Here is a 1,153,433-nt window from a genome sequence, read left to right as displayed (position 1 = left end):
AACTTGCTTGCTTCAGGTGAGACTCAGGACATTACCAGATGTGGTGGCTACTGGGAAAAAGAACTTCTGCTTCAGAAAAGCAGAGAGAAAAGTAAAGGGGACTTTGTTTTGCCCCTTAGGTACCAGCAAGGCCACAGAGTGGGCAGAGTACCAAATAGACTCTTGGGGTCCCTGATTCCAGGACTTGAGTCCTGGACGGCACTTCTGGACCTGCCCCGGGGCAGAGTGGAGCTCACCTTCCTGAAGGATGGGTCCCACGCCATGCAGCCTTCATTGCAAACTGACTTAAGAGCCCTTGACCCTTAGGGGAACATCTGTGGTAGTACTCCTTGTGGCCTGGAGTGGTGGTGGCTTCAAAGTGAGGCTCCTCTACCTTTGAAAAGGAGAGGGAAGAGTGGGAAGGACTGGATCTTGTGGACTGAGTGCCAGCTCAGCCACAGAACAACAGAATACCAAGTTGACTTCTGGGTCTTTGACTCTAGTCCCTGACTCCTGGATTGTACCTCTGGACCCACATGAGGCCTAGAGGACCTCACTGCCCTGAAAGAAAGGACAAAGGCCTGGCTGGCTTTGCCACCTGCTGATTGTAGAGCACCAGGGCCTTGAGTAAACACAGGCAGTAGCCACAGAGGGATTAGAGCAGGCCTTGAGTGAAATTCAGTGCTGTGCTGGCTTCATGTCTGACCCAGCACAAAGTGGTAGTGGCCATAGGAGTGCTTGTGTCACTCCACCCCTAGCTTTAGGTGGCTCAGAACAGAGTGAGAAACTGTCTCTTGGGAAACAGTAAAGGAAGAGAACCAGAGTCTCTGCCTGGTAATTCAGAGAATTCTTCTAGATCTTGAGCCATTATTCTGACTCACATAAAGCTTAATATTTCAGTTAGCCTCACTAGGCTCCCTATTCCATTTGGAAAAAGCGGGACAAACAATTCACTTTCAGACAGATCTTTGCTTCTCTTGATATACAAAAATGGTCTTCTTTCCCTTCCGGGGAGAAAAAAAATATTTACAATAAGGAAAACCACTACGTTTTTACCTTAAGGGCAAAATCCAGAATATCTTAACCTAAATTCTCTCTTCTGGTATCACATGTGCATGCTTGTATTAGTATTCAACATTTAATTTGATTTAAATGCTCTATTTACATGTCTAATGGTTGCACTGCATGATTATACTCCGTTCGTAGAATGTGAATATTTTTTAAATCCCCTTCATGGAGTCTGATTAATGCATTTAGTAAAATTTATCATTAACTTGCTACTAACTACTGAAATAATAAGGGAGAGATGTTTGTTTGCTTGAGACAGAGTCTCTCCCTGTCACCCAGACTGGAGTGCAGTGGTACCATATCGGCTCACTGCAACTTCCACCACCTGGGTTTAAGTGATTCTCCTGCCTCAGCCTCCTGAGTAGCATGGATTACAGGCGCCCACCACCACACCTGGCTAATTTTTGTATTTTTCATAGAGACGGGGTTTCACCATGTTGGCCAGGCTGGTCTTGAACTCCTGACCTCAAGTGATCTGCCCAGCTCAGCCTCCAAAGTGCTGGGATTATAGGCGTGAGCCACCACGCCCAGCCAGGGAGAGGTTTTTATTTAAGGGAACAGTGATCAGATTATTAAGAGAGAAGATGGGAAGGAGAAATAGACAAGAAACAAATGAAAAAAAATGTGGTTTTAAAATATTTTGGAAACAATACAGTATCTGTTCACATAGAAACTAGAACGCCTGACCATCAAAAAGAATAAATAAGCCATTTGGGGTCTTTTTTCAAGAGTGGTTGCTTATCTAGATATTTAGCTGAAGCCATGCTTGCTGGCTATAATTATTGGCTGCATACACCTGGCTCGGGTATTATTCTTTAGTAATGTCTAAGGAGATTGTCTGATTGTCTCTTTGTTTACCTTGGTACTTTAACTGGTCAACAAAACTGTTAACAGAGAAAAACCAAAGGCATAGAATGGAAAGAACTGCCTTTGTTTAAACAGCAGGTAGTCCCTATAAATAACATACCAAATTACAAATTGCATACAGATGTGGTTCATTTAGCCTTCATTCAATTGTTATTGAATTTCCACTCTGTGTCAGGTGTTACAAAGTTCCTATCTCCAACTTGGTGTTGATCCAACTCTCCATTTTTCACTGCTCTTTGTCTCCAAGCCTTGTTCTTTTCTGAATTGCACACCAGTAGCAATCTAATAAACTAAATGCAAAGAGAAATCCCTGAAAGTTTTCTCCTTGAAATAGACAGGCACCATGGCCTACTGGAAAGAACACAGACTTTAGGCAAAAACAGATTGATTTTTAAATCTGAAATTTGACTCTTACTAATGTTGTGTGTTCAACTTCTTTAGCTATGAGAATAAGAATTGTGCCCTCCTCATAGAATTCTTATAAGGATTAAATGTGATAATATGTGTGAAATACATAGAGCATAGTATGTATGTGATAAACAAGGCTATTTTTTAAATATAAACATTATCATTCAAGGTTTTTCATTATCTTTCCGGGATTTTATTCCCAGTTCTGGTCTAACAGCCCGAAGTCCATGTTCCATGGATACTTTGGAATGTATGCACATTGTATGCAGTTCCCTTCATGTGTCAATCACTAATTTTAAGTGGGGAAAAACACCAATGTTTTTCAAGTTCAGTTCCTGGCTTTTTCCCAGTGCCCCAACAACCTATTTACTGTATTTATTTCCTGTCTCTCACTGTGTTTCTATCCCCCCAACCACCACCTTTTCCTATTCTAATTTACCAAACAAATTCCAAAAAAAGAAAATACCTGAATCTGGAACTGAGTTTAGACTCACCTAACCAGCTCACCTGCAGGTTAATTGTTTTATAATCACCACATGAAGCACACATAATAAACAAAACAATATACCCTCTTACAGAGATACACGCTCACATGAGACGCCACATAGCATTTGCTGCCTTCTCACATATCTATTCTCAGACATTTACCTGCTCTCCCTCAGCAAGTCTATCAAAGGCTCAAATTTTCTGCGAGAAAGCAATTCTCTAGACATATATACATAGGAACATTACATTGAATAAAAAGTATAAAAATTGGAAAAAGGTACATAGCTCTTCATATGTAACATTTAAGCAAATTTTAAAATATGCACAACACAGTAAATCATATTTTGTAAGGGTACATACATATTCAAGGGCATACAAAAAACACATCAGAACGAGTGCCTACAGGGAGGAAGGTATTGGAAGCATGAATCAAAAATTAAAAGAAAGAAAAACAAAAGAGTAGACTTGCACAGATGAATTATGGTAAGTGCCATTACACAGGGCTATTTTAACTACTGGGATTTAAGAAAGATAATTCAAGCAAATGTATTATCGTATTAGAAATGTTAGGCTAAGCTCTGCTGTAGCAAGATACAAACTCTGAAGATAAAATATTACTTGTATTATTATTACAAAACCGATATTCTTGAATATGATATAACTCTGAAAGCTTTCAGGCTCTTTAAAATCTGAACCACAGAATTAGACAGGCTTAGTCATTGATAGCACTGAATTGATCAGACTTGCTAGCATTGGAGACTACAACTACAAAACAACGCAGAGGCATAGGCCTGTGTGCCTCCTTTCTGTGGGCAGCTAGCCCCCAAAGAGAATGGGGAGAGAAAGAGGGTTTAATCTTCAAATGCTCAGTTTGCCCTTCCAAATTCACCAAATTGCTACTTGTTTCCCTTTATGGAAGTGGAGTAAGGGAGTGGGGAGAGGACAGGAATATTAACCTAATAGAACTCTCTTTACATGGGGGGAAGCATTAGGAGTAGAGAAGTTTCCCATCCTACCTTCAATACTGACGAAACTACAGTGAAAGTTTAAATAAATCTTTTGCCACATTTGTGGTCAGCTTAAAAAATCATACTACCACTATTTAATTAAGACCCTTAAGTACAGTCATGCATTGTTTAGCGACAGGGGTATATTCTGAGAAATGTGTCATTAGGTAACTTCATCATTGTGTGGGCTCACTGTGAGTGTACTCACACAAACCTAAATGGTCTACCTACTGCACCTTTAGGCTATATGATATAGCCTATTGCTTCTAGACTACAAAGCTGTGCAGCATATTACCGTACTGAGTGCTGTAGGCAAGTGTAACACAATGTCAAGTATTTGCATATCTAAACATAGAAAGGGTATAGTAAAAATACAATATAGGAGATTTTTTAAAAGTTACACCTGCTTAGGGCACTTACCATGAATGGGGCTTGCACGACTGGAAGCTGCTTTGTGTGAGTCAGTGAGTAAGTGGAGAGTGAATGTGATGGCCTAGGACACTACTGTATACAACTGTAGACTACAAACACTGTACACATACTCTACTGAATTTATTTTTAAAAAATTCTTTTCTCAATAATGAATTAACCTTAGCTTGCTGTAACTATTTCGCTTTATAAACTTTTTGATTTTTTTTAACTTTTTGACTCTTTTGTAATAACACCTAGCTTAAAACACAAACACATCCTAAAAATGTACAAAAATATTTTCTTTCTTCATATCCCTATTCCATAAGCTTTTTTCTATTTAATTTTTTTTTTTACTTTTTAAAGTTTATTGCTAAAAACTAAAACGCAGGCCAGGTACAGTGGCTTATGCCTGTAATCCCAGCACTGTGGGAGGCCAAGGAGGGTACATCATTTGAGGCAAGAATTCAAGACCAGTCTGGTCAACAGAGCAAGACCCCACCTCTACTAAAAAATAAAATAAAACAAAAAATTCACTGGGCATAGTGGCACATTTTTGAAGTCCCAGCTGCTCAGGAGGCTAAGGCAAGAAAATCACTTGTGCACAGGATTTTGATGTGCATTCAGCCATGATCATGCCAGCCACTGCACTCCAGCCTGGATGACAGAGCAAGACCCCGACTCAGAAAAAAACCTAAAACACAAACACACACATTAGCCTACACCTACACAGGGTCGTGATCATCAATTTCACTCTCTGCCAACTCCACATCTTATTCCATTGGAAACTCATCAGGTACAATAATATATGTAAAGCTGTCATCTCCTATGCCTTCTTCTGGAATACCTCCTGAAGGATCTGCCTGAAGCTGTAAACTAACAATTAAAAGTATGGTATAGTACATATACCAGTAACATATTAACAGTATTTTATGGTCATTATCAAGTATTATGTCCTATGCAATAATTGTACATGCTCTAATCTTGTATGCCTGGCAGCACAGTAGGTTTGTTTACAAGAGCATCACCACAAACATGTGAGTAATGTCTTGTACTATGATGTCATTACAGCTACTGTGTCACTAGGCAATAGGAATTTTTCAGTTCCATTATAATTTTATAGGACTATCATTATATACACATTCCATCATTGACTGAAATATTGTTATACAGTACCTGGTTATAACTAATTTGAACAAACTTTAGATTTTCTTACTTCTAAATAATACTTTTTGTATTCTACCAATGTTATAGCTTAAGCGAAATTAATTTTTTCTCTTGTTTACTGAAATGTAAAAACCAGTTCAGGACACCATTACTAGTCCTCTAATAGCTTACTAAGTCATGTAATTCATTTGCATACAATGAAATATAAAATTATTTAGGCTATTATGAGGTCCATAATTGGTTACTTCTAATGCTATTTTAAGCTATACCAGATGCAACACATTTAATAGAAAATATTGAACAACATCCTAAATTCATATATACTTTTTGAACTATTTTGATTTCTATTCACTTGTCTTTTCAAAGAGGTAATTGAATCTCTTCTCATAACGCATACTATCTAAAGGAATAACTAAAGGAATATTTTTAGATATGTTTTGGGCAAGAAATATAGGACTTGAATTGAAATAATACCTTTTAGATAGTATACACCATACATTTTCTGACCACTATACACTTAAATTGCTTAAATTCACAGACATCTTTTTTAAAAATCTGTCCATATTCCACCACATATCTCAAACCATTCCTTATCATTAGTTCTTGTTCTCTTTAAGAAAGATACTATGAAAAATTTGGCATTATTGTCAGGTACTTCTGATGCTGAAGAAGCCAATGATTATAGTGCATATTTGATATGTTATGAATGCACAATTTAAATGTAAAAGGGAGAATTCTGTTCCTTTACATTTATTTAGTGGGTATCACCATGGTAACTGAGCACTTTCACAAAGCCTAATTTATGACTCAAAAAACATAAAGAAGAGAAAGAGCTTATACTTTCCATATTTTGCATATTGACAGGAAAACTTCTTGGTTGACACATATTTGGGGAGGAAAGAAAGAGATGCAGGAAACGATACGGACAAAAGCAATCTCTTTTAATTTGTAAAGATTCTGGCTTCTCAAACCTAAGTCATAAGAAAAACCTCCCCAGGAAAAAGCTTTTTCACAAAGAATAATTCAATCTCACAATAGAAAGAGCCACAGAAATAATCTGTCCTAACCCTCTTGTTTTGAAGATGAGATCCCTGAAGCTTAGTCCATTGGCCGGAACTCTTCAAGATCACACACCCAGTTTGTAACAGAACTCAGTTTCAACCCCAGGCCAGTTGCCTTCTAGTCCTGTGTTCTTTCTATACAATCACATTTCAAATATTCCATTTCTACCACTTGTCATCATTAAAACACAACTACTTTGAGAAGTCTGATCTGATCAGAACACATTATTATTTTCCTTAATAGCTAGTTTTTAAAAAGCTTATAGTGCCAATCAAAAAATATAAATTGTAGTATAAAAACACCTAAAATGTTAGGATGTAGTCTTTTTTAAGTTTGTTTATGATAAATGTCAAGAACCATGAAGTGTCAGATTTTACCCTAGTTGCAAGCTAACAAATTAGCTCATTAGAGACAAAAAAATAGATTATTTCTCACGGCAATAGCAGCAGCTAGAGTATCAGCATTTGCAACATGTCCCCAAGAGTAATGCAAAAATGGCCAGTGATGCTTGCATTGGCAATGGGGTGTTACAGAACAAGAACCCTAAACTTAGAGAGTAAAAATATTTTATTATGGACAGTGAGGCTACCTGATCTTTCCATAGAAGGGAGACTATTTTTGTTTTACTGGATGGTGAGCAAATATGTCCTTTACTCCAGAGAAAAATATTATCTCTATTATTCAAGGCTATTTTTATACAAATATCCTTAAATAAATAGTCCAGAAAAAAAAACAGCCTCGATTTGCAGAAGCACAAGAGACCTTTTGAGAATTGTCTTGAAACTATAACCACCTCTCATTGTTACATTTTCTTAGCCTCTGAAAATTTTTCACATGAGTACAACACTCCATCAGTTATGATGATTAATCTGAACAATAGAGGTCAAATCCTGCCTGCCGTCAATTTTTTTAAAAGTTTTATTAAAACACAGCCTTCATGTATGTATTGTCTCTGACTGTTTTCATTCTTTAATAGCAGAGTTCACTATACCTTGACTATCAGCCTATTGCTGAGTACCTTTTGTGATGAAAAGCACATCACTGTCAGACTTCAAATGGTCTAGAAAAACATATATTAATATATAACACAAAATATTTTCAAAGGCCACAATAGTTGGCCAGAGCCAGCTAATCAGACACGAAAAGCATTTTCATAATCTGAAAAAGTGTTAAAAGCAGGAAGGCAACATTATATACCTCGAAGATGTAGTCAGTCTGCCAGAAATGGGTGGGGGCTCCAATCCCATGTGTTGTGTCTTCCCTTACTGGAGGACAAATGGCTGAACTTTTGGCAGGAGTTACAAGTCTTCTATGCAGAAATATCCTCTGCATCAGAAACATAGAGTCCTTTACTTTGTGCCCAATCTATGATGGTGAATGTGTTGCCATGCCCAGGGTAATGATGGATCCAGGAAGCACTGACAGCAATCTGGGCAGAGCAAACTTGATCAAAAGTGTAATTCCAGCTGTTTATATCAGAGAATGAGCCCTTATCATGGGCACCTAGTGAGGGACCCAGACAGTTTCAACAGCAGCTACAATTTGTTTCCATAACTTCCCAGGTCCAAAGAGGTGTGTCTTGAATTTGCCAGCCATAATTTTTCTACACCAGCAGCTAGGACATTGGTTACAACCTACAGTTGGTAAATATATAATAAGGTTAGTCAAGGGGAGTATTGGCCAGAGGCAAGAGAAAAGCCTTGAGTTCTGCCCACTGTGCAGAATATTTATGTCCATTTCCAGTTCTATTATAGCTGGTGCTCAGGCTGAACAGCTAAGGGCCCATCCCACAAAGGGATAGCTGCCACTTTTTCACATAAAACCAAGATGTTATCCAGACTGACTATAGTCCTGAAAATACCATTTCCTTTAGACAAATGAGACTTGTGAAACCCTTCTCACCTTAATAGTTGTTGAATCTGAGTTCACTCACCCCAAAATAGGAATATCAGGATAGAGAGTCAAAAGCCCTCTAAGGTTCAAGCCATTAGTTTTGATAAGACCACAGTAGCAAGGCAATAGGTTCTTTCAAAAAGAGTGTGCATAGTGCTCACTTTGGCAGCACACATACTAAAATTGGAACGATACAGAGAAGATTAGCATGGCCGTTGCACAAGGATGACATGCAAATTCGTGAAGCGTTCCATATTTTTATGAAGCAAGAAGAGAAGTTTAGAGAAAAAAGAGTAAAAAGAAACAAACAAAGCCTCCAAGAAATATGGGACTATGTGAAAAAGACCAAATCTATGTCTGATTGATGTACCTGAAAGTGAAGGGGAGAATGGAACCAAATTGGAAAACACTCTGCAGGATATTATTCAGGAGAGCTTCCCCAACCTAGCAAGGAGGGCCAACATTCAAATGCAGGAAACACAGAGAATGCCACAAAGATACTCCTTGAAAAGAGCAACTCCAAGACACATAATTGTCAGATTCACCAAAGTTGAAATGAAGGAAAAAATGTTAAGGGCAGCCAGAGAGAAAGGTCGGGTTACCCACAAAGGGAAGTCCATCAGACTAACAGCGGACCTCTCCGCAGAAACTCTACAAGCCATAAGAGAGTGGAGGCCGATATTCAACATTCTTAAAGAAAAGAATTTTCAACCCAGAATTTCATATACAGCCAAACTAAGTTTCATAAGTGAAGGAGAAATAAAATTCTTTACAAACAAGGAAATGCTGAGACATTTTGTCACCACCAGGCCTGCTCTACAAGCTCCTGAAGGAAGCACTAAACATGGAAAGGAACAACCAGTACCAGCCACTGGAAAAACATGCCAAAATGTAAAGAACATGGATACTAGGAAGAAACTGCATCAACTAATGAGCAAAATAACCAACTAACATCATAATGACAGGATCAAGTTCACACATAACAATATTAACCTTAGAGGCAAATGGGCTAAATGCTCCAAATAAAAGACACAGACTGGCAAATCGGATAAAGAGTCAAGACCCATCAGTTTGCTGTATTCAGGAGACCCATCTCACGTGCAGAGACACACATAGGCTCAAAATAAAGGGATGGAGGAAGATATATCAAGAAAATGGAAAACAAAAAGAGGTAGGGGTTGCAATCCTAGTCTCCGATGAAACAGACTTTAAATCAACAAAGATCAAAAGAAACAAAGAAGGATATTACATAATGGTAAAGGGATCAATTCAACAAGAAGAGCTAACTATCCTAAATATATATGCACCCAATACAGGAGCACCCAGATTCATAAAGCAAGTCCTTAGAGACTTACAAAGAAACTTAGACTCCCACACAATAATAATGGGAGACTTTTTTTTTTTTTTTTTTTGAGATGGAGTCTCGCTCTGTCACCCAGGCTGGAGTGCAGTGGCCAGATCTCAGCTCACTGCAAGCTCCGCCTCCCAGGTTTACACCATTCTCCTGCCTCAGCCTCCCAAGTAGCTGGGACTACAGACACACACCACCTTGCCCGGCTAGTGTTTTGTATTTTTTTTTTAGTAGAGACAGGGTTTCACCAGGTTAGTCAGGATGGTCTCGATCTCCTGACCTCATGATCCGCCCGTCTCGGCCTCCCAAAGTGCTGGGATTACAGGCTTGAGCCACCGCGCCCGGCCATAATGGGAGACTTTAACACCCCACTGTCAACATTAGACAGATCAATGAGACAGAAAGTTAACAAAGATATCCAGGAATTGAACTCAGCTCTGCACCAAGTGGAACTAATAGACATCTGTAGAACTCTCCACCGCAAATCAACAGAATATACATTCTACTCAGCACCACATCATACTTATTCCAAAATTGACCACATAGTTGGAAGTAAAGCACTCCTCAGCAAATGTAAAAGAACAGAAATTAAAACAAACTATCTCTCAGACCACAGTGCAATCAAACTAGAATTCAGGACTAAGAAACTCAATCAAAACCACACAACTACATGGAAACTGAACAACCTGCTCCTGAATGACTACTGGGTACATAATGAAATGAAGGCAGAAATAAAGATGCTCTTTGAAACAAAGAGAACAAAGACACAACATACCAGAATCTCTGGGACACATTTAAAGCAGTGTGTAGAGGGAAATTTATAGCACTAAATGCCCACAAGAGAAAGCAGGAAAAATCTAAAATTGACACCCTAACATCACAATTAAAAGAACTAGAGAAGCAAGAGTAAACACATTCGAAAGCTAGCAGAAGGCAAGAAATCACTAAGATCAGAGCAGAACTAAAGGAGACAGAGACACAAAAAAACCTTCAAAAAATCAATGAATCCAGGAGCTAATTTTCTGAAAAGATCAACAAAATTGACAGACCGCTAGCAAGACTAATAAAGAAGAAAACAGAGAAGAATCAAATAGACACAATAAAAAGTGATAAAGGGGATATCACCACCGACCCCACAGAAATACAAACTACCATCAGAGAATACTACAAACACCTCTATGCAAATAAACTAGAAAACCTAGAAGAAATGGATAAATTCCTGGACACATACACTCTCCCAAGACTAAACCAGGAAGAAGTTGAATCCCTGAATAGACCAATAACAGGTTCTGAAATTGAGGCAATAATTAAGAGCCGGACAACCAAAAAAAGTCCAGGACCAGACAGATTCACAGCCAAATTCTACCAGAGGTATAAGGAGGAGCTGGTACCATTCCTTCTGAAACTATTCCAATCAATAGAAAAAGAGGGAATCCTCCTTAACTCATTTTATGAGGCCAACATCATCCTGATACCAAACCCTGGCAGAGACACAACAAAAAAAAAGACAATTTTAGACCAATATCCTTGATAAACGTCGATGCAAAAATCCTCAATAAAATACTGGCAAACCGAATCCAGCAGCACATCAAAACACTTATCCACCATGATCAAGTGGGCTTCATCTCTGGGATACAAGGCTGTTTCAATATACACAAATCAATAAACGAAATCCAGCATATAAACAGAACCAAAGACAAAAACCACATGATTATCTCAATAGATGCAGAAAAGGCCTTTGACAAAATTCAACAGCCCTTCATGATAAAACTCTCAATAAATTCAGTATTGATGGAACGTACCTCAAAATAATAAGAGCTATTTATGACAAACCCACAGCCAATATCATACTGAATGGGCAAAAACTGGAAAAATTCCCTTTGAAAACTGGCACAAGACGGGGATGCCCTCTCTCACCACTCCTATTCAACATAGTGTTGGAAGTTCTGGCCAGGGCAATCAGGCAGGAGAAAGAAATAAAGGATATTCAATTAGGAAAAGAGGAAGTCAAATTGTTCCTGTTTGCAGATGACATGATTGTATATTTAGAAAACCCCATCGTCTCAGCCCAAAATCTCCTTAAGGTGATAAGCAACTTCAGCAAAGTCTCAGGATACAAAATTAATGTGCAAAAATCACAAGCATCCTTATACACCAATAACAGACAAACAGAGAGACACATCATGAGTGAACTCCCATTCACAATTGCTTCAAAGAGAATAAAATACCTAGGAATTCAACTTACAAAGGATGTGAAGGGCCTCTTCAAGGAGAACTACAAACCACTGCTCAACGAAATAAAAGAGGACACAAACAAATGAAAGAACATTCCATGCTCATGGATATGAAGAATCAATATTGTGAAAATGCCCATACTGCCCAAAGTAATTTATAGATTCAATGCCATCCCCATTAAGCTACCAATGACTTTCTTCACAGAATTGAAAAAAAACTACTGTAAAGTTCATATGGAACCAAAAAAGAGCCCGCATTTCCAAGACAATCCAATGCAAAAAGAACAAAGCTGAAGGCATCACGCTACCTGACTTCAAACTATACTGCAGGCTACAGTAACCAAAACAGCATGGTACTGGTACCAAAACAGAGATATAGACCAATGGAACAGAACAGAACCCTCAGAAATAATACCACACATCTACAACCATCTAATATTTGATAAACCTGACAAAAACAAGAAATGGGGAAAGGATTCCCTATTTAATAAATGGTGCTGGGAAAACTGGCTAGCCATATGTAGAAAGCTGAAACTGGATCCCTTCCTTAAACTTTATACAAAAATTAATTCAAGATGAATTAGAGACTTAAATGTTAGACCTAAAACCATAAAAACCCTAGAAGAAAACCTAGGCAATACCATTCAGGACATAGGCATGGGCAAGGACTTCATGTCTAAAACACCAAAAGCAATGGCAACAAAAGCAAAAATTGACAAATGGGATCTAATTAAACTAAAGAGCTTCTGCATAGCAAAAGAAACTACCATCAGAGTGAACAGGCAACCTACAGAATGGGAGAAAATTTTTGCAATCTACTCATCTGACAAAGGGCTAATATCCAGAACCTACAAAGAACTCAAACAAATTTACAAGAAAAAAACAAACAACCCCATCAAAAAGTGGGAGAAGGATATGAACAGACACTTCTCAAAAGAAGACATTTATGCAGCCAACAGACACATGAAAAAATGCTCATCATCACTAGCCATCAGAGAAATGCAAATCAAAACCACAATGTGATATCATCTCACACCAGTTAGACCGGCAATCATTAAAAAGTCAGGAAACAACAGGTGCTGGAGAGGATGTGCAGAAATAGGAACACTTTTACACTGATGGTGAGACTGTAAGCTAGTTCAACCATTCTGGAAGACAGTGTGGCGATTCCTCAAGGATCTAGAACTAGAAATACCATTTGACCCAGCCATCCCATTACTGGGTATATACTCAAAGGATTTTAAATCATGCTGCTATAAAGACACATGCACACGTATGTTTATTGCGGCACTATTCACAATAGCAAAGACTAGGAACCAACCCAAATGTCCATCAATGGCAGACTGGATTAAGAAAATGTGGCACATATATACCATGGAATACTATGCAGCCATAAAAAAGGATGAGTTCATGTCCTTTGTAGGGACATGGATGCAGCTGGAAACCATCATTCTCAGCAAACTCTCACAAGAACAGAAAACCAAACACTGCATGTTCTCACTTATAGGTGGGAATTGAACAATGAGAACACTTGGACACAGGAAGGGGAACATCACACACCAGGGCCTGTTGTGGGGTGGGGAGAGCAGAGAGGGATAGCATTAGGAGATAAACCTAATGTAAATGACGAGTTAATGGGTGCAGCACACCAAGATGGCACATGTATACATATGTAACAAACTTGCATGTTATGCACATGTACCCTAGAACATAAAGTATAAAACAAACAAACAAAAAAAAAGAGTGTGCATGGTGTCAATATAAGGGAAGTGATGCATCTAAAGTAAAGTCCCAAAGGTGCCTCAGGTGGAAGCTGCCTCCCTTTGCCAGAGGCTCAAGATGGAAAAATTGTTAGTCACTGAGACTATAGCTCGAGGAGGTCATCCAGTTTGTGGAATCCCAAAAGTATTATTACTTTCCTATGGATAGCTCTTCCTGATCAGAATTCCCTTTGGTACTTATGGAATGGAAGGTACAAGCATATTCACATCAATTTCTACTATATATTTAAATATAGAAGCAACAAAAGCAGTACATTGAATTGTTCCAACGGACCCTACCAACTGTAAACTTACATTACTGTCTCTTACCCCACTGTAAACTTTGCCCAGTCAGATAAGTTGAACCTGGGCTTCCTTCCCAACTCAAGACCAGGTAGAATAATGACATGGACACCTGCATCCAAGAGGGTCATACAAGTTCAAATCTCTCTCCCTGAAGTTCTCTAGCATACTTAGCTAGGTGAATATGTCCTTTGATCCCTCTTAAGGATGGGGAGACCTCAGCCTCACCCCTATTCATCTTTCTGCATAAAGAAGCTACAGAGGAGGCGGGAGGGGGCAAGAAGTGAGGTAAGGGCTTTATGAAAAGATGCAAAGGGAAAAAGTGGGGTAGCCCAGCTCATAGTTCATGACTCAACAGAATGAACTTCTAATGTTTTCATTCTGACTAAAATTCTGTATCAATTGGCAAGATTCTTATGGCTAACAGCATCAATTTCAGTATTAGAGACCCCTGGATATAACAACCACAGCTACACCGCATTCTCGCTGGGGGTGCAAGGGTTATGCCCTTTGCCCAACTCAAGCCTGACACAACTTTTTTAAGGAATTCACCTAAATCTGGAGCATCTGCAAGCACCACTACCAAAATAACACTCTCTTAAATTCTTTTAAGTTTCAATATAAAAACTAGGGGAGTGTTCCAGAGCTGCAGGACTAACCATAGAATTTATCTAAGAAATTGGTTTAGTTTCTCATTCTTCAGTGGGTCACCTTCATAACCATCGTAAACCCAATTTGGATCAGTAAAACCTCAAGTACTTGTTAATCCCTCATCTATGACTTCCCACAGGAGTTTGTCTACAAAAAAAATCTCAAAGAAGCTCAAGAATCTCTTATAATAACCATGAATAATTTTTTTTAAAAAAAAAAGAAAGAAAAGTCAGAAGACTTTATTTTCATCTCTAAATGGGTCTAAGATTTGGATGACAGACTGCAGGAGGTACAAAGTCATATGAAGGCATTTTGGTTGCCATTCTTTTTAAACAAGCATTATATACCCTACCCCTCATCTCTTGAGTAAATCAAGCAAATGCCAGCCATTTGCCTGGTTTCTGTCCATGTGGTTTCAAATTTTCCTCCTTGACACTCAGTAGTAGTGTTTTTCTATAAATATTATCACATAAACCTAAGAACTCTCTGGTCTCCCCAGGGCAAATTTTAATAATGCTTGTTACAGTGGGGTGGACTTGAGCCTGACCACCAGATTGACAATATAGTCTTCCTGCCCAGAGGAGAGTTAGATACAATCAGGGCACCATTCAGACAGCTGCCTTTGAATTTACTTCTGAGTTCTCAGACTGCAACACCCTCCCAAATTCGTCCTAATTAATACCCATTAAAGTACAAGATTATTAATTGTCCTGTTGACCATATAGTTTGATCAAACGTCTGCTATCAGCACATGGCATTGCCTTAAATCAACCATAAGGATCTCATTCTTCCTATTCCAGAAACTCATGTCTCTTTCTGCATCCCATGCTCATCATCAAAATTATCAAGGACTTAGAAGGGTCTGAAATTTTACCATATACAAAAGCTAACAGGAAAGGCAGCTATAGTTTCATGGAGACTGATGAGAAAGGTGAGACTCCTGCCTCACAGACAAAGTTCAGTATATACCTCAAAGCTATTGCCGATATTGAAGTATCTAGAGTATGAGCGTTTGCATCACATTCCTAAACCTCATCTTAAGGGTATTGTCAAGAAGGCACATGCTGTGAATTGCATTTTGCATTATAGGAGAGAAACTCCAAGCTTAGGAAACCCAGATCTTTTGCTTATTTATTTATGTATTTATTTATTGAGACAGAGTCTCACTTCATTGCCAGGCTGGAGTGTAGTGGCACAATCTCAGCTCACTGCAACCTCTACCTCCCAGGTTCAAGTGATTCTCCTGCCTCAGCCTCCCCCCACCCCCCCACCCTAGCTGGGACTACAGGCGCCTGCCACCATGCCCAGCTAATTTTTTGTGTTTTTAGTAGAGACGGGTTTTCACTGTGTTAGCCAGGATGGTCTCGATCTCCTGACCTCAAGATCCACTGGCCTCCGCCTCTCAAGGAGCTAGGATTATAGGCATGAGTCACCGCGCCCAGCCAGGAAATCTGATCTTTTAAAATGGACAATAAGCATGCCTGCCCCAAAAGGAGATATTATCTTTTTCATACCAGGCAGTAAATAAATCTGCCCTTTGTTTAAGAAGGAGATATTATCTCTATCTTCCAAGGCTTTTCACTATATAATCATCATTGATAAGATAGCCTGGAATAAAGGCAGTCAGGGCCTCTGCTCAGAAGACGTGCAGAAATGTGAAAGACCCATGAATTGTCTCTCAATTATGTAAACAATTAGTGATGTAGTATTAAAAGGTATATCTCTACATAAGCTTGTTATTGTTATGCTAATATTTTTATTTTTAACACATTTACTGAGGTATTTACTGTCATGCAAGAAACTGCACATATTTAGGGTAGAAATTTTGCTAAGTGTGTGTGTGTGTGTGTGTGTGTGTGTGTGTGTGTGTGTGTGTGTGTGTGTGTGTATATATATATATATATATCCTGATGACCAGATTGACAAGATAGTCTTTCTGCTCAAAGAAGAGTTAAATACAACCAGGGCACAAGGAGCATGATCAAGTTAATGCACATAGCCATCATCTTAAAAAGTTTCTTTATCTCCTTTTTTAAAAAATTCTTTTTTTAAAACATCAGATGAATTTTATCCAAAGCAGATGAAATTAGTTGAATTGCCAATATCTCCTTTAAGGTAAAAATTATATTTCTACCAGACAAGGCATGATAAATGATTCCTGGTGGAGGTAAGGATATGTTTTAGGGCATAGTTTGAGTTAAATCATTGCACTAAAAGAAATTATGAAAGTTTTCTATCATTAACTCTCAATGTCATGCAGATAAGACATTTAAAATTGCCATTGAGTTTCACTTTAGTCAATGGAGATTTTCATTCTGAAAACTTACCCATCAAACATGATCTTCTTGCAGGATTTAAGTAATTGCTGAAATACATTGCTTTCATTTTCTTTCAACAGGTTTCCTGACTACTTCTTTCCTTAGAGTTGATTTCTGAAAAAGATAAGTGGTTCCATTATATTATTCTGGAGGTAAAAGAGGAAAACTTAAATGTTCTTCTCATCTTTTAAAGAAAGATGCCCTTTTTATGTTTTTGGGTTTTCCAAAGTACAGATTTTATTTTCATAGTCTTTGGAATATGGAAATAAATTATATGGAACATTATTACAGTTACATGTTACATTAAGATTATATGAAACCATAGCTAAACAAAATAAAATTCTTATATCCATGTTTCATCATATTATAAATCAAGTTTTACTTTACTTAAATAGTAAAGAACTAATAGGCTATACCTTGCATCATTCACCATGAAGTAAAGCAGATCTTACCAAAAACTCGATGCCTAAAAATATTTAAACTGGAATTTTATTTGCAATGGTCCTTGAAAGAAATTTCTACACAGGAGAAAAACTTTAGTAGCAATATGTAAACATCTTCAGCTTGGTGCCCCACTGGAAATCAATAGGATCATAATTAAAGAATAATAAAGAGCACACAAGTTATATATTGTAACATCTCGTGTCTGTTTTTAACATGCAAACTACACAGCAAATAAAATCTATTTTTACATTCATACTTATCACAGAGTTAATATTTTTGTTGGTATTTTGGGGGACTCATAAAACAAAGTAATTTTTAAACATTAAATCTTTTTTAAGTATGCCTTAAAAGTTAGAGATATATTCCAGGAACTTGGCCCTAACTGCCTTTGAAATATACCACAAAGATGCATTATGAAAGAAATACTAATACATTTTTACACAATGCCCTGAAAAATGGTTAGAAATGCAGGAAATAAATGATAAATATTCATTATTTTACTATTTAAGCAATGACAGTTTGACAAGAAAAACTGAAAGATTTTCTGAAATTAGAATAATATTGCAATATGTTAGATAAATATCACTATCAAGAATGTGTTTGAGCAGGCATAAAAATATGTTGTTGGCAACAGAAAATTTAATGAAATTCCCATGCTTGAAAACTAGCAATTTGTAAGCAGGTCATCATGGAAGACGATACTGGGGGATGACCAAAGTCTTCCGATAATACTCTGGCATTCTGAGGCCCTTTTAAGTCACATTCTTTTTCCTCTCCATTCATTCTTTGCTATCTTTATTAGTCCATTTTCACACTGCTATAAAGAACTACCTGAGACTGGGTGATTTACAAATAAAAGAGGCTTAATTGACTCACAGTTCCACACGGCCAGGAAGGCCTCAGGAAACTTAACAATCATGGCGGAAGGCGAAGGGAAACAAGGCACCTCTTACCCGGCGGCAAGAGAGAGAGAATGAGGAAGGAACTGCCAGTCACTTTTAAACCATCAGATCTCCTGAGAACTCACTATCACGAGACCAGAATGGGGGAAACCACCCCCATGATTCAATCACCTCCAACCAGGTTCCTCCCTCAACACTTGGGGATTACAATTCAAGATGTGATTTGGGTGGGGACATAGAGCTAAACCATATCACTATCTTACTTCATTAAGAGCAGTATGTGTTAATTAAACACGATGGGGAATTTTTAAACTTCTTGGTGAAATTCGTGCCATTATTCACTCTATGCCTATGTATTTTGTGGGTCTGCCCACATATTACACTCTTCTGATATCTCTATTACCATTACTGTTCTACTTACAAATTCTCAACAGACACTATTATAACCATGAGAGTTGGGCTTACTCCCCCAACCAGTCCTTTTCCATCCTCTTAAATTATTTATCCCACCCAATTTAAGTCCCACAGTCCAATCTTTAAACTAGGACTCAGCACAGAACATTGTACCAGCAAAATCCTTCTTTAAGGAAATATGCCTGGAGATACATTTCCCTACCTGTATCCTAACTATGAATTTGGAAATCAGAGAGATAAAAAGGGAATGCAAGAGGAGACAGACAGTGGTGATGGTTACACAACATTATGAATATATTCAATACCTGTGAACTATACACTTAAAATAATTAATACAGTAAATTTTATGTTATGTATATTTCACAACAAAAAATTGAAAATATTGTGGCAGGGACATTGGATTTGTAGTCGATCAAAATTTAATTCAAATACTTGGCTCTATCCATTTCTGATTTATATAGCAAATTACTTAAGTTCACTGGGCATAATATTTCTCAACTATAAAATAGAGATAATAATTTTATCTACCCCACATGGTTCTTGTGAGAATTAAATTATAAAATGCAAGTTATGACATTTCTTCATAGTAAATATCAAATAAATGTTAGCTATTAATCCAAACTTAAATCCATTTTATTGATAATTAATTATTGCTTATAGTTGGTGTGTTTTAGGATTTTGTAAGGTTTTTTTTTTCTTAATCTGAAGTCAAGTTTTCTCTAGCATGCAAATGTTATACAGTTGCAAAGGTGGTCTTTCTAAACCAGAATCATTACCACATTCAATTCTTTAGTTGTTTTCTGTTTCCATCCTTTCTAACCTCATTTCCCAGCTCACAATCTTACATATATATTAGGCTCCAATCAAGCCAGATTGGGACTGAGACCAACAAGCAATTCCCTGAAAAAGCCTCATCTTTCTCTCCTCCCCAGTCTGACAGTGTCACCCCTGATCAGACTGCCTGCTTGGCCCTCTTTCTTTTCTACTTGAACAAGTCTTATTCATCCCTCAAGCTTCAGTTCAATGACCCTACCTTAGAAAGCCTTCCAGGACTTCTGCAAATATCAGTGTTCCCATATCATTGAATTCATATGGCTATTATAGGATCTGTCCAGTTGCTATATTTCTTCAAGTGTCTGCTCACACACTTGATTGTGGTTCACTGGTAGGCAAAAGGTTATTGATTTCTTTGTTTCCCTACTACCTGACACATATTTGGCATTCAACAAATGAAAAATGAATGAGTGAAAGGATAGGATTCTATTGGGAACATGAACAAATAAATCTGTGATGACCACAACCACACACTAAAGATATTGCCCAACAAATTTTCCACTTTTGAGCTGACACAGATTAAGACACATTCTCCAGAAAACCTCCATTCAAAGGTAAACACATTGAATTGGAGGGAAAAGGTACTAAACTATTACTATATTTACATGCATTTGTTTAATCAACCAGCAAGTGTTAAAACAGGATTCTAAGGGTTTGAAACAAAACTTTTTATGGGGCATATGTTGCCACAGAAAAATCCAAAGCAGACACTGCTGCTTAGAGAGAGAAAGAAGAAACACAGGTGGACATTCATAGTGGGTGGCTCTAGATAGGTTATATCTGATTGGATGTAAAATCAGAAATGACAGAGGGGAAATCTGAGGAAAAACTGTTCAGTCAACAATTTGTCACAGACCAGACCTGCACCTACAACAACACGCAGCCTCCTCTGGGAAGACAAACTAATTTTAACTCTAGTAACATCAAATTTTGTTAATAAGGTAAATGCACTAAAAATAAAAGTCATTTAGAAGATTAAATACAAATTATGCTCTGGATTTTCCATGCTGTTGCTTCCCATATGTAGCGTGAATAGCTCAGGGCTAGTACAGAACCTATCACACCAAATAAAAAGCTAAGAAACTCGCCAAGTCCTGAGAGAACCACAGCTAAGTAACGTTAGCACTCTTTCACTGCTCTTACCAAAAACGCATACAAAAAAAAGGTTACTCCCATTTATAAAAAGAAAATTCTTACAGAAAGAAAACTGCATGAAAAATATACTCTTTTATATTAAACCAGTGTTATTTATCTTCATTGCTCATAGTGAGGGCTAGGTTAGGACAAAGGAACTGAGACCAACAAGATCCAGTGGCCTCACAGGCAGAGATTTATTGGCACTGCTACCCCGCAGCGCTCAGGGAGGGAAGCTGAGAAGTTAACTCTTGACACCAGGGCAAAAAGGGGGTCACTGAGAGGAGCAGACCCAGACATGCAGCAAGGAATCACATTGCTCCCATAACCATACTTGAGGGAAATTGCTTTACAATAGAGTACAGAGATATTTCTCAGAGCATGAGTTTCTTTTCCATCTTCGTTTTGATGTAACTTTATGTGAGTAAAATGCCTGACTCTCAGCTTTAAAATATTCCTCCCAAGAATGCTTATGAAAAATGTAACAGTTTTGATGCTGTGGTAGATTGCGTAACTATTCACAAAAATGTACTGCCCTTCCTGTGGGGAATTAAACATTCTCACCCTGTTAAATGCACGGGCAGCATGTGACTTGCTTTGGGCAATGAAACGTGGGAAAGGTATTCAAGCTGAAGATTGAGCAACATGCTTTGTCATTCTGTCTCTTCTGCTTCCATAACAATTGCCAATTTTCAAGCGAAAAGTTTCTCCATTAGTCTAGATCCTGGGGTGAAGGTGACATGGAACAGAGCTGTGACCAATGAATGATTGACATGCAACATGAATAAAAGATAAGTTTTTTGTTTTTCTTTAAGATGCTGAGACTTGGAGGATTGTTTGAGATTACTGCATAACCCAGCTCATCCTGACTAGTAGAGCCATTTCTCAGACTGCAATGTGGCAGGCCAAAGGGAAGACTGCTTGGTTTATAGGTTTGTAATACTCTACTGCCATATGGGTGACAGCACCATCAGGGAATGGAGTCATTAAGAATGGAGGGATATGCACTTTGTTCTTAAATAGCTAGGATTCCTAAAACTAAAGCTGCTATCCATTTAAATTAAAGTTAATTCTCAACATAAAAACGAGTTGTGTCCCAAAAGATAATTTTAGCTCAGAATGCCTCTCACAAAGGAACCTGTTATAAACGGAAATTAAAATCCTATGCTAGTCCTTTATTACTTAGTTTCTAAAAGTTAGTATTATTTTAGTTGCTTTAAGATTAAAAAGATAAGTCTAAGTCTTAGACTCAGCCTCCATAATCATGTGAGCCAATTCCTTACATCTCATTATATAGATTATTATATAATAAAAATTATTTATAATAAATAATAATTTCTTTATAATAGATTATTATATAATATATTATATAAGAAAGAAATTATTATTATATAGTAATTAGACAGGGTTTATATCATGTGTAACCAAATTATGACATAACAATATTATTATTAAATAATAATCTCTTTTTTTATATAATAAAGAGATGAAGGAATTGGCTCACATGATTATGGAGGTTAAGTCTAAGGCCCCCAGTCAGCAAGCTAGGAACCTAGGAATGCTGATGGTATAAGTTCCAGTCTAAGTCTGAACACAAGAGATCTATGTTCCAGCTCAAATACAGTCAGGCAGAGAGAAAGAATTATTTCTTACTCAGCCTTGTTTTCCAGTCAGGCCCTCAATAGATTGTTTCAGCCCACTCACGTTGGAGAGGGCTATCTGCTTTACTCAGCCTACCAATTCGAATGTTAATCTCATTCAGAAATATGCTCACAAACAATCCAGAAATAATGTTTAACCAAATGTCTGGGCACCCCATGGCTCTGTCAACTCAACATATAAAATTAACCTTCACAACTTGTAACATTGTTCCTTGAGATCAACTAGAAATTACAGCTTAAAAGCCAGAACACCAACACATACCTCCCAAATATCATCAGGTCAGTAACAGGAAACCTGTTTTTATTTGATGTTTGTTTATATGTTTTATTTTATATTTTTATAGGTATTTATTTTGTTTATAGATTTCATTTCATTTTTTTTTTTTTTCTGTCTGTGTTTTGGCCCTGGAACAAGAGCAGAGACTCCCTGTCTACAAATCCTCACCTGCTCATGGGAGTATCAACTTTTTTTGGTTTCACACATTCTAATAGTGTCAGCAAGCAGTGACAATTTAATTGGAAAAGTAAAGAGGAATAGAAAGTTTCCCTGATAACATTGCATTAGTTATCTATTTCTATATAACAAATTACCCCAAAACTTAACAGCATACAATGATAAACACGTATTATCTCACACAGTCTCTCTGGGTCAAGAATCCATTTTAGCTGAGTGGTTTTGGCTCAGAATCTTTCACGAAGTTGCAGTCAACTTGTCAGCCCAGGTTACCGTCATGTGAAGGATTGAGTGGGCTGGAGGATCTACTTTCAAGGTGGCTCACTCACATGCCTGAAAAATTAGTGCTAGTTGTTCGACCCTTGGTTTTTTGGCACATGGTTCTCTTCACAGGGACGCTTGAGTGTCCTTACTCAAGCTGGCTTGAGTAGCTGGCTTTACTCACAAGTAATACAAGAAATATCAATCCATCATTTTTATGACTTTGCCTCTAAACTCACATACTGTCATTTCCACATTGTCTTATTGTGTTCATTACACAGTTAACACACTGTGTTAATTACACAGATCAGCCCCATTCAGTATGGAATAGGTGACACCACCTGTGAGTATCAGGATGCAGGGATCCTTAGAAGTCATCTTGGAGGGTAGCTACCATATTTATATTTTCCCCACAACTTATAGACTATCCTGGTCACTGGCTTGTATCATTTATTGAATTCAAGTCTATAACTTTAGCTCATATAAAATTCTGACCAACATAATTCCAGATTTTACAAATATCAAGATATCTCTCAAGACATCTGTAAAATCAAATAGAGAGATCATATTTTAAAATTCAGTCACATTTAAATGACAGGTAATATAATAATTATTATTATTTATTTAATATATTCAGCTTCGTCATTTTCCCTGTGGTATGATTCACTTAGTACCAAAAGTAAATATCCAAAAGGTATTACCATCATGTAAATCTTCTTTTCTCAATTTCAATATGTTCTTTCTCATTCATATCCAGTAGGGTCATACAGGTAAGGCCTAAGCATAATAAAAGGGCAGTGTAAGAAAAATTCTATTATTTTAATGCTAACAAAACAGACGTTATTACATTGAAAATGTGATCCTAGAAACATTTTAAGAATAAGCTTTTGTTCAAAAGTCTAAACAAAGCTTTCAAAGACTTAATTCCAAGTGCTAAGGTTTATTTGCAGATTTTCACATTGTCTTTTATATTAATTGTTTCAAGGCTTGACAAACCTAATGAGAAGTATTTGCTAACATCCTTCACACCAGTCTTTCAGTCAACAAGTATTACCAACCACATCAAGTAAGATATAGTCTCTGCATTCAGGACCATACAGCCTAATAGAGGGAGACAGGTATATAAGTAAACATACTTCAAATGCACCCCAAGCATGATTAAAAGCTTGAATGTCACACTAGCATCAATATACAAATCTTGCTAGTTCCAAGTCCTACTTGTTCACAAAGAAAATCTAGTCCCTTAAGAACCCCTTCCTCCATCCTCACCAGCAACAAAACTTGTCTTTGAAACCCGGGAGTTTGCTTCATGTACTCACGAATATATGGAGGTTCTTCCTGCCACAGGCCTCTGCTGCCCTTAGCTATTCCATCTGGGTTGGCCTTAAATGCTACAAGTTCTGATCTTTCAGTTCCTCTTCTTCTGGTTTTCACCCACCACCCCATGTTCACTCAGAGCTCTCATTCCTCACAGATCTCTGTGCCTAAATCTCAATTTACCCCAGTCTCCATGGTATCCAACATTTTGGCAATTTCCTGTAAAGGGGGAGGGTGGTTTGCAACCTGTGTTACTCTGTATTATTCTTAATAAAAGACTCCATTTCCAAGTTCCTTTAGTCCAAAGCACCACAGGCCTCTTCTCAGGACCTTGCTATGTCACACCTCACTCTATGCCACTTCAGCCCACCTTCTGAACCTTTCCACCACTCCCTCTATACTGGACCCTTCCATTTGTATATAGGCATGCCAAAGCGTCTTCAGTCTTCCCTGTACCTGACTCTCTGTAGAAGCATAGTCTCTATTTCTTGAGAAAGATATCTACACTCAGTGTGCCTAACTCCTCTTTTTACCCTCAACTACCCTTTCATTCTATTCTGGTATTTGCACCTGCAATTCCATGAAACTATTAAGGTTAAGGTCATCAGTACCCCCTTGTTAAATCCAATGGAAACATATTTCTCATTGTCTAGTGGTTCTGCATCCAGTGCTTCCTCACCCACTCCGCCCACTAGGCCTCCGTTCCAAACCAGGTCTTCTAATGACCTATTGTGATACGGAGATATTTCCATACAGTCAGGAAAGCTGTGTGGGACTTGGTTTAGTTCCTGGCTGCAAAGCAGGAACTTTGATCATTTTCTCATGAGGCACCCTGCTTGTTATGAGCCATAACTTCAAGCAGCAATTGTAGCCATTTGGATATTTTGGCCATTTGGGTTTTTTAGCTTCTATGAGCATAGTGCTGTACTCCAGTCCCTAGTTTTATGCTGTGAGCCTGGTTTTAGTCCCCTGTCTCACATAAAAACATGTAAGACTATTCTCCACAGAGGCCAAGTTTCTGCTGCCACTTCCTTGCTACTGGGTCCGTAGCTCAGCAGCCCTGTGGCATTTTCCCCATGTTGTATATGTACTCTGTCTCTGGTCTGTAAAAATATCCATCTCCTTTTTGACCTGGGCCTTGACTTTCTGGTATTGTCCTTTAATACAGGATTAGCATTAGTGTATAATTTTATCAGAAAGGGTGTGGAAGCATGATATATTATGAAGACATCTCCTACCATTTCTTAACTTCACAGGATTGTAGTGTGGATAAAACCCTATACAGAAGGAGAAATCTTTTGTGAGCAGTAAGGTCTCTACAAATGTTATTCAGTAATAATAAGCACAGATATTCAAGGAAGTAGGAAGACAGTTTATTAGAACATACTGGTTTCTCCCCTTTCACACCTGATCTAAGACCCAGGGAGGAGATCCTAGAGGAAGGGGCCACAGGCACTGAGGGGCTCCTTAAGGGAAATCCTAATGGACAACCATCAGAGTTAACCTAGTGTCAGATATTTTTAAAGCTCTTTACAAATACTACCTGATTTAGTTCATTATTATTCTTCCCATTTTATAGATGCGCTACAGAATACTTAAGCTACTTGCTCAGGATGACCCAGCTAATAAGAATTAGACTGCTGCAATGCGAGCTCCTAGCTCATGCAAGAAGTTGTTTCTACAGCAAGAAGGGGTAGGTCTTAGGTAATCGTGAGTGGAATGAAACACTGTATTTTCTTTTCACAGAGCACTTTCAATTAGCCCCTTCTCTTAAAATATCCCTGGGTGCTTGAGAAGCAAGTAGAATCTGTTTACTTGGCAAACTTTTGTATCAGCGAAGAAGATAGGTTGATGGTAACTCTATAGTAATGGGGATCTAAAGAGTTTTCTTTGTTTTTAATAATTGCTAATTTACTCTAGTACAGATAATTGAGTCAACCATTCTCATTTGCTTGAACTCCTTTAAAACATCTGAGGAGCTGTTTTCAAACAGAAAAGAGAATACTGACAAGTAAACCATTATCTTTCCTACTTAAAGAGCTGAAGCCTAGAGTATAGTCAGGGGGAAATGAAAAAACTCACACTACTGTTTGAACAGCCATTCCAATTAAAAAGCACCCTGGGATGGGTGCGGATCTGGTCACTGTGCATGGCGGACATAAGAGCTCTGCTGGGAGTGCCTATAGAGTCATTTTGGCAAGGCCGCCTCCCAGAGCCAACTGATCAATAGGCATCTCTCACCTTTTTCAAAGCACAGTGGGAACTGAAGACAGTGAAAAACAGTATCCTCCTCAACAAGACCATACTAACCCAAACCACAGCAGCACTGGTGCCAGCTCCAGGGAAGGCAGCCCTTCTGAGGGGACATCAGCGACGAGCAATGTGATGGAGAGGTTTGGAATTGCTTTAGCCACAATCTACAGGAGCACTTCAGAGTCCTGCCAGCCCAGTCATTGTCTCCATTTTTCAGGGAAGGGCTGCCTTCCCTAGAGCTGGCACCGGTGCTGCTGTGGTTTGGGTTAATATGGTCTTGTTGAGGAGGATACTGTTTTTCAGTGTCTTCAGCTCCCACTGTACTTTGAAAAAGGCGAGAGATGCCTATTGATCGGTTGGCTCTGGGAGGAGGCCTTGCCAAAATGATTCTATTTTTCAGAGATCCTTTATATGGCTCAGTGGGTCATCAGACACATCTCTGCCCAGGTATAAACAAAAGGCATGGAAGTATAAGGGAGGGAGAGACTTCACAAAGTGCCCAGCTTTACATCAAAGCTCAGTCCTCAGGTAGAGGGCTAAATCAAAGGCTTTCAAGTAAAGCTCTATGTGAAACCTTCACTTAATAGAAGTGCAAAATTGAACAGAAAAAAAAAAAATAGAAAAGAATCGAAAGTTAAACACAGAGAGTAGAGAGAGGAATAACGAGGGGCCATAAGCCACTCATAAGTAGTGATTGTCAATATAAGACACGACTCAGTAGCTCCCTCTTAAGAAGAGATTAAACTTTGCATCCTCTCAAAGCATGAAGAGAACGACATTCCCCTACCTCCATTTTCTCTCCTGTTCCTTTCTCTCCTCATTCTACACATTGTTTCTAAGTTACAAGTCCCCCATATTTCACCTGCAACCATGTTCTAGCACCACATTTTTTAAAGGGTAGTAACTTCTCCATTCACTTACTAAGTGCTTGAAGTATCCCAACACCACCCAACATAAAAAATATTAAAGCCGGCCGGGCGCGGTGGCTCAAGCCTGTAATCCCAGCACTTTGGGAGGCCGAGACGGGCGGATCACGAGGTCAGGAGATCGAGACCATCCTGGCTAACACGGTGAAACCCCGTCTCTACTAAAAAATACAAAAAACTAGCCAGGCGAGGTGGCGGGCGCCTGTAGTCCCAGCTACTCGGGAGGCTGAGGCAGGAGAATGGTCTAAACCCGGGAGGCGGAGCTTGCAGTGAGCTGAGATCCGGCCACTGCACCCCAGCCTGGGCGACAGAGCAAGACTCTGTCTCAAAAAAAAAAAAATATTAAAGCCATGTAATGTGTTGGTGGGAAGAGAAGGTAGTCTGTATTTACGATAGTTCCTAGACAAGTGGGGCTAAGCAAATATTTACCAAATTCACTTTAATTTGTTTACTCATTTCATACACATACCCCCACAATGCCCATTTGGCTGGGATAATGTTTTGAAATACTAATCTGCTATTACTTTTTCTCCCTGTACTTTTCTTTTTGTTCTCTCTTTAATTCAAGTAGGCAACTAGACTGTGCTCTTTACTCAAGATAAATATAGAACAAAGAGGACAGTAGCTTACAATTTTACTATTATCTTCCAAAGCCTGGATTTTTATAGAGGGAATTAAAAGTAGAGGATCCCCAAACATTGACAGTGTATTAGTCAGAAACAAGAAAAGAAAAAGATTTCCCACCGGGGAAAAAAATACAAGGGATTTCTTCTGGGTGGAGAAAAGAGAGAAAGACAGAGACAGAGAAAGAGAGACAAAGAGAGAAAGAGAATTCTATGGGTCTACAGAATATGGAAGAGCAAACCAGTAAAACCATCAGGGTAGGCAGCAAAGCCCCTGAAAGGTAAGAACTGTGTTCAGTAGAAAGGCAGACAGGAACACAGAGAGTCGTGCTGAAGATTTTGGAGGCTCAATAAGCCTCTGGACTGACAAGCCCTATAAACAAGGATGATAAATATCTCATTGACAAGCAGTGTAAGAAAAGGCTATGGATCCCGGAGGCTCACTCCTTTCTACCCTCTGTGATGTGGCTGGAACTATGGCAGACACTGGAAGACTCTCTCTGTCTCTCTAGTTTGGGGTGAACTCCTGCTCTCCTTCCTCTTGAATGAGACACTTTGTCTATATCTGCAAATCCTCTCTGCACTCTGGGGTTGAATCTTGAGGGAATGAGTGAAAGGAAAGGTTAGGTATGCAGCTTTCTGCTGGTTGTTCTGCTACATCCATCCCCTGAGACTACAAATACAAAAGAGCACATAATCCATTAGACACCTTGGAAAGAAAAATGGAAAATACAAGAATAAAAGATAAATATCTCCATGTTATCTCAGCCATATTCTTTCCTAAATAAACATCCTATGTCTTTCAAAATCAAATGTACTTTTCCTAAATGTTACTCCTGCCAGCTCCAGTACTCCCAGCCTCTGCTCCCTACATCCTTAGCATCTGGGGTAGGGGGATATCTGCTCCAGGCTCCCTAAGGTCAGGTAGGTAAGCCTAATGTGGCCCATTTCTCTCCTTTCCAGAATGTGTATGCATGTGTGCGTGTGTGTATGTGTGTGTGTGTGTGTGTTGGAGATAGAGAGGGGGCCATGTGATTCCCACTCGGGAGATTCTTCTCCCTGTCAGCACTGATTTCATACAACAGAGAGTTCAGCCACAGGTAATGGAGGCCCAGACCCTGACTGCATATTCCTCTCATGGACCTAGATAAATTAAGTGCTGGCCAGCTGTCTCTGGAAAAAAAAAAAAAAAAAAACCCTGTTCAGATTGGTCAGAGATGGAAAGCTGATTCTCCAATTCATGCCTCTTCTTTACCCCTGTGGCCATCTCCCCCCAGCTTTACTTTTGCCTCTCTGATGAGGTAGATGGTAATAAACGAACGAAGAAAATTCTCCCCTAACCTCACCACCCTACTAAAAATGCCAGAGGTCCCTGTAGGAAGTAATCCCCTTTGGTTCATTTGGAATCTCACTGGGTACCAGAGGAGCAAATTCCTGACTATTTAGGATTCCTTCAATGTCCAAAACACATCCATTTCTTCAGTCTTATAACAATCACTAAAAATTTCAAAGAAAAAAAATCCCTGCCTTCATAGAAAAATTCTCCATCTTCTCCAGTGTCTCTTATAACAAGTCCCAAGCAATTAAACGTATGATTAACATTAAATTAATCCACTATTAAGTTCAAAAGGGCTAGATGTCAGAATCATAAATATGTTAGTTAAGATGTTTAGTTGTTATTAACCTTTATGATTATAAAAGAAAAGTAAGACTAAGTGATAGCACTGAGACTGCCAGATAATTTCAAACTAGTGCTTTAAAGTCAGAAAAAAATATGATTTAGAGCAAAAACTTAAAGGGCAAAAAAGAAAAAGGAAAATCTTCCTCAGACATTCCCCAACCTTCTCTCCCCAAGCTTCTACTTTAATTGCAAACACTGCTGTGAGAGCTATCAATTTCAGTCTTTCTTTCTCAACCAAAAACACTTTTAAGCCAAAGTAAAGTTAACTCAAGCAAGAGGGGAAAGGTTAAAAACATTCCTTCTACTATTAAGAGTCATGTTGAGAACATACTTTCAAAACAACTCCCACCTAAACTCACTTGTCTCAACCAACAGAAAAATAAATAAATAATGTTTGATTTTGAAGTGCTACCAGCAAAATGCGCTTCCCTTCGTGTTTCTTGTTTGTATGCATGCACACATACCCTGCCTTATACCAGCAAGGATGTGAAGACATTCCACAAAAAAAAAATCTATTCAGTAAAAGTCCACAAAATATAATAAAACCAAATTTCAAAATAGGAATAAATTGGGGGAAAAAAAGAAACATGAAAGTAAGAAACAGAAGATGAACCCATGAATGAGATTAGCCTTAAAAGCAAAACACAGGCATATCAAAAGCCTGTTCATTCGTCAAAAATAAACCAAACATTGGGAATTACATAAATCACACCAAATAAGAAAACATGAACAATTGCTGTACATGTTTCTCAGTGTTCAGAAGATGAAACCCACCAATTCCATAGAAGAACAAAAAAAGATACTTTCATGTAGATCTGAGAGACAGTAAATTGCGTGAGATGGTAAACAGCACCATTAACAACAGCTAACAAATGTGGCAATGTGTCTCACAGGACGGTTTCCTTTAACACCTTCAAAGTAACCCAGTGATGTAATGTCAAAGTGCAATGCAGCAAAAGCATTTCTACTGGGGAGACCAGGAATGGAATGAGGTTCCCAGCTCTCTGCTTTCTCGGTATGAGCCAGTGACTGATTTTTCAAATGAACACTAAATCCTTTGGGCAAACCTGCATATATACTCTTTCTCTCAGCCAAGTTTTCAGTAAGTATTGAGCAATGATGAGCTCAAATAATGCCGCTTTCAAGTACCTATATTGTTATTATTCTGTGTTACAGGCTAACATAGCTCCTTTGGCTTTAACGGCCAGCCAAGCCAGGGTAAGTTGCCACCCTCTAATGGAACTGAGGTGCTTAGATGCGGCCAAAGGAGTAGCTAAGTGCCCTCCCTTGAGCACTAAGCGCCCTCCCTTGAGTTCTAAGTACTGCTTAGAACTTACCTTTGTTTCAACCAGGAGTATTGGAGCCTCTGATGATATCATAACTAAATTATCATACAACAAAAACTATCATCTTCATTTATAAGTTGGAAGAAAACAAAATCCTCTTAGAAATATAGACATATATACCAAGGAGCACTGCTGCATATCTACAAAAAAAGAAGTTGACACATGTATACAAAGTTACAAAATCCTTAGTGAATATCAGGATTCCAATATCCATGACTGAGTGCAATGAATTTGCCAGGGAGCCTAAATTAAATTGAGGGTCATCTTAGGCATCAGTCTTCCAAAAAGCCTGCTCGGAACCCAAATGACAAAATTATCCTGAGATGTTAAAATAGCACCTGTAAATACCTTCTCACAGCATTCATTATCCTGTACATAATTGCCCACTTACTCTTTGTATTAGTTAGGATGCATTCAACTTGAAGTAACGAAGACTTTAACCAATAGTGATTCAGGTAATAGGAGTTTATTTTTCTCACATAAACGTAAGTTTGCAGATAAGAGACTGCAAGTATTAGTTCAGTGACTCAGTGCTGTCTCCAATTCTCTGGGCATTTCCTTCATAGTCACTAGGTGCCTCCCAATGATTTATGACCCCATTTAAGACAGAAACAAAGGGGTAAAGGAGAGGAGAATGGATGGTGCTATCAGTGCTTGTTTCATTTACCAAGGTAAGAAAATGTTTCCAGAAATTCTCCCAGAAATTTATTTCATCTTATTTCTCATTGGCCATAATTGAGCCAGGTGGCCAGTCCTCACTTCAAGGAAGGCTGGAGAAGTAGGTGACAGCAACGACCATAAATAGCTTAGAGTCTCAGCCTTAGACTAATCATGATACACCATGATACACCATCTGGGACTGGGCACACGATGGGGCAAGAAAGAAATGCAAAGTAAACATTGACTTTAAAACTAAAAGGCTTATTATGTTTCTCTATTTCTTAAATTAAATGTAAGCTTCTTGAGATTATATCTATTTCACTATTTTATTCCCCCAGAGTCTGGCACAGTGCCAAGCTCACAGCCAGCACTCAGTGAGTAATAAAGGAAAAAAAGGAGGGAAGGAAGGAAATTTTAACTTGCCAGCTATCTATCAACACAGTTCACACTTGTATCAGGATATGAGATCAATATTTATGCACAGTCTGAACACACCTGCATTCTGAAATGAAAATACTCTACTCTTCTTTATTCCTAATTTAGGCATTTGGTAAATAGTGTTACTGATGGTGATAATGCTAAAAGTCTCTACAAGACATTTCTCTGCAGAAAATAACAGTGCTGACATCAAAATACTAATAAATGTTAAAGTAGGTAGATTTATTGGTTCCATGAATATACAAAGGCTTATCCATTCAATAGGAAACTGATAAGAAGAACCTTGTCTTTCTGAGCCCAAAGAGACATATGATCATTAAAGTTCATGTAATCAGGCCTTATAAACTCAATTCTCTAAATAAATTGTTTAGAAAAAAATTCCAAACCAAAGAACGATCATTTGTCTCTGAAAAAGTGGGGGAAAAAAAGTATGACATGAGGCACATAATTTGTAGAAGCAATCAACAAAATGCAAGCTTTATATTGGATTTAAACAAGAGCTTGCATCGAAGTTAAAGGAGTGTTCTTTATGGATTTAATTAAAATGCTGCATATGAGACCTTTCTAATCTTACTGTGCTGCAACTGTATTAAGACACTCATATCAAAATATTTACATTTAAATATTTTATAATGTCACACTTTAAAATATTAATGATGCCACAAGTAATCAGTGACATTTCTATAGCCTTTTCTGTAGTAAGTTTGCAAGAAAATAGCAGTCTAACCGTGTTATCTCTAGTCAGCTATTTGAAATTCAGCTTAGCAAAAACACCAGCTTGCCCATTTCTACAATTCTAATGAAAACTCCTCTAAGAGCTTAACTTCTTGCTATTACAATTTGTTCTGATTCTGGTCTAGATAGTGGCACCAGAGAGAGGAAAAAGAACTGCTCTTGCATTGTTAAGTGCCACTACTGAGTTTAAATGCACTCCTTTTCAAAGAGATAGTTTTATTGAAAGGTTTCATTAAAAATATGAGAAAGGTAGCTATAAAACGTAACAAGTGAACAAGTCAATGTTATTGGCGTGTTCCTAACAGTGAAGGGATCTTTACAGATACCTAAGTGCTATTTAGAGGCAGATGATGTTGCAAAATATTGCATTTGTATATAGTAATAGCCTTTGAAATTACAAGATTCATTTCTTAATTTTTTTTACTTGAAGGCATCAGAGAACTGCTACTGCTGTATAGTCACAGCTGTAACCTTTTTTCTCTGCTTTCTTTTTGCTTGCCACTGGCCAAAAAAGGCAACTGAGGAAGATATGACTCAAACTCTCATCTCTATAAAAAGTCAAGCACAAGTCTTGCAGTGATGATAAATATAGCACAGACAATAAAAGTTGGCAGCATCACCTTCGAACGTGAAAGATGATTATTCAATTCTTTGTTTCTCAGAGAAGCTAATTATTAGGGCTAATCATAAAGGAAGTTAATGACTAGAGGAATGGCAGTCAGGTGACAGAGACTCCAAAACCTGCAAACTCCAGCATAAATTTGCTAAGAGATTTCAGATGCATCCAGCTATCAATTTCTCTACCGAAAAAAAAAATCATACTTACACAATACTTTGAGAATTACTGAGGATACATTATTATGCTACCTTCATGTGGAGTTAATTTTGGAGGGACAAAATAGTGATAGTCCTAGGTTTGGGGTTGAGATAGGAAACATACATTTATGTGATGACATAAATTCCTTTTGGCAGGGAATTTTCTGACTTGCAGATAAAGATCATATAAAATAATGACGACTCACTCAGAGATATTTTTTAAAAATTGAAATCTGTTCTTAACAATCTATACCAATGATGAAGCAGAAACTTGTTTTCTTTCTGATCATTCTAAGTCAGTTCTCAATGCTGTTTCTAATAGCTAAAAGAATTAACCCTTCTGATACTTCTGTCCATGTAAGTTTTTTCTCTTTTTCTCCTTGAAGAATATATTTCTTAAAGAAAATTTCTTTTTCCTTTCTTGGAATTCAAAATTTTTATCATGCAGCTAACTGTCTTGATGATACCAGAGGTCAGGTCAGCATGCAAATGTTCCTTCCTGCAGAAGAAAAATGTCTACTGCATTTCTTTAAAATATACTTAATTCATATTTAATAGATTTGGTATGGTTTGGCTCTGGGTCCCCACCCAAATCTCATGCCAAATGGTAATTCCCAGTGTTGGAGGAGTGGCCTGGTGGGAGGTGATTAGATCATGGGGGCGGTTTCTATTGTTTTAGCACCATTCCCCTAGTGCTGGGTGTTTAGAAGTGTGTAGCACCTCCCCCTACTCTCTCTCTTCCTCCTTCTCTGGCCATGAAAAGATGTGGTTTGCTTCCCCTTCACCTTCAGTCATGATTGTAAGTTTCCCGAGGCCTCCCCAGTCATGCAGAACTTTGAGTCGATTAAGCTTCTTTTCTTCATAAATTACCCAGTCTCAGGTAGTTCTTTATGGCAATGTGAGAATGAACTAATACAATATTTAAAGTGTGTTAAAACATATTTTACTGTACTTAAAGTAGCAGGATTTTTAGTTTTTTTCTAAACATACCATTCAAAAAATTGGGAAGATAGGCTTGACTTTTTGAATCATATAATCTAAACTAGTAAGATGAAAGGCAGAGACACCAATATGCTAAAATACATAAACATGTTATTTTACCCCAATCCACCTTTATTCATTGAGCCCTCAACAGTAGACGACATTTTACAGAACATGCATGACTTTCTTCTCTGTATTTCAGAAATTTGCATTCTAAAGCCCAATGTCCCACAGCAATCACTGTCGAAGCACAAAAGTAAATTGCCTGAAATAACTGGACAGGTTAGCTGGATCAGTGTGAATACTTCCAGACAGTTGAGTGACATTTCACTTAGCTTTATATCTGGAGATCCAAATTTAATAAATAAAAAGCTTTCAAGACAACAGGCACATTTTATTCTTCTCCCTCCAGCAAAAAGCAATTTAATTCAAGAAGTATTTAACAAGAATGTACTGTTATAAATGCTGTGGGGAGCTTTAGCAAAGTAGGAGATGGCATCCTATCTTCAAGTGGCTTACAATCAAATTGTATGGAGAAAGCATGCCTTTTCATGAAATCGCTAAATAACAATAATGTATTTGTGATAGGCAGAATTCTGAGATGACTTCCATTACCTCCCATATCTGATTCAGAAGGAGATAAGTTTAGCAATTAGTGTGATGGGGAAAAAAAATAACCTTCATTTGGTTTAAGTAAGGTTAATGCAAAAATTCTCAAATTGTATTCAACAGTTTCTCTATAGAGTATTCAGGGCATATTTTAATCAGTCAGATGTTTAATATTAATTTAACTATTTGGGAGCACAAAAAGAGAACTGAGCTTACAGGCTTGGGGGTTGAGAGAGGAGAATACATAAAACAATGAAATTACTGAGAAAATTTTCAGAAATAACTCCTGTAATGCTATCTCTTGTCAACAGTAGTTCATTGACAAGAGATAGCATTATAAAATACAAATGTCAAGAAAGCTTCTGTGAAGAGGTGGGTCTTGTTTAGATTCATTGTTAATAGAGAAAGTGAAGGCCGCTGGAGGCAAGAAGGATAGAATGTATGAAGGCCCTGGAGGTAGGAAAAAGCACAACACTTCCATTTCAGCCACATTAATCTTTCAAGTTTTCATATGCTTTCTCATTCCTATAACTAATTTGACCCTAATTATATACTGTTATACTTGTTTTCTATTGCTTTGTAACAAATAACCACAAATTTAGCAGCTTCAAACATCACTTACATAGATAGATAGATGACAGATAGATAGATAGATAGATAGATAGATAGATAGACAGACAGACAGATAGTTCTGTAGTTCAGAAGTCCAGGTGGGCTCAAATGTGTTCTCTAGTAAAGGTTGAACTATATCAGGGCACTACTTTTAGCATTCCTATTATTGCTTCTTGAGAAATTATTTCAGCAGCCTTTACTTCTCAGAATGTAAAGGCCTTAATGTAGAAATATTATATTTATATACAGTTGATATGCTTCTGGTTGGGCAGCAGTCAGTTTGTTTATGGTCATCTGAAATCATTGCTTGTCCTGAAAAACATTTTTTGCCTCTCCCTTTGTTGCAGCTCTGTCCTGAAGTGATTGAATATTTTGTCTTCCCCTTTTAGTTCTTCACAAGATAAATATCTGCAGAAAAACAATTGTCTCAAAAAATGGTTGTTGCTACAAAGCAGAGAATAGTTAAAATATAACAATTAATATTCTTTCAAAAATCTTCAGAAGTTTAGACTTATATGACACAAACACATTCTTGAAAATTTGTTTGTGTCTCTGAAAGACTTCTACTTATTTCCCAAAAAGCACTTTTTAAGGTCATTTTTTCTGCTTATTTTTTTTCCCATCCTCTGCCATCTTTCCTCCAGGAAGTTAAGGCCACTCCAAAAGAGTTTTCAGTAGTTGCCATATTCATAAATATAAATCAGTAAGAACAATCAATAATAGGTGACTTCAATGTATATTTACAAAGGAAAACTATGGGTCATCAAAAATTTAGGCTTTAGTTCAATTCTTCCACTTACTGACAGTTCCATCTTTTCTCTTTCCTAATCCCCAATTACCATATCTATAAAATGGAGGTAATCACCTACCCAGCAAAGGTCACAGAATCAAATTATGCCAAATGCATTAAAGTTATTTTAAAAGCAGCAAAGCACTTTATAAGTGCAATGCACTTAATTATTAGTAAATTGAGATGACAAATTATATACTATATGCTTGAATAACAGGGGCTCAAAATCTTATATTACTGCAAAGTCTAAGTCAAAATTGATTTCAAATCAATAAGCATTTATTGACTAACCAAATATAATGTATCTGACTCAACATGATTATCCCAAGATAAAAAAATTTATTTTATTTATTTTTTATTTTAAATCTATTATGATTAACTGTATATAGTATTAATATTATGTATGCTAATTAGCATTAAGTTGCTATAAGTGTTTCACATGTACTATGTCATTTAATTCTCAAAACAAACATAACCATAAGCGATAGAAATCTTTATTCTCTTCATTCTACAGATGAGTCAGGCATCCAAGGTTCAGAGAATGCCAAATACCGGCCGGGTGCGGTGGCTCAAGCCTGTAATCCCAGCACTTTGGGAGGCCGAGATGGGCGGATCAAGAGGTCAGGAGATCGAGACCATCCTGGCTAACAGGGTGAAACCCCGTCTCTACTAAAAAATACAAAAAGTTAGCCGGGCGAGGTGGCGGGCGCCTGTAGTCTCAGCTACTCGGGAGGCTGAGGCAGGAGAATGGCGTGAACCCGGGAGGCGGAGCTTGCAGTGAGCTGAGATCCCGCCACTGCACTCCAGCCTGGGGGACAGAGCGAGACTCCGCCTCAAAAAAAAAGAATGCCAAATACCGCTAAAGTCATACAACTAATAAACAGAAAGCCCAAGATTCACACATAGTTGTACAGTCTCCAAAATCCCTGTAATTTACTCCCTCATATATGTTTGAACACAATAAAGAATAGTATATAACAAAACAAAATGATGTGGTATCTTACGAACTGCAATAAGAGAAAGGATCCAGATCAAGAAGGAAAGGCTACATGGAAGCAGTGATGTCGAATTGGAATATGAAGTGTAAACTTTTAGTTTGATTATTATTCCATGCAGCACTGAGTGTAGACTATGCACAGAATGGATACTTAATAAATGCTGCTGAGAAAATAAAATAAAAGCAATTTTCCTAGACCTGATACAGAGCATTTAATTTCAGAAGTCTACTTTCTAAGTTCGTTGTTCTATCTTTTCCATGATGAAATAAACTTTCTTCTTCTCTAATTTACATGCCTTGCTTGACATTTAGTTTGCATCACCCATACATACATAGGGACAGATACTCTGAGTTCCTATTGATGCTATCATCACTCTGAGCCATGTTCATATCGAGAATCCATTTGAAAATCAGCCATGTAAAACTCTCTAAATGAAGATTTATTAAATAGTTATGAGTTCCTAAAGACTTGTAATATGCAAAAGGATTTACTCTAAAGGAAAACTTTCAAAACAAGACTTCATAAATAATAGAGAAATTTCCAACTGGTTAAATGACAAACAATTAGCCCTTTAATGTTGACTATTATACTCTTCCATATGGCAAGCTATTCATTTTTGCCTTTTAATTTGAACTAAAAGACCATTGGGCAAGATTTTATTTCCTTATTCTATATTCTAGGTTTCATTCAGTGTATTGTTGAGGATATCACACAAAATGAAAGTTTTGTATTTTATTCTTTGCTAAACATTAAAATTGAGCAATCAAAATAATTAAAGAAATTTCTTTCTACAATCCTTCCAAAACTATCATTCTGTATCAGCCTAGATCCCTCATTTTATAGGTAATGGAAAACTCAGTTAAAACTGGTTTAAAACTATAAAAAGGATTTATTGACTCTGGTAACTGGAAGGTTCAGAGGAATGGAAGACTTCAGTGTGGTTTGATTTATCAACTCAACAACAATATCAAGGCCCTGATTTCTTTCCCTTTCCCCTCTGCCTTTATTTCAACCAGCACCACCCAACATTTTTTCTTCTCTGGTGGTGACAAAAAAACATTTCCTGCATCATTTCCACATATTGAAATCACACTGTCCAGAAGGAGTGAAAGTACTGACTTTTCAGATCCCAGCAAACATCCCTTTCCATCAAATACCCCAAATTTCCTAAACCACTATAGAAAGCACTGACTGATTGGCTTACACTTTTATTCTCTGAATACAGGGGCAAAAAGATGGGATTCACATGTTAGGGTTTAAAAAATTAGAACCCACCTTGGAATTGTGGATACAGTCATTCTCTAGCCCTCTCATTACACTCCAACTGCATGGATAATACAAATGACAATAAGAAATAAGAGATAGTGAGGACACAACCACAGTATCCACTATACAATCCTAACTGGCCAGTCTTTTTCTACATTTCAACGAATTGTTGTAAGTCTACATCATCCTTTAATCCACAAAATGTTCTAGGATCTTCCCAACAGCCACTCCCCCAGGTTCCATGAACGTAAGTAGATATGTATTCCTTCCTCATGTTTCATGGAGTAAGCAGACTGGGAAAGCAGGCTTCAAACCGTAAATCAAAGTTGAAGTAAGAACAGGCACCACCAATTATAACCAAGTATTTCATATACTGGTTTATCAAACATAGATATCTGGACTCATACACTGACATGCTACAATACTGGCATTCCAAAAGGGACATGCAGATAGTGAAAGAGAGAAAAATAAGTGGCTCCACATTTCTGAGTGCAGCAGCCTGTCCAGACCCTGTAGGCAGTTTCCCTGGGGGCAGGTACCTGAGCAGCAGGGCATAATACCACCTTTTTCATAAACTGATAGTAATATTCATCTGTGTGGTGACAACCTGTCCAGATACATGCTCAGTGGAAGACTGTTACACTAATGATTATTACATTAATACAAAAAAATGCTTTGGCTCAATTCCTCAAGGAGACATTATTTTCTGGAAGAAGGCAAATTAATAGTATATATTTTAGTTGCTATGTGTCTCATGTACATTTTGCCAACTAAAACAAACTGCATAAAAACCCTACCCTGGAAACAAAAGATCTATAAAGGAAGAAAACAAAGAAAATGCCTATGTAAGGACAGAATATGGTTCAGTTTGAGCAATTTATTTTGAAAAGAGAAAAATCATCATCAAAATAAGCAGTCGTCTACACACATAACCATGACAGACATTCAACTAAATATCCTTTTATCTTTGTTTATTTGACAACACTTATTATCACTTTCAAATGGACTTCTGTATTCTGAACCCTGATTTAGAAATGATATATGTAGCAAAGTTTCATAAAATTCATCAACCAGAAAAGCAAAGCTTTTAAAATCTCATTTAAACATGATTTGTTTGTGTAGTAACCAAAATACATTTTCTAATTTAAACTCAAAAAAACTTAATTAATTTAAATGCCACCTTGATTACCTCTACTATTGATCCAATGAAATAATTTACTAACCTGCTGAAACAGTTGAATGCTAGTCTCTTCACTTTTTTGTTATTTAGCACACTATAAAAATCACTGGATAATGTAAGAATCCTGGTTTTGTGCTCCAAGCTAGAAAATTTCTCACATAGCCATTATTACTGGGTAGAATTATAGAATCTTGTCTACTTTCATTCACAAATTTTTACGAATAAACATGTTGTCTCTTATGAAGAAATTGTTTTCACTCTCAAAATATTTTTCCCTATAGTCTCCCTTGCAAAGGATAAAGAAAACTCTTAGATAAAAGAGGAAACAGCTTGGAAGTCTTAGTATATTATCTCTCTAGTAAACCTCTTTTTTCTCATTTCTTATGAGAACCTATACTTTCAGTGAAAACATGCTTTCCAGAAATGAATTTTGCTAAATGGTGCAAAGAAAAGTCATAGTTTGAGTAAATTTGTTTTCTAATTACAAAAGGCAGCTGATAGCATAGGACAATTGAGGCAATTATAGTGATTTTTATTAATTTGCTATTACTATTAGCACTTTAGTAAACATCCTCCTTTGAGAAATGAAGATATTTTTCAATTACCATAAATAATGGCTGATATTTCAAGTAATTTGGTTGATCTGAGTTGGAGACTGGAGGCCTGGGTGAGCCTGAAAGTAGAGTGTACTGATCAGAAGACCAGAGTGTAGACACAAGGTTTTTCAAGACACTACATCTAGGCAGTCTGGTGGAGGCATTACGACATGGGGACCAGGCACAGAGACAGAGGCCATGTGTGAGCTGGAAATGTTAGACAATAATAAATGGCAGAGATGAAGAGAATTTGAAATGGAATGGTCCCCTAAACCTCATTGAAATTCCAAGATGCTCTTTTAAGAACACCTGAGACTGCTGGCAGTGGATAGGGAGGGCCTATTTAGAGTGGCGAACTGCCTCACATGTACATGAGAAGCTCACAGGAGGTTCTGCTTAGATTACAGGTTGAGTATCCATTATCCAAAATGCCTGGGGCCAGAAATGTTTTGAATTTCAGATTTTTTTTAGGATTTTGGAGTATGTGCATTATATTTACTGCTTCAGCACCCCTAATCCAAAAATCTGAAATCTGAAATGCTCCAATGAACATTTTCTTTGAGTGCCACATCAACACTCAAAAATTTTGGATTTTGGAGCATTTGGAATTTTGGATTTTCAGAATGTGATGGCTTTTTGACTAGGAAGAGAGGGCCTAGAAACAGTTACTAGAATCCCAATTCCTATCTGCAAATTCAGAAATAGGTGTTTTTAGTGCGAATCTCTTAAAAAACAAACAAACAAACAAACTTAGATTGGTCACTCTCATCCTCCGGCAGAGAAAGGTGCTTTTCATGGTCTCATAAGGAAGCCTCTAATGAAGTTCACTTTCCTCCTGTTAGGTCTTGGGAAAAATTTATTAAATATATAACAATAAAGACTTATTCTTTAGGGAAAATTTATCATTTTGACAATGGTATTCAACTCTTTCAATGAAAACCAAGTTGCCTTAGGTGTGGATTCAGAAGACTGAAAAAAATTCAAAGTTCAGGTTGAGTATGCCTACTTTATGGTTTTCCTACAGATTCAAGCCAAAATGACTCTCTGCTCTTTTAAATACAACCAACTCTTTCCCTGTAGCCCCAAGTAGGTAAATAACATAATAATTAGTTGATCATCATCATTTCTTTTTAAGAAAATATAACATAGTATTTATGAAATAAAATAGCTTTTGCTTCAAGTTTCAAACATCTTTGAAAACACAGTTAAATCTGATGATCACATTCTCTTTGAAATATAAACCAGCTTTTTAAAATCCCTTCCTTTTGAAATGCAATAAAAATCTGAAAATGCATTTTTCATCAGAAAGAAATTTTCATTAAAAGTGCAGATGGTCTACATCTTACAGAACATTAGCATTTCTGGAAAAAAAATCTAGGAAATACAGACATCTACTATACTTACTGACTTTATTCATAAAATTCAAAGACATAGGACATTGAGATGATCGTAGCTCTTGCAGCTAAAATGGAAGAAATTAATTTACTCGGATTCCTGACTTCAGCAAATAAAATATTATCCCAATTTAGAGATGAGCAACTGAGGACAAAATAAATTAAGTGACTCTCTCAAGGTCACAGTTAGTAAATTGAGGAAATAATATTAGAATCCAAATTCTATGCCTCCTAATGAAGCATTTCTTCTAAAATGTTACATTTAAATTGGTTGTAGATAACTGAAAATAAAGTTTATGATCACCACAAATATTTTTGAATTACTTATTTTAGAGAATTGTCTATTTCAAATCAGGTAATATTTATTACACTCAAAAAAAAAGTTGCAATGGGATCTGTGAGACTTCCAAAATTAAAGAAGAAGGGGTTGCTAAGGAGTCATTCTGCTTACATCACATCCACTTTCTGCTACTCTCCTGCAGAATGGAATGTGTATCAGTAGATATAGAATAAGACCAAAATGAATTAAATCCAAAATTTAAGATAAAACATGGCTGAATCAAAAGAAAAAAAAAGACAAGAAAAAAACTGGAAAGTAGAATGGATACAAGAAATGGGCATCTTCATGATGTAAGATAGCAAGAATTAGCAACACAAGCTTACCTAGGAGATACTGCAGGTTGGGTTTCAGACCACTGCAGTAAAGTGATTGTCACAATGAAACAATTTGTATGAATTTTCTGGCTTCCCAGTATATATAAAAGTTATATTTACACTATCCTGTAGTGTGAAATCACATAATGTCTAAAAAAATATACACATATCTTAATTTAAAAATATTTTATTCCTTTAAAAATGCTAACAATCATCTGAGCCTTCAGCAAGTCATCTGTTTGCTTGTAGAGGATCCTGTCTCAATGTTGATGGCTGCTGACTGATCAGAGTGGTGGTCGATAAAGGCTGGTGTGGCTGTGGCAATAAGACAAAAATGATGGGTCAAATATTTCAAGATGCCAACTCAAGGTATGAAAGAATACCAGGGCTGCCTCTTGACTACCCCTAAACATCTATTTTTGTCCTCCTTTCTCTGGGAAACTATAAAAACTGCTGCCTCATCCATCTCTTCCTGAATAACCAAAGGTCCCCTAGGGGAAAAGTTATCCCAAATTACTGACTTGCCTATCTGGGTTTCCATCTTCTGCCAGATCTTAGTCTAGTAATTAATTCTTTTCAATCCTTGTTAGATTTTTAAGTATACATATAAAATGGGGTAGCAGGGCTGATTACTATTCCCCAGTGGGAGGGCTGTTCCAGAGAACCAGGTCTACGATAACTGGAACTAGAAGTCAACAGAAAAATTTCTTAAAATTTCATTTCGCCAACCCTTATGCTCTCCTGGCTACAAATAGCAGGTTCCCTCAAAGTCTCTTTCCCATCCACCCTGTAAACTTTTCAGCAAAACATTTTCAAATTCTTCTGGAAACAGGCTAGTTTTCCCTTCTTTCACGTCTCTTATTTTTCCTTACCAACAACTCTCTGTTTAAATAAGCTAGCCTCTCTATTTCCTTGAGTATGCCCTCTCAGCCGTCACTCCGATCTTCATAAAAAACAAGGACAAGAAGCAGATTTTCTACCTGGTGGGAATATGGGTAGTTTTCATATCTTTATTGTTATCTGCATTTTCTAAAGTTTCTACAACAAACGTGATTTTTTTAAACAATCATTTTTAATGTTGTAATGCTTAACAGATCTCAAAGCATATGCTATTATTTCCTACCTATGCATAATTTGATATTTACTTGTGCTAAATCAAATCAGCATGCTCTATTTGCACAGGTGAATTCCCTGTTTCCTTAGGACTTTAAAACTCTGCAGCTGCTGTCATGTAGAAAATGAATTCCCACACAGGTATCCTTACTTTAATAACAGACTCACAATTCTGTTTCCAGGCTTCCCTTTTAGCTTTCACTTTTATTTATTCAGCACTCCTTTTCCCTTTTCTCAGTAGTGTAATGGGGATATCATTTTTAAAAAATATTTTCAGATGCATTTTGATATCATGTAAATAACGTTGTCCTGTGACTCACTGCCCACTCCTTGCCCTAGAAAGGACTGACACCAACTAGAACAGTATAGCTACTGCTCAGCCCTAACTGAGAAATTCGATTTTTAAAAAATCCCTAACGACAAGATAATGGTCTAGAAAGCAAGCCTTGACAGAAAAAGAAACTTTTTTTTTTTTTTTGAAACAGTGTTTTGTTCTGTTGCCCAGGCTAAAGTGCATCATGGCTCACCGTAGCCTAGAATTCCTGAACTGAAGCAATCTTCCTGCTCAGCCTTCCCAGTAGCTGGGACTATGGGCAGGCGCCACCACACCTGGCTAATTTTTAAATTTTTCTTCTGTAGAGACAGGGTCATGATATGTTGCCCAGGATGTTCTCAAACTCTTGGCCTTATGCAATCCTTCCACCTAGGCCTCCCAAGTGCTGGGATTACAGGCATAAGCCACTGTACCTGACTTTTTAAATTTATTTAGTTTTTTTAGAGATGGGATCAGCTGTCACTCGGTCACCCAGAAGTGCAGTGGTGCAATTATGAATCACTACAACCTCAAACTTCTGGGGTCAAGTGATCCTCCTACTTTACCCTCCTGAGCAGCTGGGACTAAAGGTGTGCACCACATAGCCATGCTAATTTTTAAAAGTCTTTTAGAGATGAGGTCTTGCTATGTTACCCAGGCTGGTCGCAAATTCCCAGCCTCAAGTGATCCTCCTGCCTAGGCCTCCCATAGTGCTGGGATTATAGGCATGAGCCACCCCACCTGGCCTGTTTTATAAATTCTTAAAGCTCCAATTAACATATCAAGAGCTAAGCTTCAGTCTCTGGATATGAGGAGAGATAGCTCGGGCTGTGATATACAGCTGTTCCTGCCACACTAAAAGCAGGAAACCCTGCCCATTGAGGCCCCATAGACTGCAGAAGGGAGAGGCAGACAGAAATAAAGGAAAACATAAAGACATACACCTAGTATAAAATTTCAGGGAGGAGGTATATAAGAGAAATTGAGGAATCTTGTATGACATACTCCATTTGGAACTCTGGAAACTAGAACACAGGATAGCCCCACACAAATGCAAGATACTACATCAAAGCGATGTCAGTGATATGACATAAACAGGTAGAGAGAGGACTAGAATAAGCACTCCTTAGCCTCCGTTCGCTGTTAGGTGATAAAGAAGGGATCTTAAAGTCACTGCAAGCCCAGGGAAAGGAGCTGAGATGAAGGCCTGTGGAACTCTCATGGAACCATACTGGTGATGAGCAATGACTGTTCCAGCAGCTGTAAACTTGATAGTCACAGTCTGGGTGGAGAGCATGGTTTAGACTCAAAGAGCACTACAGTTCAGTGACAATCATTGTAAGGTACATGGATGTGCTTTGGTCAAAGAAGAGACCCAGGTAAACATCCTGCATGACTCACCAAGTTTGTAACATAGGCGCACAGTTACATGTATAATGTAAACACAGCTATGTAGCCATAATATGGAAGGCCATCACTTGGCTCTAGGCCACTATTGTCTGTAAAAGGTATAATTGCCCTGCTGACACTGTACAGGCATACTCACACCTGGAGAGAGAAAGAGAAAGAGGGCCAAACCTGTCCATCTTTGAAGACGGACAGTGGGGAGCCAGGACACAACTCGGCTTATTTGTACCCAGAGGTAAAGATTTAAGCTGCTGACCCTGAAGGCAAGGGAGAGCCGGCTGTGCAGTTGTGCATGACAGTGGCCAGAGCAGGTAGTCACAGAGACAGGGACAGACAGTGTAGGATGGCTACTAAATAAAGCCATATTTCACCTACCTCTGGACCCCCGAGTGTTCTTTCAGCTATCTGTAATTCATCCACCCATTTCCTTCAGACCTCAGCGTGAGCTGGCACCCGACCCTGGACCTGACAACCATGGTGGTGCCAGATCTACAAGGGTGACCAAGCTCTGCCTGATGCAAGAAAATAAAGTGCAATTTTGTCTGCCACACTTTGGCAGACCCCACTCCAAAGGGCCAAAACCTATATCATGATGTATATACTGCAGTAGGAAACAAAAAGATGCAAAGGAAAGCAAAGAACCTCCTGGTAGATTCAAGGTTCTTCCTACCCAGCCCCACAAGGTGCTTTCATTGTCCCCACGTACCAGGCACCATCCATCTCAAAGAGGTATCTACACCCCCATGTTCATAACAGCATTATTCACAATAGCCAAGATGTGGAAACAACCTAACTGTGTGTTGAATGAATGAATAAAGAAAATGTGGTATATACGTACAATGGAATATTATTCAGACTTAAAGGAGGAGAAAAAAGAGGAATGGGAATATGAATCTCTGAGCATTTACAAAAAGAGAATCAATTTTCCAAAAGATACTATTTAAACTGGCAGAGACTCAGACTCAATTGATTCAAAAGTTAGGTTTCTTCCCTGTTATCTCCACCATCCAGGATAACGGGGTTTATGAGAAAAACTGTTTCTATTGTAGAAAATAAACATTTATTAAGCCCAAAAATATACCTACTCATATATAAACATTTGATTTTGACAAAGATGGCACTGCAAAGTGGCAGGAAAAGATCTTCTTTTCAATTTATATAGCTGAAACATTTAGATTATCTTATGAGGAAAAACAGAACTTGACCCCTACATTGTTCTATACACACATATCAATTTTAGATGGTGAAACAGGATGTCTTTTAGAACTGTGTTGCTCAATTTGATAGCCACTAGCCACATGTGGCTATTAAACACTTGAAATTGACAAGTATGAATTCTACTGCAGCTATAAGTGTGAAATGCACATCAGATTTCAAAGTCTTAGTATGATTTATAAAATGTAAAATACTGATAATTTTTACATTGAATAAATGTTGAAATGCTAATATTTGGGGTACACTGGGTAAAATAAAATATATTGTTTAAATTCATTTGATTCTACTTTCTTAAATATGGAAAATTGTAAGCTAAATATGTGGCTCTCACTATATTTCTCTTGGACAGCTCTAAGATATAAGGTATTATTGGAGAATATCTTCTTAACTCAAGTTAGGAAAATATTATTTTAATGGGATAGAAAATTCACTAATCATAGTGAAAAAGAATGAAAAATTTTACTACAGTAAAATTAAAACTCCTATTCATCTAAATGCACTGTTAGGAAAATTAAAGGTAAGCCACAGAGTAGGAAAATATTTTGGCAACACAAAAAAACTAACAAAGGGTCAGTAGACAAAACGTTTTTTTTAAAAGTCTGCTACGAATCAATAAGAAACAGAAAGACAACACAATTTTTAATAGACAAGATAATAAGAAATTTATAAGGAGGAAATCTAAATGGTCAATAAGCATATGAAAAAATACTCAGCCTTATTATAATCAAAAGAATACAAATTTAAACCACAATGAGATATGACTACACATCTACCAGCTAGGCACAAAATGGAAAAACTTGACAATGCCATATTTTGGCCAAGATATTAAATCACAGGAAGTCTTCATACAACTTTCAGATTGGTCCAACCAATTTGAAAATTAATTTGCCATCATCAACCAAAAGTTGAAGAAAAACACTAAGCAATTTCCTCACCTAGGTATACACTGAGGAAAATACAGATCAAAACCTCAGTGAGATAACACCTCTCACCTGTTAGATGGCTTGTATTTTAAAAAAAAAAAAAAAAAAGATAAGTGTTGACAAGGATCTGAAAGATTGGGATCTTTATACACTGTTGGTAAGAATGTAGAATGGTGTAGTCAGGATGGAAAATAGTATGGAAGTTTCTCAGAATGTTAAAAATGAAACTACAATATGATCCAGCATCTCACTTCTGAGTATATAACTAAGAGAATTGAAATCAGGATCTCAAAGAGCCATCTACACCCCCATGTTCATTACAGCATTATTCACAATAGCCAAAATAGGTAAACAACCTGAATGTCTGTTGGATGAATGGATTAAAAAAAAAGTGGCATATATATACAAGGGAATATTATTGACATTTAAGAAAGAAAGTTCTGCAATTTGTAGCAACATGGATAAACCTGGAGTGCATTATGCTAAATGAGATAAGCCAGTCCAGTCACAGAAGAACAAATATGCATGATTCCACTTGTAGGAGGTCTCAGAAATAGTCAAAGTTAGAGGAAGAAAATATGATGGTGATTGCCAGGGACTGGAGGAAGAAGAAATGTGGAATCTTTGCTCAATAAGTATAGATTTAGTTACATAAGATGAATAAGCTCTAGAGAACAGCTGTAAAACATTATGCCTAAAGTTAAATACATGGTATTGAGAACTTTAACAGACATTAAAAGGATAGATCTTATGTTAAATGTTCTTACCATAAACATACACACACCACACGAAAATTTTTGGAACGGATAGCTATGTTTAGTGCCTTGATTGTGGCAATGGCATCACATGTGCATGAGTATGTCTAAACACATCAAAATGTATACATTAAATATGTGCAATTTTATGTAAATCAATATCTCAATAAAGCTTTAAAAATGTTATTGCATACTTACTAGATTTGGAAGTTTTCTTTGCAGCAAGAATTCTTTGACATTTATTTGTCTTAACCATTACTTAAAGGCTATTCCACAGTCATATTTATAAAGTTTCTCTCTAGTTTTATTTTTCTAATGAGAATTAAGAATTTAGTATTTGCTAAGGGACCTCCCAAATTTATTCCATTTTAAAATGTTCTATTAACTATGAATCCTAAGATGTTGAATAAGGCTTGGATTATCTGAAGTAGTTGTTACTCCTATATTTATAAGATTTACTTCAGGTATGATTTTCTGCTGTTTGCTATATGAATATTGCTTAAAGTTCATGACAATGCTAAAATAATCTGTTAAGCCTTTATCTACATTTAATCCATTTTTCCGTATTTATGTTACAGTTTATAATTAAAACCACTAGAAAAAAGAACTACCATTTTCCTTGCATATTTAAGTAATAGTGTGTTAAATTTGCCACCCTGCTATAAGTTATTATATAGACTACTTCTTTCCTGCGACCATTTCAGTTATGACATCCTGCTCCTTTTACTCTGGGACAAGCTTTCAAGAGATATAAATTTTTGTTATCACTATGTCCATCCAAATAATTCTCAACAATCCAGCCCAACCGTATGTTAATATTTAAATACCTAGATATAACCATGAGGTTATCAATTAATTTTTAGTCTCTGCATATACGAGCATTATTTTCTCTGCATCCAGGTTGAATATTCCTAATTAAAATACTACTTTGAGAATGCCATTAGAAAGAAGTTTTAAACTCTAAAATTCATAAAAATGTTTGGTATTCAGTTAATTTTTTATCAGTAAAATATATCAGAGGAATTACTCTCAACTGAAACCCTTAGATTAGGCTCTCACCTGTTGTGTTACTGTTCTGAGGCTGCCTTAAAACAGTACTACAAACTTAGCGACTTAAAACTGCAGAAATTTCTTCTCTCACAGTTCTGGAGGCCAGAAGTCCAAAAGCAAGGTGTTGGCAGAACCACACTTCCTGCAGAAGATCCAGAGGAGAAAACTACCTTGCCTCTTCCAGGTTCTAGTGACTGTGGCAATTCTTGGCTCTTTTGGTTTGTAGCCATCTCTCTCCAATCTTCATCTTTACACAGTATTTTCCTTTGTATGTCTATGGCTTCTCCTCATCTATCTCTTATAAGGACATTTGTCATAGAATTAGGGCCCACTCAGGTAATCTAAGATGATTTCATCTCAAAACTCTTTAACTGAATTACATCTACAGAGACATTTTTTCCAAATAAGGTCAAATTCACAGTTTGAGAAGGAGATCACCCATTCAATGCTGTTATGTCTATTATGAAGGAAAAAATAAAAATGAAGGAAAGAAGGAAAAAGGGAGACAAGGAGGGAGAAAGGAAAGAAAGATTATAGGAAATTAAAGGGATACAAGTACAATAGGAGTAATGACATTGTTTTGTATGGGCTTCCGTAGTGAAGTTTCTAAAAAAAGTAAGCTTCCATACATACATATATATATATACACATACACACACACACACACACACGCACACAAACACATTGTCATATCCCACACATTTATTACAGACTTCTAGGAGAACAGTATCTAGGTTTTATTTAACTTTGAATCTCAAGCCCTAACCTAGTTATGCTTGACATAGTAAACAAGCAGGAAATAATGCAAAAACACTTAATACATATTATATAAAATAAGTCTATAGCTACTTATGAATATAAAATCATTCTGTAGCTACTTACAGACCACTAGTTTTGCCTGGGCTCAGAACTGACTTCAGCAACATCAGTTGTAATCAGTTACAACTGATGTTGTTGGCAGATGTTCCTGCTTTATTTTGCTTAGTTGCCTCATGTTTTTAAAATTATATTATTTTCCTATAAGACACCTGAAAACCAAACACTGTGTTAAACACTGACAACAAAAACAGAAAATTGAGATCTCGGATGAGAAAGGAAAAAGTGAAGTAAATGATAAAATAGATGTGGGTGTTTTTTGCTATGGGAAACATAAAGGGAAAGTACAAAGGTGAAGAGAGAAATTGACGAAGTGCTAGTCAAAGCATTCTGACATGTACTAGAGGATTTTATAAGAAATCCACAGGAATAGCACCAACCCATGAATGGTAGAGAAAAGGATGGAGACCCTCAAGGAATTGACTACAAGATGGAAAAAAAAAAAAATTATCTTACATAAAGGTAGAATTGGAATGGTTTATCTTACAAAGAGAAAATAGCCCAACTACATACAACTTCTCAAAAAGAAACTGTAACGTCAGAGATATAAAATCAGGCCAGGAGCGGTGGCTCACGCCCGTAATCCCCACTTTGGGAGGCCGCAGGGGGTTTCGAGACCAGCCTGGCCAAGATGGCAGAACCCCAGTCTCTACCAAAAATATAAAAGTAGCCGGGCGTGGTGGGTACGCCTGTAATCCCAGCTACTCAGGAGGCTGAGGTGGGAGAATCACTTGAACTCGGGAGGCGGAGGTTGCAGTGAACCGAGATCGTGCCCTCCAGCCTGGGTGACAGAGCGAGACTTCGTCTCAAGAAGAAAGAAAACACACAAAAAAGCCCAGCACGGTGACTCACGCCTGTAATCTCAGCACTTTGGGAGGCCGAGGTGGGAGGATATCCTGATGTCAGGAGTTGGAGACCAGCCTAGCCAAAGTGGTGAAGCCCCGTCTCTACTAAAAAATACAAAAAATTAGCCAGGCATGGTGGCACGTGCCTGTAATCCCAGCTACTCCGGAGGCTGAGGCAGGAGAATTGCTTGAACCCGGGAGGCGGAGGTTGCAGTGATCCGAGACCATGCCATTGCACTCCAGCCTGGGTGACAGAGCCAAGACTCCATCTCAAAAAATATATATATAAAATCACTGTCAAAGGTATATAAAGCCAACCCTGTAAGTTGTAAAATAAGTAATATGTCTATCCTTAGACATGATAAAAAGCACACTTCTTTGAATAAAAATTCAAAACATGATCATTTTGTTATCATTCAAGTGCCAGTCACTATCCAGCTAGTATTATGCCTGCTCATTTGCTCACAGAAATGTGTTTTTGTGCATGTGTGCATGCGTGTGGGTACTGAGTGAACAAAATCATTTCACTCTGTTTCAGTTGCTTCAGATTCCAGTCAGAAACAACTGTAGTTTCTTTCTTGGTGTGTGTGATTATCTGAAAATTATGTCAATACACAACTTATTATCATTTTTAGAAAAATTCCTGAGAGACTATCCAGTAAGTTAAGAAGGATAAAATTTGCATAAGAATATTGTCACCATCGGAAAACTTAATCTTCTGGTAACAATGAAAACCCAAATGTACTTATCTCCCTCCTAATATCTAAAATTCCCAGTGAAGAGATAGCAAATATATATATATTATATATATGTCATATATTATATATTATATATGTCATATATATTATATATTTTTATATATCATATATATTATATATTTATATATAAAATATATATTTATATATCATATATTATATATATTTATATATCATATATAATATATATGACATGCATAATATATATTTATATATCATATAATATATATGACATGCATAATATATATTTATATATCATATATAATATATATGACATACATAATATATATTTATATATCATATATAATATATATGACATACATAATATATATATTTATGACAAAAAACCCTAAGAGCGGTAATTATGGGAAAAGGAATGTTCACTGAGCAGAGATCTTAATGATTTTTTCAGAAAGGTGGAAAGGAAGCAGCAAACTATCATATAAAGCTTCCAGCAAGGCCTAATGTGTAGGTGGTGGCTGGTCCATCTAAATGACCCAGAAGAAGCACAAGAGTCAAGGAAGGAGGTATAAAGAATGGTAATGGCAAGAGGAGCTGAAATCGGTAACACTTTAAAAAGTCTGCCTGTAGAATTACACCCTTCCTGTTTTCTCTCTTTGCTCCCCATTCTGGCTCTCCACTGAGAGGTGCTGTTTACTTCCATTCACAAGCCATGCCATCTGCTTTAAAGAAATGTATCTTCTACCTCTGGCCCATCAGAGTAAACCCTTTATCCTTTCGGAAATGATTCCTGCAGCTTCCCTGCAGGCTGCTCCTCTCTCCCTAATACAAAAAAATTCGTAGTCAGCACTTCCAGATGCAACACCTTCTCCATGAATACGAATAGAAAATCAAAACTCATTAATATTTCAGAGAAAGACACACACAAGTGAAAAACTGAGGCAAACAAACTGAATTTCCCCAAAAACACTGATAATTCAGAAAAACAGAGAATAACTTAATTTTTGTCCTAATGAGGATTCTCAGGATGGAAAACATACTGTAACCACAAGATTAGAATAGGATTCTATGCCAATGGAACAATTAGAGAAATTGTAATATTGTCTTGGAAAGCTAAAATGTGTTTGCTGAAATATAGAAGATAAAAAACGGAAGAACTAAAAGGTAAAGTTGAAAAAAATGAGAATGAAAATGTGAAAGAAAAACAAACGAGAGACAGACCAGTGCTTCTCAAATATTAATGTGAATACAAGTTACCTAGAGATCATGTTAAATGCAAATTCTGATTTCATAGAAATGAGATGCTGCATTTCTAACAAGCTCCCGAGTGATGCCATTTCTGTTGGTCCACCAGCCACATTTCAAATAGTAAAGACTTCAAAGATATGTGCTTGTGAAATTTCAGGACAGCCAAAGAAAATTAAAAAAAAAAAAAAAAAGAAGGAAAGACTAAGGGTAGAGTCCAATATCAGTCTCAAACCATTATTTGAAGGAATTAAAAAGGAACTCAAAGTGGGTCCCATCAGTGAGGACCCAGGCTCAGTTCTCCTAATGCTCTCCCTTCTGGCCTCTCTCCAGCAACTCCAAGTTTTTCCAAGCAACTTGAAGACTATTGCATTTCAAGACAGGATTTGTTCTCTTCAACATGTTTACTTTTCAGACCAATTCAGAGAATCATGATTAATTCAGTGCTTTCTCTTTTAGGAAGACAAAATTTAATAATGGTAGAATTAAGACTAGGTCACACTAACCTGTACCAAATTACCTCTAATTTATTATTCAATCCAGACAAGGGAATACTCAGTTTCTACACCTAAAAATCTTGAATGTAGTTCTCATATTAAAAGACAGACAATCATAGCAATATTCTTATATATATTGTCCTTTCCTTGTTCTCAAGGTAATATAATCACAGGCAAATTTTTTAAATCTTCTAAACAGGAGCAAAGTCACTCTACGCATGAAGTTACATACGTTGAATTTGTAGATTTTGAACTACATCTTGTGCATTATTAGCTGTGATTTTACAGGTTATAAGAGTAAGAAAACATTACATACTTTAGCAAATTTTACCTAAATATATTCAGGTAGCAAAAGAATAAAGAGGCTTGCTAACCTTGTTTTCCGAATTTGAATTTATCTTTTGTTTAAAACATCTTTATTATATACTAATTGTTTCAGGAATTTGAATTTACCTCTTATTTAAAAGTCCTTTATCACATACTAATTGTTCAAAGAAATCTTTCTAGAGAGCTTCAAAGAGAAACTATTAATGATTTTCTTTGTCTTCTAATGTAAAATCCATGTAATACTTTCATATTTATTATTGAGAGAAACGATTAGTGTTTATAAGACCATTTAGGAAAGAATGTTGGATTTAAGTCAAAAATTATATCTAAATATTTCTAAGTTTTTTCACATGCCTTCTTTTTGGGGGAAAATATAAATTCTGATCCTCAAAATAGTTCCTGGCAGCTCTAAACATAGACCATAAAAACAATATTTGTGAGATAAACACTATAATATTAGAAATACTTAGAGGTAATTATAGCAGTTTGTACATTACAATAGTAAATTTAAAGTTATACTTTTGACAGATTGGCTAACAAACAGCAAAGTGAAAGGAAATTTAGAAATTTTTAAATGGAATGAACCACTATATGAAGGAATAGCCTAATATATGCAAAGTTTTAAAGACTTGACATACACTTTTGCTAGAATTTTTATTTTAGTGGAAATAGTGAAGAATTCAAGGGTCTCTATGATCGTATCAGTTTAATCCATCTTAGCTATTCATTTATCCAGCATGCTATTACAATACTGCCCCTTTTTGTTAACTATCTATACTGCATAGTTCTTTGATCTAGTCACTCACTATGGTAAGTGCTGAATGTTTTTTATCTATTTAAAAACAAAAAGAAACCACAGTGGCCTAAGAGCCTATGAAAAATTCAGTAATATTGTAGACAACATTTTTACATTAGCTAAAAAAGAGCTACTGCCTTACTGATTGGATCTTACCTATTAGAATATCATATTTTGATGAATGTGATATCTTTTACACTCCAAATTTTAATATACAGGCCCTAAATCTTTTTGCTAAAGATATAAAGTGGACATTGTAGCAGATATTGTCAGTGCACTGCCCATATCTCCTTGTCCTTCCTACCTAAGCACACATCAATTCAATTCCCAACTGAAGACATAAAGATCTTCTCTGGACATGGATATCTGCTCTGCCAACCCATGCAGCAGGCCACAAATGCTGGAGAATTAATTATCCACTGGCTCCAGAAACTCTCAATCAATGACTGAAAGCAGTTGGTGTGGCTCCTCCGGTGAGGTAACCCTGAGGCATGTGCCTACACTGGCTCCAGAGTTTCCCCAAGGGAGTTAAGTTCAATTACCCCAATGGTAACTGGCTTGCTGATGTGCACTTATTGGCAGCTGTCCCTTCCCTGTCTCAGTATTTCCTTCATCTTCCAAATAAATCACCTACACAAGGATTCCTGTCTTAGCATGTGCTTCTGATAGAACCCAATCAAGAAAATAGTCCTAGGAAGCAATCTTAAGGATGACATTCTGGAATCCAATTGCTTGCCTGCCAAATGGCAACAACAGTTGCATTTCCAGGCGTAAGTAAGGTGGCAATAACCTCTGACATAACCACATCTGTGGATCTAGAGCAAGGCTATATTGTCTGCAACAGAAAATGGTTCTGTATTTGAAAGGTAGTTCCCAGCATAATAAGGAACCCTAATATACTCTGGGTGCCTGAGTAGCATATATCAAGTCACTATGCAATTGGAGATGCTCATAATAAACTGGGTATTGTCAGCCACCAAGTGATCAGGCTGTGACATCACCTTTACTAGGACTCTGACTTGTGGTGAATTGAAAGGAATAAGGTATAAAGGGAGACCAAGTCCATTTGAGGAAGAACCCTAAACAAGTATATAAGAAATACATAAAATGGTAAAGGGTAAGTAACCAAAAAAAAAAGTAATTAGTTATAGCATCTTTCTTCCCTGTCACTAAGAAATACGCACAGTAATTAGTATATATCATACATCTTAAGATTTTTTTTTTAGATATTGGGAGTCTCACTATGTTACTCAGGCTGGACTTTAACTCCTGGACTCCAGGGATCCTCCCAGCTCAGCCTCCTGAGTAGCTGGGATTACAGGTACATGCCATTGCACCTGGCTTGTATCTTTAGCTTCTAGAGACTGCATCACACACTTAACACAATTCTTCCAAATACTTATCTAGGAGGCTGCCAGTTTTGAGTAGTCCCAGAACAATAGATGACTCTGCAATAGATTCAGATTATATATGTACCAAATTATATGTACCAAATTATGGCACAAGCAGCCCTGCCACTTGGGCTATGTGACTTAGAAGCTCCAAAGGTGCTAGATGTGCCCATGATCTATAAAGATGCTCTGTGGATTTCTGGTCAACTTCAACTTCTATTTCTGGTCAAACACAGTGCAGACACCTGTGGTTCTACAGCAAGGTTATGTTGTCTGCAGCAGAAAATCATTCTGTATTTGAAAGGTAGTTCCTGGCATGATACTGAATCCCAATATACTATGAGTGCCTGAGTAGCATACATCAAGCCACTATGCAATTGGAGATGTTCATAATAAACTGGATATTGTCAGTCACCAAGTGATCAGGTCGAAAAGACACAGCAGCAAGTCATATGATAAAAACCCATATCTCAAGATCAGGCCTGAGCAGTAAGTTATACATAGGCACAAGTAAGTTATACAGATAGGCCCAGACCTTCATGTCACCTAGATCCACTGCAGTGATTACAACCTCTCAACTCATTCCTGTGGCTTTGTAGGGGTTATTTAGATGAGAGTATAAAGAAGGGAAAAACCTGAGCCTGATTCACAAATTTAATCAACCCAATTCATTAGTTTTTGCTGAAGACATTGCTGCCATAATACAGATTCACTCAAAAATAATTCTGAAAACAGTGGCGAGTGGAAATCCCTGCAGCGGGCTCAAATTGGTGGATGGGTTTTAATGAAAATACCGGGAAGATTTGGCTTCGGTGACAGGAACACCAGGAAGGCTGAAATACGGAAAATAAACTTTACCTCTTTATAATTTCTCCTACAGCCAGGCCAAACTGTCTAACTTGAGAACTACTGATCTAAGAGACACATTACAAAAAATAGCATCTGAACCCAGACATTTCTTAGGGGCCACAACATTCCATCACTTAATCAGGAAAATACTTACCAAGGACTTAATTATAAATAGCAAAGAGTACAAAATTAGATCTCTCTTAAAAACACAATCTTTGCCCATAAAGAACTCCCATGTTAAACTCTCCATTTTCCTCCATTATCTAACACTAAATATGAATGCATAATTCTGGGAAAGCTTGTTTTCTGGATTCACTTTAGGGACTGGAGTTTCCCTAAGTGGATGTAAACACACACATACAGACATGCACACACACCCACATACAGAAAACATGTTCAAACTTCAAACTTAGCATTTCTGGATTTATAAGGAGACAACTGGAGTACAAGACATAAAATCCTTGCCACTGTCATTGTTATCACCACTCTTCCTTCTGATTTATTCCCTTCTTTTCTCACCTCTTTCTTTTCTTCTATCACCTGTCATTTCTCCTGTGACTCTCAGATTTCACATGGGAAAGTCTGCTTTCTACTAACATCTCTGTGCTCTATAGTCCCCCTTGCCTCCTGTTCAGGCAGAGAATGGACTAATCATTAGAGTTGCAAGGTTTCAGTTTCCTTACTCATTGCATAAATGGGTTTAGAATATTTTTCCAAACAAAGATACATTCATCTTTTATTTTTCTTACTCCTGGGCTCAGTGCCACTCAGACCCTTGAGAGTACAAGATAACCAAAGTTGTTTGTAAATGAATGTAATAATTCCAAGTTTGTTTATCATAGTTCCAACACTGATGAATTTGCAAGTCTCTGCTTTTATTAAGAGTAGATATAAGAAATGGTGTTTGGTGAACATGTCCTGCTTCTGCAGAATCATTTGTCTAGATATTGTTGCTATTCGTGTTGCTAATAAGACACTTTGATTTGCTCATTTATTTAATAAGCATTTGCCAAGTTCCTATTATCTTTGGATGATAGGAAATATAAAGATAAGTAAGTTATAGTTTTGTCTCCTAAGGAAACCCACAGTCTACAGAGGAAATGTACAAGTACACAAGTAATTTTCATATGATTCAACAAATTCTATAGCAGAAACAAACACAAAGTGCAATTGAAACTCAGAGGAAGGCAGATCTACCTCTCCTTGGTGGGGCCTGGAAAGTTCTCAGAAGAAGTGTGACATCTGAGCCACATACTGAAGAAAGAATACAAATTTGCCAAGCTGAAAATCTATGAACTGGAGAGAAAAGAAACTATGTGTACCATGGCATGGAAGAACAGCTTAACAATATATCTAGAGAACAAGGTGCACATAATTAAGTGAAGGAAATAAGGTTCAGGAGAAATGCAAGGATGCAATTCATAATGATCTTGTATACCGTACTAGAGATTGGCCTTTAACCTGAGGAATAAATGGAAATCACTGAAGCATGAGAGCATGCATGCTTCAATGATTTTTTTTTTTTTTTTTTTTTTTTTTTTTTTGAGACAGAGTCTCGCTCTGTCGCCCAGGCTGGAGTGCAGTGGCCGGATCTCAGCTCACTGCAAGCTCCGCCTCCCGGGTTCACGCCATTCTCCTGCCTCAGCCTCCCGAGTAGCTGGGACTACAGGCGCCCGCCACCTCGCCCAGCTAGTTTTTTGTATTTTTTAGTAGAGACGGGGTTTCACCGTGTTAGCCAGGATGGTCTCCATCTCCTGACCTCGTGATCCACCCGTCTCGGCCTCCCAAAGTGCTGGGATTACAGGCTTGAGCCACCGCGCCCAGCCGCTTCAATGATTCTTATGCATGAGAGTAGCATGATCAGATTTGCACTTAACAAAATCACTTTGATCACAATAGAGGAAAAATTGGAAAAAGATACTATGAGACAGATGACCAACTAAAAGAAATAATATGAACCTAATCCTAGTAGTGGCCAGAGGGTGACTGCCAAGGAGACAGACTAGAGAGACATTTAGGAGATAAGCTAAATAGAATCAGGTGATTAATTTGTATGTGAAGGAGGAGGAAGGGCAGAGGGGAAAGTAACAAAACAGGAAAGCCTCAAGCATAATGCCCAGATTTCCAACATGAAAAGCTGGATGATGGCTTTGACTTCATTGAGCTAAACAATTTAGGTGCAGGAAAATCTGGAGCTCAAGATGAAGAGTTGTTCTGGAAATGTTGAATTCGAATAGTCTATGAGATAGCCTAATAGAGATAAACAGGTGGTTGTTATACATGAGTCAGGATCTCAGGAGAAAGGCGAGACAGATAAGACATCAGGGCTAGACAGATAAAACATATAGGTAGTAGTTTTTTGTTTGTTTTACTTTTTATTGTATAAATTTAAGGTGTTTAGCAGAATGTTTATATATATATATATATATTTACTATATGTGACCATATAGATATACATATATATATAGTAAAGTGGTTACTACAATCAAGCTAATTATATAGGGTGAAACAGAAAGCAAATCCAAAAGGATCAGACTTAGAAATTAATATGCAGAAACCCTGCCCAAATGGAGACTAACATTAACAATCATTTAGTCACTCAGGCAGTTGGCTCTATCTTCCAAGACAAACCAATATAATTTTTTCAAGAAAAACTATGTTAGCTTTCTTAACCTTGCCATTTATCAAAACCAAACTCTCTCTTCTCTTGGGTTTTAGTCATTTGTGCATTACACTTATTGTGTATTTCCCAGTAAATGTAACCCAAATATCAATGGCCTTATGTGTTTATTCCTGACTTTACTCTTGAGATTCTGGACAAGAGAGACCTTCCACAGATCTGGGGTACCTCTTTTCAGTGTAATGTGTGTTTTTCTACTCCAGATTTTTAAAAATTGCTTACTAGAAATGAAATAATTATGTCAAGCATTGAAAGAAACACTATTGAAACTTTATAGTTATTCGAACTTTTAAAGTATTCTAAATATTTCCTTCAAACAATAAATGCTGACTTCTAAAAAAAATCAGTACAATGGCTTCCTGATATGGACAGCTTCCTACTTCATAAGGTATTCATTATCATCTCATTCAAATTCTGCAGTTCAAAGAATTTCTTTTAAAAGCAAGAACAAAAAATAATTTAGTAAAAGTTAAAAATTATTCCTGAATCTCACTTCAGTATAGTTAGATTTTGCAGCACAATAAGGTTCTAATCACACCCTGATTGGTACAGATTTATGCAAAGAGTTTATACAAGAATTAATGGACATTAAGAAAATCACTGCATGCATACTGATATATGATTATGCCTGAAGACATGTAGAGCCACCCACAGCTGGAAACATGCTAAAATAATAAGGCTACAGTCAGAAATGCTGTTTTAATTATGAATTTCTTTTCTATTTTTAGATAGTACTGATCTTGTATTAGAGATACATTATTTTTATTTAAATTTTTGTTCCTTAAAACTCCTATATGTAGCCGGGCGCGGTGGCTCAAGCCTGTAATCCCAGCACTTTGGGAGGCCGAGGCGGGCGGATCACGAGGTCAGGAGATCGAGACCATCCTGACTAACACGGTGAAACCCCGTCTCTACTAAAAAATACAAAAAAACTAGCCGGGCGAGGTGGCAGGCGCCTGTAGTCCCAGCTACTCGGGAGGCTGAGGCAGGAGAATGGCGTAAACCTGGGAGGCAGAGCTTGCAGTGAGCTGAGATCCGGCCACTGCACTCCAGCCTGGGCGACAGAGCGAGACTCCGTCTCAAAACAAAACAAAACAAAACAAAAAACTCCTATATGTAGAAAATTTTTTTAAAAAATCACTGACACATATCCATAAAATTACTAAGCCGAGTTTTTATTTTCAGGTCAAAGAGAAAAAATAATAATAAAGTCACAAATGAATGTATGAACTTAATTAAATTAGATAAATGAGGTTTAAAATATGTTTGTGTGATACAAGTATTGTTATAATGAATATAAGAAGGATAAAAGACATACTTAGAGGCCACCCAAAAGAACCACACTGTCCTAGCATTCATCTCTTAGCTTTGAGATTATCTCTGAATTATGAAGGAAGGAAATTATTATTTATTGAGCAGGCACCTAGTCAGTTATATATTAATGCACACTTTACCTAACTTACTTTTCAGTGTACAACTTCTTTTTCCTTTATGAAATGGAACCAATATTACTGGAAATATTGGTTCCATTTCATAAAGGAAAAAGAAGTTTAGTAATATTGGTTCCATTTCATAAAGGAAAAAGAAGTTTATATAAAGGCCTTGTGATGGTTTTAAAATATCGTGAAATCCATTGCAAAGGTGAGATTTAATTCTCTTCTCCTTAAGTGTGGGTAGATTTAGTGACTTAGAATATGGCAGAAGTATCAGTTTGTGCCTCCTGAAACTGGATCATAAAAGACAGCCTCCCTACTTGTACTCTGTCTTTCTTGGATGGCTCATTCTGAGGAACACTAACTGCCATGTCATGAAAATACTCAAGCAGCCTGTATTAATCAGCTCGGTCTCTCACACCACAGGCTGTGTGACTTAAATAACAGAAATTGGTTTTTCACAGTTCTGGAGACTGGGAAGTTCAAGAGCAAGGTGCTAACCTATCAGTTCCTGGTGAGAGGTCTTTTCCTGGCTTACAGACAGCCACCTTCTTGCTAGGTCCCCTCATGGCAAAAAGACAGAGCTCTGGTGTCTCTTCATCTTTTTATAAGAGCATCGGCCTGATCATATTAGGGACCCATCCTTAAGACTTCATTTAACCTTTTTCACCTCCTCACAGGCCCTGTCTCTAAACAGAGTCACATTTGGGGCTAGTATTTCAACATATAAATTTAAAGGGGACACAAAGATGCAGTCTATAACACAGCCCTGTGGAAAGGTTAATGTGGTAAGAAACTAAGGCCCCCTGCCAAGAGCTACGTGAGTGAACCAGCTTGCAGGCAGTTCTTCTAGCTCCAGTCAAGCCTTCAGATTACTGTACCCCTGGTCACTATCTCGAATGCAACCTCATAAGAAATCCTGAGGCAGAGTCACCCAGCTAAGCTGATCCTATATATCTTACTCTAAGTATCTAAATATCTTACAATGTGAGAAAATACTTAGAGTAAGATATTGGCTTTTAAATAAATATTGGAGAAGCAGTGTGGGTAGTGGAAAGAGCATATACACTTCAACAGTTAGAAAAATCTGGCTTCTAATTCCTGTTTTACCACTTACTATCTATTGCTGCCAAATTCTCCCCCCAAATAGCAACTTAAACAATAAGTATTTAAAAGCCCATTCATTTACTGTGAGAGTTCACACATACTAGCTCAGTTAATCCTTATAACAACTTTGAGATAATGTTTTATAATACTACACACAAAATATATTTTTGTAATTAAAAATAATTTTTAAATAAAATAAATTACTTTGACATTATGAAATTGGTTGTACCTCCCAAGAATGCTCCAATCAATCTACTTCTCTCCATCTCCACTATGACTACCCAGATCTATATGCCACATCATCTGTAGCCTGGATGACCTCAGTGGCCTAACTAGTTCCTTGCTTTTATAGTTTTCTTCCCCATAGCAGGAGGAGTGAATTTTAAAGATGTAAATCAAACTACAATAATCTGCTACTTAAAACCTTTCCATGACTTCATGTGATTCTTTTTGCTGGTTACACTTAATATATCTAAATGACAGTGAATGGTACTAATCATGTGGTCACTTAATTGATGGCAATTCATTGCAACTACAATGTAATATATATGCATGATGTTTCTTCATTCATTTCCTTTCATTTCCCCACACTGGTCTTTTTTCTGTCCCATGAACCCATTCAATCCTCAATCTGGGCTCAGGATCTTTGCAACTTACAACCAAGAAAGAAGATGAGCTCAATGGAATAAAAGATGAGCTCATAAGTTTAAAAAGTAATTGACTAGCTAAAAGAGTGTAAACACTAAGAAATAAAGACAGGATACTGAACATTTTAGACCATAGGTAAGAATATAAATAAAACTTATCGAACACTTAAATATTTCACTCATTATAAAGATAGAAAAATCTATATTTATAAGTAACCTAAACAAATCGGAGTTTATTTGCATTCCCAATTCTCTAGCCAAATTACAATAACCACCAGTACCTAGGTCAATAAGTGAATTTGCCTCTCTGTTCTCTGTTCTGTATATCTATGCAGTAAAAATGAAAATAACTATAGTAGACTTACCTCCTTAGTTAGGCTTTAGGTTTTTATATTTCATAAGACAAAAAGTCAAATATGGTCAAAATTGCTATTGAAAGTCTCTTAAAAGACCCACATACAAAACCAATATACCATTTCTCAATAAGTCAATCATATCTTTCCTTCCAGACGTAGATTAAACCTTCTGGTTTAACATCCAATAAATGATGAACGTTTGAATCACAATTTCACATTATGATCTCTTTCTATGAGAAGCATGAAAGAACTGAGAGCACCTGAGGAAGAACAACAGCTCACACCTTCCCTCTCACACTTACTTTGAGGTCATAGACACACTGAATAGAATGATGAAATCACCTCTATTATTTCTCTGTCTCTTCTCGCTCTCTCTTCTTAACCCCCTCATGTTAAGGTTGCTTAAATTGAGACAATAGTAATAGGCAGAAGCAGAGCTAAATGGAAAACTCTCCAGCAATCATCCTCCCAAAAAGAACACCAAATTAAACAACTATCCATACAAGAAAGCAGGCGTCATAAGAACCAAAAATCAGATGAGCAATCAGAGTTTAAACTGGTTTAAACATCATATCAAGGAAAGAGACACTGAAGAGGATAGGAAAGGCAATCTTGAACTGCCGACATCACCCCTCCCCAATCCTGCAATGGTGATTCTATGGTGTGGTGAGAGAATCTGTGTGCTTGAGGAAGGGAGAGTGCAGTGATTACGGGAGTTTGCATTGGAACTCAGTACTGCGCTGTCAGCAGAAATCCACATGGGGCAGAATTCAGCCAGTGCCCACAGAGGGAGCATTTAGACCAGCCATAGACTGAGAGGAATCATCCACTCCAGTGGTTGGAACCTGAGTTTTGGCAAGCGCCCTCACATAGGCTAAAGTGCTCTGGGGTCCTAAATAAATTTGAAAGGCATCCCATGCCACAAGGACTGCAATTCCTGGGCAAGTCTTGGTGCTGTGCTGGGCTCAGAGCCAGTAGACTTGGGTGCACAACCTAGTGAGACACCAGCCAGGACAGCAAGGGAGTGCTTGCATCACTCCTCCTTTAATCCCAGGTAGCAGCTCTTCATTCTCCTTGAGGAAAGTACAAAGGACTTTGTCTTGCAACTTGGATACCAGCTCAGTCATGGTAGAATGGGGCACTAGGCAGAGTCCTGAGGCCCCCTTTCTAGGCCCTACCAGCCAGGAAACATTTCTAGACACAGCCTGGGACAAGAGGGAACCTGCTGCCTTGAAGGAAAAGACCCAGTTTTGGCAGGATTTATCACCTGCTGACTGAAGAGCCACACCCCAGCCCAGGGCCTTGCATAAACACCAGTGGTACCCAGGGAATGGTCACACGGGCCTTGGATGAGACCCAGGCCCGTGCTGGCTTCACAGGTGACCCAGTGTATTCCCGGCTGTAATGGCCACAAGGAGAGGTTCCTTCTGCTTGAGGAAAGGAGAGGGAAGAATAAAGGGGACTTTATCTTGCAGCTTAGGCACCAGCTCAGCCAGAGGGGGTTAGAAAATTAAGCACGGTTCTGAGGTCCTTAATTGTATACCTTAGCTCCTGTATGGCATTTATGGACCCAGCCTGGGCCACAGGAGAGCTTGCTGCCCTGAAGAGAAAGACTCATGCCTGGAAGAATTCACCAAAAGCTGACTGAAAAGCCCTTGGACCTTGAGTGAACATCAGTGGAGCCCAAACAGTACTCACCATAGGTGTCACGTGGTGGTGGCCACAGGGAGAGAATTCTTCTGCATGAGGAAAGGAAAGATAAGAGTGAGAAGGACTTTCTCTTGGGGCTTGGGTGCCAGGTCAGCTGCAGTTTTAGAGTAGCAAGCAAATTCCTAAGTTTTCCAACTCCAGGCCCTGGCTCCTGGATGACAATCGTGGACCTGCCCTGGGCCGGGGTGTGGCTCACTGCCCTGAAGGGAAGGGCATCATAAGCCTGACTGAATTCATCACCTGCTCTCTGAAGAGCTCTTGGACGTTGGGCCAGGCAGTGGTCACTGTGGGACTCAGGCGAGACCCAGCATTGTACTGATTTCAGGTCTTACCCGGTATAGTCCTGGTGGTGGTGGCCAGAGGGGTGCTTGTGTAATCCTTCCCCAAGTTCCAGGCAGCTCAGCACAAAGAGAGAGACTCCAGTATTCTGGAGGAAAATAAGGGAAGAGAACAACAGTCTCTGCCTGGTAATCCGAGAAATTTTCTTGGATCTTACCCAGGTCCACCAAAGTAGTACCTCTTCAAGTCTGAAAGAGCTATAATGTTACTGGGCTCGCGGTGCCCACTAATGAATATATGGCCTCAGTGACCAATAATTTAGATCACAACACTCAATTCCTTTTGAAAACTCAGAAAGCCTTCCCAAGAAGTATAGATACAAACAAACTCAAACTGGAAAGACCTACAATACTTAACTTTTAATGCCCAGACGTCAACAAACATCACAAGCGTTAAGACCATCCAAGAAAACATGACTTCACCAAACAAACTAAATAAAGTACAATTACCAATCTCAAAGTTACAGAGATAGGTGACCTTTCAGATGGAAAATTCAAACTAGCTGTTTTGCAGAAGCTCAATGAAACCACAAAAGACATAGAATAAGCAAATCTATGCTGAGCAAAAAGAACAAAACTGAAAGAATCACATTATCTGACCTCAAATTATATTACAGAGCTCTAGTAACCAAAACAGCATAGTTCTGGGATAAAAACAGACATGTAGAAGAATGGAACAGAATAAGGAACCCAGAGATAAATCTGTACATTAACAGTGAACTCATTTTCAACAAAGGTGCCAAGAACATTGGGGAAAGAACAGTCTCTTCAATAAATGGTGCCAGGAAAACTGCATTTCCATATGCAGAAGAATGAAGCTAGATCCCTCTTTCTCACCATATACAAAAATCAAATCAAAATGGATTAAAGATTAAATCTAAGACCTCAAACTATGAAACTACTAAACAAAAACATTGAGGAAACTCTCCGGGACATTGGTCTGGGCAAAGATTTATCAAGTAATACCCCAAAGGCACAGGCAACCGAACCAAAAATGCACAAATGGGATCACATTAAGTCAAAAAGCTTCTGCACAGCAAAGGAAACAATCAACAATGTGAAGAGAAACCCCACAAATGGGGAGAAAATACTTGCAAACTATCCATCTGACAAGGAATTAATAACCAGAATATATAAGGAGCTTAAACAATTAAATAGGAAAAAAATCTAATAATCTGATTTTAAAATGGGCAAAAGATCTGAATAGACATTTCTCAAAAGAAGATATACAAATAACAGACATATAAAAAGGTGGTCATCATCATCCATGATCAGAGAAATGCAAATCAAGACTACAATGAGATGTCATCTCACCTTAGTAAAAAATGGCTTATATACAAAAAAAGCAGGCAATAACAAATGCTGGTGAGGAGGTGGCGGAAAGAGAACCCTCACGCACTGTTGAAGGGAATGTAAATTAGTACAACCACTATGGAGAACAGCATGGAGATTCCTCAAAAAACTAAAAATAGAACTACCATACAATCCAGCAATCCACTGCTAGGTATATTGCCAAAAGAAAGGACATCAGTATGTCAAAGCAATATCTGAACTCCTATGTTTACTGTAGCACTAGTCATGATAGCCAAGATTTGGAAGCAACCTAAGTGTCCATCAACAGATGAATGGATAAAGAAAATGTGGTACATGCAAACCACGGAGTACTATTCAGCCATATAAAAGAATGAGATCCTGTCATTTGCAGCAACATGGATGGAACTGGAGTCATTATATTAAGTGAAATAAGCCAGGCACAGAAAGACAAACATCGCACATTCTCACTTATTTGTGGAAGCTAAAAATTAAGACAATTGAACTAATGGAGATAGACAGTAGAAGGACGGTTACCAGAGGCTGGGAAAGACGGGGTAGGGGAAGTTGGGGATGGCTAATAGGTACAAAAATATAGTTAGGTAGAATGACTAAGATCTAGTACTTATAGCACATCAGAGTGACTACAGTCAACAATAATGTATTGTACATTTAAAAATAATTAAAAGTATAATTGGATTGTTTATAACACAGAAAAATTATAAATGCTTGAGGCGATATATTCTACAAATTTTTCCTAAATTAAGTCCACAGATGATGTGACTCCAGAGCATTTATATAAGACCACTACCTGCCCCAAATGAATGATAGCTGACGGGAGATGGGGGCAGACACCTTGTTCTTGCTTTTAGCCATATCTAGTCCCCACGTGACTTACTCTAGGTTATAAAGGGTGACCACTGAATCAGGAAATACAAATACAGAATAAATGGTTTACGGGAAACTCATTATAATATACATTAAAATAATAATATCTGTATTTCCAAATGCTATGGTCACCCTGTACATAAAACAGTATGAACAATTATAGTCCCTATGCTCTGAGAGTCAATAAACTAAAATAAATAAATAATTGTTGCAGAGAAAAGCACAAAACTGGCAAGAAAATTTAGCCAAAATAACTATGTCAAACTCATAGCTAAAAATTCAAAAGAAAAATGTATGTGTCAGCAAATATGTCCAGTTTTTCTTTAACTCGTAAGAAAGGAGATATTGTCATGACACACAATTTTGTCTCAGTTTCTATCCTTAAAATTGTTACTTTACACTTACACACCCAACCAATCAAGAAATTAGAAATATACGTTTGAATTATTTACCCACCACTGAGTAGATGTTTGAACAAAGCCTTTTTCTTTTCTTTTCAATTTTTAATTGACAAATAACAATTATATATGCATTTATTGTGTACAACATATTTTGAAATATGTATATATGGTGGATTGGCCAAATTGAGCTAATGAACATATGCATTATCTCACACAGTTATCATATTTGGGGTGAGAACACATAAAACCTACTCCCTTAGCATTTTTCAATACAATAAATCATACAAAACCTTTCTTTACAAACTCCAAGCCCATGCCTAAAAAGTAAAAGTTGGAAAAACTTTCTACCTGTTAGTTTTAGCAAACTTCACCTTCTCCTTGGAAGAAAAGCAAATATATGTTAACTGGAAGGTTGATAGGAAAACCTGCTGATTTCCAGGCAAACTGGGTGTGTTGGGTTAGAAAAAAGAATGTTCTCATTGATTTAGATTGGACACCTGGTAAGCCCTTTAGAAGACTCTGTACCTGTCTCAGAAAAGAGCAATATAGGCCCAAAATGACCAACCAGATAGAGAGAATCATGTTCATTCCATTTTCTGCCAAGAGTTTTGTAAAAACTACAGGCATAAAAAATTAAAGGTTTTATTGCAGGACAGATGGGCATGCATGCTGGGAAGCCATATAGCTGGCCCACACAAAACGGATGAACAATCCCTGATTTTCATAACACTTCACTTGAAGACACAGCATATTTCCTGCCTGAGCAAAGAAGCCAAGGGAATAGGAAAGACTCCTTTCTAATATTTTTCCAGATAGTTAAAAGTGATTGTCTAGAGAATTTCCATTTGCAGTTAGCTTGGCATGCCTTTTACCAGAATTCATTATTCCACTCAGCTTTAGAAGCCTGGGGGAGGTGGGGAAGAAGGGTTGTGTCCACATGGTCTTGATCTCTACTATCTGTTAATCCTATCTAACTAGGGCAGTCCCTGAGTTACATGATTTCTTCTCTGGGGCTATTTATATTTAACACAAGATTCAAGAAATGGTCTCCAAACCCTAGTCTGGGAAACATTAAAAAGACAGATTCTTTTATACAATTTAGCAAGTTTGGATGGGAGGAGGTGTTGTTAGAAAACTGTATTTTCTCCAGTATTCCCAATAAACAGACTCCCATTTGGTAATCACTACTTACAAGATCAAAAAGTATTAGAACTCAGACTAATAAATCGCTAAAGTAGAATTTAATGCATGAGCAATGGAAATAAACATTTTGGAAGGGAAATCATACACCAGCAGCTGCCTATTAACCTTTGCATAAATTTAACTGGGTTGAGCGGTTTTAAGTTTTCATCTAGTCAATATCTGAATACAGAAAGTTTAGACTAAATGGCTCCCAACTTCACTTCAAGAACTGTATGCAGTGATGAGCTTGTAAATTAACCACATCTCCAGGAAAAGATGTATGCATATATATCTCTCATATACATATATATATACACATGCACACATATGTTTATTAGAAATTCTGCTGATGTAAAACATGTAACCTACAATTCACAAAATAATAAATATATAATATTCTTTATTGTAAACTTCATATACATTTAACTTCAGTGTGACTTGCTATTTCTTAAAAATCCACTATCAGTTTTTATAATTATATGCCAACAATAGTGTCACAAAATCAGACTATGAATATATGCTTGATTACTATCCAATTCAGCACAGAAATCACTCACATCATTAAGAAATGAGTGTAGTTATGACAAAATGTTGGTTGATAATTTTGTTTACATTAAGGAATAAGATGAAAGTGAAATAAGCCATGTGCTGGAAATTCACTCATTCGTCAATAAAGTGAGTGACTTCTTTGCTAAATTAGATAACAGTTTGTAAATACTGGCAGAAATGTCTTCATGTTTTTTATGCTATTCACAATATCATAGCCACAGACAGGACACACTTTAAGTTTATTCAGCATTTAACATTTTCTCCATCACTTCTAAAATGTAGGCAATCAACAAAACGTAAATGAAGCCCTGATTTGCACCATTTGCTGATTGCTGTAGTATAAAGACTCCCACCTGGCCGATTTTAAGTTACCAACATGAAGTCTCTGAGGGCCAAGTTTGGAAGAGATGCAAAGAAGTGTCTCTTTCACCAGATAATTGATATATAACCTGAAGAGCAGAGATAATAGTTAAAAGTGATAAAAGAATTAGGAAGTAATAAATTTTGAATATTGAGTTATTTTATATTAATATAAATTAATTGTGTTTATATAATTTAATTTTTAATAATGATTGTGTTGGCCAAGGGTGGTGGCTCACGCCTGTAATCCCAGTACTTTGGGAGGCTGAGGCAGGCAGATCACCAGAGATCAGGAATTCGAGATCAGTCTGACCAACATGGAGAAACACCGTCTCTACTAAAAATATAAAATTAGCCGGGCGTGGTGGCGTGTGCCTGTAATCCCAGCTACTCAGGAGGCTGAGGCAGGAGAATCGCTTGAACCCAGGAGGTGGAGGTTACTATGAACTGAGATCACACCGTTGCACTCCAGCCTGGGCAACAAGAGGGAAACTCCATTTCAAAAAACAAACAAATAAATAAATAAATATATATATATATATATAATGATTGTGTTTAACAACTACTTCACAAAATTTCTGAAAATTTTACAGTTGACTCTCTCAAGCCAGTTAGCACCACTTAAAGCCATTGTTACATGTTTGCTTGCAAATATTCAGATGGGAAGAGGCAAGGCAAAATAGATAAGTTAGCCAATGCTATGGGTGGAGGTTAGGAGAGCAGGAGTATGTGGAATAAAAATGTAGAAAAAAATGTTCTTACCTGTTTGCAACCTTAACTCCCAGAGATTACCATTTCAATGTTGTAATAGGAACTCACCAGCAGGATTCTCCACAGAAGAATGGATATCAACCAATGGATAGTGGACCTCCGTCTCTGGCCATGGCACCATCTCTCAAAGCAATGGTCCAGTGGTTTTCAATCCTGGTGATCATCAGAATCACCTATGTTGTTGTTGTTGTTGTTGTTGTTGCTGCTGTTGTTTTTAATGCAGGCATCAGGGTCACCTAAACCAGAATTTCCTAAGGTAAGTCCACTTTCCAATCTACTTTGAAATTTTAACCCAGAATGTTCACTGTTAATGGCATCTACTTGGCTTAAGTTCATATTAGTGAGAGTCAATTTCTAAAAGTTCACCCTGAAACTAGGTAACTACTCACATCAATTTCAACAAGTATATAAAATAATTAATTTCTGTGTTTAAATGGGAAATTATATGCAGTGTGTTCTTTTTAGAATCAGCTATAATAAAATGAGACATTTCATTTATAAAATTTCTTAACAATGTTTTCTTCTAATAACCAGCCATAAATTCCCCATGAGTGAAAAGTTTATGTTCACAGTATTATGTTGCCTTTCTGTATTTTCAAAATTGAAAGATGAAGAAGAAACAAACTTTGATCTGACTGACATTATGATGACAGGAACAGAGAGAGACATTTTTAGGACATATTTTCAAAACTGTGCACATGAAATGACATTTCAAGTTTGGGAAATCGTATTACTTTAAATGGGATTTACATGGTTACATTCCAAACTACTTTGAAATGTTAACCTAGAATGTTCACTTTTGATGGTGTCTATTTGATTTAAGCTCATGCTGGATAACTTAAAAGTTGCCATTTCCACACTCAAGTATTTCAAAATTTTGAAATAACCATCTAACATTTGTAAGGTTCTAATCAACTTTAACAAAAAATAATTAGCAAACTAGGTAAAAATTATTTTAAAAGCAAAATTCAAAACTATTTCCAAAAATGTTTATATAATCAAAACGGTGTAAAAACAATATTTAAAAGGATTGCAATTCTGAACGTGAATTTAGAAATATTGGTAATCACCTTATGTTCTAATGCTTAGCATTAGAACAAAAGCATCATATCAGGCCATTTATTTTCACTGCCTAAATTGTTAACTTCGAATGTGGTCACATTTTAACCATTTTCCTAGATGACGCTGTCTTTGGAGGTCAGCATTCTCATAACATATAAGCAGTTTTGCCAAAACCCCTCCCTGAGTCTCTATTTTTTCCATTTACATTTGTCTTCTCCTCCACACCTCACAATGGTAGTGTCAGTATTGGTAACAGTGTTCCCAAAAGCATGAATCATTTTGCATGATAATCATTTAAAGTTAGTAGTACAACTGCAAGCCAATCTATGGGCCAGTTTAGGGTTCAATTATCCATGTGCCCCTAAATTAACACCAAATTTTACAGATTAATTCACCGTCAGGGTATAGGTAGAAAACTGTGAGTACAAACCATGAAATGTCTCTATCCACAGTGCTAGCTTTCCAATTCATTTCATCTTTGTTCATTTTTTTTCCGTGTTTATTGCTGACAAACTCTGCTAGTGTATATATTAGTCAGATACCACCTAATGTTCTTTGGCACTTATTACATTTCCCATTAAGCTAAAATCCTAAAATAGCTTTTTAAATACTGAATTTGTATCTCTGCCAATATGAAATTGTGAAAGCTTCCTTATCCATTTATTGCATCAAATACTTGATTTCCCCAGATGCTAAATCATTAATCTTGTCTGGATGTATTTCAAGACCAAAGCTCCCATTTTAATAAATTTACATGACAACCAACAATAAATCTTCAGAGGCCCGTCTTTCTGGCTCATGACCTGTCTAAATCCTCTACCTGAAGCTGATACCTACACTACTTATAGATTTGGAAACAAAGAACATATTTAGGAGATTGCACTTAGACAGAGGCAGCAAGAAATCTTCCTTTTATGGATTTTTCTCCTTTCCAAGCACACGCAATAAATTTATACCTCTGCAGGTTAACAGAAAACATGGATGTTATTATACATACTGTTTTGTTCCCTCTGGCTGTCTTCAAAATATCTAAGACCAGGGCCTCAAAAAATTTTCTGTAACAGATCTCTGCTGCCACCAACTGAACACATTCACCCAATGCAAGTAGGTTTTGTTTTTTGGTTGGGTTTTTTTTTTTTCACAAATTAGTGCTGAAAAAGCAGATGAAGGGAAGACACATATTCTCTTTGCCCACATCTCAAACCCTAGTCATAACTCCATTTTTAATCAGTAATACCATGTGAGCATTGAAAGAGGGCTGAGAATTCATATCTTGACATTAGCAATGGCAGCCCTCCCTTTGCAACTCTAAACCACTTTATGTTAATAGAAAACTCCTCCTTTATTTGTAAGCAAAGGGCACCTGTTTTATTCGTACGAACAAGCATAAATCAAAGACTTTGTGCCAGGAGTGGCAGGTCATGAAATGGTAATGTTGACCTGGCCGTTGAGCTGGACTAAGTGGAAGTCTTTGAATCAATAATGGTTACCAGGTCAGAAAAGCAAACTCCTCTAATCTCATTCTCACTGGCGAACTCTTGTAAAAAAATTCAACGTAGTCTTCACAGGTGGCCCTAATTTCTTGTTCCCAAGCCAAATCCACTTTGATCTTTTAAAGGGGTAAGAGACTATTTAGTCAGTTTGTCTCAGACCTTTCCAACACATTAGAATCACCTAGTAAAATACAAACTTCAAGGCCCCTCCTCAGAACTCCCAGTTAGCGCCTCTCAAAAGGGAATTTGGGCAACAGCATATTTTTTAGTCCACAGGAAATCCTGAAATACAGCCAGAGTTGAAGAGCACTAGCTTAGGCCTATTCTCTCATTTCCTAAATGGGGGAACAGGTTCGGAAGAGTAAAAACAATCAACAAGAATGTATGCACACACCCTTAAGGAAAACCTTGAGGAGGTCTAGAACATTGGGTTTGGAGAGTGTGATGCCTGGCTTCACTAAGGAGGCTTATCCAAAAGGAAGCACATCCTAGCATGTTGATCTTTGCCATATTCCTTTGTTCTCTTGAACAATTCAACATAAGCAGGATAAAAACGCTTTAACAGTCAAAAAAAAAAAAAAAACACAGCCTTTGGAAGACAATAAGAAAAATAACTTCACTTTATTTTCATTTCATACCTGTCCCATTTAGCTTGAAATTTTTGCCCTCTTGAGCCTTATGAGTACTGAAAATATATTTACTGTGAGCCAAATATGACCTAATTTGTTAATTACCATGACCCTGATATTTTCCTTTAACATAGACAGCCCAAATATGGAATGTTTTAAGTAAAATTAATATATATTTGAAGTTTTTTATTTATTCGACTTGTTTATAGTATGTAGAAGGAAACAATTTAACATATGGTATGCTGATATTTTTATCTACAGTTTCCTAATTTTCTTACCTCCGTCTCTGGAAGAATCATTTTAGATTACTTCTAGTGCCTTATGAAAAAACCCACCATCACTACCCAAGAAAGCAAATTAATGCTTTATGTTTCTCCTACTTCTTGGACCTTCCCAACTCTACTAGTCCCTGGCCCATTCAAACACAGCCCTAGCTCACCCAGCAGTAATTTTGCTGCAAGTCAAACCCTGATCCGTCTGCCTTTTTGCTTAGTAGTGTCTTTAACCCGCTCTCCTAGTGAGCACTCAAGAATCTTTGACATTAAATGGGTATTGCACCCCCACCTGATTGAAATGGCTTTGACCTTGACAATAAAAAGCTGATTTCACCCAATAGGGCTTCCTAATTTTGGAAATTCAATTCACACTGACTTATCAAGGGTGAGGGGGAAGAGAAGCTAGCAAGACAGAGGTTGGTGGTGGAAGTAACTTGAGTCCAAGACAGAGAGTTATAGCTCTATACATGGCAAGACACCCACTAGAAACCTGTCGAGGTGAAGAAATGGTACACCTTCTGGGAGTAGTTAGCCCAAAGTAATAAAGTGGTCAGGCAAACAAGTTTCTTTCAGCTACAAAGCGTCAGTAGTTGGAGCAGCATAGGGGCACAAGCAAGACTGCTTTGGTACCCACGTGGGAAAGTGTAAAACGAGAGCATGTTTTCTTCCTGCTTGTTAACAATACAGAATGGAATTGGGAATTCTGAGGACACTGGAGAAAACAAGTATGATTTTGACGCTTAAAGGACTTCAGAATATCAATGAAAGACAGGGAAATCCAATGAATATGGTTACTCAAATGCCAGAGGGCAGATTACAAGAAAGAGGTCAAATCAAAAAAAAAAAAAGAAGAAGAAGAAAGAAAGAGAGAAAGAAAGAAGAAAGGGAAGGAAGGAAGGAAGGAAGGAAGGAAGGAAGGAAGGAAGGAAGGAAGGAAGGAAGGAAGGAAGGAAAGAAAGAGAAAGAAAGAAAGAAAAGAAAGAAAGAGAGAGAGAAAGAGAGAGAGAAAGAGAAGGAAGGAAGGAAAGAAAGAGAAAGAAAGAAAGAAAGAAAGAAAGAAAGAAAGAAAGAAAGAAAGAAAGAAAGAAAGAAAGAAAGAAAGAAAGAAAGAAAGAAAGAGAAAGAGAGAAAGAAGGAAGGAAGGAAGGGAAGAAGGAAGGAAGGGAAGAAGGAAGGAAGGAAGGAGAAAGAAAAGAAAGAAAAAGAAAAAGGAAGGAAGGAAGGAAGGAAGAAAGAAAAAGAAAAAATATTGGGGGTTATGCTGTCTATGCTGTCATTGGAAGAAGTATATGCTAAGGAGTATACACAAAATACATCTAGAAGTTTCCAATAAATAACTTAGGATCCATTATATCGGGGGATAAAGGTGCTGGAATCACAGAAGGAACAGCTATTGACCACCTCCTAGGTTTCACGTGCTAGTGATGGAAATTAGCCGGCTCTATCCCCAAAATGTTCGCTTCCCCACCTCCCACCTGTCCAGATATTGCATGTCTTGGAAATAACAATATGACTTCTCCTCAGTCCTGATGTATTCTTATTATCCCAAATGAGAAATTCCCACAAGAAGTGGCTAGTTGGGGAATGGAGTAGTAGGCAATATCTTGGCTAATTATTGTCATAAAAATAAATAATATTAAACCTAAATGTATTACATTTGTCAGACATTATCCTCTAATTAAATAAACACAACCAAAATAATTCCATCCAATAAGGCTACTCTTACAAGAACTAATTTCACAGTTAATTCATTCTGGTAGTGCCAATAATACAGATTTTTATAAAAATTCAATCTACAGAGATTATACTAAAGTTCTGTTACAGCAAGGTGATTCTTGGCCTTGAATATTTTCAGGCTGAGATAATATGTTTGATGCTTTAAGGTGTAAAAATTCTGTGCTCACAACCAAAAACTTGTCTAAGTTCTTAAAGATATAAAACTTCTTTTTTATATAAAAATGTGGTTCTTTTCACTAGTGCCTTAGAGCTGACACTTGCAAAGGTTAGGAATTGCATTCCACCAAAAAAAGCACAAAGAAACAAACATTTGGTGGTGTTCATATGGACACTATATGTAACATCAGCAATGACTCCTCAGAGTCTCTTGAGTCCCATGGTGATATACTTGGTCAACAGATCCTGACGACAGCAGGCTGCTTGAAGTGAGTTTTGATGAGTCTGTGAGGCCTGTCATTGTAGCTCCCCTACCCTATCTATTATAGTTGGCTACCATTTGGTATTATGTGGGAAAGTCTACCGGCCACAGACTGCTGTATCATTGTACCAGGACACTTCTCTGCTGCTCTAAAAATTCTCATGCACCTTTGTTCTGGAAAGGAAGTATAATCACCAATTATAATCACAAAATAAAATCACCAAAATGTTCCAAGTGAAATGCCAGTTTTACTATATGAAATATTTTAATTACCAATTTATCATCAAAGTTTTGAGAATTTTGTGAAAATTTCTTTATTTGATGTAATCTGACACTGCCACACAGGACTGGTGGTATACAGTTCCACCCATTCCACAGAGATAAAGAATATGAAACCCAAACTCAAAGCATTCACATTCAGTGATTGTCAATGATTCACTGTTACATAAAAGCGACTTTAAATTACATGGGATATATACCAAGTGCCCAAGAAATATGGTGCAGTGGAGGAGAGTCTCCATCATACTCCCACTGTTGCATTTCTATTATTGTAAAATATATTCTGCAGTCCCAATATCTGGGACATATTCCAGTGAAAGACTAGTGGCCACATTTAGCTGATATGCTTATAAACCCATGATATACCGGCTGGTAACTGCTGAATGATGAGCTAGCCTTTTGGGTAAAGAGTGGCAGCCACCTCTGTTTTAAGATTTGAGGTCTCCAGGAAATCCTTAGTATCAAAAACTGTCTTTCTGACTTAAAAACCTCAATCTCTGGGAACCCACCCTCTAGAACATTTTAGAGCATTGGAAAATATTTTCCCCAAATGCACATATTTTATTATCCCATACTAAAAAGATAATTATTTATCAGAACTAAACTTTTAAGTTGAGACTTCAGACACCATGGCCTGAAACAGGAGAGACAGTTATAAAAGAGGGAACTAGTAAAGAAATGGCGAGTACTGAAAAGAACTTGCCTGTTTTCCAAGCTGAGTAGTTTCCTGGCCCACAAAGGTATTTTGGCAGACCAGCATGCTTCTTTGATCTCAAAGGTGGCAGAAAAGGAAAGTTGGCACTAGAGATGAGACAGAACCATGGGAAAACCTGGCAGTAATAGATACTCTTTCATAGGAAGTATCAACTGAGAAGACAGAAAACTGTAATAGAAAGGGAGACAAATAGATTACATTGCTGAACTTCAGAAGCTACATGTTAACTTTTTAAGTACATTAATTACATTATTCCTCTCAACAATGTAAGAGAGATGGCATTAGCCCTACTTCATTGGAGATTTAAAAAAAAAAAAGAAAAAATGCTTAGAGATATTTTCCATTGTTATGCAGTTAGAAAATTAGGTAGTAGGCAATTAAACTGATTCTAATTCCAAGTTCTTTCAATATAATAACTTACCTTTAATGTAATAGTTTTCTTATTCTATTTAATATAGAAACAATAGGTTCAACAATTATAGCCCAGGGTGCCTATGATGGATAATATTGAGTGTCAACTTGATTGAATCGAAGGATGCAAAGTATTGTTCCTGGGTATGTCTGTGAGGGTGTTGCCAAAGGAGATAAACATTTGAGTCAGTGGAATAGGAGAGGCAGACCCACCTGCAATCTGGGTGGGCACCATCTAATCAGCTGCCAGTGCAGCTAGAAAAAAGCAGGCAGAGGAACTTGAAAGACTAGACTGGCTGAGTCTTCCAGCCTCCATCATTCTCCCATACTGCATGCTTTCTGCCCTCAAACATCAGACTCCAAGTTCTTCAGCCTTTGCACTCTTGGACTTACAGCAGTGGTTTGCCAGGGGTTCTCAGGCCTTTGGCCACAGACTGAAGCCTGCACTGTTGGCTTCCCTACTTTTGAGGTTTTGGGACTTGGACTGGCTTCCTTGCTTCTCAGTATGCAAATGGCCTATTGTGGGACTTCACCTTGTGATTGTGTGAGTCAATACTCCTCAGTAAATTCCTATATATATATATATATATATATATACACACACACACACACATATACTAATAGGATATATATATATGAACTAATAGGATATATATATATATGAACTAATAGGAGATATATATAGAGAGAGAGAGAACCCTAATACTGATTTTGGTACCAGAAGTGAGGTATTAGTCCATTCTCATGCTGCTATAAAGAACTACCCAAGACTGAGTAAATTATGAAGGAAAGAGGTTTAATTGACTCACAGCTCCATGAGGCTGGGGAGGCCTCAGGAAACTTAAGACTGTGGCAGAAGGGGAATGTGATGGTTAATACTGAATGTCAACTTGATTGAAGAATGCAATGTATTGATCCTGTGTGTGTCTGTGAGGGTGTTCCCAAAGGAGATTAACATTTGAGTCAGTGGGCTGGGAAAGGCAGACCCACCCTTAATGTGGGTGGGCACCATCTAATCAGCTGCCAGTGCTGCCAAAATATAAAGCAGACAGAAAAAAAAAATGTGAAAAGGCTAGACTGGCTTAGCCTCCCAGCCTACATATTTCTCCCATGCTGGATGCTTTCTGCCCTCAAGCATCGGACTCCAAGTTCTTCGACTTTGGGACTCAAACTGGCTTCCTTGCTTCTCAGTTTGCAGATGGACTATTGTGGGAGCTTGTGATCGTGTGAGTTAATACTACTTAATAAACTCTCATATATACATATATATCCTATTAGTACTTTTCCTCTAGTGAACCCTGATTAATACAGCTTTTGGTATTGGGAGTGGTTCTAGAGGAACAGAATATTAAGGATGGAGTTCTTTCGTTGGTTTTGGGGTTTCTGGAGTTGGCTGCTTAATATGATTAGACAAAAATATGCTGAGGACTCTACTTCTAATAGTACAGAGAACACTGATAGTCCTTGGCATGAACTGTTTAGAGAGTTATGCAAAATAAATGAATTTGACACACCTGATTCACTTCTCATGAGAGGCAAGGGTATCAGTGACTACACACAATAACTTTGACTTACGTGGAGAACCAAGGAACATAATGAAGTTGGTTGATTGCTCCTAAATTCACTGGGACCAAAGTGATGAAAGAAAATGATTAACTCGGATTCTAACTCCCAGCTTCAGAGGCAGATACTGAGCTTCAAATCTGCTAAGATTGCCCTGAAGGAGAGTCTTATGTCCTGTAGAGAAAGAGCTGAAATTGTGGAAGAACAGACACAAGCTCTTATTATGCAAGTGGCTGACCTGCAACGAAAGGTGCATGCACAGCCTTGACCAGGTATCTACTGTTTTAAGTGAGGGTGTTGATTGGAAAAGAATGGGACCCTGAAACTTGGAATGGGGATGACGTAGGAGCACCCTGATAAAGCTGGGGACACTGAGCTTGTAAACTCTGATAAGCCCTTTTTTCCCAGAAGAAGCAGCTTCCCCATCCCCAGTAGTGGCAACATCCTCTCCCCAACCCATGCTGCCATCAGCCTTTCCACCTTTGTCTGAGAAGATAAACCCTGTGCTGCATGAGGCAACAGTGATGGCCTCCCCTGAGGCAGTTACCAGGCAAGATAATGTTTATTCTCCTAAGGAACCACCCCCAACACCCCTGTTTGCTTCTAGATCTATAACTAAAGTCCCAGCAGACCCCTAGAGGTGAAGTTCAGAGTGTGACCCATGAGGGTCACACTCTACAATTGAAAGGAACTGCTTGAGTTTTCTAATTTATATAAGCAGAAATCTGGAGAACAGGCATGAGAATGGATATCAAGGATGTGGACTAATAGTGGAAGAAACATAGAGTTAGATCAGACTGAATTTACTGATTTGGGCCCACTAAGTAAGGACTCTGTTTTTAATGTTGCAGCTCAGAGAGTTAAAAAATGTTCTAATAGTTTATTTGCTTGCTTAGCTGAAATATGGATTAAAAGATGGCCCACTGTGAGCAAGCTGGAAATGCCTCATCTCCCTTGGTTTAATGTTGAGAGAGGAATCCAAAGGCTTAAGGAGGTTGGAAATGGTGGAGTGGATTATTCATTTTAGACCTATCCGTCCCAGCTGGGAGGGTCCAGAAGATACACCCTTGACCAATGCTTTGCAAAATAGGTTTGTGAAGGCAGCATCCGCATCTATGAAGAACTCTGTAATTGCTCTTCTCTACATGTCAGATCTAACAGTGGGAACTGCAGTCATTCACAACTAAATTTAAATACAATGGGAATGATTGAATCCCAAGGCTGGCAGGGACCACGTGGTGGCACTCAGCCATCAAAGATAAGGTGGGCACAGCTACCATAATGGACATCAGAGGCAAAGCTGCAATCAGAATAGTTTGACTCATGTAGAGCTCTGGCATTGGCTAATTAATCACGGTGTTCCTAGAAGTGAAATTGATAGGAAGCCTACTGCATTCCTACTGAATTTATATAAGGAGAAATCTTCCTGGTCAAATGGACAAAAGACTAATTAGAATCATAAAAACAGAGAATTATGGCCCCTCAATCAATTTCTAGACTTGAACCAGTTTATAGACCCAGAACCTCTTGAACAAAGGGGAGGCCGGGTCCCCTTAAAGAAGGACCTCATTACACTACCGACAACTTATGCCATTAATCTTTCTCCCATCCTTCCCCAAGCAGACCTCCAGCCTTTTACCCAGGTAATTGTGCATTGGGGAAACAGAAATGATCAGACATTTCGGGGACTACTGAACACTGGCTCTGAGCTGACATTGATTCCAGGGAACCAAAATGTCATTGTGGTCCTCCAGTTAAAGTAGGGGCTTATGGAGGTCAGGTAATTAACGGAGTTTTAGCTCAGGTCTGGCTTACAGTGAGTCCAGTGGGTCCCCAGACTCATCCTGTGGTCATTTTTCCAGTGCCAGAATACATAATTGGCACAGACATACTTAGCTGTCCGGAGCTGCGTGGCCCGGCCATAGAGATTAATAACTGACGATTGACGCCTGAGCTCTATACATTTCCACTCTATACCTCCTCCCTAGATTTACCTTCTTCCCTGTACTGATATCTCATACAAAATGGCGCTCTTCCTGGTTCTTCATCACCCATTTTCCCACGCCCGGGAAAATGATCAACTTACAGCGCAGGCGCCATCCCACGCCCGGGAAAATTACCAACTGACGGCGCAGGCGCAACATGACGTCCGACCGAAGAAACCAAAACCTACCTGGCCACGCCCACCGCAGGGCCACCATCATCGCCCTGGCCCAACCTCCGCCCCTGCCGGTCTATATAAGGCATTACACTGCCACCAATAAACGAGACTCGATCAGGATACTGTCTTGTCTCCATTTCTCGTGTCTCTTGTTCCCCCAAGTTCCCACTCCCTCTTCTAGGGCCTACATTGACGATCCCGCGGGTCGGGACACTTAGAAGCTGGCAGAACCCCCACATTAGCTCCCTCACTGGTAGGGTGAGGGCTACTATGGTAGGAAAAGCCAAATGGAAGCCATTAGAGCTGCCTCTACCTAGAAAAATAGTAAATTAAAAACAATATCGCACCCCTGGAGGGATTGCAGAGATTAGTGTCACCATCAAGGACTTGAAAGATTTCTACCACATCCCCATTCAACTCTCCCATTTTGCCTTTGCAGAAGACAGATGGATCTTGGAGAACGACAGTGGATTATTATAAGCTTAACGAAGTGGTGACTCCAATTGCAGCTGCTGTACCATATGTGGTTTCATTGCTTGAGCAAATTAACACATCTCTTGGTACCTAGTATGCAGCCATTGACTTGGAAAATGCTTTTTTCTCCATTCCTGTACATAAGGCCCACCAGAAGCAATTTGCCTTCAGCTGGCAAGGCCTGCAATATACCTTGACTGTCCTACCTTTGGGATGCATCAACTCTCCGGCTTTGTGTAATAATCTTATTTGGAGAGAACTTGATCGCTTTTCACTTCTGCAAGATATCACAGTGGTCCATTACATTGATGATATTATGCTGATTGAATCCAGTGAGCAAGAAGGAGCAAACACACTGGACTTATTGGTGAGACATTTGCATGCCAGAGGATGAGAAATAAATTCGATTAAAATTCAGGGACTTTCTACCTCATTAAAATTTCCAGGGGTTCAGAGGTGTGGGGCCTGTCAAAATATTCCTTCTAAGGTGAAGGATAAGTTGCTGCATTTGGCCCCTCCTACAGCCAAGAAAGAGGCACAATACCTAGTGGGCCTGTTTGGATTTTGGAGGCAACACATTCCTCATTTGGATGTGTTACTCCAGCCCATTTATCAAGTGACCCTAAAGGATGCCAGTTTTGAGTAGGGTCCAGAACAGGAGAAGGCTCTGCAACAGGTCCAGGCTGCTTTGCAAGCTACTCTGCCATTTGGGCCGTATGACCCAGCAGATTCAATGGTGCTTGAGGTGTCAGTGGCAGATAGGGCTGCTGTTTGGAGCCTTTGGCAGGCCCCCATAGGTGAATCACAGTAAAGACCTCTAGGATTTTGGAGCAAGGCCCTGCCATCTTCTGCAAATAACTACTCTCCTTTTGAGAGACAACTCTTGGCCTGTTGCTGGGCTTTGCTGGAAACCGAATGTTTGACTATGGGCCATCAAGTCACCATGTGACCTGAACTGCCTCTCATGAACTGGGTGCTTTATGGCCCATCAAGCCATAAAGTGGGTCATGCACAGCAGCATTCCATCATCAAATGGAAGTGGTATATACATGATCGACTTGAGTAGGTCCTGAAGGCACAAGTCAGTTACATAAGGAAGTGGCTCAAATGCCCACGGTTGCCACTCCAGCCACCCTGCCTTCTCTCTTCCAGCCTGCACTGACGGCCTCATGGGGAGTTCTTTACGATCAGTTGACAGAGGTAGAGAAGGCTAGGGACTGGTTCACAGATGGTTCTGCATGATATGAAGGCACCACCCAAAAGTGGACAGCTGCAGCACAACGGCCCCTTTCTAGGACATCCCTGAAGAACAGCCATGAATGGAAATCTTCCCAGTGGGCAGAACTTTGAGCAATGCACCTGGTTGTGCACTTTGCATAGAAGGAAAAATGCCCAGATGTGTGATTATATACTGATTCATGGGCTGTAGCCAATGGTTTGGTTGGTTAGGGACTTGAAAGCATGATTGGAAAATTGGTGGCAAAGAAATTTGGAGAATAAGTATGTGGATAAACTTCTCTGAGTGGTCAAAAACTGTGAAGATATTTGTATCCCATGTGAGTGCTCACCAATGGGTGACCACCTCAGCAGAGGAGGATTTTAATAATCAAGTGGATAGGATGACCCACTCTGTGGACACCACTCAGCCTCTTTTACCAGTCACCTCTGCATTCACCCAATGGGCCCATGAACAAAGTGGCCATGGTGACAGGGATGAAGGTTTTGCTTGGGCTCATCAATATGGACTTTCACTCACCAAGGCTGACCTGGCTACAGCCATTGCTGAGTGCCCAATTTCCCATCAGCAGAGACCAACACTGAGGCCTCAATATGGCACCATTCCTCAGGGTGATCAGCCAGCTACCTGGTGGCTGGTTGATTATATTGGACCTCTTCATGGAAAGGGCAAAGGTTTGTTCTCACTGGAATACTTACTCTAGATATGAGTATGTCTATCCTGCATGCAATGACTCTGCCAAGACTACCACACATGGACTCATGGAATGCCTTATCACCGTCATGGTATTCCACACAGCATTGCCTCTGACCAAGGCACTCACTGTATAGCTAACGAAGTGCAGCAGTGGGTTCATGGTCATGGGATTCACTGGTCTCACCATGTTCCCCATCATCCCAAAGCATCTGGATTGACAGAACAGTGGAATGGCCTTTTGAAATCACAATTACAATGCCAACTAGGGGACAATACTTTGCAGGGCTGGGACAAAGTTCTCCAGAAGGCCGTGTATGCTCTGAATCAGCGTCCAATATATGGTACTGTTCTTCCCATAGCCAGGATTCATGGGTCCAGGAATCTAGGGGTGGAAGTGAAAGTGGCATTACTCACCATCACCCCTAGTGATCCATTAGCAAAATTTTTGCTTCCTGTTCCCACAACATTATGTTCTCCTGGCCTAAATGTATTAGTTCCAGAGGGAGGAATACTGCCACCAGGAGACACAACAATGATTCTATTAAACTGAAAGTTCAGATTGCCACCTGGGCACTTTGGGCTCCTCCTACCCTTAAGTTAGCAGGCTAAGAATGGAGTTACAGTGTTGGCTGGGGTGACTGACCCAAACTATCAAGATAAAATCAGTCTACTATTCCACAATGGAGGAAGGAAGAGTATGTGTGGAACACAGGAGATCCATTAGGGTGTCTCTTAGTATTATCATGCCCTGTGATTAAGGTCAATGGGAAACTACAACAGCCTAATCCAGGCAGGACTACAAATGGTCCAGACCCTTTAGGAATGAAGGTTCGGGTCACTGCACCAGGAAAAAAAAATCACGACCTGCTGTGGTGCTTGCTGAAGGAAAAGGGAATACAGAACAAGTAGTAGGAGAAGGTAGTCATCAATACCAGCTATGACCACGTGATCCGTTGCAGAAATGAGGACTGTAATTGTCATGAGTATTTCCTACTTCTTTTCTTACAAACATCTTTGTGCAAGTAAACACTTGTACTAAGAAAATATCTTCATTTTATTTCCTTTTTTTAATCATGTGACATAATATTTACTGACTTCATATCAGCATTTAAGTATTGTTAACTCTATGTAATAGCATTTGGGTTGGGGACTGGTGCATTTCCAGTTATATGAAGGATAGTTGTATCATGTTAGGCATAATCATGACCTTATTATTGTCTTTATTTGAAGATTATGTATACTCTCAGGAGATGTGTATGGGTTCAAGTTGACAAGGGGTTGATTCATGATGGTTAATACTGAATATCAACTTGATTGGATTGAAGGATGCAATCTATTGATCCTGGGTGTGTCTGTGAGAGTGCTGCCAAAAGAGATTAACATTTGAGTCAGTGGACTGGGGAAGGCAGACCCACCCTTAATCTGGGTGGGCACCATCTAATCAGCTGACAGTGCAGCCAGAATATAAAGCAGGCAGAAAAATGTGAAAAAGCTAGACTGGCTTAGCCTCCCAGTCTACAGCTTTCTCCCATGCTGGATGCTTCCTGCCCTTGAGCATCAGACTCCAAGTTCTTCGGCTTTGGGACTTGGACTGGCTTCTTTGCTCTTCAGCTTGCAGGCAGCCTATTGTGGGACCTTGTGATTGTGTGCATTAATACTACTTAATAAACTCCATTTATATATATATGTATGCTTATATATATATGTGTATGTATTATATATATGTATGCTTATATATGTGTGTATGTATATATATGTATATATGTGTACATATATACATATATACACATACACACATATAGTAAATACTACTTAATAAACTCCATATATGTATGTTTATATATATATGTGTGTATATATACACATATATAGTAGAGTTAATACTACTTAATAAACTCTATATATGTATGTTTATATATGTGTGTATTTATATGTTTATATATGTGTGTGTATATATATACGCAACATATATATACACACACATATATTGTGGGATCTTGTGATTGTGAGTTAATACTACTTAAACTCCATATATATGTATGTTTATATATATGTATGTGTATATATGTATATACACACATATGTATATGTACATATATACACACATATACACACATACATATTTATATACACACACGTTTATATACGTGTGTGCATATGTGTGTATATATGTATATATGCATACATATACATGTGTGTATATATGCATGCATATACATATGCGTGCATATATGTACATGTGTGTACATGTGTGTATATGTACATCTATACATATATGTGTATCTACACATATATACGTGTATATGTGTATAGATGTGTGTGCATACATGTACATATGTGTATGTATATATACATATATGTATACACACATATATATATCCTATGGTTTCTGTCCCTCTAGAGAACCCTAATACAGGGAAGCAAACACATTCTTCTTCTCATGGTGGCAGACAGGAGAAGTGCTGAGCAAAAGGGGAAAATCCCCTTATAAAACTGTCATATCTCATGAGAACTCACTAACTATCACAAGAACAGCAGCATGTGGATAATCACCCCCATGATTCAATTACCTCCTGCCAGGTCCCTCCCATGACACATGGGGATTATGAGAACTACAATTCAAGATGAGATTTGGGTGGGGACACAGCCAAACCATATTATTCCACTCTCGGCCCCTCTCAAATCTCATGTCCTCACATTTCAAACACAATCATGCCTTTCCAACAGTCCCCCAAAGTCTTAATTCATTCCAGCATTAACCCAAAAGTCCAAATCCAAAGTCTCATCTGAGACAAGGTAAGTCTCTCCCACGTATGAACCTGTAAAATCAAAGCAAGTTAGTTACTTCCTAGATACAATGGAGGTACAGGCATTGGGTAAATACACCTGTTCCAAATGGTAGAAATTAGCCAGAACAAAGGGGCTACAGGCCTATGCAAGTCCAAAATCCAGCAGGACAGTCAAATCTTAAAGCTCTAAAATGATCTCCGGGTCATGCTGAGATCCGGGTCATGCTGGTCACATCCAGGTCATGCTGAGGCAAGAAGTGGGTTCCCATGGCCTTGGTCAGCTGTGTCCCTGTGGCTTTGCAGGGTACATCCCCCTTCCCACCTGCTTTCATGGGCTGGCATTGAGTGTCTGCAACTTTTCCAGAAGCACAGTGCAAGCTATCAATGATCTACCATCCTGGGGTCTGGAGGACAGTGGCCCTCTTCTCATAGCTCCACTAGGCAGTGCCCCAGTGGGGACTCTGTTGGGGCTCCAACCCCACATTTCCCCTCTGCACTGCCCTAGCAGAGGTTCTCGATTAGGGCCACACCCTTGCGGCAAAATTGTGCCTGGACATCCAAGATTTTCCATACATCCTCTGAAATCTAGACAGAGACTCCCAAACCTCAGTTCTTGACTTCTGTGCACCTGCAGGGTCAACACCACATAGAAGCTGCCAGGGCTTGGGGCTTGCACCCTCTTAAGCCATGGCCTGAGCTCTATCTTGGCTACTTTTAGCCATGGCTAGAGCCGCTGGGACACAAGGTACCAAGTCCCTAGATTACACACATGGGCCTGGCCCATGAAATGATTTTTATTATCCTAGGCCTTCAGGCCAGTGATGGGAGGAGCTTCCCACAAAGGTCTCTGACATGCCCTAGAGACATTTTCCCCATTGTCTTGGAGATGAATATTTGGCTCCTCATTACTTATGCACATTTCTACAGTAGGCTTGAATTTCCCCTCAGAAAATGGGTTTTTCTTTTCGTTTTGTTTTGTTTTTTTTTTGTTGAGACAGAGTCTCGCTTTGTCACCCAGACTGGAGTGCAGTGGCCAGATCTCAGCTCACTGCAAGCTCCTCCTCCCGGGTTCACACCATTCTCCTGCCTCAGCCTCCCGAGTAGCTGGGACTACAGGCGCCCGCCACCTCGCCCGGCTAGGTTTTTGTATTTTTTAGTAGAGACGGGGTTTCACCATGTTAGCCAGGATGGTCTCGATCTCGTGACCTCGTGATCCGCCCGTCTCAGCCTCCCAAAGTGCTGGGATTACAGGCTTGAGCCACCGTGCCCGGCCTCAGGGGTTTTTCTTTTCTATCGCACTGTTAGGTTGCAAATTTTCCAAACTTTTATGCTTAGTTTCCCTTTTAAATATAAGTTCTAATTCCAAACTATGTTTTTGTGAATACGTGAAATTGAATGTTTTTAATAGCACCCAACTCACATCTTGAATGATTTGCTGCTTAGAAATTTCTTCTGTCAGATATCTTAAATTATGTCTCTTCAGTAATCTGTAGGGCAGGGGCAAAACGTTGCCAGTCTCTTTACTAAAATACAGCAAAAATCACCTTTATTTCAGTTCCCAACAAGTTTCTTATCTCCATCTGAGACCACCTCACCCTGGACTTCATCATCCATATCATTATCAGCATTTTGGTCAAAGCCATTCAATAAGTCTCTAGGAAGTTCCAAACTTCCCCACATCTTCCTATTGTCTTCAGAGCTTTCCAAACTGTTCCAACCTCTGCCTGTTACCCAGTTCCAAAGTCACTTCCACAGTTTGGGGTATCTTTACAGTAGTGCCCCACTCCCAGTACCAATTTACTGTATTAGCCCATTCATTCTGATGCTGCTCCAAGAACTGCCTGAGACTAGGTAAGTTATAAAGGAAAGAGGTTTAATTGACTCATAGTCCTGCAGGGCTGGGAAGGCCTCAGGAAGCAAACATGTCCTTCTTCACATAGTGGCAGGAAGGGGAAGTGCTCAGCAAAGGGGGAAAAGCCCCTTATACATCCATGATCTCCTGAGACCTCACTCACTAACATGAGAACAGCAGCATGGGAGTAACCAACCCCATAATACAATTACCTCTCACTGGTTCCTTCCACGACACCTGGGGTTTATGGAAACTACAATTCAAGATGAGATTTTGGTGGGGACACAGCCAAACTGTATTAGTGTCCAAAGCCACAAAAGCTAGACAGTATTTGGAGCAAATGCTAAATTGTCTTTCTAGCAATTACAGGGAAATGAGTAATATGGTTATTTTAGGGATATATAAAGAAAAGATTAAAGTAGGGATCATTTAATACCTTTAATGAACACTTTTCATGAAATAAGAAAAGGTAATTGCCAAATCTACTAATGTCTCAAACAAATAGAAAAAAAGTTATAAGCAATTATCAGGTAACTGAGGAGTCAAAGTACCCTAGGCCAATAGGAAGAAGTACAAAAACATAACTGAACAAAGAGAAATATATATTCACTACAGAAGCCAGTAATCTCTGTTTAAAACATTTCTCATTTTCTAACATTTCAATCATATTACTTTCACACTTAAAAACAACTTTGACATTTTATAATAAGAAAAAAAAGACAGTAATCGAAAGAAAGTGGAAAACTAGAGCAGAAAGAAGTTACTACTCTAGAAATCTCCTAGATTTAATGGAACAATCACAAAACCACTTTGAGTATGGTAATAATTTAAATATGATAATAATAGAAAGAATATTACCGTTGTAGTTTTATAAGAGATATATAGACATTACTCCTAACAGCTGAAACAATTTACCCAAAAGACATTTTGCTTTCTGTAACACACAATCTCAAAAAGAAGTAAATATATTTATGTCTTGGAAGAATAGATTTTTTGAATAATGTAATTATTCTGCAACTATAATATAAGCCTGTACTACTAAATAAGAAATGTAATAGTGGGAGTTACATTTACCATTTTCTTCATAGGTAGAAGAATAGAAAAAATAACACAAAAATGGGAATAAGCCAGAACTAGAGGTGGGGTAAACACCACCAAATGATTACAGACTTTGAGACTGAGAAGAGGCTTTAGACATCACCAGTGCCATTACTTTTGGGTGAAGCAGTTAAATACCACTTGGCTTTTATCATTTCCTTTCTTAAAAGAAATAAAACATCTACCTCTTTTTGGAAGACAAAACTTTTGAAAACAATACCTCTAGCTCCAGCTTGGAGCAATTGCTTTTCAAGCCTACCAGACAAGTGATTCCCTATGATTTCTTTCCACTGACCTCCTGGATTACGTTCACTATTTCTTAGATTTCATAATTTTCTCTTTCTTGTACTTTGTTTTTCTTTAGCTAAAACTCATTCTTGCATAACTTTTAAATAAAATGTGCATAAAAAGTAAACTTGCTAAGCCCATATATCCCTAGAAATATCTCTAAACTGCCTCACACTTGATAGTATTAAAGCTTCCGATGATCATTGCCTCTCAGAACCCTGCGGGACCACTCTGTTGTCATGCAGCCAGTGTACGTGAGGGACAGAGTGATGCCATTCTGATTCCTGTTCCTTTGTAGGTAACCTATTCTTTAGAATCTTCTTGTTTTCTCTGGTATCTTAGAATTTCACAGAGATACAACTAGTCGGGTCTCAATCAGCCCCACCTTTTTAATATGAATGTTTGTGTCATCTTTAAGGTGCAGCAAAACTTTTTTTTTTACTTAGTTTTTTCTGTTCTTTTTCACTGAAAATTCTATTAGACAGATATAATGAATCACTCACATTGATCATCAATGCCTCACTACTTTTTATCTCATATTTTACTACTTTTTGGCTTTTAGCTCATATTTTGGGATGTTTATTTCCTTGACTGGTTTTTCTCCAACCCTACTTTTGGATAATTATTTTTATTTCAGAAAGCATTTTTTTCATTTCAATACTCTTTGTTTTTCTGATTATTCCTTTTTAATAGCAGCATCTGAGCTATGATTCAAATCCTTCTGTGAACTGAATTACAACTTTCTACATTATCTTGCTTCCTGAAGTATCCTGACAGTTACATTTGTTTGATCCCTGGTTTTGTTGTTGGCTTGCTGGACACATTGGAAAGATTCTTAATGGCTTTTCGTTAATATTTGTCAGTGATGACTAAATTAATTGCTATCAGTGGCTGAAAGGAAATTTCTCTGCCATTATATGATATAGGTCAAGTATTTCCCCTGCATGGAAGAGCTGACTGCAACTTCTGTGATTGTGTCAGGATATGTCCTCTGGCAAGTTCATTTTAGGATGAATAATGAAGATTAAGCATGCCAACCAGATACCACTCTCCATGCTAACATAAAGATAGCTCTATTCCACAGCACAAACTAGGAACCCTAGGCCCAGATAGACAGGTTAATTTTTGTGGTAGAAAGCATATCTGTGTAGTGGTTCCCAGACAGAGATGTGGGAGCAGGAGTCATGTGGTCCAGCAGGTGGTACTCTGTGAGAGAAGGAGAAAGAGAAGTAGGGGTACAGGCAGTAAATTAAAAATCTGTTAAATATACCACTATTTTCACCACATATAAATAAAAGTTAAGAAAAGATACATTCTTGATAAATGTTTATTAAAAGCCATACAGTAAATACTTTCAAAAATAACCAAAATTTAAGTAAATAACTAATTTCCACAGAGGAAAGGCACAGACGGTAAGAATAACTATGAAAAGAAGTAGTTAATTATGTTGCTTGGAAAGTAATAAGGGTTGCCTTATTAGAAATCATATGGTAGTTCTAAAGAAACTTTAATACATCCTCCCACTTATCTTCTTGATATGCTTTTCACAATAAAAAATTATATATCATAATTTTTCCATCATAGACGCCCTCTAGTTCTACCCCCTATTTGTTACATATTTGAACAAGTGGTTAATCAACATTTTGTTCTGGGAAATGTATTATTTTCCAAGGCAGTCCATTCCACTTTTTGACAATTTTATTTATTAAACTTTTATCTCTTATATTGAATCAATGTATGCTCCCCATTTTTAAAATCCCACCCATTAGTTCTATCCCTGGTTTCTGGAATTACATTAGTAAGTTTCACTGTTTTCCATGTGATAACACACTGAATATTTGTTGGCAGCTAACATGGTACCCTGCCTCTCCAAGCTGTATAGTCTTACTTATCCTGTGTATAAAGAAACGCTGAAGAAATTGATTACGTGCAGATTCTCATCTCTGAGACTGCTTATGCAATGGAAGAAAAGTGGTATCAAGTGAAGAGGAAAAAAATGACATTAGTAAATAATAGAGATCCAATGTACATTTTATAAAGTAGCTTTTAAACGTCAAGTGCTGAAAACCAAAATTATTAAGACTTCATTTATAAGAGGATATTTTTAGTGACTAAAACATGCAATGTGAAAAGATCCTTATTTGTACAAGAAACAGTTATTGAATTATTTTTAAAGTGAATTATCAAAGGTTCTATTTTGTTCTGTATTTTCTAAAAATGTTAGTAGGAGTCATTTAGTGCCAAATATTTTTAAAAGAAAAGGGCAAATAATTTATTTAAATTTTTTTCTGAATTGAGATCAACTTCTTAGTGGATAGAGAATAGCTAAACTATTATTAAACTCTATATTTTTAAGTATCTGTTCCCATTCAGAATGGGTATTGTTTGAATCCAAAATGAACTTCTTTTGTTTGAAGAAAAATGTTAATATAACCACTACTGTAAATTTTACTCACAAAAAGCCATGGTGTTTAGTTACATACACCATCCCAACAACAAATCCAAGAAATTGAATTTACTTATATCTTTTCAATTACATTTTCTAATAGCACATTTTATACAAGGAAAAAAATAGTAAAGAGAATGATCATTAAAAATACTTCAAAATGTACATGAGGGCCCTTATTCATTCTCTGTCTCTGGCTTTTGGTCCTGAGCAAAGCAGGGCAACCTGATTGTCAGGTGTCTATGGTTCAAGAAGGTCTATACCCTTCACCCTTTAAGCATACAATGTAGGGATTGCAGGATTAAAGATCATCCTCTGACTCATGTACTCCTTCCCTTTATCTTTCTCTTGGTGAGTTACTGAGGTTTATAGTACCTGTATTTAATTTTCTCTGGAATATGAAATAAGAATATTATAAAAGAAGTAGAACAGGAATCAATTTGAATGCTACCATGGAGAAAATTGAAAACTATTTAAAGTGTCAAGGAGCAGAGCCAAATCTAAGTATCTACGATCCTTGACATTAACAAAGCAATCAGAGATCTATGGCTCTCTCTTTTAACATAAAATTCTCTTTCTTAATACTCAACTAGACACTGATAAACAGAAGCACTTAGTAAAAAACAAATTAAATTATCTTATTCTCTGATAATGAATGGGTATTAGTGTCTGTCCAATTTGAAGTCACCCAACTTCCCAGTTTCACAGTTTTTCAAGACTAAAGGCAGTTATATTAATCCATTTTGTATTGCTATAACAAAATGCCACAAATTCGATCATTTATAATGTACAGAAATTTTTTGGCTTACAGTTTTGAAGGCTGGGAAGTCCAAGAGCACGACACTGGCATCTGAAGTGCCTTCATGTTGCATCATCCTATGGCAGAAAGCAGAAGGTCAAGAGAGTGCAAGAACAAGAGAGCAAGAGGGTGTTACTGAAGCACCAGGAGTTTGGTCTAGTTCCTGCCACTCACCTCACAGAAAGCCAATCACCAAGACAACAAGTATTGCCAAGGAAGAAGGCTTTAATAGGGTGCTGCAGGCAAGGAGATGGGAGTTCAGTCTCAAGTCCATCTCCCTGACTGACTAAAACTAGTAGTTTATATAGCAGGGAAAAAATTTCACAATGTGTAAGAAGACAGGAACTAGGGAGGGGTGAGAAGACATCTAGTACCATGATCTGATGAGTTTCAGATCTTTGGTACTTTTTTGAGAGGCATGAAAGTTCTTCCCTGAGAAAGGAACTCTAAAACAAATACAAGTTTAAATCTTTGACAGCGGAATGGTCAATGTCTATGTTTATCCAAAAGAACAGTCTATGGGAATACTGGGCCTGTTTCAACGGGACTGAACTATCTTTTTTTTTTTTCTTTTTTGAGATAGAGTCTCACTCTTTTGCTCTGGTTGGAGTGCTGTGGTGTAATCTTGGCTCACTGCAACCTCCGCCTCCTGGGTTCAAGCGATCCTCCCACCTCAGCCTCCCAGGTAGCTGGGACTATATGTGTACGCCACCATGCCCAGCAAATTTTTGTATTTTTAGTAGAAACAGGGTTTTGCCATATTAGCCAGGCTGGCCTGGAACCCCTGGCCTCAAGTGATCCTCCTGCCTCAGCCTCCCAAAATGCTAGGATTACAGGTGTGAGCCACCATGCCTGGCCTGAACTAACTTTTATAACAAATCTACTAACAATAACTAAACTGATCCACTCTTGTAATAACAATATTAATTCATTCATGAGAGCAGAGTCCTCATCTAATAACCTCTTATTAGGACCCACCTCCCAACACTGCTGCATTGGAGATTAGTTTCCAACACATGAACTTGTGGGTGACACATTCAAACCATAGCAGTAGTGTTACAATATACTTTCCTCAGAAAGCATGCCTGATTCTTCCAATTAATAGATGTGAAGAGACTAAATCAGCATATTTATTGCAGAATGAAACTTGACATGTCTCCAACACATTTTATAAAATATAGAGTTTGATTTTTATCCATTTAAGTAATAATTTTTTGACAATTTTTAGTATTTATACTATTCCAAGCCTGTTCCCCAGTTGATAGCTTAAGAGATGCAAATGCTTAATTTGGACATTAATATTCTATGATACAATGCTTTAAAAGGCAAAATATTGTGGTCAGGAATGAAGAAAGATTTACATCATTGAACCTCAAAGGGTACTCTCAATTTATTCTCTCCATTTCTCATCTTCTGCTTGTGCTGTTCACTCATAATTCCCAAATCAATGAAATTCTAATATAATCAATTCCCATTTATAATTCTGTGATTGTTCTGTAAGAAATCCTCTTATTATTTTTTTAAAATAAGTCTTCTTAAGAGTATAACTGAAGAAAACAGAGACTATTTCAGCAATGGTACTTAAAAGACACACTGCTTCATAAAGCCTTGGAAAAAAGCAATTTTTAATCTCATGACATTAAATTTTGTTAGGAAGACCCCACACTTCTTCTCTTAGATTTCTTCCTGTATTTTTCTTTATGATGTGACATTGATTTATTTATTCAAGTTCACTTTATTTCTTCAAGCCCTGAAGACAGTGGTTATCACAATACCCTCTTTGCTCTGCCTATTGAACATTGTAGAGAAAGGAGAAAACAAATTTATATTATCTCATTTGATCTCAACATCAGAACTCTGAGGGAAGAAGGGAAAGAAGGAGAGCATTATGATCACATCCTTTTCACATGAAGAGGAAAGCTCAGAGATCAAGAGACTTGCCCAGAGCTGGAAAGTTTCTGTGAGAGCCAAGACTAGAGTCAGTATTTTCTGAGCTCTAGTTCTTACTCTTTCCCCATCACTGTGGATCTTGTCTATAAATCTCCAGATATTTAGTGTCCATTATTATATTTCTTATCCTTCTTCTCACCACAAAGGAAGGGAAAAATATTGTTTGAATCAATATATGAGGAAATTGATATATTTCCTCAAATTTGAGGGCACACACTTTCTTTTTCTTCTTGTTTTTATTATTATATTTTAAGTTCTGGGATACATGTGCAGAACATGCAGGTTTGTTACATACGTATACACATGCCATGGTGGTTTGCTTCACCCATCAACCCGTCATCTACATTAGGTATTTATAATGCTATCCCTCCCCTAACCCCCAACCCCGTGACAGGCCCAAGTGTCTGATGTTCCCCTCCCTGTGTCCATGTGTTCTCATTGTTCAACTCCCACTCATGAGTGAGAACATGCGGCGTTTGGTTTTCTGATCTTGTGACAGTTTGCTGAGAATGATGGTTTCCAGCTTCATCAATGTCCCTGAAAAGGACATGAACTCATCCTTTTTTATGGCTGCATAGTATTCCATGGTGTATATGTGTCACGTTTTCTTTATCCAGTCTATCACTGATGGGCATTTCAGTTGGTTACAAGTCTTTGCTATTGTAAATAGTGCTGCAATAAATATACATGTGCATGTGTCTTTATAGTAGAATGATTTATAATCCTTTGGGCATATACCTAGTAATGGGATTGCTGGGTCATATGGTATTTCTGGTTCTAGATCCTTGAGGAATCACCACGATATCTTCCACAATGGTTGAAATAATTTACACTCCCACCAACAGTATAAAAAGTGTTCCTATTTCTCCACATCCTCTCCAGTATCTGTTATTTCCTGACTTTTTAATAATCGCCATTCCAACTGGCATGAGATGGTATCTCATTGTGGTTTTGATTTGCATTTCTCTAATGGCCAGTGATGATGAGCTTTTCTTCATGTTTGGGGGCTGCATAAATGTCTTCTTTTGAAGTGTGTCTTCTTTTGAGAAGTGTCTGTTCATATCCTTTGTCCACTTTTTGATAGGGTTGTTTGTTTTTTCTTGTAAATTCGTTTAAGCTCCTTGTAGATTCTGGATATTAGCTCTTTGTCAGACGGATAGATTGCAAAAATTTTCTCCCATTCTCTACGTTGCCTGTTCCCTCTGATGACAGTTTCTTTTGCTGTACAGAAGCTCTTTAGTTTAATTAGATTAAACTAAAAATGACCCACTTATCAATTTTGGCTTCTGTTGCTATCAATTTGGTGTTTTAGTCATTAAGTTTTTGCCCATGTCTATGTCCACTTTCTGTAAGTATCTAAAATTAGTTATGTTAGAATAATTTGCATATGCAAGAGAAGTCAATCTACTTTCACTGTTATTACTTAAATTTGTGCAAAATTATTTTTATTTTCTGTTCAGATACCATTTAAAACATTTGGGTTAATAGTATTTGAGTAGTTATGTTGTGTTCTTCATTCCAAACTGGCCATTCCTAACACACCACCACCCAGTTTTATTTATCTTATCACTTATCTCATGATTGTGAACTTGCATCATGAGCTAAACCTGGATATAATGTTGTCTTTCATGTTTCACACAAAGTAGCTGTTACATTTGTGAATCATCCTTTATTTATGCAACATTATTCAATAATATTAAAGAGATACATGGTTTATGTGCATATAGGTCTTAATGTGGGTGTATATCAAGCATTTGAAGTACACCCAAAATTTACTTTCTTTTATTAATGATAAGCATGAACAAGCTAGAGCCATGAAATCCTCGAGAAATGTAATCTGCAGCACTGAACAGGCACATTTACATGCTGGCACTACCAATCAGCAGAGTCTCAAACCCGTAATATCAAGTATTTCTTCTTTTTGTTGTAATTCGCAGCTTAATCATCCAGAGAAATGTTACTTGCACATTATTATTCAGCACAATCTCATCAACTTTATCCTTTAGCAGTGACCCTCGATAAGAAATTAAGCCATTTAGAAATAGCATTTGTAATTATTCTATTTTCATAAGATTAACATGTCAAATATCACAAGAATACATGTAACAGTCTTTTGAAGCTTAAAACCCCCTGTTCACATTTCACTTAAAACCATAAAAAGCATTATCACGATGTAATCAGTAGAATATAAATTGCTAGGTGGCCCCTGTGTTTTGTGTTCATTCCTTTATTCATTCATTCAACAAATATTTATTAATATGTCAGTTTTCCAGGCATTACAGTGACAGGGCTAAAAAAAAACACAGAAATAAGGTTAATTTCTGATTCTGAAGGCACTGACAATCTAGAGGGTAAGATAGACTTATTTTTAAAAAAATAAATAAAGTTACTCTGATAGGCTATAAGAGACATGAATAGCATTAGAAGTCTTAAAGCATAGCATGAGGAACACCACAAGGACACACAGAAAACAAGGAAGACTTCAATAGGATATAACATGCCCCACACAGAGGCATAAAAAATTATGGCATGTTCTAAGAATTATGAGCAATTCAGGTAAAACATGTGAAACACTATCTAACATTTCATCCTTTCTTATAAAGTAATGGCAAAGGTGAGACTTTGTTCAAGAGGTTGGCAGAAAAGATGTTAGAAAAGCGGATCTGGCACAGATCATGTAGGGCTAGGGCCTTGTAGCTCCACTAAGGAGTCTGGAAGAGATTTGGGCTTTATCCAGGTGATGAGAAGACACTAAAGTGTCTAAGCAGTGAAGGCACATGATAAGTCACATATTTAGAAAGATGAGCATTGTGACCTGTGTGGAAAATGGACTGTATGAAAAGATACTGGAGCTAGGGAAACTATTGAACTAGCCCTAATAAAGGCTTACATAAAAATAGTAGTCGTTGCCACGGCAGTGTAGGAGGAAAAGTTGGGACAAATTCAAAAGATATTTACAGTATAGATTTCAAAGTAATAATGAGTTAGTGAGTAACTAAGCATAGATAATGAGGGAGAGAGTCATCCCATGCTTTCTGATTTAAACGGCTACATGAATTAACTACCTTTGAGATGGGGATGCCAGAAGCAAAATTGGGGGAAAAAAAAACTGTATTTTGAAAGAGAAGATTTCTAGGGACATTAGTTGACAAAACATTAGGATATTCAATGAAGGAATTGTAAATTCAGGGGACAGATGTGGAGAACTGAAGAAATGGAGGTAGTATGGCTAGAAATAGAGATCGTGGAGACCTTGACAAATACATGGCAATTGCAGTCACATAACTGAACAGCATTGTCTAGGAAGAGCATTTAAACGATAAATAAAATATTAAATAATCTTTTAGCTTCTCTTAAAATATCTGTGATCCTCACCATGTGAAAGATGTGAATCAAACAGAAAAATATCCAATATTTAATACCCTCACCTATATAAAGCAATGATAAAATTAAGTAAAAATGTATGCAATGCTACTGACATTCACCACTTTACTATTTGATTCATTTATTGTTGAGGTAGGTAGTGGAGAGTAAGGTACCAAAAGAAGAAGAATATTAATAATAATATAAATAAGTAACCAAAAGTCCCCAGGACAGGGTTGAAGAGGAGATAATTCTAGAAAATATAGAAAGATATGATGTTGTAATAGCTTGATTGTTTTAAGAAGTTATATAGTAAGATAATAATAATAGTGTGTTCCATTTCTTTAATGTTACTGGAGTAACATTAGACACTCTGCTAAACACTTTATATATATTAGTTCACTGAAACCTGTGAGTTAGATATTATTATAATTCCCATATTATACATGATATAACTAAGGATTATAACAACAAGTACCTTCTCTTAACCACTGCATTATAACACCTAGTATGTCTGTATTAAATACTTCCTGATTGTTAGATTCAGTTTTCCTCATTGAACAAAGCAGGCTAAGTCCACTATCACCACTTCTATTCAATATTGTACTAGAAGTTGAAGTCAGGGCAATTGAGCAAATAAAAGAAATAAAAGACATCCAGATTTGAAAGAAAGAAGTAAACCTCTTTATTCAAATACAATATGGTTTGTATATAGAAAATCCTGCCCAAGTGTGGTACACGCACTTGTAATTGCAGCTACTCGTAATCCCTCAAGAATAGCTTGAGGCCAGGAGTTCGGACTAGCCTGAGCAACTTAGTGAGACGCATATCTCCTTTTAAAAATTAAAAAAAAAAAAAGTAACAGTAATGATGGCACACACCTATAGTTCCAGCTACTTGGGAGACTCAGATGGGAAAATCACTTGAGCCAGGAGTTCAGTCCTGCAGTGAGCTATGATTGCACCACTGCACTCTAGCCTGGATGACAGAGCAAGATCCTGTCTCTAAAAAGAGAGAGGAAAGGAGGAGGAGGAGGAGGAAGAAGAAGAAGAAGAATCATCCTAATGAATTCACTAGAATTAGTAAATGACTTCATCAAGGTCACAGTACATAACCACATAAAAATCAATTGCATTTCTATACACTGCCAGTGAAGAGTCTAAAAATGAAACTAAGGAAATAATTCCATTCTCAATAGCATAAAAAAGAACATAATGCTTAACATTAAATTTAAACAAAATATGTAAGACTTGCATGTCAAAAAACACAAACCATCACTGAACAAAATTTTTAAAATCTTAAACAAATGGAAAGACAATTTATGTTCATGACTCAGCAAACACATATTGTTCAAAGTTCAATACTCTCCAAATTAATCTACAGGGTCAACACAATTTATCAAAATCCCTGTTAGCTTACATGCAGATATTGACAAACTCTTCCAAAAGTTCATGTGGAAATACAAAGAACCCAAAATAAACAATCTTGGAAAAGAAGAATAAAGTTGGAAGGCTCATACTTCTGATTTCAAAACTTACTATAAAGTAGCCAAGAAAGTGTGGTACTGGCATAAGCACAGACATGTACATCAATGTAATATAATTGAAAATCCAGAGATAAACCCTTATTTCTATGGTCAATTGTTTTTTAACAAAGGTACCAAAAAATTCAATGAAAAAAGGATAGTCATTTCAATATATGGTGCTTGGAAAATTGAATATCCATATGCAAAACTATAATGGTAATAATTTGGACTCCTAATTCACACCATACACAAAAATTAACTCATAATGAATTGTAGACCTAAATGTAAGTGCTAATACTTTATAAGTCTTAGATGAAAACATCGGAGTAAATATTTGTGACCTTGTGTTAGACAATGTTTTCTTAGATATGACGAATGACAAAATCATTAAGAAAATGAGAAGACAACCCAAAAAATTGGAGAAATATTGAAAGTCATACATGTATCCAATAAAAGTCTTACACCTAGAATGTGAGAATACATAAAGAACTCTAACAACTCAATAAGAAAAAAAAAAATGGGCAAACAATTTGAATAACATTTCCCCAAAGAAGTTATACAACTAACCAAGAAGCAAATTACATGTTCAAGATCATTAGTAATTACAGAAATGCAAATAAAAACCACAAGATACTACTTCACACACAGTAGAAATGAAAACACTCACACAAAGACTTGTACAAAGATGTTCATATCAGCATTATTCACAATCAAGAAAAATTGGAAACAACTTAAGCATTCATCAACTGATAAATGAAAAAACAAAATATGGCATATTCATATAAAATAAATTATTTAGTCATAAAAAGGAATGAAGTACTGGGGCTGGAGGGTAGGGCCAAATGCCCTTCCTCAAAAAAACAAAAAAAGAGGAATGAAGTATTGATTCATGGTACAACACGAATGAATCTTGAAAACATGCTCAGTGAAAGAAGCCAAGCATAAATGGCCACATAGTGAATGATTCCATTTATATGAAGTGTACAGATAGGCAAACATACAGAAATAGAAAGTAGATTAGTGGTTGCCGGAGGCTGGAGAAAGAGACAATGGAGAGTGATGCTAATGTGAATAGACAAAGATTCTTTTTTTTTCACTGTAATAAAATATGAGTATATAAAATGTACCATCTTAACCATTTTTAAGTCTACAGTTAAATGGTATTCACATTATTGTGCAACCATCACCAACATCCACCTCCAGAACTCATTTGGTCTTGAAAAACTAAAACTCTGTACCCATTTAATGCTAACTTCCAACTTACACCTCTCACCAGCCCAGCCCCTGGCAACCACCATTCAACTTTTTGTCCCCATGAATTTAACTACTCTAGCTATCTCATATAAGTGAGATCATAGTGTATTTTTGTGAGATGGCTTATTTCATTTAGCATAATTTCCTCAAAGTTCATCTGTGTTTTAGCATATGTCAGAAATTCCTTCCTTTCTAAGGTGGAATAATATGTATTGTATTATAGACCACATTTAGTTTATCCATTCATCTAACGATGAACACTTGAGTTGCTTCTACCTTTTGACTCTTGTGAATAATGCTACTGTGAATATGGGTACACAAATATTTATTCAAGACCCTGCTTTCAGTTCATTTGGATATGACCTGAAGTGGAATTGCTGGATAATATCAGATGGAGATTCTTTTTAAGGTGATGAAAATGTTCAGGAATCAAATAATGCTAATGGTTGCACAACTCTGTGAAAACACAAAAATCCACTGAACTACACACTCTTTTAAAAAGAGAAATTACCTTTCTCTTCTGAGAGAGGCAACTAGGTCTTCATGAATTTGCTGTTTAACTGTAATTCAAGTGAGGCAGTTTATCCATTAAATCCAACAAGCAAAAAATGCTTTCATTTGTAAGTAATAGGATAAAGAAGTAAGGAGAAAATCGAGAAGGAAGAACAGAGCAAGAAATAACAGAGAGGAAGAACAAGAAAAACAATTTGATAGGCAAAAAAATAAAAAATAAAAATGGACTTGGACCCATATACAAATTTGCATTAATGTGTAAACAATCAAAATTCTCTCCACTTTTTCTGAATCTTATCTCCCATTAAGACACTCTTACACTAACCACATCAACCCTCTTTCTCATCTCAAATTTCCTTCTAACATAAGCATGTAAATATGAGTTCAAGTGCTACTGTTATAATCTCCAATTCACTTAACTTATGGGGATCAAAGTAAATTATCACCTATTAAGCAGAACTGTTCGCTGGAATGAAACCTGATTTAGGAGTCAGAAAACTTGGGTTCAATTCAATTCATTTATTTTCCAATCTCATATACTGTCAAGTTGAAGTTCTGAGTATAGTACTTGTGGTTGAAAACTCTGAATTTCTCATCATATTAGTAGTAATTGATTTAAAGATCTAATAAAACGCACTGAGAATTCAAAATACACTTTACGGTTCATGTCAAGATGTGACAACTACAAAATGCTATGAAATCAATATAACCTTGGAAGTAAAACTGCAGTTTGCTAAGTAAATTTCAAGAGATTTCCACAACAGAGGTCACAAATTTAGTGACATTTTGACACAAAATAAAAGACATGAACTACTTTTCCTTAATACACAATGGATTTTAAATTCATTTTTTGGGGGGGAATATCATGAACACTTCATCTGTGTTGATATTTTCATTAAACAAACGTGGAACTTCTCCAGTTTTATTGTTTACAGTCTAAGCATATTCTTAAAGACTGGAAGGTAATGTGAGGGAAATGTTAACTAAAATATTTTTTAACATTTATTTAAATATGTCCTAATAATTTAAGATCTTCATATGCTATTGTTCTTGATTCTATAGAATTTATGTGATGTTTACACACCAAAAAAAAAAAAAAAAGCAAAAGAAAATAAGAGAGTGAAAATGAATAACTGGCCAGACACCCCAGATTTTACATTCTCTAATAAGTTTTCATTCTTATAATCCTTATCACTCACTATTCACATTTCAACATTTCCAGAGAAACTCTATTCAAAAAGCTGACTAGGTTTTCAGATTCAAAAAATAATTCAAAATCTTACTCTTGAATCTGAGAGGATGATATTGCTTCCCAGAAAGCTCTAATTCATGGCATACACAATAATTATTAAAGATTATTATTCTCTGAGGAGAGCAGGGGACCTCTCATCACAGCCTTCGAGATCTGCTAAGGGACAGTCTGCTTCCTTAAGTGGGTCCCTGACCCCCTTGTATACTGACTGGGAGACACCTCCCAGTTGGGGCCAACAGAGCCTCACGCAGGAGAGCTCTGGCTGGCATCTGGCAGGTGCCCCACTGGGTCGAAGCTTCTAGAGGAAAGAACAGGCAGCAATCTTTGCTGCTCTGTAGCCCCTGCTGGTGACACCCAGGCAAACAGGGTCAGGAGTGGACCTCCAGCAAACTCTAGCACACTGGCAGCAGAGGGGGCCTGACTGTTAGAAGGAAAAGAAACAAGCAGAAAGGATTAGCATATCCACTCAAAGACCTCATCCGAAGATCACCAACATCAAAGACCGAAGGTAGATAAATCCACAAATACGGGGGGAAAAAACAGTGCAAAAAGGCTGAAAGTTCCAAAAACTGGAATACCTCTCCTCCTCCAAAAGACCACAACTCCTCGCAAGCAAGGGAACAAAACTGGATGGAGAATGAGATTGATGAACTGACAAAAGTAGACTTCAGAAGGTGGGTGATAACAAACTTCTCTGAGCTAAAGGAGCATGTTCTAACCCAATGTAAGGAAGCTAAGAACCTTCAAAAAAAGTTAGTTGAATTGCTAAATGGAATAACCAATGTAGAAAAGAACATAAATGACCTGATGGTGTTGAAAAACACCAGAACAAGAACTTCATGAAACATACACAAGTTTCAATAGCCAAATCGATCAAGCGGAAGAAAGGATACAGGTAATTGAAGATCAACTTAATGAAATAAAGACACAAGACAAGATTAGAGAAAAAAGAATAAAAAGGAATGAACAAAACCTCCAAGAAATATGGGACTACGTGAAAAGACCAAATCTACGTTTGATTGGTGTACCTGAAAGTGATGGGGAGAACGAAACCAAGCTGGAAAACACGCTTCAGGATATTATCCAGGAGAACTTCCCCAACCTAGAAAGACAGGCCAACATTCAAATTCAGGAAATACAGAGAACACCACAAAGATATTCCTCAAGAAGAGCAACCCCAAGACACATAATCGTCAGACTCACCAAGGTTGAAAGGAAGGAAAAAATATTAAGGGCAGTCAGAGAGAAAGGTTGGGTTACTCACAAAGGGAAGTCCATCAGACTAACAATGGTTTTATCTGTAGAAACCCTACAAGCTAGAAGGGAGTGGGGGCCAATATTCAACATTCTTAAAGAAAAGAATTTTCAACCCAGAATTTCATATCCAGCCAAACTAAGCTCCATAAGCGAAGGAGAAATAAAATCCTTTACAGACAAGCAAATGCTGAGGGATTTTGTCACCACCAGACCTGCCTTACAAGAGCTCCTGAAAGAAGCACTAAAAGTGGAAAGAAACAACCAGTACCAGCCACTGCCAAAACATACCAAATTGTAAAGAACATCGACACTATGATGAAACTGCATTAACTAACGGCCAAAACAACCAGCTAGCAGCATAATGACAGGATCAAATTTACACATAACAATATTAACCTTAAATATAAATGGGCTAAATGCCCCAATTAAAAGACACAGACTGGCAAATTGGATAAAGAGGCAACACCCATCAGTGTGCTGTATTCAGGAGACCCATCTCACATGCAAAGACACAAATAGGCTCAAAATAAAGGGATGGAGGAATATTTACCAAGCAAATGGAAAGCAAAAAAAAAAAAAAAGAAGAAGAAGAAGAAGAAGCAGGAGTTGCAATTCTAATCTCTATTAAAACAGACTTTAAACCAACAAATATCAAAAGAGACAAAGAAGGGTATTACATAACAGTAAAGGGAACAATATCACAAGAAGAGCTATCCGAAATATATATGGACCCAATACAGGAACACCCAGATTCATAAAGCAAGTCCTTAGAGACCTACAAAGAGACTTAGACTCCCACACAATAATAGTGGGAGACTTTAACATCCCAATGTCAATATTAGATAAATCAACAAGGCAGAAAATTGACAAGGATATTTAGGACTTGAACTCAGCTCTGGATCAAGAGGAACTAATAGACTTCTACAGAACCCTCCACCCCAAATCAACAGAATATACATTCTTCTCAGCACAATCCTCAGCAAATGCAAAAGAATAGAAATCATAACAAACAGTCTCTCAGACCACAGTGCAATCAAACTAGAACTCAGGATTCAGAAACTCACTCAAAGCCGCATAACCACATGGAAACTGAACAACTTGCTCCTGAATGACTACTGAGTAAATAACGGAATGAAGGCAGAAATAAAGATGTTCTTTGAAATCAATGAGAACGAAGACACAACGTACCAGAATCTCTGGCACACATTTAAAGCAATGTGTAGAGAGAAATTTATAGCACTAAATGCCCACAAGAGAAAGCTGGAAATATCTAAAATTGACACCCTAACATCACGATTAGAAGAACTAGAGAAACATCAGCAAACAAATTCAAATGCTAGCAGAAAACAAGAAATAACTAAGACCAAAGCAGAACTGAAGGAGATAGAGGTATGAAAAACCCTTCCAAAAAATCAATGAATCCAGGAGCTGGTTTTTTGAAAAGATTAACAAAATACATAGACCACTAGCCAGACTAATAAAGAAGAAAAGAGAGAAGAAACAAATAGATGCAATAAAAAATGATATAGGGGATATCACCACCGACCCCACAGAAATACAAACTACCATCAGAGAATAGTACGAACATCTCTATGCAAATAAACTGAAAATCTAGAAGAAATGGATAAATTCCTGGATACATACACCCTCCCAAGTCTAAGCCAGGAAGAAGTCAAATCCCTGAAGAGACCAATAACAGGTCCTGAAATTGAGGCAGTAATTAACAGCCTACCAACCAAAAAAAATCCAGGACCAGACAGATTCACAGCTGTATTCTACCAGAGGTACAAAGGGGAGCTGGCACCACTCCTTCTGAAACTATTTGAATCAATAGAAAAAGAGGAAATCCTCCCTAACTCATTTTACGAGGACCGCATCATACTGATGGTAGAGACACAACAAAAAAAGAAAATTTCAGGCCAATATCCCTGATGAACATTGATGCAAAAATCCTCAATAAAATACTGGCTAACAGACTGCAGTAGCACATCAAAAAGCTCATCCACCACCATCAAGTTGGCTTCGTCCCTGGGATGCAAGGCTGGTTCAACATATGCAAATCAATAAGTGTAATCCATCACATAAACAGAACTAACGACAAAAAACACATGATTATCTCAATAGATGCAGAAAAGGCCTTCGATAAAATTCAGCATCCCTTCATGCTAAAAACTCTCATAAACTAGGTATCAATGGAACACATCTCAAAATAATAAGAGCTGTTTGTGACAAACCCACAGGCAATATCATTCTGATTGGGCAAAAACTGGAAGCATTCCTTTTGAAAACCAGCACAAGATAAGGATGCCCTCTCTCACCACTCCTAGTCAACATAGTATTGGAAGTTCTGGCCAGGACAAACAGGCAAGAGAAAGAAATAAAGGGTATTCAAATAGGAAGTGAGGAAGTCAAATTGTCTGTTTGCAGATGACATGACTGTATATTAAGAAAACCCCATCGTCTCAGCCTGAAACCTCCTTAAACTGATAAGCAACTTCAGCAAAGTCTCAGGATATAAAATCAGTGTGCAAAAATCGCAAGCATTCCTATACACCCATAACAGACAAACAGAGAGCCATATCATGAGTGAACTCCCATTCACAATTGCTACTAAGAGAATAAAATACCTAGAAATCCAACTTACAAGGGATATGAAGGACCTCTTCAAGGAGAACTACAAACCACTGCTCAAGGAAATAAGAGAGGACACAAACAAATGTAAAAACATCCCATGCTCATGGATAGGAAGAATCAATATCATGAAAATGGCCATACTGCCCAAAGTAATTTATAGATTCAATGCTATACCCATCAAGCTGCCACTGACTTTCTTCACAGAATTGGAAAAAAAACTATTTTAAGTTTCATATGGAACCAGAAAAAAAAAACAGCCTGCATAATCAAGACAATTCTGGGTAAGAAGAACAAAGCTGGAGGCATCATGCTACCTGACTTCAAACTAGACTACAAGGCTACAGTAACCAAAACAGCATGTTACTGGTACCAGAACAGATTTATAGACCAATGGAGCAGAAAGGAGGCCTCAGAAATAACACCAGACAGCTACAACCATCTGATCTTTGACAAACCTGACACACACAAGCAATGGGGAAAAGATTATCTATTTAATAAATGGTGTTGGGAAAACTGACTAGCCATATGCAAAAAACTGAAACTGGACCCCTTCCTTACACCTTTTACAAAAATCATCAGAGTGAACAGGCAACCTACAGAATGGGAAAAATTTTTGCAATCTATCCATCTGACAAAGGGCTAATATCCAGAATCTACAAGGAACTTAAAAAAACTTACAAGAAAAAACAAACAACTCCATCAAAAAATGGGCAAAGGATATGAACAGACACTTCTCAAAAGAAGACATTTATGCAGCCAACAGACATATGAAAAAAAAAAAAGCTCATCATCACTAGTCATTAGAGAAATGCAAATCAAAACCACAGTGAGATACCATCTCACACCAGTTACAATGGCAATCATTAAAAAGTCAGGAAACAACAGATGCTGCAGAGGTTGTGGAAAAATAAGAACGCTTTTACACTGTAGCAGCAGTGTAAATTAGTTCAACTATTGTGGAACACAGTGTAGCCATTCCTCAAGGATCTAGAACTGAAAATACCATTTGACCCAGCAATCCCATTATTGGACATATACCCAAAGGATTATAAATTGTTCTATGATAAAAACATATGCACATGTATGTTTCTTGTGGCACTACTCAAATAGCAAAGACTTGGAACCAACTGAAATGCCCACCAATGATAGACTGGGATTAAGAAAATGTGGCACATATACACCATGGAATACTATGTAACCATAAAAAAGGATGAGTTCATGTCCTTTACAGGGACATGGATGAAGCTGGAAACCATCATTCTCAGCAAACTGTCACAAGATCAGAAAACCAAACACTGCAAGTTCTCATTCATAAGTGAGAGTTGAACAATGAGAACACATGGACACAGGGAGGAGAACATCACATACCGGGGCCTGTTGAGGGCTGGGGGACTAGGGGAGGGATAACATTAGCAGAAATACCTATGTAGGTGACGGGTTGATGGGTGCAACAAACCACCAGGGCACTATGTAACAAACCTGCACGTTCTGTATATGTAACCCAGAATTCAAAGTATCATAAAAAAAAATTAGCTGGGCGTGGTGGTGCATGCCTGTAGTCCCAGCCACTCAGGAGGCTGAGGCAAGAGAATCACTTGAACCCGGGAAGCAGAGGTTGCAGTGAGCTGAGGTTGCAGTGAGCTGAGATCGCGCCACTGTACTCCAGCCTGGCAACAGAACGAGATTCTGTCTTAAAAAAGAAAGAAAAAAAAAAAGAATGAGGAAATTTGACATTTGGAACCCACATTCAAATCCCATTTGCTAACTGTGAGACCTTGGGTAAGTTCATGAACCTCTCTCTGTGAGTCCTTCGTGGAAAAGGGTCATAGATTCACCCATTACTGAGGCCATAAGGTATACGTGAAGAATAGTGTTTATCTGGAAACTCACAGGGAGAAAGACCACAGACTCCAAAGATCCCCTGTCCTTATGCCACCTACGAGCTGGGTTGGGCAGGGGTGGCTGGTGCCACAATCTGGATTTGGTTTCTTTGTCCCCACCAAGCTCATGTTGAAATTGGATCCCCAGTGTGGTAGCATTTGAGAGGTGGGGGGCCTTGTGGGAGGTGTTTAGGCTCCAGATCCCTCAGGAATGGCTTGGTGTTGCTCTCAGGGTAGTGAGTTCCGGCTCTCTCAGACTGGATTAGTTCCCATGGGAATGGATAGTTCCCATCAGAGTGGGTTGCTATAAAGCCAGGAGACTCCTCAGCTTTCCCCCTCTTCCTCATGTCCACTTCCCTTTGACCTTCTCCGCCATGTTGTGACATGGCACAAAAGCCCTCACCAGAAGCCAGGCCCATGCCCTTGAACTTCTCAACCAGCAGAATTATGAGCTAATTAAACCTCTTTTCTTCATTAAAAATGAATAAATAAGTAAATAAATAAATAAAGATCATTCTTATCTGTGATGATTGAAGTACTTTGTGAAAGAGGTGGTCTTTGGTGGTTAAGTCTTAAATAAATGGAAAAAATTGGGGAATGAATTCCAAACTGCATGAATAGTATAAGCAAAGGAAAAGTTTCATGTGGCATGTCCAGAAATAGCAACAGTTATACCAGTGCATTTACAGCTGAGATTTCATACAACGATGTTTCAGGGCATGGTCTCACTGGTTTGAGTTCAGCTCAATCTCTGCCATCTTAGGTGATTTCTAACCTTACTGAGCCTCAGAATTCTTATCTGTGCTTTCATCAAAGTATAATGAATATAAAACCAGATCACTTAGCAAAATGCCTTGAATAAAATGCGTTCTCAATAAGTATTAACTACGATTGTCTCATGAGGGAAGTGTGAGCTAAGATTGGAGACGTGGTTAAGAGGCATATTGCAGATGATCTAAAGATCGAAGCATGCCTGGAATTTCTGAGCAAAGTCACCCTCAATAAATCTATACTCACACAACCTCTAATTCCACAATGTAAATAAACAACCACTGTGGACTTATGGTCTCATATATAGAAATTAAATATACAAGTTCCTGTACTCAGAGATTTAATAAATCAGATTTCTTCAGAGCTGGGACATGAGAAATTTACCTTTGTTTAAATGACTATAATGGATAGTCAGGTTTGGGAACTACTGCCTCAGACCACAAAATCCAAGAAAAATGTAGCCAAGACATGAAAATGAAGAACCAGAGGGGGAAAGCCTTTAATAATAGCCAGATATTTTATTCTACTAAAATTAAGGATATTAATAAAACCAATCCTCCCCAAAGTCACACCTTATATCTTGTCACCACAGACACTGCACTAGTTCTACAATCAAATCAAACGTCTCTATCGCTCACCATGACTTCCTCCCATCCATGTTCATGTTCATCTACTATGGCTGTTTGGGGGCTATATTTGTTTGCTGAGGCTATTGTAACAAAATATCACAGTCTAGCTGGCTTAAACAATAGACATTATTTTCTCACAGATCTGGAGTCTTCCATCCACAGTCCCCTCTCTGAACTTATTTCCCTAATTAATCCTTCTCATTTTGTGATCTTGGCTTAAGCACCACATGCTCAGTAAGCCTTCAAGACACAGTCTAGGTCTTTGCTGTTGCTCTAATAAAAATATGTGTCTTCACTTAAAAGCCCAACTCAGTTTATAATTAAATACTTTTTGGAGTGGTTGTGTGATTAATGTCTACCTCCTGTGCTAAGCAAAAGTTCCATTTATTTGACACTATCAACTCCTTGACAGCAAGGACGATGTATAGTTTTGATCACCCTTGATTTCTGTTGCCTAGTTCCTGGCACTTTTTAGGCACTCAGTATTTGTTAAATAAACAAAAGCAAACATGGACTTCTAAATAAAATGGCCTTGCCCAAAACCACTGAGAAAGAGGCAGGCAACCATATTTTGTACCATAATGCCAGCAAAATACTTAGCGTGGCTGATTTGACCAAAAGTAGTAGATTAGCACCTTAAAACTTAGTGGTTTAAAACAACAGCCATTAATTTAGCTCATGATTATATGGGGCAGCAATTACTTGTGCTCGACTAACAGGTTGACCTAATTGATATGGACCAGGGTTAGTTGATCTTGGTTGGACCCACTCATGCATTTTGCAGTCAGCTGCCAGGTGTCTGGGGGCTGCCTAGTCTAAGATGACTCAGCAGGGACTGCTTATCTCAGTCCATCCAATCTCTCCAAGAAGCCTAGCCCAGGCATATTCACACAGCCTGTTTCCAAGTGCTCAAAGCCCCCAGAGGACCAAGCAACAACTGCACATCACCTCTGCTCCATTAGATTGGCCAAAACGAGTCATTAAGCTGGCCCAGATTCAAGGATAGAGAAATAGACTCCATCTCTTGGTGAGAGGAGCTGCATAGTTACACTGCAAAGGTGTGGCTACAGGGAGAGATGGGGAATTGTGACTCTTTGCAATCTACCATACCAAGAACTGGAAGGTCAGTGACTTATGGCATGATGTGGAACACAAAGGTGGGCTAAGACAATAAGATTCTTACTCTCAGGAATCTGAAGAATGCAGAAACACAAGGAGATGGAGCAATTTGTAAGAGCTGAAGCTAAAAGCAGTCAGGCAGGACGACATCAATGAGCTCTATGCCAGCCAGAACTCTAAAGGAATTAAAGATCTGAATAAGCAAGGGAAATTGGCAGAGAAAGAATGGCTCAAACACAGAACCAATTCAGAGATGCTATGGGAGAGACCCTGAAAAAGATGGAGAAGTGTATTCATTCTTTCTAAATAGAACTATTTAAGTTCACCTTGATTTCTCCAATGCTTTCTATTTGAGAATCACTGATAGAAAGAAACACGGGTTTCGTTACAAGATCTAAACACTGCAATATGCATGAAGAAAATCATATTACAAGCTAAATATTACCCATTTGGATTTGCAGCCAAGTCACAGTCCACTAAATCCTAAGTACTTTTTTTCCCAACTAAAGCTATATTGCATTTCAACTCTCTTGTTAGAAACTGATGCTAAGAATTGACAAGATAATAGGATGGAGAAAGTTTTCGGATCTCATTTACAGCAGATCGGAGAAGGGTCAGTTTCTCAGGTAATGAAGCATTGTCTGGTTGCCCCTAAATCACTCCATACTATTCCCAGTCCCCAGAGGCTTAGACAGTACCTGCATTATCACTATCCTTCAGAGCATTATTCTAATACCTCAAAAAAGAAAAGTTATAATAAATGATCTGGGATTTCAGAGACACAAATGCCAAACTTCAGATTTGACTTAAAAAGTAATGATCTACAATTTTCCTTGTAAGAGAGAGAAAGACACTTAAAATTTATAGAAACAGCTTTTAATTTATATCTGACACTAGATCTTTTTGTCTTATTTGTTCTTTCTCAAACTAATGTGTCTTGAAAGCTCCCCTTGACAACTTGTTGCTAACAAAACACAGAGGAAAATAATTCACTACCTCTGCCTCACATTGCAATTTTATTCTCATGACTCCAGGCCCCAATCTGTACATATTTTCCCTCTACTCTTACCTTATAAAATAGTACCTAACCCTGTGAGAGATGTGTTTGGCTTCCCTGAGAATGCAGAGAACATTATATTGAATATTAATAAGGAGAAAAATTGTCCTTAATATTTATCTCAATTTTAGTATCAAATAGCTGTCTTTAGACTCATGCTTAATTCAATTAATCCCACACAGAATCTCCTGACATTTGGAGGGCCATAAGGCTTTTATAGAGTCCCCAGGATTTCTAGAATGACATTTGGTATACTATGATAGGCACCTAAATAAAGGACTCACTTGTCAGGGTCACTAGCATTCACAAATGTATGGAGAAGCAATATTTATCTGCAAACATCATTATACCCCAGAACAAATGTTCTAAGCCATTATGAATTAGTCCAGAAACTACCATATTACACCATGATAAGACTGTGAAAAAGACATATATATTCATACATACAGGTAAGGTCTCTTATACAAAGGTATTTGGCACACAAGGGAGAATATTCACTCTCTCTTTCTTTCTTAGAAGAAAGACTTCAGGCCAGGACACCATGACTCATGCCTGTAATCCCAGCACTTTTGGGAGACCAAGGTGGGAGAATTGCTTGAAGCTAGGAACTTAAGACAACCTCAGCAACATAGTAAGACCCAGTCTCTACCAAAAATAATATATAAAAATTAGCCCACTGTGGTGGCATGCCTGTAGTCCTGCCATTTTAGAGCCTGAGGTGGGAGGATCTCTTGAGGTTAGGAGTTGGGGGCTGCAGTGAGCTGTCACCAAGTCACTGCACTCCAGCCCAGGCAACTGAGTAAGACCCTGTCTCAAAAAAAAAAAAAAAAAAAAAAAATCAATGAATCGGATTCAAATTTAACTCTTTAAATTTATTGCTATTTTACAACATAATAGAAATAGTGGCATTACTGGGAACATCCGGAGCCTGACAAGGAGGACCCAGCCTGGGGCAGAGAAGGGGCTCTGGGACTAAAATAGGAAGATCTGTGGGATGTTCATTCTATATTTACAACATTTTTTCCACAATTATATTAGAACCAAAAACACTGTCCAGAAGTTCTTCTGAGAAGAAAGCTATAATGTTTGTATTCTTAAGACAGACAGTAACAACTAAAATGGTTCAATTGAGTGTTATTTTGTTTGGGTCTTTGTTTCAGCTTAATTCAGTTTGGGCAGCTTTAATTCTGTCCTTCTGCTTCAAATAATGTACAAGCCACTGTATGAATTAGCTTCCAATTTTCCTGCAATCTTATCTATGTTTTCTTTTCTTTTTCTTTTTTTCTTTTTCTTTTTTTTTTTTTTTTTAATGGAATCTCAATCTGTCACCCAGGCTGGAGTGCAGTGGCTCAATCTCAGCTCACTGGAACCTCCACCTCCCGGTTCAAGGGATTCTCCTGCTTCAGCCTCCCGAGTGGCTAAGACTGTAGGCATGTGCCAACACACTCAGCTAATTTTTGTATTTTTAGTAGAGATGGGGTTTCACTATGTTGGCCAGGCTGGTCTTGAACTCCTGACCTCAAGTGATCCGCCTGCCTCAGCCTCCCAAAGTGCTGGAATTACAGGTGTGAGCCACCGCATCTGGCCTTTTCATTTACTTTTACTTACCTATCTTCTTCAGTCAACTCTCAAAATCTATTATGATTATAAATATACCTTACATTGATGTTTCATTTAGTATACAAGAACTCACATATCTTATTAATTTAACTCTTATAATAACTCCATGCAATATATATTACTATTACTACTCTAAAAATAAAGAAAAAGCGATTAAAATAACTGATTTATTTTCAGTCCTAGTAAAGGCTAACATTTATTGAATGCTTGTAATGAGCAAGACCTTGTGATAGGTGCTATATCAGCACTCTTTCTTAATTCTCTCGATAACCCAGTGAGGCAGATATTAACCTTCCTTATGCTAGAGATGAGGAAACATAAGCTCTAGCAAGCTTAAGTAACTTGCCCACCATCACATAGCTAGTAATTGGCATAGCCAAGATTTTCCTGAGGTTACATAACCACCAAACAGCAGGCCCAGCACTAGAACCTAAGTTTTCTGATTCTGAATCTGGGGCAAACCTATTACTGTTCTTTTCTTTCCACTTCAAGCTCTGTATTATGGCAAAATACATTCACATTTGGTTGCCTTCTTTGGTTCAAACATTCTAAATAAAAAGTGTTGGAAGGCATCCTAATAAATGGAAGTATTTTCTCTAGCAGTTATGCTTCACACACAAGAAGGAAGAGCAGAAAGAGTTAAAAGACATCACTGAACTGATTTATCCTGTAATTTATCTGGTGCTATAAAAATGAACGACTTCTTCAGTTTCCTGATGGCTTTTCTGTCTTAAAGGTGAAATGCCCTCCGGGTTCATAAATAGGTTTTGTTCTTTTGGAGTGCTCAATGTTCCAAAGTGTTTTTTATCCTTAAAATATTAAGTAAACACTGCATAGTACTTAAATGGGCTCTGGGGATATATTTCTGGTTTGATTCTGGCCCTTCAGCAAAGCTACTCAAGTAGAGATCTGGAGAACTAATCAAAAGAAAACTAAATTCACAGCAGTCTCTAAATATTTTATAGCATAACATTTCAGTGTTTCACCTGCCTGCCGCCTCTGCTGATTCGTGAGCAGCTGCCCTGTGACCGTGGACTGTGCTGTCTGCATGGATGCTGCGTCCACAGAAGTCAGACCCAGCAGCTAGACACTGGCTGAAGAGAGGAAGGTGTCAGCACGCGCCTGCTGCAACCTCCTTTTTCTTTTTTGACTTCCCCTCTGTAGGAAAGCACATTAGGAGCTGCTTGAGATGAACAATAATTTGTCAGGTTTTCGTCATTCCTCTGGCAGCAGTGTCTAGAAGGAGCACTTAACACTGCACAGAGAAAATGGTTCCCAGCCATTGACTTCCTCCCCGGAAGCAGCCAACCATTTCACAAATGGGGACCTGGAGAGTAGCAGGAATATTCTGGCTCAAACCCTCCCCTGCTAGTGAGAAGAACAAAAACAGCCACTAAATACTTAGTTTGCCAACAGGATGTGTCAGTAGCATCACCATCTATACACAAAGGCCTTTTAATAGAAATTCTAGATGAAACTCCAACACATTTCCCACCTATCTGAACTCTTGAAGTTCCAAGAGCAACATCAGTCAAGGGATTTATTTTTAAGGCATGTCCTACACTCAATAAAAGGAAAAAAACAAAAAACTGAAAACCTTTTTCCAGACTAGCAAGCAGTCATGCCTGTGAGTGCACACACACACCTAAAGACAGACATTGTGATTTTTTTTCTGGGCCCCAGCCATACTCGCCATCAATTTAAGCCACTAAAGTGGGTTCTTACAGTGGTTTAGAGCAGCAGTCCCCAACCTTTTTTGGCACCAGGGACTGGTTTCATAGAAGGCATTTTTTCCATGGACTAGGGATTGGGGGAAGGTTTTGGGATGACTCAAGCACATTACATTTATTTTGCACTTTATTTCTATTATTATTATATTGTAATATATAATTAAATAATTATAAAACTCACCATAATGTGTAATCAGTGGGAGCCCTGAGCTAATTTTCATGCAACCAGATGGTCCCATCTGGGGGTGATGGGAGTCAGTGACAGATGATCAGGCACTAGATTCTCATAAGGAGCACGCAACCTAGATCCCTCACATGCGAAGTTCACAATAGGGTTCCTGTTCCTATGAGCATCTAATGCTGTCACTGATCTGACAGAAGGCAGAACTCAGGCAGTAATACAAGTGATGGGGAGCAGCTGTAAATACAGATGAAGTTCGATGGCTTGCCCACCACTCACCTCCTGCTGTGTAGCCCGGTTCCTAACAGGCCACTGTCCCGTATCAGTCTGTGGCCCAGGGATTGGGTACCCCTGGTTTAGAGAATGTGAACTTCATTTCTCTACCTGTTTCTGCAAAGACCTGAGCTACTACAGCGTAGATAAAGGGAAAAAAAAATCACAGAGACCTCATTTCTCCTTTTCTCCAAAATCCATAGGTGCACTAAGAGGTTCCCATCTACTCTGGAAACATGAGACTTAAATCCACCTGACATGTGCAGTTGGGCCACACCACCTAGGAGCTCTTGATATTCAGACTTACAGGAAGGATGAGATGCCTCGGAAGCAAGGAACTCAAATGTGGCCCAGGATTGGAGTTCAGACATAAATGGCATGTGCAACATTAAAAAAGGGATGGAGGGTAGCAGGTAGGCAGCGGTCAGGAGAAGAATGTGGTAAGTTGCCTGGGAGCTCTGCAGAGTCCCTGGGAAAGAAATCATTCCAAGTGAAAAAGGTATCTAACAGGATGAACCAGACTCAGCAACAGAGTCTACCATTGAGGAAAGTGGCAATTGTGGGTACCTAGAAGTGGCTGTCTGACCCTGCCCTACCCAGAAGAAAGATGAGACTTGGCTGCCTGGAGTTGCAGCAAAGCATCATGGCCATCTAGGGCAGGGTATATGGTGTGGCACCCAGTAGGGCAGTGGCACCCAGTAGGGCAGTGACAGCAGCCACTTACCCATGAGCATGTGTGGACACCTCCTAGAAATGCACTGAGAAGCTAGAGTATGAGGAAACTCCAGGGAGTAAAGTTGTCATGCTGCCTTGAAGTCTCTGTTTTGAGAGATATTCAGCCAGAAAAATCATGGAACTACATATTAGCGGGTCATAGTTATATCTTCTGGATGCTTCAGGTTACTAAAGCACAATTATTCATTTTCAGTTATGTATTTTAAGAGGTTATAAGCTACCCACTCTAGAGGTATGTCAGCTGCTTAAATTCCCAGTATGAATTTTACACGGGAACCCATCTATATTTTTAGCTTCCCTGTGTTCTTATTGAATCTACAGCCATCATTTCAGACAGGTGGTGTCTGAATATCAATACATATAAATAATATCTGAAGCCCAAGTTCGTATTTGCCAAGGCATCTACACAAACATCTCCACTTAGAGTAATGTGGAGATTTCTAATGTACAAAGTGGTCAACACTTTTGGAACCTGTATTTGCAATTCTTTTACTTTTACTTCAATGTTACCCTAATTTTCAGAAATCAATGCAAATTATAGAGAACACATGGTTTTTGCTTTGAATAGAAAGTATACTTGGCTGGGCGCAGTGGCTCATGCCTGTAATCTTAACACTTTGGAAGGCCAAGGTAGGTGGATTGCCTGAGTTCAGGAGATCAAGACCAGCCTGGGCAACATGGTGAAACCCCATCTCTACTAAAAGAACAAAAAAATTAGCCAAGCATAGGGGTGGGTGCCTGTAATCCAAGCTACTCAGGAGGTCGAGGCACGAAAATCACTTGAACCCGGGAGGCAGATGTTGCAGTGAGCCAAGATCGTGTCACTGCACTCCAACCTGGGTGACAGAGCAAGGCTCTGTGTCAAAAAAACAAAACAAAACAAAAGTATATTTGAGTTGATTTCTTTCTTCACAAAGTCTTTTGAGATGTGATAGTGGAGAATTGTAATGTACCTTCAGTCCATATATTTTATTGCTATACCTTTCAAATGAATTATTTTTAAAGTAATTGAAAAAGGTTTCAATCTTATGTGAAAAAGTAGCAGTCATCCTATTTTTCTGGCCCTCTTTACAACAAAACTCCTTGAAAGAACTGACTTCACTTTTTCTCCGCTCATTCTTTCCTGAATGCATTCCAATACGTTTCTGTCTCTCACGCACTATGTTGACAAATCCAGTGTCAATTCTTAGTCCTTATTTTACTCAATCTATGAGCAGCAGTTGACACCTCTGTACATTCCTTTTTTCTTAACTCTTAAATATATTTCTCTGGTATGGATCTCTCTTTTGAACTTCAGACTTATATATCCAACTGCCTATTTTACTTCCTCACTTGATAGCTAAGTTATTTCAAACTTAACATAGAAAACCTAAGTCTTTGTTTCTTCTTACTCTACCTGGTTCTTCCTCCTAATTCAATAAATGTCAACTCCATTCCTTCACAGGCAAAAAAAAAAAACCCTGGAGTCGCCCTTGACTACCCTCTTTCATTCTCACCCCAAGATCAAATTTCTCACAAATTCTGTAAGATTGACCTTCAAAATATATCCCAATTCTAACTACTTCTCACTGCCTCCATCACTGCTACCCTCATCTGAGTTGCCATCATTTCTCATCTGGATAATTGTAATGGTCTCCTAACTGGTCTTCCTGTTTCCACCCCCTTGTTTCCTATAGTCTTTCTGCACACAGCAGTCCATCACAATGTCTCTGTTAAAACATAATCAGATAATGTCTGCTCAAACACCTTGCTCTCTGTCACAGAGTGAAATCTAAATTTCCTACCAGGTCTACAAGATCTGACCTAATTTGGAGCTCACCACCTCTTAAATGTCATCTCCTACTACTCACTCCCTAGTTTCTTCCACACAGCAAGGCTGACCTACTTGCTCTTCCTTCAACACCTTAACACGTTTCCATCTGAGAGCCTCTGCACTCACTGTCCCCACTGCCTGGAGTTATCTTCTCCCATCTTAATAGCTCATTCCTTCCCTTCCCTCTGGTCTCTGCTTAAATATACCCTTACCAGAGAGGCCATTCCTGCTGTCCTGACTACTATATATAAAGCAAACATTTTCTACTTCCACTCGTCACTCTTCTTCCTCTTTCCTGGTTTTGTTTCCCCTTCAGACCATTAATGGTTACCTGACATAATCATTTGCCCTCTGCCACTAGAATATGAGACCCATGAAAACAGAGAGACATTATCTCCTTTGACCACTGGTATAACCTACATCACCCAGAACATTATCTCACACATCTAATATGTTAGTTCTTCCAAGAAGTATTTTTTTATGTTTTAACATCTCTAAATTGGGGCTACATCTTATAACATGCAACATTTTGTCTTTCTTAGTAGTCCATAAAACAGTGGTCTGTATCATAATTGACATATTAGACACAATAAAATATGGTAGTTTGCATTCAAAACATATTTCAAAAGACCAAAGAAATCCCATTTATTATATTTGCAGAAGAAGTATGGGGCTCCGGTTCTTTTGAGAGAGCCCAATCATGATCAATCAATACATTAGTTACCCCAGCCAAGGCCAAAGGAAACACCCAGTTCTTGCTACTAAATTATAATGCAATATACAATTTAATCTACTGATTTTGAATGTTTATCTGACTGATACTTAAATAGTGGTTGTAGAACAAAAAAAAACATAGATTAAAAGTATCAAGAAAAGGACATTGTTAAATGAGACATCTTAGAGTAAGGAAGACACAATAAAGACAAGAGAATCATCAAAACTTATTTAAAAATCTAAGGTAATTACTGAAGCAGACCTACATAACTCACGAGCTCCTTTGAGAAACATTGTATTAACATATAAAACAAAAATTATTCGTAATGAAAACCTGAGACCTAGTCATCAAAAAAGAAATAAAATACATAGCATGCTTAGTTCAAAAGGCAGAAAAGTAGCACATTTGTGTTAGGTTTCCTTCAAAGAAATGGTTAAAATATGCATAATTAACTTGGCTTTTAAAAGTGATAACATTTAATAATCTGGAACACTTATGGCTCTTTTAATAATGTCATCCTCATCACAGTGGTTCTGTGAGAAGTTCTATTGGTATTCACAGTGCATTGGAACCAAATTTCATCAAGACCAAAGATGATCACATATAAGAAGAAGACCTGGGTAATCATAGCATTATAAAACCTTTTTACAGGAAATCTAATCTTACTTCTTATTTTGATAGATGCTCTGAATTGAAATGTGTTGGAATATCACTGATCATTTTCTTGTGCTTACCTATTTTATGCTTCCACAAATGAACTTACTTTTACCTAACTTATATACTTCTTGCAAGATAATAAAAACAATAATTTTCCAATTATAATCTCTCTTTCTGCTGTGTTGTTTTTACATACTTTTAAGTTCTGCATATCATCATAAATTTAGAAAATTTTATATCAAAATAAGAAAAATGTGAAAATAAAGTCAACAGGCAAACCATGTGGTATGGGGAGATGGGGGTTGTAGTGGGGCAGAGTTAGAGTGTCTATTTCAGCTCCAAATAAGTGCAATCTGTTAATGTAGGCTTGTGTTGTTCACGTGAAGGCATTATCAATAAAGCAAATTTCCCACATCTCAATTATTAAAATGTTACATTCTTTTAACTTTAGTTCCCCAGCTGTTATATAAGAATAGCAATTTTTTAAAAAGCAATTATGAGGACTAAATAATACCATAATTCTGGTGAAGAAATCTGAATGATGTCTGTTACATAGAAAGAAGTTGATAATTATTATTACCACGAATCAATTTATTGTTGTAATTATTAAGGAATTAGAAATTTAGGCTAAAACATCCTAATCAAGGATCAATCTAGGTATCAAATCTAGATTCAACAGAATGTCCCTCTTTGGGCTGTTTCTATGAAGACTGGGTGTGAAAACAGGGTGAAAGGTAACCCCTCACTTAAGTAATCCAGGAAATGAGAAGAAAGGACTGTGGAGGATTGCTTGCATTAATTCTTCATCCTCTTCTTATATGCATGCCTTTGTCTTGCAACTTTGTAGTCCTCTCCCTCTCTGGGCATGGCACTCTATCCCACCCCTGGTTTCCTGGCTCAACCAAGTGACTTGCTTCAGCCACTGGGATGTTAGTAAGTCAAAAGCATAGAAAAAACACTCACACTATTTCACTTGTTCTTTTACTTCTCTGTCTTTGCCACAGAAATAAGGTCAGACAAGCCTGCTGGAGAATGAGACGTGGAAGACAGTCAAGGGACCCCAATCATCCCTGCTAAGGCCTTTCTAAACTACGCAACCATGATCCAATACCCAAATAATTGAGAGAGCCCAATCATGATCAATCAATACATTAATTACCCCAGCCAAGACCAAAGGAAACACCCAGCTCTCCTGAAAACTCAAGAGCTAAATAAATTTTCTTTAGTCACTGAGTTTTGGATGGTTTTCACACAGCATTATTGTGGCAATAGATAACTGATAAGGAACCAGATATGGGACTGAGTGGAGACAGTGGAAAAAAATGATGCGTCAGGTCCTTGGTGAAAAAGACTATAGTGATACTCAGTAAAACTGTTACAAATATCAAGGGTTTGGTGCTTGCTTTCTAAGACAGTAAGAAACTAAAATCTCTGTCCCACTCCAAGTCAGTCTTGGAAAATTCAAGGGAAGAAGTGAGCAGTGTCAGCTTGAAAGAGGAAAGGAAACCAGGCAGAAGTCCTAGGTGTGCAGTAAGCAGGAGACAATGGGAGAAACTGGCCTGGCCCTGAGAAGGACTGTGCAACCTAACCACCTTCTCTCTTACTCCTTCCCCCTGGTGAGAGCTCTTTTGTAATAATAGTAAGAGAAAGTGGTAATTTAGCTGCCACTGGAGGAAAATTGTTGGTGCCCATGTGACTTGCAATGGGAAGAAGCTTAAAAGAAGACAACTGATTGAATGGAGAGGGCCAACCTACCCCAGTCATATGAAAGTGACTTACTCAGCACATCCAGGTGCTGTCTGTCTGGAGAGACCACATTTTGGTTACCCCTATTATTGCTTCATGCAAATACTGCAAATTTTAGCATCAACATAGCAGCTGAATTCCACTTAAAGATACATCTTAAAACATGATTTCTCAGTGATTTTAATGACAACCTGTGGCTTCTGACTAGAAAATGAGCAAGTTTCCACAGGAAAAGACTATTCTTTGCCCGGATCACATCAGCCCCCAGAAGGGATAAACTTAAAAGACTGAATGATTGTTATCAGAAGCATTTGGTTCCAGTTTTGTGGGGAAACTTTGTTCTTCAACTTTGTAGTCCGATCTGTTTGTTTGGTGTGGTTTTTTTAAATTCAGTTTATCCATTCATTCTTCCCACCAGACCCATCTGGAATTGACCCTAATGCTTTTTGGAAAGGAATTGCGCCACACCACCATAATCAGTCAGAAGGACATTGTGTGGATTGTTAGTCCCTCACTTCCAATGCTACATGTGGTCCTGTGAAGCTCAGGCTGCTGAGCCAACCTTTGTGTGCAGCTGACAATGGTACCTGCTTTGTTGGAAGTTTACTGTATCTTCTATCTCTAATGGATGACAGAAAAGATTATTTTTTTTCAACTAACCATAGATGACCTTTGATCTACATGATTAAAGTGCCTTTTGTCCTAAAAGACAGCCCTGCTATTTAATTTCTACAAAACCTTCTGTGTAAGAACTAACACCAAGTTCCCATGAAGTTAGGCCAAGGGTTGATTCAAGTGAGTTGTTCCCACTGTGTCACACGCTCAACCCTCCTAGAGTTGTAAAGGAACTCACTCCTTTAAATCTTCTCCCACCTCAGAGTGGATGAGGTTTGTTTCCCAGGACGCTCCGTCAATATTTAGAGCAACTTCTTTTTTTCCTTTCTCATTAAACAGTTACAAATCTAGTACCTGGGAGCCAAATCATCAAGTCCAAGGTCCCCACAGCCACCTCTTAGGATTCTTCTGAGCCCTTCGGAAATTGGAACTCCTAATGCCTAACAGAGTGCCCCCAAAATTTATGAGATGGTTAGGCAAATTTATGTGCACCTGAATCTGACTATATAACCATCAGTGTCAAGATTATACGAACAACTAGTCAATTGTAGGTGAACATAATCATACATATACATTTAAAACTATTTTGATACTGTGATGTGTTTAGTCTTCTTTGTTCTAAATATTTGACCCAAGTCATCTTTCACCTTAACTTTTCTTAAGCTAAAACACTTACATAGTTTTTTACATAGTTTGTTTGTACAATTTACAATTTCCTCTAGAACATGCAAGTTACTGTGCTATGTAGGGTAGTCCTAACAAAAGAAAAAAAAAGGCCTACAACAAGACAGTCCTTTATTACTGTAATACAATTCTGACTTCAACCTATTCTTTAAAAAAATCACTGCAGTTTGCCACTAGAAAGCACCAGCGAAACATAAAATGTTAACTGTAACTCATAGTGCCCCTAGGCATACATAGCAGTCCTCCTTCCCCATAACAGTGTTGTGAGCCAATTCCTTCCTAACAGACTTCTGAATCATTCTGATGAATGAGAACATCTCCCTGGAGGAGTCTCCCAGCGTATTCATGAGACAGCTCTAGTTATCACCTGTGTTGTTCCTGCACCTTGAAAACAGTATAGTCAGCTCAACTTCCTCAGTGAAAATACTGTGGAAAGAGCTTTACTCATTACTGCTGTGTTGCAACCAGAATTAACTTTCATTTCGTATACATAATTTTTTACTTAAAGTATCACTGTTAATACCATAGCATCTCATGGCACTTTTGTGGAAACTTTGTAATATCCTAAAGTTTCTAAATTTGCCATTGTGAATGATATGGTTTGACTATGTCCCCACTCGAATCTCATCTTGAACTCCCATGTGTTGTGGGAGGGGCCCAGCAGGAGGTAATTGAATCATGGGGGCAGGTCTTTCCTGTACTGTTCTCATGACAGTGAGTAAGTCTCATGAGATCTGATAGTTATTAAAAGGGGGACTTTTCCTCCACTTTTCCTCCTCTTTGCCTCCTGTCACCTATGTAAGATGTGACTGGCTCCTCCTTGCCTTTCACCATGATTGTATGGCTTCCCCAACCACATGGAACTGTAAGTCCAATTAAACCTCTTTCTTTTGTAAATTGCCCAATCGTGGGTATGTCTTTATTCAGCAGTGTGAAAACAAACTAATACAGTAAATTGGTACCAGGAGTGCGGTGTTGCTGAAAAGATACCTGAAAATGTGGAAGTGACTTTGGAACTGGGTAACAGGCAGAGGTTGGAACAGTTTGGAGGCTCAGAAGACAGAAAACTGTGAGAAACTTTGGAACTCCCTAGAGACTTGTTGAATGGCCTTGACCAAAATGCTGATAATGATATGGACAATGAAATTCAGGCTGAGGTGTTCTCAAATGGAGATGAGGAACTTGTTGAACACTGGAGTAAAGGTGATTCTCCTTATGTTTTAGCAAAGAGACTGGCAGCATTTTGCCCCTGCCCTAGAGATTTTGGGAACTTTGAACTTGAGAGAGATTATTTAGGGTATCTGATGGAAGAAATTTCTAAGCAGCAAAGCATTCAAGAGGTGACTTGGTGCTGTTAAAGGCACTCCATTTTATAAGGGAAGCAGAGCATACAGATTTAGAAAATCTGCAGCCTGAAAATATGACAGAAAAGAAAAACCCATTTTCTGAGGAGAAATTGAAGTGGGCTGCAGAAATTTGCATAAGTAACAAGGAGTCAAATATTAATCCCCAAGACAGTGGGGAAAATGTCCCAGGGCATGGCAGAGGACTTCATGGCAGCCCTTCCCATCACAGACCCAGAGGCTTAGGAGAAAATAGTTTCATGGGCCTGTCCCAGAGGTCAGCATGTTGTGTGAAGTTTAGGGACTTGGTGCCCTGCGTGCCAGCCACTCCAGCCATGACTAAAAGGGACTAAGGTACAGCTTGGGCTTCTGCTTCAGAGGGTGGACGCCCCAAGCCTTAGCAACTTCCACATAGTGTTGAGCCTGCAGGTGCACAGAAGTCAAGAATTGAGGTTTGGGAACTTCCACCTAGATTTCAGAAGATGTGTGGAAATGCCTGGATGCTGAGATAGAAGTTTGCTGCAGGGGCGGGGTCCTTATGGAGAACCTCTGCTAGGGCAGTGCAGAAGGGAAATGTGGGGTTGGTGCCCTCATACAGAGTCCCTACTAGGGCACCACCTAGTGGAGCTGTGAGAAAAAGGCCACCATCCTCCAGATCCCAGAATGGTAGATCCACTGACAGTTTGCACTGTGTGCCTGGAAAAGCCACAGACACTCAAAACCAGCCTGTGAAAGCAGCTAGGAGGGAGGCTGTACTCTGCAAAGTCACAGGGGTGGAGCTGCCCAAGGCCATGGGAAACCACCTCTTGCATCAGTGTGATGTGGATGTGAGACATGGAGTCAAAGGAGATCGTTTTGAAGCTTTAAGATTTGATCACCCTGCTGGATTTCAGACTTGCATGAGGCCTGTAGCCTCTTTGTTTTGGCCAATGTCTCCATTTGGAATGGCTGTAATTATCCAATGCCTGTACCCTCATCGTATCTAGGAAGTAACTAACTTGCTTTTGATTTTATAGGCGTATAGACGGAAGCGACTTGCCTTGTCTCAGATGAGACTTTGTACTGTGGACTTTTGAGTTAATGCTGAAATGAGTTAAGACTTTGGGGGACTGTCGGGAAGGCATGCTTCGTTTTGAAATGTGAGGACATGAGATTTGGGAGGGGCCAGAAGTGAAATGATATGGTTTGGATGAATGGGAGCCATATTAGAGGCTGAATACTCCAGTCTGTCCTCTGGCTCACTATGATTCATGTCTTCCATGCAAAATTTCCTCACCCTCTCTCAAGGCCTCAAGAGTTTCAACTCATTATAGCATCAGCTCAAAGTTCAGAATCCTGTCATCTAAATTAGATCCAAGCATTGATGAGGTTTCTCAGGTTAAGTTCCTTAAGCATAGCTCCTCAAATACAATTCCTCTTGATCTATAGACCTGAAATTATAAAAACAACTTTTATCTATCCCACCCCTACACACACACACAAAAACACACACACACATGCTTACACACACTCAACATACAATGGAGACAGGCATTGGAAAATGGCTGTATACAACCCTGTCAAAAAAAATATAAAACTGAGTATGAAAAGGAGTCACTGATCCATGGCAGTTCTGAAATCCAGCTGGGTGAATGTTGGAAGTTCCTTGATTAGATTTCGATGTCTTGGAATAATTTTTCCTCACTTAATTCTACCTTATCAAGTTCATGTTTCTACCTTCTGTGTCTTCCTTCCTTGTTGTATAGGGTAGCATGTGCTTATGGCTAAACAGCTATCACAGTCTCCTTCCTTAGCAGGTCCAAAGATCACTGCTAATGCTGTACTGTCTGTTTCCTCGGGCCTAAGGTGGTGGTATTCCTGCACATATAACTATTTTAAGAACTGTGAAGATCCCCTATAAATCATCTTGGGGTTGACTTCCTTAGACAAAAGCCACACTTGCAAATCACAAGATAACCTCTTCTCTCTCTCTCGAGCCTTGGCTGAGATACCTGAGACAGAGCGAGACTCAATCTCTATTGAAACACACAAACAAACACAAAAGCTCTAAAGCTTTCTAGAAACACTATTGTTTTATTCAGAGGATCTGTGAGACATACCTTTAATGTTTTAAGGAAACTTTGCATGGCTGAAAGTATCCTAAGGCATGAAGTTGATCTTTCTAAGGTCTTAACAGAAGTTTTGATAGTCACATCCTTAGTTTCATCTTTAGACCGTCATTCTCCTGTGAGTACTCTGGATCTGATCTTTAATCAAAAGCTTTTTTAAAAAATTTAGCACCACTTTCCATCTGAAAAGACTGAAAATTTTCAAAACTATCACATCTTGATGGCTTTTTATTTAACAGTCCTTACCTCAATTCCTTCTTTCCTCTCCTATTTTCCTATAAGCAGCAACAAGAAACCAGGCAGCACCTTCAACACTGTGCTTAGAAATCTCCTAAGCTAGATCACTTCATCCATGAAGCACATTTTCTACTTTCCACATTACTATAGGCAAAATGCTGCTAAGTTCTTTGCTATTACCAACAAGGACTCCTCCTTCCTTAATTTACTGCCTATATTTACCTCAACCTTATAGAAGACCAAGAGGCTTCTGTTTACAACTTCTTAAGGACACTTCATAGTGTCAATAACACTGTACTCAAAACCCAGGGCCCAGTTCCATAGCCATTTCTGCATTTTAGGTATTCATCATGACAGCACCCTACTTCCAGGCCCTAAAATCTGTATTTGTTACCTTTTGATGCATAACAAATTACAATAAAAATTACCAGTTTAAAACAATAAACACGTATTATCACACTGTTTCTGTGAGTCTGTAATCAAAATTAGTTTGGCTAGGTAATTTTGGCTCAGGATGTCTTATAAGGTTGTAGTCAAACTGTCAGCTGGGATTGCAACCATCTCAAGGCTTAACAACTCAACTGTGAATGATGGATAAACTTCCAAGTTCACATATTCATTGGCAGGCTTTACTTATTTGGGGACTTTCAGATTGAGGACCTTAGTTTCTCAAAGGCTGTTGGACTGAGAAACTCAGTTCTTCCCCACACCATGTGGGCCTCTCCATATTGCTGCTCAAAACACGGCATCATGCTTCCCCAAACACAGGTGTTCTGAGATAGAGAAATTGCACACACTCAAGATTGAAGTCACTGTCTTTTTTAACATAATCTCAAAAGTGACATCTCATTACTTCCACCTTTAAAAATGGGTAAGTCCAGCCAACACCGAAAGCAAAATGATTATGTAAGTACATGAATACCAGGAGTGTTTGGTCATGATGGACCATCTTAGAAGGTCATCATGGACCATTTTAGAAGACCCTGAGATGACAGGTAAAGATCATGCAGCAAGACAGAAAGAAAAACTACCTGATGAATTTCCAGTTTCATGAGACCTGGCTATTTCCTTAATTGTATTCTATAATATTGTGAGATTTTTCTGAAGAATGAAAATAAATGCACCCACTGTTAAGTAAGCTTGAAAGAATTTCTGCTCCTTATGAAAAAAAAATTCCTAAAACTATATTCCATCTTCCTCCTGAGTCTGTACTCCACCTTCAGGAGACAGAAAGCAAATATAATTCCCCTCTCTGAAACCTAAACAAGACTCAGAACATCTGAGCTGACCTGCAGATATTTTAGATCAGGCATGTTCTGTATTCTGCTGACCCTGTCAGCAAAAAGTTCTCTGCCAGCACATTAAGGACAGTACATTTATATTAGAAGCTGTGCTTTAATTTCTGTGACATGTAATGAGGCAGTCTCACTAGCCAGAATATTTTATTAGGTCATAATGTGTTAAATGTGGTTAAATCAAGAGGTGCCATTAGATAGCTTCCAAATGAACTTCAGATGTAAGGTGATCACACAACAAATCATCTATGGAACCCTCTGAACTAAAGTTAACAAAGATGAGTCAGCTCTACAATATAAGTATTTATATCCTCATAACTAATAATAATAATTAAAATAGTTAACATTTATTAAGTACACACATAAGATTCTCTTATAACTCAAGACAGCTATACTAGGAACGCCCATAATTTTTTTTTATTTTCCGTACACCCTTTTTTAGAAAACTTACAATAAGAAAAGAGAACCTGCCTATACTGGTTATCTGAAATAATACATTTAATATTTACAATTCTAAAAGGCAATTGTCATATTATCTGCATTTCAAAGCTAAGGAAGCTGAAGTTTAGCAATATTAAGCAGCCAGTCCAAGGTCAAATATCTTGCCTCCTAATCATCATACTCTTGGGTAGTCCCTTCTCACATTATATTAGAGATAGTTTGTGTCATCAATCATCATGGCAAACATGACAGTGTGTGACTTCTGGTGCTAGATCATAAAAAGCATTGCAGCTTCTCTTCTTCTTTTGAATCACTCATTCTAGGGGAAGCCAGATGCCATACTCTGAAAACATTCAAGAAGTCATAGAAAGAGAGCCATGTGACAAATAACTAAGACCTCCTACCATCAACTTGCCAGCAATATCAGGGAGCCATTTTGGAAGTGAATTCTCCAACTCCAGTCAACTCCTGAGGTGACAGTAGCCCCAGCTAGCATCTTGACTATACCTCATGAGAGACCCCAAGTCAGAATCATCCAGGTGAAGCACCCCCAAATTTCTGTCACCCAGAAACTGTAAGATAATAAATATTATTGTTTTTTCAAGCCATTAAACTTCTAGGAATTTTATTACTCAGCAATACATAGCTGATGTAGCAATAAAGTTTGGTGCCTCTCCCTTAAGTTCTCTCATAGACTGTAGTCAGGATGATGGCCAAATGCTATAGTTTGTATGTTTGTCCCCCAAAAATCTCATGTTGAAATTTGATCACCAGTGTTGGAGATGGTGTCTAATTGGGGGTGTTTGGGTCATGGAGTTGGACCCCTCATAAATAGTTTGATGATGTCCTTGTGGTAATGAGTGAATTCTCACTTTATTAGTTCTCAAGAGAACTGGTTGTTAAAAAGAGCCTGGCACCTCCCCACCCTTGCTCCCCCACCTCTCACCATGTAATCTCTGTAGATTCTATCTTCCCTTCACCTTCTGCCATGAATGGAAGCAGCCTAAGGTTTCCACCAGATGCCCAATCTTCTACCTAGCAGAATAGAACAGCCAAATAAATCTCCTTTTTTTTTTTTAACCTAACTTCAGGTATTCCTTTAAAGCAACACGAAACAGACTAAGACCACTCACTCATGTAGCTGTTGGCAGAATTCTGTTACTGGCTGGTTATTTGTCAGAGATCTCCCTCAGTTTCTTGACTTGTGGGCCTCTCCATAAAGCAAATCAAAACATGGCAGCTATCTGACTTACTTTAGAGCAAGCAAAAGAGAGCAAATGGAGAGCGCCCAAGAAAAAAGTCATAGTCTTTTTGTAACCTACTCTCAGAAGTAACAGTACATAAAATCTACCATATTCTATTTTCTAGAAGGAAGTCACTAAATTCAGCCCACACTGAAGGGGAGAAGATTGCACAAGGATATGAATACCAGGAACTGGGGATATTTAGGGGCCATAGTGAATATTGTATACCACACTGGGATATGATTCCAGAGGTCTGAACTAATACTCTTCATCATTATACTCTAGGCCTCCCTTGAGTATATCCACATACGTTATGAATTCCATTTTATATAAATCTAACCCAAGCATTAGTCTTCCCTATAATCAAAGCACACACCTCCAGGATATTTGGGGAGAAGGTGGTTAGTCTCAAGGTCATTCCTGAGTCATCCCCATGTTACAGGTCTCTCCGGTCATATTTCTACCATGGGTCACTGTGGCGTGATCTCGGCTCATTGCAAGCTCCGCCTCCCGGGTTCACGCCATTCTCCTGCCTCAGCCTCCCAAGTATCTGGGACTACAGGTGCCCACCACCACACCTGGCTAATTTTTTGTATGTTTAGTGAAGACGGATGTTTAGTGGAGACGGGGTTTCGCCGCGTTAGCCAGGATGGTCTCGATCTCCTGACCTCGTGATCCACCCACCTCGGCCTCCCAAAGTGCTGGGATTTCAGGCATGAGCCACCTCGCCCAGCCCAGACTCAACATCCTTATTCCTTAAAGTATCACCAACTCAAAAATTTATTCATAGACAACTTTACTGATGGCTCCAGGGAAACTGAAATGATTATGTTGTTTCTCAGCAGATGACTTTACAATGGGACATTAGCCAGTCCTGTCTAAAATTATTCCAGCCCCGTAGGAATTGGCAACTTCTCAGAGATCATCTTTCCCAAAGGCCCCATCTACTACTTTATCCATCCCTCCTCAGGGCTGCCACATAGAGTTGTGCAGGTTGTTTACTGCACATGGGTGTTTGGCTAAAGTGGTGAGTGAGAGGCTGAAATACAGCCCATGCTCTGCTTCACAGTCTTAGGAGGCACATGTACTAGGACAGTTCTATACGGGCTAGTTGAAGTTCGTGCCGTTTTCGTATTGCTTTTCAGGGCCCCTTCTCTCATTTCTAAGATATTTTGGAAATTCCTAAGACAAAAAAAGGAAGAAAACCCTCTTATTATTTATAATTTACTCATCTAGGAAAAGAGTCCTAGAAGTTAAAGAACTCTTTGCTTATTAAGCACACTATTTTTAAAGTAATTACCTACATACTTGAAGATAGAGTTCAATGAAGAGTGTGAAGATGCAAAGTTAGAAAAACCTAGGCAAAGCTAAAGTGCTTTACTTAAGAAAAGGGATATAAGGGAGATGCCATCATCAAGATGGTAGAATGGGAAGTCCTAGATACTCATTCCTTCATGAATGAACAACAATACACAGACCAACTGCCTTTGTGAAAAACTCAGAAAGCAGTTGAGGTTCTTATGAAACGCTGAAACCCTGTTTTCTCTCTGGGGAGGGAAGGGAGTAGAATGTACATTCAATGTTCTGACTTTCAAAAGGAATGCTCAGGAGATAGGTCTTGCCTAATACAAGCACTGACAAGAATAGGAACATGATGACACCAGATTCAAGGCCTGTGACAAGAAAGGTGATCAACATGCACCCATGTCTGTAGTACCAAAGGTGGAGGATATATCCTTGCAAAACATTTGAAAGGTCTCTGGAATATCTTGCCAAGCTGAATAGAGAAAATCCTTGTGGTATAAAACCAGACTGTAAAGTATAGGAGAGGTGGCTGATTTTTCAATTGCCAAAATCCCAACAGAACAAGACACCCAAAGAAAGAGAGAAGTAAGGTTCATTTAAAGGGTTAAATTAAATCTTCAGAAACTTACACCAAAGAAACAGGAATATATGAAAAGCTCACAGACAACGTCATATTGAATGAAAGCTTTTCCTGTAAGATCAGAAACAAGAGAGGGATGCCTACCACCACTACTATTTAACACAGTACAGAAATCCTAGCCAGAACTGTTAGACCAAAAACAAGGGGAAAGGTGGCATCCAAATTAGAAAAGAAGTAAAATTATCTTTGTTTGCAGATGATATGCTATTACATGTAGAAAACTCTGAAGATGACACACATGCATACACAATATACAACTAATAAATGATTTCTACAATGTCGAAGAATACAAAAGCAAACAAAAATCAATTGTGTTTCTATACACTAACAATAGCCAATCTGAAAATAAAATTAAGAAAAACATCCCATTTATTATAGCATCATTCTAAAATTCATATGAAATCTCAAGGGGCTCTGAAATAGCCAATACAATCTGGAAAGATAACAAAGTTTGAGACCTCACACTTTCCTGATTTCAAAACATACTACAAAGCAACAGTAATTAAGATGCTGTTGTACTAGCATGAAGACAGATATATAGATCAATTGAACAGAAAATGAGCCAAAAAATAAACTCTTTAATATATAGCCAAATGATTTTTGACAAAGGTGTCAAGATTACATAATGGTAAAAGGACAGCGTCTTCAACAAATTGTCTTGGGAAGACTAGATAACCACATGTAAAAGAATGAAATTGGACCTTTATTTTACACGACATGCAAAAATTAACTCAAAATAGATTAAAGACCTAAATGTATGACCTCAAACTATAAAACTCCTAGAAGAAAACATAAAGAAAAAGATTCAGTATATTAGATTTGGCTGTGATTTCTTGATTATGACACCAAAAGTGCAGGCAACAAAAGGAAAAATAGACAAATGGGACTACATTACATTTTAAAACTCCTGCACATCAAAGGAAACAATCAACAGAGTGAAAAGGTAACCTACAGAATGGGAGAAAATATTTGCAAGTTATATATGTGATAAGGTATTAATATCCCGAATATATAACGAATTCTAAAACTCAATGATAAAAAACATAACCTGACTTATTCATGGACAAAGAACTTGAATACTCCAAAGAAGATATGCAGATGGGCAAGAAGGATATGAAAAGATTCTCAACATCACTCATTAGGAAAATACAAATCAAGACCACCATGAAATATCACTTTATACACAGCAGGATGACCACTATCAAAAGAACAGAAAATAACTGTTGATGAGGATGTAGAGAAATTGAAGTCCTGTACACTCTCAGGGGAAATGTAAAATGGTGCAGCCATTATGGAAAACAGTGAGACTCCCTACAAAGTGAAAAAGAAAATTACCATTTGATCCAACAATCTCATTTCTGCATATATATTCAAAAGAATTCAAAATAGTATCTCAAAGAGGTATCTAGACACTTCAGTTCATCATGGATTATTCACAATAGCCAAACGATGGAAGCGCCCCCTATGTCCAGTGACAGATGAATGGTATACAATGGAACAACACGCAACCTCGAGAAAGAAGAAAATCCTGCCACATGCTATAACATGGAAGAAACCTGAAAACATTAAACATTATACTAAGCAAGAGAACCCAGTCGCAAAAAGACAAATAATATATGACTTCACCCATATGAAGTATCTAAAGTATCAAAATCATAAAAACAGAAAGTAGAAAGGTGGTTGCCAAGGCTAAGAGTAGAAAACACACAGAATTAGTGCTTAGTGGGTATAGAGTTTCAGTGTTGCAAGATGAGAAATTAAAGTTCAGAAAGGTCAAGTAACTGCCACAAGGTAATAAAGTAAAAAGTAGAGTAAACAGAAATCATATCCATATCTCTCTGATATTGGAGCCCTGTTTTTGTTCCCTGCAGCATATTATCTCCATACAAATAGTTTGGTCTCAGGTACAGCAATATAAAATGCTTAAACTCCTCAGACCAACATATAATGAGCATGCTTTTGATCAATGCCCCTATTTTATGTGCTTCAAGATAGATTGAAAGCTTAGCAGAATATTATGAGGAAGCACTCATCAGCATCCAAATTCTCCTATATGGCCTCAGGGAACTCAAAAAGACCAAAGTTTTAACACACTCAATCCCTGTCCCCCATGGCATACTTAGCACTCACTATGATAATTTACATGAAACAGAACAATTAATTTGGGAATTTCAGCTAAGGCTCTAAGATAGGACAGATATCACATACCAAGTGATTTTTGAGAAAAAAGCATGTGCTGATTTTTAAGACATTATCCAAAAACCAGATCAAAGTCTGAAATTGGTTTGTACCTATAGGGAGGTATAAAAGACTTGAGAAAGTAGATCTAGTAAGCCAGGTGTGATGCCTCACTCCTGTAATCCCAGCACTTTGGGAGGCTGAGGCGAGCGGATCACCTGAGGTCAGGAGTTCGAGACCAGCCTGGCCAACATAGTGAAACGCTGTCTCTACTAAAAATACAAAAATTAGCCAGGCGTGGTGGTGGGTGCCTGTAATCACAGCTACTGGGAAGGCTGAGACAGGAGAATCACTTGATCCTGGAAGGCAGAGGTTGTAGCGAGCCAAGGTCATACCACAGCACTCTAGCCTGGGTAACAGAAAGAGACTGTCTCAAAAAAAAAAAAAAAAAGAAAAGAAAACGAAAACGAAAGTAGATCTAGGGAGAGGACTTAGTGAGGAACATGAGGATGCTGTCTTGTGACCTCTAACCTATCAGATCACAAAAAAAAAAAAAAAAAAAAAAAAAAAATTGAAAGCTTTCTGCTCTTTCACCTCCAGCCTACAGGCAGGGTGCTTCGTTGGGACCATGTAGAGAGACAACAAAAGTTGGCTATCTCCCCAGGAAAACTGGGGAGCTTCTTTGATGGCAAAGTAAGTACAGACTGTTGCTGCATGAAGGAAGTAGTTGTCTTTGCAGCAAACCACACATGATAAGAATGGACTGTAGACCAGATGTGGGCCTCACAGCAGTCAGCTGAATGCCTGGCTAATTCAACCCCCTGGAGGGGTCAACAGGACTCCAACAGGAAGGAGAAAATTGCATTCAAGATCAGTGTGCAACCTATGCAGTGTCATGGAACCCTGCACTCAGAAGGGCCCTTCCCTGACACCATGCTTGGTTTAACGCTCTGTGTATTAAAATTCTTAATAATTGTATGAACTTGTGTTTTGTAAGTCCAATAGGACAATGTGTGCCTGCCATTCCTTGCTGCCCCATTTGCATATACCATTTTTGATGTCCCATGACACTGTATTCCAGCAGACCCACAATGCCTGGGAGTTCAGCAAGACTCAAAGTGAGTATGAGGTAAATGCATTATACCTTTAACCTAGTAAGCAGTGCCTGCTTACAGGCCCCACAGGCCACATTATGCATGTGAATCAGAATTTGCTTTCAGTAAAAAGAAGACAATAGCATTCTAAGAAACACAAACAACCAAGTAACTCTATCATATAGGTTAGAGTTGTTCCTCCTTACTCATTTCACTTTTCTGAATCAGCTAACCATTTACACTAAAAATGATAACACAGAAGGAAAGGGAAAGACAAAGAAAGTCGTAATTCCTTTTTCTTTCAGTCTTTCCTTACTCATTGATAAGCCCAAGGTAGAGAGTGTTGGTAGCATTTACATGTATCAGGAAGTGGAATAAAACAGTGGAGTTAGTTGTGGACACTGTTTCCATGGTTCTGTGCATGTATGTCCTAACTGCAAAATGCAAGTTGTACAATTTCAGTAACTGTGCATACAAGTTAAGTGCTTTTACATTTGCTTTGAAAATAGGTATTGCAAAATATAAAGATAACCAGTAAAATAACACTAATTTAATTTTTTTCTTAGGATGACATTAAATAGCCAATAAAAATACCATGTCAAGTTGAGACAGACTGTGATAGAGGAGAAAAAGCTTTATATTTGAGTACTTTTAGGGACATATTTTTCCTCCTTTTTGAACAAGGGACCCTACATTTCATGTTTTTACTGGGCCCTGAAAATATGTAGCCAGTTCTGACTGCATGTAAAGACTGTATTCCTTCCCCTTAATTCCCTCTGCCCCTGGAAAAGTCAAAACACAGCAAGCTGGGAAAAAAGGAGAAATATTAAAGGGGGGGAATGACAAGGCCCTTCCCATCCCAGTACAATGGGACCTGATGGGAAAAAAGAGAAAATTTAACATTTATGTTTTGATGGTTGGGAAATGGACATTCTAATGTTTAAATTGAGACTGGTTTTGACCTAAAGTGATATTGGTACAGTCTGTTATCTAAATGTGAGCAAAAAATTAATGGAACCAGCCCTCCACCCAGGGGAAAAGGGATTTATTCCACTAAATAAATTTTAAAGGAGCAATAGGGGACAAAAGTGAAGTTGCATTTTTATCATATCTCATGAGTCATGTTTTTCAATCCCCCAGTTACAAATGAAACATAAAGTTCAAAGAAGGCTGATCAGACTTTTGTATCTGAAAACAAAAAAAAAAAAGAAGAAAGAAAGAAAAAGAAAGCTTCTCTTAGTTTCAAACGCTTCAGTAATAAAAATCACATTGAAAATGATTAGACTCCATAGCTGACTTTACTTCACAAATTACCCATATGTTCCAGCTCATGTTACAATTTCTTTTGGGAGCATTAAAATGATTTTTCAATTTTCTCACTCAATTTCTTCTATCTCTGCTGAAAATAAGAGATGACATTGTATGATAAGAACAAGTCTCTTTAAATTCGACCAACTTGACTTTTGCTTGCAGTCAAAGAGAGATCAAATATGTTTTTCCCCAAACCCCCCAAACATGTGAAAAAAATCATAAAACAGTGCTTCTTACATTTTTAGAAACACAAAGGTTCGTTTTTAAATTCCTCTATTTTTAATCTTCTGTCACAGTAATAAGCTGTGAATTTTAATTTATCACTTTACCACTTCTTCAAAACAAGAAAAAAGCCAAGGAATTTCTGAAGGATAAACACAATAAGGTTTCTGTCGTAATACGCATCTTCAAAATGTAGAACTATAATTATTTCAAACAGTGCCCCAAAATTAGCACCTACTGGTCAATAGATTTTCTGTTAATTTTTTCCTCTAAAGTAGAATTTCATGCGGAATTTACAAATACATGTAGCAAAGCACAAATGCTTTTAAATTATTTCAAGAGAACTAATCAATACAATAAATTATATTTTCAACTGAAATTCTAAAAATAAAATTCAATTTTACAAAGTTATAAAACATAAATATCAGGTTTACAGCAAATAATGAATACAATAGATTATGGACTCAGTATGTTGGACGATTTGCTGATGAAGTAAAATGTCATAAATAAACAAATATGAACTTTATGAGATGTGTCTATCAAATCATGCTCTGTTTCTGAAATTATACGAAATAGCACGAAATAGTTAGAAATTCTGAGCCCCTCAAGAGTCCCTTACTGTTTCTTGATTGGGATATTTTTCTTAATTTTCCATCATCCTTACAGTGCAGAAGTGTTTTGGATGACATTTCACTGACTACTTAATGAGTGCCTCCTATGTGCCAGGTATTGTACCAGGTGCTAAGAAACACAAAAATGAGTGCCTTCAGACTAACACAGGGTTGTCAGATAAAGTGTAGCACTCCCTGTTAAATTTGAATTTCATATAAACAATTTTTTTAGTGTAAGTATGTCTCAAATATTTTATGGGATATAATTGTATTTGTCAAAGCTGGCAAGCCTAGACTAGGGGAATTAAGGTTTTGTTTCTGTGCTACCAAATCAGTACTTGACAATCCGGACATTGCCAGCTGAGCTTTGCCCCTGCCGACCCTCTACTGATGCCCTCCCTTCATCTCTCTCCCATGTTTTATAAAAAATGTAGCCTATTTTTCCTGAGGCTTATTTCTTCCTCTTTTTTGCAATAACACCTTTCTTTCATGAAATATATTTTCAAATAACTTCCATAACTAATGATATGTGGGAGGCAAAACTTTCTAAGTTCTTACAGGTTTGACAGTACCTTTATTCTGCCATCACATTTGATTGATACTTAATCTGAGTATAGAATTCTGGATTTAAAATGATTTTTCCTCAGAACTTGAAAACATTGCTCCGTTGCCTTACAGCACCCAGTATCACTAATAAGAAATCCAAGGCCAGCCTGATTCTCCTTCTTTTGTAGATAATTTGCTTTGTTTTTGTTTTCTGAGAGTATTTATGAACTTCTCTTCATTCTTGGTTGTATTTGCTTGCTAGGGCTGCCATAACAAAATATCATAGACTGGGTGGTTTAAACAGTAGAAATTTATTTTCTCACAATTCTGGATACCAGAGTGCAAGAGCAAGATGTCAGCAGGTTTACGGTTTCTCCTGAAGTCTCTCTCCTTGGCTCACAGACGACCACTTTCTCACTGTGTCCTCACATAGTTAGGTTATCTTTCTGTCTGCATTGTCTGTGTCCTGATTTCCTTTTCTTTTAAGAACACCAGTCATATTGGATTAGGTCCCAACCCAGTGACCCTATTTTAACTTAATTACCTCTTTAAAAGCCCGTTCTTCAAATACAGTCACATTCTGAGGTACTAAGAGTTAGGACTCCAACATATGAAATTTAGGGGACACAGTTCAGCCCATGACATTGGTATTTTGAAATTTCACAGTGATATATCTGGGCATTAGCCATATTTCTCATTTATTTTGTTGGTCTCTCACTAGACTTTCTCAATATAAAGATCTGTGTCTTTCAACTCTGGGAAATTCTCTCCTATTATCTGTTTAAAAATTTTCCCTGTTTTTTTTTTTTGCTATCCTCTCTTTCAGGAACTCATTATTCAGTAGTTGTACTAGCAAGATAGGCTAAATGCTATAGCAAGCAATGCCAAAATCTTAGCAATGTAACACCACAAAGGACTTTTTTTTCTCACTGATGTAACAATGTAATGTGTGTTGGTGAAGGAGATAGCTAGCAGAGCATCTCCTAGCTATCTCCTCCACCAATACACATTACAGGGGAGGGTCTGCACCAGTTAGTGGCTCAAGGACTATTTTTAATAGCCCTAATAATTTTTAATCAAACCAGTAGTGGTTCTTTTGCCCTAGTGGCTTTGTGTCACCCAGAGCCTTAGAATCATTTTACTGTGTTCTCTGCAGTCACCTACTCTATGGGAGAGGATGAAGGATTTCACAGGACATGTTAGGGCTCCATTATAAAAAGGAAGCTGTATCACTTTTACCAGAACTCCGAACTACAATAAAGGCTGGGAAATGTAGCAGAGGAATGAGCCAAAGGAGGCGAAGACTTTACAGATACTGGTCAGCACTGACAGTCTCTGCCATAGCCAACCATATGGAGCCTTTCTGCCTCTTGTTTCTAATAGTTTCTTTTTTTTTTTTTTTTTTTTTTTTTGTATTTTTTGTTTTAAGACTGTATGAGTGCAACGGCACAATCTCAGCTCACTGCAACCTCCACCCACCAGATTCAAGCAATTCTCCCACCTCGGCCTCCCGAGTAGTTGGGACTATAGGCACATGCCACCACGCCTGGCTAATTTTTTGTATTTTTAGTAGAGATGGGGTTCCACCATATTGGCCAGGCTGGTCTTGATCTCCTGACTTCAGGTGATCCGCCCACATTGGCCTCCCAAAGTGCTGTGATTACAGGTGTGAGCCACCATGCCCAGCCCTGTCTAATAGTTTGTATCCTTTTATCTTTCGTTCCATTATTTAGAAGATTCCTTCCACTTCATATTCTAATTGTATATTTTATGTTTTTATTTTTATGTATAATTTTCAACTTCCAAGGGTGTTTCCTTATTCTATTGTCTTTTAATAGCATCCTCTTCCTGTTTGATGGGAGTGTTATTCTTCCAAGTCTTCAGCAACACTAATTGTAGTGTGTTATACACTTTTTTAAAAAGTTCTGTGCCTTGCTCTGTTTCCTCCAAAATATGTTGCTATTTATATGCCCCAGTTATTTTCTCTCAGTTTGCCAGCTTCCCATACATTTCTAGTGATCCTTAGATACCCATAGTTATTTATGAATGGGTCAAGAGAAAAGCTGGCTGTGAGCACTGAGTGGCCAGAGAGTGTGAATATGGGGGGCCTTGATAACTGCCTTAATTTTTCTCCAATGTGTTCTATTTCTATAAATAAGTAAGGAAGGAAAAAAGATCTCCTTGTTTTTTGCAGTGTGTTGGGCTGGAGAGAAGCATCTATTCTGCCTGTAGAGTTTCAGTCAAGCCCCTTGTTTTAAATCCTGCATTGCAATTCCACCCTCTATTGAACTTGGCATTTCTAGGTCCCAGGTCTCTCCAGTTTTGTGAACAAATTTTTCCCTCCTTGGCTGCAATTCTTTTAATCTAATGTCTTGGTGGGGCTTCCTCATCTCTGCTCACCAGGCAGTGTGGTCAATCTGCCTTCACTGAATTATCTTACCACTAATTGCTCCTCTTCTCCTATCCCTTTTGTTTTTGTGTCCTGTAGGTTTTCTTCTCTCTTTCCTGTTACTTTAATGGAGTCCCAGGAAGGACTCAAAAATAAATTTAACAATTTCACTTTAGGATTAAAAAAACAATGAAATAATGTCTTGCTAAAGCACCAGAAAATCCTTAATAATCTTTACTTTATTTTTGCTGTTGTTGAATTATATATTTGAAGTCAATCTGTGGTAGTGAACATTTTGGGGATTATATATAGATTTGGTACTGTAGGAGTTAACTGAAGTTCTTATCAAAAGAAAAACTAGGTAAATAGGAACTAGCTGAATTTTTTAAAATACTGATGTGGCTGCTGAAGTATGTTTTGCATGTAGAAATGTGAGTCACAGCAGTGAAAATAGGGGAAAAAAAAGTGTTGATTGTTATGAATGTTTCCATGAGGCATACTGAATCTAAGAACATTTTTCTTTCTTTCCATTTGGCTTCCTCCTTGGATGATTTTCTAGGATTTCTGTTAGGAGGCTCATTCCACTTCAGCAAAACGTAGCAACTTCTTCCCATTTGGCTTCCTCCTTGGATGATTTTCTAGGATTTCTGTTAGGAGGCTCATTCCACTTCAGCAAAACGTAGCAACTTCTTCCAAATCAGTTTTCTCAACCACAGAGTGCATCAGATCACCAGGGAAGCTCATTGAAAATACACATCCCTGCCGTAGCCCACCCCCAAGGCTTATCAAACTTTCTCAGACGGGGTGCCAAGCAAGTGTACTTTGAAAAGGCTCCTAAAGTGATCAGGGTATTCTGTTTTTTATGTTACATCAAGCCCCCACCTCCTACACACCATACACACACATAACTAAAACCACTGTTCTAGAGGGCAGCTTGCTCCCAGTAGAATCATTCAAAACATGCATTCTACATAAAATGGAATAGGGTGATCATTAAAAACTCAGGTTGTGGAGTCCAGTTGGACTTGCACTCAGGATTTTGCATGTGTGATATTGGCCAATTCACTCTAATTCTACTGGTAATAGTAGTAGATACAAGTAACACAGAGTGTTTCCTGTGTTCCAGGCACTTTGCTAAACACTAAACATGGATTAACTCACATAATTCTGCAACAAACCTATGATGTAGGTGCTGTTCAAGGAAATTAAGGCTTACAGACGGAATAAGTAATTGTTAACTTGCTTAAAATTATATAGCCAATCAGCGATGCAGCTGGAATAACACCTAAGTCATCTAACTCTAAAGACTATGCACTTGGCCACTTCATTGTATTGCCTCTGAGAAATAGAGAGAAAGGGAAAGAGAAAAATCTACAAAGAAAAAAATAGGAATTAATGAATCTAGGATAGAAATAATTCAAAATGAGACACTGAGGTGGCACCAAGATGGTCAAATAGGAACAGCTCCAGCCTCCAGCTCTCAGAATGAGCAACACAGCAGATGGGTGATTTCTGCATTTCCAACTGAGGTACCAGGTTCATCTCACTGGGGCGTGTCGGACAGTGGGTACAGGGCCATGGGTGCAGCCCACCAAGCGAGAGCTGAAGCAGGGCGAGGCATTGCCTCACCCAGGAAGTGCAAGGGGGAAGGGAATTCCCTTTCCTAGCCAAGGGAAACCGTGACACACAACACCTGGAAAATCAGGTCACTCCCACCATAATACTGCGCTTTACCAAGGGTCTTAGTAAACGGCACACCAGAATATATCCCACGCCTGGCTCGGAGGGTCCCACATCCATGGAGCCTCCCTCATTGCTAGCACAGCAGTCTGAGATCTAACTGCAAGGCAGCAGCAAGGCTGGTGGAGGGGCACCCGCCATTGCTGAGGCTTAAGTAGGTAAACAAAGCAGCCAGGAAGCTCAAACTGGCTGGAGCTCACTGAAGCTCAAGGAGGCCTGCCTGCCTCTGTAGACTCCACCTTTGGGGACCAGGCATGGCCAAACAAAAGGCAGCAGAAACCTCTGCAGATTTCAATGTCTCTGTTAGACAGCTTTGAAGAGAGTAGTGGTTCTCCCAGCACAGAGTTTGCGATCTGAGAACAAACACACTGTTTCCTCAAGTGGGTCCCTGACACCCGAGTAGCCTAACTGGGAGATACCCCCTATGAGGGGCAGACTGACACCTCACACCTCACACCTCACACAGCCGGGTACCCCTCTGAGACGAAGCTTCCAGAGGAACGATCAGACAGCAACATTTGCTGTTCAGCAATATTCACTCTTCTGCAGCCTCTAATGCTGACACCCAAGCAAACAGGGTCTGGAGTGAACCTCGAGCAAACTCCACCAGACCTGCTGCTGAGGGTCCTGACAGTTAGAAGGAAAACTAACAAACAGAAAGGACATCCACACCAAAACCCCAACTGTACATCACCATCATCAAAGACCAAAGGTAGCTAAAACCACAAAGATGGGGAAAAAGCAGTGCAGAAAAGCTGAAAATTCTAAAAATCAGAGTGCCTCTTCTCCAAAGGAACACAGCTCCTCACCAGCAATGGAACAAAGTTGGATGAAGAATAACTTTGACAAGTTGACAGAAGAAGGCTTCGGACGATCAAACTTCTCCAAGCTAAAGGAGGAAGTATGAACCCAGCGCAAAGAAACTAAACACCCTGAAAAAAGATTTGACGAATGGCTAACTAGAATAACCAATGTAGACAAGTCCTTAAATGACCTGATAGAGCGGAAAACCATGGCACGAGAACTATGTGACAAAGGCACAAGCTTCAGTAACTGACTCGATCAACTGAAATAAAGGGTATCAGTGATTGAAGATCAAATGAATGAAATGAATCGAAAAGAGAAGTTTAGAGAAAAAAGAGTAAAAAGAAATGAACAAAGACTCCAAGAAATATGGGACTATGTGAAAAGACCAAATCTACATCTGATTGGTGTACCTGAAAGAGACGGGGAGAATGGAACCAAGTTGGAAAACACTCTGCAGGATATTATCCAGGAGAACTTCCCCAACCTAGCAAGGGAGGCCAACATTCAATTCAGGAAATACAGAGAATGCCACAAAGATACTCCTCGAGAAGAGCAACTCCAAGACACATAATTGTCAGATTCACCAAACCTGAAATGAAGGAAAAAATGTTAAGGGCAGCCAGAGAGAAAGGTCGGGTTACCCACAAAGGGAAGCCCAACAGACTAACAGTGGATCTCTCAGCAGACACTCTACAAGCCAGAAGAGTAGGGGTCAATATTCAACATTCTTAAAGAAAAGAATTTTCAACCCAGAATTTCATATTCAGTCAAACTAAGTTTCATAGGTGACGGAGAAATAAAATCCTTTACAGACAAGCAAATGCTGAGAGATATTGTCACCACCAGGCATGCCCCATAAGAGCTCCTCAAGGAAGCACTAAACATGGAAAGGAACAACCAGTACCAGCCATGGCAAAAACATGCCAAAATGTAAAGACCATCGATGCTAGGAAGAAACTGCATCAACTAATGAGCAAAATAACCAGCTAACATCATAATGACAGGATCAACTTCACATGTAACAATATTAATCTTAAATGTAAATGGGATAAATGCTCCAATTAAAAGACACAGACTGGCAAATCGGATAGAGTCAAGACCCATCAGTCTGCTGTATTCAGAAGACCCATCTCACATGCAGAGACACACATAGGCTCAAAATAAAGGGATGGAGGAAGATCTACCAAGCAAATGGAAAACAAACAAAAGGCAGGGGTTGCAATCCTAGTCTCTGACAAAACAGACTTTAAACCAACAAAGATCAAAATAGACAAAGAAAGCCATTACATAATGGTAAAGGGATCAATTCAACAAGAAGAGCTAATCATCCTAAATATATATGCACCCAATACTGGAGCACCCAGATTCATAAAGCAAGTCCTTAGAGACTTACAAAGAGACTTAGACTCCCACACAATAATAATGGCAGATTTTAATACCCCACTATCAACATTAGACAGATCAATGAGACAGAAAGTTAACAAGGATATTCAGGAATTGAACTCAGCTCTGCACCAAGTGGAACTAATAGACATCTACAGAACTCTCCACCCCAAATCAACAGAATATACATTCTTCTCAGCACCACATCACACTTATTCCAAAATTGACCACATCATTGGAATTAAAGGACTCCTCAGCAAATGTAAAAGAACAGAAATTATAACAAACTGTCTCTCAGACCACAGTACAATCAAACGAGAACTCAGGATTAAGAAACTCAATCAAAACCGCTCAACTACATGGAAACTGAAAAACCTGCTCCTGAATGACTACTGGGTACATAACGAAATGAAGGCATAAATGAAGATGCTCTTTGAAACCAATGAGAACAAAGAAACAACATACCAGAATCTCTGGGACACATTTAAAGCAGTGTGTAGAGGGAAATTTATAGCACTAAATGCCCACAAGAGAAAGCAGCAAAGATCTAAAATTGATACCCTAACATCACAATTAAAAGAACTAGAGAAGCAAGAGCAAACACATTCAAAAGCTAGCAGAAGGCAAGAAAGAACTAAAATCAGAGCAGAACTGAAGGAGATAGAGACACAAAAAACCCTCCAAAAAAATCAATGAATCCAGGAGGTGGTTTTTTGAAAAGATAAACAAAATTGATAGACCCCTAGCAAGACTAACAAAGAAGAAAAGAGAGAAGAATCAACCAGACGCAATAAAAAATGATAAAGGGGATATCACCACTGACCCCACAGAAATACAAACTACCATCAGAGAATACTACAAACACCTCTATGCAAATAAACTAGAAAACCTAGAAGAAATGGATAAATTCCTGGACACATATACTCTCCAAAGACTAAACCAGGAAGAAGGTGAATCCCTGAATAGACCAATAACAGGCTCTGAAATTGAGGCAATAATTAATACCCTACCAACCAAAAAAAGTCCAGGACCAGACAGATTCACAGCTGAATTCTACCAGAGGTACAAGGAGGAGCTGGTACTATTCCTTCTGAAACTATTCCAATCAATAGAAAAAGAGGGAATCCTTGCTAACTCATTTTATGAGGCCAGCATCATCCTGATACCAAAGCCTGGCAGAGACACAACCAAAAAAGGGAATTTTAGATCAACATCCCTGATGAACATCGATGCAAAAATCCTCAATAAAATACTAGCAAACTGAATCCAGCAGCACATGAAAAGCTTATCCACCATGATCAAGTGGGCTTCATCCCTGGGATGCAAGACTGGTTCAATATATGAAAATCAATAAACGTAATCCAGCATATAAACAGAACCAAAGACAAAAACCACATGATTACCTCAATAGATGCAGAAAGGTCCTTTGAAAAAATTAAACAGCCCTTCATGCTAAAAAATCTCAACAAATTCGGTATTGATGGAACGTATCTCAAAATAATAAGAGCTATTTATGACAAACCCACAGTCAATATCATACTGAATGAGCAAAAACTGGAAGCATTCCCTTTGAAAACTGGCACAAGACAGGGATGCCCTCTCTCACCACTCCTATTCAACATAGTGTTGGAAGTTCTCGCTAGGGCAATCAGGCAAGAGAAAGAAATAAAGGGTATTCAGTTAGGAAAAGAGGAAGTCAAATTGTCCCTGTTTGCATATAACATGATTGTATATTTAGAAAACCCATCGTCTCAGCCCAAAATCTCCTTAAGCTGATAGGCAACTTCAGCAAAGTCTCAGGATACAAAATCAATATGCAAAAATCACAAGCATTCTTATACACCACTAACAGACAAACAGAGAGCCAAATCATGAGTGAACTCCCATTCACATTTGCTTCAAAGAGAATAAAATACCTAGGAATCCACCTTATAACAGATGTGAAGGACCTCTTCAAGGAGAACTACAAACCACTGCTAAAGGAAATAAAAGAGGACAAAAACAAATGGAAGACATTCCATGCTCATGCTCATGGATAGGAAGAATCAATATGGTGAAAATGGCCATACTGCCTAAGGTAATTTATAGATTCAATGCCATCCCCATTAAGCTACCAAGGACTTTCTTCACAGAATTGGAACAAAACTACTTTAAAGTTCATATGGAACCAAAAAAGAGCCCACATTGCCAAGACAATCCTAAACAAAAAGAACAAAGTTGGAGGCATCACGCTACCTGACTTCAAACTATACTACAAGGCTACAGTAACCAAAACAGCATGGTACTGGTACCAAAATGGGGATATAGACCAATGGAACAGAACAGAGACCTCAGAAATAATATCACACATCTACAACCATCTGATCTTTGACAAATCTGACAAAAACAAGAAATGGGGAAATGATTCCCTATTTAATTAATGGTGCTGGGAAAACTGGCTAGCCATATGTAGTAAGCTGAAACTGAATCCCTTCCTTACACCTTATACAAAAATTAATTCAAGATAAATTAGAGACTTAAATATTAGAACTAAAACCATAAAAACCCTCAAAGAAAACCTAGGCAGTACCATTCAGGACATAGACAAGGACTTCATGTCTAAAACACCAAAAGCAACGGCAACAAAAGCGAAAATTGACAAATGGGATCTAATTAAACTAAAGAGCTTCTGCACAGCAAAAGAAACTACCATCAGAGTGAACAGGCAACCTACAGAATGGGAGAAAATTTTTGCAATCTACTCATCTGACAAAGGGCTAGTATCCAGAACCAACAAAGAACTCAAACAAATTTACAAGAAAAAACAAAAATCCCATCAAAAAGTGGGCAAAGGATATAAATGGACACTTCACAAAGGAAGACATTTATGCAGCCAACAGACACATGAAAAAATGCTCATCATCACTCGCCATCAGAGAAATGCAAATCGAAACCACAATGAGATACCATCTCACACCGGTTAGAATGGCAATCATTAAAAAGTCAGGAAACAACAGGTGCTGGAGAGGATGTGGAAAAATAGGAATGCTTTTACACGGTTGGTGGGACTGTAAACTAGTTCACCCATTGTGGAAGACAGTGTGGCAATTCCTCAAGGATCTAGAACTAGAAATCCCATTTGACCCAGCCATCCCATTACTGGGTATATACCCAAAGGATTATAAATCATGCTGCTATAAAGACACAAGAACACGTATGTTTACTGTGGCACTATTCACAATAGCAAAGACTTGGAACCAACCGAAATGTCCACCAATGACAGACTGGATTAAGAAAATGTGGCCCATATACACCATGGAATACTATGCAGTCATAAAAAAGGATGAGTTCATGTCCTTTGTAGGGACACGGATGCAACTGGAAACCATCATTCTCAACAAATTATCACAAGAACAGAAAACCAAACACTGCATGTTCTCACTCATAGGTGGGAATTGAACAGTGAGATCACTTGGACACAGGAAGGGGAACATCACACACCGGGGCCTGTTGTGGGGTGGGGGATGGGGGAATAGCATTAGGAGATATAGCTAATGTAAATGATGAGTTAATGGGGGCAGCACACCAACATGGCACATGTATACATATGTAACAAACCTGCACGTTGTGCACAGGTACCCCAGAACGTAAAGTATAATAAAAATAAATAAAAATAAATTTTAAAAAATGATACAATTCTAAATGAAAATCTGTGAATTATATTAGCCTGAGAATGTGCTAGAAACTAGCAACCAACTGAAAAACAGGAATGGGGATAATGTTCCAAGGAAGACTACAGGGTGGCAGCCCATAAAAGCATTGTGTAGATTCAAAAGGAATTCCCATTGCTCAGCTTTTCCCCAATGATCAACCTGATAGTTGAAGAATGACAGATGTGATGTCATTGTCACACCTGGCCTATTAATACACTTCTCCTGAAAGCACCGAATGGAAGCCTCAGTATGACAGCTGTTCAGCAGCAATAGAAACGTTCAGGTCAAAACTGGAACAGGAAGACACAGGGCTCTAGGAAGAAAGTTTCCAGAGGGGATGAAACAAAGGGGGACTAACAAAACATCACATTTTGGAGAATTTGGGAGGAAGATTGAGACAAAATATAGACTCATTTTGAAGACATACACAAAAGAAAGATCTTCTTGGCTTTGCGGTAAACAATATTTACCCAATTATAATTGTGTGAACACTATGATGGCTTTCAACTTTTTGAATCAACCTATAGACTAATTATAGAAGACCTAATTTTTGTTGCAAAAGATAATATAACTATTATTATGTAAACTAGATTTGATTTAACTGTGAAACCAAATAACTTTGGCTTAGACATGACAGAAGCCTATTGTCCTTTGATGTGAACAGAGTCTGCAGTAAGTGGTCTGGGGCGGGTGTAGTGCCTCTCATCCAGAGGCATCCAGGCTGCTTCCCAACAAGACATCCACCTCAGGACCCAGGATGGCTGCTCAAGCAGTAGCTAAAATATCCACATTCCAGACAGCAGGAAAGAGAAGATATGGAGAAAACTGTATCCTCTCCCTTTAAGGAACATTTTCTGGAATTTATACTCAACACTTTGTTTACATCCTATTGGCCAATCACGCAGCCAGGTATAGTCACAGAGACATTGGGAAAGGTCTATTCTATTCTGGGCAACTATACATCCAACTAAAACTGAGATTCTATTACTAAGGAAGAGGGAGGAATGAATATTGACTGACAACAATCAGTCTTTGCCAGAGTTAACATCCTTGACCATGTAAAATAATAGACAACAGAAATAGAAGTTGAAAATAAGGAACAGAGCTGAAGGAAAGAGTATAAGTCATTACAAAACAAGGGTTAAGAAACACTATATTTACCAAAAAAAAAAAAAAAGTGCAAGTAAGAAATTTAAAATACTGTAGTGATATAGTTATTTGGCAGAGACAACGGTGGGGAATTGGTACAAGGAAAGTTTAATTATTACTGTTTCGTTCGCTCTGGAAACAGATCTAGGGAGGGAAGAAAGAGAAGGGGTGGGAAATGGGGTATAAAATAAAGATAAAGAGATACGATGAGATTCAACTTAGAGAAAAGAATCCATGTATATAAAATATAAAGGATCAAAAATTAAGAGAGAAGATTTCATTTAAGGGTACAGGGAATGTCACTGGCTTCTGACTTAGAAACTTGTGGATTTATTCCATTTATGAAACCCCCTCCTCTCACCAAAAACAAAATGAATCTATCCATGGTTCATGCTCATGGAACAAGTAATAATGATACATATTCAGAAATTAAAATTGAAGTTGAATTATACATACAAAAGATGTGGTACATTTTACCTCCAAATTCCTTAAAACTGCCAAAAGTCCCTTTCAGAATCTCCTCAAGCTTCTTTATCCATCACTTCATCTTCTAGTCAAACCTGCTTTTCCATAGGCAGTATTATTTGGAAAAAAGTTTAAACTACTTTTTCCTTTTTACATATCTACTTCATTTTTCATTATTTAAAATATCAGAAGAGTATTGTCTCCATTTAACATATTTTCTATTTATGTACACTCTATGATACTTAAAAAGCAATGTCACAAAGTTATCTTGTATTGTATTTAATATGTCTGGAATTTCAGCTGCATTACAGGTTAATGCAGCTTGGGCATGTAACTATCATTTACACTATAGTTTTTCTATGAGAAAATATGTTCTTGGTGCCAAACAGCTGAGTGATGAATACTTTTGAAACACAAACCTATACTGGAGAGACTGCTTTAACTCTTTAATTCATCTGACCAATGAAATTCTAGATTTACAAAAGCACCTGAAAAGTTGATGTCATGGTGATGAAAGTGTGAACTGATAAATAAGATAAAAACTAACGCCAGATGTGACTGTTTTATTGGATTACTTTGACATACATATATTTCTAAGAAAAATAGCATAGATTTCTGGAGCAATGCCATGTCTGAAATCCTTCAGTTTTGTGTAACATCAGCAGAATAGAGCCTAATGTCAGCAGTGTTTTCTTGGGCTAGTCATATCTCATGGAGGGAAGATGTCAGCTTGCCAAAGAGAATATTATATGCCAAGCCCTGAAATATAATGTACGGAATCTTACCATTGAACAGTATGGAACAACATTCAGCCACAAGAGGTGGTGACAAAAAGAAGTTATCAATCTCATGGGCGATTTCACAAAATTTATCGATTATGAAAGATTGGCTTTCTGTGGAAATAATTTAACAAATAGCTTTTGTCCAACCAACAGACCTCTAAACTTTAAGCATTAATATTAAAATGTGTGAAAACAGGCATATACCCCATCACATTGAGTTTCCAAAAAAATTACATTTTTTTCCCAATTAAAATTAGCCTGTATGACAGATGCCTCTAAACTGAGAAATTTTAGCCCAAGATTACAGTAGCAAAGCTTTTAGTTGACTCTTGCCTTGGTAATGATTAAGTTTCTTTGTTCATGTAAAAGGTCAGACTTCTTTAGTAAGTACAGCCGTGCAAATGTGTTTACTTGGGGAAAAGACTGGGATTTGTCTTTTCCTTTTTTGAGACAGGAACTTGCTCTGTCACCCAGGCTAAAGTGCAGTGGAGTGATCGTAGCTCACTGTAACCTCAAACTCCTGGGCTCAAGCAATTCTCCATCTCTGCCTCCTGAGTATGAGTAGCTGAGACTACAGGCACGTGCCACCATGCCTGGCCAGTTTTTAAATTTTTTGTAGTCGCCGGGCAAGGTGGCTGGCTCACACCTGTAGTCCCGACACTTTAGGAGGCTGAGGTGGGTTGATCTCTTGAGCCCAGGAGTTCAAGACCAGCTGGGCAACATGGCAAAAACCCTTCTCTACAAAAAATGCAAAAATTAGCCAAGTGTGGTGGCACCCACTTATAGTCCCAGCTACTGGGGAAGCTGAGGTGGGAGGACACTTGAGCCAAGGAAGTGGAGGTTGCAGTAAGCCATGATCACACCACTATACTCCAGCCTGGGTGACAGAGGCAGATCCCGTCTCAAATAAATAAATAAATTTTTTTGTAGAGCTACACTGCCCAGTCTGGCCTTCAACTCTTGACCTCAAAAGATCCTCCCGCCTTGGCTTTCCAGTGTTGGGATTACTGCGAGCCACTATACCCAGCCAGAAGGATTTTTATCAAACATCAAAGGACTAAAGAGAATTTCCACAAACAACTCTCCTAAGGAAAACTGTTATTCTTCCTTTCTTTTCATTATATATACTTTGTTCTACTACAATCAACAGGAAGAAGTCTGCCCTTCAGAACAGCTAGGTTTATTCAGAATTGCTGACTTCAGAATATTTCTTGTTATCCCATGATTATTAGAACAAAACACTTTCAGGAAAAAGTTTATTATGTAGAATTCTCTGAACTTGGACTGTTTATCTTTGGCATATTTATCTACAGTTTAGAATTGTTCTGACTCTATTGGGTAAAATTGCTCTCAAAAGAAACACGGTCCTTGAGGAGACTTACATATTTGTATTACACCTCATTCATGACTTTTTGCTTTTTCCTTATTTCTACTTTGCAATTTATAGATCTTATGTGAGGTCACAGTAAGCCCAATATTGTGTATGTACAGTCTCTTCTATAAGAAATCAAAACTGTCTTGTGGTTTTGTGTGCTTGTTTGTTGTTTTTGTTTTTGTCTTTTGAGATCATCTTGGTCTGTTGCTCATGCTGGTGTGCAGTGGCACAATCTCGGCTCACGGCAACCTCCACCCACTAAGGTTCAAGCAATTCTCATGCCTCAGCCTCCCGAGTAGCTGGCATTACAGACATGCACCACCACTCCTGGTTAATTTTTGTATTTTTAGTAGAGACTAGGTTTCGCCATGTTGGCCATGCTGGTCTTGAAAACCTGGCCTCATGTGATCCACCCACCTTGGTCTCCCAAGGCAAACAACTCCACTATTTACTCCAGTAACCACATCTCTCCTGAACTCTAGTACCATAAAACTGCCTACTGGGTTGCCTGCCTCGATGTCTCAGAGATTCATAACTAAACTTATATCTTTCTCTTACATTTTATACCCCCTGCTGTGAGTCTTACATCAGTAAATTACACTCCCATCACCTGAGCTAGAAACCAGATCTAGAAAAGTTATCCTACAGAGTAACTTCCAGAAGGTGGAGCAAGATGGTGGAATAGAAGGTTCCACCAATCATCTACTCTGCAAGGACACCAATTTAGTAAATATCTATGCAAAAAAATCACCTTCACAAGAACCAAAAATCAGGTGAGCTCTCACAGTAGTAGTTTTAACTTCATATCACTGAAAGAGACACTGAAGAGGTAGAAAAAACAGTCTTGAATCACAGACATCACCCCTCTCCCATCCCCATACTCCCTCTGCCTGGTAATGCAGAGAACTCTTCTGGATCTTGTCCACACCATCAAGGCAATACCTCTGTGAGTCTTAGGTGACAGCTTAGATGAGAACACCAACCCTTCTGAATTTCTGGAAAGTCTTCCTAAGGATAAGTACAAAGAAGCCAAGGCAGTGAAGACTACCATAAATACCTAACTCTTCAATGCCCAGAGACTGAACACATCCACTAGCATCAACACCATCCAGGAAAACATGATCTCACCAAATGAACTAAATTAGGAGCCAGTGACTAATCCTGGAGAAACAGAAATATGTGACCTTTCAGGCAGAAATTTCCTAAACAGATACAACTTAGAAGATTGAGCCAGTAAAAAGTCCAAAACTTGATCAGACCAATAACAAGTAACAAGATCAAGGTTGTAATAAAATAATCTCCCAGTAAAGAAAAGCCTGGCACCTGATGGCTTCACTGCTGAATTCTACCAAACCTTTAAAGAAGAATTAACACCAATTCTACTCAAACTATTCCAAAAATAAAGTAGAGAATACTCCCAAATCTTTATACAAGGCCAGTACCTAACACCAAATACCAAATTTGCTTTGGGTAGTATGGACATTTTAACAATATTGATTTTTCCAGTCCTTGAACATGGAATATCTTTCAATGCTTTGGTGTCCTTTTTAATTTTTTTTGTCAGTGTTTTATAATTTATAATCAGTGTTTTTAATTTCTTTCATCAGCGTTTTATAATAGAGATATTTTGAATACCTAATACCAAAACCAAAGATACATCATAAAAAGAAAATTGCAGGCCAATATCTCTGATGAATATTGGCGCAAAATCCTGAACATAATACAAGCAAATTGAATCCAACAATACTTTAAAAATATTATTCATCATGACCAAGTGTCATTTATCCCTGGGATGCAAGAATGGCTCAACATACACAATTCAATGTGACACATTCATATCAACAGAATGAAGGACAAAAATGATCATTTTCGATCAATGCTGAAAAAGCATTTCATAAAATTCAACATCCTTCATGATAAAAACTCTCAAAAAACTGAGGATAGAAGGAACATAACTCAACCTAATAAAAGCCATATACAACAGACCCACAGCTAGTATCATACTGAATGGGGAAAAACTGAAAGCCTTTTCTGTTAAATCTGGAACATGACAAGGATGCCCCTTTATTATTCAACATAGTACTGGAAGTCCTAGCTAGAGAATCAGACAAGAGAAAGAAATAAAGGGCATCCACACTGAAAAAGAAGAAGCCAAATTGTCCTTATTTGCAGGTGATATATTTGGAAAAACCTAAAGACTCCACAAGAAAATTATTTGAACTTATAAACATATTCAGTAAAGTTGCAGGATACAAAATCAACATACAAAAATCAGTTGCATTTCTATATTCCAACAGTGAATAATCTGAAAAAGAAATCAAAAAGTAATCCCATATACAACAGTCACAAATAAAATTAAGTACCTAGGAATTAACTTAACCAAAGAAGTGAAATATCTTTATTATGAAAATTGTAAAACACTGATGAAAGAAATTGAAAAGGGTACCAAAGCATTGAAAGATATTCCATGTTCATACTATGCAGCCATAAAAATGATGAGTTCGTGTCCTTGGTAGGGACATGGATGTAGCTGGAAACCATCATTCTCAGCAAACTATTGCAAGAACAGAAAATCAAACACCGCATGTTCTCACTCATAGGTGGGAATTGATCAATGAGATCACTTGGACTCTGGAAGGGGAACATCACACACCGGGGCCTATTATGGGGAGGGGGGAGCGGGGAGGGATGACATTGTGAGTTATACCTGATGTAAATGACGAGTTGATGGGTGCTGACGAGTTGATGGGTGCAGCACACCAACATGGCACAAGTATACATATGTAACAAACCTGCACGCTGTGCACATGTACCCTAGAACTTTAAGTATAATAAAAAATAAAAATAAAAGAAAGATATTCCATGTTCATGGACTGGAAAAATCAATGTTGTCAAAATGTCCATACTACCCAAAGCAAGCTACAGATTCAATGCAATCCCTATCAAAATACCAATGACATTCTTCACAGAAATAGGAAAAACAATCCTGAAATTTATATGGAACCGCAAAAGACCCAGAAGAGTCAAAGCTATCCTGAGCGAAATGAACAAAACTGGAAGAATCACATTACCTGATTTCAAACTATACAACAGAGCTGTAGTAACCAAAATGGCATGGTACTGGCATAAAAACAAACACACAGACCAATGGAATAGAACAGAGAATGCAAAAAGAAACCCACTTACTGACAGTGAACTCATTTTTGACAATGGTGACAAGAAAATACACAGTCTCTTCAATAAATGGTGCTGGGAAAACTGAATATCCATATGCAAAAGAATGAAACTAGACCCCCTATCTCTCACCACATACAAAAATCAAATCAAAATCAATTAAAGACTTAAATCTGAGACCTCAAGCTATGAGACTACTACAAGTAAACATTGAGGAAGCTCTCCAGGACATTGATGTGGGCAAACATTTATTGAGTAATACCCAACAAATACAGGCAACCAAAGCAAAAATGGACAAATGAGATCACATCAAGTTAAAAAGTTTCTGCACAGCAAAGGAAGCAATCAACAAAGTGAAAAGACAACCCACAGAATGGGAGAAAATATTTGCAAACTATCCATGTGAAAAAATACTAACAAACAGAATATTTAAAGAGTTTAAACAATTTCATAAGAAAAAATCTAACAATCCAATTTTAAAATCGGCAAAAGGTGTGAATAGACATTTCTCAAAAGAAGACATACAGATGGCAAACAGGTATATGAAAAGGTTCCCCGCATCACTGACCATTAGAGAAATGCAAATTGAAACTTCAATGAAATATCATTTCACCTCAGTTAAAATGGCTTATATCAAAAAGTCAGGCAATAACAATTTCTGGCAAGAATGTGAAGAAAAGGAAACACTTATACACTATTGATGGGAATGTAAATTAGTACAACCACTATGGAGAACAGTTTGAAGGTTCCTCGAGAAACTAAAAATCGAGCTACCATATGATCCAGCAATCCCATTGCTGGGTATAAACCCAAAAGAGAGGAAACAGTATATTGAAGAGAGATCTGTATGCCCATGTTTGTTGCAGCACTGTTAACAATAGCCAAGAACTGGAAGCAACCTAAATGTCCATCAACAGATAAATGGATAAAGAAAATGTGGTACTTATACACAATGGAGTACTATTCAGTCATTAAAAAAAAGAATGAGATCTTGTCATTTGCCACAACATGGATGGAACTGGAGGTCATTATATTAGGTGAAATAAGCCAGGCACAGAAAGACTAACAAGGCATGTTCTCATTTATTTGTGGTATCTAAAAATCAAAACAATTGAACTCATGGACACAAAGAGTTAGAAGGATGGATACCAGAGGCTAACAATGGTAGTAGGAGTGGTGGTGTGGAGGGAGGATGGTTAATCAGTGAACAAAAATTAATTGGAAAGAATAAAACCTAGTATTTGACAGCACAACAGGGTGACTGTAGTCAATAATAATTTAATTGTACATTTTAAAATAACTAAGAGTATAACTGGATTGTTCGTAACACAAAGGATAAATGCTCGAGGGGATGGATATCCCGCTTTCTATAATGTGATTATTATGTATTGCAAGCCTGTATCGAAACAGTTCATGTACACCATAAATATATGCACCTACTATGTACCCAGAGAAATTAAAAATTAAAAAAGAGTAACTTCCAAAGAGAGAAAAAGAGGCTTATTCTACATTTTTCAGTTTTTCTCATTCCCCAAGCATTCAAGCAGAAAATGAATCCTGTGGATTTGTTAGGAAAGAATGGCCCCAGCAGAGTCCAGAAGAAATATGATACGAGGAGCTGAAGATGTCTCCAATCCCATCTCCACTGTCTCACCTCCTACACATATGGGAATCTATTTTTCTTTAGCTTCGGGGCAGTGGGGGATTTCACTGAAAGAGGAAGGACGTGGGTCCCAGGTCTCAGGAGAGATAGTGAAGTAGTATGGAAATAAGGGAAGTATCTATTTGCCACCCAAAGAGCTAGTCCTGAATCTTGATAGAGAATGGGATACAAACAAAAGCCAAAAGGCAGGTGCTGTTTTGATGAGGGTGACACTAAGATATTCAATAGTTCTGGTCTCATCACTTCACCCCTGGATAACCTGCATTTGCCTACTACCTGATTTTACTCTATCTGATGACACCCCTTCAACTGACCCTCCACAAAGCTACCAGAGTAGTCTTTCCAATGAATTAATTTAATAATTTCATTCTCCTGTCCATGAGACATCAAAAGTTGTCCATATATTTACTGGCATATCCAATTTACTATCATATTCTTCCTGTCAGTCTCAGTGCTTGGCTACATCAAGTCACTGGTCGTTACTTGAATATACCCTACTATGTCATGCCACCATCATTTCACATAGCTATCCCCTTTCCTTGAGTCACCCTTTTTCTTTCCCACACAACCAACATGCTAACATTTATTTGTTCTTTAAAATTACTCAGGCATTGCTCTGTGAAGAAAACCTTTCCTGGTCCCTAGAATGATGTATATACCCATTATCTGTATCCTCAAAGCACCTGCATTTACCTCCACCACTCATCCACCGTTACTTTGCTCTCACCCCTATGAGAATGTAAGACTGTAAAGGTCTTTGAGAAAGTATTAGTCATCTTTCTTTAATCCCTGTACTGCCTGCTACATAATAGATACACAACAAATTTTCTGCATAAACAATATAACATTGTTTTTCATAGAAACATATGTTTCATAGAAAAACATATGTTTTCTATTAAAGAAAGATGACTAATACTTTCTCAAAGACCTTTACAGTCTTACATTCTCATAGGCGTGAGAGCAAAGTAACGGTGGATGAGTGGTGGAGGTAAATGCAGGTGCTTAGACATCTATAGAACTCTCCACCCCAAATCATCAGAATATACATTCTTCTCAGCACCACATCGTACTTACTCCAAAATCGACCACGTAATTGGAAGTAAAGCAATCCTCAGCAAATGTACAAGAACAGAAATTATAACAAACTGTCTCTCAGACCACAGTGCAATCAAACTAGAACTCAGGACTAAGAAACTCAATCAAAACCGCTCAACTACATGGAAACTGAACAACCTGCTCCTGAATGACTACTGGGTACATAACGAAATGAAGGCAGAAATAAAGATGTTCTTTGAAACCAATGAGAACAAAGTTACAACATACCAGAATCTCTGGGACACATTTAAAGCAGTGTGTAGAGGGAAATTTATAGCACTAAATGCCCACAAGAGAAAGCAGGAAAGATCTAAAATTGACACTCTAACATCGCAATTAAAAGAACTAGAGAAGCAAGAGCAAACATAATCGAAAGCTAGCAGAAGGCAAGAAATAACTAAGATCAGAGCAGAACCGAAGGAGACAGAGACACAAAAAACTCTCCAAAAAATCAATGAATCCAGGAGTTGGTTTTTTGAAAAGATCAACAAAATTGACAGACCACTAGCAAGACTAATAAAGAAGAAAAGAGAGAAGAATCAAATAGACGCAATAAAAAATGATAAAGGGGATATCACCACCAACCCCACAGAAATACAAACTACCATCAGAGAATACTATAAACACCTCTACGCAAATAAACTGGAAAATCTAGAAGAAATGGATAATTTCCTGGACACTTACACTCTTCCAAGACTAAACCAGGAAGAAGTTGAATCCCTGAATAGACCAATAGCAGGCTCTGAAATTGAGGCAATAATTAATAGCCTACCAACCAAAAAAAGTCCAGGACCAGATGGATTCACAGCTGAATTCTACCAGAGGTACAAGGAGGAGTTGGTACCATTCCTTCTGAAACTATTCCAATCAATAGAAAAAGAGGGAATCCTCCCTAACTCATTTTATGAGGCCAACATCATCCTGATACCAAAGCCTGGCAGAGACACAACAAAAAAAGAGAATTTTAGACCAATATCCCTGATGAACATCGATGCAAAAATCCTCAGTAAAATACTGGCAAACCGGATTCAGCAACACATCAAAAAGCTTATCCACCATGATCAAGTGGGCTTCATCCCTGGGATGCAAGGCTGGTTCAACATTCGCAAATCAATAAACATAATCCAGCATATAAACAGAACCAAAGACAAGAACCGCATGATTATCTCAATAGATGCAGAAAAGGCTTTTGACAAAATTCAACAGCCCTTCATGCTAAAAACGCTCAATAAATTCGGTATTGATGGAACGTACCTCAAAATAATAAGAGCTATTTATGACAAACCCACAGCCAATATCATACTGAATGGGCAAAAAACTGGAAAAATTCCCTTTGAAAACTGGCACAAGACAGGGATGCCCTCTCTCACCACTCCTATTCAACATAGTGTTGGAAGTTCTGGCTAGGGCAATTAGGCAAGAGAAAGAAATCAAGGGTATTCAGTTAGGAAAAGAAGAAGTCAAATTGTCCCTGTTCGCAGATGACATGATTGTATATTTAGAAAACCCCATTGTCTCAGCCCAAAATCTCCTTAAGCTGATAAGCAACTTCAGCAAAGTCTCAGGATACAAAATTAATGTGCAAAAATCACAAGCATTCTTATACACCAGTAACAGACAAACAGAGAGCCAAATCAGGAATGAACTTCCATTCACAATTGCTTCAAAGAGAATAAAATACCTCGGAATCCAACTTACAAGGGATGTAAAGGACCTCTTCAAGGAGAACTACAAACCACTGCTCAGTGAAATAAAAGAGGACACAAACAAATGGAAGAACATACCATGCTCATGGATAGGAAGAATCAATATCGTGAAAATGGCCATACTGCCCAAGGTAATTTATAGATTCAATGCCATCCCCATCAAGCTACCAATGAGTTTCTTCACAGAATTGGAAAAAACTGCTTTAAAGTTCATATGGAACCAAAAAAGAGCCCGCATCTCCAAGACAATCCTAAGTCAAAAGAACAAAGCTGGAGGCATCACGCTACCTGACTTCAAACTATACTACAAGGCTACAGTAACCAAAACAGCATAGTACTGGTACCAAAACAGAGATATAGACCAATGGAACAGAACAGAGTCCTCAGAAATAATACCACACATCTACAGCCATCTGATCTTTGACAAACCTGAGAGAAACAAGAAATGGGGAAAGGATTCCCTATTTAATAAATGGTGCTGGGAAAATTGGCTAGCCATAAGTAGAAAGCTGAAACTGGATCCTTTCCTTACTCCTTATATGAAAATTAATTCAAGATGGATTAGAGACTTAAATGTTAGACCTAATACCATAAAAATCCTAGAGGAAAACCTAGGTAGTACCATTCAGGACATAGGCATGGGCAAAGACTTCATGTCTAAAACACCAAAAGCAACGGCAGCAAAAGCCAAAATTGACAAATGGGATCTCATTAAACTAAAGAGCTTCTGCACAGCAAAAGAAACTACCATCAGAGTGCACAGGCAACCTACAGAACGGGAGAAAATTTTTGCAGTCTACTCATCTGACAAAGGGCTAATATCCAGAACCTACAAAGAACTCAAACAAATTTACAAGAAAAAAACAAACAACCCCATCAAAAAGTGGGCAAAGGATATGAACAGACATTTCTCAAAAGAAGACATTCATACAGCCAACAGACACATGAAAAAATGCTCATCATCACTGGCCATCAGAGAAATGCAAATCAAAACCACAATGAGATACCATCTCACACCAGTTAGAATGGCGATCATTAAAAAGTCAGGAAACAACAGGTGCTGGAGAGGATGTGGAGAAATAGGAACACTTTTACACTGTTGGTGGGATTGTAAACTAGTTCAACCATTATGGAAAACAGTATGGCGATTCCTCAAGGATCTAGAACTAGATGTACCATATGACCCAGCCATCCCATTACTGGGTATATACCCAAAGGATTATAAATTATGCTGCTATAAAGACACATGCACATGTATGTTTACTGCAGCACTATTCACAATAGCAAAGACTTGGAATCAACCCAAATGTCCATCAGTGACAGATTGGATTAAGAAAATGTGGCACATATATACCATGGAATACTATGCAGCCATCAAAAAGGATGAGTTTGTGTCCTTTGTAGGGACATGGATGCAGCTGGAAACCATCATTCTTAGCAAACTATCACAAGAACAGAAAACCAAACACCGCATGTTCTCACTCATAGGTGGGAACTGAACAATGAGATCACTTGGACTCACGAAGGGGAACATCACACACCGGGGCCTATCATGGGGAGGGGGGAGGGGGCAGGGATTGCATTGGGAGTTATACCTGATGTAAATGACGAGTTGATGGGTGCAGCACACCAACATGGCACAAGTATACATATGTAACAAACCTGCACGTTATGCACATGTACCCTACAACTTAAAGTATAATAATAATAAATTAATTAATTAATTAATTAATTAAAAAATAAATAAATAAAATAAAATTAATTTTTTTCTAAAAAAAAAAAAAAAGGAAACATATTTTCCTAGTTCCAAACAAATTGATATACAAATATATTTCGTGAACGCAATCTGTTCATAAGTATTATAGGCTCTATTATGGAAAATTGAAAGTCACTTCATATACCATACATGAATAATCAGTTGTCAAACAGAATACAATCAAATACACCAACTCCAAAACTGAGGCAAATATAATTTAACTTTTATTAATTTGGCACCTTCTTCATTATCTTGGGATGCCTCATAGGCATAATCATGAATATCAATTTCCATTGTATTGTACACAAAATATGCTTACATAATGATAAAGATTTTTAGCCTTGATACCAGAACATTTGGTGTATTAACATTTATGATTTTGCCAGAATTAATGCTAAGTTGCATGCCATACATTTCACGAAGAATGATCTTAGCTGTCTATAGCTGCTACCAAAGCAAACCTTCCAAGAATCTTAAAACAAAAGGTATGGTGATATCACCCACACCAACACAAACTCACTGGAACTGCAATGAAAGTCACCTTTCTTTTGTCAAATTTTAATTTAGGTAAATATGTTTCCAATGGGAGAAATCTCTGTGCTGTAAAACACATAGAAATTTCATAAAATGCCCTCCAGAGCTAAACTTTCTAAAAGTGCACAATATATCTACGTGTTGAAGATTACTTGTTCAACTTGCCAATGGCTAATTGTTTAAAAAAATTAATATGCAGGTCCAAAGGACAAAAATAGTCCCTTCTCTGCCTTGCTAAACATTTCCTATTTTCAGAAATATTGGATATATATTTTTCCAAATAGTTGTAAAAGGGTTCTTCCTAAACAAACATTGTGCTAGACACACAACATAGAGCAATAAATATTATAATTATAGAAAAATCCTCTATTTCAATGAATTGTGTGTGTCCTGTGCTCAATTAACTGTCTCTTCATATTATGATTTGGAATGCCTTTCACATTAAGGCATGTGTTATTTTATGTATGAAAATGAGGCTATTGAGATGCCAACAGTGTGACTTGCATTTTACGCTCTTTTTCCAAACACCAATAATAGGTTTTTTCTCAGCCACCCATGTTTTGGTCAATGACAAGTATGTGGGAGATGGCTACCTGGAATTCTAGCATTGTTTATAGCCACATAATAGAGATTTATTCTGCATAATATAGTGGATTTGAGAGGACAGAATATTTTAAAGGAACAGATCTCAGGAGAACTCACTCACTATCCAAGGACAGTACCAAGGGGAACAGTGCTAAACAATTCAAACTGGATCTCAGGAGATCTAGGAGGTCCTTTAAAAAGCAGGCTTCAACCAAGATAGCTAGCCTTAAAGATACACTAACTGTCTTAGTCCATTTGGGTTGTTATAACAAAAATACCATAGACTTGGTGGTTTAAACAACAAACATTTATTTCTTACATTTCTGGAGGCTGTGCTAACAGATTGGGCATCTGGTGAGAGCTCTATTCCTGGTTCATAGACAGCAGTCTTCTTGCCTCATCCTCACATAGTGGGAGGATTGAGGGAGCTCTCTGGGGTCTCTTTTATAAGAACACTAATATGGTTTTCATCTGTGTCCCCACCAAATCTCATGTTGATTGTAATTCACAGTGCTGGAGATGGGGCCAGTGGGAGGTGATTGGATCATGGGAGTAGATTTCTCATGAATGATTTAGCACCATCCTCCTTGGTATTGTCCTCAGATAGTGAGTTCTCCTGAGATCTAGTCCTTTAAAAGTATGTAGTGAAAGTATCTATGGTCTTCCGCCCTCTCTTCCTCCTGCTCCACGCAGGTAAGATGTGCCATGTAAGACTTCCCCTTCTCCTTCCACTATGATTGTAAGTTTCCTGAAGCCTCCCCAGAGCAGAAGCCACTTTGGTTCCTGCAGAACCATAAGCCAATGAAAACCTCTTTTCTTTATAAATTACCCAGTTTCAAACATTTTTTGTAGCAATGTAAGAACGAACTAATATAGGCACTGATTGCAGTCATGAGGGCCCCACCTTCATGATTTAATCACCTCTAAAGGTCCTACCTCTAAATACCATAACACCAGGAATTCAGTTTCAATATATGAATTTTGGGGAGGACACACACATTCGGTCTATGGCACTAACCATAACTCAACAAAGCAAATTGTGCATTGAGAATGCACAATTCTGAATGTGATGTGAATGCTCCCATATCACAGTGATGTCAATATCATGATCATGGTTGTTCTTACGTAAAAATTAAATGCCAAAGCTCTAGTCATCAGTAAATGCTGACAACTTATGAAAGAGCTAAGTCAAAAGAACCATTAAATTTGCACATACTTCTACAGTATGAACGCTAGTCCTTTGATGCGCATAAAAGCTGGGATGTTATTTGTCACCATTTAACATTATGTCCTCCCTTTTCAGGCTTTTTTTTTCCAGTAAGCCTTTTTTCACACTCCACAATTTTTTTATTAGCACTTCTCCATGAAATGGACCTTTTTATTCTTAGCTTTGCCTAGATTAAATTCCCTTTGATGTATATTTCAAGTTTCCTCCTTTGACTAGCTCAGCATTATAGACCTCACTGAATCCTTATTCAAATGGCAGGCACGACACTGCTCCCTTCTCTAATCACAGCGGCCATCCTCTAACAGAAGCTATTCCAAGGCTCCTGGGGAAAAAAAAAAAAGCATGTTTAATCTGTGAGGAGAAATTTAAGGTGGCAGGATTTCATTTCTCTAATGTACACATACATGTGTATAAGATACAAGAAACACAAAAAGTGTTGCTTGAAGCTTTTTTGTTTTGTTACAAAAGCAATACATAGGACCTATGTATTGAATTACAATTATTCTGGCTTAATTTGACTACTGTGGGACACGGAATGTATTGTCTAAGGAACACCTACAAAACGAAGCTCAAGTGAAGGACTCAGATCTCAGACAAACACAAATTGGGAGGTAATGAAATAGCAAAATTGATAAGATTACTCCAGTCTTCATCCTCTCTATCAATAGAGAGACCTTTATTTACTTAGCTTGCTATTTTCAAAGGAAGCATTATGAGAGAAAATTAAAGAGCTCTAAACCTATAAAAAAAAAAAAAAGGAACTTTCATCCAGATACGGGAAATAGAAACACCTAAGCCCTAGGAGTTTGAATAAGTATTTCTTCAAACTTATGCTTTATGCATAGTTGACAATAAAAACTCAGTCTAATAAATATATATATATTTTTAGATATAGATAGATAGATAGATAGATAGATAGATGATGTGTAGACTACAGACACCTTTGAGAGTGGGTTGGGCTCACTGGTCAGAGCAGAGGGTGGAAGATGCTGGTGGTGAAGATATAGAGACAGAGTCACAGACCATTGTATTAGTTTCCTATTGGCTGCTATACAAATTACTGCAAACTTAGTGACTTTAAATGACACAAATTTATTCTCTTACAGTTCTGGAGGTCAGATATCCAAAATGGGCTTATAGGGCTAAAATCAAAGAGACAGAAGTGCTGTATCTCCTAGTCTTTACAGGCTGCTATAAGAACATACCATAAACTAGGTGACTGATAACAGAAATTTATTTCTCGCAGTTCTGGAGGCGAGGAAGATCAAAGTGATAGCAGATTCAGTGTCTGCTGAAGGCCTGCTTCCTCATAGATGGCCAGCTTCTCACTGTGTTTAGCCACTACCTTTCTTTATCCTCTGCCATAGCAATGTTCCACATAGTAGCCACCCATCAGCCTGGAACCCAGACAAAGCGATGCAAAGCCCACAAAGCTGCCCCATGATATACATATACTGCGAGTGGGAAATAAACCTTTGTAATTTTAAGCCACTGAGATTTGGAGGTTGTTTGTTGAACGAGCATGAACCAGCCTCTTGTGATTAATACACAGGCAGTAAAGAGTTTCTACACTTCCAAAAAACATTTGGCCTAACCTATAGTGCTTAAACTCTGAAGTGCAAGATGCAGATTATGTATTCAGAAATATTTTCTCAGTGACACAAAAATCACAGAATGTCGTGCAAAGTAAAGCTATAGAATTGTCTTTGTAGGCAGTGTTTGAGAAAAGTGTCTAATCCGGGTTAGGTTTCAAGCTGCCTAATGATAAGGCAGTAGATTACATAACCACTCAAATTTCCTCCAAGCCTTATGGTTTTACACGCTTTAGTATAATGCCATTCTGGAAAGAAGTAGGTTACAGAAAAGAAACAATATGGTTCATATTCTAGGTTAGTCAGCAATTTCTATAGAATATGTCAGTTATTTTAAGATTCACAGTGATTTCAATGCTATTAAAGTAACATTGATGAATTATAACAATGCCTTATATAAATTACTTGGAAAAATGAAAGACCACAGCAGTGGCCAAAATGTACACAGTCAGAGTAAACTAAACACTTTTTATTTTACTCAAAAACATATATTAATCACTTCCCAAATACCAGGCACTAAGCTAGACCCACAGATAGAAAGATAAATAGGAAATAGTCCCTGCCCTTCAGGGCTTATAGAGGCACAGTAAAAAAAAAAAAAAAAATTAATCACGGGCAATGTGTTAAGTGCTATAGTAGAGGGATAAATAAAGCTTTAAGTGACCACAGAAGATTAAGTAATAATTAACAAAATGTGTCAGAGAAAGCCTCTAGGAAGAAAAAAACCTTCATGCTATTAATTGTTGCTGAAATTATATAGACATACATATACATACATAGTGACAGAGTGTTAGAAGGATATACATACATACATGCATATATACGTATATACTTATACAGATTTTAGCTACTTTAAATGTATAATTTATGTCCTCATTTAACTAAAACGTGAAAATAAAATGATATTTTGGAACAGAAATAGTAAGCCATAGAATGCTTAGGATTATCCATTTTTAAAAGCCACCCTAAACATAATGACCTCTATCTTTGATGATTCAAAGAGAATTGCAGGATAATAAAAGGCCTTGAGTTGTTACCTACAGCAAGTGACCTTAACCTCCAGCCTCAATTTCTGATCTATGAATGGTGATAAAGCCTTCCCTGCAGGACTATTCTGAGGATTAGAAATAACACAAAAAAAGCACCTGGCAAATAATTTGTCTTCAATAACTAGTAGTTGTTATGGTTACAATGTATTTGTTACCACTAGAATTAGAAAGCTAAACAGAACCTGCTCTGACCCTAAAACATGCTGTTGCAGTTATGCTTTTGAGTCCTTATTAAGATTTTGTTATGCATTGTTTTTCTTGTAAAAGTAGAGTATAAACTTAACCTCCCCACCAGAAAAAAAATTCAGCATCTGGGCTTTTTGATTATTTGAATTCAGAATCAATAGGAATTCATAGGTTTTGATGAAATGAAAGGAAGAGAAACAAAAACATTGTAAAGTAGAAAATATATAAGGAAATGAAGGATTCAAAGATATCCAGCCACTCTAGTCATCAAATCAAAATATACATTGAGCTATGGTTACTGCTGGAGGATTCTTTCAGGCATAAAATATTACAATCATCTTTAACATTTCTTCTCCATTATACAAGGAAAGCAAACTATGCCGTAGCTAAATAAATGCCTGGGTGATAATTATTTTACCTCTTGGTTACATAAATTACTCAAAAACAGTAACCATGTTTACTAAATATCTATGCAATACTTTAAATAGTAAGTATATAGTATAATACGAAGAAACAAGAGCAGATATAATCCCTAACAAACTTTTACATGCATTTCTTTTTGGTGTGTAAAATAAAATAAGAATACAGTCAAACGATAAAAGTAACCTTTCTTTAGTCTGTGATCACAGCTGATTAGGAAATGAAGATTTAGCAATTAGATAACTAATGTTATACATAAAATTACATTTATACTTAGAAACTCAAATCTGTATTACATATACATATTGGGAGAAAATTTTCCATGGGTCTCTTATGTTTCTGCATGTCTTACAAACAGTAGCACTGAGAGTGTTTGTTCCACACCTTTTTCTTTTACAATGTTTCCTAAAAATGATTTATCTCTTTTGCAGTACTCTCTCCCTCTTTTTCCATCTTTATGGAGACATAATTAACAAGTAAATATTATATATACTTGCAGTATATACAAGTTAATGTTTTGATATACATATAAATTGTGAAATAATACCACAAAATCAAGTTAATTAACATCAATCACCTGACACTGTTACCAGTTTTTTTTTTTTTGGTAGGTGTGGTGAAAATACTGATCTATGCTCTTAGCAAATTTCATGTATACAATACAGTATTGGTAACTATATTCCCATTGCTGTCCATTAGATTTTCAGAACTTACTCATCTTGTATAACAATTTCACTTCTGGGATATATCCAAAGGAAAAGAAATCATTATCTAAAGGAGATATCTGCATGCCCCTGTTGATTTCAATATCATTACAATATTCCTCACAATAGTCAAAGGACAGAAACAACTTAAATACCCACTGATAGATGAAAAGGTAAAGAAAATGTGGTGTATATACATAATGGAATATTATTCAGTCTTTTTAAAAATTTTTCTGACCTTGGTGACAATGTGAATAAACCTAGAGGGCATTATGGTAAATGAAATAAGCCAGACACAAAGATACAAATACCACATGATCTCACTTATATGTAAAATCTAAAATAGTCAAAATATAGAAATGGAAAGTAGAACGGTGGTTGCCAGGGGCTAGGGGGAGGCAGACATGGGAAGATACTGATTAAGTGGTGCTGTTTTAGTTATGCAGTCTCCTTTTTCAAGGCTGTTTTCATTACAGCTTTGAAAAATGGATCTAGAGTCACCCTTGGGAATAGTGGACAGATTTATTTGCTGTCCAGTATAAGAATGTCTCCTTCCAAGGTAAAGACTGAGCAGTTTTGTGTGCAGTTCATTATGAAAGATAGGAGTCCCCTAAGCTCAGAGTTCCTTAGCTGAGATGCACACTGTGATAGTTAATTTTACATATAAACTTGACTGGGAAAATGGATGCCCAGATAGCTGGTAAAACAGTATTTCTGGGTATATCTGTGAGGGTGTTTCAGGAAGATACTAGCATTTGAACTGGTAGACTGAGTGAAAAAGATCTGTCTCACCAATGTGGGTAGCCATCATCCAATCCATTAAGGGCCCAAATAGAACAAAATTATGGAGTAAGGGAAAATGTATTCTCCTTCCTGAACTGGGACATCTATCTTCTCTTGCCCTTGGACCTTAGCCTTCTTTGGTTCTCAGGCCTTTAAACTCAGATTGGGTCTTACAGTATCGGTTCCCCTAGTGCTCAGGTCTTTGGAATTGGACTGGAGCAGTACCACCAGCTTTCCTGGGCCTCCAACTTGCAGATAGAGGATAGTGGAACTTCTCAGCATCCATAATCCCATGAGACAACTCTTTATAATAACTCTCTTTTTATACATCAGTCTATTTCCTACAGGTTCCTATTGTGCCATGAGTAATAGTTGTCTTTTTTCTGGCCCAGAAGTTTCATGACTTTGGTCAGCATCCATGAAACTATGACAGGTTAACTTCTTAACTTGTTCATAAGGTAAACTCTCAAACCCTTCACAGTTCTCAATAAGGGTTGGCTTAAAGGTTAATTATTCAGTGACTTATGAACACAGTTTAGAAAAAGAGTAACTTTCAACTGAACAGATATTTATTGAGAACCTAGTGTGTACAAGGTATGCTACCTCAATTCTCAAATTCCAAATTATATTTATGTTAATATGGGCATGGAGCAGGAATGCCAACATTAGGTTCTTTCAACAAAAATAAAACGTTTTTAAGACTTCAAGAGACTAGAGTAATAACAAAATTCCACCGATATGTAGCTGCAGTGCAGTGGGCCTAAAGCAGCCGAATTCTAGTGTGTGTCTCAAAAAACTTTAAATTCTGACGTGCATGGATCTTCAAATGTCAGGACTATAAAACCTCAAGTCTAAGTTCCCACTAATAGACTTGAACCCTGCCCTCAGGATTCAGAGGGAGGAAGTGGCTCAATATTTCATGTCCCTTAGCCAGTACTAAACCTACTAGTATTACATCCAACCCATCCTAAGCTTATCTAAGAACATGTACTTCTTTAAAAAGAGAAATATCTTTAACTTCAAGGTTCACTATAGTTAACAGGACCATATAACTTATCATTCAACCAGGGACACTTTTGGGAAGTAAAAAGGGGTGCTATTAATATTTATACTGAGGCAACAGACATAAACCAGGACTGACTGAGGCAAACTGAGACATATCATTAGGCTGGATATACCACCTACATTCAGAAGAGCTCGAAAAAACCATTCCCTTAGCAAAGCCATTCAGTGAGTTTAGAAGCAGATGTTTTTGTATGCAGCTCTAGATGCTAAGCTTCTCTCACTTTCAGGTTGGTTATAAACTTATAATTAGAGCAAAGCTAACCAAAATCTAACACATTCAAACAAGGGAGTTTTGCAAGCTATTTTTTAAAGCATTTTCTGTGACTGGCTTGGCACACATTTACTTCTGACAGAGAGTTATTTTATTTTGAAATGACTTGCAAGATTTCATTGAGTGTCATCCCTGCAGGGGACACAAACTCCAACTAGCATCAAGAGGAGTTGTACTGCTAATTCCCTGAATGCCATACTGTTAATTAATCTCAGTGAATAAAAGGATTTCTAATACAAATTATTCTGATGTCATCCATTGCCTAAACGTGTTTCCGATGATCCATGAGAAATGTCAAAAGATACGCTTTAGTCACCATGTGATAGAGAATTTGGACAAACAAGCAAGAAAATCTGGTTGAACCGAAGTCAGTGGTAGCTAGGTCAACAGAAGCCTGTTAAAGAACTTGAAAGAATTTCATTTTCCCAGGAGCTGTTTTCTCTTCCTAAAGAGCAACTACGATGAAATCAGAACATGAAATTTCACTAGGAAGTGACTCTGAGGGACAATGAGTAATGTCAAACAACTCGGGCCATTTCTCTTCAAGGCACATTTCCAGAGAGATCTGATTTCTTGTTTCTTAAGCATTGCAGGTAGTTGCTGAGGAATTCATGTTGGTGTTGTCTTTGCCATTTGAGCATTCTGAAGAAAATGACTTGTACTGTATATAATCAATATTTAATGATCCAATTATTGCCGCTATTGCCTCTCAATTTTCTCCTTTCTTTCCATGTTGTCCATCACTGCTATACAGAAACTATAAATCAAAAACATAAAACAGTGGGTAAGATACTTAAATCCTCCTCATCTGGTTGATTCTTCCAGGAAAGAATTCCAAGTTCTTTGACCTTCTTCCTTGATTTCTTCAATTCTGAACATCGATTTACTTTAAAAAGTACAGGCTAGAGATCAACAAAAAACTTCGGTGTCTTTGAAACTGCACACTTGTGATAAAGACTGTTAATTGCACTTCAATATCCATTATCCCTTTCTTTCTTTCTTTTTCTTTTTTTTTTTTTTTTTTTTTTTTTTTGAGAAGGAGTCTCGCTCTGTCACCAGGCTGGAGTGCAGTAGCACGATCTTGGCTCATTGCAACCTCTGCCTCCTGGGTTCAAGCGATTCTCCTGCCTCAGACTCCTGAGTAGCTGGGACTACAGGCACACACCACCATGCCCAGGCAATTTTTTTGTAGTTTTAATAGAAACGGGGTTTCACCATGTTGGCCAGGATGGTCTCGATCTCTTGACCTCGTGATCCACCCACCTCGGTCTCCCAAAGTGCTGGGATTAGAGGCGTGAGTCACTGCACCCGCCCATGCCCATCCCTTTCTTTCTTTTAGTATTGCCATTCCTCAAATGGTACAGGGGTTGTGTATTGCCACCTAGCTAGAGACTGTGTTCCCAGGCCCTTGCAGCTAGGTGTAGGCTAAGTTCCCCACCATCCCCTGCAGACAATAGGATGGCCTAAAGTAATGTGAGATCCACTTAAGCCAGTTGCCTTCTACTTCTTCTTTCTCCCTTTCTTAGGTCTAGAACTCAGGTGTGTTAGTGATGAACCAGCTTAGAACAGGCAGCCAAGGTTAACACCCCCTAGACTGTGGAGTAGTGAGTGAGAAGAAGCTTGAGTCCCTGAGATATCCTGTGGAGTGGTCCCACCTTGACACACTGGACTGTCTTCCAACTCAGACTTCTATGTCAGAGAAAACTTTCCAATTTTATTTAAGCTATTTTTATTTTGATCTAAAAGTAGCCAATTAACATCCTAATTAACAAAATATTACAAACTAATTTATTTTAGGACTGTCCTGCTTTTTATTTATCTTGGATCACTTAAAATGTCAGCATGTGCCTAGTAAATGTCTCTGTTAAAATACAAAATCTACTCCAGGGCTCCATTAAAGAAAAATTTTGAAAACTCATTTGGTAATTGCATTTCACTGCCCATCAGTTAACCTGCTTATATATTCATGCATCCTGAGAGACAATTTACTGAATTAAATGCTTGGAGCTCAAATTCAGTTACTTAAAAACAAAATGTAATTTTTTTTCTAAACAACAACTTGAAATTAAAATTTTAGGCCTCCCAATTTTGCTTTTATCTATTTATTGTTAGTGTTTCATAAAATTATGTTACTAACACAATAGTATGGCGAACATACAAGGTATTTATCAGCTATAAACACTAATGAAATAGCAAAAAGTCTGTCTGTTGGGAATTTTGCTTCAACCACATCAAGAACTCTCAGAGCATGCCATCATTCCTTTACTCTTCATTATTCAAACACTGTTCACTATAACATTAGCAGTGAAGTATAAACAAGGCTTATAACTCTATACTGGTAAGATTCACTTTATAATTATTGACTGGCTTTTGTTGTTTATTTTTCTCTTGTGTTATTCATTGGGAGTGAAATAAGGAAGAAATTTCACCAGAACACTTAGAATAGAAATGTGGTTACCAGTGCTCAAACTGGGGTGGGGGGTGAAATACGATGATGTTGCTCAGAGTACAAACTTGCAGATGAAGAAAGTTCTAGAGACTTACTGTACAACATGATGACTATAGTTAATTATAATGTATTGTATACTTAAAATTTGCTAAGAAAGTAAATCTTAAGTATTCTCAGCACACACAAAAAAGGTAATTATGTGAGGTAATGGATATGCTAATTTGCTTGATTGTGATAATCATTTCACAATGTATATGTATATCAAAACATCTTGTTGGACACCTTGAATATATATAATTTTTATTTGTCAATTATACCTCAATAAAGCTGGAGGGAAAAAAAACAGAAAAAAAATGATCTTGAATTATGACATAACATTGTTATCTTCCCCGTGGCTTTTCTTTGTTCATTTGGTCTTGCATCCATTTATTGTTTCATTCAACAAATCTTTATTGAGTGATATGTGAGCCTGGGAGATATAACAATAAATAAGATACATTCCCCCCTTCCAAGGATGCTAATAGACTCAGAGAAATAGGTAAAGAAAATAATGAAAGGAGTGGATGAAGAAAATGCCAATCCCCAGGATTTCTTTGGTGAAGGGCACTACTTTTGGGGGGAAGAAAAACATTGTTATGCCATATTTGGGAATGAGCATGACTCCCAGATTTCTTGCTTCGATTTTTTTGGTTATAAAGAGTATGTGTCCTGCTAACTGATTAAATTAGTAATGCACATATGGAACTGCAACAGAGCTGGTTTCTTATGTATAACAGAGAGGACAAGCAAAAAAGAGGTTGGTTTTGACTATCAGATCTCTTTAACAGGCCTTTTCTGGAATATAGTGAGAAGTGCAGACTGGAAGGTAGAAATCAAACACAGTGAGGGGCAAGCAGTGGAAAGAAATCAAGAAGTCTTGGTAGGTTGGTCCTAAATTGTAAAGAGTCTTCTGTGCTATTTCCCACAGTTTCATTTTACCCTAGAGAGAATAGAATTTTGAGAATGTTACAGGGTTTTCTGCAGGGACAGCAATCAAAATGAAATTATGAAGTAGACTGGACATAAGCAGCACACTTTGGGTGTCACTGTCTCCCATCACCCTCAGATGGGACTATCTAGTTGTAGGAAAACAAGCTCAGGGCTCCCACTGAGTCTACATTATGGAGTCATATAATTATTTTGTTACATATTACAATGTAATAATGATAGAAATAAGGTGCACAATAAATGTAACGCGCTTGAATCATCCCGAAACCATTCCCCCCAAACTCCGCCCACTCCTGATCTGTGGAAAAATTATCTTCCATGAAAGTGGTCCCTGGTGCCAAAACGGTTGGGGACTGCTGATCTAAATCACTGTGTTGTATTACCTCATCTATAGTATGTAAATACAAGCCTTTCCTGAAACTCTTCCATGAAAGTTTTACAGTGAAATAATTTAGATATTGGTAAAAGGAAAAATGACAATTATAAATAAACAAACCAAATTGATTTATTTCTCAGAGTCAGGTGAGTTTCAGCCTTGTTAGCCATAGAACACAGTTTCGTTCTTATCTAGGAACACCATTTTCATTTATCACAGGTTCTAAAATACAAACAATATGCATATATAATTGGGTATTATTATTGCTACCAATATTAATAAATATGCTAAAAATACCTTTTACAGATCATTTCTATCATAATTACAACTTAATTTAAAAGTATAAAAGAACTTTTTATAATTGCTATAAATTTTGTTTTATGTTGGAAGTTATTTACATATTTGCAATTGTTATATTTTTTATTTATAGATTTTTTTAAATTCTAAAGAAGTGGCAGGTAGTATGGATGTCTTTCAACAATAAGGATACAATTGCAACTATAATGTATAAAATGGGGATTTTTAATTTGTGAAAAAGATATTTTCAAGTTAAACTTCTCTGAAATACAGCATGATTTTTTTTTTAGCTGTAGGACCTTATAAACGAGTTATAAAAACCTTGTAAAACATGAGGAAGGATAATGATTTTTCCAAATCATCTTCAATTATTAGTGAGCTGTTCCAATTTTGTAATTCCAGTCTCAAGGAATGAGCTCATCCAGTTTGGTGTTACCAGGTTAGCTGCATGCACATGCAGCACCTGTGAAAACAGGATTTAATGCAGTTTCCCTGACCATTCAACCTTCCTAAGCAGGGGAGAGAAAAAACAAACTAACGTAATTCAAGTTATGTTGTTTCAGATTACCTACAGAAAAAAAAAAAAAATGCTTCATTTTGTTTTGAGAGGCCCCTGCTTCAGGCAGATCTCTCAGACTTCTCTACTCTTATTGGTTTTCTCCCCTTAATTTCTTGTTCTTGCTTTTCCCAACTGGCTCATCTCTTTTCATGAGCAAAGGTAGCAGCAAAATCACATCAATAGCATCCACTAACAGCCTGATCTTTGAAGTGCACTGTGCCCCCAGCTTCAGAGATCCAGAGACCTGGTAAATCCATTTCCCTGACATGCACCTCTTCTAGAGTTGCCAGGTGATAGCTTTTAGCCCATCTCCTGGCAGAAATCAGTGGTACAGGGCAACCAAGGAGAGTTGAAAATAAAAGAGGAAAAGGCCTTTACTCAGGTGAAGGATTACATTTTACCAAATCCCTTTTTGTTAGCTTATCAAGCATTTTTGTCTCACTGAGTGGAGCTCAGATGCTGTTAAGGCCAACAATATCTCACCTTCTTTCCATGCTCCCTGTTCCTCTTAGCAACTACTGTCTTTGATCGAGTCCCCAAGGGCTTTGTTTTAGAGCTGGGGTGCAAAGAAGCACTTGTTGGCTTGGAAGTGGAGAAAGTTGGAAGAGGAAAGAATGAAGACCACTGGAAACAGGTAGAGCATTTTTTTCATATGAGATTTGTTAAGATTATAGCTAAGGGGCTAACACGGAGAACTGTTCAAGAGAAAGTTTCTAGGCCCAAGCAATGAAGTGTGACAGTCAGCAGAAAAGAAAGAAGTTATACTTCCCACTTCAACACAGCATCCAGGGATTCTCTGGCATACCAAAGAAGCACTTTGAGACACTACTCTTGACATGGATATTAGCATTCTGAAAATAGGCACAGTCAGTGGGAAGCCTTCCCCAAATGGCAGGCTGGACTGTGGATGCCTCAGGGTCTCATAGAAGTAACCAGTGGGCATTAGGAAGGGGCTAATTGGGGGCAACTTGTCAGGAAGGCTTCTAACTACCATCATTTGGTTATTAAAAGTAAGTGTAATCATATTTTATGGTCACAGACTTTGTCAATCTGGGATATCATGCTATATCTACTACATGTGGACTTATTTCCCAATTAGCATCAGTTGATGTGTTGATGTCATTTAGTAATACTGATAGCTATTTTTTTCTGACTTCATTCTGGGCTTCATCTTTAAAATCATAATAATTTAATAAAAATTATTGTCTTACAAAATGACTGAATTCCAGGGTTTTCTAGGGCAAGCAGTGGTGAGGCCAAAATAGTGGCCATAGTAAGGTCATTTCTGTAATAGTTTGAGCAAATGTCAAACTCAATTTAAGGCCAAATGTCAAACTCAATTTAAGAGGCAAGGATGGAATTGAGGAATAAAGCCATATCATCACCCAGGTATCAGAACAGAAGCCTTTGGATGCCCAGTGAAGGGTCAGGATACAATAGCCAAAAGCAGTAAATGGCAGAGGCAAATGAGCAGAGGAGACAGGAATTGAAAAGACTCAGGCCTGTCCAATCTAACTGTTGGGTACAGCACTTTATAGCCAAGGTGCTTGTTAAGAATACACTTTATCAGGCACCTATTAGAATGGCTTAAAACTATTGCCTTTTACCTGAGACTTTGTGTCTCATGACCCTTGTGACTGAGGGCTGTATGTACCCTTGCCTAGTTTTATAAGGATGCTGCTTACTGCACTGTATAATTGAAAGACATGTTGAACTTGGTTCCCTGACCCAAAATATCAACCCTATCAAGGAAAAGAAAGTGGTTAGTGATTATCAGCCAAGGCTCTGGTTCTTGGAGATGAGCAGCCACTACTGCTCTCTGAAACATTGAAACTTAATATTTACTGACTCTGGAGGACAGACCAGATCAATATCTTAAAGTTCTGTGGGCAATGGGCTGTGACTCTGCACTAGGAGCCAGAGAAGTCAGTGGTAGATATCCTCTGTAAAAGGCAGAAGGCCATTCTTAGGACAAAACTATATCAGTAATAAGATATGCAGCCAAATATCAAAGGGCAGGGGATCAAGTTCAGAACAGAGTAGAAACTGCCACTACTGGTTTTGTTGACTCAGCTCTGCAAGGAGGGCCTTTCACCCCCAGAAAGTTGATTAGGTTATCTGGAAACCGGAGAGAGGGACATGCTGATAAGAAAGAACTATGCTACATCATTTTGCCTAGGGTTGACCCTCAAATTACATATTTTCTTTAAAAAGGGAGGAGGGCAGGGCCTTAGCCCCTAAATGACACTTACGGCTTTTTAAAGTGATCTAATAAATCATGGTTGGGCTTGGTGGCTCATGCCTGTAATCCCAGCACTTTGGAAGGCAGGCAGATCACTTGAGCGGAGAAGTTCAAGATCAGCTTGGGCAACATGGCAAAACCTCGTTTCTAAAAGTTTTATTTAAAAAAAAAGTGATCTAATTGTGACACAGAGTCAAAACTAGGTAAACCAAATGCAAAAATTTTCCATTATTAAAATATATCCAAACATATCTGTAGAAGTTAAAAATAAAGTCAAAGAAATTATCTGGGATCAATTTTTTGTACTGAATCACTTAAACAGTCAAGATTTGTTCAAGATGATTGCAATAGGAGAGAGAGACTATTATAACAGGAGACAAAAATTGAACTCAACTCCACTGAAACAAAAGACAGGAGGATTTGCAAATGCTGGAGTGAGCTAACAGAAAAGTTCTGACAGACATTAGTGGAGCTGTTGGTCAACATGATTAGGCCATCTGTGTTTACTAATTGTTGCTTATAGAAGTTAGGCTCCTGCCTTCCCACAGCTAGACAAGAATTCTAGCTTTCTTGATGATTGTATTTCAAAGGGTCCTAGGTCCTTGAGAAAAATATTTCTGGATTGTAGAAGATTTACACCTCAAAGGGACAGAGAAAGAATTTATCATCGTAAGTTTTCTAAGACATTGTTTTAAGAATAGGGAGATCAGAAACCTATGGTCAGTAAGAAGCCTGTTTAAAATTTAGTCAAGCTGAGGGAATGTTAAGTAGGGAAAGAGTATGCTTAGAACTATTTGCATCTGATGCAACAAAGATCCCCCCTCCTTTTTCCTGGTTCAGATTCTATTTTGCAGGTTAATTGCTTCAGTGAAAGATTATTCATAAGGCAAATGGCAATCACACTAAACTACTCTTTGCAAATACTACTTTCCACTTTCAACCTAAATCTTCCCTGGGGACTTGCTGCTCCCCAAACATACATTTAATGTTTAAACTGATAGTACTTTCACACCTAGGTTAATTTTTCAAAAGGAGAAGATCTCAAGTTTAATCGCCCACAGTTGGCCACTGGAAAATCTTTTCTGCAAAGGATATTATATGTAGGAAGCTTTCAACTCAACTGGCATCTCAACTTAAAACTTACACTTCCTTCACGTGTGTATCAGTCACCTGTCATGCAATGGGTCTAGAGAGCAGGAATGAAAGATTTCTGACAACTGTTCTAACAAAAACATAATGAAATTCTTCTGATGAATCCCATTTTAACAGGTTATGGCATCAGATTGACAGGTCCAGAAATTCATTTGGTTACTGGAGCTTTGCAGGGGAAAATGAGGTCTGAGAAAACCAGCCGATAAAAAAGCACAGCAAAGGTCAAGCAAATCAGAGAAATGATCAGCCAAATGAGCCACAAAATTATTTATTTGCCTGTAAAAAAGAAATTAGCCATACTTCGTCATATATAACTAATACCTGTCTTACTTGATGGAACACACGATTGCTCAAACAAAAGGAAACAAGGTAGGGGTATTCATGTGTGCAGCCTCCGGGGGGACTATTGGATTTTTAACAATTTGAAAACAGTGGAGACATACTGAGAGCCAAAATAATTAGGAAATCATTGTTGATTGAATCCAATATCTTGTCTGATGGGGCTTCCAGCTTGTTAAGGTGGTTACTACACAACAGGGAATGAAAGCACTGAGTCCAAGTTCATTTGTTTACTAGGCTTCTACTTATAGTTCATGTCCATCAGAATGTTCCTATGCTTACCTTGCTATTTCATCCTCCAGCTTTCAAGATAATCCCTTTCCCTTCTAAACAAACATTAAAGACCTGCTTGTTTCTCTTGGCTAACTTTAATCTTACACTATTTTCTTGCATGTTTCTTTCCCCTACAATACGGATTGCCATTAATACTCTTGTTCTTCAATGAGAACACATGGACACAGGGAGGGGAACATCACACACCAGGGCCTGCCGCGGGGTGAAGGCCTAGGGGAGAGATAGTATTAGGAGAAATACCCAATGTAGATGATGGGTTGATGGGTGCAGCAAACCACCACGGCATGCGTATACTTATGTAACAAACATGTACGTTCTGCACGTGTATCCCAGAACTTAAAGTATAATAATTTTCTTTAAAAAAAGACTCTTGTTCTTTTTCTATGCACAGATCATCATTGTTCTAAACACAGGAAATTAATACTCTATGTGCTGTGTTCTATCCATAGAACAAGAGAGTACATATACCTACTCCTTTGTCCACTGATCCAGTATGGTACAGATGCGAGATGCAGCTTTACAGAGTCCAGTGAAGAGAGTTGCTTCTCCTCTCCTCAGTGTGGTGCTTACCCTATGTTTCAGTTCAACATCCTTTTGACATCTTGATTTGGTGCTGACAACCAGTGGCATTTTTCTCACATAATTACGACTGACTATAATCCTCCAAAAGAGAGTAAAATACATTGTAAATGACCAAAGACATAGTAAGTGTGTATACGATATAGAGGGAGGGAGGCCTTCGATGAGCATAATTAAAACAGAAACAAACCGCATGTTTCTTTTGTCAGTTTGTTTGTTTTACTTTTCATTTTAAAATAACAAAAAGGAAGCTAAAAAAAACTTGTACATAGGCTCCCTTGCACCCTTAACCTAATTTCCCCCAAAAGTGACATCTTACAAAACTGTGCTACAATATCAAAACCAGGAAATCGACATTGGTAAAATGCTGTCAGCTACACTATTAACTAGACTACAGAATTTATTTTATTTTCACCATTTTTACATGCATATGTTTATGTGTGTTTGTGTGCATATATATAATTCTATATAATTTTTCCCATGTATAGATTCATGAAACCACTGCTGCAATCAAGATACAAATCTGTTCTATCGGCATAAAGGAACTGCTTCATGCTACCCATTTGTATTTGTACCACCCATCCACCACACGCTTTCCCTGTCCTATTCCCTGGATCGACTAGTTTGTTCTCCACCTCCATAGTTAAATAAATTGTAATCATATCAACATAACCTTTTGAGATTGACATTTTTCACTAAGAATAATACCCTTGATATCCATCCAGGTTGTTGCCTGTATCAGTAGTCTGTTCTTTTTACTGCTGAATGGTATTCCATTGTATGGATGTGCCAGAGTTTGTTTAATCATTAAATCACTGAAGGATATTTGGGTTGTTTCCAGTTTTTACTATTACAAATAAAACTGCTATGAAAATTCATCAGTACGTTTTTGTGTAAACATAGGTTTTCGTTTCCCTGGGATAAATGCCCAAGAGTGCAATTGCTGGACCATATGGAAAGTGCATGTTTAGATTTGTAAGAAACTGTCATATTATTTTCCAGAGTGACTGTACTATTTTACATTCCAACCAGCAATATATGAGAGATGTAGTTTCCCCACATTATTACCTATATTTGGTATTATCACTATTTTTTATTTTAGCTGTTCTAATAGGTTTATAGTGCTATCTCCTATGATCAGAATGTATTTTTATACAATATGTTCCCATTATTAAGTTACAGCCTTCTACATTTCCCCATTGCTCATCGTTATAGATGCACTTCACATCCACAAGCCTACAGTTTTCTCTTCTGTCTCCTACACAACCTTCTCTCTTCTATAGACACACAACAAATACTCTGTAAAACAGCCTTCCATTTTGTTCTTATCTTTAATCTAAACTCTAGAATGTTGTAAGACTAGCTAGATGAGTGAAACTGGCTTGGCTTGCATTTACAAATGAGAAAGCAAAGTTAAGTGCCTGAAGACTCCATAAAATACGCACCTTACGGGTCTGATTCAGGATTTCAGAGTCAGAAACTGTAGAGACTGCTTCCTGTAGTCAGGCTAGTAGCTATGGATTCTATGTCCTGTCAAAAAAGTGAGGGTCATTATGTTCCAGGAGCTAATTTGGGACTGAGAAATTGAACTAATTTTATTTGTTCAGATAAAGGACTAATGAAGATATAAGATCTAGCTGTGGTGAAATCAAAACAGACACAAAGATTTGATTTTCATGGCTCCTGAATAACCCAGGAAATCAATTACCTGCTGTGCTATCAAGGAGACCTTTGTGGCTATAGCAGCCCCAATTTCTGGTACTTGAGCTCACACCATATATCTTAAATGAAAAGTCTTCAGTACAATCTACCATTTGTTTTTACTGTCTTAACAATATATCACCACGGGATCAGTAAGTTTGCAGAACTAGTTTTGATTGAAAAAATAATTTTAAAGTACAGAAGAACTAGCATCTATTTTCTATATCATATATAAATGCTTTTATAATATTCAACATACTGTTCAAAATTTCAGATAAATCTATCCAGTAAAAAAATTGCTTATAAACCTATGTGCTGAAATTCCTCAAGGTTTTATTATTCAGGAAGAAGGCAGGGAAAAGTGTGAGCACATCCATCAGTGGTTTTAATTCAGAAAAATTAACGGATCTTATGCTGAGTACCACTTCGGCCGAATTAAAAAGAAAAAAAGTCATGAAGAAAAGGTGAAAAAGAAAAGGTGATAATGAAGGTACCATTTCAAATTGGAAACAACTAAAAGAAATATTTTTAGATTTGAAAAAACATAACTGGATCAAAATATTTACATCAAAGAAAAAATTCTAGTCAATGAGTTGATATCTGCTTTTCTAAGAATACAGCTTAAAACTTGGCAATATGGGTTGCCAATATAGAGTTTGCTGTGTAACAAACAACATGATCTCATTTGAAACTTGATACTCAAAATCAATTCAAACAGATTGGGAACAATTTTGTTATTTTTAAAATTATGTGTGCATGAACATATGCACTCATTACTGATCTTATAGCCCATCTCAAGTCTCACTTGACACATCACATCTGGCAATTAGGAAACTGGTGAAGTTGTATTACCCTGTATCACTACATTATAAACAGGCAAAAATAAATTTCAGAACTTCAAGAACGTAATTGTTAGAGAAAGAGAAATGTTGGGCATGGGTGGGAGAGTGGGAGATAGCTTCAAAAAAGAAGCAAGAAAAAAAATTGTGTCTTCAAGGAAGATATGTTTTTTCTCCAAAATTATAAAATATGCTAATCCCAAGAGGATAAATTCCAAAGGTATCATATGATGCCATTTTAACCAACCAATATCATCCATCTTGCTGTCATTAGAGTATCACCATGCTTAAGCTGAGATCTTTTAAATAGCATTTAATAGTCTTAAAATTACAGAATTAAAAATTAAAGCTCAGTTACACTTAGAAATTAGAGCTCATTTACATTTTCATACAAATTCTAAATAGGTATTTTTGATATATATCTTAATATATTTGGTTGCAATTATAAAGCATGATTTGAGAACTGACATTTTTCCCTAAAGTATAAATTTAGGAAAACTAAATACAAGTTTTCTTTTGAATTTCGTAGAGAAAGAAAAGAAAATTTCCTTCAGTGGTTTGGCTGAATTCTACTATTCATGTGTCTAAGGCAGCATGACACCACTTGGATCATTTTTCTTCCACTAGTTGAGTTGTGAAAGTTGGAGGATGAAGAAGAGATCCATATAAGCACTCAAGATCCAAATGTTTCACATTGTTCATTGACAGTGAACTTCAGAGATGCGCAATATCACTGATAACTCTGGGAATATAGGACTTCAGTTATCTGTTTCTGGTTTGTTTGGGGTTTTTGAGGAATATGCTGAAAGATTCAATGTGATCATGTGCTCAAGTGGAAATTCATGCTTCCTATTTCTATGCATTTTGTTGCTTTGAAGTGATGGGTTTCTATATTTACTGAAAGGTTTCTTCACATAATTATCCTAAACCATAAGTGACACCTTAACCTTTACAGTCAAAATGTTGAGAGATAGATATTGGAAACTTGTACTAAAAGATAGTGCTGGTGAGGCAAGTAGAACAGCTTGCAATTAATATAATTTTTCACTCCCTTCAGATAAGATGTTAATAGTAAAATTAAGAGAACCATAAAACTGTTATGATGATGACTTTATTAGAAAAGAAAAATGGCATTATGCTGATGTTTAAAGCATTATCATAGAAGACTACTTTATTACAAATATATATATACCCCTTTAGGCATTGTTCTTTTAGCTGTCCTAGGCTATTGCTCAGCCAAACTAATAAGTCTGAACTGTTTTCTAATTCCTATGTAAAGATGAAGGTATTGAAAACTTAGCATGAATACTAAAGAAGAAATATATGCACTAGGGAAAATGCACCTGTGCATTGCTATTCTCTGTCTGACTCTCTAACTGCCACCATTAATATTTTTTGTGTTTCTCACAGCTGTCAGGACGTGCTGGCTTCTGCTTTATTCTCAGCTCTTAAACACATCTTTTCAAGTTACATGGTTTGCATGCTAATGTTCAACCAAGGCATATTATTTAGTCTAATTTTGATTTTATCAAACGTAGGACAAGTATTTAAATGCAAGAAACATTCATACTAATTAGAAGAACTATTTAACAGCCAGTCTTAGGCTTCTGAAAGACTAAGGCAAAAATTTAAAATGAGCCTCAAAATTAAAATAATAGCAATAGCATAGAAATTTTTAAATGTTCACATTTGTTTATTTTTCGTTTTAAATCCAATTGAGTGCTTTTTTCAAATAATCAGAAATCTGAGACTGTTCCATTTATACAAGATATGATCAAAGAGTTTCAAGTCAAATACTATTTTAGAAATCATTTAGCACAACTCCATAATTTCATGAATGAAGACGCCTGGAGAGCATGGAGAAGTTTGCAGTCTTACCCAAAGTCACACTGTGACCTAATGACAGAGTCAAGACTTAAAATCACACTGCTCTGTCTCCCACCATACAAGATAAGCTGAGATCAAACAGAAAAACAAACAAAAAAAAAAAAGCTAAAGCATTTTTAAAATTAGAGCACTTAAGAGATATTTTTAAATTGCTTGTTTGATGTAGAATTTATATTCAAGTCAAAAGGATCAAATTTCCTTACAAGTCTTTTAGTTCTACATTTTAATCAGAAGTGATCACATTGCCTCTACTAGATGCTACGGTGGAAGTTGTCACATTTACCCTGTCAGAAGAGCTGCAATTGATCAACATGCCACTTCTCAAAATCTCACACTATCCTGGTGTGGCCTTTTTCCACTTCATTTGGAATACTGATTGACTCAATGCTTACAGAGGCATAACTTTCCAAACCAAACATTCCTCAGGAGACACAACTTGACTCACTCAAATGAATATTTGGACTATTAACTAGCTCACCATTATTTAAATGATTTAGCCTACCCATAGGCTATCCACACAAAGTACATATTAAGGCCAGGCGTGGTGGCGCATGCCTATAATCCCAGCACTTTGGGAGGCCAAGGTGGGATCACTGAGGTCGGGAGTTCAAGGCCAGACTGGCCAACATGGTGAAACCCCGTCTCTACTAAAAATACAAAACTTAGCTGGGCGTGGTGTCTGGTGCCTGTAATCCCAGCTACCAGGGAGGCTGAGGCAGGAGAATTACTTGAACCCAGGAGGCAGAGACTGCAGTGAGCCAAGACTGTACCACTGCACTCCAGCATGGGTAACAGAGCAAGTCACTGTCCCAAAAAAGAACTCTATAAAGTACACATTTAGGTTTCCAAGTGCACAGCCCTTTACAATCTTGAAACCCAAGTTCTCATTTACAAGTGGGAGCTAAATAATGCATACACATGGACATAGAAAGTGGAATAATAGACTCTGGAGATTTGAAAATGTTGGGGGAGGAGGAAAGTGAGGGATGAGAAATTACCAAATGGATACAGTGTAAATAATTTGGGTAATGGTTATACTTAAAGCCTAGACTTCACCACTAAGCTATATATCCATGTAACAAATCTGAACTTGTACCACCTAAATCTATAAAAGTGAAAAATATATAATTTTTTTAATGATCAAATCTGAAGACTGTGCTGGGCATACCTGCTGCTTTCATCATATGGAAGAGTCCACATGCACAAGAAAGGAACAGATGAGGTATGACTGCTTTGAAAAAGTTCCCAAAGGGGGCAGTTTCAAGATGACCGAATAGGAATGACTCTAGGCAACAGCTCCCAGTGTGAGCGACACAGAAGACAGGTGATTTCTGCATTTCCAATTGAGGTACCAGGTTCATCTCACAGGGGTGTGTCGACAGTGGGTGCAGGACAGTGGGTTCAGCCCACCGAGCAAGAGCCAAAACAGGGCGAGGCATCGCCTCACCTAGGAAGTGCAAGGGGGAAGGGAATTCTCTTTCCTAGCCAAGGGAAATGGTGACACACAACACCTGGAAAATCGGGTCACTCCCACCCTAATACTGCACTTTTCCAAGGGTCTTAGCAAAAAGCACAACAGGAGATTATACCCCATGCCTGGCTCGGAGGGTCCCACGCACACAGGACCTCCCTCATTGCTAGCACAGCAGTCTGAGATCTAACTGCAAGGGGGCAGCAAGGCTAGGAGAGGGGTGCCCACCATTGCTGAGGCTTGAGTAGGTAAATAAAGCAGCCTGGTAGCTAGAACTGGGTGGAGCCCACCGCAGCTCAAGGAGGCCTGCCTGCCTCTGAAGACTTCACCTTTGGGGACAGGGCATAACCAAACAAAAGGCAGCAAAACCTCTGCAGATTTAAATGTCCCTGTCCGACAGCTTTGAGGAGAGTAATAGTTCTCCCAGCACAGAGTTTGAGATCTGAGAATGGACAGACTGCCTTCTCAAGTGAGTCCCTGACACCCGAGCAGCCTAACCAGGAGGCACCCCCCAATAGGGGCAGACTAACACCTCACAAGGCCGGGTACCATCTGAGACAAGCCTTCCAGAGGAACAATCAGGCAGCAACATTAGCTGTTCAGCAATATTCACTCTTCTGCAGCCTCCGCTCCTGATACTCAGGAAAACAGGGTCTGGAGTGGACCTTGAGCAAACTCCAACAGACCTGCAGCTGTGGGTCCTGACTGTTAGAAGGAAAACTAACAAATAGAAAGGACATCCACACTAAAACCCCATCTGTATGACACCATCATCAAAGACCAAAAGTATATAAAACCACAAAGATGGGGAACAAACAGCAAAAAAGCTGAAAATTCTAAAAATCAGAGCACCTCTCCCCCCCCAAAGGAATGCAGCTCCTCAACAGCAATGGAACAAAGCTGAACAGATAATTACTTTGATGAGTTCAGAGAAGAAGGCTTCAGATGATCAAACTTCTCCGAGCTAAACGAGGAAGTTCGAACCCATCACAAAGAAGCTAAACACCTTGAAAAAAGATTAGACGAATGGCTAACTACAATAACCAATGTAGAGAAGTCCTTACATAACCTGATAGAGCTGAAAACCATGGCACGAGAACTACGTGACAAGTGCACAAGCTTCAGTAACCGATTCGATCAACTGAAAGAAAGGGTATCAGTGATTGAAGATCAAATGAATGAAATGAAGGGAGAAGAGAAGTTTAGGGAAAAAAGAGTAAAAAGAAACAAACAAAGCCTCCAAGAAATATGGGACTGTGTGAAAAGACCAAATCTACATCTGATTGGTATACCTGAAAGTGACGAGGAGAATGGAACTAAGTTGGAAAACACTCTGCAGGATATTATCCAGGAGAACTTCCCCAACCTAGCAAAGCCGGCCAATATTCAAATTCAGGAAATACAGGGAACTCCACAAAGATACTCCTCGAGAAGAGCAACTCCAAGACACATAATTGTCAGATTCACCAAAGTTGAAATGAAGGAAAAAATGTTAAGGGCAGCCAGAGAGAAAGGTCGGGTTACCCACAAAGGGAAACCCATCAGACTAACAGCAGCTATCTCGGCAGAAACTCTACAAGCCAGAAGAGAGTGGGGGCCAATATTCAACATTCTTAAAGAAAAGAATTTTCAACACAGAATTTCATATCCAGCCAAACTAAGCTTCATAAGTGAAGGAGAAATAAAATCCTTTACAGACAGGGAAATACTGAGAGATTTGTCACCACCAGGCCTGCCCTACAAGAGCTCCTGAAGGAAGTATTAAACATGGAAAGGAACAATCAGAACCAGCCACTGCAAAAACATCCCAAAATGTGAAGACCGTCGATGCTACGAAGAAACTGCATCAACTAATGGGCAAAATAACCAGCTAACATTATAATGACAGGATCAAGTTCACACATACCAATATAAACCTTAAATGTAAATGGGATAAATGGTCCAATTAAAAGACCTGGACTGGTAAATTGGATAAAGAGTCAGGACCAATCAGTGTGCTGTATTCAGGAGACCCATCTCACGTGCAGAGACACACATAGGCTCAAAATAAAGGGATAGAGGAAGATCTACCAAGCAAATGGAAACAAAAAAGGAAGAGGTTGCAAACCTACTCTCTGATAAAACAGACTTTAAACCAACAAAGATCAAAAGAGAAAAAGAAGGCCATTACATAATGGTGAAGGGATCAATTCAACAAGAAGAGCTAACTATGCTAAATATATATGCACCCAATACAGGAGCACCCAGATTCATAAAGCAAGTCCTTAGAGACTTACAAAGAGACTTAGACTCCCACACAATAATAATGGGAGACTTTAACACCCCACTGTCAACATTAAATAGATCAATGAGACAGAAAGTTAACAAGGATATCCAGGAATTGAACTCAGCTCTGCACCAAGCGGACCTAATAGATATCTACAGAACTCTCTACTCCAAATCAACAGAATATACATTCTTCTCAGCACCACATCACACTTATTCCAAAATTGCCCACATAGTTTGAAGTAAAGCACTGCTCAGCAAATGTACAAGAACAAAAATTATAACAAACTGTCTCTCAGACCACAGTACAATCAAACTAGAACTCAGGATTAAGAAACTCAATCAAAACCGCTCAACTACATGGAAACTGAACAACCTGCTCCTGAATGACTACTGGGTACATAACGAAATGAAGGCAGAAATAAAGATGTTCTTTGAAACCAATGAGAACAAAGACACAATACACCAGAATCTCTGGGACACATTTAAAGCAGTGTGTAGAGGGAAATTTATAGCACTAAATGCCCACAAGAGAAAGTAGGAATGATCTAAAATTGATACCCTAACATCACAATTAAAAGAACTAGAGAAGCAAGAGCGAACACATTCAAAAGCTAGCAGAAGGCAAGAAATAACTAAGATCAGAGCAGAATTGAAGGAGAAAGAGACACAAAAACCCTCCAAAAAATAAATGAATCCAGGAGCTGGTTTTTTGAAAAGATCAATAAAATTGATAGACCACTAGCAAGACTAATAAAGAAGAAAAGAGAGAAGAATCAAATCGACACAATAAAAAATGATAAAGGGGATATGACCACCGAACCCACAGAAGTACGAACTATCATCAGAGAATACTATAAACACCTTTACGCAAATAAACTAGAAAACCTAGAAAAAATGGATAATTTCCTGGACACTTACACTCTCCCAAGATGAAACCAGGAAGAAGTTGAATCCCTGAAGAGACCAATAGCAGGCTCTGAAATTGAGGCAATAATTAATAGCCTACCAACCAAAAAAAGTCCAGGACCAGATGGATTCACAGTCGAATTCTACCAGAGGTACAAGGAGGAGTTGGTACTATTCCTTCTGAAACTATTCCAATCAATAGAAAAAGAGGGAGTCCTCCCTAACTCATTTTATGAGGCCAGCATCATCCTGATACCAAAGCCTGACAGAGATACAACAAAAAAAGAGAATTTTAGACCAATATCCCTGATGAACATCGATGCAAAAATCCTCAGTAAAATACTGGCAAACCGGATTCAGCAACACATCAAAAAGCTTATCCACCATGATCAAGTTGGCTTCATCCCTGGGATGCAAGGCTGGTTCAACATACGCAAATCAAAAAATGTAATCCATCATATAAACAGAACCAAAAACAAAAACCACATGATTATCTCAATAGATGCAGAAAAGTCCTTTGAAAAAATTCAACAACGCTTCGTGCTAAAAACTCTCAATAAATTCAGTATTGATGGAACATGTCTCAAAATAGTAAGAGCTGTTCATGACAAACCCACAGCCAATATCATACTGAATGGGCAAAAACTGGAAGCATTCCCTTTGAAAACTGGCAAAGACAGGGATGCTCTCTCTCACCACTCCTATTCAACATAGTGTTGGAATTTCTGTACAGGGCAATCAGGCAGGAGAAAGAAATAAAGGAAAAGCTTAGGAAAAGAGGAAGTCAAATTGTCCCTGTTTGCAGATGATGTGATTGTATATTTAGAAAATCCCATCATCTCAGCCCAGAATCTCCTTAAGCTGATAAGCAACTTCAGCAAAGTCTCAGGATACAAAATCAATGTGCAAAAATCACAAGCATTCGTATACACCAATAACAGAGAAACAGAGAGCCAAATCATGAGTGAACACCCATTCACAATTGCTTCAAAGAGAATGATATACCTAGGAATCCAACTTACAAGGGATGTGAAGGACCTCTTCAAGGAGAATTACAAACCACTGTTCAATGAAATAAAAGAGGACACAAACAAATGGAAGACATTCCATGCTCATGGATAGGAAGAATCAATATGGTGAAAATGGCCATACTGCCCAAGGTATAGATTCAATGCCATCTCCATTAAGCTACCAAGGACTTTCTTCAAAGAATTGGAACAAAAATACTTTAAAGTTCATATGGAACCAAAAAAGAGCCCACATTGCCAAGACAATCCTAAACAAAAAGAACAAAGCTGGAGGCATCACGCGCCCCGACTTCAAACTATACTACAAGGCTACAGTAACCAAAACAGCATGGTACTGGTACCAAAATGGAGATATAGACCAATGGAACAGAACAGAACCCTCAGAAATAATACCACACATCTACAGCCATCTGATCTTTGACAAACATGACAAAAACAAGAAGTGGGGAAAGGATTCCCTATTTAATAAATGGTGCTGGGAAAACTGGCTAGCCATATGTAGAAAGCTGAAACTGGATCCCTTCCTTACACCTTATATGAAAATTAATTCAAGATGGATTAGAGACTTAAATGTTAGACCTAATACCATAAAAACCCTAGAAGAAAACCTAGGCAATACCAGTCAGGACATAGGCATGGGTAAGGACTTCATGTCTAAAACACCAAAAGCAATGGCAACAAAAGCCAAAATTGACAAATGGGATCTAATTAAACTAAAGAGCTTCTGCACAGCAAAAGAAACTACCATCAGAGTGAACAGGAAACCTACAGAATGGGAGAAAAATTTTGCAATCTACTCATCTGACAAAGGGCTAATATCCAGAACCGACAAAGAACTCAAACAAATTTGCAAGAGAAAAACAAACAACCCCATCAAAAAGTGGGAGAAGGATATGAACAGACACTTCTCAAAAGAAGACATTTATGCAGTCAACAGACACATGAAAAAATGCTCATCATCACTCACCATCAGAGAAATGCAAATCGAAACCACAATGAGATAACATCTCACACCAGTTTGAATGGCAATCATTAAAAAATCAGGAAACAACAGATGCTGGAGAGCATGTGGAGAAATAGGAACACTTTTACACTGTTGGTGGGACTGTAAACTAGTTCACCCATTGTGGAAGACAGTGTGGTGATTCCTCAAGGATCTAGAACTAGAAATCCCATTTGACCCAGCCATCCCATTACTGAGTATATACCCAAAGGATTATAAATCATGCTGCTATAAAGACACATGAACACGTATGTTTACTGTGGCACTATTCACAATAGCAAAGACTTGGAATCAACCCAAATGTCCATGAGTGACAGACTGGATTAAGAAAATGTGGCACATATACACCATGGAATACTATGCAGCCAAGAAAAAGGATGAGTTCATGTCCTTTGTAGGGACACAGATGCAACTGGAAACCATCATTCTCAGCAAACTATCGCAAGAACAGAAAACCAAACACTGCATGTTCTCACTCATAGGTGGGAATTGAACAATGAGAACACTTGGACACAGGAAGGGGAACATCACACACCAGGACCTGTTGTGGGGTGGGGGGAGGGGGGAGGGATAGCATTAGGAGATATACCTAATGTAAATGACGAGTTAATGAGTGCAGCACACCAACATGGCACATGTATACATATGTAAAAAACCTGCACATTGTGCACATGTACCCTAGAACATAAAGTATAATAAAAAAAATGCATATGGCACCATAAAAAATAATGAAATAAAATAAAATAAAAATATTATCAAGCTACAAAAAAAAGAAAAAGTTCCCAAAGATGTTCAAATTAGTGATTTTATCTGTTGAATATGCTAAGTAGATTGTTAATAAGACAGGCTGATAAGAATTTGTAAATTTTCCACAAGATATGGAGAAAATGTATAACTAAGTATTGTTAACTAGAAATTTTTTCAGCTATGAAGATAGAGTGAACCTTTCAAACCAAGGGGATAAATTTTTAATTACTCTTTAACTGGAAGTCTGAAGTTATTAAAGCACTGTCAAACTAGTAGAAGTCAAAAGATGCCTTATGTTAGTAAATTGGCACATAACATGATTTTTGAGGCTATGTCACTAACTTCATTATATCAAACTACTTAGAGTTAGTTGTATATGAAAATATAGGAATGTATAAACAAAATAAAACGAGGGAAAAATACAGAAAAGAGGAAGGACAGTAAGTAAAATACACATTGGGTAATTGACCATCATATACCTAATAGATATGAGAATCAATACATTTTGTGTTTGCCTTTTGGTCTGATCCCTGTGAAGCATGAAGAGAAGTAGAACTTTCACCTGCATTTCAAAGGAAACTTAGAGAAACAGAAGGGGTATAATTTTCCTGTTCTAAGACTAAATTGTATCCTCAGATATCAAGCTTCTTGAGAACCAGAATGAAAATGTCTTTTAAGCCTTTTGCATTACACATTCACTCCCATAATCTCTGTTTTTTAATAGTCAATAAACAGTAAAAATCAACACAGTCTTCTGTTTGGGGAAAGAAGGCAATATGTAGATGTCTTTAATTGGGAGAGAACCATGGCCTACAAATTCAAAGGTCTTTTGTACATTAATCTCTCCCTTCTTAATCATCACACTAATCTTGTAAAGAATCACAGAGATCCAGAAATGTCAAAAGATTTAATTGTTGTATTTTGTAATTGTTGAGGATTACATCCTGAACACAAAGACAGATGGGAAAAGGTTTTTGACCCCATTTCTACTGTGTGCTTGGGGAACAATCATAAGATAAGCAGAAGCCTGTTTGCAAATAGAGTAGCAAAGAATAACATACCCTTTGAATGAAATGCTCATTTAATGATATGAATTTCCTTTAGTGATCTAGAAATCAATTAGTTTTAACCCATTTCACTGTACTGACTACTAAGATGAGCACAAAAGACTCAATAAGACTTCTTTGGCTTATACCAATGTGTCCTCCCTTCAAAATAAATTCACTTGGAGAGACTTAAGCTTCTATCATGTGAAGTTGCACAAAAGGCTTTTTTCTCATATAATGGAAATAGTACGTTGTATTATGCAGTGCACTTCACGTTTTCCAAGGTGCATTTCAGTGGTTCTGCTTCACAGCACCCACATCTTTGTTGCAAGCAATGAAGTCTGTGTTTCTGTTATGGTTGTCACTGTTATTTTGACTGCCTTTAACCTGCTTGGCAACTTGAGAATCGTTTTGTCAAGATCTGCACCCATAAAGTGGCCATGGCGTGGCCTTTGTTGATAAACTGCTCTCACTTCACTGACAGATATTTTCTGATGTCTTGAATATAGCAACAGTGATCCCACAGTGACAGCTAACACTCGAAAAATTCTACAATGCAATTTTAACTAAAAGATGTAGAAGAAAACACAGAAGACATAGGTGAATGGAATTGATGAGTCAAAGGGTACAAAGACAAACTCCTTCCAGGAATGTTTGAGAGTGCCTGTTTATGTACATCCTTGTCAATATTAGGTATTATGATACTTCAAAATCTTTGTCAATTGATTTAATTAAAAATAATATCTTGTTACAATCTGTTTTTTTCTTATGAATGCAGCTTAACATTTTCATATCTTAATTTGTCACTGCTATTTTTCACTTTTCACTTTCTCTGCCTGTTTTTCTATTGAGGGCATTGTCTTTAGTGAATTGGAAGACCACTTTATATACAGAATACCAATTCTAAAGTTGAGAATATATTATGCGATAAATGACCAATATCTCTTTGATCTGAAATGCCTGCAACAGGATAGAGAAAATGTTATTCATTGAAATTCCAGAGGAGTTGGTGGGGGGAAAGTGTATTTCTCTGCAGTCTCTACATGAAGAAAGAGTTGTTTTTGGAGCTCTGATTTTCGGAAGCTTGAGGCACACAATAGGCTGAGAAAGACAGTGGAAAGTGTGGATGTGTGATGTGAATGGAAGCAATCTGAATGTCCAGAAATAGTGAATTATAATATAATACACAAAATGAGATGCTATGCAATTGTGGTAGGCAGCTTCTTAAATCATAGCAGCTTCTAAAATCATCCACAGTGATACCCAGCCCCTCATATGCATGCCTTTGTATTATCTTCTCCCCTTGAATGAATCTAGTGACTTGCTTCTAACAAACAGAATATGACAAAAGCCATGGGATATTGCCTCTGAGATGAGGTTACAAAAAGATTCTGTTTCTGTTTTGGTCATCCTTTCTTGCTCTCTCACTTCCTCTGATTGTATCCAGCTGCTATGCTGTGAGCTGCCCTTCTGAGAGGCTCATGTGACAAGGAATTAAGGGAGGCTCAGTCCAGTGACCTATAAGGAATGCAGTTCTCCCAGCACCATATGTGTGAGCTTGTAAGCAAATCCTCCCCAAGTCGTGCTTTGAGATTTCTACAGCCCCAACCCATATAAAAGTTTATTGTATTAAGACACTAATCTTTGGGGTAATTTGCTATGCAGCAATAAATAATGAATGCAGCAGCCATTAAAAATGATAATGCAGATGTGTGGTTTGCATGTACAACGGGGGTATAGATGTGTGGGTATGTGCACATGTCGCCTGTCCTGCTGCAACACGTTTTTGTATATACGATTAGTAAATAGGGGAATTACGGCAGTATAAGTTGGAGTTGTGCTGGTTCATATATGACTTTTTCTGGATAAGCAAAGCCAGAATAGAAGGACTGGACTTCTAACCATCCGCAGGAAAGGAAAAACCCTCTGCTCAGCAGCTGCACTGACAGCAGCAGCCCATTGGCTATGTTTTAAGAAATCTAAAACGAGTGCTTAAGAATATAAAATATAGACAAGGCTATTTATTAAAGCATGATTTGCAAGATTTATAGCAAGAAAATGCTTTAAAAAACCCACATTCCATCAGTATAAGATTGATTAAGTAAACTATGGTATACCAACCAATGAAAGACTATGCAGATATAATAAGAACTGATGAAAATTCATTATGGCAATGCAGAGTGATCTACAGGATTTAGCTATTAAGTGAAAGACACCAAGGAACTGAACAGTGAACCTCATAAAAGAAGGGAAATATCAATATGTATAATATTTGCTAATATTTTCAAAAAGAAACTTACAAAGATACCCAAAAACTGTTTAAAAACATAATGCCAAATCCAATTAATGGATTTTTCTTGAATTCTGATTTGAAGAAAGGAATGACAAAAGGATTTTTTTAACTGGAAAAACTTGAACATGGATTTGGTATTAGATGATATCAAAAATTTTGATCAATTTTGTTAGGCGTGAAAGTAGCATTATGTTTATAGGTTTTTAAAGTTTTTATCTGGTAGGAACATATATTGAGTTATTAACAGGTAAAATTATAGATAGCTGCAACAGGATGGAAAAATATTTATAATTGTTGAAGCTGGATTTTGAATGCATTATATATATATATTTTTTTTTTAACTTGGGGTATGCTTAAAAATTTCCACAATTAAAAGTTGAAAAACAAATAAATAAATTGTAAAAGAAAGTTTGCTTGCAGACCTTTCTACTCAGAGAGACACAGGCCCAGAGAGATGAGAGAGGTGCAGCTCTCTCAGCTCATGGCAGATTTCACTGTTACCAATGCCTACCTTGACAGTAGCCCCAGTGGCTCAGAAATCTGTTTCCATCTGTATTGTGCACACTCCTGCTGAGCGTGCTCCTTCCTGTTCTTTTTTTGTTGTTGTTGTTGTTGAGATGAAGTCTGGCTCTTGTCCCCCAGGCTGGAGTGCAGTGGCCCGATCTCTGCTCACTGCAACCTCCGCCTGCCGGGTTCAAGCGATTCTCCTGCCTTGGCCTCCCAAGTAGCTGAGATTACAGGCGGCTGCCACCACACCCGGCTAATTTTTGTATTTTTAGTAGAGATGGGGTTTCACCATGTTGGTCAGGGTGGTCTCGAACCCCTGACCTCAGGTGATCCGCCCACCTCAGCCTCCCAAAGTGTTGGGATTACGGGCATGAGCCACTGCGCCCAGTCCTTCCTGTTCTAATGAAAGGTTTGATGGCATTACCACTTTATTGTCCTTGGATTTTTTAAAGTCTCCAACATACCAGCCTACAGTCACGTTGAATTGTCTGTCTGGCAGTCTATCTTACCTACCCAGATACTAGCAATTGTTTTTGCTGGTTCTCTGGCTGCAAGTTTGCTTGGACTTTGAACACTCTACCCTAACCTTATTTTCCAATTTATCCCTGTCATTTTTGGTGTACAATTTTGCCAAATATAAGGTTTTCTGAAATGCATACACTGCATTTTAGCAGAAATGCCTTTACATGCAAAAAATGTACAGATAAGAGCAACTTAGCAAATAATTTTTATATAGCATAATTTGGATTTTGTTGAAACACATATATATGCATAAGAAAAAAAGAGTTTTGTAGTTGTTTGTATGAGTTCTCTAACTTTTCTACAAGCATTATTGTGGGTTTATGAAAGGATATGAATTTTTAAAATTAAAAAGCAAATGATAACCAAGCATCTGACCATTTATACAACTAGAAGGTCAGATTCCAGGGCAAAGAAGTGAAGATGGAGTGAATTCTGTAATTGCCTGTGGCTTACAGAAGTCTCAACACTCCATTCTGAGTGTCTCTGGAAGAGATTACTTCACAAGCCCCACACCAGCAGAAGGTAAATTATCCTGTGCCAGGGTGAAAAACAGAGTGGGCTGGGGGATTTGGGAGGGTGGGGTTGACTATTCTGAATCTCATTTTGGCAAAAGGCTGCTGAAAAGCCAAAAATCTGACAGTTATCAAGATGACATCTTAAATTGAAAGATATTTTAAAAACTCACTTTTATAAAAAAAAATCACCTTCTACTATGATAGCCTCCTTTAATATATCATCTTCACAATATTTTTCATATATGTATAGCTCTCTTCACTTTACAGACAAGGAAACACTCAGAGATCTAACTAATTTGATGAGATTATGAATATGGTAAACACAGAGAAGGGAATTCATTCTACCTCTCTCCTCAAAGTTTGTATTTCAGAGAAGATCACACATACTGTTACTAATCATATTATTTTATAGGCAAGTTAGTTTCTCAAGATTGGACTATCTGGGTGACTTTCAAAAAATATCAGTTAATACTATCATGGTAAATTAATGCCTAGCATCATAATTCAGTTCCATCATTCTGATTACAACCGAACATAAACATTTGCCCAGAGATATGTAGTTAATTCTTGATTATCTTTGCCCCTAGAATTGGAGGAAGGGGAGTTTATGTGAATAAGGAAGCCCACTTGCCCAAAGGCACACAGAAAACTGGAAGCCAGGAGTTAACTGTTTCTGTCCCTTCCTGAGAATGGGCACTGGGGCAACACCTCTTAGCCCAGGCTCTCTTCAGGATCCCATAGAGCATAGCACATATAGTTGTCTGTCTGCCGATCTTTCTCTGGCCCTCTTCTTTCTCACCTGGGCCATAAATATAGTTGGCATTTCCTCCTGAATAATCCATACAAATTATGCCATCACTCAAATCATCACATTTTCAGTTCAGGTTTAATTTTTTTAACTTGTTAGAAATCTTAATCAAGGCCTTATATGGCATTGCAAAGCTAACACCCCAAGGACCTCATAAGAGCCCTTTCTCCAACCTTTTTAGTGTTTTTGCTTTCTATCTCTTCCAAATTGCCAGCTTTCACAATGACATACCTGATCCTTCGAACACTCCAGTGAGTACACCCTGATTTGCTGTAGCTGCTGAACTGTTTTCTCCTCTTTTGATTCTGCCCCAAACATTCATTTCCCTCATGTTTGGCCCTTAAAACTCTCCTTGCTGTCTATTCTACCTTCTCCTAAGGTCAGTCTTGAGCACTCAAGAAAGGTAAGGGGCACCGAAAATACTAGAATTCTATCCACCAGGCCTTTCACATATCTATAACACAGATCATTGGCATTCCTGATGGAAGCCCTGAAGTCCTCCCAACACTCAATGCCTACTAGATTATTTTTAAAAATCAGTTATGGACATATAATTTTAATATTGAGTAATGTGATTCTATTCTGGTATTTAAAAATTAATAATACTCACCTGAAGTCAGGAGTTCGAGACCAGTCTGGGCAACACAGTGAGACCCTATCTCTACAAAAGATTTAAAAAATTAGCCAGGCATGGTGGCACATACCTGTAGTTCCAGCTATTTGGAAGACTGAGTCAGGAGGACACTTAAGCCCAGGAGTTCAAGGCTGCAGTGAGCTATGATCACCACTGCTCTCCAGCCTGGCCAGCAGATATTGGCATAAGTGTTAAATCTCAGCTCTTCATAATTATATAATCTGTTTCCCCAGCAGGCCATCTAGGACAATGGTCTTCATTGTGCTGAGTTGAAAATACGCTTATGGAACAACATAGCCGAACTCTATCCCCTGCAGAGTCTGTGTGTAAGATTTCAAGGTAGAAAAAAAGGCTTCACATGGAGCCAAAAAGCATTTAACTTGTCAAAAGCATTCCTGGGAAAGAAAAAATTCTCATCCTGTGGAATTAGTCAGATCACTTTAACACCTGCTTCTCATATTCTTATTTCCCATTATCCTGGCTGTCTCCCCAGTTTCCAGGCTCTCTTGCAACCACAGCTCTGGCTCGACTGTTCAGCTCTCCTTATTTTCTGATGACTCATATCTTCAACCTTGACTGCTCTCACAATCCTATCTATTGGCTCCCAGTTTCAATCTTATGCCCAGTTGGTGCTTTCTGGTTTTGACCCATGTTTGAACTCCCAGCCCTGGGTAGTAAGGGTGTCATGCTAGACATATAGAAAGCTGTCTAATTAATGAACCTCTTGGAATATTATTAGGTACAGTCATATTAAGGTCCTGTTAAAGAAAAACAATTATTCTGACACTTGTTGAAATGGTAATGAAGACTTTATTCAAGACTATTGCAATAGGTGTCAAGACAATAGGAGACAGAAATTCTGCTCAACTCCAAACACAGTAGAGTAGTTGGGAATTTACAACCAAGGAGTAGGAGGTGAGGGGTGTCAATGGATAGAAAATTATCAAGAAGAGGCATCAAGTGTAGGAGAATTCTTGCTAAACCATCTTAACATGATTCCTGCTGAAGTTAGTTCAGGATGATCAGGTATCGAGGGTGTGGGATGAGAAATATGATCAGATATAAAGAGTGATCAGATACCAACTGTGGGGAGACGCTTCGTAAACTGATTTAACAGGACTCTTGCTAAGACCAGACTCAGCAGGCTGGAAGACAGAGCTCTAGTTGAAAGAAGTTTCAGAGAAGCCTGTCTAAAGTTTGGTCAAGGAGAGAGTCTTTGTCAACCCACAACAGCATTTGTAAACAAAAGAAGGAAAGGGAGAAGGAAATTAACACACTTTTAATGACTGTCTGATTGTGACCCTGTGTCACTGCATGGTACTGCATATACGTATTATATTATTTAATCATAAGTATTATGAGGAAGATATCATTATCCTCACTTTACATGTAAAGAAACTGAGGGTCAAAGAAATTAAATATTTGACCGTGGGATCAGAAGACCTGGATTAGATGTTGACTTTTTACCCTAATATCTCTAGTGACCTTAAACAAGTCACTAACTTCTCTCAGTCTCAGTTAATGTGCAAAATTGAGATAAGACACCTTCCTCCCAGAGCTTTAACAATTATCTTTGTGAGGATGACTCCAGAATCTCTCTCTCTCAACTCTTATTTCCAAATTCATATTTCCAACTGTCTCCTACACAGATACTTAAAAAAATTAACATCAAATTGAACTTATCTTGCTTCAAAATACTTGCATTTCTTTCTAAAATCTTAAACTCATTAGATAAGACCTATATCATTTTGCAAGCTAGAAACATCAGAGTTATACTCAGCTCCAAGTACTCATGACCCCCACACCCAAACACACATACTTCCACAAGCAAATGCCTAGTTCTAAGAGAAATACTTCATAAAGCACCTTCTCAATTATGTCCTTATGATTACTCCTTCTGCTCATGCCCCGATCATCCCACCTGGGCTGCTACGAAAGCCTCCTGGTGGTCTCCTTACCAACAATCATATCTGCCCCAGTCCATCCTCTTAATTGTCATTGCAGTTATATCCATGAAAGAATTTAGTCATATCACTGTGCTGCCTAAAAACTCTGTAAGTCCTTCACTGCCTACCAGTAAGATCCAAAGTGAGACATACAAAGCGAGACATACAAAGCCCTTAGCGAGACATACAAAGCCCTTCACGGTCAGCCTCAACTTTTTGTTAAGCACCACCTTTAACTGTCCCTCCCCACTGAGGGTCCATTCAGGGAACTCTCCCTTTCTATCACCTGTTCCCTCTCTGAATGTCCATCCCCTAATCTTTCATCTGGTAAAATTCCTTCAAGATCCATGTCAAATGTCATCTTCTTCCCTCAATCTCTTTGGCACCACCTGCCCTCCTCCAGACCCCCACGGCTCTTTGTTCATACCCCTAGCATAAACCGTATGGTCTGAATGTTTATGTCCCCCTAAAATGCATATGTTAAAATCTTAACCCCCAAAGTGATGGTTTTAGGAGGTGGGACTTTTGGGATGTGATTAGGGTTCCGGCCTCATAAATGGGATCAATGTCCTCATAAAAGAGACCCCAGAAAACTCCCTTGCCCCTTCTGCCATGCAAGGACACAACAAGATCACGGTGGCCTATGAACCAGGAAGTGAGCCCTCGCTAGACACAGAATCTACCAGCACCTTGATCTTGGACTTCTCACCCCCTAGAACTGTAAGAAATGAATATTTGTGGTTTACAAGCTACCCAGTTTATGATATTCTGTAGAGCATTCAGAAAGGACAAAGCCCTTAGCTACAAAGGAAGTAAATGTTTCAGACATGTTTCTCCTATCAGACTAGAAGCTTCTTGAACACAATAACTACGTGTGAGTCACACTTATGTCCCCTGAGCCTTACTTAAATCTAAAATATCATTATACCTACAATTCATTTTCTAAACCACAAGATTATAGAAAATAAAACAGCTCTCTTTATCCATCATTTAAAATAAAGAAAAATGAAGACAACTGCAATTCAATGTGCAATGTTAATTTAAACTCAGTAAGGTTCCCATTCATTTAAGATTAAGGAAGCGTAAGACCCAAAATACTTTTCCCCTAGGATTAAAACACATTATTGTATAATTATAGACTACCTTTTAAAAACTGAAGTGTGTTGCTTCTTTAGGAACCTGATTTCTTTCATTCCATTTACTATTTTTATGGCATTATGATAAGCCCCTTAAAGTCATTTCCTAAGTAGTTACAAAAATAAAAGAAACTTTAAATTAAATACCTTAAAATTTTTCCTTAGGAATAATAATTCATCCCTGCCAATGACTTTCCAACAAATTTCCCAGGTTACTACAATTTTAAATCAAAGAATTAAATTCTGAGATAGAAAAAAATTAAAATTACTCTGAGTTTAAGTAATTCTAAATGAATCAATAACACCTTAAAGGCATACAAACTCATTATTTCAAATATTTTTATCTGTTTTAGTTTTCAAACAGATGAGCTACAAATATTCTAAACTGTTAATGTTTATAAAATATAATTGTTTTAATTATTACATAATCTCCCTTGTCAAATATTAATTGTAAATATTAAATAATAGACCTTAAATAATTACATAATAAATATTATATAATTTATCACTATATTTTATAGTCTATATGATACACACTGACCTATCTAGAATTACTATGAATTATAATTTAAATCTTACAGTTAGAACTATTTCTGGGCAATGTTTTTCAACAGACACAACCACATGGATGTTATACAAATTGCTCTTTGGTGTAGAATTTAAGCTGTCTTCTTTGCCCTAGTCTACATTTGCACAATATTATAAAGAATATTTTACTTCCATGCTTTCTAAAAACTTGAAACATTAATTTCCTAAGATAATTTGCCAAACACTTCCTCCAAGTGATGTGGCCTGGTCAATTTCATTTCTAAAAAAGGCAGATAAAAATGTTATTTACCTTTTAGGTATATTTTACTCTGTCAGAGACTGCTGGTTGCCCACTCTATATCCATTCTCCCCTTCTTCACTAATGGAATTCCAATTTTGTTGACTCCAAAGGAAGAAAAAGCAACCTCCCTTGCAGATGGGGGTGGCCATGGGATATAGAGCAGGCCAACGCTTGGAAGTGAAAGTTGGGTGTTTGGAGAAGTTTCAGAAAAAGGGAATTTAACTCAGCTGACAGTGATTTTTGTTCTTTTTTTCCCTCCATTTTCCTTCTTTAAATCTAAAGAAAAGAGCTGAAAGAATTGCAGATATTGCAGCCCTGACACCCTCAGCCACTAAGCTAATACCAGCATCATTCATTACATAAGAAAAATAAGCCCCTATCTTGTTTAAGCCACTATTATTTGGGTTTTCTGTTTCATGCAGCAGAACTGAGTACCTAACAGAAATTTGTACCAACACAGCAGTGTCTTTTACTACAATCACTCAGTGTACCTGTCTGCACAAAAGAACAGCACTGTTTTTCACACATGGATTTTGTTAAATTTTAAATTACAGCACCTTATTAAAAGTCATTAGACAAATCCAATTTTATCTATATATGAAAACCTTTTGAGAGACTGGGTCCCAAAGGAAGAGCACAGTATAAAATAAAAAGCAAGACAATGACGGGAAAGAAGGTCAGCATCCTCAAAGACAGATTCCTTTACAATAGAGCTCTGAACAAAAAATTAGGCAGAGTCCAACAGAGCTGTTTCTGAAAATAATGGCTATGTTAAAAAAAAGAAAAAAGGAAGAAAGCCTAAAGAAGGAAAAGACCAGAACAGCATAGCCTTTGAAATGCACAGAATGTTACAAAAATAATGATTTGTTCTATATATCTGTTCTTTAAATGGTAGCTTCATTATCTTTTTGAAATGCATTTATTTCCAGGACATCAGACATACTCATAAGTACAAAGTCATATATAAAAGATTTTGGACTCATTTTCTCATTCATTGAATATTTATTAAATGCCTACCATGTGCTAGACATTATTCTAGGCCCTATAGATATGGCTGTAAACTAGATCTTCAAAGCTTCTACCCATAAGGAGCTTACAGTTTGAAGGGGAGGAAGACCGATGTAAACAAGTTTAAGAGTGACAAGCACTGAAGAATAGAAGGAGGGAAAGAGTGTGAGGTGGAAGGAATAGGTGCAAATTTAGAAAGGATAGGGAGGAAGCCTCAGAAACCTTGCCCAGAAGGTGACATTTAGTAAAGGTCTAAAGGAAGGAAGAAAACAACTATGTTGATATTTAGGGGAAGAACATGCCAGATAGGTGGGGGTGGGGTAGCAGGAGGGAGATGACAAAGTATTGTTGTGTGGCTGGAGCACTTACCTGTTGTGCTCAGATCCCACACAGTTGGAGTGATTTGAAACAATGTGATGTTGTCACAGTTTAGGCACCATTTATTCATTTATTCAACATTCATCTATAACATAAAAAACTTACATTTGACCCTCATAGTTTCTAATGACATTTGGGGAAGCAGAGTGAAAATTGTTCCAAATAGAATAAACATCCAATTTTCTTGCCAAATGACTGAAAGACTAAAGTTCTCAGCTATGTATGTTTTTTTAAGACAAAAATTATTTACTGAATAATAGTCTGATTATCACAGAGTCAATTACTATGGATCGTTTACATTAAGCGTGGTTACTCAGTATAAACTCTTTTCACAATGCTCAGTTACATTTTAAAACTCATACTTACCAAGTTTTTAAATGGGCAGTGTAACAATATTTTTAGAAGGGAGTTTCTTATATGTAATGTTTTATAAAACAATAACAACAATAGAATTCTTGATATAGCATAAGAAAATTTGCTTTTAAATAACTGATTATAAGGAACTGTATTTTCATATTGTTACTAATTTTTTAAAGTGATGCCAGTCATATATTTCTAGCACTTTCTAAATCTCAGATTTTAAAAAATGTGCTACACATATTAAGTACCAGTTTCAACTTTTAGAAGATTTTTATTCTGTAATACAAGTAATTTCCTGAAAGAGTATTGCTTGTGCGAAGAAAATTAAGCACCTGTCTCAATTTCAGAGTATGTCTGAAAGAGTATACCTTAAAAGGGTTATATTCTTAGGGGTCAGAAATAGTGGATTGAGGTTTGTAATGTGTATCAAAATGGAAATTTTATTTTGATAGACTTTATATCCCTCCAATTGCCCCACTGGAATGTCTATATGAAAATACTAAAATCTACTGCATCAAAATGTTGGAACTTTTGCTCTAAAACAAATATATCTTGACTGCCTATGAGCTTGGGATGAGTCATTTATCCTATTATTCTCCCACAGGGAATCTGATTGCATTCAAACTACCCAGCTGGAGAATTCAGCTACCTTTAGAAAAGTTGCTATCAAAGAAGGAAGAGGAGCTCTCCTATCCTGCACAGGAGTTTGAATAGGGCCTGCGGTGGCCATCATCACCTCTTCACAGCTGAGAACGCCGGAGTAGGTGTGGTGCCACCTTCTTCAGATACTTTTAGCTTTTGTGAATTTACTACTGTAGAAGATGAGAGAATGGATTTTAGCACATTCATGCTTGCTTTCAAAGCAAAACCATTTGATTTGGCCTACTTTATAGGTCCACAGTATTTTAAGTAAATAAATGATGACAATTGTCTCTTTTATAGATCTTTATCTAGAAAAATTTATAACATATGCTTCTACAATACTTATATAGCAGATACTGTTTCAAATACCCTAAAACTATTAATTCATTCAATCCTCCTGCCAATCCTAGCAGGTAAGTGTCTTAATCACTTTACAAGAAAACTAAGCAACATGAAGCTAAGTAATTTGCCCAGCATCACACAACTGGTAAGTAGTAAAACCAAGATTCAGACCTGACAGCGTGGGCTCCAGTCCCCGGACTTTTAACCGTGATGTTATGCTATTTAACCTAAGTTCTCAGTGCTATGATCTCTTCAGATGAAGTATGGCTACAAAATGTGAATCTGTCATTCTACAGATATGTAACTGTGCATAAGCAAGGCACTGCCAATGACAGGTAGCCAAGGTACTTACCCGGTGATAGGAAATCAAAGACATAAATCCACAGAGACATATTTAGCACTACTGACTTGTAAACAATAGTTAAATTAGCCAAATGTGTAGAACAAAACTCCATGAGTTAAGAAGAAAAACTTCTAAACCAAGGTTATTAGCAAAGGATTCTTAGTGAGAGGAGGATTTGAGGTGTCCTTGAAAAAAGATGAATAGGATTTGAGAAAAAAAAAGGCATAGAAAGGTCAGCTTGAACCGAGCACATGAAGAAAGCAAGCAAAGTTCTGTTAACAGAACAGCAAATCACATCAACTGCTGGAGAAGCAGATTCACCAATATCAACGGATGGTCTGAGCATTTATTTCTTTAAATATACAATGTTCTTTGAGTATCTTGGAAAAAGTAAGTATTTAAATTAAGCCTGAAAACAGAGTAAAATGCAAATCCATCCTACTTTTATTTTTCATTTGATTCATTAGGTATCAAGGCCTTTCCTGGGCCTTTTAATTCTGTAATCTCCAAAATTCTACACAAGCAGTTTCTGTGTAACAAAGGCTATCCGCATTACTATTTAGGTTCCTTTTATGTATTTGAACATCAAAATGCAAGCTTATAGTTTTAATCCCCAGTTTTGTTTTATAAGCGGCTATTATACAAGTGTCATTTTCAGATGTGTACCAGGCTTATTCTGTCAGAAGTGACTTAGGGAGTATCAAAATGTAGTAATCCCTAACTTTTTTTTTTTTTTTTTTTGAGACGGAGTCTCACTCTGTCGCCCAGGCTGGAGTGCAGTGGCCGGATCTCAGCTCACTGCAAGCTCATTCTCCTGCCTCAACCTCCCAAGTAGCTGGGACTACAGGCGCCCGCCACCTCGCCCGGCTAGTTTTTTGTATTTTTTAGTACAGACGGGGTTTCACCGGGTTAGCCAGGATGGTCTCGATCTCCTGACCTCGTGATCCACCCGTCTCGGCCTCCCAAAGTGCTGGGATTACAGGCTTGAGCCACTGCGCCCGGCCCATCCCTAACTTTTTAAATTAAGGGAAACTAAATGAACTTGATTGCTAACAAGTTTTTGTCTATGAACAAACTGTGCAGCACATGTTATAGACTAAAAATCTGTAATATTTTGTGGCAAACTCCCTCTTCTCACATATGTATAGATATTATAACCTCTGTGCAGGAAATGGCAGTCACTGTAACTGTAGATGTGAGTTTTAGATGTGCTAATATCCATGCTGAGTGAGAATGCCATCTGTTAGATGGGCACATGTCAAGCATGTGGGACCCTGATGTGTGTGAGCTGAGTGGTTGATAGGCTATAAAGGGAAGAGGAAGCTTTAAGAAAGGCTGAAAGTTGAGACGAATAAGAATATTAAGGTCTACAAAACTATTTTGCAGAAAACGTGAAAGCAAAGAAAATAATTTAGAGGCACTGGGTTCCTTCAGCATGTGCCTTGAGTCACTGTTGTCTGTATTCACCTGGGCACTTTAATTAGGGACAAGCAAAAGTACTATGCTAAACTTTATGCACTACATACAGAATTTGGAAGTCAAACAGTCCTGGCTCTGTCACTTAGCTGTGTGATCTGACAGGTTATTTAACTGCCTTACTCTCAATTTCCTAATCTATAAGAAATTGAAGGATATTTCCCAGATTAAAAAGGCAACTAAGTGCCCAATGCTAGGAACAAGCCACACATAAACACACACACACACACACACACACACACACCCCCCCACACACACACACCCCCAAGACTCATCACTGTGAAATTCAGAACACTGATAAGAAAGATTATAAAAGGATCCAGAAAGAGAAATATAGATATACATATCATAGGAGAGATGACAGTTCCACGCATGTTATTGTTCCTGAAGACCTTCCAGTTGGACAAGATGTGGAGGTGGAAAACATTGATATTGATGATTCTGATTCTGCATATTTGTATTAGTCCATTTTCATATTGCTATGAAGAAGTACCCGAGATATGGTAATTTATAAAGAAAAAGAGGTTTAATGGACTCACAGTTCCACATGGCTGGGGAGGCCTCACAATCATGGCAGAAGGTGAAGGAGGAGCAAAGGCACATCTTACATGGTGGCAGGCAAGGGAGCATGTGCAGGGGAACTGCCCTTTACAAAACCATCAGATCTCATGAGACTTATTCACTACCATGAGAACAGCATGGAGAAAACCTGCCCCCATGATTCGGTTACGTCCCACCAGGTCCCTCCCATGACACCTGGGGATTATAGGAGCTACAATTCAATATGAGATTTGGGTGGGGACACAGCCAAACCATATCAGTATGCCCAGGCTAATGTGTGTGTTTGTGTTATTTTTGTTTTAATTTTTAACAAAAAAGTTTTTAAAAAAATAATAGTAAATAAATAATTTTAAAATGGAAAAAGCTTATGAATAAGGATCTAAAGAAAGACAATATTTTTGTATAGCTGTACAATATTTCTGTATACCTGTACAATGTGTTTTAAACTGTTATTACAAAACAGTCAAAAAGTTTTAAAATATTTTAAAACTTTATAAGGTAAAAAAGTTATAAGAAGCTAAGGTTAATTTATTATTGAAGAACGAATTTTTTTTACAAATTTAGTATAGCTTAACTGTACAGTGTTTATAAATTCCACAGTAGTGTACAGTGACATCCTGGGCCTTCACATTCATTCATCACTCACTGACTCACTCAGAGCAACTTCTAATCCTGCAAGCACCATTCATAAGTGTCCTATACAGAGGTACCATTTTTTATCTCTTATGCCATATGTTTACTATACATTTCCTATGTTTAGATGTACAGATACCATTGTCTTCCAATACCAATACCACAGTATTCAGTATAGTAACATGCTATATAGGTTTGTAGCCTAGGAGTGCTAGGCTATACCATATTGTCTACATGTGTAGTAGGCTATGCCATCTGGGTTTATGTACCATGTGCACTCTATGATGTTCGCACATGACAAAATCATCTAATGATTAATTTCTCAGAAGGCATTCTTCTCATTAAGTAACGCATGACTGCACATATATGTCACATACAAGGCATAGGAAACAGAATGTCATGTCTCAATAGCAATGCTGGCACTAAAAGGAATCAATGTTTTCAATATTCTGAAGGAGATACATTTTTAATACAGAATGCTATATTGAACAAAGCTATTAATCAAATTGAAGGTGGAAGAAATTTTTAGATGTGCAAAAAAGCATGAAAACTTATTTCTCAAATATCCTTTCTTAAGCAGCTACTGAAGAAGTTTTTTTCTTCAGAGATATAAACAATTCCACCAAAGGAAGTCGGGGGGCTCAGAAACATCAGAATGGCAGCAACAGAAAGTAATTTCCAAGCCATAATTCAGAAATTTTAACTTAAAAATAGAGAAAAATATACACTAAGTATAAAACAATTCTTTCAAAAAAAGTCTTTTGACAAAGTCAGATAAATCAAATCAATTTACCTATTTCTTATACTATATTTCCTCCACTAAAATCATCTCTTTGTTGTGTCAACTCTTCTTGAAGGCAGTTGAGTAATAGATGATACAAAATGTCTTTTCAAATATGAAAGAATCTTGGAATTTCTGAACCAGGAAATATTGATAGTTTATTGTTTTCTCCAATAATTTGAACTTTTCAAAATTCATCTTTCACATATTTTCTGGCTTGTAAGATTGGTATGTGAGACCGGGAATTATAACTCATCATTCACTGTAACTTCAAAAGTCCTCAACATATGGTAAGTGCTCAATAAATAGCTGTATAACCTAAATGATATTACATGCATAATAATTAAAGTGTAATTAATCTACCTGAACTGCCATTTCAGGTATGAAGATTCTTAATGGTGCTACAGAAGAAGCTATCAAAAAACTGCACAATAAAGACACAGCAAGAGTAAATGAATTAAGCAGGGCACCAGTATTTTGAAGAAAGCAGACCCTCCCTAAATACGAAGTGACAGAGACTCATTACTATACTGTGAGCAAATACTAAGCAAAGACTATGAAATTTTTGTGATTCTTATTAGGGTTCTAAAACAAAAAGCTGACAATCCAGAACAGATGACATGAGAAATGTAGAAATGTGTCCCTGGAATGAACAGAATAAGGTAAAATGGTAAGAAAAGAGGTCATTTGGAGAGAGGAAAGAAGGGAGAATTGAAGAGGGAAAGGAAGGTAAAGGGAGAAAAGGGAAGGGGAGGGGAGGGGAAGCGGAGGGAAGGTGGGGGAGGGAAGGGGAGGGGTTGGGGAGGGGAAGCCGAAGGGAAGGGAGAGGGGGAGAGGGAAGGGGAGGGAGTGGGGAGGGAGACAGGAGGGAGATTCTAATGGAATAAACTTCTCAAAACTATTCTCTTAGTGGTACTAAATAAAAGTCATTATTAGGACTCACAGAAATTATCAGACTTCACTTTTTCATTCATTTATTTAACAAACATATACTGTGACCCTGTGTCAAGTACTGTGCTAAGAATTAAGGATTCAACAATAAACAATACACCATGATAACTCTTCTTGTGGAGGTTACAATTTGTAGACATACGTATACCTGATAAAATGTATACTTTCTCATGTTATTGTCTTTATAACTCTCAACATATCCTTTCATGTTTTCATTAAAATTCAGAAGAAATAAACCATTATGCCCTAACTGGATTGGTCTCATCTAACCACAATCAGGATTTGAGGGAGAGGAAGATGTCAAAGGTATAAATAAGCAACATTCTACAGAATCATATTTTACAGAGACTTATTTTTTTCTGGATATACAACATATTAGCTGATTTGTTTGTATTGCAGCTGGTGATGCTAAAGGAAACATTTAGAAACTAGGGTTAAAAGTTTTCAGCTCCACACGAGCTCAGGGTTATAGTCCCAGACCTTACACAAGTAACCTAATCAGTTTTGCTAAGATTCTCATTAATAGAGTCTGTAGGATCAAGACAGGTGTGTCAAGAGTATCTTGTACCAAGATATATTTTTAAAGCTACAGTCTTTTGGCATTCTGTTCTCCCCTGCAGCCCACTAAGCCACTGGGATACACTGAAGCAGGATTTCAATAAAGAGTACCCTTATATTTTACATGTAGAATTGGAACCAGACACAAAAGGCCTTGAATTCAGTCATAAGCAAGTGTTCAGACAAGTCACTTTATGCATCTTTTCTACACACAGACTGGAATCTATATCTCTACAACTGATTCCACTGGGACCTGAGGCAAAACATTTTGCAGGATGAATACATTATGCTAATTGCTTTACTCTATCCATTTGTTCCTCATCCTTTCCTGGTTTCCACTTTTCCCCTTACCTTTGCCCTTTAATGATTATTAATTAATTATGAGGTAATAACTTCCCTCATGAGAGGGAAGTTATCTTTTTTTTCCCTTTACAGTATGCAAAGGAAATACTCATAAGCAAGGAGTCATCTGAAGTAAGAACTAAGACAAATAATACATTCAAGAATAGAATCCTTTTTTAAGAAAATGCTTTGTATTGAGATATGTTTTCATTCACCAGCTTATGCAACTGAATCCTTGCATGGGATCAGAAAAAGAAGCACCCCGATTCTTTAATAGAATATCAAGCATGAATAAGGCCATTCACCCCTTTGCCTCTCCCTCTCTGTTACTTAAGCCAGCCTAATGAAGACGTGAATTTCCCTCTCCCCTTTCTATTTTCACTGTGTGTGTCAAAGCCTCAGATGCACAGTTTGTTATTCGGTAGTCCTTGTGGACAGAGATATTTGAGATGTGAGGGGCATGTTAAGAAACCATTTATAGCTTTTACAACAGAGCTTTAAAAAGGCCAGGGTCAGCACAGCAGTGTCCATTTCACCTAAGGCCAAATTTTTAAGCCAAGGGAAAAAGAAATAGTGCTTTGAGTTTTATTTACCACATACTGATAACTCAGAAAAACAAACAAAAAAAAGCATTAACTAAGTGCACTACTATTGACTCTTTAATACATAACAAAGTGATTTTTGAATGTACAAAATGAAAAACTTAAAAATTATAATGCTTAGAAATTGTTATTTAATAATATTTTTATGTCCTGGCCTCAATTTAGAAACATCTCTGAAGCCAGAACTTTTCCAACATAATATAAACTTCTTTATCCTGAAGAACTTGGTTTCTAAACATCTTAATGATTATTATAAAAATTTACTTTCAAAAAATGTAATTTTTACCAAAAGACAACAGAATGAAAAAGCAGTATTTGGTTGTTACTAACTTGAAGTGTAACTTTGATACTCAATCTTTGATACTCAGCTTTTGAGAGATTGAAACAGCAGTGTAAGGGCTTAAAAACATTCTTTTACATTCTATTAATCCTTACCTTAAAAGAATCTGTTTGCTGGCTGCCTTTGGGCAAACTAGGAACCCAAAAGCTATCCAATTGTAAAAGTTTCCATGAAATCCCTCAGAATCACATTCAGAAATGGCTAGCTAAGTAAGGGGTGTGCCAGAGGATGGGATCTGGGTGGGAACTAATGCATAAATAGGTTTGCAGAAGGAAGACAAAAAGATCAGTGGGAGAGGTGAACTGATGGGTAGTTAGGAGAAGAAGGATGGGTCAGAGTGAGATAGGTATATTTCTAGGAGGTGACTGAGTGACTGACAGAGCCTCTTCTGTAACTTGTAAATACAGCTTCAATCCCTTTTCAATGAAGCATTTTGTGCCTTCAAAGGAAATTGGGGTCAGGAAAAGAGAAAACATACCACATATGAAAGATTACCACACGTTTTGTTCACTTCTTTAACTTCCACTCCTCCATCCATTTTACAAGAAATTCTCCCCACCCTGCTCCCAAGACATAAGGAGTTATTTTATTGAATTAACTCAAAAGGGTCTTCTTCTTAGAAGAGCTGCTGACCACAGTGGCCATTAGGTTTGGGAGTGCAGTTACCCTATTTTTGCAGCCTCTGAGCCAAGTCTAGTGAGCAGCACCTCTAGGCTCCTCCCACTCCAACCAGGGGCTCTGACAACCACCACCAGTACTAGAGAGGAAAAGGGATTGCTGGTGGACATGAGTCACCCACTGGGCTTGAATTCCAGCTCTGCTAACTACTAGCTATTTTTTCAACACAAGCAACTACCCATCTGTAAAATAGGGTTGCTGATGATAGTATCAGTATCTATAGTGTTATTATGAGGTTTAAGTAAGCGAATATTCATAAAATGCCAAAGTGCTTAATTAGCGCCTGGCTCATAGTCTATGTTAAATAGCTTGTCAAATAAAGTTTAGGCATATTAAAATGAATTCATTTTAAAATTTTGATTGTAACTTATGTATCACCTCCATTTGTGATTAAAATAGAGACAACTTCATTACTTTACCTTTTTGATTTTTACATTTCTGGAATTGAAATCCCTGGGCCCTTATTCTTCTACTTTATACAATGTAAAATAAAACTCAAAATTGTGTTTTATGTAAGCATCTTGTCTCTTCCTCTCTCTTTTTTTTCCTAAACACTACAGTACCTATCAATAGAACTTAAACTTGGGTGAATTACTACAAAAATCAACACTTTCTTAATAACATCCTCTCTTGTTCTCAATGACATAGGGAAGCCTATATAATATAGGTTATTCTCCTATGGTTTTGTCATTTGCAGGCAGTGCTTCCAAGCATGAATACAACAAAGCAGAAAAAGAAAGAAGAAAAAAAATACATTTCAGTCACTGAACCCTATAAGTCACTACAAAAAGATGCAGCTAAAGGTGCCATTTTCCATCCAAATAGGTATCTTGAATGTAGTTCTTTGTGATATTTTCAGTTTGGGATGGTATTTCAATGGAAGAAAATGGAAAATAAGGCCAGTGTGAGCAGTACTATATTATACACTACGGCCATGAGCACAGTGTAATTTGATTTAACCAGGTTCAACACTGGTTTCACAATGCATTGCATCATGAACTTCAGATTTTTCTTTGCAGGAAAACTCTTCTGAATCTTGATTTCCAGCCAACATTCACATCACCTGTTGTTATTCTTAATTAGAGCAGTGTTGACAAAAATACTAAGGGCCAAAATTCTATACCTATTCAGAAGAAAGTCAGTCCAGTGCCCTCATTTAGGAAGGAAGTACAGAGAAAGCACTCAAAAAGGAAATAAATGTGGATTATTTACTGATACCCAAAATGAAGACTCCTGGAAACAAGATATTTAAATTTTTCAGCTTAATATGAGTTTAGAGTCAGAGTTGTAAACCTGAGGACAATAACTAATCAATTTAGCCACAATTGTGACCAATAGCATTTGTAAGGTTGAGGCCAAAAGATCATAAGTCTGCTACAACAGATTTATCACTTCTTAAGTCATGTTTCTGTCCATCATCCTCTGCTCAGGTTCAAGCTGTGATCAATGAAAGGATGTCCATCTACAGCCCTGAGATTTGATATATGGATGCTCCATAAAATTCAGCACTTTAAAGACATGTATTGATTGATATAATTCCAATATTAAAGAATAATTTGATGGTGGAGCCTTCATATCACAAAACTTGAAAGCTATTTAAAAGGAAGATTAATATATTTATGAAGAAAATGCCAAGTAAAATTCCCAAAAGGAAAGTTTGAGACTATATATAGTGTAGGAATTGTTTAATTGGACATTCGTTGTCTAATTAGAATTATGTGATTTCAATAATGTTTAACATTCATAAAATAAACCAGAATCCTTGGACTATGCAACCTCACATTTTTAAAAAAAAGGTAAACAAATCTAAAAGAATCAATCAAAATAGTAAAGATGCAGAATTAAAAGCAGCAGCATATTCTGCAATATCCCATATACCACTTTGCTTTCATGGTTAACAAGAAATCAGACTAAATATGAAAGAGACATGACCAGCAGTTTTCAACACTGAAGATGGTAAAGACAGTGCCTTCAAATATGTTGACCCACAAAACTCAATGCCCTTTATTAGAAACACAAAGTCGGAACTCTTTTGAGAAACACTAGGCCAAAGCCTCACTGATCACCCTCAAGTTACATAAGACAGTAACCAAGATTTTTTTAAAAATCATCTTACCTTTCCTTTGAAGATAAAACTGCATCTTTTCAGCTTCCTCCAGCCCCTGACACAGAAACACACACCATGAATTGTTAACAACACTGAAGATATGTGAAAACAGATGGCAATAATCAGATTTTCTAAATAAACATAAGCATTGAACCTAGTTTTTAAAATAACGTGTAAAATTCTTAAAAATATAATAGCTTGTGAGATTTTCTCTAATTTATAAATAATATACATTACTTACATGTTAAAAAAAGAAAAATAAAAATAAGCACAAAGAAAGAAAACAAAAGTCATCTATTACCCTATCACCTAAAAAAGAACTACTAACTTTTTGGTGTATTCTTCAGGCATATATAACAAAAGAATCAATTACAGTTAGTCTTCGTAAAACATTTGTTTTACAATGCAATCTTCTAAATAAAATGTATTATATTGATTACCTTTAGATGTTAAAATAATAAAGCAGAACTACCTATCCAGAAATCCCATTACAGGGTATATATCCAAAAGAAAAGAAACCATTCAGCCAAAAAGACACATGTACTCCTACATTCATTGCGGCACTATTTACAATAATGAGTGCAATGCAAAGACGTGGAATGGACCTAGGTTCCCATCAACAGTAGATTAGATAAAGAAAATGTGGTATATATATGCTACGGAACACTATATAGTCATTAAAAAGAATGAAATCGTTCTTTACAGCAACATAAATGCATCTGGAGGCCATTATCCTCAGTCAATTAATGCAAGAACAGAAAGCCAAACACCACATGTTCTCAATTATAGGTGAGAGCTAAACACTGGGTTCTCATAGACATAAAGATGGCAGTAATAGACAATGTGGACTACTAGAGTGGGGAGAGAGGGAAGAGAGCCAGGGTTGAAAAGTTAACTATTGGGTACTATGCTCACTATCTGGGTGATGGAACAATTCATATCCCAAACCTCAACATCACACAATATGCCAATATAACAAACCTGAAATGTAGCCCTGAATCTAAAACAAAAGTTGAATTATTTGTTTAAAGGTTCATGGAAACACATATTATGAAAAAACTATGCATGGAGTTTGAATTTTTTTTGCACCAAAATAAACTTATACCAACTTGTTATAACATGTCTGAACAGGAGCTAGTTTGAGGCACTAAGAAGGATAAGACATCAGTTTGAATAGAGTTCCTATCAAAGCAACATAAATTCTGCTAAATTTAAAGCAAAAACAGACATCAAATTTATGGTGAAGTTTGTGTGGAAAATAAGTGAAATCACTGATGTTTTATAAAAACTTTATGGGGACAATGCCCCCAAAGAAATGGATAATTCATTTTAAAATGGGATAGACCATGTTGAAGATAAAGCCCACAGTCACAGACCATCCTCATCAATTTGTGAGAAAAGAATTAATCTTGTTCATGTCTTTTTTTTTTTTTTTTCTTTTTTTTTGAGACAAGTGCTCACTCTGTCACCCAGGCTAAAGTGCAATGGTGTTATCCTACTCACTGCATCCTCAGTCTCCCAGGCTCAAGCAATCCTCCCACCTCAGCCTCCTGAGTAGCTGGGACTCCTGGCTGATTTTTGTTTGTTTGTTTGTTTAAGTAGAGATTATGTCTCCCTATGTTGCCCAGGCTCTTGTTTGTGTTTTAATTTAAGAGGACTGATGATGAAAAGCAGAAACAATAGCCAATGCTATAAACATTTCAACTGGTCCAGCTTATATAATTCTGACTAAAAAATGAAAGTTGAGCAAAGTTTCTACTCGATTGGTGCCAAAACGATTGCACCCAGATCAGCTGCAGACAATAGCAGAGCTTTCAAAGGAAATTTTAAATAAGTGGGATCAAGACCCTGAAGAATTTCATGAAAGAACTGTAATGGGAGATGAAACATGGGCTTTACCAGTACAATCCCGAAGACAAAGCATAATCTAAGCAATGGCTACAAAGAGATAGAAGTGATCCAGCCAAAGCAGAAATAGACAAGCCAAGAGTAAAGGTTATGGCAACAATTTTTAAGATTGCTTAAGGTATTTTGCTTGGTGACTTTCTGGAGGGCCAATGAATGATAATATCTGCTTAGTATAAGAATGTTATAGAAAGTTAGTCAAAGCTTTAGCAGAGAAACAGCCAAGAAATCTTCACCAGAGAGTTCTTCTCCACCATGACAATATTCCTGCTCATCCTTCTCATCAAACAGGGTAATTCTGGAAGAGTTTTGATGGGAAATCACTAGGCATTCATCTTATAATCTTGATTTCACTCTTTCTAACATCTTTCTGTTTCATAATCCTAAAAAGTCTCAAATGGCATGCATTTTCCTTCAGTTAATAATGTAAAAAGAGGCCGGGCATGGTGGCTCAAGCCTGTAACCCCAGCACTTTGGGAGGCCGAGACGGGCGGATCACGAGGTCAGGAGATCCAGACCATCCTGGCTAACACGGTGAAACCCCGTCTCTACTAAAAAATACAAAAAACTAGCTGGGCGAGGTGGTGGGCGCCTGTAGTCCCAGCTACTTGGGAGGCTGAGGCAGGAGAATGGCGTAAACCCGGGAGGCGGAGCTTGCAGTGAGCTGAGATCCGGCCACTGCACTCCAGCCTGGGCGACAGAGCAAGACTCCGTCTCAAAAAAAATAATAATAATAATGTAAAAAGACTGCATTGACATGGTTAAATTCCTAGGACTTAATTCTTTAGGGATGCTCTAAATGGCTGGTATCGTTACTTACAAAAGTATCTTGAACTTAATGTGCATATGTTGAGAAATACAGTTTATAATTTTTACTTTTATCTTTTAATTCTATTTTTCCATGAACCTTTAGAAACCTCTGCATATATATATTTTTTACGAAATTGGGATCCTACTGAAAATAGTTTTGCAAACTTAACCTTTTTTAAACTTAACAATGCATTATACACTTTTTTACATCATTAAATATTCTACTACTTACTTACTTAGCCATTTTATTCCTCTACATTTTATTTCCTCAATTTGAAGTTACAGGTGGTTTAATTTTTTCTTTATTATAAATGTTGCTTTGATACATATACAAGTTGATAAATCTAAAACTGTTTTCTTGGGAAATATTTCTAGAAGTGAATTGTTATGTTAAATTATACTTTTTTAATGTTTTGATTCACATTGCCAGATTACCTTCTATAAGGAACTTTTAAAAATGTTCTGTGTTCTATTTAATTGACTGTGCCACTAGCTAGATTAGCCAAAAAATCATAGTCACCTAGAATCTTTCCATGGTTCATTCAATAGGGTTTTATGATCCTGGCCTCCATTCTACCAAAGAGGCATCAATTAGAGCTCCACCATCACCACCTATAGCTACTGGAGGTCAAATGAAGGAAAGTCTGTGCAAACATCTCTAACATCACCCACAACTTCCCCAAGGGGTCGTTTAATTAACATCATCTCTTTGTGGTTGGGTGGCAGTAAAAAAGAAAATAAAAGTGCCTACATTTTTCCAAAATGTTCAGAAATTAGGATTTCATATTTCAGGGAATTTTATACTAATAAGTCAAAATACACAATTTATACTCATAGTAATTCCTAAATGAGTTTCAAAATAACTATTTTATGCAGTTTTTAACAAAGATTCTTCTTCATTGTGATTAAAGGATGAGGCCACATAGTACCGTACTGTAGTTAAAGGCAAAGTTAAGTTCAGCAATTGGCTTCATTGTGTTTGAATCATTTTTTCATTACTTGCTGGTTCTGTAATCCTAAGCAAATTATTCAACCTCTCTGAACCTCAATTTCTTCACATGTGAAATGTGAGTATAGTAAGAGTAAAATTTTCTCTGCAGTTAGTCTAAGCAAGCATTAAATAAGAGGATCTGTGTAAAACACTTAACGCCATGCCTCGCACACAATGAGCATTCAATATGGCTTGATAGTTGTTATTGTTAAGCAAAAATTGCCTTTGGCTCTTTGAAACTTGTTGCCCTTCATTCTTCATTTGCCTAATAAAATAATATACATTCTGTGCAGCCTGTGCAGAAGTAAGGTCTCTTTCAGTCTGTGATGCTAAAAGAACTTTGGCGAGCTTTAGAAGCCAGCTAGTAAGAGTGCAGTGTTGATTAGTTAGTCATACAAAATCCTCTTGGGCTCCTCTGGAGCCACACAACCTCTGTGTTTGCAATGAGACAACACTGACATCTAGTGATTACAAAGATGAACTACATATTTTGGCCAGTATAAAAGCCTGTATTCTTGGCCCAATGAGTTTGCCCTATGGCTTTTAGGGAAAATGAGTTAAATCCTAGGTAGATTTATGCATATATTTTTATGTTGGTTATGTCTAATCCTTTGGTTGCTTGAACAACTGACGTCCCTATTATCATATGTATCATATCAACCTTCACTTTTAATTGATTTATGTGCCGTAAAAATGTGAAAAAGAGAAATGTGGTTGGAGAGAAAAAGTATGTTCATTTCACTTTCAAGACAAGAATAAAAGTCTAGGAAAGTAATGCAAAGTATTGCAACATGATATAGCAGGCATAAAATACATTAATGGACCTTGAATATTATATATTAATTTATGAACTTCATTTTACACAATTCTATAATGAAGATCACAGAACTGAAATGATCGTGTTAGATAAAATGTAACCAGCCAAGGGTTTTTCTGTTTTGTGTATTTATTAACAAAAAGGAGTTGAAAAAATAATATTTCAGAAATGAGCTTACACATTCAATCATAAAACAAGCTTCAAGAGAATTTCTTCTTTTTTTTTTTTTTTTTTTTTTTTTTTTTTGAGACAGAATTTTGCGCTGTTGCCCAGGCTGGAGTACAGTGGTGTGATCTCAGCTCACTGCAACCTCCACCTCCCAGGTTCAAGCGATTCTCCTGTCTCAGCCTCCAAAGTAGCTGGGATTACAGGTGTGCACAACCACACCCAGCTAATTTTTGTCTTTTTAGTAGAGACAGGGTTTCACCATGTTGGCCAGGCTGGTCTCAAACTGCTGACCTCAGGTGATCTTTCTGCCTCAGCCTCACAATTTGCTTGTATTACAGGTGTGAGCCACCGCACCTGGCCCAGTCAAGAGAATTTCTTACTTGGAAGTTAGACAGTCACAGAAAATCCACAATTATCAGTCTATATTTACTAAAGCTATGCTAGTACTGGTTTGCCTTGTGTTCAATGATTAAACCCTTTCAAGGAAACCTGAAGATTTAAATCAGCTGTAGGACCTCAGAAGTAAATGCTAATAGCAGCAACTACATCATGAGAACAAAATTGAGAGAGATCCCCTGAGTCAGCTGAACCACCTGTTTATCATCATCATTATTAATAGCATCTAACATTTGCAGAACATTTATTATGTATCACACTCTGCTAGGCTCTTCTAATTCTTAATTGTTCATTTATTCAACAAACAGACCATCTGCAGTACTGCCAGATCATGTAATAACAATGATGGTTCATGCCAGACAAAATCTCTATCCTTGTTGAGATTATAAGCTACTGGAGAAGACAGTAATAATTACAAAACGGAATAAAAACTATAAGTGTATGTTATGGACTGAATTGTATTCTCTCACTCCACTGCAAAAAAAAAAAAAAAAAAAAAAAAATTATATGTTGGAGCCTCCAGTATCTCAGGCTGCAACTGTGTTTGGGAATACAACCTTTAGAGAGGTAATTAAGTTAACGGAGGGCATTAGGATGGGCCCTAATACAATCTGACTATTGTCCTTATAAAAAGAGGAAATGTGGACAGACCAAGAAACACCAACGATGCATGCACACAAAGAAAAGATCACGTGAAGATGTAGCAAGAAGACAGCCACCTGCAATCCAAGGAGAGAGGATTTAGGAAAAAGCAAACCTGCCGACAACTTGACCTTGGACTTCCAGCTTCCGAATTTTGAGAAGTAAATTTCTGATGCTTAAGCTACCTAGATTGTGGTATTTTGTTATGGCAGACATAGCAAACTAATACACTGTGATAAAATGGCAAAGAGGGTTCACAGAACTAGGAGCACATATAAGAGAGCATTAGGCCTAATCAAAGCATTAAAGAAGAATGAACTCTGAAGAATGAGTAGAAGATAAGTCAGAAAGGGAGAAGCAACGTGTTTCAGGCTGAAGGGAGAGTTTATGCAGAGCCCTGTAGGAGGAGGAAGCAGGGCGTATTTCCAGGAACTGAAGGAAAATCAATATGGCTGGAACACAGACTGTGAGGGGGAGTATGGTATGAAACAAAGCTGGAGGAGGAAGCGGACACGAAATCATGCAGATACTTGCAGACCAAGAGTTAAATATTTAGGTCTTTATCCTGAGAAAATTGGAAGTCATTGGTGTGTTTTAAGCAGGAAATAATATATTTGAATTTTAATAGCATTTCAGCTGAAGTCGGGAGAACAGATTGGAGGGCAGCAAGAAAGTAAATGGGAGACCAGTTAGGAAGCTATTTCAGTTGTCTAGGGTAGAAAAGTGATATCCTAAACGAGGGTGATAGCAGTGAAGATGGAAAGATGCAGATATTTAAGAGTTTGACTATTATGGTTTCCTCATGCAAATGGAATCATGCAGCATTTGTCCTTCTGTGAGTGGATTATATTGCTTGGCATAATATCCTCCAGGTTCATCTATGTTGTCATAAATTATAGAATTTCCTTTTTTAAGGATGAGTAATATTCTATTACATATATACACCACATTTCCTTTAACCATTCATCTATCAACAGCAGTTGGCCATATCTTGGCTATCGTGAATAATACTTCAAGGCACATGGGAGTGTAGATATCCCTTTGAGATACTGATTTCAGTTCTTTTAAATATATTCCATAATACAATAGTGAGTATCATGAGCTGGAGGGGTGGGTAAAATGAAGCACTGTTGTTCAATGGGGATAAAGTTTCAGTTTTGCTAGGTGAATAAATTCTAGATATCTACTGTGCAACATAGTGCCTATAGCTAACAATAAGGTATTGTGCACGTCAAAATTTGTTAATAGGGTGGACCTTGTGTTATGTGCTTCTAACACACACACACACACACACAAAGGAGCACAAGAAAAGTTTGGGAGGTGTTAGATATATCTAATACCTTGATTGTAGTGATGGTATCACAGATGTTTGCATATGTCCAAACTCATCAAATTGTATACATTAAACGTGTGTAGTTGTCCATTAAACTTCAATAAAGTTGTTTTTAAAAGAGAGATTTAAGAGATAAGGGTACAGAGACATGGCAATGGTTTGGTTATGTGGAGTGACAAAGAAAGCTCTTTCCAGATTTCTGTCTTGTGAAATGGATAGATAAAAACGCTACCATGGCCAGGCATGGTGGCTCCCACCTGTAATCCCAGCACTTTGGGAGGCGGAGGCAGGTGGATCATTTGAGGTCAGGAGTTCAATAACAGACTGGCCAACATGGTGAAACACCATCTCTGTTAAAAATACAAAGATTAGCTGGGCATGGTCGTGGGTGCCTGTAATCCCAGCTACTCGGGAGGCTGAGGCAGGAGAATTGCTTGAGCCTGGGAGGCTAAGGTGCGGTGAGCCAAGATGGGGCCACTATACTCTGGTCCGGACAACAGAGTAAGACCCTGTTGAAAGAAAGAAAGAGAGAGAGAGAGAAGGAAGGAAGGAAGGAAGGAAGGAAGGAAGGAAGGAAGGAAGGAAGGAAGGAAGGAAGGAAGGAAGGAAGGAAGGAAGGAAGGAGGGAGGGAGGGAGGGAGGGAGGGAGGGAGGGGAGGGAAGGAAGGAAGGAAGGAAGGAAGGAGGGAAGGAAGGAAGGAAGGAGAAAAGAGAAAAGAGAAGAAAGCAAGTGGAAGGAAAAAGAAGAACAAAAGAAAAGAAAAACACTACTATTCTCTAAGAGAGGGAAATAAGTGAGAGTGGGAGTTAGGGAAGAAAAGATTTTAGCTCTATTTTGAATTCTTTCAGTCTGATGTTGAGTCTGAATTTGCCTTTTAAGACCTTTAAGAAGAAATGTCAACAAGTTCGTTAGACAAGTGTAAAGCCCAGATAAAAGATCTGGGCTACAGATAAATGTGGGAGTCATTCACATGTAAGTGGGAAATGAAGCCAAGGACATAAGTGAGAAGATCTAGGGGATGAATGCAAAGTGAGAAGAGGACAGGCTAGAACTAAGTCTTAGAAACTCCAAAGACAAAGGAATGAACAGAAAGGCAGGATGAAACCTAGGGGCGTGCAGTGTCACAGAGTCTAGGAAAGGGGGGAATTACCACCAAAGTAGAATGCTGCTGAGATATTAGGATCAATTTAGGAATATGTGAGAGTTGTTTCAAGATTGGGCTGAGAACTCAATGGAAGGTGAGAAAATGGAAGCAGTGGAAATAGATAAGTATTTTGAGATAGTTCTCTAGGAGACAAATAGCTGTGAGGTTGACAAAAAGTTTGGGATGTAGATTTGGGGATTTTGTGGGTATTATGGACTGAATATTTGCATATCCCTAAAATTTATAAAAAGTCCTAACCCCCAATTTGATGGTATTAGGAGATTGTATTGGGAGATAGAGTTTTCCACTAAGAAATATCCCCCTGAGAATCCCCTGATGCCTGGGAAGTAATTAGGTTTGGAGAAGGTCATTGAGGGTGGAGACCGCATGATAGGATTAGTTCTCTTATAGGAAGAGGAACAGACAGAGCTTCCTCTCTGCCATGTGAGGATACAGTGAGGAAGACATATACAAGCCAGAAAGAGGGCCTTCATCCAGAACAAGTATGCAGATACCTTGATCTTGTACTTTCCAGCCTCCAGAATTGCAAGAAATAAATGTTGTTTAAGCCACCACGTATATAGTATTTTGTTACGGTAGCCCTATCAGAATAAAACCTTTGCAGGGTTGGGGGAGAGGTTGCTATGTTTTATTGCGTTTGGTTCGGTTCGGTTTGGTTTGGTTTGGTTTGGTTTGGTTTAGTGGGAGAAAACAGGAATATGTTTTAAAGCTTATGGGAATCACCATCTTTGAAAGAAAGATATTTTGGTGCATATGTTATAGATCAGAAACCCAAGGATCATAAAGATTAAATAATTAGTCCTAAATAATATAACTAAGAAGTGGTTGAACCAGGTCCCAAATGTAGGTCTGTCTGACTCCACTTAGTCATGTTGCTCTCAATAAATATTTACTGCACACCCACTATATACAAGACCAGATGATATAAATTCAAATTCAACTAGAACTGGGGACAGATTCAGTACATAACATGAGGATCACACTCCATAGAAAAAGAATCTGTTCTCAAGTCTAGTACATACCAGAAAGACTCTCTCACCCTTAGAGCTGCTAACTTTTTATAGTGACAACATGAAAATTTAGAGTTATCTAAAACCTTAGAGCTGCCTAGAACAACTGGGAATTAAGGAAAAGGATGAAAAGATGGTGTATGAGAGAGTAGAAGAGGGAATAAAGGCATAATTTGAGCCTTAGTTATATAATTATGCCATTCTTGGTGATCCATGAAGGACCAAAAATGGGATTACTAATTTCTGTCATTAGTACTTCTATAGTTCTGATGGTATCATCTCATCTCATTCCTAATGCAGATATTCCTCTCTTATGGGGATTTTTAACAGGCTGGCATGAGTGCTTATCAAGATCAAATATTTTCAAGGAACACACTGTCTTCATTGGAGTGGGAATCCCTAACTGCTGCCCAAATTGCAGTAAGAAATATCCCCCCGAGAATCCTAACCACCAACCATTCTTAAGACCTAACACCACTGGATATTTGCTCAGTGTTTCTTGTACTTCCCCAGGGAGTATTTTTTAAATAAAAAGAATTGAGAAAGTTCTATTGCAGTGACTCTCAACCTTGGCTGCACACTGTAATTACCTGAAAAGCTTTTAAAATTCAGCTTTTGAAAGCACTGATGCCTGGGTTCTTACTCCCAAAGATTCAGATACAACAGGTCTTGAGTGTGACCTATGTAATGAAATTTTTAGATTTCCCCCAAGTGAACCAAATGGGTAGCCCAGGCCCCTGTCACCCATACGAGTACTCTCTGGGAAAGTTCATCCTTGCAACACCCAACATTCACTTCAAAGCAGATACCATGCTAGACACAGGGGCACAAAACTAAGTAAGACAAGATCCCTGTCCTAAAGGAGTTTGCTTCCTCATGGAGAGGTCAGATATAAAACAATTGCAATATCTTTAATACACCCTCAGACACTAACCGCACCACCACCCCTCTACTTTGAAGAATTTCATTTGTTAATTGGCAGAGTATTCAGAACATTTGTTCCAATTTTCTCCATAGCAGGGAAATTTTTCTTCAGGACCTCCAGAGTTGTGGTTCTCTAGACTATGCTGCCACTAAAAGCAAACAGGTACTCTCCTTTACAGTCCACTCTAAAGGTGAATGCCCCCTTCCTTCCTGGGGTCAAGGAGGAAAAGAAGAACAGCAAAACTTCCTGTAATAGATATTGTTCTTTAGCTACCATAGACATACTCCCACCCACCGTCACCGTTTCTTCCCTCTGTGCAACGAGAATATCAATTTTATGTTCAGTCAGATAGGGAAGGTGGGCTTCCCCTAAAGTTCAGGAATTGATCAGGATCAACTGGAAACAGTTACCGCAATGCCTTTCCACTTTGCCAGGTACATTCTTTCCCAGCCCCCTTTGCCACTAAAGGCGCCATAAAACACAATTTCGGCCAATAAAGTAAAAGGAGAAGTTTGAAAATGAGCTTCAGGGAACATTTCTCCATGATAGGAGAAAGCTTCTGGCCCTTTTTTTTTCTTTTTCCTGTATTCAAATAGATTTAATGCCTGATGCTGGAACAGATATCTTGAGACCATGAAGCAACAAGCACAGCACACAAAGGCAACCTGCTGAGAACCAGTAGTCAGAAAGAGCAAAGGAGCCTAAGTCCTGTATGACCTTATTGAGCCCGTGCTCCAGCCTTTGACAGACTTCATTCAGACTTCTTACCCTATGCAAAAAGTTAAACCCTATTTGTTTAAGTTATTCTTGGTCAGGTTTTCTGCTACTGTCAACATCATAACTAATATACAGCCCTTCCTCCCTTCTACTTTGTCCACCTAGCCTCCAGAAGACTAACATATTAGATGGCATTATAATGATGAAGTTATTTTGGAGGGAAGTTCATAAGAGAAATATAGTGTGAGATGGACAAAGGTAACATTCTGGCTAATCTGGACTCTTCCATGCACCATTTAAGCAAAGCATCTCCAGACTTTGGTCTTCATCCTTCACAATAAAAGTGACCACCTCAAAGCTTCCTCTGCTTTGGATCAGACCCATTGACCTCCAGTTCACAGCTGTGCTGTGGGGGTTTTCACTATCAAACTAGGGATCCACATTTCCCAAGATCTCCTTCCCTGGATGGTCTGAGGTAGGCTGGCCAAAAGAAGAATTTGCATGAGATTTGAAAGACAGAAGTAAAGCAGTGACCATTATTCTCTGGAGTTCATTGTTGATAGACATAGAGATGAACAGATGCAGAAATAACCGGTAGGTTTCATTTCATCCTCAATTTCCTCTGTTCTGCATCCAACTCTTCTTCCCAAATGCTGACCTTGTTGACCCCAGGCCCACCACAGGCAGCAACCATATAGAGGCAAGAACTTGCCACAGATCTTTCCATGTGCTTCGCCTTTGCAGCCCCATTTTAATGGCTGGACATGTCTAGCTCCTCAGATGGACTGTTAGTACAGCCATTATGGAAAATGATATGGAGGTTTCTCAAAAAGTCCTATATTTTCTGATTCTGCAACTCCTCTTTCAGACTGTCACTTTCCCAGCACCTCAACTGTATAAGACCTAATTCCTATAATAAATGCCTTATCTCATAACACTCATGTATACTCTGTTCCCTGACTGATGCACCTGCTCACCCACTCTCTTCCCTCCTATACTCCACTCCATGGGTGAAAAGACCCTATTCTCAATTTCTTCCTCAGATCAGATGGCAAGAAGTGATGTTTTCCCCACCCTATTACAGTTTATTAACCAGAGTCAACATGTGTCCCCCAATTCTAGCTCCAGCTTTCCTCCTGCGATAGTGACAAGCCTGCTGATTCTTTTACTAGGAGACCAATTAAATAAGCACTTTTCTCAGTGACAAACATTAGCTTTCCTTGGAAACAAATAAGTCTCCACGTAGAAGAAAGAACATTTCCCCAGTAACAGGGCTCTATCTTGCCATGGACAAATAATGGGCAACCAGTTTTAGCTCAGAAACACTGGGGTTTCATTCAACTGGGCAGAGACCAGACAGCTACACAAGAGAATCACACAGCGACACATGAGAATCGCACAGCTACACATGAGAATCGCACAGTGGCATCATGTTTCCCTGGTAATGGCCCCTGCTCAGGTCGTACCATCTTGAGCTATGTCTCTCTTTGATGCAAAGGTTAGGGAATGGGGGTGTTATTTGGCAATTCCTCCCACCAGAGAGTGTGAAGTAAGAGCTATGAAAACACTAAGTATGAAGTGATAAATGTAGCTGGAGAGCATAGAGGTTTCCATTTCATCTGGAACCTCTCTTGTTAGAAAGGGGGGAAATACTTTTCCAAGCTGAGTATCCTTCGCTATCTGAATATATTCTATTCCCAGGTCCACACATTAAGAGCTTGAGTAAGAAGGAAATAGAGCATTATCAGAGCCTATTCCGATTCCTCACACTGAAACACTAATTTAGCACCTCCTTGCAAGGAAAGGGGAGGGAGAAAACTTTTCACAGCATTTCAGTAAAATATCACCCTTGTTTTATTAGCAATATTTCTAGTCACAGGTTTTTAAACACAGAATCCAATGAATCATAACCCATAATCATTTTGATAAAATAGCAAATGTTAACACAGAAATCTCTTTACAACCATTTTTTCTGAGAGAAGAATTGTCATTTCGACCTTTCTTTCTCAGATTTCAAAGCTGCCAAAAAATGAGTACACCTTGACCTCCTAAAATAAAAAATGTCATCAGTAGCACTCTATCACTCCATAGTCTTTTCAAAAGAAGCAGTAATTGCTTAAAAGTTAAGCCTTAAATTTAGGTTTCCTTAAAGACAGGTAGCACTTTAACATGTAAAATAGATCATAAAGTTCAGCTGTAAAATTAACTTTTACCCCAGTGAACTTTTCTTAAGCTGCTGAAATATTGCCATAAAAGGTCAAATCCTTGGTAAACTTCAGAGAGCAAGATTGTTCAAATAATGTTCAGGTTGAAATAGGCAAATAAATGTGCTAATCATTCGAGCAGGATGAGACTGGGGTGTGTGGAAGTGGATGATATGCAGCTTGGAAAAGTCTTTAAAATATAGCCAATATGAATTTCAGTCAACAAACTCGCATATGAAATAAAAATCGCTTTTATTTACTATATATCAGTACTTTGGGCCAGCAGAAAATTCAGCCTGAGGCATTCTTGGTGCTCCCACATACCCTCCCAGGGTTAAACAAGGATTCCAGGGTTTGCCTAACAACAATTCAAATGGAAAACCACTCTGGCCACTGGTCTGCCCAACCAGGTCATGCCTGTGAGCTGGTCTTCGTAGTGTACTTCAAAGCCAACAGCCCTCTACAGCTTCCTTGCCACCAATGGGACGTGAGAGTCTGCTGAGGCTGGAAACCCAGCATTTGGGATGCTGCCCTCCTGCTCACACAAACTCCCCTCGGGAATCTGGCTGTTTCTTCTGGATGCGGCCACAGGCAGTACACCTACCTGTAGTATGCACAGATCTCCTTCTCCTTTCAGACCTGGATGGTGCCCACATACACCTCCCAGCTTCCCCAGAACTCTGTCTGTAATCTCAAATCTTGTCTTCCTTCTTTTTTAACAAAACCCTTTGGTGGCTGAGTAAACCTATTATCTGAAATAGTCTCCTCCTCCTCTTCCTCCTCCTCTTCCTCCTCCTCCTCCTCCTCCTCCTCCTCCTCCTCCTCCCAGGAACCTTTATTTCCTTACTTGTTTTATTTTTGTCATAGCACTTTTTTGAAATCAAATACTTTTATTTTTAATTGTACTGCTCTACCTATACAAACATTTCTCCCTCTACGTCTCCCTATACATTTACATAAAAAGTAAACTAGTACCCAGAATAATGGGTACTAGTGATAGATGCTCAACAACGCATTATTGAATAAGTGTTGAACACAATTTAGCCACCAACTAGTTACACTGTCCTCATGAGCAGAGAGGGTTTTATCATCAAACCCTCCTAGGAAGCAGGTGAAAATATTTGTTTCACATCCATCCAGTACACTGAATAAAAGAAAAAAGAAACAGTTATGTTTCTATGTTTCAACTAGTCTGAATGTTCTTACCTTGCCACATACACTTTGAAGTTAAATGATCATAATACTGCCTTGGGTCTCCATGAAACACCCACGTTGTCCTGAAGCTAATTTGTGCTAGGACTGATGACTTACAGTTTTCTCCCTGTGCAGTGCAATGAGAGAAACCTGTGAAACGTGAGAGGAAGAAAGAGAAGGGCAGAAAGGACTCCTGATCTTACTGTTTGTGCTCTACTTCTGTTACATTTCAATCATTACATTATATCATGGGGTTCTAGGAAATTGTAGGAAAACCTTTTAATTCAGAACAATGAAAACTAGTCACCTAAACATAGAAAATGTATAGGAATTAAATAAAACATTGTAACTGGCTAATGAGCAAGAAATTGTTGCAAGGAAGATGTCTGTTAAAAATACAGCCTTGTCAGTTTAGTTTTATCTAACTATAGAAGAAAAGGGCAGAAATCAATTTCACAAAAAAAGCCAGGTGTTACATCTCTTTATCACTGTGCAATTGCACTTATAATGCATTCATAGGACCTATTGACTCAAGTTATTACATTCTAATATAGATTAGCTAAATTGTTGAAACACAGATACACACTCAAAGAGAACATTAATTTTAAAATCCAATTTTATATTACATTTCTTGAGAAGTTTTAGTGTGGTTTGAAATCCATCCTGGAAGACTATAGTAGAATATTCTGCCCATTTGTATTTTATGTGAGAAAACCAACAGGTTCACCATTTATTTCTAACTAAAATTGAATTGTCTGAGAATTGCAATAACTGTCAGCCTTTAAAGAGCTTATCTCACGTCTCAAACTTTAATTGGATTGTTTTCTGAGGCAGCCTTTCCTTTTCAATTTCATAAAGACCATAAATGCTTCTATTATTGTTCTTTTGTTCTCTTCCTTCAGCATTTTGCTCATTTTAATTTTTAGTTACAGTGGCCTAAAATGACCCTATTTTCTCTTCTAACCCAAAATTCAAGTGACTGCAGCTATGGGACCATTTGACATCTTCCAATCTATAATTACATTGATAAGATAAGTAGGAGCTTACTAAGGAAGGCAATGAGTGAGTCATTTATAATATTTGCAAGTGATCAAAATCCTAAAGAAGCAATGCAATTTCATTCTACAAATGAATAATTTTTAAGTCATGTGCCTGGAGCTAGTCCAGTTATCAAGAAATCAAACCAGAAAATGACAGAAGACATTATTTTGTCATGCCAAATTTCTAGCTGTAAGTTCTCTAACAAGAGACAGTTCTTGTGTAACAAATAAGGCACTCAACAAAATTTACTACGAACAAAATCTGTATACCAATATAAAAATTTTTTGGCATTAAAAACTAAAATAGAGGCTGGGCATGGTGGTTCATGCCTATAATTCCAATACTTTAGGAGGCTGAGGTAGGAGGATTGCTCAAGCCCAGGAATTGGAGACCAGGCTGGGTAATACAATGAGACCCCATCTTGACAAAAAAATAAAAAATTAGCCAGGCATGGTGGCACACACCGGTATTCCCAGCTACTTGTGAGGCTGAGGTGGGAGGATCAGTTGAGCCCAGGAGGCAGAGGGTCAGTGAGCTAAGATCATGCAACTGTACTCCAGCCCAGATGACAGAGTGAGACACCATCTCAAAAAATAAAAAAAAAACTAACTAAAATAGGATTATACTGGAAAAATGTCACCCATAAATACATTACAATATATTGAACTCCTAAGCATGCTTAGCACTATATTAGGCACTATGGTAATACAAACATTTTAAATCTCAGTTTAAAATATCATTATAGCACAAATGTAAAAATAAAGCAAAATGGCAACAAACTTTAAAAAAAATATTTTTTTAATTAAAATTAAGAAGAGAATCTACGCAGTACTCCACAGCCTCTTCTAGACATACACATAGCTACAAATATGATTTCAATTTTATATATATATATATACACACACACACACACACACCACGCACCACCCCACACTGTCATACACATACACACATTAATAGCAGCTATCTCTTGGTGGTGGATTAATAATTTTTTTCTTCTTTAGATATTTGAAAAATTTTTATAATGACTAACTGTATATTACCTTGGTAATCAAATACTGAACTACCTTGGTAATCACACATGCATATTTGAAGTCATCTTGACTCCCTAAATGATACCTACTTATTCCAATATATTTATATTTTAAGTACCAAAGGATGCTCTATATATATTGAATAAATACTGAATCAGGGACATGAACGATATAATCCTATCATAGCTTCTTAGGAAATATAATCTATGCCCTACTGTATTGTAGTAGTCTGTTTTCACACTGCTATAAAGATACTATCTAAGACTGGGAAATTTATAAAAGAAAGAGGTTTGATTGACCCACAGTTCTGCATGGCTGGTGAGGCCTCAGGAACCTTACAATCATGGCAGAAGGCAAAGGGAAAGCAAGGCACCTTCTTCATAAGGCTGCAGGAGAGACAGAAGCAACAGTGCAGGACAACTGTCCTTTATAAAACCATCAGATCTCATGAAACTTATTCACTATCACGAGAATACCATGAGAAAATTGCCCCCATGATCCAATGATCTCCCACCACGTTCCTCCCTCGACATGTGGGGATTATGGAAATTACAATTCAAGATGAGATTTGGCTGGGGACATAGAGCCAAATCATATCATCTGTTTATCGTTCTCAAAAGAATCAGAACTTCCCCTCCCAATCTCTCATCCCCTCCTCCACACACGCATCAGAATCATGGCATATAAGCTCTCCACTTCTTTCTTACGTGTCACAGAGAATTTTGGAAGACAATATCTGAGTCTGAAAGTCTTTATTAGACATTTTTAGGTAGGATACCATTGAGATCCCTTCAAATTTCACTATGTGAGACTACATCAACCAATGAAGGGCCAAATTAGGCTCTTTAGAGGCCTAAACACTGACAAGGTTAAACTCTTCATATGGCATTTTTCAAAGTGACACAAAAAAATCACATACATACTAAAATTAAAATAGCCTCTGTCTAACTGTTCTACCTTCAAAGTTCAGGTTTAGAATTCTCTTTTCAATAGTGGAGGCAGGTGGTTCTTTGCTGGTCTCCTAAGCTTGCCAATAATCCATTCAGTGCCTACGCCAGCCATGCACCTAGACAAGAGAACTCTGCTCACCTTCTCAGTTCTGCAGTAAATCTTTGATTGCAGATTAGGGAATTGAATTGCCAGCACATATTCTATTTGTATAAATTTTCCACTTCACAAAGTCAAGAAGTTTCCAAATTAGCGATAAGAACATAATTTCTAAACTGCTGCTTTCTGTCTTTTGAGTTTATTTCTTTTTCTTCCTGTCTGAAGCACACAAAGCCATACCTCCAAGATCAGATATCAGTTCACATATAACTCCTCTCATTTCCATCTCTTACAAAACCATTCTTCTCATCACAAAACAAGCTAACCGAAAGACTAATTTGAGTACAGTTGGAATAATTTATTCCTATCTAGCTTTATAAACACATAAGTAATGAAAATTCAAATATGTAAGCATGTATACATTTTAGGCATTTTAAGATTTGACTTTGAATTAAGAAAGATGCTATCAAAAGAGAGCTTGTGTATTGCAGGAAGCAGCTTGGTCAATACTCAAGCTCTACAGAATGAAAATGAAGACTGAATCCAGCTAAGTAATCAATTATCAACAGCTAGAGGTGGGTTTGTGTTTTGCTCAGAGTTTAAGTGTTAGCAATTAGAAATTCACAAGTGTCACTGGCATCTAAAGTGAAGAAGAGAGCTTTCAATGCTACTGTTTAAGCTTAGTTGACAATAAAGAAAAAGGGAAAAGAAGCTTTGTTTGTAATCTTAAAAATCACACATGCACAAAAGAATACATTTCTACCACTACTCTTCCACAGTAGCAGTAACCAAAGAATTTAGAACCAAATGATTCAGGAATTTAAGAGTTCATTAAATAGAGGGAAGAATTAGATCTCCAGTGCACTGGCTTCCTTTTCATTTGAAGTGGATGTTTGTTACGTGTTCTATTTAATACGAAGCGACTAAGACCCACTAATGCTTCAGTTCATCCAGGGAGCATCCCCAGCTGACACTCTCATTGTCACCTTAGCAATGAGGCAGGACTGCCAGGCAATTTCTACCTTATAGCTCTAAGAGATCTCTAAGCTGTACCTCCAAAATGAACTGATAGGTAAATTGCCTCTAACCCAATCCTCTTTTATCACCAAATGCATTTCAAAATATAGTTCAGGCTTTTTTTTTTCATTTAATCAAACAAAAATACTTGCAGAAACATGTTAGTGTACAACGTAAATGCTACCTTATTAATGTATAATTGTGATAGCCCAGCCTTTCATGCATATGTTAATACTGTTGCTATCAGATTGAGTCCATAAAGAGGCTGTGGGTAAAAATCCAGAGTCACCACCTGGTACAAAGTTAGGTGTATGCCTTTCAAAATTACTCCTCTTTTCATGAGGGTTGGAAATTTCCAACATTTAAAACTCACTGATTCTAGGAACCTCTTTGGAATACCCTTGGATGCTATTATAATTAGTTAATAATGAATTCACAAGAATTAGTAATTAAACAATATAAAGTCAGTCATTTATAAAAATAATGTCCCATGTAGAATAAAAGTTCTAAAATTTTCGATTTCATTATGTAATTAAACCATAACAGACTATATTTTAGCAGGTTACTGCTATGGTTTGAATGTTTGTGTCCCCTCCAAATTTATGTGGAAACTTAATCCCCAATGCAACAATATTAAGAGGCGAGGCCTTTAGAAGGTGATTAGGCCATGAGGGCTCTGCCCTCTGGATTTCTGCATTGTAAAAGGGCTTGAGGGACTGAGTTTACCCCTTTCATCAAGTGAGGCAGAGGCTGCACAACTGGTTCACAGCCCCTTTTTTCTGGCCCTGGCTGCTGGCATCCCCACTGACCTGGTTTCTTTTGCTGGTGCATTCAGCTGCTGGTTCCATTTTATGGAAAGTTTGGTAGTCTTCAAGCATCCTGCTGGTCAGTCTGTCCATAACCTCTTCATGTCAGGAGAAAAATGGGTTTGTCACCACAACTCCCAGGTAGTGGTCTATTCCATAGCCTCTGTGTGGGGTCTCAAAGCCTTGGAGGTAGCAAACCAGTCTATAAGCACAGATGCTTTCTAAAGCCTGCTCTATACCTTAAGGAAACCTATTAATATCACTATGATAGGCTCTGCTCCACGGGACACTAGGATATATCTTTGCCTTCTTCTGACAGGTTATGCACTTTGCCCATTTTCTGCTGCCCTCCTACCAGTTCCTGAGATTGATTATGCTTATAAGTTTTGCCTTTCAGAGAGCTCCAAACAAGAAACTAGCACGAGGCCCTATATTAAATACTTCCAATTCCAAAAGAGAATTTCTTTGTGTGACTCTAACTTCAGGATAGGATGAGGCACATAGAACCTTCCTCTCTCCTTGCAGGAGGTGGTGGGAAGGCACAAAGCACCTAAAACTGTATTCTATAAACTCTTCTGCCCCACAGAAATTTCCCTCTTCCATGCAGCTTGCCTTATATATCCCCTTTTTATTTACTCTGTCATATTTTCTCACACCTGGCAAGGTCTATATGCCACCTAGACATTGCTAATCTACTGTCTTTGTCCTCAGGCATGCTAAGTGGAAAATGATTCTAAAGAAAAGAAGAACAAGCTCTTATTTTAATGTCTAAAGTTACTGTCTTGAGTAAACACTTTATGCCTTCCTTATCCTACAATCTTTCAGTGATCCTGTGAGCACACTTGTCTCATGTCCCCTGTCAAAGATTGAGACCACACTTGAAATCTGAAACCAAAAGCACAAAGATGAATCTGATGCTTAAGTAATAAAGAGCTATGCTAGTTGGGGACAGCAAACTTCTGATCTAACGGAGCATTCTTGGGAAATGTTTATTGATTACAGAGGTGAGAAAGGGTTGAGATCAGCTTGAAGAGCACGTTTTGTGTTGATTACATAGGCAGACATTTAATGTCAGCCTGAGAAGCATACTCGTTGGAGTGAGACCACTACCCATTATTGATCATTATCATGAATTAGACAATTAGACAAGTTTAAAATCAGTTCTAACCCTAACATTAACCATGGCTGTGCAAATGTCAATCTATTTCTAGGAGTCTGAAGACTATTATTCTTTACCCTCAATCCTGTTTTTTATATTCTCTCAGCCAAAGCTGCAGGAAAGATCATCACTATTGTCCAGATCTTCGCCACTGATTCTATTGGAAGCTCATTGATTCTCTTGGAAGCTCATTTGCAGAGGCTTAATTTCGAGTCTGAGTGCTCCTCTGCATAATTTTACCTCTCTTATTTTGGACCATCTGTTAGGAGAGTGGTATGTAGAAGCATTTAAGACTGTTGATAATAAACATGATATGACTGAAGAAAACAGGAACAACTAAGGTACTAAAAAAGGCACTGCAGGGGAGGGGCCAAGATGGCCAACTAAAAACAGCTGTGGTCAGAGGCTCCCACTAAGAAGCATGAAAACGGCAAGTGAATCCCGCACTGGCAACTGAGGTATCCAGGTTCTCTCAGTGGGACTGTCTAGGCAGTTAGTGTGACCCATGGAGAGCAAGGAAAAGCAGGGTGGTGCAACAGCCCATCTGGGAGCCACACGGGGAAGGGGAGCTCCCACCTTCAGGCAAGGAAGGCAGTGAGTGATTGCGCTATGCTGCTCAGGAAACTACACTTTTTATATGAATCTGTGCAACCTGCAGATCAGGAGATCCCCTTCATGAGCCCACACCACTGTGCCTTGGGTCCCAAGCACAGAGCCGTACAGATCCTCAGCAGTCACTCAGTTGGAGACTGCCTAAGATTGCCAAGTTTCCAAGGGAGGGACAGCCACTATTACCAGGACTGCCTGCTGCCTAAGACGACTGAGCTCCTCAGGGAAGGGGCGGCAGCCAACACTGCAGCTCCAATTTGCCACTTTTCTCCTGCCAGTGCCGGAGAGATCGGATGGTTTGGACCCAGGAGGAATTCCCCCACAGTGCAGCACAGCAGCTGTGGCAGATTGTGGCCAGACTACCTCTTTAGGCCAGACCCTGACCCATCCCTCGTCACTGGGCAGGGCCTCTCTGCAAGAACGTCAGCAACTCCAGCTAGGGGTTTAGGGACAGAACTCTGATCTCCCTGGAATTGAGCCCCTGTGAAGAGGGGCGGCCATGGTCTCTGTAGATCGGCAGACTTAATCTTTCCCCCTGCTGGCTCTGAGGAATTCGGGCAGTCAGAACAAGTGGGATTCCCCCCAGCACAGCACCCTCTCTGCCACAGAGATCCCAGAGGAAAGAGCAGGCAGCCATCTTTGCTGTTCTGCAGCCTCCACTGGTGACACCTCCAACTGCGGGAGGAACTCAGGTGAATAGGGTCTGGAGTGAATCCCCAGCAAACCACAGCAGCCCTTAGGAAGAGGGGCCTGACTGTTAAAAGAAAAACAAACAGAAAACAACAACAGCATCAACCAAAAATGTCCCCATAAAAACCCCATCCAAAGGTGAGCAGCCTCAAAGATCAAAGATGGATAAACTCACAAAGATGAGAAAGAATCAACAAAAAAATGCTGAAAATTCAAAAGGCCAGAGTACCTCTTCTCCTCCAAATGATCACAACACCTCTCCTGCAAGGGCACAGAAATGGGCGGAGGCTAAGATGGATGAATTGACAGAAATAGACTGCAGCAGGTGGGCAATAACAAACTTCCCCAAGCTAAAGGAGCATATTCTAACCCAATTCAAAGAAGCAAAGAACCATGATAAATCATTACACGATCTGTTAACCAGAATAGCCAGTTTAGAGAGGAACACAAATGACCTGATGGAGCTGAAAAGCACAACCCAGGAACTTCACAATGCAACCACAAGATCAATAACCAAACAGACCAAGCAGAGGAAATAACTTCAGAGTTTGAAGACTATCTTGCTGAAATAAGACAGGCAGACAAGATTAGAGAAAAAAGAATGAAAAGCAATAAACACAATCTCCGAGAACTAGGGGATTACGTAAAAAGACTGAACCTATGACTGATTCAGGTACCTGAAAGATACGAGGAGAATGGGACCAAGTTGGAAAACATACTTCAGGATATCATCCAGGAGAATGTCCCCAACCTAGCAAGACAGGCCAACATTCAAATTCAGGAACTCTAGAGAACCCCAGTAAGATACTCCATGAGATCAGCCCCAAGACACATAATCATCAGATTCTCCAAGGACAAAATAAAGGAAAAAATGTTAAGGGCAGCCAGAGAGAAAGAACAGGTCACCTACAAAGGAAAGCCCATCAGACTAACAGTGGTCCTCCAAGCAGAAACCCTGCAAGCCAGAAGAGATTGGGGACCAATATTCAACATTGTTTAAAAAACAAAAGAATTTTTTAGTTTGGCTGGGCACAGTGGCTCATGCCTGTAATCCCAGCACTTTGGGAGGTCGAGGTGGGAGGATCACAAGGTCAGGAGTTCGAGACCAGCCTGACCAATATGGCAAAACCCCATCTCTACTAAAAATACAAAAAAAATTAGTCAGGCGTGGTGGTGGGTGCCTGTAGTCCCAGCTACTTGGGAGCCTGAGGGCAGGAGAATCGCTCAAACCTGGGAGGCGGAGGTTGCAGTGAGCCGAGATCGCACCACTGCACTCCAACCTGGGTGACAGAGTGAGATATCGTCAAAAAAAAAAAAATCAATAAAAACAACAGAAGAATTTCAACCCAGAATTTTATATCCAGCAAAACTAAGCTTCATAAGTGAAGGAGAAATAAAATCCTTTTCAGACAAGCAAATGCTGAGGAAATTTGTCACCACCAAGCCTGCCTTGCAAGAACTCCTGAAGGAAGCACTAAATATGGAAAGGAAAGACAGTTACCAGCTACTGCAAAAACACACTGAAGTACAAAGACCAGTGACACTATGAAGCAACTACATCAACAAGTCTGCAAAAGTAACCAGCTAGCATCATGATGACACGATCAAATTCACATACAATAATATTAACCTTAAATGTAAATGGACTAGATGCCTCAATTAAAAGACACAGAATGGCAAACTAGATAGAGTCAAGACCCATTGGTGTGCTATATTCAAGAGACCTGTCTCACATGCAATGACACACATAGACTCAAAATAAAGGAGTGGATAAAAATTTACCAAGCAAATGGAAAGCAGAAAAAAAGCAGGGTTGCAATCCTAGTTTCTGACAAAACAGGCTTTAAACCAACAAGGATCAAAAAAGACAAAACAGCGTTACTTAACGGTAAAGGGATCACCAGTTCAACAAGAAGAGCTAACTATCCTAAATGTATACATGCACTCAACTTGGGAGCACCCAAATTCATAACACAAGTTCTTCGAGACCTACAAAGAGACTTAGACTCCCACACAATAACAGTGGGAGACTTTAACACCCCACTGTCAATATTAGACCAATCACTGAGACAGAAAATTAACAAGGATATTCAGGACTTGAACTCAGCTCTGGAGCAAGTGAACCTAATAGATAATCTACAAAACTCTCCACCCAAAAACAACAGAACATACATTCTTCTTGGCACCAAATGGCACTTACTCTAAAATCAATTACATAATTAGAAGTAAAACACTCCTCGGCAAATGCAAAAGAACTGAAACCGTAACAAACAGTCTCTCATCAATCATAACAAATACAACACAATCAAATTAGAACTCAGGATTAAGAAAATCACTCAAAACCACACAACTACATAAAAATTGAACAACCTGCTCTTGAATGACTCCTGGGTAAATAATGAAATTAAGGCAGAAATCAAGAAGTTCTTTGAAGCCAATAAGAAAAAAGAGACAATGTACCAAAATCTCTGGGATGCAGTAAAACAGTGTTAAGAGGGAAATTTATAGCACTAAGTGCTCACATCAAAAAGCTAGAAAGACCTCAAGTTGACACCCTAACATCACAACTAAAAGAACTAGAGAAGCAAGAGCAAACCAAACCCAAAGCTAGCAGAAGACAAGAAATAACCAAGATTGGAGCAGAACTGAAGGAGATAGAGACACAAAAATTCCTTCAAAAAAACAATGAATCCAGGAGCCAGCTTTTTGAAAAAATTAATAAAATAGATAGACTGCTACCTAGACTAATAAAGAAGAAAAGAGAGAAGAATCAAATAGGCACAATTTAAAAAATGATAAAGGGTATATCACAGCTGACCCCACAGAAATGTAAACAACCATCAGAGAATACTATAAACACCTCTATGCAAATAAACTAGAAAATCTAGAAGAAATAGATAAATTCCTGGACATACACACCCTGCCAAGACTGAACCAGGAGGAAGTTGAATTCCTGAATAGACCAATAACAAATTCTGAATTTGAGGCAGTAATAAATAGCCTTTTCCAACCACAGAAAGCTAAGGACCAGATGAATTTACAGCTAATTTCTGCCAGAGGTACAAAGAGAAGCTGATATCATTTCTTCTGAAACTATTTCAAACAATTGAAAAGGAGAGACTCCTCTCTAACTCATTTTATGAGGCCAGCATCATCCTGATATCAAAACCTGGCAGAGATTAAAAAAAAAAAAAAAAAAAAAAAAAAAAAAAAAAAAAAAAACCTTCAGGCCAATATACCTGATAAACATTGACGCAAAAATCCTCAACAAAATATTGGCAAGCCAAATTCAGTAGCACATCAAAAAGCTTATCCATCACGATCAAGTTGACTTCAACCCCGGGATGAAGGCTCATTCAACATACACAAATTAATAAATGGAATTAATCATATAAACAGAACTAAAGACGAAAACCACATGATTACCTCAATATACAGAGAAAAGGCCTTTGATAAAATTTAACATCTCTTCAGGTTAAAAACTCTCAATAAACTAGGTACTGACGGAACATACTTCAAAATAATAACAGACATTTATGACAAACTGCTGCCAATATCATACTGAATGGGCAAAAGCTGGAAGTATTCCCTTCGAAAACTGGCACAAGACAAGGATCACCTCTCTCACCACTCCTATTCAACATAATATTAGAAGTTCTGGCCAGGACAATCAGGCAAGAGAAAGAATTAAAGGATCTTCAAATAGGAAGACAGGAAATCAAGCTATCTCTGTTTGCAAACAACAGGATGCTATATCTAGAAAACTCCATAGTCTCAGCCCAAAAGCTTCTTAAAGTGATAAGCAACTTCAGCAAAGTCTCAGGAAAACCTCAAAATCAATGTGCAAAAATCACAAGCATTCCTATACACCAACAATACACAAGCAGAGAGCCAAACCATGAATGAACTCCCATTCACAATTGTTACAAAGAAAATAAAATACCTAGGAATACAACTAACAAGGGAAGTGAAGGACCTTTTCAAAGAGAATTACAAACCATTGCTTAAGGAAGTAAGAGAGGACAAAAACAAATGGAAAATCCTTCCATGCTCATGGACAGGCAGATTCAATAATGTGAAAATGACCCTACTGCCCAAAGTTATTTATAGATTCAATGCTATTCCCACGAAACTACCATTGACATTCTTCACAGAACTAGAAAAAAAACTACTTTAAAATGCATATAGAACCAAAAAAGAGCCCAAATAGCCAAGACAATCCTGAACAAACAAACAAAAAAAAGCTGGAGGCATCATGCTACCCAACTTAAAACTATATACTACAAGGCTACAGTAACCAAAACAGCATGGAACTGGTACAAAAACAGACACATAGACCAATGAAACAGAATAGAGATCTCAGAAATAAGACTGCACATCTGCAACCATCTGATCTTTGACAAACCTGACAAAAATAAGCAATGGGGAAAGGATTTCCTATTTAATCAATGGTGCTGGGAAAACTGGCTAGCCATATGCAGAAAATTGAAACTGGACCTCTTCCTCACACCTTATACAAAAATTAACTCAAGATAGATTGAAGACTTAAATGTAAAACCCAAAACTATAAAAACCTAGAAGAAAATCTAGGCAATACCATTCAGGATATAGGCACGGGCAAAGATTTCATGATGAAAATGTAAAAAGCAATTGCAACAAAAGCAAAATTTGGCAAATGGAATCTAATTACACTAAAGAGCTTCTGCACAGTAACAGAAACAGCCTACAGAAAGGGAGAAAATTTTTGCATCTATCTATCTGACAAAGGTCTAACATCTAGCATCTACAAGGAACTTAATAAATTTACAAGAAAAAAAAAATCAAAAAGTGGGCAAAGGACATGAACAGACACTTAGACATTTATGCAGCCAATAAACACATGGCTGCATAAAGAAGACATTTATGCAGCCAACAAACACATGGAAAAAAGCTCAACATCATTAGAGCTGATCATTAGAGAAATCCAAATCAAAACCACAATGAGATACTATCTCATGCCAGTCAGAATGGCGATTATTAAAAAGTCAATAAACAACAGATGCTGGTGAGGCTATAGAGAAATAGGAACACTCTTTTACACTGTTGGTTGGAACTTAAATTAGTTCAACAATTGTGGAAGACAGGGTGGTGATTCCTCAAAGACCTGGAACCAGAAATATCATTTGACCCAGCAATCTCATTACTGGGCATATACCCAAAGAAATATAAATCATTCTATTATAAAGATACATGCATGTGTATCATCACTGCAGAACTATTCACAATAGCAAAGACATGGAATCAACCCAAATGCCCATCAATGGTAGACTGGATAAAGAAAATGTGGTATATATACACCATGGAATACTATGCAGCCATAAAAAGGAACAAGATTATGTCCTTTGCAAGGACATGGATGGAGCTGAAAGCCATTATTCTCAGCAAACTAACACAGGAACAGAAAACCAAACACCACATGTTCTCATGGTAGCTGTACAATGAGAACACATGGACACAGGGAAGGAAACAACACAAACTGGGGCCTGTCAGGGGTACACGAGGAGGGAGATTATCAGGATACATAGTTAATGCATGTGGGGCTTAATAACTAGATGATAGGTTGATAGATGCAGCAAACCATCATGGCACATGCTTACCCATGTAACAAACCTGCACATCCTGCACATGTATCCCAGAACTTTTTTTTTTTTTTTTTTTTTTTGAGACGGAGTCTCGCACTGTCACCCAGGCTGGAATGCAGTGGCCGGATCTCAGCTCACTGCAAGCTCCGCCTCCCGGGTTCACGCCATTCTCCTGCCTCCGCCTCCCGAGTAGCTGGGACTACAGGCGTCCGCCACCTCGGCCGGCTAGGTTTTTTTTTGTATTTTTTAGTAGAGACGGGGTTTCACCGTGTTAACCAGGATGGTCTCGATCTCCTGACCTCGTGATCCGCCCGTCTCGGCCTCCCAAAGTGCTGGGATTACAGGCTTGAGCCACCGCGCCCGGCCCCCAGAACTTAAAATAAAATAAAAACTTTTATATATATATATATATATAATGTTTATAAAAAGGCACTCCAGAACTGTGGCCTAAGACTCTTCAGACTGGATCAATAAAACAAGCCTCAACAAGTCCTTAAATTCTACCTTAGATGGTCATATTGCTTTTTGGTTTTGCTTAGAAATAAATAGATTGTTTCACCTCCACCATTACCCCTGTATTAATCCAGGTACAAAACAAAGTGTTAGCAATGGTAAAGATTCCCCACTGGTTGACCCAAAGAAAACATAAAGCTATTATTTCATTTGTAGTAATTTGTACTAATTTAAATGTTTATTCTACTATATTATTTACAAATTTGGAGAAAAAATCGTGAGATTATCTGGGTTGTTCAAGTCCTAGGAATGAAATTACTATTCCCCGAATGACTCTTCCACAGTTACTATTCCCAGTAAAGATCTTATCTCTTTAAATATTTTTAGAAAGAGTTTGAGCACGGTGGCTCATGCCTGTAATCCCAGCATTTTGGGAGACCTCAGCTGAGGTCAGGAGTTTGAGACCAGCCTGGCCAACATGGTGAAACCCCGTCTCTACTAAAAATACAAAAAAAAATAGGCAGACGTGGTCGGTGTGGCGGGGGGGCTTGTAATCCCAGCTACTAGGGAGGCTGAGGCAGGAGAATGGCGTGAACCTGGGAGGCAGAGTTTGCAGTGAGCCGAGATTGCGCCACTGCACTTCCGCCTGGGCGATAGAGCGAGACTCCCCCAATAAAAAAAAAAAAAGAGGATAATTATTGGCAAAGTTAATGTACACATCTTTCTTTTCTTTTTTTTTTTTTTTTTTATAAGGAATCTCTCTCTGTCGCCCAGGCTGGAGTGCAGTGGCGCGATCTCGGCTCACTGCAAGCTCTGCCTCCCAGGTTCACTCCATTCTCCTGCCTCAGCCTCCCGAGTAGCTGGGACTACAGGCACCCGCCACCTCGCCCGGCTAGTTTTTTGTATTTTTTTTAGTAGAGACGGGGTTTCACCGTGTTAGCCAGGATGGTCTCGATCTCCTGACCTCGTGATCCGCCCATCTTGGCCTCCCAAAGTGCTGGGAGTACAGGCTTGAGCCACCGCGCCCGGCCCACATCTTTCTATCATTGGCTTCACTAGCAATAGCTTAGGAGAGCTGAGTTACAGAGTTATGGTAATAATCACCCCTACATTCCTACACATTATTATTATTATTATTACAGGATAATTATAATAAAGTTAGAAATGTATAAACTTAAACCAGCAAAGAAGAAACAGTATGTGGCACAGGTATACATATGTAACAAGCCTGCACATTGTGCACATGTACCCTAGAACTTAAAATATAATAATAAAAATTTTAAAAAATTTAAAAAAAGGAATTTATCAAATAGATGTAACAACAGAAATGTAAATAATCTCTGTGCCAGCTCTACCCTTGGCAATTTATACTACACTCAGCAACAAAGGGGAAATAATTTGGAATGCTCAGGGGGAAACAAGTTGGAATGTTTCCAATCTTGGGGGCCCCAAGGTAAGGCAGTATGACTGACAGCCTGAGCCCCTACCCCCCTAAGCTTTATCCTTAGCAGCCGTGAACTACGTAAAACCAAAAAGTCATCCTCACTTCATATGTGAATGGAGCAAAACTCATTGGAAAGAGTTAACCCTAATAGTTAAAGCATTTCTGCAAAGGCATTTGGGCTCATCTCTAGAAATAGCAAATATTATCATCAACAAATGGAATAAGTCGTTGAGTATTTTGAATACATGCTAATGAATGGACTGTAAACCATTTGGTCCTGCCTCAGAAACACCACCCCAGTGTACACTCATATCTGCATGGATCCTGTCCTTCTTCTCCTACTCTTTTCCACCCAAGGCATCATTTAACCAAAAGTAGAAAAACTCTGAAAGTGTGCTTTCAAATCATTCCCGCTTAGGCCATCAACTTTTCTTTAGCCTAATAATGACGTGTTTACAGCCTGTGTTTCTGGGTGACCCATGTGTATCTGAGAGGACCAGGGGAGGAAAAAGATCTTGAGGTCAAAAGTGAAATAATTTGATGGATGATCCCTGGGGTGCATAGATTAATACCTTGAAATGCTGTCCCATCACGCACATGCTGCCACTAAGAATGAAGCCACTCACTTCACTTTTTATTTCCTGATGTTATACTCAAGGACCTCTGTTTCAGAGAATGTGTTAAAGAGCCAGAGCAGTGCAATCTCATGCAAGCAGCTTATAAGACAGCTATTGGAGCACCCCAATATAAATATGAGAAGAAAAAAAAAAATGGCACCTAGGAGCAGGACCAAGAGATACAGACTAGAAATTGGGTCTTGCCACAGGATTAGATAAAATGGATTAGGATATTGAGTGAGGAACTGACAATTGGAGGCTCATCAGTTGGAATCCCTTCCAGTTTCCAAAGTACAGCCAAAAATGTGGGCAAGTCCTCCAAGGTTATGCTTTGCAATACTCTTCTAACCTTTGTAATGTAAATGATTTTCCTCCATAAAATTGGGCTCTTAGTTTACATAGCAAAAGAGACAAAAACTAACTGAATCAAGGTGAAGATGCAGAGAAACACAACTACTTCCCAAGGCCCACCAAAGTTCAAAATTGGGGCACAAGGCCTTCTTTCCCACAATACCCAATACAGGATTAATTACTTGCTACAATTAATTAATTACTTGTAGCAAGTAATTAATTAATTACTCTGCTACAAACTGAATGTGTGTGTCCCTCTAAAATGTGTATGTTGAAACTTAATCCCTAATATGATGGTATTTAGAAGCAAGGCCTTTGGGAGGTGATTAAGTCATGAGAGCAGAGAACTCATGAATAGGATTATTGCCTTTATAAAAGAGACCCCAGAGAGCTCCCTTGCCCCTTCTGTCATATGAGAATACAGTGATACGATGGGCATCTATAAACCAGCAAGGGTGCCCTCACCAGACACAGAATCAGCCAGTGCCTTGATCTTGGACTTCCCAGCCCCCAGAACTGTGAGAAACAAGTGTTTCTTATTGTTAAACCACCCAATCTATGATATTCTGTTATAGTAACCCAGATGGACTAAGACAGTCAAAATCTAAGGATGATCAAAGGAGACGCATTTCAAGCTCACATTCAGGGATGGAAAGTAAGAAGGAAAGGTGTAAAACAACAATAGGCCCTTTGAAATGGGAGAACAGATCTTCATAGACATCTACAATCTCTTTATAAAGAGCCAGTAGGCACCCTTCAGCAGACCTAAATCCAGTGCAGCAGTGGCATCTGCACACAGACCCAGCCAAGAGCACCAGGGGAAAAGCTGGAACACTAAGCCTGCAATAAGCACTGCCCAGCACTGCCCAGCATGAAGAGCAATACCTTTTAAAATGAAAGAGAGGGTCCAGAAGAAGACATTTCTGCCAAATTTCAGGGTTAGCCCCAGGCCCTCAAACAAGTTACATAAAACAGAGAAGCTATATTCTCAGGAAAAATAGCTAATGCATGCTGGGCTTAATACCTAGGTGATGGGTTGATAGGTGCAACAAATCACTGTGACACACATTTACCTATGTAACAAATCTGCACATCTTGTACATGTACCCCGAAACTTAAAATAAAAAATAAAATACAAGAGAGAAGGTATGCTCTTTTTGCCACACATTGACCTGTGAATGGTGTGGAATATACTGCTTTAGCCTGAATTGAATATGATTCCAGGTGTACCTGAACAGCTCTCAGCAAATCTGCCTCTTGCACAGCACACTACTGCTCCTTTCCCTGGACATGAAGGTGGTACACGGCCATAATAGACAAGATGCCAAAACCTACAGCAAGCAAAAACAAGAGGATGTTTTTACCCCTTATAGACTGGAGGCTTGACAAGCTTTCTTTCTTCTTGAGTATACTACAAGATACATTTTTGTCTTTCCATAAACAACAACAAAAGAGAAAGAGAGAGAAAGTAAGCACTTTGTTTATAGAAGTCAATTTTTTTTAATTTAGCAAACACTGAGCACCTATTTTTGCCAGGCATTTTAGGAAACATCTTAAAAAATAACATAAATCTAAAAATCAGATGGTACTTCCAGCTAAAGCCTTCCAGAATTTTGTTGTTTTTGAATTGGAAGTGCTAGGGAATGTTAGGAACAGATGGTCTCAAAAGGATATCAGAAAATGGGTGCCCCAGGAATGAGAATGTGATTGCTCTTACCGTCTCTTGCCTAAAACATCACAGTAAATTCCAAATTGGTGCCTCTGCATCCTTTCCATTATCGCCTTTCAAATCCATTCTTCTCATGCTATCAAATCTATCTTTCAAAGAAAAAATCAGTCTTAGCATTTCACTTCCTCCTCTTTTCTTCTCTGAATAATCCTACATAAAGTCCAAATTTCTTGTCATTGCATCCCAACCCTTTTCTCATCTGGCTCTGACTCATCTTTTCAATTTCCTCCCTTCCTCTGCAAAGGCTAACATATTTCCCCTAGTCTACAAACTAGAAGTCTGAAAAATGCTATTAATATTGTTATAATTTCATAATGTGTGTAGCAGCTGAGACAATAATATGGTAGCCTTTTCCCAGAAACAGTCTTGTCAAAACCCCAAAGGAATCAATGGCTGGATACTGATCCAAAATATAGTCCTTAAATTAAGAAGCATCCTTGCTGCTATGAGCAGTGGGATTTTAGGAAAGCTACTTAGAATATTGTTTGTGCTACAATGAAGGAGATTTGAGCCAGGATTTTAATGAACATCATAAAATCTGCTGAGAATAAGCAGTGACCCAAAACCCTAACCTACTACTACTCTGCGTTGTAACAATGCAATGGTTCAAAATGGACCCCAGGGGCTTGTACTGCCATTGTTCTCTCTGAGTGTCCCTCTTAATTGCTGGGATAACCATAAATAAAGCTGCAAAATAGACAGTCTTCCATGGGCTTAGAAAAAAGGAGTGAGAGAAATAACTTTCCTTTGGAGCTCGCCTACCCTCTGAGCTGAAGCCCTCATGCCACTGTCCCGGACTTTCACACTGTGCACCATGCATCACAGTTAATGTTCGCTCTTAACGTACCCTCTTCTCCACCCAATATGATTCACGTTCTCTCAATGTCCCACTCCCATCTGGAAGTTGATTGGACATTGGTCCCAAACGCTCCCCATAATAGGATTACACATCCATGCCCTTTGCTATGTCACTTGCTAGTGCCCTCCCACTGTGGGTGAAAAATACTTTCCTGCCCCTTTGATGTTGGCCATGTTTTGGCCAATGAATGTCAGCGGATGTGAAATGATCTGATACCTTAAATGGGCTTTTATAGTTTGACTTGTGCTTTTGTGCTGCTGTAATTTGCCATGAGAAAAATAACACCCCTAGGTAGTTGCTAGTCCAAGGAGAAATGAGAAAATGGAGGATAGCAAACATAAACACAACTAATCCCAGCCAAGCACACCAGAGCCACAGCCTATCCACAGTTTCATGACAAAAAATATATAAATGCTCAGCTTTGGAAGACACTGAGTTTTTGAGATGGTTTATGACACAGAATTATTGTACAATAACTGAATTAAACACTTAATAAATTAATTTATATCAAGGCAATAATAAATACTACCCTCTATATGCCAGGTTTTGGGGCTTTTTTATTCTTTCTCATACCTACTCATCTGACATATGCCCGTTTTTTATCTGTGAAATGAAAATAAGAATAACCTAACTCAAATAGTTATAGCAAGAAATAAGTAAGCTAGTAATTACAAAGCTCTTAGAGAGGAGCTGGCACACAGAAAAACACAATATAGTTGTTTGAGATTGTGGTCATTATTTTTTAAAGACTTTATTTTTTGGAGTAATTTTAGTTCACAGCAAAGTTGAAAGGAAGGTAGAGAGATACCCAATATACCATCTGCCTCAAACATTTCCTATTCTATTATCAATATCCCATACCAGAGGGACATTAGTTGCAGCTGATGAACCTACCTTGACACATTATTATTGCAAAGAGTCCATAGTTTGCATTAGGGTTCACTCTTACAGTCTACAGGTTTGGAACAAATACAGAATGTATCCACCATTAGAGTATTATACAGAGTAGCTTCTATGTTCTAAAAATCCTCTGCTCCACCTATTTGTCCCTCCTTCCCCCAACCCCTGGTAACCACTGATCTTACTGTCTCCATAGTTTTGTATTTTCCAGAATGTCATATAGCTGAGATTACAGTATGTAGCCTTCTTAGACTGGTTTCTTTCACTTAGTAATATGTGTTTCTTTTCCTCTATGTCTTGCCATAACTTGATAGCTCATCTATTTTTAGTGCAGAATAAAATTCTGTTGTCTGGAGGTACCTCAGTTTATTTATTCACCTATTGAAAAAGATCTTGATTACATCCAAGTTTTAGCAATTATTAATAAAGTTGCTATAAACATTCATGTGCAGGATTTTGTGTGAACATAAGTTTTCAACTCCTTTGGATAAATACCAAGGAGTATGATTGCTGGATCATATGGCAAGAGTATGTTTAGTTTCATAGGAAACTGCCAAACTGTCTTCCAAACTGGCTGTACCATCTTGCCTTCTCACCAGCAGCGAAGTTTCTGTTGCTTCACACATTTGGTGTTGTCAGTGTTCTGAATTGCAATCATTCTAATAGGTATGTAGTGGTAACTCATTGTTGTATTAATTTGCATTTCCCTAATGATATATGATATGGGGCATGTTTTTATATGCATATTTTCCATCTATATATCTTCCTTGATGAGGTGTTTGTTAAGGTCTTTGACCCATTTTTTAATCATATTTGTTTTCTTACTGTTGAGTTTTAAGATTTATTTGTGTATTTTGGATAACAATCCTTGATACGTTTTTTGCAAATATTTTCTCCCAGTCTGTGGCTTGTCTCTTCATTCTTTTGACAGTCGCTTTCACAGAGTAGAAATTTTTTATTTTAATGAAGTCTAGTTTGTCAATTCTTCTTTTATGGATAATACGTTTGGTGTCATATCTAAAAAGTTATTGCCAAACCCAAGGTCATTTAAATTTTTTCCTACGTTAACCTCTAGTTTTATAGTTTTGTGCTTTACATTTAGATTTGTGATCTTGATTAATTTTTGTGAAGGGTATAAGATTTGTCTACATTCATTTTTGCATGTGGATGTCCAGTGATCATTGTTTAACCTAATGTCTTTACAAGTTTATTTGTATTTTCAGATGTTTTCCCTAAATAGTATGATTGAATTTATAAGTACAGCTTCTAGTTGAGACCTCCTAGGTACACTCTGTCCAATAATAAAGTGCTATGCAGTGGTGCCTGTTTGAGAAGTCTCAAAAAGTAGAAAAAATTAGGGATGAATAACTGAAAGAGAGGAAAGGAAACACAACAGGATTTACACTGAGAATTCAGAAGAAGATAAGTTGATTGGCCAATATCTTGGTAGGCTCCTTTCTAACCTCCCTTGACTTACACAACCAAGGTAAGTCTTAATAAGGTCTTCCTTGCATTAATCATTTTCCTCCAACAATGCCTCTGACTCACAACACTTCAAAGTTGACCTTTGAGGGAAGCATTACTATCTCCTAGGAAGACAGAGGGATTCAGTCAGAATTATCGCTGATTTCTCCCCAGGTCATTTCCTAAAGGAATCTATTTCTTTGACTAAATGCTGACTAAATATGACTGTCAAAGCCAAAATGATTCCCAAAGGAACCTTGCCCTTTTCTTTTTCTAAACACTTTAAGTGACTTGACCCAAACCACTTCATGCTCAGTTACACCGTAGTTTTATTTGCAGTGTTTTAAAATAGGATGGCACTTTCACCCAAATAAATAAATTTCTAATGGTGAACTTGGAAGCACTGTGGCACGTAAATAATGGAGAGACATTTGAGGGGGAGAGGACGCTTTATAAGGCCCTGAAAACCACACCAAACATCTGTCTTCTTATTTCATCTGCTCACCAAACCAATCACGGTGACTACATCAGAACAAAGTACAAAAAGATTTAAATTGGTTTCTGAAGAACCTGAAAAGTTGTAATTTCTTCTCTTAGTAAAAGTAATAGGTCAATGTGAATAGTTTTCATCACTCCTTGGGCCTCAAGATTCAGAGTTCTACCCTGTATGTCTACCAGTGTGTCTACTCTGAAGGAATCTAATGTTTTCTGTAAGAAAATGGAAGGACATTTAAAGTCACCTATTACATCCTCTGCTAGGAGATTTACAATGTTATAAAGTAGGCACAGGGCCAGCTTCATGGGCAGGTGACAAGTGAGATCACATAGAGCCCGCCCTGCTCTCAAAAGGGTCCTGAACTTGGTTAAAAGCTCTGCTGTTAAGAATCTTGAATTTGAGTGTGTGTTTTATAAGACAATAGAGCATGCATATCGCAGAGTATATGCTATAAACTCTGTGCATGCCAGCTGTAACTTGCCACCCCATTTGCAGATAGTCTTCATGACTTCCATAACATGCTTCTTTCACTTTGAGTCTTACTAAAATACAATGCATAGTGGATCCACCACAATTCTGTGTTCATGTTCCATACTTAACATCTAAAACTGAGTAAGTGATGTCACTAACAAATCAAAGAGTTTATGCTTTTCCTTTGAACTGAGACTTGCTTGGAATGCAGAAAAGGGTAATGGTGTTCTAAGAAACACAAATGACCAAGGAACCCTATTACATCCTTTTTTATTCATGTCACTTCCCAGTACCACTACCGCTGAAAACGATGACTTAGAAAAAAAGAGAAAGATAAAGCAACCCACGGTTCCTTTTCATTTCAATCTTTCCTAATACATAAGTTAGCTGAAGTACAGAGTATTTGTAGAATATGCACATACAAAGAAGTGAAATAAAAGTTACTTTTGTGCCATTTTTTCCTACTGTTCTGTTAAGAATGAAACATACATGTATGCATGACCTATAAAATGTTGATTCCATATGAATTATATGCCCTTATATTTGCACTTATAATTATATATTATAAATATATATTGGTACTATACAATATAGAGAATGGTGAAATTCATGCCAATAATTTGACATTTTAATTTTTCTGTATACTTAACAATTATACCATGTGGAACTGTAAGTCCACTAAACTTCTGTCTTTTGTAAATTGCCCAGTCTCAGGTATGTCTATCAGCAGTGTGAAAATGGACTCATATAAGTCACTAGCTACAGAAAGCATCATTTCCTTGTGTCTCCCTTAAAAGCGTGGCCTCTAGATAATCTTGTTACAATTTGATGAAGTCAGTGATTACCAGCCAGTCTGCAGAAGCTTGATATATCCTGACAGCTTACAGTTACAGAATTTTGTGTCAGTAGGAATGTTCCTCTTTCAAGTTGAAGAAATTAATATAAACATGTAGAATGAATTATTTGTGGGGTTATTACCATAAGATTTGGAAAATAGGTGACATATAAGGATTTGACCTAATATCTCACAGGGAAGAATTTGTAAATTAAATTGCACGCTGATTAACTGCAACATTTGGCTTGAGATAAAATTTTAATGACTGAAACTTTTGTTGATGTCATATATATTGCAAGAGGAGTTGAATGGCAAAGAATTTTTCAATCTATGTAGCATGGCCTAAGAAGAAGGTGCTCTTGTTCTAGTGACTAGTCCTTTTGGCAGAAACATTCTTAGAAAGGAGAAAGAATTTTAAATTCAGCTCCCATTGTTTTGTGGACATATTCTGTAAGAATATCCAGTGATATGCCATCTAATTCTACTCTCACGAAACTATGGTTGGATTTTAACTTAGTCTCTTGAAAGTACTTAACATTCTGAGCAATCGCGGGTCTCCTTCCCATTGTAAATTAATAAATTGACTTTTTGGGTTAAGAGCAATGCTGTAGTGAGTTTGACATCTAGTGGGAATGATTGACCTCCTAGAGACTCATCACTTCTGAGTGACGTGACAAAATTGAGTTTATTAACTTGGAAAGCAAAGGATGTATTCCTTCCAATCTCACCAAGATATAAATGTCTTATGTCAGGACATCGACCTATCAGGTTGAGGAGGCCATTGCATTAGTTATCTATTGCTGTGTAATAAATGACTCCAAAACTTTGTCACTTTAAACAATAAACATTTATTATCTTACGGTTTCTGTGGGACAGAAATTCCAAAGCAGTTTGGCTGGGTCATTCTATCTTTGGGTGTCTCATGAGGTTGGAATCAAAATGTAAGCCAGGGTTGCAGTCATTGAAAAGCTTGATGGAGGCTGGAGGATTTGCTTCCAAAGTAAGTTGCTCATGTGCTGGCAAGTTGGTCCTGACAACTTGTGGTGGGCCTTAGTTCCTTCTCACTCAGGACTTTCAACAATAACCTCGTGACATGGAAAATGACATCCCCCATAGCTAGTAATCTGAGACATAACAAGGCAGAAATGGCAATATCTTTATTTCTGCAGTATTCTTTTTATCACACAAGCTAGCCATGATTCATTGTAGAAGAAGACTACCTAAGGTCATGGAAATGAGGAGGACCGGCCGGGCGCGGTGGCTCAAGTCTGTAATCCCAGCACTTTGGGAGGCCGAGACGGGCGGAACACGAGGTCGGGAGATCGAGACCATCCTGGCTAACACGGTGAAACCCCGTCTCTACTAAAAAGTACAAAAAACTAGCCGGGCGAGGTGGTGGGCGCCTGTAGTCCCAGCTACTCGGGAGGCTGAGGCAGGAGAATGGTGTGAACCCGGGAGGCGGAGCTTGCAGTGAGCTGAGATCCAGCCACTGCACTCCAGCCTGGGCGACAGAGTGAGACTCCGTCTCAAAAAAAAAAAGAAAGAAATGAGGAGGACCAGGAGGCAATGATTATGGGGGTACTCTTGGAAGGCTAGCTATCACAATCAGTTTTTTGCATAACTATACTTATTATATTCTATGTGTTTAATAAATATGTTTTACTCTAAATTGGAATAACCATTTCTCGGGCTCCATCTTCCAAATAAGAATATCATTTGTTTTTAGTGTCTTCTTATACAGTGGCTTACAGTTTTTTTTCCCTGTGGGAATTTCTTTTCTGGCTCTTGCGCTATTAAGACCAGATAAACACATTTTTTGTGTAAGGAGAATCATAATTTCTCTCATATTTAAAAACATTTTGTGATGATATAGTACATTTGGGTTTCTTCTAAAATGTCCCTGGTTGTGCGTCTTTGCATCTTCCATTTGTCATTTTATTCTTTCTTTGTAGCAGTGAGAATCCATGGATTTAAAAAATCAAAAGGAATATTTTTAGGACTCCATATAGTGTAATTTTTAAACCTATAAATACAGTTTATGTTTATGCATGTCTTCTCAAGTTGTTTGAATAGGAATATTTATGTAGTCTTATTCCTATGCTCTCAGGAATGTATTACAGAAATTATTATCATTGAAAAATTCATTGTTTTTCTGACAGTAACATCTTTTCTGCATCATTCTTAGAGGAAATTTTCTTGACAGCAGTATTTGTGTTCTATGTCTGGAAATATCTATAAAATATATTCAATTCTCTGAAAATCTTACAGGAAGAGTTGCTGTGATAAAATTTTTGACACAAATATTTCACATTTCTAGCTTTGACAGTAACTCCATAATTCTAGGGGAGGAAGGAAATAAGAGCACACAAATATATTAAAAACTACATGACATATATTATACACTTCTATATATATATAGGGGGGTGTGTGTGTGTGTGTGTGTGTGTATTTGTATATATGGTTGATGACTTCTCTTTTCTAGAAGGCAAAAGGCAAGAACTATTCTGGCTTTAGAAAAACATTTCCCCCTGCTGGTGTGGAGTTACAATTCAAGATGAGATTTGGGTGGGGACACAGCCAAACCATATCATGACTCCTTCTGAAGGTGCATCCACATTGGTGAAGCCTACAAGCATAGTAGTTTCCAGAGGTGTTTAATCAAAATAGAGCTATAACAGTTATAAGAAACACTGAAATACATCGCTAAGGTTTCAGAGAGAGCATCTGATATATACTCTTCCTACCACATTTCTTCACTTTACTTCAGAAACAGCCTGCAGATCTGTCCCAGTCATTCCAGTATGTTTCTGTGTTGAAGGTGCTGCTGGAACAAAGCCCTCAATGTTTCTATCCCTCTGGATGCTTCTCCTCTATATAAATGTAAAATCACACTCGGGTATTCCCCATCAGGAAAGTTTCTATTCCTTTGTTTTTCACTTTTTTCCTACTCCTACTCCTCCTCCCCCAATCAAATTCTTATCTCAGCTGCTTTATCCTCCAGAGAGCTATTTCATTTACTGTCTGATAATCTGTTTAATGTGTTAACCTGTCTAGACATATTTCAGGCTTCAGGAGCCTCTAATAAGGTCATGAGTTTTAAACTTCAATATGTATAAGGATCATTAAGAGTTTATTTAAATGCTGGGAATGGTGGCTCATGCCTGTAATCCCAGCACTTTGGGAAGTCAAGGCAGGCAGATCATTTGAGGTAAGGAGTTTGAGACCAGCCTAGCCAACATGGTGAAACCCTATCTCTACTAAGAATACAAAAATTAGCTGGGTGTGGTGCTGCATGCCTGTAATCCCGGCTACTCAGGAGGCTGAGGCAGGAGAATCACTTGAACCCAAGGAGACAGAGGTTGCACTGAGCCAAGATGGTACCACTGCCCTCCAGCCTGGGCAACAGAGTGAGATTCCAACTCAAAAAAAGAGAGAGAGAGAGCTTATTTAAAATGCTATTCCCTACCTCACTCCTATACATTTTTAATCCATAAATCTAAGGTAGGGCCCAGAAACCTGCATTTATAACAAATAACCCCCCACCCCTATTCCCCATGTTACTTATAGAAACGATCCAAAAACCTTCGTTGAGGAAATGCTATAAAGGAAGACAATTTAGAACTAAGGGAGTCTAGGTTATCAGAAACTACTGGTGACTATAGTTCCCTACTTCTATCTTCAACCTGTTTCTTACAACTACACTTGTAGTTACAGGTTTTCATTTGCTGAAAAGTTGCATAATCCTGTTGTTCACTCTGCAAATCCAGACACACAACAGTCAACCTTTGCAACAGGCATATAAATCGCATCTTGGTTCAGATGGCTTTCATTTTAAAGTCAGATTTTTGTTCTCAAGTCCCGAGAGTTATTCTAGTGGTATAATTGATTCCTGACTTGAGGCTTTTTCCCATTCCATCCTTTCAGTATTGCCTTCCCGCCAGGATTTCCAAACTCAATAAACTATCCTTCTCTGAGGTCGCAGACGTCACTCACTGACCCATTCTGCTGAACGAGAGCCTTGATGATGACCCTCCTGAGTCGCTGTTTTTCCTGAGGTGGTTAAAGGACCACTTATATCTTAAAATCTGAGTATTTGGGGATGGAACCCAGAAACACATATGTTTAACAAGTCCCCCAGGTATACTTGATAAAAGAATCATTGGTATTGAGAAGTTTCTCAAAATTGCCTAATGATATAAGTCACCTGGACGCTGGGTGGAAAATATAGTTTCCCAGACGTCATTGTCTGGCTAAGATGAATGAGGAGGGATGGGCTTTATTTTTGACAAGTGCCCCAAGTATTTCTAATAACTGGGCAGTTTGGAAAACTCTGACATAAAGTATCAATATAAGGCTTTAACGTAAAGATATCTTTCTAAGTTCAGTTTTATACTAGATTGAACACTAAAGCTAGGAGAATGAAATAGCTAGAATTAGAGAAGTAATCCTCAGGAGATAACAAGTAGCTTATCAAGAAGTCTTGCACTTACATTTTATCTTTCACATGCAAATATCTTAAGTGGTAATGAAGGAATTTTTTTAAATGGGTCCTTATAACAAGAGTGAGTTGTTTCAGTGCCCTTTTAAAGGATGAATCATTCCATTCTTTAAATCACGTTTCAAATTTAGCCTTGCAAATAGCATTTAAATGGGAAAACTTAGGGTATATATACTATAAATATAAAAATAAGCTATTCATATTTGAAACACTATTCTAGGCTGGGCACATGGCTAACACCTGTAATCCCAGCACTTTGAGAGGCCAAGGCGGGTGGATCACCTGAGGTCAGGAGTTTGAGATCAGCCTGGCCAACATGGTGAAACCCAGTCTCCACAAAAAATACACAAATTAGCTGGGCATGGTGGTGGGCGCCTGAAATCCCAGCTACTTGAGAGGCTGAGGCAGGAGAATCGCTTGAACCCAGGAGGCGGAGGTTGCAGTGAGCCAAGATCATGCCATTGCACTCCAGCCTGGGCAACAGGAGCCAAAGTATGTCTCAAAAAAACAAAAAACAAAAAAAAGAAGAAGTAAGAAAAAAGAAAAAAAAAAGAAACACTATTCTAGGTATATAACTACTACTAGAGTTTACTTTTAAATATTCTGAGTTAAATACTGGTGGCCCAGGTTTTGCCCATAATTCCAATTCCAGTAAACCTGTCCTAAATCTCAGAATATCTTTGGAACTTATTTTTCGTAGTACAAATTATGGATCCCTAAAATAAACTCATAGAATGGAGGAAGGGTCCAAATTTTGGATTAATAAAACCAGTTACCTGGTGTCTCTCCTCTTATAAACTGTTTAACAATAATAAAATTACAAGAAGTTCTAATATCATGGATTGCAGCCATCCCATAAGAAAATGCTTAAAATATTGAGGAATCTGGTAGAAGACAAGCAGACAGTTTTATCTCCAGGAGTAAAAAGAGATAGCAAGAATGTGTGGCAAGGACCTAAAACATCCTGTTTGGGGCATGAAGCCAGGCTGCCTGACCAATTACTTAAACTCTCAGTGCCTGTAAAGCATTTAGAAGAGTGCCTAGCATGTAGGACAAGCTATAAGAGTGTTGGCTTTTCTGTAATAGTGGGGGTTTCCATGTGCCCATCCAAGAAATATTTATGATGGTTAATCTAATGTGTCAACTTGACTGGGCTAAGGGATGCCCAGATAGTGGGCAAAACAATATTTCTGGGTATGTCTGTGAGACTGTTTCCAGAAGAGATTAGCATTTGAATCAGTAGAGGGAGTAAAGATCCCCCTCAAAAATGTGGGTGGGCATCATCCAATCCACTGAGGGCTTAAATAGAAAAAAAGGCAGAGGAAGGGCAAATTCCATGTCTCTCTCTCTCTCTTTCTCTCTCTCTCTCTCTCTCTCTCTCTCTCTCTCTCTCTCTCTCTCTCTCTCTCTCTCCTCTTGACCAGGAACATCCATCTTTTCTTGCCCTCAGGCAAAAGATCTCCTGGTTCTCAGGCCTTTGGACTCCATATCTTACACCAGTACAGCCTCCCATTCCCTCCATCTCCAGCCTTCCACTCCTATTCTCAGGCCTTCAGACTCTAACTGGGAATTTGCAGACAGCATATCATGGGACTACTTGGCCTTCATAATTTCCTGAGCATGAGCCAATCCCGTAATAAAAAATAAAATTCAGGCCAGGCACAGTGGCTCACTTTTGTAATCCCAGCACTTTGGGAGGCTGAGGCGGGCAGATCACCTGAAGTCAGGAGTTCGAGACCAGCCTGGCCAACATGGTCAAAACTCCATCTCTACTAAAAGTACAAAACATTAGCCAGGTGTGTTGGTGGGCACCTGTAGTTCCAGCTACTTGGGAGGCTGAGGTAGGAGAATCATTTGAACCTGGGAGGTGAAGATTGAAGTGAGCTGAGATAGTGCCACTGCTCTACAGCCTGGGCAACAGAGCATGACTCTGTTTTAATTAACTAATTAATTAAATGTAATAAAATTTTAGAGTTCTCCAAAGAAACAGAACCAATAGGATATATATATCCTGTATAACCTCTATATATATCCTATATAACCAATATATATCCTGTATTTTTTATATATATATATATATCTCCTATTTGTTCTGTTTCTTTGGAGAACCCTGACTAATACAATGGTCTGAGAGAGAGCTAGGCCTATTCTATTAACAGAAACAAAGAATGGGGAAAGTTGCAATGTGGATGACAGTGAAAATAGTAGCTAAATTTTAGCAAGTGCCAGGTACTTTGCTGGACAATTCATATAATCTCATCTAATCCTCACATCCTCACAATAGCCCTATAAAGTGGGCCTATTATAAGTCCTATTTAAGTATGAGGTTTTTATTATCCTCCTCTTTCCCATCTCCACACCCCAGACAATGTTGTTTCTTACCTCCCTACCGGTACTCACCTTCTGTGTCTCCTCCTCTTCTACTCAGCATGCGCACTCTTTGTCTTACCACTTGCCCACGGCTCCCCCATGCCCTCCAAAGTTGGGTTAGAAATGCTTCCTGTTTCCCTGTAATATCCTGTTCATATTGCTATAAACAGGATACATATGATCTTGTATATCATATGATCATATATACAAAATGCTATCAAATTTTCTTTTAGGTATTTCTCTCCCCATTACACTGTGAGATCTTGAGAGTCAGGGCTACTTCTTTTTAATAGTTATATTCCAGCCTCTTATTTAGTAACTGGCACATAATACATGTCCAACAAAGGAAGAAAATATAAAAGATTAGATAAAGGAAATCATTAGAAAAGTACATAAAACTGACAAAAATTTATTACATGGGACTATCCATATCACAAGTTTGAACTAATTTAAATGTTCAGCAATAGAGATTGGTTAAACACATTTTATTTTATCCTTAATTTCTATTCCATATTTTTCAAGATATTTAAAGTCATGGAAGAGTGCCACTTTAAACAAGCAGGACACAAAATTGTATCAATAATATTATTGCAATTGTATTGTGAAAATAGCCATATGAACACAAAATATAAGTAAAAATACTAAAATATCAATAGTAGTTGCATATGGATGGGAATTTGTGAGCAATTTTTATTTTCTTCTAGAACTCTTCTCTTTTTCAATTTTTCTATTAAAAACCAAATTATTTTTGTAAATATTTTTATACAATACATGTCCATTTTAGAAAACTCACATAAACAAATATAAAATTGTAAATTACATGTAATCCCATGATCAACAAATAGTGATTGATCGATTGATCAATAGATAGATAAATGTAATATATCTATATATACATATAATTCTATTTAAAGGGATAAACATGGTAGCATATAATCAGGGAAGAGCTTTCTTTTTTTTTTTTTTCCATGACACCTCCTTCAAAATGGTTCTGGTAGCTCTCTTTTCACCTCCTTTTGTATGCCCTGAGTGGATCCCATGTTTTGCCAGTCACTTTTTGGCTATAAGAACATTTTATCCTTTCCCCCATCTCAGAGCTTATGCAAGGATTAAAGTCCTGTGACAGTGTGGAACTGGAAGCAGGAGAATGCGGCTCTTCTTTCACATGCCTCGTTCCACCTCCTCTTACTTCTGGCTCTGACAAGGGGATTGGATCCAACAAGCAGGAAGGAAAAGAAGAAATGACCTTTTTACTTAGTTGATGCCCTTGTGTCAAGCACCCACTGTCATGACAGACTATCAAATTCCAGTTCTCTCTTGGGGTGAAGAGCATTATTTTTATCCTGTTTTGGAAACATTTCCCCACCTCTATGGGCAACTCCACCTGTACCATGATGCTAAAAATACTATCTAGGATATAAGCACTCCCCACCAGTATCTGCCACCTGACAGTTCACCCACAGCCCCTTTTTGCTGAAGGCCCTCCCTAAGGCAAGTAGCCCTCTTGGGTAAGACATTTTCAAGACACTCAACACCCTCCCCATTGGCTATGTGGCTCATGGAATTTACAGATCTTTTCTCCCACCCATCCTGACTGCTGCCCTCTCACAAACAGCCTCCCAAAGCCAAGATTTTCCAAGCGAGAGGCAGTCAACAGTTTTGATCTTCCTTACATTTGACCCAAAGTTCTGGGCACAGGTATCCAGTTCTCTTGTAAAATGTCTCATGCACCACACCTATGCACCTATGCATCCTCTGCAATGAGTGTCCAGGCTTGACATAAGCAGCTGATGATTACGGTAGATACTGGACTACTTTGGCCCACTATATCATAGCAAGTCCTCTGGGACGTGCTTACACCTCTTTGGAAAATTAGTGTGTACTTATTGTCCATTGTCCTCAGCTTTGACGACTTAGTCAGAATTCCATGACAACAGAAAAAGTCTTATTTAATATCTGTTGTGTAATATATTACACTTTTACAAAAACGGGACTATATGTATACATTAATAAGCATTATGTCTCAAAATGTATTGCTGGTCTATTATGCCCCTGGTATTGAGAGAAATAAAAAAAGAATATGATAAAAATCCTTATCTTTTAAAACGCCTGCAATCCAGCAGGGAAGATAAGACACGTGAACAAATAGCTGTAATAAAAAGCATTGAAAATGTCATAAATGTGAAAAAAAAAAAAAAAAAAAAAAAAGCATTTCCAATGATAAAGAAAGGGAAGGTTGGGCCAGGTGGAGTGGCTCATGCCTGTAATTCCAGCACTTTGGGATGCCAAGGCCAGTGGATCACCTGAGATCAGGAGTTCAAGACCAGCCTGAACTACAAGGTAAAATCCCATCTCCACTAAAAATACAAAAATTAGCCAGGCGTGGTGGCAGGCGCCTGTAGTCCCAGCTACTCTGTAGGCTGAGACAGGAGAATTGCTTGAACCCGGGAGGTGGAGGTTGCAGTGAGCCGAGATCACGCCACTGCACTCCAGCCTGGGTGATGGAGTAAGATTCAATCTCACAAAAGAAAAAAAAAAGAAAGAAAGAAAGAAAAAAAAGAAAGGGAAGGTTACTTCCAGTGCGGAGTGATTATTTATTAGGAATTTAAATTTTCAGCCAAATTCTGAAGAATTGGTAAGATCTCAATAGTATAAAATGGAGATGGGGGAACACATATACCAGAGACAAGAAACAATGAATAAAAGCGCAGAGACTAAAAAACATAACATTTTTTCAAAGAATACTGAATAGTCCAATTTTTTAGGAATACAATATTTCCCAAACAACTTGCCATTTTTACTGTAATAACAATTAAGGCAGCCTAGATTCCTTGTCATGCATTGATACATTATTAGGGCACTATGAAAAATTTTTAGGGCTATGTCATGAGTGGCATCTAGAGAATTTGAACTGTTAATTTGGCAGTGACAAAGTACTGAAGAATTACAAATTATAAAGAAACACCAGGCTGTGCAAGGGCCAAAGGCAAGAAGGAAAGTATCTAGGAGGCATGCACAATAATCGCTGCCTAAACTAGGATGGTGGCAGTGGGAATGCAAAGTAACGCACCAATTCAGATGACAATCCAAAGCCTTTTGAGCATTCAGTCCATCAGTCACCCTGATAACACCAATAAAGCCTTGCTGGAGAGGCTTTGGGTTGACTGTTTGCTGGTGATGAAGGATTTGCACTGAGAATACAAATTCCCACTTCTTATCCCCCTCAAGGCCCAGGTAATGCATTTTCAAAGAGCCTGTCTAGTGTTAAGGGTGCAGGCTGAAGTCATAGAAAGAAGCAAAGTTAACTAGCTCATAAGGGAATCCAACTCACCAACAGAAGCAAAGGGTCACAGGTGCATTTCAGGAGGTTTAAACGGCTTGACGGAGGAAAGGGATGGCAAGTTCCTAGCATCTTCTTGAACCTGCCAATAATAGCAAAACATCATAATGCTCAGGGTAAAATAAAGTGTATTAATTGAGAAGTAACAATAAATGCTACCTGGGGACTGTTAATATTTAGATGTACGGTGTTAATTTAAAGTGCTATTCAGAACTCAGTTTCTATACTAGGTGCCCCAATAATGTGTGGGTCCAAGACCAGGAATTCTTAACATTCTAGGCTACGTTTATTGTTATCATAAAAATATAAAATGTAATGGCTACTAAGATGTTGTAGTACCCAGGACCTGATCCAGCACCGTGTAGGTACTTTGATGTTTTACAAACTTCACTTTGATGCTGGATATAATTAGTGATCAAATGTCTCAAGAGTGGGTCAAAAGGGGAAATAATGAAAAGAGAAGACATTATCATCGACAAATGAAGGTCATCTTTATAGAAACAGAAACACAAATTGTGCGTTACTAGCAGAAAAGGCCATGTGTTTCTTTGATGGTACTGTACTGCCCTCTAGAGACAAGCCTATGACATGCAGCTCTAGCTAAAACCAAACTGAAAATCTTAAATAAACCCAAGCACAATTCAGGCAAAACGGAAAACAAATGAAATTCTAGATTAATATTTTCAAAGAACTCCTACCTCAACAGGAAATAAAACTAGCTTCTAAGTCAAATATTAAGGTAAGGATGTTTTGAAGTAAAATGTATGCATTTTCCCAGAAATCTGAAATATGACAGTAAATGAATTAACTATGGAACTTGCAGCAGTTTAAAGATCAAGCTATAGGCCGGGTGCAGTGACTCACGCCTGTAATCCCAGCACTTTGGGAGGCAGAGGCAGGCAGATCACCTGAGTTCAGGAGTTCGAGACCATCCTGGCCAACATGGTGAAAACCCGTCTCTTCTAAAAATACAAAAATTAGCTGGGCATGGTCACAGGCACCTGTAATCCTAGCTACTTGGGAGGCTGAGGCAGGAGAATCACTTGAGCCCTGAAGGTGAAGGTTGCAGTGAGCTGAGATCGTGCCATTGCACTCCAGTCTGCCTGGGCAACAGAGTGAGACTCCATCTAAATAAAAAATAAAAATAAAAAAATAAAATAAAAAAGCTATAAATGGATAAAAAGAAATTGGGAATGGGGACAATAAAAGGAAAAGTTTACTGGGAAAGCAAGCACCATTAATGATTCAAATAGCAAAAGATGGTCCAGAAGTTTTACAGAGACAATAAAGTTTACTCAATAACAAGTAGCTAGATTAGTCAAATTATTAATCATTTGCACTTTAAAACATTGTTTGTAAAAATGACCATTAACAGCACTTCATTTTAACCTGAAATAATGCTATATATAATACTACAACCAGACCTCCTGATCAGTCCCCCAGAAAAAACTGCCTCTAAATACTGGTATTAATTGCCAGAGGCTGAAAGCACCTGCCCCTCCCTATGGTCTGAGCTTTGGGCTCCACTCACCTATACTAACTCTTGTGTCAGAAATTACAGAAGGTTTATGGACACAGAAGGAAAGAGAGTGTCAACTGGATGTCATTTGAAGTAACTCTGATCTCTGAAATGTGTATGAACTGTTTTCAACTCTTATCCCAGGTCCACGGGAAAAGCTACTGCCTTCTAGGATTCCTGAGAACGCCTGGGGGTTCATTATCTCATAATTGCCTTGCACTCAACTTCCTAACTCACTCAATTCTTAGCTCCCAAGTTACTCTCTGATACGAAACTACCCATTTTTTTTTTTTTTACTTTTTTCAAAATACCGCCAGCACAAGGATGAGTGAGAGTCATACTTAATCAAAGATCTGGGAGACAAAGAACCACAGAGCTAATAAACTAACGTTGATAGTAGATAACCATCGTAGATAACCCTGTTCTTTAAAGTCTAACACGGGAAAATGTGTCCTGTTCCCGCAGGACAGAAGCAGATCCAGTCGAGTCAGTCAGCTGTAGTTTTAATTAAACTATTTTACTTCCAATTAAGAGTCAATTAACTCATTCCTTCTTGGCCCAAGGACATGTTAACAACCACCTTCACCTATGTCTTCCAATTCCTTCATATGGTATATTGGAAAAATATTATATTTGTATAGCGCCATATTTTTTTCAATGTGCTATTGTAGTCCAATGAAGTGATTAAAACACACACACACACACACACAAACACACACACACACACACACACAGAGTTAATCAGAAACTCCCAAACTGTTAAAAGGCATGCAAGGTACCATGGTAGTTAGTCATGCAACACCAAACATGTCCCAGAGTCAGCTTCTTCTGGGCATTTTCTACCTTCTTACACTCTACTAAACTTTGACATTGCTGTGTTTCTGCTTACATAACCTCTCAGCCACCACCAAACTGCAGAATAGGGAGCACAACAAGCATGAGAAAAAAAGTTTCTACGGTAAAAGATGACATGTTAGGCATGAATTCGTTAAGATTGAAAAAGCAAAGTTGATTTATTTTACTGTAACAGATATGGAGTGAATAAAAAAAAAAATCTCGTAGGCTCCTTCAGATGTCATCCATATGATCAGATTTTCTGTTCAGAGCTGTGTACTTGTGACAAATCCCAACATGAAGAGTTGTATGGATATTAGGCTGGGCAACGTGGTTCAAGCCTATAATCTCAGCACTTTGGGAGGCTGAGGCAGAAGGATATCTTGAACCCAGGAGTTCATGACCAGCCTGGGCTCTATAGACCCACCTCTACAAAAAATAAAAAATTTGCCTGATGTAGTGGCACATGCTACTCGAGAGGCCGAGGCAGGGGGATCATTTGAGTTCAGGAGATTAAGGATGCAATGAGCTGTACTCCAGCCTGTGTGACAGCAAAACTCTGTGTCAAAAAACAAAAAAACAAGGTTACATGGGGGATTCCACTGTTTGTTATAGCGTCAGGTTCAAATTGGGTCATTTTTTATTATTCCTCTTTTTTCCTGCCTTTTTTTGGGTAAGTACAACTTACCTGGTATTTACATTACTTAGTTTCAGCTTATGGCTTTATCTCATAATATCTATTTTTACCACACAAAAATATTCTTTAGATGGGAGGCAGGACAAGGTCTTTTGAATTCCAGGAAGCTCCATGCCTGGATTTGTCTTCACAGAACTCATATGCAGAGTCCTCATGACCTCCAATTAACATCTTACCTTCAGCACCCGTGGCTACCTTGTGTTCTTCTCTTTACTCAAAGAAGTTGGCCTTCACCTTTTAGATCATCAGACAGTGAAGGCTTCCAAAAGATACTAGCTTTGTTGTTTTTCGTGTCCTGGACAGCAGCATCACCTTTGCTCACCTCAGGCCATCTCCTATAGCTCACATTCTCACAAACATGCTGACTTTGAGGCAAAGATTTTGAAGTATTCATTGTGAATAATGACTTTGATTTTGTAACTGTCACAATGAACAAGAAGGACTCTTGGAGTATAATCAGGAAGTAACTTTACTTTTTAACCACCAGTCCTTGAAATATAATCTGTGAAGCTAGATCAACTTCCTTCTCCACTCAAAAATTAAGGCCGGCTTCACACCTTTCCTGTCCTTTTGAACAATAACAAGAGTTCTTCCCTATAGCAAATGCCTCTGAAATCTGGGTCACATTCCCTGAGCCTATCTCTGATTTTCTTTTTTGTGTGTTTGCCAGGTTTTGGTATCAGGATGATGCTAGCTTCATAAAAGGAGTCAAGGAGGAGTCCCTCCTACTCAATTTTTTGGGATAGTTTCAATAGAATTGGTATTAGCTCTTCTTTGAGTGTCAGGTAGAATTCAGCTGTGAATCCATGTGGTCTGGGGCCTTTTTTTTTTTTTTTTTTTTTTTTTTTGATTGTTAGGATTTTTTATTACTGCTTCCATTTTGGAACTCAGCACTGATCTGTTCAGAGTTTCAATTTCTTCCTGATTCAATCTTGGGAGACTATAAGTTTCCAGGAATTTATTCGTTTCCTCTAGATTTTCTAATATGTGTGCATGGAGGTGTTCACAGTAGTCTCTGAGGCCCTTTTGTATTTCTGAAGGATCAATTGTAATGTCATTTCTGGTTGTGCTTATTTGAATCTTCGTTTTTTCCTTGTTAATCTAGCTAGTGGTCTATTGATCTTGTTTATCCTTTCAGAGAACCACCTTTTGGTTTCATTAACTTTTTGTAGAATATGTATATTTGGATCTCAATTTTGTTCAGTTCTGCTTTGATTTTAGTTATATCTTTTCTTCTGCTAGCTTTGGGGTTACTTTGTTCTTGTTTTTCCAGTTTCTGTAGGTGTGATGTTAGATTAATTTTCTAACTTTTTGAGGTAGGTGTTTTGCACTATAAACTTTCCTCTTAACATTGCCTTGCTGTATCTCAGATATTTTGGTATGTTGTGTCACTATTTTTATTTACTTCAAAGCATTTCTTGACTTCTGCCTTAATTTTTTCATATACCCAAAAGTCATTCAGGAGCAAGTTGTTTAATTTCCATGTAACTGTGCAGTTTTGAGAGATCCTCTTAGTATTGATTTCTATTTTTATTCCACTGTAGTCCAAGAGTATGGTTGGTATGATTTCAATTTTTAAAAAGTTTATTGAAACTTGCTTTATGGTCAAGTATGTGGTCAATCTTAGAATATACCCCCTATGCAGAAGAGAAGAATGTATATTCTGCGGCAGATGGGTGGAATATTCTGTAGATGTCTATTAGTTCCAATTGGTCAAGTGTAGAATTTTAAGTACAGAATTTCTGTTAGTTTTCTGCCTTGATAATCTGTCTAACACTATCAGTGGGGTATAGAAGTCCCATATTATTACTGTGTGGCTAGTTAAGTTTTTCTGGAGGCCTAGAAGTACTTGTTATTTGAATCTGGGTACCCCAATATTGGGTGCAAATACATTTAGGATAGTTAAGTCCTCTTGTTAAATTGAACCTTTTATCACTATGTAGTGCCCTCTTTGTCCTGTTTTACTGTTGTTAGTTTAAAGCCTGCTTTATCTGATATAAGAATAGCAACCTCAATCTTTGTTGTTGTTTGTTTGTGTGGTAGATCTTTCTCCAACCCTTTACTTTGAGCTGATGGGTGTCACTGATAGTAGACAGATAGGTCTTTTTTTTTTTAATCAAACTTGCACTCTGTGCCTTTTAAGTGGGGCACTTATGTCCCACTTTTTACTTTTATGAGATCTACTTCTTTTTAGCTTTGACATATAAGTGAGAACATGTAGTGTTTAACTTTCTGGTCTTGTCTCATTTCACTTAACACAATGTCTTCCAGTTCAATCCATGTTGCTGTGAATGACAGAATTTCATTTTTTTTGTGGCTGAATAGTAGTCTATTGTGTATATGTATTATATTTTCTTCATCCATTCATCTGTGTTGGACACCTAGGTTGATTTCATATTTTGGCTATTGTGAAGAGTGGTGCAATAAACATTTGTGTACAGATGACTCTTTGATACACCTGAGTTCCTTTCCTTTGGATAAATGTCCAGAAATGCTTTGCCCATATTTTAATCAGGTTGGTTTTTTAGCTATTGAGTTATTTTAGTTCCTTATTTATTTTGGATATTTAGCCTTTATCAGTTGTGTGGTTTGTAAATATTTTCTTTCATTCTGTAGGATGTTTCTTCACTCGGCTGACTGTTTTCTTTGCTGTACAGAAGCATTTTAGTCTGATGCAGTCCCATTTGTCTATTTTTGCTTTTGCTGCCTATGCTTTTGATGTCTTATCCAAAACAATCATTACTTAGAGCAGTGTTAAGATGTTTTCTCACATGTTCTCTTCTAATAGCTTTTAAGTCTTATTTTCTTTGTCTTTAATATATTTTATATTTAATATATTTTAGTTCTTGTATATGGTGTGAGAAAAGGGTCCAATGTTATTTTCTGTGTATAAACATCCAGTTTTCTAAACAGCATTTATTGAAAGAGACTGATATTTTCCAATTACACAATATCCTTGCCTTCTTTGTCGAACATTTATTTGACCATAATGTTTGCACTTACTTCTGGGCTTTCTATGTTGTTCCATTGGTCTACATATCTGTTTTTGTGCCAGTATCATACTTTTTAGGTTACTGTAACTATGTAATATATTTTGAAATCAGGGTGATACTTACAGCTTTATTCTTATTTCCTAAGATTGCTATGGCTAATCAGAGTCTTATGTGATTCAATAAAATATTTTAGGGTTTTTTTAATATTTCTGTGAAATACGTCATTGGAATTTTGACAGGGAATGCATTGAGTCCATAGATTATTTTGAGTAGTATGGACATTTTAATAACATCAATTCTTCCAATCCATCAAGATGGGATATCTTTCCATTTATTTGTGTCTTCTTTAATTTCTTTCATCAATGTTTTATAGTTTTCAGTGTAAAAATCTTAAGGCTTCTTGGTGAAATTTATTCCTAAGATTTGAGTTTTTTGTAGGTATTAAGAATAGGATTGTTTTCTTGGCTTCTTTTTCAGATAGTCCATTGTTAGTGAATAGAAATGTTACTGATTTTTGTATGTTATGTTTGTATCCTGCAACATTATTGAATTCATTCATTGGTTCTACCAGTTCTCTGCTTGTGTCTATAGGGTTTTCTATATATTAGATCATGTCCTCTGCAAACAGACAATGTTACCTCATTCTTTTCCATTTGGGATGACTTTTATTTCTTTTTCTTGACTTATTACTCTGGCTAGGACTTCCAATACTATTTTAAATAGAAGTGCTGGCTGGGCATGGTGGCTTATGTCTGTAATCCCAGCACTTTGAGAGACCAAGGTGGGTGGATTACCTGGGGTCAGGAGTTCGAAACCAGCCTGGCCAACATGGCAAAACCCCGTCTCTACTAAAAATACAACAATTAGCCAAGTGTGGTAGCACACGCCTATAGTCCCAGCTACTTGAGAGGCTGAGTCAGGAGAATAGCTTGAATCTGGGAGGCAGAGGTTGCAATGAGCTGAGATCACACCACTACACTCCAGCCTGGGCAACAGAGCAAGACTCCATCTCTAAAATAAATAAATAAATATGGTGAGAGTTGGCATCCTTGTCTTGTTCCTGAACTTTGAGAAAACACTTTGAGCTTTTCACTATTAAGTTTAATGTTAACTGTAGGTTTGTCATATATGGCCTTCAGTATGTTGAAGTCCATTCCAACTTGTTGAGCAATTTTCTCATGGAAGGATGTTGAATTTTTTCAGATGCTTTTTCTGCATCTGTTGAGATGATTGTAAGATTTTTATCCATCATTTTGTTAATATAGTGTATCATATTTATTGATTTGCATACATTAAAGCATTTTCATATCCCAGGGATAAATTGTACTTGATCATGATGTGTAGTTTTTCTAGTATGATGTTGAATTTGGTTTGCTAGTACTTTGTTGAGGATTTTCACATCTGTGTTAATTAGGGATATTGGCTTATAATTTTCTTCTTTTTATAGTGTCCTTGTCGGGCTTTGGTATTAGATAATGCTGGCCTCAAAAGTTTGGGAATATTTCTTCCTCTTGAATTTTTTGAAAGAGTTTGAGAAGAATAGGTATTAATTATTCTTTAAATGTTTTACAGAGCCAGCACATCCCTTCAGATGGACACATGTCTTCTTGTTCGATCACCCTGGAAAACACAGGTGCCAGGGAAAGGGAAGAGCAGAAGTAGCTTCCAGAGTGGGTGAGAGGACTCATCAAACATCTAAATGTGCCCTTTGGTGATGGACTAAAGCTGCTGCAGGTGAGCTAGAGAACCACTTCATTTGTACACCTAACATGACATTACTTAGCCTTCACTTGATGCAAATAAGAGATTTATGGCCCACTCCTGCTTCCAGGGCAGAGAGAAGGCACCAAGACCTGTGCCTACCAGCACCCCTCCCCTGAGCCAACACCACCTCCAGTGCAATGGCACACATGGTCACCAGCAGGGGCCCCTTGCCACCATCAATTGCATTGTCTCCACCACTGTGGTGAATACTCACAAGAGGCAGGCACCCCAACACACACTGGCTCTCTGCCACAGCTGCTACTACAAGGATGGATCCCACTGTCACTGCACTGTGAAATGCTGTGGCTGAAACCACTCATTAGAGTGTAGTAAATGGTCTGGGAGCACTTCACCCCGACCCCAGCACAGTGAATTCCTAACCTCAAGGAGACAGAGAAGAAAGTTGGGGCCCCATGCAAGTCCCCCAGAGTTAGGGCATACAGTCCAGGAGTTGGGAGCTGAGTGTTGGCCCACTAAAATCTCCCAGAAATGAAATCAGTTGGCTGAATTCACCTTATACCACAATCAAACCCTCAAGTTCATCAAATAGGAAAAAAAGAAAAAAATCCAAAGGACAGCAACCTAAAAGATTGAAGGTGGATAAGCTCACAAAGATGAGAAAGTATCACCACAAGAACTCTGACAACACAAAAAGCCAGAGTGCCTTCTTTCCTCCAAACAACCACATCACCATTCCAGCAAGGGTTCTAAACCAGGCTCAAATGGCTAAATGACAGAAATAGAATTCAGAACATGGATAGGAATGAAGATCATTGAGCTTCAGGAGTACACTGAAACCCAATCCAAGGAAGCTAAAAATCATATTAAAACAATGCAGGTTTTGGACTGCAGGAAAGACTTTAAAAACAAAAAATTAAAATTAAAAGAAAACACTGCTGGAGCTGACAGACAAAATAGCCAGTAGAGAAAAAAATGTAACTGGCCTGATAGAGCTGAAAAACAGACTATAAGAATTTCATAATGCAATCACAAATATTTATAGCATAATAGACCAAGTGGAGAAAAGACTATCAGAGCTCAAAGACTAGCTTTCTGAAATAAGACAATCAGACAAGAATAGAGAAAAAAGAATGAAAAGGAATGAAGAAAACCTCCAAGAAATATGAGATTACATAAAGAGAGCAAGTCTATGGCTCACTGGTGTTCTTGAAAGAGAATCAACTTGGGGAGAATGGAACCAGCTTGGAAAATATATTTCAGTATATTATCCATGAGAACTTCCCCAACCTAGACAGAGAGGCCAACATTCAAATTCAGGAAATGCAGAGAACACCAGTAAGATACTTCACAAGAAAATCATCCCCAAGACACATAATTGTCAGATTCTCCAAGGTCTAAATGAAAGAAAAAAATGTTAAAGTCAGCTAGAAGAAAGGTCATCTACAAAAAGAAGCCCATCAGACTAAGAGTGGACTTCTCAGCAGAAATCTTACAAGCCAAAAGAGACTGGTGGTCAGCATTCAACACTCTTAAAAAGAAAGAAATTCCAACCCAGAATTTCATATCTGGTCAAACTAATTTTCATAAGCAAAGGAAAAATAAGATCCTTTTCAGACAAGCAAATGCTGAGGAAATTCATTACCAGCAGACCTGCCTTACAAGAGCTCCTGAAGGTAGTGCTAAATATGGAAAGAAAAGACCATTACCAGACACTACAAAAACACACTGAAGTACACAGACCAGTGACACTATAAAGCAACCACACAAACAAGTCTGCAAAACTACCAGCTAACATCATGTTACATCATGCACACATACCAATACTAATCTTAAATGTAAATGGGCTAAATACCCCAATTAAAAGACACAGAGGAGTAGGCTGGATAAAGAACCAAGACCCATTGGTATGCAGTCTTCAAGAGACTCATCTGACATGCAATGGCACACATAGGCTCAAAATAAAGGGATGGAGGAAAATCTAGGAAGGAAACAGAAAAGCACATAGGAAACAGAAAAAAAGCAGGGGTTGCAATCCTAGTTTCTGACAAAACAGACTTTAAATCAACAAAGATCATACTAAACAAAGAAGGGCATTACATAATAGTAAAGAGTTCAATTCAACAAGAAGATCTAACTATTCTAAATATGTATACATCCAACACAGGAACACACAGATTCATAAGTTCTTAGAGACCTTTGAAGAGACTTAGACTCCCACACAATAGTAGTAGGAGAATTTAATAGTAGTAGGAGACTTTAATATTAAACAGATCAAGACCAAAAATTAACAAGGAAACTCAGGACCTGAACTCAGCACTGAATCAAATGGACCTGATAGACATCTACAGAACTCTCTACCCCAAAACAGTAGAATATTCATTCTTCTCATTACAAAATAAGACCTACTCTAAAATCAATCACATAATTAGAAGTAAAACACTCATCAGCAAAAGCAAAAGACTGAAATTATAACAAATAATCTTTCAGACTACAGTACACTCAAATTAAAAATAAAGACTAAGAAATTAACTCAAAACCATACAATTACATGGAATTTGAATAACCTGCTCCTGAATGACTTTGGGGTAAATAATGAAATTAAGGCAGAAATCAAGAAGTTCTTTGAAACTAATGAGAACAAAGATACAACATACCAGAATCTCTGGGACACAGCTAAGGCAGCATTAAGAGGGAAACTTATAACACTGAATGCCCACATCAAAAAGTTAGAAAGATCTCAAGTTAACAAACTAACATCACAACTAAAAGAACTAGAGGACCAAGAGCAAACAAATTACAAAGATAGAAGAAAGTAAGAAATATAACCAGAATCAGAGCTGAATGAAAGGAGATTGAGACATCAAAAAAAACATTCAAAAGATCAATGAATCCAGGAGTTGGCTTTTTGAAAAAATTAAAATAAAATGGATAGACCACTAGCTAGACTAATAAGAAGAAGGGAGTTTTCTCTTTAATAACACAATCAGAAATGACAAGGGGGATATTACCACTGAACCTAAAGAAATATATAACCATCAGAGGGTAGTATGAACACCTCTATGCACACAAACTAGAAAATCTAGAAGAAATGGATAAATTCCTGGACACATGCAACTTCCCAAGACTGAACCAGGAAGAAATTGAATCCATGAAAAGACCAATAACAGGGTCTGAAATTTAGTCAGTAAAAAATAGCCTACCAACCAAAAAGAAGCCCAGGACAAGAAGGATTCAGAACTGAATTCTACTAGATGTACAAAGAAAAGCTGGTGCCATTCCTGTTGAAACAATTCCAAAATATTGAGGAGGAGGGACTCCTCCCTAACTCATTCTATGAGGCCAGCATTATCCTGATACCAAAACCTGGCAGAGATACAACAAAAAAAGAAAATTTCAGGCCAATATTTTTGAAGAACATTGATATAAAAAATTCTCAACAAACTACTGGCGATTTGAATCCAGCAGCACATCAAAAAGCTTATCCACCATGATCAAGTAGGTTTTATCCCTGGAATGCAAGGTTGGTTCAACACAAATCAATAAACATGATTCATCACATAAAGAAGACTAAAGACAAAAACCACATGATTATCTCAACAGATGTTGAAAGGGCTTTCAATAAAATTCAACATCCATTCATGTTAAAAACTGTCAACAGGCTGGGTGCAGTGGCTCATGCCTGTAATCCCAGCATTTTGGAAGGCTAAAGCATGTGGATCACTTGACATCAGGAGTTTAAGACCAGCCTGGAAAATATGGTGAAACTCCATCTCTACTAAAAATACAAAAATTAGCCAGGCATTGTAGCATACACCTGTAATCCTAGCTACCTGGGAGGCTGAGGCAGGAGAATTGCTTGAACCCAGGAGGCAGAGGTTGCGGTGAGCCAAGAACATGCCATTGCACTCCAGCCTGGGTGACAAAAGTGAAACTCCATCTCAAAAAAAGAAAACAAACAAACAAAAAAGAGACAGAGGAAGTTAAACTATTCCTATGTGCATACAGCATAATCCTATATCTAGGAAACCCCATGCTGTCACCCCAAGAGCTCTTTAAGCTAATAAACTACTTCAGCAAAGTCTCAGGATACAAAATCAATGTGCAAAACTCACTAACATTCCTATACACCAACAGTCAAGCCAACAGCCAAATGTGGAATGCAATCCAATGCACAGTTGCCACAAAAAGAATAAAATACCTAGGAATATAGCTAACCAGGGAGGTGAAAGATCTCTACAAGGAGAACTACAAAACACTGCTCAAAGAAATAAAATATTGCTGGCCAGGCATGGTGACTCAGGCCTGTAATCCCAGCACTTTGGAAGGCTGAGGTAGGTGGATCACTTGAGGTCAGGAGTTCGAGACCAGCCTGGCCAACATGGTGAAACCCCATCTTTACTAACAATACAAAAATTAACTGGGTGTGGTGGTGCATGTCTGTAATCCCAGCTACTTGGGAGGCTGAGGCAGGAGAATCACTTGAACCTGGGAGGTGGAGGTTGCAGTGAGCCAAGATCATGCCATTGCACTCCAGGTAGGGTGAGAGAGTGAGACTCCATCTTAAAAAAAAAAAAAAAAAAAAAAAAAAAAAAAAAAAAAAAAAGGAAAAAGAAATCAGAGACTACACAAATAAATGGAAAAAGATTCCATGAACAGGAAGATTCAATATCATTAAAATGGCCATACTACCCAGAGCAATTTATAGATTCAATGCTATTCCCATTAAACTACCATTGACACTCTTTACAGAACTAGAAAAAACTATTTTAAAATTCATATGGAACCAAAAAAGACCCCTAGTAGCCAAGGCAATTCTACGCAAAAAGAACATAGCTGGAGGCATTATGCTACTTGACTTAAACTGTACTAGGAAACGAGAGTAATCAAAACAGCATGGTACTGGTACAAGAACAGATACATAGACCAATGGAACAGAATAGAGAACTGAGAAATAAGCCTGCACACCTACAACTATCTGATCTTCAACAAACCTGACAAAACAAGCAATGGGGAAAAAATCCCCTATGCAGCAAATGGTCCTGGGATAACTGGCTAGCCATATGCAGAAGACGGAAACTGGACCCCGTCCTCACTCCATATACAAAAATTAAATCAAGATGGATTAAAGACTTAAATGTAAAACCCAAAACTATTTGTAAAAAAAAACCTGAAAAACAACCTAGGCAATATGATTCTGGATGTAGAAATGGGTAAAGATTTCATTATGAAGGCACCAAAAAATTGCAACAAAGGCAAAAAAAATGACAAATGGAATCTAATTAAACTAAAGGGCTTCTGCACAGCAAAGGAAACTATCAACAGAGTGAACAGACAACCTACAGAATTAGAGAAAAATTTTGCAAACTATGCATCTGACAAAGGTCTAATATCCAGCATCTATAAACAACTTAAATTTACAAGAAAAAGACAAACAACCCCAACAAAAAGTGGCAAAGGACATGAGCAGAGACTTTTCAAAGGAAGGCATACATGTGGCCAACAATCATATGAAAAAAAGTTTAACATCACTGATCATTAGAGAAATGCAAATCAAAACCACAATGGGATACCATCTCACACCAGTGAGAATGGCTATTAAAAAGTCAAAAAATAACAGATACTGGCAAGCTTGTGGAGAAAAAGGAACGCTTATACACTGTTAGTGGGAGTTTAAATTAGTTCAACCACCGTGGAAGACAGTGTGGCAATTCCTCAAAACCTAGAAATAAATACCATTAGACCCAGCAACCCCATTACTGGGGTACCCCAAAAAATATAAATTGCCCTATTATAAAAACACATGCACATGTATGTTCATTGTAGCACTATTCACAATAGCAAAGACATGGAATCAACCTAAATGCCCATCAATGGTAGACTAGACTGAGAAAATGTGGTACATATACACCATGGAATACTAGGCAGCCATAAAAAAGAACAAGATCATGTCCTATGCAGGAACATGGATGAAGCTGGAGGCTATTATCCTTAACAAACTAACACAGGAACACAAAGTCAGCCACATGTTCTCACTTATAAGTGGGAGCTAACTGATGAGACCACATGTACACATAGAGGGAAATAACAAACACTGGGGCCTGTTGGTGGGTGGAGAGTGGGAGGAGGGAGATGATCCAGAGAAATAACAAATGGGCATGAGTCTTAATACCTGGGTAATGAAATATTCTGTACAACCAACCCCCATGACACAAGTTTACCTATATAATAAATCTGCACATGTACTCCTGAACCTAAAATAAAAGTTTAATAAAATAAATGTTTTATAGACTTCACCAGAGAAGCCATCATGTTCCAGGCTTTTCTTTGTTGGGAGATTTTTGACTACTTATTCAATCTCCTTATTTATTGGTCTATTCAGATTTTCTATTTCTTCATGATTCAGTCTCAATAGGTTATATATTTACAGAAATTTATCTATTTATTCTAGGTTATTCAATTTGTTGGCATATGATTATTCATAGTAGTATTTAATGATCCTTTGCATGTTGGTGGTATTAGTTATATCCTCTTTTATATACAGTTTTATTTATTTGAGTTTTTTTCTCTTAGTCTAACTAAAGATGTGTCAATTTTGTTAATTTTTTCAAAAAATAACTCAGTGTCAGATCTATTTTATTGTTTTTCCAGTCTTGATTTCATTTATTACTGCTTTGGTTTTCATTATTTCCTTCCTTTTTCTGACTTTGGGCTTAATTTTTATTTTTTCTAGTTATTTGAAGAATAAAATTGTATACTTGAGATATTTCTTTATTCTTAATACAGACATTTATGTCTATAATCTTTCCTCTTAGTTTTGCTGAATCCAATAAGTTTGGGTATGTTTTCTTTCCTTTGTCTCGAGATTTTTGTTTTCCTTTAGATTTCTTTTTTAACCCACTGCTTGTTCAAGACAGTGTTGTTTAATTTCCACATATTTGTGAATTCTCCAATTTTTTCATGTTATTGACTTCTATTTTCATACTATTATGGTCAGAAAAAAAAAAACTTGATATAATTTCTATCTTCTGGAATTTGCTAAGTCTTGTTTTGTGGCCTAATGTATTATCTATCCTGCAGAATGTTTCTTGTGCCCTTAAAAAGGACATGTGTTTTGCTGCTATAGTATTACATGTACAGAACACACAGTGTGTGTTAGGTTAGTCTATAATATTGTTCAAATTTGCTGTTTTTTAATTGATTTTATTTCTGGATGATCCACCCATTGTTGCAAGTCGGGTATTGAGTGCCCTACTATTATTATATTACTGTCGATTTCTCCCTTCAGTTTTGTTATTATTTGCTTTATAAATTTAGGTGGTCCAAAGTTGGGTGCATGTATATTTATAATTATTATACCCTCTTGAAAAATTGACTCTTATTATATAATAATCTTCTTTGTCTCTGTTGACAGCTTTTTACTTAAAGTCTATTTTGTTTGATATAAATATAGTCACCCCATACTGTTTTGGTTACTGTTTGCATGAAATATCTTTCCCTTCCTTCACTTTCAATTCATGTGTGTTCTCAAAGCTAAAGTGAGTCTTTTGTAGGTAGCATATAGTAGCATCTTGGTTTTTTTATCTAGTCAGCCACTTTGTCTTTTGATTCAAGAATTCAATCCATTTGCCCAGTTCCAAGATGGCCAAATAGGAACAGCTCCAGTCTACAGCTCCTGGCGTGAGGGATGCAGAAGACAGGTGATTTCTGCATTTTCAACTGAGGTACCAGGTTCATCTCATGGAGGCTTGTTGGACAGTGGGTGCAGCCCACAGAATGTAAGCTGAAGCAGGGCGGGACATTGCCACACCTCACCCAGGAAGCACAAGGGGTTGGGGAATTCCCCTTCCTAGCCAAGGGAAACCATGAAAGATGGTACCTGGAAAATCGGGACACTCCTACCCTAATACTGCACTTTTACAATGGTCCTAGCAAACGGCACACCAGGAGATTATATCCCACGCCTGGCTTGGAGGGTCCCACTCCCACAGAGCCTTGCTCATTGCTAACACAGCAGTCTGAGATTGAACTGCAAGGCAGTAGTGAGGTTGGGGGAGGGGCGTCCACTATGCTGAGGCTTGAGTAGGTAAACAAAGTGGCCGGGAAGCTTGAATTGGGTGGAGCCCACCACAGCTCAAGGAGGCCTGTCTGCCTCTGTAGACTCCACCACTGGGGGCAGGGCATAGCTAAACAAAAGGCAGCAGAAACTTCTGCAGACTCAAACGTCCCTGTCTGACAGCTTTGAAGAGAGTAGTGGTTCTCCCAGCATGGAGTTTAAGATCTGAGAACAGACAGACTGCCTACTCAAGTGGGTCCCTGACCCCTGAGTAGTCTAACTGGGAGACATGTCCCAGTAGGGGCCGACTGACACCTCATGTAGCTGGGTGTACCCCTCTGAGACAAAGCTTCCAGAGGAAGGATCAGGCAGCAACATTTGTTGTTCTGCAATATTTGCTGTTCAGCAGTCTCCGCTGGTGATACAAAGTAAACAAGGTCTGGAGTGGACCTCCAGCAAACTCCAACAGACCTGCAGCTGAGGGGCCTGACTGTTAGAAGGAAAACTAACAAACAGAAAGGACATCCACACCAAAACCCCATCTGTACGTCACCATCATCAAAGACCAAAGGTAGACAAAACCACAGAGACGGGGAAAAAGTAGTGCAGAGAAGCTGAAAATTCTTAAAATCAGAGTGCCTCTTCTCCTCCAAAGGCACGCAACTCCTCGCCAGCAATGGAACAAAGCTGGATGGAGTATGACTTTGATGAGTTGAGAGAAGAAGGCTTCAGATGATCAGTAATAACGAACTTCTCCAAGCTAAAGGAAGATGTTCCAACCCATCACGAAGAAGCTAAAAACTTGAAAAAAGATTAGACAAATTACTAACTAGAATGAACAGCATAGAGAAGACCTTAAATGAACCGATGGAGCTGAAAACCATGGCACGAGAACTATGTGATGCATGCACAAGCTTCAGTAGTCGATTCGATCAAGTGGAAGAAACGGTATCAGTGACTGAAGATCAAATGAATGAAATGAAGGGAGAAGAGAAGTTTAGAGAAAAAAAAGAGTAAAAAGAAATGAACAAAGCCTCCAAGAAATATGGGACTATGTGAAAAGACCAAATCTACATCAGATTGCTGCACCTGAAAGTGATGGGGAGAATGGAACCAAGCTGGAAAACACTCTTCAGGATATTATCTAGGAGAACTTCCCCAACCTAGCAAGGCAGGCCAACATTCAAATTCAGGAAATACAGAGAACGCCCCAAAGATATTCCTCGAGAAGAGCAACTCCAAGACACATAATTGTCAGATTCACCAAAGTTGAAATGAAGGAAAAAATATTAAGGGCAGCCAGAGAGAAAGGTCAGGTTACCCACAAAGGGAAGCCCATCAGACTAACAGCTGATCTCTCAGTAGAAACTCTATAAGCCAGAAGAGAGTGGGGTCCAATATTCAACATTCTTAAAGAAAAGAATTTTGAATGCAGAATTTCATGTCCAGCAAAACTAAGCTTCATAACTGAAGGAGAAATAAAATCCTTTACAGACAAGCAAATACTGAGAGATTTTGTCACCACCAGGCCTGCCTTACAAGAGCTCCTGAAGGAAGCACTAAACATGGAAAGGAAAAACCGGTACCAGCCACTGCAAAAACATGTCAAATTGTAAAGACCATTGATGCTAGGAAGAAACTATATAAACTAATGAGCAAAATAACCAGCTAACATCATAATGACAGGACCAAATTTACACATAACAATATTAACCTTAAACGTAAACAGGCTAAATGCCCCAATTAAAAGACACAGACTGGCAAATTGGATAAGGAGTCAAGACCCATCATTGTGCTATATTCAGGAGACCCATCTCACGTGCAGAGACACACATAGGCTCAAAATAAAGGGATGGAGGAAGATCTACCAAGAAAATGGAAAACAAAAAAAAGCAGGAGTTGCAATCCTAGTCTCTGATAAAACAGACTTTAAACCATCAAAGATCAAAAGAGACAAAGAAGGCCATTACATAATGGTAAAGGGATCAATTCAACAAGAAGAGCTAACTATCCTAAATATATATGCACCCAATACAGGAGCACCTAGATTCATAAAGCAAGTTCTTAGAGACCTACAAAGAGACTTAGACTCCCACACAATAATAATGGGAGAAGTTAACACCCCACTGTCAACATTAGACAGATCAATGAGACAGAAAGTTAACAAGGATATCCAGGAAATGAACTCAGCTCTGCACCAAGTGGACCTAATAGACATCTACAGAATTCTTCACCCCAAATCAACAGAATATACATTCTTCTCAGCACCACATCACACTTATTCCAAAATTGACCACATAGATGGAAGTAAAGCACTCCTCAGCAAATGTAAAAGAACAGAAATTATAACAAACTGTCTCTCAGATGACAGTGCAATCAAACTAGAACTCAGGATTAACAAACTCACTCAAAACCGCTCAACTACATGGAAACTGAACAACCGGCTCCTGAATGACTACTGGGTAAACAACGAAATGAAGGCAGAAATAAAGATGTTCTTTGAAACCAATGAGAACAAAGACACAACATACCAGAATCTCTGGAACACACTTAAAGTAGCGTGTAGAAGGAAATTTATAGCACTAAATGCCCACAAGAGAAAGCAGGAAAGATCTAAAATCGACACCCAAAGATCACAATTAAAAGAACTAGAGAAGCAAGAGCACACATATTCAAAAGCTAGCAGAAGGCAAGAAATAATTAAGATCAGAGCAGAATTGAAGGAGATAGAGACCCCAAAAACTCTTCAAAGAAATCAATGAATCCAGGAGCTGGTCTTTTGAAAAGATCAGTAAAATTGATAGACTGCTAGCAAGACTAGTAAAGAAGAAAAGACAGAAGAATCAAATAGATGCAATAAAAAACGATAAAGGGGATATCACCAATGATGCCACAGAAATACAAACTACAATCAGAGAATACTATGAACACCTCTACGCAAATAAACCCGAAAATCAGAAGAAATGGATAAATTCCTAGACACATACACCCTCCCAAGACTAACCCAGGAAGAGGTTGAATCCCTGAATAGACCAATAATAGGCTCTGAAATTGAGGCAATAATTAACAGCCTGCCAACCAAAAAAAGTCCAGGACAGATGGATTCACAGTCGAATTCTACCAGAGTTACAAAGAGGAGCTGGTACCATTCCTTCTGAAACTATTCTAATCGACAGAAAAAGAGCGAATCCTCCCTAACTCATTTTATGAGGCCAGCATCATCCTGATATCAAAACCTAGCAGAGACATACACACAAAAAAAGAGAATTTTAGACCAATATCCCAGATGAACATTGATGCAAAAATCCTCAATAAAATACTGGCAAGCTGAATCCAGCAGCACATCAAAAAGTTTATCTAGCACGACCATGTTGGCTTCATCCCTGGGATGCAAGGCTGTTTCAACATACACAAATCAATAAACGTGATCCATCATATATACAGAACCAAAGACAAAAACCACATGGTTATCTCAATAGTTGCAGAAAAGGCCTTCGACAAAATCCAACAGCCCTTCATGCTAAAAACTCGAATAAACTAGGCATTGATGGAACGTATCTCAAAATAGTAAGAGCTATTTATGACAAACCCACAGCCAACATCATACCCAATGGGTGAAAACTGGAAGCATTCCCTTTGAAAACCAGCACAAAATAAGGATGCGCTTTCTCACCACTCCTATTCAACATAGTGTTGGAAGTTCTGGCCAGGGCAATCAGGCAGGAGAAAGAAATAAAGGGTATTCATTTAGGAAAAGAGGATATAAAATTGTCCCTGTTTGCAGAAGACATGACTGTATATTTAGAAAACCCTATCATCTCACCCCAAAATCTCCTTAAGCTGATAAGCAACTTCAGCAAAGTCTCAGGATACAAAATCAATGTGCAAAAATCATAAGCATTCTTATACACCAGTAACAGACAAACAGAGAGTCAAATCATGAATGAACTCCCATTCACAATTGCTTCAAAGAGAATAAAACACCTAGGAATCCAACTTACAAGGGATGTGAAGGACCTTTTCAAGGAGAACAACAAACCACTGCTCAATGAAATAAAAGAGGACATACACAAATGGAAGAACATTCCATGCTCATGGATAGGAAGAATCAATATGGTGAAAATGGCCATACTGCCCAAGGTAATTTATAGATTCAATGCCGCCTCCATCAAACTACAAATGACCTTCTTCATAGAATTGGAAAAAACTACTTTGAAGTTCATATGGAATCAAAAAAGAGCTCACATTGCCAAGACAATCCTATGCAAAAAGAACAATGCTGGAGGCATCACGCTACCTGACTTCAAGCTATACTCCAAGGCTACAGTAACCAAAACAGCATGGTATTGGTACCAAAACAGAGATATAGACCAATGGAACAGAACAGGGCCCTCAGAAATAATACCACATATCTATAACCATCTAATCTTTGACAAACCTGACAAAAACAAGAAATGGGGAAAGGTGCTGGGAAAACTGGCTAGCCATATGTAGAAAGCTGAAACTGGATCCCTTGCTTACATCTTATACAAAATTTAATTCAAGATGGATTAAAGACTTAAATGTTAGACCTAAAACCATAAAAACCCTAGAAGAAAACCTCGACAATACCATTCAGGACATAGGCATGGGCAAAGACTTCATGACTAAAACACCAAAAGCAATGGGAACAAAAGCCAAAATAGACAAATGGGATCTAATTAAACTAAAGAGCTGCTGCACAGCAAAAGAAACCACCATCAGAGTGAACAGGCAACCTACCACATGGGAGAAAATTTTTACAATCCACCCATCTGACAAAGCACTAATAGCGAGGATCTACAAAGAACTTAAACAAATTTACAAGAAAAAATCAACCCCATCATAAAGTGGGTGAAGGATATGAACAGACACTTCTCAAAAGAAGATATTTATGCAGCCAATAGACACATGACACATGAAAAAATGCTCATCATCACTGGCCATCAGAAAAAAGCAAATCAAAACCACAATTAGATACCATCTCACACCAATTAGAATGGCAATCATTAAAAAGTCAGGAAACAACAGATGCTTGAGAGGATGTGGAGAAATAGGAACACTTTTACACTGTTGGTGGGATTGTAAAATATTTCAACCATTGTGGAAGACAGTGCGGCGATTCCTCAAGGATCTATAATTGGAAATACCATTTGACCCAGACATCCCATTACTGGGTGTATATCCAAAGGAATATAAATCATGTTGCTATAAAGACACATGCACACATATGTTTATTGCAGCACTATTTACAATAGCAAAGATTTGGAACCAACCCAAATGTCCAACAATGATAGACTGGATTAAGAAAACGTGGCACATATACACCATGGAATATTATGCAGCATTAAAAAAGGATGAGTTCATGTCCTTTGCAGGGACACAGATGAAGCTGGAAACCATCATTCTGAGCCAACTATCGCAAGGACAGAAAACCAAACACCGCATGTTCTGTCTCATAGGTGGGAATTGAACAATGAGAACACTTGGACACAGGGTGGGGAACTTCACACACCGGGGCCTGTCGTAGGGTGGGGGCACGGGGGAGGGATAGCATTAGGAGATATACCTAATATAAATGACAAGTCAATGGGTGAGGCACACCAACATGGCACATGTATACATATGTAACAAACCTGCACATTGTGCACATGTACCCTAGAACTTAAAGTATAATTTAAAAAGAATTTAATTAATTTAAGTCTAAAGTAAGTATTAATAGGTTAAAAACTTACTACTGTCATTTTGTTAATTGTTTTCTTGGGTTTTTTTAGCGCCTTTGTTCCTTCTTCCTCTCTTGTTGTCTTGTTTTGTGATTTTATTATCTTTTTTTTAGTATGCTTTGATTCCTTTCTCTTTATTTTTGTGTATCTACTACAGGTTTTTTTCTTTGTGGTTTCTATGAGGCTTAAATAAAATAGCTTATGGTTATGACAGTCTATTTTAAGCTGATAAAAACTTAACTTTGACCACATAGAAAAACTATTCTTTAACTTCTCATCCTCCCGTATTTTGTTACTGATGTCACAATTTACATTTTTTTGCTAAGTTCAAAGTATTATTTCCTTCACTTCTAATTACAAATAAGTTTTACCTTTTATTGTATTTCATTATACAATTTTACATAGTACCACTATTGTTTTAAGCAATAATTAAGCAAATTGAACTACTGTTTTTGAGCTCTATTTTTCAGCATATAGATTTACCTAAAAAAGTACAAACCAAGCACAGTGGTGCAATTTTCCAGGGACTTTCAAATTACTTAAATATTTACAAATATATAACCCCTCTGCTGGAACACATGAAAATTTTGGTGTTGAGAAGAAACACTCCATGTATATGAAATATTTAAATGTCAACATTTGCACAGTTCCAAATACTCCCGAGAAAGGTCAGTCTTACTGTCATTTACCTCTGCATTTTTTCACACTTCAGTGTATCTTGGGGAACCATAACCTCGGTTACTCGATGTACCACTAATTGCACAAAATATATGTAATGTGTTGCTAATCCAGGGAGAATGCATTGTGTCTTCTTGTAATATCTGCTCGTGGATAATGTCAAATAATTCTTTTATTATGTTTCTGAAATTTGACTTTAGCCCTTCATGGTACTCAACTTGATCTTCTTTGTTTGTTTGTTTGTTTGTTTGTTTTTTGGTTTTTTTTTTTTTTTTTTTTTTTTTTTTGGTTTTTTTTTTTGAGACGGAGCCTCGCTCTGTCGCCCAGGTTGGAGTGCAGTGACCGGATCTCAGCTCACTGCAAGCTCCGCCTCCCGGTTCACGCCATTCTCCTGCCTCAGCCTCCTGAGTAGCTGGGACTACAGGCGCCCGCTACCTCGCCTGGCTAGTTTTTTGTATTTTTTTAGTAGAGATGGGGTTTCACCGTCTTAGCCAGGATGGTCTCGATCTCCTGACCTTGTGATTCGCCCGTCTCGGCCTCCCAAAGTGCTGGGATTACAGGCTTCACCCACCGCGCCCGGCCAACTTGATCTTCTTTAATTAGCCACTTATTTAGTTCAAGTGCAATGCTGCATGCTTGTATGAATTTCCTAAACATGTCTTTCAACTCACTTTCTTAGATGGATACTTGCTAGCTTGGCTGTCATTTAAGAAAGCCCTTGCTTATGCTAATGGACCTGCATTGACCTGCAGGGAAACACAGCCCTGCAATTTAAGTTGGAGCTGAATCATGTCCATGTCAACCGAGGAGCAAAGCTTTTGAAGAATCTGCAGTTTTATCTTTTATTTCATCAGTGGCAACATCAATTGGTTTTAAATTAATCTGCTGTTTACAGTTAATAGGGATCCTCTTCTTCACATAGGGAAATGAGTTTGAAGTTGTCAAGATTTTACGGCATTGCACTGTTCTTCCGTACAACCCTGCTTTTTGCCTGAAAAAGTGTAAGGAGCCACAAAAACAAATCTGCTGATACTATGATTTTTCAAACTCAGTCTTTCTTTCTGTGAGTTCTTTGTCATCAAAATAAGGCTTCACATAAGTAACTTGCTTGTGAGCATATTTTGGATCAAGCTCTTTGGCATTTACCTTGTCTGTATCCTGAATTATTTTGACATTCTCCATACCAAATTTTTCACCATAAAGTTTAACAAGTCTCAGGGAAATTTCTGAGAGGCCAGTGAGCTTTGGTTCTTTATAGATGTAAAGATGTTCCATCTTCTTCTTCAAAAAAAGACTGGCCATAAAGGCAACCCTGAAGAAAGTGCCTAAAAGTCTTTTTTTTTTTTTTGTATGCATAACTTCCAGAATTTTCGTGTAAGCTCCATGAAGAGTTCTATAAACTTGAGTACGTTTCTTAAACCCATGATTTTTCTCATAAATTGGAATGATCAACTTGGAAATCTCAGAAATTATTTCATAAAGTTTCACCTTCCATAAGCTATCCACACATTGTTCTAGCAACTCCAGCAAGACTTCTTCACTATAATGGACATCCATCATCCCAGCATCTTCTTTCATTGCTCCTTCTTCATCCATATTGGGAGTAATTTTCTTGAAGGGTGAACATCCATTAAGAAATTTTTTTTAAATGAAGAAACTCTGCAACTAGAGCTGCTACATGGACATAACACATTGCAGCCTCTGAAAAATCTCCATTTTTTACATGAATGTTGGCCATGCTATCAAGTCAGGTTTTCCTGAGCTCTGGGATACTTGCATAGGACTTGGTTAAGCTACAGTGGAGATCAATTCACATTTCAGGGTCTTTCTCATGCTCCTTCATTTGGGCAGTGGCCATAAGAACAATGCAGATTCTCTTGGTCAAGTCTTTGACTTATGTGGGAAAGGCAGTTGCTTTCATAGGTCTGTCACTATTTGCAAAATTATTGATAATGAATAAAGACTCCTGAAATCTTGATCTTCCACTTAGTGTTACATCAGCTATCAGGTGGCTTACAGCAATTATTATCTATAGATGTGTCCTCTAAACGGTCTTCCTTTTGGTATACTCAAAGTTGTTTCTCAACAAAAGATACAAAAATGCAGATGTTTCATTTCTGGTTGAGTTAATCTTCAATGTGCAGCACTTTAAAACCTCATAGCAAAATGCAGCACACATGTTTACTCTTCCTTTGAAAAAGTCTGAAGGAAACTTACTGATGAAAGCTCTCAGTGAGGCAAATACATGTTTCAGCAACACTTCAGATTGTCCATTTTTAAGAAAAGCAAGATGAATATCAAACATCTTTTTCATTAATGGGTTGTGATCATCATTATTTAAAAGTTGGGTCTTGAAGCCCTGATGGAAAATGACATGGTATCTAGTACTGTTAGGGAAATTTCAGTAGCTGTATTGCCTTCAAGAAGTTCCTGGTGGAAAATGTCTGTTCAGTTGTTCTAGAACTGTGATTAAGTGTAAATGAACTTTCTAGGCTACTAAGATGCTGAAGCCGGGTCTGCATTATCCCTGATCTGTTTCAAAGGGCAGGCATGGTTTGTGATTTTTGGTCTATTCTGAAGTGTTTTGACAGCCAGGCATCATGCACCTTGCTATGTTTCTTTTCCCCATATACCTAAAGTGAAACAAGCATACTTCTAAAAGCATAAAGATGTGTATGATCTCCTGAGGAGATACTTTATTCCAGTAAGTTAAGAGAGTATCTTCCGAAATCACTTTTACTATATACAGTTAGCACATCAAGAGGCTTCTGATTTCATACTGATCCAGGCAGTTATACTGGGATATGCTACTCCTTGTAGAACTCTGTCAGGTATTTGCACCAGCTGGAAGTTTCCCTATCTGGAAATCCTGTTGCTCCTTCTGGGATAAGGAAACCTCTTGAATCTTCTCTCTTAATTCCATGTCCATTTTGAAAAGACCCATAAACAGTGCCTTTGTCAGTGCTCAGACTCCCTCTATTGTCAGGTGAAGTAAAGCCATATGGAAACTCATCTCTGGATGTAGAATTAGGCATAGCTGCACAAGAATACAAGGTAGCTTGACCTGCTAATCGCTGTATATTTTCCAAAAGCACTCCAACAAAGGGGAGGTACAATTGTGCTATTTTGGCTTGTTGGTTCTTGTGCTGGTATCTTGTGTCAAATGCATGTTTTATCAAAATGTTCTTTATGACAGAGATAGCTGTATATCTGATCTCATAATTGTCCTGAAGAGCAATGGAAGTTTCCCTCAGAAGTAGACCAAACAGGCCGGGCGTGGTGGCTCAAGCCTGTAATCCCAGCACTTTGGGAGGCCGAGACGGGCGGATCACGAGGTCAGGAGATCGAGACCATCCTGGCTAACACAGTGAAACCCCGTCTCTACTAAAAAAAACTACAAAAAAAAACTAGCTGGGCGAGGTGGCGGGCGCCTGTAGTCCCAGCTACTCGGGAGGCTGAGGCAGGAGAATGGCGTAGACCCGGGAGGCGGAGCTTGCAGTGAGCTGAGATCCGGCCACTGCACTCCAGCCTGGGCGACAGAGCAAGACTCCGTCTCCAAAAAAAAAAAAAAGAAGTAGACCAAACAAGAAGTGATGCTTGCAATACTCATCTGATAAACTGTATTCAAGAATCAAGAATCTTGAATACAGTTTAGGTTTTGCAAATGCCATTGGCAAATTCAGAGGAATGTAACGTTCGTGATTGCAGATTGTTTGCAGAAATTCAAACTTGTATTCAGCCAGAACATTAGGATCTTTGGGGCTGAATCCAGATATATAGTCAAATTGAAAACAAATCCTCTATCCATTAGTGTCAAACAGCACTTCAGGAAGCTAGTCAAACTGTAATTCACATTTCTGGACTCATTGGGAATCTCCGCATACAGAATAGTCACATGGTTATTGCAAGAAGCAGTGAATGTAAGGCATGATGATATGCCTCAGGAAATCTCTGGCCTCGGGGAAGCTTAATCTTACTCTCTTTCAACAAGTATGTGGCCATCAACTTTGCAATTATTTCAAAGAAAAACCATGAGTACTTTAGCAATGTGTTTATTGCTAAAAAATCTGCAGACTGTTTCAATAGTGCTATCATCGTAGCAGCCAGGGTTTTACGTATCAGCTGGGCCTAAGAAGCACTTGGTTTTTCAGGTCCGAAGCAATACTTTATGAATGATCTTAAATAACTATCCAAGCCTTCTTCATGGCACTTTGATACAATATGTAAGAGAACCATGGTGCAGTTGATAGGAACATCATCTTCATGGATCATATTTGTGAGAACTCAGAAGAGTTGCCTAAGAATTACAGGTAGAAACTGTATCATGACTTGGATCTCCATGGCATGCAAAGACTTTAAGTATTTAATGAGCTCCCCTGGAACTTCTTTCGGGCCTGACTGAATCAGCTGGCAATGATGGAAGAATTTGTGCAAATGCAGATCTTAAGTGTAAATGGTAGATTCTAAGTGGCTTTTAATCTTCCACAAACGCTTTGCACCATCTACCTGTTTAATACCCATGTTACATTGTCTTCTTGATTATCCATCATTCAGATTCAAGTAGCCTGGGGGAAGATTGGCAGAAACTGGCAGCTGCTACCCAAATGTGATGATTATACCATCTTTCAGCAAAGGTACCAAAATTCAACTGGAGTTTCAACTGTGTCTTGCTTTTTGGTTGTTCCCTTTGTGATAATTTCACAACTTACATGATAAAAAGTGAAAAGCAAATGATGTTTTTGATGGAAGTGAATGCGAAGCTCAATTTTAATGTCATCATAGAACTCTGGGTTTTGATTGTGATGCGAGACAACAGCATAAGCATTTGTGGTAAAAACAGACCCTGCAGGTTTTCCATAAACACACTTTAGAGCACTAGCATCACTTTCATCTGAATCCTGGAATTCCATACAGACTGAAATGTTCCTTGCCTTGGCAAATGTTTTCTAGCTATCGTGTTTTAATTGCAAGGGATATACATACAAATGGTTTTTGTAAATAGTAAATGGATAACAATATTTTGTCATTTCTGGAACAAACTTTTCAACCTCCATAGTAATATTTTGGCACTGGGGCAGGCTTGGAACCTGGGTCTGCAGAAGTAGGCCCAATGCTGGGGCAGGCCTTGAATCTGGGGCTGCAGGGACTGACCTGAAGCCTGAGACTGTAGGGGCTGGCCTTGTGCCTGTGTTCACTGGAGCAGGCCTGGTGCTGGGATCCACAGCGAAGTCTGCTCACTACACTCTCCTTCCCTCATGTGGTGGGTCTCTTTCTGCATTGCACTGTTTAAGTTTGGGGGAGCAGTGATGCTGGCAACATGGAACTGTCCTTCCTACCCTCTTAAATGTGCTTTTCTTATTTCCATGCTCTAGCCAGGTGCTGTAATCTCTCATCTGGATTCGTTGGCTCTTACAAAGGTATTTTTGTACATAAGTGGTTGCTCAAATTGATGTTTCTTCAAGGGGATGACTGCTAGAAACTCATATTCTGCCATCTTGCTGACGTCAGCTCCTCTAATACCCAAGACAGCAGATGAACAAGTGTTTTTTTCAGATAGAGCTCTGGACTTGAGGTTTTTTTAAATAGAGACTTCATACAAAAGATCTCCAGTCTGTCTACATTTTCAAACATAGAATCTATAATTCAGTGACTGTCGGGTTCTCAAAAAACTATTAGTTCTTTACCCATCAATCCCAGAAGATTCATTAATCAGGGAATAATTGGGATACATCACCAGGCTAGGGGTTCTCTACCATCAATGAACAGAAGAGGAGGTATATAGTCCCAGCATTTCTCCCCTCATCTTTGTACCCTCTCCTCCCTAGATGATTCTGCTCACTCCAAGGATAAAGGTGGAGAAATCTATTAGAAACAAAACAACATAGCCTGGATAAGACAAATCCAGGGAAAGATGGGTTGTGATGCTTTCCTACTTCATTAACCTACTTTAAATAAAATGTTTAATCTTAAATATGTTCTGATTACTCTGGAATTAAGCTTAGAACCCTCTTCCTAAAGAAGGAAATATGGCTTAGAAAAATAACAAATTTATAACCAATCATTGCAGGCACCCACTGGACTTGGAAAACCATAGATGCACAGGAACACTTTGTACTGTTTTTGCAACTTTCCTGTAAGTCTGAAATTATCTCAAAACAAAAAGTTTTAGAAAAAAATTCATAGATCTGAGGTTGTCAAAGGTCTAGGAAATGAGAATATCTAGTGTTTAATTAGAGCTTTTTGCATTGCTAACATATAAATTCCTCTGAACCCTTCCCAATTTTTGGGTAAACTCAACTACACATAAAAATGACAGTGAGAGTGAGCAGTTGAGTCTCACCCCTGGGTAACTGTCATGAAGGAAAGAACACATGTGAAATAGCAAGATAATCCATAAATCGTTCTAATTCAGCAGAGAGTGTAGAGGAATATAAAGAACCACAAGGATCTGCAATCATGGGAACCACTTTGTGTTTCCACAGGATGTAAAATAAAGATTTGAGACAACATTATATGGATATTCAGGAATCAGGCCCCCACAGTGGTTGGCATTTGGTCCACATGTTAGAAGTTCTTAGTTCAGTGTGGTATTTGGTAAATGTTATCTATTGACAGTATTGTTTAAAATTGGAGCACAGGTAGGAAGGTCCATCTGTGGCAACATAGGAAGGAGAAACAGCCAGGACCTGGCAAGTGATCTGCCCAGTAGTTTCTAGGGGAAATACTGAGAAAAGGAGAAACTGCAAAACTCAAAGGATCATCCACGACATTCAGCAGCCTCAGGCAAAATTCCAGAATCAGTTTTTACCAAGATGAGCCTAAGGTGAATTGTAGAATCTCAAGAATAGATAACTCACTAGCTTAAAATTCATGCTTAAAACTTCAGATAGGCAAGTGAGCAAGGAGTTTTTCTGAAGGATACCTGCCGTAGGTTTGCAAGGCTATGAGTGAGGTTATCATTCTATTTTAGAGAGATTCAGTAATGCCTGAATTCTACCACTTACCTCTTCCACATTTGTGGTTCTCAACTAGAGTACCAATGCACATAGGACTCACAGCCAAATAAGAAATAAAATACCAAATTATTAATGCTTGGGCAAGCAAATGATACTCCCTGTTGCTGGTCTTTCCAGTTAAATTGAAAGAATATTATCTTCAAAAAATGGTGCTGGGACAAATGGATATCCACATGCAAAAGAATAAAGTTGTACTCCTATCTCACACTATATACAAAATTAACTCAAAAAGATCAAAGACCTAAATTTGAGAGCCAAAATGTAATAGAGTCTAATTCTAGTTTTTGATGTTTGACTGTGAATAACTTTTAAGCCTCATCCATGACTTTTCCCTTCTTCCACACGTCTGGGAAAGCTGATAAAGCTCAGATGCTCTCACCTTTAGTGTCTTCAGGGAATTGAAATTGAAACACATAAGCTCCTGCTTGTGTGCAGTAAACCTCGCCCTGGCCCAATCCCCTACAATAGAAATCTCTAGCCAGTTTCATTTCCTTGCCTTTCAATCCATTTACAGACAAGCTTGAGAAGCCTACCCTGCTTTAACCCAAAATCCTCACAAGTAATAAAACTTTTCACACTGTTGGGGTGTGTGTGTGTGTGTGTGTGTATGATCATCAGTCTTGACATTCAAATCAAATTGTGAGTGGTAATCTAGCCTGTATCTATGGAGTAGTCACAAAAGTTGATACTGTGAGCCAGATTGTATCGATGTTGACCACCACCACTGGGGATCTTCCTTCTCTTGCTCTTAACTGGGTACAAACCATCACATGTAGCAGGTGGGATATTTCCTCTGCTTGCTAGCAAGCTTGCACTTTGAGTTGTGCTGTACTACGCAACATGTGTCGAGTCCTACGAAACCTCTGTTAAAAATTTAGCTGACATAGGCCGGGTGCGGTGGCTCATGCCTGTAATCCCAGCACTTTGGGAGGCCGAGACGAGTGGATCACAAGGTCAGGAGATCAAGACGATCCTGGCTAACACGGTGAAACCCTGTCTTTACTAAAAATGCAAAAAATTAGCCGGGCGTGGTGGTAGATGCCTGTAGTCCCAGCTACTCGGGAGGCTGAGGCAGGAGAATGGCGTAAACCCGGGAGGCAGAGCTTGCAGTGAGCCAAGATCTCGCCATTGCACTCCAGCTTGGGCAACAGAGCCAGACTCCATCTAAAAAAAAAAAAAAAAAAAAAAAAAAAAAAAAATTATCTGAAGGAGGTCAGAAGTTTTTATATTTGCATTTGGGGATAAAAGTACAGCATTGGGGCCCTCCATAAAGTGGTCTTGGTTCATGTGTCTCAGGCTGGACCTATCTGTGTATCTTAGAATACAGCTGTACCAGGTGCTGGGTTCGGGTAAAAGACTCTTACCCTGTAATCAGTTGGTTGTATCTCAACCTGGCACTGTCCCCTGGTCTATAAACTGCTTTTGGGAAAGACTATACTCTATGCAAGATATACTCCATCAGTGGTTGCTCATAAAAGAACAATCATTACGAAGAGATTTTGTTGTTGTTGTTGTTGTTGTTGTTGCTGTTGTCATTGTTTTTTACTTCAGTGACTCTGGTAGGTGTAAAGACTATCTCACTGTGGCTTTCTTTTTTTTATTGTATTTTAAGTTCTGGGGTACATGTGCACAATGTGCAGATTTGTTATATGTGCCATGTTGGTTTGCTGCACCCATCAACTCGTCATTTACATTAAGTATTTCTCCTAATGCTATCCCTCCCCCAGGCCCCCACCCCACAACAGGCCCCAATGTGTGATGTTCCTCGCCCTATGTCCAAGCGATCTCATTGTTCAATTCCCACCTATGAATGAGAACATGTGGTGTTTGGTTTTCTGTCCTTGTGATAGTTTGCTGAGAATAATGGTTTCCAGCTTCATCCATGTTCCTGCAAAAGACATGAACTCATCCTTTATTATGACTGCATAGTATTCCATGGTGTATATGTACCACATTTTCTTAATCCAGTCTATCATTGATGGACATTTGGGTTGGTTCCAAGTCTTTGCTATTGTGAATAGTGCCACAATAAACAAACGTGTGCATGTGTCTTTATAGTAGCATGATTTATAATCCTTTGGGTATACACCCAGTAATGGGATCACTGGGTCAAATGGTATTTCTAGTTCTAGATCCCTGAGGAATCACCACACTGTCTTCCACAATGGTTGAACAAATTTACACTCCCACCGACAGTGTAAAAGCGTTCCTATTTCTCCACATCCTCTCAAGCATCTGCTGTTTCCTGACTTTTTAATGATTGCCATTCTAACTGGTGTGAGATGGTATCTCATTGTGGTTTTGATTTGCATTTCTCTAATGATCAGTGATGATGAGCATTTTTTCATAAATTTGTTGGCTGCATAAATGTCTTCTTTTGAGAAGCATCTGTTCATATCCTTTGCACACTTTTTGATGGGATTGTATGTTTTTTTTTCTTGTAAATTTGTTTAAGTTCTTTGTCGATTCTGGATATTAGCCCTTTGTCAGATGGATAGATTGTAAAAATTTTCTCTCATTCTGTAGGTTGCCTGTTTACTCTGATGATAGTTTCTTTTGCTGTGCAGAAGCTCTTTAGTTTAATTAGATCCCATTTGTCTATTTTGGCTTTTGTTCCCATTACTTTTGGTGTTTTAGTTATGAAGTCTCTGCCCATGCCTATGTCCTGAATGGTATTGCCTAGGTTTTCTTCTAGGGTTTTTATGGTTTTAGGTCTTACATTTAAGTCTTTAACCCATCTTGAGTTAATTTTTGTATAAGGTGTAAGGAAGGGGTTCAGTTTCAGCCTATGGCTAGCCAGTTTTCCCAGCAACATTTATTAAATAGGGAATCCTTTCCCCATTGCTTATTTTTGTCAGGTTTGCCAAAGATTAGATGGTTGTAGATGTGTGGTGTTATTTCTGAGGCCTCTGTTCTGTTCCATTGGTCTATATATCTGTTTTGGTACCAGTACTATGTTGTTTTGGTTACTGTAGCCTTGTAGTATAGTTTGAAGTCAGGTAGCGTGATGCCTCCAGCTTTGTTCTTTTGGATTAGGATTGTCTTGGCTATGCAGGCTCTTTTTTGGTTCCATATAAATGTTAAAGTAGTTTTTTTTTTTCCAATTCTGTGAAGAAAGTCATTAATAGCTTGATGGGGATAGCGTTGAATCTATAAATTACTTTGGGTAGTATGGCCATTTTCACGATATTGATTCTTCCTATCCATAAGCTTGGAATGTTTTTCCATTTGTTTGTGTCCTCTCTTATTTCATTGAGCAGTTGTTTGTAGTTCTCCTGGAAGAGGTCCTTCACATCCCTAGTAAGTTGAATTCCTAGGTATTTTATTCTCTTAGTAGAAATTGTGTATGGGAGCTCACTCATGATTTGGCTCTCTGTTGGTCTGTTACTGGTGTATAGGAATGCTTGTGATTTTTGCACATTGATTTTGTATCCTGAGACTTTGCTGAAGTTGCTTATCAGCTTAAGGAGATTTTGGGGTGAGATGATAGGGTTTTCTAAATATACAATCATGTCACCTGCAAACAGGGACAATTTGACTTTTTTCCTAATTGAATACCCTTATTTCTTTCCCTTGCCAGATTGCCCTGGTCAGAACTTCCAATACTATGTTAAATAGGAGTGGTGAGAAAGCGCATCCTTATTTTGTGCCAGTTTTCAAAGGGAATGCTTCCAGTTTTTGCCCATTCAGTATGATACTGGCTGTGGGTTTGTCATAAATAGCTCTTATTATTTTGAGATACATTCCATCAATACCTAGTTTATTCAAGTTTTTAGCATGAAGGGCTGTTGAATTTTGTCGAAGGCCTTTTCTGCATCTATTGAGATAATCATGTAGTTTTTGTCGTTGGTTCTGTTTATGTGATGGATTATGTTAATTGATTTCTGTATGTTGAATCAGCCTTGCATCCCAGGGATGAAGCCAACATGATCGTGCTAGATGAGCTTTTTGATGTGCTGCTGGATTCGGTTTGGAGTATTTTATTTAGGGTTTTCGCATCGATGTTCATCATGTATACTGGCCTACAATTTTCTTTTTTTGTTGTGTCTCTGCTAGGTTTTGATATCAGGATGATGCCGGCCTCATAAAATGAGTTAGGGAGGATTCCCTCTTTTTCTATTGCTTGGAATAGTTTCAGAAGAAATAGTACCAGATCCTCTTTGTAACTCTGGTAGAATGCGGCTGTGAATCCATCTGTCCTGGACTTTTCTTGGTTGGGAGGCTGTTAGTTATTGCCTCAATTTCAGAACCTGTTACTGGTCTATTCAGAGATTCAACTTCTTCCTGGTTTAGTTGGGAGGGTGTATGTGTCTAGGAATTTATCCATTTCTTCTAGATTTTCGAGTTTATTTGCGTAGAGGTGTTTTTATAGTATTCTCTGATTGTAGTTGGTATTTCCATGGGATCTGGGTGATATCCCCTTTATCATTTTTATTGCACCTATTTGATTATTCTCTCTTTTATTCTTTATTAGTCTGGCTAGCGGTCTATCGACTTTGTTGATCTTTTCAAAAAACCACCTCCTGGAGTCATTGATTTTTTGAAGGGTTTTTGCGGTCTCTTTTTTTTTTTTTTGAGATGGAGTCTCGCTTTGTGGCCCAGGCTGGAGTGCAGTGGCCGGATCTCAGCTCACTGCAAGCTCTGCCTCCCGGGTTTATGCCATTCTCCTGCCTCAGCCTCCCGAGTAGCTGGGACTACGGGTGTCCACCACCTCACCTGGCAATTTTTTTGTATTTTTTAGTAGAGACAGGGTTTCACCGTGTTAGCCAGGATGGTCTCGATCTCCTGACCTCGTGATCCGCCCGTCTCGGCCTCCCAAAGTGCTGGGATTACAGGCTTGAGCCACCGCGCCCGGTGGTTTTTGGGGTCTCTATCTCTCAGTTCTGCTGTGATCTTATTATTTCTTGCCTTCTGCTAGCTTTTGAATTCGTTTGCTCTTGCTTCTCTAGTTATTTTAATTGTGATGTTAGGGTGTCAATTTTAGATCTTTCCTGCTTTCTCTTGTGGGCACTTAGTGCTATAAATTTCCCTCTACACACTGCTTTAAATGCATCCCAGAGATCCTGGTACGTTGTGTCTTTGTTCTTATTGGTTTCTAAGAACATCTTTATTTCTGCCTTCATTTCGTTATTTACCCAGTAGTCATTCAGGAGCAGGCTGTTCAGTTTCCATGTAGTTGTGCAGCTTTGCAGTGAGTTACTTAATCCTGAGTTCTAATGTGATTGCACTGTCATCTGAGAGACAGTTTATTGTGATTTCTGTTCTTTTACATTTGCTGAGGAATATTTTAATTCCAATTATGTGGTCAATTTTAGAATAAGAGTGATGTGGTGCTGAGAAGAATGTATATTCTGTTGATTTGGGGTGGAGAGTTCTGTAGATGCCTATTAGATCCTCTTGGTTGAGAGCTGAGTTCAAGTCCTGGGTATCCTTGTTAATTTTCTGTCTCATTGATCTGTCTAATATTGATAGTGGAGTGTTAAAGTCTCCCATGTCAATCTTAGCCTCCTGCACTAGCAGCAGGAATTTCAAGCCAATGGATTTAGCTTGCTGGGCTCTGTGGGTGTGGGTCCCACCTAGACAGACACCAGAGGGAGTCTCCTGGTCTGCTGGTTGGGAAGGCCATGGGAAAAGCACAGTATTGGCGCAGGAGTGTACCATTCCTCCCAGTACCATCTCTCACAGCTTCCCTTGGCTAGGAACGGGAAATCCCCCAATGCCTTGTGATTCCCAGGGGAGGCAATGCCCCGCCCTGCTTCAGCTCACCCTCCACGGGCTGCACTCACTGTCCAACCAGTCTCAATGAGATGAACCAGGTACCTCAGTTGGAAATGCAGAAATCACCCGTCTTCTGCATCGATCTTGCTGGGAACTGCAGACCAGATCTGTTCCTATTCAGCCACCTTGCCAGAAAAATGGGAGATTTTTAAAAAGAGAGAGAGACAGTGACAGAGAAAGAGAGAGAAGAAGAAAAAAGCATCCATTTTGTGGGGGACTGAGATTCACACTCTAAAGAACTAAGGGCTCACCAGAACACTTAAGTATCTTGGTTGCTATGCTGCATATGCCTCTCTCACAACTAAGATCTTAATCTTCAAGGTAATATGAAAAAAACACCCATGGCACCCTTGTGGCACAGCCAAGGTGTTAATCCAAGCCTGACTTAAGCCTGGGATCCTTTAATCCTGTAAAACATCCATTGCCATGGGGCAGGTCCCTAACTTTGATGATATCTATTTGAGGCTCTCTGGTGAAAAAAAAGTATGAATATGAGCATGTTGGAGGACTCTCCCTTCTCTCTTCTTGAAACATGTCTGAGTAAAAGTGTATTGTGCCTCTTCTGAGGTGAAAAGAAACTGCAGCTCAGAGACTCTCAAAGTAGTCACTAAACAGAACAGATTAGTCAAATCTACAATAACAAAATATTTATCAATTGCTGCTTGGATAGAGTCAATAGTTTTAATACTAATGGGTATACGAGATTTGATGGGGGGGGGCCCATCAAATGTTGTTTAATGTTGTGGTAATCCACAATGAGATGCCAATAGCACTCATTCTTTCCAAGTTCAAATACAGGCCAAATTAGGCAGTTAAATGGAGAAGCAGTGAAGATAATCACCTCTTTTCTACATATCTTATAAAATAGATTTCAATCATTAAACACACACATACACACACACAGAGAGAGAGAGAGAGAGAGAGAGAGAGAGAAGAAAAAGAAGGAAGGCTGGATACATGAGGAAGAAACAAACTAAAAGCTAACACAAAAGTCCACAGTTTGACCCAGCTGGAAATCGAAAATGTAAAAAAGAATGTATATAACAAAAGATAAAAGGGCATTGACTGGCTTCTGTGCTTATATAACATAGGTTCTGAATTAACTTTAATATCAGCTAAATTGCCCCAATTGGCAAACCTTCATGGATTTAATCAATACCAGGGATCCCACTATATTTAAACAAGGTACCCCCTACACTCCTACAAGAGTTACCAAATATAAAATAGAGGACAAATAGGTGTATGCCTCACTTTGGTCATCGAAACTATCACCTTGCGTAAATTATCCACAGTCATCGCATTGACCTAAAATATACCATAGTGGACATCGATGCTCTTACCCAGTGAATAACAAATTAAAATTAAATTAAGCCTTTGGGGCTGGGCGTGGTGGCTCACACCTATAATCCCAGCACTTTGGGAGGCCAAGGCAGTTGGATCACATGCGGCCAGGAGTTCGAGATCAACCTGGCCAACATGGTGAAACCCCATCTCTACTAAAAATACAAAAATTAGCCAGGCATGGTGGCAGACACCTGTAATCCCAGCTACCCAGGGGGCTGAGGCAGGAGAATCACTTTAACCCACTTTATTATCTTTGATGGCTCAGAGTTTGCAGTGAGCCAAGATCACACCACTGCACTCATTCCAGCCTGGGCAACAGAGCAAGACTCTATCTCAAAAATAAATAAAGAAATAAATATCCCATTGGTACTTGACAAAATGTGAAGGATCTTCTCCTCTAGTTAAAATAATTGATATGACCCAATGTAAATTAAAATATTTAATGATTGAAATCTATTTTATAAGATATGTAGAAAAGAGGTGATTATCTTCACTGCTTCTCCATTTAACTGCCTAATTTGGCCTGTATTTGAACTTGGAAAGAATGAGTGCTATTGGCATCTCATTGTGGATTACCACAACATTAAACAACATTTGATGGGCCCCCCCCCATCAAATCTCGTATACCCATTAGTATTAAAACTATTGACTCTATCCAAGCAGCAATTGATAAATATTTTGTTATTGTAGATTTGACTAATCTGTTCTGTTTAGTGACTACTTTGAGAGTCTCTGAGCTGCAGTTTCTTTTCACCTCAGAAGAGGCACAATACACTTTTACTCATGGGGTACCTCAACGGCCTTAACATCACACACAATCTCGGCAGGCAAATCTTAACTGTATCTAATTTTCTCTAGGGTCACAGTATGAAATTACATTGATGCCATTCTCCTCCAAGCAGATTTGTTAGAAGCACTCACTTGAAATATATACTCATAAAGTAGCTCAAAAAGTGGGGTGAGACATTATCCCACATATATGTAAAGCCTCAAGACTTGAGAGTTCCTAAAATGTATTTGATAAACCAAGGGCCACTCCATCTCGAACACTGTCAGAAAACATCTCTTGAGCCTTGCAGTGCCCACATCTTTTAGTTCTTTATGGGTTCTAAAAACAATATATTCCTTATTTACAGATTTTATGTAAGCCTATTTATGCTATTACTTGAAAATTAGCCTCCTTTAAATGGTGTCCCTCCAACAAAAGGCTCTAGAATCTGTCCAAATTGCAATACAACAAGTATTATTATTAATGCCCCAGACTTCTTCACTGTAGAAGCTTTAGCAATCTCCTCTCATCTCCTGGAGACTCTGAACCATCCAGTTTCTTTTTTTTTTTTTTTTTTCATTATTATACTGTAAGTTCTAGGGTACATGTGCATAACGTGCAGATTTGTTACATATGTATGCTTGTGCCATGTTGGTGTGCTGCACCCATCAACTCATCAGCACCCATCAGCTCGTCATTTACATCAGGTATAACTCCCAGTGCAATCCCTCCCCCCTCCCCGCTCCCCATAATAGGCCCTGGTGTGTGATGTTCCTCTTCCCGAGTCCAAGTGATCTCATTGTTCAGTTCCCACCTATGAGTGAGAACTGCACTCCTCAGCCCTGTGCTGCACACCATTAGAGCAGCAAATTCTGGCCACATCCTAGGCTCTCCTAGAAATAGAGGCTGTCACAGGACCTGAGCCCATGAACCTTAATAGCCACCTGCCCATTATGCCTTGGGTCATGGAAGCAAAACCCTGCAAGCTCAGCAGAACTACAGAGACCTCCTTGCTACAGAATGAAATTAAGCCTGAACCTTCTGACATATTTCATCTGTAAAAGAAGGTAGCCTCCTCTGTCCTCAATTTTTTACAAGATGCTATAGTGCTGGAGGGGCCCAAACCTCTCCTGGGCCCCTCAGCAATCTGGAGAACTCCAGAGGGTCAAGTGAGTAAACAGTGATGGAGGTTTGTAGAATTTACAGGATTCCTCAAGTATGAGAAAAATGATTCCGGATGGAAGAGCAGAGAGTTGGAAGGAATGAAAAGCAATGAAAATGCTAAATATGTGGGTGAATCTAAGTTAACAGTGATCATACAAATCAATTATAATAATATCTTATGGAGTTTCAAATATATAGAGAATTAAAATTGGAATAACAAAACAATAACAATAACATATAAGTCAAGGGGAGTTAAAATGTTCCAAGATCCTTCCATCATTTTGAAGAAAAGTAAAAGAATAAATTAACCTTAGACTCTGATGAGTCAAAAATGCATGTTGTAATTTCTAGGCTAATTGCTAAAAGAATAGTAAAAGAATGTATACCTTCTAACAATCAGAGGAAAATATGGAACAATAAACATTAAAAATTCAAAACATGAAAGTGGAGAAAAAAGATATAGACTGGATAGGACAAAAAGAAAGATGTAGAGAATAATAAACTTAAACAAAGATGCATCAATAATTATATGAAATGTAAAGTAACTAAATATTCCTATTAAAATACAAAATTGGTTAGGCCAGATTAAAGAAACAAAGTCCAACTATGTGCTGTTTACAAGAAACACATCTAAAATACAAAATACAGGAAGATCAAAAATAAAACACAACACAAAAAGATATACCATCAAACACTAACAGAAAGCTGGTAACTATATTAATATCAAATAACCATAAAGCAAAAAGTATCACTAGAAATAGAGAAGATCACTTTATCACCTTTGATGGCTCAATTTACCAATAAGTTAAAATAATTCTAAATGTCTATATCCCTAACTCCCACCCCTCATTGATAAATTCCCATGGATAAATTAAAGTTCCAATGAAATTAGAGCCTATAGTTCTTCCCTTTCAATCTTTTTCTGCCCAATGGTCTTTGCCTAAAATGTGTGTCATTCCTGCAGCACTACCAAAGTTAAATTGATACCACCCTCATTTCTTACATGTCTAATTTTTCAGCTTGAAAATATCAGTAAGACACATGAGTATCAATGCCACTCCCAAAACCCCCAAAATTTAGAACAAATGTGACAGCTGCCCCAGTGGCATTTCCCAAGACAAAGCAAAGTTCCTACATTGCTGTTGCCAGCCAGGTACTAGAGGAGAGATTTGGTGTTATCTGAGAGAAGGAGGATAGACAGAAAAAGCAAAAGAAAAAATGAGAAATTCTTTGTGGTTCTATCTTGCCAGTATGCCAGTCATACCATGCTAAACATTTGAGGCTACAGTTTATGAAATTAAACATAACTGAATTCAATTAAACTCAAGGCTTACAGAAACTCAAGGAGTTGTTAACCTGAGAGGCTGTAGTCTACTTTTATCCTCAAGGACCCAAGGAGAAGCAACAGTCTCTTCCAATTGCTTCTCACCAAAACATTGTTTTCCTCTACTGTTTAATTCCTGATGGCTTGGTTAATCTTCACCACACCAAGGGCAGCATCCAAAAATAAAAATCCAAGCAAATAAAAACTCCCTGTTACTGTCTTGTTTCCTACTGCAAATTACCTGATCTTCCCTGAAGAACAAAACAATCTGTTGGCCCTTGCTGAAAGACCAGAAAGGAAAGCAAAGAAGAAAGGGGGCTAGTGCTGCATAATAGCAAAATGCATCTCTAAAAAGCCTGAGCACCAAAGCTGTGCCATTTTGAAGTTAGTTGTCTCTGGCCCTAGCAAGAGGTCATCCTTTCCCTATGTACTCTGCTCACAATATTTGAAGCTACCTCTGTAAGTCTACAGCCACCTAAGAGGTTCTTCTTGCCTCAAGGAAGTACTTCTTTCCCCTCTCAAGACTAGATCCCTGCTTGCTCAGGCTGCAGTCTCAGTCAAGTCTACCTTGACCCCAAAATGAACCCTTTTTCTTGCCAAATCCAGCCTGGGCCCCATTCCAGCAATATCATCTGCTGCAGCTGGGCTGCCACAATTTAGGCCATCTGCTGGCTGCCCACCACACAAAAGCCAAAGTCTTCCCACACAGCACTTTGACTCCAAATTCCAGGCCCCCTGTTTATGCTCATTCACCCCACAATGAACAGCAATATTTAGGAATGCAAGGTAGGGTTTGGATGTCTGCTGTTAAGTTCAAAACGTGTCCTACCACTCACCTCTCCTGCTTATATGTTTTCCAACCAAGAGAGTTATATTTAGGAAACAGTAACCAGTGGGAAAATTACTGCTTTATTAACAGTCAAATTAGCCTCCAATAATTCCCAAAGTTGAGGGCTGACAGAAACTGGATTGAGGAACATGGCTTAGTCCTGGAGGCCTAAATGGGGCTTCCTGTACTCTCCCCTAAATCTAAAATGGCAAAGCCTGCAGAGAAAACAGACTCTGGCATTATGCCACCACCCAGTTGTAGACCTGGAATGGGGAAAAGGAAAAACATAGATCTTGTCTAGACAGTTCAACACAGCAATTAAAGATACAAAAGAAGAGAAAGACGTCTGCCTTGTTCTAAAAGGGCAGGGCCTGCTTGGGTGTGCTTACCATGGGAAGGTAGGCAGAGCAAAATAGAATACCATGCATAAGTACTGATACCCTGCCATCTTAGTTTGGGCTTCTTTAACATAGCACGACAGACTGGGGGGCTTATAAACAATAGAAATTTATTTTTCACTGTTCTGGAGGCTGGCAGCTTAAGAGTAGGGAGGCAGCATGGTCAGGTTCTGGTGAGGACCCTCTTTCAGGTTATAGACTTCTGACTTCCCGTGGTGCTCTCACATGGTGGAAGGGGCAAACGAGGTCCCTTGGTCCTATTTTCTAATGGCACTGATCTTATTCATGAGGGTTCCTCCCTTATAACCTAATCACCTTCCAAAAGGACCCACCTCCTAATATCATCACTTTGGAGACTATGATTTCAACATAGGAATTTGGGGGGGGGGGGGGGTGACAAATATCCAGTCCATAATATCTTCCTAAAAGTAATGTAGGTGCCAGTGAATGCCTTGGGCCCTAGCCAACCAGAATATCCACTTTTGTTCACATGGGTAGGGGACACTTAGAAAAGGATGAGCAGAGGGCAGAAAATACAGGAAAATAAATGTACACAAACACACACCTGCCACACACAGACATACATACACTAGATATCTACCTACACTTGTGTACAGGACAAAGTTGAATTTCTAGAGGAGCATTAGGAAACCATCACAGATAGAGAGATAATTTCATAAGAGTATGAGCCAAGTCACAAAATCAGCTCTATTTTGACAGGATCAGGGACAGGACTAGGGTGAGCTAAATCAGACATCGAAGGCCTCCTTATATTTTGAGCCCTAAGCTTCTCTCTTGCCTCACCCTAGTTCTGGCCTGAGACCAAATTAACATATATGGGGTAAGAAGCAATATAACTCAGAAGACAGGAAAGCACTTTTCTGTGCACAGGAAGCACAGAAATCCAGGTCTGACTAACAAAGGAGACTCGGCAGGAAGATGCAATTCAAGAGTCATCACTGGATAAAAGGAACTCAGGTCTAAGAGGGTAAGTGCATTCCACCATGTCACAATAATCCATGAAGTATATTATTATAATATCAAAATTTTTATTTTAAAACTCTTATTGTATTAGTTATCTGTTGCTGCATAACAAGTTAACCAAAAATTAGTGGCTTAAAACAACACTTATCTCACAGTTACATTTGGGTTGGAAATTTAAGCATGGCAATAGCTGGATCCTCTGGCCCAGGGTCTCTCAAAGGCTGCAATCAAGATGTCAGAGAATTTAAGAGCCCTTAAGCCCCAAATAACCAGCAGTGATACCTAGGTATGCAGTGGGCCTTCTGTGAGACTCTGAGACTAGCTGGCTTCAAATGAGACTCAGCACATTTCCAGCCATGGTGGCTATGGGGGGAGACTCCTTATGCTTGAGAAAAGTAGAGGGAAAAGTAAAGGGGACTTTTGCACCTTAGGTACACACTCAGCCATAGTGGGGTAGAGCATCAAGCGGGCTCTTGAAGTCCTTGATTCAAGGCCTTGGCTCCTGGACAGCAATTCTGGACCTGCCTTGGGCCAGAGGGAAGCCCGCTGTCCTGAAGTGTGAGTCTCAGGCCAGGCAGCATTTACCACAAGCTGACTGAAGAACCCTTGGGTCTTAATGAACATCAGTAGTAACCTGGCATTACTCCCTGTGGACCTATAGTGGCAGTAGCCATAGGGTGAGCTTCCTCTGCCTATGGAAAGGGGAGGGAAGAGTGAGAAAGACCACATCTTATGGTTTGAGCACCACCTCAGCCACAGTACAATAAACATCAGGTAGACACCTAAGGTTTTTGACTCTAGTCCCTGGCTCCCAAATGGCATCTCTGGACCCCCACAGGGCCTGGGGGAACTTATCGCCCTATAGAGAAGGACATATGCCTGGTTGGCTTCACCGCCTGCTCATTGTAGAGCCCCAAGACCATGAGAAGACATAGGTGGTAGCCAGATAGTGGTTACAGTGGGCCTTGGGCAAGACTCAGTACTGTGTGGGCTTCAGGTCTCTCCTAGCATAATTCCAGTGGTCGTGGCCATAGGGCTACTTATGTTACCCCACCCCCAGCTCCAGGTGGCTCAGCACAGAGAGAGAAATTCCATTTCCTTGGGAGAATGTAAGGGAGGAGATCAAGAGTCTTTACTTGGTAATCCAGAGAATTCTTCCAGATCTTATCCAAGACTGTCAAAGTGGTACCTCTATAAGTCAGCAAGCATTACTGGGTTTGGAGTACCTCCTAATGCCAATATAGCTTAGATCACGACACCCAAGTGTTTTTGAATAGCTGTGATGCCTTCTCAAGAAGGATGGATACAAACAAACCCAGACTGTGTAAACTACAACAAATGCCTAACTGTTTAACGCCCAGACACAGACAAACATCCACAAGCATCAAGATCATCCAGGAAAACATGGCCTCACCAGATTAACCAAATGGGGTACCAGAAACCAATTCTGAAGAAACAGAGACATGAAACATTTCAGACAAATAATTCAATAAAACTGTGCTGAGGAAACTCAAAGAAATTCAAGATAAAGCAGAGGAAAAAAAAATCAGAATTCTATCAGATAAACTGAAGAAAAAGATGTAAATAAAAAGAATCAAAAAGAAACTCTGGAGTTGAAAAATGCAATTGACATACTGAAAAAGCAGAAGAAAGAATTGGTGAGCTTAAAGACAGGCTATTTTAAAATAGTAAGAGGAGACAAATGAAATTTAAAGAAAAATAAAGCATGCCGACAAGATCTAGAAAATAATGTCGGCCCAGACACGGTGGCTCATGCCTGTAATCCCAGCACTTTGGGAGACCGAGGAGGGCAGATCACCTAAGGTCAAGAGTTTAAGACCAGTCTGACCAACACGGAGAAAACCCATCTCTACTAAAAATTCAAAATTAGCAGGGCGTTGTGGCACATGCCTGTAATCCCAGCTACTCGGGAGGCTGAGGCAGGAGAACCACTTGAACCAAGGAGGCAGAGGTTGTGGTGAGCCGAGATCGCGCCATTGCACTCCAACCTGAGCAATAAGAGTGAAACTCCGTCTCAAAAAAAAATAGCGTCGAAAGGGCAAATCTAAGAGTTACTGGCCTTAAAGAGGAGGTGGAGAGAGGGGGGTTTAGAAAGTGTATTCAAAGGGACAATAACACAGAATTTTCTGAACCTAGCAAAATAAATCAATATCCAAGTACAACAAGGTTATAAAACATGAAGCAGATTTAACCCAAAGAAGACTGCCTCAAAGCAATTAATAATCAAATTTCCAAAGGTGAAGGAAAAAGAAAGGACACTAAAAGCAGAGAAAAGAAACAACGTGCAACAGAGCTCTAATATGTCTGGCAGCAGACTTTTCAGTAGAAACTTTATAGGCCACTAGAGAATGGCATGACATATTTAAAGTGCTGAAGGAAAAAAACTTTCCTCCTAGGATATTATATTCAGTGAAAATATCCTCCAAACATGAAGCTGGAATACAGACTTTCCCAGGCAAACAAAAGCTGAGGGATTTCATCAACTCCAGAGCTGTCCTACAAGAAATGGTAAAGGGAGTACTTAAATCAGAAAGAAAAGAATGTTAATGAACAATAAGAAATTATCTGAAGATTAAAAAAACTCACGGGTAATAGTAAGTGCATAGAAAAACACAGAATATTATAACAACATGACTGTGGTGTGTAAGCTATTCTTATCCTAAGTAGAAAGATTAAACAATGAACCAATAAAAATAACTACAACTTTTTAAGACACAGGCAGTATGGTAAGCTACAAATAGAAACAACAAAAAGTTAAAAAGCAGGGGGGGCGCTGGGTGTGGTGGCTCATGCCTGTAATCTAAGTACTTTGGGAGGCTGAGGTGAGCAAGGTCAGGAGTTCGAGACCAGCCTGGCCAACATGGTGAAACCCCGTCTCTACAAAAATACCAAAAAAAAAATTAACTGCATGTGTTGTTGCACACCTGTAATTCCAGCTACAGGAATCGCTTGAACCGAGAGGGCAGACATTGCAGTGAGCTGAGACTGTACCACTGCATTCCAGCCTGGGCAACAAGAGGGAAACTCTATCTCCAAAAAAAAACAAGAGGAGAAAGTTAAGGTGTCAAGTTTTTATTAGTTTTCTTTTCACTTGTTTGTTTATGCAAACACTGTTAAGTTGTTATCAACTTAAAATAAGGGTTTATAACATAGTATTTTTAAGCCTCATGGTAACCTCAAATCAAAAATAAATGGTCCAATTAAAAGACACAGACTAGCAAATTGGATAAAGAGTCAAGACCCATCAGTTTGCTGTGTTCAGGAGATCCATCACACATGCAGAGACACACATAGCCTCAAAATAAAGGGATAGAGGAAGATCTACCAAGCAAATGGAAAACAAAAAAAAGCAGGAGTTGCAATCCTAATCTCTGATAAAACAGACTTTAAACCATCAAAGATCAAAAGAGACAAAGAAGGCCATTACATAATGGTAATGGGATCAATTCATCAGGAAGAGCTAACTGTCCTAAATATATATGTGCCCAATACAGGAGCACCCAGATTCATAAAGCAAGTCCTTAGAGACTTACAAAGAGACTTAGATTCACATACAATAATAATGGGAGACTTTAATACCCCACTGTCAACATTAGACAGATCAACAAGACAGAGTTAACAAGGATATCCAGGAATTGAACTCAGCTCTGCACCAAGTGGACCTAATAGACATCTACAGAACTCTCCACCCCAAATCAACTGAATATACATTCTTCTCAGCACCACATCACACTTATTCCAAAATTGCCCACATAGTTGGAAGCAAAGTACTCCTCAGCAAATGTAAAAGAACAGAAATTATAACAAACTGTCTCTCAGACCACAGTGCAATTAAACTAGAACTCAGGACTAAGAAACTCAATCAAAACCGCTCAACTACATGGAAACTGAACAACCTGCTTCTGAATGACTACTGGGTACATAACGAAATGAAGGCAGAAATAAAGATGTTCTTTGAAACCAATGAGAACAAAGATACAACATACCAGAATCTCTATGACACATTTAAAGCAGTGTGTAGAGGGAAATTTATAGCACTAAATGCCCACAAGAGAAAGCAGGAAAGATCTAAAACTGACACCCTAACATCACAATTAAAAGAACTAGAGAAGCAAGAGCAAACACATTCAAAAGCTAGTACAAGACAAGAAATAACTAAGATCAGAGCAGAACTGAAGGAGATAGAGACACAAAAAACCCTCCAAAAAATCAATGAATCCAGGAGCTGGTTTTTTGAAAAGATCAACAAAATTGATAGACCGCTAGCAAGACTAATAAAGAAGAAAAGTGAGAAGAATCAGACAGACGCAATAAAAAATTATAAAGGGGATATCACCACCAACCCCACTGAAATACAAACTACAATCAGAGAATACTGTAAACACCTCTATGCAAATAAACAAGAAAACCTAGAAGAAATGGATAATTTCCTGAACACTTACACTCTCCCAAGACTAAACCAGGAAGAAGTTGAATCCCTGAATAGACCAATAGCAGGCTCTGGAATTGAGGCCTACCAACCAAAAAAAGTTCCAGCCTACCAACCAAAAAAAGTTCAGGACCAGACAGATTCACAGTCGAATTCTACCAGAGGTACAAGGAGGAGTTGGTATCATTCCTTCTGAAACAATTCCAATCCATAGAAAAAGAGGGAATCCTCCCTAACTCATTTTATGAGGCCAGCATCATCCTGATACCAAAGCCTGACAGAGATACAACAAAAAAAGAGTATTTTAGACCAATATCCCTGATGAACATCAATGCAAAAATCCTCAATAAAATACTGGCAAACCGAATCCAGCAGCACATCAAGAACTTTGTCCACCATGATCAAGTAGGCTTCATCCCTGGGATGCAAGGCTGGTTCAACATACGCAAATCAATAAACGTAATCCAGCATATAAACAGAACCAAAGACAAAAACTACATGATTATCTCAATAGATGCAGAAAAGGCCTTTGACAAAATTCAACAACCCTTCATGCTAAAAACTCTCAATAAATTCGGTATTGATGGAACGTATCTCAAAATAATAAGAGCTATTTAGGACAAACCCACAGCCAATATCATACTGAATGGGCAAAAACTGGAAGCATTCCCTGTGAAAACTGGCACAAGACAGGGATGCCCTCTCTCACCACTCCTATTCAACACAGTGTTGGAAGTTCTGGCTAGGGCAATCAGGCAAGAGAAAGAAATAAAGCATATTCAGTTAGGAAAAGAAGAAGTCAAATTGTCCCTGTTTGCAGATGACATGATTGTATATTTAGATACATTGTCTCAGCCCAAAATCTCCTTAAGCTGATAAGCAACTTCAGCAAAGTCTCAGGATACAAAATTAATGTGCAAAAATCACAAGCATTCTTATACACCAGTAACAGACAAACAGAGAGCCAAATCATGAATGAACTCCCATTCACAAAAGCTTCAAAGAGAATAAAATACCTAGGAATCCAACTTACAAGGGATGTAAAGGACCTCTTCAAGGAGAACTACAAACCACTGCTCAGTGAAATAAAAGAGGACATGAACAAATGGAAGAACATACCATGCTCATGGATAGGAAGAATCAATATCATGAAAATGGCCATACTGGCCAAGGTAATTTATAGATTCAATGCCATCCCCATTAAGCTACCAATGACTTTCTTCAAAGAATTGGAAAAAACTGCTTTAAAGTTCATATGGAACCAAAAAAGACCCCACATTGCCAAGACAATCCTAAGCCAAAAGAACAAAGCTGGAGGCATCATGCTACCTGACTTCAAACTATACTACAAGGCTACAGTAACCAAAGCAGCATGTTACTGGTACCAAAACAGAGATATAGACCAATGAAACAGAACAGGGCCCTCAGAAATAATACCACACATCTACAGCCATCTGATCTTTGACAAACCTGACAAAAACAAAAATGGGGAAAGGATTCCCTATTTAATAAATGGTGTGGGAAAATTGGCTAGCCATAAGTAGAAAACTGAAACTGGATTCTTTCCTTACTCCTTATACAAAAATTAATTCAGGATGGATTAGAGACTTAAATGTTAGATCTAAAACCATAAAAACCCTAGAAGAAAACCTAGGTAATACCATTCAGGACATAGGCATGGGCAAGGACATCATGTCTAAAACACCAAAAGCAATGGCAACAAAAGCCAAAATAGACAAATGGGATCTAATTAAACTAAAGAGCTTCTGCACAGCAAAAGAAACTACCATCAGACTGAATAGGCAACCTACAGAACGGGAGAAAATTTTTGCAATCTACTCATCTGACAAAGGGCTAATATCCAGAACCTACAAAGAACTCAAACAAATTTACAAGAGAAAAACAAACAACCCCATCAAAAAGTGGGTGAAGGATATGAACAGACACTTCTCAAAGAAGACATTTATGCAGCCAACAGACACATGAAAAAATGCTCATCATCACTCACCATCAGAGAAATGCAAATCGAAACCACAATGAGATAACATCTCACACCAGTTCGAATGGCAATCATTAAAAAATCAGGAAACAACAGGTGCTGGAGAGGATGTGGAGAAATAGGAACACTTTTACACTGTTGGTGGGACTGTAAACTAGTTCACCCATTGTGGAAAACAGTGTGGTGATTCCTCAAGGATCTAGAACTAGAAATCCCATTTGACCCAGCCATCCCATTACTGGGAATATACTCAAAGGATTATAAGTCATGCTGCTATAAAGACACATGCACACGTATGTTTATTGCAGCACTACTTCACAATAGCAAAGACTTGGAATCAACCCAAATGTCCATCAGTGACAGACTGGATTAAGAAAATGTGGCACATATACACCATGGAATACTATGCAGCCATAAAAAAGGATGAGTTTGTGTCCTTTGTAGGGACATGGATGCAGCTGGAAACCATCATTCTCAGCAAACTATTGCAAGAACAGAAAACCAAATACTGCATGTTCTCACTCATAGGTGGAAATTGAACAATGAGATCACTTGGACACAGGAAGGGGAGCATCACACACCGGGTCTTATTGTGGGGAGTGGGGAGGGGAGAGGGATAGCATTAGGAGATATACGTAATGTAAATGACGAGTTAATGGGTACAGCACACCAACATGGCACATGTATACGTATGTAACAAACCTGCACGTTGTGCACATGTACCCTAGAACTTAAAGTATAAAAAAAAAAAAAAAAACACGCAACAGATACAGAAAAAATAAAAAGCAAGATATTAAATCATACCACCAGAAAAAGATCACCTTCACTAAAAGAAAGACAAGAAAAAAGGAAAGAAGAAAGCAAAGGCCAGAAAACAAATAATGAAATGGCAGGAGTAAGACCTTCTTATTAATAATAACATTGAATGTAAATGAACTAAACTCTTCAATCAAAAGACATAGCCTGAGGCTGGGCTGGGTGGCTCACGCCTATAATCCCAGAAGTTTGGGAGGCTGAGGAGGGCAGATCACTTGAAGTCAGGAGTTCAAGACCAGCTGGCGAACCTGGTGAAACCCCACCTCTACTAAAAACATAAAAACTAGCCAGGTGTGGCAGCACATGTCTATAGTCTCAGCTACTTAGGAGGTTAAGGTGGGAGGATCGCTTGAACCTGGGAAGTGGAGGTTGCAGTGAGCCAAGATCATGCCACTGCACTTTAGCCTGGGTGGCAGAATGAGACTCCATTAAACAAACAAAAAAAAAGACATAGACTGGTTAACTGAATATAAAAATAAGACCATTGATCTGTTGCCTACAAGAAACACACTTCACCTATAAAGACACATGTAGACTAAAAAACTAAGGGATAGAAAAAGGTATTCCATGCCAATGGAAAACAAAAAAAAGAACAGAAGTTACTATACTTACATAAAACAAAATAGATGTCAGGATAAAACTATAAGAGACAAAGAAGATTACTGTATAATGATAAAGGGGTCAATTCAGCAAGAAGGTATAACAATTTTAAATATATATGCACCCAACACTGGAGCACCAAGATATGTAAAACAAATATTATTAGAGCTAAAGAGAGGGAGAGACTCAAATTCATTATTAACCGGAGACTTCAACATCCCACTTTCAGCATTGGACAGATCTTCCAGAAAGAAATCAAGAAGAAAACACTGGACTTAATTTGCACTCTAGAACAAATGCACCCAACAGATATTTACAGAACATTTCATCCAATGACTACAGAATACACATTCTTTTTCTCAACACATGGATAATTCTCAAAGATAGACCATACGTTACAACACAAAACACATCTTAAAACAGTCAAAAAATTGAAATAACAGCAAGCATCTTCTCTGACTATGATAGAATAAAACTAAAAATCAATAACCAGAGGAATTTTGGAAACTATACAAATACATGGAAATTAAGCAATATGTTCCTGAATTACCAGTGGGTCAATGAAAAAATTAAGAAGGAAACTGAAAAATTTCTTGAAACAAATGAGAGAAACACAACATGCCAAAACCTGTGGGATGTAGAGAAAGCAGTACTAAGAGGGAAGTTTATAGCTATAAGTGCTTATGTCAAAAAAGAAGAAAAATTTTCAATCAACAACCTAATAATGCACCTTAAAAAACTAGAAAAGTGAAAGCAAACACAAATTAGTAGAAAAGAAATAATAAAGCTATTAGCTGAAATTAATGAATTTGAAGTGAAGAAAACAGTACAAAAAAAATCAATGAAAAAAGTCATTTGATTTTTTTTTTTTTTTTTAAGATGGAGACTTGCTCTGTTGCCCAGACTGGGGTGCAGTGGCAGGATCTTGGCTCACTGCAACCTCCACCTCCCAGGTTCAAGTGATTCTCCTGCCTCGGCCTCATAAGTAGCTGGGACTACAGGTGTGCACCACCACACCCAGCTATTTTTTGTATGTTTAGTGGAGATAAGGTTTCACCATGTTGGCCAGGCTGGTCTCAAACTCCTGACCTCAGGTCATCTGCCCACCTTAGCCACCCAAAGTGCTGGGATTACAGGCATAAGCCACTGCTCCTGGGCTATTTTTTTGAAAAAATAAACAAAATCAACAAAGCCTTACTCAGACTAACCAAGAAAAAAAGAGATAAGACCCAAATAAATAAAATCAGAGATGAAAAAGGAGACATTACAACCAATACCATAAAAATTCAAAGGATCATAAGTGGCTACTATGAACAATTATATGCCAATAAATTGAAAAACCTAGAAGAAATGGATAAATTCCTAGACATATACAACCTACAAAGACTTAACTATGAAGAAATCTAAAACCTGAACAGACCATTAACAAGTAACGAGACCAAAGTCATAATAAAAAGACTCCCAGTGAATAAAAGCCCTGGATTTTACAGTTTCATTGCTAAATTCTACCTAACATTTAAAGAACTAATACTAATCCTACTCAAACTATTCTGAAAAATGGAAGAGGAAAGACTACTTCCAAACTCATTCTATGAGGCCATTATTATCCTGTTACCAAAACCAGACAATGCCACATCAAAGAAAAGAAAACTACAGGTCAATATCACTAATAAATATTGATGCAAAAATCCTTAACAAAATACTAAGAAACCAAAACTGACAGAACATTAAAAAGATCATTCATTTTGGCCAAATAAAGTTTGCCAAGGAATGCAAGGATAGTTCAACGTATGTATATCAATTAATGTGTTACATTATATCAGCAAAATGAAGGACAAAAAACATATAATCATTACAACTGATGCTGAAAAAGCATTTGATAAAATTCAATGTCCCGTCATGATAAAAAAAAAAAAACCCTAAAAAAAATTGGAAATGGCCGGGCGCGGTGGCTCAAGCCTGTAATCCCAGCACTTTGGGAGGCCGAGACGGGAGGATCACGAGGTCAGGAGATCGAGACCATCCTGGCTAACACGATGAAACCCCATCTCTACTAAAAAATACAAAAAAATAGCCGGGCGAGGTGGCAGGCGCCTATAGTCCCAGCTACTCGGGAGGCTGAGGCAGGAGAAAGGCGTAAACCCGGGAGGTGGAGCTTGCAGTGAGCTGATATTCGGCCACTGCACTCCAGCCTGGGCAACAGAGCGAGACTCCGTCTCAAAAAAAAAAAAAAAAAAATTGGAAATAAAAGGAACATACCTCAACACAAAAAAAGCCATATGTAACAAACCCATAGCTAGAATCATACTGAATGGGGAAAAACTGAAAGCTTTCCTCTGAGATCAAGAACATGACAAGGATGCTCACTTTCATGACTTTTTTTCATTGTAGTACTGGAAGTCCTACCCAGAGCAATCACATAAGAAAGAAATGAAGGGGATCCAAATTGCAAATCAAGAGTTCAAATGATCCTTAAATGCAGATGCTACAATATTATATTTAGAAAAACCAAAGACTTTACCAAAAAACTATTAAAACTGATAAACAAATTAAGTATTGGAGGTTATAAAATCAAAATACAAAATCAGCAGCAGCATTTCTATATGCCAACATTGAACAATCTGAAAAAGAAATCAAGAAAGCTGTCCAATTTACAATAGCTACAAATAAATACCTAGGAATTAACAAAAAAAAGTGAAAGACTTATACAATGAAAACTCTAAGACATTAATGCAAAAAATTGAAGAATAAACAAAGAAAATGGAAAGATATTTCATGTTCACATATTGGAAGAATCAAAATCATTAAAATGTCCATATTACTCAAAGAAATCTACAGATTTAATGTAATCTCTATCAAAATACCAATGACCTTCCTCACAGAAATAAAATAAACAATCCTAAAATTTATATGGAACCACAAAAGACTTGGAATAGACAAAGCTATTGTAAGAAAAAAAAAAATAGTGGAGGAATCACATCACCTGCCTTTAAGTAATCCTACAGAGCTATAGTAACCAAAACAACATGGTACTGGCATAAAAATAGACACATAGATCAGTGGAACAGAATAAGAGATAAATCCATACATCTACAATAAACTCTTTTTTGATAAAAGTGCCAAGAATGTACATTGGGGAAAGTACAATCTCTTTAATAAATGGTGCTGGGAAAACATGATATCCATATGCAAAAGAATAAAACTAGATCCCTATCTCTCACCATCTACAGAAATCAAATCAAAATGGATTGAAGACTTAAATCTGAGACCTCAAACTATGAAATTACTACAAGAAAACACTGGGGAAACTCTCCGGGATATCAGACTGGGCAGATTTCTTGATTAAGCACAAGCACAGGCAACCAAACCAAACATGGACAAATGGGATCACATCAAGTTTAAAAGCTTCTGCACAGCAAAAGAAACAATCAAAAAAGTGAAGAGACAACCCACAGTGTGAGAAAATATATGCAAACTACTCATCTAACAATGGATTAATAACCAGTATATGGAACTCAAACAACTCTACAGGAAAAAAAAATCTAATAATCAGATTTAAAACTGGGCAAAAGACCTGACTAGATATTTCTCAAAAAATACTTATAAATGGCAATCAGGTATATAAAAAGATGCTCTACATCTTTGATCATTAGAGAAATGCAAGTCAAAACTACAGTAAGATGTAATCTCACCCCAGTTAAAAAGGCTTTTATGCAAAGCCAGGCAATAACAAATACTAGTAAGAATGTGGAGAAAAGGGAACCCTCTTACATTGTTGGCGAGAATGTAAATTAATACAACCACTATGGAGAACAGTTTGGAGGTTCATTACAAAACTAAAAATAGGCCAGGCATGGGGAGGAGGGAGGCTGAGGCAGGTGTATCACTTGAGTCCAGTAGTCTGAGATGAGCCTGGTAAACATGGCGAAACCCCATCTTTACAAAAAAAATACAAAAATTAGTTGAATATGGTGGTGCACAACTGTAGTCCCAGTTACTAGGGAAGATACAGCAGGAGGATCGCTTGACCTCAGGGGGTGGAGGTTGCAGTAAGCCGAAATGGCACCACTGCACTCCAGACTGAATGACAGAGTGGGACCCTGTCTCAAAAAAAAAAAAAAAAAAAAAAAAAAAGGAAGGAAGGAAGGGAGGGAGGGAGGGAAGGAGGGAGGAAGAGAGGAAAGAAAGAAAAGAAAAGAAAAGAAGAAAGAAAGAAAGAAAGAAAGAAAGAAAGAAAGAAAGAAAGAAAGAAAGAAAGAAAGAAAGAAAGAAAGAAAGAAAGAAAGAGACTAAAAATAGAGCTACCACATGATCCAGAAATCCCACAGCTAGGTATATACCCCAAAGAAAGGAAATCAGTATACTGAAGAGATATCTGCACTACCATGTTTGTTGCAGTACTATTCACAACAGTCAAGATTTAGAAGCAACTTAAGTATCCATCCATAGATGACTAGATAAAGAAAATGTGGTACACATACTCAATGGAGTATATTCAGCCATAAAAAAATGAGATCCTGTCATTTGCAACAACATGGATGGAACTAGAGATCATTATATTAAGCAAAATAAGCCAGGCACAGAAAGACAAACTTCATATGTTCTCAATTATTTATGGGAGCTAAAAATTGAAATAATTGAACACATGAAAATATGGAGTAGAAGGATGGTTACCAGAGGCTGGGAATGGTTGTTGGGGCAGTGGGTGGTGGAGGGAAATGGGGATGGTTAATGGGTACAAAAAAATAGTTTAAAAAAATGAATGAGACCTAGTATGTGCTAGTACAACAAATAGTCAAGTTATAGCTTGACTATAGTCAAAAATAACTTAATTGTACATTTTGAAATAAAGAGTGTAACTGGATTGTTTGCAACACAAAGGATAAGTACTTGAGGTGATGGATACCCCATTTACCCTAATGTGCTTATTATGTATTGCATGCCTGTATCAAAATATCTCATGTAACCCATAATATATACACCAACTTTGTACCCACAAAAATTAAACATACAACAAATATTTTTAACTAAAAATTTAAATTAAAAAAGATTATGTTAAGATGCCAGAGAACGGACTTCTAAGCTCACCAATATGGTTGTTGGCAAGCCTCATGATGGCTGCTGGCCAGAGGCTGCCTGAAGTTGCTTGCCACTTGGGCCTCTCCAACATGCAACTTCCTTCATCAAAGCAAGCAAGCCAAAAAGGCAAGAGAAAAAGTGTCAACAAGATGGAAGTCATAATATTTTATACCCCAATCTTGGAAGTGACATTCCATCACTTTTGCTGTATTCTATTCATTGGAAGTAAGTCATTAAGTTCAGTCCACACCCAAAGGGAGGGGATTACATTACGGTATGAATACAAAGAGGTGGGGATCATTGGAAGCCAACTTAGAAGGCTGCCTACCACACCTATGAAGATCGGAGTTGAGAGATAGAAGACATATTTTTCAAATTGTAACAGGTACATTCTATACCCCTGACACAATAACTCAAACTGAAGTTTCCCTACTTGAAAAACCAATTATATATGGTTCTGGTAAAAACGATAATCACCAGGCCCCCTTTGACCCCTGGTTAATCATACAGCCATCTTCCTTTTCTTGGTGGTTGGTCAAAGGGGTGATGGCCAGAGACCATTCATGCAGACTGACATGAGAATACTGGAAGAGGAAAGGTCTCTTCTTTCTTCCTTTTGAATCATGAACAATAAAAATGAAAGCTTACAGCTGTGGGAGCCACCTTCCCCACTGCACAAAAACACCTGTTGGTAGGGCTGAAAGAAGGAGCAAAGAAACCGAGAGGAAGCTAATGATACCATGTGAGCCCCTGTAAGGCACCAATGGAGTACTCTAGCCAGTTCTACTCTGAACTTTCCACTTATATGAACCAATAAATCCCATTTTTCTCAAGCGTGTTTGAGTTTCTGACATTTGTAACCAAAAGATTCCTGGATGATACCGGCTTATTTTTTCTTACTAATCAATATATACATTCCATCTCCGTGTGGTTTTTAAGCTGGGAAACAACACAGTTATCTGAAAAAGTTTTTTGGTTTTTTTGTGTGTTTTTTTTTAAATACAGATTTCTAGACCCCACTGAAATCTACTTTTTCAGAATCTTTAGGGATAGGACCCTCACATCTGTATTATTTTTAATTTCACAAATGATTCTGAAGCCCAGTCATTATGGATACTCACTAATATTCTGGAAGCTAGGAGTCCAAGATCAGAGTGGCAGCATGGTCAAGTTTTGATGTGAGCCCTCTTCCAGGCTGCAGACTGATAACTTCTCACTGTATCCTCCCTCACATGGTGGGAAAGGGGCAGGAGAGCTCTCTGCCGCCTTTTTTTTTTTTTTTTTTTTTTTCCAAGTAGGAAAGACCCTTTTATTCGGGTGGACACGGAGCATGCACGAGTCCATGATAAAATGACTCAAGAGAAGGATCCCAAGGGCCAACTTCTCCGCAACATGAGCGCAAGCTCAGTGAGGTCTGGGAATGGGAGAGTTCCGGGTGGAACGCGGGACAAGACCGAGTCTCAAGGGCCTGGACCAGTGTTGGAGAAGGCCGCCCGGCTGTCCTGGTGGGTCGGCCGCCCCAGGCCCGCCCCTGCCGCCTGGCCACAGTGAAGTCTCGCTAGAGACCCTCAGAGGCACGCTCTGGTTCTCTGGAGAACTGGGGCCGGGAGTGGGGGAACTGAACAGGCGGAAGGTGGGGGTCGGAGGGACAACGTGGCTTTTTTTAAAAAAAGCATCTACCAGCATCACACTACTGGGTCTGATGTCCCCTTTAACCAACGCTTGTTACAGGTTACAGCATAAATAAAAACTCAAGAAAAATAAATACGTCGGCTCCTATGAGGTTGGAAATGGTGTGGACGCAGGCTGTGAATGCGCAGGCCGGGAGGCGGGCGGGTGAGCGACAGAGGAGCAGACCCGGCAGGAGACGCCTGTGGGGTAGTGTCCTCCTGCATGTTTGAGCTGTCGATCCGCGCCACCTTGTGGAGGGGCGCCGAACTCTCGCCTTCCAGTTCCCCTTGCTCCTGGTCTCTCTTATTGGCAGCGTTCTTTTTATCCATTGCTGATGCAGGTAGCACAGGAGGATGTTTGCCTTTTCGGTCACGATGATCTGTTCAGACGGGTATTCTCGGGTGGGCAGGTAGACTGAGGGCCGTCGGTTCGAGGTTTTGCATCGGAGTCCGCGTGAAATAGACAAAAATTGATTTTGTTGTAGACAGGCAGTCCTTTCAAAAAATCTGCCATCTTCTGTTTCTTCCGTCGCCACCTCAGCCGCCGCCTCAGCCTCTACCGCCGCCACCACAGCCCTGGGGCCCCTTTTATAAGGACACTAATCTCATTTGTGAGGGCTTCACCCTCACGAACTAATAGCCTCCCAAAGACCCCACCTCCTAGAACCATCACATTGAGGATTTCAACATATGAATGGAGGTGGAGGGGACACAAACATTCAGTTCATAACATTATTCTATCTACAAGAAGACAAACTCCAGATTCTAAAATGGCTTTCTTTTACTTGAATTGCAGGCATGGATCTCTCTGTCTAGAGTCTTACAAAGGAAACAGGTAGGTTTTCGTACATTCCACTATTAAGCTGTTTCCCTCAATAGAAAAATCAGTTAAATGTTTTTAAAAATACTTTTAATAACATTTGTTTTTTTGTGTAGTTTTTTATTTTGTTTTGTTTTGTTTTTTTGAGACAGAGTCTCGCTCTGTCGCCCGGGCTGGAGTGCAGTGGCACGATCTCGGCTCACTGCAAGCTCCGCCTCCCGGGTTCACGCCATTCTCCTGCGTCAGTCTCTCGAGTAGCTGGGACTACAGGCGCCCGCCACCACGCCCGGGTAATTTTTTTGTATTTTTAGTAGAGACGGGGTTTCACAGTGTTAGCCAGGATAGTCTTGATCTCCTGACCTTGTGATCCGCCCGCCTCGGCCTCCCAAAGTGCTGGGATTAACAGTCGTGAGCCACTGCGCCCAGCCTCAAAATCCACTTTTAAGCACACAATATTATGAATATTAAAAAGTATATATGCTCCCCAGAAAAGGCAATTCAGCATTTTCAGAAAGAGCATTTGGCAATATTCAACGCATAAAGAGACCGTGCTTAGGGCCATCCACTCTCCAGATTTTCAGTGCTTCCTGGTTTTAAACTGTTGATCAGAGTAGCTACAGAAGGCATCTAGGGATCTGACATAACAAGGGGCACCTAGATGTTTGATGTGAAGATGTCAATGAATGCAGTGAAGTTAGAATTCATAACTTCCATGCTCTGGAAAGAAGGGGCCAATTTACTGCAGCTCAGCTGAACTGCTTAATGATGTTGCTGATCTTCTCAAATCTGTGGCTATCATGATGCTCTTTGCACTGGTAATGGGAAATAACCAAGAATGTAGCTCTTTCAAACCTCAGAACTTCATTGACTTCAAGAATTTGGGCAAAATTCCTTGTGCTCATCTTCAGCTGCTAAACATTCGGAATCAGCTGATAGGCAATACTGGACCAGGCTTTGTAGAGTTTTTCATCCCAGGTGGATGTTTGCAAATAAGCACACTCTAGCGGGTGAGACAAATAAATCAAGTCCAGGTATGGATGAGGCTCCATCCATACTGTTCAGATACTCTTGATCTGAAAACCTGTGAACTAGCAAGACAAATTACCTATCCCATACATACAACATACAATAGGGACAGGAATAGAATAACTGCAATAAATATTTCCATTAAATAAAGGAGGAAAATAGGAAATCACCGATCCACTGAAATTCTAAAATCTACCTGGGCATATGTTACTATTTTGCAGTTAGGCCCAATCCTGCTTTCTGAGAATGATTTTCTATGGTTTTTGGTTCTTCCCTTTGGGATCTTGGTTTTGCCCTCTCAGACATTCTTTTCTGCAAGAACTGTTCAATTTTCGCCGATGAGTAGCCTCCTCAGCCTGCTGCCTGCTCATAGAAGTTTGAGGGTCCAGAAGTCATTTTTCACTTTGTATAGTCTCTGGTGTATTTTTGTTTGTTTTAATGTGAACTGACGCAATGACTTGTAAAATTTTGCGGATTCTTTTGTGTATCAACTTATAATCGATTTTGTTAGGTAAAAGCCACATCCATAAATATCTTCTAGATAGGCCCTTTTCTACCTCAGGCTCCCTGTGAGGCTGCTATGGGGCAATGCCCTTAAGATTCTTAGAAACCTTGATGTTTGAGAGTCTGTATTTTAACCCCTTAAGAACTGATAAAATAAGAGATCATAAGACTAATGAAATGGACTTTGAAGTTTGTGGCAATATGATACCAAATTATCAACAAGACCTAAGGCCACGCCAAACAAGGTTTAAGTCGTGCACCCCTACACTTAGATTCTTCTTTTTCTCTAGCAGCTAATTAAGCACTGGCCTTGAGGTAAGCAATACTGAAACAACTGCAGCTCATCAACCACCAGACACTGACTGACACCTCTGTTCTTCAAACCACAACTGTAGCTTTGATTGGACAAGAGGCTGATTTTAGTAAGTTTCTCCTGATAAGAGACCACTGACCGTAGACTGGTTCTGGCTGGTTTACAAAGGCTGTACTGAGTGCCTTCACCTTTGACATATGAGACCCAACTCTATAATGCATTTAAATGTTAAGTCTCCACCCTAAAATGAACATGGGATGCATGTAACATGCATGTTTGCTTACTATGCTTGCATGCCCCACTTTGTGAATATCTATAGCTCCTCCTATAACCTGTTGATTACGTATACTTAGCTAACCCATTTGACATAAATCCCTGTTCCACCCTTCCCTCCCTCTAAGTGCTTGCTTTCTGTCTCTGCTGAAGGCTATGCTTCCTAGCCTGTCAGGATGGCCAGCCTGCAAACTGCAACCCTTTATAAAAAATAAAACTCTCTTTTCTAACTTTGTACATCTCACGAATTTAAGTTAACAGAATCTTACAAGGTCTTTTATCTGTTTCTGAACTCTTAACAAAAGGCTTACAATCACATCCCTGGATTTATTTCTATCTTGAACTAATGTTTTTCTAATAAGACCTTAGAATTTTATCTTTGCCCTGCAGCTCTGTCATACTTTGAGCATCTTCTGCTGGGAGAAAATAACAACAAGAAATAGTTTCATTTTCAGATCTAGTTCCTACATAATTCTTCTAAATTCTGTTTGAAAATTGAATAATTTCTTTAGTGTAGATTTGTCTAGCCAGACCTTATGATTCATAGTTCAAAAACAAACAAAAAACAGTTGATACTTTCAAAGTTCTTCCTGGGAATCTAGGCCAGATACAGCAGTTCATTAAATACATTTTCTATTTGCTGTGTTATCACATTTGCTAAACCATCTGCCATGACATGACAAGGGCCTCCTTTCCTCTAGCTTCCAGTAACATTTTCCTTACTTGCCTTGAAGCCCTCATTGACATCCTCCTCACTGCCTGTCAGGATTCTACTAACAGTCTCCTCAAAGCTCTTTCAAGTTCTTCCTTACATCTTGTCCCAAAAGCAATGCCCACGTTTTAGGTTTTTATTACAATGGCACCCCAAATTCTGTTCTACTTATCTAATGATGTATAAATGGGCTTCAAAAAGAGTTGCTTAGAACAATAATGATTTTATTATATCTCATGATTAAGAGAATGAGAGATTTGGGCAGGTTTCAGCTGGGTGATCTTTTTACTCCTTTTAGTATCAAGGGAGGTCATCAGTAGTATTTACCTGGTGAATAGGAAGTGTGGAGGATCTGGAGACCTTCACTCATATATCTGGCATTGTGGCAGGAATGACTAGAAGGCTGGGCTCGGCTGGCTCCACTGCCCAGAATATAGCCTCTCCAGGATAGGGGTCTTCTCACATCATGGCTCAGGGCTCTAAGAGCAAGTATTCAAGTGAATAAGGCAGAAATTGCATGGTCTTTTACAACCTAGTCTCAGAAGCCACGGAGTTTCATTTTTGCTGTACTCTGTAGGTCAAAGTCTACTAGTCTACCCAGATTCAAGAAGAAGGAACAAAGACCCAATGTCTCAATGGAAACAAAATAAAAGAATATGCAGTCATTTTTAAAAACCATCCTAGCAGACTGCACTACAGAAAATGTTAAAGCAAGTTCTTCAAACTGAAGTGATAGCAGAGGGAAACTTAGATCTAAGCAAAGGAATAAAGAGCGCCAGAAATACTAAACATGTAGGCAAATAAAAAGAACACTTTTCGTGAACGAAAATCTGATTTTTCCCTTATTTGCTTACTTTACTTTCTGTGATGTGAGGGAGAAAAAGGACCCAGCCCATGTGGCTTCACATTGGGAAAAAGCGGCACCCACTGTTTCCTAAAATTTAGAGCTAGGAGGGACTGGAAAGAGCTGATCCTATCCCTGAATTTTTAGAATCGAATTCCTGTATCACAGTTGAAATGATTGTCAAAGGTAAGAACATAATGTTTGTCCACTGGGGGAAAATTCTGTTGGGGATACCCGAAGGAATATGTGAATTTGAAGATGTGAATTCTATTTTTGGAAAGCTTAATGCAACAGAGTCTGATATAATGGCAAGTGACGGCTGCTTCTGGGACTGAGTCCCCACGACTACCACTTTCTTCTGAATAATTACTGGAAAATATACCTAGACTAAAGTTTATGACTAAATTTAGGGCCTGTATGTTCTGATTTTCCTCCAGATAATAAGGCTATGAGATCTACTGAATTGAACTGATTTATAGAAATTAGATTTTCATGCCCTCCCTAGTTGTTACTGTTGTTTATACAGCTTACATATTTTCTAGAGCAGGAATCTTCTTAACTTCAAGATCCTCAGGGACTCAAAGTTCATGATGGGAGCTCAGCAAATGTACTGGGATAGACAGATATATGGTATTTGTGTACATCAAACTTGATCTAAAGACTTTACCAAGAACATGAGACCCAACAGAAAAATAAGACTTTAAACAGAATTTTTTAAGGATAAGTTTCAAAAAATAAAATAAAATGGGGTATATTTTAAATTTTAAAGACTGGTAACAAGATAGTATGAATTTTTTTGTTTGGCTGGGCACAGTGGCTCATCCCTGTGGTCCCAACAATTTGGGAGGCCGAGTTGGGTAGATCACATGAGTCCAGGAGTTCAACACCAGCCTGGGCAATGGGGGGAATCCCATCTCTACAAAAAATATACACAAAAAATTAGCCGGGCATGGTGGCATACACCTGTAGTCCCAGATACTTGGAAGGCTGAGGTGGGAGGAGCCCTTGAGCCTGGGAGGATGAGGCTGCAGTGAGTTGAGATTGTACCACTGCACTCCAGCCTGGGCAACAGAGTGAGACACTGTTTCAAATAATAATAATAATAATAAACACTTTTAAATTATTTCTTAAATTCCCATATAGCAGTAAAAATGTACAGCAAGCACAGCACAAATGACAGGAGTAAAATAGATGTAACTTTATGCAACTGCAGAATCACTTGTTTTGTCAACCAGCATGGAAACTGTCAGAACTGTCAATCAATTAAGCAAGAGAGATAGAAAAGGTGTCACTTTCAAACAGTATAATAATAGAAATAATGACAATACCTCATTCTCATCAGAGGGAGGAGAAAAGTGATATCAGGATATTTCTTTCTCGAGGCCTCTCATTGAGGGGTAATTATGGGCTGGTTGTGTCTGTAAGATAGCCTCTCCAGACAGGCTCTGTGACTTTAAGTTCAGGTATAAATGTCTTCCTCTCATCTTTTCAGATATTTTTACATCCCAGGATAATCACTGGATTATCTGTTGTGGTGGACTCTGGACCTTTTTAAACATCTACCAATAAAGTTTATAGTTTCAAAGCAAAAATTCAGCTTTTGGAAAAATGAGATTAAAAATACTTTACTAATAATGTAACTTAGTATTATAATTTTAATTCTAAAGCGGACTTATTGAGACTAGTAGAAGGCCAGGAACAGTGGCTCACACCTGTAATCCCAGCACATTGGGAGACCGAGGCAGGTGAATCACCTTAGGTCAGGAGTTCAAGACCAGCCTGGCGAACATGGTGAAACCCTGTCTCTACTAAAAATACAAAAATTAGCTGGGTATGGTGGCAGGTGCCTGTAATCCCAGCTACTAGGGAGGCTGAAGCAGGAGAATCACTTGAACTCGGGAGATGGATGTTGCAGTGAGCTGAGATCACACCATTTCACTCCAGCCTGGGCAAAAGAGCAAGACTCCTTCTCAAAAAAACGACCAGTAGAGCAACATCTGTGTATGTTTAATAGAAAAACATCATTATTGTTTTGATGTAGTTGATATGAAAATTTGAACGGATTGGTAACCCATTATCATTATTACAAAGAATTTCAGCCTTAAGCTGGTCAGTGAAGGAGCTATTATATTTAGAGTAAATTTTTTTTTTTTTTTTTTTTTTTTTTTTTTTTGAGACAGAGTCTTGCTTCATCACGCAGGCTGGAGTGCAGTGGCACCATCTCGGATCACTGCAACCTCCGCCTCCTAGGTTCAAGCAATTCTCATGCCTCGGCGCCCCCAGTAGCTGGGACTACAGGTGTGTGTGCCATCATCCCTGGCTAATTTTTATATTTTTAATAGAGATGAGGTTTCACCATGTTGGCCAGGCTGATCTCAAACTCCTGACCTCAGGTGATCTGCCCGCCTTGGCCTCCCAAAGTGCTGGGGTTATGGGCATGAGCCACCATTCCCAGCCTAGAGTAAAATTTTAAAAAATTAAATTATCTGAATTCTTATTAATTTTAAAAATTAAATTATCTGACAATTGAGGAAAAAGTAATAAACTATCTTCTGCTATTTGCCATCATCTACTTATGGGTATGAAAACTGGGCTAGACTTCTAAGTTAGGTCATAAAAGGGCATGCAGTGTCTGCCCTTGTTCACTGAAACACTTACTCTCTTAGAGCCCTGAGCCTCCGTGTAAGACTACCATGCTGAGAAAGCCACATTCTGCCAACAGAGCCAGCTGAGCCCAGTCTTCTGTCAATGGTAACTTTCAAGAATTTAAGGAGATCATCATGAATACATATTGAAAGAGGACTGCGTCAGTCATTTCAGGCATAAAACCTGGTATTAAGAAATCATATTCATGATCCCTCACTGCAGATGGTACAGTTTGAAAAACTGTTTGGCAGTGTCTACCAAAGTTGAACATAAAATACCCTAAACTCAGTAATTTCACCTCTACATGAATTTCAGTACACGCATGTATGTGTATTACATACATAAAAATACCAAAAACACGTCCTAGAAACACATACTTATGTATATATTATATAAATAATACCAAAAGACATGTATTAGAATTTCAAATCAGAACTCTTCATATTAGCCAAAAACTAGAAACTAGAAACTACCCACTTATCAAGAAAAAAATTAGATAAATTTTGTGCTATTTATAAAACAGAATACTAATAAGGACAATCTACATAGAACAACATATATAAATCTCACAACGTTGAGGGAAACAAGCTAGACACATAAAAGGCTATGTTTTATTATTCCATTTATATAAAATATAAAAACAGGCAACAGTAATCTCTGCTGTTAGAAATCAGCATAATCGGCCGGGCACGGTGGCTCACGCCTGTAATCCCAGCACTTTGGGAGGCTGAGGTGGGCGGATCACGAGGTCAGGAGATCGAGACCATCCTGGCTAACACGGTGAAACCCTGTCTCTACTAAAAACACAAAAAATTAGCCGGGCGTGGTGGCTGGCGCCTGTAGTCCCAGCTACTTGAGAGGCTGACGCAGGAGAATGGCGTGAATCTGGGAGGCGGAGCTTGCAGTGAGTCCAGATAGCACCACTGCACTCCAGCCTGGGCCACAGAGCGAGACTCTGTCTCCAAAAAAAAAAAAGAAATCAGCATAATCATTACTCTTGGGATGGGAGGTAATGAAAGGAAGAGGAGGTTGGGATGCTGGTAATGTTCTGCTTTTTGATCTGGGAGCTTATTACATAAGTGTGGTGGTTTTTAAACATATCCACAGATGTTCTGAAACTCTATCAAAAGGTGAAACACAATTTTCTCCCCTTGAATACAGAACTGGCCTTAGTGACTCGCCTCTAGCAAATAGAATGCACTAGAACTGACACTGCATGACTTCGGTTACTAGGTTGGTGATAGGGTTTGGATTTGCATACCTGCCCATATCTCATGTCAAATTGTAATCCCCAATGTTGGAGGTAGGGCCTGGTGGGAGGTGATTAAATCATGGGGGCAGATTTCTCCCTTTGGTGCTATTCTCATGACAGAACTCTCACAAGATCTGGTTGTTTAAAAGTGTGTGGCACCTCCCCGCTCTCTCTTGTTCCTGCTCTGGCCATGTAAGATGTGCTGGCTTCCCCTTCTCGCTTCCACCATGATTGTATGTTTCCTGAGGCCTCCCCAGAAGCCAAGCAGATGCCAGAATCATACTTCCTGCACAGCCTGCGGGACCACAAGCCAATTAAACCTCTTTTCTTTATAAATTATCCAGCCTCAGGTATTTCTTTATAGCAATGTGAGAACAAACTAGCACAGTTAGAAAAGGCAATAGAGCTTCCACCTGGCTCTCTTTCTTGGGACACTCAACTTAGTACCCAGTCACCATGCTGTAAGAAAGTCACAGAGCCACATGGAAAGACCATTTGTAAGTATTCTGGTCATAGAGGCAGCTACCCAGACGACAGGCAGTATCAACAACCAGTCAATGAGTGAAGGTGATATAGTTTGGATTTTTGTCCCCCCCCAAATTCCATGTCCAGTGGTAATCCCCAATGTTGCAGGAGGGGCCTGGTGGGAGTTTATTGGATCATGGGGCAGACTTCCCCCTTGCTGTTCTTGTGATAGTGAGTTCTCACAAGATCTAGTTGTTTAAAAGTGTGTAACACCTCCTCCTTCGCTCTCCTCCTCCTGCTCCAGCCATATACGAGGTACCTGCTACCCTCTTGCCTTCTGCCATGATTGTGTTTTTTTGAGGCCTCCCCAGTCATGCTTCCTATACAGCCTGCAGAACTGTGAGCCAATTAAACCTCTTCTTTATATATTACCCAATCTCAGGTAGTTACTTATGGCAATGCAAGAACAAACTAATATAGAAGGAGACTTTGGATTCCAGGCTCCCAGCTTTCAAGCTATTTCAGCCCTGCCTAAATTTCAACTTCATCGGTAAAATAAATGTTGCTATTTTAAGCCATTACCTTTTGGGATAATTTGTTATGCAGGTATACTTAATTGGAATAAACATCACGTGTGTTCGCTTTGAAAATTCATTAAGCTGTATAATTACAATAGATACACTTTTCCTTAGGTATATTATAATTAGGTTTAAGTAAAGATTTGAAATAAAAATCATATCATGGAAATAAGCTTTTATTTATCAAGTTTTTAGATGAATTTTATTGAGAAGTTTTATATAAATTCAACATTCCATATAATCCCTAATACTTTGCTTGTTCTTACAATGACATAAAGAATATGTAAATTTTTTGCCACACCTCATATAGACATCAGTTTACGCATATCCCTCAGTTTATCCTCACACATTGCCTGATTCTCATCATTTACCATGTATGGACTTTTTAAAAGTTTGGACACATTACTGTAGCAGACATCTCCCTAGCACTATTTTTTCTTCTTCTGTTAATAGGTCTTCATCGTCCTTTGGGAAACCACCTCCCCCCTTTATCAATCAAGGTCTTGTCTTTTGTCTTGTCTTTTCTATTTTTTTCTTTGAGACAGTCTCACTCTGTTGCCCAGGCTGGAATGCAGTGACATGATTAAACCTTATGGCAGCTTTAACCTCCTGGGCTCAAGCCATCCATCTACTTTAGCCCTGAAGATGCTGGGACCACGGGCACGTGCCATCACATCCGGCTAATACTTTTGATTTTTATTAAAAATGAGGTCTTGCTACGTAGGCTGGTCTAGAAGTCCTGGGCTCAGGCAATCCTCTCACCTTGGCCTCCCAAAGTGCTGTGATTACAGGCATGAGCCACCATGCCCAGCTGTATTTTCTTTTCTTGAATTTTCTTTAAATTAATTCTATTATACCTCACATCCTTCCAATACATTTTAATTTTCTTTAATTCTATTATATCACTCCTCCTTCCAATAAATGTCCTAATTAAATTAACAATATTGGTCTCTAGTCTTTGCAACCAAAGAACACTTACCGATACATATCTCCAGTGCTAGCATACTGTGTGACATATGGTTGACGATTGATAATAAATAGTTTATAAATTGGTATTTGGCAACTAATTTTTTTTTTTTTTTTTTTTTTAGATGGAGACTTGCTCTGTTGCCCAGGCTGGAGTGCAGTGGCACAATCTCGGCTCACTGTAAGCTCCACCTCCCGGGTTCACGCCATTTTCCTGCCTTACCCTCCCTAGTAGCTGGGACTACAGACACCTGCCACCATGCCCAGCTAATTTTTTTGTATTTTTAGTAGAGACGGGATTTCACCGTGTTAGCCAGGATGGTCTCGATCTCCTGACCTTGTGATCTGCCTGCCTCAGTCTCCCAAAGTGCTGGGATTACAGGCGTGAGCCACTGCACCCAGGTGGGCAACTAATTTTTGACAAAAGCACAAAAAAAATCCAGTGGAAAAAGTACAGGCTTTTAAAAAAAAATTGCTGCGATGATTGGGTATCCATACGTCAAATATGAACTTGGATACATGCCTCAAACCATGTAAGAAAGTTAACTAAAATGCATCATAGATCTAAATGTACAGCCTGAACATGTAAAACTTTTATAAGAAAACATAGGAAAATTTCTTTGTGAGCCTGGGTAGGGAAAAATTTCTTAGAAACAACACTAAAAATGCAATCCATAAAATAATAAATAAATTAAACTTTATTAAAAGTTAAAACTTCTCTTCAAAATACACTGTTAAGAGAATGAGGGCCAGGTGTCGTGGCTCACACCTGTAATCCCAGCACTTTGGGAGGCCAAGGTGGGCAGATCACCAGAGGCCAGGAGTTCGAGACCAGCCTGGCCAACATGGTGAAACTCTGCCTCTACAAAAAATACAAAAATCAGCCAGGCATGGTGGTGCATGTCTGTAATCCCAGCTACCTGTAAGGCTGAGATACCAGAATCTCTTGATCCAGGGAGGCGGAGGTTGCAGTGAGCCGAGATCATATCACTGCACTCCAGCCTAGGTAATAGATCAGGATTCTGAAAAAAAAAAAAAAAAAAAAAAAAAAAAGGCGGAGTTGGAGGGCGGTAGGTAAGCAGAAACTTTAAGGGTGATGGACATACTCATTTGATCACAGTGATGGTTTCAAGGGGGTATACATATGTCAAAACTGATAAAATTATACACTTTAAGTATGCTCTATATATTCTATGCCAATTATACTTCAGTAAAGATATCTAAAAACACCCTACAACTTAGATGTCAGATTTTGAAGACAGTGGAAATGATGCAGAATGGAAATTTCAGTTAAAGGCCTCAGTGATGTTTGTGAATTATCCAAGTATTCAAGGAATCCATGTTTCCCTCAGCTAGCTGAGACTCAGCAGAGTTTAATGAGCAATCTCAATACTATTTTCCAGAAATGGTGTCATCCACCATATTATGGCTGTTTTCAGGAAGAGAATGACCTAATCAGTATAAAATGAACTCCATGTCTTGTGAGGGATTTATAATTAAACACATAATCCACATTTACAAACATTTTTAAAGGGCTTTTCTACCTGTTGGATAGGATTAATATTGAGAGTGAATTTTTGCAAGTTTTCCAACACACTAGTTTGTTTAATCTCTAAGAGCCTCAGTTTTCTCATCTATAAAACACCGTAAGAAATAAGAAAAAAACAGGAAACCAAAAAGAGCAGGCTTTGCCAGAACTATTAATTATTCTTTTTTGGGCACAGCCAAAACTCAAGAAATGGATGTCTCTCTTCCATTTCTAGACTTTTTTAGACAGATCCATGAGGAAGTTTCCCTCCATAGCTTTGGCCGACCATCACACTGGTCAAGAAGGCATCCAGCTTCTTCCAGGCTCAGCCTGTGACTGAGAACCACAGTGATTCACTAGGACGGCCCTGAGCTCTCTCATCAGCCCTCATGAGTTCTGAAGGTTAGAGCTAACTTTCCAGACCCTCATTATTTGTTGAAAGGCTAGATAGGGAAAAATCTCAACCAGATCTCCATGCCTACTTACAAGCAGAGGTAGTTTTTGCAGGGTGGCATGTATTCTCCAGATGCAGAGCCATATAGGGCCTTGCCTCTTTATGGGAGATACAAAAACTAGGCCCTAATGAACAGAAATAGTGGTTGAGCCCACAAACTAGCATTAAGTTGTACAAACTTTAATTTCCAGCTCTGTCACTTGCTGTGTGGGACCATATTATCTCCCAACCCCAATTTTTTCAACTCTACAATGGAATTAAAGCAATCTAATTTTTCAAAATGGGGTTAACTTTCACTGTAAATTACAGCATATTGGCCAATAATTAACTTGAACACTAAAGCTGGCATTTAACAGATTAATTAAACTGTTTGCTAAGTAAATACTTAAATCAAAAGCTTAAAAACCTGTAATTTACTGAGAAAACAAAGCTTTCTTTCTCGGTTAAGAATCTGAGAAAACAAAACCCAGAAGCAAACTAAAATCAAGTCCTAAAATGGTACAAACCTCAAAAAGCCAATCAGGTTTGCCAATAAAGCTCCGCCTCCGTGCAAACCCTGCCCACTTCCGGCTTCCCCACCCACCTTCTAACACTGGAACCCCGCCCCTCTCTGCGAGGTCCCGCCCCCCACACCTGATCCTGTATCCCATTGGGCGAATCTGGATGCTGTATACACACCCGACACACGCACGTTAGGCTGGGGCGTCTTCGCGCCTGCGCAGCTGCGCTGTCAGGCGGCTGGAAACGGGGGGGTTGGGGGGAGGGGGCGGAGGTCGTGCCGAATCTTCCTCCGTAATAAGAAGCGACGTGTCCCGCTGTCCTGGCTCCGTGGGTCCAGGGGGATTGGGCCTGGGCGCTGGAGCTGCTGTGGCTCCCGCCGCAGCGGGTGCCATGGAGGCCGTGCCAGAGCCCAGAACTCACGCCGGGGGAGGCCGAGACAGCCGGCGGTACTCATAGATGAGGCGGCGGCGGCGGCGGCAGCAGCCCGGGCTCTCCATGAGCAGGCGGCGGCGGCGGCGGCGGGTGCGGCGGCACCGGCGGTTTTCGGTCCCCGGGGAGGTACGAGGAGTTGGCTTCCTGGTGGACGGAGACTGGCCGGTGTGAGAACGCCTTCCGCGGCCCGGCCCTCCAGCCCGTTTGCCCGCAGTCCTGAGCACTCGGCGGGGCACTGCCCGGACAGAGGCGGGGGCGCCCAGCCGACTCGCGGGTCCCTAACTCGGAGACCCGCCCGCCTCGGTGCCAGGCCTCCCGGGCGCGGCTGCCCAGGGCCAAGGTGGGCGTGGCCGGAGCGTGGGGGCTCCCCGGGGGCGCACGCCTCGCGTCTGTCTTGCTCCTGTCCGGAAGCCCTGCGCTGCCGGGAGTGGTAGCGCGTGGTTGTATTTTTGAGGCGTATTTCGGGCTCTGATTTGAGAGGGGACCTTTAGAACCCCTGAGTCCTTAGGGAGTCTGGCATTCAATGCCTTGGGCAGGTGGTGGGGTCCTCACAGCTACCTTGGGGTACCGATTGCCTCCCTTGGAAGTCACCACGAAAGAAAGATGTTTTGCCAAAGAAATAGAGGTCGGGAGAGTTTTCCAGGTTTATTCAAATTGGAGGGCCCGTTGAGCCTGGAGAATAAAGCCAGTGGAATACATCCTCCAGTCCTTCCGATTACAGTTCCTAGCTAAACAGCTAAGACAATTTTAAGTAAAGCTCTTTACAGCTATCTTTCCATCATTTCTCCCCACCCCCCATTTTTATTGCAATTTACTTTGGAATAAATCACCAAGTTCATGATGAAACTAGTATCCTCTAGTTCTTCCAAACCTTCCCTCCTCCCGTTTTTCCCAGAGAAACACTGGAGTTTCATGCCATATATATCATTATAGTTTAATTCTCTTAGAGTGTAACTATTGCTTTACAGAGCTAGTTACACTTCATTTGGTCATGTTTAAAGATAATTTGAAGAAAATATCCTAGAGATTTATGCTTCCTTTCCAATGCACTATTTTAGGAATCTGAACTCAGGCTCTTTAAGCAATCTTAAACCTTGCTACAGAGTTCTTTGAAATTCAACGGAAATAAACCATAGAGTTGTTTTCGTTTATTAAAGTATTTGAATGCCTAATTGTTTTTTTAAAATATTTGTAAGCAAAACGTGTCAGTTTCTATTAAGAAGAAACTGAGTTTGTGTTTTCCTAGGCTACAGATTTGCCACACCCTCTTCTTCCTAAGTGGATGACTAGAATCAATGTGTTGGCCAACTAGATATAAACTTCCACTCTTCATACTAAATATAGTTACTGGATATTTTAGAGTCCACAATGTCTTGCTTCAAACTGAAAGCACTGTGTTCATGTGTGTTTAATATATTGCAGAAGTGAATTTTTACTCGTGTTGCAGAATGTTTTGAACTTAGTTTCTTACACAAATAAAACACGTAGGACTGCAGCTTTATTAAGTGTTGAGTTCATGTTGTGTTGGGGAGGATGCAGCACTTGAAAAGATGGTCAAAATAAGACACTGATCTCAGTCACTCATTTCTCTGTTTCCGCTCCTCAGATGCCTCCCTTTTTTGATAACAATACTTCTCCACAAAAGTAACCTTGGAAAACATTATGATGTTGTTAGTTTATTTGCTTGTCCCAAGTAAAGTGAAGGAGTTTTTTCAATACAATGGCAAAAAGAACTCATTTCTTTCAAAAATATGTGCGCTATGTAACATACATATAACACAACATATTTATGAAAATACTCACCGTGGCTTTAAAAACAAAGTGCCTAGTGGTCCTCAAGATTGGGGGAAAAGTGCCAGTTTGAAAAGGGAGGATGCTTTGGTTCATTCCCAAAACATGCATAGAGAATAATCAGGATATTTATCAAGTTCTGAATCAGATCTTCATAGCATAGCCTCTGTAGTTAAAAATTATAGTATATCTAAATTGCACAATTAATAGCACAATTCTGAGTTGCACATAAAAATCCGAAAGTAATTAGCAATATTAGCTATGCTACTATTCACTTAAGATTGATTTCATGATTACTCCTCATGCTGTCTTTCAAAGCTAAATGTCAGAATTAGTCTTAGTCTATATAGCAACAGGAGTTTTTTTTTTTTTTAACATAGTTTTTCTATACAACAGATAAAATATGTAGTATAGTTAATACAAAGATTACGGAATAGCTATTATTCTGTACCCCCAATTAAGAGATCCCATTATATTAGTTTCTTAAATGGAACCACCCATATTAACAAGAAAATGAAGCAAGCACAGCCTATATTTTGGAAGGAGGAGGAGGTTTACATTAGGAATATGCCTAGCCAAACTTAATTTATGTTTTTAATAGCTTTATTTTCATTTAGGAATTTTTTTTTTTTTTTTTTTTTTTGAGATGGAGTTTCACTCTTGTTGCCCAGGCTGGAACGAGATGGCGTCATCTCAGCTGGTGCAGTCTCGGCTCACCGCAACCTCCGCCTCCCAGGTTCAAGCGATTCTCCTGCCTCAGCCTCCTGAGTAGCTGGGATTACAAGCATGTGCCACCACGCCCAGCTAATTTTGTATTTTTAATAGAGATGGGGTTTCTCCATGTTGGTCAGGCTGGTCTTGAACTTGCGACCTCAGGTGATCTGCCCACCTCGGCCTCCCAAAGTTCTGGAATTACAGATGTGAGCCACCACACCTGGCCTCAGGATTTTTTTTTTATCACAGGGTTTCCCTCTGTCACAGATAAAATCTGCAATGTAATTGATATAAAGACTATCAAATGGCCATCTGTACCTCAAAAAAAGACTGAAACTTCTTAAATGCTCTTTCCAGAGAGCATGCATAGCGCCCAAGAAGTGGCTCATTTAAATTTTTTTGCTATGTTGGGAGGCCTAATAACACATTTGATTTGAGTCTTTAGATAGATTTATTTTCATTTAAACATATTATGCATTTAATATGCAAAGTTACAAGTTGATGTGTTCTGTTTTAAACTTTTAAAATGTAGGATGAAGACACTGTTTGAAGAGATCAAAGCATCAATTAAAAATAACTATAACCAAGATCGATCATTTTGGAGGCCTGTTCTTCCTTGGGGGGGTGTTTTTACTATCAAAGCTGGCCGCAAAGCAGTATCCTGTACACCGCTGTATGTTGAAATAAGACTGAAAAATACATGCACCATAGATGGATTCTTGATGTTATTATATGTCATTCTTAATGAAAATGAAAATTTCCCTAGGGAACTCTCTCTTCATTTTGGTAGAGAGTTTGTAGACTGTTTTCTTTATTTAATGGACACCTACAGTTTTACAACTGTGAAGCTACTTTGGATTTGGGACAAGATGGAAAAACAGCAATACAAATCTGAAGTCCATAAAGCTTCATTAATCATTGATTTGTTTGGGAATGAGCATGATAATTTTACGAAAAATCTTGAAAATCTCATGTCTACCATTCAAGAGAGTTACTGTTCCAACTGGCGATGCCCAACTCGAGTGCAGGAGGATCAGCAGCGCATAATTAATATAAAGTAAGTTGGTCTAACATCTGTTTTGTCACTTATACTTTTTTTTTAATGAATGTTGCTTTAGATATGTAGTCGTGTACCCCATAATAACATTTGGTTCAACAGAGGACCACATATGCCATGCTGGTTTGTAGGATACTGTGTATTTAGTATACCTTTCTATGTTTAGGTACACAAAGACCATTTTGTTAAAATTGCCTACAGTATTAAGTACAGTAACACGCTGTATGGATTTGTAGCCTAGGAGCAATAGGCTTTACCATATACCCTACGTGTGTAAAAGGTTATAAATCTAGTTTTGTGTAAGCACATTCTAGGATGTTTACACACTATGAAATCATCTAAGGATACATTTCTCAGGGAATGTGTCCCCATTGGATGACAAATGACAGTATTGCCAAAGTACTCGTTAAAGTACAGAGCCTTTATGATTACTTATGCATGAAGCAATCACACAAATGCAAGATTCTTCTACAGGTCCCCTGAAAACAGTGTCACAGCCGGTTACATCCAAACATCTTATAATTACTTTACAAAACCAGCTGATAACCTTGTCAGTAGCAAAGTAATGAATTAGTATGAAAAATACATTACTCTTACTTGAATTTACTAATATGACTATAGATGATTCTTAGTGTCACAAATTTAACCGCTTTAAGAGCGCTTTATACTGTTTTGGAATGTTTCGCCCTTTCAATAGGTCTTTGTCAGGAGGGCTAGTTCCACATGAACAAGAAAATTAAAAATATTCTTTCATATCATGGCCAAGACATAATTATAGACAGAAAGCCAGAACTTGGCATCTCACACGTGGAGATGTGGATGTAAGCAGCTTTTATTTTGAACAGAAAAGGTGCAAGGAGCCAGATGAGTGTTTTTGGCTTTCAGAAAAAAGGCAGATCTCCCACCTGGTAAATGATAGGGACAGAGTCCAAATTGGCAAGCCCTAGTGGAGTGTTGGGAAACATGAAAGCCTCCAAGGGACATGAGCTGGAAAGGGGATAATTGCCAGTGGAAGAAAAACAGACCCAAACACATTGTTGGCAGAAAGGTATTTGGCCCTATGGTCCAGAAAAACAGCCTGATAGATTGTTCCCATTTGGAAATGTACCTCACATACCCTAATTTGTTAAACTTATATTTATCTGAAATATATTTTTTCTATTTTCCTGCATTGCTAATTTGAAATATCTATCAATGGAAATAATTTTCAAGACATAAAGACAACTCAGAAGTGTTGCAGTGATCATAGCTCACTGCAGCCTTGAACTCCCGGGCTCAAGTGATCCTCCTACCTCATGCCTCACCACCTCAGCCTCTCCAGTAGCTGGGACTACAGGTATTTGCCACCATGCCCAGCTAATGTTTTTTTTGTTTTTTTTTGTTTGTTTGTTTTTTTGAGACAGGGTCTCACTCCATCTCCCAGGCTGAAGTATAATGGTGTGATCACAGCTTACTGCAATATTGACTTCCTGGGTTCAAGAGATTCTCCTGTCTCAGCACCCCCCAAGTAGCTGGGACCAGGGGCGTGCACCACCATGCCCGGCTAATTTTTGTATTTTTTTGTAGAGATGGGATCTTGCTATGCTGCCCAGGTTGGTCTCAAACTCCTGAGTCACCCACCTCAGCTTACCAAAGTGCTGGGATTACAGGCGTGAGCCACCACACCCAGCCTAATATCTTGTTTTTTTAAAACTAGTTTCTTTTCATCTGTAAATATTTTGAAACTATAATGACAAATTTATAATTCTATATTATATTGTGTACTATTTAATAAAATATTTTTCATCATACTCTATAACTTTTAAGGTTTTGCCTACTTTTTAAAAAATCCTATATTTAAAGCAACCTCTGAAATAATGTAGAAAAAAAATTTTTTTGACAGATCAGGTACCTGAGGCCAAGAATGATTATTACTTACATTTAATCAGGTAGCTAATCAGCTGCTCCCCTGATTCTGGGTCCTAGTTCCTTCCCACGAGACCAGATTGCCTCTTTTGAATCTTCTCACAAATGTTTCAGATTAACGTAGCAGCAACTGGATATATCAGGATTGTTTCTACAAAAATATGTTTCTTTGAAAATTTCATAATTAGTGTTTATTGAGTTCAACTGGTTACTATCTGCAAGAAATTCCAAATGTGTAATAGAGGTTATACTTGGTATAATTGATTTTGCTAATAAAGTACTGAGCTGTGAAATTTGTTATAATAATATAATAAGATATAAAATGTTGAAGCAGTTCTTATATGCATTTGAAAATTATTGTAGTCCTCCCCAAGAAATTCCACATGGAAACTTGATAAGGCTGGCTGTGGATGAGTTATTCTGTTCCAAGATTGGACTCTGTGAAGAGCACGGGTGAGTATACGATAGACATTTAAAATGACAGTATGTGTTTATAAGGAAACGTAGGAAGATGTGCTCCTTGAAGTACTTTATGAATCTTATTAACCTAGTTTACTATGACATTTTACAGTGTTTTTGTTATGGAGTATATCACTACATAGAATATGGTACTACAGCTGATTGATGAATACAAAGCAAATACCTTTTCTTTTTTCCCCCCCCACTGCTGAGTAGGTACAGTAAAACTTTGGTTAACCGGAACCCAGCTAATCGGGACCCTCAAATATCTGGATTTTTTCCTACACTCCCCATTTAGGAGAAAGAGGTAAATGACAACTACAAAACTTAACCTAGTAAAAGTTGAGAGAAGCAGAACATATTCATCCCAATCTCTTAAAATTTTCTGTGACTACATTATTTTATAATGAGAATTAATATTTAGAACGATGATCTTATAGCTGATTAATTACAAAAGGAAAGATAAAAATACATTCTGTTAATTTACCTATTAAGTCCAGAAAGTGAACGAATATATTGTAGCAACAAATACTGAAACAGATGGTTTTGTGGTTAATTTGGTTTAGTTAATAATGTTTGTTAATCAGAATACTGTACCCTGAGCATTCCGGTTAATCAAGATTTTACTGTATAATTCAACTTCTTATATTCTGATCCATATACTCAATACCTCATAATATGAGGGAACAGAATTTGTTCATGCTTATAAAAGAGTCTAATGGCAAAAGGAAGCAATTAGAGTCATATTATTTCCCCTCTCCATGATTATTTGAAACCAGCATATAGAGTGAAATATAAAAGTGTTCATATCAGTTCTGCAGAGTTATGCTTTCATTGGCTTATATAGAAATAGCTAGCATTTCCTGGAGTTTTAAACATATCATTTCTAGTGTAAGGAACACAGCTTATAAACTTCTGGAACTATTAGGTGATACAAGGTAGTAATTACCCTATACCTATAGATATTAACCATTACCTATACCTGTAATAGATAATTATAAGAAAATTAAAGTCATAAAGACAACTCTGAAGTGTTGAGAGGCAACTTTGTCCCAAGTGCAATAATGTTCATGCCTGTTTTCTATTTTAGGTGTGGTGGCTTAAGAGAATTTTCCCAACGAGTTTTCTGCCATGGGGCACCCCCTTTTGTTGTCTTAAATATGCAGCATTGGAAATCTGAAGATCTGGCATATGTACCCTATTACTTGGATTTGTCTGATCACAAGTAGGTGTTTTGTTGTTGTTGTTTTTTTTTTTTTTTTTTTTTTTTTGAGACGGAGTCTCGCTCTGTCACCCAGGCTGGAGTGCAGTGGCCGGATCTCGGCTCACTGCAAGCTCCGCCTCCCAGGTTCACGCCATTCTCCTGCCTCAGCCTCCCGAGTAGCTGGGACTATAGGCGCCCGCCACCTCGCCCGGCTAGTTTTTTGTATTTTTTAGTAGAGACGGGGTTTCACCGTGTTAGCCAGGATGGTCTCGATCTCCTGACCTCGTGATCCGCCCGTCTCGGCCTCCCAAAGTGCTGGGATTACAGGCGTGAGCCACTGCGCCCGGCCTGTTGTTGTTTCTTTATAAAACTAATAAAAAAAGTTATCCTGTTATATCATGATTTTGACTAGCCTGTAAGAGATATTGTTGAAAACGATCATATCTGTCTCTAAATTTATGTATTCTGAATAGAATCAGAATTTATTAGAGGGAGTCAGTTACTAGCAGTGCACATAGTGGGTAGGTATGTGGACTGTAGAATAGACAGAATTGAATTCAAATCCTAGCCCCATCTTTTGTAAGTTAACTTTGGGTCAACAACTTAACCAGTTTACATATCAGTTTTCTTATCTATAAAACAGAGATGATGGTATCAACCTAATGCATTTATTGTAAAGATTTAATAAGCACATACTAAGTGTTTAAGATAGTGCCTGACACATAATACTGGATAGTAGAGTAATAGCACAATATTTTATTCCTGACACATACTGGCTAATATTTGTATTTCAAGTCAAAGAAGTGTGTAGTAGCCAGGCGTGGTGGCTCAAGCCTGTAATCCCAGCACTTTGGGAAGCCGAGGTGGGCGGATCACAAGGTCAGGAGATCAAGACCAACCTGGCTAACATGATGAAACCTCGTCTCTACTAAAAATACAAAAAATTAGCCAGGCGTGGTGGCGGGCACCTGTAGTCCCAGCTACTCAGGAGGCTGAGGCAGGAGAATGGCGTGAACCTGGGAGGCAGAGCTTGCAGTGAGCAGAGATCACCACTGCACTCCAGCCTGGGCGACAGAGCGAGACTCCATCTCAAAAAAAAAATAAAGAAGTGTGTAATAGTATAGTATGCAGGTGGTCATCATTTAAACATAAAATATTACTTATCACTATAAATAAAAATATCTGCATACAAATCAGGACATAAAGCGTTCTTTTAACATTTTCCCTGTAAAAGTTTTCTTATGTATGTGTTTACTCTTTTTTAAAAGAACCATGCAGGTTATAAGTTCATCTGTTAAAATATGTTTTTAAGAAATTCTTAATTTCCACATTTCCAATTATATTACATGATCTATAGAGATGGATATCTTTTTCAGGGAACAGAATGCAAACAATGTCGATGTTTTTGTACCTTAGTTATGAATTTAAGGAATGTTTATCTTAAAAACAAAGTATTATAATTTTCTCCCATACTATGTTATTTAATTTGCAGGTATTTGTTGGAAGGTGCCACATTATTTAACAAAGAGGAACATCATTATTCTGCAGCTTTCCAGATTGGTGGACATTGGATGCACTATGATGGGCTCAGAAATGTGAATTTAATTTTGTTAAATAAACCCCCAGAGTTTCTCCTCTTGTCATCATTGGTTTATATTCGAGCAACAGAGAAATAAATACAGACTGATGCTAAAAGTTGTTTTCCCTCCTGCCCATGCTCCCCCAGATGAAGGGCTTTTATTTTGTGTATACTTGGTATCCAAGAAAATAGTTCAACTATACTAGTTTCAGCAGTGTATTTTCAGTGTTTAACCCCAGGTAAATGTTTTATATAGAGGATCTATGCAAAAACTGTTTGTAATTTTTTTTTATATTTCCTGAGTTATTTTTATATGAGCATATTTTATGTTGAAATAAAAAGTATCTTGTGGCCTTTGTATTTTTTATTTATATGTACCTCAAAGATTTTTACAATTCTGTCCTTGAATTCAAGAAATACGTTGTCATCTGAATTCTAAATTTTTCTTTTTGGATATTCAAGTAAAACCTAGGTAAGAGTATTTTAGTTTATGTAATTTAACAGTTCAAAATATATCTGACTGTATTTCTTTGCCCTACCTCACTATAATCCGAAGTGCACTATTTGATCTAGTATGGATTTGAATGTATAATTTATTGATGGCTTAGTTTATTTGTTTGATTTGCCCAGTATCCCTGCAGCAGTTTAAAAAGTATGAGAAATTTTTCAGAGCTTAAACTATTTCTTTATAATGGCAAATTACTTTTAACTATTTCCTAAAGTATTATAAACCTGCCAGTGGATTTTAAGTGATAGCTAAGCTTCCAAGCTTAATTCAGGTTGTTACAAATAAATTATATAACTATCCTAAGTGTTTATCTTATAATTAAATATAATTTGAAATGCTCTAATATATTTTGCAGATAAAACAACTATAAACAATATTAGGCAACTGGATGTTTACTAGTGTCGGACTAGCAATAGAAATGCACTTTAAATATATATTTAAGGGGAAATGTGTGCCTGGAAATATTTCTTTTCCTAGTGAAGTTTTATATTGACACAGAGAAAAGAATACTTAAATTTTTGGAGGGATGTCTACTGGCTCCCTTATAAGTAGTGATTGATAGCATGCGGCTTTGACTTGCAATACAAATCATTAGGATTTTATAGGTATCAGAACATTACGTTTCTTTATAAAGACCCTAAGGTCATTCTTCTTTTTGCAACTTAAGGGAAAAAATAAAGATTCTCAAGGGAAAATACTTTTTGAAATTTATCACCATTTTAGTGTTTACATTTCAATAAATAGTTCACTTCAGGTTTGGGATTGAGATTAGTTGCAATATATTTAGAAACTTATACATGACAGCACAGATCACTGCCATCTGCTGAATTGCTAAAGTGCTTGGTGCCATGTTGAGAAAACTTACCCGAGAATGGATAAATATGGGTGAAACATTACTGAGAATGCCTCACGTTAGCAAACACTATGAAAAGTCTTGTTTATATATCAAACTTATTTTACAAAAAAAAAATTCACCCCAGGATTTATTTAGATGGTTTCCCAGGTGTATCCGAATAGGATTTAATTTAGAGTAAACTTTTCTGGGGACACCTGATTGCATGAATTGAAGTATACAATAACGAATATTACAGTAAACATAAATGGTGTCATTAACAAAATTATTCCTAATGCACATTTATTCTTTTAGGAAATGCACTTTTTTTGGAATACTAGTGTATCATGAAACAATGACTTACCTACCTCACAGGGTTGTTGTGAGGATTAAGATGTTTGTTAAAATCTTGACTACCTTGAACATGCTAATAAAAAAATTTTTTTCTACCTCTTTTATTTGCAGGCAAGGCTCCCAGGTTTTCTCTTACTAATGAACTTTGCAGATTTTAAAAAGTTATTTAGGCTGTAACTCATATCACTGATATATTTAGTGTGTAATGGAAATTGAGTATTCCTTCTTGACCCCAGGTTGAGGCTTAAGGAGAACAGATAGTTTATTTTTATGGTAGCAGCTAGTTGATAGAAATAATAAATTATCCCCTGCTGACCAAACAGTGAATAGAAAAAGGATAAAAAAAGAAAAAAAAAAAAGAATTAACTAGATTATCTATGGAATGTGAAGGTGAGCGTATGGAAAATTCTTTGTAATTCTATAAACACCCTTAGAGAAATCAGAATAATCTATTGGTGGGGAGCTAAAGATATGAGGTAATAATCAGAATATATATACACGTGTGTGTGTGTGTGTGTATGTGTGTGTGTGTATATATATATATATATATATTTTTTTTTTTTGAGATGGGAGTCTCGCTGTCACGCAAGCTGGAGTGCAGTGGTTACATCTTGGCTCACTGCAGCCTCCGCCTCCCTGGTTCAAGCAATTCTCCCACCTCAGCCTCCCTAGTAACTGGGATTACAGGTGCACAGCCACCACACCTGGCTAATTTTTGTATTTTGAGTAGAGACGGGGTTCCACTATGTTGGTCAGGCTGGTCTCAAACTCCTGACCTCAGGTAATCCACCCTCCTCAGCCTCCCAAAGTGCTGGTATTATAGGCATGAGCCTCCGCGCCCAGCACCAGAATATATTTTTAATCAATATACCACAAACCGCTACTATACCTACAGGGTCAGCAAAAATAATTTTAAAACCTTTTCTACAATCTGGCATAAAGAACAAATAAGCAAATTTAAGAAGGAGTCTTCAACTAGCTTCAGCAAAAGAAACCATTTCTTCTTTAACTTCTGCAAATAATCTTATTCCTTCAAAGTAGTTTATAATAATTTATAAATTATTAGAGTTTGTTTAAACTGTCACTAGATCTAATCCAATGAAAGAGGAATAGAAAGGATAACTGACTACCACAGGCATGCTTACTAGAGTGAGTCCCATGTTCTATTTCTTTCCTAAAGTATGAGCAAACTATATAATCAGATGACTACTATGACACATAAAAAGCTATACATGGCAGGACACGTGGCTCATGCCTGTAATCTCAGCACTTTGGGAGGCTGAGGTGAGGGGATCACTTGACTCAGGAGTTCCCTGGGCAACATAGGGAGACCCCATCTCTACTAAAAATACAAAAATCAGTCGGATGTGATGGTGTTCACTTGTCGCCTGTAGTGCCAGTTATGCAGGAGGCTGAGGTGGGAGGACGGCTTGAGCCTGAGTCGGAGGTTGCAGTGAGCAGAGATCACTGGAGCAGCCCGAGCAACAGAGCAAGACCTGTCTCAAAAATAAATGAATAAATAAAAAATAAAATTAAAATTAAAAAAAAAGAAAAGCTGTACATGTTGAGCATATGAAAAATTTAGTTTTGTTTATGTGTTTGTTTTTTAGATGGAGTTTCGCCTTTGTTGCCCAGGCTGGGGTGCAATGGCACGATCTTGGCTCACCGCAACCTCTGACTCCCGGGTTCAAGTGATGCTCCTGCCTCAGTCTCCCAAGTAGCTGGGATTACAGGCATGTACCACCACGCCCGGCTAATTTTGTATTTTTAGTAGAGACGGTGTTTCTCCATGTTGGTCATGCTGGTCTCAAACTCCCGATTTCAGGTGATATGCCTGCCTTGGCCTCCCAAAGTGCTGGGATTACAGGCGTGAGCCACCACGCCCAGCCCAAAATTGAGTTTTATAATGATTCAGTGACGTTTAATTATTAGAAAACAACTGTAATGTACTATAAGGCAGAAAGGGTAAGAAGTTCATGTAAAATGATTGTAATTGATATTACTAAACTACAGCCAAACCAAACATTTAAAATTTTTAAATTTTCTCCTTTTCCTTTGTTGATGCCCTAGCATTTAAAATCAGCATCAAATTATTCTGCCCTAAAACTGCATAGCTTTAAAAGTTCATCTTATTGAGACATTTCTATAAAGGTCTTAAATTCCATATCTTACTATCAGGGGTTCCTACATCCCACCGTACTGGCCCAAGCTCCACTGTCTGGTCAGCTGGACAGCCTCCTTGCTATGGTTTGAATGATGGTGTCCCTTTCAAATTTTACATTTATCTTAATCCCTATGGTGGTGGTACTGAGAACTGGGGCCTTTGGGGAGGTGATTAAGTCATGAGGGCTTTGCCCTCATGAGTGAGATGAGTTGCCCTTATAAATGGACTTTTTTTTTTTTTTTTTTTTTTTTGAGACAGGTTTGCTCATACTTTTTTTTTGAGACAGGTTTTCTTTTTTCTTTTCTTTTCTTTTTTTTTTTTGAGACTGTGTCACCCAGGCTGGAGTGCCATGGCACAATCATGGCTTACTGCAGCCTCAACCTGCTGGGGTCAAGTGACCCTCCCATCTCAACCTCCCAAGTTGCTGGGACTACAGGCATGCACCACCACGTCTGCTTAATTTTTAAAAATTTTTTGTGGAGACAGGGTCTCTCTCTGTTTCCCAGGCTGGACTCAAATTCCTGGGCTGAAGTAATTCTCCTGCCTCAGCCTCCCAAAGTGCTGGAATTATAGGCATGAGCCACTGTGCCCAGCCAGTAATGGGCTTCAGAGAGTGAGTTTGGCCCCTCTGCCCTTCTGCCTCCTGCTATGTGATGATGCATCAAGAAAAGCCACATCAGATGCTGGCATCTCCATCTTGATTTTCCCAACTTCCAGAGCTGTAAGAAATAAATTTCAGTTCTTTATAAATTACCAAATCTCAGGTGTTTTGTTATAGCAGCACAAATGGACTAAGACACTCCTTTAACCTCAAATTTAATTTGATCCTGGGGAGAAAACAGCCTTTTACTCTATCTCTTGTAGCTGAGGAGGAAGAAGTTAGTAAGAAGCCATCTGTAGCTAGATAATTTCTTTATGTGCTGAAGATGTACATTAGATTTTTTATCCTCAAATGAGCAATCAGTTCCATAGTTTATCCACTGTTTTCTCAATAAGATCTGCAAGGTATCAGGAGGAATATTGCTTAAAAATGAAAAGGTAAGCTGCTTTGGTAGGAACCTCAAAAAAGGTGTGGAATGTAACAGGAGCTTTGGGAGCAAATTAGCTGTGTAGACAAGTTAGCCATAGTAGAATCAGAAACTTGCTATTTATATACTTGGATGGATTTTCATTACTTGTTTTATTTTTGAATTTTATTTTATTTATTTATTTATCTATTTATTTTTGAGACAGAGCTTTGCTCTGTCACCCAGGCTGGAGTGCAGTGGCATGATCTTGGCTCACTGCAACCTCCGCCTCCCATATTCAAGTGATTTTCCTGCCTCAGCCTCCTGAGTAGCTGGGATTACAGGTGTGTGCCACCACGCCCGGCTAATTTTTGTATTTATTTTATTATTTTTTTTTTTTATTTTTTTTTTTTTGAGACGGAGTCTCGCTCTGTCGCCCAGCCCAGGCTGGAGTGCAGTGGCGCGATCTCGGCTCACTGCAAGCTCCGCCTCCCGGGTTCACGCCATTCTCCTGCCTCAGCCTCCCGAGTAGCTGGGACTACAGGCGCCCACAACCGCGCCCGGCTAATTTTTTGTAATTTTTAGTAGAGACGGGGTTTCACCGTGGTCTCGTTCTCCTGACCTTGTGATCCGCCCGCCTCGGCCTCCCAAAGTGCTGGGATTACAGGCGTGAGCCACCGCGCCCGGCCTAATTTTTGTATTTTTATTAGAGTCGGAGTTTCACCATGTTGGCCAGGCTGATCTTGAACTCCTGACCTCAGGTGATCCACCTGCCTTGGCCTCCCAAAGTGCTGGGATTACACACGTGAGCCAGCATGCCCGGCCTCTTTGAATTTTATAAACACTCATTTCATAATATGAATATAAAATAATGTGTAAATCAGTAATACAAAAGAAGTTTGAAGAAGAAAATAATGGTCATCCATAACTTCTCCACCATCATTTCTTCCATCTATAATTTATACAATTATGATTGGATAATCCAATGATTGGCTCACACCGGTAAAGACTTTTTGGAAAGTCTAGCATGCCTCTACAGTACTGAAGAGAACCAAGAACCAAGGAGTTAGAGCTTGGAAGGAAGAAGTGTATACTCCCAGAGGCCAGCACAGTGGTGATAGAGATAATTAACATGACAAAACTCCAAGAGCAAAGTAAGACTCAGCAAAACAGCTGTGGCCACCTGTTCAGGCATTTCATTTCACCTGGACACTTGCTTTCAGAAACATTTGTCTTCTTAAATCTTCAATAATTCATTATTTTATTTTACAAAGGATGTCATTCCTTTACAATCTTCTACCTACATCTTAATCATAGTATCCCAGGTGTTGAAGTTTGGAAGCAAGACCAGGATGGAATAAATTGTCCCCAAATAGACTTTCTCTTTTCCTGTTAACCTAACACTGAGTTATAACAAAGATTAAAATACACTCAACATAATTAGCTTTAAGGGCAGGGTGGACAAAATCTGAGGGAGTTTTTGAAGAGGAGGGAAGCAGATACAGTAAGTATCTCTGTATACCCAACATATGAGAATTTTAGGGCAGTGGAAAGGGATTGGAAAGGAGAAAAAACACAGGAGAGCTGACCTGAGCTCAAGTTAAGAAGAGATCAGGTTAAGGCTTGGAGAAAATGGCTGGCCAGCTAGGAAAATCCCTTCCCAAGAAGGCTAAGTTTGATTTGGGGGCTGCAAGCTAGAACAAGGTAATATCAGACATATTTTCTCTGCAGCATTTATTTAATATATATACTTATTATCTACCATTTGCTAGTTGAATTAGATATGCTTTCTGCCCTGGAAGTGTATACATGCCTATAGCGAGAGAAAAAATGAGTAAAGCAATGATGACAGTATAAAACGAAATACCGTGGCAGGGTAGGTACCCGAGGCTTTGAGAGTACACAGGAGGGACAATTCTGCAAACAACTGCTGTGAGGTTTTAGAACCAGGCCTTTCACAGTTGCTGCCTACCACTCCTGGAGGAGGTCTGTAAAGGAAAAAGACTACAGATCCTTCAGCTTGTGATTTCAAAGACAATTATATAGTACTATTTCCTCTACCTCTACCCCCAAAGCCTAACTGCCATTATTTCCACTAGAATGCTATAAGCCTTCCATTTAAAGATAAAAAATTTCCAACACCTTCAAATTTTTAAAAAAATTATCATAGCTAAAGTAATCCACACAAATTAATCTCATTTTTTTCTCTTTCTGATAATAGGGAAGATATGAGAGGAAAGTGAGAGGGTCACTTGGGATTAGCCTTCTTTATTATAATTAGTAGTAGTAGTAGTATTGGTGGTGGTGGTAGTAGTGGTAGCAGTAGTAGTAGTAGTAGTAGTAGTAGTAGTAGTAGTAGTAGTAGTAGTATTTTGAGACAGGGTCTCGCTCTGTGGCCTCGGCTGGAGTGCAGTGGTGCAATCTCAGTTCAGTGCAACCTCCGCCTCCCGGGCTCAAGCAATTCTCGGGCTCAAGCCTTCCGACTAACTGGGACTGCAGGGGCTCGCCACCACGCCCGGCTAATTTTTTTGTGTTTTAGTAGAGATGGGGTTTCACCATGTTGGCCAGGTTGGTCTCGAAATCCTAGCCTCCAGCTGATCAGCCTGCCTCGGCGTTAAAAAGTGCTGGGATTATACAGGCGTGAGCCGTCGCGCCTGGCCGGGCCTTCTTTAAACACTTGGTAAATTGTCCGAAGGACTTCTGAAGGAAAAGTCTGCTTTTTCTGATTTCTTCTGATTTCTGAAGTCTGATTTCTTCTGATTCCCAACTCCTGCAGTATTCTTCAAAAGCACTAGGTGGCAGGAGGTCCACGGCATAGAATGTAAAGGACCTGTAGAAAAAACAATACCTGAACTTTTTTTGGCCTTAAAAGTATTAACCGTGTGTGTGTGTGTGTGTGTGTGTGTGTGTGTGTGTGTGTGTGTGTGTATGTGTGTGTGTGTGTCAGAGTCTCGCTCTGTCGGCCAGGCTGCAGTGCAATGGCCCGATCTCGGCTCACTGCAAGCTCTGCCTCCTGGGTTCAAGCCATTCTCCCGCCTCAGCCTCCCGAGTAGCTGGGACTACAGGTGTGTGCCACCACGCCTGGCTAATTTTTGTATTTTTAGTACAAAAATTGTACCGTTGTACTGTTGGCCAGGCTTGTTTTGAACTCCTGACCTCAAGTGATCCACCCACCTTGGCCTCCCAAAGTGCTGGGATTACAGGCGTGAGCCACCACGACCAGCTGTTAACTTACTTTATAATTGGTTTTTTTTTTTTTTTTTTTTTTTTTTTTTTTTTTTTTTTTTTTTTTTTTTTTTTTTTTTTTTTTTCCTGAGACGGAGTCTCGCTGTGTCACCCAGGCTGGAGTGCGGGGGCGCGATCTCGGCTCACTGCAACCTCCGTCTCCCGGGTTTACGCCATTCTCCTGCCTCAGCCTCCGAGTAGCTGGGACTACAGGCGCCCGCCACCACGCCCGGCTAGTTTTTTGTATTTTTAGTAGAGATGGGGTTTCACCATGTTAGCCAGGATGGTCTCGATCTCCTGACCTCGTGATCCACCCGCCTCGGCCTCCCAAAGTGCTGGGATTACAAGCTTGAGCCACCGCGCCCGGCCCTTACTTTATAATTTGGATGATGCGAGCAAATTTTCCTTCTGTCCTGTGACACTACCTACTCTTAAGTCGGGGGAAATATACAACCAAGATGCGTTTAATAAAGCTGGCTGTGCTCTCTGCCAACACTCCCGCTAAAATATTATTTGTAAACTGACCCCTGGGGCTTCTTCACCTACTTCTTCCCAACCCTCATGGCTTCTGAAATTTCCCCCTCTTCCTTCACCTCTCCTTTTGAGAAAGCTTAGGAATTTTATCCTTAGCAAGCTTATAAAATGCCAGAAGACCTAATTCAGGATTGTCCTTTTTCACCCAGGAAAAAGACTGGAATTGCAGACTAAGTGAATCATACTATATGATCAACGAATTATCTCTATTATCATTAGTTCTTGATTGTGGTTTTCAGGCTGTCGAGGAAAGGCAAGAATATGGCAGTTAAATCCGGATTTTAAAGTTAGATTGCCTGCATTCAAACCCAGGCTCAGTCATGGGCTGTGTGGCTTTAGGCCTGTGACTTAACCTCTCTATTTCTGTTTCCTCACTGTAAAGTGGAGATAAGACTAGAATATATCTCATAAGGTAGTGGTGAGGATTAAAATAATTACTATATATAGCACTTGCTGCCTGACACATAGTAAGCACGATGAAAGTGCTAGCTACTGAGGCAGGAGAATAGGGATTTAGGGTAACCAAGGGTTAAGGCATAAGCAAAAGAACAGCAGGTGCAGATAGTTCTAGGCAACATTAGGCAGCATACAGGCCACATCCTGGCTCCTGTGATAGCAAGAGAGGAGTTTCCACTTCAATCTCTGATTGACTGCGGGCCAAGCCTCCACTTCAGCCTCTGATTGGTCGTAGGCCAATCCTTCATAGGGTGTAACCAACTGGAGGCCTCCAAAGGTCATGTAGGGGTGTTGCCCAAGTTCTTTTGGCTTTATAAAAACCCCGGGGAGCATTTCAGTAGCGGGACTGTTGAGCTGCTTCTTGAAGCCCATTCCTCCTCTGTGGCATGTACTTTCACTACAATGAATCTATGTTTTTGTTACTCTATTCTTTTGTTGCTTTGTCTTTTGTTGTTTCCCTCTTTTGTTACTTTGTGTATTTTGTTCTTTGTTCAACACTCCAAGAACCTGGACAATTCACAGTTAAGACCTTCCACCCATAACATTACCATTATGGATTCCTCTTTCAATATTTTATCAAGAAATTACAGTAAATTAGTGTGTAGTGTTGTTGCGAAAAATGAACTAAATTCGGTGCAAATATTTCAAGTTTGTTGGCTGAAAACCGTTGCTGGTATTTCTGTGGAAATGAAGATCACAGAACAAATTACAATGTAAAAATAGTTTTAAAAAGTTAAATACATGAATTAGTTTAAAATGCAAGAACAAAGCAAAAGCAAAAATGTGAAGACAAAGTGAATAAAGTTTCCAAGACATCAAATGATAAAATATCCCATCTTGTTCCTGTTCAAAATCTTTAACCACTTAACCACCATACTATCCAAAACTGTTTATCCCCCTACTATAGTCTGAGTGTTTATATCCGCCCAAAATTCATATGTTGAAACTCTCATCCCCAAAGTGATGGCATTAGGAAGTGGGGGAAGGCAATTAGGTCATGAGAGTGGAGCCCTCCTGGATGAGATTAGTGCCCTTAGAAAAGAGACCCAAGAGAGATCCCACACACCTACTACCATGTGAAGACATAGCAAGATTATGCCTATGAACCAGAAAAAGTGTTCTTATCAGACACCAAATCTGCCTTTATCTTGGACTTCCCAGCCTCCAGAACTGTGAGAAATGATTTCTGTTGCTTATAAGCTACTCAGTTTATGGTATTTTGTTACAGCAGTCCAAATAAACTAAGATACCACCATATATATACATATATACACACACTATATACACATTACTATATATAGCATACCGATAGGTATGCAAAATGGAATAATAAAACTTTGATATATATTTCTATATGTCTTAGACATATATAGATATACACATTTATCTATATATAGACTTAATATGATATCGGTCTTTTAAAATCTGGCTATAAAACTTTTTCAGACATATTCCTGTATTCAGTTGAACCACCTACTCTATTAAATTCTTTTTTTTTTTTTTTTTTTTTGAGACGGAGTCTCGCTCTGTCGCCCAGGCTGGAGTGCTGTGGCCAGATCTCAGCTCACTGCAAGCTCCGCCTCCCGGGTTTACGCCATTCTCCTGCCTCAGCCTCCGAGTAGCTGGGATTACAGGCGCCCGCCACCTCGCCCGGCTAGTTTTTTGTATTTTTTAGTAGAGACGGGGTTTCACCGGGTTAGCCAGGATGGTCTCGATCTCCTGACCTTGTGATCCACCCGTCTCGGCCTCCCAAAGTGCTGGGATTACAGGCTTGAGCCACCGCGCCTGGCCTACTCTATTAAATTCTAGGACCCTTGCCTATTTAAATTCTTAAGTCTCCTCAGGGTACACACAAGAATATACTTTCTAAGACTCCTTTCCTGATCAGAGACAAAAGTGATTGGTCCATCCTTATTTACATCCTGCCTTACTCAGTAAGAGATTTAAATCAGCTTTGATGTGCATTAAAGCATAAGAAGCTTTTCAATTCTTTAGCTATATTTTAATGTTAGACATAGTTTAAGCCAAAATGAACCTGAGGCCAGCTGACACCTTTTAACAAGCCCGAGTAGGGAGACTAATAAAAACAGCCTGAGCCGGGCGCGGTGGCTCAAGCCTGTAATCCCAGCACTTTGGGAGGCTGAGACGGGCGGATCACAAGGTCAGGAGATCGAGACCATCCTGGCTAACACGGTGAAACCCCGTCTCTACTAAAAATACAAAAAACTAGCCGGGCGAGGTGGAGGGCGCCTGTGGTCCCAGCTACTCGGGAGGCTGAGGCAGGAGAATGGCGTAAACCCGGGGGGCGGAGCTTGCAGTGAGCTGAGATCCGGCCACTGCACTCCAGCCTGGGCGACAGAGCCAGACTCCGTCTCAAAAAAATAAAAATAAAAAAATAAATAAAAAAATAAAAACAGCCTGTAAGACTGCGTGCAGTGACTCACGTCTGTAATCCCAGCACTTTGGGAAGCCAAGGTGGGCAGATTGCCTGAGGTCAGGAGTTCGAGACCAACCTGGCCAACATGGTGAAACCCTGTCTCTACTAAAATACAAAAATTAGCCAGGCATTGTAGTGCTCAACTCTAGTATCAGCTACTTGGCAGGCTGAGGCACGAGAACTGCTTGAACCGAGGAGGTGGAATTTGTAGTGAGCCGAGATTGCACCACTGCTCTCCAGCCTGGGCAACAGAACGAGACTGTGTCTCAAAACACCACCACCACCACCAATAACAACAAAACAGATGTAAGGCACTTTTGTCTATTGCCGATAGGTATGCAAAATGGAACAATAGAAGAACTGGACAAGATCTAGCAATGTTGATGTCATCCATACTGGCCCAGCAATTCCACTTCTAAAAAGCCATTCCCTAAATACAAACTGACAAATGCACAAGGCAGTTCATCACATTCATTATTTGTAAAGGCAATGGTCTGAAAACAACTCAAATGTCCATCAGTAGACTAGTTAAAAAACCTATGGTACATCCACACAGTAAAGTGCTGTCCAACTGTAAAAAAGAGTAAGAATGATCTCAATATATTGATATGGAAAAATCTCCAGAATATATTAAGTGAAAAAAAGTGTTTTTGTAGTACGCTATCTTTTTTGTAAGGAAATGGAGAAAATGGTATTTTATTTTTAAAATGAAACAATGAAACCAACATCTAATAAAACTTATTACCTATAAAAAAATAAACTGAACACGGTGGAAAAGATGAAAATGCAGGCAAAATTTCTGTGACTGCATCTTGTCATATAGTTTCTACTCTAGAGTCAAGTAAATATTATATATAATTAAAAATTCAATCAAAAAGTATATCTTTAAAATTTAAAAGCTGAATCAAAATAACCTAACTCTACAGTCATTAGGCTAATAACCAAAGAAAAGTATTACTTCATTTGATTCTAAATCCAGTGTTCGTATCATACATCCTTGTAAAATATAATTTAAGGATGGAATAATAACAATCTTAACTTTTGGTCTTATTATTTATTGGTATTATTATTTATGGCTATGTCAGTATTGCTAATTTGAAACTATTATACGTATGTTGTAAGATAAAGCAAATAGGTAATTATGTCAATGTTGCTAGACCAATGTTTTCAGACTAAAAACAGATATATGGCCGGGCGCGGTGGCTCACGTCTGTAATCCCAGCACTTTGGGAGGCTGAGGCGGGGGGATCACGAGGTCAGGAGATCAAGACCATCCTGGCTAACACGATGAAACCCCGTCTCTATGAAAAATACAAAAAATTAGCCGGGCGGGGTGGCAGGCGCCTGTGGTCGCAGCTACTCGGGAGGCTGAGGCAGGAGAATGGCGTGAACCCGGGAGGCGGAGCTTGCAGTGAGCCAAGATGGCGCCACTGTACTCCAGCCTGGGCGACAGAGCGAGACTCTGTCTCAAAAAAAAAATATATATATATATATATATCAAAGCATTTAAGTAAAAGTCCTTTTCCTCTCTGTTCAAATTAAAAAAATAAAGTATTTCCTAACTCTGCCTACTAAATAGCCTATAAGCAAGGATAAATGAGAGAGCACCACTAGCACCCATATTGGGATCTCTAAATACCTTTTCCTAGCAAAAGGTACCACAGGCCCTTAAAGGACTAGGTGATTCTGGATTTGGGGAACAAAATGTAAAAGAAAACTAAAACACAAGGATGCCTGAATTTGATACCTGAATTGTGGTTACAGGAGAGAATATCCTTATTTTTAAGACACATACACTGAAGTATTAAAGCATAAAAGGACATAATGTATTCAACTGACTTTCAAATGGCTTGAAAAAAATGAGAAAACATAAAAACAAATGAAGACAAATGCTAAAAATTGGTTAATCTTGGAAAAAGTATACAAGAGTTTAAACAACTTTTCTGTAAATTTCATAATATTTTAAATTATTTCAAATAATTTAATAATTTGTTGGTACTTTTTTTAAAAAAGAAAGGAAACTTTCTTTTTCTTTGAGACGGAGTCTTGCTCTGTCACCCAGGTTAGAGTGCAGTGGCCTGATCTCAGCTCACTGCAGACTCCGCCTCCCGGGTTGAAGCGAGATTCTACTGCCTCAGCCTCCCGAGTAGCTCAGATTACAGGCACCCGCCACCGCGTCCGGCTAATTTTTGTATTTTTTAGTAGAGATGGGGTTTCACCATCTTGGCCAGGCTGGTCTCAAACTCCTTACCTCATGATCCACCCGCCTCGGTCTCCCAAAGTGCTGGGCTTACAGGCATGAGCCACCGCGCCGGGCCAAGAAAGGAAACTTTCAATGGAACTTAGTGGGTATCCACAGGACTAAGATGGACAATTAATTGAAATGTGTATATTGAAACAGATATGTAAAAATTTTTGGTTTCGTGATACTTAATCATTGTTGGAGGTTGATGGATCATCAGTTCATTACTCTGAAGACTGAGAAAGGAATGAATGAAACATTTTCCCCTGCCATTCTTGTATATAATGTATCTCAGAGTAACCCAGATAATTGATGGATGAGGAAGTGCTTTCCTTTATAGGATTCCAGCTAATAAATGCAGAAGAAATGACAGAATTGGAAAAATCACCATTTTGTAACTCCTAAGGTAATATTAGGTTTGGTGCAAAAGTAACTGCGGTCTTTGCCATTACTTTAAAAGGCAAAAAGCGCAATTACATTGGCACCAACCTAATAACAGATCCAGCTGTGGCCCTCAAGAGCTGCTAAAACCATCAGGGGAGAGTTTGATGGGGAACTTGATAATGGAGGGATCAGGTTAACACCTGAAACTCAAGCCTAGAAATTAATCCTAACATAACTAAAAGTGAGATAACCAGACATAGTATACCTTATGATGCAATGCAATAGGAAGTACATATCGCATCAATTACACTTGACAAAAAAAAAAAAAAAAAAAAAAAAAAAAAAACCTGAATCTAATCAAAACTCTACATGCACCTATACCAGTTTAAAAACAACAACAACAACAACAAACTTGAAGAATGGAACAATAAGATAAAAAACAGCACAAAAAAGCAATTAGCTAAATCTAGCATGTGGGGCAATCTACTAGGCAAATGGCCTCATTTCCTCTACAAATTCATGGCATGAAAAAAAGGGGGTGGGAGGTAGTGACTGGTAGAGATTAAAAGGGATTTAAGAGACATAACAGTCGAATACAATGAATAAACCTCATTTAGACCCAGAAGTAAAGCAACCAATGGTAATCAAAAACATTTTTGAGATAATCATGGAAGTTTGAATATAGACTGGGTACTAAATATTACAAAAGTAGTAACTTTTCAGTGTGAATATATCAGTGTGGCTTACAGAAAAGTAGCATAAAATTTTAAAGTGTCCTTATCAGTTAGAGATGCAACCTCATTTATTTACTGGTTATATCACATGATGTCTGGGATTTTCTTTAAAATATTCCAGCAAAAACAAAAGTGGAGTGAATAGATGAAATAGGATTAGCAAAATGTGGTTAATAGTTGATGCTGGGAGATGGGTATGTGGAGGTTTCATTTCTATGAAAAAGAAAAAAAATAAAAAGCCTGGAAGACATATCAAAACTGACTTGAACTGCTCTAATACCTATTGTCTTTTCATCACACCACTCAATTTTACTCCTATACTTGAGTTCTGGCTCTGCACTGGAAGGTGTTTGTTTTTTTGTTTTTTTTTTTTTTGTATTCCATTACAAGTCTATTGCTGACTCCTAAAATCTAGTCATCACAGTCTTCCACATTAGAGTTGAAACTTCCACCCCTATTATTGCCGCAAAGGAGAGGATCATCTAGTAATTTTATGAAAGGACCCAAGAGACATAACTAGACCTCTGCCAGACTAGCACTTTTCTCTATTCTCCCTTCCAGGGGGAAAAAAATCTGAGGTGACTTTTACATTCCTCTAGTGGATTATAGGATATGTCTTATATTACTCATTTACGCCTTCCACCACGTCTTGCACATACTAAACTCTCAATAACTGTCAGCTGAAAAATTTTACAATGACTTCTGAGTAATATGAAAGCTATTTCTGCATGCATTAGAATAAAAAAGCAGAACTAAAAAAGCATCTATGTGGCCAAGAAATGTCAATTTCAATATTTTAATGTGTACTCCATTCAAAATGCATTATTTACATTTTCTGTGTCATCTATAATACACTTTAAACACTTCAGGATATGTCTGTTAAGTTCCAACTTCAACTCTAGGAGTTGCCCTCATTAAGAATGCAGTTGAGGTCCTTAATATCAAAAGAAAGGAAATCAGTGTATCAAAAACAAGTCTGCACTCCCATGTTGATTGCAGCACTAGTCACAATAGCCAAGATACAGTATTAGAGTGTGCATCAATGGTTGAATGGATAAAATGTGGTACATATATATAATGGACTATTCAGTCATAAAAAGAATAAAATCCTGTCATTTGAAACAATATGGATAGAAATGAAGGACATTATGTTAAGCGAAATAAGCCAGACAAACATTGCATGCCCTTACTCATGTAGGAGCAATAAAAACTTGAACTCATGGAGGAAGAGAATAGAATGATGATTACCAGAGACTGGGAAGGGTAGTGGGGAAAAGGGAAAAGAGTGGATGGTTAATGGGTACAAAAATACAGTTAAATAGAAGGAATAAGACCTAGTGTTTGGCAACACACATGAGGCCTGTCGGTGGGACAAAGGAAGGGAGAGCATCAGGATAAATAGCTAACGCATGTGGAGCTTAATACCTAGGTGATGGGTTAATAGGTGCAGTAAACCACCCTGGTACACGTTTACAAATGTAACAAACCTGAGGTCCTCTGCATGTATCCTGGAACTTATAATAATTTTTTTTTTTTTAAAGATATAGTGTTCGGTAGCACAATAGGGCAACTATAGTTAACATTAATTTATTTCATATTTGAAAATAACTAAAAGAGTAGAATTGGAATGTTCCTTTTTTTTTTTTTTTTGAGACGGAGTCTCGCTCTGTCCCCCAGGCTGGAGTATAGTGGTGCGATCTCAGCTCACTGCAAGCTCCGCCTCCCGGGTTTACGACCTTCTCCTGCCTCAGCCTCCCGAGTAGCTGGGACTACAGGCGCCCGCCACCTCGCCCGGCTAGTTTTTTGTATTTTAGTAGAGACGGGGTTTCACCGTGTTAGCCAGTATGGTCTCGATCTCCTGACCTCGTGATTCGCCCGTCTCGGCCTCCCAAAGTGCTGGGATTACAGGCTTGAGCCACCGCGCCCAGCTAGAATTGGAATGTTCCTAACACAACCGATAAACGTTTGGGGTGATGGATACCCCAATTACCCATTTGATCACTGCATATTATATGCTTGTATCAAAATACCATCTGCACCCCATAAGTATGTACAACTGTTTTGTATCATAGCAAATTATTTTTATACCTTTTTTAAAAGACTGGAGTTAAGGGGTGGCTAGCTAGCATTCTATCTAGGAAATTCATGCTGAAAGCAACTTCAAGTACTTCTGTTATCTATCCATAATCTAATCAGTATCCAATGCTTTGCTAATTAGCATAATAAATGTCAGAAGCATTTCTTGGGGAAGTGGCTCATCGACTACGATGATATCAGAAAGGTGCTCTTGACCTGGCATGGTGGCTCATGCCTGTAAATCCAGAAATCCAGCACTTTCAGAGGCGGAGGTGGGAGAATGACTTAAGGCAAGGAGTTCGAGAACACCCTGGCCAACAGAGCAAGACCTCATCTCTACAAAATAAAAATTAAAAATTAGCCAGGCAGTGGCCCACACCTGTACTTCCAGCTACTCAGGAGGCAGAGGCAGTAGGATCATTTGAGCCCAAAAAATGGAGGCTGCAGTGAGCCAAGACTGTGCCACTGCCACTGCACTCTAGCCTGTGCAACAAAGTGAGACTCTATCTCAAAAAAAAAAAAAGGAAGGTTACTTTTACTTATAAAGACTGAATCCATTCAGGCTTGTAATTTACCACTTCCTAAAAAAGCCACCCAAGTCTCAACTGCTTGTTTCTTTGGGATTGCTGGTTACCTGATACTGACCACAAAAGTAATGAAATCCTCTTGGATATTACAGTGTCTGCCTCAAGTAAACCTTTCAAAAGACTGGTTAGAGAATCTAAAAGGACAGAAAGCTGGGACTGCAATGGGCTTACTGAACACTTTTACTCTTGTTTTAAGTTTCTTTAGTAAATGTCTGAATGTGTGGCAGAATTGGCTTAAGAAATTTTTTTTTTTTTGAGACGGAGTCTTGCTCTGTTGCCCAGGCTGGAGTGCATTGGCATGTCGGTTCACTGCAAACTCCGCCTCCCGGGTTCATTCCTGCCTCAGCCTCCTAAGTAGCTGGGATTACAGGCATACGCCACCATGCCTGCTAATTTTTGTATTTTTAGTAGAGACGGGGTTTCACTATGTTGGCCAGGCTGGTCTCAAACTACTGACCTCAGGTAATCCGCCCGCATCAGCCTCCCAAAGTGCTGGGATTACAGACGTGAGTCACTGCACCAGGCCTGGCCTAAGACAGGTTTTCATTGTAACCTGCTAATGAGGATGTAAAGGTGTGGCTACTCTATGGCTACTACCTATCTATGCATAAAACCCTAAGAGATGAGCATGACAAAGTTAGCTTGGTTCAGTTCACAATTATCATATGACATATACAAAGTAGATTTTTCATTTTTATTTTAAACATTTTACATTAAATGAAATTTAACCATAATAATTACAGAACATTACCACAATAATATACACAAATAACCTTTAAAATAAAAAAAGAATACAATTTTCAACTAGTTAAATGACACTTTAGTATGTAAACATAAATAAAATAAAACCCTGATGCTAAAAAGGTACATGTTCAGAGGTAAAATACATATACAAAAACATTTAAACTACCACAACTAGATCACATTCTTTGCAAGAGAGTACAAATATTAGTACTCTACAGCTACAAAATTTCAGAATCCTGTTAAAATCAAAACCGTTGCTGGTTTATAATACACAGCACAATTCATAAGGCAAAAATATAGGCATTATCATCCAGTTCTTTAATTTCACTTGTATTTTAAGGCAAACTTGGAACTTTTTGCTTAGTATTTAAAAATAAATGGGACTTACACATGATAACTTGACAAAATTAACAATAAATTATCTCTAGTTAAAGATGTATAATATAAAAGACATATGGATAACAATTTTTCTCTCTGCAGAGATGTAAACTGGATTTTTATTTGACTCCATAGTCACACCAGTAGGAAAATTTGTAAACCTATTGTATTAAAAATGTATTATATTCCTCACTCTTTTCAAATGTGTATTAACACCAAATCAATGTACTGTAAGTGAAAATCCAGTGCATATCCAGCCATAGAATAACTGTTATCTAATTAAATCATGTCTAATTAAAGTGCTGTTTACAAAGGGAAAAAAGGTTAAGAAGTAGAACTGGATGTTAACTTGACATGTGACATCTTATAATTCCTTAACTTTTAGACTACAGAGGTTATGAGGTTATCACAAGTTTACTGAACTTGAAGCAGTAAGTGTTTATTGTAGAATCTGATTTTCCTGAAAATGAGCACTTAGGTGACAATACTAGGAATCCAACACCAAAACTGAAAATAAACACGACATGTACATATATTTCTCTCAATGTCAGCCAGAGCCTTGATACTACAGGAAATATATATATTTAAAATTTCTATAGTTTTCTTACTAGAAAATACATTATCCAATTCTAGGAGATTTGGAGTTCTATAAATATTCAGTTTTTAAATATTTCTTTTTCATGCCAATAAAACCTAATTGGACACTAAGGAATTGCTTATGCATAAACTAGGTCTCTAATCACTTCTTATGATGTCAGAGATAAGGAATTAGATTCATCCTTCACCAAAATAGTTGTTAGGGTCTCTCCCACTATATTTTACTCTCTCTTGAGTGAAAAAGAGTCTATCTTATCTCTCTAGCTCCCACAGCATCTAACAGAATATCTCATACATATAGTAAACCCTCCATATGTGTCAGATTATCAAACTAAAATTTCAAAACCTAATGCCATTTTCCTGTCACTTGATACCACTTCCTATAATTTAATATTCACTCAGATTTAAAACAATAACAGCAATAACATAGAATTTATAAATATCCTTGGAGCTACATTAAAAGTCATTTACATTCTATTACAACATCCATGATTATTGAATAGCCAAAGGTGCCTAACAGATTAAGTCATTATAATTATAGAAGGCAAGTATCTTGCAACTGATTACATTAATTTCTATTTCCCAGTGCTGCTCTTTTCCAAAATATTTCTGGGAAATCTTAAATAGCTTTTCTCTTCGTGCCTGAATATATATAATTATTTCTAATACTTTTAATCATGAGGATTTATAACCAAACATTTTGATCCTTTTTAACATTAGAAACATGTGGCTTTAAATTCACAATTTGTCAGCAGAGTTTTCACAATGAAACTTCTCACAAATTTGTAAAAGAAGGCGCTAATGTAAACATATTAGTTGTCAGGTCAGATTAGTAGCTCTGGTTGCTACGAATAGTACAGTAGGTTAAGCAATTCTAAAATAAATATACTTATAAATTTTGAACATTTTTCCTCTTCCCTTCACAGATTTTCATAATTTGTTCACTGGTGTATGGCTCCTACTACTGCCCAAGATATTTCACATTTAGTCTTCATCAAGATGAAATTTAGATTTTTCAAAAACAATGACCAGTATATGTTTTTGATCTAATTTACCAAATGATTATACACTAATTTGATAGTGGAGATGATACATGAGTAAAACGTTAAAATACAATGTATAGAATAGATGTGTTTATAATTAAAATCATTTTCTTTCTTTTTTTTGTATTTTTTGAGGCAGAGTTTCACTCTTGTTGCTCAGGCTGGAGTGCAATGGTGCAAGCTTGGCTCACTACAACCCCTGCCTCCCAAGTTCAAGCGATTCTCCTGCCTCAGCCTCCCAAGTAGCTGGGATTACAGGCACCTGCCACAATGCCCAGCTAATTTTTTTTTTTTATTTTTAATAGAGACAGGGTTTCACCATGTTGGCCAGGTTGGTCTTGAACTCCTGACCTCAGGTGATACACCCGCCTCGGCTTCTCCAAGTGCTGGGATTACAGGCATGAGCCACCGCGCCCGTCCTAAAATCATTTTCCATAGTCTTTCAAATTCCCTTATCTTTTGGGAATAGGGGATTAAAAATAGTATAAGAGGATATATTTAATAATTTAATTGCTATAAACAAAACTGAATTGGGAATTTAAAACTAAATATGTGATGAATCTATTTTAAATTGCTGTTCTTTAAAGTCTGGGCCAACTACAATAGTGCACCTATTTCTGTGCAATAGATTTATTCAAATCAATGAAAAAGTTATTGCTATATATTATTATGTTATTCAGACAAGCAACATAGAAAATACTCAGACTATCAATCATATTAGTTGCTCCTGTTGAGTTCTAAATTATAAGAGACTAAAAATCACTTGCAAGGTTTTATAATCTGTGCAAATATTCATAAAGCATGATACTACGTTTATGATTAAAAATGATTTTACATAGTTTTGTAGTATATATTCAAATCTACAACTGGCAGTTTATGGAAGAACAAAGAACTGTAAATTGCCTGGCTATAGTATTCAAGAAATAAACATATATACTAACAAATGAACCTATGTTTTATCATTACAAATGGCTTCTTAACAATAGTCTAGAACATTATGGCACTTAAGAATATAATATCAATTTTTTTCTTAGGAAAAATTATACACTGGTCTTGCGGAGACTTTATAAGGAGATCGCAGACAGGTTTAAAAAAAAAATCAAGGAAAAGAAAATCAAATGACTACAGTTCCAAAATGCAAGTACCAACATCATAATAAAATGCAAGTGAATGTGTTTAAGACTAACAGACATTTACTAAAACATGCTAAAATCAAATAAGTTAACCACTTCCTTTAAATAAGCTGTCACTGGCTACAGCAAACAATTTCACTTTAAAAGATCATTTCTTTAATCAAAGTAGAACTCAACTTAGAACCATTACTCAAGTAAACATTGAGTTCCAGTTTTCCTCAATAACATTAAAATATTCAGTTACCTAAGAAATGTACAAAGTAATGCATAACTGCCTAGTGCTTTATATTTAATGCATATATTTCTGTTTTTAAGAAGGACATGTAATATCTAGCACAAGAAGAAAGAAGATCAAAAGTGTAACTTTCTTTAAATCACTATTCAGGAACCATGAAAAAAATAACAAAGGCCATTTTGATGATTTTTGGATGTTAACATTAGTGTAATCACTAACATTTTTAATAAGCACAAATGAATCAAACCATTAAAAATGCAAAAGACTATCAAAACATGTCATGCATATCTCATACTGAACATCCAAAAGGACATCAGTTACAGCCTTGTTACAAATCTTACAGTTAGCACCATTTTTATATCTGAACACTTTGAAAAAGCAAAGATCTTAAAAAACTAAAATTATTATAAGGATATATGAAAAAAATTAATATGCACTAAGAATGGTACTAAACACTGCTCAAATATTTACATCAGCACTGGAAGGCCTGCTGTACTACTGAAGAAAAACCGAAACAACTGATGTACTTAAACTCCTATCCATGCTAACCATAGCATAGATAGGTAATTAAATTCATCCAACGTTAACCTGTCCATCTACAAAAAGCATTAAACAGTAAATATCTGACTTCCTAAAATAGGGCCCCAAATATCATGATAGTAAAAGCAATTGTCTTAAAAATTTATTACATCCCTAGCCCTAAAACCATTTAGCAGGAAGAGTATTCAGAGGACTACTTATGGCATGTTATTTACAACCCTTAAAAGTACCAAAATAAAAAGCAGCCCTTTGTTTTAAAACAAATGAAAAATGTGAAGCATTTACATCCAAGAAGCAGTATCAGCACTCTGTCCATTCATTCAATACACTCCAGCACCTAAAGCATCGCTCATCCTAGTAAATCATGGTATCAGGGAAGGAAAGCTAGAAATTTAAAAAAAAAAAAAAAGCAGCAACGTTTTCTCTACACGTACACTTATGAACATAAAACTAGTATATCTCAGTCTTCGGGGAAAAAGTGCACAATTCAATTGACAAGGTCTTTACTTTTTTTTTTTTTCTCTTTTTTCTTTTTGATTGTTGATTTACTGTGTAATCAAGAGCAACCAAAACTACTTGTCAATGAAAAGTACCCAACAAAACTTTGAGTCTTCATGCCACTTCAAGTTAAAAAGAAAGCAATGCAGCTTGTGGGTTTCAGAAAACTGGGCCATCTGTTCATGCAGTACAAGTTTCACCACCATACTATTTCCGAGAGTTCACATTTGTCAAAGTGCAGTTAACCCAAAATTGCAGCGACAGTATATCATGCCAGCTGAATCCAGCCACGTATCTGAGATAGGATCATATTTCTGCACTGTATTCAGATAGGAAGACCCTGAGTGACCACCGACAACATAAAGGTAGTTATCGATTACAGCAGCACCAACTCCTAGGAAAGGGTAGCAAAAAAAAGAAACATGTTAACTATGAAGTATTACTTTTTCAAACTAAAAATAAATTTGTATTTTAATGTTTTATTAAAAGACATTTTAACAATCTATTATTAATTATATTATACAAGCACTATACACTAGTCATCCCCTTATCTGAGCTTTTGCTTTCCATGCTTTCAGTTACCTGCAGTCAACCATGACTAGAAAATAGGGAGTACTGTACAGTAGGATATTTTGAGGAAGACCACATCCACGTAACTTTTATTACAATCTATTGTAACAATTGTTCTATTATTGTTGTCACTAATCTCTCACTCTGACTAATTTACAAACTAAACCTTATCATAGATATATATGTATAGGAAAAAACATTACACATATAGGGTTTGGTACTATCTGAAGTTTCAGTCCACCAGGGTTCTTGGAACATATCTCCTGTGGGTATGGGGTACCTACTGGAGCAATATGCGCTTGATGGAAAAATAAAATCCTTAAAACAAAATAAGAGTTATTGAGGTGGGAGGATGGCTGGAGGCCAAAAGTTTGAGGCAGCAGTGAGCTATGACTATACCACTGCATCCCTACCTGGCTGGACAGAGTAGGGCCCTGTCTAAAAACTAAACTAAAATAAATAAAAGCAAAAGTTGAAGTCTTCCTTTACCTCTCCTCTCTAATCCTACTCTTCCTTCCCCTTTAGTAAAATGGAGTATATATCTTTCCATAGGCTTTTTTTAAAAAATTTCATTTCATTCTAGAAAAATCATTTTATGAGGCTTTCAAATACACTGAAATATTTAAAATATATTAAATATTTTAAATTTAAATATTTTAAATATATTAAATATTTTAAATTTAAATATTTTAAATATATTAAATGACATAATTTATGCTTCAAAAAATTCTACTTTAGATATTATCGTATATAGTTCTAAAAAGAAACAGTTTACCCCAATTTTTTAAGTTCTCATTGTTTCTGTGGCTTTCCCTCTCAAGGATATGAAAGAAACAAATTATAGTAAACACTGAAATAGTTCATTTCAACTTGTCCTTTCAGTTTCTCTTGCATGTTTGTTTCAAGAGGTTCTTTAATCATAAATATAGGTTGAACATCCAATACCCAAAAATATGAAATCCAAAGTGCTCCAACATCTGAAACTTTTTTTTTTTTGAGACGGAGTCTCACTCTGTCTCCCAAGCTAGAGTGCAGTGGCGCGATCTCAGTTCAAGTGATTCTCATGCCTCAGCCTCCCAAGTAGCTGACACTATAGGCATGTGCCACCATGCCAGGCTAATTTTGTATTTTTAGTAGAGACGGGGTTTCACCATGTTGCCCAGGCTGGTCTTGAACTCCTGACCTCAAGCGATCCTCCCACCTCGGCCTCCCAAAGTGCTGGGATTACAGGCGTAAGCCACACTGTGCCTGGCCCAACATCTGAAACTTTTTGAGCACCATATGATACTCAAAGAAAGTGTTCACTTAAGCATTTCACACTTTAGGGTTTTTGAACTTGGCATGCTCAACCTGGTAAGCATAGTGCAAATATTCCAAAATCCCCAATCCAAAACCTGAAACACTTCTGGTCCTAAGCATTTTGGATAGGAAATATTCAACCTGTATGAGGAGTGCTCCCTAAAGCATTTACATCAGTATCTAAAAACCTTTCCCTTAAAATGCTGTGATGAGTTTGAGTTCAAAGAAAACAATTTCTCCCAAACCACAAGAGTGGATTTGTTTTTTTTCTATGAACTCTGAAATCCAACCTTTTTGATCAACTATACCCCTTGGGGAAGAAAGAACATTTGAAAGTGAACATACAGATTACTGATATACAATAGAAAACAAAACAGAACAATCCGAGGATTGTATATATGTAACATATGAAAAGAGGACATTTGTTACATGGACAAAAAGAGCTTCTATAAATATACACTCCAGTATAAGCATTTCACAAAATGTATTCAGCAAGTTTGAGAAACAATAATATGCACACTGGCATATAAAAGTCATAAGAAATCTATATACTTTTGTCTAGCTAATTGTCTTTCAAGTTTACCACATATGAGTTTTGTTTTTTTTTTTTTTTTTTTTCTGGACTAGTAATATTCCTACTGCTATATTCCAAGGAGCTATTATTACAATCACATCATTATAGAAAACATTGCCTTATATGTTTGGAAATTAATAAATTTTTATTACCTGTTCTAGGTTCTTTCATTGGTCTACACACAGTCCACTGATTTTGATGAGGATCGTATCTTTCAATGCTGGACAAATGTGAGACTCCATTATGTCCACCCACCACAAAAATAAAGCCTAGCATGACACCCACGCCAAAGTGAATCCTTTTATCTGCCATGGATGCAACCATCTCCCAGGAGTCCTTACTTGGATCATAACGCTCCACACTGCAAATATTAAAAAAAACATTTAATTTACAGATCTTTTGTGTCATTCTTCCTGTCAAAGCAAAACTAAAACCCCCTACAGCTTTAAAAGTTCACGTAATAGAGAGATATTAAATAAGACTAGTCTGCCACAAATGCTTAGGTTTTGCTGATAAGATTGTAAGGATAAAAGCTTACCTTGTAAACAGGGTGCAATTCCATATGCTATTCCATTATATTGTGCAAGCAGCAAAGTATATTAAGAGCATAGAACTTGGAGTCAGAAAACCTGGGTTCAAGTACTAATTCTGTACACCTGGGGCTGAATGAACCTTAGCCCTACTGCTGTGGATTTGTGTAATCCTGAATAAGTCATTTCCTCTAACCTGCAAAAATGAGGATAGTGCAACCTCAAGGGATTCATGTAAGAATAAAGTCAAATGAGTATGCACGTGACTTTGAAAACCACTAATTGAATACAGATTTTTTTTTTTTTTTTTTTTTTTTTTTTTTGAGATGGACTCTCGCTCTGTCACCCAGGCTGGAGTGAGGTGGCGCGATCTCGGCTCACTGCAAGCTCCGCCTCCCGGGTACACGCCATTCTCCCGGCTCAGCCTCCCGAGTAGCTGGGACTACAGGCGCCCGCCACCACACCTGGCTAATTTTTTTGTATTTTTAGTAGAGACGGGGTTTCACCATGTTAGCCAGGATGGTCTGGATCTCCTGACCTCGTGATCCAGCCGTCTCGGCCTCCCAAAGTGCTGGGACTACAAGCGTGAGCCACCACGCCCGGCCAGATTTTTTTTTGTTCCTAAACTTTATTTATTTATTTTAGAGACAGGTCTTGCTCTGTCACCTAGGATAGAGTGCAGTGGCACAATCATAGCTCACTGCAGTCTCAAAATTCCGGGACTAAAGTGATCTTTCTGTCTCAGTCTCCTGAGTAGCTAGGAGTAAAGGTACATGCCCCCATGCCTGGCTTGAATACAGAGGTTTTTAGGATCTTCTATACAGTTAAGGGAAAGAGAAGAGGAAGAGAAGGTGGGGGGGGGGGGGGACTTTTTTTTTTTTTTTTTTCCCCCTCACAGAATTCATGTGGCTTACTGCAAAGCAGTCACTGTAGATTGCATAGCACAAATTGGCTAATCATATAATCTCAGGGTGATTTAGGAGTACTCAGGAATTTGAGTCAAGGCCGTGTTCCAGAGAACCTGTGGCATTTCCAAGCTGCATTATGGAATCCAAATTAAATTAGAATTTTCAAAAAGACTTCCCTAGAAAATTCTAGCAGCTGTTTAAGACTATGGTTTCCTCTGAAGGGGCACAAAGGCACAGAGGTAAGATTGTTGGGCTTGTTCTGGCCCTAACCTAATTTCCTGAAAAAACCATAAGCATTTAACAGGCTGTGACACTATTCTGGAGTTCATAATAGAGACTGGGTAACAATGTTTCTGAAAGAACTCCGGGATAGAATCCATTAGACCAAAATCATTGAAGAAGAGTTGATGAACTGCAGCAAGACTTTCAAGATAATCAAATTTAAAATACTTAACCTTTTATCTTACAAATTTTGGGCAGAAATTTTTCAAAGAATAGAAATGCATGTCTATGTCCCAAATACTTTTCCTTCAACTAAGGGCAAAAAATAAATAAATAAATAAATAAATAAAAGGAGGAATACTTTGGCTTCAATAGAAGTAAAAATTTACAGATGAAATGCTGTTGTGCCATCACTTTCTCAGTCAACAAACCTTGGCATTTGTAGAGGATGGGTTCCAGGATCCACCCCATCCCAAGGATACCAAAATCTGCAGGTACTCAAGTTCCTTATATAAAACAGTATAATATTTGCATATAAGCTACACATATCCTCTTGTATACTTTAAATCATCTCTAGATTACTTATGATACTATGCAAATAGCTGTTATACTATATTATTTTGTTTTTTATTATTGTAAATTTTTTCAAATATTTTTGATCCACAGTAGGTTGAATCTGTGGATGTAGAACTCATGGATATGGAGGGCTGACTGTATGCCCTCTCATTAAAATACTCACAATCAAAATAACACAAACCACTCTAATTACAATTAAAGATACAATCTTTTCTTCTTCTTCTTTTTTTTTTTTTTTTTTTTTTTTTGAGACAGGGTCTCACTCTGTTGCCCAGGCTGGAGTGTAGTAGTGCATTCAAGGCTCACTGCAGCCTCAACCTCCTGGGCTCAAGCAATCCTCCCACGTCAGACTCCCAAAGTATTGGGATTACAGGCATGAACTGCCACACCTGACCAAAGATAAAACCTTTGGAACATCAATTTTCAATAAAGGTTCAGAATTATTATTAATTTCTCATATAACTAATTACTTCATACTTTTATTTTCTCATATATATTTCTCCTTTATTCAGATAATACTACAGATTAGATATCACAAATTCAAACTCCGGCACATGTCAAATACCTGATGATACATATATGATTACAGAAAAAAATTCAGAAAGGAATATTTAAATAAGGTTTTAAGTTTATGATGCATTATAATATTGTATAGACATACAGGAATTAAATTTCTACTTCTTTATTCTATTAAGCAATACAATAAGAGACAATTTACATACTGTGCACATAGATGTACACACTACACAAAATCTAAAGTTGTCTAACTTCATCTTATTTTTAGGTTTCTGAGTTTTAAAATCTAGTCCATTTATACTGAATGAATGTAAAATTTAATGAGAGGGATTTGATTGTTAGGTTTGTATTAAATTCCCATTTAAAACAATTACAATTATATCCATGGAGCAGATTAAGTTTCCCAAATGCCGGAAGTTCATTCATACACACAAATTGTTTAAACTCAGAAATTATTGCTAATGAGACTTTTAAAAATCCACAAACATATACGATTTAATTATTAAGTTAAATACCTGTTCATGTGGGCAGGACCATATCCACCAATGGCATATATCATTCCATCCAATACAGCTGCAGCAAAACAACTTCTTGTTGTAGTCATTGGTGCCACAGGTTGCCATTTTCTTATTTTGGGAATGTACTTCTCTACAGATTGTAAATAAGATTGTCCGTCATAACCACCTAAGGCATAAAGTTCTCCTGCAAGTACTACTACTCCAAGAGTACTTCGGCTTTCATTCATTCTCTCTAGAGAAGTCCAAGTATTTGTATCAGGATTCCAGCATTCTACTGAATTTTCATGTTTTCTGATAGTGACACCAGGACGCACATTAGTTTCAATACCACCTATAACATACACTTTTTGGTCTAAAACGCATATTCCAAATTCATAGCGAGGAATGTTTAGGGGTGCCAAACCAATCCAAGAGTCATTCTGAGGAAAGTACATCTCCACACTAAAGAATAAGCAGAAAAAAATTAAAATTTAAAAACCAAATTTTTAATCTTATTAGTAATCAGGGACACAAAAATTAAAACCACAATAAACCATGACACACCTTCCAAAGTGGCAAAAAATGTAAAGTCAGATAATAATTGTTGGCAAGAATGTGTAGCAAGAAATGCATACTCCGTTGGTGAGACTGCAAACTTATATAAATTACTCTGGAAAACAATTTTACATTATCTAAAAAAGTTGAAGATACATGTGTCCTGACTCAGTAATTACATTCCTATGTATCTACTCTCCTGAATGTCTATTATAATTTTGCATCTAGACACATATACACAAATGTTCATAGAAGCACAACACAATCATCCACCAAAAGGAGAATGGTTAAAGTGTACTTATGTGTCCTGTCTGAGGAACTCTACTGATGAGAAAGGCATGCATACATATATGTCCAAGAGTGTTTACTGCAGTATTATTTGTAACAGCTCCAAAGTGGAAACAATCCAAATGTTCATCCACTATAGAGTGGATAAATTGTGCCATATCATACAAGAGAACACTATATGGCAACGAAAGGAACAAACTATAGCTACATGTCTCTCGGGGAATCTTATACACATAATGTTGAGACAAAAAAGTCAAATTTAAAAGGATATTAACTAAGTTCAAAAACAGGTAAAACAAATCTCTGGATTAGGAATGAGGATAGTGGTCACCTTTGGAGAGGACAAGAAGGGAGCTCAAGGGTGGCTTTTGAGTGTTGCTCATACTCTGTTTCTTGAACTGGTTTGTAATGTTTACTTTGTGGTAATTCACTGAGCTTACATTTGGGATTTGTACATTTTTCTCTGTGCGTGTAACACTTTAATACTTAAAATTAAATTTTTTATTGTAGAAAGATGAAATATATTATGCTTATACACTATATAACATATAAATTAAGTGAACCATTTCCTCATGCAATGTCACAGATGAATTTCACAAACATTGTTCAGTTAAAAAAATCTGTGAATAATATATATTACTGCACTTAAATTAAAATGTGTGAAACATAACAATATATTAGGGCACATTTAATATGTGGCAAAATTATAATGAAAAACAAGGAAACAGTTCATAAAAATTCAGGACAGTGGATACTTGTGGAGGAAGGGAGATGGTAGCAAGGAGGGGCACAGGGGGACTTCAGAAGTATTGTTAATAGTCTGTGAAGCTGGTTGATAGGTACTTGAGTATTTATTCTTGATACCCTGCACCCATATACTATATAATCTTTTGCATATACATATATATCTTTACCCCCCCCAAAACCTGGGAAAAAGTAGCTAATGTCCCCAAACTCAATAATGTAACAGCATAAAAAAGTCCTCCATCCAGCATAATCAAGGTATATTCATTCACGCAATAGTTACTGAATTCCAATTTAAAGTCAGTTTTTGTTATAATACTTGTTTTAAAAATGTGAAATTAATGCAATGATATATGATGGAATACTTTGACCCTAACAAGGTTTAAAAGAGAATGGGAAATAAGGAAGTGAAAACAGGGGGTATAATTTTCCAATGATTTTTTACTATAATGAGTAAAATAAATATGAGCAGGTAGCTATCAAGTGGGGCAGAGAAAGACCATGGGGACCCGAGGGGATTAATTTAACCTGGAAGCTTAAACCAAAATGTGTTTGCATGCTGACAGTACTGATATATATAGCACAGAGGGAGAAGGTAATGACATAGGAGAGAGATAGGATAAGTGGAAAAGCAAAGTCTTTGTGTAATGGAGAGTGAATGGAATCTAGTGAATAAGTAGAGAGGTGGAGGGGTTGGTCTTAGAAACAACTTGGCAGATCTGGTGTTGGGAAGATAGGCTAGTTCTCTTCTGGTTGCTTCCAACTTTTCAGTAGAATAAGAGGTAAAGGGAAGGGGTTTTGGATGTTTTTAAGAGAGCAGAAGGTGTGAGACATGAGGGAGTCAAAGAATAAACTGATTAAGGAAATGCAGAGCGTTACTGGGGAGTGCTGAAGGCCCCATGTGAGATAAGTTAAAATGGGTATGTAGCTTTCTCTAGATATATTCTGCTGCTCAGATGCAGCCATGGCATAAGAGGACAATTGAATTTAACTAGATGAGTATGACGGAGGAACAGAAAGGCAAAGGGGCCATGGCGTATTTAAAGGAATGACTGTGATGTTCCTCGAATCTAAGCTGGGTAAGCTGGGAAGATAAGAACATGTGGTAGTTAAAGAGCAATCAGTTCTAACTGATTATGAGGCCAATGGATGAAGAATCCTGAAAGGGACAAAGACTCACTGGAGGGTGTGTACTGAAAGAAAGAAACTGGCAAGAAAAAACCACTGTCAAAGAGTGGGATGTGCGAACCAAGATTTTTGAATGTGTTGAAGTCACTGGTAATGACAAAGGCTGGCATCTAAAGTAGGAACAGTCTAGGACTGAGCCCTTAACCTGTGGGATATGGCTAACTCTTAAGACTTAGTGTCAGAATTGAATTTTTTTTTTTTTTTTTTTTGAGACGGAGTCTTGCTCTGTCGCCCAGGCTAGAGTGCAGTGGCGCGATCTCAGCTCACCACAACCTCCGCCTCCTAGGTTCAAGTAATTCTCCTGCCTCAGCCTCCTGAGTAGCTGGGATTACAGGTGTGCACCACCATGCTTGGCTAATTTTTTTTTTTTTAATTTTTAGTACAGACAGGGTTTCACCATATTGGCCAGGCCAGTCTTGAACTCCTGAACTTGTGATCTGCCTGCCTAGGCCTCCCAAAATGCTGGGATTACAATCACGATCCACTGTGCCCGGCCCAGAATTAAACTTAAATACCTAGTTGATGTCAGAGAATTGGAAAACTGGTTGGTATGACAGTAAGACTTCTCAGTGATAGTAAGACTAAAGGTTATGATGATGGATTATCTAGAAGTTATGGATTTCTGGAGATGATTTAGCTAAATACATACAACATATAATGTCATTAGTCCTTATGGTCTTTTGACAGTATCTTAGTTCATTTTCTACTGATATAGCAGAATACTACAGACTGGGTAATTTATAAAGTACAAGAGTTTATTTGGCTCAAGGTACTGGAGTCTGGGAAGTCCAAGAATATGGTGCTAGATTCTGGGAAGGGTCATCTCATGGTGGAAGACATCACATGGATAGCTAGCAAGCCTGTGCACAAGACAGAGAAAATGGCAGCCGGACTTATCCTTTTATCAAGAGCCCACTCCCGCAATAACTCACTCCCACAATAATGATATTAACCCCTTCAAGAGGAAAGAGCCTTCAGGGTCTAGTCACCTATTAAAGGCCCCACCTCCTAATACTGTTCAATGGCAATTAAGTTTCCAACATACGAACTTTTGGGGAACACTTTCAAATCATAGAATTTTGCCCCTGGCCTTCAAAATTCGTGTCCTTCTCCCATGCAAAATATATTCATTCCATCCCAATAGCCCCAAAAGTCAACTCATTCTGGCATCAACTCAAAAGTCCAAAGTCCAGAGTCTATCTAAATCATATATGAGCGAGAGTCAAGGCATGATACATCCTCAGGCAAATTACCTTCCTGCTGTGAGCCTGTGAAATCAAAACAAGTTATTTACTTCCAAAACACAAGGTGAGAAAGGCATAGGATAGATATTCTCCTTCCAAAAGGGAGAAATAGGAAACACAAAGAGTAAGAGGCCCCAAGTAAATCCAAAACCCAACAAGGAAAACATTAAGTCTTTATTTTATTTTTTTGAGACGGAGTCTCGCTCTGTCACCCAGGCTGGAGTGTAGTGGCGCGATTTCGGCTCACTGCAAGCTCCGCCTCCCGGGTTCACGCCATTCTCCTGCCTCAGCCTCCTGAGTAGCTGGGACTACAGGCCCCTGCCACCACGCCCGGTTAATTTTTTGTATTTTTAGTAGAGGCGGGGTTTCACCATGTTAACCAGGATGGTCTCTATCTCCTGACCTCGTGATCCGCCCGCCTTGGCCCCCCAAAGTGCTGGGATTACAGGGGTGAGCCACCGTGCCCGGCCGAAAACATTAAGTCTTAAAGCTGGTGAATAATCTCCTTCGACTCCACGTCCTACTTTCTGGATACACTGGGGCAGGAGTTGGGCCCCCAAGACCTCTGGCAGCCCTGCCCCCATGACTTTGCTGGGCTTAGCCCATGCAGGTCTCACAGGTTGGAATCTTGTGCCTACAGTTCTGACAGGCTGACGCTGCACACTACTTGCACTACAGTTCTGTGGTTTTTGGGGATGGCCCCATTCCCATGACTCCCCTAGCCACTGCCCTAGTGAGGGTGCTCTGTAGTGCTTCTGCCTCAAGACAAGTTTCTGCTTGCCCCCTGTGCTAGCTGCAACACTCTTACAGTAGCCATGCCCCCATAACTCTTGTAGTTTGCAAGCCTGTAGACTCAAAATCACATGGCCGACACCAAAGCTTACTACTTGTGCCTTCTAGAGTAGCAGCCTGAGCCACATCTGGGCCTATTTGAGCCACAGCTGGGGCAGCTACACTAGAATGTGGAGAGCAGACTCCCAAGGTGGCCATGGGCAGTGAGCACGTGGAGGGTGTCCCAGGCTGATCCCCCAAAACCGTTCTGCTCTCGTAGTGTTCTGAGACTACTATGGGAGGCACAGCCTTGAAGATCTTAAAATGCCTTCAGGCCTTCTCCCATTGTCTTGACTAGCACTTGGCTGCCTTGTAACCAGTCATCTCTTCAGCACACATCCCTGGTTTACTCTCCTAAAAGATACCTTTTCACTTTTTATATGGTCAAGCTGCTAATTTTCCAAGTCTTTCTGTTCCGCTTACCATTTAATTATAAATTCCATTTTTAAATCATTCCTTCCCTCTTGCACCTTACTATATGCAGTTAAAAGCAGTCACAAAGCAGTCTGAATGTTCATCGCTCTGAAGTTCTGCATTCCATAAAGTCCTAGGACAATGATGTAATTCAGCAAAGGTCTTTGCTAATGTATAATAAGGATGGCCTTTACTCTCAGTTTCTGTTTGAGACCTCATCAGAATAGCTTTACTGTGCACATTTCTATCAACATTCTGATCATGTCCACTTATCTCTAAAAAGTTCCAGAATTTCCCTCTGGCTCTCTTCTTCTGAGCCCTCACCAGAATCACCCTTAACATTCTATTCACAGCAATCTAGGCTTCTTCTGGACTCCTACTTAAAATTCTTCCAACCTCTACCCATTAACCAGTTCCAAAGCCACTTCCATATTTTCAGATATTTGTTATAACAATGGCCCCACTTTTTTGTGCCAGTTTTCTGCCTTGGTCCATTTTCTGCTGCTATAACAAAATACCGGATAATTTATAAATAACAGAAGTTTATTTGGCTTTCAGTTTTGGGGGCTGTAAAGTCCAAGAGCATGATGCCTGCATCTGGGAAGGGTCATCTCATGATAGAAGACATCACATGAAGTGCAAGCGAGTATGTATGTTAGATAAAGAGAAAATGGAAGTAGGACTTACCTTCTTGTCAGGAGCCCAATCCTAAGATAACTAACCTACTCCCACAATAATAGCATTAATCGCTTCATGAGAGCAGAGCCCTTATGGCCTAATAACCTTTTAAAGGCCTCATTTCTTAATATTGTTAAAACAGCAATTAAGTTTTCAAAACATGAATTTTGGAGGGACACATTTAAACTATAGCAGAGGGCAAATAATAATCAGTTCTAATAAGAGTTTCATTCTTGACTTAGACCTGTGGTTTATAGTGTTGAGATGAGTGATGTGGCTGAATGTCCATGAACATTTAACATATTTGCACAACTATTCAAAAAATGCTTTCAATGTATTGCCATCCTTATGACTCCTTATGTGTAAGTAGAAACAATACAGTTTTCAGAGCTTCCCCAATTTTCTTTTCTTTTCTTTTTTTTTTTTTTTTTTTTTGGAGATGGAGTCTTGCTCTGTCACCCAGGCTGCAGTGCAGTGGCGCAATCTCAGCTCACTGCAGAGCTTCCCCATTTTTCTTAAGCTACCTACCCAATCTCCACTTTCTTCTCTTGCAGGCCTCCTTTCTTAATTAAAGAAAACTAAAACCACTGGACAAGTGCTGTTTTAAACCCTTGCTTTCACCCCTCCCCCGGTCAGTAAACCTCAATTGTCTTGAGGCATAAAGAGTCTCTCTCTCTCCTATTCACAACTTTCTGTCCTTACTTTTGATATCAATCTCTTCTATTTCCTCTAAGATCTTGCTCCATCAATAAGCATTCATCTATCTTATATCTTTACCCTATCCCTCTTATCTCTTTACTCATCTAATTATAAAAATACTTGGAAGCCTGAGGTGGGTAGATCACAAGGTCTGGAGTTCAAGACCAGCCTGACCAACATGATGAAACCTTGTTTCTACTAAAACTACAAAAATTAGCCAGGCGTGGTGGCATGTGCCTGTAATCCCAGGTACTCAGGAGGCTGAGGCAGGAGAACTGCTCGAACTCAGGAGGCGGAGGTTGCAGTGAGTTGAGATCATGCCACTGCACTCCAGCCTGGGCAACAGAGGGAGACACCTGGGCGACAGAGCAAGCCGCTGTCTCCAAACAAATAAACAAACAAAAAAACCTTGTGTCTCTCTCTTCAAGAACAAAATAAAACCAAACAAAACTTCCCCTGATGCTATCAGTTACTGCCTTAACTCTCTCCTTCCTGTCTCTAGCAAGATTCTTAAAAGTCTTCATTCAGTTTATTTCCTTAGTTTGTATTCGCTTCTCAGCCCATTGTAATGTATCTACAGCATTTCTACAACTCTGCTTGAAATTACCCACCAAGGCCGGGCACAGTGGCTCACGCCTGTAATCCCAGCACTCTGGAAAGTCAAGGCGGGCGGATTACCTGAGGTCAGGGGTTCGAGACCAGCCTCAACATGGAGAAACCTCGTCTCTGCTAAAAATACAAAATTAGCCGGGCGTGGTGGTTCATGCCTGTAATCCCAGCTACTTGGGAGGCTGAGGCAAGAGAATTGCTTGAACCTGGGAGGCAGAGGTTGCGGTGAGCTGAGATCACGCCACTGCACTCCAGCCTGGGCAACAAGAGTGAAACTCTGTCTCAGGGGGAAAAAAAAAAAAAAAAGAAATTACCCACCAAAAATCATTATGTTCTCCCTAATGCCAAGTTTAAAAGCCACCTTTCCGTTTTTTATCTTTCTGGATCTTTCCAGTGCATTTTAAATAGCTGATCACATTCCTTCCTTCTTGACACACAAATTCCTTGGTTTTTATGACACTATTCACTTGGTTCTCCTACCGCTAAAAATGTTCCCCAGATTTTCATTCACAATCAATCCTTTTTCCTCTCTATATTTTCTCACCAGGCAAAAGGAGGAACATCTAACTGTCAATAACTCCATCAAAGACTTCATAGTTTTAATTCATACTTCTAAACTATATTATATGCTGATGACTTTCAAATTTGCAGCCCTGAACTCTTCTTTGAGCTGAGCTACCACAGATTATCCTTTACCTGGATATTTCATGGGCACTTCAAGCTCAGTGTCCAAAACTTTTCCCCTGAAAGTGGCTTCTCCTCCCATATTCTTTCTCTCTCTCTGCATATATGAACCACCCATGTAATCATCTAATCAAAAGAACTCATTCATCTTGGATTCCTCCCTCTTCCTCATCATGCCTCTCTCATATCCATTCAAACACCAAATCCTGTCAATTTACTCTCTTAAAACATTTTTAAAAATGAATGCCCCATTCTCTACCTTCACTACTTCTACCCTAATTTAGGATCTCATCATCTCTTGCCTATATTAGATAAGAGGTTCTACAATAACATCTTATTTAATCAATCTGATATTAATCCTGGCCTCTCAATTTTTCCCGTAATACAGCCAGAATGATCTAATATACAAATATGATAATTTCACTAACCTCCTTAAAATTGTATTTGCAACCCATATAAAAGTCTTTTTTTTTTTTTTTAAATCATGGCATACAATATCTTCTTTGACTTGGTTCAAACACCACTGCTTGACACTTCTTGGTTAGAACCCTCTACTTCTGAATACCAATCAGCTTTTAGTTTCCTGAATATCCCATAATGTATTGTGCCATTGTGTCTTTGTATATTCCCTGTGATCTTTCTTCTTTCTTTGCTTGATTCTTGCTTAGCATTCAACACTCAACTTGTACATGAAGTTCTCTACAATTTCTCTTCCCTAAATCCCCCAGATGGGATAAATGGCTGTCTTTAATGTTTCTATAAAATTATCTTGATCATTGCATAAACATTATGTATTATTTTCTATATGTCTCCTTTACTAAATTATGAACTTGTTGAAGGTCAATTATCTAGCAGTGTATCTGATGCACAGGTGTTTAATATCTTTTGTAGAGTTAAACCGAATGATCATTCAGGTTGGTTTTAATTTTTCCAGAGTTATAATAATGCTGCAATAATCAGTTCTGTGCAAATAATACTTTTAATTTTAAAATTTTTATTATGATAGATTCTATGATAAAAGATTACTGTGTCTAAAGATATGAACAGGTCTTATTATTCTTCAATAATTTGTTATTTTTAATAGTTGAGAAAATAAGAGGCAACTGCTCAAAAATTTTTACACTATAGGCCAGGTGCGGTGGCTTACGCCTGTAATCCCAGTACTTTGGGAGGCCAAGGCGGGCGGATCATGAGGTCAGGAGATCAAGACCATCCTGGCTAACACAGTGAAACCCCGTCTCTACTAAAAATACAAAAAAATTATCTGGGTGTGATGGCAGGCGCCTGTAGTCCCAGCTACTCTGGAGGCTGAGGCAGCGGAATGGCCTGAACCTGGGAGGCAGAGCTTGCAGTGAGCCAAGATTGTGCCACTGCACTCCAGCCCGAGTGACAGAGGGAGACTCCATCTCAAAAATAAAAAATTTTTTTTTACACTATAAATACATATTTGGAAATTTTTGTCATAATATTTACTAATATAATTTACTTTATGCCAGTAACCAGTGAGTTTCAGAATAAGAGTTAAACAATCAATTCGTGTAGCTAACATAACTAATGTTCTATGTGTAGCCCAGTCTCAACACTACTAGTTTTAGATTACAGTCAAAATGTATTATGAGGCTGGGTGCAGTGGCTCTTGCCTGTAATCCCAGCACTCTGGGAGGCCGAGGCGAGTGGATCACCTGAGGTAAGGAGTTTGAGACCAGCCTGACCAACACGGTGAAACTCTGTTTCTACTGAAAATACAAAATTAGCGGGGCATGGTGGCACATGCCTGTAATCCCAGCTACTTGGGAGGCTGAGGCAGGAAAATCACTTGAACCTGGGAGGCGGAGGTTGCAGTGAGCTGATATTGCACCACTGCACTCCAGCCTGGACAACAACAGCCAAACTCTGTCTCAAAAAATAAAAAATAAAAAATAAAATAAATAAATAAAATGTATTATCAGACTTTTTTTTTTTCTTTTTCAAGACAGGGTCTCATTCTGTCACCCAGGTTAGTGTGCAATGGTGCATTCATAGCTCACTGCAACTTCAAACTCCTGGGCCTAAGCAATCCTCCCGTCTCAGCCTCTTGAGTGACTGGGACTATAGGAGTACAACACAGTGCCCAGCTAATATTTTAAATTTTTTGTAGGGACAGGATCTCGTTATATTGCCAAGGCTTGTCTCAAACTCCTTCCTCAAGTGATCCTCCTGTATAGTCCTCCCAAAGTGCTGGGATTACAGGTATTGTGAGACTTTTTTAAAGATGCAGAATTTATCAGTTGCCATTGATGAAACATCAAGTTTCCTAATACTAGAAAGGGAAAAGCAGGCCGGGCGCGGTGGCTCAAGCCTGTAATCCCAGCACTTTGGGAGGCCGAGACGGGCGGATCACTAGGTCAGGAGATCGAGACCATCCTGGCTAACACGGTGAAACCCCGTCTCTACTAAAAAATACAAAAAACTAGCCGGGCGAGGTGGCGGGCGCCTCTAGTCCCAGCTAATCAGGAGGCTGAGACAGGAGAATGGCCCGAACCCGGGAGGCGGAGCTTGCAGTGAGCTGAGATCCGGCCACTGCACTCCAGCCTGGGCGACAGAGCAAGACTCCGTCTCCAAAAAAAAAAAAAAAAAAAAAAAAAAAAAAGAAAGGGAAAAGCAATCTACCACATTTTTGGAAATGGTCAGAAATCCACAGTATTAAAAAATATACATTAAACACAAAAGTTTTCATGAAGCCATCCTATCTATGAAAAAGCAAAAATAACTTCAAGCTATATTTTCAATGTATAAAAGTTACTAGTATAATGCACCAAATTAAGGCAAACTATCACCATGGGCCAAATTTAGCCCACTAGCTATTTTTATAAATAAAGTTTTATTGGAACATATCCATGTTCATTCATTTATGTATTATCTATGGCTGCTCTCACACTACAATGGCAGAGTTAAGCAGATGCCACAAAGATTACATGGCTCACAAAGTCTAAAATATTTACTGTTTGGTCCTTTATAGAAAAAGTCTGACAATTCCTAATCTAAGTTATCGGGGGGAAAAAAAACATACTTCTTAATGCTGTCTTTTAAAAATACTTACACTGAAGAAAACAAATTGCACTCAAAGTACATAATTTATATCAGTATCCTGTTTCTTCTCATTTCTTTGGTAGCACTTCTAATGAACTGTTTTCATTCAAACCCATTCCTGTCACCAGTTCCCTCACCACAGGTTCCTAGTTCTCTCCTTTGGTATCTTCCGATATAACTGACAATAATAATAAGTCTCTTCTGATGTGGTCTGACTCAAAGATGTAAATGGTTCCAGAAAAAAAAAAAAAAAAAAAAAAAAGACATAAAATGGAATAAAAGTTTGTGAGTAACCAGGTGGACAAAGTGTGCACTTGGGGAGGTGGTTGATAATTGAGAGTATCGTAGAGAATGAATGCCAATAAAAACAATCATGTAAGTATTTTAGGAAGAAGAAAAAAAAAACTAAAAAGAAGGAAAGAAAAGTAAAAACGAAAATCAAACTATTTTTAAACTATAGAAAATCTGCACATTTAAAAAGCATAAAAGCACCATTCATTTAGGAAAGCCTTCTATTTACCTATCCAAACAGGCAAAGAGTCCAGATTTCCCTCCTACTGCACAAAGTACTTTGGGAGCACAGCGAGGTCGTGTCATCAAGACTGTCTGATGAGAGAGTCTATGTTCAGGCATAAAGTGGTACTTTAGGGCTTCATTCAAAAGATGTTTACAAGTACGATCATCACGAATAAGATGATTTGCTTCATATAGTCTAGTGAGAAACTTAACGCTCAACAATGGTAATCGTACACTGTTTAGTAACTGTGCTAAGTATTTCTGGCGTTCTTGTACATCATACTTGATCCAAGACTCTAATGCATAAAAAACAGTCTCTTCGGTAGCTACATTCAAACAGTCATTGGAAACAATTTCATCCAAGTCAGCATGTGTAAGCTCAAAAAACTCCTCAGTCTGGCAAACAGCTTCAAAATTCTGGCATATGTATTTAGTGGCTGCCAAATAAAGGTCATGGCAACCATACGTTTCTGCAAAACGAGAAATTCCAATACAATTACCAGGATCAAGTTGGCTTTCAAGAAATGCACAACATTCTTTCAGGACAAGTTTTATCTGGAGTAGGTTTGCTGCTGGCAGAAGAGATTCAACTGTGTCCTGAGAAATAAAAACAGTCCCTGTATAGGCATACTCCACAATGGCCTGGAGAGCAGTTTCATCAATGCATTGAAACTCAACCTCACTGTTCTCTTTTTCAGAAAGGTTTCCAGTGAACATAGCTTTGAAATACGGGCTGACGCTGGCAAGTACCACTTTGTGAGCATGGATTTTAACATCGCCTACTCGAAGAATGATGTCACAGAGTTCGTGATGTTGGCGAAGAAGATTCAAGCCCTGCAGAAGTTGTTCAGAATGCAAGTGGGTTAAGTTAGCAAGCATGTAGGTCGGGGATGTGTGGTCCATCTACAGAAAAATAAAAAAGCATAGACAGTTATTTCAAAGTAATCTTGTCAATAACACTGCTTTTCAAATAGTACAGAATAATCAGATTTGTAATTTATTTGCCTGTTCCTTGGTTTTTAAATACTTCATAGTAAATACTAGAACTAGAGGCTTTCAGAGTTAGAAGGGATTTAACAATCATATAATTCAACCTATTTATTATAGACATTAGGAAATGGAAGCCCAAAAGGTTACATGAGATGCCCCAAACCATAAAAATCTCTGACAATGGACTTTTGGATCAAAACTCTACCAACTTTTTCATTTTGTTTCCCTTGCATTAAATTCAAGTCTGAGCTATCACTGAAATAAAATGAAAATATGAGGGGAAAAACTTGCTTAAAGTAAAATTATATGTAGAACAAACAACACTATTTGCCAACCAACAGATGCTTTAATTGGACAGAAATTTCATGTTAACACACTTTACCCAAAATTCCAATAATTGCTTTGATAGAGGGTGCTGAATTTAATGAAGGTACCATTACCACCAATTAATTTAATTAATTATGAACAGAATACAAAGTTCCATAATGAGGGCAATAAGGCTCACTTACTGATCTATATATACCATACCCACTCAACTTTTTTTTTTTTTTTTGGACGAAATCTCACTCTGTCGCCCAGGCTAGAGTGCAGGGGCATGATCTTGGCTTACTGCAACCCCCACCTCCCAGGTTCAAGCAATTCTCCTGCCTCAGCCTCCCAAGTGGCTGGGATTACAGGCACCTGCTAACACGCCTGGCTAATTTTTATATTTTTAGTAGAGACGAGGTTTCACCATGTTGGCTAGGCTGGTCTCAAACTCCCAACCTCAAGTGATCCACCTGCCTCAGCTTCTCAAAGTACTGGGATTACAGGTATGAGCCACCGCACCTGGCCTCAACTCTTGATCATTAATTCAGATCATGCCCACTCAATCTACTTGCCACTTTGTGCTTCTGGAAGATGAAAAAGAATAAAAATAACAGGGAAGAAAAAGGATGAGAAAGAAAAGAAAGTGGAGAGACAATAAAGACTATGGTAGGCAGAATAATGGCTCCCCAAATGACATTCACATCCCTATCCCTGGAACCTGTAAATATTACTTTATATGGCAAAAAGGGACTCTGGAAAGGATTAAAAATTTTGAGATGGGGAGATGATCCTGGATTATCTAAGTAGGTCCAAAATGCAATCAACATGTACCTTTTAAGAAGGCAGAAGGAGACGTGACACAGACAGAAGAGGAGGTCATGTGACTAAAGAGGCAGAGACTGGAGTGCTGCAGTCACAAACCAAGGTCTGCTGGCAGTCACCAGAAGCTAGAAGAGGCAAGAACAGATTCTCCCGTAGAGCTTCTGGGAGGAGCATGGTCCTGCCACCTTAATTTTAGCCCACTGACACTAATTTCAGACTTCTGGCATCCAAAACCGTGAGAGAATACATTTCTTTTGTTTTAAGCAACTGAGTTTGTGTAATTTGTTACAGCAACCTTAAGAATTAATACATGAATATTTCAGAATGGACTGTAGCGGTTGCTTAGATGAGACAAAAGGAATACAGGACACGTACATAATATAAGCTATTTTCTTCCTGTCTCATTCACATTTCAATCACAAGTTATGGCAATAACAAAAAAGTACATTTGGTTTCCATCTTAAAACCATCAATTCCATCAATTTAAACATTTTGAACACTATTGAGAGAGTAAAGAACTTCATTCTTGTACATTTTTAAGTGGAAAAAATCCAACTCTTGAAATTTTTATCTTCATCAAGTACGTAGTTGTTTCATACTTATTTCACACTGAATTTTAAGTCAGTTAATATGGCCACTTTACAGCTGATAACAGCCTCTACTGCTGATCTCTGCAAATAATCTCACACCTATCTGCCAGAAAAATTCTCAAATGTTATTGCAGTCATGGTATAAACAAGTCCCAAGAAGCTTCTGGGTCTTCCAGTAGGTACTCTTTTTCCAGAACATAATACATACTAGTAAGAAGACGGCAATCAGGAGGCATAAGTTTAGATCTGTACACGTTCTGTTAGTTACTCCAGTGTTCACGTTTTTAAACTATGTAACTTCTTTTAGCCTCAGTTTTATGAAAAAGTTAAAATCTAGACTTAAAAGTGAAGAATGAATAACAGGAAAGGCAAGTCGATAGAAAAAATAGGTAATGGGGTTAAGAAAGCAGTCCTTGTTAACTTTACCTTCTCAATCTTTGTTTTCCTTATTTGCAGAATGAGATCATAACAATACCTGTACTTTATTATTCAGGTATTAATGTAGCTGAGGTTTTTGAGGATCAAATCAGACAATGTACATAAAAACATGATAAACTATAAGAATAAGTGATATTGTACTACAGTAGTACTATGGTAGTAGTGAGGCAATAGAGATAAAACAAGATCAGTGAAGAACACAGACTTTGGAAATATAAGGTAATGAGTTTTAGTCCCATCTGGATCTTGAATTGTATTATTAGGGGGAATAACAGGTACCAGCCTTTCTTAATCTAAGTACTAATTGTTTGATTCATAAAATATGAATACCCCACTTATCTCAGAAGTTTAACTGAAAGTGATTCTCTAAATTATAAAGTTCTACACAATATACAGCTTGAGGTGTTAAGAATATAGTATTTACGCCTCACTGTACTAAACTGCCGCTTCCCAATATCCCCACTTTCACTAATTCCCATTCTTTCCCACGATGACCTTTTACTCTTATGATCCTCATGTAATGACTATAGCTCTATATAAAACTTGCTATCTCCCAAATATTTTCTTACCACACGTTAGATTTTGTCTATAACCTTTCTCCTCTCATCTTCCTTTCCTCCAATTCAAATTCTCAAAACTGAAGATCAAAAATTAACTTTACCTGGATGTCTATAAGCATTTATTTACTATATTCCTTTTATTTACTAATTTACTATATTCCATTTATTTACTAATTCCTGCAATTAATTCAATTATATGAGTTGCTCTGTAAAACATACTCCTTTCAACTCTCATTTTCTGATTTAACAAGGAGAATGGTAGACTAAAAAGTGAAGGATGAACAACAGAAAAGGAAAATGTATGAGAAAAATGAGAGAAGGGATTGAAAAAGGAGACCTAGTCACTTTGTAAATTCATTTCTCTCTCTCAGACTAAACAATTATGTTTCAAGATATTTAAGAGAGCCTGAAAATGAGATTCTTGAATCATTACCTATGCCACAGGACTGAAGACTATTTTCAAAAATAAGACAGTAAATTCTACAATATGGTAAGATTTCTGTTAATTTCAGATAACATTCTAAAATAAATTATTAAAGATTTGACTTGTGAATACCAATAAGAAGATGGAGAGATCTTTAGGATTAGGACATATGAGCTAAAAATAATAAGATATGTTACAGACTAGGTTTGTTTCTTTTTAAAAATGTATTTAGAAGACTTGTAGATCAGAAAAGTAAACTTGATATTTAACTAGATATTAGTAAATAATTTTATAATGCCCTTCATGATGTTTCAAAGAACAAAACTAAAAAATATATAAGCTAGTTCAGTTAGCTAAATTAGCAACTGGTGGAACAAATACCCCCCATTAAATATACTACTTAATGGAATGAGGCCTAGAGGGATGTTCCTAGTGGTATTCTATAAGGCCAAGAGGAAGATGTTTAAGTCCTGAACTTTGAAGATGACCTGAAGCTGCAAAGGACAGCAAAAGCATTGACTAACACAATAAGGATCCCGAAAGACCTGATATCTAATAACAAGAAATTTAAAAGGGATAAACATAAAAATTCTATAGCGGATTCCAAACCAACTACCCAAAGTATAGAATAAGAGAGAAAAGACTCATCTGTAGGATGTGTTTAACAGGTTTAGGGATTTTAATTGCAGTACTATTTTAACACCATAAACTTATGTGGGCTTAAGCTGCATTAACAGAACTATAATAGAAATACAGAGGAGAAATTTTTGCTTCGCTCTGCAAATGTCAGTCCATATCTGTAGTACAGATTTTGGGTATCATCCTTTGAAAGGGATCTAAACAAACTGTAACACCTGATGAAGAGAAGAAATTCAAATCAGGTCTTACAGGTAATGGAACTGAGGTACTGAGTCTGGGAAAAAAGGAGGTCTGAGTCATCACACGAAAAACCAAGGAATGAAAGTTACTCAACAACAACAGGAATAACAATTATAATATAGGGTTGTTTTGAGGATTAAATGAGTTTATACATAAAAAGGGCTCAGAATAGTGCCTATCACTTAGTAGGCTCCTAATAAATGACTTATTACTAGTAAATGTTTTGAGTTGTCCCTTGAGAGGTATTCAACTTTCTTTGGTGCACTACCTCTCACTATTAGATAAGAAATCCAGTCTGTCTTCTCTGATACCTTGGGCAACAACAAGTATCACAGAATTGTTGATTCTCAAATTAACGTTATGAATTATTGACTAGATTCATTTTTAATATAAGTAGGAATCACATAGTGATAGATCCTATATTGCTAACCTAATTTTTGTGTACCCAATTCAAAACTGGTAAATTACCATCAACATATGACATGCATGCATGACACAATATAGGTCTGTAAATACACATATTCATATATGTACACACACAACACATGAATATACACACACGCATATATTTGTATGATACGCAGTATAGTTTTAAGAGACTGGGCTTTCGTATCAGGTTTCCCAGGTTACAGTACAATGGTATGCATTGTTTAACAGCTATGTGACCTTGGGAAACTCAGTCAAAAGTCTCAATTTTCCCACTTGTAAAAAAGCAGACAAAAGTGTATAAAAAGTAGTTGTAAATATGCCTTTCTATGTGCTGGTACATAAGCACTCAATAATTGGTAGATGTGATTTATTTTTATTGTTCATCAACCTTAAAAAAGCTTGGTTATTGCCAACTATATCCATGAAACGCCTTTCCTTCCATGCATAACAAAAAAGGAAGGAAGTTTGCTTACTGTCCAGGGAACAAATACCTACCAAAGCCAGGCCAAAGCCTCATTAATTCTATCAGTAAAGAGACATATAAGCCATTTTAAAATTTAGATGGCTTATTAGATTTAGATAGTTTATTACTTAGAGAGTGAACAGAAGATTAGCCGAAGAGTAAACTGCCTGGATCCTTGTCCTGCACATCAAAAATGGTAACACAAAAAAGGGGCTGGCCCAGTGTAAACTATGGCTAAGCAGTTTTCTATTCTGTAGCTCTATTCTAAGGGTGTGGGGTGGGGTCAAAAGTCTAATACCTAATCACAACCAGGGAAGTGAAGAGAAACTGTCTCATGACACACTTCTAGGGGAAATAGAGAGGTGAGTGGGAAATTGGGAGATGACCTCATAGCAGCTCCTTAGAGGCCTCTCACCCTCTCATATTCCAGGAGAATCACAAGGTGTGTCAAGCCACAGATAAGCTGCAGTCCTGAAGTCTAAGTCTTTGCCTATATAGATACATGCAAGGTGACCAGAGTACCATGACAAAGTTGTTCCCCTACACTTATGCCCCTAAAATACTTCTTTATCTCACTTTCCTAGATCTATGTTGTTAAAACCTTTTAAATATTTTCTGACCATTCCAACTAGTGAGTAAAACATTCTTTTCATTTGAATCAGCAATGGTTCATTTTACTTCATAATAATATAAATTATCAAAGTGTTTAAAATGGGCCAAAGAAAAGGCACTGATAAAGGTAATTTCATAAAAAAAAGCCTATGCATATGTTTATAATTATATTAGATGCAAATGACATACTTTCATTCCTTGTAAGAAGTACTGAGAATAAAGTTTAATTTTAAAAATTATAGTTTTAATGCTTAATCAAAACAATGTCAACTAGTAACTTCAACAAGGCAAGATAAAAATAGGGAACAACTTAAAATGAATTACACTAGCAGTTTGCCATAACATAATTCTTTTACTTTGTTTTGTTTTTGTTTTTAAGACAAGGTCTCATTCCTGTTGCCTAGGCTGGGGTGCAGGGGCAAGATCTTAGTTTACTCACGGCAGCCTTGACCTCCTGGGCTCAGGTGACTGTCCCACTTCAGCCTCCCAAGTAGTTGGGACTACAGGCACACACCACCACGCCCGGCTAGTTTTTGCATTTTTTTGTAGAGAAGGAGTTTCACCATATTGCCTGGGCTAGTCTTGAACTCCTGGACTCAAAGGATCACCCATCCTGGCCTCTTAAAGTGCTGGGATTACAGCTGTGAGCCACTGAGCCTGGCCAAATTAATTCTTAAAATTTTTAATTTGGCCCCTTTCCTCTCTCAAAAAATAGGACTTCAGAAAAATGCGCAGAACTCTAACATTTTCAAATACAAAGTTTTTAAAACAGTGATTTTCAAAATATGATTCTCGTACCAAGAGCATGAGCAACATTTGGGAACCTGCTAGAAATGTAAATTCTTGAGCCCCATCACAGTTGTAAGCAATCAGAAACTACATAGATCATTGGGGTTGCAGGAAATGGACAAACTGTGTTTTAAGTCCTCCAGGTTATTCTTAGGCAAAAGTTCCAGAACCAGTTAAAATATTTATAGCTCAAGTTTAACAGCTTAAAAATTACTGAAAATTATTTCTAAGAAATATTTAAAATAAATTTTTTTTAGAGACAGGGTCTCACTATGTTGCCCAGGCTGGAGTGCAATGGATATTCAGAGGCATGATCATGGCGCAATACAACCTCAAACTCCTAGGCTCAAGTGATCCACCTGCCTCAGCCTCATCAGTAGCTGGGACTACACCACTGTGTTTGACTCAAAAACTATAATGCCTTCAAAATTATAAATGACAACTGTAACTATACTTGGTTCTCAGCTATCTACCCATAAATGGCTAAAAAACTAATTCAAAGAAGCAATACTTTCCAATCTTCAAAGCCCCACATTTGTCAAACAGTTTTACACTGGCAGTTTCATTTACCTCAGTAACCACTTTGCGTAAAAGGAAGTGTATGTACCATAAAAAACAGGAAAGAACAGTGAGTAAAAGTATTAATTTTAGAGTTGGAGACACTTGGATTTAAGTCTACATTTTGCTACTTAATAGCTGGGCTATTTGATACTTGGGCAAACTACTTATCCTTAGCTTAAACATTCTTATTTGTAAAATTTGTTGTGGATTAATAGGATTAAATGAGAAGTATGTAAGGAAAAACAGATCAATGGAGAGCAGAAAATATAAAAGTAGATCATTTGATATGCAGGTTTAGTATATGATAAAAGTGGCATCCCAGCAAGGGAAAATAGAAACGTTTAAATGTGTTGAGATAACAGAATGGCCATATGGAAACAGGTAAAACTAGATTTCTGCTACATACCTACACCAACAGGATAAATTCCAAATGAATCAGAGGTATACATATGAAAAATGTAATTATATAAATATTAGAATGAAATGGGGGTGAAAACATGTTGAAATTTAGTCCCCAATGCGGTAGTATTGAGAAGAAGGGGTTTTAAGAAGTGATTGGCAGAGTCCTTATGAATGGATTGATCCACTTACAGATTAACGAATTAATATGTTAGCAAATTAAAGGGGATTTATCACAGGAGTGGGACCAGAGGCTTTATAAAAAGAAGAGAGAGAGCTAAGCTAGCACACTCACAGCCTCCTCACCATGTGAGGCCCTGTGCTGCCTTGGGACTCTGCAGAGTTCCTACCAGCAAGAAGGCTCCCACCAGATGCAGCCCCAAGAAAGCTCGCACCAGATGTGGCCCCCTTGACCTTGGACTTCTCAGCCTCCATAACTGTAAGAAATAAATTCCTTATATTTACAAATTACCCAGTTTCAGATATTCTGTTACAAGTAACAGAAAACAAACTAAGACAACCTGAGATTAGGGAACAGTTTCCTAACTTTGAAACAAAATCCATAAGACATTGGTGAAAAAATAGGTAAAACTGACTACATTTTAAAAACTTAGAATAAAGAAATCATAAGTAAAAATATAAATGAGACTGGGAAAAATATTTGTAGCATATATAAAATTTTTATCAGTAATTATAAAATATTTCTAAAACTCTCTAGCCCTATAGGAAAAATTGGTTAAAGAAATGAACAGATGTTTGTTAAAAACATAAATGGTTTTAACCATACAAAAATTGCTCAACTTCACTTAAAATCAAATACATTAATACATAGAGTTAACAATTTTCTCTTGACAGCATACTCTGTTGGTGAGGATGTGAGAAACAGGAAATCTCACTCATTACTGTGGGAATAGAAAACGATACAAAACCTCTGGAGGTAAATCTGTCAAAATCTAGCAAAATTACATTTGGATTTATCCTTTGACCCAACAACCCTACTTCTAAGAATCTATCCAAAAATTACACTGGCAAAAATGTATAAAGACACATTCATAAGGCTAATAATAATTGCAGGTCTATTTATAAAAACAAAAGAATATACTCATGTTTCTTATTCCTCATATTTGAGAGACCAAAAGGCAACTGACCAAGAATTTTAAAACAACTCTCATGTCCAGCAACGAAAGAATGGTTGTGAAAACTATAGAGCATCCACACAGTGGAGTACTATAAAGCAATGAAAAGGAACGGGGAATCTCTGTATGGAATACTCTGCAGTGATCTCCCTGATCTAAGCAAAGTATGTTTAGTGTGTCACCATTTATCTATGAAAGGGAAGATTACAAATATACATAATCATTTCTATTAAAAAATAGAAATAAAACAATTTCTAATAAAAAAAAAGTACATACAATATGTACTTTTAAAAGTTACCTACAAGAGGAGGTATGGAATAAACTAGAGAAGGTAGAGATAGAAGGTAGACATCTTTGAATATACTCTGTTTTATAGATTTGATTGTGGAATCAGAAAAGTATTTTTCATAATTATAAAGCACAATTAAATCTTAAAAACATGATCCATAAGAAATTTGAAAATACAAAGGAAGAAAATATGTACCTAGATAGGGGCCTTACCATACCATTCCAAATAACTTTAAAACAGTAATCTGATAGTCTCTATTGCAATATGCCCTAAAATATACATCTTACACTGTTTTCAGTAATTGCATTGTTGATGAGGACACTGTTTATTTGTATTGTGACATTGTTAATGTGTGCATTGTGCTATAAAGCAAATGAGTAATGATATGATATTCTATCAACCCTAGGGTCACTGTGATCTAGGATTCTTGGTATGGGAAAAAGAAGATAAAGATATAACACTAAGATGTTAATTAAATGTATGTATATAAATAACAGTAAATATTCATAATACATAATTTCTATATAATTTATAATATATAAATATTATATGATGTATATTAATATTAAATATAACACATTAATATTATATAATATATAAATGCAATATATTATTATATTAATACTATGATATATACATGTAATATATATTATTATAAATATATATTAATATAATATATAAATATATAATATATAAAATACATGTGAGCTATACATACATATTAAATCTATGTAATATTAAGGAAATATATGTAATATTTCAAGGAAATATATGTAATATATAATATATGTAATATAAGTATTATATTTATATTTATATAAATATAAATGAAATACATGTAATACTAAGGAAATATATGTAATATTATTTTAAGGAAAAAAATAAATTATATTTCCTAGCTCTGTCTATTGAAAAGGTCTAGAAACTGACCATCCCAGTAGCAAAGAACATTTCTAGCATTCAGATGTAGTCCTTAAATACCACTTCCCTCAAAGAGAACAGAACTCCTTGGGCAAATAGCTGATATTATGTCTGCGGCAGAAGATGTCAAGACAAATTTGGAATCCAAATCCTAGGTGGTGTAATCCTAGCACTTTGGGAGGCTAAGGTGGGAGGATAGCTTGAGCCCAGGAGTTTGAGACCAGCCTGGGCAATATGGTAAAATTCCGTCTCTACAAAGAAAAAAACGAACAAAAAAATTAGTTGGGTGTGATGGCACACACCTGTAGTCTCAGCTACTTGGGGGGCTGAGCTAGGAGAACTGCTTGTGCCCAGGAGGTCGAGGCTGCGGTGCACAGTGATCACACAACTGCATTCCAGCTTGGGAGACAGAGTGAGGCCCTGTCTCAAAATAAATAAATAAATAAATCCTAGGTAGCAAGAAAGCTATCAAATACTACAAGAGTAGTATAAAAAATATTCAGGGGCCAAACTGAATAGGCTTTCACTAGTCAAAGACAGGACAAACTGATCATCAATACTAACAACTGCAATTGATTAAAAGATATCAGATATTTTAAATGCATGAGTTAATAATGATACTTAAAAAAAAATCCTAGTGGTCACTACTGGAGGATGCTAATGTACCAACTCATTATTTGAAACCTAGTAAACAAAGAGAAAGAATCAAACATTTATTATGCCTTTCCTATGCTAACTGTACTACTGGGTTTTGAAATAGATGAGTTTGTATGTTTTTGTTTTTTAAGAGATAGGGTCTAACTACCTTGTCCGGACTAGTCTCGACCTCCTGGTCTTAAGCGATCCTCCCACTTTGGCCTCCAAAAGTGCTGGGGTTACAGGCATGAGCCACTATACCTGGCCAAATTTCTCTTTTTAAAAGTATCCATGTTAATAAATAAAGAAGGAATAATGGAATATTACCATTTTGCATCCTTAATAAATCTTGGGCATTGATTGTGAAGGGCTGTTTATATCACAAAAAGAGAGAGAGCTAGATAATTGGACCTTCTGATGGAAAAACATAACACCCATGAGTATTCTCACGTCCCACCCCCAACACACACCAAAGTCAAGCCAATTAAACTACAGTCAATTCTCTAGCTCCAACTATTAATTTACACAAAATATAGAAAATAGAAAAATCATGTTAAACAATACCAGAAAGATGCAATTAGCAAAAACATACTGACTATGAAAAATCTTGTAAAATAAACTAAATTCTTCATCAAATAAACTGCAAGAAATAAAGAGAATGCACCTATACATTTAAAAGACATATCAATCAAATACAACCTGTGAACCATACACTTGTGTGTGCACCCACATGTTTAGAAAACAGCTGGAAATTTATACACTGACTGGATTTTAATATATTAATTAGTCACTGCTATTTTTTGTTGCTAAATAGTGGTATTGTGGTTGTGTTTTTAAGAGCTTTTTTCTTTTACAAATACATACTGAAATTGGTGTACAATGGTGTGATCATAGCCAACTGTAACCTTGAATTCCTGGGCTCAAGGGATTCTCCCTCCTCAGCCTCCTGAGTAGCTAGAACTACAAGTGCATGCTACCATGCCTGGTTAATATTTTTTATTTTTATTTTTTGTAGAGATGGGATCTCACTATGTTGTTCAGGCTGGTCTTGAACTTTTGGCCTCAAGCAATCCTCCTGCCTTGGCCTCCCAAAGAGCCGCGATTACAGGTGTGAGCCCCCATAATCAGCTGTATTGAAATATTTGTAGATGAAATAATATGTTGTTAGGATGTGCTGCAAAATAATAGGGGATGAGGGAATGGAAGGGGATATAGATGTCATCATGAGTTGATAACTATTGAAGATGCGTGATAGGTAAATAGATATTCATCATATTATTCTGCTTTTACATGTTTTTGAAATTTTGCACAGTAAGAGAGTTTTTTCTTAAACAACAGAAACATAAGGCACTAAATTTTGAATAAGACTTACAGTTTTAGAATCCTAAGTTCAGAGAGGTTAAATGAATTAGCAAGATACATAATTAGTAAAAAACGTTACTGGGACTAGAATGTTTTCTTAATCTTAGAACAATGCTCTCTACACATTACATTAAAAAAATTAAATGCCAAACAATGTCGAGCTGCTTAAAATATTTACTGAATCAATTTATAATTGTTATCACTTCTCATAAAATGAAATTATTCTACAAAAGAGCGTCTAGAATACTTTTGACTGTCATATGTACCAGTTAATGTTCTAAGCTTTTTACATGTATTAATTCCTTTCATCCTCAGAGCAACAATATAATAGGTACTGTTATTATTACTTTTTCTGTAAAATTTTCTTTATCTGTAAATACTATTCTTTATCTGTAAAATTTTCATCTACTTAGGTTTATCTTCCAAAGCCATTACATATTTCTGTCTTCAGTCAAAACTGTAATTTTAAAGAAAAATCCAACTTGTATTGCATATTAATTACTATGTATAAGTTAACAGAATTTCACGTCTGTTGCAAACAGTTTTTCAGTGGACAGGAATTAATTATGTAACTTAGACGCCTGTCATAACATGGATTCAGAAATAACACATTTTACAGATAAAGAAATTTGAGGCACAGAGAAATTAAGTCCGAGGCAAGATTCAAACCTTGGCACTCTGTCTACATAATTCTTAAATATTCTATTACACTGACTCATTTATTAAATAAGCTCAGAATTTCTTAATTGTATTAAAATTTTAACTCAAACAAGAAATTAAAAATGTGCAGAACAGAAATACAAAGAGGATAGATCATTCACATAAAATCTTTATAAAATATACACACATTAGATACAAAAATACATCAGGGCTTTAAAATGAAATAAAGAAGGATCCATGGAACAATCATTGCCTTCTGGTATTTGTCTAAAAGCAGATTTGGGATAGCAGGTTTCTCTATATCCCTGCTATAGTTTTTGTTCTTTCTTTCTTTTTTTTTTTTTAAACGATAAAGCAAACACTTAATAGTATTCTGAATCTTGGTAACTGCATTAGTCAATATCGAATAAAAAGTATCTATTTGAAATTAAAATGAAATCAAACTTTCCATAGTCTACAGTAACTTAACTTTAGCCTCTGAAACCAAGTTAATAAAGGTCAAGTTGTGAGTTTAGTCCCTATCTACTTAATTGACACCTAAGCCACAAAACAGTGGTGCTGAAATCAGTTGGGAGGCAATTATCTGCCACCATATAAATATAGATCACACCCAGAGTAAATAAATGGTGAAGAGAAATCAAGATTACTACAAAAAAAAAAAAAAAAAAAAAAAAAAAAAATTCAAAGAGACAGTTTTCTTTAAAAGGAGAAAATAACCGATTTATGAAATTAGGAGAATATTTTATCACATCTGCTCTTTTCTTAAATTTCTTTCCCACAGTTCTTTTCTCATAGGATAATTCAACTAATAATGGTATATAGTTTTATCAGTGAGCCTATGGAACAAGTTAGGATATTTTCCTTTTATCTGAGATTTGGCTTTTATTATTACTTGACAAACAAAAGTAAAATTAGAAGCCTGTCAGAACTCTTACTGGATGTGGTAATGATTTTAGGAACTTGCTTTCTTCTGTGTTATTTCTGAATCCATGTTATGACAGGCGTCTAAGTTACATAATTAATCCCTGTCCACTGAAAAACTGTTTGCAACAGACGTGAAATTCTGTTAACTTATACATAGTAATTAACATGCAATACAAGTTGGATTTTTCTCTAAAATTACAGTTTTGACTGAAGACAGAAATATGTAATGGCTTTGGAAGATAAACCTAAGTAGATGAAAATATATCACTCATATACATCAAGAAAACTGACTCAATGCTATAAAATAAGCTCATAATTTCTTAACTTATTAAAGTGTTACCTCAAACAAGAAACTAAAAAGATTTTGAATAGAAATCCAAAAAGGGTAGATTAAAATATATATAATCTTCAACCAAACAAGGATTGAAAGAAAAAATAATAAATTTAAAAATATATAATTAAATGATATATAATAAAACATATGAATAATGGAAAAAAAATCTTAATTTTATCCTAAAGTTTCAACACTGACCTCCACCAAAACCTTCTCCAAGCTCTAAGCAAATGTGAGTTATACTTTCTTCCTCTATCCAATTACTCTTTTGTGGAAACACCCATAAAATGTTCCACAGTCCAAATGTAGAAGATGTAACCTCAAAAAATTCTTGAGAGGATTAAATGACTTAATATTTACTAAGTACCTAGCATGGTGCCTGGCACATAGCAAATACTCAAAACATGGTGTTATTATAATTGTTTGTTAATACTAATAGCAACTTTCATTTGCATAGCATTTCTTCACAATAACTTCTCAAACTATACAAAATTCTTACTAGTTTACAGAATTCACACTGATGTTCAATATTCCTGGATGTCTGTAAAATTTGAGTAAGAACATAGAAAAATCATAGTGATTCGCCCAGGGAACTACTATGTTATCTCTGATTCTGGAAATAAAGGAGGTTTTAGGGCAATTGTGTTTACCCTTAAGTTCAGCTAAAAAAAAATTAACATATGTAGCACACACATTCCTATAATTCACTAATTTAACTACACTCTTGAAATTATTGAAATTTTAAACTTGTTTTAGCTGAATTTGCAATTTTCAATGTATCCTTAACCACTTCCTTTTAACCTTCTGAGGTGTACTATTAATAAAACACCTGATAGTGTATTCTACTATTCTAAAAATTGATTATAAATTTGTACTCTCTCTATATATGATTAAATACGAAAGGCTTTTTAAGTCAATATAAGAAGAATTCCTAGATTTCCAAAGTAAGATTTAAAAAAAAATCTGCTTCATAATAAACAGAATACACACTCAATGAATGAGATTTACGTTCCACAAAATAGTTCTAAAAGATAATTAGTAAGACGTGATGCTGATGAAGTCCCATTTCCTAAATATCCACTACGGAGACTAATGCATCTTCTAAGTCTTCAATCAAAGAGACAAAATATAACAGATATAAAATAAATTGCAATCTGTAATGTATAGTGATTCACAGGGACCTAAAAAAACAATCAAAAGGAAGACTCATCTTGCTTTGTTCCCAGGAAAAGGGCATGATAACTGCTTAAGTATCCACGTCTCTCATTTAAGACTTTCGAAGTCCTTTTCTGTGATTCCATGATTACCACACAACCTCTAGTTATTAACTTGGCTTCCCAAGTTCTTGGATACAAGAAAGAGTGCACTGGATTTTCAACTTGAAAATTCTGATTCAACATAAACAGGCACTGTAATGTGTACATCATTCTCTAGGTTAGTTTGAACTGGGTTCCTCAAGTCTGGGCAATACATGGGTCTACACATTTGAGCTTCTTAGGTTGGGACTATGAGAAACAGACACTTTCTCATAGACAACTGCTACAATCATTTCTTGTTTTTCACCTCCCTGTCTTTAACCTGTCCCTAAAATGAAACATGTTAGCCAAACCTAATTTAGGCAGATTCATTTAAACACGAAAATGGCTTATTAAAACCCAAGTAACAGCCTAGAATTTAAACCAAAACATAGGATGTATATTTACACAGCCTCATTTATATTAAGTCTATTCCCCACCCCCACCCCCCAAAAAAACAAAACAAAACTGATATTCAAATCGTAATTTAAGGCAAAAATCCAGAAATTATTTTTGCGCTTGCAACAGCTGGGAGCATTATTTATAAAGCTGTTTAGCATATGTGACTCAATTATCCCAAGACTTTAAAAAGTATTTAAGAGAAATCCCACCTGGTACAGAGAAGGGTAGGAATACTTGCATTTGAAGTGCATAAATTTGGGTCTTCAAATGATAACTTAGACTTTTCGCACGAGTCATTCAAAAGTAATTGTACTAATACTCCTTCAAAAAAAAAATCTCTCTTCCACACTCCAAAGCATTCAGGCTCACACTAGATACGCCAGCTCCTCCACTGTGTTCGTTTAAGTATCATTTATGATAAGGAGAAAATGCACACAAAATTCTCAGTTCGCCTAAAATAAATAAATGTCTACTATTATTCCTAAATCCACAGGGCAGAATTCTCTTAGAACCGTGATGCCAAGAACTTCCACCGCAAGTGAAATTGTCTTCGCAATCTCTATCTCTAGGAGACTGAAAGGCCGCAGAGATGCTTGAGGATCCTGCAGGGAGGCTAGGGCGGCAGACGGAGGGGGCGGAGGGAAGGTGAGAGTCCCACAGAGGAACTGCATTAGAAGGAAAGACTTCGATAACGTCTAAGGGAGAGGCGGTTAGCTACAGGGGGGGGAAAAAAAAAACAGACCTATTTCCAGATTATGTACGTTGTAAAGAAAACGCAAAGTGATGAGGGTAAGGAAACGTGGTCAAAAACAACAACAACAACAAAAAACAACAAAAAAAATTAACCCTCTACGGCCGGAGGGTTAAGAGAAGTCGACAAAAGGAGAAAGGGGAGGCGGGCGGGGGCGAATAAAGGCCCCAAAGACCAGGAATTGAAAAAAAGTACCCGATTTGTGAGCTTGGCCGTGGTCCGGATCTTCTGTCCTGATAAGCAGATGGCAAGAGGAAAGGATCACAGTTACTCAGGGTGGCAGAGAGTAACGCGTTTACAAGGGTAACCAGCCCTGCACAAGAAGATGTCGTCTCTCTTTCCACCTGCTCCGCTCAGTCCTTTGCCTCTTACTCTAGCACCAGTGGCATTCAGGCAAAACACTGCCAAAGTCTGCACCGCTGGAGGACAGCAAAAGGAAAATACCTGAGTCCCAGTAATCACAGGGGAAGCGACAGGAGGAGGAGCCGCGGACAACTGGAACCTGGGCTGGATCCTCACTAGCTCCGGTGAAACCCCAACTCTTACGGGTGGGGCGGGCAACTTCCGCCCAGAGCAAGGAAAGCGTCACATCCGTCTAATGTCTTCACCCCTCCTCCCTTCTCCGCTCTAGCTACGTTTGCAACGTTCTGACTTCCTCTTCCAGGAGACTTTGGCCTAGTCGCAACACCTGACGTGGACTACATAACCCAGCATTCATCACGGCAAGTGGATTTCCGGGTCAAGAGGTCCGCGCTGGGTACATCACCATGGAAGCAATCGGTTTGGTCACGTGGTGCCCTTGGTTACGCCCGGTGGCAGCTGTGGGGTCTACGGCTCAGACGGGGGCCATTTTGCCAGAGGCTGCCTCCCGGAGTTGGGGGCGGCCTGGCGGCGGGCTGAAGCTGTTCTTTTTCCTCTTCTGCAGCTTGGGGCTTGGAGAGGATCTGGAAGTCCGGGCTCCATCGAGCCCTTCGGAGACGGCAATGATTTCTTCCAACCACCGCCACCTGACGACCCTGCATGGCGGCTGCGCCCTCCGCTCTGCTTCTGCTGCCGCCCTTTCCAGTCCTCTCTGCCTATCGGCTCCAGAGCCGCAGTCGTCCTTCCGCCCCAGAGACTGATGATAGTGGAGTTGGGGGCATTATGAGAGGAGAGAAAAACTACTACTGCCGTGGAGCCGCGGGGGACCACGGTTCCTGCCCCACTACAACTTCGCCTCTGGCCTCGGCCCTCTTGATGCCGTCGGAGGCAGTCTCAAGCAGCTGGTCTGATTCTGGAGGCGGTTTGTCAGGGGGAGATGAAGAGGAGACTCGGCTCCTTCAACTCCTCCGCACCGCGCCGGATCCTTCTGAGGCCTTTCAGGCTTTGCAAGCTGCTTTGCCGCGGCGGGGCGGTCGACTTGGCTTCCCCCGACGCAAGGAAGCTTTGTATCGGGCACTGGGCCGAGTGCTTGTGGAAGGAGGTAGTGATGAGAAGCGGCTCTGCTTGCAACTTCTCTCAGACGTTCTCCGGGGTCAGGGGGAGGCAGGCCAGCTGGAAGAGGCCTTTAGCTTAGCACTTTTGCCTCAACTAGTTGTCTCGTTACGGGAAGAGAATCCAGCCCTGCGGAAAGATGCGCTGCAGATCCTGCATATATGTCTGAAACGTAGTTCTGGAGAGGTGCTGAGAACGCTTATACAACAAGGACTGGAAAGTACCGATGCCCGACTTAGAGCGTCCACAGCACTACTGCTTCCCATCTTGCTTACTACTGAGGACTTGTTGCTTGGTCTGGATCTCACCGAGGTGATAATATCCCTAGCCCGAAAGCTTGGTGATCAGGAGACAGAAGAAGAATCTGAGACAGCTTTCTCCGCCCTTCAACAAATTGGGGAGCGACTTGGCCAAGACAGGTTTCAATCGTATATTTCTCGTCTCCCCTCTGCCCTGAGGAGACACTACAATCGCCGCCTGGAGTCCCAGTTTGGAAGTCAAGTTCCTTATTATTTGGAACTTGAAGCCTCTGGATTTCCTGAAGATCCCCTTCCCTGTGCAGTGACTCTTTCCAACAGCAATCTTAAATTTGGGATTATTTCTCAGGAGCTGCATTCACGATTATTGGATCAGGAAGACTATAAGAACCGAACCCAGGCCGTCGAAGAACTAAAGCAGGTGCTGGGAAAATTTAACCCTAGTTCTACTCCTCATTCTAGTCTTGTTGGCTTCATTAGTTTGCTATATAATTTATTAGACGATTCTAACTTCAAAGTGGTTCATGGCACACTTCAAGTCCTGCATTTACTGGTTATTCGCCTTGGAGAGCAGGTACAGCAGTTCTTGGGACCAGTTATAGCAGCTTCTGTCAAAGTACTGGCAGACAACAAGTTGGTGATCAAACAAGAATACATGAAAATCTTCCTCAAGCTAATGAAGGAAGTAGGACCTCAGCAGGTGCTTTGTTTACTCCTGGAACATCTCAAACATAAGCATTCCAGAGTGAGAGAGGAGGTGGTGAACATTTGCATCTGCTCCCTGCTCACCTATCCTAGTGAGGATTTTGACTTGCCCAAACTGTCCTTTGATCTTGCCCCAGCTCTTGTAGATAGCAAACGCAGGGTACGCCAAGCAGCTTTAGAAGCTTTTGCCGTATTGGCATCATCAATGGGCTCAGGTAAAACCAGCATCCTTTTTAAAGCTGTGGATACTGTTGAACTGCAAGATAATGGAGATGGAGTGATGAATGCTGTGCAGGCCAGATTGGCTAGGAAAACCTTACCAAGGCTAACAGAGCAGGGATTTGTGGAATATGCAGTACTGATGCCATCTTCTGCCGGGGGTAGATCAAACCATTTGGCACATGGAGCAGATACGGACTGGCTTTTGGCTGGTAACAGAACTCAGAGTGCACACTGTCACTGTGGTGACCACGTAAGGGATAGCATGCAAATTTATGGATCTTACAGTCCAACTATTTGTACCCGAAGGGTATTAAGTGCAGGAAAAGGAAAAAATAAATTACCGTGGGAAAATGAGCAGCCTGGAATCATGGGAGAAAACCAGACCTCCACTTCCAAGGATGTAGAGCAGGTATGCTTCTCTAATTTTCTTGAGTCGAAAGTGTGAAGAATTTAAATGAAAATATGCCTGCGATGACTGAAGGGTGAGTCTGCTTGAGGGAAACATGTAATGCTTTGTTTTAAATCAATTTTAAATCCATTGAATGTTGATGTGGGTACTCATTATAATGGTACAGATCAAAAAGGACCATTTAATAGGCTTCCTGCTTGATAGATTTAATTAAGTTTGAGACACGTGATATAGACAATACCTAGATTCAGTTTGAGTTTGTTACTGTGGCATGTTAGTTTATCTCATCATACAACAAACATTGAATACCTAGTAGGTGCCAGATAAAGAGCTAAATTCTGGGAATGAAGATGAGGCCAGTATCACAGTTTAGGAAAAAGGTCAGACCTAGGAATTAGCAATTAACAAATTCGCTAAGTACTAAAGTAGAAATACAAAGACTGCAGGAATACTGAAGATAGAAAAAATAATTCCACTAGAAAAGTAAAAAAAAAAAAAAAAAAAAAAAAAAAAAAAAAAAAAAAGCATCCGCAGAAGATACGACATTTGAACTGAGATTTTACCCCCGAAGCTTTTATTTAAAAAATTCCAAATCTATAGGTAAGAGTACAATGAATACCCATATACTTCATCTGTATTTACCAGATGTAACATCTTGACGTATTTCCTCCATATTTGCTGAACCATTTGAAAGTAAATTGTGGATATCTTGAGATTTCACTCCTAAATATCTCAGCATATATCTCCTAGGAATGACATTCTCCTTTATATCCATAAATCATTATTGCACCTCAGACTATCAGTAGTAATTCAGTAATATGTAGCAGACAGCCTGTAATTAAATTTCCCCAATTGTCTCCAAAAGTGTTTTATATTTCTTGTTTTACTTTTATCATCCAGGATCTAGTCAAGGTTCATGTGGTTAATGTTCCTTGTAATTTTATCTAGAATAATATCCTGCTTGTTGTTTGTTTCTTTGTTTTTTCATGGCTTTGGCCTTTTATAAAAAGAGTTTGGGGTAGTTTTGTAGAATGTCCCTAGTTTTAAATTTATATGTTTACTTGATTAGATTCAAAATAAATATTTTTAGGAAAATATTACATAGGAGATACGTATATATGAAGGAGAAGCTAAGTAGTGTGAACTTCACAGTACATTACATTATGAGGCAAATGATATCAGGTTGTCCCATCACTGGTGATGCTTAATTTTTTGGCTAATGCTTAATGTTTGGATAAGGTGGTATTAGCCAGATCTCTCCATTGTAAAGGTACATTTTCCTCTTTAGAATTAGCATATAATCTTAGAATTAGTATATAGAATTAGCATATAGCATAATAGTAAAATGATACTTGGAGACCATAAGAATACCCCAACAACTTTTCACCCACTGTGTTTAGCATCCATCAATGGTCTTTATCTGTATTATTTATTATACTGGGGACTTACAAATTGTAATTTTGTTTTTGTTTTTGTTTGAGATGGAGTCTCTCAGCTCATTGCAACTTCTGTCTCCCGGGGTCAAACGATTCTCCCACCTCAGCCTCCTGAGTAGCTGGGATTACAGGCGCCCACTGCCATGCCCAGCTAATTTTTGTATTTTTTAGTAGAGACAGGGTTTCACCATGTTGGCCAGACCTGTCTCAAACTCCTGACCTCGTGATCCACCCGCCTCAGCCTCCCAAAGTGCTGGGATTACAGGCCTGAGCCACTGCACCCAGCCCAAATTGTAATTTTTAAATTACAAAGGCCGGGCAGGGTGGTTCACACCTGTAATGCCAGCACTTTGGGAGGCCGAGGCAGGCAGATCACCTGAGGTCAGGAGTTCGAGACCAGCCTGGCCAACATGGTGAAACCCCCATCTCTACTAAAAATACAAAAATTAGCTCGGTGTGGTGGTACACACCTGTAATCCCAGCTACTCGGGAGGCTGAGGCAAAAGAATCACTTGAACCCAGGAAGCTGAGGTTTCAGTGAGCTGAGATCGCACCACTGCACCCCAGCCTAGGCAACAGAGGGAGACTCTGTCTCAAAAATAATAATAATAATAATAACAAATTAATTACAAAAAGAGTAATTTAAAAACATTGTAACATTTCTTCTCTATCTGCAATTCTTTTTTTTCTTGTATGTGTAATAATTATGTATTATTTTTTGTTACTAAATTTTTTTTAACTTTTTTGTGCTAAAAGTGACCCAAATTTGACTAGTGACTGGCTCCTGTGTCCTTTTAACATGACTGGTCTTTAGTCTTTGAGCACTTCCTTAACATAATATTTGGGATGATTTCTTGAGGCTAGGAGTTCGAGACCAGCCTGGGCAACATAGTGAGATCTCATCTCTACAAAAATAAAAAAACTTAGCCAGGCATGGTGGTGCATGCCTATAGTCCCAGCTACTTCGGAGGCTGAAGTGGGAGGATTGCTTGAGCCCAGGAGTTCCAGGCTGCAGCAGTGAGCCATGATTGTGCCACCGCACTCCAGCCTGCTCAACAGAGCAAGACCCAGACTCAAAAACAAAATGAAACAAAACAAGAGTAACATGATGCCTAGCCTTACTTTGGTTTTTTCTTGCTTCAGACTTGGAATCAGCCATTTTTTCAGAAGTCCTAGTACTGCCTTTTTATTGGGCAGCGGTATTTGAAAACAAAAGTCTGAGTATAGATTTGCTCATTGCTATTTCTTGCCATTGTGGTTTCACCCTTTCAGTGGACAGAACCAAGGAGTATCTGTTTTTTGTTCGCTTGTTATTTAATGCATTTATATTAATACCTCCAGTTCAAAACTAATACTACAGGGTTCTTTCTCATCTTCCTTTATTCCATATTTGAATCTCCCTTTGTTCATAATAAAATCCCTGCTTCCCAACACCAGCAATATTTATTCATATGCTGTATCCTACAGTAACCCTCCCCCCCAAAAAAATTGCTAGACCAGTAACAGCGACCAACTACCTACTAAATAAAGTTTAAGATTTCATTACAGTTCTTTTTGTGTTTAGAATTATTCCACAGTCAGAATTTTGTGGTCAAACTTTTCTTAAATTAAGTCTTTTGTCTTAATTTTAATTAATATTCAAACAGTGTGATGAAAGATGAATAGGCACTTGTTACGTGTGGATAGATCTCAGTGAATTTCAGACTAAAGGAATAGCGTGTTTAGAGACACTGATTATATGAAAGAACTTAGTAAATTAATAAGAGAATGGGGAGTTTTTGCACAGCAGACACAAGGGGCCTAGTGGGAAGTAGCAGATGATACTGGAGATGTAGATAAGGGTAAAGTATGGAGATAATATCTTGCAAATAATGAGTTTGGACCTTCTGCAATAGACCTCAAATGGGAGGAGGTGAATTGAGTGTTCTCTCTGGTTCCTTCCAATCCCAAAATGTGTAGATTTTTTGGAAATAATTTTCAGATTTATATAATCTGGTTATATGTTATTTCCTTGTATTATAAGCATTATCTGGCAGTGATGATTTTTTTTTTTTTTTTTTTTTTTTTTTTTTTTTTGTGAGACGGAGTCTCGCTCTGCCGCCCAGGCTGGAGTGCAGTGGCCGGATCTCAGCTCACTGCAAGCTCCGCCTCCCGGGTTCACGCCATTCTCCTCCCTCAGCCTCCCCAGTAGCTGGGACTACAGGCGCCCATCACCTCGCCCGGCTAGTTTTTTGTATTTTTTAGTAGAGACGGGGTTTCACCGTGTCAGCCAGGATGGTCTCGATCTCCTGACCTCGTGATCCGCCCGCCTCGGCCTCCCAAAGTGCTGGGATTACAGGCTTGAGCCACCGCGCCCGGCCAGTGATGATTTTTTTTAAGCATTACTCTTAAGACTGCTTATCATGTGTCAAGTCTAACATGTCAGTGTATATATTATTAAAAAGATTCTGGTGCTGGCCAAAGCAACAAGAATCTGAAGATAAGTGCATTTCTGAAATGCCAGCATAGACATACTTTGCTTTTGAAAGATGCTGTGGTGAAATCAAAACTTTACCCAGAAATCAAGTTGTAATTACTTGTTCAAAAAAGGTCTTAGAGGAACTATTTTAATAGAGGACAGGGAATAAATATCTAAACAGTTTATGTGTGCAGTTTTTAAAAATATATATACATACATATTTTAAATTATTGGACTTTATTTATTTATTTATTTATTTATTCATTTATTTTTGAGACGGAGTTTCACTCTGTCGCCCAGGCTAGAGTGCTGTGTGGCGCAATCTTGGCTCACTGCAAGCTCCATCTCCCGGGTTCACGCCATTCTCCTACCTCAGCCTTATGAGTAGCTGAGACTACAGTAATTCTTCTGCCTCAGGCTCCTGGACTCAAGAGTAGCTGGGACTACAGCTACTACAGGCATCCGCCACCATGCCCGGCTAATTTTTTTGTATTTTTAGTAGAGATGGGGTTTCACCATGTTAGCCAGGATGGTCTCTATCTCCTGACCTCGTGATCTTCCCATCTTGGCCTTTGCCCAAAGTGCTGGGATTACAGGCGTGATCCACCGCACCCGGTCTGGACTTTAATTTTTAAAGCAGTTTTAGGTTCTCAGCAAATTTGAACAGAGAGTACAGATAGTTCCCATATACCCCTGTCCACACAAGAACAACCTGACCCACTTCATCCTGTAGTTTAGGGGTAGATTTGTTATAATCAGTGAACCCATATTAACATATAATTATCACCCAAAGCCCATAGTTGCATTAAGGTTCAGTCTTGTGTTGTACATTCTATGGGATTTTGGCAAATGTATCCATGTCTTATGTTCAGTACATTCTATGGGGTTTTGACAGTGTATCCATGTCTTGTATCCACCATTATAGTATCATAACAGTAGTTTCAGTGCCCTAAAAATTCTCTGTTCTTTACATGTACATTCTTCCCTCCCTCACCCCATTCCCAACCCTTAGCAACCAGTGGTCTTTTTTTCTGTCTCCATAGTTTTGTCATTTCCAGAATGTCACATACTTGGAATTATATAGTATCTTGCATTTTCAGATTGGTTTCTTTCACTTAGTAAAATGCATTTAAGTTTTCTTTATGTCTTTTCATGGTTCCTTCCTTCCCCCTTCCCCTTCCCCTTCCCCTTCCCCTTCCCCTTCCGTTCCCTTTTTTTTTTTTTTTTTTTTTTTTTTTTGACAGAGTCTTGCTCTGTCGCCCAGGCTGGAGTACAGTGCGATCTCGGCTCCCTGCAACCTCTGCCTCCCAGGATCAAGTAATTCTTCTGCCTCAGGCTCCCAAGAAGCTGAGACTACAGGCTCACACCATCATGCCCGACTAATTTTTTGTATTTTTAATAGAGATGGGATTTCACCATGTTGGCCGGACTGGTCTTGAACTCCTGGACTCAAGCAATTGCCCACCCTGGCCTCCTGAAGTGCTGGGATTACAGGCACGAGCTACTGCGCCTGGCCTATCAGATGTATCTTTTGAAAATATTTTCTCCCAGTTTGTGTCGTGTCTTCTCATTCTCTTGACATGAACTTTCTCAGAGCAGAAGTTTTAAAATTTTAATAAAGTCCAGTGAATCAGTTTTTTCTTTCATGGATCATGCCTTTGGTATCATATCTAAAAAGTCATCACCATACCCAAGATCATCTAGGTTTTCTCCTGTGTTATCTTCTAGGTATTTTATAGTTATACAATTTACATTTAAGTCTATGATCCATTTGGAGTTAATTTTTATGAAAGCTGTAAGATCTCTTTCTAGATTCATTTTTTCACATGTGCATGTTCAGTTGTTGCAGCACCATTTGTTGAAAACACTGTCTTTTCTCCATCGTCCTTACTTCTTTGTCAAAGATCAGCTGACTGTATTCATGTGTGTCTTTTTCTGGGCTCTTTACTCTGCTCCATTGGTGTGTCTATTTTTGCCCATAACACATTGTCTTGATTACTGTAGCTTTATGGTAAATCTTGAAGTTCCATAGTGTCAGTCTTCTGACTTTGTTGTTTTCCTTCCATGTTGAGTTCACTCTTCTGGGTTTTTTGCCTCTCATTATAAACTTTAGAATCAGTTTGTTGATGTCCAAAAAATAACTTGCTGAGAATTTGGTTGGGATTGCATTGAATCTATAGATCACATTGAGAAAAACTAACAGCTTGACAATATTGAGTCTTCCTATCCACAAACATGGATTATCTCTTCATTTATTTAGCTCTTCTTTGATATCTTGCATTGGAGTTCTATACGTTCCTCATATAGATATTGTATGTATTTTGCTAAATTTATATTGAAGTACCCTACTTTTGTATGCTAATGTAAATGGTATTTTTTTTTTTTAAATTTCAAATTCCACTGGTTCGTTGCTGGTATAGAGGAAAATGCTTGACTGTTGCACATTAACTTTGTGTCCTGCAAGCTTGCTATAATATAATCATGTATTAGTTGCAGGAGGATTTTTTTGTTGTTGTTAATTCTTTGAGACTTTCTATGCAGACAATCATGTCATCTGTGAACAAAGACAATTTTCTTTCTTTCCAATCTGTATACTTTTTATTCCTTTTCTTGTCTTACTGCATTAGTTTGGACTTCCAGTATGATATTGAAAAGCAGTGATGAGAGAGGACATCCTTGCCTTGTTTCTAATCTTAGTGGGAAAGTTTTGAGTTTTTCATAATTATGATGTTATCTGTATGCTTTTTTGTAGTGTTCTTTATAAAGTTGAGAAAGTTCCCCCTGTATTCCTAGTTTACTGAGAGTTTTCATCATATATGGATATTAGTTTTTGTCAAATGCTTTTTCTGCATCTATTGATATAATTATGTGATTTTTCTTAAACCTGATGATGTGATGGGTTATATTAATTGATTTTCAAATGTTGAGCCAGCCTTGCATACCTGGGATAAATCCCACTTGGTTGTGGTGTATTATTCATTTTATATATTGTTGGATTGAATTTACTAATATTTTGTTGAGGATTTTCACATGTTTGTTCATGGGTGATATTGGTCTGTGGGGATTTTGTTTTGTTTTGTTTTTGTTTTTGTTTTTGTTTTTTTTCTTATAAGGTCTTTGCTGGTTTTTGTATTAGGGTAGTGCTGGCCTTGTAGAATGAGTCAGAAAGTATTCTCCCTGCTTCTATATTCTGAAATTAATTGTAGAAAATTGGTATAATTTTTTAAAAAAATGTTTAGTAGAGTCCATTAGTAAACCCATCTGAATCTGGTGCTTTCTGTTTTGGAACGTTATTAATTACTCAATTTCTTTACAGATACAGACCTAGTCAAATTATCCTTATCTTCTTGTATGTGTTTTTGCACATTGTGTCTTTCAAGGAATTGATCCATTTCATCTAGGTTACCCAATTTATGAACATAGAGTTGTTAACAGTATTCCTTTATTATCCTTTTAATGTTTATGGGATTTGTAGTAATAGTCTCTCTTTCATTTCTGATATTAGTAATTTGTTTCTCTGTTCTTCTTAGTTAGCCTGACCAGAGGCTTACCAATTTTATTGATCTTTTCCAAGAACCCGCTTTTGTTTTTGTTGATTTTCTGTTGATTTCCTGTTTTCAGTTTCACTGATTTCTATGCTAATTTTTTATTTTTTATTTTTCTCCTGCTTACTTTGGATTTAATTTGCTCTTCCTTTGCTAGTTTCCTAAGATGTGCACTTAGATGATTGATTTTAGATCTTTCTTCTTTTCTGATATATTCATTCAATGCCATAAATTTCCTCTTCCAGGCACTGCTTTCACTGCATACCACAAATCTAGATACATTGTATTTTCATTTAATTCAAAATATTTTAAAATTTCACTTGATATTTCTTTGACTTATATGTAACTTAGAAGTGTGTTTAATCTACAAGTATTTTGGGGTTTTCCATCTGTATTCTGTTCTTACATTGCTATAAAGAACTACCTGAGACAAGGTAATTTATAAAGAAAAGAGATTTAACTGACTCACAGTTCCTTATGGCTGGGGAGACCTCAGAAACTTACAATTGTGGCAGAAAGTGAAGAGGAAGGAGTCACCTCTTACATGGCTGGAAAAGGAGGAAGAGAGGGCAAAGAGAGATGCCGTACAGTTTTAAACAACCAGATCTCTTGAGAACTCACTATTATGAGAACAGCAAAGGGGATATCCAACCCCATGATCCAATCATCTCCCAGCAGCTCCTCTTTCAACATTGAGGATTACAATTTGAAATGAGATTTGGGCCAGGCCACAAACCCAAACCACATCACCATTTTAATTTGATCTGAGAGCAGATATTGTATGATTTCTATTCTTTTAAATTTGTTAAAGTGTGTGTGTGTGTGTGTGTGTGTGTGTGTGTGTGTGGCGATAGAACGTGGTGTTTCTTAGTGTTCCATGTGAATTTGAGAAGAATGTGCAATCTGTTGTTGGATAAAGTAATCTATAGATATCGATTACGTCTAGTTGATTGATGATGATGTTGAGTTCAACTCTGTCTTTATTGAATTTTCTGCCTGCTGGATCTGTCCATTTCTGATTGAGGGGTAATTAAGTCTCCAACTATAATAGTGGGCTTGTCTATTTTTTCTTGTAATTCTATCAGTCTTTGCCTCATTTAATTTGACACTGTTGTTGGGCATACATTAAGAATTGTTTTGTTTTCTTGGAATATTAATCCTGTTACTATTATGTGATACCCCTCTTTATCCCTGATAACTTTTCTTGCTCTGAAGTCTGCTCTGTCTGAAATTAATATAGCTACTCTTGCTTTCTTTTGATTAATGTTAGCATGGTGTACCTTTCTCCATCTCTTTACTTTTAATTTATATCTGTCTTTATATTTAAAGTGGATTTCTTGTAGACAGCAAATATAGTAATTACTTATTTAAGTTCCTCGATAGGCTCTTGGAAACCATGACTTTCAGTGAAATGACATACAGTAAGTCCTCCAATAATGCTATTTTGTTCAACATCATTTTGCTATAATGTTGATGAGAAAAACAAATTGGTTTTGTTATACATTGTTGTGCTTAAAGTGGCAGTCTCGAATAACTTATTGGTGATGTTAAGTGAGAACTTACTGTACTTGGGTCTTGTTTTTTGATCACTCTGACAATCTCCGTCTTTTAATTGTTAGACATTTAAAGTGTTTATTGATATAGTTGGATTAATATCTACCATAACTGTTGTTTTCTATTTGTTGCTCATGGTCTTTGTTCCTGTTTTTGTCTTCTGTTTTTTGGCTCCTTGTGGTTTTAATTGAGAGTTTAACATGATTCAGTTTTCTCTTCTTTCTTAGCATATCAATTATACTGCTGCTTTTTTTTTTTTTTTTTTCTTAGTAGTTTCCCTAGAGTATGCAATACACATTTACAACTAACTAATCCACATTCACTTTCAGGTAACAATATACTACTTCACAGGTGACCCAAGTACCTTATAATAACAGAATATTCCTAATTTCTTCCTCCTGTCACCTGTTTAATGTTGTCATTCATTTCATTTATACATAAACACACAGACACACACAGAAGCATACATAATCAAATACATTGTTGCTATTATTTTGAATGGTTTTCTGTTAGATCTGTTTATGAAAGTAAGTTTTTTTTTTTTTAACCTTTACTTATTCTCCTCCAGTGCACTTCCTTTATCCAGGTTTCTGACCTATATAATTTTCCTTTTCTCTGAAAAACTTCAATGTTTCTTACAAGGTAGATCGTACTAACAACAAATTCTCTCAATTTCTGTTTGTCTGAGAATGTCTTTATTTTTCTTCACTTGTGAAAGACTGTTTCCCAGGGTATAGAATTCTAAGTTGATGTTTTGGGTTTTTTTTCTCTCAATACTTTAAATATTTCACTCCACTTTCTTCTTCTTTGTATGGTTTCTGAGAAGTTAGATGTAATTCTTATCTTTGCTCCCTCATAGGTAATTTTTTTTTTCCTTTAGCTTCTTTCAGGATTTTTATTTTTGATTTTTTGTAGTTTGAAGATGATATGCCTAGGTGTAGTTTTTCTGGCATTTCTCCTGGTTTTTCTCTGAGTTTCCTAGATCTGTGGTTAGGTTTCTAACATTAACTGGGGGAAATTCTTAGTAATTATCGCCTCAAATATTTCCTCTGTTCTTTTCTATATTCTCTTCCTAGTAATCCAATTGTACATATGTTACACCTATTGTAATTTTCCCACAGTTCTTGTATATTCTCTTCTCTTTTTTTCAGGCTTTTTTTCTTTAAGTTTTGGAAGTTTTTATTGTCATATCCTCAAGCTCAGTGATACTTTCCCCAGCTATGTCCAGTTTACTAATGAGCCCATTAAAGGCATTCTTTCTTTCTGTTACTATGTTTTTGATCTCTAGGTTTCTTTTTTGTACTTTCTTAGAAGCAACGCTTCATGGCTTACATTATCCGTTTGTTGTTGCATGTTGTCTACTTTTATCACTATAGCCCTTAGCATATTAATTATAGTCTTAGAAAATTCCTGGTATGTTAACTCCAAAATTCCTGCCATATCCAATGCTAGTTATGATGCTTGTTCTGTCTTTTCAGACTTCATTTTTCCCTTTACTGTGCCTTATTATTTTTTGTTGATAGGTAGACATAATATACTAAGTAAAAGGAACTGTGGTAAATAGTTCTTTAGTAATGTACTATTAAGGTGTGAGAGGTGGGGAAGTGATCTGTTGTGCTTTAATTACACTTTTGATGAGTATAATTTTATGGTTGCAATAAAATATCTTAGCATTTTAAAAAAGAAAATTCCTGATACCTTTACCCCTTTTGGTGTGTGTGTCTGGAAAAAAAAGTTAATACAACATTTCTGCCATATCCGATGCTGGTTCTGATGCTTGTTCTGTCTCTTCAGATTTTGTTTTTACCTTTTACCATGCCTTATAAGTTTTTGTTGACAGGTAGACGTGATATACTAAATGAAAGAACTGTGGCAAATAGGTCTTTAGTAATGTACTATTAAGGTCGGGGGGTGGGGAGTGTTCTTTAGTGCTTTAATTACACTTTTGATGAGTGTAATTTTATGGTTGGCTCTCCCAATTTCTTCAGCATTTTAACAAAGAGAAATCTTGTTTCCTTTACCCCTTTCTGTGTATATTTTTTAAAATACCAGATAGCAATAATTTTGCTTAAAATTGCTAAATGATTAAAAACAGAATTTTTGTCCCTTTCTGTGTATGTTTTTATTAGCCACTCTCACATAGATCAACTGAAAACATCCAATAACTGCGTTATATTGGAATTAATGAACTCAATAGATGCTCTACCAGGTGAAAGCCTAAACATAATGTAAAAATAAATACTAAGTTGAAGCAAGTTTTATTTTCTGTTAGCGGGAATAGCTATGTCTAATGTAAGTTAATAGATTGTATTAGTTTTAGTGTCTTTGAAGGTCAGTGTACATCTTGTTAAAGGACTTAGGTTCCACATTTTCTCCATATTCCATATTCTTTATTTCCTAAACCGCCCTTCCCTTTTTTTTGGGTGGGGCGGTGGTGGGTGGGATGGAGTTTCACTGTGTCACCCAGGCTGGAGTACAGTGGTGAGATCTCGGCTCACTGCAACCTCCGCCTCCCAGGTTCAAGCCATACTCCCACCTCAGCCTCCCAGGTAACTGGGATTACAGGTGCGTGCCACCACTCCTGGCTAATTTTTGTATTTTTAGTGGAGACAGGGTTTCACCATGTTGGCCAGTCTGGTCGTGAACTCCTGACGTCAGGTGATCCGCCTGCCTTAGCCTCCCAAAGTGCTGGGATTACAGGTGTGAGCCACCACGCCTGGCCTCCCCCACCTTTTCTTTTTTTTAATGAAGTGAGTTTGAACCTTTTTTTTTTTTCTAGTGACTCAGAACAACACAGCTTTTGTATTAGGATAACTCCCTTTTTAACAATATAAGAACATTGGATATAATATTTTGGTAGTACTGAGAGTATCATGATTTATAAAATCTTAGTGAAGTCAACTGGTGACTATATTTAGTTTTCTAGCCCTGTTTATAGATTTTTTTTCAAAATTACGAGATATGGTAAAGATAAAATGATTCCTGGATCAACTATACTGACTTCAGAATTGGTCTTTCTAAGAACGAATCTGATCTTGTAACCCACCTTTCAGAGTTCTCAAATCTCACCCTGATTACACTCACTTTGGTTAAAATCCTTCATTGGCTCCAACAATCTTCAAGATAAAATACAGAATTCAGTAATAGTCCCCTTTCCTCTTACTGCTTCCGCAAAAATTGCCCTATCCTTATTCCTGGCCTGTGTACATTTAACCTGTTGAGTTCTCTGGCCTTACATATACTGATCATTGCCTAGATTGCCCTTCCATATCCATCCTCTGACCCCCTTTTCCGGATAACATCTAATCCTTTGTTGCCTTATCTGAGGTCTTCTTTCATCACATGCTCCATCTCATCCTAAGCTTTCCCTATCACAGTGCTTCTTATTACAGTGAATTGAAATTTATTCTTCACAAGTTTTATTTCCCACTATACTCTGAGCACATTGAAAACAGAGATTATTTTAATCTTAGTATCCAGTATCTTTAGCACAGTGCTTGGCACACAGGAGGCACTTGAAGATGTTTGTTGAGTGAATTAAAGTTATCTCAAGTGTAGATCATTTGTTTAATCAAGCTTTACCTTTAAAAAAAAAAAAACTCTTAAAATAATACCTGAAATGTAATGTTATTACGTATTTTAAACTTTTAGCTACCAGTCATCATGTGTATAGTCAATAAGACCAGCACATGATACTGGGGTTCTTATGCCTTATGTGAAAATCAGTAGTGAACATTTTGTTTTTAACAGTAAATTTAAGAATATGAAAATGCTTCTTTGGTCCTGTATTCTTACAGTTTCCTTCAGAAATAGTTTCGGTATCAATTTCTCCCAGAAGTATCTCTCCTTGCTAACTAGATTTGTATACTAGCCCTCTACTTCTAAACCTAAAAATTAGTATTTTAAAAATACTGGAAAGCAATAATTTTGCTCAAAATTGCTAACGACTAAAACCAGAACATTAAGCATACAATTATGTTAAATTGTTTTATTTCTAGTAATTAAGTTAAATTATGTGATTTCATTTCTAAACATTTTTCTAAAACAAAGTTAAATTGATCAATGTAGCCATCAAATGCATCTAACTCTTCATATTCTGCTTTATATATATGATTGATTGACTAGAAATAAAATGATAATTTGGGCCTTCTGAAGCCTTAGCATAAATTGAAGAAAATTAGACTGCCTTTTTAAATAGAAAAATTTGTAGTTCTTCCTATGAGACCCAACACAGAGAAATTTTAAATATGTTGGCCTTCTTAAAGGTGTTAAATGTATGACATGCTTTAGCCTTCTTTTTTTGACAGAGGGTCTCACTCTGTCACCCAGGCTGGAGTGCAGTGGCATGATCTCAGCTCACTGCAACCTCCACTTCCTGGGCTAAAGTGATTCTCCTGCCTCAGCCTCCCAAGTAGGTGGGACTACAGGCATGCACCACCAAGCCTGGCTAAATTTTTTTTGTATTTTTTGGTAGAGACAGGGTTTCACCAGGTTGACCAGGCTGGTCTCAAACTCCTGAGTTCAAGCAATCCTCCCTCCACTGCCTCTGAAAGTGCTGGGATTACAGGTGTGAGCCACCGTGCCTGGCCTAGCCTTCTTTTTGAAAAGAACTGGGCAGCACCACCTGAGCTGATTTAAGGGAAATATAAATGGTTTCCGTTTGTATAAATACTAACATGAAAATTTGAGGATAGTTTGTGATTTGTGTGCTTTAAAACTGTAATGGCAACATTCACAAAATCATTATAAGTTTTTAAAGATGTGTGCATGGGGATGTGCTTTCTGGAAAAGGGCACTGATTGAGAATCATGAAGAGTTAAGTTACCTTATTGGAGCAAAATATGAGGTAAAGTTAGTTTTCTCCTCTCCTCCCAAATTCCACTGTGCCCTCCAAAAAGGGTGGAGCAGATTACAAAGGACAATTGGCTGTTTGGAAAAAGAAAAAAAAAATGTTTAGCTGATATTATAATTGAGCCTTCCTCAGTGAATACTAACCATACATGTATGACATAGATAGAAAAATGAGATTTTTGTGCCTAAATGTTTCTAATTTACTTAGACAAAAATGTGAAGATTAAAAGATAATATAGCAAATTGGAGAGTTAAACATCAAATTATTGATAGAAGCGGTAGTTACTAAAAGAAGATCAAAGCCAGGAGCAGTGGCTCACGCCTGTAATCCCAGCACTTTGGGAGGCCAAGGCAGGAGGAGTGCTTGAGCCCAGGAGTTTGAGAGCAGCCTGGACATATAGTAGAAGACTCTAAAAAAAATACAAAAATTAGCCAGGCATGGTGGCACATGTCTGTAGTCCCAGCTACTTGGGAGACTCAGGTGGAGGATCACTTGAGCCTGGGAGGTCGAGGCTGTAGCGAGCTGAGATCATAGTGTCACTGCACATTAGCCTGGGGGACAAAGTGAGACCTTGTCTCAAAAATTACAAAAAAAAAAGAAAAAAGATGATCAAGAGCCAGGCATTGGTTAGTGACATTAAATATGAAATTTCCAGAAAAAAATCATAAATATTTCAATTACATATTCCTGTAGCCCATTTTGGAGATAAATAGACCAGTTTGTTCGGAAGGATGATTTTTTAAATGTAGTGGTGGCAGGCCAGGCGGGTGGCTTACGCTTGTAATCGCACCACTTTGAAAGGTCGGTGGGGGGGCGGAGCAGATCGCTTGAGATCAGGAGTCTGAGACGAGCCTGGCCAACATGGTGAAACCTCGTCTCTAGTAAAAATACAAAAATTAGCTGGGCGTGGTGGTACGCACCTGTAATCCCAGCTACCCAGGAGGCTGAGGCAGGAGAATCACTTGAACCCAGGAGGTAGAGGTTGTAGTGAGCTAAGATGGCGCCACTGCACTCCAGCCTTGGCAACAGAGCGAGACTCCGTTCCCACCTGCCAAAAGTAGTGGTGGGAAATATGATTACAAGAGAGAGGGAGGGGCTAGATTGGAGGCTCTTGAATACCATGCTAAGGAATTTAACCTGTTATTTTGACAGTAATTTGAGACTGCTGGATGGTTTTTGTTTGTTTCTGTTTTGGGGGAGGGGGTCTTTTCTTTTTAAAACTCTGTTTAGAAAAATTAATCACAAAAGCAGCAATGTGTAGTTTTGTTTTGTTTTAAAGAAAAGCTAGAGATTGGAGACTGGAAAACCGATTACATGCTTATTAGAATGATTTAGGTGTAAGTTGTTCATTTTTATGAGGATTAGCAGGGTATCAGGATTAGGAAAAAAGGGATGGATGCAAGAGATATTTCAAAGGATTTAGTGACTAAGTGTTGGAGGAGAGGGAGAGAAAGAGGAATAACTAAAATTTGAACAAAGTAACTAAATGCATCATAGATCCATGAAGAGATAAGAAAGCCTAGAAGGAGGAAGTTAATTTGGGGGGAAATACGAATTTTTGGTGAAGGAAGATAGAATATTCTACTTGAATTGGAAGACTGTTATTTAAGAGATATGAATATAACTGGAGATGTAGATTCTGGAAGTCATGTGCTGACGTAATTGCTGAAACTGTGAGAATGGATGGGCTCTCCAGTGAATGACTTACAGAGCAAGAGAGAGAGGGTAGGATCAAATCTTGTTATACAACCTCATTTAGAGAATAGCAGTAGGAGATATAACCAAATAAAGCAAAGAGAAGTGTGCCCACAAGTTGGAAGAGAGCCAAGAAAAATAGGTTTTAGAATCAAAATGGTGAGGGAGTTTCAAGGAGTCATCAGTGTTAAATGCAGCACAGAGCTTGGGGAAAATGAAAATTGGAAAGCACCATTTGTTCTTATATATTACAGCCTACTACTTGTAAAGTGGTTTTTGAAGGTACTTTTCTCTTAATTTTAATCTTTCTTAATGTCCTCTTAAGTTTTCTGATTGTAAAAAAGTTATACATGCTCATTATAGAAAATTTGAAAAATATGGAAAAGCACAGAGGAAAAGTTTGTGCTTTTTTGTATTTCAAAAAATCTCACTCCTAGAGGTCTACAATTAATAAATTGTAAAAATTTGTTGCCTATACTTTTAGTATCATTTCAGTTTATGAATACAGGTGTAGGTTCTTCTATCCATCAATGAAAGTTTCCCCTTTACACTTAATTTTTTTTTTTTTTTTGAGAGGGAGTCTCCCTCTGTCGCCCAGGCTGGAGTGCAGTGGCACCATCTCGGCTCACTGCAAACTCCACCTCTCAGGTTCAAGTGATTCTTCTACCTCAGCTTCCCGAATAGCTGGGATTACAGGCTCACGGCCACTATGCCTAGTTAATTTTTGTATTTTCAGTAGAGGTGGGGTTTTGCCATGTTGGCCAGGCTGGTCTTGTACTCCTGGCCTCAGTGTGATCCTCCCTCCTCTGCCTCTCCAAGTGCTGGGATTACAGGCCTGAGCCGCTGTACCTAGCCTGAACATTTTTTTCTTTAACATAAAATAATCTGTAGTGGGATTTTTTATAGCTACTTAATATTATATCATATAATATCATGGTGTGTTTGATCTCTTACTTTGGAATATTTAGACTTTTAATTATGTTTTTGTTTCTGCTATTTAGTGGATTTTTTTTGTGCTCTGACATATTACAGATTGGTAACCAGATTACTGTGATATTTCAAGTTTGCATCTCTGTGTATTTAGGAGTGTTTTAATGGGTTAGTGGAGTCAAGTAATCAGACATCATTAGCTGGCTACCATTTAGCTTTATTTTTCCTAACAGATTTCACTACAAGGTGGTAGGAATCATAGTAGTCAGTAATCTAGACTAAAAAGTAAGGAGTATACTTGCTTCATGTGTATGTGGGTACTAGGTCTGTAGTTTTTTCAAGGTAGAGGAATTGATTATTGGAAGGTCACTGGGGCATATAAAAGGGCAGTTTTAGTAGACTGTTACAGGCGGAAACCAAATTTAAAAGTTTATGAGGTGAATTGATGAGGAAACAGGCAGTAAGCAGTTATTCAGCATCTGTCTTTTTAATCATCTAATCTGTGCAAAACTGAGTGAGAGTTTATAAACTACTCTTTATTGCACTGCCCTAGGATTTTTGCCTCATTTAGTATTTAGCACATGTAAGTGATTTATTCCTTCTCCTCAATGATGGTAAACAGTATGATGGTAGGGACTGTCTTCTTTTTTGTTTAATTAGTTTTTGTTTTTGTAACAGTACTAACTACAGTGCTCTTCCCACAAGTATCAACAAATATCTGTTAAATGAGAAAACATTTAAGGGTTTGACAGTGAAAGAAAAGACCAAGCAAGATAACAGCACAAGGATATAACAGGATAAGTTAGTACTGTGCTTTATTTTTAAGTAAAGAACACCTGATTTGGAAGAGTCAGAGAAAGGAGCCATCTGTGAATTACACATGCCTACTCTGTGTCTTTATTATGGTAGGTGTTAGACATGCAAAATGCAGCGATTCAGTCCCTGCAGTCATACTGGAGAGGGAAAGGAAAGGAGATAAGTTCCTAAGTAAAGATTAAATGGGTCAAGGACACAAGCATAGAGAGAGGTTAGCTTTGGGATAGAGAAGGAAGTCTTTTTCTCTGAAGCTAAAGGAAAAACAAAGAGAAGATGACTTAAAATATTAAAAATTTTTGCTGGGCGTGGTGGTTCACGCCTGTAATCCCAGCACTTTGGGAGGCCAAGGCGGGCAGATCCCAAGGTCAGGAGATTGAGATCATCCTGGCTAACATGGTGAAACCCCGTCTCTACTAAAAATACAAAAAATTAGCTGGGCGTGGTGACGGGCGCCTGTAGTCCCAGCTACTGGGGAGACTGAGGCAGGAGAATGGTGTGAACCCTGGAAACGGAGCTTGCAGTAAGCCAAGATCACGCCACTGCACTCCAGCCTGAGTGACAGAGCAAGACTCCATCTCAAAAAAAAAAAAAAAAAAAAAAAAAAATTTGAGGTAGCAGGAAACAGTGTGTATTTTAAGTCAAAAGAAAGGAAGATATGAGTTAAGTGCAGTGTTTATCAAATTTTAATATGCAAATGAATTACCTCAGGATCTTGTTAAAGTACAGATTCTGATTTAGTTTGTCTAGACTGGGGCCTGAGCCTACATGTAGAATAAGCTCCTAGATGTTGCTGATGCTGGTGGTCTGTGAACCACTTTGTGAGAAACAGGCTTCTAGATTCTGTTAAACTAAGGGGCAATTAAGAATGATAAATAGAACATTAGAGATTTTAAGAATGTGGGATTTAGAATAGTTAATATAACATTTGATAAGAAATTAGAAAAACTAAAATTATTAAATTGTACTAATGTGTTTGGTATGGGTTAGTCCTAAAACTTGAGATTTTCCTTGGATGTTGGATTGTTCCCATTAAGGTTTAATTTTCTTTTTAAAATTGTGTTGTGATGCACGAAGAATTTTAAAAACTTTTATTTTTTATGCTTGTGAAAATCGCAAACAACACAAAAGCATATATCTACTCTTAGGATAGATGTTGCTTATGTCAGAGCTATATAGAACGAACTATTGGTAACAAGATATTTTACCGCGGAAAATGTAGAGGCTACTACCAGTATGTAAGTCTTTTGAGGCATTTGTTTTAGTCACCTTGCATGAATAATGGGTAAACTAATTAAAATTTGGGGAACAATAAGAATATTCATTGGTATTTTATTTTTCATGTGGAAATTGAATTTAAGAGAGTTTATAGGACAAAACTTGTTATTACCTTAACATATGATTATGAGATATGTGTACAGATAAATGTTACAGTGTTTATTAAGAGTAACAATATTTAAAGCAAAGTAAGAAAGTGAGAATAGCCATATCTTTTAGAAGAAATAAAGCAGTTAAAATGATTTAAAACAGGCTAAAGACATGGAAAATATTTTAATGGTACATAATAATATTAAAAATACATCAATTTTTGTGAACTCTTATCATTTCTGTGATAATATACCTTTAGACACATACAAACATGGAATTAGATGATAACATTTAAAATTTCAAAAATTTTAAATAAATTTAAACATAATTAACCTTAAAGTATATTAAATAAGACAATGTATATATTATAATTATTGTTATCATCTTAAAAAAACTGTAACAGCTGAATTCAGTGGCTTGTGCCTGGAATCCCAGAAATTTGTGAGGCTGAGGCTGGAGGATCACTTGAGGCCTGGGCAATATGTGAGACCCTGTCTCTAAAAAAAAAAAATACAAATAAATTAGCTGGGCGTGGTAGTGAGTGCTTGTAGTCCCAGCTACTTGGGAGGCTGAGGTAGAAGGATCGATTGAGCCCAGGAGTTCAGGTGTGCAGTGAGTTATGATCGTGCCACTGCACTCCAGCCTGGGCAACAAAGTGAGACCTCATCTTTAAAAAATATAAAAATAATAAAAAATAATAATTAAAGAAAAAGAAATTGAAAAAAAAAAAGCGATACCAGTTCCCTTAATAATGGACAAAGCATATCGATTACCTTGTATACATATTTCTATTTCCCTGTAACTTGTACCTAGGACGATGTCAGCTTTATATATTAAATACAACCTTACCCAAATAAACCAACTTTTGTTTCCTCAGACACAGAGAAAACCAAAAGTCATGTAACCCAAAACTATCTTTTTTTTTTTTTTTTTTTTTGAGATGGAGTCTTGCTCTGTTACCCAGGCTGCAGTGCATTGTCACAATCTTGGCTCACTGCAACCTCTGCCTCCCAGGTTCAAGTGATTCTCCTGCCTCAGCCTCCTGAGTAGCTGGGATTACAGGGGCGCACCACCACGCCTGGCTAATTTTTGTATTTTTAGTAGAGATGGGGTTTCACCACGTGAGTCAGACTGGTCTCGAACTCCTGACTTTGTGATCAGCCCGTCTCAGCCTCCCGAAGTGCTGGGATTACAGGTGTGAGAGCCACTGCGCCTGGCTTTCAGATCCTTTTTAAGTGGCAAAAATAAGCATATGTGTTAACATCATCCGAAGCATATATATATATACATCCTTTAACCCAGCAGTCCCCAATCCTTTTGGAACCAGGGACCAGTTTCATGGAAGATAATTTTTCCATAGACTTCAGGGGAAGGGGAATGATTTCAGGATGAACCTGTTCCACCTCAAATCATCAGACATTAGATTCTTAGAAGGAGTGTGCAACCTATAGATTCTTTGCATATGCAGTTCACAATAGGGTTTGTGCTCCTATGACAATCTAATACCACCGCTGATCTGACAGGCAGCAGAGCTCAGGCAGTAATCCCAGTGATGGGGAGCTGCAGTAAATACATTTGAAGCTTTGCTCCCTTGCCCGCCGCTCACCTCCTGCTGTGTGGCTGGGTTCCTCACAGGCCAGGACCACCAGTCCATAGCCCAGGAGTTTGGAAACCCTGCTTTAACCTATTGATTGGTTATTCTATGATGTATAAATATAAGACACAAGGGTAAATTATAAAAACAAATTTGATAATCAGTGATTTGCATTTTTATCTTAATTAGAAATTGTTCGGGATCTAAAGTTTTCATTAATTCAATTTTAGTCTAAAATCTTAAAGTTAGCTAAGGGTCTGATAATTACAATAGAAGTTGATATATTAAGCATTATTAGATTTACATCATTATAAGAATTGACCTCTTTTTATAAAGGTATTGTCTTATTAAACTTAGTTGAGTACATGATTTTACAATTTTATATTTTGAAAGTAATGATGTTAATGTATACAACCTGTGAAACCATTAGAGGAAATTTAAGAAATTTTAGTTAGGTAGGTTTTTCTGACAAAAACCTATGATATAGTTTGCACAGCTATATCATACTAATATTTTTATGGGGTAGTAAAATCTAGACAAATAACTGTTTTTAAGAAAGTATAATTTGTCCAAAGAACTATCTTAATTAGACTTATTATGTGAACTTTTTTGTTGTTGTTAGAGACACAGCCTTGCTCTGTTGCCCAGGCTGGAGTGTAGTGGCATAATCATAGCTCACTACAACCTCAAACTCCTGGGTTCAAGTGATCCTCCTACCTCAGCCTCCTGAATAGCTAGGACTATAGGCTGGGGCCAACACACCCAGCTAATTTTTAAATTTTTCATAGAGACAGGATCTTGCTCTGTTGCCTGTTGCCTAGGTTGGCGATCCTTCTTCCTTGGCCTTCCAAAGTGCTGGGATTACAGGCATGAGCCACCACTCCTGGCCCAACTTTTTCTGAACAATTATATACCAGTTACTACAGATACTAAAACTTTCAAGTTTGTTAAGAATTTTTTTTTCTTGTTCTTTAACCAAGTGACTGAGGTATTTAAACTCAAAACTAACCTGTGTTGGCCGGGTGCGGTGGCTCACGCCTGTAATCCCAGCGCTTTGGGAGGCCAAGGTGGGCAGATCACGAGGTCAGGAGATCGAGACCATCTTGGCTAACACAGTGAAACCCTGTCTCTACTAAAAATACAAAAAATTAGCCGGGCGTGGTGGCGGGTGCCTGTAGTCCCAGCCTCTCGTGAGGCTGAGGCAGGAAAATGGCATGAACACGGGAGGCAGAGCTTGCAGTGAGCTGAGATCGCGCCACTGCACTCCAGCCTGGGAACAGAGCAAGACTCCATCTCAAAAAAAAAAAACAACAAAAAAAAAACTAAACTGTGTTTTCACCTCAATTTACATTTTGACACCTTCATTTTTTTTTTTCTTAAAGAGACAATATATTTAAAATACATAAAAAGTAAAAAAAAAAAAAAAGAACTTAAAAACTTTTGGGTATTATTTAGTCCAATATGATATAAGCACTTAACATATTAATATGATGCTTATGAACCAATTGAAACAGGAGCTTGTTCCAGCTGATTTTATCTTGATTTATTAATACTGCCCATAGGGTAGACAGTATATATCAATTTGTGTGCTCCAAAAATATATCATACTCATGAAATGACAAATTTTTCCCTTTTTTATAACATAGATAATTTAGTTTTGATAAACCAGCAGAATTTAAGATGGAAGCAGGTACCAAACTATTAAGAATGTTGATCGGTTAAAGAAACAAAAACATATATTCCTTGTAGCAGAAGTATTACTGTTGAGTGGTAGTTTCAAATATGTTTTCACAAATTCTTTGAGATTCTTCCTTTGAAGAGGTTGGAGTCTAATTCCCCTCTGAGTGTGTTTGGATTTAATAGTTCATTTCTAACAAACAAAGTAGAAGTAATAGTGTGTGATTTCAGAAACTAGGTCATAAAAAGGTACTGCAGCTTCCATGTCGGTTGCTCTCTCTCACTTGACTAGGCTCTGAAGGAAGCCAGCTGCCATGTCTTGAGTGGCCCCTTGGGAGGCCCAAATGGCAAAGAACAGAGGCTTCCTGACAGTAACCACTTGAGTGAATGTCAGGGATTTTCAAGTATCAGTCAAGCCTTCAGTTGACAACAGCCTAGCTAACATTTTGATTGCAGCCTTAGAGTAACCTTAACCATCCAGCTAAGCCACTAGCCAGAATCATCCCGCTAAGCTGCTTCCAAATTCCTGTTCCACTGAAAAAGAGATAGCAAGTGTTTGTTGTTTTAATTTACTGTTCAGGGATAACACATTAAACAGCAATACATAATGATAATTGTAATTCCCCCAAATTTGGTAAGACACTTTTTATTTTCAAGGTCCATATCTTATACAATGACATTGAATTTTCTTTGTTTTTAAAGTGCTAAACTTGCCTAAGATTTGGAAAACTGTTAAATATTATTTTATTTGGCTTTTGGAAGACATTTTTCTGACTCACTTCATCTAATTTATAATTAATGTGTTCACCATCCGTTCTTTAGCTTTAGAGTTCTGAAGTAATATTAATTTGCAGTTATTCAATTATTTGTAGAAGCCAAAGAAAACTGATCTTTGAATGTTATAAATTTTGTTTCTTCTGTGGTATAGAATTCCATTTTTGTAGATAGTGATGGGTATTGGGTCCCTAATAAGCAAACATGAAAAAGCCTTGAGTTTTGGATGGAGGAGAAGAGTAAAGGAGCAGCCTATATCAGTACATTAAAAAAAACAAAAAACAAAAAACAACTGTATTAGTGTATTCTCATACTGCTATAAAGATAGTCTGTTCTCATCCTGCTATAAAGATCGGCATTTTGTTCAAAACCATTCAACAAGTCTCTAGGAAGTTCCATGCTTTTCCACATCTTCCTGTTTTCTTCTGAGCCCTCCACACTATTCTAGCTTCTGCCTGTTACCGAGTTCCAAAGTCATTTCCACATTTTCAAGTGTCTTTATAGCAGTACCTCACTACCTCTGTACCAATAAACTATAATAGTCCATTCTTACACTGCTATAAAGAACTGCCCAAGACTGGGTAATTTATAAAGAAAAGAGGTTTAATTGACTCACAGTTGTGCATGGCTGGGGAGGCCTCAGGAAACTTACAATCATAGTGGAAGGAGAAGAGGCACATCTTACGTGGCAGCCGGTGAGAGAGAGTGAATATGTGAAGGAGGAACTGTCAGACACTTGTAAGACTATCAGGCCTCATGAGAATTCACTGTCATGAGAACAGCATGGGGGACACGGTCCCCATGATCCAGTCACCTCCCACCAGGTCCCTCCCATGACGTGGGGATTATGAGGATTACAATTCAAGATGAGATTTGGGTGGGCACACAAAGTCTAACCATATCATAAACATAAAAGACAATAAGGAAAGCAGATTCTAGATTCCCTCCTAGCTATGCCACCTGATTATACTATCATCCAGCAGAAATCACCAAATAGACCGTAAAATCAAAACCCAGTTTCACCCACTGCTGCCATCTGTGTGAACACAGTTGTCCATGTGCTCAATCAGAATCAGAATCAGCCTTTGCCAAGAATACGGTTGCACATATATCTTTGTGTATTATATTGTTGCACATGAGCCACATTGCTCAGTCACTTATATGAGGAAAGTTTAACTGAGAACTCAAGACTCTAGGTCTCAGAAAGGATGCACTTTCAGGCCACATGTTTAACTCTCCTGTTTGGACTTAGAGGGACAATATATTAGTGAAACCTACAGAAATAAATGGCAAACAAGGAATCAGAGACATTTAGTTGGTTATTTCACACACTAGTTATTTTGCATGCAGTTTGCAATATTTTTTCCTTTCTTTGATCAGTCCTCGTTCTTCCTTGATTCAGCTGATTACCTTACTTTTAACATGTATGAAAACAAACTGCACACAAAATAACTAAATAGTCTATATTTTGTTTGCACATTTTATGAATGTGGTTAGCTAACAGCAACAGAGAGTTCAGTGTGGGTAATCTACCTTGTGTAGGAAGTTTACAGATATTTTAAAAAAACACTTTGGGTTTTTTCTTTTGTTTTTGAGATGGGATCTTGCTACGTTGCCCAGGTCATTCTTGAACTTGGGCTCAAGTGACCCTCCCACCTCAGCCTGCTGGGATTACAGGCGTGAGCCACTACACCCAACTGAGGCTTTTTTCTTTTTTTTTTTTGACAAGGTCTCACTCTGTCTTCCAAGCTGGAGTGTGGTGGCACAGTTATGGCTCACTGCAGCCTGGACCTCCCAGGCTCAAGCGATCCTCCCACCTCAGCCTCCTAAGTTACTGGGACTACCAGAACGCAACACCTGGCCTGGTTAATTTTTTATTTTTTGTAGAGATGGGGTCTTGCCATGTTGCCCAGGCTGATGTCAAACTCCTGAGCTCAAATCATCCTCTCACGTCCACCTCTCAAATAGCTGAGATTAAAAGCATGAGCTGCCGGGCGCGGTGGCTCAAGCCTGTAATCCCAGCACTTTGGGAGGCCGAGGCGGGTGGATCACGAGGTCAGGAGATCAAGACCATCCTGGCTAACATGGTGAAACCCCGTCTCTACTAAAAATACAAAAAACTAGCCGGGCGTGGTGGCGGGCGCCTGTAGTCCCAGCTACTCGGAGGCTGAGGCAGGAGAATGGCGTGAACCTGGGAGGCGGAGCTTGCAGTGAGCCGAGATCGCGCCACTGCACTCCAGCCTGGGTGACACAGCGCGAGACTCCGTCTCAAAAAAAAAAAATAAAATAAAATAAAATAAAATAAAAGCATGAGCCACTGCACTCAGCCTTGATTTTTTTTTGTTTTTGTTTCTTTAATTTTAGCTATGTAGCATATGTGACAGTCTTTCTAAAGTCTGCCAGTCTCCTTCTGTCAGCACTGCTACCTTGAGCCATGTATGTACTATTTCCCCCATTGGAATATTTTGCTTATCAATCTGAGAAAAGCCTGGGGAGCAATCTGAATGTTCCATCAAAGGAGAGTGGCACATGTAGTCAATGGAATATTAGATAGCCATTAGAGATAATTTATGTCCTTAGACCCAATAGTTCCATTTTTAGGACTTCTATAGGAATACAATATGCAAAGATATGTGTGTAACAATGTTCACTGCAAGATTGTAATAGTGAAAAGTTGTGGCAAAGAAAATGTCCATCAGTAAGGAACTATGAGTCTAAAATAAAAAGATGTGTATGGTCTTACATGGAAAGATGTCTACATATTTACTGTGTGCCAGAGTATCATGTGTTCTATTTGTTTTTTAAATAGCTTATTGAAGAATGTTTACATATAGAAAAAGAATGTTTACATATATGAAATATGTTTACATATAGATAACAGGATTTATCAGTAAGATTCCAGTGAGAGTGGTCCCAAAGAATAATTTAAGTTTATATCCTATTTCTATAGTTTGCATTTTTTAAATTTAATTTTTCTTTTGATAACTTTGATATTTTTTATATTTTTTACAATAAGCAATTATTATTTTTGTAATTAAAATTTATAGCCAGGCTGGGTGGTGTGATCCTATAGTCCCAGGTACTTCGGTAGCAGAGTTGGGTGAAACACTTGGGCCCATGAGTTCTAGGCCAGCCAAGAGAACATAGTGAGACCCTGTCTCTTAAAAAAAAAAAAAAAAAATGTATAGCCACTTATAAGGGGTTTTAACAGCATGAGAAGTACTTTTATTATAATGTGAAGTTCAAAAGTAGGATATAAAGTTTACATATAGTATCACAGCTGTTTTTTCTAAAGTGTACATGGGAGATTAATTTGAAAGACACAGTGATGTTTACAGAAGGTAACTGTGGTTAATGGGAATAAACTTGTTTAATGCCCACCATGAAGGGGCATGGGTGGAGTCCAGGTGAAACCAGAAAGAACTGGCAAAAGTGAAAAGTTCAAAAACTGGAGGTCAAAATAAAGTTTAGTACAAGTTCAGTAAAGCCAGGAGTATAGGTGATTTCTGAGAGAATTAGATATTAAAAGGTCTTTTTCTGGTAAGTTTTTGCAACCAAAATAGAATTAAAACTATTTTTGAGATGCTTTAATTCTCGTGCCAAAAGCTAAAATAAGATGCATTAGGTCAGAGGATTAAACAAGAGTAAATTTTGTAATTTTTTTTTTTTTTTTTTTTTGAGACGGAGTCTTGCTCTGTCTCCCAGGCTGGAGTGCAGTGGTGCGATCTCAGCTCACTGCAAGCTCCGCCTCCCAGCTTCACACCATTCTCCTGCCTCAGCCTCCATAGCTGGGACTACAGGCGCCCGCCACCAAGGCTGGATAATTTTTTTGTATTTTTAGTAGATATGGGGTTTCACCGTTTTAGCCAAGATGGTCTTGATCTCCTGACCTCGTGATCTGCCCACCTCGGCCTCCCAAAGTGCTGGGATTACAGGCGTGAGCCACCATGCCCAGCCTAATTTTTGTAATCTTTTTATGAAAAATATGCAGGGATTCAAATGCAAAGGCTAAGAGATAATAGGCTATGTGTAGTGTCTCACGCCTATAATCTCAGCACTTGGAGAGGCCAAGGTGGGCAGATCACTTGAACCTGACAGTTCGAGATCAGCCTGGGCAACACGGCAAAAACCTGTCTCTACAAAAAGTTTAAAAAAAATTAGCTGGGTGTGGTAGCATGTGCTACTTGGGAGGCTGAAGTGGGAAGATCACCTAAGATGGGGAAGGTCGCTGCAGTGAGCCATGATCATGCTATTGCATTCCAGCCTGAGCAACAGAGTGAGACCCTGTCAAAAAAAAAAAAAAACAAAAAAAAACAAAAAACACAACTCAAAAAAGATTGAAACAGTAAATAACACTATGTAAATTTCAAACCATCGTTAATATTAAGTGTGAAACTTGCTTAATCTGTTTTCATTTACTGTAACTCTAAGGAATTAAACAGATTTTTAGGTATTAACTGCAAAGATTGAAAATTCAGTTCCATGTTCCTGAGAGTCATCAAGTGCTTTAAATAGACTGCTTCACATTTGGTAACATTAACTTACAACTCTTTCAAAATTTATGAATTCTATTTTCTTTTACTCAAAACCACTTTTTCTTCATTGTTTCGTCCCATCAAAACTTACCCTAATGAAAATCATTTACTTTTAAGAGAGACCTAAACGGGACTTTCATGTTAATAATAATTGGTATGTCCTATAGTCTGCTTTCAGATGCACAATGCAAAACTTAATCTCTGCCTGACTTCTCAAGATTTCTGAAAATGCCACATTCACATACACACATACCACTACCCTCATTAACATTACCACCCCCACCAGTTGTTGTATGTATCTGGCCTATATACTAATATGTGTTTGCTAAACAGAAATTAATCACAAAGTAAATCTAACATAAAATGCATTCCATACTGGGCTGGGTGCGGTGACTCATGCCTGTAATCCCAGCACTTTGGGAGGCCGAGGCGGGTGGATCATGAGGTCAGGAGATTGAGACCATCCTGGCTAACAGGGTGAAACCCTGTCTCTACTAAAAATTACAAAAAATTAGCTGGCATGGTGGCAGGCACCAGTAGTCCCAGGTACTCGGGGGACTGAGGCAGGACAATGGCGTGAACCCGTGAGGCAGAGCTTGCAGTGAGCCGAGATCACGCCACTGCACTCCAGCCTGGGTGACAGAGCAAGACTCCGTCTCAAAAAAAAAAAAAAAAAAAAAAAAAAGTATTCCATACTGTAGAATTATTTCTGGATTACTCACTATATTAGCTGTGTTAATATGTCATCTTTTAATAAATCAGAAGTCGACTATAATTGGTTTTGTTTTTTATTCCATTATATCCTTTTAATGCTGACTGCTGTGTAATCAATCATGGATGTTAACTGGGTTTTGAGAAAGTAAAGTCAATCCTTTTTTATTCGGGCATTTTTTTTTTTTTTTTTTTTTTTGAGACAGAGTCTCACTCTGTTGCCCAGCCTAGAGTGCAGTGGCATAATCTTGGCTCACCGCAACCTCCATGGTCTGTCAGGTTCAAGCAGTTCTCCTGCCTCAGCCTCTGAGTCAGCCTCCCCAGTAGCTAGGACTACAGGTATGTGCTACCATGCCTGTCTTAATTTTTTATTTTTACTAGGGATAGGGTTTCACCATGTTAGCCAGGAAGGTTTTGAACTCTTGACCTCAAGTGACCCACCCACCTTGGCCACCCAAAGTGCTAGGATTACAGGCGTGAGCCATCATGCCCAGCTGAGGGCATTCTTTTTTTTTTTTTTTTTAATGCAGGATCTCAGTCAGTCACTCAGGCTGGAGTGTAGTGGTGCAATATCAGCTCACTGCAGCCTCTACCTTTCAGGCTCAAGTAATACTCCTACCTCGGCCTCCCGATTGGTTGGGACCACAGGCACATTCCACCATGCCTGGCTAATTTTTGTATTTTTTGTAGAGACGGGATTTCACTATGTTGCCAAGGCTGATCTCGAATTCCTGGGCCCAAGTGATCCACCTGCCTCTACCTTCCAAAATGCTGGGATTACAGGTGTGAGCTACTGCACGTGGACTCATCTGGGCATTCTTAATTTTGTTTCTTATCATTTCTGGGTTAATTTTTGAAGGAGGTAATAGGTTTTTCACAAAATTTGGTAATAAATAACGTGTGTACCTGAGGCATAATAGACATATCTTTAATTTTATTTTGCTGTTTGATACTTGGCAAAGCTTACAAAGAAACATACTGACAAGGTTTATCACCACGTCTATATTTGATTGTGTCTATCAGCTCCAAATAAATAGATAGGAAGTATAATTTCCTGTCAATTCATTCAGTTTTTTTAAATGTTTTATAGTCATGTTGAATGTGAAATGATCCGGGACAACTGATGTTATCATTGGTGAAGAATTTTGAACACTTGAATCATGCTTAGTTAGTTCTTTAACTGATATGTGTAACTTCAAAATTGTATCCTGGCACCTTGTTCCTTAACGATCATATGGGGTTTATGAGAAAGGACTTGAAAACCATGAAGTACTAGACATATATAAAGTATTATTTACTGGTTTTAACTAAGAGACCTAGTGTAAGAAAATCTCCTAAGGGAACTGTGACATAGGTTGCCATGTCATTTACATTGACATTTGGGCTGCAGAATATGGATAATAGATTTGCCTCAGTAAGAACAGTATAGTAGAATGCTTGCTTGTTCAGTGACCTTCAATTAGCACTTATTGTCTAGTGCTCAAAGATAGCATAGTTTGAGGGGTTATGCTGCTGAGTCTGATCATCCTTTTAGTCATTTGTATTCTCTCCTTCCTTGTTGCCAGAGTATACTGTAGGATGGTAAGGAACAGTAAAGAGTTGGGGTGAAGTAGTAAGAAAAAAAAAATAGCATTTCTGTTCTGGAATGAAATGTACTGTTGGTGTACCGTACTAAATATGGATGTTTATCTGTATCATAATATATTTAATAAATTAAAATGTATTCTAACCTGAATTTCATACTTGGATCTAAGTTATTTTCTCATATTTATTACCAGGAAGAATTAACACAAATTTGCTAATTTATTATTCTGTTCTTCTAGTTTTCAACATATGATTTCATCCCATCTCCAAAATTAAAGCCCTCTCAAGGAATGCCAGTCAATGATGATTTATGTTTTAGCAGAAAAAGAGTATCAAGAAACTTATTTCAGAATAGTCGGGATTTTAACCCAGATTATCTTCCTTTATGTGCTGCTGGTAAGTACAAGTTGCTGATGATGGTCATGTTGAACTAAGTTAGAGACTTCTCTTAACTTCATAGTGCATTCAAAGACTCATAGAACTTTTAATCTAGTAGGCAGTTCAGATTCAATAAGTTATTTATTGAAGATCTGATAAGAATGGACACTTAGACTTTATTATCTCATAAAACCCTGGAGGGTTTCTCATTGAAATTGTTTAAGTATTAATATAGGGCAATATTTGCTTAATACATCACCCATATTTATTAAGTATCTCCTATGTGTCAGGTGCTTTTTTAAGTCCTGGGGTTCTGCCTAGTAGAGCTTGCATTCTACTTAGGAACGAGAACAGACATTAAATAAATAGAAGACATAGTAAGTTAGCTGGTGGTAAATGCTATTAAGGAAAACAGAGCAGAAAGAAGGCCATATTCAGGAAAGAATATTTGAAACAAACCACAATATATCAGGAGAAGAGAATAAATAATTTCAGGAAGAGGGAACAGTCAGCACAGAGTAACTAGGAGAGAAGTGTGTGGGGAACATGTTTGAGAAATATCAAAGAGACTAGTATGTCTGGAATGAAATGAGAAAGGGGAAAATAAGTAGAAAATTAAAGACATAATAGGGGTCCTTATTTAAGACCTAGTGGACTTATAAGTGAACTTTACTTTTTACTCTGAATGAGGAGCATTTTGAAGAAAGAATTGACATCACTTACTGTGTTTCCAGGCTCATTTTGTATTTTATTGTTAAAATAGATGAAAGGGGAGTGTATTAGTTTGTTTTCATACTGCCATAAAGACATACCTGAGACTGGGTAATTTATGAAGAAAAGAGGTTTAACTGGCTCATGGTTCTACGGGCTGTACAAGCTTCTACTTCTGGGGAAACCTCAAGAAATTTACAATCATGGTATAAGGCAAAGGGGAAACAAGCATGTCTTACATGGTGGGAGCAATAGGAAGAGAGTGAAGAGGGAAGTGCTACACGCTTTTAACAACCAGATCTTGTGAGAACTCTTATCATGAGAATAGCTCCAAAAGGAGAAACCTGCCACATGATCCAGTCACCTCCCACCAGGCCCCACCTACCTCCAACATTGGGGATTACGAATTCAACGTGAGATTTGGGTGGGGGCACAAAGCCAAACTTTGTATATTGGAGAGCAAGGTCAAAAACAGGAAGACTGATTAAGAATCTGTTGTAGTAATCGTGACTGGAGTTGATGGAGGCTTTAACCAGGATAACAAGAATGTGGTAAGAAGTGATTGGATTCTGGCCGGGCGCGGTGGCTCACACCTGTAATCCCAGCACTTTAGGAGGCCAACACAGGCAGATCACGAGGTCAAGAGATCGAGACCATCCTGGCCAACATAGTGAAACCCCATCTCTACTAAAAATACAAAAATTAGCTGGGCATGGTGGTGCAAATCCCAGCTACTCAGGAGGCTGAGGCAGGAGAATCTCTTGAACCCAGGAGGCGGAGGTTGCAGTGAGTCGAGATTGCACCACTGCACTCCAGCCTGGCGACAGAGCGAGACTCCATCTCAAAAAAAAAAAAAAAAGAGGTGATTGGATTCTGATTTTATGTCAGAGGTAAAGTTGAGGTAGTTTGCTGGTAGATTGGGTATAGAATGTGAGAAAGAAGTGTCACTAATGCTGTAAGGATTTTTGGCCAGAGCAACTGAGAACATGGACTAAGTGTTACAGAAAGTAAATATTATGGTACTTCAGAGGAAATGCTCATTGTCGTTGACCATAACATTTAGAAGAAAAAGGAGAGCATAGGAAGAAACTGCCTTTGTGGATATTCGTCAACATACCTGTCTTTATAAATGACCATATCATTTAGAAAGAGGTTGAGGCCAGGCCCATGCCTCATGCCAAGATCACACCACTATACTCTAGGCTGGGCTACAAGCGTGAGACTCCGTCTCAAAAAAAAAAAAAAAAAAAAAGGTTGAGCTTGAGTTCTAAATGATTGTTTAGGATTTCAAGATATAGCACCCAGGTAATTAGAAAAATTGTAGTGTGTTGGCAAAGTGATACTGTTAGAAGGGAAAATGGTTTAGAAGGCAAAGATTTGACTATGTTATAGATTTAAAAATGAATTTAACATCTAAATAACAGTTTTCAAAATTTGTTGGGTTTGAGTTGAGATATATTATTCAGTAAACATTGTTCCCTAGGAGAATTTGTAGACCTTTATGCAGTGAAATTCTATAGTATTTTCATACAAAAATGAAGTGGTATAATGACTGCATAGTTTATTTTGGTGTTTAATAGAGAAGGAGAAATGCAAGAATATGTCCAGTTATGTTTGTAGCAGTTTTGATTTCTCTGTACTATTGAGAAGCTCATTTCCTAGTTGTACAGATTTTAAACAATTGGGGAATAAGGAAATATGTAACCTAATGCTTGATTGGATGATATAAATTACAAATACTGTAAGGATTCAAGAAAGGAAAACATAGGTATTGAAGTGGTTTCAGAAAACTGCAGGAAAGAGGTTGAGCTTGACTTTAAATGAGTAAGAGGCTGGGCACCGTGACTCACGCCTGTAATCCCATCACTTTGGGAGGCCGAGGCAGGTGGATCACCTGAGATCAGGAGTTCGAGACCAGCCTTGAATAGCTGAGGCAGGAAGATCACCTGAGCTCAGGGAGGTCGAGGCTGCAGTAAGCCAAGATTGCACCACTGCATTCCAGTCTGGGCAATAAGAGAGAGGCCTGGTCTTAAAAAAAAAAAGAAAAGAAAAAGACATCCAGGACATGAAAGATAAAGAGACTTGATATAGTAGGGAGAGAATTTTTTTTTAAATCATACAGTTTCAGAACTACAAAGGATGGGCTCATTTAATAGATGAATACACTAAACGCCAGAGGAGTCATTACCACCTTTTTTTCTTTAGACTTATTCACCTTCCCAGGAATAACCTTAACCAGACACAGGAGGGGAAATGGGAAACGTGTCTGGATAAGCTTAGAATCTACGTGAATACCGTGTGGTATATTAGAAAAGAAAAGAGGTTGCAGTGAGCCAAGATCACACCACTGCACAAAAAAAGTAAAATAGAAAAGAAAAGACTTTGGCCATAGAGCTTTTTGGGTAGTGCATATACTACAAATACTGGGAAGAAGGAAAGCCAGGTCTGGAGAAACATTCCATGCTGAGAGTAAGAGTGTAGGAAGAAGCTGCTTCTGCGGATATTTTTCAACATACCTATCTTTTCTGTTATTTGCTAGTCTGTCTTCTGTCCTTTAACTCCTGCCACTAATCAGATTTTCTAATATCAAAAGCTTTATCCCTTTCTTGCCTGCCTACCTCACTGCACTTATACACTTATATTTATTTCCACCTAAATTGCACTAATATTTATGAAATAAGATGTATTCATGAAATAAAGTTAACTTTTGCTTTTATGTTTTCTCCCCTCCTTTCTTCAAAAGGTACTACTGGGACTCATCAAACAAATCTTTCTGGGAAATGTGCACAACTTGGATTTTCACAATTATATGGTAAAACTGGCAGTGTGGGTTCTGACTTACAATTCCTAGGGACAACTAATAGTCATCAAGATAAAGGTATAAGTTCCAAATTTACTTGGAAACAAATGATTTGTAAATATTATGTGGGGATTCCGACACTAACTTATATGATATTTTGTGCAATCATACTCATCACAAAAAAAGGATTTTGTTATATTTTTAATAACTTTTTTCATAATTGTTACCCTAAAGTATTAGGTTTTATAATCTTTATGTAAATACAACTGATTAAAATTAGAGTTCAGATACTCATGGTGGAGATGAGTGTTGCATTTGCTTTAATATATGCATAATAGTGGTACATATTTGTGGGCTACATGTGACATTTCGATATACAATGTGTAATGATCAAATCAGGGTATTTAGGATATGCATCACCTGAAACATTTGTCATTTCTTTGTGTTGGGAACATTGCAAATCTACTCCTGTAGTTATTTTGAAATATAAATTATTGGCCGGGCGCGGTGGCTCAAGCCTGTAATCCCAGCACTTTGGGAGGCCGAGACGGGCGGATCACGAGGTCAGGAGATCGAGACCATCCTGGCTAACACGGTGAAACCCCGTCTCTACTAAAAAGTACGAAAAAAAAACAACTAGCTGGGCGAGGTGGCGGGCGCCTGTAGTCCCAGCTACTCGAGAGGCTGAGGCAGGAGAATGGCGTGAACCCGGGAGGCGGAGCTTGCAGTGAGCTGAGATCCGGCCACTGCACTCTAGCCTGGGCGACAGAGTGAGACTCTGTCTCAAAAAAAAAAAAAAATATATATATATATATATATATAAAAATTATTGTTAACTCTAGTCACCTTATTATGCTATATTGAGCACTAGATCTTATTCCTTCTTATTTTATTTTATTTATTTATTTATTCATTCATTCATTCATTCATTTATTTTGAGATGGAGTCTTGCTCTGTCACCCAGGCTGGAGTGTAGTGACAGGATCTCAGCTCTCTGCAACCTCCACCCCCACCCCTGGGTTTGAGCAATTCTCCTGTCTCAGCCTCACAAGTAGCTGGGACTACAGGTGCACGCCACCATGCCCAGGTAATTTTTGTATTTTTAGTAGAGACGGGGTTTTACCATATTGATCGGGCTGGTCTCAAACTACTGACCTCAGGTGATCCACTGCCTCGGCCTCCCAAAGCACTGGGATTATAGTCGTGAGCCACTGTGCCCGGCCTCTCGTTTTATTTTTGTATGCATTAACCACCTTCTCTTTATAAACCCCTTCTCATTGCCCTTGCCAGCCTCTGGAAACCATCATTCTGCTCTCTACCTCCATGGGATTAATTTTTTTTTTCTTTGTTAGCTCCACATAGGAGTGAGAACATGCAATATTTGTCTTTCTGTGCCTTACTTATTTCACCTAAGATAGTGTCCTCCATTTTTATACAGGTTGTTGCAAATGACAGGATTTCATTCTTTCTATGGCTCAGTAGTACTCCATTGTGTATATGTACCACATTTTCTTTATCTGTTCTTCTGCTGATGGACACTTAGGTTGATTCCATATCTTGGCTATTGTGAATAGTGCTGCAATAAACATGAAAGTGCAAATACCTCTTTGATATACTGATTTCCTTCTTTTGGATATATGCCCAGCAGTGGGATTGCTGGATCATATGGTAGTTGTATTTTTAGTTTTTTGAGGCAGGGTCTCACTCTGTGGCCCAGGCTGGAGTGCAATGGCATGATCATGGCTCACTGCAGCCTCAACCTCCTGGGCCTAAGTGATCCTCCTACCTCAGTCTCCCAAGTAGCTGGGACTACAGGCATGCACTACTATGTCTGGTTAATTTTTAAATTTTTTGCAGAGATGGGATTCCACTATGTTGACCAGACTAGTCTCGATCTCCTGAGCACAAGCAATCCTGCCTCAGCCTCCCAGAGTGCTAGGATTATAGGTGCAAGCCACCATGCCCAGCACATTTTTAGTGTTTTGAGGAACTTCCTTGCTATTTTCTATAGTGTCTGTACTAATTTACCTTCCCACCAGCGGTGTACAGGCATTCCTTTTTGTTGTCATCCTTGTCACCATTTGTTATTTTTTATCTTTTTGATAAAAGCTATTTAACTGGAGTGACATGACATCTCATTGTGGTTTTGATTTGCACTAGACCTCTACCTTTCACTGTATAGAAAAATCAAATCAAAATGTATTAAAGACTTAAATGTAAGCTGAAGTTATAAAACTGCTAGAAGAAAACATTAGTGAAATACTTCAGGACATTGGTCTGGGCAAAGATTTCTTGAGTAAGACCTCAAAAGCACAGGCTACCAAAGCAAAAATGAACAAATGGGATCACATTGAGCTAAAAAGCTTCTGCATGGCAAAGGAAACCATCAACAAAGTGAAGATACAGCTTACAGACTGGGAGAAAATATTTGCAAACTATTCCACTGTTGAGGGATAACCAGAATATATAAGGAACTCAAACAATTCAATAGCAAAAAAACAAAAATACAATGTGAAAATGGGCAGAAGACCCGAATAGGCATTTCTTGAAAGAAGACATACAAATGTCTAATAGATATATGAAAAAAATTGCTCAACATCACTAATCATCAGAAAGATGAGCATTTTAATACCAAGTCATTGAAAATAACATCCATTAAAGAGTGTTGTGTTAGCAGATGACAATTATTTTCTATAGCAGTTTAAAATTTTTTTTTTTTTTTTTTTGAGACGGAGTCTCGCTCTGTCGCCCAGGCTGGAGTTCAGTGGCACCATCTCGGCTCACTGCAAGCTCCGCCTCCCGGGTTCACGCCATTCTCCTGCCTCAGCCTCCCGAGTAGCTGGGACTACAGGCGCCCGCCACCTCGCCCGGCTAGTTTTTTGTATTTTTTAGTAGAGACGGGGTTTCACCGTGTTAGCCAGGATGGTCTCGATCTCCTGACCTCGTGATCCGCCCGTCTCGGCCTCCCAAAGTGCCGGGCTTACAGGCTTGAGCCACCGCGCCTGGCAGCAGTTTTAAATTTTAAGATGATTTAGAATGTATTATGTCTCTTGTTAGGAACCATAACTTCCTAAACGCTGACCTTTCAGATAAGACATCAGATACAGAAGAAGAGGAAGGATTTGAGGCCGGTTATCTGTCAGGAATTTGGGGATTGAAGGTGTTCTTAAATGTCCATGCTAATTAATAGCTTTAACAATTATTAGATAGAGGTAGGATCAAATTAAATATTTCTTTAGGTATTTTGAATTTTATTGTATGTCCTTTACTAAAGTGATAGGGATATACTTACTTGTTATGAAAAATAATGATTTGAAATTAGTAGAGAAGATTTAGTGTATTTAGCACTAACATTTTAACTACCCTTTCCTGCACTCATCCCAAAGACCCACATAACCCCTTAAAGTTATCCTTTGTGGTATTATCTACACCACAATAAAATAATCCATCTTTCTTAATAATGTGGGTATTTCCTAAATTTTCACTCCTGAATATCTTTGGGACTCATAATTGGTATAATCGGAGAGAGCTTGCTGTGCCACTTAACCTGTTCCTGTTTAGGCTATCCCTGAATGATTACATTGCCTTTGAGGACTATCCACTCTTAGTGTTTAATCATACTGCATAGTGGCTCTGGTTTTCTATTGGAATAGTTATTAGAGAAGCTGGTATAAAGGGATATCATGTTTTTCTGAACCTAATAGAATTTAACTTAATGCTTGGTTATGCATTAAAACCACTACCATATCAACTAATATTTCCCTTGTGATCTCTGAAGGACCTGTGGTATGGATGCCAAACAATATAGATGTCTGCATCCCAATTTACATGTTGTAGTGATCCACACTAAGTATTGGAAATTTTGGTGTATGTTACATTGCATTGTTCTTTTGTATATGCATAATATGATAGGATGTTTGATTTCTTCATAAGAAATATTTTTAAATCTCAGCTGGGCATGGTGGCTCACACCTGTAATCCCAGTTCTTTGGGAGGCCAAGGCGGGTAGATCACGAGATCAAGAGATTGAGACCATCCTGGCTAACACAGGTGAAACCCTGCCTCTACTAAAAATTACAAAAAAGTTAGCTGGGCGTGGTGGCAGGCGCCTATAATCCCAGCTACTCAGGAGGCTGAGGGAGGAGAATGGTGTGAAACCGGGAGGCGGAGCTTGCAGTGAGCTGAGATTGCGCCACTGCACTCCAGCCTGGGTGACAGAGCAAGACTGTCTCAAAAAAAAAAAAAGAAATATTTTTAAATCTCTAGGAATATTTGAGACATTGTCATAAAAGCATCAGAACCTGTTAATAGAGCACTGTAATTGAAATGAGGAAACTGAAAGTTTTAATTCTATATGTAAATCTGTGACTAAGTCTCCTATATTTCTCTACCCAGATAAGATTTTGGTATAAGTAGAGGTTTTAACCGTCAGATATGAATTAAAAGTAACGGATATATAATATATACAGTTGTTTAAGTCTTCAGAAGAATGTTTGCTTTATTAATATACATAAGCTAGGTATTTTGTCATGGAAAACCTTTTTAAAAACATTAAAGGAAAATTTAAAGGAACCCCTAAAAGATTACAAATAGACTTTTTATATTAGTTGAAGAATAAAAAGATCAATAAAAGACAAGGAAGAAGTAATAAAGAAAAAAAACAATAAATAGCACAAAATAAGATGGTAGAATTAAAATCAAATGTATGAATAGTTTCCCTAAGTATAAATTGGCAGAACTTACAACTTAAATGACAGAGGTGATCAGATCTTATTTTTTTAGTTTTTCATTGAGGTGATCTTTTTAAGAGCATTACCTAAAATACATCAAAATAGGTTGAGAGAAAGTAAAGCATGGAAAAGATACACTAGGCAAATGTTCAGAGAAGAGCAAATAGAAACATGTTGATGATAAGGAAAATATGCACACCAAAACTAAAAACATTTTTAGTTCTAAAGAGGGTCATCGTAATGAGAAAAAGAAAATTCACCAAAAAGACAAGACTTCTCTGACATATGTATACATATACATGTATGTATGTATGTAATTGATAAAATTACAAGGAGAAAGTTAATTATAAATGTTAGTACAACATTTTAATGGGATAAAGAAGTTTTGAATTAGAAGATACAGAATATTTGAATAACACAAATGAAATTAGTCCCTTACCTCATACTATACAAAAATATAAATGCAAATTGGAATGAAAACCTGAATGGGAAAAGCAAAAAGCGAAAAAGCTTTTAACTTTTAGAGCTGTGTATACATAAATAACATATTATCTTTTGTTTTATTACAGTGTATGCTACCCTCAGTTTTGGCAGTAAGACACAGCAAACATTTGGTAGTCAAACAGAGTGTACTTCCTCAAATGGTCAAAATCTAAGTCCAGGAGCCTACATCCTTCCATCCTATCCTCTCTCATCACCTCGAACTAGTCCAAAGCATACATCTCTTATTATATCTCCAAAGAAGTCACAAGATAATTCTGTTAATTTCTCAAATTCCTGGCCTCTTAAAAGCTTCGAAGGACTGTCAAAGCGAAGTCCACAGAAGAAGCTTGTCAGCCAAAAATCGTCTGATCCTACAAGTAGAAATGATGGTAAAAGTCAATACTTTGTTCAAATTTATTTGTGTTTGAATTAGTACTTTGAAGTTAATGCATAGGGCTGTTAGATCTTTAAAAGCTGGTAAATAACATTTTATCTGTCTGAATTTAGTAAATATTTAGGAAAATATTTAATAGTGTGTTAAATGGATCAAATGTATAAAATTCAATTGAAATTCTCATTTCTTACATTGCCACTTCAGAATCCTTTTTGGAACCAGGAAAATACTGATACTTTTGTTTGTTTGTTTGTTTGTTTGTTTGTAAATAGAGATGGGGTCCTACTATGTTAACCAGGCTGTTCTCAAACTCCTGATCTCAAGTGAATCTCCCATCCCGTCCTCCCAAAGTGCTGGGATTACAGGCTTGAGCCACTGTGCTGGGCCAGAAAATAATAATGTTTTATAATGAACATGAATAGCTAATATTGTTTGAGAACCTACTAACAACTTTACAAATATAAGTAATAATGTTTTATAATGAACATGAACAGCATATGTTCTTTGAGAACCTACTAACAGCTTTACAAATATAAAATGTCATTCATATGCTTATTGCAATTAATGCCTGGTATCCATTTATTCAATATTTATTGAATTTTTATTGTATGTTAAAATTAATTTGAAACTTTTTTTTTTGAGATTGAGTTTCGCTCTTGTTGCCCACACTGGCAACCTCTACCTCCCGGGTTCAAGCAATTCTCCTGCCTCAGCCTCCTAAGTAGCTGGGATTACAGGCATGCACCACCACACCTGGCTAATTTTGTATTTTTAGTAGAGATGGTGTTTCTCCATGTTGGTGAGGCTGGTCTCAAACTTCCGACCTCAGGTGATCCGCCCGCCTCAGTCTCCAAAGTGCTGGGATTACAGGCCTGAGTTACCGTGCTCGGCTGAAACATTTTTTATTATTTGTTATAAACTAAAATACTCTTTCTTAACAATAACCCAGTCCAAAAATCATGAAATTAGCATATGTAAGTTCATTCAGGACACATTCAGTCTTAAAATAAAAAGTTGACTGAGCCTAGTGGGTCATGCCTGTAATCCCAGCACTTTAGGAGGCCGAGGTAGTTGGAGATGAGTTTAAAGATGTTTCACCTTTAAACTATCCTACAAGTCCAGTGTTCAATTTATCGCATATTCAGTCAATTTTATTACTTTCTTTTAGTGCTATACTTTGATTCTCTTCTATTAATTCCTTTCTGTATTTGTTTATTGTACAAGATCAAATATTATATCAGAAGCTGAGGCTTTATGCAGCCTGTTCTCCCCAGTGGCCAGCTATAATGTGCTTTATTTTATTTTATTTTAAAACATTGTATTTTAAACATTTGTGACTGTAACTCCTTCTTCTCTAACATTAAAAAAAGAAAAAGAAAAAGTAAAATATCTGTTTTTCATGCAGGAGAAAATTCTCAAGAAAAACCTCCAGTTCAGCTTACACCTGCCTTGGTGAGATCGCCATCTTCCCGACGAGGCCTAAATGGAACAAAGCCTGTTCCTCCCATACCAAGGGGAATAAGCCTTTTGCCTGATAAAGCTGATTTAACCACAGTGGGACACAAAAAGAAAGAGCCTGATGATATTTGGAAGTGTGAAAAAGATAGTCTTCCAGTTGATCTTTCAGAATTAAATTTCAAGGATAAAGATTTGGATCAAGAAGAGGTTAGAACCAAATATTTTTAATGACTTAAAAATATTTGCAATTTTCTATGTTATAGTTGCTATTTAAGGAAAAATCAAGTTCTTTTTATCCTGTAATATTTTATTTCTAAAATATGTTATTTCTAAAAATATGTTCATTATAGAAAATGTGGAAAATACCATGAATTATTAGAAAGGGAATTTATCACGCCAGTTCCCACTACCCAGAATAATTTACTGTTAACTCTACTGTATTTTCTTCAAGTAGTTTTTCTATGCATACATTATTCCTTTCTAAATTGAAAGTATGAATAATAATATAGCAATACACTCATGCACTGACCCCTTCCAGTGAAAAATTTGTCATATTTGTTTCCTTTATTAAGGAAATGAAACATAGCATAGTTCTCTCCCCAGTTCAACATCTCTTCCTTCTTCACCAGAAGCAATTACTATTATCATTTATTTATGTTTTATGTATTTTTGTACTTTTTATATTAATATTATTTTGTGTATTAATTTACTTATGGTGTATTTATACCATTGATTTTAGCTTATGATCAGTCTTTTGCAGTTGCAAACAGTGAACTGCAATGAACATATTTGAACCTGTCCTTTGTGCATATGTGCAAGCTTATCTTTATGAAATTGAGATCATATTGTACACTCATCTTTGAATCCTAGATCACTTTTTGCTGTAAAAATGTGTTACCAATATGATAACTGTACATAATAACTATGTCAGAGAAGGAATGTGGTTGCTGTATTACTTTGGTTTCAGAGTACTATTTCCATAAATGCCTCCTTTTTATCATTTCAGTTTGCCTCAGGTCAGGTTAAAAAAAAGTTTTATATTAAATATATAAATGCAAATAATGATGATATTTTACGGTCTTGTTTTAGTCTGTTTTTAAGGTATAAGCATCAATCATGTAATGATAATTTGCTCAATAAAATAGTTAATATTACTGTATATTCATTTTTAAAGTATGTCTTTATGTTAAACACATGTAAAACTAACCTATAAAGTACCAAAGTTGGTTGTTAATGATTTAATCACTCCAACTTCTAACTGCTTGTGAAATCTTTCCTTTTTTTTTCCCCAACACATTTGTATTTTAGCAGTGCTAGGAAGGGAATTCATTTGAAGGGAAGACACATAAAGAAAAGACATTTTCCTATATAACTTATAAATGTCACCTGATCATACATAATTTTGCTTTGTTTTTATAATAACTTAAAAATAGTTCTTTTTTTAGTGGGTAATTGAAAGGTGAGTTTCTTTTATGTAATTATTAGTAAATACAGGAGGATACCATTGCTTTTAGATATTCAGCTTTTCACGCTTTTAATAGAGAAGTGGCCCTACTACGAATCAACTAGTATAGTTGTTGAAAATTACTTATTCTCCCTTATAGTTGCTAATATGACACTTCTTATTTATTATTTTGAATGAGTCACTGTTTATATTCTTTGGTGTGAGTTGACTTTTAGCAAAGGCATAAGTGCTTAATGTGTTTAATAATGTATCAAACACTTTCATTTTCATTAATTCATTTAATCTTTACAGTAACTCCTTGAGTTAATAAGCAAGTCAACATCTGTTTTGTTTTTTGTTTGTGTGTGTGTTTGTTTTTACAGAAGGGGCTCAGTGATGTTATCTGTCTTGCTCAGGGTCAGAAAGTAAGTGGCAGGACTAGGATTCAAGCCTTGTTCACCTACCATTATGTTCATTATGTTTTTCACTGTACTACACTGCCCTAAATCCATTAAAGGGGCTTTTTATTGAATTTGCCTTCCAACTATGAAGACTTAAGATATTTATGGATGTTTGCATTAATTGAAAACAGATACTTTCATTAAATGAGTAATCTTATGAATCAAATGTAAACAAAGCAGTTTATGTATATTTCTGTGTTCCTTAATTTGTTCAAAGTTTTATTGCTAGCCTCACTATATTTTGCCATAACAATTTCTACTCTGGATTTCTTTCTTTCTTTTTTTTTTATTTAAAAGATAGAGTCTCGCTCTGTTGCCCAGGCTGGAGTGCAGTGGTGCAATCTCGGCTCATTGCAACCTCTGACTCCCGGGTTCAAGCGATTCTCGTGCCTCAGCCTCACAAATAGCTGAGACTGCAAGTGCCCACCCCCACGCCCAGCTGCATTTCTAAAAATATTTGGCTTCAGAAGTTACGTACAATGATCTGTAATTTTAATACTTGCAAGTTTGATGTAAATGTCAAATTTTTGAAAATTGATTTTCATTAATCACCTCCCAGAGCTAGCTTCTAAGCCACATCAGCACACCAGATGTACCTCTGTGACATCAACTCTGATATCTACCATCTGATTCAATGATTCATTTATTAAATAATTGAATTAATGCAATATATTTAGTCATTATGCCCAGTGCTGAAGATACCATGATGAACAATAGCTGAGATTCTTCCTCTCAAGGAGCTTCCAACCTAGTAGGTTTTTTATAAATACCCAAGTGATAAAATCTGTGTATTTATACTATATACATATATATAAACATTCATTTTTTTTTAGTACGGGATTGGGAAGTGGTTAGCTAGGTATAGCCAATGGAGTATAACATTTAAGGATAACTTGTACCAATATAAGGAATTTATGTTATAAAGTTTATTGTTTTCATTTTTTCTTAGATGCATAGCTCTCTTAGGTCCCTTCGTAATAGTGCAGCTAAGAAAAGAGCAAAACTAAGTGGCAGTACTTCAGATCTTGAAAGCCCTGATTCTGCAATGAAGCTCGACTTGACGATGGACTCCCCGTCTCGGTCTTCCTCACCAAACATCAGTTCTTACAGTGAAAGTGGAGTCTACAGCCAAGAATCATTGACTTCTTCTCTGTCTACAACTCCCCAGGGGAAGAGAATAATGTATTTTATTTTTTGACATGATAAATGAATGCTCCTCTGTAATTAGTGATTTAGAGCCCTAATATCATATTTGTAAAAACTTAAAACCATTTATGTTTTAGTTTTTAAATGTTAAAATATATTTAAAAGACATTGGAAATGTTTACAGATATTACCTTGTTTGGCTTTGGTTTCTGGTGTGAGTGGAAAGAGAACACAACCCCAACTGTAAACCAGAACACCTAAATTAGTATAAACCCTGTTCCTAAAGCCCTAGTTGTTCTCTCTAAGATTTATCCTAACGTTTTTTGTCCTTTAGCTCTTTTCTGGATTATTGACTCTTTTGCCAATTGATCTATAGCTAATATTAATTACTGCTTTCATTTTAAGCTCAGTACCAGTTTCCTCTAATTTATGAATAAGTTTCACCCAGCTATTATTTTCTTATGTCTTATTTCCATTATCTTGTAGAAGCTCAGGATTTCATTTCATACCATAGCTCTCATAGCCTTGTTAGGAGTCTCCCTACAGCAATAGTGCTGGACTTAAAGTTCTGGCCACCCCCTGTCAATCGAAAATTGTTTTTCAGCATAGCAGTTGGACTAACTTTTTCAGATTACTTCTATTACCTCTAAGTCTTAAACCTTAACCTCACTTAACTGATAAGTGATCTCAAACTGCTTTCTGGGCATCTCTGTGACTCTACTGTAGAATTTTGGGAATCCCTTCCTCTTTTATTTTGGACAAAAACTTGGTAATAGAATTGATAGGGCACAGAGTAAATGTATATTTAACTTTTTAAGTAACTGCTAAACAGTTTTCCAAAATGATTGTGTAACTTTATACTCCTACCAGCTACGTGTGAGAGTTATACTTGTTTTACATTCTTGCTAACATTTGGTGTTGTCAGTCTTAAATTTTTTTCCTTTGTTTTCATCCTGAACCAGAAGTAAATATTTAAAATTAAAATTAATTTCACTTTAGTGAATTGGAATTTCTTTTCTTTTTTTTTTTTTTTTTTTTTTGAGACGGAGTCTAGCTCTGTCGCCCAGGCTGGAGTGCAGTAGCCGGATCTCAGCTCACTGCAAGCTCCGCTTCTCGGGTTCACGCCATTCTCCTGCCTTAGCCTCCCGAGTAGCTGGGACTACAGGCGCCCGCCACCTCGCCCAGCTAGTTTTTTTGTATTTTTTAGTAGAGACGGGGTTTCACCGTGTTAGCCAGGATGATCTCGATCTCCTGACCTCGTGATCCGCCCGTCTCGGCCTCTCAAAGTGCTGGGATTACAGGCTTGAGCCACCGCGCCCGGCCGTGAATTGGAATTTCTAAGAAATATAGGTAAATAGAGATTGCATAATCAAAGGAGAGGTAGTGTTCTAAATAGATCATAATGTTTTATTCCAGCAGTTCATAGAATTAAACTGAATTCTTGTGTTCCATTCTTAGAAGTTTGTCTCAGCCCATTATTTTTTCCTATACATTTTTAACTTAAATAGCAGCTTGTTTTGTACTTGGAGATTTTATCTTCCAACAGTTCCTTTGTTGTAATTACCTAGGTAGAATAATACATATATTGACAAAATGAATTTGGAATAACAGCATGGTCTGGTGTTTATATTAAGTTATAAAACAAAATATATTTTTAGCTTTTAGAGCTAAAGTCCTTTTATGATCTTCCATGAAGATGAAAATTTATGTTATATAATCCTACAGTTGCAAGGTTGTGTAAATTGAAACCTACTTAAGAAGAAAAGTTCATTTTATATGATTTGAATATATGAGGTCCTATATTTTCTCACTGAGTTATCTTCTTCAGATACTGAATTCTGTGAGAAGGTAGTTCAGCACACCCTCATTTATGGACTGAATTGCCTTTAACAAATTTAAGATTTCCACATTTAAGATTAGTGGCTTTAGAACAATTATACTTATCCAGCTTGCATCCTGCCTTAAGATTGATGGCCAAAGAAAGCCACTACTACCTGATTTACACAGTTTGTCCTTAGGTGGGTTGGGGAGGAAAAATTGTTGAAAACCACTTTCCTAGAGACTGAAATTTCTTCTTTCATCCAAGTCAACTACACTTAATATAAATGTAGATTTATAGTAATCTATTCTAGAGAAATTGCTCTTTCAAAATATTTAACAACGATTTTTCACTAGGTCCACTCACAAATATATTTCTGTTTACTAAGAATTGTACTTCTTTGTAAAATCTCTTCTTTTTAATATTCATTACTAACTTATTGACATTATAACACTTACTGATTTAAAACAGTTCCCTTAAACTCAGATTTAACAGTCTTCAGTTGGCTTTCTTAATGAAACAAGGCCTATAGGTCTTTATAATGTCAGGAAAGTACAGCAAAGAATAGTTTAAGAAGAAAGTGGCATTTGCCAAACTCACTCGTTGCTGATCTCTTATTTATAATACAGCCAAGTCTCTATTAATTTATGTTATCCTATATGAGGATAGATAGTAGTTATTAGATAATTAAGAATGATTTGATTTGTTATTTTTATTTATTTATTTATTTTTGAGACAGGGTCTCACTGTGTCACCTAGGCTGGAGGGTAGTAGGTCAGTCTCAGCTCACTGCAACCGCTGCCTCCTGGGCTCAGGTGATCCTCGGCCTCTGTAATAGCTGGGACTACAGGTGTGCACCACCATGCCTGGTTAATTTGTTAGTTTTTTTGTAGAGATGGAATTTTGCCATGGTGCCCAGGCTGGCCTCAAACTTCCTGGGCTCAAGTGATCTTCCTGCCTTGGCCTCCCAAAATGCTAGGATTACAGGCATGAGCCACCACACTTGGCCTTGATTTGGTTTTAGAATGGATTCTTGGATCAGTTTTTTTTTTTTTTTTCCTTAGGGATTATACAGTATAAGTCAGAGAGTCATTTTCTGTGGCAATCCTCTCATGAGTAATTAAGAATTGACCATATGTTAAAAAGGTTGGCAGTCCAAAAGATGAATTAAGAATAATATATATATACATGTATGTGTGTGTATATATATACTGTTAGCCATATTTTTTCAAGTGTCATACTTATTGCTCCATTATTATCTAAAAGTTCTGTGAGTTAATAAGGAGAATAGAGAATATGTGATGTGAGTGTTGAACAGCACTAAATCTTAATGTTTATTGAAATTACTTTGTTTCATTGTAGGTCAGACATATTTCCAACATTTGGGTCAAAACCTTTTCCAACAAGACTTTCTTCTGCCAAGAAAAAAATTTCTCATATTGCTGAACAAAGCCCCAGTGCAGGTATTCTATGTCTGTTTATAAACATAATTTATAAAAAGTATGATTTTCAAATGATGTAAAAAATGATAGCAAGTGCATTTCAGATTTCATGTTGTTGTGGATACCAGTTAAGACTAATCATTTTTTTTTTACTCCTTAAAAGGTCCTTTTGACAAGAATATGATATTGTTTTGGAAGAAAAAAATATTTATTTACCTGAATCACTGATCTCTTTTAAAGCTCATTGGCATACCTATGGCTGGCTCCTACCCCCAGATTTTTTATGTAGTTGGTGTGCAGTGTTACTTAGTTGGTGTTGGCTGTCAGAGTTTTGAAAACTCCTCAGATGATTCTAATGTGCAGCATAGTTTGGGAACCACTGGACATCCCAAAAGACAATTTTCTTTAAAAACAATATTTAACTATTAGCAGTAGTTAAATTCATGTGTATCTTGTGTTAAGAATTTTTGTGAAGTAAGCCTGTAAGTCTCTAGTTTTATAACATCACTTCTCAGAAAATAGATTTAGTAATTAGTCAATTAGAAAAAGATTTGCACTATGATCTATTTAGGGTGAGAACTGCATGTGATTCTTAGGATTAGTGAAACCACATTGAATTGTGAATAAATTGTAACAAATTGGGATATGATGTTAAGTTTCACGTGATCTAATGTAAAAGTCCTAACAACTTTAAGGCTGCTTTACATTATAATTACCTTCCTAAAAAACTGTATATGTATTTGATTATTTGCTAAGATTTTAAATTTCTTGCTCTTAAATGTGTCTTAATCTCATCCCCTCTCTTTAATCCCCACTACCATGGCTTTAGTACACACTTTTCCTTATTTATTACCTACTTATCCTCCTAAGTTTTCTCCCAGCTTCGATTTCACTCACTTTGACACTGTTCCCCACAGTGCAAATCTGACTATATTGGCCAGCCTGAATTCATTCTGGTCATCCTTTCATGATCTGGTCCCTGCCTACCTCTCCAGCCTCATTTTTCACTGCCCTCTTTGTATCTTGTATTTTCCCTGTTTGTATCCAGCTGAATCAGACTACCATCAGTACAATTTCCTGTCTCTTTGCAATTGCACATACTGTTTTTTCTGGATGAAATCTAGATTCCATACCATACCCTATTTAGCTGTGAAAACAGCTCAGTTTCTCTGGGAAACTTTCCCTAATTCACAAACAAAATTATTACCTCTTTTGTTATACCATTACGTCTTGCACTGACACCCTTTTTAATGATACTACCATTGCTTTACTTTTCTTCAACTCTCAGATTCTTGATCCCCGAAGATTATTTCCCACTGATTACCTACCAAGGCTTATCATAATTGGGAATGTGTGACTTAACCAGGTGTGTTTCGTATACTGGCTTGCATAAAACTAGCGTTAACAAAGAGATAGCTGCACTTCTACGCATGCAAAGACAGTATATACGTGCTTTGGAGTCCAAAAGATGAGCTGACACCCTAGTTTGATGTTTAATAATAGTATTCATACCTTACACAAGTTACTTAACTGCTTTGGAACTTCGTTCCCTCATCTAACAACATAAACCTTGAGAAGGGTAGTGAAAATCTAAGTTCGTGACATATATAAAGCAGCTAGTGCATAGTAGGCACTCAATATGTATTTGTCCTCTAAGGGGAGAGAGTGACCCAAAGAAATACGTAAACTTATCCTTAATCCTTTTTCAGGCTGAACTTCCTAATCTATAATTTTTCAAGTATTTCTATAAAATCGAGGAGATATCTGATTTTTAGGTCATATCTACTTTGTAAAAATGGAACCCACTTTTGGAAGAATATCTTTGGAAATGGAAAATAATAGATTTTTAAAACCTGGATTTGAGTTTCCTTGTGACCCTAGTCGTGTGACCTTGGGAGTCATTTAAGTTTTAGCAGTGTGATTGATCTCGTAATAGTATAATACATACTTATATATGCAATATTTAGTGTTTTACAAAGTTGCCTAATCTTTTTTTTTTTGAGTTGGAGTCTCCCTCTGTCACAGAGGCTAGAGTACAGTGGCGTAATCTCGGCTCATTGCAAGCTCTGCCTCCCGGATTCACGCCATTCTCCTTCCTCAGCCTGCCAAGTAGCTGGGACTACAGGTGCCTACCACCACGCCTGGCTAATTTTTTGTATTTTTCGTAGAGACAGGGTTTCACCGTGTTAGCCAGAATGGTCGTGATCCGCTGGGCTCAGCCTCCCAAGAAAGTTTCCTAATTTTAGGAATCACCCTTGAGTGCATGTAACATCTGTTGATTCTGGGGCGTCATCTTATGCCTCATGAATTCATCTTTCTGGTTAGAAATCTGTGTTTTTAACAAGTAAATTAGGTATTTCTAGGATCAAGTTATAGAAATACTACTGTTATTGAATTCACTATATTAAATTTAACCTTTTCTCAAAATAAGTTGCTAATGTTTTGGATTTTATATATTTGGGTTTGCTTTGCTTTCAGTAAATAAGTGATTCCCACAAATTTATTGTGGTTTAATTGGTAAAACATAAAAATGATAATGCTCAGAATAAAGACTGTTGGACAATAAACACAAAAATAACAATTATTTTAAAATTCCACCTGTAGTCTGCCACTACCTATTAAAGCACATTGTGGTAAATTTTCTGAATGATGTTATAATAAACTTCTTCTAGTGTATTAAATTAGTTTTGCCTATTAATAGAAAACATTTCCACCCAAAGCCAGTATGTTTATGGGTCTTTTTTTATGAATTAACTGTCAAGACTAAGAATTTATAAAGATATGTGTGTTACTTCCACAAATTCTCTATGATTTAATATCGGATATTCTTGAAACTTTTCTCTATGAACTTACTTAGTGCCCTTTATTCTACAGTCCTTTCTAGCCCCGTTTCCCTAGCTACCTCCTCTTCCCACCTTCCTGTTTTTATTAAAATACAACATTATTTTTTAAAAGTATATTTCACTGGGCACAGTGGCTCACACCTCTAATCCCAGCACTTTGGGAGGCTGAGGCACATCAATCACTTGAGCCCAAGAGTTTGGGACCAGCCTGGGCAACATAGCAAAACCCCATCTCTATCAAGAAAATTAAAAAATAGCTGGGAATGGTGGTGTGCGCCTGTAGTCCCAGCTATTCAGGAGGCTGAGGCAGGAGAATTGCTTGAGCCCAGGAGGTTGAGGCTGCAGAGAGCCAAGACAGCGCCACTGTACTCCAGCCTGGATGACAGAGCAAGAGCCTGTCTCAAAAAAAAAAAAAAAAAAAAAGAAATTATATATATATATATACACACACACACACACACATATACACACATCATTATTTCTTAATGGTTTACATTGGAGCTACATATAAAAATGGACAATGACTCAAATATATAATGCCTAGGATTTTGCATTTAGTATATGTTTTATGGTTGTAATCACTGCAGAGTATTCATAAAGAGTGATTAGTTTAAACATTCAAATGTAAATTAAAATTTTTGTTATTCAGTAGAAGGAGGCCTACATTAAGGTTTTGCTTTTTTTTTTTTTTTTTTTTAAATTACAGATATAATAACATTTGGGTACTTAAAATGTGTTAGGCACTGTGCTGAACCCTTTACATGTATTTTCTTCATTTCATCCTAACAACAGTTGTAGAACAGGTACTGTTGTCTCTGTTTCACAAGTAAGGTTAAGTGACTTGTCCAGGTCTTCTCAGCAGTTTGAGTCGCAGTGCTATAATTTAAAGCCAGGAAACATGATTCCAGATACTGAGCTCTGTATCCCTATGTAGTTTACTGTCTCATCAGTGAAGCCAGTATAGAAGGTTAAATTTCATGGTGACTTACCTTTTAAGATTGAATATCTCTAAATCAGAATCTTCCCTAAGCATACCAATAAAGAAAAATTACTGAGTCTTCTCAGTTTTCAGATTTTTCATTTTTCATGGGAATAGGAGAAAAGAGAGAAATGGGGAAATAGGTAGCTCTTAGGTCACATTTTTTTAATTCTGGATTAAAAAAAATTTGGTTTTAGTGTAAAGTTAAAGGTGTCCATTAAAAAAAAAATACTTGTCAGGCCACGCACAGTGGCTCACACCTATAATTCTAGGACTTTAGTAGGCTGAGATGGGCCGATCACTTGAGCTCAGGAGTTCAAGACCAGTCTGAGCAACATGGCAAGACCGTATGTCTACAAAAAATACAAAAATAAGTTGGAGGTGGTGGCATGCACCTTTGGTCCCAGCTACTAGGGAGGCAGAGGTAGGAGGATTGCTTGAGCCTGGGAGGCAGAGGTTACAATGATCTGGGATTTTGCCACTGCACTCTAGCCCAGGGAGACCTTGTCTTAAAAGAAAAAAGAAGCCGGGTGCTGTGGCTTACGCCTATAATCCTGGCACTTTGGGAGGCCAAGGCGGATGGATCACAAGGTCAGGAGTTCGAGACCAACCTGACCAACATGGTGAAACATCGTGCTGGGATTACAGGCGTGAGCCACTGCACCCGGCCTATACCAGTGAATTTTTTAATTTTAATTTTTGATGGAGGCAGGGGCTTGCTTTGTTGTCCAGTCTGGCCTTGAACTCCTGGGCTCAAAGAATTCTTCTGCCTTGGCCTCCTAAAGTGCTGGGATTACAGATGTGATTCACCATACCTGGCCTAATTATAATTTTAGAGCCTATTTTATGAAATGTTGTAGTATAGTGTATAATAAATGTTCTTAGCTGCTAAGAACAAGGACAGGGAAAAGTATTATATCATTTAAAATAGGATAAAACTTCAAAAAGTACTATAATGTTATAGTTCCTAATATTATGTTACTTATCTTTTTAAAAGGTTAGAAGTTGAGATAGGTTTAGGGGGGAGATATGTACCTATGTGTAATATTACTGGAATCATTCAAATATTTTAAAGGGTTTACAACATCCAGTGTAAGCATAATTGGTCAACACATGAACTATAGGTTTGGGTGGTGATTCTGAAGACGATAGGTCACTTGATATTTCATCTAGTGCATTAGAAATACAAAATAAACAATACCCAAGACATTGTAAGCATACAAAAGGTTAGTAAATTTCATGACAAGTTAATTTTTAAGATTGAATATCTAGGCCGGGCACAGTGGCTCAAGCCTGTAATCCCAGCACTTTGGGAGGCCGAGACGGGTGAATCACGAGGTCAGGAGATCGAGACCATCCTGGCTAACACGGTGAAACCCCATCTCTACTAAAAAAAATACAAAAAACTAGCTGGGCGAGGTGCTGGGCGCCTGTAGTCCCAGCTACTCGGGAGGCTGAGGCAGGAGAATGGCATAAACCCGGGAGGAGGAGCTTGCAGTGAGCTGAGATCCGGCTACTGCACTCCAGCCTGGGCGACAGAACCAGACTCCGTCTCAAAAAAAAAAAAAAAAAAAAAAAAAAAAGATTGAATATCTAAATCAGAATCCTCCCTAAGCATACCAATAAAGAAGAATTAATGAGAATTCTCAGTTTTGAGGTTTTTCGTCTTACTCTGCTGCTGAACTGTTGTTGCTCAAATAATTTTGCCAAACAGGAGAACTCAAGGCTTCGTATATGATTTTTGGGCTTCCCTGAAAAGCCACTGCAAGGAAGCAGTTGCTCATGAGGTTAACACTAGGGAATTTCTGCTGACTTCTGCCCCCAGGAAATGCACCAGATATATGCACACAAAACACACACACACACATAGACGTTTTTAGAAGACATTTTGCCACTAAAATGGAATGCAAGATCATGTGGATTAATGACTCCCAGATGCCCAGTTACGTTGTAACCCTGGAGTAAAGTTGGGGCAACAGGAATATAATTTTCCTGTGGTAGAGCCTGGGAAAGCTTTGCTGTTATCATTAACCATTGTTGGCCAGGTGCGGTGGCTCACGCCTGTGATCCCAGCACTTTGGGAGGCTGAGGTGGGTGGATCACCTGAGGTCAGGAGTTCAAGACCAGCCTGCCCAACATGGCGAATCCCCATTTCTACTAAAAATACAAAAACTTAGTTGGGCATGATGGCGGGCACCTGTAATCCCAGCTACTTGGGAAGCTGAGGCAGGAGAATTGCTTGAACCTGGGAGGTGGAAGTTGCAGTGAGCCAATATCATGCCACTGCACTCCAGGCTGGGTGACAAGAGTGAAACTCCGTCTCAAAAAAAAAAAAGGAAAAAAAACACCATTGTTAAGAATGTTTTAAAACTTAGTAGCAAGTAGTACCTCTGTGACTACTCTGTCCATTACTTAAGATATCCTATTACAGCTGCATTTAAAAAATGTCCCTTACAATAAAAAAAGTGGTTTTGAAGGATATAAATATTTAAATAAATATTAGGTTGGTGCAAAAGTAATGGTGGCTTCTGCCATTTTTAATTGCATACTCCTTTTGCACCAACCTAATAATTAGTAGGTGCACCTATAATCTAAAATATGTAAGTAAATAAAAAGCTGTTATGTGCTTAGCAGCTGTGGTCATTATAAGGTCAACTTCTGTACTATGTTATTTCTGATCTTTTTTTCTTTTTTGAGACAGTCTTGTCTGTTGCTCAGGCTAGAGTGCAGTGGCGCAGTCTTAGCTCACTGCAGCCTCCACCTCATGGGTTCAAGTGATTCTCATGCCTCAGCCACCCTAGTAACTGGGATTACAGGTGCATGCCACCGTGCCTGGCTAATTTCTTGTTTTAGTAGAGACAGGGTTTCACCATGTTGGCCAGACTGGTCTCGAACTCCTGGCCTCAAGTGATCTACCTGCCTTGGCATCCCAAAGTGCTGGGACTACAGGTGTGAGGCACCACACCTAGCCTGCCATTTCTGATTATCTTAAATTATGTATGAACAGGCAGTCAGGCATTTTAGGACATGAATATTTTTTGTGGACGTAACTCAAATTGAGTAAGATGGAACTTGATTAAAAACTTTTTTGGTAAATTTCTGAAAATTTAGTCTGTGATATAATTTAGTACTATTCTATTTGGTAGCAATAAGTTGTTCATTGTTTTATAAAAGAGAATAAGATTTTTCCATATTTATTTACATGTTTTATTTCCCATGTAAAGAAAATCAAAGACAAAAAAAATGCTTTTCTTCTTAAAAGTAACTCGTACCTTCATATAATTTTTTATTTCTTTTTTTTAATTGCTTTGAAATAACTGTTGAATATGTTCATTCACTGCTAGTGGCTTCCTTTTTTAGATGGCAGAATCATAAACATATTTATATCTTTTAGCCAGCAGTTAATTCTACTCCATAAAATTACATCACACTCACACATCCAACTCTGAACCAAGTATTTACTAAATCTGTCTTGGCAACAAGAACAAATACGTTGAAAACCAAATTTAACTTTCTTCCCAGACTCATTTCTCTTCCTTTGTTGTCCATTTTTATTAGTAGCATTACCATTTTCCCAGTTATGGAGGCTTAAAGCATTACAGTTATTTTTTGTCTATTTCTCTTTACCTTCCAAGTTTAGGAGGTGGCTTACCCTATTATTTACTCTCAGTCTAACTTAATGTATCTGCTGCCACAGTTGTAATTTGGGCCCTCTTTACCACTTCCCTGGGTAATTACAAATCTTTCTGGTAAGGCTTCCCTCTTATTTTCATTCCTCTTAAATCCAGGCTTCATAATCTTCCAGAATTGTCTTTCTAAAATACAGTCATTATCTCTTCCTTACTCAAAACCTTGATTAACACATAAAACTAACCCCCGGAAAAAACAAAAACCTTGAGTGCTTCTGTTTTCTTTCTTTTTTTTTCTTATTTTTATTTTTTGCAGTTGCAAGATTTAATAGAGTGAAAACAGAACTCCCATACAAAGGGAGGGGACCCAGGGAGGGTAGCCGTTACCAGCTCGAATGCCTGGGTTTATGTCCTGATCAATGCCCATCCCGCTGTGCTCTCAGGTGATAGATGATTGGCTATTTCTTTACCTCCTGTTTTTGCCTCATTAGCATTTTAGTGAGCTCTCTTTACTACCTGATTGGTTGGGTGTGAGCTGAGTTGCAAGCCCTGTGATTAAGACGGATGCAGTTACCTTCTGAGCTAGGCTTAGGGATTCTTAGTCAGCCTAGGAAATCCAGCTAGTCCTTTCTCTCAGTACCCCCTCTCAACGGGAAAACCCAAGTGCTGTTGGGGAGGTTGGCTGACGACCACTCTAACTGCTTCCTGCTGAATTGGGGCGTAGTAGGGGTTTTGCAGTTGAGATTTCCTCGGGAGGGGTGCCTTCGATGTCACCAACATTGGAGCATGGGCTAGCAGGCCGGTCCAGGGGTTCACGGTATATCTTAGTCATGGACTGCATCTGGGGCTCCATTTGAAGAACCATTTGTAGCTTTATAGCTTCAATTCTGGAAGAGACAAACTTAACGAGGAGGTTAAAGATACAGGGTCCAAAGAGGAGTAACAATATTATAGCTGCTAGAGGTCTTAAGAAGGGGAGAATCCAGGGCATCCATTGGCTGAGGAGGCCCCAGGGTCAGGTGTTTTGAAGCTCCTCTACTCTACGTTGTATTTGATCTCGAATTTCTTTACCTTCCCAGCGATGATTCTGGATTGATTAACATAATAACAGCATTCTTCCCCTAAAAATAAACAGGTTCCCCCTCTTTCGGCGGTTAGCAAGTCTAAAAGCTCTTCGATTTTGAAGGACTACTGCTGCTAGGGAGTTAAGCTGATCTTGCAAGGTGACCAGGGAGTCGGCAACCTGTTCCATGTCACCATTTAGTTCTTGAGATAGTTTGTAGTAGAACTGAGTAGAGGTTGTGATACTGCCAATGCCAGTACCTAGTCCGCCTAGCACTCCTGTTCCGTTAACAAAAGGAAGAATGGATACTGTTGTTGCGGGGCTTAGGTACAACATAATTGTATAAATCTTGTTCAGTGTAGATGGTCATAGGCGCACTAAGAATGAGAGGAAGCGCATAGATTCCAAAGAGCCATTCAAACAACGATAGGCTGAGGTACCACAGACAAAAAATACTCCTGAGGGTAGGCAGACTATTCGTGTGGGAGGAGTTACCCACCTGATGCATTGGGAGTTGGTTGTGTCTATAGTATTGCTAAATTTTACACAGGAGAGGTTTGAGGTATGGGTTATTTCCAGATTGGAAACAAGAGGTCCTACTAAAACGGAAGTGGTGTTTATTTCTGTGCTGAAGTTGTTCCATTGTTCAGGTGCAGGGATTGAAATGTATGACCTGAAGTGCAGGGGGAGGCACATTCAACAGTTAGTAGGGTTTTGGGCCGAGGCCTCATGGAGCCCAGTGAGGATGGTATTAAATAGGCTTACCAGGCGAGTATGGGTATTGAGGGTTTCATGTAGTTTTGAGAGATCTAGTCCTTTGTAGGGGTAGGGGTGCTATGTACCCGGGTCAGCTGGGAGATTACTTCCTTTACATGTTTTTCTCTTGCCTGATCTTGAACTCCACCTCCATCAGACATACCGGTATGGGTGAAGTAAGTCCAACAGACAGTGGCTCTGAGTCCTCCAGGACAACTAGGATTAATTGTTTTCCCTGTCCAATAATGAGTATTTGCATGCATGCAAAGAGTGGCAGAGTTACAGCAGTTTCGGGGCATATGGGTGTGGGCGGTGAAGGTGGGGTTTCTCTTAGGTAAACTCCTATACGATGGGGCATCAATATTTCCGGAAAGCTGCATTCTCCATAGAAACTCTTGGTAAGGGGAGCTACTGGTCATACAGTGGCGTGGAGAGGGTGCAGTGAGAGTGAAAGGGGGTAAGATAACAGTAAGGAGAAAAATATGATAAGGGAGGGCCATGGGGATTTACAATTTTCATTACTTCCCTCACGGTTGTTGCTTGAAGACCAGGCGCAGATTCTCTAGAGGTTCACAGGAATAGCTAGCGTTGTCTGCTGGATTTTTGGGTTCTTTTGGCAGTATCCAGGGTTTGACTCGAGTGTGATGTATCCAAGACTCCACGTTAGCCACTTTAACCACGATTGGGGTAGATGAAATGACTAGGTATGGTCCTTCCCAGGATGTGTCTAGGGATGGGGAATTAGAGGGAAGGGACTTGACTAATACCATGCCACCAGGGTGGAATAATTCCTTTCCCTCTTCTCGGGGACAGGCTCCTTGTAATATTTTAAGAACTTGTTGATATTTGGCTAAGGAGGTGATGTCTGCAACTAAGTTGACTGTCTCTCAGTCAAGCACAAGTTCATTGGTTAGGAAAGGCCGTCCATACAGCATTTCGTATGGGCTAAGTCCTGCTTTTTGGGGACAGTTTCGGATTCTTAGCAAGGCTATAGGCAGCAGAGCAGGCCATGCGAGGTGGGTTTCCTGGGTTAGCTTTTTTAGATGTCCTTTGAGTGTTTCATTCATTTTCTCGACCTTCCCTGAGGATTGTGGCCTCCAGGCACAGTGTAAGTGATATTGTATACCTAACACCTGGGATACTCCCTGGGTTACTGTAGCCTTGAAAGCGGGGCCATTGTTACTCTGTAAGCCTCAGGGAGGTTGGAATCTGGGAATTATTTCATGAAACTAGTGCCGTTATTACCTCTTGGGTCTTTTCTGTCCTACAGCGGAAGGCCTCTGCCCAACCAGTGAAAGTATCTACCCAGACTAGTAGATACTGAAATCCCTGAGATTTGGGCATGTGGGTAAAATCTAGTTGCCAGTCTTCTCCTGCGTAATGGCCTGTTCTTTGTTCTCCTGAAGGAGCTTGGCGATAAGGCAGGGGATTATTTCTTTGGCACACTTCACGGGCCCTGACTACCTGCTTGATAGTTTTGAAAAGGCCTGGTCCAATAAATAATGATTTGGCCATCTGATGGGTGCTATCAATGCCTAAGTGAAAGGTTTGGTGAAGGGTTTTAAGTAATTTCCATTGGTTAGCTGCAGGCAAAAGTACTTTTCCTTCTTCGGTGGCTAGCCATCTTGAGGGGAGGAAACTATGTCCTCCTGAGGTTCCCCATTCTATTTATTCTTCTGAGTACTGGGGCTTGGTTTCCCAGAGGGGATTACCCCATACCAGGGGCCCTTCTGTAAGCATTTCTAATGGAGGGTCCTGTCTTGCGGCTCTTTGTGCTTCAATATCCGCTTGACGGTTCCCTTCTATTTCCCTTCCCTTTCCTTTCTGATGACTCCGGCAGTGTAAGACTGCCACCTCTTTAGGTTTCTGTACCGCCAATAATAATCTCCTAATGGCTTCCTGATGTTTGATAGGTGTTCCCTCGGAAGTTAGGAATTCCCTTTCTCTCCATATTGCTGCATGGGCATGGAGGACTAGGTAAGCATACTTAGAGTCTGTATATATGTTTACCCTTTTTCCTTCTCCTAATTCTAGTGCCTGATTAGTTTTGCCAGCTGAGTACTAGGCCCTGGAGTGAGGGGATTACTTTCAAGTATTCCATTATCACTGACCACTGCATACCCCACTTTTGGAAGTCCTTTTTCTACAAAGGAACTTCCATCAGTATACAAGTTGAGGTCGGGATCAGTCAAGGGAACCTCTGGAAGCTCCCTTCAAGCGGCATACGTTTGAGCAATTACTTGTTGACAGTTGTGTTCTATCTTTTCTTCATTGTCTGAAAGAAATGTGGCTGGGTTAAGAGTTGCACAAGTGCGCAGTTGCAGCACTGACCCTTCAAGTAATAGAGCCTGATATTGATATTGATACCTGATATTGTTGTCTGACAACCACAAGTCTCCTTTAGCAGTGAGAATGCCGTTCACATCATGAGATGTCCACACAGTAAGATCTCTTCCCTGTATTATTTTAACTGCTTCAGATACTAAGACTGCTAATGCTGCCACTACCCGTAAAGAATGAGGCCAACCCTTTGCCACTACATCAATTTCCTTACTCAGGTGTGCCACAGGTTGCAAGCTTGTCCCTTGGACCTGTGTAAGGACCCCTAGAGCTGTTCAGTTTTTCTGTGACACATAAAGAAAAGTCTTGCCCTGTTGGCAAGCTTAACACGAGCGGTTCTCTGTTTTCTGCAGAACAAAGTTCCTACTCCGTGGCATAACTTTTTTTTTTTTTTTTTAAGATGGAGTCTCACTCTTGTCACCCAGGCTGGAGTGCAATGGCGCAATCTCAGCTGACTGCAACCTCTGCCTTTCAGGTTCAAGTGATTCTCCTGCCTCAGCCTCCTGAGTAGCTGGGGTTACAGGCATGTACCACCACACCCAGCGAATTTTTGTATTTTTAGTAGAGAAGGTGTTTCACCATATTGGCCAGACTGGTCTTGAACTCCTGACCTCAGGTGATCTGCCCACCTCAGCCCCGCAAAGTACTGGGATTACAGGCACGAGCCACCACGTCTGGCCCCATAGCATAACTTTTAAGATCCTTAATAATCTTGCATCAGCTTCATTTCATTTTATATTACCTCTTACTATTTTTCTCTTCATGCCCTATGCTCTCACACTTTTAATATTAGTTTTCTTAATTTCTATGTGGAGGACCTAGGTGCCCTTTCCTAATTGTAATGGTCCATATCATGTCTGCTGTCTCAATTAATGAATTGAGACAGTGGAGGGTGCTTGAAGTATTAGCAAACTAGATTCCATGATTTACTATTTACTCTCTCTGTATTTGAATTAGATGAAAGTATTATAACAAAGAAAAAATATGTAATGATATTTGTGTGTGAAGAAGCCTTTAAACATATTTTTCTATATATTTTAGAATTGAGACGTAATGAACAATATTTCTTTCAACATTTCTTTAAGAAAAAATAGTGTAAAAAATAAAAATATATTAAAAATGGTTAATGACAGCTTCTTTTATAAATGAAAAACTCCTTGGAGATAACATGTCCTTTATATTTTTTTCTGACGAGACTTGTCTAACCATTTGTTTCTTGATAGTTTATGTTTGTGTAATTTTATGTTTGTGTGAACTGTTGAGCAAATTATTCCATTTACTAAGATTTTTTTCTCTTTGTCACAGAACACATTTTTGGGCTAACCGTGTTTCTGTTAGTTGATGTGTGCTGTATAAGTGTGTACTAATTTTGATTATTCCATACTAAAGAAGAAATACATGAAAAATGGTCATTTACGTGGATTTCTTTCTTTAATCTTTGCCATTTTCACATAAAGCCAGGTTGCTATTACCATTAGCAGTTAACAAAACAATCTATCTTCTGCTTAATTTTTAAAAATCAATTATTTCATTGAATTTACTACTGTTTAACTGCTTTTCTTTCGTAAAACCTAAAGTAATATATATTTCTCTTTTCTTTTTTTGCCTTGATACATTCATCTAACATATATTTATGGAATACCTGGTATGTGCCAAACACTATACTAGACTCTGGGAAAGAAAAATCATCAAAACTAGACATAGATCCTATTTCCATGGAACTAAAGAGTGTAAATAAAGAATCAGAAACTAAGATAAAAGTTAACCTAGAAAAGTACAGGTTGCTATGACATTGACCTGATCTATTTTCTGATGTCAGTGGATTTCCTTTTTGATTACCCTTTTGTTGCCTGATTATCATGCTGTGATAATTCACTTGTATGCCTCTCACACCTCACCCTGACATGTAAACTCCTTAAGGAAAGGAAGGGGCCGGGCATGGTAGTTCACGCTTCTAATACCAGCACTTTGGGAGGCTGAGGTGGGCGGATCATGAAGTCAGGAGTTCGAGACCAGCCTGACCAACATGGTGAAACCCTGTCTCTACTAACAATACAAAAATTAGCTGAGCATAGTGGTGCACACCTGTAATCCCAGCTACTCAGTAGATTGAGGCAGGAGAATCGCTTGAACCCAGGAGGCGGAGGTGGTGGTGAGCCAAGATCGCACCACTGCACTCCAGCCTGGGCGACAGAGCAAGACTCCATCTCAAAAAAAAAAAAAAAGGAAAGGTTTATTTTCTCTCTAGTGCCTAGTCCATTCTAGTATTGCAGTTACAAACATTTATAATGAAATAATGACTTAATGAACATGTATGAATAAATGGTAAATTATTTGTATGAAATAAATTTTCAGTTTTAAAAGACCATGTTACAATATCCTAAGATACTACATAATAAGCAAATATTTTTAAGTATTTGTTTTGGGTTTTTTTAGGATTTACAGGGTCATCATCAAATCCACAGCAAATTTCCAGTTTTGACTTCATATCCACAAAGACTTTATCAGAAGACTCAGTAGTAGTTGTTGGAAAAGGTATTTCAAAGTTATTTCACTTCTTAATTATATGTATTCACCATATAGAAGCAAAGCCTATCAATAAGGAATAGAAAAGAATTTGATTCAAGTGTTGAGCGGAACTTCTTTTTACAAATGTATTACACGATCTTCATTAAAAGAATTAGAAGTGAATACTTACCTTCACGTTTCTATCTTCTAAGGAAACTAGTAAATTCATGTCATTAATTTTCAGAGGGATGTATTATGTGACTGCTGCAGTTTAGGTACTTCTAAGACAGTTTTAGGATAGCTTACTTAGTTTTAGCATAGTTTAAATTCAAATAGCCCTTATTTATCAGCTTAATAATCAATGTAATTATCTCCCATACAAAATCTAGACAAGTGAAAATTAAACTCCCATTATATATTTTAAGGGGGCTAAGGGACCTTGAACAAAATTATTGCAAGTATCCTTTAAAGCTATTTTCTATTTTAATTGAAAACTAGAATGTAGTGGTATACATTGAGGGGATGCATCTTATTTTTGTTCAATATGATGAAATAGAATAAAAGTCTTGAAAATTTTTTCCTAACTTCGTAGCTTGATAGTCTCATTAAGTTATTTTATTTATTTATTTTCTTTTTGAGACGGAGTCTCGCTCTATCACCCAGGCTGGAGTGCAGTGGCCGGATCTCAGCTCACTGCAAGCTCCGCCTCCCAGGTTTACACTATTCTCCTGCCTCAGCCTCCCAAGTAGCTGGGACTACAGGCGCCCGCCACCTCGCCTGGCTAGCTTTTTGTATTTTTTAGTAGAGATGGGGTTTCACCGTGTTAGCCAGGATGGTCTCGATCTCCTGACCTCGTGATCCGCCCGTCTTGGCCTCCCAAAGTGTTGGGATTACAGGCTTGAGCCACCGCACCTGGCCCATTAAGTTATTTTAAAACCCTCCTCAGATTGGCTACAGCTTACTCTTGTAAACTTATTTTCTGTTATTCCTTTATTTGCCCAACCAAGCTCATTTATTCGCTCCACATAAATGCTTTATAAACATTCAACTCTGCATGTAAACATCACCATCTCATAGATTTCTCTCTCTCCTTTACTTTATACAGATCCTTCCTGTCTTCAAATCCCAGCTCAAATTCTTGCTCCTTGAAACCATCTTAAACACCCAACTGCCAGGCGCAGTGGCTCACTCCTGTAATCCCCATACTTTGGGAGGCCCAGGCGGGCAGATTACTTGAACTCAAGAGTTCAAGGCCAGCCTGGACAACATGGCAAAACCCCATCTCTACCAAAAAAAAAAAAAATTAGGCAGGCCTGGTACTGTGCGTCTGTAGTCCTAGCTACTCAGGAGGCTGAGGTGGGAGTATTGCTTCAGCTTGGGAGGTGGAGGTTGCAGTGAGCCGAGATTGTGCTATTGCATTCCAGCCTGGGTGACAGAGAGAGACTATCTTGAAACAAACAAACAAACAAACAGAAAACAAAAACAGCTCACAGCAACCTTTTCTTTATGTGTGCTTACCACTTGTAATATGCAGCTCTCACTTATTATCATGAACTGCCTTCTGGCACCTCTTATATTATTGCCCTGTTAGGGTATTTGTTTTTATATTTTATAATTATTTAGCAGTTTTTCTTATTAATTGTGTTGTTTGATTCTTGAAGGCAAGAACCTTACCTTAAACTGTGTTATCTAGATTACCATTACATAATTAGTTAATGACTATTTGGTGGTTGGTTGATTTCAGGCGTATTTGGAAGTTTAAGTTCAGCACCAGCAACCTGCAGCCAATCAGTGATATCTTCTGTGGAAAATGGGGATACATTTTCAATTAAACAAAGTATTGAACCACCATCAGGGATTTATGGAAGATCAGTCCAGCAAAATATTTCATCATATCTTGATGTTGAGAATGAAAAAGATGTAAGGTTATTTGCTAATTATTAGAATAAATTTAAGCTTACAGTATGTCATTGTTTTGTGTATATCAGATGTGGGGTGGTGAAAGTATTTCGATTAAAATTTTAAAAACCTTAGTACAGTTGAAATTTTGAGCCTTGGCAATGTGGCAAAACCCTGTCTCCAGGAAAAATACAAAAATTGGCCAGAAAAAATACAAAAATTAGTCACAGAAAGTAGAGAGCCTATTTTCTCTAGAAAAAATACAAAAATGTAGCCATAGCCATGCGTGCCTGTGGGCCCAGCTACTTGGGAGGCTAAGGTAGGAGGATCACTGGAGCTCGGACGGTCAAGGTTGCAGTGAGTCATGATTGCGCCACTGTACTCCAGCCTGGGCAACACAGTGAAACTGTCTCAAGGGGGGCAAAAAAAAAAGAAAGAAATTTTGATCCTTAATCATTTAAATAATAGATTATCCACCCTTCCCACTTAATAAAGGCATTCTCATTCTGGGGATAAAGTATGTAATATACTTTTTATTCTCTGTGTACTTTATATTTTACGTGTACTATATATACATATATATGTATGTATATATTCCGTTTTCTAGGATACACTTAAGTAGTGAAAGACTAATATCCTCAGAGACAAATTAGTTATCTGAGACAAAGATATTTTAAATATCAAACTCCCTGAATATTTTCAGATTTTCAACTTTTTCATGCAGGCTAAAGTTTCTATTTCAAAATCTACTTGTAACAAGATGAGACAAAAGAGAAAAGAAGAGAAAGAACTGTTTCACAATAAAGATTGTGAAAAGAAGGAAAAAAATTCCTGGGAACGAATGAAACATACAGGAACTGAGAAAATGGCATCTGAAGGTAAGTGGAATTTAAGTTTTGGTATTTTTTTTTTTCTAGTAATAGTCTAAAGCTGATGAAATGAGGTTTCACTGGGGGTAATATATGACTAAGAATGAAATATCTTATATAACACTGAAATTTGCAAGACCCACAGTTTCTGTTTTAATTATATATAACTATTAAAATAATATGCTTTCTCATAAAAAGAAAAATGATTGTGTTTCTCCCTTCTAGATTTAGATATTTTTGGAGATGAGGTGGGGCTATCAAAAAATAAGAGTTCTCTTTAAGAAAACATTGCCTTCAGCCCTCCATTGAAAGGGTCCTGTTTAAAATGATCACTATCTTTAGTGTTTTCAGATTCAGATAGGTCACTTATTTAGATGTAAAGAATAAAGTCACAAATGCTTGTTAAGCTGAAGAGACCACATGTGGTCCAGTGCATTTGTGCCAGAAAGAGTACTGAACTGGGAGCCAATAGACAGACCTGGCTTCTTAAGTTTCAGTTGTGCCTTTAATTAACTTTGTGACCTGGAAGCCGGCCTCAGTTTTCTGCCCCTGTGAATATCTTAATTATCTCAAAGGTCCAGATTATCTCAAGGATCTCTTCTATACTCCCTGGAAATATTCCTGTTTTGCTGAGGAGTGGTATCCCATTTTATAGCAGATAACTGAGATGGTGAAACTGGTTTATATTACATCATGATCCAAAAAGGTCATTGCATTTGTCATTTATTCAGTCTATCCTTGAGTACCTACAATGTTTTGTGCTCAGTCAAGAATAGGCTCTATGTTTCCTGGTGTTGTTTTTTAAAATATTGAATACATGTTAGCTATAGTAGCAACGAGGAAAAATCAGATGTTGAAATAAAAAATCATGTGAACTATAATACACATTAACTATTATTGCTTAATTACTGTTTTGTTTAATATTATTAAGAAACTGTGAAATGTAATAAATACTCTTAAAGTTATGTTGCATCTGAAGTCTAGATAGCAACAAAATGCTCAAGAAGGTTACAAAAAATACTCTAAATTTAACAGACAGTATACTTCTCTTGAAGGTAAAAATAAAAAAAAGATTTAACCTAAATTAATATCTGAGGTTTTTCCTAGCTTTTATTTCCATTATAATACAAGAAGTGGAGAAAACTGTATTTTGAAAGCTATTAATTGTTGAGAGTATGCCTGATGAGAGGTGTTAGCCTGTAACATTGTGGCTAAAGATGTCCCTAAAACCCATTAAATGTAGGTGTTTGTGAAACTTAAGCCTCTTAGCATTCTCACATAATTCACTATTTGTTATTGTCATAAAATTCAGGGAGAGAAAAACCCACGAAACTTCCTACCTAACTTAGCTAGTGTGAAGAGTAGAAATAGAAGTACAAATATTACAAATAGTAATAAATCATAAATTTGGGGGTATTCATTCTTGATGGATCAACTAATTTTGTGATTTTTGCCTATAATGTAGGCTTTAAAGATTGGGTTTCTGAGAAGTATAAGGAGAGTACCACTTTGAAGTCATCCTTATATTTGAAAATAAGAATATGCTTACACAATTATTATGTTGATCAGCTCAAAGTATAGCTGTTTAGCTCTATTTGTGGTTATGAACATATTAGCAGAAATAATTTTTAATAGCTAAATTCTAATTGGATATGTCTCCAGTTAAGAAACTTTCTATCAGTTCACTGCTTCTCAAAGTGTGTTTCACAGACTGTGTGAACTGTTTGTTACTCATCTATGATAACATACATACAGACAATATTTAGCTTCTAGAAACTATTTTAACAATTTGACAGTGCCACAACACTTTTATTGTACTTTATAAAAGAATCAATCTGCAACACAGTGAAAGTTTTTGTTTTGTTTTGTTTTGCTTTTTTTGAGATGGGGTCTTTTCTGTCAACCAGGCTGGAGTGCAGTGGTGCAGTCTTGGTTCACTGCCACCTCTATCTCTCGGGTTCAAGCGATTCTTCTGCCTCAGCCTTCCGAGTAGCTGGGACTACAGGTGTGCACCACCATGCCAGGCTAATTTTTGTATTTTTAGTAGAGATGGGGTTTCACTATGTTGGACAGGCTAGTCTCGAACTCCTGACCTCGTTATCCGCTCACCTCAGCCTCCCAAAGTGCTGGGATTACATGTGTGAACCACTGCACCCGGCCAACAGTGGAAGTTTTTTTTTTTTTAAAAACTTCATTTGAGCATCACTACTTTCAATTGATATTCTATACACCTACTTTTTCAAGATAACATTCTTCAGATGAAAACAAAATAAAGATAGGTGATAGTACTTCATATTGTTATAATCTCAAGGTTGAAAATTTGGTGTTTATCTGTATATCTTTCTAATGAGTTATTGTTTCATGAGAGTGGGAATGGATTAGATATATTAAGGGAATTCTTAAAACTTCCACGTTCGTTTCTTCATCTGTAATGTCTGAATAATAATTATTACATAGGGTTGTTGAATGAATTAAATTAGATAGTATAAATGAAGGACATAGCACAATACCAGGGAAGATAATAAATGATAATAGTGCTATTTTTTTATTTGCTATTCTTTCAGGATTGGGATATTCCAAAGCTGGAGGATTTTATTTATACATGTTAGTCTTAGATATGAAACCTAAAGAGGGTCCATCTGAACCATCAAAAAAAAAAGTGAAAGGGGTCTATTATATAATTGGGATATCATCTTCCTCACATAACAAAAACTGGTACTGATTCATCGCTATAGTAATTTAAGGCATCATATTTTACCTTTTTACTTTTTGTGTTAGATATGTGATAAAGTTTTCGAAAGCAGAGATTCTGTCTTATACCTCTTTATAGAAGATCACAGGTAATGGTGGCCGTAGATCTAAGTCCTGCCTCTGCCACTCATTAGCAATGGAACCTTAAGTAAATTTCTTAGTCTCTGTAAAACGCAATTATTTTCTCAGCTGCAAATAAAGATAGTTAGAATGCCTACCTCAACTTTGTTGAGATAATTAAATGCAGTAAAGTTTGCAAAGCATTTATCCCAAGGTCTGGTGCATAGTATTTAATAAATGTCAGCTAATATCATTAACACCTTGTTGCCTTTGGATTTTAAATGACCAACTCTGAATATGTAATTAGTATGCAACATCAAGTGAAATTTCTTATATTTGTGATTTCAGGTAACGTTTTGTCACAGATAGCATGGTTAATAAATAATTTTTGATGATAGTTATTTTCTAGTGACTAATATTTCCTTTCTAAAAGTAACTCTTAATATGGAAAAAGAGCCAGTAAATCTTCCTACTTATAAAAGCCCATTCTATTTGACCCTTTTCTTTTTAATATCTCCACTGCATGTGTCTCGCATTATACAGTGCTCTCAAGGATATTATCCTGAGCACTCAAAGAGGATGATTTATGTTCTCAACTTATAGTACAGTGCCTTACATCTGGAAAATGCTTGGTCAATGTCTTATTACAGAAGAAACATCATTCTTATTACTACACATGGTCTTAGAATTTGTAATAGGCCACTAATTCTATATCAATAGAGAAAATCAACTAGAATTCTACATACAGATGCCATGAACCTTCATCTTCACTTCTCAGTTATGAAACAGGTATATATCCACATTTTTACAAAATGGGATCATACTGCTTCTTTGACTTTTAGCTGTTAAAATAAAGCCAGACGTTGTTATGACTCATGACTGAAAAACTACTTATATTTTTATTAAATATAATTTGTTAATAATTTTGCATATAAAAAGTAAAGTTTTCAATAGTTTTGGTTTCTGGGTACTGTAATTTTCCTCAAGACTAAACTAATAGTACTACGTTTCCATAATAAATGTTCATCACAACTGTAGTCAGAATAATGTTTGTATCCTTTGTATGAAGGTCTTCTTGGCCGGGCATGGTGGCTCACGCCTGTAATCCCAGCACTTTGGGAGGCTGAGGCGGATGGACTGTTTGAGGCCAGGAGTTCAAGATCAGCTTGACCAACATGGTGAAACCCTGTCTCTACTAAAAATACAAAAATTAGCCGGGCATGGTGGTGCGCGCCAGTAGTCCCAGCTACTTGGGAGGCTGAGGCAGGAGAATCGCTTGAACCAGGTGGCAGAGGTTGCAGTGAGCTGAGATTGCACTACTGCACCCTAGCCTGGGCAACAGAGCGACACTCCATCTCAAAAAGATAAACATTTGTAAAAAAAGGTTCTCTCATAGTTTAATATATTTTGTTTTAGGTGAAACATCTACTGGAGTCATTTCACAGTATAAAGAAAGGATGCCTTCTGTCACTCATAGTCCAGAAATAATGGATCTATCAGAACTACGACCATTCTCTAAACCAGAAATAGCACTGACAGAAGCCCTGAGGCTTTTGGCTGATGAGGATTGGTAAGTTCACCATCCTTAACTTAAAACTAAGCAGAGTTCTAAAGCTTTCTGTAAATATTTAATTAAAAATCTTGAAACACATTTTCTATTAAAATAACTTTAGAAACGATTATTTAGTTCTTAGGCATCAGAGTCTTTTCAGCTTATTAATGTAGCTGAACTCTGGTCCTAATAGTACTTTATTACCAGTTGTGTTATAACTTACATGCCATAAGAATATAATTTAGCTTTATTATGGATTATGTAAACCCTTTGATAACGGGTTACAAATTTCACCGTTTCTCAAAGTATGTCTCTGTGAAATATAATTTTTAGTTGTCCTGGAAATACCTACCTGCTCTTATTGCAGTTATAGCAGCCACCCAACCAGCCCAGCCAATAACTCAAGGGAGACAAAAGACAGTGGCAATGTGCATCCCACGTGTTTCAGCAGGAGCGTCCACTTACTGCCTTTGTCTCATTTCCTCCCTTGTTCCTTCAATATCTCTCATTGTCCCCATCTTATACCTCTTCATCAGTTTTGCCTCTGTTCTAGAGCATATTCATCAAGTTTCAAATGTGCCATAATATCTCCTATTTTTTAAAAACCTCCAGGCTGGGCACGGTGGCTCATGCCTGTAATCCTAGCACTTTGGGAGGCCGAGGTGGGCGGATCATGAGGTCAAGAGTTCAAGACCAGCCTGGCCAACATAGTGAAACCCCATCTCTACTAAAAATAGAAAAAAATTAGCCAGGCATGGTGGCGGCGCCTGTAGTCCCACCTACTTGGGAGGCTGAGGCAGGAGAATTGCTTGAACCCAGGAGGTGGAGGTTGCAGTGAGCCGAGACTGGGCAGCTGCACTCCAGCCTGGGCAACACAGTGAAACTCTGTCTCAAAAAAAAAAATAGAAGTTCTGCAGAATTTAATCCACTGGCATTCTCTTTGTACATTGATTTTGTAGCTCAAGGGCAGTCTTTTTCTGGCGATCTTTTTCTGTAAAGATCCAGGTAATAGGTATTTTAGACTTTGCGGGGCAGATGCCTCTGTTGCAGATACTGAACTCTGTTGTGCAAAAGCAGCCTTAAAACAGTATCTAAACAAATGGGCATAGCTGTGTTTCTATAAAACTTTACTTATAAAACATATGAAAACTTTACTCATTAAAAAAATCTGATGGAGCCAGATTTGGCCCATGAGCCATAGTTTGCCAATCCCTTCTTAAATTATTTCATTCAGTCTCACAGCTTTAAATTCCATCTAAACTCTGATATTTCATCAATGTGTATCTGTATCCCTGGTATCATTTTGAGCTCTAGACTCAAAAAGAAGTAATCCAACAGCCAACTTGGCCCTTTCACTTAGATCCCAGTAGACATCTTAAATTTAACATATCCAGAAAAGAAATCCTGAACTTCTTCCTGCCAACATGGATTAACAGGACTGTATTGGCCTTCATACATGAAAGATCTAATAAAATTATACAAAATATATGAAACAATAGTTTTCAAGGGCCGGGCACAGTGGCTCATGCCTGTAATCTCAGCACTTTGGGAGGCCAAATCACTTGAGGTCAGGAGTTCAAGTCCAGCCTGGCTAACCCTGTCTCTACTGAAAAACGCAAAAAATCAGCTGGGGTATGGTGGTGCACGTCTGTAGTACCAGCCACTTGGGAGGCTGAGACACAAGAATCGCTTGAACCTGGGAGGCAGAGGTTGCAGTGAGCCGAGATCGTGTCACTGCACTCCAGTATGGACTACAGAGTGAGACTCCATCTCAAAAACAAAGAAACAGCAACAACAAAAAACAATAGTTTTCAAGATACTCTTCACCAGGCTATGGAAAGATCTCTGAGAGACAGGAAACAAACCAGGTGAGCCCTACAATTACCCAGCTTGCTTTCTGGAGAGAGTTTCCAGATTGCAGCTAAAGGAGGGAAAAACAGGCAGATAGCAGCAGATATGGACATGGTGCTGAGAGTTTGAGGAGGCCATGGTGACTAGACTTTGCAGGACAGAGTGCCAGATAGAGCTCCACAGACAGCTCCAGAGATCATAAGAGGATTTTATTCAAATGATAGCAGACAATGGGTCGGTGCCTGCGTGTAAATATATTTCCTGAGACCAGAACAAGAACCACTCAAAAGAGTTACAAGGAACAATGTCAGGAGCATATACAATGTTAATAATACTTCCTGTTCCCACCGGCAGAGAGGAAAAGTTCATAATTCACAGAGCATTGGGTAGAATACTCAGAGAGAGTTTTGCTCCATAGTGTAGTAAAATAAACCATAGACTGAATATTTGGTTCTCACCTAACGAAGTTTAAAAGCAAGGCCTAAGAGGATCAAACATTTGTTCCTTATTTGAAATATGTTTTCAAATAACTATATCCCAGAACAAAGCTGAAGAATATTTATAGGAATACAAAAATAGCTAAAGTAAATTTATAATGTTTGGCATCCAATAAGAAATTACCAGGCATGCAGAGAAGCAGGAAAATATAACCAATAGTGAGAAGGAAAAAAGCCAACAAGTGAAACCAATGCAAAAATGACACAGATGATAGAATTAGTAGACAAAGACATTGTAACTGTAACAATTGCATGCATTAACGAGGCTAGAGGAAAGGTTGAGCAAGTAAAGAGACATTTTATATATATAAGAAACCCAAAACTAATGTCTACAGATGAAAGCTATAATGTCTGAGATCAGAAATACACTGGATGAGATTAATAGGTTAGATATTCCAGAATAAAAGATGAGTGAAGTTGAAGACGTAACCATTGAAACTATTCAAAATGAAACAATGTAGGCTGGCCAATATGGCAAAATCCTGTCTCTACCAAAAATATAGAAATTAGCCAGTTGTGGTGATGCACACCTGTAGTCCCAGCTACTGGGGCGACTGGGGCAGGAGAATCACTTAAACCCGGGAGGCAGAGATTGCAGTGAACTGAGATTGTACCACTGCACCCCAACCTGGGCAACAGGGTGAGAGTCTGTCTCAAGGAAAAAAAAAAAAAATATTCAAAATGAAAGTGAGAGAAACAAGACTGAAAAAAAAGTCCAGAAAATCTGTCAATTGTGGGACAACTTCAAGTTATGTGTAATTGGAGTTACCAGACAGAGAAGGAGACAGAAAAGAATATGTGCAGAAAAAAAATGGACACAATTTGTTCAAATTTGATGAAAACTGTAAACTCAGAGATCTAGGAAGTTCAATGAACACCAAACACAAGAAACATGAAAAGAAATATTTCAAAGGAGATATAATCAAAAGGCCTAAAATTAGGGATGGAGAAAATCTTAAAAATAGCTGGGGGCAAGACATTACATATAGAACAAAGATCAGACTACTTATCAAATACACTGCAAACCAAAAAACAGTTCAGTGAGATATTTACAGTACTGAAAGGAAAAACAAACTGTCAATCTAGAATTCTATATCCAATGAAAATATCTTTCAAAAATAAAAGTAGTGGACCGGGCATGGTGGCTCACACTTGTAATCCCAGCACTTTATGAGGCTGAGCCAGGAGGATTACTTGAGCCCAAAAGTTCAAGACCAGCCTTTGCAATATAGCAAGACCTCATCTCTAGAAAAAAAAAATTAAAAATCTGGATGCAGTGATGTGTTGCTGTAGTCCTGGCTACTCAGGAGGCTGAGGCAGAAGGATCACCTGAATCCAGGGGTTTGAGGCTGCAGTGAGCTGTGATTGTGCCACTACAGTCCAGCCTGGGCAACAGAGTGAAACCTTGTCTCTTAAAAAAAAAAAAGTTTTAAAAGAAGCAAAATGTCTGACATTTTGATACAAAGGCCCAAAGGGAAGACCTGGGAGTGTTGCTTTACCATTCTTACATATGAAATGGTATATATCACTTCAAGGTAGACCGATAAGTAACCAGTAAAATAACACAAAAGTTTTGTTGGGAAGGCAACAAAGGAGATAAAATGTAACTATAAAAATAATTATAAAGAAAAGATGGGACAAATAGAAAACAAACAGCAAGATGATAGACTTAAACCCAATCATCTAATCACATTAAATGTAGATGAACGAAACACCCTAGTGAGATTAGATTAAAAAGCAAGACTCAACTATATGCTGCCTATAAGAAATTCGTTTAAATATATAGGTACAAATAAGTTAAAAGTAGAGATGCAAAAAGATAATACCATGCTAACACTAATCAAAAGATAGATTATGTGGCTTTATTAATATCAAAGTATATTTCAAAGCAAAGAATATTAATGAGAGTATTTATTTTATATTGTTATGTAACAAATTGCCACAAACTCAATGGATTCAAACCACACAAATTGATTAACTGTCAGTTTTCTGGGTCAAGAGATCAGATACAAGTTAACTCAACTCTTTGCTCAGGATATCACTAGGGTGAAATCAAAGTGTCAGCCAGGGATGCGATCTCATCTTTCAATTTTCTTAGAAGCTCATTGGAAAAATTGTCTTCCTTTTAGATGTGCAATGGAGGTTTTCATTTTTGTATTAGTCCATTTTCATGCTGCTGATAAAGACATATCCAAGACTGAGAAGAGGTTTAATTGGACTTACAGTTCCACATGACTGAGGAGGCCTCAGAATCATGGCGGGAGGCAAAAGGCACTTCTTACATGGTGGCAGCAAGAGAAAATGAAGCAAAAGTGGAAACCCCTGATAAACCCATCAGATCTTGTGAGACTTATTCACTATCATGAGAATAGCACAGGGAAGACCAGCCCGCATGATTCAGTTACCTCCCCGTGGTTCCCTCCTGAATCCTGGGACATAGCCAAACCCTATCAATCTTCTAGAGGTCAACCCTCATGTCCTTATTATGTGCCACACACACAGACATAGATCCTCTCAATATGAAGCTTACTTTTTCAAAGCCAGGAGAAGAATCTCTGCTGCTGCTGCCGCTTATCTTTTTTAAGGGAGGTAAAGCCTCCCCAGGATAATCTCCCTTTTGATTAACTTGATGTCAACTGCTTAGGGACCATAATTAAATCTGCAAATCTCTTTTGCCATCACACTTAATATGATCACAGGGAGTGATATCCTAACACATTCACATATCACTCACAGGGAGTGATATCGCAACACATTCATGGAGAGGGTGTAATACAGGTTGTGTAAATCAGGGGTAGGAATTATGGATGCCATCTTAGGATTCTGTCTACCACATCCAGAATAAAGAGGGTCATTTTATAGTTATAAAGGAATTAATTCATCAAGAGGACATGGAAGTCCTGATACTTATTTACCATATAATATTGCTTGAAAATACATTAAGCAAAAACTAATAGAACTGCAAGGAGGAATAAATCTCTAGTTATAATTGGAACTTCAATAATCCTCTCTCATTAATAAATAGAACAAGTTGAAAGAAAATCAGTAAAGATGGCCAGGTGCGGTGGCTCATGCCTGTAATCCCAACACTTTGGGAGACGGAGGCAGGCAGATCACGAGGTCAGGAGATTGAGACCATCCTGGTTAACATGGTGAAACCCCATTTCTACTAAAAATACAAAAAAAAAAAAAAATTAGCTGGGCATGCCTGTAGTCCCAGCTACTTGGGAGGCTGAGGCAGGAGAAATCGCTTGAACCTGGGAGGCAGAGGTTATGTTGAGCCAAGATCGGGCCACTGCACCCCAGCCTGGGTGACAGAGCTAGACTCCATCTCAAAAAAAAAAAAAAAAAAAAGAAAATCAGTAAAGATGTAGAAGATTTGGACAATGCTTTTTTGTATGTATTTTTAGTAGAGATGGGGTTTTTCTGTGTTACTCAGGCTGGTCTCAAATACCTGGTCTCAAGCAATCCATCCACCTCAGCCTTCCAAAGTGTTGGGATTACAGGGTCACCACACCTGGCCTGAACAACAGTATTGACCAATGTTGCCATGGGATCCTTAAGGTGTTACTTTGATAGCCAGAAACATCTGTGGCCAGTGGCACCTTTGCCCAAGTTTTGCTTAGGCCCACTTGGGCTCGTTTTGCCCACTTGGCCTCGCAGGCTGTACTTGGCTTTTGCTACCAGCCCAGATCCTATGCCTGCAAAGGGTGAGCCAGGCACAGAGCAGCGAGGGGTGCATGAGCATGGGGTCTGGCCACTGCACACAGCCAGGCATATGCTGGCTGTGGCAGGATAGGCAGCTCCATGCACTGTCACAGCTGCTGGCTTCCTGCTACAGCTGGACCAGACATACCACAAGCAGCTTCCACTGTGGGCACCAGGGAATGTGGCGGCACCCAGAAGCTTGGAGATGCCAGCAACTGCAGAGCCCCAAAGAGAGTATGCCAGCCCTTGCTTGGGAAGCTCCTAAGTCTGGGTTCCCCATAGGGCCACAGCTCTTTTCTCCTTTCTTCTCACCTTCTTGTTGCCCACAATGTCACGAGTGGTGGCAATGTGATTGGGGTAGGGGGAGTTTTCAGCCATGTTTGTGTTATAGATCTTTCAGTCCTGAATTCTTGTCCTGAGTCCAAGAAGAATTAGGTATATGGACCTCCAGTTGTGGAGCAAGGTGAAGAGATGCTTCATTGAGCAACAGTATACCTCTCAGAAGACCTGAAGTGGGTAGCTCCTTTCTGCTGGCAAGTCGTCCTGACATCTGTGCAACCCTCAATGGAGAGGAGACTCAGAGTGGGGTAGCTCCTATCCACAGGCAGGTCATCCTGATGTCTGTGCAGCCCTAAGTGGAGAGGAGACCCAGAGTGTGTAGCTGCTATCCACAGACAGGTTGTTCTGGTGTCTCTGCAGCCCTCAGCAGAGAGGAAACCTAGAGAGGGTAGCTTCTATCCTCAGGCAGGTTGTGCTGATGAGTGTACAGCTCTCAGCAGAGAGGAGACCCACAGAGGGTAGCTTTTCTCCACAGGCAGGTCATCCCATCTGCCAGAGTCTGGCTGAGTCTGGGATTTTTATGCGCTTCAGAGAGGAAGAAGTGCATGCTGACTGGTCCATGGGCAGGCCTGGAAAAAGCACCATAAGTTCTCACTCCAGTCTGTGAAACTAGGCAGCCCACCCCTACAAGCTTCAGTCTGTCCCTGGCTTGAAGGTGAGGCTTCACCTGCCCCTTTCTGCCCAGGAGCCTGTCTGCCTCCTGCCACCATCAACCTGCTGTCCACAGTGCCCAGGCTGTTTGTGCTGAGGGATGCCTGCAGGCCCACACCAAGCTGCCCTCAGCATGCTCCCGGCTTCCTTCCCATGCTTGTTGGTGCCCAAAGTCCAGTGGGGACCATGTCAGCACTACCTCAAGTGCGTGCACACCCAGCTAGGTCCTGACAGCACCCGGGATCAGCCACAACTTCGTTCCAAAATTGGAGGTTGTGCTGGGAGTGGGGAGAAGCCAGGCAGTGGGAGAAGGCACTTTTGAGCCTGTCGGGAAGGGGGATTTCCAGGGCCCCTGGGCACAGGGATGCCCAGGTCTGCAGCTGTGGCTGAATGGCTACAGCTGTGCCCAGGAAGTCGGGGCTCCTTTCCCTTCTACTCAGAAGGGGGCATGGCTCCCACCTGTTCCTGGCACCCGCTGGCTCCATGGAGCACACAGTCCCTGCTGTACCTTCCCTGCCACAGCTGGTGTCTTCACAGTGGCCACTCCAGAGGGGCCACCACTGCCATCCGTGTGACCTAATTAACATTTATAACACATTCCACCTACAGCAACAGAATTCACATTCTATTCAAGTCCACAAGACATATTTACCAAGAAAGACCTTATTCTAGGCTATAAAACAAGTAATTTTAAAGGAATCGGATTTTACAAATTTTGTTCTCTGGAATTAAATTGGAAATTAATGACAGGTGTTTGGAAAGTGCTCAAATATTTAGAAACTAAGTAACACACTTACATGTGTAACCTATGGATCTAAGAAGAAATCAAAAGGAAAATTACAAATTATTTTGAATTTGATGAAATAAAGAATGAAACATCAAAATTTGTGGGATGTAGCCAAATTAAAGAGGAATATGTCACACTATAACACCTATATTAGAAAAGGAGAAAAGTTCTATATAAAGGAAATCAGCTTTCACCTTAAGAAACTAGAAACAGAAGAGCACATGAAGCCCAAAGTAAGCAAAGAAAGGAAATAATAAAGATCTGTGTGGAAATCATTGCAATGGAAAACAATAGAGAAAATCAGTGAAAGCAAAAGCAGGTTCTTGGAGAAGATCAGTAAAATGGATAAGCCTCTTGTCAGATTGACCAAGAAAAAGAAGAGAAAAATTGCTAACATCAAGAATGAAAGAAGAAACATCACTACTGATCATACAGCTGTTAAACAGATAATATAGAAATATGATAAACAGCATGATGCCCCAAAATTCAACAACTTAGGTGAAATGGACTGAAAGACACAAATTACCAAAACTCATTCATAAAGAATTAGATAACTTGTGACCGGGCACGGTGGCTCACGCCTGTAATTCAAGCACTTTTGGAGGCCAAGGCAGGCGGATCACTTGAGGCCAGGAGTTCAAGACCAGCCCGGCTAACATGGTGAAACCCCATCTCTACTAAAAATACAAAAATTAGCCACATGTGGCGGTGCATGCCTGTAATCCCAGCTATTCAGGAGGCTGAGGCACAAGAATGGCTTGGACCTAGGAGGAGAAGGTTGCAGTGAGCTGAGATTGCACCACTGCACTCCAGCCTGGGCAACAGAGCAAGACTCTGTCTCAAAAAATATATAATAATAACTTGTATAACCCAGTATCTATTAATGAAATTGAATTTTTGTTTAAATTTTCCTGCAAAGAAGCCAGGAGTGGTGGCTCATGCCTGTAATCCTAGCACTTTGGGAGGCTGAGGCGGGCAGATCACTTGAGGTCAGGAGTTCGAGACCACCTGGCCAACATGTGAAACCTAGTCTCTACTAAAAATACAAAAATTAGCCAGCCATGGTGGTGCACACCTGTAATCCCAGGTATTCTGGAGGCTGAGGCAGGAGAATCGCTTGAACCCAGGAGGCGGTGGTTGCAGTGAGCCAAGATTGCACCACTGCACTCCAGCCTGGGTGACATAGCAAGACTCCCTCTGAAAAAAAAAAAAAGTTTCCACAAAGAAACCTTCAGTTTCTGATAGTTTATCCCAAACTTTTTACGAAGATACTATTTCTACATATACTTCTAGAACATTGAATGAGATGAAGTTCTCATCTCATTGATTGAGGCCACCATTACTCTGATACCAAAACCATACAAAGATAGGAAAACTACAGACTGATTCCTAATATAGCATAAGAACATAGAGATAAAATTCTTAACACAGAACTTATTTCCCCTCTTCTTAATCTGAAATATACTTCTCCCTCAGTGTTCACTGTCTTAGTTAACAGCCCTGCCATACACATTTGGTTGTTCATTCCAAGTCAGGATTGACTTCTTTTTTTGTCTTTGTTTGTTTGAGACAGAGTCTCACTGTGTCACCCAGGCTGAAGTGCGGTGGCATGATCACAGCTTACTGCAACATTGACCTCTGTGGGCTCAGGTGATCCTCCCACATCAGCCACGCAAGTAGCTGAGACTAAAGGTGCACACCATCATGCCTGGCTAATTTTTGTATTGTTTGTAGAGACGGAGTTTCACCCAAGCTGGTCTCGAAATACTGGGCTCACGCAATCTGCCCGCCTCAGCCTCCCAAAGTGTTAGGATTATAGGCGTGAGCCACTGCACCTGGCCTCTCATTTATTTACATTCCATCAATTCTTATATTTTCAGAACATATCCTGAAACCAATTACCTACTTCAATCTCTGCTGCCATCCCTCTAGTTCATGCTGTAGTTGTCTCCCACATGGCTATCGTAGTTTCATCACTGGCTTCCATGCTTGTATTATTACTCCATCTCATATAATAGCTGTTGATACTGTTAAGATATAAACCAGACCATGGGACTTCCTCACAGAAAGCAGTTTGGTAGCTCTCTAGAACACTAGGGAAAAAAATTTAAATCCTTACCAAATATTGTAACTCTTTATTACCAAGGACAGATAATGAAGGACCAGCTAACCAGGCCTATTGTTAAATCATAAAAGGGTCTGTTCATCAAGAAGACGTATCAGTCCTAACACACACACATACACATACACATATATATATATAGAGAGAGAGAGAGAGCACAACATACGAATGCTTCAGAATACATGAAGGAAAAAACTAATAGAAATTTAAGGAGAAATACACAAATCTACAATTACATCTATATTATTATATAAGGTACACAGTAATAGATTGTATAAGTTACTATAATTATAATCTTTTAAATCTAAAAGATATGTTACGTTTACACTATAATGTAGTCTGATAAGTATTATGCCTAAAAAAAATGCCTTAATTAAAAAATACTTAATTGCTACTACTGATCACCTGAACCCTAAGTGAGTTGTAATCTTTTTGCTAGTGGAGGATCTTACCTTGATGTTGATGGCTGCTGACTGATCAGGGTGGTAGTGGCTGGCTGTGGTAATTTTAGCAATCACAGCAAATATTACTGCTCGTTGACAATGTACTTGGTCACTCATGAGCTCTGATGGAGATGTACAAGGATATTAATGTTGTTTTCATGCATGCTAACGTAACTTCAATTCTGAAAATTTAGCACCTAAGAATCATACTGATTTTGAAAGTCCTAGATGGCATCTTCTAATAGGAGGCTGTTTCATTTACATTGAATATCTGTTGTTTTGTGTAGCTACTTGTATCTATTACCTTACCTAGATCTTCTGGATAACGTGCTGCAGCTTCTACATTAGCACCTACTGCTTCACATTGCACTTTTATTTATTTTTTTTCTCTTTGACACGGAGTCTTGCCCTGTCACCCAGGCTGGAGTGCAGTGGTGTGATCTTGGCTCACTGCAACCTCCACCTCCCAGGTTCAAGTGATTCTCCTGCCTCAGCCTCCTGAGTAGCTGGAATTACAGGTGTCCACCACCACGCCCAGCTAATTTTTGTATTTTTAGTAGAGATGGGGTTTCACCATGTTGGCCAGGCTGGTCTCGAACTCCTGACCTCTTGATCCGCCCACCTCGGCCTCCCAAAGTGCTGGTATTACAGGTGTGAGCCACCGCGCCCAGCCCACATTACACTTTTATATTATGGAGATGGCTTCTTTCCCTCAACCTCATGAACCAACCTCTGCTAAACTCAAACTTTTCACCTGAACCTTTCTCACCTTTCTGAACCTCTTCCTTGGCAATATTCCATACACAGAAAAGAAGACATTTGTGATCCTGTTCCAGTTGAGTCCCATCTAACGAATGATCTTGTCATTTCTTTTTCCCATAGGGAGAAGAAAATTGAGGGACTGAATTTTATTAGATGCTTAGCTGCTTTTCATTCTGAGATACTGAACACAAAGTTGCATGAAACAAATTTTGCAGTTGTTCACGAGGTAAACTTATTTTTCAGATGAGTTAAGGATTGTTAGAATAACAAAGGATAAATATGCTGTTTATTTGACCTTTAAAATGTTTAAACAACTCTATACCATATGATATAAAAGGCTTGTATTTAATTAAACTAGTCCGTGTCTTAATTTGCAACATTAAGAGAAACTTAATAGGTGTTGATTCTTAGGACTAAAGATAATATATATTAACATGTGGAGTTTTGTTTGTTTTTGAAATGGAGTCTTGCTCTGTCGCCCAGGCTGGACTGCAGTGGTGCGATCTCGGGTCACTGCAACCTTCTCCTCCTAGGTTCAAGAGATTCTCCTGCCTCAGTCTCCCAAGTAGCTGGGATTACAGGCACATGCCACCACGCCTGGCTAATTTTTGTATTTTGAGTAGAGATGTGGTTTGACCATGTTAGCCAGGCTGGTCTTGATCTCCTGACCTGGTGATCCACCCACCTTGGCCTCCCAAAGTGCTGGGATTACAGGTGTAAGCCACCACGCCCAGCTTAAGATATGTTACTTGAAGCCAGGAGTTCAAGACCAGCTTGCCCAACATGGCAAAACCCCATTTGGACTAAAAATACAAAAATTAGCTGGGCATGGTGGTGTGCACCTGTAATCCCAGCTACTCAAGTGGCTGAGGCATGAAAATTGCTGGGACCTGAGAGGCAGAAGTTGCAGTGAGCTGAAATCACGCTACTGCACTCCAGCCTAGTGGACAGAGCGAGACTCTTAACTCAAAAAAAAAAAACAAAAAAAAACAAAAATTGTAAAATTCCTTTCCTAGTGATTTTCTTGCAGAATATCAACAAAATGTATATTTTGAAATTTTATTTTAGGTGAAAAATTTACGTTCTGGAGTTTCTCGTGCTGCTGTGGTCTGTTTAAGTGATCTTTTCACTTATTTGAAAAAGAGCATGGATCAAGAGCTAGATACCACAGTAAAAGTTTTGTTGCAGAAGGCTGGTGAATCAAATACATTTATAAGAGAAGATGTTGACAAAGCATTGAGAGCTATGGTTAATAATGTAACTCCTGCACGTGCAGTTGTTTCTCTTATCAATGGTGGACAAAGGTAATGTTCAAAATGACCTTGAAATGTCTTTAAACTAAAAATGAAATGTTGCAATCAGGAGTGTAGAAAAGAAACAAGCAAATCTTAGTATTATATTGGTCAAAAAACATTTATTAAAAAGTTCCTATGAGATAACATTATACTACATGCTGAATATGAAAAGAATAATGTTGTTATTATTTTTCTCATAGAATATGTATACTTCTTGTGTCCCTCGGGCACCTAGCAAAATGTCTGCCACACAGAATCATCTAGGCAATTTGGCTTTAGGAGCCTTACAATTATTATTATTTTTTTATTAATTTTTATTTCAGTAGCTTTTGGGGTACAAGTGGTTTTTTTGTTACATGGGTGAATTGTATAATAGTGAATTCTGAGATTTTTGTGCACCCATCACTTGAGTAGTGTACATTGTACCTAATGTGTAGTTTTTATGCCTCACCCCCTCCTGCTCTCCTTCTTTCTCTAAAGTTCATTATATATAGTTCATTATATATATCACCCTGTATGGCTTTGCATACTCATAACTTAGCTGCCACTTATAGGTGAGAACATACGGTTTTTGGTGTTTTACGCCTGTGTTATTTCACTTAGAATAATGGCCTCCAGCTCCATACAAGTTTCTGCAAAAGACACTATTTAATTCATTTTAATGGCTGGGTAGTATTTATATATATATATATATATATGTACATATATATATACACACCATTTTCTTTATCCACTGATTAGTCCGTGGGCACTTACATTGGTTCTACATCTTTGTAATTTTGAATTTTGTTGCTATAAACATATATGTGCAAGTATCTTTTTCACATAATGACTTCTTTTCGTTTGGGTAGATACCAAGTAGTGGGATTGCTAGATCAAATGGTAGATCTACTTTTAGTTCAATAAAAGTTATTGTAATAACGTTACCCTGTTGTTATTCCAATAATGTTATTTACATTCATAGAGCTATAACTAAATGTCTGTTTTATTTTGCTTTTAACTTTTGAGGAAGGGATAAGTAATGCAAATAATTTGACATTCTAGACTCACAGGATGATTGTTGAGGAGCTGTTAAATCATTTAACTTTAGGATTGATCTTTGGCCTCATGTGGTGGCTCACACCTGTAATCCCAGCACTTTGGGAGGCCAAGGTGAGAAGATCCCTTGAGCCCAGAAGTTCAAGACCAGCCTGGGCAACATAGTGAGACCTCGTCTGTACTAAAAATAAAATCAAATTAACTGAGTGTGGTGGCACATGCCTGTGGCCTCAGCTACTTGGAAGGCTGAGGCAGGAGGATCACTTGAACCCAGGAGGTCGAAGCTGCAGTAAGCCATGATTGCATCACTGCATTCCAGCCTCAATGACAGAGCATGACCCTGTCCCAAAAACCAAAACCAAAACAAAACAAACAAAAAAACACCATAGATCCATAGATATTTGGAGCATAGTTTATATAACAACGCTGTATTAATTGATCATGTCTCCTTGTAGCCATTTACACATTGCTGTAAGAAGGTGTACAGCCCAGCATTTATCAGATGTATTGGAATTTATGGAACCAGAACGTATTTTATCTGCAACAAAGGATATGGCTGAACGTATATTACCAGCTGCTGCTAAGTTTGCTCAAGACAGTTCACAAGAAACCAGGTGAATATCTGCTAATGTTGGCTAAAACTATTATTAATAAGGGCTTACAAGTAGGAAAGGAAAGAAAGTTTAAAAAAGAATGAACATTTTCTAAATGGAGAAGTGGGATCCCCAGGGATTGGTGCTGGGGGATGGTCTTATTTAACCAGATTGTAAATACTCTTGAGGGAGTGCACAGTGAATTCTCCAAATTTACAGATGACACTACATACTTCTGGGTAGTGAGATGCCAAGTCACAGGGATGAACTTCATGAAAACGGCACAAGACTGTATGAGTGGGCAGAAAAGTGGCAGAAGAACTTCATTATGGGCAAATGTAAGGTAATGCATTTAGGGGAAAATGATATATTTTCCAAGCAATCAGGTAAAATCAAGGAAATAGGTACACATGAAAAATGCAGGAATAGGGCTGGGCGTGGTGACTCACGCCTGTATTCCCAGCACTTTGGAAGGCCAAGGTGGGCGGATGACGAGGTCAGGAGTTCAAGACCAGCCTGGCCAACATGGTGAAACCCCATCTCTACTGAAAATACAATACAATTAGCCAGGCGTGGTGGCAGGCACCTGTAATCTCAGCTACTCGGGAGGCTGAGGCAGGAGAATTGCTTGAACCCGGGAGGCGAATGTTGTAGTGAGCTGAGATTGCGCCATTGCACTCCAGCCTGGGTGACAGAGCGAGACTCTGTCTCAAAAAAGAAAAAAGAAAAAAGAAAAATACAGGATTATGCATAACAATATATTATTCCACAAGTGAGATATCTGCAGTCTGGAAACCACGAATTTCTGATGGTTGTACTGGAAAAACAATTTTATGAAGTTTAAGAACCGTCAGAGAAAGACAGCACAATAATTAAGATGTGGATGGTATAATGGCTGTGGTGGTGACAAAAATTTTGGATGTAGTCAGATGCTTATGTTAAATTTCTAGTCCCCATCATTGTTTGTCCTTAAGCAAGTTACTTAATTTCTGTTAGTCTCTGTTTCCATGTCTATACAATTAGGAAGGGTGGACTAGGTGACCAGTAATGTTCCATATAAAATCTAAACTTTTTATAGTAATGATATATGGCCGGGTGTGGTGGCTCACGCCTGTAATCCCAGCACTTTGGGAGGCGGAGGTTGCTAGATCACCTGAGGGTCAGGAGTTTGAGACCAGCCCACGAACATGGCAAAACCCTGCCTCTACTGAAAATATAAAAATTAGCCAGGCATGGTGGCACATGCCTGTAATCCCAGCTACCCAGGAGGCTGAGGCAGGAGAATCACATGAACCTGGGAGGCAGAGGTTGCAGTGAGCTGAGATTGTGCCACTGCACTCCAGCCTGAGAAACAGAGCCAGACTCCATCTCCAAAAAAAAGGCCAGTTGTGGTGGCTCACACCTGTAATCCCAGTACTTTGGGAGGCCAAGGCAGGTGACGCACAAGGTCAAGTGATTGAGACCATTCTGGCCAACATGGTGAAACCCCATCTCTACTAAAAATACAAAAATTAGCTGGGCGTGGCGGCACTTGCCTGTAGTCGCAGCTACTCGGGAGGCTGAGGCAGGAGAATCTCTTCAGCCACTGCGCTCCAGCCTAGAGACAGAGTGAGACTCCATCCCCCCCCAAAAAAAATTCATTAATAATAATAATTTTTTAAAAGAATCTGAGTCATAAAGATTAAAGTGAAGAAGTATATAAAATGTTTAACATTTTAGGACAAAGATGTTCGTTACTTTAGGTATCTGGAGTTAATATTATGGAACTCATTATACCTAAAGATAATACAGAAAGTAAATATATTAGTTTTCCATTGCTGTGTGAAGTTTAACACAAATGTAGGAGCTTAAGGTAACCCATGTTTTTTGGCTTACAGTTCTTTAGGTTAGAAGTCTGGCATGGCTCACCTCACTTCACTGCCAATGGTTTCAGAAGGTCAAAATCAAGGTGATAGCAGTGCTGGGCTTTGCCAAATTCAATTCCTTGTGGTTATAAGACTGAGGTCAGCTGGGCATGGTGGCTCACACCTATAATCCCAGCACTTTGGGAGGTGGAGTCGGGTGGAGGAGCTGAGGTCAGGAGTTCGAGACCAGCCTGAACAACATGATGAAACCCCATCTCTGTTAAAAATACAAAAATTAGCTGGGCGTGGTGGCATGTGCCTATAATCCCAGCTACTCAGGAGGCTGAAGCAGGAGAATTGCTTGAACTCGGGAAGTGGAGGTTGCAGTGAGTTGAGGTCACACTATTTTACTCCATCTTGGGCGACAGAGTGAGACAGAGGGTTGACTCGGGCCAGAACATCTGGCCAGTAGGTGGACAGCAAATGGGCAATGGGCAAGGAGCCCAGGACAGAGACAAACTTCTCAAAAAAAAAAAAAAAAAAAAAAAGACTGAGGTCTGCATTTCCTTGCTGGCTGTCAGCGAGGATCCTTGCTCAGCTTCTTAACACTACTCACATTTCTTTGCATGCAGCCCTCCTCTGTTTTTAAGCCAGCAATAACAAGTTGAGCTCCCCTTCATAGGATCTTTTAGACTTCCTCTTTTTCTACCAGTCACAGAAAGAAAGCTCTCTGCTTTTTTTTTTTTTTTTGGAGATGGAGTCTTGCTCTGTTGCCCAGGTTGGAGTGCAGTGGCATGATCTTGCCTCACTGCAAGCTCCGCCTTCCGGGTTCAAGCGATTCTCCTGCCTCAACCTTCCGAGTAGCTGGGACTACAGGCGCCTGCCACCACACCTGGTTAATTTTTTGTATTTTTGGTAGACATGGGGTTTCACCGTGTTAGCCAGGACGGTCTCGATCTCCTAACCTCATGATCCGCCTGCCTTGGCCTCTCAAAGTGCTGGATTATAGGTGTGAGCCACTGTACCCGGCCAGAAAGCTCTCTGCTTTTAAGGGCTCATTTTATTAGATTAATTCCACCAGATCATGTCATTACTTTAAGGTTAACTGTGTTATGTGATATAACATAATCTTGGGAGTGATATCTTAATATATTCACAAATTGTAGGGATTGAAGCAGGACCTCTTTGGGGAACCATTTTAGAGTTCCACATATCCCATTAATATTCAAAAAATTCAAGAGGGTTAGATCATGATAGGCTAGTCAGGAACAAAAGATGTTCTTTTCTCCCTCTCTATCACCTTGTTAAAAAAAAAAAAGATTTCTTAATGTCCATCTTGTGTGCTTCTTTACTTAATCTTTCCTTAATGGCATAGTAATTCTTTCTAGCCCATTTTGTCATTTCTTAGATTCTTATTTAAAATTATAAAATGGTTACAATTAATTTTTGAGTTTTGTATTTCTCACATTTTGTGTCCCTGGTCTCCACTTACTTGTGTGTTTTAGCCTTTCTCATGTCATTGGGCCCGTATAATAGACCTTGGGCCCGTATAATAGACCGTGTAATAGACCATTGGGCCCATATAATAGAGTGCTTAACATTCCAGGCTAAACATTAGAATTGCCCTTGAAAATATAACTGATTAGGAGCTACTTATCTGGATATAGACCTTATTCTGCTTGTGGAGAAAGGTAATATTGATTCTCTGACATCACTTCTCTTTCTGCAATTTCATTACATTTGAAGGGGTCAGGTTGAGATGTGTGATCTTTTTCTTTTTGGAGACAGGGTCTTGCTCTGTAGCCCAGGATGGAGTACAGTGGTATAATCTCGGCTCACTGCTACCTCAGCCTCTTGAGCTCAAGTGATCCTCCCACCTCAGCCTCCCAAGTAGCTGGGACTACAGGCGCATGCCACCATGCTTGGCTAAGTTTTGTATTTTTTGTAGAGATGGGGTTTTGCCGTGTTGCTGAAGCTGGTCTTGAACTCTTGGGCTCAAGCAGTCCACCCACCTTGTCCTCTCAAAGTGCTGGGATTATAGGTGTAAGCCACTGCACCTGGTCAAGACAGGTGGTCTTAAGATCATCCTGTATCCCCCCATCCACAAAACCCCACAACAGCCTGCCTTTTTCTCGTTCCTTTATTATTATTATTATTTTTCCAAGACTCTGTTACCCAGGCTGGAGTGCAGTGGTGCAATCTCGGTTCACTGCAGCCTCCACCTCCCAGGTTCAAGCTATTCTCGTGCCTCAGCCTCCTGAGTAGCTGGGATTACAGGCATGTGCCACCACGCCTGGCTAATGTTTCTATTTTTAGTAGAGACGGGGTTTCGTCATGTTGGCCAGGCTGGTCTCTAACTCCTGGCCTCAAGTGATCTGCCTGCCTTGGCCTCCCAAAGTGCTGGGATTACAGGCATGAGCCATCACGCCTAGCCTCTTCTCTGGTTCTTTTTGTGCCATGTATTCCAAGTTGTGAGTAAAAGTCTAACTAATTTATTTTAGGGCCTGGCCTCCTTGAAGATGAATAGTGTGGTACTATTTTGAAGTAGTATAAGACATCTGTGTGCCAAAATATCTCCAGTATGCACTTCCATGATATCTGAATTTCCACCATTAGAATCATTGGGCTTAAAGTATTATGCTAAGATGATTATTTGAAAATTCATATAAATATAAAAACGTAGTTTTTGAGATTATTACCTTTATTAACAAATCAGCCACAATTTATCAACGCACCTTGGGTGTATTTTCAGTAGTAAAGAATAGGATTTTGAAGAATCGGAACCCTGGTAAGTTTTGGCTAGGGAAAAACAGAGAGTGAGAAATACAGGACCTAGGGAGGGTTGACTTAGGCCAGAACATCTGTCCAGTAGGTGGACAGCAAATGGTCAGTGGGCAAGGAGCCCACGACAGAGACAAACTTCACAGTTCTTCCAAACACCAGCATTGATATGGACCTTGGGGTGCCTGAAAAATAGAATCAGAGCTTTTGTTTCTCCATCTAACACGTGGCAGAAGGATTTGAAGATAGTGACTTTAAAAGGGGATTATGGGAGCATCCCAACAGATGCCTTTTTTTTTTTTTTTTTTTTTTTTTTGAGAAGGAGTCTCTCTCTATTGCCCAGGCTGGAGTGCAGTGGTGTGATCTTGGCTCACTGTAACCTCCACCTCCTGGATTCAAATGATTCTCCTGCCTCAGCCTCCTAAATAGCCTCCTAAATCCTCAGCTGAGATTACCTGAGTGCGCCACCAGGTCCGGCTAATTTTTGTATTTTTTTAGTAGAGATGGAGTTTCACCATGTTGGCCAGGCTGATCTCGGACTCCTGACCTTGTGATCCACCCGCCTCGGCCTCCCAAAGTGCTGGGATTACAGGCGTGAGCCACTGCGCCTGGTCACAGATGCTTCTTAACTTACAATGAGGTTATATCCCCACAACCCATCATGAATAGGAATTATCAGAAGCCAAAAGTGTACTTAATACATCTAACCTACCAAGCATCATAACATAGCCAAGCCTTACCTTAAACATGCTGAGAACATTTACATTAGTCTACGCTTGGACAGAATCATCTGGCAACACAGTACATTGTAGAGTATGGTGATCACGTGGCTGACTGGGAGCTGTAGCTCACTGCTGCTGCCCAGCGTCTCAAGAGAGTGTCATACTGCATATGACTAGCCATGGAAAAAATCAAAATTTGAAGTATGGTTTCCACAGAATCATATCTCTTTCACAGTATTATAAAGTTGAAAAATTGTAAGTCAAACCATTTTAAGTTGGGGACCATCTGTACCCTCTAGGGCATCCTATACAGTTAGGATATCTATATTTTGGTGGTTACTTAAAATAGGGATGCTAATCTTGATGTTTGATAGTTTTGTTTTGTTTTTTTTTTCTATTGAAAACAATGCATCTAAGGTCAGAAACTGAGCTTGTTAATGTCTAAAAAGTAGTATGCCTATTTTTCAAATACTCATAGGTATTATGGTCGAAAGATGCTGTTCTTCATGATGTGTCATCCTAACTTTGAAAAAATGCTTGAAAAGTATGTTCCATCTAAAGATTTGCCATATATTAAGGACTCTGTTAGAAACTTACAGCAAAAGGTATGTGGAAAAAGTTTGTTTTATAAACAACTTTATAAGCAAAGCTTGTTTGTTTATTTATTTATTTATTTATTTATTTATTTTTTTGAGACGCTCTGTCGCCCAGGCTGGAGTGCAGTGGCCGGATCTCAGCTCACTGCAAGCTCGGCCTCCCGGGTTTACGCCATTCTCCTGCCTCAGCCTCCTGAGTAGCTGGGACTACAGGCACCCGCCACCTCCCCCAGCTAGTTTTTTGTATTTTTTAGTAGAGACAGGGTTTCACCAGCAAAGCTTGTTTTTACATCCAGGTAAAGGATAGGAATAATTATTTATTTGATTATTTCTCTCTTAATCATTTGGACTATATCTGCAATAACATTTCAACAACTAGAATACTAAGTAGACATACATATTGTCAAGCCTTGGAAGTAAATGTTTATTGAACAGAAGCTTGATGTTTGGTAGAATGTAGTTTGGCTTATTGGAGTTAACAAGACATGGGTTTGAATCACAGCTCTGTTAGCAACTGTGTAACTTACGCATGCCTCTTCATTTCTCTAACTAGAATTCTCACTTTATAAAATGAGGATAATAATGTTTACCATGCTTAGTCCCTGCTTTATTTACCTTGTATGTTCCACTATTAGAGCTATTACCACACTGCAGAACATTTATAGGGAGCTCCTTGAGGGTAAGTGCCATGTCTTTGTTTTTGTTTTTGTCTTTTTGAGACAGAGTCTTGCTCTGTCACCAGGCTAGAGTGCAGTGGCATGATCTCAACTCACTGCAACCTCTACCTCTCGAGTTCAAGCGATTCTCCTGCCTCAACCTCTCAAGTAGCTGGGATTACAGGCACCCGCCATCATGCCCAGCTAATTTTTTATATTTTTTAGTAGAGATGGGGTTTTCGCCATGTTGGCCAGGCTGGTCTTGAACTCCTGACCTCAGGTTATTTGCCTGCCTCAGCCTCTGGAAGTGCTGGGATTACAGGCGTGAGCCAACGCGCCTAGCCGTGCCATGTCTTATCGTCTTGGTAAATAATGGGAATTCAGTAATGTCTGTGAAATGAGTGACTCAGAGAATACCAAGTGAAATAAAATATAAAAAGTAATCTATTTATATATTGTTTTAAAAATATGTTTAATAAAGTAAAATTTTTCTACTGTAATTTATGTCATTTTTCTCTGATGCCCTTGGGCTAAGGATTCACTTATGAAGGAATAATATTAAAAAGATATGTAGCAGTAGACATTTTAGAGCATTTTTTTCTGCCCATTGAACTTGAAGATTTCAGCTTAGTTCATATTAGAACTTATTAATATAACCATGCAAAAAAAAAAAATCTGACTAAAACAAAGCAGATTATATCTGTGAGTCTTTCCAGTGCAGGAAAGGTTTTAAATAGTTCTCATCAAAATGTTTATTCTCACACTCCTAATGTTGCATAGGTACAACAGTGTTCAGTGTTTATGGACTGTGTTCATATGTTCTACATAGATTTTAAGCTTCAAGAAGAGTAGTTACAAAATACAGCATATTATTATTTTATTTATTTTTTTGAAACAGAGTCATGCTCTGTTGCTCAGGCTGGAGTGCAGTGGTGCGATCTTAGCTCAATGCAACCTCTCCCTCCGGGTTCAAGGGATTCTCCTGCCTCAGCCTCCTGAGTAGCTGGGATTATACCACCATGCCCAACTAATTTTTGTACTTTTAGTAGAGACAGGGTTTCCCTATGTTGGCCAGGCTGGTATCTAACTCCTGACCTCAGATGATCCACCTGCCTCAGCCTTCCAAAGTGCTGGCGTGAGCCACCACACCCAGCCCAAAATATAGCATATTGATTTTTAGTTTTTAACTCGTTTTTTATAAGTCAATATATATTTTCCCATTAGTCACATATTTTGTTAATTTACTGCTAATTACAAGGTATTTTATGTATCTCATACTCTTTAAAGCATAAGCATACCAGATTATTAAAATACTTTCCATCTTAAAAAATCAGTGATGGCTACTTTGAAAATTACATTGTGTAAGTTATTTCACTACTAGTTTTAAAATTTGTATCATACTAATTTTGTATTTACTTGCAGGGTTTGGGGGACATACCATTAGATACTCCTTCAGCAAAAGGAAGACGATCTCATACTGGCAGTGTTGGAAATACAAGATCATCATCTGTTTCTAGAGATGCTTTCAATTTAGCTGAAAGGTAAGATGATGTGATAGTCCTCATCATTAGATAAATTACTCCCTAGTGATAGTAGTCTCATTTGGATGTTTTCATAAACTACCCCAGGGGTATTTGCCAAAATTTAATGGAGTTTTGAAAGTTTGGTTAGGATCCAGAAAGTGTGAGGTAATTAGATTTAATAAGGCAATTATATATTTACAGCAACTTGCTTTTATTTGCACTAGACATTAGCAATGCTTTAGTGTTATTGAACTTGTCGATGTTAGTCCTATTTTGGACAACTGATTAATTTTTTAAAAATTTGTAGCCTTTCTTTTTCCCCTAGTTGTAAAGTAATACATAATTAAGGTTAAAGGGGAAAAAAAAAACCTTAAGAAAACGAAAGCATTACAAGGATTTGGAAGGCCAGGCATGGTGGCTCACACCTGTAATCCAAGCACTTTGGGAGGCTGAGGCAGGCAGAATTGTTTGAGCTCAGGAGTTCGAGATCAGCCTGGGCAACATGGCAAAACCCTGTCTCTACCAAAACAATACAAAAATTAGCCAAGCCTGGTGGTTTTTGTTACCTGTGCTTTTGAGGTTTTAGTCATGAATTATTTACCTAGACTAGTGTCCAGAAGAGTACTGCCTAGGTTTTCTTCTTGTATTTTTATAAATGTAGGTCCCAAATTTAAGTCTTTAATCCATTTAGTTGATTTTTATATAAGGTGAGAGATATTGTTTCATTCTGCATATGGCAATCTAATTTTTCCAGCACCATTTTTGAAAAGACTGCTCTTTCCTCCATGTATGTTCTTGTCAGCTTTGTCAAAGATCAGTTGGTTGTAGATATGTGGCTTTATTTCTGGGTTCTCTATTCTGTTGCATTAATGTATGTGTCTGTTTTTAGACCAGTACCATGTTGTTTGGGTTTTACAGCCTTATAGTGTAATTTGAAGCCAGGTAATGTGATGCCTGTAGCATTGTTGGTTTTGCTTAAAATTGCTTTGACTGGCTGGGCGCCATGGCTCACACCTGTAATCCCAGCACTTTGGGAGGCTGAGGCGGGCGGATCTCAAAGTCAGGAGTTTTGAGACCAACCTGGCAACATAGTGAAACCCTGTCTCTACTAAAACTACAAAAAATTAGCCAGGCATGGTGGAGGGTGCCTATAATCCCAGCCACTCAGGAGGCTGAGGCAGGAGAATTGCTTGAATCCGGGAGGTGGAGGTTGCAGTGAGCTGAGATCGTGCCATTGCATTCCAGGCTGGGTAACAAGAGTGAGACTCCATCTCAAAAAAAAAAAAAAAAGGCCGGGCGTGGTGGCTCACGCCTGTAATCCCAGCACTTTGGGAGGCCGAGGTGGGCGGATCACAAGGTCAGGAGATCGAGACCATGGTGAAACCCCGTCTCTACTAAAAATAGAAAAAATTAGCCGGGCGCAGGGGCGGGCGCCTGTAGTCCCAGCTACTCGGGAGGCTGAGGCAGGAGAATGGCGTGAACCCGGGAGGCGGAGCTTGCAGTGAGCCGAGATTGCGCCACTGCACTCCAGCCTGGGCGACAGAGCGAGACTCCGTCTCAAAAAAAAAAAAAAAAAAAAAAAAAAAAAAAAAAAAAAAAAAGATTGCTTTGGCTACTTGGGCTATTTTTTGTTCCAAAAAAAGGTTCAGTGAGCCACGAGTTTTAGGATTGTTTTTTGTAAGTCTGTGATAAATGATATTGGTATTTTGATAGGGATTGCATTGAAACTGTAGACTGCTTTTGGCAGGATGGTCATTTTAATTATTCTGATCCATGAACCTGGGATGTTTTTCCATTTGTTTGTGTCATCTACAACTTCTTTTGTCACTGTTTTTTAGTTTTCCTTGTAGATATCTTTTACCTCCTTGGTTAAAAATATACTCCTAGGTATTTTATTTCTTTTTTAGCTATTATAAGTGGGATTGCCTTCTTGATTTGTTTCTCAGCTTATTCCTTATTGGTATATAGAAATGCTGTTGATTTTTTTAAAGTTGATTTTGTATCTTGACACTTCACTGAAGTCGTTTATCAAATCTAAGAGTCTTTTGGTGAAGTCTTTGGGGTTCTCTAGATATAAGATCATATCATCAGCAAACAGGAATAATTTAACTTTTGCAGTTCGGGTGCCTTTTATTTTTTTCTCTTGCATGATTACTTTATCTAGGACTTACAGTACTAGGTTGAATAGAAGTGGTGAAAGTGGGCATCTTTGACTTGTTCCAGTTCTTGGAATGCTGTCAACTTTCTCCTGTTTAGTATGATGTTGGCTGTGGGTTTATTGTATATGGCCTTTATTATGTTGAGGTATGTTCCTTCTGTGCCTAGTTTGTTGAGGATTTTTATCATGAAGTGATGATGAATTTTATCAAATGCTTTTTCTGCTTCCTTTGAGATAATCATATGGTTTTTGTCCTTAGCTATGTTTGTGTGATATATCATATTTTTTTAAATTCCATGTGTTGAACCGTCCTTGCATCTCTAGTATAAAACCCAGTTGATCCTGATATTTTATCTTTTTGATGTGCTGTTGTTGCTAGTATTTTGTTGAGGATTTTTACATCTATATTTATAAGGGATGTTAGTCTATAGCTTTTGTCTTTTGTTGTGTCTTTGCCTTGTTTTGGTATCAGGGTGATACTGGCCTCATAGAATAATTTAGGGCAGATTCTCCCCTCCAATTTTTGGAAAGTTTCAGGATGATTGGTATAAGTTTTTGTTTTATTATTTATTTATTTTTGTACATTTGGTAGAATTTGACTGTGAACCCATCTTGTCCTGTGGGGTTTTTTTTTTGCTTACTGATTCATTCTCACTACTCATTGGTCTGTTCAGGATTTCTGTTTCTTCCTGGTTCAATCTTGGGAGGGTGTATGTTTCCAGGAATTCCACAAACTAGGTTTTCTAGTTTGTGGAAGTGTAGTTGCTCATAATAGTCTCTGATGATCCCTTGTTTTTTCTGTCGTATCAGTTGTAATGTCTCCTTTCTGATTTTGTTTATTTGGATCTTCTTTCTTAAGCTAGCTAGCGATTTATTTTGTCTTTTTGAATAACCAGTTTTTCAATTCATTGATGCTTTGTATTTTGGGGAATAGGGGGGTTATTTCATTTAGTTCTCATCTGATCTTTGTTACTTATTTTCTTTGGCTAACCTTGGGGGTTTGGTTTGTTATGGTTTTTCTAGTTTCTTGAAATGTGATGTTAAGTTGTGATCATTTTACTTTTTTTTTTTTTTTTTTTTTTTTTTTTTTTTAATAGAGAGAGAGAGAGACAGGGTCTCACTCTGTTGCCTAGGGTGAAGTGTAGTGGCATCATCATAGCCCACTACAGCCTCAAATTCTTGGGCTCAAGCAGTCTTCCTGTCTCAGCCTCACAAAGTGCTTTCTACTTTTTTCATGTAGGCATTTAACGCTATAAACTTCCCTCTTAACACTGATTTTGCTGTATCCCACAGGTTTTGGTATGTTGTGTTTCCGTTTTCATTTACTTCAAAAAATGTTTTAAATTTTTGTCATGACTCTATGATCATTCAGGAATATGTTGTTTAATTTCCATGTATTTGTATAGTTTCTAAATTTCCTCTTGGTATTGATTTCTAGTTTTATTCCATTGTGGTCTTAAGAAGATATTTGATTTGTTTTCAGTTTTTAAAAATTTGTTGAGACTTATTATGTGACCTAACATATGGTCTGTGTTGAAGAATGTTCCATGTGCTGATGAGAAAGATGTATATTCTGCAGTTTTGGGGTTGAATGTTCTGTAAATGTTTGTTAAGTCCATTTGGTCCAAAGTCCAATTTAAGTTCAGTGTTTCTTTGTTAATTTTCTGTCTCAATAATCTGCCTAGTTCTGTGAGTGGAATGTTGAAGTCCACAATCAAAACAGGATTGTTTTGCTGTCTCTTTCTTTAGGTCTAGTAAATATTTGTTTTATGAATCTGGGTGATCCAGTGTTGGGTGCATATATATTTGGGATTCTTATAGCTTCTTGCTGAATTCATCCCTTGTCATTATATAATGACCTTCTTTGTCTTTTTTTTTTTTTTTTTTTTTTTTTTTTTACTGTTTTTGATTTGAAGGTTGTGTTATCTGATGTAAGCATAGCTACACCTGATCACTTTTGGCTTCCATTTGTGTAGAATTTTTTCTTTTTTTTCTTTTTGTTTTGAGACGATGTCTCACTCTGTTGCCCAAGCTGGAGTGCAGTGGCACGATCTCAGTTCACTGCAACCTCTGCTTCCCAGGTTCAAGCAATTCTCCTGCCTCAGCCTCCCTAGTAGCTGGGACTATAGGCACACGCCACCATGCCCAGGTAAGTTTTGTATTTTCAGTGGAGACGGGGTTTCACACTGTTGGCCAGGCTGGTCTTAAACTCCTGACCTCGTGATCCATCTGCCTCAGCCTCCCAAAGTGCTGGGATTACAGGCGTGAGCCACCATGCCCAGCGTAGAATATCTTTTTGTACCCCTTTAATTTTAGTCTATATGTGTCTTTTCAGCTGGGGTGAGTTTTTTATAAGCAGCATATAGTTGGATCATGTTTTTTATCCAGTTTGCCAATCTGTAACTTTTAAGTAGATCGTTTAATCCATTTTCATACAAGGTTAATATTGATATGTGAGATTTTGTTCCTGTCACATTGTTAAGTGTTATCTACCTGTTTTATAAATTGTTTCTTTCGTTTTCTCTGTTTTTGTGGTTTAGTGGAATTCTGTCTTGTTGCCATTTGATTCCTTTCTCTTCCTCCTTTATATGATTGCTTTATATGACCTGTGAGTTTTATACTTTCTTATGTTCTTATGATAGCAAATATCAACCTTTGTTTCCATGTTTAGGGCCCATTTGGGTATTTCTTATAGGGCTAATCTAGTGATGACAAAGTCTATTAAAATTTGCTTATTTTAAAATTATTACTATGACCTCTTTGTTCTGTTTTTAAATATATTTTATTTTATTTTACTTTATTTTTGAGACAAGGTCTCTCTCTGTTGCCCAGGCTGGAGTGCAGTGGTGTGATCACATCTCAGCACAGCTTTGACCTCCTGGGTTCAAGCAATCCTTCTGTTTCAGCCACTGGAGTGGCTGGGACCAGAGGTGCACACCAACATGCCTGGCTTATATATATATATAAACATATATATATATAAAAACACATATATATTGTTTGTTTTTGGAGATGGTGCTTCACCATGTTGCCCAGGATGGACTCAAACTCCTGGGCTTGAGGGATCCTCCCACCTTAGCTTTCCAAACTGCCGAGATTACAGGCATGAGCCACCACATCTGGCTTTAAATATATTTTAAACACTATTGGTCGGGTGCAGTGGTACGCACCTGTAATCCTAGCACTTTGGGAGGCTAAGGTGGACTGATTGCCTGAGCTCAGAAGTTCCAGACCAGCCTAGGCAACATGGAGAAACCCCGTCTCTACTAAAAATACAAAATATTAGCTGGGCATGGTGGCACACCCCTGTAATCCCAGGTACTTGGGAGGCTGAGGCAGGAGAATCGTTTGAATCCAGGAGGTGGAGGTTGCAGTGAGCTGAGATCGCTCCGTTGCACTCCAGCCTGGGCGACAGAACAAGACAGTGTCTCAAAACAAAACAAAACAGAGCAAAACAAAAACAAAAAAAAGAAAAACAAAAAAACTCTATTGAAAAATTACACGAATACATAGAATTCATAGTATACATAGGTATCTCTTATATTTTCTGTATTTGTGTATCTTTGAAATATTTCATAAACTAAAATAATGACTTTTATAAAAAATAAAGATGTATGTGAAAATATATGCTTTGGGACCTTGATATTTTAAGTACAGCCCACAAAACAGCCACATTGGCATCACCTAGGAGCTTTTTAGAAATGCAATTTTTTTTTTTTTTTTGGACACAGAGTATTGCTCTGTTGCCCAGGCTGGAGTGCAATGGCGCGATCTCAACTTATGGCAAGCTCCGCCTCCCGGTTCACGCCATTCTCCTGCCCCAGCCTCCCGAGTAGCTGGGACTACAGGCGCCTGCCACCATGCCTGGCTAATTTTTTTTTTTTTTTTGATTTTTTTGTATTTTTAGTAGAGACGGGGTTTCACTGTGTTAGCCAGGATGGTCTTGATCTCCTGACCTCGTGATCTGCCTGCCTTGGCCTCCCAAAGTGCTGGGATTACAGGCGTTAGCCACCGCGCCTGGCCTTTTTTATTTTTTTTAATTTTTTAAATTTTTTTTGAGACGGAGTCTCGCTCTGTCACCCAGGCTGGAGTGCAACAGCAAGATCTCAGCTCACTACAACCTCCGCCTCCTGGGTTCAAGTGATTCTCCTGTCTTCTAAGTAGCCGGGACTACAGGTGTGTGCCATCACACCCCGCTAATTTTTGTATTTTTAGTAGAGACAGGATTTCACCATGTTGGCCAGACTGGTCTTGAACTCCCGACCTCAGGTGATCCACCCACCTCGGCCTCCAGAAGTGCTAGGATTACAGACATGAGCCACCTTACCCAGCCAGAAATGCAAAATGTTATGCTCCTTCCAGACCTACTAAATAAGAATTGGCAGTTTTTCTACCTTGATATTATATAATCTCATAAGATCCTGGATCAGATATCTTGGTCAAAAAATGTTTTTTGGAACCCATTAAAAAATGCTTTCTTAATATCTATTCAGAGCATACTGTGTGGGAGGCCTTTTCCAAACACTTATTTCATAGATATTTCTCAAGTTGGGTTTATCTGATATTTTCTCACAATTAGATGGAAGTTATGCAAGAATACCACAGAAGTGATGTTGTACCGTTTTCACTGTATTACATCACAAGGTACATGATGTTGTTATGTCTTACTACTGATAACATTAACTTTGATTATTAGCTTATGGTGGTTTCTGCTAGGCACTGTACTGTTTTTCCCTTTGTAATTAATATATATCTTTGGAAACTTTGAGACTGTGTAAATATCCTATTTCTCATCATACATAGCCCACTAGTTTTATCCACCACTGAGAGATTTTGCCTATAGCAATTAGTACATGGTTTTTTGCCTAATAATGATCTGTTTTCTTGATTTCTTCTACATTCATTGGTTGATTTTTTTTTCTTTACAGAAAAACTGTTCCATTTCCTTCATATGTTTATTTATGCAAATATTCATTTATATTTGTGAAGACTAATGGATTTCTATTTTATTCTGTGGGGTATAATCGAATACTGCCATTATTTCCCTCTTCAAATGGTTCTAGCTTTAGGAGTTCCTTCAGGTTGGCTGCTATGCTTTTACAACATGCCCCATCCATTTACTTTCTGTCAGCACATGATTCTCCAGGATCTTCTTGTATTTTATTTCCTCCTTTCAAATCTGTATGCTTCTGATTTATTTTTCCTACCTTAATATTGTAGTGGTTAGAATATCAAATCTAATGTTAAATAGAAGTAATAACAGACATCTTTACCTTATTCCTGGTCTTTGGGACAAAATGTTCAGCATTTCTCCATTGCGTATGATATTAGCTGTAGGTTTCATAGAAAGCTCTTTATCAAATTAATGAAGTTCCCTTCTAGTTTGTGAGTTTTTAATCATGAATGGGTGTTGAATTTTTCTCAAATGCCATTCCAGCATCTATTAAGATAATTCTTTTTTTATTTTGTTACTATTGTGAATTACTATTTTTTTCTTATTATACTTCAAGTTCTAGGGTACATGTGCACAACGTGCAGCTTTGATACATATGGATACATGTGCCATGTTGGTGTGCTGCACCCATTAACTCGTCGTTTACATTAGGTATATCCCCTAATGCTGTCCCTCCCCCTTCCCCCCACCCCACAGCAGGCCCTGGTGTGTGATGTTCCCCATCCTGTGTCCAAGTGTTCTCATTGTTCAATTCCTACCTATAAGTGAGAACATGCAGTGTTTGGTTTTCTGTCCTTGCAATAGTTGGCTCAGAATGATGGTTTCCACCTTCATTCATGTCCCTACAAAGGACATGAACTCATCCTTGTTTATGGCTGCTGTTGTGAATTATGTTAAATGTTAAAAATGGTAACTTGTATTCCTTGGATTAGCCCCACTTGGTGATGATGATGTGTCATATTTTTAATATATTACTGAGTTTAATTTACTAAAATTATTTGAGTATTTTTGTGTCTATAATCATGAGGTCTTTAGTTTTCTTGTCTTAAAATGTCTTTGGATTTGGTATTGGGATGATGCTGAATAATACCCTTGTGGTTTCTTCTTCAATACAGGTGCTATTTAGAAGTGTGTTTAATTTTCAAATATTTGGAGATTTTCTAAATATCATTTTGTTAATGATTTTAAATTTAGTTCTGCTGTGTCACTGAACATGCTCCATAGGATTCTAGTTCTTTTAAACTTCTTGAGACTTGTTTTATGGCCCAGCATGTGTTCTACATTAGTGACTATTTTATATCTACTTGGAAGAATGTACATTCTGCTCTTGTTGAATGTAATATTCTACACAATGTCAGTTAGGTTAAGTCGGTTGTTATTCAAGTGTTCTATAATCCTACTGATTTTTTTCTACTTGTTCTATCAATTGCTGAGATAGGAGTATTGACATCCCCAACGTATTGGTGGATTTATTTATACTTTCTGTTGTATCACTTTTTGCTTGATGTATTTTGATCCACTGTGATTACGTTTAAATACATTGAGGATAGTTGTGACTTTCTGATAAATTGGTCCTTTTGTCATTATGAAGTACCTTTATCTCTGGTAATATTCTTTATCTTGAAGTCTATGTTAGTAGACCATATTAGTTTTCTTTTGATAGAAGATTTGCATGGTATGTTTTTCTTTAAATTACAGTGTTACGGAGATGTAATTCGCCTACTATATAATTCTTCTATCTAAGGCATGCAATTCAATGTTTTTTAGTACAGATGGCACCCAACTTAGGATGGTTCAACTTATGATTTTTCAACTTTACAATGGTGCAAAAGCAGTATGCATGTAGTACAGTAGAAACTACTTTGAGTATTCATACAATGTTTTTCACTTTCAGTATAATATTCAATAAATTATTCATTATAAAATAGGCTTTGTGTTAGATTATTTGCCCCAGTATAGGATAATGTAAGTGTTCTGAACACGTTTAAGGTAGGCTAGACTAAGCTATGATGTTCAGTAGGTTAGATGTATTGAATGCATTTTTGACTTAAGATATTTTCAACATAAAATGAGTTTATCAGGATGTAACTCCATTGCAAATCAAAGAGCATCTGTATATTCAATGAGTTGTGTAGCTGTCATCATAATTTGAGAATATTTTTGTCACCTTAAAAGAAATCTCATACTTATTAGCAGTCATTCCCCAATTCTCAACAATCTTGCCTTCCCTAGCCCTAGGCAGTCTCTCTTCTGTTTCTATGGATTTGCTTATTCTGGACATTCCATATAAAGGGAATCATATGATATGTGGTCTTTTGTGACTGGCTTCTTATACTTAGATTTATGTTAAGGCTTATCCATTTTTTTTGTAATCAAAATGTCAAGGGCTCTTCCATGTTATAGCATTTATCAATACTTCATTCCTTTTTATGGGCGAATACTATTCCATTCATCCATATATGGATATAGCACACATTGTTTATCCATTATCAGTTTGGTTTTGTTGTGGACATATGTTTTCAGCCCTCTTGGATGTGCAGGAGTGGAATTGCTGGATCATATGATAACTCTATGTTTAATCGTTTGAAGAACCAGCAGAAAGTTTTTCCAAAGTGCCACCATTTTACATCTCACCAGTAGTGTAAAAGGGTTCCAGTTTTTTTACATCCTTACCAATACTTGTGATTATTTCAGTGGCTATAAACTAGTATCTCATTTGACAAACATAATATATATATATATATATATATATATTTTTTTTTTTTTTTTTTTTTTTTTTTTGAGACAGAGTCTTGCACTGTCATCCAGGCTGGAGTACGGTGGCACGATCTCCCTGCAACCTCTGCCTCCCAGGTTCAAGCAATTCTGCCTCAGCCTCCCGAGTAGCTGGGACTACAGGCGTGTGCCATCACGCCTAGCTGATTTTTGTATTTTTAGTAGAGACAGGGTTTCACGATGTTGACCAGGATGGTCTCCATCTCTTGACCTTATGATCCGCCCGCCTCAGCTTCCCAAAGTGCTGGGATTACAGGTGTGAGCCACTGGCACCCGGCCCGACAGAGATTCTTTTTGACCAAACTATAGACATGCTTCTCTGAGTCCTGTTTTCAATTTGGCCTTGACCTTGGACCCTGTCCTTGGGCCTGCCTAACCCGTCTTAACAAGGTATCCTGCTAGCTCATCTCTCCTTCCTTTGATATGTTATCACCCTTGATATCTGATAAAGTTCCTCACCCCCTGACCTTCGATGTATGAGTCTTTGGCCTTCCTTTAGCATGCATCTTACTAGGCCAGTTTTGCAAGAAACTTCGTGCTCTTTAATGTCTCCTCTTAGTAATTTTCTATCCACTGACCCCCACCCCCAACTCTGGTTGTGGGCTATAAATCCCTCTGTCTTTACTGTAGTCAGAGTTGAGAACAGTTGTTCTCCCTTATTGTAGTAGTCATGATCCTTCTTGAATAAAGTCTTTCTTACCATTTTAACAAGTGTGAAAATAATTTTTTCCTTAATGCATTGTGGATTTTGCTTGTATTTTCTGGTCTGTCTTCTTAATTAAAAAAATATTTTATTAATTTTTAATAAAAAGAGATGGGGTCTTCCTGTGTTGCCCAGGCTGGTGTCAACTCCTGGGCTCAAGTAATCCTCCAGCCTCGGTCTTCCAAAGTGCTGGGATTATAGGTGTAGCCACCATGCTCAGCTTATGTTTTTTTAAAGAGCGTTTTTCTAGACAGTATGCGACTCAGTCTTGTCTTTTTTGAGGAAGGGTCTTGCTCTGTCATCCAGGCTGGAGTGCAATGACGTGATCATGGCTCACTGCAGCCTCGACCTCCCAGGGCTCAAGTGTCCTCCCACCTTAGCCTCCCGAGTACCTAGGACTACAAGCCCATGGCACCCCTACCCTGCCACCCAGCTAATTTTTTGTACAGATGAGGTCTCAATTTGTTGTCCAGGTTGGAGTCTTGTCTTATTACCAATATAACAATTTCTGCTTTTTAATCAGGGTATTTGACCATTTAGGTTTAAAGCGGTTATTCACATGGTTGGGTTTAAGCCTCTCATTTTGATAGTGTTTTTCCATTTGTCTTATATTTTCTGTTTCTTTTTCTTCTTTTTGTGCTTGGTATAAGATTGATTGAGAGGTAGGGATGTGAGTGTGTGTGTGTGCATTTTCATATTTCATTTATCTTCTTCATTAGCTGTATCTTTTTGTTCCTTTTATAAGTGGTTGATCTAGACTTTATAATATTATAATGTACATCTTTACTGTCTCACAGTATACTTTCAAATAGTATTAGACCATGTTAAGTCTAATGTAAGAACATTACAATATACTTACATTAAGCTTACTTGCAGTGAGCCAAGATAATGCCACTGCATTCCAGCCTGGGTGACAAAGTGAGACTCTGTCTCAAAAATAAATTAAAAATTAAAAAAGTAAAATAGATAGATAGAAAGATAGAGTGAGACTCTGTATCTAAAATAGATAGACAGATTGACCAACTGACCTACCTGTCACTTTGCATCACCCTTTAGTTTCAAAAGGATGATCATCTAAATGGGAGTGTCCAATCTTTTGCATCCCTTGCCACATTGGAAGAAGAATTGTCTTGGCCACACATAAAATACACCAGCACTAATGATAGCTGGTGAGCTAAAACACACACACACACACACACACACACTCACATATACACAAAAATCTCATAATGTTTTAAGAAAATTTATGAATTTGTGTTAGGCTGCATTCAAAGCTGTCCGGGCCACATCCGACCTGCAGACCATGGGATGGACAAGCTGGATCTACCACATTGAGTTACCCCTTTATAGCCACAAAAAATATGCTACGAATACTATCATTGCCATAATAATTCCTGCTGGTCTCTAGTTTCTCATTGTCCCATGCATGTTCACACGAATACTTTGCAGGAAAGAGTTAACATAACAGGGCCTGAGACTGCTATTCTTAGTAAGGTCTGCTTAGAGAGATTGTCCATTGGTTGACATCTGGGAACTTAGGTTTTGGAAAGATTTCAACTATTCCTCATAAGAGTGGTTCACTTAATCTTCTACGGAGAATGGGTTTGAGAAGAGGTTCAAGGTAATTTATCTAGATCTCAATGGGCAAGGAACCTGTTCAGAAAAAAGTTAACATTGCAGTCCTGAGACTTTTATCCCTAAAAAAGGCTGCTTGCAAGGTTAGCTCTTTGCTGACATGGGAAACCAGGATTTCAAGAGGATTCCCAACATGCCCTAACTGATAAGATAGTTTACTGTGCCTAAATTGTTTCGGCAAACAATATGGTTTATGCTGGAGGCCTGGTTTCCTTCTGGGGTCTGGAATTTTGGTATGTCCTAGGCAGACAGTCCCTACGTTACCAGCTCCCAGTGAAAACTCTGGACATGAGGCCTCTAATAAGCTTACTTGGTAGACAGCATTTCACATATGTTGTCATAACTCATTGCTGAAGGAATTGTGTCCTGTGTGACCCTACTGGGAAAGGACTCTTTAAAAGCTTAAATCTGGTTTCGTCTGGTCTTTGACTTATGCACCTTTTCCCTCTGCTTATTTTGTTTGGCATCCTTCTGCTGTAATAAATTTTAGCCATGAGTAAAACTAGAGGCTAACTCTTGTGAGTCTTCCTAGCAAATATCCAAATCCAGGGGAGATCCTGGGGACTCCCAACACAGATAGTTTGGCTATGGGTTAGGTCATTTTATGCATTTTGGAAAATGAATTCATAGTGAGATTTTAAAATTATGTTTGTATAATAGTTTTTATAGGAAAGTACAAATGAAATCACATTCACCTTTCTTTCACTTTAGAGAGGTAACTGAAGTTCGTGAAGTCACCAGAAAATCAGTCCCTCGTAATTCCTTAGAAAGTGCTGAGTACCTTAAAGTCATAACTGGTTTATTAAATGCAAAAGACTTTCGTGATCGTATTAATGGGATTAAGCAGCTTTTATCAGATACTGAAAATAATCAAGACCTTGTTGTTGGAAACATTGTGAAGGTAAGGACTTGTCAAAATTAATTTTAAGGCGGGTATGGTGGCTCATGCCTGTAATCCCAGCACTTTGGGAAGCCAAGGTAGAAGGATCTCTTGAGTCTAGGAGTTCAAAGTTCAAGTCCAGCCTGGGCAACATAGTAAGACCCTGTCTCTACAAAAAAGAAAAAAAAATTTATTTTCATTTGAAATCTATGTCAAATGAAGTTTATCAGTTTAAAAAATTGCTCTAAATCTTAGTGTTTTATATACCCTCTCACTGTATATATACAGATTACACAAATTTAAATGGAATTTAATTAATAAATTATATATTTACATATTATATGTATATTATTCTAAAGTGTTAAAATAAGCTTAGTGAAAAGAATAGATTGCCTGGGTTTTGCTAGGTTAAAAGCATACTAGAACAAGTCAAAATCCTTGAAACAAAGTAAGAAGATAGCTATTTATTAGTCTGAATCCTGCCACAAGATGATAAGCGCCTTGAAACTTCTATATTCTCAGAGCACTCAGAACCTGGCATTTAGTAAATATATGTTAAATTAATCAGTACATTTTTTTTAAAGGCAAAGACAGATAAGGGACTTGATATTGCTTTAGAACAGATATTAAAACTTTCCATTATATGGGTTAGAAATCTCTGTATAGGCTGGGCGCGGTGGCTCAAGCCTGTAATCCCAGCACTTTGGGAGCCGAGACGGGCGGATCACGAGGTCAGGATATCGAGGCCATCCTGGCTAACACGGTGAAACCCCGTCTCTACTAAAAAAATACAAAAAACTAGCCGGGCGAAGTGGCGGGCGCCTGTAGTCCCAGCTACTCGGGAGGCTGAGGCAGGAGAATGGCGTAAACCCGGGAGGCGGAGCTTGCAGTGAGCTGAGATCCGGCCACTGCACTCCAGCCTCGGTGACAGAGCGAGACTCCGTCTCAAAGAAAAAAAAAAAAAAAGAAATCTCTGTATAGTGACTTATGTACTTATCTTTAGGAAGACAATAAATAAAGGGAAATATTAATTAATATTCATCGTATCAGAGCATAGATTATTTTTGCTTCATCAGAATTTAGTTCAGTTAATTCTAGTAGTAATTTATTAATTAAATTTCATTTTAAGTTTGTGTAATGTGCATTATACTTGGCAAACATACCATAACTACTCTTCACTTCTCATGGTATTGTCTCAGCTTTCAGAAGAAAAGAACCATATTACCATGGCATGGGAGCCAGAAACTTGTATTTTCTGATATCTGTTGAGTAAAAATAAATCTCTTGGGAAGATTATTCTTAACATGAAAAATAATAAATAAGTATTGGAAATTATTAGTGAATAGTCTCAGCTCATAGAGTAGCTCTTTACTTACCTGACATGATTAAAGGATTGTTTAGCATTCACTTTATTATATCTTGAGTTTATTAAAGTTAAGGATTCTGAAGAGCAAGGAATTATTGTTAAAGTTACCAGGTTAAGAGATAATAATACAAATTTAACTCTGAAATTGCATCTAAAATTTTCATAATAAACCTAAACTGAAACTAGGTTAGATCTCCACAGTAAAACTTACATGTCTACTTCTAGTGTGAAAAAAGATAAAAACTTTTCTTAAGTTCTTAGAGTTAGCTAAGCTAACCTGCACCTTCCAGAAAACAAGATGTTTATCATATTTACAATTAGTCATCTGCCTACTGAGCCATATTTTTCAGCTTTTATTAGGATGTCTTTTGGGGCAATTTTTGAGGCCTTCTCCTTTCGTTACAAGAAGATTTGACACTTAGATTTAGTACCCCAATTTTTATAAAGTTACTGTTATCTAAGTTCAAGCAAAATAGGATGTTGTGTATATATTTAAACTGAGTAAAGTAGGAGAAATATTATGACATGCCAAGAGAATTATAAATACAATAGCTATAAACATTATTTTACTTTAAATGATTTACCAATTTATTTTCAGATTTTTGATGCTTTTAAATCTCGACTTCATGATTCTAATAGTAAAGTAAATCTGGTGGCTCTGGAAACAATGCACAAAATGATTCCTCTACTTAGAGACCACTTATCTCCTATAATCAACATGCTAATTCCAGCAATAGTGGATAACAATCTGAATTCCAAGAATCCAGGCATCTACGCTGCTGCTACGAATGTTGTTCAGGCACTGAGTCAGCATGTAGGTAAGAAATCTTACTTCAGCACTCAAATTGACTTTCTTTTCATGTTTTCTGATTCCATCCATACTTTTTTTGTAATGCTGAAATCCTAGTTATTCAGGTTTTTAAACTTAATATTATCATAAAACTTTCTATTTTCTCAATGGTTTTAAAATTATTTTTAGTGATTAAATTCTGTTCCATTAAATTGACTTTCCCTTATCTTTGATTTTATTTCTTTTTCTGCCTCAACCTCGGTCTGCTAACAAAACTAACTCAATAATTTGGCATGAGATGATCCAGAAATAAAATAAAGAAAAAATATAAAAATAAGAAAATAATAATAAATAAACTAACTCAAAATGGATCACAGATTTAAATGTACAACTTAAATGTAAAACTTTTACAAGATAACATGAGAAAATCTTAGGACTTGGTGAAAAGTTGTACATATAGCACTAAGAGCATGATCCTATAATCTCAGTCTTTTGGGAGGCCAAGGTGGGCATATCACCTGAGGTTGGGAGTTCAAGACCAGCCTGGCCAACATGGTGAAACCGTTTCTACTAAAAATACAAAAATTAGCTGGGTGTGGTGACGCATGCCTGTAATCCCAGCTACTCTGGAAGCTGAGGCAGGAGAATTGCTTGAACCACCTCCAGGAGGTGGAGGTTGCAGTGAGCCAAGGTTGTACCACTGCACTGCAGCCTGGGCAACAGAGTGTGACTCCGTATCAAAAAATTAAATTTTTTTTTTAAAGAATAGATAAAGAGGCCGGGCGTGGTGGCTCAAGCCTGTAATCCCAGCACTTTGGGAGGCTGAGACGGGTGGATCACGAGGTCAGGAGATTGAGACCATCCTGGCTAACACAGTGAAACCCCGTCTCTACTAAAAATATGAAAAATTAGCCGGGCATGGTGGCGGGTGCCTGTAGTCCCAGCTACTAGGGAGGCTGAGGCAGGAGAATGGCATGAACCCGGGAGGCGGAGCTTGCAGTGAGCTGAGATCACGCCACTGCACTCCGGCATGGGCAACAGAGCGAGACTCTATCTCAAAAAAAAAAGAAAAGAAAGATTATTTGTCATGTCCAAGTGGAATTTATCCCAGGGATGCAAAGATGGTTCAACATATGCAAATTAATGGTTCTTAAGTATTTTTCATCAGGTTTAGTGTTAATACCGTAAACCTTGAGTGACACCATCAGACCTATATGAAGTGCCACTAGTGATGCTGAAAGTGCTCCCAATAAGCAGGGGAAAGTCATGACATGATAAATTTGAATTGCTTGATATCTGAGTAGCTTGAGGTCTGCAGCTGTGGTTGCCCACCACTTCAGATAGATGACTAATCTTGTAAACAGATGACATAAATTTGCATTATTGACAAATACAATACTGTAAATGTATTTTTCTTCTCTTTCCTAATATTTTCTTTTCTCTAGCTTACTTTATTGTAAGATTCCAGTATATAATACATATAACATCCAAAATATGTGTTAATTGACAGTTTATGTTATTGGTAAGGTTTCTGATCAACAGTAAGTTATTAGTATTTCAGTTTGGGGAGCGTGAAAAGTTAAACACGAATTTTCAACTGTACAGGGGTTGGCTCCCCTAACCCCTGTGTTGTCCAAGGGTCAATTGTAGTTATTTAAGATGAAACCTTTAGGTGGAAGGTACACAGGACCTCTATATAATCTTAGTAAATTTCTGTGTTTCTATTATTATTTCACAATTAAAACTTTATTTATTTATTTATTTTATTTTTTTTTTTTTTTTTGAGACGGAGTCTCACTCTGTCACCCAGGCTGGAGTGCAGCGGCCGGATCTCGGCTCACTGCAAGCTCCGCCTCCCGGGTTTACACCGTTCTCCTGCCTCAGCCTCCCGAGTAGCTGGGACTACACGCACCCGCCACCTCGCCCGGCTAGTTTTTTTGTATTTTTTAGTAGAGACGGGGTTTCACCGTGTTAGCCAGGATGGTCTCGATCTCCTGACCTCGTGATGCACCCGTCTCGGCCTCCCAAAGTGCTGGGATTACAGGCTTGAGCCACCGTGCCTGGCCTCACAATTAAAACTTTAAAAAAAAATTCAGTAAATGTAAAAACTGCTTCCCTTTTTCTTTTTCTTTCTTTCTTTTTCTTTTTCTTTTTTTTTTTTTGTTGTTGTTGTTGTTGAGACAGAGTCTCACTCTGTCACCAGGCTGGAGTGCAATGGCATGATGTCACCTCACTGCAACCTCTGATTCCCTGGTTCAAGTGATTCTCCTGCCTCAGCTTCCCAAGTAGCTGGGATTACAGGCACACGCCACCACACCCAGCTAATTTTTGTATTTTTAATAGAGACAGAGTTTCACCGTGTTGGCCAGGGTGGTCTCAAACTCCTGACCTCATGATCTTCCCACCTTGGCCTCCCAAAGTGCTGGATTACAGGCGTGAGCCACCACACCCAGGTGCTTTTTCTGTTTTTTGATAAAACTATGCTATTATTTGAAATAAGATGCCTAGGAGATTCAGGCAGTTTTTTGTTTTTGTCTTTTTTTTTTTTTTTTAATACCACATGATAGCTCCTTTAAAACTGTGTGAGGTATTTTTAGTTCTCATTTGCTTTAAGAATATTACTCTGTTAAGATTTTGTTTGGTTTGTTGGTTTTGAGAGACAGAGCGTCACTGTCACCCAGGTTGGGGTGCAGTGGTGCAATCATAGCTCAAGGCAGCCTTGGACTCCTGGGCTCAAGTGATCCTCTTACGTCAGCCTCCCAAGTAGCTGGAATTACAGGTGCCAGTGACCATGCCTGGCCTGTTAAAGTTTTATAGAAAATTTTAAATAGTGATTATGTAGATTTTTAAAGTGTTACACATTTGCATCCTAGAAATGATTATTTTTCTTTTCAATGCTATGTAATGGAAAGTAACTAGGAGCTCATTACTCTTTAAACATATGTCTTTGTGTTCTTTTTTTTAGACAATTACTTACTTCTACAGCCATTTTGCACAAAAGCTCAGTTTTTAAATGGAAAAGCAAAACAGGATATGACGGAAAAGCTTGCTGGTAAATACTTTGTAACAATTTCTAAAGAAATATTTTATTAACTAAGGATAAACTGATAAACGATTTCAATTTAATTTTAGGATAGCTACCAACTTAATATAACTACCCACAAAGTAGAAATAAATTGTGTAATGATCCACAAGAGAACCTTTTAAGACTTACCCGAAACATTTTTGTCAAAAGAATTTTATCCTTTTTTTCCAGTAAATGTTCAGTCTTCCTATTAGTGTAGCCAAATGCAGGTTCAGCCAGTCACCACTTGGAAAATTGAATAACAAGGATGAGGTACAGTGGAAGGAAAGTGACTTTATTTTCCAAAGTTAGCAGTTGGCAGGTGGTTCAGGCTCCTGCCTTAACAAAACTGCTTCAGAATTCTCAGGCAAAATGCTAGGGTTTAAGAAGGAGAAGGTTTGCATGGAGGGCATGCAGTGGGCCAGGCAGTACAGTTCTACATGATTTGTTCTTATGACTTATCTTGAGTTATTGCTCCATATGGTGAATGGGCCAGTGCTGTCTCAGGCTGGACTGGGTTGTAAATTGGCACCACAGCCTTGAAGTAATCTCCTGGTTAGGGAGAATTCTATAGGTACCTGAATTGTCTCAAGATGGAGTCTCTGGAACTTTTTTTTTTTTTTTTTTTTTAATTTTTGAGATGGAGTCTCGCTTTGTTGCCTAGGCTGGAGTGCAGTGGCGCAATACTGGCTAACTGCAACCTCTGCCTCCTGGGTTCAAGTGATTCTCCTGCCTCAGCCTCCTGAGTAGCTGGGGCTACAGGTGCCTGCCACCACGCCTGGCTAGTTTTTTTTTTTTAATTATTATTTTTAGTAGAGATGGGGCTTCACCATGTTGGCCAGGATGGGCTTGAACTTCTGACCTCAAGTGATCCACCCACCTCGCCCTCCCAAAGTGCTAGAATTTCAGGCATGAGCCACTGCATCCAGCCCAGTCTCTGGAACTTCTAAGCAAACATACTTAGATAGGCTAGCAATACAAAGGAGTATCTAGTAGAAAGAAGGAAAGCAAAATTTATTATTTCATTACTAAAACGTTAATACAAAGGGCCACAAAAGGAGGAGGAAAAAAACCCTTAAAAATAGGGTACTTGGTTACATTAGTAGAAATAATATGGCCGGGCGCAGTGGCTCACGTCTGTAATCCCAGCACTTTGGGAGGCTGAGGCGGGTGGATCACAAGGTCAGGAGATCGAGACCATCCTGGCTAAAACGGTGAAACCCCGTCTCTACTAAAAATACAAAAAAGTAGCCGGGCGCGGAGGCGGGCGCCTGTGGTCCCAGCTACTTGGGAGGCTGAGGCAGGAGAATGGCGTCGGCCCGGGAGGCGGAGCTTGCAGTGAGCCGAGATTGCGCCACTGCACTCCAGCCTGGGCGACATATCGAGACTCCATCTCAAAAAAAAAAAAAAAAAAAAAAAAAAAAAAAAAAAAAAAAGAAATAATATGGGAAAAATAAAAATACATTAAAATCAAATTTGGTTCTTATAGAAAACTGCTATTTCAAAATCATGTTTGATAAAAGGTCCATGGGTTAAAACTGTGTACATTTCTGTTTCACTATATTTGGAAAACATCAAGATGAATTTGGGTTCATTTTCTCTCCTTACCACTTTTGCATGAACTAATTGTTCTATATGGGATTCTAATACCATACTTGAAGATCCCAATCTTTGAGAGAAAGGTTTCTTACATTGCTTCTTTTAAGAAGCCTAACTTTTGGCTGGGCGCGGTAGCTCACGCCTGTAATCCCAGCACTTTCGAGGCCGAGGCGGGTGGATTATGAGGTCAGGAGATCGAGACCATCCTGGTTAACCCGGTGAAACCCCGTCTCTACTAAATATACAAAAAAAATTAGCCGGGCGTGGTGGCGGGCTCCTGTTGTCCCAGCTACTTGGGAGGCTGAGGCAGGAGAATGGCGTGAACCTGGGAGGCGGAGCTTGCAGTGAGCCAAGATTGCGCCACTGCACTCCAGCCTGGGCGACAGAGTGAGACTCCATCTCAAAAAAAAAAAAAAAAAAAAGAAAAGAAGCCTAACTTTTTAGGACAAATGACATAAGGAAGAAGCTTAGTATATTTTAGTTGCTTTTTATTTAGCAGAGCTTGGGCTTATTTATTAAGAAAAAACCCTCACTGTTTTTTATATTTTTATGTTTCAGATATTGTTATGGAACTTTATCAAAGGAAGCCGCATGCCACAGAACAGAAAGTGTTGGTTGTTTTATGGCATCTCTTAGGAAATATGACAAATAGTGGCTCTCTGCCTGGAGCTGGAGGAAATATACGAACAGCCACAGCTAAATTATCAAAAGCACTCTTTGCACAGATGGGTCAGAATCTGTTAAATCAGGCTGCATCTCAACCACCACATATCAAAAAGAGTTTGGAGGAATTACTCGATATGACGATTTTAAATGAATTATGAATCTTTGATAAAATATTGTATGATGAACAAAAGTGTTTACATGATGACAAGTGGAACTTTCTAAAAGTTATGTTATCAGTGCCTGCACTTCACATCCAGCAAATTAGGTCAATGGCTATTTTTATTTGCAGCCTATGAGTACACATCTGTCCTATATCAACCTTACCACTTATATCCATCACATAAAAACCTAAAATATATCATTCATGAATAATTCACGAAATCTGAGTCACATGGGATGAATTCAATTTTAATATTTTTGAAAAAAGTCCTGCTCATTTGCACTATTCTATAGAAGCTACAATTTGTTGCCCTGTATGTACAATTAGAATTGTAATTAAAAATATACTTTTTATTATGTAATCATGTTCTGGTCTCATTTCTCAGCCTTATTTTATAAAGTGGAAGTCATTGAACTATGTTATCAGAAACTAAGTTTGTATATTATTTGTGAAAAACATGTATTTCTGAATCAGTCCACTAATATGATTGTGCAGTATTAGCTTGCTTTTGCTGCTGTGTTAATGTCATATATTAGCTTACCTTTTGGGTTTAATTATCTTACATAATTGTGAAATTTAACAAGTTATAATAAAGCATGACAACCAAAGTTTTAGAAAACATTAAACATTTTAAATGCACGTTTAAAAAAACGTGTCGAATGTAACCCCCCTATTTTTGTGTGCAAACACTAAATTTTATTTCTTTATGTTTTGACCTTCATAAAGGTGTTGTTTTGCTGCCCAGTTGTGTAATTCTCAAAAATAGTGCCAGGTCTTCTATAGCTTTTTTCAGAATTCATGGGCTTACAAGTACTGTATGCATCTTTAAAAAGAAAAGGAATGTTATCAAATAAAAGGATTTATTTCTGTAGATGTGTGAGAAGTGTCCTATTTTTCCAACTTCCATACATGTTAAAATGAAAAAAATATATATATATAGTAGTATTGACCTATCACTTTCACTTGATCTACTTATGATATTGACCTATCACTATTGACCTACAAATAGACTTGGGTTACATTCTAACTTTGTAGGAAATTAGCTGTGTGACCTTGGACAAAGTCACTTGCCAGGTCTGGGCCTCAGTTTCCTCATGTCTAAAATGTAAGAACTAGACTAGGTGATTTTAAAGGTCCTATCCTGTTCTAAAATTCTATGATTCTGTTCATTCTTTTTTACTTCTGAGTCACTGACCAGTTTTCTAATGTATCTGGCTGTTTTTAAAATTATGATTTAAAAAAATGTATCCTTAGCTTTTGAGAAAAAAAAAAAGGTGAGAGGGTTGCTTCTATTTTAAGCTACACTAGAAGAAAAGTAGATAATTGGCTACTTTTTCTATTTATATAAACTTTTATATAATTATATACTTTTAAAATACCTTATATTTTCTTCTAAGTGTATTTTATTGTAGTCCTCTAGTTTGGTGTATTTTATGTATAGGGCCATAGAGTAAATATTTTTGGATTTGTAAGTCCTTATTTTATTTATTTATGTATTTATTTTGAGGCGGAGTCTTGCTCTTGTCACCCAGGCTGGAGTGCAATGGCGTGATCTCGGCTCACGTCAACCTCCACCTCCCAGGTTCAGGAAATTCTCCTGCCTCATCCTCCTGAGTAGCTGGGATTACAGACGCCCGTCACCACGCCCAGCTAATTTTTGTACTTTTAGTAGAGACGGGGTTTCGCCATGTTATCCAGGCTGGTCTCCAATTCCTGACCTCAGGTGATCTGCCCACCTCAGCCTCTGAAAGTGCTGGGATTACAGGCGTGAGCCACCGTGCCTGGTCTTTTTTTTTGAAACGGAGTCTCGCTCTGAGTGCAGTGGCGCGATCTCGCCTCACTGCAAGCTCCGCCTCCCGGGTTCACGCCATTCTCCTGCCTCAGCCTCCCAAGTGGCTGGGACGATAGGCGTCCGCCACCACGCTCAGGTAATTTTTTGTATTTTCAGTGGAGACGGGGTATCACCATGTTAGCCAGAATGGTCTCGATCTCCTGATCTCGTGATCCGCCCGCCTCTGCCTCCCAAAGTGGTGGGATTACAAGCGTGAACCACCGAGCCTGGCCACCCGGCCTATTTTTTACACTTAAAAAGTGTAAAAATAAATATTCTTAGCTCAGGCCATAGAAAAATAGGCCTCTCTTAGATTCGTTTGATCTCAGTTGTAAACTCTGAAATCATCATTACATTTTGCTTCAACCCTACTTGATATGCATCATTGATACAATAGTTACAGATTTTAAGTTTTATTAATTATGACTCCTGCCTTTGTATCATTGCACTTGTGCTAGCTAAATTTGCATCAATAGATTGTTAGAGATATTGAAGGTAGATTTTAGATTTTAAAGGAAAAAGAAGACCATTACTTCATGTATAAGCCTAATTATTCCTTAGTTTGAATTTTGCATTGAAAATACAATATTCTGATCAGTCTAGGGAGAAAAATAGTACAGTAACTATAATCATTACTAATAATGTGGCAGCTTTATTTTACATAATATGTGAGCTACCTTTTATTACAAAGAAAATAGCCATTAATGTAACAAGAGTCTCAAGCCTAAAGAGTTTCTGTATTTTAGTAACTTCTTGATAGTGAGCACTCAGAATTCTAGCACTCTTATCAAGAACCGTTTAGTCAACAAAGAATGAGAGACTGATCACTGATTGAAATAACTAAAGAAAAGCTGAAGGCCTGAATAAACAAATGCATTTAATTGGAATAAAGGAATGTTTACTAGCAATGATAATTATAAAAGTCTAACGTCACCCAGCAATGCAACAAAAAAATAAAATGTTAAATGATGTATTTACCCAATGGAATACATTAAAAATGATGCCAAATACTAATCACAGGACAATGTTCACAGTATGTTAAAGGAAAAGTGTGACTACAAAATAAGTACAGTATCTCCATCAATATATGTGCACATAGAAAACGGAAGTAGTATATATACACCGACATCTTAATGGTGGTAATCTGTGGGCAGTGAAGTTATTTTAATTTTTTTTCAGTGTACTTTTTTTTTTCAGTGTAATTCTTTTTCAGAGTAATTTCTAGTTTTTCAGAAATGAACAAGACATTGCTTATAGTAAAATTTAAATTACAATAAGTGAAGATAATCTGAAGAGAATCTGAAAGGTAATTTGGAGACAAAAAAATATGTAGCAAAGAAGAGAGTAGTGAACATCACAAAAGTGCTAAGGGAGAGTGATGTGACTCAAAGGGAGATGACCGAGGGAGGCAAGTATTATTCAGATAAAGAGCATAAGACTTTGATTCAGAAAGCATGAATTTGGGAACCCAGTTTTATAATTACCTGCTAAACCTTACATACATCCAGGGGTTATTGCGAAGTCCAAAATTTAAAAGGGATTATGTATAAGAAAGCATTTGTAGGGCCGAGTGTGGTGGCTCACGCCTGTAATCCCAACACTTTGGGAGGCCTAGGTGGGCAGATCACCTGAGGTCAGGAGTTCGAGACGAGCCTGGGCAACATGGTGAAACCCCATCTCTACTAAAAATACAAAAATTAGCCAGGTATGGTGGTGGACGCCTGTAATCCCAGCTACTGCGGAGACTGAGGCAAGAGAATCGCTTGAACCCAGGAGGCGGAGGTTGCAGTGAGCCGAGACCGTGCCATTGCACTGCAGCCTGGGTGACAAGAGCAAGACTCCGTCTCAAGAAAAAAAAAAAGCATTTGTAAACCTCAAATGCTATGTAAAGTTAACATTCCCAACGGAAGGAAGACCCAACTGGCATGAGCAAAAAGGAATTATTTTATTGTGTATATTTATTAGGTACAACTTAATGTTTTTATACATTGTGGATCATTAAGTTAATTAACATATCCATCACCTTACAGACTTAACTTTTTTTTTTGTGGTGATCACATTAAATTCCACTCTCATAGCAATTTTCAAATACACGTTATTATAAACTATAGTCATCTTGTTATACAGTAGGTTTTCAGAACTTACTCCTCTTTTATTTATTTATTTTATTTTTTAATTAGTTTTTGAGACAGAGTCTCACTCTGTCACCCAGGCTGGAGTGCAGTGGCACGATCTCGGCTCACTGCAACCTCTGCCTCTGGGTTCAAGTGATTCTCTTGCCTCAGCCCAAGTAGCTGGGACTACAGGCATGTGCCACCACACCTGGCTAAGTTTTTGTATTTTTAGTAGAGATGGGATTTCACCATGTTGGCCGGGCTATCTCCAACTCCTGACCTCAGGTGATCTGCCCACCTCAGCCTGCCAAATTGCTGAGATTAGAGGCTTGAGCTACCACGCCTGGCCTTCTTTTTTTTTTTTTTCTTTTAAATAGTCTTAGAGATGGGATCTTGCTATGTTGCTCAGGTTGGACTTGAACTCAAGGGATCCTCCCACCTCAGGCTACCAAAAGTGCTGAGATTACAGACATGATCCACCTTGCCCGGCCATAATTCTCCCTTTCTAAAAGAAACTTTGGACCCTTTGACCAACCTCTTTTCCATTTCCCCACCCTAAGCCTGCCAGCTCCTGCAAACCACCATCCTATTTTCTACTTCTTCGAGTTCAACTTTCTTAGATTCCACATATAAGTGAGATCATGTATTATTTTTCTTTCTGTGCCTGGCTTGTTTCACTTAACATAATGTCCTCCAGATTTATTCCTATTGTTGCAAATGACAGGATTTCCTTTTTTAAGACTGAATAGTATTTCACAGTGTCTATATACTGTATTTTCTTTATTCATTCATCCATTGATGAACACTTGATCAAGACTTTGAGGCACTCATCTCTATGATTCCCTCAAGGAATTGTGTTGCCCTTTGTTTCATGTTTTCATAAGAGATATTGGATAAGAAAGGTTCTTTAAGTTTTATTATAGCTTCTAAAGCTGTTGTATCAGTTGGAATGCTTTTGACTGAATAGCAAACCCAACTAACAGTAGCTTAAACCAATTGGTATGTTATTTGTCTCATACTACAAGAAGTGTAGAAGTATGTCACTGCTAAGCATTGTGCCAATGGCTCCATGATATCAGAGCTGATTATAAGATGGCAGCTTCCTCTCCAAATATCATAATTGTGCTTCAGACAGAAAAAAAAGTAAAAGGGATAACAAGCACAGGTGTTTCTCTAGTGAGGCTTTGCTTTTTTATTTAGGGAAGAAGACTCTTCCTATGTACTTCTACCTACATCTCATTGGCCACCCGTAGGTTCAAAGGAGGCTAGGAAATTGAGTATTTCATTTCCCAGTCTCAATAGCACAGGAAGATAATAGAGAAGATAGTGGGCATGGATACGACTGAGCCGACCTACAATATCTGCCACATTCCATAAGACCCACTCTGTCTGATGAACCACAGTGGCATTCTATGACCCAGGAATTGGTTTTAATTCAGGTCCAGTGTTTAATAAATTCCAAGAAGCCAGCATGTTTTCTGTTTCCTGGTATGAAGGTACCCTAACAAGTAGCCATAAGTCTCTGAGGGAATAAGAGGAATGTGCAGAGTGCTATTATTATAGTGCTCTTCTTTAAGGTTATCTGGAAATAGGAGTAACATTGATAACTCTCAGGAAGACTGAATTGAGGAGATATTAATACCATTTGAGCTAAATTTGAAAGATGAAGTAGTAAAGAGGAAACAAGCTTCATGTTATGTTTGGATTTAAATCTCCTGGAGCTACAGTTTTAAGTTTACTTGCTTTACCAGTAAGGAGAAACACTAAATACAGGAGTCTGAATGTTTCCAACAGAAGAGCCACCACAATTTATTTAGTGACGGTTTATTTATAATGTAAACAAATTTCATTCCCTAGAGCAATATATTCTGTAAATTAAATGATCCACGAGGTATTTTACGCAGTTTTTCATGGCATGTTAACATTTTGAAAAGAATAAACAGGAATCATACTGAACAGCTCAGAAATTGTGATTAACACTGGGTATCACAAGATACATTTTGCTCTTATATCAATTAGGACCCAAAAGGAAATAGATGGCAAATCAAAACTGGCAATAATTTGGGAAGTGGTTAATAAGGGAGTATTTATAAAGGCAGGGCTTAGGGAAACCTGGAACCTAGAATGAAGTTATATGAAGAGGGTTACCTGGATCAGAGCTGAGATCACCCACATGGAGGGAGCTGGAGGAATAAATACCGTGACCTCACTCCTCAATTCCATTCTGCCAGGACTTTCTCTTGGCCATACTCAACCAGAAACCAGGAAGCAAGAGAACTTATCGATATGGTCTATAAGGGTCAATCTCCAAAGAATGGAGCAGGGTGGATAAGGACAGACAGTTGATCTGGAGGGGCAAATGGAAGAAATACATGAATAAATGATATCATTTCCCATTGGTCTGACTTCTTTGTTCTGTTTCTGAGATCACATGACTTTAAATATTGTTTTTTTTGGAACCCACTACCCTCTAAACTACAGTATTTGGTATAATATCATTTTTCTTCCCAAAGCTTATAATTGTGATACACAATTTCTAAAAAGTCAACTAAGGCTAAATCAATTTTTTTTGTTGTGTTTTGTTTTTGTTTTGAGATGGAGTCTCACTCTGTCTCCGGGGCTGGAGTGTAGTGCCACGATCTTGGCTCACTGCAACCTCTGCCTCCCAGGTTCAATTGATTCTCCTGCCTCAGCCTCCTGAGTAGATGGGATTACAGGCGTGCGCCACCATACCCAGCTAATTTTTGTATTTTTAGTAGAGATGGGGTTTCACCACGTTGGTCAGGCTGGTCTCGAACTGCTGACCTCCTGATCTGCCTGCCTCGGCCTCCCAAAGTGCTGAGATTACAGGCATGAGCCACTGCATCCTGCCAGCTAAATCAGTTTTTAAGATAATGTATGTTTCTAGCAGTGGGGATCACATTTCAGGCAAAGAGAAGACCCCACTTAAAGGTTTTGACACATAAAAGGGCTGTGGGAACAGTAGGTTCTGTGGAGTTACCGGGAGGCAGAAATAGTGAGAAGCCTGGCATGATTATGAAAACACTATTTGCCATTCTAAAAGTTTAGGATTTCTTTAAAAAAAAAAAAAAAAAAAAAAACCGTGGAGGAGGAAACCAGTGGAGGTTTTTAGGCAGGGGAGTGAGAGCAATAGCACTGGCTTGAAAGGTAGAATGTAAAAACTAGATAAAGGAAAACAATGAATCCACAGTGAATAAAGTTGAAGATGCAAGTAGATTTTTACAAAATGGCTATTTGAGTGAATGACATCTCAGAGATAATCTTATTTACTGATAAAGAAGTTGAGGCCACTTTAGAAAGACCAAAGAAAAGGAGTGAAGGTCATGCCAAACAGTCACTGTGTAACAGTGCCAGCAGCAAACTCCGGTCTGTCTTCCCAACGCACCACTCCCTTGACTATTCTTCCCATAGTAAACATTTAAAAGCTGCTGTTTAAACCTGTTAAAAAAAACAAAAACAAAAACAAAAACATGGCCACACTGTCAGAGAATCCAAAAAAAGGTAGCTTGGAGAGTAGAAGAGGCAAATGCAAAAGGAAAGCTACTACTTGGTACTACTAGGTGCAGTGTGATGCAAGTAAAAGGTAGAAAAAAAGATCTAATTTGGTATTTGGAAGTAAAGGTGCTGGTGAGAGGATTTATGATTAACCAGCGTTGTAACAAGAAACATCATCTTGTAAATAATTATTTGCAGAGGCGACAGATTCCAGATGAGGAACTTGGAGCCCAGTAGTAATAATACTGCACCTTGAACAAGAGATTAAATGGTAAGCGATGGGTGAATGCAGGGGCACAATTGTAACAGAATCTTAAAGGGAGAGAGGCCAGATTGGAAAAGTTTGTTTTTTGTTAAAGTGGAGATGGCGGTACAACTGAAGAGGACTGCTAAGATTGTCAACGCACAGTCCCCCTCAATTTATCCAGAGGATAACGTATCCATATATATATATATATATATATATATATATATTTTTTTTTTTTTTTTTTTTTTTTTTTTTGCTTGGCCAACTTTAGTCAGGTTTCTGAATCTTCTGCTAGGCTCTTCTGTACACTTTCTTTGTAAAATCCAGTTTAAGCAAAGAACTTTGCTAAGTCAGATTAGCAATAAACCCCTATCCTTGATAGCTGATCATCCTCATTATCTGATCAGGTTCTTCAGTCTCCACCATCCCCCAGGTGATGCCTCATCATCTTGGCCTGTCTTCAGCAAAAATCCTATTAGGTGGGTTTAGCCAAAATCCCCCTTACCCGGATGTTTCCTCTTAGTAATTTTCCATTCACTTACCTCTGCTCCTTGGTTATAAATCTCCACTTGCCCATGCTGTATGGGGAGTTGAGCCCAATATCTCTTTCCTCACTGTGAGTCTCCGTTGCAGTCAGTGGTCCCCATACCTATTGCGATGGTCCTGAATAAAGTCCTCCTTTTTGTGCTTTAACAAGTGTCACTAAATACTTTTTTCTTTAACAATAGCCCGTTCTCCAAACCCCTAAGTCCACGATTGTTTAGTTTTCAGGAAACCTGAGTGAGCCCAAGGTCCATAGCATCGTGAGATTTGTGGGTTTAAGGCTGAATTTCTGTCCGTTTTTAGGTAAATGTTTTAGTGTGAAAGCTTGAACAATTGTTGGGAAAGCCTTAGATTTGACCCCCAAAATGACATTTTGCCGTTTTTGGAGGGGAGGGGTCACGGCGCTGTGTTTAAGATCAGGCGAGTGAAAGGCCCTAAACACCCTCCTTTCCTTTGGGAAGAAGTCTCTAGGGAGGGAAAAGCAGGTAGGAGCAGCGGTCCCCGCCCTCGCTGGCGGTGGGGCGGGGCTGCGTGGGCGGGGCTGGGGCCGCAGGGGCAGCCAGGATCCCTGGGAGGGCCAGGCCTGCGCGCTGCGAACCCACGTGACTTTTTCGCCTCCCGAGACACCGACGCATGCGCATCGTGCCCTGAACCAGGCGACCGTGGCGCGGGTGGCAGCTGCTGTGGTGGCTGTGGGGACGGAGGCGGTGAAGTGCCATCTTCGGCTAGGTCGTCACAGTCTTCGGCTCATGGCATCGAGTAGCATCCATTATAAGGTCTGCTGGGGCGGGTTCCTTGAAATTAGCTGGGGGCGGAGGGTGGTACTTGGGACTGAAAAGGGCCTGCCCGGTTTCAGGCCGCGCTGTGGCCGCGGCCTCCCTCTCCCGCCCTGTTTGAGGCCTGGCTCGGACTCAGCGGCCAGTTGTCCATTCCTTTCTCCTTCCCACCTGTTGGGTGGAGCGGTGCAAGGTATTTTTTTCTTAGACCAAACGTTTCACTTGAGGGCTGCATTAGGTAGGGTGGGGAAGTGTGGGCCTCCTTCGCCTGGATTTAGGAAGATATTTGCGGGTAATTCTAAAGCCCTTGCTTCCCCCGGAGCTGGAACACAGCTGGGATGGCTGGAAGTGGAAGGAGCACATTCGCAGCCGCCAGAGGATTGGGAAGATAATATACGTTCTATTACTAAGGCATGTGAGCGCCTTGTAGGGCACGTTCTGCCTTCTAACTACATAAGCAACACTTTTGCGACCCTAAGTCACAGCACCCAAAGCTTTTGGCAGGATACTTTAGAACAGAGAAAACAGACATCAGAGATCCTGGTAGGATTTTTTCAGGGAATCTGCTTAAGAATATTTAACTTTGGTAATCAGAGACCACCACTGGTGTTTTTCTCCAAAATCACATCTTTAAGTTAATTAATTCTTGAAGTTAATAAATAATACTGCTCAGTATATTAGTGATGATGCCATAATACCATGTAAATTTATGCCGATTCAAATATTATTTTTTCGTTTGATATTCATATGGCCTTCTGTTTGAGGACTTCAGATTATTTAGCAACTGATTTAATCTGTTCAGAAATAAACTTTGCTACAGCTGGAAAGCGTGAGGTTTGAGAAATCAAATTTCGGACAGGGAAGTATGAAACTCGTGTTGGAACTTAAGTGTTTTAGGCTCTATGGGAGCTTGAATGGAGTGAAAAGAACAAGCGTTTACTGTCAGGTTTTCCTCCTCCCTCTAGATTTATAACCTCATTCTGGAGTTGCAAAAGTTGGAACTTTCCACTGTTCACTGTCTAGCAGGGATAAAGTGATGGAAGGGAGTTCTGTTAAAGAAGACTAGTATTTAGATTGTGAACTCTGAAGTAGGAGTTGAGCATAGATGGCTAATAGGTGGTTATGAGTCACTATTTGTTTAAAGTCTCAGTATTTTTACTTGTGTATCTTGAATAAGATGTTTAAAAGTCAAATGATAAAAATTGTATGTGCTGTTTTCGTGGTATGTTTTAACAATCTTCATGGAAGATAGGACTTTAAAAAAATTTAAAAATAGCCAAAAGAGGAAGAAAGTAGTATAGTTCCAGCCAAATGGTACGTTTTCCAAAAAGCCGAAGATGGTGTAGACATTTATGTAAATGCATATACCAAATCTAGTTTCTAGAACACAGTGTTTAATATGTCGAGACCTTAAAAAGTCAGCCTATGACTACTTAGCCCCTGAAAACAGCTGCCAAGACCAGATAGTCTCTTTTCTTCTTACATCCCACATCTCCAGATTCCCTTATTTGTGGATGAGATTTGTGTAGCAAAGCTACTTGTTTTGCTCTACCCAAAACTCCTTTCAGTCTTTAGTGATGACTTCGGATTTTTATGTATTGCTCTGTTTATGAAAAAGAATAGTCAATGGTATAATTTTTAAGTACCTCTACAGGAATAAGAAGCATACAGAGAATAAAAAAAATAAGGTATTAGGTCAAAAGACGGCGTTTCACTCTTGTTGCCCAAGCTGGAGCACGATGGCGTGATCGGCTCACTGCCACCTCCGCTTCCTGGGTTCAGGTGATTCTCCTGCCTCAGGCTGCGATTACAGATGCGCGCCACCACGCCCGTTTAATTTTTTATAGTTTTAGTAGAAATGGGATTTCACCATGTTAGCCAGGCTCGTCTCGAACTCCTGACTTCAGGTGATCTGCCTGCCTCGGCCTCCCAAAGTGCTGGGATTACAGGCGTGAGCCACCATGCTCGGCCCAAATGTCCCATTTTTAATTAAGTGTTGGTAAATGAAGTCATCCTCCAAAAGACCTTTTAAATTTTAAGATTGCATAATTGTCACTGAAATATTTAATGTACGTCATAACTATACTAAAAGTGAAAGGTATGATAAATGTATTTTTTTATATATTGCATATTCTCTCTATATTATGTTTCATTTTATACTCGTGTCCTTTGTGCCTATCATATGATTATATAGTAAATTGTAAAAATAATAATAATAAATATATAATAATATAATAAAGTGAAAAGGAATCGACTGGTTTGGTGAGTTGAAAAAGGGAAGACTTTTATTAGTCTGGGGGAACAGCTTGTGTCAAGGCTCAGAAAGGAAGAATCTAAGGGGCTCTGGGAATGGCAATGAGGAGGAGTATTGTAAGATTAATATTTTTGGAAAGTTAAGTTGGGACTAGATCATTCAGAGATATTGTGCTGTTACACAGCAAGTATTATTTTAGGTTCTAGGGGGACAGCAGTGAACAAAACTGACAAGGCCTCATTGTCATTTAATTTTTTTTTCCTTTTACTCCTGTTGAGCTGTGATCAGGGAATTTAATATTCTAGTAATATTAGTTTGCAGTAGTGCAGCAGTGTTTCTCAATTTTTTTTTTTCCTGCAACCCACAATAAGATGTATATGGACATCACTAACTCAATAAACAGTTCACTTGTGTGTACTTCAACATTATGCCCTTAAGGTGTGCATGCACTCTGGCATATATATTTTTCTACATTTACAAAATGAGAAGCTGGTTTGAAGCAATCTGCAGTTTGAAAAACATTGATCCAGAGGGGAGAAAATAAATACTTAAATTATAACACTAGTAGTGTGAATGGAAAGAAGAAGATAGTTAATTTTTTTAAGGTATATTATCCCACTCTGTCACCCAGGTTGAAGTGCATGGTCAGCTCACTGCAACCTCCACCTCCCAGGGCTCAGATGATCCTCCTGCCTCAGCTTCCCAAGTTGCTGGGACTACAGGCACGTGCCACCACATCCAGCTAGTTTTTAAATTTTTTTGTAGAGACGGTGTTTCCCTGTGTTGCCCAGACTGGTCTTGAACTCCTGGACTCAAGCAGTCCTCTCACCTCGACTTCCCAAAGTGCTGGGATTACAGGTGTGAGCCACTGCACACGTGGCCCAGAGTGTATTATTATTTTTGATTGACAGATCATAATTGTATACATTGTGGGGTAGGGGATGGTTCATTTTTATACCAAGGTATGTTTGATTATTTTGTGAATGAGGCTTACAGAGGTTAAGTAATTGGCTCAGAGTTCCCTAATGAGTAGCCAGAAGTCTGTTCTTTTGGCCTCTAAAGCCCAAGCACTTACCACTTCCCATTTGGTCATGAAAGCAATATACTGGGTTTTAGTATGGGTGACTGAAGACTAATGTTACTTGTTCATTGTTCAATGAATTGAGTGTATACTAGGCCTCCAGGTGTACTGTATCCGTGTGTATTGGTAGATCTGGTCCTTACTGTCAAGAAATGTGTAATCTGGTAGAGAACATACACATTGAACAAGTATCACAAACGTGTTATGTGCTATGGAGAAAAAGAATGCTGTCGGGGCATGATTGGGGGCAGCCTAACTTATTTGGGAGATACGAGAACACTTTTCAGGAAGTGGTGTTAAACTTTGCCCACTATGATTTTGGCATTTCTTAGACACTTTTGGATTAATTATGAAAACAACTACTCTCTGAGCAATTGTTTAAAAAAAAATTGAAAAGCAAACTATGCCCAGAGGATTAGGCTTTAGTTAGTTTGAAGGCACTGAGTCAGAGTGTGGTGTCGGGTAAAGGGATGAGGCATTCAGGTAGAAGAAACTTCATATACTAAGATTCCTAAGCTGAAAGGAGCGGAATTGGAAAAAACAGAAAGCAAAACTCAACAGAAATAGAATATCTGAGCTGTACGAGTTAATAGAGAAGAGGCAAGAATTTTGGTGTTAGGATGAGGTTGAATCTTGGCTCTATTTCTTATGATTCGTATACATTTAGACAAGTTATTTAACCTTAATGCATTTTGGTTTTGTCATCCTTAAAAAGGAAAGTAGGATTTAACAAAATATTTGCTCAATAAATAGCATCTCTTATTTTCATTAATAACTAGTAATTGAAGTTATAGCAGTGCAGATGACATGCTTTCATTGATTCTTCAGAAATAATGAGTGTCTGTGTGTGCCAGTCAACTCAATATACAGTAGTTGAATTACACATGTATGTGTATTACATTTAAAGTGTCATAAAACAATATGCTCTTACTTTTTTTTTTTTTTTTTTTGAGACGGAGTCTGGCTCTGTCACCCAGGCTGGAGTGCAGTGGCGCGATCTCGGCTCACTGCAAGCTCCGCCTCCCGGGTTTACGCCATGCTCCTGCCTCAGCCTCCCGAGTAGCTGGGACTACAGGCGCCCGCCACCTCGCCCGGCTAGTTTTTTGTATTTTTTAGTAGAGACGGGGTTTCACCGTGTTAGCCAGGATGGTCTCGATCTCCTGACCTCGTGATCCGCCCGTCTCGGCCTCCCAAAGTGCTGGGATTACAGGCTTGAGCCACCGCGCCCGGCCAATATGCTCTTACTATGCAAAGCACGGTGCTAAATTTTTTTTCTATTCTATTTTCCGTCTGAAGAAAGGTTCAAGAAACTGGTCTGAAGCAGTCTACAGTTTGAAAATTACTGATACAGTGGAGAAATGATTACTTAGCCCCTTATTAGAGATACGATATGCAAATATTTTCTCCCATTCTCTAGGTTGCCTTTTCACTCCACTGATTGTGTCCTTTGATGCACAAAAGCTTTTAAATTTGATGTAGCCCTATTTGTCTGTTTTTGCTTTTGTTTGCCTGTGCTTTTGGCATTATCCAAGAGTTCACTGCCATATCCAGTATCATTAAGCTTCTCCCTCCGTTTACTTCTAGGAGTTTTATAGTTTTAGGTTTGACATTTAGGTCTTTACTCCATTTGAAGTTAATTTTTACATGTGGTATAAGACGAGGGTCCGACTTCATTCTTCTGCACTTGGATATCCAGTTTTCCAAGCACCATTTGAAGAGACGATCCCTTCCTCATTGAGCAGTCTTAGCACTTTGTTGAGAGCCATTTGACAAGGGAGTTTATTTATGAGTTCTCTATTCCACTGGTCTATTTGGCTGTTTTTATGTCAGTATCACACTTGATTTCTTTCTTTCTTTTTTTTTGAGGCAGGGTCTGGCTCTGTCACCCAGGCTAGAGTGCAGTGGCACAATCACAACTCACTGCAGCCTTGACTCCCCAGGCTCAAGCAATCCTCCTATTTCAGCCTCCGGCTAATTTTTGTATTTTTTGTAGAGAATGGTTTTTGCCATGTTGCCTAGGCTGGTCTGGAACTCATGGGTGATCTGCCTGCTTGGCCTCCCAAAGTGCTGAGATTACAGACAGGAGCCACTACACCTGGTCCATTTTATTTATTTCTTTTGATAGCTATTCTGTACCCTTTCCCATTTTATGTTGCTAGTTGGAAGTTACTGGTTGTTTTTAAGAATAAACTGGTAATAACTGACATGTAAATAATATGTTGGAGCAACTCATTAAAAAATAACTTTAGTGTATTCTTTTGGCTCTGTGATTTATGAAGTAATCATCAAAATGATCTCTATAAGCATAAGGTTGATGTTCTTAAATCTTTTTACAACACTGTGATTGCAGGGTGTGGAGTAATTGACAGGCTGTGAAGATGCAGGGGTGTGGTAAATTTGCTGATTCCAGAAGAAACCCTTATGTCTCACTTAAGTATGAAATTAGGGTAGCTAGTTAATGACTCAGAAGGTATCAGCCTACAGTCTTTTTTTTTTTTTTTTTTTTTTTTTTTTTTGAGACGGAGTCTCACGCTGTTGCCCAGGCTGGAGTGCAGTGGCGCGATCTCGGCTCACTGCAAGCTCCGCCTCCTGGGTTCACGCCATTCTCCTGCCTCAGCCTCCTGAGTAGCTAGGACTACAGGCGCCCACCACCGCGCCCGGCTAATTTTTTGTATTTTTAGTAGAGACGGGGTTTCACTGTGGTCTCGATCTCCTGACCTTGTGATCCGCCCGCCTCGGCCTCCCAAAGTGCTGGGATTACAGGCTTGAGCCACCGCGCCCGGCCTGTATTTTGTTTTTAAACTGAGCTCCGAAATATAAAACCAAAAATTGGTGACTAATTTGCATTTGGAAAATTAATCTTCAAACGTATCTTTTTCTTTAAAGGAAGGGGGAAAAAGAGCAAAATAAATTTACAAGTTAGTTTGCCTTTTCCTAGGGTCTGAAGTGATTAAACTTGGAAAAGTTGATGACATTAATCATTGATTCAACTAGAAGGGAACGTATTTTTTCTGATAGTCTAATACTTTGGATTCTCTTTTATTATGCATTGGCTAGATTTGCTTTTTGTGTAATTTCTTCTCAAATTCTTGTGTCCATAATATGGCTCCAAGCTACTTACTCTGCTTTTATCCTTCTACTTCTCAATACCAACCTCTTCATTCTGGTCATTCTGTCTCATCTTTTCAGTCATCATTTCTACCTTGTCTACTATCTAGGATTTCTACCTTGTCTACTGTCTAGGAGAGTTGTTTAATGGTTTGTTCCACATTCTAGAATATTTTGCCATTCTTTTTCTATTATTCCATGATTTTTCAAAGTTAATTATATTTCACGGAGGTTTTCATCTATAGATTGCTATCGTTTTCAAATGATTTTTTTTCTAATCTTTCACTTTGTTTCATTTGAGAGTTTATCTCCAAATGTGTGTGTGTGTGTGTGTGTGTGTGTGTGTGTGTGTGTTGTGTGTTAGCTCTTTCTCTACCTGGTTGATAGACCTTAGTGAGTAAGGGCCTTATCTTACACTTATACGTCACTACAAGGAATGTAATATAGTGCTGGAAATCCATCAGGCATTGACATTTTTTTGAGACGGAGTTTCACTCTGGCCCAGGCTGGAGTACATGAGGTGATCTCAGCTCACTGCAAGCTCCGCCTCCCAGGTTCATGCCATTCTCCTGCCTCAGTCTTCTGAGTTGCTGGGACTATAGGCGCCCGCCACCACACCTGGCTAATTTTTCGTATTTTTAGTAGAGACAGGGTTTCACTGTGTTAGCCAGGATGGTCTCAATCTCCTGACCCTGTGATCCGCCCGCCTCAGCCTCCCAAAGTGCTGGGATTACAGGCGTGAGCCACTGTGACCAGCCAGGCATTGAAATTTTATTGTCCCCTTCCCCTATCCCCACATGTCCCATTTTTTCCTTTCATGTTTTTGTGTATTCCCTAGATTTACCTGATTATAGCTGATTCTTTCAATGACATTCAGACTCAGAAGGTCTTTTAACATTTAAAATTTATTATTTCTTAGGAAAAAAATAGTTTCATACTGTTTTGGTCTTTCTTTTTATTTTTTCCTTGTTTTTAATAGAATCTTGCTCTGTCTCCCTGGCTGGAGTACAGTGGTGTGATTGTAGCTCACTGCAGCCTTGAACTACTGGGTGATCAAGTGATTCTCCCACCCCAGTCTCCTCAGTAGCTAGGACTATAGGCACACACCACTGCACCAGCTAACTTTTACATTTTTTTGTAGTGATGGAATCTCACTCTGTTGCCCAGGCTGGTCTGGAACATCTGGCTTCAAGCGATCCACCCACCTTGGCTTCCCAGACTGTTGGGATTATAGGTGTGAGCCACCTTGCCTGGCCATGCTACATTTTGAAATGATGGAAATGTTTTAAGATCTGGGTTTTGTATCTGTGTGACAATTTTAAAGGGTCACACATAGACACACGCCCCCAAATGTAAAACTAATATGACGAACTCATAATAATATTTTACAATGTATTTTGCAAAGATCTGACTTTCTTAGTTTATGAAGAACGTATACAAACCAATAAGAAAAAAATTAGTAATGAACAGAAAATATGGACAAAAGATGTGAAAAGGCATTTATGAAAAAAAGAAATAAAAATTTTACTTCACTCCTAGTTAAGGAAATGAAAATCAAAGTGAGGTGCTACTTTGTTAAAAAAAATTAGATGAGCAAATGATACCTATTGTTGACGGGGATATAAAGCAGTGGACAGTCTCCCGCACTGTTGATGACTTAATTGGTTAGGAATTCATTTTGTCTCAGAGTAATAGAAAATTTGTATATTGATAGTAGTTTAAACAAATAGGAATTTATTTCCTCACACAATAGAAAGGTGGCATTTTGTTAGCAGCTTGATGATGTCACGGCTGGTATTTCTTAATATTCATAATCCCTTATAGACTACTTCATAGACATGAATTGTTTCAGATATGGTCAAATCCAAGGTAAGAATAAATTGGTAGAAGAAAGAACCATACTAGTTGTGATTGTCCCTTTTTATCAAAAAAGCAGAAGCTTTCTCAGATCTCTGCAGCAGATGCTCTTTTCAGTTTTATGGTCACTTACATGAGATTAAGTATATTGCTGCTTTGAATGAAATCAGTCTTTTATTAGTAAGGAAATTACTAAAATAGTGAGAAGGGATATTCAGTAGGCAACTAAAAGTGTCTGCCAGATGACTAGTGCAACTTTTCCAGAGAGAAATTGTCAGCATCGGCCGTGTACAGTGACTGACGCCTGTAATCCCAGCGCTTTGGGAGGCGGAGGCAGGTGGATCATGAGGTCAGGAGATCAAGACCATCCTGGCCAACATGGTGAAACCTTGTCTCTCCTAAAAATACAAAAATTAGCTGGGCATGGTGGTGCGCGCCTGTAGTCACAGCTACTCGGGAGGCTGTGGCAGGAGAATTGCTTGAATTCGGGAGGCGGGGGCTGCAGTGAGCTGAGATCACGCCACTGCACTCCAGCCTGGGTGACAGCGAGACTCTGTCTCAAAACAAAACAAACAAAAAAATCATCAGCTCTTTCCAAATTTAATATTATTTTTCGATCCAAAAGTTACACTCTTCAGAGTTTACCCACAAATAAGTTTCTATTTTTCTGAATCATTTAGAGAACTTGGTAGAACTATAACTTTCTTGGCCCTTCCCTAGACCTCAGAATCATTGTAGTCGGTAAGCAATCTATATTAGTTTTAAACAGCTTACTGGTTGACTTGTGTGGAGCCAGATTTGCAAATTTCTGCGTAGACGACTTGTGTGGAGCCAGATTTGCAAATTTCTGTGTAGACGGTAGTGAAACCCAGATTTTTAAAGTATGGTAGTCATAAAGTTGTAAAAAAAAAAAAAAAAAGTATCCAGTCATTATATAGCTGACTTTTAAAAAAATAACAAAAAACTTCTCCCCCCATTCAGTTAAGTAATTGCAGATGAGCAAAAAGAATAAAGGGCACATCTCTCTTTTGTATGGAGAACAACTGTTAACACCAGCTGTCAGTTTTATTGTATTTTATTTTATTTGGTGTAAATCCTTACAAATCTGTGAGTGCATGTGTGTATGTATATATATGTATTTTAAAAATATATAATGGATGTTTTTCTGTATCAATACGGATATACGTATTTCCCTTTTAATTCTTGTTGTTCCATTATGTGAGTGTATGATTTATGTTTTTGTTTTTTGTTTTTTTTGAGATGGAATCTCACTGTATCGCCCAGGCTGGAGTGCAGCGGCATGATCTTGGCTCACTGCAATCTCCGCCTCCCGGGTTCAAGCAATACTCCTGCCTCAGCCTCCCGAGTACCTGAAACACAGGCGTGTGCCACCACACCCTGATAATTTTTTGTATTTTTAGTAGAGATGGGGTTTCACCATGTTGGACAGGCTGGTCTCGAACTCCTGACCTCAGGTGGTCCTCCCGCCTCGGCCTCCCAAAGTGCTAGGATTATGGTCATGAGCCATTGTGCCTGGTCGAGTATACCATTTATTAAAGCAGTCTTTTTCTTTTATTCTTCTTCTTTTTTTTTTTTTTTTTTTTTGAGACGGAGTCTCGCTCTGTCACCCAGGCTGGAGTGCGGTGGCCTGATCTCAGCTCACTGCAAGCTCCGCCTCCCGGGTTCACGCCATTCTCCTGCCTCAGCCTCCCGAGTAGCTGGGACTATAGGCGCCCGCCACCTCGCCCGGCTATTTTTTTTTTTTTTGTATTTTTTAGTAGAGACGGGGTTTCACTGTGTTAGCCAGGATGGTCTCGATCTCCTGACCTTGTGATCCGCCCGTCTCGGCCTCCCAAAGTGCTGGGATTACAGGCGTGAGCCACCGCGCCCGGCCTCTTCTTTTTTTTTTTGAGATGGAGTTTTGCTCTTGTTGCCCAGGCTGGAGTGCAATGGCGTGATCTCGGCTCACTGTACCCTCCTCCTCCCAGGTTCAAGAGATTCTCCTGCCTCAGCCTCCTGAGTAGCTGGGATTACAGGCATGCACCACCATGCCCAGCTAATTTTGTACTTTTAGTAGAGACGGGGGTTTCTCCATGTTGGTCAGGCTGGTCTCGAACTCCCGACCTCAGGTGATCCGCCCTCCTCGGCCTCCCAAAGTGCTGGGATTACAGGTGTGAGCCTCCATGCCGGGCCAAAGCAATCTTTTTCTTTTTCTTTTTTTTTTTTTTTTGAGACGGAGTCTCACTCTGTCGCCCAGGCTGGAGTGCAGTGGCTGGATCTCAGCTCACTGCAAGCTCTGCCTCCCAGGTTCACGCCATTCTCCTGCCTCAGCCTCCCGAGTAGCTGGGACTACAGGCGCCCGCCACCTCGCCCGGCTAGTTTTTTGTATTTTTTAGTAGAGACGGGGTTTCACCGTGCTAGCCAGGATGGTCTCGATCTCCTGACCTCGTGATCCACCTGTCTCGGCCTCCCAAAGTGCTGGGATTACAGGCTTGAGCCACCGCGCCCGGCCCTTCTTTTTCTTAATATACCCTCCATTTTTGCTATACGACAGTGCTGGTAATGAATGCCCTTAAACAAATATGTTTTTTCTGATTATTTCTATAGTATAAAATATGTACAATTGCTATTTGGTACACTCATTTTGATTTATGTCTTTATTAGTAAAGATATAATTCTTTTATATGTTTATTGGTCATTTGCATTTCTTCATTTGCATTATTGTCTTTAAAGTTTTAATCATCTTTTTAATTACTATTAATATATAAGCAGTAGTATATTCTAAGTATATTTTAAGAGTAAATCAGTTTTATGGTCAGCTTAATTTTGAGAATAATTCCTCATTAAAAAAAATGGACATGCCCTATAATTTAATGATTTGGTTTCCATTCAAGCTATTAGTGGAAGAGATTAAGGTGATTATGAAAATATAATGTGGTACTACCTTAAAGGGGTAATTCCCTGTTACCTTATAGCCTTAAAAATTAGATGACATAATTTTAGATATGTTGTGCAGTTATTATCCAGACTGTAAGCCTTTCTCAAATATGTTTTTTAGAGTTAGGGCCGTGCTCTGTTGCCCAGGCTGGAGTACTGTAGCAGGGTCAGTGCTTACAGCCACGTTGAACTCCTGGGTTCAAGTGATCCTCCTGATTCAGTGTCTCCCGAGTAGCTGGGACTACAGCTGTATGCCACCATGCCTGGCCCCTTAAATGTGTTTTAAGTAACATTTATTCACTTTAAAAATTACTTTTTAATTTTTTAAAACCATAATTTTTATCTTCTATAATAAATTTGAAACCTAGCTGTCAGGATTTATAATTCATAAATAGATAGATATATTTAAGCAATGTGAATTTATCTTTTCTAAAACTTTATCCTGAGCCAAGTGATGAGCTTCCTTTTGAAATGTTTATATCCATGACCAGAATTTTTGTCAGTTTTACTTTTAGCCTCCAGAACAGTTATTAAAAATATGCCGTTTTCCAGTGATTCATAGCAAGGTAACATTCGGGCACCGAATCAGATTCTTACCTAAATCAGAAACATTGAATTTTAAATAGTATTTCTTTATTAGGTAGCAGTCAACTTAACTTGTTTTATGAATGAGGTAACAAATCTATAGTTATTTGGTTTTTATGCAAATATCAACAACAAAATGGCAGTTTTGTGAAGAATTTATAATTTTATTTATAATATAAAAACTAATGAACCTTCTGATTCTGACTTGTAGGGGATTAAGAATCACATTTCTTTAATAGCCAAATTAGGGCTTTTTAAAAGATGTTGTTGAGACCAAATAATTTTATTGGCATTTGGAAGATATTTCTCTTTTTTGTGTTTCCACAGATCATTTACTGAAGACAATATGCAAAATTCTCACATGGATGAATACAGAAATTCTAGTAATGGCAGCACAGGCAATAGTTCAGAGGTAGTGGTAGAACATCCTACTGATTTCAGTACTGAGATTATGAATGTTACAGAAATGGAACAGTCACCTGATGACTCTCCCAATGTGAATGCATCTACAGAAGAAAGTGAAATGGCAAGTGCTGTGGACCTTCCAGTGACGCTGACAGAAACAGAAGCAAATTTCCCTCCAGAATATGAAAAATTTTGGAAAACTGTGGAAAATAATCCTCAGGATTTTACAGGCTGGGTATATTTGCTTCAATATGTAGAACAGGAGGTTAGTAACTATTAAAATGGTATCAGAAGGGACAAATTAATCAAGTCATGTTAATTTATAATGAAACAGTAGACCTTATTTGTGATTAAAAGCAACTCATAATTTTCAAATGAAGTTGAATAACATTAGGTAGATACATTTTTAGCTTTGAAAATAGCTTATAGCTTTTGTATGTTGTAGAGAGTCAGTAGTGTCAAAGCTTAATATTTTGTAATAATTGAGGTGTAAGTGTGTGTGTAAAATTGTTGAAATAAAATGTTGACAAAATTAGTTTCTTCTGTTTCAGTTGCATTTAGAAGAAAAAAAGTCAAGGAATAAAAGAAGGGCTGCTCCATCGGCAGAGCAGCCTGCATGTGGAGTTTTTAAGCCTGCCATTTATTATTATTTTTTTAGATAATAACGTTTGAAAGGAATAATAAATATTTTTTTGACAGCAATTTCCACGATATTTAAATACTGTTTCATTTTTATCAGAATCACTTGATGGCTGCCAGGAAAGCATTTGACAGATTTTTCATACACTATCCGTATTGCTATGGTTACTGGAAAAAGTATGCGGACCTTGAAAAGCGGCACGACAACATTAAACCATCAGATGAGGTGCGTACATCACTGAATAAACTTATCTCCAATAGGTACTGTAAGCCAATTAATAACAAAACAAAGATTTTTTTTTTTTTTTTTTTTTGGCTGGCAGTACCTACCATTTATGGTCAAACAATTTTTATAGGGTATTTATTTGCATTTGTCACTCTTGTGGCATTTGTAGCTAATATTTTCTCTCTTTGTTGGCAGGTGCGTTAAACCTCTACAGTTTGTCAAGCTTTGCAGTGCAAGCCTCTGTATTACACTGCAGCTTAACAAGTAGGGCAGGGCTTTTCTCTCACTTACATTTATTTCTCATTTTCCAAACAATATAGTTGGTTTGCTAGTCACATTTGCTACGTCTTATTGCATTTTTGGTCAGACGCTGTCATTGATGCTCTAATGGGTCTGTGCCCTATGGTCTGTAACCCAAAGCCTGCCCACACAACCCGGTCAGAATGCAGGGACTGCTGCGCTTTGAAGATCAAGACTCTGCACGTGGGGATCAGAACATTGCCATGTTCTATCCAACCTCCACCCAAATGGTAATGGTAGATTATTTAAACAAAATTCCAGTAATTAGTATTTCTAAGGTTCACCGGATAACACAGTGTTGCCTCTCTGTTAAGAAATAATTAAATATTTGAAGTACAGTTTGCTGTTTTCTTCTTAGGTTTATCGGCGGGGGCTTCAGGCAATACCTCTTAGTGTTGACCTTTGGATACATTATATAAACTTCTTAAAAGAAACATTGGACCCTGGTGATCCTGAGACAAACAATACAATAAGAGGGTATGTGGAACATTGATACTGAAATGTATTTTATGATATAAATAATTATTCTCATGTTGATAATAGAGCTCATGAAAGCTAAGCTGGAAGTTTAACTTCTATTCCATTGTTAAAAAAATAATACATATAATAAACTTATGCTTTATGATTTGAAAATGCAGATAATAAAGCCCTCCTACATTCCATACCCCTTATGTCCCCAGTTCCACTCCTCATGGTTAATAGCTTGGTGTGTGTTCTTTCAGATGTATGTATAAGTACATATTTGTGCGTATGTTTTCATATTGGTCTTTGACTTTTTTTTTTAAACAGTGTTTGGGAATCTCTTCCTGCCATATTTTTTAACCGTTACAAAAAGTATTTTATAATACTTTATAAAAAGTAACTTATAAGCCAAAGTACTCTACTGTATTTCACCAAATCCTTATTTATAGGAAATAATCAGTGCTACAGTGAACATCTCTGTACAAGTCAATATTTTTGTAGAATGCACTAGAAATGGAACTTCTGTTAAAGGGAACACAGAGCTAAGTTTTATCACATGTTCCTTCAAAAATGGTATCAATTCTAAACTCCCACAGTGTATGAAAATAATCATTTTCCCACAGCTGTGCCACATTTTTTGTTTGTTTTACCTCCAGTGGCATCTCTGTTTTAATTTGTGTATATCTTGATTGCTCATCCTGGTTTACCATCTTCTCATATGCTTATATAAGCCATTTCTTAAATTACCTGTTGATATCGTTTGCTCAGTTTTCTATTACATTATCTTTTTCTTGATTACAGTAGTTTGTTAATGTATTTGTTTTCGGTTTTCAAAAAAAGCATTTGCATATTGCTTAAGAAGTTAGCTAATTACTGCTCGTAACAAAAAGTACCCCCTCCACCTCCCTTCAAATATTTCAGCTCTTTCTTCTGGTATTTTCCACCACGTGTATAACAGTAAATCTACGTTGCTTTCTTTCTTTCTCTGTTAGCTGTAGACATTATGTATCTGTTATGGTAAATGAGAATTTTAACCCACTTACACTTTGTTTTCCCATTCCTTTCCAATATAGCTACAGGATAGGTTTCAATAATCAGCTTCAGTATTTTTTTTTAATCATTGTAAATCCATAAATAAGGGTGGGCACAGTGGCTTATACCTGTATTCCCAGCACTTTGGGAGGCTGAGGTGGGAGGAGTGCTTGAGCCTAGGAGGTTGAGGCTGCAGTGAGCCGTGATTGTACCACTGTACTGTAGCCTGAGTGACAGAGTGAGACCTTGTCTCAAAAATAAACATTAGCTGGGTGTGGTGGCGCATGCCTGTAGTTCCACCTACTTGGGAGGCTGAGGCAAGAGAATCTCTTGAACCCGGGAGGCGGAGGTTGCAGTGAGCCAAGATCGTGCCACTGCACTCCAGCCTGGGTGACAGAGCAAGACTCTGTCTCAAAAAAATAAAAAAAGATCAAAAACCTATAAATATTTTTCATCATACTGCCCTTTCATTTTTATAACCTTTTTGGTTTTTAATTTCTCCTCCTCTGCCCCTCATTTTTCCCATTTGTCTAATTTTCTTTGAACATTTAAGGTTTTTTCATATTCTCCAACAGCTTTGTAGAAGGCTTTAAATATAGCTTTCTATATAATCAGACCTGTTAAAAAATGTGTAAGTCCCATTTTTTCCTCACCTTTGAGCTGTCTCTCCTGGAAACCTTTCTACTATAATCTGGACTGGTCTTCTAGTTCTGCTGTACAAGAGTTGTCTTGGGATTTTCGTATCATCATGGTTCTAGGAGATGTCTTTACGTCACTTCTGGGAGAGTTTATTATTAGATCTCACTCTTTTTAGATTTTATGTCCAACTTTTAGAAGAGTGTGTTCTGTAACTTCTTGTTAAAGGATGCTTGGATGAAAAAATAATTTTAAGGTTTGGTAAGCTATAGAATTTGGAGTTGAAAATTATTTTCTCTGTAGAGCTTTGAAGGCATTATTTATTCCTTTATAGCTTCTGCTGTTGCTTTTGGGAAGTCCAAAACCATTCTTCTAGAATAGATTCTCTTTCTGTAACATGTTTTTCCTCCGTGGAAGCTGTTAGGATGTTCTCTTTGAGTCTGATGTAAATGCAGTTTTATAAAAATGAGCTTTGATATTGATTTTCTTTTTCTTATTGTGATTATTGGGTGATTGGGTGAGTCTTCAATCTGAGATTCTAATATCCTTCTATTCTTAGAAATGTTATTATGATGGATATTCTTATTTTGACAATTTCCTTGCCTTGATTTTCTCTGTTGTTTTTAATAGTTGGATATTGGACCTCCTCTCTTAATTACTGAGTTTTTCTTTTCTTCTTCCTATTTTTCATATCTTAGACTGTCTGGCTTTTTGAGGTACTTCCTTGACTCTTGTATTGGATTTTTAACATCTTCCATCAGATTCTTTTTTTTTTTTTTGAGACAGAATCTCTGTCCCCCAGGATGGAGTGCAGTGGCGTAATCTCGGCTCACTGCAAGCTCCACCTCCTGGGTTCGTGCCATTCTCCTGCCTCAGCCTCATGAGTAGCTGGGACTACAGGCACCTACCACCATGCCTGGCTAATTTTTTGTACTTTTAGTGGAAATGGGGTTTCACTGTGTTAGCCAGGATGATCTCAATCTTCTGACCTCATGATCCGCCCGTCTTGGCCTCCCAAAGTGCTGGGATTACAGGTGTGAGCCACTGCTCCCCGCTCAGATTCTTTTTTTTTTTTTTTTTGAGACGGAGTCTCGCTCTGTCACCCAGGCTGGAGTGCAGTGGCCGGATCTCAGCTCACTGCAAGCTCCGCCTCCCGGGTTCACGCCATTCTCCTGCCTCAGCCTCCCGAGTAGCTGGGACTACAGGCGCCTGCCACCTCGCCCGGCTAAGTTTTTGTATTTTTAGTAGAGACGGGGTTTCACTGTGTTAGCCAGGATGGTCTCGATCTCCTGACCTCGTGATCCACCCGTCTCGGCCTCCCAAAGTGCTGGGATTACAGGCTTGAGCCACCGCGCCCGGCCCAGATTCTTAATATCCAAGAATCTTTCTTGTTCTCTGAGTGTTCCTTTTTTTATACTCTCCAGTTCTTGTTTCATGGCTGCATATCTTTTTGTTTTCTTTGACGATACTAAGGATAGTTGAGGTTTTCCTCTGTTCCCAGGACTGTTTCCTCTGAAATTTTTCTGTTTACTCATTTTCGTCTCTGAGATACCTGATCTCTGGATTTTTGTTCCTATTACAGATTAGATATTAACAAGCTGTATGAGCTAGGCACAGTGGATCACTTGAGGTCAGGAGTTCGAGACCAGGCTGGCCAACATGGTGAAACCCTGTCTCTACTTAAAATACAAAAAAATTAGCTGAATATGGTGGCGGGAGTCTGTAATCCCAGCTTCTCAGGAGGCTGTGGTAGGAGAATTGCTTGAACCTGGAAGGCGGAGGTTGTAGTTAGCTGAGATCGTGACATTGCACTCCAAACTGGGTGACAGAGCGAGACCCTGTCTCAAAAAAAAAAAAAAAAAAAACCTATATGGAAGCACTGTGTGTTTTGTATGGGACGTTGTCAGTTGGCCTATAGGGTTTCACAGCAGCGTAATCATGTGGCCACTCTTTTTTGCTGGTGGATTCCCAGTGATAGTAACCTTATATTTTATTCCTGAGCCAAGCAGTTTCTTTAGAAAAGGATAATTTTATTTACCTGGGGAATGGAAAGCTAGCTTCTCAAGTCCCTATAGCTGGGCGGGAAAGTTGAAGATTTCTCACCATTCATTAAGTATACCTTCTTCTAAACGTTCTGTCTTTATTTCATTACCTTCTTGTCTTCTTCCCCTTTTCTCTATACTTTTTTCAGTGTCTGGTTATTTTTCTGAATGATTTGGGATTCTGTAGGGACAGTAACATCTATTTTATTCTTTAGGAAACCTTACACCACATGTGCACATGCATGCATGCACAGACACACATACACACATGCTCTTCAATTGTTTATCTCTATATTAAACATTTCCTCCAATGTTGGTATGTCTTTAACTTTTTTTATGGTGTCTTTTATCATATGGAGTCTTATTTTTCCTTAATGTGCTTCTGTTTTAATTCTTACTGGTTTCTGAGTTTTGTGCCTATTTTGCCAAAAACATATAAATCTTGTATTTTGTTCTAACTTTTCTGTAGTTTTTCACTTATTCATTTATCTGACTTTAAATTCTATCTGTCATGAGATAGACATTTTTATTTTATATTTTCCTATTACATATCATACACCAAATATTCACATACATTGATCTCTTTTTGTTTTCTTGGCTCTGTACTGTTCATCCATTTTTCTGTTACCTGGCCAGTGCCAAACTTGTAATTACTGTAGCTTCCTAGTTTCTTATATTATCTTTCAGGAAAATGCCTGCTGCATTATCTTTTTACAAAGTCATTTTGCATTTTTGTATACTAGATGAATAGTGGAATTTGATTTTTTCTTGTTCCACTCAACATTTTTTAGTGCTTTATTGAAATTGTGTTAAAATTGTGGGTTAACTTAAGGAGTGTAGTTTTATACTTTTAAAAAATTTCTCTTGATTTTAAGATACTTAAAAGTATGTATCTAAAAGCTTTATCTCATTGGAGTATTAAATCTAGTGATTAAAATTGCTTGCAGAAATCTCTTGACATGACTAGGTATTTTAAAATACTTTGTAACAAACTTTTTTTTCCCCCCTTGGAGACAGAGTCTTGCTCTGTCATCCAGTCCAGAGTGCAGTGGTGAGTGGTGCAATTGCAGCTCACTGTCACCTCCGCCTCCCAGGTTCAAGTGATTTTCATGCCTCAGACTCCTGAGTAGCTCGGGTTACAGATGTGTACCACAACACCCAGCTAATTTTTGTATTTTTAGCAGAGATGGGGTTTTGCTGTGTTGGTAAGGCTGGTCTCAAACTCCTGGCCTCATTTGTTGGGATTATAGGCGTGAGCCATTGTGCCCAGCCTGTGATAAATTTTAATGATAGAATTTTAGAATTGAGACAGGCTTTTGAGAGGTTTAAAGTATATGTATACTTTTTTTTTTTAAACAGTGTCGCGCTCTGTCACCCAGTCTGGAGGAGTGCAGTGGCGCAATCTCGGCTCACTGCAACCTCTGCCTGCCGGCTTCAAGCAATTCTCCTGCCTCAGCCTCCCAAGTAGCTGGGACTACAGGCATGTGCCACCATGCCTGGCTAATTTTTTGTATTTTAGTAGACACGGGATTTCACCATGCCGGCCAGGCTGGTCTGAAACTCCTGACCTTGTGATCCATCTGGCTCGCCTCCGAAAGTGCTGGGATTACAGGCGTGAGCCACTGTGCCTGGCCTTTGTATACTTATCTTACAAGGCAGCCAGATTCCTTGTTGGAGAATTATTTTTGCTTGAAAATATTCTTTTTTTTTTTTGTTGAGACGGGGTCTCTGTTGCCCAGTCTGGAGTACAATGGCGCGATCTCGGCTCACTGCAACCTCCACCTCCCGGGTTCAAACGATTCTCCTGCCTCAGCCTCCCAAATAGTTGGGATTACAGGCACCTGCCATCATGTCTAGCTAATTTTTGTATTTTTGAAGAGATGGGATTTCACCATGTTGGCCAGGCTGGTCTTGAACTCCTGACCTCAGGTGATCCTCCCGCCTTGGCCTCCCAAAGTGCTGCTCTTACAGGCACGAGCCACAACGCCTGGTGAAAATATTCTTAAATTGAGATAAAATTTGCCTCTCTTTAACTTCCTGCTTGTTTTAATTTTGTCTTCTGTCATAAATGAATCTATACAACAGACATTTCAGATTTAACAAATACTTAAATGTCTACTCTTACCTATTTGCAATGTGTACATTTTGTATTTTCTATATGATAAAATTACATAAAGTACATTTAACTGTTCCCTTTGTTTTCTCACTCTTTTTAAGCAACTCTTGTATGCTTTCTGTTATTCTGTCTACCGTTTAATCCCTACTTTCATAGGAAACAGTTGAATATAATTTTTGAAGTTAGCATTATTTTCTAAATTTAGAAATATTTTATAAGTGATTTTGTCTTGGAAAGATAACTTAAGAGTAATTTAATTTTTCAGAACTTTTGAGCATGCTGTTCTAGCTGCAGGAACAGATTTCCGTTCTGACAGACTGTGGGAAATGTATATAAACTGGGAAAATGAGCAGGGAAACCTGAGAGAAGTTACAGCTATATATGATCGTATTCTTGGTATTCCAACACAGCTGTATAGTCATCATTTTCAGAGGTAGGTGGGAAATTCTAATCTTTGAAACATCTTTGATTACTCAGATAGTTAGTTGATAATATTAAGTATTATAATTCTCTTGAAATGTTATGTAAGCTTTTATTACTTGGAAAGAGGAATAAATTTTGTTGCTAATCACAACCTACATGCTTGCTTTTGACATTTTTTTCATATGCCTTATGAAATGTTTAGAAATTTTACTGTTTTTAGTTAGAAGTTTCTCCTTATTCATTTTAATAGATAAAGAAACACAGGAATTCTGTCTTGTCTAAGGTAGTTCAGAGTAGTGAAGGAATGAGAAAATAGTAAGTGTAGTTATTTATTTATGGCATTAAATTGACACAGTGCCTGGCACATGATAGATGCTTATTTTTTTTAAACTTAATGATTTGCTAAGTATACATTCTTGTGATTGCTATAACACCTTATATCCAAAACAGTGAAGGATGCATTTTGTATAGTAAGTAGTATCTATTTTCAATTAATCAGGTATCATTCCATTTTAATTTTCTACCATGATTTTCTGTTATGGTTGGTATCCTTTTAATGATTACTGTTAAAACAACTTATTCTGTGTGTCATTATTTTTGTGTTTTGTTTTCTGCTTTATTCAGAGTATTACATCAATAAGGATCCAGAAAGTCTTTCTGAACAAGTATGAGGATTGTGTCTTTGCTTTTTTAAAATTGACATGTTTTCTATTTTTTGTTATAATTTTTATGAGCAGTCTTGAATAAACTTAGGTACTTTTTAAGTGAGTGATTTTCTAAATTTTTCTTTACTACCAAAAGTAGAAGACTTTTATGAAGTATTTGTAAAGTACTAAGGAACAGTTTGCTAGAGGTAGAAGTTATACAGACTCAGGTTAGAAATAGGAAGCATATAGATAGGCATATACTTTCTGCTTTCGATGAAATAGAGGAAGTAGGCAGGTTTCTAAGATGCAATGACCAGAGAAGACACTTGCTGAAAGACGTTAACACAAGCAAGAATTGGCATATGGAAATGCTTGGTAAATAGTTACCGAACACATAAGTACAAACGTACTTAAATTACCTGATGGGCCAAAGAGGGTGTCTTTTCATAGACTAGTTCTTCTGTGATTTAAAGTATAGGAAAAATCTATGACTACAAGACTTTACTGATGATGAAAAAAAGTATGTGTAGGAAACACACATAGCATTTTCTATATCCCAGACACTCTGCTGAGTGCGTTATGATTCACTTAATCCTCCCAATAACCCAGTGAGGCAAGGACTATTGTTCCCATTTTATGAAAGGGGAGACACAGATGAGCATATTTATCTAAGGCCACAGAGTTTGTAAGTGATTGGAAGCTACTTGGAACCTAGACAGTATGGCCCTAAAGTTTTTGATATGTTATCCTACAAGTCCTTTTTTATTTCTAAATAATTATCCCACCAGGCTTTTATTTATTTATTTTTCTTTAAGTCATCAGTTACCCTACGCTTTTAAAAATGCGTATATACTTATAATAGATATTAGTGGGATTATATGACACATACTGATCTATAATCTGCTATTTTTCACTGAATGCATTTAGAACCACTTTCCTTATCAGTTATAGCAAACTCACAAGTAGTCTTTATGCAGTTCTTACAGTTTATATAAGTTAACTAATTCACATGACTTTGAATTACTTTGAGAACCACTGAATTTTTTTTTTTTTCCGGTAACACATGCTTCTTTCTTAAAGTCATTTATTTGGCATTTGCTGTGTACCTGTTGATAGGCTAAGTTGTGGGAATGAAGGCCCGAAGAAGATAGCATGCCTGTGAGTTGGTCAGAAGGATAGAGGAGGAGGCATGTGTTAAAAAACGTATTCTAAGTGCTATACAGTAATAATGGAAATACTTTATTGTGCTTGTGCATTAGGCTTGTATATGGGATGTACCCTGCACATTACCTCTGAGATAATGTCTAATTTAAAACCTTTAGTGTGAGGACTTTGTGATCTGGTCTAATATCCAGGTCCAATCCCTGGTAGTTCCTGAGCTCTAAACACACCTAAGTCTGATAACTTCCAAAAGGGCAGTGCTGTTTTATATCTTTATGACTGTAATACCTTTTCCTCTTTCCACTTGTCTAGTGGACTCATATTCCTTGAGACCACACAGTTTTGTGTCTTCTCTGTGAAATTTTCTCTGGTTCACCTATATTGAGATATCTAGTCTGTCGTTTGTGCCACCACTTTACCTACATTTGTTTACATTTATATCAGCACCAGTAACACTGCTTTGAATTTATGTCTCCTATATCCTCAACATGCCTGTCAGTTTCTGAGGCATAATTCTTTGTATCTCTAATACCTAAGAATAGACCTCAATATGTATGAGACACTCAGCCAGTCTTTACTGAATAAATGTTAGCTTTATAATACAAAAAACTGCTGAAAAAATACTGTTTAATATTATGCACATTTTGTCACTGTTTTAAAGAAGTCGCTACATGATGTAGCAATCAAATCATTTTAGATTTACGTACTGTATGTAGTTATTTTAAAATTTTACCTTATTTTAAGTTTTTTAATTCATATGTTGACAGTTTTGAGTTTTAATATTCATCTGTAATTAAATCTTTTTTCATACTACATATTTGAGAGTTACTTCCTCATTTTTAATTTTTTAACATGAGGCAATCTATGTTAATTTTTTTCCTCCTGGTGCTGAAATGGGCTGTTAGCCTCTGTAACCATTGACTTTGCAAAATTTAAATTAGATTCCAGTGTTATTTACATACTTGTTTTTTTTTTTTTTGAGATGGAATCTCGCTCTGTTGCCCAGGCTGGATTGCAGTGGTGCATTCTTCACTAGCTGTAGCCTCCACCTCCCAGGTTCAAGTGATTCTCCTGCCTCAGCCTCCCGAGTAGCTGGGATTACAGGTGCCCGCCCCGACACCTGGCTAATTTTTGTATTTTTAGTACAGACGTGTTTCACCGTGTTTGCCAGTCTGGTCTTGAACTCCAGACCTCAGGTGATCTGCCCACCTCAGCCTCCCAAAGTGCTGGGATTACAGGCGTGAGCAGGTGCTTGGGAGGCTGAGGCAGATGATCACCTGAGGTCAGTAGTTCAAGACCAGGCTGACCAACAAGGTGAAACCCTGTCTCTACTAAAAATACAAAAATTAGCTGGGCGTGGTGGTGCGCAACTGTAATCCCAGCTTCTTAGGAGGCTGAGGCAGGAGAATTGCCTGAACCTGGGAGGTGGAGCTTGCAGTGAGCCAAGATGTCACCATGGCACTCCAGCCTGGGCAACAGAGCGGGACTCCATCTCACACACACACACACAAAGAAAGAAATGCTGAGGGTATTCATTTTCAGATGAAGATGCCATGCTTACTTTAAGATATTTCATATTTGAGGTTCCAAAGATATGTTCAAATTGTGATGGTATAGATATTTTAGCTCCTCAACTTGGTGTTTTTGATTACAATTTGTATGTATACAAATTATTGCATGTTTTTATAAAATAGCGAAATGATTTTTTTTTCAAAAATCTTTTTATAGATTAGCTTAAAACTAATCTATATTTCTTTGTGCAGAGTATCGGCAGTTGGATATGCTAATCTGATTAGGAGAAAGGTTTGGACTTGTGTTATAGTCTTGAGAGTCACCATGGTATACTTATTTCAAGCTGTATCAGTGAGATTGGCCAGAATTATGTATTAATAAAAATAGATGAGAACCAACTGGAGAGTGAAATTCTTGGGAATAGTAGCATTTAGGGCAGGTAGGAAGGGGAATAGGACATAGAGCAGCAGTCAGAGGCTTGGAGGACCATACTACAAAACAAGTGTCCATTTAATTTTATATATGAGGTAACTGATAACCTTAATTGGGAAGTTTCATTGGATTTTTGCGTACTCACGTAGATTGAAGAGTATTTGGGAGGTGGGAAGGAAATGCTATATTTGTTGATTATTTACAAGTGATCATTTAGAATTTAAATGTGGATCACAATATTTAATTTTACTGTGACTTTTGTGTCTTTGTAGTAAAATAGATTCTATGACACACAAATAATAGGTATTAATCATCTTATTTTACAGTTGAGGAAACTAAGATTTAGAGAAAGGAAAAACTTCCCTTAAGTCAGATAACCAGTAACAGACAGAACTGAGGTTTCAGTTTATGCCCGTCCATGCCTTCTCCATTCTACTGTAAAGGAAGGAAGAAGTGGAAGATGTCTATAGACTGTTTTATCATATGGTAGTGTTTTATCATATATGGTAGAGTTTTAATATAGAAAAGAAGGAGAAAAGTTACGATATTTTGGTTTCTTTCTTTAAATCAAATCCTTTGAAAGAGTAGTATGTAGTAGGAATCTCAATATGAGATCTAAAATTATGATTCAAATATAGAATATATATTTTTATTGTCTTTCTTTAGATTTAAAGAACATGTACAGAATAACTTGCCTAGAGATCTTTTAACTGGTGAACAGTTTATTCAGTTGCGAAGGGAGTTAGCTTCTGTAAATGGACATAGTGGTGATGATGGTCCCCCTGGTGATGATCTACCATCGGGAATTGAAGACATAACTGATCCTGCAAAGGTAACCAGTCTTATTCTAAAGTTCGTCAGTGGCCAGGTGTGGTGGCTTATGCCTGTAATCCCAGCACTTTGGGAGGCCAAGTTAGGCGAATCACCTGGGGTCCAGAGTTTGAGACCAGTCTAGGCAACATGGTGAAACCCCCGTCTATACTAAACGTACAAAAATTAGCCAGGTGTGGTAGCACATGACTGTAGTCCCATCTACTTGGGAGGCTGAGGTGGGAAGATTGCTTGAACCTGAGAGGTAGAGGTTGCAGTGAGCTGAGATGGCACCACTGCACTCCAGCCTGGGCCATAGAGCAAGACTCCATCTCGGGAAAAAAAAAAAAGGTCTTCAGTGCAGAAGAAACTGGACCTGTTATCCCTTGACTCCATGAGTAGCACAGTGATCACTTATATAGCCGGCCATTTACCCAGTGACTTGTAGCTTGTTTGAAATTAATTTCTGTTTAAGGCAAGTGGGGATTGAGTACTTTTACTACAAGACACGCCAAGATAAACTTAGCTTAGAAGGAATATTTTGCCTAGGTTGTGAATCTGCTATCCCAATGTAAGAAAAAAAAAAAAAAAAAAAAAAAAGAAATGTGTGAAAGTGGTTAATTAGGAAGTTGTGTGATAAGTTTTAGTTGTTAATTGGATTTTGCACATATTGTCAACAGTTAAAAATCTACCACTATTCTAAGACTAAAATATCTGTGAATAATACTTAAATGTAAGCAGTGATACTGAAAATGTTCAGTATAGTTTGTGAGATTTATTTTTTCCCTTTTTCTTCCCAAGTTAATTACAGAAATAGAAAACATGAGACATAGAATCATTGAGATTCATCAAGAAATGTTTAATTATAATGAGCATGAAGTTAGTAAAAGGTGGACATTTGAAGAAGGTGTAAGTGTTTTCTAATAGTCTTTAAAATACGAAGTAGGAATAATTTATTTTTCTTTCAATTTTGATAGTACTATCTCTGTTGTAACTTTATTTTTGCATATTTAAGCCATAACTTCAGATGTTCGTCTCATTTATTATAATCATTATCAGTTTTTCCATTTTCCCTAATCAGTTTTAGAATGTTTGAATTCAGATTTACTTGAATTGCAAGATATCTGCTTAATCTGAACAATTTTATTCTAATTGTTCAATTTTTAAAAGTCAACTTCATGGGGTCATACTTTACATACATTATAATTCACCCATTTTAGGTTTATAGTAAAATGAGGTAATTTCCCACAGTTTTAATTCTTTGTTTTTTTTTTTTTCTGACTGCTTTACTGAGATAATTCACATGCCATATAATTCACCCATTTAAAGTGTACAGTTCAATAGTTCTTAGTATATTCACAGATATGTACAACCATCACCACAGTCAATTTTTAAACATAATCACCACCTCAAAAAATAACACCTTAACTTTTAGTTGTCACTACCCCTACCTCCTCAGCTGCAACCCTCTACCCCCAGTGCTAAGGTACCACTATCTGCTTTTTGTTTCTGTTGATTTCCCTATAATGGCCTTTCATATGAATGGAGTCTTAGAATATGGAATCATTTCACAGATGTATGTATGTACATTGTAGTCATCACAGCAATCAAGATACAGACAGAACTCTTTTAGCACTGCAAAGGTCCCCTTGGCCCCTTTCCAGCCAGAGTTCCCCTTCTCTACTCCTAGCCCTAGGCAGCCATTGATCTGCTTTCTGTCAGTATGGTTGTTCAATTTTAAAATTTTCAACAAAGTATAAAATGTTCTGTACATTAAAAAGCATGTAATTGGCAAAATGGCAGAAGAAATAGAAAATGTATTATTTCATTTGTTTGTGAAGCTTAAGGAATTTAAGGGATTTTTAATTTTAAAAGTTTTTTAAATTATGAAATACGATTAAAAAATTTTAATTATCAATTATATTTAAAATAATTTGTATTAACACTGTGCTTGTGCATATTTTGGTGATTTGGTTTACTTTCATTGGCATGTTACAATTTCATTACAGATTAAAAGACCTTACTTTCATGTGAAACCTTTGGAAAAGGCACAACTAAAAAACTGGAAGGAATACTTAGAATTTGAAATTGAAAATGGGACTCATGAACGAGTTGTGGTTCTCTTTGAAAGATGTGTCATATCATGTGCCCTCTATGAGGAGTTTTGGATTAAGGTAAGAAAATCATGTGCTCTTAAACTTGAATATATTATAAACATTGATCTAGTGACTAACCTTTTTTGTACTTCTGTTGAATGTTGTTCATATAACTATATCTGTTGCATTAGGAGATGGTCTGCTTGCAACCAGATTTGACTGCTGCATATGCCAACCTCGTTGCCTCTCTTCGTCCTTCCTTACAGAAACTAGTCTAGTGGTTCAATAAAGGTGCTGAATGGGTTTAAAAATAGAATTTTATCGTTCTGTCACAAATTTAATGACTTGTTCAACTGTAAATTATTCAGTATTTCCTCTTTTCTGTATGTAGTATGCCAAGTACATGGAAAACCATAGCATTGAAGGAGTGAGGCATGTCTTCAGCAGAGCTTGTACTATACATCTCCCAAAGAAACCCATGGTGCATATGCTTTGGGCAGCTTTTGAGGAGCAGCAGGGTAAGAGTGGAGAAATTCAATTGATATTTTTGAGATTTTCAGTTATTTCAGGAAACAGTGATAACAAATTGAGTAGTAAGGGATGGTGTAAAGCAGAGTTTGGCAAACTTTTTCTCTAAAGGGCCAGATAGTAAATATTTTAGGCTTTATAAGCCATGTGTTCTGACTTTTAGGCTTTGCAAGCCATTGTAGCCCCCAGACAGCCCTAGGCAGTATGTAAATATGTGTGGCTGTTTCCCTTTAGTTGCTGGATTTAGCCCCTGGGTGATTGTTGCCAGTATGTGGTTATAAACATTATTTTAGTTGTTTAAAGCAAAGCATAAACATTTAATTACTGTTTCTAGGTAATATTAATGAAGCCAGGAATATCTTGAGAACATTTGAAGAATGTGTTCTAGGGTTGGCAATGGTTCGTTTACGAAGAGTAAGTTTAGAACGACGGCATGGAAATCTGGAAGAAGCTGAACATTTGCTTCAGGATGCCATTAAGAATGCCAAATCAAATAATGAATCTTCATTTTATGCTGTCAAACTAGCCCGGCATCTTTTCAAAATACAGAAAAACCTTCCAAAATCAAGAAAGGTGCTTTTGGAAGCAATTGAAAGAGACAAAGTATGCATTTGTATTTTTAAGAGTATCTTCTATAAAAACACCAGTGGTCAGTGTATTTTCACTGTGGCAACTGTGATGAAAGATTTGGTCTGTATGTAATATGTTTTATTACTAAATGAGGACAACAGTCCCTCTAAACTGATGTTGCCATTTAAAAAATTTTTTCAAATTGTTTTGAATTAAAAGTTTGAGACATAAGATTATTGGATTAAAATTGTTGTAGACATTGTGATACTTTATATTTTCCCTTTAGAAATTATCAACAAATTTACTGATTATTGAGTAGAACAGAGGACTTGGGAGAATACTTTATAAACAAAAGCATAGGCATTGCCTGTGTTGTAAGCACATTTGGCAGTGAGATGATTTAGTTTCTCCATAGAGTACTTTTTATGTATCAGTTGAAAAAGGCGGTGTACAGGAATAGGTAATTTCTCAGGTTTTAGGATTTTAGTTATTGCCAGGTCTGTTTAAGATAAAGATTTATAGCAGTTTGCTTCTAGCTGCAGTTTAAGAGGTTTATCTTTTTTTTTTTTTTTGGAGACAGTCTCGCTCTGTCACCTAAGCTGGAGTGCAGTGGTGCCATCTTGGCTCACTTCAACCTCTGCCACGCGGGTTCACGCAATTTTCCAGCCTCAGCCTCCCGAGTAGCTGGGATTACAGGCACGCTCACCGTGTCCAGCTAATTTTTGTATTTTTAGTAGACACGAGGTTTCACCATGTTGGTGAGGCTGATCTTGAACTGCAGACCTCAGGTGATCTGCCTGCCTCGGCCTCCCAAAGTGCTGGGATTACAGGCGTGAGCCACCTCACTTAGCGGTTTTTTTTTTTTTGAGACAGAGTCATTGTCACCGAGGCTGGATTGCAGTAGCGTGATCTCAGCTGACTGCAGCCTCCGCCTCCTGGGTTCAAGCCATTCTCCTGCCTCAGCCTTCCGAGTAGCTGGGATTAAAGGTGTGCGCCTCCATGCCAGCTAATTTTTGTATTTCTAGTAGAGATGGGGTTTTACCATGGTGGCCAGGCTGGTCTCAAACTTCATACCTCAAGTGATCCTCCTGCCTTGGCGTCCTAAAGTGCTGGGATTATAGGCATGAGCCACCAGGCCCAGTTAAGATGTTTATCTATAGTTGTAGTAAAGATTTAAATTATTTAAAGCATAGAGATAATTTTTTTATGTTTTATTTTCTAATGGTCATGGTAAGTCAAGTCATACTAAATACAAGATAGGATATAGTTTTAATTTATTGGCATTTAACAATTTGTATTGTTTAGGAGATACTAGAATGATCAATTGATTGAAAAATTCATCAGTGTGTTAATGAATTTTTTCACCCTTTTAGATATATGCCGAAAACATTTAGCATGAGTTGTATTTTAATACAAAACAATTTTCATTTTTTTTTTCAAATTGAGACAAAAACTAAGGCATTTTAAATATCTGTGCTTTAATAAAAATATATTAGAAATATTAATGATGCTGCTTTTTACACAGGAGAATACAAAGTTATACCTCAATTTACTTGAAATGGAATATAGTGGTGACCTCAAACAAAATGAAGAAAATATCCTAAATTGTTTTGACAAAGCTGTACATGGTTCATTACCTATTAAAATGAGAATTACATTTTCTCAGAGAAAAGTGGAATTTCTTGAAGATTTTGGTTCCGATGTTAATAAGTAAGATCTTAATTATATTACCTATTCGAATGATAAATGAGCATTGTTATTTTTGTATGGGGATTTGATGATTAGTATAGATTAATACATTGTTAAATTTTAAAATGTTCGCTTAGTTTACTTTTTCCTCAGATATATGTGGGGGTAAATTCAATTTTATAAATGTATATGCATTTAACAGGAAGACATACGGTTAGTCTTTCCTTCAAAACTGTTTTCCCAATTTTAGAGTGACAATTTAAACCATGACTGAATGAGAGAAGGCAGGAAGGAGCAATCCTGTGAAAGGGAAATGGGATAAGGATTGAACCCTGAAACCCAAATATTTAATATATAGGTCAATAAAGATGGATGGGATTAATCTCCAGTAGGAGTGCTGTTTTCTGAGATTGGAGAAGAGGATGGATATGGTCCCACAGAACACGCCTAGTGGCCTCATCTTCATTTTAAAAGGCCGAAAGTTGAGGATGGTTGAAGAGAATGCTCCAGTGGATTTGGGAAAAGGACAAGTTTAAGATTTAATTTACTAAGAGTACAAGTATTGGCTAGAGCATTGCTGAAGTTCCAGTCTTACCTGATCCTAGTAAGGAAATACCAGTTCCTGTTAGGCATGTGCCTTCTCTGATTATTCTCATTTAGATTTCTGTTGAAACCACTGTAGATAAACTGAGAATTAGTTGTATCTGGGTGTTTGTATATGTGTGTATATATTTTTGATGGCTGTGTAAAATTTCAGTGCAACTAATAGAACAGCTAATGTTTATATTAGTGTATTTTAATGTATTAATGTATAGATTTGCATGCTTGGCATGATGCCAAATGTTTTATATTAGCTATCTTGCAGAAAATTCATATCAGTAGAATGAGGGTATAGGGTTCTGTTCTCTTAATAGATGAGGAGAGGAATAAACAAAGATTAGGCATTTTTTCTGAGGTAATGTAGCTATTATTACATTGTGGAGCTTGGACTGAACCTACTTCAGTTTCTGCTCTTAACTGCTTGGGTGCTGTGTATTTAGTGTCTTATGTTTACACTGAAGAAGGTACACAAAAGATGAGATACGTAATTCTAGCTTCTAGTCTAGTTGAATGATATGATTAATAGAGGAAGTAAGTGTATGAGGTAGCAAGTAACTGCTAGGAGGGCTGTGATCTCTCTGTGGATCAGAATGGATTTGTCATGATAAGCTGAGCAAAGGACACAGTGGCGAAAGCAAGTTGAAGCTCATCTAAAAGTAACATCTGCTTGATTGGAGGTTTTTGTGAAGTAGTGGAAGCGTGATCTTGACTCTGTCGTGCATTGAAAGCTAGACTGAATTGATAGCACATGGAGTAGGCAGTTGATAGTAGTAAGCTATTGGAATTTTGACCAGTGATGTTAAATGACATTATTTTAATTTGGCAAAAATAGGCAGACAAATTGGAGATTCAACACAAGTGTCATTTAGTCCATTGTAAGTATAGGGAATGGAGTGTCTATCAGAACTATGATTTTAGTAGTAGAAATTTTAAAAATAAAGGAGTCGCTTAGAAATTTTCTTAGGCAGTTTCTTAAGTAAAAATAACTTTAAATATTTAATAAAGTTGTTTTTTATATATTCCAGATGATATGTTTTTCTTTCCTTTCAGGCTTCTGAATGCTTATGATGAACATCAGACACTCCTAAAAGAACAGGATTCTTTAAAAAGGAAAGCAGAAAATGGGTATGTCACTTTTTGCTAAGTCAAGAAGGGGTGCTTCATTATGGAAATGCCTTCAAAGACAAATGTTACTTTTGTTGTAATTTACATACTTTATTTTCATGACTTGAAAGTCATGAATGATTCAGAACTTCAGTAATACAAATGTATAGATAACATTAATCTATTTGTTAAAGTTGTTATCTGTGGGAGTTTTGAAAGTTTCCATTTTGCCATTTTATAATAGATCAGAAGAACCAGAGGAAAAGAAAGCACACACAGAAGATACAACTTCATCATCTACACAGATGATTGATGGTGATTTACAGGCAAACCAAGCTGTATATAATTATAGTGCATGGTATCAAGTGAGTATGCATAATTATAATTCTTTGTTCATAGATGTTATTAGCATAAATTAGGATAATTTCTTTTTTAAAAAAAATGTTTTTGTTCCAATTGTGTAATACATTCTTTGGTGGTTAAGTACTAGAATTTTTAGCAGTGAACACTTGCTTGTTTTCTTAAACATACCTGCTTTAATTATACTTTTACATATGGAACTCTGCCATAGTTCTAATATACTAACACACTTAATTTTTCCTTTCAGTACAATTATCAGAATCCTTGGAATTACGGACAATATTATCCTCCCCCTCCAACCTGATGGGAAAAATGTAAATTTCAAATGGAGTGTGTGAAAAGTATGAAATTATTATTTTTTTTAATGAGGGATGTAAACAGTATAAGCTTGTTGTATTTGAAAACCTGTCTTCCTTGTTTCTGTGTAACATGATTTGTTTAGTAATAGGGGAAAAATGTCAATTAGTAGCTTACCACAGATACTGATACTGTTTCCTACCATTTATAAAATTTACTTTTTATTGAAGAACTATTTTTTGATTTTTGCATTAAGTGGTCTAGAATTCTTTTGCAATGCATTTGCAACAGAATTTTGTAGCCTTAAGGGGTAGGAAGAAAAACCTGACTGCAAATCATGTCAGTGTAGTACAAAATTCTGACAACACATAAGGGCTGGTTATTAAGGATTTACCTTTTTTTTTTTTTTTAAAAAAAAAAGGACTTTAACCTTTGCTATCAAGGTTTTGTCTGTTTCAGTTATACTTGTGAATTGTGATCTAACGGCAGAAAGGATACATTATTAAAATACTATGCCTTGGAATAGAGATTATAAATGAGAAAATGGAATGTTTGCATCCCTTTAAAAATGAAAATCGTATCAAAAGTATGTTGTTTCAGGAGACTTTGTATTTAGAATATTCATGTAAAACTTGTGAACAAGCTTTCATTTTGATCAAACTGATCATCTTCATTTTTGTAATAAAATGGAAGACTCATCCAGTAATCGTTTATGAATTTATTTTGGGGGCATCAATTAATAATATTAACTTTATGTTCATCTTTATTAGTGGCTCATTGGTTTTGAAGTGCACTTTTCCTAAATTGAGGTATTGATCTTCATGCCAAGATTTCTTCCCTTTTAGCATTTTGTTTCCCCTCAAGCCCTATGCTTTGCCTTCTCATTATACAGGCAATCTGTCCAGATAATTTTACTGGCAGTTACTCCCTGGTTTGATGAGGTCCTTAGTTCCAGTTACCTAATCAGAACAATAATATATTAACACCAAACAAATCACAGTCAGATCAAGACAGTGGATAAATTTTTATTGAGCCACTTAGTTTACAACATGAGGTAAAAGGAAAAAGTTCTCCTTGACCAGTATTTTACACAGCTGTAGGAAAGTATTTTAGACTTCAGGGATTCATAAGGGATTACATCTCTCAAAAGCTGGGATCAAGTAAACAAATTTTATTAACTCCTTGAATTTTCCAGTTGACTCTTCCTTTACCATAGTAACAAGTTCTAACCAGTTATGTAAGTTTCTTCAAGGCCAAGTTTTATCATTGTTGCTAATATCCTTAGAGCTGAACTATTTCAGTCAATATCCACTAATTCCACTTCAAAAATGAGTTTTGCATTTGGTGGAATTCTGTTGAAGAAGTCAAGGTACATTTGATAAAAAGTGCCTCTCCCATACCCCCATAACCTTAGTATAGGATAGGCTGACTAGATAGGCTCACTAGATAAATTGAGCTTGGACTAGGATCCTCCTTACCTGGATGCTTTACAAGTACTCCTAAGTTAGCCACCACTTAATGAAGACTATTAAGTACTCCAAAAAAAAGGTAATGTCATTCTAGCTGGGAAAATACACACACACACACACTGTATTAAACTTTTTATGAGGTAGTACGTAATATTTACTGTGCATTTTAAGATGCTAAGTTCAAGGCCAGGTATGGTACCTCACACCTGTAATCCCAGCACTTTAGGAGGCTGAGGCGGTGGATCACCTGAGGTCAGGAGTTCATGACCAGCCTGGCCAACATAGTGAAACCCTGTCTCTACTAAAAATACAAAAACTAGCCAGGTGTGGTGGTGCACACCTGTAGTTCCAGCTGCTAGGGAGGGTGAGGCAGGAGAATTGCTTGAGCCTGGGAGGCAGAGGTTGCAGCAAGCTGAGATCACGATGCTGCACTCCAGCCTGGGTGACAGAGTGAGACTCTGTCTCAAAAAAAAAAAAAAATGCTAACTTAACAGTTACATAATTTGTATGTGCATCAGATTGGTCTTGAGATGCTTCTTTACATGGGAGAGGGAGCTGCTGCAGCTGACCATTTGATTTTTTCCCCCCCGCGACACAGAGCCTTACTCTTTTGCCCAGGCTGGAGTGCAGTGGCATGATCACGGCTCACTGCAATGTCTGCTTCCCAGGTTCAAGCGATTCTCCTGCCTCAGCCTCCAGGGTAGCTGGGATTACAGGCCTGCACCACCACGCCTGGCTAATTTGTGTATTTTTAGTAGAGGCGAGGTTTCACCATGTTGGCCAGGCTGGTCTTGAACTCCTGACCTCACGTGATCTGCCTTCCTTGGCTTCCCAAAGTGCTGGGATTACAGGCATTAGCATCGCGCCCAGCCTGGCCATTTGATTTTGAAAAGCTAAGAGAGCTATTATATTCCCAAATATGTTTATCTGCTAAGACTACAGAAAGCTGCCTTCCAAAGGAATTGTTTTTTCAAACTTAATCTTACGGGTCCAAGAGGAATGGAACCAACAAAAGCCATAAACTACCTTCCCTCTTACCTACTGGATTGGTCTGGTCTTAATGGTCTGGAGTCATTCCTTATTCTTTTTTAAATGTTCATAAACTGGACTTTCAGTGAGTATTGTCATTAGTAGTAATAATAAATGCTTATGCTAACACTGTTGATTCTGTGGTCTCCTTCAGTTCACAACTGGTAATCTCCCACATCTATTCCATTTCTAAGCTTTGAATTTAATTGCCTGAAATTACATTGTACCATAAAATTACCATGAGCCATATTTGCATCCTACTTTGCTGCAGTTTGTACTGGGCATGGTAACTTTTCTTAAACTTAAAAACATTAAGAATTGCTGCTTAAGCTTAAACTTCACAGTTAAGGTCTTGAAAGTTAAGAATTTGAATAAGAGAAACAAAAATTATAGCTGAGGTTTGAACTTTATACCAATAGAAAATACTATTGTCTATTGGAGGTGCTGACACATAAGCATCTAAAGATCAGGAAGACTAGTCTGGACAGGATTCTTGATCCAGAAGTTTTGCCTAGACAGCATCTTTCACATCTTCAGGTGATCTACAGGTTTTTTTTTTTTTTTTTTTTTTAACTTTAATTATGAAGGGAAAAAAGGATACTTGGCATCAGGCTGTCCTTTCTTTCCATAAGCCCATTCTGGTTCAATCTCCAGTCGAGCCTTTTCTCCTTTACTCATAGTCAAGAGGGCTTCATCCCACTGAAGGCAAGAACAAAATAAAAACTAATGGTATTCTGCAAAAAGCACATGTAATACCAGGACAGTAAAGACAAGATTGTATGTTAAACACAGAATCTATTACTAGATTTCACTATATTCTAAGGTAATGTACTTCAGTTGAGTCCCTAAATCTTTGTCTTCCATTTCTTCAATAGAAAAAAATAAGGGTATTTTAAGCAGGGGTTTTTTAATGTGAAAAGAACCTTTTGGGGCTCATGCCTGTAATCCCAGCACTTTGGGAGGCCAAGGTGGGCAGATCACTTGAGGTCAGGAGTTCGAGACCAGCCTGGCTAACATAGTGAAATCCCATGTCTACTAAAAATAAAATAAGCTGGGTGCGGTGGCGGGTGCCTGTAATCCCAGCTACTCGGGAGGCTGAGGCAGGAGAATCACTTGAACCCAGGAGGCGGGGGTTGCAGTAAGCCAGGATTGCATGACTGCACTCCAGTCTGGGCAAGAGAGGGAGACTCCATCTCAAACAAAAACTTTTTGTAAACTGTAACATGCCATATATTATGAAAATCAGTTTGTTATTAGCACCATCATAAAAACAACCTGCAACGCTTTTACATCACAGGACAAACTTGACTTTATTTTTATTGGAATATAATGGCAAGTACTCACTGTAAAACTGTTTTAAGATTACCAAATTGTAATAGTGGAGTCATGTTGGCACATAAAATACAATTTTTTTCTTTTTTTCTTTTGAGTTGGAGTTTCGCTCTTGTTGCCCAGGCTGGAGTGCAATGGCGTGATCTTGGCTCACCACAGCCTCTGCCTCCTGGGTTTAAGTGATTCTCCTGCCTCAGCCTCCCTAGTAGCTGGGATTACAGGAATGCCCAGTTAATTTGGGAAATACAATTTTTAAAATGTTACGGCACTTTTGCAAAAGTGCAAAAGGTAAAACTAACTTTTCAAAGAAACAATAAAAGGCTTCTGGGTTGGCCTCCATATTTTCCAAATTTGGATCTTAAAACTAGTTGCCACAAACAGTTAAGTTCACATCACCACAGGGATAATATTCCTAATACTATACGCTCTATTGAAATACAACAATCATATAAAGCTCAAGGGACAAAGTTATGGTGGTCACATTTGGAAAATAAGAATATGGTAGACTAGCCGGACATGGTGGCTCACGCCTGTAATCCCAGCACTTTGGGAGGCTGAAGAGGGTGGATCACTTGAGGTCAGGAATCAAGAGCAGCCTGACCAACATGATGAAATCCCGTCTCTGCTAGGAATACAAAATTAGGTGAGAGGTGCATGCCTGTAATCCCAGTTATTCCGGAGGCTGAGGCAGGAGAATTGCTTGAACTCATCGAGACAGAGATTGCAGTGAGCTAAGATTGCACCATTGTACTCCAGCCTGGGCAACAAAAGTGAAACTCCATCTCAAAAAACAAACAAACAAACAAAAAAAAAACAGTATGGCAGACTAGAAGAAATTTACCAGTATGCAAATAAGTTACAGAAATAGAAAAATAGTCCAATTTGATATATACTTGCTATCAACTTGGTATGGGCAGGTAACAATTTGTTTTTGTTTTTGAGATGGAGTCTCACTCTGTTGCCCAGGCTGGAGTGCAGTGGCGTGATCTTGGCTTACTACAATCTCCACCTCCCGGGTTCAAGCAATTCTCCTGCCTCAGCCTCCCAAGTAGCTGGGACTACAGGCGAGTGCTACCACGCCCAGATAATTTTTTGTATTTTTACCAGAGACGGGGTTTCACAGTGTTAGCCAGGATGGTCTCGATCTCCTGACCTCATGATCCGCCCACTTCGGCCTCCCAAATTGCTGTAATTACAGGCTTCAGCCACCATGCCTGGCCGGGGCAGGTAACAATTATAAGTTATGCTCAACTAAACCTTTAGTTTCAAGATATTTTATGTTCTGTATATGATTGTCTGAACCATATCTTAGTTCCTATAACTGCATTTAAATAGGCATTTCAGTTATTGGTGTCTGATATTCTGACAATAACAATTTAAAACAAACAATGGGCACAATGGGCAGGCCCTAGCATGATTCATAGAAGGTGACAGTCCATCCTGCTCTTTTATCTTCTTTTGTACACTGTAATGGTCAGTATGGGTCAAGCCTACCTTCCCCTTTTCTCAAAGTTTCTTTCTGTTCTCTCTCACATGTAAGTGTAGGTTAAAGCATGCTTATGTTTGAATGATTTTCTGGTATTGCAGCCTATGTTGTATGAGGAGAAAAGGCTACAGAAACAAACTCTGCTTCTATGAGTACTTCAGTGGAACAGATATTTTACCTTTGCAAATTATATGTAAATGGTACAAATGTCCTGTAAGACGTTTTACAGGAAGCTTAAAGACAAATTTAGAGGGCCAAATGTTCTGACAAAGACTTACTTTATGAAGAAAAATAATAAAATGGGTACACATGGAAGGGACTAACATTTAAGCCCCTGTTGTATTAGGTACTTCCAAGTTATGCTCATTTAATCTTCTAACAACCTTGAGGTAGGCAGTACTGTCCTCATTTTATAGATAGTGAAACTGAGACCCAGACAACTTGTACAAGATCAGCTAGCAATGATTATACCGAATTTGTCAGACTCCAAAGTCTGTTTCCTTTGTATTATATCCCCAAACCTAATTATTTAAGGCACCATACCAGAAGCAGTATGTGCCAGAATATCTACTGATTCACTGGCATTCTTTACTTACTCCTCTGATAACTTTGCCTACTCCGACCTTAAAACTTAAAGGCTTGGCATTTTTCTTCTTCTTTGCACCTGTAAAACAGATTTTCCTTATAATTAATGATATACTCTAATTTATTATTAAGAAATTTCCATTGGAAATTATTAAATTCCAATGCAAAAATATAATGGTTTGATTTCAGAATTACAATACTGTATTTTAAAAGAAAGAAAAATTTACAAAGTCAGATCATCCATCAATAAAATTCTGGCTATAAAAATAATTACATTCTTAACAAAGGGTAGAAGGGCAGGATCTATACTTATATCACAAAACAGCATACTATCCTGCCTTTTCTATTCAAATACTAATGCCTTACTTTTGGACATTAACTAGGTTTAGACTGAGATTCCTTATCTTTTGCTTTCCAATGAACAAGAGGTCTTTAGCCAGCCAATAATCAGTGAACTGAAGACCTCTTCCAAGTAGATCTTAGGGGGAAGTATGTCTGGATAAAAGTAGGTGACAGTCAGGAAATAGGTACTGCTAACTACTCATCTGTCTGCCACCCAAGTATTTCGAATCTCTTTAAGCCAAAATCGTAAGATTACATTTAGACTTACTTGTTTGAATATTAGTATCAAAAACAGTCCCATCTTGTAGTGTTCCTGTATACCAGCAATGAACAACATCTCCCTTTTTGGGAAAGTTGGTTTTATCTCCCTTTTTCAGAACAGATTTAGTATATTTTGGTGGACCCTAAAAACAAAACACAACACACACACACAGAGTTACTAATTTGTGTACTTTAAAAGAATGACAAACAATAGCCAACAATGACCAAAGTCAGTTTAAAGAGTTTGATGGATTTGGTAATAAACAAACAAAACACTCAGTATCTAATTTCAGGGCTGTGATGTGACTATTAGTAACTTACACATCTATAATTTCAAATAACTTCCAGCTTCTTTGGAAGCCTCAATTCTTCTAATAAGATTCTGTTAATTACTCACCAAACCATAACATGATTTCAGTTATTTCCTAAAGTTAAAAAAAATTACTATTTAATTCCTATGAAATCTTAAGGCATTAAAATAAGGGATGGTGACTTCCTCCCACAAAGATTTGAACTGTTTTAGCAGCAATAATTGATATTACTAGGTGTTTTTATTATATCCAATTAGAATGAATACAGTGATATTGCCTCTGACCCTGATTTGGAAAATAAATTCACACAATGGATGACATTACCTAAAGAAATAACAGGCATATTTCCTAGAACAAAGTAGGATTATCAGGGTCTTCTAAAAAAAAGGTTACAGATTAATCTGATCAATAGTAATTCATATATGAGAGGAAAGCAGACAGAGGAACTGTCAAGAATCTTAGGGAGTTAATTAAAAAAAAGAGGTGTACCAAATTTAAAAGTATCCTCCTTACCTGGTATCTATTTGGTTTCTAAATTCAGACCAAATTCAGAGGGATCTGCATTATCCAAATCTGTATTTAGTTTCTAAATTTCATAAAATAAATAACAAAGGTGTGGGTGGATATCAAATATTTCAAATCTATTAGTTCCTGAGTTTGAAAAGCAAGATAAAGTGTTTTCTTTATTCCTGGCCTATTTCTTTTTTTTTTTTTCTTTTTTTCTTTTTTTTGAGATGGAGTCTCACTCTCGCCAGGCTGGAGTGCAACGGTGTGATCTCGGCTCACTGCAACAACCTCTGCCTCCTGGGTTCAAGTGATTCTCCTGCCTCAGCTTCCCGAGTACCTGGGACTACAGGCTCCTGCCACCATGCCCCACTCATTTTTTGTATTTTTAGTAGAGACACGGTTTCACCATGTTGGCTAGGATGTTCTCAAACTCCAGACCTCGTGATCCGCCCGCCTCGGCCTCCCAAAGTGTTGGGATTACAAGTGTGAGCCACAACGCCTGGCCTATTCCTGATGTATTTCTAATTGGTCAAGGTATGCAAATTTTTATTCGCTTTCATTTCCCTAGCTGAAGGTTTTATCCTTTTCCAAAACTTGTAAGTAAAAATATCTGTGCTGGGTGCAGTGGCTCACACCTGTAATCTCAGCACTTTGGGAGGCCAAGGTGGGTGGATCACTCGAGGTCAGGAGTTTGAGATCAGCCTGGCGAACATGGTAAAACCCCATCTGTATTAAAAAATTAGGTGGGTGAGGTGGCGTGTGCCTGTAATCCCAGCTACTCGGGATTACTCAGAGGCAGGAGGATCACTTGAACCCAGGAGGCGGAGGTTGCAGTGAGCCGAGATAGCACCACTGGGCCACAGAGCGAGACTCCATCTTAAAAAAAAAAAGTCTGATCTCCTTGCAAATAGTCTACCTCTTGGACAAAAGATTCTCTCCCTGACCAAACCCTAGCTAGGATCCTCTGAGCCCTCTTCTCCACAAGGCTTCAACCTTGCACTATAAAGATCTGAACAAACACAAGTTTCAAATAGCTCAATGCCTTATTCCTAGGAAGACCTGATCTCTCCTTAAAGTGCCTGCCCAAGAAAACTTAAGGCTGCCAAAAAAATTTACTGTTTGTTCCAGCCAACGCCTGAACGATGAAGATATGACCCTGTCTCTAAGTCTCTATGGGAGCCTAACTTTGATAAGCACCAGTTGGCAAACTCAGATAGGTTTCTTATGGACCGACCCCCACTTCCTACTTTTTGTAATTTTTCACTTCCCTAACTCTGCTTAAATCCCTCCCTACTCCCTCATTCTTTTTTTTTTTTTTTTTTTTTTTTGAGACGGAAGTCTCGCTCTGTCTCCTAGGCTGGAGTGCAGTGGCGCCATCTCGGCTCACTGCAAGCTCCACCTCCCGGGTTCACGCCATTCTCCTGCCTCAGCCTCCCAAAGTAGCTGGCACTACAGGCGCCTGGCTAATTTTTATTTGTATTTTTAGTAGAGATGGAGTTTCACTGTGTTAGCCAGGATGGTCTCGATCTCCTGACCTTGTGATCCGCCCGCCTCAGCCTCCCAGTGCTGGGATTACAAGGTGAGCCACAGGGCCCGGCCCCTTCATTCTTTTAAAAGGCCCAGTTACCTCTCCACAAATCAGACAGGAGTTCAGCTCTTTCCCCTACTGTCAGTAGGCTGAATAAAATCTGTTTTCACCACTTTAATGTCCAATTGTATTTATCACTGACACCTTCAGTCAGTCCTCTACTCAACTGCTAGAGTGATGTTAACAATTACTGCTTATAGTTTTGTGTCCAAAGGCCTAAACCATGCAGGATCTTAATCTATCCCTCCCTAAAGCTCCAGAATTCTATCAGCCTTTGAACTCTTGTCTCTTCCATGACCTTCTCAGTAGAGCAGGTGCACATGGCATATAAATCTTTCAATCGGCCGGGTGCAGTGACTCACACCTGTAAACCCAGCACTTTGGGAGGCCCATGAGGGTTGATCACCTGAGGTCAAGAGTTCAAGACCAGTCTGGCCAACATGGTGAAACCCCAATTTCTACTAAAAATACAAAAATTCACTGGGCATGGTGGCAGGCGCCTGTAATCCCAGCTACTTAGGGGGCTGAAGCAGGAGAATCGCTTGAATCCAGGAGGCAGAGGATGCAGTGAGCCAAAATTGTGCTACTGAATTCTAGCCTGGGCAACAAGAGTAAAACTCTGTCAAAGAAAAAAAAAAAAGGAAATATTTCTATATATATATTTTTTCCTTTTTTAAGAGACAAAGTTTCAGTGTTGTGAGGCTGGAGTGATCATTCCACTGCAAAATACTGAGATATTTTACATTGGTGCAATCACGGCTCACTTAAAGGCTCAAGCAATCCACCTGCCTCAGCCTCCCAAAATGCTGGATTACAGGCGAGAGCCACTGTGCCTGCTTAATAATATTTCAAAAGTATAAAAACATTACTGTCTGTAAGGGAGCAATGAAAGGGAGAATGGCATGAAATAAGGCTGGCAAAATATGTAGGACATGCTAGAATCTGGGTTTTTATCTTTAGGACATTAGCCAATTAAGAGTTTTAAATAGAGAAGTTACAGAATCAGATATTTATTTATTTATTTATTTATTTATTTATTTATTTATTTATTTATTTCTGAGACCGAGTCTCACTCTGTTGCCCAGGCTGGAATGCAGTGGCATGATCTCGGCTCACTGTAACCTCTGTCTCCCAAGTTCAAGCAATTTTCCTGCCTCAGCCTCCCGAGCAGCTGGGACTACAGCCTTGAGCCACCACACTTGGCTAATTTTTGTATTTTTAGTACAGATGGGGTTTCACCATGCTGGCCACGCTGGTCTCGAACTCCTGACCTCAGGTGATCTGCCTGCCTCAGCCTTCCAAAGTGTTGGGATTACAGGCGTGAGCCACAGTGCCCAGCCAGATTTGTGTTTTAATCACTGTGACTGAAATATAAAGAATGACTTGGGAAGCAAAAGTAGAAGTGGAGAGACTTGTTAGGAAAAAAACTATTATAGTAGTTTAGGTTTAGACCAGGGTGCTAACAGTGAGGATGACAAAACGTGAATGGCTTTGGGATATATTTTGGAGGCAGAATCACCAGAAGTTGGTAATGACTACATATGAAGTTGTTATCAAAGATGAAGTTATCAAATTTTTCGTTTGAGTACTTTTATACTAACTTCTAATTGCTAAGTGTGAGTTTCTTCGCAACTTATATTTTCTCTCCGGTACAATGCTCATTCATACCTTGAAAATTTTCCTCAACGCTATTTAATATATAATAGACAATAAATACATTGACAGTGACTGATTTAAAGTTCCGTAAGAGCTATTAGACAACAGTCTTTATATTAAAATAAAGGTAGAAATAAATAATACAGATACAATGTGCTTTGGAATGTATGCTGTTATGCATGTATACAGCAAAGTCTCACATGGTAAAAATCCAGAGGAAGCAATGAGCCCAGGAGCTGGGTCTTAAAGGGAGCACAGAACTGACAAATAGGGAAGTAAAAGAACACTGTAAGGAAGAAATAAAATATGGAGGTAGGAAAGGGCATGATTTAGTAGACAATGAGCAGATATTTGTGGTCAAAGAAAAAAAAAATTTTTTTCTGAGACAAGGTCTTACTCTGCTGCCTAGGCTGTAATGCAGTGGTACAATCTTGTCTCACTGCAATCTCTGGCTCCCAAGCTCAAAGGATCCTCCCTGCTCAGCCTCCTGAGTAGTTGGGACTACAGGCACACCCCACCATGCCTGGCTACTTTTTTTGGTAGAGACAGATTTCGCCATGTTGCCCAGGCTGGTCTTGAGCTCCTGGGCTCAAGTGATCCACCTTCCTCAGCCTCCTAAAGTGCTGGGATAATAGACGTGAGCCGCTGCACCTGGCCAAGAATATGTCCATACAGGCTGGGCGCGGTGGCTCACACCTGTAATCCCAGCACTTTGGGAGGCCGAGGTGGGTGGATCACGAGGTCAGGAGTTCGAGAATAACCTGACCAACATGGTGAAACCCCGTCTCTACAACAAATACAAAAATTAACCAGGCGTGGTGGCGTGCGCCTGTAATCCCAGCTACTCAGGAGGCTAAGGCAGGAGAATTGCTTGAACCTGGGAGGTGGAGGTTGCAGTGAGCCGAGATCACACCACTGCATTCCAGCCTAGGCGACAGACAGACTGTCTCAAAAAAAAAAAAAAAGAATACGTCTATAGAAACATGGAATATGGAGCTTAGCAGCGGCCACATTTTGGAAGGCTTTGAATGCCAAGAATAAGAAATTTGGATATATATTGAAGACCAGTGGTGACCAATAACAATGGGAGTCACAAATGTAATTTTAAGTTGCTAGTAGCTGCACTTAAAAATGTAAAAAGAAAGATGAAGTATGTCTATGCCAGGCAGTGGTATGCCTGTAGTCCCAGTTATTCTGAGTATTCTGAGGCAGGAGGATTGCTGGAGCCCAAGAGTTCGAGTCCAGCCTGGGCAACACAGCATGACCCTGTCTTTTTTTTTTTTTGAGACTGAGTCTCGCTCTGTTGCCCAGGCTGGGGTGCCATGGCATGATCTCAGCTCACTGCAACCTCCGCCTCCTGGGTTCAAGTTATTCTTCTGCCTCAGTCTCCCAAGTAGCTGGAATTACAGGTGCACGCCATCATGCCCAGCTAATTTTTGTATTTTTAGTAGAGATGGGGTTTCACCATGTTGGTCTCAAACTCCTGATCTCAAGTGATCTGCCCCCCTCAGCCTCCCAAAGTGCTGGGATTACAGGCACGAGCCACTGTACCTGACTGACCCTGTCTTTTTTTTTTTTTTTGAGACAGAATTTCACTCTTGTTGCCCAGGCTGGAGTAAAATGGCGCGATCTCGGCTCACCACAACCTCCACCTCCCGGGTTCAGGCAATTCTCCCACCTCAGCTTCCCAAGTAGCTGGGATTACAGGTGCATGCCACCACACCTGGCTAATTTTTTGTATTTTTAGTAGAGACAGGGTTTAACCATGTTGTCCAGGCTGGTCTCGAACTCCCAACCTCAGGTGATCTGCCCGCCTCGACCTCCCAAAGTGCTGGGATTACAGGCGCGAGCCACCACGCCCGGCCTCCCAACCGACCCTGTCTTAGAAAAATAAAATACAAATTTTTAAAATGAAAAACTGTCTTATTTAAACTAAAACATCCCAAATACCATCATTTCAATAAGTAATCAATATAAAAAATACTGAGATATTTTACAATCTTTTTTTAAAAAAAGAAACGTCTAAATCACACCTTTGAAACTGAGTACATATTTTACTCTTAAAGCACATTTCAGTTCAAAGTAGCTAAAGCACTCTGTAGCCACATATGGTTAGTAACTATCATACTGAACCGGACAATTCTAGACAGCACTCAATTACTGAATATATTCTTCAGCAGGGTGTGGTTTGGAAAAGTATTGTTTTAGAAATATTATTAGAATACCCATTTTGTTGCTGACTGGATAAAGAGAAGGGAGGCAAGAAATGAACAATGTTTTTAACATTCCAGGTATGAGGCCTTGCTTTGAATGCTTGAAAATGGAAAAGGAATGAACATTTAAAATAAAAGGAAGATGTTTGAGAGCATTAGTCTTGAAGGAGACATGAGAAAGAAAAAGGAACGAAAAATTCAGAGAAATTTTAAGCTCAGAAGAAGGGAATGGCAATGGCTAGACATTCACATTTTGGCAATATAGAACACAGGAGCATGTAATGAGAAGGGAGGCCAGGCACAGTGGCTCACACCTGTAATCTCAACACTTTGGAAGGCCGAGGTGGGCGGATAACCTGAGGTCAGGAGTTCAAGACCAGCCCAGCCAACATGGAGAAACCCCATCTCTATTAAAAATACAAAACTCAGTTGGGTGTGGTGGTGCCTGCCTGGAGTCCCAGCTACTGGGGAGGCTGAGGCAGGAGAATCACTTGAACCCAGGAGGTGGAGGTTGCTGTGAACCAAGATGGCACCTCTGCACTCCAGCCTGTGCGACAGAGTGAGACTTTGTCTTAAAGACAAAAAACAAAAACAAAAACAGAGAAAGGAGTAAGAAGAGACTGAGAATTTGTGAGAAAATGTCAAATACATTATGTGAGCAATGAGCAATGTGGTGGAGAATTGGGCAAAGGATAGTATAAATGTTGAGTAGCAATGAAACTAGAAAACATGCTTGGCTAATATTAAGCATGAATTTATACCAGGCTCAAAAGGTTTTATGATTATGTGTGTATAATGCCTGCTCTCCAGTCCCAAAGCATAAAGACAGAGAGTAAACAATGAGGGTTAGCAAGGAAATGGACAAGAGGCTTTTGAATCTAGGATGCTAGGAAAACAGTCACAGTATGTAATTGGGCTCAGGCTGGCCAGTTAAATGAATAGATTTTAAATAAAATGATATAGTTTAGGACCCTCATAAGCTCTCTCTAGATTGTCTCTAGCTCTTATGAACTTACCTTTTAATTTATTTATAACTTCTTAACTCCTTAATGAAATACTATATGTCTCCTAAAACTATCCTTATTCAAATTTCCTGGACGGTAAACTATGTTGCCAGTTGCTTCTGAAATCCTTAAATAATAATTGCTCCATTTACCTTAGTAGCTACTCAATAGATATAATATTTATCAAATGTTAATTGTGATAAACTTTAAAATTGCTTTATGTGCACATATACCTATAAACATTAATTTCTGCTTTTTAGCCAATAGGAAAAGATCATGCAAAATTAACTAGCTTTAATCAAATAAACATCTATAATTGTATAACTGAATTTATACTTTCCACAAATACCCAAAAGCCACACTGTCATCAATAGCCTCACCTCTTTACAAGAACTAAATATAGATTATTATCACTGATTCTAAGACTGCTGGCAATGAGTGAGCTTATATAGTAAGGTATTATCAGAAATTACAAGATTATAACCAATTCAGCTCTGCTAAGTCAGTTCTTAGTAGCTGATCTTAGCTCTACTAAGGCTGTCAATTTGCAGGAATGAATTAATCTGGTTCTTCAAACCTTTGTACCAAAATATAAAACCTGAGTTGGGAAAACTGAGACAGATGAACCCACATCCTGCAGCCAAGCCTGGATTACTTCTATTGCCAGGGACACCATGTACATTAGAAAAAGCTAAAAATAATCAAAGAAAATGTATGTCATTTAGTCCAAGTTGGCCATAGAATCAAGGCCTTAAAATAGCTTTGAAAGCTCAGAAGGTCTGGGCAGATGTGGAGGCAATATTAAATACAATATCAGAAGTGTTTCAAAGGATAGGCTAATAACTGTAAAGTACTAGTTCTTAGGATTATTTCTGTCTCAGTACACCTAAGGGAAACGGCACACTACACTAAGTGTTTGGCTCACTGAAAGTGGTCATACTCAACCACCTTTCACTACGAGAAACTAGTGCAAATAATAAAGAAACAATACAATTTCTAGAATCCACATGATAAAATAAAAAAAATACTATATACAGACCTCATCCAGGGTCTCTTCAGACTTGGTTTCTTTGGGTTTATCTTCATTAAGCTTCACATTTTTTACTTGCTCAGACACTTTACTTATACTTTCAGTACCCTTAAAACGCTGTAAGGAAAATGTTTTAACATCATACTCAGGACAGGCTAAAACCAAGGAGCAACATCAAGATTTTCAGCCTCTCAATTAAATGAACATCTGCATAATAAATACAGGTTGTATAACACAATTGTGAATAAATGGTCTAAGGAAACAAAGAGCAAAGAAATAATTTTGTTCATAATTTATTTTTAAACAATAAATTATTACCCTCAAACCAGCTTACAATATAAATTCTGAAATAAGAACCATGACCTTAGAAAGGCCAACGCATACCCAGAGATATAAACACAACGCATACCCAGAGATATAAACACTATTCAATAACTCCTAAAGATTTTTTTCCTGTGGAAGATATTCATTTCATAGTAAACAAATATGGGAGAATGTCTTAAAATTTATTTTTGTAAAGGCTCAGCCTAAATCTAAACCAGACTTTAAATTCATTAGTGAAATGGAAACTTATTTTCTGTATAACATTTAATATATATAATAAAATGACAAAATACATTTAATATACACCATACGCTAAAGTAATATGGTAATACTACTGATCTAATGAATTTATAACTTCAGTGGCCTTAAGAATTTGTTGTCTCAATTTAAGCCACAAAATCTAGACCCTTTGAAAATACTGAAACATTCTGCCATACTGCAGATTAGCCTTGCTAGATTTGACAGCCTGACCACTTACGATAATAGTTCAGAAAAATTACAGGTAGAAAAGCTCTAACACATTCAGCAAATAAATGCATTTTAAACATCTTTTTTGGAAATAAAATTTCAAAAGTGATGTTCTGTGAACAGAATCTAACAATACTCACCTTAGTTTCAAAAAGATGATTATAGGCTGTAACCAAGTGGTCCTTGTTAGCTGTCTTGGCCACATTTTTAATGTTTCCTAATAACTTATGTTCTGCAAGAAACTATAAGGAAAAAAGCTGGGTAATCACGATAACTTCTCCGGAGTAAGAAGTGTCTAACATTAGAAAACGACCCTTTTATGTTAGCAGTTGTGTTTTCAATACTACTAGTATTGAAGAAGAAATAAACCCTATAGTTTATACTCTACTTCATTATAAAAAAATGTAAGATAGATTTTTTAAAAATTGGGTATTTATAAGAATTCGTCACAAGACTGGAACTGCAGTGTTATGTACTGAACACAGTGGTTCATCCTAACCTTTTTCCTGTCAACACTCACGAAAAATAACATTTATACAGCAAGTATACTGTGGTGACTTGAGTCAGTTGCTCACTGCAGGAGGATACTTGGATGCAGTCCTTGAGAGTCTCCAGCCAGGTTGGGCATAGCTATCCTGAGGCATCTGTAACCCATCCCTAGCAGACTAGGAAGAGTCACTGTTACACACGCATGTAACATAGGTATGTTGAGATTGCTATGCTTAACGTTATATATATAATTGCTAAGTGTATTGGCTGTGGAGTCATATTATCGAGGTTAAAATCCTAGCTGACTGGGCTGGGCACGGTAGCTCATGCCTGTAATCCCAGCATTTTGGGAGGCTGAAGCAGGCAGATCACCTGAGGTCAGGAGTTTTGAGACCAGCCTGGCCAACGGGACAAAACCCCATCTCTACTAAAAATACAAAAATTAGCCGGTCATGGTGGCACATGCCCGTAGTCCCAGCTCAGGAGGCTGAAGCAGGAGAATTGCTTGAACCTGGGAGGTGAAGGCTGCAGTGAGCCGAGATTGCACCATGGCACTCCAGCTTAGGTGACAGAGCAAGACTCTGTCTCAAAAAAAAAAAAAGAAAAAAAAAATCCTAGCTGTCTGACACTAGACAAGGGACTAAGCTTGTCTGAAGACTCAGCCTCCATATCTGTAGTGGAAGATTAATAACAGCGTCTACGTCAAAGAGTTAATATAAGGATAAAGTGCAAAAATCCATTTAATGCATTTAGCATAGAGCCTGTCACACAGTAAGAACTTAATAAATATTGGAATTATGATTAATATTGTATTTAATAACTCAAGGTAACAGCGGAATTCCTTTTCTCTCAAATATAAGACTGCTAAGATGGCAGAGGGACACTAAAACACTACTGCTGAAATAGCAAGTCACAATATATCTTTATCTCAAAATCACGTAATTGTGAGGATTTCCATAACTTCTTTTTTTCCTTATTTTATTCTGCTTCTTTTTCTGCCTTGTGGTCCTTGCCTAATTCCTAATTTTGTTACCTTCTCAAAGTTGTCCTTTGGCATCTTCTAAGCTTTTGAGAAAACAGTTAACATTATTAGCAGTCAACAGCTAACACTATCACTATTGTTTTTTTTTTTTCTTTTGGTTTTTCTTTCAAAGATATGTTCTAAATAACAGCTGATGGGGAAAGGAGACAAAGTTGATTAAACGGAAGTAATCAGTTACCTTTAGCACGCTGGTGTTTTCTTGTTAAAAGATTCCAGAAAATACCCAAAGCATAAAAGCATAAACATCTCTTTGATATCTTATGATTAATAAAATAATTATTGTCAAGTATAGGTCTAAGTGTTAATGATCACTGGAGATTATTATTATTATTTTTTGAGACAGAGTGTAGCTCTGTCGCCCAGGCTGGAGTGCAGTGGTCCAATCTCGGCTCACTGCAACCTCCACCTCTTGGGGTGAAACGATTCTCCTGCCTCAGCCTCCCGAATAGCTGGGATTAGAGATGCCCGCCACCAGGCCCAGCTAATTTTTTTTGTATTTTTAGTGGAAATTAGGTTTCACCACGTTGGCCAGGCTGGTCTTGAATGCCTGGCCTCATATGATTTGCCCGCTTTGGCCTCCGAAAGTGCTAGGATTACAGGAACCAGCCACCATGCCCGGCCGAGACTATGCATTTAAAAGATTAATATCATTTTGATAATCCAAGTCTGTTAAAATTGTTCCATGTGGCCCAGTTTTACATACGATTTCACATGGCATGATTTGTTTCCTAAGAATATGATGGATGAAGTACATGACTGAGGTATTATTAAATGTTAATATGTCTATTCTGAAATACGAATTGGCTTAAGAGAAAATAGTTCCATTAAAATGGGGTAAGATTCCCGACGCCTGTTCTTTCTTTTTCACCCTTGTACCTCCAAACATTGACAATAGTTCTTGTTACAGATGTTGTATTAACATCTGCTAAACTAATCTAAGATGCAGATGCCAGGATAATGATTCAGGAAGAAGGAACTGAAGTTGGAGAGTTCTTGTATCTCCCCGTCATGACGGCCGCCCAAAATGAAAATAAAATATAAGCTTCTCAAAATAACCCAGAAACAGTGGCTCAGGCCTGTAATCTCAGCACTTTGGGAGGCCGGGGCGGGCGGATCACGAGGTCAGGAGATCGAGACCTTCCTGACTAACACGGTGAAACCCCGTCTCTATTAAAAATACAAAAAATTAACCTGGAGTGGTGACACGCGCCTGTAGTGCCAGCTCCTCGGGAGGCAGAGGCAGGAGAATGGTTTGAATCCGAGAGGCGGAGGTTGCAGTGAGCCGAGATCGGGACACTGCACTCCAGCCGAGGCGACAGAGACTCCGTCTCAAACAAACAAAAAACCCAGAAACAAATTTTCTAAATGAAAAGTTTAGAATTTTTAAAACTGTATAGAAAACACAAGCAGGCTGCCGCTTGTAAGAGAATGCTGCGTGCACAACTATTCCAGCAATTTAAGAGATACCCGAATGATCTTAATTTCCAAAGGAAAAACAAGCGTGACAAAAATAACTTGACTATAGACGGATGGTTAAGATGGAGACTATACTGACAAATGGAGAGCGTACAGTATAAAGAATTCCAAATAAATTTCTTAGTCTGTTTATAACAATGACAGACCACCGCACAAGAGAAATGTGAATGTAGCTCCCTTAAAGTATAAAGGCGAAAAGGTCATTTAAAGGGTCGATATATTAAAACAAAACTTTAGCCACAACCTACGGATTTTTAAAAAATCACACGCATTAATGTTCTGTATCTAGTAAATTGTTAAGAAAAGCAAGTTGGATACACCGTTCCCACAGAAATCTTCACGTCCCTTCCCATTTCCCTAGTAGCCGGCGCCCCACTCCCAGGAGTCTCATCCACACCACTATTCCTCTGCCTCCCCGCCCTTGCCCCCAGTATCTTCGGGTTCCTATTTTTCTGGCCTCCACCCCCACTCAAGGATCCCAATGAGGTTCTAACTCTACAATTGCAGCCTGTGGGCTCCAAGAGATAAAGCTGCTCCCCTGCCCCAGCAGGGCACGCCCGAGGGGCGGGAGCGAGGCCCAAAGCACACCCTGGGCCGCTCCGGCCTTCCCGGCCACCGGCCGCGGGAAGACGAGGGCGGGGGCACAGAGGAATACGGAATGTATGGGCATCTCCAGGGGGGTGAGGCGTCCCTCAGCCGCACCAGCCCGGCCGCCCCTACGCCTCCGGTACCGAATCTGAACCGTGTTCCTGCAGAAACTTGATAATGTCCTTCTTGGGCAGCTGCTCACTGCGCAGCTGCTCCACGGTCCACGCCCGCTGTGGAACAGCCGCCGCCATCTTCCCCCGCTGCCTCCGCTTTACTGAGCCAGCCCGCCGCAGTTCGGTATCGCCCCGCCCCCTAGGGCGGGGCATGACCACTCACGGAGGTCGAGGGGCGGGCCACTGCGCTAGCAGTCGGGATTGGGGCTTGTTTTTGAGTGACGTCAAGGATGTGCTATGAGGGTTTCTTTGTTCAGTCCAGGTTAAAAAACCTCCCGCGGTCGTCTCTGCAGTAGGCTGACTTGAAGACCGCTAGCGATCTTCGATTCTGAGTTAGACCCCCTGTGAAGAGACCTCTGAGGGTAGCGACATTTATCAACCATTACCCACATGTATTACCTACGGCAGCTATGCCTTTAAAGTTCAGTCTATAACCTGTTAAAAGAAAACAGCATTCAGGCTCCTTACTTCGTTTTATCTAGTTCTAGCCTAAAAATTCACACCTACACTGCTTCAGTCCTTGTCGATCCGAAAATCCATATCCTATCATCTCCCTTTTAAAGATCACACAACTGAAACTTAAATACAAGCTGCCCATCCCCTTCCCCCCATACAAATACGAGAAAGTTTGTCCAACACGAAGTTCAGAAACTTGAATAAACAATTTATAAAGAAACTGCACTAAGGATGCCACTTGCTGATGAGAATGAGATTATTAATGCTCGTAACTCTGTGATGTATATTTTTTCTCAGTACACGAGGAAACAAATTTACAGAGGTTACTCAAAGTCAGGTTTAGAGAGAAGTCAGGAATTGTTTGATATAGAAATCTTTGTTAGAGTGGAAAAATTGCACACCGACATTTATTATAATTCTATCTATAATAAAGATTTAATAGTTGAACATTAGGACTCCTTACTTAAAAAAATCTAGGCAGACTCTGGGCATGTTGCCTATGAGTTAGCTCTGCTATGCAAGGAGCATTAAAACATAAAAAATTCTGACGAATAGCTGGACCAGACCACGTTCACGTACCTTTAAACAATGAAAATATTAAAATAATGGGTTGCCACTCCTTGCACGGTGAAAAAGAGACTTGGCATTTTGTTTTCTCGGCCCAGATAGAGATATAAGACAAATTATTCCATCTACACACTTTTGCTTTTCACCTTATATTCTGATTTAAAAGTACAAGGAATGAGGCACATTAGACGCTCAATAACATTAAGTTCACAAATTGATGGGTATTCCATTGTCCCAGGGTATATATTTTATAATAAATCTCTATTATGACATTTTAAGTGATTTAATCACGTTAGCAATGACGCCCAGCCATCTAATCTTTGGAAACGGAAGTTAAATTTTGAGTTTTTTAAAACAAAACAAAACACCGGAAGCGCACAGGGGACCATATTTAGAGTAACGCCTTAATGGTGCGCTTGAGTCTCCGGGAGGCCTGCACAGGTTTCCGGGAAGCCAGCCAATGATATTCCCAACGCAAACTCAGTGGCAGCATTTTCTACTGGATAAATTGGCTTTAGTCCCGCCTTCTCGTTGCAGAGTTTTGCGCGAAGGAAACCGATGGGGATCGGAACCGTAGCGGTTGAGCTGCCGCTGCTACGGATATCTGACCGAAGCCTTCGGTGGTTGTCGGCCTAATGAGCGGACGGCAAAGAACGCTTTTTCAGACGTGGGGCTCAAGTATCTCCCGATCATCTGGGGCTCCGGGTTGTAGCTCCGGAACTGAGCGACCTCAGAGCCCTGGCAGCTCCAAGGCGCCTTTGTCAGCAACAGCGGAGGCTCAGCTGGAGTCGGACGATGATGTGTTGCTTGTCGCGGCGTACGAGGCTGAGCGGCAGTTGTGTCTAGAGAATGGCGGGTTCTGCACCTCCGCGGGCGCCCTGTGGATTTACCCTACCAATTGCCCAGTGCGAGACTACCAGCTGCACATCTCCCGAGCTGCTCTGTTCTGCAACACGCTGGTGTGTCTACCTACCGGACTGGGAAAGACCTTTATTGCCGCCGTGGTCATGTACAATTTCTACCGCTGGTTCCCTTCAGGAAAGGTGGTCTTCATGGCCCCAACGAAACCCTTGGTGACACAGCAGATCGAGGCTTGCTACCAGGTGATGGGTATCCCTCAATCCCACATGGCCGAAATGACAGGTATCTTAGACTGGACTAATTTTGAAGTAAGAGCTGGGTCTCCAGGGGAAAACATGCGTTTTGGTGGAAATAGAGTTAAAGGAATTCCTGACCCATGTGGAATAGTTCCCAAGCTAGAATATGTGCATCTTATGCCCTCTCTCTTAAAACATTATCTACTTGTAGCAAGCCCAACACTGATGAGTAGGGTTGCTTTATTCAATCTTCAGAGAATATCTGTAGCTTCTCATGGTATTTTGAAGCTATTATATGTGTATACCCCATGGGTAACTGAACATGGTGTTTCCTGGCATTCTTCCTGAAAAAGATTTCTCAGTTGAAGAAATTGCCTCTCTTCAAATATTATGCCATTTTGTAGGAATTTTCTAAAGATAATTTGGTTGTAGTCCTAGATAAGTGCCAGCTTTGATATTTGGACCACACCAGAACTTTAAAATGTAGCATTCCGATGAATTGTCAAATTGTTTTTCTCTTAATATTACCAAAGCATGTTTGCCTTCTGAAAAGGCCAGACTATTTATATTTTATAGATAACAGTCTGAAGTTTAGAATGTAGAATGTCACTTTTATTTTCAGGGTCTACACAAGCTTTCACCAGGAAGGAAATATGGTGCAGTAAGAGAGTCCTTTTTCTTACACCTCAGGTCATGGTAAATGACCTTTCTAGAGGAGCTTGTCCCGCTGCTGAAATAAAGTGTTTAGTTATTGATGAAGCTCATAAAGCTCTCGGAAACTATGCCTATTGCCAGGTAATAATTTTGTTAAACGGTATTTTGTAGTGTAACTGTACTGTTAAAGAGTATTTTGGCGAATAGTTACTAGTGCGATGGAAGTTATTGACAATATTATAAAAAGCCTTTACGTCTATTATCTCAGAACAGATGGTGATAAAGAATATCTGTACTTTCTGTCATCCATTCAAATTAGTGTCTCCACTGCCTTTTGCTGTTATTGTTGTTTTCTTTTTCTTTTTTAAGACTAACCAGATAATTAGTGTCAGATGTAGATCATAAGAGCCTAGTCATGGTTGGGACAGTGATCTAAAATAGGGTATGAATGGAGTTTTGAAATTAATAAAGATTGGTAGTGGATATACGATGTCTTTTCTTGGCGGCTAGGTAAAATAATGACATGATGTATGCCACATACCTAACACAGTGCCTTCCAGTTGAGTACTCCAGGAATATAAAATAAGATGAAGTAGTGGGATGTGGTTGTAAACATCATTCATATCTTTGCACTCAATGAAACTGACTCTCTGTTTCCCTCTTCTATTAAGGGGGACTTTGCCTCTTCTACTTAAGGGCCAGGTCATTAATATTTTATGCTTAGCAGTTTGAAAACCTTTGTAGGCCATAGTGGATAAAGGTGGTGGGGACTCATTAAAAAATATTTAGCTGGGATAACACTTAAGATTTGAAAGAGATTAGAGAGAAGAAGGCTAAAGACAGGGTATCTAATGAGGGGTAGAAGGGATGTAGGATGACTTCCAGATTTCTGACTTGGAAAACTGAAGACTGTGAGTTCTGAATGGAGAGCAGGTTTAGGGGAACGTGGAAAGATGGTTTAGATGTGTTGAGTTTGAGGTGTCTATGAGGAATTCAGCTGTAAATATTCATTAGGTGATATTGATAGAAGTATGGATCTTGCTGGAGAGTTCTGAGGTAGAGATACAGATTTGGAAATTATAAACATATAGATGGTAGTTAAAACTATAGTAGCTGGTGATGATAGGAGGAGATTATAGAGCAAGAATAAAAGAGGGAAAAGGTAGGGAAAGTTAATTTCATTTAGGGCAAAGACATGAATTTCACTGCCAGTTTTTGAATTTGTATAGTCATTTCTTTGGGGACTGTAAATGTTATTTTATTATATCTCTGTATTGGGGATAATTGTCATCTTTTTTAATAGTTGATCTTCCTAATTATATTCAGGAAATGAATATAATATATTTTTCCAGTTATTTGTATCATTCCAAATTAAATTAATACACAGCATGTTAAAAATTTCCACCTGAGAGGGGCATTTAAAAACTTTTAGCTTGAGGCCAGGAGTTTGAGATCAGCCTGGGCAACATAGTGAGACCTTATGTCTACAAAAATGAAATGAAATAATAAAGCACTTAAAAAATTTTTTTTGATTCCAACTGTATGGAATACGTTTTGAAGATTTAGCTGGTAATTATTTTATTTTCAAAACATTTCTAGGCATTAGATGATTTTTTTTTTTAACAGCAAGACTTTATGAATACAATAAAACATGCATTGACTTCATTAATAATCAGACAGCCCTGACAGCTTACACTACATTGAATATTCCAGATATATATTCCAATAGGCACACCTGCTCCATGAAGCACACACCACCATTTCCTCTTCTACAAGATGCTTGAGAATTCCTCCTGAAAAGAAGTAATGTATTTGGCTTACTTTTCATGTATAAGAGTTCTGGAAGGCATATTGATACGTGTGCCATATAACAATAAAATGATTTCACTCAAAACTGCCTCACAATCTGAAAGAACACTTTGAATTTTGGCTATCATACAAAACAGATTTTTAAAAGCATCAATCCAGTAAGCTGTCTTTTTGTCTTCCTTACTGCACTCATGACTTTTCAAAAATCTTTCTATGATATGTAAGGACCATCACTTCTAGCATTAAGCCAAACTGAAAATGGTCACTAGGGATATTTTGTCTTGCATCAGTTTTTAACTATAATTTTACTTGTTTCTGAAGAATAATATGTATAATGTTATGTCTTCATATGCAATCTGTACCATATTTTTAAAAACTCGATAAATAATATCAGTATTAATCAAGATTCAGTGTTAGTCTCATTGAATTTGTTTTTGTCTTGGGTTGAAATTGGAGTGATTTTTGAATAATCTGGTTTTATTGTTTAATCCTGTGTTTAATTTGGGAACTATAGTATACTGAGAGCTATTCCTGCAAATCAGTCTACTTTGAAAGTGCAAAATTTTCCTCTATACTGGAGCTTCACGTGAGGTGGTATTTGGGAATCTGGCAAATTATCAGTATTAATCATACTAGAAATGGTTGTTGAGTTCAAACCAGGAAGTGCAGATGGTGATTTGGTACTACCGAGGAAATGTTTTAGGATTTAAAAAGATATTTAGATTTTAAAAATTACCTCAAATGACTATATTTTTTAATGAATACACTTAATTTATATATTGTGAGCTGGGCGCAGTGGCTTGAACCTGTAATCCCAGCGCTTTGGAAGGCCAATGCCAGGGATCACTTGAAGTCAGGAGTTCAAGACCAGCCTGGGCAACATAGGGTGACCCTGCCTCTACAAAAAGTGAAAAAATTAGCCAGGCCTGCTGGCACATACCTTTAGCCCCAGCTGCTTGGGAGGCCAAGGCAGTAGGATCACTTGAGCCCCCCCAGAGTTTGAGGCTGCAGTGAGCTATGATGGATATCATCACTATGCTCCAGCCTGGGCGACAGAGTAAGACCCTGTCTCTAAATTTTTTTTTTTTTCAATTGTGAGTTTTCCATAAAATCTAACTTAAAAAAATCTTTCACAAAATTTCAAATATAATTTCATATTGCTATTTAAAATTTTGCTCAGTTTTATCTATTAAGGTTTATCTTAATCTGTCAAGTGTGCATATGGATATAGCTGTAAGGCTGAACTGTGGCCCAGACAATGGAAACTGAACTTTCTTCCTCTTCTATTTGACCTTAAAGCAGCCCTTTGAGTTTTTTTTTTTCTTTTGTAGAGACCGGGTTTCACCATGTTGCCCAAGCTGGTCTTGAACTCTTGAGTCAAAGTGATCCACCGCACTTGGCCTCCCAAAAGTGTTGGGATTACAAGCATGAGCCACCGTGCCCAGCCCCTTTGAGTATTTTGATTTGCCTCTGTATTTGGCTTTGATGTTGCAGTTTTTTCTGTAGAAGAAGCCGTACTGTGTTCTTGATCAGCATAGAGTATAAACCTAAATCATTTGCTCTTCAGATAACATAACTGGTGGTGGTTCACTCACTAGACCATCAATATATTGATTAAGGAATAATGATAAGGGAACATGTATAATAGGTAGTTTAACAGAACCACTGTTATTTTTGCATTGAACAGATGAAACTAAACAACTTTTTTTTTTCTTAAGGTTGTAAGAGAACTAGTCAAATATACAAATCACTTTAGAATCTTGGCTCTAAGTGCCACACCAGGTAGTGATATAAAGGTAAGTAAAATGTTTTTCCATTTATTACAGTTAAGAAAATAAAGCTTTTGGCCAGGTGCAGTGGGTCACACCTGTAATCCTAGTGCTTTGGGAGGTGGAGGTGGGAGGATCACTTGAGGCCAGGAATTCCAGACCAGCCTGGGCAACATGGTAAGACGTATCTCTACAAAAAATTTTAAAAATAGTGGAGCATGGTGGCACACATCTGTAGTCCCAGCTACTCCAGAGGCTGAGTCAGGAAGATAGCTTGAGCTTAGGAGATCGAGGCTGAAGTTAGCTATGATCACCACTGTGCTGCCGCCTTGGTGACGGAGCAAGACCCGTAATCCCAGCACTTTGGGAGGCCAAGGCGGGCGGATCACAAAGTCAGGAGATGGAGACCATCCTGGTTAACACAGTGAAACCCCGGCTCTACTAAAAATACAAAAAATTAGCTGGGCGTGGTGGCGGGCACCTGTAGTCCCAGCTACTCAGGAGGCTGAGGCAGGAGAATGGCGTGAACCTGGGAGGCGGAGCTTGCAGTGAGCAGAGATTGAGCCACTGTACACCAGCCAGGGGGACAGAGCGAGGCTCCTTCTCAAAAATAAATAAATAAATAAATAAATAAATAAATGAATAATACAAATCCTATGGGGCCAGATCAGTTTTCCATTGTAGTATTTATCTAGTTTGACATGAGAACTACAACATTTCCTGCAACCTGCTTAGCTTTTTTTCAGTAGTTGTAGGACTCCCCTCCTCTCCCCTCTCCCCTCTCCCCTCCCCTCTCCCCTCTCCCCTCTCCCCTCTCCCCTCTCCCCTCTCCCCCTCCCCTCTCCCCCCCCCCCTCCCATCCACTCCCCTCTGTTCTGCTCCATTCTCCTCCCCGCTCCCCCTTCCCTTCCCCCTCCCCGGTCCTTTCCCCTTCCCCTTTCCCTTCACTTTCCCTTCGCTTACCTTCCCCTCCTTTCCTTTCCTTTCCTTTACTTTCTTTTTTTTTTTTTTTTTGGACGGAGTTTCGCTGTTGTTACCCAGGCTGGAGTGGAATGGCATGACCTTGGCTCACTGCAACCTCCGCCTCCCAGATTCAAGCGATTCTCCTACCTCACCCTCCCAAGTAGCTAGGATTACAGGCGTCCACCACCACCATGCCTGGCTAATTTTTGTATTTTAAGTAGACACAGGATTTCACCATGTTAGCCAGCTGGTGTCCAACTCCATACCTCAGGTGATCCACCCGCCTCAGCCTCCCAAAGTGCTGGGATTACAGGCGTGAGCCACTATGCCGAGCCCAGGAGTTTTATTAAATTAGTAGTTTTCAGACTTCAGTGTGCATAAGAATCCCTAAAACCTGTTAAAAATGCAGGTATTTTCAAATAGTAAAATGATTTTTAATAATTGTTACCGTTTTCAGTTTTTTAAAGTTTTATTTTGAAATAACTTTAGATTTCCAGAAAAATTGCAAAAATTGAAGTCTTTTTTTGGTCCTCTCCCATCTTCCCCTAATGTTAACGTATCATATAACGATAATAAAATTATCAAAGCCAGAAAATTAGCATTGGTATACCAGTAACTAATCTGCAGATCTTGTCTGAATTTTGCCAGTTTTCCCACTGATGTACTTTTCTGCTGTGATCTCACATTGTGTTGTCATGGCTTATTAGTCCCTTCTAATCTGTGATGATTCCTCTCTTTTCTTTTCTTTTTTCTTTTTTTTTTTTTGAGACGAAGTCTCACACCGTTGCCTGAGCTGGAGTGCAATGGCATGATCTCAGCTCACTGCAACCTCCACCTCCCGGGTTCAAGCGATTCTCCTGCCTCAGCCTCCTGGGTAGCTGGGATTACAGTCGCCTGCCACCACGCCTGGCTAATTTTTTGTATTTTTAGTAGAGATGAGGTTTCACTATGTTGGCCAGGCTGGTCTCGAACTCCTGACCTCGAGATCCACCCGCCCGGGCCTCCCAAAGTGCTGTGATTACAGGTGTGAGCCACTGCGCCCGCACGGTTCCTCTTTTTCCTTGTTTTCCATGGCCTTGATGCTTTTGAAGAGTAGGTGCCAGGTCTTTTGTAGAATATCCCTGAATTTGGGTTAGTCTGATGTTTTCTCATGATGTGGTGGCGTTATGCATTTGCTAACAATAATCCAGAAGTGATGCTGTACCTTTCTCAGCATATCCTATCAGGGAATACATGACGATGGTTTGCCTTTTTACTTGTATTGTTAATCTTGACTTAGTTAAGATGATGTCTTCTTGGTTTCTTCATTGTAAAATTACTGTTACTCCCTTTGTAATTAATAACTATCTTGTGGGGGAAATACTTTGAGACTGTGTAAATAATACTGTTTTAGCATCTGATGTTGGTTCTTGGCTTGCAACAATTATTGTTGTGGTATTTGCCTAATCATTCTTTCTCTCTTTTACATTCATTAATTTGAATTCTTCTGCAATAAAGAGCTTTTTTCCTTCTATGGGCCACAGTCCAATACTATTTTGTCAATTTTATTAAGATTGTTCCAGCTTTGGCCATTACGACCTCCTTCAAGGTCCTGTGTCCTTTAGACATGCACTTTTTTTTTTTTTTTTTTTTTTTTTAATAGGGTCTCACTGAGTTCTCCAGGCTGGAGGGCAGTGCACAATAATACTCACTACAGCTAAATTTCTCAGGCTCAGGTGACTCTCCCATGTCAGCCTCCTGAGGAGCTGGGACTACAGGTGCGTGCCACCACACCCAGCAAATTTTTGTATCTTTTGTAGACACAGAGTCTCCCCGTGTTGCCCAAGCTGGTCTAGAACTGCGGGTCTCAAACTCCTGGGCTCAAGTGATCCACCTGTCTCAGCCTCCCAAAGTGCTGGGATTATAAGCATGAACCACCACACCTTGCCACCCTTTTTTTTTTTTTAATGCTTCTGCAACTTTCTGACATCATAAGATACATTATGCTCCTTTAATATCTTTTCGGCCCAGCCATGGAATCAACCATTTCTCTGGGAAATTCTGGTTTCCTTTATTGAAGAATGGTAAAAATGCAGATTTTGAGACCTGTCCTGTAACATTCTGATTTTAGTCGCTCTGAACGGTCTTCCATATTGAGTAAGGATTTTATTGGATACATTCTGTGACAGCCTTCTTAAAAAAAAATTTTTATTTTTATGGGTACATAGAAGGTATATATATTTATGGTATATATGAGATATTTTGATACAGGCATGCGATGCATAATAATCACATCAGAGTAATGGGATATCCATCACCTTAAGCATTTATCCTTTTTGTTACAAACAATCCAGTTATACTCTTTTCGTTATTTTAAAATGTACACTTATTATTGACTATAGTCACCCTATTGTGCTATCAAATATTGGATCTTATTTATTCCATTTTTTTGTACACATTAACATAGGATCCCCCCTCCTACCCACCTCCCCCACACCCTTCCCAGCCTCTGTAACCATCCTTCTACTCTCTATCTCTATGAGTTCAATTACTTTAATTTTTAGCTCCCACTAAAAAGTTAGAACATGTGAAGTTTGTCTTTTTGTGCCTGGCTTATTTTACTTAACATAATGATCTCCAGTTTATCTATGTTGTTGCAAACTGACAGTATCTCATTTTTTTTTTTTAATGACTGAGTATTACTCCATTGTATGTATGTACCACAGTTTATTTATCCAAACATTCGCATGTTGATGGACACTTAGGTTGCTCCCAAATGTTGGCTATTGTGAATCTTGCTGCAATGAACATGGGAGTGCAAATATCTCTTTGATATACTGATTTTCTTTCTTTTGGGTATATACCAAGCAGTGGGATTGCTGGATCACATGGTCGCTCTATTTTTAGTTCCCTGAGGAACCTCCAAACTGTTCTCCATAGTGATCATACTAATTTACATTCCCACCAGCAGTGTATGAGGCTTCCCTTTTCTCCATATCCTCACCAGCATTTGTTATTGCATGTCTTCTTGATAAAAGCCATTTTAAATGGGGTGAGGTGATATCTTATTGTAGTTTTGGTTTGCATTTCTCTGACGATCAGTGATATTGTACACCTTTTCATATACCTGTGCCATTTGTATGTCTTCTTTTGAAGAAAAGTCTATTCAGATACCTTGCCCATTTTTCAAATTATTAAACTTTTTACTATAGAATTATTTGAGCTCCTTATATATTCTGACTATTTATTTGCTTTTGAGACAGGGTCTCATTCTGTAGCCCAGACTGGAGTGCAGTGGCACAGTCATGGCTCACTGCAGCCTCAACCTCTGGGCTTAATCAATCCTCCTGCCTCAGCCTCCCACGTAGCTGGGACTACAGGCCTGCAACACCATGCCTGGCTAAGTTTTTTTGCTTTTTTCTGTAAAGATCGGGTTTCGCCATGTTACCCAGGCTGTTCTCAAACTCCTGGGCTCAAGGAATCCGCCCACCTCAGCCTCCCAAAGTGCTGGGATTACAAGCATGAGCTATCACACCTGGCCTCCATATACATTTTAGGACTGTTTTTCCTATTTCTGTGAAGAATGTCATTGGGATTTTGATAGAGATAACAAGAGAGAGAAAGAGAGAGAGAGAAAGAGAGAGAGAGAGATTACATTGAATCTGTAGATTGCTTTGGGTAGTATGGACATTTTAACAATATTGATTCTTCCAATCCATGAACATAGAATATCTTTCCCTTTTCTTGTGTCCTCTTCAATTTCTTGCATTACTGTTTCTTAGTTTTCATTGTAGAGCTCTGTCACTTCTTTGGGTAAGTTTATTGTTAGGCATTTTGTTTTATTTGTGGCTATTGTAAATGGAATCACTTTCTTGATTTCTTTTTCAGATTGTTCACTGTTGGCATGTAGAAATGCTATTGATTTTTGTTCGTTGGTTTTGTATCCTGCAACTTTACGGAATTTTCTTACTAGTTTTAATAGTTTTTTTGATGGAGTCTTTAGGTTTTTCCAAATATAAGATCATATCATCTACAAGCAAGGATACTTTGACTTCTTCCTTTTCAGTTTGGTTGCCCTTTATTTCTTTCTCTTGTCTGATTGCACTAGCTAGGACTTCCAGTACTATGTTGCATAACAGTATTGAAACTGGACATGTTTGTCCTGTTGAAGATTGTAGAGAAAAGACTTTCAGTTTTTCCCCATTCGGTACGATACTAGCTATGAGTTTGTCATATATTACTTTTATTATGTTGAGATATGTTCCTCTACCCTCAATTTTTTGAGAGTTTTTATCATGAAGGGATGTTGAATTTTATCAAATATTTTTCACCATCAATTGGAATGATTATATGCTCTTTGTCCTTCATTTTGTTGGTATGATGTATCACATTGACTGATTTTTGTATGTTGAACTATCCTTGCATCCCTGGGACAAATCCCACTTGGTCATGATGAATTTTTTTTTATCATATTGTGGAATATGGTTTGTTGATGATTTTTGCATCAATATTCATCTGGGATATTGGCCTGTAATTTTCTCTTTTTGATGTGTCTTTGTCTAGTTCGGTGTCGGGGTAATACTCTAGCCTTGTATAATGAGTTTGGAAGTATTACCTCTTCATCTATTTTGTTTGTTCAGATTTTGGATTTCTTCATGGTTCAATCTTGGTAGGTTGTATGTTTCTAGGAGTTTATTCATTTCTTCTAAGTTTTCCAATTTATTGGCATATAGTTGCTCATAATAGCCACTAATGGTCCTTTGAGTTTCTGTGGTATAGATTATAATGTGTCTTTTTTCATCTCTGATTTTATTTGGGTCTTCTCCCTTTTTTTTTTTTTTTTTTTTTTTTTCATTGATTTTTTTTTTTTTTGTATTGTTTTCTTCATTTCAAATTCATTTATTTCTGCTCTGATTTTTATTATTTATTTTCTTCTACTAATTTTGGGTTTGGTTTGTTCTTGCTTTTCTACTTCTTTAAGATACACTGTTAAGTTATTTATTTGAAGTTTTTCTTTTTTGATATGGGCACTTAATAGCTATAAACTTGTCCCTCAGAACTAGTTTCATTATCTCTTGTAAGTTTTAATATGTTGTGTTTCTATTGTCATCTGGTTTCAAGAAATTTTTTAATTTCCTTCTTAATTTCTTCATTGACCCACTGGTCATTTGGGAGTGTACTGTTTGATTTCCATGTGTTTGTATAGTTTCCAAAATTCCTCTTGTTATTTGATATTATTTCATTGTTTTCAGATGTTTTAAGACTTGTTTTATGATCTAACATATATATGGTTTGTTCTTGAGAATGATCCAAGTGCTGAGGAGAAGAATATATATTCTGCAGCTGTTGAGGAAATATTCTGTAAATATTAGGTCCATTTGGTCTATAGTGTAGATTAAGTCTGATGTTCCTTTGTAGATTTTCTGTCTGGAAGATCTGTCCAATGTTGAAAGTGGGGTGTGAAGTCTGCAGCTATTATTGTATTGAGGTCTATGTCTCTCTTTAGGCTCTAGTATTTGTTTTATGTATCTGGGTACTCCAGTGTTGGGTGCATATATATTTAAAACTGTTACATCCGCCGGGCGCGGTGGCTCAAGCCTGTAATCCCAGCACTTTGGGAGGCCGAGACGGGCGGATCATGAGGTCAGGAGATCGAGACCATCCTGGCTAATACGGTGAAACCCCGTCTCTACTAAAAAATACAAAAAACTAGCCGGGCGAAGTGGCGGGTGCCTGTAGTCCCAGCTACTCGGGAGGCTGAGGCAGGAGAATGGCATGAACCCGAGAGGAGGAGCTTGCAGTGAGCTGAGATCCGGCCACTGCACTCCAGCCTGGGTGACAGAGCAAGACTCCGTCTCAAAAAACAAAAAAAAAAACAAAAAAAAAAAACTGTTACATCCTCTTGCTGAAGTGACCCCTTTATCATTATATAATTATCTCCTTTCTCCTTTCTTATGGTTTTTGTCTTGAAATCTATTTTGTCTGATGTAAGTATTGCTACTTCTGCTCTTTTTTGGTTTCTATTGGCATGGAATATTTTTTTCCATCCCTTTATTTTCAGTCTGCTGGTATCTTTATAGGTGAAGTATGTTTCTTATAGGCAACAGATCATTGTGTCTCATTTTTTCATCTGCTCAGCCACTCTAGATCTTTTGATTGGAGAATTTAGTTTGTTTATGTTCAGTGTTTTTATTTATTTATTTAATTTTTTGAGACGGAGTCTCACTCTGTCACCCAGGCTGGAGTGCAGTGGCGCAATCCCGGCTCACTGCAAGCTCCGCCTCCCGGGTTCACGCCATTCTCCTGCCTCAGTCTCCCGAGTAGCTGGGACGACAGGCACCTGCCACCATGCCTGGCTAATTTTTTGTATTTTTAGTAGAGACCAGGTTTTACCGTGTTTGCCACGATGGTCTCAATCTCCTGGCCTCATGATCTGCCCGCCTTGGCCTCCCAATCAATGTTTTTATTGATAAGTAAACTCTTACTCCTGCCATTTTGTTGTTTATTTTCTGGTTGTATTGTGTTTTTTTCTTTCTTCTTTCCTCCTTTCCTTCCTTCCTGTCTCCCTTTTGGTGAAGGTAATTTTCTCTGGTGGTACATTTTAGTGTCTTGCTTTTATTTTTTGTGTATCTGTTGTATGTTTTTAGATTTTAGGTTATCATGAGGTTTGCAAATAATATCTGTAACCCATTATTTTAAATTGCTGACAACACTGATTGCTTATACAAACAAGCAAGCAAAAAGAAAACTAATACAAAGTCTACACCTTAACTTTTTCTCCGTGTCTACACCTTAACTTTTTCTCCGTGCTTTTTACCTTTTTGTCAGTATTTTTATCTTACTGTACTGTTTTTGTTTTGAAAAGATATTGTAGTTATTTTTGATCAGTTCATCTTTTTGTCCTTTTACTTAGGACATGAGTAGTTTATACACTGCAGTTACAGTGTTATAATATTCTGTGTTTTTTAAGTATTTACTATTACCAGTGAGTTTTCTACCTTCAGATGATTTCTTATTACTCATTAACGTTCTTTCTTTCAGAACTTAAAGTATTCCCTTTAGCATTTTTTTTTTTTTTTTTTGTAAGAAGGGTCTAGTGTTGATGAAACCCCTCAGCTTTTGTTTATCTGCGAAAGTCTTTATTTCCCCTCATATTTGAAGGGTATTTTTGCTGGATATACTATTCTAGGGTAATTTTTTTTTTCTTTCAGTATTTTAAATATATCATGCCATTCTCTCCTGGCCTGGAAGGTTTCTGCTGAAAAGTCTGCTGCCAGATGTATTGGAGCTCCATTGTATGTTGTTTCTTTTCTCTTGCTGCTTTTAGGATCCCTTCTCTATCCTTGACCTTTGTGAGTTTGATTATTAAATGCCTTGAGGTAGATTTATTTGGGTTAAGTCTTCCTGGTGATCTATATCCTTCTAGTACTTAAGTACTGATATCTTTCTCTAGGTTTGGGAAGTTTTATTATCCTACTGAATAAACTTTCTACCCCTATCTGTCTCGCTACCACCTCTTTAAGGCCAATAACTGTGAGATTTGCTTTTTTGAGGCTATTTTCCACATCTTACAGGCATTCTTTATTCTTTTCTTTTTTTTTTTTTTGTCTCTTTTGTGTATTTTCATATAGCCTGTCTTCACGCTCAGTATTTCTTTCTTCTACTTGATGAATTCTGCTTATATTAAGAGACTCTGTTGGATTATTGAGTATGTCAATAGCATTTTTCACCTCCAGAATTTGTACTTGATTGTTTTTGATTATTTCCATCTCTTTGCTAAATTTATCTGAGAGAATTCTGAATTCGTTCTCTGTGTTATCTTGAATTTCCTTGAGTTTTCTCAAAACAGCTATTTTGAACTCACTGTCTGAAAGGTCCCATATCTCCTGGTACCTTATTTAATTCATTTGGAGAGATCATATTTTCCTGATGGTCTCGATGCTTTTGGATGTTCACCTGTGTCTGGATAATAAAGAGTTAGGTATTTATTGTCTTCACAGACTGGAGTTGTATGTACCCATCTTTTTTAGGGGGAAGGATTTCCGGGTATTCAGAGGGACTTGTGTGTTGTGATCTAAGCTGTATTTCCATTAGGGAGCACGCCAAGTGCAGTTAACACTTTAATTCTTGCAGACTCAGAGGCACTGTCTGAGTCTCAGAGAGAAACAAATGGAGTTTCTCTCTCTGTGCTAAGCTACCTGGAGCTGGGGGTGTGGTAACACAAGCCACCTTGTGGCCATGACCACTGGGACTGCACTGGGTAAGACTTGAAGCTACCACAGCACTGAGTCTCACTCATGGCCTGCTGTCACCACTACCTGCCTGCTGTCTATGTTTACTTAAGGCTTTACAATCAGAAAGAGTTGAAGCCAGCCAGGCTTCTCTCCTTTCTTTCAGGGTAGCAAGTTCCCCCAGGCCCTGGGCAAGTCCAGAGATGCCATCTGGGAGCCAGGAACTAGAGTAAGAAACCTTAGAAATCTACCTTGTGCTCTATACTACTGCAGCTAAGCTTGCACTCAAAGCACAAGATGAAATCCTTCTCACTCTTTCTTTCCACAGGCAGAGGAGCCTCTCCCCATGGCCACCACTACCATAGGCCCATGGGGTGTACCGCCAGTCTACTGCTGATTTTCACTTAAGGCCCAAGGACTCTTCAGTCAGCTTGTGTTGAATGCTGTCAGGCCTGGGACTCACCCTTCAGAGAAGTGGGTTCCCCTCTGGCCTGGGACAGTTTCAGAAATGCTGTTCAAGAGTCAAGGCCTGGAATCAGGTCCCCAAGAGCCCATTTGTTGCTCTACCCCACTGTGGCCACGCTGGTACCTATGGTGTAAGACAAAGTCTCCTTTACTTCTGCTTTTCTCAAGCAGAAGTAGTCTCTCATTATAGCCATCATTGCTAGAGATGTGCTGGGTCTCACCTGAAGCTGGCATGTCTCAGAGTCTCACCTAAGGCCTATGACATATTACCTGGGTATGGCTGATGGTTATTAGGGCCCAAGGGCTCTTTAGTCAGCAAGTGATGAATCTTGCTAGGACTGGGTTCTTCCCTTCAAGGTAGTGGGTTTCCTTCCCGCCCGGGGTACGAATAGAAAAGTTGTCAGGGAGCTAGGGTCTGGAACGGAGACCTCACTACTCTGCCCTATCCTGTTGTGGCTCAGCTGATATCCAGGATACAAGACAAAGTCCTCTTTACTCTTCCCTCTTTTTTCCTCAAGCAGAAGGAAGGAGTCACTTTTCATTTCTGTGAGCTGCATAGCCTGGGGTTGAATGAAGGGTGGTGCAAGCACTCCTTTAACTGTCCCAGCTGGTGTCTCACTAGGTCGTGTGCCCCTCCTGTTCATCGTCTCCAGAGCACTTGCCGGAAGTTAAGTTCCAACCACTAGGATGGGGAATTCCCTTCTGGCTAGGGCTGGTCTAAATGCTCCCTCTGTGGTAGCACTGAGTTCCACTTCGTTTTGCTTTTCACTGTGACAGAGCAACACTTAGTTCAAGGCACACTCTCACAGAAACTGCACTCTTCCTCCCCCGAGTTCTTGGATTCTTTCTCCACACCACAGGGCCTCTGGGGGATGAGGGAGGGGTGGTGTTGATGATTCAAGATTATGTTTCCTGGCCGGGCACGGTGGTTCACACCTGTAATCCCAGCACTTTGGGAGGCCGAGGCAGGTGGAACACGAAGTCAGGAGATCAAGACCATCCTGGCTAACACGGTGGAACCCCGTCTCTACTAAAAATACCAAAAATTAGCCGGGCGTGTGGCGGGCGCCTGTAGTCCCAGCTACTCAGGAGGCTGAGGCAGGAGAATGGCGTGAACCCGGGAGGCGGAGCTTGCAGTGAGCCGAGATCGAGCCACTGCACTCCAGCCTGGGCGACCGAGTGAGACTCTATCTAAAAAAAAAAAAAAAAAAAAAGATTGTGTTTCCTATCCTCTTCAGTGCCTCTTTCAGCAATATGAAGTGAATACCAGGTACTGTGATTGCTCAGTTGATTTTTGGTTCTCATGAAGGTGCTTTTTTGTGTAGACAGTTGTCAGATTTGATGTTCTGCGTGGGCAATTATCTGTATTTCCATCTCGCTCCATGCTTCCAGTGATAGCTTTTAACTCTTCCAAGCTGCAAGACTTTTTTCTTCTATCCTCTTTTTGATGAGCTTAGAAATTTGTATCCTATCTCTGGTTTTCTCCCTGACCTCATTTAAACATTCATGTTTTTCAGTCAGTTTAAAAATGCCATTCCTTCAGAAAGATCCGTTCTAACTAAGCTATCTTGTCAGTGTTCCCTATCTTGTTATTTTCTTCTTAACATTTGTGATAATCTGTCATTCTTTTGCATATTGATTATTTGTGGTCCTTCAGCGCCACTAAAATATCAGCTACACGAATGTAGGGATTATGCCAATTTTGGTACTCCTCTGTCATTAACTCAATGCCTGGCATGTGGGAGTTACCCATGTATTTCTTTCATGAATGAACTATTAAAAGCAATAAGCTTAATTTTATAAAATGGTCCCAAATGTACTCTAGATTTTGAATACATAAGGCCCCCAGTGATTATGATTATGGTGTGCTGTATTGGGCACTTTGCCAGGTATTGGGAATGCTAAGATATGATTCTTACCCTAGGCTATTTTGTTTTGTTTTGTTTTCCTGAAATTCAGCCCTCCAGGCTTTCTTTGTTTTTTTTTTTTGAGACAAGGGACAAGGTCTTGCTCTGTCACCCAGGCTGAAATGCAGTGGCAACTGTAGCTCACTCACTATAGCCTAGAACTCCTGAGTTCAAGTGATACTCCAGCAGGTGCTTGCCACTTCACCAGCAATTGTCATTTTTTGTAGATATGGGGTCTCACTATGTTGCCCAGGCTGGTTTCAAATTCCTGGCTTCAAGCAGTCTTCCCAACTTGGCCTCCCACAGCCCTGTGATTACACCCTTAGGCATGAGCTGCTGCCTGGCCTAAACCCACAAGGCTTTCTATTTTTGTTTGGGTGCCATGGCTCACACCTTTAATCCCAGCACTTTAGGAGGCCAAGGTGGGCGGATCACAGAGGTCAGTTGGAGACCAATTAGGCCAACATAGTGAAACCCCATCTGTACTGAAAATACAAAAATTACCTGGGTGTGGTGACGTATGCCTGTAGTCCCAGCTACTGGAGAGGTTGAGGCAGGAGAATTGCTTGAACCTGGGAGTTAGAGGTTGCAGTAACTCGAGATAGATTGCACCATTACACTCCAGCCTGGGCGACAGAGGGAGGTTCCATCTCAAAAAAAAAAAAAAAAAGCTGGACACAATGCTTCACTCCTGTAATCCCAGCACTTTGGGAGGCCAAGGTGGGTGAATCATGAGGTCAAGAGTTCGAGACCGGCCTGACCAACATGGTGAAACCCCATCTCTACTAAAAACACAAAAAATTAGCTGGGCATAGTTGCAAGCGCCTGTAATCCCAGCTACTGGGGAGGCTGAGGCAGGAGAATCACTTGAACCCAGGAGGCAGAGGTTGCAGTAAGCCGAGATCATGCCACTGTGCTCCAGCCTGGGTGACAGAGTGAGAGTTCGTCTCAAAAAACAACAACAACAACAACAACAACAACAAAACAACTTTTAATTTTTAGATACTCTCAGGATTCTCTTTCTTTGTTTTGTTTTGTTTTTTTTTTCTTTTTAATTGTTAATCACACTGTCAGTACCATAGTCTTCTGGTACAGTAGTTGTTTACACTAACAGATTATATGTTTTTTCTCCAGTTTCCTAATTTTATAATGAAGTCTATTTATAAGCTTTGGGTACATGAAATTTAGCCCTGGAAATGTATTCACATCATATATGTTGATTTAAATGGAAAATATTCTACTAATTTATCAATAATTGATTTAGTATTGCTAATTTGAAATTTTTGTCTGAGTCTTTATAAAGACAGTATTTGGAAAGTACCAAACTACATTTGAGGAACTTTTTGGACATTTACAGTATTCTTATTTCTCAGATGCTTTGCTTGAAGGTCTGTGTGGGGAAAAGATGTTTTGGAAGCACTTTTCACCTGTTGTACTACTTCTGATGTACTTTTCTTATAGGCTTGTCTTCTTTCTTTTTTGGTATTTAATGATATAAATTTCTGGTGCTTCTTTCAAAATTTTACTGCTATTTTATTTCTGTTAGTGACTTAAACTAAAAAATTTTAACATGTAATTTAATTTATAATCATACTTAATTGATTTCGCATAGGCTGTGCAACAAGTTATTACTAACCTGCTAATTGGGCAGATAGAGCTTCGTTCTGAAGATTCTCCAGATATTTTGGCATATTCTTATGAAAGAAAAATTGAAAAGCTTATTGTTCCACTTGGTGAAGAACTTGCAGCCATCCAAAAGACCTATATCCAGGTAAGCCATTTTTATGACATTTAGGATTTCATAAATAAACTGGTAATTTAATTATTTCAGCTAACAGGATTTGGATGTGATAATATACTTATTTATTTTTTTTTTTTTTGAGACAGAGTCTTGCTCTGTCGCCCAGGCTGGAGCGCAGTGACCAGATCTCGGCTCACTGCAAGCTCCACCTCCCGGGTTCCCGCCATTCTCCTGCCTCAGCCTCCCGAGTAGCTGGGACTACAGGCGCCCGCCACCTCGCCCGGCTAGTTTTTTGTATTTTTTAGTGGAGACGGGGTTTCACCGTGTTAGCCAGGATGGTCTCAATCTCCTGACCTCGTGATCCACCCGTCTCGGCCTCCCAAAGTGCTGGGATTACAGGCTTGAGCCACCGTGCCCGGCTTAATATACTTATTTTTATATAATTGATATGTTGAAAAAATTCTTTGAAGTTAAAATTTTTGGAATGAGCACCGTGTTTTGTATTTACTAGCAAACTATTATTGAAAGGGAAAATACAAAAGACAGGCCATTTGTAAAGCAAATAATAGCCTTACATGGTTTTGCATTTTTTTAAGTAAACCTTTTAACTGGAATATAGAATATGCGCATACATACACACACACACAAACAGTGAAAGTAGACAAAGCTCAGTGAATTTTCACAAAGTGCACACACCCGTAACACGAACATGTGCTGAGATTCAGCCAGAAGTTTCTTTGTTTTCTTTTTGTTTTTTTTTTGTTCGGTTCAGCTCACTCACTGCAGCTTCCACCTGCCCGGTTCAAGCGATTCTCCTCAGCCTCCCAAGTAGCTGGGATTACAGGCGCATGCTACCACATCTGGCTAATTTTTCTATTTTTTAATAGAGACGAGGTTTCGCTTTGTTGGCCAAGTTGGTCTTGAACTCCTGACCTCAAGTGATTCTCCTGCTTCGATCTCCCAAAGTGCTGGGATTACAGGTGTAAGCCACCATGTGCCCGGTCCTCAGAGGTTTCTTTGTAATGAAATATATTTTCACTGTTGTCCTCCCTGATCCTTTATACAGCAGTGCTTTGCAACTGGGAATTATTTCACCTACCTGGCAACATTTGGGAATGACTTGACACATTTTTGGTTCTTACAACAACAACAACAACAAAAAGACAGGATAGAAGGGGAAGGCAAGAGGTGAAATGTGGAGTTATTATTGGCATCTAGTATGTGGAGGCCAGGAAGCAGCTAAACATCCTACAATGGATAGGACAGCAACCCCACAACAAAGAATTGTCTGGCCCAAATGTCAATGTTATAGCTGTTGAGGACCTGCTTAGACAATTGTCATTTTCACTGGGAGAAATCTGAGGTAACACATTGTTTTTCTGCAGTTCATACTTAGTGTCATGGTAGAACAACATGTTTTCACATTTTCATTGCCATGGATTACAGATGGTTACAGGAATAGATAACCAAAAAGTTATCTGTCACTTAATCTATAATAAGTCTTTCTTAAGAGACATTTTGTAGTAATACAGCTTGTTTTTTGTTTTTAAATTATTTGCATTATTGAGTTAAGATGTGGCAAAGTCTTTTTGTAATCGTCTCTTTGATATTAGTGCATTTTTAATTGAAAATCATTCCATTTATAACAACGTAAATATGATAATTCTTATAATCATATACAAATGTAATTTAATTTTGTTGGTATTTTTAGAGTGCCTTATTAGGCAGTATGATCAACAAAGTTGGAAGGGAGGAAAATACTGTATTAAACTAGCCATAGTTTAGAAAATACAAATTAGGCAAAAATTTAAACAATTACATACTGCTATAATAGGTCTTCATCTATCGGTCTCCTTTTGTGCCATTAAGCTCATTTCTGCCTCAGGACCTTTTTGTTTGCTGACTTCTCTCTCCGGAATCCTTTGTCCTTAGAACCTCACATGGTAGACATACCTCATCATTCACATGTAAACTCAAATGTTCGCTCCTCAAAGAGAGAGTCTTTGTTCACCTTATTTAATAATGATCCCTTTCCTCTCAAAGACTCTACAGCATTATTGTGTTTTAGATTCTTAAATGCATTTGTTATAATCCAAATGATCTGCTTTCTTTGTTCGCTTCTTTATTCTTTGGTTCTCTCCTTTGGAATGGAAATTATATGGGAGCAGTGACTTTATTTGTCTTAGCCATACTGTCCCCAGTGTTTTAATTTAATTTAACTTAATTTAGGAGAGCTAAGTAATTAAACATGAGGCCAAAGTACGTAAGAAAGTGGCAGTCTTTTATTGCAAATATGCACACACTCTCGGTCGAGGTTCTCTGGTCCTCAGGTGTGGGGGGCCAGGGAAGTCGCTCCGGTCCTTTTGGGTGATGTTCTCCGGTCCACAAATGCCGGGGCGGAAGAAGTCACACCGGCGCTTACCGGCAGCAGACTTTCATGCCTGGGAGCTGGAGTGGGGAGGAGTTTGGGGCGTGTGTGTAGGAGTGGCTTCTTGAATTTCGGTGTCCCCGGCTTGACGTCACTCTGCACATGCTCAGTTGATTTGGTTCTTTTCCTGGGCGCGGGAAAATCTGTGATGAAAAACCCAGAAACAACAGGGACTGCTCCATCTTGTTCACCTTCCTCCATCTTGTCCTTTCCCCCTCACCCAAACACCCAGCATTTAGAGCACTGCTTGTTACATAGTAGGTGCTTAATAAATATTTGTTGAAAAAAATGAGTCAGTGAGTAAAATTAAATATACTCAAGACATTTCAATTTATTCAGTACTTTACAAACTACAAGTATCTGCTGAGGACCTAAGTGCCAAACTGGTCTAGGTACTGAGGTTGTAACAGTGAAGAAATCAAAGGTCTTCTTTCATGGTACTTACACTTAGATTACAGTGTGTGTAGGTTGAGGGAGAGAGGAGTTAAGAAATAAACAGATTAGGGCCAGGCGCGGTGGCTCAAGCCTGTAATCCCAGCACTTTGGGAGGCCGAGACGGGCGGATCACGATGTCAGGTGATCGAGACCGTCCTGGCTAACACGGTGAAACCTCGTCTCTACTAAAAATACAAAAAATTAGCCGGGCAAGGTGGCGGGCGCCTGTAGTCCCAGCTACTCGGGAGACTGAGGCAGGAGAATGGCGTGAACCCAGGAGGCGGAGCTTGCAGTGAGCCGAGATGGCGCCACTGCACTCCAGCCTAGGCGACAGAGTGAGACTCCGTCTCAAAAAAAAAAAAAAAGAAATAAACAGATTAACAAATGTGTTCTTAAATTATAGTTGTATATAATAAATGCTTATGTTGATTTTTATATGGATATTATTTGGGGATAGATGTGAAGTAGTTTTAAATGTTATCATTGCTGAGTTTACTTAAACATTCATTGTAAGGCAAACCTTATTAAATATATAATTCCTATTTTAATATGTGAGAAAATGATTGTACTTGAAAAAGGACTTAGAGCAAGCTTAAACTAGATTGCTTTTAAATTTGCAGATTTTGGAATCATTTGCTCATTCTTTGATTCAGAGGAATGTTTTGATGAGAAGGGATATCCCAAATCTAACAAAATACCAGATAATTCTGGCAAGAGATCAATTTAGGAAAAACCCATCTCCGAATATTGTGGTAGGTATTTTTAAATAAATTTTGATGACAGAGTAAATTTTCACCTAAAGCCAGGATAAAACATAGGTACTGATTTTTTGGGTACCTATTAGCTCATCAAAAAATGAGGCTGAACACAGTGGCTGATGCCTGTAATCCCAACTCTTTGGGAGGCAAAGGTGGGAGGATCACTTGAGCCCCAGAGTTCAAGACCAGCCTGGGCAACATAGTGAGATCCTGTCTCTACAAATGTAAAAAAAAAAATAGCCAAGTGTGGTGGTATGTACCTACTCAGGAGCCTGAGGCAGGGTAGGATTGCTTGAGGCTGGGTGGTTGAGGTTGCAGTGAGCTGTGATTTTAGCATTGCATTCTAGCCTAGGTGACAGAGTTAGACCTGTCTCAAAAAAAAAAAAAAAAAAAAATCAGAAATGTTTATATAGTTTATAAAAGCATGAAAAAAACCTGGCAAGAATACAATGTAATGATTTGTATTAAGATAAATTTTACCTTTTAACTTTTTCTTTCTTACTTTTTTTTTTTTTGAGACAGAATCTCGCTCTATTGCCCAAGCTGGAGTGCAGTGGCGTGACCTTGGCTCACTGTAACCTCTGCCTCTCAGGTTCAAGTGACTCTCATGCCTCAGCCTCCCTAGTAGCTGGGACTACAAGCACGCATCACCATGCCTGACTAATTTTTGTATTTTTAGTAGAGAGAGGGTTTCACCATGTTGGCCAGGCCAGTCTCAACCTCCTGACATCAGGTGATCTGCCTGTCTTGGCCTCCCCGAGTGTAATCCCAAAGATTACAGATGTGAGCCACAGTGCCCAACCTTTCTTTTTAACTTTTAATGAAGAATTTGTCTTTAAGTCCATTTATTTTGTAAAGTCGCAAGGCCATGAGAGGGTAGATTGTAACTGAATTTTAGACACAGAACATTTATTCTTATTCTCAATACCAGAGTTTAAAGGAAGCATCACAGCAAGCTTCTTGTTTCTAACCTGCATTGGAAAAAAATAAATGGATAGGAAAATGTCTGTCAAACTAGGTCCAAAGGTTAAATGCTACTAAAAATGTTAGAAAACAGTAGTCTTCATCTCAAAGAAAAATAATTAGAATATGTTCTCCATGCTGTCCTTAAAAACTATCTTATCAGATAGATACACATACCATGTACTTCCATAAAGGAATGTGTCCTTCATTTTTCCATGAGAGTAGTGGTTGAAAGCACAAGGCCTCTTAGCCAAAATTCCTGGGTCTCAATAGTGGTTCTGCTACTTACAGCTTGTATGAGCTTCCTCATCTGTAAAATGAGCATAACAATAGTAGCTACCTGCTAAATACTAAGATTAAGTGAATTGTGCAAGTAATGTGCTTAGAATAGTTTCTGGGGCTCAGTATCAGATATTTTCATAGCACTTAAACTTGGTATTAAATGTTGGCATTAAAACAGTGTGATTAAATATTTGTATTTTTGCCAGTAACATGCATGAGGATAGGCCATATCTAACTTATTTCCCATTTCCATTGTATCTAGCTCAGTGTTTGACATGTAGTAGATGCTTACTATATAGTTTTGAAAGAACAAATATATCTATATACTGCCAATTAATTTACCTGTAAAGAAAAACACCCCTTATAATTTTTTTCTCCTTTACTTATTTTTAAAATGTAAGTTTCTTGTTTAATTAAAGAAAAAAAAACAAAGGGGCAGATTTTACATAAAAAATACATTGGTACCTTTCCATAGCAACATCCTGTAAGATGACATTTAATAACCAGTCAGTTATAGCAGTATAGAAGGGAATGATTATTATGATCATTTGGATTATATTATAAATGTTACACTGACTATGGCCTGACAACTTGGGCATGGAGCGTGTATGTTCATTTATTTCTCTGGTTAAATTTGACATATGCTGTTTTTCTAGGGAATACAACAAGGCGTAATCGAGGGAGAGTTTGCTATTTGTATTAGTTTATATCATGGTTATGAATTATTGCAGCAAATGGGAATGAGATCATTATATTTCTTCCTTTGTGGAATTATGGATGGAACTAAAGGTAAATTATATCAAATTATTTAAAGAAATAATGACATGTATTATTTTGGCTAAAGACATTGAAGGGCTGGGCACAGTGGCTCATGCCTGTAATCCCAGCACTTTGGGAAACCGAGATGGATGGATCACTTGAGGTCAGGAGTTCAAGACCAGCCTGGCCAACATGCTGGTGAAATCCTGTCTCTAATAAAAATACAAAAATTAGCCGGGTGTGGTGATGCACACCTGTAATCCCAGCTACTCAGGAGGCTGAGGCGGGAGAATCGTTTGAACCCGAGAGGCGGAGGTTGCCTTGAGTCAAGATTACGCTGCTGCACTTCAGCCTGGGCAACAGAGCGAGACTGTCTCAAAAAAACCAAAACAAAAAGACAAAGAGTTTGGATTACTTAAAAATGATTTATTTTAAAAAGCACTGGAATAATTAACAAATGGCCATGTTTCTTTGTTTTTAATAAATTCCTGGAGAAAAGGAAACCATTCATTAATACATATATGAATGTAGAACTGCAAAAAGTTGCTGGTTTTCATGTTTACACTTGAAAAACTTACATTCATTGCTAAAGTTTAATTTCTTTTTAATAAATAATACATTTTATCAGTTTTATTATTATTTATTTGGAAAACCTTTTCTTAATTTCTGAAGGGATGACACGGTCAAAAAATGAACTTGGCCGAAATGAAGACTTCATGAAGCTCTATAATCATCTAGAGTGTATGTTTGCACATACACGTAGTACTTCAGCAGATAGTGTTTCTGCTATCCAACAAGGTCTGGTTTTTCTTTTAAAATTATGTATTGCATTGTGTTTCTTAATCAAAGTTAATTTTGAAATTTTGCTGCTTTGATGCAGATGTCTACAATTATTTATATTTTGTAGCAACAGATCTGTTAAATGTGTAACTATTTCATTTTTAAAGTTAAGATTAATATATACAAGTTTAAAGTTTATATGCTTTAAACAATGTTTAAACTATAAACATATAACAGATGTTAGTAGTTGTTAGTGGTAGTGAAAATTCTCAGAACTATCAAAACCTGATTTATAGTTTAAAATATATTTTTGCTTTGCTGCTGGTTCTTGTTTAGGTTCTCTCAGAATGAAATTTTTATGAAAGTTCAAAGTTCATTTTACAGTAAGACTTATGTGCTACCTAGATGTTACCTCTGGTTTAAATTTAAAAATTTTTTTTTAAAAAGTCCAACATATGCATTGGAAAAGATAACTTTAATATACACTAGTGTAATTGAATATGGAAAAAAAAATTTTTTTAAATTGATATTTTTGTTTTTTTCCAGGAGATAAAAATAAAAAATTTGTTTATAGTCATCCAAAGTTAAAGAAATTAGAAGAAGTTGTAATTGAACACTTCAAGTCATGGAATGGTAGGTCATGTTTAGTAGCTTTAAGGCAAGGCAAAGTTATTGCAAGAGGTAGAACTTTACTTATGGCCGGGTGTGGTTGTTCATGCCTATAATCCCAGCACTTTGGGAGGCTGAAGATCACGGGAGGTCAGGAGTTCAAGACCAGCCTGACCAACATGGTGAAATCCCATCTCTACTAAAAATGCAAAACTTAGCCGAGCATAGTGGCGCATGCCTGTAATCCCAGCTACTTGGGAGGCTGAGGTAGGAGAATCGCTTGAACCTGGGAGGTGAAGGTTGCGGTGAGCCGAGATTGTGCCATTGCACTCCAGCCTGGGCTACAAGAGCAAAACTCAAAATAAATAATCTCGAAAATAAAACAAAAAACTTCAACTTATTAGTTTATTCTAACATTTCTTATGGAGAAGATGGGCTTTTAATTACTCTGGATAATGAATACTAAAAAGCTCTGAGAAATTTTGGAAGGGTTAGGGCAAGGGTGGTGGTGGGAATGTTAAGAATAAGGTACTATATAAGTTAGCTTGGGATAATATAAAGAAAGTGGACAGTAAAACAATATATAGTAAAGTAGAAGATTAAAGTAAAGTAGGTTAGGAGAGAGAGAGTTATAGAGGAGTGCTGTTTTATATAGGATGGTTATGGAAGGCTTCTCTGTAGAGGGATATTTAAAGTGATAATGGAGATAAGGGAGGAAGCCTTGTGAGTTTTGGAGGTTGGGGGAGAGAGAATTCTAAGCAGTAAAAATAGCAGATTCAAAGGCCCTGAGGTGGCAGTAGGGTGCTTGGTATGATTAAACAGACCAATGTGGTTAGATTAGTGTGACTGAGGCTATAAGCGATATAGATGAGAGGTATCCAGATAATATCAGACTTTAGTTTTTAATTTCTGAGTATTTGTGCTTTGCAAAACCAAAGAGAGGTATTTGTAGCAGTGGAATGAGATGACATTTTAAGGATCACTCTGGTAGTTTTGTGGAGCATAGACATTGATAACTTAGAAAACTATTATGATAGTCTTGGATGATGACACATAATAATGGTGTGCGTCAAGGCAATAGTGGTCAAGGTGCTGGGAAATAGATTCTAGAGATATGTTCAAATTGGAGCCAACTTATTTATTGTATTTGCTGGTGGATTAGACATATGGTATAAGAAAAAAGGGAATTGGCTGGGTGCAGTGGCTCACGCCTGTAATCCCAGCACTGTAAGAGACTGAGGCGGCCAGATCACGAGGTCGAGATCAAGACCATCCTGGCCAACATGGTGAAAGCCCGTCTCTACTAAAAATACAAAAATTAGCTGAGTGTGATGGTGCATGCCTGCAGTCTCAGCTACTTGGGAGGCTAAGGCAGGAGAATCTCTTGAACCTGGGAGACGGAGGTTGCAGTGAGCCAAGATCGTGCCACTGCACACTAGCCTGGCAAGAGTGAGACTCCATCTCAAAAAAAAAAAAAAAAAAAAGGAAAAAAGGAATCTGGCTGGGTATATACAATTATGTGTACATGTTTGCAAATGATTACACGAGTAAAGTGAAAAATGTAGAGATAAGTATGTGAGGTAATACGTATGTTAATTAGCTTAATTTAGCCATTCCACAATGTATATAGACATCTCAAAACATATTGTACAACTTAAATATGTACAACTTTTATTTTTCAATTAAAAAAAAAAGAATAACAAAAGAAAGAGCAAACACGTTAAGATGTTTTTGAGACACCTAAAATTAGATAAGCAAATGTAGATCTCAGAAGAATGGTTAGTGCTGTTTTTACATACTTACATATATGTGAATACATTTTGGAGTTATCAGCATACAGGTAATATTTAAAGTTTCAGGAATAGATGTGATTGTCAGGACAACAGTTTAGAGACAGACAGAAGAGGATCCAGAATGGAGTCCTGAAGAATATCAACAAAGTTTGGATGAAAAAAAGCCACTAAGGACCTTGGGGATGAAACTAGACAAGTAAAGTGTAAGAGAAGCTGAAGAAAGAGACTATTTCAGAAGGAAAGAGTACAGTGTGTTAAACTAAAAAGTGTCCATTGAACTTGGCAGTATGGAAGTTATTGATGATTTTGCTGGAAGGAGCTTTAGTGGAATGAGGGTAAAAAGGCAGGCTGTGACAGGTTGAAGGAGATGTAGGTTTTGTGATGAAAGCAGCAATTCATTCAGGAGCTGGTCACATACAGAGGCTTGATGCTTGATGCAATGATTAATTAAAAGAAGTTTGTTTAGAATAATTTTACTTGGAACAGCTGCTTCTTCAAGTCCTACGTTTTGCTTTTGTATTGTAAATTAACTTTATATTTAATAAGTCATTTATTCCTTAGAGGAGTTGTGAAGATTGAATGAGTTAACATACATAAAATGCTTAGTGCAGTCCTTGGAACACATATGATGATTAAGATAATAAAAATCATTAGAGGCTGGATGTGGTGGCTCATGCCTGTAATCCCAGCACTTTGGGAGGCTGAGGTGGGCAGATCTCCTGAGCCCAGGAGTTCAAGACCAGCCTGGGCAACATGGCAAAACCCGGTCTCTACAAAAATATTTTAAATGTAACTGGGCATGGTGGCATGTGCCTGTAGTCCCAACTACTCAGAGTGTGAGGTGGGAGGATCACCTGAGCCCAAGAGGTCAAAGCTGTAGTGAGCCGTGATGGTGCCACTGCATTCCAGCCTAGGTGACCAAACATGACCCTGTCTCAAAAATAAAAACAAACAACCAAAAACCCCACACAATATGCAATAATTAACCAATTACTATAAGTGCAAAACTATATACTTGACTTTTACTGTTTCATGTATACATCAATCCATATTAGATATGAAGAAACTAAAGCTTAAAGAGCTTAAATAACTGCCATGATCACCAATCACCCAGAGAATTAAGTGCCCAGCCACAAAGATCATGTTCTTATTAGTGCATTCTACTGTCCGCCACCCCCCTACCCCACCTGCCCCTCAGTACAGACATATTGGGAGCAGCTTTGGAATTCACTGTAGGGTATATTTTGCAGTTTTCTTTGGAGAATTTGAAAGTATAGTAGATTTGAGGACAGAATGCATGGCGTGGATTAAGACATTGCCTTTAGTGAACAGAAAGGAAAGAGAAGACTTATGAAATTAGGGGGAGCTACATAATTCTGTGCTTCTGGCTATCTTAGAAGGTAAAGGGAAATGATAGCCATTATGCCTGAATTGAAGGACTAGTCAAAAGTGATTCAGGTAATTCATATTTGATTTGTTTAGGATTTTATTTTATGACAGCCAATGATAAATAACAAGCTACGATTATTAAAATTAATAGAGAATATAGTTTTAAAAAAGTAAAATTTCAAGATGTTTGAAATTATTTATTTATTTGTTTGTTTATTAGAGACTGGGTCTTGCTATGTTATGTTGCCCAGGCTGGTCTTGAACTCCTGGGCTCAAGTGATTCCCCCATCTCAGCCTCCCAAGTAGCTGGGACTACAGGTGTGTGCCACCACATCCAGCTAAATTATTTTTTTGAAAGAACTATCATTTGTTAGCATAATACTTTCAGGTTTGTCTTTTGAACTAGTTCTTGTCTAAATGCTTTGTAAAAAGTTGTAATTAAAGTTTTTGTATATATGTAGCTGAAAACACTTCTGAAAAGAAACGTGATGAGACCCGAGTTATGATCTTCTCTTCATTTCGAGATAGTGTTCAAGAAATTGCAGAAATGCTTTCACAGCATCAGCCAATTATTAGAGTAATGACTTTTGTTGGTCATGCCTCAGGGAAAAGCACGAAGGGTTTTACCCAGAAGGAGCAACTGGAGGTAATTATTTTTGGAATTTATGAAAATAAAAATAAGATTGATTAGCTTTGCACTTGTTCTTTTTTTGTTAGTTTTAACTCACTGGTCAATTAGCTACTTAAAAAGAATTTTATAGTAAACATGTAAGTAAAAATGAGCATATTTTGAAAGATGATAACAAATGTTTTCTGTGGGTTTGGAACTTTTTTTTTTTTTAAAGTAATGTAAAGTATAAAAGTTAAGCAGAAAAACTCTAGAATTATATTACCTGGGTGGGAATCCTGACTACCACTTAAAAGTTTCTTTACTTCTTCTTCCTCAGTTTTCCTTATCTGTAAACATACATCATAGGGTTGTCGTAAGCATTAAAAGAGATCTTATTGTAGAGCCACCAGTAAATGTTTACTATTTACGTTAAGTCACTTTAATAATTTATTCTAAACAAATAATTAGCTTATCTTTATTTATTTAAAAATCTTACTTTAAAAATGGGGTCAGAAGAAACCATGATAGTATTTAAGGTAGCCTCATCCTCTGAGTAAGAGAACATTGTTTTCTAAGTGCTGTGAGGTTTTGAGGGAAATTTTATGTTATTGATTTTTATAAAATCTATGCAGCTTTTTATAAATTAACTGTGTAAGTCTCTACTTGAGTAGTGACTGCCAGTTAGATATCTCTTTAATTTCTAATTCATTTTGACAGATCCTTTTTTGAATCTGCAGACGTTAGTAGATGAGGTAATGAGGTATCCTTTTTTTTTTTTTTTTTTTTTTGGAGATGGAATCTCGCTTTGTTGTCCAGGCTGGAGTGCAGTGGCATGATCTTGGCTCACTGAAATCTCCACCTCACAGGTTCTCCTGCCTCAGCCTCCAGAGAGCTGGGATTACAGGCACCGACGCCTGGCTAATTTTTGTATTTTAAGTAGAGATGGGGTTTCACCATCATGGCCAGGGTGGTCTCAAAGTTCCGACCTCTGGTGATCTGCCTGCCTCAGCCTCCCAAAATGCTTATTACAGGCATGAGCCACCTTGCCGGGCCGGGAGGTAGCCTTCTTTTTTTTTTTTTAAATTTTGAAATGGAGTCTCGCTCTGTCACCCAGGCTGGAGTGCAGTGGCCCGATCTCGGCTCATTGCAAGCTCTGCCTCCCAGGTTCAGGGGATTCTCCCTCCTCAGCCTCCTGAGTAGCTGGGACTATAGGTGCCCGCCATCACACCTAGCTCATTTTTTTTTTTTTTTTTTTTTTGTATTTTTAGTAGAGACAGGGTTTCACCATGTTGGTCAGGTATTCTTTCTTTTCTTTCTTTTTTTTTTTTTTTTGAGACGGAGTCTCGCTCTGTCACCCAGGCTGGAATGCAGTGGTGCCATCTCAGCTTACTGCAAGCTCTGCCTCCCAGGTTCACACCATTCTCCTGCCTCAGCCTCCCAGGTAGCCGGGACTACAGGTGCCCACCACCATGCCCAGCTAAGTTTTTATATTTTTAGTAGAGATGAGGTTTCACTGTATTAGCCAGGACGGTCTCGATCTCCTGACCTCCCGTGATCCGCCCACCTCAGCCTCCCAAAGTGCTAGGATTACAGGTGTGAGCCATGGTCAGGTATTCTTTAAATACCTTTTATACCTGCCCTGACTACACCGAGAAGAGTCTGTTTAAGCTGACTGGATATGATGGGGAGTGCCTTCCTGAATCTGAAAATAATACCTTTGCCCATCATCAAGTCAGATTATACATATTTTTAAGGCATCTATTGAGTGATTACTACTCTTAACATTTATGTATGAATGAAAAATGAATTGGATTTTTGTTTTGGAGGTCAAGCATTTTCATTATTTAAAATACCCACAGTACCCAATCCAATCTCTGATCAATTTCAGTATTACCTAAAGTCATTATTTCCTGAGCTTGTCAGGCACCGTAAGAACCTTATTGATTTTACTGACTTTATCATTTACTCATTTATATCAATAATATTTTAATGTATGCCAAAGTAAAAACTTTTTTTTATTACTCCTATATGTGATTGCTTTCATAACAGCTGTTTTATTTTGAAATGAGCTTGCAGGCAAATAATTGTACATTGTCCATTTATTTAGAAACATGATATTAAGTCAGAAGACATGGGAGGGCAAGATCCTTTAGGGCCCTGTATGTCATTTCCATTTTAATGACTTTCTCTTACTGTGACTGAGATGAGAAGTTCTTGGAGAGTTTGGGGCAGAGGATGGTCTTAGCCTGATTTATATTTTAAACGAATCAGCTGGACACTGTGACTCATGCCTGCAATCACAGCACTTTGGGAGGCTAAGTTAGGAAGATTTCTTGAGGCCAGGAGTTCAAGACCAACCATGGCAACATGGTGAAACCCTATCTTTACCAAAAATACAAAAATTAGCTGGGTGTGGTGGCATGTGCCTGTAGCTTCAGTTACTTGGGAGGCTGAGGAGGGAGGATGCTTGAGCCCAGAGGTTGAATCTGCAGTGAGCCAAGATCACACCACTGCACTTCAGCCTGGGCAACACAGTGAGACCCTGTCTCAAATAAAGAAAAAGAAAAAATACTGGTTATTGTCTGAAGAATAAACTGTAGGGGGTAAGGGTGGAAGTGGAGAGACTAGTTGGGAGACTTATAACAATTTAAACTGAAGATGATGGTGACTTGGACTAGGGTGGTAACAAGGCAAGTGGTGAGAAGTGGTTAAGTACTGAATATATTTTGCAGGTCAAGCTGATGGTGTATTGACAAATTAGAGTGGGATATGAGATAAAGGCACATGAAGTCTGGCTGTAGGATGACTCCAAGGTTTTTGGCCTGAGCAACTGAAAGGAGCTGGTATTAACTAAGATGAATAAGACTGCAGGAAATGCTAGGCATGGTGGCTGATGCCTGTATTCCTAACACTTTGGGACTCCAAGGCAGGCGGATCATTTGAGGTCAGGAGTTTGAGACCAGCCTGGCCAACATGGTGAAACTCTTTCTCTACTAAAAATACAAAAATTAGCCAGGGATGGTGGCAGGTGCCTGTAATCTCAGCTACTTGGGAGGCTGAGGCAGGAGAATTAGGGAATAGCAGGAGCTTGGTTTTAGATGAGTTAACTTTGACATGCCTCTCAGATTAATGCTTTTCAAACTATTGAAACTGGTAGAGGACCAGTTTATTTCCCCCACTACATCACATACTGATACTTTTGAACAATATAATAAAAATGAATTATTAGAAAGTAAAATGAATGAAAAATAAAGTTCAAGTCCAATTTTAAAAATATTACTAGAGTCTGCCAACAAAATTACTCTTTCAAGTGTCTAAACCCTTACTTTCAGTTATTGTACTTATCTTTTTGTCAGCCAGTAATAAACAGTTTTTGGACAGGCACCAGTAATAAACAGTTCACGGAGCATACTCTCAGTAGCAGTCTTTTAAACATCAAGCAGAGATACTGGATAAACAATTGAATATATGTCTTGAATTTGTGGAAAGGGTTCATGAAAGTATATTTTCAATGGCAAATTAATGTCAATCTTAAGCATGGAAGTAACAGTTTATACATGTTAACTAAAAAGAAAATTGACATTAATCTGTTAATTACATTAATAATTTTTTAAAATGTATCTAGCACTGTGGCCTTTTTTTTTTTTTTTTTTAATCTGGGCAAAAAGGACATATGCTTTTCTATGTTAGATGCAGGTTGGCTTAATGTCATTACAAATTCCAAAGGAAATGAATTACTATTAATGTTTAATCATGATCATTGTTTCTCCTTATACTCTGAGGATTTCCATGTTGAAGGAAAATCCTTGGATCAGTGCAACCGAAATGTTTATGAGAAGACTTAACATGATACATTTATGTTTATTATCCTACTTTTAAGGTTATAGTTTTTAACAATAACACTAGCTTATAGATTAAGTTAGGTTTTTGGAGTCAGAGACACCAACATTCAAATGCTGATGATTATTAGTGAGACATTAGGCAAATAGCTTAACTTTTCAGATTTTCAGATTGTTTAATAAAATGCAATGATATCTACCTCATAGGGTCATTGACAGTAGAAACTAATGTATAAAGTACTTACTATGTTACCTGCCTCATAGGGTGCCCTTGCACATAGTAGCTATCATTATTTATCAGCTAATTCAGCTTTTGATGTTGCATTATCTCATTTAATTACCACCGCCACCACTCCACTGTACACAAACCTGCAATGTTGGTATTGGTCTGTATGGAGAAACCGAGGCTCAGAGCAGTTGAGAACTAAGTTTATAAGGCTTAAGGGACTTTTAGAAAATGTTTCATTAACGTTTTCATTAACTCCTCACGCTATTGGGGTTTCATTAAACTGATCTCAGAGAAATCCTGGAATGATAGTATAAAAGGTAAGATATGACTTCTAAGAGTAATATATCATTCTTACAAATATTATCAGAAATATTTATAAACCGATTTCAGATAAAACTATATACATTTAGGTCTAAGATATGATAAATAGGAGTGATTGCTGTAGGCTATTTACCTGCCCTATTCCCCTTTCTGTGATGCTAAAAAATAAACTCTGGGGTTTCTCATTCAGTGACAAACTGTTAAATTGTGGACAAATCGTTTTGACATCACAACCATTGCTAAAGCAAAATAATTAGAACTGTTTATTTTACCATAATCTCTTTTGGCTTATATTGCCAGTTGATTGCTTCTTTTCCTATTCTGTACTATCCTTGATGCTGACTTTTTTTGTTTTGTTTTGTTGAAACAAGGCTTTACTCTGTTGCCTAGGCTAGAATCTTAATGTTTAATCATGAGCATTGTTTCTCCTTGTACTCTGAGGATTTCCATATTGAAGGAAAATCCTTGGACCAGTGCAACCGAAATGTTTATGAGAAGACTTAATACATCCCAAAAACCCAAAATATTTACTTTCTGGCCCTTTATGGAAGTTTGCTGATGCCTATTCTAAGTGATAAGGAACTTGAATTATATTCATACTGTGCTGCACTCTTGAGTGACAGGCCTTTCTAAATAAGATGTTACGTAAGATGTTAATACAGTGTCACAGTAATAGCTCACTGCAGCCTTGAACTCCTGGGCTCAAGAGATCCTCCTGCCTCAGTCTCCCAAGTAGTTAGTACTGCATGCATGCACCATCATGCTGGGCTAGTTTTTTTTTTTATTTTTCATGGAGACAGGGTTTTTCTATGTGCCCAGGCTGAGCTTGAACTCCTGGACTCAAGCAGTCCTTCTGCCTTGTCCTCCCAAAGTGTTGAGATTACAGGCATGAGCTGTGGCCAGCTTTGAGGCTGATTTTTAATCTGATTTTACTATTTTTCAGGTGAGTGGGGGAAAATATACTTTGATCTACAGTTCTCTTATATTTGCATGTAGTTATTTTTCAATCATTTTTATTTTAGGTAGTGAAACAGTTTCGTGATGGTGGTTACAACACGTTGGTTTCTACCTGTGTGGGTGAAGAAGGTTTGGATATAGGAGAAGTTGATCTTATAATATGTTTTGATTCCCAGAAGAGCCCAATTCGTCTTGTACAACGAATGGGTAGAACTGGCCGTAAACGTCAAGGCAGGATAGTTGTTATCCTTTCTGAAGGACGAGAGGAACGTGTAAGTAGAGCTGCAGGAACACAATTTGACAATTGAAATTGGAGAAATATAGCCCAAAGGTGAATATCAACATGTTAGCATTCCAAGTCCAAACACTCTGTAGATAGTTTTGGTTTATTTTCCCCTCTTTGTATTGGATTCTATCTTGTAACTAGGAGAGTTTTTGACTGGATTCAGTTTCCTAATTTTTATCCATCTAAAGAAACACATTTTTAATATGTAAGTAGTAATTCAGAGATACCTAGATCCAAAAACCAATATGTATTACTTTGTTTTACTATTTTCCTGTGCTTCTAAAGAAGGCCTATGCTTTGTGTTTAGTTTACTTTTCTTTCTGAACTATAGTAAACCGAGAATCATTTTTTCCTTTTCAAGGGCTGTCAAAATAACTGACTAAGTAAGAAACAAAGAATATATATCAGAGACAGTATGAAGCCTGAAAAACCCAAAATGTTTACTTTCTGGCCCTTTATGGAAATTTGCTGATGCCTATTCTAAGTGATAAGGAACTTGAATTAGATTCATACAATCTTGAGTGACAGGCCTTTCTAAATAAGATGTTACATAAAATATTATTTTGTGTTTGTTACACTAAAGTATTAACTAACTTTTGTAACTCATTGAGACTAGTTACAAATATATAGATTTGTAACTATATAGCAGCCAAATATATAGATTCACATTAAAGGTCTCCTTAACAGCTATGATAATTTTAAAAAATTGATTTTAGGCTGGACATGGTGGCTCACGCCTGTAATCTCAGTACCTTAGGAGGTCGAGGCGGGCAGATCACTTGAGGTCAGGAGTCCGAGACCAGCCTGGCCAACGTGGTGAAACCCCTTCTCTACTAAAAGAATACAAAAACCAGACAGGTGTGGTGGCGCGTGTCTGTAATCCCAGCTACTTGGGAGTCTGAAGCAGTAGAATCGCTTGAACCTCGGAGGTAGAGGTTACAGTGAACCAAGATCCTGCCACTGTACTCCAGCCTGGGTAACAGAGTGAGACTCCATCTCCAGAAAAAAACCCTGATTTAAAATATTTTATATACTCTTTAAAATCATCCTGAAAAATGAATTATTTCGCTAATACTTTTCATGTGATTATAGCATATTCATATGTAACATCTAGTTTATCCATAAAATGATCCTAATGAAATGTTTGGTAAAAGGCCATGTAATATCAGTGAGTGGAATTGGGTTTTAATTGTACTACCTAGCCGAGTTGCTTAACCTCTCCATTCACTTGTTAGGTTTCTTATCTGTAAAATAGTAACAGTGGCCACATTTACTCAGTATTTACATTGTGCTGTGTAATGTTCCAAGTTTCAGATTCATTCTTGTATTTAATGCTGTCAGCACCCTGTAAGGGGAGTAACGCTTTTGTTGTATACAGAGAAGGAAACTGAAGTGTAGAAAGATGAACAAACTGAAATAAGGGAATAGTTTTAAAAACAAGCACAAGACAACCTTACACTTCTATGTAAATATCAACCTCTTTTAAAAACGGCAGGGTAACAAAGATAGATTTACTTCTGCAGTGTAACTGCTAAGGTGGGCTTTTGTAATTATGGACTTTGACATGATTTTCTTTTTTAAAAATAACAAAAAAACGGAGTCTTGCTCTGTCATCCAGGCTGGAGTGCAGTGACGCGATCTCGGCTCATTGCAACCTCCATTTCCCAGGTTCAAGCGATCCTCCTGTCTCAGCCTCCTGAGTAGCTGGGACTACAAGTGTGTGCCACCACGCCCGGCTAATTTTTTTTTTTTGTATTTTCAGTAGAGACGGGGTTTCACCATATTGACCAGGCTGGTCTTGAACTCCAGACCTCGTGATCTGCCTGCCTGGGCCTCCCAAAGTGTTGGGATTACAGGCGTGAGCCACCGCGCCCAGCCTGAAATGATTTTCATTAAATGTTAATCTAACAGTTTACTGATAGGTTTTAAAATTCAAGACAACTGGGCTCAGTGACTCACGCCTGTAATTTCAGCACTTTGGGAGGCTAAAGCTGGAGGATCACTTGAGCTTTGGAGTTCAAGACTAACCTGGGCAACACAGGGAGACCCCATCTCTACAAAATAAAGATTAGCTGGGTGTGGTAGTCCATACCTGTAGTCCCTACTCGGGAGGCTAAAGTGGGAGGATCGCTTGAGCCCAGGAGGTTGAGGCTTAGTGAACCCTGACCACACCACTGTACTCCAGAGCCTGGGTGACAGAGTAAGACCCTGTCTCCAAAAAAAAAAAAAAAATCAAGACAACAGAAGCTCTATTTTCTAAGTATTTAAGTGGATCGGGGTTTACCTTTATGTTTACAATAAATCCAAACTAATAATTGTTTGTTATGGATAAATTGTTATTTATAAAAGTAATATAATCTGACATTTTATATTTGTTTTTACAGATTTATAATCAGAGTCAGTCCAACAAAAGAAATATATGTAAAGCTATTTCAAGTAACAGGCAGGTCCTTCATTTTTACCAAAGAAGTCCACGAATGGTTCCTGATGGAATCAACCCAAAATTACACAAAATGTTCATCACACATGGTGTCTATGAACCAGAGAAGCCTTCTCGGAACTTGCAGCGAAAGTCATCTATCTTTTCCTATAGGGATGGTAAATAAATTTTGCATTTGACACATGCATTTTTCCCGTTTTTACTTAGCAGATCATATCTTGATATAATATTTCTTGTTTGAAAAACTGAATATATGTTCTAAGTAATATATTATGGACATTCTCTTTGGAAAGTCTATAAGAGATTGTTCATGTTGCAAATGGAGAGACACTGGTAGTATAGAGTGACAGAAACTCAGTGCTGGGGAAAATTAAAAATACCCTACCAACCTAGAGAATGTTCTCCATAAAGTTTAGAAAAGAAAGAAAAGAGTTTTATTTTTGAATAAGCATTAAACCAGATTACAATGTGCACTGAAGACAATGTACTAAGATAATACCAAGACAGAAAGAAATTCCCTATATATATCCCCATGCACTTAGAATCCTTTACATACATGTTGTCTATATTAATAGTAACTTGTCTTCATGTAAGACGGCACCATTTGCTATACATTCCTTCATAGTTTATCCTATATTTACCTGGTAATTTAGGTAGCCATTTGCGTTAGCTGGTTGCCTTTCTCAAATATCTTGAGATATTTGTGCTATGAAAGTGAGAAAAAAAGTTTATTTTTTGGATTTTACTTAATCTTTAAGGCGGGTTTTAAACTATCATAAAAATCATATAACTGTATTCTAACATTTGGAAGGAACCATGGGAGTCATGTGGTCCAATTACTTACCAAGGTAGGAATGCTTCTGCAGCATTCTTATTAAATGCATACCCAGTCTTAACTTGAATACCTCTGTTAATATAAATTATATTTCTTTAGCAGGTTAATTCCATTGTTGAATGGCCCTATATAGTGGAAGACTCTTATGTTGAAAAATCTGTGTCTCTGTACTTTTTTCCCATTGATCTGGTTTCTTAGATAAAAACAGTTTTCATCTTTGGTTTACCTTTATAACAGTACTCTATATATTTGAAGGCCATCCCTTTTATGTTTGTTCAACTGTTTGTTCCACTGTTTCATACCATGCACTTTTTTTTTTTTTTTTTTTTTTTTTTTTTTTTGGGACGGAGTCTCGCTCTGTCCCCCGGGCTGGAGTGCAGTGGCCGGATCTCAGCTCATTGCAAGCTCCGCCTCCCGGGTTCACGCCATTCTCCTGCCTCAGCCTCCCGAGTAGCTGGTACTAGAGGCACCCGCCACCTTGCCTGGCTAGTTTTTTGTATTTTTTAGTAGAGACGGGGTTGTTAGCCAGGATGGTCTCGATCTCCTGACCTCGTGATCCGCCCGTCTCGGCCTCCCAAAGTGCTGGCATTACAGGCTTGAGCCACCCTGCCCGGCCTATACCATGCATTTTTAAGGTTCTTATCCTCCTACTACTTGCTTTCAATTCAAATTTGTTAATAATCTTTCCCTTAACTCAGAGCCGTCAATCAATGTTTTTTTGGCTATGTCTATTAAACCTAATACAAATTCCCTTAATAGGCACATACCTGTCATTTTTCAAGATTTTGCCAATTATTTGGTTAAAATAAAAACATAGCATGTCTTTTGAGTTTTCTCGAATTTGATAAATTAATAAAAGCATCAAAACTTGATTAGGTTGGATAAATCATTTTTAGTGATCATTATATTTTTTATAATTGCTACTTAATCTTGTATTTAATAAGTATTTCTAAAATGTTACTGGGGTCGATGGCAAATTCTTTTTTTTTTTTTTTTTTTGAGACTGAGTCTGGCTCTGTCGCCCAGGCTGGAGTGCAGTGGCCGGATCTCAGCTCACTGCAAGCTCCGCCTCCCGGGTTTACGCCATTCTCCTGCCTCAGCCTCCGGAGTAGCTGGGACCACAGGCGCCCGCCACCTCGCCCGGCTAGTTTTTTGTATTTTTTAGTAGAGACGGGGTTTCACCGTGTTAGCCACGATGGTCTCGATCTCCTGACCTTGTGATCCGCCCGTCTCAGCCTCCCAAAGTGCTGGGATTACAGGCTTGAGCCACCGTGCCCGGCTGGCAAATTCTTTAGTGAATATCTGGAACCTATCCTTTTAAAAAATTGAGACAATGTTAACTTATGTTCATTTTTCTATACTTGTTTCCTCCCCTTTTCTCTGATTTTTCAAGTGTCAAAGATTTATCTTAGATTATGTGATTTATGTATGGAATTATTCTATAATTCTATACTAGTATATAAATAGACTAGTGTATTTATAATAATATATAAAATATATACTAGTGTATTTACTATGTATTTTGTTAATGTATGCTAATTATATACTAGTGTATATACATAGTATATATTTACACTAGTATATATTTATATACATTATATATTATATACTATATATAGCATATATATAGTATATATTTATATACACTAGTATATAATTCATCTGAGCTTAGAGCTCTGAATTGACTATTTTTTATTTTATTTTATTTTTTTGAAACACAGTCTTGCGCTGTCGCCCAGGCTGCAGTGTAGTGGCGTGATCTTGGCTCACTGCAACCTCTGCCTCCTAGGTTCAAGCAATTCTCCTGCCTCAGCCTCCCAAGTAGCTGGGATTACAGGCACGTGCCACCACACTTGACTCATTTTTACAGTTTTAGTAGAGACAGGGTTTCTCCATATTGTCCAGGCTGGTCTCAAACTCCTGACTTCAGGTGATCCACCCACCCAGGCCTCCCAAAGTCTGGGATTACAGGCATGAACCACTGCACCCAGCCACTCTGAATTTGTTTTAAGGGACTAGGGGTACCTGCCTATTTCAAAATCTTAGAGCCTCTGGATGTCAGGTCTGAAAGGGGCCTGAGAGATCATTTAGTTCAAATCTCCTTATTTTACAGATGAGGAAACAGATGCAGAGAAATCTTTTATTTATTTATTTATTTATTTTTTTAGGTGGAGTCTTACTCTGTCGCCCAGGCTGGAGTGCAGTGGCGTGATCTTGGCCCACTGCAAGCTCCGCCTCCCGGGTTCACGCCATTCTCCTGCCTCACTCAGCCTCCCGAGTAGCTGGGACTACAGGTGCCCGCCACCTCGCCTGGCTAATTTTTTGTATTTTTTAGTAGAGATGGGGTTTCACCGTGGTAGCCAGGATGGTCTCAATCTCCTGACCTTGTGATCCGCCCACTTCAGCCTCCCAAAGTGCTGGGATTACAGGTGTGAGCCACCGTGCCCGGCTTTTTTCTTTTTTTACATTTTTAAAAAGCTTCTTACACAATATTTTGGAATACCTGAGATGTGATCCTAGCTCACTGAATCCTCAGCTCCTGGGCTTAAGAGATCCTCCTGTCAGCTTCCTGTGTGGCTAGGACTACAGGGATGCAACAGCATGCCCAGCTAACTTTATTTTTTTTAGACTTGGGGTCAAACTGTGTTGCTCAGGATGGACTCAAACTCCTGGCCTTAATTGATCCTCCCTCCTAGACCTCCCAAGGAGGAGGTGTCAGCCACTGTACCCAGCCAATTTCCTGATTTTTAATTCAGTAGCTTCTCAATTTTTCTGCTCTCATCTGTATTAGCCAGAGTTCCTGCTTTGTACTGTTTAGCCTTTTCAGTTTGGTGATTCTTAGAGATTATAGAAGCTGAAAGCAATGAATGTAGTATACATATTTTTAAAAGTCTGTTGTGTCCTCTTTTAAAGCAACAAATCTATTCCCCCTACACTTTACTCCTTTTGCCCCCAACCGCCTTTTATGACTTAAGATATATACCCTTTTAAAAAGTCTTGGCCTTTCCTGCCCACTGTCAACACCCACACCAAGCTTCAGATGAACTTTCCAATACTGCCATGATAGAATCATAATACCAGTTTTCATTTGTGAGTTATTTTACTCTGTTTCATGCCAGGTCTTAGGCAACCAAATGAAAAGAGTCCAAAAGAAGCCAGGACTGAAAGCCTAGCTACCTGGCTCTGTTCTGTTAATGAATTCATTACCAAAGGATGGCTCCTAGACAGATGGGTACTTTCAAAGAGGTAAGAGAAGTTTAGGAGACATTTAGAAGCATGAAGTGATAAACTGAGTGGTTTTATATGGAGAATACTAGTTTAAAGAAATAGAATCAAGGCTGAGGAGTTTGAGACCAACCTGGGCAACATATCAAGACTATATCTCTGTAAAAAATAAGAAAAGTAGGTGGGCCTGGTGGCATGAACCTATATTCCAGCTGCTGTGGAGGCTGAGGCAGGAGGATTGCTTGATCCCAGGAGTTTGAAGTTACAGTGTTATGAATGTGCTGTTGCACTCCAACGTGGGTGACAGACTTTGAATGGATATTGTGGGTTTTTTTGCTTTGCAGATTTTTAAAAGTCTCTTTTCCATTTTTTTTTCAACTTACAGGAATGAGGCAAAGTAAACTAAAGAAAGATTGGTTCTTATCAGAAGAAGAATTTAAATTATGGAACAGACTTTATAGATTAAGCGACAGTGATGAAATTAAAGAGATAACATTGCCTCAAGTTCAGTTTTCTTCTTTACAAAATGAGGAAAACAAACCAGTAAGTTGAATATATTTTCAGATGTTCTTTTTCTCCCTCTCATTTTAATACCAAAACCCCTCAGATGTTCTGTAAAATGATAAAGCAATAGCTTTGGGAATAATGAGATAATTGTGATTGGAATGTCAACTTACTTTTAGAAATTAAGAATGTAATCAGTTTAAAAAATCATCACAGTCTAAGTTTACAAAACTATGAATTTTCCTGTATTATTTGTTGTATATATGTATTTAACCAACTGTGATATCTTTACATAAATTATGCCTTTCTTTCATTACTATCATTTAAACATTTCTACATAGGCATAATCTTACATGGTTGTCACTTTACTCTGTGATATACCATAGTTTGTTTGACTATTTACCTATTGTGTTTTCGGATTCTTTTCAACTTTTTTTTTTTTTTTTTTTAAGAGACGAGGTCTCGCTCTGTTGCCCAGGCTGGCCGTCAGCTCCTGGACTCAAGTAATCCTGCTGCCTCAGCCTCCCAGGTAGCTGGGACTATAAGTGTGTACCACTGCATCTGGCTTTTTCAGTATTTTACTAACATAAATTATGCTTTCATAATTATCCTTGTAAACCATTTTTTAAAAAATTTCAATAGTTTTTGGGGAACAGGTGGTGTTTTGTTACATGGATAAGTTCTTAGTGGTGATTTCTGAGATTTTGGCACACTCATCATCCAAGCAGTGTACACTGCACCCAGTGTATAGTCTTTTATCCCTTGCCCCACTCCTACCCTTCCTCCCAAGTACACAGAGTCCATTATATTATTCTTAAGCCTTTGTGTCCTCATAGCTTAGCTCCCACTTCTAAATGGGAACATACGATGTTTGGTTTTCCATTCCTAAGTTACTTCACTTAGAATAATAGTCCCTAACTCCATCCAGGTTGCTGCGAATGCAATAATTTCATTCCTTTTTTATGGCTGAGTAGTAGTCCATGATGTGTATATGTGTGTGTGTGTGTGTGTATCACATTTTCTTTATCCCCTCACTGATTGATGGGCATTCAGGCTGGCTTCATATTTTTGCAGTTGCGAATTGTGCTGCTATAAATGTGGGTGTGCGAGTATCTTTTTCATATAATGACTTCTTTTCCTCTGGATTAGATACCCAGTAGTGGGACAGCTGGATCAAATGGTAGTTCTGCTTTTAGTTGTTTAAGGAATCTCTGTATTGTTTTCCGTAGTGGTTGTACTAATTTACACTCCCACCAGCAGTGTAAAAGTGTTCCCTTTTCACCACATTGACGCCAATGTCTGTTATTTTTTGATTTTTTAATTATGACCATTCTTGCAGGAGTAAGGTGGTATTGTATTGTGGTTTTGATTTGTATTTTTCTGATAATTAGTGATGTTGAACATTTTTTTATGTTTGTTGGCCATTTGAGTTCCTTGTAGATTCTGGATATTAGTCCTTTGTTGAATGCATGGTTTACAAAGATTTTCTTCTACCCTGTGGGTTGTCTGTTTACTCTTCTGTGCAAAAGCATTTAGTTTAATTAAGCCCCATCTATCTTTGTTTTTGTTTCATTTGCTTTTGGGTTGTCGGTCATGAACTCTTTGCCTAGCCAATGTCTAGAAGAGTTTTTTCAATGTTACAGAATTTTTATGGTTTCAGGTCTTAGATGTAGGGCTTCAATCCATCTTGAGTTGATTTTTGTATAAGGTGAGGGATGAGGATCCAGTTTCATTCTTCTGCATGTGGCTTGCCAATTATCCCAGTATCATTTGTTGAATATGGTGTCCTTTCCCCACTTTATGTTTTTGTTTGCTTTGTTGAAGATCAGTTGGCTGTAAACATAAATTATGCTTTCATAAGCATCCTTGTAAACCAGTTTTTATTTTTTGTTTTGAAATTATAGTTAAAACTTTAAATTTGATGTTATTGTTTATTTTGTTTATTATTAACAAATTCTTAGTTAACTTTGTGAAAGTCAAGAGAACTGATCAAAGGTTGTATGTGTGCTTGGAGAGCTGGGAAAACAACCTCAGAAAAGATTTCTTTTAAAATATTTAACTATTTGTTGTTAACATGGAACTATATAAATAGGAATATCATCAACTTGTAAGTCATATAACAGTTATTTAACAAATATATTTTAAAGGGCATATTTCTGCTTTATGAAATTATTTTCTTTTTTTCTTCTGAGATTTTAGTTGGGAATATCTAAATGGATCCAAATTATGTTAAGCTGATTATATATGTATCGAGTGTTTTTTAAAATTAGTTTGTGAAATCTCAGTATGTTTTCCTTATTTGTATTACTTTTTAAATAATTAAGACTCAAGAATCAGCCACTGGAATTCGTCAACTCTCTCTCTCTGAATGGAGACTGTGGCAAGATCATCCTTTACCTACACATCAAGTTGATCACTCAGATCGATGCCGCCATTTTATAGGCCTTATGCAAATGATAGAGGGAATGAGACACGAAGAGGTAAGGTTTTATTATAACTTTTTCTTGCTGGTATGATAGTAAAACTAGAGTACTTATCTTTTATTTTCGTTAATTTGAAGTAATAAGAAATATTTTGTTTTTCTGTATAGTTCCTTGTGATCTCAATAAGGAATGAGTTTTCTGCCTTAAGAGAAGAAATAGATTTAATTAATTAGAAGAAGAATGTCATCTGTAAATATTGATGGACCAGAGTAGAATTTTAATATACTTAAATGATTTGTGTAAACTGCTTGTAAAGCTACTTTAGGATTCTTTTGGATTTGGATTTATTGAAATACTCTCTATCATCTAGGTTATTTGATATCTTTCTTGTATCCTGGTCCTAGTTTAGAGAATTATAGATTCCTTGAGCAGTTCCTTGATTATTCTTCCTAGGGTCAGCATAGTGAACCAATTATGAGTGTGAAATCCATAGTGCCTGGGTTAGAATCCTAACTCTGCCTTCTACTGATTGTGTGTTTATAAGTTATTTAATCTCTCAGTGTTTCAGTTTTAGCTGTAAAATAGGGATAGTGATAATACTTATTTCATAAGGTTGTTGTTAGGATTAAATGACCTAATATATGTAAAGCACATAGTAACTGGCATATAATAAGTACACAGTAAATTGTAGCTCCTATTTTTATTATTAGCGTTTGGTCATGCATACATGTAAATAAAGTAGTTATATGTGGATCCCAGCAAAATGTGTGCAATCAAATTAACATATATTTATTGAGTGCCTTCTGTGTGCCACACTCTGTTACCTGCTTTATGGCTATAACCGTGAGCAAACGAGAGAAAATATTCTGTTTATGTGGAGTATATATACTAGCAAGGAGACAGACATTTGCTCACATTAATGCTTGTTATATTTATTATTCAAAAAAGCAGAGAGGACTGGTCTTGGTGACTCAGGCCTGTAATCTCAGCCCTTGGGGATGCCGAGGCGGGCGGATCACTTGAAGTCAGGAGTTTGAGACCAGCCTGGCCAACATGATGAAACCCTGTCTGTACTAAAAATACAAAAATTAGGTGGGTGTGGTGGCACATGCCTGTAATCCCAGCTACTCAGAAGGCTGAGGCAGGGGAGTCACTTGACCCCGGGAAGCAGAGGTTGCAGTGAACTGAGATCAAGTTACTGCACTCCAGCCTGGGCGACAGAGCGAGACTTTGTCTTAAAAAAAAAAAAAACAACCAGAGAGTTAACTGCTTAAACCTATAAGTAATAGAAGAATCTTCATTAAAGTAGCATTCTTGGAGGAAAGGAGGGATGGTGAAGATTGTAGTTTTAGCTAATAACTTAGACATAAGTAAGGCTTAGAAATTCACTATACAAATTCTTGATTAGGAACTTTGTTACAAACAGAAGTATATTCCAGGATAGAACCTAGTAAACATACAGGTTTATGTTGGACATTCTAAAAGCTATTCTTAGTTTACTGTCATTGAAAGAGTAAATTTAACAAATGTATATGGTTTTTATTAATATATATTTTTAAAATATCTATTTTTAGGAAATTAGAATAATTCAATTAAATGTTAGAAATGCAAAACTCAGTATATTCTTATGTATTCATTCAATTTGTTCTTCCTACAAATAGTTATCAAGGGTCTTTTGGGTATTAAATAGTGGAGATACAAAAAAGTTAACTGATTAATGATAACTTGATAGTTTCACAGTAGTGTACTTTATAATTTTGATTTATCAGAATAACTTTTAAGGTGTAAAAGAATATCATTGGAACAATGTAATAATAGAAATATTTTAATATAGAGTGAAACTCCTCTCTTAGATTTGGCTTTCTGTTTTGTTTTGTTTTGTTTTCCTGTGGCTTTTTAAATTTTCCTTATTTATAGGGAGAATGCAGCTATAAATTGGAAGTTGAATCTTATTTACAAATGGAAGATGTTAGCTCAACATTTATTGCTCCCAGGAATGAATCTAATAATCTTGCCAATGACACCTTTATCACTCACAAGAAATCGTCATTTATAAAGAACATAAATCAAAGCAGTTCATCCTCAGTGATAGAATCTGATGAAGAATGTGCTGAAATTTTTAAACAAACTCATATCAAACCTACTAAAATTGTTTCTTTAAAGAAAAAAGTGTCTAAAGAAATAAAAAAAGATCAGTTTAAAAAAGAAAATAATCACGGGATTATAGATTCTTTAGATACTGACAGAAATTCTACTGTTGAAAATATTTTTCAAGAGGACCTACCAAATGATAAAAGGACATCAGATACAGATGAAGTTGCTGCCACGTGTACTATTAATGAAAACGTTATTAAAGAGCCACGTGTATTATTAACCGAGTGTCAGTTTACAAACAAATCCACTAGTTCATTTGCTGGAAATGTTTTAGATTCTGGTTATAACAGTTTCAGTGATGAAAAATCTGTTTCATCTAACTTATTTCTTCCATTCGAAGAAGAGCTTTATATTGTTAGAACAGATGATCAATTTTATAATTGTCACTCATTGACAAAAGAGGTACTAGCTAATGTAGAGAGATTTTTATCTCATTCTCCTCCGCCTCTCAGTGGACTCTCAAACTTGGAATATGAAATTGCTAAGGGTACTGCACTTGAGAATTTGCTTTTCTTACCCTGTACAGAGCATTTACAAAGTGATAAATGCACCTGTTTGATGTCACATTCAGCTGTGAATTCTCAACAGAATTTAGAATTGAATTCACTTAAATGTATAAATTATCTGTCTGAAAAAAGTTGCCTTTATGATATACCTAATGGTAATATTTCTGATGAGCCAAGCCTCTGTGACTGTGATGTATATAAACATAATCAAAATGAAAATTTAGTACCTTACAATCGTGTTCAAATACACAGAGGCCCTGCACAGAGTTTAGTTGGAGAGAACAATCATGATGTTGATAACAGTGACCTCCCAGTATTGTCCACTGATCAAGATGAAAGTTTACTATTATTTGAAGATGTTAATACAGAATTTGATGATGTAAGTCTTGCACCCTTGAACAGTAAAAGCAAATCTTTACGTGTGTCAGACAAAACTGCTATTAGTGAAATACCTCTGGTCTCTCAGTTCTTAATTTCTGATGAACTTTTGTTGGACAATATTTCTGAAGCCCAAGATCAAATAACCCGTGATGATAATAGTTTTAAATCTCATGATGATCTGAGAAGTGTACAGGAAGAAAAAATGAAGAATCATGAGGATATTTTTGATTGCTCTATGGATTTATTTTCTGTTACCTTTGATTTAGGATTCTGTAGTCCAGATTCTGATGATGAAATATTGGAACATACATCAGATAGCAGTAGACCTCTAGATAATCTATATGGAAGGTATTTGGAAACTAAGGAGATAAATGATGCAAATTATGTTTCAAATCAAGCACTAATACCAAGAGATCATAGCAAAAATTTTACTAGCGGAACCGTTATTATCCCATCAAATGAAGATATGCAGAATCCAAATTGTGTACATTTGCCACTGAGTGCAGCAAAAAATGAAGAATTGTTATCTCCTGGTTATTCTCAGTTTTCTTTACCAGTGCAAGAAAAAGTTATGAGTATACCACTCTCTGAATCAAACACATTGAACTCATTTTCTAAGATAGGAAAGGAAATACTTAAGACACCAGATTCTAATAAGGGAAAAATGAATCTACAAAGATTCAAAGAAGCATTGAATTCAACTTTTGATTATTCAGAATTTTCTCTAGAAAAGTCTAAAAGCAGTGGTCAAATGTATCTGCATAAATCCTGTCATTCTGTTCAAGGTAAGATTCCATCTTTATAAAATCTATAACTCTAGAATAATTACTCTAGAAATACTTTGGTAATTTTTCCAAATGTAATTTTTTAGCACATGGTACAATATAAATATTGAATTAGATAATTGTTGTGTTATATTTTTCTTAAGGTGATCTTACTAATATTAGATTTTATTTATATATACTTATGGCATGCATGGTATGGAAAAGGTTATTCTTGCTAGACATTATGAAATACACGAAGATGTGTAAGATCTGGCTATGTCTTGGTTGTAAAACATAATTATGTGACATATTTATATGTATTTGAAAAGATGCCAGTAAAATGTGGAAATAACCACCAAATGAATAATAAGAGAGTGACTTTAGGAGGTTCAGAGGATGATGAAATTTTGAGTTTGATTAGATTGGAAATTTTTTTTTTTTTTTTTTTTGAGATGGAGTTTTGCTCTTGTTGCCCAGGCTGGAGTGCATGGTGTGGTCTCGGCTTACTGCAACCTCCGCCTCCCGGGTTCAAGTGATTTTCCTGCCTCAGCCTCCCAAGTAGCTGGGATTATAGGCACCCACCATCATGCCCGGCTAAGTTTTGTATTTTTAATAGAGACGGGGTTTCACCATGTTGGACAAGCTGATCTGGAACTCCTGACCTCAGGTGATCCACCCGCCTCACCCTCCCAAAGTGCTGGGATTACAGGTGTGAGCCACTGCGCCTGGCTAAGGTTTTATATATAGTGTAGATTTTCATTTTGGTTCCTTGAGAGTATTTATGCTTTTGGTATGTTGAAGATACTAAAGATATAATTTAGGTGTTATAAAATGATGAAAGCGAAGGGAAAGAAGGCAAGTATGATTTTGAGAGATAGTTTGAAGTAATAGTTTTATGTAGCAAAATATTTGAGAAATAAAAACTGTATTCAGATGATTAAGACCAGACCACAAAAAAACAGAGAAATCTCTGGGTTTCTGTATTCTAACCATTACACTTACAGGAAAACTAGAAGATATAGTGATAGATGTTTGATATGAAGTCCTGCTGTATAATACAACTCTACAGATTATTATATCAAGTCATTTATGAATTTTACTCCTTATGTTAAAAGCTGAATAAAAAGTAGCTGTAGGATAAGAGGAAAGTTTCCTCTGTAAATCTTTTCCTTACGTTATTCTCGTTAGCATGGAGGACATGGTTCGTGAATGTTCTATTTAAGATGAAAGCATGTTGGAAGTAAGTTCTGGAAATACGTTTAATTTTCAAAACCTGACTATTCTATATAGTCTGGGGTTGTGCCATGACATATATATTTTTACAAAGTATATGATGCCTGTGAGCCTTCAATATTTGCTTTAATACCTCTATTGAAGTCCATGTTAATGAGTGAGATAATTTTTCTGGTTTTGTGTCAGATTTGCACAAAAACATTTTTTCTAGGATTATACTTAACTACAAATCGTGGGCAAAATAATTACAAATACAAATACAAATCAGGAAGTTATTTATTAGAGAACATTTAATAAATAGAGATAATAAATATTTTTATTCTACTTATTTCAAAGAGAGAATTTAAGCTCATTTTTCTCTATTATATATGAAAAACATAGTTGATTAAAACATCATGAAAGCACTGAAAAGGAAAGCTTCCTAGAATTGAGTTGGTTACTGTAGCCGAGTCCTGCATTTAACTCTGACTTTCTTAGAAGGTAATGAAAAAAGAAAAACTAGTTGATTTATATATTGCTCATCTACAAAAAGGAAATCACTCAAGTTTGTCTGTCTGGGTAGATGTTTTAGTAGCAGAATATGAGGAGAAATTTACTGAGTAGGTTTGTATTTGTTATCTATTGCTATTTAACAAAGTACCCCCCAAAAACTCAGTGGCCTGAAATAATCAGTAAAATAAAATAAACTTCTTAGAAGGCCTGTTGTTTGAGAGGATCTGTGAGGAGCTTCTTTAAAATCCTTAATGGGCCTGGTGCAGTGACTCATGCCTGTAATCCCAGCACTTTGGAAGGCTGAGGCGGGTGGATCACCCGAGGTCAGGAGTTTGAGACCAGCCTGGCCAACATGATGACACTTCGTCTCTACTAAAAAGACAAAAATTAGCCAGGCATCGTGGCGCATTCCTGTAGTCCCAGCTACTCCGGAGGCTGAGGCAGGAGGATTTCTTGAACCTGGGAGGCAGAGGTTCCAGTGAGCTGAGATCGCACCACTGCACTCCAGCCTGGGCAACAAAGTAAGACTCTGTCTATAAATAAATAAATAAATAAATAAATAAAAATAAAATCCTTACTCTCTGACTAAATGGTACTGTAAGGCACAGTCTTTGATTTTTTTTTTTTTTTTTTTTTTTTAGAGACAGAGTCTTGCTCTGTCGCCCAGACTGGAGTGTGGTGGTGCGATCTCGGGTCACTGCAAGCTCCACCTCCCGGGTTCACGCCATTCTCCTGCCTCAGCCTCCCGAGTAGCTGGGACTACAGGCGCCCGCCACCGTGCCCGGCTAATTTTTTGTATTTTTAAATTAGAGACGGGGTTTCACCATGTTAGCCAGGATGGTCTCGATCTCCTAATCTCGTGATCCGCCCTCCTCGGCCTCCCAAAGTGCTGGGATTACAGGCATGAGCCACCACGCCCAGCAATCTTTGATTTTTAAGTAGGTCTTAACAAAGGATTTAAACTACACCCTCAGCTCACCCTCAGCTTCATAATGTATTCCTGGCTGTCCTCTGGGTTTGATCTTTGCCTAGAAAATTTCTTAATTTTAGCATTGTTTGCCATCAGGAGAGGCTGGGAGTTTTCACAATCAGCAAATTCTAATTATGTTTGTCCTTAATGTCTTTCTTTTTGCATTTTGCTCTTATAGCAAAAAGCAACATTTTGTCTGGAAGTCTTAGCTAGATTACCTCTCATAGATTAGGTACATTTTTCCTTTTTTTTTTTTTTTTTTTTTGAGACAGTCTCACTCTGTCGCCCAGGCTGGAGTGCAATAGCACAATCTTGGCTCACCGCAATCTCTGCCTCCCAGGTTCAAGCAATTCTCTTGCCTCAGCCTCTCAAGTAGCTGGGTCTACAGTTGCCTGCCACCACACCTGACTAATTTTTGTATTTTTAGTAGAGATGGGGTTTCACCATATTGGCCAGGCTGGTCTCAGACTCCTGACCATGTGATCTGCCTGCCTCGTCCTCCCAAAGTGCTGGGATTACAGGTGTGAGCCACTGCACCTGGCCCATTTTTTCCTTTTTGTGCTAACTGCAATGATGCCAAATTTTCTGGTACTACATTAAAGGATTTAAGGTTTTTCCTACTTTTCTTTAAGCCCTCACCCACCCTTTCCTCATTGGCCAACTAACTTTCCTACAATTTGAGGCTCTTCAAGCCTTCCTTCACTAAAACTCTCAAAGTCCTTTCAGCATCTAACCACTATCTAATTCCAAAGCGACTTTCCCAGTTTAGGTTTTTGTTATGGCAACTCCCTATTTCCAGGTACCAAAATCTGTATTATTTATCTATTGCTGCATAGCAAGCTGCCTGCAAAACTTAATGATGTAAAATAACCCCTTGTTACCTCAAGGTTTCTGTACAACAGGAGTTTAGGTGTGGTTTAGCTGAGTGGTTCTGGCCTAGGATATTTCATGAGGTAATAGTCAAGACATTGGCCAGGGCTGCAGTTATCTGAAAGCTTGAACAGCTTTGGAGGATCTGCTTTTAAGATGGCTCAGTCATACTGCTGTTAGTAGGAGACCTTGGTTTCTTGCCATGTGGACCTCTTTGTAGGGCGGTTTGATAACTGGGTTTTTTTTTTTTTCCCTCCCCCAGACAGGGTCTTGCTCTGTCACTCAGGCTAGATTGTAGTGGTGCAATCACGACTCACTGCCACCTCCGTCTCTTGGGCTCAAGCAGTCCTCCTGCCTCAGCCACTGGGACTACAGGCACGTGCCACCACACCCAGCCAATTATTATATTTTTTATAGAGACAGGGTTCTATCATGTTGCTCAGGCTGATCTCAAACTCCTGGGCTCAAGTGGTCTGCCTCCTTGGCCTCCCAAAGTGCTGGGATTACAAGCGTGAGCCACCACTCCTGGCCTGGAATGGTCATAGAACATAGCATCTGACTTCTCCCAGTGCAAGTGATGCAAGAGAGAAAGCAAAAATGAAGCCACAATACCTTTTATGACCTAAACTCATAAGTCATACACCTTCATTTTCATTATATCCTTTTTTTAGAAGCAAGTCACTAAGTCTGGCCCACACAGTTCTAGTTACATTTTGTATTGTATTGTATCTCACCAGTTTTTATTTCATACACACAAATATGTATGGAAAACACATATATAACAAAGAATCTTTTAATGTATTGTTTTGTAGCTTGCATTTTTATGCTTTAACTCTTTCAAGTAGAAAGGGAATAAGACACAAAGGGCAGAAAGACTGCAGTAGATTTTAGAGATAAATTCTATTAATAGAACCAGTGACTAATGAAATTACATTTTTGTGTTTTTCTGGCCTCATTACAGTTAATTTATAAAACTGAACTTCATTCAAATATGTGTTTATTAGCAAAAGACATTGTCCTATTTTCTTCACTGGCATTTTAATTTTTTTGTCTCTTATTTAGATTTTTGTTCAAAGTTCTCAAAGACCATATTTTTTTGAAAGTGAGTAAATGTTGAGATTGCCTGAAATAATTCTTAATGTAGCCATCAATAAAATAGATTGTTATGATTGGGTAAACCTAAATCTATTAACCCTTCATTATTTTAAAAAATAAATTATAGATGGACAATTATTAACAAGTAATGAAAGTGAAGATGATGAGATTTTCCGAAGAAAAGTTAAAAAAGCAAAAGGAAATGTTTTAAACTCTCCTGAGGTGAGTCATTCAGTAATCACCATAGTATAATCATATCAAAGGCTATTTTCCTTCTATACCTTGGGCTTCTGCTGAGACTTTTGTTACCTTTTACTTTATTTACTTACTTTAGGATCAGAAAAATAGTGAAGTTGATTCTCCACTTCATGCTGTCAAAAAGCGCAGATTTCCTATAAACAGAGTAAGTAAATAGCAGATAATGTTTAATAATCCAAATTCCTTTGGAATAAAAATTTTGTGAAAAATATATGTGTAGATAAATATAGGTATTTTAATCCTTAGTAGAAAAGTTGATATTCTATTGTATGTGATTGGAATTTCTAGCTTCTGCTAGTTTTCAAAGATGTATTCACTGTAAACTTTCCTAAGCACAATAAATAAAAATATTAAGTAATTTTAGACTCTTTAAAAACCATCCTATTTTTGTCAGTACACTTGAGCAATTTGGCAAGCATTCATTAAATACCTACTATGTCTCTACTGTGTAAGATGCTGGACATACTCTAAAGAATATATCCTAATACTGTCATAAGTTACCCAATAGGAGAGATAGAGAAATAAACATAATTTCAGTATAATTTTTAAAGTTGAGTGATAAGAATAGTTAAGTCCTTAACCTCGATCTTGGGAGTTCTGGCAAGCTTCTTGAACTAAGGTTTAACCTTAGTTAAACCTTAAACTGTATTTGGCAATGAGGCCAAAGAAGGGGGAAGAGAAGGCATTGTTTACAGAATAACAGCTTAAAGGAAGACGCAAAGGTGAGAAATGACATCTCTATGTTATTAGATTGTAAAGACAAAAGAGTTTCAAGAAGTAAAATCGGAGAAAAATCAAGGTCAAGTGTTAGAAGTGCTTATTCTTTCATTTGATTACTGAATGAGTTTGAAAGAAGGAAAGGAAGGAGTCCAGCATGACTCTGGTTTTTGGCTTTTTGGCAAGTGTGTCACAGATTTAGGCTAAACAAGAAAGAGATGGTAAGTTAAGTGTTGAACAGGTTTGAATTTGAAGTTCCTGTGGGATAGTAAAGTCACAGTGTCTAGCAGGCATTGATGACTGTGAATCTGAAGTTTGAGTATATGGGCAGGTCTTAAGGTTAATGATACTCACCAGTTATAGCTGATAGCTAAATTTTGAGATTAGCAACTCATGTTTTAAATCTCAAATACGGTCTAGGATAATTTGTGTAAAATTACAGGTGCTCCTCAACTTACAATAGAGTTGGATCCTGATACACACATCATAAATTGAAAACATTGTATGTTGAAAATGCATTTAATACACCTAATCTACTGAATATCATAGCTTAGCCTAGCCTACCTTAAACGTGTTCAGAACACTTATGTTTGGTCAAAATCATCTAACACAAAGCATATTTTATAATAAAATGTTGAGTATCTCATGTAATTTATTAATACTGTACTGAAAGTGAAGAACAGAATGTATAGGCACTTGAAATTTGGTTTCTACTGCATGCATATCACTTTTGCACTATGGAGAGGTCGAAAAATCATAACTTGAACCATTGTGAGTTGGGGACCATATGTAATTAAAAATACAGCCAGTCTGTATTAACTTTGTGTACTCATATAAGACTTCACTAGAAAAACAACTTGCTACCTTAACTAGAAGATCTGATTGACTTATCAGAAATGATTTAAAATATTGATAATGCTGATGATCAGTTTGTTTTAAACTAAATTTATTCCTGTTAATTGAATTGATTTTGATAAACTTGATTCTTTTGACTGGTTTTACATTATCCTATAAGAGATATGGTGATAGGCCTCATAGTCAAAACTTGTTATTGTTTTATTGGTTTCTTGGTTTCAAAGGATTCCTATATTTGGACTGATTTTGATGGCCAAATGTATAGGCTTGTTCTTTGTGAAGCCCTTGAACATCTTCTGAAGGAAATACTGTTAAACTAAAAGTATCAGTTTTCTAAGTCACCATAGTGTTTGCAGAAAAAATAAAAATTAAAATTAAAAGTATGTTTTCATCAAATCTGTTTGATGTAATACTATATTGGATGAATACCTATACTAGTATTACTTATAACCTAATTTAGTATTTCATATTACGTAAATTATTTACTTTTATATTCTTAAGTATTTATAACATAATTATTTTGTATTTATAACATGGCTCTGAGTTGTGAGAGCGATTTTACTTGTCTAGGAAGAAATTATTTTTTTCTTATGCAAGAATTTTGTTGAATTATTATAGTCAGAACTGTCATCTAGTGATGAGAGTGAGAATTTTTCCAAACCATGTTCACAATTAGAAGACTTCAGGGTTTGTAACCGGAATGCCAGAAGAGGCATCAGAGTCCGAAAGAGACAGAGTCACTTAAAGGTAATCTTTTTTTTAGTTTCTTTAAATATGTATGTATTTTATCAGTAAAGATAATTGGTTTTACATCAATGTAGATTTCTCTATACATTCTATTTATAGAAAAAAAATTTAAGTATTTTGACGCCCGTTTAGTTTTTTTTTACTGGAATTAAATTCAACGTATAGTTTTTTTTGTTTTTCTTTGTGTCTTGATGCTTTATCTTTCAGTGTTGTGTTACTTTGAATGAATGCCAAAAAACTCAAGTGTATTGAGAATTTATGTTTCAAATTGAAGAAAATATAGAATTAGAAATTTTGAGTTTTAAGATACTTGCTTTTATTATCAGTATATTGTTTTTCTTATTTCTATCCAATTTTCAAATACTTGGAAAATGTTCTCAGTACCTTTCCTTCCTGATTAAATTCTTTTGTGGTGCAGTAATTTTCTTGAAAGAGCTGGAAGACTCAAGAAATTTTATGCTTATTAAGAAATATCAAGCAGGCTGGGCAGGGTGGCTGATGCCTGTAATCACACCACTTTGGGAGGCTGAGGCAGGTGGATCACCTGAGGTCAGGAGTCTGAGACCAACCTGGCCAACCTGGTGAAACCCTGTCTCTACTAAAAATACAAAAATTAGCTGGGCATGATGGCATGTGCCTGTCATCCGAGCTACTCGGGGGGCTAAGGCAGGAGAATCTCTTGAACCGAGAGGCGGAGGTTGCAGTGAGCCAAGATTGTGCCACTACACTCCAGCCTGGGCAACAAAGTGAGACTGTCTCAAAAAAAAAAAAAAAAAAGATCAAGCAAATATGCCAACTTTTACTTTATTTTACTTATGACAGAATTATCAGAATTTTAAAATAGATTTGTAACTTTATCATTTCTTCTTGGAATTTTCTTTTTTAGACAGAGCTTCTTTCTTATTGCCACAGGCTGGAGTGCAGTGGTGCCATCTCAGCTCACTGCAACCTCCGCCTCCCAGGTTCAAGTGATTCTCCTGCCTCAGCCTCCCGAGTAGCTGGGATTATAGGCATGCGCCACCACGCCTGGCCAATTTTTTTTTTTGTATTTAGTAAAGACGGGGTTTCACCATGTTAGTCAGGCTGGCCTTGAACTCCTGACCTCAGGTGATCCACCTGCTTCGGCCTCCCATAGTGCTGGGATTACAGGCGTGCGCCACCACACTGGGCCTAGAAATTTTCTGTTTTTATTATTTTATTAATCTTAAAAGCATTGATAAGAAATCAGTTTTCCAGAATCATTTCCAATCATGAAAGAAAATTATTTTCTCAATGATATCTTCATGTCTTCTAATTTGTCTTAGCATGTAGCTAGGAAGTTTTTAGATGATGAAGCAGAACTTTCTGAAGAAGATGCAGAATATGTTTCATCAGATGAAAATGATGAGTCAGAAAATGAAGAAGATTCCTCATTACTTGACTTTTTAAATGATGAAACTCAACTTTCACAGGCTATAAATGGTAAATGTTATAATGATCCTTCAGATTTTTTTCAATGTTTGTATGTGCTTATATTTAAATATTTTAATCAGTTTTTAATGAAACTAGACCTTAAAAGTAATTAAATGTGGTATGTGCAAAATATTTATTTGGTCATTTTCATTCAAATTCTCTAATACTTGCTTTATTTTAAACTGGTTGTTTATAGGCTTCTGCTAATTTGAATATTTCTTTTCAGATTGACCTGGGTTGCTGAGGTGTGAAATGTTCATTTCGCACGTGTTTAGTACCTGCTACATGCCTAGTACTACGTAAGGCATTTAGGAACTGTATATGAATGAACAAAATAGACAAAAAATTTCTTCTTATGAAGCCTACATTCAAATGGAAAGAGACAGTATATATGCTAACTAAATTATTTAGTTTATTGTAAGATAAAAAATTACAGAAAAATAAAAAAGTTGGACAAGATGAGAAAAATTTGGAGTGATTGAGGTTGGGGGTATAAATAACAGACGAGTTGCCATTTTATTATTTTTTAATTTTATTTTTTTAGAGACAGAGTTGCCCAGAGTAGGGTGCAGTGGCGCAGTCATATTTCACTGCAGCCTTGAACTCCTAGACTCAGGAGATTCTCCTGCTTTAGCCTCCTGTAGGACTACAGGCATGTACCACCATGACCAGTTAATTTTTTTGGCCTTTTGTAGAGATGTAATCTCACTATGTTGCTCAGGTTGGTCTCCAACTTCAGACCTCAAGCAGTCCTCTAACCTTGGCCTCCCAAAGTACTGGGTCAATAGCTGTGAGCCACTGCACTCAGCCTAGCTGTGATTTTAAATAAAGCAATTAGGAATAGGCTTCATTGAGAAGGCGACATCATCAGAGACTAGAAGAAGAGAGATTTAGTGATATAGATTGTTAAGACCAACTGAAATACAAAGCTAAATTTATTAAATTTGCCAAGTAAAGCAGTTTACTTTCGGAAAACAGTGTGTTCATCCAATGTTTGAACAGATCTTACATACAATACATTTAGAGGAGATGGTTCAGATTGACTGTAACAGAAGTGAGAAATATTCTGATTATATCTCTTCAGTATTCTAATCTTTCACAGATCTCATCATTTATTCTGCTTTTGCAGTCTCTGATATTATTTAAAGTGACAAAGTTTCTCAAAGTTTGTGACTTTTAAGAAAAAAGTGTTTAAAGACAGTGTTCTCAGTACTGTCCTTAATGCTGATATAATTTGCAGGATAAGGTTTTATGCCCTCGATGTTCATTAACAGAAGTGGCTTTTGCAGGTTTACAATATAATCCAGTGGAAGAATGTTGATACAAAGACAACAGCCAGTGCAAAGGTCCTGAGTCGGTAGTGTTTCTGGCCTGTTGAAGGAACAGTGTTGTGACTGGAATGAGGGAAAACGGAAGGTAGTAGGAAGATCAGATAAATAGCAGCCAGATCATAATCTGACATAATTTAGTAGAATCTCTGTAGCTTCTATGTTGAGAATGACCTGTAGGGGAACAGAGGTAGACTGAGACCAGTTAGGAGACTGTTGAGGTCCTCCAACCAAGGAATGGTAGTGGCTTCTACCAAGATAGTAGCACTGAGGAGAGTGAGAAAGAGTGAATTCTGGATACATAAAGCTGACAGGATTTTCTGATGGATCAGAAAAAAAGGACGAGTCAGTAAGCTTGAGCAACAAGGATATAGTTGCTGTTATATTATGGGGAAGGCTGCAGATGAAGCAGTTTAGATGGCGATTATAGAGATTTGAAATTCCATTGCAGACACAGTATGTTTGAACTATGTACAGTTTCAAAGCTTTTTTTTTAAGTACCTCGAAATTCACATTATCTTTTGTTTTTATGTATCATGTCTCAAGTACCTTTCATCATAACTTTTAAAAATGCTAGGCATAAAAAAAAACCAAGGTGTTTCCCAGGTTTTCCTTTTTTTTTTTTTTTTTTTTTTTTTTTTTTTGAGACGGAGTCTCGCTCTGTCACCCAGGCTGGAGTGCAGTGGCCGGATTTCAGCTCACTGCAAGCTCCGCCTCCCGGGTTCACGCCATTCTCCTGCCTCAGCCTCCCAAGTAGTTGGGACTACAGGCGCCCGCCACCTCGCCCGGCTAGTTTTTTGTATTTTTTAGTAGAGACGGGGTTTCACCGGGTTAGCCAGGATGGTCTCGATCTCCTGACCTTGTGATCCTCCCGTCTCGGCCTCCCAAAGTGCTGGGATTACAGGCTTGAGCCACTGCGCCCGGCCACCCAGGTTTTCCTTAACTGAAAATTATGAAACATACTTTTTATTGGCTGTGGGTTTTAATGTTTTTAGTGCATATTTGCTTTTCTGTCTAGATTTCTTATGTTTTTGTGAAACTTCTGTAAATCTGGTACATTTTTAAGGTCTTTGTATACCTTTGTTTTGAAAGAAAAGTCTGTTTCAATCCTCATTTTCAGAGAGATAGCTAAAGCACGGAACTTAAGTTGTCCATGATCACTCAACTAGATGATCTGATTTCAAAGGCTAAACTCCTAACTTAATATTTTTCAATAATTGTTTATAGACATCTTTTAATATTTATTGTCTTTGTATAAAATATTTGCACAAGGTTTGAATCAAGTAAATTTGAAATAGATTGAAGTTAAATACTTCAATCATTGAAATAAATAATTGAAATAAATACTTCAATTATTCATTTAAATAATTTTGCTACTTTGTCTTAAATTCTTATCTTTACACAGATGCTGAAATGAGAGCTGTTTACATGAAATCTTTACGTAGTCCGATGATGAACAATAAGTACAAAATGATTCATAAGACACATAAAAACATAAACATTTTCTCACAGGTATGAACTATAGAAATATAATGGAGAATTTCTGGATGGTGAGGTTGAAATATGTTCCTGTTAATGAAGCCTCCATTTTGTTTCTAAAACTGGGCTCTCAGAGCTATTTGAGATAATTTCTGCCCAAAGTCAGGAAGCTCGACTAAATGAATTCTCAAGATCCCTTTTTGGCCAGGTATGGTGGCTCACGCCTGTAATCCCAGCACTTTGGGAGGCCAGTGCTGGTAGATCACCTGAGGTCAGGAGTTCAAGACCAGCCTGGCCAACATGGTGAAATCCCATCTCTACTAATAAGACAAAAATTAGCCAGGATGGTGGCACATGCCTGTAATCCCAGCTACTTGGGAGGCTAAGGCAGGAGAATAGCTTGAACCCTGGAGGCAGAGGTTGCAATGAGCCAAGATTGCACCATTGCACTCCAGCCTGCACGACAAGAGCGAAACCCCATTTCAAAAAATAAAAAAAAAAAATCCCTTTTTTGTCCTTGGTTGATAAAATTTATTTTTTTCACAAAAATGTTATATTCTGAAAATTATAGGTTATGTCATTTATGGATAACATTTTCCTTTTTTTTTTTGTTTTTTTTTGACGGAGTCTAGCTCTGTCGCCCAGGCTGGAGTGCAGTGGCCGGATCTCAACTTGCTGCAAGCTCCGCCTCCCGGGTTCTCGCCATTCTCCTGCCTCAGCCTCCCAAGTAGCTGGGACTACAGGCGCCCGCCACCGCGCCCGGCTAGTTTTTTGTATTTTTTAGTAGAGACGGGGTTTCACCCTGTTAGCCAGGATGGTCTCGATCTCCTGACCTCGTGATCCGCCTGTCTCGGCCTCCCAAAGTGCTGGGATTACAGACTTGAGCCACCGCGCCCGGCCAAGGATAACATTTTCATATTAGTCATGTTTGTTTATAAATTGCCATGTTCAGCTTGGTAATGTGTACTCTCTGTACTTCCATTGTGCTTATTATATAGCATTTATCATCTATTATTATTGTTTACTTTCTACCTGCTGTTACTAAACCTTAAATTTCTAGATGGTAAATCATTCTTTTCCTTTATTCTCAAACTCATTTTCCTCCACAAAGAATGTACTTGGTATATGTTAGTTGAGTAAGTGGCTGAATTAATAAAGTAAATTAAACAAATATTAATGCAGATTTCATGTGCTTTGAAGTATGTTTTAAATACCTGTTAATTGTCTGAAATAAATGTAAAATATTCTTATGTTTTTATTGTAGATTCCTGAACAAGATGAAACCTATTTAGAGGATAGTTTTTGTGTTGATGAGGAGGAGTCTTGCAAAGGCCAATCAAGTGAAGAAGAAGTTTGTGTTGATTTTAACTTAATAACTGATGATGGCTTTGCAAGTAGCAGTAAAAAGTATAAAACCCGACGTGCAGTAATGCTAAAACAAATGAGGGAACAAAACTGTGCACATTCAAAAAAGAAATTATCCAGAATTATTTTACCAGATGATTCAAGTGAGGAGGAGAACAATGTAAATGATAAAAGAGAATCTAATATTGCAGTTAACCCAAGCACTGTTAAGAAGAACAAACAACAGGACTGTTGTTTAAATTCAGTGCCTTCTGGATCTTCTCTGCAGTCCAAGATGCATTCTAATCCAGTAGTTAATCAATCACCAAAGCAGAGCAAACCGACATCACTTAATTTAAAGGATACAATTTCTGAAGTCTCTGACTTCAAACCTCAAAATCATAATAAAGTCCAGTCTACGACACCACCCTTCACTACTGTTGATTCACAGAAAGACTGTAGAAAATTTCCAGTTCCACAGAAGGTATGGATCAAAGAAAGGAAAAATGTCTTTAGATGGTTACCAGAAGTTTTTCTTTTTCTTTCTTATGTATGTGTTTTGTATTAAATAACTAGGTCAAAGAAAAATTAACAAAAAATTTTGAAGAAAATGTCTTCAAACAAGAAAACAATACACAAAATTATATGGGCAATTCACAGGATGCTCAGGTTTTAATTTTTTAAATATGTTAATGTTTTGTTAACACTGTGTAAGGAAACTTGATAATTTTATTAAAAGGATGTAGGAAAATAGGGCTTTCTGCAAGGCAAAGTTAATTGTAATTACGTGTTCAGAGCTAGTTCCTTGGCCAGGTGCAGTGTCTCATGCCTGTAATCCCAGCACTCTGGGAGGCCGAGGCAGGTGGATCACTTGAAGTCAGGAGTTCAAGACTAGCCTGGCCAACATGGTGAAATGACATCTCTACTAAAAACACAAAAATTAGCTGGGCATGGTTGTGCATCCCTGTAGTCCCACCTACTTGGGAGGTTGAGGTAGGAGAATCTCTGAAACTTGGGAAGGAGAGGTTGCAGTCAGCCGAGATCGTGCCATTTCACTCCAGCTTGGGTGACAGAGCAAGACTCCATCTCAAAACACAAAAAAAAGACCTAGAACTAGTTCCCAGATTAACTTCTCTTCTTCTCAGAAGGCTTTGGGTATGTAAGTCTCTTTTTATTGGGTAAAGGAGTTTGGGAGTACCAACTGGTGTCCTTCCTTAAAGTTTTCTTCCACTTCCTTCCAGAATGACTGCTAAGTAGTCCAGTTTTACCTTCTCCCTGTTGTGCTGTTTCTAGAAGAATCACTGTAAAACTGTTTCCTGTTTTTAAGAGTTTATAGTTATAGTAATTTTGCTAAATAGGGGTTAAATAAATAATAGGAGCCGTATATATTGATTCATTTGTTTGCCTAACTAGGAGTGAGACTGAAAATACTTATTAAAAATTAATAATTTTTATAATTGACAAATAATTGTATATATTTATCAAGTAGGACATGTTTTGAAATATGTATACATTGTGGAATGGCTAGATCAAGCTAATTAACATATGTATTACCTCAAATACTTATCATTTTTTGGTTGAGAACACTTAAAATTTACTCTTTCAGTGATTTTCGAGATAAAATACCTTGTAATTGACTATAGTCTTCCTATCTGAAATTTTGTATCATTTGACCAACACCCTCCACCCCAACCTTAACCCCTGTACTAACTACTATTCTACTCTCTGCTTCTACTTCTCTTTATCCCCAAGAAGTTTCATCACACTCTGCCTTAGCCACATGCTTGACAGTGTCCACACAATGGTCCTCATATTTGTGTTTCCAGTTGCAAATTGTCCCCAGTTTTTTTTTTTGTGGGGGAGGCATAGTTATTTCTTGAAGGCATTGTTAGGAAAAGATTGACTACATTAAGTCTTTATAATAGACTGGAGAACAAGAAAGTACTTAATTTCTTTGAGTTTCAATGTCCTCATCGATAGTATAGAGATTAAAATCCCAAGATGAGTTCTCATTGTGTTGTGGAGTACAGTGGCTATCCACAGGTGCGATCATAGCTCACTGCTGACTTGAACTCCTGGACTCACGTGATCCTCCTACCTCAGCCTTCTTAGTAGCTGGGACTATAGACATGCTACACCATGCCTGGCAAGATTACTATTTTTGTATAATTCATTGTAATTGGGGTCTGTTATTTGAGACTTATTGTGTTCCTTTGGAAGTATCATGTCCTTGCTTTTTCATATATGACGTGTCCTTATGTTGATTTCTACACATCTAGTGGGACATTCACCTCATGAAGTTTTATGGAGTAATTTCCCGGGGAAAGACTTATTTGTATAAATGGGTCTTAGGGTGTCAGTTTGGTGGGGTGTGTTGGCCTTGGTTCTAGGTGGATACAGTAGTGTAGTTTCTGTGTAGTTTCTTCAGCTGTAATTCACACTAGTGACATTTGCGACTGTCTCAGTATCCTAGGCTTTTCTCGACAAGAAAGAGTCCCTCCTGACCCTGGGCTAACTCTATCTGGGCAGTGGAGATGAGGCTACAGAGGCTGGGTGCCTCCACACTGCCCTTCTGGGCTTCAAATTACCAGAGATGCCCATTCACCCCCACACCACACTCCAGTGCTTTTTACTTTGAAAAGAGAAATAAGCACTGGTAATCACTAACACTTTAAGCAGTATTTCTACTTTGGTATGTCCTAACTAGAAAATAGATACAGGCTAGTGATACTTTGAAGAGCACTATGAAAAAGGATCAGTAGATCTTAATGGAAAGATGTTTTAAGTTTTCTACTATTAGTGAATAAAATTACATATAGTATAATTCTTACTACTTGAAATTAGGAGGGGAAAGAATTTTTGAGGTAAATTTGAAAAGGCATAAAATAGACTACCCTGACAAAAATCTTCACAGATTAAAAATACTAATATTTGCATTGTCATAAATATTACAAACAGTATTCCTTGTCTTTTATTTGCTTTTTTGTTTTGTGTTTAGTGTTTCTTGCTATATGAAATATAACTTCTTTATGCAGCCTACATTTTTTTTCTTTGTACTTCCTGACCTTGTTGTCATGTTTAGGAAGCCATACTCCAAGATAACTAAGTACTTTCACTATTTTCTTCTAGTTCTTTAGTGGCCATTTCCTCCTTCATTACATTTATTATTCTTTTTTTAAATTAAATATTAAATATATTTTAGCGATAATTTCTGAATAATTAGGATGTTGATCTTAGTTTATTATGTTAAAATATAGAAAGTCTACCTTAAGTTACAACGTAGAAAGGTAGAGGGAGTATTGCTCCCATCCTTACTATAACAAAGAGCCAGTCATCAGCAAAATCATGTTTTCTTGAAACCATTACAGAGCTAAGGTTGTAGGGCAAACAATTAGGCTGATATTTAAGGAAAAACAGGCCCCTCCAATGAAAAGCTTGCTGATTCATGGCAATCACAGAACACTATAAAGTGTGGTAAAAATAATTCAGCTGACCGGGGGCAGTGGCTTACGCCTATAATCCCACACTTTGAGAGGCCGAGGCAGGGGGATCATTTGAAGTCAGGAGTTTGAGACCAGCCTGGCCAGCACGGTGAAACTCCATCACTACTAAAAATACAAAAAATTAGCCAGACATGGTGGCAGATGCCTGTAGCCCCAGCTATTCAGGAGGCTGCGCCAGGAGAATTGCTTGAAGCTGGGAGGGAGAGGTGCTGCACTCCAGCCTGTGTAACATAGCGAGACTCCATCTCAAAAAAAAGAAAAACGAAACAAAAATAACAAAAAAATTAGCCTGGCATGCTGGTGCATACCTGTAGTCCTAGCTATTCAGCATGCTAAGGTGGAAGGATCACCTGACCCCGGGAGGTTGAGGCTGCAGTGAGCTGTGATCGTGCCACTGTACTCCAGCTTGGGCAACAAAGTGAGACTCTCTAAAAAAAAAATTAAAAAAAAGTTTCAGCTAAAACGTTAGTGAATTACAAAAGGCAATGGACTAGCATGAAAGCTTAGAACCCCTGGGAGTTGTAGACACACGGGGAATTTACAGCCACTCATGGGTTCTTCACACACTCATCAGGGATTCACAAAAAAGACTGAGAATAAGAAAAACCCTTTTTCTTAGTACAGTCCTTGGGGAAGAGATAAGCAATTGCTGTGGAAAAGGAACCATGCCTCACCTTGTTCCTTTCCAACTTTCTCCTACGGAACAAAAAGCTTTAAGCTACTGGGGGAAGAGCAGCAAACTGTATCGCCCTCAGAGCTTAGGTGAAGACTGCAGATCAGGAAGGAAACAAGAAAAATATCCTCTATAACTGGAAGAAGGGCAGGAAAACATCTTAAGCCTAGACAATTAGAGGTCTCTAATAACTGGGAGGGAGAGTAAGATCACTGAGAAATTCCTACCTTCGAGACCTACGGAAACAAGTCCTGCCCAAGACTATGGCTGAACCAGGACAATAGAAAACACCAATTCCACACTCCTAGTGCTCCCTCCCACCAGTCTAGCAAACACCAAGTAACTAGAGCAATCTGCTGACAAGTATGGGAAGAGAACATCTTCGCAAATCCAAAGTTATGAAGATTTTCCTTTATGTTTCCTTGTAAGAGTTTTGTAGTTTTTATTCTTCAGTGTATACCTTTGATTCATTTTGAGTTAACTTTTGTTAATGATGTAAAAGTCCAGCTTTTGTTGGTGGTGATGCATGGCTATCCTGCTTAAAATCAATTGACCATATATGTGAGGGTTTATTTCTAGACTCTCATTTCTTTGGCATATGTCTTTTTCTATGCCAGTACCACACTGTCATGATTCCTGTAGCTTTATAGTAAGTTTTGAAGTTGGTAAGTCTGAGTTTTCTAACTTTTTTTTTTTTTTTAAGATTGTTTTAGATATTCAGAGTCCCTTGAAATACATGAAATTTAGTATGGGTTTTCCCATTTCTGCAATATATCCTTTTGGAATTTTGAAAGAGATTGTATTGAATACATAGATCGTTTTGGGTAGTATTGTCATCTTAATAATGTTAAATTTTTCAGTGCATGAAAATGGGATGTCTTTTTATTTATTTTGTTCATGGTCCCAAATTGAAATCTACAAAATAATTTATATTCAACAAATTCCAGGCCAGGCACGGTGGCTCACGCCTGTAATCCCAGCACTTTGGGAGGCCGAAGTGGGTGGATCATCTGAGGTCTGGAGCTCAAGACCAGCCGGGCCAACATGGTTTGAAACCCTGTCTCTACTAAAAATATAGAAATTAGCCGGGTGTTGTAGCAGGCACCTGTAATCCCAGCTACTTGGGAGGCTGAGGCAGGAGAATGACTTAAACCCAGTAGGCAGAGGTTGCAGTGAGCTGAGACTGCACCATACAACTCCAGCCTGGACGACTGGAGCAAAACTCCATCTCAAAAAAAAAAAATTCCAGTTTTATTTTTGTGTCCTTCACTGTTTCCTTCCTTGTACAAAGGTAATAATTAAAAATATCTATATACTTCGGCTCGTTTATACATTGTTTGAAATATATAATTAGATGCTTTTATATTTTTAATCTTCCTTAGATAGGTTAGTAAAATATAGTACGTACTTTATCCCGTCTTGATTTTTTTGCTTAAAACTATCCTCAGGTTCACTCAATAGTAATATACAGATATATATTCCTCATTACTTTGTGTAGCTACGTATACCATTGTATGATTATGTAATTATTTATTCAACATTTCTATATTGATGCATATGTGGGTTGTTTCTAATCTTTTGTTCTTATAATAAATAGCCATGTTTGTATTCTCTTAAATGTTGCCGGTGTAACTTTGGGATTAATTTCTTGGAATTGCTGTAAAAAGTAAATGCATATGTAATGTTGCCAGATATTGCTAACTTCTCTATAGGGTTTGTACTTTTTTTTTTTTTTTTTTTTTTTTTTTTTTGAGGCAGAGTCTCGCTCTGTCGCCCCAGGCTGGAGTGCAGTGGCTCTGCTCACTGCAGACTCCGCCTCCCACGCCCAGATAATTTTTGTATTTTTAGTCGAGACAGGGTTTCACCATGTTGGCCAGGCTGGTCTCGAACTCCCCGCCTCAAATGATCTACTCGCCTCAGCCACCCAAAGTGCTGGGATTACAGGCGTGAGCCACTGCACCTGGCCCTGTACCATATTATTACTACCAGCATTGTAAAAGAGTTTCTGATTTCTCCAGAACTTTATTAACAGAGAATATTGTCAACCTAGTGAGAGATGGCATGTCATATAGTTTCAAATTTGTGTTTTTCTTTGCATAGCAAAGTTGAAAGCATCTTTTTTCTTTCAGTTTCATACATTCATATAGCTTGTAAGAGCCATTTGCATTTCTTTTTTGAGAGCACATTTTATTACTTGCTTTTTGTGGATCACACAGATATTGTGTATTCTGGCTACAAGCCTACATGAGGGCTGTAGGGCCGGTATGTCGATACCAATTCTGAGATTTTTTCCCTCTCTACCAGATATCAAGATTGACAGCTACTTTTTCCTTTCTGCTTTTTATGGAGTAGATTTATTTTTTATTTGCGCTTATAAAAATGTTTAACCGTTTTTGGGGACAGAGGTTCGGACATCTGGCACTGTTTCCCGTGCCCTGTGCCTCTGCAAAAAGAGGAGCTCATGGTTCACAGGATTTGGCAGATTACTTTGGAAAGGAAAGCTGGGTATGTTCTGGCTTAAGTAACTTCCAAAATTCTCACTTCCATGTTGTTTTTGACCTCGGTGTATTTCTTCCTTTCTCGTCAGACCATTTATGTGTTTCTAAGTATTTTTTACAAACATGTTAGTTTTTTAAAACTAAACAGGTTTAGTTGTTTTCAACTGGAGATACTTTCTGGTTATTTAATCTTCCTATTATTTTTCAAAAATGTCTTGTCTGGTTTCCTTATTCTTCACAATGAACTCTAATCTGCTCTAAGATTATTTCATCTTCCATTCATTTGTTTTTTTTCTCTAGGCTAAAAATTATAATTTTCTTTTTTAACACTTACTTCCTTTCCTGTTCATTTTTAGACTTTCTCCTATTTCTTTACATCCTACTGTTCTTAGCTTTTGTTGTTAATTATAGCTTTATAGTTTTTTGAGGTGTAAGAATAGTGACTTACGTGTTCCTTCATGTATTGTCACTTTGGTCAAATTGAAGGAAGAAAACTGGACGTTCTCAGTACGGAGAATCAACTTTGGACATGAGACACTTATGGCACATTTATGTATTTCACCTGATTGTGACCAATGTTTTCCACTTTTTCAGGATGGTAGTGCTTTGGAGGATTCTTGCGCTTCAGGGGCATCCTCTTCCAATTCAAGACCACATTTAGCTGGGACACATACTTCTCTTAGACTTCCACAGGAAGGAAAAGAAACCTGTATTCTTGTAGGCGGTCATGAAATAACTTCTGGATTAGAAGTAATTTCTTCCCTAAGAGCAATTCATGGTTTGCAAGTAGAAGTTTGTCCTCTTAATGGCTGTGATTACATCGTGAGTAACCGCATGGTGGTGGAAAGGAGGTCTCAGTCTGAGATGTTAAATAGTATCAATAAGAATAAGCTCATTGAGCAGATCCAGCACCTGCAGAGTATGTTTGAAAGAATATGTGTGATTGTGGAAAAGGACAGAGAAAAAACAGGTTTGTATTTTGGAATATCTTTGTTTATAAGACTGTAAAGGAACTTGACTGTTAACTTAGTTTATTCTTCTATTATTAGGATGTGGGAACTCTTAAAATATAAACACCTGACTGGTGAATGTCATTCTTATTTTCATGCAGCCATAATGGCTTTCATTAGTTATTGTATTTAAATGCAGCTTATGAGAACTGAAGGGTTGGAAATTGAAGGCAAATCTGCCAAACATAAGACTGTTTCAGGAACCCACGAAGAATGAGGGCCTTAAATAAGGCAGCAATGGGGAGGAGGAGTAGTATTTGGGAGATGTTTAAGGAGTCAGGATTAGCAAGAGTTGGTGGGAGGAGTTGAGAATTACTGAGTTGACCAACTTCTTGGTTATTGGGCAGTTAAATAGTGGTACTGTTTATTGCAATTATGAATATAATGGAAGCAACAGATAAGAGGGACAAGGAAAGTTTAATTTTGAACACGTTAAGATCGAGTTCTCAGTGGGTCACTGAAGTGGGTGCCTAGGATGCATTTAGAAGTGCAGGATTGGAGCTTCAGGTAGGTTATTTCTGCAGTAATTATTCAATTGTATGGCGAGCCCTCAAGAACAGTGAAAAGATCATGAGATACGGAATCAGAAGACACACCGTTTCTATGGTTTCTCTATGAGACATTGCACTGACAGGTCACTCCCTCTGAGGAACTAATAATACACTTGTCCTATTCATCTTGTGATATTATGAGAACTAAGTAAAATCATGTAGTTGTGAAAGCCACTGCAGAAGAATTGAACATTTATACTTTTGGTAATAGTGTAGTTTATGCAAAACATTGGTGTGGGAATTGGGCAGCTTTTTCATCCCCATTTTGTCATTGGTGAACCATGTGGCCTTAGATAAGTCATTTTATCTTTTGGTTACCCAATTTTTTTTTTCCTTTTTTTTTTGAGACAGAGTCTCGCTCTGTCACTCAGGCTGGAGTGCACTGGCACGATCTCAGCTCACTGCAACCTCCACCTCCCAGGTTCAAGCAATTCTCTTGCCATAGCCTCCTGAGTAGCTGGGATTACAGGTATGTGCCAGCATGCCCAGCTAATTTTTGTATCTTTAGTAGAGACGGAGTTTCACCATGTTGGTCAAACTGGTCTCGAACTCTGGACCTCAGGTGATCTGCCAGCCTTGGCATTCCAAAGTGCTGGGATTCCAGGCATGAGCCACCGTGCCCAGCCTTTTTTTTTTTTTTTTTTTTTTTTGAGGCAGAGTCTCGCTCTGTCACCCAGGCTGGAGTGCAGTGGTGCAATCTCGGCTCACTGCAACCTCTGCTGCTTGGGTTCAGGTGAATCTCCTGCCTGAGCCTCCTGAGTAGCTGGGACTACAGACGTGTGCCACCACGCTCAACTAATTTTTTTTTTGTATTTTTTGTAGAGATGAGGTTTCATCATGTTGGCCAGGATGGTCTCGATCTCTCGACCTTGTGATCTGCCTGCCTCGGTCTCCCAAAGTGCTGGGATTATATGTGTGAGCCACCGTGCCCAGCCCCAGCCTCTTTTTAATTTGAAAAGTCAGGGATAAAGGAAATAGATTTGGAGTAGACAGGAAAGTAACATGGCAAAGGTTATAGAAAAGTATCGAGGGCCATGATAGGGAATACCAATAAAAGGATTTAAGTAGAATATGGAATAGAAAATGAACAAGAAAGGGTAGGGAACTAATTGGCAAGATGACATTAAAATGGGTGTACAGGGTAATTGTTGAGTGATTCTTTGGAATAAATACATAAGATAATTTTATATCACTTAAACCAGTACTTAATGCGCCCTTCCTCAGAGCTAGCATGAAAAATTAGAGATGAGTAATACAATCTTGGCCTTCAGGAGTGAATTATGTAGGAATATAAGCTCTTCCTTATTCACCTTTCTATGTTGATTCCAGCTCAAGGTGCTCATAGTTATCCCTATTTTCTTTCTCAGATATTTGAGAAACATTAGTTGTAGGGTTTCTCATTAGCAGAATGTGGCACTAGTTTGCCAATGGTGTAGATCTTGGGATTTTAATAAAATAAAGTATATTAATGATTCTACTTGATATTAGTTACTAAAGTTTGCCTTTCCCTAAATATAAATATTTAGGAGACGCATCAAGGATGTTTAGGAGAACAAAAAGCTATGACAACCTGCTGACTACCTTAATTGGCGCTGGAATCCGAATTCTTTTCAGTTCCTGCCAAGAAGAAACTGCAGATTTGCTAAAGGAACTGTCTTTAGTGGAACAAAGAAAGAATGTTGGTATTCATGTTCCAACAGTGGTGAATAGTAGTAAAAGTGAGGCACTCCAGTTTTATTTAAGTATTCCTAATATAAGTTATATAACTGCATTAAATATGTGTCACCAGTTTTCATCTGTGAAAAGGATGGCTAACAGGTATGTCTGTTGTAATATTTTTAAATGATTACTTTTAAAAGATTCTTAAAAGCATTCCATAGAAGTTTAACGTTAAAAAAATTTAAGAGGCATCGTGCCTGTTAGATTTTATTCAGTAAACATTTTTTGCCTGCCAACATATATTAGTTACTATATGAAGCTGAGGGACATTAATCGAAAAAAAGAAAAAATAGGTGTAGGGATTTCCTTTGAGAACCTTAGAGCTCTGTGGAGAGACAATAAATAGCAGTTACATTTGACCTTGCAATCTAACATTTCTGGGCTGTTCAGTTCTGTAACAAGAAAAATGAGCATTTATATTGCTTGAAGAGGGAGATTTTAGAATGTAGTTTATTTTAATTAAAGGCCTACATCAGATACTGTCTTAGCTCATGCTGCAATGCTAAAATACCATAAACTGGGTAATTTATAAATGACAGAAGTTTATTTCTGCCAGTTCTGGATACTGGAAGTCTGAGATATGGCTGGGTTCTGGAGAGAGCTTTGTACTGAGTCACAGACTACTGCCTTCTCATTGTATCCTCACATGGCAGAAATAGAGCTAGCTAGCTCTTTGACCTCTTCTTATAAGTGCACGAGGATATCCACCTTTATCAACTAATTCTCGAAGTTGCCTCTTCCAAATACCATCACATTGGGATTAGGGCTTCAACATATGAATTTTGGGGAACACAAAAACATTCAGTTCATTGAAGATATTGGAATTGTTTTTCTAGATAATTTTAAGGAAAGGAACCAAGTAGCTGTTTTATCCAAACTAATTTTCAAGACATCAGCTGGACGGATAATGCTTGAGATGATTTCCTTAAAGGCTACTGTGTTTGGTGTTCTTTAGGTAATATTAAATTTTATAAAAGCCAAAAGTCCTAGTGTAATGATTTTGTCTCATTTATTTTTCAGCACACCTCAAGAAATCTCCATGTATGCGCAAGTAACTCATCAGAAGGCTGAGGAGATCTATAGATACATTCACTATGTATTTGACATACAAATGTTACCAAATGATCTTAACCAAGATAGACTGAAATCTGATGCATAATCAGGCTGCTCAAGATGGGGTTTTCAAAGAACTCTCACAATATTAAATGCACTTCAATAATCATTGCTGTTTTGTGATTATGTTTATTTGTAAATAGAATATTTCCTTAAATATATTTTATATTGTATATATTTTTATTTATATAGATTATATAAATTATTAAAAACAAAAATCTGATGTTTGGTGATCATTTTGACTAGATTATGAAACTAATTTTTTTTATTAAATAAAAGAAGGTTTATTAAAAGTGTTACTAAGGGTAGTTTAAGAAAGTAAAAGCTAAGCTAGAGATATACTTTGGAATGTTTCCCAAGATTAAAGTTGTACTGTTGTGATAAATAGTAAAGTTGATATGTCTAACTACAGCCAACTTGTTGATTTTTCCCATGTGTAGATAGTATACTTCAAGTGTACCGATTCTAAATATGTGTACTTGGTAAGGTGTGGGTGATGGGTGGTTGTGAGATAAATGACCCAGTAACTAGGAAAGTAGAAAACTTAACTGAATGTTTATCTGACCAGAGGTGTGTCCCAGTTAAGTACTGTCAAATCTGTTAATATGAACTCTTAATATGGTTTGGCTGTGTCCCCAACCAAAATCTCATCTTGACTTGTAATCTGAATTATAATCCCCATATGTTGGGGAGGGACCTCCTGGAAGGTGATTAGATCATGGGGGCGGTTCCCCCATGCTGTTCTAGTGATAGTTTTCAGAGGATCTGATGGTTTTATAAGGAGCTTTTCCTCTGTTCACTCTGCAGTTCTCACGCCTAGTGCCATGTGGAAAAGGAAACGTTGGCTTCCCCTCCACCATGATTGTAAGTTTCCTGAGGCCTCCGCAGCCATGCAGGACTGTGAGTCAATTAAAATCTTTTCCTTATAAATTTCCCAGTCTTGGGTTATTTCTTCATAGCAGTGTGAGAATAGACTAATACAAACTCCCAGCTACCTTACTCTTTTTTGTTGCTGAAATATATTCAAGGTGGTATATTGGTTTGGACTTAGAAAGTTTCTTTTTAATATAAATTACTGAATTCAGGCCCATTATGTTGACCACATTACATTTACTGTTTTGATCCATTCTGTTGTCTTTGATGACATTAAGAAGGCTTTGCTTGGGGCCGGGCACGGTGGCTCACGCCTGTAATCCTGGGCAGATCATGAGGTCAGGAGGTTGAGACCATCCAGGCTAACACAGTGAAACCCTGTCTCTACTAAAAATACAAAAAAGTTAGCTGGGTGTGGTGGCGGGCACCTGTAGTCCTAGCTACTTGGGAGGCTGAGGCAGGAGAATGGCGTGAAACTGGGAGGGGGAGCTTGCAGTGAGCCGAGATCGCATCACTGCACTCCAGCCTGGGCGACAGAGTCAGACCGTATCTCAAAAACAAAAACAAAAAAAGAAGGCTTTGCTTGTATCTGCAATATATATGACATCTTTCTTCTAGTCAGTCTAGTACTAAAGCAGCCTTTAATTATGTGAGTCCTTTATTCTCAGCCTCATTTTTACCCCTATTACATTGTTGGGTACTTGAACCAGCCTCACCGCAGAGAGCTTTCCTCACCTTAAATCTGGCAGGGACTTCAGAGCTCATGTAATTCAAATCACTTCTCTTCCCTTTCTTACCAAATGATAAAAGTGATGCCCAGAAACAAGTGACTTATTCAAGTTTAGGCTGGCAAATCTAGAAGCAGAACCCAGAAACTAGATATGATTCTCTTTCACTCTATGGTGTTGATAAAAGGGGACAAAAAAGTTATTCTGCTTAGCTCCTTTGAGATAGTATCAACTCTCAACTTGTCTGAAAGCAGCTGACTTCTTATGTCTGCTGCTCAATAATTCTGTCAAAACCAGAGAGAGGAAACACTGTAAGTTATTGCCTAGTGTGCAGTTATCAATTTTCTGTAACTGGACTTTTTGAGTATTTCTCCTTTAGTAGTGAGCACAATGCTAAGCTTTGACAGGAGGAAAGGAGCCTTTCTCCTTCCACTGTGCTACATCTTCATGCATCATGCTGCTGCTACATTGTCAGCAGGGACTGTGGGTAGGGGCATCTGGTGGTGCTTTGCCCCAGCTGCATGCCAGAATCATGCAGTCCCTCAACCTCAGAGATACCACATGCTCAGACTCAGCTGTGTGTGTACCCATCAGACAAAAAAAATTACGTACATTAACATGGTGTTACAGACATAACCTAGAGGATTTATTTATTTATGCTTTCTGTGTGGAGAGCTCTATCCATATTTAGGCTTGCAATAGCCTCCTCCTATACTCTCATTGGTAGCCATTAACCATTGATTATCCATCTTATTATTTAAGTCCTTAAGGTCTTTTTCTTTTCCACTTTTAAGTCTCCTTTGGAGGTTACTTACCTTAAACTTTATTATTAGTTCATCTTATGACCTGATAGAAATGGGACAAACCAGATACCTGGCAGGTGAGATACCTTAGAATAGGGAAGGCGCTGAAGGAGTTCTGATAGGACAAGGGAATATATAGGCAGTAGGGGTCAGACTCTTGATTTGAGTCAAGTTTATGCCATTTCAATTACCTTTTTACTTTTTGTTAAGGGATTTAACCACCTTCTTAACTCCTAAAACACTATCCATTAACTCCAAGCAGTATAGTATTAGATCAAGTATTGGCAACTCAAGTAATACAACAGCATTTTTTTTTGGCCACTCCAAAATAAACCTTTCTTTTGATCCATCCTATATCCACCAATGGTCTTTATGGCAGAAATAATCATAGTAGTTTAAAGAATAATCTTAGTCCAATTGCACTGTTCTTTTTACAGTGTTTCCATGAGTCCTGTAATTATACAACTGCTGATTATTACTATTTTATTTTATTTACTTATTTATTTTAAGAGGAGTCTTTTTCTCTTGCCCAGGCTAGACTGCAGTGGCTAGTTGCAGGCATGATCATAGCACACTTCAGCCTTGAACTCCTAGGCTCAAGCAATCCTCCTTCCTCAGCATCCCAGGTAGTTGAAATATACCTCCCAGGTATATGACACCAGGCCTGCTCTGACTAAAACACTTAAGAAACAAGAAAATGTTACTTTTTTTTTTTTTTTTTTTTGAGGACACTTAAAACAGGACCACTCGTGATTTGTTTTTATTTCTATCACCCAGTAATTAGTAACAAACAAACAAACAAGAAACAAATATTATAAAAGCAAACTAACTTTATTTGAATAATCTAAATAGAGAACAAAGGTAGATGAATGTCTGGCCAGAAGGAAAATATCCTATATGTCAAGTTTCAAAACATAATAAGCGAAAATAAGTTTATTTCTAAACGAAATTTCAGTGAAAGAAAAAGGATGTTTATTATGACATAATATATTGATTACTAATGGTGGATCTATTAACTGTCTAATCTAGTCAAAATATTTAAGCTGTATCTGCATATGTAAATAACACTTAAAAATTAGAGAACAAAATAGTAAATAATTATTTAGTAAAATAATTATTTAGTAAAATAAAATAAATATCTAGTAAAATAATGGCAAAGCAATAAACTAAATATACATAGGTTTCATAGATATGCCAATCACATAAAATAAAAACAATCAGGAGAGGAGCATGTCAACAATGTGTAATTTAATTCCAACAATGTGTAATTTAAACATTAGGCTTGGATAACAACTGGTAACAAATCCTACCTTGGCTTGGATAATAACTGGTAACAAATGCTAACTTAAAAGTTTTCATGAATTCAATAGCTACCAGTACAACCTCTGTCATCCTTCTCACCCTCCCTTACTTAAATGGTAGCAAAATTTTCTTGAAATTAAAAAAAAAAAAATCTGTTTGGGAAATGTTTTTCTTAAAGTAAAAAGACTTGGATGCATATTTAAAAAGTATCTATATATTTTAATATGCAAAAACAAATGTACAGATGTCTACACAAGCAAAAACAATTTTCTTTACATTTTTAGTAAGCTGCAGCAATAAGGATATTTTAGTTTGAACACAAACACATAAAACCTTCAAAGAAGTCCACATTTTCATAGGAAGCTACTTTACAAAGAAAATACATGTACTCCAGTTGAAAATACAAACACACTGTCTGCTTTATGGTAAAAATCCCAGGAATCATATTTTCTCATTTTACTATGCAGAATCAGAGTTTGAAAAATAATAATCTTTCTCTTCTTCATCTAAAGATTCCACAACATTAGTGAAAAGTTTTCCAATACCAGAGTTTTCTCCTAAATCTGTGAAGAGAAGTTTAATAAAAAGATTAATAAATTTCTAAAAGTACTTTCAATAAAACTGAAAACAACTATAAGGAATAAAATGCTAAGTCTGTCCACTTGAGAGCAATTAATTTTAATACCATTTAAATAAAGAATCTACCTTATAATAGAACTGAGCCACAAAAGAAAGCTGTAAGTATATTACCTGTGTTAAGTGGGGTTCTCCTTCTTGGTGTTGGAGTTGAGAAATCAGTTTCAACCTATAAAAGAGTTACTATTAATAGCTAAATGGTACCTCCTGGTGAAATCTACCTCAAATCTAGACAAAATTAAGCATGCTTATCCCCAGGTTACTTTGAACTATAGGTTACTATGCCTATAACAACATTTAATCACATTATAATTATCTGTGAAATGCCTAATTCTCTTTTGGGTTTATTCAGGGCAAGAACCATGACTTACTCAATGTTGTTTTCCACTGCTGGCAAACACTACTCATAACTATAAACTAATGCTATAGCAGTTAAAGGATAGTCTATGGGCCTCCAAAAGTTGCCAAAATGTACTAATTAGGTAATGAATATACTGGTTTAGTAAACGTAAAATATAAACAAAATTTATCATGATTATATATAGTAATTATAATTACAATACTATACTATTACAGTATAGTAATTACTATACAGAATAGTAATTACTGTATTTTACCTATAGTCTGTTAATTTAACAGTACAATGTTTTGTACTAGCAGAATTTTAATTCTCTGTACTTGAAATTCTTGGCTAAAATGGTAATGTAAATGGCAAGTTTGAAGTACATGCTCACACACATTACAATGCTTATCAAACTATTGACCATGGCTGGCAATCATTAAATCTTTTAAAAATAAAAAGTAACAGAATAAAAAATATAATAGCCCCTATACTAAGAGTAAGTACTGTTTGAAGAAATTTTTGAGATACAAATTCATGCTCACAGACTGTGATATAAATGTATTTTTTTCTGACATGAGGTAAAACACTATATTATATCATTTAGCCCTCAAAATCATTTGGTAACATAAATCAATATAATCATGATCCCCATTATCATACCACACATGAATAAAATGATATTAGAAAGCTTAAGTAACTTGCTCAGTGTCATAAAGCAAGGGACTCAAGGGGGTTCCCATAAGTTACCATTCTCTGAGATGAGCTACTTACTTTGACGAAATTTGAGATGAAATACTTTTTTCAGAATCCTAGTACTTATATCTGATTGATAATCAGTTATTGCAATTAAAATCAGAAAATTAAAAATTTAAAAAGTAATTCAAGGGGATAAAGGATTGTCCTAATCTTTTCTCTGAGGGATACAGATAATTCTATTAAGGCATCTTTTAGTTAAAAATTTTTCTGTAGTTGGATTTTAAATGTTAGAATGTAAAAAAATAAAATTAAGTAGCTACATCTGAAAAACACTTGAAACCATTTTAAAGCTACATAGGATTTGATGAAATGTCTTATTTTATGAGAATCATGACTCAGTCTGAATTATTCTTTAATCCTTGAACAGATAAGCTTTTGTGTTTTGCCTGAAATATCCTTCCCTGACCTGTGTATATTTTTACCACCCTTCATTTCCCAAAAATCAAAGTTTTTACCCATTTTCTCCTTGCTCCAATGTTTCAGTCTATGTACTTACCTCATTCATGGCTTCATTATTGTAACTTATTACATTATAATCACTTTAGGGACAGGGACTGTCACATCACTTATAACTACCACAGTTTATCATATATTAAAGTTGTTTCATAGATATGTGTTGGATAAAGAAAAATACTTACTAATTTTTTCTTGATGTTGCCCCAGACAATACCACCATTACTTTTATGATATTTTTGCATACGAAAAACATATTTATCACAATCATTCCTGTTTGAATACAAAATAATTTTAAGTCAACAATATTTTTAAGTCAACTTAATAATTTTCAGTTAACTGTCATACTTTTAACCACAGGTTGAACAACAATTGCCTAAATTAATTTCAAATGTATTTCTTGTTTTGAAACAGGGTCTCACTCTGTCGCCCAGGCTGGAGTGCAGTAACATGATAATGGCTCACTGTAGCCTCAGCCTCCTGGGCTCACGTGATCCTCCCAACTCAGCCTCCCACGTAGCTTGGACTACAGGCACGTGCCATCACGCCTGGCTAATCTTTGTATTTTTCTTAAGAGACAGGGTTTTGCCACATTGCCCAGGCTGCTCTTGAACTCCTGAGCTCATCAAGCAATCTGCCCTCCTGGGCCTCCCAAAGTGTTGGGATAACAGGCGTGAGCCACCATGCCTGACCTCAAATGTATTTCCATCTTTAAAAAGTACATTCTGTATTTTAAAGAGGACAATACAATGTGCCTATGGAGATGGGCAAAACGCTCAAACATTTTAAAGGAAATACTGAATAAGACTATTTTGGGAAATTATGCTTTGCTTACTGCTCATTGTACTGTCTACGCTCTTTCCAGTATCTTGCTGCCTCTCTTCATTTTCCAAAACTCCCACTGAGACCTCTGGTCCTTGGACTCCCTTTTGCTGTACCATTGTTCACTTCCTTCCCTATACTAATTGAATCTCAGTTTATTCACTTTAAAGATATGCCTGGTGATTGAAAACCCTCAATTTTTCCAACTGTGCTGGGTTTCCAATCCAGCTCATCAAGCCTTTTATTTCTACAAAACTTTATCTTTCTTGAATTCCCCATACCAACCACCAAATTTTTTTTTTGTTTTTTTCATTTCCTTTACCTTATCTCTTCCCTTACAAGTAAATAGGCTTGACTCATAACTGACGAGATTAAAAGCCAAGTAGAATAGTTGGTTGTTTTTAATTCCTTAAACCCACAATTCCTAATCCCACTTATGACAGTTAATACCAGCTGAACACCCATTTCCATACTCTCCCTTGGCTCTAAGATCTTACATACCTGAGTATCCTGTTCTTTATGACTATTTGGGAACAACCTTAAAGTTGACATGTAGAAATGTGACTGTATTAAGATACTTATCTGAATCAAACACTGCCGTATAGCAATGAATAGACCTCATCAGGTATTAGCAAACTGCTTAACAAATGAACAGGTGCAATCCCAGCACTTTGGGAGGCTGAGGCTGGTGGATTACCTGAGGTCAGGAGTTCAAGACCAGCCTGGGCACCATGGTGAAACCCCATCTCTACTAAAAATACAAAAATTAGCCGGGCACGGTGGCATGTGCCTGTAATCCCAGCTACTTGGAAGGCTGAGGCATGAGAATTGCTTGAACCTGGTAGATGGAGGTGGTAGTGAGCCGAGATCGTGCCACTGCTCTCCAACGTGAGCAACTCCATCTCAAAAACAAAAAACAAATGAACAGGCCTAGCCACTTGTTCAGGATCAGCAACTGGTAAGTCTATTGTCAAAGAGATGTCTCTGAAGACAAAGAGTTTTTCACTTCTGAAGTGATACAACTGTTTGATTACTTAAAACTGTTATGAAAAGTTCATCAATTACTAGAGATAGTAAAGTCAAAGATAGTGAAGAAGCCTAAGAAAATCCTTTTTTTTTTTGGCCGGGCGTGGTGGCTCAAGCCTGTATTCCCAGCACTTTGGGAGGCCGAGACGGGCGGATCACGAGGTCAGAAGATTGAGACCATCCTGGCTAACACGGTGAAACCCCGTCTCTACTAAAAAATACAAAAAACTAGCCGGGCGAGGTGGCGGGCGCCCGTAGTCCCAGCTACTCGGGAGGCTGAGGCAGGAGAATGGTGTAAACCCGGGAGGCGGAGCTTGCGGTGAGCTGAGATCCGTCCACTGCACTCCAGCCTGGGCAACAAAGCGAGACTCCGTCTCAAAAAAAAAAAAAAAAAAATCTCTTTTTTTTAAGAAAAAGTTTTAGACAGTATAGATACATGACATAAGTGAGTCTATCGGATTTCCTTAATTGTAAAAGTGATGTAAATGGACAGAAAATATCCCCCAAAACAAAAAACAAAAACTCACAACCCACACTGGTGTCATTCTATAACCTAGAAATAATGGCTGGTGATGTGTAAGTTAAGAAATTTCCTTCCTTATGAATTTGTTACATAAAATTGGGATCATACTGAATGTAGTTTTCCTAGCTTTAAAAAACTACTATCCACTGGATATTTTTCTGTCATTAAACATTCTTGAAGACATGATTTGTTTCATATTCCATTATATGGATAAATCTTAATTTATAACTTTCCTTATTTTTGGATGTTTTGGTCATTCCAAACTTTCAGTATTATGTTTTATGGTGAACATCTTTGTTCATATAAATACATGCCTGTCCAAATCTCATATTTCCTTAAAGTGTCTAATAAAATTCAATGGCCAAAAGGATGAATTTTTTTTTTTTTTTTTGAGATGGAGTCTTGCACTGTCACCCAGGCTGGAGTGCAATGGCGTGATCTCGGCTCACTGCAACCTCCACCTCCTGGGTTCACACGATTCTCCTGCCTCAGCCTCCTTGGTAGGTAGGATTACAGGCGCACACCACCACACCTGGCTAATTTTTTGTATTTTTAGTAGAGACAGGGTTTCACTGTGTTGGCCAGACTGGTCTCAAACTTCTGACCTCGTGATCCATTGGCCTCAGCCTCCCAAAGTGTTGGGATTATAGGTGTGAGCTACCGTGCCGGCCAAGGATGAATATTTTAAGGCTTTTGATGATTTGGTCAAAGTGCTTATCAAAAAGTTTGTCCAAAATTGTATTCTCAATATGCTTTCACCTGTACTAAATACTAAAATAAAAAATAACTTTTAGATGCCTAGGAAAATTATATTTTTATCCAATAAGTGCAAATTAAAATTTTAGCAGGCTTCCTGAGAGTACTGAATAGTTTTTTTCTCAGTCATTATTATCTTGCTTCTGCCTCTCATTCTGTGGAAATTGCTCTAAGATCAGCAATAGCCTCTTACTCTCCAAATGGAATAGCCTATTTTCAGGCCTCATTCTTACTACTTTCCATCTTTTTTTGGTGAAATTTTATTGTTAGTCACCCCTACTTTTTTCTTAATTTTATTTATGTATATGTTTCAAATTGTTCCTGTATTCACATGGTTCAAAATTCAAAAGCCCCCCTCTCCTTCCTCTAGCTACCTTAGTTCTCCCTAAAGATCACCAATGTTTTGGTTTCTTATGCATCCTTTTAGAAATACTTAATCTAATAAAAGCAATTATATACACACACACAAGTATATACATATATGCATACACACATATAGGTTCTATTTACACAAACAGTATATTATTCACTACATCTACCTTTTTCTCATTTAATGTATCTTAGGCATTTTATCATAACAGCCATAAAAAATACCTTCATTAATTCCTTTTTTTTTTTTTTTTGAGACAGGATCCCACTCTGTTGTCCAGGCTAGAGTGCAACTGTTGCAATCACAGCTCACTGCAGCCTAGACCTCTGGGACTCAAGCAATCCTTCTACATCAGCCTCCCTAGTAGCTGGGACCACAGGCTTTCCTCACTGCATCCTGCTAACTTTTTTTTTTTCTTTTGGTAGAAATGGGGTCTTCCTATGTTGCCCATGCTGGTCTTAAACTCCTGGGCTCAAGTGATCCTCCCACCTCAGCCTCCCAAAGTGTTGGGATTACAGGCTTCAGCCACTGTGCCTGGCTCTTCATTAATTTCTATGACTACATAATGGACGAGGATTCATTTAATTAGTCCCTACTGATAGATTTTTGAGGTACTGCAATTTAAACAATGCTACCATGAATAAGCTGTACATTCACAATTCTGTAAGTAAACTTCCTAAGTCAAAGGGTATGTGCATTTATAATTTTGATACTTACAAATTGTTGCTGCAAAGATCGCACTAATTTACCTTCTCACTAGCAATGCACGAAAATTAACAATGCATTCCTTGTTAATTTGTAGGAATGCTGTATATATTACAGAAATTAGCCTTTTGCCTGTGACAAGCTGCATATATTCTTTTCTCAGGTTGTCTTTTGTTTGTAGTGGTTGGTACCAGGTAAAATTTGTTAAACATTTTTATACAGTTGACTTTATTCATCTTTTCATTAATGGCTTGTAGGTTTTATATTATAGTTAGAAAGACCATCACTAATCTGGTATTATAAAATAATTCCCCAAGGTTTCTTTAGTTTTTTTTTTTTTTAAATTTTTTACAAGTAAAACCTTGATCCATTTTGAATTGATCCAGAAGTAAATGTGGATTATATCACAGTGCTATTTATTGAATAGAACCCTGACTTGATGAAATTGTCCATCCTTAACTTCTAGAAACTATACATTCTTGATTTTTTAAATAATGACTCTTCCCATTACTGGCATCTATGGTCCTCATGAAATGTTTAAATGTTCCTCACTACTCTGATGCAGAGAATTAAAATATCATATGCATGAATATTTACCTATTTATAGAAGCTAGCATGCCAGGACTGACATGCTGACATTGAGGAGTTTTTACCAATGGAAAGATAACTGATGATGGAGTTGTTGGATTTTTGTCCATATTTGGCAGAATATCATCATCATCTTCACTGTCCTGGAAACTTGGCAACTAGAAAACAAGTATTTATTATCAGCAGACACCCCATAAAATGTATTTTCTCATTATCACAAAATAGTTTTTGGAGGACTGACAGGTTGGTTCTCCTTCTTATAACTTTTCAAGTTAGATAATTAAAAACAATAGTAGGTAGAGGAGTAGAGGCTAGAGGAACTCCATTTTAGATGCTAATTCACCATGCTGACTTCTGATTAAACCCGGTTCTGGAAATGCCTCTAAGATTTCTACTTCCATGTACTTACCAGAAATTTTGTCCTTAGGTCAAAACAACCTTGGTGTTACTGTAAACACATACTTACCATAAATCCGTGCCTTAGGCAAATTCCCTATGGTATATAAACCCTGGGTCTGGGGTGATAACAGTGCATAAATCCACCATCTTGTGGCCACCCAAGAGATGGCTTCTGCTCAGAAGTCTCTATTAAATGTTTCTGAGAAACTGTATTTGTCACCCTCTTTATTCAGCCCGTAACCGAGTAGTGTGGCTTCAAACCAGGTTTTAAAACTTTTTTATTCCTTTCTCCCCAATTTTAAGATACAACTTTGAGATAAACTGCATATGTGTTTCCATTCATCTTGAAATACAGCCTCAAAATGTGAACCTCCATTCCCTTTCTTTACCCATTCTGTGCTCCCATGCCTTATGCACATGTATTTACCTAGACACTTTTTAAGTGTACACCATGCTCCTTTATCTGGTCATATATTTCCTTAGAAGCTTCAGGGGCTGGATCCTGGCACAAACTGGATACTTTAATAATTCTCTCCCCAGTCAAGGCCAAAACTCACTCCCATCTAGAAATTTACTGCAAGATTTACTACAATTAATTTGTAACCTGGTTGGGCCCAGGATGGTGCTGGCCCCTTCACCAAATGGAATAATATTTCAAGATAAGCTGTTGAAGCACACTGAGCCACCTGACACCTCCTAATCCCTCCTCTCCTGCATTCCAAACCATTCTCTCTTTAAAAACTCCTATGTTCTCTCCACAAATTGAAGACTGGAATTTTTGGAATTTCACCCACACTTCCCTTTGCTGGCACAGATAATAAAACTCTGTCACACCTTGCTCTTGTTATATTGTCTTCTTTTCACAAGCGGCGAATAGTTGGACTCCTATGCTGGTTACAATTTTTGGTGGCCCATACAGGGAGCCCTGTGTATTCACAGGAGGCTCCAGACCCACCTATCTGATCTTCTGTTAGATGGGGCCATGGAGCCACCTGTGAATGCCAGCTGCTCGTGGCTAGCTGACCCCATAGAAAGAACATTAGGGGAGCTTCCAGCAGCTGCCAATGTGCCTTTGTCTTGCGGAACCTCCTTTTCTCTTTGTCACAGCATCTGCTGCTTCCAAAGCTTCACTGATATGTCACAATGTGTGACATTTTGAAGAAGTCGACAAACGTTGGAACCGGGTGAGCTGCTGATGTGCACCTAGCCTCCCTCTGACTCTTTTCAGGGTGTTGCTGGGTCTCTGCTCTGTTTAGACTTAGCTGTTGGTGTCACCATTTGGCCATTTTTACGCATTTGTATTTGTGGCACCCTCAGGGCTTTGTTCACATTGGACTCAGTCCCCTGGTGGGGGCTGTTTGAAACTGAGGCAAGGAGTTTGGAACTCTACCCAGTCCTCTTAACTGGGGATTTGTTTGGAGGCAGTGCACCATTTGTTTGCACATGTAGGTGTATAATTTTAATGTGTGTATGGGCCCTAATCTCTCTCTCTTCCTCCATCTTTTCTATTCCTCCCAGCTCCATCCCACTGACTACGTTGGAAACAAGCCATCAAGCCTAACCTCCCCTGGGCCTGAAACAGCTCTGGGTTGGAAACAAGCCTAACCTCCCCTGGGCCATAAACACCATTAGCTTCCTCCAGCTGGAAACAGCTAACCTTGACTGGTGACTTGTGGAAGTGGGAATGTTACAGCAGGTAGCTAGTCAGGGATAAGCAGGGAATGAGCAGGCCTCCCCATCCCCTACCAGGAATGTTGTTAGGCAACCATCCTATGATGGTCAGGTGGTTGTTAACTGTGTCTCTAAAATAATAATTAATCGCAGCCAGCACCAGGGAAAGGCAATCTCTCAATAAACAGAAACACCTAAAATTGGTGATGAGCAGCTTCCTGTTAAGATCTCAGAAGCTGGGCGAGTGGGCTCAAGCATGTGCATTAAGAGGCAAAATGGAGGAGTTTAACTGGTATATGACCTCCTATGGACATTCGACTGGTAAGGGAAGAAAGCCTCAAGTGAGCCTGTGTGCAAATCCAGTAAACACACTGTAACTTGCTCCCCTCCCAAGTGCCAGCACACCACTGGGCATGCAGACAGCCCACCCCAAAGTCAGAATCAGGAGAGAAGGAACACAAGACCCCCAGAAGCATGCCAACATATAAAACCCCAAGTCACAAAGTTAAACCATCCTTCAAGTCACCTGCTTGGCCCTCTTTTGAGAGTACTTTCCTTCCTTTGGTTCCTGCTTTAAAGTTTTTTAATAAACTTTCATTCCTGCACTAAAACTTGCCTTGGTTTCTCCTTCTGCCTTATGTTTCCTTGGTCAAATTCTCTGTTTAAAAAATTTTTATAATTATTAAAAAAAAAAAATGGAGACGGAGTCTCCCTATATTGCCCAGGCTGGTCTTAAGCTCTTGGGCTCAAGGGATCCTCCTACCTTGGCCTCCCAAAGTGCTGGGACTACAGGCATAAGCCACCACACCTGGCCAGAATTCTTTCTTCTGAGGAGGTAAGAATTGTGGTTTCTACAGACCCGTATGGATTCGCTGCCAGTAACAGAAGGGATTCATCCTACACTATATAGGTCTAGGGTGCTGAGGCTCTCCCTGACAGAAGATAAACAAGAATGATGGGGGTCTGCTGGTTGCACAGGTTTAGGCTGTGTCTGCTAGAAATTTTAAGGTCAAGGAACAAGGACAAGGACGAGCCTTAGCCTTTAAAAGACTTAATTTCTCTTGTGTAAAACAGATAATAACACCTATTTCTAAAGGTTATGTAGACCAGAGGTCAGCAAATGTTTTCCGTAAAGAATCAGATAGTGAATATTTTAGGTTTTGTGGTCCAGTCTCTGTTCTAACTACTCAACTCTGCACTGTAGCATGAAAGCAGGCATAGACAATATGCAAACAAATCTGACCTTTCGTATCAACAGAACAAAACAAAACTCTAATTCACTTACTATTATGCTTAGCCCTCAGTAGGAACTCAAGCAGTGTTAACTATGTCACAGAAAATGAGATAATTTGTTGCTGTCTATTTCTACTTTAGTTCTGTTCTTTACATTTCTATTTTTGTGAGATGGAGTTTCGTTCTTGTTGCCCAGGCTGGAGTAAAATGGTGCCATCTCGGCTAACTGCAACCTCCCACTCCTGGGTTCAAGTAGTTATCTCGCCTCACCATCCTGAGTAGCTGGGACTACAGATGCCCACCACCACACCAGCTAATTTTTGTATTTTTAGTAGAGATGGGGTTTCACCATGTTGGCCAGACTGGTCTTGAACTCCTGATCTCAGGTGATCTGCCCACCTTGGCCTCCCAAAGTGCTGGGATTACAGGCGTGAGCCACCATGCCCGGCAGTTCTGTTCTTTATGATGCTACTATTGCATTTAGGCTAAAATATACACATATAGAACCTGAAATGATGGTGGGATAACATAAAGGGTACAACCCCTAGTGGACCACAGTGTTTTGAAGAAAACATTGTCAGGGCCTCTGGTGGCTCTCTTAAGACTTCCCTTTATAACCAGTGTAAGCAAAAAGGGGGCCCAGCTAATGTTACTAAACTTTGTAAAGCGTTGTGTAGCCTTTTTAAATTGAAGATGATTTAATGACAAGAAATTGGTAGATGAAAAAATTACGCTTATGTCTAGCTCACTGTTTGAATTCTTATACTCAATAGTCCAGTTGTCTATTATCCACACATTTCTGCATTACTTTAATCTTAATAATCTTTGTTTTTTTTTCTTTTTTTGAGAAGGAGTCTTGCTCTGTCGCCAGGCTGGAGTGCAGTGGCTGCAATCTTTGTCTAGGGGGTTCAACCGATTCTCCTGCCTCAGCCTCCCAAGTAGCTGGGATTATAGGCATGCGCCACCACGCCCGTCTAATTTTTGTATTTTTAGTAGAGACAGGGTTTCACCATGTTGGCTAGAATGGTCTTGATCTCCTGACCTCATGATCCACTCGCCTCGGCCTCCCAAAGTGCTGGGATTACAGCATGAGCCACCACGCCCCGCTAATCTTAATATTCTTAACATTTATATTTAGATTCTAGAAAGTCTCAAATGTGCATTTAATATCTGTATTGTATTTCACTGTGTTTATGAAAAACATCTTTACTGGATATACAGATTGTTTCCAGTTTTTTGCTATAAAGATAAAACTGCAATAAATATCTTGCAAAGATTTGGGGCTTTTGGATTTCTTAGGATAAACTCTCAAGAATAGAATAAATCTTTATGGCTTTTATAATATATTGCCATAATGCTTTCTTACTAAAAGATACGATTCAATTTGTATGCCCACTGATGTATGACTGTATCAGTATCAGCACTGCTTCTGTTAGCAGTGGATATTTTAACTTACTTTTTTTTTTAAGATTCTGTAATTTAGAAAGTATACATATATACTTTACTTTCTTGAATTACTAACTAAAATAACTACTTCCCCAAGTGTTTATTAAGCCTTTTGAATTTCTTCTTTTTCACACTTTTCCTGTGATCTTGGTACTTTTTGTTATTCCAGTAACATTTGAATGACTTGTTCATATTACAGATACTAGCTTGGTTTTATTTGCTGTGAATTACTCCAGTCACTGAAATATTTACTTATTCTACTCTTCATATGACAAAAATTCTTTCATACATTCAAATCTTTTAATACTGTGCTACTATCATTTAATCCCTACTTTCAATTACTACACAGTATCTTTTATCCCCTTTAAAAAAAAGTTTGCTTGGTAGTATATTAAACTTTATATATGTTTCGCCTAATTCTAGGTTTACTTTACTGTTTGGTTCTACAAACATTACCTTTGAACTGACTGAAGTGCAGACTCTAGAAACTAGTAAGAATGGCATATATCAGCACATTGTTTGCCATAAGACTATGATCACGTCTAGGGAGGCTACTGATCCTTCGCCTAAATATTAGTGATGAACACTACCATACATAAAAATGAAAGATATAAAAGTCAATACAGATAAGGAAAACAATGATTTTGTGCCTCTTACCAGTATTCTTTGATGCTGTAAAGGTGTTGTACTGAAAAAATCATCATGGTCATCTTTTGGCAACTGTTCCAGAAATTCCCTCATCTGTTGCTTCCTTTTAAGAGTTCCCACTTTGGCAGTTATCTTAATAGTTTGTTTCTGATCAGCATCACCTCGCTTGCCTGAAGAGTCAGCAAACCAATTTGATAAGGATTTGGTTATTTATAGTAACTGCTCTATAAAGTTAATAGCCTTTGCAAAATCTAAATTGTGCGTTCATGTTAAAAAAAAAAAAACAAAAAAACTCAGCCTTGGCCAGGCTCAGTGGCTCATCCCTGTAACCCCAGCACTTTGGGAGGCCAAGGCAGGAGGAATGCTTGAGCCCAGGAGTTCAAGACCTGCCTGGGCAATACAGTGAGACCCCATCTCTCTAAAAAAATATAGATAAAGAAAGGAAAAAGAGAATGAAAACTTAGCTTTTTATTTTACAAGTCTCCTATAGAACAAATGATTATTTCTACACTGGGATCTGGGATTTGTGCAATATGATTAGCCCATAGGATACTCATGAAGAAGCTAAGATTAGGCAGAGCCACCACGCCTGGCCAAAAAGATCTTTACATTGCAAGAATGATTGCCTCTACACTGCCTCTTGCTGAATGCCTAATTTATTGATTTTGCTAAAATATATAAACCTTATTGAATTATGATGGGGTACTGGGTTCTCACTAATGCTTATTATAGAAATTCTCTGGCATAATCAACCTTTTACTAGTACTCATGAACAGGAGTATGTAATCATGGGACTATGAAAACTGAGTATTTTCTGAGCTTTCTCATAAATTACTTGGGGATCTGACCCAAGTGCCTTTTAATTAAACCCTCAGAACAATAATTCAGATACTGAAATCTCTGGATCTAACTGCAGAATTCCTAAAACTCAAAGCACAAGGCTACTAAACTACTATTGATGGAAGTAGAGACCTAGGTAAGACTTAAAAATTAAACATGATTTCTGAAATTCTTTCTAGCTTTAATATTTTAAGAAAATACCTATTAATATTCATGGATAAATATAAAACATATCTGATTTCAGTGATCAGAAATCAACACTGAGTACTACGAAAAAAACTATTTACTACAAAGTTTACCATTTTGGCCTTTGGAATTGGCTGGCTTTTTCTTAGTGACATGTTTCTGGGATCCTTTTCCTCTGGGATTTTCCATATATTTCCTCTGGCATTCTTCAGCAGATCGAGAACCTACAGCCGCAGCTACATCTGACCAGAAACCAGGTTTGTGCTTTGGAAGAGATGCAAAAGCACTATGGAAGATCAAAACCAATTAAAGAATAAGAAATTCAAACCAATGACAATAACCTCTTAAAAGCATACCACTGAATTAATGAGATTTACTGAGATGAAGGAATTGGTTTTATCGAAATCATTCTGGATAACAATTAAGAAAGATATTATTCCCTCCCCTCAATAACTTACTCTAGTGCTTAAAATATGAAGATGTAATTTTACCTATCTAGTAGATGTCTTCTAACTATTTTGATGTGTTTTATTAAGCCTGAAAAATGACCCTCAGCCTTTCAACATTTTTTTTTTCTAAGTCCAACTAATCGATGATACGGTTTTTTAGGAGACTCTGGCATGACCAAATTTTCTACATTGTTACCTTAAATCTTACTGGTGCTAAGTATATTGGACAATAAGTTCTCTTATACAGTCTAGGTTATAAGCTATTAAAAAGTGGTATGCTTGCTTTCATTCTACTATACTTTGTAGAACTCAGTATTTTAGATAAATGCTCTCTTAATTAAGGAAAATGAAAACTGAAATACAGAAAACTATAAGGAAGTCCCTAATTTAACATTTGAGTTACATTCTACAAGTTCCTTTGTAAATGATTTAGAACCTGGTATACAAGTTACCACCCCCACTCTCCCCATAAAGATTTTATGCATTGTGGTTAGATTGACAATTTAGTCAGAAAACATCTATGTAACTCATCAATTACCATAAAAGTGATATTAACAATGTTATTTCAACTATACCACCTCTTTATTTTTAATCTGTTTCTTTGGCAAAATATTTTTATTTCTACTTGGGAAAATTTTTAATCAGCTCTCTGGGGTTAAACAGCCCTGATTTATAAAGTCTGATGATTTTCAAAGGGTAAATACTCCCATTGGGGTTGATGTCAAGCTACCAACATGTCACTGAATGTGGAGTTGATAAAACACGTGTGATAGCACACAATTATATAGTATTTCCGCCATACAAGAGAACATATGTAATAAAATGTAAAATAATTAGGAAGTAATGAGTTTTGAGCATTATCTTTGTTTTAAATAATTATAAGTTTATATAATTTAATTTTTAATGACTTTAACACTCAATTTTTAAAATTCCCCAAAATTTAACAATCAGCTCTTGTAAACAGCTACCAGTTGACCACAGCATACTATTCCATGCAGAAAAGAATACTTATGAGCATTAAATACTTGTTAATGAATTATTTTACATAATTAATCATTCCACAGGTATTCTAAAGTGAAAAACTAGAAGGACTTGGGAACTCAAGCTTCTCTATTTGTGTGTGTGGCTAATTTCTAAATCTACGACTGTCTAAAAGAACTATTTTATATAACACAAATAATAATGTATTTAATAAGAAACTAGTACTTAATACATCTCCTCTAGATTATTCCAGATAATTTAAAAAGACACACTTAAACGTATCACACCATGTTTAAAACTTGTTTCATTATTAGCATAAAACCCCAAATCCTTAGTGTAATGCTGTATTGTTCCTTGCCCAACTCTCTAGTCTCATCTTGTACTGCTCTTTGGTCAACTTTCAGTATTCCAGTCATTCTGGCCTTTTTTATTTTTCTTTTTTTTTTTTTTTTTTTTTTTTTTTTTTTTTAAAGAGACAGGGTCTCGATCTGTTGCCCACACAGGAATGCCAGGCATTATCATAGCTCAATGTGGCCTCCAACTTCTGGGCTCAGGCGATCCCCCTGACTCCGCCTCCTTAGTGGTTGGCACTACAGGCACAAACTCCACACCCATTCTTTCAGTATTTCTAAATGTGCCCTCTTTCTTTCTACTTTTGTGTATGCTATTCTAAGGTCCATTTGTCTTGAATCCTGGGTTTAAATAATTCTTATTTATTGATATAGTTTAAATATGTGCCCCTACCCAAGACTCATACTGAAATGTATCCCCAGTATTGGAAGTGGGGCCTAGGGGGAGGTGACTGGTTAATGGAGGTAGATTCCTCATGAATGATTTAGCACCATCCCTCTTGGTACCATTCTTCTGATAATGAGTTCTCGTGAAATCTGGTCATTTAAAAGTGTGTAGCACACTTTTCCAGAATGTCATATAAATAGAATCATATAGTATATAAGCCTTTGAGTTGGCTTCCTTCACTCAATATGCCTTTGAAATTCAACTAGGTTGTTGTATGTATCAATAGTTCTTCCTTTTTACTGCTTAGTAGTCCACTGAAAGAATGCACCATAATTTGTCTATGTATAAAGTACGACAGAAATCAGGGAGAGGGAGGAACTTGGTATAGCACCCTTTAAAGTTGTTTATGAACTCCTAGGCCCATCCTGCAAATTTTAATATATTTTCATTTTTGTTCAGTTAAGAATATCTGGCCGGGCTGGTGGCTCACACCTGTAATCCTAGCATTTTGGGAAGCCAAGGTGGGTGAATCACTTGAGGTCAAGTGTTCAGGACCAGCCTGGCCAACATGGTGAAACCTCACCTCCACTAAAAATACAAAAATTAGCTGGATATAGTGGCGCACGCCTGTAATCCCAGCTACTGGGGAGGCTGAGGCAGGAGAATTGCTTAAACCCAGGAGGCGGAGGTTGCAGTGAGCTGAGATCGCATCACTGCACTCCAGCCTGGGTGACAGAATGAGACTCCGTCTCCAAAAAGAAAAAAATAAAAAAAGAGAATATTTTCTACTTTGAGGCTTCTTCTTTGACCCACAGATTATTTAAATGTAAGTTATTTAATTTTAAACCACTTGGAAATTTTCCTTTTATTGATTTGTAGTTTAATTCAATTATTAGCAGAGAACATGCTTTGTATAATTTCAGCGATTTTAAATCTGTTAAGATGTTTTATGATCTGGTATATGTTCTATCTTGATGAATGATCAACCTATCCTTGGAAATAACCTATTCTTTTTCTTATTATTGGGTGGAATGTTCTGTAAATGTGAATCAGATACAAATGACTGATGGTGTTATTCAGTTCTCTACACTTGCTAATTTTCTGTCAGTTATATCGAATACGAAGAGAAAAGCAGTGTGGTTTCCTATAATTGTGGATTTAATTATCCTTGCAGTTTAGTCTGCTGCTTTGTCAGTTTTTAATTCATGTATTTTGAGGTTTTATTGTCAGGTGCATACACGCTTAGGAATTTTATGCCTTCCTGGTGACTGACCCTTCTATCATTTGTAATGTCTTTCTTTATTCCTGGTTATTTTCTTCCTACTAAAGTCTATTTTGACAGATATTAATACAACCACTCAAGCTTTGATTTGTGTTTAGATAGTATTTTTCTATCCTTTAAACTACCTATATCATTATATCTAAAGTGAGTTTCTTGTATACAGCATATAGTTAGATCATGTTTTTAAATTCATTCTGACAATCTGTCTTTTAATTGGTATGTTTAGACCATTTAATTTAATTAGGTTGGATTTAGGTCAATTATTTTATTATTTGTTTTCTGCTTGTTCTATGTAAAAAAAAAAAAAAATCCGCCATTTCTCTTCTTCCTTGCCTTCTTTTGGGCTATCTGATTTTCTGGTATTTTAATTTATGTTTGAATTTATTTCTTTGTATAGTTTTTTTTTAGAAGTTGCTCTAGGGATGACATTAAATATACTTAACTTGAACAATCTACTTAGAATCAATATTTTACTGCTTCAAGTGAAATGTTACTATTTTTATTTTAGCAGATCATCAACCTGGTTGTATTCCAAGCTATATGTTGAGTCTACTATGGTCGTTTCAACGTCAGTTTCCTTTTTCAAAGCTCTGCAGTGCTGCTAGGATCTATCCTAGTGTGTGGGACACTGAGTAGCTAGCCTAGAAACTGCGTGTGGTCTACCGCTTAGTTCAGTTCTCAGTCTTTTATATGCTCTTTAGGACCATGTCCACATATGTACAACTCCTGGGTGGCAGAGAAGTTCATAAACAACTTTATGGGGTTGCTTTTCCTAGTTCCTTTCTCTCCGTGATTTTCGGTACCCTGGAGTTTTCCTTGTCAGTTCTCTGGCCAGAAAGCTTGGGCTTCATTACTCTGCTCTGCTGTATGCTTCACACAACTGAATTTTTGTCTAATACCAAGCAACAGACAGCAGAAAGAGAACAGAAGCAACAGGTACTTGCCCCACTATTTTGAGACAACCATTCCTAATTGTAGAGGAGGTTCTCATCTCTCAGTTTTAGATATATCTCAGCCCCAGCTGATGCTGTGATTGTAGCCCCTGCAGGATTGCATGGAATTAAGAGAATAAGTCAAACAAACAAACAAACAAAAAACAAAAAAACTGGGGATTTCCTCCACTGTTTCTGAGTGTCAGAAGTCCCCCTTTCTGCTCCTCAACCCAGAACTGGAGAGCTCCTCTTTAAACCCTCCTTGTTACGCTTCAATGCCCACTTCTAGGTTTCTAGTATCCTCGAGTCTCACTTGTGGTGCATCAAACAAAATACTAGAAACTCACTGCTAATTTGGTGGTACTTAAAATTCCAATCTACAATCGACCTGCTATTATCTACTTTTCTAAGTCAACAAAAAGCTGCTCCATACATTCTGTCTAGGGTTTTTTTTTTTTTTTTTTTTTTGAGACGGAGTTTCACTCTTGTTGCCCAGGCTGGAGTGCAATGGCGCAATCTCGGCTCACTGCAACCTCTGCCTCCTGGGTTCAAGAGATTCTCCTGCCTCAGCCTCTGGAGTAGCTGGGATTACAGGCATGCACCCCATGCCCAGCTAATTTTTGTATTTTTAGTAGAGACAGGATTTCACCATGTGGGCCAGGCTGATCTTGAACTCCTGACCTCAGGTGATCCACCCATCTCAGCCTCCCAAAGTGCTGGGATTACAGGCGTGAGCTACCGCACCAGCCTCTGTCTAGGTTTTATAGCTGCAGAGAAGAAATAGAGGGGAGTGTACTTATTCCACCTTACTGGGAACTGGAATCTCTACAGTTCAGGCATTGTAAAATCTCCTGAGATGATCTGAATATACAGTAAAGGTTGAGAAGCTTTATTATAAGGAAATGATAAGGGATATAGCTGGAAAGGATAATCAAGCCTATAATACGGATTGCTCTCAATGAAAGGCAGAAGAATCTTTACACAATGTGAAGATTAGGAAGAATGCAATGCAAGTTTTTGATCAGAACCACAACAATGTATAAATAACCTGGAGATGTATAAAAAAGGTTACAGAGGCAAAAAGAAGAAACTACAAATAAGACTACTTCCATAGTTCAGGCAAAAGGCGTCAAAGACCTAAAAGGGTAGCGTCAAGAAAAGAAGGTGCAGATAGAATGACTCTGTGGAATAGCTTTTTGGCAACTAATTGAATTTTTTAAAAAATCAATAATGACAAAGAGTTTAAATGTAGTTGATGGAAATAATTACATTTCCAGAAAAAGAAATGTTAGCAAAGTAGGCAAGCAGGGGAAAATAAGTTTGCTTTTGACATATTACGTCAGACCCATAGGTGAGGTTTATATAGTAATGCACAGCAGACAAAGGAAAATACAAATCTAAATATAAGAATTCAGGGCCAGAGATACAGACTGGGGACTCATTGTACAAAAAAGAAAGAGTTTTGTGAGGACAAAAGATCACTGAGGGGGATACTATAGCAAAAAAGCAAACAAGAAAAATAATTTTGGGGAATAAGAAGGAAGATTGCCTTTTCTGCCTGAAATTAAGACAGAGAAGGAATATTTAGAAAATTTAAAAAGGAATAGTAGAGTTTCACAGAGATGCCCTAGGAAGAATGTTTCTAAAGGCAGATATGAAATGAATTATAATTGTTCTAAGTCTGGGGAGTACACAAGGCAGTAGAACACTAGATGTGGTCTAGTTCTGTGTTCTTCTTGCCTTTATCAATCACATCTTCCTTTCTTTTCACTAGATCACTTCCATCATCATACCATCATACTCTGGCAACAGCCATCTTACAAACAAATAAGCAAGTAAGCAACCAAACATCTTCCTTTATCTTCACATTCTCTTCTATTATCTCTGTGGTTCTCATTTCCCATCATTGCCAAATTTCTTGTGTTGTCTACACCTAGGCTGTCTCTTTACCCTTCTATTCACTTTTAACCACTCAACTGTGATTTGGTTTCCAATACTACTAGACCACTGAAACTTAAATCTATGTAGCCATATCCAATTCTTAACATACCTGATTTATCAGCAGCAATAGGCACAACAAATCACTCCCACACTTTTGAAAGACTCTCACTATTGGTCTCTGCAATATGACTTAGTCCTGGGTTCTTCCCCCTTACTGGCCTACTCCTCTCCCTCCTTTAAATACTTTTCTCAGAGCTCAGGACTATGCCCTTCTTCTCTTCACACCATCTCCTTATGTTTTCTCATCAGTTCAATCTACTGGATTCAAATACCATCTTTATGCTTACCAAAGTTATATTGTAGCCTAGATCTCACTGAAACCTGCCTCTTAAAAGACAATCCACATAGAACTGTCTAAAAAGAAACTCAATTGCCAATCTCAACTTATTCTTTCCTCAAATATTTGCCACACCACCATCTACCAAGTTATTTAGGTCAGGTGCCACATAATTGATAGGATTTGTATTTGATATTGTACAAATATTGCTAGATTTAATCCAATTTTCTCCATTTTTTCAGTTCCCATATCAGTGCAGACAACAATGGACTACTCCAACAACCCCACAATTAATGCCTTGTCTACTTCCCCAAAGGCATCTTCTCAAACTATATGCCATGCTTAAATGTCTTTTTATTACACCTAAAAACAAAACTCCTAATCATGACCCAGAAGGTTATGCCCAATATAGTCACAGCCTCTCTGCTCACACCTCAAGCCATTCCCCTACAACTCATTATGCTCTAATAACAGTAGTCTTATTTTAGTTCCTCCCATATCAACATATTCCTAGCATTAGGACCTGTGTTTAGGTTGTCTCTGTTCCTGGAATGCTGTTTCTCTAGTTCTTTATATGTTTGACATCATTTCATCCTTTGATCTCCATTTAAGTGGCATCAACCAAAAGAGAGCTTTCCTGATCAATTTCGTTTGTTTCTTTCACAGAATGTATCACAATTAATTTTTTTTATTTACTGGCTTACTTTTGTATTATCTGTCTTTCCTACTAAATTGCTCCTTGAGGAAAATAACCTTGTCTATTTTATTTCTGTATCTCCAAACATTCCAAACTATGTAGCATATAGGAGGCACCCAAATAAGTAAATGTTTAATGAAGGAATGAAAGAGCAGGTTCTTAACTGAGCTTTTCTTGAATTTCTGTTCTAAATATAAAACCTTGGAAAAAAATCATCAATTTGAAACTCTATTTTATTCCCTATAAAGGCAAAAGACTACATCAAGTAACCTACAAATTTGAATTCAGCTTTAAGGTTTTATAACAGTAAAGTTAATTACAAAACATTTGTTAGGCCGGGTCCGGTGGCTTATGCCTATAATCCCAGCACTTTGGGAAGCCAAGGTGGATGGATCATTAAGTCAGGAGTTCAAGACCAGCCTGACCAACATGGTGAAACCTTGTCTCTACTAAAAATGTAAAAATTAGCCAGGCATGGCAGCGTGTGCCTGTAGTCCCAGCTACTCAGAAGGCTGAGGCAGGAGAATCGCTTGAACCCGGGAGGAAGAGGTTGCAGTAACCGAGATTGCGCCACTGCACTCCAGACTGGGCGACAGAGCAAGACTCAAAACAAAACAAAATAAAACAACAAATTTCTTAAAACATGAAGTTACGTGAGAGAGTACCATTTGGCTATCTTGAAATATTATATGGGAATGAAAGAAGGTCACTTTTACTTTCCTCATACTTAGGCTTTCCTCATAATTTCCTCATATTAGAGATGACCACAAAATACCATTAGAAGTTATCTGTATTCTATCTCCATTCCCTGTACAAATTGTAATTTCTCCCAATTCTTTTGATGACATCTTCCATGTTAACCCCTTATTGCTGTTTTTATGTCTTTAACTGTCTTGTGGCTGCTCTGTAGATATTTCAGAATGAAATCTAACTACTTACCAATGAAGTTTCTGTAACTCCTTCTCATTCCATTCCTTATCCTGAATTAAACCAGGTAAACACTCTAAGGAATGCCTATTTGTCTTATCAGATCCTACTGCCTCAGTAATTGGAAACTCTTTCCTAACACCAGACTTCTGAAGAGTTTCTTTGACGGAAGGTCTAGCTTTCTTTTGTTTGATATAAAATTCATATTCACTTTCTTCAGTTTCAGGTTCCAAAATCACTGGAATATTACTTGTGTTTCTTGTGCTCTTTCTCAGGTGAACCACTGCTTCTTTGGTGTTTCCTGCTTTGGTTTTTTTAACTTCAGCTTTCCTTTTAATTGCCTTTTCTGTTTCACTTTCTTCACTTGACAAATCTGGTGAGGACTGATGCTTATAAAATGACATAGCTACCTGATTTTCTATTTTCTTCAATTTTGGTAATAGTCTGGTATTTTTCTTAATGTCAGAGGTGAGCATTTGTTCCTTTTCAAGGTTACATATTTTTATTTTCTGGTTGACAGTAAGTAAGTCACGTTCATTGCAATCTTCCTTGTTTTCACTTTTATGACCTTCAAATGTATTTTCTAAAGTCTCCGTGGACTTGCTGATGGGACTTTCTTTTTGACACTCTGGTATTACAAAATCTGTTACTGCTTTAATGGTGCCAGAGGACAGATTATACCTCATGCATCTTTGCTCTATCACTTTTCTAGATTTAAGTGGTGTTACTAAAATATAAGCTTTCTTCTGATTGATGGCCATGTATTTTCTTTCTTCATCTGAGAAAAATTGTTCCCTTGAGGTTAGAATATCAATGGATACATCCAATTCTTCAGTTGTCTCTTTAATTTCTTAAGACAAAACCAAAGACCAAAATCTCAAATTAGTTATAAACAAATATAAGCACAGAAAAAATATTTTCACAGAGAAAAGACACTATTTTTATACACAAGCTACACTGTATAACCTCCTGTCATTTTGATCTTTCTGAAGCCCAGGTCTATTCAGACCACTGCCCCTTCAACTGTAAACATATACTATTGTTTATACAAACCTGACAGTGACTTCTCACAGTCTTTTAGTAGACATATAAATAAGCTCCTTTGCCTGGCCTTCCACATAGTTCCAATCTCTCACTGTTGTCAAAATCTCCACTGTATTCTATGTTCAGAACCACAAAAATCGCAATTCCTCAGATTTTCTTGGTTCTCTACTTTCATTAATGTCCACTCTGCTTTGAAAATGTTCTTCATTCATCTATAAACAAAATCACTACCTGCTTCGATTTTATTCTCTAACCCACCTAGTGTACAAACTTGTACACATTCCCTATACTGAATGAAAGCTCTTCTTCAAGTTTCCAGAATACTTTAAAATAATGCCATGTTTGACAGTGAGACATGTATTATAACTGCACACTTGTCTTTCAATCAGACTGGCAAAAATAATTAATGGTTAGAACTTTATCTGTATGGTTTGATTTTTTTTTTTTTTTTTTTGCCGGAGTTAGTACAGAGCCTTTCACATATACAGTAGGCAATAAGTAAATACTTGTTAAATCAAAGCCCTGGAGGTAAAATATTCAGAAGATATAAGAAAACCAGTAGTCACTGAAACCTTACTAAGTAAGTATACATTATATGGGCTCTGCTAGTTAGGAGGACATGGAACTTCCTCTGCATGGTTCCACTTTTATCGCCAATGGTGGTCATAGAAACACACTCAAAATGAATCCTCCCAAACACCATAAAGTACAAAACAAGCAAAACAGAACAACCTGAGAATCTTATATTATACTTTGTCATTAAAGAAAGCAAATTAAAATGAGAACAATTCATCAATTCAAAACCTAAGTAATGAGAAGTCAAATTAACTGAAACTATCCAACTGTAATTAGAAATACATATAAACTGCAAATCATCCCACTGTCATAGAAACATATTACAACAACCTCCATATATTATTGTTTACAAGATGACTGACAAAATGAGACTGATAGATAATACTGAATGCTGGGGAGAAAAGAAGCCTCTAAATTACAATCCATGGAAAAAGGTACTAATCAAAATAATTTAGAAAGTGTCTGCAAGATTTTCCACTGGCATCATATATCTTCAAATTCTGAGAAAAGTATTTTCTTCTAACTTCTCATATAAATCCAATTCAAATGTTCAATTGGGAATTTGAAAATTTTCAACATTCTAATTTTGAACAATATTTCCAGAGTATTTGTTAATTTTAATAAATTATTTAATAAAGATCCAGCTATCTTGGATACTTTAACCGAGTATGAACTCGGAAGTATAAAGCAGCACTGCTTTCCTATCTTCTTCAAACAAATAAATGTTCTTCACTTTCACTTCTTTTCACTTATAAGAGGAAATAAAACAGAAAAAATGCTATAAAACGAATGGATTTAGCTCAACATGAAACTGTAAACTTGCTAATGTTTAGAGGAAAGGCTGTAAATTATAGCATGCAAGATTCCAATTAAATCACTCTGAAAATCCACACTTGAAACTAAATTATTGTAGTAAATTCATAAAAGGATTCACTCTTTACATATTCCTGTAAGCGTATTTTAAATGATATATAATTTTGTGATCTAAACAAATATTTTAGTACCCAGATTAAAGAAGGCAAACCTGTAAGTATAGATGGTTTTTAAAAGGGCTATTTTATTATGAAAATCATCTTATGTAAAAATAACAAAAACAAACATTTAAAACCATTATATAATTTGCCATTTTACATGAGGAAATTTACAAGATCACTTTTATCATATTAAAAACATTTCAAATAGTAGCTTTCTGCTTATCATTAAAAAAACCATTAAAGATATATTACCTTGCTTCTGACTTTTTATTATCCTTTCATTTGTTCGTTCACCAATTTTTAGTTTCTTTGAAGACATTTTATATTCTTTTTTTCCAATTAATTCCTTCAAAACAAAAAGATACCTAGGTTTTATTTTAAAACTGCTACCTAAACATGATCTGAAGCATTTTCATAGTATGCATCAAGCATACAAATTTCTAGGTACTTACAGTTCCACAAATTTCATTAGTGGACACAGTCAGAAATCCAGTTGCCAGACCCTGAGTGCTACAAGCAACATCTGGGTATCCATTATCTTACATATTTTCTATATTAATTTAACACTTTGTGGTTTTTCAAGTGCTTTTAAAAATATGCTTTATTTAAGCTTTACTCTAAAAGCTAAAACTTTTATTGTTGCCTACATTTTTTCATTGAGAGACATGGAAAATAAATATCAAGACATTCAGTCCCCAAGTTAATGAAAAGCTGATACTTGAAAAATAGAACTCACGGCCACGTGTGGTGGCTCACGCCTATAATCCCAGCACTTTGGGAGGCTGAGGTGGGTCCACAAGGTCAGGAGTTTGAGACCACCCTGGCCAATATAGTAAAATCCCGCTTCTACTAAAAATACAAAAATTACCCAGGCGTGGTGGCGCACGCCTGTAGTCCCAGCTACTCGGGAAGCTGAGGCAGGAGAATCACTCGAACCCAGGAGGTGGAGGTTGAGGCAGGAGAATCACTTGAACCCAGGAGGCGGAGGGTGCAATAAGCCAAGATCACGCCACTGCACTCCAGCCTGGGCAACAGGGAGACTCCATCTCAAAAGAAAAAAAAAAAAACAGAATTCATGTCCCTGATATGGTTGCAAACCTTTTCAGTAGTAAATCACCCCTCTAAATATCAGCTTGTACTATACAGTGTACAATAAAGCCTTACCTGATTAGGTAAGTCATCTCCTCCTCCATTTTGAATAGTATTATTTATTTGGTCATCTGGGAACCTTAATGTTGGTTTATTTTGGCAATTACTGTGGCACATGTTTAATTCTGTAGCTCCTGGCGACTCACTGTGCTTATTACTCTTCAGTTCTATGAGTACAAAGATGGAGATTTCAATAAATGGTTACATAAAAGGGAAGCTGCTTTTCTACATGAAGAATTAACTTTGAGGCTAGGTGTGGTGGCTCACTCCTGTAATCCCAGCACTGTGGGAGGCCAAGGGAGGAGGACTGCTTGAGCCCAGGAGTTCAAGACTAGCCTAGGCAAAATAGTGATATACTGATTCTACAAAAAATAAAAGGTTGGGGCATGCCTATGGTCCAGATACTTGGGAGCCTGAGGTGGGAGGATCGCTTGGGCCAGAGAGGTCGAAGCTGCAGTGGGCCGTGATTGTGCCACTGTACTCCAGCCTGGGTGACAGAGCAACACCCTGTCTCAGAAATAATAATGATAATCTGTCTAATCCCTCTGTCATAAATATTTGTTATAATTTGACTAGGATATAAAGCAATTTTATTTGGACAGAATCACTCTGTATAGGGCTATATTTTGTTCAAATCACTTTTTTTCCTTCAAAAAAAAATTTAAAAAGCCTAGACAGCCGTATTATTCATGATCATCTGTTTTGGATCTTCCTAGTCACATCTAAAGACAAAATAGTAAGGTTAATCCATTTTGTAAATAAAAATTCCTGTTCATCCTAACTGCACATCAAATAAATAGAAAGCTAATAACTGTTCCTCTTCTATTTCTTCATGTATGTAGTTAATGTAAGTTAATGTTTCAACTAGTTTGTGTACTCCAATGTATAACTAAATTTCTGTAATTAAAATTTTGAGCAAAACTAAATTATACAGTATATAATATACGCTCAACAAACAGTTACTAAGCTGGAATTCTAGGTAAGTTAAAACAGATTCATAAAAAGCATAAAAACATTTTTGTTATTCTTCTAGAAGCTATACTTTAAAAGTGTACTGACTAGTCTTTGCTCTTGAAAATATTACCATATAATGAAGGAGGCTTCTATTATGATAGGTCATTTATCATATACTCTGGTAAGTGTAATAACAGAGATAGAGTGCTTTAAAGCAATAATATGATATACAAGTACTTTTTAGGCAAATCATTAAAACACATACATAAAATTACATTATCTTAAATTAATTCAGGTTGGTACCTTTACATAATCTTAGCTATATAATGTTAGTTGTGGTTTTGTTTTTTTCATGCAAAGTGCAATGATAATAAAATTAATAACAGCCCCAACCAGCCACCACTCAAAATAACTTATGTGATATGAAGATAGTGTCTAACAGTTTCATTAAACAAAGATTTAATGAATCACACTAGAAAAATGATATAATCCTAACAGAATACATTAATATTTGCCCCTAAACTAAGATCCGTGGGGGTAGGAGGGGCGGGAATCATGCCTTATTCATCTCTAAGTTCCTAAAACTTAACAGACCAAGGTTCATGGAAAGCACTTTAAAAATGTTGACACCAGGTGCTATGTTCATGTCTATAATCTCAGCACTTCGGGAGGCCAAGGTGGGAGGACTGCTTGAGGCCAGGAGTAGGAGACCAGCCTGGGCAACATAGTAGGACCCCATCTCTACAAGAAATAAAAAACAAACCAGGTGCAGTACTATATGCCGGGAGTCCCAGCTACTCTGGAGGCTGAGGTGGGAGGATCACTTGAACCAAAGAGGTCAAGGCTGCAGTGAGCCATGATTGCACCACTGTATTTCAGCCTGGGAGACAGAGCAACACACTATCTCCAAAAAATAAAAATAAAAAAAAAAAAGAGCTGAGTGATTTTCCTATGGACACAGCTGATAAGCTGGTATGTAAAATAGTTATCAAACTTTAGTCTTTTAAATTTTTATTCATTTCTCTTGCCACTAGCTTTCTTAAACACCTCACTGATAATATTCGCAATTAAGATCAAATCCCTAATAAGTGCTGGCTCTAAGTGAAATGGGGTACAGGAAGAGATAAGAACCAAGACTAGGGCCGGGTGCGGTGGCTCAAGCCTGTAATCCCAGCACTTTGGGAGGCCGAGACAGGTGGATCACGAGGTCCGGAGATCGAGACCATCCTGGCTAACATGGTGAAACCCCGTCTCTACTAAAAAATACAAAAAAAAAAACTAGCCGGGCGAGGTGGCGGCGCCTGTAGTCCCAGCTACTCGGGAGGCTGAGGCAGGAGAATGGCATGAACCCGGGAGGCAGAGCTTGCAGTGAGCTGAGATCTGGCCACTGCACTCCAGCCCTGGAGACAGAGCGAGACTCCGTCTCAAAAAAAAAAAAAAAAAAAAAAAAAGAACCAAGACTAAAGACTAATAAATGATTAGAAGTGAGATATACTATTAAAGATTCTCTTGTTTTAGGAGTAAAAAAGTAGAGAGCAGGTGCTGAAGCCCCAAGGTTCCAGCATACTCAAGATGCTCAAGCAATATGCCTAATTTAGGGAAAATAGGATGACTTTTGATAAAAAGAGGAAGGGTTCAGAAGGAACTAGGGCAATGGTAAGTGACTTTTTGCTAGCTCTGGGGAAGCAGCCATCTGCATATTTAATTTATTCCTTTCTCTGCATTAGAAAGGATAAGCAAAGTTTCAGGGTGGAAGTTCAAATGGGGGTTGAGGAGTGCTTAGAATAGGATACAGGTACATTTATAACCAGTATGGTGCTATGTTTTTGGCAGGATTCTTGAACTCTTTTTCAAGTTTTGGAAGTTCTGTAAAGCTCTTAGTTACAAGGTTAAGGCAAAATCAGCAGAAATGTTTACAACATATTTTAGTAACTTTTACTCATCTATATTGTTTAGAAAGAGCTGTAAGTTAATGTTCATACATTTTTACACAGGTGAAGCAGATTATAGTGATGGCAAAGAGCTGATACAAAACAGTTCTGCTCTGGCAAGTTGGTCTCCTTATTAAAAAAGAGAAAAAAAAAAACAGTTCTGCAATCTATCCTTATGGCAATGGTCATTCAAGAAAACCATTTTCTTCAATTCCATTTCCTCCATGAAAGGAAACAGATTTTGCCTATTTGGAGCAATGAAATTTAGTACAAAAATAAAATATGTCTTTACAATAGGTTTGCAGTAGGTTGGCAGCTTAAATACTTTGGGTCGAGGAAATTAAAAGAACAATCATCTTTCATTAATATGTTTACCAGTGTTCTTTGATATTCTGATTAATAAAAAGGTAATTATTATTATATTTTTTGAGACAGTGTCTCACTCCGATGCCCAAACTGGAGTCTAGTAGCCCAAACACGGTTCATTGCAGCCTCAACCATCTGAGCTCAAGCGATCCTCCCACTTTAGCCTCTCAAGAAGAAAGGAACACAGGTATGTGCTACCATGGGAGGCTATTTTTTTTGACTTTTAGTAGAGACAGGGTCTTCTCATGTTATCCAGGGTGATCTCGAACTCCTGAGCTCAAGCGATCCTTGCACTTCAGTCTCTCAAAATGCTGGGATTACAGGCATAAGTTACTGGGCCCAGCCAAAGGTGAAATTTGATGAAGCAAGCTGAATACTGACCATGATTAATTTGTATTATAGTTACTTCTCATTTAGTAGTGAAGAAGCAGGAATGTGGGGGCAGTATAAGTCAAAGAACACAATACTATACACATTACAAACCATAAACAATTTAGACCATGTAAGAACTTACCACTGTACCAACAGAGAAGTAAAGACAAAACATACCCAATTGATCACAATCAAAATCATAAGTGGTGGTGGCTCTTTGAACGGTATCTGTTTGGTTTTCTTGTGCATCATTTTTCATTGATTTTCTTATGTCACGAACAGATCTTCCAATTTTCTGTTTTCGTTTCGTCTTCTCCCTTTTCTTTTCACCAGCCCTAAAAACAATTATATTATTTTTCCTTAGCACTGATTCTCAAAAAAACAAAACAAAATCTTCATAAACAAATAAAAACCCCTCCCATAAAGCTCTTTCCACCCAGGCAGGGTATCTTTAATCTTACATTATTAATCCTTCATGGCTTCGACTCCCTTCCTTCACAAAGAACTGAGGTGTAACAGCTTAAGTCAAAGGACTCAAATATGATCTGCAAACTGCTTCCCACTAGATGCTCTTAAAATTCCTACTTAAATTGATATTATAGGACAACTGCCAGTTGCCTGTTTTTGTAAATGAAGTTTATTAAAACACTGCCATGCTAATTCATGTATATACTATCTATGGTTGCTCTTCTGCTACAATGGCAGAGCTGAATAGCTGCAATAGAGGCAATATGCCTGCAAGAATATTATCTTTACAGAATATGCCCTTTACAGAAAAAAAATGCCAGCCCCCGTTATCAATTATTATATTTGTGCTGTGATTAAGTTTAAAGTCTGTATCCCTTATGAGTTCCACAAGGACAAGAATAAATCAAATTCTTGTTTCACCAGCATCAACTAGAGTGTCTGTAAAGTAGCAGACACTCCATAACTACTGAGAAAATGAATGAAAAAAAGAAGGAAGAACTGCACATTAGTATTTAATAACTGCATGCCTTTTGAAGGGTAAATGATTAAGAATTACTCTTTGACATATGTCAAAAGTTTTATTTTCCTTTGAGATTTACTAAATTCGACAGAAGTTCTAGTAAAATGTTATTGCTTCTGAAATGCTTCACAGACCAAAGCAAACTTCAAAGCTAGCATTTCGGCCAGGTGCAGTGGCTCAGGCCTGTAATCCCAGCACTTTGGGAGGCCAAGGCAGGTGGATCACGAGGTCAGGAGATCGAGACCGTCCTGGCTAACATGGTGAAACCTTGTCTCTACTGAAAATACAAAAAACTAGCCGGGCGTGGTGGCGGGCGCCTGTAGTCCCAGCTACTCGGGAGGCTGAGGCAGGAGAATGGCATGGGACCCGGGAGGTGGAGCTTGCAGTGAGTCGAGATCCTGCCACTGCACTCCAGCCTGGGTGACAGAGTGAGACTCCATCTCAGATAAAAATAAAAAAAAAATGGTATTTCAAACAAACAAATATCTAAACAGGTGAATTTAATTAAATGTAAACTGTAGGCCGGGCGCGGTGGCTCAAGCCTGTAATCCCAGCACTTTGGGAGGCCGAGACGGGCGGATCACGAGGTCAGGAGTTCGAGACCATCCTGGCTAACACGGTGAAACCCCGTCTCTACTAAAAAAATACAAAAAACTAGCCGGGCGAGGTGGTGGGCGCCTGTAGTCCCGGCTACTCGGGAGGCTGAGGCAGGAGAATGGCGTAAAAACCCGGGAGGCGGAGCTTGCAGTGAGCTGAGATCCGGCCACTGCACTCCACCCTGGGCGACATAGCGAGACTCTGTCTCAAAAAAAAAAAAAAAAAAAAAAAAAAAAAAAAAATGTAAACTGTACCTCAGGCCAGGCACAGTGGCTCATGCCTGTAATCACAACACTTTGGGAGGCTGAGGCAGGTGGATCGCTTGCAGGCAGGCAGGAGTTCGAGACCAGCCTGGCCAACATGGCGAAACCCTATCTCTATTAAAAATACAAACATTAGCTGGACATGGTGGCACACACATAATTAAATGTAAATTATGCACACACATAATAAACTGTAAAGGTATCTCAATAAAGTTGACTTCTAAAAACATAAAACAACATTTTACCTTAACTGTTCCAGAAAATTATTAATGTGCTCTTTCCAATTTTCTGGAAATCCAAACATAAATTTCCTTATGAGATAATTTGGATACCCTATTTAAGGATAAACAACAACAAAAGTATTTAAAAGCCTAGAATTTTAAAGAGATATAATTAATTCATTAAATCATTCAAGAAATATGCACTTATTGCTTAATATGCACCAGGTACTATTATAGATATTCAGAATTCAGCAGTAAACAAAGCAGACAAAAACTCCTATCCTCATGGAACTTGCCTTCTAATGTGGAAAAAAAAGCTAACCAATAAGTACAATATATTGTTTGTTAGATGGTTATGCAGGGATGGGCGGATAGGTGTATTGATATGTTCATGGGGGAGTAGAGGGGTGAACAGCAATTTTAAAAAGGATAATCAGGGAAGTCTTCAATGAAATAGCATCATTTGAACAAACTGATTGAGCTATGCAGTAATATGGGGTTAGAATACTGGACACAAAACATAAAGTGCAAGGCAAGAGTATACCTGGCCTGTTTGAAACAACTGAAGTGGCATGAGGAGGGGTTAGAACTTGGGAGGCCACTCACATGGGCAACAGAGGCAGTAAGAAGCATGAGAGATTATAATATACGGCCTTAGAGTCATTATAGAACTGGCCATTTACTTTGGACAAGATGAGAAGCTATGGAAAGATTCCAAGCAGAGGGGCTATAGGATCTAATTTATTTAACAGGACTGCTAAAGCAAACTGCTGTTTTGAGACGAGCCTGTGGAAGAGTGAGGAAAGAAAGAATGAGAGCAGTTAGGAGGCCACTGTAATGATCCAGACAAATTATGAGGAAAGTCTGGACTATAGTGATGCTGCAGAGGTCTCAGTTTGGGATATATTTTGGAGATACATTAATAGGATGTACTGACCCACACACTGATGTGGGTATGAGAGAAATGGAGAATTTAAGGATGCCTCCAAGAATTCTGGCTACTGATACATGGAAAGATGGGGAATACTATAGGTTTAGCAAATTTAAGGGAAAAGATCAGGTTTTAGATATATTAAGTTTGAAATGCCCACAGACATCCTAGTGGAGATATCAAAAACGAATTGGGTACTAACGGGAGAGGTCCTGCTTTGAGATATAAAATTCGCATTCATCATCATATAAATTATATTTAAAGACTAAAAGGAATCAGCATACCACAGAGTGTATTAAGAGCCCCAAGCTACCCCATTATTAGAAAAAAATGGAGAAACACACAAAGAAATTAAGAAGGAGCAGGCAGTGAGGCAGCACAGAAATTGGAATATGGTATTAGAGAAACTAAGTATTTCAAAAAGGTAAGTATGATTAACTCTGTTAAGTGTATACTGAATGTAGCAATGTGGAGGCCACTGGTGACTTTGATACGGGTTGTTTTGGTGAAGAACCGGGGAGGTTAAAGAGAGTTCAAGAAAAAAAAATGGAAGAAAATTCAAGAGAAATTAGATTTACAGAAGTAAATATAAACAAACTATATGAGTTGTTTTGCTACAAATGAGAGTAATACTGGCTAAAAGGAGAAATGTGGTTAAAACAGAAATTAAAAAAAAAAAAAGGAGAAGGGAGTGTTACTGGAATAACGTCCTTGAGTAAAAGAGAAAATGACAGCTAGTGTACAAATGGAGAGGCTGACAGACAGTAACGTGCCAGTTCATCCATAATAAAAGCCGGTGCTGATCCAAGCAGGTGAGTAGACGTGGTAAAGAAATATCCTTCTGATTGTTCCTCTTGCTCAGGTGCTCTGCCCTCTCCCCTACTTTGCCCACCTGAGAGAGGGTAATAAGGAGGTGGTATTGGAGATTTCTCAAAATATGAAGGAGTCATCAGGAAGGACAGGAGAGTGAATGAATTAGGGAAATATGGTAGGATACCAAGCAGCACCAAGAAACCACTAAGGGACTGTAACTTGTTGCTAGTAAACATAAATTTAGACTACTTGGATGTGTTTTTCTCCAGTTATATTCAGCTGTGTGCAAGGCATAGGTAGAAAATCAGGTTACACCAGGACTGGGGTTGTGCCAGGTAGGTTCAACAAAGAGAGGAATCAGGGAGTTAAATTATATTCTTATAACATATTTCCTTGTAAACAAGGAGTATTTCATTTGATATTTTAAAACTCACACAAATCAGGCGGGGTGCAGAGGCTCACGCCAGTAATCCCAGCACTTTGGGAGGCTGAGGTGGGTGGATCACCTAAGGTCACAAATTCAAGACCAGCCTGGCCAACATGGTGACACTGTCTCAAAAATCAGCTGGGCGTTGTGGCACATGCCTGTGGTCCCAGCTACTCAGGAGGCTGAGGCACAAGTAATCGCTTGAACTCAGGAGGTGGAGGTTGCAGTGAGCTGAGATCATGCCACTACACTCCAGCCTGGGCAACGGAGCAAGACTCCAAAAAAAAAAAAAAAAAAAAAAAAAATTCCCAAACCTGTTAACACTCTGTGTCCATTCCCTGGGGGTGTATGTGGATCCTGTGCATGAAAAGGACTGGCCACAGGAAACCACGGGTGTTGTTGCAGGCTTATTTATCCACAGCTACCTGCAGTTGCTATTGCATCATTTTTTTGTGCCATGTTGGAAGTGGTCATGCACAGCACCAGCCTGGTGAAACCCCATCTCTACTAAAAATACAAAAATTAGTTGGGCATGGTGGCAGAAACTGTAGTCCCAGCTACTCAGGAGGCTGAGGCAGAACAATCACACTTGAATCCCGGAGGTGGAGGTTGCAGTGAGCCGAGATTGTGCCACTGCACTCCAGCCTGGGAGACAGAGCAAGACTCCAACTCCCAAAAAAAAAAAAAAAAATCACATAACTTATTAGAAATTGTCAAGAAGAGTGATAAAAATCAGAAAAAATTACCAATTTTATACAAGTTTTACATATTAGTTAATTTTTAGTTTTGATTTATTCATAATTATAAAATACCTAATTAAAAAGTTAAAAAATGTGTATTACTGTGAGAAACATGATTAACTGCTTTACTTCTTAAAATAACTTATCAATAATGACAGTCATTTACCTGCTTCTTTCATGGAAATTTGGTCTATCATGCCTTTTAATATATAAATGTTGCCTGATATAGTCCTAAGTTTGTTGTGCTCAATCCGCTCTATAATCACATTACTGTGCCAATATATGTTAGTGATATCTCTAGGAAAAAAAATAGTTTTGATAAGGTCAAATATTCATACAGAAATTTCTAACAGAAAATAATTTCACACTCTAGCTACAGCAACACTAACAATGTTGTTAGTCTAATTACAAAATATTTGAGGGCCAAACATTAAAGCAGAACTCAACTGCTTAGCTATTGTAATCCCAATATTGTACCAAAAAAACTATACTGTGGCCAAACCATGTCCCTTCTATAAAATATTATTAGTAAGGGAGCAGAGGCCTTGTCTCAGTATCTGATGCTGGCAATAAATACTTGCAGCTTCAGCTTAACTGATGCTAAGCTTCCAAAGGATGATCTCCCTGTCCCTCTCCTTCAGGGTCTATACTGTGTTAGTTTTTATGCAGAAAAGTAGATTGGATCCAGCTAATCTGGTGTTTTTTCACCCTCGCTATACAGCCAAATGTTTTTACCTTTCATTTTGGAAGGTACCAAAAGAGGTTTAAGTGAGGAAAAAAGAAATTACCGTATCAAATCACTGACCCATAAATCTATTCTTCATATTTCTTTAAAGAATAAATATGAAATAGAAAAAAATATGAAGATGTATTAGATAAATGATGAATACTGTCCCATTCATCAGGTAACTGATAATAATAAACATACTAATGATAAGCATGATGAATAAGGAAATCAAGTTACTTTTCTTTGGTCAACTAGGATTAAACTCATATATTATACCTTAATACAGTATTATTTCTCTTCAATTCTTTTTTGCTTTAATTACTTATTTAAGAAACATTTAAATAACATTCTAAAAGCACTGTTCTCTAGCCTTTCATTTAATCCTCAGCACAACAAACAAGGTAAGTAATACAATTATCCACATTGTACAGATGAAGAAACAGACTGACGGGATAAATAACTTGCCCAGGTAATACAGATAGTAGGCAGCAGCAATGGAATTCCAACAAAGGCAATCTACACTGCATCTTTAATAGTAAGGAAATGTGCACAAAGCAGACAGATAAAGAATGGACAATACAGATTTTACACATTCAACTTATAAACTTACATAAGTACCTTAAACAGTTGTAATTTTTTTTTTATTTTTTATTTTTTTGAGACAGAGTCTCGCTCTGTCACCAAGGCTGGAGAAGAGTTATTACATTTCATTACAAATATTTGTAGCACTAAGAAACTGGCCTTGAAGAATAGGAAATGGTGCTAATAGAGTAGCAGAATTAGGTAAAGCCCACTTACCTGGTGATGCTCTCACTTTAGGGAGAACCAGAAAGTGCCAATGATTACTTAATATGTAGCTGTATGGCAAAGTTTTAAGTAATTTTGATTCCTTTTCTGGATCAGTAATTTATATCTGGTTGTCCCAATTTAGATGTAAGAATCTGGACTGAAATGCATGTAGTAAATATTAACTGATCATATATAATTAAGCAGATAATACCAGTCCACTTATTAGCACCTCAGAAAAAAAAAAAGCACTATACAAATTAACACTGTCACTATTTTAAAAATAACTTGAGTACACATGCAAAAACAAAAAAGCTGGTAGCAATCAACACGGCTAGGACCTGCACAGTAATTTTACTTTTTTGCCTTCAGTTCATAACCTTGTTAGGTCATTGTTTTATGGAGGATGCTATTTCTCATGCATCACCTCTTAAGTGCTTACACATAACTAAAGTTTTACTAAAAGAATACTGAAATAGTATACTTACATCAATTTTCCTTCTACACATACAGCAGTATTATTATTGATGCTTTTAATCATCCATTCCTGTAGCTGAACTATCTAATCAGGTATAAAACAAAGAACATATTTCCTGTATTACTTGCAGCACGAGCATTACAAAATTAACTTACAGTAAAAGAAAAAACTTGTCTAAGTAATCCAAATATTCCTTAGTGCCATCGATATAAGATTCACATTCTATTCTAAATAGCAATAGGTAAAATTCTTGTATACAATGAAACAGAAAAGAATGAATTCAGGTTGTACTGCATTTGTTCTACAATCAAGAAGCAATTATACTTCAAATATTCTATTATCCAATTTCAACTGGTGGGGAAAAAAAATCATGTAAAATTCCAAGGTACAGATTAAAACACCAAGTCCTGCAAAAAGCCCAATAACTTGGAGTGAAAAGTAGTCAGTTATGTTTTGTCCTTAAAAAAATTAGAGGTTTTTTTTTGTTTTTGTTTTTGTTTTTTTTTTTTTTAAGTTTAGACCTGTATTCCAATTTTCTACAAACTAAAAAGGTGACTGCTGGTAATCTAGATTTAACAGCATTTTATTCCAAAGTAAACATCTGAATAGCTCAGAGAACTCCTTATTACCTTACTACAAGTAAAATATCATTCTAATGGAACACATTTTATGACAATCTATGCAAAAAAATTACTGTATATACATTTCATAAAATTTAAAATTGAACTACTTTTGATGAGAAAAAAGTCAAAATTTATGGAATAATTTGAGTAGCAATTTATTATATATAAAGTTACACATTTACAAATAAAAACAAATTATCTAGCTGTAGTTTTATACTGAATCAGGAAAAAACATTAAAATGGGACAGTCTTTGTTATGGCACATGTCAATTATGTCCATTTAAAAAATTATAAATGACGGCTGGAGACAGTTGCTTAAACCTGTAATCTCGGAACTTTGGCAGGCCAAGTCGGGAGGAACGTTTGAGCCTAGCAATTCAAGACCAGCCTGGGCAACATAGTAAGATTCCACAAAAAATTTAAAAAATTAGCTGGGTGTGGTGATACACATCTATAGCCCCAGCTACTGGAGAGGCAGAGGTGGGAAGATCACTTGAGCCTCAGCTGCAGTGAGCCTCAACAGATGACAGAACAAGACCCTCAAGAAGCAAATACATCAAAATAAAAAATTGTAAGTAGGATGGTTTATAAGCCGTGGGTTTCAGTAGTAATGGCGAGGGGATCCACCATCTTGTCTTACCCTCACCCAAGACACAGATATGGCTTCTGCTTTTAAGCCCCTTTTAAATGTTTCTTTCTGAAAAAAGTAAAAAATTATAGGTAGGACTTGGGGAAGCAGCAGTAAATACTACTCTCTTTTTACCTTCTCCCACATTTGGAACTACCTGAGATATATCAACGCACCAGTCAGATGGAGATAATAATCCTGTACCATACTATTATACAGCTTATATACTGCTTATATATCAAAATGTTCATTCATTATTCATTCAACAAATATTTGTTGAGTTCTACACAATGTTTTAGATAGTGGAGATTCAGTGAGAAACTAAACAGCTGCCTCTCTTAGGTTCAACATTCTTGTGTGTGTGTTGGGGTAGGGGGTGGAGGCAAGCAGGATAATGGCATCTAAACAAATATGAAAATGTCAGGTGGTGATAATTACTATGAAAAATAAATATAAGGTATTAGATAAATGAGGTGCTTTTTAAGACAAAACAGTTAGAGAATGTCTAGGAAGAGGGAACTGAATAAAGTGAGGAATGAGTCACATGGATATCAGCAAGAAGATTCTTCTAAGCACAGAGAGTTAGCGCAAAGACCCAGGTAGGCAGCATGGAAGGCATAATATGAAACGAGTAAGTGACAGGGAATAAGTGGTGAGGTTGGAGATCTCCAGGATTAACTAAGTACAGCTCCATAAACCATGGTAAAGGCTTAGTGTTTTCTATTGAGATGACAAGTTACTGGAGGATTCTGAACAGAATGACATTTGATATTTTAAGGGACTACTGGGTAGAGATGAGACTATATTAAGATTTTAGCTTCTGTCTGGAAAAAGGAGAAAAAGGAGAAAAGCAATACTGGAAGCAGGGAGACCACTAGGCTATGACAGTCATCCCTGGACTAGGAGGTAGTGGTTGAACAGCGAGAAGAGGCCACATTCAGGAGAGTAGAGTCAATGGGATTTCCTCATGGTTTGGATGTGGAGCATCAGAGAAAAACAAGAGTCCAAGATGAATCTAAAAATTTTGCCTAAATACTGGGGCCAAAAGTATTACAACTGGTACCAATACAGGACAATGGAGAAGGTACGGTAAAGAAATCAAGAATGAGAATCTCATGTTTTCTCACATTTCAAATTTGAGATGCCTATCTGATATCAATAGAAAAGTCATACAGACAACTGCACATGAGTGTAGAGTTGAGAAGAATATTCTGTGCTGGAAACATATTGGAGAGCTATCAGCATAGAGATGGAATTTAAAACTATGACACTGGAAATAGAGCCTAGAGAGTGTGTGTAGGTAGAGAAACATTTCTAGGGCTGATTTGCAGTAATTCCAACATTTTTAGGACTGATTCTGGGGAAAGGAAGAGGAAATAGCAAAGCGGACTGAGAAGGGATGGCCAGCAATGTAGTAGAAAATCAGGAAAGATCCTGGAATACAAAATATAAAGCATCACACTTCTTTAGAAAGACATTATGGGGCCAGGCGTGGTGGCTCATGCCTGTAATCCCAACACTTTGGGAGGTCGAGGCGGGTGGATTACCTGAGGTCAGGAGTTTGAGACCAGCCTGGCCAACATGGTAAAACTCCCTCTCTACCCAAAATACAAAAAGTAGCTGGGCTTGGTGGTGGGCACCTGTCATCCCAGCTACTTGGGAGGCTGAGGCAGGAGAATCACTGGAACTCGGGAGGTGGAGGCTGCAGTCAGCTGAGATTGCACTACTGCACTCCAGTCTGGGCAACAGAGCAAGACTCCGTCTCAAAAAAAAAAAAAAAAAAAAAAAAAAAAAGACATTTTGGGAGCCAAGGCGGGCAGATCACGAGGTCAGGAGATCGAGATCATCCTGACCAACATGGTGAAACCCCATCTCTACTAAAAATACAAGAAATTAGCTAGGTGTGGTGGTACGTGCCTGTAGTCCCAGCTACTCAGGAGGCTGAAGCAGGAGAATCACTTAAACCCTGGAGACAGAGTTTGCAGTGAGCCAACATCACGCCACCGCACTCCAGCCTGGCAACAGAGCAAGACTCCATCTCAAAAAAAAAAAAAAAGACATAATAAGATGCCTGTAATCATTAACACTTTGGGAAACTGAGGCAGGCGGATCACGTGAGGAGTTTGAGACTAGCCTGGCCAACGTGGTGAAAACCCGTCTCTACTAAAAAGAGCAATTAGCAGGATGTGGTATGGCGAGTGCCTCTAATCCCAGCTACTCCAGAGGCTGAGGGAGAATCACTTGAACCCAAGAGGCAGAAGTTATAGTGAGCCAAGATCGCACCACTGCACTCCAGCCTGGGTGACAAGAGCAAGACTGTCTCAAAAAAAAAGAAAACAAAAAAAAAGAAATAAGAATCTGTCACTGGATTTGGTGTTATGGAGATGACTGCTGAACTTGGAAAGGGCAATATTCATAAAATAGTGGATATTTTATGAATAGTCTAAGGTGAAACCTGTTCAAGGGGGAATGGAGAACTTAAAACCACATACCTCTTTCAAAATATCTTGCTATTTAAAGGGAAACAAAAAATAGTGTAGCAGCTGGAGTTGGACAGGGGATAAAGGAAAGATGGGTCTTTGCATGTTTTTAAAAAATGCAGGCCATGTTTCAACATGTTTATATGTTAATGAGCATAATCCAGGAAAAAAAAATTGACGGGGCAATTGAAAGGGCAATGTCCTTACCACCTAAGGTAAAAGGAAATGAATGGGCTCTGAAAAGGAGCATAAATTGTTCATCCATTTTAATAGGAGGGAAAAAGCAGAGTATGTGAAAACAGCAGCAGGTAGATTTTCTGATGGGATTATTATGAAGTTCTCAATGAAATGGGAATGAGAAGATCTGGAGGTTTTAGGAGAGAAAAGGTGAGTTACTCTTCCAGGAAAGTCAGAGAGTAGATTGACAAGTGAAATGTACCGGGACTAATGGGGCAATACTGACAGCCCATTTAAGGTTTGTTGTCAAATTTAAAATGAGATAAGCCAATATGGTTGTGTGTTTTGCTCTAGCCACTTCCAGCTGTCAGGTACAGGACTGTACAGTTAAATTTAACCAGGGCTGGCATTTAGCCAGAGGAGGACAAACAGGGAAAAAAGAGAGTTGAGACTTAAAACCTCTAATAGTTATAGTGATGGACTAGTGAAATGAGGACATGAGAGTTGATGGATGAACGCTGTCTTAGAGGGGTCAGAGTATTGACGGTGAAGGGTAGGGGAACAGTACTAGGGGGGAATGATCTCAACTACAGGAGTTGGCAGTGAGAGAGTGGCATGTTTGAAAAATTCAGTGCATGTTTATTTGGTAATGAGAAGCAATGGAAATGTATACGGTAGAGGGTAAAGGTAGGAGAAGGGTCACTGACTATCAAAAAAAGATAGTTGGATGGATCATCTAAACGAGTGTAGACGTAACCGGAGATTATGACAGAAGTAGTAGAGGGAAAACTAACAGGTGTCAAATACTTAGAAATGCAAGGTCATGACTAGGAGGTTGTGTTACAGATGAATACAACTGGTAAAGTCTTACGGCATGTGCTTCAAAGCAGCTTTAGAGAGAAGGAAGAAAAAACTGCCTGAAGTAGCAATGAGGAGCAACAGAGCTACACCTTATGTCATCTCTAGGTCCAGTGGAATGTGGGATATGAGAGAAAAAGGAGCCACCACTTGAGTGTGTTGTTTGTAGAAGCCACATTTTAGTTAGAGCAGTGTAAGGAATCTTCATAGAAGACTGGCAGTAAAACATTTTGCTGATGACATAACTGGAGTTCAAAAGGACACAATGTAAGGTATGGAGAGTTAGGTATGAGTGAGAAATTGAGACAGAATTAGTGGAAGTTCAGAATTAAATAGGGATAAGAGTTTTGGAAAGCTTGGACTTCTTGTGGTAACTGAGATAAATAGCACTATACAGATGACTAAATTAGTACTGTGGGGCCTCTTAGAACAGTTTGTCTTCAAACTTTTTTGCTTAACCCATCTCACATATTTTTAACTCAACATCTAAAACTTCTCATTAAAAGTTTTAAATATTTTCAGACCAGGCATGGTGACTCACACCTGCAATCCTAGCACTTTGGGAGGCTGAGGCGGGCAGATTGCCTGAGCTCAGGAGTTCAGATCAGCCTGGGCAACACGGTGAAACCCCGTCTCTACTAAAATACAAAAAAAACAAAACAAAACAAAACAAAACATTTAGCCGGGCATGGAAGCATGCGCCTGTAGTCCCAGCTACTCAGGAGGCTGAGGCAGGAGATTTGCATGAACCTGGAAGGCGGAGGTTGCAGTGAGCTGAGATTGCGTCACCACACTCCAGCCTGGGAGACAGAGTGAGACTCCAAAATAAATAAAATAAATAAATAAGTAAATAGATAAAGTTTACATATTTTCAAATAATGGGATTTCTAGTGAATATATTGAGATATAAAACCATAACTGGTATGTCACTCTTTAAAATTTAGATGGCTACAAGGGAGGCTTAAGTGGGAGGATTGCTTGAACCCAAGAGGCCAGCCTGGGCAACAGAGTAAGGCCTCATCTAAAAAATTATTAATTAAAATTTAGATGGAATTTATACACCATCTCAATTTGATAACCACCACTATACATTTAAGAATTAATGGCTAGACGCCGTGGCTCATGCTTCTAATCCTGGCACTTTGGGAGGCCAAGGCAAGAGGACCACTTGAGGTCAGGAGTTAGAGACCAGCCTGGCCAGCATGGTGAAACCCCGCCTCTACTAAAACACAAAAATTAGCTGGGCATGGTGGCAGGTGCCTGTAATCCCAGCTACTCAGGAGGGTGAGGTAGGAGAATCGCTTGAACCCAGGATGTGGAGGTTGCAGTCAGCCAAGATTGTGCCATTGTGCTCCAGCCTGGGTGACAGAAGAAGACTCCTGCTCAAACATAAATAAATAATTAATGGGCAAACCTTTAACAATTGGAAATTTTACACTGCATCTTCCTCCTTAAGCTTGTATTTCCATTCCACTTCCTTCAGAGAATTTGTCCTAAGGTAACAGTTCAATGCTCTGAAGTCTTTTATTGATTACTCTATTTAATTTAGGAAAAATTCTCAAATCTTCAGATGCTACAGTTCCTTTCTATCTTAATTGATCTAACTATTTTAGTAGTACCGTATCAGAAAAAAAGAGTAGGAATGAATTCAATGTTCATCACCAAAGGGAACAGGTAAATTATTGAAGACTACACAATTAGTAATAGAGCAAGATAAGACTTAACACGTGGCTCTTCTTATATTCAACTCACTGTTCTTTTCACTATGTCACCCTGTCACTGCAGTAAATAGTAAAACATGATAATGAAGACACTGTTAATAATAAAGCATACAGGTTCAAATCCTAGCTAGAAAAAAAAAATAATGAGAGAACATCAAAAGCTCAAGCTCTTGAAGAATGGGGCAAAAATAGAAATAAATATCTGTCTTAAAAGTTTTCCCACCTGATTTTTCTTAACTCCATTTGTAACAGTTTGAAATATTCTTGGAGAAAGCTTTGAAACATTTCTTTTTGACCTCCGAGGTATTGTTATATGAAGTCTTGGTGTTGCAAGTACAATTTTACAGGTATCTTCCATGGAACCTGGAAGACCTGTCTCTCCAGGCACTGTTTTGTCATTTCCTTCCTTAACTTCCTGCTGTGAAGTCCCTTCTGTTGTCCTCTCACTATCAGAAACCATTAACAGACTGCCATTTTTAATAGGAACACAATTAGTACTGAGAGTCTCAGCATTAGTATTTTGAAATTGTTCATCAGCAGAATCAATGCCTTCTAAAACAAACATGTCCTTTTTGGACCCAGTGGTTGCAACTACATTCTCCTTTGAGTGAAGAATTTGTTTAGCCAACTGAGCTCTAGTTAATCTCTTGCTTGGGGCTTCTGTAGCCAAAAAAGTTTCCTGTTCTTGGTTCCGAGTTGGAAGTTCTGCAAAAAATACAAAACAAAACAAAAAAATTATATAAGGATCATAGGAAACTAAGAGATAAATTTAGGTTAGGAATGTTCCACCCTCCTGCCCAGTCTTTCTCTGAGTGTCTCTTTTACGATTCAAGCTTTTGTCTACAGCCAAAGTTTAATGCCCACACAAGGAAAATAATTACCTAGAACATTTAACTATATATTTAAGTAACAAACTAAAAACAAACCAAAAATAGTTTACCGTAAGTTAAATAGTGCAGTGGTGCTTTCTTTTCCTGCTGGCACTGAATCTTTTGTTTGACTGGGAGGAAAATATCATTATTTGATGATTCTAGAGGAACTCCTTGGACCGAGGCTAAGGTTTTATTTTTTAAAGAAAGAAGAAGTTGAATTGTATTAGTTACTAAGAAAAAAACATCTTTTAAAATTCTTGAAATACAGACACTTAGATTTAGTAATGATCAGATCAATATAGTACTTCCGCAATATATGACAGTTACATATATTTTTATATTTTTGGCTGTATTATCTTCTAATACCTTTACCCCATTCTCTATACCAACCTTATGGTGAGGAAGAATTTTTTAAAACCTTCTCCAAGACACAACCTGCCAGCTCTAGACAAAAGTATTAGACTTAGAAACCTAGAGACCTGGAATTCTGGTGCTGCCACAAATTGGATATGTATATGTTAAGATTACAATATAAAGTTTCACCCAGTCTTGAAAATTCCGATTCTGTTTCTGGTTGCTGTGAATTTCTAAAGCATGAAAGACAGTCGACAGTCGAAGAGTTGTAACTTACTCCTTAAAAATTAAAATGCTGAGACGCAACAGCAGACTCAGCCATAATTTATATCCTTTAGACAATTTTTAGTAGGTCTTCAAACGCTCACAAGTTGTAGGTTTCTCAACTAGACAAATAAGAACTAATAGCACTGCTTACATTTTATTCTGCTTTACCTCCTAGATCTTTAAAGTTTAATGTTTCTCGAATGTAGTTTCTTTCACACAAAAAGGGGATGATAATAGACTTAAAATTTGAGCCTGAGAAGAATTATCTTATATGTTTAATTTTAAATCTTATACTTGAAAAGACTGGTAGTGACTATGCTTTAATAAGTATGCCACTTTGGTCTCAGAAATCTTAACATAAAGATTTCATTATAACAACGTGTCACAAAAAGAAACAATAAGTTTCTATATCTTTAACTCATTCTACTGGAAATGGCAAGGCAATTCAGTAGTAATTCAATCAAATGCAACAAGTTATATTTATCCACTTATGTGGGAGTCCCAGGTTCATGCAGACTCTCTAAAAGGTTTCTAAAACTATATACAAAATTTGTATTTGTATTTGTGTTTATATTTTCTGGGGAAAAGGGTCACCAGATTCTCAGAACACTCAGGTATTTCTTACTCTCAAATGCTACCTTATTATATTTGAACACTTTAATATGCCTTATTTCATTTCTTCTTCCTTTTCTCCCAGGCTATATGAGAAACAGAAGACTGTGAGTCTCCCCACTTCTACCCCCAAATTTCCTTAGAAAACTCTGTGTTAGAATATGTCACTGTCTTGGAAATGCAACAGTATACCCACAACCTACTGTGTAGTGATTTAGAGCACGGGCTTGCTAAGAGATACCTATATTCAATTATCAACTTATCACTTGTTACCTATGAGACATAGAGCAAGCGGACTTACTCTCTTTATAACCCCATTTATAGACCACTAATGGGTATCCACCCATAGTGTTTGTTGAAAGGATTAAAAGAGATAATACAAGTAAAATATCTTTCATTATCAACGACTGAAACTCATTAAAATCTCAATTTCAATTGTTGCAGTGTCATCTTTCTAGATCATTCTCTCAAAATCCAGTGATTATCCAAACAAAATGTACACTTCACAATCCCTCATCTCCTTCAGATCCTTTGCCCTCATTAATCAGCTTAAATTTCATCGTGACTCCTTCACACACACCCTCCTTTGTCCTTCTGTCACTTCATTCTATTTGGCAAAATTACAACCCAGTTAAATCCAGCTCCCTCCCTATTCTACACCAGCACCTTAGCAGCTAAACAGGGCCAAAGGAAAACTCAGAGCCATATTTACTGGTTCCATTTTAAATTCATGTCCACAAATCTTAAACATATCTTCTGCGTTACCCAGGAAATCAAATTTAGGCCTCTCCCAAACTATTCAAACCTCTACCTCCTCAAACTTCAATACCTGTTTTCCATACTTGCTCAGCTGATGACTTTACTTCTTATTTTAAATTATTTGTGAAGTCATACAATAATAACCCACCAACATCTGTATAAATGTCTTTCTTTTCTGTTAACAATTGGTCTGTTTGTGTTCTGGTCAAACCTCTAATGATGCATTGGATTATATTTCCTCTCAACTACTGAAGGGCATCATACTAGCAATTTCATTTTTTTCCTTCCTTCTTCATTATTCCCAACAGCATATAAAAATGCTGCATTTCACCAAGTATTAAAAATTATAAAACCTTAAACTACACTTGCCATTATTTCTTTCTAACCCTCAAAAAAAGGGCTGTTTATGTTCACTATTGTCAATTCCTCTTGTCACATTCTCTCTTGAACCCTTTCATGCAATGTTTTCATTGCTACCATTCCACCAAAGCCGCCCTGCATCAAAGTCACCAATGACCTTCACATTGCTAAATCGAGCAGCAGAATCTCAGCCTACTTGACCAAGTAGGAGCATCAGACAGCTGTCAACTCCCACCTTAAAGTACTTCATTCTCTTGGCTTTCACAGTATCACTCTCCTGGTTTTCCTTCTTCCTCACCATCTTCTCAGTGGCCTTTCTACTCTTCTTTTTACTTTTTTTTTTTTTTTTTTTGAGCTGGAGTTTTGCTCTTGTTGCCCAGGCTGGAGAGTAATGGCATGATCTCAGCTCACCACAACCTCCGCCTCCTGGGTTCAAGGGATTCTCCTGCCTCGGCCTCCCAAGTAGCTGGGATTAAAGGAATGCGCCACCATGCCTGGCTAATTTTGTATTTTTAGTAGAGATGGGGTTTCTCCGTGTTGGTCTGGCTGGTCTTGAAACCCCCACCTCAGGTGATTCTCCCGCCTCAGCCTCCCAAAGTGATGGGATTATGGGCGTGAGCCACCGTGCCCGGCCGGCCTTTCTAATCTTTCTTCTACCTTCCAAATGCTGGAGTACCCCAGGACCCAGATCTTGAATGTTTTCTTTCTATACTTACTCCTTGATGACCTCATCTAATCTCATTGCTTTTAAAATACCATTTAGGTGCTAATGATGCCCCAATGTACTTTTTCTCACCTTGATCAATTCCCTAAATTCCAACTAGTTTTTTCCAACACCCTACCTAAATTTAAATTTTTAATAGAGATTATCAAAATTAACATAACAAAAATATTAGTTAATGAGCTCACACTCCATTCCTCCTTCAGTTTGTCCCATTTCAGTTAAATCACCCTCCTGGTTGCTTAGGCCACAACCAAAAACATAAAACAAAAAAACACCCTGGAGCTATCCTTTACATCTTTTTATTTTACATTCTACACCCAATCTATGAGCTAATCCTATCGGCTCTACCTTTAAAACACAGCCAGAGTCCAGCCATTTACTATCTGTACGTTTACTATCTGCACTACTAACACCTGAACCAAGCCAACAGTGGCTGCCATCTGACTTACTGCAGTAACTCTATTTCAGAACAGCCAGAATGATATTTTAAAAACATAAGTCATTGTACACAATGGTTAATTAAAAAACAACAACAAAAACCTCGTAAGTTAGATCTTGTCATTCACATGCTCAAAACCCTCCAATGGCTTATTCTGCTCACAGTAAAAGCCAAAACTCTTACATTTACCTATAAAGCCCTTATATAATCTGACCCACTCTTATTTATGCCTTCCTCCTGAGCTCTATCTACTCGCTCCATGACACACTAACTTTATAGCTAGTCCTGCAACATGTCAGGAATGCGATTTCAAGGCATTTGTAACAGCTGCCTAGATCATCCTTCCCCATTCCTCAAGATACACGTATCTATCATCATATTCAATTTTGTGGGCTCAAATTCCCAAATTCAAATTATTGAAGCTTACTCTGACCACCCCACTGAAAATTACATACCCCTCCAACTCTTCCCATTATCCTAATTCTGCTTTTTCTCTTTCCACTTTTCCTCTTCTACTATGCCATAAAAATTCTTATTTAATATGTTAATTATGTCTTTCCACCACGTGAATGTGAGCTACACAAGGGCAAGGATTTTTGTCCATTTTGTTCACTGCTATATTCTGAGTACCAAAAACAGTGTCTGAAACATTAAACACTTAAGACATTACAGTTTTTTAGCTAACACATAAAACTAACCTCTTAGTGAACTGTTATCTGACTGGAATGATTTGTTGTTTTCCTTTTCTTCACATAGGTAGGTATGCTGCAATTTTTTTTTTTCAACTCTGTTAGGAGTGAAGGTTTCATTATTTCCACTTTTCTGTGGTTCCAACAAACTACTGTTTCTTGGTGGCTGTTCTTGCTTGTCACGCAGTACTTTTTCTTTCATTCTTTGAAATATTTTTCCCGGTGATTCATAGTTTGCTTTATTTTTTAATCCATCCTTGTTGGGCTTTATAGCACTGATATCAAGAGAACTGTTAGAGGTAGTAGCCTCTGTTAGCATAGTTGATTGAAATATATTTTTATTGTTAAAAGTTGTCATTTTTAGGAACTGATTCTTTTTACAGTCATTCGATTTTAAAGAGGGGTTCTGATATTTCACCAAATCTTTTACAGGAGTAAGTGTGCCTGCAGGAATGCTGTCAAAAAAGATTGCATCCATGGGTAGATTTCTCCTTTGAGAAGATGTCTCTGGAGGTAAGTAAATTCTTGAATGTTTCAAAGGTGTTGCAATCATCTTGACAAGGCAGTAGCAACCAAGTTCTTCTAACAGAAAATTCACTTAAGCACAATTTTCATATAGAACTTCAGAAGCGATCCACAGAAACCTGTAGTTCAATGTAAAATCAGTCTGTATCACGCTTTGGTGCAGAAAATGTTTAAAGTTTATTTGCTTTCCACAACATTATACTATTTAAAATGTTTAACTGATTCATAACAATACTAGATAATCTGTAGCTCACAAATCAGACTAAGATTTTATTTTTATTGAAGTCTCCTTAACAAAAGAGCTGGGTGCGATAGGTGCACACACTTGTAGTCCTAGCTACTTGGGAGGCTGAGTAGGGAGGATCACTTGAGCCTGGGAGGTCATGGCTGCAGGGAATCAATGATTGTGCCACTGCACTGCAGCCTGGGTGACAGAGCAAGACCTCGTCTCAAAATAAAATAAAATAAAACAAAACAAAATGAAATAAAAGATACATGCAAATGGCAATACATTAGGTTACAAAAGATAAAGTTCCACAAATATAATTTTTCCTTTTAGGCAGTTATATTTTAAGGCAGCAACTACAACGATCTATTCTAATAAAAGCTAAAAAAAAAACTATTCAATTATTTAATAATACCCAATCCTGATTTTTTATGCTCTAGAGCATTTACATTTTAAGGTCTTAGCTGAAAAATCCTCAAATAAATGGTAAATTATTTTCATTCTGATTTCTTTTAATGTAGTGCTATTTAGAATTTTTAGCAGAAATACTGTACTTGAGTTTACATAGTTTTAGCCTTGTTTCTTTCTTTCTTTCTTTTTTTTTTTTGAGACGGAGTTTCCCTCTTGTTGCCCAGGCTGGAGTGCAATGGTGGGATTTCAGCTCACCACAACCTCCGCCTCCCAGGTTCCAGAAATTCTCCTGCCTCAGCCTCCCGAGTAGCTGGAATTATACGTATGCACCACCACGCTTGGCTAATTTTGTATTTTTAGTAGAGACGGGGTTTCTCCATGATGGTCAGGCTGGTTGGTCTCAAACTCCTGAGTTCAGGTGATCCGCCTGTTTCGGCCTCCTAGAGTGCTGGGATTATAGGCGTGAGCTACTGCGCCCGGCTGCAACTTGTTTCTTACACATAAATTGTATTATTCACACCTAGAAATTAAGGTTCTAGGTAAGGAACCATATAGTTGCATTAACTAATATTTGGTAAATAAATAAAATATTTCAATCCAAGGACCCTGGAACTTACTAGTCTAGATTTACTGCATCTCTTATAGCTGAATTTATAACTATTCCAATTAGTTAACATCATATAAACATAAAAAAAACCTATCACAGAAAATTCTAACATAGCCAGACCAAAAAATATCAAGTATCTTTATCTACAGCTACTTCTGTGAGAGATAAGCAATTAATATACAAAGTACTATTTAATCCAATAATTTATGATAACGGAGAAAAAAAGAAGGAAAATATTCTTAAATTACAACAGTCAACAAAGAAGGCTATCTTGGGAGTCTGGAGCTCCTAAAAACCACTGTAATTCTTCCACAGAATATGAATCCTGCAAATACATATTAATGCATGCATGTATATGTTTATGATGTGCTAGTTCCAGGGGTTCTGTACTGGGAAGTTATAATATTAGCTGTTCACTTCATTTCTGTTTTATTTTTGGGACAGTGTCTCTGTCACCCAGGCTGGAGTACAGTGGTGTGCTCAGGGCTCCCTGCAACCTCGAAATCTGGGCTCAAGCAATCCTCCTACCTTCGCCTCCAGAGTAGGTGGGACCACAAGTTTGTGCCACTGCACCTCTGCTATGTTTTCTTTTTTCTTTTTTTGCTTATTTGTTTTGTTTTTGAGAGGGAGTCTCGCTCTGTTGCCCAAGCTGGAGTGCGGTGATGTGATCTTGGCTCACTACAATCTCCACCATATGGGTTCAAACAATTCTCCTGTCTCAGCTTCCCAAGTAGCTGGGATCACAGGCGCATGCCACCACACCCGGCTGATTTTTGTATTTTCAGTAGGACGGAGTTTGACCATATTGGTCAGGCTGGTCTCTAACTCCTGACCTCAGGTGATCCACTTGCCTCAGCCTCCCGAAGTACTGGGATTACAAGCATGAACCACCTGAGCTATGTTTTTTTGCATTTTTTTTATAGAGACAGGGTTTCCCCATGTCGTCTAGGCTGGTCTTGAACTCCTGGGCTCAAGTGATCCTCCTGATTCGGCCTCCCACAAGTGTTGGGAGTACAGGTGTGAGCCACCAAGTCTGGCTTAGCTGTTCATTTCAAAGAAAGGCAATAAAGCTATACAATCTCTCAAAATAAAAAATGAATAAACTTGGCTGAGCACAGTGGCTCACGCCTGTAATCCCAGCACTTTGGGAGGCCAAGGCAGGAGGATCACTTGAGGTCAGGAGTTCAAGACCAGCCTGGCCAACACAGTGAAACCCCGTTTTTACTAACAATGCAAAAATTAGCTGGATGTGGTGGCACATGCCTGTAGTCCCAGCTACTCAGGAGGCTGAGGCAGGAGAATCACTTGAACCCAGGAGACGGAGGTTGCAGTGAGCTGAGATCGTACCACCACTGCACTCCAGCCTGGGTGACAGAGTGAGACTCTGTCTCAAAATAATAATAATAATAATAACAACAACAACAACAACAACAATAAACTGGAAAACTGCAAAGCAAAACGGCAAAGAATGTTCAGGTTTACACAATCTAAATTCCTCAGAGCCTAATGAGATGCTAAACAGAAAGTAAAAACTGCAAATAAGCGAGCAGCACTGAAAACAGAACCAATCTGTAACGGACATGCAGAACTGTCTTCATTTAAAGTCAGATAATTGTCACACTGAAAGGTTACGAGAAACAAACAGAGCTTACTGTTTCCTAATGTCCCTGCCCCCAATTCAGGCAAGTAGTAGGATAAAGGTGAGTAGCCAAGATTCTGAAAAATCCTCAAATTCCACTTCCCCTCCCAAAGACACAAAAAGTTGCTCTAGGAGACCTTTTTCCCACCGTGTGATAAATAGCAACTCAATATAAGCCAAAAAAAAGCAGTCAGTATTTGCCAGTGGTTTGTTAAAGACAGAATGCAGAGAAAAAAAATGATCTACAATTCCCTCTGACCACAGAGGCTTTGCGGAATAGATAAACAAGAACACCACTGGGTCTAGATAATCCATCCAGGACAGATCTGAAGCTCCATTTCCTTCCTAGTCAAAAGAGCAAAACAAAGAAATCAGCCTCTGATGAAACACAGACATTAGTGGAGATTTAATAACTGGCATCCCTCAAGTGGAGGAAAGAACAGCCTGTCCTGAAGCCAAGCACATTGGCTAACAGATGGAGGTCAGCAACAAGAAATTGTTAGTTCCTCTCAGACTGGAGAAAGTATGTTTCCGTTTTCATTAACTGCTTAAAGTTGTTTGGAAAATCTAATCCTTAAAACTTATTCTAAAAACTGATAAATGCTGATGTACTGGGGGAAAAAAATTGTTTTCAACATAAAGACACAGGAATGGGAAAACCATTGGATGAAACAGCTGGCCAGGATGGGCGTGGTGGCTCACAACTGTAATCCCAGCACTTTGGGAGGCCGAGGGGGGCAGACCACGAGGTCAGGAGATCCAGACCATCCTGGCTAACATGGTGAAACCCCGTCTCTACTAAAAATACAAAAAAATTAGCCGGGCATGGTGGCACGTGCCTGTAGTACCAGCTAGTCGGGAGGCTGAGGCAGGAGAATGGTGTGAACCCGGGAGGCGAAGCTTGCAGTGAGCGGAGATCACACCACTGCACTCCAGCAAGACTCTGTCTCAAAAAAAAAAAAAAAAAAGTCTGGCCGTAAGCATTTATGGTACAGTGATGCACTGCATAATGACATCAAACCACATATACAGTGGTCCCATGAAATTGTTTTGGTGTACCTTTTTTTAACTTATTTTTACTGTACCTTTTGTATATTTTGGTATGTTTAGATACAGAAATACTTATCATTGTGTTACAACTGCCAACAATATTCAGTAAAGTAACAGGCTGTACAGGTTTGAAGCCTAGAAGCAATAGGTTATAACATATAGCCTGGGTTTTTATAAGTACACTCTATGATACTGGCACAATGACAAAAATTGCCTGAGAATGTATTTCTCAGAACATATGACAGTCAGTTACAAGTGACACATATAAACACAGAACTGAAGCTAAACAATTATGTATATGATCCTGAATATAACTCCTCCTCCTCCTCCCAAAAAGACATGGAAAGTTCTTGTAAGAATTTACTGTAGTGGTAGCAGTAATAATAACTATTACTATGGAATGGGTCAAAAATCCCAGAGCACACTAACCAAAACTGGGACATAGAATTAGGGGAAAAATAGAATTTTAAGTTAACAGGCAAATGATACACTTGAAAAAAATACTCAGCACATATGACAAAGGGTTAATTTACATAATATTCAAAGAGACCTAATAAATCAACTTTAAAAAATGTACAAAACAGAAAACGGTCACGGGACATGAAATGCAATTAATAGAATACAAAAAGGCCAACAAACGAGTCAAGTGACATCTAATTTTACTCATAAATGGAAATGCAAACTAAAACTGATTTTTTTTCATATCACATTGGTAAAGATTAATTTCAAATGCAAGTCTGCATACTATTGACTTGGGAATTCCACTTCTAACTTGTTTTTTCCTATAGAAACATCTGCATAAGAATGCAAATATATATGTATCGTAATAGCCGTTATTTACTGAATATTTACATGCCAGTCACTATATAATCTAACAGTAACTCGAAAGAGTTAAGTACTGTTATTACTCCAAATTTGAAAAAAGAGAAATTAAGGTATAAGGTGGGTAAGTAACCTGACCAAGGTCACTCGACAGTGAGAAAGAGGATCCGATTCTACCCGACTCCATAGCTTAAGTTCTTTACCAAAAGGCAACATAGTCTACACAGCCACTAAACAGGGAAGTTCATGCTGCAGTACCTGCAGCATAAAATGAAATTAAACAACCCAGATGTCTACCAATAAAGGACAAAATAAATTCCACCACATCCATACAATTTATGTATTCAATAAATATATATATATGTACTTACACGGAAAAGCGTCCAAGAAATATTAAATTGAAAAAGAAAGTAACAACATATAATTGCATTTGTGTAAAAAAAAAATTAAATAAATAAATAAAACACAAGCATAGAGAAAAACTCTGGAAGCAGTGAACCAAATTGTAAACAGTGTTTATCTTCGAAGGGCAGGATGAAGCGGCCTACCATTTTCTTGAACTCCTGAACTCAAAGATCACCCGCCTCGACCTCCCAAAGTGCTGGGATCACAGGCGTGAGCCACCGCGCCCGACCATTTTCTAAATAATTTTATTAACATCTAAAGCTGTTTGCAACAAGCATGCAATTTAACCAGAACAAAACATAAGCTGAATGATCAATTGCTTCTATAGCCCTGTGGGTCCTGGGGTCCCAAGGGGAAGAGTTGGGTACAGACGCATATAATTTTCCCACTTGGTATTCTAAAAAAAAAAAAAAAAAAAAAGTTATTTTAGAACAAAGACCTAGAACGCTCACCATCGAAATAAATCTGAGCAATCGTGTTCTACTCTCTTAAGTACAGTAGACACAAAATAAGTGAACATCGAGTGCGAAGCTGTAAAATCAGTACCAAAGCCAGAAATCTACAAATAAATAAATAAATAAATAAACTGCGTGAGCCTACATGCTTAAACGGCAGGACGCCCACCATCGGCGGGGACCCGCGGCAGGAGGCTATCGGGGGGCGCGGGAGGACGTACCTTGGGTGAAGGGCCTGGCAGGGAGAGACTGCCGCAGTCCCGGCTCGGCTCCGCGCGGAGGGAGGGCCGGACGCCGCCCGGCTCGCGCCTCAGGCCCACGGTGGCCCCTGCCCGCGGCGGCCGGGCACCAAGCGACGCTTACCCCCTCCGCGAGATACTCTCACACAACACTTCCGCAATTCAAATTTGAAGAGCCCGCCCTCCAGCCGGCCTGGGATTGGCACTCTCGGGAATTGCGCCACCGTGCGTCTCACAAGGACGCTAGAAAACTGCAGGTGGCCTCTGCACGCCGTGGACGGTAGTGTATCCACAAAAAGTAGGCGACCCTAAGCTGTCACAGGCAGGGGGCGAGATCCTCTAGTTTTCCTCAAAGTTCGTTTCGTCTTCGCAGGGCACCCGCCCACCCTGAATCCCGCCTTTCCTCCCGTGAAGCTCTGCCGGTGCAAGGCTGACGTCGCACGCGGTGGGCCGCGAGCGCGCTCCGGCGCTGCTGCGTCTAAGTTTGGCCCTTCCTGGCTGCCGTCCTCCCCCACTAGGCTGTGCGCAGTAGCGGCTGTTATCCGTCTCTTCCGTCTCAGGAAAACAGCGTGCTCGGTGGGTTTGAGAGAACGTCTGTTTTTCTGCCCTCCATGTTTGAGGGGGAGAAAGAACATTTTGTTCTTGAGGGGATGATGGATTGAATGTAAAGTTACGCACAAAGTGGGATGTTTAGTTTGAACCATTCCCTCAGGAAGTGTGATATTTTGGGGCGTGGGGGATAGGTTCTCGCTCTGTCGCCCAGGCCTGAGGGCAGTGGCGCAATAACGGCTCACTGCAGCCTGGAACTCCAAGGGATATTCCCACCTCAGCCTCTGAGTAGTTGGAACTACCGTCGTGCGCGACCATGCTTGGCTAATTTTTATTTTGTAGAGAGGAGGCCTCGCCATGTTGCCCAGGCTAGTCTCCAACCCCTGGGTTCTAAGCGATCCGCCCATCTTGGCCTCCCAAAGTGCTAGGATTACAGGCAAGCAACCGCGCCGGGCCAGGAAGTTATTATTATTATTTTTAAGTCACCTCACATTCTAGAAACATTAATCTCAACAACTGTAGGTTGCTGCATGCAGCTTGTGACGGTGGCCTCCAGGCTGCGTCCCGCCTTAGACTGCACCCAGTGAATCTCCGCTCTGATACCGCGGAGTAACCGGGTGTGTACTTCGCCTTGTATAGGGCACATTGGTTCAGTCTTGAAAGTAGAGAAGGGGAAGCGAGGGAATGTAAGGTGTGTTTTCAGCCCTGAACCCTGTTCAACTCCAGTCCTGCATGAAGTCTGTCCTCTTCCCCCCACCCGCATTTGTGATGAGAGCTTCTTTTTATTTTATACTTTAAGAAAATTACTCAACTTCCTAGTCACATATCACATTTCCCCATTAAGAGGCTTTACTGAAAAGGTTGTAATGGATTGATCTTTTTTTAAGTGACTTGTGCAATTCCTTCTAAATCCTGCATCTGTTGTACCCGAGTGAGTTAGAGAAACGCCACACTTTGAGACAAATTTAAGAGTCCTTTATTAGCTGGCGACCGAGAGATGGCTAACGCTCGAAATTCTCGGCCAGAGGAAGGGGGTGGGTAAGGAGTCCTTGAAACCTTGCAAATGACGGAGCCAAATGGAGTTCGTCCAGCTTTCTTAGCTAAGGGAGAGCTTATCATGTGGAAACAAGGCTAGGTGATTAAGGAAGAGTATAAAAACAAAGTAAAAAACAAGGTTAGGTATTACACATCTGAATTTTGTACACTGAATAATCAAAATCCAAAATATAAATTTAAAACATCCACATGAATGCAAGTAAGGAAAAACAACAGTTGGAGGTAGGGGGAAAGGAAGCAAACTTACCTGGATAAAATGAAGTTTCTTTCTTGTACATCATAATGAGAAAATGATTGGACATGGATTTGCACTAGTTTTGTGGGAACCGGCCTTAAAACAGGTTAAATGGCATGTGTGAAATATACTTTGATAGGGGAAGTTTGAAGGGATGGTCATTCAGATTTCAAAGCACCTGAAATTGAGGTGTAAGGGGTTTCTGTGCCTGATGAAGATGGCCATGGCTCACAAGTTTAGGCAAAATAGGAACCCTGAAGTATTAAGGGCAGGCACTCAGAAATGCACACTTCTTTTTAATTGGCCACTTCTCATGTAAGAAGGAAGTAGTATGTAGTATGCCCCAATGTGCATGGCCGCAGGAATTTACATAAGATGACTAGTAATTTTCCAAACAAAACTGGATTAAACAGTTTGTGGATAACAAAGTGTGATGAGAAGGCATACAGGCCAAGGTACAGTTCATCTGTCCCTTAATGGCAACATACTGTAACTGCCCAAGGGGTTCACCTTGCCTGCTCCCTAGACAGAGCCGATTCAAGACAAGGGAATTGCAATGGAGAAAGAGTAATTGATGCAGAGCTGGCTGTGCGGGAGACTAGTGTTTTATTATTACTCAAATCAGTCTCCCCTGAGCTTTTGGGGATCAGAGTTTTTGAGGATAATTTGGTGGGGGGGAACCCAGTGAACTAGAGTGCTGATTGGTCAGGGATGAAATCATAGTGAGTAGAAACTGTCTCTTGCGCTGAGTCAGTTCCTGGTTTGGGGGGTCACAAAATCAGATGAGCCCGTTTATTGATCTGGGTGGTGCCAGCTGATCCTCTGTGTGCTGGGTCTGAAAAATATCTCAAGCACTGATCTTAGGAGCAGTTTAAGGAGGGTCAGAATCTTGTAGCCTCCAGCTGCATGACTCCTAAACCATAGTTTCTAATATTGTGGCTAATGTTAGTTCTACAAAGGCAATCTAGTCTCCAGGGAAGAAGAAGGTCTGCTTTGGGAAAGGGCTATTACCGTCTTTGTTTATAGACTACAAACTAAGTTTCCCCCAAAGTTAGTTCAACCTACACTCAGGAATGAATAAGGACAGCTTGGAGGTTAGAAGCAAGGAGGAGTCAGTTAAGTTATATTTCTTTCACTGTTTCAGCCATAATTTTGCAAAGGCAGTTTCAATGCTGCCTGGATTGGCCCTCCTTTAAGTTTCTGTCTGCTTGGAAGGGAGACCGTATTGAGAAAATGGTTGGAAATGGATTTGCAGTTCACAGCCACCTGGGATAATCTGTCCCATCCTAGGCCTATACTTCATGGGAACACATGCAGACACCCATGTAGGGTCCAAAAAAAGGGATATAAAAGGAAGAGACAGAAAGCTTCACGCTGTGTGCGAGTTGCTACCAAGACATCTGGGGCTGCTTAGCCTGGAGGAATATTCCTAGGACCATGAAAAGTTGTAGCAGGACTACTAACTGACCATATGACACTTGGAGAAAGTAGAAAAACGCTGTTTCATCAAGGCCAAGGGTTCTTAAGCAGGAAAAGTTTTGCCCCCCCTTGGGACAATTGGCAATGTCTGGAGACATGTATGAATGTCACAATTAGGGAAGGTACCAGTGTCATCTTGTGGGTAGAGGACAGATATACTACTAAATGTCATAGTGTAATGGTGGGGGGGACAGCCCCCCCAATATTACAAAGGATTAACTATTTTAAAATGTCAGTAGTGCCATGGTTAAGAAATTCTACTCTTGGCAGATATAGCCCTGAAACAGGATTTCAGCCCCCTCTCACTCTCTTAGCTGGGTGCCCTTATGTAGGGCACAGAGTAAAACCACTACTTCCCTGTATAGGCTACAAGGAGGGAGTCAGTGAGGAAGTTATCCAGGTTTTGTGAGAGGAGGACCCTTCAGTGAAAAAGGCTGCCAAAGAAATTGCTCTGTGATGGAGACAATATACAAACACGTAATCATATTACAAATTGTGATAAGTGTTGAGGATGTATCAGTTCGGATCACCCAGGAAGCTGATGCCAAATTGGAATGAGGATTATTGGGAAATAGATCCTGTGAAAGACCAAGGGGGAGGAAGAAGAATTGGACCTGGGAAATCTTCAGATCTTGATACAGATCTGACATTTGTAAAAGGAAAGATTGATGAAAGTGGAATTGGGTAGGTGCAGTCTAAGATTGCATTGGAGATTTGACAAGGTCTTGGCTAACCCAATAGGAAGATTTGGGGTTGTCTATCAGAGAAGTCCTGCAGTGGGCAGACATGGCCAGGCCCTGATATCCACCAGACTGGAGGCTGCCTGGGAAGAACATGGCCTTGGCACAAAGACTTTAACAAATCTCAAAGGCTTTGCAGCCAGAGGCTGTCAGCTAACTGCACTCCTCACAGCTCAGTGACTACTTTTTTTTTTTTTTTTAACAAAAGATCAGAATTGCATGTTTCCATGCCTGCCACAGAAGAATAATTAAAAGAGTGTAGCAGCAGGATTTTATTTTCAGGGCTTTCCAATTTTTTTTTGCAACCCACAGTAGGAAATATTGTACATTGTAACCTAATAAATATACAAAACTACAATTAACTAAAACAAAAAGCTTTAAAAGTGTTACTGAACATTACTTTGTGCAGTGCATGCTGTTATTTTCTGTTTCCTCTTTTTAAAAAAAGCTGCCTATGGTGTATGATTGTAATACAATATGAACATTTTCATGTTTCTGCATGGTCAGGACTTTTAATTAAAAAAAACCCTAAGGTAAAGTTAACTTAAAATAACCATTTTAAAGTGCACAATTCAATGACATTTAATGCATTCACAATATTCTGCAACCACCATCTATAAAACATTTTTTATCATCCTAAAAGGAAATCTCATACCCCTTAAGCAGTCACTCTCTCTTGTCGCCTCCCCACAGTCCTAGGCAAACACCAGTCTTCTTCCTGTCTCTATGAATTTACATATTTGGATATTTCATATAAATGGAATCATACAATATTACAATATAACTTCCTTCACAGTTTTTTTCTGAGGTTTATATACCTCAAAAATTGTACATTGTAGATCAGTGCTTGGTTCCTTTTTATGGCTGACAGTATTCCATAGTGTGTGTGTGTGTGTGTGTGTGTGTGTGTGTACCACGTTTTATTTATCTGTTACTCCATTGACATTTGGGTTATTTCCACCTAAATCTATAATACCCTAGTTTGAATTGATACCAACTTAGTTTCAATAGCATACAAAAACTCTGCTTCTAAACAGCTGAGACCTCTCCTGTATGTTTCTATCATTACCAATTACATCTATATACATCGTGTGTTCATTAAGATAGATTTGTAATTATTTTATGCACTTGGCTTTTAAATCATATTAAAAAAGGGGAACCACACACCAAAAATATAGCGATCCTGGCTTTTGTATTTACTGATGTAGTTATATTTATCTAACTTTTTGATTTCTTCTTAGAGCTTTTAGTTACTGTCTAGTTTTTTTTCATTTAAGCCTGAAGAACTCCCTTTAGTATTTCTTATAGTATAGGTCTACTTATGACAAACTCTTTCAGCTTTTATTTACATGCCGCTGTCTTAATTTCTCCATCATTTTTGAAGGACACTTTGCTGAATATAGAATTCTTGGTAGATAGTCTTTTTCTTTCAGCACTTTGACTATGTTATCCCACTGCCTTCTTTCCTACATTGTTTCTGATGAGAAATCAGATGCTCTTATTGTAGAGAATCACTTGTATGTGACAAATCTCTCCTCTCACTGCTTTTAAGATTTTTTTTTTGTCTTTGTCTTTTGACAATTTGATTATAATGTATCTCAGTGTGGAACTGTTTATATTTATCCTTCTTGGAGTTTGTTGAGATTCTTGGGTGCATAGGTTCCTGTCTTTTACCAAATCTGGGCAGTTTTTGGTTATTTCTTCAACATTTTTTTTGCAATGTTTTATTTTTCTTCTCCTTCTGGGACTCCTGTAATGTGTATGGTGGTACTCTTGATTATTCCCATAGATTTTTTAAGACTCCAATAATTATTCTTCGGTTTTTTCATTTTTTTTAATTTTTGAGACAGAGTCTGTTTCTGTCACCCAGGCTGACAAGGAGAATTATGGTTCACTGCCTCATGAACGCCTGTGCTCAAGAGGTCTTTCCACCTCAGCCTCCCAAGTAGCTCAAACTACAGACACATACCACGATACCCAGCTAACATTTTTTTAAAAAAATTTTTGTAAAGACAGAGTCTTACTATGGTCTTGAACTCTCGGGCTCAAGCGATTCTCCTGTCTCAGCCTCCCATAGTGCTGAGATTACAGGTGTGAGCCACCATGCCTGGTCATTCTTTTTTCTTTATACTACTCGATCTGGATTTTGATTTTAGTTGACAGTTGTAAGTTCACTGTTTCTTTATTCTGCCTGCTCAAATCTGCTATTGTAACCCTGTAGTGAATTTTCATTTCAGTTACTGTATTTTTTAGCTTCACAGTTTCTACTTGGTTTCTTTTCATAATTTCTATCTTTGTTGATATTTTCTATTGTTAAGACATCATTCTTCTGGTTTCCTTTAACTCTTTGTCTGTGGTTTCCTTTACCTCTCTGAGCATATTTAAGACAGTTGATTTTAAATTTTTGTCTAATATGTTCAGGGTTTGTTCTTCCTTAGGGAGAGCTTATATTAATTTCTTTTGTAAATAAACTGTACTTTCTAGTTTCTTTGCATGCTTCATAACGTTTTTGCTGGAAACTGGACATTTGAATATTAAAATATGCTAACTCTGGACATCAGATTCTTCTCCCTTCTCAGGATTTGTTGTTGTTGTTGTTGTTGCTTCCTGTGAAATACAGTTGTTTGCTTATTTAGTGTCTTTTCTATATGATCTTTGTAAAGTCTGTATTATTTGTCATGTGTGGTCTCTGAAGTCTCTGTTCCTTTAGCTTGTGTTCAGCTGGTGCTTTGATAGATATTTTCCTGAACACCAGGAGCTACACTAGAATAAAATAATAAAAGAAACAAAAAAACCGTCTTCCAACCTTTGAAGATTGACTGTGTGTTACAGCATGCTTTCAGTACTTAGCGAGGTCATTTATAACCCTGCCTAAACCTTCACTCCCTACTTGTGCTGAGCCCAAAGATAAGCAAGAATTAAAAGCTTACAGTCTTTATAGATTGTTTTTGAATATGCATCCTGCCGTAGGCATGTGCATAGCTTCTAAATTCCTCAGCATATGGAGACACTTTTGAATAATTTCCCGAAGAAACTCTACCCAGCTTTTCCTTGTAGGCTTTCACTGCATCTATTATTTGCCTCAATTGTAATTCTTTGCCTTAGGTGGCAGCATGTTGTCCATTTGTCTTACAATGTTTTTGAAGAATGTCTTCTGTGTAGCTGTTTTTTTTTTCACGCTGAATAGGTTTCAAGTTATATAAAAGAAAGTCAGGTGCCTTGTATCATTCTTTCAAATAGTGCTCTGTGATGGTAAATGTTATGTGTCAGTATGACTGTATCATGGATTGCCAGATGTTTGGTTAAACATTTTTTTCTTAGTTTGTCTGTGAGGGTGTTTCTGAATGAGATTAATTTTTGGATTGGACAGAGTAAAGCAGATTGCTCTTCTCAACATGGATGAGCCTCATCCAATCTGTTGAAGGCCTTAATAGAATAAAAGGCTGAGTAAGACAGAATTCTTTCTTTTGGCCAGAATATATTTGAGCTAGGACATTTAGTCTTCTGCCTTTGGACTCATTCTTGGACTAGAACTTACACCATTGGCTCTCCTGTTTCTCAGACCTTCATACTGGGTGATATGGTTTGGCTGTGTCTCCATCAAAATCTAATCTGGAATTTTAGTTCCCATAATCCCCACGTGTCATGGGAGGGACCTGGTGGGAGGTAATTGAATCATGGGGGCAGTTGCCCCATGCTTGTTCTTGTGATAGTGAGTTCTCATGATAGCCAATGGTTTTATAAGGGGCTCTTCTCCTTTTTGCTCAGCACTTCTCCTTGCCACTGCCATGTGAAGAAGGATGTGTTTGCTTCCCATTCCACCAAGATTGTAAGTTTTCTGAGGTCTCTCCAGCCACGCTGACCTGTGAGTCAATTAAGCCCCTTTCCTTTATAAATTACCCAGTTTGGGGTATATCTTTATTGGCATTGTGAGAACAGACATTAATACACTTGGACTGGAACTGTATCATTGACTCTCCTGGGTCACTAGTTTAGTGATGCAGATCTTGGATTTCTTAGCCTTCCATACTTCAATGAGCCGATTCCTTAGAGTAAATCAATCTCTCTCTTTCTCTTTTTTTCTTCTCTCTCTCTCTCTCTCTCATTCCCTCTCTTTCCTGTTGGTTGTGTTTCTCTGAAGAATCCAGACTAATACACTGCCAAATAAGTTAGAACAGACAAACACACACAATTCTCTAAGCATAAGGTCTGTGCTCCCTCCACAACCAGGGACCAAGGTCCCACACTGGAACCTTGAAGACAGGGTACTGCCTTCAAGACTGCTGCCAAAGGTGCTGAGATGCTGAAGAAACCAAGCTGAAAAATCCAGTTCTTCAGAAAGAAACATTTAATAAGACTTATGAACAGAAGCAATGTGTTGGGTGGGCATGAGATGGTGGATCCCTCTACCTGCCCTCCAGAAAATATCCTTTGTAAAGCAAGCTTTTAGGGTAAACATTTGTGTAGCTCATCATACTTCAGACTTTCTTGTGAAACGTGACCACTGGGGAGATTAGATAAGCATCTTTATTTATGCTACAGGGATTGTTTATTTATGAGAAGTTGTCTATGTTATAGGCATTCTTAAAGACCTTGCTGCAGAAGTCATCATGGTCATCATGGCAGTTTCACTTCAAGGTGGCATCACTTTCGTCATGCAACAGGCTGTTTTCCCATGGGGTGGGAGGTCAATAAGGGCAATCAAAAATGCTGCAAAGCTTTTGTACAAGAACATTTCCTCTTTTTACTTTTTTAATTGACAAATAGTTATTATACATGTTCATGGGGTACACAGTGTTGTTTTTATACATATAATGCGTAGTGATCAGATCTGGTTAATTAGCATATCCATGATCTCAAACATTTATCTTTTTCTGGTGTTGGAAACATTCAGTGTCTTTCTTTTTGCTGTTTGAAATTATATTTCTTTTTTTTTTTTTTTTTTTTTTTGAGACAGGGTCTCTGTCACCCAGGCTAGAGTGCAGTGGCACAATCTTGGCTCACTGCAGTCTCTGCCTCCCAGGCTCAAAGGATCCTTCCAGCTCAGCCTGAGGAGTAGCTGGGACTTCAGGCACATACCATCATGCCCAGGTAAATTTCGTATTTTTTGGTAGTGGTGGGATTTCACCATGTTTCCTAGGCTGGTCTCAAATTTCTAGGCTCAAGCGATCCACCCTTCTCGGCCTCCCAAAGTTCTGGGATTACAAGTGTGAGCCACCATATGTGGCCTGAAATTATATTCTTATTAACTATAGTCATCCTACAGTGATGCAGAACACTAGAATTTATTCTTCTCATCTAGCTGTAATTTTATAACCTTTAACGAATCTCTCCTCACCCCTCCCTTCTCCCTATCATTCCCAGCCTCTAGTATCCTGTATTCCACTTTTTACTTCTATGAGATCAAATTTTTTAGCTTCCATATATAAGTGAGAACATGTGGTGTTTAATGTTTTGTTTCTGGCTTATTTTATTGAACATAATGTCTTCCAGCTCTGTCTGTGTTATTGCAAATGACAAGATTTCATTCATTTTTTATAGTTTAATAGTATTCCATTTGTATATACCATATTTTCTTTATCCATTCATTTGTTGTTGAACCCCTAGGTGGATTCTAAATCTTGGCCATTGTGAATAGTGCTGTAATAAACTTGCAAGTACAGTTGTCTCTTAGATATACTAATTCCCTTTCCTTTGGATAAATGCCCAGTAGTGGGACTGCTGGATCATATGGTACTTCTGTTTGTAGTTGTTTTAGAAACCTCTGTAACATTTTCAATAGTGGCTCTACTAGTTTACATTTCCACCAACAGTTAGAGTTTCCTTTCCTCCACATCTGTGTCAGAATCTGTTATTTTTTTGTCTTTTTGATGGTAGCCATTCTAACTGGGGTGAAATAAAACCTCATTGTGCTTTTTATTTGCATTTCCCTGATGATTAACGATGTTGGGCATTTTGTCACGTGTTTTTTGGCGCGCTCTCTCTCTCTTTCTCTCTGTCTCTCTCTCGCTCTTGCTCTGTTGCCCAGGCTGGAGTGCAGTTGCACGATCTCAGCACACTACAGCCTCCACCTCCCAGGTTCAAACAATTCTCCTGCCTCAGCCTCCCAAGTAGCTGGGACTGCAGGTGCGTGTCACTACGCCTGGCTAATTTTTGTATTTTTTCCTAGAAGAGACCGGGTTTCACCATGTTGGCCAGGCTGGTTTTGAACTCCTGGCCTCAAGTGATCTGCCTGCCTTGGCCTCCCAAAGTGCTGGATTACAGGTGTGAGACACTGTGCCCAGCCTGCCATTTTTATGTATCTTTTTTTTTTTTTTTTTTTTTTTTTTTTTTTGAGACGGAGTCTCGCTTTGTCTCCCAGGCTGGAGTGCAGTGGCCCGATCTCAGCTCACTGCAAGCTCCGCCTCCCGGGTTTACGCCATTCTCCTGCCTCAGCCTCCCGAGTAGCTGGGACTACAGGCGCCCGCCACCTCGCCCAGCTAGTTTTTTGTATTTTTTTAGTAGGGACGGGGTTTCACTGTGTTCGCCAGGATGGTCTCGATCTCCTGACCTCGTGATCTGCCCGTCTTAGCCTCCCAAAGTGCTGGGATTACAGGCTTGAGCCACCGCGCCCGGCCTACTATGTATCTTTTAAGAAATGTCTGTTCAGATCGTTTACTCGTTTAAAAATCAGATTGTATTTTTGTGCTCTTGAGGTGTTTGAGTTTCTTGTATATTCTGGGTATTAATCACTTGTCACATGAGTCATTTGCAAATATTTTCTCTCATTTTCTGGTTTGTCTTTTCATTCTGTTGATTGCTTTTTAGTTATATATAATCTCATTTATTTATTTTTGCTTTTATTGCCTTTACTTTTGAGGGCTTATAAAATATTTTCCCAGACTAATGTTCTGAAGCAGTTCACCTACGTTTTCTTCTAGTAGTTTTATATTTTCAGGTCTTCCATTTATGTATTTTATCCATTTTGAGTAGATTTTTGTATAGGGTGAGAGATGAAGTCTAATTTTGTTCTTCTGCATACAGAGATGCAGTTTTCCCAAGACCATTTATTGAAGAGACTGTCTTTCTCCCAATGAGTTTTCTTGGCATCTATGTCTAAGTTTAGTTGACTGTAGATTGTAGATATGTGAATTAATTTCTGGGTTCTCTATTTTGTTCCATTGGTCTGTGTGTCTGTTTTTATGCCAGTACTATGCTGTTTTGGTTACTACAGCTTTGTAGTATATTTTACAGTCAGGTAGTGTGAAATCTCCAACTTTGTGCTCAGGATGGCTTTGTTTTTTGTGGTTCTATACAAATTTTAGGATTTTTTTTTTTTTTTCTATTTCTGTGAAGAATGTCATTGACATTTTGACGAAATCTGCAGATGGTTTTAGATAGTAAGTTGCTCTTTTTTTTTTTTTTTGAGACAGAGCCTCACTCTGTCACCCAGGCTGGAGTGCAGTGGCACAATCATGAATCACTGCAGCCTTGACCTCGCAGTATAAGTTAACTCCCCTACCTCAGCTTCCTAAGTAGCTGGGACTATAGGCATGTGCCACAATGCCTGGCTAGTCTTTGTATTTTATTTTGGTAGGGATAGAGTTTTGCTGCATTGTCCAGGCTGGTCTGGAACTTCCAGATTCAAGTGGTCTGCCCACTTTCTTGGTTCAGCATTTTCTTGGTTGCTGTAGACTTTTGGCTATTCTCCAGAGCCATCTTGACTCACTACAACCTCTGCCTCCTGGGTTCAAGTGATTCTTGTGCCTCAGCCACCCAAGTAGCTCGCACTACAGGTGTGCACCACCAGGCCTAGCTAATTTTTGTATTTTTAGTAGAGACGGGGTTTTGCCATGTTGCCCAGGCTGGTCTCAGACTTCTGGCCTCAAGTCATCCCCCGCTTTGGCCTTACAAAGTACTGGAATGGCAGGCATGAACCACCGCGCCCAGCGCTAATTGTTTTTTCTTTCTTTTTTTTTTTTTTTATCTCTAATATTGTCATTTCAAGAAAGTTGTGTAAGCAAAATCATTCTACATGTAACCTTTTGAGATTGGCGCTTTTTTCCCCCACTTAGTATAATGCCTTTGCATCCATCATTATACATGTAACCTTTTGAGATTGGCGCTTTTTTCCCCCACTTCGTATAATGCCCTTGCATCCAAATTGTGTATATCAATAGTTTTGATAGTTTCCTTTTATTTACAGATGTACCCACAATTTGTTTAACCATTCATCTACAGATGGACATTTTGATTATTTCCAGTTTTTTTACTATTACAAATACAACTGTAATGAAAAATCATATGTAAGATTTTACGCGGACTTAAGTTTTGTTTCTCTGGGATAAATGCCCAGGATGGCAATTTCTGGGTAACATGAGAAGTATTTAGTGTTTTAAAAAAACTGTTAAATTATTTTCCAGAGTGTATACCATTTTACATTCCCACCAGCAGCAGTATGTGAGGGATCCAGGTTGTTCACATTCTCACGAACATTTGAGTTTTAGAATGATCACTTTGATAGTGTGTGGAGAATTGATTAGAAGTGGATGGCATTCTAGATGATAATTCTGTCTCAGAAATTTTTGTAGTTTTCATGGTGAGACATGTAGAGGACCTAACCCAAAGCTCTGAAAGTAAGGATGGGCAGATTGGAGAGAAGTTAAGGGAATGTAGTTGACAGAATTAAATGATCAATTTGATGTAGGACTTGGAAGAGGGAAATTTTTAAAGAAAACTTTCTTGTTTCTGATTTGGACATTCTGGTGGATAATGGTACCATTTAGAGAAGTAGGTAATACTGGAAAAAGGGTTTGTTTGGGGTTAAGAAGATATGTTTAGTTTTAGGCTTGGTCATTTTGAATTTACTTTGTAATCCAAGAGGGACTGGCCAGTAGGCAGAATGCTACATAGGTCTGAAAATAGCATAGTCATTAAAGGAATGGATTTTAGAGTCAGCCCTGATTCCAGATCTGAGTTCTTTCTCTTACTCTCTGTATATCTATTGGCAAGTTAGTTTACTTCCATTTCCTCATTAATGAGATTGGAATGGTTGTGAGGCTTAAATAAGGTAACATGTATAAAACACTTAGCACCTTAGGTACATAGTATATAGTAGTTGTTGTTATTATTGTTACAGATTTGCAATTTGGAAACATTTTGTCTCTAATGTCAAATGCTGCCCAAAAGGCAAATGTAATAAAGGTTAAAGTATACTCTTTGGGCTTGGCGATCATGGGGACTTGGGGACAACAGGTTTGTAGGGCAGAAGCTTGGTTATGGTATCAGAGTATAATCAAGAGGTGAGTGCCTGGAGACAAACACAAAGATATTTGTTCCCCAAGAAATACATAAAAGGAAGGAGAGAGAAAGAGCTTAGACCAGCTAGGACTAAGGAAATATTTGTCTGCAGAGTTGGAAAGACTTGCCTTTGACTTAGCTGAGATTTTTTTTTTTCTTTGAGCAAAGATTAATGAATTGTTAGCTTTTGTTTTAAGACAGAGTCTCTCTCTGTTGCCCAGACTGGAGTGCAGTGGCACGGTCTCAGCTCACTGCAACCTCTGCCTCCTGGGTTCAAGTGATTCTTCTGCTTTAGCCTCCTGCGTAGCTGGGATTATAGGTGCCTGCCACCACACTGGGCTAATTTTTTGTATTTTTAGTAGAGATGGGGTTTCACCATGTTGGCCAGACTTGTCTCAAACACCTGACCTAGTGATCCGTCTGCCTCAGTCTCCCAAAGTGCTGGGATTATGGGTGTGAGCCACCGTGCCCTGCCAGCCTTTTACAAATGGAGGGACATTTCTTTTAGAATGAATAGCTGGGAGGAACTATTGGTAGAGATGCACATGAGTTTTTGCTTGTTTGTTTGTTTGTTTGAGGTGGAGTCTCACTCTGTCATCAGCGCTGGAGTGCAGTGGCGTGATCTTGGCTCACTGCAATCTGCACCTCCCGGGTTCAAGCGATTCTCCTGCATCAGTCTCCTGAGTAGGTGGGATTACAGGCGCCCGCCACTGTGCCTGGCTGATTTTTTGTATTTTTAGTACAGACAGGGTTTCATCATTTTGGCCAAGCTGTTCTCGAACGCCTGACCTCGTGATTCGCCCTCCTTGGCCTCCCAAAGTGCTGGGATTACAGGCTTGAGCCACTGCGCCTGGCATACACATGAGTTTTTTAGGTAGGAAATAGTCTTCATGTTAAACTCTTCTCCATGGCCTATATGTTTGTCACTGATGTAAGGAAGAGAGATCATTGGCTAAAATCAAGTTAGCAGGTATTGAAGTATTTAATCCTCACAATGATTGCTTGGTGAAAAGAGTAGTTCAATTTTGGAGCACCTGTTGTTAGAAATTGGGAGAGAACTATCTTGAGAGAAACAGAAAGATTGCTATAGTATGTTGAGAATCGAGCTAAAGTTGGGGTTGGGATTTGTAGTTGCACCAGTTTACAGGATTGACTATTTTTATTTCTAATAAATTTTGTAAGGGAAAATATTAATCCAGGCCTAGAGTTATTTTGGAATGTATATAGCAGAATGAAAAAATACAGAGGAGTTATAAAGATATAGTTACGTGAGTAGTTCAAACGATAGACTATATTTTTTTAATTTTTGGATGAATGGTAATAAAAATAAAGGCAATGGAAGGCTATTAGGAATATTATTATAGAAGGATCAAGAGACAAGGGGTCTTGAGGAGCTTGAAGACAGTAAGAATTAAGCAAATCGAACTGGAAGGTTTGGAGGTAGCCATGTGACATATTAGAGTATAAATGATTCAGAGATATGGCCCATATCTAGGCAACTTGAAAGTTGATGAAATAGTTATTGATAGTTCAATTGCATGTAGGCTGAGGTTGGGGTGATATGGGAGGCCTGGTGGTATCAATAGTAACTATGTCTGTAATGCCTATTATAACTAGTATTTCGGTTACAACTAAAAGTGAAGTGGGCTGGGGAGGTGGGGGCATCAATGATTTATAGGACGTGACTTTATAAAGTTTGTTCTGTTTTCCCATATAAGTTCATACTAATAGGTACAAAAGGCATACTGAAGCTAGCTTGAATTCAAAGAAATGGAATTCTTTTATTAAAGAGTCTCAAATTATTAGGAAATACATAGGAGATGGCTTGATTTTCCCATTTCCTGCTTTTGAGTGTGGTATGTCAAATCTCTCTCTCTCTAAGTAGTGGCTGCTTTGAAAATATATTGACCTACTCTGCCCCTGCAGATTCCTGCATCTCAAAGAAATCTCAATATTATATCCCCCTCCCAATCTTGGGGGAAATGCCGTAAGTCTCACTCTACCTCTGCTGCTTCCATCTCCTCTCCATGCTGAGATGACGACTAGGACATATAATTTTGGGGAAGAAGGAATGAGATGCCAGCACTGACGTGGTTTTTTTCTTGCTAACTCATCTAGCTCCACAGTGAGTGACTGAACTGAACTGCAGTGTTTGCGGGGGTATTTATTAAAGGCCAAGAGCGCAGAATGCCCAGGTCTAATCTAATATTTGACCTGAGGATATCTGGACCTCTTCAACAACCACCTGGGGTGAGGCCTGAGGTCATGCCTGGTGATACATAAACCTGCTAGTGTTTTTGTTCTTGTTTCTGATTGTTATGCCAATTGACCTAACTTCAGGATCACCTTTCATACTTTGTGGTTTAATTTTTATTTATTTTTATTTTTGAGATAGAGTCTCACTCTTGTCCAGGCTGGAGTGCAGTGGCACTATCTTGGCTCATTAGAACGTTTGCCTCCTGGGTTCAAGCGATTCTCCTGCCTGAGCCTCCTGAGTAGCTGGGATTACAGGTGCCCTCCACCACACCTGGCTAATTTTTTTATTTTTATTTTTTGTATTTAGTAGAGACGGGGTTTCACCATGTTGGCCAGGCTGGTCTCAAACTCCTCACCTCCAGTGATCCGCCTGCCTCGGCCTCCCAAAGTGCTGGGGTTACAGGTGTGAGCCACCGCACCAGGTCAACCTTGTGGTTTATATTGAAGTTGTCTGCTTATGTGACACCTGCTATCCCACAGGCTTAATGTCCAATTTAAACAGGCTCCTGCTTGACTCTAGTAGGGCTCATCACCTGCCATATTCCCAGCTCCTAGAGCATACTGTATAGTCTGTATAATTTGTTTTAGAATATTCCAAATGTCTCTTTTCAGTCATTTATTGGGGTTTTGTTTTGTTTTTGCCAGTGAATAGCCCTTCCTTGCTAACAAACAAAAACTATTAAGCGATGGCTTTGCTGCACTGAGGTAGGTTCTGACTAGGGCTCTCATGCATCACAAGCTCTGATGCCATCTTGTGGTCGAATGGGTATCTACACAAGGAGCCTTTATTCTGGTCTTGGCAGTTGCCTACTACCATGCTAAAATCAAGGGCAGATTTGCTCTGTTTTTGTTCGTTTGCTTGTTTGTTTGTTTACATTTTTCTTTTGCTGTGGATTTGGATTTGCTTTTCCTCATTGAGGGAGGGGAAAACTCATAGTTCATTGCCCTCTACACTGACCAGTTGGTTGAAGGGAAGCTCTTTCCTTGCACCTCAGGGACAGTTTCACCCACATTTCCCACAGCTATTTCCAGCTCAACTTGTTCAGAATAGAACTCTTTATCATTGTTCCCGCCTCACCTCCTTCCTTCCCCCAGTGAATCTTATTCTTAAATTCTGTCATCTTCTACACTTTATCACAGCGAAAGGCTGTTTATCCATTATTAAGTAAGAGGCTCAAGAGCCAGTCGGGACTGTTTCCCCCCATTCCCTCATTCACCTATTCTGCCTCCCAGTAGCTGCTAATTTTTTGTCCATTTCCTCCATTCCATCACCACAGTCTGAATCATGGCCTTCAATATTTCTCATTGAAACCATTGCAGTTGTTTGTCTTTGTCACGTCTTCATGTCTTCCATCTTCTAGCCTTGCCTACATTTTCCTTCATTTTTATTCCAGCATTGATAGAAATTCAAACTTCAAATCCTTCAGTGCTTCTGCAGAGCCTATAGTGTAAACTCCAAGATCCTTGATGTGAGTTACAAGATACTCTTTGAGTTGGCATTTGTCTCTTTCTGGGCCTACTCTTCATTCACTCCCCACCCTACATGTAACACCTAGTAGCACTTAGTTCCTGGAACACAATTAACTCCTTCATGCTTATGGGCATTTGTTCATGCTTTTCCCTTTTGATTAGAAATAAACCTCTGTAGGTCTTTCTCTTGGGCTTGTTCAGGTAGTCCAGTAGAAGCATCCTGCAAAATTGCCAGAGGGTATGTGACTGTGTGGGTCTATAAGAAACAGATGGATCTGGCCGGGCACAGTGGCTCATGCCTGTAATCCCAGCACTTTGGGAGACCGAGGCGGGCAGATCACCTGAGATCAGGAATTCAAGATCAGCCTGGGCAACACGGTGAAACCCCGTCTCCACTAACAATACAAAATTAGCCAGGCGTGGTGGCACATGCTTGTAATCCCAGCTACTTGGGAGGCTGAGGCAGGAGAATCGCTTGAACCTGGGAGGCATAGGATGCGGTGAGCTGAGATCATGCCATTGCACTCCAGCCTGGGCAACAAGAGTAAATCTCTGTCTCACCAAAAAAAAAAAAGAAAGAAACAGATGGATCACTTAAAGGGGAAACTGCGAAGAGCAATGAAAGGATTCCTTGAAGAGAGTTTAGTGAGGGAAACATCACAAACCTTCACAAATAGGAACAATCAAGAGATGGTAAACGCTACAGGACTAAAAACAGCAGAAAGCCATTACCTCTCCTAGGCCTAACCGTATACTGGAACCTGGAGTAATCTGTAGTGGTGTGTGAGAGGGCGTCCAACAGTTGCTGTATCTGAAAGGAGAGAACTGCAGTCACTGCCAAAAATTGCAGGGGAAGGTGAGAAAGAGAATAAAAGCTAAACTCATCTCTCCTTTTACCCTGTGATCTTATGCTGGTGGCTCTCATTGGCTGAGTCCAAATGCAAGCCAGAGACTAAGGGAACCTGGTTGATAAAGTCCACAAAAGTCAGTTTCTCAGAGCCAGGGAGAGAATGGCAGAGAAAGGACCAGGAGAGGCAAACAGAGCATAAAACTGGTGTTCTGTGAGACAAACTAGGGAAGAGGGTTAGGTTGTCACCTTTTAGTATAAGGACTTTCAATTAATCACCTGTTCTCAGATAATAACTAATCCCTCAGCTGCAAAAGGTGTCCCCAAATTTTGGTCTAAGGAAAGAGGACTGAGAAATGATTTTTTTAAAAAAATACAGACTTTCAACTATTTCTTCTGTTTTAAGCTCAACTCTACACTTTGCCTTCAGATGTATCTGGAGCCTCCAATTCCTGAAACTTTCTGGGATTTAAAAAAAAAAAATCAGCTTATTTATTAGCTTCCTTGCTCCTAAAAGTGAGGTCTGTGATATTTCTTTTCTATTAGGTCAGTTTTCATGAAAATATTTCATTAGAGACACATTTACTATCGTGGTCAGGAAACAAATATATGCTCTGCTTTAGAGGGAGACTCAACTTTTTATCTTCTGAGATTGCCATACAAACATCCTTGAAAAGATAGTCTGGAACAAAAGCTGTCAGTGCCTCTTCATGAGACATACAGAAACACAAGAGACCATTGGAGAATTGTCTCCCAACATTATGGAGGAGAGACACAGTCAACTCATGGATTGGCCCTTTTTAAAAAGAAGAATAGCATTCTAAATTTCTGGTTGGTGGAGATACCATATCCCTGACTTCTGAAACAGATAGCAGTGAAGTATGCATTATTTTCTAACTCCTTGTCAGGCAATCTCTGTTTCATGAAGCAGAGTGTAAGTGCTTTTCACAGAAAATTCCGTCTTTCTTATACTAAATATTGTATTTCCCAGATCCAGCATTGAAATATCTGTTATGTTAGTCTTAGGTTTTGGTCTTGATGTGAGTTTTCACCTTTTTTAGTGGCTTCAAGGGTGTTTAATGCAATGTTGGGAAAAGGTACAGAGAAAGAATGTGTAAAGGTTAGCAAAATCCTTTCTTTTTCTGTGGACAAAATTTACCTTGGATTAACTTTCTAATTATATTTCCCTAGAAACCTGTAAATGGCAGAATGTCAACTATGTAACTAGCAATGTTGTTTATAGTAAAAATAACCCTGATTGATAAATTTACCTTGACTAATTGTGAAGAACTACAAATTCCTGTGTAAAGCCAAAACGTTGGACTTTCCTGAATAACTCAATGTCATTTGTGGGGACCAGGAAGTTATGCTCATGAATGTTGTTTCTTATCTGGGGCATGGAGCATCTTATCCAAGATGATGATTGCTCGTGTCCATAGGATCTCATTCTCTTCCACTCGAGCTATTATATGGGAGTGGTCAATGAAGACAAGCCTCTGGACTTGTGGATAGCTTTGAGAACCTATATAGTGATACCTATTCACCTATTCTAGTCTTGTGATTCCAAATGTCTAGATAGACTCAGGGATGAGCAACAGGAGCAATGCTGAACATTAAAAAAAAATTTTTTTTAAAGCAGTTTTAGGTTCACAGCAAAATTGAGAGGAAAGTACAGAGATTACCCATATGCCTCCTGTCCCCACACATGCATAGTCTCTCCCATTATCAGCATCCCCCACCGGGGGGGTGCTGATAGGCTAAAGTCTGCAGGTGGTGACATGCTGAAGTCGGCTGTTAGAGTACATGGTCCAAGCTATTTGGAGGTGTCGAAGTATCCCCACATTATGGCTTCTTCTTCTTCTTCTTTTTTTTTTTTTAAAATCCCAAGTTTCTTATACTTCTGTATCCATTCCATGGGGCATAGGTGGCTCCTGTGCATTTTGAAAAGGACTGGCCATAGGGAAGAGGTATGTTCCAGGGGTCTTGTTCCAGGCTTATTTATCCATAGCCACCTGAAGTTGCTATTGCATCATTTTTTTTTTTTTTTGTGCCATTTTGGAAGTAGTCATGTGCAGGACTTTTTTGGGGGCATATGAATAGAAATGTATCTCAGCATATTGTTTTTTGAATTCTGTGTATTTTCTTTTATGAATATAAAAACATTCTAAAAATGGATCCATTTTTTTTTTTTTTTTGAGACAGAGTCTCGCTCTGTCGCCTAGGCTGGAGTGCAGTAGCGCGATCTCGGCTCACTGCAAGCTCCGTTTCCCGGGTTCGTGCCATTCTCCTGCCTCAGCCTCCCGAGTAGCTGGGGCTACAAGTGCCCACCACCATGCCTGGCTAATATTTTTTGTGTTTTTAGTAGAGACGGGGTTTCACCATGTTAGCCAGGATGGTCTCCATCTCCTGACCTTGTGATCCGCCCACCTCGGCCTCCCAAAGTGCTGGGATTACAGGCGTGAGCCACCGTGCCTGGCCAGGATCCATATGTTTTTATCAGACCTCCAAAGGTGGTCCATGGCACGCACACACAAAATGTGAGAATTCTTGCTTTCAGCCTTCTTCTAATATATTTAGTCTCAATATTCTTGAGTTTCCCATACCTATCTGGATGTTTCTAAACTCACTTAAGGTTTGAGCAGAAGTACAGGGGCATAGGGAGAGAGAGATATGAGAATCCAAGTAACTGACTTCTTGGCTGTAGCTTTTTCTTCTTTTATTTCTTTTATAACACTTTAACCTGGAAGGGGTAGACTTTCTGCTTCTGTGTTAGCAATTCTCAACCCACTTGGTTTCATGACTCCTTTATACTTGTAGAAATTTTCGAGGACCCTAAATAAATTTGATTTGTTTGGGTTATAGTTATCAATATTTGCCATATAAGAAATTAAAGCAGAAATTTTAATAATATTCATTATAGTACATACCATATCTTATGAAATATATTTTTCAAAATAAAACACCATTGATGAAAAAAATGGCATTGTTTTATGTTTTTGCAATTCCCTTTAATGTCTGGCTAAGTAGAAGATAGCTTAAATAGTAACTCATATTTGCTTCTGTATTCAGTTAGTTGGAATTTCATATATAATGTAGCCCCTGGAAAACTCCACTCTCTACTTATGACAGTGTGAGAATGAAATAAGCACAAAATGTTTTAGCACATTATGGAAATAGTTTTGACCTCACAGATCTCCTGAAAAGGTCTTGAGGATCCTCAGGGGGTCTCTAGGCCACACTTTGAGAACCGCTATTTTGTGCCTTATATAGCAAGCCTCAGGGCCTACCCATCTTAGTCAAAAGGAGTGCATCCTGCATGCCCTCTCTGCCCTATGGTCTAAGCCCTTTAGACTTTTTCCTGACATGTTCTTGGAAGTAAATCAATTTAGAAAATACTAAGCCTAGCTTTCAAGACTTGCTTTAAGATCCTATTTTGACTCCCAGAAGGTGAATATGAACTTTTCCTTTCATTTGTGTAAGTGCTATAATAAATGTTCTCAAGGCACATGGATATCCCTGACAGAATATGGGGTGATTTATCACAAAGAAATGCAAAAAGTGGAAAGTGGAAAAATGAAAGTTCCTGTTATTTTGTTATAGTAAAGCAATCTAGCTTGTTTTGCTTGCTTTGTTTCAAATTTGCTTTTCTGGGCTCACCTGGACTTCTTACTCCTTTTTAATTTTTAAAATTAAGTTACTAATTAATTATTTTTTATTTTATTATTTATTTATTTATTTTGAGATGGAGTCTTGCTCTGTTGCCCAGGCTGGAGTACAGTGGTAGGATCTCAGCTCACTGCAACCTCTGCCTCCTGGGTTTAAGCGATTCTCCTGCCTCAGCCTCCCAAGTAGCTAGGATTACAGGTGCATGCCACCATGCCCAGCTAATTTTTGTATTTTCACCAGAGAGAGGGTTTCACCATGTTGGCCAGGCTGGTCTCCAATTCCTGACCTCAGGTGATCCACCTGCCTTGGCCTCCCAGAGTGCTGGGATTATAGGTGTGAGCCACCGTGCCAGACCCCTTTTTAAATTTTAAAATAATTTCAAGCTTATAGAAAAGTTGTAAGTACAGTACAAGATGCTCAAAAAAAGCCTATTTGAATGGGTCATTCCTTAAATACTGTACTGTGTATTTCCTACAAATTAGAACATTCTCCTATTACTGCAAAATAACCATGAAAATCAGGAAATTTACATCGATGCATTATACTGCCTCCAGTCTCCGGATCCGAATCAAATTTTGCCAATTGTCTCAATAATACCATGTATAACAAAAAATCTGGTTCACAATCCTGTGGTGTATGGAGCTGTCATATCTCTTTTTTAGTTTTTTCTTGACTTTCATGGCCTTGACACTTTTTAAAAAAAAAGTATGAAACACTTCACAAATTTGTGTGTCGTCCGTGTTCAGGGGCCATGCTAACCTTCTCTGTATTGTTCCAGTTTTAGTATATGTGCTGCCAAGGTGAGTGCCCTTGTCATTCTTGAAGATTTATAGGCCAGTTATTAAGTACTATATCCCTCAGTTTGGATTTGTTTCCTCATGATTAGATTCAAGCTATGCAATTTTGGCATAAATATCACAGAAGTAATTCTGTGTTTTCTCATTATATCCTATCAGTTGTCACATGATATTTCTATATTCCCTTACTGATGCTTACTTTGATGACTTGATTAAGGTGATAGCCACTAGGATTCAACAATGTAATGTTATTCTTTTCCTCTTTGTAATAAGTAAGTATTTTGTGGGGAGATAGTTTGAAACTATGTAATATCCCATTGTTCATCAAACTGGGGTCACTGCCCCCAGGCTCTTTCGTGCACATATACACACTTATAAACAATATATATGCATTCATATCTATATTTATTTTTGTATCTCTTTGAAATCCATAAGTTTACCTCAAAGCCTTCATTCTTATTCAGTACCACAGGGTTCATTCTAGTTTTCTTCCTCTTCATATTTGTAACCCTCCTTCCCATCAGTGACAAAAATGGATTCCATCATCTTTAATATATTTGTTTATATGATCCACATCCCTGCTATTGCCTAACCATCCTGCTATTGCTGCCCCACCCCCTTTTCTTGCACAGATGTCCTACTTGCCACACTTAGGCTCTATCACTTACTATTCTCTCTGTCTGCACCACAGAGGAAAGGCCATCAGGGGATGTGGCAAGAATGTGGACCTCAGCAAGCCAGGCAGAGAGCCTTTAACAGGAACTGAATTGGCTGGCACCTCTATCTGGGACATTTAACTTCTAGAACTGTGAGAAAATAGATTTCTATTGTTTAAGCCACCCAGTCTATGGTGTTTTGTTATGGCAGCCAAACAGACTAATACAGAAGGAGAGAGAAGAAAAGAGAAGAGGAGGAAGAAAAAAAGAAAGATTAAAAAGGGGCATGAGAAAACTTTTGGGAGTGATGGATGTATTTATTATCTTGATCCCATTCAATCTGTAGATCAATGTGGGGAGAACTGACATGTTAACAGTATTGTGTGTAATCAGTAGACATCATATATTCCCATATTTATTTAAGTCTCTTTAATTCTATTTTTTTTGGTGGGGAGGCAGATGGAGTTTTGCTCTGTTGCCCAGGTTGGAGTGCAATGGCACGATCTTGGCTCACTGCAACCTCTGCCCCCTGGGTTCAAGGGATTCTCCTGCCTCAGCCTTTTAAATAGCTGGGACTACAGGCATGCACAAGCATGCCTGGCTAACTTTTTTGTATTTTTAGTAGAGATGGGGTTTCACCATGTTGGTCAGGCTGGTCTCAAATTCTTGACCTCAAATGATCTTCCCGACTTAGCCTCCCAAAGTGTTGGGGTTACAGGTGTGAGCCATCACGCCTGGCCCAATTCTTAACTTTTTTTTTCTTTTTGAGACAGGTTCCCACTCTATCACCCTGACTGGAGTGCAGTGGCATTGTCATGACTCATCACAGCCTTGACCTTCTGGGCTCAAATGATCCTCCCATCTCAGCCTCCCAAGTAGCTGGGACTACAGGTGCATGCCACCATGCTTGGCTAATTTTTGTATTTTTTGAGGAGACAAGGTTTCTCCATATTGCTCAGGCTGGTCTCAAGAATCCGCCTGCCTCAGCATCCCAAAGTGTTGGGATTACAGGTGTGAGCCACCACACCCAGCCTCTTAAATTCTTAAGTAGGGCTCTAGATCAAAGTATCTGTGTTCTTCACCTCCACTAATGGTAACCTGAAGACGAGGTAGACAATTTAGTCTTCTTTTGATAAAGATAATTGGAGGTCATGGCCTTATTTCCTTTGTGAAAAAGACATCAGGATTTTGACTGGTAGTTCATTTGGTCAATAATAAACGTGAGTATATAATAGTAATTTGATGATTGCCTCCCTAGCATTCTTTCACCCTCTTTTTGGCTACACTATTCGATTTTGTGTTTCTGGAATGCAGTCTTTTACTACCCTCAGTCCTAGAATGTTCTAGATGGTGCTTCACCTCTGGCCCTAAGGATGGAATAGGTGCCCAGGTTTTAATCAATCAGCGTTTCATACTGCCTGGTATCAGTGTTTGGTTAAAGATGGGCAAATAATCTGGGCCTTTCCATTCACAGTGAATCTTATTTGTTACCAGAAAAGCAGGATTACTTTTTTCTCATGGACTTGAACTAGAGAGAATACGAGAAGTTTCTATAGTCATCTTTCCACCACATGTGAAAAGTGAGAAAACAGTCAACACAGAATAAGCAGAGTCAAAGATATGAAGAGAGCAAAACCAAGTCCTGGGTCAATATGCAACTGAACCTAGTAATAGCCCTTGACTTCTTAGTTATGTAAACTAATGTTCCCTTCATGCTTGAGCCAGTTTGGGTTGAGTTTTGTCACTTGTTATCGAAAAAGTCTCAAATGTTTTTGTTTGTTTGTTTGTTTGAGACGAAGTCTCGCTGTGTTGCCCAGGCTAGAGTGCAGTGGTGCGATCTCTGCTCACTGTAATCTTCGCCTCCCAGTTCAAGTGATTCTCCTGCCTCAGCCTCCGGAGTAGCTGGAAATACAGGCTCATACCACCATGCCTGGCTAATTTTTGTATTTTTGGTAGACATAGGGTTTCACCATGTTGGCCAGGCTGGTCTTAAAACTACTGACCTCAAATGATCTGCCCACCTTGGCCTCCCAAAGTGCTGGGATTACAGGCATGAGCCACTGCACCCAGCCTCAAGTGTTATGCCATTCAAAAAACTCATATAATATTTTGCAGCATTACCAAAAGTATTCAGAATAAATGAGGTGATTGATATCTCTGCTCTGTTCTGGGTCTGATATATGAATCCTAAAGCATGATGTTTGTTGTAGGATGTCATTCTCTAAAAAGGAGGAGGAAGAAATGTAGGAGGAAGAAGAGGAGAAAAGAAATAAATATAAATGATCAATCAAAGTAAAAGAATGTTCAGTCTTTCTAATGACTGAAGAAGTGAAAATAAAAACACGAGTGAGACAGCATATTTGACTACCATAATGGCAAAGATTAAACTGTGAGAATGCCTGGTACTGGTGAGGGTATAAAGTAGCAGACCCTCTTCCATGCAGTTTCTATGAATGCAAATGTTTGCAACTTTTCTAGAGGGAAATGTGATAATAACGATCAAAATTTAAATGTGTATCTTTTTTGATTAAATATACTTTTAGAGATTTATTCTAAATAATTGCACAAATATACAATAATATATGTGCAAGTATAAATGCAGTATTTATACTAATGAAATGAAACATTAAATGTTTATCAGTAAGTCATTGGTTAAATAAAAAATGGTACCTTATTTTTTAAAGCACACAAATGAGTGCTTTGGTAGGCATTAAAGCTGATCAGAGAGATGCAGAAGCATTGCCACAGAAAGTGCCACAGAAATAAGCCCATGATTATTTTAAAGAAGCAAAATATATTAAAGAACAGTAATTATACTATAATTCCACTTATCCAAATTTATTTTTGATACATTTTAAAAAGTCTGGAAGTTTATAGCCAAGAACTAACTGCCCTAGGTGGTGAATCTAACTCAGATTAGTTTATGTAGAAAAGGAGATTTGTTGAAAGGACTGAGATAGGTCACACTATAAAATAAATTGCTTAAAGAACCAGAGACATGCCAGGCTGAGTGGCTCACGCTTCTAATCCCAGCACTTTGGGAGGCCGAGGTGGGTGGATCACGAGGTCAGGAGATCAAGACTATCCTGGCTAACGTGGTGAAACCCCGTCTCTACTAAAGATACAAAAAAATTAGCCGGGCGTGATGCTGGGGCATGTAGTCCCAGCTACTATAGAGGCTGAGGCAGGAGAATGGCGTGAACCCGGGAGGTGGAGCTTGCAGTGAGCCGAGATCGCGCCACTGCACTCCAGCCTGGGCGACAGAGCGAAATTCAGAGACTATTGTATCGGACCTGAACATTGTCATCTTATTCATTTACTCTGTCTTCCATGTCTTTCTCTCTTTCTCTCTATCTTGTTTCAGCTTCATTCTCCCTTATCGCATACAAGATTTCTCCATATTGTGAGGAACATGGCTGCTAGCCACTTCTACACATGCACTCTGTGACTGTCCATAGCGATTTTCTCAGTGTGAAAAATCTCAGGGCAGGATTTTGATTTAGCCTTGTATCATATGCCCACACTTTTGACCAATCACTGTTACCAGGAGGTCAGAATTTTCTAAGGTTAGAGTACATTACCACAAGAAATACTACGTTCTCACATAGGTTTAAATACAGACCAGGTGATCACTTAGAGAAAGTAATATCATGGGTATAAAATACCAAAAAGGCTGTGTGAATCAAGTAACCTTGAGTCCCTTTTCAACTGTAATTCTATGATTTTCTAAAGGGTAAATGTGTTTTTTAGGTTCATTTTGTTCATGGACTATCAAAAAGAGAGTTTTGACTTTTTCAGGCCAGAGAATCTTCTTTGCCTAAAATATGCATGAGATTAAGATAAAAATGTTCTTGTTTTTAACTCTGTATTTTACTCTACATTTTCACCTTTGTTATATGTCCAAACACCAAATAAGCAAATTGAATGCTAGGTAGCATTACTGTAATCAACTCTTAATTATCTAGAGTTACCATATATACATATATATACTTTTTCCTTTTTTTTTTTTTTGAGACAGTCTCATTTTGTCACCCAGGCTGGAGTGCAGTGGTGTGATCTCAGCTTACTGCAACCTCTGCCTCTAGGGTTCGAGCGATTCTTCTACCTCAGCCTCCAGAGTAGCCGGACTTACAGGCTTGTGCTACCACACCCAGCTAATTTTTGTATTTTTAGTAGAGATGGGGTTTACTATGTTGGCTGGGCTGGTGTCAAATCCTGACCTCAGGTGATCTGCCTGCATTGGCCTCCTTTCCAAAGAGCCACCACGCCTGGCCCATTAATATATTATTGAGTGATTTTTTGCTGTCTACTTTTCTTTATGATTATAGAGACTAGGTTTCATACTCTTTAATTATTGCAGCAAGGAAATGGAACTCCAGTAGTTTTCAGAGCAGCAACACAACCAGCTAAAAAAATTACATTTTTCAATTTTATTTGCAGGGAGATGTGACCAACTAAGTTCAATGAAAGTATTGTGTGAGACTTCTAGGAAGGTTCTTGATGGGAGCAGGTTTGATTGAGAGAGGACTTATTTGCCTTTTCTGCCATCTGGAATATGATAGCTAGAGCTCAGCAGTCTTCCTGGTTCATGAGATGGCTTTGAGAATGAAAGCCACTTACTGTGGATGATGGAGAAGACAGAATGAGCTAGGGTCACTGATGGTTTTGTGGAGCCACCATTCTGTCTCTGTATCCTTGCAGGAGAGAATAAAGCCTTGTGAGTTTAAAGTTTTTTTGTTTTTTTTAAAAAAAGTCTGTTTATGCAGTTCCGATACAGTGTTTTTCTGTGTGCTGTTATTTATGATCTCCTTTGAAATCAATGATTGTATTGAGAGTAAGGGTAATTTGTAGGGTGAAAGAATGAAAGTATGGCACAGGAGATCCTGTCTCCTCAAAAGCACTTAATTTGCTTCCAGGGAGTAATCTTAGGCATGAGGGATAGGTTAACTATAACAATGGCTACTATGTGTTCTGTGTTTATTCAAGACACTGCTGAAAGCATTTTATTTGAATTGACTTATTTAATCCAGACAACTTCTTATGAGACAACCATTCATCCATTTTACAGATGAAGAAACTGAGTCATAGGGAAGTTAAGTATGCTTGAAAAAAATCACACAGCTGATACAGCTGGGCAGTAGCTGTAGGGCTCATGCTCTTAATCATTATGCTACACTTTCTTTCTTTTTTTTTTTTTTTGAGACAGAGTCTCACTCTGTCGCCCAGGCTGGAGTGCAGTGGCCGGATCTCAGCTCACTGCAAGCTCCACCTCCCGGGTTCATGCCATTCTCCTGCCTCAGCCTCCCGAGTAGCTGGGACTACAGACGCCCGCCACCGCGCCCGGCTAGTTTTTTTTTGTATTTTTAGTAGAGACGGGGTTTCACCTTGTTAGCCAGGATGGTCTCGATCTCCTGACCTCGTGATCCGCCCGTCTCGGCCTCCCAAAGTGCTGGGATTACAGGCTTGAGCCACCGCGCCCAGCCTATGCTACACTTTCTACAATAGAGCTCTCATATGGAGCATTCCAAAAGTAAATAATTCTATCACGTCCCTTCCCTAGGACCCTAAGTCCATGAGATACTTTGTACTTGAAAAATTAAAGATAACTTGAGTTGTTAATGTGTCAATAAAAGTATGATACGGAATGTACAATTTCAGTGATTGTTATATGCAAAGTAAAATAATCCAAATGTGTCATTTAGCTTAAATGGCAATGACTTTAATTTTTGGCCATCTTTTATATATAGAAAGAAAAACTTATTTTTTTATACTGTGCATACCTTAAAGTATATTTGGATTATTTTCCTATCAAATAGCTCTTTTCATTTTCCTTTGTTTGCTCTTTTAAGTGATATGAGATATTTATATTTGGTCAAAGTGATTTTTAGAAACTTTTTAAAAAAAATTTTTATTATTATTATTATTATTTTTTTTTTGATGGATTCTTGCTTTGTCACCCAGACTGGAATGCAGGGGTGCTCTCTTGGCCCACTGCAACCTGCAGCTCCTAGGTTCAAGTCCTGAGTAGCTGGGATTACAGGTGTGTGCCACCATGCCTGGCTAATTTTTGTATTTTTAGTAGAGATGGGGTTTCACCGTGTTGGCCAGGCTGGTCTTGAACTCCTGCCTTCAGGTGAAATACCTGCCTTGGCCTCCCAAAGTGCTGGGATTACAGGTGTGAGCCACCATGCTCTGCCAAAACTGTTTATATTTTTAATTCATACTACAGTTTTTGTAGCACCCATACACATTTATCTCTGGTTAATATGATGTCACATATGTTAGTTGGATTTAGTTATCATCCTAAGATATTTAAGTGGTTTTCCAAAAACTGATATAACTACTTTGCCATAAAATACTATGACTTGCAACGAAGTATCTAGTTAAAACTTAATATGCAGCCGGGCACGGTGGCTTATGCCTGCAATCCCAGCACTTTGGGAGGTTGAGGTGGGCGGATCACCTGAGGTCAGGGGTTCGAGACCAGCCTGGCCAACATGGTGAAACCCCATCTCTACTAAAAATACAAAAATTAGCCAGGTGTAGTGGTGCGTGCCTGTAATCCCATCTACTTGAGTGGCTGAGGCAGGAGAATCACTGGAACTTGAGCAACAGAGGCCGCAGTGAGTCAAGATTGCACCACTGTACTCCAGCCTGGGCGACAGAGCGAGACTCCATCTCAAAACAAAAACAAAAACAAAACAAACAAAAAAACCACAAAACTTAATTTTCAAAGTAATGTAGACATTCAGAGAAAAGTTGTGACTTGTTGCTTTAATGAAGCAGAGTAGGAGGACAATTCTGAAAATTGACTAAGATAATATAAGGATATCAGAGTGCTCTGTTAGAAATTTAACGTGTTTCTGCTCTGGCATGAACCCATGAGGTGGAGCTTACAGTGAGCTGAGATCGCGCCACTGCACTCCAGCCTGGGTGACAGAGCGAGACTCTGTCTCAAACAAACAAACAAAAACAAACAAAAAAAATAGAGCCAGACACGGTGGCCCACGCTTGTAATCTTGGCACTTTGGGAGGCCTGGGCGGGTGGATTACCTGAAGTTGGGAGTTTGGGACCAGGCTGACCAGCATGGAGAGACCCTGTCTCTACTAAAAATACAAAAAATTGGCTGGGAGTGGTGGCAGATGCCTGTAATCCCAGCTACTCAGGAGACTGAGGCAGGAGAATTGCTTGATCCTGGGAGGCGGAGGTTGTGGTGAGCTGAGATCATGCCATTGCACTCCAGCCTGGGTGACAAGAGCTAAAACTCCATCTCAAAAAAAATAAAAATAAAAAATAAATAAATACAAAATATTCTGTCATAATATAGTGTTTTATTTTTTAAATAAAAACTAAAACATTCCTCTGCCTCCCCCCATTTATTATTTTTTTTACCTGAGTCATCTTAAAGAGGAGTTTTTGTAGAAGTACTTTCTTGGGTTTTGTTTATGATCATCTAAACCTGAGAGTTGATAATAGAATTAGAAAAATGTAAACTTTATTCCAGCTGTACTTTGGAATTTTTTTTTTTCCTGCAGATGTTTTTCTTCCTTTGGAAAATGGAAGCCAAGGCCATACTAATGTCCAGGGTTCCATAGTGGTTGTGTTTTGGTTGAAAGCATAAATATAAAGATTAATTTTATTTTATTTTATTTTATTTTTGAGATGGAGTCTCGCTCTGTCGCCCAGGCTGGAGTGCAGTGGCTGGATCTCAGCTCACTGCAAGCTCCGCCTCCCGGGTTTACGCCATTCTCCTGCCTCAGCCTCCCGTCTTTTTTTTTTTTTTTTTTTTTTTTTGAGACAGAGTCTTGCTCTGTCGCCCAGGCTGGAGTGCAGTGGCCGGATCTCAGCTCACTGCAAGCTCCGCCTCCCGGGTTCACGCCATTCTCCTGCCTCAGCCTCCCGAGTAGCTGGGACTACAGGCGCCTGCCACCTCGCCCGGCTAGTTTTTTGTATTTTTTAGTAGAGATGGGGTTTCACCATGTTAGCCAGGATGGTCTCGATTTCCTGACTTCGTGATCCACCCGTCTCGGCCTCCCAAAGTGCTGGGATTACAGGCTTGAGCCACTGCACCTGGCCAGATTAATTTTATTCTTATCAACATAATCTAGAGATGAATGTGTCAGTTTTTTAAACTGGTAGTTGAACCAATAGTAATTTCTCATATTTTTGCCTCTCTTTTAGGAGAGAGGCAATGAGAGAGAAACTCTCTGCCTGTGATGAAACAATTTTGAATTTTTTTCCCGCTGCAGGAATGAGTTTATTGATAAGCAATAAAAAGCCCAAAACTCTTCTAGGAATTTGGGGTTCCTATAGTTAGCCTTATATCCATTTTGTTAGGATGACTTCCTCAGAGCCAGAACTATTTTTCTGAGGCTCTTAAAGATGGGAAAGATGGGAAACAGTGGAATAAGCTAAGGTCCTCCATATGTCACATCCATTCAAAAGGAGCATGTGGCAGGAACATGAGCTTTTGTTACCTTGGAAGCAGGATTTTTTGGGTTCTCTTCTCATTCTGCATTTACCAGCTTTTAACTGTGATGCTAGTTCATCTCATCCAACCAAGGTTTCATTAAACTTAGTTACTGACATCCAATATCTGTGATTCTTGGTTGAGTTTTACCTTTTGGACCAACATACCCTAAATATATAGGGCATAGTAGAATACGAACCTTGAGGAACTCCATTGATGAACTTGTACTATTGTAGTCTTGTAGAATACTCAATTCCCATGATTATAGAAGTCTTTGACAGCAGTTTTTCTTGATTTGGTATTCCATGAAGCATAAGGTAAAGGATCTTTAGATGATCGATATTTCTGGATGTCAACCAATCTTTCATTTCCCTATAGTCTCTTAGAATCTAAGGTTTCAGCTGGTTTCATTTGGAGTTCCTTACATTTAAGTCTGGCTACCACTGCCCAAGACCAATATTGTCTCTATCTCCAGATGCTCACTAGTGCCCCCTACTAATGAATGAAAGAAAAAGTGATCCCTTATGACTTACACAATGTATTAAATGTGTAATCTCACGAAATCCTGGTTCCTGCCAGCTTCCTTTTCTTTCTTCCAATAAAATGGCTTCTTTATACAGGTGTTGTAGTGGAGTTTATATATCTCCTGAGACCCAAGACTGTGACTTCATGGCTTAACATCGTGTGGTAGGCAGGGACATACATCAACTAGATTTCTAGCTGTAACAATTTCCTATGGCTCCTATAACAAATTACCACAAGCGTCACATTTTAAAACCTCACAAATCTGTTTTCTTGCAGTTCTGGAGGATAGAAATCCAAAATCAGTCTCACTGGGCTAAGGATAAGGTCAGAAAATGTGTTCTTTTCCAATTAGATAAGAGAATAAGAAACAGTTTATATTCATATGGAATGGACAATAATATTTGTTTATAGGTTTGTCCCAGGGCTGTTTTTAATCCTCTTGTCTTCTGTCATAATACAGTTTGAAGAGATCTGGACCCACTTGACATTTGGCATTACACTGATCAATTACTTTGATGACATTATTTTGATTGAGTTGGATTTGCAGGAGAGGGCTAGCACAGTGGAGGCAATGGCAAGATATGCTCTAGTGTGTGAGAGACAAACCCTATGAAGATATAAGTGCTTGCTGCATCTGTAGATACTTTAGGGGTTTATTGATCAGGGCTGTGCCTGTATATATCCTCTAACATAAAAGACAAATTATTGCATCTTGTACCTCCTACATTAAAAAAGAAGCACAATACCTGGTGGACCTCTGAGTTCTGGAGGCAGCACAGTTCTACACCTAGGGATACTTCTCCAGCCAATATACTGGATGACATAAAATGGTGCCAACTTTAAATCAGATCCAGAGTAGGAAATAGCAACAGGTCCAGGCTGGGTTGCAAGCAGCCCTGTCACTTGGGTCATACAATTTAGCAGAGTTTATGATTATAAAGGTATAAGTGGTAAGACAAGATCCTGTGTGGAGTTTGTTGCAAGTCCCAGTGGGCAAATTATAATGTTAGTCCCTTGGTTTCTGGAGCAAGGCAATGCCATTTTTGGTAGAGAATTATATACCTTTCGATGTGCTCCCCAACCCTGGTGGAGATAGGATGCCTGACCATGGAGTATCAAGTAACCATGTATATATTATAGAAATTCCCATCATGAGCTGGGTCCTATCAGACTTACCAAATAGAAAGGTCAGCTAGGCCAAGCAACAGTACATTGCAAGATGGAGTTGGTACATTTAGGAGCAAGTATAATCATAACCAGATGGCTCAAACAAGCTTCACGGTAGGTATTATAGACCCCTAGGCACCTATCACTGTTTTAACAGTGCCATTTCACTCATCTCATGCCTATGGTTCTATGGAGGATTCTACCTGAAGTACAAAGAAAAAAACTCAAGCTTGGTTTATGGATGGATCAGCTCAGTATGTAGATGAAAGTCAAAAATAGCCCCACTCAAAGGTTGCTTTGAAAAGACAGAAGGTTCTTGGAACCATTGTCTACTACATGCTTTGCCCGAATGTTTCTCTCCCTGGTCTCACTGATACATTTTTTTCCCTCCTAACCATAGCTCTTGCCTCATTATATTTTAAAACCGTTAACCTTTCAAATAATTTAATGGAATCCACTTACTTACCTCTTTTAAGAATCATTACCCATAACTTTGTCAAGTTTCCACCTTTTTAGAGAGAGGACCTTATTCAACATGTAGATTGGTTACCTTTTTGACCCAAGAATTGTACATCATTGCCACAGCTCACGACCCTGCCAGTGTAATTTGTTTCTTGATATATGGGGTAGTTTCATAAGACTTGGCTACTTCAGGTACTTTCATCCTTCTTTAGGAGGACGAAATAGGTTGGAAGTTTCTGATCAGGCTTTTACCTAAAAAAAGATAAATGCAGGGAGAAAAAAAGGAAGTTACTCATGGAAACAAAGAAATCAGGCCTTAAAATCAGAAAGAGACCTGGGAGCATGAGGCCATTTATATTCGTGGCCTTTCTTTTCTTTTTTTTTTTTTTTGAGACAGAGTCTCATCTATTGCCAGGCTGGACTGCAGTGGTGCGATCTTGGCTCACTGCAACCTCCGCCTCTTGGGTTCAAGTGATTCTCTTGCCTCAGCCTCCTGAGTAGCTGAGACTACAGGCGCGCACTACACGCTCAGCTAATTTTTGTATTTTCAGTAGGGAAGGGGTTTCCTTACCATATTGGCCAGGATGGTCTCGATCTCTTGACCTTGTGATCTTTCCGCCTCAGCCTCCCAAAGTGCTGGGATTACAAGCGTGAGCCACCGCACCCGGCCATTCGTGGCCTTTCTACATGAGCACTGTGGAAGAAATTCTGACATCTCTTAAACAAGTATGTCTTTTCTATTGCTAATTAATTTCTGGAATTTTCTTTCAAGTCTGACTTGAGAATGCTATAAAATATATGTTATCTTGTAAAGCCAATCCCATTCGATCAGAGGACAGTTCAAGTTGATTATTATTACTGTTAGTATTATTATTATTATTTTGTTCTACCACAGAGCATTTCCCTCCTATAAATGTGCACAAACAAGGTATATAAAGGAAGTTTCTCTAGAACATATTAAAATGAACAATTTACCTTACTCTGTGAATTTGCCAGACTCAGAAGAGGCATTGGAATTTAACAGGTTTCCACTAGATGGCAAGCCGCCTCTTTGAATTTCTCAGTGGCATCAAGCAAAAAAATTGCTGCTGTTTAAAACGTACATCTTTGCATGAGTCAGCTGCGCCTGTATCAAAAAATGATAAAGGCACTGATTCACAAATTTAGCCAAATTTAGAATCAAGCTATTCAAACTGAAACTGAAAATATATTGTAATGTTTAAAATTTTTATTTGGAGAATATGTATTCATTTATTCATTTAACAAATATGAAGTGCCTCCTATGTGTTTTTCATACTTTGTTTCATTTGCTCCCCCTAACAATGAGATTGGGAGCTCTTATTAGTCCCAATTTAGAGACTGGGAAACTGAGGCTTAGATAGATTAAATGATTTAGCAATCCAAGATATACAGGTTTAAACCTACACAGTTTGTCCCAGAGTCTGCTCTCCTGACCGCTACATCTTAGTGCCCACCATAAATAAATTACACTAAATCAATGTAATATGTGTAGCACTGTGTCATGTTTAAAAGGGTTTTTTATTTTCTTCTTACAGACATTAGCAGGGTTAAATCTTCAGGCATGACCTTTATGAAAGACTGTGTATAAACAAGTGAAAATGATTGCAAAATACACTATATTAGAGCAAATAATGTCTGTACAGTGTTGCCTGTATAAACATATGCAAGATGAAAGGAAATGGCATAAAACTCTGCAAAAGTGCTACAGAAAAAGACAAATATAAAGAGACAAAGTCAGAGAGAGACTGAGAGAAACATAGATGTGAAAGAGAAATGATGACACTATCTATAAGAAATCATGATTTCTGGCTGGGTGCAGTGGCTTATGCCTGTAATCTCAGCACATTGGGAGGTGGAGGTGGGAGGATACCTTGAGCTCAGGGGTTCGAGATCAGTCTGGACAACATTGCAAAACCCCATCTGTACCAGAAAGTACAAAAATTAGCTGGAGGTGGTGGTGCATGCCTGTAGTTCCAGCTACTTGGGAGGCTGAGGTAGGAGGATCACTTGAGCCCAGGAGTTGGAGGCTACAGTGAGCTGTGATCATGCCACTACACTGTAGCCTGGGTGACATAGTGGGACACTGCCTAAACAAAAAAAAAAACAGAAAAGAAAAGAAATGCTAGGTATGGTGGCTCATGCCTGTAATCCCAGAATTCCAGCACTTTGGGAGGCTGAGGCGGGTGGATTGCCTGAGGTCAGGAGTTTGAGACCAGCCTGGCCAATGTGATGAAACCCTGTCTCTACTAAAAATAAAAAAAATTAGCCGGGCATAGTGGTGGGTGCCTGTAATCCCAGCTACTTGGGAGGCTGAGGCGGGAGAATCCCTTGAACCCAGGAGGCAGAGGTTGCAGTGAGCTGAGATCCCACCACTGTACTCCAACCTTGGCAACAAGAGTGAAACTCTGTTGCAAAAAAAAAAAAAAAAAAAAAAAAAAAAGAAATAATAATTTCTGTAATAGAAACTGTTTCCTTGTGAGTGTCTCTTGCTGTAGAAGAATTTTTCACAAATAGAAATTCAGTGAAATGAAAGTTTAAAAGATAAGAATATAAAACAACAGAATGAATTTAAAAGGTAAGTGCAAGGTCAAGGAAACTCAGATGTAAAGCAGAATTTTAAATCTAATAAATATATTAAAAGAATAAAAAGCAGAAGAGACATAGTTAAAATTTATGTGATGGAATTACATAATGTGATGTAATTCCAATTAATGTGATGGAAAAAAGGCATAAGTTAGAGTGAATGAGACATAAGATGGAGGGGAAGGCAATTAGGAAGAGGCTGTAGACATGGATGACTGACAAAATAATAGGCATCTGTGAAGTAGACAACAGATGGTGAGAAAAAGTATTCAGAGATATAATAATGGAAAATCTCTTTCATAATAAAGCACACACATCTAATAGGAAAAACTGACACTGAATTAACAACATTGAGAAGTACCCTGTGTGTTACTGAGCATCAAGATTTTAACAACAGAAAAGAATTCTTCACACATCAAGTAGAAAAAGCAAGTTACTTAACAAGGGGAAATTCAAGCTTGTGTCAGACTTTTTACAGAAAAATTTAGCGCTGGGGCCGGGCGCGGTGGCTCAAGCCTGTAATCCCAGCACTTTGGGAGGCTGAGACGGGCGGATCACAAGGTCAGGAGATCGAGACCATCCTGGCTAACACGGTGAAACTCCGTCTCTACTAAAAAATACAAAAAACTAGCCGGGCGTGGTGGCAGGGGCCTGTAGTCCCAGCTACTCGGAGGCTGAGGCGGGAGAATGGCGTGAACCCGGGAGGTGGAGCTTGCAGTGAGCCGAGATCGTGCCACTGCACTCCAGCCTGGGCGACACAGCGAGACTCTGTCTCAAAAAAAAAAAAAAAAAAAAAAAAAAAAAGAAAACTTTAGCACTGGAAGAAATAGAGGTGTCCACCACATTCTTAGACAAAATATTATATTCATCTATGTTATAATTCAAATATAAAGTATTCAGGGGATAAACATTTAAGAATTTTTTTTTTAAACTCTAGTCAAATGATAATTTCTGTAACAGAAACTGTTTCCTTGTGAATGTCTCTTGCTGTAGAAGAATTTTTCACAAATAGAAATTCAGTGAAATGAAAGTTTAAAAGACAAGAATATAAAACAACAGAATGAAATTAAAAGGTAAGTGCAAGGTCAAGGAAACTCAGATGTAAAGCAGAATTTTAGATCTAATAAATATATTAAAAGAATAAAAAGCAGAAGAGGCATAGTTAATCCAGGAGGTGGAGGTAACCTTGGCTAATCCAGAAACTAACACAAAAATAGAGAACCCAGGAATAGAAACACAACACGCATCTAGTGAGAGTAGCAGTAAATTGGCTGGGCACAGTGGCATATGCCTGTAATCCCAGAACTTTGGGAGGCTGAGGCAGGAGGATTGCTTGAGTTCAGGAGTTTGAGACCAGCCTAGAGAGACCCAACACTAAACATAGAGAGACCCAGTCACTAAAAAGTGAAAGCAAAACCAAAACCAAAACCACAACCTAGCTGGGCATGGTGGCACATGCCTATTGTCTCAGCTACTTGGGAGGCTGAAGTAGGAGAGTCGCTTGGGCTTGGGAGATTGAGGCTGCAGTGAGCCATGATTGTGACACTACACTTCAGCCTGGGTGACAGAATAAGACTCTGTCTCCAAGAGAAAAACAGAGTGATGATAAGTGCTTGGCAGCAGTGTACCAAGTAATGGGGTTAAAAAGACGACTAAGGGTGTAATCGAGCTGAAGATTCAGGGATGTTAATCAATTACAGTACAATGTATTATTAAGTGCCACTACATTGATAGAACAGAGGAAAGAGTAATTCTATATAGAGTAACTGATGTCTACAGCCATACGAACTTGAACATGCCCAATCTCGTCTATGTAGGGTAAGTGAAACCTGAGACTTGGAGGATGAGCATCCAGAAGCCAAAAGGGACAGAGCGGACCATTCTAGGAAGGGGGAAGGAAGTCCAAAATCTTAGCAGTACGAGTTGGCAGTGTGGAATGGCTATATGGTAGGTCATGTGGAAAGTCATAAGCAGCTTATGAAGGGATCTGTGTACAAATGGTTCCCAATTTACAATAGTTTGACTGAACAATTGTTTTTGGCTTTATGATGGTGCAAAAGCAGTATGCATTCAGTAGAAACCAAACTGAAAGTACCCATACAAGTTTTTCACTTTTGGTACAATATTCAATACATTACATGAGATATTCAACACTTTATTTTAAAATAGGGTTTGTGTTAGATGATTTTGCCTAAATGTAGACTAATGTAAGTGTTCTGAACATGTTTACAGCAGGCTAGGCTGAGCTATGATGTTCAGTAGGTTAGGTATATTAAATGCATTTTCATTTTCAACAATATTTTCAGCTTACGATGTGTTTATGGAGACCTATCTCTATTGTATGTTGAAAAGCATCTGTACTTCCTAAGGGGTTTGGTCTTAATCCTGTTGACACTGAAGGGTTTTAATGTAGGAAAGGACTAATTTTTCCATTTAAAAAATGGTTGCTAGGGGCTGGGGTGGTGGAGGGGAAATGGGGAGTTGTTACTCTATTGTCTTAAAGTTTCAGTTATGCTAGATGAATAAATTCTAGAGATCTGCTGTACAGCATGCTTTCTTTTTTCTTCCTTCATTTTAATTTTATTTTGTTATTTTATTTTACTTTTTTAGAGACAAGATCTCACTCTGTCTCCCAAGCTGGAGTACAGTGGAGCGATCATAGCTCACTGCAGCCTCTAACTCCCAGGCACAAGTGATCTACTTGCATCAGCCTCTCAAGTAGCTGTAATTAAAAGTGTGCACCGCCATGCCCGGTTAATTAAAAACATTTTTTGTTGCTGTTGTAGAGACAGGGTCTAGATATGTTGCCTAGACTAGTCCCAAACTCCTGAGCTCAAGCAATCCTCCCGTCTTGGCCTCCCAAAGTGTTGGGATTATGGTGAGCCACTTTGGCTGACCCAACATGGTTTCTTTAGTTAACAATGCAGTATTGTGTATTTAAAGATGGGTTAAGAGGGTGATCTCTTGCCAAGTGTTCTTACTATAAAATGAAACAAAATAAACCATGCAAAGAGACACAGGGAAACTTTAGGAGGTGATGGATATGTTTACTACTTTGATTGTGATGATGGTATCATGGGTATATGCATATGTCTAAACTCATCAAATTGTATACATATGTGCTTTTTTTTTGGTATATCAATGATACCTCAATAAAGCTGTAAAAATCACTCTGGCAATAGCCTACCAACTGAAAAAAACCCAGGACCAGATAGATGTATAGCTAAATTCTACCAGATGTACGAAGAAAAGCTGGTACTATTCCTACTGAAACTATTCCAAAAAATTGAGGAGGAGGGACTCCTCCCTAACTCATTATATGAGGCCAGCATCATCCTGATACCAAAACCTGGCAAAGATATAACAACAACAACAAAGAACTTCAGACCAATATCCTTTTTTTTTCTTTTTTTTTTTTTTTTCTTTTTTGAGATGGGGTCTCACTCTTGTCACCCACACTGGAGTGCGATCTTGGCTCACTGCAACCTCTAACTCCTGAGCTCAAGTGATCCTCCCACCTCAGCCTCCCGAGTAGCTGGGACCACAGGCATGCATCACCACACTCAGCTAATTTTTTGTATTTTTGGTAGAGACAAGGTCTTGCCATGTTGCCCAGGCTGGTCTTCAACTCCTGAGCTTAAGTGAACCACCTGCCTTGGCCTCCCAAAGTGCTGGGATTACAGGTATTAGCCACTGGACCTGGCCCAATATCCTTGATGAAAATTGATGCAAAATCGTCTACAAAATACTGGCAAATCGAATCCAGCAGCACATCAAAAAGCTTGTAAACCACAATCAAGTAGGCTTTATTCCTGGGATGCAAGGTTGGTTCAACATACACAAATCAATAAATGTGTCATCACATAAACAGAACTGAAGATGAAAACCACAAGATTATCTCAATAGATGCAGAAAAGGCTTTTGATAAAATTTGACATCCATTCACTTTAAAAACTCAATAAACTAGATATTGAAGGAATGTACCTCAAAATAATAAGAGCCATCCATGACAAACCCATAGCCAACATCACACTGGTTGTGATGAACTGGAAGCATTCCTCTTGAAAACTGGCACAAGACAAGAATGCCCTCTCTCATCACTCCTATTCAATATAGTATTAGAAATCCTGGCAAGGGCAATCAAACAAGAGGAAGAAATAAAAGGCATCCAAATAGGAAGAGAGGAAGTCAAACTATCCTTGTTTGCAAATGACATGATTCTATATCTAGAAAACCCCAAAGTCTCAGTCCCAAAGCTCCTTCAGCTCATAAATTACTTTGGTAAAGTTTCAGGATACAAAATCAATGTGTAGTAATCACTAGCATTCCTATACACCAACAACAGTCAAACTGAGAGCCAAATCAGGAACGAACTCCCATTCACAATTGCCAGAAAAAGAATAAAATACCTAGGAATACAGCTAACTAGGGAGGCAAAAGGTCTCTACAAGGAGAACTACAAAGCACTGCTGAAAGAAATCAGATATGACACAAAGAAATGAAAAAACATTCCATGCTTATGGGTAGGAAGAATCAATATCGTTAAAATTGCCATACTGCCCAAAGCAATTTACAGATTCATGCTATTCCTGTTAAACTACCGTTGACATTCTTCACAGAACTAGAGAAAACTGTTTTAAAATTCATATGGAACAAAAAAGAGCTTGAATAGCCAAGGCAATCCTAAGCGAAAAGAACAAAGCTAGAGGCATCACACTACCCAACTTCAAACTATACTGCAAGGCTACAGTAACCAAAACACCACTGGTACAAAAATAGACACAGAAAAATAGACACAAAACCCAGAAATAAGGCCATACACCTGCAACTATCTGATCTTCGACAAACCTGACATAAGCAAGCAATGGGGAAAAGATTCCCTATTCAATAAATGGTGCTAGGATAACTGGCTAGCCATATGTAGAAGATTGAAACTGGACCCCTTCCTTACATGATATACAAAAATTAACTCAAGATGGAATAAATACTTAAATATAAAACCCAAAACTATAAAAACTCTAGAAGAAAACCTAGGCAACACCATTCAGGACATAGACACAGGCAAAGATTTCATGATGAAGGCTCCAAAAGCAAGTGCAACAGAAGCAAAAATTGAAAAATGGGATCTAATTGAACTAAAGAGTTTATTCTGCACAGCAAACGAAACTATGAACAGAGTAAACAACCTATGGAAGGGGAGAAAATGTTTGCAAACTATGCATATGACAAAGGTCTAATATCCAGCATCCATAAAAAAACTTAAACAAATTTACAAGGAAAGATACAAACCCCATTAAAAGTGGGCAACGGACTTTGAGCACTAAACTCTGATTTTTTAATCTTGCCCAAATTCCTATCTAAGGAGTCTGGGGAGTCATGTGCTACAAATAATAAATTATCATCAGATGGGTTTTATTTAACCCTATATCTTGTGACTTACTTTCCAACCTGACTTTGGCATAACCTTACGAGACAAAGAAGAAAATCAAAATATTTTACCCCAAAATGTGTTTCTTTGCCATATCTTTAAATGGGCCTGCAAAGCTGTCCTTTGTTGGGATAAATTTGCATCTGTAAAGAATCTCTGTTAACATAGCTAGATCTTTTTCTCCAGGCCCTCCCAATCCTAAAGAGATTAACTAAAAGTCTAGCACCTTTTAAAGATCTGAATAGGAAACATTTGTCATCTATTGTCTCTAAAGGCAGCCACTATAAGACTTCTAAAGAACCTTGGTTTCCACAATCTTTTATCTTAACCTGAACATTTCCTTTCTACGATCCCAGGTCTTTAGATAAACTCAACCAATTGTCAACCAGAAAATGTTTAAATTTACCTATAGCTTGAAAGCCCTCTCCACTTTGAGTTGTAAATGTATTTGACTGATGTCTCATGCCTCCCTAAAATGTATAAAACCAAGCTGTACCCTGACCACTTTGGGCACATGTTCTCAGGCCCTCCTGAGGGCTGTGTCATGGGCCAGGGTCACTCATATTTGGCTCAGAGTATATCTCTCCAAATATTTTACAGAGTTTGACTTTTTGTCAACAACTTGAACAGGCATGTTTCAAAAGACATACATGTGGCCAAAAAAACATATGAAAAAAAGCTCAACATCACTGATTATTGCAGAAATGCAAATCAAAACCACAGTGAGATACCATCTCACACCAGTCAGAATGGCTACTATAAAAAGTCGGAAAATAACAGCAGATGGTGAGGTTGTGGAGAAAAAGGAATGCTTATATACTGTTGGTGTGAGTATAAATTAGTTCAATCATTATGGAAGACTGTGTGGCAATTCCTCAAAGACATAAAGACAGAAATACTATTTGACCCAGCAATCCCATTACTTCGTATATACCCCCAAAACATAAATCATTCTGTTAGAAAGACACAGGTACGTGTATGTTCATTGCAGCACTATTTAGAATGGCAAAGACATGGAATCAATCTAAATTCCCATCAATGTTAGACTGGATTAAAATAATGTGGTACATATACACGATGGAATACTATGCAGCCATTAAAAGGGACAAGGTTGTGTCTTTTTCAGGGACATGGATGGAGCTGGAGGCCATTATCCTTGGCAAACTAATGTAGGAACAGAAAAATCAAATACTTCATGTTCTCACTTATAAGTGGGAGCTAAATGATGAGACCACATGTACATATAGAGGGGAACAACACACACTGGGGCCTATCAGAGGGTGGAGGTTAGGAGGAGGGAGAGGATCAGGAAAAATAACTAATGGGTACTAGGCTTAGTATCTGGGTGATGAAATAATTTGTACAACAAACCTCCATGACACAAGTTTACCTATGTAACAAACCTGAAGATATACCCCTGAACTTAAAATAAAAGTTACAAAAAAATAAAGCCAGAAGAAAAAGAAAAGCAACAAAATGTTGAAGTGGTTAATTGCTTAAGGTTGTTTGGGAGCAGTTGTGGACATAGGGCTTCTCCCCACAACATACAAGAAGGGTGACAGACAAAAGACAAGGACTTGCCTCATGATTCTCTATTACACTGTCATGTCCATACACTCTTCTGCACAACAAGTCTATTGTGTTTCCTATTTCAAATGAAATTTTGCATTTGGCATTACAGTTTTCTTTGTGCCTTTGTCTTAGATGTGCTTCTTTGATTTCTGTATAGCTGTGTCATTTTGTCTTATTTAGTAGCATCATTTGCAATTTTATGAGCAGTTAGCATACTGAAAGAATGAATGATGTTACTTGTTTTCCCTGGCCAAAGACAATTTTTATGTAACCCTCATTCTTGCCACCATAGTCAGTTATTTGTTCATTATTTGACAAGTTCATGCAATTTTTTATTCCGGTTAATTTAAAAGGAATGCAAGATTCAATAAAACATCTATTATTAATGTGTTTTAGTTATTTAAATGGGAGTGCAGGATTCTGGCTGTGGAGGATCAGAGCTAGAAGATACTTTAAAATGTACTATGATAATGTTTTTCAAACTTTAATGTGCATATGAATGAACCAGGGTTGTGTTTAAAATGCAGATTCTGACTCAGGAGTTGGCATGGGGCCTGAGTACTGCATTTTTAATAAGCTTCTAAGTGAAGTCAATGGGACTGATCTACAAACCACACTTTGATAGCAAGGTACAATGACACAAGTAAAAATACCCCAAAATATCCTATTTCTACAATTATATAATAAATACAACTTTAAAATTCTGTTTGACTGTATCTTACACTTGGGCCATGAACCCATCAGGAAGCTCAGCAAATGTCATTGCTATAGTGTGACATTTAAATTAAAAATGGATCATTCATTGGGCTGTGCATGGAGGCTCATGCCTGTAATCCCAAGTATTGGGAGGTTGAGACTGAAGGATCCTGGCTTCAGGCCAGGAGTTTGAAACTAGCCTCGGCAACATAGCAAGACCCTGTTTCTACAAAAAAAAGAAAAAAAAATTAGCTGAACATGGTGGTACACACCTATAGTCCTAGCTACTTGGGAGATTGAGGCAGGAAGATCCCTTGAGCCCAGGAGTTTGAGGTTGCTGTGAGCTATGATTGTGCCACTGCATCCCAGCCTGGGTGACAGCTAAACTCTGTCTCTAAACAAAAAAAACCCAATTAGTTTCAAAATGTTGTGTTTGTTTTATATGACTTACACTGAAGTTGCTTCTACAGAGTGGTATTTTTTATCCTATGATGTCCTGAGGTGGTGTCACTCTCTGGTGGCAGTTGCCATTGCTGTGGCCAATCCCCATCACAAATTAGGCTATGTACTCACTTACTTTCCAAAGGTAAAGAAGAAAACTATTTTTTTACTGAACTATAGTTACCTTGGCATACTTACAGAAAAACACTCGGTGTATTATAAAAATAAGGCCTGGCCAGGTGCAGTGGCTCATGCCTGTAATCCCAGCACTTTGGGTGGCTGAGGCAGGAGAATCACTTGAGGTCAAGAGTTTGAGATCAGCTTGGGCAACAGAGTGAGGCCCTGTCTCCACAAAAATTAAAAAAAAAAAAAAATTAGTTGAGCATGGCATGTGCCTGTTGTCCTACTACAAGACTATCTATTCTGAAGGTTGATATGGGAGGACTGTTTGAATCCAGGAGTTCAAAGTTGCAGTGAGCTATGATCATGCCAACCTACTGCAGCCTGGATGACAGAGTGAGACCCTGTCTCTTAAATAAATACATAAATAAATAAATAAATAATAAGGCCTAATGTTATGTGATTTCATTAAATTAAAATTCATGTGGAGGAAAAGAAACACTTGAATGGTATAATATTCTAAGTTCAGATTTAGTTTGTATTCTTATAGCAGTCTAGGTTAAATATAAAACTTTTTAAAGCAAATAGAAAGCAGAAAAACTAGAATTAATTATATTGGCAAACATTTTATTATCCAAATGAGTAGCTACCACTTGGCTTAAAAACAGCTTTAGAGTGGTGTTTGGAACCCATTTTTTTACATGCTTGTAATTCAGCATAATTTTAGCAGACTTCTCTGATAAAAAGGGCTTCTTTTGGCTGGAAAGGCACCACCCCTGTTTTCCATTTTCCTCATGCATTTCATACACAGCCTGTGTGTAAAAGTAATAAAATTGTGCGGTAGATGCCTAACCTGGCTCATCAATGTGGTATTCCTCCTTTGCCATTTGTGCTTTTTCTCTGAAGCCGAAAAAGGCGCCAGAAAAGTACAGAGAGAGTGCACAGTTTCTCCTGAAAGTGTTATGGCTGCCCCGTCTCTGTTGACATCTATTAAGATTCAGACAACAGGAGATCCTCACTTTAAGGTGCAAGGGAATGTTATTTTGGCTTTACATGAGGTGGTGGTGGTTGTTTTTGTCTCTGAACATCTGCAACTCTCTCAGGATTGTGCTGTGTACTAAAAATAAAACAACTATAGCTTGTGATTCACTTTGTTTTCACTGAGTCAGGGCTATAGATTCCAGGGAAGATTCAATGACATAGGAGAGTTGTAAAAATGGAAATAAAATCAATGAATCTGAAATGAAGATGATCATAGTAACTTGTGCATGCTAAAAATCAAGCCAAATATCTGGAAGCTCTGACTTCTAGATTTTACATGAGGAAATCATTTTAATATTGTATTGTTACAGTGCTCATGATTACCTGGAACACTTCAGCTTCTTTATATGGAGCTGTTCACGGATATTTGCATGAGAAATGATGTATATTAGAGTTTATGTTTAAAAGAAATCAGCAGATCATATCTCTCCAAATCAGTTTCACTCAAGGCAATCCTTTTAATAAATTTTCAGCACAATTCAATCACCATTGTGGAAAGAAGGAATTAAAAACCTAGGTAAGGATGTGATTAACCAGTGTAGGCTTATGAACAGACACCTATAATAGAAGAACTCTCCTGGCAGAACACTTTCTCTCACAACTCAAAAAATTTCATCTTTAGAAATTAATTTCTATTGGCCTTGCAGGCTTTTGATCTTTTAAAGCTTTCACACTAAAATATAAACATGCTTTCAAGGCATTGTACATTAAAAATGCAGGAACTGGATTTGTAACTGGTTTGAAGGCAGTGTTCAAATAGTGCCTAAGGTACATCTCTAGTAATGTGTCTTTGAAAAGTTGGGTTCAACATTTTAAAATTATTTTGTTAAAATGACATACTCATTAAATTGGCAAATGATGAAGCTGGGAGACATAGCTAATATGTCAGATGACAGAATTAAAATCTAAGTGATCCTGATTAGCTGGAACAGGAGATAGAAGGTTACATTTAAGAGAATGAAATTTTTTGACACTAGAGTTAAAGTGCTGCTTTTTTCTTTTCTTTTCTTTTAGGTGACTAAACAACAACCATCAACAAACCTGTGCATCATGTATAAGGTAGCACATGTGGTAACATCTTAGGGGTACTGTTGACTGTAAACTTAAAATAGGTGACAGTGTGATATAGTTGCAAAAACAAACAAACAAAACACCCCCTGACAAAAAACCCTTAAACTCATAATGCAAACATTGATCATATCACAAAGGAAGTGATATCCTCTCTTCCCTGTAAAACATATCTGTTGGATTGTGTTTAATTCCAGTTGTCACATTTTGAAAATGACTGATCTACTGGAGTATATTCAGAGAAGAGTGAATTGAAGCCGTATCACATGAGGTGTAGTTGAGAATAGAAAATATATAAAATGGAGGAGAGAAACTTGGATGGACTTCATTTTATCTTTAAATAGCTGAAAGATTCTCATGTAGAAGAATTATATTTATTCCAGGACACCCCAGCAGCTGATTTAGAAGCATGAGCATGTTAGAGAGACAGAAAGGTATATTTTGTTTAAAAAGTTACCTGCAAACGGATATTTTTCTTTAAAGGAATTCTGCCATAACTAGAAGCTCAAGTATTTGAGCAGAGACTTGTCAACTATTTGTCAGGGATCTTGTGGAAGATATTTTATGTTTAATACTTTATGCTATTCTTAGTGAGCATCTTAAATGTCATCAAGGTGCAGTCAATAGTGGGATACAAATTAGGTGCTGGGAGTTAGGGAGAAATAGTACAAGAAGGAGAAGTAATCTTAATATGAGAAAATACCAAGTCAGACTTTTTTTTTTAAAAACATTTAGCTTAAAAAAACTAAATTTTTTTTTACATTTACACATGCAGGTTTGTTACATGGATATATTGCATGATGCTGAGGTTTGAGCTTCAATTGAACCATGCAAATAGTGAGCATAGTATCCAATAGGTAGTTTTCAACCGTTCCCCATGTCCCCTTCCCACTTTTTAGAGTCCCCAGGGCCTGTTATTCTCATTTTTATGTCCATGCCTATGTAGTGTTTAGGTCTCACTTATAAGCGAGAACATGTGATATTTGGTTTTCTGTTTCTGTGTTAATTCGCTTAAGATACTGGACTGTAGCAGCCTCTATGTTGCTGCAAAGTGCATAATTTTGCTCTTTTTATGGCTGTGTAGTATTCCAAAGTATACGTGTACCACATTTTCTTTATATAATCCATTATTGATGGGCACCTGTATTGATTCCATGTCTTTGCTCTTGTTGCCCAGGCTAGAATGCAATGGTGTGACCTTGGCTCACTGTAACCTCTGCCTCCTGAGTTCAAGTGATTCCCCTGCCTCAGCCTCCTGAGTAGCTGAGATTGCAGGCACTGCCACCATGCCTAGCCAATTTGTTGTATTTTTAGTAGAGATGGGGTTTCACCATGTTGGCAAGGCTGGTCTCGAACTCCTGACCTTGGATGATCCACCCACCTCAGCCTCCCAAAGTGCTGGGATTATAGGCGTGAGCCACCGTGCCTGGCCAATGCTTTCAACTTTTGACCATTCAGTATAATATTGGTCATAAGTTTGTCATAGATGGCAATTTTTATTTTGAAGTGTATTCCTTCGATGCCTAGGTTGTTGATGCCTAGATTTTATTTTATTTTATTTTTATCATTAAGGATGTTGGATTTTATTGAGTGCTTTTTCTACATCTATTGAGATAATCATGTGGTTTTTGTTTTTAATTCTGTTTATGTGATGACACTTTTGTTGATCTGTATATGTTGAACCATCCTTGCATCTCAGGAATAATGCCCATTTGATCATGGTAGATTATCTTTTTGATGTGCTGCTGGATTTGGTTTGCTAGGTTTTGTTGATTTTGTATCAAGGATACTGGCCCATAGTTTTCATTTTTCATTAGTGCATTCTTGTTTTTCTAGTTCCTTTAGGTGAGACGTTAGGCTGTTAACTTGAGATCTCTCTATCTTCTTGATATAGGTGTTTAGCATTATACTTTCCTCTTAAAGTGGCTGTTGCCACATCCCAGAGGTTCTGGTATATTGTATCTCTATTTTCATTTGTTTCAAATAATTTTTTGATTTCTGCCTTTATTGTTTACCCAAAAGTCATTCAGGAGCAAGTTGTTCAGTTTCTATGTATTTGTGTGGTTTTGAGAGTTCCGCTTTGTACTGATTTATATTTGTATTCCACTGTGGTCCAAGAAAATGCTTACTATGCTTTTAGTATTTTTGAATTTATTAGACTTGCTTTATGACTGAGTATGTGGTCAATCTTAGAGTATGTTCTGTGTGCAGATGAGAAGAATGCATATTCTGTGGTTGTTGGGTGGAGAATTCTGTAGGTACCTATTAGGTTCAATCAATCAAGTGTTGAATTTAAGTATTAAATTTGTTAGTTTCTGCCTCAGTGATGTGTCTAATGTTCTCAGTGGGGTGTTGAAGTTCCCCCATTAATATTATGTAGTTGTCTAAGTCTGTTTTGTAGCTGTAGTAGTAATTGTTTTATAAATCTCGGTGCTCTATGTTGGGTGCATATATATATATTTAAAATAGTTAAATCTTCTTGTTGAATTGAATCATTTATCATTATGTAATGCCCTTCTTTGTCCTTTTTTACTGTTGTTGGTTTAAAGTCTGTTTTATCTGATACAATAATAGCAATCTCTGCCCTTTTTTTTTTTCATTTTCGTGACAGATCTTTCTCTATTCCTTTATCTGATACCATAGGTGTCATTACATGTGATATGGGTCTCGAGGACAGCAGAAAGCTGGGCCTTGTTTTTTAATCCAATTTGCCACTGTATGTATTTTAAGTGGAGTTCTTAGGCTATTAACATTCAAGGTTGATATTTACATGTGAGGTTTTATTCCTGTCCTGGTGTTTCTAGCTACTTGTTTTGTATTCTTGACTGTGTAGTTGCTTATAGGCCCTCCAGGCTATGTAGTTACATGTGCTTTTGTGGTAGCAAGTATTGTTCTTTCATTTCCATGTTTAGAACTCCCTTAAGCCTCTCTCGTAAGGCCATTCTGGTGGTGACAAATTCCCTTAGTGATTACTTGTCTGGGGAAGACTTTATTTCTCCTTTGTTAATAAAGCTTAGCTTGGAAGGATGTGAAATTTTTTGTTGGAATTTCTTTTCCTTAAGAATGCTAAAATAGGCCCTCAATGTCTTCTGGTTTCTGCTGAGAAGCCCACTGTTAGAAGCCCACTGTTAGTCTGACTGAATTCACTTTATATCTAATATGGCCCTTTTCTCTAGCTTCCTTTGAGATGTTTTCCTTTTTGTTGAGCTTGGAAAGTCTGATGACTGTGTGCCTTGGTGATGGTCATCTTCTATAGTATTTTGCAAGAGTTCCCTGGATTTCTTGTATCTGCATATTAATGTCTCTGGTGAGACTGGGGAAACTTTCCAGGATTACATCCTCAAATATGTTTTCCGAATGGCTTACTTTCTCCTCTTCTCTGTCAGGAATGCTAATGAGTCATAGGTTTGGTTACTTTACATAATCCCATAGTTTTTGGAGGCTTTGTTCATTTAAAAAAATTCTTACTTTTTTTCTGACTGGATTGATTCAAAGGACAAGTCTTCATGCTTTGAAGTTCTTTCTTCTGCTTTTGTCTAGTCTGTTGTTAAGGCTTCCAATTGTATTTTGTAATTCTTGCAGTGAATTTTTCAATTTCAAAAGTTCCATTTGGTTCTTTTTTTATATAGCCATCTCATTTGTTAAACCTTGTATTGTTATTCTGGCTTCATTGGATTGGACTTCAACTTTCTCTTGGATCTCATTGAGCTTCCTTGCCATCCAGATTCTGAATTCTATGTCTGTCATTTCAGACATTTCAATCTGATTAAGATCTATTGCTAGGGAGCTAGCGATAGATTCACATTTGGAGGTGAATAAACACTCTTGCTTTTTGTATTTTTGGAGTTCTTGCACTTATTCCTCCTCATTTGAGGGGCTGATGCTTCTTTTTCTTTTTGAATTTGCTGTGATTTGGATGAGGCTTTCTTGAGTTTTTGTTATGTTTCCCTTGTGGGTATGATTGTGGTCTATGTTGGGTATAATTGATTGACTTTGTTTCTGGGTGCTTCAGAAAGCCAAGGCTCTGTATGGGTTCCTTGGTTTCAGATAGACTTCTGTGGTAGGTTTTACAGGCATTGCTTGTTGCAGCAGTATATTTTTGTTTGGTGGTATAATTCAGGCTGCAGTCTAGTAGATGATGCTTAAATGATGGAGTTGGCATATAAGCTCTTATGCAGCTCCAGTTGTCTTCAGTGGGGGCAGAGGTGCCAGATAAACTTGAAAAGTGTGCCCCCTACTTGCAGTCATCCCTTTTGTATTTCGGTATGTCTGCAATAGTGTACTGGGGAGAGGATGTGGGTCAGGAGGAAGAGAGGACTACCTCTCCAAGTCTGTTCCTGGGCCTTGGTGGTGCCCTCTTCAGCTGTGTGTGCTGTGTCCATGTTTCCTTTTTCTCAAAAGGGGCTTTGGTGGGCTGTAATCCCCACTTCCTCAGGGGTGGTTCATGCTGAGGGTAAGATCACCAGGTGACCGCAATTATCTGGGAACCTGCTGGTCCTCTGTGCTTGCCAAAGTCAGAGTGGGTTGTGGGGTTCGGATGGCCTGGTGGTGCAGTAGATCAAGGGTGGAGGATTCCCAGGCAGGGCAGTGGCACTGCTGATATACCACTGGTATGGTGCCTGTGGCCTGGGGTTTTCAGACCATCAGGTGGCTGTGGGTCTTGCCCAGCTCGTGCGCCCCTGACCCAGCTGGTTGCTGGCATTCACCCTGGCGGGAGGCCCAAATGGCTAGGGCCTTCTGTCGGGGTGAATGTCAGAGACACCTCTTCAACCATGGTGTCTGTGTTGACACCTCTCTCTTGACTTTTAGTATTTTCCCTCAAATAATCTGACTGAAGTGTGAAGCCATCTGTGCCAAGATTGCTGAGCTGTTCCAGGCATTCCAGGCTGTGAGACTCCCTGGGGAAGAAGCCATGGCTATCAGGCCACGCATGCCCTTCCTGGTCCAGTTTTACTAAAGGAGGTTCACCTAACTTCTGTGCTGGCACATGAACCTATGCCACACTCTTCTCTGTGTTCTGATCATGGGAGCTTCTCCCCTACTTGAGATCAGGCCACAAGTCTCAGCTCAGTACCCCAGGACAGTGTGCTCAAGTCCTGAGGAGTTGGGATCAGGTCCACAGATTTTTCTGTTGGTCCCTCAGGGTCAAGCACCCACTGTTATGGGGGTGCAGAACTGCCCCCCAGGCTGCCAATACAACTCTCAGGTGGGGCAGTGAAGGCTGTGTTGTGGGTACCCTCCTGCAGAAATGGCCAGGTAGGTGGCCTTGATAGGGACCAGCAGGCAACAAGGCACATGGATCAGATGCACCTGAATCCTGCGGCAATGGGAATAGGGCCTGTCTTGAGCATGTGAATATACCCAGACCCTGCTAGCCCCCAGCTGAGCAGACAGCAGGTGCTGCAACCTCTCACTGCAAGAAGGATAACCTCGGCAGATGGGATCCTATGCCTATATTTTGCTGCAACTATACAGCACAGTGAAGCCTTTTGGACTCTGCATAGGTTCAAGCTGTGCCTCTATTTGTTCTCTGTGCAGCTTCCCCTGCCAGTCCAGAGGTCTGTGAGGGTCATGGCAACTCCTGTAGCTAGGATCTCAGAAGACTGTCATGGGAATGCAGTGGTCCAGGGTTCCTTCACTCACCCCTTCCTTAGGTCTGGTCCAGGTCCTTGGGCTGGTCTTGGCACTCACGGACTACAAACAGGCTGCCTTGCTTCCTCCCTCTTCAACCACAGTGTCTGTGTCACCTCTGTATTGACTTTTAATATTTTCCCTCAAAAAATCTGATTGAGGTGTGGAGGTTTACTTGACATTTTGGTTCCTCTCCATGGAAGAGGTGCTTCCAGCTGTGTCTAGTCAGCCATCTTGTCCCTTTCTCCCAAGTCATACTTTTCTCTTTTTCTTTTCTTAAGAGATGGGGTCTCGCTATGTTGATGAGGTAGGTCTTGAATGCCTAGCCTGAAGTGATCCTCCCATCTCGGCCTCCCAAAGACCTGGGATTACAGGCCTGAGCCACTGCACCCAGCCTCTAATTCATACTTTTACCTATCCAATTGCTGCTAGGAGTCAACCTGAGTGGCTGCGGGAGGTGAAGTGAAAGGAGGAATGAAAGGAGGATGATGATGCAGAATGCTTCCATTTATTCACTTATTCAAAAAAAATGCCACGTATGAGAACCTGTGCTAGTCACTGGAGATAAAAATCAAACAAAAAGTAATTCTTGCCCTCTGGAGCTCACAGTCTGGTAGAGGAGACAGACATGTAGACAAATAATTCACAATGAGACATGGTAAGTGGGTTGTTAGTAGGTGGTAGGACTACATTGGATGGATCTCAGTGTCAACTGGAGACCTGAAAAGATGGTTTGTCTGGAAAAGCAGCACAAGAAGATTCTTTGAGACAGGAAATGTGCACGTTAGGTTTAAGCAATGGTTTTGTTGACATATGTCCAAGAAGTTGGATTATCATTTGAAAATTAAAAGTAGTTCAACTGCATTGCAAATCTAGTAGGGGAAATAAAACTTTCCCCTATGTCTTTCTGGGAAGTATGTGTGTGTGTGTGTGTGTGTGTGTGTGTGTGTGTGTGTGTGTTAAACTTGGAATGTGAAGGAGAGAATACAGCTTAATAATTTAATCCAAAACATACAATTTTTCCTTCTCTGGGATTTTTCACATGCTGAGGGTGTTACATACTTCTGAAAGTTCTTATTCTCATCCTTCACACAACAGAATGAGCAGAGCAAACCTAAACCAAAAGAGAGAGAACTTCCATTATAGTTCCTTTCTGTAGGGAGAACACTCACAACCTGGAAATGAGTGATTTAATTGGGGATAAAGCAAAGTTTGAATGTTTTCTTCCTATTTTCATTAATTTAGTGGTTGCATCTGTTTTTCTTCAAAAATGTTATTATTTCATTATCAGCGATTTGATTCTTTGCCCCAGCATGTACTCTCATTTCTTCCATTATCGTGGCCAAAGGAAATAAGTGCTAAGAGCTGACAGTTCCAATTTCAGTGTCACATAATTGGTTGTTCACCATGTTGTCCTATAGCAACAAAAATAGTCGCTTGTGGTAATTTTTAACTCATCTCTGTTATGCAGTTTTATTCAATGGACAGTTAAATCTCTCTGACATTTTTCTACTACTCTTCTAACCTATCACTACTTTCCCACCTAGCCAAAGTTTTGAAGTGTGTAAGGTTTATTTGAAACTTAATTTGTTCCTTTTCAAGTATCCCAGTGGCTTCACACCACTCTATAAAAATCCATTGGAGAAAGAATCTGCTATGAATAATTTAAATCTTAATGTAAAGATAAATCAATATTTTTATTCTCATAGAGGTATTAGAATTTTCAAATGTTTCTAATTGCTAAATCAAAGATTTTTGCCCTATTAAAGTAATTTTGGAAATCAGTGAGTATGTGGATTAAAGGAGATAAAATTAGATAATCGATAAGGAAGCACTTTGAAATTGAAAAGCCTTTAGAAATATAAGGAACTAGATAAGGATACCCTTCCCTGCAAACTTGTTCTAATGTCCCTGTAACCAGGAAATGGATTACCACAAACAGGGCATTACACTAGAGTTCTTCAGACATTGACCTGATTCACCTGTTAGGACTACTCAACATTATCCATATTGGGTAGGAGGTTGGAGCTGATGATCTCAAATTGCCCTTCCAACTCTAAGTTTATAAGATTACATAAACCACCTCTGATGGAAGCACAGTAGGTCCAAATCCATTCTTTAATGCAGGAAGTCCTAATAAAGCTGTATTACAGGACCAAAATGTATCATTAAGGCAATTGACTAGGGACTAGCATTTGGGATAGACTGATCAATTCATTTATAAAATAGCAACAAAAAACATGGCAAAGTCATACTGATTCATTGTGAACTAAAGCCTATACTCAGGAAAGTGTGTTATTGGGTCGTTCTATGAGAAATTATAATCAGAGGAGTTTACTTCACTAATACTTCATGCAAAACACTTGGGCCTTTTATCTGCAAGCTCAGTGTGAGTTTACAATGTGATAGGAAAGCAAAAAAGCCTATACTATTTTTTAAATGCTATAATAGATGTACAGTACCCAGAATAATGTAGGTAACATTAGACCTCATCTGACATGTATAAAGTACCATGATTTAAGAGAAACATTGACAGTAAAAGCAAGATCATTTCTCAAGTTATATTAAGTACAATAGAAGGGATTGATTTTCCTTTTATCTTGCAGAAGATAGGATTTATGAGGAACCTAACTAAATATGTTAATGGCACTTAATGTCATATAGAAGAATGATTAGACTTACACAGTCATGGCTCCAGAGAATTAACTAGAAGAAACCACAGAAGTTTAAGAGAAGGATGGTTTGGCTTAGCCCCAAGCATATCTGTCTAATAATTGTAAAGGACTGCCTTTTGATCTAGTCCACACTCTGTGTATGATGGCATTGATGACCTAACTCTTTTACCACTCCCTGCATCCATGTCCTTTTCCATGTAACTTTGTAGTGCTTCCTGCTGAGGGCAGGGTGGTCTGTCCTGCCCCTTAACTCTGGGCTGAACTATGTGAATTGCTTGGCCAATGGGATATTAGCAGATGTGACACAAGCAGAGGATTGAAGTAGGCTTGCACATTGGTGTTTGTTTTCTCTTGCACCTTTGCCAGCACCACGTGAATATTGTTGGTCAATATGATTGAACGATGAGATGTACATAGGGCAGAATGTCACCCTCATCATCCCAGTTGAAGCCTTCTTAAATCATCTGAGGGCCTGCTGTCCTCTGGACATTTGAGTTGAGTACAACTAAGCCCAGAATTGCCCAAGGCAAGCCCAGTTTAAATTGCTGACCCATTTATTTATTATAAGCTAAATAAATGCTTATGGTTTGAAGTTACTGTGTTTTGAGGTGTTTTTATGCAATATTACTGTGCCGATAGATAACTGATACATTACCTGTTGTTTGGTCATATTCAAGAGAGAAATGGATAGCCATTAGTTAAGACTGTTTTAGAAATGGACACTTGAATTAGGCGGACATAGACTAGATGAGTTCCAAAGATGGTTCCTGCTTCAGGGACTAACATGGTAATATTCATATAATAATTCACACTTAATGAGCAGTTACTATCTGCCAGGCATTGTTTTTAGGGCTTTAAACATAAATATTAGTATTTACTCCAAGGAGGTAGTTATTCTCATTATTCTTATGATATTTATTGTTAAGGAAACAAGCACAGATCACACAACTAGTAAGTGGTAGATCTAGGATTAAATCTAGGCACCTGACTCCAGAAATCGCACTCTATCAGTGCACCATGCTCACACTGGCCCTTGAGCTATGTTCAATATTTCTTTTCTTTTTTCTTTTTTCTTTTTTTTGTTGGAAGAAGGGGAACAGGATTTCACTCTTTTGCACAAACTGGAGTGTAGTGGTGTGATCACAGCTCACTGCAGCCTCGACCTCCTGTGCTCAAGCAATCCTCCTCTCTAAGCCTCTCAAGTAGTTAGGACTACAGGTGTGCACCACCACACCCAGCTAATTTTTTATTTTTTGTAGACAAGGTCTTACTATATTGATCAGGCTGGACTCAAACTCTTGGCCTCAAGCAATCCTCCTACTTTGGCTTCCCAAAGTGCTGGCATTATAGGCATGAGCCACTGTGCCTGACCTATTCAGTATTCCTTTTTTTTTTTTTTTTTTTTTTTTTTTTTTTTGAGACGGAGTCTCGCTCTGTCTCCCAGGCTGGAGTGCAGTGGCCGGATCTCAGCTCACTGCAAGCTCCGCCTCCCGGGTTCCCGCCATTCTCCTGCCTCAGCCTCCCGAGTAGCCGGGACTACAGGCGCCCGCCACTTCGCCCGGCTAGTTTTTTGTATGTTTTAGTAGAGACGGGGTTTCACAGTGTTAGCCAGGATGGTCTGGATCTCTTGACCTCGTGATCCGCCCGTCTCGACCTCCCAAAGTGCTGGGATTACAGGCTTGAGCCACCGTGCCCGGCTCCTATTCAGTATTCCTAAAGCCCACTGGAAAACGGGCATTTATGTCTGCATATATTGAATGGAAAAATTAATCATTAGTTTTCTAAATGTATTTTTTCATATAGGAAAGATTAACCATTTATTTATAGTATTATATATAAATATATATATTTATATAAAATATATATTTATATGCATAAACTAAAATATAGTAATATACATAAAAATTCTACATATTCATAGGCTACAGTGATATTTTGATACATGTATGCAATATACAAGGATCAAATCAGGGCAGTTAACATATCCATTACCTTAAACATTTATCATTTATTTGTGTTGTAAACATTCAAAATCCTCTCTTTTAGCTTTTTGAAAATATACACTAACCTGTTGTTAACAATATTCTCCCTTCAGTGCTACATAACACTGGAACTTATTCTATCTAGCTGTAATTTTATTTTATTTTTTTGAGATGGAGTCTTGCTCTGTTGCCCAGGCTGGAGTGCAGTGGCACCATCTTGGCTGACCACAGCCTCTGCTTCCCTGGGTTCAAGCAATCTTCCTGCCTCAGCCTGCCGAGTAGCTGGGACTACAGTTGCATGCCACCATGCCCGGCTAATTTTTGTATTTTTTTTTTAGTACAGTCGGGGTTTTACCATGTTGGCCAGGCTGGTGTTGAACTCCTGACCTCAAGTGGTTCACCCGCCTCGGCCTCCCAAAGTGCTGGGATTACAGGCCTGAGCCACCACACCTGGCCTATCTAGCTGTAATTTTTTTTTTTTTTTTTTTTTTTTGAGACGGAGTCTCGCTCTGTCGCCCAGACTGGAGTGCAGTGGCCGGATTTCAGCTCACTGCAAGCTCCGCCTCCCGGGTTTACGCTATTCTCCTGCCTCAGCCTCCCGAGTAGCTGGGACTACAGGCGCCAGCCACCTCGCCCGGCTAGTTTTTTGTATTTTTTAGTAGAGACGGGGTTTCACCGTGTTAGCCAGGATGGTCTCGATCTCCTGACCTCGTGATCCGCCCGTCTCGGCCTCCCAAAGTGCTGGGATTACAGGCTTGACCAACCGCGCCCGGCCTCTAGCTGTAATTTTTATCATTAACCAGCCTCACCCTATCCTCCTCTCCCCACTCTCCTACTTAAACCCTAAAAGTCTCTATTCTACTCTCTACTTCTGTGAGCTCCTTTTTTTTTATTTTTAGCTCCCACATATGAGTGAGAACTTGTTGTATTTATCTTTCTGTGTCTGACTTATTTCATGTAACATAATGTTCTCTAGGCTCATCCGTGTTGTTGCAAATGACAAGAGTTCCCTCTTTTTTGTTAATGGCTGAATAGTATGCCATTGTGTATACATATCACGTTTTCTTTATCCATTCATCTGTTGATGGACATTTGGGTTGATTCATATCTTGGCTATTGTGATTAGAGCTGCAGTAAACATAGGGGTGCAGGTATCTCTTCAATAAACTGATTTCCTTTTCTTTGGATAAATACTCACTAGTGGGATTGCTGGGTTGTATGGTAGTTCTATTTTTAGATTTTTGAGAAATCTCCATAATGTTTTTCACAATGGCTGTACTAATTTACATTCCCATTCCCACTAACAGTGCATGAGTTTTTTTTTTTTTTTTTTTCCTCCACTTGATATAGGAAAGCATAAGTCATTTTAGATAAAAATTAAAAAGAGGTCCTTACTGGTTAAAACCTTGGTAGCTACTGTTTTAAGCAGTCTTCAGTCTTTAATATTCTATGATTTTTAGAGACATCTTATTCTTTTTTTTTTTTTTTTTTTTTGAGACAGAGTCTCACTTTGTTGCCCAGGCTGGAGTGTAGTGGCAGGACCTTAGCTCACTGCCACCTCCACCTCCTGGGTTCAAACGATTCTTATGCCTCAGCCTCCCGAGTGACTGTGATTACAGGCCCCCACCACCACGCCCGGCTAATTTTTATACTTTTCAGTAGAGGTGGGATTTCACCATGTTGGCCAGTCTGGTCTCGAACTCCTGACCTCAGGTGATCAGCCGGCCTCAGTCTCCCAAAGTGCTGGGATTACAGGTGTGAGCCACCGTGCCCAGCCTAGATACACCCTATTCTAATACTAAAATACAAAGGTTTCTTTTTTCTTTAAAATACTAATCTAGTGAAATGCATTGTATACAAATTGCACTAGAGCACTTGTTTTACACTAAATTCTTCATAGGGCCATTCCTGAAGGAAATATAAGTTTATAGGTAATAGTGGAATATTCTGCTTATCTATCAAGGAAGATGTGTTATAGCATAAAGAGAATTAAATAGAAAATGCATATTAGCCAAACTATGGGCAGTAGCATTGTGTTGCAATAAAAGCCCTGTAATTACATTACATGTGGCAACAGAATTAGGAATAACTTTAAGTTTGTAAATTAAACATGTTGGCTATGTTAACATTTTGGGAAACATGACTCAATTTTTCATGTCTTAGTGGGTGCTGTAATTAACTATGCTACTTTAGTGGTAGCAAATCCAAACTTCGATACATTCTCTGTAGCACAGGATAAATATTGAATAAGACTCAGTTTGAATTGTTGAAAAACATCTTTTATAAATCTACTAAATTTATGTAATATGAATTTAGCAGATGAGCTGTTTTAAAATTATTTTAAAAATTATATTCTCTTCTGCATTGCTTGCTTTTTCTAAAATCATACCTATTTTTAAACTAGGGAAGTTGACAGCAATGTGGTAGGATGTAGAGCTTGTGACTGATCTGTTTTGAATGTTTCATTTCTTAAAAAAAATCACTACTTTTCAAAAACTGTCTTAATGCATGTGATCTCCAGCATTCCTCATACACTGCGAAAAGGAATCTACATGTTTTTCAATATGCAAAAATATTAGACCTGATGTTTCTACATAATGTATTTATTTTAAAATGTAAACATTTATTGTGATGATCCGTCAGTCAGTTGAACCTTCTTGGCAGTATTGCATTGGCAGTTTAAATTAGGGTATCCTGGACCAAAACTGATTTATTAACTTTCTGTAGATTTGCTCACACAGTTGCCCTTTCACATCTATGAGTGGATTTTCCTGTTCACACAAAGGTGAAACTAAGTGGAAAACAAACAATTTCTTTACACAGAAAGTATTACTTAACATGACAACAAACACATACCTATACCAGGGATGGAAAACATGTTATTACACTATTTCGTGCCCACAGTAAGGAATAGTAATTAATAACTCTTTTCCCCTGAACTCAGATTCAAATTTGGAAAATGTTACTGATTTTGAAATTTTGTAAGAAGTTGTTCTGATATATTAAAAAATACGTCTCCACTTTTATTGAGCAAATATAATATTTTTTTTGTTTCAAATGATACTTCATTGGTTATTCTTAATTGATTACTCTAGGCAGCTGCTGCCAATTGATTGGAGCTATAGATATGTTCGAAGCTGTTTATTATCCTGGAGTTACACTGAACATAGAAATGCCCAAATGATTGATCAGAATTTTAATGTAAGAAAAAGTAAACATCTAATGATCACTCTCTAGGTACCAGGTGCTGAGTGTAGTGTTATACGTGTATTAACTCGTAATTCTCATAGCATCCCTATGAAATAGGTATTATCATTATTTTTATTTTATAAACAAGGAAACTGAGGCTTAAAAGAGTTAAGTAAACTTGCCCCAAATCATAGAGTTTGTAAATTAATGGTGCTAATATTACCTTCTTTTGATTTAGATTTACCTTAGATTTGATTTGATTTAGATTACCTCCTTTTGACTTATAGCCTGGGTTACTTCTTTTCATTGAATTGCTTAGTGGTGGTCAACATTCTATTTCAGGCTTCCTCCATTCTGTGTCAATGGCACAATTGTGCAGAGCTGCCTTCTTCCCTGGAAGTAGGTGGAGGACCTGTTTTTTTGAGTGTGTAAAGGAAAGAAATGAGCCAAAAAGCACATCTTGAAAAAAACGTGTTATAGCATAGCATTGGGAATTTGGAACATCCTATTGATTTTGAAATCATGTAAGATGTTGTCCTGATATATTAAAAATAATCATCCTTTTAAATTAAGGAAATATAATATTTTCTTGGTTTGAAATTATGCTTTATTGGTTATTATATGAAAAGTAGCTTAATTGGAATTAAACATTACCTTTTAACATGAGTTGAGAATGAAACCAAAACCTTAAATTGCACCCTAAAGTGCAGTTATAGAACTGACAGTGTGTACAGTCCTGGAAAATACTACTTCATAAAGAATAATAGACTTTAATGCTCTGCTTAGGATTTCAATGTCACAATTAAAAATTCTACAGGATAGTTAATTGAATATTTTATGCTTCTAGAAAGGGCCTTGATCCTCAGAATTGCATACTAGTTCTCAAATTCCTTTTATATAATGCTGAATTCCTTTAAGGAATTAAAAATTCATTTATATTTCACATGAGTACATATATAGTTTTACCAACTTTTTAAATGAGAGAAATATCTAGAATTAATGTGTTAACTTTACATTTTTTGGCTGAGTTAGACTTCTGGAACATAAAATATCCATGCAGATATCATGATTCCCCCATGTAATCCTGCACCCTTTATATGAGCAATTATAATTACTTTTCTAACTCTGATGTTACTGAGTTGTCAGATGAGGTTGGAAAACATTTCATGCCCTGATTTTCCCAATTTTCATGTATTAATAATCTTATTTGGCCTTTTCCCTTTTCTGTTTTGTAAGTTTTGAGCTTTTCAGCCTAGCCTTTATTTTTCTCTTGATGCTAATTTATGAAATTCAGGTACTAGCAGTAAAACTGTAGGGACTTCTAACAGCTGATGAAAATCTCAGCATGATAAGAAAGATAAAATATTCCCTCTTCCTCTATATCTGTAGAAACATGGGCACAATTTTATTTTTGTCATAAAACCACTCTTGGAAAGTTTATTTTTAGCAAAGGAATCTTGTAAGATGCCTGAATTTCACGCATTGTTGCCATGTTCTGGGAAAGTAACCTGTAACCTCTAAAAAATCTGCAATCTTTTGCTCATCTTACATAATAATTTTTTGTTCTGAAAATAATATTTAAATCAACATTCTTTTTTTCTGAAGATAAAAATACTTGGAAGTTGAAAAGCTTAACAGACATTAAGTGAGAAGGGAATTATTGGCAGTTCCTTACCTGTAACATGCAGAGAGGAAAAACACATGTTGAATTTCTTATTTGAATTAAAAGTTTAGGAGCCTAATCTATTTGATTAGAACTGTTTGTTACATTTATGATTATGTCTTACTGAAAAAAAAAAGGTTGAAAGGCTCTCATGAAATTATTGTGGTGTATGCCACACCTGCAGGGCAGAGAGAAAAGATGTCTGTCATTTGTCTGGTGTCTGTGATTTAGGCATCAATGCCAGATTTTTCTCATTTGAATAATCGAGGCTGTTACTTAATAAAACATGTCAGCCCAGGTCCAGGTGAATGGGAGGCACATAGTTGTGGCCACTGAGGCAAGAGCGGGCACAAGTCAGGACTCCAGTAGGGCTGTTGCTTCATTGCTGGCCCAGTGGACTTTGCATTTGCCACAAGCTTAAGTGGAGTTGGACAATTGGGCAATTGGAGGAGTACGGATATTCTCCTTTGGAGTTATTTTCCTCCTTTTCTTTTTTTATTTTTTTTCTCCAGCACTAGCTCTCCTCCCTTTCCAATGTAAAATAACTTTGTGTGATCTGACATTGACCAGAAGTAGGAAACTTTTGAGGAATTAGGAATGTTCCATTCTTCTCTTGAGAGTCTTCCTTGCATTTTGATTTACTGCCTCCCTTTCCACTTTCCTGTAAGCCACTGGGTGAGCATAAGTTAAAGCATAAAAACCAGACTCCTCTGGACCACTGAGGACCTTCCCCAAAGGAGAGATTGATAACTAATTTTGCGTTTATTGTCTCTCATTTCCCTTCCTGCAAAAATCCTGGAAAAATCCAGGAAGGGAAATGAGTGGTTGTTTTTGAGACTTTCAGTTAATAAGGTATAGATAGATAGATTTTGCTTTACCTAAGCCTGGTGAGAGTAACTGTAAATTGAGCTTTCCAAATAAGAAAAGTTTTAATGCACGTTATTATGGCATGTGCTTTTCTAGAACTGCTAGGCAATTTTCAATATGCATAAATCTCAGTCTTGGTTCACTTATGGTAACATTATGTTATTGGATGATGGATTGAGGTCAGAAAGAAAGAACAGTATCTCAGACCATTAGGTTGTGCCTTTTCACACCAACTTAGGTTGTCATTTTAAATTTTTTTTATGAGGAATACTATCAATATGAACCAGACACTACAGTTGTTGAAGTCCTTCTTGCATCTGAAATGCATTACTGGGCCACCTGAGATGAGAAATATGAGATTGTAGATTAAGACAGTTATGTGGTGTTTCTAACTTTTTAACAATGAATATTGATGGATACACAGTTAACCTTATTTGCGAAACATCACTTGGTCATAATTATAGAATTTAAAAATGACTCATGTTAGTTTTGAATGAAGCCAATGTGAAACCCAATATATACAATTTCAACTTTATGCATTAGAATAAATATTCACTTTACATTTTGAATGATTAAAATAGAAGGTTTGTTTGGAATGCATAATTAAAACTGTTTTCAAATATGAGTACTTCTATCTCTTGAAGATTAAATGGTATTATAAGATAAATAATCACTAATATGATAAAAAATCAATATGGTAAAAAAAGATAAAGTTTATATTAATTGCAGTGACAATTAATATCCCACTCTGATGTTTCTCTGATATCTTTTCTTTTAGATCCTGATTCTTTTTTTTTTTTCTTTTTTCTTTTGAGAAGGCATTTCGCTCTTGTTGCCTAGGCTGGAGTGCAATGGCACGATCTTGGCTTACTGAAACCTCCGCTTCCCAGGTTCAAGCGATTCTCCTGCCTCAGGCTCCCAAGTAGCTGGGATTATAGGCTTTTGCCACCACACCTGGCTAATTTTGTATTTTTAATAGAGACGAGGTTTCACCATGTTGGTCAGGCTGGTCTCAAATTCCTGGTCTCAAGTGATCTGCCCACCTCAGCTTTCCAAAGTGCTGGGATTTACAGGCATGAGCCACCGTCCCCCACCAATCCTGACTCTTTTGAATCTGGGTTTTGATTATATAATATGTGCACATGCATGCATGCATGTGTGTTGTATGTAGTCTCATTATGTTATTCTTTTGAATTTGTTTTTGTTACTAAATCCTATCACGAGTTATAATTACAAAAAAAAAAAAAAAAACCCAAACAATAGTATCAAACCCAGCCGAACACAAATCAAAGCAAAAGAAGAAAAACACCCATTCTTCCAAAAGATCACACCCATAGGGTTACTGAACATAATTTTAAAATCCTTTGGAGATGTTACCTATTTTTTGGGGGGAGGGCGTTTTATTAATACTCAAATCAGTCTCCCTGAGCACTTGAGGATCAGTTTTTAAGGTGAGTGGGGGGGCGGGGGACAGTGAGTCGGGTGTGCTGAATGGTTGGGTCAGAGATGAAATCATAAGGACTCTCAGCTTTCCTCTTGTGGTGAATCGGTTCCTTGGTGGGGGCCACAAGATCTGATGAGTCAGTTTATTGATCTGGCTGGTGCCAGCTGATCCATAAAGTGCAGGACCTGCAGAATATCTCAGGCACTGATCTTAGGTCTTATAATAGTGATGTTATCCCCAGGAGCAATTTGGGGAGAGTCAGAATCTTGTAGCCTCCAACTTCATGACTCCTAAACCATAATTTCTAATCATCTGCTTAATTCATTAATCTTACAAAGGCAGCCTAGTCCCCAGGCAAGAAGGGGGCTTCTTTTGGGGAAGGGGCTGTTGTCCTCTTTGTTTTAAACTATAAACTACAAACTAAGTTCCTCCCTAAGTTAGTTCAGTCTATGCCTAGGAATGAACAAGGACAGCTTGGAGGTCAGAAGCAAGATGGATTTGGTTAGGTCAGGTCTCTTTCACTGTCTCAGTTATAATTTTGCAGGGGCAATTTCAATCCCTCCCTTTGGGTTTTGTAATGCCTTAATCTTAAGGTGTGGGCTAATTAAGATGGAAAAAGGAGGAAGGCCACTCTAACTTCTTCCTGCTTACCAGGGCATAGTGGGGTAGGTGTTGACCTCTAGGTAAGAGGAGTGGAACCGCTTTGCAGTTGTCTTGCGTATACTCCAGCAGGCTGGGCTGGGGTTCCAAGGCTTGCATGGCAAAGGTGTTAGTATTCTCATTTATAGTTTAAGTACACCTTTTAAGCAAACAGCATACTATAAGGTCAATAATGAGTTCTAAAATAAGGAGTGCAGTTTCCAGTTTTAAAAGTAAAGATTTGAAAGCATTAGTTTGGGGACTTGTAGCCCACAAATAATTTAAGATTTAGTCCAAAGTGCAGGAAAAAAACTCAGGAACAGCTAACAGTTGTACTATAGTTTTTTTTTGAAGCATAATTTTTCTCTCTCCAGTACCCATTTTTATTTATTTATTTATTTATTTATTTATTTATTTATTTTTTTTGAGACGGAGTCTCGCTCTGTCGCCCGGGCTGGAGTGCAGTGGCCGGATCTCAGCTCACTGCAAGCTCCGCCTCCCGGGTTTACGCCATTCTCCTGCCTCAGCCTCCCAAGTAACTGGGACTACAGGCGCCCGCCATCTCGCCCGGCTAGTTTTTTGTATTTTTTTTAGTAGAGACGGGGTTTCACCGTGTTCGCCAGGATGGTCTCGATCTCCTGACCTCGTGATCCACCCGTCTCGGCCTCCCAAAGTGCTGGGATTACAGGCTTGAGCCACCGCGCCCGGCCCCATTTTTATTAAAAATAAATCATAGTAAGTCAAATTTACTTGCAAAATAAGTTTTAGTCTTATTGTGCTCTGGCTGATTATTTACATAAAGTGCAGTGGGAATAATTATTTGCCATATAGGCTCTTTTAATTTTGGCTTTGCTGAAACTTTGTTCTATAAGGAATCTCAGATTGTACTTTTTAAAGCCTTGAAGTCCAGCCATGGATTTATCTCTTTCACTTTGCCTGAATTTTCCTCCATTCAAGGTCCTAAGATAACTTGGGGCTCCTGGCTTGTCAGAAAGTTACATGCTTTACTTACCATGGGTCAGGAGTCCTCTACAGGGAATGCAGAGACAAGGTATGAGGCCAGCTTTCCTGAGGGTCTTTTATTGGCTCTATAAGTCAAATTTGATTCCTTAAAGCAGTCTGTTGAAATCTGAAAGCATGCCATTCCAATCCAAATCCTGGTAAAATGACCACTTTCTCTAATTGTGTTCTGTTATAAAAGAAAACAGATTCTCAATGCACTCATCCAAATAACTATACTGCCATAAGTTGAGAGTACTCACACACAGTTCTGGAGAAATCAGGTAGAGAGAAAGCAATGTGCTTCAAATTTTGCTCACAGGAGTTACATTTTACTCAACTGCTAAAAGTTGTAGTAGCTCAAAAGGACAAAAGTTTCTTGACTCTTAGAAACAAAAGAATTAGCCATGTTTAATACATTAGCTCCTTACGAGAGTCCTAGAAGTTTGTTTTTTTCTTCTCTTCCAATAGCATAATTTCTAAAGTTATCAGAGACCTGCATTTATGTGTACTGTCAGAGTCCTATATCTGATTATAAATTGCCTTTTGAAAAGGATCAAAGCAAGACAACAATTGTCTGTGGATGGCAAAAGTCTTAGGATAGCTACTATTAAAGCCACAACTGACTAGAAATTTTGGCTACTTCTGTGGCATGCAACAATTTTACATAACAATTATAATTATTAATAATGTATACTAAGTCATGTCACAATTATAGGAGTTTCCCATAATTCTGGAACATATACCAATAACACATATTGTACAAATACAGCCTAAAGAAAGCCAAACACCATTTCATATTTGACAATGCTTCCCATATGATTTTTATACCAAATATGCCATTTTTGGACTTTAGGGGACCTAATATCTAAAAGGTCAATTTCGGTCAGAAGGAGACATAATTTATAATTTGATTTTGGAAAGTCTGTCAAATATCAAAGTGTAAAACACTGGCTATCACAAAATAAGATCACAGATTATTCATTTAGCCAAACTGGTGACTCAAAAAAATTTTTTTTAATGGCAAAACCCACGTTCACTGATAGAGGAGAGAATCAGCTTTCTAAACAACAAGACCCAATAAAGACAGCATGAGGTCACCTGAATCTGTCTCTTTTGTCTGCCTTCTTCCTTTTTTCCTGCCATTTACCCAGGAGGACAAACGAAAACCTTTCATTATCTTTTAATATTACAGGAAAATCTTGTTCAAAAGAGAAAGCCAAATTTCACCTTTGCATTAGTGTACTATTAATGTTAAAGCCAATTCTTAATAAAGCCTTGTAAACAAATTTATATAATCTTAATTAGCTTAACCATAAGGTAAAATTCTCATAAACTTTTTATAACCCCTTAAATTTTTTTGTTAAAGAGCAGAACAATGCTCTAAGAAGGCTCTGTTATACTTTTATTACAATGTTCAATTTATGGGATGTTAGCTATTATTAAATCAGGGACAGGGATGATTCAGAGTTGTTTTTTCTGTGATACTATGTGGATATGAGAGGTCCCAATTAGAAACTTTTAGTTCTGAGACAGATTTATAGGCTGATGTTATGGGGAAGAAAGCAAGACAGTGATAAAAAATAGAGCATCAAGACAAGATAAAAAGAGCAGTTATTTCCCATTTCCCAGTGGACTGGACCACAGGATCTCTGAAGCTCTACCACTGTCACTCTTTTTGTGGTGGTTGTGGCAGGCACTACCTTGCACATTTGCGCTCTCTCTCTCTCTCTCTCTCTCTCTATATATATATATATATAAATACAGTGATATATGTATAATATAATACACACAAATAAATGCTAACTTCATCAAAGTCTTCCCTTTTTAATAGTTTAAAATCTTTTCTATCATTTTCTTAGATATAGGAGATCCGGAAAGATTGAGTTGCTGGGGAAGCTATTTTTTTTTTTTCACATTGACACAGATTTTCCCACTAAACACACCCATGTAAATGAGCAAACGTCCTAGGACTACTCTTACTTGGGTTCATTGGTTACCTTGTAGTTATATTTTACACATAGGATAAACATGACAGTATTTCCTGATTTTGACCCTGCATTTTGAAATTTGTGTCTAATTAATTGTTAGGTTCAGATAGAAAAATTAGTTTTGCCATGAGAGGATGGGCACAGTTGGAGTATTTGCTCAGTTCTGGACAGTCAGTGCCACTGCTTTTGATGGCTGTGAGCCATAGTAATTAGTGGTAGCAGAGAGCTGTGACAAGAGCAGATATTTATGATACCTATGCGGCCTTGTATAGAATTACAATTATAGGTAAGGTCAAAAGGGGTTGGGATTATATGCCACCCTCCAGGTTTTTAAAATTTGTTTTCAGAGTTTCAACTCATCCCGTTTGAAGAAGTCCCAATCATCTTGGGTCAGTAGAGGGGCAGTGTGGTATATGGAAGAAACAGATGGACTCTGAGTCTTGGCTTTGTTTTTAGCTTTCTGAGCCTCAATTCTTTACTTGAAAAATGAGGATAAGTAATATTGTTTACTGCATCACAATGTAATCTGAATTAAATGTTATAATGTATATTTAAGTGCTTTTGTAAAATTGCTAAGAGCTATAAAAATGGCACTAAATAAGTACTTCTACGCAGCCTCCCCTCCTTCATGCATTTATTTCTCCTATTTATGTCAGCTCTAAGTAGTATAATGACCATATTTGGGGATAAAGAACTAGACTAAAGTGAAAGGAATTTATTTTGCTCTGTGGGAATTTGTGTACGCTTTCCTTAGCCTTTCTATTTCTTTTAGATTGAGAGTTTGTGCAGATGAGAAAAAAATTATTTTCTTAGGAAGATGTTACTTAAATAACTTTATACACAAAGTGTAGCAAACAACTGATGTTATAAATTTGTTAGTTTAGCATATATAACGTATAACATGTAATGCACATCATCTAAAGGAGGGAAGAAAAAGAAATGATAAAATAATGAGCATTTATGGTGATGAAGGCAATTTGCTTCACCTGCTCCTGGATTAATATTCAAGGCTGTTTGGCACCAGTTGGGCTGACCTTTCTATGGTGCATAAGGAAGAAACAGCAGGATAAGAATGAGCAAGGAAGCCATTTCACACATACACTGGTCTGTCTTCCTTAGTCAGCTGTCCTAATGGCCACCCAGTTGTAGGCTTTTATCCAGTGCTTACAGGCGGCTTATCATAACTTGCAGCTTGTTTCTTTAGGGCATTCTTTCCCACACCCTACAAGGTAATGGGCTATGCTGCATGTGTTCTATCTGATAAAGTCTCCTTAACAAACTTAATTATTACGGACAGGTCCAGTAATGCTCATATTAACTTGTATTCTATTCTATGTATTCTATTCACACTTATGTATTCTATATAAAGACATATAACTTTTACACCCTTATATATCTAGACACATGAATTATTCAGCACTCAGAGGCATATGCCTTTATTTACAGATGTGGAGAAATAACAGCCATTACATTGTAAATGGTCAAGGAGAGTGAACCCAAAATGTAAGTGTGAAGTTTTCTTCAGATCCTTCCACGAGAGGAAGCAAGTCATGCTATCCTATTAATAATTAACACTGTCCTGACATTAATTATACGGATGTCAGACAAATCAGATGACTTATCTTCTCGTCTCTTTTACTGAAAATAATGTTAATAGAGCTTTGTATGGCTGAGTGTCAATATGGTGAATTTCCTTTGTTGATCTCTTCCCTGTTAACAGCTTAGACTAGTGTTTTTCAAACATTTTGACTTGTGACCCATAGTAAGGATGCATTTTGTGTCATGACTCAACATATGTGTACCTATATACAAATATATCACATAATTAAAATAATTAATATCACGATCCACTAAACAGTTGCAAAGCATAGCTTGAAAACATTTTGCTATTTGAAACCCAGTTAGCTGAGTTCTGGAGATTCATTTTCTAAGGATCGATTACAACTACTTCAGAAAACAAGGCTAATGTGGGAATGGTGAAGACTGATTTCTCTTTTCTTTTTCTGGAGATGGAGTCTCACTTTGTTGCCCAGGCTGGAATGCAGTGGCACAATCTTGGCTCACTGCAACCTCTGCCTCCCAAGTTCAAGCAAAAATCCTGCCTCAGCCTCCCAAGTAGCTGGGACTACAGGTGCACGCCACCACGCCCGGCTCATTTTTTGTATTTTACTAGAGATGAGGTTTCACTGTGTTGCCCAGGCTGGTCTCGAACTCCTGACCTCAAGTGATATTCCCACCTCGGTCCCCCAGAGTGCTAGGATTACAGGCATGAGCCACAGTGCCCACCTTGATTTCTTTCACTATATATACTTTTAAGATTTCTGAAGCTTGTCTTCTGGGATGAAGGAGTGTCACTGTGGCCTATTTGAAATATCAAAGAATAAGATAAAACATTGATACGCTTAGAAACTTTTTAGGACAAAGATAGCAAGCTTTCCTGACAAAACGCCTTTTCCTTCTTCCTCTCCTCCTCTTTCCTTGTTAAATGGATATAGATGTATATTAAGACAGGGGAGGAATGGATGAAAACTTATAAAGTTATTGTAATATGGAGACTTAGAAGATCTTCATAAAAGCTTCTTTCTATGTCAGGGTGAGATCCTCTTTGATCTCTGTAATGTAAATGAAGTAGGATATGTCACCAATAAAATCTTAGAATCTGCCAGTCAAATTATCTTTGACTTAATTTATGTTACTCCAGGACCTTAGGAGCTGTTGCTACTGGGGAGTGTTGTGTGGAGCAGGAGAGCTGAATTCTTGTAGCCTCTATAAGGTCAGTGATTTGCCTGTTCTATCCCTAAACTGCTATGGCATTTACTGTTTATTACAGACAATATAGTTCTTTGCTATATGCTGCTTTCTGATGATAAAGTCAATTATTTCTTGCATGTGAATTGTGTCTCTTCTAGTGAATTTCTTGAGAACATCTTTTATTTAGTTTTTGTATCCTTTGCATAGCTCTAGTTAACTATTCAACTCCTCCCAAACACCTATTATTTTATTTAGTGGAAGAGAAGGAAGAATATTACATCCTTCTGTTCCATATTTAGACCAATCAACTCACTTCAAGTATTGTATAGCCTCCTTCTAGATTGAACAGAGGCAGAAATGTCAATTACATTAAGTTTACTTTCAACACTTCTTAATTATTAAATTTATTCAAGTAATTCATTCCACATATAATTAGTGAGATTTCTTACGTATTAGACACTACGCAAGGAACATAATTATGAGCAAAATATTGTGGATCTTCCTTCCTTCCTTCCTTCCTTCCTTCCTTCCTTCCTTCCTTCCTTCCTTCCTTCCTTCCTTCCCTCCTTCCCTCCATCCCTCCCATCTATCTTTCTTTCCTTCTTTCCTTCTTTCTTTCTTTCTTTTCCTTCCTTCCTTCCTTCCTTCCTTCCTTCCTTCCTTCCTTCCTTCCTTCCTTCCTTCCTTCCTTCCTTTCTCTCTCTCTCTCCCTTCCTCGCTCCCTGCCAACCTTCCTTCCTTCCCTCCCTCCTTCTTCCTCCTCCTCCTTTTCTTTCTTTCGTTCGTTCATTCATTCTTTTTTTCTTTCTTTCCTCCTTCCTTCCTTCCCTTCACTCCCTTCCCTTCCCTTCACTCCCTTCCCTTCCTTTTCATTCCCTTCCCTTCTCCTTCCTTCCTTCCCCTCTTTCTTTTCTTTTTATCTCTCCCTCTTTTTCTCTCTTCCTTCCTTCCTCTTTATTTTCTTTTTCTTTTCTCTCTCCCTCTCTTTCTCTTTTTCTTTTTCTCCTTCCTTCCTTCCTTCCTTCCTTCCTTCCTTCCTTCCTTCCTTCCTTCCTTCCTTCTTTCCCTTCCTCCCTCCCTCCCTTCCTCTCTCTCCCTTCCTTCCTTCCTCCCTCCCTCCCTTCTCTCTCTCTCCCTCCCTCCCTCCCTTCCTTCCTTCCTTCCTTCCTTCCTTCCTTCCTTCCTTCCTTCCTTCCTTCCTTCCTTCCTTCCTTCCTTCCCTCCCTTCTTTCCTTCCCTCCCTTCTTTCCCTTCCCTCCCTCCCTTCCTTCCTTCCTTCTTCTTTTTCGCTCTGTCACCCAGGCTGGAGTTCAGTGGCACAATCTTGGCTCACTGTAGCCTCCACCTCCCAAGTTCAAGTGATTCTTCTGCTTCAGCCTCCCAAGTAGCTGGGATTACAGGCATGTGCCACCACCCCCAGCTAATTTTTACATTGTTAGTAGAGACAGGGTTTCACCATGTTGGCCAGGCTGATCTCAAACTCCTGTCCTCAAGTGATCTGTCTGCCTCAGCCTCTCAAAGTGTTAGGATTACAGGCGTGAACCACCACACTTGGACATTACAGTATATTCCTACATTTATTTTTTTTACAAACCTAGTATTCTCATGTTTTCCTAAATCTTCACTATTGATTCCTTATATTCTCTTCTAAATCTACCCTCATTCTTTTCTTTACACTGTAGTATAAATAACCAATAATAAATTAAAGTATTATCTCAAGACACATTTATACTTTTTTGAACTAACGAGATTTCTTTAAACTAAAGGAAGAAATTTAATCAATAGCCAGAAATAGTGGCCAAGTTTTATTACGCAGTTACCACGTTCCATGCACTTCTTTAATCACTGCATGTGGATTAACTAATTTTCACAGTAGCACAGTCATGTAGCCACTATTATTATGTTAGCCTTATAGATGAGAAAACGAAAGCACAAATAATTGAAGTAGCTTGCCTAAAGCCACTAGGCCCTTCTATGGTGAAACAAGGATTTGAAACTAGGTAATTTGAATGTGAATTGTGTCTCTTCTAATGAGTTTCTTGAGAATGTCTTTTATTTAGTTTGGCTAAATAAATTTTGGCTTCACTATTCATGCTGTCAAACACAACCTTATGTTACCTATATTACCACTGAGTTATTTCTTTAGAAGATTGATTATTCCAGGTCCATGAAATCATATATTGAGTAAAAACAATTTCAGGTAGGCTCTATTTCCAACTCAAGGCAAGTCCTTTCACTGCATTGAAACCCACAGTAGTACTCCTGTCTTTGCTCTATGCCTTCTTCTAGATGGGAGTTGAGACCCTGCTCTTTGTCAGAATTTATTTTTACATACAATTTGATTAAAAGAAAAATGGTTATATTATTCCTAGGGAAGCTTTAGTTGATTGGTGTGCCAATTATTAAGCCATTGTTTTCCAGCTCCAAGTTGACCTTCTATAATTGGTAATGCTGGGTCTGAGACTCTGCCAACTATTTGTTCTTGGCTAGTTTCCTATTAGGATCTGCCGGGAGCAGTAGAGGGAGATTGGAAGGCAGGAGGTGAGAGAAGCGACTGCTCATTTCTGATTGTTTGCTATTACCATCAATGTCATCCCAGCAATGCAACTTTATCTGGGTATCCAGGATATTATTTTGGGAACAAAATTTAAGGAGGCTGACCTTGCATTTGCAGGAGATGAGCAATTATCTCCTTAAATTTTGTGTCCTAAGTGCCTCACTTGCATCACCCTCTAGTCCTTGTCATAAAAACTACTATTAACAATTTGGTATGTTTCATTATAGTCTTTTGTAAAACACACTTTTTATGTGGTTTTATTCATATTTTTGAACAATTGCATACTTAAAAAGATTTTATTTGTTTAAATTTATTTTGAGACAAGAGTCTCACTTCGTCATCCAAGCTGGAGTGCAGTTGCATGATCATAGTTCAGTGCAACCTTGACCTCTCAGGCTTAAGTTACCCTCCCACTTCAGCCTCCTGAGTATATGGGACCATAGGCATGCACCACCATACTGGCTAATTTTTTTTTTTTTTTTTTTTTTAAGATGGATCTTTCTATGTTGCCCAGGCTGGTCTTAAACTGCTGGGCTCAAGTGATCCACCTGACTTGGTCTCCTAAAGTGTTGGGATTATAGGCATGAGTACTGTCCTCAGCCTATTTTGATTTTTTAAATTAATACATAATAATTGTATATTTATGGGGTACACATTGATATTGCACTACATGTAATGTGTAGTGATCAGATCAAGTAATTAGCATATCCATCATCTCAAACATTTATCATTTCTTTAAGTTGGGAATGTTTAATATCCTTCTTCTAGCTATTGGAAATTATATAATATATTATTATTAACTAGAGTCATCCTACAGTGATATAGAACACTAGAACCTATTCCTCCTTTCTGGCTGTAATTTTGTGTTCTTTAAGATATCTTTCTTTATCCCTTCCTTACCCCTATTGTTTCCAGCCTCTAGTATCCTCTGTTCTACTTTTTACTTCTATGAATTCAACTTATTTTTAGCTTCCATATATGAATGAGAACATGCGATGTTTAACTTTCTGTTCCTGGCTTATTGCACTTAACACAGTGTCCTCCAGTTCCATCCATGTTGCCACAAATAACAGGATTTTATTCTTTTTTATGGCTGAATAGTATTCCATTGTGTACCAAATTTCCTTTATCCATTCATCTCTTATTGGACACCTAGATTGACTCCATATATTGGCTATTGTGAGTAGTGCTGGGATAAACATGAAGGTGCAGATGTTTTTTCAATGTGCTGATTTCCTTTCCTTTGGATAAATGTCCAGTAGTGAGATTACTGGATTATATGGTAATTCTATTGGTAGTTATATGAGGAACTCCCATACTGTTTTCTGTAGTGGTTCTAATAGTTTCTGTTCCTATGAACAGTATATAAGAATTCCCTTTTCTCCACATCCTCACTGGCATTTTGTATTTTTTGTCTTTTTGATGATAACCATTTTGGCTGGGTTCAGTGGCTCATGCCTGTAATCCCAGCACTTTGGGAGGCTGAGGCAGGTGGATCACATGAGGTCAGGAGTTCGAGACCAGCCTGACCAACATGGTGAAGCCCCATTTCTACTAAAAATACAAAATTAGCTGGGCATGGTGGCGCAGTCTGTAATCCCAGCTACTTGGGAGGCTGAGACAGGAGAATCACTTGAACTCGGGAGGCGGAGGTTGCAGTGAGCTGAGATTGCACCATTGCACTCCAGCCTGGACAAGAGTGAGACTCTGTCTCAAAAAAAAAAAACTAAACTAAACTAAACTGAAATAAAATAAAAGCCATTTTAACTGAGGTAAGGTGATTTCTCATTGTGGATTTGATTTGCATTTCCCTGATGATTACTGATGTTGGGTATTTTGTCATATATTTATTGGCCATTTGTATATCTTCTTTTGAGAGATGTCCATTCAGATCATTTGCCTATTTAAAAAAATGGATTGTTTGGTGTTTTGCTATTGAGATGTTTGAGATCTGTATTAGGCTGCTGCATTGCTATAAATACTTGAGACTGGGTAATTTATAAAGAAAAGAGGTTTAATTGGCTCAAAATTCTGCAGGCTGTATAGGCATGGTACTGACATTGCTTGCTTCTGGGGAGGCCTCAGGAAGCTTTTACTCATGGCAGAAGGTGAAGTGGGAGCAGGCACATCACATGGTAAAAGCGGGAGCAAGAGAGAGAGAATTGGTGGGGACATGACACACACTTTTAAAAATTTTTTGTTGAGATGGAGTCTCGCTCTGTCACCTAGGCTGGAGTGCAGTGGCATGATCTTGGCTCACTGCAACTTCTGTCTCCTGGATTCAAGCAATTCTCCTGCCTCAGCCTAACGAGTAGCTGAGACTGCAGGAGTGTGCCACCAGGCCCAGCTAATTTTTGTATTTTTAGTAGAGACGGGGTTTTGTCATGTTGGCCAGGCTGGTCTTGAACTCCTGACCTCAAGTGATGTTCCCACCTTGACTTCCCAAAGTGCTAGGATTACAGGCGTGAGCCACCATGCCTGGCTAACACACACTTTTAAACAATGAGATATCATGTGAATTCATTCACTATTGTGAGGACAGCATCAGGAAGATGGTGTTAAACCATTCATGAGACACTTGCCCCAACGATCCAATCACCTCCCACCAGGCCCCACCTCCAACATTGTGGATTACATTTCAACATAAGATTTGGGCAGGGACAAATATCCAAATTGCATCAAGTACCCTGTATATTCTGGATATTAAAATATCCCCTGTCAGATGAGTAGTTGGTAAATATTTTCTTCCATTTTCTGGGTTGTCTTTCCACCCTGTTGATTATTTCTTTTGCTATGCAGTAGCTTTTTAGTTTGATATAATCCCATTTGTTTATTTTTGCTTTTTTCTAAACCTGTGCTTTGAGGTCTTATTTACAAAATCTTTCTCAGACCAATATCCTAAAATGTTTCCCATATGTTTTACTCTAATAGTTTTACAGTTTTAGGTCTTATATTTAGTTTTTTTATTCATTTTGAGTTGATTTTTGTATAGGGTGAGAGGTAGGGTGTAATTTCATTCTTCTGCGTATGGATATCCAGTTTCCCCAGCACCATTTATTAAAGAGACTGTCATTTTCCCAGTGAGTGTTATTGGCACCTTTGTCAAAAAACAGTTGGCTGTAGATATGTGGATTAATTTCTAGATTCACTGTTCTGTTCCATTCATATCTGTGTCCGCTTTTATGCCAGTACCATGATTTTTTGGTTACTACAGCTTTAGAGCATATTTTGAAGCTGGTAGTGTGATTCCTCCAGCTTTGTTCCTTTTGCTCAGGATTGCCTTGGCTATTCAGTATCTTTTGTGGTTTTGTTTTATATTAGTAGAGCTACTCTGGCTCACTTTTGGTTTTTATTTGCCTGGAATATCTTTTTTCATCCCTTCGCTTTCAGTCTGTATGTCTTTACAGGCGAGGTGAGTTTCTTTGTGCAGCATACAGTTGGGTCTTGTTTTTGAAAAAATATATCCAGCCAGTCTATATTTTTTAAATGGGGAATTTAATCTGGTTACATTCAAGTTTATTATTGATAGGGGAACACTTACTCCTGTCACTTTATTGATTGTTTTCTAGTTGTTTTGTGTATCATTTGTTCCTTACTTTCTCTCTTATTGTTTATTTTGAGGATGGTTTATTGGTGATGAATTACCTTGGTTTTTGCTTATCTGTGAATGATTTTTTTCTCCTTCATTTCTGAAGAATAGTTTTGATGGCTATAATATTCTGGGCTGACCATTTTTTCTTTCAGTACTTTTAATATATCATCCCACTCTGTCCTGGTCTGAAAAGTTTCTGCTGAGAAATTCACTGTTAATCTATTGGAGATTGCCGTATATTTGATTTAATGCTTTTCTCTTGCTGTTTTTAGAATTGTTTCTTTGTCTTTGACTTTTGACAATTTGATATAGTGTGTCTTGGAGAGGACCTGTTTGGTTTGAATTGACTTCAGGTTTTTTGAGCTTCCTGAACCTGGATATCAATTTCTTTTCCAAGATTTGGGAAGGCTTTAGATATTATTTTATTGAATATGTTTTCTATACCTTTCTCCTCTTTTCTTCTGAAACATGAATGATTGAATATTTGTTTGCTTAATGGTGCCCTATAAATCTTGTGGGCTTTCTTAATTTTAAAAAATTATTTCTTCTTTTTTTTTGTCTCTCTACGTTATTTAAAAATATGTGTCTTCAAGTTCAGAAATTCTTTCTTCTGCTTGGTCTAATCCATTGTTGGAGCTTTCAGTTACATTTTTTATTCAATTTCTTGAATTCTTCAGCTCTCAGATTTCTGTTTGGCTCTTCTTTATATCTATCTCTTTGCTGATTATCTCATTCAAATCATAAATTGCCTTTCTGATTTTGTTACATTATCTGTCTATATTCTCTCGTATCTCACTGAGTTTCTCTACAAATAAATGAAGAAAAAATTAGCCAAGCATGGTGACTTGTGCTTGTAGGAGGCTGAGGCAAGAGGATTGCTTGAGCCTAGGAGTTCACGATTGTGCCACTGTACTTCAGCCTGGGTGACAGAGCGAGAACTTGTCTCTGGAAAAGAAAAAAAAAAAGACAAAGAACAAGAAAAAATGCAGTAAAATTAGGCTGTGTACCTCAAAAACTGAAACAGCCCACAACGGTGCTCAGTATGCAGCCTTAGTAAACTAATCAGAAGCATTTGTGATTGGTGGTCATTTATCAGGAAGGATGCTTTGTGAAACTCGTTAGCTGCCATGTTGAAACCACAGAAATGAAGGAGAGTCTGATTGCAGTGTCAGGCAGTTTACTGAAGTCAGTGGAGGAGTGTGTCTTTTGTTCTTTGTTTTATGGGGCTGGTTTCTGTTTAACTCTTAGTAAAAGAAAAAAAAGTCTGAGAATGATTAGCAAGGAAGAGAGTATACTGAGGTGTGCCCAACCTCCCATTTTGTTGTGGCTCAAAAATTTAGTTTTTCAAGTTTCTCTGGAGTCTCCTTGGTCAAGAAGAGTTCATTCCATTGGTTGGGGGTGCTTAGGATTTATTTTTATTTCACAGAATCTATCATGTAGATATTTGTATAATCATTACAAACGCTATTACTCTCATAATCTTACTTCAATTCTCACAATTTTATGAGGTCAGTAGGACAGATGTTATTCATTTAAAACATAGGGAAACTCAGGTTCTGGTACGCTAAATGTCTTTCTCAAGATCATAAAGGTATTACATAGCAGAATCAGGATTTAATAATCATTTATTCCTATTGTTATTGGTAATAATTGTACTCTTTGTTGAGGGTCTGATACAAGTCACAATGTTAAAAAGAGTGTCAGAGCTGGGCTTTGAACACTTGTTTCATCTTAAAGACTAAGCTCTTTGTTATATCATTTTGCCTTATTAAATCAAGACATGTTGGGATCGTGTAGTATAGACTTTCCTTCATAGGAATTTAGAGGAGAGAAGTGCTCAGGAAAGGTTTTCAGCACGTCATAAGATATGAATTAGACCTGAAATGATGAGTAGGAATTGGAAAGGAAAGAGGAAGGAGAGAGAAAAGGTGGGAGAAGAGCAGAGAAGAGGAAGAAGAGGAGAGGAATGTGGGAGAGATGAGAGGAGGGGAAGTTCATCTGAAACAAAGGAGCCATCAAAAATAAAAACATCGAAGAGTAAAAAGACACTGTAAAGCCCAACTACATTAATGTGACAGATGTATGGTTAGGGTGTGAGGACAAGTTAGATTATTGAGATAGTTTTTGTGGCCCTTAGAAAGTTGGCAGGTCAGTTAAAATTTATAACCTAGCAGAATGATCTTTTAGAAAGTTTACTTCCACATGGAACTATGTCAGTTCCTGGTTGTATGGAAGCTGAGGGCATGAAGTAACTTTTACATTGAATTTAATTTTTCTTGTATATTTAGAAATTATCACGCTAGAACAGACTAGGAGTCTTGTAGGGTAGGGTGAAATCCCTCAGTAGTTCACTTGATCCTATTTGTAGTACTATTCCTCAGGGTGGGGGGAAATCTCATTTCAATCCCAGCTAGAAGTCACCTTATCCACTAATGCCTCAGGATTGAGACCCATTGTATAATTTTAACAAGAAAGTATGTGGTAACGAACTATCATGTCTTGCAAAAGGTACAAATCAAACAGGCCTTTTCCATCTTTTACTTCCATGAAGGTCTTTCCACAGTGACAGACTGACACATAAAGTTTTATTCCTAGTATGTCTTTTACGTTTAACTTTTTAAAAAAGTTGCTTGTGAACAGATAAGAAACCTTGATAAATCAAATAGGAAATATTTGCTTAGTAGACTATGTGCTCAGAGAAGGCTATTGTTTATAATTATACATTGTGTATGGCAGAAATCTTCACAGGTTTGCTATTAATTTTTAAATTATTATTATTATTATTATTTTTTGAGACAGGCTTTCACTCTTGTTGCCCAGGCTGGAGTGCAGTGGCACGATCTCTGCTCACTGCAACCTCTGCCTCCTGGGTCCAAGCGATTTTCCCACGTCAGCCTTCCAAGTAACTGAGATTACAGGCACCTGCCTCCATGCCCAGCTAATTTTTTTGTATTTTTAGTAGGCTGGTCTCAAACTCCTGACCTCAGGTGATCCACCCACCTTGGCCTTCCAAAGTGCTGGGATTACAGGCGTGAGCCACCATGCCTGGCCTGTTTTTAAAAAATCTTAAATCACATTAATTATATGCTTATTTTAAATTCCCACAAATAGATCACTATATATATCAGATAGAATTCTTCAGCCTGCAAGTAACAGAAGCCTTAACTTAAACTAATTTAAGCAAAAACATTTGTTTTCTCAAATAACAGAGCATCTAGAAGTAAAGTTGGCTACAAGTTTAAATGCTTTAGGAGCTCATTAATGGCATCATGGACCTAGCTTCTTTCTGTTTTCTATTATGCCATCTGCAATGTCAGGCTTCAAACTAAGGCTGATTCCCTTTGTGATTTTTAAGTGGCTGCAACTGAGTTACATGTTTTCTTGTTCATGTGCAGCTGTCCAGCTGTAAGAGACACCAGGTTTTATTCTCACTCTGTTTTATAAACAAAGAATAATATTTCTAGAGGCTTCTAGCATTTCTCTTTTCATGTCTAATTGATAATAATTATGCCACTACAAGCATATCTCAGAGATTTGCAGGTTTAGTTCCAAACCACCACAATAAAGTGAATATTGAAATAAAGTGAGTTACATGAATTTTTTGGCTTCCCAGTGCATAAAAAGTTATGTTTACCCTATACTGCAGTCTACTAAGTATACAATAGCATTATGTCTAAAAAACAACATCCATACCATAATTTAAAAATATTTTATTGATAAAAAATGCCAATGATCATCTGAACTTCAGTGAGTCACAATCCTTTTGCTGGTGGAGGCTCTTGCGTTGATGTTGATGATTGCTGAATCATCAGAGTGGTGGTTGCTAAAGGTTGGGGTGACTGCAGCAATATGACAATAATAAGTTTGCCTCATTGATTGACTCTTCCTTTCATGAAAGATTTCTCTGCACTGTGCAAAGCTATTTGCTAGCATTTTACCCACAGTAGAACTTCTTTTAAAACCCTCTCAAACCCTGCTGCTGCTTTGTCAACTATCTATATGTAATATTCCAAATCCTTTTCTGTCATTTCAACAGTGTTCACAGCATCTTCACTAGCAGTAGATTTCATCTCAAGAAACCACTTTCATTGCTCATCCATAAGAAGCAACTCCTCATCTGTTCAGATCTTATCATGAGATTGCAGCAATTCAGTCCCATTTTCGGGCTCCATTTCTTTTTTGTTTTTGAGACAGAGTTTCATTCTTGTTGCCCAGGCTGGAGTGCAATGGCATTATCTCGGCTCACCGCAACCTCCGCCTCCCAGGTTCAAGCAATTCTCCTGCCTCAGCCTCCCGAGTAGCTGGGATTACAGGCATGCACCACCACACCCTTCTAATTTTTGTAATTTTAGTAGAGATGGGATTTCTTCATGTTGAGGCTGGTCTCGAACTCCTGACCTCAGGTGATCCGCCCGCCTCGGCCTCCCAAAATGTTGGGATTACAGGCATGAGCCACTGCCCCCAGCCTTCAGGCTCCATTTCTAATTCTAGTTCTCTTGCTATTTCCATCACATCTGCACTTACTTCTTCCACTGAAGGTTTGAAGGTTTCGAAGTCATCCAAGAGGGCTGGAATCAACTCCTTCCAAATTCTTGTTAATGTTTATATTAGTCCATTTTGCATTGCTACAAAGAAATGCTGGATGCTGGGTAATTTATAAAGAGATGTATTTGGCTTACAGCTCTGCAGGCTGTAAAAGAAGCATGGCGCCAGGATTGGCTTCTGTGAGGCCTCAGAAATATTACAATCATGGCAAAAGGTGAAGGGGGAACTGGTGTGTTACATAGCAAGAGAGGAAGCAAGAGGGGGATGCCAGGCTCTTTAAACAACCAGCTTTCATGTGAACTAATAGAGAAAGACTACACTTATTATCATGGGGAGGTCACTAAGCCATTAATGAAGGATCCACCTTCCTGGCCCAAACACCTCCCACCAGCCCCCACCTCCAACATTGGGGATCACATTTCAACATGAGATTAGAAGTGGACAAATATCTAAACTATTTCAATGCTGATATTTCAGTCTCCTCCCATGAATCACAAGTGTTATTAATGTCATTTAGAATGGTGATTTTTTTTTTCCCAGAATATTTTCAATGCACTTTGCCCAGCTCCATGACAACAGTCACTATTTATGGCAGTAATAGCCTTACAAAATATATTTCTTAAATGATAATACTTGAAAGTTGAAATGACTTCTTGATTCATGTGCTGCAGAATGGATGTTGTAATAGCAGGCATGAAAATAACATTAATCCCCTTGTACATCTCCATCAGAGCTCTTGGATGACCAGGTGAATAGTCAATGAGCAGTAATATTTTGAAAAAAAATTTTTTCTGAGAAGTGGGTTTCCACAGTGGGCTTAAGATATTCAGTAAACCGGCCGGGCACGGTGGCTCACTCCTGTGATCCCAGCACTTTGGGAGGCCAAGGTGGGCGGATCACGAGGTCAGGAGATTGAGACCATCCTGGCTAACACGTTGAAACCCCGTCTCTACTAAAAATACAAAAAATTAGCCAGGAGTGGTGGTGGGTGCCTGTAGTCCCAGCTACATAGGAGGCTGAGGCAGGAGAATGGCATGAACCTGGGAAGCAGAGCTTGCAGTGAGCCAAGATTGTGCCACTGCACTCCAGCCTGGGTGACAGACAGAGTGAGATTCTGTCTCAAAAAAAAAAAAAAAAAAAGATATTCAGTAAACCATGTTATCAACAGTTGTGCATCATCCAGGCTTTGTTCTCCCATCTCTAGAGCATAAGCAGAGTAGATTTAGCACAATTCTTAAGGGCCCTGGAATTGTTGGATTGGTAAAAAAAGCATTAACTTCAACTGAAAGTCACCAGCTACATTATTCCCTAACAAGAAAGTTAACCTGTGCTTTGAAGCTAGGCATTGACTTTTCCTCTTTAGCTATTACAGTCTAGATGGCATCTTCTTCCAATAGAAGACTGTTTTGTCTACATTGAAAATCTGTTGATTCGTGTGGCCACTTTCATCAATGATCTTAGCTAGATTTTTTTTTAGATAACTTGTTGTAGCTTCTACATTAGCACTTGCTGCTTCACCTTTCACTTTTATGTTATGGAGATGGCTTGTTTCCTTAAACCCCATGAACTTAACTCTGCTAGTTCCTAACTTTTCTTCTGCAACTTCCTCACATCTCTCAGCCTTGATAGAATTAAAGAGAATTATTAGGGCCTTGCTCTGGATTAGGCTTTGGTGTAAGGAAATCTTGTGGCTGGTTTGATCTTCTATGCAGACCACTCAAACTTTATTATCAATAATGAGGCTGTTTCGCTTTCCTATTATTTATGTGTTCACTGGAATAATACTTCTAACTTCCTTCAAGAATTTTTCTTTGCATTCACATCTTGGCTAACCGGTGCCAGAGGTCTGGCCTTCTGTCTGTTTTGCTTTCAACTTCCCCACTAAGCTAAATGTTTTCTAGCTTTTGATTTAAAGTGAGAGACATGCAACTCTGTCTTTCACTTTAACACTTACAGGCTATTATAGTGTTGTTAACTGTTCTAATTTTAATAGTGTTGTGTCTTAGGGAATAGGGAGGCCCATGGAGAGGGAGAGAGACAGAGCCCTCAAAACACACATTATATTTATATATTAAAATTGCTATCTTATATTGGAGTGGTTCTTGGTGCCCCCAAAACATTATAATAGTAACATCAAAGATCACTGATCACAGATCACTGTAACGATATGATAGTAATGACAATGTTTGAAATATTGTGGGAATTACCAAATGTGACACCGAAACAAGAAGTAAACATATGCTGTTGGAAAAATGGTGCCAATAGACTTGTTCATATAAGGGTTGCCACAAACCTTCAATTTATAGAAAATGCACCATCTGAGAAGCACACTAAAGTGAAGCACAATTAAACGAGGTATGTTTCTACTCATTCTTGAACCAATTATTAGAAAACTTAAGCTTAGATAAAATTCTGAAACCATGTTTTTATTATTCAATGGAACAATGGTAGAATAAATATTGGATGTCTTTTATAAGGGTCACCACTGTTACTTTATTAAATGGCTCTGGGCTTATCTGCTATACTTTATCATTTACATTATAATCTTTCATATTGTACTATTATTATACGAAGCACAATATGGTAGAAATCATCTATCACAGAGGCATTTCTTAGATATAAAATACCTTTTTTTCTTATTTTTGAGTGGTTATAAGAATCTACTTGAATAAATTTCAGATATCTGGGAAAGCAAAACTTAAAATGCTTCTCCCTCACTATCACTGCTGGCCTAGATCAGGAAGAATTTCTGAGGGTAGTAACAGAGTGTTAATCTTCAATTATTGGAGAAAATGCTAAAATTCCATAGGGCAGAGGTTCAATCAGAGAATGGGAATAAATCACAAGATAGACTGGTGGCAGGTGTAAAGTTGGCAGAAGCTATAGAATAGTCTCGTCTTGAATATTCCATGATTTAAACATTTTCTTAGAGTGTATAGTTTTTAAGTCTGTGTTTTGAGAAGAGATATAGGCTTAAGTGTGCACATATGCTCATATCTGTGTATTGGAAGAGGGAGAGGATTTATTGCTTTGCAATAGGATTACTATCAAAACGAATAGCCAGCTGATTATTCAGAATGCTAGACCTAAACCTAGCTACTCGGAGCAATAGAAAAACAAAATTTTAATACTTGCTCCATCATAAACTTTGAAAAATATATTGCTCTGATAGTTTGGTGAGAAAACCAAACACTAAGGTATTTGTTGTTGAATGTAATGATTCTCTTATCTTTAGTTTTTGTCAGCAGTTTAGGGCTTTAGCAATTCCAGACTTTTGCTGTGTCAAACATTGTTTTAAAGAAGAAACACATTTGGGATTGATAGTGTGTTTTTCAATTATACTAGGTTAATTCATTTACTCAATAAATTTATGTTGAAATACTCCAATGCTGTGCTAGATGCTGAGGATACATTGGTGAACAAAACATCTGTCTGCATTCATGATTCTTGCAATTTAGTAGAATATGGCTGAAAGCTAGAAAATTGGTTTGGTGGTAATGTAGACTGCTGAAAATGAAGACCAGAAGGAGTCTCATAGTTATTCCAGTCCATAGTCTCGTGTGAAAGAGTTAGGGATGAAAATCTAGACAAGTTACGTTACTTGGCTGAGGTCAAATCAAGTCAATGGCAGATCTAGAATTAGAACCAGTTTCTCTGCTCACTGAACTCCCAGGATCCTTTTTGATGACCCTAAACTCCTTCATCTTGGTGAAGTGCTGGGTCAGGAATGCAACACAGTGTCTCTGAGAGTCACAGGGTGTTCCATCTTACCCTTGGAGGTTCAGTTCACTCCTAAATCAGGTCCTGAGTGTGAAGCAGACATCGTTTGGACATTATCTCATTTTCAGACTCCAGTAAGGTACATTTGCATCACATTATCTTATAAAAGCAAACATTTAGAATACAAAGTAGCTGTGAGATGATTATTATTTTTTAAATAAATGAGCTAGTTTAATAGATAAGGCATATACCCCAATAATACAGATGATACATCTTTGTAATCATTCTGCATTGCTTCATCTGGCTGTAAGAGTACTGCCAAGGAAACTGGAAGAATTGGGTTTCATGAATTATTCATTGAAATCAGTTTAACACTCTCATTATTTATAGTGCTTCAGGTTAGTGGTGCTATTTGCCTTAATAAGGATGGGAAAAATGACTTGGCAGTGTATCTGTTTGTATTATTGTGTGTTATTGTTTACTGAAATAAAGCCCAAGGTATTTTTAGAAATATACCTCTTTAAAAAGTCATGGCTGAAAAATACTACATTCCATACTTTGGAGCCTAAAAATTTTTATTTGTATAAAATATTTTATTCTTTAATGAATATGATTAACAAGGGGGCAGCATTCACATTTAAGGTATTTTTTCTTGTTCTGCTAATGCATGGTGGGAATGTGTAAGTCTTTCTAAGCCTGGTTTATATTGGAATTTAAAAAGTAGTATTTAAAGAGACAGACTACAACAAGCCTGATTGAAGGTGGTTTATATACTGCTGCTCTGACATTTGAATTTGAATCATGGATATCTATTATATAAAGAAAAGTTTATATGCTGGATCATAGAAATTATTTCTTGAGTTATTTGTTAGATTAAATTTATGTATATGTTGCATTCAATGGGTAAACATATTTGATGGGCCATTTCTAAAGAATGCAATTCATTAAATTTAAGCATGAAGGGAGGTATTTTTTGCTTATTTTTTGGGGAGTGTTTCATTAGGCTCTGTAATGGTTGCCTATTAAAGTAACAGGAGAGACTAGAAGAGAAAGGAAAGGTATTTAGATGAAAGAGCAAGAAATAATGAATCATTAATACCCAGAAAATATTTCTAATAATTTTCTACACTATTGTATTTCTTGACATTTTAAAAGAAACTAGCTACATAGCCATAGCTCTATACAACAATGGTTGGGGGATTAGTTTGAATTTCCTTAGCCGTATAGTTTTCCATCTCTTTTGGATGTAAAGCACCATGCTTCTCTTCAATCACACCTGCCATTTTTAATTGTCAAGCTGTGATTAGACCACAGTGCAGGCATCTTTGTCTTAATTTGAACTGTGATTCAAAGCTGCTTTATGAGGATTTGCCAACAGGAACTCCTGTAGTTCACCTCTATTTTGGAGAAAATTCACAGATTGGTTATATAAAAAATTCATGATCTCTGACATCAACTGGGATCTGAATGCTATTGAGAAATCCTTTTATGGTTCCTTAGTCATGTCTTTCCTATTTTCCACAGCAGCTACTTAAAATTTCTTTATCCTCTTCAAGTTAAACCCCTCCACTTCCTCCGTCATTATTAACAGATAACCCCACTTTCTTCTTTTCAGAGAAAACAGAACATTGGATGCATACTTCCTCATTCCCTGCTACTGACAAACAACTTGACCTAATACGGCCATCCTTTTATTTTCCTCCTATGAAGTGAAAGAGGCACTCTTTCTTCCATTTGAGGCTGTTCATTTCACTTAGAGAACACTTCCTTCTTCTATGTCCCCAGATATATTGCATATCAAGGATTTCCTCCTTTTTAAAAATATTTTTAACTTCTTTCCTTTTTTTTTTTTTCTTTTTCTTTTTTTTTTTTTTTGAGACAAAGTCTCACTCTGTCGCCCAGGGTGGAGTGCAGTGGCGCTATCTCGGCTCACCTCAACCTCCGCCTCCCGGGTTCAAGCGATTCTCAGCCTCCAGAGTAGCTGGGATTACAGGTGTGCGCCACTGCACCTGGCTAATTTTTGTATATTTAGTAGAAACGGAGTTTCACCATGTTGGGCATCCTGGTCTTGAACTCCCGACCTCAGGTAATTCGCCCGCCTCGGCCTGCCAAAGTGCTGGGATTACAGGTGTGAACCACCGCGCCCGGTCTTCTTTCCTTTAATACCATAACCTGTATTAGTTATGTTTTGCGGCATAACAACTTGCCAGCTTAAAACAACACACATTTATTACCTTACAGTCTCTGTGCATCAGAAATCCGATAGTGACTAAGCTGGGTGATTTTGGCTCAGAGTTTCTCATGAGGTTGCAGTCAAGATGTCTGCCAAGGCTGACAATTATCTGAAAGCTTGATTAGGGATAGAAAATCCACTTCTAGGATGCCTCACTTAGAGGGCTATTGGCAGGAAGCCTGTTTCTTGCCACATGGACCTCTTCAAAGGACTACTTGAACGTCTTCACAACATGACACTGGCTGTCTCCAGAGCTAGCAATCCAAGAGAACAAGGAAGAAATTACAATGTCTTGGCTGGGCACCGTGGCTCACACCTGTAATCCCAGCACTTTGGGAGGCCGAGGCGGGAGAATTGCTTGAACCCAGGAGGCGGAGGCTGCAGTGAGCCGAGATCGTGCCATTGCACTCCAACCTGGGTGACAAGAGTGAAACTCCATCTCAAAAAAAAAAAAGAAAGAAAGAAAGAAAGAAATTACAATGCCCATTATGACTTAGCTTCAGGAATCACAATCACACACCACCATTTCCATATTATCCTATTGTTTACATAGATCTGTCCTATTGAATGTGAAAGTTCAGGCATTGTGAGGTGGAAAGAGAACTACACAAAGCCATGAATACCAGGAGGGAGGAATCATGGAGCATTTAAACATATTCAATTTTCTCCTATTTTAAAACTAACAAAACAACAGCAAAAAGTTACTACTCAAAAACGAAATAAACAATCAAATCAGTAAAATCTCTCTGTAGCAACAACTCCTAATCCTGCCTTATTTTTCTCCATTTTCTTTTTCCTCTTTACATTCAAGCCTCTTGGAAATGTTGTTCATGTGCTCTGTTGCTGTTTCATCACTTGCATTTATTTTTCAATCTGTTTGCAGACAGCATCCTTTCATTTCACTGAAGTACTTCTGTCAAGGTCCTCACTTCCTTGTAGCTGAGTCCCATGGGCATTTTTCAGTTCCTTTTACTATGACTTGACTTATCAGTAGCATTTGATGCTGCTGACCCAGTCACATTCTCTTTTTCCTGAAAAATCCCTCTTCCAGTAGTTGCTCTGGTATGTTACTCTCCCATTTTTCATCCAATTTCTCTGTCTTGCTCCTTTTCAGTCCCCTTTGCAGAATCCTTTCTTGCTGTCCATTCTTTACCATTCTTTAGGTAATACTCAAAGTTTTGCCATACTTTTTTTCTCACTCTATATACTCTCTTGGGTCCTATTCAGCACCATTATGGCTTTAAGAATTACCTCTATGGTGCTGACTCCCAAATCTACATCTCTAGGTCACAATTATCTTTTTGTTTTTTGGGGGGTTGGCAGGACAGGGTCTCACTCTGTCACCCAGGGTGGAGTGCAGTAGTGCAATCTCAGCTCACTGCAACCTTCGCCTCCAGGGTTCAAGCGATTCTCCTGCCTCAGCCTCCTGAGTAGCTAGAATTACAGGTGCCTGCCACCATGCTTGAACCGGGGAGGCTAATTTTTGTACTTTTGGGTAGAGACAGAGTTTCACCATGTTGGTCAGACTGGCCTCGAACTCCTGACCTCAAGCGATCTGCTTGCTTCGGCCTTCCAAAATGCTGGGATTACAGGCGTGAGCCACCATGCCCAGTCTGACAATTATCTTTTAAATTAAACCCAACAACTTTCTTGTTATCTCTATTTGTTTATCATGAAGGTATCTTACATTAATAATATCCCAAACCCCATTTAATATCTTCCTTCCAAACTTTCTCCCCCTGTTATGTTTCCAGTCTCTGTGAAAGACACCTTTATCCATGTCAGCCTAAAATAATCAAAAGGCTCAGGATCCAGTTTAAAAGAGTTTATTCAAGTGCAAAGTGTGAGGGCAGCTGTTTGGAAAGCATTAAGGCTTAACTTTTCCCCTTGGCATAATACATTTGAAAAGTCCTTAAATTTTGTTTTCTTTTTACATCCACCAGGTAGTAAATTCAAGAAACTCAGCACCATTCACACCTGTTCTTTCTCTCTCACCTCTATCATATCAACCAGGATGTTGTGATGACTGTAATTTTTAAAATATGTTTTGGATTAGTCCATTTACCTCCATTCCCTTTTCCATTTCCATTTGTTCAAGCCCTTTTTACTTCCTCCCTGGATTACCATAAAACTTCTGAACTGTTGTCTTAGTGTCTACTCTTGCCCTCTTGTAATCCATCCTCCACATTCTCTTTCAAAATACAAATCTGAATATGTCATTCTCCTACTTAAAATTCTTCTATTAAATTTCTCTTGTCTGGCAATGCCACATTTAACAATTGTTATAATTTTTAATTATATTTTAATGTTTAAAGCCTCATTAATTTTTCCTTTTGAAAATTTTGGCTATTCCTAAATCTTTCAAAATGAGTGCTTCTGTGGTAATAAAGTAGTGCACCAGAGATTCATTCCACCCTGTCATTACTGCCCCTCAGGGAAAATGTGTTGTAGAGACTATACCAGAAAAAGGGATATAATTTTTTTTAACTTGAGATTTGACTCAAAACCGAAGGGAAGTCCTGAATGCTAGTGAGTTAGGTTAGTTCTGGAGGACTTTTTTTTTCCTAGAAGAGGCGGATCCTTTTCCCTCAGGCTTTCTCTGGTTCCCACATAGCTATTTAAGGAGAAAGAAGGCAATGAGGTATAGGTGGAGAGAGTGCCTCTTCCCGGAAAAGTGAAATACTTGAGTTCTATCTTGTGTCTCCAGCATCATGGAAGTTAGACGTTCTCAGAAGATACCTAGTACTATAACACAAAGATTACCTTGGAATTTGCCTGGTTTACAAGAAGACTTTTCCTTCTTAGGAACACAGTGAATGGGGACAGGGAGGGAAGAGGAGCCTTCAGAATTTTCCTCTAGAATTGATAGTGGTTTGTTTTACTACCTTTCTTCAAGAAACCAGCATTGGATTGTGCTAACATCAAATTCAAAAATATATTTCTTTGTTGCATGCTAATTATTGAAGAGGAAAATTTCATTAACAATATGTTTACTGAAAACCTGGGAGTGAATTTTTTGTGTCTGTTTCTGGCTTTTTAAAATTAAAGCTAGAGGCTTAACACAAACAGCAACTTGATAGAGGTGATTTCAAGGCCATGGTGCTTTGTATAACTCCAGGGGATGCTGTTCAAACAGACTGTAGAGTATGTGTGTGTGCCTTTCACACAAAATTCTGAGTGCATAGTGCCCACAGAGTTTTCAAATGTAGTAGTGGCCCAGGTGAGTCTTTGAGGGACCAAACTAATATGGTCCAACTATGTAGACTTTTGGTGGTCCCACTTGATTCTTATCTTTATTTTTATACTAATGTGAAACTATCATCTTCTCATACTTTATAGTTTAGAGCATGTAGAGAAAAAAAGGCAGATTGTTTTCTTTTAGGGCAATTTGCCTCAAATTTTCTTGGCTAAGTCTAAAGAAAGAGGAAAACAGACAATTTGAGGTTGTAGTTTTGGACAAAGACATAGAATCCTTTCTGTGAATGACTGAAGGCAGGTCCACATGGGATAAAAACAGATAAGAAGGTAACAAAGTTAGGATTCTATTCTGAAATGTCAGGAGCCTAATCAGTGTGCTGGCTTGAATGGAAGACTGGACCATTTTTATAGTCATTCATTAATTTATTTAACAAATATTTATTCATTAAAACTATATGCACTATGGTGAACACGACAAATATGCTTCTTATCCTGATGGAGACTTAATAGAGTCTAGGGACAAGTAAATGGGCAACTAATAAAGTGTAATAAATGCTGTCTTAGATAAAGTAGAGAAAGGTACTTGACCTAGACTTAGATGGCTAGTACCATAGAAGACTTTCTAGAGAAAAAGATATTCCGGCTGAGATGTGAAGGATGAATAGGGATTAGCAAGACAAAGGAGATATGGATGAATGCTCTCAGCATAGCACTGTGGGATAGATTGTACTCAACTCCGTTGATGCAAAAGGTGGGAGAGTTTTATGAGCATTGGAGTGAGCTATTGGAAGAGTTTTGGAGGGCATTAGGGAGTACATTGGTCAGTGTGGTTAGGCCATGTATGTTACTCATTGGTGCTTATTGAAGTTAGACTTCTACCTTCCCACAGAGACTGGGAGATAGAAGCTATCTTTCTTGATGATTACATTTCAAAGGGATGGCTCTTAAGTTCTTGAGAAAGACTTTCCCAGATGGTGTTTACATCTCAAAGGGGCAGAAAAAAGAATTTACAATGGAAAGTTTTCTGAAAGTGAATGCTGTAAGTAAAGAGAGACTGGGGGCTTATATTGAGGAGAAACTTGTCTAAAGTTGAGTTAAGCAGAAGGGAATGCTAAGGCTGTTTGGTCATGTGAAAAATAAAGTTAGAAAATAACTGTTGATAATTTTCAGACGAAGTTTTAAATCTTTAAGGAGCCGGGGTTGTTTAGTTTTTGTAACCAGTTATTTGAATTGCGAAGGTATTGCACAGTATTTCAAATCTCTCTAGACAGTCTGCTTAAGTGTAACATTATTCTTTTTACATTTGTAGTAATATGAAACTGTCTTCTATTTTAGGAGTTGCTTTTAGATTTAATGGAAATTTTTTCTTTCTTCAAACTCATCTTCCATATCACTGCGAAGATAATTTTTCTAAATGAGATATTTGATATTACAAGCCTTCTATGATCCTTTCTCTTCAATTTCAGAATAGAATCCAAACTCTCCAGTATGATATTCAAGGTCTTTCTTAACAAAGATTCTATTCACCTTTCTAGCTGTCACTTTCACCCTTTACAGTTTCTACAGCCCTTTATTTTTCAAAGGTTTATGCAGTTTCCTCAGCCTAAGCTGCTGCTGTCTCTTTTTTTGAAGATAATTCTTTCAACTGGAATGACCAAAATGTGTCTTGGCATCTATTAAGCTGTATTTTTTTCTTTCTCCCTGATTAGACTGTAAGCTCCTTGAAGGCAGGAACTGTAACTTTCATCTCTTTTTTCCCTAGTCAAGTAGAGTGGCTGACAAATAATTAATACAAGCCTTTGTTGTATAAATGAATGGACAAAGGTGGGCAACTAATTTCTTTGAGAACATTATGGTTTGCTATTTGGAGACTTATTGAGTTATTGTTAATAAAATAAAGGAATTTTCCTGTTAACTCTTCATTTAGTAATTTTATTCTTTGTTCTTGCAACTCATCTAAAAAGAGAAGACATAATAGCACTTAAACATCCATAGTTAATTCAATTAAAACATTAATCATTGTTTTTCTGGAGATATCATCTGGTTTATAATGGGTTAAGGAAGTAAATATGTTAGCAAATTAGGATCTCTACTTTTAGTAAACGAGTGAAAAATGATGTATCATCCTTAAATTTTTTTCTAATAGATAAGCTGCCCTGTGGGTAGAAAAACTTTAGAAAGATTGGAGAGTGTCCAATTCAAATGAAGCAATGTTCGGTCTATTTAATTACAAAAAACAGATGGATTATCTGGCCTGCTGATGGCCAGAAGCTTTGTAAAGATGACATCTCTCTTTACTTGGAAGGAAATAGAAGGGGAGACTACCTATTGAAAAAGTTTTTTATTTTTACCAACCTCCTCAGAGTCTGTTCTCAGCACACTGCTGACTTTTAAAAAGATCAGATAGGAATCAGAGAGGATTAAAGGTGAGTCCTCTAAAACATGGTGAAAATCTGTTGCATTTTTTAGATGACAGAGAGTCTTAAGCATGCCATTTACGAGCTCACTTCCAAATACATCTTATGCTTATTTATATATTTTGTATATTTCTTATTTTATTTCAGGACAACTTGTCCATTTAGATGGTATTCATGGCATCAGAGAGCTACTTTTTCTGGAATTTCCGCTATATAAGAAAGAATTTTCTATTGTTCTCTAAGGCTTTTAAAAAAATTTTGATAGGTTTTAGTAAGTGTGCTATTTATTCATTCATGAATGAAACAAATATGTGTTGATATAGATTTAGTTCTTGTTCACATTGAACTTACAGTCAAGAAGGGAGATAGACTTTAATCAAATAATCGTACAAATGAATTTGAACTTATAATTATGATCAGTACCGTAAAGGACATATGTGTGGTATCCTGAGGGCAGTCATTTGAAGGATGAGTAGAAATTAATCAGATAAATGTGAAAGTGGTGGAAGGTACTGGAAGAGAGTATTTGAGCTGAGGGAGTATCATATGCAAAGGACCAGTGGTGGAGGGGCGTGTAAGGTTCAAATTATGAAAGAAAGCCATTGTAATTGGACGGCAGACATAGCTCCATGTCATTGTTGGGACATGATGTAGTTATGCTCAGAACTGGCCTTGCAGAGTTTTGAAGACCATGTGAAGGATATTGGTCTTTATCAAGAGAAATGTAAAGTCACTGAAGTATTCTAAATAGGAGTGTTGACATAGTAAGATTTGCATTTTGATGAGATAATTCTGGCTGCAAGTGAAGAATGGAAGGAAAAGAGTCATCCCTAGAGACTAGGTAGGAAGCTCTCGTGAGATTACAGGTAAGAGATAGTGGGAATTTGGACTTACATGGACAAGGTTGCCTCATACAGTTGTGTAGCTAAGGCACTGCACAAAAGCTCCCAACTCTACTTACTCACAAGACTACATCTATTCAAAGGGAGTGTCAGTTGATGATGGATGAGAAATGTGAATTAAGAGATAAGGAATGTGAAGGATGACTCCTGAGTTATGGACTAAGCCACTAGATAGATGGCAATGTTATTCAATATACATGGTTGAATTTGTGACTTGAAGAATATCTTTCTGTGGATTGATATGTAAGTTTTTTGCAATGTACACCCAAATACTGTCTCTGGCACCATGGTCTACTATTCGTCTGCACGTACAGCACAGCCTAGGCATAGTAATGATGCAGAGTTCCTGAGAATTGAAAGGCAATTTCATGCTTCCATGCCTTTGCTAATGCTATTTTCCTTGACTAGATTAGAATGGCTTTCCCTCTTTCAGACTGAAAAATTCCTAATTTAAGGTCTATCCAAAGAAGACCTAACCTATGCAGCTTCTCACCACCTCCTTCTGCCCAAGGAAGAATGAATTGTACCTTCTTATGTTGTCCCTGAACATCTTGTACATGCCTTTCATACCACTTAACCAATTACCAGTTCACATCTTCCATTAATTCATGGACACCTTGAGAGCAACAACTTTTTCCTTCTCTCTCTCTCTCTTTTTTTTTTAAAGAGATTAGTTTTCTTTTTCCTTTTTTTTTAATCACACAGTTTAAAGGGTCATATAATAAACCACAACTTGTTTCAAAAAACAACAGACTCCCCTATCTTCTTGCTTCCCATTTTCAGAGGCAACCATTTCCCACAATTTAACCATTTGCTTTTGATCATGTATTGCCAAATATTTGAACAACAAACTTGTATTGTTACTTTATTTTTCAGTTTTAGGTATTACCTATTGACTCGTTTCTATGAGGGATGATAGCTTCTTTTTGTTTAAATGAAACATTTAATGTTTTTCCTTACCCTCTACTTCAAGCACACACATTCAGTAGTGTATACATATGCTCTCATACACTTCTTCTCCTTCATCCTCTCAATAGGGTTATATTATAATTTTGGTTAGATAACAATTAAATGTTTACATTGCTATGACTTTGTATATGCTCTTGAAATCTGAACGATGCAGTAGACATATATGCACAGCTTTCTGTTTTCCTTGAGGTTAATAATACTTTTTATGGTTTGTTTTGTTTTCTATGTACTTATTAATTTATCTTTTCTCAATATGTTCAAACACATCAGATATTCCATCAATTTCGTCTTCTTAAGAAGCTGCACAAAAAGTGTTGAAAATGCCTTTATTTTTACATATAACTGGTAGTTTGGCTGTTATAGTATTCTAGCAAATAATTCTGGGAAATAATAAAGTCTAGGAAATGATTTTCAAGTCATTGTGCCCTGACCTTCAGCTTCCAGTGTGGCACTTGAGAAGTCTGACTTTATTCTGATTCTTGATCCTTTGTATGAAACTTCTCTTGGGAGCCTCATAAAAGATGGGCCTGCTGTAGTCAGAGAAATTCTTATATTGAATTTCAATACACAAATAGGCATGTTGGCATCCTGGGGAGAACATGAGTTAGACACACTTTGTTCAAATCTTGGCTCTGCCTATAACTGGCTGAGTGACAGTGGGGAAGTGCTTTCATATCCCTGAGCCTCAGTTTCCTTAGCTGAAAATGGGAGAAATGATATCTGTCAGGTGAAGTTAAGTAAAGATTTGAGCTAATGAGACCTATAGAAAATATTTTACCAAAGATAATTATTATTATTCTTTTTGTATTACTGTAAAAGGAGAATCAGCAACTATTTCTGAAGACATTGACATTTTACTGAATTTCAAGTAACTGCACAAAGATAAACCATGACCTTTCAATTAGGCAGAATTTTGTCTTTGCTTTCTTTCTTTTTTCTTGTATAATGTGAGTCCTTCTCCAAAGTCCTTAGAATTATATTTTAAATTCCTTTAAAGGTTTTTTTTTTGTGATTATAAAAGTAAAATATGTTCATTGTAAAATATCTAGCAAATATAGAAGCAGAAGGAATTAGGAGCTCAGATGTTAATTTATTGGTTTATTTCTACCTAATACTGATAGAACAGGGAAGATGACTTGGTAGGTGAACAGCTGCGTATGCAGATGTTCCTCATGAATACGAGTTGTATTTATGTCCTATGGATTAAAATACTAGTTGATTGAACTCTTAGTTAATGCATTTCATAAAAATAGGAGAAGATGTGCTTGGATAGAGCCAAATTATTTTGAGAAGAGTATGCTAAATGTAATATAATGAAAGAAAGAGAAAAATACTGATATAAACCAGTTAAAATAGTAGCTAATGATGATATCATGTATGACTTGGAGAAAAGAGTGAAGAAGATGCTTTCTATAGATGATACAACAATTACAAAGAGATCAAGACTGCTACTTGTGTCCTCAGATTTCTCCTTAACATTGTATTAAAAATGAGTAATCAACAAAGGAAACTTAGGAAACATTGGTGACTTCAAACTGAGGACTGGAATATAGTTGGGTAACAGAATATGTTATCCAAAAGAATAGACATGTTAATGCAGGGCAGGAAGGGTGTAATATCTTTACTCCCCTACATATGTTATAAGGGCCACAGTGAGCACTCTTACATTGAAAGACAGGTTAACAAGAGACAAGCTTAACAAATTTATTTAATCAAAGTTGTATGTGACATGAGAGCCTTCAGAAATGAAGAGCCAAAGACTCTGGGAAAATTGTCAGTTTTTATGCTTAGGTTCAATTAAGAACAGACAACTATGTAATGTGATTAGACACAAAGGGTATGGTCTGGCCAAGCATAGTGGCTCATTCCTGTAATCCCAGCACTTTGGGAGGCCGAGGCGGGGAGAATCATTTGAGCCCAGGAGTTCAGGACCAACCTGGGCAACATTGTAAGACATCTTCTCTATTAAAAAAAAGTAAAAAGGTATGATCTACTGGTAATAGACTAAGGCAAGAAACCCAGCAAGGCCTATTTGTTTAGATTCTTCTTGACCTCTTTGTGAGGAAGCATTTCTTCCTCCTGGGTATAGGGCAGTACCTCTTCTGGAACACGGGTATTCTGACATACTATCAGGCAAGGTAGGACAGAGGATTTCTTTTTGCCAGCTCTTACACAGAAAGGTGGGGAAAGTTTAGAGCAATATTTCTCATTTCTATGACCCACTATGGGGAAGAGGAGTTCAGTTTTTATGGCCTGTCTTGGAAGAGAGGAGAACAGGAGACATGAGGACAGGAGAAGGTGAGAGAGGGGCTTTTAAGGCCCTTGCAATGTCCTTAAGTTTAAAGTAGTAAGCATGCCAAACAGCATGCTTTGGGGTATTGTTTTCTGAGCCCCAACATTAGGAAGGTGCAGGGCAATGTTACTGTGGGCAATTACAAATATACCTATGAGAAAATCTATTGTTAAAGAGATAAAAGAAAAGAAACAATTGTATTGTGTAATTTTACTATTGGTCACATTGCCAAATGACAGAATAGATGGTAAGTTTGTATTATCAGATCACAAAACTCCGTAATGGTGAGCTACGGTAGTGATGGGTATTTTTAGCTGTTGGAGACATTCTGAAACTCTTATAAACCAAGAACATTTGACGTGTTCTTGACTTGCTTTAGTGATAACTTCAGCTGACTGAATAAGAGATCCACTAGCTGGAACTTTTTTTTTTTTTTTTTTTTTTTTTTTTTTTTTTGAGACAGAGTCTCGCTCTGTCGCCCAGGCTGGAGTGCTGTGGCCGGATCTCAGCTCACTGCAAGCTCCGCCTCCCGGGTTCCCGCCATTCTCCTGCCTCAGCCTCCCCAGTAGCTGGAACTACAGGCGCCCGCCACCTCGCCCGGCTAGTTTTTTGTGTTTTTTAGTAGAGACGGGGTTTCACCGTGTTAGCCAGGATGGTCTCGATCTCCTGACCTCCTGATCCGCCCGTCTCGGCCTCCCAAAGTGCTGGGATTACAGGCTTGAGCCACCGCGCCCGGCCTAGCTGGAACTTAATTCTGACCAGAGAGAGTTTTTTTCTGGTGATGAGTAAGGGAAGATATTTATCAAGTACTTTCAACATGGCAGCCACTTTATATACATTATATTTCTTAATTCTGCCAGTAATTTTATGAGGCAGCTAGTAGAATATTAGCTTCATTTTTCAAATGATGAAATCTGGGCTCAGGGAAGTAATGTAACTTGTTCATGGCCAAGTTATGAGTAAAATGCAGAATTACCATCCATGTCTTCCTGACTCAGCCTATTGTCTGTGACTGCATAACTGCAGACTTAATGACAACCAGTGAGAGAAGACTGGGGATGATAAACAGTGTAGATTTTAGGAAGGCAGATTTTACAAAGTTGAGAGGCAAAAAAAGTGGGCGTAATTACATGGCATGAGTCCCTGAAAGAGATATGAGCTAAAGGTTTAGATATTATCAGAGTCAACTTTTACCATACGACTAAAATGAGGAAGAAGAGGCAGAAGAACCCAAAGAAATCAACATGGAAACACTGAAGATTCTCAAATGAGATCAGATTTTAAAATCCATGAACAAAAAGAGAGAAAGAAGAGCACATAACTAAGGATCAATGAGAGACTGCCAGAGACTTTTAAGAATAGCATCAGAAGGACTGTATCTTCAAATGAGTTGAGTCTTGTAGATATACAATGAGGCTAAAAAGGCCTTTTAAAAATTTAGGGTGTAGGCCAGTCAAAGAAGTGACATGTCCTGCTCAGGACTGATGGGAAAGCAGATGGGTGAAAAAGAGAAGAGAGAATTCACAAATCCAATTTTGCCTTTATGTCCTCTGTAAGGAAAATGATCTTAAAATGATCTTATAATTAGTAAGGATAAAACAAGTATTTACAAAAGGACAGTAGACATCCTCTTACATTACAATCTCTTCACTTTCTTAGGGCTTTTCACTTTCTTTTTTTTTTGAGACGGAGTCTCGCTCTGTCGTCCAGGCTCAAGTGCAGTGGCATGATCTCGGCTCACTGCAAGCTCCACCTCCCAGGTTCACACCATTCTCCTGCCTCAGCCTCCCAAGTAGCTGGGACTACAGGTGCCCACTGCTACACCTGGCTAATATTTTTTGTATTTTTAGTAGAGTCGGGGTTTCACCATGTAAGCCAGGATGGTCTCGATCTCCTGACCTCATGATCCACCCGCCTCGGCCTCCCAAAGTGCTGGGATTATAGGAGTGAGCCACCATGCCTGGCCTGGGCTCTTCACTTTCTTAGAGGGCCTCTAAGGCCTAAGAAAGTGAAGAGATTGTAAGAGGATACCTACTGTCTCCAAGTGAATTCAGCCTTCATAATGACTTCTGAGAGGACTTAGAACTGAACTGCTCTCAGTGTCTTGGTGTCTTAATTCAGTAGTGCTGGTTGCCCTGCAGCCAGGAACACTGACTCAACAAGTTAAAGTGGAATTACCACTGCAGTATAAATAATCAAGTGGGCTGTGTTTTGAGCTAAGGTTGGGAGGATGGTAGATTTAATTATCAGCACCAAGCAAAAGACAAAAATGAATAAAAGGGATAGAGACTAGGTAAGACATTTGATCTGGCAGTGATGACAATCATAAGTGTACAGTATCAGCCCTGGAAATTACTACACAAATAACAGGTGTATTTTGTGATTTTGAAGGCAGGATAGTGAATGGGAAAATAAGCTGATATTGAACAGCGTTAGTAGATGCTGAGGTTTACTGAAAACTACAGACCTGAAGGGAGCTGAAAATAAGTTAAAGTTGTCAAGGTCCAGGGAGGTTGGACTGGGGCAGCAAATGTGGAACCAATTCAAATAATTCTCTAGGATTGTTTTAAAAGCTGATCCTTCTTGTCCCAATGGCAACATATTTTTCCTTTGTCAGCTAATTTTAGTATATGTTATGTGACTTCTTGGCTCTCCAACTCAATGTTACTCTTTAAGCTTTAAAGTCTAAATTTCCTTTTATTTCTTCATTTTTGAATCTTGGCTCCAGCATCGTGGAAATGGTTCCAAAGGCACCTTGTCAGCAGCATTTAAGCCTAAACTATCTGAAGCAATAATAAACAAATTCCATCTTTTCTTCAGGGGAACACAAGAGAACCTTCAAAGTACAGTGTACTCAGTATTAAGAACCATGAAGGGTCTAAGGTTTCGCCTGTTTGCAAATTCACAAGTTAGCCTGTACAGTTTCATGAAGGTTGTCAGAAGACCCAAGATTCCCTAGTCAGATACAAAAGATCTGTTGCTCACAGATCAGCCGTTACTCAGAGCACAAGTGTCAGCTTGAGCTTCATGTTCCCCTTCATTTCCCAAGTCCTACAGCAGTTACATGGAGGTGGGCCCAGGTGGTTGCTGCACAGTGCTTTTGCAGGATTTTGAGGAATCTGAGTTTAGAAACCCCAGTTTTTTATAAGGGACTATACGAAAATCTTCTCAAACTTTACCCTTGGGGAGCTCTCTTTACTATACTGAACAACATGTTTATTATATAAGCATCCTTGAAAAGGTAGGTCAGTGCCCTGGCCTGCAAGAAACTCAGAAGACCATGGAGAATTCTCTCTCACCACCCAGTTTCACAGAGTCCTTGCAAACTTAATAAAAAAATAATAATAAAAAGCAAAATAAGACAAGCACTGGCTTTCAAGGTTTATTTAAAATATTTTCCCAGTTTTACATTTGTACTCCCTTATTTACATCTATTTTTAAAACAAAATGTATATGTAAATTATATATTATATAATTTTAACTTTCATATTCCCAGTTGTATATTCTATGGCAATTTCATGTTTACCCAGTGGAAGAAAAGCAGAAAATATTCATAGGATGAAAGTCCATAAAATAGTATAACAACATTTCTAATCAACTTGAGTTTACAGCATAGGGTAAAAGAATCTCATCAGTAAAAAGTTTTGCCTTCTTACTTCTATTGCATCTTTTGTTCTTTAGTTTATAGTAAAAGATTTTAACATTAGCATTCCAAGAAGAAAACATTTCCAATGTGCAACTATAATTCTCTTCAACAAATCACTGTTTATTTTTTATTTTTAACAAGTCACTCTTTATTAAAGAAGGGCTGTGGAAGTGACAAGAGTGGTGGTGTTGATGTGCTCAAAAGCCAGGACCTCATGCTAACATTCTAAAACGACATAACAAAGAGAATAAGAAAATATACTTCACAAGTCCTAGCCTCTGGGAAAAACATTTTGATAACCCTCGTTGTGGGCATATGTTAAATTATTATCTCTGTCTGTGGGTTGTCAGTCAGTCCCAAGTAAAAACAATTTATCCCTGAAATAGAGACATTAATGATTTGAAACAATATTTATACCAACAGTTCTCAAGACCATTGTGATTCAGTGTACATGGGAATGTAAACCATCCTGGAAAGGATTAAATGTTGAGGTTTTCACAATCCCTTATACCTAGGTGAAACATCTAATCAGTCCATCTAGTCAGGCTCTGCATACACCACACAGTCCTGCTTCAAGAAGAAATTTCAAAAACATTATACTGATTTTATCAGAGGAAATGTGTAATTCCCATGGAGCTAATTTTGAAACCCCTGGTCTCATGTTAAAAAACTAGTTTTCAGTACAATCACAGAGATGCAGGGAGAAAATTTGACACCTGCAATTTAATACAGAGTTACTCATAGATAAGAACATTAAGTTGGAACTTCGTTTATGCCTAGCCTCCCTTTCAGAAAAGGCCAGTGAGAAAATATAAGGAACATTACCAGTCCCGGCAGAGTGATTTAACAACTTTGTGCCAGTGGCCAGGTATAATTGGAAGCCCCCGGGGTCCTCACCTAGAGATCTGCCCCTGTCATGCCTATATCCCTATTGCTCATAGTCACCTTCTCCTCTGGGCAGAAAGAGGAGGGAAACCCCATCTCATTTTGTCCTCCCTTGGTGTCCTTGAGATCTGGCACAATTCCTTTTCCAACACGGTTAGCTGTTGCGTTTTCACTCCTGCTGTCAAAAATAGTTTGGGCTGAGAGTGCACAGGGATTATATGTCCCAGCTTCATTACATTCAGTTTTTCCACATATGTTCTAATTCTTTAGCTATCCTGGCTCTAACCGTGACGAAACCTTGCAGGAGTACTCCTTGCTGTCTGTCTTCCAAGCTTTTATATTTTTGGCCAGCACATGGACCTTGCAAAAAGCCCTTGCAAAAGCAACTTTGTGTTTTGGACATGTAGAAGTTGAGCCTTTCTTCCTTCCTTGCCCTGGGGAAAATTCTTGCAGTTTCATCATTTGAAAATCTCTCTGCAGGTTTCCTCAGGGACCTGAGAAGGCTTCCTTCTCCATCCCTCCTCTGGCCAATTTTTCAAATGGATCAGATATAAACTAGCCTGTAATTAGCATCTATCTTTTTGGGAAAATCCATCCCAGAGAATGTACCAGACCCAGTTCCAGTTCTGCACCCTCCTCAGTGCAGGCCAGTGAGCTCTGTTACTTGGCTCCACAGAGTGATTCATCTCCCCATCCTCTCTTGGAGATTGGAAGGACAGGCTGGGCAAACCAAACATCTATCTGCCTAGGTTATTTGGAATCCTTACATAGGAGTCAACTGGTTAATAACCCCCTTCCCCCAGGGGGGGATTCCAGGTACTTGTTGTTTCCTTCTAAGCAGTGATGCTAACAAGTAGACCAGGAAAGACAATTTGGGTTTTAACTATATAATTTATCACTTAATTTTGATTTGTCCAGGGTTAGTGGGAGAAGTAGGGTCATCAGCTGGACCTACAGAGCATTTGTAAGAATTTTAAAAAGTCTGCCTTTCCACCAGGCTGATGCTGGCTTGATGAGTTCCATGCCCAGTGCTCAGCCTGGCAAATGGATTTCAGCCCCCACACAATCACTTGGCCATGCATCCTTGGCCAAGGCCTTATTTAAGCTGTAAGAATGTAGAGATTCAGTTAATTCTGTGTTACATTTTTATAGTAATGACATGATGTAATGTAGTAGTGAGTTTATTTCAAAGGAAGAATTCATTTTAATAGTTTTACAAATGACTCTAGTCTTCTATTTATGGGATCAGTAAGGGTCTCAAGTTATCACCTCAATTTTTCAGTTGTACCTCATTGAATTTTATGAAGGGAATATATGGTTTTGTATATTCACAGTTTTGGGATTCATCAAGGTCTTAGAACATATCTTTGCACATAACAGAGTTCTATGGTATTTTCAAAGCATTTGAATGACCCCATATTCCTTTTCTTTATTGTAAGGCTACTGTATATAATGTAAGATTGGGTCTATTTTATTTTTTCATTTTCAATTTTTTTAGATGAAGTCTTGCTCTGTTACCCAGGCTGGAGTGCAGTGGCATGATTACAGCTCACTGCCACCTTAACCTTCTAGGAACGCTTGAGTGATCCTCCCACCTCAGGCTCCCAAGTAGTTGGGACTACAGGTATGTACCACTATGCCTGGCTAATTTTTTAACTTTTATTTTTTGAACAAATGGGGCCTTCCTATGTTGCCAGGGCTGGTCTCGAACTCCTGGGCTCAAGCGATCCTCCTGCCTTGACCTCCCAAAGTGCTGGGATTGCAGGTGTGAGCCACCACACCCAGCCAGATTGGGTCTATTTTAATATCATTTTACCTAAAACATTACGTATCTTTTTTTTCACATTCAAAACACCTAAAGAAACCTAACTTATATAGAGATGAGGTTAAACCAGTAGGGGTAGCAAATTTCTGCTTTGTTTTCTATAAAACCATGAAAATTAAATGCGCTGTTGTTAATCATTAATATAATGGGCATATTTATAATAAATATATGGGTATTACAATATTTTTGGGTAAATTTCCAAAATACATTGGCTATTGTCTGGACTCAGAACATATTACCCCAAAGCATGGCATCTTGGTATACTGAGTGTTTTGAACTGAAGGAGATTGGAAGAGCCTCAGAAGCAGAGACTCTGACCTTCTCTTGCCCTCTTGTCTCCTGCCCTTTTTACTCCTCCAAAGCGAGGCACAGGAACCAGAATTCCTCTTTTCCAAGGTGTGTTATAGACACTAGAACTTCTATTCTCCAAAGCAAGCCATAAAACCTAAAATGGTCACTCTCTGACCTTCTCCCTTCTCCCTTGAAGACCTTCATTCCAGCGGGGTCCCGCCCCATAATCTAGGGGAAGTAATGTTTACACAAAAAGGCCAAGAAGGATCTGAATAAATGCGCCTTGCTAAGTTCCCCTAGTTTATTACTGTTAGATCATACTGTTTTTTTGTCCAGTAACATTTCTACATGGCTGTCCATTCTTCATTGAATACAAGCACAAAAATACCGTTTTCCCTGGGTCTTTGGGTCTTCATTTCTGAAGGTTCCTGTGTCACGTAAAACTTTGATTAGATAAATTTATGGTTTTCTCTTTTAAAAATTTTTATTATTATTATTATTTTTGAGACAGGGTCTTGCTCTGTCATCCAGACTGGAGTGCAATGGCACAGTCACAGTATACAGCAGCCTTAGCCTCCCAGATTCAAGCAATCTTCCTGCTTCAGCCTCCTGAGTAGCTGGGACTATAGGCACACACTGTGCCTGGCTAATTTTTAAAATTTCTTATAGAGGCAGGGTCTCACTATGTTGCCCAAGTTGGTGTGGAATTCCTGGGTTTAAGCAATCCTCAATTTCCCAAAGCTCTGGGATTACAGGGGTGAGTCACAACACCAAGCCCTCTTCTCTTGTTAATCTGTCTTTTGTTATTAGGGTGTCAGCCTTGGACCCTGAGATGAGTGAGGAAAATGTATTACACCTTTTTGCCCCTATACTCTCTAACTTAAAGCTCAGCTCCTTATTGAAGAAATCTGTTGACGTACATGATCTACAGTTCCAAGGAATTGAGTGTTTATTAAAAACAGATAAGGAAGCAATTATCCTGGAGTAATTTGGCCTCTTTAAACAGTATACATAGTAATAATTGAGTAATTAAGGAATTTAATGCAGGTGAGTTGTAAACTAATTTAGCTATGAGCATCAACATCTTAAACCACAACTACAGGAAATTCTTTTTAAATTAAGCACCTTTTGATAACTTGAACTACCTTTGTAATTCATTATTCTTCACTCCTCATTTTTAAAAAAATATTTAAAAGCAGATGACATGCTGGGATGCCATAAAATTTCCCTCTTAATCAGTCTATAATGTCAAGGGTAACATTTCAATACCTGCAATATAAAAACAGTGCACTCAAGAGCTTGAGTTTAATGTTTTACCAGTATAGCATGGGGTAACAGTTAATGTTTTTATTTCAAATAAAAAATTGGAATTAACTTTTTAAAAAAATGCTAGACTCCTGGCTATGAATGTATTCTAATTGATGAGGGGAAAACGAATGTTTTATTGTGATTAAGAGCTAGAGATGAAGGCAGTTTAAATTAGTTTTTAGAGCAGTTTAGATACATGCCTAGCAGTGATCAATAATGAGCAATGATGTAGTGGCAGGCTACTATGTTCCAGATGCCACTGTATTCTCAACAATAGGAACGTATTATTACCAGCAGGACATGTGACATGGGCAAGTGGGAGCAAAAGCTGTGATGTTACAACTTCACTCTAGGTATTGAAAGAGGATGTGAAAAGCATCTGGGGGCAATAGTACAAAAGGACAAAGCAACAGAAGAGAAATAATCTGGGAAGCACAGCAGCCTTGGGCATGCAACAATGTTTTCCATTTTATTATTTTTTTATCCTGGAGTTATGCAGGATTTCTATTTGCTAGGAGAGGTATTAGTAATATGAATTTCTTTGAGTGATTTGGAGGTGAACAAATCTTTTCTTTTCTCTGAGCTACAGTGGTTACTACTCTGAATTTTGAGGGACTGACCAACTACCCTCTTCTCCTCCATCTACTTTTTGGAAGAAATAAGGCTTTTAAAAATCAGCTTGTGGTCTAACATCAGAGATGAGTAATTCATGATGCTTTTTCTTTTCTTTTTTTTCAGACAGGGTCTTACTTTGTTGCCAAGGCTGAAGTGCAGTGGTGCGATCACGGCTCACTGCAGCCTCGACCTCCCAGGCTCAAGCGATCCTCCCACCTCAACATCCCAAGTAGCTGGGACTCCAAACGTGTGCCACTATGCCTGGCTAAGTTTTGTATTTTTAGTAGAGATGGAGTTTTGCCATGTCGCCCTGGTTGGTCTCGGACTCCTGGGCTCAAGCAATCTGCCTGCCTCTGTCTCCTGAAGTGTTGTGATTACAGGCGTGAGCCACCGCACCTGGCCAGGATGCTTTTTCTGTTTCTGAGATATAATGAACTATATCTTAAGAATTCATAAAGCCCTAAAAAGTAAATATTTACAAGCAGAAATCTTTCTGACAAAGAAACAAGATTACTCAAAGTAAGTAGTAGTTTGGGCTCCCTGGAAAGAACCCAGAACTTACGTGTCAGGAAACGTGGATAGTTCTGAATGTGCCCCTGGCTGGTTGACGACTCTGGGCAACTTATGCAATACCTCCAACTCATGGTTTATTTACCTGAAAAATAAGTGGGTTGGCTATGTCTGTGGTTTGAAAGGTGCTCTATGATGTCCCAGAGTTCTCAGCAGTGTCTCATTGGCTGTTTTGGAGTCTGTCAGGGGTCCAGATGGCTGCCCTCACTGAGCCTGCTTTTAACAGAGCTTTTCAGTTTGTATTTCTTGTATACACAAAGTAATATTAAAAGAAAAAAAGATAATCCAGCTAAGAAAGTTTGAGAATACTGGGTTGAGATTCAAAATAAAATAAACCAAAAATTTTAGAAATTATATTAGCCTGGAAAGATAGGACTGTGTCTCTTTGTCTTTTTAGCACCTAGCACATATCAGGTACTTGATACATATTTATCATATGAATGCAATGGTTGTAATGATCAACTGGGAAGGAAATGCAAAAGCAGAAGGCACCATATTTATGTTGCTATTCCTGGGTGTCATTTCTATGTAGCTTGTGATAGCCAGTAGTAAAGAACAACATGGACTATATTTAATGGACAACAACTAATTTTATTGGATTTGTGTACATAATCTGAAATTTAGTCTAAGGACAAGCTATATTACTATAAATTCCAGGAAATCTAGACAGAAAAAATGGGCAATTTAGAACAGACTGGAAGAGTAACTCTTTCAGTTTGTCTGGAAAACCCAATCTAAGGAATAAATTCAGTTTGCAGTTTCTTTCAAGTAGAATTGGTGACTCTTGGATGTAGTTTATAAACATGTAACACATTTTCCCTGCATGCAAATATCTGTTCTACGACCTCTTCTAAATGAAGAGAAGATTTGAAATTTTCTTCTCCAATAAATAATGTTTGTGTGCATGTTGCAAAAATAAGAGAGAAACAAGAATAACTCTAGCAGATGCTTAAAGGTTTAAGATTAAAGACACATGTAAATGTGAGTCACAGTGGGTGTTCTGTGCACTTGAGTGAATATTCCCAAATCACAGCTAGAAAAATTTAGGAGTAAATTGACTTAACTTATGGTAAATCAATTGTGGTCCCTGAATTGGAGGGAAATAGATGAGCAAGAAAAAAATTATTTGACAGGACTCCACTAAGGAAAACAACATTCAAGTAACAGATGAGGTATTTTACTGCCTAGAGGAATTACCCAGCCTTTAGCAAGGCGAAGTCAGCCTCAACTGGCAGGAGGGTTGTTTTAAAACTGGAATGAGAAAAAGGATCTGGGCTTACAAATGATGGGAAGATATATTATCAACAGGGGAACCCCCCGCCCCCTCGCTGCCCCGCAGAAAATAGCAACTAACTTGTTTCCCCAGCACAACTGAAAGGATGAAGAAGGAAAGCAATTTAATGTACCCTGGTCATGCAGTTACTTTCCTTTATCCTAACTAACAGTGCTTGTCAAGATGGTTCTGGAAATTGAATAAATGTAAGTAATGAATCATGATAGACATCAGTGAAATGCTTTATTTCTGTTTCTCTGGGTTCATTGTTTCTGGTTTGACTTTCATGGGAAGTTTACAGTCGTTTTCATTCTTCAGAAGTCAGTTCCCGATTTCTCTGGAAACAGGGGTTGAACAAACAACTAGGAAAAAGGAGATATAGTCTCTGTTTGTTCTCTCTCTCTCTTTTTTATTTTACCTCTCCTCCAGCCTCTCTCTCCAGTATATCAACATATCAATAGCACTGAATCATGCATGGACTCTCAGGTTTTAAGCTTGACATTCAAATTACTACCCTGTCTGTTTAATATGATGATGGCTACTGCTATATTTGAGACAGCCACCACATTCTCCAGTTTTAATGAACTTTCCTCTGAGCAGATGGTCTTATATAATATGCACAGGGTAAAAAATAATAATTTCAGCGTTTCTACTTACAATCCCAATGTCCACGATTCTTTCTTTTCATTGCCTTTACTTTAATGGTTATTAGAAGTGAAGGATTGTTTTTCTGACTTAATTGGTCTACTTAACTTGATTCTTATAAATAATACTATATTACCATGCACTGTTATTATTCTTTCTTGTCCTATATCAGGGTATAGGTAGCTCTGCTTAATATCTAGTATTTTCAAAACAAAAGAGAATTAATTACCCCTAATAACCAAATCATTTAATCTAGATATGTTACCTTTGCTTTAGTTCTTGTTCTTACAGACTCAGAAGATGGGTTGGAGTTGGCTTTAGCACCATGACCAAGTTCACTTGGAAGTGATTAAGATAGCACATGGTCAAGTTAGCTGTTGAAGGCAAAATGCCCAGGGTTGAGAGTACCAATAATTATGAGCAAATCCTTTTTAAGTTTAGTGCTTTTCTCTGCCAGTACACTGATCTGTCATAGAAAATGTCATGATTGTCATTCCAGGGATCATCTTAGGAAGTTTTATTTAAATCATAAAGGACTGAAGTTTTAATATCATCAGTGTTTTTCAGGGCCTTTAAAGCTTTATCATTCATGAACCTCCTAGATTACTATGGATGTTTGGGGGCCTAGGTATAATTGTGAGGGACAGAGAGAAGCAACAGTCTAGTATTTGCTGTGGAAGAAAAGAGACCCAGTTGAGAAGCTACTACTTATTGGCTACTGTTGTCTTCCACAGCAATGTCATGAGAGTGATTTGGTGGGAGCAAGTAAGACAGAGTCCTGGCAGTTACTCATATCATGGATTTCTAGGGACTTAGTTATAGAATTAAATAGTTTTGGAGGTAGAAAATTACTTCCTGATGTGCTAAATATAAATCAAGGCATAGGGACTGTCTTCATTTATGCCTGCTGTCCTGACATAATTATTAATAACACCTGCGGTAGCCAGCCTGCAAAGATGGTGCCTCATGATCCCACCTTCCAGCATTCACACTATATGTAATTCCTTATCACACTATATGTAATCCCCTACCACACTGTATCACAATTGGTCTATTTAACCAAATAAGACAAAAGTGAGAGTACATCACTTCCGAGATTAGATGGTAAAAACACTGTGGTTCCATCTTGCTCTTGCACTCTCTATCTTTCCTCTCTGTCTTTCTTTCATCATTCACTCTAGGGGAAGCCTGATGCCTTGCCAAGAGCAGCCTTATGGTAAGGAACTGACACCTTCTGCTAGCAGACATTTGAGTGAGCTTGGAAGCATATTCTCCAGCCTAGTTAAGCCTTCAGATGGCTAGGGTATGGGCCTGTATCTTGACTGCAGGTTCATGAGAGACCCCGAAACAGAACCAGGAGCTAAACCCCTCTTAAGTTCATGTCTCTGAGAAAGCATGTGAGATGACATGTGTGTGTTGTTTTAAGCTGCTAAATTTGGAGGTAATTTGTTATAAAGCAATATATATAAAAATATAGCACCCCATTTACTCCTAAAAGTGTCTTGATTTGGATGAAAAACTATAAAGTCACCCTATGTTAACAGAAGTCTAAATCATGAATTTATTAGGGGTTTTTCTTTTCTATTGACAGAGCTTTCACCATGGCATTAGTATGGAGACACTTATGAAAGTTGTCATGAGAGAGGCATTTGATAGTGACAGAAGTCTAAATCTCTAGACTCAGAATCATGAAAAACAGTATGACAAAGTAGATAAGAATGGTTGATTTTAAATAAAATTTGCCTGTATCTGACACCACCATTCACTGGCCTTCAAGAGGCATTTAACTTCTCTCTGCCTGAATTTTATCATGTAAAAAATTGAGATAATAATAGTACCTTCTTCATAGAATTTTTTTGGGGATTAAATGTGTGTAAAGCACTTGCAATGATGCAAATGTTCAATAGGAGTTATTATTATTGCAGTGAGGAATTAAGTTGATCTCTTTCCTTTGTTCCATTTATGTACACATAGATAGTCCCTGTCTAGTGGTATTCTCATTGATTTACATCTTAAATATTTGTATGTTCCTACTGTGTGCTAGGGACATAAGATAGAAATATGTCACCCCTTAAGGAAATTACAAAGTAGTTGGAAAAATTCCCATATGAGTTTATACATATTATTTATATTATATGATATATAAAGTATTTATACATATGTATGAATGGATTGTATATGTGTGCATTAACTACAAAATTTATTAAAATCAAGTACTGGATGATAGATAAGGTGTGAGTTGGATACAAGGGAGAATGGGAGCAAGTTAGAAAAAAATATGAGGTTTTAGAATTAGAATGGAATGGGTTTCTGGGCATGGCAAGACACTTTGAAAGAAATGAAATGCAGGAACTGGAAGGCCTACATAATGTGTCTAGTTAATTACTGTATCTCTAGTTTCTTGAGCAGTGCCTGGCACGTAGTATTCGGCAAATGCTTGTGAAATAAATACATACGCCTACTATGTATTGAAAGGACACAAAGATAGATGTGTACCCGCCCCCCACCCGCTACACCCTTGTTCTGCTCTCTAATCTTTGCACATACCAGAGATTTCGTAAGTTCTGTGAGTACCTGGTTTTCTGCACGTACCAGAGATTTTGTTTTGCACATACCAGAGATTTTGTAAGTTCTGAGGCAAGGTCACAAGACGTGTTTAAGTAAGATAAACTCTTGCTGCCATAAACCTGCTCTCCCGCCTCAAAGTTTGAACCAAAATATCAGAAATGGCAGGAACCAATCATAGTTAGCCAAATCGCCTTGTTCAAACACTAGCCAATCATATATCTGATTTGTATAATAACTCTATGCCCACTTTTCTTAGACTATATAACATTGTTCGGAGCTGAGTGGGGGAGCTCTCCTGCCCGTCTCGTTTCACGAGCGAGGGAGAGTTCCAGGTTCGAACCTGTAATAAAGATCCTTGCTGCTTAGCTTTGACTCTGGACTCTGGTGGTCTTCTTCGGGTAATAAACGGTCTGGGCATAACAGTATTCATAAAAATTATAATTAAAAAATTGAAAAACAGATCATGTCATTTGTAAGAAAGGCAATTTGACTTCTTTCTTTCCAATTTGGTTGCCCTTTCTTTCTCTCACCTAATTGCTCTGGCCAGGACTTCCAGTGTTGTGTTGAATACAAGTGGTAAAATTGAGCCCCAGAGCAGGTTGCATTTCCGCAGTGGCTCCTTTCTCAAAATGGCCCTGTGCTACAGAAGTTTGAATCCATTCAGCTGCATGGATTCTAGGCAGCTCCCTAAACCAGACGTAGGGCCTTTTGTAGCTAGGATTGCAGGTGTTCATGGCAGTTATAGGTATTGCTGGGGATCTCCCACTTAGCTTTTCCCCATAATGAGAAGTTCCGCTTTGTCTCTGGGACAATCCCAGCTGCGTGCTTTGCTTCCCTTTCTGTGGTGCTATCCCGAGTTTCCTTGTCTCAGAGGATATTGGTCATTTCCTTGCTGAATTGCAGTGTTCTCCCTTAGACACTCTACCCAAAGTGCAGTTATCTATTTGTTGTTTTGGTCCTTCCTTGTGGAGATGAATGTTGGGCACCTCAGATCAGCCATCTTGATGATGTTTGTCTCTTATGTCTTGTATTTTATGGGAATTATATTTTTGTATTAACATAAACTATTGCATTATATAGCTTTTTGCACAAAGAGCGTGATAAATTTATTTAGCTTGGGTTTTCACTTTTTTTCAAAATTATACTTTAAGAGTGAGATAATCCAATAAATAAACATCTTAAGGTCATCTGCTCCCAACTCTGCCTCTGTACACTTTCCTTTTATGTACAGTATAGAAATTCAGTCACTAGAGATTTAGCTATAAAACTTTTCGGAGGTATAAGTTGTGCATTTTACTAACAAGAAAAGAAATAGGATGGATTTTTTTTATCTTTCACAGATCTTATGCTAGAGAAAATGTTGCAGAGTTTTACTGGGGGCTGTACTGTTCTAACCTTAGAGTGATTAATGACACCTATCAATACCCTAAAAATCATGTGTCTATGTATTAATTTATTTCCCCTGTAAATTAATTTGTATCTTTTAAAAATTAACATTAAAGAAGTTTTATGTTACTAAGAGATAGTGAGCTACATCAAATAAGCTTAATATAGAAAAAATGTAGAAAAAAATTTAATAGCCATCCAGTGTATCCTCTGAAACAATTTTATTTTCCATGATAAAGGCCTCCCGTGGTATTCCTTTTAAAGCTATCATAAACACATACCAACCATGTAAAATGGAACTCATTATTTCCCTCTGGAAAAAGAAAAAATATAACTCAAATGATGAATTCTACATCTAAAATGAAATATACAAACTTTAGAGAAGAGGCAATTTCTATTTAAATTATTTGATTCATAAGAATTATATTATAATTTATTATTGTTTCAGTAGCTAGAGTTATACAAGTTTGGCAAAGGAAGGAGGTTGGTGGGATGAGGGTCTTATTTCCTTGTACAATTTCCCTGTCTTTGTTTTTCAGTGTTACTAACTAACTTCTAAAAGTTTCATATAATCATCTGATACATATATCACATCAATTTCAGCCTAGGTGAGCTGTGCCCCTTTCTCTTTAAAGTTGGTGTATGCTTTTGGTACAAATCCTTTAAGGCAGTAGTGTCAGTTGGGTGATGTTTGACAATCTGACTATTACTGATTGCTTTTCAGGATGTTATGACTTTATCCTAAAGCCTGGGAGAAATAAGGAAGTCCTAGAGTTTGAGTAGTGTATTTGCTGACACACCTAAGGAGAACCTGGAAGCATGAGGTATATCTGCTTTTCTGAGTGCCTGTGGACTTAAAATAAATTGGCTTCTAGGGTAAATGAGACTAATGTGGAAGCCCAAGTAGTCCATAACAGTGCAGTTATCTTTGGCATCTGTTCTTAAGACCATACTTGGGTTTGAAGAAAACTTTAGGATCTCATTCCTTCCATCCCACGGAGAAAGACTGTGGGTTTTTGTTTTTGTTTTTTTGAAATGAGCCTTTCTCTGTTGCCCAGGCTGGAGTGCAGCCATGCGATCTCGGCTTGCTGCAACCTCCGCCTCCCAGGTTCAAGCGATTCTCCTTCCTCAGTCTCTCAAGCAGCTGGCACCGCAGGCATGCACCACCATACCCGGATAATTTTTGTTGTTGTTCTATTTTTATTGGAGATGGGGTTTCACCATGTTGTCCAGGCTGGTCTTGAACTCTTGTTCAAGACCACAGGGGATCTGCCCACCTCGGTCTCCCAAAGTGTTGGGATCACAGGCCTGAGCTACCGCACCCAGCTGGCATTTTCAATATAACTTTTGTGCCAGTCTCACGATTTTTGTGGCCAAAATTTGTAATTGATCCTACTTTTTACTGAAGATAGAAACCTTTGTGCTATTCACTTTAGATAATAGCAGTCCACTGAATTTTATATAATTTGCATTGGATGTTGGAACTTGAACTTTATTATCTTTAAGAATATGTAGAGTTTGATATTCTATATGCATTCACATTTGTCTTTTCTATTTAATATTTTCTATTCACTAGCTATTAAAAAGCAAAGTTTTTTTTTTTTCTTTCTTTTTTTTTTTTTTTTTTTTTTTTTGAGACGGAGTCTCGCTCTGTCACCCAGGCTGGAGTGCAGTGGCGCGATCTCAGCTCACCGCAAGCTCCGCCTCCCAGGCTCCCGCCATTCTCCTGCCTCAGCCTCCAGAGTAGCTGGGACTACAGGCATGCACCACCAAGCCCGGCTAATTTTTTTTGTATTTTTAGTAGAGACGGGGTTTCACCATGTTAGCCAGGATGGTCTCCACCTCCTGACCTCGTGATCCGCCCGCCTCAGCCTCTCAAAGTGCTGGAATTACAGGCGTGAGCCACTGCGCCCGTCAAAGCAAAGTAATTTTTAAATACTATGACTGAAATCTTCATTTGACAAAAATGAATCATTAGTGGGTTTTCTAAGTGACATAATCACTTGCGGAAACAGGAAGAATGGAGTGTCACGTGTTGATGAAGGATAAACTGCTTGTGTGAAGAGAGATGTATTTTTGGGTGAGAAATTGACATCTTATTCAAATGAAAGGAGGGCCTTACCTGGAACTGTCTTTCATACTGACTGAGTGACATAATGCATAATTATCTGTTACAGTTGTTGTTGTGGTTTGTGTATAGGTTATGATGTTCACTTGAAGAACATCCCACTTACAAGGTTCATATAATACAAGATATAAAGAAGCTTGGTGCCCCAGAGTTTTAAAAGCCATTAATCATTGTGAATTAAGACAGTTAATCAAGCCTGAGACACTGATAAAAGATTGTCCCTGAGGATTTTTACCTTGAAAACATTTAGAAAATGATGGTTTCTGCTTTCTACTTGACTGCTTTAGTAAGCCAATTCATTTTCTTCAGGAGAAGCTCAAGGTTAATGATATGACCATTTCATCTTTAAGCGATGTTTCCCCTCACTCATGTTATCCAACTTCAATAGTTACGACTGATGCTGAGAGTGGTACTATCAAGAAATCATCAGATTGCCTGGCAAGAAGTTAGATAAAGAGAAAAACCAATAATATTGCAGATTTCAATTTGACTTAAAATAAATATATTTTATTGACTATTTGTACCTTAAGATGCAATTAACTTTTTTTTTTTTTTTTTTTTTTTACAATAAATGGTCAATATTTCTCTATTATGAGAATATGCAGAAGAATTGAGCTAGGCCATGGTATATCACCCTGAGAAAAATATCAAAGAAAATGTTTAACTGGGTTAATTTTTTACAAATTATATAATTTCTGTAATTAATTTTAAATAGAATTTCTTAATCCGTTTTTCCCCTTTGATTCCCAGGCTCTCTATGGTAGCACATTATTTCAGGACTAAATCATGAAGGCTGAATTCTTGAAGCCTGGCAGAGGCAAATGTCTCATTAATGCTGATCTGAGAGACATTTGTGACGAGCCTGAACATCAGGCCAATCTGCAGAGCTGATCAGAGGCTGATGAGTGGTTCTGAAGTGAGTCAGGCTGGGAATGAAGACTCCACCAGAATGAGGTGATTACATCTCTGTTTTCAGAAAATGACCTCATAACCCCCAGACTGACATGTTGAATTTCTCAAGGCTTAAGTGTACATACTTCCAATATATCACCCCCCTACAATTTGAATGTCATTAAAGGATTGAGTCAACTTTCAGGATAATTCAAGCTCCTTAAATCCACTTTGCCTCACATATACTGGAATTTAGATAACCTTGAAATTTGTTTAAACCCTTTATTTACTTTTGTAGAGACTTTCTGGCCTCTGATGTAATAGTGGCAAATTCTTCTTTCCTAAATTGTGCTTTTTCTTTTAAAACAAAGAAAGAATGCCTAGGATTTGTGGTAACAAATCATATTGAAAGAGGAATTTAAACAAATAACCATCTTTCTCTAGCAATATATGTCTGGCCTAGAGCTTATTACTGGAATATACTTTATAGTGAATGGCTGAGTAATAAAAGAAAAAAAGCTATTGAAAGTAGATGATGTTATAAATAGTAATATTTTCTGTAGTCCCAGCTACTCAGAAGGCTGGAGAATTGCTTGAGGCCAGGTGATCGAGGCTGCAGTGAGATATGATTGCATCTGTGAATAGCCGCTGAACTCCAGCCAGGGCAACAAAGTGAGACTCCCATCTCAAAAAAAAAAAAAAAAAAAAAAGTAATATTTTGTTTTCACTGTCTTCTTTGCTAATGAATGATGGTTAAAAGAAAATTTTATCACTTAAAATGAACTTGAAACATTAAGCTGAAAAATAAAAGCATAAAAGCCAGACATTGTCATAGCAATACAAAATTATACTTCTGAAGAATTTGAACTACTTATCATGTACTTTTTCAGCCATTAACTTGTTTTTCTGTCTTTGTCACTAAACCCCACCATTTCTTAGGCATAAATCCATGCTGATTTTACTTATTTATCAATGACAAGGATAACACATATTGGAAAACTAGTTGAAATAAATTTAAAAATTGGTGAATAGACAATGAACATTGATGCTTAATTAATAACATAAATTAAAATGGTTAATAGGTTGGTTTTATTGGCTTTTCTACTTTCAACTTTTAGATATTAAAATTAATGTATATAGACAAATGAAAAGTTTGATATTTAGTTATCAACAAACAGGATCCAGAAGGATAATAATTTAAACCAAGAATACATACAATATTATATAGAACTCTTTCTACTTTGAATATGAAGCAAGATAATTCATCTTATAAATTAGCAATTTATTACAACAGTGCTAATTATACTTATGCTGCTATAATTAAGCCATGCCATGATTAAGAGTCTGTCTGCCTTTCCAATTATAAATAAATATTTTAAGCCATTATCTCAGGATTCCATGCTGTTTTCAGGGAAAATTTTTTCTTCATCAAATACCAATCAAACAAATTACTTGAAGAAAAATGTGCTATCTTTTGCAGGTTTCAGTATAGTGATATGGGGGCAATTAAGACAAGGGTTCATAGTCTTAATTATCTTGTGTTAAGCAGGATGGAGAATAAAGCAATAAACATTTAAAATAATTGAAAAAAGAAAGCCTGGGAAGAAATAGCTATTGGGATTAAAAGGGTGTACTGTCAGGCTTTATTCCACTTCCTGTTAAGGTAGCCTTCTTTGCCAACTTTTTGAACTTGCTACAAGATAGAGCTGCAAATATATCCAAGAGCTTATTAATAAGGGGGTATAGTTACTATGTGCTATATACAATATCTCCATGTAGACCAAGTGAACATAATTGACAGCACTTAATTAAACTGGAATTGATTACTCTTACCCAAATAACCTTATAGGGCACAGTAGATCAACCATTTGAGTCCACTGAATCATCAAAAAATATTTACATTTACCACATTCATGGTACTCTATTAGTATTTCTCTTCTCAGTGATCATTTATTGAGCACAACATACCTGCTATGCAGGTTGCTAGGTTATAGGGGTAAAATACATAGCTCCTATTCTTATTGAACCTATAGTCTAATGCAAGAGCTAGGCAAGCAAACAGACACATACTCTGTATAATATTTACTATGGGAGAAATAGCATAATGAACTTTGAGAACACTGAAAAAGAAGACTACTACTTGACCACAAGGGGTGGAGGAAGTCAGGGCAGAGTCCCAGAAGAGAAAACAGCCTGCTTCAGTTTTAAAAGAAGTCAAGGTATTAGTTAGTTCAAAAAATTAAGGAAGGCCATCCTGGGGAGGGGACTCACCAGACAGAGGGAAGATTTGAGCAAAAGGATAATAATAGTGTTAATGACATTTTAAGTCTTTGCTTGATGCCAATTGTTCCCTAGTTTCTTTTTACACATTTCCTTCATTTATTTAATCCTCACAAGAACTGAATGAGGTAGTAGTATTATTTTTATTTTACAGATGAAGAAACTGAAATTTTAAGATGCTAACTTGTTAAGGGCAAACAACTTATGCTGTGTTAAGCTGAGAACTTAAACCTATGTTTATATGACTCCAAAACTCATGCTCTCAATGTTCTCAAGTATCAGCTGCACAAAAATGATGTGTTACAGGAACTGTATGTTGTTCTGAATTCATTTGTTCATTTATTCAAGAAATATTTGCTGATGCAGACACTATGCTAGATCCTAGGGATACAAAGTAAATTCAGAAATGGTCTCTTTCAGGAGGAATTTTTGGCTTAATAGGATAGATATGGCTTATAGATAGGACAGGCAAACAGTCCCTTGAGTAAATAGTGTCTTAATGATTATAGCATCTTAATATTATAGTTGCTTTGTTAGGGTATATATGAAATTCAATAGGAGGGTAAAGTTTTGATGGATATGGGGAGTCAGTAGAGGGTGAAGAAAATATTAATTAGAAAGTGACATAATCTGAGTCCTGAAACATGGGTAGGAAAAAGGAGGGCATTCCAGATAACAAAACAAACTGAGAAAAGCCATAGAAATATAAAATAGCCTGGATTTGGAAGCAATATCCAGTAATTCTGTGTAATTAGAGTGTAGAGAATGACATGATCAAATTTTGAGGCAATGATAAGAAAAAATGTTATTTTAAGTAGAATAAACAGTATTTGATTATCTTTGGATGTGGGAGTGAGGAAAAGAGAGGAATACACAATAACTCGTAGACTTGTCTTTGTTGGTTGGGTGGCTGATGATTACAAATTTCAAAAGAGTGAATATGATAAAAAATTGAGTTGAAATTGGATTGGGGAGAGATAATAAGAATAGTTAGTTTAGTTTTATATATGTTAAGTTAGGCAGAGATAGTTATAGGCTCTTGACCTAGACTTCAGGACAATGTCTTGGTTGCAGATCTAGATTTATAGTTATGAGCATGTAGAAGGATGATTTGAAGTTGCAAAAGTAGATGAAGTCTCTGTGATGGCATGTCAAAGAAGAAGAAGATCAAGCATAAAACTGTGAAATACACAAATCTTTAGTAATAGCTAGAAGAATAAGAGCTTAATGAGATATTAAGATGCAATGGTTAGGTATACAGTCAGAGAACCAGGAGACAGTGATATCGTTAAAATAAAATTAAAATACAGTTTAAAGATAATGGAAGCAATCCCAAGTTTCTAGATGCTCCAAAGAGGTCATGGAAGATGAAATTTGTGAAGAGTTTTTAGAATGTGGCATGTGTGTGACGGCAACATTAGTGAAATAGTAAAGTTGTGAACAGAGGAGAAAACACTGAAATAGTTGTTGTTGGAACTAGAAATGATCTGGCTAGAATAAGGATTATGTATATGGGGCTCAGTGTGGATCAGAGATCCAGAATTCAATGCAATCAGTTGGCACATTTGTGTGGTTTTCTCAAGAAGCTGTCAGCAGCCAAGGTACAAGATCAGAGAAGGCTGATTGTTAGGTTTATCCAAGATCGAAAGTATTCAGAATGGCTGTGGGAGAAAGATAAGGGGACTAGTATCAGTAATGAGCACATGAGGAAGAGATCAGTTAGAAGGTTGCATTATGGAGTTTAGGCAAGTGAGGGAGGGAAGCAAAGCCATGTGGGAGTGATGATGAATGAGGATAAAATGGAGGGATCAAGTGTCTGAAGAGCCTTGGTGAGGGCTACCATAGACACTACTTTCTGAGAAGCCCCTGACCCTCAAGTCCAGGTTATGTGCCCCTCAGTAACCCCCCATAGCATCCTGTACTTCCCCTATCATAGTTATTTCCATTAATTTATTGGGTAGTTGTTGTCACTACGCTACCAGCTCTGTGTCAACAAGGACCTTGTCTGTCTCTTTCATCCCTGTTTCTCCAGTGTCCCACTTTAATGCCTGGCACATGTAGGTGGTGGAACAACTAAACAAACATGAGATAGTGAAAGAGAAGGAGGAATATGAGTTTATATTCAGATTAATATTTTTGAATTAAGATTTCAAAGTTGATGCAGTGCTGGTTGATGACAAGGTCCAGACTATGGTTGAAGTGGATATAGCATAGTTGAAATCTAGGAGGTCATGAAGATGTGAGGCCATGGTATTATGTGGATCATCTGCCTAGGTATTAAGGCTGTACAGAATCTTAGGAAGACTAGAAATAAAAGGAACTTGGGAGCCCAGGACATAGGTCTCAACCAATGGGGGTGAATAAGCTAAAGTTCAGTAAATTAGAGCAAGGGAGAAAATATTATGGAAAAACAGAATGGCACAACCTTAACAGAGAAAGAAAGTTTTCATGAAGGTGTAAGTGACCATGGGGACTACTTCAGGAGTATGGGGTATGGGTTGAATGAGTTGTGTAAGGCAGGAGGGCTAAAGCAGTGATCAGATGGTAATGAATCTAATAAACCCAGCCAAGGATCTTGTTTTTTGTTCCATGAATATTACAATACAAAAGATACAAAAATATCCTTAGATTTTAAAGTGTGTCAAGGTAACTTTGGAAGAGTAGGATAGTCAAGCAAGCAAACAAACAAAACCCCCCCCAAAAAACTCAGGATTTAAAGCTGTGGAGACAGGGACTCCAGATTTGCCTCTACCATTGCCAGTTTCTAGTTGAATGTTGGTGGTCAGATTTCTTAACATTTTATGTGTGAAATGAAGGCATTTGATTACCTAGTTTCTAAGTTATTTTGCTTGGCTTGCAAAGTTTTGTAACCTGACACTATTCTACCTATTCAGCATTCCCTGTATACATCAATGTGACGTGCCAGGTTAATATACAAGATATCTTAAGAATATAGACAGTTCATTTTTATTTTAATACTTTTGTTAGGGGTAGAAGGTATTTGAGTTACCAGTGGTGAATCTGTACGGATCTGCAACAACTTCAATCTTGTCAACTCAGAAGAAAAAAATTGACTGGTGGGCATAAGGCAGAAAAAGAGGCCAAGGCACATTTTAGAGCAGGAGTGAAAGTTCATTTAAAAAAGGCATTAGACGAGGACAGAAAAGAAGGTACAAGTGGAAGAGACCCAAGTGGCCAAGTTGAAGCACAAGGGCGACATTTATACTTGATTCTAGAACTTTATATATTGGTCCACTCTTGGGGTCTTGTGCCCCTTTCCTGTGGTTCCTCCCTTGGGGTGGACTGCCCGCATGCGCAGTGCCCTCATTACACTTGGGAAGTGAGCATGTGCAATGTGTTTAGGAAGTTGAACGCATGCCCTTCTGAGACTTTCTTCCCTTTTCTGGGGGAACACCATTTTGTCTCTTACTGCGCATGCCTGGCTCACTCACCCAATACCTGAGATTTTATTATCAATCTCAAGTGTTTTATCTGTTTGGGAAGTTGCCTCTCCCTGGTACCTGCTCTCAATTAACACTTTAATGTGACATCTGTAGAACATCAGGTGATTGTCTGTACCTGGCTTGGCTGCCAAATTATCATATTTAGAGAGGCAATGTTGATATGGACAGGAGGCAGGGAAATACTGGGTAGAAGAGGGTGGTTCACTGGCCAAGGCCCCACCTTCAAGCCTGGAAACTGTGGCCCTAAATGGGAACAGACATTCCTGTTTTTGCAACCAAATCTTGCCTTTTGGCCCACAATGCCCCCCTATCCTATACCCATATAACCCCCAAACCCCAGGTTCCGTGAGTGGTCGAGCAGAGGAGCAGAAGAGCAGCAGAGCGGTGTGGTAGAGAAGGAGAGAAGAGAAAGAGCGTCTGAATGTCGAGAGGGGTTTTGCTGGGGACAGCCAGGGAGATTGGCTGCAGGACAGCCAAACTCCAGAGGAAGATAATCCTGCTGAGAGCCACCTCCACCACTCAAAAAAATCCCTGCATACACCATGTCAGTGTGTGACCTGATTCTTCCTGGATGCCAGACATGCACCTGGGTACCAAGAGGGCAGGGTGTAAAAGGCTGTCACTCTGACACTCCACTGAGCTGGTTTAACACTTAGCCATCCGCGGATGGCAGCTGCTAAAAGAACATTAATTGTAACACACCCCTAGATGCCACCATGGGTCTGGAGCCCAAAAGGGCTCGCCCTGGCTCCTGCACCTGCTTTTCTGCATGCTCCCCCTCCCATAAAGGGTTTGATCAGCAGTGGCAGCAAATGAGTCACACCCCTGTCACAAGTGCAAGGAGGCCAGAGAACTCTCCTGTTTCAATGTGATAATTATCCAACTATCACCTGATATTCCTGTTGGGTAGGGGAAGAGCCCTCTCCTGCCCCAGTCATGTCTGTTTAACTACCTGTAACACTTTCATTCATTGTTTCCTTTTCTTGGAATATCCTCCACATGTCTATACATTTACTTAAGGCCCAATGTAAGTTCCCCTTTACTATAAAATCTTACCTGCCTACACCAGTGTTCACTCCTGGCTATCCCTTCTGAATGTCAGTAGCTCTGAAGGTCTGTTCCACCACAGTTCAGCACTTAACTCGCTCATACTGTTCAATGTTTGATGTCAACCTAGGCAGTAAAATAAAATTCCATATTCTGGAAGCTAGGAGCTTTGAGATCTAGTTTCTGTTGTAACTAATATTGTGCTCTTGTACAAAAGGCTTCTTTTTTTTTTTTGAGACGGAGTCTTGCTCTGTCGCCCAGGCTGGAGTGCAGTGGCCAGATCTCAGCTCACTGCAAGCTCCGCCTCCCGGGTTCACGCCATTCTCCTGCCTCAGCCTCACGAGTAGCTGGGAGACTATAGGCGCCCGCCGCCTCGCCCGGCTAGTTTTTTGTATTTTTTAGTAGAGACGGGGTTTCACCGTGTTAGCCAGGATGGTCTCGATCTCCTGACCTTGTGATCCGCCCGTCTCGGCCTCCCAAAGTGCTGGGATTACAGGCTTGAGCCACCGCGCCCGGCCACAAGAGGCTTCTTATTTTTAAAATGAAGGGATTTGAATAGAGAATAGCTTTCTTAGTTCAGGTATTACCTAAAAGCAGAGCCAGAGAAAGAGTTTGTGCACAGGTGACTTATTTTGAGCAGTCATCCCCGGAAGAAGGAGGAAGGTCCTGGGAAAGTGGGACTAGGAAGGAGGAAGAACTACTATAAGGGAACATTACTGAGGCTACTGATGGGCGCAATGGGATTCCATCCTGCTGGGACCTCCTGAGAAGTATACCAAGCACCTCCAAGAATTGCTTTCCAAAAGAAGGGAGATGGGAATATTTATCAATCATCTCCATCCCCCATAAGCCCAGAATTGTCCTTGGGGATGCTTCTTCTGAGTTTCTGAGCTATACACATTAGCTGCTGATCTGAGCTACCTAGGGGCAGAAAGCCAGGAGGCATAGCACATCTTCAAGGTGAGATACTGTCAGTGTGAAGTCCACACCATTCTGGAGATATCCATTCACCCATAGCTGAAATTGGAGTACAGGCTGAGAGGGAGTGAGTCTGGGTACTGCTAATTTCAAAATTTGTGAAACAATGATACATTCTTAGATAAGCTTTATATTTTAATACCATAGATAGAGTGGCTTGCTTTTGGAATGTTAACTTTCTATTCAAAGCTGAGACACAATTTAGTAAATTTGCAGTATGCAAAACCCCTCTTGTCTCTGAAGAGGGATGTTTTAATAAATTCTAATAGTAGTAGCCTAGGCCGGGCGCGGTGGCTCAAGCCTGTAATCCCAGCACTTTGGGAGGCCGAGGCGGGCGGATCACAAGGTCAGGAGATCGAGACCACAGTGAAACCCCGTCTCTACTAAAAATACAAAAAATTAGCCGGGCGCGGTGGCGGGTGCCTGTAGTCCTAGCTACTCAGGAGGCTGAGGCAGGAGAATGGCGTGAACCCAGGAGGCGGAGCTTGCAGTGAGCCGAGATCGCGCCACTGCACTCCAGCCTGGGCAACAGCGTGAGACTCCGTCTCAAAAAAAAAAAAAAAAAATAGTAGTAGCCTAAAAACTATTAAAAGGAAAAAGTTAAACAAAATCTCTATAGGTTATTTAAAGTGACCCAACAAATGACTTTTGGAGAGACTGAAATAATGCCTCAGAATGACCTCTTCTAAACATGACAAAATCTCTAGGAAGATTATTTAGATATTCAACAAAGAGATTTGGAAGTGAAATATAAATAATAACTACTTAAGATGCAGGACCTACACATTATATAATTTTAAGGGAAATTTGCAGAATTAGAAAGAACATCAGATGCTATTTCATGATAAATTAGTGCACCTTGGAGATCTCCAGAAATGAAAGATGACCCAGAGGACGCAATTCCTGGGCAAGAAACCACCACATAGAAACCTCAATATTGATATTTCTCCAAGACTTGAGACAATACTTTTCTGCTTGCCCTTCTTTGAAGATTCTATTATGGTTGAATTTTCACAACCCCATCTGAAGATTTTTAATTTCAAGGGAATTTCAATTGCTGAAAGGAATTGGAGTACAAAAAAGTCTTCATTTCTTGGCCATGCTAGCCTATTGGTTCCCTTGAAATCTTGCTCCATTGGGCCCCTTTTCTTGGTATAGAAGGGCTAGTAGTAAAGTATTTCTTGAAGGAGGATATAAGGCACAGGACCAACTTCTGCTCTTACTAGTGAGTTTCAGATTTCCACCTGGACTCAATTTCGCCATATTTTGCTCCCACTTATACTAGCCCCCTAAAGAAATCTCCATGTCCTTCATCCAGCTGCTCTTATGGCAATTATAATCTCCAGGTCTTTACAGGTATCTTTAGTGGAGGAGATGAAGGGAGAGAGAAAATAACCTCCTGTCCATCTGCCTCTTGGTTTCTCTTCCCTGTCAAGCTAGACGTGAGCACCATCCTTAGCTGGAACTCAGCTGCCATTGCTGTTTTTCTGCCTTGCAGTGACCAGTGGTCAAAGATTAGACAGGGTTGTGTCTTTGGTAGTAGCCATTCTCCCAGTTGCCACACCAGAAATCTAAAGGTCATCCTTGAAAACTCTGCCTCCAACCCTCTGTGTCACTCACATCTAATAATCACAAAATCCTTCAAATTCTACCTTCTTAATATTTGTTTACTTTCCTCCATTCTTATTGCCTTTAACTTTGCTTTTCTTTTCCCTGGATTCTGGAAATTACCTCCTACTATCTACTTAACACCTTGCTCCCTTCAATCTTTCACTGACCAGATAAAATAATATTTTCAAAAGACCAATCCAAAAGGCTTGGTCTCTTGATTAAAACCCCTTCAATAGTTCTTCATTTACCCCAGAATAACATAGAAGACCCAGAGTTTGTTTCTCAAGCCTCCTCCATTGCCACTCCCCACTTTTCATTCTATGCTACACCTCTAGTGTATTACTTGCAGTTTCCCATGCAGGCTGGACACTCAGTTACACTCATGTTATAATAGCAGCAGAAGTGCTACTGAAAATATTTATCACTTGCAGTGGCATTGGCACTAAGCAATCAAAACAAAGAACAGTCCATTCAGAATGGATATTGGCTATGAACATCTGTCTAAATACCCACCCTAAAGAGTCACCATGTATACCCACCTAGCATTTATTACAATGTATTGCTAGCTTGCTTATTAGAGTAAAAGCTTCTTGTACGTAGAGGAAGTGTCTTGTTTCTGTTGTATTTCTGACTATGTTATAGAAACTCAATTTTTTTTTTTAAGCTAATTTAATGAATGAATTTAGCAACTAAATTTCAACTCAGGGATCTGTTTGTGAAATCCTGTTCTTCATCATGCTATATTGAATTTTAGATAGTGGAGAAAATGGAAAAGTAGATCATCCTTTGAACATTATCTATACTTTAGGTACATAAAGATTTGTCTCTCCTTTAATGCTACCCACAAGGCACTCCTAGAGTGAGAAGATGATGGATAACATTACTTCCTTTTGAATAATTCATAATATAGTCACTTTTTGTGATTTTTGGCTTTGCATTTTTCATGAATTGCCAAATTTTGATTCTTAGACAGCTAAAATTTCAGATATTCGATTTTGCAGGACATGATGAGGCTGCAAAATGATAATGAAGTCTGTTTATCAGTAAAGTTCCTGTGTACGTTGTTAGGACTATAATGGTAAACTTTTGTTTCTCTATCTTAGGCAATATCTCTCATCTTACATAGTTTTCTAGAACCTTGGCATTTCCCTATCAAGAGATGGATTTTATGTCCCCTGCCTTTGAAGGTGGATTGGCCTTTATGACTGCCTCAACTAGTAGAACATGACAGAGTGAGGCTTGATGACTCTGAAACTAGGTCATAAAAATATAACACTCTTCTGTTGTATTCTCTTGGAATGTTTGCTCTTGGAATCAGACTGCAAGGAAGTGCATACAGATATGTGGAGATGCCACATATAGGATGTCCAGTTGCAGGCAATAGTCAGCATTAACTTCCAGATATGAGAGTGAATGGGCCTTCATATGACTTTAGACCCCAACTGTTTAGTCACCTCTTTAGAGTTGAAGGCTTCCCAGATGAAGTCCCAGGCATTATGGAACAGAGACCAGCTTTATTCTTTATAAATTCCTGGCCCTGCTTAGGTTTCTAAGCACTGTATAAAGATTATTGTTTAGGACACTAAGTTTGGTGTGGGGTGGTTTGTTAAGAAGAAATACATAACTGGACTACACACCTATGCCTTCATCTTAAAGGTAGTGAATTCTGTAATTGTAGTGATTGAAGTTTTAAAAAGTATATGTGAAAACTTAAAAACAGTATGTCCCTTTCCTTAACAATCCATCTGATGGCTACAGTTACATTAACCACATTTCTGTGTTGATTTAAATTTCCAAGGAGAATTCCATGCATGGAGATTCAAATAAAGATAAAAAGAAACAGAAATGCAGTTTTTTTTCCCTTTTCTTCTCTCTCTGAGCAATTCTAACCCTAAAGAAGCCAAAAGGAAGAATATGTCAAGATGGGACATATTTGAATGGGAGGAAAGATGGATATGTTCCTGTTGAATATTCTAAACTCTCCAAATATTCAAAACCCCATTTTTGCATGTTTTTTCCTTTTTTTTTTTTTTTTTTTTTTTTGAGACGGAGTCTCGCTCTGTCACCCAGGCTGGAGTGCAGTGGCCGGATTTCAGCTCACTGCAAGCTCCGCCTCCCGGGTTCACGCCATTCTCCTGCCTCAGCCTCCCGAGTAGCTGGGACTACAGGTGCCGCCACCACGCCCGGCTAGTTTTTTGTATTTTTTAGTAGAGACGGGGTTTCACCGTGTTAACCAGGATGGTCTCGATCTCCCGACCTCGTGATCCGCCCGTCTCGGCCTCCCAAAGTGCTGGGATTACAGGCTTGAGCCACCGCGCCCGGCCATGTTTTCTCCTTTTTAAAGATACAGCCCTTTTGGGGATTGAGCAAGAGGGCCAAATAAAAGTCTCCACTAATTATCCCCTCTGCAAGAACACCTATTTAACAACTATCTACACACAGAAAAAGCAACTTCATGAGAACCAAAAATCAGGTGAGCATTCACAGTACCTGGTTTTAACTTCATACAGCTGAAAGAGGCACTGGAATAGGGTAGGAAAGACAGTCTTGAATCGCCAGCACCACCCCTTCCTCATTCCTTGGCAGTGGACATGTGGCATAAAGAAACAATCTGTGTGCTTGGGAGAGGGAGAGCACAATGATAATGCGATTTTCATTAAACTTAGTGTTGCCCTGTTACAACAAAAAGCAAAACCAAGCTGAACTCAGCCGATGCCCATACAGTGTGGGAGAATTTAAACTAGCCCTAGACAGAGGGAAAATTGCCCATCCCAGTGGCTGGAAGTTGAGTTCTGGCAAGCCTCACTACCATGGGCTAAAGGGCTCTGGGGTCCTACATAAACTTGAAAGGTAGTCTAGGCCACAAAGACTGCAACTCCCAGGCAAGTTCTCGTGCTGAACTGCGCTGAGACCCAGTAGATTTGGGGGATGTAGCACCTACTGAGAGACCAGCCTGGGTGGCTAATAGACTCGCACCATGCCTTCCCCAAACCCAGACTGTATAGCTTGTGGATTCAAAAGATACCCCTTCCTTCTACTTGAGGAATAGGAGAGGGAAGACTAAAGAGGACTTTGTATTGCATCTTGAGTACCAGCTCAGCAACAGGAGGATAAGGCACAGGTCAGAGCCATGAGACCCCCTTTATAGGCCCTAACTCCCAGATGACATTTATAGATACACCCTGTGTAAGAAAGGAACCCACTGCCTTGAAGAGAAGGACCCAGTCCTGGCAGCATTAATCACCTGCCGATTAAAGAGCTCTCGGGTCCTGAATAACCAGCAGTGATACCCAGGTATCATGCCATGGGCCTTGGGTAAGACTCTGAGACTAGCAGGCTTCAGGTGAGAATCAGCACATTCCCAGGTGTGATGGTTATGAGAAAGAACCTTCTGCTTGAGAAAAGTGGATGGAAAAGTAAAGGGCACCTTTAATTGCACATTAGATACCAGCTCAGCCATGGTGGGTAGAGCACTGAGTGGGTTCTTAGAACCTCTGATTCCAGGACTTGGCTATTGGATGACATTTTTGGACCTGCCCTGGGCCAGAGGGAAATCCATTGCCCTGAAGAGTGAATCCCAAGCCTGGCAGCATTTACCAAAACTGGTTGAAAAGCCCTTGGACCTTAAGGGAACATCACTGGTAGCCCAACAGTATTCCCTGCGGCCTGTGGTAGTGGTGGCCAAAAATGAAGAGCCTCTGCCTGTGGAAAGGGGAGGGACAAGCGGGAAAAACTATGTCTCATGGTTTGAATGCCAGCTCAGCCGCATTACAATAGAACACCAGGTAGACTTCTAAGGTATTTGACTCCAGTCCCTGGCTCCTGGACAGCACCTCTGGACCTCCCCGGGGCCTGGGGGAACTCCCCGTCCTGAAGGGAAGAACACAAGCCTGGTTGACTTCACCACTTGCTGATTATAGAAGACCAGAGCCCTGAGCAGACATAGGCAATAGCCACATAGTGGTTACAGCAGGCCTTGGATGATACCCAGTGCTGTGCTGGATTCAAGTTTGACCCAGCACTATCTCAGTGCTGATGGTCACAGGAGTGCTTTTATCACTTCACTCCCAGCTTCAGGTAGCTCATTACAGAGAGACTCTGTTTTTTTGGGAGAAAGTAAAGGAAGAAGAAAAGAGTCTCTGCCTAGTAGTCCAGAGAATTCTTCCAGATATTATCCAAGACTATCAAAATGGCACCTCTATAAGTCTATAAGAACCACAGTGTTACAGTACTTGGGGTGTCCCCTAATGCAGATATGATTTAGATAACAATGCCCAAGTCCTTACAAGTATCTGGAAAGCCTTCCCAGGAATGACAGGTACAAACAATCCCAGACTGAGAAGACTACAAAAAATACCCAACTCTTCAATACCCAGACACAGACAAACATTTACAAGCAACAAGACCATCCAGGAAAATATGACCCCAACAAATGAACTAAATAAGGCACCAGAGACCAATCCTGGAGAAACAGAGATATATATCATCTTTCAGAAAGAGAATTCAAAATAGCTGTATTGAGGAAACTCAAAGAAATTCAAGATAATACAGAGAAGGAGTTCAAAATTCTATTAGATGAACTTAATAAATATATTAAAATAAGAATCAAGCAGAAATTCTGGAGTTGAAAAATGCAACTCACATACAAAAGAGTGCATCAGAGTCTTTGAATAGCAAAATTGATCAAGCCGAAGAAAGAATTAGGGAGCTTGAAGACAAGCTATTTGAAAATACACCGTCAGTGGAAACAAAAAAAAAAAAACCCAAACTAACAACGAAGCATGCCTACAGGATCTAGAAAATAGTCTCAACAGGGAAAATCTAAGAATTATTGGCCTTAAAAAGGACATAGAGAAAGAGATAGAGGCAGAAAGTTTTGTGGGGGAAAGGAAGAGAGATCAGACTGTTACTGTGTCTATGTAGAAAAAGGAAGACATAAGAAACTCCATTTTGATCTGTACTAAGAAAAATTGTTCTGATTTAAGATGCTGTTAACTTGTAACTTTAGCCCCAATGCTGTGCTCACAGAAACATGTGCTGTATTGAATCAAGGTTTAAGGGATTTAGGGCTGTGCAGGCTGTGCCTTGTTAACAATATATTTGCAGGCAGTATGCTTGGTAAAAGTCATTGCCATTCTCCATTCTCTATTAACCAGGGACACGATGCACTGCAGAAAGCCGCAGGGACCTCTGCCCGAGAAAGCCTGGGTATTGTCCAAGGTTTCCCCCAACTGAGACAGCCTGAGATATGGCCTCGTGGAAAGGGAAAGACCTTACCATCCCCTAGCTCGACACCTGTAAAGGATCTGTGCTGGGGAGGATTAGTAAAAGAGGAAGGCCTCTTTGCGGTTGAGAAAAGAGGAGGGCCTCTGTTTCCCGCATATTCCTGGGAATGGAATGTCTGGTATAAAGGGACCATTCATTCTATTCTGAGATAGGAGAAAACCACCCTGTGGCTGGAGGCGAGATATGCTGGTGGTGATACTGCTGTCTTACTCTTTGCTACACTGAGACGTTTGGGTAAAGAGAAACATAAATTTAGCCTACATGCACATCTGAGCACAGTAGCTTCCCCTGAACTTATTTATGATGCAGATTCCTTTGCTCATATGTTTTCCTGCTGACCTTCTTCCCACCATCACTCTGTTCTCCTGCTGCACTCCCCGTGCCGAAATAGTGAAAATAATAGTCAATAAATACTGAGGGAACTCAGAGACCAGTGCTGGTGCAGGTCCTCGCATGCTGAGTGTGCTGGTCCTCTGGGCCCACTGTTCTTTCTCTGTACTTCGTCTCGGTGTCTTATTTCTTTTCTCAGTCTCTGTCTCCACCTAATGAGAAATACCCACAGGTGTGGAGGGGCAGGCCCCCTTCAGTTTATTCAAAGGGATAAGAGCAGAGAACTTTCCAAATCTAGAGAAAGTTATCAATATGTAACTACAAGAAAGTGATGAAACACTAAGCAGTTTTAACCAAAAGACTACCTCAAGCCATTTAATAACCAGTCTCCCAAAGGCCAAGGATAAAGAAAGGATTCTAGAAGTAGCAAAAGCAGATTTTTCAATAGAAACCTTATTAGCCAGGAGAGACTGGTATGACATATTTAAAGTGCTGAAGGATTAAAAAAAACCCCTTTTACCCTAGAGTAAGTTTATCTCATTGAAATATCCTTTAAACAGAAGAAGAAATAAAGACTTTCCCAGACAAAAGCTGAGGGGTTTCTTCAACACCAGACCTGTCCTATTAGAAATGCTAAAGAAAGTACTTCCATCAGAAAGAAAAGGAGGACATTAAAAAGCAGTAAGGTATCATCTGAAAGTAGAAAACTGTGCTAACAGTGCACAGAAAAACAGAATATTATAAGACTGTAACTGTGGTGTGTAAACTACTCTTAAGTAGAAAGACTAAACAATGAAGCAATAAAAAAATAAGACTACAACTTTTCAAGACATAGTACAATAAGACATAAATAGAAAAAGCAAAATGCTAAAAAGCTGGGGAAGAAAGTTAAGGTTTTTGTCAAGTAAAGTTTAAAGTGTTTATTGGGTTTCTCTTTGCTTGTTTGTTTATGGAAACAGTGTTATTATTAGCTTAAAAGCATGGGTTATAAGACAGCAGTTGCAAGCCTCATAGTAACCTCATATGAAAAAACCATATACCAGATATACAATAAATAAAAAGCAAGAAATTAATTCACACCACCAGAGAAAATTACCTTCAATAAAAGCAAGACCAGAAGGAAGAAAAAACAAAAAACCACAAAACAACCAGAAAACAAATAATAAAATGGTAGGAGTAGTCCTTATTCATCAACCTTAATGAGTAATAATAACATTGAATGTACATGAACTAAACTCTCCAATTAAAAGACATAGAGTGGCTGAATGAATTAAATAACAAGATCCAGTGATCTGTTGCCTATAAGAAACATGCTTCACCTATAAAAATACACACAGATGGAAACTAAAGAGATTGAAAAGATCCTATATAAATAGAAACTGAAAAAGAGTAGGAGTAGCTACACTTACATGAGACAGAATAGGTTTCAAGACAAAAACTATAGGAAGAGACAAAGAAAGTCACTATATTATGATAAAGGAGTCAATTCAGCAAGAGAATATAACAATTGTAAAAATAAATGCACCTAACACTGGCACCCAGATATTTAAAGCAAATACTATTAAAGCTAAAGAGAGAGAAAGACCCCAATAAAATAATGGCTGGAGACTTCAAGACCCCACTTTCAGAACTGGACAAATCTTCCAGACAGAAAATCAACAAGGAAACATTGAACTTAATCTGTGTTATAGATCAAATGGACCTAATAGGTATTTACAGAACATTTCACCCAATGGCTGCAAAATACACATTCTTATCTTCAGCACATGGATAATAAGGGAAAGACCATAAGGTAGGTCACAAACAAATCTTAAAACATTCAAAAATGGAAATATCAAGCATTTTCTCTGACCACGTAGAATATAACTAGAAATCAATAACAAGAGAAATTTAGAAAACAACACCAACACATGGAAATTAAACAATATACTCCTAAATGACCGGTGGGTCAATGAAGAAATTAAAAAGGAAATTGAAACATTTCTTGAAACAAATAATAATGAACACACAACATACCAAAATATATGTGATACAGTGAAAACTATAAGATTATATTACCTATAATATAATATATATTACCTTGTACGGTGATAAAATTTAACATCTTTTCATGATAAAAACCATAAAGAAAAGAAAAAAACCTGGATGTAGGAGGAATATACTTCAACAAATCAAAGTGATATATGACACACCCACAACTAGTATACTGAATGAGGGAAAACTGAAAGTCTTCCTCTAAGATTGGGAACACAACAAAAATGCCCACTCTCACCACTGCTATTCAACACAGTACTAGAAGTCCTAGCTAGAGCAATCGGATAAAAGAAAGACATAAAGGGCATCAAAATTGAAAAGGAAGAAGTCAAATTATCCTGGCTTACAGGTAATATAATCTTATATTTGGAAAAGCCTAAAGATTCCACAAAAAAAACGTTTAATTAATTGGTAAACCAATTCAGTAAAGTTGCATGATGCAAAATCAACATACAGAAATCAGTAACATTTTTTATATGCCAACAGTGAACAATCTGAAAAAGAAATCAAGAAAGTAATCCCATTTACAATAGCTACAAACAAAATAAAATACCTAGAAATTAACTTAAAGAAGTAAAAGATCTCTACAATGAAACTATAAAACATTGATGCAAGAGATTGAAGAAGATACAAAAAATGCAAAAATATTTCATGTTCATAGGTTGGAAGAATCAATAGTGTCAACATGTCCATACTACCCTAAGCAATCTACAGATTTAATGCAATCACTATCAAAATACCAGTGACATTCTTCACAGAAATAGAAGAAAAATCCATAAAAAAAAAGTTGTAGGAACAAACAAAAGACCTAGAACAGCCAAAACCATCCTAAGTAAAAGGAACAAAACTGGAGGAGTTGCATTACCTGACTTTAAATTATACTACAGAGCTGGCAGGGTGTAGTGGCTCACCCCTGTAATCCTAGCACTTTGGGAGGCTGAGGTGGGTGGATCACTTGAGGTCAGGAATTCAAGACCAGCCTTGTCAACGTGGTGCAACCCTGTCTCTATTAAAAATACAAAAATTAGCTGGGGGTGGTGGTGTGGGCCTGTAGTCCCAGCTACTCAGGAAGCTGAGGTAGGAAAATCACTTTTACCTGGGAGTGGGAGGTTGCAGTGAACCAAGATTGCACCATTGTACTCCAGCCTGGGCAACAAAGGGAGACTTTGTCTCAAAAAAAAAAAAAAAAAAATACTACAGAGCTATAATAACCAAAGCAGCATGGTACTAGCATAAAAAGACATATAGATTAGTGAAACAGAATAGAAAACCCAGAGATAAATCCATACATCTATAGTGAACTTATTTTTGACAAAGGTGCCAATAGCATACATGGGGGGAAAAGAACAGTCTTCAATAAATGGTGCTGGGAAAACTGGATATCCATATCCAAAAGAATGAAACTAGACTCCTATCTCTCACCATATACAAAAATCAAATTAAAATGAATTAAAGACTTAAATCTAAGACCTTAAGCTATGAAACTACTAAAAGAAATCACTTGCTAGGCACAGTTGTCTTACAACTGTAACCCCAGCACTTTGGGAGGCCGAGGCAGGTGGATCACCTGAGGTCAGGAGTTTGAGACCAGCCTGTCCAATATGGTGAAACCCCATCTCTACTAAAAATACAGAAAATTAGCCAGGCGTAGTGGTGTGCGCTTGTAATCCCAGCTACTCAGGAGGGTGAGGCAGAAGAATAGCTTGAACCCGAGAGGCAGAGGTTGCAGTGAGCTGAGATGGTACCACTGCACTCCAGTCTGGGTGACAGAGTGAGACTCCATCTCAAAACAAACAAACAAACAACAAAACATTGGAGAAGCTCTCCAGAACACTAGACTGGGCAAAGATTTCTTGAGTAATACCCCAAAAGCACAAGTGACCAAAGCAGAAATAGAGAAATGGGATCACATCAAGTCAAAAAGTTTCTGCATAGCAAAGGAAACAATCAACAAAGTGAAGAGAGAGCTCATAGAGTGGGAGGAAATGTTTGCAAACTAACCACCTGACAAGGGATTAATAGCCAGAATATATCAAGAGCTCAACTCTATGGGGAAAAAAATCTGATAATCTGATTTTTAAATGCGTAAAAAATTTGTGTAGACAATTTTTAAAAGAAGACAAACCAATGACAAACAGGTATATGAAAAAGTGCCCAACATCATTGATCACCAGAGAAATGCAAATCGAAACTAATAAAATGTTCCCTCACCCTAGTTAAAATGGCTTATATTCAAAAGTTAGATAATGACAAATGCTGGCAAGGATGTGGTGAAAAGGGAAATGTTGGTGGGAATGTAAATTAGTGCAACCACTATGAAGAATAGTTTGGATGTTCCTCAGAAAACTAAAAATAGAGTTACCATAGGATCTAGCAATCCCACTGCTAGGGATATACCTAAAAGAAAGAAAATCTGTATATCAAAGAGATATCTGCACTCCCATGTTTATTGCAGTACTATGCACAATAGCCAAGACTTGGAATCAACCTAAGTGTCCAGCAACAGATGAATGGATAAAGAAAATGTGGTACATATACACAATGGGACATTATTCTGCCATAAAAAGATGAGATTCTGTCATTTATTACAACATGAATGGAACTGGAGGTCATTATGTTAAGTAAAATAAGCCAAGCACAGAAAGACAAACTGCATATGCTCACATATTTGTGGGAACTAAAAATTAAAATAATTGTATCCATGGAGATAGAAAGTAGCAAGATGGTTACCGGCTGCTGGGAAGGGTAGTAGAAGCATTGGGGTAAGTGAGGATGGTTAATGGTACAAAAAAAATTAGAAAGAATGAGTAACACCTAGTATTTGCTAGCAGAACAGGGTGAGTATAGTCAAAGACAATTTAATTGTACGTTTAAAAATAAACGATTATAATTTGATTGTTTGTCACATAAAGGATAAATGCTTGAAGTGATAGATACCCCGTTTATCCTGGTGTGATTATTACCATTGCATGCCAGTATCAAAATACCTCATGTAGCCCATATATATACTTACTATGTACCCACCCACACACAAAAAAACTAAACACAAAAAAAGATATATCCCTTGTAAAGATGTGAGTCAAGCCAATGGAGCGGCTGAATGGCTCCCTGCTAAATATTCAAATGTCCCCTACCCTCTTGCAGTTAGATGAGGTCATGAAGCTGTTTGTGGCCAATGGGGTGTGAAGGAAAGTGATACGGTCACTGTTCTGTGGTGACCATAGAAGCTGTGTTTTGTTGTGAAGGAACTACAACCTGGAAGCAGCCTAGATGGCTGAGCTACCATAAGTATACCTGCCCTAAAGAGCCACTTTGATTTGTAGTGAACACACTGCCCCAGTGTGTTGAACCATGAATTTGTTTGTTTGGGCATAGCCTATCCTGATGAATAGGCAGGATGGGACTGGCAGTTGGGATGACCATCAGTATCGCCAGTTACCACCAGATTGAGCTCTGTGACGTCCCTAGTAGGCAAACCCTACCCATGCATGCACAGCCTTTCAATTTCTAACTTTTAAACATAAATGGACAGCAAAATATCACTGTAAGTAAATGTTCCCATATTAGACAGATTGACTATCAAAAGCAAACAAAAACAAATCTCAAAGGAAATAGAAACAAAGCAGTGAGCAAAGGAAAACATCCAAAAGGATGTAGCTTATAACATTAAAGAAATATGAGGAGATGTTTTATTCTTGAAGCAAAAACAAGTTGCTAATAATAATAAAAAAAGGAATAATAAGTGAAAAGAGATCAAGGAAGAGCCTTTGGTAATAAAATTAAAGTAAAGCAGCTGAAATTAAAGTTCAATAAAAGGGTTGGAAATAAAGTTAGAAAAATCTTCCAGAGAGAAATGGAAAACAGGGAAAAAAGAAGGTAAAGTTAGAGAAGAAAGTGAAAAAGTGAGATGTTAAAAGAGTGCTAAATCATCTCGTTGCAAAATAAAGTGTCAATAACAATAATATCTAAACTTGCTTAACTCAAGAATTTTTGGTATAAGTATATACTTTAGAAATAAGGTAGCCAGAGGAAATAATGTCATGTTTGAGAAGGAAAACTCAAGACAGGAAAAAGCAGGCAGAGGATGTCTATTTTTTTCATGAGAGGTTCTATTAGTGCTATTTAACTTTTAATATTAGGTAATGCATTAATTGGATAAAATAATAACTTTAAACAAATAAAAATTTCTTATTGCTATTTTCCTCTTACCCTGTTTTTCTCACCCATGCATGGCACTATTGACATGTTGAACCAGATGTTTCTTTGTTGTGAGGGCTGTCCTGTGTGGTGGAGGATGTTTAGCAGCGTTCCTGGGCACTAAGGGCTATATTCAGTGGCACCTGTCTTCTCCATCCATTTACATTAATAACAATTAAAAATCTCTTGAGACACTGTCAAATCCCCTGGGGGATAAAATTGAACCCTGGTTTGGGAACCACGGCTTTGAATCTACACAATACTGACTCTAAAAGCAAACAAAAACCAGAGGCACAAAAGCTCTCCAAGTGTCCATCAACATGTCAAAAACATTTAGAATTCACTTTGAATTGTAAAATTTCTTACGAGTCCGTAGGCTTTGAAATGTAGGTCTTAGCATCCATGTATTTAAATTTGTGATGTATTGTGTTGCAGGGGTAATGCTGTTTGACTGAAATTAAGATCTTAATACCCATTGTGTGCTTTGACTTTCATTTTAGCTATCGTGAATTGATGAGCAAATCTAACATAGGAGGCATCCTGTGCACACCCATGTCATTCAAATGTTGCTGAATAATAATCCAGTGTTCCAAAGGAAAGACCTAACTATGGATGGGATATAATTAAAAATAACAAGCTATGTATTCTGGTTACAACAGTAGCAAGTTTGGCTTTGTGTGACTGAGCTGTTTGGAGAAAGATCCTGGAGTTTTAACAGGACTCCTCTTGTGTCGATATTAATCAGTGCTCTTGTGGTCAGTCAGAAGTTGGACTGATGCTTTCATGTGGATAGAGTAACTCTGCCAGCTAAGAATAGAATAATAACACAGAGAAAGGATAATAATAGACACATTATTTTAATGGACACAGCCTTCCTTCTGGATAGCTTGTCAACCTTGGTTAAGGAGTCAGTAGGCTGATTTCTTTTTAATTTGGGCATATGACACCCAGGATTTCATTTCTTTGCATGGCTAATGACCTGGTCGAGGAACCAAATATCAAGTAGTGTGTTTGCATTCATGAAATTGAAAATAATGTTTTATCACTGTTTGGGGGCGTAGTTTCTTGTTCCACTTTCATAAAGTGTGATTTTTATAGCAAAGCAAGGGAGAGAGAGCCCTTAAAAAGAAGTCTTCCTAATGGTTAACTTATTATTTTACGTTTTTAACATCATAGCAATTTAGAATTTCTTTGTACTTTATTTTATTTTATCTTCTGTCTTGCATAAGGGCATTTTCCTGTGTTTGGGTAACTGACCCATCTTTTCCCTTGGAAATGCGGATAGATTTTGCCTCTTTCCTTAGCAGCTAGACTTGAGGGTTTGATTTGCTCCAGGCACTTAAAAAAAAAACAGAGAAATTTTCTTTCTATTTGTTTTTTACTTTCCTTAGGCCTGTGGCATCTCTGTAGTGCTGTGCAGCAGATGGAGAAACGAAGCCTGCTGTTTCAGCTCATGAAAAGCTTACCTTAGTGATTCAAACTGGAGATCAAAGAACTTCATGGGTTTATAAGACAGACATATCAAGATCCAATCTTTTGGAATTGCCAATTTTTCATAAATCTACACAAAGGCAGCTTAGTCAAAGGCAATATATGCATCCTTTTCCATTAAAGAAGTAACAGAATGTAATTTTCAGGAGCATAAAGACTATCCATTTTCATGAATGTAGATTTGTGTTCAGAAATGGAATTGCAAACTTATTCAAGAGCTTAACAAAGTAAGGCTACATTTGGTTAAATGAAAGCAAATAGTGGAGAACAATATTTTTCAAACATGTTATTCTTTCAGCTAACATGAGTAACTAAGGAGTAGAAATGACAATTCTGCCTGTGAGTCAAATAAGCAAGCTTCTTAGGACATAAAGAGGTTAGAAGCTGAGATAAAAAGAAATTGATTTGGAAAATTGGAGAAATTCACAGTTAAGCAGTTAATTGGTAACTATTCCTGCTGCTAGCTTCTTCCATAAGGAAACCTACAGGTAGCATTCTATACCATATTGGCTCTTCTGGACTGATCAGACATGTGCGAGGTGTTGAATGAACTATTAATAAAAAAGCTCACCACATTTATATATGATCATCCTTGAAATGGAGATGACTAAACAATGGGAGTTGTTCAAAATGATTGAAACTTTGAAAAGAACCCACCTTTTGTAGTGATCCATCTAGTTCTTCAGGGAGTTAATAGGTAAAACAGGTATTCCCAAGCAGTCATTTGCTGGAGGAAATGTACTACTTCATCTTTATGTTCCTGGTTCTTACATTCAGCAAATTTTTATTAAGCATTTATTATGTTCCAAGTATCATGGCTGGTACTAGGAATACAGAGACTCAAATACACAGTTACTGACCTCAAGAAACTAATATTGTAGTGGAATGAAAGACATATTAACAGATATTTGTGTTACTATGTTAAGTGCTAAGATGGAGCCATACCTAAGTCAGGCTGAAGGAGATGTGTGGAGTCAGATAAAGGGTTTGAGAGAAGAAAATATATCAGACACATCTTAAAGGACCAGAGACATATAATCTGCTGAGGAGAGGAATCAGGCATTTCAGGAATTTGGGTCTAGGCTTTTCTTCACTTTGTGGCTCCTTGGAACTTAGGTTGGGGTTGAAGAAGAGTTATGAGATGTATTTCTATTGGTTTATGAGGAAGGGGTCTTGTCTTAGTCTGTTTTATGTTACTTATAATAGAATGCCTAAAACTGGATAATTTATATGACATAAAATTTGTTTCCTTATAGTTCTGGAGGCTTGAAAGTCCAAGGTCAAGAGGATGCAACTGGTAAGACCATTCTTGCTGGTGGGGATTCTCTGCAGAGTCCTGAGGTAGTGTGGGACATCACATGGTGAGGGGGCTGAGCATGCTAGATCAGGCCTCTTACTTTTCTTTTAAAGTCACCAGTCCCATTCCCATGATAAACCATTAAACCATTAGCCCATTGATTCATTATTGGATTAATCCATTCATGAAGGCAGAACCCTCATGATCCAATCACCTCTTAAAGGCTTCACCTCTCAATACTGGTACATTGGTGATTAAATTTCAACATGAATTTTGGAGGGGACAAATGTTCAAACTATAGCAGGTCTTTGAGGGAGCTTCTCTGGAGGCTATCTAATATGAATATATTTGGCTTTGACCTATGCCATTAGTTTATATCCTCAGGATTCTCTTCCTTGTATTAAAGACTAAGGGTTTTTTTTTTTTTTTTGGTTTTGTTTTGTGTTTGCATGGGTTTTGATTTATTTCCAAAAGAACAATTTCATATGACATAACTTGAAGCATATCATGGCAGTGAGGAAAACTTGTGTTGAAAGAATGACACAGCTAATTTATTTGATGAAGCAGTCAGAAAGATTAACAATTATTAGGCACCATTTAATGCATATGTTGACTGCTGCTTGCTTGTCCATTTGAAACCGGTCTTTAATCATAGATAGAAACTGAATTTGGCTATAGTTTCTAGTTGCTCTTGAATCATGGGCAGTGAGAGGCAATCTAGGACTTGAGTTAAAATACAAAATACTCTGACTTTTTTTGGATGGGCTATCTTTACAGGCTAAACAGATTTCAAATAATTCATGGAAAAATCACATTATAAATAACTTGCTAGAGAACTTCATATAAAATTAGCTTTATAAGCTTTTACCCCAAATTTTTTTATAATCGAAGGAATAAAAAGTACATTTTCAAGCAATAGAATCCAAATTTGTTTTGACTAAAGCTAGTGTAAATTTTTAGTACCAAAACAAGAACGCATGCATTATCACAGCTTTTCCTCCATTATTATACAACAACTTTGTCACAAAGCCCAGATAGATTATTTCTGTAAGACCATAACATAAAATACCATTAGATGTTAAAGGCTTGCCAATTAAGGTTTATCTTTGCAACAGAGGCAGCAGACACACAACAAAAACATGCCATATCCATTTCCTATAATCTGAGGAACTAGCTAGCAGGAAATCAACTGTATGAATGAAATTGTATATCTCCATCAGCAAATAATTCACTCAAACCTGGCTTTCTTCAAAGCCCTTTTTGTATTAGTTTTTTTTGCATATTTACTAATAATAAGTATAGGAATGTAGTAAGTCAGTTGGAGAAGGGCTCTTGCCTTCCTTATTATGTGAGAAATGTGTATAATAAAAGTGGATGTACTCTGGACAAAGGACTCTCGCCTTCAGAATGCATACTAACTCAGAAAAGCTGTTCTGGAACTTTCAAATAAAATGACAACTAAGTATGTGGTTTAAGGCAAAACCTCTAAGGAATCTGAGATCGGCTGTGCTGTTATGGTTCTACTGGTATATAGATTTTTGTTTTCTGCTGTAAGTTACATTATTCACTTCAGCTCTAGCATGTAGGTCCATGGCTGAGGTCTGACAAGTGGGTATGGCCTTTGCATCACTGGGAAACACCCAGGGAAGGAAAGATGCAATAACTCATGTGGAAGGGGAACCTCTGCTTTAAAACAGGGCTACAGCTTCTGGTGCTGCCTTTGTGTGACTTTTTAAAAGATGTCTCCTCTGGGTAGGGCAGATTTTGGAGAGCAGAGTACAAGTTGAATTTCAGCCCTTACTCGTCCCGTCAACCTTACCTGGTTGGTAATGCTGCTTGAGTGGCTGGTGTTTTAAGAGGCTGTGAAGAGAAGCTTCCATAGTAGCTGCAGATGATCTGCAGAAAGCACTTGCCCTAGACTCTTAAGGTTTAAGTATAAGTTTTTTTTTTTTTTTTTTTTTTTTGAGATGGAGTCTCACTCTGTTGCCCAGGTTGGAATGCAGTGGCTCTATCTCGGCTCACTGCAAGCTCCACCTCCCAGGTTCATGCCATTCTCCTGCCTCAGCCTCCTAAGTAGCTGGGACTACAGGCGCCTGCTACCACGCCCGGCTAATGTTTTTTGTATTTTTAGTAGAGACGGGGTTTCGCGTGTTAGCCAGGATGGCCTCGATTTCCTGACCTCATGATCTGCCCGCCTTGGCCTCCCAAAGTGCTGGAATTACAGGTGTGAGCCACCGAGCCCAGCCCAAGTATAAGGTTTTTATGTCTGCTTTTTCCTCTTTTACCTTGTGCCTAGGATAAAACCCAGCTCAATAAATATTTGATCTGTAAATGTGACTGATTAGCTGACAAATGCATTAGAAGAATTGTTACTGGTGGTATCTCCCAAATACATTTAGGGAATGGTGATGTTGTGATAAGGCAATCGAATTTTCTCTGTAGGTCTAGACCCTACAGTTTTACTCATTAGCTAGTAAAATGTCCCTCATTAACATGGATGGCTTGCTACCCAACAGTTTCCTTTATAAGAAGAGGCTATATTAAGTACTTCAGTCTGTTCTTAATCATAGTACAGCCACATCATTATAGAGACATGAATATTCATCAAAAGTTCAAAGAGATGACAAAGTGTAAAAACACAGAGGGGCAGTGAGAAACCAAGAGAAGCAAAGAGGGGAAGAAAGTATTTGCAGAGATAGTCAGAGGCTCAGTAATTACACTTTTCTTCTTCTCATATTCTTTTCCTTTCCATCCACAGGAGAATATATTTTCTGAGCAGGTGTAAGGCTTTCTCCCCCTATTTTCAGCAAAGATGTTCCCTGCTAGCTTAGTACCTGGGTCATCAGAACAGACACTTGTCTGATGAAACAAGGCTCTCTTGTTTGGACAGATCATGTTAACTACAAAGATATGCTTACCTGTGAAGAGTTTCCTAGGTATGGCCTAAAGCATCTTTCTTTTGAACATTTTTACTTTGCATTCAAACTGTGTTCTGATTTTGTGCCAAAAAATGTCTTGCAATTCCCTTCTTACCAGAAACCAGAGGTAACATTCTTAGTTTGGAACCATGTGTCCCTTCTTTTCTTGTGCTTCTTGTTATCAGCTGTACTCAATGTTTTGACTCCATTGGTGAATCAGATGCACAAGAAATTTCATGCTGAGCTTCTTCCCCCTCTACTGCTGATTCAGAAACACTTCTCTTTTTGCCACGAAGACAGAGATGAAATGCCAGCAGTATTTTCACTTTCTTCCATCATCCACCTCTCTTTCTAAGAAATTTCTAAATGTTGACTTCCAAATTTGTGGGCCTTCATGGCAGTTATTTTTGTCCATGTGGAAACTGAACAGGAGCTAGAAATTTAGTAAATTTCATCATATGAAATGTTTTTTCATAAGGGCCCAAATTGCAGTTTTTCAGAATTTTACACGGTTATGGTGGTGGCAGGGGATAGGAGGCAAAGAAGGGCAAGAAATGCTGTTAAATCTGCCTAGGCTCCGTATGATCTTCATGAAAACAGTATTTATTCAGCTTAATCTGAGAATAGACAGCAGGTGCTGCAAAGAACAGGGTACATTGAAAGCTGGTTTATTTTTCTTTGTCAAGTATTTTCTCATTCTTGAATGTGATCTCAATTAAGAAAGAGTTGCAAATTAACGGCTCAGCCTTTCATCATCTTGGTTTCTTGGTATAGGGCTGTAGAGAGGTGATGCTTCCTGTGAAAGAAATTGTGCTCAAAAGTACTTGAGGGAGTGAGTGGCACATAGCTTGGGAACCCTATTTACTAGACCAGTGAAGGGAGGCTTAAGTCCCATCTGGCTAATCAGCAATTTATTTTCACAGCAGAGGGAATTCTAGCAAACTGTGTTTAGGCAAAGAAATAATAATGGCTTGGGGTGAGGCTATTAAGTCTCCAGCTATAACATTTGAGATTTAATAATGACTTGGCACTTTTCTATAGTGAAATACCATGCTGACCAGCTTACATCAGCATGGATGTTTGCCTTCATTAGTTTCATGGCTGTCAAGACTGTGACTTGTAAATTTTCACCCTTCACCTTCATGTAAAAGGCCATGTACTCATGGTTACAAAGAGCACAGGAAATCATTTATTTTCCAGAAGGTTTAAGCAATTGGAATATTGGACTCAATATTTTTCTTTTGAACTATGTCTGTTCTTCTGACTGTGTAACTAGATACAAAAATAAAGAAGAGGAGAATGAGCTTTACCTGAGGCAAAAATGGTAAAGTAAAGCAGTAGTTAGCTTAGAAAAAGAGTGATTAGAAGCTGAAAAGCTAAGATCAAGAGCATAAGGACAATTGGATTTCAGACATTAATTTTATTATTTTTAATTAAAGCATAAAGAAATCAACCTCATTCTCATACATTAGATACCATATTTGCTCTTAGCCAAAGACTGAGAAGCAACCAGTCTCATATATTAGAAAGCCATCCATATTTATGGGAGGCTGATTTAGAAATATATAATAATATTATTTTCCTCTTGCATGAGGACTCTCATTTCAGAAGAGGATGACCAACAAATATCAGAAAATAAATATCAGTGAGCTATTTCTGAGATTTTGCCTGAGCTTTGTGTGTACAATATATAGATATTAGCAAAATTTTGTTCTTTTGATGCTTTCTCTAGGAAAGAGTTTATAATTATGCCATTTGCAAGATGCAAATCAGTAGTTGTGTTTGAAGAATTTTTTTTCTCTGAAGCAAGAAGTATGACTTATTAAAAAAAAATACACCTAGGATTGCAGTCATAAGCTTGTAAGAAAGCTTACACAAAGCTAGGATGTGTTCAGAACAGGATGGGAATGGGAATACATGTGGAAGCTTGCCTGGGTGCTCAGCACTTCATAAAATGAATAAAACAATAGTAAATGTGATTTGGCAGTACATGGTCCAGTAACTGCAGGGCTCAAAAACAGTGTGAAACATTGCCTAATGATGAAAACTTCATTAGAAGTCAAGCTTTGTTGATTACAAATTAAGTGTTTTCCCATTCTGCAAACTTAAGTTTAGGACCTTGGCCAAGAGTCACAGTAATTTTCTTTGAAACTTGGTCTCACTCCACTAGGCCAATCTGCTTTTTCTTCTGAAAATGTTCCAGAGGGAAGGTAGGAACAGCAGCATTACATGGAAAGGATACTGGACCAAAAATTTGAAAAGCTTGTCTTCTAGTTTTCAATGTGTTACTAACTAGGTATGTAAAGTTGGACATATAAACACTCCTTCCTGTTTGTTTACTAAATGGTAAAGTGATCAGTATCCTTCCAGCAATAAAATTCTGAGATGATTGCCTATAGTCTCTCGAATCTTGGTGCAAGGGGAGGAGATGCATCTGAGCCCTGCTAACATGAAAACTTTGCCTCAGGGTCTGGTACTATGAGCTATCTTCTCATAGCTCAGAGCTACCCTATGAACTACCTTCTTTATCTGTGATATTATTGGCATTGGTGAGGAAGGGGAAAGAGGTTATTTTATTTTAACATATTTGGTGGATATAAGCGCCCGATTCTTACATTGTGTACCGGTGAAGCCTAGGCTTTTAGTGTACCCATCACTGAATAGTGAACATTGCACCCAATGGATAACTTTTCAGCCCTCATGCCCTGAGCTCACACTGTCTCATCTGCCCACCCTTTGTAGTCTTCAATGTCTATTATTACCTTCTTTATGTCCATGTATACCAATTGTTTAGCTCCCACTTATAAGTGAGAACATGTGTTTTCTGACTTTCTGTTTCTGCATTAATTCACTTAGGATAATGGTCTCCAGTTCCATCTATGTTGCTGCAAAATACATGATTTTATTCTTTTTTATGGCTCAGTAGTATTCCATAGTGTGTATATATATATGATGATGGACACTTAGGTTGGTTCCATATCTTTGCTATTGCGAATAGTGCTATGATAAACATATGAGAGCAGGAATCTTCTTGATATGATTTCTTTACCTTTGGGTAGATACCAATAGTGGAATTGCTGGATGAATTTTTAATTCTTTGGGAAATCTCCACACTGTTTTCCATAAAGGTTGTACTAATATAAATTCCCACCCGTGGTGTATTCTTGGCAATATTTATTGTTTTTAGACTTTATAATAATGATGATTCTGACTAGTATAAGATGGTACCTTATTGTGGTTTTAATTTGCATTTTTCTGATTAGTAATTTTGAGCATTTTTTCATATGCTTGTTGGCTCCTTGTATGTCTTCTTTTAAAAAATGCCCATGTTCTTTGCTCACTTTTTAATGGGATTACTTGTTTTTTCCGTTTTGAGTTGTTTGAGTTCCTTGTAGATTCTGAATATTAGTCCTTTGTCAGATGCATAGTTTGCAAATATTTACTCCTATTCTGTAGATTGTTTACTCTGTTGATTGTTTCTTTTGCTGTGCAGAGGCTTTTTAGTTTAATTAAGTCCCATTTGTCTATATTTGTTTTTGTCGTGTTTGCTTCTGAGAATTTGGTCATAAATTCTTTGCTTAGGCTGATGTCCAGAAGAGTTTGTCCTAGGTTTTTTTCTAGGTTTTTTATTCTTGTAGGTCTCACACTTAGGTCTTTAATCTATCTTGAGTTAATTTTTGTATATGATGAAAGGTATGGGTCCAGTTTCATTCTTCTGTATATGGGTATTGATAGAATTTGACTGTGTCCCTACCCAAATCTCATTTTGAATTGTAACTCCCACAATTCCCACGTGTTGTGGGAGGGACACAGTGGGAGGTAATTAAACCATGGGGTGGTTCTTTCTTCTAATAATGAATAATTCTCATGAGATCTGATGGTTTTGAAAAGAGGAGTTCCCCTGCTCAAGCTCTCTCTCTCTTTGCCTGCCGCCATCCATGTAAAATGTGACTTGCTCCTTCTTGCCTTCTGCCATGATTGTGAGGCCTCTCCAGCCATGTGGGACTGTAAGTCCATTAAACCTCTCTTTCTTCTGAGTCTCAGGTATGTCTTCATTAACAGTGTGAAAACAGATTAATGCATGTATCCAATTTCCCTAGCACTATTTATTGAATGCAGTGACATTTCCCCAGTGTATATTTTTGTTGACTTTGTGGAAGATTTGTTGGTTGTAGGTATGTGACTTTATCTTTGAACACTCTGATCTGTTACATTGATCTGTGTATCTATTTTTATACCAGTATGATGTTGTTTTGGTCATTGTAGCCCTGTAACATTATTTGAAGTCCAGTAATGTGATGTCTACAGCTTTGTTCTTTTTGCTTAGGATTGATTTAGCTTTTTGGGCTCTTTTTTGGTTCTGTATGAATTTTAGGATTTTTTTCTAATTCTATGAAAACTGATGTTGGTAATTTGATAGGAATTGTATTGAGCCTGTTAATTGCTTTGGGCAGTATGTTTATTTTAAAAATATTGATTCTTCAAATCCATGAGTATGGAATGTTTATTCATTTGTTTGTATCACCTTCAATTTGTTTCATCAGTGTTTTGTAGTTCTTTTTGTATAGATCTTTCACCTCTTTGGTTAAATTTATTCCTAGGCATTTTATTTTTTTTTTGGTACCTATTATAAACGGGTTTGATTTCTTAATTTGGTTGTTGGCTAGATTGTTATTGGTGTATAGAAATCCTATTGATTTCTCTTTATATAATATTGTATCCTAAAACTTTACTGAATTCACCTATCAACTCTGAGGTTTTTGGTATAGTCTTTAGGTTTTTCTAGATATATGACTATATTATCAGGGAACAGAGATAATTTAACTTCTGCTTTTCCAGTTTGGATGACTTATTTTTTCTCTTGCCTAACTGTTCTGGCAAGAACTTATTGTACTTGTTGAATAAGAGTGATGAAAGTGAACATCCTTATCTTCTTGCAGTTCTTAGAGGGTGTTAAAGCAAAATAAATATGGCCTGAGAAGGATTCCATACTATATTTAAGTCCTTGTGGACAAACTGCAACCTAACTTAATAGGTAGACAAGATTAAAAACCTAACTTAGCCGTTCCAAGATGGCTGAATAGGAACAACTCCAGTCTGCAGCTCCTAGCATGATCAATGCAGAAGACGGGTGATTTCTGCATTTCCAACTGAGGTGCCTGGATCATCTCACTTGGACTGGTTGGACAGTGGGTGCAGCCCATGGAGGGTGAATTGAATCAGAGTGGGGCATTGCCTCACCTGGGAAGCACAAGTGGTCAGGGAATTTCCCTTTCCTAGGCAAGGGAAGCCGTGACAGACTGTACCTGGAAAAATGGGACACCTCCACCCAAATACTACACATTTCCCAAGGTCTTAGCAACTGGCAGACAAGGAGATTCTCTCCTGTGCCTGGCTTGCTGGCTCCTATGCCCATGGAGCCTTGCCCACTGCTAGTGCAGCAGTCTGAGATTGAACTGCGAGGCAGCAGCCTGGCTGGGGGAGGGGCATCCTACTCAGGCTTGAGTAGGAAAACAAAGTGGCTGGGACACTTGATCTGGGTGGACCCACTGCAGCTCAGCAAGGCCTACTGCCTCTATAGACTCCACCTCGGTGGACAGGGCATAGCAGGACAAAAGGCAGCAGACAACTTCTACAGACTTAAACATCCCTGTCTGATAGCTTTGAAGAGAGCAGTGGTTCTTCCAGTGTGGCGTTTGAGCTCTGAGAATGGACATACTGCCTCCTCAAGTAGCCTCACTGGGAGGTGCTTCCTAGTAGGGGCCGACAGACACCTCATACAGATGGGTGACCCTCTGGGATGAAGCTTCCAGATGAAGGATCAGGCAGCAATATTTTCTGTTCTGCAACATTTGCTGTTCTGCAGCCTCTGCTGGTGATACCCAGGCAAACAGGGTCTGGAGTGGACCTCCAGCAAACTCCAACAGACATGCAGCTGAGGGACATGACTGTTAGAAGGAAAACTAAAAAACAGAAAGGAATAGCAGTAACATCAACAAAAAGGACATTCACACCAAAACCCCCTCTGTAGGTCACCAGCATCAAAGACCAAAGGTAGATAAAACCACAAAGATGGGGAGAAACCAGAGCAGAAAAGCTGAAAATTCTAAAAACCAGAGCACCTCTTCTCCTCCAAAGAATCGCAGCTCCTTGCCAGCAATGGAACAAAGCTGAATGGAGAATGACTTGACGAGTTGACAGAAGTAGGCTTCAGAAGGTAGGTAATAACAAACTTCTCCGAGCTAAAGGAATCTGTTCGAACCCATCGCAAGGAACCTAAAAACCTTGAAAAAAGATTAGAAGAATGGCTAACTAGAATAAACAGTGTAGAGAAGACCTTAAATGACCTGATGGAGTTGAAAACCATGGCACAAGAACTTCATGATGCATGCATAAGCTTCAGTAGCTGATTCGATCAAGCAGAAGAAAGGCTATCAGTGATTGAAGATCAAATGAATGAAATAAAGTGAGAAGACAAGGTTAGAGAAAAAAGAGTAAAAATAAATGAACAAAGCCTCCAAGAAATGTGGGACTATGTGAAAAGACCAAATCCACATGTGATAGGTGTACCTGAAAGTGATGGGGAGAATGGAACCAAATGGGAAAACATTCTTCAGGATATTATTCAGGAGAACTTCCCCAACCTATCAAGGCAGGCCAACATTCAAATTCAGGAGATACAGAGAACACCACAAAGATACTCCTCGAGAAGAGCAACCCCAAAACAGATAATTTTCAGATTCACCAAAGTTGAAATGAAGGAAAAAATGTTAAGGGCAGCCAGAGAGAAAGGACAGGTTGCCCACAAAGGGAAGCCCATTAGACTAACAACTGATCTCTTGGCAGAAACCCTACAAGCCAGAAGAGAGTGGGGGCCAGTATTCAACATTCTTAAAGAAAATAATTTTCAACCCAGAATTTCATATCCAGCCAAACTAAGCTTCATAAGTGAAGGAGAAATAAAATCCTTTACAGACAAGCAAATGCTGAGAGATTTTCTCACCACCAGTCCTGCCCTATAAGAACTCTTGAAGGAAGCACTTAACATGGAAAGAAACAGCCAGTACCAGCCATTGCAAAAACATGCCAAATTGTAAAGACCATCGATGCTATGAAGAAACTGCATAAACTAATGAGCCAAATAACCAGCTAACGTCATAATGAAAGGATCAAATTCACACATAACAAAATTAGCTGTAAATATAAATGGGCAAAATCCCTCAATTAAGACACAGATTGACAAATTGGATAAAGAGTCAAGACCCATCAGAATGCTGTATTCAGGAGACCATCTCATGTGCAGAGACACACATAGCCTCAAAATAAAGGGATGCAGGAAGATCAACCAAGAAAATGGAAAAAAAAAAAAAAAAAAAAAGCAGGGGTTGCAATCCTAGACTCTGATAAAACATACTTTAAACCAACAAAGATCAAAAGAGACAAAGAAGGTCATTACATAATGTAAAGGGATCAATTCAACAGGAAGAGCTAACTATCCTAAATATATATGCACCCAATATAGGACCACCCAGACTCATAAAGCAAGTGCTTAGAGACCTACAAAGAGACTTAGACTCTCATACAACAATAATGGAAGACTTTAACACCCCACTGTCAATATTAGACAGATTAATGAGACAGAAGTTTAACAAGGATATCCAGGACTTGAACTCAGCTCTGCACCAAGCAGACCTAATAGATATCTACAAAACTCTCCACCCCAAATCAACAGAATATACATTCTTCTCAGCACCACATCACACTTATTCCAAAATTGACCACATAATTGGAAGTAAAGTAATCCTCAGCAAATGTAAAAGAACAGAAATCACAACAAATTGTCTCTCAGAGCACAGTGCAATCAAACTAGAACTCAGGATTAAGAAAGTCACTCAAAACTGCACAACTACATGGAAACTGAACAACCTGCTCCTGAATGACTACTGGGTACATAACGAAATGAAGGCAGAAATAAAGATGTTCTTTGAAACCAATGACAACAAAGACACAATGTACCAGAATCTCTGGGACACATTTAAAGCAGTGTGTAGAGGGAAATTTATAGCACTAAATGCCCACAAGAGAAAGCAGGAAAGATCTAAAATCGACACCCTAACATCACAATTAAAAGAACTAGAGAAGCAAGAGCAAACACATTCAAAAGCTAGCAGAAGGCAAGAAATAACTAATGTCATAGCAGAACTGAGAGAAAGAGACACAAAATCCTTTCAAAAAACCAACGAATCCAGGAGCTGGTGTTTTGAAAAGATCAACAAAGTTGATAGACCACTAGCAAGACTAATAAAGAAGAAAAGAGAGAAGAATCAAATAGATGCAATAAAAAATGATAAAGGGGATATCACCACTGATCCCACAGAAATAAAAACTAACATCGGAGAATACTATAAACACCTCTATGCAAATAAACTAGAAAATCTAGAAGAAATGGATAAATTCTTGGACACTTACACTCTCCCAAGACTAAACCAGGAAGAAGCGAAATTTCTGAATAAACCAATAACAAGCTCTGAAATTGAGGCAATAATTAATAGCCTACCAGTCAAAAAAAGTCCAGGACTAGATGGATTCACAGTCAAATTCTACCAGGGGTAGAAAGAGAAGCTGGTACCATTCGTTCTGAAACTATTCCAATCAATAGAAAAAGAGGGAATCCTCCCTAACTCATTTCATGAGGCCAGCATCATCCTGATACCAAAGCCTGGCAGAGACACAACAAAAAAAAGAGAATTTTACACCAATATCCCTGATGAACATCAATGTGAAAATCTTCAATAAAATGCTGGCAAACTGAATCCAGCAGCACATCAAAAAGCTTTTCCACCACGATCAACTCGGCTTCATCCCTGGGATGCAAGGCTGGTTCAACAATACACAAATCAATAAGCATAATCGATCACATAAACAGAACCAATGACAAAAACCACATGATTATCTCAATAGATGCAGAAAAGGCCTTTGACAAAATTCAACAGCCCTTCATGCTAAAAACTCTCAATAAACTAGATACTGATGGAACGTATCTCAAAATAATAAGAGCTATTTATGACAATCCCACAGCCAGTATCATACTGAATGGGCAAAAACTGGAAGCATTCCCTTGGAAAACCAGCACAAGTATGCCCTCTCTCACCACTCCTATTCAACATAGTGTTGGAAGTTCTGGACAAGGCGATCAGATGGAGAAAGAAATAAAGGGTATTCAGTTAGGAAAAGAGGAAGTCAAATTGTCCCTGTTTGCAGATGACATGATTGTATATTTAGAAAACCCCATCATTTCAGCCCCAAATCTCCTTAAGCTGATAAGCAACTTCAGCAAAGTCTCAGGATACAAAGTCAATGTGCAAAAATCACAAGTATTCCTATACACCAATAACAGACAAACCGAGAGCCAAATCATGAGTGAACTCCCATTCACAATTGCTACAAAAGAGTAAAATACCTAGGAATTCAACTAACAAGGGATGTGAAGGACCTCTTCAAGGAGAACTACAAACCACTGCTCAACAAAATAGAACAGGGTGCAAACAAATGGAAGAACATTCCATGCTCATGGACAGAAAAAATCGATATTGTGAAAATGGCCATACTGCCCAAAGTAATTTATAGATTCAATGCCATCCCCATCAAACTACCAATGACTTTCTTCCATTCCACAGAATTGGAAAAAACAACTTTAAAGTTGTTTAAAAAAAGTAAAACAGCCTGCATTGCCAAGACAATCCTAAGCACACAGAACGAAGCTGGAGGCATCACACTGCCTGAATTTAAACTATGCTACAAGGCTACAGTAACCAAAACAGCATGGTACTGGCACCGAAACAGATATATAGACCAATGGAACAGAACAGAGGCCTCAGAAATAATACCACACATGTACAACCATGTGATCTTTGACAAATGTGACAAAAACAAGCAGATTGAGGAAAGGATTCCCTATTTAATAAATGGTGCTGGGAAAATTGGCTAGCCCTATGTAGAAAGCTGAAACTGGATCCCGTCCTTACACCTTGTATAAAAATTAGTTCAAGATGGATTAAAGAAGGCCGGGCGCGGTGGCTCAAGCCTGTAATCCCAGCACTTTGGGAGGCCGAGACAGGCGGATCACGAGGTCAGAAGTTCGAGACCATCCTGGCTAACACAGTGAAACCCCGTCTCTACTAAAAAATACAAAAAACTAGCCGGGCGAGGTGGCGGGCGCCTGTAGTCCTGGCTACTCGGGAGGCTGAGGCAGGAGAATGGCGTAAAAACCCGGGAGGCAGAGCTTGCAGTGAGCTGAGATCCGGCCATTGCACTCCAGCCTGGGCGACACAGCGAGACTCCGTCTCAAAAAAAAAAAAAACAACAACAAAAAAAAGATGGATTAAAGAGGTAAATGTTAGACCTAAAACCATAAAAACCCTAGAAGAAAACCTAGGCAATACCATTCAGGACATAGGCATGGGCAAGGACTTCATGACTAAAACACCAAAAGCGATGGCAACAAAAGCCAAAATAGACAAATGGGATCTAATTAAACTAAAGAGCTTCTGTGCAGCAAAAGAAACTACCATCAGAGTGAACAGGCAGCCTACAGAATGGGAGAAAATTTTTGCAATCTACTCATCTGACAAAGGGCTAATATCCAGATTGTGCAAAGAACTCAAACAGATTTACAAGAAAAAAAACCAACCCCATCAAAAAGTGGGCAAAGGATATGAACAGACATTTCTCAAAAGAAGACATTTATGCAGCCAACAGATACATGAAAAGATGTTCATCATCACTGGTCATCAGAGAAATGCAAATCAAAACCGCAGTGAGATACTGTCTCACACCAGTTAGAATGGTGATCATTAAAAAGTCAGGAAACAGCCAGGTGCAGTAGCTCATGCCTGTAATCCCAGCACTTTAGGGTGGATCATGAGGTCAGGAGATCAAGACCATCCTGACTAACATGGTGAAACCCCGTCTCTACTAAAAATACAAAAAATTAGCCGGGTGTGGTGGTGGGCCCCTGTAGTCCCAACTACTCGGGGGGCTGAGGCTGGAGAATGGCATGAACCCAGGAGGCGGAGCTTGCAGTGAGCTGAGATGGCACCACTGCACTCCAGCCTGGACAACAGAGCAAGACTCCATCTAAAAAAAAAAAAAAAGAGAGAACAACAGATGCTGGAGAGGGTGTAGAGAAATAGGAACACTTTTACATTGTTGGGAGTGTAAATTAGTTCTACCATTGTGGAAGACAGTGTGGCAATTCCTCAAGGATCTAGAACTAGAAATACCATTTGACCCAGCAATCCCATTACTGGATATATACCCAAAGGATTATAAATCAGGCTACTATAAAGACACATATGCACATATGTTTATTGCAGTGCTATTCACAATAGCAAAGACTTGGAACCAACCCAAATGTCCATCAATGATAGACTGGATTAAGAAAATGTGGCACATGTACAACACAGAATACTATGCAGCCCTCCCCCCCCCAAAAAAAAAGGATGAGTTCATGTCCTTTGCAGGGACATGGATGAAGCTGGAAACCATCAAACTATCACAAAGACAGGAAACTGAACACAGCATATTCTCACTCATAGGTGGGAAGTTAATAAAGAGAACACTTGGACACAGGATGGAGAACATCACACACTGGGGCCTGTCAGGGGGTTGGGGTGCTGGGGCAGGGATAGCATTAGGAGAAATACCTAATGTAAATGACGAGTTGATGGGTGCAGCAAACCAACATCGCACATGTATACCTATGCATCAAAGCTGCACATTGCGCACATGTACCCTAGAAGTTAAAGTATAATAATAATAATAATAATAATAAAACCTAATTTAGAAGTGTGCACCTGTAACAACAGCTGAGTCTTGGCCAATCCTAGCTGCCATACTTCAACCACTCATAACTGCTGAGTGTTTAAACTGTGTTCCAATAAGGCAAATGCCGAGCTGTAACCAATTCAGTTGTTTCTGTACCTCTCTTCTGATTTCTGTATGTCACTTCCCTTTTTTTGTCTATAAATTTGTTTTTACCACGAGGCATTCCTGCAGTCTCTCTGAATCTGCTGTGATGCTGGGGGCTGCTTGATTCACGAATTATTCTTTGCTCAATTAAACTCCTTTAAATTTAATTCAGCTGAAGTTTTTTTTTTTTTTTTTAAACAGATGGTGTTAGAAGTGGGGTGTGAAGTAGAGCCTCTATAATTAACCCCAGGAGTGCTGAGTGAACAAGCAAGGTATCTGCTGCAGCTACTTGTGTCCTTTGATCTCTCAGCAGCTGGAGATCATGGTAAGTTCTCTCTCAGATTTCAGAGCTCCGTGGATTTGTGTTTTGAGCTCTCCAAGTTTCTTTGAGCAAATTTCTGTTCCAAACTGGATTTGGAAGTTGTGATAGATATTAGACAGGGTTCAGGATGGGATTTGATCCAGTAATTAACTGCTTTGGATCCAGTTACAGGCTGCTTACATCTGACTGGGTCAGAGATAAACTGGTAGTAAATGGTACTATTGCAGGGGCTGTAAAATTTGACTTTTGAAAATTCACAGGGATTTTTGTGTTCTACCCCTTTGTTTCCATTTTTCTTGCGTGGTTAGGTAGAAAAAAATCATTGGCTAAGTTCACTAAGGGAACCTGAAATCAAAGCCAATATTTGAGTTAAAAATGGAATCCTTAATTTTTGGAAAACTGAGTTCCTTCTGGCTTATACATTAGGCCCAAGGCAGCAAAGTCTTACAGAAATGGCAAAATGTTACTAAAGTTAACTTACAGTGGAACGTTCCGAATGAACAACAATGCATTGAAGTGCATTTAAAAAAAAAAAAAAAAAGAAAAGAAAAGAAAAAAGATGGCTCCCAAATTAGTCTCATCTAGGGATGCCAATTGATATGCATAAGCTTCTAAAAAGATTTCAATATTTTTATTTAAAGCACACATATTTTGCTCTGGCCAGAATGGAAAGTGTTAATTTGGTTACCACATGCCACCCCTTGGGCAGCACCTTGCAAAATTAAGAGGATTTTACCTGTGGTTCTGTGATTTTCCTTTGTGATGCAGCCTGGCTCTCAGTGGTTGCTAGGGCCACTCAGGTAAGAGGAACCCAAAAACCTGACATGCTGGCAAAAGGGTAAGAATTGCTTACCAGTTAGACTTCTGGTCTCTCTGTCTCTGCAAACCTGTTGAAAGAATAATAAAGATTCCTGTTTATATCCTCTGTAAAATTTTGATTAATTGAAAAAAAGCGTTTGTGAGGCTAGTCTCAAGCTGTAGCCAATCTGGTGTGCTTTTTGTGTCTTTCTGTATGGTTCTGTCATAAGGAGGAATACCTTAAGCTAGAGCATGGGCTTAGGACCCCATAAGCCCGCTGTTCAAGCCAGCCTGGCAAACTGATCAGTTGCAAACTTTGCTACACGTCTCTGAAAACACACACCCCCACCCCACACACCCCAAAACTGGATAGGTCTCCGTTTTGTTTTACGTCCTTGGGAGCTTGACTCTGTTACCACGTAGCGGTACTTTTGGTCTCTGCCATTTTACAGTGGTGGCCCAGGTTCAGTTCTGGCTTAGGGAATGAGTGCTCTGGTTGATGTCTGTGTGACCTTTACCTTTTGCTGATTCCCCTCCATGAACAACTTCTAGTTTCCCTTCTTATATCTTCCTTTCTCTGAGCTATGTTTAAAGATTCTAGATTTTGTAAAAACTGCTTACCACTTCTTTGAAAATACCTCGTACACTCGTGGTTAAGTCATAACCTTAATTGAGGCTTTTTGGTTTCACTTGTGAGGTTACTTTTGGTAAAGTTTAAAAGCCAGAAATATTGTCCACTTGGTGTGGCTAAAGTCAGGTAATAAGAGATTTAAAAAGACCTTTATAAAGATTGTTATTGTTAAAAGTCAGCTTAATTAATAGTGGATATTCAATCTCTAACAATTTGGGACTCGTTGAGAAAAGCAGAGGAGGCACCATAGATCCTGTTTTGAGAAAAACCCTCTGTTTTTGTCATGAAAACTTAGGAATTAAAAGTGGATATATCTTCCTCAAAATCTAAGACTCTGCTCTGTTTTGCATTGCATTATCTGATGTTTTTGACTTTTGGGAATATCACAAATTACTTTGTATTATAAGAGAGCTTTGGTGTGTAACAACTAAGTAGGAGATATACTTTTAAGGATAGCCAAATTGCAGAATGGGCAATGGCTTTGGGTTGCCATGCAATAAAATGCACAGTAAAAGCATTGCACTGTCTTGTCACATAGCATTTTCCTTTTGGGGATCCAGGATGTGATGTAAAAATGGAACCCTTAATTTCTTAGATTTGTTTTTGTCTTCCAGCTGTGCCTGCTTATTAGGCCATAAAAACTGCATGCTTTAAAGAGAAACTTAGAAACTGGCGAATGAAAAAATCTTACAACTACTGGATCTTCTTCTGTCTATCTGAGTAGTTATATATGTGTCGTGTGTAATACTTATATAAAAGAGCTCTAATTAATTGAATTAAAGAAAAATAAGTGCTTGGATCAAATATTTTGTAAGAAAAATAAAAACTAGGCTAGGAGTGGTGGCTCACACCTGTAATCCTAGCACTTTTGGAGGCCAAGGTGGGTGGATTGCCTGAGCTCAGGAGTTTGAGACCAGCCCGGGCAACACAGTGAAACCCCATCTCTACTAAAATACAAAAAACTAACCAGGCGGGGTGGCGTGCACCTGTAATCCCAGCTACTCAGGAGGCTGAGACAGGAGACTTACTTGAACCTGGGAGGCGGAGGTTGCAGTGAGCTGATATTGTGTCATTGCACTCCAGCCTGGGCAACAGAGCAAGACTATGTCTCAAAAAAAAAAAAAAAAAAAAAGAAAGAAAAATAAAAACTCTAATGCCTTTTAGTTATATAACTTTAGTAATCTTTTGGAAATAAAAATTTTAAAGATTATTGGCAAAAATAAAGACATTTGGTCTAAATTAGGCAGGTCAGATATTACGTTTACTAAGTGTTTTAAGATCATAAACTGCTTCTTTGACTTTTGAAAAATTTTCAATTTACCTACTTTGGAGATTCTAGATAAGGCTTTGAGACATGTGGAGAGCCATGGTCCTAGCTATGCTGGAAAAAGTCAGACCTTATCTGGTGTCCTAGGCTCCACACCTATTACATAATTAAAATCCTTTACTTACCAAGATTTTTCACCAAAATTAAAAATTACTAAGAGTTACCATTATAACAAATGAGACCACTGAAAAAATAGTTCTGTATGCAAGGTGTGTGAGGAGACTGAAATGTGTTTTTTTGGTAAAGATTATAAGAAGGCATGGGAATATAAATTTTTGCCTAGTTTAGAGGGTTAAAGGATTATTTTAAATTAGATAAGGTAAAGCTAAAGGTTTAAACAAGTTGTAGAAAGTTTGTAAAGATCATTTGTGTAAAGAAACTGTGTAAACATATTGACTAAATTTAAAGGAATATTATTTGGTTTTTCTGTAAATTAAACATTAAAATAAAAGCACAATAGGGTTTTTTCAAAGCACTAATCTTCTCTTTAACAAACATTTATAAAGGGTTATAAAAGATTTATAAGATTGAATCAATTTGTTTATAAGGTTTTATTAAGAATTGGGGTTGACATTAGTGATACACTGATGCAAGGGTGAAATTTAGCTTTCTCTTGAACACGATTTTCATGTAATACTAAAGGATAATGAAAGATTATTGTTTGCCTTTTGAATAAACTACTGAAAAAAGAAGGGAAAGAAAAGACACAGATTGTTTGGAAAGCTAAGTCCTCCCTCTATCAATGAGTAAAGGTTTTTGCCTTTTTAAAAATGTTCAAGTCATCATTTTGGCTAAATGAATGACTTATGGTAACCTGGAATTCTATTTCATAGAATCAAGTGTTTTAAACCTTTAACATATTTGATAGGCTTTCCAAAATCAAATTTCAGTTTCAAAATTGTCTTTTCTGACCTCTAACTTTGAGATCCTACAGAGGGCCCCTGAAGCATCCAAAAGAGAGATGAATAGGGCTATTTGACATGTTAAGTTCCATGGCTGAAGCATTGTCAAAATAAAAGATAATGATTAACTTTCTTCAGGTTGTATTTTCGTGTATGTCATCAATATGTTCCAAAACTGTATGAGATTTGTAAAATTCTAAGATATCTGAGTATATGCTATCAGTCATAATTATGGTTATATGTTAAGTTACCATAAACCATAGAAATAACCAAATTTCCTTATCAATTGTGTTTTTGACTATTACAATTTAAAGTCATTTCCACAGTTAATTGCTTAATGCTGATGCAGTTTCTGTAAACTTCACAAGCACACAAAATCCTCGAATATGGTATCTTTTAGGAGATTCATGAAAGGCTGGAAAGGATTGTGAAAAGCACTCTTGAAAACAGGTTTCTAATAACTTTAGAATCATATTATTTGAACTGGGTAATGAAAAGACTGACTGGGTTATAAAACTGCTAAACTAAGTAGAACAAAAATTAATTAAATACCAAGAAAATGCCTTGCCAGATTTTCATGCTAAATTAGCTGATACTAAAATTATTTAGATATACAATTTGAATGAACTCATGGTCTAAGTCAATTTATTTATGATAACCCATCAGTTATCAGTGCTATTCACCTAATTTGGAGAAGCAACCAGTATTCAAGAGGACGTAAGTATAATGTTAATTAAGCATGGACTTATGGAGAACCAGGATGGCCACGTTGTTCTTCTCAAGTCCTTAAAGCTTTTGTTATTAAAGGTTCTGCATTCCTTGACTCATCATGGAAAAGATAAAATTAAAGGTCCAAATTAAATATATATTAGTGTGGTGACATCTAAAGTGCTAAAATAGTTTATGACCAATGTTGGTTTGTCAAACTCATACTCCTGGGAAGACAATCAAAGCTTCATGTACATTTGGCTACCTAATGGACCCTTTAAATATTTATAAAGGGATTTCATTCAATTGTCATTTTCAATGCATTTTTTTTTCTGTTTATATAAAAGCTTTCCCATGTAAGAGGGCTGATATAATACAGTAAATTATTATGCTACAGTTCATAATCTTACAACTGAGAAGGGGGTCCCTTCATACTCTTGGAACTGTACACCCATTGGAACTCTTAAGGCAAAGCTAACCAGGGAAATTTCTGCCCAGAAGAAGATGGCATCCTTGATGTGAACAGCTTTTTCCAAGTTCACGGGTCAAGATTTTATTATTATGAAACTCTTATCTTTGGATATTTTTTCCTTGCTTATGCCTTTATGAACAACAGAAGTGAAAAGGGGATCTGTTATGTGCGCTTATTTACTTTTATTTATGAATGATTTTGCAGCCAGCCTTAATATATGGATAACTTTATCCTTTGATAAAGATGAAGGCTCAGTGTAGGTGAGAAACTTTAATGGTACATACATTGCCTCATAATCAGTCAGAAACAGAACACTGGTTCACTTCTCTTATCCCATATTATGGTTAAAGAGAATATTGCCAGGAGGCCTTCACTCTTCTAGAAGGGCATAGTTTTCTTCCCCCCATGGTTGGAGTGAAAGAGGCAATGATTAAAAATGTCTCCCTTATGATAGGAACTATAGTAGATTCTACTGTAAAGGCTGTAGTTACACAACAGACTTTAAATTCTCTTGTGAAAATTATACTAAATATTGAGCCGGGCGCGGTGGCTCAAGCCTGTAATCCCAGCACTTTGGGAGGCCGAGGCGGGCGGATCACAAGGTCAGGAGATCGAGACCACAGTGAAACCCCGTCTCTACTAAAAATACAAAAAATTAGCTGGGCGCGGTGGCGGGCGCCTGTAGTCCCAGCTACTCAGGAGGCTGAGGCAGGAGAATGGCGTGAACCCGGGAGGCGGAGCTTGCAGTGAGCCGAGATCGCGCCACTGCACTCCAGCCTGGGCAACAGCGTGAGACTCCGTCTCAAAAAAAAAAAAAAAAAAAGAAAATTATACTAAATAATAGAATTGGCTAAATGGAGAAGTATCTGTGCAGCTGCTGGCACTTATGGCCTATGGAGAAGACACTGGGTATTACAGAGATTCAGTTGTAGGGGATTAATGAAAAGACTACTTAATTAAGCAACTAGACTCTTTATCTAGCTCATTCTTTGATCTATTTGATTTTAGGTGGTTTGGTTTATGGGAACCCATGGTAAGGAGCATACTCCAAACTCTTGGTATTATCCTCCCAATAGTCATAATAGTAGTCTCCCTGGTGCACTGTATTCTCTTAAATGTTTTAAGTGTTTGCATTCAGCCATCTCTAGAATGCCAAATGGTCTCTCTTCAACTGGAATGACAAGAGCTGAAAGAAATGAGTGACTATGAGGACACTGTAGCCTGTGAATGACAACCTGAGACCAGAAACCCAAAATGATGGTAACTGAGAATGGCACTGAGTGACTAAATTTTGGTCACACTCTCACCTAAGTGAGAACCTGATGAAAAAGTTTTTTTTTTTTTTTTTTTGAGTTGGAGTCTCACTTTGTCGCCCAGGCTGTAGTGCAGTGGCATGATCTCTGCTCACTGTAACCTCTGCCTCCTGGGTTCAAGCAATTCTCCTGCCTCAGCCTCCTGAGTAGTTGGGACTCCAGGGATGTGCCACCACACCCAGCTAATTTTTGTATTTTTAGCAGAGATGGGGTTTCACCATGTTGACCAGGCTGCTCTTGAACCCCTGACCTCAGGTGATCCTCCTGCTTTGGCCTCCCAAAGTGCTGGGATTACAGGGGTGAGCCACCATGCCCAGCCAATTTTTTTTAAACAAAATTATGGAAGTCCATTGTTTTGCATTGAGCTCATGCACTAGGCCCCAAGAGACAAACCAAACAAAAATGGAGGTGCTTTTGCAAATATGACATAATCAAACTGACACTTTAAGTAAACTTGTAGATCCTAGAACAGACCAGTTTTTGTTTTTCTCCTGTAAACAGGATGCTTCAGCATAACGAGGTACCCTCTACTCAGTCCTTGTTCCTACCTTTGCAAAATTCACTGTTCTACTATTTCCAAGTGGGTTTCAAAACCAAAAAGTACAGTTATGATGGTAATATGACATCAATAATTGAAGTTTTCATCAATCTCTCAAAATTAAGAAAATGACCAAAAGGGGAGAACTGTTAAAGCAAACTAAATGTGGCCTGAGAATATACTTCTACGTTTGAGTCCTTCTGGATGAACTGCAAACTAACTTGATAGGTAGACGAGATTGAAAACCTAACTCTGGAGTATGCAACGGTAACAATAGCTGAGTCTTGGCCAATCCCAGCAGCCGTACTTCAACCACTCATACACTGCTGAGTGTTTAAACTGTGTTAAAATAAGGCAAATGCCGAGCTGTAACCAGTCCAGTTGTTTCTGAATCTCACTTCTGATTTCTGTATGTCACTTTCCTCTTTTCTGTCTATAAATTTATTTTTACCATGAGGCATCTCTGTAGTCTCTCCGAATCTGCTGTGATTCTGGGGGCTACCTGATTCACAAATCGTTCTTTCCTCAGTTAAACTCCTTTAAATTTAATTCAGTTGAAGTTTTTCTTTTAACAAGGGAATGCTTTCATTTTTTCCCCATTAAGTATGATGTTGGCTGTGGGTTTGTCATACATGACCTGTATTGTGTTGAGGTACATTCCTTCTATGCCTAGCTTGTTGAGAATTTTTATCATGAAGATGTGCTTAATTTAATCAAATCCTTTTTCTGTATTGAGATAATCATATGGTTTTTGTTTTTAATTCTGTTAATATATCATATTTATTGATTTGCGTATGTTGAACCATCCTTGCATTCCTGTGATGAATCCCACCTATTCATGGTATATTATCTTTTTGATGTGCTGTTGGATTTGGTTTGCTAGTATTCTGTTTAGGAATTTTACATATATGTTCATCAGGGATATTGGTCTGTGGTTTTCTTTTTTTATTGTGTACTTATCTGATTTTGGCATCAGGGAGGTACTGACACTGTAGAATGAGTTAAGGAGAATTCCCTCCTCCCTGATTTTTTGGAATAGTTTCAAGAGGATTGGTATTAATTCTTTGCATGTTTGATAGAATTTGGCTGTGAAATCATCTGGTCCTGGGCTTTTTTTTTTTTTTTTGGTTGAGAGGTTTTTATATTTCTGATTCAATCTCACTATTCATTATTGGTCTGTTCAGGAGTTCTATTTCTTCCTGTTTCAATCTTGGTAGGTTGTGTGTTTCCAGGAGTTTATCCATTTCATGTAGATTTTCTAGTTTGTGAGCTTATAATAGGAGGAGGAGAAGATTCTTACTGGTAATTTAGGTACTGAAGGTGAAAGAATGTTAGGAATAAAATAAAATTGAGGAATATAAATGGTACAATGTTAAAAGAAGTCAGAGGAAACTTATGGGGAGATAGATTTTAAGACTTGAACAGGATGAAAATCAGACTTGGTGCCTGGCTGCCAAGCTGTAGTATTTTCCAGAAGCAGCTATGTTTCTCTGATTGAAACATGTGGAAATGTACCAAGGTGCATTTCCCTGATTGAAACACATGGAAATATACCCAGGAACCTCCTTACTGCTGAGATTTCACTGACAAACCCAAACCTCAGGATTATTTCAATATAACCACTAGGTGGCACTAATGGTACATTCTCCACATAAAGCTGCTATCAACTTGAAGGATCTCTTTCCTGTTACTGAATTTACTCTGGGGTCACAGTAGGGGATCCTAGTTCTAATACCTCCTGGCTATACCATGAGTAAATGATTTAATACTAATATAACCCGTGTGTTCTTAGAGGAAATGACTTTTATTTTGAGTGTTCCTAGAGAATGTGACTTAAAAATTTATTGAGTACACTTCCCCTACATTTGTAAAATAATAACATAACTTTAAGTCAAGATTGGTCTGTGAGAAACTTACTTTTTTTTGTATGTGCTTTCAGATGGATGAGTATTGTAGATGGTTTTTTTTTTTTTGTTTTGTTTTGTTTTGTTTTTGCCTGCAGTATCTCCACAGGAGAAGAAGAGAATCTCTTAGGTTAATCCCTCAGGGGCAGATTTCTTGGCATTTAGTTGATTTTTAATTATACTATGGTACAAGGACTTGACTGAACACCTTTTAAGGTATTATGGCTGGTATTGTCTTTGAAACAATTTTCCTATATTTTATCTCACTGCCTACTCAAGCAAGCAGTCAATTTTGGGCTCATTGCTTCAGAGGAGGGATATAGCAGGACAGGAAATAGATACATGTTGTGAATGTCTCTGAGTATTGTGTTTCAAAATTCTAAATCTTAATGTGAAGAGGATTTATGGGACTAGAACAAGTGCTGATCAGAAGCTGGGAAGACATCAAGGTTATATACCATGTCCCATACTAGAAAGAACTTCCTTCAGGGTGGGAAGTAAAAAGGGATAGAGGCCTATGGGACCAGGGAAAAGAGGGACCTGGGGCAAGAAGGACCTAGGGCTTGCTTCCAGTGCCATTAGGGTGGCTGCAAAATCCTACAGAGGAAATGGGAATCCTCTGGCATTCTATAACGTTTCTCTCCCAAAGTTGTTTATGGAAATGGCAGAGAGCCATAAAAACTGAAGAGGCTTGGCCATCAGAGATAATGGATGTCACAGTAACAACCCACCTGTGTGGACTGGGCCATTCCTTATTAATCACTACCCCCACAAACTCCAGTGCCTTGGCACTTCATATAAATTTGGGAAATGGTAAGACTAACATCAAGTATTTTCTATTACTCCATGTCCTGGGGGCTTGGGATAAAAGTTGTTGTAGAAAAGAAATGTATTTTTCTTGTGCATCTGAATAGGTGGACTGGGTTTTATTCTTCCTCTGCTGAGAGGTCTTTTTTCTGTTTAGTTTAGTATCCTGGAATTCTGATTTTTCCCAGCATGGCTGAGACACCACCATCTCCTTTGAATGCTTTTGCTCAGTGGGGTTGAAAATGATCTTTTCTTTGGAACTTTTGAAACACGAAAATTGCCTTATTGGATACTTCTCCATCCTAACTTGAATTGTGGTTACTCAAGAACATGGCATCACAGCAAGGATCATAGTATATGCATGGTTGAAATTTCCATGACATTTAATATAATATGTAATGAATTGATATTTGCTAATGTCAGGGAGTAAGTACAGTAGTATAGTCATATTAATAGTAGTTTGAAGTGAAGCAGAGGATTCACATGGAGCTACATTGGGCTAAAATCTCATGCATTTAAAAATTCTTCAATGGATTGTTAGGTTCTGGGAGATTTTCTTTTTCTTTCTTCTCTTTGATGTTCTAACTACAAATATAAATGCCACTGCAATTAAGGTCAGGAATATTTACCATGACATCATACTCTGTTATCACTGAGAAATTAAGATTGCATAGAATCTACATAATATCTGAAAGACATAATTTTCTTTTCTTTAAAAAATATGTTGATCAATTTTATAAAATGATGAAGGATTGTTGAAAAAAATTGTAATATAGAAAAGTATGGCAAGAAATGTAAAAATCACCTGATATCATTTCAAAAGAAGGCAATTACTATTAACATTTATGGGGGGAGGGCGTGCCCAAGATGACCAAATAGGAACAACTCCAGCCTCTAGCTCCCAACGTGAGCGACACAGAAGACAGGTGATTTCTGCATTTTCAACTGAGGTACCAGGTTCATCTCACTGGGGCGTGTCATGTCAGACAGTTGGCACTGGTCCGTGGGTGCAGCCCGACTAGCGAGAGCTGAAGCAGGGTGAGGCATCACCTCACCTGGGAAGCGCAAGGGGGAAGGGAATTCCTTTTCCTAGCCAAAGGAAATTGAGACACACAACACCTGGAAAATCGGGCAACTCCCACCCTAATACTGCACTTCACCAAGAGATTATATCCCACACCTGGCCCAGAGGGTCCCACGCCCATGGAGCCTCCCTCATTGCTAGCACAGCAGTCTGAGATCTAACTGCAAGGCAGCAGTGAGGCTGGGGGAGGGGCGCCTGCCATTGCTGAGGCTTAAGTTGGTAAACAAAGCCACTGGGAAGCTCGAATTGGGTGGAGCCCACCACAGCTCAAGGAGGCCAGCCTGCCTCTGTAGACTCCTCCTCTAGGGACAGGACATAGCTAAACAGAAAGCAGCAGAAACCTCAGCAGAGGTAAATGCCTCTGTCTGACAGCTTTGAAGAGAGCAGTGGATCTCCCAGCACGGAGGTTGAGATCTGAGAACGGACAGACTGCCTGCTCAAGTGGGTCCCTGACCCCTCAGTAGCCTAACTGGGAGACATCCCCCACTAGGTGCAGACTGACACCTCACACCTCACACGGCAGGGTACACCCCTGAGACGAAGCTTCCAGAGCGAGAATCAGACAGCAACACTCACTGTTCAGAAATATTCTATCTTCTGCAGCCTCCGCTGCTGATACCCAGGCAAACAGGGTCTGGAGTGGACCTCAAGCAAACTCCAACAGACCTACAGCTGAGGGTCCTGACTGTTAGAAGGAGAACTAACAAACAGAAAGGATACCCACACCAAAACCCCATCAGTATGTCACCATCATCAAAGACCAAAGGCAGATAAAACCACAAAGATGGGGAAAAAGCAGTGCAGAAAAGCTGGAAATTCAAAAAATCAGAGTGCATCTCCCCCTCCAAAGGAACGCAGCTCATCACCAGCAACAGAACAAAGCTGGACAGAGAATGACTTTGACAAGTCGAGAGAAGAAGACTTCAGTCAGTCAGACTTCTCAGAACTAAAGGAGGAACTATGTAACCAGTGCAAAGAAACTAAAAACCTTGAAAAAAGATTTGATGAATGGCTAACTAGAATAACCAATGTAGAGAAGTCCTTAAAAGAACTGATAGAGATGAAAACCATAACACGAGAACTACGTGACAAATGCACAAGCTTCAGGAACTGACTCGATCAACAGGAAGAAAGAGTATCAGCGATTGAAGATCAAATGAATGAAATGAAGCGAGAAGAGAAGTGTAGAGAAAAAAGGGTAAAAACAAATGAACAAAGCCTCCAAGAAATATGGAATTATGTGAAAAGACCAAATCTACGTCAGATTGGAGTGCCTGAAAGTGATGGCGAAAATGGAACCAAGTTGGAAAACACTCTGCAGGATATCATCCAGGAGAACTTTCCCAACCTAGTAAGGCAGGTCAACATTCAAATTCAGGAAATACAGAGAACGCCACAAAGATACTCCTCGAGAAGAGCAACTCCAAGACACATAATTGTCAGATTCACCAAAGTTGAAATGAAGGAAAAAATGTTAAGGGCAGCCAGAGAGAAAGGTTGGGTTAGCCACAAAGGGAAGCCCATTAGACTAACAGCAGATGTCTCAGCAAAAAGTCTCCAAGCCAGAAGAGAGTGGGAGCCAATATTCAACATTCTTAAAGAAAAGAATTTTTAACCCAGAATTTCATATCCAGTCAAACTGAGTTTCATAAGTGAAGGAGAAATAAAATCCTTTACAGACAAGCAAATGCTGAGAGATTTTGTCACCACCAGGCCTGCCCTACAAGAGATCCTGAAGGAAGCACTAAACATGGAAAGGAACAACAGATACCAGCCATTGCAAAAACATGTCAAAATGTAAAGTCCATCGATGCTAGGAAGAAACTGCATCAACTAGTGAGCAAAATAACCAGCTAATATCATAATGACAGGACCAAGTTCAAGCATAACAATATTAACCTTAAATGTAAATGGACTAAATAGTCCAATTAAAAGACACAGACTGGCAAATTGATAAAGAGTAAAGACCCATCAGTTTGCTGTATTCAGGAGACCCATCCCATCTCATATGCAGGGACACACATAGGCTCAAAATAAAGGGATGGAGGAAGATCTACCAAGCAAATGGAAAACAAAGAAAAAGCAGGGGTTGCAATCCTAGTCTCTGATAAAACAGACTTTAAACCATCAAATATCAAAAGAGACAAGGCCATTACATAATGGTAAAGTGATCAATTCATCAGGAAGAGCTAACTATCCTAAATATATATGCACCTAATACAGGAGCACCCAGATTCATAAGGTAAGTCCTTAGAGACTTACAAAGAGACTTAGACTCCCATAAAATAATCATGGGAGACTTTAACACCCCACTGTCAACATTAGACAGATCAACAAGACAGAAAGTTAACAACGATATCCAAGAATTGAACTCAACTCTGCACCAAGCGGACCTAATAGACATCTACAGAACTCTCCCACCCCAAATCAACAGAATATACATTCTTCTCAGCACCGCATCACACTTATTACAAAATTGATCACATAGTTGGAAGTAAAGCACTCCTCAGCAAATGTAAAAGAACAGAAATTATAACAAACTGTCTCTCAGACCACAGTGCAATCAAAATAGAACTCAGGACTAAGAAACTCAATCAAAACCGCTCAACTACATGGAAACTGAACAACCTGCTCCTGAATGACTACTGGGTACATAACGAAATGAAGGCAGAAATAAAGATGTTCTTTGAAACCAATGAGAACAAAGATACAACATACCAGAATCTCTGGGACACATTTAAAGCAGTGTGTAGCGGGAAATTCATAGCAGTAAATGCCCACAAGAGAAAGCAGGAAAGATCTAAAATGGACACCCTAACATCACAATGAAAAGAACTAGAGAAGCAAGAGCAAACACATTCAAAAGCTAGCAGAGGGCCGGGCACGGTGGCTCAAGCCTGTAATCCCAGCACTTTGGGAGGCCGAGGCGGGCGGATCACAAGGTCAGGAGATCGAGACCACAGTGAAACCCCGTCTCTACTAAAAATACAAAAAATTAGCCAGGCGCGGTGGCGGGCGCCTGTAGTCCCAGCTACTCAGGAGGCTGAGGCAGGAGAACGGCGGGAACCCGGGAGGCGGAGCTTGCAGTGAGCCGAGATCGCGCCACTGCACTCCAGCCTGGGCAACAGCGTGAGACTCCGTCTCAAAAAAAAAAAAAAACAAAAGCTAGCAGAAGGCAAGAAATAACTAAGATCAGAGCAGAACTGAAGGAGACAGAGACACAAAAAACCCTCCAAAAAAATCAGTGAATCCAGGAGCTGGTTTTTTGAAAAGATCAACAAAATTGATAGACTGCTAGCAGGACTAATAAAGAAGAAAAGAGAGAAGAATCAAGTAGACGCAATAGAAAATGATAAAGAGGATGTCACCACTGATCCCATGGAGATACAAACTACCATGAGAGAATAACTATAAACACCTCTATGCAAATAAACTAGAAAATCTAGAAGAAATGGATAAATTCCTGGACACATACACCCTCCCAAGACTAAACCAGGAAGAAGTGGAATTTCTGAATAGACCAGTAACAGGCTCTGAAATTGAGGCAATAATTAAGAGCCTACCAACCAAAAAATGTCCAGGACCAGACAGATTCACAGTCGAATTCTACCAGAGATACACAGAGAAGCTGGTACCATTCCTTCTGAAACTATTCTGATCAATAGAAAAAGAGGGAATCCTCCCTAACTCATTTCATGAGGCCAGCATCATCCTGATACCAAAGCCTGGCAGAGACACAACAAAAAAAGAGAATTTTACACCAATATCTCTGATGAACATCGATGCAAAAAATCTCCATAAAATGCTGGCAAACTGAATCCAGCAGCACATCAAAAAGCTTATCCACCATGATCAAGTGGGCTTCATCCCTGGGATGCAAGGCTGCTTCAACATATGCAAATCAATAAACATAATCCAGCATATAAACAGAACCAAAGACAAAAACCACATGATTATCTCAATAGATGCAGAAAAGGCCTTCAACAAAATTCAACAGCCCTTCATGCTGAAAACTCTCAATAAATTAGGTATTGATGGATCATATCTCAAAATAATAAGAGCTATTTATGACAGACCCACAACCAATATCATACTGAATGGGCAAAAACTGGAAGCATTCCCTTTGAAAACGGGCACAAGACAGGGATGCCCTCTCTCACCACTCCTATTCAACATAGTGTTGGAAGTTCTGGCTAGGGCAATCAGGCAAGAGAAAGAAATAAAGGGTATTCAATTAGGAAAAGAGGAAGTCAAATTGTCCCTGTTTGCAGATGACATGATTATATATTTAGAAAACCCCATTGTCTCAACCCAAAATCTCCTTAAGCTGATAAGCAACTTCAGCAACGTCTCAGGATACAAAATCAATATGCAAAAATCACAAGCATTCTTATACACCAGTAACAGACAGAGAGCTAAATCATGAATGAACTCCCATTCACAATCGCTTCAAAGAGAATAAAATACCTAGGAATCCAACTTACAAGGGATGTAAAGGACCTCTTCAAGGAGAACTACAAACCACTGCTCAGTGAAATAAAAGAGGACACAAACAAATGGAAGAACATACCATGCTCATGGATAGGAAGAATCAATATTGTGAAAATGGCCATACTGCCCAAGATAATTTATAGATTCAATGCCATCCCCATTAAGCTACCAATGACTTTCTTCACAGGATTGGAAAAAACTCCTTTAAAGTTCATATGGAACCAAAAAAGACCCTACATTGCCAAGTCGATCCTAAGCCAAAAGAGCAAAGCTGGATAATAACAATAAAACAGATTTTTCTGGGTAGAGGATACAAAATTTGCAGCCTTTTTTTGGGAAAAGATCAGAGCCACTTTCAGTATCTAATGAATGCTACAAACCTAATCAGGTTTAGTAGCAGAGTTTATTGAAGGAAGGTAAAGTACATTTCTTTTTATTTTAAATTTCCAACTTTTATTTTAAGTTCAAGGTTACATATGTAGGTTTGTTACATAGGTAAATGTGTACCATGGTGATTTGCTGCACCGATCATCTCATCACCTAGGTATTAAGCCCAGTGTCCATTGGCTATTTTTCCTGGTGCTGTCCCCCCTTCTACTCCCCACCCTCTGACAGGCCCCAGTGTGTGTTGTTTTCTCCCACATGTCCATGTGTTCTCATCATTCGGCTCCCACTAATAAGTAATAACACATGTATTTGGTTTTCTGTTCTTACATTAGTTTGTTGAGGATAATGGTCTGCAGCTCCATCCATGTCCCTGCAAATGACATGTTCTCATTTATGAACCGCATTTTTTAAAATCCAGTTTATCATTGATGGCCATTTAAGTTGATTCCATGTCTTTGCTATTGTGAACAGTGCTGCAATGAACATACATGTACATGAATCTTCATAATAGAATGGTTTATATTCTTTTTTTTTTTTTTGAGATGGAGTTTCACTCTTGTCGCCCAGGCTAGGGTGCAATGGCACGATCTCAGCTCACTGCAACCTCTGTCTTCTGGGTTCAAGCGATTCTACTGTCTCAGCCTCCCAAGTAGCTGGGATTACATATACCAACCACTATACCTGGCTAAGTTTTTTTTTTTTTTTTTTTTTTTTTTTTTGAGATGGAGTCTGGCTCTGTCCCCCAGGCTGGAGTGCAGTGGCACCATCTCGGCTCACTGCAAGCTCCGTCTCCCGGGTTCACGGATTCTCCGGCCTCAGCCTCCTGAGTAGGTGGGACTACAGGTGCCCGCTACTGTGCCTGGCTAATTTTTTGTATTTTTAGTAGAGACGGGGTTTCACCATGGTCTCGATCTCCTAACCTTGTGATCTGCCTGCCTCGGCCTCCCAAAGTGCTGGGATTACAGGCATGAGCCACCACGCCCGGCCGTTTTTGTATTTTTAATAGAGAGGGTTTCACCGTGTTGGCCAGGCTGGTCTCGAACTCCTGACCTCAGGTGATCTGCCTGCCTTGGCCTCCCAAAGTGCTGGGATTACAGGCATGAACCACTGTGCCCTGCCAGAATGGTTTATATTGTTTTACATATATGTCCAGTAATGAGATTGCTGGGTTGAATAGTGTTTTTGCCTCTAGATCTTTGAGGAATTGCCACAGTGTCTTCCACAATGGTTGAACTAATTTATACTCACAATGACAGTGTATAACAATTTCTTTTTCTCCACAACCTCACCAGCATCTGTTTTTCGATTTTCTAATAGTAGCCATTCTAACTGGTGTGAAATGGTATCTCATTGTGGGTTTTGATTTGCGTTTATCTAATGATCAGTGATGGTGAGCTTTTTTTCATATGATTCTTGGCCACATGTATGTCTTCTTTTAAAACATGCCTGTTCATGTCCTTTGCCTACTTTTAATTGGGTTTATATTTTTTTATATAAATTAGTTTAAGTTCTTTATAGATGCTGGACATTAGACCTTTGCCAGATGCATTCTTTTGCAGAAATTTTCTCCCACTCTGTAGGCTGTTTACTCTGTTGATAGTTTCTTTTGCTGTGCAGATGCTCTTTAGTTTAATTAGATCCCATTCATCAATTTTTGCTTTTGTTGCAATTGCTTTGGTGTCTTGGTCATAAAATCTTTGTCCATGCCTATATCCTGAATGGTATTGCCTCGGTTTTCTTCTAGGGTTTTTATAGTTTGAGGTTTTACATTTAAGTCTTTAATCCATATTGAGTTAATTTTTATATAAGGTGTAAGAAAGGGTCCAACTTCAGTTTTCTGCATATAGCTAGCCAGTTTTCCCAGCACCATTTACTAAATAGGGAATCCTTTTCCCATTGCTTTTGTCTGGTTTGTTGAAGATTAAATTGTTGTTGGTGTGTGGTCTTATTTCTGAGTTCTCTATTTTGTTCCATTGGTCTATATGTCTGTTGTTGTACTGGTACCATGATGTTTTAACCAAAACCACTGTAACCACTGTAGCATTGTGGTATAGTTTGAAGTTGGGTAGCCTGATTGCTTAGAATTATCTTGTCTATTTGGGCTCTTTCTTGTTTCCATATGAATCCTAAAGTAGTTTTTTCTAATTCTCTGAAGAATGTCAATGGTAGTTTAATGGGCATAGCATTGAATCTATAAATTACTTTGGGCAGTATTGCCATTTTAATGATATTGATTCTTCCTATTCATGAGCATGGAATGTTTTTCCATTTGTTTGTGTCCTCTCTGATTTCTTTGAGCAGTGGTTTGTAGTTATCCTTGAAGAGGTCCTTCACTTTCCTTGTTAGCTGTATTCCTAAATATTTTATTCTTTTTGTAGCAATTGTGAATGGGAGTTCATTCATGATTTGGCTTTCTTCTTGCCTGTTGTTGGTGTATAGGAATGCTAGTGATTTTTGCCTATTGACTTTTGTACCCTGAGACTTTGCTTAAGTTGCTTATCAGCTTAAGAAGCTTTGGGTCTGAGACTATGGGGTTTTCTAGATATAGGATCATGTTATCTGCAAACAAAGATAATTTGACTTCCTCTCTTCCTATTTGAATACCCTTTATTTGTTTCTCTTGCCTGTTTGTCCTGGCCAGAACTTCCAATACTATGTTAAATAGGAGTGGTAAGAGAGGGCATTCTTGTCTTGTGCCTGTTTTCAAGGGGAATGCTTCCAACTTTTGCCCATTCAGTATAACATTGGCTGTGGGTTTGGCATATATGGCTCTTATTATTTTTAGGTGTATTACTTCAATATCTAGTTTACTGGGAGTTTTTAAAATGAAGGGATGTTGAATTTTATCGAAGGCCTTTGTATCTATTGAGGTAATCATATGGTTTTTGTCTTTAGTTCTGTTTATGTAATGAATCACATTTATTAGTTTGTGTATGTTGAACTAACCTTGCATCCTGGGGATGAAACCAACTTGGTCATGTGGATAATCTTTCAGATGTGCTACTGGATTCAATTTGCCAGTATTTTATTGATATTTTTTGCATCGATGTTCATCAGGGTTATTGGCCTGAAGTTTTCTTTCTTTTTTGTGTCTCTGCTAGGTTTTGGTAGCAGGCTGATGCTGGTCTCATATAATGAGTTATGGAAGAGTTCCTGTTTTTCAATTTTTTTGGAACAGTTTCAGTAGAAATAGTATTGGCTCTTCTTTGTACCTCTGGTAGAATTCAGCTGTACCTTTGTGTGATTCTGGGCTTTTTTTTGGTTGGTAGGCTATTGATTACAGCCTCAATTTCAGAATTAATTATTGGTCTATTCAGGGATTTAATTTATTCCTAGTTCAATTTTGGGAGGGTGTATCAGAATTTTCTAATTTATATACATAGATGTGTTTGTAATATTCTCTGATGGTTGTTCTTATTTCTGTGGGATCAGAGCTGATACCATTGATTTGTTTTATGCGACCACCGGAGCAGGCACCAGGGATGAGGCAAGTAGGCAAGGTGAAAAAAAACTTTATTAGCTAGCCAATGTGAAGGAGGAAAGGGCGAGGTTCACCGGTCTCCTGCAGTGGAGGCCGAGGAAGTCGCTCCAGCGTTCTCCGACGAGGTTCCTAGGTCCGCATATGAGGAGGGGCCAAGGAAGTTCATGCCCATGTCTTCCGGGAGGGGCCTTTTATGGATGGGGCTTGAGGTGGGCAGGACAGGGGTGGGGGGTAAGGGCGTCTTCATAGGTGTGGCTGGGTAAGTTTCGGTTTCTTTGTTTTGATGTCACAATGCGCAGGCGCAGACAATCGGTGTTTTTCCCGGGCGTGGGAGTTTTTCCCAGGCGCGGGAAAGTTGCTGATGAAGAACCCGGAACTGCGCCATCTTGTTTATCTTCTTTACCTTCTTCCATCTTGTCCTTTCTCCCTCACCCGAACAATCATCCTTATCATTTTGATTGCATTTATTTGAATCTTCTCTCTTCTTTATTAGTCTAACTAGCAGTCTATCTATTTTATTATTTTTTTTTTTAAAAAACAGCTCGTGGATTTGTTGATTTTTTAAAGGGTTTTTCATGTCTCTATCTCTTTCAGTTCAGCTCTGATGTTGATTATTTCTTGTCTTCTGCTAGCTTTGGGCTTTGTTTGCTCTTAGTTTTCTAGTTCTTTTCATTTTTATGTTAGGTTGTTAACTTGAGATCTTTCTAGCTTCTTGATGTTGGCATTTTAGTGCTATGCATTTCCCTCTTAACACTGCTTTAGCTGCATCCCAGAGATTCTGGTATGTTGTATCTTTGTTCTCATCAGTTTCAAAAAAACTTCTTGATTTCTGCTTTCATTTCATTATTTAACCCCAAAGTGACTCAGGAGCAGGTTGTTCAATTTCCGTGTAGTTGTATGGTTTTGAGTAAATTTCTTAATCTTGAGTTCTAATTTGATTGTGCTGTGGTCTGAGAGTGTTATGATTTCAGTTCTTTTGCATTTGTTGAGGAGTGTTTTACTTATGATTATGTGATTGATTTTAGAGTAAGTGCTATGTGGCAGTGCAAGGAATGTATATTCTGTTATTTTTGGGTGGAGAGTTCTGTAGATGTTGATTAGGTCCACTTGATTCAGAGCTGAGTTCAGGTCCTGAATATCTTTGTTAATTTTCTCTCTTGATGATCTGTCTAATATTGTCAGTGGGGTGTTAAAGTCTCCCACTATTATTGTGTGGGAGTTGAAGTCTCTTAGACAGTCTCAAAGAACTTGCTTTATGAATCTGGGTGCTCCTCTACTGGGTGCATATATATTTTGGAGAGTTAGCTCTTCTTGTTGAATTGAACCCTTTACCATTATGTAATGCTGTTCTTTTTCTTTTTTGATCTTTGTTGGTTTAAAGTCTATTTTGTCAGAAACCAGGATTGAAACCCCTGCTTTTTTTCTGTTTTCCATTTGCTTGGTAGGTGTCCCCTCATCCCTTTATTTTGAGCCTATGTGTGTCTTTGCATGTGAGATGGGTCTCTTGAAGACGGCATACCAATGGTTCTTGGTTCTTTCTCTAGATTGCCATTCTATGTCTTTTAACTGTGGCATTTAGCTGATTTACATTTAAAGTTAGTGTTGTTTTATGTGGATTTCAAGAGAGGAGTGGGCTGGCCTGACTGAAAAGCAGCAGTAGCAGCAGCAGCAGCAAGGTTTAAAGAGGCAGTACACTCTGAAAGATGAGGCAGATTGGGCTGCATGAGAGAGTGAACCAGCAGCAGTTAGTGCTGGGGGACTCTATGAGAATCTTACATGATTATTTATGAAGGGGCATGAGGGGTGTCACTTGTAATCATGTTTTAGGTGGTTTCCTTGGACCTGCATGTTTTGTGGTTGTACATGCTAGTACACATGTTGTATGTCTCATTTGTATTTAAAATCTCCACCCAGGGTGTGTTTTTTACTATGATTATGAGTAAAAGGCTATTTACTCTAGGGTGAGTTACTGGGGGAGTGAGTATACTCATCAGCAGGGAAAGTCTCTACCATGGTTATCTCTGACTAGGGCCTGATAATTTCCTTCAGATCCAGAGGAGCCCAAACACAGGGTCACAAGTAGTTAGTGTAGCCATTGTCTTTCTCGTTGACTGTCAGTTGAGCAGCACTGACTATCAGTGGGAGGTGTCTTCAAGACTCTTCCTCAGGGGCTCTCTTGTCTGTTTGTTTCTGGCTGTGTGCCTTCTCTAACAATGTTACAACATCAAATTCAAAATGCAAGATAGACCAATAGATTTTAGTATAACAGAGAAGTTTATTGTTATGGTTTCAGATTCCGTATTGTAATTAATATTTGTTGAATCTTGGTGTACAATTATCTGGAAAGGCTTTTAGAATACTCTGCCCTTTTCCAACTATATGGATTTTATTCATGTAGGCTGGATTTATAGGCTAGATTTTATTCATATGCTTTAACATTAAACAACATTTTATAACTGATTGAATGCAGAAGCAAGTATGAGAATCCAGCTGTTTTTTATGAAGCCACATGCTAAAGACATTTTTGAAAATGTGAAACAAAATGCCACTGCTTTCACTCAATATATTTGTTTTGGAAAATAAAGTTATTTCTCATAAAAATATGTTATTACGTTGCTGTAAGTAAATTATTATTTAAAATGACTCAATGAACATGTGATTTCAAAACATCATTGTGTTCATTTCTAAATTACATATTAATACCTATAATCTACATAAATAAAAGATCTTTAAAGTTCTCAATAATTATTAAGAGTACAAAAGGGTCCTGAAACCACACAGTTTGGGACAACTGAGATTGAGAAAGATGAAACTTAACTGGGTTATCTGGAAAGGCTTGTCTGTGGAGGTGACATTTGAGTTGAGAATTGAATGATGAGAAAGAAGCAAGGTAAAGATTTAGGAGAAGAGCATTCCAGGCAATGAGTGGAGGTGGGGAGCAGGCAGTGAAAAAACTCTGAGTGAAAGAGTTTTGAGTGTTCCCAGGAATAAAGAAGCCAGTAGGACATCTGGTGAGAGTGTTGGGCCAGGATCAGGTCATCAGGGTCTTATGAATTGCAATAAGACTGAATATGTAATGGGATTCTATTTGAGAGGTATAGGTAGGGTAGCTATAAGATCTGACTTTCATCTTTAAAAGATCACTTTTTTTAAAACCATATAAAAACTAGACTGTAGGTTTGGAGAGTAGAAGACGTATTTAAGTGTTAGAAAGCAGTTGCAGGCTGGGTGCTGTGGCTCACACTTGTAATCCCAGTACTTTGGGTGGGTGAAGCAGGTGTATTGCTTGAGTCCACTAGTTCTAGACATGACTGGGCAACATGGAAAAACTTCATCTCTACAAAAAATACAAAAACTAGCCAGTCCAAGGAGACTGCCTGAAACATGATTAAAAGTGACTATGGTGACCCACATCTGTAGTCCCAGCTACTTGGAGGCTAAGCAAAGATCATACCACCTCACTCCAGCTTGGGTGGCAGAGAAAGACTCTGTGTTGAAAAAAGATAGTGGTTGCAGTAGCTAGGAGAGAGGTAATGGGAACCTGTACTGTTTTAACAATGGAGATCAGATTTAGAATACACTTTTTTGAAGGTAGAAATGACATAATTAAATGTAGCTTGTGAGGGAAAATTATAAAGTGGAGTTTGGTCAGAACAACTGGATGGATTATGGTGTCATTCATTGAAGACTGAGAGAGGTACAGTTTTAGCTGACAAGAGGAGGAATCAGGAACTCCGTTTTGTACTATTTCATAAGTACTCTTATTTCCACATTTAAAAAATGAGGATGCTGTGTTTGAAAGAGGTTATAAAACTTGTCAAAAGTCACAGGTCTATAAATGGTGGAGGCAGGATTTAACCCTAGGCAGTCCAATTTTAGAGGCTGCTCTCTCATCCATTAAGATAAAGAAAAGATACTTTGGTTGTGGAAAGGTGACCTCAAGTGATCTTTAATGAGTGATAAAATATAAATCAGATCTTCCCTTCATTCCCCAGCTCATTAAATTTCTCCCTGACTTTCCACTGGCACAGAGAAGAAAATTTAGACTTGCAAGGTTTGGCTCCTGCTTGTCTTTCCAGCCTCACCTCCTACCACTCATCCTCTTGCCATGCTTCAAAACAATGGCCCTGCTTCTGTTCCTAGAATATGGCAAGCCCCTTCCTGGGGTAAGGGATATGCACATTGCTGTTGCCTCTGCCTGAAATGCTCTTTCCCCAGCAGTTTGCCTGACTGGCTCATTCTCACCTTTTAGGTCTCAGGTCAAAGTCACCTTTTCAGAGGGAACTTCCTTGACCACTTATTCTCAAGGAGCTCTCCCAGGCAAAACCTATCTTAGCACCTTGTTTATTTCCTTATAAATATTTTTATAATATGAAATTATCTTGTTTACTTATTTCTTCATTTTATACCACAGGGTTTTTTACCACCAGACTGTGGGTTCCACAAGGGGAAGCTCAGTGTTCTTTCACCACTGCACTGTTAGGGCCCAAAATAATATCTAGAACAGGCTATGCGTTTGGCAAACATTTGAGTGTTGAATGAATAAATGAAGTACTTTACAAGTGGTGAGTAAAGAAACAGATATTTATAGGGTGCCAAAGAAATAGAGGGAATGATTAGCTCTACTCATTTATTAACCTGAAACAGGACCGATGCTGTTGGAATGAGGAGTGGCCTAGGAAGTCTTCCAGTCCAATGTTTTCTTCCCTACACAAACTGTTTGAAGTTCTTCATTTTGATGTGTTAACACATCCTGAATTACCACAGCATAAGACTGTTTACCAAACATTAACAACTGTTTCTCTTTTTTCCATTTGCTCTTAAAAGACAGATACTCCTGGGAGAGTAAACAAAATGACAGTCACATTTTAGTGGAAAACAGTCGAATCAGCTCCTTTTCTAATAATCTGGACCCTGGAGTGCAGTCGCTGGTCATTCAGAGGATGGCCCAGGCACCAGGCAGCTGAAGTGAAGGGGAGTATAGAAGTGAGTGAAGGGCACAGACAAGGACATAAGACAATTCCAAAGGCAAGTTCCTTTTTTCTCAGGTCTGAACTTCGTAGTCGAATGATGTTTCAACCCCATTCAGGTTGGCTGTAACTTAGTTCATGAAATGTCAAAGTCAGTTATTTAAACCACCCCACATGAATTCGACTGTAAAGGCACTTTACTACCAAAGATTTAACTGATGCAACCTTTGCAGGAGAATCTTATGAATTATTGAAATGGTAGAAGCAGCAGCAAGCAGTTACCTAATTTGCCTTTGATGATGAATGGCAGGGATTTAGAGATTAATCTCTTTATTTGAGACTTATTTTCTGTTGAATGAAGATGTAGACACTATCATTTGAGTTGGACTAGAGTGGAAAATATCTTTCCAAAGTTTATTAGCTTTCCAGCTATGAATGTAATAAACAGCTTTTTGCAAATTAATGTTTGTTTTCATTCTTATGGTTTTAGCAATTGTTTTCTATTCTGGGGGATAGAAGTGGAGGTGTTGACTTGGGAATAAATTACCTCTGTGGTCTGTAGTTTAAGGCATTGTGATGTAGGCATTTTCTGTGAAGTGAAAAAAATGACTTTTTGGGGGCATCTATTGCTTATGCTATTTTATGTTACCTATGAAGAGAAAACTTAATTCCTTAAATTCAGAGCAATATTTTCTTCTTTTAAATAAATTCTACTTTACTAGAATTTAATATGCACTCATATGAAATAAAGCATTTTCTTTTTCAAGGACTAATGGTGAATATTTTTATCTTCAGAATATTTTAAAATGTTAATTAGGTTAATGGAATTATTACAAATTCTGAGTAGTTTAAAATTATAATAAGAATCTTAAAATTTTAAGGTATAGCCCAGGATACTGTCTTACAACTGGCTAATCTAAATTCAGAACTTTCTTCCTCTGTTGTTCATTCTTTCATCTCTGAGGCCTACAACAGAACTGGCATATAATAGATGTTTTGTAAATATGTGATGAATGGATGTGGCTGAATGAATTTTAAAAGTTCTGTTTAATGACATTGAAGTATGGTTGTCTTAACAGTATGCACTTTAATAGAATTATAGAGAAATCAAAGTCAGTCCCTTAAGTCCTTTTGATTAGTCTTTCCCCAGTGAGTTTGGAAGACAATAATTGTTAGTATAATGTTCAAAAATTAAGCAACATAAAATGCCAATAAAGAAATTGAAATCAATTTTTAAGTTTTATGGTAACATATATTCCTAAAGAAGTGGTTATGATGTAATTCTTATCAGCAGTAGGAATTTTCATGAGTAAGAAAATAACTAGTATAAAAGCAGTTACTGTTCTATTGGTTGCGGGGTTTGTTGTATGAGCAATTCATCATTGCTACATTCTCTACATTTGTATTCCTGTCACACAGCCATACACCCAACACCATGTTTCCTTAGCTATTTTTTGATTCCTGAACCAGGAAGCATGAAAGTAGAATGACTATTTCTAAATATAAAAGGAGTATCATGATTTCAACTTTATTATGAGCAAGTGAGCCAATGTATTGAAAACAGTGGCAGTAAATCAAGACCTTATGAGCTTATGAGTTCAGAGCTTGGTCTTTCTTACTAGTCAGAGGAGACTTGGAAATATTTTATAGTATGCTTTTATAGTATTATTGACAGTGATAGACTCAGTCTATATGCTAAGTCAGTCTCTCCCTCTCTCTTGTGCTTGACACCTAGAGATGTTTCTAAAGTCTGTTCCAGAGACGTTACAATACTTTCATTGGAGGTTAGTTGAACAGTAATAAATCATTGAATCCCTGAAGCCAAATATACTCCTTTGGCTATAATCTACACAAGGGCCATGGCTAATATTTCATCCTGCTTTGTAGTCCTTTGTGGTTTCTTTGTAGTTGCACTTCTAAAGACCAAAAGCATTTGGAGTCTTAGATCTTCAGAGACACATCATGTACCTTAATATTTCCTTTGCTTTGGAAGCAGAGAAAATTTTAAACCGAAGTTACTGAACAAGAGAACTATGGGGCATATAGGTGTCATCTTAGAAAAGATAATTACCTTTGATCTCAAGAATAATGTACTAAGTGGGGATAATAAAGCTTTCATTGAATTTTAGCATTGCCTTGTTAAAACTGGCTTTATTGCATTTTTGTACTTCTCTTAAAAAATAAAAGATGGCTATGTAACTAAAATACATAAGTCTGAAGTGCATAAGGCTGAACATATTCAGCATGGCTTAATGTGAATAATGAGAAAGTGTTCTGCATTTTGGCGTGATATGATCTTGTATATAATTTGTTTTTTTCTGCATCTTTTTCCTGTGAGACAGAATGTGCCTGCTCTTTCTATGATTTATAATTATTTGACTCACAAGTCTGGAGATATGTTTATGCTTTTGAATTTAAATTCAATAATATCAAAGTGCCAGTGTGTCTAATGATTAATAGGCAAGACAGAGAATTGGGAGAATTTGACTGCAGATCCTGAATGTATGGTTTTATTTTCTTTCTAACAATCCTTCCACCCTCAACTTATGTCTTCCAATTATACAATTGTTAAATACTTAATAAGGAGAACTTGGAAACTATAGGAAACTAAAACGAAAGAAACAGCCTCTTTTCAGAGATAACCAGCGTCAGTCAAGAGTTTGAAGTTTCTTTTCAGTTTAAAAGTTGAAAGTTTCAAAAACATAATTTGTAAATATATCTTTAAGTATTTAAAATCGTTTTTTTTCATGTAACACCCTTAGAAATATGATTTTCTGCATCATAAATAATGAATATAGTGAGGATTTGTAATAAATATTTGTGTTGTTCTTAGAACTTTAGTTTTATTGGATAAGGATCAATTTTGCTCTTTGGTAAATCTTTTAATGACATTTATATCATATTTAGCATCATGATTACATTTAAATAATTAAAAAGTTACCTCCAGAAACCCAGTATCTTTTTGCTCAAATATACAACTTACTTACTTTTGTCAGTTGGTACATTGTGAGACTCTAAAAGGCATGTTGACAGATTTCCTTGAAGGTTTGATGCCATGCTGTCTCACATGCTTGGACATTTTGAGAATCTTCATTCTGGAGTCAATCTTGAAACTCTTTGAAGGGGTTTGGGTACCTTAAAGTAACACTGATGTGTTTTACATAGAATTGAATTGTTGCTAAAATATCAGGCTTCAAATTTGCTCTTATTTATTTTATTCTTCCTCCAATATGAAACTCAGAAGAACCTATTTCCTCATTAGGTCAATTTGGGAAAATGACCTAGTGAGCTTTTTAATTTTTGCTGGATTGGCTTAAATGAGTCTTTTAAAAAAATTTTATTTCATTAATGTGCTTAAAAGTAGTAAAAACGTAGTGAATTTCAATACAAATAATGTGTGTGCAAAATACTTTTTAAAAAAACAACTAAAAAAACTCCTGTAAGAAAAATAAACAAAACAAAACAAAACCTTAATAAATCCAAGGGGACTCCCTCTGAACTTAAGGGATAACTTGTCAGTGTGTGACAGATGCTTTCTTTGTCTGATACATTACTTTGGGTAATTATTTAAGTGTGTATTACTATGAATCATTGGTATAGCAGTAACTCGGTTTTGAAATTATTTTCAGTTTTTGCATGTCTCTACACACAATTTGGGTAAATATATATATTGCCACCATTAGTTTATATTAGTAATTTTTATTTAAATTTGAAAGGGAGAGGGAGACCGAAAGATCCTCATGCCATTTACTTTTCAGAATGCTAGAGAAAGCTTCAGATTGTAACAAGAGAACTCACTCCCAAAACTGAGAGCTAATTTTATGCAACTAACATTAACCAGAAGTGTTGTTTCAGTAATTTCAGTTCAATGTCAATGACATTGGCTAGCTTAAAGATTAAAATCAAGATTAATTTTAAAAAATACTATGTAGATACACTTAAAATTTTAAAATAAATATTTTCTATTAAAAGTAAGAATAGTTATTATTGGACATTTGAGAATAACAGATCATAGAGAAAAGAAAATAAGGCCGGGTGCGGTGGCTAACACCCGTAATCCCAGCACTTTGGGAGGCAGAGGTGGGTGGATCACGAGGTCAGGAGTTCAAGACTAGCCTGGCCAAGATGGTGAAACCCTGTCTCTACTAAAAATACAAAAATTAGCCAGGCATGGTGGTGGGTGCCTGTAATCCCAGCTACTTGGGAGGCTGAGGCAGAGAATTGCTTGAACCCGGGAGGTGTAGGTTGCAGTGAGCCGAGATCGTGCCACTGCACTCCAGCCTGGGAGAAAGAGTGAGACTGTGTCTCAAAAGAAAAAAAAAAAAAAAAGAAAAGAAAATAATCGCACAATTACCTGATATAATCCTTATTTATACTTCTAGATACTCAAATACTATTCATATGTGGAGTCATAACATATGTAACTGTTGTTGAACTCTCAATGTATCAGCAGAAAACCTGTTAATATAGTAAAGCTTATCTAGAACTTGTGGTAAGAAAGTCACCACCTTGAAAGAGACTTTGAAGTGGCTCAAAATGGAAAAATTAGAGAAGGGTATTTAAAGAGTTTTTAGGCCTGAGATGAGATATATTTTTTGTCATTTAGCATTTATAACTATTAGAATTGGACATTTTTGTATTGAGTTTTATTATGTTTATGGACACATATATTATTATTGCTTTTATCTATTTTTGGTAACTTACACAGACAAATTAGAAAGTATTTTTTAGTGAAAATTTTATATTTACCTCTATTTAAACCAGATTTTTCTAATGATAGGTCTGTCAGATGTTTAAATAATTTTTTTTCAATCTGATTGTCACTGGATTGTGAATAAACCTCACTATACTTATTACATTCTTAGGGGCAATCTCAGTATGGCAGCTTGATTAACAAGTAAATGAATTGTGAACACTTACCTCTCAAAAGAGAAGGTCAAAGAAATTTAATCCTGGTATCTATTATATTATGCTTATATGAATAAAAGGCAACCTCAGAAATGACGTTCATAAACCCCACCCCTAAACACTTCTTCTTTCTTTTGCTACATCATGGTAATAATTCTCCCTGTTTGTAGGCTGAATACAGTGCACCAGGAAATCAGATATATTTTTCAGTTGTGTTAAAAGACTATTTTTTTTGTTTATATGTATATAAAGACTATGTATTAACTAAGCAAACTACATCTCATAAACAGTAGTGATAAAAAATGTTCAACATTTACAGGTTTTAAGAAACAAGTTCATTTCAAAATGACAATTCTGGTGAGATGCAAAATAATGTGGAAATACATTGCAGGGTTATAAGTGTTTGTAGGAAAGAGCTTTGTTTTATTTTATTTCACTGTCAACAGAATGTAGGCACACTTGGCAATACTCGGGCTCTCTGTTTTTACAATTAAAAAGACAGAACATTTTAATAGTTCTCATAACTTTGACTAGTTTACTCAATACTTTTGATTAAAGCATTCTTATTCTAACTGATTGTTGATATGGTTTGGCTTTCTGTCCCCACCAGAATCTCATCTTGAATTGTAATCCCCACATGTTGAAGGAGGGACCTGGTGAGAGGTGATTGGATCATGGTGGTGGTTTTCCCCCATGCTGTTCTCATGATAATGAATGAGTTCTCATGAGACCTGATTATTTAAGTGTGGCACTCCCTTGCACGCACTCTCTTTCTCTCTCCTACTGCCTTGTGAAGAAGGTGCTTACTTCTTTTGCGCCTTCTGCCAGCCATGACTGTAAGTTTCCTGAGGCCTCCCCAGCCATGCAGAACTGTGAGTCAATTAAACCTCTTTTCTTTATAAACTACCCAGTGTCACGTAGTTCTTTACAGCAGTCTGAAAATGGACTAATACAGAAAATTGGTACCAAGAGTGGGTTATTGCTATAAAGATACCTAAAAATGTGGACATGACTTTGGAACTGGGTAACAGGCAGAGGATGGAACAGTTTGTAGGGCTTGGAAGAAGACAGAAAGATATGGGAAAGTTTGAAACTTCCTAGAGACTTGTTGAATGGTTTTGACCAAAATGCTAATAGTGATATGGACAATGAAGTCCAGGCTGAGGTGGTTTCAGATGGACATGAGGAACTTATTGGGAACTGGAGCAAAGGTCACTCTTGCTATGCTTTAGCAAAGAGACTGGTGGCATTTTGCTTCTGCCCTAGAGATCTGTGGAACTTTGAACTTGAGAGATATGATTTAGGGTATTTGGCAGAAGAAATTTCTAAGCAGCAAAGCATTCAAGAGGTGACTTTTTTTTTCCTGTAAGTGTATAGTCGTATGCACTTGTTCACAAAGAGATGATCTGTCATGTTCACAAGGAGATGATTTGAAATGGAAACTTACGTTTAAAAGGGAAGAAGAACATAAAAATTTGAAAAACTTATTGCCTGACCATGTGGTTGAAAAGAAAAACCCATTTTCTGGAGAGAAATTCAAGCCAGCTGCAGAAATTTGCACAAGTAACGAGGAGCTGAATGTTAATAGCCAAGAAAATGTAGAATATACCTCCAGAGCATTTCTGAGATCTTCTTGGCAGCTCCTCCCATCACGGGCTTGGAGGCCTAGCAGGAAAGAATGGTTTTGTTGGTGGGGCCTAGAGCCTTGCTGCCTTGTGCAGCCTTGGGACATGGCTTCTTGCATCTCAGCCACTCCAGCTCTAGCCATGGCTAAAAGGAGCCAAGGTACAGCTCAGGCTGTTGCTCCAGAGGGTGCCAGTCCCAAGTGTTGGTGGTTTCCATGTGGTGTTGGGTCTGTGGGTATGCAGAAGAGAAGAGTTGAGGATTGGGAACCTCCATCTAGATTTCAGAGGAGATATGGAAATACCCAGATGTCCAGGCAGAAGTCTGCAGCAGAGATGGAGCCCTCATGGAGACCCTTGACTTGGGCAATTCAAGGGAAAATATCGGGTTGGAAGGTTGGAACCCACACAAAGAGTTCCCACACTGGGGCACTGCCCAGTGAATCTGTGAGAAGAGGGCCACTGTCATTCAGACCCCAGAATTGGTAGATCCACTGACATCATGCACCATGCACCTGGAAAAGCCACAGGCACTCAACACCAGCCTGTGAAAGCAGCTATGGGGGGTGTACCCTGAAGAGCCACAGAAGCAGAGCTGCCCAAGACCATGGAAGCCTACCCATGCATCAACATGCCCTAATGTGAGACATGGTGTCAGAGGACATCATTTTGGAGCTTTAAGATTTAACGACTGCCCCACTGGGTTTGAGACTTGCATGGGGCCTGTAGCCCCTTGGTTTTGATGAATTTCTTCTTTTGAAATGGGAACATTTACCCAATGCCTGTACCCTCATTGCATCTTGGAAATAACTAACTTGTTTTGGATTTTACAGGCTCACAGGTAGGGGGAACTTACCTTGTCTCAGATGAGACTTTGGACTTGGACTTTTGGGTTAATGCTGGAATGAGTTAAGACTTTGGGGGACTGTTGGGGAAGCATGACTGTTTTGAAATGTGAGAAGGACATGAGATTTTGGAGGGGCCAAAGGTGATATGATATGGTTTGGTGCTGTGTTCCCACCCAGATCTCATCTCAAATTGTAATCCCCACATGTCAAGGGAGGGACCTCATGGGAGGTGATTGGATCATGGGGGCAGTTTCCCCCATGCTGTTCTCATGATAGTGAATTACTTCTCATGAGATCTGATATTTCAGAAGTGTGGCATTTCCTTGCATGCTTTCTCTCTCTTGCCTGTTGCCTTGTGGAGAAGATGCTTGCTTCTCCTTTGCCTTCTGCTGTGATTGTCAGTTTCCTGAGGCCTCCCCAGCTGTGTGGAACTTTGAGTCAATTAAACTTCTTTTCTTTATAAATTACCCAGTCTCAGGTAGTTCTTTATAGCAGTGTGAAATGGGCTAACAGAAATGCATATTTAAGGATGTCAAGCAAACCAAAGGAAAAGTAAGTGTTAATTGAATTATAGTTTGTAGACACACTACCTCAGTGCTTAGGATAAGTGAGTTTTAATTTTTAAAAGTTAGTTTTATAAAGGTAGGCTGGATGATTTCAAAGATGGGCCTTGCAAAGTGGAAACATTAATTAGGCAAATTTTATAACATAATAGCCTTGGATTGATTAACAGAGCATGGCATAAGTCTTGAATGGAGATTTGATAAGTGAACTATATTTGATAAGTGAGTGGTCTGCTCAGGTGAGGAGAGCGTTGCCTCAGAAATCAATTTTCAGGGATTTCCATGGCAGGAAAATTGTTGGTTTATAGTCTTAATTTTTCTGGGCAAATAACTGAGTCATGTTGATCATGTAGTCTTACTTCTTAGTCCTAAGATCATCTTAATATAGGTGGTCACAGTTCTCGCTGTTTTATAGAAACTTTTTCTTACTTAACATATATATCATGAAAGTTAGTACAAAAAGACATGAATTCCAGACAGGCATAATCACCTCTCCTTGGACAGTGTCTTAAAGTATACACAAAGAGGACAGGGTTAAGTGGGAAAAAAATTTATATTTTTATCTAAGCAAATGCCTGGTGAGTTGTGCACAGGATTTATTCTTCGGATTTAACCTGAGCTTCTCTTCCCAGCCTTAAGTTCCATCTTAACCCCAGTTAGCTGCCAAGCCTGAAACAATAACTCAGTCAGGTACTTGACTGGGCAAAGTAGAGGGAGTATGCTGTTCAGATACCAAATGGGCCTGGCTCCATTTATAAATCTAGCAACTTGGAATAAAAGTAAGAGATATAAAAAACAATTCAAGTATGATGGCCTTTCATATATCCAAGAAGCATCCAGGAATCTGAGCAAACTAATTAACAAGTCCTAAGGGCATGAGTGGGCAGAGATAATCAAGATGGCAAATGAGTAGAAGAATAAGCTTTCCTTTACTCCCTGGGTGAAAGCCTACCCTCCTCTAAGAGCACAGAAGGTTCTACTATGTCATTCAAAATTTAACAAAAACATATTTTTAAATCGTTTAAACTGTATCCATTTGTTGAACTTTGGGATGAGCATCCTTTTCATTTATGTTATTTTGTATACGCTTAATATTTCTTTAGCTTTAATTTCTAATGGTATAATTAGTGGGTAAAAGGAATGCATATTTTTATGGGGCTCTTGATCCGTAATGCCACACTGTCCTAAGTTATATGTATTTACCTTTTATTTTCCATCTTTGATAGCAGTGGGTGTCCATCATCTGAGTATAATACATTTAAGTATAGTCATCCTACTCTGCTATCAAACACTGGGTATGTTTGTACCCTTTAACCCATTTCTCTGCATCCTCCTTCCTTTCCCCCATGAACCTTCTCCAGTCTCTATTATCTATTTATCCACTCTCTACCTCCATGGATTCAATTTTTTTAGCCCTTACATATAGATGAGAACATGCAATACTTATCTTTTTGTGCCTGTCTTATTTCACTTAAGATAATGACCTCCTGTTCCATCCATGTTGCTGCAAATGACACGTTTTCATTCTTTTTTTGTGGTCAAATAGTATTCCATTGCATATATATACATCACATTTTCTTTATTCATTCTTCTGTTGCTGGACACTTAGGTTGATTCCATATCTTTGCTCTTGTGAATAGTGCTATTAGGTTGGTGTGAAAGTAATGTTTTCTTGTTTTTTGTTTTTTTAAACATTTACAATTACATTTGCACCGACCTAATACAATAAAATATGTGAGTGCAGGTGTCCCTGTGAAATATTATTTTTTTTTCTTTTGGGTAGATAGCCAGTAGTGGGATTGCTGAATCAAATGGTAATTCTATTTTTAGTTTTTTGAGAAATCTCCATACTTTTTTCAGTAGTGGCTATACTAGTTTACATTCCTAACAACAGTTAGGAATTTTTCTGCATCCTTAACAACATCTGTTAATTTTTTATCTTCAAATAATAGCCATTCTAACTGGGGTAAGATAATTTTTCATTGTGGTTTTATCTTGCACATCTCTGATGATTAGTATTGTTGAGCATTTTTTTCATATACCTGTGGTCATTTATATGTCTTATTTTAAGAAATGCCTACTCATGTACTTTGCCCACTTTTAAATGGGACTACTTATTTTGTTCCTGCTGAGTTGAGTTCCTTGTATGTTCTGGATATTAGTCACCTATTAGATGAATAGTTTGCAAATATTTTCTCCCATTCAACAGGTTGTCTGTTTACTCTATTGATTATTTTGTTTGCTCTGCACAAGCTTTTAGGTCTAATTGTCTCATTTGTTTATTTTTGCTTTTGTTGTGTATGCTTTTGAGGTCTCAGTGATAAATTTTTTGCCTAGATTAATATCTAAGAGTTTTTCCTAGATTTTCTGCCAGTATTTTTATGGATTAGGTTCTTATAATTAAGTCTTTAATTTATTTTGGATTGATTTTTGTATGTGATGTGAGACAGCAGTCTAGTTTCATTCTTCTACATGTAGCTGTCCAATTTTCTCAGCACCATTTATTAAAGAAGGCATCTTTTCCCTAATGTAACTTCTTGTCAACTTTGTGGAAGATCAGTTGGCTGTAAATATGTGGCTGTATTTCTGGGTTCTCTATTTTGTTTCATTGGTTCACATGTCTATTTTCATATCAATACCATGCTGCTTTGTTTACTATAGCCTTTTAATATATTTTTAAGTCGGATAATGTGATACCTAAAGCTTTGTTCTTTTTGCTCACAATTGCTTTGGCTATTTGGGCTCTTTTTGGTTCTGTATGAATTTTAGGATTGTTTTTTCTAATTCTGTGAAGGATGATGTTGCTGTTTTGGTGGAATTACATTGAATCTGTAGACTGCTTTGGGCAGCAGTATTTTTTTTTTTTTTTTTTTTTTTTTTTTAAGATGGAGTTTCACTCTTACTGCCCAGGCTAGAGTGGAATGGCATGGTTTTGGGTCACTGTGACTTCTGCCTCCCGGGCTCAAGCTATTCTCCTGCATCAGACTCCCAAGTAGCTGGGATTATAGGTGTGTGCCACCACACCCAGCTAACTTTTGTATTATTAGTAGAGACAAGGTTTCACCATGTTGGCCAGGCTAGTCTCGAATTCTTGACCTCAGGTGATCTGCTCGCCTCGGCCTCCCAAAGTGTTGGGATTACAGGCTTGAGCCACCACACCCAGCCCAGTATGATCATTTTAACAATATTAATTCTTCAGATGTATTAGTATGGGATGTTTTTCCACTTTGTGTCATTGATCATTTCTCTCATTAGTATTCTGAAGTTTTCCTTGTAGAGATACTTCACCTCCTTGGTTAAATTTATTTCTAGGTATTTTTGGTAGCAATTGAAAATCAAATTGCCTTCTTGATTTTTGTCTTGGCTGTATCATTATTGGTATATAGAAATGCTACTGATTTTGTACATTTATTTTGTATTCTGAAACATCATTGAATTCATTGATCAAATCTAAGAGTTTTTTGGTAGTCTTCACATTTTTCTAGGTATAAGATCATATCATTAGCAAAGAGGGACAATTTAACTTCTTTTTTTTCCAGTTTGGATGCCTTTTATTTATTTATCTTACCTGATTGCTCTGGGTAGGACTTCTAGTACTATGTTAAATGAGTGTGGTGAAAGTGAGTATCCTTGCCTTGTTCCAGTTCTTAGAGAAAAAGCTTAACTTTTTGCCAACTAGTGTGATGTTAACTGTGGGTTTGTTATATGTGGCCTTTAATATTTCCAGATATATTCCTTCTGTGTCTGGTTTGTTGAGAGTTATTATGAAGAGATGTTTAATTTTATAAAATGTTTTTTCTGCCTCAATTGAGATAATCATATGGTTTCTGCTTTTCATTCTGATGATGTGATGTATCACATTTATTGATTTGCATGTGTTGAAACATTCTTATATCCTTGGGATAAATCTCACCTCACTGTGGTATGTTAGCTTTTTGATGTGCTGTTGGATTTGGGTTGCTAGTGTTTTGTTGAGGATATTTATGTCTATGTTCATCAGGTATGTTGGTCTTTAGTTTTCTTGCATGTGGGTATGTGTGTGTGTGTGTCTTTATATGGTTTTGGTATCAGAGTAATGCTGACCTCAAAGAATAAAATAGGAAAAAATCTTTCTCTTCCATTTTTTTTTTTTTTTTTTGGAATAGTTTCGGGAAGATTGGTATTAGTTCTTCTTTGTATGTATGTTTGGTAGAATTTGGCTGTGAGTCTATCCAGTCCTGAATTTTTCTTTGTTGGGAGACTTTTTATTACTGCTTAAATCTCACTACTCGTTATTGATCTGCAGGTTTTCTATTTCTGTGTGATTAGTTTTTTGGTTAATCTTAAGAAGTTTGTATATTCATTCATTCATTATATATTCACACTTCCTCAAGGTTTTCCAGTTTGTCAGCATATAGTTGTTTGTAATAGTCTCTAATGATCTTTTGTATTTCTATGGTGTAAGTTATAATGTCTACTTTTTCATTTCTGAATTTTTTTATTTGGGTCTTCTCTCTTCTCGGTTATTTTAGCTAGAAGTTTGTCAGTTTTCCTTATGTCTTTGAAGAACCAATTTTTCATTTTGTTGATCTTTTGTGTGTTTTAGTTTCTATTTCATCTAATTCTGCTGTGATCTTTATTATTTCTTGTTTTTCTACTAATTTGGGGTTTGGTTTGATCTTTTCTAGTTTCTTGAGGTTCATTGTTAGGTTGTAGTTTGTAATCTTTTTACTTTTTTGACATAGGTATTTATTGCTATAAACTTTCCTCTTAGCACTGCTTTTACTGTGTTCCACAGGTTTTGGTATGCTGTGTTTCCATTTTCATTTATTTCAAAGAATTTTTTGATATTCATGTTAATTTCCTTGTTGACACACTAGCAATTCAGGAACATATTGTTTAATTTTCATGTATTTGTATGCTTTCCAGAGTTTGTCTTGGTATTGATTTCTAGTTTTATTCCATTATGATATGAGAAGATACTTGATATAATTTTGATTTTTCAAAATTTCTTGAAATTTATTTTGTGGTCTAACATATGGTCTATCCTGGAGAATGCTGCATATGCTGATGAAAAGAATGTATATTCTGTAGTTGTTGGATAGAATGTTCTGTAATGTCTGCTAGATCCGTTTCATCTAGTGTAGAATTTAAGTCTAGTGTTTCTTTGTTGATTTTCTGTCTGAATAATCTGTCTAATGCTGAGTGGGGTGTTGAAGTCCTCCACTATTGTTTTATTGTCATCTCTTTCTTTAGATCTAGTAGTGTTTGCTTTATGAATCTAGGTGCTTCAGTGTTGGGTGCACATGCTTTTAGAATTGTTACATTCTCTTGGTGGAATGATCCCTTTATCATTATATAGTGACCTTTTTTTGTCTGTTTTTACTATTTATGACTTACAGTCTGTTTTATCTGATATAATTATAGCTATTCCTGCTTACTTTTGGTTTTCATTTGCATGGAATATCTTCTTCTATACCTTTACTTTCAGTCTATTTGTGACTTTGTTAGTAAGGTCAGTTTCTTTTAAGTAGTATATACTTGGATTATGTTTTTAAATTCATTCAGCCATTCTGTGTCTTTTAAGAAGGGAATTTAATCTGTTTACATTCAATGTAATTATTTTCTGGTTGTTTTATCTATTTCTTGTTCCTTTCTTTTTCTCTCATAGTTTGTCATTGTGAATTGATGAATTTCTGTAGTGGTACTATTTAGGTCCTTTTTCTTTCTTCTGTGCATGATTGCTTTACCAGTGAGTTTTTTATACTTTCATACTTTTCATGATGGTAAATGTCATGCTATCCTTTTACTTCCAGATTTAGACTCCTTTGAGCATTTATTGTAGTACTGGCCTAGTGGTAACAAATTCCCTCAGCCCTTGTTTGTCTAGGAATGACTTTACTTCTCCTTTTTTTTTTTTTTAAATGATGGACAATTTTGCTAGATATAATATTCTTGGGTGACAGTTTTTTTCTTTTAGAGCACTTTGAAAATAATTATCCCATTCTTTCCTGGCCTGTACAATTTCTGTGAGAAATCTGCTGTTAGTTTGATGAGGTGTTCTTTATAGGTGACTGGATGCTTTTCTCTTGCGGTTTTTAGGATTTTCTCTTTAACTTTGTCTTTAGACAATCTGATTATAATGTGTTGTAGAAGAGACCTTTATGCATTGCATCTGCCTGGGAATCCTTGAGCCTCCTGTATGTGAATGTCTACATCTCTTGCTGGACTTGGAAAGTTTTCATCTATTATTTTGTTAAATAGGTTTTAAATTATTTATTTATTTCTTTGCCCTCAGGGATACCAATAATTTGTTAATTCAGTCACTTTATGTTTTTCCAAATATCTAGAAGGCTTTGCTTATTTTTAAAAAATTATCTTTTCTTTGTTTTTGTCTGACTGGATTATTTCAAAATATCTATCTTCAAGTTCTGAGATTTATTCTTCTGCCTAATCTAGTCTGTTGCAGCTTTCAAATGTCTTTTGTATTTTCTTCAATGAATTGTGCAGTTCCCCAATTTCTATTTGGTTCTTTAAAAAAAATCTGTCTTTTTAGTAAATTTCTCATTCATATTCTGAATTTTCTAATATCTTTGTATCTTTTTAAGAATTTTATTGTATTACACTGAATTTCTTTAAAATCAGTATTTTGAATTCTTTATCTGGGATTTTGAAAATTTCTCTTTAAGATTTATTGCTGGAGATTTATTGTGTTTGTTTGGAGGTATCCCATTTCCTTGCTTTTTCATGTTTCCTGTGTCCTTATGTTGATACGTTTGCATCTGGTGTAATATTTGCTTCTTCCTCTTTTGGAATTTACTTTTGTAGGGAAGGATATTTTCCTGAAGATGTATCTTTGGTTTTGGCTGGATAGGGTACTTGGCTTTGATTCTGGGTGCATGCAATACTGTAGCCTCTGTATGGTTTTGTTGGCTGTGTATAGCATTAGTGGTATCTGTGCTTTCCTTAGTGGGTTAGGGTGCAATTTTTAGTGGAGGCTTTGTTGAGTTTGTGCTCAGGACTGGGATCCCAGGTGCACCACTCTTTAGGCCACAGTAGTGGCAGCAGTGGGCTGAGTATGCCTGTATTTGTGACTTATGGTGGTATACCCTGGCACCTGTGTTGGTGGTTATTAGCAGGTTGATTATTGGACCTCCAGGTGGCTTGCTTAGATGCCAGTAGTGGCAGCTGTGGACTGGAGGGTAGGTAGGTTCTTGGACCCATGGGCAGCTGGCGTGGTGTAGCTAAAGAGAGCAGGAATGTTGGATGATTCTTGGGTCCCGAGCAGTGTGCATTGGTGTTGGCAGTGTCTGTGATGGCTGGGAAGGCCAGTCTCAAGGCCCACAGGTGGTGCTTGCAGTTAGGTGCTAGCTACGGTGGTAACAGGTGAGAGTTTAGGCACAAACTTAGGCCTCTGAGAGGAGTAATTAGGTGCCCAAGGTGGCGGATTGGGTTGGGAAGTCCCCAGGACTCTGAGATATGTGTCCTGTCTCAGAGTTTGGAGGCAAACCTGGGCTAGGTGGGATTGTGCTTAGGCCCTGCAATGCTGAGAGTGGGCATCAACTGTGACGAGCAGGTGTGGGGCAATCCTCAGGACATAGAGTGTTTGGAGGGGAAGTAGCAGCTGTGCTAAGGATCTGCCACTGGAGAGGGTGGGTCCTTCCTCAGTGGTTACAGTCTGGGCTGGTGAGTGGGAAATGCATGTACCCTTCATGACCCAGTCTTGGTGGTGCTCACCCCCTTCTCTAGCTGTAAGAACAGATGCCCAGCTCATGACCAAGTCTCATCAGCAACTCATGCCCTGCTCATGTCCCCGTCTCAGGTCTTGGCAATGCAGTGCTCACTTTTTGAGATCAGCTGTTGCTGCCTAGGTCTTACTCACTTCCTAGCTCTGACTGTCAGACTGCTTCTGTCTCACTCCCCTGTCCCAGCAGTGACAGCCTGAGTTTCTGAGATACCCAGTCCTGGTGCTGCTGGATCCCAGGACAGTGTGCAGTTTGCTGAAGGCTAGGTTTGAAAAAGACACCTTTCTGTAGTGGCTTAGGTCTCAGAAAGGATGTGGGACCCAGCATGAGCTCCTCTCTGGAGCAGGTACGTCTCACAGTCTCCTGGCAGCTCCCTAGGTTAGTTTCGATGGTGGGGAGGGATGAAGGATTCTCCCATGGCCAGGACGGGGGGATGTGGGCTCTTGCAAGTCTCTCACTCACCCTTTATCTGTGCTGGGAAGTCACTACTGGCTCTGTGTCAATCCTGACCATGGAGGCTTCCTCTCCTCCTTCCTTTTCTCTGCTTTTGGTGTCCTCTGTCATTTATCTGTTCAGTTCCAGTGTTCTCTCTTGGAAATGTACTTGAAGTATGACTACCTAGTTCTTCTAAGTGGAGGAGGCCAGCATGAAATGCTTCTAATCAGCCATCTTGAAAGCTACTCTAAACAGAATATATTTTAAAGCTTGTTTTTCATCATGATTCTTCAAATTGCCTGTTGAGGTGCTGTGGCATTTTCGTGGAGGTAACAGTAGTCATCTTTATTTTTATTTATTGTAAAAGCTCTTTATATGTAAATTATATTAATCCTTTATCACATATAATATGTTGTAAACATTTTCCCAGTTTGCAATTTTCCATTAAATTTTGCTTATGATGTATTTTGAGGTACTAAACTATTACATGTTTATGTTCTCAGATGGATTGGTCTCTCCTTTTGGGTTATACTTTTACTAGCATAATTAGAAAGTATTTCCCACTACAAGATGACATACTTACTTTAAAAGATATATTTTATTTTTCAAAAATGGAAATATAGTGTAAATAATGTTAGATTGCTTTTTTTCTCATTTAGAATTATGTTATTAGTATTTTCTGGCATTAAATGTTCTTTAATGACTAAGCTTCTATGTCAATTAAAGTATATCATATTGCCATATTATCACTTATGTTATTATGTTCTTACTCTTGGGTACTGAAGTTCCTTCCAATTTTTCATATTATAAATAATACTGTTGTGAACATTCTTTCCCATAAACCTTAGTTAGAATTTCTTACTATTTCTTTGGGATAAACTTCAAGGTTTTGATTGTCCATTTGGGAGCATAAGCATTTTAAAAAATTTATTTTGTTTTATATAAAAATATTTAATTGTGGTAGCATACACATAACATACAATTTTCCATCTTAAACTTTTTTTTTAGTGTACAGTTCAATTGTACACCAAATTACATTCACATTGTTGTGCAATCAATCTCCTTTCATCTGACAAAGCTGAAACTCTATCCCCATCAAACAACTCTCCATTCCCTACTCCTTTCGGACCCTGGCAACCACCATTCCATGTTCTGTCTCTCTGAATATGACTTCTCTGGGTGCCTCATGTAAGTAGAATCATACAGTTTTTGTTTTTTGTTTGAGTCTGGCTTATTTTACTTAGAATAATCTCTTCAAGTTTTATCTGTGTTGTAGTATGTATCAGAATTTACTTCCTTTTTAAATATATTATTCCTTTGTATGTATATGTCACATTTTGTTTATCCATTCATTTGCTGATGAACAAATGTTTACTGTTAATTTTAAAGAGGACACTGAATAGAAAATGTCAGTATAAATACCTTTTTAATACTATAGGTTTAAATCACTAAAAAACAAAGTATACAATACATATGACACAATTGCCAGTAAATAATTCAGATTGTTTTTATTTGCTCATTATTTTAGATTAAGGCGTATATTATCTCCTTGTTTTGTGATGCATTTTGACTTAGTATTTACCATGGTGCCAATGAATGTAGTTGTTGCAACCTGTGGATGGACTACTAAAACCAAAAGCGCTAAAGATAAAAATTGCAACACTGGGAACAGAGCAGGGAAAAATTTGAGGCATTAAGATGTAGTTATTACAATTTCTATAACATGGAGGAAAGGTAGGTTCGAGTTATATATTTGACTGCCTCTGTGTGCTTTGGTTCAAGTGCAGTTGTGGAGGTCTTGGGTCATGGAAAGGAAAAGTTTTTCAAAAATATACTGATATTACATCAAGGAAAGCCTTTTCAAAAATGGGATCCAGAATTCCTAACTGGGAGAGGCACATGCAAGGAGAGGTGACAGGTTAAGGGAAAACATCATTGAAGAAAACCAGTCTGAGTGCGCTTTTTAACAATCAAAGCTGAATTAGCTGAAACTGAAAAGTGGGGAGGGGCAGCAATGGGGGAGGAGATAAAAGTTTTGGGACAACTGAGAGACTGCACATTTTGAACAGAAGAAAATATTCAATGCCTTTTAAACCAATGTTCTTTAAATATTTGTTTAACATTTATTTTTTGGAAGCAGAGTAGAAATATTTTTTATTACTAAAAGCAGTAACAATAATGCCAGGCATTATTGTTATAGGCTCTTTATGGTATTTACTCATTTAATTCTCATATCAAGTCAACGAGACAGGTAGCATTATCATTCTCATTTTATTGATGAAAAAATTGAGGGCATGCAATGGTTGAATGACTTGCCTAAGGTCAATTAGCAAGTGGGAGAAGAGAGAGAAGGATTTAGACCAAAGCAATTGGATTCCATGTTGTCTTTATAAATTATGCATAATTAAAAATCATATTTTATATACTTAGTAAATATTGTATAGCTGTTTACTTTTAATGCATATGCCTACTTTCCTTTCATCTGCTTCTTTGGGACCTCCACATAAAGAAACTTTACACAAGAAAGTAGTGAAGACAGAAAATTTGCTTTTCAACTTATAGGAAGGACACCTGTGTCATTTTAGCGCTCTTTGTAGACTGGAATCTTGGATTGTTGCTTGAATGCTTTAATCTAGCTATAGATTGTAAATTTGAAAATGGGAGATAGAGAACAAATCGGGAGAATCTCTGTACATATAGCTGAAAGGAATGAGCTATTTTGAACTTTTTAAAAACTTTTATTTTAGGTTTGGGGTACATGTAAAGGTTTCTACATATGTAAATGCGTGTCATGGGGGTTTATTGTACATACTATTTTATTGCCCAGGTATTAAGCCCAATACCCAGTAGTCTTCTTTTCTGCTTGTCTCTCTGCTCCCCGACAACCCCTCCAGTAGACTCCAGTGTCTGTTGTTTCCTTCTTTGTGTTCATAACTTCTTATCATTTAGCTCCTGCTTAAAAGTGAGGCATATAGTATTTAGTTTTCTGTTCCTGTGTCAGTTTGCTAAGAATAATAGCCTCCATGAGCGGGTTTTTTTGTTTTGTTTGTTTGTTTGTTTTGTTTTGTTTTTTGTTTGTTTGTTTGTTTTGAGACGGCGTCTCCCTCTGTCCCCCAGGCTGGAGTGCAGTGGCGCCATCTCGGCTCACTGCAAGCTCCGCCTCCTGGGTTCACGCCGTTCTCCTGCCTCAGCCTCCTGAGTAGCTGGGATTACAGGCGCCGGCCACCACACCCGGCTAATTTTTTGTATTTTTAGTAGAGACGGGGTTTCACTGTGTTAGCCAGGATGGTCTTGATCTCCTGACCTCGTGATCTGAGCGCCTCGGCCTCCCAAAGTGCTAGGATTACAGGCGTGAGCTACCGCGCCCAGCCCATGAGCTGGGTTTTAAAGGACTCCATTCAGGATTTTTTTTTAACCTCTTCTTATTCTTGCCACTTTCAATTCATGTCTGGTAGAAAAAGAAGGTTGGGGCACATTATCTATGACAGTTGCTAATTATTTCAATAAAATTATAGTGCTCTAACTTGTTAGCTTTGATGAAAACTAAGTATGTCTATTTAACTGTCAGAGAGGCAGAAATTTAATTAACTCTGATGCTATATTGAGTGGAGTGTAAATTACTTACCTAAGTGCAGAAGTAGAGTTTATGGGGGAATGCATGTACATCACTTTAATCTACTGTCTTAAAACTCTTTTTAAATTTTCTCTAACCCTATGACAGATTATAAAACTCTCATTTTCTACTTTAATTTCTCTTTTCTTGTTCTCAATCATAGTAAATTCCAATTTTCAATTATGACATTTGATGCTCTTGACAACTACTTGTAAGCTTCTTCTGTAGGATAGATTCACTGGTGGAGAACTAGGTTTTTTGTTTTTCGGTTTTTTAAATTTTGAATGATTTATTCAAGAATAAGTATTCATCACTGTCAGTGAGATTCACCCTTTGTATGCTCAGTGTCTACTCAGTGCTAAGCTTTCAGATGATGGCATTATTGCATTGTCATACTATTCTGATGGTTTTCAGATTTCCTCATTTAAGAAAAGAAAAATGACCCATAATCTTACTGCTCAGTTATGTACTGTTAACATTTGCCATTTAAAAAATTCTTTTTCTCTATCTCTGTCTCCTTCTCCCTCCTATACATATATCCCAACAAGAAATAATTTGATATTGTTTGACATGCTATATAATATATAAAATAAACATAATATTTGTGTAATTATGTACTGTATAGTTATAAACCTAACTTTTTTCATTTAGTATTATGTTGTGGCCACTTTCCTGTCATTCCCAAATTATAAATTATTTTCTAATAGTTGAGAAATATATTTCACTCGTATATTTGAATATAACCTAACTCTTATTTTTGTATATTTTAGTTGTTTCTAACATTTTTTAGGTTGTAATAATTTGATATTAAACATACTTGTTTATAAACTTTGTTGTATTTCTGTTTACATACTTGGTTTAAATACCTATAAATGGAATTTCAGGGACAAAAGTTCTAAACATAATGAGGCTCTTTATATATATATATATATATATATATATATATATATATATATATATATATATATATAAAACAAAACTACACTACCAATTTAACTCTCACCTATACTGGCCTATTTTCAGTTCCTTAAGTGGTTCATGCTATTATTATTGTTATTTTGCAACATTTGTCCTGAGTTAATGTTTCACTTAATATGCAACAACAACTTAAAAAGGAGTTACTTTTTACAAATAATGAGAGTCTTGATTGTGCCCAAGATCATAGACGACATAAATTAAAAAACCAGGGTTTTACACAGTTGACCTGAGGTTGGCCTCTCTGACTCCAAAGTTCATGCTGTTTCCTCTACTGGGAATGATTTTGAACTCAGGTATATTGCCAAGTTTTTTCTTTCTTTCTTTTTCTTTTTCTTTTTTTTTAAGTGGCAAAGCTCCATTTGAACATTAAAGATTTTTTCATAGGTCTTTTTTCCATTTTCAAGTTTAAACAATTTTATCAAAATTATTGTGCCAGTTTTATTTCTCTGAGAAGCAGGAACCAAGATGGGATTCAATAAGCAAGGGATTTCTTCAGGGAGATTCCCGTGAAGCATAAAGGGGAAGGAACAGGAGTAGACAAGGAAAACATTCAGAATGTGATGTAGATTGGACACCTGCAAAAGGAAAGAAGGAAGGAAAGATTGGGTAGGAAGAGCCTCAGAGCTAAGCACAGTTCTTATGTGGTTTCAGCCAGGCCAGTGGGAATCCCTGAGTCAAAACTGCCCATTAGAGGAGTTGTGTTTCAGGCAGGATTGGCTGGCATTAGAACCCCACTAGGCTCATGGGAGCAGCAGCTAGTGCTGTCAGTCAACTACACTTTTTACAGCAGGTTATCTTGAAAGATATCCCAGTGGTACACCTCCATGGCTGCCCTGCTTATGCATGCACACAGTTTAAAAATAAAATGATACTATGATCTTACAATGAAAAAGGTGTCCTGTGCCTATTCCTACCGTTATCTAATTCATTTCCCCATAGTCAAGCACTTTTAAGTCTTTTAGCTAATTCTTCTGGGATTTACATAGTTTTAAATGACATTCATATGCTGCTATTTCTAGATTTTGTTCACTGTACATTTAGCCTCTGTTATCCTATTATGGAAGATAAAGTTTTAACTCATTTACATATTCCCCAACCACCCCTCTTCTACAAGTTTTCCTCCTTGATTTTCTTACTATATATACATAAGCTTTGGTCATTTATTCAGTGTTTATATTATTATAACTTTGTAAGTATTATTAACAACTGAACCAAGTAGTATACTATGATTACATTTTTTTCTTAAATAACTTCATTCTCCCTGGAATTAATTATCTTTTTTTTTTGAGACAGTCTCTGTCTGTCACCCGGGCTGGAGTGCAGTGGTGCAATCTTGGCTCACTGCAACCTCTGGCTCCTGGGTTCAAGCATTCTCATGCTTCAGGCTCCCTAGTTGCTGGGACTACAGGTATGCACCACCATACCTGGCTAATTTTTAAATTTTTAAATAGAGACAGAGTTTTGTCATGTTGGCCTGGCTGGTCTCGTACTCTGGACCTCAAGTGATCTGCCTGCCTTGGCTTCCCAAAGTGCTGGGATTACAGGGGTGAGCCACCACAACTAGCCAAGTTGATTATCCTTTTTTGTGATGTGATGTGTTTTATTACTTATTCTGAAGCTTTTTACTACAAAGTCTCTGTACGTGATTGTCTTCAATTTGGAAGGTTCCTTCCTTCCTTCCTTCCTTCCTTCCTTCCTTCCTTCCTTCCTTCCTTCCTTCCTTCCTTCCTTCCTTCCTTCCTTCCTTTCTTTCTTTCTTTTTTTTTTTTTTAGATGGAGGCTCACTCTGTTGCCCAGGCTGGCGTGCAGTGGTGCGATCTCGGCTCACTGCAAGTTCTGCCTCCCAGGTTCACGCCATTCTCCTGCCTCAGCCTCCCCAGCAGCTGGGACTACAGGTGCCCACCACCACACCTGGCTAATTTTTTTGTATTTTTAGTAGAAACGGGGTTTCACCATGTTGGTCAGGCTGGTCTCGAACTCCTGATCTTGTGATCCACCCGCCTCCGCCTCCCAAAGTGCTGGGATTACAGGCGTGAGCCACTGCACCTGGCCTCTTTTTTTAAAAAATTAAATTAAATTTTATTTTTTGTTATACTTTAAGTTCTAGGATACATGTGCAGAATGTGCAGGTTTGTTACATAGGTATACACGTGCCATGGTAGTTTGCTGCAGCCATCAACCTGTCATCTACATTAGGTATTTCTCCTAATACTATTCCTCCCCTAGTTTCCCACCCCCCAACAGGCTCCGGTGTATTATGTTCCCCTCCCTGTGCCCATGTGTTCTCATTGTTCAACTCCCACTTATGAGTGAGAACATGTGGTGTTTGGTTTTTCTGTTCCTTTGGTAGTTTCCTGAGAATGATGGCTTCCAGCTTCATCTGTGTCCTTGCATTCTTTTTGATGGCTTCGTAGTATTCCATGGTATATATGTGCCACATTTTCTTTATCCAGTGTATCATCGATGGGCATTTGGGTTGGTTCCAAGTCTTTGCTATTGTGAATAGTGCTGCAGTAAACATATGTGTGCATGTGTCTTTATAGTAGAATGATCTATAATCCTTTGGGTATATACCCAGTAATGGGATGGCTGGGTCAAATGGTATTTCTGATTCTAGATCCTAGTGGAATCACCACACTGTCTTCCACAATGGTTGAACTAATTTACACTCCCACCAACGTGTATAAGCATTACTATCTCACCACATTCCCTCTCTAGCATCTGTTGTTTCCTGACTTTTTAATGATTGCCATTCTAACTGGCATGAGATGGTATCTCATTGTGGTTTTGATTTGCATTTCTCCAATGACCAGTGATGATGAGCTTTTTTCATATGTTTGTTGGCTGCATAATTGTCGTCTTTTGAGAAGTGTCTGTTCATATCCTTTGCCCACTTTTTGATGGGGTTGTTTGCTTTTTTCTTATAAATTTGTTTTAAGTTCTTTGTAGATTCTGGATATTAGACCTTTGTCAGATGGATAGATTGCAAAACTTTTCTCCCATTCTGTAGGTTGCCTGTTCACTCTGATGATAGTTTCTTTTGCTGTGCAGAAGCTCTTTAGTTTAATTATATCCCATTTGTCAATTTTGGTTTTTGTTGCCATTGCTTTTGGTGTTTTAGTCCTGAAGTCTTTGCCCATGCCTGTGTTCTGAATGGTATTGCCTAGGTTTTCTTCTAGGGTTTTTATGGTTTTAGGTCTTACGTTTAAGTCTTTAATCCATCTTGAGTTAATTTTTGTATAGGGTGTTAGGAAGGGGTACAGTTTCAGTTTTCTGCATATGGCCAGTCAGTTTTCCCAACACCATTTATTAAATTGAGAATCCTTTCCCCATTGCTTGTTTTGGTCAGGTTTGTCAAAGATCAGATGGTTGTAGATGTTTGGCGTTATTTCTCAGGCCTCTGTTCTGTTCCATTGGTGTATGAACTGTTTTGGCACCAGTACCATGATGTTTTGGTTACTGTAGCCTTGTAGTATAGTTTGAAATCAGGAAGCATGATGCCTCCAGCATTGTTCTGGTTAACTCATACTCATCCATCAGGTCTCACCGCAGGCTCATTTTTTCAAGGAAGACTTCTGTGACTCTCACTATAGCTGGGTAAAATTCCTATGTTATATACTCTTATAGAATTTTAATTTTTACCCTTATGAACCATTATTTCAGTTGCAAATTGTATATGTATTAAATTAATAGTTGAAAATACAAAGTGAGCAAGACTTTTTTCTGCTTTTGGTTGCCATAATATTCTTAGCACTTAGTACTGGGCCTGGCAAACAACAAGAAAAGCTTACTAGTTACTACTATGTGCCACTCATTGTTGTAAGTATATCAGGTATATTAACTTACTTAATTCTTAAAGCAATCTTATGAAGTAGGTAACATTACTATCCCTACCATACAAATATGAAACTTGAAGCCCAGAGAAGTTATGTAACTTGAATCATGGATATGCAGCTAGTAAGTAGCAGAGCTAAGATTGGAACCCATTCTAGCACCCATTAATAGTATTTATTTGAGAAGGTGGAATGAATGAATTGCAAAAATTCATTCCACCTTCTCAAATAAATACTATTAGTGGGTGCTAGAATATTCTTTAGGACTCTTTTAGATGAAAACAGTAACGTAGTGGGCTGCTGTTGGTCCCCTGTAGATAGAATATTCATGAGTAGTGAGTACATGCTGTATTATTATGTCATTTTTAAGTAAACCGAAAGAAAGACAGCATTGAAAGCATTACATCCAGCACTTAATTCACTTAGGACTATGTAAAAAAAAAAACTGTGCCCATTCAAACTCAACCTTCTAAATCTCCCAAATGTTAACTGCCAAAGCTCTCCAAGGAAAATGAAGTGCCTTTGTTTAGCAGATGAGCTAGTTGGGTGGTTCTCCTACTTTCCCTTACTTTTTTGATGATTTATGCAGCAAGTACTTTGTTGAATATTCTAATCTGTTACCTAATCTGTTGAGATATAGCATTTTTGTAAAACAAATCAGATCTGAAAAATTCTAGTTTCTTATTTTGGGCTCTGACTTACTCATTTTTAATGCTTTCAAGAATTCAGTTCACTAAGAATGAATTTAAAAACATAGCATGCCTGACTGTTTTTCTGTCTATGATCTTAATATTTCTCTTTCCTTAGCATACCAAGTTTCAACCTTTAATGCACAACAAAAACCTTACCAACTCCTCATACTCCTATTCTTGGCAAATTTGTAAAATGGCTTTTGTTTTCTTAGAAATGGTTAAAGATAAATGTTACAGTAAAGCATTCTTTCTGTGTAACATGTCCAGATTTGTTTCCCACTTCAATTAGCTGAGGAGGTTGTTTTAGTGGATGTTGCCTTATCTTATTAAGAACTTTAGCTAGCATCTAAAATAGTATTGGCAGGATTAATTGACAGAAATCGAATCCATGGGTTTGTTATAGATAATTTACAACTTGATGTTACTTCTCTAATATTTTACTTTTTGAAATGGAATCAGGTATGCTTTTCCAAAAATGATGGTACAGTGTTTCAGTAGAGTTGAAAGTTTCATTTGATATTTGCATTTTTACAAGACAGACTGTGGTATAAAAGTAACAGTGAAAGGCATTAAAAATTACTATGTTCTACTAGAGAAATACAGTTGTTATGAATCAGAATGGAAGTTAATCAGAAATTGAAATGCTAATTTTTTTTTACAGTATTCTGAGTTAACTTTTTGTCAGAATACTTGTGCTGTACTTAAGTAAGCTTAAGTAGAAAAGATTTAGTAAGAGGCTTAACATTATGTAAAAGGGGAAAATTTGTGCCCTCCTTATTGGTGTAATTTGAAGGATACTAAAATTAATGTAATTGTAAAATTTAGGAAAGTTATGGGGTAACCTTTATGAATGATCAGGCATGGATAAGATATTATACTGGTTTAGGCAGCCAAGGAATGGTTTGATGATCATGTTGTAGTGATGGAGTGGGAATGGAGGTAGAATAATATCAAAGATAAATAGGACCTGCTTTATAATTTTGCACAAGTGTTTGACTTGTCCATTTGCTTTCACTAAGAACCAGAAAATGAGGAGTAACAGCCTAGATTCTACTGAGGGCCAAAGTCAATCAGAAGAGGCAGCTTTAAACATTGAGATGTTTATGAAAGACACTTCATATCCTGAGTGCCTTTCACACAGTAGATACTATATTGAGTGAATGAATGAAATGGTATGTAGAAAGAAGAGGCTAGGAGAAGAAGATGAATGCAGAATTATTTTGTTTTAGAGGGCAGTGGCCATAATCATTTTGTCTCTTTTTTAGATTACCTCCCTTTCTACATTGCTACATACTAGGAAAAATGGCTACCTATGATAGTCAGATTAAACCTTGAAATAGGCTTATATTTGAACAGAGAACTGGATGAAGTGAGGAACACAGCCAAGTAGATATCTGTTGAGAGCATTCCAGAGGGAAATGAAGAGGTGGCTGCTGCAAATGATTTGGTCCCCATAGTACCTCAGTATCTGTTTTGCCAGCAAGCTGCCTTGAGCTTCTAGGACTTTTTCAATATATCCCACTTTTCTGTCTTCTTGGAGAAAATCCAGTGATGTTCCTCTTTATTGCTCACCTGTTAAGAATAATATCTCTCATTTCCTCAGTTCCAACCAAGTCCCCAGACACGGGTTATTTAATTTAATTCTCGCAACAACTATGCAAAACAGGCTTTGCTAGCTCCATTTTGAAGATGAGAAAACTGAGCACCCAAGAGTTCACATAATTTGGTAGCAGTGGCAGATCTTGGCATTGAATGGAGGCTTTCAATTATGAAGCTCATTTTTTTCCATTTTGCATGGTTTCTAAATATTAATTTGGCTTATCTGTGTCCTACAACCTTGCTTTCAAGTAAGAGCATGTGTATCTAATAGCCAAAATCATTTAATGGATATTTTAAAAAATTTAAATGTTTTATTTTGAGATAATTGTAGATTCACATGTGGTTGTAAGGAAAAATACAGAGGAGATCTTGTGTATCCTTTATCCTACTTTTCATAATGATAACATCTTGAAAAACTGTGGTACAATTAGGAAGAGAAGAATTGAGGCAAGTCCTAACGATTGCACACAACTATAACATACTACAAGGATTTAACATTGACACAATTCATTGATCTTGTTCCTATTTGCTTTGTTTTACCCCTACTTGTGTGTGTGTGTGCATGCACATGTGTATATGTGTTTAGTTTTGTGCAATTTTATCACATGTACAGGTTTGTGTATATATCACCACAGTCAAGATACAGAACAGTCCCATCACACAAAAATCCTTCACGTTGCCTTTTTACAACTACACTCATTTCTCCCTGCCTCCAAATGCCTTGCATTCTTAACACCTGGCAATCACTAATCTGTTTTCCATTTCTATAGTTTTGTCATTTCAAAAATATTATATAAGTGGGATCATATAGTATATATCTTTGGGATTGTCTTCCCCCTCCCCATTCATCATAATTCTGTAGAGATTCATTCAAGATGCATCTATCAATACTCCAGTCCTTTTTATTGCTGAGTACCATTCCATGTTATGGGTGTACTACAGTTTGGTTAACCATTGAATGGGTTGATATTTTACGCCTCTTAGGAAATATGTGCATTTTAATAATGACTACCAGCAGTCAATGTCCTAATTCAAAGATAGAGAATTTAATGTTGAGAACATCAGTTGATAAAGACTAGAGGATTTTAGGGAAAGGTATGATCTTAAGCTTCTTCTTGGTTACACCATGCAAGTATATGATAGTAGGAAACGTACATTTCCATTTTATGCTTAATCTCACAGACGGTGTTTCAGATGATGCTGCCATGGTATTTCCTGTAACTGGATGAGATACAGTGCTTTGCAGGAGAAAAAATGCTTTCATCTCATGTACATTGTCTTGAATTTTAAGAAGGGTTTCTATGTAAGCAAGCATGGTTCAGTTTTACAAAAGAAAGAAAGACAGACAGTAATGAGAAATGTCATGTTTATCTTTTATATCTTATGGATGAATCTCAAATAGTTTTTCTTTTGGCTGCTTATTCTCAACTCTAACCAAGTGTCACCACTTATCATCTGCTGTAAACCTCAGGTAGGTCAAATTTGTGAATTGCCTACTGTTGACCCAGGAAGCTTATAAGGTTCTTTTTTTCTTGATGCAAGTGGTTGGTTTTATTAAAACAAAAAAAGCATATATTCTTTATGTGTTGCTTGGCCTCAATTTGCTTTACAGGTTTCAATTACTGATCCTCTTACTATGTTTGATTGTAGGTATCCAAGTTGCCTCACTGGTTTCCTCCTGTCCTGCCTATACTTACCTTGAGACTTACCCACATTTTAACACAATTCTCCTTTTCATTATTGCATATCCACTGCCCATTTAAATTCACTGGCCAGTGAGGGTTTAAAACTAAAATCTGTGTAGTGCTATGATGTATTTGACTGAGGAATATGCACCTTTTCTTTTAAACTATGAGCCTGAGTTTTTATGAAGAGAAGGGTGAATAGCACTTCAATTTCTATATTAATTCAATTCATATTTATTGAGCACTTATATTATGTAAGTCACCATGACAAATGTGATGGCCGTGGAGATGAGTTGACCTTCAAGGAACATGTTCTAACAGCAAAGATAAGACAGGGTTATCTTATCTAATGCGAGATTTATCTAATACAAGATGCTGATAAGGCTAATGGAAACCAGAAAGGATCATGAAGATTTGTTGACCTTAAATTTTTGTCTTGTAATATTAGTCTGATGACTGTTACCTGCTACAGTTTGCAGAATGCATTCACAGCTTACATAGATATTCTTATTTAATATTTATGATTCTTCTTTATAGATTAAGACAGTGAAGCTTGCACATGTGGAGACAGAGTTCAAAGAAAAACCCAAGACTTTGAATGTGGCATTTATGAGACTTTACCAGAAGGCTTTACATTAATATGTTTTGTTTCAGCAAGGATCTTAGGTTCTAACATTTTACCTAAGGTTGCATAGACTATCTTGCAACTGAATGATATAGAGGTGATGAATTCACAAGTCAATTAAAATTCCTTCATTTTCCTTTAAAATAATAACCCTCAAAATAAATATATTTTTCTCCTATAAAATATGTGAATTAACTCTCTCTCTATGGATATAATTTTGAATTATGTTGATTAGAGGGTAAATCAGGAGAACTGCATATGAGAATATGAATGTTTAAATAATTATCATTAATTTAAGTGTCCTTAAGAGAGCTTTAGCTGCTCAAGTGAGCATTTGCTTAATTTAAATTGAATGAAAAATGATCTATGGGGGAAACAGTTTCTAAAGCACAACCAGAGTTTCATGAAAATGAGAGGAATCAGAGATGTGTTACAAAGACCTAACATGGCAAGGATGGAATTTTGAGCCACACTGATGTAGATATTCCTAAATGTTATATTTGTGCAAAATTACAATGTCAAATAGTGCTTCACAGGGCAGAAAACTTAATGCTGAATTTTTCTTTCCAGTGGCATAGAGCTCTATGAAAGGTTCATTTCTTGCTTTCAAATTTAGGAGGATCTATGAAATTCCTTGAAGGATAATTTTATGTAGAATGTATTAAAATATTCCAATATTTTTTCACATTCTGGGAGGCTGATCAGAACTTACAAGGAAAGGACAATACATAAGGGCTCATAAGTAACATTAAATAGGTGAAGTTTCCTTGTTTTAGATACATAATTTTAGGGAATTACATAAACAAACCAGTATATATAGTATGGTTATTGGTTCACTGATGGGAATCACTTGAGCGTGGTTTGAATCTTAAAATCATCCTGTCTGGCTTGGTACCTCTATTTCAATGGGAAAAGCACTGCTAGAAGCAAGAGTAGAAAGTGATGAGAGGGACAGCAGCTCTAGAAAAGCGCTAGTGGAAATGAACAGTACTGTCACAAATATGAGGAGGCTCTTGTGTACTTGTCACTGCCATCATTGTGCTTTGAATACTGATAAAAGAAGGTGCACAAGACTGCCTTTCTTTGTTTACCAAGTAGGTGAGGTCAGGCAGCTGAGGCCAAAAAAAAAAAAAAAAAAAAAAAAAAAACCCTGAAAAATCCAGCTAAAGACCTTAAGACATGGCCCCAGGAAGTTTAAAAAAATTTAAGAGGGCTTAATCTTCCAGAATGTATGAGATTGGGAAAGGGGTTCAAGTCAAACTCATCTAGATCTCAGGTGGCAGGGAACCTGCATAGGAAAGAGCTAACATAGCTGGGCTGAGACCATTTTTAGAAAGGCCTGGTTGCAGGGTTGGCCCTTGGCTGGCATCTGGGTACTTAGATTTTGGGCATGTTTCCCACCATTCTCTGACTTATAAGAGTAGTTTATTGTGCTTAAACTATTTGTGCAAACAATGTGGCTTATGTTAAGCACCTGCTTTCATTCTGAGAATCTGGAATTTAGGTATGTCCTAGGCAGAGATTCTTATATGGCCAGCTCCCAGTAAAACCTTGGGCACTAAGTCTCTAAAGAGATGTCCTAGGAGGCAACATTTTACAAGTGTCACAGTTCAATGCTGAAGAAATTTAAGTTGCCTTATGTAACTCTACAGGGACAAAATTCTTAGAAATGTGTACTTGGTTTTCCTTAGACTCTGTCCCATGTACTTTTTCCTTTTACTGATTTTGCTTGTACCCTTTGGCTGTAGTACATCATAACTGTGAGTTCTGTGAGTCTGCCTAGCACATCACCAAATCTGGGGATGGACTTGGGGACTCCAGGCACAGAACCATAACTGGAATAGACTTATAGGTGAAATAAAAGTTGTCATGTGGGATATGATATGTTCTGGAACTTTAACTAAGGATGTTTGAAATAACTCTTTACTAGTATTTAAACTCTTGACAACTGTATCCAGAAATTAACATGTGTGGACTGAGGCCCTTCTAACATAAGAACAATAAAATCAGATTAAGGGAAGTAGAGCCCATATAATGTTCCCCTGCTCTCAATATAAATGGAATCTTGTGAATTTAATCTATTAGAAGAGTAGCTAATAATCTCCTAATGGAAAATCCCTAAATGGATCTTTTGGTAGAAAACTCCTAGTTCTAGCAATGCAGGCACAAATAAGGGGAGAAAGCCCCACTGACAGCATGACAAGAATTTTATGACCTGATGTTAAGCATCCATAGTTAATGTGATAAATTTTTCTTAGTTAAATGCAAACCAAGTTCCTTTCACCTTTCTTCTTTGCTGAACGTTTTTAAATGTTAGAGTTTGACAGCAAACTCCTTAGAAATCCAAGGAAAATGCCCTTACATCTAAGAGAAAGTGCTAACTGAATTGTAAATGCATGCAATTTAGTGTTAGGACATAGTCTGACTTGTACAACGTGTCCAAGTGGGACAAAGGCTCCATTTGGGGAAATAAATCCCTTTGCTTAAAAAAGTTGCAACAAAAAAATTCCAGTCTTTTCAAAGACTATTTAAAAGAATGTTTGACTTTTCTTTTATCTATTCATTCTCAAACTGAAGTAGGAAAATATGCCTTTGAAGCTGTTTTTTTTTAATATGCAGTTTATTTATATAGCCCTTTTTGGTGTTTTGACACTAAAAGGTTTATGAAAGCATGGAGAGCTGCTTCTCTACTACATTTAGAACTCTACAAAACTAACATTGAAGGTAATGACTTCTTACATGAACAAACAAAACTGGATTTATACACTGCGCTGTTACCAGAGATAGGACCTAAATTAAGGGGGAATCTTGAAGTCATGTTTTCTGGGTTCTGCCTTGTTCTTACTATCGACTACTGGTTGGTGTCTTCACATACTGATAAGGTAACTGGCATGTTACTCAAAAAGCAAATGCATTTGGAATATGTGATATAGTTGATTAATTTGGATATTTTAGATTAAGATGAATTATTTTGGAGAGAGGTGAGGGTGTTACTTTCCTTTTTTATGTAGAGATAGGTCTTTGAATTAGACCAAATAGGATGATCATAAAACGTATCATTCAACAGGACACTTTTGAGAGTGAAAGGGAAAGCTATTAATAATTACATTGGGATAAAATGTATAATGTATAAACGGGGATTATTCCTGACAGAACTGAGATATGTGGTCATCTCAACATTGAACACTTATTTTCTACTCTTTTTTCTTTCATGGGTATTATGGGTATTTGTGAGATTGTGAAATATTTTAAATGTTGTGGGAGAAAATAATCATCAAACCTATGTTCGTTGATATTAAAATACGGCCTCAAAATTCTTTGTCACTTAACCCATTGAGAAGTGGGGTATTATTTTCTCTATGACATCACCCCTTGTATCTGAGTGGGCCTACGGCTTCTTTGAACAATAGAGTATGATGGAGGTGAAGCTGTGTGATTTACAAGACTGAGTCAATAGATGATGTATCTTTTGCCTTGTTCTCTGGGGCACTCCTGTTTGGAGCCCTGAGCTGCCACACAGGAAATCTAATTACCCTGGGACCATCATGCCATGAGGAAGCAAAGCCACATGCTGGTGCTCTGGTCAGCAGTCCTAGTCTTCACGTCATCCCAGAGTAGATGTATGTGAGTGAACAGGCCTTTAGATGACCCCAACATGTAGCCTTTAAATCTTCCCAGTTGAGACCAGTGTCACTGTGGAGCAGAGATGAGCCATCCTTGAGTTACCCTTTCTAAATTTTCTGACTCACCAAATACGTGAGCATAATAAAATTTTTTTTTTAAGCCATTAAGTTTTAGGGAAATTTGTTATACAGTAATAGTAATGGGAATACTGAGCTTTCTATTTTTGCATTTATCTGTTTCAAGGTACTCCTGGACTTTCCCTAGTACCCTTGGCTCTGAGCAGAAAAATCTCAGATTTTTTCTTGATGATTATTTTCTCCCACAACATTTAAAATACTTCACAATCTCACAAATACCCATAATACCCATGAAAGAAAAAAGAGTAGAAAATAAGTGTTCAATGTTGAGATGACCACATGTCTTAGTTCTCTCAGGAATAATCCCAGTTTATACATTATACATTTTATCTCAGTGTAATTATTAATAGCTTTCCCTTTCACTCTCAAAAGTGTCCTGTTGAATGATAAGTTTTATGATCATCCTATTTCATCTAATTCAAAGACTCTTGTTTATAATTAAGCATCTCTTGGCTTATGAAAGAAACAGCGGAGATGCAACAATGTGTTCTACAAATGCACTGTTGGTCCTCTCTGAGATGGATCCCTATGTCTTGAGTCACTCTATCAACATATTAGCTCTCTTAAGGCACATTTAGTTTCTTGAAATTTATTGTGGACTCTGATACACACTGGCTTTCTTCTGTGAATCATGACATTATCCAGTATAATATCAATAGTGTGTCAACAGAACTTTAGTCTATGCTATTTGTATTGCTCACTGTTGTTTTATATGTATCTTTTCTCCTCAGGTAGGTGGTAAAACAAGTTCCTTGAGGATAGGAGGCATGCTGTGTATTTTATATTGTGTAGCATAATATAGTGGTAAACACAGGGGAGAGATTATTTTCCTGGTACTTCCTGATACCATATTTGTATTTTCAATATTTCCCTTTGATCACAAAGTATGGTAGATCCCTGATATTGGCATTTAAAAGCCATTATCAGGGATAATTTTGAATTGTAAAGAAAGAGCAGAAGAGATTATTTTAGATGTGCTTGTGTAAGATAAGTTAATGAGATACTGGAAAACAAAAGCACAAAATGAATAGCTTTATTTGTGGGATAAACAAGGCTCTCAGAGTGTGCCAATAAAAAATTCTTTATTATTAGGTGGATTTAGATGTTTTTAAAGTTTTGATCATGTTTTATGGCTAATAAAGTTTCTTCAGGGAAAAGTAAAGTCTAAAATCTTTCCCATAAATGAGTTGATGCTTTTATTTTTCCTAAATCCATGATCATGTTCAAATAAGGAAAGCTTTAAGGGAGATTCCTTAGCAATGGATAAAAAGAAATTCTTAAAGAATTAGAAATATGCTAAGGAGATGCAGAAGAACGTTTTAAGGTTAATTGCCTAGGTGGATTTTCAGTATTTTCAGGTTCCAGGAGTATAAAGATAGGGTAGTCTTGATAAAATGTGTTACTCCTGCAGTGTCTTCTGGGCTGACAATAATACCATTTATTTCCTCTTCCTCATCCTTACTCAATGCTGGAATCTACAGTAGAAGATTGGAGTAAAAGTTTCTAAGTTCTCCATTTCATCTTTTGGGAGTAGCATAAAGTAGCAAGGAAGATTTGAATCTGGAAAAAATATGTGAAACTGTAGATAAATGTTGTCAGAGAACATTCAAATAAACAAACAAGACACCATTACACAAAACTAGTCATCTGAGAGTGCTCTCTTGCTTAGTAGTTTTAAGAAAGAGTAAAAGCCCAAATGTAAGTTTTAATTTGCTATAGATTTTTGATTATACATGATGATCCTTCAGTTTCTGCTTCTCAGGATTTTATTCTATCTCAGAAGTTGCCTTCTTCCAGGTCTCCAGGTCAGCATAATATCTTTGTTCCTATAAAAAATTTTCACATTCTACTACTTTGAGGATGTGATAAAGGGTTCAAGAGATAAAGGGTTCAAGAGTTTTTAGTAATTAATCACTTTTTAAAAGTACCTTTGACTTTACCAGTTCTGTGACTCCTAATTAACCTTACCTTTGAGCACTAGAAGTAATGGTTGACTCAGAAAGTGTTCTCTTTTTAGACCCCACACGGGAAGACTGTTCAGGATGTCTGTGCCACAACTGTTCTTGGAATAAGTTCAGGAACCTAATGATATATGCCGATGGGCTCAGAAACCAATTTTAATCAGGTGATTTAGAAAACATTTCAAAATATCAGTCAGTGAATGCCCACAGGGCAATTGATAATGGATACATAGCTTAATTTTAAAGTGTAGCAACATGAGCTTAGAAAGAGGTTGGCACAACATGCCCTGTGGCTTCTACATCTGAGGACTTGGTTGCTCAGAGGTAAAGTGAATTGGGTCTGTTAACTCTTGTTTATAATTAAACATCTCTTGGTTTATGAAAGAAACAGCGGAGATACAACAATGTATCTTTGAGAATCATATACATTTAAAAAGTATGCAGCTCCAAGTCATTAGAGAAAGGGTGGATTCTGCAGCACACATATATGTTGTGGTTGATAGTGTCAGTGGTGGTCATCCTCTGCTTCTTTGTTGGCTGGGTATCTATGAACATAGGGAAAGGCAGGTGGCAGCATCTTTCTATGTTCTGAATGAAATTTTAGAGAGTTCTGTATCATGCATTCTACTTGAAATGAGAGGTTCACAGTGAGCAAAGATTAAGAAAGGAAGAAGAAAAAGTCAAGTCATAGTTTCCCATGGGCCAGGAAACATTTGTATCAAGGAAGGACAATAATAAAATTTACAAATTAGCTTTTTGCTTACTTTTAATAAAAAAACTATGTTTAGTAAGGTTGATTAGGCATTTGGGGAATGAAGTATAAGCAGAAGCACAATTCACTAATTTGTTAATTATTTTCTTTGTTGTGGACCTCAATTAGTTTAGTGTTTAACAGTGATAAAGCATAGTCAGAAAGAAGTGAACCTTGTTAAGGGAAACTGCTTACTGGCTATTATTCACTCTGAGTCCCAGAAACTGTCCATACTCCCTATTTGTACAAGTACTATGCACTCTTACTATATATTTTTTAAATATAAAGTAAGAAAACAAAAATCCTTACATTGCTACTCTAGATAGAACTACTCTTAACATTTTTTCTCATTCATAATTTTATACATTATTGAGATACTACTGAATATATAAAATTTTCCTGCTTTTAATATAAACATTTTGCAGGTTTATTGCAAATTCTTCATGAACATGTTTAACGCTGACATAATCTGTTGATTCCTGATTTAATGCCCACAACCTACTTTGAGCAGAGTTGACCCTTCTGGGTATTAGCAAGCAATAGAGTGAGCAATCTAAATGGCAGGCTGCTGCAATTGATCCAATCCCAAGCCAATTTACCCAGGCCATCAGGAAAATGAGCTTTGTGTTTTTCCAGCTAAAAGTCTCTTTCTGGTAATGATGCAGAAGAGTATAATACATTTTTATGAATGCACAAAACTCCTTTTGTTTATACAGGTTATCACCAAATTCAGCAATAAGAACAACGGGTCTACCATACCTAAGACATTCCCAAGCATCCAGCTGCAGTGAAATTCCTGAAATATAAAACCCAAATTTATTCTCTTTGTCATTTAGAACCTTTTACTTGACTAATTCAGTGGGCCTGTCTCAGAACTTTCCTTAAGATGAAACTAACTAGGACATTTTGCTTTACTTCTAGTTAACAATTACCACATTTATATATGTAATTTTATCAAAATATAGATGGCATAAAGAGAAGGAACCGATCTTAGGACAACAGAAAAAGGTACATTTTCAATTCCATTTTTGCTTACATCTTAGCCCTACTAGGTTAAACTCCCACAGAGGTATTGGCAAACCTCACTTCTATAATTATAACACTGTAAATTTTCTGTTGAGTTTTTCCTGTTTCATCTGATTTTGCATAGGGTTACACTTATTACTATATTCTACTGTGAATTTACTGACTGATGACTTCTTTTGTTTCTAACAATACTTAATAACAATTTATCCTCCAGTATTGATATCTCTGATCAATACCATCTAACACATTACCTAATATATTCCAGTGTATGAAGATACTATAATTTTCTAACATTATGTAATGTGAGCATCCTTGAATTTTTTTTTTTTTGATGTGTGTTGGCCCCTTCATTCTTAGGATATATTTCCTGAAATAAAATTACTAGACCAAAATTTGTCAGAGCTGGGTGAAGTGGCAGATGCCTGTAATCCCATTTATTCAAGAGGCTGAGGTGGAAGAATTGCTTGAGCTTAGTTTGAGACCAGCCTGGGAAACATAACAGGACCCCCAAGACCCCATCTCAAAAAAAAATTTTTAAATGAACGTTTTAAAGTTCTTAATATATATATCCAAAGTGCTTTCCACTGTGGCAGCATATGGTATAAGTATGAGGCAATTACTGGTAGTGATGTCAAGATTGTGACTATGTTTGTTAGGAAGCATCTATTAGATATAAGTGTACTTTAATGTGTATTTATGGTTATCTGTCTATGAGATATTTTTAATTTGAAGCTTTATGATGAAACAAGAAAGACTGCGCTTCCCAACATACAAATGAATGATAGTACATTTACTCTGTAATTAATTTAAGCACATATTAAATATAAAAACCGTGAATACTATAAATATTGTTGTAATATCCATTTCCAGTTGTTACTAAGGAATCAGGAAACATCCTTTGTTTATTATGCCAAGAGAATGGTTGCTCTTTCAGTGTGAGCTCTCTCTAAAATTCCCTTGTCTAAAGATCAAAATACTCTTTTGCATGTTCCATCCTCTTTCCTAACTCCCTCTCAGCAGTTGGTCCTTTTATTATTGAAGGGTTCTTCTTACCATTTGCAAGAATTTCTTGTTTTTGTTACTTCTAAATACCCAAAATTTCTTAACGTCATAGATGTTTGTTGACACATTAGTTAAGAAGTGTTGCTTTTGCCATTAGATTTTTGGTAGCATGCTTTACTCATTGCTTGGGAATTGCTTCTTCCTGCTCTCTCTCTTTGTCTTATTCATTTTCTTATTGCCTAGTAACTCACCTGCTCACATTCTGAATGGTGATCTCTACCTATTGTTTTAAATGTCTCATTTATTTAAATGTTAGCCAGTAACTCCCAAATTTTCAACTCCGTCCCAGGTCTCCCCAACTCCAGATTTGCCCAGATCTCTCCCCACTTCATATTTGTATATCCAGCTGCCTAATTGATGTTTTCACTAAGATGTTGAATAAGCATCTTAAACTTTATATATGTAAAACTCAACTTCTAACCTCCCTATTCCTAATTCCTTTTTTTTATTATTATACTTTAAGTTCTAGGGTACATGTACACGATGTGCAGGTTTGTTACCTATGTATACATGTGTCATGTTGGTGTGCTGCACCCATTAACTCGTCATTTACATTAAGTATATCTCCTAATGCTATCCATCCCCTAGCCTCCGAACCCACAACAGGCCCTGGTGTGTGATTTTTCCCCACCCTCTGTCCAGGTGTTCTCATTGTTCAATTCTCACCTATGAGTGAGAACATGCAGTGTTTGATTTTCTGTCCTTGTGACAGTTTGCTCAGAATGATGGTCTCCAGCTTCATCCATGACCCTATAAAGGACATGAACTCATCCTTTTTTATGGCTGCATGGTATTCTATGGTGTATATGTACCATATTTTCTTAATCTAGTCTGTCATTGATGGACATTTGGGTTGGTTCCAAGTCTATTCACTATTGTGAATAGTGCCGCAATAAACATACGTGTGCATGTGTCTTTATAGCAGCATGATTTATAATCCTTTGGGTATATACCCAGTAATGGGATGTCTGGGTCAAATGACATTTCTAGTTCTAGATCCTTGAGGAATCAGCACAGTGTCTTCCATAATGGTTGAACTAGTTTACAGTCCCACCAACAGTGTAAAAGTGTTCTATTTCTACACATCCTCTCCAGCAGCTGTTGTTTCCTGACTTTTTAATGATCGCCATTCTAACTGGCATGAGATGGTAACTCATTGTGGTTTTAATTTGCATTTCTCTGATGGCCAGTGATGATGAGCATTTTTTCATGTGTCTGTTGGCTGCATAAATGTCTTCTTTTGAGAAGTATCTGTTCATATCCTTTGCCACTTTTTGATGGGGTTGTTTTATTTTTTCTTATAAATTTGTTTAAGTTCTTTGTAGATTCTGGATATTAGCCCTTTGTCAGATGGGTAAATTGCAAAAATTTTCTCCCATTCTGTAGGTTGCGTATTCACTCTGATGGTAGTTTCTTTTGCCGTGCAGAAGCTCTTTAGTTTAATTAGATCCGATTTATCAATTTCGGCTTTTGTTGCCATTGCTTTTGGTGTTTTAGTCATGAAGTGCTTGCCCATGCCTATGTCCTGAATGGTATTGCCTAGGTTTTCTTCTAGGGTTTTTATGGTTTTAGGTCTGACATTTAAGTCTTTAATCCATCTTGAATTAATTTTTGTATAAGGTATAAGGACAGGATCCAGTTTCAGCTTTCTGCATGTGGCTAGCCAGTTTTCCAAGGCAATTTATTAAACAGGGAATCCTTTCCCCATTTCTTGTTTTTGTCAGGTTTGTCAAAGATCAGATGGTTGTAGATGTGTGGTATTATTTATGAAGGCTCTGTTCTGTTCCATTGGTCTACGTATCTGTTTTGGTACCAGTACCATGCTGTTTTGGTTACTGTAGCCTTGTAGTATAGTTTGAAGTCAGGTAGCATGATGCCTCCAGCTTAGTTCTTTTGGCTTAGGATCATCTTGGCAATGTGGACTCTTTTTTGGTTCCATATGAACTTTAAAGGAGTTTTTTCCAATTCTGTGAAGAAAGTCATTGGTAGCTTAATGGGGATGGCATTGAATCTATAAATTACCTTGGGCAGTATGGCCATTTTCATGATATTGATTCTTCGTATCCATGAGCATGGAATGTTCTTCCATTTGTTTGTGTCCTGTTTTATTTCGTTGAGCAGTGGTTTGTAATGCTTCTTGAAGAGGTCCTTCACATCCCTTGTAAGTTGGATTCCTAGGTATTTTATTCTCTTTGAAGCAATTGTGAATGGGAGTTCACTGATGATTTGACTCTCTGTCTGTTATTGGTGTATAGAATGCTTGTGATTTTTTCACAATTGATTTTGTATCCTGAGACTTTGCTGAAGTCTTAAGGAGATTTTGGGCTGAAATGATGGGGTTATCTAAATATACAATCATGTCATCTGCAAACAGGGACAATTTGACTTCCTCTTTTCCTAATTGAATACCCTTTATTTCTTTCTCCTGCCTGATTGCCCTGGCTAGAACTTCCAAACTATGTTGAATAGGAGTGGTGAGAGAGGGCATACTTGTTTTGTGCTGGTTTTCAGAGGAAATGCTTCCAGTTTTTGCCCATTCATTATGATATTGGCTGTGGGTTTGTCATATATAGTTCTTATTATTTTGAGATATGTCCCATCAATACCTAATTTATTGAGAGTTTTTAGCATGAAGGGCTGTTGAATTTTGTTGAAGGCCTTTTCTTCATCTATTGAGATAATCATGTGGTTCTTGTCTTTGGTTCTGTTTATATGCTGGATTACGTTTATTGATTTGCGTATGTTGAACCAGCCTTGCATCCCAGGGATGAAGCCCACTTGATCATGGTGGATAAGCTTTTTGATGTGCTGCTGGATTCAGTTTGCCAGCATTTTGTGGAGATTTTTTGCATCGATGTTCATCAGGGATATTGGTGTAAAATTCTCTTTTTTTGTTGTGTCTCTGCCAGGCTTTGGTATCAGGATGATGCTGGCCTCATGAAATGAGTTAGGGAGCATTCCCTCTTTTTCTATTGATCAGAATAGTTTCAGAAGGAATGGTACCAGCTTCTCTGTGTATCTCTGGTAGAATTCGACTGTGAATCTGTCTGGTCCTGGACATTTTTTGGTTGGTAGGCTCTTAATTATTGCCTCAATTTCAGAGCCTGTTACTGGTCTATTCAGAAATTCCACTTCTTCCTGATTTAGTCTTGGGAGGGTGTATGTGTCCAGGAATTTATCCATTTCTTCTAGATTTTCTAGTTTATTTGCATAGAGGTGTTTATAGTTATTCTCTCATGGTAGTTTGTATCTCCGTGGGATCAGTGGTGACATCCTCTTTATCATTTTCTATTGTGTCTACTTGATTCTTCTCTCTTTTCTTCTTTATTAGTCTTGCTAGTGGTCTATCAACTTTGTTGATCTTTTCAAAAAACCAGATCCTGGATTCATTGATTTTTTGAAGGGCTTTTTGTGTCTGTATCTCTCAGTTCTGCTCTGATCTTAGTTATTTCTTGCCTTCTGCTAGCTTTTGAATGTTTTTGCTCTTGCTTCTCTAGTTCTTTTAATTGTGATGTTAGGGTAATTTTAGATCTTTCCTGCTTTTCTTGTGGGCATTTAGTGCTATAAATTTCCTCTACACACTGCTTTAAATGTGTCCCAGAGATTCTGGTGTATTGTGTCTTTGTCGTCATTGGTTTCAAAGAACATCTTTATTTCTGCCTTTGTTTTGTTATGTACCCAATAGTCTTTCAGGAGCAGATTGTCCAATTTCCATGTAGTTGACTGGTTTAGAGTGAGTTTCTTAATCCTGAGTTCTAATTTGATTGTGCTGTGGTCTGAGAGACAGTTTGTTATAATTTCTGTTTTTTTACACTTGCTGAGGAGTGCTTTACTTACAACCATGTGGTCAATTTTGGAATAAGGCAATGTGGTGCTAAGAGGAATGTATATTGTGTTAATTTGGGGTGGAGAGTTCTGTAGATGTCTATTAGTTCCGCTTAGTGTAGAGCTGAGTTCAGTTCCCAGATATCCTTGTTAACTTTCTGTCTTGTGGATCTGTCTAATGTTGACAGTGGGGTGTTAAAGTCTTCCATTATTATTGTGTGGGAGTCTAAGTCTCTTTGTAAGTCTCTAAGGACTTGCTTTATGAATCTGGGTGATCCTGTATTGGGTGCACATATATTTACGATAGTTAGCTCTTCTTGTTGAATTGATCCCTTTACCATTATGTAATGGCCTTTGTCTCTTTTGATCTTTGATGGTTTAAAGTCTGTTTTATCAGAAACTAGGATTGCAAACCCTGCTTTTTTTTTTTTTTCCATTTCCTTGGTAGATCTTCCTCTATCCCTTTATTTTGAGCCTATATGTGACTCTGCATGTGTGATGGGTCTCCTGAATACAGCACACTGATGGGTCTTGTCTCCTTATCCAATTTGCCAGTCTGTGTCTTTTAATTGGAGCATTTGGCCCAATTACATTTAAGGTTAATATTGTTATATGTGAATTTGATCCTGTCATTATGATGTTAGCTGGTTATTTTGCTCATTAGTTGATGCAGTTTCTTCCTCACATCGATAGTGTTTACAACTTGGCATGTTTTTGCAGTGACTGGTACCAGTTGTTCCTTTCCATATTTAGTGCTTCCTTCAGGAGCTCTTGTAAGGCAGGCCTGGTGGTGACAAAATCTCTCAGCATTTGCTTGTTTGTAAAGGATTTTATTTCTCCTTCACTTACAAAACTTAGTTTGACTGGATATGAAATTCTGGATTGAAAATTCTTTTCTTTAAGAATGTTGAATAGTGGCCCCCACTCTATTCTGGCTTGTAGAGTTTCTGCTGAGAGATCCACTGATAGTCTGATGGGCTTCCCTTTGTAGGTAAGCCAGCCTTTCTCTCTGGCTGCCCTTAACGTTTTTTTTCTTCATTTCAGCCTTGGTGAATCTGAAATTATGTGTCTTGCAGTTGCTCTTCTCGAGGAATGTCTTTGTGACATTCTCTGTATTTCCTGAATGTGAATGTTTGCCTGCCTTGCTAGGTTGGGGAAGTTCTCCTGGATAATATCCTGAAGAGTGTTTTCCAACTTGATTCCCTTCTCCCCGTCACTTTCAGGTACACCAATCAGACGTAGATTTGGTCTTTTCACATAGTCCCATATTTCTTGGAGGCTTTGTTCATTTATTGTTACTCTTTTTTCTCTATACTTCTCTTCTCACTTCATTTCATTCATTTGATCTTCAATCACTGATACCCTTTCTTCCAGTTGATCCAATTGGCTACTGAAGCTTGTGCATGTGTCATGTAGTTCTCGTGCCATGGTTTTCAGCTCCATCAGGTCATTCAATGTCTTCTCTACACTGTTTATTCTAGTTAGCCATTCATCTAATCTCGTCTGAAGGTTTTTATCTTCTTTGCGACGGGATCGAACATCCTCCTTTAGCTCGGAGAAATTTGTTATTACCAATCTTCTGAAGCCTTCTTCTGTCAACTCGTCAAAGTCATTCTCCGTCTAGCTTTGTTCTGTTGCTGGCGAGGAGCTGTGTTTCTTTGGAGGAGAAGAGGCACTCTGATTTTTAGAATTTTCTTCTTTTCTGCTCTGGTTTCTCCCCATCTTTGTGGCTTTATCTACCTTTGGTCTTTGCTGATGGTGATGTACAGATTGGGTTTTGCTGTGGATGTCCTTTCTATTTGTTAGTTTTCCTTCTAACAGTCATGCCCCTCAGCTGTAGGTCTGTTGGAGTTTGCTGGAGGTCCACTCCAGACCCTGTTTGCCTGGGTATCACCAGTGCAGGTTGCAGAACTGCAAATATTGCAGAACAGCCAATATTGCAGCCTGATCATTCCTCTGGAAGCTTCGTCTCAGAGGGGCACCCGGCCATATGAGGTGTTGGTCGGCCCCTGCTGAGAGGTGCCTCCCAGTTAGGCTACTCAGGGGTCAGGGACCCACTTGAGGAGGCAGTCTGTCCGTTCTCACATCTCAAACTCTGTGCTGGGAGAACCACTGCTTTCTTCAAAGCTGTCAGACAGGAATGTTTAAGTCTGCAGAAGTTTCTGCTGCCTTTTGTTCACCTATGCCCTGCCCCTAGAGGTGGAATCTACAGAGGCAGGCAGGCCTCCTTGAGCTGTGGTGGGCTTCACCTAATTTGAGCTTCGTGGCCACTTTGTTTACCTACTCAAGCCTCAGCAATGGCGGACGCCCCTCCCCTTGCTTCCACCTTGCAGTTCAATCTCAGACTGCTGTGCTAGCAGTGAATGAGGCTCCATGGGCGTGGGACCCTCCAAGCCAGGCACGGGATATAATCTCCTGGTGTGCTGTTTGCAAAGACCGTTGGAAAAGCATGGTATTGGGGTGGGAGTGACCCAATTTTCCAGGTGCCATCTGCCACGGCTTCCCTTGGCTAGGAAAGGGAATTCCCTGACCCCTTGCGCTTCCCAGGTGAGGCAATGCCTTGCCCTGCTTTGGCTGACGGTCTGTGGGCTGCACCCACTGTCCTGCACCCACTGTCTGACAAGCCCCATTGAGATGAGCCTGGTACCTCATTTGGAAATGCAGAAATTGCCTGTCTTCTGCATCTCTCACTCTGGGAGCTGCCGACTAGAGCTGTTCCTATTTGGCCATCTTGGAACCTCCCCCTTCTAATTCTTACAACAGAGATACTGAAACGTGATTTGTTAGCAGTTTTGTTTGTTTGTGTGTTTTGCTCAGTTGATGGCAATTTATTCCTTCTAGATTTTTCAGGCCAAAAGTTTGAACTGATCATTGACTTTTCTCTTCCACGTTTTACTTTTAATCTACTCATAAATCTTGTTAGTTTACCTTTAAGATAGAATAAAAATCTAACATTTCTTACCATCTCTACTGCTAACCATTTTCAAGTACCATTAATTTTTACTAATGAATTATTGTAATCACTTTCTAACAGGTCTTCTTGCTTACATCCCTGACTTACTATACTGAGCTGAATTGTGTTCCCCCCCGGAAAAAAAGTTCATATCCACCTGGAACCTCAGATTATGACCTTATTTGGAAATAGGGTCTTTGCCGAGATAATTAATTAAGATAAGTTCTTACTGGATTAAAATGGGTTATAATCCAATGGCTGGTGTCCTTATAAGATGAGTAAGCAGAGACACAGAGACACACAGAGGGTGAGAAAGCTGTGGGAGAATGGAAGTGAAACGAACCTCTATCTACTATAAGCAAAGGACTGCCAAGGACTGCCACTAGCCACTAATAGCTAGAAGAGTCAAGGATGAATCTTCTTGAGTTTGCAGAGAGAGTGTCCCTACCAACACTGATTTTGTACTTCTAGTCTCCAGAACTATGAGAGAATGAATTTCTATTGTTTTAAGCCACTCAGTTTATGATACTTTATTATGAAAGCCCTAGAAGATTAATACACTCACTATTGTTGATTTTCAGTAGAGCAGCCATATGGCTGAAGAGTTATCTCTCTTATTCCTTTATGGTGATTGCACGAATGTCACCTTCTTAATGAGGCCCAGCCTGACCACCATATTTAAAATCATAAACTGCTCCCTGCTCTGACCCCATTCCTGATCTTTTTTAAAAAGTTATTTTATTTATTTATTTATTTATTTATTTATTTATTTATTTATGACAGAGTCTCACACTGTAGCCCAGGCTGGAGTGCAATGATGCAATCTCAGCTCACTGCAAGGTCCACTTCCTGGGTTCACACCATTCTCCTGCCTCAGCCTCCCAAGTAGCTGGGACTACAGGCAACCACCACCACGCCTGGCTAATTTTTTATATTTTTACTACAGACAGGGTTTCACCGTGTTAGCCAGGATGGTCTTAATCTAACCTCATAATCCACCCACCTTGGCCTCCCAAAGTGCTGGGATTACAGGTGTGAGCCACTGTGCCAGGCCAAAAGTTATTTATTTTTAATTTCTGTGGTTACATAGTAGGAGTATATATTTACGGAGTAAATGAGATGTTTTGGTACAGGCATGCGATGTGTAATAATCACATCGTGGAATATGAAGTATCTATCCCTCAAGTATTTATCCTTTTTGTTAAAAAAATTCAATTATACTCTTTTAGTTATTTTAAAATGTTCAATTAAATTATTATTGACTATAGTCACCCTGTTGTATTATCAAATAGTAGATCTTATTCATCCTTTCCAACTATTTTTTTTTTTTACCCATTAACCATCCCCATCTTCCCCTGATTCAACTGCCCGCTACCCTTCCCAGCCTCTGGTAACCATCCTTCTCCTTCAGCTATCTCTATGACTTCAATTATTTTGATTTTTAAATCACACATGTAAGTGAGAACATGTGATTTTTGTCTTTGTGTGCTTGGCTTATTTCAGTTAATATAATGATCTCCAGTTCCATCCATGTTGTTGCAAATGACAGAATCTCATTCATTTTTATGGCTGAATCGTACTCAATTGTATATATGTACCATATTTTCTTTATTCAGTCACATGTTGATGAGCACTTAGGTTGCTTCCAAATCTTGGCTATTGTGAACAGTGCTGGAACAAACATGAGAATGGAGATATCTCTTTGATATACTTACTGATTTCCTTTATGTTGGGTATATACCCAGCAGTGGGATTACTAGATTATATGGTAATACTATTTTTAGTTTTTTGAGAAACCTCCAAATTGTTCTCCATAGTGGTTGTACTAATTTACATTCCCACCAAGAGCATACACATCCTCACATCCCTTCAGCCTTTGTTCTCCACATCCTCACTAGCCTTTGTTATTGCCTGTCATTGGATATAAGCCATTTTAACTGGGGTAAAACAATATCTCATTGTGGTTTTGCTTTGCAGTTCTCTTATGGTCAGTGATGTTGATGTTGATCATATGCCTGTTTGCCATTTGTATGTCTTCTTTTGAGAAATGTCTAGTCAGGTCTTTTGCCTATTTTTTAACTATTTGATTTCTTTCCTATAGAGTTGTTAGAGCTCTTTATAGATTTTGAATATGAATCCTTTGTTAGATTGGTAGTTTGCAAATATTGTCCCCCATTCTGTGGGTTATCTCTTCTCTTTGTTGATTCTTTTCTGTGCTGTGCGGAAGCTTTTTAACTTCATGTAATCCCATTTGTTAATTTTTGCTTTGGTTGCCTGTGCTTATGGGGTATTACCCCAGACATTTTTGCCCAGACCAATGTCCTGGAGATTTCCACTAATGTTTTCTTGTAGTAGTTTTATAGTTCGAGGTCTTAGATTTAAATTGGTAGTACATTTAATTTAATTTTTGTATATGGTGAGAGATAAGGGTCTAGTTCCATTCTTCTGCATAGAGATATCCAGTTTTCCCAGCACCATTTATTGAAGAGACACTCTTTTCCCCAATGCACGTTCTTGGCACCTTTGTTGAAAATGAATTTACTAAACAACAGATGTTGGCGAAGTTGTGGAGAAATAGGAATGCTTTTACACTGTTGGTGAGAATGTAAATTAGTTCAACCATTGTGGAAGGTGGTGTGGTGATTCCTCAGAGATCTAAACCAGAAATACCATTTGACCCAGCAATCCTATTACTAGGGATATACCCAAAGGAATATAAATCATTCCATTACAAAGATACACACACTCGGATGTTCATTGCAGCACTATTTACAATGGCAAAGACATGGGATCAACCCAAATGCCTATCAACGATAGACTGGATAAAGAAAATGTGGTACATATACACCACACCATGGAATACTATGCAGCCACAAAAAGTGACAAGATAATGTCTTTTGCAGGGACATGAATAGAGCTGGAAGCCATTATCCTCAACAAACTAATGCAGAAAAAAAAAAAAAAAAAACCTCAAACACCACATGTTCTCACTTATAAGTGGGAGCTGAACAATGAGAATACATGGGCACAGGGAGGGAAACTACACATACAAGGGCCTGTTGGGGCTAGGGTGGGAGGAGAGAAGGCATTAGGAAAAATAGCTAATGCATGTTGGGCTTATTACCTAGGTAGTGGGTTGATAGGTGCAGCAAACCTCCATGGCACAGAAACCTACACATCCTGTACACGTACCCCAGAACTTAAAAGAGAAAGAAAATGAATTTACTATAGATGTATGGATCTGTTTCTGAGCTCTCTATTCTGTTCCATTGGTCTGTGTGTCTGTTTTTATGCCAGAACCATGGTCTTTTGTTTAATATAGCTCTGTAGTATAATTTGAAGTTAGGTAATGTGATTCCTCCAGTTTTATTCTTTTACTCAGGATAGTTTTGGCTATTCTGGGTCTTTTGTGGTTCCATATAAATTTTAGGATTTTTCCCCCTATTTCTGTGAAGAAAGTCCTTGGCATTTTGACAGGGATTGAATTAAATATGTAGATTGCATTGGGTAGTATGGAAATTTTAACAATATTGATTCTCCCAATTCATGAACATGGAATATATTTTCAGTTTTTGGTATCCTTTTCAATTTCTTTTAACAGTGATTATTAGTTTTCCCTATAGATATCATTCACTTCTTTGGTTAATTCCCAAGTATTTAATTTTATTTGTGGCATTTTAAATGAGACTACTTTTAGGATTTCTTTTTCAGATTGTTTTCTGTTGCCATATAGAAATGCTACTGATTTTTATATGTTCATTTTGTATCCTGCAACCTTCCTGAATTTGTTGATTAATTCTCATAAACTGATACTTGTGTCAGTTTTCTGGTGGAGTCTTCAGGTTTTTCCAAATATAATATCATATCATCTGCAAATAAGGATAATTTGATTTCTTTCTTTCCAATTTGGATGCACTTTATTATTTCTTTGCCTGATTGCTCTAGCTAGGACTTCCACTGCTATGCTGAATAACAGTGGTAAAAGTGAACATCCCTTACAAAATCAACCTAGAAAAATCACTAGCATTTCTATACACCAACAACAGTGAATCCAAGAGCCAAATCAGGAATGCAATCCTGTTTACAGTTTGCACAAAAAGAATAAAATACCTAGGAATACAGCTAATCAGGGTGGTGAAAGATCTTTACCATGAGAACTATAGAACACTATTCAAAGAAATCAGAGATGACACAAACAAATAGAAAAACATTACATGCTCATGGATAGGAAGAATCAATATTGTTAAAATGGCCATACTGCCCAAAGGAATTTATAGATTCAATTCTGTTTTTAGCAAACTACCACTGACATTCTTCACACTACTAGAAAAAAACTATTTTAGAATGTATATGAAACCAAAAAGAGCCCAAATAGCCAAGACAATCCTAAGCAAAGTGAACAAAGCTGGAGGCATTCCTTCTCCATGTTATTCTGAATTTCTTTGAGTTTCCTCAAAACAGCTATTTGGAATTCTCTGTCTGAAAAGTCACATATCTCTGTGTTTCCAAAATTAGTCCCTGTTGCCTTATTTGGTGAGGTCATGTTTTCCTGGATTGTCTTAATGCTTGTAGATGTTTGTTTGTGTCTGGAAATTGAAGAGTTAAGTATTTATTGTAGTCGTCACTGTCTGGGCTTGTTTGTGCCTGTCCTTCTTGGGAAGACTTTCCCAGATATTCAAAAGGACTTGGGTGTTATAATCTAAGCTGTATCTACTTTAAGGGTCACCCCAAAACTGGTAAACTTGTGGTTCTTGCAGATGCATAGAGGTACCACCTTGATGGTCTTGGACAAGATCTGGGAGAATTCTCAGAATTAACAGCCAGAGACTCTTGTTCTCTTCCCTTACTTTCTCCCAAACAAATGGAGTTTCTTTCTTTGCTCTGAGCTACCTGAAGCTGGGGGTGTAGTGTCACAAGCAACCTTGTGATCACCACCATTGTGACTGTGCTAGGTTAGACCTGAAGCCAGCACAGCATTGGGTCTTGCCCAAGGCTTGCTCAAATCAACTCCCTGGCTGCTGCCTATGTTTGCTCAAGGGTATGAGATTTTACAATCAGCAGGTGACAAAGCCAGCCAGGCTTGTGTCCTTTCCTTCAGGGTCACAAATTCACCCAGGCCCTGGGTGAGTCCAGAGGTACTGTCTGGGAGACGGAGTAGAGTAAAAAACCTTAGAAACCTATCTGGTGTTCTACTATACTGCAACTGGGCTGGCGGTCAAACCACCAGACGCAGTCTTTCCCACTCTTCCCTCCCCTTTGCAAAGACGGAGGAACCTCAGCCTGCGGCCACCACTTCCACAGGCCCATAGGGAATACTGCCAGACTACCACTGATGTTCTTTTAAGGCCCAAGGGCTCTTTAGTCTGCTTTTGGTGAGTGTTGCCTGGCCTGGGACACACCCTTCAGGGCAGTGGGTACTCCTCTGGCCCAGGGCAGGTCCAGAAATGTCATACAAGGGCGAAGTCTTAAAATTGGAGATCCCAAGAATCCACTTGGTGCTCTACCGCCCTATGGCCAAGCTGGTACCCAAGGTTCAAGACAAAGTCCCCTTTATTTTTCCCTCCACTTTTATTAAGTAGAAGGGGTCTTTTCCCACAGCCACCACAGCTGGGACTGTGATGAGTCTCACCTGAGGTCAGTAAATCTCAGAATCTCACTCAAGTCCCTCAACATAATACCTGGGTATTGCTGCTGGTTATTCAGGGCCCAAGGGCTCTTCAGTTAGCAGGCAATGAATGGTGCCAAGACTCAGTCCTTCCGTTTAAGGTAGCAGGTTTCCTTCTGGCCCAGGGTGTGTCTAGGAGTATTATCTAGCAGTTTGGGCATGGAGAGGAGGCCTCATGACTCTGACTGGTACCCTATCCTGCTGTGGCTGAGCTGGTATTTCGAGATACAAGGCAAAGTCCTCTCCATTATTCCCACTCCTCTCTACAAGCAGAAGGAATGGGTCTCTTTTGGAGCCATGAGCTGTTCAGCCTGGGGTTAGGAGAGGGGTGATGCCAACATTCCCTTAGCCTCCCTGGCTGATGTCTCAGTATGTCACGTGTCCTCCTATCCTCTGGCTCTTGGCCCAATTTATCACTAGGACTCATCTAGGTGTTGCAGCCTAGACTGCCTTTCAAGTTTATTTAGAGCTCCAGAGCACATTAACCCCTGGTGGTGATGCTTGTGGAAACTCAAGTACTCTCCACTGGGATTAACAATTTCACCCCAGCTAGGGCTCCTTCCATAGGTGGGCATAAGCTGAGTTTGGTCCACTTTTCATTTCTGTTTTAACAGGACATTTTACTGAGTTCAGTCCCTCAAATTGCTGTGCTTTCCCTGCCTCAGTGCACAGAAACCTCTCTGGACCACTCTGGCACTGCTGTCAGGGGATGGGAGAAGGGTAGTGTCAGTGATTCAAGACTGTTTTTCTACCTTTTCAGTGTCTGTTTCAGCAATATGAAGTTCAAGTCAGGTACTGTGGCTGGGCGTGGTGGCTCACGCCTGTAATCCCAGCACTTTGGGAGGCCGAGGTGGGCAGATCACGAGGTCAGGAGATCGAGACCATCCTGGATAATACGGCGAAACCCTGTCTCTACTAAAAATAAAAAAAATTAGCTGGGCGTGGTGGCGGGCGCCTGTCGTCCCAGCTACTCGGGAGGCTGAGGCAGGAGAATGGCGTGAACCTGGGAGGCGGAGCTTGCAGTGAGCTGAGATTGCGCCACTGCACTCCAGTCTGGGCAGCAGAGCAAGACTCTCTCTCAAGAAAAACAAAAACAAACAAACAAAAAACAGGTACTGTGAGTGGTCCCCTGGTTTTTGACTCTTATGAAGGTGCTTTGTGTGTGTGTATGTGCATAGATAGTTGTTAAATTGGTGTCCTTGCAGGAGGGATGATTGGCAGACCCTTCTATTTCACCATCTTGTTCCACCTCCCCACTGCTGATCTTTATCTTCCCCTGTTTATTTTTCATAGCAAAATTATCTTCTAATATACCAAATAATTTATTTACTTTTAAGTACTATGTATTTCCCCTTACAAGCATTATAAATGTGGCAACATTTGTATGTCTTGTTTAATAGAACAGTGTCTGGCCTGTAGGAAGTCTTCAAATATTTTCTAATGGATTCATTCATTTATTCCAAAGTATTTTACTGTGTATGATGTGTTATGCAGTGCTCTTACTGTATTTTCATGTGCTGCATTTTCTGTAGTGCTATAGTTCATGGAAGTATTTTAAATTCTTTTAATAACTATCGTTCAGGGCTATTTGTGAGTATTTTGTGAGTTGTTAGATATAATGTACCTAGGACAATCTTGGTACATACTAAGTGACATATAAACGTTAATTTTACTTTTGGAGGGAAAAGGAATTGCTTCCTATAATAAATACATTCTAGGTTGGAAATAGATTTCCTAGGCTGGAAAGAAATATAAATACTATTATTTCTTGGCTTTCTTGAATACAGCAGTTCAGAGGTGTTCTTTTAAAATAATTTCACATGCACCATTTTATGGGATATAGTAGAATATATATAATGTAACCATGCTATTTTATATGATAAAAAAGGGCTTTATGTGAGACAAATGGGAGTGGGTTGGTGGGAGAGTAAATATACTTAGTAGATTCATTTAATTTTCAAGTAAGTGTATTTTTAGATTTTGGTATGTTTTAAATTTCTTTCTGAAGGACCAGCATTAGTATATTTATCCTACAACATTGTATTTACAGAGAGTACATTCTTTTAAAAATTCCAGAGATTCGATATTCACTTGAAAACTCAGTGTAGCCTATACTAATCTAAATAAAATAAGGAATAAGATAAATGGAATTGCAAATAAAAATCCTTTCTTAACTCTGCCAAGATTTGAATAAACTCTAGGACAGAATAAAAGCTGATACAAAAATAAAGTGTCTAAGTAAATGTATATATGTAAGTGTATGAGCATATATATATATATTTTATTTTCTTCTCTATAGGTCTATGGATATATCTGGTTCTTCAATCTTTTTCTATATCATTGCTTAGGTATTTCCTTAGTCTTCTGTTTCTACTTGACCAGTGTGGTGGTGTTTTTTTCAAAAGCAATTTTTATTTTCTCACAATTTTTTAAATCTGGTACATTTTGATGTTCTTTACTGTTTTCCTTATGTTTTATGTATATCAAGCTCGAATTATTTTTACACATTTAATTTGCCACAAGTGGATTTTTCATGTTTCATTATTTGTACTTGCAATTCTTAATAACACCTTTTTATTTATTATTTTTTTCTATTTCTCTCACCATTTTTCATGTCCACCAAAGTAAAGGTTATTTCATTTTGTCTCACTTTTGCAATGATCTTTTGTTTCACTGGTATACCCATTCCCCTCTTCCTCATCCAGCAAACCTCTACTTGTCCTTCATGATTCAGCTCAGGTAAATGCCACCTTCCCTGTTAGGTCCTGGCTGACCACCCACACCCTTCCCAGATAGGAATAGGTGGTCCTTTTCTGCACTTCTGCACCAACCAGTGCATATGCCTATAATCACATTTATTTTTTATTTGTTTGTCTTTTATTTGACAGCGGGATTCTTTTATTCACCTCTGATTTATCATATCCCCACGCATCTCCTGGAACAAAGTAGATAACTCCATACCTTTATTTTAAAGATCTTTGATAAGACATTTTGTATTTTAAAAAGGTTTATAGGTGGGAAAATACTTTCTTTTGTAGATACTTAAATTCAAATTGTTTAGATATATTTGAAATAGTCCTGAAATCTTAAAAGATGCTAAGCATTACAAAACAAACATTTGGCCAAAGTATATTTTTTACAGATATCAAAGTAATTATTCTGAGACATTAACAAGAAGTTTATGTACACCATTAAGGCACTGTGTCATGTGGTTTTCCTAAATGTATTCTCATTTTGGTTCTTACAACAACCTTGCCAATATAATTATCATGTTTATAGAAATAGATACTGAGTGAAAAATAATGTCCCTCTTTACCGCTTTAGAAACTAATAATGATCTTCTGTGACTTATCTCTTTCTCTTTGGTATTTACATTCTTAGTGAATGGCATCTGTCTTCACCAGGTTGTTTCAGTCAGGAACTAAGGTGCCATTAGTGACTGACAGTCTTGTCTCTCCCCACCTATAGCCCATCACAAAGTCCCATTGACATACCTACCTCACAATAGAATCCATCCACTTGTCCCTGTTAATGTGGCTGCTCAATTAGTCCAGGCTGCTTTCATTGCTTACCTGGGTTCCTGCCACAGTTTCCTAACAGGCCTCCTTGCGTCCAGCCTACCTGCAATTCAATTTGATTTCTATCATTCCTCTTGCAATGAGAGGAATCTTTGTGTAATTGTGTCACTGTCCCTCTAAAAATATGTTCTCAGGATAAAATAAAAATTCCTTCCTTATCTGGATCTTTCTTTTCTTCCCTCTTCATGAATCACTGTTCTGCAGTTTACTCAGTCCTCCAGTCAGATAGGATATTCTGTTCTCCTGAGCTTTCTTGCTCTTCTCCCTTCTCCCTTCTTTCTAGGACTGCATGTGTTTTATGTGGCCGTGGAACATTTTGCCTGCCTGCCTTCCTGTTGTTATCTCATGTTTCTGATACCTGCTCATCATCTTAGCCCTTATTCTAGAGATTCTACTCCTCTAAGACACTTTCCTGCTCAATGCTTATTTTGCCTGCAACACCATCACCTTCATTCAAATGAGATGCGCTTCCTCTGTGCTTCTTTGGCATCCTGCACTTCATCTTTAATAACATTTGCCACAGCAAATTGCTTCTGCCTATTTATTTCCCTGTGTCCCAAGGGCTGCGCCAGTGCCTTGTGCATTGTTATATTACAATCACTTAATGCTGTGCTTAGTATACCTTAGGAGGAATGCAAATAAAGATTTGCTAGATGAATGAACAAACTTTCAATCCCATCTGAAAAAAAGAAATTGCTGTATTGCTGTAAACATTTTTGAGTATATCTTCAGACAGAATTCAAATGTTAATGTCAAATATTTTTATAAAATTATTAAAACTAATATGTTTGTTTCTATTTTTCTTTAAAAGGAGTTGTTACCTTTTTTTGCTCCAATGGACTTAATAGTTGGGCATTTCAGGGACCAAAACTTTACTGTAATATATCAAGGAACATATAAAGAATACTAGCGTTAATTATATAGAGTCTAGGTCAATTTCTTAGATTGAGGTAGAGAGAAGTAACCCCATGGAATTTTTATGAATTAGAAGTTAAAAAGGTTATCTGAAATACATACGGGACACAGTGACTGCAAGACTCAGATTTGCTTAGAAACATGGGAAGAGTAGAATAAGCTAAAAAATAATCATAAATCTGGCAATCATAAGAGAAACAAAGAAATATGGAAAGAAAAGGAAGGATGATATGTCCTTTAGCTGAAGGAAGAAAGGAATTCTTTTGGGGAGAATGATTAAGATATATGTCCATGTACATAGGTTCATAGGGTAAAGAAAATATATCACCCTTAGACCCAGAGTTTGCCTAGGACCATGAAAAAATAAAGAAATATCTTTTGAAAGTTGCAGATAGTGAGTCAATACAAGAGCATTTGGGGAGTCTTCTTTTGGTGACCAGAAAGGCTTCGCTAGTGATTATAGAAAATTTGGACAGGCTTGAGATGGCTAAGCTGGAAATTTCAGCACCAACCTTGGACATTATTTGATGAGTTTCAGGGTGAATAAAGTAATTGCAGGTAAGAAAGCACATATTTTTAAGTCCTTTGGGGGAAACATTGCCATGAACTTATAAACTTTTTGACTTTATGAGAATGCACATTAATTATGAGGCACATTAAAAATGAGGATTTTCTGTTAGGAATTAGAGGATGAATAGACATAAGTACAGGGTAAGTCACATCAAACTATTCTCTTTTCACTATTAGTATGCTTATGATATTGATAAAGAATGCCTAACAATAGATGTACTATACCTTTATGTTATTAGGGCACTTGATAAAGTATCTTATGATCTTTGTGCCAATAAAATGGCAAAATGTAGGCTGAATGAGAGGACAAGATTAAGAGGCAGCTGAAAGCTTGCCATCAGAAGATTGGTTAGCCAGAGTGGTGTCAATTTGAATCTAACTTTTAAGTAGAGCAGGCTTTGGAAATATATACCTGAATTTATCTTAGTGAATAACTGTATCCTGCAAAGTGAGAGTAACCAGCAATATTTTGGGATACATAGAGTTTATGCAGTATGCTTTTCTCCCTGAAAGCACAGGAAAAATCCCCAAACCCAAGAGTTATATTTACGGGCTTTTGAAAGTCATCTTCTGCCATCATGGATCTAACTCTTAAATTTTTCACTGACAGAACACCTACTATAAATAACTGGGAGATAAACTCTGATTATAGCTTCCATTTAATTAACATCCACTCCTAACAGAGCTTATTATTTGCTCATGAAACTGAAATTTACTATGGTATAGAACAATTAATGTCTCATATGTATTTTAGCTCAGAGGAGAAGAAACGTAGAAGTGGGAAGTTAATGAAGAAAATGGATGTGCATCAAGCTAGAAAGAAAATGCTCACTTTTGTAAATAGGATTTTACTTTAGGGCCATGGTTCTTAACCAGGGGATACTGTGCTTTCTAGGGGACATTTGACAATATGTGGAGATATTTTTGATTGTCATGACAGGTGATGGACTTCTACTGTCATCTAGTAGGTAGTGCTTGGGATGCTGTTAACCTGTCTGCAGTGCACAAGATAGCTCCCCAAGACAAATAGCTATGTGGTCCAAAATGTTAATAGTACCAAGGTGGAGAAACCTTTCTTTAGAAAGAGCTTCTTACATTTTGGTGAGCATCAGAATCGCCTGGAGAGTTTGTTAAAACGTATTCCTATGTGAGGGTCTAGAGTTAGAATTAGAGTTTCTAATTCAGGATGTCTGGATGGGATCTGAAAATATAACACATCCTAGAAACCCTGATGTTGCCGCTCTGAAGATCACACTTTTCAAATCACTGCTCTAGAGCTAGTATTTTTATTGTATTTATTTATTTATTTGAGATGGAGTTTTGCTCTTGTTTCCCAGGCTGGAGTGCAATGGCACGATCATGGCTCACTGCAACCTCCGCCTCCCAGAGTCAAGAAATTCTCCTGCCTCAGCCTCCCGAGTAGCTGGGATTACAGGCATGCGCCACCACACCCGGCTAATTTTTGTATTTTTAGTAGAGACAGGGTTTCACTGTGCTGGGCAGGCTGGTCTCGAACTGCTGACCTCAGGTGATCCACCCTTTGGCCTCCCAAAGTGCTGGGATTACAAGTGTGAGCCACTGTGTCCGGCGAGCTAGTATTTTTAAAAGCAATTTTTAAAACTGCTGAAATAAAAAATAAAAATTAAAACTAAAAACTACCAATATTTTCATGATATAGAACAGTTTCATCACTACAAAAAATTTTCCTGAGTAATCCGTTTGTAGTCACATCTTCCTTCTACCCCTAATCTCTGGCTAATCACTGATTTATTTATGGTCACTATCTGTCTTCCTGAGAATGTCATGTAAATGGAAGCATGCAGCGTGTAACCTTGTGAGAAATCTTTGGTTTCTTCTACTTAGGCTTATGCCTTTGCGATTCAGTCAAGTAATTCTGTGAATCAGTAGTTTTTTAAATTGCAGAATAGTATTCCATTGTATGGATACATCACAGGTGTTTTGTTTGTTTCTTTGTTTAATCCAGTCACCTGTTGATGGGCATTTGGTTTGCTCCCAGATTTTTGTAGTTATAAATAGATTTGCTATAAGCATTCCAGTGGTACAGGTTTTTGTGTGAAAATAAGTTTTCATTTCTCTAAGGTAAATACTCAAGAGAAGTATTGTTGGGCACATGATAAATGTTTATTTATTAGAAGCTGCAAAACTGTTTCAAGAGTGGCTATACCATTTAAGGTCCCCAAAAGCTATGTATGAGAATTCCAATTGTTTTGGATCCATCTCGGCACTTGGTATTGTCAATAATTTTTATTTTAGTCATTCTAATACATAAGTAGTGATATCTTAGCATGGTTTTCATTTTCCAAATGGCTAATGATGTTGAACATTTTTTCATGTGTTTATTTGCCATCTGTGTGTCCTTTTCCATGACATGCCTGTTCAAGTTTTTTTTTTTTTTTGCCCATTTTAAAGACTGGATTATTTGTCTTCTTACAGTGGAGCTGTAAGAATTTTTAATATATGTTCTGAAATATATATATATATAATATATCTCTTGTTGGATATATGATTTGCAAATATATTCTCTAGTCTTTTGCTTATCTTTTCATTACCTTAATTGTGTCTTTTGCAGATAAAAATTTTTACTTTTTTTTCTGTGAATTGTGGTTTTGGTATAATGTCTAAGAGCTTGCTAGTTGTTTTCTATTTGTTCCAACTATTCCTTTTGTTCACCCTCCTTTGCTGTCTACTCATGGATTATTTGAGTACTTTTTATGCTTCTATTTTATCTCCATTATTGACTTACTAGTTATACCTCTATTCTTAATTTTAGTTGGATGTCCCAGGGTTTAACATAAACATTGTTAATTTATCACATTTTCAGTTTATCATAGAATAATATACCATTTCATGAGGAGTGTAAGAATCTTAGAACTGTATAATTCCCATTTGTTTCTCTCATTCTTTGTACTATAGTTGTCATATATTTTATTTTACTTATGTTATAAATTCAGAATATATTATCTGAAGCAAAAAATACTATTATCCATTAAAGTGATTGAGAATAAGAAAAAAGTATCTTTTAAAATTATCCTTTATTTTTGCTAATTTGGGAACTCTTAATTTCTTTTAGTAGCTTCAAGTTTCAATCATTTCTTTTATAAAAAGAATTAAAGAATATTCTGAAAAATAAAGGAGGAGGGAATATGTCCAAACTCATTCTACAAGGCCAGTATTACTCTGATACCAAACCCAGACAAAGACACATCAAAAAAACCCCACAAAAAACAAAAAACAAAACTATAAGCCAATATTCCTTATGAATATTAATGTAAAATTCTCAACCAAATACTGGTAAACTGAATTTAACAGCACATTAAAAAGATTATTCATCATGGCCACATGAGATTTGTCCCAGGGATGCAAGGATGGTCCAACATTCACAAATAAATTAATGTAATACATTATATCAACAGAATGAAGGACAAAAACCATATGATCATTTCAGTTGCTGCTGAGAAAGCATTTGATGAAATACAATATCCCTTCAGGATAAAAAAAAAATCTTAAAAAAACTGGATGTAGAAGGAACATACTTCAACACAATAAAAGCCATATGTGACAGACCAAGAGCTAGTATTAAATTGAATGAGGAGAAATTGAAAGCCTTTCCTCTAAGATTAGGACCACAACAAGGATGCCCATTTTCACTGCTGTTATTCGGCATAGTACTGGATATTCTAGCTAGAGCAATCAGACAAGAGAAGGAAATAAAGGGTATCCAAATAGGAATGAAAGAAGTCAAATTATCCTTGCTTTCAGGTGATATGGTCTTACATTTGGAAAAAATCTAAAGACTCCACCAAAAAATCTACTAGAACTGATAAAAAAAATTCAGTAAAGTTGCAGGATACAAAATCAACATATGAAAACCAGTAACATGTCCATACTCCAACAGTGAACAACCTGAAAAAAAAAATCAAGAAAGTAATCGCATTTACAATAGCATCAAATAAAATAAAGTAAAATAAAATACCAAAGAGTAAACTTACCCAAAGAAGTGAAAGATCTCTATAATGAAAACTGTAAAACATTGATGCAAGAAATTGAAGAGGACACAGAATAAAATGGAAAGATATTCTGTGTACATGGACTGGAGAAATCAATATTGTTAAAATGTCCATACCATCTAAAGCAATCTACAAATTTAATGCAATGCATATGAAAATAGCAATGACATTCTTCACAAAAATAGAAAAATTAATCCTAAAATGTACACGGAACCACAAAAGCTCCAGAATAGCCAAAGGTAATCTTGAGCAAAAGGAATAAAACTAGAAGAATTACATTACCTGACTTTATACTACAGAGTTATAGTAACTGAAATGGCACTATACTGGCATAAAAGCAGACACATAGATCAGTTGAACAAAATAGAGAACCCAGAGATAAACTCATAGACCTACAGTGAACTCATTTTTGATAAAGGGCCAAGAATACACATTGGGGAAAGGACAGTCTCTTAAATAAATAGTGCTGGAGAAGCTGGATATCAATATGAGAAGAATAAAACTAGACTACTGTTGCTCACCATATACAAAAATAAAATCAAAATGCATTAAAGACTTAAATCTAAGACCTCAAGCTATGAAATGTCTAAATGAAAACATTGAGGAAACTCTCCAGGAAATTGGACGGGGCAAAGATTTATTGAGTAATACCCCACAAACACAAGCAACCAAAGCAAAAATTGACAAATGGAGTCACATCAAGCTAAAAAGCTTCTGTGCAGCAACATAAATAATTAACAAAGTAAAGAGACAACCTGAAGAATTGGAGAAAATATTTGAGAACTACCCATCTGACAAGGGATTAATAACCAGAATATATAAGAAGCACAAACCAACTCTATAGGAAAAAATCCAATAATTCAATTAAAAAATGGACAGAGGCTATGAATAGACATTTCTCAAAAGAAGACATACAAATGACAAACAGGTATATGAAAAGATGTACGAAATCATTGAACATCAGAGAAATGTAAATCAAAACTACAATGAGATATACTCTTACCCCAGTTAAAATGGCTTATATTGAAAGACAAGCAATAAAAAATGCTGGAGAGGATGTGGAGCAAATGTAACCCTCATATACTGTTGGTAGGAATGTAAATTAGTACAGCTGCTATGGAGAACAGTTTGGAGGTTCCTAAAAAAAACTAAAAATAGAGCTACCATACGGTCCAGCAATCCAGCCTTGCTTATTATTGAAGCACTATTCACTATGACAAAGAAAGGGATCAACCTAAGTGTCCACCAATGGATGAATGTGTAAAGAAAATGTGGTAGACATATACAATGAAGTACTATTTAGACATAGAAATGAAATCATATCCTTTGCTCCTTTGCAGAGACATGGATGAAACTGAAGGCCATTATCTTAAGTGAAGCAACTCAGACAAATATCATATGGAAACTCATTGGGCTGATGAATGCAGTCTTCCTGATGCGAATGAGATTGAAGAGCTTGTCAAAAAACATGAAGCCAACTTCACCCTTGTCACTGAACTGAGACTTTTCAACCAAACCTGTTACACAGAAAAGAAAATACCAAAAGAATATTCATCAATCTGTAAATAGTGATTTTCTGTGGGGGTATGTGTGGAAAATTATAGGAGACTTTTAAATATTCTACACTATAGATTTTTATAGTAGTCTATTTTTATAATTAGTGTATTATGTTTGTAATTATAAATTGACAACAGCAAAATATAATTTAAAGACTCAGAGTTTTAATAAAAATATTTAGAATTGGATAAATTCATCTACGTGGCTTTAAAAGTAAAGTTTAAGATCTCTGTTGGTTATTTGGCCCTCTGGTTCCAATCTTTGCATTTTGGTAATATGTCCTGTAAAGATTCATCTCTTTCATATTCACGACACATATTTGTTAAGCACTTACACTATTCCAGACACTGTTCCAGGTACTGAGATTGCAAGAGATGATTCTTGACATGCTAGAATGGTGCTTCAATGTGGGAGACAGGAAAAAAAGAATGAAAATATTGTGCATAATTATGTTGGGGGAATCTTGGGAATAGTACTTAGGAAAATCTTGCAGACAATTCTTGGGAAAACTACCCACTATTGCCCAGGGTGTCAGGCATAGCTTTCTAGCAGAAAGGTTTTTTTTTTTTTTGATGCGGAGTCTCCCTCTGTTGCCCAGGCTGGAGTGCAGTGGCGCGATCTCCGCTTACGGCAAGTTCCGCCTCCCGGGTTCACTTCATTCTCCTGTCTAAGCCTCCCGAGTAGCTGGGACTACAGGCACCCACCACCATGTCCAGCTAATTTTTTTTTGTATTTTTAGTAGAGACGAGTTTTCAGTGTGTTAGCCAGGACGGTCTCCATCTACTGACCTTGTGATCCGCCCGCCTCGGCCTCCCAAAGTGCTGGGATTATAGGCGTGAGCCACCGCGCCTGGCCCAGAGGGGTTTTTTAAAGCTGAGACCTAAAGGATGAAGATAGTTTAGCAAGGTGAAAGGTGGATATGAACAGGGAGAGAGTGTTTTGAGGCAGAGAGAACAGTATGTATACAATCCCAAAGGAGAATGCAGTAACTTCAGAGAGTTGAAGACAACTCAGAATTGCTGAAATATAGATTGTGGAGTAGCAAAGTGGTGAGACAAGTAAGGAAAGGTCAGTGACAGCCTGATGGGCCTTATAAAGCATAAGTTATTTGATTATTTGATAATCGTTTTTGTATAAAAAGTCACTATTGGTATTGATTAGTAAATAGATTGGATTGGGGCAAGATTAGCGTTAGCATACCAATTAGCATACCAATTCAGTCAAGAGATGGTAGTGGTTTGAATAAAGATAAAACAGTGGAAATGGAAAACATTAGATGAATTTGGAAGGTCATTTTAAATTTATCATAACTCCATTAGGATGATGAAAGACAACAAGGTAGGAAAGATGGTGCCCTCAGTCTCTGGGCTAGGCAACCACAAGGAAAGTGGTCTGAGTCACTGAGATGGAGGTAACCTGAAGCTGCAGCAGGTTTTTGAGGAGATGATTTCATGTGGGACATTCTGTATGTGAAGTGCAAATAGCCCAGTGAAATGTAGATGTATATGGTATAGGAGTCTGAGCCCAAGAGCTAGATGCAGGTAGAGTTGTGAATGTAGGAAGAGTAAGTACGTATGTAGCAACTGAAGTCACAGAAGGGAGGTCTGGACAGGTGTCTCAGGAAATACAGGAAATACATCCAGGAGAGATACAGTGCCTGAGGAACCAGGAGAGTGATGGAAATGGAATGGGCAGATAGCAGAGGAGCAACAAGGAGAAAGATCTGTGACGAGAAATGCCCAAGGAGGCAGAGAATATGGAGAGAGTCTTCAGATCGACATGCAGCTCTGATTGTTATGCAGAAGAGAGGAAAGGAAGCATTTAAAAAGGGAAAAACACAGTAATTTGAAGTATTAGCTACTTGAATGATGTGAAATTGCCGATATTTTACCATATTTGACCAAATAACAAGAATTTCACATTAGTCAAGTTAATACATAATATTGGAGACCATCACATATGATAAGGCTTAATATTGCTTTGTTAAACTCTTGTTTTATTCTAGATTAAAAAACAAAAAAACTATGCTTCATGTTCAAAAGAATTTGAAACTCACTGTTCTAGACTGTCCTCATTCTCTTGCTGAGTCACACCACCGTGTTCTAGAGCACACACCTACCTATGTGTTGGGGGACAAAACCTAAGGACACAGTCTAAGGCTGGACAGTAATGCAGGCTTCAACTTCATTGGAGTTTTTTACATTTATTCAGCCTAAGACTTATACACTGTATTTTCTTTTTCTTTATTCTCTCCTTCTCTTCCTTATTACCTTCTTCTTTCTCTTCTCCTCATCCTTCTTTCTCTTCTCCTCAACCTTGTTCCTTTGCTGGTTGACTTAATTTTAAATTAATGAAATGATCACAATGTGCTATGGAGTGATTTTTTTTTCCTGATTCGTGAAATTGTCAGGCATCTTACTTAAATTATTTCATTTTTACCTACTCTTATTTGTTTTTGTTGCTTCTTATGCTTGGACACTGTGGGAAATATTTCTGAGTTCATGTTTTGTAAAAATGTTTTAGAATACTTGAGAAAATTGAGATGCTACTATATCATATATTTGTTTATTACTTTAATTAACTTTTACTTTGGGACGGTAGGAAGTGTTTTCATTTGTAGATGAGGAAACTGAAGTACAAAAAGATGACATGAATCTGCTTCACTTTTTGCTAAGTGAGAAATGTGGCAGTGTCTCTTTTGTAATAAACAGACTCTCCCGAACTAATGATGGTGAATGGTATGAAGGTGAATATGCATTTGACTCCTTCTGGAAAAGCTTTTAAGACTGTCTCTATGGATTCAGATACCAATGATTCCACCCAACCTCTATTCTTCTTAGTCTCTTAATCATTTTACCTGGATTTTATACCACATATCCTCTTCACTTTAAAACCAAAATATCCCAATGAACTGCATAGCAATTTGAGGGTTTTATTTATTTGTTTGTTTATTAGCCAGGATAAATTTTCTCCATTCATCAGGCCTTTGCATAGCTTATCAAGAGCTCTTTACACTATGAAATAGAATCTTCAAGCAGATGCTTTTAGAAAGCTGCTTGCCACAGACTATGTGCTTTTATATCTCTTTAACAGCTCAACATGAATTGCTGTCACTGGGTATTAAGGCAGCTACAATATTGCTTGCCATTAATAGTCTCTGTTACTCTGCCGTCATAATTGCAGAACTTAGCTTGGCCCTCTGCTGTGAATTAGAATTTCTGTTAAGAGGGAATATTAGTGAAACAAAGTTAAATTCCTCAGCAGTTTTCAATTGGAATTGAAGTCTCCATTTAATTCTTGAAAGAGAATGGCTTTGAATGGCTTTGAATCTATAAATATTGCTATTATGACTTCAAAATGATAGGCAAGATGCATGAAAATCATTATGCACAGAAGCTTTTCTTTTTGAGGATGTTGATATAGGTATTTTGTTCACTTTATAAAGTTCTTTGAAGAGTAAAACATTTATTCTGAAGTTCTGGTATAAATATAAAGGATAATTTACCCAAAGTAGGTATCAGCTAAAGAATTACTTAGTGAAAGGCACAAGGAGAAGTGCATTCTAAATCACTAGGTACTCTACTAATTTTAAATTAAAAACTAGGCCAGACCATTATTTCTTTACATGCACAAACACTGAAGCATAGAGCATATTCTACGCTGTTTTTGAATGTGGGATTTTATGTTTTACTAAATTTCCCAGAGACACCATGTGCACATATTAAGTATCAACTTATATTTTTTATAGTGGAAATAAGGGTTGAGTGACATGTTAATTGAACTGGGTCATGCATCAGGACAATCATATAAATGACTGCCATGCTGATAGAAATATGACTGGCTTTGGAGACTTCGTGGTTGTGATTTTTTTTTTTTTTTTGAGACGGAGTCTTGCTCTTGTCACAAGGCTGGAGTGCAGTGGCACGATCTTGGCTCACTGCAACCTCCACCTCCCTGATTCAAGCAATTCTCCTGCCTCAGCCTCCTGAGTAGCTGGGATTACAGGCGCTTGCCATCACACTCAGCTAATTTTTATAATTTTAGTAGAGACTGGGTTTCACCGTGTTGGCCAGGATGATCTTGATCTGTTGACCTCGTGATCTGCCCGCCTCAGCTTCCCAAAGTGTTGGGATTACAGACGTGAGCCACCGCATAGTTGTGATATTTTAAAAGTACTCTGTAACCATTTTTCGGGCCATATATAAATGTAGAATTTAAAATTTTACCTTTTACTCTTATTATACTGTCTTGTGGGACACCTGACATCATCACTGAATCTAAAAACTGGATAAAATCTTCTCAATGATATATTCTAATCGCTTCATTTTAAAAAACGAGAACCTTATTTTGAAATTTTAGCTAATTTATAGCTATTCAATTTAATGATAATAATTTATTTAATTTATTGCTTCAAATAGAAGTTTTGCTTTTGAGATTATTTCCTTGCACTAAATCTGTCTACTACTGTATTTCCTAGGTTTGAAGGACATTACTTTTTCACTTATCTTCTTTTTAAGGATATTTACTAGGCTAGCAAAGGTTAGCAGCAAGAGGTATTATGCAACTCATCTGGCATTGTGAGTCTCATTTAGTACCTCAGTATGACTTTATTACCTCTGAACACTGCTATGGAATGGAATATTCTTAGAACTTTTTGAAATGGCGTTAAGGCTCTCTGTCTCTCTGTCTCTGTGAATATTTATACATATCTCCATGAGATGATAAGATAGATAAAAAATTGGCTGGTATCACTATGCCATTTCAAATGATAGAAAGATGACATGATTAAATATTTATGTGCACTTAAGGAATTTGTACAAAATAACACAGATAACACCTATTCCTAAAATAGGATACTAGTTTTTCACCTAGTAGAGATGTTGCCCCAATGAGCTATAATCCTAAAATCTTGGATTAAAGCTGGATCTAACCAGAGGATCCAAAATCTTCCCTTCTCACTGCTTTGCCTGCCTTCTTCTTCTTCTTCTTCTTCTTTTTTTTCAAAGTGGAGTGCTTATTTGGGAGTTGAATAAAATTTTCCTTCATAGTTGTGGGATAAAGCAATAGGTTTAAATGTGAGATAGTGGGGAATAGATGATTTTAAAATGAAGAGAACTTGGCTGGAAGATTTGATTTGACTATCTACCATAATTCATTCTCTTAGAAGTCTACTGGGATAAAGTTTCAGAAACAATCATCTAGGTCAATTAGTTTGATATCTGTATTCAGTTTTCTGGCAAGAAAACTCTCATTGCCAACCCCAGTTAAAAGGATTGTGGCTTCAGAAGAATACAACATAAATATTAATTCTACAAGATAAAAAATTAAAAGACATGTCAAACTACGTAATTATCAGAGCAGCTCAAATAATTTGGCAGTCATCTTATAACCATACAACTATTTTCCTCCCGTCAATCTGGCAGGTGTAAGGAGAGCCAAGGAAAAAATTAAAGAAAACTTAGCAAGGTTATTTAATGTCTGACCTTCTTGCTCAGACTCTATGACATCCCCTCAGAAATTGGATTATCATGGGGACTTCTTTTCTGGGTAGATAGTCTAGGTAGCTGTAGTTCAGTCTGAATGTGAAAACTCAATGTTTAATCTCCTGTTAAGATAAAAGTCAAGTTAGGCAGTTTCAGTAAAACATTTCATTTGGTTTCAAGGTATAAGCACTTTTGATATAAACTTTGCTCGGTGAAAAAGATGCACATTAATAACTAACAAGATTATTGTAAGGTTAAAAAGTTTGGAATATTCAGACATAAACCTAACTGAAATTTATTTTTTGATTATCTGTGAAAGTTGGAATAAACAAATTAATAATATAAATAAAGATGTAGGGAATTTTCTATTATATATTTTAAGATGTACACATGTGGTTTTGATATGCATAGTGAAATAATGCTATTGTTGAGCAAACTAATCAATCCATCACCTTCTATAGTTACCTATTGTGTGTGTGGTAAGAGCATCTAAAATCTACTCTCTTAGCAAATTTTCAGTATATAATAGAATATTATTAACTATAGTCCTCATGCTGTCCCTTAAATCTCTAGACTTATTTGTCCTACATAATTGAAAACTTGTACCTTTGACCTATTTATCCCTATTTCCTCCTTTTCCATACCATAGTAACCACCATTCTACTCTGTTTTTATGTGTTTAGCTTTTTAAAAATTCTGTACATAAATGAGATCATGCAGTAGTTTTCTTTCTGTATGTGGCTTATTTCACTTAGCATAATGTCCTCCAGGCTCATCCATGTTGTCATATATGGCAGTATCTTCTTCTTTTTAAAAGCTTAACAGTTCATATATCTCAATTTCTTTATCCGTTTATCCATTTCATTCGTGGACACTTAGGCTATTTCCATATCTTAGCTATTGTGAGTAACACTGCAATAAAGATGGGAGTGCAGATAACTCTATGGCATGCCGATTTCATTTTCTTGGGTATACACCCAGCAGAGGGATTGTGGGGTCATATGATAGTTCTATTTTTAGTTTTTTTGCAGACACTCCATACTGTTTTCTATAATGGCCATAATAATTTACATTCTCACCAATAGTGCACAGGGTTCCACTTTCTCCACACCCTTGCTGATGCTTATCTTGTCTTTTTAGTGATACCCATTCTAACAGGTGTGAGGTAATATATCACTGTGGTTTTCATTCACATTTCCCTGATGATTAGTGATGTTGAGCACTTTTTATAAACCTGTGGGCTATTTGTGTATCTCCCTTGGAGATATGTCTGTTTGGGTCCTTAGCCCATTTTTAAATAGAATTAATTGATTTTTTTTGCTGTTGTGTGAATTCTTTATATAATTTGGATATTTGCCCCTTATTAGATAAATGGTTTGTAAATATTTTCTCACAATCTGAAAGCTGCCGTTTCATTTTGTTGTTTCCTTTGCTTGCAGAAGCTCTTTAGTTTGATATAATCTCACTTGTTTATTTTTGTTATGATTGCCTGGAATTTTGGTGTGATTTCCAAAAAATCATTGCCAAGGCCAATATCGAGGAGCTTTTTCCATTATGTTTTCTTCTGGGGGTTTTAGGCCTTCAGGTCTTATGTTTACGTCTTTAATCTGTTTTTGAGTTGATTTTTGTGTATAGCATAAGATAAGGTCCAGTTTCATTCTTATGCATGTGGAAATCCAGTTTCTCCAGTATCATTTACTGAAGAGGCTATCCTTTTCCCATTGTGTCTTCTTGGTGGCCTTGTCAAAAATTAGTTGACTGTATATGCTTGGGTTCATTTCTGAACTCTATCCTATTCCATTGATCTATGTGTTTGTTTTTAAGCCAGCACCATAATGTTTTGTTTATTATAGTTTTGTAATATGATTTGAAATTAGGAAGTGCGACACCTCTAACTTTGTTTTTCTTAAGATTGTTCTGGATATTTGTGGTCTTTTATGGTTCCATACAAGTTTTCAGATTTTTTTCTATTTCTGTGAAAAGGTTATTGAAATTTTGATGTGGTATCGGGATTCCATTGAATCTATGGATTGCTTCTGATAATATGAGCATTTTGACAAAATTAATTATTCCAATCTATACACATGAGATAGCTTTCCATTTATTTGTTTCTTCAATTTCTTTTATTAGTGTTTTATAGTTTTAATTACACAGATCTTTCACTTCCTTGCTTAAACTTATTTCCTAAATTCTTTAATTTTTTTGATGCTATTGTAATTAGGATTGTTTTCTTGATTGCTTCCTTGGGTAGAATAATATTGGTGTAAAGAAATGTAAAAATGTTTTGGTGTTAATTTTGTAACCTGCTCCTCTACTGAATTCATTTATTCCAAAAGTTTTACTGTGGGTGGCATCTTTAGGGTTTTCTACATATAGGATCATATCACCTGCAAATAGGGATAAGTTTACTCCTTTCTGATTTGGATTTATATTATTTCTTTTTCTTGTCTAATGTTCTTGCTAGTTCTTCCAGTACTATATTGAGTAGAAGTGGCAAGAGGGACATTCTTGCCTTGTACTGGGTCTTAGAGAAAAAGCTTTCAGTTTTTCCCATTGATTATGATGTCAGGTGTAAGCTTCTTATTAATGACCTTTATTAGGTTGAAGCAAATTCCTTCTATACCTATTTTGTTGAGGGTTTTTATCATAAAGTTTTGTTGAACTTTGTCAAATGCTTTTTCTGCATCTACTCAGATGATCGTGTGGTTTTTGTCTTTCTTTTTGTTAATGTGGTATATCACATTGATTGATTTGCATATGTTAAACCAACCTTGCATCCCATGGATAAATCTCATTCAATCATGTATATAATCTTTTTGATGTGTTGTTGAATTTAGTTGGCTCATATTTTATTGAGGATTTTTGCGTCAATGTTCATTAGAGATACTTGCCTGAAGGTTTTTTTCTTGTGGTATCTTTGTCTGGCTTTGGTTTTAGGGTGATGCTGCCTTCATAAAATGAATTTGGAAGTATACCCTCCACTTCTATTTTTTGAAGAGATTAAGAAGTATTGGTATGAATTCTTCCTTGAATTTTGGTAGAATTCAGCTGTGAAGCCATCTGGCCCTGGGCTTTTCCTTGTTGAGAGGCTTTTGATTACTACTTCATCTCTATTTGTTATTGGTGTGTTCAGGCTTTCTGTTTCTCCTTGATTTAGTCTTGATGGGTTGTATGCTCCTAGGAATTTATCTATTTCCTATAGGTTACCCAATGTGTTGGAATATAATTGTTCATAACAGTCCCTTATGATCCTTTTTATTTCTAAGGCATCTGTTGTAATGTCTCCTCTCTCATTTCTGATTTTACTTATTTGAGTCTTCTCTCTTTTTTCTTTCTCCTGCCTAAGGGTTTGTTGATTTAGTGTGTGTATATATATACATTTATACATATATATATTTTAAACTCACTTTTGTTGAATTTTTTCTGTAGTCTTTGTTTTCTCTATTTGTTTTGTTTTTTTCTCTGATTATACTTATTTCCTTCCTTTTGCTTATTTTGGGTTAATGTTTTGTTTGATTTTTAGTTCCTTGAGGTATAAAATTAGTCATTTCTTTGAGATGTTTTTCTTTTTAGATGTAGGCATTTATTGGTATAAATCTTTCTCTAATAGCTGCTTTTGCTGCAGCCCCAAAATTGTGGAAAGTTGCATTTTTGTTTTGGTTTGACTACAGATATTTTTAAAATTTCTCAGTTGATTTTCTAATTGACCCAATGGTTGTTTGAATGTCTTATTTAATTTTCATATCTTTGTCAATTTTCTTGCTGTTACAATTTCTAGTTTCATTCCATTGTGGTTGGAAAAGATACTTGGTATAATTTTAATCTTAGATTTGTTAAGACTCTTCCATGTCCTCTGATCCAGGAGGCCTTAGGTAACTCCCCTGCAGCCTCTGTTGCCCTGTGACCTGCAGGTACTGGAAGATCCATAGGGAGAATGATAGGACACCTGGAAGCTGGGAAATGGTACAGGGAGATTCATACTATGAAGTCAGGATACCTCAGAAGCTGGGAAATGTTTCTAGGTTTAAGAGTGATTGAATTGACTGTTTCCAAAATGGCCAACTACATGCAACTAGGAAGTGCTGCTCCTATAGAGAGAGAACACAATTTCAACTACATCGACATAATTTTAACAGATCTTTGGAGACATAACACTGAATGTGGATGGAGAAAAATATGCAGCTGTTGAGGCTGAAGATGGAGGAAATTGGGAATCCCAGGCAGAGTGCCTGAATGCTATAGCCAGTCCCCTGTCCTGAATGAAACCTGGGAGAAGGGGTAAGTGAAGGGACTGGGGGTCTGCTCATTCCCATCATTGACCTCTGGACTCCACACCCACACTGACTTGTGAGCTGGCAGGGGCATCTCCCTGGAGATTAGACAGAGATGAAGCTGTAGTAGGCACAGAGCCAGGAATATTGGAACATGGGTCAGCTCTGGTAAAGCTTGGACATAAGTGCCCAACTCCAGGGCTACCAGCCTCCCTCAGAGAGGCTATGGCTCCAGCTAACTGCTCAGGACAAAGCAGAACCTGCTTCCCCGCAGAATTGGAGCACATCTGTCCTGCAGGCCCAGTGATGGCCTGCCAGCCTTTCCCAGGGCTCCTGCCTTGCTGTGGGGTAGGAGCATGTACACAGTGCAACCTTCTGCCCAACCTCGGTACTTTGCACCACCTGAGTGCATTCCGGCAGCATGGGAGCCCTTCAGATCCTACACTGCACCTGAAACTCAACCTGGTGCATCTGGAGGAAGGAGCCCAAGTGGGTCCTGTAGCCTCAGGACTGCAGCCTGTGGTTCAGGAGTGCCAAGCTGGGATCTGCACTTGGCAGTTGAATGGGGGAGGAGACCACACTTTCAGAAATATGAGATAGCTGAGTCACACAGGTTTTCAAACTGGTGTGGGACCTAGCCATGCCTCCCTCCCCAGAGTTGGTATGGTAAGGGTGTGGCCTATTTTCCTACCAGACTTCTGCCCATGGGAGACCAGCGGCCCCAAAGACATAACAGTAGCAACATCACGGGCATAGTGCCAGTGATTGGAGGTGGCTGCCTTAACCCCAGAGTAGACCTGGCAAGGGTGTCATCTCTCTCCCCTTCAAACCACACAGCACAGCTACAAACACCAGAGTCGTCAAATAGGAGCCTATTGTCCATTGCTCTCAAGCACCATCTACTGGATTGCAGCCCAAACTACAACACAAAAAAATCACTACTAATTCTGTCTACTACAAAACCAAGAAAATTCTACCACAAGGACCCTGTGCAGAGTCTTAGTTCCCTGAAAACGTCCACAAATGAAGCCAACAGACTATACGCAATTTACACCACAATTAAAAGAATACCAGCCCTCCAAATGAGAAATAATCAGCATAAGAACTTTAGCAATGGCAGGGCGCGGTGGCTCACGCCTGTAATACCAGCACTTTGGGAGGCCGAGGCGGGTGGATCACCCGAGGTAAGGAATTCGAGGCCCGGCCTGGCCAACATGGTGAAACCCCGTCTCTACTAAAAATACAAAAAATTAGCTGGGCTTTGTGGCGGGTGCCTGTAACCCCAGCTACTCAGGAGGCTGAGGCAGGAGCATCGCTTGAACCCAGGAGTCGGAGGTTGCGTTGAGCCAAGATTGCGTTATTGCACTCCAGCCCCAGTGACAAGAGTGAAACTCTGTTTCAAAAAAAAAAAAAAAAAAAAAAAAAAAAAAAGGCACTTCAGTAACTTAAAAAGCCAGAATATCCCCTTATCTCCAAAGGAACTCATTAGCTCTCAAGCAGTAGTTCTTAACCAGACTAAATTGTCTGAAATGACAGACATGTAATTCAGAACCTGGATGGCAAAGAATTTCATTGAGATCAAGGTGAAAGTTGAAAGTCAATCCGAGGAAACCAAGCAATCCAATAAAACAATTCAAGAGCTGAAAGGCGAAATTCCCATTTTAAGAAAGACCTTTGGGAGGCCAAGTCGTGTGGATTGCCTGAGCTCGGGAGTTGGAGACCTGCCTGGGCAACATGGTGAAACCCCTTTTCTACTAAAACACAAAAAATTAGCCAGGTGTGGTGCATGCACCTGTAATCTCAGCTGCTCAGGAGGCTGAGGCAGGAGAATTGCTAGAACCTGGGAGGCGGAGGTTGCAGTGAGCTGAGATCGTGCCACTGCACTCCAGCCCCGGTGACAGAGCAAGACTCCGTCACAAAAAAAAAAAAAAAAAAAAAAAAAGACAGAAAGAGCCAGTTGAAATTCCTGAGTGGAAAAATTTCATAATACAATAAGAAGTATCAGCAGAATAGACTAAGCTGAGGAAAGAATCTCAGAGCTCAAAGACCGGTTCTTCGAATTAACTCAGACAAAAATTAAAATAAAATTAAGAAAAATGAATAAAACCTCCATGAAATTTGAAATTATGTAAAGAGACCAAATCTGCAACTCATTGGCATTCCTGAGGCAGAAGGAGAGATAATAAGCAACTTGGAAAATATATTTGAGAATATAGTTGATGAAAATTTTCCTAATCTTGTAAGAGAGGTCAACATGCAAATCCAAGAAATACAGAGAACCAGAATCTCTGAGATGGAGCCAAAGCAGTGTTAAGGGAAATGTTTATAGCCCTAAATGCCTTCATAAAGACATTAGAAACATCTCAAATTAACAGTCTAACTTTTCACCTAAAAGAACTATGGGAAAAAAAAAACAAAACAAACCAACTCCAAGGCTAGCAGAAGAAAAGAAATAACTAAAATTAGAGAAGACCTTAATGAAATTGAGATGCAAAAATCCATACAAAAGATCAGTGAAACCAAGAGTTGGTTCTTTGAAAAAATAATTCAAATTGATAGACCCCTAGCTAGATTAACAAAGAAAAAGAAAGAGTAAATCCAAATAAGCACAATGAGAAATGACAAAGATGATAGTACAACTGATCCCACAGAAATATGAAAGATCCTCAGAGACTACTATGAACAAGTTTATGCACATGAATCAATAATAGAAAATCTAGAAGAAATGGATAAATTCCTGGAAGTGGACAATGTCCCAAAATTGAATCAGGAAGGGATTGAAATCTGAATAGACCAATATCTATTTTTGAAATTGGATCAGCAACAAAGAATGTACCAACCAAAAAAAGTCCTGGACCAGATGGATGGATTCACAGTTAAAGTCTACCACACCTACAAAGAACTGATACCGATCCTGCTGAAACTATTCAAAAAATTAAAAATGAGCAGTTCCCTCCTAACTCATTCTATGAAGCCAGCATCAGCTTGATACCAAAGTCTGTCAGAGACGCAATGAAGAAAGAAAACTTCAGACTCATTTTCCTCATGAACATAGATGCAAAAATCCTTAGCTAAATACTAGCAAATCAAATCCAGCAGCACATCAAAAAGTTAATATACCACAATCAAGCAGGCTTTATTCCTGGAATGCAAGGCTGGGTCAACATCACCACATAAAGAGCAAAAATCATATTATCATATCAGTAGATGTAGAAAAAGCCTTTGATAAAATCCAACATTCCTCCATGATAAAAACCCTCAACAAACTAGACATCAAAGGAACATACCTCAAAATAATAAGAGCTATCTATGACAATTCCAGAGCCAACCAGTATCATACTGAATGGGCAAAAGCTTGAACTATTTTCCTTGAGAACTGGAACGAGGCAAGAATGCCCACTTTCACCATTTCTATTCAACATAGCACTGAAAATTTTAGCCGGAACAATCAGGCAAGGAAAAGAAATGAAAGACATCCAAATAGGAATAGGGGAAGTTAAAAGATCTGTATTCACAGATGATAGAATTCTATACCTAGAAAACCCCATAGACTCAGTCAAGAGGCTCCAAGAAGATTTAATGATTATTTAATCATTTAAATGCATGATTTCAATAGAGTTTTGGGATACAAAATCAATGTACAAAATTCAGTAGCATATCTATACACTATAAACATCCAAGCTGAGAGTGAATCAAGAACCCAATCCCACTCACAACTGGCACTAAGAAAATCAAATTCCTAGGAATACAACTAACCTAGAAGATAAAAGAGCTATACAAGGACAACTACAAAACACTGTTGAAAGAAATCAGAGATGATGAAAATAAATGAGAAAACATCCCATGCTCACTGATTGGAAGAATTTACATTGTAAAAATTGTCATACTCCCCAAAGCAATTTACAGATTCAGTGTTATTCCTGCCAATCTACCAGTGTCATTCTTCACAGAATAAAAAAAAAAAAACTATTGTAAAATTCATATAGAACAAAAAAATAGAACCGCCAAAGCAATCCTAAGCAAAAGGAACAAAGCTGGAGGCATCACACTACCTGATTTTAAGCCATACCGTAAAGTTACAGAAACCAAAACAGCTTGGTGCAGGTACAAAAACAGACACATAGACCAATGCAACAGAATAGAAAACTCAGAAATAAAGCCACACACCTACAACAATCTGATCTTTAACACAGTTGACAAAACCAAGCAAGGGGAAAAGGAATCCCTATTCAACAAATGGTATTGGGATAACTGGCTAGCCATATTTAGAATTTTGAAGCTGTACACCTACATTTCAACATATACAAAAATTAACTCAAATGGATTAAAGTTGTAAGTGTAAGACCTCAAACTATAAAAATCCTAGAAAAAAATTTAGGAAATACTCTATTTGACGTCAGCCTTGGCAAGGAATTTTTGACTAAGTTCCCAAAAGCAATTGCAACAAAAGCAAAAGTAGACAAGTAGAACCTAATTAAACTAAATTGCTTCTGCACAGCAAAGGAAACAGAAGATCTACAGAATGAAAGAAGATATTTGCAAACTATGCATCTGACAAAAGCCTAATGTCCAGAATCTATAAGGAACTTAAACAAATCAAGAAACAAAAAACAACCCCATTAAAAAGTGAGCAAAGGATATCAAGAGATGCTTCTCAAAGGAAGACATACATGTGGCCAACAAACATATGAAAAAATGCTCAGCATCACTCATCATCAGAGAAATGCAAATCAAAACCACAATGAGATGCCATCTCACACTAGTCAGGAAGGCAACTATTAAAAAGTCAAAAAATAACAGATCCTAGAGAGGTTGTGGAAAAAGGGGAACACTGACACACGGTTAGTAGGAATATGGATTAGTTCTTTCACTGTGGAAAGCAGTCTGAAGATTCCTCAAAGACGTGAAAATAGAGTCACCATTTGACCTAACAATCCCATTACTGGGTATATATCTAAGAGAAAATAAATTATTCTATTAAAAAGACACATGCACTCATATGCTTATTTCTACACTAGTCACAATAGCAAGGACATGAAATCAACCCAGGCGCCTATCAATGGTAGATTGGATAAAGGAAATATATACTATGGACTACTATGTAGCCATAACAAAGAATAAAATCATGTCCTTTTCAGCAACATAGATGGAGCTGGGGTCCATAAATCATAAACAAATTAATGCAGAAACAGAAAACCAAATGCTACATGTTCTTACTCGTAAGTAGGAGTGAAGCATTCAGCACACATGGACATAAATATGAGAACAATAGACACTATGCACTACTAGAGGGTGGGTTTAAAAACTACTTATTGGGCACTTTGCTCACCACCAGAGTGTTGGGATTTGTCCTCCAAACCTCAGCATTTTGCAATAGTCTGATGTAACAAATCTGCATATGTAACCCCTGTATTTAAAATAAAAGTTGAAATAAAAATTTTATTAAGGCTTGTATTGTGTTCTAGCATGTGATATATCCTGGATAATTTTCTATGTGTGCTGGAGAAGAATGTTTACTGTTTTGCTTTTTGTGAAAAGTTCTGTATATGTCTGTTAGATATGTTTAGTCTATAGTGTTAAGTCTGCTGTTTTTTAAATAGATGTTGTCTGGTTGTTCTGTCTGTTATTGAAAATGGGGTACTGGAGTAGCCAACTATCGTTGTATTGCTGTCAATTTTTCCTTGTTTTATATACTTAGGTGCTCTGATGTTGGGTGCACATATGTTTATAATCACCATGTTTTCCTATTGAATTGACCCTTTTTATCAGTATGTAGTCATTATGTAATTATCATTATATCTTCTTTGTCTCTACAGACAGTTTTTGACTTAAAGTCTACTTCGTCTGATATAAGTATAGCCATTCTTGCTTCCTTTTCATTACCATTTGCATGGAATATCTTTTTCCATCCTTCCACTTTCAGCCCATGTGTGTCCTTAAATCTAAAGTATGTTTCTTAGAGAAATTATTAATGAACACAGTGAAATTACTAATTTTTTCCAAATTTTTAAGCATAAATTATATATCAATACTTTTTAGAATTAGAAATCAGTTTCAACTTTTTATTAAAAGATCTGGATGTGGTAACATTTATATTTTTACTGGATATTAATAAGCTTTCAAATACTTAACATATTTTTAAAAATAAATGTTAGTAATTCTTATTGTTCTTTCTCTCAGTCTGAATTATGAGGTTATGCTAAGTTATGTAATTACACTTGAGATATATTGACTGTTTTAAATGAACAAATAACTTCCTATTGGTTGCAGAGAGATCATTGGTTGGTTGCAGAGAGATGGATAGGACATATATAGAAATACCCTAGACATAAGTAAATGAAGGATAATGTGACATGAAGGTGTCAAAATGCATCCCAGCTGCCAACATGTTGATCTCTGTAATACATAACTACTTTAGGTTAAAATACAAAATACCTCTGATAATCCCAACTGTATCAAACTACTCTTAGCCAATGACGTTAACTGGAATGAATGTCTCAATCCATGTGTTTGTTTACTCTCATATTGCCATCAAAATGGGGAGAGCATACTACCTAGAGGGAGGCATTCAGGTAATAAGAAAGGCACTAAATCTGTAGAGAAGTAGGAAAAAGAACAGGTGAATACAAGGTTCACCAAGGTAGGACATTGAAAGTAAAGTTTTGCATTTTGGCTGAAAGTTTGTGTGTGCTGATTACGTGGGGGATGTGGTAGAAGGTGGAATAAAGTTATACTCTGCAAGGTTTTGTTGTCAGGGTGATGCTGGCCTCATAGAATGAGTTAGGGAGGAGTCCCTTCTTTTTAATTTTTTGGAATAGTTTCAGTAGAAATGGTACAAGCTTTTCACTGTACCTCTGGTAGAATTCAACTCTGAATCCGTCTGGTCCTGGGCTTTTTTTTTGTTGGTAAGCTATTGATACTGCCTTAATTTCAGAACTTATTTATTCAGGGATGGGATTCAATTTCTTCCTGGTTCCATCTTGGGAGGGTGTATGTGTCCAGTAATTTATTCATTTCTTCTAGATTTTTTAGTTAAGTGAATAGAAGTGTTTATAACACTCTCTGATGTTTATTTGTGTTTCTGTGTGGTCAGTGGTGATATCCCCCTTGTCACTTCCAGTTGTGTTTATTTGAATCTTCTCTCTTTTCTTCATTAGTCTAGCTAGCAGTCTATTTTTTCTAAAAAAAAAATCAGTTCCTGGATTTGTTGATTTTTGAATGGTTTTCTGTAGTCTCTATCTCCTTCAGTTCAGTTCTGATAATGGTTATTTCTTGTCTCCAGCTAGCTGTGGGGTTTATTTACTCTTGGTTCTCTAGTTCCTTTAGTTGTGATGTTAGGTTGTTAACTTGAGATCTTTCTTGCTTTTCGATGTAGGCATTTAGTGCTATAAATTCCTCTCTTAGCACTGCATTAGCTGCATCCCAGAGATTCTGGTATGTTATATCTTTGTTCTCATTATTTTCAAAGAACTTATTGATTTCTTCCTTAATTTCATTTTTTACCCCAAAGTCATTCAAGAGCAAGTTGTTCAATTTCCATGTAGTTGTATGGGTTTGAGCGACTTTTTAAATCTTGATTTCTAATTTGATTGCACTGTGGTCTGAGAGACTGTTATGATTTCAGTTCTTTTGCATTTGCTGAGGAGGGTCTTTCTTCTCATTATGTGATTAATTTTAGAGTAGGTGCCATGTGGCAATGAAAAGAATGTATATTCCGTTTTTTCAGGTGGAGATTTCTATAGATATATGTTTTATTAGTCCATTCTCAAAACTGCTCTAAACCTGCTACCTGAGATTGAGTAATTTATAAACAAAGGAGGTTTAATTGACTCACAGATCTGCGTGGCTGGGGAGGCCTCAGGAAACTTACAATCATGGAAGAAAATAAAAGAGAAGGAAGGACATTCTTCATATGGCAACAAGAGAGAGAAGAACGAGCAAAGAAGAAACTCACCAAACACTTATAAAACTATCAGATCTCATGAAAACTCACTATCATGAGAACAGCATGGGAGAAACCACCCTCCATGATCCAACCAACGCCCACCAGGTTCTTTCCTCAACGCCTGGGGATTATAATTCAAGATGAGATTTGGGTGGAGACACAAAGCCAAACCATATCATCTATCAAGTCCACTTGATCCAGAGCTGAGTTCAGGTCCTAAATTTCTTTGTTTATGTCAGTGGGGTGCTAAAGTCTCCCACTATTATTTTGTGTTAGTCTATTTCTCTTGGAAGGTTTCTAAGAACTTGCTTTATGAATCTGGTTGCTCCTGTATTGGGTGCATATACATTTAGGGTAGTTAGCATTTTTTTGTTGTTGAATTGAACCCTTTACTATTATGTAATGCCTTTCTTTTTTGATCTTTGTTGGTTTAAAGTCGGTTTGTCAAAAACTAGGACTGCAACCTCTGCTTTTTGCTGGTTTTCTTTTTGCTCTGGAAATATTCTTCCATCCCTTTATTTTGAGCCTAAGTGTGTCCTAGCATGTGAGATGGGTCTCTGGAAGACAGCATACCATTGGGTGTTGGTTCTTTATTCAGCTTTCAGTTCTGTGTCTTTTAATTGGGACATTTAGCTCATTTACGTTTAAGGTTAATATTGTTATGTGTGGATTTGATCCTGTCATCATGATGCTAATTGGTTATTTTGCAAACTGGCTTATGTCGTTGCTCCATAGCATCACATGTCTGTGTACCTCAATGTGTTTTTGTAGTGGTTGGTAAAAGTTTTTCCTTTCCATAGTTAGTGCTTCCTTCAGGAGCTCTTATAATGCAGGTCTGGTGGTAACAAATTCCTTCAGCATTTGCTTGTCTGAAAGGGATCTTATTTCTCGTTTATTTATGAAGCTTAGTTTGGCCAGATATAAAATTCTGGGTTGGAAATTCTTTTCTTTAAGAATGTTTATTATTGGCCCCCAATCTCTTCTGGCTTGTAGGATTTTCACTGACAGGGCCACAGTGAGTCTGATGCGCTTCCCTTTTTAGGTGTACTGGCACTTCTTTCTGACTGTCCCTAACATTTTTTTCTTCTATTTTGACCTCAGAGAATTTGATGATTATGTGTCTTGGGGATGATCTCATGGAGTATCTTACTGGGGTTCTCTGTATTTCCTGATTTTGAATGTTGGCCTGTCTAGCTAGGTTGAGGAGGTTCTCCTGGATGATGTACTGAAATATGTTTCCAAATTTGTTCCACTTTCCCCCTCTCTTTCATGTACCCTAATCAGTTGTAGATTCAATTTCTTTACATAATTTTGTATTTCTTGTAGGTTTTGTTTATTCCTTTTCATTCTTTTTTCTTCATTCTTGTCTTCCTGTCTTATTTTAGAAATATGGTCTTCAAGCTCTGATATTCTTTCCTCTGCTTGGTCTTTTCTGCTATTAATATTTGTGATTACATTGTGAAGCTCTTGTAGTGTGTTTCTTAGCTTTATCCAGGTAGATTATGTTCCTCTCTGTACTGGCTATTTTGATTGGTAGCTCCTGCATTGTTTAGTCATGTTTCTTAGCTTCTTTGCATTGGGTTACAATATGGTCCTTTAGCTCAGCAAAGTTTTTCCTGATCCACATTCTGATGCCTGCTTCTGCCTTTTTAGCCATCTCAAGCTCAACCCATTTCTGAACCCTTGCTGGAGAGGTGTTGTGGTCATTTAGAGGAAAGGGAGCACTCTGGCTTTTCGAGTTTTCAGCATTTTGCCTGATCCTTTCTCAACTTTTTGGCTTATCTGCCTTCAATCTTTGAGATTGCTGACCTTTGGGTGAGGTTTTTGTGTTTGTTGTTGTTTGCTTGTTTTTGTTGTAACACTCTTCTGTAGGGCTGCTGTGGTTTTCTGAGAGTCCCCTCCAGACCCTAGTCACCTCAGTTTTTTCATTACCTGGAGGTATCATCAGTGAAGGCTGTGAAACAGCAAAGTTGGCAGCCTGCCCCTTCCACTGGAAGCTCTTTTCCGTAGGAGTATTGACCTACTGCTGGCCTGAACATGCCTGTAGGTGGCTGGAGATCCCAGTTAGAAGCTCTCATCCAGTCAGGAGGAACAGGATTAGGGACCTGCTTAAAGGAGCAGGCTGGCTGCATTTTGGTAGAGCAACTGTGCAGTGTTGAGGATTCCTTCAGCTTCTAATCAGTTTGGGCTCTCCAAGGCCACATGATGGACTGGCTGAGATGCTGAAACAGCAAAGGAGGTGGCCTGCCCTGCACTCCCTGGACACTCTGTCCCAAGGAGAAATTAGATCTCTGTTAGCTGTAGAACATGGGCTGGGGTGGCTGGGGTCCTCGACTTGGAGGACTCAGGAGGAATGGATCTGGGTAGCATTTATAGAAGCAGTCTGGCCACACCTTGACAAAACAGCTGATGAACCACCTCTGCCCCAGGTCGGCTTGGACTTTCCAAAGCCTGCAGGCTGAAACGGCAGAGCTGCCAAAATGGCCACTAGCTTCTCCCCTCAGGCACTTGGTACCAGGGAGAAATCAGAACTGTGTCTGTAGAATACAGGTGGGGATAGGTGGAGGCCCCAGCTGGGAGGACTCACCCCATAAGGAAGAGTGGATTGGGGTCCCATTTAAAGAAGCAGTCTGGCCATGCCTTGACAAAGCAGCTGTGCTGTGCTGGGTAAATGCTTCTGCCCTGGTTGGCTTGAACTCTGCAAAGCCCACAGGCTAGAATGGCTGAGTGGTCCAAACAACCAAGGTGGTGGCCTGCCCCTCCCCCTGGGCACTTCATTCAGGAAGAGGTCAGAGCTCCATCTATAGAATATAGGCAGGTGGGGTAACTGAATGCCGTGACTGGGAGGTCCCACCCAGTGAGGAAGAATGATCAGCCATCCACTCAAAGAAGCAGTCTAGTCATGTTCTGGCAAAGCAGCTGTGCTGTGCTGGGGGTACCCTTTCTCATCTGGACCATTCGAACTCTCCAAAGCCCACAGGCTGGAATGGCTTAGTTGGCAAAACAGCAGAGATGGTGGCCTGCCTCTACCCCCAGGCACTCTGTCCCATCTCAGGCAGGCCCCACCCTGTTGTCGGTGGCTGGCTGGAATTCCAAGCCAGTGGGTCTTATAATGTGAGGTGTGGCGGAAATGGGGCCTGTAGACTGATGCTGCTTGGCCTCCTGGATTCAGTCTCTTTCCTAGGGGCATGTATGGACCTCCCACTTTGCCAGGGATCTTGGGGCCAGAGTATGTAAAGTCCCTGGCTCTCTGTGCATACCTGAGCGGCTGATTTGCTGAGACTCCACACAGCTCTGTGTGTTGGATTCAAGGCCCTGGTGGCATGGACTCATGAGGGTATCTCCTGATCTGAGGGTTGCAAAGATCCATGGGAGAATTGTGGTTTCCCAGGCTTGCACATTCTCTCACAGCTTCCATTAGCTGGGAGTGGGGGTTCCCTTGGCTCTGTGTCACTCCCAGTTGGGCTGTTTCCCCACTCTGTTTTCCTTCATTCTCCATGGGTTAAGTTGTTTTCCTGATCAGTCCCGATGTGAATACCTGGATATCTCAGTTGAAGGTGCTGTATTCACTCGCCTCTTTTGTTTCTGTGAGAGTCACACACCACTGCTTCCACTTGGCTATTTTGACCCCCTCCAAATTATAACTTTCAAATCTACCAGTGTTGTATTGTTGCCATCAAGGATATTTTTCTTTTAAGTGACTGCTTAATACTAATTCCATGTCATGTAGTGATTCCTGAAATTATGATAAAGATACAAAACATCTGCTGCCTTTTGCAGAAAATTGTGTCTCAGGGGTAAACCAGGATTAGATGTAATCAAAGTTCATCCTTTGGTTCCTCATTTTGCCACAGACCCACTGCGTGTCTTGAATTAAACCCATTCTTTCTATTCATAATTTACTGAAGAATCAGACTAATTTAGTCCCACTTGACAAACAAGGTTGTTATTTGTGAGTGAATTCTATTATCTAATACAAATTTAGCACATAGAGAAATTAATTAATGAAATAAAACATTTACTTAAGTCATAAAAAGTGGAATAAAGAATTGAGAAAATTATCTGCAATAATTCAGACCTAGAGTAACTTTCACCTAAATTTTGAAATAATGGAGAAAAATATTATGTGAACATTTTATTTTGCATACATTTTCTGTTCAATTGCTTTGTCTGCTGTGTGTATAAGGAAACCATCCACTCATCCATATTCTATTCTACAGATATTTATTGAACACCTTGTCTGGCTAAGAACTGGGAATGTGTGGTGAGATGAATAATACCATCCCTCCAGAAACTTGCTGTATTGTAGAACTCTTAGTCTTTTAATAGCTGGTTTTATTACTTTGTAAAATATAAATATAATACAGATAAATCTAAGCAGTTTTAAGGCTCACACTTGAGATGTTAGCTATGAAGAACAAAACCAGATCAATTGCTGAATATTCTGAAAAGCAGTAAAATATTCACTTGAGTCTCTTGAAGCATGCCAAGTGGGATTGAAATAATAAAGCTCAGCTAAATCTCCCACTTCCACCACTTCTCACACAAATGAACTCTGTCCCTTAAATCTCTGAGCTCCCTCCCTCTGAATGCCCTAAAAATCTCTTCAGTTCTTGATTTCTCCCTTCCATAGCTCCATATTCTTTTTCCCAGTAACTCTGACTTGTCAGAGTTCCTCAGTTCTTCCCTTGCTGACTCCATTGACTTGGGCCAAAAAAAGACATGTCATAGAGATAGAATTTTCCTTCAGTGAGGGACACACACATCCTTTTTCTCCCATACCATCACCTCCCTGTGTACTTTGTTTTCTGTAGCATGAAACTTATGAAAGAGTATTTGAGTTAGATTTGTAGGATATCTGAAAATCTGAGAAAAATATATTGTCAAATCTAAAACATCAATTAGTTTATTGTTCCAGTCACTTAATATTAATGAATTGAATATAATAATTTTCTTTTGGTTTAGACCGTCATAACCTTGGCCCAAAGCAGTATGCCTAGGCTAAACCATTTTGCAGTTATGGAACAGCCAAGTAGGCTATGATATATGTATTATGATTGTTTCATAAACAAACTTATTTGTAAATAACTTATATTTTTAATTACTATGAGTATGTAATAGGTTTATATATGCATGGGGTACATGTATTCTGATAAAGGCATATCATGTATAATAATCACATCAGAGTAATTGGGGTATACATCATCTCAAGCATTTATCATTTCTTTGTATTAGGGACATTCCAATTTTACTCTTTCAGTTATTAAAAAACATCCAATAATTATTGTTGACTATAGTCACCTTGTTATGCTATCAAACACTAGATCTTATTCATTCTATTTAACTATATTTTTGGACCCATTAACCATCCCCACTTTTTTTTTCCTCCTGCCTCCCTCTACTATTCCTAGCCACTAGTAAGCATCATTCTAGTCTCTCTCTGTGTGAGATCAATTGTTGTAATTTTTATCTTCCACATATGAGTGAGAACGTGAGAAATTTGTCTTTATTTACCCCATTTATTTTACTTGACATAATGTTCTCCAGTTCTACCATGTTATTGCAAATGACAGGATTATATTTTATTTAATGACTGAATAGTATTCCATTGTGTATATGTACTATATTTTCTTTACCTATTCATCTGTTGATGTACACATAGTTTGATTCCAAAAACTTGGCTATTGCGAATAGTGCTACAAAAAACATGGGGGTGCAGATATCTCTTTGACATCCTTATTTCTTTTCTTTTCTATCTTTTCCTTTTTCTTTCCTTCTTTCTTTACTTTACTTTTTTTTTTTTTTGAGACAGTCTTATCTGTCACCCATGTTGGAGTGCAGTGGCACATCTTGGCTCACTGCAACCTCTGCCTCCCGGGTTCAAGCAATTCTCCTGCCTCAGCCTCCCAAGTAGCTGGGATTGCAGGCACCTGCCACCATGCCTGGCTAATTTTTGTATTTTTTAGTAGAGATGGGGTTTCACTATGTTGGTCAGGCTGGTCTTGAATTCCTGACCTCAGGTGATCCACCTGCCTCGGCTTCCAAAAGTGGTGGGATTACAGGCATGCACCACCATTCCTGGCCTCCTTTCTTTTTAATATATACTTAGCAGTGAGCTTGCTGGAAATGTTAATACTATTCACAGTTTTCTTGAGGAACCTCTGTACTGTTCTCCATAGTAGCTGTACTTTTCCATTTCCACCAACAGTGTACAAGGGTTCCCCTTTCTCCACATCCTCTTCAGCATTCATTATTGGCTGTCTTTTGGATGAAAGTGATTTTAACTGGGGTAAGATAATCTCTTATTTTAGTTCTGATCTGCATTTCTGAAGACTGATCATTGATCATTGATGATCAATGATGTTGAGCATTTAAAAAAATATACCTGGTTGTGAGTGAATAAAGAAACTGTGATATATCTATATCTATATCTATATCTATATCTATATCTATATCTATCTATCTATCTATCTATCCATCTATCTCTCTATCTCATGGCATACTACTCAGCCACAAGATGGAATGAATTAATGACATTTGCAGCAACCTGGATGGGGTTGGAGACTATTATTCTAAGTGAAGTAACTCAGGAATGGTAAACCAAACATCATATGTTCTCACTCATAAGTGTGAGCTAAGGTATAAGAATGATATAAGTGGGTGATATAATGATATAATAGTTATAATGATATAATGATCATAATTATAATGATATAAGTGGATGCAAAGGCATAAGAATGACATAATGAACTTTGGGGATTCGGGATAAAAGAGTGAAAAAGGGCTGAGGGATAAAAGACTACAAATAGGGTTCAGTGTATACTGCTGAGGAGATGGGTGCACCAAAAATCTCACAAATCACCACTAAAGAACTTACTCATCTAACCAAATACCATCTGTTCCCCAAAAACCTATGGAAATTAAAAAGGTAAAAATATATACCTGGTTGCCATTTATATGTCTTCTTGTAAGAAATTTCTATTTATATCTTTGCCCATTTTAAAATCAGATTATTAGTTTTTTTCCTGTGGAGTTGTTTGAGCTCTTTATGTATTCTAGTTATTGATCTCATGTCAGATGAGTAGTTTGAAAATATTTTCTCTCATTCTGTGTGTTGTGTCTTCACTTTGTTGATATTTTTCCTTTGCAGTGCAGAAGCTTTTTAGCTTGATGTGATCTCATTCGTCCATTTTTGCTTTGGTTGCCTGTACTTCTGAGGTATTACTCAAGAACTTTTTGCCCAGTCAAATGTCCTAGATAAATTTTCCAGTGTTTTATTCTAGTAGTTTTATAGTTTCTATTTCAATTTGATTTTGGTATATGGCAAGACATAGGGGTCTAGTTTCATTATTCTCCATATAGATATCCAGTGTTCCAAGGACCATTGATAGAAGACACTGTTTTACCTCAATGTATGTTCTTGGCACTTTTGTTGAAAATGAGCACACTGTAAATGTGTGGATTTATTTCTAGGCTCTCTATTCTGTTCCATTTGTCTATCACAAAACACCAATACCATGCTGTTTTGACTACTATCGCTCTGTAGTATAATTTGAAGTCAGGTAATGTGATTCATCCAATTTTGTACTTTTTACTCAGAATGGCTTTGGCTATTCTGGGCCTTTTGTGGTTTCATAGCAATTTTAGTTTTATTTTATCTATTTCTGTTAGGAATTTCATTGGTATTTTGATAGAGATTGCAGTGAATCTATAGATTGCTTTGGGAAGTATGGATATTTTAACAATATTAATTTTTCTAATATATGAACATGGAATATCTTTACATATTTTTGTGTATTCTTTAATTTCTTTATTCAAGTTTTATAGTTTTCATTGTAGAGATTTTTCACTTCCTTGGTTAAGTTTATTCTTAAGGATTTGATTTTATTTGTAGCTAATGTAAATGTCATTACTTTTTGGATTTCTTTTTTTAATAGTTCACTGTTGCCATATAGAAATGCTACTGATTTTTGTATGTTGATTTTGTATTCTCCAACTTTACTGGATTTGTTTATCACTTCTGATAGTTTTTTTGATGGTCTTTAGGTTTTTCTAGATAAAGATCCTATCAGCTGAAAACAAGGATAATTTCACTTCTTCTATTTCAATTTGGATGTCTTTTCTTTCTTTCTCCTCTCCCATTGCTATAGCTAGGACTTTCAGTACAATGCTGAATAACAGCGGTGATAGAGGGCATCCTTATCTTGTTTCAGATCTTTGAAAAAAGGCTTTTAGTTTTTCCGCATTCAGTATGTGGGTCTGTCATATATGGCTTTTATTGTGTTCAGGTATATTTGTTTTATAACAAGTTTTTTGACAGTTTTTATCATGAAGGATTGTTGGATTTTATCAAATGCTTTGCAGCATTAGTTAAGATAATCATATGGTTTTTGTCCTTCATTCTGCTGATGTGAAGTACCACATTTGTTGATTTGTGTATGTTGAACCATTTTTGCATTCCTGGAATAAATCCCACTTGGTTACCAGTAAAAGGACTGGTCCATTTACTGTGTTGATGAATTTGGTTTACTAGTATTTTGTTGAGAATATTTGCATCTATGTTCATCAGGGATATTGATCTATAGTTTTTGTTTTTTAAAATGTGTTTTTGTCTGGTTTTGGTATCAGGGTAATACTAGCCTCATTGAATAAATTTGGAGTGATTACCTCCTCTTCAGTATTTTGGAATAGTTTGAGTAGAATTTGTATTAGTGTTTCCAATAAATGTTTGGCAAAACATTTATTATGACTTCAGTCTCATTACTTGTTGTTAGCCTGTTCAGGTATTGGATTTCTTTATGGTTCAATCTTAGTATGTACATGTACATAGACATAGTTGTTAGCCTGTTCAGGTATTGGATTTCTTTATGGTTCAATCTTAGTATGTACATGTACATAGACATAGACATAGACATAGACATAGACATAGACATATGCAACATATATGTGTCTCCTTTTTCATCTTTGATTTCATTTATTTGGGTCTTTTTTTTCTAAGACTGGCTACAGTGTTTTATTTTGTTTATCTTTTTTAAAATCAACTTTTTGTTTCATTGATCTTTTGTATTTTTTTGTTTCAACATTCAGTATCATTTATTTCTGCTCTGATGTTTGTTATTTCTTTTTTTCTACTAATTTTGAGTGTGCTTTGCTTTTTTAAAAATTTCTTCAAGATACATTGTTAGGTTGTTTATTTGATGTTTCCTACTTTTTAATGTAGGTGTTTATTGATATAAACTGTCCTCTTAATACTACTTCTGCTGTATCTTATAGGTTTTGGTATGCTGCATTTTATTTTTATTTGCTCCAAGAAATTTTTAAATTTTCTTCTTAATTTCTTCATTGACCCACTGGTCATTCAAGAGCATATTGTTTAATTTCCATGTGTTTGTGTAGTTTCCATAATCCTGATATGGTTTGGCTCTGTGTTCCCATCCAAATCTCATCTTGAATTGTAATCCCCATGTGTCAAGGGGAGACACCTATAATCCCAACATGTCAAAGGAGGGACCTGGTGGGAAGTGATTGGATCATGGGGGCAGTTTCCCCTATGCTGTTCTTGTGGTAGTGAGTGAGTTCTCACAAGATCTGATTGGTTTTATAAGTGTGTGACTGTTCCTTCTTCACTTACTCACACTCTCTCTTCTGCTGCCTTTGAAGAAGATGCTTGCTTTCCCTTTTGTCATGATTGTGTTTCCTAATTTATAAAGAAAATTCGTCACTAGGAATTGACAAAACTGTAATTTTTGTCAAGCTCAATTAAATTGAGTTTTCTCAAAACTCAATTAAATATCCTGTCTTTATAAATTACCTAGTCCTGGATAGTATCTTTATAGCAGTGTGAGAATGGACTAATACAGTAAATTGGTACTGAGGTAGTGGGCACTGCTATGAAGATACTTGAAAATGTAGAAGTGACTTTGGAACTGAGTAAGGGGCAGAGGTTGGAACAGTTTAGAGGGCTCAGAAGAAGACAGAAAGATGTGGGAAAATTTGGAGCTTCTTAAAGACCTGTTGAATGATTTTGACCAAAATGCTGATAGTGATACGAACAATGAAGTCCAGGCTGAGTGGTCTGAGATGGAGATGAGGAATTTCTTGGAAACTAGAGTGAAAGTCACTTATGGTATGCTTTAGTAGAGTGACCTGTGGCATATTTCCCCTGCCGTAGAAATCTGTGGAACTTTGAACTTGAGAGAGATGATTTAGGGTATCTGGAGGAAGACATTTCTAAGCAGCAAAGCATTCAAGACATGACCTATATTATTCTGAAAGCATTCAGTTGTACAAGTTCAAAAAGAAATAATTTGAAATTGGAACTTATGTTTAAAAGGGAAGCAGAGCATGAAAGTTTGGAAAATTTGCAGCCTGATGATGAGATAGGAAAGAAAAACCTATATTCTGGGGAGAAATTTAAGCCAGCTGCAGAAATTTGCATAAGTAGTGAGAAGCTGAATGTTAATTGCCAAGACCATGGGGATAATGTCTTCAGGCCATGTCAGAGACCTGGAGGCATAGGAGGAAAAAACTGACCTGGAGGCATAGGAGGAAAAAACTGTTTCATAATCCGGGCATAGGCCCTCGATGCGTAGTGCAATCTGGGGCTTGGTGCCCCTCATCCCACCCATGGCTAAGAGAGGCCAAGGTACTGCTCTGGCCATTGCTTCAGAGGGTGCAAGCCCCGAGCCTTGGAAGGATTTCAGAGGATGTATGGAAACACCTGGATGTCCAGGCAGAAGTCTGCTGCAGGGGTGGGGCCCTCATCCTACTGCAGTGCAAAGGATAAATATGGGTTTGGAGGCCTCACACAGAGTCCCTACTGGGGCACTGCCTAGTGGAGCTGTGAGAAGATGGCCACCATCCACCAGCTCCCAGAATGGTAGATCCACAAAGAGCTTGTACCATGCACCTAAGAAATGCACAGACATTCAACACCTGCTCATGAGAACAGCTGCAGGGGCTGAACCCTGCAAAGTCAGAGGGGCAGAGTTGCCCAAGACCTTGGTGGCCCAAGTTTTGCATCAGGATTTCCTGGATGTGAGACATGGAGTCAAAGGAGATTATTTTGAAGCTTTAAGGTTTAAGGACTCCTCTGCTGGATTTCGAACTTACATGGGGCCTGTAGCCCCTTTATGTTGGCAAATTTCTCCTACTTGGAATGGAAGCATTTATCCAATGCCTGTACCCCCATTGTATCTTGGAAGTAACTATTTTGCTTTTGATTTTACAGGCTTCTAAGCAGAAGGGACTTGTTTTGTCTCATATGAGACTTTAGACTTGGACTTTTGGGTTAATGCTGGAATGAGTTAATAGTTTGGGGGATTATTGGTTTTGAAGATTTGATGGTTTTATAAGTGTTTGACAGTTCCTCCTTCACTCACTGACACTCTCTCTTTTGCCACCTTGTGAAGAAGGTGCCTAATTCCCCTTCTGCCATAATTGTAAGTTTCCTGAGGCCTCCCCAGCCATGTGGAACTGTGAATCAATTAATCCTCTTTTCTTTATAAATTACCCTAGTTTTTGGTAGTATATGTATAGCAGTGTGAGAATAGACTAATACAGTTTCTCTTGTTATTGATTTCTAGTTTTATTCCATTGTGGTCAGAGAAGATATTTTATATGATATCAATTTTAATTGAATTTTTAAATAGTTGTTTTTTTGCTCAAATATATGGTCTGTCTTTGAGAATGATCCATGTGGTGAGGAGAATATGTATTGTGTAGCTGTTGGATGAAATGTTCTGTAAATATCTATTAGGTTCATTTGGTCTATAGTGCAGATTAAGTCTGAAGTTTCTTTGTTGATTTTCATTCTGGATGATCTGTCTGATGCTGAAAGTGGAGTGTTGGGGTCTCTAGCTATTTTTGTATTGGAATCTGTCTCTCTCTTTAGCTTTAATAATATTTGTTGAATATATCCTAGTGCTCTAGTGTTGAGTGTAAATATATATGCAATTGTTACAACCTTTTGTTGAACTGACTGCTTTGTTGTTATATAATAAGCTTCTCTGTCTCACAATTTTCTTTGTGAAATCTATTTGGTCTGATATAAGCGTATTTAACTCTGTTCTTTTTTGGTTTCCATTGGCATGAAATATCTTTTTTTATTTCTTTATTTCAATCTGTGTGTCTTTGTAGGCAAATTATGTTTCTTGTAGGCTATAGATTGTTGGGGCTTTTTTTAAAAAAAATTATCCAGCCACTCCATGTCTTTTGATTGGGTAATTTATTCCATTTACATTCAATGTTATTATTGATAAGTAAAGAATTACTCTTCTCATTTTGTTATTTGTTTTCTGGTTGTTTTGTGGTCTTCTCTTCCTTTTTGTCTTTCTAAAGGTGAAGATGATTTTCTCAGGTGGGATGTTTTGATGTCTCAAACTTATAGGATATGTCCTGTAAGAAATGCTAAAGAGAGCCTATCAGTCTGAAAGAAAATTATGTTAATGAGCAATAAAAAATTATCTGAAGGTGCAAAGCTCACTGGTAATTGGAATTATGGAGACAAAAATAGAATATTCTAGCACTTTGAATATGTCATGCCATTCTTTCCTGGACCATAAGTTTTCTGCTGAGAAGTCTGCTGTCAGATATATTGAAGCTCATTTGTACATTATTTGTTTCTTTTCTCTTGCTACTTTTAGGATCCTTTCTTATCCATGACTTTTTGAGAGTTTGATTAGCAAATGCCTTGAAATAGTCTTTTTTGGGTTAAAATTGCTTGGTGTTCCATGACCTTCTTATACCTGGATATTAATATCTTTCTCTAAGTCAGGAGAATTTTCTGTTATTATTTATTTGAATACATTTTCTACCCTGATCTGTCTCTCTACTTTCTCTTTCAGGCCAATAACTATTGGATTTTCCTTTTGAAGTTATTTTTTAAATCCTGTAAATGTGTTTAATTCTTTTTTATTCTTTTTCCTTTTGTTTCCTCTGACTGTGTATTTTCACATAGACTGCCTGCAAGATCACTAATTCTTTCCTTTGCTTGACCATTTCTGCTGTCAAGAGACCCTGATGCATTTTTAATTTGTCAGTTGAGTCTTCCAGCTCCAGAATTTCTGCTTGAATTTTGTTTGTTATTTCAATCTCTTTGTTAAATTCCTCTGATAGGATTATAAATTCCTTCTCTTCATTTTCTTGAAGCTCATTGAGCTTTCTCAAAATGGACAGTTTGAATTATCTGTCTGAAAGGTCACATATCTCTGTCTCTCCATCATTGGTTATTGGTGCCTTATTTAGTTCATTTGGTGAGGTCATGTTTTTCTGGATTTTTTATGCTTTTGGATATTTGTCGATGTCTGGGTATTAAAGAGTTAGGTATTTAATCTTTGAAGTCTGGACTTGTTTGTACTCATCCTTCTTTAGAATGCTTTCCAGATACTCAAAGGGAATTTTGTGTTGTGATCTAACTCTTTGGTCACTGCAGGCCTATCTGCAGTGTGATGTGCTCCAAGGCCAGGAGTACTTCTTATGAAGGTGTATTTTTGTGTGGATGGTTGTTCAATATGGTGTTCCTGTTGGGGGACAGCTGTTGGAGGGTTATATTTAGCCATCTTGCTTCACCCCCACAACTAAAAAAAATTAAGTAAGATATCTTCTTTCCACACTGACAATATGGTCTGGTGTATGTCAGTGGCTCTTAGTCTTTTAAATCCAAAATGTTTAAAAAATACTCAACTATTTATATTGGAAAAACTGTTGCTTTGTGCAGTAGCTTGAGTATGTGCCATAAAAAATTTGATCTCTAGTGCTACTATACCTATAAGATGTTATGGCAGCATTGCAATTATAATAGTTCTGTTGATGTCATAATTGCTCTGAAGGCCGTTACAATGTAAATATGCAAGTGTTTCTGACAAGCTGTGCTGTTAAATTAAACTACCTCAAACAAACTAAATATAATAATGTGGATATAACAGGCTGCTGAAGAAGTGGTGTTGAAGACACTGACTTCCTTCTTAGCTAAATGAGTAGGGAATAAGGAAGCAAATTGTTTGTATTTTTGTTTAAGAATTAAAGTAGAACCACAAACCTAGAAGGGCCTAAATGGTCATTTAGCTCATCCCTTTTACTTTTGAGAAGAGAGGAAGAGGCACAGGTAGGTTAAAAGACTTATTTGAGGTTTCACAGCTAATGGCCTAAACAGAACTAGAATTTGAGACTTGACTTCTGTTCAGAATTTCTTTCACTAGACAGTTCCCATTCAGCAACAAAGTAACTCCAAGTAAATATAGTTGTTCTAAAACACGTGTTTCTCCATTTTGGGGAAAGTCTTGTTCCCTGTCCTATAAAATCTTAATCATTGTATCAGTCCGTTCTCACTCTGCTATAAAGAAATACCTCAAACTGGGTAATTTATTTTAAAAAAGTGGCTTATTTGGCTCAGGATTCTGCAGGCTGTACAGGAAACATGACTAGTGAGGCCACAGGAAACTTATAATCATGGTGGAAGGTGAAGAGGAAGGGAGCATGTCTTACATGGTGAGAGCAAGAGGAGGAAAGTGTGGGGAGAGGTGCCACACATTTTTAAACAACCAGATCTCGTGAGAACTCACTACCACGAGAACAGCAAGGGGGAAATCTGCCCCCATCATCCAACCACCTCTTACCAGGCCCCTCCTCCAACATTGGGGATTTAGTTTGACATGAGATTTGGGTGAGGACACAAATCCAAACCATATCAATCACCATCTACCTTGTTCTTCAAATGAAGGTGAAATGTTAACTAGTTTTTTGTTTCACTGACAAAACTAACCCAAATGAACAGTAGAATGCTCTTCTCATATAAATAAAAAGATTTTGGTGGGATAGAAGAAAATGCCTTCTGAAACGGGATTGGACTCTCCCTTTTCCAGGAGGGTAATCAGGTGACTGCCTGGGAACATGTTCTTTCTGGCCATTGCAGGATAGGGACAAGGAAAGCTTGGGGCAGTGGGTTAGTAAGGTCAGCAGAGGCCTGCTAGCCTGGATATTTAACTAATCATGGTATTTAGGAGTGGCCTGCTTGTTGGTCCTAGATCAACTTCATACTGAAAGAACTAAAGAGTTTGAAATGTTAAATTTTATTTTGTAGAGCATTATACATTTTAGTGAAATATTTCCATTGGAAACTTTTGATATAGGCTTCATTTCTCTTGTCTCCTTTCCATAAAATTAAGTGTTGATAAGAGTAAGCAACTACAGGAGAAGGCAGAACATCTTAATTTAGTGATTTATTAATTAAATATATATATTTTGAAAGGGGGTCACACTTTGTTTCCCAGGCTGGAGTGCAGTGGCATGACTGCAGCTCACTGAAGCCTCAAACTCCTGGCTCAAGCATTCCTCCAGTGTCAGCCTTCTAGGTAGTTGGGATTACAGGCAATATTACAGTCACTTCATTAGTGACTTTAGTGATTCCTTAGAGATAGCTATTAAGCAACTATTGATAATTATTTGAAAAGTTACAGTTATGTGTACTTTGTAGGAGAATCCTGAAGCACCTTGAGAGGGCAAAACCACAGTTGGCTTCCTTCACAAAGTGACACTTCAGCTAACCTCAAACTGAGAAAGTAGTAGGAAATAAAGAGGTACAGAATAGAGGAAGACCTTTCCAGCAAAGGGCAAAGAGCTCAAAGTCTGAAGGAATATGGCTTATTTAAGAAACAGAAAAAGTTATTATAGCTGGGAAGCAGAAAAAAGAACAGGAATGTCCAGAAAAGAGGCTCATGAGAGTGATGATCAGATGATGCTTAGTAATCAGATATTTAATAAACTATAGATGTATGTATTTGAGGCAGGTTTTTAAAGAATAGAGTGGAATGACATTTTAAATGAAAGGTTTTGTACTTCTAAATATTTAACTGAAGAGAGATTAACTGAGAGAATATTAGGAAAGAATATATTGATGTGTGAAGTTAATAATAGGCTTAATAAATTAGTTAATTAGTTGATATTTTGTGAATGAGTATATTTCAAAATCAAGAAAGATCAATTGTTTTATTTAGAAGCAAATGTAACACATGCCTAACTTATAATGGAGTGCATTAAATATTGAAAGAGATTGATTTTAGTTATCACCATCCTTTCGCCAAGACGAGATATACTTGATTTTTTCTTTTCTAATAATTCATTATTATTGAATGAGCTTTGTTTATTCATTCAGCGTTTTCCTCATTTTTCTTCCTCTTGGTTGATTATATTCTGAAAGATTGCAACTTGTGAGTTTGAAAATAATTTTAAAAGTTATTTAACTCTAAATTGGCTGATTCATTTCTCAAACTTCAGATTAGTTTGCCATAGGTGCTGCTGGGAAATATATGCCAACTCTGGCTATTGGAGTAATGATAGGAGATGATCAAGCAAGCGAAGGAAGTAAACCTTGTGACTGAAACTTTTAAATACAATTTTCTGATGAAAAGTCAGCCATTAAAAATGGTTTAATGCATTTTATTTGCAAACTTAATAATATTAAATAAAAATCCCTGTATTGCACAGGCTTAAGTAGTGATAATATGGTTACTTTTAACTGGTTTTTATTATACTCTTTTTTGAAAAACTGTGATAGTCATATGGTAACACATCCCATTACCAGTGTAGGAGTCAAATTGAATATTTGTTATTTTTTTATACTTCCCATATAAATTTATTATTTAGGTATTCACATGTTTCTAATATGGAGTCATGTCTCAAATAGGTGCAGATGCAGATGGACTTTGTAGTGAGCATCAATCACAGGCCAGGTGCTGTCTTGGGCACTACAGCACAGTCAGGAGCTTATCAAGACAGGAATTATATTTATGCTCATGAGACTTTCAGTCTGGGTGGAGAGAAAGAAATTTTAACTCATTATTTAAAATACAGTATCAAGTTTACAAGAGCACATGAAGAAAGGGAACTAGTTTTATTTGGTGTGGTCCTGAGGGGGTGAGGGCACCCAGAAAAATCTTCCTTGTGTAAGCTACATTTAAGCAGAAAGTTGCAGATAATTACAAAAGAAAAATGAGCTAAGTGAGAGGAGCCCTTGAGGAAAGGCCTTGAAGTGGAGGGAAGTGGGATCAGGTCAAGGAACTAAAAATTCTAGGCAGAGGCCAGTGAGTGAGAGCTACCAAAAGTCAAGTATTGCCAGCTTCACCACTCTACATGCAGAGATTCTTTCTCTGCAGATATTAAATTTGTTGTTAAGATTTTTTTAGGTTCTTTTTACTTAACAGATTGAGAAAAATAAAAAAAAAAAATCATTGTTTTCACTGCCTTTTCTTCTCTTTTGCCAAACATTGAAGATCATGAAAATTTGCTTGCTTCCAAAGAATCATGAAAAACTGGAATTTAAATTGGGCTTTTTCACAAGAATGAAATATAAAAAGCTTTCCAAGAAAAGATGAAAATAGAAGAAATTATACAAGGGGGAGTGGGAATTATCTTTTTGTGTTTTTTTTTAATTGAAGTCAGTGAAGACATCACAAAATATGAACCAGGATTTTCAAAACTTGAACTTTTAGGTATACATTCTAATTAGCCCACAGACTTAAATTTGCAGAAAAAACAGGCAGGCTAAATGGTGTTTGCCTCAGACCAAATCTGCCACTTTGTACCTACAGAGTCTAGTCTACTTTTGGGCAGGACTATTTTAAAATATGTAAGAAAGTAGAATATGTTCTCTTTTAAAAAACTGAAAAACATTTCATGCTATATAAACTTCAGTTTATTGTCAAAGAATTGTGATTAAATTTCCATTATGCTTCCTGCTGTATTACTTTTACAAACTGCTTCTCACAGGCTAGGCAGAGACAGAGGCAATATAGCTTACAAGTTAGAAAAAGACTCTGACCATAGATTGCTGGGGGTCCTATCTTGGCTCCTCCAATTACTGGCTATATGCCTGTGGGCAAGATGCTTGAATCCTTTTTGTTTAAAAGGGATAAATATTATACCTACTTCATGGAGTCAGTGATGAGGATTAAATAAGGTACTATGTGATGCACTTAGAGGAGTGCCTGGCATATAGTAAGCAAAAAGTAAACATTAACTGCAAAGAGACAGACTTTCTGTGTCTGCTCAGGTGCATGCACTAGTACAGTGTAAGTCTGGTACAATAAACCAGGGAGGAGAAAGAGGTCTCTCTTACAGTCTTGAGAGGTGACATAAACTTAATAGTGGTCAGATGAAAGGCTGGTAGTGCTGCTATTGCTTCATTTTCTGTAGAAATTGTAGTTAATGTCCCCCCCCCACCCCGCCTTAAAATATTTTGTGAAATAAAAACATTCAGATTATGCCTTGGTAATTTTACAAACTCAAGTTCAGTGAATCAGGGAATGTGAAGCTTTGTTCAGGATTGATATGTAGAGGAGACTTATACTTGTTCCTTATTTTCTGTCTTACTGTAGGATATGAGTGTAGATCCCACAAGAGGCTGTGATTTCTTTGAATTTAGGCTTAGATAAAATAACAAAAGGTGAGATTTGTTGATCCTACCTCCCCTCCCTATTTACTGTCCTCCTTTTTATTCCTTCCTCAAACCTTTCCTCTTTGCCCTTGCTCCTCAGCTGCCTGCTTAGATCTCTATACTTTCTCATCATCTTAATCTGTATCTTCCTTTCTCTGAATCCTGCCTATCTTTTCTTTGTATTGAAGAGAGAAATGAGAAATGTTAGCTTGGGCCAGAAGTGAGGAGAGAGAAGAAAGAGAGGAAAATGTAGCAAATGGGGAGAGAGGTGGTCCTAAGAGACACATTAAGTATATCTGGCTTATGCACTGAATCCTCAACTCTGGCTTTTGCTGTGCATTTCTTGGACATAAACATGTTTAATCTTCTATTTGTTTGTGATGATTTGTGTATTATAATTCACTATAACTAGGCTGATTTTTGTCTCTTTTTTTTCTTTTTCTTTTTTTTTTTTGAGGCGGAGTCTCGCTCTGTCGCCCAGGCTGGAGTGCAGTGGCGCGATCTCGGCTCACTGCAAGCTCCGCCTCCCGGGTTCCCGCCATTCTCCTGCCTCAGCCTCCCGAGTAGCTGGGACTACAGGCGCCGCCACCACGCCCGGCTAATTTTTTTGTATTTTTAGTGGAGACGGGGTTTCATTGTGTTAGCCAGGATGGTCTCGATCTCCTGACCTCGTGATCCGCCCGTCTCGGCCTCCCAAAGTGCTGGGATTACAGGCTTGAGCCACCGCGCCCGGCTCTTTTTCTTTTTCTTTTCATCAAGAGCATAGAAGAAAAGGGACAGAATGAGATCAGAAAAAAAGGAGATAAAATCTCTGGAAGAGCCTCTCCCCTGTTTGTGTCCTTATTTTATATTTTTATATTTATTTAGCTGATAAATTGCTGTTGCATTCCTAGAGTTCAGACTTTCTGCATCACAGGACCATTTATTTTTCATGCCGGGAGACCATTTACCTGACCTGCTTTCCCTGGTTTGCAGTGGGCCTACTGAGCTGCTATCTGACTCTGGCTCTTTAGACCTTTGCCACCACACCTCAACCCAGCCTGGCAGTGAAGATCCATCTCACGATGCTCTGACTCAGTGTCTGGCACCCTCCTGAGCTGCAGGCCCGCTGCTCACTTCACTGAACCTTTTTGTGCTAAGACCCCTCCTAAGCCCTGTTGAAAAATGTCAGACAAGTTCATGGACTATGTGTATTAGCATATTATCAGAGAGGACTAAAATCTAACTTACCATGCTCCCCTGTTGCTAAGAAGTGGCCTCAAGGCGGCTTTAAGCCCCTACTGGTGTCTCAGGGGAAGAGCAGTTCATAAAAAGTTTTCATATCCTGTTAGCCACACAGGTGGTTCTCTATGGGCACTAACTTTCTCTGCCAGTCTTTGATTTTGCTTTCCGCTCTATCAGGAACACCTTTCTTGTCCTGGTCTAATTGTCAGTACCTAGCCTACACATCTTTCCTGACACTGTGCTGGGTCAGTTATATGTGATTTATGTGGCAGAGAACCATGCACACTCTTCTATCACAGGGCTTTGCACATTTGGATCTGATTTTGTACACACTGAACTGTCTACTGTATGTTCCCACCATTCTTGAAGCTCCTTCAGAGAAGGCCCATATTCTCTTTGTTTTGAATTACCAGCACTTTGCACATCACTTGGAACCTTGTAGGTAGTCAACCCAGTATTAGCATGTTGCAAGAACATGCTATCTATGGTGGGAAGACTAATAGAGGAAATTTTGGGGCAGGTGACAGAGGTTTTGAGGGGAGGCAAAGAGCCACGTGTGGACTATGTAGTGATATCCCAGATGGTGTCATTTAAGGTGCTGTTTCCAGGATCTATTCCTAAGCTTAGATAATTATTCTTTGAAGGTATTATTTTGTACATATCTGCAAACAAATAACCTGGATGATTTTGTCTTTATTTTTATATGTGTGGCATAAGAGGCAATGTGATTGATTTCTTGAGAACAGGCATTTTTAATCTTACATTTCTAATTTTTAAAATTTCTTCAATAAAATATCAATTTTGGTTTAAACAGTTTTGGCTTTTATTTTTATAAGCTAATATATCTTCTAAAAGTTTCAATCTTGACTTTTTATCATTTTCTCTCATTATTTTAGCTTTCTTGTAGCATTATGAGTGAAGAAGGTCCATGTAGAGAGGTCATTTCTTTGTCCTCTTGCCCCAGGTGGGACAGCTGTGTCAGTCAGACAGTTGGCCAGAATCTTGTAGAGGGACATGATGAAAGCTTGTCAATCTGTTTGTCATTCTGTGTTTTGAAGCAAATGGCTAGTTTAGAAATCCTCGTAGTAAAAGTCAGTTCAAATACTAAACCCTTGTTGCTTTATCTCAGTTCTATACTGCACAGAAATGATTTTAAACACTGGCGACTATAAATTGGTGCAAGAAAGAAAATGTAGTCACTTATAATGTACATTCTAAATGGTGTGCACATGTATATTACTATTTCTCTTTGAAATATTATAGTTTCTCTCATTCATTCCAAGTAGGAAAAGAAACTAGGAATAAACAGATTTATGGATTCTCTCTATCATATATTATATAGATATTTGAGACACATGATTGATTAAAAATGCTACTAACAATATCAATATTGTTTTGAGAAAAAAGTAAACCAAAAATGAAAAGTAACTTATACCAGTATGGCATGTTAAGAAAAATTAAGATCTAACATATCCACTCACCTAGTTTCTAATATTCATCTTGTCTGTAGTTTGATCTTGGATAAGAGTCACTTTTTCAATGTTAAATCCAGACAACTCTTTGCTTTTTGCATCTTTAAAATGTTTTATCAAGCCCATGTTAGTAACATTTTCTGTTAATTGTCTCTGAATATACTGAAAAACTGCTGTGAACGTAGAATCGTTACTTAAGTAGGATTAGAGGCCTGCAGAGCAGATTGTGAATTTTGCAATTGCATTTTAGAGCTGGCTCAACCTAGCTTATGACTGTTTTCTTGGCTTTTATTCATGTAATGGACATGGGTGTTTTCTACGAGCACCAGATTGAAATGAATATTGAAGTTTGTATTTCTTTACTTGGGAAGGGTGACTTTTCCAATTAGGCCCCAAACACAGCCCTCCTTATGGCCAAAGTAATTAGAACATTCTCCAAAAAGTATATTTCAACCTTTCATCATATTAACAATGGAATAAAGGTTGAGAACTGCTCCCTGAAAGAGTGATTCTTAGAGTTTTGATGTGAATTTCTCACATGTAGAAATGTGGCATAATTGCTTTTCCATCCTTCTCCCCTCCTCTGTCCTATATTCCTCCTTTCTTTCCCTGCCTTTGCTGAGGTTAAGCAATTTTGATGAAAATATAAAAAGTAAAATTTAAACTTTATTTTCCTTAGTTTACATTAGTTCATTTTCTAAGTAACTATATGGTATATGAATTCCAGTGTAAGATCCAATTTGTATCCTATAAAATCAGTGTGATTTGTACACACATACTTCTGACATACATATTTAAAGGTTTATTTATTTATTTTTTAAAAAGACTATTTTCAGAGCAGTTTTAAGTTCACACCAACATTGAGGAGAAAGCACAGAGAGTTCCTACATATCTCTGCCTCCACGCTTACACAATCCCCTTCACTATCAACATCTCACACCGGAATAAATTATCACCCAAAATCCATTGTTTTCATTGGTTCACTCTTGATGTTGTGATTCTATAGGCTTTTTTTCTTTTTTAAGATGGAAGTCTCACTCTGTCACCCAGGCTGGAGTGCAGTGGCACAATGTTGGCTTACTGTAGCCTCCGCCTTCTGGGTTCAAGCAAATTTCCTGCCTCAGCCTCCTGAGTAGCTGGGATCACAGGCGTGTGCTGCCAAGCTCAGATAATTTTTGTATGTTTAGTAGAGATGGGGTTTCACCATGTTGGCCAGGATGGTCTTGATCTCCTGACCTCATGATCTGCCCACCTTGGCGTTCCAAAGTGCTGGGATTACAGGCATGAGCCACCATATAGGTTTTGACAAATGTATAATGACATGCATTCAGCATTATAATGTCATGTTAGAAATAATTTCACTGCTCTGCAAATCCCCTGAAATACTTATTTTTAATAATTCTCTAGTATTCTGTGGTGTGTGTGTGTGTTAGCCATATCCCTATTCCTTGACATACGTATCATTTTCAACATTTAAAAAAATTTATAACTTAAAAAAATGTCAAAAGTGATCCATATGTCAAAGAATAGGGATGTAGCTAACACTCATTGGAGAAGTTGATTTTTTCTTTGTTTTTGGATAATATCTTTTAAGTCAGAGTGTGCAAAGAAGAATTGGATTGATGCATAGAAGAAATGTTATAATACTTGTTTCTTTCATCCAATAAGCATTTGCTGAACACCATCTGTGCCTAGTCACTAAGGTTCTGGATGTAAATAAAGTATAATTTGCCTAGTCACTAAGGTTATGGATGTAAATAAAGTATAATTCTTGCTTGCAGTTTTTAGTATGATTGATGAGGGTAGGGGAATATACATGTAAGACAGAAAACAAATACTTGATGCAAAATGCCAAGTGCAATAACAGATGTGAAAAGTATCTGTTCTTTTGGTTCCTAGAGGAGGTGTGATAGCGAAGAAATATAACATAGTAAAATAAAAGACAAAAAAATTTAAGACAAAGGAAAATGTCTTTTCAGGTGGGTCTTGTGGTGGTTAATTTTAGGTGTCGGTTTAACTGGACTAAGGGATGCCCAGATAGGTGGTAAAATGTTATTGCTAGGTGTGTCTGTGAAGGTGTTTCTAGAAGAGATTAGTATTTGAATCAGTAGATGAAGTAAAGGTCACTGTCAGCAATGTGGGTGGGTACCATCTAATCTATTGAGGCCCCAGATAGAACAAAAAAGTGGAGGAAGATTACCTTTGTTCTCTTTCTTTTGGAGACGAGACATCCATTTTCTCCTACTCTTGGACATCAGAACGCCAGGTTCTCAGGTCTTCAGAGTCTTGGACTTGACAACAGTGACCCATAAGTTTGTCGTGGCCTTGGACTGAGAGTTATATTGTTGGCTTTCCTGGTTCTCAGGACTTTGGACTTGGAATCAGACTAAATTATACCACCTTCTTCCCTGGTTCTCCAGTTTGCAGACAGCATATTGTGGGACTCCTTGGCTTCCATAGTTGCATGAGCAAATTTCTTTAATAACTTTCCTCTTATATATCTTTATTTATCTTATTGGTTCTGTTTCTCTGGAGAACCCTGACATACCTGGAGGAACCGTGAAAAGTGTGGGAACCGTGGGTAATGAGACTGAATTCATAGGCTGTGAGAGATCCTGTGTCATTAAAGAAACTTGAGCTTTAGCCTGTGGACAATAGAGGGTCAGCAGGGTTTACCAGAACTCGCTGTGATAATATGGGGGCAAACAGGCAGGCAAATGGTGTGAATGACAACAGCAAATACTATGTAACCCAGTGATGCTCAAACTTTTATGTGATTCAGAGTCACTTGGAGAGCTAATCCAGTCATAAAAAATGACGCTTATTGAGGTAGAATAGGGCACATACCTCTGGATTTTGCCAGGTGAATTTCCAGGTAATTCTAATAGATGCAAAGGTTTGAGAACCACTAATGCATATGCGACAGCCATTGTATGGCTCACTTTCAGCAGCAAAGAAACTTTATTTCACACAAAATTAGAACAAGACAATTTAAGTATTTAACAAAGTCATTAAAATAACACCAAAATAGAATACCATTCATAACTTCATGCATCCTACTTTCCCCAACTCTCTTTTTAAGTACTTAAATGAGTTGTAATATAAACTCTCTATGCTTTGATTTCTTTACTTTTACCTTCCTCATAGCCTTGTTATAGTGAGTAAAACGTTAAGCTACATAAATCCTTAGAATTGTACCTGGCACATAGTAAGGTTCAAAATAGAATTGTACCTGGCACATAGTAAGGTTCAAAATATCTCAAATTTGTTTCCTCTAAACTCCCACCCTCCCTGCTCTTTCTCCCACTAGTTTTGTTAGCTCTTGAATTTTCCATGGTTCATCTCTCACTTTCTTAACTGATTCTAGTTTTTGTTTTGTTTTGTTTTCCTGCCAGCTGCTATATGTGGTATATGTTCTCAGCATAAATCTTACAAGCCCCTCTGGCCTCTCTTAGGCTTTTAGATTTGATAGTTAACCGCTTTAATACCACAAAAGGCTTAAGACTTTTTCACTTAAAATGGAGAATCTAAGAAGGTTTTTGTTGTTGTTTGTGTGGTGTTTTTTTTTTTTTTTTTTTTTTTTTTTTTTTTTTTTTTTTTTTGACACAGGGTCTCACTCTGTCACCCAGGCTGGAGTACATACAGTGGTTCAATCACAGCTCACTGCAACCTCAAATTCCTGGGTTCAAGTAATCCTCCCATCTTGCCTACTGAGTAACTAGGAGTACAGGTGTGTGCCACCACGTCTGGCTAATTTTTAAATTCTTTTTGTGGAGATGGGGGTCTCACCAGCCCAGGCTGGTCTTGACCTCCTGGCTTCAAGGGATCTTCCTGCCTCAGCTTTCCAAAGTGCTGGGATAAAGGCATGAGCCACCAACACCTGACCCAAATAAGGTTTTAATTGAATCATTTTTCTTTTGACTAAAATTATATCAAAATAGTCTTTGATAATGAGTACTTCACTCAGTTAGATTCCTTTATCTGATAGAGTTTCTGATGGTTCACATACTCCATGGTGGTCCTTAAAGCCCTACTCCCATCATGTAGTTCAATTTTAATGTCTCTTTGACATGAACCCATGCCCAGGTTGACACTGATGTTTGGTCAATGATGATGATAATAATTATAACTATTAATATTTATTGCATGCATATTATATGTAAAACAATAAGACTCTTACATGCATTAGACATGCAAAAAACACCACACTGTCCTAACCCCCTTTTAAATATTATTTATTTAATCCTTACAACTGTTCAGTGAGATAGGTCCTACTGTGACCCAGTTTGGTGAAAGAAGTCAGGTAACTTACAAGCTTACCCAGTAAGTGAGCAAAGGACCTGAGTCTAGATCTGAGCTCCCACCCAACCAATCTTGACTGCCTCTCACACTTCCTACAACGATCCTGCTTTTTGCTAAGTGTATTCATAATAATTTAAAGTATAGTATGTTTCATATAATTCTCAAACCACCCTATTCAGTAAGTATATTGTCATCCCTATTTTATAGGTAAGGAAAAATGAGTCTTGGAGAGACTGATTTGACCAGCTTTGTAAAACTAGTAAGTGGCAGAACCCATATTAAAACACAGGTATTAATAATATGATCTTAGCTCCTGGTATGTTTAACCAGTATGATAAATGAATCTCTTCCTTTTCTTCAAAGCTAAACTTCTCAAATCATTTTGGCTCCATCTGCTTTACTGGACTCTCAACCTCTGCATGTCTCCTGAATGTTGACATTTCCTCAGACACCTGTCCGAAGCTCGCTTCTGTGGCTTCAGCAGCTATCTATGTACCTATTCTTCCTCTACAACTCTACCCACATCTTGCTCTTGTGCTCAGACCCGTATACCATATACATCCACATTTCACTGGGCTATTTGCACCTCACATACAGGATGTCCCACATAAAATCATCTCCTCAAAAACCTGCTGCAGCTTCAGGTTACCTCCATCTCAGTGATTCATACCACTTTCCTCACAGTTACCTAATCCCGAAGTTGGGGGATCATCTTTAAGACTTTGTTCTCTTTTATCACCCAAATCCACTTGTTATAAACTTCAAATTTATACTTCCAAATCCACCTAATGTTCTCCATTTCTGCTCTACTATCTTGTGCTACCACCATCTCTTGACTGAATTACTGCAATAGCCTTCTAACTAGCATCCTAACTCTAATCTTGTCCCAATCTATTTATCAGTTGATACCAACAGCGACTTTTAATATATGAAAACGTAATTATCAAATAATCAAATAACGTATGGTTTATAGGGCCCACCATCAAGATGCTGTCACTGACCTTTTCTTATCACTCACCACTTTCCCACTCCATATTCCATGTTTCAGCAATATTGAGTTACCTTCAGTTCCCGGAAGTCACTGCATCCTCTTTCTTTGGAAAAGATAACATATTGTTCTCCCTGCTTCAAAATACTCTTTTCCCTATTCATCTCTCCTCACCTTTCACCTTGCTAAATTATCTTTATCCTTTAGAGCTCTGCTTATAAAACCCTTCTCCTGGAAGATTATGCCTGACACCTTGAACAATTGTGGGTATTTTTCTATGTATTTTCTGGAAGATGTTCCTAGGTAGGCTTCCCAAGAGTCTCCAACATAATTACTTGCCGCCTCTATTTCTTCTGTAGATTGAATGTCTGTATTGTCCCCAAATTCATGTGTTGAAACCAAATCTCCATTGTGATGGTATTAGTAGGTGGGGACTTTGGGAAATAAGTAAGTAATGAGGGTACAGCCCTCAATATGGGATTGGTGCTTTTATAAAAGGAACTTCAGAGAGCTTTATTGTTCCTCCACTATGTGAGGACACAGGAAGAATACAGCCTCCATGACACTGGATTAATGTTTGGCCCTCACCAGACACTGGATCTGCCAGCAACTTTAAACTTGGACTTCCTAGCGTCTGGAACTCTGAGAAATAAATTTCTGTTGTTTATGATCTATCTAGCCCAAACAGACAAAAGCGTGTGTATCTTTTCAACAGTTTTAGAAAAAATTTTAGAAAATTCTTGGTCATTGTCTTTCAAATATTAATTCTACTCCATTGTCTTTGTTTTCTTCTCATGGTCCTACAATTAATTATAATGTATATTATAACTTGTTGCAATGCTTTCTCTCTTACCCTCTCTTCTATATTTTTCATGCTTTTCCTCTCTCCTTCATTATGTTCAAGATATTCCAGTATGTCTTCCAGTTAACTAATTCTCATTTCTCCAGTGTCTGTTTTGTTTTAAAATGCATCATCTATGTTCTTAATTTTAATTGTATTTTTCCGTGTTAAAATTGCTATTTAGTTTTGCTTCATAGCTATGCCATTTTTATAGTTTATCATTCTTTGCTTAAAAATGAATCTTTTATTTATTTGGTAAGCATAGTTATTTTAAAATCTATATCTGGTAATTTTCATGTTCACAGCCTTGGTGGGTCTGTTTTTATGATCTGCCGATTCTATTCATTCTTGTTTATGTTGTCTTGGTATTTTCATTTGCCATTTTCTATTGTTTGTCAGACATCATATTGAAAAAACCCTTTGTAAAAAATTTAAGTCCTGTCATGATGTTATTTTTCTTTAGAGATGAGTGTTTCATTCTGCCCCAAAGCATGTGGAGACAGTAGCAATTTTGATATTTAGTAATTGTTTTTCTTGGGGCCATGCATGGAAACGAAAGTTGGATTGCAGTTTGTGCAAGGATTATGTTACTTCTGATTCACTCTAATTTTCTTTTTCTTTTTCTTTTCTTTTTTTTGGATCACTGAAACAAACATATTAGGGCTCCATCCCATTGTGGATTCTGGCTTCTAACTACAGGCTTTCAAAAGTACTGCTTACCTTCTCATCCATCTCTTCTGGAATTGACAAATGCCCTCAGGGGTCAAGCAACCACAAATAACAGGTTTACTTTTCTGGGTATGTCTGTCGTAGATCATGGCTATAATTCTTCACTACAATGTTAGCTCACTCATGCATTCATGTAGGTAGTTTTAATACATTTTATATTTTGCAGCTCTTCTAATTGACCTAAGAGAGTTGATCTGAACTTACTCATTTATCATTTCTGGATGTGGAAGTTCAATTTTGCTTTCTTTTATTTTCTACTTAAGTATGTTTTTAATAGTAAGATGATTCTTAAAGTAGTATAGAGGATAGACTGGAGGAGGGGAAGAACATATCATTACCACCAAATTGTTTCCAAAGCAGATGTACCCTTTGGCACTTCCACTAGCATTAAGTGAAAGTTACAGTTCTTCCTTGAGTATTTCTTTAACCTTGTTTACCTGGCTAAGAATCCCTGAAAACTATCTTGGGTGTAAAACAATGAATTCTGTCTTCAGTATAGGAGCTGAACTTCTGATGTGTGGATGGGAGGGGAGATGGCATATGGCCTGGTGAAATAGGTAAGTAGCTTTTTAGGCAGGGGATCATGCAGGCTTCTGGCTTACATTAAGAGCTACAAAAATACTGCCTGCTTTTCTGGTGCCAGTGCCTACTCAAAATGTATCGTCAGTTGGAACTTGTCTTCATAGCTTATTTAGAATATTACCTTGGGGATAAATGCTAGTATTACCCTCAAATATTCTGCTCTTCAATAATTACATGGTAGAACCCCATGGCCCTCTCCTTTCTTTAGCTCCCCAGCCCATGTCTGTATCTGTCTCATGACTTCTGTGGTCTGCTGGGAGAACGACCTCAGTTGGAAGTTCCCCCTTGTCAGTTGTATGTAGTCATGGGTTTTTAGTCATTGGATTTGCCCATTAATTTATTCTCATTTGTTATATATTTTCCAGGAATTCTTCATTATTTTTTCTTGCATTCATACTGGTTACTTCCAGTGTTTTAAAATAAAATATTTGTCAAAAACAAATGAAAAATCATTCCATGCTCATGGATAGGAAGAATCAATATCGTGAAAAAGACCATACTGCCCAAACTAATTTATATATTCAATGCTATTCCCATCAAGCTACCACTGACTTTCTTCACAGAATTAGAAAAAACTACTTTAAAGTTCATATGGAACTGAAAAAGAGCCCATATAACCAAGACAATCCTAAGTCAAAAGAACTAAGCTGGAGACATCACACTACCTGACTTCAAACTATATTACAAGGCTACAGTAATCAAAACACATGTTACTAGTACCAAAACAGACATATAGACCAATGGAACAGAACAGAGGTCTCAGAAATAACGCCATGCATCTATAGCCATCTGATCTTTGATAAACCTGAAAAAAAACAAGAAATAGGGAAAGGATTCCCTATTTAATAAACGATGTTGGGAAAAATGGCTAGCCATATGCAGAAAGCTGAAACTGGACCCCTTTTTACACCTCATACAAAAATTGACTCAAGATGGATTAAAGACTTAAACATAAAACCTAAAACCATGAAAACCCTGGAAGAAAGCCTAGGCAATACCATTCAGGACACAGGCATGGGCTTCATGACTAAAATACCAAAAGCAATTGCAACAAAAGCCAAAATTGACAAATGGGATCTAATTAAATGAAAAAGCTTCTGCACAGCAAGAGAAACTATCATCAGAGTGAACAGGCAACCTACAGAATGGGAGAAAATTTTTGCATGAACAGGCAACCTACAGAATGGGAGAAAATTTTTGTAATCTATCCATCTGACAAAGGTCTAATATCCAGAATCTACAAAGAACTTAAATATACAAGAAAAAAAACAAACAACCCCATCAAAAAGTGGGCAAAGGATATGAACAGACACTTGTCAAAAGAATACATTTATGCAGCCAACAAACATATGAAAAAAAGCTCATCATGACTGGTCATTTGAGAAATGCAAATCAAAACCACAATGAGATACCATTTCACGCCAGTTAGAATGGTGATCATTAAAAAGCCAAGAAACAACAGATGCTGGAGAGGATGTGGAGGATCAGATATGCTTTTACACTGTTGATGGGAGTGTAAATTAGTTCAACCATTATGGAAGACAGTGTGGTGATTCCTCAAGGATCTAGAACTAGAAATACCATTTGGCCCAGCAATCCAAAGGATTATCAATCATTCTACTATAAAGACATACACACATATATGTTTATTGTAACACTATTCACAATAGTAAAGACTTGGAACCAGTCCAAATACTCATCAATGATACACTGGAGAGAGAAAATGTGGCACATATACACCATGGAATACTATGAAGCCATCAAAAAGAATGAGTTCATATCCTTTGCAGGGACATGGATGAAGCTGGAAACCATCATTCTCAGCAAACTAACACAGGAACAGAAAACCAAACACTGCATGTTCTCACTCATAAGTGGGAGGTGAACAATGAGAACACATGGATGCAGGGAGGGGAACATCACACACTGGGGCCTGTTGGGAGTGGGGGCTAGGGGAGGCATAGCATTAGGAGAAATACCTAATGTAGATGACGGGTTGATGGGTGCAGCAAACCATCATGGCACATGGTATTCCTGTGTAACAAACCTGCACATTCTGCACTTGTATCCAAGAACTTAAAGTATAATAAAAAAAAAAAATATATATATATATTTGTTAATAGTCTTTCATTTTTAGGGAGAGGAGGTAAATTTTGTATACTTAGAAATCTTGATATAGAAATGCTCCATAAATTTTTAAAGTAATTATCATTGATATATTTCAAAATGGCTATTTTTGTAACTTCTGCTATTTATTTATGCTGTCCTCAAGCAAATAATGCACACCCCCAAGATAATCTAAAAAGAATAATTGCTTGGATATACATTACCAATCTCCTTTCTGTTCTTCATTGTTTTATCTCGAAAGTCTTAAATTTATCTGAAATTAAATGTTCAAATTTTATGTTAGTGAAGCTATGTTATTTAATAAAGTAATGTTTATCTTAGTTTTCCTCATTTTCAAATCTGTTTATCTTTTATTAATATTTTTCATCTTCTAACTCTCATGCTTTATCATTTTGACTATTACATCTTTAAGAATCATTCCAGGTTTTGAAATATTCTCCTGGTTTTGAAGAGAAAACTTTGTTGCTTTTTACTCTCTTTATAGTATCAGTTCTGTCCTTTTTACATTTTTATAATTTTTTTCAACCTTTTAAAATTATAGTCTGAGGGAAAAGGAAAAAGCCTTATTTTCTTATTATCTTATTATTGCTAATTTAATTATGGATTCTTTTTATTTTAGATTGCACTGGTAATATGGTATCTAATTACTTTTTAAATTTTTAGTTTAGGGACAAGGTTTCACCATGTCACCCAGGCTGGTCTCAAACTTCTGGACTCAAGCAGTTTGCCTCCCTTGGTCTCCCAAAGTGCTAGGATTACAGGCGTGAGCTACTGCACCTGGCCGGCCTAGAATTTTAATTTGAGGGAAGGGTCAAGGCCTTGAGGATCTTGAGATGCAAAGATAACTTGTGCTCTTGTTGGTGTGATAAAGGAGTTTAGTTCAGTTGGTGAGAATAATAGATAGTCATACAAAAAGAATGCTTCAGAAGGAAACTAAAGAGGGGTTGGTTCAACATCCTCCTGTTAAAAGTGAAGATATTTTTAGGCTTACCAAGTTTGAGAGACTTGTTCAAGGTTGAGGAACTTACTCAAGGAAACTAAGTTGATGACAGACTTAAAATGAGATACCATGTCTTTTGCATCCTAGAGTAATTTTTGTACGTTTGAAACTGTACTTCTGCACAAAGTTTTAGTAGCAAGCATATCAAAACATTCTGGTAACTGGTTTCTTGGCACCACTATATCTAGCCACGGTAATTAGATTCCATTTCTTTTTGTTTGTTTGTTTGTTTGTTTTTTGAGGCGGAGGCTCGCTCTTTCGCCCAGGCTGGAGTGCAGTGGTGCGATCTCGGCTCACTGCAAGCTCCACCTCCTGGGTTCACGCCATTCTCCTGCCTCAGCCTCCTGAGTAGCTGGGACTACAGGCGCCCGCCACCATGCCCGGCTAATTTTTGGTATTTTTAGTAGAGACTGGGTTTCACCGTGTTAGCCAGGATGGCCTCGATCTGCTGACCTCGTAATCCTCCCGCCTCGGCCTGCCAAAGCGCAGGCGTGAGCCACCGCGCCCGGCCTAGATTCCATTTCTTCTCCACCCGACTTGAGTAGTCTATACCTTTCCCTCATGTCCTTTGAAGTTTCTGCAGATAGTTAAAAACAATTTATTTTTTACTTAGAGAGAAAGAAAAAGAGAGAGAGAAGGAAAATGAGCACCCATAAATGTTTAACTGTGTCCTTATTTTAAAAATTTTAAAAGTATTTTTTAGGGCAAGGTAAATTTTTATCATCAATGTGTTAATATTTAGTTTTCTTAACCTGGAATTCTGTAAAATATTATATATATATTTTATGATGAATTTCATCTTATACTATAATTTGATGATTTAAAAATTTCCTGGTTACAAATGGTGACAGTATAAATGATTTTGTAAAAAAAAAAATGGTTTTTAAAAACTTCTTCCTAGATGTAAAAGAAAAAAAATACCCCAAACCAAAAATAACCTTAATGTTATTGTGAATTTTTAATCTTCTGATATGACTTACTTTATTCAGAAGTAACTTCTTGTTAATGTTATTATTTCAATCTTATAGGGGGATGCTTTTATTTTAGAACAATTTGTTGTCTAGTTGGGTGAGTTATTTTTTAAATATTTATTTTAGGTTTGGGGGTACATGTAAAGGTTTATTACATAGACAAACACATTTCACAGAGGGTTTTTTGTGCCTATTACATTACCCAGGTATTAACCTCAGTACCCAGTAGTTATCTTTTCTGCTCCCTCCCTCCTCCCATCCTCCCCTCTCGAATAGACCCCACTGTCTGTTGTTTCTTTCTTTGTGTTCATAAGTTCTTTTTTTTTTTTTATTTATTTATTTATTTATTTATTTATTTATTTATTATTATTATTATACTTTAAGTTGTAGGGTACATGTGCATAACATGCAGGTTTGTTACATATGTATACTTGTGCCATGTTGCTGTGCTGCACCCATCAACTCGTCATTTACATCAGGTATAACTCCCAATGCAATCCCTCCCCCCTCCCCCTCCCCCCTCCCCATGATAGGCCCCGGTGTGTGATGTTCCCCTTCCTGAGTCCGAGTGATCTCATTGTTCAGTTCCCACCTATGAGTGAGAACATGCGGTGTTTGGTTTTCTGTTCTTGTGATAGTTTGCTAAGAATGATGGATTCCAGCTGCATCCAAGTCCCTACAAAGGACTCAAACTCATCCTTTTTGATGGCTGCATAGTATTCCATGGTGTATATGTGCCACATTTTCTTAATCCAATCTGTCACTGATGGACATTTGGGTTGATTCCAGGTCTTTGCTATTGTGAATAGTGCTGCAATAAACATACGTGTGCATGTGTCTTTATAGCAGCATAATTTATAATCCTTTGGGTATATACCCAGTAATGGGATGGCTGGGTCATATGGTACATCTAGTTCTAGATCCTTGAGGAATCGCCATACTGTTTTCCATAATGGTTGAACTAGCTTACAATCCCACCAACAGTGTAAAAGTGTTCCTATTTCTCCACATCCTCTCCAGCACCTGTTGTTTCCTGACTTTTTAATGATTGCCATTCTAACTGGTGTGAGATGATATCTCATTGTGGTTTTGATTTGCATTTCTCTGATGGCCAGTGATGATGAGCATTTTTTCATGTGTCTGTTGGCTGTATGAATGTCTTCTTTTGAGAAATGTCTGTTCATGTCCTTTGCCCACTTTTTGATGGGGTTGTTTGTTTTTTTCTTGTAAATTTGTTTGAGTTCTTTGTAGGTTCTGGATATTAGCCCTTTGTCAGATGAGTAGATTGCAAAAATTTTCTCCCATTCTGTAGGTTGCCTGTTCACTCTGATGGTAGTGTCTTTTGCTGTGCAGAAGCTCTTTAGTTTAATGAGATCCCATTTGTCAATTTTGGCTTTTGCTGCCGTTGCTTTTGGTGTTTTAGACATGAAATCTTTGCCCATGCCTATGTCCTGAATGGTACTACCTAGGTTTTCCTCTAGGATTTTTATGGTATTAGGTCTAACATTTAAGTCTCTCATCCATCTTGAATTAATTTTCGTATAAGGAGTAAGGAAAGGATCCAGTTTCAGCTTTCTACTTATGGCTAGCCAATTTTCCCAGCACCATTTATTAAATAGGGAATCCTTTCCCCATTTCTTGTTTCTCTCAGGTTTGTCAAAGATCAAATGGCTGTAGATGTGTGGTATTATTTCTGAGGACTCTGTTCTGTTCCATTGGTCTATATCTCTGTTTTGGTACCAGTACCATGCTGTTTTGGTTACTGTAGCCTTGTAGTATAGTTTGAAGTCAGGTAGCGTGATGCCTCCAGCTTTGTTCTTTTGACTTAGGATTGTCTTGGAGACGTGGGCTCTTTTTTGGTTCCATATGAACTTTAAAGCAGTTTTTTCCAATTCTGTGAAGAAACTCATTGGTAGCTTGATGGGGATGGCATTGAATCTATAAATTACCTTGGGCAGTATGGCCATTTTCACGATATTGATTCTTCCTATCCATGAGCATGGTATGTTCTTCCATTTGTTTGTGTCCTCTTTGATTTCACTGAGCAGTGGTTTGTAGTTCTCCTTGAAGAGGTCCTTTACATCCCTTGTAAGTTGGATTCCTAGGTATTTGATTCTCTTTGAAGCAATTGTGAATGGAAGTTCATTCCTGATTTGGCTCTCTGTTTGTCTGTTACTGGGTGTATAAGAATGCTTGTGATTTTTGCACATTAACTTTGTATCCTGAGACTTTGCTGAAGTTGCTTATCAGCTTAAGGAGATTTTGGGCTGAGACAATGGGGTTTTCTAAATATACAATCATGTCATCTGCAAACAGGGACAATTTGACTTCTTCTTTTCCTAACTGAATACCCTTGATTTCTTTCTCTTGCCTGATTGCCCTAGCCAGAACTTCCAACACTATGTTGAATAGGAGTGGTGAGAGAGGGCATCCCTGTCTTGTGCCATTTTTCAAAGGGAATTTTTCCAGTTTTTGCCCATTCAGTATGATATTGGCTGTGGGTTTGTCATAAATAGCTCTTATTATTTTGAGGTACGTTCCATCAATACCGAATTTATTGAGCGTTTTTAGCATGAAGGGCTGTTGAATTTTGTCAAAAGCCTTTTCTGCATCTATTGAGATAATCATGTGGTTCTTGTCTTTGGTTCTGTTTATATGCTGGATTATGTTTATTGATTTGCGAATGTTGAACCAGCCTTGCATCCCAGGGATGAAGCCCACTTGATCATGGTGGATAAGCTTTTTGATGTGTTGCTGAATCCGGTTTGCCAGTATTTTATTGAGGATTTTTGCATCGATGTTCATCAGGGATATTGGTCTAAAATTCTCTTTTTTTGTTGTGTCCTTGCCAGGCTTTGGTATCAGGATGATATTGGCCTCATAAAATGAGTTAGGGAGGATTCCCTCTTTTTCTATTGATTGGAATAGTTTCAGAAGGAATGGTACCAACTCCTCCTTGTACCTCTGGTAGAATTCAGCTGTGAATCCATCTGGTCCTGGACTTTTTTTGGTTGGTAGGCTATTAATTGTTGCCTCAATTTCAGAGCCTGCTATTGGTCTATTCAGGGATTCAACTTCTTCCTGGTTTAGTCTTGGAAGAGTGTAAGTGTCCAGGAAATTATCCATTTCTTCTAGATTTTCCAGTTTATTTGCGTAGAGGTGTTTATAGTATTCTCTGATGGTAGTTTGTATTTCTGTGGGGTCAGTGGTGATATCCCCTTTATCATTTTTAATTGCGTCGATTTGATTCTTCTCTCTTTTCTTCTTTATTAGTCTGGCTAGTGGTCTGTCAATTTTGTTGATCTTTTCAAAAAACCAACTCCTGGATTCATTGATTTTTTGGAGGGTTTTTTGTGTCTCTATCTCCTTCAGTTCTGCTCTGATCTTAGTTATTTCTTGCCTTCTGCTAGCTTTCGAATGTGTTTGCTCTTGCTTCTCTAGTTCTTTTAATTGCGATGTTAAAGTGTCAGTTTTGCATCTTTCCTGCTTTCTCTTGTGGGCATTTAGTGCTATAAATTTCCCTCTACACACTGCTTTAAATGTGTCCCAGAGATTCTGGTATGTTGTATCTTTGTTCTCATTGGTTTCAAAGAACATCTTTATTTCTGCCTTCATTTCGTTATGTACCCAGTAGTCATTCAGGAGCAGGTTGTTCAGTTTCCATGTAGTTGAGCGGTTTTGAGTGAGTTTCTTAGTCCTGAGTTCTAGTTTGATTGCACTGTGGTCTGAGAGACAGTTTGTTATAATTTCTGTTCTTGTACATTTGCTGAGGAGTGCTTTACTTCCAATTACGTGGTCAATTTTGGAGTAAGTATGATGTGGTGCTGAGAAGAATGTATATTCTGTTGATTTGGGGTGGAGAGTTCTATAGATGTCTATTAGGTCTGCTTGCTGCAGAGATGAGTTCAATTCCTGGATATCCTTGTTAACTTTCTGTCTCGTTGATCTGTCTAATGTTGACAGTGGAGTGTTGAAGTCTCCCATTATTATTGTATGGGAGTCTAAGTCTCTTTGTAAGTCTCTAAGGACTTGCTTTATGAATCTGGGTGCTCCTGTATTGGGTGCATATATATTTAGGATAGTTAGCTCTTCCTGTTGAATTGATCCCTTTACCATTATGTAATGGCCTTCTTTGTCTCTTTTGATCTTTGATGGTTTAAAGTCTGTTTTATCAGAGACTAGTATTGCAACCCCTGCTTTTTTTTGTTCTCCATTTGCTTGGTAAATCTTCCTCCATCCCTTTATTTTGAGCCTATGTATGTCTCTGCGTGTGAGATGGGTCTCCTGAATACAGCAGACTGATGGGTCTTGACTCTTGATCCAGTTTGCCAGTCTGTGTCTTTTAATTGGAGCATTTAGTCCATTTACATTTAAGGTTAATATTGTTATGTGTGAACTTGATCCTGCCATTATGATATTAACTGGTTATTTTGCTCATTAGTTGATGCAGTTTCTTCCTAGCCTCAATGGTCTTTACATTTTGGCATGTTTTTGCAATGGCTGGTACCGGTTGTTCCTTTCCATGTTTAGTGCTTCCTTCAGGGTCTCTTGTAAGGCAGGCCTAGTGGTGACAAAATCTCTAAGCATTTGCTTATCTGTAAAGGATTTTATTTCTCCTTCACTTATGAAACTTAGTTTGGCTGGATATGAAATTCTGGGTTTAAAATTCTTTTCTTTAAGAATGTTGAATATTGGCCCCCACTCTCTTCTGGCTTGTAGAGTTTCTGCGGAGAGATCTGCTGTTAGTCTGATGGGCTTCCCTTTGTGGGTAACCCGACCTTTCTCTCTGGCTGCCCTTAAGATTTTTTCCTTCATTTCAACTTTGGTGAATCTGGCAATTATGTGTCTTGGAGTTGCTCTTCTCGAGGAGTATCTTTGTGGCGTTCTCTGTATTTCCTGGATTTGAATGTTGGCCTGCCCTACTAGGTTGGGGAAGTTCTCCTGGATGATATCCTGAAGAGTGTTTTCCAACTTGGTTCCATTTTCCCCCTCAGTTTCAGGCACCCCAATCAGACGTAGATTTGGTCTTTTTACATAATCCCATACTTCTTGCAGGCTTTGTTCATTTCTTTTTCTTCTTTTTTCTTTTGGTTTCTCTTCTCGCTTCATTTCATTCATTTGATCCTCAATCGCTGATACTCTTTCTTCCAGTTGATCGAGTCGGTTACTGAAGCTTGTGCATTTGTCACGTATTTCTCGTGTCATGGTTTTCATCTCTTTCATTTCGTTTAGGACCTTCTCTGCATTAATTACTCTAGCCATCAATTCTTCCACTTTTTTTTCAAGATTTTTAGTTTCTTTGCGCTGGGTACGTAATTCCTCCTTTAGCTCTGAGAAATTTGATGGACTGAAGCCTTCTTCTCTCATCTCGTCAAAGTCATTCTCCGTCCAGCTTTGATCCGTTGCTGGCGATGAGCTGCGCTCCTTTGCCGGGGGAGATGCGCTCTTATTTTTTGAATTTCCAGCTTTTCTGCCCTGCTTTTTCCCCATCTTTGTCGTTTTATCTGCCTCTGGTCTTTGATGATGGTGATGTACTGATGGGGTTTTGGTGTAGGTGTCCTTCCTGTTTGATAGTTTTCCTTCTAACAGTCAGGACCCTCAGCTGTAGGTCTGTTGGAGATTGCTTGAGGTCCACTCCAGACCCTGTTTGCCTGGGTATCAGCAGCAGAGGCTGCAGAAGATAGAATATTTCTGAACAGCGAGTGTACCTGTCTGATTCTTGCTTTGGAAGCTTCCTCTCAGTGGTGTACTCCTCCCTGTGAGGTGTGGGGTGTCAGACTGCCCCTAGTGGGGGATGTCTCCCAGTTAGGCTACTCAGGGGTCAGGGACCCACTTGAGCAGGGAGTCTGTCCCTTCTCAGATCTCAACCTCCGTGTTGGGAGATCCACTGCTCTCTTCAAAGCTGTCAGACAGAGTCGTTTGCGTCTGTGCAGAGGTGTCTGTGTGTCTTAGTTTACTGTGCCCTGTCCCCAGAGGTGGAGTCTACAGAGACAGGCAGGTTTCCTTGAGCTGCCGTGAGCTCCACCCAGTTCGAGCTTCCCAGCAGCTTTGTTTACCTACTTAAGCCTCAGCAATGGCGGGCGCCCCTCCCCCAGCCTCGCTGCTGCCTTGCCGGTAGATCACAGACTGCTGCGCTAGCAATGAGGGAGGCTCCGTGGGTGTGGGACCCTCCCGGCCAGGTGTGGGATATGATCTCCTGGTGTGCCTGTTTCCTAAAGCGCAGTATTGGGGTGGGAGTTACCCGATTTTCCAGGTGTTGTGTGTCTCAGTTCCCCTGGCTGGGAAAAGGGACTCCCTTCCCCCTTGCGCTTCCCAGGTGAGGCAATGCCTCGCCCTGCTTCAGCTCTCGCTGGTCGGGCTGCAGCAGCTGACCAGCACCGATCGTCCGGCACTCCCCAGTGAGATGAACCCAGTACCTCAGTTGAAAATGCAGAAATCACCGGTCTTCTGTGTCACTCGCGCTGGGAGTTGGAGACTGGAGCTGCTCCTATTCGGCCATCTTTGCTCCGCCCCCCCATAAGTTCTTATCATTTAGCTTCTACTTATATGTGAAAACATGCAGTATTTCATTTTCTGGTCCTGTGTTAGTTTGCTAAGGATGATAGCCTCCAGTTTCATCCATGTACCTGCATGGATCATGCAAAATACACGATCTTGTTCTTTTTTATGGTTACATAATATTCCATGGTATATATGTACCACATTTTCTTTATCCAGTCTGCCATTGATGGGAATTTAGGTTGATTCCATGGATTTGCTATTGTAAAGAGTGCTGCCAAGAACATTCACGTGCATGTGTCTTTATGGTAGAATGCTTTATATTCCTCTGGATATATACCCAGTAATGGGGTTGCTAGGTTGAATGGTAGTTCAGCTTTTAGCTCTTTGAGGAATCACCATACTGATTTCCACAATGACTGAACTAATTTAAACTCCCACCAACAGTGTATAAGGGCTCCCTTTTCTCTGCAGCCTTGCCAGCATCTTTTTTTTTTTTTTTTTTTGACTTTTTAATAATGGCCATTCTGACTAGTGTGAGATGGTATCTCATTGTGGTTTTGATTTGTGCTTCTCTAATGATCAGTGATATTGAGCTTTTTTCCATATGTTTTATGGCAACATGTATGTCTTTTTCTGAGAAGTGTCTCTTCATGTCCTTTGTCCACTTTTTAATGGGGTAGCTTTTCTCTTGTAAATTTAAGTTCTTTATAGATGCTAGATATTAGACCTTTGTCAGATGCATAGTAAATTTTCTCCCATTTTGTAGGTTGTCTGTTTACTCTGCTGAAGTTCTTAAGTTTAATTAGATCCCATTGTCAATTTTTGCTTTTGTTGCGATTGCTTTTGGTGTCTTTGTCATGAAATCTTTGCTTTTTCCTATGTACAGAATGGTATGGACAAGTGAGTTCTAAAATAATTATAGAAATATACACAATTTGTGTTCCTCTTAAACTTCTATATAATATTTTTTTAAAAAATAAGATTAATTTGAATATAAAAAAAAATCAACCAATTAAGAGTATTCATTTATTGATGAAGGAAAAAAACACTAACTTAATCTAATTGTATTCAGTACCATTACTTGCCACCCTGGGCTGTGTGGGCATACAGAAAAAATATATGTAAGGCATAGATACAAGGATAAAAAAGTGACACACACACACTCACTAATGCACAAATACCGACATTTTCTGGCCTTCTCATTCATCAAGTCATGGCCTTATTGCCCTGTAAAATTTATAGTCTACTGGATTTTATACAGTTACTTTAATGTCCCATTTGTTTCTTTTTAGAATACTAACTGGTAAATCCAGCAACAATTCTGCCTTTTTTCTTGCATGAAATTCCTTTTTTACTTCAAGAACAGACTAACACCATGTGTAATTTATGGGGCTGACCCCATCCCACAACTCCAGGGATTGACACATGAATCAGACTCTGCCAGAGTATCCACATCCCTAGATTGAGTTATTGGTTTATGGATGGGCTCAGGATCAGAATCTTTCCTCCCCCTTGCTATTTTTGCTAGAATTACTGGAAAGGAGGCACTCTCTCCTTCTGAAATAAGTAAGCCTGGAATGTCTGGAAGCCATCTTTGCTTTCATGCAGAGAAAGTGTTCATAAAAATGAAGCCAATGTAAAGGAACACTAGAAGAGGGAGAAGACTTAGGTCAGTTTGAGTTCAGTCTCTGTACTTTGTAGCTGAAAGAATCTCAGTTAATAAACATTATCATTGCCATCCTCAAACTATTGTGTGTTAGGAACTGGGCAAAGGAAAATGACTGTATCTGAAGGATGTGTTGTGTTAACGTATGATAAAAAAATCTAAAGAACAGAGGTCATTTTGTTTCTGCATATGTCTACATAACTACTAACTTGTGATTGTCAAAATGTAAATAATAATGAATCTAATTCTGAATGCTTATAATTTTATCTGTATTATATTAGTAAAGTCATCTATGTAAAATTTTCTCAATGCCTTGCAGACTCAATCTTTACCACCAATCTTATATATTTTGGTTTTCCGGATACTGTTCTATTTTTCCAGCTGGGAAATATTCATAAGCTTTGTCTGTTCATTCCTCTATAGGCCATTGTTTTTCAATAAAGGTTGCTGGGTTTAGATTTAGTTTGAAAGAATCCATCATATTGACTTCACTTGTGATCTACGTTTTATTTTCACTTAAATCTCCAGAGCAGGAAACCTACCACTTGCACTAACTCTTCTCTTAGTGAGAATTCTGGATGGAGCAGAGAGCAAATTGCCAAGGGCAAATAAAATATACTGTGGAAAAATGTTCTGTTTCTGGCTGCACCTCAGAATAATTCAAGTTTGCTTATTTCCTCAAGCAGGAGCTTAAAGTAGGTAGTTTATCTAAAGGAAGTATTTGCTTAGACTTCAGTCAATTAAATCTGCTGGGTCTTAGAATTCAAAAGTCATGGTTGTATTTTTATTCAAATGAGTCTAAACATTCAAACCATGTTTCTCTTTCCATAGGAAATAGAAAAGAAAACAAAACAATGCATTTATTTTTAAGGTTTTAGAATGAAGATATATTTCTTGATCTATTTAGAAGCTAATAAAACAGTTACAAACTTAAGTTTGTTAGTGTCAAGTTATTTTTTCGGAAATATTTTTTAAGTTTTAAAATTATTTTTAATTCATGTGTGTACATAGTTGGTATACATATTTTTGGGGCAAATGAGAAATTTTGAGACAGGCATACAATGCATAATAATAATAACACGATAACTGGGATATCCATCACCTCAGGCATTTATAATTTCTTTTATGAACATTCCAATTAAACTCCTTTAGTTATTTAAAAATGTATAATAAATTATTATTGACTGTAGCCACCCTATTTTGTTGACTGTAGGTATCCTGTTATGCTAACAAATACTAGATCTTATTCATTCTATCTAACTATATTTTTGTACCCATTAACTATCCCCACTTCCTTCTTCCCCCAACTACCCTTCCCAGTCTCTGGTAACCATCATTCTTCTACCATCTCTGTGGATTCAATTGTTTCCGTTTTTTTTTTTTACCTCCTACAAATAAGTAAAAACATGCAAAGTCTATCTTTCTGTGCCTGGCTTATTTCACTTTACATAATGACCTCCAATACCACCCATGTTGTTGCAAAAGGTATATATCCCCTTTTCTTTTTACATTCATCTGCTGATGGACACTAGGATGCTTCCAAATTTGACTATTGTGTATGGTGCTGCAATAAACATGGGGGAGCAGATATTTCTTCAATATACTGATTTCTTTTCTTTTGAGTATATATCTGGCAGTGGGATTTCTGGATAAAATGGTAGCCCTATTTTTAGTTTTTTGAGGAACTTCGATACTGTTCTCCACAGTGGTTGTACCAATTTACATCTCCACCAACAGTATTTGAGGATTCTCTTTTCTCCATCTACTCACTGGCATTTGTTATTGACTGATTTTGGATAAAAGCCATTTTAACTGGCATGAGATGATAACACATTGTAGTTTTGATTTGCATTTCTCTGATGATCAATGATATTGAGCAACTTTTCATATAGATACCTGTTCACCATTTGTTTGTCTCTTTTTGAGAAACATCTCTTCTGACCTTTTGCCCATTTTTAAATTGGATTATTAGAAGTTTTTGTCCTATAGAGTTGTTTGAGCTCTTTACATATTCTGGTTTTTGACCTCTTGTCAGTTGGATAGTTTCCAAGTATTTTCTGTCATTCTATGGCTTGTCTCTTCACTTTGTTTATTGTTTTCCTCACTGTACAGAAGCTTTTTATCTTGATATGATCCCATTTGCCCATTTTTGCTTTGGTTGCCTGTACTTGTAAAGTATTACTCGAGAAATCTTTGCCCAGTCTGATGTTTTGGAGAGTTTCTGCAATGTTTTCTTTTAGTAGTTCACAGTTTGAGGTCTTAGATTTAAGTCTTTAACTTATTTTGATTTGATTTTTGTGTATGGTGAGTGATAGGGGTCTAGTTTTATTCTTCTGCATATGGATATTCAATTTTCCCAGCACCATTTATTGAATATACTATCTTATCCCCAGTTTATATTCTTGGCACCTTTGTCAAAAATGAGTTCACTGTAAGTGAGTAGATTTGTTTCTGAGTTCTCTCTTCTGTTCCATTGGTCTATATTTTTTTATGCCAGTATCATGCTGTTTTGGTTACTGTAGCTCTGTAGCATAATTTGAAGTCAGGTAATGTGATTTATCCAGTTGTGTTCTTTTTGCTTAAGATAGTTTTGGCCATTCTGGGTCTTTTGTGGTTCTATATAAATTTTAGGATTATTTATTCTTCTGTGAAGAATGTTGGTGTTTTAGAAGTGATTGCATTGAACCTGTAGATTGCTTTGTGTAGTATAGACATTTTAACAATATCAATTATTTCAATCCATGAACATAGACTATCTTTCCTTTATTTGGTGTTATCTTCAATTTCTTTCACCAGTGTTTTATGGTTTTCATTGTAGAGATCTTATCCATCTTTGGCTAAGTTAATTCCTAGGTATTTATTTGTAGCTATTGTAAATGGAATTACTTTCTTGATTTCTTTCTCTGATTGCTATTGCCAATGTAGATATGCTAGTGAGTTTTGTATGTTGATTTTGTATCCTGCAACTTTATTGAATTCATCAGCTCTAACGTATTTCTGGTGGAGTTTTTAGGTTTTTCCAAATACAAGATTATATAACCTACAAACAAAAATAATTTGACTTCTTCCTTTCCAGTTTGGATATCATTTATTTCTTTCTCGTCTGATTGCTCTAGCTAGGACTTCTAGTACTATGTGAAAGTGGGTATCACTGTCTTATTCAAGATCTTAGAAGAAAGGCTTTCATTTTTTTCCCATTCAATATGATACTACTACTTTAATTGTGTTGAGGTATGTTCTTTATATATGCAGTTTTTTGAGTGTTGTTATTAAGTGGTGTTGAATTCTATCAAATGCTTCTTCAGCATCAACTGAAATGATCATATGCTTTTTCTCCTTCATTCTGTTTATGTAATGGATCACACTGATCGATTTGCATATGTTGAACCATCCTTGCATTCCAGGGATAAATCCCACTTGGTCATAATGAATGATTTTTTAAGGCATTGTTGAATTTTGTTTACTAGTATTTTGTTGTCAATTTTTGCATCAATGTTTATCATGGATATTGGCCTGTAGTTTCCTTTTTTTTCATGTGTCTTTGTCTAGTTTTGGTATCAGGATAATACTGGTCTCAGAATCAGTTTGGAAGTGTTGTCTCTCCTTGATTTTTTGGAATAGATTGAGTAGTATTAGTATTCGTTCTTCTTTAAATGTTGGATAAAATTCAGCAGTGAAGCCATCAGGTCCTGAGTTTTTCTTTGCTGGGAGAATTTTTCTTATGGCTTTGATCTTATTACTTGTTACTGGACTGTTCAGGTTTTGGATTTCTTCATGGTTCAGTCTTGATAGGGTGTATGTGTCTAGAGATTTATCTATTTCTTCCAGGGCTTCCAACTAATTTGCTCATAGTAGTCTCTAATGATCCCTTTAATTTCTGCAATATCACCTGTATTGTCTCTTTTTTCATCTCTAATTTTATTTATTTGGGTCTTTTCTCTTTTTTTCTTAGTTCATCTGGCTCGAGACTTGTCGATTTTGTTTCTCATTGCAAAAAACCAACTTTTCATTTCATTGATTTTTTGTATTGTTTTCTAATTTTAATTTCATTTATTGCAGCTCTGGTTTTTATTATTTCCTTCTATTAATTTTGAGTTTGATTTACTTTTGCCTTTCTAATTCTTTAAGATGTATCATTAGATTGTTTATTTGAAGTTTTTCTACGTATTTGATGTAGAGCCTATTGCTATAAACTTCCCTCTTAGTACTGTTTTCTCTTTATCCCACAGGTTTTGATATGCTGTGTTTCCACTATTATTTGTTTCAAGAAAGTATTTAATTTTCTTCTTATTTTTTTCATTGACCCACTGGTAATTAAGATGCACAATGTGCAATTTTTATGTGTTTGCATGGTTTCCAAGATTCCTTTTATTATGAATGTTAAGTTTTATTCCACTGTGGTCAGAGAAGATGCTTGATATTGTTTCTTTTTTTTTAAATTTAATACTTATTTTGTGACCTGAAATATAGTCTATACATATATCCATATCCTTATCATGAGAATGATACAGGTGCTATAGAAAAGATTGTAAATTCTGCAGCAATTGGATGAAATGTTCTGTAAATATCTATTAGGTCCCTTTGGTCTACAGTATTAATTAACTCCATTATTTATTTATTGAATTTCCATCTGGATAATCTGTACAACGTGAAAAGCAGACAGTTGAAGTCTCCAGATATAATTGTATTAGGCCTAGATCTCTCTTTAGCTCTAATAATATTCTCCTTATATATCCGGGTGCTCCAGTGCTGGGTGCATTTATATTTACAATTGTTATATCCTCATGTTGAATTGACTGCTTTATCATTAAATAATGACCTTCTTTGTCTCTTTTTATAGTATTTGTCTTGAAATCTATTTTTTCTCATCTAAGTATAGGTATTCATGCTCTTGTTTTGGTTTCCATTTGCATGAAACACTTTTTTATTCTTTTACTTTCAGACTACTTCTGTCTTCATAGGTGAAGTGTGTTTCTTGTAGGTAACAGGTTATTGGTGTGTGTGTTTTAAATCCATTCAATCACTCTGTCTTTTTATTGGAGAATGTAGTTCTTTTGCATTTAAGGTTTTTATTGATAAGGAAGGACTTACTCCTTCTGTTTTGTTATTTGTTTTCTGGTTTTCTCTTCCTTCTTTCCTGTCTTTTTTTAAGTGAAGGTGATTTTCTCAGGTGGTATGTTTTAATTTATTGCTTTTATTTTTTTCTATTGTAGGCCTTTTGATTTAATGTTACCATGAAACTTGCAAATAATATCTTCTAACCCATTATTTTCAACTGATGACAACTTGACACAATGATATAAACAAACAAACAAATAAGCAAAGAGAAAACTACTAAAATCTCTATGTTTTATCCTCCTACTTTTTAAGTTTTTGTTGTCTTATTTATTTTATTCTACTTTATTTTTGGTGAAAAGTTGTTGTAGTTATTATTTTTGATCCATTCATCTTTTAGTCTTTTTACTCATGGTATGAGTACTTTACATATCACAATCACAGTGTTATATTCTCTGTTTTTCTTTTTACTTACTATTACCAGTCAGTTTTGTACCTTCAGATAATATTTTATTACTCATTAACATCCTTTTCTTTTTGACTGAAGAACTCCTTTTAACATTTCTTATAGTTAAAGTCTGATGTTGATGACATTTCTCAGCTTTTATTAGTCTTGGAAGGTCTTTATTTTTCTGTCATGTTTGAATGATATTTTTGCTGCATGTACTATTCTAGGAGAAAAGTTTTTTTCTTTTAGCACTTTAAATATGTCATGCCACTCTCTCCTGGTTTCTGGGGTTTCCACTGAGAAGTCTGCTGCCAGACAAGTTGGAGCTTCTTTTTATGTTATTGTTTCTTTTTTCTTGCTGCTTTTAGGATTCTTTCTTTGTTCTTAACCTTTGTAAGTTTGATTATTAAATGTCTTGATGTAGTCTTCTTTGGGTTAAATATTCTTGATGTTCGATAACTTTCTTGTACTTCAATATTGATATCTTTCTGTAGGTTTGGGAAGTTGTCTATTATTATCTCTTTGGATAAACTGTCTACCCTGATCTTCTTCTCTACCTTCTTTTAAGGTGAACAAGTCTTAGATTTTCTTTTATTGGAGCTATTTTCTAGATCTTGTAGGCATGCTTCATTCATTTTTACTTTTTTCTCCTCTAATTGTGTATTTTCAAATAGCCTGTCTTCAGGCTCACTAATTCTTTTTTCTACTCGATCAATTCTGCTATTAAGAAACTCTGATGCATTCTTCAGTATGTCAATTGCATATTTCAGTTCTAGAATTTCTGCTTGATTCTTTTTAGTTATTTTAATCTCTTTGTTAAATGTGTGTGATAGGATTCTAAATTGCTCCCCTGTATTATCTTGGATTGCATTGAGCTTCCTCAAAACAGCTATTTTGAATTATCTAACGGGTCGCATATTTCTGACTCTTTGGGATTGGTCAGTGGTACCTCATTTAGTATGTTTGGTGAGCTCATGTTTTCCTGGATATTTCTTATGCTTGTGGATGTTCGTCAGTGGCTTGGCATTAGAGAGTTAGGCATTTGTTGTAGTCTTTGCAGTCTGTGCTTTTTTGTACCCATCCTTCTTAAGTATTTCCTGGTATTCAAAGGGATATGGGTGTTTTGATGGAAGTCTTTGGTCATTGTAGCCACATCCGCTTTAGGGGACACCTCAAGCCAAGTAACACTGTGGCTCTTGCAGACTTGTAGAGGTACCATCTTGGTGGTCTTGAGTAAGATCTGGGAGAATATTCTAGGTTTCTAGGCAGAGACTCTTGTTCTCTTCTCTTACATTCCCTGAAAGTAATAGAGTGTCTTCCCCTGTGCTGAGCTGCCTGGAGCTGGGGAATAGGTGACACAAGCACCCCTGTGGCCACAACCACCAGGACTGCACTGGGCCAGACTCAAAGCCAGTGCAGCACTGGTTCTCTCCCAAGGCCTGCAGTGAGCTCTGCCTGGCTACCATGTATGTTTACTAAGGGCCCAATGGCTCTATAATTAACTGGTGGCAAATCCAGTTAGGCTTGTTTCATGTTTTTCAGGGAAGTGATTTCCCCTGGCCCTGCATGGGTCTAGACATTCCATCCAGGAGCCAGGGCCTGGAATTGGGTACCTTAGGAATCCACTTGGTGCTCTGTTTTACTGTATGTGAGCTGGCACCTAAGCTGCAAGACAAAGTCCTTTCCACTCTTCCTTCCACTTTCCTCAGGCAGAGGAGTCTCTCTCCATGGCCATCCTCACCCCAAGCCCATGACGAGTGCTGCCTGGCTACTGCCAATATTCACTCCAGTCCCAAGAGCTCCTCAGTCAGTTTGTGGTTAATGCTGCCAGTCCTGAGTCTGTCCCTTCAGGACAGTGGGCTTCCCAAGGTAGGTCCAGAAATGCCATCCAGGAAACAAAGCTCAGAATTGGGGAAACCAGGCTTGTTTGGGGTTGTACCCCACTGTGGCTGAGCCAGTACCCAAGTTGCAAGACAAAGTCCCCTTTGTCTCTTCCCTCTCCATTCCTTAAGCAGAAGGCATCTGTCCTGATAGCCACCAGAGCTGAGAATGTGCTTGGTCATACCTGAAGGTCACATGGTTCTGAGTGTCCTTTGATTTTGGTATGAGTGTAATGCTGGTCTCATAAAATGGATGTGAAACAATTTCTTCTTCTTAAATTTTCTGAAACAGATTGAAAAGAATTGGAATTAGTTCTCCTTTAAAAGTTTGGTAGAATTCAGCAGTGAAGTTGTGTGGTCTTGAACTTTTTTTGTTGTTTTTTTTTGATTGAAGACTTTTCATTTTTTCATTTTTTTATTATTATTATTTTATTATTGTTATTATACTTTAAGTTCTAGGGTACATGTGCATAATGTGCAGGTTTGTTACATATGTATACATATGTATACTTGTGCCATGTTGCTGTGCTACACCATCAACTCGTCAGCACCTATCAACTCGTCATTTACATCAGGTATAACTCCCAATGCAATCCCTCCCCGCTCCCCCCTCCCCATGATAGGCCCCGGTGTGTGATGTTCCCCTTCCCGAGTCCAAGTGATCTCATTGTTCAGTTCCCACCTATGAGTGAGAACATGCGGTGTTTGGTTTTCTGTTCTTGCGATAGTTTGCTGAGAATGATGGTTTCCAGCTGCATCCATGTCCCTACAAAGGACACAAACTCATCCTTTTTTATGGCTGCATAGTATTCCATGGTGTATATGTGCCACATTTTCTTAATCCAGTCTGTCACTGATGGACATTTGGGTTGATTCCAAGTCTTTGCTATTGTGAATAGTGCTGCAATAAACATACGTGTGCATGTGTCTTTATAGCAGCATGATTTATTTATTACTGATTCAATCTTGTAACTTGTTATTGGTCTGTTCAGATTTTCTAATATAGTTGGTTTAATCTTGGTAGGTTGTATATATCCAGAAATTTATCCTTTTTTTTTCTAGATTTTCCAGTCTGTTGGCATATAGTTGTTCATAATAGCCTCTAAGGCACCTTTATATTTCTGTGGTATCAGTTGTGATGTCTTCTTTTTCATTTCTGATTCTATTTATTTGGATCTTCTCTTTTCTCTTTTTAGTCTAGCAAATAGTTTGTTGAATTTGGTTATGTTTTCAAAAAAACAATTTTTCACCTCAGGAATTTTTTCATTTTTTTAAGTTATAATTTAATTTCTTTCTGCTGTAACATTTATTATTTCTTTCCATCTACTAATTTTGTTTTGGTTTGCACTTGTTTTTCTAGTTTCTTGAGGTGCATTATTAGATTGTTTATTTGAAATCTTTCTAAGTTTTTATTTTATATATTTATTGCTATAAAGTTACCCCTTAATATTGGCTTTGCTTTGTCCCATAAGTTTTGGTATGTTCTGTATTTATTTTTATTTGTTTCAACAAGTTTTAAATTTTTCTTAATTTTTCATTGGGTCCTTGGTTGTACAGGAGCATGATGCTTAATTTCTATGTATTTGTATAGTTTTTTGCATTCCTTTTGCTATTGAGTTCCAGTTTTGCTCCATCATTGCCTGATAAGATATTTTACATGACTTTGACTAACACATTTTTTTTGAGGGTTTTGAGAGTTTTTGTGGCCTAACATATGGTCAATCCTAGAGAATGTTCCTTGAGCTAATGAAAAGAGTGAGTACTCTGCAGCCATTTGGTGAAATGTCTGTAGGGTCCATTTGCTCTATGATGCAGTTGAAATGAGATGCTTCTTTGTTAATTTTACATCCAGATAATCTGTAAATGCTGAGAGAGTGGTGTTGTGGTCCTCAACTATCATTGTATTGGAGTATATCTTTCCCCTTGGCTCTAATAATATTTGATTTGTATATCTGGGTGTTGCAGTATTGGATACATATATATTTACAATTATTATATTCCCTTGCTGAATTGATCCATTTATCATTATATAACGTCTTTCTTTCTATTTACAGCTTTTTACTTAACATCTGTTTTATTTATTTAACTATAGCTACTCCTGCTTGTTTTTGGATACCATTTGTATGGAATATCTTTTTCTATCCCTTCACTTTCAGTCTATGTGTGTCTTTACAGGTGAAATGAATTTTTTTTATAGGCAACATATAATTGGGATTAGTTTTTAAAAATCCACTTTATCAGTCTACATCTTTTAATTGATGAATTTAATCTGTTTACATTCTAGTTTATTATTGATAGGTGAGGACTTACTTCTGTCATTTTGTTAATTTCTTTTTTTTTTTTTTTTTTTTGAGACGGAGTCTTGCTCTGTCGCCCAGGCTGGAGTGCAGTGGCCGGATCTCAGCTCACTGCAAACTCTGCCTCCGGGGTCTACGCCATTCTCCTGCCTCAGCCTCCCGAGTAGCTGAGACTACAGGCGCCCGCCACCTCGCCCAGCTAGTTTTTTGTATTTTTTTGGTAGAGACGGGGTTTCACCGTGTTAGCCAGGCTGGTCTCGATCTCCTGACCTCGTGATCCGCCCGTCTCGGCCTCCCAAAGTGCTGGGATTACAGGCTTGAGCCACCGCGCCCGGCCATTAATTTCTTTCTGGTTGTTTTATCTTTTGTTACTATCTTCCTCTTTTATTGTTTAACTTTGCAGTTTGATCATTTTCTGTTGTGATAAGATTTGATGCCTTTCTTTTTTTTATTCATGTTTCTGCTCTACCAGTGAGTTTTATATCTTCATATGTTTTCATGATGGTAGTTACTGTCTTTTTCCTTCCAGATATAAAACTCCCTTTAGTATTTCTTGTAAGGCTTGTCTAGTGGTGATATATTCTCTCTAATTTTTGCTTTTTTAGGAAAGACTTTATTTCATCTTAATTTCCAAAGGATAGTTTTGCTCGGTGCAATATTCTGTGCTGACAGTTTCTTTCCTTTACCAGTTTGAATATTTCATCTCACTTTCTCCTGACCTTTAGGGTTTCTGCTAACAAATCTGTTTTTAGTCTCATAGGAATTTACTTGTATGTAACTTGCTGTTTTTAGAATTCTCTGTTTGTTTTCAGTTTTGGACAATTTGATTATAATGGGGACATAAACAGGACTTTTGGGGTTGAATCTATTTGAAGACTAAGCTTCCTGGAGCTGGATATCCATATTTCTTTTAAGACTTGGAACGTTTGCAGCTATTATTTTATTATATACAATTTCTTCAACTTTCCCTATCTCTTCTCCTTCTGTAACTCCCATAATGTGAATATTTGTTTTCTTAATAGTGTCCCATAATTTCTGTAGATTTTCTTCATCCTTTTTTCTTGTCTGCCTGTGTTATTTCAAAAAAACTGTCTTTAAGTTCAGGTGTTCTTTCTTCTGCTTGGTCTATTCTGTTATTGAATCTCTCAATTGTATTTTTTTATTTCATTAATTAAATTCCTCAGCTGCAAGATTTCTGTCTGATTCTTTTTCATGATAGCTATCTCTTTGTTGAATTTCTCATCCAGATCATCTATTGTGTTCCTGATTTTATTGAATTATTTGCCTATTTTTTTGTATCTCACCAAGTTTTCTTAAGATTATTATTTTGAATTCCTTTTTTTGGCATTTTTTGTATTTCATTTTCTTTGGAGTCTATTACTAGAAAATTATTGTTTTCTTTCGGAGGTGTCATGTTTCCTCGCTTTTTCATGTTTATTGTGTTTCTACATTAATATCTCCACATTTGGTAGAATAGTTGCCTCATCCAATTTTATGAAGTCACTTAGGTAGGGAAAGACTTATATTTATAGATGTGTCCTAGGATCTTGGTTGAGTGGGGTGTGTTGGCTTTGGTTCTGGTAGAACAGAGTGGTGTAGTCTCTGTACCATTTCTTCATCTGTAATCGTGTTAGCAATGTTTGAAAGTGCCTCAGTGTCCTATGCTGTGGAAGTGTGTAGTGATGGTTATGTGGCTTTTTTGGGAGTGGTCTAGGCAAGCTGTTTCTCAAACTGGGGTTGTGCATGTGCATGCTGGAGGCCAGCTGCATTATGAGTGTGTCCATTGGGGGTGATTTCACCAGGCCGTTTCTCTGCTATGTGTGGGCACATGATGTCTTGGCACCTTTGGGGTAGGTCTTCTAGGAACAGGACTACTGGGCTTTTTCTCTAGCTGGGGTTCTTGGAAGATTCACTAAGGGCAGGTGCTGGGGTTCCAACTAGGGGTGCAAATGTGAGGCTACTTGGCTAATTTAAGTTTGGATACCCTAGGCAGCTCCAGCGAGCTATTTCTCTGGCTGGAAACATGGGTGCATAGCAGTTTAGCCAGTCCAGATTTGTGCAGGACCAGAGTCACAGTCATTCCTGGGTTCATGCTCTAAGAATTTGGGATTATGGTATTGCAGCCAGCCATGTAGGCTTCATGGAGTGACCTTGGAGCTCTAAGGGTGGAGAGGCACAGTGGCTACTGGATCCCAGAGCAGGGTGCACTCTAGCAGTGTCTATCATGCTGCAGCATATTTTGCCATGGGAGTGGTGGAGAGTACACAATTTGTACTCCTAATTTGGAGCAACGCAGCTGTGGGTGAATTCCAGGAAACTCTCCAACCTGGGCTCAGGACTTATGAGGACAGTGGGATTCTCTTGTAGTAAGGACTACAGGTATCTACGGTGGTAATGGGGTTGGTAGAGAGTCTTCTGCTTACCTTTTCCGCACAAGGGGAAGCCCCACCCAGTTCCGAACCAATTCTGTTGTGGAAGTTGGTTGCCAGAGGCAGGGTGCCTCACTCCTCTCTTCGTGCTGCCATCCTGGGCCTGTGTATTCTGCAGGGACCTTGCCACTCCCTTGCTCTACTCTAGCACTCTCCCTCAGACACTTCTGTTGAATTTTAGTTGTTTATTGCCTTTTTGTTTTGTGAGAGAGACAAATGCCGGGTACCTGTAGTCAGCCGTCTTTTCAGTTCTTTTTATAGTCATAATTCTAACCTTGTGTTTATATTGCTCTCCTTCTGCTCACTCTCATCCCATTTCCAGATCCCTGGGGTTAACCAATGATGAATACTCTTGAAGAATCTCTGGGAAGGCATGCTGGCTCTGTCTACAATTCCCTTTTCCTGGCACTCTGCGTAAATAATCAGGGGTGCACCTGTCTCATTACAGAAAAGAGTACCGAGAATAAGTGTATGGGTTTTGAATTTTAAGAGCAAAATCTATTTTGCAGGTTGGTCCTGCTAAGAACAGACCACAGAGAGCTCAAGGTAACATATTAATAAGTTTGCTGTAAGAAATGACACATGGCAGTAATTTGCCTGAGTGAGTCTTCTTATGCTTTTCCAAGATTTGGAATATTCTATTATCCCACAAAAGTCAAAAGTCTAATTCACTTTGAGTCTACTGTAGAAATCCAAATATGTAGGAAGGATGTAATAATTGTTTGGTTTCCTAGATCAATTCTTGATTCTAAAAATAGCGTACATTTTTGTGTTTCTGTGTGCTTGCCTTATATTAATCTGACTTCATTGATCAAAGGGAGTTAAAGAGTAAACATTATGCAGTTGAAAAATACAGAATGATCACTTGGGCCCAGGAGTTCAAAATCAGCCTGAGTAACATAGTGAGGCCCCGTCTCTACAAATAAAAGTAAAGGAAAAATAAATTTGAATGATTATACTCTGTCACCAAATTTGTTGCACTAACAGTTTTGGTAGTGGATTTATAAGTATTAAAATTGCCAATACTATAAGTGGAGTTATTAGTGAAGGAAGTCCCAACTTCAATTCTGTTGGTTTAGCTTTTCCATGGTGAACTTTAGCAGGAGCTACTTTAGGCACTAAGCCTTTATACCGTTTGGACCGGTCTTGTTCTTTACCGGCTGTGACAAACGTTTCCTGTTATTGTACTTAGTGTGAGGTGTTTAAGTCTGTTTTCATTGAGTCAGAAAGAGTGTTCCTAAAATGGTATAGCATAACTTTGCTTCAGCCTGAGTTAATTTTTTTTCTCTACCATCAAAAAAAAAAAAATCACAAAATTTTGAGGAGCATTGTGAAAACTTTTTATTAAGACAAAATTATTATTAAGATATGAATCATAGATGATAAAATTCTTCAGATCACTTTGATTGGTATTGGACATTCTAACGGAGGTAAGCGGGGAAGGTAAGAAAAATTGGATAGTGGCTGGGAGCCGTGGCTCACTCTAGTAATCCTAAAACTTTGGGAGGCTGAGGAGGGTGGATTACTTGAGTCTAAGAGTTTGAAACCAGGCTGGGCAACATGGTGAAACCCCATCTCTATAAAAAGTACAAAAAAATTATCTAGGTGTGATGGCACACACCTGTAGTCGCAGCTACTCAGGAGGCTGAGGTGGGAGGATCGTGTGAGTCTGGTAGTTGGAGGTTGCAGTGAGCCAAGATCATGCCAGTGCACTCCAGCCTAAGTGACAGAGGGAGATCTTGTTTCAAAAAAAAAATTGGATGATACATGCAAGGAATAAATGATGCTGAAAAAATAATCTAGTTTGTGTATTTAAAAATTGTATTTCCTTTGAAATAGTGTCGAAGTGTTTTGAAGATACTTAACATGTAGGTATTTGATGTAAAGTTATTTCAAGTCAGCTACTCATACTTCTATTATACATTGTTATATGGCTATGTCCAAAATTAGCCAAGTTCCTTATATTTAAGATTATAGATTTTCTGAAGCCTGTTTTTTTCTTGTTCCTGTGTTTGCAGAATTGGTATATACTCTCCAGATGAAGTAATTCTTTTGGGAACCAAAAAGCAAAAACCAAAAGAAAATTTTACCTTTGAAGGAAAGAGCCCTCCTAATCATCAGGGATACATGTAGCGATACCATTGCTATCATGCTCCTGTGAAACAGCAACATCTTATTTTTACTCTTTCAATGTCTTTATTTAGAAAAGATGTCCCATTGTGACATGGAATGAGCTAACATCAGAAATTCCTGTATTTTTCAAGTAAAGGTAAAAATGTCTATCTTGAAACTTTAGAAACATTTAAACAGTAACTTGAAGCTGTTTCAATCACTTAGTACACAGATCAACCATAACTCACAGCTCTGACGGAAGAAAAAAAGAACAAAAATTTCACTAGCTTAAATACTTTTCTACTTGTATGATCTGGTTTGAACCAAAATATAGAAGAAATGCCTGCGCCTCTAAAAAGGTAATATTTTGCTATTATTTTATTTTAATAAACTACATGGTAAAAATAATCCCAAACTGGGTCTTTTAAAACTTAGTTTTCTACTGTTATTTTTAGTTAACTTTAGGATCAGAGATTATTTAAAGCCATTATATTCTTAAAAAAATGGCTTCTTCAAGTGTCTGGGGCCTTTTGTACAAAATCTAGAAGATGTTCTTCATATCTAAGTAATCAATCACCTGAGTGGGTCAATCTGACTAGAAGTGTTCTGGTCTAGGGATGCTGCTATGCTTAGTCCCAGGAGATAGTTTTCAGTACTTTTTGGGCCATTTTCCCCACAGTAACAGGTCTCTGTTGAAAATGGTTTCAACTTAATCCACAACGTTTGGGGCCAACTTTCATGAGACCCTCTTGAGTTTGTTTTGAACATACTGGATTTGAGCTGACTAGAGTGTATCCAAATGGAAATGTCTAAAAGACTGTATCAGACCAAGTTCTCTGAGAAGCAATCACCAAGACAGAATTTGAAGTATAAGAGAATAATTAAGACAATGCCTGTGAAAGATAATGGGGGAAGGAGCAGAGTCCATAGGGAATCTTACAGATGCAGATGCAATACCTGTAAAAAGAGAAAGGGAAAAGAGGCAGATTGGTAGGAACAGCCTGACCATAGTGCTGTCTTGAACAAGTTTTGGAAACGTCAGTGAGAGCTCCAGAGAAAAAACTGTCCACCGGAGAAGTCCTGCATTGAGCATAAGTGTCCTGGTACTAGTATTCCCGTTGTGTTTGGTCACTGGCAGGGAGCAACCAGGAGAGATGGGGCTTCTGCATGAATGCTGTTGTGGTGGATCCTAAAGGTGAAGGTCATCAGCTACCTATATTCCTTGTAGCTGGTTCTTACTCGAATTGGAATCTGAGCCCTATTCCTCCATGGCCCCCACAAAGGCATGTGGAATTGGTTTAAAGTGGAACTTGGGAAAATTGTTTTCTTAAGAGCTGGCAAAGCATTCATTTTAGGGAGTTGATCTGGAAAACTAATTTAATAAGCCAATTGATGTAAAGAGGATCTCTGCAGAAGCCCAATCACTACAAATGTACAAATGATAGCTAAGATTATCTGTGTGAAAAAACTCCTTTTATGGTTTACTTAACAAATATTTATTGAGAACTTACGGTATTTCAGATATTGTGAAGATAGAGCATAATCAAAACAGACTACAGTTCTTTCCCTCATGAGGTTTACATTCTAAACAGAAGAGAAAGTAAGCAAATATATAAACAAATTATGTAGACTGTCAGAAGGTAAGTATTCTGTAGAGAAGTAAAGCAGGGAAAGTGGATGAGTAATTGGGACGTGAAAGGTTGCTATTATAAAAATGCTGTCTAGGCAATAACAAGTTCTGAAATTGAGGCAGTAATTAATAGCCTACCAAACAAAAAAGGCCCAGGACCAGACAGATCCTCAGTTGAATTCCACTGGAGGTACAAAGGGGAGCTGGTACCATTCCTTCTGAAACTATTCCAAATATTTGAAAAGGAGGGACTCCTCCCTAACTCATTCTCTGAGGCCAGCATCATCCTGATACCAAAACCTGGCAGAGACAAAACAAAAAAAGAAAACTTCATGCCAGTATCTCTGATGAACATCAATGCAAAAAACCTCAATAAAATATTGACAAACCAAATGCAGCAGCACATCAAAAAGCTTATCTACCACGATCAAGTCAGCTTCATCCTTGGGATTCAAGGCTGGTTCAACATACACAAATCAATAAAAGTAATCCATCACATAAACAGAACCAATGACAAAACCACATGATTATCTCAACAGATGTAGAAAAGGCCTTTGATAAAATTCAACATCCCTTCCTGTTAAAAACTGTCAATAAACTAGGTATTGATGGAACATATCTCAAAATAATAAGAGCTATTTATGACAAACCTATAGCCAATATCACACTGAATGGACAAAAGCTGAAAGCATTCCCTTTGAAAACTGGCACAAGACAAGGATGCCCTCTGTCATCACTCCTGTTCAACATAGTATTGGAAGTTCTGGCACAGGCAAATAGGCAAGAGAAATAAATAAAGCATATTTAAATAGGAAAAGAGGAAGTCAAACTGTCTCTATTTGCAGATGACATGATCCTATATCTAGAAACCCCATCATCTCACCCCAAAACTCCTTAAGCTGATAAGCAACTTCAGCAAAGTCTCAGGATAAAAAAATCAATGTGCAAAAATCACAAGCATTCCTATACACCAACAATAGAGAAGCAGAGAGCCAAATCATGTATGAACTCCCATTCATAATTGCTACAAAGAGAATAAAATACCTAGGGATACAGCTTAAAAGGGATATGAAGGACCTCTTCAAGGAGAACTACAAACCATTGCTCAAGGAAATAAGAGAGGACACAAAAAATGGAAAAACATTCCATGCTCATGGATAGGAAGAATTAATATCATGAAAATGGCCATACTGCCCAAAGTAATTTATAGATTCAGTGCTATTCCCATTAAATTACCATTGATTTCTTCACAGAATTAGAAAAAAAATGACTTTAAATTTCATATGGAACCAAAAATGAGCCTGTATAGCCAAGACTAAACCAAGCAAAAAGAAGAAAGCTAAAGGATCACTCTACCTGACTTCAAACTATACTACAAGGCTACAGTAATCAAAACATGATGGTACTGATACCAAAACAGACATATAGACCAATGGAATAGAACAGAGGCCTCAGAAATAACACCACACATCTACAACCATCTAATCTTCAACAAACCTGACCAAAAAAAAAAGCAACGGGGAAAGGATTCCCTATTTAGTAAATGGTGGTGGGAAAACTGGCTAGCCATATGCAGAAAACTGAAACTGTACCCCTTCTTTACACCTTATACAATAATTAACTTAAGATGGATTAAAGACTTAAATGTAAAACCCCAAACCATAAAAAATGCTAGAAGAAAACCTAGGCAATACTATTCAGGACATAGGCAGGGGCAAAGGCTTCACGATGAAAACACCAAAACCAATTGCAACAAAAGCAAAAACTTGACAAGTGAGATCTATTTAAAATAAAGAGCTTCTGCACAGCAAAAGAAACTATCATCAGAGTGAACAGGCAACCTATAGAATGGGAGAAAATTTTTGCAATCTACCCATGTGACAAATGTCTAATATCCAGAATCTACGAGGACTTTTCAAGAAGAAAACAAACAACCCTATCAAAAAGGGGGTGAAGGATATGGACAGACATTTCTCAAAAGAAGACATTTATGCGGCCAACAAACGTATGAAAAAAGCTCATCAACACTGATCATTAAATAAATGCATATCAAAACCACAAAGAGATACCATCTCACGTCAGTCAGAATGGTGATTATTAAAAAAGTCAGAAAACAATAGATGCGGCAAGGCTGTGGAGAAATAGGAACGCTTTTACACTGTTGGTGGGAATGTAAATTAGTTAAGCCATTGTGGAAGACATTGTGGTGAGTCCTTAAGGATCTAGAACCAGAAATACCATTTGACCCAGCAATCCCATTATTGAGTATATACCCAAAGGATTATAAATCATTCTACTATAAAGATACATGCACACATATGTTTACTGCAGCACTATTTATGAGAGCAAAGACATGGAACCAACCAAAATGCCCATCAATAATAGATGGGATAAAGAAAACCTTGTGCATATACACCATGGAATACTATGCGACCATAAAAAAGAATGAGATCGTGTCCTTTGCAGGGACATGGATCGAACTGGAAGCCATCATCCTCAGCAAACTTACACAAGAACAGAAAACCAAACACCGCTTGTTCTCACTCATAAGTGGGAGTTGAACAATGATAACACATGGACAAAGGAGGGGAACAACGCACACTGGGGCTGGTTGTGGGGTGGGGGCAAGGGGAGGGAGAGCATTAGGACAAATGCCTAATGCATGTGGGACTTAAAACCTGAATGGCAGGTTGATAGGTGCAGGAAACCACCATAGCACATGTATACCTATGTAACAAACCTGCACATTCTGCACATGTATCCAAGAACTTAAAGTAAAATTAAAAAATGGTGCCTAGGAAGGTTTCACTGAGGTGGCAATTGAGCAAAAACCTAAAGAAAGTCTGAGAACTAGGCAGATTGATAACTGAGGGAAAACTGTTGTAAGCAGAGGGGAAGGAATGTCTGGGGAGGAATGTCTTTGAGTGAGGAGGCCTTTGTGGCTGGAGCTGATGAATAAGGCAGGAATGGTAACTATTATATTAACCCTTTTGTTTAATACTCTCTAGGGGACCAGGTTATGTAGGACAAACTGTAAATACTTTGGCATTTACTCATAGTGTGATGGGATTCTATTAAAAGTTTCTGAGAGAAGAGTGGCATGAATTGATGAGTTTTCAAATGAACCTTTCTGACTGCTAGGATGGAAGTGGACAGCAGGAGGGCAAAGTGGAAGCAGAGAGACCAGTTAGGAGGCTATCTCAATAATCTAGGTAAAGAATGTGATGAATTCATTTTTCTCCCAAGATGAAAAGGTTAGAGATAGGAGAGGAAAGGGCAGTAGACACAGGACCTATATGGAAAGGGGTTGTAATGCTGACATGGCTAGTGAAGATTTATCATTGTAGGGTGAATAATGGACATTTTAAGAAGGTGGATGTCAAATATTACCTTTGAAATTGTTGTCATGTTTCTGGTTTTTCTGCAGATTTCTAGTCATGCCTATTTTTCTTACAAATACATTGCATGAGAAAGTAGGGAGTTAGAGCTATAGCAACATCAGTAGATCTATCTATCTATCATCTTTTTTTTTAAATCAATAAAGGTTCTGGGTGTTACAACTGGGTTGGAATAGTTCAGAAAAGATGGTACACCGGGTAACAGAAGCTTGAAATCAAACATCATCAGGAAAATAGAAGCTATGGGAGTTGGCAGAAGTCTTCGATAAGGTTTTGAATCTTGAAATCGGGATTTGAACAAACCTTATCTAGATTGCAAGAGTCTTGAAATCTTCATCTGACTTCTAACTTGAGAGATTTAAATTTTTGAACCCCTCATAGAGATGATGAATACTGGAGGGGTACTTGGAGGAAAAACACAAGGGAGAAAAGGTCTGTACTTCATGAATTATTCCAGATAGAGATGGTCAATTTAGTAAAGGCAGTGAAAGACTGAATGATAAACGAGAACCAATGTAGCACATTGTGGCAGATTCCGCTTGTTTCCTATCAAATCCACATTTCCACTTCATTTTTACTGTAATTTTTTTAAGGTTTCTTTTTTTTGTGTGCCTAACTGTAATTTTTATTGGACATCTAAAATACTATATTCTCTACCCTCCCTTTGCAACAGGACTTGATTCAGTTCTGGCCAATGAGATGTAAGCCAATGTTGGATGAAAGTTGTTACAGAATGGGAAAGAGCCTGAAAAGTGAGCAGACATTTGGGATTAGTTCCTTTGTTCCCCCCCCCCTTTTTTTTTCTGTCTTTAGGAAGTTGAATATACTATGATGGTTGGGGCTTCTGCAGTCATTTTTGACCACTAAATGCCCTTGAAGATGGACTGTGACTGCTAGGATCATGGAACGAAAAACAGGAAGAGCCCTGGGTTTCCTATCCCAACACTTATTTTATGTGAAAGAAAAATAAGTTTATTTTTTATTTAAGTCACAATGAATTTACGTTTTCTGTCTATGCTAGTATCTGCCATGTGATATCTACAGCCACTATTTGTTGAGCCCTATTACATTTCAGGCATAGTGCTAAGAAATTTATATTATTAGCTCGATTAATAATCACAGCAATCCTATGGCATAGGTGCTATGATTTCCACCAATTTAAAGAGGAGAAAAATGAAACTTAGAAGATGTACATAAATTGCCCCAAATCACACAGTTGGCGTATAACAGAGATGAGTGTCAAATTTGTTTGCTTGGGTATTAACTGCTACAGCATGCTGTCAGGTGGGGATAAAACTTAACTGAAGTTCTGAGAGTCTTATTTGAAGCTACTATGTTTCTCTAAGTTTAACAACTTTTATCATTGACCAAGTATACTTCTCAGGCTTGTCTTCACTCACATACTGTTTTGGCAAATCCCAATCCTATCCAAGACCTCATTCCACTACAGTTATGCTACAGTCCAGTAAGACTTTTAAATCTTGTCAAAATCTGTTTCATATAGTTCTCTCTGCTAACAATTCCTAGGTAGAGGGAGAGCTATTCTCTCAGAGGTTAGGTCTTTGTTCAAACTCGAAAGGAGGTAGCAGCTGGCCTAAAATTATGACTGGCATCTGGTCTCAGACTCATTATGGTTGACCTGATGCTCTCTCAAATTCTCTGAAATGTTTTTCCTCTGAGAGCAAAGCTTCCAGGAACCTAAAACACCTGTATTAACTGGTGACCTAAAAGGAGCACTTACCTGCTAACTTCCTGGCTAATTTTCAAGTAGCGAAGACAGCTGTGTGCATTAGCTTATGTAGATGTTTTTGTTTCAGAATAAATATAAATTACAGAGATAAAAGACTATAAAATCATTTTATTCATGAGTGGATTATGAGAGGGTAGGTATGAATGGAAAGGGTTCATTAGTCTATTCAAAATTACGTGGATATTTACCATTTATTGAATGCCTATTAGGTGCCAGATGACACATGATGTACTTTACTTCTCTCATTTGAGACAATCCTTGTACCAGCCCCTATGAGGCAGAGCACAATTTGTAAATATGATGATGTTCATGACATTGATTGAATTGCCAAAGGTCACACGGTGGGAATTTATGTACAGATCTGTCTCCAAAGTGCAGGCTCTTTCATTTTTATAATTCCATGACAAAGTATTCAGTGCTTTGGAATATTTTGAACAGAAATCTGTTTTATAGAACTTCAGGAATATTAAACACTAAAGTGCCGCTTGTAAACAACTCTGGATCACTGACTGTTTTTTTTTGACGTGTCCGGACACCACATCCTTCTCTTTCTTGCTGCTACCCTTTGACTATTTCATATATGGTAGAAGAAAGAATACAGTTAATTAATTTTTTTATTATTGATTGCTTTGGCAAAAGTTTTGATGTGGAAGGAAATGGAAATTATTGATTAAAATGAACTTTGTTTATTATCTTTCAATTTCATTTAATGGTACATTACCATTCTTCATCCCCATGATTTCTTGAATTGACTTAATTTAAAAAAAAACCCTCAGAATTGCTCTCATTTAAGCAAATGAATACAGTATTGTTTACATAAATAAGAAAACTAAATTGTATTTGCTTATAATGGTTTATAATTACCCTAATGGTCACACAAAAATAAAGTACAGTCATGTGCTGCAGAATGGCATTTTACTCAATGACAGACCGACCGCACGTACAACAGTGGTCCCATAAGATTATAATATCATATTTTAACTGTACATTTTCTATGTTTAGATATGTTTAGATGCACAAATACTTGCCACTGCACACAATTGCCTGCAACATTCCCTACAGTATTTAATTTGCTATACAAATTTATAGCCTAGGAGCAATATATACTATATACTATATAGCCTAGGTGTGTAGAAGGTTATACCACCTAGGTTTGTGTAAGTATACTCCATGATATTTGCATAATGAAGAAATTGCCTAACAATGCTTCTCTTAGAATGTATCCCCATTGTTAAGTGACACATGACTGTAAATCTTTAAAGCAACCAGCTCTGTTGCTAGTTGAAGAGGGCCAATACCCACAAAGTAGTAGTCTTTGTTCTGGGAGGGCTAAGTGTGGCAGAGTCTCAATGGAAGGTCATCTTGGTACACTTGATGGCTGCCCTGGCTATGTGTACAGGTGATGCTTAAAATCCTTAGCAGTATTCATAAGATTCTATCACCATTAATAGTAACACACATACTGCAGTATACTCTAAAGCTTCTACTTAAAAGAAATTTGTCATTTGCTAAATTTTACATAAAGGCAAAGCAACACTGACTATTTTAGTAGCTACAAAAAATGTGTGCCCTTATTGGCTATCCTCTATGGAAACTTTGAATTGACACTTAATATTAATATTTGAATTTCATTGTTATATTTTTCCAGCTAATGCAGTTTGAAGAAAGCAATAATCAAACTCTTGAGTTTTTTTCTCTCTTTATATTAAAATAAGGTAAGTGTTTTCAGTTTTCTTTATGGATTGATATTGACTACAGGTTTTTACTGACTTGTGAAAATTATACAATAAATTGATTGTTCATGTGTGTAGAACATTAGTCTCTTTGAAAGTATATAAGGGATAGAGAAAATATCTAAGTATTTACAAAGTATTTGACGAGAACAAATAATCCTACCACCACTAATTTGTTGCTGGTGGAATTTGTGAGCAAATATGTAAGAAAAAGAGGGTTGATCTGTAGACTCAGCCTCTTGGGCCTAAGGCCTGCCGTTTTCACACAATACAAAAGCTTTCCTAGAGCTGAAGGACAAGTGGGAATCATGTACTTCCATTTCAAAAAAAAGAAAAAATCGTTTGAGGGTATAATTTTGCCTGGATTTTCTTTGATTTATAAAGGATTACTTACCTTGCTTTGTTTGTTATACAAATATAGGTGACATTTGTAGCCTCTGTTCTAGGATTTGGTTGGGAGGGACTTAAGTGGCTATTCCCTGACATACCAGGTGTGAAGAGGGTAATTGCAGGAGAGAAAATAGTTACTTCAATAATGATTTTTTCTCATTCCTTCTCCCCAGGATTTGAAATTGGGGAATATTAGGGTAGCTTCAGTCAAGGTTCAGAGGCAAAGGCAGGACATAGGGCTTAAGAAATAAAATGACCTTTGAGAAAGATAGAGTCCTGGTTTGACAGGACTAACATAAGGGACCAAAGGTCTGTGAAAGACACCTGGTTTTCTAACAGTTTGTGTGTAACTGAGACCAGTTACCCTAGTGTGGTGGTTTGCAAACTGGCATGCATAGGACTCTCCTGGAGGAATTGGTAAACACTGAGGTTTGAACCTCACCCAGGCTTTCCCATAGTTTTCTATCTAGGGCAACTATAGCTTTATACAGTGTATTTCTTAAATTATAATATTTGAAAGTCAAAATTACTCCTGGCTCCATGGGCTGAAGAATGGATATTGTATTAGCAGGTATGAAAACAACATTAATCTTCTTGTACACCTCCATCAGAACTCTTGGGTAACAAGGTGTACTGTCAATGAGCAGTAATATTTTGATAAAAAATAAATCTTTTTTTTTTTTTTTCTAAGCAGTAGATCTCCATAGTGGGCTTAAAAAATATTCAGTAGACCATCCTGTAATCAGATGTGTGGTCATCCAGGCTTTGTTTTTCTGTTTACAGAGCACATGCAGAGTATATTTAGGTTAATTTTTAAGGGCCCTAGGATTTTCAGAATGGTAAATGAGCATTGCATCAACTTCAGGTCACAAGCTGCATTAGCCTCTATCAAGAGAGTTGGCCTGTTCTTTGAAGCTTTAAGTCCAGGCATTGACTTATCTTCTTTAGCTATGAAAATCCTAGATGACATCTTCTTCTAATCGAAGGCTATTTTGACTATGTTAAAAATCTGTTGTTTAGTGTAGCCACCTTCATCTATGATCTTAGCTAGATTTTTTGGGATAACTTGCTGCAACTTCTTCATCAGCACCTGTTGCTTCACCTTGCACTTATATGATATGAAGATGGCTTCTTTCCTTAGTCCTCAAGAACCAACCTGTGCTAGCTTCATACTTTTCTTTTGAACCTTCCTCATCTCTCTCAGCCTTGACAGAATTGAAGAGAGTTAGAGACTTGCACTGGATTGAGTTTTGGCTTAAGGAAATGTGGCTGATTTGATTTTCCATCCAGACTGCTAAAACTTTCTCCATATCAGTAATACGGTTGTTTTGCTTTCTTATTATTTGTGTTCACTGGAGTAGCACTTAGAATTTATTTATTTTATTTATTTAATTAATTTTTTTTGAGACAGAGTCTCCTCTGTCATCCAGGCTGGAGTGCAGTTGTGCGATCTCGGCTCACTGCAACCTCTGCCTCCTGGGTTCAAGCAATTCCCTGCCTCAGCTTTCTGAGTAGCTGGGATTACAGGTGCTTGCCACCATGCCCGGCTAATTTTTGTATTTTCAGTAGAGACAGGGTTTCACCATCTTGGCCAGGCTGGTCTTGAACTCCTGACCTTGTGATCCACCCGCCTAGGTTTCCCAAAGTGCTGGGATTACGAGTGTGAGTCACTGTGGCTGGCCTGAATTTATTTTAAGAACTTTTTTTTTTGCATTCTGAACTTGGGTGTTTGGTGCAAGAGGCCTGGCTTTCTGCCTATCTTGGTTTTCGACATGCCATCCCTATTAAGCTTAATTATTTCTAGCTTTGATTTAAGGTGAGAGATGTGCAACCCTCCTTTTCACTTGAACACTTAGGGGCTATTGTAGGGTTATTAAGCGGCTTAATTTCAATACTATTGTGTTCCAGGGAATAGAGAGGACTGAGGAGAGGCAGACAGATGGGGGAACAGCTGGTAAGTGGAACAGTCAGAACACACACAACATTTATGAAGTTCCTCATCTTACATGGACATCATTCATGGCTCCCACAAACAATTGTAATAGTATCATCAAAGATCACTGCTCACAGGTCATTATAACAGACATAATAATAATGAAAATGTTGGAATTATTGTGAGAATTACCAAAATGTGACACAGAGACAGGAAGTGTGCACATGTTGAAAAAATGGCACTGATAGGCTTGGCTTAAGGCTGAGTTGCCACAAACCTTCAATTTGTAAAAAACTCAATATCTGTGAAGTGCAATGAAAGGAGGTATGCCTATACATCATGTTGATATGATCTGTTTGGAGTAAATAAATGTATGCATATTGAAATTCTCTTCTCATTTTCTACATTTATCTACATAAAAATGTAGTGTACTAAGTTCATTTAATTGACTACTATTGCATTCTCTTTCAGCCTTTGTCTTCTTTTCTCCTTCTCTATTTGGTGAATCATTATACTCCTCCCATTATTTTATCTGTTAATTTGACTTTGCTTTATAGTCAGACATTCATTCAGTTAAAATATAAAATCTTTCTGATATATTTTTGGTCATTTTACTATCTACACGTTAGCTAGATAATACAAAGTTGAAGATGTTTCAGTTTCTGAAGCTTTCATTGCTTCTCTTAATTTTCACATAGTTTAACTTTTACTTGCCTATTATTAGTCTCTGTAGAATTTTTCTCAGGAAAGAACCACATCGATGCATTTTTGGCATGCTTTTCCTTATTGCTAGGACATAAAGTGCTCAGTAGTATAGGCAATAAATTGACTTTGTTTTAGTAACTACCAGCAAAAGTTCTACATAACTACATAATTTAAAAAATTTTTAAGAATTGAAATCTGTGGAAATGTGATCTTGTGAGATTACACAACATTTACATGTTAAGGTCTCAATAAAGATTTTGTTCAAATATGTTTCTAAGCCTCTTTACAGGCTTTAGATTTGCCCATATTAGTAATATTCTTTGGAAATAGAATCAGGGATGGAGCTCTTCTAAAGACTCTTTGGGTTAAACTACCTTAAAAGAGAAGCACTCTTATGGACCTGACAAAGGTGAATTTGCAAGTTTTTGCATTTTATACAAGGTAAGGAATTTAGAAAGAAGAACCATAGGAGAAACACTTTGAGTTTCTGGGTTAGGCAGAAAATGTGTTCACAGTGGCTCTGGTCTTTGTAAATATAGAACAAATTAAAGAATTAGTAGTGTAATTAATTAATAATGCTATAAGAGAACATTTCTCACTAATTTTTCTGTAACTCAGAAGTTCACACTAAAGTTCGAAGCTATACTGCCCTGCGGAGCCCATTCCTTTTATATTGCCTGCTACTTGTTGGAGTGCTTGTCTCTGCTTGGTAAAAAGAGCATCAAACTGAATCTCCAGGAGGAAAACCCCAACAGTTTTTAATTAGATAGGTAAACTTCTACATTTGATCATGCAGCTGGAAAACTTAACAGTGAATTAAATATTGGACATATACATTGTCATTGCCCATCTGTTTGCAACCAAACATAAACTAGAGAACACTCTCCTAGCGCCTTTACTTCACTGATCAAGGTCAGAAAATGTTTGAATGGAAGCACCAGAAAGGCTTTTCTGTGAGAGAAATGATTACACACAAAAGCATAAATTCTGGTTCTGTTCATGCTAGTTTATTTTATTATCTTCAGCTTCCCATAGGAGAATACAATTCACTCAAAGGAAAGAAGTGTAGAGGAGGAGGTGAGGAACTGCACAAGGGCAGAAATCAGCAGGGCAGTGTGGTTGATACATGTGTGCATGCACGTGTATGCGTGTAGGGAACAGGAGAGCTGGAAAGGTGGGTCAGAAATGAAATAAAAAAGGTATTTTTATCTATGCAGAGCGACTTGTACATTGACCTAGGCCTGAGGTTTCAGACAATGCTCCAAGAGCCCTTTCAGGCCCCTATGTGGTAGTGGGAGGGAACGGGGCTTTGGAATCCTTATCTTCATTTCAGCCAGCGTTAATATACATATTGTATAAATTTTGTTTCTTCCTATCCTCTTTGTTAAACAAAATGCTTTGCAGCTTTCATATTTACTGTTGGTGGTTATATCTTTGTTCCTAGTCTGGGATAATATTTTATTTTTTGTCATGCAGTCATTAAAACCATGTGTTATTCTCTTAGTCTACGACTTGCTGGGACCGCCATGTTTATTTTGGTGCTTCACATTCTTCTCTTCTAATAAAATACCTTGTGATTGTATAATCAGAATGATTCCTGGGGAGGCTGTAGTCCTTTCGGCCTATCTTGCCTTTTAGGATTGCATGCCATAGAATCCTGAATTTCTCTCTGAACTTTCAAATTCTTGACTTACTCTAGTCTGGACTTATATCAAGCCATCTAGTTCAACCTTTACCTTGCTGATTGTTGTAAGCCTCTGTGGGACAGGGCCCTTGAACCCCTAAAGTCATGTCACTTTTGCTTCACCAACCGATTCATTTTTTGACCTTAAGTCTCTAAATAGTTTCTAGACTTTCTTGGTGCTCAAAATATGAAGACTTGTCCCATGCTTTGTTTGCACTGAATGAGACACAAGAGCTGATTGAGTTCCTTACTACAACTGTGTTTATTTTGTGTCCTGTCTCAGTAGTGCATTCTAGAAAGGGCTCAGGAATGTTACAATATCATCACAATACTTTTCATTTCCTTCCTGCCACTAATTTCTAGTAAAATATTATTCTTCATTGATTTATGCCTATTGCAATTACCTTCTACCTGCCCAGTGAATTTTTTGCTTGCTTATTTTTTTAATAGGGTAACTCATTTTATTGTTATATTTGCAATATAGGCATATTCTAGCATTATCAATACTACCTATATTGTCATAGTAATTAGCCTATATTACAAATTTAAGCTTGATTACTTCAATTCAGTCTTGATTTTCAGGGCTATATACATAGTTCTGTAGCTATGTTAACTTCAGCAACTACAAGCAGCATCTGTGATCTTTAAAGTTGTTTCCTCATGGTAATTGTTAGATACAATCTCTCCCGTTAGATTTTCTGGTAGGCCAATGGGAGAGATATGTTGGGCAGGATAGAATTTTCAGCATTTCTCAATAGATGTAGAAATGATTTTCTACTCTATGTGCAGAGTTAAACATTCATAATGTAGAAGTTCAGTTGAGAGGCCTCTTTTAAAAAGAGTGGCAGAAAATATGAGAAAAAAGTGGGAAAGTTTGCTAGTCTTGCATGCCGTTGGGGATTTGGCATGCTTCACATGTGATAAAACTTCACTAATTTTTCTGCTTTGTGGATCACAGTTGAGGACCCCACCAGACTGAGGTACACAATTATATTCATCCATTGCAAAACAAAACAAAAACTGTAACAAATGTATTTGAAGAGAAATAAATACGAAAGAAATGAAATGTAGTATCACTTGATCATTTTGGTATGGTCTTATGCAATTTGCTTTTGCTTATATAAGTAGGCTCAATTAGAGTGGTTCTGCTACAGATGACCGTTAATTACTATTTAATTTATTGGTAGTTTAAAAACCTGATTTATTTGATGAAGTGGAATGATGTAGATTATTCTTGATAAACACTAGTTCAATATTATAATTAATGCTTTTGAGGATCATGACCAGTTTATCTTTAGAAATAGGCGTTATCTCAATAGATGCTTTTCCTCTCTTCTTTCCTCCTTGTTGAGATGATTTTAACATCAGCGCTCACATGCACAAAATGTTCACTCTCATCATTTCATTGCTCTTGATTTTGTTTTAAGCAGTAATATTGGCCGTTTTGTTTATCACTGTTTGAGGTTATTTGTTCATTTCTAGTGTTATTGGGGGGAACTGAATGAACTAGATTTCTCTAGTTCAGCTATGTTATGGTTTCTTATATTTTAACAATACCTTCTCCAAATACCAAGGAAAATGGGTGGAAACCTTCCATAGTAGGTGAGCTCTGTAATGGTTTTCATCAGGTGAAAGCATGACAAAGCCTTCTCCTGGGACTGAAGAGAAATATATAAATAAAAACACAACTGCTGCTTGAGCTCTTCCTGCAGATGGCACTGGTGTTACTTGGATAAAGAACATTTTTGTGTTCAGCAGCTTTTAGTTCATTGTGCACACTGGAAAGGCTCATACATACCAGGAAACTAAGTAGATGTTTTGTAATAAGTACTCACTTATCTGTGCATGATTGAACCGCAGCATGATTCAACCAGTCCTTTTGGAGGTCTGCTTTTCAATGAATGAATTCACATGGACAATAAAATCTGATGCAGTACTCTTTTTGACTAGGGAAGAGACCTACCACTAAAATCACATAAAAAGGTAAAGCTCCAGGACCATTCTCCCAGTTGCATCTGCTTGAAAATCCAGCCTAGTCTGAGAATGCATAAATATCACAGGGGTTTGGAGGGCGATATAATGATTTTTTAAAGTAAAAAATACGTTATTCTGATAAAATCCTGGGGAGATTTATTTTGATAATCTTAAAAGTGAATTCGACAAAGATTTATTGAACACTTATGTGAGGCAATGCATTGTGCCAAATTGCTACACAAGGTTCAAAGATTAAAAACAGAAAACAAACATGATCTGTATCTCCTCAGATCTCTCAAGCTAATTGCAAAAACAAACATATGCACAAAGATGTGAGATGAAATTTAGTTTGGTAAGTGATATAAAAATTACCAGTAAGATGTTATTGGAGTAAGGGAGGGGTATCAAAGAGGATTTGAGATGGGCTGTGAAAGAAGGGAATATTCAGTGGAATATGAAGTGGGGAAGAGACAAAGTAAGAATTTTCAAAAAGGGAACTATATGAGCAAAGCTGTAGTAGATAACAGTATTGTGTTTGGGTTTAATGATTTATTTAAGGACTGATACACTCAAGGCTCCCTGTAAGTTGCTCTAAAATATGATTGTCTACCACTTTCTAATTTTGGGCTCCTGGGCATGTTAGTTAACCTCACTGTGCCTTTGTTTCCTCATTTCTAATGGAGGGTAGTGAGATTATCTCCCTGAAAAGGTTTCTGAGAGGACTAAATGAGCTAACATATATATAGTGCCTGACCATAGTAACAAATATTACTGTTATTATAAAAATAAATATTAGATGGGCATATTTTATGCCAATCATTCTACAAGGAGAATTCTAATTCTATCAGGAGACTAAGAATTAGGTATCATCACAGTTGTACAAATAAAAACACGTAGGTTTAGGTAGATTAATTAACTTGCTAAATATGATACAGAATAGATTTGTACTCAGGCCAAGTCTATCTTTCTTTCTGCTTAATTTTTCACTTTTTATATAATTAAGCTGATTGTAATCAGTCTGTGTGGTGAGTGGGTGGAAAGGAGCTTCAGCGACTTAAGGATGGTAGGGGCCCAGAGCAGAAGCCTTCTAATGCTTGGCCAAGGGTTTAATCTTTATTTGTTATACAATAGAAAATTACTTACGGGTTATCATGAACACCACCTGTCTCCTTTGGCAAAGAGTGAAAGATAGTTGTAACTCATAGAAGACAATTAATAAGCGTGACTGAAGGCTAATTTAAAAAAAATCAAATATTAACTGAGGGGTTTCTTTTAGTATACGGGTGGGAACACAGTAGTAGTTTGAAGAATTATAGTCAGCAAATGAGGGTAAAAAGAAACAGATGAAGGAAAGGAGAAAGCAATAGGATATTTTGGGATAGGCACAGGCATGATGGCTGAGTGAACTCAAAGGAGTGATTAGCAATGACATGTGCAAAAAAGAAATGGAATAGAATGTAGACCACTGTCAGAAGAGTGTCGGTGGAGGAGTGGGAATAGACACTGTGTGGTAGTAGGTTGAAGAGTGACTGTGAGGTGTATTGTGTGAGAGGGAATTTAGACTGTTTCTTTGAGAAGTTGATATTCTTCATTATGAAGAGAGAGAAGAGAGGCAGCCCCAAAGGTGTCATTGTAATCATTTTTATTGTGTGTATATGTGTGTGTTTTTCTCTTAGGGATAGGAGTGCATTGATAGTTATTGAGGAAGCTGCCCATAGAGCTGAAGCCAGAGAAAGAGAGGTGAGTGATGGTCAGGGAGGTGATAATAGTGAATGTAGTCAGGGGCTAAAAGAGATTAGTCATCCAGTGCAATGAAGATTGGAAAGTAGGAAGATGACATGAGTATAAGATTGTGGGTATAGAGTATTGAAGGAGGACTTTTTTTGCTTCACAGAAAAAATAGTGTGGCCAGAGGCTATTAAATACTTTCTGAATTCTCATATATGACACATAAATCCCTTAACTAATTCCTCAGTTTCAGTGTCCTACTCCTTCAACGTGCTACGCCACCATTTTAGAACTGTTACCAAATGCTGTTCATATCCTGTATTTTGGCATATGGTGTCTTCGATATTAGAAAGTTTCTCTTTCAGATCCTCTATGGTTCAAGTATAGTTTAATATCTCTCTTCTGTGGTCCACTGGGTCTTGAATTCTATAAATTCTTTCTGAGTAGACTTCATTAGATTGAGAGCACCTTAATAACAAGGACCATTTTCCGACATAGTTTTGTATTCTTACTACTTAGCACACAGTAGCTGTCCAATAAAATTTGTTGAGTCTAATTTCATTTTCCAAAGTAAGACTTTTTTTGTGTTTTTAAGTTTTTGTAGTGATTTAAGATTACTCCAATTTATATGCTTTCCATTTGTAAAGCTGAATTAGAAGCAGACTTGATTTTAAAACTGGTGGAAATGATACTTTACTTGCTAAATCACTCTCTTAAATGCACACTACCTTTGCTTGTTTGATTTGGTGTGTGTGTCTGTGTGTCTGTGTGTGAATTATGGGTCACCAACAGGTGTTAAATATATTAAGGGTAGAATTTTAGTCTTAATTTTTGAATCTACAACAAAGGCTTGCTAGACTCATGATCAATAAATGCCTGACAAGCAACTAGTACACTTTTATATTTGTACTCTGTTATGTACTATGTATGGGTCCAGAATCTTCTTGGAAGATTCATTTTATATCCCTGTGTCTTAGTTACTTCTCTGTGAAATGACTTCCTCCACTGACTTCTACACAATTGTAGTTCAGAATTAAGGAGGCTCTATTTGATTAATAATTTCTGCTCTATAGAAGAAAAGCACTATGTAGATGAATATTCAACCAGGGAAATGTTCTTATTAATATGCTGGCCTATTCAGTGGGTGAGTAAAATGAGTACTATAATCTGTCGCAACCATCTTTGTATGCAAAGTTTAGTAATAAATCATAGAGGATTTTGCTTTTATTTAAATGAGCATAGGCCTATGCCTCTGTTCTTTGAAAGTTCAGTTCTCTCTTATTTAGAACACTTTTTATTTGCAACTTTCTTCTTCCATAGTTTGCTATACTTCTCATCTCGGTCCAAGATATTACTCCTTAATTTCTTTCTTTTTCCTTCTTTTAGCCCACAGAGTTTCTCACCACCTGAAGTGCAAACACTGTCAGAGTGAATTGATGGCCTTCATATTAGATGTTGACAATGCTACTACTCAGGAGTGGGAATGTGGTCAAAAAGACAGATATGACTGTCCATCCTTTCCAGAGAATATTGCTGTGATAAGAAACATTCACAGGGACCTTTTCTGTTTTAGCTCCCAAGGTTACTTTGGTGTGTACATCTTACTTTTTATTTTCCAAACATATTGTTGCTAAGTTTCTGAAAGCTTTGTTTGACATCATATCCTAGGGTTTTTGCTTCTCTGAGTTTTGCTTAGCATGCATACAAAGAATTGTGGTGCTGACATTCTCTATCTTATTTAGAATATTTTATCCAGGGCCCATTGTACTGTGTAATTTAATTTTAAATAATAAATTGAATAGAAATGAAAATAGTGTGCTGCCTTCCAAAACATACTTCCTAGAGCTCTTTTCTTGAGATTGCTGAGAGGACACTGTTATAGAAACATTACCTCATTTACCGACCCATGTTTGAATGTGTTTTTGAAGGACAATGACTCAAGATAGTGGGTAGTTACATTGTATTTTAAGTCTTTCAGAAATTAAAAAATTCAGTGTATCTGGCATATGATATTATTTTGTCATCCAGGCTGGAGTGCAATGGTGCAAAATGGCTCACTGTAGCTTTGACCTCCCAGGCTCAAGTAATACTCTCACCTCAGACGTGCCACAGCACCTGGGTAATTAAAAAAATTTTTTTTTGTAGAGATGGGGTTTTGCCAAGTTGCCCAGATTGGTCTCAAACTCCTGAGCTCAAGAAATTCACCTCCCTTGGCCTCCCAAAGTGCTGGGATTACAGGTGTGAGCCACTGTGTCTGGCCTGGAATATGATATTCTATAAAATTCATCTTACGATGTTACATATGAACCAACTTCTTAATTGATAAATATTGATAAAATTACTATTTCAATGAGACTAGAGACATCAGAATCAAGAAGAATGGATTAAATTGAGTGAAAATGAATAAAACAGAAGCATACAGTTTGAGGGGGATGAAGGATAATCTGTTATTAACCCATGGTAGGAATGGTTATAAGATTAAACACAAAATGTAGGATATTTAGCACAGGAGATTGATAAATGTGATCATACTCAAATTTAAAACTTTTATTTAAATTTGATACGATAATGTCAAGTTAAGCAGTACACTGGAAAATGTTTGCAACCTCTTTGTTTATTTATATGCCTTTTCATTCTTTCAGTAAACATTTATCAAGCACGTACTACGGTACCATGTGCTCTTTTAGGCCCTAGGGTCTAGTAGTGAGCAAAACAGATAAAAAAACCTCTGCTTTCATAAAGATTACAGTGGATTAGTATTCAGAAGATATAAAAAACTCCTTCAAATTAAAAAAAAAAAAAGCAAAAGCCTAATAGGAAAATAAGCAAAGAAAATGAGCAGGTAATTTAAAAAAGAGAAAGTATAAATGGCCAATAACCCTTTCAAAACTTCAGTAGTAACTGGAAGACATAAATTAAAACAATAAGATAGCAAATGTTTCTCAAAAATTAGGAAAAAGATAGATTACCATTGCCATATGATAACACAGCACTAAGGCCCTCACCAGATGACAATGCCTTGATCTTGAACTCTCCAGCCTTCAGAAGTATGAAACAGTAAATTTCCATTCATTATAAATTAACTAATCTTGGGTATTCTGTTATAACGGCACAAAATGGACTAAAGCTGTATTAGCTTGAGCTGACATAACAAAATACCACACAGTGGGTGGCTTAAACAAGAGAAATTTATTTTTCACAGTTCTGGAGGCTGAAAGTCTCAGGTCAGGGTGCCAGTGCTGGCATAGGATAGGTGGTAGCAATGATAGAGTTTAATGGGCAGTTTCAAGCACTTAGGTGAGCATGTAAATTGAGACAGTCAGGAGACAATCTGATAGAACTTTCTACTCTGAAACTCATTTCTTAGCCATATATCTACTATAGACTGCATGTGTTTCCCCAAAGTTCATATGTTAAAACCCTAATCCCCAATGTGATAGTATTTGGAGATGGTGCCTTTGGGAAATAATTAGGTCATGAGAGTGGGAACCTCATGGTGGAATTAGCTATCTGCAAGCCAGGTGGAGGGCCCTTACAAAGAACCCAACAATGCTGTCACCGTGACCTCAGACTTCCAGGCTTCAGAACTGTGAAAAATAATTTTCTCTTGTTTAAGCCACACAGTTTGTGGTATTTTGTGATGTTAGCTCAAGCTAATACAGCTTCTGTTTTAGTCCGTTTTGTGCTGCTGTAACAGAATATCTGAGATTGGGTAATTTATAATGAATGCAAATTTACTGGTTCACAGTTCTGGAGGCCAAGAAGATCAAGGCACAGACATCTGGTGAGGCTCTTTTTGCTATGTCATCACGTGACAAAATGTGGAAGGGTGAGAGCACAAGAGAGCAAACCCATTCTGGAGGGCCCTTTTTATAATGGCATTAATCAATTCATGAGGGAAGAGCCTTCATAATCTGAACACCTCCCATTAGGCGCCACCTCCCAGCACTGTTGTATTGGAGATTAAATTTCCAACAGATGAATTCTGGGGCGCACATTCAAAACACACCATACTGCCCAGTTACCCAAAATTCATATTCTTCTCATAAGAAAAATCCATTCATTGCATTCCAACAGTCCTAAACGTCTCAATGTCTTTCAGCAGCAACTTTAAAATGTAAGTCCAGAGTCTCAAATCTAAGCATCATATGACTGAGACACGGTAAGATTCATCCTGATGCAAATTGTCTTTTAGCTGTAAACCTGTGAAATTAAAACAAGTTACGTGCTTTCAAAATACGGTGGTAGAACAGGCATAGGACAGATTTTTCCATTCCAAAAGGAGAAGTAGGCAAGAAGAATGGAATAACAGGTTCCAACCAAGTTCAAAAGCGAATAGGGTAGACAATACTAAATCTTAAGTCTTGAGAATAATCTTTGACTTTGTGTCCTGTCTTCTAAGCACATTAAAACTGGATTTGGGCCCCCAAGGCCTCAGGCAGCTCTAACCCTGTGGTTTTGCTGAACTCATCTCACTTAGCTGCTCTCATGGGTTGGAGTCTCATGCCTGTACCTCTCCAGGCTAATGTGGCATGCTGGTGGCTCTACAGTTCTAAAGTCCTAGGAGTGGCCCTCATCTCATGGCTCTACAAGGCATTACCCTGGTCAGGACTCTCTGCAGTAGCTCTGCCCAAGCAGCAGGCCTCTGAAGCATCCTTTGAAATCTAGGTAGAGGCAGCCATGCCTCCACAGGGCCAGAGTTACACCTGGGCCTGCTTGAGCCACAGCTGAGGTGGTTGAAGATAGCAGCACCAGAATGTGTGGGCAGAGGACTGAGACAGCTCTGGGCAATGAACCCCAAATTCTCAAGAGTTTCCTAGGTATTTCCCTCAAAACCTTTCTACCCTCAAAGCCCTTGCACTTTGAGTCTATGATGGGAGTGGCAGCCTTGAAGATCTCTGAAATGCTTTTAGGATAATTCTCCCATTGTCTTGATGAATGGCACCTGACTTTCTTCATTCCAAGGTAATCTCCTTACCAAACAGTCACCGCTCACGCCCTTGATTTTCTCTTCTAAACATGCCTTTTCGTTGTTTATATGTTCATGCTTGGGATTTTACAAATCTGTGTGTTCTGCCCTTTTAATTAATTCCATCTTTAAATCATTTCTGTCTTCTCACATTTTACTATATGCGGTTAAGAGAACCACACAGTCCCTTCCATATTTGCTGCTTAGAGATTTCTTCTGCCAGATACCCTAGTTCAATTCTCTTAAATTCTGCCTTCCATAAAGCCCATGACATGGACATAATGCAGCCAAGTACTTTGCCACTTTATAACAAGGATGGCCTTCCCCCAGTTTTCAATACTTTCTTCCTCATTTCTATCCAAGACCTCATCAGAATGGCCTCTACTGTCCGTATTTCTACCAATATTCTGTTTATAACCACTTAAGTAATTTTAAGGACATTTTATACTTTCCCTACAGTTCTCCTCTTCTCCTAATCCCTCATCAGAATGGCCATTATTGCTATGTTCGCGGCAATATAGGCATTTTCTAGCCTGCTCCTCTAAATTCTTCCAGCCTTTATCCATTATATGTAGTTCCATAGCTGCTTCCACATTTTCAAGTATTTATTATAGCAACACTCCACTTCTCTGGTACCAGTTTCTGTCTTAGTCTGTTTTGTGCTGATATAACAGGATACCTGAGACTGGGCAAGTTATGATGAAAAGAAACTTATTGGCTCCAATTTTTGAGGCTAGAAGTCTAAATCAAGGCACCAGCATGTATCTGACAACTTTTTTGTTACATCATCACATGGTGGAAGGCAAAAGGCCAAGAGTGCAAGAGAGGGAACCTGCGTGCCGGGCTTAATACTTAGGTGATGGGTTGTTAGGTGCAGCAAACCACCATGGCACATGTTTACCTATGTAACAAACCTGCACAGCCTGCACATGTACCCTGGAACTTAAAAATAAAAATAATAAAAAGGAGTGAACCCATTGCCACAAGCCCTTTTTATAATTACATTAATCTATTCATGAAGGCAGAGTCCTCATGAACTAAACGCTTCCCTGGGCCTCCCAACACTGTTACATTGGGGATTAATTTTTAACACATGGATTCTGGGGGACACATTAAAACTATAGCAGTATCTTAGAAAATATAGTGCACAGTCATGTTCACTGGGTTTTTGTAGTATTTTTTTTTTCAATGGCAAAAATGAAGGTAATCCAAATATCCATTAGGGGGTGGATGGTAAAATAAAGCATGGCATGGTCACACTTGGAAGATTATAGCAAACATTTTATTTATTTATCATTTTTAAATATTTCAGCATTTATTTTAAATGCAGGGAGTACACTCAAAAAATTTTTACCTGAGTATATTGGACCCAGGTAGTGAGCATAGTACTCAAAAGGTAGTTTTTTTAATCCACAACCTCCTCCCTTCTTCCTCTCTCTAGTAGTTTGCAGTTTAATGTTCCCATGTTTATGTCTATGTGTGCTTAATGTTTAGCTCACATTTGTAAATGAGAGCATGTGACATTTGGTTTTCTGTTCCTGTGCTAATTTTCTTAGGATTATAGTCTCGAACTCCATCCATGTTGCTGAAAAGGACATGATTTCCTTATTTTTTATGGCTGTGTAGTATTCCAAGATGTATATCTACCACATTTTCTTTATCCAATTCACCACTGATGGGTGCTTAGGTTGATTCCATGTTTTTGCTGTTGTGAATAGCATGGTGATGAACATACATATGAGTGCATGTGTCTTTTGGTATAATGATCTGTATTCCCTTGTGTATATACCCAGTAATGGTATTGCTGGGTCTTACGTTAGTGTTAAGTTTTTTGAGAAATCTCCAAACTGCTTTCCACAGTAGCTGAGCTAATTTACATTTCCACCAACAGCAGCATATAAATGTCCCCTTTTCCCTGTAGCCTTGTAGGCATCTGTTGTTTTTTTTACTTTTTAATAGTAGACTTTCTCATTGGTGTGAGATGGTATCTTATTGTGGTTTTGATTTGTTTTTCTCTGATGATTCGTGATGAGCGTTGTTGAAACGTTTGTTGACTGCTTATATATCTTCTTTTGAAAAGTATCTGTTCATGCCTTTTGCCCATTTTTAATGGGGTTATTTGTGTTTTGCTTGTTGATTTAAGTTCTCTATAGATTCTGGACAGTGAACCTTTGTCAGATGCGTAGTTTGTGAATGTTTTCTCCCATTCTGTAGGTTGTCTGTTTAGTCTGTTGATGATTTCTTTTGCAGTGCAGAAGTGCTTTCATTTAATTAAGTTCCATTTGTCTATTTTTGTTTTTGTTGCGATTGCTTTTGAAGACTTGGCCATAAATTCTTTGCCAAGACTGATGTTGAGAAGGTTATTTCCTAGAGTTTCTTCTAGAATTTTTATAGTTTGAGGTCTGACATTTAAAATCCATCTTTAGTTTATTTTTAAACATGGTAAAAGGTAAAGGTCTAGTTTCATTCTTCCATACATAGGTAGTCAGTTGTCTCTGCAATATTTATAGAATATGGAATTCTTCCTCCATTGCTTGTTTTTGATGGCCTTATGGAAGATCACATGGTATAGGTGCACAGTTTTATTTCTGACTTTTCTTTTCCATTCCATTGGTCTCTGTGTCTATTTTTGAATCAGTACCACGCTGTTTGTGTATGTAGCTATATATTTTGTAGCTTTACAGCACAGTTTGCAGTCATGCAGTGTGATGACTGGCTCTGTTCTTTTTGCTCAGGATTGCTTTAGCTATTCAGGCTCTTTTTTGGTTCCATATGAATTTTAGAATAATTTTTTTCTAATTCTGTGAAGAATGATGTTGGTAGTTTGGTAGGAATAGCATCAAATCTGTAAATTGCTTTGGGCAATATGACCATTTTAATGATATTGAGTCTTTTAATTCCGTGAGCATGGGGTGTTTTTCCAAGTATTTGTTTCATCTCTGCTTTCTTTCAGCAGTGTTTTATGGTTCATCTTATAAAGATCTTTCACTTTCTTGGTTAGCTGCATTCCTAGGTATTTTATTTTCTTTGTGTCTATTCTAAGTGAGATTGTGTTCTTTATTTGACTCTCAGCCTGGATATTATTGGTGTATAGAAATGCTACTGATTTTTATACATTGATTTTGTATACTGAAACTTTGATCATAGGAAATCTTTATTACTGACATGAAAAGATCCTCAGGAAAATGGATAAGAAAAAATTAAAAGAGTATTGATGTAAGATATTATTTATGTAAAACAAACATGTAATCATACAAAAGTCATAGGTTTTACAAAATATATTTTGTAAGTATATGTGACATGTAGTTATATGTTTTACACATATTTATGTCAATGCATAAAAAAGAGTATGCAACAGTGGTTGCCTATCTGGAAAGGGAAGAGGAACTGGACAGAAGTCCAAAGGAAATTTATCATCACCTAACTTGTTTGAAATTCTATACAAAAATGAATTCATTTAATAATTGTATAAAGTTGTTTTAAATGCAGACAATTACAGGAAATATAAAGAAGTAAATGAGCAGCTAAATGAGCAGCTGAGAGTAGTACAGAAACTGAGTTCTTCAAAGCACCAGAAGATAGTGCCTAGTCAGGTTTGTTTGAAGCACAGATCATTGTTTGAGAACTGAGAAAAAAAATGGGACAAACTTAACTGGAAGTGTTTGCTAATGGTTTTTAAAGTTGGACTAAATTTTATGATTAAATTTTAAGCAGAGATATGAGATTATTGGATCTGTATTTTACAAAGTTTTATTTGTTTTACAGGATGAATTGGTAAGAAAGAGACAAAAGAGTTTGTGTGTGTGTATGTGTTTGTGTGTGTGTGTGTGTGAGAGAGAGAGAGAGAGACAATTTCAGAAAGAAGGCATGTGTTAAGATATATGTCTCATAAAACCAACTTACAAATATACTACTAGTGGTCAGATAGTAGAAATAACTTCGAGTGCACTACACAATATATAAATACATCTCATATCTCAATTCTACGTAAAACTTATAGTATAGATGTAAGCATATACATTTCCCATCTTAGTTACTGCTATCTCTTGTATACACTTAAAGAAATTTCAAGATCTCAAGATGATTAGGAGTCAGCAAAAACTTTTAATCTGATCTTTGAGAACACCTATTCCAATTTTTCAATTCCCTTGACTTCAGATTCTTAAGAAACCATGAACCTTATATCAGGCCAAAAAGACAGATGATACCTACTTCAGCATCTATCTCAAGGTATATTGCTAACTTCTTTAAATAAAAAAGATGGATATTGGGAAAGTCATTAGTCACCACTGCCTTTCCATTTGCTGGTGATAGAGATGAAGTCAATCAACCTGATCATCTGCCTGGGTCAGCAGACCAGAAGAGACTTTTGACATGGGAATATATAGCTCTCCCTCGAGAGTGCTTTCTAATTTCGACTCTGGACTCCTCTTATTGTTTCTAAAGAAGGAAGGTTGATGTTCTTATCTCAGGCAAACTGTCTACCTTCTCTTATGCTGTTTTTCATCACCAAGGCTTTTTAAGACAATCCATCTCATAATTTTAACACTAAACACATTTTCTGATTGGATTTTTACCTCCTAGAGCCTGATTTTAAAAAGTTAAAAGGGGAAAATAAAATCTGTCTTCTGCAAGACATTACTGCTACATATTTGTCAGGTTTCCAAAAGTAAAATTAAAATGGGAATGATAAATGAAAGTGGTGTTCCCATGTTCCCTTCTCTTTTTAAGTCCACTTAATTCACCTCCTCTCTTCACTGATCAATATTTTACCCTTAACAACACCAGTTCATGTTGTTCACATTATATTTAATTACACAGACATCTGTCCAGTTTCTATTAAGTTCAAGTCCTAGAATAATAGAGCAGTCTTGTCTTACGTGTGGATAGGAATGCACATTAAGAAGAAGTGGAATATAGTGATCATGATTTATTAAGGGTATAATTATTTTATTCAACAAATATTAAACACCAGATACTAGTGACACAATGATGGTGTAGATGCCAACTCTGCCCTTGAGGGACTCAGGTTACTAGGGAAGGACTATTATAAACATGCAATTAAAATATCCTAAGTGTTATAATTGAAGTATGTACAAAGTTCTACATGAGTTCAAAACAAGAACTCATGCAGAATAAGAACTCAGAACTCATGGGGAAACATGTCAAGGAAGGTATCATAAAGGAAGTGATACTCAGAAACAAAGGAGTAGTGCAGCAAAAAGAAGGGTGTAAAGGCTATTCCAGGCCATGTGCGTGCAATGTGTCAAGGAATAGATGAGGAATACATTTATTATTTGGGGAAAGGTAAATTTTTCAGTGTTGCTAAAGAACAGGGTACGTAGAAGAAAATTTGGTAAAGAACTGGGGGTGGGTGGGGAAGGACTGGATGAAGTCTTGCATTGGCAGAAATGAGCAATCACTGTTCTCAGTGTTTTATGTTTCTTTCCCATTTTCTCCTCACAAACATTCTGAGTCAAGTACTATTACCCTTATTTTGCACAAAAAGGAATCAGCCCAGGTAAGGTAAAAGCAAAAATAAAAATTTTCTAAATGTATATAGATAGGAAATGGCAGAGGCAGTAATTGAATTCAGGTCTAATAGGCTTTAACATTTGTACTCTGATTTATAGAAGAGCGAGTGGTCAGGAGGAAGACTACTTGTAAAGATCTTGAATGCAGTGGGAATTTGAATTTATGTGTATGCAGTAAGAATTCAAAGAAATATTTTAAGCAACAGAAAAGGAACGTCCACCATGTAGACAGAGAATGAAGTGCTTTCAGGACTTCCTTTACTAACATTAGTAATGTGCAGTCATTATTATTAGTCAAAGATTTGCTTCAAGTCAGTAATTGGGCAAGTACAAAATACAATTAAATTGGCTCATGGTAACTGGATATACTTACCTACATAGACTTAAACTAAAATATAATTTAATTTAATGAAACACTCTGAAAAGGACAAAAAGCTAAGGTATGATTTTCAGTACATTTTCAGCTCATTGATATTTAAATGAACTAAGAACTCAGAGACCAGCACAAATACATCTGCAAAAGCACTGCTTTTGTGATTATTTAGGGTTGATGTCAACACAGAATCCAAACAGAAAGCTAGTATGACACAATGACTATCTTAGCCAAGCTTTTCAGACTTGGCAATAAATTTAAAATCTGTGTAAGTTTGAAGCAAAAATGTTAGCATCATGTGGAGGTCAGTACAACACTGCTTTATACGTCCTGATTTTATCTGAAACAAAGGCATACTGTAATCTGTAGTTCTACAGGAAATAAAGTATAAATCAAGAAGGGGCTCTATATCAGGCCCTATGTTGTCCTTGAACTACGTGCACAGAAACTGAATTGATAAAAAAAAGCACAGTGGCCTGCTATGTGGCAAATGACTGCATTTATTTCCTTTCCTTTTTTTTTTTTTTTTAATGAGTGAAATCCATAATAAGCCAGGCAACTTTGATGCATTAATCTGTTTATATTGTCTTTTATTGCAAAGTATGTGTGTATTGTAAAATAAATCCTGATATATAAATTACCTTGAAGAGAGTTTTTTTCAAAGTATAAAAGTAAATAAATAATGCTTTTCCTCTGAATTCCATATTTAAAGATGACAATTGTAGGTTGAGTGGATGAATTTGAGTTGATTCTTGTACTTTGAATTCTGATTGCTCCACTTAGTGATCGGAACAATTTACTTAGCACTTCTGAGCCTTAGTTTCCTCAACTCAACTGGAAAATGGAAATAAAACTCTCCTCCCTTCTAGGACCCATGTGAAAATTAAATATGATAATATATAGGGTGGAGGTAGGTGCTGGGTTCATGTCAGCTTCTACCGCCCTGCCTACAAATGCCATATTTGAATTGTTTTGGTTTCAACATTTGGTTTGCTGCCAGAGTAGATAGTCCTACAGAGAAATATATTTGTCAAAACGTAAATTAAAGATGATTGTAGGTCTTAAACTTTATCTGAATTTTAGACTTTTTCTGAATATTCAAATGTTTTATATTCATATTATTCATTAGAATGTTAGAGTTTTGATGCTTTTGCCTTCATTGAAGCAGTTGCTGTCCATAAGAGATTTAAAAGTAGATAACAGTAGGACAGGGTGGCCTGTTCATGAAGAGACCCTCATCTGGTGCATGACTTATGAAAATACTTACTTTTCTCCCTAAGTCTTGTATTAGATTTCTGCTTCACAGAAGACAGTTTGGCTCTAATTGCTAATTTGCAGGAGAAAGCACAATCTCAATGTCTCCCTTATGACACAGGTGGTTTTGAGACCAAACCAAAAAGCCATCAGTAATATCCAGGATAAGTCTGCCAAAAACGAAGGCAAGGGTCTTTTTTTTTTTTTTTTTAAATTTATTTTCTCTTTTCCTTGCAGCTGACTTTGGGACCTGTAATTTACAGGCTGTCATGGAAACAAGTTGCACGTGTGAGTTCCCATGGCAAAAGTGGCAGTCTCTGAATAGTGAATATTCAAGGTGGCACCAGGCTTATCTATGCTGAGAATAAATTCAGCTCTAAAACATCAAAAAAAATCTTACTAGACATAGTTATAGCAAAGAGGGCACTGTTTCAGTGAATTCAAAGACAATTGCCTAATAACATGTCTTACTGACTCAAATGTGCTTGCTTAGAAAAGATAGTAAGTTCTCTAGTGCGAGTGCATCACTGTGCATATTTACATTTTGATCAGGACACATTGATTTCTTCCCCACAAATAATGGATACAATATTAATAAGAATATTGATTTGATATTTTAGAGTTAATTAGCTTTACTCTGGCAAAAGGCACCTTTGGTAGCTTTAAAGCTACTTGAAAAATAACTCCTGCTAGTATTCTACTTAAAAAGTGATATTCATGAAACTGCTGAGAAAACAAATAACTATAGATTGATACTATCGATTGCTAGTCTAGTTGTCAGTGAAGCTGATAGCACAAAACCTCACGATAAAGTAAGGTTAAGATGGACCGATAGTGTATTCTCATGGCCCTGTGAGTTGTGTCATGTGCTTTATGAAGGGGAACTATTTAAGTTTTATTTTTAGGTGTATTTTTCTGACCTTCATTCTTTTCACCCACTTCCCTACCCTCTTCACTTAGGAAAATAGATGGCAAACCATAGAATAGATCAAATAGATACAGAAATTTCCATTGGTATGTGTCCTGAATATATAATACAATTTCAGAGGTCAGGACACCAGAGATGTCACATCTACGCATAATCGGTATTTTCATCTTGTTTTGGTACACTTTGCACTTGGAAGCCTCTGACATGACTAGTAAAATAGATTTATTTTAATGACTAAGAGGTTCCAGTTGCAGAAACACAAGCAGACTATTTCTGTTGTTTTGTCTAGCACAAAAATAAAATTTTAGCTTATTGTTGATATGTATGGTTTGAATTCCCATTCTAATTCTGTTATCATAATTCAGGTCTTAATTCTACCACCTCTTCCATGATTTATTTATTTATTTATTTTTGTTTTGTCTTTTTTTTTTCAGGATTTTGAATCTAGAGAGATATTTTTTCTTTGCTATGACCACATTGAATAATTATACTTATATGCTTTATCTTTTATACACAGTTTTCACAAGGACAACTCCTTGTATATGTACAATATATATAAGTATATCAATATTTTATTACCCTCCAAACCTTACATATGAACCAAACTTTTTCTTCTTTGTTTATAGCTGCCTTCATTACAGAAGATCCAAGGATTGTATTTGAAGCTTACAAAATTTGCCTGAAGTAGGTGTCAGAAACAAGTGCTAAAATGGAAAATGTGGAATCGCTAGCCTTCAATGATAACATTCCGAATAATTCATACTAACATGCAAGGAAGCTCCATTCCCTAACTCTCCCACCACTTGGTATGTGTTGAAAAGGTGCTATGATGAACAATAGACAGGCTTTTGTCAGATTTAGTTTGCCATATTGCATGTACATGAAGCCAAAGAGTGACTGGGAAGAATCCCAGCAGAGCACGAGAGAGCAACAAACTATAAAAGAAAAAATGAGAATGGAAAGAGGGGAAAAGGTGAGAACTCAAGAGAAAAATGCTAAAATGAAGCCAGAGGGAAATGTTGAAAAGGGAGAGAAACACTACAGAGGAGGGAAAAAAGAAGAAGTAAAGTGAACAGATTGCAGGCAGAATCATTGTAGAACTGAACATATCTGAAGTGTCAGGCAATATATCTCTAAAAATGTATTCGGGAGGGCAGCCATTTCTTTTTAATAGTGGGCTATTCTCAAGTGTTATGAAAGCCATGTGAGATTTGACGTCAGTTTTATTCTTGGCATTGAGTCTTTCTGTATGGACACAAAAGGAAATCATGAGGTTAGACAAAAAGGTAAAAGGAAGTTTTCATAGAAGGAGAAGAAGGAAACAATATATTGACGTTGAAAAAAGCATGTTAGAAATACTACTAAGCTAATTGTTTACACATCTGTGATGTTAATTGCAGGCAGATTTGGTGGTATTGAAGAGATAATTGTTGCCAAACACTGATTTGAAATCAAATGCTTTGCATTCTTAGCATTTGAATATACTATCTTATATTTTAAAATGTTCTCCAGTAAAATATCCCTGTTTGGGATTTATTCTCTCTCACATAATCACAGCACAAATGAACTTAATTTGGAAACTTATGGGTGGACAGAGACATAAAGTAGACTTCTGAATGCCTCACCAACAATTAGAACAAATTACTATTTGGAGATGTGATATGATAAATAAGTTGTAAACACAAAAGAAGAGATTGTTAGGAGACTTCATGGATGAGTTTGTTTCTATAACTCTTCTTTTTTTTTTTTTTTTTTTTTTTTTGCGACAAAATCTCACTCTCGCCCAGGCTGGAATGCAATGGCGCGATCTCGGCTCACTGCAATCTCTGCCTCCTGGGTTCAAACAATTCTCATGCCTGTCTCAAAGAGAATGTATATTTTAGAGCTTTTATTTTGATATATCACTATCTCCTTGCAAAAAGTGCTCAAAGAGCTATAAATATTTTTATTTTAAAAAAGATGGCTTAAAAATTTATTCACTTTTGGATTAATCAACTTTATTATTTAGAGAGCTAAACTGAAATAAAAAGCAACTTCTATATAAGGAAGATTACTAATTTTTTTTTTATCATAATGGTAATTTAAAAAATAAATATATGGGTTTGACTACTTCCTAAGTAATAATAATCAGACTTCCCTGCCTTCCATTTTATACCATATCCCACTGGATTCTCTGTTGAAAGACTGTACATAGCTTAAGCTTTGTGTAAAATGACTGACTGACTAATGTAGAATGTACTTGAAAGAAATATCTTAAGGTTTATTTTAAAAATCCTGAAAACTAAACTGTAATCCAATATCTCTCATGAGTACAGACACAAAATTTCCTTTTTTTTTTTTTAGACAGCCTCTTGCTGTGTTGCTCAGGCTGGGGTACAGTGGTGCCATCTCCGCTCACTGCAACCTCTGCCTCCATGGATCAAGCGATTCTTGTGCCTTAGCCTCCTGAGAAGTTGGGACTATAGGCTCCTGCCACTACACCCACCTAGTTGTTTGTTTTGTTTTGTTTTGTTTTGTTTTGTTTTGTTTTGAGACGGAGTCTCTTTCAGTCGCCCAGGCTGGAGTGCAGTGGCGTGATCTCGGCTCACTGCAAGCTCCGCCTCCCGGGGTTCCCGCCATTCTCCTGCCTCAGCCTCCCAAGTAGCTGGGACCACAAGCGCCCGCGGCCACGCCCGGATAATTTTTTTGCATTTTTAGTAGAAACGGGGTTTCACCGTGTTAGCCAGGCTGGTCTCGATTTCCCGACCTCGTGATCCGCCCGCCTCGGCCTCCCAAAGTCCTGGGATTACAGGTGTGAGCTACCGCGCCCGGCCATTGTTTTGTATTTTTAATAGAGACGGGGTTTCACCATGATAGCCAGGTTGGTCTGGGACACCTGAGCTCAGGTGATCCGCCTGTATTGGCGTCCCAAAGTGTTGAAATTACAGACATGAGCCACTGTGCCTAGCCAGACACGAACTGTTCAACAAAATCAACAAAATATTAGTAAACAAAATCCAACAATGTATAAAAAGATGATATATCCTGAAAAAGGGAGATTTATTCCAGGTGTGCCAGGCTGGTTCAACATTTAAAAATTAATCAATGTAAAGCATCATACCAATTGACACAACACAAACATTTGACAAAATCCAATTCCCATTCATAATAAAAACTCTTAGCAAACAAAATTAAGGAAAAACGTCTCAAGTTCATAAAAAAATCTACAAAAGACCAACATATAACATCATGCCTATTGGTGAGACCCTGCATGCTTTTTCCCTTAGATCAGGGACAAGGCAGGAATGTCTTCTCTCACCTCTGCTATTAGTATGTTACTGAAAGTTCTAGCTAATGCAATAAGACAGGAAAAAATAAACAGAAAATATACAGATTGGAAAAGAAGTGAAACCATTTTCAATTGTAGATGACATGATTGTCTATGTAGAAAAATACCAAACAACTTACCAAAAATGTCCTGGAACTAATAAACAAATAAGTAGATCAAGATAGAATGTATTCAAAGTTACTATTATCACTTTGAAAAAATATTATGTATTAGAACAATTAAGAATAATAATAAAAGTTTTTATTTTACCTTCAGTTATTTTCTCTCTGATGCTTTTTCTTTTTTAAAAGTGTAGATCTGAGTTTCTGACATATCTCCCTTCTCTCTGAAGAACTTCTTTTCATGTGTCTTTTCGGGAAGGTCTGCTGGCTATGAATTGCCTCAGTTTTTGTTTCTTTGAGAGTGTATTTCTTTTTAAATTTTGAATTCAGTTCAATTTTTTCCTGCCTTTTGGAATGCCTTACAAATTTTTGTTGCAATGTAGACATGATATAATGGGTAACAGGTATTGAGGTTAATAGGACATTAGTGTGAGATTTATCTGAATCTGACTAGCAGTTGGACTATGTTCAATATTTGTTGTAGCTGTAGGTGTCAGATAATAAATTTCACTAGTGTCCTTGTTTTTGTTTTCTCTGTTGACTTTGGGTTTTCTCAAGATCTTTCATAGAGCCTGAGCTTTCCAGCTCTTTCAGCTGTAATCCACTGTTTCATTGTTAATGTGATAAAAAAGAGTTGGAGAAGAAAATGCTTTATAATCTTATAATCAAATCTTTGTCTTTTAGTGGGCCTATGTCCCTGGAGTGACCCTCACAAGTAATTCTTACATTCATTTTCTTCCCCATTTAGATAAAAGGCTAGCTGGGGCTGGAGTTGGGTATTACTCTCCTGCCTATGGGAGATACAACTTTAGTAATGGCTTTTTCATTGGAGAGTAGGCTTTTGTTTTAGCATTCCAAAGTGATCACTTTCCCCATCTGTCAGTCAAAGACATGAGGTGATTTTTTTTTTTGGTTCTTATGAGAACCTGGTGGCATCTTTGCAGGTAAAACCTGTAAACTTGTAAGCTATGAGCTTAATATACAAAAGTCAGCTGTTTCCCTGTGTAGCAGCAATGAACAATTGGAATTTGAAATTTAAAAAACATGACCATATACAATAGCACAAAAAATTTTACTTAGGTATATATCCAAGAAAATATGTACAGGTTGTGTATGCAGAAAACTGTAAAACATTCATGAAAGGAATCAAATAAAATTCAAATAAATGGTGAGATATTTGTAGTTTATAGATGGGAAAATCAAATATTGATAACATGGCAGTTCTTCACAACTTTACCTATATAGATTCAAAGTTAGGATACACCTATATATATTTTTTCCTGTTGCTTCAGCTGAGAGAGCCTAGAAATGATGACATGCCAGTGGCAATAAGCACAGCTAGCACCCAGATCTTTGTTTCTAATACCATTGTCCTATAAAATAAACCAGGGCTTCATGGCTTATTTTAGTACTGGGGTAGGAAATATACAAGATGAGCCTGGAACATATTATAGTGCCAAAAAGTAAGGTAGAACTAAAAAAGCCCACCCTGTTCCAACAAAAAAACAACCTACAATGATGAGGGTATTTCAAAAGGACACAGGGGCCAAGTAAAAGAGCTCCCAATTATGAAAGCTGGAACAATTTGAGCAGCAGTATAAAGTTGTATTGGATTACAATCTAAAGCAAAAAATAAGTATCTATGAGTTTTTACTAATTAAGTAACTACATAAATTTCTTCTTTTCTAAAACACATAATCTCATTCTAATCATGAGAAAAATATCAGAAAATGCTAATTGAAGGACATTCTGTAAAATATCTGACCAGAACTTTTCAAAACTGTTAAGATCATCAAAAACAAGGAAAGTCTGAAAACTGTCACAGTCAAGAGCAGACTAAGAAGAAATGACTACTAAATCTAATGTAGGACTCCAGATGGAACCTTGCAAAAGGAAAAAAGAACATTAGGTGTAAACTAAGGAAACCTGAACAGGGTATGTACTTTAGTTAATAATGTTATGTCAATATTGGCTCATTAATTATGACAAATGTAAGATGTTAATAAGAGGAGAAACTGGGAGGGAGTTATATAGAAATTCTTTTTGCTATCTTCTCTAATTTTTTATAATCAAAATAATATTATAATACAAATCATTTATTTAAAAACATTGTAAAGGGTACTTTTACCTGGTTTTATCTACTCTGGGCACTAGAATATGAAAGGACCACCTAGGCTAGATATTATTGATTTAGCAAACAGTATGTCTGTCCTTCATTTTGGCTGCCCAGCAGCTTATGCCCTTAAAATACCTGAATAGATTTTTTTTTTTTTTAAATAAAAGACGTTATTAAAGAGTAAGAGAGGCTGGACGCAGTGGCTCACGCCTGTAATCCCAGCACTTTGGGAGGCCGAGGTGGGTGGATCACTAGGTCAGGAGCTAGTGGCCAACACGGTGAAACCCCGTCTCTACTAAAAATACAAAAATTAGCCGGGCATGGTGGTGTGTGCCTGTAATCCCAGCTACTCAGGAGGCTGAGGCAGGAGAATCGCTTGAACCAGGGAGTCAGAGGTTGCAGTGAGCCAAGATCGCGCCATTGCACTCCAGCTTGGGTGACAAGAGTGAGACTCTGTCTCAAAAAAAAAAAAAAAACAGTGGGAAAAGTTGTTGAGAATGCCTAAACTCATGTGCCAAAATGAGAATTACATACATTTTATAGAAGTTAATATTATAGTCTATACATAATATAGAAGGAAATTCTGATATTGACTTATACATCATTAGGGAATTAATAAGGTTTTTAGGCAGATGTGACCAAGGTAAGTATTTCTGTTCTCCCAGGCCTGAGTTTCTCTTCTTGTGGTCTTCATTTCCTGGTATCCTCTTCTGAGTGTACATTGAGTTTCTTGGAAAGGGCTAGTTCATTTTGAGATAATAGTAGACATCTCAAATTGAATTAAGTTGGTCTAAAGCTTTCTTCATACATATTTTAGGTCTGGCCCAAAAGTTTCCTTATACATAGTGAACTGTAACCTATCTTGATGTATAAACAGACTATAACCTACTCTAGTAACAAGAAGCTGTTTGAGCCAGTCGCAGCAGCTGAATTTCAGCCAGTCACAGGTGACCAACTGTTCAAACCATGTTCAAATAAGAAAAATGCTGAGCTGTAACCAATCCAGCTGTTTTTGTATCACACTTCTGTTTCTGTACATCACTTTTCTTTTTCTGTCCATAAGTGTTGTCTGACCATGTGATAGTCTTGGAGTCACTTTGAACCTATTCTAGTTCTGGGGCCTGCCTGATACGTGAATCATTTTTTGCTCAATTAAACTCTTTTAAAATTAGTTTGTCTAAAGTTTTCCTTTCAATAATACCAAATAATTATACAGCACTCATTATGGGCCAAGTGTTCTTCAAGGTGTTTTATAGTTACTAACTCACCAAATACAACAATTCTGTTGGATGGCCTCTGTTATTAATGTCCCTGATAACAAATGATGAAAATGAGTCTCGCACCCTATAAGGGGCAGTGTAGAGACTATGAACTTTTCTACACCATTAGTAGTTAACCATAAAGATGTGGCTTTATGATATTAGAGTCCATATAACTAAATTACAACATTTTTAGTTCATATGTGAAAAGTACTTGAAACACAGACACAGGTTTTGAATGACAACTAGTAAACTATACTTGGCACTAGGATGCCTTCATAGCTTAAGTTCCTATGCAAGGAATGCAACCTAATTTAGCACATAAACAAACTGAGAGTCTAATTTAGGATGTCTTAGCCAATCACAGCAGCTAAGCTTCGGCCAGTCATAGGCAACCAACTGATTAGACCTTGTTCAAATAAGGCAAACACTGGACTGTAACCAAACAAGCTGTTTCAGTACCTCTTTTCTGTTCATAAATGCTACCTACCCACATTGCAGAGCTGAGCTTTCTGAACAGTTTCTGGTTCTGAGGGCTGACCGATTTGCAAATCATTCTTGCTCAGTCTGTTAAATTTAATTGTATAAGTTTTTATTTTTTCACAGTTATGTAAAAGGAGAGTTTTGTTTCCTCCTAAATGCTCAAAGGAATACTTGCTGTGTGTTTCACATAATATTGTGAGGGATCATCAACTTCTGCTTGGCGCTGCCTCTTTGCAGTCCAACCTCAGCTTTCAGTATTCCTTAACATTCTGCCCTGTGTGTGTTCTGCCCCAGCTGCCTTCATGGAAAGGAGTTCTAACGTGTTTTGTGTAATTGGAGAAATATGTTCTTGATTGAGATACAAGAGAAAAATAATTTTCAAACCACTCCCTGCCCTGGGCCAACTGACATCAGTGATCTTTAGTTGTGACCTTGGTACAGTTTTTGAACTTAAAACTCTTGACCTACTTAATGAAAAGTATTTGAATACAGATTCTAAGATATCAAATGCTAATAAGAACCGTAAAATACCTAATAATGGTTTTCTTTGCTCTATCAGAGATCTCCACAGGAAGGAGATTGGCAATTCAGTAGGTGGCACTTTTTCTACTGAGCCAGAACTAAAGCAAAACCTCAGAAATTCAACCCACCCCAAGAATAGGTATCTTTCCACTGAGAAATGGGACAAAGGAGGTATTTATTTGTAGTATTAAAAATATTTTTTTGAAGTACTCAGGTGTGTTGGTTAAAATCCAGTTTGGATAATTACATTCTTCTCACAAAAATTCCACCTACAATTTTAACTGCCAACTCCAATTTCACCAACAGTTTGAATTTTAAATAGTCTCTTTTTGACACACATTGTTCTTTAGTTCCACTGCAATGGCTGGCCAATCATCCCCCTCCTCCTTGTAACTGAAAGTAATGAAATAGTACAGGAAGCTATTTTTGGGTATAATTAAGTGACTGTAAATGAATGGCACTATATTAAAATGATGTAATATTTATTATAACATGATATGAAAATGCAAACTTGCGTGGATTTTGAAATTCCTTTGGTGAAAAAATTTTGGCATTTTCTTTGTGATAACTGCCAACCTTAAGATAGCCATGCTTTATGATGCTTTAAAAAAATATGTGAGTATGTCACCTGCCTGATGAAGACATATTCATGCTTTGGTATTCATTTCATATGGTATGACATAATGTAGTTGAAAGATAAAGCACTTTACATGGAGAACAGAATACTTCAGTAACATGTATTAAATGTATGAAATAAAGAAAAGGTTTTTATGTTCTCAAATAACTTATGATTTTTAAATTGGAAGAACCAAAATTAATAAAAGTTTACCCTAACCTTCGTATTCAGAAGTGACTAAATTATATCCCAAGGGGAAAACAGTTTTTCTAACTTATCTCATTAATATCTCTTGGTTTCCTCCATTCCTCCATCCTTTCACACCATCATTCTTCTCCCAAAATCTCAGAGAAATACATTCTTAGTTTCTTATTCTTTCTTTCTACTAGTTTCTTTTGCATTACTGTCTCATGTCTTTCCTTTCCTTGCCTTGAAGCCTCTTCTAAACATTGAGCATGAATAATGAATTTCACATTTTCATTAATGCTTATATAATACATAATAATCACTATTCAGACAAAACTAAATCTCTTTGAAACACTGAGAACTTAAAAACACTGAGACTAGTGCAAAGCATTAGTCATTCAGTGAATAATTATTGCACACTTATCATAAGACAGACATTTAAAAATGTAAGATACAATGATTATTTTATTTTACCAAATCAAAGTCTGAGCCAAATCTCAAGGCCACGCAGCACATCTTGAGTAAAGCCTGGCTGATACATCTGCTCTTTTTTTTTCCGCATCCTGTTTTTAGTTATCTAATGCCAACTGCTTATATACTGTAGCAATAAGCATCAACAACCATACAGGAGCCTCCTCAATAGTCTGGTATTGCTCCCTCAAAATACGTCAACCCAGCTAGGTGCAGTGGCTCACGTTTGGAGTTCTAGCACTTTGGGAGACCAAAGAGGGATGACTACTTCAGTCCATGAGTTTGAGACCAACCTGTGCAACATAGTGAGACCCTGACTCTACAAAAGATTAAAAAAAAATTAGTCAAGCATGGTAGCATGTGCCTGTAGTCTCAGCTACTCTGGAGACTGAGGTGGCAGCATCATTTGTTTCTGGGAGGTTGGGGCTGCAGTGAGCTGTGATTTTGCTACTGCACTCAAGCCTGGGTGACAGAGCAAGACCCCATCTCTAAAAATGAAAAAATAAAATAAAATAAAATGAAATAAAATAAAATAAAATCCATGTCAACAACTCCTTTTCATATAGTAAGGAAGGAGAACAAGTGTTAAAGAAAAACCAGAGCTTGACAGTAGTTGAAATGGTGAAAAACTTACACTATTGAGGAAAAACTGCAATAGGGGAAAAGAGACCTCAGTATAGGACTGGGCTCAGTTCTAACTACAACAGGGAAGAGGAGATTTATAGCCAAGGATTAGATTAATGGGGTTGGTGGATGAAAAATTATTAAGAAGGTGGGGTGATTCTTGCTAAATTGACCTAACATAATTCTTCCTGAAGGAAGGCCAGTCTAATCCAATATCACACGGGTATAGTTGGGATGAGAAATTCGGTCAATTATTCAGGGTGATCAGATATTGAGAGTGGGAGATGCTTGATAAACTGACCTCACAGGATTCTTACTAAAACTGGGCAATGTAAAGATGGAAGCACAAAGTTTGAGGCCTGCTTGGGAAGAGGAGCCTGACTGAAGTTTGGTCAAGGGGACAATCTTTGTCACAAGTATGCATTAAGGAAAAGCATGTTACTCATCTGTATGATGTAATTTGGAGAGTAACATTAGATTTTTTTTTTTTTAATTCAAGGTAAAGGCAACAGGCAAGAACACAAGAACTTTGAAGTTTGGATAAACAAAACCTCTATTTGAAAAATAAGAGTTCTGCTGGGCATGGTGGTTTACACCTGTAATCCCAGCACTTTGGGAGGCCGAGGCGGACAGATCACGAGGTCAGGAGATCGAGACCATCCTGGCTAACATGGTGAAACCCCGTATCTACTAAAAATACAAAAAATTAGCCGGGCGTGGTGGCGGGCGCGTGTAGTCCCAGCCACACGGGAGGCTTAGGCAGGAGAATGGTGTGAACCCGGGAGACGGAGCTTGCAGTGAGCGGAGATCAGGCCACTGCACTCCAGCCTGGACAACAGAGCGAAACTCCATCTCAAAAAAAAAAAAAAAAAAAAAAAAAATAGGAGTTCTAGGAGTTCTAACTAAAGTTCTTTTAGATCAGCAAATGAGGCAATCACATACATGTTTGATATACTCTCAAGCATCTGAGAGGGCTATTGCATACTTATGAACTGACAAGGATTCCCGTCTTGAATAAACTCTAGTCAGGCCCCTTCAGGCCCTTTTCTTGATTAGACTCTGTCTTTGGTCTGCTGAGCCTACTTTTAGCAAGAATTATGCATATCTAGTTGTTATAGAATCCCATTTCCTCTAACTCTAATATCTAATCAAGTTCTTCTTTTCCAACTCTTGATATCTAATCATGTTCCTTTTAGTAATTTTCTATCCAATAAGTCCACCGCTCTGCCCATAAATCCCCAGTTGTGCCTATTATATTCAGAGTTGTGTTAAATCTCTCTCTCCCATTACAATAGTCTTAAATGAAGTCTTCCTTGCTTAACTCCATCTGGTACCTTTTTTTATTTTGACATAATTAAATTATTAAGAACTTGCTGTGTGTCACCCCGCTAGCTATGTTGGTAGAGCATGATAACTTACTTCAAATATCTTTCCTCCTAGTCTACTATAATATAAAGCACCCATGGTAGTAGGCAATTTTAGACAATTTTTGAGTGGTAGATTTACAAAAATACAAACATGTAATATAGAATTCTAAGCAGTAAAACTTGGTAGCCCCCAAAGATATGACCTTTCCTTGTTCATATTATAGAGCCAATACACAAAACCAAAAGTGAACTCAGCCATCCTAGAGTGGTTCTGGCCAGTCTATGGAGGATGCACACTGAGGGTTTTTGCATCCTCTACTTCAGTGGTCCCTAACCTTTTTGGCAGCAGAGACCAGTTTTGTGGAAGACAATGGTTTCACAGACTGGGATTGGGGTTGGAGGATGGTTTTGGGATGAAACTTCCACCTTAGATCATCAGGCGTTAGATTCTCATATGGAGCATGCAAACTAAATCCCTCACATGTGCAGTTGACAATAAGGTTCACGGTCCTATGAGAATCTAATGCCACCCCTGATCTGACAGGAGGCAGAGCTCAGGTGGTAATGCTTGCTTGCCTGCTGCTCACCTCCTATTGTGAGGCCCAGTTCCTAACAGGTCACTGACTGGTACCAAGCCATGGCTCAGGGTTTGGGGACCCCTGCTCTACTTCATCTTTTGACATCAGAGGACCCAAAACTCCACTCTCAAATCATGCCAACATCATGATTTTTGTACATTGCAATTCATGAAGGGACTTGAAGCTGAATTGTGCGTGGGCATGTTACTCCTTTCATAAATATTCAGGACTCCTCCTATTGGTTATTGAATATGTATATTTGACCACCTCACTCAGCATAAATTCCTGTTCCCTTTGCCCCTCCCTCAAAGTGTTTGTTTCTGGCTTCTGACCAAAGGCTATTCTTTCCACTCTGTCAGAATGGCCAACCTGTACACTGCAACCGTTAATGAGAAATGAAGCTCTCCTTTCCAACTTTATGAACTTCATCATTATTCCATTGACAATGGTCCACTTCCACTTATGAATAGTAAATCTATCTTCCTTATGATTTTCTCAATAACATTTTCCTTTCTTTAGCTTACTTTATTGTAAGAATGCAATATATAATATATATATCATAGAAAATATGTGTTAATAGAGTAGTATATATGTTATTTGCAAGGCTTCTGGCCAACAGTAGGGTATTAATAGTTAAGTTTTTGGAAGTCAGACATTATTTATGGATTTTCAAATGTGTTGTGGTCAGCAGTCCTAACCCCTACATTCTTCTCAGGTCAATTGTATACCTCATGTATAAATGAGACACACTCAGAGAAATGAAATCTCAGAGATGGCTTTGAATACCATCATCCACTGAAACATAGAAAAAAAGAGTTGGAGAAAGGACAGTCATGGGGAGATGCCTAGGAAAAGAAGATAAACAAAGATAAGGTTTATTATATAGATTTAAGTTAGTGCCTTCTCCACTGATAAGCATTTCTACTGATTCAGAGTCATCCTTTTCTTCCTGGTGCTGAGTGGGAGATGCTCTTACAAACGATTTCCTATATAGGTGTAAATTTCCCTTCAAAAGGGTAACTTCTCTGTTTTCAGAGCTTCTTCTGTGTCTGCAGTTTCTTAAAATAATCCTTTGGGGTGGTATATTCTGGTTTCTTACAGTATGCTGCTATTATTGTAGAATATGCCCTTTAGATTGATTTTCAAGGATCGGTGAAATATTTGCACTGAGCTACACACATTCCTTTCCCTTATCACCTTTAAGACCAAGAGCATGTATTGAAAATAGTTAGATTTTTTTTTTAAGGTAATCTTTACCAGAGAAGGAAAACAATCTAATTGGCTTTCAAAGGTCTTAAACTCATGACCTTGACCAAGTTCAGGTCTATGGCAAAACAAAAGCATTAAGAAAGACAGTTATTTCAGTCATTTTTATCAGAGACCATGGCTTTGAACACATTTTACAGAATCCTACCACTCTCTAAGGATCACAGTATTATCTCTCCAAAGAGATCATATGTACTATGCACACTAAAAATACCAGCCTGAAAGCCTTAGAAACAAACTTTTCTTTTTTTTTCTTGATTCTGCCTAGGGAATGGTTATCCTGATTCTTATATGAGTCTTCTGATTCTATTCATCATTTACAATATGTGGTTCTTAGAAGGGATATCAGTCTTGAATAAACTTGGGTTGATTAGTGAATTTTCTTCCAATATGTTTACAAGGACGTATCACTATGATACTTGATTTAACAAAAATAATGATTTTGTTTGGTCATTCCATTTATTTTAATGTGAGTAATACTAACCTACTCAGAATAGTAGGAGAAAAAACACTGAAAAAATAGTATTAAATATAGAGATGCAAGTAAATAAAAATAATGAGAAAAGGATGAACATTGTTCTCAAATTCTAGCAGTATATTTATTTTGGCAGAAACAAGACTGATTTTTACGCATTAAATTTTAGCTTAGATTCTGTGAATATCTGCATTAGAATCAAAAGCTGCTTTCATGACTCCTCCCATTAAATTCAAGTAGTATTGTCTAAATGTATCAAATTCATCATATGCTGCCAATTCCAACAAAAATCTGATGAGATTCAGATCATTTGAAAGTAATTAAAATGGAACAGTAAACACAAAGCTCTTCTACTCCCACAGCAGAATGTTACTTTTCCAAATGTAAAGTGAGTCCAAAGCACAACTGTGTTATACTGCAGTATGAAGAGTCAGGAAGTCACCACTTATGCTCCTGTCCACTAAGCACATCAGAAGACACACAATCAGAAATCACTTGAAGTCTTTTAGACTCTGCAGGCATGTGGTTAATTATAGAGACTAAGACTGACACTGAAAAAGGCTAAAACACTCCCTGTTTTCACAGCAAATGTCTGAGTGAACACAATTATCATGTGAGTCTTTCCACTTTACAACAAAAAAATTTTTAGCCCATATGTAACATGGTTAACAACTGTGCAGCTAACTAATGCACCTGATTCTGTCATGTACAAGTTCTCCTTTGTTGCGCCCACAAACTCGACAGCCCAGCCCAAACAGGCATTTTCTCGGTGGGTTGTCATCTTGCTCCAGTTATCAGACCCATGAAACTGCTTTAACAGATTTTCAGAAGCCTATTGATCTGCTCAGATTCATCTGCTGGAACATGTACAGCTTCTGCCTGCTCTGCCATCTTTCCTCCAATATGTCTTTGCTTCATTTTCCTGGGGGTTTCCCTTTCCCAAAAATGTTCACTGTAAAAATGACCTTTAATAAATCCATTTCAGCACAATTCCATTGGTCCACAAAAGTCCATTCTTCATAGCTCCAGAAATCAGAATTGAATCTTCATTAAAGTTCCAGTCACCTCAAAGCATGGCCACCTTTGTTTCCCCATTCGTATTGTTGTCATGTGGTTTAAAAAATATTTTTACCTTTCACTTTATTCACTTTATTTTATTCCTTAAAATTAAAAATGTCCTCTGAAAAAAAAACACAAAATAATTTTGACTGCAACCTTCACCTTCTAGTTTTTCATGCTGTCATTTCTCTCCTGAATGAATATAGTGCTGCTTGCCCCTATTTAGCCAAGATCATGTCAAATCCAATACTTAGAAATGCCACCTAAGGCTGGGCATGGTGGCTCAAGCCTGTAATCTCAGCACTTTGGCAGGCTAAGGCAGGCGGATCACAAGGTCAGGAGTTCGAGACTAGCCTGACCAACATGGTGAAATCTCATCTCAACTAAAAATAAAAAAATTAGCCGGGCACAGTGGTGTCCACCTGTAGTTCCAGCTCCTCGAGAGGCTGAGGCAGGAGAATTGATTGAACCTGGGAAGCGAAGGTTGCAGTGAGCTGAGATGGCACCGCTGCACTCTAGCCCTCTAGCCTGGGTGACAAGGCGAGACTCCATCTCAAAAAAAAAAAAAAAAAAAAAAAAAAAAAAAAAAGAAATGCCACCTAAAAATTACAATAGTCTAATAATATTAACAGATTTTATTTTTTCAAGTTTAATCCAGGATAAGACTTTTATATTCCCAATATTCATTTAAACCAAATTCAAAATAAAGCTTCTAAAGTTTTCCTAACCTTTGACATTATGGCATTATTTTAAAATATGGCTTCAATCACAAAATAAGGAATGCTTTTGGTACAATGTTTTGTAATAGTTTGATAATACTATGGGTGCATATAGTTCATAGACTTGCAACTACAAAAAAGATTTACATGAGTCATCTCAAACACACACACAGAGACACATATATTTATGTCTACACATATAATATGTGTTTATCATGTATGCATATATGCATAATAAAAAACTAGAAGGCAGTAAATAAACCCATGTAATGTATTTGAAGTGCAAAATTAAAAAATAATTTTCTGACTCCTCAACTACTGTTTATAGTTCTCAAGAGAAAAAAATGAAATTTAAACTAAATGTCAAACTTCTGTGAAATATATCTAAAATGCCATTCTTTCCTTAAACCTTACACAATCACCTATCACCCCATCCCAGATAACTGAACGTATTTTCTACTTTGACTTCTCGAAGCAGTGTGAATCTCAGTTATTTATCTATCATCCATTTATCCATCTGTTTTCTTGTTCAATTTATAATTAGTTTCCACGTTGTTACTGAAACTATATTAGGAATTCAGGAAAACATGCACAGTCCCTGCTCTTAAAGGGCTCATGATCTTGTCAGAGATGGACAGTAATTTCACGAAAACCACATTTATAAATGAAGATTTTGACCTTATTTCTTTTGTTTTCTTGATATCAGGACATTAAAGATAAGGCCTGTATTTTCTTCGTCTCTGTATCCTCTTATAGTGTTGAAAATAGTACTTGTAATAGCTATTCAGTTAAAAATTTAAAATATACAAGGCTTTGTATACAATTCCAACTTAATTTTAATGACAATTTTTGTTTTAATCATCTTTTATCTCCCTCTAGTCTTTATGGCAATTACTCTAACAAGAATTCTAGCTGTTAGTAATTTCTATTGTTAGAAATTATCTTGCTCTAAGTTCACACTAAAATATGAAAGATTTCTAATGATGACTGTAGATATCAGCCAATAAATTCTCTGAACTATAAAGTTTCAAGCAGTTACGTTTCCTGGGGAGAATTTTTAAAAATAAATTTGTCTTATTAGAGAATACAAATACATACAGATTTCTTCTGGCATAAGTATGTAACTCTATGATAAAATTTCCACAAAGTAAACACCTGAATGAACACCCAGAATTAAAAATTGACTATTACAAGCCTCCAAGAAGCCACCTCATGGTAGTTTCCAGTCAGGGCCTCTACCCATTCTCACCCCAAAGGTAGCCACTATACTGACAGCTAACACCATAGCTTGGCTTTGCATCTTTTTGAACTTTATTTATTAATTTCATTATTTTATTATTGTTAAAAAGCATGTGCATTTGATTACTTCACTACATGCACTACAGTGTGGTCACAACATCTATTCTTTGAAATAACACTGTTCTCAACATAGTGCTCAAAGAGCACTCTTGGAAACATCGTTTTTACATGTGTGTTTAAACACGTGCTTTAAAATGTGGGTCACCACATTAATTTTCTGAAATAACACTGTTTTTGAACTTTATTTAAATAGATCACTTAGTATTAACTTTTTTTGTGTTTAACTTCTTTTGTTCATTATGTTTGTGAGGTTAGGCCGTGTATTTGTTTGCAGCAGCTGTTCATTTTTTTTTTTTTTTTTGAGACGGAGTTTCACTCTTGTTGCCTAGGCTGGAGTGCAATGGCACCATCTTGGCTCACTGCAACCTCTGCATCCCAGGTTCAAATGATTCTCCTGCCTCAGTCTCCCGAGTAGCTGGAATTACAGGCACCTGCCACCATGCGCAGCTAATTTTTGTACTTTTAGTAGAGACAGGGTTTCACCATGTTGGCCAGGCTGGTCTTGAACTCCTAACCTCAAGTGATCCACCCGCCTTGGCCTCCCAAAGGGTTGGGATTACAGGCATGAGCCACCACATCCGGTCAGTTCATGAATTTTAATCAATATTTGGTATTCCATTCAATAAATATATCAAAATTTATTTGTTTAATTATTGATAGGCTTTTGAGTGGTTTGCACTTTGGAACTTTTGAAAATAATCCTTCCAGGAACGTTCCTACGCATGTCATTTGGTGAATGTATGTGTGCATTCATGTTTAGTATACACCTAATAATTGATGTATATATATTTCAGCTTTAGTAGACCCTAGCAAACAGTTTCTCAGAGTATTGTGCCAATTTACAGTTCTACTAACTGTATGAAAGTTGCAGTTGCTACATATCCTCTGTAACACTGGTTTTATCTATCTTTTTAGTTTTAGTCATTCTTATGAGTATATAGTGGTATCACATTGTGATTTTAATTTGCATTCCCCTGATGACTAATTATTTGAGGATTTTAAAATATGTTTGTCGGCCATTTGGAAATTGTCTTTTGCAAAGTGCCTGCTCATAGCATTTGCCTATTTTTCTTTTGGGTTGTCTACCTTTTCTTGATTTATAGGTGTTATTTATTTATTCTGGGTTCAAGTACTTTGTTAAATTTATCACAAATATCTTTTCTCATTTATTAACTTCCTTACTTATTCCCTTATGATTTCTCCTGAACAGCTGATGTTTTTAGCTTAAAGTCCACTTTATCAATCTTTTCATTTATGGCTAGTGTCTTTAGCCTTGTTTAAGGAATATTTCCCAATGCCAAGAGTATAAAGATAGTCTCCTATATTATTCTCTGGCAACATTATTGTTTCATCCTTCAACATTTAGATTTTATCCAACATTTATTTTATTTTTGATTTGGGGTAAGGTTTGCTATGGTCTGAATATTTGTGTATTTCCAACATTTATATCTTGAAGCCTAATCACTAAGATGGTGGGATTAGAAGGAGTGGGGATTTGGGAGGTAATTAGGTCATAAGGACAAAGCCCTCATAAATGGAATTAGTGCCCTTATAAAACAAGTGTGAAGGAACTTGTTAGCCCCCTTTGTTCTTCTACCATGTGAGGATGCAGAAAGAACATGCCGTCTTTGAAGCAGAGAACAAGACTTCCACAGACACTGAATCTGCTGGTGCTTTGATCTCGGACTTCCCAGTCTTTAGAAACGTGAGCAATACATTTCTGTTTGTAAATTACCCAGTCTAATGTATTTTGTTACACAGCAGCGGGAACAGAAAAAGACAGGACTCAAGTTTACATTTTTTTTTCTTTAAGGATATTTCATTGACCTAAAACTATTAAAAAGATCTTCAGTGAAGTATTTATATCACCTTTCAGGGTGAATTTGATTCACTTTTCAGGGTGGACATTTTCTGTGTTTTCAGAAAAACCGATTACAATGAAACTTTTAGATATATGAAGATCTCAATATCTGCCAAAGTGCAGGTAGAGTGACATTGTAGCTTTTGGAACCTGGGAGAATATTGCTTTTAAGAAAGTTGACATCTGTAATTAACTAGATTGTTTTGTGGAATGAGATGAGTTAGACACAGACGAGACGGAAAAATAGCAAAGGTGATTTGAGACTAGATCTTTTTACTGGTACTGGGTAGGTACTTATTTGATTAGAGGGTTAAGGACAAGGATGAAAAGCTGACAGAATTATTCTCATGAGACTTCGTGAGAATCTGATTAAAGATTAGTTGCTTTGTGATCCAGGTGGCAGTGTGTTACACAGAGCTATACTGGAGCTTGTTTCCTGGTTCCTGCCTAGGCCTCAGCATTGCTCTGGTTCTATTAGTATTGGCAGCATTGGGAATATCTGAAGACAGTACACTTCCTAGGAAAATGAGTGTTCTCACAGTGCGTACAGATAGGAGTAGCTATGGGTGATGAAAGTGGACAACTGTGAGACACAATCAGAGAGAATTAGCCTGGCTGGTGGCAAATGATAGCTGCAGGCTGGTTTGTTACCATGAAAGGTGCCACTTTGGGAATATGTTGAGGTAAATGCTGTATTTGGCTATTATGTGAATGGGCCTATCGAATCAGCCTTCCTTTAGGTTATACTACCTCACAGTTGTAAGAATTCAGTAAATGCTATGAAAGTGCTTTGTGAACTATAAAGGCCTATACAAGTACAAAATCATGTTAAAACTCACTTTATGCAGTGTCTATACCATTGCCCTAGTACAGATTGGTATGTAATGTTTTACAAGAATGCTAAATAATTTTCATAAAGCCTGGCTGGATTTGTTTTAGGTAAAGGGACTATGCTTATTTTTATGCTTGTCCCATTAGGTAAAGTAAAAAAGCACACACTTTTCCATAAATGTGTGCCAGGTGGGCATTCACATCCCTCCCCCTCGACATCTTTGTCCTTTAGGCCTTCTGTTGCTCCTGCTTTGATGGCTCCCATGCTTGAGTGAGTTTCATTCTCTGCTTCTGTTCTCAGAGCTTCTCACTATTGCTGGATCCATTACAAATTCATGCTGGATAGTCACTGGTCCTTGAAATCCTTTGATTCATCTCTTGTTGACTTTTATTTTTTTTCTAGAGGTGGCAGTTCCAATTGGTTTGGAATCTGCTTCCACTCTTAATCTAACTTTTTGTAATTGATTTCCTTTGTATTTACTGAGAAGTGTGAATGTTTCAAATTTTATAATTTCATTCTTACTTTGTTTTCTTGTCAGTGCTAATGTCCTACCTGGCCTTTTTATTGCCCCATTGCTCAACCATGTTCTTTACTCAGTCCTAGTTCATCTCAACTCTATGCAGCATTCTACATTTTCTATGCCTCTATAAGACCTGGATGTATTAAGTAAAAAGGAAATGCCCCATTTTCTCTTCTCCCTCTATGCTTATATTTTTCTCTTTCCTTGGCTTTGATCATACTTCATATGTTCTGGTTTCTTTGGTAATCATTGTATATATTCATAGCTGAGTTTTCTTCTCCTGTCCAGACTAAGATGTTTGAAGGAATTGACTTTTTAACTCCTTGACACATAAATCTGCTGAAATTCTCTTATTTTTCTTTTCTCTATTGATCTTCTTTTTATTACTTCATTCATTTATTTTTCTTTTTCTTCTCTATTTTTATAACAATTCCTCTATTTCTGGCAACTTTCCCAAGACCTGTATATAGGCTTAAGTTACCTTAATTAAACACATAGACACAGAATAAACATGTGTAGTTAAATTTTTTACTTGCAAACAATGGTAACCAATTATGGTTAAATTAAACATAAAAGTTTTTTATCGTGAGTCTTGGGGAAGCTCATGAAAACAGTGGGAAGGATAGAAAGCTAGGATCTGGTTAGAAGCTAGACATATTTAATTTTCAAAAAAGTAGTATAAAACATAAAACAAGTAACAGAAAATAACTTTTCTTCAAGTATCTGAAAACATATTTATGTCCTGCTTAATCCTCCATACTCTTCTCTCTAATGTTCTACCAAGGGAAGTAAACTCCATCCACATGCAATTTCAGACTGGCTTATAATCAACTTCTCTTCAGTTCTGTTGTGATTCTATCTTGATATTCTGCAATCTATAGACTAAATTGTAAGGTTACATACACCATAATACTTTGTAAAAAGTGGCAAGGGAAAGGAAAAAGTAAAGGGAAATTATACGTATAAAATTAAACACATGCACACACATGTGCACATACACGTATGACCCATTGATGGAGGAAACACGATAAGCTTCAGCCTTTATTTCTGTAACTAGTCGTGAAGTTACATTGCTTTTGTGATTTCATCCTCCAGTACTCCTTTGATGTTACCAGTGATTCCCTTAGGAAGGTTTATGGCCTCTGTATTAGATTGTGGTGGGAAAAAGAAGCTCCAGGGGCTTCCACTTGGTTCTATCATAATAGTTGGTAGAAACATAGCAATATAAGAGCATGAATTCACTCAGGTGTGAATCATGGACTTTGTCACTTATGAGCTTTGTGACTTTGGGCAAGTTACCCAACCCATTTGTGCCTTAGATTCTTTATCTGTAAAATCTGTAAATCAAGGATAATAATAATATAGGTTTGCTGTGAGGAACAAATAAGTAAATGCATGTAAAGAATTTATAACGGTGTCTGACACATAGCAATTTTCAAGTGGCTTTGCTATTAGTATTATTATTAGCAGTAGTATTAGTAGTACTAGAAGTGTATATCGCTTCAGGTCCGAGAATTGGATGACTCTCAAATATTATGAATCCGAACGTATCTTAGTAAGCCACACATCTGTTTCCTATGGATCTTGTGTCACCAAATATCCCTCTGGTCAAAATATTCTGATTACCACACTGGCTACACTTCCAATTATAGTAAACAATCTCACTTGCATCTTCTGACTAAGGATCACTACTGGGTTTTTGCCACCACAAACTCCTTCCTACCATATTGAAATCATTTTCTGTACTTATATCCTAGACCATTACTGTTTTCACTAAATGTCACTCATTTATTATGTTATAAGTATTTCTTCAGAACGCCAAATTATTCCTAAAATTTTCTTCTGGTTTTCTATAATATATTACTTTCAGGCTTCTCTTGTTCTTCTGAGTCTTCATGCTTCATAATGAGCTTTTTTTTTCTTTGTTTTCCACTTTGTTTCTTTCATTTTAAAAAAGAAATAGCTAGGCATGCTGGTTCACACCTGTAATCCCAGCAATCTGGGAGGCTGAGGTGGGAGAATCTCTTGAGGCCAGGAGTTTGAGACCAGACTGGTCAACATAGTGAGAACCCCAGCTCTGCAAAAAATAACAAGTAAGAAAGGAATAGTTTCTCCAGATACAGTATTTGTCAAATGTTTTTGGCTTTTCTGACCACGTGGATGGTGGGCAATCTCCTTCTGGATCTTCAGTGGGGTGCACTTTATAGCCAAGTTCCAGTATCTAGAAAGTTTAATGTCTTGTGGTTCTGCTGGTCTATGATGCTGATGACCGCCTGAACTTAACATGAAAATGGCAGTTTTCAGTACCCAGTTTTTCAAAGGGTTTTTTGATATTAATTCCCTACCTACTAAGTTTTTCACAGGCAACGGACCTCCTAAAATGTCAAATATCCCTTCTAGTCATTTCTTCACCCCTTTTTCAACCAGTTTTCTGGAAGCTCTATCTCCTCCTGGGTATATAAAGAGAAACATTTATTAGGATTGTGGGCACAATTCTGTATGACTTGAAAATCTGCAGCAATGGGATGGTCGGTAAATTTCCTGTCTTCTCAGATTCTGACGTTAGGTTGACATTAGGCTGTTCTTGCATTGCTACAAAGAAATACCTGAGACAGGGTAGTTTATAAAGAAAGGAGGTTTAATTGTACAGGAAGCATGGCTCTGGCATCTGGTCAGCTTCTTGCAAGGACTCAGGGAGCTTTTACTCATGGTGGAAGAAGCAGGAGCAGACATCTCACATGGCAAAAGGAGGAGCAAGAGAGATAGTTGGGGAGAGGTGCCACACTTTTAAACAACCTGATCTGCTGGAAACTCACTCACGATGGCAAGGTCAGCACCAAACCTTGAGGGATCCTTTCCCATGACTCAAACACTTACCAGGCCCCATCTCCCAGATTGGGAATTATATTTCAACATGAAATTTGGGTGGGAACAAATATTCAAACTATATCAACTATCAGTTACTAATCCTCATTTGTATGGATAATGTGAATTTCCATTTTTTTGGTCTTCATAGTGTTTTAGTGAAAATATGGAAAAGACTGCATCAAACACAAATGCCGCTTTATATCAGAAGCTTTCATGCATAGAAGCTTTTGGGCAGAATTTCCCAGAGTGTATTTTGAAAATATTATTTCAAAAAATTACATTAAAAATGTTTCCCAAGACAATCCTGGACCTTTGGACTATATTGAAATAAGGAAAGTTAAATGTGTTCCTTTAAACTAGGGCTTCTCAAAGCTTTTAATATGTGTATTAATAATGGTTGGCGATAGAGGGTGCTGTGTTGCCCAAACTTATTTGGAAACAAATCCCTCCAGCTGTTATTTTTCCATAAATTATTTCTTGAGACTAGCATTCTATGGAACGTATTTGGGGAAAAGGTGGATTATAGGCCATTTTTTATTTTCTGAAAGATGCTGAGATCTTACTGGAGGTATTCGCTTTGTCATTGATTATCATTGAGAGGAGAGACACGGCAATGGAGGGCATAAATTCTCAGCTAGAGCTTTTCCTTTTCTTTGGGACTAGTACTCCAAAGAGTTTGTCAAAAAGTGGCATAAATATCTAAACAGTTCATGTCCAGCACAAAGTAATACATTTTTCCATTTGCAAATAAATTTACTTCTCAGGTAGTTGACTGTGAAGGAAGTTCACACACATATACTTCACTTTATATCACTTTGTTTGCTTCTATTCTGACCTCTATTCAATCTTCCCTGCTGATTTAACTCAGCTGCTGGGATAGGATGAAATTTTGGCTTCTGAGGTAAAAGGAGTAAAATGTAGAAAGATTAATATCACTGTGTTTTGTTTTCTGATCCTGTTTTTTTTAGAGCCCAAGCAGCTTGCATTTGACCATGACTAGAGTGGGTAGGTCTGGTTTTAGGAGATCTAAATTGGATCTCAGCTTTACTGCCTTTGGAGACTGTAAATCCTGAGTATCAAGGAGGACTCATTGTTGTCTAGAATAGTGTTTCCCTACTTAAGCTATACTGTAGACTGTTAGCCACATTAGCCAAGGGTTGCAAACTTTAGGGAGCATGCAGTTAATAATATTTGCTGTGAAACAGGCTGTTTGTTCTATGACAAAGCATTAACACTTGTATAGATACGTTCTCTTTTAAAACTTTGTGAGGGACAAAAAAATGCTGTCAACGCCACTCTCCCTGCATGTCCATCACTAGAGCCTAAAAGTCACCGGTTGATAATCCTTGATCTGAATACACAACAGCGAAATGCTGAGAACAGGGAGAGAGGAGGAACCGGGTAGCCTTAATATAGCTATAAAGTCTAAAGGGAAAGAGAAATGAGGTGGTTTAAGGTGGTAAACATTTACTTTACCAGCATCTAGAAACTTCTAGTGTAGAATGTCCAGGGCAACCATGTACTAGCCAGCCCCATCCTAACTGGAGCTTGCTGAATCTGAGTCTGTATTTTTAGGAACTTTGCCAAGACTGTAATAACTATGAAACTAACAAATATTTACCATAGGGCAGACTCCATCACTGTGGTGTTAAAAAGCTTGCCAAATGCCAATAAGTTATGCTTGAAATCTGTATCTCAGATAAAATAACTATCCCTAATATGTCAAAGATTGTCAAATGTTTTTCGTAGTCTTTAACAAGATCACCAACAGCAAATATTCCATATGGAGTTTACCCAGCAGTTATAATTAATTTGTAAGTTTGTTGATGGAAAGGATTGTGTTAGTTAAGATTGTTGATTGAGAGCAAAAATTCAAAATAGTTTTAGTTCAACCGAGAGATTTGTTTGAAAAGTACTGGTTAGATCACAGTGTCAACAGAAAAGCTGCTAAAATCCAGTTTTAGTAGGTGTGGCGGGTAATATTGAGTGTCAACTTGATTGGATTGAGGGATACAAAGTATTAATCCTGGGTATATCCGTGTGGGTGTTGCCAAAAGAGATTAATGTTTGAGTCAGGGGGCTGGGGAAGGCAGATTCACCCCAGATCTATATTGTGGGCACAATCTAATCAGTTTCCCGCGAATTTAAAGCAGACAGAAAAATGTGAAAAAGAGAGATGGGCCTAACCTCCCAGCCTACATCTTTCTCCAGTGCTAGCTGTTTCCTGCCCTCAAATATCGGACTCTAAGTTCTTCAGTTTTGGGACTCAGACTGGGTCTCCTTGCTCCTCAGCTTGCAGACAGCCTATTGTGGTTCCTTGTGATCATGTAAGTTAATACTTAATAAACTCCCCTTTAAATATATATATCTATATATCATATTAGTTCTGTCCCTCTAAGAAAAACCTGGCTAATATAGTAGATGGTAGATGGATATTTGATTGCTATTAAGGCTATCTGTCTCCATATCTCTCATCTTCTCTGCTTTTCTCTAAATGTTGATGATATTGTCCCTTTCGTGTAGGTGAGATGTTTCTTTTGAAAAAGCCTCATTGAGGCTATGTTAAATTTTGGCATTGGTTCTGGAGGCATTCTGGAAAAAAATGCAGGTGGTCTTAGGATGACTGATGACTGGGTACTGAGTTAAGAAGGATTTTAGCCTCTGTCATTCTGACAGCATGGCTTATGTTTAGATGAGATTCATCACTGTCTAACACTGATATAGAGTTAGATGGGTCACTTGGCAAGGGGAAGGGAGGAATTTGGTACCTAATCTTGTTATGGTACCCATGAACATAATGATTAATCTCTACCTAAATGCTTCTAGAAATAGGGAATCCTTGTTTCAAAGAAGTACACTTTAATAACTACATCATTACATTATTTCTGTATATTGAGATGTATTATTGCCTCTTAGATTCTATATGATCAAACATTATTACATAAAGCAGTTCTTCAATATTTGAATACTGTTTTCAAGTCATCTTTTCAAGTATTCATTTCAAACATTGAATACTGTTTGAAGTCATCTCCTCAGGGTTGTTTATCTTCTGTTCTTCCAGTTACATGGCTGGTGAATGACACTTTAAAACTGCTGCAACTATTTAGCAGTACAGATCAAAACCTTGCTAATGTTTTGGCTTATTAGTCCTACTTCTAAGAGTTTATTCTAAGAAAATAATTATATATGTAAAGCTATGACTTAAAATACTTTGTGTGGAAAAAGGAGAGTAATTTATACTACTTGAAAGTTATAATGGCTTAAATGTCCAATGATAATAAATCGGCTAGATTTTGGTTTGTTCATATGATAGGGTATTATACCGCCATTAAAATACTGCATAAATTTACCAGTTGACAGAGATTATGTTCATTCTAAAATGTGGTTTCAGCTTTTTTTTTTTTTTTTTTTTGGCTGTATAATGAATCTCCCAGATATTAACACTCAGTTTTTGTCTCAAAAAATCAGTGTCTTAAAACAGAAACAAATTCTTTTTCATGATACCATGGGTCAGCAATCTGGGGGCAGGGGGTTTGCCTGTCTTTTCTGAGAGCACTTCTATAGCTGTAGTTATGTGATGGCTTTAATTGATGTCAGAGAGGCAAAGATAGCTTCACGGTTGGTGATGTTGAGTGGAGTGTCTCAGTTATTTGAGGCTCCATAACTCACACAGTGTTACTTTTACCACACGGGTCAAAGCAGGTCACATATCCAGCCCAGATCTAAGTGATAAGGAAATAGCTCACCTTCTGATGTGATGAGTAGAGATACAAATAATTTGTTGCCGTATTTAAGATCAACTAAAAATATCCAGTAAAAAGAAGCAGGTTGTAAGAACTTCACTCATTTTTAATAATGTTGTTGTCATACACACACACACACACACACACACACACACACACATTTTTGGAATGGTAAATGCACAAATGTTAAAAGTGACTGTTTTATGGGTGATAGGATTATAATTATTTTGTGGAATTATTTTTATCAGTGGTTTGTTTGTGATTATCTAAATTTTCAAAACTAATCAATTTTGTCATTAATGTAAGACAGACCTCTCAAAATAGAAATCTTTGTGTTTTTTGTGTATATCCTTAGTCTTCTGCTCTCTTACTTGTGCCCTGAAGGTCATTTTTCTCTTCCCTAGCTTAAAAAGCTTTAAAAAGTTTTGCAAAGGAGGAGATTCAGATAAAATTTATCAATAAGAATAGAGAGAGGAGGTGGCATAGGAGCAACTTGGAATGTAGAGAAAAAGTGGAGGGACTCCATATGGGGAAGGGGAAGGAAGGCTGTCTATCCTCCACCAGGAACACCTAAGCAGCCTTGAAGGTGCCCCTTTCATAAACCTGTGATCTGCAGACATCCCTCCATCCAACATCCAATTACGTGAGATACCTACAAAAACTCAATGAATAGAATATGGTGGAAAGGAGAGAGGTTATACTGCTCCTGACCAAGGAATCAGGAAGTAAAAAGATTTTGCAATTTCCCTGTGAATGGGCAAAAGAAGGGGAAAGAGGACACACTGCTGTTGTTATATTTAAATTTAAAATGAAAACAAAACCTTAAAATACTTAAAAAAAAAGATCCTGGACCGAGCAATGACTTTTAGTAATCATATGAGAAGAAATCATTAGAATAGCTTCATTTTCTTGTTCCAAGTACAATTTCTTTCTCTAGAAGCTTCTGTTGCTCCATAAATCAACATTCATTAGATACAGTTCTTCAACTAGGTGTATCTAACTGGCAAGTTATATTACTATCTAGTTTCTATTTCCCTGTCTTTAATAGAACACCACAAAAGGGGTTTTGTTAAATACTTTTCAGAAATTAATACACACTTTACTTATAGCCTTCCTTTTCTTAGGCTACTAGACTGACTTATAGAGGATGAGGTTATTTGGCAGAGCTTATTCTTTGTTGCTACATGGTGTGTTCCAATGATCACCACCTCCTTTTCTAAGTGCTCACAAATTGCTTCCCTAAATCTCTTTAATGATGATCTTGCTAGGGTTGTTGGGGATCATGTTAAGCTCACTGGATAGCACCGACAAAATTATAATTTAATCAGGAGAACCAAAATCACCTACATGAAATAATTGTTAGTACTTAAGGGATCGTCTTAATGTGTAACTATTCGCTTCCTGAAATGTCTTCCCTCCAGCGTTGCCTCTTAAAATGGCCCCCAACACCCACACCAGCTTTAGTTCTAATTCCTCTTCAAAGCCTTCTCTGGTGTCTGGTGTACTAGGCCACATTTAACTCTTATTTTTCGCAATTTTTATTCCACTTACTGTCTGCACTTTGCAACCTAGTATTCAACATATTTTTGTGTTGCCTCAGAAAGTAGGGATACATATCTTCTGTTTTATCTCTGCAAACAAGTTTATTATGTAATACTAGATTCCCATCAATAACTTAGCAAACACTGATTCATTTGGCAGTTAAGAATTATTATTTTTCTTTGTAGTCTACTTTTCTGAAATTGTGTATCACCTTCTGAACTCTAGAATATTCTTTTTTTTCTGACCATTGTGTACTGTCTTCCTAGCCTTCCTTGCCCTGTGTCTGCCCTGAACTTAGAATTAGAATTTTGCCTTTCTCTTTATAAATTTATTATTTTTAAAAATATTGATTATTTTATGAGAGTGTACTAATATCTCAACAGAAGATTGAGAAGATGATATCTTTTGAATTTTTAAATCTGATATTCAGAATTTGAAAATTAACAGTTTCTTATTTATTTATATCAGCATTCAGAAATTTAGTGCAAGGGATAACAGTGTATCTTGTTTTTAAGTACTCAAAAGCAATATTCTAAGAAATAACATTATTTGAATTTAAGTAATAGACTATACTTGAAATATCACTTAATGTCTATGTGTGTTTCCTTCCTTTTTATTTAAGACTTTGTTTTTTTCTAGAGCAGTGATAGATTCACAGCAAAATTAAGAGAGAAATGTTGACATTTCCCATATATTCCCTTCCCTGCACATGCATAGTCTCCTCATCATCAACATCCTCCACAATATGGTACATTTATTACAATTGATGAAGCTACACAGACATATCATAATCACCCAAAGTTCATTGTTTACATTAGGATTCATTTTTGATGTTGTACATTCTATGGGCTTGCAAAAAGTGTATAATGACATGTATTCATAATTAATTATAATATCACACAGAGTATTTTCATTGCCCTCAAGATCCTCTGTGTTCTACTTATTCATCCTTTCTTCCTCCAAACTCTTGGACACTACTGATTTCTTATTATCTCCATAGTTTTACCTTTTCTACAATGTTATGTAGTTAGAATCATACAGTATGTAGTCTCTTCAGATTGGATTCTTTTACTTAGTACTATGCAGTTAAGTTTCCTCTGTATCTTTTCATGGCTTTATAGCTTATTTCCTTTTAGTTCTGTGTAATATTCCATTGTTTGAAGGTACCACAGTTTATCTATTCATCTACTGAAGGAAATCTCAGTTGCTTCTAAGTTTTGGCAATTATGAATAAGGCTGCTATCAGTACCCATATGTAGGTTTTTGTGTGAACATGTTTTCAACTCCTTTGGGTAAATACCAAGGAACACCATTATTGAATAATATGGTAAGAATACGTTTAATTTTGTAAGAAAATGCCAAGCTTTCTTTCAAAGTGGATATATCATTTTATATTCCTAATGCAATGAATGAGAGTTCCTGTTGCTTCACATCTTCACCAGCATTTGGTACTATCAGTGCTCCATATGTTGACCATTCTATTAGATGTGTAGTGGTATCTCATTTTTGTTTGTATTTGCATTTCCTTGATGACATGATTAGGAATGTCTTTTCATATATTTATTTGCCATCTGCATAGCTTCTTTGATGAGGTGTCTATTAAGATCTTCGGCCCATTTTAAATTGGGTTGTTGTTTTTGTATTGTTGAGTTTTAACAGTTCTTTATATATTTTGGATCACAATTTTCTTAATCAGATTTGTCTTTTGCAAATATTTTCTTCCCTTATGTGGCTTGTCTTTTCGTTGTATTAACATTGTATTTCACAGAGAAGTTTTTGTTTTCGTAGAGTTCAGCTTACCAATGATTTGTTTTATGGATTATGCCTTTGGTGTTGTGTCCAATAAGTTAGTGCCATACCCCAGGTCATCTAGGTTGTCTGCTGTTATAGTCTAGGCTTTTTATAGTTTTGAATTTTACACTTAGGTCTGTGATTCACTTTGAGGTAATTTTTATCAACGGTGGAAAGTCTGAGTCTAGATTCATTTTTTTTTTTTTTTTTTGCATGTGGATGTCCAGTTGTAGCATCCTTTGTTGAAATGTCTGTGTTTCTCGTTATATTGCCTTTATGCCTTTATCAAATATCTATTGATTGTATTTATGTCTATTTCTGGGCTCTCTATTCTGTCTTCTTGACCTCTTTGTCTACTCATTTACCGATACCACACTGTCCTAATTACTGTGACTTTATAGTAAGTCTTGAAGTTGGGTAGTGGCAGTTCTCCAACTTTGTCCTTTTCCTTCAATATTGTGTGGTTATTCTGAGTCTTTTGCCTTTACACAGAAACTGTACTATCAGTTTGTTGATGTCCTCAAAATAACTTGCTGGGATTTTTATTGGGGTTGCACTGAATCTACAGATCAAGTTGGAAATAACTTGTTAATATGTCTGTATTATCTACATCTTGATAATAGGGAGTCTTCCTATGCATGAACATGGAATATTTCTTCAAGTATTCAGTTCTTTGGTTTTGTTCATCAGAGTATTATAGCTTTTCTTTGACATATTTTGCTAAATTTATACATAAGTATTTCATTTTCTTGGGTGCTAATATAAATGGCATTGTATTTTTAGTTTCAAACCCTCTTTAATTTGCAAATGCAAATTAAAACCACAATGAAATATCACCTCACACCTGTTAGAATGGCTATTGTCAAAAAGACAAAAGATAACAGGTGCAGGCAAAGATATGGAGAAAAGGAAACCTTGTAGACTGTTAGTGAGAATGTAAATTAGTACAATCATGTTGGAAAATAGTATGGAGAGTCTTCAAATTACTAAAAAAAATAAAATTACCATATGATCCTGCAATCCCACTACTGTGTATCTATCCAAAGAAAAATAAAATCACTATGTAGAAGAGATGTTTACATTCCCATGTTTATTGCAGCATTCTTCACATTTGCTTTTATATATTAACCCTGTATCCTGCAACCTTGCTATAATTGCTTATTTGTTCCAGGAGTTTTTTTTATTATTTTCTACATAGATGATCATGCCATCTGCAAACAAAGACAGTTTTATTTCTGCCTTTCCCTTTTGTACACCTTTTATTGCCTCACTGAATTAGCTAGTACTTCCAGTACAATGTTGAAAAGGAGGTAAAAAGAGGAGACAATCTTGCCTTGTTCTTGATATTAGTGTGGAAACTTTTATTTTCTCACCATTAAGTATGATGTCAGCTGTATTCTTGTTGTAGATATTCTTTTTTTTGTATATATATATATATTTTATTTTATTTTATTTATTATTATTATTATACTTTAAGTTCTAGGGTACATGTGCATAACGTGCAGGTTTGCTACATATGTATACTTGTGCCATGTTGGTGTGCTGTACCCATCAACTCGTCAGCACCCATCAACTCGCCATTTACATCAGGTATAACTCCCAATGCAATCCCTCCCCCCTCCCCCCCTCCCCATGATAGGCCCTGGTGTGTGATGTTCCCCTTCCCGAGTCCAAGTGATCTCATTGTTCAGTTCCCACCTATGAGTGAGAACATGCGGTGTTTGGTTTTCTGTTCTTGTGATAGTTTGCTAAGAATGATGGTTTCCAGCTGCATCCATGTCCCTACAAAGGACACAAACTCATCCTTTTTATCATCCATGGTGTATATGTGCCACATTTTCTTAATCCAGTCTGTCACTGTAGATATTCTTAAGAAAATTCCCCTCTATTCCTAGTTTGCTGAGAGGTTTCATCATGAACAGGCGTTGCATTTCTCAAATGCTTTCTCTGCATCTATAGATATGATCATGTGATTTTCTTTTTTAGCCTGTCGACGTGGTAAATTATATAATTGGGTTTTAAATGTTGAGTGAGCCTTGCATACTTGGTATAAATCTCAGTTGGTTGCAGTGTATAATTTCTTTATAAAATGTTGGATTCAATTTGCTAATATTTTGCTGATTATTTTTGCATCTATGTTTGTAAGAGGTATTGGTCTGTAGTTCTCTTTGTTTTAATTTTAATTTTAGGTTTGGAAGTACATGTGAAGGTTTGTTACATAAATAAACATATGTCATGGGGGCTTGCTGGACATATTATCACTCACCCAGGTATTAAGACCAGTACCCAATCGTTATCTTTTCTGCTCCTCTGCCTCCTCCCACCTTCCATCCTCAAGTAGACCCCATTGTCTGTTGTTTCCTTCTTTGTGTTCATAAGATCTTATCATTTAGCTCCCTCTTATAAATGAGAACATACAGTGTTTGGTTTTCTGCTCCTGAACTAGTTTTCTGAGAATAATGGCTTCCAACTCCATCCATGTCCCTGCAAAGGATATGATCTCATTTCTTTCTATGGCTGCATAGTATTCCATGGTGTATATGTACCACATTTTCTTTATCCACTCTATCATTGATGGACATTTAGGTGGATTCCCTGACTTTGCTATTGTAAATAGTGCTGCAGTGAACATACACGTGCATTATAATAGAATGATTGCTATTCCTTTGGGAGTATACCCAGTAATGGGATTGCTGGATCAAGTGGTATTTCTGCCTCTAGGTCTTTGAGGAATCGCCACACTGTCTTCCACAATGGCTGAATTAATTTACACTCCCACCAACGGTGTGTAAGGGTTACTTTTTCTCCACAACCTTGCCAGGATCTGTTGTTTTTTGACTTTTTAATAATAACCATTCTGATTGCCATGAGATGGTATCTCATTGTGGTTTTGATTTGTAGTTCTCTAATGATCAGTGACGCTGAGCTTTTTTTCATGTGTTTGTTGACCACATGTATGTCTTCTTTTTAGAAGTGTTTATGTCCTGTGTCCATTTTTCAATGGGTTGTTTGTTTTTCTCTTGCAAATTTATTTAAGTTCCTTAGAGATTCTGGATATTAGATCTTTGTCAGATGCATAGTTTGCAAATATTTTCTCACATTCTGTAGGTTGTCTGATTACTCTGTCGATAGTTTCTTTCGCTGTGGAGAGGCTCTTAAGTTTAATTAGATCCCATTTGTCAATTTCTGCTTTTGTTGTGATTGCTTTGTGGTGTCTTTGTCATGAAATCTTCACTCGTTCCTATGTCCAGGATGGTATTGCCTATGTTGCCTTCCAGGGTTTTTATGGACTGCAGCAGCACCATCTCTGCTCACTGCAGCCTCTGCCTCCTGGGTTCAAGTGATTCTTGTGCCTCAGCCTCCCGAGTAGTTGGGACTACAGGTGTGCACCATCACATCCAGCTAATTTTTTTTTGTATTTTTAGTAGAGACAGGGTTTTGCCATGTTGGCCAGGCTGGTCTTGATCTCCTGGCCTCAAGCAATTCACTCACCTCAGCCTCCCAAAGTGCTGGAATTACAGGCTTGAGCCACCACTCACATCCTTAATCCATCTTGAGTTGATTTTTGTATATGGTGTAAAGAAGGGGTCCAGCTTCAATCTTCGGCAAATGGCTAGTCAGTTATCCCAATGCTTATTTATTGAATAAGGAGTCTTTTCCCCATTGCATGTTTTTGTCAACTTTGTCAAAGATAAGATGGTCATAAATGTGTGGCCTTACCTGTGGGCTTTCTAGTCTAGTCCATTGGTCTATGTACCTGTTTTTGTAGTAGTACCATGCTGTTTTGGTCACTGTAGCCTTGTAGTACAGTTTGAATGTGGGTAATGTGATTCCTCCAGCTTTATTCTTTTTGCTTAGGATTTCCTTGGCTATTTGAGCTCTTTTTTTGGTTCCATATACATTTTTAAATAATATTTTCTAGTTCTGTGAAGAATGTCATTGTAGTTGGATAGGAACAACACTGAATCTGTGAATTGCTTGGGGGCAGTATAGTCATTTTAAGGATATTGATTATTCTTATTAATGAGCATACAATATTTTTTCATTTATTCGTGTCTTCTCTGATTTCTTTCAGCATTGTTTTGTAATTCTTACTGTAAAGCTCTTTTACCTTCCTGGTCACCTGTATTCCTAGGTATTTTATTTTTTTCATGGCAATGTGAATGGGATTACCTTTGTGATTTGGCTCTTGGTTTGGTTGTTGTTGATATTAGGAATGCAAGTGATTTTTGTACATTGATTTTGTATCCTGCAACTTTGCTGAAGTTGTTTATCAGCTGAAGGAGCTTCTGGGCTAAGACTATGGGATTTTCTAGATATAGAATCATGTCATCTGCCAACAGAGATAGTTTGACTTTCTGTCTTCCAATTTGGATGCCCTTCATTTATTTCTCTTGCCTAATTGCTCTGGCTAGGACTTCCAATACTATGTTGAATAGAAGGGGTGAGAGAGGGCATCCTTGTCTTGTGCCAGTTTTCAAGGGGAATACTTCCAGCTTTTGCCCACTCAGTATAATGTTGGCTGTGGGTTTGTCATATGTGGTTCTTATTGTTTTGAGGTATATTTCTTCAATACCTTATTTATTGAGAGTTTTATTTTAACATGAAGCGATATTGAATTTTATCAAAAGCTTTTTCTGCATCTATTGAAATAATCGTGTGATTTTTGTCCATAGTTCTGTTTATGTGATGAATCACCTTTATTGATTTGTATATGCTGAACCAACCTTGCATCTGGGGATGAAGCCTACTTGATCATGGTGGATTAGCTTTTTGATGTGCTGCTGGATTTGGTTTGCAAGTATTTTGTTGAGGATTTTTGCATTGATGTTCATCAAAGATATTGGCCTGAAGTTTTCTTTTTTTATTGTATATGCACTAGGTTTTGGTATCAAGGTGATACTGGCCTCATAGAATCAGTTGAGGAGAAACTACCTCCTCCTCAATTTTTGTGGAATATTTTAGGAGGAATGGTACCAGCACTTCTTTGTGTCTGATAGAATTCGGCTATAAATCCATCAGGTCCTGGACTTTTCTTGATTGGTAGGATATTTATTACTGATTCACTTTTGGAGTTCATTATTGGTCTGTTCAGGGAATTGGTTTATTTCTGAGTCAGTCTTGGGAGGGTGTATGTGTCCAGGAATTTATCCATCTTCTCTAGGTTTTCTAGTTTGTGTGCATAGGATTGTTCATAGTGATTTCTGATGGTTGTTTTTATTTCTGTGGGGTCAGCAGCAAGATTCCTTTCATTTCTAATGTGTTTATTTATATCATCTCTGTTTTCTTCTTAATTAGTCTAGCCAATTAGTCTAGCTAGTTGCTTATCTATTTTATTAATTTCTTCAAAAAACAAACTCCTGGATTCATTGATCTCCTGAATGTTTTTTCATGTCTCAATTTCTTTAGTTCAGGTCTGATTTTTGTTATTTCTCATCTTCTGCTAGCTTCGGAGTTTATTTGTTCTTTCTTCTCTAATTCTTTCAGTTGCGAGGTTAGCTTGTTAATTTGAGATCTTTCTACCTTTTTGATGTAGGCATTTAGCACTATGAATGTCCCTCTTAACACTCCCTTAGATTTTGATAGTTTGCATATTTTTTCTCATTATTTTCAAAGAATTTATTGATTTCTACCTTAATTTCATTTAGAGGTATGTTGTTAATTTCCATGTAATTGTATGGTTTTGAGCTACTTTCATTGAGACTTTTATTTTTATTGCACTGTGGTCTAAGAAGGTGTTTGGTATGATTTTGGTTGTTTTACATTTGTTGAGGATTGTTTTATGTCAAATTATGTAGTTGATTTTAGAGTATGTGCCATGTGGTGATGAGAAGAATATATATTCGGTTGGTTTTGGGTGAGGACTTCTGTAAAGGTCTGTCAGATCCATTTGGTCCAATGCCGAGTTTAGGTCCTGAATATCTTTGTTAATTTTCTGTCTCAATGATCTGTCTAATACTGTCAGTGGAGTGTTGAAGTCTCCCACTATTATTGTGTGAGAGCCTATGTCTCTTTGTAGGTCTCTAAGAACTTGCTTTATGAATCTGGGTGCTCCTGTGTTGGGTTCATACATGTTTAGGATACTTAGATTTTCTTGTTGGATTGAACCCTTTACCATTATTTAATGCACCTTCCTTGTCGTTTTTTGATCTTTGTTAGTTTGAAATCTGTTTTGTCTGAAATTAGGACTGCAACTCTTGCTTTTCTCTGTCTTCCATTTGCTTGGTAGATTTTTCTTCATCCCTTTATTTTGAGTATATAGGTGTCATCACGTGTAAGATGGGCCCTTTAAAGACAGCATACCATTGGGTCTTGCTTTTTTTATCCAGCTTGCCACTCTGTGCCTTTCAAGTGGAGCATTTAGCCCACTTACATTCAAGGTTAGTATTGATATGCATGGATTTGATCCCGTCATTGTGCTGGTAGCTGGTTATTATGTTAGCTTGTTTGTGTGGTTGCTTTATAGTGACACTGGTCTGGGTTTTTAAGTGTGTTTTTGTATTAGCTGGTAGCAGTCTTTCCTTTCTGTATTTAGTGCTTCTTTCAAGATCTCTTTTCAGGCATATCTGGTGGTAATGAAGTCCCTCAACATTTGCTTATCTTTAAAGGATCATATTCCTCCTTAATTTAGGAAGCTTAGTTTGGCTGTGTATGAAATTATTGGTTGAAGATTTTTTTTTCTTTTCTTTTTTCTTTTCTGGGATGTAGTGTCACTCTGTCACCCAGGCTGGAGTGCAATGGCCCAATCTCAGCTCACTGCAACCTCCACCTCCTGGGTTTAAGCAATTCTCCTGCCTCAGCCTCCTGAGTAGCTGGGACTACAGGCATGCACCACCACGTCCAGCGAATTTTCTTTCTTTTTTTTTTTTTTTTTTAGTAGAGACAGGCATTTCACCATGTTGGCCAGGCTGGTCTTAAACTCCAAACCTCGCGATCTGCCTGCCTCAGCCTCCCAAAGTGCTGGGATTACAGGCATGAGCCACCTTGCCCAGCCCATTTTTTTTTTCTTTAAGAATGTTGAATATAGACCCTCAATCTCTTCTTGTAGTGTTTCAGCTGACAAGTCTGCTGTTAGCCTGATGAGGATCTCTTTGTGGGTGGCCTTCCCTTTCTCTCTATCTGCCTTTAACATTTTTTCTTTCATTTTAACCTTGAAAAATCTGATGATTATGTGTCTTGGGGATGATCTTCTTATGTCGAATCTTGCAGGAGTTCTCTGTATTCCCTGAATTTGACTGTTGGCCTCTCTAGCAAGGATGGGGAAGTTTTCATGGATGATATTCTGAAATACATTTTCCAAGTGGTTTGTTTTCTCCCTGTCCCTTTCAGGAATGCCAATGATTCATAGATTCAGCCTCTTTATATAATCCAATACTTCTCAGAGGTTTGTTCATTCCTTTTTATTCTTTTGTCTTTATTTTTCTGCTTTTTTTCAGAGAACCAGTCTTCAAGTTCTGAGATTCTTTCTTCAACTTGGTTTATTCTGTTGTTAATACTTGTGATTGCATTGTGAAATTCTTGTGTGTTATTCAACTCCGTCAGACCTATTAGATTCTTGTTTTATATTGGTTATTTTGCCTTTCAGGCAGTTTATATTGAGTTGCCAGGCAGAAACTCTTGTTCTCTTTCCTACTTTTCCCCAAATAAACAGTGTTTCTCTTTGTTCCGAGCCACCCAAAGCTGGGGGTTGAGTGAGACAAGTACCCCTGTGACCCACCACTGTGACTGTGCTGGGTGAGACTAGAAGCCAGCACAGCACTAAGTCTTGCCTAAGGCCTATTGTAACCATTCCCTGGCTACTGCTTATGTTCGCTCACTGCCCTGGGGCTCTACCTACAATCAGCAGGCGGCAAAGCCAACCAGACCTGTGTGCTTCCCTTCAGGGCGGTGAGGTCCCTCAGGCCCAGGTGGGTCCAGAGGGAGTACAGTAAAAAATCTTAGGAGTCTACCTGGTGTTCTGTTTTACTGCGGCTGAACTGACACTCAAACCACAAGACACAGTCCTCCTTACTCTTCCCTCCCTTTTCCAAAGGCAGAGAAGCCTCAGCCTGTTGCTACTGCCACCCCAGACCACAGGAGTACTGTCAGCCTATTAGCCAATGTTTCTTTAAGGCCCAAGGGCTCTTAAGTGAGCTCGTCAAGAAAGTTATCTGGCCCAGGACTCACCCTTCAGGGCAGTGGGCTCCCTTCTGACCCAAGGCAGGTCTAGAAATGCCATCCAAGAGTCATGTCCTACAATCAGGCACCCTAAGAGCCCTCTTGGTGCTCTGCCATGCTGGTACCTAAGGTGCAAGACAAAATGCCCTATACTTTTCTCAAGCAGAAGGAGTTTTGTCTTGTGGTTATCACCACTGGTAATGCGCTGAGTCTCTCTCACCTGAAGCCCACAAGTCTCAGAGGCTCATCTGAGGCCCTCAATGTAGTACCTGGGTATCATTGCTGGTTATTCAGGGTTCAAAGGCTCTTCAGTTGGCAGCTGATGAATGCTACCAGGACTGCATCCTTTCCTTCATGGCATCTCAGTCGCATGTACCGCAAGTCTACTGTCTCTGAGTCTGGTCCTGCCTTAGGATTTGCCTAAGAGTTGTAGTCCTTGTGATCTAAACTGCGCTTCAAGTTTACTTAGAGACTGTGAGCATTTTGGTCCTCAGTGGCAAGGTTTGTGGGCACTCAATTTGGACTGCTGGGACTGGCAATTCCCCTCTGGCTAGTGCTGGTTTAAATGCTGCCCCTGTAGGGGGGCATCAGCTGAGTTTGGTCTGGCTTTCCTTTCTACTCTAGCATAGCAGCACTGAGTTAAATGCCCCACAATTGCTGTGTTCTTCCTCCCCCAGTGCCTAGAGATGCTCTCCGCACCACACTGTGGAGGAGTAGCATCGGCGATTCAGGACTTTAAAAAAAAAAAAAAAATCTCTTCAGTGCTTCTTTCAGTGATATGAAGTTAAAACCAGTTACTATGAGAGCTTACTTTACTTTTGTTTTTTATGAAGGTGTTTTTTTCTGTGTAGTTTTGTTGGTGTCCTTGTGATTGGTGTATGATCGGTGAGTCTTCTATTCAGCCATCTTGCTCCACCTTCTACATTCATAAAATTTGTAAAGCTCACCAAGGTATTAAGCCTAGTATCCATTACTTTTTTTCCTGATCCTCTCCCTCCTCCTATCCTCCACTCTTTAATAGACGCCAGTGTGTGTTGTTTCTCTCTCTGTGTTCATGTGTTCTCATCTTTTAGCTCCCTCTTGTGACAACAAGTGGTATTTGGTTTTCTGTTCTTGTGTTAGTTAGCTAAGGATTATGGCCTCCAGCTCCATCCATGCCCCTGAGAAGGACATGATCTTGTTCTTTTTTATGGCTGCATAGTATTCTCTGATGTATATGTACAACATTTTCTTTATTCAGTTTAATACCTGGGTGATGGAATAATCTGTACAACAAATCCCCATGACACAAGTTTACCTATGTAACATACCTGCACATGTATCCCTGAACTCAAAATAAAAGTTAAAAAAATTGCATAGATAAAAATCAGTGTAATTGAGATATCCATCATCTAAATATTTGTCTTTTTTTCTGCTAGAACCATTCAAATTATTCTCCTCTAGGTATTTAAAAAAATACTATAGATTATTGTGAACTATAGTCACCCTACGAATTGATGAAACACTAGATCTTATTTCTTCCATCAAACTGTGTGCTTGTATCCATTAATCAATCTTTCTTTGCTCCTCCCTCACCCCTGTACTTTCTGGCCTCTATAACCACCAATCTACTCTCTATCTTCATGAGATCCACATTTTGAGTTCCCACACATAAGTGAGAATATGCAATATTTGTCTTTCTGTGCCTGGCTTATTTAGATGAATATAATGACCTCCAGTTCCATTCATATTACTGGAAATGAAAAGATTTTTTTTATAGCTGAGTGGTATTCCATAGCGTATACCACATTTTCTTTATCTGATCATTGGCAGAAGTTTAAGCACCAGCGAAAAATTCAGCATCCACATAAAATGACACTAGGCCCATTGGAAGAGGGCAAGCCAGGATCAGGCTTCTGCAGTTCGTTGGGAAATCTGGCATTCCTTTCATTTATCATTAATTTCCAGCAGCCCCACATGCTTACAAAGATTCCTGTTACCATGTTGCTTGGGCTTGAGAAGGGCACTATGGCCCTAACTAGTATGTTAAAATATTATAATACTTTTAATTTTTATGAAGATGAAACTACCTTGAAGTCATGTAAGTTAAAGTTTCCAATATTTTATTTTAAAATATATATTCAAAAAAATAGGATGTTGCCTACATTTTATTCTTGGACCATAGATTTTATCTGTATTACGAATGACAACCATGCACTTTTCTAGAGAAAACTTTTAAATCGGTGCAATATTATCATATGGTTCTGTATAAGATTTTAAATTTGCTGATGTCTTATGAATCTAGTGACTCTAACAATGATTAACATGACTGGTTAACATGACTTTTACCTTCCTATAAAATTGTGTGTTGTAACATGTATTCACTCACTTATGCTGAGAGATTCATTTTGTAGAAATGTCCTTCTGTTTAAAAATCTTGCTAATATGATGTATATTTCTAAAGGAAACATATAATGGGTTGCCTGAGAAGAGTGCAGATGGTCCAGCATTGCACAGAGATGTAAACTCGGGTATGATGCCTAATGGTGCTTACTAGGATAACAGTGTGGTAGGAGTGAATGAAAGATTGCTCTCAGTCTGAATCCTTCACATTTAGGCAAATTCTAGGAACTCAGACTTTTAGGCTTGTCCACAAGTTGGGAAGATGGAGTACATCTGGAAACTCAACTAAGCTTCAGTTTCCCTGTTGCATTTACTCTGTCCCCAGGTTACCTAGAGGCCAGAAAATGTGGAGATGGAGATACTGAGGAGTATGATGACCTGGTCCAAGAATGATCACTATCAACTTTTCTACCTTCACATGTAGGTTAAAATTCTGTAACCCTGACAAAACTCAACTCTTGAGGAAATCTGAAGAAAATAAAAATTCTGAACCTAGATATTTAATAGTTCTGGGGTCTTAGGAATCATATGAAATCTAGGTAATGTAGTAAAATAGCACTAATTAATCATTTATTTATCCATCCATCCATCCATCCATTCATGCATCCATCCATCCATCCATCCATCCATCCATCCATCCATCCATCCAGTAATTATTCACTGGCTCTTCGAAATACCAGATGTTCTGCTGGGTGTTAGAGTAGACAAGCAGATTAAAGACAAGGTCCTAGGCTTCATGGACTTTGTGGCTTAGGTTAACAATTATTTTTTTCCTTGAGATTTTTAGGTATACAAAACAGGGCTACCTATGCAGTACTGAGGACTACCTTGTTCTTGATCTTTTCCATGTAGTTCCGTACCTGCTCAATAGTACTTTGGTAGCCAATGTACCAAATGCAACTATACTAGAGTTTGATCATCACTTCTCTTAAAATTTATAATATACTTTTACTGGAGGAAAGTAGGTTTTGAAAATAATTCTTTTAGTTCACGTGCCCTCCTTAATTCTTAACTGTTCATCTACACCATCTACTTTAAGAGTGGGTTTCATAGTTTAGTCAGAGCAGTGGAGGGCATACTTGGTTGTAGGTAGGTATCCTTCCCACTCCCCCTACCCCAAAACAAAAATGTTTGTGAACAAAAAGGAAATGTGAAAAAGCTTTCATAATATTTATCTCTAAAAAAGATAGAATTACATTTGTATTAATAGTGGACTATTAACAAGGTACTGTTGATCTCTGATAGTTGAGAAGGAAAAAGAATTTTAATTTTTTAAAGGAAGCAATCAAGATTTCACCAGTCCTTTTGTGCAGTGGATCTAGGTGGAGAAAACTACGAAGACAGCACAAAATGCACACAAGAAATCATTTTTTATTGATTGTAAAAATAATAATAAAAAGCTAGAGATTGAAGGCAAAACTCAGAGTTTCAATAAATAGACATTTATTAAGTAATGACTGTGGGTAAAGGCACTGTGCTGAGCACTGCAGAGGATACGAAAACAACTGTAATCTTTGGTCACTGACTTTTAGAAAACTGCAGTCATTGAGGGTGGCGATAAGACAAATACATATAACTATAATACACATCATAATACATTAAAGATTTCCATAATGAAAATAGATATAAATGTTTAAAAGTGTTCAGGAAAAAAGAGAGCATCTGGTTGCATATGTGTTTAGGGCTTAGGGGCACTGCTGAAATTAGAGATATGGGATCTGCATTGAGTCTAAAGATGTATGTCATTTAAATCGTAGAGATGGACAGAGGTGCAGAGATGAGAAAGCACAGTTGAGGAAATGACCAGTAATCTTGTATCAGGGAATACAGATCATTAGTTTGCGGGAGAAATGTCTGATAAAGCTAGAAAGACAGGATAGGGAAAGTTACAGATATTTCTTATATATCTTTATCCTCTTATTTTTACACACATATATATATAGGCTAACTCCTCTATCTTCTCTTTTTTCTTTGCACTTACAAAAAAATCTGTCTGACAATCATTTTGCTTAATTGTAAGGTCATTTAAATGTATGTTAGTCAATTGTCTATGATGTGTGATCAAAAATCACTGTAATGAAATAGTAGTACTCAGGAGTCTCCAGTGCAACAAGTCTTAGAGGACCAAAAAAGAGAAAAAAGAATAATAGCTAAGCTTTAAATATATGGATGTGAAACCGGGTGGTTTTCTATAGCAACATTTTTCTCCCCAGGCATATAGTTTTGATGTGATGCCTTTTAACTTCTAGTGTATTAAAGAGAAAACTTGAGTTGAAACAGATCAGTAATTAGGTTTTTTTCCAGTCTCTTTACTTTAAGGAAGAAAGTAGGCTACTCTGTATGTCTAGTTAGTTTATTTTTGGCTCACCTTATAGTTGTTCAGCCTTGAGATATTGCATGTTTAGATTAAGCATGCCTTTGGGCAAATTTGATTTTTATCAGAGTATTTTCAAGCCGTGTTGCAGTCACAGAAATAAAGGTATAAGAGCTATTTTCTGATCACCTTTCATAAGATAACGCTAGTGCTTTTGTTAATTTTAGAGGTAAGGTCTTGGATAATGTAATTTTGTTATTGTTATAGCATAGATTAGTTATAATCAAGCACTTGTTAGTTAGAATTGTAAAATTCCATAAATGATTACAACTGTGAAAGCTTGACTTTTACTCTTATGGTTAATAATAAACCTACTTTTAAGTCTGAATCATATTTACTTTAGGTATGAGTTTAATTTATTAATTTTAAAATGATTTTTAAAATGCCAGATTAGATACATTTCCTTTATGATGGAATCAGTTTATTTATTTTCATAGTTCCTGGGTTCAAGTTTGTATAACCTTGCAAAAAGTACTTAACCCCTCTCTTCAGCTTTCTCATTTTATTTTTTGTTTTTGTTTTAAAAATAATAATTTATTTTTATGGATACATAGTAATTATACATATTTTTGGGGTACATATGATATTTTGATACAGGCATGTAATGTATAATGATAAAATCAAAGTATTGAAGATATTCATCACCTCAAACATTTATCATTTCTTTGTGTTGGGAACATTTTAAATATTTTCTTCTAGCTACTTTGAAATATACAATAAATTATGTTGACTATAGTCACCATACTGTGCTATCAAACGCTAAAACTAATTTTTTTTATCTAATTGTATGTTTGTACCCATTAAACAACTTCTCTTCATTCCTCCCCCACTCTTCCCAGCCTCTGATAACTGTTTTTCTTTCTACCTTCATGAGACACACTTTGTAAAAAAAATTATACTTTAAGTTCTAGGGTACATGTGCACAATGTGCAGGTTTGTTACATATGTACACATGTGCCATGTTGGTGTGCTGCACCCATTAACTCGTCATTTACATTAGGTATATCTCCTAATGCTATCCCTCCCCCCTGCCTCCCCACAATAGGACCTGGTGTGTGATGTTCCCCATCCTGTGTCCAAGTGACCTCATTGTTCAATTCCCACCTATGAGTGAGAACATGCAGTATTTGGTTTTCTGTTCTCATGATAGTTTGCTAAGAATGATGGTTTCCAGCTGCATCCATGTCCCTACAAAGGACATGAACTCATCCTTTTTATTCCATGGTGTATATGTGCCACATTTTCTTAATTGAGTCTGTCACTGATGGACATTTGGGTTGATTCCAAGTCTTTGCTATTGTGAATAGTGCTGCAATAAACATACGTGTGCATGTGTCTTTATAGCAGCATGACTTATAATCCTTTGGGTATATCCCCAGTGATGGGATGGCTGGGTCAAATGGTATTTCTAGTTCTAGATCCTTGAGGAATCGCCACACTGTTTTCCACAATGGTTGAACTAGTTTACAGTCCCACCAACAGTGTAAAAGTGTTCCTATTTCTCCACATCCTCTCCAGTGCCTGTTGTTTCCTGATTTTTTTAATGATTGCCATTGTAACTGGTGTGAGATGGTATCTCATTGTGGTTTTGATTTGCAGTTCTCTGATGGTGAGTGATGATGAGCATTTTTTCATGTGTCTGTTGGCTGTATGAATGTCTTCTTTTGAGAAGTGCCTGTTCATCACCTTTGCCCACTTTTTGATGTGGTTGATTGTTTTTTCTTGTAAATTTGATTGAGTTCTTTATAGGTTCTGGGTATTAGCCCTTTGTCAGATGAGTAGATTGCAAAACTTTTCTCCCATTCTCTAGGTTGCCTGTTCACTCTGATGGTAGTTTCTGCTGTGCAGAAGCTCTTTAGTTTAATTAGATCCTATTTGTCAATTTTGGCTTTTGTTGCCGTTGCTTTTGGTGTTTTAGTCATGAAGTCCTTGCCCATGCCTATGTCCTGAATGGTATTACCTAGGTTTTCTTCTAGGGTTTTTATGGTTTTAGGTCTAACATTTAAGTCTCTAATCCATCTTGAATCAATTTTCATATAAGGAGTAAGGCAAGGATCCAGTTTCAGCTTTCTACTTATGGCTAGCCAATTTTCCCGCACCATTTATTAAATAGGGAATCGTTTCCCCATTTCTTGTTTTTGTCAGTTTTGTCAAAGATCAGATGGCTGTAGATGTGTGGTATTATTTCTGAGGACTCTGTTCTGTTCCATTGGTCTATATCTCTGTTTTGGTACCAGTACCACGCTGTTTTGGTTACTGTAGCCTTGTAGTATAGTTTGAAGTCAGGTGGTGTGATGCCTCCAGCTTTGTTCTTGTGGTTTAGGATTGTCTTGGCAATGTGGGGTCTTTTTTGGTTCCGTATGAACTTTAAAGCAGTTTTTTCCAATTCTGTGAAGAAAGTCATTGGTAGCTTGATGGGGATGGCATTGAATCTATAAATTACCTTGGGCAGTATGGCCATTTTCACAACATTGATTCTTCCTATCCATGAGCATGGTATGTTCTTCCATTTGTTTGTGTCCTCTTTTATTTCACTGAGCAGTGGTTTGTAGTTCTCCTTGAAGAGGTCCTTTACAACCCTTGTAAGTTGGATTCCTAGGTATTTTATTCTCTTGAAGCGATTGTGAATGGGAGTTCATTCATGATTTGGCTCTTTCTTTGTCTGTTACTGGTGTATAAGAATGCTTGCAATTTTTGCACATTGAATTTGTATCCTGAGACTTTACTGAAGTTGCTTATCAGCTTAAGGAGATTTTGGCTGAGACAATGGGGTTTTCTAAATATACAATCATGTCATCTGCAAACAGGGGGACAATTTGACTTCTTCTTTTCCTAACTGAATACCCTTGATTTCTTTCTCTTGCCTGATTGCCCTAGCCAGAACTTCCAACACTATGTTGAATAGGAGTGGTGAGAGAGGGCATCCCTGTCTTGTGCCAGTTTTCAAAGGGAATTTTTCCAGTTTTTGCCATTCAGTATGATATTGGCTGTGGTTTTGTCATAAATAGCTCTTATTATTTTGAGATATGTTCCATCAATACCAAATTTATTGAGCGTTTTTAGCATGAAGGGCTGTTGAATTTTGTCAAAGGCCTTTTCTGCATCTATTGAGATAATCATGTGGTTTTTGTCTTTGGTTCTGTTTATATGCTGGATTACATTTATTGATTTGCGTATGTTGAACCAGCCTTACATCCCAGGGATGAAGCCCACTTGATCATGGTGGATAAGCTTTTTGATGTGCTGCTGGATTCGGTTTGCCAGTATTTTATTGAGGATTTTTGCATCGCTGTTCATCAGGGATATTGGTCTAAAATTCTCTTTTTTGTTATATCTCTGTCAGGCTTTGGTATCAGGATGATATTGGCCTCATAAAATGAGTTAGGGAGGATTCCCTCTTTTTCTTTTGATTGGAACAGTTTCAGAAGGAATGGTACTAACTCCTCCTTGTACCTCTGGTAGAATTCGGTTGTGAATCCATCTGGTCCTGGACTTTTTTTGGTTGGTAGACTATTCTTGATAGCCTTAATTTCAGAGTCTGCTGTTGGTCTATTCAGGGATTCAACTTCTTCCTGGTTTAGTCTTGGGAGAGTATCCAGGAAATTATCAATTTCTTCTAGGTTTTCTAATTTATTTGTGTAGAGGTGTTAATAGTATTCTCTGATGGTAGTTTGTATTTCTGTGAAGTCATTGGTGATATTCCCTTTATCATTTTTTATTGCATCTATTTGATTCTTCTCTCCTTTCTTCTTTATTAGTCTTGCTAGCAGTCTGTCAATTTTGTTGATATTTTCAAAAAACCAGCTCCTGGATTCATTGATTTTTTGGAGGGTTTTTTTTTTTTTTGTCTCTATCTCCTTCAGTTCTTCTCTGATCTTAGTTATTTCTTGCTTTCTGCTAGCTTTTAAATGTGTTTGCTCTTGCTTCTCTAGTTCTTTTCATTGTGATGTTAGGGTGTCAATTTTAGATATTTCCTACTTTCTTCTGTGGGCGTTTAGTGCTATAAATTTCCCTCTACACACTGCTTTAAATGTGTCCCAGAGATTCTGGTATGTTGTATCTTTGTTCTTATTGGTTTCAAAGAGCATCTTTATTTCTGCCTTCATTTCGTTATGTACCCAGTAGTCATTCAGGAGCAGGTTGTTCAGTTTCCATGTAGTTTAGCAGTTTTGATAGAGTTTCTTAATCCTGAGCTCTACTTTGATTGCACTGTGGTCTGAGAGACAGTTTGTTATAATTTCTGTTCTTTTACATTTGCTGAGGAGTGCTTTACTTCCAACTATGTGGTCAATTTTGGAATAAGTGTGATGTGGTGCTGAGAAGAATGTATATTCTGTTGATTTGGGGTGGAGAATTCTGTAGATGTCTATTAGGTCTGCTTAGTGCAGAACTAAGTTCAATTCCTGGATATCCTTGTTAACTTTCTGCCTCGTTGATCTGTCCAATGTTGACAGTGGGGTGTTAAAGTTTCCCATTATTACTGTGTGGGAGTCTAAGTCTCTTTGTAAGTCTCTAAGGACTTGCTTTATGAGTCTGGGTGCTCCTGTATTGGGTGCATATATATTTAGGATAGTTAGCTCTTCCTGATGAATTGATCCCTTTACCATTATGTAATGGCCTCCTTTGTCTCTTTTGATCTTTGATGGCTTAAACTCTGTTTTATCAGAGACTAGGATTGCAACCCCTGCTTTTTTTGTTTTCCATTTGCTTGGTAGATCTTCCTTCCTTCATCCCTTTATTTTGAGCCTATGTGTGTCTCTGCATGTGAGATGGGTCTCCTGAATACAGCAAACTGATGGGTCTTGACTCTTTATCCAATTTGCCAGTCTGTGTCTTTTAATTGGATCATTTAGTCCATTTACATTTAAGGTTAATATTGTTATGTGTGAACTTGATTCTGTCATTATGATATTAGCTGGTTATTTTGCTTGCTAGTTGATGCAGTTTCTTCCTATCATTGATGGACCTTACATTTTGATATGTTTTGCAATGACTGGTACCTGTTGTTCCTTTCCATGTTAGAGATACACTTTTTTAGGTCTCATATATGAGTGAGATCGTGCAATATTTGTCTTTCTCTGCCTAGATTATTTCAGTTAACATATTGTCCTCCAGTCCAATTCATGTTGCTGCAAATGACAGGATTTCATTCTTCTTTATGACTAAATAGTATTTCATTGGGTAAATATATCACATTTCTTTATACATTCATCTGTTGATAGACACAGGTTGATTCCATGTCTTGGCTGTTGTGAATAGTGCTGCAATAAACATGGGAGTGCAGGTAGACCTTTGGTATTTTGATTTCCTTTCCTTTGGAGGAATAACCGGTAGTAGAATTGCTGCATCATATAATAGTTCCATTATTAGTTTTTTTGAGAGACTTCTATACTGCTTCTTGTAATGGCTATACTAATTTGTGTTCCAAACAACAGTGTGTAAGTCTCCTTTTCTCAGCATCTTTGCAAGCATCTGCTATTTTTTGTCGTTTTGATAATAGCCATTTTAACTAGAGTGAAATGATACCACATTGTGCTTTTAATTTTCATTTTCTTGATGATTAGTGCTGTTGAGCATTTAAAAAATGTACTTGTTGGTCATTTGTATGTCTTCTTTTGAGAAATGTTTACTCAGATCTTTTGCCCACTTTATAATGGTTTTTTTTTTTTTGGTGTTTTTATTTTGTTGTTGTTACTGAGTTGTGGGATTCCTTATATATTCTAGATATTAGTCTTTTATCAAATGAATAGTTTGGATATATTTTCTCACATTCTTCAGGTTGTCTCATTGCTCTGTTGATTATATGCTTTGCTGTTCAGAAGCTTTTTAGTTTGATATAGTGCCATTTGTCTATTTTAATTTTTGTTTTCTGTACTTTTGAAGTCATAGTCATAAAATCTTTGCCTGAAGTGTTTCTGCAATGTAATCTTCTAATATTTTTATAGTTTGTAACTTAATTCATTTGTGGTTTAAGTATTTAATCCATTCTGAGTTGCTTTTTGTATATGTGGAGAGATAGGCCACATAATCTAGTTCCTTTCTTCTGCATATGAATATCCAGTTTTCCCAGCATTATTTATTCAAGAGGGTCACCCTTACCCAGTATGTTCTTAGAAAGTGTCATAAATCAGTTGACTGTAAATGTGTGTATTTATTTCTAAGCCCTCTGTTCTGTTCAATTGGTCTATGTGTCTGTTTTTATGCCAGTACCATGCTGTTTTGCTTACTATTCCATTTTAGTATAATTTGAAGCCAGATAATGTGATGCCTTCAGATTTGTTCGTTTGCTCAGGACTCCTTTGATTATTCAGGGTTTTTTTTTGTGTGTGTTTCCATATACATATTAGGTTATTTTTCTGTATCTGTAAATTTTGATAGGGATTGCATTGACTCTGTACATTGCTTTGGATAGTATGGACATTTTAACAATATTGATTCTTTCAAGCCATGAATGTGGATATTATGGATATCTTTCTTTTTTTGGTGTTCTCTTCAATTTATTTCATCAATGTTTTATAGTTTTCTTGGGAGCTTTCACTTTTTGGATAAGTTTATTCCTAGGTATTTATTTTGTTTGTATCCATTGTAAATGGAATTACTTTATTGGTTTCTTTTTCAAATTGTTTGCTGTTGGTATATAGAGATGCTACTGATTTTCATATGTTGATTTTCTATCCTGTAGTTTTAATGAATTTGTTCATCAGTTCTAATAAATTTTTGGTGGAGTCTTTGTTTTTTTATATATAAAATTATTTCATCTGCAAAGAGTAACAATTTGACTTCCTTATTTCCAATTTGGACTTCTTTTATTTTTTTCTTTATCCTGATTGCTGTGGCTAGAATTTCTAGTGAAAATTGGCATCCTTGTCTTGTTCCAGTTCTTAGAGGAAAGGCTTTCAGCTTATTCCCATTCAGTATGATATTAGCCTTGGGTTTGTGATATATGGTCCATATTATGTTAAGATATGTTCCTTCTATGTCTAATATGTTGAGTTTTTTTTTTTTTTTTTTTATCATGAATGGATGTGGAATTTTAACAAACACTTTTTTGGCATCCATTGAGGTGGATATGTTTTTTGTCCTTTATTGATGTGATGTATCATTTATTGATTTGTATATGTTGAGTTAGTCTTGTATGCATAGGATAAATCTCCCCTTGATCATGGTATATTATTGTTGAGTAACGTTTGCATATATGTTTGTCAGGGATATTGGCCTGTAGGTTTTTTGTTCATTTATTATTATTATTATTTTTTGTCATGTCTTTGGTTTTGTTTGTTTGTTTGTTTGTTTTTTGTCATGTCTTTGGTTTTGGTATCAGGGTCATGCTGGCCTCTTAGAATGAGTAAGAAAAAATTTCTTTTAATTTTTAGAAGAGTTTCAAAAGAATTGGTGTTAATTTTTATTTATAAGCTTGGTAGAATTTAGCAGTTAAAGTCACCTGGTCTTGCGATTTCCTTTGTTGGGAGAATTTGTATTACTGATACTACCTTGTTACTCGTTATTGTTCTGTTTGGGTTTTCTATTTCTTCCTAGTTCAGTCTTGATAGATTGTATATGTCCAGGAATTTATCTATTTCCTCTAGCTTTTCCAATTTGTTAATGTATAACTGTTCATAATAGTCTCTAATGATCTTTTGTATTTCTGCAATGTGGGTTGTAATTTCTCCCTTTTCATTTTGGATTTTTAAAAAATTGGGTTTCATTTTAGCTAGTGAAGTATCAATTTGTTTATTTTTTCAAAAAATCAACTTTTCATTTTATTGAGCCTTTGTATTTTTTAGACTATTTTGTTTAGTTCTGCTCTCATCTTTATTATTTCTTTTCTTCTACTTTTTGAGGCTGTTTTTTTCATTGCTTTGTAGTTCCTTGAAGTGTATCATTTTGTTGTTTGTTTGAAATTATTCTACTGTTTTTCACATAGGCGTTTTTTGCTATACACTTCCTTTTAGAATTGCTTTTGATGTATCCCATAGATTTTGCATATTGTATTTCCACTTTCATTTCTTTAAAGAAACTTTCTTTCTTTCTTAATTTCTTCATTGACCTTATGCTTATTCAGGAGACTATTATTTAATTTTCCAAACAATGTATGTTTAAAGTTTCCAAAGTTCCTCTTGTTATTGATTTTTAGTTTTAATCCATTGTATTCTGAGAAGATACTTGATATGATTTTAATTTTTAAAAATTTTTCAAGACTTGTATTTTTGGCCTAATATATGGTCTATCATAGAGAATATTGCATGTTCTCATGAGAGGAATGTGTGTCCTTTAGCTGTAGGATGAAATGTTCTTTAAATGTTAGGTGCATTTGTTTAAAGCTCATTTAAATCCAATGTTTCTTCATTGATTCTCCCTCTAGATGATCTGTCTAATGCTGAGAGTGAAGTGCTAAAGTCCCCCAAATTATTGTATTGCAGTCTATTTCTCCCTTTTGATCTAAGAATATTTGCTTGATATATCAGAGTGTTGCGGCATTGTGTGCACATATATTTAGAATTGTTATATCCTTTTGCTAATTGATCCTGCATTTGTAATTTTTATTTTCTACAGTTTTTGACTTAGTCTCTTTTTTTCTGATGTAAGTACAGCTATTTCTGCTCATTTTTGGTTTCCATTTCCGTGAAATATCTTTTTCCATGCCTTGACTTTTAGTCTATATGTGACTTTATAGATAAAATGAGTTTCTTGTGGCAGCATATAGTTGGGTTGTGTTTTCTTATTATTCAGTCAGTCTATGTCTTTTAAATGGGGGAATTTAACCCATTTGCACTAAAGGCTATTACTGATGGGTGAAGACATTCCTGTCATTTTGCTAACTGTGATCTGGTTGTTTCACACATCCTTTGTTCATTTCTTCCTCCCTTATTGTTATCTTTGTAACTTGGTGGTTTCTGTAGTGGTAATGTTTGACTCCTTTCTCGTTCTCATTTTTGTATTTGATGTAACAGTGGGACTTTATTTTTGTGTTTTTTAAATGATATTAGATATCGGTATTTTGTTTTCAGATGTAAGACTCCCTTAAGCATATCTTGTAAAGCCAGTCTAGTGATGATAAATTCCTTCAGTTTTTTATTTTCTAGGAAAGTATTTTATTAAACTTTTTTTTGCATAAAATGAAATTGTCATTGTTTCTAATCTCAGATTCCAAAATTGATCATCCAGCCTTATTGTCTTCCATTCATTTATATTAATGATCATAAACTGACATGCCAGAAATTTTATTTATTGTACACATTACCAGGAAATGATGCTGTTTGTATGCCAGTATACTCTTAAATTTAAAGAACCTCCAAACTAAAAAAAAAATATATAGTTTTGTATAATTTTAATATACTTACTTTGTGTCTTTCATCCCTAAATGAGTGTTTCTCTAATAATATTAGATAATAAAATTTATTAAATTTTATTTTGTCTTATTTTACTCTAATAATATGAGTATGTTTATTACATTTATTTAGTCTCTTTTTCTAGCCCTTGTTATGATACTCAAACAATATTTCCTTTTTCGTACTCTATTTACCAGTTAGATTAGATTTAAAAATATTTAGATTAAATGTGAAATAAGAACCTTACTTGTAATTTCCATTTTTCTTTCTTTGGTTCACTGAAGAAATTATTTCATTATTAAGATGCCACTTCAGCATCATGTTGAAATGGAACATTTTTTATGAATTGTTAATTATAGTTGTTAAGATTGATAATATCTTTAGAAAAAGATGCCTCTGGCCAAATGTTCAGTGTTGGAAATGAGTATTACTGATGCAAATAACATAAATTACACTCAGACTGTCTCCATGAAGGAGGGATGAACAAGAGTCTCTTGTACATAGATATAACTTGCATTTATATGAAAATTAGTTTTATAGCTAATGTACTTGTCTACACTAAGAAATAGAACTGTCAGTCTACAGTATCCATCGTGGGTGAGGTCAATTGAATATCTTTTGGAAAAAAAGTATAAAAAATAACAGTCCCCTTGGATGAAATGATCTCCTCTTTGACAAAAATAAGATGAAAGTTTATCTGCAAGACAAGCTAAGCCAAGCCAACCTTCTACAATAATCTTGCTTAAAGAATGGAAGCAACTCATTATGATTGACTTTAGGTTTGTTTCTAAGAAAGGAGAAGTGCTCTGGTTTAGTGCAGTTACTAAACTATAAACTCAAAGCTATTTGTAGCCTCTTTCTTTGTTCCTATCCTAAAATTGGAGTGCTTAAAATTTGTAAGGATGACTTAAATTTTAAAATTAAGCGTATGTAGAAATGCTTAAAGATCTAGGCAAATATCCAGTTCGGAGACTGGAATAACATTTTTGTTGGCAGTATTTTCATTCTATTAACACCCTTGGGTGGTTTAATTCCCTAGAGGCTGTCTTAATGATGTGTTTATGGAAAGACTGACAGTCCTGTAACTGATATTGATGGAAAATAACACAGAAGAAACAGCCTTGTTCTGTGTGGCTAAGCTCTGGTAGACAAATAATTTTTAAGTTTCAGGAAATATTAATAATTAGTAGTTATTGCAGATATAGAATACAGATATATATAGCTGTGCATTTTTGAAAGAGCACAATGAAAAAAAATTGAGGTATATTATTTTCTCCTAATTAATTTGAACTCAAAGGTAACACTCTCTTTTCTCTATCAGCATTCCGCTGAATACAAAAATTGTTGAGCGGAAGTGCACAAGACCAGCATATGTAACATTTTCCTACTCAGTTGAGAAAATCATGATGCAGAGAGTCAAACAGACCTTTTCTTCTAATTTGTATCCTTTGACTTTTGTCAAATTCTTATTCCTAACAATTTCCAGGGCCTGTGGGATAAAGGCAAATTTAATATTTCTATTTGATACAGATGCTTTTAACCAGAATGTTAATTTCTGATGGAAAGAATCTACTGTATGTATACTTCAGTTCAAATATGTAGTTGAGTTTTAAGACAAAGATTCTAGAAACTTTTGTTTGGACTTAAAAATCTCCATCAGATGGAGTCAGTGAGTTACCAACTGGTATAAACACTTCATAAAATGAATTATCTTTACACTTGTAAATAAGAATGATTAGAAGAATTTATCCAATTAGCACATTCACACAATAGCTATTTTTCTCTACTTCAAATTTGGGAAATACTTTTTTATGAATCGAAAATATGATAAAGAAGTAATGAGATTATTATGAATTCTTCCATTGTCAATGTCATTGTTTACTAAAACAATTTAAGCTGAATTTTTTATCATTTGTTTTCTAATTGATTCCCCTCTGAGATCCCACTCTACATTTTAAAGATTATATTTTATTTTTAATTTCTCATAGTGCCTAGCATAGGGCATTGAATATAGGATAACTATGATTGGGGTGAATTAATATGACAGTCATGTTCATCTAAAACCTTTGTTGCACTTTTGATAAGGGAAACATTTAGAGGAGAATGGGCTCAACTTGGATCATCATACCTGGCTATTCTACAAAATTTCCAAGACTTCTATGCATATTCTTATTTGAAATTAACAGTTGAAGGTACTCCATCCTATGTTACATGTTGGCTACAATATGGGAGATCACCTAGTATTTGATGTATTATTGTGTTTGGATATGTAACTGCATTCATGCTTCTGGCATATTAGGATAGGGACAAATCCTGAGAATAGTGTGATAACATATTAAACCACTAAAAGCCTATTTTTGTTGTTTGTTGACTTGGAAATTGCAGTTAAAATGACTTACATGCAGTTGGATAATTATCCTGTTAGTATTCTGTTTACTTGCATGTGGGTAGCGTAGATCTCTTACATATTATAACAATTTTCAATGTGGAATGTGAGAAGACCAAGCACTAGTACTTTAAACAAAGATAGGACTCAATGTCTGGGCACTTACTACATTCAGTGTGGCAAATACCATGTTTTCTTTATCCTATCTGAATTTGACATATCTTCCAGGTCACTGTAAGGAGTGTTTTCATGGTACTTTCTCTCTTTGTTTTTTTCTCAGTAGTTTAGGAAGTTTGGCTTAAAAATAATAAACAGACAAATCATTTAATTAATTAAAATATGGGGAAAGATACTTTTTCAATTTTAACTCCAATGATTGCTAAATCAATAACAAAGCACAGAAATTAGAGAAGAGAGTTGTTTAGATTAATGAAACCACTTCTTCTTGAATAGGAAGAGTCCTGTAAATATGGTAATTGGTGTTTAAGGTTTTTGTTTTTGTTTTTGAAATGAATGTAACTTTTAAATATATATTTTGCTTCTTTATTTTAATACAACCACTTTGCTGGGGAGACTGAAAATTGTAATAACCCCAAAAAGAGATTTGTAAAGAAAAACTTGTCACAGACAATAGTCAGCCAGTTGAATTCTGTTCCCTTTGCACAGAATTAGTACGGTGGGAAGAACAGGGTTATATCTGTTTTGTCTTTCATATAAAAATACTTTGTTTCTTCAAGCATCATGGATCTCAATGGGATTTGGTTTTTGCATATAGGCAGATAAATTATAATGCCTGCTGTACACAGCTTGCTCAGGCTTCCTCAGCCTTACAGCCAGCAATAAATGCCTTGTGGCCAGATATAAATGCAGTCCATGAACTAGAAAAATACAAACCACTTAATGGCACAAGCTTACAGATGGTGTTCAAGTTTCATTCAGTCTCTGGTATCTGAAAGTCTCGTATGACTTTCCTATTTCCTTTTGCTTCAGGACATTGAAGTGAGTAACTCAGAGACAAGATATGCATATTTATGTATGTTTTATAAGAACAACTAACCTTGAAAAAATGCACAATAACTTGGAGAGGGCTGAATTATGCTTACTTTTCAAATTCCTAATAGTCCTTTATTTTCAGAGCAGTGATTTAAAGTCCTTGTGAGTGAAGAGCTTTTGAAAGAGGCATTTATTAATGTACTCAATATATTTATTTATGACCAAATATATTTTAAAAACAGTGTGTGTCCTAGATTTGGAAAATTTTGTTAGGCCTTTTTTTAGTGTCATTTTACTTGCTTTGGAAAACTTATATTCTCAGAAAGTATTTTAATTTTGACTGGAGAAAAAGATAGAAAAAGGAAATATACTAAAATATTTTTAGTATACAGATGTTTATTCAGAATTACCTTTACCAGACATCTGATAGTATTTCTGTAAATCATACATGCAGTGATAATGGATGTTTATAATGATGAGTTTTAGTTATTGCTACATATTGAAGAGCCTCTGAATAATTAAAGAGACATTATGATTAGATTATCTTTAGTGTTAAGTGTTTAACATTTTATCTCCTTTTAGGGTACAATGCTTTATTCATAGAGATGACTTTCAAATTGTCTTGTGCCTGGGAAAGCTGGGCAAGGCTGGTTAAACATCCTTTATGCATTGATCTTCTCATGTGTCTGTCTCTTAACTCTTTCTGCAATTCATGCTTCACAATTTTGGAAAGATAATGATGCTAAAATATACTTTCATTTGTGCCACACTTATGATCCTGCCATTTACTCCTTTGTCCATCCATTCTCCCTTTTTAATTTCTTTCCTGGTTGACATCTGAAGTTTGAGATGGTGTTCAATGAATGAAAGAGGAGAGTATCTGGAGGAAAAAACCTGAGATGGAAAAGTGAAAACAAAACAATTAAAGATAAATTTTGGTTATTGGATACTCAGGACAAATTATTTACATTTTAGTTAATTTGCATCATGCTACAAATTGAGGTATTGTTTTACGATCTTGGAGATGTTTTTATTACTTAGAGTGATGACCTGGTGCTGATTTCCTTTGTTAGAAATTATGATTTAGTTTGCTGACTTGGAAACCAATGTGTAACACTTCTGCTAATATTTTCTAGAACACTTTTGTTTTGATGATCCAATTAACATGTATCTCCAATATTATTGACATTTTAATTTTTCATTTTGCACAATTATATATGATATCTAGAAAATATAAGATAGCCTGAGAAATTATCCTCTGGAACTTGGCTGGGAAGGATCATTTCACTCTTAGGCCTCCATGTGGCTGTACTCCAAAGACAGTACAATATATTGTGAATAGAGATATGAATTGGACAAGACAAAATTATAAAGTTGGAGAAATTAATCATTCTCACCACCATTCACTTTCCTATATGGTGTTTCACTTTCTGTCCTCCTTGTAGCATCTTGTTATCTCAGGCAGTTTTTTGCTTTTCACCTTTACCCCACTGGGGCCTGATCTCCCAAAGAAGAAAAGTTAAATGTCATTGAATCTTACTATATGTCAACACTGCTTACATTGTAAACCATATTTATTGCAAAATAAAGGACAGATACAGAAATTCACCCAAGTCAAATGTATGGCTTGATGAATTACTATATGGTAAACATCACCCGTGCCAAGAATAATAACTTTTCTAGTCACGTGAGAAGCCCCTTTAATTTGCCTCTTCCCAATTGTAACTCCCTCCCTCCTGCCATTATCCTAGATTTTATGGTAATGACTTCTTTGTATAGTCCTTTTTCCAATTTTATTACTCAAATATAGACATTGTAGTCTACATTTAAAAAATTTTGACATGTCTTGTAAGTCTTTTAAAATGTATGTCTTTCTCTTCCATCCTTTTCATTTCTCTATCATGTCTATTGAAGAACTAGAAAATTCAATAGGTGGAATTTCCCACAGTTGTGGAGTTCGAAGATGCTATCCTTGTGCAGTTCAACATGTTTCTTTCTTGTGGGTATTTCTCGCACATCCAAAACAGCAGTTGATCTGACTTAGGCTTGATCACTTTGACAAGACCATGCATAGTATTTGGGATGATTTAGATACATGATGTGTAGTTTTCTCCCTTTTTGTGACTTTAGCAGCCATTGATATTTAATGGAATTAATTGGCATTTGTAAATGATGTTTTCTAATTGTGGCATTTATTTTTAATTTATAAATTAGAATATCTTTTATAAAAAGACATTTCCCTCATCTCCTATTTGATTACCTAGAAGTGCAGTTCATGTAGGAAAAGTTGGACACATGATTTATTCTTTTCCTTTATTTACTAGTTTTTAAGATAACAACTTAGTGGCATACCACCAAAAGGAGATCATTTTTAAAAATATTATTAATTTATAAATGTAAATATCCTTAATATATTTCAATTTATTGCAGTTTGTATCATTGTTGAAGCTCACCTACTATATGATTAACTTTTATTTAATTTTTATGTGACAGGATAGTTTTGATTATCTAGCTAGGGATGTCTTCTTGAGTAACCGAGTTTTATAAAAATAAATTTTTTTTTTTGGTCTTCTATTTCCTCCTGCAGACTGTAGGTGGCTTTATTCTATTGTTATAACATGAGAAAATGGTCATTGTAAAATAAATCTGAAAATATAAAAAATCATTAAAAGGGAAAATAAAAGTAAGTTATATTCTCATCACCCAACATAATCACTATAACACTTTGGTAAATACCCTTCCAGAATTTTATACATATAGAAATAAACTTTTACTCTTTTGTTTGTTTTATTTTATTATTTATTTATTTACATTTTTAAGTTATAAATACCCAAGTTATACACATTTATAGGTACATGTGATATTTTGATACAAGCGTACAATATGTAATGATCAAATCAGGATAATTGGAATATCCATCCCCTCAAGCATTAAACATTTCTTTATGTTAGGAGCATTCCAATTCCGCTCTGGTAGTTATTTTGAAATATACAATACATTATTGTTAACTATAGTAGCCCTATTGTGCTGCTATGCACTAAATTTTATTTCTTATAACTGCATTTTGTGCCCATTAACCCTCTGCTCTTCCCCTCAATCTCCTCATCTCCCCACCTTCATGGCCTCTGGTAACCATCATTCTACTCTCTTGCCATGAGTTCAAATTTTTAGGCTCCCACATATGAATTCAATTCATCTTGTTGCAAGACAAGTACACAGGACTACTTTTTCATAGTTCTATGATATTTTATTGTGTATATGTACCACTTTTTTTTTATCCATTCACCTGTTGATGGACACCTAGGTTGATTTTATATCCTGGCTATTATGAATAGTGCTGCAGTGAACATGGGAGTATAGATGTCTCAGTATACTGATTTCCTTTCATTTGGATATATAGCCAGCAGTGGGATTGCTCGATTGTATGATAGTTCTATTTTTTATTTCTTGAGGAACCTCCATACTGTTCTTCCTAGTAGCTGTACTAATTTACATTCCCACGAACAATGTACAATGGTTCTTCTTTCCCCACAGCCTCACCACGATTTGTTATTGCCTGTCTTTTTGATAAAAGCCATTTTAATTGGGGTGAGATGATATACATGTTTTGTATTTCTCTGGTGATTTGTGATGTTGAGCATTTTAAAAATTAATTATTGGGCATTTGTATGTGTTCTTTCAATAAATCTCTATTCAGATCTATTACCAATTCTTAAATTGGATTATTTGTTTTCTTTTCCTTTTGAGTTGTTCATCTTACATATTCTGGTTATTAATTCTTCATCAGATGAGTAGTTTGCAAACATTTTCTCCCTTTCTGTGGGTTATCTCTTGACTTTATTGATTAGTTCCTTTGCTGTGCAGAAGACTTTTAGCTTGATATGATTCCATTTGCCTATTTTTGCCTTGGTTGCCTGTGCATTTGAGGTCCTACTCAAGAAATCTTTGCCCAGAACAATGTCCTGAAATGTTTCCCCAATATTTTCTTCTAGTAGTTTCATAGGTTAAAGTCTTAGATATAAGTCTTTAATTCATTTTGATTTTAATTTTGTATATGGTGAGAAATGAGTCCAGTGGATATCAAAATTTCCCAGCACCACCTATTGAAGACTGTCCTTTCCCTATTGTATGTTCTTGGCACTTTTGTTGAAGATGAGTTTGCTGTAAATGCATAGATTGGTATCTGGGTTCTTCATTCTGTTTCATTGGCCTGTGTGTCTTTTTTTATGCCAGTATCATACTGTTTTGGTCATTATAGCTTTGTAGTATAATTTGAAGTCAGATAATGTGATACTTCTAGATTTTTTTCCCTCAGGATTGCTTTGGCTATTCAAAGGTTTTTTTTTTTTTTTTTTTTTTTTTTTTTTTTTTTTTTTTTTTTTGTAGTTCCATACAAATTTTAGGATATTATCTTCTTTCTGTAAAGAATGGCACTGGAATATTGATAGGAATTGTATTGAACCTGCAGATTACTTTGAATAGTAGTAATATTTTAACAATATTTATTCTTCCAATCCATAAACGTGGCGTATCTTTCAATTTGTTTGTGAACTCTTCAATTTCTTGCATGAATGTTCTATAGTTTTTCATTGTCGAGATCTTTCACTTCATTGGTTAAGTTTATTTGTAAGTATTTTAATTTAATTTTTATCTATTGTAAATAGGATTACTTTCTTGGTTTCCTTTTCAGATTCTTTCCTGTTGACATACAGAAATGCTACTGATTTTTCTGTGTTCATTTTGAATCTTTCAGCTTTACTAAGTTTATCACTTTTAATAGTTTTTTGGTGGTTTTTAGTTTTTCTAATTATAAGATTATATTATATTTTCTGCAAACGGGTAATTTCACTTCTTCATTTCCAGTTTAGATGCCCTTTATTTATGTCTTTAGCCTCATTGCTCTGGCTAGAATTTCCCATACTATGTTGAATAAAAGTGGTGAAAGAGGAAATCCTTGACTTGTTCTAGATCGTAGAGAAATAGCTTCCAATTTTTCTTCATTGAGTATGACAGTAGCCATGTGTTTGCCACATATGACTCTTATTGTGTTAAGGTATGTTCCTTCTATAGGCAGTTTTTGGGTGTTTTTATCATGCAGGAATGTTGAATTTTTATCATTTTTTTTTTCATCTGACTGAAATGATCATGGACATGTGTGGTGGCTCACGTCTGTAATCCCAACACTTTGGGAGGGTGAGGCAGGTGGATCACTTGAGGTCAGGAGTTCATGATCAGCCTGGCCAACATAGTGAAACCCTGTCTCTACTGAAAATACAAAAAATGGCTGGGCATGGTGGCATGTGCCTGTAATCCCAGCTACTTGGTAGGCTGAGGCAGGAGTATCGCTTGAACCCAGGAGGCAGAGGTTGCAGTGAGCCGAGATTGCACCACTGCACTGCAGCCTGGGTGACAGAGCAAGACCCTGTCTTGGAAAAAAAATGAAAGAAAGAAAGAAAGAATTTCCTCCTCCTTATTTTATTTTATTTTTTTGGAATAGTTTGAGTAAGATTGGTATTCATTTTTTAAGTGTTTGATAGATTTCAACAATATAGACTTCAGGTTCTGGATTTTCTTTGCTAGGAGACTTTTTATTACTACTTCTATTTCATTACTTTTTATTAGTTTATTCAGGTTTTGGTTTTCTTCATGGTTTAATCTTCATGGCTATATGTGTCTAGGAATTTAGCTATTTCTTCGAGGTTTTCCAATTTATTGGTTTATAGTTGCTCATAATAGTCACTAATCCTCAGTTGTAATGTCTCCTTTTTCATGTCTGATATATTCATTTGGGCCTTTTCCTTTTTTCTTAATTAGTGTGGCTAACGAACGGTTTTCCAATTTTGTTTATCATTTCAAAAAAGTACTTCTTTTCATTTTGTTAACTTATGTATTTTTTTAGTCTCAGTTTTGTTTATTTTAGCTCTGATATTATTTATTTTCTTTTATTATTTTTGGGTTTGGTTTGCTCTTGCTTTTCTGGTTCTTTAAGATGCATTGTTAGGTTGTTTATTTAAAATGTTTCTACTTTTTGATGTAGGCATTTATTGCTATAAACTTGCCTCTTACTACTAATTTTCCTGCCTGCCATAGATTTTGGTATGTTGTGTTTTCATTTTCCTTTGTTTGAAGAAAATTTTAAATTTTCTTCTTAATGTCTTCATTGATCCAATGGTTGTTCGGGAACATATTATTTAATTTTTATGTGTTTTTATAGTTTCCACTGTCTCTGTTTTTATTAATTTCTGGTTTTACTTCATGTGGTGAGAAGTTATACTTGATATTATTTCATTTTAAAAAAATTTTTTTGACTTTTTTTGGCTTAATACATGGTCTATTCTTAGGAATGTTCCATGTGCTGACCAGAAGTATGTAAATTCTGCAGATGTTGGATGAAATGTTTATAAATGTCTGTTAGGTCTACTTGGTCTATAGTGCAGATCAGATCAGGTTTTTCTGTGTGGATTTTCCATCTAGATAATTTGTCCAATGCTGAAGGTGGGTGTTGAACTTTCCAGCTGTTACTACATTGTGGTCTTTCTCTCTCTTTAGCTGTAATAATATTTGTTTTATTAATCTTGGTGTTCCATAGGCCAATGGAACAGAATACAGAACCCAGAAATAAGAACAGACACCTACAACTATCTGATCTTCAAGAAACTTGACAAAAAAAACAAGCAATGGGGAAAGGATTTTTTATGTAATAAATGGTGTTGGGATAACTGGCTAGCCATATGCAGAAGATTAAAACTGAATCCCTTCATTACACCATATATAAAAATTAACCCAAGATGGATTAAAGACTTAAATGTGAAACCTAAAAGTTAAAAAAGCCTGGAAGACAACCTAGGCAATACCTGTGTTATCTTGAAGTTCACTGAGATTTCTCAAGACAACTATTTCAAATTCCCTCTCTGAGAGGTCACATATCTTCACCCCTCCGGGACTGGTCACTGGTGCCTTATTTAGTCCACTTGGTGTGGTCATGGTTTCCTAGATGTTTTTGATGCTTGTTTTGCCAATGTCTGAGCATTTCCTCCTTAAAATCTTACTCTTTTTTATTTTATGTCTTTAAAAAATCTAATTATATACAATCAACATATTTCCATGTGAATAAATATAGTCTGTAATGTCACTTTTAATATGTGGATATGAATGAAGAGGTACTTAGTTTCTATTATTACACTTAAAATAAGGCCACTAAATAGTTCCTGAAAATAATGCTACAATAAGGAATCCCTTTTGTATTACAAATGCAAAACATTTCCTGACCCATCCATATCTCCTTATGAATTTCAAATGGGCAGTGGAATAGAGGACATGGCATACACCATTCCCTCCACAAATGGAGGATTAATCTAGGCTTTCACAACTTTTGACTTGGCTCAAAAAGATGAGATGAATACTAGCAGGTTTCTTCCTCAACAATTTGGAACTATGGAACTAAAAAAAATTGTGCTAACCACTGATAGTTGAGTTGCAAAAATCCTTAATAAAATACTGGCAAACTGAATCCAGCAGCGCATGAAAAAGCTTATCCACCACAACCAAGACATATATGACCATGTGTAAGCTGGGGACTAAAAAGAAATTGAAAATCTATAGAAAGAGAAAAAATGGAGCAGACATATGAGCATCTACTATGTGCCACTTATTGTTCTAGCTTCTTGGGATACATAAGTGAATAAAGCCAAGATTTTTGCTTTCGTATAGTAAGCATTCTAGAGAAGGGAGACAATAAACAACTAACATTTAAAATGAGTGAGACAGCATATTGGAGTGCTACGGAAAGAAAAGAAAGGAGAGCAGAATATGGGGACTAGGAGAACAGGTTGTGAGGATAGATGATATGGTTCTTGTGAGGTGGATGGAGAAAGCTGCTGCCTTGGTTTTGACAACTTTCTAGTTAGTAGTTTAAGTTTGCATGAATTCTTTTCCCAGCTGTACTTATTTATATTACATTACTTTTATGACCTTTAGGTATCCTTCAGCATGTCTCCTTTTATATTTGAAATAGTTTCAATCTGTTTCTGTTCTTTTAAAGTTTGAGAAAAATATTCTTATGCATTAATTTTTGGGCACTTATCCAATAATTCTTGTAGGATAATTACCTATTAGAGGATTACCAGATTAATGAATATGCATATTCAAATTTCTCATTTAGTTTTTAACTGAATTTGTGTTTTAATTTTATAACTCTCATAATATTGAGATGAATAAATATGCATGTGACATATTTCCAAACATAAACTATATCAGATAGGGTCCAGTCATAAGACAGAAACCATGCCAGTAATTTGAGCAGGGAAAATTTTATATAAAGTATTTTTAATGAGATAAAAGTGGTTAACTATTAAGGGTAAAAGAGAACACTAAAATGTACAGAGGAAGCCTCTGTAGAGACTTTCTGTGGGCTACTACTTCGAGAGATGGGGGAAAGTACACAAGAAAGGAATTTAGAGAAAGAATCAATAGGGCTGTCATTCAGATCTCTGAGTAGAAGGTGTGGCAGGCACTGGAAGATGCTGCTCATTACTTTAGTGATCAAGGAACTTGATGGAGACTACTTAAATTGATAACTTGAGAGCCACCACTACTGTGGTGGCCTTTGTTGGGGGGCATCTGCTGCTGAACTGCCAGGACAGTCACTAGCTCCGGGGACTTCTGCAAATCCCTTCTTTCTCTTCTAACCTGGCAGAGTCCCTCCAGGACTCTTGATTGGCTGTGCCTAACAATGAGCCAATTAGCAAAAAAGAAATGTAGTCTGTGTAGGAAAAAGAAGATGGGTTTGGATTTGCGAGAGGTAATATATTAATATATGTGCAAATGCAGTCATCATATTCTTTAAATCCATAAGCAGAGTGGCTTTTACTTAGTAGAAAATAAGGCAGAAAAGCTAAGAATCCTTACACTTTTCTCTTCACCAACTAGTGTATTTGGGTACAATCTTATTAGATATGAAGCTATTTTGAGCATGAAAAAGTTTCTAATCTTTTCAAAATTCCATCTTCAGGCCATAATTCTGGCTGCTATATGGAAAAATGATGGAACGTTTTGTTTCATTATTCAGTTTTATCACCCAAGTGAAGACCAGATAGTACTTGAGTCCAGAGAGAATTTTATTGATTTGAGTTTAATACTGTGTATTAATCTCGCTTTGAGCAGTCCTTTCTACTCGTCAGATTCCCTATATACTGCTTACAATTATTTTCCATGTATTACCTGCAAGCCTTTTCAAATGCATTTGTCTCATGGGAATTCAAAAGCTCTAGAAACATTTTTGGTATGTATTTTACTGGTTGCAATTTCAAGGAGCCGCAGCACCTGGTGAGATCATCACCATTCATCTGGTATCTCTTAGAGAATGTGGTAAGTTGCTAATGAACTAGATACTTTTCTGTATTTATTTCTCTCCTTTTTTCATATTGCATCTGCTCAGCAAATTATACTAAGATAAAGAAAGAAAAATATTCTACATGACTACAAGTTTTATTTACATGGAATAATCATCACTGCTGATTTTCTAACAAGCAAAAGGCATCATTTTCTATTACCACTCTATTATACAGCCTAAATTCAAACTCCCATCATGACTATTCGACTGGGCCACTAAATTGTCTCCTGTACTCTATTCTTACCTGCCTCACTTCTGTCCTTCAAACTATTTTTTTTTGGTCTGTGAAGTATTTCAAAAAGTCCTAATCTTGTTGAAAATCAGCTCTTCTCCAGAGTTAAAAGCCATAATTGCTTCGCAGTGACCAAGTTCCATTGCAAGGCAGACAAGGCTACATCTCCAGCTGCTCACCCCCTTTTACTCTGTATTTCAGTTTCCTGAGCCACCAGCTGTTATGCACAACTGCATGCAGTTTCTTGCCTAGTGAGTTCTTACTCATCCTTCCAGACTCATGTCAAGGGTTGTCATGAAGATGTCCCTCAGGCTTGGGAAAAATGGTTTCATCTTTGCCACCACTGTTTTCTTACAGCACTCATTCAGACATTTCAAATATTTGAGCACCTGCTATGGGCAGAAGAGAACAGAGAGGGATGAGATAAAAGATGGGAGATTTTAGGTAGAATGACCTCTTTGAGATGACATTGAACAGGGTGTTGAATGAACTGATGAAGTGAGCCACGTGGCTCTGTGGGCAAAGAACATTTCAGACATGGGGTACAGTAAGTGCAAAGGCCCTGAGCCAGGGATATGTTTTGGCATAGAAGGAATAGCAAGGAGACATGACTGGTAGAAGAAAAGCAAACCACTGGGAGAGTGGTTGAAGACAGGCTTGATATTGAGGTGGAGTGAGGGCAGATTATTTAAGGCCTTATGAGTCATGGTGAGAATTTTGTTTTTTATTCTGAATGAGATGGGAAGAGAAATATTGTATAAAAGTATATGGGATTGAGTTCCCCTGCTTGCTTTTATAGTGGAGAGAAAATTAATCTTTTAGAATATGGGGACATGACATTTCCTAATTAAAAATCTTGTTACTTTTGCAGCCAAAACCTGAAGTTCAACAATGGGTAAAGCTGCTGTTTTGCCTTTTGTAGGTAGGAGATATATTTAAATAAAATGAAATGATGATTCTTGGAAAATTCAATTTCTTCTTATCAAATCTCTGAAAATGAAAAAGGCTTACAATTTGTGCAACTCCTTGGAAAATAGTCTTCTAGCCTGTAGTAGTTTTTGATTATGTATTAACCCATATTGCAAATCAAACTATTGAAATGGCACATTGGATTTTTTGGATCACTTTGTGTTTGAATACATGAACTATATTTGTAATTTATTTTTTAAAAATTCATAGTAAAATTTTGACAGAGGTAACAAAAATAATACAAAAGTATACAATTGTTTTCAGTATGGAAAGGACTTTTTAAGACAGATGATATCTTTATTATTTTATAGAATGAATTAACACGCAATTTGCATAACTCTTGTAACTTAATGAGAATTCTAAAAAAAGGTACAAAGGCTGTAATAAATATTGACTTTTAAGTGATTTTAAGAAATAAAACAGATATTTGAAAATCATGGACATGCTTAGAACTAAAACCACGGTCTACGTTAGAAATAGCATAAAAACCAGGGATGTGGGAAGTTTCAATAGTGCTGTAGTTTACACAATCAAAGGTGCTAAAGTTGTGACATTCTCTTTATAGTATGTGGTCCATTTCACCATCTAGTTTCTATATGCATTTCAGAAGTGCAATGCACTGTGGTACGGAATGTAATTTATCTCTGAAGAACTACATTAACTCCTGTGGATGTTACATGACTAACATGTAAGCTTACCACACAAATTGATCAAAATGGTTTCAGCTACATAAAACTGTACCAAAGCGATTTGAAGTGTATTAGAATCCAATGGCAGCATAGATTTTAATCCACACTCATATTTCTGCTATCGAAAATCCTATATGTGGTGTAAGAAGGTGATGAAGTTGGTTTCCCTGTGTGTATGCTTAGAAGCAGTCACACCAGAGGAACAGAAAGAGGATGAACCAGAATGAAAATCTCTCAGAAAATATTTTAAGGAAATGTCTTTCTCAAATCCTTATTATATATTATGTCTATGTTATTCAGTTTTGTATACTTGATATTTTGTCAAAAATGAAGTGTTTCTTTTCTGCTAAAGTCACGTGCCTACTCCAAACATCTCCATGTTTCCCAGAATTTCATTTGAGTTCTCAGAGATACTAAATATAGAACTAGGTAAAAAGAAAGTAGATGAAACAACAGTAGATGAATAAACCATTCATCTGCAAGTTTAGACAAAGCCCACATAATCCAACAAATGCCGTTTCACTGACAATTCTTTTCCTGCATTCTTTGACTTATATATTTTCTCAGAATGACAAAATAATTTAATATTATGCAAATAAGAATGATTTGTGTAATGTTACTAATATGGTTTGGATGTTTGTTCTCTCCAAGTGTTGACATGTGATTCTCATTTTTGGAGGTGGGGCCTGATGCGAGGTGATTGGATCACTGGGACAGATTCCTCATGAATGGTTTAGCACCATCTCCTTGGTGACCAATGAATTTTCACTCAGTTCATGTGAGATCTGGTTGTTTAAAAGAGTCTGAGACCTCCCTCTTCTCTCTCTTGCTTCTGCTGTTGCCATGTGACATGCTGGCTTCCCATGTTGGCCTTCTGCTATGACTGTAAGCTTCCTGAGGCGCTCACCTGAAGCTGAACAGATGTTGATGCCCTGTTTCTTATACAGCCTACAGAACCATGAGCCAATTAAGCCTCTTATATACTACCCAGCCTTCGGTATTTCCTTATAGTGACACAAGAATGGATGAACACAGTTACATAGCCAAAGTATTTATATAAATAACTTTTGAATAGGGTAATAAATTTGGCTGGAGAGGAGAACTGACAGAGCAAACAAATTTTGTGCTCAGTATATTCTGAAGTGGCCCAACTACCTGGTCAAGCTGCATTCAGGAATCCCAGAAGTCCCAGACCCTTACTTTACTAGCTGTCAAAATATCCTCAGGTAAATCAGGCTGCCTAAATGCTCTTGTTGTCATGTGTTCTAATCCTAGTGTATCTCATCCTGGGTGTTCTGACCATGAAGTGCCTGGGAGAATTTCAGAAAGAACTTGGAAACAGAAATTACCTTGTTGGTGGGGTGATGGTGGTAGATAGGATTTGACTGGTAATTATTCTCCCGGAGGACATATTTTTCCTATGTCTATTCAGTCTGCAGTGTCCATATTGCAGCAAGAAATACTGAGGCAAAAGATCTAGAAAAAAATGCACAAACAAGTGTTCTGACAAAGAGAAAGTAAAAGTTAAAATCTGTGGAACTCAATAATGGGAAATTATTTGAAAAGGAGATTACAGTAGTCTTGTAAGAGAACAAATAAGATGTAGCTATAGAATTTATCAAAGGCCGAATAAGAAAGGAAGAAATACAGAAAAGGAAATAGAGAAGATAGATGAACAAATGTTTCATTTATCTTTCCATTATGTAAAGCTCACTTAGTCACTTCCCACAATTCATTAATATGAAGTCATTTTCTAACAAGAATACTTGCTTTTGATACTAGAGGACCTAACATGAGAAGTGTTCAGACTTTCCCATTCTGCATTTTCTGAACATTGACAGTTCCTCTCACATGACTTGGCCCTTTAGCAATGTTCTTGTAACCACATTTCTCCTGCTAATCAACCCGGCAGGCCTTGGAGGTTATTAACACTGGCCTACTTTCGAAGTCCTGAGTCGAAGCCCCAGGGTATCCAGTTGTGAAAGGAAACACAGACAGGAGAAATGGCACCGTTTCTGTCTTTTTACAGGGAAGAAATCATTCCTGTTAATTAAATGAAGAGTTTGAGAGGTGTTTGGAGAATTGTTTGTCGCTCTCCTGCTGAAACAGTTTCCTTTTTCTTGTCTTTGGAAGTGAAGGCTCCAGTTCAAGCTTTTCCTTTGTGAATTAGAGTTTGAACTCTTTTTCTTAGGACAAGTTTAATCTTTGCAATCAAACCACTAATTATAAATAAAAACCATAGATTTCAAATGCAGATTTAAACAATCTGCCCTCTACTCTTAGTTTTAGCTTTAGGGAAGTGATTTGAGAATCAAAGTGGTGAAATACATCATAGACAGCAGCCCAACTTTTAACTGATTTTAAGCTGCCATTTGTCTGATCTCTCTCTGTTTAGTATCTGTTAGGAACACTGGGACTTGAAAATGCCATCTGAAGGCAACTAGGACTCCAGACTTTGAGCTTGAACTTCTTTAGGCTGTGTGTTGCTGTGAAGTTGATGGCTTGTTTAAAATGCATTGTCATTTTGTACATTAAGGAACTTGGAACAGCAGATGTGGGATATTGAAAAAAGTCTCTTTGCTAAAAAATGAGAAAGAGCTTGAAGTTTGGAGCCAAAGCTGGATTCACATGTCTGCCTTATCTGTTTATAATTGTGTGACCCTAAGGGTTACTTATTTTTTCAACCCTTATTATATAGATGAGAGCTTTGTACACTGTTTGTGTCACCTGAGACATTGCCAGCACCTGATAGGCAACCGATAGATGGTAGCTACTTTATTATTTAGGTGTTGGTTAACAAAATATTGGTTGTGTCACCCTGACTCTTTGATTAGAGTCTGAATTCATCTAATGTTTGTACGTAGCTCCATTCTTGATTCAGGTACTTAAGGATTCAGGCATTTGGAAGAGATGGTTTTACTTTTTCTTCAAATTATTTGCATACAAGTTTTCATAGGGAAGGCATTACATTGCATTTTGAGCACCTATTACCTCCAATATTGTCTCATTTTCCTCCCTTATATCCACTTTTTATAGTGAGAACTGCATTTTGTTGCACTTTAATGTTCTCTGTACTATTGCAGCTATTATAAGAAAGGCTACTGATTTTTCTTCATCTTCCACCCTAAAACTCAAGGCAAACATATATAACCTTTCCCCACTGCTATTTCATACAGTAGACTGATAACTTTCTCCTTTGTAGTCTCTTTCTAATGAAGTTCGCCTTTACATCTAGAAACCCTAAATTAAACTCACTCTTCCCTGGCCATTGTCACCTGCGTTGGTGTAAATGGTAATTGTATAAGGTCACTTAAGAGTACTTCTTTCAGCTGCTTTATAACTTGGATTCCTCAGAGACTTTTAAAGGGCCAAGTTTCCTTTAGTCTGAAGATTTAAAATTAGAACAAAAAATTCAAACAGAATTGTACTGAAGATCCTTCACGCTAAAGTCATTTGTTGTTGCAATCATGCTTCTCCTAAATATTAAACATGTAAATAATGTTGCTTGCTTTTGTAATGCTGTAAGAAACAAAATACGATTAACAAGAAAACTGATTTTAGTTCAGTAGGAGATGACAAGTTATAGCACTGGTCAAACACAGCTCACTGTCTGTTTCTATATGACTTTATATTTAAGAATGGCTTTTCCATTTTTAAATGGTTGGAAAACATTAATAGTACAGTAATATGTCATGATACATGAAAATTATATGAAACTCAAATTGCAGTGTCGTAAGTAATATTTTATTGGAACTTAGCTACTCTGACTTGTTTTCATATTGTCTGTGGTTGCTCTTGTGCTACAATAGCAAAGATGAATAGTCGTGACAGGGATCCTATGGTCTGGAAACCCTAAAATATTTACTCTCTGGTCCTTTACAGAAGGAGTTTATTCACCCCAGATTTAAAATCTTCCTTGTAGGGAATGTTGTTTACCTACTTTATGATTTATATAATATTACACTCTCCTAAGTGGCTAAGCTTCTTCCATGTTATTAAAAATTTGCCTAAGATCACAATGTTAGTGGCAGGGTTTGGGTTTCGCTTATCGTCTCACCAAGACTGACATTTTAAATTTAATTTAATAAAAATATTCAAAGAATGTTCATATTGGAAGAAAAATCTATATTTTGAAAATATACAGTAATTTTTCTATTTATTTAATAAAGATTTGTTCATATCCAGGAGATTTTCCAAATAACCTATGAGTAATTTATTGGATTTTTTAATAATATAATCGATTAGGGAATAAACAGATTCATGAAATGGCTAGTGATTAAATATAGGGTAAGTCCAAGATTGAGCTACAGATTTTGTACACAGATCTATATTAATTTAGCGAAGGGGGAGTGTCATGAAAAGTAGTTAACTTGGGAAAGAGTTAAAGAGAAGCATTCATTCTTCTAAATTCTGTGATGTGTGATTTAAAATTTATTATAAAGATTCAACATGACATATCAAACATAAAATAAAACTGTTAGATAAACTAGAATAAGTCAGTTTTATATTTTAATTGTCTTCTGCATTGATTTCTGAATCAGTGGTATTCAGTAAGTGGTAGTTATTACTCTATGATATTTTTCAGTGGAAAATTGATGGATTGAAATTCTCTAGATATAAAAAGAATATCTGAAAAGTAAATGACTGATTTTATAATCAAATATATAAATAAGAGGTAAACGTTGATCATTTTATAATCAAGTATTTTGTCTTCTTTTGGCTTAAACTTAATTTGATGTGGTATAAAAAGATACTATGATTTAGCAACACTTCCAAGAATTTTTTATTAAGACAATTTCAAAAATACACAAAAATAGAGAGAAGAGCATAACAAATCCTCTATATAGCCATCACCCAGCTCCAATAATTTTTTTTTTAGGGTCAACCTTGTTTCATCTTTAAAAGCTCTCATTCAACCCTGGATTATTAAATACCTATGAATAGTGGCTGCTCATATCTCTAAAAGTTAACTACTTAAAAAAAATAGTAACACTACCATACCTAAAAATAATTTTGTTAGGATCCAAATAAAAGATGCATTTTAAATTCCTTGCTGTGTTTCTTAAATCTGTATTTTCCCTGTCCCTCTTTTCTTCTTTCATGCAATTTATTTGTTGAAGGAAACCAGGACAGAGTTTCTCATATTGTGAATCTTGCTGATTGCACTACACTGATGTCATTTAACTTGCCCCTACGACTGCTATATTTACTGTAAAGGATATTTGGAATTAGAGGGTTGCTCAAATTCAGGTTCAATTTTAGGGCAGGAATACTTTACAGGTGGTTTCATCAAAGACACATGAAAATTCTGTGTGTCTCTCTTTTTGTGACTTAAGGGCCCTGGGGATCATTGATTAGATCTATTATTTTATTATGGTGACATTATAGTTCTATAATTCCTTCTTCCTCTATGAGTTAGAAAAACTTTGGTAAGGAGAAGCTTTCCTTCATATGTTACCTCAGGTATAGTTTATACAGGAAAAACATAATGTGATTTTTTAACCTAATGTATTAGTCCGTTCTCACGCTGCTGTGAAGAAATACCCAAGACTGGGTAATTTATCATGAAAAGACGTTTAATTGACTCATAGTTCTGCATGGCTGGGGAGGCCTTAGGAAACACACTCATGGTGGAAGACACTTCTTCACAGGGCAGCAGGAGAGAGAATGAGAGGAGAGTGAAGGGGGGAAAAACCCCTTATGAAACCATCAAATCTCGTGAGAACTCACTTACTATCACAAGAACAGCATGGGGAAAACCACCCCCATGATTCAATTATCTCTACTTGGTCCCACCCTTGACAAATGGGGATTATTACAATTCAAGGTGAAATTTGGGTGGGGACACAGAGCCAAACCATATCACCCAACATTCTCTTAAAGTGCTGTATACATTTTTTTCCTTGTGCATCATCGTGACCTCACTGATTTAAACATATTTGAAGTTTAAGTCAGTTGCAGCTATTATTTTTATTGTTTCTGAAAATGTTCCTTTTTTTTTTTGCCAGTGGGAATTTAGCCATGAAATTTAGAACATATTTTTTGAAAGTTCGCTTAATATATGTCATGAGAGTTTCCGTGTGATTTTATTTAAAATGTAATTTAAGTAGTTTTAATGTATTATCCTTATACATGCAATAAATTTTACTGTGCATATTATTTGACTAAGAATTAAAACTAAATTTGAGTTTTGTGCTACAGATGCCATTATCGTGACTCTTCTAAGGGACAGCCTTGGAAGTCCTGTGATCAGCCCACCTTGGATGAGGTTCCCTGCTTGTCTCTTCCCCTCTCATCATGTTCTTCTTATTTGAAGTGGTTTGAACATGTTTTTGTGACCAAAAGGGCCTAAGACACACATGAGAAGACTTGGTTTCTGTTCTGACTCTGGCATTAACTACGTTACAATTTGTTGAATTGGTCTAGATCAGCATTTTCCCCAATGATATCCCTCAAAACACTAACTCTGTAGGATCCTCTTTAAAAGGGTTTCTTGCTCAAATAAATTTCAGACATATGTCCAGTAATTTTGGAGTATCACTAGGCCTATTAGCATAAAAGGCTATCAGAATTTTACATGAAACAAATGAATTTAACTTGGTATAACTGTGTAGTTTCCTTAATCTATCCTGCCACAAAATCATTACCAGTACTATGCTGTGTCTCTAGAGTTCCAAGAAATACTTGGAAAATGCTGGGTTAGCTAATGTCTAGGTCTCTAGTTCTAACTCTGAAAGTTTTACTGCAATGACAAAATGCGTCAGAAAATCAGAGTTCTTTCTTTTTTTTCATGTGAAAGCTGCTTTCCCTCTTGTGTCTTCTTCTGCTTAATAATTGATACTGACTTTATCTCATCTTAATGGGAAATTTTTTTTCTGGCTCTCGAACTTCAGATTGGATGTGAATTTTTGTTGTAATAATTTCTAATGAGGACTAGAGAAAATTAGGGCTGGCTTTGTCAAGGCAGATGAAAGTAGATTTGTGGGAAGATATGTGCAACTTTGGGGTATTAGATAATTAATTTAGAAGAATGAGATTTTGAAGTCATCCAAAATAGAGATTAAAATTTAAACCAGGGGAGTCATAATGGAAATAGAAAATGGAAGAATGAAGTTACTCCTTATAAACTGGGAGGATTTTTACTCTTCATAACAAACATTTAGCATCACTGGGGCTTTTGGTTTATGGACCTTTTGGTTTATGGCCACTAACTGGGTCACCCTCAGTAAATCATATACCTCTGTGGGCCACAGCTCCTTTATGTGCAAAATGAGAGTGTTTCACGAAATGATTCCCATGGTCCCTTTCTGTTCTAAGTCAGTGATCCCTATGAAATGTGCTTAAAAGCCTTCTGTGTTTTGTATACTATTGGTCTGTGGAGAAACACTGTCAAAAAGCCTTTCCTTCTTAAGTTTATTTATACTCCCAAGAATCAATCTGGCTTAAAATATGAGGCTGGAATTTTCCTGAAGATATTGGTAATGTTCTCAGTGGAAATAACATAGTGTTGGGAAAGGAATTAGTGACAAGGAACTTAGAATTAAAGGGAAGATATAGTAAAACTCTAGAAATTGTTTTTTCTTTCCAGTACAGAAATGCACAAATAAATTTGAAGTGATTATTAGCATCAGAGTAATACAGAAAACATTCTGAATGTAATTAATTTTGATTATTTCAATAGATTATTGAAAGCAGAAAACAGAAATAGGCAACAGTAGTGAAAGAACGTAGACTCTGGGACAAGTAGAGCATTTGAGGTAGCTCTCTACATGGTGGAAAAGACCTTATGGGCAGGCTGGGACATCATTTCAGATTTTTATTTTCAATTCCCAGCATGTTCTTTTGCTAATCTTTTTCTTTTTAATTACATTCTCATTTTATCCAAGCCAACAGCTTCAGAATTACTGTGCTTTTTGTTTCATGCAGTCGGTTTGCAAATAGAGCATGTCTGGGTTCCTCTGTGGCAAAGAGAATTTTTAAAAAAAGTTAACTTTGATTCTGTGACAAAATGTCTGTAAACACAGCAAAACTTAGTCATGGTCCCACACAGAGTGGCTTTATTAAGCGATCTGATCCCGACTTCTCCCAAAGTAAAGCTTTTAAACTCCTTAAACATATTTACTAGCCTTAAGCAATCAATGGCAAATGACCTTAATGTTTACTTCTAGTGAAGAACACTTCACATCTTAAGGATACAAGAGTAGTCCAAGCATTCAACGGTTAAATAGAGCAAACAATTTTTTACTTATCACCTTGGGCCTGAAAACTATTGCATACAGCAGTCATAAGCAGTGTCCACTTTTAATATGGTATTTGCAACTCAAATGTTTTCTTCTTCAATTTTAATCTGCAATTGCAAATTCCATATTCCCTTTTGTTTGTCATATCCTTGGGGCTTTGCTCTGCCAAATCGTTGGCTCACCACTTTTATTTATTTAAAACTAAAATGAAGTCATGGCATTTTTTTCCTGTTGTGCATTATAATTTATAGAACTCAGTTCACTTGGGTCACTACAGGTTATAAATGAAAATGAAAACAATTTTCTGTTAAGAAATATTTCTGAAACTGAAAGGAGCTGGGCACATTCCTCAGCCCCCGGGCTCGAAACTCCCTGAGCCCAGTACAAACACCACCTGGAAAGTCTCCGATAAGGAGACAGCCGTTCAAGGTTACTGAAAGCGCGGGAGCCAAAAGAATTTCTTTGTTCCCCTGCAACTTTCGGGCTATAAAAAGCAAACGCACGCATTGATCGGGGCCCTCTTGTATACTGTTTAAAGGAGGGACCAAGTTCGAACTTGTAGTAAAGATCCTTGCCGCTTGGCTTTGACTCTGGACTCTGGTGGTCTTCTTTGGGGAACAAACAGTCTGGGCATAACAAAACAAAATGCAAATAACATATTGAAACAAACTATGGCTATTTTAAAAGAGCAGTGCAGTATAATTATAGGGATTGTATAATAAATTTCCTTTTTAAAAACATAGTCTTTCTGTCTGTCTCTCTGAGGGTATTCTTCTGCATTTAAATTAAAATACTTTCTCTTAGTAGCCTTTTTTCTATTTCTGCTTTTCCCAGTCATTTGGCTTCACAGGACTGTGGTGGGAGTAGGGTTCTTAGAGATATTCCTGAGGGTTTGCAAATTCATCTGTACACTAAGAATTGTTGCTAAATAATCTATACATTCATAGGCCATTATTTTAAAATATGACATGTTTTGATTTATAATATTTAAAATTTATTTAAAACGAGGCCAGGTGCAGTGGCTCACACATGTAATCCCAGTACTTTGGGAGGCCAAGGCGGGTGGCTCACCTGAGATCAGGAGTTTGAGACCAGCCTGGCCAACATGTCTCTACTAAAAATACAAAAATTAGCTGGGCGTGGTGGCGGTTGCCTGTAATCCCAGGTACTTGGGAGGCTGAGGCAGGAGAATTGCTTGAATCTGGGAGGCGGAGGTTTCAGTGAGCCGAGATCATGCCTCTGCACTCCAGCCTGGGCAACAGAGCGAGATTCTGTCTAAATAAATAAATAAATAAATAAAAATTTATTTAAAACAAATGAAATCATGGCATTTTTTTCCTGTTGTACATTTTAACAGTCTGTCAAATACCACCTGTATCAAATGAATATTCTACATGGAAATCTAACAAGGAGTTTCTCATGTTTGTAGTGAGCCACTTCTCTATGTAATTTGTTGATTAGTAGTTAGAATTAAATTGGTCATTAAAAGAATCACCATGAATTGATAGTGTGATTCTTTTAGAGAAGAGTCTCTTCATCATGAGTTCGTGAACTTCTGGAAGTTACTTGCTAAATTTTATGTGTAAAAACATATATGTTTATTTTTTTTCTGAAGAGTAACTCGAGAGCAGTGTTCATCCAGGTTTTAAAAGTGTCTGTGACCATAACAAGATTGGGAACTACTGTATGAAGAAACTATATGAGCCTGAAAATAGTGAGTAGACTGAATTTTCTTGGAATGATTTATATTTTTAAAAAATGTATGAAAATTCTCAAGTCTGCAAATAGGAAAAGCTTTTGTATGTTATTTTGCAGTAGAGTGCAGCATATTCCAACAATAAATTGAATACACTCTTGTAATTGCCTATAAATAAGGAAAAACTCAAACTCTTCATTCTTTCAGGGAACTATTACCAATACTAACCTGTGTTTTTATAATTAAGTCACTTTGATTCTGTCCTCTGTATTTGTAAGGAGCTATCATTTACTGGAAGGAATATTCAGACCAGAGATTGAGAGATTGGTTTTAATTTCTTTTCTGTTGCCTGCTCTTTTATCATTGGGATAAAAAATTGTGACTTATATTCTAAAAAATGGTAAATTAATTAAAATAATTTTTTAGTTGTCTGATTTTAAACAATCATGATATCCAGGCAACTCACTGATAAAAATGTTTCATTTTAAGCTAGTCACACTGGTATCAAGTAGTTACACATTTAATTTATCTTTCCTTCAATATTTGTACCTATGGAACAAATTTAAGTATACATTCCCATTTGCTTACTGGAAATGCTAAGAAAAGTATATGTTATCTGTAAACACAGAAAACTCGGAAAATTGAAATATGCTTTGTATTTCCTAGAAAATTCAGACTTTCAGTCATCAGAAAATACATAGCGCACAGACCACACATTTAATGCTTTTTCCGCTTTCTTCCCCATACTTCATTCCAGTATAAGACCTTGAATTCCACATCTATACCTCTGATCCCAGATAAGCTGGTAATGGAATTTGGGCAAAGGTGGATTGTTCTTTAGTAGCCATATAGTGGTGTTCATAATTAAATATGTACGGACACAACATTTCTTTTTCAAGATTGTGCTATGACCAGCCAACGAATAAGAGACCTTAGGCTTTCAAATATCACAAAATTCCTCAACAATATTCTGTATTTGAGAACTCATATATTTCTTACTGACACCGGGTAATGTTATTTCAGCAATGACTTTTGACTAACGAGCTAAGATATTTTATATTTTTAAATAATTTATTAAGATCAAATTTACCGGCTAGGTGCGGTGGCTCAAGCCTGTAATCCCAGCACTTTGGGAGGCCGAGACGGGTGGATCACGAGGTCAGGAGATCGAGACCATCCTGGCTAACACGGTGAAACCCATCTCTACTAAAAAAATACAAAAAAACTAGCTGGGAGAGGTGGCGGGCGCCTGTAGTCCCAGCTACTCGGGAGGCTGAGGCAGGAGAATGGTGTAAACCCGGGAGGCGGAGCTTGCAGTGAGCCGAGATGGCGCCACTGCACTCCAGCCTGGGCGACAGAGCAAGACTCCGTCTCAAAAAAAAAAAAAAAAAAAAAAAAAAAAAAAGATCAAATTTACCTACATTGAAATGTGTACATCTTAAATGTAAAATTAAATGAGTTTTGACAAATGAACACACACAGGTAAACAACATCTCAATCCAAATATAGAACATTTCCATCTCTAGCTAAAGTTTTCTGTATACACCACGTCCACAGGCAACCACTATTCTGATTTTTATCACTATAGACTAGTTTGGATTGTACATGAACTTTCTGTAAATAAAATATAATATGTACTGTTTTGTATCTGGCTTCTTTCATATGAACTATTTAAAAAATCTGTCCTATTGTTTTCTCTAGTTTGTCTTTTTGTCCCTATTTTGGTACCACTATATATATATGTGTGTGTATATATATGTGTGTGTGTGTGTGTGTGTGTGTGTGTATATATATATATGCCTGTCCTGCTAATGGACACTTGGGCTGTTTTGGCTACTAAAGATAAAGCCACTACATTTTTTTTTTTTTTTTTTAGACGGACTCTCACTCCTGTCACCCAGGCAGGAGTGCAGTGGTGTGTGATCATGGCTCATTGCAGCCTTGACCTCCTGGGCTCAAGTGATCCTTCCACCTCAATTTTTATTTTTTGTAGAGACAAGGTCTTACTATGTTGCTCAGGCTGGTCTTGAACTCCTAGGCTCAAGTGATCCTTCCTCCTTGGCCTCCCAAAGTGCTGGGATTACAGGCATGAGCCACCGTGCCTGACATATAAACATTTTATAAAAATCTTTGTGTGGACATTTGTTTTCATACTTCTTGAGTAAATACCCAGGAGCAAATATGCTCACTTATAGGGTATTTGTGATGGTTAATAAAGGTGTCAACTTTATTGGATTGAAGGATGCTTAGACAGCTGATAAAATATCTTTTTCTGGGTGTGTCTGGGTGTTGCCAGAGGAGATTGACAGTTGAGTCAGTGGACTGAGAGAGGAAGACCCACCCTCCGTGTGGGTGGGCACCATCCAATCTGCTGCCAACACAGCCAGAACATGGTAGGCGGAAGAAGGTGGGATAGGCTGGCTTGCTGAGCCTTCTGACTTTCACCTTACTCCCCTGCTGGATGCTTCCATCCATCCCTCCTGCCCTCGGATATCAGACTCCAGCCTCTTTGGCCTTTGGATTCTTGGACTTACACTAGTGGTTTGCCAGGGGCTTTTGGGCCTTTGGCCACAGACTGAAGGCTGCATTGTCGCTTCCCTACCTTTGAAGATTTTGGATTTGGACTGAGTCACTATTGGCTTTCTTCCTCAGCTTGCAGAGGGCCTGTCATGGGACTTCACCTTGTGATCAAGTAAGCCAATTCTCCCTAACAGACTCCCTTTCACATATACATAAATCCTATTAGTTCTGTCCCTCTGGAGAACCCTAATACAGTAGGCATATGTTTAACTTTTATTAGAAATTGCCAAGCAGTTTTCCAAAATATGAGTACCATTTTATAATTCCACCAGCAATGTTACAGGAGTTTCAGTGGCTCCATATCCTTACCAACATTTGGTGTTTTCAGCCTTTTAAAATTTAGCTATACTAGTGGGTGTGAAACAGTATTATCATTGTGGCTTTAATTTGCATTTTCCTGATGATTAAAGATGCTGAACACTTCTAAATATGTGTTTTATGTATTTTTTATTATAGCATGTTCCCAATTTTAAAAATTAGACTGTCTTTTATTAATTGGTATGATATATGTTTTCTGGATGTGTGTGTGCGTGTGTATGTTTGTGGCTTGACTTTTCTTTTTTTTTTTTTAGAAGCATGGACATTTTTAATTTTGATAAGATCTAATTTATTTTATCTTATGATTAGTGATATTTATGTACTCTCTAAGAATCATTACCTCCTCAAAGATTGTGAACATATTCTTTCATGATATCTTATAGATTTACAGTTTTAGCTTTTACCATTAGGTCTATTATCTGTCTTGAATTAATTTTTATTATAAATTGAAGTAATTTGCATTTTGGTCACTTGTCCCACCACCATTTGTTGAAAATATTCTCCTTTCCCCACTGTCTCTAAATGTGATATATTTCTGGAACTCTATTCTACTTCATTGATCTATTTTTCCATCCTTATGCCAATGCCATGCTATTTTGATTACTGTAATATTGTAAGTTTTGAAATCAGGTTGTGTTAGTGCTGTAACCTTGTTTTTCTTTTAAAATCATATTTGGCTACCTAAAGTTATTTGGGATTTCTTAAATATTTTAGATTTATCTTGTAAATTTGTATAAACTTGCTGAGTTTTGATCAGAATGGTGTTGAATCTATACAGAATTTGGGGAGAATTGACATTGTTTCAATGTCGATTCTACTTATTCCTAAACATGGTATGTTTATGTAGGTCTTCATTAATATCTGTTAAAATATTTGTAATTTTTTATTGTAGATTTTAAAATTTTACTTTCAATTAGTCATTCTAGTATATGCAAGCACAGCTTTTTTTCTACATTGACTTCATATTCTGCGACCTTGCTAAATTTAATTATTTCTAGTATTTTTTGGTTGATTTTATAGATAACATCTATATGATAAATTTATATACTTTTAAATTTCTGTGAATAAAGACTTAATATTTCCATTCCAATCTTTATGCCTTTTATGCTTTTTTGGTCTTTATCACACTGACTGGATTCCTGAACTTGAGGGACAAAGGATAGTATCCAGTATTTCACCAATAAATATAGTGTAAGTTACAGGTTTTCACAGATGCCCTTTATCTGAATGAGGAGCTTCTCTTCCATTCTTAATTTGTGAATTTTTATCATGAATGATCCTTGTATTTTGCCAGATGCTTTTCCCTCTTTATTCTGTCAATGTAATGAAGTGTATTATTTTCTAATTTAAATTCTAGTTGGTTATGACATGTTCTTTTAAAAATATATTTCTGCATTTGATGGATATTTTTAAATTTTGCATCATATATTCATGAGGGGTATTGGTGGGGTAGGAAATCTGATTAAGAGTTTTGTTACAAAGGGAAATTTTAAAATGGATCAATAACTCAACAATAAGTGTAAGGTGTAGTCAGTAAGATTTTTTTTTTTTTAAGTGTGGGAGAAATTACAAGTGATCTTAAATAGATGTTTTTCTTTTATTTATATTTATTATTTGCTAGGTTCACTTTTTCCCAAGTCTTTAAGGTGGATTACCAAAAAAAAAAAAAAAAAAAAAAAAAAAAAAAAAAAAGGAAAATAAAAATGGAGGCAATTAGTAACTTTATCTTTTTATAAGGCCTTAAAACTTATCCCTTCCTAGGAAATAGAATGGGCATCATTCTGTATTTTGGAAGAGAAACAGGCGTGGTTTCTATGTGGCTGTCCAGGTAGACAGAAGAACTCACAATGTTATGTGGATGCTAGTTTTACAACTCTGTGACATACACACCACAGAGCCTGATCCTCCATTTGTAAATTATTTTGTTACTAACATTAGAACTAGTGTATAACTTTGATGTTTATTTTGCCTGGCTGCTCCCAAAATCTGATTTTTAAGTTACTTTTCTTGTTGCAGTTAAAATAGCATAATGATGATGCTGGTCAAATTATTTTATTTATGAAATGAGTTCTGAAATGTTATCTGTCTTTACAAGTAGAAACACACTGGCATTTTCCTACTCTTATTTTCACAATTTATTCTCAAGGTTATGCTTATCAATTCTACTTTTACATTTTATAATCTTCATTGGCCAAAAATAACAATTTTTAAAAAAATTAAGTGTAGAAAGGTTTTGCTTCAGAGTAAATGAGCCATTTTGGCTGGTCAGCTGTTATTAACATTTGTAATCCATATTTGCTTTTTAATTTTCCTGATAGCTGAAAGGAGTTAATGAAACAATTTCCTTATGAATCAGATACCTTCTTATCAGAAAAGTAAAACTATTTTTACCCTCAATTTTCTTGGACTTTAGTCAAAAAAAGATTCACTCAGTCTCTCCACCATATATAAATTACCAAAAGTAAAGAACCATATTATTCTACTTTCTTAGATTATGAATGCCTTAAAAGAAGGCTCTTTTTTATCCTCACCACCTAGAGTAATGTTTGATATGTTGGGAGGTACTCAATGTACATTTAAACGATCAAATTTTGGGCCTTAAAATTTCTAAACAATAAGCCAGTCCTTTTCTAGAAAACTCATTTTCCAAGGTGTTTTTGATTATTGCCCCATTTTAAAATTTGCTTATTACTTGGTAGATCTACTCTTATAAAACCTATATAGGGTTTAGACCCTATATTGTTTTATCTTCAAATTAAATTTGAAATTTGAAGAACTATTTTAAGAGATTTCTAATTTATAATTTCTTTAAAGGATTATAAAATATTTTGAAGAATTATAAAATGGATTATTTAATATGCTGTAACTTCTCTTAAAATATTACTTCTGCTTCTTTTAATTTCTTCTATTTTGTATTCTGTTCCAAATATGCTCTCCTCTTAATTTTGACACTTTTTTCTATGGCAGTAGCTCTTGAGAGCATCCAGATCTTTGTGGCATTTCTAATTGTGACTTCTCAGCTCTTTTGAAATTAGAGATAGTTGACTTCAGAAGCCAAAATATTGCCTAAGTCCATTTCATGCCCACACTCCCTTTTACTATATATCCACGTTCCTTTCCATGTATTTAGAGTTAGTTTCTTTTGAATGTTCTTCCTTTCCCTAAGGACGGATAAACTCCACACTTTGGCTATTTTTTGGAGGCATAAAACAATACTGCTTCCTCCATTTTCTAGGATTTACTTGTTCATTCACTTGTGACAGACTGCCATGGTTACTACTTGAGGAAACCGTCATTACAGCAACTGTTACTGCTTGAGACCATCATTTACCAGACTGAACCAAGGGACAAATGCAGAAATGAAAACTTAAGACAAAAGAAACTGTTTTAAAGGAAGGGTCCAGGGGAAGAAGAGAGCTCCCTGATTCTAGTAAGCAAAGGCAGCCCCCCTTGAGCTTCCACAGCCCTTCGTATTTATTGGGTAGAAAGAGCAGGGAGGAGGAAGTAACGATTGGTCAGCGGCTCGATTGATCACAGGTTCATATTATTACTAACAAGATTCAGATGTGCCTAATCACAAGCAACAGTGCGCTTGGGTCGTGACTGCCCTCAGCATTCCTTCTGGGTGGCAGATGCAGTTTGTCAGTTTGCCAACATCCTGCTTTCATGAGAAACAGTTTGCTGTTTGCTCATATAGCCTCCAGTGGTATACTGAATTGATCATGACCCTCATTCTCTCGACCTCCAATATCTTCCCTTTTTGTTATTGAATTAATTGAGAAAGGTAATTGCAAATGTGCAGCCTTCAATTGCCGGTTGGTGATTTGTTCTGTCTTTGTATTCAGCTCGTACTGGGGGAACCAGGCCCATGGTTGGGATCCATGGGTCCCTCCAGTCTGTCGTTCCATGGTCATACACACCTTGAGGGCACCCACACTGTTTGTTCATTTCCTGCAAAAACACAAGCATACCCTCATCCCCATATTAGTAAATCTACCAAAACAGAAGCAAAGGTTTTTGTGGCTGTAGCCAGGAGGCATGCCGTTGTGGAAGTGTTTGTTCTATAAGCTGCAACTCACCCTCTGCCTCTTTGGTTAATTGCCGTGGGGTAAAACTTTCCATTGATAATGAGAAGCAGGTTCTTTCTGATTAACAGAAAGCACAGAGAAAACAAATAGAAGCCTATCCCTCTCGTGCAACAGCATAGTAAAACAACAATCCTTAAGCCTTAAATTTGTACTGTACAGGTGGGTCTATTAGATGCTATGGGTTGTGATAGATAAATCTCTCTCGTAGTTGTACTTCCAAATCCCTGACCTCCTCGCTTCTTACATAGAGAAGGGTTCAATTTACAGGGAATAAACAACAGTTGAGCCAAATCCCCGACCTCCTCACTTCTCCTTATGTGGAGAAGGGTGTAATTTACAGGGAATAAGCAACAGTTGTGCAATATATGCTCCTGGTTTTAAATCTAAAATCTTATTACATTATCACCACCTGAATTTCTTCTTCACAATCCGAATCAACTCCTGGGACTACAGTAATGCCCTGTAAGTTAAGATGACTTTTACCTAAAATTACTCCCATATATCCAGTTTTTCTACACTTATAACATTTAGCATTTCTGCAACCACAAGATGATACAAGCCAATTTTCATACTCCCTCTCCTGTTCACCACCCTCGATAGGTGGTGTAGGTGGGGCAAAAAATTCTCTCAAACCCTGAAATAACAAAAGATGGTATGTACCAAACTCCAAACAAAAAAGAGAAAAGAGAAGATGGCCGAATAGGAACAGCTCCAGTCTCCAACTCCCAGCGCGAGCGACACAGAAGACCGGTGATTTCTGCATTTTCAACTGAGGTACTGGGTTCATCTCACTGGGGAGTGCCAGACGATCGGTGCTGGTCAGCTGCTGCAGCCCGACCAGCGAGAGCTGAAGCAGGGCAAGGCATTGCCTCACCTGGGAAGCGCAAGGGGGAAGGGAATCCCTTTTCCTAGCCAGGGAAACTGAGACACACAACACCTGGAAAATCGGGTAACTCCCACCCCAATACTGCGCTTTAAGCAAACAGGCACACCAGGAGATCATATCCCACACCTGGCCGGGAGGGTCCCACACCCACGGAGCCTCCCTCATTGCTAGCACAGCAGTCTGTGATCTACCGGCAAGGCAGCAGCGAGGCTGGGGAAGGGGTGCCCGCCATTGCTGAGGCTTAAGTAGGTAAACAAAGCTGCTGGGAAGCTCGAACTGGGTGGAGCTCACAGCAGCTCAAGGAAACCTGCCTGTCTCTGTAGACTGCACCTCTGGGGACAGGGCAATAACAAACACAGCCGAAACCTCTGCAGACGCAAACGACTCTGTCTGACAGCTTTGAAGAGAGCAGTGGATCTCCCAACATGGAGGTTGAGATCTCAGAAGGGACAGACTCCCTGCTCAAGTGGGTCCCTGACCCCTGAGTAGCCTAACTGGGAGACATCCCCCACTAGGGGCAGTCTGACACCCCACACCTCACAGGGTGGAGTACACCCCTGAGAGGAAGCTTCCAAAGCAAGAATCAGACAGGTACACTCGCTGTTCAGAAATATTCTATCTTCTGCAGCCTCTGCTGCTGATACCCAGGCAAACAGGGTCTGGAGTGGACCTCAAGCAATCTCCAACAGACCTACAGCTGAGGGTCCTGACTGTTAGAAGGAAAACTATCAAACAGGAAGGACACCTACACCAAAACCCCATCAGTACATCACCATCATCAAGATTAGAGGCAGATAAAACCACAAAGATGGGGAAAAAGCAGGGCAGAAAAGCTGGAAATTCAAAAAATAAGAGCGCATCTCCCCCGGCAAAGGAGCGCAGCTCATCGCCAGCAACGGATCAAAGCTGGACGGAGAATGACTTTGACGAGATGAGAGAAGAAGGCTTCAGTCCATCAAATTTCTCAGAGCTAAAGGAGGAATTACGTACCCAGCGCAAAGAAACTAAAAATCTTGAAAAAAAGTGGAAGAATTGATGGCTAGAGTAATTAATGCAGAGAAGGTCATAAACGAAATGAAATAAATGAAAACCATGACACGAGAAATACGTGACAAATGCACAAGCTTCAGTAACCGACTCGATCAACTGGAAGAAAGAGTATCTACGATTGAGGATCAAATGAATGAAATGAAGCGAGAAGAGAAACCAAAAGAAAAAAGAAGAAAAAGAAATGAACAAAGCCTGCAAGAAGTATGGGATTAGGTAAAAAGACCAAATCTACGTCTGATTGGGGTGCCTGAAAGTGAGGGGGAAAATGGAACCAAGTTGGAAAACACTCTTCAGGATATCATCCAGGAGAACTTCCCCAACCTAGTAGGGCAGGCCAACATTCAAATCCAGGAAATACAGAGAACACCCCAAAGATACTCCTCGAGAAGAGCAACTCCAAGACACATAATTGCCAGATTCACCAAAGTTGAAATGAAGGAAAAAATCTTAAGGGCAGCCAGAGAGAAAGGTCGGGTTACCCACAAAGGGAAGCCCATCAGACTAACAGCAGATCTCTCGGAAGAAACTCTACAAGCCAGAAGAGAGTGGGGGCCAATATTCAACATTCTTAAAGAAAAGAATTTTAAACCCAGAATTTCATATCCAGCCAAACTAAGTTTCATAAGTGAAGGAGAAATAAAATCCTTTACAGATAAGCAAATGCTTAGAGATTTTGTCACCACTAGGCCTGCCTTACAAGAGACCTTGAAGGAAGCACTAAACATGGAAAGGAACAAACAGTACCAGCCATTGCAAAAACATGCCAAAATGTAAAGACCATCGAGGCTAGGAAGAAACTGCATCAAGTAACGAGCAAAATAACCAGTTAATATCATAATGGCAGGATCAAGTTCACACGTAACAATCTTAACCTTAAATGTAAATGGACTAAATGCTCCAATTAAAAGACACAGACTGGCAAACTGGATAAAGAGTCAAGACCCATCAGTCTGCTGTATTCAGGAGACCCATCTCACACGCAGAGACACACATAGGCTCAAAATAAAGGAATGGAGGAAGATTTACCAAGCAAATGGAGAACAAAAAAAAGCGGGGGTTGCAATACTAGTCTCTGATAAAACAGACTTTAAACCATCAAAGATCAAAAGAGACAAAGAAGGCCATTACATAATGGTAAAGGGATCAATTCAACAGGAAGAGCTAACTATCCTAAATATATATGCACCCAATACAGGAGCACCCAGATTCATAAAGCAAGTCCTTAGAGACTTACAAAGAGACTTAGACTCCTATACAATAATAATGGGAGACTTCAACACTCCACTGTCAACATTAGACAGATCAACGAGACAGAAAGTTAACAAGGATATCCAGGAATTGAACTCATCTCTGCAGCAAGCAGACCTAATAGACATCTATAGAACTCTCCACCCCAAATCAACAGAATATACATTCTTCTCAGCACCACATCGTACTTACTCCAAAATTGACCACATAATTGGAAGTAAAGCACTCCTCAGCAAATGTACAAGAACAGAAATTATAACAAACTGTCTCTCAGACCACAGTGCAATCAAACTAGAACTCAGGACTAAGAAACTCAATCAAAACCGCTCAACTACATGGAAACTGAACAACCTGCTCCTGAATGACTACTGGGTACATAACGAAATGAAGGCAGAAATAAAGATGTTCTTTGAAACCAATGAGAACAAAGATACAACATACCAGAATCTCTGGGACACATTTAAAGCAGTGTGTAGAGGGAAATTTATAGCACTAAATGCCCACAAGAGAAAGCAGGAAAGATGTAAAATTGACACTCTAACATCGCAATTAAAAGAACTAGAGAAGCAAGAGCAAACACATTCGAAAGCTAGCAGAAGGCAAGAAATAACTAAGATCAGAGCAGAACTGAAGGAGATAGAGACACAAAAAACCCTCCAAAAAATCAATGAATCCAGGAGTTGGTTTTTTGAAAAGATCAACAAAATTGACAGACCACTAGCCAGACTAATAAAGAAGAAAAGAGAGAAGAATCAAATCGACGCAATTAAAAATGATCAAGGGGATATCACCACCGACCCCACAGAAATACAAACGACCATCAGAGAATACTATAAACACCTCTACGCAAATAAACTGGAAAATCTAGAAGAAATGGATAATTTCCTGGACACTTACACTCTTCCAAGACTAAACCAGGAAGAAGTTGAATCCCTGAATAGACCAATAGTAGGCTCTGAAATTGAGGCAATAATTAACAGCCTACCAACCAAAAAAAGTTCCAGGACCAGATGGATTCACAGCTGAATTCTACCAGAGGTACAAGGAGGAGTTGGTACCATTCCTTCTGAAACTATTCCAATCAATAGAAAAAGAGGGAAATCTCCCTAACTCATTTTATGAGGCCAACATCATCCTGATACCAAAGCCTGGCAGAGACACAACAAAAAAAGAGAATTTTAGACCAATATCCCTGATGAACATCGATGCAAAAATCCTCAATAAAATACTGGCAAACCGGATTCAGCAACACATCAAAAAGCTTCTCCACCATGATCAAGTGGGCTTCATCCCTGGGATGCAAGGCTGGTTCAACAGTCGCAAATCAATAAACATAATCCAGCATATAAACAGAACCAAAGACAAGAACCACATGATTATCTCAATAGATGCAGAAAAGGCTTTTGACAATATTCAACAGCCCTTCATGCTAAAAACGCTCAATAAATTTGGTATTGATGGAACGTACCTCAAAATAATAAGAGCTATTTATGACAAACCCACAGCCAATATCATACTGAATGGGCAAAAACTGGAAAAATTCCCTTTGAAAACTGGCACAAGACAGGGATGCCCTCTCTCACCACTCCTATTCAACATAGTGCTGGAAGTTCTGGCTAGGGCAATTAGGCAAGAGAAAGAAATCAAGGGTATTCAGTTAGGAAAAGAAGAAGTCAAATTGTCCCTGTTTGCAGATGACATGATTGTATATTTAGAAAACCCCATTGTCTCAGCCCAGAATCTCCTTAAGCTGATAAGAAACTTCAGCAAAGTCTCAGGATACAAAATTAATGTGCAAAAATCACAAGCATTCTTATACACCAGTTACAGACAAACAGAGAGCCAAATCAGGAATGAACTTCCATTCACAATTGCTTCAAAAAGAATAAAATACCTAGGAATCCAACTTACAAGGGATGTAAAGGACCTCTTCAAGGACAACTACAAACCACTGCTCAGTGAAATAAAAGAGGACACAAACAAATGGAAGAACATACCATGCTCATGGATAGGAAGAATCAATATCGTGAAAATGGCCATACTGCCCAAGGTAATTTATAGATTCAATGCCATCCCCATCAATCTACCAATGAGTTTCTTCACAGAATTGGAAAAAACTGCTTTAAAGTTCATATGGAACCAAAAAAGAGCCCGCATCTCCAAGACAATCCTAAGTCAAAAGAACAAAGTTGGAGACATCACGCTACCTGACTTCAAACTATACTACAAGGCTACAGTAACCAAAACAGCATGGTACTGGTACCAAAACAGAGATATAGACCAATGGAACAGAACAGAGTCCTCAGACATAATACCACACATCTACAGCCATCTGATCTTTGACAAACCTGAGAGAAACAAGAAATGGGGAAAGGATTCCCTATTTAATAAATGGTGCTGGGAAAATTGGCTAGCCATAAGTAGAAAGCTGAAACTGGATCCTTTCCTTACTCCCTATACGAAAATTAATTCAAGATGGATTAGAGACTTAAATGTTAGACCTAATACCATAAAAATCCTAGTGGAAAACCTAGGTAGTACCATTCAGGACATAGGCATGGGCAAAGACTTCATGTCTAAAACACCAAAAGCAACGGCAGCAAAAGCCAAAATTGACATATGGGATCTCATTAAACTAAAGAGCTTCTGCACAGCAAAAGAAACTACCGTCAGAGTGAACAGGCAACCTACAGAATGGGAGAAAAGTTTTGCAATCTACTCATCTGACAAAGGGCTAATATCCAGAACCTACAAAGAACTCAAACAAATTTACAAGAAAAAAACAAACAACCCCATCAAAAAGTGGGCAAAGGATATGAACAGACATTTCTCAAAAGAAGACATTCATACAGCCAACAGACACATGAAAAAATGCTCATCATCACTGGCCATCAGAGAAATGCAAATCAAAACCACAATGAGATACCATCTCACACCAGTTAGAATGGCGATCATTAAAAAGTCAGGAAACAACAGGTGCTGGAGAGGATGTGGAGAAATAGGAACACTTTTACACTGTTGGTGGGATTGTAAACTAGTTCAACCATTATGGAAAACAGTATGGCGATTCCTCAAGGATCTAGAACTAGATGTACCATATGACCCAGCCATCCCATTACTGGGTATATACCCAAAGGATTATAAATTATGCTGCTATAAAGACACATGCACACGTATGTTTATTGCAGCACTATTCACAATAGCAAAGACTTGGAATCAACCCAAATGTCCATCAGTGACAGATTGGATTAAGAAAATGTGGCACATATACACCATGGAATACTATGCAGCCATCAAAAAGGATGAGTTTGTGTCCTTTGTAGGGACATGGATGCAGCTGGAAACCATCATTCTTAGCAAACTATCACAAGAACAGAAAACCAAACACCGCATGTTCTCACTCATAGGTGGGAACTGAACAATGAGATCACTTGGACTCAGGAAGGGGAACATCACACACACAGGGGCCTATCATGGGGAGGGGGGAGGGGGGAGGGATTGCATTGGGAGTTATACCTGATGTAAATGACGAGTTGATGGGTGCAGCACACCAACATGGCACAAGTATACATATGTAACAAACCTGCACGTTATGCACATGTACCCTACAACTTAAAGTATAATAATAATAAATAAATTTAAAAAAAAAGATGATATTCTACTATATTCCTCACTATACATTTAAATTCCACGGCACAAAAATAAAAAAGGCAATTTTGCAAAAAAAAAAAAAAAAAAAAAAAAAAAGAGAAAAGAACCAAATTATTCCCCATGTTACCCTGATCAAAAACTTCCCGTTCTTTGTACCTCCAGGGCACTGACTGTTACATTTTTAGAGTGCTGACCTTATGTTGCTGCCAGCAAACTTTTAATGGGGTTTCTTGTTCATCTGGTTAGTTGTAGTTCTTTTCTGTTCCAGCAGACCTTCCTTGTTCAAATCCCTATAGGACGCTATCTGTACCTATCTGTCTCAGCCTGTCCCTGCAAGTTTCTGCTAGTCCTTGCTGGTCTTTGCTAGTCTTTATCTATCCCTATCAGTCCCTGTCTGTCCCTATGGTCCCTGTTAGTTCCTGCAAGTCCCTGTCTTTCCCTACCTATCTCTATTTGTCTCTATCTCTATTTATCCTTACTTATCTCTATTTGTCCCTGCAGGCCTCTTCAGGTCCCTTCAGGTCTCTTCAGGTCTGTTTGTTCCTGATAGTCCCTGCTAGTCCCTGTTCAGGCACCACTTGTGGCAGACTGCCATGGTTACTACTTGAGACCGTCATTACAGCAGTTCCTACTGTTACTGCTTGAGACTGTCATTTACGAGACTGAATGAAGGGATGAACATAGAAATGAAAACTTAAGACAAAAAAACTGTTTTAAAGGAAGGATCCAGGGGAAGAAGAGAGCTCCCTGCTTTTAGTGAGCAAAGACAGCCGCCCTTGAGCTTCCACAGCCCTCTGTATTTATTGGGTAGAAAGAGCAGGGAGGAGGAGGTGATTGGTCAGCCACTCGGTTGATCACAGGTTCATATTATTGCTAACAAGCTTCAGATGTGCCTAATCACAAGCAACAGTGTGCTTGGGGCGTGACTGCTCTCAGCATTCCTTCTGGGTGGCAGAGGCAGTGTGTCAGTTAGCCAATATCCTGCTTTCAACATCCTGCTTTCATGAGAAACAGTTTGCTGTTTGCTCATATAGCCTCCAGTGGTATACTGAGTTGATCATAACCCTCATTCTTCGGCCTCCAACATTCACTCTATTCCTTAAAGAAGACTACATTAAAATTCTTAGTTCATTAATATCATTGCAAGAATATTTCATAGAGAAAAAGTGATTTAAAAATGCACTGAGAAGATGAAATGGTCATGAACGGGAAATTTGCTACCTATATATCCCAATTCTTTTACAGAATCACTTGTTTATATATCAGAAACATAAGCTCATCCAACAGAGCAAAGAATGTTTCCTGTTTGACTTGGAATTCATTGGTGTATTAATTCTAGGCACTCTATGAAAGAAATGTGCGGGGTTGAAATATAAAGGCACATCCACTGACAGGAAAAAAAGTCATTGAAACCATTATTTACTTGTCTTCATTTTCTGAGTTCAACCCTTAAAAACGTCTAGTGTGGTGAACAGAACGAATGAGAGCAAATTAACTTTCATTTTCCAGCAGGGGGAGATGGGAGATGTGCGGGAGTGAATCAATCACTCCGCCACTCGCTGCACTGACAGCGTTCATCCGCGTGAGCAAACTTCTGTGTGGGCAATGCCAGTGAAATTTATTTCTCAGAGCGAGTTTACTACTTACATTCAGGGCGTCTCATCTTTCTGGCAATCGGGATAAATTGTGTCTTGGTAATAACATTGTAGCAAGCTATTCTTTACTGTGAGGAGCCTGTAATGACTGTGTCTTACATTTGCATTAATTCTGACAAGATTTACTGGTGCTTGCTGATGTGTAAATTTCAAAATGGCAAACAGCAGCAAAGGTCAACACAGCAATAATATTAATAGCTTTAGAAAAAGGTTGAGAGACTCAGAGATTCCAGATGATAGCTTGGGTGAGAGGGAAGTTCAGCGGATGTTTGTTATCTTCGCAGGTCCTATTACTCTACCCTTCCTTTTATGAGGTAATTATAGTACCCTAGCAAAGGAAGCACGAGGTAGTAAAGGTCAATAACAGGGAATGTAGTTTAATCATAGCTAATATTTTTCCAGAATAGATTTCTTATTAAAACACTTGGAAAATCTGGTGAGAAGATATAGATCCTTAAGTATTATAGTTTTCATCTACAGCACATAGTCAAAACCTTTTTGAAGGTTAAGGACAACTCAGTAATATTTACCACTCTTCTTTATAATATATTCCTCATTAAATGAAAAACCCAGGGTTAGAAAAGCATGTTTAAATATAAAGAAATATACTTGCCCTGATTTTTTTAGGTTTCTTGTAGGAGAATATCATTCTGGATTTTCTGTCTTGCTTGAAACATTTCCTGATGCCTCTAGATCAAGTTAACCATTCCCCTTCGGTATCATCTCTTACCCAGATGGCACAGAGCTTTTTGCTGCTGATGCTCTCTTTGCATTGTCCTGTAATTTTTTTCGTTTACTTATACTGCCCCTGTCTATACTCTATGGTCTACAGGGTAGGAATTGTGTACTTTTCATGTATCAGAGTACTTAGTTTACAATAGGTGCTTCACAGCTATTGTAGTGAAACCCAGACTACCTGAAGACATCTTGGTAACTGTGTATGTTGTGGACAAACACTTCTTTGGTTCATATATGAAAATAATGGTCAGCTTTTTTTAGTGTATGGAGCAAGAGGTTCCTGTGGGAAAGATGTTGAATAGCTGTAATGTATAGAACATCCAGATTGCAATCACCACAATGATGTTGATCAAAATAGTCAGACATGGTTTGACTACTCCACATATTCATCTTGAACAAAACCTGGATGAGGTCTTTAGTTTAGGCATCCTGAAGACCACAAAGCAATGGATGTAGAATAACGGAATCTACTGTGTGGGAAGAGAACTAAGTGCAGTTTGCTCTATAGTCAAACTTGAGGAGCATTATATCCAGCAAATGCTAAATGATATTGAGAGGTTTCGTGTAAAGCGTGCTAGCTTTTCTCACTAAAGATATGAAGAAAATACTAAAGTGGAAAAGGAAATTTATCCTTGTGTATGGATTCTCTTTTTATTTTGTTTCGTGTCTTTTAGGCCCTGTGGTGATCTAAGCCAAGATTTTGCTTATGTTAGAATCTTTATTATGCTTTGCAGGAAAATCTCAATCTCTACCCACAGAGTCTTCATTGACTAGATTCCAAAGGAAGTTTAGTTCCACTAATGACTTGGTACAAATACTCTTGGATAACTTTTCTGTTTGTGGGCCTGCACTTATTTGTCTTACATTGATCTCTGAATGCTCTGAGTTTTTCAGGCTAGATATTAAATTATCCCAGATATGGCAATTAAAGAGGCTGTTTTCTGTCTTTTTGGTAAGGAGAGTTGTTTCCCAATTGGGTTCTGAACCAAAGCAGAGTTTACATTAGGCTGAAGGGCTATGCCAGCTACTATGTGACACAGTTCAATATCCTTGGCAAAAATGGCTCATTGTTTTTCTTTTGAATCATTAAACATCTGGTGAGACGTGAGCCTTGGGGATACAGACTAAGAATGAAAGAAGGCAAATGAATGTATTTATGTAGACACTTGTCTTGTAATTGCTAACATGACTAATGTCATAAAGAACGGGAGAATTATAAGGGATGGCCACCATGGAGAAGAGACTTCTCCCTCTGCAGGTGGACTGCGGTAGAGTGAATTACCACTACTAATTCTTCACCTCTCCTTATATCCATGCCCTTTACTTTGTAATTGGAAGTTATTCCACTGCTGACCAAGTGTGCTTTACCACCTTTAACTTGGAGGTTGGTCTTGTGTGTTGCTTTGGCCAATGGGATGTCAGCAGAAATGGCACAAAGCAAAGACTTGAAATGTGCTTGGATGGTTGGACTTTCCCTTTTGTTTGCCATGTAAAGAGTTTCTGCTCCATAGCTGCCATCCTTTCAGCATGGGCACCAGAACGAACATACTGGGGAATCTGAGACTGACTTATGGAGAATAGATAAGCCCAGCAGGATCCTGTAGTTTGAAGCAGGTTTGCCCAGCTGAGATCAGTTGAATTCCCTCCACATGACCAACAACCCTGTGAATGAATGAGAATAAGTGGTGACTGGTTTTTTTTTTGTTGTTGTTGTTTGTTTGTTTGTTTTCTGTGTTTTTGAGGTGGTTTCACTCTGTTGCCCAGGCTGGAGTGCAGTGGTGTGATCTTGGCTCACTGCAACCTCTGCCTCCTGGGTTGAAGCAATTCCCTGCCTCAGCAGTCCAAGTAGCTGGGATTACAGGCACCTGCCACCACGCACGGCTAATTTTTGTGTCTTTAGTAGAGATGGTGTTTCACCATGTTGGCCAGGCTGGTCTTGAACTCCTGATCTTGTGAACCACCTGCCTTGGCCTCCCAAAGTGCTGGGATTACAGGTCTGACCCACTGCGCCTGGCCAGTGGTGGCTGTTTTAAGGTAATGGTTCTGAACTGGGAACAAATTTGGTGATGTCTGGAAGTATTTTTGGTTGATACAACTTGGGGGATGGCATCTAGTGGATAGAGGCCAGAGATGTTGATAAACATCCTATAATACACAAGATAACACCAAACTACAAAGAATTATTCAACCCTAAAATGTTGATAGTGCTGCTGTAAAGAAGCCCTGTTTTAAGGAAATTGCAAATTGATACCCTCACTATCTTCTACTAAATGCTCTCTGGCCCCCACAAAAAAGAGTCATAATTGGTCAGAGGCCAAAACCATCATTGGACCAAAGTTTACTAGTGAGCAGAATTTTTATGCATTAATGCTTGACTCTAAGCTATGTTTTGTCTTGTGTTTTTGTCACCATAGTAAATAAACCTAGATAGGACCTATGTCCTTAGGGGCAAATCCAACCATCTCCCTCTTTTCTTCCCCCTTTTCTTTCTCTAGGACCTCCTTTGCATTTCTTTCTCACTCTTGTTCTTTCTTTTTGGATACTTTTGAGCTTGCCTCAAGGGCCCATGATATTAGGTTTGGTTTGATTAATCATGAGGACTTTCTGTTATTTTCTCAGCTATAAATAAAATGGTACTTTGATTTCTGTTCTGCTGTTTTTCTTAGTGCATGCGACTCCATAGGAACTCTACAGAGAAGAAGGGTGTTTGACATGACAGAATGCAAGCAGTTCTTGGTCTCAGGAGGGATTATCATCAAGTAGCACTGAAATTTCTCCCTTAGATCCTCAGCTTCACAGCTGTTAAATTATCTGGTAAAAATGTTAAATTCAATTGAAGTTCAAAGAAGGAGGTATAGAAGTCACTGGGTAAGACTTAATGAAGAAAATGGGAAACATTTAACAACTATTTGTTGAACCAATTTTGAATAGGTACTCTTGGTTTTTGAGCATTCAGCCTTTCAAATTGTAGCCACAACATCTTTCCCAGTCTTATCTTCCACAATTTTCTGTTGTTTGTTTCTTGTACTCCACATGCTAAACCAGAAGACATACCACTGTTCAAACAAGCTTGTAACGTTACACTGCTGTGGTGGTGTATGTGCCAACCTTTGTGCATCTAACTCATTTCCCTGAATCTATAGAACCCTTTGCATTTTAATGTTTATAACCTCTAATGTTGGTTTCTTTTTTTTTAATCTATGTTATATTTTCTTTCTTTGAACTTCTTAGAATTGTGTTTGTGTACCTCTTGATGTTTCCAAATTTCTGACAGATATTAATCTTTGGTATTCAGGAATGAGAAACAGGAATTCCCAGGAATACTTTTGAATTCCTGAAGCTTTAAGTTAATCTTAAAATAATTCATTATTTTTATATTATTATGATTTCTCAAAAGGTGAAATTATGTTTATTTAGGAGTATTTTACAAAGAGAATAGCCTAGAATGAACATTGAAACACTGGAAAACACCAGTCAATGTTACTGAGTAGTGTTTGAACAGTATAAAATTTGGGTCTCTTAGCAAGGTTAACAGCACTACAGAGAATCACTTGTCAAAATTGTCAAGTTAAGGATTTATTTTGCTTCCATTTCTGATAATTTCTTTAAACTTCACTCATAGGATTTGTTTGCAATATGGTATACATATAAACATATTAATATTTATACATATAAACATGTTAATATTTATTTTATCTGTGAGAATGACTATTAGCAGTAGATAGGAACATATTCATGAATATACCCTTATTATAAGGTACCATTTACAAACCACACTTACTGACAAGATCACGAATGCTTCCTTCCTACTTGCTCCTGGTTCCTGGAAATGTAGACTTTAACCTTCAGCCCAGTGTGTCAATATTTTCTATCTTGCTTTCAATTTGATATCAGTGATTCCTTTTACCAGTAATACTGCATTGTTAATTGTTAAACTTAAATTTTTGCAGAGAAATTATAATACTTCTTTAATTTTCTGATTCCTTGACAGATTTTTACTTGGGTTTGGGATTTGGCAAAACATAAAATTTCTTAAAATATGCCAGGAAGGAATTCCTGCTTGGAAATACCAGTGCCTCTCAACTTACGTATTGTCTCCTATATGCATATTCAGACTTTTACATAATACAGGCCTGCTAAATCTGCTGTAGGTTTTGTGAAGAACAGCAACATGCTAGATGTAGGCCTTTAGTGAGATTAATCTAAGAACTGAGAAAAGTCAAATTGCAGGTGGTAGAAAATAAAATTAGAGTTTAATAAATTTAGGTAGAGATAGATTATAGAATGTGAATTCAGTAATTCAGATATGAAGAAACTGACCAAGAATAGGAAAAGAAGTAATAGAGTTACTAGAAGTAAATGAGTTACTAGTGACTTGAAGCTGGGAGCAGTGGCTCACACCTATATTCCAAGCATTTTGGGAAGCTGAGGCAAGAGGATCACTTAAGTCCAGGAGTTCAAGACCAGCCTGGACAACATAGTGGGACCCTATCTTCATTAAAAAAAAAAAAACAAAATAAGCTGGGTACGGTGGCACATGCCTATAGCCCCAGCTACTTGGGAGGCTGAGGCAAGAGGATTGCTTGAGCCCTGGAAGTCAAGGTTGCAGTAAGCCACGATTGTGCCACTGCATTCCAGCCTGGGTGACAGAGGGAAGTCCTATCTCAAAAAGAAACCCCTCCTAAACAAAACCAAAAGACAGTAACAATAACAGCAACAACAGTAACAACAACAAAAAACCCCACAGTGACTTGATAATGACAACAGGGCAGAGAAATAGCCTAAGAGATGAGCTATTAACCCTGGGGACTAATGGAATTGTGGGGTACTAGTAGAAATCAAGAATTTGAGAAAAGAATCTGACCTTTATGAAGCACTAGCTAATAAACCAGGTACTATATTACTCATTTTCATATATGATCTAATTTATAAATAGAGTAAATTCAAAAAGGAAATGTGTTTGGAAATTGTATGTGGATTTCGAGGGCATGAAACAATCAGTGGTCATGTCCAACTGGCAACTGGAAATATGGGACTGGATATAGGTGAGAGGTCAGGGTTACACAGATGTATTTTTTTCTGTTGTCAATATTGTAATTTGTAAAAGCAAAACAATTTTATTACTTATATGGAGAAAGTTTGAGTGGTCTGGATAGAAGATCAAGCCAGCCACAAAGTTCTCTTAAGCCAAAGCCTAACCCAGAGCAAGGCTTGAGCTCTCTTCAATCCTATGCAGGTTGATAGAGGTGAGGAAACCACAGAAGAAAATCTTGAAACTAGAAATTCATTCATGAGGCTTAAGAAAATAAGTCATGTACATAATATAATAGTGCAAGTGTAAGCAGCAAGTGCTGATGTAGAAGCTGCAGCAAACTATCCTGAGAAATTTTTAATAGCTAAGATCATTGATGAAGGTGGCTACATAAAACAATAGATTTTTGATGTAGACAAACCAGCCTTTTATTGGAAGAAAATGCCATCTAGGACTTTCATTGCTAAAGAGAAAAAGTCCATGCCTGCTTTAAAAGGATAGATTGACTCTCTTGTTAGGGGCGAATGCAGCTGGTGACTTGAAGTTGAAGCCAATGCTCTTTCACCATTCTGAAAATTTCAGGGCCCTTAAAATTATGCTAAATCTACTGTGCTGGTACTCTATAAATGGAACAACAAAGCCTGGATAATACCACATCTGTTTATGGTATGGCTTACTGAATTCTTTCACAATATTACTGCTCATTGACAAGAGCTCTGATGGAGAGGTACAAGGAGATTAATGTTGTTTTCAAGACTGCAAACAAAACATCCATTCTGCAGTTCATGGATCCTGTAGTCAATTCAACTTTTAAATCTTATTATTTTACATATATATATATATACACACACACACACACACACATATACATATATGTATAGAGAGAGAGAGGGAGATGGATAGATATCGATATAGATATAGATATAGATATAGATATCTGTATCTATCCGTCTATCTCTCTATATTTCTATTTTTACGACTATAGCTTCAATAGATGGTGATTCCACTGATAGTTCTGGGCTAAGTCAACTGAAAAGCTTCTGGAAAGGATTCACGTTTCTGGATGCCTTTAGGAACATGGATGAATCTAGAAACCATCATTCTCAGCAAACTAACACAGGAACAGAAAACCAAACACCTCATGTTCTCACTCATAAGTGGGAGTTGAACAATGAGAACACAAGGATACAGGGAGGGTTACATCACACACTGGGGCCTATCGGGGGATGGGAGGCTGGGAGGAGTGATAACATTAGGAGAAATACCTAATGTAGGTGATGGGCTGATGGGTGCAGCAAACCACCATGGCATGTGTATACCTATGTAACAAACCTGCACATTCTGCACATGTATCCCAGAACTTAAAGTGTATGTGTGTGTGTATATATATATGTGTGTGTGTGTGTGTATATATATATATATATGAATATTTGTGATTAATGGGAGGAGGTCAAAATATCAACATTAACAGGAGTTTGGAAGGAGGTAATTCCAGCCCTCATGTATGACTTTGAGGAGGTCAAGACTTTAATGAAGGAAGTAACTGCAGATGTAGTAAAAATAGCAAAAGAACTGAAATTAGAAGTGCAGTTTGAAGATGTGATGGAATTGTTTCAATGTGATGGTAAAACTTGAGTAGGTAAGGAGCTGCTTTTTATGCATGAGCGAATAAAATGCTTTCCTGAGGTGGAATCTACTCCTGCTGCAGATATTGTGAACATTGTTGAAATAACAAAGAATGATCTAGACTATTGCATAAACTTAACTGATAAAGCAGCAGCATAGTTTGAGAAGACTGATTCCAATTTTGAAAGAAGCTCTACTGTGGGTAAAATGTTATCAAACATTTGTTATCAAAAATGTTATCAAACATTGCATGCTACAGAGAAATATTTTGTGGAAGGAAGACTCAATTGATGTCATTGTTTTAAGAAATTGCCACAGTCACTCCAACCTTCAGCAACCACCTTCCTGATCAATCAGCACCCATCAATATTGAGGCAAGACCTTTCACCAGAAAGGCTATGGTAATTGTTAGAATTTTTAGCAATGAAGTATTTTAAAATTAAAGTATGTACCTTTTTTAGACGTAATGCCATTGTACACAGTATAGTGTAAACATAACTTTTGTAAGAACTGGGAACCCGAAATTTGTATGACTCACTTTATAGTGATAGTAGTTTTATTGCATCAGTGTGGATATGAACCTGTAATATCTCCAAGGTATTCCTGTATTCTGAATTTGACTACATACTTACCTTTACCAATAAGTTTTATACTTTCATATGTTTTCATGCTCCTAATTAGTTTCCTTTTTATCAACCTAAGGAAATCCCTGTGACAATTCTTGTAAGGCAGGTTGAGTGGTGATTTGCTTCCTCAGCCTTTATCTGAGGAAGTCTTATCTCTTCCTAATTTTGGAGGGACAGCTTTTCTTGTTATAGTATTTCCGATTAACAGTTTTTTTCTTTCACTACGTTGAATATATTATCGCTTTCTCTTCGCCTCCAAAGTTTCTGCTGATAAATCACTGATAGCTTCATAGGAGTTTCCTTGTATATGAAGAATTTCTTTTCTCTTGCTGCTTTCAAAATTTTTCCTTTTTCTTTTTATAATTTTATTGTAATGCATCCCAGTGTAATCTTCCTTGGATTGATCCTGTTGGGGAAATTCTGAGCATCATGGATCTAGATGTTTATATTTCTCCCAAATTTGGGAAGTTTCCAGCCATCATTTCTTTAAATAAGCTTTTTGTTCTTTTCTCTCTCTCTTTTCCTTTTGCGATTTCCATAATGTGAATTATCTTTCTTGATGGTATCTCATGTATCTTGTAGGCTTCCTTCATGCTTCTCCATTATTTTTTCTCTTTGATCAGATTTTGTCTTTTTTGAAACAAAGTCTCGCTCTGTTGCTCAGGCTGTAGTGCAGTGGCATGGTGCAATCTTGGCTCATCGCAACCTCTGCCTCCCAGGTTCAAACAATTCTTGTGCATCAGTCTCCCAAGTAGTTGAGATGATAGGTGTGTCACCATGCTAGGCTATTTTCTTTGTATTTTTAGTAGAGATGGAGTTTCACCATGTTGATCAGACTGGTCTTGAACTCCTGGCCTCAAGTGACCACCTGCCTCGGCCTCTCAAAATTCTGGGATTACAGGCATGAGTCACCACACGTGTCCAATGATTGGATATATTCAAATGACCTGTCTTTGAGTTCATGGATTCTTTTGTTTGATCAACTGTGTTATTGACTCTTCATTGAATTTTTAAAATTTTATTCACTGTATTCTTGAACTCTAGAATTTGTTTGATTATTTTTGTGATTTCTACCTCTGCACTGAAGTCCTCATTTTGTTCATGTATTAGTTTCCCAATTTTCTTGAGTTTTCTGTTTTCTCTTGTAACTCACTGGACTTCCTTAAAACAATTATTTTGATTTAGTATCAGTTATTATATATAATCAATTATTTTGATTTGGTATCAGTTACTGGAGTTTTATTAGTTTTCTTTGCTGGTGTCACATTTGCCTGATTGTTAATGTTATGTTAACTTTGTATTGATGTCTGTGGATTTGAAGGAGAAAACACCTCTTCCTGCCATGTCAGCCTATTTTGGCGGGTATACAACTTCTCCTGCAGGCTTCCTGGATTGATATGACTGACTCTGAGATTTCAGTCAAGTGGTGCTGGAACAGAGTTACATGACTGCTTGCTGGTCTGTGAGCCTGTTACCAGATATCTTGTCTGACACATCAAGGTAGATGGAGTGGCTTTCCACCAAGTGCATGGGACTGCCTCCTACCAGGTAGGTAGGACTCTCTCTAGGACCATAGTCATTGTCAAACAAGACTGGAGATTGTTTGTGGGGCTACTTCTGGTTCCACAGTCAAGTCTGCAGACAGTGTCCGTGTTACTTGGGTTATAGATGAGTGTAGCTGAAGCAGAGTTTCTGAGTGGGCTCCCACTGGGTCTCTGGGAAGGTCTCTGGGTGGGCAGAACTGCCTCCATGACAATGGTAGAAAGGAAGTGGAGAGGGACAGTTTCAGTGTGTTCAGTTGGGTCTAAGGTTTGCAGACCTGTTAACAGGATCATGGACAGGTATTGCTCCTTGATGGATGGGTTTCAGGACTATGACCAAAGATGGCTAGAGTTGGATTCATAGGGATATGGGACTGCTTTCAGTCTGCAATTGAGATCATGTTCAGCAAACCTGCCACTGGGATGGGGGTCTGCCTTCTCAAAGTGGCTCTCCTTGGTCTGGGACCTCACTGGTGCTTCTCCTACCTGGATCTGAAAACACCACAGAGGCACTTGTCCATGGGTGCCAGATCATTATTTGTGTGAGGGATGTGAGTTGGATACCTTCTCTTTTTCCACTTTGCTAGTGTCAATCTCCCACAGATGTATTTTTGAGGAATAAAAATAGGGCCAATGTTTGCAGCTGTGAGAAATGAATATAGCCCTCCTTGAGATTATCTAAGTCTCACCACCATTTAGAACAGAACACTTAGGCATGATAAACTGAAAGGATTTGGGAAAAGTATATCTTTCCATCATCATGATTGGCTTATGCTGGACAAATCCCAGGTTATGATTAACTACCTTCCTTCTAAGTTTGAATACAGAACCAAGTTTATTAATTATATAAGAAGCTTCGAAACTTAAGCTGTAATGAATTTGTTAGGACCTCTTGGGCTTGTGACCTACTATGCTGTAACAAAATGACTTTTAGCCTTAGTTTTCAGTGAGCAAATGACCTTTTTGTGTTTTTGAAATGTTATTAAGTTACTTTAAAAAAAATCAATACCATGGATGATTTGTTGTTAGAATGAAGGAATGTGCAACAGATATAGTTTTAGGCTTAGATATCAAGCTCCAGTGGTATTCTCTATTCTTTTGTTGATTATATGAGTAATTAAGTAATTCACTTGTGGCACTAAAAGAAGTCAGAGGAAGAATAATGAGCTGAACTCTGACTCCAGAAAATCTCCCCACTTACATCTTTGGCTTCTGAAGTGTAACAGGCCTAGGAAAAAATAATCCTGTGAGGAAGGAACAGTGACCTTTCAATATAACTAGTAAACATGACATAAGGATGGGATTGGTCAGGCTTTGTGTTAGTATATTTGTTATCATGAACATCTTCTCCTAGAAGAACAATTAAAAAGAAATTGGAAAAGAAAACTAAGAAAGTGGTTAGAAAGTGCAAATATGAATACTTCACTTATGATCTTTTCTCTCTAAACCCATTTATTTTTCAGTTGTGTGCTTGTCTTCACTCCTTAAATTTCTTCTTTTCTTGACATGTATATTTATCGCTGTTCTTTTGCATAATAAAATACTCTGCTTGTTTGAGTTTGATGTGTCTCCTTTAAATATATGATGAATATAGCTTCTCTCTGTGCTACATGAAGAATATATGTCTCACAAGCACAGGAATAAGACACTTAAGATGCATTAATGAAACTAGGTTTAAAAGCCATTCTTCATTTCATACCATCCAGCACTCTTCTTTTAAAAAAGAGTAAGTTTTTTATTCAAAGCCATATTTAACCAGAAGAATTTCCACCAGCTAGCCATTCTTTCACAGAGCAGAAATGCAAATTGTATGCTGCTTATAGCCTAAGTGCAACTGTCTTATTGAACATTTTAGCAGATTGTAACAATGCTATGATTATAGAGAATCTATTATGAGAAGTTTTCTAAGTTACAGGCCAAGAATTGCATTGAATTTCAGTCAAAAATGGTACATGTTGAGTTATAATTATTAATGGAGTCTTTCCACCATTTTAAAAAGGGAGAACACAACAGCTCAATGGCCATCTTTTCTTTGTTTTGCATTCCCTTAGACAGTTTAAGTGACCACGATTGAATCTCTTGTTAATTTTTGTCCAAACTTATTTTGCTACCAAATAAATGATGCCATTTTAAAATAATTTGTTCAGCTACTGTGATTTTAAGGTTTCCATTTTTGTTCACTGAACAAATTTTTAATTATCTCAGGGCAATTGAAATGCTCCACAAATCTTTGTACAGTCAAAGTTATTTCTGTGAATAATGTACAAACTAACCTCTTGGGAGCCCATCTATATTTGAAAGGTTTACTAATGGGCTGCTTCTTCCCCTTGCACATATGCTGGTTTATAATTTACAGCAGACTTCCAGGAGCTATGTCTAATTTCACAGCCCTGCCACACATCACAGCACATAGCTCTCAGCTGCCACAAATCCCTGGATGGGAACTTTCTTTTCTCTTTTTTTGCCTACAGTTTATGGTATTTTGTTTCTATGGCTTTAGTGTTTCCAATTATTTAACTGAGCCCAAAACATGTTAAGCTTTATGTCATTAAAGAAGTAACTTCCTTCTTTGAAGATATAGGTTTACATTTTTTATAATATTTTTACTTCTCAGTTCAAGACATGGATCATTATAATTTCTTTTTATGATTAAGTGATTGGTTAAGGAGTCAAAACAAGTGGAATGTTCTGAGAATATTTTTATGACTGTTTCACCCATTGCTGTTCATTACCACTCATCATTCTGCTAGATGTCTTGCTTCTTCTGCCTTGGCGGATATTTCTTCAGAATGAATCTCTTTGGAAATAGCAGTTTTCTTTTATCTTTATGTTTCTTAGGCATCTGTTCACAATTAGATTTGTGGGATGGATAAAAGCCAAGTTAATTGCATTTTATTCTTTCAGTTCTTGATATTCATCTTCAAACAGGTTGCTATCATGTTAACTTAATGCCTCCTATGTTAGGGGTCTCTATTAAAGAGATTGGATTGTGTTATGTTATTTTTAGTTTTTACATTCGTAAGTAATTTAAAGAACTAAATTAAGACCATGTTTTTAGTGTTTTCACCCTCATTTTCTAATCAATTTTTTTCCTAAATATAGCCCATACTTGTTTAAATTTTTTATCCTTTCTACTATTTTACTCATTTTTATTGTTGCACACTATTTTTTCGCTTCACTATACTTCTGGTTAGATGCAAATTGGATAGATTCGTTTTGGGTTCTGAAACTAACAAAGACTTCAGATCTCTTTCTTTCAAGAGGAAACTTTCTTCTTACAAATAGTGAGAACTTCTTTTTGCCTGTTGAATATAGAGCATATCCTGTAGTCAAGCCATTTCATTTAATAATGAATTATTTTTTCACATTGCTTTTAATTTAATTTTGCTTTTTTTGTATAATCCTAAGAGTTATGTATTTTAAAGGGAAGAAATTGTTATCTGTCTGTGGTATTTGGAAAGTTAGTTTTGGCACTGCTGCTTCAATTGATTAAAAGCTGTATTTACAAAAGAACATACCATTAAGAACAAGTTTTTTGTTGCACTAGTCATTCTTCTAAATCTTTTTATTATCTTTTGAGCTATCTCTAAACTAGCTATGGGGACAGGAGATATACTGTATAGCAACTCTTTCTACATTCTACCCAATTTTTTTGTGAACCTAAAACTGCTCTAAAAAAGTAAAGTCTATTAATTTTAAAAAAGAAAGAAAAACTAGCCAGGTGGCTGCAAAGAAGGAAGATTCCGACTACTTGGACACAGCAGTGTGGGATTACCATGGAAATATAGCATTAAGGCCATACTAGCTGATTTACATTAGTAATATGACATTCTCTTTTTCCTATTAAACATTTTTGTCAGGAGAAATGATTAATTATGTGACATTTCTTTTTCATTACCTTCTTTGTGATGAGAGTATGAGATTGTGAAATGCCTATTACATTTTATGAGTGATCGCTGGGTACATTAACATTTTGATTTGGTTTTTGACTATACTGTATTGTTAGCCAATGCTCTTATTTGGTTTGACTATGCAGTGTTCTACAGAATGGTTTAAAGGAGTTAGATAATCCAAATGCGGAATACTAAGAACCTATATTTCAAAGGCAACATGAATCACACAAGGCTACTATCCAATTAAAGAAGATTGTGGTGAGATATGATAATATCATAATATGAACTATTCTCATTAAAAGACTGGTATTCAAATTGGACAAGAAGAAAACTGAAAACAATACTAGTGAAAGTAATTTGCTGCATTTTTCTTAAAACATGCAGTAGTGAAACAGAGTACTTACAGCATTTTTTAATATGAATACAAAAGGCCTAAGTTGTATGAGGATCATAGTTTTGAGTTGTAGGATGTTAGTGTTAATAACTGGGCATATTAATTGTAAAAACCCTATTGTGGTGGCAGTAGCTCTGGAATGTAGAAAGAAATAAGAATATGGGAAGGATGTAATGTATTTCCTGTTCTATTGGGCAGTAGGCTGGGCCCCCTGATTCTCTTTTTTTTTTCTTTTTGCCTCAGCCTCCTGTCATGAGACATTCCATTCTTATCGATATCAATCACCATTCCCTTCTTGGGTACCACGAAAACACCTCTGTTTTCCCTGGGAGAACAACCAAATATTGAGATCTTGAAAAATCTCAGATGAAAATGTTCAACAAAAATCTCCTTGTTGATAACAAAGCTATTCACTTGGGTTCAGTGTTGTGGCAACTCAGCTGAAATTCCTAAGGTGACTCTGAAATGATTCCATTGTCTGTAGATTTCTTGGGTTTTTATTAATAGAGAATGACAATATGCTAGTTGATATACAGTGCCTGTGTACCTCCATCACATTCATAATCACCTTAAAAGCAGCAACATTATATGAATTTATCATTGTATTCCCCACAGTTTTAAGTGTGTACATCTAGTTCTAGATCCTTGAGGAATCGCCATAACTGTTTTTCCATAATGGTTGAACTAGTTTACAATGGTGACTTTATTAAATGGATTGCCATTCTAACTGGTGTAGAGATGGTATCTCATTGTGGTTTTGATTTGCCTATTATTTAATAGGTATTCAATAAATATTTATATAATTGAGTTGGGATCCTAATAAGAGGAAATGAGCTTACATTCCACAGCAGATAGGATTTTAATTATTATCACCATTGAGCTTACTGTGTGGTTATTAAGGGACACTAAATGGCTATTTCTAAATGTCTCTTATTTGTTCAACTACATTTGTTGAGTCCTACATGCCTGGTGTTGTGCTGGGAGCTGGGGACAGAGAGAGAGATCATTAAGAGCCCAGGCCCTCAAGGGGCTTCTAATAGCAGGGTATCTTTAGGGATATTTAACTGGAATAGGTGCTAGATTAGATCAGAGGTTAGATAACAGTGTTGCTGAGATCCAGATAAGTGATTTAAGTTTTTAAGTCCATTTAGCCAGACACCAATTCTCTAGGATTTCTCTCAGGCCTGTGTTGCTGGTCACACATGAGACCTGGTGACAGAATATGTGTGAATCTGTGTCAAGTCATTACTGCTATGGGGGAAATTCCTCTAAAACGTGTTACCAAAGGTGATCAGTAGCATCATCTCCTTTTACAAAGAACATTTTCACTTCTAAGACTATTTTTATTTGTGTTGTTCTTCTAGTCTTTCAGTTATGTAAAATAATTCTTTAAGTTTCTACTCTTATTTAACCCAGGATGCTTGACAGAAATGTTGCTTGGTCTATGGGAACTTTGTTGTGTAATATTGCTGACTTTAGTTTTATGACAAGCTGTAGTGCTAGTAGCCCTTGTCCAAGGTCTGTTAGCCTACCAAGAGTTTTTGGAAAAATTATTAATAGGAAGCTTTTCTAGGAAGGTGAATTAGAAAGAGGTATCCAACTTTTTTTTCCTATAGGCTGATTCAGCCCACTAGGGCATACGGTTTGGTGGGCAGAGCTCAGTCATGGATTGGAGTTTAGCCCCACTCATACCCTCTGCCGTATCTCCAGTTTGTCTTATGTGGTGAAATGCACAACTGTAAGCAGCAGACTGATGGGTCTTGACTCTTTATCCAGTTTGCCAGTCTGTGTCTTTTAATTGGAGCATTTAGTCCATTTACATTTAAGGTTAAGATTGTTATGTGTGAACTTGATCCTGCCATTATGATATTAACTGGTTATTTTGCTCATTAGTTGGTAGAGTTGTGGTTTAAAATTCTTTTCTTTAAGAATGTTGAATATTGGCCCCCCACTCTCTTCTGGCTTGGAGAGTTTTGTGAGAGATCTGCTGTTAGTCTGATACCTTTCTCTCTGCTGCCCTTAAAAGATTTTTTCCTTCATTTAGACCTTAAAAAGAGGACAGATCTTTTTTTCATAAAGATCGTAATTTAAAAAATAGTAAAATGGGCTACAGAAAACTTTTAGAGATGATGAATATGTTTATGGCATAGATTGTAGTGATGGTTTTATGGGTATATTCTTATTTCTAAACTCACCAAGTTGCATACATTAAATATATGCAGCTTTTTGTAGTCAATCATATCTCAGTAAAGTGGTTAACAAAAACTCTTAATCTGCTTAAGACACATCTCAGGACTCATTATGCAAGTTCTCTTACATAATGCTTTAGAGAACGTGGTGTCTTGCGAGATTAGCTTAGTGCTACTTCATGGGTTCTTTGGGATAGGTGTGAAATAAAAACAGTGGGAAAGTGAAGAACATTAAATAGTCTGAGTGTTTCTCAGTGAGGAACTGGTGTGTAGTACATGTTATCGTCTTTATACTACTTGACAAAAAAAAAATGCTCTCCAGTTTATATTGCTTTGCTTTGTGAAGAGCCTTGATCCTAATAAGAGGAAATGAGCTTACATTCCACCAGATAGGATTTTAATTATTATCACCATTGAGCTTACTGTGTAGAATTATGTTTTTTAACTGCATCATGGTATGCTGCAAGATTTCAATGTTAATGGCCTAGGTTTTCTTTTAAATAGAATGCATTAAAAAGAACCCTCTTATGCATATAATCTAAGCAAGTGGCTCTGTAGTTCTAGTAACACATCAGTTGTTGACCTTCACTTACTCATCTGAATGTGTACTGCATTAAAGTGCATTTTATATCATTTAATTTAAATACAATTGAAAATGACTTAAATTCTCCTCTACTTATTTGGCAGAGGAGTACAATATAAATAGTACTGTCCTGGGCATGATTCTTTCTGACTCCTCCTCCATTGCAATGTAAATTCTCCTGGAACAAGGGCCATGTTGTCTGGTTCATTCCAGTATGTCCAGATCCTCTAACAGTGTCACCATATTGAGTATATTTCCAATATATTTTTAAATAGGAATCAATATCTGTTTATGATATCACCATTAAAGTTTCATTAAATATAAAATGTGGTGATTTTTCACACCTACACTAGGACTAGATGGAACATCCTATTAAACTTAGGATGTTTTAGTGAATTTTGAATTCATTGCTCAGAAGGTTGGTGTTTTTTTTTGTCTAGAGGGGAATTTATAGGGAGTAGATCAGTATGTACCATAAATTAAGAGAATGCTAGATATGGCTGACTAGAAATAAGAAGGTACTTTACCCAGCCATTATCTTAGCCCTCATCTCTGTGAGTGGTTCTGGTTAGAAGGTGGCTAAAGAAATGAGAGTGGAACAGTTAGTTTAGAAAAATGTGCTCTGGAACATAGCATGGTAATTCCTTAAAGACCTAAAAACAGAACTACCATTTGACTCAGCAATCTCATTACTGGGTATATACCAAAAGGAATATAAATTGTTCTATCATAAAGGCACATACACATATATGCCCATTGCAGCACTATTCACAATAACAAAGACATGGAATTAATCTAAATGCCCATCAATTGTAGACTGAATAAAGGAAATGTGGTACATATATACCATGGAATAATATGCAGCCATAAAAAAGAACAAGATCATGTTTTTTACAAGAACATGAATGGAGCTGGAGGCCATTATCCTTAGCAAACTAAAGCAGGAACAGAAAACCAAACACCACATGTTCTCACTTATAAGTGGAAGCTAAATAATGAGAAGACATGGACATATGGGGGGAACAACAGACACAGGGGCATACCAGAGAGTAGAGGGTAGAGGGTGGGAGAAGGGAGAGGATCAGGAAAAATAACTAATGGGTACTAGGCTTACTACCCAGGTGATGAAATAAGCTGTGTAACAAACCCCCATGACACAGGTTTACCTATATAAAAAACCTGCACGTGTACACCTGAACTTAAATGTCAAAAAAAAAAAAAAAAAGGAAAATGTACTCTGAATGGAATGGATATTGATATTTTATAAAACTTGGATTTACAGTAAAATTTTATTATTAAAATAATATATATTTTTGCCAATTTTTAGTATCAACAGAATAAATTTTCTGGCAAACTGATTATGTGGTTTGATTGTGGACTTACCTTTCAAAGATATAGCGAATGATATATATATATATACACACATATATATGTGTGTGTGTGTATATATATATGTGTGTGTGTGTGTGTGTGTACAAATAACTGTATAAATTCTAATTGCCAAAAATAGCTCTGGTTTATTTTAAGAATACATGTTTTGTGAGTTCTAACATGAATTTTCTGTATTTGGGCAAAATAGGAGGGATCTTGTAGATTACCTAAAATAACATATGAATGCATATCAGATAATTATTAGAATTTTCATTTCTGTTGCTAATTAATTGGCAGATATCTGTAGCTCCACACAAGCCAACACTCTTATAAATTATTGCTCTAGGTATTCAGGAAGGCAGAGCATATTAGAACGACTGTCATAGGATTATACTCTGAAGTTATAGGATTATACTCTGAAGTGATATACAGTGCATGTCTTGTTGTTCCATAACAACCTAAGAATAGACAAAATAACTCGGCATTATAATTTGATCCACTTGGGACTTCAGTGTAGAGCTGATTTTACCACATGGCATAGAAGCAATAACCTATTTTGTTTTAGAGACTTGAGGAAGAGCCCTTTTTTCCTAATATCTCTCTCTCACTTAGTGATGATTATACGTTATTTCCCCCCCAGATACATTCTGTTTTACATTTGTTACCAGGGCACAATCACTAATGCCTCTTTCACTTGTGAAATTGTCCCCGTTTTGACAAAAAATTATTTGGACACACTACTGCTAATTATTTGCCCTGAACACTAGCCTTAATCATGTATACTTTAATGTGAATGCCATTTAGAACGTTTCCTAAAAGTAGATTTTTTAAATTAAAAAAATCAGATGAGGAGGAGGCATAGACTCTAAAAAAGGGTACATAACTGGAAGATTGGGAAAACAGAGGCCAAGTTAATTGATTTCACGTTTTTTTTTTCAGAGAAATGCCTTTCAGGAATTTATACTTTAAATAGATTTACTTGATTTTATGCTTCTTATTCCCCTTCTCTTTGATGTGGAAACTAAGATGTCAGAAACAAACAGAAAACATGGAAAGATTATTGGTCATTTTCCCTTAGTTACTCAATAACTGCCTATTTTGGGATCCTTTTTATTCCTCTCTCATTTTATTTTAATGTCTGTCTCCTTCTGCTTCTCTCTTTGTCTCTGGGTCTCCTATTGTATTTGCCTCTTT

At 37.8% G+C, this 1,153,433-nt stretch overlaps 7 protein-coding genes, 4 long non-coding RNA genes, 3 other non-coding genes and 2 pseudogenes across 32 annotated transcripts; 9 read left to right on the top strand and 7 right to left on the bottom strand.

Annotated features, from left to right (window-relative positions):
• The first annotated feature begins 8,498 nt into the window (after positions 1–8,498).
• LOC126960150 (U6 spliceosomal RNA) lies at positions 8,499–8,605 on the top strand. The gene has a single exon (XR_007727741.1). It is a non-coding gene; the product is annotated as a U6 spliceosomal RNA (small nuclear RNA).
• A 56,483-nt stretch (positions 8,606–65,088) lies between these two features.
• On the bottom strand, positions 65,089–71,224 carry LOC126957892 (uncharacterized). Its single transcript, XR_007727004.1, has 3 exons — positions 71,041–71,224; positions 70,215–70,310; positions 65,089–65,619 (listed from the first exon to the last, which is right to left on the bottom strand). It is a non-coding gene; the product is annotated as an uncharacterized LOC126957892 (long non-coding RNA).
• Positions 71,225–282,345: 211,121 nt separating this feature from the next.
• LOC126957882 (dedicator of cytokinesis protein 11-like) lies at positions 282,346–284,652 on the bottom strand (annotated as a pseudogene). Its single transcript, XR_007726998.1, has 2 exons — positions 282,968–284,652; positions 282,346–282,603 (listed from the first exon to the last, which is right to left on the bottom strand). The product of XR_007726998.1 is annotated as a dedicator of cytokinesis protein 11-like (transcript).
• A 31,596-nt stretch (positions 284,653–316,248) lies between these two features.
• On the bottom strand, positions 316,249–317,198 carry LOC126957888 (DET1- and DDB1-associated protein 1-like; annotated as a pseudogene).
• Positions 317,199–329,825: 12,627 nt separating this feature from the next.
• Positions 329,826–340,433, top strand: C7H14orf28 (chromosome 7 C14orf28 homolog). Of its 2 annotated transcripts, none has more exons than XM_050795826.1 (5): positions 329,826–330,046; positions 332,958–333,482; positions 335,751–335,840; positions 336,937–337,071; positions 338,543–340,433. In XM_050795826.1, exons 2-5 carry the CDS (start codon positions 332,959–332,961, stop codon positions 338,724–338,726), a joined length of 933 nt encoding a protein of 310 aa, XP_050651783.1. In that variant the 5' UTR covers positions 329,826–330,046; position 332,958; the 3' UTR covers positions 338,727–340,433. The 2 variants fall into 2 exon arrangements, with proteins under 2 accessions (XP_050651783.1, XP_050651782.1); XM_050795825.1 differs by lacking the exon at positions 329,826–330,046 and adding an exon at positions 330,145–330,260.
• Positions 340,434–356,849: 16,416 nt separating this feature from the next.
• Positions 356,850–476,563, bottom strand: KLHL28 (kelch like family member 28). 4 transcript variants are annotated; one of them, XM_050795822.1, is made up of 5 exons: positions 476,370–476,563; positions 378,553–379,451; positions 367,048–367,491; positions 363,933–364,141; positions 356,850–361,731 (listed from the first exon to the last, which is right to left on the bottom strand). In XM_050795822.1, exons 1-5 carry the CDS (start codon positions 476,385–476,387, stop codon positions 361,568–361,570), a joined length of 1,734 nt encoding a protein of 577 aa, XP_050651779.1. In that variant the 5' UTR covers positions 476,388–476,563; the 3' UTR covers positions 356,850–361,567. The 4 variants fall into 4 exon arrangements, with proteins under 4 accessions (XP_050651779.1, XP_050651781.1, XP_050651780.1 ...); XM_050795824.1 differs by lacking the exon at positions 476,370–476,563 and adding an exon at positions 395,719–396,155; XM_050795823.1 differs by lacking the exon at positions 476,370–476,563 and adding an exon at positions 395,968–396,154.
• TOGARAM1 (TOG array regulator of axonemal microtubules 1) lies at positions 396,296–510,456 on the top strand. Of its 5 annotated transcripts, XM_050795807.1 has the most exons (20): positions 396,296–398,589; positions 428,355–428,511; positions 431,948–432,082; positions 437,304–437,606; positions 439,017–439,276; positions 441,924–442,156; positions 445,302–445,402; positions 459,428–459,526; positions 461,244–461,419; positions 462,123–462,276; positions 466,495–466,648; positions 477,911–478,016; positions 478,859–479,094; positions 480,579–480,737; positions 486,542–486,668; positions 488,738–488,856; positions 501,775–501,964; positions 503,908–504,127; positions 507,065–507,151; positions 509,321–510,456. In XM_050795807.1, exons 1-20 carry the CDS (start codon positions 396,544–396,546, stop codon positions 509,584–509,586), a joined length of 5,328 nt encoding a protein of 1,775 aa, XP_050651764.1. In that variant the 5' UTR covers positions 396,296–396,543; the 3' UTR covers positions 509,587–510,456. The 5 variants fall into 5 exon arrangements, with proteins under 5 accessions (XP_050651764.1, XP_050651766.1, XP_050651765.1 ...); XM_050795809.1 differs by lacking the exon at positions 437,304–437,606; XM_050795808.1 differs by lacking the exon at positions 507,065–507,151.
• Positions 510,457–518,464: 8,008 nt separating this feature from the next.
• PRPF39 (pre-mRNA processing factor 39) lies at positions 518,465–551,230 on the top strand. 4 transcript variants are annotated; one of them, XM_050795817.1, is made up of 14 exons: positions 518,465–518,615; positions 530,765–531,107; positions 531,582–531,707; positions 532,366–532,484; positions 538,561–538,728; positions 543,137–543,302; positions 544,082–544,189; positions 545,290–545,454; positions 545,768–545,894; positions 546,239–546,507; positions 548,000–548,184; positions 549,814–549,888; positions 550,112–550,232; positions 550,475–551,230. In XM_050795817.1, exons 2-14 carry the CDS (start codon positions 530,784–530,786, stop codon positions 550,529–550,531), a joined length of 2,010 nt encoding a protein of 669 aa, XP_050651774.1. In that variant the 5' UTR covers positions 518,465–518,615; positions 530,765–530,783; the 3' UTR covers positions 550,532–551,230. The 4 variants fall into 4 exon arrangements, with proteins under 4 accessions (XP_050651774.1, XP_050651775.1, XP_050651776.1 ...); XM_050795818.1 differs by lacking the exon at positions 518,465–518,615 and having other exon boundaries at positions 530,763–530,849; positions 530,950–531,107; XM_050795819.1 differs by lacking the exons at positions 518,465–518,615; positions 530,765–531,107 and adding exons at positions 531,903–531,971; positions 532,075–532,237 and having other exon boundaries at positions 531,612–531,707.
• On the top strand, positions 546,572–546,657 carry LOC126960454 (small nucleolar RNA SNORD127). Its single transcript, XR_007727999.1, has one exon. It is a non-coding gene; the product is annotated as a small nucleolar RNA SNORD127 (small nucleolar RNA).
• Positions 551,231–551,529: 299 nt separating the features above from the next.
• Positions 551,530–1,018,082, bottom strand: FKBP3 (FKBP prolyl isomerase 3). The gene is made up of 8 exons (XM_050795828.1): positions 1,018,079–1,018,082; positions 569,868–570,015; positions 566,270–566,371; positions 565,347–565,454; positions 557,036–557,171; positions 556,437–556,504; positions 553,624–553,721; positions 551,530–551,876 (listed from the first exon to the last, which is right to left on the bottom strand). Exons 2-8 carry the CDS (start codon positions 569,973–569,975, stop codon positions 551,822–551,824), a joined length of 675 nt encoding a protein of 224 aa, XP_050651785.1. The 5' UTR covers positions 569,976–570,015; positions 1,018,079–1,018,082; the 3' UTR covers positions 551,530–551,821.
• FANCM (FA complementation group M) lies at positions 571,300–644,044 on the top strand. Of its 4 annotated transcripts, XM_050795803.1 has the most exons (23): positions 571,301–572,063; positions 572,640–572,812; positions 576,199–576,276; positions 589,407–589,565; positions 593,019–593,150; positions 595,058–595,190; positions 595,833–595,958; positions 596,487–596,573; positions 600,193–600,377; positions 605,753–605,959; positions 608,358–608,571; positions 612,859–613,016; positions 615,302–615,457; positions 617,318–619,226; positions 623,993–624,087; positions 624,200–624,268; positions 626,314–626,442; positions 627,747–627,903; positions 630,628–630,734; positions 631,966–632,529; positions 639,314–639,689; positions 641,807–642,098; positions 643,020–644,044. In XM_050795803.1, exons 1-23 carry the CDS (start codon positions 571,556–571,558, stop codon positions 643,156–643,158), a joined length of 6,153 nt encoding a protein of 2,050 aa, XP_050651760.1. In that variant the 5' UTR covers positions 571,301–571,555; the 3' UTR covers positions 643,159–644,044. The 4 variants fall into 4 exon arrangements, with proteins under 4 accessions (XP_050651761.1, XP_050651762.1, XP_050651760.1 ...); XM_050795804.1 differs by lacking the exon at positions 593,019–593,150 and having other exon boundaries at positions 571,300–572,063; XM_050795805.1 differs by lacking the exon at positions 605,753–605,959 and having other exon boundaries at positions 571,300–572,063.
• Positions 647,011–701,218, bottom strand: MIS18BP1 (MIS18 binding protein 1). 2 transcript variants are annotated; one of them, XM_050795812.1, is made up of 17 exons: positions 700,765–701,218; positions 694,413–695,047; positions 690,268–690,381; positions 689,551–690,032; positions 682,851–682,924; positions 681,016–681,146; positions 677,963–678,050; positions 676,047–676,204; positions 672,262–672,413; positions 671,350–671,443; positions 668,516–669,344; positions 660,333–660,505; positions 659,203–659,363; positions 653,806–653,954; positions 649,192–649,279; positions 647,569–647,623; positions 647,011–647,381 (listed from the first exon to the last, which is right to left on the bottom strand). In XM_050795812.1, the coding sequence occupies exons 2-17, from the start codon at positions 694,954–694,956 to the stop codon at positions 647,278–647,280; spliced, it is 3,396 nt and encodes a 1,131-aa protein (XP_050651769.1). In that variant the 5' UTR covers positions 694,957–695,047; positions 700,765–701,218; the 3' UTR covers positions 647,011–647,277. The 2 variants fall into 2 exon arrangements, with proteins under 2 accessions (XP_050651769.1, XP_050651770.1); XM_050795813.1 differs by lacking the exon at positions 700,765–701,218 and having other exon boundaries at positions 694,413–695,259.
• Positions 701,297–840,466, top strand: LOC126957891 (uncharacterized). Of its 3 annotated transcripts, XR_007727002.1 has the most exons (8): positions 701,297–701,358; positions 709,799–709,932; positions 747,354–747,398; positions 769,934–769,990; positions 771,189–771,260; positions 813,401–813,500; positions 815,555–815,758; positions 839,670–840,466. It is a non-coding gene; the product is annotated as an uncharacterized LOC126957891 (long non-coding RNA). The 3 variants fall into 3 exon arrangements; XR_007727001.1 differs by lacking the exon at positions 839,670–840,466 and having other exon boundaries at positions 815,555–815,952; XR_007727003.1 differs by lacking the exons at positions 747,354–747,398; positions 839,670–840,466 and having other exon boundaries at positions 815,555–815,952.
• LOC126960170 (U6 spliceosomal RNA) lies at positions 723,061–723,167 on the bottom strand. Its single transcript, XR_007727760.1, has one exon. It is a non-coding gene; the product is annotated as a U6 spliceosomal RNA (small nuclear RNA).
• Positions 1,012,175–1,020,760, top strand: LOC126957893 (uncharacterized). The gene is made up of 4 exons (XR_007727005.1): positions 1,012,175–1,012,622; positions 1,017,035–1,017,105; positions 1,017,965–1,018,043; positions 1,020,690–1,020,760. It is a non-coding gene; the product is annotated as an uncharacterized LOC126957893 (long non-coding RNA).
• An 8,375-nt stretch (positions 1,020,761–1,029,135) lies between these two features.
• LOC126957894 (uncharacterized) lies at positions 1,029,136–1,043,640 on the top strand. Its single transcript, XR_007727006.1, has 3 exons — positions 1,029,136–1,029,200; positions 1,030,575–1,030,778; positions 1,042,873–1,043,640. It is a non-coding gene; the product is annotated as an uncharacterized LOC126957894 (long non-coding RNA).
• The last annotated feature ends 109,793 nt before the right edge of the window (positions 1,043,641–1,153,433 follow it).

Source organism: Macaca thibetana, chromosome 7, assembly GCF_024542745.1.
Source record: "Macaca thibetana thibetana isolate TM-01 chromosome 7, ASM2454274v1, whole genome shotgun sequence".
Classification (NCBI taxonomy): domain Eukaryota; kingdom Metazoa; phylum Chordata; class Mammalia; order Primates; family Cercopithecidae; genus Macaca; species Macaca thibetana.
Note: the sequence above shows the minus strand (reverse complement) of the source record. Positions and strands in the feature narration are given on the sequence as shown.

What these genes read in the sequence shown, in the direction of transcription:
- FANCM (XM_050795803.1), top strand. Translation starts at nt 571,556, where the DNA reads ATGAGCGGACGGCAAAGAACGCTTTTTCAGACGTGGGGCTCAAGTATC. An exon ending in ACACTTCAAGTCATGGAATG is followed by an intron (nt 596,574 to 600,192) that starts GTAGGTCATGTT and finishes GTATATATGTAG; the next exon opens with CTGAAAACACTTCTGAAAAG. An exon ending in ATCCTGTCATTCTGTTCAAG is followed by an intron (nt 619,227 to 623,992) that starts GTAAGATTCCAT and finishes AATAAATTATAG; the next exon opens with ATGGACAATTATTAACAAGT.
- FKBP3 (XM_050795828.1), bottom strand. Translation starts at nt 569,975, where the DNA reads ATGGCGGCGGCTGTTCCACAGCGGGCGTGGACCGTGGAGCAGCTGCGC. An exon ending in AGGAACACGGTTCAGATTCG is followed by an intron (nt 566,372 to 569,867) that starts GTACCGGAGGCG and finishes TTTTCCTTATAG; the next exon opens with TTTCTTGCAGAACATAAGTT. An exon ending in TAGGCAAAGTTATCAGAGGA is followed by an intron (nt 553,722 to 556,436) that starts GTAAGTAAAGAA and finishes TCTTGCCTTCAG; the next exon opens with TGGGATGAAGCCCTCTTGAC.
- PRPF39 (XM_050795817.1), top strand. Translation starts at nt 530,784, where the DNA reads ATGCAAAATTCTCACATGGATGAATACAGAAATTCTAGTAATGGCAGC. An exon ending in TATAGTCATCATTTTCAGAG is followed by an intron (nt 538,729 to 543,136) that starts GTAGGTGGGAAA and finishes GTCTTTCTTTAG; the next exon opens with ATTTAAAGAACATGTACAGA. An exon ending in AAGCAATTGAAAGAGACAAA is followed by an intron (nt 546,508 to 547,999) that starts GTATGCATTTGT and finishes CTTTTTACACAG; the next exon opens with GAGAATACAAAGTTATACCT.
- C7H14orf28 (XM_050795826.1), top strand. Translation starts at nt 332,959, where the DNA reads ATGAAGACACTGTTTGAAGAGATCAAAGCATCAATTAAAAATAACTAT. An exon ending in GGACTCTGTGAAGAGCACGG is followed by an intron (nt 335,841 to 336,936) that starts GTGAGTATACGA and finishes TTTCTATTTTAG; the next exon opens with GTGTGGTGGCTTAAGAGAAT. An exon ending in TTGGATTTGTCTGATCACAA is followed by an intron (nt 337,072 to 338,542) that starts GTAGGTGTTTTG and finishes TTTAATTTGCAG; the next exon opens with GTATTTGTTGGAAGGTGCCA.
- KLHL28 (XM_050795821.1), bottom strand. Translation starts at nt 395,023, where the DNA reads ATGCACTTCAAATGCAAGTATTCCTACCCTTCTCTGTACCAG. An exon ending in GGTCCTGCCCACATGAACAG is followed by an intron (nt 364,142 to 367,047) that starts GTATTTAACTTA and finishes TAATATTTGCAG; the next exon opens with TGTGGAGCGTTATGATCCAA. An exon ending in AATGAAAGAACCTAGAACAG is followed by an intron (nt 361,732 to 363,932) that starts GTAATAAAAATT and finishes ACCCTTTCCTAG; the next exon opens with GAGTTGGTGCTGCTGTAATC.
- TOGARAM1 (XM_050795807.1), top strand. Translation starts at nt 396,544, where the DNA reads ATGGCGGCTGCGCCCTCCGCTCTGCTTCTGCTGCCGCCCTTTCCAGTC. An exon ending in CTTTTGGCTGATGAGGATTG is followed by an intron (nt 466,649 to 477,910) that starts GTAAGTTCACCA and finishes TTTTTCCCATAG; the next exon opens with GGAGAAGAAAATTGAGGGAC. An exon ending in GGCACTGAGTCAGCATGTAG is followed by an intron (nt 504,128 to 507,064) that starts GTAAGAAATCTT and finishes TCTTTTTTTTAG; the next exon opens with ACAATTACTTACTTCTACAG.
- MIS18BP1 (XM_050795812.1), bottom strand. Translation starts at nt 694,956, where the DNA reads ATGATTGCAACACCTTTGAAACATTCAAGAATTTACTTACCTCCAGAG. An exon ending in AGATAACAGTTCACTAAGAG is followed by an intron (nt 690,382 to 694,412) that starts GTTAGTTTTATG and finishes ATAAAACCTTAG; the next exon opens with CCTCGGTCCAAGGAGTTCCT. An exon ending in AATAAAAAGTCAGAAGCAAG is followed by an intron (nt 669,345 to 671,349) that starts GTAATATATCTT and finishes AAGAAATTAAAG; the next exon opens with AGACAACTGAAGAATTGGAT.